Here is a 986,618-nt window from a genome sequence, read left to right as displayed (position 1 = left end):
TCGCTTTCCTGCAGTATTTCTCATTGGGAGAGAAGGAAACTAGTGTTCACCCTGGACATGGACAGGGAGGACTGGCCTGGGATTCTTTTTATTTGCAGCTGAACTTGAGAAGGGATGAGATGGTGGTGGGAGGGGGAGAGATCATTTTGATTGCTTTACTTTGGCCTAAGGAAATGGAAATATACAAAATAGGAAAAGGGAAGGAAGAAGGAGGAAATAGCATTAATCAGCCTTTCAGGCTGGGGAATGAGCCCCAGGGAGCTAAGAGGGACCCCCTTGACTCTCAACAAGGTTAGGAGCAGAGTGGCAGTGGCAGAAGTGGGGCAGGGATGAGACCCAGCAGCGGCATCATTAGGCTTTCAACACTATTGTCATCAGAATCTGGTTTCCCCAGTTTTGACTGGCATTTCCCCCTCTCTTCATCTCAGCCCTGCTCCCTCAGTCCCTCCATAGCATCCTCGCTCTCCTGGCCCTCATGTACCTACTAACCCCCCCTCCGCACTTTTCATCTCCTTATCTCCCCTTCCCCTCCTCTCCTCCTCAATAATGCCCTCTTTCCCCCTTTTCCTGTTTCTGTAATCCTATAAACGAATCCTTCCCCATGTTACATATAAAGAAAAAAAAAACAGCAACAGATTACCTATAAAGAAATCCAACAAAGTGGAACCAACACAATATTTTCCAGTCATAACTCTGACCACTCTGCTTGTATAGTTCATCCTTTCCCCTCCATCTTTTCATTTGTCATGTGTACATAGACAGAGATAGGGACTGTCTCTTACTCTGTCTGTTCGGTGCCTGGCTGCCTGGCAGAATGGGCCCCCTAGGTGCTACTATAATATAGATAATAATCCTTGATACAATAATTCAAGAGAAGGAGGAAGGGCTCTTGTGGCTGCTGACTGCTTTTTCTGAAAGGCTGATCAGTTTTCCAGCGTGTTCTTGTAAGGTTAGTTTCAGCCCCCACCATCAGCTCCAGAGTTCACACCTGCTCAGTAACAATAGATCAGCAATTACCCTTCTTTTTTATGCTTCTGAAATGACAGGAACCTTTAAAAGAGTCACTTTATTTTGTAAAATCTCTTCAGTCTCTTCATCTGCAACCCATTCCTATATTTTCCTAATGCACTGTCTGAGATTTGTTTCTCACAAGAATTCATGTTGAAATGTATTACATCATGCTAGCCGTGTAAATGACTATGTTCTAGTTTCTTTAAAATTTTCAGTAAAAGGAACCTTTCAGTGATTGTTGAAAGTAGTAATATAAGGCGTCATCCTTCAAGGAGATTCATGGGAGCACTCCTTGTATCACCCAGTAACCACCCACTTTCACATCCCTTCCAGTGTGCTAGACTAGAAGATTACCTAATGGAGTTGCAGCTACTCCACATGCTGACCCTTAACTCATCCCCCGTGCTTGCATCCTAGATAGAGCTACTATAAGGTGGGTGCATAACTGGTTGGAAAACCATTCCCAGAGAGTAGTTATCAGTGGTTCACAATCAAGCTGGAAGGGCATATTGAGTGGGGTCCCACATGGATTGGTCCTGGGTCTGGTTCTGTTCAACTGGTAGATAATGGCATAGAGATTTGTGGATGATACCAAGCTGGGAGGGGTTTCAAGTGCTTTGGAGGATAGGATTACAATTCAAAAAGTACATACAAAGTTTTTGCAAGGAGGAGGGAGAAAAATTGTTCTCCTTAACATCTGAGGCTAGGAGAAGAAGCAATGGGCTTAAATTGCAGCAAGGGTGGTTTAGGTTGGACATCAGCATGGATTCACCAAGGGCGAGTCATGCCTGACTAATCTAATTGCCTTCTATGATGAGAGAACTGGCTCTGTGGATGAGGGGAAAGCAGTGGACGTGTTATTCCTTGACTTTAGCAAAGCTTTTGACACGATCTCTCACAGTATTCTTGCCAGCAAGTTAAAGAAGTATGGGCTGGATGAATGGACTATAAGGTGAATAGAAAGCTGGCTAGATTGTCGGGCTCAATGGGTAGTGATCAATGGCTCCATGTCTAGCTGGCAGCCAGTATCAAGTGGAGTGCCCCAAAGGTCGGTCTTTGGGCCAGTTTTGTTCAATACCTTCATTAATGGTCTGGAGGATGGCGTGGATTGCACCCTCAGCAAGTTTGCAGATGACACTAAACTGGGAGGAGAGGTAGATATGCTGGAGGGTAGGGATAGGATATAGAGGGCCCTAGACAAATTGGAGGATTGGGCCTGCTTTGAGCAGGGGGTTGGACTAGATGACCTCCTGAGGTCCCTTCCAACCCTGATATTATATGATTCTATGATTAGGAAAAACTTCCTAACTGTCAGAGTGGTTAAGCCCTGGAATAAATTGCCTAGGGAGGTTGTGGAATCTCTGTCATTGGAGATTTTTAAGAGCAGGTTAGACAAACACCTGTCAAGGATGGTCTAGGTAATATTTACATAAGAATGGCTATACTGGGTCACACCAAAGGTCCATCCAGCCTAGTATCCTGTCTACCGACAGTGGCCAAATCCAGGTGCCCCGGAGGGAGTGAACCTAACAGGGAATGATCAAATGATCTCTCTCCTGCCATCCATCTCCACCCTCTGACAAACAGAGGCTAGGGACAAAATTCCTTACCCATCCTGGCTAATAGCCATTAATGGACTTAACCTCCATGAATTTATCCAGTTCTCTTTTAAACCCTGTTATAGTCCTAGCCTTCACAACCTCCCCAGGCAAGGAGTCCCACAGGTTGACAGTGCACTGTGTGAAGAACTTCCTTTTATTTGTTTTAAACCTGCTGCCCATTAATTTCATTTGGTGGCCCCTAATTCTTATATTATGGGAACAAGTAAATAACTTTTCCTTATTCACTTTCTCCACATCACTCATGATTTTGTATACCTCTATCATATCCCCCCTCAATCTCCTCTTTTCCAAGCTGAAAAGTCCTAGCCTCTTTAATCTCTCCTCATATGGGACATGTTCCAAACCCCTAATAATTTTAGTTGCACTTTTCTTAACCTTTTCTAATGCCAGTATATCTTTTTTGAGATGAGGGGACCACTTCATCCTGCCTTGAGTGCAGGGGACTGGACTAGATGACCTCTCAAGGTCCCTTCCAGTCCTATGATTCTATCTACCAGAACAGCAGGAAAAGTGGACATGGTTCAAATTTGAGAGGGGATGTGTCAGGACTCATCCTCTCTTACTCTGTATGCTGGACACCCAAAGTGCTGCATGAGAAGACCTTTTATGTTTATTAATTGTTAAATATTTTATGAGCAGCAGCATATGGATGGTTACATTAAATAGCTTGGAACCACAATAAAGCCAAGCAATATGCTTAGTGATAAAATGAATGGTCCTTTATTCCTTCAGAATGGTGCTTTCTCTCTTGAGGCAACTAAACTAAAATGTCTCTTTAACAGGTGTACGATAATCATTTTATACTTAGCCTGCCTTACCTCCTCCATCTATTTCATGAAGCCAGCTATGTGAATTTAGCTGCAGAACCACACAGAGCCTGTTAATGCTAGTGCTCGCACACACAGAAGTCAGTGTTTAGGGCTATATATTCCAAAGATCACAGGCTAATGCCTGACTAGCATATTGCTGAGGCAGCTCTCCCTTTGTAATCCAACATCGTAGTTGAGGTCTGATGGGACATCTGATCTGGCAGTCTCTAACTTTGTAGTAGTTGGGGCAGGTGGTCTCAGTCAAGAGGCCTCAACTCTGGGACTCACTTTCCCTTTGGCTTACAGCCTGTGAATTTGCTTGACGTACAGGACTCAGGCTTTTCCTGAAGGTATGGTTTATGGGAAATGTTGAGGTTTATTTCTGGTTGGGAAGTTTATTACTATTAGTTGACGTGCCAGTACATTGAATTATATATGTGGTTTTGAGGTTTTTCATACGTATGACTAGTGATTGCTAGTGTATTTTTACAAATGGGGGGAAAATGCGGAATACATTTCTACAGTTCCTGTTTCTTTTTTGCAGACATTATTTGCACCCACATTTTTTATCTGCAAAAACAAATCTCAGGCATATAGCTGAGTTTATAACTACCCAATTTGTGCCTCCAGTCAGGTAGCTAGAGATCCACCTATGCAGATAGGCATCCACGAAAGAATTGCACTTGTTTATGCAAAATGTAGGTGTAGGTTGTTCCTGTAAAAAACAGGGAGCAATCCTTCTAAATTTGGTCCCGAATGATTCAGACCTACTGCTGAAGCCAACCAAAATAAATTTTGATTTTTCAAATGATATAGCTAGTAGTTCAGGGGGGAACTGAGGCCAGAACTTCCCTCTCACAGCCTGATCCTGCAAATGCATGTGAGCAACTTTACTGATCTCAAAAGGATTACTTACATACATAAAGTTACTCACATATATATGTAAGTGTTTGCAGGGTCAGGCCGCTAGATACCTAGTGCCACCTACCCTTCATCTACACTGTACTGTGCAATATAATGAACTAGTCATGCAATATGGTATATATGGATTGACTTGATCTCTAGAAAACCCCTGCAAGTGCAATTCATACGTGGGAAACAGCTTTGCATGTTTAAAGTCTGCTTATCTGAGCCAGTGTTCATTTACCTTAAAAACAAATCAGGGTCCAGACACCTTGGGGAAGACTGGAGGGTCTGAGTCCAAAGAATAAGCAACTGAATCAACTTATTGTATACAATATTACTGTATTATAAAAGTGCACCAAGAAAGGTCTTTTATGAAAGCTGGTGACACACTGGTGATTAATACCACTGTGCAATGTATGTGTTTACACTGTATGAGGAATTATGAATACTCACTGATAGTATGCTTTAAAGCCTGTGACCAATCAAAGGGAGAAACAGGTTTTGTCCCAGACAGGAGGGAAGGAAGTTATCTACCGATCTCCAGTGTAAATTAAGCATTATGGAATCAAAACAACAGAAGCCCCTTTACATATGAATCAGCAGGGGGTTGGGAAGTCAACAAGAAGGAAAGGATAATAGGAATCTGTCATAAATATAAAGGGAAAGGTAAACCCCTTTAAAATCCCTCCTGGCCAGAGGAAAAATCCTCTCACCTGTAAAGGGTTAAGAAGCTAAAGGTAACCTCGCTGGCACCTGACCAAAATGACCAATGAGGAATCATAGAATCATAGAATATCAGGGTTGGAAGGGACCTCAGGAGGTCATCTAGTCCAACCCCCTGCTCAAAGCAGGACCAATCCCCAATTAAATCATCCCAGCCAGGGCTTTGTCAAGCCTGACCTTAAAAACTTCTAAGGAAGGAGATTCTACCACCTCCCTAGGCAACGCATTCCAGTGTTTCACCACCCTCCTAGTGAAAAAGTTTTTCCTAATATCCAACCTAAACTTCCCCCACTGCAACTTGAGACCATTTACTTTCAAGATACAAGGAGACAAGATACTTTCAAAAGCTGGGAGGAGGGAGAGAAACAAAGGGTCTGTGGCTGTCGGTACGCTGCTTTTGCCGGGGATAGAACAGGAATGGAGTCTTAGAACTTTTAGTAAGTAATCTAGCTAGGTATGTGTTAGATTATGATTTCTTTAAATGGCTGAGAAAAGAACTGTGCTGAATAGAATGACTATTTCTGTCTGTGTGTCTTTTTTGTAACTTAAGGTTTTGCCTAGAGGGATTCTCTATGTTTTGAATCTAATTACCCTGTAAGGTATCTACCATCCTAATTTTACAGAGGTGATTCCTTTACTTCTATTTACTTCTATTTCTATTAAAAGTCTTCTTGTAAGAAAACTGGATGCTTTTTCATTGTTCTCAGATCCAAGGGTTTGGGTCTGTGGTCACCTATGCAAATTGGTGAGGATTTTTACCAAACCTTTCCCAGGAAGTGGGGTGCAAGGGTTGGGAGGATTTTGGGAGGAAAGACGTGTCCAAACTACGTTTCCCAGTAAACCCAGTTAGAGTTTGGTGGTGGCAGTGGATATTCCAAGGACAAAGGATAAAATTAATTTGTACCTTGGGGAAGTTTTAACCTAAGCTGGTAAAAGTAAGCTTAGGAGGTTTTCATGCAGGTCCCCACATCTGTACACTAGAGTTCAGAGTGGGGGAGGAACCTTGACAGAAGCCTTCCTGCCTCTTATAAAAGGGTCAATGAACTTTGGGAGATATAAACAGAAACAGAGAGCCATTTTGGTATCCTTCCTCTGAGGAGACAAAGAAAATGAGTGCTTTGGGTTCTGTGTTGGACCCTAGCTAAAGGCCAGCCATGCTGGAAGAATGACTGCTGAGAAAACTACTTTGAACAAAAGACTCTAGCTTGTTAAGTTAGACTAGAGTCTTAGAAACGTATTTTTATTTTTGTTTGTAACCATTCCTATCCCTATTCCTTCTACTTGGTATCACTTAAATCAATGTTCTTTTGTTAGTAAACTTGTTTTACTTTTACGGTTCTGGGTATTGAAGTGCAAGGTGTGTTAGCCCCAGTTAAGCTTTTTGGGCAGGGGGCTGTCTTTCATTGTATCTGTGCATTGCTGGGCCCTGTTCTCTGTCAGGCCCCAGGCCCCGCAATAAACATGATGGTTAAAAATGGGGAACCATTAGAGAAACTATTGAGCTGTATAGAATATCATACCAACTACTTATGTAAAGCTGTTCTGCATCCTTAGCAAAGGTGTGGCATCACACCTGCAATTTTTGCGCATAAAGCGAGGCAAAATACCTACTTATTTTTCCAAATTTCCCGACTAGATCTGCTAACAATCTTCTCATCTGCTACTGTACTTTGTTAGCTGGACAGCAGATCTTTTCTGGACTTTGCTTTCTTTTTTTGTAAACTCCAGCACATGCACTAATCATATGCAAAAACATTTCCACATGCCACTTTAATTAGTCCAGACTTGTTTTATTTTAATCCCATTCTATTCCTTTTCTATGTAATTATGACAGCTCTTTTAAAATCACCAGTGACTTCCTTCAGCTGCTTGGCTTGGATTTCTTAATCAATAATGAATTTTAATTAGCAACTTGTAAGTTATTGTTCTGGGAGATGGGTTTCATGGTCGATTTATGGTTTCTCTCCTTTATATCACAGAGAAGTAAAACACTACTTCTCTTTTACTGCATCCAATCAGCCCCCACCCCCCATCTCCTGGTTTTCCTGATATTTGGCTGCTGTTCTGTAAAAGGCAGCAGTAAACTCTGCTGCTTTGTTATGCTATGCTATTTTACAATGTATGATAATGTTGTTATGTGTCTCATCCTGTTTCCCCTAATTTACAGCCTCATTTATCTACATGGGAGAAAGAAAATAGCTAGACAATCAGAATTCCAGTGCACATCCTATTGTTATATTTCCTAGGCAAATGTAAGGTATTAAAGAGATTATACCTCACTCTGGTAACAAAAGTTGTATCAAAATAATTGATTTCTGTGTCATTAACTCCAGTTCTGCCATCAGATCCAGTGGGTGGACTCCTGTGTCCATGTGAAGCTCCTCTGAAATCAGTGAATCTCCACACAGATGCAAGGATTCTCCTGTATAGATCATATAAAAGGATTGGGGTCAGTATTTCTAATGAGTACATAATTGTGCAATGTTGCGGTTCAAATACAAGACAGAACAAGGCTTTAAGCAAGCAAGCAGGCTGGTCTGCCGACGGCTGGTCTGCCTGTCAGCTTTTCACCCTCTCTTTTATTTCTCTCTCTCCCCCCGCGCATTACATACTCCAACAGATAAAAGGAATACACTGGCTTTGTATAATATTCTTATTTACCAATATCTATCTACCACATTCCTTGCTCTCGGGCCTTGAGCCCAGTCCTGGGAGGCTTCCCACAGTTCATGTCATCTGGGCGAGATTCCAAGGTTCATGCCCTTGAAGGAGCCGTGTGTGCACTGCTCCTACACAACACTCCAGGTTGTGCCCTGAATGTTGCCAAGTGCATGAACCCTGCATGAATGCTACAGTGCAAACTAGCCAATCAGCATGCATGCAACACTTATTGACATTAGTGGAAGTTCTATGCATGGCATAGGGTAGGAAATCACCATTAGAGCATTGTCATTTCAATGCTAAGGCTGGTTTTTACGCTCCTCCCCAGATGTTGTACTTATGCAGGGAGCTGAAACTGAAAGCCAAAAAAGTCCTAGAAAACATGGTTAATTAGGAGGAGAGTGCAAAATTTGCTTTGCAAAATGATAAGTATAAAATGGTCAATTTAGTTCACAAAGAGATGGTTGTAAAACACTGCCAGTAGACATCAGGTAATGAACAGCAGCTAAAATGCAGCAATTATATACTAATCAAAATGTATAAAGAAGCTTATACATTGTACCTTTCACCCTATCCCTATTTCTTAAAACGTACACTTTTGAATGTTGGATTATTTATGTATTGGTAAGGCTCCAAATGTATAACAAGTACCTTGAGCCATTTGTTTGTATAAAATAATACATTTCTGAAATAGAATGTATATTGGGCTGAATCAGCATGTGGAGTGAACTATCCTCTCACACTAAAAGGAACATTGGTGGATGGGTTGGGTTGGACTGGATTGAGAAGCTTATATTGCCACTACCTTTGCTGTACCTGTTCTGGGGAGGGAGGATTTGGCATCCAGTGTGGTAGTCTGGCTCCTTTCACAGGCCCTAGGTTCAGTTAGGGCCAGATCCTGATACTCTTAATTGTGTTGAATAGTACCTTACTCCACAAGTGGCTCCAGTGAACTCACATGAGGCGCTACTGAGTGTAAGGGTATCAGAATGCAACCCTATAAAAGGAATTCTATGAATGGGGAAAGAAATAAAGAAGCCTTTGCAACAGTTTTAAAGCCAGTAGGATATCAGATAAAAGAAAACTGCCCATAAATTACTATTAATAGTTTTTTGTTATTTGACATGAAAGATTAAAATAGGTGAGGTAATATCTTTTATTGGACCAACTTCTGTTGGGGGAAGAAGCAAGCTTGTGAGCGTCAGAGCGCTTCTCCAGGTCTGGAGAGGGAAACCAGACTGTTCAAGCTAAATACCAGGTGCGACAGATTGTTAAACATAAGGTGTTCATATATTGTAGGAGATCCTATAAAATGAAGCGGGTAATTAACATCTCTGCAGTTGTAGGACAATGGAGGGTTAGTAGGTAGCAGTGTGTGTCACAAGTTATCATGGGCCGTAAAACCACTTCATTTTAACTGATCTTCTGTAACATGTGTGAACCCCTTATGTTTAACAATGTGTCCCAGCTTCTGTTTAGCTGTGACAGTCTAGTTACCTTCTCCAAACCTGAAGAAGAGCTCTGTGAAGCTCTAAAGCTTGTCCCTTGCAGCAACAGAAGTTGGACCCATAAAAGATATTACCTCACCCTATTATCTCTCTCATATCCTGAGACCAACATGGCTAAAACAACACTACTAATGAAAAAGATTATTGTTTTTTAATTTTAATCTAGGCATATAAAAAACAGCTGTGTATCCTGACGAACCATTAAAAACACAGGCCAAGATTTTCAAGAGTGGGAGCCTAAAGCTAGGTACCTAAATCTGTATTTAGACAACTAAATAAGTGGCCTGATTTTAGAAAGTGCTGGAAAGCAGCTCCCCTTGAAGTCAACAGAGTCTCTTCATTTACTTCACTAGGTTTTGGATCAACCCCAGGCAAGCAGGGACCTTGCTGCCATGTGTACCCAAAGGGGTCCAGGAGGGAGTGTGGAGTCATAGGCCTCAGACTGATCTTCTGAGATATATGGGTTTTGGGAGGCTGACCATGCTGCTATTTCTCAGGTGAGCAAACCTTGTCCCAGAAGAATGATCAGACAAAGCCTCTGAACACAAAAACACACTTTCCAGTCCCTTACAGAAGAATAACCTTGGTAGGTGATGGTTTGGCCAATGGGCAAAAGAGAAGAAAGATGTTGTCTGGCCAGACTCACAGACAATTATTAAAAGGAATGATGAATGGATTAAAAGAGGAGACACAAGTGTCTTACTCCTCTCTAAACATGTAAACATACAGACATAGAGTGTGGTGAAATCAACATTAGTATGTGTGAAGTAAAGAATCTTACCCAAAGCTCCAAGAGGAGTTCCAAAAGGAGTTTTAATTAAAGCAAATAGCTCCAATAAGACATGAAAACAAATATGAATGAATTTCTGTTTAATTAAAGATGGGCAAATTGTGCTAATGCAAGAGGAACTTATTGTTTTGTGTCCGTCATACAGCAGTGTTGCATAATTTTGTGCTAGTAATTCTAAACCCTGACACTTTACATATAGATACCATTCTTCCTATAATTATAAATACACTTTGATTTTTTGCCTCGTAAATTGTAAATAAAATAAAATGAACTCAGCACAGGCATATACAAGAATTAAATTAGCCTCTGAGTTTCTTGGACCCGGTATACAAGACCAGAGCTGTGCCAGCTGTATTGCTTTTCCCTCTCCTGCCTCACAAGAAATCTAATGCAATAAAAAGGCATATAACCCTATTGCTGCTAGCTATCACTTAGTGCTGAGCAATACATGGGGCAAAATAATGCACCAAAATAATAGAAACAGGAGACTGAACAAATTCCCATTCCAAAACCAAGGTGAAAAGGCAGAATCCAATAATCTACTTCTGAGCACCATTAGGGAAGTAGAATTTCTAATAGCAAAAGTTAATGAAATTCTGGCCCTCTTATGTGGGTGTAAAGAGGCCCTGAAAGAATTGGTTCTGGCTGGAGCAGGATTCCCCTGACTCGCTTACTGAGGTGACTGCCATAAATCTGCCCTCTGATGACCCCCCCCCAACCCACCCCGAAGGCCACTGGAGGTGGGAGGGCATGTCAGGTAAGGTGAACAACTTTCTAATTTGTGAAAACTGGACACTGAGCGCTGGAACCTGCCCTGCACCCTGCTCCACCTCTTTCCCTCGAGGCCCTGCCCCCGCTCTTCTTCCCCCCATCCACCATCACTCGCTGCTCTCTCCACCTCCCTCCTCCTGCCAGCTGAGCAGGGCTCGTGGGGGGGGGGTTGGTGACTGGGGCAGGGCAGGGGAGGGGAGGTAGAGACGTGCTTGGGGCAGGAGTGGGAGCTGCCAGTACCTCTCTCCGCCAGAGCCATTCTTGTGCGCTCCTCCAGCCTCCGGCAGCAGCAGCTGCTGCTTTTCCCATCCCCTGGCAGCAGAAGCCGGTTACTGTGAGTAACCGGCATTGTAGTGTCTGGCCAGCAGTGCTCACCGGACACTGCCAGGTTCCCTTTTTGACTGGACTTTCCAGTCGAAAACTGGATATCTGGCAACACTAATGTCAGGGCAGGTACTGCAGTCAAGAGGGTAGAGTGGGGAGGCTACCACACTTTGGAGAGGACTCCAGGGCTGTTTAACTTAGGCCAGGGGCCTCAACAACTTCTGAAACACCTCAGGATTGGGTAGCTTCAAAGGTGGCTTAAAGCCACCATTGCTCTGCCCTCCTGTTGAGCTGTGAATTCTGTGCCAGGCCTCTCATCTCACCCAGGGAGTTTCATGAAGTATGGGGGCTTTAAGTGAAATTATGTCAGCAGGGCCTGTTATAAGGAGAACAAGGAGCGAGATTTTATGGGATTTATACTGTTTGTCACCATGGTAAATGAAAAGAATAAGTCAATAATACAATATCTCAGGCCAGTTTAGGCACCTGAGTCCCATCTGTGGCATCACTGCGATCCACTAAACTCCCACTTGGCGGCTGCCTAATCCTATAGGTGTCTAAATTTTCTAGGCACCTTAACTTTTTGCTGTCATAATTCCTTAAGCGCCTAAGTCTCAGACCCTGGGGCATGTGCACTACTGTTGCACTCTAGATGTGCGAATGCCTATTTCCTGCCTAAGGCCCAGAGTGATCTATGAACCAGGGGCAGATAGATGGAGGACCACCCATCCTGAATTTTGGGCCTGATCTGGTAGGCATACTCAGAGGCTGCCTACCACCTGCTGTACACCGGCCCAGCATAATATGGGACACCGATTGGTGCAGGGCACCACAGTCCATGCATATAACGCTCATTAGAGCCATAGGGGAGTGTAGGGTGAGTGAGTTTTCCAGTCTGAGCCAGAGAGAAGCGAGGGGATCTGTCCAGGGACACAACAGTTGGTAGAGCTAGGTGTAGGTGGTAGGGTAGCTGGACAGGAATGGGGAAAAGGTTAGCATAGCACACGGGTAGCTAGTGAGGCATCCAGATGTCAGGGAAAGCTTGGTCTAGCTAGATAGGGTTGGGGAGGGGAGCCACAAATAGTTAGGGCAGGGAGAGGTGGCATTTGGGGGAAGGAGAGGTGGCATTTGGGGGAAGGAGAGGGAAGTCTGGGAAAAGGCTAGGGTGGCTACCGGGAAGGGAGGAGGGAGGCCAGATAGCGTGGTCAAACATGATAAACAGTAGCATATTTGTGTTGCAACACCTGCTGTGGCAGTATCAGCAGGAGGTGGAGGAAGGAAGGTAGAGGACAGAGACACTCAAGGCTGAACCCGAAACCAACTGCCATGCATGGCCAGTCCTGAGACCATACCACCTCTGCTGCAGTTTCATGGGGACCTCCCAGCATGCATATATCCAGAGATCCAGGCAGGACCTGGACATGCTCCACCATCTTTGTGATATGCTGCAGGATGCCCAGTCCACCACCACGTGCAGGAGCCAAGCACAGTTTGTCACCTCACAGGTCAGCATGATGGCTGCAGGATCTTTTCAGTAGTCACCACACAAACAATTGGCACCAGCTGGTCTATGTCCTCTAAGGTGTCAGACCAATTTCTGGAGGCCATAATCAGACATTCATGTGAGTACATTGATTTCCTCACTGACCCAGACATACAGAGGGAAAACATGGTTGACTTCCTCCAGATTGCAGTCTTTCCATGTGTCCTCGGAATGGTTTATGGTACTTGCATCACCATTCAGGGACCCTGGCAGAATTCCCATGCCTACATAAGCCAACATTTAATGTACTCGATGAACATGCTGGCCACTTTGTCAAGTACCAAGGGTTGTGCCTACACATGGTTGCAATCCAGACTCAGAGACATGTTCCTTGAAGGAGCGTTTCCTCATGAGCTGTTGTTAGTTTAGACAGGGGTATGGCGATGGTCTTGCAGGGGTTGGAGGCTCCTAACATACGTTTAGTCCTAAGTATGAGAGAATATTACAGCTCTTGGAGGATATGGCTCTAGTTCCCCTTCCTCATTCCTACCTATCACCACACTCCACATGTTCCCCATGTGTGCTGTAGATTGTGTAATATTGCTATGCAGCAGGGGATTCCTGTTTCTGAGGGGTCACATGCAGAGGAGGGAAAGAGGAGGAGGAGGAAGAGCCAGGCTGTGGTTGCCAAGGAAAAGCACCGCTGGCATGCAAGATGAATATGTGACCAGAGGAGAGAGTCTTTGTACCACAGATGAAGGAGGATGAAGGAGGATCTCGGAGCAACTCCTACAAGAAGTGTTCTAGATCAGCAACAGGTACCTGTAGACTTTAAACTGATGTTAGCAAAAAAGGAAGATGGACTCCATGCTGCATGCCAAAACATGATATGTTATATGTGCAATGCAAATGCCCGGGGTGGATCAAAGTGCCTTGTGGCTGTGGTCCCTGTCTGGACAAGGGAACCAGTGACAGTGGAGTCAATGACCATGAAATGTGGCTACTGTGATCTGTAACCTATAAAGTGCACATGTCCAATCCATGCATTGCATTGTCCTCTTGCATCTGTCCTAGTGGTACTTACAGCATTGCTGGTGATGTATCCGCATGGGGTCCAACTTTCATATGGCCAGGGTGTTGAGGGTGACCCCTGTCACCCCCAAATGTTCTGGGAGTTGGGCCACCCACACTTCCTTGCTGTATACGTCCCTTTCTCTCCTTGCAATCGCCTGCAAGTCTGCCTTATTCTGCTCCTGATGGAATCTCCACTTCTTCTTAGTGTCCTTGGTTCCCCACCTGTGCCCTCCCAGGGGGTTGATCTAGTCCCTTAACTCTTCCCACAACCTGTCCATAGTAGAGGTGCTCATCTTCACTACTCTAGCACCCATTAATACCTCAGCATGGCTGATCATGAACTGGTTAATGGCCTCAATTTTGTCAGGTGTAAAACTGGCCCTTCTCTGCCCATACTGTGCTTGCCCTTCCTCCAGATATTCTCTGGCTTCTTCCTTGCTTCCTGAGCTGGTATTTGTCTTGGTGCTGGCTGAAATGAACTGGGGCTTCATCTTTTATCAACAGCTTGAAACGAGCAGTGATATGTGACCTCATGGACACATGCGTACCCATGTGTGGCTCCTGATCCAATCTCCGCTCATAGCCTGGCTGCCAGATATACGCCTACATCCAGCCCCATCTTGGATTTCCTGGGTCTGACTGTGATGTGTTCAGCTACATCATTCTAGCATGCCCTGAAATTTGCCACCTCTCTCTGATGCCCAGCTGAGCTTGGGCCTATTGCATGGTTGCTTGGCAACCGGCTGTTGGTGTCACCTATGCCGAGGCAGAGGAAGTGGAGAGAGGGAGGGATGGAAGGCCAGGAGTTTCAAAACAAAGAAATTACTATTGTGGACAGTGGGAAATGAACACCCGGGTACAGATATGTGCCACCGCACTTCTACTTACCTCCTCTTGTGTGTGGCCCTCATGGAGCGCATTGGTCAGGTCCCGGAGGGTTCCTCAGCCTGTCTGGTGGGACAGGATCTGTCCATAGGTTGCCGCTGCTGCTACTGCTCCTGCCGTTAGCTGAGTGGCTCCTGTGATTCTCCTCCTGTGTGCATGTGTTGCCGGTGAGTGCTGTGTGTGGTGAGTGAGCTCCTTTTTCATCTCAGGGACCTTGGTCTTGTAGGGGGTGGTGGTGTGGAGGCACAGAGCAGGATGGAGAGGGTGCAGGATGTGGGGGGGGAGGGTTTGGTTTGTTTTTGGTTTTTTTGGAGGCACTGCAATACCAGGTCAATGCATGGGGTGGACAGAGCAAGCCCCTATTCCATCCCCCTGTTTCAAAAATCAATTTAAGATACAGTCCTCAAATAAAGGACTGATCAGATATTAAACTGATAAGAACAGATATAACTTAGATAATTTTTGTACTTCACGGTCCAAGAGACACATGTAAGGTTTTCATCTCGGGGCCAAAAGACCAAAAACATCAAGACACTTGATCACAGCCTTGGTTATGTGAGGGAGCGGGTGGGGATGGAACTGATCTCTTCCCTGCTGGAACTGTGTGAGTATCAGTGACGAACGTGTTTATGGTGGATTTGTTTTTTCCCAGTGGGCTTCTGGGATCTTGTATACTTCTGGAGGATGAGACCTTCTATGTAAAACCAGCCTTATGGGGAAGACAGCCCCATTTCAGCTCCCATGGTACGAAACTGCTCCCAGCAATGTATAGATCGGATTAGGTGATACCAGCCTTTTGAATACCTCCAGGGCATAGAGCCATGGAGCTTCTGCTGCCATTAAATGCAGGGCATTTTTGATATGCTCCAGGATTTGATTGAGGGATAATTGGAGAATGTCCCTTGAGTTGGGTGTGGCAGGTTACTGAGCCAATGGAAGAGGGATATGTCTGTGATGGGGCAGCTTTCTCCTCTCTCCTCATTTTCCCTCAGGATCCACCCACCTCCCTGTGTGTTCTCTGCTGATTTTTAGGGGGGTATTTTAAACACGGTCATTTACACCTGTGCAAAGTGATGTAAAGTGCTTCTAAATCAGAATTCTCCACCCTATATCAGTGCAGTGTATTACACTCACTTTGCACAGGCGTCAATGACTATGCAAGTCAGTGACGAATCAGGGCCCTCTGAATCTATCCCAGTAGTACAATGGTATTTGAAAATGCAGCAGCTGAGCCACTCCATGAAGTCAAATAGTTAATAGCTAGGCAGATGGTGAGCTAATACAACTGTTTATTATGCAAAACCAGGCTTGCTTTACTGTTACTTTGTCCACTTCCCATCACAGTGTTTGCCTGTTTGAGCCACCTGTTTGTATCTTGTCATAAACCAAGACTGTAAGTCTTGGAGTCTGGGAGAAGAACTGCATCTTTACTGCATGTCTGTACAGTGCCTAGAACAGTGAGTTGCTCATCCTTGATTATGCCCCCTGGGTTCTTTGGTACAACATGTAAGGATAATGTCAACATGTAAATTATAGTATGTAAACTACAGAGTCAGCATCCTACTGATCTGAACAGGGGACAGTTCACAACTCTCTAATATTTTTTCAGGCCTTTTGTAGACTCAGGAGGACAACATCTATTGGCTGATATTTGGATGGTTTTCTTCACAAACGTAATATTAGAGAATGGATGAGGCTACCCCAGGATGAACTGGAGGAGAGGGAAAATGATAAGCAAAGCACCACTGGTAGTATGCACAGACAGGAGAGGTAGCTGAGGGAGAAATAAGAGAGACAGGAAGAAAATCAGGAGACTACTGGATTGAGAGAGCCAAAAAATGACAGAGTAATCGTGTGTGTTGAAAACAGCAGAAGACTCTAGGAGGACAAGATTAGGCCCTTTTAGGAGTGGTCCAGAAGGAAGTCAGTTGTAAACTTGTTAAGAGCAGTTTCAGTGGCATGGAAGGGGCAAAACTGGATGGCAGGTTATATGAGAAAAGTAGAGGAAACTCAAGGCACTGGGAATAGAGTGCACACACAAAGATTCTCTAGGCAAAGTGGAGGTGGGAGATAGAGTTGTAGCTGGAGAGGCGAGTGTGGCCAATGAAGAGTTTTTATGACAATGCATATCAAAATTTTTATTCTAAATACAAACCTAGATGAGTGAGAGATAAAAATTCTATTGTTCAAAGCCTAAAATTGAGAAATATCATTGTTATCCTTGAATTAATTCTGCTTATATTTCTCAGATGTAACCTATACTGCCCACAGGGATACACATCAAATGTAAAAAATAGCAATATCATATACCCCGGATGAGACTCTCAGCTGGTGTAAATTGTTTTAATTCTCTGGATGTCAGTGGAGCTACGATGGCTTACGTCTTCTGGGAACCTGCCCCTGCCAGATTGTGCACAGGCAAAAAGCGACAGCCACTTGAATTTAATAGAATTCATGGGCATAGTGCCATAGAGATGTCTGGATAAGGAAATGGATGTGTTAGGGAAATGTACATCACAAAACATACAGGCTAAGTGGTGGTTTTGCGTTACCAAAAAAGGAAAAGCCAATCAAAACAGAAAACCCACACCACACACACAACCAAAAAATCCCCACTGACTTTCATGCTGGAAACTTCCCGCTAGCAATAGACCCAGAGGAAAGTCAGAATCACAAGTTACAAACCACCTGCCCCCCAGAAAAAGAGACCTCCCCCAAAACGAAAACAACCCCCCCCCACATGCAAACTCAGTTTGTTTTTCCACAGTACTGACAATGGAAACATACTGATTAATGGTGTGGGGTTTAATTTCTACTGTGAAGGCTAGTTAGAGCTCAGTAACTAATGTGATTTAATAAAACAGATAACAATGCACTCCTGCATTCATCTTTTTCAAGTGGATTTTAATCCTGGAAAGGGCTCAAAACACTTTTAAAAAAGGTACTTAATTGCTCAAGTATGTGCAATTTTAAAATTAAATTGTGTCTATATGTCTAAATTAAAACACATACTCTGCCGAGGAGCAGCTGATTTCATCCAGACAGCCAGATTCAAATGACTGAGAAACCTTTGCTATATTATCACAAGCTTTGTGAAATTGTGGACAGTCTTAATAGTAGCCTTTGGATGTCTGTTCATAAGCAATTGTGATATATATATATATAATGTCATCCATAGAGAGGGTGAAATCTTGGCTCCATCAAAGTCAATGATAGTTTTGCCTTTGACTTCAATGGGCCCAGGATTTCATCCATAATGAATATGTCTTCACAGGGCGTAAGCTAGAAAGATTCCATCCCTCCACATGCCTTCATGGTGAACAGGATTTATAATTTAATATCCATCAAAGTAATGATGTTTCTGAAGCTGAAAAGCTAATCTTCTCTTTCCCTGAGCACAGCTCTTATTAAAACATGCAGCCCAAATGACCATGGACACAATCTCCACCAGCCCAGTAGGTCTGTGCATGTTTCCTGAAGGGTGTGACAATCTGTCACTCAGCATGAGTATCTTACATTAGAACTGTTGAATTGTACAGCAGGTGTGTGAAGGAAGGAAGGAAAGCAGGCAGGCAGCCAGCTAGCCACCCACACATTGCTGCAACATGCCTGCTACAGCCTGCTCTAATACTGCTGAATGTAAGTGTCTAAAAATCCACTTGGACATTTTTAACTTTTAGGTCCCTGCCTTACCTTTTGGACATTCACTTGATGTGTACTGTGAGAGGTGTCTAGACAGATGTCTAGATAATTATATGGACAAAGAAATCCCATGTCTTGAATTAATTCTGTTGAAAATAGTAGGTCAGTAGGTAGGGCCAGCTCTACAAGCAGGGCAGAACAAGTGGTCACCTAAGGCAGCAAAAGAGTCTGTAAGTGGCTTTGTTTGGGCGACTAAGGGCCAATAAAGGATAAACACTTGCTGGTTTGCTTAGGGCAGAAGAAGCCCTAGGGCTGGTCTGGCCCTGTAAATGGGCTAACATTAAAAAGTACATTGGGACAGGACTAGCTCAAATTTCATATAGTAAAATCAACATGAGATTTTTATGGGGTTTCCCACCTAAATGCTAGCCCAGTAAATAAAAAAAAAGTGCTTACAGAAATGTTGCATTATCTGTAGTAGGCAGTGTGAAGTTACCCTCTTGCTGTAAAATATAAACAGTCTGCATCTAGGGTTTGCCAGCTTTATTTAGTTATTTATTACTACTAAGCAATGAGATATTTTTTAATGTCCTTCCCCACTAATGTAATACATAATGTACAATGCTGTTAGTGGGAGAAAAAAATGGCTTAAGGGAATAGATAATGGGCTGTAAAGCTTTTCACCTCTAATCACTAGTTCAAATCCAGGTCAGGCTGGTAATGATCAAGAGTGGTTACTATCTGATTGTTGTTTGGTAACCTGTGGGAAATTGGCTTGATAGATTAGATCCAATGGACATGTATTTACATAATAAAAATATCACTATACCTGTTAGTCATTGGCAAACTTCCTTGTAGTCTCAGGAAAGAGGCCAAAGACTGGAATGGGTATAGACACTGAAATATCCTCTACTCCCCTGGTGCAGGGTTGAGGCAGATTTGTGAAGCAGTATGGGGGCTGCTTGCATTGCTTGTGCCTGTCTTGAACAGCCCCTGTTCTATGAAACTTTGTTAGCCTCTTTCTGGCACTGGTCAAGATGGCTGTCTCTCAGACGAGGAGGAGGAAACTTGACTGCTAGGAACTCTTTTTGCCTGCGGGGCTGTTTTCTGGGGGCTCATACATGCACACATTTGAACAGAATTCCTCTGGGCAGTGTCCACTGACTCACTCAGCGCATTCTCAGAGCAATGGGCACTGTCCAAGGTTCTTTGCACTGGGTTCCTCTCTGGTTCCCAGTTACTGTTCCTCTAAACCCACTCCTCTCGCTACCTATTTTTGGTTGTTCCCTGCAGTTAGTTGACTTCTGTGTCTTGGTGGCCCTACCCCTCTTCTGAAGGTGAGGCCACTGTTGTTCCAGCAGAAGAGCCCATTTCCCAGAGGTCAAATAGACTGACCCCTTTGAACACCAAATCCACATAAATTTCTTTTTAAAAAAATAACACACTAGCTGTCAGACTGTGTAGTGGCTTGGCAGTAAAGTGACAATGTTGTTGGTGGCCTGAGCCATTCTGTAACCTTCTTTAGTGGGTTTTAAGTTGTCAGTAACTCAGTGGATTCTTTCTGATTTGCCAGGATCTAAATTCTATTCCATTCATTGCAGCTCGAACACTGATGTGCAAACAGTTAATTCACAAGTACACATGACATTAAGAAACTAATGCTTTGACTGTGCTTCTGTGCTCCCTTATATCTAACAGGATATTTAATAACTTTAATGTGCAGCAGAGTACAGTGCACAGAACATGTTAGTATGCCAGGCATACAGTACTAGGATCACTAGAATTAGGATTACTGTTTGACTAGAATATGCACAAACCTCCATACTATGATGGCATGAAGATCCTTTTCCTGGCAATACTCACATAATTTACGCTATATTGCAGAGTGAATGAAATATCTAATTTGCTGCTTCGGGCTTAATACAAAGCCCACTGGTGTCAATAGAAAGACCCTATTGACTTTGGTGGACTTTGGAGCAAATCCTTAGTGACTATTGACTTTTCTTAGAGGCAGTTTTAAGCACTTTCACTTAATACATTTGTTTTGTGGTTGTGGGTAGGGTGACCAGACAGCAAATGTGAAAAATTGGGACAGGGGGTGGGGGGTAATAGGAGCCTATATAAGAAAAAGACCAAAAAATCAGGACTGTCCCTATAAAATCGAGACATCTGGTCACCCTAGTTGGGGATGATGCACAAATGTGTCTTTTTTATATCACCTCATTCACTCGCTAGCTTGTCTACAGCTGTTGAGAAATATTTTCTTTTCAGCTAAAAATATTGGCCAAAACCCACCTGTTTTAGGTTTAAAACAGAAAGTTTTGATTTGGAAAAACCACTGCAGTGCCTTATGGAAGCACTCAAGTGCCCCATGCCCCTCTTCTCCTGTATGGCGCAAGCTCCTTGGCCAGACTATAGCTCCACAGATGCACCACACTCTCCCTTTTTGCTGACACCCTCTCCCTGCCAAAATGCATCCTGGGAGTTTCTGGATGTGGCACATCCTGGGAGATGTAAGAAGCCTACTCTGTAGAAGGGGATGGGGACATGAGATACTTGAACTACGATTTCCCTAAGATACCACTTTTCCAAATAAAAGTTTTTTGACAATGTCAAAACCTCCCATGGAAAACAAACATTTTTCTTTAAAAAAAAATACCTGTAGTCAAAACTAAACCGTTCTGATGGAAAATTTTCAATTAGCCTTAGTCTACATTTACCCATCCACTTGCAAATGGTGAGTAGAAAACTTGCTCTGGTAAGTGAGGGGACTTACTCTTCAGTTCCTATAGAATTTAAACTTCAGTTTAATAAGTAAAAAAAAGGTTCAAGTCCACATAGCTGTGTAGAGAAACCTTCTGAATGGGGCCCCACACAGCGCCGTCCTTCTGAATCTGTAGGGAGATAGGTTCAAATTGCCCAAATCATGAATCCTGGGTCCTGCCGGAGTTCATGATCCCCTGGATGATTTGTCAATGGATGACATTAAGCAAGGAAACTGTGGCATGGACACTGATTGCATGAAATGGTTTGTTGTGTCACTTGCTCCAGCAATGTTTTATTGCATCTGTGATGTGTTGCACTAACACTGGTTCTGACAGAATCGTTTTGTTACATCCATTCATGGCGCATGGTAGTTATTGCTATACCAGTGCATACTGGGGATCCTGGAGCACTATCACTATCTGCCAGTGCCTCTAAGATGAAAAACTTACTGTAGTTGTAGCAAACAACCATTTCAATCAAGAATGCTTATAAAATATCTGGAATGGTGGTTGTGCCTGAATGCAAGAGGCTGTACAAAAGTTGCAAGCGTAGTGTATCAGAATCAAGCCCTGACTTACACTGAGTAGTACCTTATTTGAGTAGGACTACTTGAGGAGCAAAATACTTCTCCGTCTGAATAACAGTATCAGAATTTGTCCCCATGTATTCACAGGGCCACCCTTTGTCTTTTTCTTTGTGTACCCATCTGTAGTGATTATAGAACAGGATACTTGGAGCCAGGACTCGTTGGTTGTGTTTCCAGCTCCGCCACTGTTTTGCTGAGAGACCTTGAAAAAATCACAAACTTTCTTTGCCTCAGTTTGCCATCTTTTACGACATGGGTATGCTGAAATTTGCCTCCCTTACAGCAGTGTAGTGTGACTTCATTCACGTTTGTAAAAAGCTGAGGTTCTCAGATAAAGCTGCTCCTCTTCTCATGCATTATCTATATTTTATTTTCAGAAGTAAGGTATTTGAGTAAATTATAAAATGCAAAAGTTTGTGATTCACTATTGACAGTAAGGTTAATGAAACCCAAATTATTATTTTTCACCTTCACTGGACAGGTTTGCAAACAGTCCCATAAATCTACGGGATTTTGGGCCAGCTGCAGCTATTCCAAATTATTTTTGTGAATAAGCTGTCACTTATCCAGCATCTTTTTTTAGAGACATTAAATAGGAGATTTCTCCCAGCCCGATGAAACACACGTGGAGAGAAATATGAGTGGTCTATTCCCTGCAATCATTTCATCTTTGAATTTTAGCTACTAATAATGACTTAGGGGCAAATTCTACCCTCAGTAACTCCTAATGATTTCAGAAAGAGCTCTACATGCATATCTGCGGACAGAATTTTGGTCTCTCAAAGGTTAATAATAATTAGGCAGCAGCTCTGGAACAAGTCAGCTAAGGCACTATTTTTAGGTCATTCTTCGTGACTGTTGTGTGTTCAGACCATGACTTCATGAAAACAGGACTCACATGATACATTTGAATTTATACACCCACTATATATATAGATACATATAGATATAGATGCAGGGATATATTGATATTTGTAGGGTGGATATGTGTATGTATCCAAGCACACAAGCATCTATATATATAGATGCAGGGATATACTGATATTTGTAGGGTTTACATGTGTGTCCAAGCATCACAGCCATTCCACAATTGTTGATTGTAATGTATTATTATAGCCATAGTAAAAGAAATAATTTTCCAGAACTGGCTGCTCACATTTTTTTTCCCCTCAGAAAATGATTGTCGTGGACACAATAAAATCGGTTAATTCTGTTCAGTGATTGGCTTGATATTTTAACATCTTGAATCCATGGAAAGCATTAATCTATAACCCATTTTTTCTACTAATTACCTTCAGTATATAACTTGAGAACTACTCGTGAATCTGCTAGATTGAGCACTGATTGCTCACAGTGTTCTGTTTCATGTAAACAGAGCTCTAGCAATTAAAGCGGTGTGCAATGCTACCATGTTTTTTTCTTTTTTTCCTCCCCTAGTCCTAAATTTCTCTTATCGTGTGGGCAAAGCTTTCTGGTAGTCCGCAAGCTCCTCTTGTGCTGAAAAGCCTCTGCATTCTATGCTGTGAATAGCTGAAATACTGCAGTGAGAGTTTTTACATTGGAAAAGAGATTTTACCAGTTCCGCTTTTGTCAAAATCTTTATGAATGATATTTTTGTAATATCACTTGCTCCAGTTTGGATTTAAAATTATAATTAAAGCTGGTGCATGCTATCTGTGTTGCATTCTTCTTGAACCTTAATATTTAGGCAGAGGAATTTTCACACTGCAAACCCGTAAAAGAGAGAATATTAATTAAAAAAAAGCAATTTCCGCTTCCTTTCCTAAACTGTATCCATGTTGCTAATATTGAAACTTATTGTCAGCAGTGTTCTCCTTCACAGTACAGCATGCTCTTCTGCTTTAGTGTCCACTGAAGTCACAATCCAGTGAGGTCACTTTGGACACAATGGCAGAGTGACAAAGGAGTGTACTTTCTCTGCAGGTTAGGATTGGAAAGGTGAATGGACTTTGAAGGAGAAAGCCCATGTTTGGACGAGAATATTTTTCATAATTAGGATATGTGACAAGGAAAATTAGGAAATTGGAATTGTACAACTGTAAATTGTAAATGGAATTATCATTACATATGACACATTTTAAAGTTTTCCCCAATATGAAATCAGCATTTGGTTTTGTTTGGATCCCATAGTTAGCACAGATACTTCTGGGATCATGTATGTCTTGGGCTGGATGGAGTTAAAAATACTGATTGACGTTCTGCTCTCATTTACATGTAGGAAACCCAAATAATGTTATTCCAAGTGATACAGCATAATGGGGCTGCATGTGCCTAGTTGTGAGCAAAATTTGGCATGGTAAGTCATCACTTTTCACAATTTTCTTTCCTCAAGGAATAACAACTCAATCCTGCAACCCTTACATGTGTAGGCTTGGATTGTCAAAGGACTTAATGGACTTAGGTGCCCAACTCCCATTGGCTTTCAGTAAGAACTGGCACCTGACTTCCTTATGCTCCTTTGACAATCTTAGTCATAGCTGTTATTGGTAATTGCAGTAATTAAGAACTAGTTGATTTAACTGGGAGTACTCATGTGAATCATTAGTATTTATGTGAGTAAGAACTGTAGGGCGTGGCCTTTGGTATTTTTTCTTTGAAAGATGGGTCTTAAGGGTCATAATAGAAAACTTGACAGAAGATAGAAATTTGTTACCTTTTTTGTAGAGTTTTGGACACTGTCACGCACGGCTAAAACAAGACGCTATTTATTTTGCTCAGTTGTACCACCTCTGTCTCAATATGAGTAGGATGATGCCTGCCCTCAGTCTATCTAATCTATCTATCTATCTCATAGATTTTTAAGGTCACAAGGGACCAGTAGATCATCTAGTCTGAACTCTTTTATAACTCAGGCCATAGAATTTTACCCAGTTTCTCCTCTACTGAACCAATAACTTGTGTTTGACTAAAGCACATTTTCCAGAAAGGCACTAGGTCTTGATGTGAATATATCAACAGATGGAGAATGTACCTGTTCCCTTAGTAGTTTGTTCCAATGGTTACTCACCCTCACTGTTAAAAAAGGGCCTTATTTTTAATTTAAATTTGTCTGTAAGTTCCCATCATTGGTTCTTGTTATGTCTTAGCTAGATGAAAGAGCCCTTTAGCACCTGGTATTTTCTCCCCATGCAGGTGGTTACACACTGTAATCAAGTCACCTCTCAATCTTTTTTTTTTTTTTTTTTTGGTGTGATAGGCTAAACAGATAGGGATCCTGAAGTTCCTCATTGTAAGGCATTCCAGCCTTTGAATACTTTTGTGGCTCTTCTGTGCACCCTCTCAAATTTTTCAGCATCCTTTAAAAAACATGGATACCAGAACTGGACAAAGTATTCCAGTATTGGCTTCACCGATGCTGTATACAATCACCAGTAACATATAAAATCACCTCTCTGCTTCTACTCAAGGATTGCAATAGCCCTGAACTGGGTGCTCACGTTGAGTTGCTTGTCCGTTCTGACCACTGTCTTCTTTTCAGAGTCACTGCCTTCCAGTATACCATCTCCCATTCTGTAGGTGTGGTCTGTGTTTTTGTTCCTAGATGAATGACCTTGCACTTGTCTGTATTAAAATGCATTTTGTTTTAATGGGCCCAGCATATAAAGTAATCCTGGTCACTCTGTATGTCTGCTTCATCTTCATCATTATTTACAACTCTGCCAATATTTGTATAATCCACAAATTTTATCAGCAGTTTTTTATATTTCTTCCACTTCTACAGGCATCAATGAGAGCTGATCATGCAGAAAGAAGTTAGTCTGCATATAGCAAGATGTGCAATGATTCTTTTGTATAGTTTTCTAAATACTAATTTTTTTCTATTTCCTTCTGCTGGTTTTCCAGCTTTTGCAATTCAGAGTTTTATCCAGAATGCACTAATGATATGTACATTACATTCTACAAGCAGAAAGCCAATTTAAGTTAGTCCAAATGCACTGCTTATTATCTGCTAAATATCAGCAGTGCACCATATGGTGAGGAAACAGCAAGGGTGAATTATATGCAATACAATTATGGTATGAAAACACAGTCATTTTTGTTACTGAATGGATCCTAAGTGGAGATTTGTACATAAACTAATCATTTTTTTATTTTGCATATGAAAATACACCTAGGAGCTTTACCATCTATATATCTTGTAGGGACAATGTACTTTGGTGTCATAAAAGACTGGCCAAAGCAGACAGCCTTCTTGATGGCATTCTTAACTTTGTCTTTTTTTTCTTTCAGTTTTAGTTAATTCAATAAAAAAGATCACTTAAGAGTGTATTTTTTTAAATCTGTACCGGTGCATCAGTTCATACTGCATCTATAGTGAAACAAGCAGTATCTTACTGCATGCAGAAGAGGTGCACTAGATGGTCCATAATTTGTAAGATGTCATATCTAGGTCCCACTAGGAAACCCATTATCAAGTTGCAGGAGCATAGACTAAATGTAGTGTTCTATTCTTCCTACCCACAAAACCCACAGCAAAGCTGCTCCATATAGTCCTATCATGATAGGAGTATTGCACCATAGAAATGTGTAGAGCTGGAGAGGTCATGTCGTCTACCTCCTGCCCCTACCTCCTTCCGACACTGAGGCAGGACCAAGTAATACTTGAAATCATTCCTGACAAGTGTTTGTCTAATGTGTTCTAAGAACTTCCAGTGATGTGGATTCCACAGCCTCCCTTGGTAACATATTTCAGTACTTAACTATCCTTATAGTTAGAAAGCGTTTCCTAACATCTAACCTAAATCATCTTTGCTGCAGATTAAACCAATTACTTCTTGTCCTACCTTCAGTGGGCATGGAGAACAATTGATCTCCATCCTTTTATAACAGCCCTTAATATATTTGAAAACTGTTATCAGGGTCATCATCAGTTTTCTTTTCTCAAGACTAAACGTGCCCAGTTATTTTTCATCTTTCCTTGTAATCTTTTATCATTTTTGTTGCTGTCTTCTGAACTTTCTCAAAACTGGATAAAATATGCTAGTGGAGGCTTCACCAGCTGAATAGAGTGGAACAATTACCTCCCATGCCTTACATATGAGATGACTGTTAATACACTCCAGAATGACATTTGCCTCTTTTGCAACTGCATCACATTGGTGTCTCATATACAGTGATCCACTATACCCACCAGATCTTTTTCTGCAATACTACTGCCTAGCCAGTCATTTCCAATTTTGTTATTGTACATTTGATTTTTCTTTTCTGAGTGCAATACTTTGCACTTTATTGAATATTATCTTGTTGATTTCAGGCCAATTAATCAATTTGTCAAGGTTGTTTGAATTCTAATCCAGTTCTGCAAAGTGCTTGAAACCCCTTCCAGTTTGGTGTCATCTGCAAATTTTATAAGCATATTCTCGACTCCATTATCCAAGTCATTAATGAAAATATTAAATAGTACTGGACCCAGGACAGACCCCTGTAGAACACAGCTAGATACAGCCTATCAGTTTGACAGCAAACCATTAAAAGCTACTCTTAGAGTGTGGTCTTTCAACCAGTTGTGCACACTTTATAGTAACTTAATCTAGACTACATTTCCCTAGTTTGCTTTTGAGAAGGTCATGTGGAACGGTGTCAAATGCTTTACTAAAATCAAGATATATCAGATCTACTGCTTCCCCCCATCCACTAGATCAGTAACCTTGTCAAAGAAAGAAATTTAAGTTGATTTGGAATTATTTGTTCTTGACAAATCCACCCTCGCTATTACTTATCACCCTATTATCCCCCTCTAGGTTTTTACAAATGGATTGTTTCATAATTTGTTCCAGTATTTTTTCAGGTATCTAAGTTAAACTCACTAGCCTATAATTCCTCAAGTTCTCTTTGTTCCTCTTCTTAAAGATAGGTACTATGATTTCTCCTTTTCAGTCCTCTGGTACCTCATCTATCCTTTATGAGTACTTGAAGATAATCACTAATGGTTCCAAGATTGCTTCAGCTAGTTCTTTTAAGTACTCTATGGTGAATTATGTCAGGCCCTGCTAATTTGTATACATCTAATTTATTTGAATATTTGTATTCTCTATTCTATGTTCTGTTGCTTTTCCCTTGTTGTTAATATTAATTGTGTTAAGCATCTGGTCACTATTAATTTTTTATTAAAGACTGATGCAAAATAGGCATTAAATACATCAGCTATCTTGATGTCATTTGTCATTAGCTTTCCTTCCTCACTAAGTAGAGGACCTACACTTTCCTTCATCCTTTCTCTTCCTCCTAATGTATTTACAGAATATATTTATAGGCATTCTGGGATGGAACCTAAGAGTCAGCATGTGTGGTCTATAGGTCTGTGCAGATACTGACCCTTCTAACTCAGCCCTGGCTTTTTACTCAAAGCCCCAGGGAGATTTAGTTGAAATAATCTGTAAAGGGGTGTGTTCTTTCAGGGTGTGCTTTTGCAGAGTAAGTGTGTGCCCACTTTGGAGGCCACTTTGCAGTTCCAAAATTTGTCTTGAAGATCAGGTAGGAAGTGTCTTTCCTGTGAAAATGATCATTTCTAGTATTCACCAACCCCATCTGAGCTCCAGCTACACAGATCCCAAAGGGCAAGAAGCTGATGGAAAAATTAATGGACTATCTGGAGTGACAAAATGAATGTGAATTTCTGAAAAACAGTGGCATTAATAATGGGCATGCTCTTCACTAACATAGTCATTCATGATAATATATGGCTGGTGAGTCATTTAATGTACGAAATTGTATTCTGCTTTGTATTCCTCAGTAATCAAAGCTTTAATGTGCACTAATACTCATACTGTGCTCTGTAGGTTTCCAACATATTTGTCATCTCAACATTTATATTTTAAAATAGCCCCCACAAGGTTTTATCCTTGTTATTAAGAAACAGATTCTTTTACTATGCTCCTGCTGGGGGTGTGGGAATCCATATTTTTAAAAGGATTAGCATCAGCCAGTCAGAGCTCATGGATTCTGGACAGTTATGGACTGATACCTATACATCTATTCCTCTTTTATGTAATTCCCTGTACTCTGACTTACACAGGAGTTCTGATATGCATAACAGCTGTGCAGTTATTTCTCAATAATCATATAGTATGGAAATGTCTGTAGTCTGATTGGCCAATAATAGCTCTAAGTATCAAAGCACAATGGTTATATTCAGTAGCATTCTCAGTGGAGTGATAATTGACAATTGTCATCAGGGTACCTTATCCATATATCTACCACACACATGGGAGCCTCAACTGTGGATCCTCTTCCCATCCAGCCACCCCACAAGTCTTAGATATAACATACAATTTTTAAAAAATGAATTAATTTTCCTGGGGAAGCGGGAGCTTTGCATTATTCAATTGGTGAGGAGAAATCAAGATGGCGGGGGTTACATGGGTGATAGTGCAGAGGGAGTAGAGCAATGGAAGTTGGAGTATAAGGAGTAACCATGTGTGACATGGACAAATGATATGAAACTGTAAGCTAATTAGAGCAGAGGGATTTATAGTAGCCTGTTAGGGTCAAGGAGAAGAACATATAGAGCATATTTTAGTATAATACTAGTAATTTACTGGTGTGCCCTCTTTATTCTGTAATAATTATCCTGGCTAATAACCTACTTCCTCTATTGGTCTAGGAGTTTGCCTAGCCCCAGATATGGTTATCATCTTGGAAACAAAAAGTGTGTTACTCTTAAAATAATACATAAGTTATACTGAATGTCACATTAGATGTACGTAGAAACTGAGTTTGATATTGAAAAATCTTTGATGAAAATCTTATGAGCTACCTTGCTTTTTAGAAGTTGTCGCATTTATGCTATTTTTGAGTCAAGATTTTAGGGAAGATTAATACTATTTTGAATGAGACTGTACAAGTTTTAACACATCATAAATTTTATATTTATGAATTTTGGGGTGGGTTTAACAAACAAAATCAAGCGGAATAATTCTTTTTGTTAATATATAGCTGTTCATCTTGAAAAAATACACATCTGATTGATTTCAAATGGACAACAAGTCTGACCCAGACTGCCCTTTATAAAAAAGGAGCCAAGGAAATATTGTATGGCAGTTAGAAAGTAAACCCCACCCCAAACTTCTATAGAAACAAGAAAACACAACAGGTGCCACAGGGCAGTAAAACACTCCCCTTATAAAAAGCAGTTTCGTTAAAATCAAACTTGTGGGACTGCATGGCTCAGAAGACTGCTAATGTACTACAGAAACTTTCACCACTAACTCATTATTTCAAATTCAGCCTACTAGTTGTCCTGTGCTATCCTTCTGTATAGATTGTGTGAGTGAGAGAAAGAGAGCAAAATTAATATTCTCCACATGTAAAATATATATAAGGCAGATTTAGAACTGAAAACAATTTTATAGCCTGAAACCCTAATATATATATATAAAATCCTGTTATGTCCTGATCTTGCCATCTTTTTCATGCACAAAACACCCTTGAATTACACGTACAGGGTAAATGTAGGCTCTAGCCCTTGTATGCAAATTAATTATAAATATACCTAACTTTGTATTACATATTGTCTGGCATGTTCAATCAAGGTAACTATTTTCAGAAACATTCCAGTTGTGGGGGGAGGGGGGGGGGAGGGAGAGAGAGAGACGTACATATAGTTTTTGGAGGTGTAGGTTATGCTTATGTGCAATAGTTCTGATGAAATATCTGACTAAGAAATGAGAAATGTATGTATTTTCCACATAGTCCTCTAATTTGAACAAAACCACATACAGGGATAAATGTGCACAGATATTTGTGAACCTAAATGTCACACAGGGGACAGACTCCAGAACCATCAGCAAGTTTTCTCAGTATTCTCCAGTAATGCATAAGTATGTTTGCATAAGCTAACTTGTAATGTGGGAGACACACACTTTCAGGTACTATAGAAAAGGCCTGTAATTCCTCCTCTCATCTTTTATTCAAGTTTGCAATACAAATTACACCTCTACCATAAATGAGAAATAGTGTTCATCCCTAGCTCACATATACACATTTTATAAAGCTAATGTGAAGTATAGAAAAGCCATAGTTTTATAAATTAGGCCTTCAGTATGTGGGGATTTTGTGCAGTGATAAATAACAGGTCTAAATATTTAGCAGAGCAAGTCATGACCTACCTGTTAACATCCATTTCAGCATTCTTTTTAGTGGGGAACTAGATTTCCTCCAGGAGAGACTGGAACAGTGCAGATCAGTTTACACTTTTTAGTTAGCATTTATGTGGCTTGTGGGTAAGATATTGACACACAGGTGGCTCTCCTTCCTCTGTTCTTGTCGACTACTGAGAGCAAAAACATTTGTATTAAATAAAAAAGGAAAAAGCACCTTTATTTTCAGAAGCAAGAGGTCATAGTATGCAAAGTGATTGATTGTTTTTAAAATCACCAAAGTGCTGTTATTTGTTTGAATTATTAAAATTAGAAGTCTTGTCAGACTAAAATTCAACTCCAGATGTATGTGTGGAGCGGGCAAGAGGGAAAAATAGCAGATGCACAATTTGGTTCTGCAGAGCTGTCTGAGTCTGTGTGCTATGCTTGTTGTCCTCTCTGCTTCAGAGTGACAATTTGGTTATTTGGGTAAGGAATCGGTGGATATGTAATTATCAGAAAATTAGGAAATAGAAGGGAAGACTAGAATGAGAATGTTCTGTTGAATATGAGGGAGAAATTTATGTATAAATTCTGCTAGAAGGGACTTCATCACTGCTAATATTGTTGACCTTGCAAAAAGTATACATATGGGCTACTGGAACAGAACTTTTGTGTGTACATATGTTGCCTGCAAGACAATTGAAGATAGTTATTTTTTATAACTCCTTGCAAATTATAGACTTACTGTAGGATACATTATTTTGCCATGTTAATCACACTGAGATTCTCTGTCCTTTTATTCTAGTAAGCAGTTTTTGTCAAGCTTAATAAAACATGGAAACAAACACTTAAAATGGAAACCAGTTTTTTTTTTTTTAATTTTTGCATGGGACTTCAGTGATTGTGAAAGTTTCTGGATGGCCAGCCCCGGAGAATGAAATCCTTTATTTATCCACAGGGCACAGAAAGCACGGAGGGTGGCAGTGCAAGATTTCCTATGCTGCCAGTGTGTCTCAGCTCTCACCGATTTGAAAGCCAAGATGGTACGCCATTTTCTATGTCCATTTCATCCTTCACCTCTCTGCTGCAACTCCCGATAAGTTTGCTAATTGATTCCATTTATGGTGGTGATTTTGATGATGTGACACTTTTTCTCTTCCAGTTGGACTGAGACCATCAATTTATTTTATATAGCCCATCAAATAGCCAACCAATAGTAACAACTTTCAGTCTCTATTGGTCTGAGCACTGTTGGCCCACATGCAAAAGATTCTGTATCCCGCACCACTACTCTGAGTCATCCAGTCCCCCAGGAGTTGTGTTTTGCAGGCAAACATTTTGTTTTGAATTTTGTTAAGGTGTCAATCCTTCAGAAAGTTAACAACAGTAAATAGGCATGGAAAAGAACAAAGCTTATTAAGTTACCATTCAGGTATGTTTTATTGATTTCTTCTGTGCCTCTCATTGGAATTTGATGGGCAGGGCTAATAATAAGTTTATTTAATGTGATCTATAAGTTGAGTCAGATATGAATGTTCAGATGTTAAGCATAGACTGATCCCTTTCTAGCTGTGGAATTTTGATAGCTGATTCAGGGTTTAGGTTAATTAGCATTAGCGAGAGTCTAATATTTGCGTCAGAGCTGATATGAAAAGATTCCTGTTTCCTCCAACCAGGGATTTCAAGAGCTTTGTATTTAAATATTTAGAGTCCACACGTAACAAGGCCAAAGGTGAGGCAATTTATTCGCCATGCACAGTTTTAGAGGTCACTTAGTTTCAAGAGTAGTGTACATTGTTGTTTATGGAACAACTGAGATATTTTGAAAATACATATGTTTCACGCTTGGCTAAGGGCAGCTGTTAAAAATGACTGCAGTTTGACCTACAGGCTGAAAAAAGAAACAAACTACTTTGTTCTAGCAGGGTATGATGTTTGTGGGAATTTGAACAACAGAAATATTGGGGACTGAGGATTTTTGTTTCCTCAGATTTCTTAGTCTGAGGTTAGATGTTACTGTTTTATGGTCTGCAGTTAGACTATATTTGTACAATTACACAATAGTGTTAGAATGGGCAGTGAAATCACCTAATTTAGGTATGAGCATTAGTTATTTAACAATTCTTTTGTGGTGTACTGTAATCTCTGAAAAGTTTTAAAATTCAGAAAGCTCCAAAATATCCCTAGTACTCCATCGGGTTAAACATTCTGAATAGTACAAATCTCTTTAAGGTGTAGGTTCTTTTAAATGCCCTTTAAGTTCACTAGGAACATGAAGAACTTGATTTGACAGTTCAGCCATCAGAATTGGTCCAGAGAAGCATACAAATAGTAAGACAAGCACAGACTGATGGAAGATGATCAAGTTTGTGGTAAAGCAGCACAACCAAAGTGGCAGTATAGGAAAGTTTGTGGATAGTGAAGGGAGGATCTCAGAGGAAAAAATGGAAGTTTGGCAGAAGTGAGTGAAAGAAAAGAGAGAGAGCCCTGGAAGCACAATCAGAATGTTGGGAGCAGGAGTGGGATCTGGATGCAGAGAAAAAGGGGAAAGGAGTTTAAAACAGATGTATGGGAGGCATGGGAGAGGGGTACATACAGAGAAGCTATGCAGTCTCAGAGTTGCAGGTGAGGACCATATGTGCTTCAATTCTGAAAGTGCTGAGTAAACTATGGGGATAAAAGTGATTTCTCTGTAACATTTCCTAAGAAATTATGAGTGAAAATCATTTTCTCAGTCTCATAATTTCTCCCTGAAGATTTTATATCTTAATTTTATTTTTAAAAAAATCTCAGCTTTCTCTTTCTTTGAATCACCTGCTGTTCACTACAGTCCATAAGTGCTTGTTACAAATTGGTAATTTAGTCGACCTTAATTATTATTTACCACCTTTAGTGCCTTAGTGAAGCCATTAAACAGGTAGTCTCAGGAAGAGGGAACACTGATAATAAAGTCTTGAGAACTTCTGTACTGTTCACTCAATGGGAAGTACAACACATCACAGCAATTTGTATCAGTTGGAACACTGAGAAGGCAAAGAGAAAGCTGTTTGGTGAATGAGCGAAGGGGATTAAATAAATGAGTGTCACCAACACTAATATCTGTTTAACATTCGCTGTGGATAGCACCGGTTCTTTCACCTTGCAGCTGTAGAGAGCTGGTTCAAAGAATAGGTTTTAAACTGTAGCTTCTGTAAATAATACATTTGTGCCTGTACTGTGCAGTTTTAATGCTGGTTACAGAAGCACTGCACAGTTCAAACATAACATTGTTTCTCTCAGAACATGGGGCTATCATCAGTTGACCTATGGGTAAAGAGGGTAGTTTTAATTCTTGAACTGCTAATTACATGGGACCAGATAGTCTCCCCCAAGCAGAACATTGGTGTGGGTGAGGGGAGTCTTCCACATCCCCAGATTGTTCTGTCGGGGAATGGGGTTTGCCCCAACCTCTCCTTGGTCTGGTCTCCAAAACCATAGATCCCATGTGATATGCTAGAGGCCAGGGGCCAGCAGAGGTCACTCTGAACCTCTTTGCTCCACAGGCAATGTGTGCATGATTCAAGAACTCAGAAAGGCACTATCCTGCCCCTTCTAGGTGTCAGGGAGGAAGATGCTCACAGCACACCCTTGCCCTTCCCTTCCTACCTACCCTGATTCTCCCTCTCCCTAGGTGCTCATCCCTAACAGAGTGCTCCACCTAGGATTTGAATACAGGTAGAAGTGGTGCAGTAGAGGCAGCAGGGGAAGGTTCATGCTCAGAATGTCCCAACTACTTCAGAGTTCCCAGAGGATGGATGGCATGCCCCAGAAAACCGTATGGACAGCAAATGCCTAAGTGAAATCTTCTGTATAGCAGTGGGGACCCTGGACCTTTCATTTAATTTCTCTTTTGGGAGCAGAGTTCAGAAGTGACTTTGCAATTCCCATAAAAGTGTGCGTGGTGTGCTGGGAAAGGAGATAGGTACTGTAAGGGACAAGAGGAATGTTAAAATGATGGGTTGGTGAGTAAAACCCATCTGCTTTCTTAGATGGGCTCCTGTTACCAGCGTCCCCTGTCTTTTAGAGATTGTCAGTGGAAGGGGAAAGAGGACCGGAAAAGAATAATCTCTGTTGTAATTCCTGCTGTCTTCTTGTAATAAATATTGAATAAGAAAAATTTAATAATAAAAAGCACTACAGGTTAAACAGCCTAAAAAAATCATTGGGCTGAAGCTCTGTCTTAATGAAGTACAAGAGAGAAAAACTCTTTTAATCAAATATAACTTTAGTAGGGACATGTGTCCCCTTAATAGCATTTTTCATTTAGTTTTTTTTATCAACTGGAGGATGTGCTTGGTAGTGACATATTAGTGTACTCCAACTTATTATGTCCCTTAACAGGCTGTCTAAACACAGGCATTTACGACACCGTATAACTGCTGAACATATCAAAACAGGACTGGGGTTTGCTCGGGGCCAGCCCAACCCATACCCAAAGTATGCAGCTGCCTAGGGCACCACATTTCCTGATGCCCTAGGCAGCGGCGCGCGGCTCCAGCCTCTGCTCCACCTCCTCCCCGGGGCCCCCAGCCCCTGCTCCGCCCCCGCTCCCCTGAGGGCTGCAGCCGGGGTCGGGGCTGCACTCACGGGTGCGGCGGCGGCGGGTAAGTGCAGCTGCCAGGCCCCAGCCGCCCCGCCCGTGAGTGCTGGGGGGCTGCCCCAAGACTGGGAGCCGGCGGCGCGGAGCGGAGCGGGCTGGGGCCGGGCCGCTGCACTTACCCGCCGCCGCCGCACCCGTGAGTGCAGCCCCGACCCCGGCTGCAGCCCTCAGGCTTGGGGGGGGGGGGGGCAGCGGGGAGACTGCCCCCCTGCACTCACCGGGCGGCAGGAAGTGGAGGGCCCTGGCCCCAACCCCCTCCACTCTGCTGGCTCGTGCTGGGGGGCAGTTTCTCCCCGCCCTTCAAGCCTGCTCCTGCCGCCCCCCGCGGGGGCCTGGGGCCCCACACAGCCCCCCCACGGTGGGGCTACGTAGGGCACCAAAATGGCTAGAGGCGGCCCTGGGTTTGCTTTAATTATGAGATTGCAAAGCCTGAGTATTTTGGTCAAAGGCAGCAGACCCATTTTATGAATGTGAGCTCAAAACCCGGTATCTTCCAAGGATTCAATTTAAATCTCCAGTATCTTTAATAATGCTGAAGAGCAGGCCTGGCTGGGGAGAGGCAGAGCACAGAAAGTCGGCAGAGAGAGACCACTAATTTGATGCAGTTTGACAATGTGAAAACGTCAGATGAATCCAAATAACACTTTAGCATATTGTTGGAAGAAATTTCAGGATCTGAAAAAGAGATATACTGTACTTTATTTCCAAAACACACCATGATAAATACGTGTCATAAGCTAGTTGACCTTTTAGGATCTAAAGCTGGGGTTTGTTTTTGACATGCTTTTAAAGGGTATATTTTTGCCAGGTTTGCCAGAAAGGTTCATCCAGTCAGGCTTCAGAGAAAAGTCCTATTCAGAAGAGGATTCTGGACAAAGGGCTTTCATTTAACTTGTACAGAAAAAAGTCAATGTATTAAAAACGTAAGTGGAGTAGAACCTTGCTAATCCGTATGTTATGCTGCACACCCATAAATGTGCAGTCTTTGCCTACTTCTCAGCAAAAGATGTAATGGCAAGATGGTGTAGTGTGGTCTTACTATTAAGATTTTGTGATTTTTACAACATTTATTACACTAAATTTACCAGTACAGTCTTCTGAATTATTAACATAAATAAGCAAACTAAATGACGGTTGTCAAAATAAATGAACAGAGTATATTATATGATGCAGTGTTGGCTTATTTCTTGTCTTTGTTCACTTATTCATTAATTTGCAAATGATAGTAATTCACAGTTCATCTGCCAGCCACTACTGTGAATTAGTAAGGTTCTACTTTACGTCTTATGTTTGTTTACTGCACTAGTACACAGTGTGACTGATAATGTATGTTCAGTTGTTGGATATACATCTATATTTGAAGTTATTTGTGAGGATAAAACTGAGGATTATGCATGTCATTAGAAGCTCAGGATGAAAGCAAAACTTTAGGATGCTCTGTATATATTTGCAAAAAGAAAAGGAGTACGTGTGGCACCTTAGACACTAACCAATTTATTTGAGCATGAGCTTTCGTGAGCTACAGCTGGGCATACTTAAAAAAATACTCATGAAACTGGGACTAGACTTCTGATTTTTAAGAGAAAATCTGGCTGGGAGTTGCCTTCACATTTTGGACGACAGAGTTTAAGTAGCAAATTTCTCCCCTTTCCAGTCCCAGTTATCAAAGTGTGGGGGTGGGGGGGGATTTTACAGGAATGTGAGTCTTCTCCTTCTCTGGTCCAGTCACAGTGTATACACTCAAATTGTCGAGTGAATATGTGTATGAAAATGTGTGGATCCAAGCAATCATTTGCACTGCCTATGTTTAAGGCCAGCTGCAAGGGTAACAAGATTGCATAGATGTCTAGTGACAATTAAGATCTGTATTCATTAGTTTACATCACCTACTTCCTTTTGAAGCATGTTTGCATGATAGAAAATATTTAGACTATCAATCTGACTTCCCAGTACTATAGTAAATTTGGGCAAACATAAGGACACTTTTCTGCAGCATGGATACTGAAATTCCTTATACATTTTGAAAGCTATACTCTTCTCTTGATTTACCACTGTACCATCCATTGACACTAACAGCATCTGATAGAATAAATTAAAGCCCTGATCCAGGAAAGCACTGAAACACATGCTTAACTGTAAGCCAGAGAATAGTCCCATTGACTTGTTAAGCACATGTTTAAGTGCTTGGTTGGACTGGGGCTTAAAAGAACCAACCCCTTTGTGTCATCATCTTCTAGTACCATGTATTGTATCATACAGCTCATGTCATCCTATAAACAAAAGGCTCTAAAAGCCTTACTTGGTAAAGCTGATATATGGTTCAGGTATATATTTGGTAACAGGCATTCTGCTAGCACTCAGTGTAGTCAAGCTTACATGAAAACTTTGATCATAACCGTTCTGCTCATAATTTCACAAACTCTCAGGGTGGAACTGCTCTGCGTGGCAAACAGCTGGGTTGCCTGCACTTGTTTACAGGGTAGATAGAGACTTTCTTCCTGTGAGGAATTTTCATGCTACTTTAGGGTGGAAATCACTGAGGCAGATGAAGCTGCCTCCTCCTTTTGTGGAAAGTTATTGCAGGTTCAGAACTCCAGGCTTAATTTTTAGGTGTTATTTTCCTTCCCGTCCCAGGGCCTGCTGAACTCCCAGGAAGTGTTGAGGGAGAGAGATAAGCAACTGAGTCACTTCTACTGAAATATAGCAACTGTGTCACCTCTAATAGGGATGCCAGCTAGATTAAAAAAAAAAAAAAATTAGTCTGTATCAACTGGGACTCATCGATCCAAGCTCATTGCTAGGTGATTAAAAAAATGCAAAGAATATGAACTGTGACCCCAAACTTCTACTTCCTGGAGCAGTCAATAAACGAATTTTAAATTCCAAAACAAGAGATGGGTTTCAGAGTAGCAGCCGTGTTAGTCTGTATTCACAAAAAGAAAAGGAGTACTTGTGGCACCTTAGAGACTAACCAATTTATTTGAACATAAGCTTTCGTGAGCTGATGCTCAAATAAAAAACAAGAGATGAGATCCCCCCTCCTCACATTGCTGTGTAATGTACTGTACACCAGTTTGTTGTTCCCCTCCATCCCAGCAATGGCTGCATTTCAATCCTGCCACAAGCATGCAGTTGTAAAACACTTTGGGACTTTGCAACAAAAGTATGAGAGTTCCTCATTTCTGTCATGGATATTGTAGCCACAGCATCTCATGGTAGGTCTCCAACAGCCTGTCAGCCTTACTGTCTCCTGAGTCCAACAATGGCATACACCCAAGGAGAAAGAAATCAAATTTCAAGTATCAGCTCCCTCTTGAGAATGTCACCCCTCCATCGCCTTTAATTAAACTAAGTGCCACGTCAGTGAAGAGTTAAATCAAGAATGCCAGCCCCCACTTGAACTGCCAGGCTGTTGCACTAAACCACTGAAGAAAAGAACGGATTCAAATGGGTGAAATAGGTATGTGGAACAGCACACCACAGTATATATGAAGAATAGCGGAAGAAACTGTGCTGCTCCTGAGCAACTCAAATGCAGAGAAACCCTGTTGACCACAGTATTCCTGAAAGTCTTACCAGTATCTACTCTACAAACTAATTTCTGAAGTGAAATCTTCGCGTGATGCGTCAATGTTCAGGTTGCTGATGTGCTCAGTGGCAAGGGGACTGGTTAGGGTGACCAGATAGCAAGTGAGAAACATCGGGATGTGGGGCAGGGCAGTAATAGAGTCCTATATATGACAAAAATCCTAATATTGGCACAGTCCCAATAGTATTGGGACGTCTGGGGAAGCTCATTTCAGAGATCGAAAGATATTGAGTGCTTACCTGAGATTTTCAAAGTCACAAAGAGTAGTTAGATGCCAAACTCCCAATAATTTTCAATTGAGATTTGGAAACCTGTTATCTTGCCTTTGAAAATCTCCCTCTTAAAATTTACATTTAACCTCCAATTTAATTTTAAAATTGTCAAAGTGAAAGATGGTCAAATCTTTGCACTCCAAAATTCATTAAGGTCCTAAAGTTTCTTGATCAGATGATTGCCACCGTTCTCTGTAATGGCCTGGAGAAGGGCTTTTTAAAACTTAGTTTGAACTATTCATCACTTTCTGTCCAGGGCCAATCCAAACCCATCAATGAAACAACATTTAGTGTTAGATATTCCTCAAATTTATGTATTAAGTGGGAAAATAATAGAAAACTAATGTGAACATATACACGATTGTTTCCCAAAAATACTCACATTGGACACAGCCCAAAGGTTCAGAACTGGCCAATGGGAGCCATCACAGGGCCTAATAACATCAGCCACACTATCAGAGGCTCGTTCACCTGCACATCCACCAATGTGATATATGCCATCATGTGCCAGCAATGCCCCTCTGCCATATACATTGGTCAAACTGGACAGCCTCTACGTAAAAGAATAAATGGACACAAATCAGACGTCAAGAATTATAACATTCATAAACCAGTTGGAGAACACTTCAATCTCTCTGGTCACGCGATTACAGACCTGAAAGTTGCGATATTACAACAAAAAAACTTCAAATCCAGACTCCAGCGAGAAACTGTTGAATTGGAATTCATTTACAAATTGGATACAATTAACTTAGGCTTGAATAGAGACTGGGAGTGGCTAAGTCATTATCCAAGGTAACCTATCCCCCCCCTCCTCAGACGTTCTTGTTAAATCCTGGATTTGTGCTGGAGATGGCCCACCTTGATTATCATACACATTGTAAGGAGAGTGGTCACTTTAGATAAGATATTACCAGCAGGAGAGTGGGTTTGTGTGTGGGGGGTGGGGGTGTGTGTGAGAAAACCTGTATTTGTGCTGGAAATGGCCCAACTTGATTATCATACACATTGTAAGGAAAGTGATCACTTTAGATAAGCTATTACCATCAGGAGAGTGGGGTGGGAGGAGGTATTTTTTCATGCTTTGTGTGTATATGAAAAGATCTTCTACACTTTCCACAGTATGCATCTGATGAAGTGAGCTGTAGCTCACGAAAGCTTATGCTCAAATAAATTGGTTAGTCTCTAAGGTGCCACAAGTACTCGTTTTCTTTTAACTTACACTGTTCTGCTAAATCAGCAGAGTCTGAGCTGCAAATTTAGGCAAAGCAAAAAACACTACACTAACATGGTAGTGGATGTATTGTTTCTTGACTTTAGCAAAGCTTTTGACACGGTCTCCCACAGTATTCTTGTCAGCAAGTTAAGGAAGTATGGGCTGGATGAATGCACTACAAGGTGGGTAGAAAGCTGGCTAGATTGTCGGGCTCAACGGGTAGTGATCAATGGCTCCATATCTAGTTGGCAGCCGGTATCAAGTGGAGTACCCCAAGGGTCAGTCCTGGGGCCGGTTTTGTTCAATATCTTCATAAATGATCTGGAGGATGGTGTGGATTGCACTCTCAGCAAATTTGCGGATGATACTAAACTGGGAGGAGTGGTAGATACGCTGGAGGGGAGGGATAGGATACAGAAAGACCTAGACAAATTGGAGGATTGGGCCAAAAGAAATCTGATGAGGTTCAATAAGGATAAGTGCAGGGTCCTGCACTTAGGACGGAAGAATCCAATGCACAGCTACAGACTAGGGACTGAATGGCTAGGCAGCAGTTCTGCGGAAAAGGACCTAGGGGTGACAGTGGACGAGAAGCTGGATATGAGTCAGCAGTGTGCCCTTGTTGCCAAGAAGGCCAATGGCATTTTGGGATGTATAAGTAGGGGCGTAGCGAGCAGATCGAGGGACGTGATCGTTCCCCTCTATTCGACATTGGTGAGGCCTCATCTGGAGTACTGTGCCCAGTTTTGGGCCCCACACTTCAAGAAGGATGTGGATAAATTGGAGGGAGTCCAGCGAAGGGCAACAAAAATGATTAGGGGACTGGAACACATGAGTTATGAGGAGAGGCTGAGGGAGCTGGGATTGTTTAGCCTGCAGAAGAGAAGAATGAGGGGGGATTTGATAGCTGCTTTCAACTACCTAAAAGGGGGTTCCAAAGAGGATGGCTCTAGACTGTTCTCAATTGTAGCAGATGACAGAACGAGGAGTAATGGTCTCAAGTTGCAGTGGGGGAGGTTTAGATTGGATATTAGGAAAAACTTTTTCACTAAGAGGGTGGTGAAACACTGGAATGCGTTACCTAGGGAGGTGGTAGAATCTCCTTCCTTAGAGGTTTTTAAGGTCAGGCTTGACAAAGCCCTGGCTGGGATGATTTAACTGGGAATTGGTCCTGCTTTGAGCAGGGGGTTGGACTAGATGACCTTCTGGGGTCCCTTCCAACCCTGATATTCTATGATTCTATGAACATACAGAAATGATATCATCATTGCTGTACTGAATCAATAAATGAGACATAGGTCTTCTTGTCAAAACAAAATAATGTACAGAACATTAAATCATGTGCTGTTGATGACAGAGTAATGTTGTGATTCGTTGACTTGGATTTTGTTATTGTTAGACTGCAGTATCCAATTTCTTTTAAGTGCCAGTCTAACTAAGTGTTATATTTCTCTGTGCACAGTGCTTGTGTTACTGATGAGAAAGAGAGAGATTAAGACAAAAGAACATAAAGAGATCGCTATTCAAATTTACGTCCCTCAGCTGTGTGAGCAAATCCTCTATTTGGGAGCTCAAACCAGCACTTAGGTGCCTAAAACTGGTATTTTGGGTAAGCACCTCAGGAGCCCAAGTTTAAAACTGGGCTCACATGATCATTTCTGTGTTTGTCTGTATAATTGTGTATACAGTGTCTCTATTTAAAAAAGTCAACATTTACCAACCGTTACCACATGACAGAATTCTAAATATAGAGAAATCATCATCATCGGTGATCCTTTGATTCAAAGATGATCTCTACCATGGATTTACATATGGGACCTCAGATGACTCAGGAGTCCGATCCTGGAACCTCAGATCCATCGGCAGTAGATACAGACATTTCCTGGCAGGTCAGCTGCCTGCTGAGTGAAAATTCTTTTTCCCTTCCTTCTCTTTCTTTTTCAACTTTGAGGGCAAGGCACTTCTTTTTGAAGCGGGCCACTGTCTGATGGAAGATGTGGCACCACTGAGGTTGGTTAGTAACTTGCTCCTCCCAGCTTGTGATGTCCACATCAGTTTTCTTGAGATATGCTTTCAGTGTGTTTTTGTAGTGTTTCCTCTGACCACCACAGGATCTCTGACCATGAGTGAGCTGAGAGTAGAGGACATGTTTTGGGAGGTGAGAGTTTGGCACCCACACACAATATCCAGCCCAGCAGAGTTGGTGCATGAGAATCATTGCTTCAATACTGATGACATTGGCTTCAATGAGGATGCTGGCATTAATGCAGTGATCTTCCCACTTGATGCAAAGGATCTGTGACACCCTGGCAAGCCAATATTCACCATTGTCATGTAATTAGAATATGTTTTGTATAAAGTATGCTTTGTGAGGTATCATTCTAAAAGTCTTGATCTGCTAGACATTAATATCTCGTTGGATTGTATGTGCTATCGTATGTGAAGTTATGGTGTTTGGCTATGTATGTGTTAGTGAAACATGTTGTGAGGTTGAAAACACCCACAAGCAGCCTTTCGGGTACAACAGTAAAAAGGCCAAACAATGTTAACAGCTTATTGAGGAAATGCACATAAGCACAAGGATTACCCCAGGAACTGTGTACAATAGAAATGTCTCAGAGATAGCACTACAGAATGGGAACTGTTTGACCCAGGTCACAGCAAAAGAGCTTTCCTGCAAATGGGAAGAAGATATAAAAGGGGGACAATGACATTATGATGGTACCTCACTCTCCCTACAACAACACATCTGGAAACACCTGAGGGGCAAGGACTGAACTGTGGAAAATGTGGTCCCAGGCTAGAGAGATTTTTAGCCTGTGTATGAAGACCTGGGAAAGCTAAGGCAGCTTGTGCCTTAAGAATCTGCCAGCCTGTTTATCACTTAGGGTGAGAATTTGCTAATTCATATCCTACCTATCCAATATGTTAAGATCAGTTTGTGGTTTTGTTCATTTAATAAGGTAATCTGCTTTGAGCTGCTTGCTATCACTTATAATCAATTAAAACCTATCTTTTGTAGTTAAACTTGTTTTTGTTTTGTCTAAAACCAGTGGGTGGAAATTATACCTTGGGGCAGAAAGTTGTTGCATCTCTTTCTCCACATTGAGGGAGGGGGCAAATTTTATGAGCTTATGCTGTACAGTTCCCTGTGCAGAGCTGATCTCAGCATCTGTGTGTTAAGCTGCAGCTGGGTGTGTTCCTATCTGTGTATATGTTGGTGAAAGAGAAAGCTTGGAGAGCTTGGCAACTTATCACAGCAACATAGTGTGAAAGGGAGCCCAGGCTGGTGGGTCAGGCAGGCTCAGTGGTACCCCAGACCCAGGTGGCACCCTAAAGAGAGGTGGAACCCATCACAGGATTTTCAGGAGGCATCATTGGTGGTACCTCTCCAGACTCTTGAGGTGCTGTCAATAGATCACCCAGGTTTTGCATCTTTAAAGGAGTGCAGAAACAACAATTGTCTTATGGACCTGAATATTGGTGTCCCGTCATAGGTCACGGTCCATGAAAAATATGTCAGAGCAATTTCCCAAAGGAAGCACTTGTGCACTGGATCCTGTGCTGGATCTCACTGTCGATTTTTGCGTTTTGAGAAAGTTGGCTACTGAGGTAGCAGAAGTGCTTGACTTTCTCCAATCTGTCCTGCTATGGTGATTTGTGGTGGGTCATATGCAAGTCCTAAAGCAGGCTGATGGAGCACTTTAGTCTTCTCAATATTGAGTGAGAGTCCTAGACTTTGGTAAACTTGTGCAAAAAACCCCAGTGTGGACTGAAGGTCATTCTCAGTTTGCACAAGGATGGCACAGTCATCAGCATACTGAATATCAGTAATGAATGCTCTAAGGACTTTAGACTTCGAGCAGAGACGTCAAAGATTGAAAAGCTGCAAATCCATTCTGTATTGAATGTCAACTTCACTGGGGAGGTGGTCTTTAACAAGGACCAGAATGACTGCTAAATAGATGGAGAACACGGTTGGGACAATAATGCATCCTTGCTTAACCCCAGTTTTGATGACAAAAGGGTCCATTTCTAGGCCATTACAGAGAATGGTGGCAGTGATCTGATCAAGAAACCTTAGGACCTTAATAAATTTTGGAGTGCAGCCAAATCTGGCCAGAACTTTCCACAGGGCTTCACAATTGATGCAGTCAAAGGCCTTTGTCAAATCGATGAAGGCCATGTACAGGTCCTGATTTTGCTCCCAAGACAATGAATAATGTTACAGATATTATCGTTGCCCTAAAAACTACTTTAGTTTTCTTTATCCAGGGACCCACACCAGCAACTATCCTTTAGGATCTCATCCATTTTTACCTTCTCACCAGGAATCAATAGTCTTAAGTGTATTCTGGGTGTAGTAATAGACATTATATTTAAATAAAGACCCAATTGATACTTTCACCAAGGAGTAGGTCTACTCAGAATTCTCAGACACACCAAACCGCAAACACAGGTCTAGCTTCCATCCAGTCCTACCTGAACATCATGACATTTTTTTGTCTGGGTAATTAAAGGGTTATGTATTCTAGTTTGTCATTAAAGCAGAATCCAAACTCTTTTCACACAGGATTGCACACCATCACATTGCAGTGATTTTGGAAGTGGGTCACTAGATTCCTGGACAAGAAAAGGTGCCTAAACTTAATCCAGGCAGGTCATAGAGGTATGACTGTATGGCTCAAGTTTGTTAATAGCAGTAAATCAGACCAGATATCCCTGGGTACCTCTCATCTATAGACAAAGTAAACATGGACTGTTTGATATCCATAAAAGTACCTTGGATGTTAATAGCTAAATAAATTATCTGAAAAACAGCAAGCTCTATTCAGATCAAGTATTTTCCCATCAGCACTTAACAGTGCCATAGAATGAAGAAGAACCAGTTCCCACCCTTCATAGAAACAGAAGGAGACAAGAGCGGAGAAGACTTTTCCTTCTATAGTTGTTCTGGAGAGAAAAGTAGGGAGCACTAGTGAGCTGTTACATCTAACTGTTTAAAAGGGGCTTGGCTCTACAGTATATCAACATGGGGCAGAAGGCTTGGTGCAAACCTCAAATATATCTTCAATATTTCAGCCATCATCAATGATGATCCTCGATAAATAAGTTTAGGCAGTATGTAAAGAGCAGTATAGCAAAGTATCTGTGTATATAGTCTACCTGTCATCTCTTTACTGGACATACATCATTATCTGACATAAAGTACTGTGAATTTGTTCTCTTCTGGATCCTTCCCTAATCCATCTTAAGTAAGGAAACTGGCATGTGGAATGTTTTGCAGATTGATCAGCTTTAGTACATATATTGCTTTGCTTCTCTGGCCCTACTGATGTTTCCCTTTGTATTCTATAACTATAGAGCAAGCAACCATTTTTTTATGTTTGATCTCTATAGTTCTTATGAAGAAGAATGAGCAAAAAATGTCCAGTGCCTGGAGGAGCAATTTTACACCATGACAGGTGTTAGCCAGATGCACTACTCTGCCCTGCAGTGACTAGGAGGCCCTAGCAGATTCTTCTTTCTGGTAACAACTGCTTGTAGATTATATTTATTCATACATGTAATGTTTTGGGAAGTGAAATATATAATGAGGACATTAGAACAAAAGTCAGGGAATAAGAGGGATCTCTTTCTAACTTCATACACCTACTAACTGTCACTTGCTCTCTCTGTCAGTCCAACTTTTGTTTTTTTGGAAGGCCCAAATTAACCTGTTCTAAAATGTGCTGAACGTCTGCAGCCCTTATTGACTTCAATGGGCTTTTGAAAATCAAGCCGAAAATCTACTCCTTAGATGTAAATAGGGGATAAATTGTATATTCTCATCCAGTGATCTGTATGAGTTATATGTTTACTAACAACCTACATTGCACTGTACCTTGAAAAATATGATGTCTTGAGTATTTGTTCTAATTCTGTGTATTGTTAAAACTTGGTGGAAAGAGATGTCAAAGTCTTAACTATTTTGGATTATTTCTAAGAGGTCTATGATAGCGATGACCATAAATTCCTTTGTGTATTTACATACATGAGTCATACAGTATATCTTTCTTCCACAGAACAAGACTATACTGATTAATCTTGATCTGATATCTGATGCTCATATTTGAAAGCAGCAGACTCTACAGGGCTATCATTATAGGCAGATGAGTCACATTCCGTTTTGAATTTTTTGGCTAGTCCTGTTGTTCTGGGTAACATCTACAGTAGGCTTTTAATATCATGATAACACTTATATGGTGTTTGACATGTTCAAAATACTGTACAAATATCAGCCAATTAATCCTCACAACACCTAGCTGAGGTGAATATGGATGTATTAACACCAAGGGGTTAAAGTAAAGGAGAATGCGAGGGAAGGAAAGCACAACTCCGCCTCTTTGGCTAAAAGATATGGGTAGCTCCCTCTCCTCTCTCTGCCTTGTATGAACAGTGCTCCTTCACAGCTCCCCTTCCTCTTTGATTGGTGCAGTGAAGGTTCCTGCTCCTATTTCAGTCTAATTTAACCTCTGATCATCCCTGTTTTACAGATGGAGAAACCAACTGAGAGATTAAGTGAATTGCACATGGCCACACAGTGAATCAGTGGCACAGCCAGGATTAGAACTCAGGACTCCTACCCCTGTTCTCATTCCATTGCACACTTCTAAGTGTGCAGGTGGCTAAAGTGTAGGCAGCAAATGTGCCTTGCTCTGGATTAGCAGCAATGTATGCAATGTCTTGGGCTTCCATTACATCCTATGTATCAAGAAATGGTAAACACATTTATGCTAATCAAAATATATTTAAAGAATAAATCCACACTCGCCTTTTTAAATGTAGATGATTACTTTAAAGCGAGTCTTGGATTTTGTGTACAAAAACATACTTGACTTTGTTTACATACAAGGACTTCTGTGGATATACATTGTGTCCATTTAATTTTCAAAAGCAAGCTACTTAGTTCTATAAATATAAACTGTCCACAATAATGGATTCCTACTGTGTCTCTCAGTGGTTAACTTTTGGACCCAAATATAAAAAGGCCAGGTTTTATGCTTTCATCATAGAAATGTAAATGCCTTTCTACTTCTCATGATCCAGACTGTGTGCTAACATCTACCCTTTCTCCACTGCTTGAAGTATCTCCTGGTGGCTAATGCATGGACATACAATATAAATGTGGGGAAGGTAGAATACTGGCTGGTGTACTCACATGGAGTGAAATTCACCCCAGTTTAGAGGGCCAGTACAAGGCTTATGCAACAGTGAAGTCACACCTGAGCCATCAAAATAGGGCCTTGTGATGCTAGCAATTACGGACATCAGTTAGCTTTGGATCAGGCTTTATAGCTTCAACCCAGCATACTGCTTAAACTCATGCTTAGTTTTTTAAGAACATAAGTAGACCCATTGGCTTGAATATGATTACTCACGTGTTTAAAGTTAAGCATGTCCTTAAGTGCTTTGTTGGAGCAGGTTCTGTATTAGACACAGCAGAACAAGGGATGACACTAAAGGAAGCAAGTAGTGTAGGAATAAAATAATTAGAGCAGGGAGAGAGTTGAGCCTATTATTATCCATGTATGCATGCTGTCAGTTCCTTTATTTTGATTTTAATATATTATAGATTGAGCTTCAGTCTGGTCACTGCCCACAGTGATGGAAAACCAACCCAAAACAATAATATTTGAAGAAAGTAGGAAGTGCTATGCATGGTGCACCAGACCAGGTGGATGCACTAAATTGCTAGGAAAATGTTTGTGGTGTAACTATGCAATATATTGAAGGTATCTCATACACTAGATGCTATCCCTGTATAATACATACAGTCTATTATAAATAATCAGCTGTCTATAATAAGATGATATCACCCACAACGACCATGTCCCCGCCGATAGTCATAAGAAAAAATAATAATCTGTGTGGACACCCCCCTGCAGATGAAACCATATACTCGATCATTATATCAAATGTATCAGGAAAAAAATTTACTGAAATCCTTAACAAATATCATAGCCACCAAATCTTTCGCTGCTGAGATAGTAATCAAATCAGCAGACAAAGGAGGCACTATTCAAATCCTCAACTGTGCTAACTATGTCAATGAGGCCAACAAACAACTCTCCAACACCACTTACTATAAAGAACTCAAAGACGACCCCACACCACAATTCACAAAGGAATTTAAGGATATCACTAAATCCATCATCTCCAAGAGAAACTCTGCAACCTCATTCTCCATGAACCCACCCAAGGGAACCTTCTACATGCTTCCCAAGATACACAAACAAGGGAATCCAGGCAGACCTATCATATCTGGCCATGGCACTCTTAGAGATGGAATATCAGGACTCATGAAAACTATTCTGAAACCACACAGCACACAAAGGGACAGTTTCCTCCAGGAGGCAACCAACTTCCTCCAGAAACTCTGGATCATTAACAACTTTCTTCAGAATACCAACCTTTCCACCATGGATGTCACCATCCTATATACCAACATCCCTCACCATGATGGCACTATTGCCTGCCTCAAATATCTACAAGACATTGGACAACACTCAAATAGTCACTTCAAACTCATCCATTTCGTCCTCACTCATAACAACTTTACATTTAACAACAAACACTTTGTTTGAGCCATGGGTACAGCCTTGGGTACTAGAATGGCTCCCCAATATGCCAACCTTTCATGGGTCACCTTGAGGAAAAGTTTCTAGAAAAATGCACTACAAAACCAATGATATACTTGAGATATATTGATGATATTTTCATCCTCTAGACAGATGGCCTAAACACCCCCATAGATTTCCATCACAATGTCAACATCCATCATTCACCCATCCACCTCTGTCTAGAACAATCCCACACCGGCATCAACTTCCTGAATGCTACAATCAGCTTCAGCAATGGAACCCTACAGACAACTATATACAAGAAACCCCTGCATCACCATACTTATCTCCACAGATCCAGTAACCACCCCAACACACCAAGAAATCTGTTATCTACAGATACTAGGCACTCAGATACCCAGAATATACTCCAAGGAGAAAGTCTGAGTTTCACACTTTAACACACCTAAAACTGCCTTCACCAGACAAGGACATACCATCAGAAAAGTAGATTGCATTATGGAGTAGGCCATCCAAATGCTGTGAGAGAACCTGTTTCAATACAGAATCCCCTCTCCACTACTGACCTCACATGCCTAGTTGTCACCTACCACCCCATACTGGAACCCATACGGAGTATCATTAAACAGTTACAACCCACACTCGATGGGGACCACATCATGAAATAAATTTTTACCAAACCTTTTCCCCTGGTCTTCAAACAGTGTCTCAGCCTCACCAAATTCATGATCTGAAGCAAGCTCCTCACAGACCGGGACCCATCAAATTAATGTGGCACCAAACCCTGCCAGAACAAATGCAAACCTTACAGACATATCTCCACTGCCATGATGATCAATACCTCCCACTATTTACCTGCCAAGATTCATGGGTCCTACACATGCCTATCACAATATATGGTGTACCTCATCTAGTGCATCAAATGCCTCAACAACTATGTGGGTGAATCTAGACAATCACTACACTCTTGAATGAGCTCACAAAGAAAAATGATCAAAGAAAAAACACCTTATCACCCGTGAATGAAAACTTTTCACAAAGTGATCACTTCATATCTGACCTGTCAGTCCTCATCCTCAAAGGAAACCTGCATAACACCTTCAAAAGATGTGTTTGAGAACGTACATTCATAACTTTGATAGACACTAAAAATTATGGTCTCAATAGAGACTGGTTTTATGGTTCATTACAACAATTTGAAACCTACTAATCCTCCTTTGTCCTATGAGTACAGAGGTGTTGATTGCTGATGTTAAGTGGTTCCTTGTAACATCTTGCTATCTCTCCTTGTATTTAGCTGTGACACTCTGGTTACCTTTTCCAGACCTGAAGAAGCTCTGAAACTCAAAAGCTTGTCTCTTTCACCAACAGAAGTTGGTCCATTAAAAGATACTACTTCATCTATCTCATCTCTCTAATTAAAACTAAATCAAAAATTGTTTTTAAATCTTATTTAAAGGTCTCACATTTTCCAGCCAACTTATTCACCATGCAGCCTTTGTCACCCTGGTTAGAGAATAATTTTTGTTTTGGACACTTATCTATTTTACCACACACCATCCGCCTGCCACTGAAATCAATCCAGGAACTGTTTTTCTGATGTTCTTTTGAGTGGGTTACTGAAGTGAGACCTCAGCTGTAATGCGAGTTATGTTTTGTTTCCTTTGTTGTTAAATCCTTTCCTCCTCTATGCACACATTTATAATATGATGCAATATATTACTATAATGATTCTTAAATGGACAAAAGCAAGCCATTCAACCACTTATAATTAGCACAGAGCTTCCAACATTCAGATGGATATTGGCACTAATCTCCTGTATCAAGTCTGTTCCAGAACATGCTAACTTAGAGTGGAGGGAGGAAAGCACAGTGGCTTCAGCTTGGAAAGAACATCCCCACAGGGTTGGATCACCTTCCTATACTTTTTTTATAGTCTAGCTATGATGGCAGTGAAAAAAGGATTGGATTATTTCGGGGAAGAGGCTCTCATGCTGTTTACCTATTAGTATTTATAGCATCTAGGACTACAGTATTTGTGTTTCAAGAGACAAAGAAATTAAAGAAGATTGTGAGAAACATCGCCTCCCCCATTTTTGGCATTTTAGGGATGTTAGTTAGTAGTTGTAGGGTGCAAATCACCCTTGTGTATTTACCTCTCCATTGTGAAAACCGACCATTTATTCCTACCTTTTGTTTCCTATCTTTTAACCAGTAACTGATCCATGAGAGGCTCTTCCCTCTTATCCCGTGACCACTTACTTTGCTTAAGAGCCTGTGTTGTGGCATCTTGCCAAAGACTTTCTGAAAGTCCAAGTACACTATATCAACTGGATCACCATTGTCCACATGCTTGTTGACACACTCAAGGAATTTCAATAGATTGGGGAGGTATGACTTCCCTTACAAAAATTGTTGTTGACTTTTCCCCAACATATCAGGTTCATTTATGTGTCTGATAATTCTGTTCTTTACTATAGTTTCAACCAATTTGTCTGGTAGCGAAGTTAAACTCACTGGCCTGTAATTGCCGGGATCACCTCTGGAGCCTTTTTTAAAAATTGGCATTGCATTAGCTATCCTCCAGTCATCTGGTACAGTGTGATTTAAGTGATAGGTTACATACTACAGTTAGTAGTCCTGCAATTTTATCTTTGAGTTCCTTCAGAACTCTTGGGGGAATACCATCTGGTCATGATGATTTGTTACTGTTTAATTTATCAATTTGTTGAACAAGCAATGGAACAGAAAGCCCAACAGATTGAAAGAAAAAAAAAAGGACCTATTTTGTGCACTGGAGACAACAAACATAGCAAAATGTGGGTTACTTTTATAGCTAGTGGAATAATATTAGAGATGAATATATCTGATGATGTTTTCCATCAATCATCAGATAAGCCTTGTGTGAATATTTTTCCCTTATTTGGCATGCACTAATTTTTATATCACAATTACCCCAGGTTTGCAATACAAAAGACACACCAGAAAGGTTGTATGTGGTTCTTAATTACCAAACATGGGCCTTATGTATGGGCAAACATAATCCATCATGGGTATGTGTAAACTGGTGGGCTATCTCACCAGCCCAGGAAAGAACTAGTGTCACGCCTAAGGCTGTTTCAGACCATTGCCTAAGGGCACAACTTATTCAATCATGCAAAAATGTAAGACGTAACAAAACAAAGCAATATCCTGCCCAGAACAGGCTGCAGTCCACACAGCTCTTTGTCCTTGCCTCTGTCAGACCCAGTAAGACACACCCTTTTCTTCTATCCCCTGTGGAGTCGTGTAACAAGCAGGCTGCCCTGGTGTGACAATTGGTTGATAACTTTTGTCTGCTTAGGAATTTATCATGGAAAGTAGGTTAAGTTATTTTTACTAAAAAATGTTATAAACAGGTGCAAGAGAAGCAGATAGGAAAGAACAGAGAGACTAAATTAGTTCAATCAAAAAGCCACATTGATGTAATTCAAGGACTATGTTAAAATCATATTTGGTAAAAACAGAAGCTGTGGAGACAGAAGTTAATGAACCAAAATTGGACAGGCTTCAGTGACAACAGAGTAGCAGATTCCTGGCTCCTTCTGAGCTGACTCGCCCCTCCTGGTCTTTACCCCTCCTTGGGCTCATTGCCTCCCCAGCTTTTAGCCTTGTTAACGAGGCTGGCAGGTGGGGCCAGTTCCAGGCTAGTCCTAGCTAGTTGCCCAGCCCCAAGCCATTTCCCTGATTGGGGTTAGAGTGGCAGGAGCTGATTAGGGCTTCCTAATCAGCTCCTGAGGGGCTTGGTTCAGCCCCTTTTCCCCCTCTCTGGGAGATGATTTCAGGGCAGCCTACTGCCCTCCGTTGGGAGGTCCCCTGCATCCTCCTCACAGGGTTTGTCAGTTCCCCACCCACAAAAGCCTCAGTATGTGTGTGTTTGGGGGGTGGACCGCCCCATAGCTCTACTCCTGCCCAGAGATCCGCACACCAATCACAACCAAGTGGTTGCCCTCCTTGCCTGGCTGGGAGCTGGGTGGACCTGGCTCCCACACGGGCCATTCTGGGCCTCTGGTGCAGGTACCGAGCCCAAGGGGGCCTGGCCCTTGTTGCCAGGAGAATCCTCCTGCAGGCATTCTCTGAGGCCTTCCACCTTTAAACCTTGCAACTCCTCTCCTGGGCTTTCCTTCAGTCACTTGCTCTCCCCTTCTCTCCTGTCTTCCCTTTGTCTTTGTTGTCTAGTACCTGCTTCTACAATGCCAGCAGACCAGCTGACCCAGGCGACTGGGGGCCCCCTTAGCCTCCTCTCTCTTTTTCTCCGGGCCTCTCCCGGGGGAGGTTCTTGATGCTTCTTCCCCCAGTCCAGGTTGCAGCATGTCCACGCCTCCCTCCGGGGAAAGTCCACCTCAGCATACTCCTCCATCATTTTGATAGCAGCCTCCACGGTCATCGGCTGGTGCCTCTGGACCCAGACCTACATGTTCTCCGGGAGGCCCTGCACAAATTGCTCAAGAATCACCTGGTCCATTATTTCTCCCACTGTCTGGGTGTCGGGCCGTGGCCACCATGTAGCCCAGTTGGTCAATTTTGGGGCAAAAGCTCAGAGCCGCAAATCCCCTGTCCACTGGCCTGCCCAAACTTTTGCCTGTACTTCTCCACCAACAGCCCCTTCTGGTCCAGGACAGCCACCTTCACCATCTCATAATCTTTGGCCTGGTCGTTGCTTAAGGCCATAGAGGCCGCCTGTACCTTGCAGCCAGATAAGGAGCCAGTCTTAGGGCCCACGTCACCTTATCCCAGCCTGTGCCCATGGCTACCCATTCGAAACTACATAGGAAGGCGTCGGGGTCATAGAATCATAGAATATCAGGGTTGGAAGGGACCTCAGGAGGTCATCTAGTCCAACCCCCTGCTCAAAGCAGGACCAATCCCCAACTAAATCATCCCAGCCAGGGCTTTGTCAAGCTTAACCTTAAAAATATCTAAGGAAGGAGATTCCACCACATCCCTAGGTAATGCATTCCAGTGTTTCACCACCCTCCTAGTGAAAAAGTTTTTCCTAATATCCAACCTAAACCTCCCCCACTGGGTCATTGGCAGGGCCCATTTTACAGAGACTCAGCCCTGTCGCAGAATTTCCATCACCACTCGGGGGACTCGCCATCTGGTGCAGGAGCTGCTGCCATATATTGGCCTGCTCCCGGACAAAGTCCTCAAGGGTTTTTTTGTTAGTCAGCTGGCCACATGAGTAAGGCCTGCCTTTCAGCCTGGTGGAAAGCCTGCAGGGTCTTCTGCAGCTCCTCCTGCTGCTTAGCCAGCCACTGCACCATGCCCTCCATTCTCTCGAGTTGCCACTTCCTGGCAGTGGCTTTCAGGTCCTGGACAAGTCCCCACATGTAACAGTGTGTTCACCACACCCCACTGGGTTCAGCCTCCTGGCACGACTCCCCAGTGAGTCAGGACCACTTCAAACTGGTGCTCTTTATTCCTCTGTCTTGTCTCCACCACCAAACTCCAACTATTTACAGATTTGGCCTAGCACAGGCCTCAGTGGCAACAGGCTCCTTCTGAGCCTACTGTCCCCTCCTGGTCTCTGCCCCCATGACTCACTGCCTCCCAAGCTTTTAGTCCCTGTTAATGAGGCTGGCAGGTGGGGCCAGTTTCCAGGCCAGTCCTAGCTAGTTGCCCAACCCATTTCCCTGATTGGGGCGGGAGTGGCAAGAGCTGCTTAGGGCTTCCCCTGCAGCAGCCTGCCACACCTCTCCACTCTAACCTTTCTCCATCTCTGTTGACTTCATCATCATCCTCCCATTGAATCAAGCCCTCAACCTGGGAGCCATCTTTGGCCCCTTCCTTCCTCTTCCATTACATATCCAGATTGTGTGCAAATCTTGCTGCTTCTTCCACCATGATTTGTCTTTTACTCTTTGTCCAATGCCCCAAAACTCCCATCTAGGTCCTCGTCATCTGTTGTCTTGATTACCATAGCCTCTTCTTTGCCAGACTATCCAATACCCACATTCCACACTGCCCCCTCCCACCCCGCCAATCCAGTCTGAATGCACCATCTAAAATAATGTTTCTTGCCTATCATTATGACTATATCATCATCCTCTTTCATGTTCCTCCACTGATTCGCCTTTTTCCACGGCATCAAGTTCACGTGTCATGTCCTCAGCTCCAAAGCCTGCAGAACTACCTCAGTGAAGCAAAGACAGAGCTTTGACAGCAATATTTCTGAAGCACTCTGCATCTGTGCGCCCTGGAATGATGGACTATTTGTCACTCACTAACTCATTCAGACAGAAACTCGAGCAATAAGAGAATATTATCCTCCAACCTCACTTACATTATCTTCTGTTACTGTTTTCAGCAAACTCTGCAGCAGGGGTTAGAGTTCTGTAATTCTATGGCAGATTGTAACCTGTAAACTTATTTACTAGAGCACGCTACAGACTCTTGCCAAGTTTCAGGGGCAATCGGCAATTCATCACTCCCAACATTCCAGTATATCTATATTCCATCTAACAATTTCTCATTCTGCTGTATTTTATTAGTCCCTAAGAGTGCATTAAGAATTTGCTTTGGATCCCTTCCCAAAGAGGAGCACAGGCTGCCAAAAGGATCTCCTCACATATGCGCCTCCAGTCCTCTTGTGCTCACACTTGCAGCTTCCCACACATCCAATGAATCAAAAAAATCACAGCCTGAGAGTGAGTAGTGTTCTGCCAGATTCCGCTGAGGTTACTGTACTAGACTGCACTTGTTAAAGGCTGAAGTACAGCCTTATTTAAAGAGTGTCCAGGATAAGATGCAGAATTAATTTCCCTTAATAGCAAAAATATTTTTGTTCAGACTTGTACGTTTCTTAACCTTTAAATCCTTGCCAAAGAGCCTGGCTGTCAAGGGAAACTCCTTCCTCATCCTCACTGATCCTCCACTTCTCCTCCCCACATCACATTCCTCTGGCTTTTCTTATATTCCTACATTCATCAATCACCCTTACACATGTGTGGGTGATCTGTAGTGACTCCCTTTTGTTGCATTTTAACCCTTTTTGCGGGGTTGTTTGTAAACAATCTCTATAAAGTTAACATCCAAGGAACTTAAAGGGGCATTGTCCATAGTTTCAGTTCATTTTCAATCGTACTCCTCTCCCAGACATCCCCACCCCAGGCAGTTTACTTCTGCTATGGACAGAAAGGAAGACTGCTGAGGAAGACTGTGCCTGGTTGCAGAGTAAAGACTCAAATTAGTGCAATTTTTGAGCCTTAATGCACCCCCTTTGGTGGGACAGTTATGCAAGTTTCATTCCTAAAGGAAGTCTCTGGCCCATGTCGTTACTAACCATGGCTGGATTTGAAAAGGTCAAAGATTAGTTTGTGTAGTATTCCTTCTTCTGCTTACAAGTTAAGAACAAATTGACAGTAAGTCTCTTTCATAACGTTTGTATTGCTTCTAGAGTCCAAGATTTTATGATGATTTTTTTCTCTTTTATGAAAGAGTATTCTTTATTTTAATAAAGACTTACAGTATGCTACAGTTATGATCTAAGTCCCCAGTCCTGTATACACTTATGTATGTGCCAAACTTTAAGCATGTGAGTAGTCCCATTGACTTTGACAGACTTACTATGTTATAATTTACAATAGTGAAATTGCATTGTTTTGGATTATTATTGTAGGGTTCATTTGTTTGTATTTTTTAATATGGAATAGTTTTTCTATAGCATCTTTGATATTCAGGGTATCCCAAAGCACTATGTAGGATTCCATGTATTCTGCAGCAAGCTTCCTTGATTTCTGTGAAGCACCACAATAAATTTAGAGACAATTGGAAATCATGTGGCAATATTAACACAGCACAGACTCATTACAGAAAATATTATTTTAATTAAATGCATCTAGCCATGCAGTACAGTGTCAAATTCCACGCAGAAAACTTTGAAACACTTGTTCTTTGATAAAATACAAGATCTATTTCACAAACTCTTTATTATTGGCATTGCAGCAAAGAAATACCACTCAGTGTGGATGGACTACAGATAGCTCCCACTGCCACCTCCCAGTACAGGTGTGCAGGCTGCAAAAACCTTCCTTTGTCTGCTTATTCCCCGACTGTGAAGTTGCAATGGCAGATTTTTGTAGCCCATACATCAGGTGTGAACAAAGGCAGGCAAAAACATGAAAAGACAGTCTGTAGCCGAAGGAAAAGAGTTTGCAATTTATAGCCAGATGGGAAAGCGAACATGCTTACATGCCAGGAAACTCTTGGAAAAAATATACACTAGTATAAGCTTAGAAAACTAAATACAAGTAAAATATAAAGTATTAAAGAGAAACATATTTTTATCAGGAAGTTCAAGGAAAAAGCTATATAAAACAGGGAATACTTTTTTTAAAATAGGCAGTCCTTCTAACATGACAATTTGTTAGTTTTTCTATCCATCAGCCTGGCAAAAGGAGGAGTTGGCAAGATCACCAGAGCACTGTATCACATGTTCAATGATCGGTGGGAAGTTAGTTTGGTAGTTTCAGCTGAGTTCCTAGTGAACAGTTGACCACATCACAATTTACACCAGTTGGCAACCCTGTTGGCATCCTACGTTGAGTGGCCTAGAATTGAATGGGTAGACTAAGTCTATGCTATTAATATAAATATGTTGGGGAACATAATCACAGAATTGCAGTGTAGCCTAGCTACAAAATGTGATTAAAGTCCAGTCTAAAGTGCAAATTGGAACCATGTTTGTAGCTGAAATGGGGGACAACCATGTCATTAGCAGGTTCCCTGTAGGCAGGGCCTTAACTATCCTCTTACCTCTAGTGGTGGTTACTCCAGGTCAGGAGTGAGGCAGATTGGTGGTCGGCACAATTGTACTGTCTGGCTTTGTTGTGTTTATTCTGTGGTTACAGTTCAGTCTTGCTAATCCAGCAGTGCTCGCGGACTAAATTCAAAACAAAACAAAGGGCATCAATCAGCTTTTGCAAAAGAGGTAGGCAGAACTAGACAGGCCCCAGAGCCTCATTAAATCCAGAAATATTACATTAGCAATAGGAAACTCAGTAGCGATTGTACAGGGTGAACGGCTGGATCCTTGTCTTAATTAAATGATTTCTTATTTCCTCTCACCTTGTTTATTGAAAAACCTTTCCAGCACAGATGTTCACTTGAATAGGTGTTAGCTAAAGTATCTTTCAAAGTGGTAAAAACAAATCAAACTGTTTGCACAGAAGAGTTTACAAACTTGCAGCTCACAGGGATGGTTTTCACCTGCCAGCCTGCAATCTGTACTAATAAAAATGTGTGATATCAAAAAATAGCAAATATGTAGAATCTGCTCAAGTGTGGTAGGACAGGTCAGGAGACCTGCTAGAATTCACAAATTGTATGTGACAAGTGAATACAGCACCATGCGTGCATGGAAACAATGAATTGGACACTTGCCTGATTCAGCAAAGAAACTGTCACCTACATTTTATCTGTCCTTTATTTTTATTTCTGACCAGATGGCTTTAGATAAGACACTTTCCCCCCACTCTCTCCAAAATTCATTTTTCTTGTAAACATCTTTTAAGGATTTTTTTATTTATCTGTCATCAAGCAAAAAAAGGTTTCAGAGTAACAGCCGTGTTAGTCTGTATTCGCAAAAAGAAAAGGAGTACTTGTGGCACCTTAGAGACTAACCAATTTATTTGAGCATAAGCTTTTGTGAGCTACATCCGATGAAGTGAGCTGTAGCTCACGAAAGCTTATGCTCAAATAAATTGGTTAGTCTCTAAGGTGCCACAAGTACTCCTTTTCTTCAAGCAAAAAAATTAATTTGATGCAACATGAAGCTTATTTCTGAGATCAAACAATGCAGAAGTACTGAATCAATAGATAGTAAAGGTTGAACAATTAGTCTCCAGTTTGTCCTCATAAAAACAGGTGAAAATTTACAACCTATGAAATGTGGAACAAAAATATGGACTTTGAAACACATGCTGGTCTTGTGCCATTTTGAAAGAGTGCAATGTCATGCATTTAGGGACTAACAACAAGAATTTTTGCTATAAACTGGGAACATATGAGTTGGAAGTGACAGAGGAGGAGAAAGACCTGGGTGTATTGGTTGGTCACAGGATAATTATGAGCCACCAATGTGATGCGTCTGTGAAAAAGGTGAATGCAGCCCTAGGATGCATCAGGCAAGGTATTTCCAGTAGAGACAGGGCAGTGTTAGTACCATTATACAAGGCACTGGTGAGACCTCATCTGGAATACTGTGTGCAGTTCTGGTCTCCCATGTTTAAGAAAGATGAATTCAAAGTGGAAGAGGTGCAGAGAAGGGGAACTAGGACGATCCAAAGAATGGAAAAAGCTACCTTATGAGAGGAGACTCAAAGAGCTTGGCTTGTTTAGTCTAACCAAAAGAAGGCTGAGGGGAGATATGACTGCTCTCTATAAATACATCAAAAGGATAAATATCAGGGAGGCAGAGGAATTATTTAAGTTGAATGGGGAGGTCTCTGAGTTACCTTTTTTCATTTGCAGACCCCTAAAAAAATTTCAAATGGAGGTGCGGATCCCTTTGGAAATCTTAGACATAGTCTGTGAACCCCTATGGGTCCATGGACCACAGGTTGAAAACCACTGTTCTATGGTAACAAGGACCTTTTGCAGACGCTTTAGACATAGTCTGCAACCTGCAATGTGTCCACGGACCACAGGTTGAAAACCACTGTTTTAAATGCATGAGGCCAGATTCACTGGTGCACTTCAGCTGCTATGCATTGCTTCAGATACAGGGCAGCCATAAACACAGTTTAAATGGACAGTTAAGATAGTTTATGGCTGCTTTCTGTCACCAGAGCGGTACAAAGCAGCCAGAAAATTCTGGTGAGTCTGGCTCATAAGCCAAAGAGTTTATTGGTTTAGAATGCATGCATGTGTGTAAGATATAATATGTAAACCTCCCATGTACCTGTTGACTAGGAGAGCTTATTTGTACCTAAGTTTGGCGATTGAACAGTTTTACCTGGTGAAAAGAGAGCTGCTGTACAAATAGCTGTCTGGGAGTTGAACAGAAACAGCTGCACGATTTCTCTCATTCCTTGGTGAGCCCTTCTATGTTAAAAAAGCCGGCATTAATTACAAAAATCCTAGTGTATGCTTCTAATTCTTCAGTATCTACCAGCAGATACAGAATTTGGCAATAAGGATAAGACCTTCAGCTGGGACTGATTTGGACTGATTGAAAGATTTCCTTTTTGTTCCTAGAACAATAATTGTGAATTAGAATCCACAAGAGAAAAAAATACGAGGGCCTTCTGAAAAGTGATAAAATGGTTGTGTTTGGGGTAGAGGAGGGCTTCATTTCAATGAAAAGGGAAGGGTTTAATGCTGCTATTAATCTTTTAAAACAGTATTTCATAGCTCATGAAATTGTAGCTGAGGAAAAATGTAGTGAAGATTTTGGATTGCAGTGAGGAGAGAAGGTATGAGTGCTGACAGATTTATCATCATAGCGCAAGTGGTGGCATTCATTGATTTTTAAAGAGAGATGAGGTCTCCAAAGAAGAAACTATTGAAAATATTACAAACTATACTTGTAAAATCAGTTAGAAGGGGAAATATTTTTGGAGTACCTGGCAAATCTGAAGAAAATGTGGGAACTAGGAAGAGCTTGCTCAAGGGAAGGGGTTAGAATGTTCCACTCAGTGCGACCACAAGGAACATGGAAGTAATGACTGCAAATCCACTTAAGCAAGGGGTGACGGCATGATCATGCACTGAAATGGTAGTTATACATGTCAATATGTCAACCTATAGAATAAGTACACCTCAGTATTATATTGGTGAAAAGGCAAAATATGGGCATAATAATGGGTGTGGAGGACTGAGCATGAGCAGATGATGCTCAGGCTCTATAACAGGGCAGTCACCATGTGGTCCAGGGCTGTTCTTTCCTGGGCCTCTTCCATTGCTGTCTGCTTCTTTTCTACGTGACTCTTCAACTCATTGGGAAACTTGGGCCATCGGACACTGCATGCCAGAGACAGGGCTGGTCCTGTTGTCTCTTAACACAAAGTCCAAGCCAAGGGTGTGAGTATGCAATTCTAAAAGCTTATGCATACAATGATATCACAGATTACCCTGATCTTGCATTATCTTTATCTTGTTATGTGGCTTGGATCTTTTCTAGCTTTCTCAATTATTTTAATAAACGTATCTAAGGTTTTATTTTGCCCTCAGTGTGAGTGTCCTTGTTATCCACTCCGAGACTCTCCACAAGATGTTGAACTCCATCGTGTGAATTCTGTGTAGCCTGATTCTGGATGAAGAACCTTAGTGTAGTCAGATCAATTGGTCATTAATCTAAACATTATCAACCTTAAAAAGGGTCAGGGAACAGACCCTAAAGATATTTAATTCAATAAGGTCTCCTCATGATATTGCAGGAAATTGCCATTTCTGTCACAAATATATATAAATTTTAAATTTGGAAATAAATATCTGATATACTCCTTTATCTCGTTATCAAGATAAATGAGATGCTGTGAGTTAAGCTTACATTTTTAATGACAGTGTTTTTCTGTTTTCTAGTTTTCTCTTCCCTCAAGTTTTTCCCATCACAACTAAGCTGAAGTGATTTTTTCCTCTCCTGAGCTCAACTTAAATCAAATGAGTCTCTAAACAGTTTCTAATTTTCTGCTGGTCATTGCTACTTTATAGCTCTGTAATAAAAAAAAAACAACTCCTCTGGGGTGTAAATGAACATAATCTCCTAAAGAACTCTAAATTCTCCTTCTTAACATTGTTCTCATTTGCAACAGCTCGTTTCTTCTCTCTTCCCTAAGGTAGTCCAAACCTTTAGGAATCTTAAATGTTTTTTAAATGTTCTTCCTTTTAGGATCCTGTAATATTTGCCCTTCTTTTGACAGAGTGGCTGATTCTCTTTGTGCTATAGGGTTCAGCTTCATTTTAATTATCCTTTCTGATGGATTATGATGATGGGTATTGTTAGAGAGCTTACTCCTTCACTCTCCCACTTCCCTGATCCTTCTCGCATGAACAGAGAGCAACAATACCCGAAGTCCGAAGGTGCAAACAATTCGATGTTTATTGGGGTGAACTTCCAGCAAGCTTAAATACAAGTTCCTTTTTCCTTATTTTCGAATCCCAACTTACTTCCTGTTTGCCCCTAATTTATATAGTAATATTCTTAGCTATACCTTAACCAATCATTCTACTGAAATTTAACTAACCAATCCTAACATATTGTAAAATGATTAGCTAACCAATTATATCCCACCACCTTAATTAGTTTACACCCAGCAAAATTAATTATACAGCAGACAGAAACAATCACAGAACCAGACAGAGATTATACAGACAAACAATAGCAAAGTGGGAACTATAATGACAAAACAATACAGAAGTGAGGCTCTCACATCCCAGCTATTGATAAGTGAGTTCTTGCCAGACAGGATGCTAAGTTTCCTTTTACATTTTCTAGGCTTCTAGGATATCACTTCCCTTTCTCTGGAGGTGATAGGAATACAATCCTGTCCTGATAGTGCCTGACAGCCCAATAACACCTTATTTCAATGTGACTAGTTTGGAATGTGAGGATGTGACTGTTCGCTTCCTAGCTTATGGCTGCCTCTGCTGCTTAGCCAAAGGCCTTAGCCTAAGAACAGGGCCTCAAACTGTCATAGTAAGAGAAGGCCCTTACACCAGCAGACGGTGATTTTGATTCTTTCTTTTATACCTCTAGAACTAGCCAAGTGATAAGAATACCCCTAAATTCTTAAAGTACAGGCCTTTGCAGACAGGCCTGAATATCTATATCCTAATGAAAATCCTTATATGAAAAAATTATTGATCATTTTAACCACACAAATAGTTCTGTGTCAGTATTTCTGTAACAGGAAGACTGACCAGTCTATGCATGTATAACATGTAAGTTAGATCCGACTAAGGGTATTTTTTTTATTTATTTTTTAAATGTGTGGTTCACTTCAGGCTTGGGAACAGCTTCATCCAATTGTCCTTGCAACTAAACATCCAACCCCAAAGTGATCCTTGTAATGTTTTCCTTATATTTCTGATTGGCACTGTATCTTGCAAGCCACATCATGACTCTAACACAGAGACAACTATGTAACCCCTACGTGGAGGCCCTGCATATAGCTCAATAGACATCTACAAATGGAAAGCATTTTTGAGCCATATGCTTATGTCTTACAGCAAAAGCACAGAGAGAGAACAGGGATCCAAAAGAAGATGCACAAGGAAAGGCGAGAAGGGGACAAAACATATCATCTCATTGAATGTGCTTGGAACCCATTAGCTATATTGAAGGTGGTTAGCATGGCTTAAAACTATTGGAAATGACACTACCTCTGGTGCCAAGAAGACGTGTAGAGGAGGGCTGGCAAACTCAAGTTATTTGCCCAGTCTGTTTATGGGGACCGTGCAGGTCAGAGAAAATTCTATATGAAAAGATGAGGGCAGAGCTGTTTCCTGCATATTCGAGAGCTGACCAAACCTCTACATTCCCTGGAATGAAAGTGCAAACCTGGTGAGTGAAAATTACTGCTACTTCTACTAGCCATAATGTGCAGTGTTTGCTGACCATATGGTTACACAGTGTTTGGCAGTGGGGAAGTGCATGCTGCAGACAGTTGGGGTCCTACTTCTCTTCCTACCCCCACTTTTTTCCTTTCAACTTTGGTAAAAATTTTGAGCCTGATCTAATGGGAATCAATGCACTTTGGATCAGACCCTTTTTGGGGAACTGTTTGAATAATCTATATCTCTGTGTGGCAATATGTCACTTAGCTAGGTTTTTTTTTGTTAATGGTGCATCATGCTTTTGTCACAGCTTTTGCTTTTCCTCCTCACTCAACACAGCATAACTCATGGAAGAATATGGGATAGTTTGAGTGTAATAAGGCTGAATGTATACTTACAAGCGAAGGTGTAGAAGGTTTATATTAGAAAAAGTCTTATGAGTTAATTTGCTTTTATATACTGTAGCCTTTTATAATAAGCTTTAGAATATAAATGAAAGGTACATCTACAATCTATTAGAGTTGCCTGGCTTTTCTGCAGCATCATGTATTTTTGTATCGACTGGGACTGAGGCCAAATATATATTACATATATCCCTCTGAGAGGCAAATATATATTAAATTCTGTTTTATGTATAAATTGACTTACTGAAATCCACAAAGGTGTTATTGATGAGATAAACATTTCTTTCAGCTGACTTTGTTTAGGCACTGTTTGCTAGTTGAAGTTGGTGTGTGTCTGTGAGAGAGAGAAGGACAGAGAGGGGAGGGATGAAAGAGTTTGACTACATTCAAACTATTTGCTGACAGTAATTGTCGCAAAAAATCCTGTTCCCATTGAAGTAAATGGCAAAACTCCAAATGAACTGAATGGGAGCAGGCCCTTATTGAGTATCATTCCTTTTTCTGTAGCTCTGGACTAAATTTGCTTAAAACATAAATATGCTTTTTATTATTTCAAAGAAATGAAATTCATATAGGAGCAATACAAAGCTAATGACATTCAGATCAAAAAGAAAAGAAAAAGAGAAAATCAAAAGAGAACCAATAAATGGTGACACTACATGAATATAATCCAAGCCAAGGACTATATAAAGATGGAGTTAAGGTTGAGAGTACATGTATGTAGTTCCTTCCCTCCTGTTCTCTGAATTCCCCGTCTCCTACATCTCCCTATATTCCCTGCATTCACCCCTCTCCCTCCTGTGCCACACATTTCCCTGCACACATGCCAGTTTCCCCCTCCCTCTTCCACTTCACATTTCCCTACATGGACATACCCATTTTCCCCTCCTACCATTTCTGTCAGCAGAGGCTAGTGCATAAAAATATTTTCCTTACGCATGAAGGACCCGCTATTTAAAAATGGCCATCGCCTCCCATTGTTTCCAGTGAAAGTGAAACCAGCAGCCATCTTTGCTAAGAACAGCCTGTTGTCTCATTCCATGGAGAACAATGGAGGCATACAGTCATTTTGAAAGAGTGGGATTCTCTGTAGTGTAGCAGTTATGAAGCATAATGTGGAAAAGTATCACTAATCCTAAAAAGTCTTCAAATGTAGCCTGTGCATAAGATTTCAGTGTGTTTTAGCTATAAGGGAATTTTGACTCATTTGCATTATTTCATTATTAAGATCATTTGGGAGAAAAAAACAGGATGACACTGAATGCTAAATTTCGTAAGAGATCCCTTGTAAAGTTCATTCTAACTAATTAACCAATGAACTTTTAAATGATCAGAAAATTCATTTTGTACTTAAAGAATAAGTGATTTACTTTTGGGGAGGTTAAGGTGTATTAGTTGTACACAACAAAGTGTTTGAATCCCTGCTTTAAGTGCAAAACTTTACCTTAACTATGGAATCACAAGCAGCACTTCCATAGAAGTAATAATAATAATAATTAATAATAAATATATTTATATTGCCATAGCACCTATTAGCCTCAGTCGTGAACTAGGACCCTACTGTGTTATGCACTGTACAAAAACAGAACAAAAAGACTTTCCCTGCCCCACCAACTTCATTACAAGCAATGAGTTAGTCTGTTTGAGATCACACCATTAATAAACAAGAAACATAAAGTGCTAAATATACAAATCACAAGAAGAATTAAGAAGTCCAATTTATTTAAAAAGGAATTTGGCAAAGAATTCCAAAGAAGGTGGACCAGAAATCTGGAAAGGTTTTTACCTCTAGCAATCTGTTAAAAAATAAACCATGATTGGGTGCTGAGGTCACTTAGAGTATGAAGTACTTAGAAATTATAATTATATGTTTGCAGGACTTCAAATATTTGTTCTGTTATATGCACATGATGTTCTAGGCTTAATATATTGGCATTGTTTCTCTTTTATTAAGCTATTTAAGTAACTGTGAATGCCCAGTTGATGCACTTTGCAGTTTAAGCATATTGCAACAATGTCTCTTGCTTGTCTGGAATGTTTTTGTGTTTTCTTCTTGTGTTCATTTGCATAATTGTTGATTCTTGCCACCTAAGAGTTATAAAGCTGTTTCTTTTCTTCATTTTGTTTTCTATTAGGTGTTGTTTGGGTTGAAGAAACTCGTAATTATGAGTTTTATGAGCTAATTTGTATACCCGTTTAACCTCATTGCGTCTGCGATGGTTTTTGTACTTTCAAGAGCATTTTCAGTGTTCTATCAGTGCTTTCAGAGCTTTATCAGAAGGTACCTTAACACACAGGTGTTAACAAACCATTGGGCTGAACAATGCATGAGCACTGACATAAGTTTTTTCGTTTTATTTTTAGATGGTTTGAATAGTGCCATATAATTAATGTCTTAGGTGCAAGTAAAGTACTTATAGATGTGCCACTCCAAGTGTCTGTATAACAAAATTCATTAATGTATGCAAGTGTAGGAAATGTATCTGATTCTGGTAGGTAATTACAATCAGTTAATTAACAGACAAAGATTCTCTCTCCCCAATCCTTTCTTTCTTTCTCCTGTGGAAATAAAACATTTACTATAGGTTTTTCAGGTGTTTCTTCATATAGAAAAATAAAGACTATGAGATTGATACAAAGCTATATGATTTCATATCTCTAAAAAACAGCATGAAACATTATCTCTTCCCATATAATTAAAACAATATAAATTATGGTTGCTTGATATTTCCCATTCTAAGACTCTATTTTCAGTTGCTTAAAACTTTATTAAATTTTAGCCGTGGGGCTGATTTTTCACAGGCCTGGAAATTGTCCACATTTGGGCAGATTTTCACTGGGATGGTGAAAGGCACAACCCTGATACAAAGGTCACCCCACAAATCTGCCCAAATTTGGCCAATGTACAAGCCTGTGAAAAATCATAGTTTGCACACGCTCAGCAAAGATTTAGATTTTAACTGCTAAATTGCCCGAAGATTCCATCTACACTGAGTGTGCACCATCCCATGGCTGAACAGGACTTTCCCTGAAATTACATATCTGGGCTGCTGTAGTGTGAGGATATAAAAACAAAGAGCCATGCCTTAATCAGTTATTGGAGAACTCTGTGACTGGGAAGTCCCTCTTTTTCTTATGCTCCCCCTGCAGCACAACCCATCCTGGTTCTCTCTGGTACCCATGGAGGACCAGGAACTTTATAACTACTTCACATCTCTCTTTCTTTATAATAAACGTTTAAAACTTAAATTATAAACACACACAACTCACAATAAACTTCACATTCCTTAACACTATTTACATTACTATGTCCCCTTATCAGTTCCATTTAAGTAGTCCTGATCAGCATTTGACAGGTCAAGGTTTTGAGAGAGTCTTAGACTTGGGAAACATTGAAGATGAACCCGATTCCTTAAATGAAGTCTCAATTAGGTAGGATCTGGGAGTGTTTGCCAAGTTCAGAACGGAAATGTCTGGGAGCTCTTGAGCCAAACTTTGTTCCCTGGTCTTAGTTCAGATAGTACTTTTATTCTGTGTCAAAAAATGATTTTTTTTCCTGCATAATATTTATTTCAGCACCCCATGTTCAAAATTGCTTCAGGTTGGGCCACTTAGGTTTAAGCTATATTGGTGCCACAGAGCAGAGATATCCTTGGTCGTCTTCCCATCAGAAGTTCCACTGGAGATACTCCAAACTTAAGTGCTGTTGGCTGATATGCCAGCAATGTTTTATACAGGTCCACAATTTTTTGCAGAAGTTTTTAAAAAGTCTGCATTGCTGTCTCTAACTCCCCGTTGCTCTAGGGTAATGTGGACTAATAGTATAATATCCAAAATCAAAGTCCTGTGCAAATGCTTGGAATGTTCCATGTGTAAATAGAGGCCCATTATCTGATATGATGATGTCAGGAACACCATATCTGGGAAATACTAACTTTAGTTTCTGGATACCTGTGCTGATGAAGTCTGTGAAAGTATAGCCAAACAAATATATCTGGAGAAGTAATTGACTATAATGATGTATGTGTGTCCTTTCCAGAAAATCAAATCTGTTACTGCTCATTGCCAAGACCTGTCAGGTAGCTCTCTAGGGAATAAGGATTATAGCTACTTTTTTTTCTTGTTACATACTTTGCAGCCCTCTACTAAAGTTTGAAGTTGCCTGCTCAGACCAGGTCACCATACAGATTGCTGTGCTTGTGCTCTGCACTTGTTGATACATTGGTGTCCTTCATGGAGTTTGGAGATCATCTTTTTGTGAAGTACTGTAGGGATAAGAATGCGCCATCCTTTCAAAAGCAGGCCACCTGCTATGTGAAGGTCATTTCAGTCCTGCGAGGATGGTACTAATTCTATTGGAAGGTGACACTTTGACCCTACCCTATTTGGCATAGTTGAGTAAGTTTCTGGCAAGTCTCTTCCTTTAAAAAAAAAGGAAAGGAGTACCTCTCTTCCTTTAGTTGTTCATTTCTGTTTTGCTGAAGTTGGCTGGCAGGTGCTGGAATTGCTGCCAAGACAAGGTCAGCATAGACTTTGACACCTTTCTGTAAAGTCTTTTCTTCTTCCATTGGTGGCTGCTTAATCAGGGCATGTGCTACTGTGAGTGCTTTCCCTGGTATGTGTCCAATGTTGAAAGAAAATCACATCAATTGTAGTAGAAATCTTTGAATCCTAGACGGAAGGTAATTGAGTGGTTTTGAATCTAAAAATACATCTAAGAGCCTGTGGTCTGTTTCCATGTTAAAATCCAAGCCAAAGAAATATGTATGGAGCCATTCACAGACCTAAATGACTACTAGAGCTTCCTTTTCTACCTGAGCGTACTGATGCTCACTTTTTGTGAAGTTTCTTGATAAAAATGCAACAGGTCTCTGGTCTCCTTCTGGTTGCTTTTGTGTGAGCATTGCTCCTAAACCAGATGAGGAAGCCTATGCTGCTATTGTTGCTGAGTATTGTGCCCGAGCTGGTAGAGATGACAGTAATTCTTTCAGTTGATTAAATGCATTTTGTTCTGTGCTCCCCCACTCTCCCAAGATCCACATGTTGTGACCATGAAGGGGATTTCTTAAAGATTTTGTTAGATGAGCTACATTTGGTAAGATTTTTCCAAAATGATTTGTCATGCCCAGGAATTTCCTTACAGCAGAAACATCTTGGGGGTCAGGTAAGGCAAAGAATACCTTCAGTTTGTCTGAATCTGGCCAAATTCCCTGTTTGCTAATTTTGTGTCATACAAATTTTATCTGCTTCTTTCCAGATTCATATTTCTCATTCAGAGGGAGGCCATGTTGTTGGAAGTGTCTCAAAATTGCATGTAGTCACTCATCATGTTCGTTGTTATCTCTACCATACACCAACACATCATCTGCAGGGAAAAGGACACCAGGCAAACCTGACACAAGCTGAGAGAGTCTCTTTTGGAAATGTTCTGATGCTGAAGGTAAGCTAAATGGAAGCTGATTGAAACAGTACCTTCCAAGAGGGGTAAGGGAGGTAGTTAAAGGTTTAGATTCTTTAGCAAGGGGGATTTGCCAGAAGCCTACTGTAACATCTAATTTTGAGAGCCCTTGGGTGCCATTGTTGCCAGCTGTGGCTGGGTGTCTTGCCACATCTTCCACAGGTTTTCCAACCTTCCTTCCTATAAAGGTTCTTTGGTCTTCCACTCTCTAGTTGTGCACTGTTCTTAGATTGTAAATTTGGTCTAACTGCTCCTTTCACATTTATGTCTTTACTGTTTACTGTGGCAGTATTGTCTGATGCCGTCTTCTCTATGCTGCTAGCATGTAAGTCAAATTGCTGTTTCATTTTAGTTTCCTGCATTCTCGCTTTTGCTATCATGTTTGCTAGTGTGAGACCTCAGTATAACTGAAGCTATGCTGATAAACTGGTGTTTCTTATGACAACAACTGTTCTGTCTCTTATTAGTTCTTTTAATATACCATATTTGTACTTTTCAGCAAGACTATGAACTGCAGTAATAGAAGCCTCAGCTGTTTTACCTTGTTCCTGGCACCTACTAAATTTGGCCTTTTCACATATAGTATTCTGTCTGCCTGTGAAAGGGGCATCAAAACTCTCTTACACTTTGGTGTATTCTTTTCCTTTTAGTGAGTGGAAGAGCACACAGAATATTAGCAGCATCACCACCCAGGGCAAATATCAGGGCATTTATCTGCATTTTTGAGCTTTCTCTATTAAATCAGAAGCCAGTGGGAATCGTTTAAATCTTTGGATCCAGAAAGGCCAGTCTCCTGAGTTGCCAAAATCAAATGTCTCTCACAGAAGCCATTTGTGCTATGGCCTCCATTGCTGCACTGAGACTGGGTTCTGCCTCCTTCCTGCTGCAGCTTTCACAGGTCTTCGCCCCGATTTTCCACTTTCCCAAATCACGCAGAACTCTGCCAGCCTGGGAGTCATTTTTCTTTTCCTTACTCCTTCAGAAAGAAAGAGATTCACCCACTTTTGACACAATGTAGTGTGATGACATAAACACAAAGACCCATGTCTTAAGCAGCAACTAGAGAACGCCCTGACCAGGAAGTTCTTCTCTTTATTGAGCTCCCACTCCAGTACATCCTGGTCCCTTCTGGTAACTGTGGAGGATCAGGAACTCCATAATCACTCTAAAGACGCTGTCAGCCAGGGCCAGGGCCAGGGCCAGGCCCACACCCACAGCAGGGAGCAGGGGGCCTGTCTTTTCTGCACTTTCTATGACCTGTGGAAGCAGCATGATTTGAATTCAGCAGAGATAAGAGCCCAACCTAGGGGGGAAGGTGCAGGGGAAGTATATTGGGACAAGGTGCCAGAGGTCGGGGGAGTTTGGGACAAGAAGCCTGAGGGTGGGAGAGGGAAACTGCGACTGTGAGTGGGGTATTTACTTTCTGTGAACAGTTGTATTATTGAGTTTTATAAGTGTGCATGTCTGCATATAGCAAATATGAGCATACACTCAGGCACTGTAGAGCTTCTCCCATAGCAGACACAGAGCTAGTGTTCCAGACTGGATGCAGACAAAGCAGCAGTGGGAAGAAGAGGAACAGAAGCAGGTGCAGTAAAATACTATTTCGTCTAAGGGGAGGTAAGCTGAGTTGGAAACATTGGTGTGTCTACACTACAATGCAAGCCCATGCTTGATGCTGGGCTCAAGCCTAACCACCCTGCCCCGCCCCTTGCATCTACACTGCAATTGTGCTAACCCAGGGCTTTGACCCAGGATCCCAGGACCCTGCAGAACTGGAGCATCCAAGCTCAAGTTAAGCTGGGACCCATAGTCTGAGCCCTATTGCTTTGCAGTGTAGTCTCAGCCCCACTTGACTTTGGTCCTGGGTGTCAGCCAGAAGTATCCCACAATTTTATGGGACAACTTTCTTAGTCCTCTCTATCCCAACCATCTGCAATCCACTCTATTGAAAATGGAAGCCATCTCCCCCTTTGCAAAGGCAGCCAACTGTGCTTCATGACAACATGCTCAGCTGGGATTGTGCCCTGTTGGCCCCTGAATTCAGCCTGGGGACTGATGAGAGGCAGCAGAGGGTTCCCAGTCAGAAGCATGAAGTGACTCTGTTAATGAAACCACTCCCAGAGAAGGCCATGTATTAGGATCAACAGCAAATTCTCTATCCCTACTCAGAAGAGCTGAGCCTGCAGAGAACCCCAGTGGAGACAGAAGCCACCCCAGAGCCTCGTAAGTGTATGACTCAAATTAAAATGTTATTATTACAGCAAAGGGAGGGATTTCTGCTGTAAGAAACAATGAAAAAATAGTAAGCCCCAGCTACCAGCATTTGGCCACCAATTGCGGATTGCATCACAGCACCTAGATGTCCCCCCACCACCCATCCTTTGCCCTCCCCCCTTCCCCCCATCATGTGGCGTTCAAAATAGCAGCTTGGAATTTCAAACATTTGTAAACATATGTCGAGATTATTTGAGCTGTTAAATAAGAGGTTTTCTATGGTCATTCTTTTTTCCTTTCACTAATTAGAAATTTGCCACTTTGTAATCACTTCTCCTGGGTCTATGCAGCTGCCTGTGAACACTGAACTGAGTATGTGTGGGAAACAGTATTCTATTTCCAAATCTAGTCCACTTCAGTGAGAGGTTTCCATGCAGTCTGCAGGTTACGTAATCATTTCCCCAAACTACGAGTGGGGTGTCAGTTTTTCCCCAGAAGTGTGTGGAATGGAGGAAAGCAGCAGATTTCAGCGTGTTTGCATGCAGCAATAGCAGGGTAAGCCATGTGTGAGTTAGCATATCATCACGTTAATTCCCTCATGGATTCTGACCCAATCCAGGCTGCTGATAGCTGCAAAACTTCCTGAAGCAGGAACACCTGATTGTCACATTGCAGGGAAGAGCGTATTTTCCAGGCCCCCCGTATAGCTGCCTAGTCCACTACACTCACAAAGGAGCTGTTCGGTCACTATTTGTTGGAATACTTCAGCTGCAGACATTGCAGCTATCCCTCCAGCAGCTTGGAATAACATCTCCTCTGCCAATAGGGCACCACAAGAACACTATTTCTTCTGAAATAGGAAAGGCCTGAAATAAGAGAAAAAGTCTTTTGCAGTGAGGGCACTATACATGCCCGCCACCAATATGGCAGTTAGTTTTGAAATGTTTCAGAGGAACAGCCGTGTTAGTCTGTATTCGCAAAAAGAAAAGGAGTACTTGTGGCACCTTAGAGACTAACCAATTTATTTGAGCATGAGCTTTCGTGAGCTACAGCTCACTTCATCAGATGCATACCGTGGAAACTGCAGCAGACTTTATATACACACAGAGAATATGAAACAATACCTCCTCCCACCCCACTGTCCTGCTGGTAATAGCTTATCTAAAGTGATCAACAGGTGGGCCATTTCCAGCACAAATCCAGGTTTTCTCACCCTCCACCCCCCCACACAAATTCACTCTCCTGCTGGTGCTAGCCCATCCAAAGTGACAACTCTTTACATAATCAAGTCGGGCTATTTCCTGCATAGATCCAGGTTTTCTCACATCCCCCCCACCCCCATACACACACAAACTCACTCTCCTGCTGGTAATAGCTCATCTAAACTGACCACTCTCCAAGTTTAAATCCAAGTTAAACCAGAGCATCGGGGGGGGGGGGGGGGGTTAGGAAAAAACAAGAGGAAACAGGCTACCTTGCATAATGACTTAGCCACTCCCAGTCTCTATTTAAGCCTAAATTCATAGTATCCAATTTGCAAATGAATTCCAATTCAGCAGTTTCTCGCTGGAGTCTGGATTTGAAGTTTTTTTGTTTTAAGATAGCGACCTTCATGTCTGTGATTGCGTGACCAGAGAGATTGAAGTGTTCTCCGACTGGTTTATGAATGTTATAATTCTTGACATCTGATCTGTGTCCATTTATTCTTTTACGTAGAGACTGTCCAGTTTGACCAATGTACATGGCAGAGGGGCATTGCTGGCACATGATGGCATATATCACATTGGTGGATGTGCAGGTGAACGAGCCTCTGATAGTGTGGCTGATGTTATTAGGCCCTGTGATGGTGTCCCCTGAATAGATATGTGGGCACAATTGGCAACGGGCTTTGTTGCAAGGATAAGTTCCTGGGTTAGTGGTTCTGTTGTGTGGTATGTGGTTGTTGGTGAGTATTTGCTTCAGGTTGCGGGGCTGTCTGTAGGCAAGGACTGGCCTGTCTCCCAAGACTTGTGAGAGTGTTGGGTCATCCTTTAGGATAGGTTGTAGATCCTTAATAATGCGTTGGAGGGGTTTTAGTTGGGGGCTGAAGGTGACCGCTAGTGGCGTTCTGTTATTTTCTTTGTTAGGCCTGTCCTGTAGTAGGTAACTTCTGGGAACTCTTCTGGCTCTATCAATCTGTTTCTTTACTTCTGCAGGTGGGTATTGTAGTTGTAAGAAAGCTTGACAGAGATCTTGTAGGTGTTTGTCTCTGTCTGAGGGGTTGGAGCAAATGCGGTTGTATCGCAGAGCTTGGCTGTAGACAATGGATCGTGTGGTGCGGTCAGGGTGAAAGCTGGAGGCATGCAGGTAGGAATAGCGGTCAGTAGGTTTCCGGTATAGGGTGGTGTTTATGTGGCCATTGTTTATTAGCACTGTAGTGTCCAGGAAGTGGATCTCTTGTGTGGACTGGACCAGGCTGAGGTTGGTGGTGGGATGGAAATTGTTGAAATCATGGTGGAATTCCTCAAGGGCTTCTTTTCCATGGGTCCAGATGATGAAGATGTCATCAATATAGCGCAAGTAGAGTAGGGGCTTTAGGGGACGAGAGCTGAGGAAGCGTTGTTCTAAATCAGCCATAAAAATGTTGGCATTCTGTGGGGCCATGCGGGTACCCATAGCAGTGCCGCTGATCTGAAGGTATACATTGTCCCCAAATGTGAAATAGTTATGGGTAAGGACAAAGTCACAAAGTTCAGCCACCAGGTTAGCCGTGACATTATCGGGGATAGTGTTCTTGACGGCTTGTAGTCCATCTTTGTGTGGAATGTTGGTGTAGAGGGCTTCTACATCCATAGTAGCCAGGATGGTGTTATCAGGAAGATCACCGATGGATTGAAGTTTCCTCAGGAAGTCAGTGGTGTCTCGAAGGTAGCTGGGAGTGCTGGTAGCGTAGGGCCTGAGGAGGGAGTCTACATAGCCAGACAATCCTGCTGTCAGGGTGCCAATGCCTGAGATGATGGGGCGCCCAGGATTTCCAGGTTTATGGATCTTGGGTAGTAGATAGAATATCCCAGGTCGGGGTTCCAGGGGTGTGTCTGTGCGGATTTGATCTTGTGCTTTTTCAGGAAGTTTCTTGAGCAAATGCTGTAGTTGCTTTTGGTAACTCTCAGTGGGATCATAGGGTAATGGCTTGTAGAAACTCGTGTTGGAGAGCTGCCGAGCAGCCTCTTGTTCATATTCCGACCTATTCATGATGACAACAGCACCTCCTTTGTCAGCCTTTTTGATTATGATGTCAGAGTTGTTTCTGAGGCTGTGGATGGCATTGCGTTCCGCATGGCTGAGGTTATGGGGCAAGTGCCCGTGCACGTCGGCGGAAGCACTCTATGTAGAAGTCCAGTCTGCTGTTTCGACCTTCAGGAGGAGTCCATCTAGAATCCCTCTTTCTGTAGTGTTGGCAGGGAGACCTCTGTGGATTAGTATGTTGTTCAGAGGTATTTTGGAAATATTCCTTGAGACGGAGACGTCGAAAATAGGATTCTAGGTCACCACAGAACTGTATCATGTTCGTGGGGGTGGAGGGGCACAAGGAGAGGCCCCGAGATAGAACAGCTGCTTCTGCTGGGCCGAGAGTATAGTTGGATAGGTTAACAATATTGCTAGGTGGGGTGAGGGAACCATTGCTGTGGCCCCTTGTAGCATGTAGTAGTTTAGAAAGTTTAGTGTCCTTTTTCTTTTGTAGAGAAGCAAAGTGTGTGTTGTAAATGGCTTGTCTAGTTTTAGTAAAATCCAGCCACGAGGAAGTTTGTGTGGAAGGTTGGTTCTTTATGAGAGTATCCATTTTTGAGAGCTCATTCTTAATCTTTCCCTGTTTGCTGTAGAGGATCTTGATCAGGTGATTCCGCAGTTTCTTTGAGAGCGTGAGGCACAAGCTGTCAGCATAGTCTGTGTGGTATGTAGATCGTAATGGATTTTTTACCTTCAGTCCTTTTGGTACGATGTCCATCTGTTTGCATTTGGAAAGGAAGATGATGTCTGTCTGTATCTGTACAAGTTTTTTCATGCAGTTGATAGATTTCCACTAAACTTTCTAAACTGCTACATGCTACAAGGGGCCACAGCAATGGTTCCCTCACCCCACCTAGCAATATTGTTAACCTATCCAACTATACTCTCAGCCCAGCAGAAGCAGCTGTTCTATCTCGGGGCCTCTCCTTGTGCCCCTCCACCCCCACGAACATGATACAGTTCTGTGGTGACCTAGAATCCTATTTTCGACGTCTCCGTCTCAAGGAATATTTCCAAAATACCTCTGAACAACATACTAATCCACAGAGGTCTCCCTGCCAACACTACAGAAAGAGGGATTCTAGATGGACTCCTCCTGAAGGTCGAAACAGCAGACTGGACTTCTACATAGAGTGCTTCCGCCGACGTGCACGGGCACTTGCCCCATAACCTCAGCCATGCGGAACGCAATGCCATCCACAGCCTCAGAAACAACTCTGACATCATAATCAAAAAGGCTGACAAAGGAGGTGCTGTTGTCATCATGAATAGGTCGGAATATGAACAAGAGGCTGCTCGGCAGCTCTCCAACACGAGTTTCTACAAGCCATTACCCTATGATCCCACTGAGAGTTACCAAAAGCAACTACAGCATTTGCTCAAGAAACTTCCTGAAAAAGCACAAGATCAAATCCGCACAGACACACCCCTGGAACCCCGACCTGGGATATTCTATCTACTACCCAAGATCCATAAACCTGGAAATCCTGGGCGCCCCATCATCTCAGGCATTGGCACCCTGACAGCAGGATTGTCTGGCTATGTAGACTCCCTCCTCAGGCCCTACGCTACCAGCACTCCCAGCTACCTTCGAGACACCACTGACTTCCTGAGGAAACTTCAATCCATCGGTGATCTTCCTGATAACACCATCCTGGCTACTATGGATGTAGAAGCCCTCTACACCAACATTCCACACAAAGATGGACTACAAGCCGTCAAGAACACTATCCCCGATAATGTCACGGCTAACCTGGTGGCTGAACTTTGTGACTTTGTCCTTACCCATAACTATTTCACATTTGGGGACAATGTATACCTTCAGATCAGCGGCACTGCTATGGGTACCCGCATGGCCCCACAGAATGCCAACATTTTTATGGCTGATTTAGAACAACGCTTCCTCAGCTCTCGTCCCCTAAAGCCCCTACTCTACTTGCGCTATATTGATGACATCTTCATCATCTGGACCCATGGAAAAGAAGCCCTTGAGGAATTCCACCATGATTTCAACAATTTCCATCCCACCACCAACCTCAGCCTGGTCCAGTCCACACAAGAGATCCACTTCCTGGACACTACAGTGCTAATAAACAATGGCCACATAAACACCACCCTATACCGGAAACCTACTGACCGCTATTCCTACCTGCATGCCTCCAGCTTTCACCCTGACCGCACCACACGATCCATTGTCTACAGCCAAGCTCTGCGATACAACCGCATTTGCTCCAACCCCTCAGACAGAGACAAACACCTACAAGATCTCTGTCAAGCTTTCTTACAACTACAATACCCACCTGCAGAAGTAAAGAAACAGATTGATAGAGCCAGAAGAGTTCCCAGAAGTTACCTACTACAGGACAGGCCTAACAAAGAAAATAACAGAACGCCACTAGCGGTCACCTTCAGCCCCCAACTAAAACCCCTCCAACGCATTATTAAGGATCTACAACCTATCCTAAAGGATGACCCAACACTCTCACAAGTCTTGGGAGACAGGCCAGTCCTTGCCTACAGACAGCCCCGCAACCTGAAGCAAATACTCACCAACAACCACATACCACACAACAGAACCACTAACCCAGGAACTTATCCTTGCAACAAAGCCCGTTGCCAATTGTGCCCACATATCTATTCAGGGGACACCATCACAGGGCCTAATAACATCAGCCACACTATCAGAGGCTCGTTCACCTGCACATCCACCAATGTGATATATGCCATCATGTGCCAGCAATGCCCCTCTGCCATGTACATTGGTCAAACTGGACAGTCTCTACGTAAAAGAATAAATGGACACAGATCAGATGTCAAGAATTATAACATTCATAAACCAGTCGGAGAACACTTCAATCTCTCTGGTCACGCAATCACAGACATGAAGGTCGCTATCTTAAAACAAAAAAACTTCAAATCCAGACTCCAGCGAGAAACTGCTGAATTGGAATTCATTTGCAAATTGGATACTATTAATTTAGGCTTAAATAGAGACTGGGAGTGGCTAAGTCATTATGCAAGGTAGCCTGTTTCCTCTTGTTTTTTCCTAACCCCCCCCCCCCCCCGATGCTCTGGTTTAACTTGGATTTAAACTTGGAGAGTGGTCAGTTTAGATGAGCTATTACCAGCAGGAGAGTGAGTTTGTGTGTGTATGGGGGTGGGGGGGATGTGAGAAAACCTGGATCTATGCAGGAAATAGCCCGACTTGATTATGTAAAGAGTTGTCACTTTGGATGGGCTAGCACCAGCAGGAGAGTGAATTTGTGTGGGGGTGGAGGGTGAGAAAACCTGGATTTGTGCTGGAAATGGCCCACCTGTTGATCACTTTAGATAAGCTATTACCAGCAGGACAGTGGGGTGGGAGGAGGTATTGTTTCATATTCTCTGTGTGTATATAAAGTCTGCTGCAGTTTCCACGGTATGCATCTGATGAAGTGAGCTGTAGCTCACGAAAGCTCATGCTCAAATAAATTGGTTAGTCTCTAAGGTGCCACAAGTACTCCTTTTCATTTTTATACAGTTATCAAAGGTGAATATACCTGAGGGACTGACCAGTCTGGCCAATCTCTTAGAGAGAATCTACTTGGTTCTGAAAGAAACACTTACAGTATATGCCTCTGAGGAGCAGAAAAGGTCAGTTGTGTAGATTTGAGAAAATGAGGTGAGATGGAGGGACAATAAAACTCATTTAGTCTGTATCCACTGAGCAAAGAAGAAGGAAAAAATGGTTGTTGCCTTTCAGACATATTTCTTCAATTCGATCTCCTTGGACTAGCTTCTTATGGCAACTGTCAATCCCAGGAAGCAGAGCAGATATTTGTTGTCTAACATAATGTTGCAAAAGTTTCTGTCATGATGAGATTTAGTGTGTGTAAAGGGTGCCTGGTTTTGTTCTAGCTAAGTGAAGATATCTTCATTATGAAAACCTTTAAAGACTATCAGAACGATGCTGCTTCTCCAAGATGCCATTTCCTGTCAGCAGCCCCCCTCTCATCCTCCCACACTGTTTAAGTATCTTAAATTAGAATAATCTCTCCTGTCAAGAAAAGGGGTGTGGCTGATTTACTTGGTTCTGGGAACTTTTGGAAAGTGGGCAGGCATCTTATGGTTCTGCGTAAAACTGGTTTGCTCACCTTATGCTTCCGTCGTTAGTCTTTACAGTGCTGAAGTCACTAGGTGGTGGTTGTTCCCTTTAACTGTAGTAAATGTGAAAAATTCTGTGAAAAATTCTGATCAGTACTACAGATGAGTGACTAGAGTGTAGTGATTACCAAACAAACACTGTGTGAAATTATCAGGCTCAACATGTCTAAAATTGAAGGAAGTGATAGGAAAGAACTGAAAGAAATGAAGTTAGGAAAACACTTAGTTCCCATAAAGTAAAATGTAAATAATTTCAAGAGTTGGTATAACTGTGGTTCTATAGATTGGCAGCTTTGTGGCAAGCTTGGTGTTGCTACATCCCCACTGAGGCCTCTGAAGGATCCAGAACATGGCAGCTGATATATGGGTGAGAAATGTAGGCGCTGAGGAACACCAGAGTGACATTTTAGATTCTCATTGTCTTTGTCAGCTGCTCCATATCAAGTGGCAGAACAAGATCAGAAATGAGAACATTCAAAGCCAAACCCAGCAGCTGCCTCCAGCAGTTGTGGTTTGGTTTTGGCAGCTTTCTTGATATGGACATATTACTAAAATAGAAGATCAATGAATTCTGAAGTGAGTATATCAACCAGTGTTGCTACATGGCTGGCGATCACACATGCATCAAAAGCTTTGATGGTGTGATAAGATTGCCAGTGGTGGACATAACTGATATACAGACAGGCCATTGTAAGGACCTAGCCAGTGATCGAGCCAGGTGCTGCCCAATATGCCAGGACTCCATGTCCTGTTGGGATTTGCCCTACTGCTGCTGCTGCTAACCATAAGTCTGCTGAAATTTGCACTGGGCATGTCAAGGTTCCTTCCCCACTCTGAACTCTAGGGTACAGATGTGGGGACCTGCATGAAAGACCCCCTAAGCTTATTCTGACCAGCTCAGGTTAAAACCTTCCCCAAGGTACAAACTTTGCCTTGTCCTTGAACCCTATGCTGCCACCACCAAGTGTGTTAAACAAAGAATAGGGGAAGTGCCCACTTGGAGACGTCTTCCCCCAAAATATCCCCCCAAGCCCTACACCCCGTTTCCTGGGGAAGGCTTGATAAGAATCCTCACCAATTTGTACAGGTGAACACAGACCCAAACCCTTGGATCTTAAGAACAATGAAAAAGCAATCAGGTTCTTAAAAGAAGAATTTTAATGAAAGAAAAGGTAAAAGAATCACCTCTGTAAAATCAGGATGGTAAATACCTTACAGGGTAATCGGATTCAAAACATAGAGAATCCCTCTAGGCAAAACCTTAAGTTACAAAAAGACACAAAAACAGGAATATACATTCCATTCAGCACACCGTATTTTACCAGCCATTAAACAAAAGGAAATCTAACGCATTTCTAGCTAGATTACTTACTAACTTTACAGAAGTTCTGAGTCTGCATTCCTGATCTGTTCCCGGCAAAAGCATCACACAGACAGACAGACCTTTTGTGTCCCCCCCACCCCCACCCCGATTGGAAAGTATCTTGTATCCTCATTGGTCATTGTGGTCAGGTTCCAGTGAGGTTATCTTAGCTTATTAACCCTTTACAGGTGAAAGGGTTTTGCCTCTGGCGAGGAGGGATTTTATAGCACTGTATACAGAAAGGTGGTTACCCTTCCCTTTATTTTTATGAGAGGGCAAAAGGAGAACTTTTGTGGTGAAAACACAGTACTCATTTACACAAGGGCTTTTACAGGGAGGCAATAAGCATATGAAAGCAAGTGAAAGACGTTCAGCAGGATTTGACAGAGTAGAGGCTGATGGTGCTATTGTGGCAGTCTTGGTGAAAATTGGTTTGGCTTAACAGCACAAAACTTGAACCACACAAGACTAAAAAGAATTCAGAGGCTTATGGAATCTTCCCCATTACTCATCTGACTAGACTGATCCCAAATTCAAAGGATGAACCCAGAACAGAAAGAAGAGGCTGAAGCATGTCTGCTGAAATGTAAACCTGAGTTCCTTCCTTCTCTTTTAGTATTTAAAATGGAAGACTCAGATTGTTTTACCCCAAATGTGTGTTTAATGGGGGGGTTGCATTACTGTTCATTACATCAAACTGGTAGAAACTCGTGGAAATAAAATCATGGAAGACAGAACAATTGTAATGAGAATCTTGCCAATATTTAAAAGACTTGAAATACTGTTCAGCCAGCTCAGCACCAATTAGGTGTGGGGTTTGGACATTCAGATTGGGTGGGTCAAATATTAATAATGAGCGAGGTGCTGAGAAAACAAATAAGTTGGTAAAAGTGCATAGTTACCTAATGGCAGATACATATGAGTTGTAGACCTCACTAATTAGTGTCCTGGTGACTTGACTCCTTTGTCCTTGTGTTTTCACCTACATAATAACAACTTCCCATTTTGGACAATGGGTGCCTTTTCATATTTGAGGAATAAATATGCTTAACCAGTGAATTACACAAAATATGCTTCATAAAACCTTTTGTGGGGGTTTTCTCTAGAGTTTCCTCACTGTTTTCTCCCCTCCTCCCAGGGGAAAAAGAAGAGTGGGTTTTCTCAATTTGGAGAAAATCACTACTGTGAGAGGTGGTCACATTTCACAGGTGTGAAACTGGGGAGAAAGTGCAGCTGCTTTCTCTCCTTCCCCACTAAACTGGGGGGGAGAGGTAGATACGCTGGAGGGTAGGGATAGGGTCCAGAGTGACCTAGACAAATTAGAGGATTGGGCCAAAAGAAATCTGATGAGGTTCAACAAGGACAAGCGCAGAGTTTTGCACTTAGGATGGAAGAATCCCATGCACTGCTACAGGCTGGAGACCGAATGGCTCGGCAGCAGTTCTGCAGAAAAGGACCTGGGGATTACAGTGGATGAGAAGCTGTATATGAGTCAGCAATGTGCCCTTGTTGCCAAGAAGGCTAACGGCATATTTGACTGCTTTAGTAGGAGCATTGCCAGCAGATCGAGGAAAGTGATTATTCCCTCAATTCGGCATTGGTGAGGCCACATCTGGAGTATTGCATCCAGTTTTGGGGCCCCCACTACAGAAAAGATGTGGACAAATTGGAGAGAATCCAGTGGAGGGCAACAAAAATGATTAGGGGGCTGGAGCACATGATTTATGAGGAGAGGCTGAGGGGACTGGGATTATTTAGTCTCAGAAGAGAAGAATGAGGGGGGATTTGATAGCTGCTTTCAACTACCTGAAAGGGGGTTCCAAAGAGGATGGATCTAGACTGTTCTCAGTGGTAGCAGATACAGAACAAGGAGTAATGATCTCAAGTTGCCGTGGGGGAGGTTTAGGTTGGATATGAGGAAAAACTTTTTCACTAGGAGGGTGGTGAAGCACTGGAATGGGTTACCTAGGGAGCTGGTGGAATCTCCTTCCTTAGAGGTTTTTAAGGTCAAAGCCCTGGCTGGGATGATTTAGTTGGGGATTAGCCCTGCTCTGAGCAGGGGGTTGGACTAGATGACCTCCTGAGGTCCCTTCCAACCCTGAGATTCTATGATTCTGTGTATGGTGAGACAACCTACTGATTTTACTCCTTACTGTAGCCATAGAAATATATGCTCTCCACTCTCGTTTTCTCATTAGAATTGACATCCTGGCCTCAGTTTGGCATGTATCTTACTTGCCATACACACAAGAGATCCATGGTTCTTATTCGAGAATAATTTCATTTTTCTTTCCTATTAAGGACAAATGGACCCAAATGAGGTAAGTTCCAGTTGGATGAGCCCTAGATATCAACCCAATGTTCTAGAGAAACTCTGCTAGTAAACCTGACAGAGGTCTGTTCCTTCATTTTAGAGGAGTGAGCTGGAGATGTTGAGTTAGTAACCTTCATAATTCCTTTTTGAAGTGGGGAGGGTTTTTCACTGCTTATGTTTTTCCACTATATTTTAGTAACATATTTTCATCTTTAAATGTCATTTTCTTTTTTCAAGTCAGTTTCATAAATCATTTACTACATTTCTTAAAACTATCATTTGTTTCTTAATTTAAGCCGTTTGTTCATAAATACACTTATATTTTCAGCCTAATGTACTTAAAGTTTCTGCACAGTGTCTTGCCAATTTTCCACAAGGAATGGGCCCAAAATACTACTGTATACCTTTCATACTAAAGCAGATTTTCAGGTATGCTGTTGTTTTGGATTCTGCTGTACTGCAGGCATATTGGCAGGATGGAGATATACATATCTGAGATTGTCAGTGAATTTGAGAGCCTTTCCAAGTACGTCTTTGGGGAGGGCAACTTGTTCTTATATTTTGAATTTCTGGTGAGTGGCTTGATGCAGCTCTAATAATAACTGCAGCCTTTTTGATAAGGTAACAGCTCATGGAATAATTTAATGGACAAGTCTGCAAGCTTTTTTCCAGAAACAAACTGTTCAAACTGCAAATAAACACTACTGGGTACAGAATCACACATTTTTGAGATGTTAATATAAGTTTTGCAATTTATATTCCCAATAAGGAGTGGCTAAATAGGCATTTTAGCCATTATAATTATTTTTATTTCTGTAGCCTTAAAATACCTTAGATAATAGTGCTTGTTGGTTCATGAATTTGTTACTTGTAATATGGCAAGGGATATTTAGACACACTGGCACAGTTATAGCCTATGAAGGTTTCTAACATCATAACATTTCACTCCAGGTTGGAATTTGGTGGTTGATTTACCATGGAATCAATAGAAAATCTGCCAAAATCACGGTGTGAGAAAACGGAGTCAAGCCAATGTGAGGGTGGCTTGTTAGCTGAACCAAATACATCTCTGTCTCTCTGTGTCACACACACACACTGAAATAAACAATACTCTTCATAGTGAATGGCTCACTGTGATCTGTTACAAGAAGGAGAAGTACAAAATCATACCAGATCAATGAAAATCAGGCATAACCCTCCCTCTCTCTGGGATCCCAATTCAGCAAAACATCTAAGCATGAGTTTATCTTCATTTCTGTTCAGCTAAGCATGTAAGCACATGAAGTCAATGGGACAGAAGTTAGTTCTTAAAACTAAGCATGTGCGTAAGTGCTTTGCTGAACAAGGATAGATTGCTGGATTGAGGTTCTGAATCAGCTAGAGCTGTGAGTCAGAATAACAGTCACGTGTAATAACCAAAGCTGTGTAAAATGTTACACTTGGAGCAAAACTTGTGCAAAACATGAACACTGACTTTTGCTTGATGCTGTTGGCAAAAAGAATGACATATGATCAGATTTCACAGCATTTTAACAAGTAGGATAAGAGCATAAAGATTGACTAAAATCACGCTAAAATTGAATTAAGCTATTAGAAATCAAACTGAAGTCTAAACAAAAACATCTTAATCATTTCTCCCATTTCTGTTTTCATTTATTTCTTGAACAAACAGAACTTTAGAAAGATATACTTGTTGGAGTACACAGTATAGTTGTAACTGTGTCAGTCCCAGGATATTAGAGAGACAAGGTAGGAGAGGTAATGTCTTTTACTGGACCAACTCCTGTTGGTGAGAGACTCTGTGTGGCTCCAAAGCTTGTTTCTCTCACTAACAGAATTTGGTCCAATAAAAGATATTTACCTCACCCACCTGGTCTCTCTAATACTTGTTGGAAGGCAGAGATACGTTTTAGATATGGTTCTGCCAGGTATTGAAGGACTTTGTTTCTGTTTTCTCATGTTTAAATCTTGTGAAAGTCTTCAGTTCTACAAACTGAATAAGATTAATTCCATAATAAATGCAATACAATGATGTTAATCCAATATTAACACTGTATAATAAGGCACTCAAAGGTTAGAAAATGTCAGAGAGAAGTAAATGCCATACTGACAGATATTAGTCACACTGAGGATGGCTGGGGTGTAAGTACCTGATTCAGAGCCCAGTGAAGTCAAATGGAAAAACATCTGTTGACTTCAGTGGGCTTTGGATCAGGCCCTAAATCTGCAAGTGCAAGATGCACGGGGAGCGTGGTTTCCAGAGTGTAGCGCATTGGTCAGTTGACCCCAAGTGTCCCTTTGTAACCAACATCACTGAGAGCCACAAATGAGTGCCCCCTTGGCTGAGCTGTGAGTCACTCTGCTGACATAGTAATTGCAGAACAGGTGGCAACAGGAGTCACTTGTCAGCATCCTGCCCGAAGAAAAATGAGCTGGTGGCATGGTGGGTGTTCCACTTCCGCACTCTACTCACATTGACATGGGCTATAGATCATGCAGGTGCCTGGGGGCTTATGTGGTCAGCCTGTCTTGTGTTTTGGTGGTTCTGCTCTCCTTTGTGACTGTTGGCTGTGGCTCCTTATGTGCAAGCGATGCCTACTTCCTTCCCCTGCCATGTTAGTGTGCTTGGTCACTCTCCTGCTTTCCCCCCTCTCTTGATGTGGTTTTGCATTCGTGATCTTTGGGTGACACATCCTTGCCACGATTGTGGGACTCGTGTACCATTCTGGAGTTTATCAGCTCTCTTATCTGTCAGGGGAAAGCCACTCCCAGCTGAGAGAGGTTGCTGCCAATACCCTTTCTCTCTTGGTCAGAGGCGTTGTTATGGTCTCTGCTGCCTGCCAGGCATTTGCTGGCATGGGCACTTGACTTTTCTAGGATTCTGCTGTGGCCCCACTCAATAGTTCAGTCCACATGCTGTTGCTGATGGCACACAGTCTGGGCAGCCATGACCCACCAAGTGTGGCTTTGGATCTTGCCACAGTTTCCTCTCTGGGCTCTTTGTGGTGACAAGGACAGCAGCTGAGGTGCAGGCCATGATACTGTGCTCCCCAGCAGCGTGGCAACAGAGTGGAGGAGCATAGGGATTGGCTGGTCACAATGCTGAATGTGGCCATGATATTTCCTCTGGCGAGCTCGGTTTGCTCCACCTTCTCCTTACATTTGCAGCACATACTGTGGCCCAAGGTGCAGGGTGTGGCATCTACAACTGCTGGAGCAGGGGTATGCAGTGGTGGTAATGTTAGGTCCCAATCTAGCCCAGAGTTACAGAGACAAGCAGAGGATTGCAATAAACATAATAACAAAATCTTCGAGTCAAAAATAAACCTACTACTATAGGGCCTATTGTGATATCCTTCTTCCTGGTGGGTAGCACATTGCTCCTCTAATAGCTAAAAGGAATTAATCACGGAGTAAGGTGCTACTCGGTGTGAGTAAGGATGGCAGAATCTGGCCCATAAAGTAAAGAATAAAAAATAAAGAAAGGCAAATAAAAGTGTAATGACCTTTCTGTATGTAGCTCTTCTCTGTTTTTGAGCTGGGAGATGCACAGGGCTTTTTGAAAATACCACTTGAAATGGTTTTGTCCAGCTTTTTAAAAAATATATCTATGCTGAAGCCATTTCCCCTATTTGTAAGTACCAAGGGATGCAATGTGTATGTTGAAGCGGTTGATAGTCATTCCCCTTCCATCCTTTCTTTTCCTTGTTCTTATTCATTTCAATCTAAAATAAAATACTGTACACTAGGACTAAAACAACAACAAAAAATCAGAGTGCTGAATTCCTTCTTCCTAAACAGTATAAAGCTGCAAAATATACAGCCCCTTTTTCAGCAAACTGAGAGAAATTAAAGCCTCTTTTTCAAATATTCTTTACATTTCCCTTTAACCTATTGTCAAGAAGGTTAAATCAAACCCCTAATTCGATGAGTGAATGAAATGGAGAAACTGTTCCCTCTTTGTGGGAATCTAACCGCATTTCCCATGTCATCATGACTGCTGACACGATAAACGCCAATAAACACATTTACCCCCTGATTCTTCCGCATTACGCATTAAATCCTTATTACTGTACTACATCTCCCAGAAATGGAGTAGAAGGAGCACCTTTCCAAGGACAAATGTTGAAAAAGTCTAATCTGGGAGGTATCTGAATTGGAATACATATTGTTGGTTGTTTTAGCCTTGCAAGAGTGGGCAAATCCTGACTAGGTGGAAACTGGCATAAATAATGACAAACATGCAACATTAAAGAAATATAAGCATATGCAACAAAAAAGAATGGGTATCAACATGTCTCTAAGCCTAAGAGTTTCCGTATTGGTGCTTCCCTGGAAAAATAGGTAATTTATTGCATAAGTGGCGAGACTCTGTTGCTCAGCATAGATAGTCACATACTCAGGGCTTGTCTACACGGGGAATTAGTGCGCGGCAAGCCAGGGTGTGAATGTACAGCCCATGTTCAGCCTGCTGTGCACTAACTGGCTGTGTGGTCTCCCACTGAGCATTAAAAGTTCTCTAGTGCACTTTGACATACTGCTGTTTGGAATGGGAGTACATCAAAGTGCACTATGGAAATTTTAGTGTGCAGCAGTAGGATCCACATGGCCGCTAGTGCTCAGATTGTTCACTGTAGATTTACACCTCGCCTCAGTTTGCTACACACTAAGTCTTTGAGTAAACAAGCCTCCAGTGAGGCAAATTCATTCCCTGGATGTATGTGTGAATCTGTGACCAAAGTCTATGAGAGCTGCCTATGTGCATCATCAGGCAGAATTTGCATCCATAAAGGGACAAGGGTAGCCACATTGGCTGAACACAACTGACAAATGTAGTTCTAAGCAGGACAGAATTTAATTCAGAGACTGCAGAGAAGAAACTAAACCCATTGCTCAAGTTAAGAGGTTCCAGCTGATGACATGTGCACTGGGCAACTAATGTTCTGGGAATGCTAAGAAGATTCCATCACTGAAGATTACATTGTCAGGACTGTCATTCTGAACTTCTTTGCTAATCTCTCTGAGCACACTATGCTAAGCAAAGCCAGAATTGCCTTTTTTTTATATAGTCGGGTTATTGCTTTGACGCTCATGTACTAGCGATGACCACTTCTGCGAGGAGGAGTGGACAGTGAGTTAAGCTGTCAGAGTGTTCATGTCCATGCGGTAGCTAATGATGGAGATCTCTGATTTTATAAGCCTTGGCATCTCTGGCATGTAAAGGAACTGACACTCTGCTTTTTTAATATAATTTACAGCAGGGTAGGCTGGCCTGTGTTACCACCAGCATCAAAGCGCAAAAGGATTACATAACCTTTTGTGGGGAGAAGTTATTTTGCTGGAGGGATATATTTTGTCTCTCTTGCTGCTAATGTTCCTTTCCACTTGTAGTGAGGTGGGGAAGGGAGAGAGTGAACGGGATGGAATCTAACACAGAACGTGAGAGTGGCCCAGGGGAGGAAAGAACAATTTCATGACACTTATGGTTGTGCAAAGATCCAACATCCTCTCTCCCACTCCCCATCCCCTGTTTCCTTCCCCTTTATGAATGGGAACTGCGCAGAAGGATGGTGGAAGTTGCTGGTGGCTTTGTACAAGCCCGCCTAGGTCTGGGAAAGGAAAGGGAACTGTTTGGTTATTTGAAGAAAGTCTGAGTGGTTTATTCTCCCTGTGATTCTTTCAGATGTTTTGTACTGTTCCCAGTCCCTGGTGTCTGTCCTCTTCCCACACTAAGCCACTCTGCAGAAGCCAGGAGAAGCAAGGAATGGGTAAAGCCCCCACTCTGGCGGTTGCACAATACAATGCTGTGTCCCTTAGCAGTGGAGAGGTGACTGGCTTGTGGTGTTAATCCAAAAGTTCAGGGAAGAAAATACACTTCTGGAGTCATTCTCTGTTTCCCTGTCCCTTTTGATGCTGTTTGCTGGACACAGGGGCCAGACTTTCTAGTGATGCTCTTGGGGTTAGAGTGTGGGTGGATGTTTTCTGTGGTTCTGTGTTCCTCTTCATTTGCTATCTTAGAATATAGTCAATTTTCCCTCTAATTGCCTCCCAGTCCTGTAAGTATAATTCAGCAAATTTTTGGTGTAGTAGAAATTCAAGCTGGCTCTTCAGGTTTAACAGCAAGGCAAATGTATTTTGTCCACCTCTGTAGCCAAACCAAACCTCTCCACTCAGCAATATGTTGAGGCGTCACCATTAGCAGAAACATCTCTCTGGCATAGGGTGGCCGGGTTCCTCCACAGTCCAGGAAAGCCACTTCTCTTTTCCATTCCAATACCTTCCAAACTGCTCTGTTCTCCAAGTGATAGCCAGCTTTTAAAGAAGAAAATAATGACTGGTAACATGACCCCTGAAGGAATGGAAGCACACCGGTCCTTTGTTGCACTATAAACATTACAACATTTTAATAAAAGTGATGCAGGTATCTTACCTTCCTCAGCTTCTTCCTTGTGGGCTGCAAAAGTCATCTGAAGTAAGGAAGCTGTAAACTTGTACTCCTGGTATTGTAGAAAGTATCAATATTGTGGCTTTCAGCAGCACAGTTGCATTATGTGGGGGGATTTTGGTACCTTCCAGGGAGAAATGAAAGCTACCCTTGACTTGGCAGGACATTGTGATACCAACAGGGAAATCATGCCGGTGGTAGGGCAGGAGCAGTACCACAGAGATAGCAGAGGAAGACACAGAAGGGTCTTAGAAGACTATGCTTCTTGACATAGAAAGGAGTCCAGAGGAATTCAGGAGCAATGAACTCTTAGGCAGGGTGAGGCATTCCCTGCAAATGGAGAGACGGCACAGGCCATGGGAGCGCGCACAGGCAGAACAGGACCACGCACTCATGCAGTCCCTAGTCCAACTGGTGACGGAATGGTTTCAGGGCCCGCCCACCACTGTGGCTGCTGCTCCTCTACAGGAACAGGCATCATCTCCTCATCCTCCAACTGCTGCTCAGGCTGCTGCTGAGACAGTGAATCCCAACCTCTGCCCTGACAGGGAGGAGCATGCTGGATGCCTTGGACAACATCCTCCACAGGCACTCAAAACCCCATGCAGGGGAAGCCCCGGAATATTCAGGACAGGGAACAATGAACCTGATCCAGTCCTTGTAGCCCAGTCTGTGTTTAGACCCTCAACCACACACAGGAGATGTCCCTGTTTGTCCCACCGCACGCTATTCTGTGGTCATTCCCCCCGTTGTCAGGAGGATGGGGAAGGGGATGGGGAGGGGAAGATTGAGGAGATGTGTCCACAGACATTAATGTTTACCCCTCTTCTCAGGGAATTTGATCTTCTTCTTCTGCTTGGTTCATTTGTTCCTGTTACAAACTGTTTTAGCTGTATGTTCAATGTATGTAAATAAAAGTTACTGTTCACTTCCCTTGTGTGTGGACCTTGTTTTCCAAGTATGATCAACATGATACTTCCCAGAGGTTTGGGATGGAGTAGCAGAATTGACAGCACATGACTGTGATTTCTTAGAAGTCTGGTGCCATAGAAATGCAAACAATTTCATCTCTCCCACAATCCCTCCCCACAGCCATGAATTTTGCTAATGCTTAAAAAAAGAGAGAGAGAAGGGGGAGTTGATGACAATGAAATAAGATGTGAAATAATTGTTGCTTTCCAAAGCACCAGAATGAAAAACAGAAGACAAGATAAATGAAATGTCTTTATGGCTTCCTTAATGATTTAAGCAATAATATAGATAAGGGAAGCAAAACTAAATTAATGTTAAAGGGAAATACTTCCATGTCGAGTGGGCACACCACAGATCTGTTTCTCAAAGCCTGTAACTGAGAGGCACTTTTATAATCCCCTCTTCCCCTCCTCCCCCGCAACAGTCACCAGTGAAAACCATGGGAGTAATGATGTATAACACCTGATAAGCAGTGTGAGCAATGGTGCTGTGAGGAAGGAATGTGTGAAGTCCCTCCCAATACCTTACAGAATTTTTTTAAAATTACTTTAATGCAGAAGTTCTTCCCTTAAAGCAACCCCAAATGGAGCAGTTAACATAGAACAAAAACATTGCTCAGTGATGCCCCTGAAGTGTGTTAAAATTCTCCTCAGCACAAAACTACAGCCAAAGGTGTTGATGTCGGCTGCTGGGGATTGAAACCCACCGAGGTGTCTTGCAACAGAAGTATGTGGCAATGCTCTCTTGGGCTTTCCAGAAGCACCATAGTGTCACAATAGTGTCCCTCAGCACAGTCCCAAGTTACCTTCTGTTCCCTGACATACGAGCACACCGAATTACAAATTTCCTTGGCCCACTGGGAAACAGAAACTGTGTGCACAACAGTAACTGCCTGTACAGGCTTTGAGAAACAGATCTGTCCTGTGCCCACTAAGCATGGAAGTATTTCCCTTTAGCCTTACATATATTGTGCAAGGCACAGCATGCCATAATAATCTGAACTGCATTGCCCATATTGGCGTCTAGATGGATCTGGAGGTATCACCAATGGGCTTATAGCTATCCAATGGCCCACTTCACCACCATTCCACAGCTACTCAGGTTGTTTTTGAATTCTCTTTTTCTTGATCCAAGATGTTGGGGTATGGCTTCATGAGCCACAGTAGGAGCAGTATGCAGGGGCTCCCAAAATAAATTTTGGCACAGAAACACTGTGCTTAATCACATCATTACAGGGGGGGAAAGAACCTTCTCTCTCCACCCCCACCCCACCCCTCTGCAATATAGCTCCAACTTCCTGACCATCCTAGCATCACAGACCTTTCCTGTGTGTCAATATTCATGTTCATGAACCAATCACTGTGGTCCACAAAGCCTTGGAGAACCAGTGAACTGTAATCTTTGCAGTTCACATATTCACTGGCCCCCTTCGGTGGGCAAAGCATAGGGTGTGTGTTCCATCAGTGTCCCCTGCACAATTTGGAAACCCCATCCTCTAAAATCCTGCAGTAACTTAAGGTACTTGGGTTATGGCCACCACCTTTGGGTAGATCACAGTATTGATATTGTGGCAAACCTGTACAACCACCACCCTGTCAGCTGACTTCCCACCCTGAACTGGTTTGTAACTGACTGATAGCTATCAGGTATTGCCAGCTTCCAAATTATGATAATCGCCTGCTTCTGCACTGGTATGGGTTTCTGAAATTGAATGGTCTGATGTTGGAGCAAGCCCCTTGCACAACTCGATGAAGGTCTGCTTCCTCATTATGAAGTGCTTCAGCCACTGGTCATCATCCCAGGTTTCCAAGACAATGTAGGCCCACCACACTGTGCTGGTTCTTTGGGACCAGAAGTGGAGGTCTACACATGGGCATACTGTTGCAATTCCAGCACTTAACACATCTGTTCCTTGTGACCACAGTGGATTTTCATTCCCCTACTATGTCATCTTTCTTTGCCATTCAGATTTTTCTGGACCAGTTTCATCCAGTATCTGCTACTACTCTGTGTGAACATTTGTCTAGCAAGCAGTAGACAGAGCAGAAACACTTGCTCCATGTGGCCAATGCAGTTTGGAGCGAAACATGACCGGGAACTGCCATCACCAAATGTGTGAAGGTGGCATACAGTACCAGCAACACACAGCAAGGTGGTTCCTAGAGTGTCTCCTGTGACACTCCATGGCGTATGAAATGGTAGCACTACCATCGCATACCAAAGAGGGACAGTGTGGCTGTGGTTATATACACAGGTATGGGGTTGATGTGCTAGCAGTACGTGGACAAGTACCCAAGAAGTGCACAAGTGTAGATGTAGCCTAAAACCATGCGACTTTATTGCTTGAGCTTTGTTAGCTCAAAGGCTGTAATGGACGCACGAGTGCTGTGTGGTCCAACCATTGTAGAGGAAGGGTGCAGAGGGGTACACTATAATTTGGGATAATCCTAGTGTGAGTCTCCCCCTTCTGATTTCAGTGTGCAGTGAAGGCATCCTTTGAGAACAGGGCAGTGGGGTTCCAATTTCCCCCTCTCATACAATGTTTTTCTCTTTGACTTGCAAAGTACCTCTCAATAATATTTCATTGAACTAGGGAGCACAGATATCATCTGGTAATAGTATTCTCTCTCATTTTATAATTCACTGGGGAATTAAGCTTTTTAAGGTGGTTTAATATATTCAGCTTTTTTATTGTACCAAGTTCAAAAATGTATTGCCAACAAAGATAATTTCAACATTTTACTTTACAGTCAGGGCAACATCATGCAACATTTAGTTTTAAGAAGGTACTTGATGATGATAATCTGGGCAACTATTGTTCAGTATCAAATTTTCTGATTTTGGATCCTGAGATGTGTGTACCGCGGCAGTTCTCTGAACAGCTAGATGTCTCATACCTCTTTGACCCATGTTAGTCAGGATGCAGACTTGGGTATTTGCAGAGACTGCATTGATTGCTTTGGCCAATAGTCTTCTCCTTGTGATGGTGCATGGGATTTGTGCTGATGTTGTTAGATTTACCACTTACCTTTGATAGCATTGATCATATGATGTATTGTGACTCACTTGAAAACCCAAGCAGAAGGGGCAGGCTGCCCTTCAGTGGCTTCATTTCTCTCTCTCAGAGAAATGCCAGATGGTGGTTTGAGGCCCTAAGGGTGTTCTCCTGGAATTCTCCAGGGCTGCATTTTACCTTTCTCTTGGTTAATGACATTAGTAGAAGGGTTAGTAAAGAGGCATGAACAGTATGTTGATGACACCCAGTTGTCTGTATTTTATCTGACCCTGCCAATGCTGTCAAATTCTTATGCAGTGTTTGCTAGAGATTGGGATATGGATAAGATGGATATGTCTAGATAAGACGTAATTGATGATGGTTGGATGGGGGGAGGAACGGATGATGTAGCAATGATGTTACCTGTCCCTTTAACTGAGAGCATGTCTCTATCCTGTATTATGAGAGATTTCAGTCTAAGGGTATTTTCTGGACTGATTGCTGCTGTTGGATGATCATGTCACATCAGGGAGTGCAATGGCCTTTTTTCATCCGCATATGGCAATAATGTGGTGGCTGTTTCTTTCAGGTTCTAATTTTGCTGTCATGATCCTTGCTTTTGTCACCTTGAGCTCAGATTATTGCAATGGTCTCTACAGGGGAGAGGGAAGACTCCAAACAGCTCAAGCGTCAGAGGAGCCATGGGACCTGTGCCCATGTGGATTCTGGGGAACAAAACCCTGGTGTGAGGGAGATACAGAGCAGCAGTAGCCAGTTTCAGCCTACATCCTGGTATAATGGCTGTGGAGGGACTGTATTGCAGCCCCAAGGCCTGTCCCTGGATTGAGGGCATTGAATGTCTTCCCCCTAACACTTCTTAGAACCCTGCAGAAAACCTGATTCCTCAAACTTTTGGTGTGATAGGTAAATTTCACACTAAGCTTTTAAGCATACTAATGTCAATTAGAATTGCTGCATGAATAAAATATGCCAGAAGGTTCATTTTCCATCCTCTGCATTTGATGGTTAAGAGTCTTTTAATATTATAGCATCTTGACTGATCGATAAGCTCTGGTACTTGTGGTACAAAGAGTGGTTTTTGTTAGGTTTACTTGGAAGTGAAAAGGATTTTTTTGCTTTGTTTGTTCTGGAGTGGAGTATTTATAAACCTATTAAGTTCTAAATCAAGTACGTAACAATTTAGCTTAAAAGTTGTAATTAAAAGATCAGTTTAACTGTCTGTTCAATTTCATGATCCATGACAGCCTCTATTTGATAAACAGTACAACTGTTAATAATATAATGACTATAAATAGGAGCTAGGAAAATGACAGCATGGTATATTTGCTTGCATGCTAATGAACATGGATTGTGTGGGTAACTGGGTTATTTCAGACAGGGAGTACCATGAAGGGGGGAATTCAATTTTCTGAAAACAAATGCAGGGTTAATGTTGAAACTGTGAAGATGTAAATGGCAGCAACTCAGTGAAACATTGACCTGATGATGGCCTGTAGAGCATAGGGTGCCAGCCAAGGACATGCTGTCAGATGATTTGTATCTGCTTTTTTGGCCAGCAATCTGTAGTGCAGATTATAAATCTGTAGTTGTTAATGTGCTAGACTGATGATGGGACCTATTCTCCCAAATATATTTAGATACAACCGGATATAACTGCAAACTCTACTCTGTTGCTTTGGTGTAAATACAGAATAAGCCCCGTGAAACTAATGGAACTGCTCCAGATTTATACCAGAGGACCTGAGAGCATGATGTGTCCCAGAAGCTTTCCTATTATTGGCTCTCTCTTTTACTTTGGATGGGGGAGTTAACAGTAACATACAAGTGGGGGTTGGGTGTCAGCCAAAGAAATACAAACAACATTTCATTGGGCTGTTCTCAGTTTATATTTAGATTAACATGAATATCTCTACATATATTTCCCCATGGGATGTTTCCTTAAAATAACTCCGTTCTTGTCATCACCCGGGAGATGATTGTGGCACTACTCCGAAATTAACGGGAAAAGGCATGGGGAGGTGGACTGGCTTTAAATTCATTAATACCTGGAACAAAGCTAGGGTTTAGTTCTGAGTCTAATCTGACAGATTTTAAAAAGCTATGCTCCTGTATTCGCGGTGCAGCATTGTTATGCTTGCACGTTAAGAACAAGTTTAATATCTTATTACTAAAAAAGTGGATGATTAGAGAGAGAGAATTCCACACAACGTCCAGAGTATTGTGAAATGAAGGTTATGGGGTAAAGCCACCACTGTGAAACAAGGCTCAAGTGGGATTTAAATGGTGCATAGACCTCATGCCGGCCCTCTATATAGGAGTGAATTTCATCCTGTGCAAACTGGGCATGTCTGTCACAAGTAGGAGTGCTTGCCGAGAGTGCTGGTTCTGAAGTTGATGGGGATTTTCCTCTTGGCTTTAGGGGGAGAGAGATAAGGCCCAAACTCAACCACACAGATGGGAATTTACATTTACAGCATCTATCTACCTAGGTACTTGTAGGACTCCCACCACCTAAGAATCAGAGTGCCTCCAGACGATACATATTGATTGACAGTGCTGTGAGATTAGACTGTGCCCCAGTCATTACACCTATTTAAAAATCAGACTTGCTAAGTGTTCCTTGCCTGGGTGCACGAGTTATATTTGACATGATTTTCCTTTCACCTTTTTTTGTCTTGTAACAATAACAACATTATAATGAGGAATCTAAAAATCGTTCCACCCGCAGCAATTGCCAAAGAGTGAAGACGGCTGGTTGTCAGGGCAACGGTAAGAGCACACTGTGCGCTGCCTTAAAAAGTCTTTTGCTGACTCTTGTCTTGCTGCTTTTTAATGGGTCATTGATGCTGTAAGTGAATCATCAGGGGCTACATAAAATGTCTTCGTTGGTTTAGTGCTTTTATTTGGAAAATAATTAAACGTATAAACTCTCATACAACTCCAGCCTTGAGACTACATTTACTGTTTTCATGCTAAATCTCATTCTAGTAATCAAAGGAAATCTTTAGCTGAAAAACATATTTGTGGCATTCCTGTAGCATAAAAAGAGCCAAATTTAGTGTTGTCCCCTCTCCCTCACAAACCATATTTACTGAGTCACATACCAGCATTTTTGTTATTACACACTCACCTTTCTCTATTCCTATTTACAGGCATGCTATGTATATGTCATTCTCAGTCCCTGTGGCCTGTGTCTCTGCCTCCATATGGCTGTTGGATCTGCATACTCAGGGATCCACCTGGCCTTGCCAGCTCCCACTTCCAAAATCCCCCAGCACACTCAGATGTTGCTCACCCCTCTGGAGCTGCACTCTGGTGTGCAGTTGGGGCCCAATCCTGAGTCCCCGCTGATGTCTTCAAGAGCTGAGGGCACTCGCTATGGAGGATCAGCCCCCTAGCGTGTGTCGCTCCCTCCCCGTGTTACTGTGTTCAGGACTCTGAGCCTGTGAAGGGAATTGTGGAGGATGTACCGCACAGTCTAAGGAATATATGCCACACCATTTTACTGAATATTTCATTTCATTTGGTTAGTTTTAGTAACCATAAAATGTTATCAGCAATTATTTAAATATGACTAGATTTGTATCAGGATATGCTGGGCTCTTGGAAGCAGATTTATCGCTTGGCACAACCCTGTTCAAGACAAAAGGGCCTTCTGGGATGGGCAGTCCCGGGGGCCAGGTGAGAAATTGTAGGCTGGGCAGCTGTGCCTGCTGGGAAAGCGGGAAAAGAAAGGGAAGAAGAGCTCCCTGCTCCTTGGAAAGAGTGGTGCCGGGAGGGGAGGCAGCTAGACTTATCATGAGAGAGATCTGGTAAAAGGAGCAGCAGCTGGTGAGTCTGTTCCAGACAAACCTGAGAAGAAGTCTGGGAGGTGACTAAATGTGGGGTTAGAGAGAGAAAAAGAGGTGGTTCTGGAGAAGCATGACAAAGGAGTTCGTTTATCTGAGGTTGGGGGGAGGGGATTTTTTTTTGTGGGCAATAACCCCGGGCACTGAAGCAGAAGCTTGTGGGAGCACTTGCTTCCCTTTACGGGCCCAAGATTGGAGACTCCTGTAGTGGAAAGGAAGAAGCCCCTCTTCAACCTCTTGCATCAAGAGGGGAAGGTTTCTCAGATCCTTGATGGAGGGCCGTAGCCCAAGCAGGGAGAGGAATCAATCCTGAAGCACTTGCATGAGAGGAAAGTGATCAGGAACAGCCAGCATGGATTCACCAAGGGAAGGTCATGCCTGACTAATCTAATCGCCTTTTATGATGAGATTACTGGTTCTGTGGATGAAGGGAAAGCAGTGGATGTATTGTTTCTTGACTTTAGCAAAGCTTTTGACACGGTCTCCCACAGTATTCTTGTCAGCAAGTTAAGGAAGTATGGGCTGGAAGAATGCACTATAAGGTGGGTAGAAAGCTGGCTAGATTGTCGGGCTCAACGGGTAGTTATCAATGGCTCCATGTCTAGTTGGCAGCCGGTATCAAGTGGAGTGCCCCAAGGGTCGGTCCTGGGGCCGGTTTTGTTCAATATCTTCATAAATGATCTGGAGGATGGTGTGGATTGCACTCTCAGCAAATTTGCAGATGATACTAAACTGGGAGGAGTGGTAGATACGCTGGAGGGCAGGGACAGGATACAGAGGGACCTAGACAAATTGGAGGATTGGTCCAAAAGAAATCTGATGAGGTTCAATAAGGATAAGTGCAGGGTCCTGCACTTAGGACGGAAGAACCCAATGCACAGCTACAGACTAGGGACCGAATGGCTAGGCAGCAGTTCTGCGGAAAAGGACCTAGGGGTGACAGTGGACGAGAAGCTGGATATGGGTCAGCAGTGTGCCCTTGTTGCCAAGAAGGCCAATGGCATTTTGGGATGTATTAAGTAGGGGCATAGCGAGCAGATCGAGGGACGTGATCGTTCCCCTCTATTCGACATTGGTGAGGCCTCATCTGGAGTACTGTGTCCAGTTTTGGGCCCCACACTTCAAGAAGGATGTGGATAAATTGGAGAGAGTCCAGCGAAGGGCAACAAAAATGATTAGGGGTCTGGAACACATGAGTTATGAGGAGAGGCTGAGGGAGCTGGGATTGTTTAGCCTGCAGAAGAGAAGAATGAGGGGGGATTTGATAGCTGCTTTCAACTACCTGAAAGGGGGTTCCAAAGAGGATGGCTCTAGACTGTTCTCAATGGTAGCAGATGACAGAATGAGGAGTAATGGTCTCAAGCTGCAGTGGGGGAGGTTTAGATTGGATATTAGGAAAAACTTTTTCACTAAGAGGGTGGTGAAACACTGGAATGCGTTACCTAGGGAGGTGGTAGAATCTCCTTCCTTAGAGGTTTTTAAGGTCAGGCTTGACAAAGCCCTGGCTGGGATGATTTAACTGGGAATTGGTCCTGCTTCGAGCAGGGGGTTGGACTAGATGACCTTCTGGGGTCCCTTCCAACCCTTATATTCTATGATTCTATGAATGGCTTATTTTTCCAAAATATTTCTAAGAAGCTTCAAACTAGCTTCAGTCACTAGCAGTATATGTAGGGTGGCCAGGCATCCAGTTTTCAACTGGAACGCCCGATCGAAAATGGACTCTGGTGGCTCTGGTCAGCACCATTGACCAGGCTGCTAAAAGTCCAGCTGGTGATGCAGCAGGGCTAAGGCAGGCTCCCTGCCTGCCCTGACTTCCCACGGCTCCTGGAAGCAGCTGGCATGTCTGGTTCCTAGGTGTAGGAGTGGCCACGGGGGCTCTGCGCTGCCCCTACCCCAAGAGACACCTCCGCAGCTCACATTGACAGGAAACCGCAGCCAATGGGAGCTGTGGGGGCAGTGCCTGGGGAATTCATGAAAATTTAGGCTGGAACGGACCTCGAGAAAGGTCATTTAGTCCACCACCCTGCTCTGAGGTGGGTCCAAGTATACTTAGACTATACCTGTCAGGTATTTGTTTAACCCGTTCTTAAACCTCCAATGATGGTGATTCTACAACCTCCCTTGATAACCGGTTCCAGTACATAACTGTCCTTGTCAGGAAAAACTTTCTAACTATATCCAAATTACTGCAGATTAAGCCCATTGCTTCTTTTTCTAGACTTTGGTGGACATGGAGAACAATTCACCACCATCCTCTCTATAACAGCCTTTAAGACTGTTATCAGCTCCCTCCTCAGTGTTTTCTCTAATCTAAATATGCCCAGCTTTTTCAAAACTTTCCTCATAGCTCATGTTTCTTAAACCTTTTATCATTTTTGTTGCTGTCTTCTGGAATGTCTCCAGTATGTTCACATCTTTCGTGGCACCCAAAACTGAGCACAGTACTCCAGCAGCAGCTTCAGCAGTGCTGAGTATAGTGGGACAATTACCTCCCATCCCAGAATGATATTAGCCTTTCACATTGTTGGTTCATATCAGTTTGTGATCCACTATAACCCCTAGGCCCTTTTCTGCAGTATTACTGACTGCTTACCTGGATAATCCCCATTTTGTATTTGTGCATTTGACTTTTCCTTCCTAAGTGCAGTACTTTGCACTTTATTGAATTTCATCTTGTTGAATTCAGAGCAATTCTCTAATTTATCCTTTTGAATTTGTGATGTTATTGACTTGAACTGGGACCATATAGAACATTGTTGGAACCAAGGTCCTGTAGTGGCACCAAATCTTGTATAAAGGGACTCAAATAAGGTTTCTAAGTCAGGGTTATGGTTTGCTGGTTATGATTATGCTGTCTATAGGTGTGTATCATTTTTGTAGTTAAAGTTATGAATATTGGCTCTATACTGTCTGTATTTCAAACTTATGCTATGCTTCTGGGTGACACCCCAGACAAGTTGGTGTCAGCTCTGACTAGCCTGCTTGATGGCCCATTAAGGACCATCAGCTATACAACTGACCCATTGAGAGAAGGCAGATACGCCTTGTGACTCAGCAAAGTATGCAGGGACTTGCCCATGTGACTCCAAACTCCATTTTGCTGTAATTTTCCACAGTAAGAACAAATAGGTGTTCTTACACCTGGAAAAGACTACAAATGGCTGATGCCTCATCTCCATCTGGTCTTCAATCCTGCTTCATACCTCTGGAGGAACTTTGCTACACGGAAGCTTTGAACCAAGGACTGAAAGACCCATCCCAGCTGTGGATGTACTCCAGAGACTTGATTTGAACCTGCAGTTAATTCCATCACTGCTACAAGCCTGAACCAAGAACTTTGCCATTACTGTGTGTAATTGATTCCATTTTACCAATTCTAGCTCTCATCTATATCTTTTTCCTTTTATGAATAAACCTTTACATTTTAGATTCTAAAGGATTGGCAGTAGCATGATTTGTGGGTAAGATCTGATTTGTATATTGACCTGGGTCTGGGGCTTGGTCCTTTGGGATCGAGAGAACCTTTTTTTCTTTTACTGGGGTATTGGTTTCCATAACCATTTATCCCCTTAATGAGTGGCACTGGTGGTGATACTGGGAAACTGGAGTGTCCAAGGGAATTGCTTGTGTGACTTGAAACCAAAGTTCTCTCTGTCTGTCTGGTTTGGTTTGCCTTAGAGGTGGAAAAACCCCAGCCTTGGGCTGTAACTGCCCCACTTTAAGCAATTTGTCCTGAATTGGCACTCTCAGTTGGGTCCCACCAGAACCAGCATCGTTACAGAATTCTAATCCTGTCCTCCAAAATGTTTTCAAACATCTCAACAAATGGGGTTAAGTATCTGAGCAAATGCTGTTGATTGGTTAGGGTTTGTAGAGTTTTGAATACTTGGCCTAATACTAATCCATTTAACAACAATCAGACACTACTTATTTGTCAGCTTCTTAAAAATTACTGCAACTATTTGAAAATAATTACTAGCATTTCTTCCTTATCTTGGGCCAATCTTGTGTGTGTTACATGACTAGTCTCCTATACATCAGTGGGAGTATTAATACGAGTAAGGCAGTGTTTATCAAACTGGAGATCTCCCCCTGGGTTGGACACCAGACAAATCTGGGAAGGGTGGTAGGGCAGGGCAGTAAAGATAGGGGGAAAACTGCCTGACTTCATATCCACTCTGCTTCCTCATTGCAAATGTGGTCTGTGGGTAAAATGGTGGTTATCTCCTTCCTTTCTTTCTCCTGTTGCAATCCCTAACAGAGTGGGCCACAGAAGTAAATCATATATGTATATGGCTAAGCAAGCATCATGGCTGCCTGGACTTGGGGTGTCTCACATGGTCTCAGAAATACTCTGCACATGAGCAAAAGCAGATGTTCTGGCCTTGGAGCCACCACTAGACTCATCCCAAGCAGCATGCAGCCTTCTGGTGAAGGGGATAATGAGGGGGCAAGTGAAAATACCCCAGGAAAAATGCAAAAATGAACAAAAAATAGATAACAAGGCCACAGCATGAGGATAGAAGGATAGAGATGTGCAGAGAATTGACCGAAAAAAGAACTAGTGACATTGTAGCTATTCCTGGTCAGGGCACGAGAGGATATGGGAAGGGAGGGGAGTTATCTGGTGAAAAAGGCTTGGAACCAATGCATTATGGCAAGGCAGGATTTGGCTCTTAATGCAAAAAGCAATAGATTACTTACACTGAGTAACGCGGTTCATTTTTAGAATCTCCCCAGGGGCAAATATTGAATGGACTTTGCTTGATAATCAGAAAATAGCTTCAGGATCCTAATGATTTGGCATCAGTATGTTTTAATGATTAGATGTGTTGCAACAGATTGATTCTCTAGCCCTGGTCTACACTAGGACTTTAGGTCAAATTTAGCAGCATTAAATCGATGTAAACCTGCACCCGTCCACACGATGAAGCCCTTTTTTTCGACTTAAAGGGCTCTTAAAATTGATTTCCTTACTCCACCCCTGACAAGTGGATTAGCGCTTAAATCAGCCTTGCCGGGTCAAATTTGTGGTACTGTGGACACAATTTGACAGTATTGGCCTCCAGGAGCTATCCCAGAGTGCTCCATTGTGACCGCTCTGGAAAGCACTCTCAACTCAGATGCACTGGCCAGGTAGACAGGAAAAGAACCGCGAACTTTTGAATCTCATTTCCTGTTTAGCCAGCGTGGCAAGCTGCAGGTGACCATGCAGAGCTCATCAGCAGAGGTGACCATGCAGAGCTCATCAGCAGAGGTGACCATGATGGAGTCCCAGAATCGCAAAAGACTCCAGCATGGACTGAATGGGAGGTACGGGATCTGATCGCTGTATGGGGAGAGGAATCCGTGCTATCAGAACTCCATTCCAGTTTTCGAAATGCCAAAACCTTTGTCAAAATCTCCCAGGGCATGAAGAACAGAGGCCATAACAGGGACCTGAAGCAGTGCCGCGTGAAACTTAAGGAGCTGAGGCAAGCCTACCAGAAAACCAGAGAGGCGAACGGCTGCTCCGGGTCAGAGCCCCAAACATGCCGCTTCTATGATGAGCTGCATGCCATTTTAGGGGGTTCAGCCACCACTACCCCAGCCGTGTTGTTTGACTCCTTCAATGGAGATGGAGGCAACACAGAAGCAGGTTTTGAGGACGAAGAAGATGATGATGAGGAGGAGGTTGTAGATAGCTCACAGCAAGCAAGTGGAGAAACCGGTTTTCCCGACAGCCAGGAACTGTTTCTCACCCTGGACGTGGAGCCAGTACCCCCCGAACCCACCCAAGGCTGCCTCCTGGACCCGGCAGGTGGAGAAGGGACCTCCGGTGAGTGTACCTTTTAAAATACTATACATGGTTTAAAAGCAAGCATGTGAAAGGATTACTTTGCCCTGGCATTCGCGGCTCTCCTGGATGTACTCCCAAAGCCTTTGCAAAAGGTTTCTGGGGAGGGCAGCCTTATTGCGTCCTCCATGGTAGGACAGTTTACTACTCCAGGCCAGTAACACGTACTCTGGAATCCTTGTACAACAAAGCATTGCAGTGTATTTTTGCTGGCGTTCAAACAACATCCGTTCTTTATCTCTCTGTGTTATCCTCAGGAGAGTGAGATATCATTCATGGTCACCTGGTTGAAATAGGGTGCTTTTCTTCAGGGGACACTCGGAGGTGCCCGTTCTTGCTGGGCTGTTTGCCTGTGGCTGAACAGAAATGTTCCCCGCTGTTAGCCACGGGGAGGGGGGAGGGTTGAGGGGGTAGCCACGTGGTGGGGGGACGCAAAATGCGACCTTGTAACGAAAACACATGTGCTATGTATGTAATGTTAACAGCAAGGTTTATCCTGAAAGAGTGTAGCCACTGTTTTATAAAATGTGTCTTTTTAAATACCGCTGTCCCTTTTTTTTTCTCCACCAGCTGCATGTGTTTCAATGATCACAGGATCTTCTCCTTCCCAGAGGCTAGTGAAGATTAGAAAGGAAAAAAAACGCACTCGTGATAAAATGTTCTCTGAGGTCATGCTGTCCTCCCACACTGACAGAGCACAGACGAATGCGTGAAGGCAAATAATGTCAGAGTGCAGGAAAGCACAAAATGACCGGGAGGAGAGGTGGCGGGCTGAAGAGAGTAAGTGGCGGGCTGAAGACAGGGCTGAAGCTGAAATGTGGCGGCAGCATGATGAGAGGATTCAATGCTAAGGCTGCTGGAGGACCAAACCAGTATGCTCCAGTGTATGGCTGAGCTGCAGCAAAGGCAGCTGGAGCACAGACTGCCACTACAGTCCCTGTGTAATCAACCGCCCTCCTCCCCAAGTTCCATAGCCTCCATACCCAGATGCCCAAGAACGCGGTGGGGGGGCCTCCGGCCAACCAGCCACTCCACCACAGAGGATTGCCCAAAAAACAGAAGGCTGGCATACAATAAATTTTAAAGTTGTAAACTTTTAAAGTGCTGTGTGGCATTTTCCTTCCCTCCTCCACCACCCCTCCTGGGGTACCTTGGTAGTCATCCCCCTATTTGTGTGATGAATGAATAAAGAATGCATGAATGTGAAGCAACAATGACTTTATTGCCTCTGCAAGTGGTGATCGAAGGGAGGAGGGGAGGGTGGTTGGCTTACAGGGAAGTAGAGTGAACCAAGGGGCGGGGGGTTTCATCAAGGAGAAACAAACAGAACTTTCACACTGTAGTCTGTCCAGTCATGAAACTGGTTTTCAAAGCTTCTCTGATGCGTACCGCGCCCTCCTATGCTCTTCTAACTGCCCTGGTGTCTGGCTGTGTGTAACCAGCAGCCAGGCGATTTGCCTCAACCTCCCACCCCGCCATAAACGTCTCCCCCTTACTCTCACAGATATTGTGGAGCACACAGCAAGCAGTAATAACAGTGGGAATATTGGTTTCGCTGAGGTCTAAGCGAGTCAGTAAACTGCGCCAGCGCGCCTTTAAACATCCAAATGCACATTCTACCACCATTCTGCACTTGCTCAGCCTGTAGTTGAACAGCTCCTGACTACTGTCCAGGCTGCCTGTGTATGGCTTCATGAGCCATGGCATTAAGGGGTAGGCTGGGTCCCCAAGGATACATATAGGCATTTCAACATCCCCAACAGTTATTTTCTGGTCTGGGAATAAAGTCCCTTCCTGCCGTTTTTGAAACAGACCAGAGTTCCTGAGATGCGAGCATCATGTACCTTTCCCGGCCATCCCACGCTGATGTTGGTGAAATGTCCCTTGTGATCCACCAGAGCTTGCAGCACTACTGAAAAGTACCCCTTGCGGTTTATGTACTCGCCAGCTTGGTGCTCCGGTGCCAAGATAGGGATATGGGTTCCGTCTATGGCCTCACAACAGTTAGGGAATCCCATTGCAGCAAAGCCATCCACTATGACCTGCACATTTCCCAGGGTCACTACCCTTGATATCAGCAGATCTTTGATTGCATGGGCTACTTGCATCACAGCAGCCCCCACAGTAGATTTGCCCACTCCAAATTGATTCCCAACTGACCGGTAGCTGTCTGGCGTTGCAAGCTTCCACAGGGCTATCGCCACTCGCTTCTCAACTGTGAGGGCTGCTCTCATTTTGGTATTCATGCGCTTCAGGGCAGAGGAAAGCAAGTCACAAAGTTCCATGAAAGTGCCCTTACGCATGCGAAAGTTTCGCAGCCACTGGGAATCGTCCCAGACCTGCAACACTATGCAGTCCCACTAGTCTGTGCTTGTTTCCCGAGCCCAGAATCGGCGTTCCACAGCATGAACCTGCCCCATTAGCACCATGATGCATGCATTGGCAGGGCCCATGCTTTGAGAGAAATCTGTGTCCATGTCCTGATCACTCATGTGACCGCGCTGACGTTGCCTCCTCGCCAGGTATCACTCTGCCAGGTTCTGGTGCTGCATATACTGCTGGATAATGCGTGTAGTGTTTAATGTGCTCCTAATTGCCAAAGTGATCTGAGCGGGCTCCATGCTTGCCTTGGTATGGCGTCCGCACAGAAAAAAGGCGCGGAACGATTGTCTGCCGTTGCTTTGACGGAGGGAGGGGCGACTGACGACATGGCTTACAGGGTTGGCTTACAGGGAATTAAAATCAACAAGGGGGGTGGCTTTACATCAATGAGTATTTCAGGCAGGACTTCACGGAGGGTTCCAATAAGAAATGGTGCACCTAAGTAATTGTTCTTATTGGAACAAGCAGGTTGGTCTGGCCTCTGATTGATACATGGCTGGATTTACCTCGCTGCACCTTCTCTGTGAGTGACTGCAGTGTGACCTAGAGGAATGAGACCCCTAGACGGGGGAGAGGGGGAAGCAAATGAGTACAAAACAAATCTGGTCTATTTCTTGTTTTGATCCACTCCATCTATCTTTTACATCTTTGGCTGGCAGCAGATGGTGCAGAAGGACTGCAAGCCATCCACATCTCATGGCTGCTTGGCAGAAGATGGTGCAGTACGACTGCTAGCAGTCCGTATCGCCTGCCCGCTCACCATAAGACGGTTCAATAGGACTGACTGCAGGACTAAAGAGAATGACCTGGTCAAGTCACTTCTAATGTAGTCCCTCCACCCATGTCTGCCCAGGCGCTCCTGGCCGACGTGGCCAGGAGCACCTCGGACATGACGATGACGGCTACCAGTCCTACTGCACCGTCTGCTGCCACAAGGCAAGGGGTTGCTGCTGCTGTGTAGCAATGCAGTACCGCGTCTGCCAGCACCCAGGAGACATACGATGATGGTTACCTGAGCAGGCTCCATGCTTGCCGTGGTATGGCATCTGCACAGGTAACTCAAGAAAAAAGGCACAAAACGATTGTCTGCTGCTGCTTTCACGGAGGGAGGGAGGGAACTGGGGCCTGACGATATGTACCCAGAACCACCCACAACAATGTTTTAGCCCCATCAGGCATTGGGATCTCAACCCAGAATTCCAATGGGCAGCGGAGACTGCGGGAACTGTGGGATAGCCACCCACAGTGCAACGCTCCGGAAGTTGACGCTTGCCTCGTTACTGTGGAAGCGCTCCGCCAAGTTAATGCGCTTAGAGCATTTTCTGTGGGGACACACACACTCGAATATATAAAACCGATTTCTAAAAAACCGACTTCTATAAATTCGACCTAATTTCGTAGTGTAGACATAACTTAACTTAAGAGAATGCTTGCAGTGTCATAGGAATGCACTTTCCTGTTTTAGAAAATAATTACATGCTTCAAATACTTAGAACTTGCTCAGATGGGTGCACTCTGCTTGCCAGTTTTTCTTAACTAGAGCTGGGGTTAACAGAGGTGGGGAGCCAGGGTTTCTTTCTATTCAGAATGCTTTTCATGCACAGTAGTCCAATATTTTGACATAAAACAAGCTGTGGTTTTGTTATAAAGCAGGATCCCATTTTAAGGAGGACTAATTGATTCACCTTTTAATCAGGCTACCTCTGAGCTTTAAAAGAAAATGACCATTTCTGTTCAGCTCCCATAAGATCTTGAAACAGTTTTATATCTCAGAATATTTAGTACAATTTTTGGAAGATTGTTTATCAATTCACTACTGAGAACAGTTTTGGCACCTTAATAAATCTGCTGAGTAGCTGGGATATGGGGTGGAAAACATTTGTAATTTATCTCACTATGATATTAGCTAGTAGGCATTAGCTAGTCCATGGGAGAGGAGACTAAAGCTTTGGCCTCACTTTAGTATTAACATACCAATTGCTTTGTTCATTTTAAATGACATACTGATGACCCGTTGTTATACTATTTCCATTCCAGTGATCAAAATCTATGCAAACTTTCCTGTTAATAAAGTGGTTACAGGAGTTAATTCAGTTACGTTGTTATACCAATAAAATAAAAACCAGCAGGATCTTATCAAAGGGAAAAAGGCAAAATACCACATTTATTGTGAATACAGAAAGAATCATAGTAAGCAGTTAGTTATAGCTATAACATTCCATTCAGTCTCATATTTATTCACACATTCATTCATACAAACACACACACACACACAGGTTCTGCAAGGGTGTTATTATAGTTTCCAGCCTTAGAGTTGCTCATGCCAAGCCACTGGCCAGGTGGCCTGGACATGAGAAGGGAGCAGGGCCTTGTCAGATGCTCATCTGATGCTCCTGGAAGTTGGTTTGCAGAATCAGACCCCAAAGTTCTCACTTTTTAGAGTCTATTTTTATAGGAATTTCTTCCTATGCCAGTCTATGGGAATTGCTTCATCATGCTGTTGCTGAATCAATCAGCAGATAGCACATTCCTGATGGCTAGATGTTATCTTGTTCTTTGGTTCTCCCATTCTTGAGGCTGTTGGGTGGATTCCAGTCTGCCCTCCGGGGGGTCCTCTGGTTATTTCCACTTGACGCCTTCTTCAGCCGATGGACACTGGATTCTTAGGCTGGCACCTCCCTGATCATTCAGTTATTATCCACACCAAGCATCCATCCACATACATCCTCTATCTATATTTTAATCACAATTGTTAATACAACAAAAGGGCGGGAGTCTCTGGGTGCTGTTTCTGTTGTTAGAGTATTGCTTTGAGTCTCTCTCTGTGTGAATTGCTTTGAGAATAGACTCTGTCTTAGAATGTACTAACACAATTAGCAGCTTGCAAGTTTCACACATAGAGGGAGAGAAACAGTACCAAAAACCAAGAGACCTCTTAATTAGTAATACTCTGGAATTTAAACTATGGGGAATCAAACTCATTTGTGATTTTAATACAGAACTTCTTTAATATGATCCAACAACGTTACACTTGGCAGTAATATCCTTGGCTCTTTAAAAATAAAAATGAATGCGTAGTCACAACCTCACAAAAATCAAATCTGAATCTGATCCTCTACCCCCACTCTTTACATAGGCATGTCTCTTCGAAATATTCTTTTATTCTTCCATCAACATGCTATTTATTGTATTGCTTTCTAGACATGGTTATTATAGATTTCATACATTTTCCCACACACAGGGGTTTGAGCTGTCATCTAGGAAGTTTGAATAGAAAGTCGGAAATGATCTGGTTAATAACATTAATGCTATGCTGGCATAATAAAAATTGTATTAAATATCCTGAGATATAAAATTGTATCAATATCTTGTGAGCTGAAAAGAAACAGTCATTTTCTTTCAAAGCTATTGTTTTTGTAACTAGAATACCTTTTTACTTAGTGGGTTAATCTCTACTCACTAATTAGTCCTTTTTAAAGGGCGTCTGGTGTTTTCTGGTGTTTAACCCAATGGGGCTTTAATGCTTTCTGCTAAAATTACCAAATGATGTTTAAGACCTAAAGGCAAAATTTTCAACCCCCTGTGCCCAAATTTAGGCACCCAAATAAAAGCTTTTTCAAAGATGTTGAGTACCTCTCCCTGCCACTGAATTCACTGTGATTTGTGGGTGGTCAACACCTCTGAAAAGTCAGACCATTTCTATCTGGTAAGGCAGGGTCAGTATGAAAAATACTGTGTTAAGGCAGAAAATGTATCTCAGCTTAATTAGAAAAGGAGACATATTATATCAAAGAAAATATAGTGCTGATCATTATCAGTTCGATATAACAAAACAACAATTTCTGCTTAGCAGAATAACATTAGTTCATCCCCATATTTAATCCATAGTGTATTAATTATATGGATAAGCTTATATATATATATATGGATGTAGGTGTAGGCACCCAGATTTGAATATTTAGGCGCCCAGGTTTGAAAATTTTGGGCTCAGTGAGAAACCCGAACATCAAGAATGTAGTGGTGGTGTTTTCTGGTGTATGAAAGATGGTGTTATGTTCAGTAATAGCAGAAAGATTTTGCATAGCTTATGCTGTTCTGCTACCCGTGAACAAAATACAGATCTAGCCTACATGAGGAATACAATTTCATTCTTAAATGAACTGCTTAGATACCTAACTGACACTAATTTACTCAGAAATAATGAGGATCATTAATGATTTGAGAGTGGTTAGGTATCCATCTGTCAAGGACTTTCAGAAGGGGACCTCACCCCATCTTTTAGTAAATAAACTATTCTATGCACTCTTCCCCCCCTCCCCGCCCCCTCTTTTTTTAAAGACACTTCAGAAATTAGCAGGCTTTCCTCAGTTACTATATATACGTAAGGAGGAAATTAATACTCTATGGATTAAGTACGGGGATGAACTGCTACACAATAATTGTTGTTTTGTTATATTGAATTGATGATAATCAGCACCATATTTTCTTAGATATGTTTCTCCTTTTTTCATCAAACTGAGATACATTTTCTGCTATAACATAGCATTTTTCATGCTGATCCTCCCTTAACATGGTGTTTTTCATGCTGATTCTGCCTTCATTGTAACTTTATTACTATAGAACATACAAACTAAAATAAAAAGTGAAAATTCCATTTTAAAACTACTTGACAGTCAAATAATACTTGTGTGTTCTCCTGAAGCATTTATCATGCTGACTGCTCAGTAAACTAATTTGTAGGAAAGATGAACACACTGCTTTACTAACCCTTATTCCCCAAAGGACCTGACAAAAATGTACTAGCAAATAAACATATGATATCTCTTGAAAAAATTACGGTCTTCCCACCTGCTGTGCTTAATTTCAGGATACTGAGATACTGTTTTCAAAATGTCTCTTTTGTCCATCCACCATTCTGTGCACACTTGAATCAAAACATTTAGGGGGCATTTGCCCTCATATGTAAAGAATCTTTGATCTCTGACTTGCTGTTAAATGTATTTTGATGAGCAAGTTTTAAGCATTTTAAAGCTTATTTCCAGTATTCTGGCTATAGACAGCAAATGGAGAAGGAAGAGCAAAGGAGTTTATTTTATACATGCTCAATCAGAATCTGAAACTACATTGAAATATGGTTTCAATAGAGACTCCCCTGCTGTTAAGTCTGTGTCCCGGCTGTATTACTTTTGCCCTGATTGCTGTCAGTATTCAGCATGGCACCAACATATCCAAACAGACCTCAATGTGGAGGGTCTGCATGTCACCTCTGAACTGTGAGTCACATAGTCTCTGAGTTACACCAGGTGATCTTTGGTGGTTATTGCTTCCTGTCAACAGTGTAATCTCTGAGAGCTGGATGGTCATGGACTAATTGGTTGGGATATCTGAGTTAATCTGTTAACATATTTTAGCCTGTGAGTATCCTAGTCTCTAAGCATTTTGTGATGGATGTTTTCAGTACCTACTGCATAGATATGTTTCAGTGATGTTGAGAGTATGTAGCCTCCTACTGGAGCCTGATGCTTATGCACTTGTCCTATGTTTGTGCCTGACAGCATCTGCTCAGCAATAACAATACTGTGGTCACACGCTGCATGCTGCTCAGTTTCCCAGATCCTGCAGAACTCATGTCTGTAAATGATAGGATGATGGAGAAGGAGTTGTCTGAGGAGAATGGTACTGTATACTGAAGCCAGTTTCTTCCCCTTTCTTGACTGTATGGGCCAGTGATGGCTTTTATGGATGTATAATAGGACACATGCTTCATGAAGCTGCCCATCTGGACTCATTAGCATGGTATCACGGCCATATTTGCCCATATCAAAAGGATGTGGCTATGAAGAGGAGCAAATCCTGAATGTGAATTCACTGATACGCTGGAAAGTGTGCCGCTTGTGTTCTCCAAGTCAGTCAACGGCAAACAGTACAATTGTTACTCCCAACGAGCACACTGGCACCCATGTCCTGTCCCTGCTGATGAGGTCCCATCTACCATAGGTGCCCTTCTGGTGTCGGTGTGTATTCAGTGTCTGGCCTGAAGTATATTGGTGGCTTTCATTTGGTGCTGAGGTGGACCACACATTCCTCTGAAGTGTTTCCATGGAGTGAATTTGTCTTAACTTAGAGCTGTGCTCACTCAAACATTTGGACGATGTTTTGAGTTTGATAGGGTGTGGTTCCAAGGGTTCCTCGATAATTTCTTTTGCTCTCCTCCTGCTGTGATCATTCCTAGATTGCTATCATGGATTTCCTATCTGTGTGAAGCTACATGGCTTTCTTGCCAATGGTATGATGCCACATACTGATTGGGCCAGCTGCTACATATTTCTCTTCCCTTTTAAGCATAGTTGGCTACCTTTCCCCTTCATTCCTTCCCATCAGTCTCAAGGCAACATTTGGCTTCTGGTTAGCTAGTTGTTCAGGAGCCATTGTGAAAAGTACAGCCTAGCAATGCTGCAGGAGTAAAACAGTGACTACTCTGGGAATGTGTCATCTCTGAATGCCACCGGATTTTAAAGCTGTCAGAGCCTTGGTGGATTATGCGCCTCTTTCCTTTGGAGCACCTGCTCTGTGAATGGCTGAAATACAAATTTGAATGTGGATATTAGTGATGTGCAGGTAGCAAAACCGTCACTGGTTCCAGTTCTTCCCACAGTGTTATGTTTTGTCTCATGGTATGACACTGTATTACACAGCATTGTATTACACCTGGTGCCTTTTTTAATAGGGTTTTTGTGGATAAGCCAGAAACTAAACCCCAGGTAGCTTTCAAACTGAAAAATACATCAACAACTTGCACACTAGCTGTGTGAAGGTGAGGTGTCTTTTTTTTCAATACAGCATTTGGTTTCCTGTCACACTTAACTTGTCTTAATTAGAAGATTTGCTAATAGTCAGTCATTGCTTGTCCACAGGAGTGAACTAACAGATCCTCACTGTATGCCACTGAGGAGCCTATGGAGTTGGCACAAACATGCTAAGCATTCTTGATTGAGAACAAGTTTCATATTGCAGTAGTCTTTTGTTATTTTCTTTGCTTATATGAAATGTTTAAAGAGCATGAATGTTGTCTGTCTTGGAGGTCAGAACCCATTCATCTTAATCTCTTAAATCTGTTCCTTTCAAATCTCTTCTTTTAGCTCAGGGTTCTCAGACATTAGGACACTATCAAAGCAGTAAATTAGTGTTCACAGTTCCATCAGGCTTTTGATCTTTCTTTCCTTCTGGTTCTCCTGTGGGTTTCTCTATTACTGTACTGGTGGCATAAATTGCATTGATCACAGCAGATGGCGGATTTACTTGACCATATGGCTTGCAGAAGATGATAGCTCTGGGTTAGCAGGTTTAGCTGACCATGACTAGGCATCAATTTGGATTGTAAGAAAAGGGTTAAGAATGGAAAATGGAACGGTAGGCTATAACACGGGAGGAATGCTTTCGGAACTATTTTGGGTCAGATTCTCTGCTGCATGCAGCTTCTGCTAGGGTTAGGGCTGTCAGGGTGCCAGTGACAAAGCCTTTGTACCAGGTTGCAGCAGTTGCTCTATACTGTGCTCATCTGGCTGTAGTCCCATAGGGACCATATGCCAGCTCAGGATATCTGAGCCCATTTTGCTCTGGCAACTCTTTTTCCTGCCTCCAACACGCTCTCTGTACCCAGGGCTACAGGGAAGGAGGTCTAGGAGCCAGTAATTCTGGCTTGGTCTTCCAGAAACGCCCTGCCCCCACGACAGGGAGTGGAAAAAGCCCTCATGTGCTAACTGTGCTTCACAGAGAGAGCAAAGCAAGGCCAAGAATCTGACTTTGTATGTTTCCCATTGGGTGCAAATCAAAGAGTACTTTAAATTCTGTATCCGAAGCTACTGAGTTTCCTCTGATGGTCCAACAGGGGTCCAAACTCTGTGGTCCCTCATCCAGCAAAGTTTCCATTGACTTCAATTAAGGACTGCAGAGTTTGGCTCAACAGAACTGTTGGTCTTAAGGACGTAACTCTCAAAACTGCACTTCTTAATTATGAAATAATATGGCAAATGGCCCCACTGAAGCAGTCTCCAAGGAAACACTATTCACCCCTCTGACTCCCACCAGCGTGGCAGCATGTTAGAAATGGCAATGTCACTGAAGACGTAGTTGCTTCAATATATTAATGTTCCTGCCAGGTCTTGACTGAATGTGTGGCTGTGGTAAACGGGTTCGCTGGTATCCAAATGACAGCATCAATGACCATATTTGCCTTGAAAGAAAGGGTGGAGTAGCATAGTGCAATGTAATGGGAAGCTGCATTCGTGGATACCATCAGGAGTCCAGGAAGAGTTTAAACACTTCTGTGAAAGGAGCAGTTTACCAGGGAGGGTAGAGGGGCATTCATAAGTAGTTCATAAGTAGGAAATTAAATGCTTTGGTATACAGTGCACATTTGATTTCAAAGTGCCAGTAAAAAGCAGGAGGAAGCAGGGTTTTTACAATTGTAGTAATTGGCAGGAACGTGTTATTATTTACAGTAGACGAACAGCATTTCCAAAATAAACTATATAAACGCCATACATCAAAATAGATATCTGTGCTTTATAACTGAAGGTGTAACTGACATCAGCCTGTCTGCCACAAGCCAACATAGAGAAAAAGCTGCTGTTGTCAAAAGGATCATGGCTTTCTGGGTTCTCCCAGCTCTGTTTTACTGGCTTTGTTTCTCACCTGTTGTTTAACTGTAGATTTGGAAGGGCACCAGCCCACTGACCTCTTCATGAATGCAGAGTAGCACTTTGCCAGGCTTTCTGGAGTGCTCTGCCAGTAGTAAAGAATGGGGGCACATTGAGAGAGACTCCCATTATTTGTTTTTAATCAATATGTATATGTAAAACGGTGTTTGCAGATGAAAATGCTTGAGTCATTCAGTAAAATCTATATCCTGAGTACACTGTCTTCCTTCAGTGTACTACCACATCCTACAGCAATGGGGAATTTATCTGTGGTCTTCAATGTGTCTTTAAGCTGTTGTCTCAGTCCTAATTATGTCTTCCCTTGATGCTGATTACAAAATGGAAAAAAGACAATTCGGTCTTTGGCTTCCTCCTCGGTGTAAACCACCTCTGAGTTCATGATGTATCATTTTAAAGGGGGTTTGTATTCCACAGAAACCCTGTCAACCAAAAGCTGAGGCTTGAGAGTTTTAGGGCAGGTCTACACTTCAAATGCTGCAGCTGCGCCACTGAAGGGCTTCCATGAAGATGCTACTATGCTGCGGGGAGAGCTTCTCCCCCAGGGTAGTTAATCCACCTCTGCATGAGGCGGTAGCTACGTCGATGGGAAAAACCCTCCTTCGACATAGTGCTGTCTACACTGGCAGGTGGGGTAGGTCGGTATAACTGCATCATGCAGGGGGGTGGATTTTTCACACCCCGAGCAAGGTCGTTATATCGATGTACGTTTGTAGCGTACACCTGGCCTTGTTCCCATCTACTCTGTGAGGACACTTCCCCTGTGTCATGTCAATGTTGGACTCCACCGAAGCAGGGCCTTTGTAGTGCTGTAGCCCCATGGGCCACTTCCTTTAGAAATTCTGAGCCAGAGCCTGAACTCTTTCCCTAGGCAGGGGAATGCTTGGATAGTGTAGAACCACTGTAGTTTTGGGAAACAGCCCAGTCTCCAGCTGCCCCCATGATCGGGGACCATAAATGTGGATTCAATACATCTTTGCCTGCCCCTTAACACCAAGTCTCCTGCCATGTGCTGGACCAGAAAATCGGGGGCCTGCTGTTAAATTCACTGCTAGAGTTGTGTAAACATTTCCAAGTTAATTTCAAATGCACTGGGAAGTTTAGTTTGCCATCAGAACCAGGATCGATGGGTTTAGGCCAGGGAATTTGAAAACGTGTGGGTTAGAACGAATGTGCTCATAATTCATTGTGAAACCCATAGGCTTATGCATAGAATTAATTCTACCATTCTAAGTCACTGTCTGCAAGATACACAGAAGAGAGGCTGCTAAAGTATTTTCTGTACGGGATGGCTGTGTACATTAGGGCTTGAAGAATTTTTGCCTCCAAAAATACAGGGCGTGAGCTGCAATTATAGCTTTGGTAGCTGCACTTTGTGATAGCCCAGGGAGGAAGGAGATGCACGAGGATACTGTCACTGATCACTGTCATTGCAGATGTGATTTGTGTATGGCCTAGCCCTTCAACTAGTGATTCTAGTGCTAAGGGCTTCTTTCAAGGGGGCTTGTTCCTGTCTACCCAGGTAGCTGTGCTGGAGGGGAGGCTTCAGGACTGTTCTGTAGACCCAGCCCCAGGACTCTAGCACAGCATCTCTTTACAGGTGGTGGCAGTGAGTTCAATCGCCCCTTTAGAGAAGCTTTTCCATTTTTATTGTTTTGCCAAACTTTAAGGGCATCTGTGATCAGGAAATGACACCTTCTTACTCAACACATCTGCTCTGTGGAGTCAGATTTGAACCCAGTGAGAAAAGCAAATACGTGTAACTTTTGCCCTGCAGGGTCAATATAGGTATGGGCAAGTGGGCTGGATTTCGTAGTATCTCGTCTGTCATCAAAAGAATCGTTAACTATGGCTAAAATGTTTAAACTAAGCAGCCTGGCTGTTGTTGTTGTTGTTGTTATTAGTAGTATTTTATTTTATTTAGAAACCCTGAACACGCACTGGTTTAAAATATAGTAGAAGCTGGTGGTGCTCAGTGCCTGTGGAAAATTAGGCTACTTTTACACAGATGCCAAACTGCGAGCGTAGGCACTTATCTTTGGGTACCCACTTTTGAAAACGTTTGTCTTTTCACTTTTTACTTCTACACATAATGCCAGAGCCAAAAGGAAGGAACCCAGCTTAACTCTCAGATCCACAGCTAAGATTTCTGGTACTCTTTACTAGGAAAATAAGCAAATTTGACATCGCGCTCATGAGAGACAATAACCAAGGAAGCCCATCCTACCACTTAAAAATGGTGTTGCTTTTCAGGTGACTAGAATGACACTTTAACAGAAATTCTTTTTAAAATAGTATTAAGGAGTTATTTGTTTTTTTCAAATTCAGTCTCTCCCATTTCTTGAAATTTCCCAGTAATACAAGCAAAACAAAACCCGATACTAACTAACTTTAGAGCCTTTTGAAACCATAGCCATGGTTTAGGGAACCAGTTTTCTATCCTCTTGGAATGTCTGAAGTGGAAAGACTTCTGGTCTGATGTCAGAATATTGATGCAAGAATTGCTTTAGAGATAACCAGCATGAAATGGTGTTATGGAAATGTCAGCCTTTATTGAAATTAGAGCAAAATAATAACTTCCCCGTCTTCCAGTCGCTCTACATACAAAGATCAGAATCTGATAAATTATCAAAAGGGCTATTTTAAAAAATGAATCTGAGAGCTTGATCAACCATCCAATAGGATGGCCCCTTGGAAAATCAATCCTCTTCCTTTTCCCTCTGGCCTGGCCCCACTTGCATTTTTCAGACTGAGGTTAGGGAATTTGCTACACCTATGCCAATGACTGCTGCGGTAGTTGTTGGCTGCCAGGTTTCCAGTGAGGGTCTCAGTCCCATGTGCATCACAGATAATATCCCTGTTCCCATGCACATGTTGTCATCCTGTATTTTTGCTACGAAAGCCATGGTTGCAGCCTTTTGTTTCATGCTTCATACTATTCATTTTATATTAAAGACTAAGCTAAGTGTAATGTAAGGTTGGAAAACCTGATTAATGATCAACTCCTCTGGTAGGGGTGGGTAGCTTATTTATTGGAAATAAAAGCCAAGTTGGGCCAGTGCATCTAAGTGTGTCATGAACAGGATTGACTCTTTTCCAATACTCCAGGGAAAATAGCTGTTGATGGCCAAAGATAACCACTGCCTTTTACACTGTCCTGCATGTTACAGTGCTCACCTTAAGAGGTTAGTTGTACTTGCAATGAACATAAAGCAAGGCAAATACCTACACATGAGATCTGCTGATAAATCAGCTACCTCTGCTGCAGTGTAAATATAGCATCTCTTATGGTTGGAAATAAATATTTATTTTGTACATCAAGCCACATATTAAATGAACATTAACTAGATGTGCAATACATGATAACCCCATTATATGGGGTTATGTCCTCTAAGTTTTTAAAGATTCTTGGCTTTCTTGAACAGAAAAAAGCTCCAGAACGTGTGTTTTTTTAAAATCACGCCTCTGTTTAACCTCCATATTTATTTCTTATCAATGTTGGGGAGGGCACCGTGTGGCTGTCTGGCATTGGGCAGGACTGCAGAGGTAAGGAGAAACACAGCTGAAGTGTGATATTCTTCATATAAGACAGGGAGTTGAGTCTGTGTAGAGAGTCTTTATGCAGACCTTACAAAGTGTATCTGCTCTAGGAAAAGATGACAATAAAGGCAGAGTTACTACTTGTCTGACAAGTAAATCTATCTGAGCTTACTGTGAAGCTCTGCTCAACTGAAGCTGATCTCCTCCAGTGTTAAAAGAAAAAAGGTCTAGTGTTTACAAGTTATTTTTCTGCAGGTTATCTTAAAATTCTTCTCTTTTCAACATACTTGTGTAAACGGAGTTTGGACTAACCTTGTCTTCCTCTTCCATTTATGGTGATTTATTTTCCTCCAAAGTATGCAAAGTCTGTAATCCCCACTTGACAAAGCTCTGACAATCAGCACAGCAGTCAAGGAAATTAATCTCACACAACACATCCCTTCATAGCCCTTTATGGTTACAATCGCTCTGGAGGAGTGTTTGTGAAGGTTTTTTTTATTACATTCACCGAGGGATCAAATCAATAACACTTATAGAAAAATCATGTGTGTGCAACAAAAGACTTTCCCTCTGGAGGTTGCTTTCAATTTTTTGTTTTTATTCCGCAATTTTCTGTAATCCTTGCAGAAACAAACTATTTTAGAAAATATTTGTACATCCTGGAAGCCCATCAAAGAAATTCATACAGAGGTTTATTTGAGTCATAACGTCATAGAATTTAAGGCCAGAAGAGGCCACTAGATCATCTAGGCTGACCCCCTGTATACCACAGGCCTCCCAACCCCACCCAGCACCTGCACACTAAACCTATCAACTGAAATTAGAACCAAACATTACAGCCCACAGGAGACCAGACTATTATGTGCCACAGGAAGAGGCATGACCAAGGTGCACCAGTGCTTGAGGCCCCTGCAATGGCAGGGCAATGATTAAATGAGATCTACCCAGATAATCTTGGCAAGTAACTCACACCCACACGCTGAAGAGGCAGGCAAACCCCTCCTCCCCCACTATCACTGACTTGGGGGAAAATTCAATCTGAAAAAGCCAATCTGACTTGGGGGAAAATTCCTTCCTGACCCCACAGATGGTGATCAGTTTGACCAGGGGTGGGCAAACTATGGCCCGTGGGCCACATCCAGCCCGCGAGCTGTTTTAAGCTGGCCCGCACGCTCCCGCTGGGGAACTGGGTCGGGGGCCTGCACCACACGGCTCGGCTCCGCTCTGGCGCTCCAGCCGAGTCACCGGGTTGGGAGCCGCACCACGCTGCTCCCGGAAGCCACGGTATGGCCCCACTCTGACAGTCTCAGGCTGCTCTACGCCTAAGAGCCGCAGAAGGGACATGCCACTGCTTCCGGGAGCTGCTTGAGATAAGCACCACTCGGAGCCTGCACCCGTGAGCTTCTCCCCACTCCCCAACGCCCTGCCCCAGCCCTGATCCCCCTCCTGTTCTCCAAACCCCTCGGTCCCAGCCCATAGCACCCTCCTATACCCAAACTCCTTATCCCCAGCCCCACCTCAGAGCCTGCACCCCCAACCAGAGCCGTCACCTGCCTTCTGCATCTCAACCCCAATTTTGAGAGCATTCATGGCCCACCATACAATTTCTATTCCCTGATGTGGCCCACAGGCCAAAATGTTTGCCCAACCCTGAGTTAGACCTTGAGCATGTAAGCAAGAGCCAGCCAACCAAGAACCAGAGAGAGAATGCTCAGTGCCACCTTACAGCCCTGGCCCAATTTGCCCCAGTGTCCCATGTCTGGCCGTGGCTATCCCTGAGGCTTCAGAGGAAGGAGATGTGGGGAGGTATCCTTCCTGCCAGTGGCCAGATGAAACCTAGAAGCATGAGCTTTAGGAACATAAGACAAACTGGAAGTGAGCCTCAGAGCTGTTGATCCCTGTCCCCATCCCCACCCCCATCCCTCACAAACAACCCTGTCACACAACTGCACTCAAATTTGTCTATTTCTCTCTTAAACTAATTAAGTTGTTTGCTCCCACAACTAGTAGTGGGAGGCTGTTCCAGAATCTCACCCCTCTGATGATTAGAAACCCCCTTCTAATTTTCAGCCTGAATTTGTTCATGGCCAATGAATATCCATTTGTTCTTGTGTCAACATTGTCCATTAGCTTAAATAGCTCTTCACCCTCCCTGGTATTTACCCCCCTTATGTATTTATAGACAGCAATCATATTCCCTCCCAGTCTTCTTTCTGCAAGACTAAACAAGCCAAGCTCTTCCAGTCTCCTCTAATAAGATGGACGCTCCATTCCCCTGATCATCCTAGTAGCTCTTCGGCTGCATCTGTTCCAGTTTAAATTCATCTTTCTTGAACATGGGTTATCAGAATGGGTGATCAGAATTCCCATTTTACTCCTACATGGTATTCCAAAGGAGGGCTTACCAATGTCTTGTACAATGGCATTAATATTTCTCTATTATTATTGGAAATACCTTGCTTAATATATTCTAGGATCACATTTGCCTCTTTCACAGATGCATCACATTGCTGATGTCACTGCCTCAGGGGTTCACCTGGGGAAGGCAGATCAGCACTGCATGTTGCTAATTCTGTTGCAAGCATTGCAAAGCATTTTGGGGAGGGTCAAAGGTATGAGTGGGGAGTGGAATATTCTTTTGCAGGCTGCAAGAGGCCAAAAGGGGAAGGAGAAAGAGAACAGAGAAAGGGTTAACTCAACAGTGCAGCTAGCAAGCTCAGTCCAATGATAAGATGCTGGCCCCAGTCCAAGGTCAAGGTGATAGATGAGAAGTTTTTCTCTCTCCCAGCCACAGCCAGCCATGAGAAAACCAGGACTGCAGAGATGGAAAACACAGGCGAGATGATGGGGGGGGAGCAGAGCTTCGTGTCCCTGGAGTCATTGTGTTTTGGGAAAGCGAAGAAGACCACAGAAAGCCGGTTTGGACTGGCACAAAGAGCACCAGGAACAGAGGTCATGGAATGGAACACCCCCAGAGGAACCCAGGACTTAAAACCCTCCTGAGAGCTGGAGTAATTCAGAGATCACAGTGGACCCCGGACGACCTGGGCCCAGGACAGAATTCCCGTCCACCCTTCCCCCTCTTCTGCTTATGATACACCCAGGCTTGGCCAGCCTTGGGTAGAGCATGTGTGAGTATGAAAATGGGTTAGGGCTTGAGGCACTAACGCTTTCTTCCTTCCTCTGAGTGATGTGGGGAGCACCAATCACTCTCCGCAGTTATTTTATTATTTTATAAATAAAGCTTTAAAATTGAGACACTTGGTGTGTTTTGTCATCTCCTCCCCAAACGATCCTGCAGCTTCAGCTTGATCACCTGATGCCTCAGGCAGATTGGTAACAGAAATCTGTCACAGTGGCTCATAGTCACCCTGTGATTGACCCACACATCTAGGTCTCTCTCCTCTGTCACTTCCAACTGATGAGCAAAAATGTTTATTATTAGACCCTAATAAACCCTTCCCCTTTGTACTATTGATTTTCATCCCTTTTCTGTCACTCTGATCTTCAAGGTCTTCCAGATCTTCCTGTATAATATTCCGATCCTCCTCTGCACTGACGGTGCCTCCCAACTTTGTATTATTGGCACATTTCATTAGTCCTCTCCTGCTTTTTGTGCCAAGATCACTAATAAAAATATTGAACAAGATTTGTCCCAAGAGGAACTCTGTTAGTAACCTCCCTCCAGTCTGATAATTCGTCTTTTAATTCAACCCATTGCTTTTTCCCCTTTAGCCAGTCCCTGATCCACCTGTACAATGCTTGTACAGATCCCCATCTTCTAACAGTTTCCCATGTGGTACCATGTCAAATGCTTTACTGCAGTCCAGATATATTAGCTCTACTGCACTTCCCTTATCTAAAAAATGAGTTATTTTCTCAAAGAAGGAAGTCCGGTTAGTCTGACATGATCTATCTTTGGTAAATCTATCTTTGTGTTGCTTTACATCCCCTTTACATTTATCTCTGTGAATTTATTTGTTAATTCTTTCACTGTTTACTCTAAAACCATACATACTACTTAGGTCAGACTAACAGGTCTGTAATTTACCAGACTATATTTTTTCCCTTTCTTAAATATAGGGACATTAGCTATTCTCCAGTCATATGGTACTACCCCTGAAAAGAGATTTATTACAAATCCTTGCTACTTGACATGCATTCTCATGTACCTGTTCTTTCAATATTCTGGAATGGAAATTATCTGATTCCCCTGATTTGAGCACATTAAGCTCTTTAAATTTTTCTTCCGCCACAGATGTGGTAATTTCCATTTCTAGACATTCATTTCCATCAGCTGTACTTTCTTCATGCACATGTTCCATATTAGCATTGTTATTGAAAAATGGAGACAAAGTATTCATTTAGTTTTGGGGCCATACCTAGATTATCTTAATCTCCTTCCCATCCACACTGCATAGTGGGCCAATCTCACCCGTCATTAGTTTCTTTTTATTTATATAACTAAAACCCCCTTATTTATTTTAATTTCCTTGGAAAGAGCTAATTCAGCTTCACTTTTAGCAATTCTCCCTTTAGTCCTACATTTTCTAACCTCCATGATGTAGTTTTCTTTGCTAATCAACTCCTTTTTCCATTCCCTATAGGTTTTCTGCTTACTCCTAATTACCTTTCATAGAATCATAGAACTGGAAGGGATCTCAAGAGATCATCTAGTCCAGTCCCCTGCACTCATGGCAGGACTAAGTATTACCTAGACCAGGGGTCAGCAACCTATGGCACACGTGCCAAAGATGGCACGCGAGCCAATTTTTAATGGCACACTGCTGTCTGTCGGGGACCCAATAGCAGCATGCCATTAAAAATCCTGCCCAGCCCGGCCCGCTCTTCTCTGCCCCCCGCCCACCGATCTCTCCTTGCAGGGCAGGCAAACTTCCCCCTCCCCCTGTCTCTTCCCCCAGCGTGCTGGGTTCCTGCCCCTCCTTCTCTCCTTCCCTGCGGCCGATCAGCTGACAGCCCTTGCTACAGAGCGGGAGAGGTAAAAGCGGAGCCGCAGCGCGCTCTCTGCTCCGAGGACCTTGGGGAAGGGGGTGAAATCAGGGCATATCCCCTCCAACCCCCTGCCATGAGCCGCTCAGAGCAAGGGGCTGGGAGCACCCCCATGTTCCAGCCCACACCCCTAGCCCTCTGCCCTGACCCCTGCACCTCCCTCACACACACCCAGCCCTCTGCCCTCACCCCTGCACCCCCCAGCACCCCAGCCCCATGCCCTGACCCCTGCACCCCCCCACAACCCCATCCCTGACTCCAGCACCCCCACACATACCCAGCCCCCTGCCCTGATTCCTGCACCCTCCTCACACCCCCCAGCCCTCTGCCGTGACTCCTGCACCCCCACACATACCCAGCCTCCCCCCCACACCCTTTGCCCTGACTCTTGCACCCCCCACATCCCCACTCCCACCCTGAGCACCAAATGGGAGCTCCTGCACACACACACCCGCACATTCCCACCTGCACACCTTGCACCAAATGGGAGCTGCCCAGGTAAGTGCTCCACACCCAAACCTCCTGCCCGAACCCTGAGCCCCCTCCCTCATTCTAGCTCCTAGCCAGACCTTGCACCTCAACCACCAGCCTGCTCCTTCACCCCTCAGCCCTGTTCTCAGCACACTCCCACCCTCATCTCAGTGCAGAGAAAGGAAGAGAATGGCTAGAACCAGGGAGAAAGTAGGTACCTACTCTATGTTGACAGGGCCGGTCTGCGGTTCTGGCTGCCGGCCCCTTGCCAGCTGGGGTCCCGGCCGCAGGCCCGACTCAGCCCGCTGCCGGCCTAGGTGAAAGGAATCCCAGGCCGGCAGCAGGCTGAGCGGGCCAACAATGTAAGATCAGCATTTTAATTTAATTTTAAATGAAGCTTCTTAAACATTTTGAAAACCTTGTTTACATACGACAATAGTTTAGTTATAAGAAAAGGAGTACTAGTGGCACCTTAGAAACTAACCTATTTATTTGAGCATAAGCTTTCGTGAGCTGCAGCTCACTTCATCGGATGCATAAAGTGGAAAATACAGTGAGGAGATTTATATACACACAGAACATGAAAAAATGGGTGTTATCATACACACTGTAAGGAAAGTGATCACTTAAGATGAGCTATTACCAGCAGGAGAGTGGGGGGGGGGGGAGGGGGAGAAAACCTTTTGTAGTGATAATCAAGTATAGACTTACAGAGAGAGACCGTCTAAAAAATGTTAAAATGTATTATTGGCACTCGAAACCTTAAATTAAAGTGAATAAATGAAGACTCGGCACATCACTTCTAAAAGGTTGCCAACCCCTGACCTCTACCATCCCTGACAGGTGTTTGTCCAACCTGCTCTTAAAAATCCCCAATAATGGAGATTCTCTCATTGGAGGGATAGCTCAGTGGTTTGAGCATTGGCCTGCTAAACCCTGGGTTGTGAGTTCAGTCCTTGAGGGGACCATTTAGGGATCTGGGGCAAAAATTTGGGGATTGGGGATGACCTCCTGAGGTCCCTTCTAACCCTGATATTCTATGATCCAAATTTATTCCAGTACTTAACCACCCTGACAGTTAGGAAGTTTTTCCTAATGTCCAACCTAAACCGCCCTTGCTGCAATTTAAGTCCATTGCTTCTTGTCCTGTCCTCAGAAGTTGAGGGGAACAATTTTTATCCCTCTTCCTTGTAAAAATATTTCTGTATTTGAAAATGGTTATCATACCCCCCTCAGTCTTCTCTTCTCCAGACTAAACAAACCAATTTTTTCGATCTTCCCTCATAGTTCAAGCTTTCTAGACCTTTAATCATTTTTGTTGATCTTCTCTGGACTTTCTCTAATTTGCCCACATCTTTCCTGAAATGTGGCACCCAGAACTGGACACAATACTCCAGCTGAGGCGTGGCATAGAGTGAAAGAATCAGCGTGGCGTAGAGTGGAAGAATTACTTCTCGTGTCTTGCTTACAACACTCCTGCTAATATATTCCAGAATGATATTTGCTTTTTTTGGAACAGTGGTACACTATTCATTCATATTCGGCTTGTGGTCCACTATGACCCCTGGATCCCTTTCCGCAGTACTCCTTCCTAGGCAGTCATTTCCCATTTTGTATGTGTGCAATTGATTGTTCCTTCCTAAGTGGAGTACTTTGAATTTGTCCTTATTGAATTTCATCCTATTTACTTCAGACCATTTCCCCAGTTTGTCATTATCATTTTGAAATTTAATCCTATCCTTCAAAGCACTTGTAACCCCTCCCAGCTTCGTATCATCTGCAAACTTTATAAGTGTATTCTCTATGCCATTATCTAAATAATTCAAGAAGATACTAAATAGAATTGGACCCAGAACTGATCCCTGCTTGACCCTCCTTGAAATACCCTTCCAGCTTGACTGTGAACCACTGATTACTCTCTGGGAACAGTTTTCCGACCAGTTATGCACCTACCTTATACTAGTTCCGTCTAGGTTGTATTTTTGAGGTGGTTATTCATTCAGGTGAGTCTGGAGCCTTTCTTCAAGATTTTTCCCTTTTTGTGGGATGCAAATTTCAAATAGATTTTGTATAGTTGATTTGAAGACATTCCAAGCCTCCTCTGCTTTTAAATCCATGAGCTTTTCAATCCAGTTGACTTATTTAGCTAATTCTTTTAATTTCCCAAAGTCTGCCCTTTGGAAATAAATAATCATAGCTGATGACCTGGGTTTGATTATCCTTCCATTTAATTTAAACTGACTCAATCCAAGGTTATTTCCTACAACCAGCTCTCCTAGGATGTCCTAACTACTTACTGAAATGAAGTCTAAAATTGCATCACCTTTTGTTTTTTCAGTGATGATTTGAGGAAGAAAACTGTCATCTATCATGTCCAGGGATAAGTTGGTGCCTACCAGTATTAGTAGCATGTATTCTCCAATCTACATCAGGGAAGTTAAGGCTCCCATGATGACACAATTCCCCCAAAATATTTCTCTCTAATAATATTTAAGGGATCACTGTCCATATCTGAGCAGACCCCGAATACTATCCCAACATACGCAAACAGTTTCTGTTGTCCATATTATCACTTCCTATTTCTTTACCGTGTACTGCTTTGTTGATGTACAATGCTACCCTACCACCTTTAACTTTATTCCTCACTCTCCTAAACACAACATGCCCTTCAATACCTGTCATGAGTGCTATTTCATCATGTTTCTGTAATCCCTATAGTATCTGGTTGGACCTTCTGAACCAGTAGTTCCAGTTCCCCCATTTTAATGCCCAGGCCCCTTGCATTCGTGTATGAGCATTTCAGTTTTTTCCCTCAGACCTCACCCAGTTTTCTTGCTTGTGACATTCCATTATCCCTTACTATACCTTCATTTAGCTGATTTTTCTGTTCCTGTGTATTGAAGTCAGGCATTGAGATTTCATGCGTCGCTTCCAACTTTCTCCTCGTTTAAAGCCCTTCCTATCAGTCATGCCAGCCTTGATCAGAGAAGATTAATACCCCAGGTAATCAAATGGAGTCCATCTACCAGGGTGGGATTTGATGCATTACCTTGAACTAAGCAAACTCTTTGCTTGAGATTCCAACACTGTTAAACAAACCTTTTATAGCTTTCCCTACAATGTCTGGCTCTGCATTTCTATTTTCTGATAGGCGTGCGATGGCTCAGCTCCGTTTAGAAGAGGCCATCTGCCTGCATTGTGAAGGACATTTTAGATCAGCTGCACTTCTAGATCTGCTGCAAGAGTGCAGAAAAATAACTGGGTAGCTTTGAGCACTGCTAGGTTTAACAAACTTGCCTGGAATGTATGAAACCACCGTGGGAGAGGGATGCTTTCTCAAAAGCATTAGAATGGCAGTAGAAAGAGGAGGGGGCACATTGTAGAGGTTGGATATTGATGAACAAATAGCGTTATGGGCTGTGAATGCTTGAAACAACCTGCCTGGTGAGCAGGGTCTCTTTACAGCTCCCCAGCTGATATCCAAGGAAGGCTTAATTACTGTTACTTTAAAATATATCTGCTCAGGCTTCAACTCTGCCTTGAAGCCCTGTTCAGGAACAGACATTTTTAAAGTGACAGAGCTAAAAAACACTACCCTCCCAGTGGCAGCCTCTTCTCAAACAAGCCACTTTTAACCCACAGCATGCCATTTTCAGCCAGACTGCCCTTGGCTGATGCAAATTGGCGTAGAAGTCAACGGAGCTATGCTATTTACCCCAGCTGAGGCACTGGCTCATTATATGTAACAGAAAAGATCAGATGTCTGCCCTCTTTCCCTCTCCTACTGGAAGAATTGGGTCATAATCACAAACATTTTAACCTAGTTTAAAATTAAAAATCAATACTTAGTTTGGATTCTCCTCTCCAAAAGCTGCAGACTTCTCCTTGGAGACAAGACTAAAAGTATTGTAAATATCGTCTTCCTCTGTCCTGTCTTTCTCTGCTACCAAATCCTCCTCCATCCCCACTCCGTCAGCCATGTAACAGGAAAATTATATAGGAAATTCCAGGTACTCCTAATGCCTGCCTTTGCAGCAATTATAAGTCATTGCTCCAGGGCAGGACCAGTGCAGAGTGATCTGGGAGGATGCCAGCAGTCTCTGGCCTGGTCCTCACTTAAAAGTTAGGTCAAATCCATGACCCTAACTGACGTAGGTGTGTCAATCTAACCCCCAGTATAGATGCAGCTATGTTGATGGCAGAATACTTTCATTGACCTAGCTGCCGTCATTCGGGGACATGGTGTTCCTACACGGATGGGAAAACCCCTTCAATAGTGGTAGGCTATGTCTATACTACAGGGTTATGCTGGCATAGCTACAGTGACACAGCTATGTCAATATGGTCTCTGTAGTGTAGGCATACCTTTTGTCACATACCTGGCTGATGCTTTCACAATGAAGCAGCTACACAAGAACACTATAAGGGTATTGATTGAACATAAAGGTGCACTCATCTTCCATATGAGCTTACAGGGCATTCTTAACCAGAGCCCAGTTGTTCAGTGAACCAAATTGTTGAAGCTCAAATTGCAGCCAATTTAAAATCGAACATAGCACTGAAAATCTGCAGGCCTGATGCTCCACTGCCTTGTATCACTTACACTGTGGGGCAGATCCTGAGACCCACAGTATCTCCTTTGTGCTCCCAGCCATGAAGCCAGTTTGATTGGCGTTGGCCTGGGGATTCTCTCAGATATGGTGACTCCCCAGCACAGAGCTTCTCTATACCTCTTCTCCATGCCAAATGTCCACATTCTACATGTGGGCATTCTGGTGGTCGAGCTATTAGAGGGGGAAAGTTTGCAAGGATAGTTTTAATAAGGAAAATACTGTTTTATTTTTGTTTTCACTCCCCTGCCCCCCGAAATGGCTGAATTCTTCTGGCATGAACTTTATCACTTTTAGGCAGACGGGAGGGTGTGAATCACTACCACTTTACTCCATTCCATTGCTGGTGCAATTCCACTGAAATCAGTGGAGTTACAGTTATGAAAAGTTGGCTAACATATTGGCGCCTAAATTTTGCACCTTAAAAGTGAAAGTTATGAATGCCTGAAAATCTAGATTATGAATGGAAATGCTCCTACAAATGTAACTCTAATGACCCCTCGTACTTACCATGTTTTCCCTAATGTCTGAAGGCCACTGGAGCTCAATTGTTATCTTAGTGTGAGAACAGAATAGATTACCAATGTGGCCCAGTGGATAGGGTACTCGACTGGGATTCAGACCCAAGTTCTATTTCTGGCTTGCTCTGTGATCTTGGGGAAGTCACTTCACCTCTGTGCTTTAGTTTCTCTAGCTGCGAAATGGGGATAATGGTACTTGCCTCCTTTGTCAAAGTGCTTTGAAATTTATGGCTGAAAAGGGCTCTATATGTGAGCTAGGTATTGAAAAGCCTTAACTTTTTCTCCTCATCATGCGGCTCATATATTTGTGGTTTTAAAAGCCAAGAGATAACTTTCTTTTCTTTCTTTTTGGCTATTTCAGAATATGGATAAACAGAGGGATGAAACCCCCACGAGATCAAACCCTTCCAAGGAGCTGTCAATTTACTTGCTTCCTTTCTGGCCTCAATGGAGTTTAAGGGGATGGTAAAACCAAAGGGCCAATTATAACACACAGTGGTCACACTTTAAAAAGCAAACAAAAAACACTCAACTTTTAGGGCTATAACCAATTCCAGCTCCATCCTTGTGTCAGTAATGGGGAATATCACTCCTTATGGAACAAGCTTTTAAATGGAACAGTCCTTTGAGTATAATCATTGTAGCTGCAACAGTGATCCCTGGAGTTAGTGATACTGACCCCACTGTGTGACACCTGACCCCATTGAAGCAACGGGAGTCTTGCCATTGACTTCAGTGGGGCCAGGATTTCCACACAGAGGATTTTGTAACCTTGACCCCTGTCATGGAACTGGGGCCAGGAAATAAAGACTGGTCTCTTACCAACATTCCTTGCGTTACAGCTTTATTATAGTAGCTAGGCTTTAACAAATATACCAGAAAGAACGTAAAGGCCCAACATTACAAAAAGCGATACACTGAAAATGGGAGTCAATCTACACAAAAGGCTGAGAATGTAATTGTCTGTCATCTTATCTAGTCTGCGAGAGTTTAATTGTTGCCTTTAATGCAGTTCACTGCTTTGCTTCTGAACTATAATCTCAGTTTTATGACTTGATTATTAGCAGCATTCCACAACAAATCATTCTTCAAAGAGCTATAAGTCTATAGCATGCAAACCGTAGGTCTATCGTACAGGTGTTCCAGAATCAGCTAGCATTAGGTAATCCAGCAAGTAGTCTTAGGGGTTCCAGGTTTTTTGCATTCTATCTTGGTTTATTCCACCGTTCAAGCCATCTGTTTCTCACTGTACCTGCAACACTTTCATGCTTTAATGTGGTCATCTCTTCTGTGATACTGAAAGACAAGTGTTGATAAAAGGTTACAAGAAATTCTAAAAGTTTATTGATTATTAGAATATTTGGTTCCTTTTAATGATTTTTTTTATCTTTGTGTCAAAATGATAAATTACATTTGGGAGGAAAATTCTTCTTCTTTTTTTTCATTTCACTCTCCAAGCCAGTTTGAGACCAGATGGTGACATTTTCCTTCATTATACTCCTAATCTTTCCTGGGAATTGAATACTCAAGAAAAAAGTCACACCAATTATGGTGGGTTTTGGGCACAGGTTTTTATCATAAAGGAACATAACCGGCAATTTTTTGATGGCTCCTTTATTATAGAAGAAATATGCATATGAATGAAGAGGTGCTTAGAGTTTTAATTGTGTCAACTTAATATTGTTATGACAATGGAACTTCATGTAAAAGAAAGTCTCTGGTTTTTTTAAAAAAGGAAAAAGTTCTAGCTGCATTGCAGCGGTATTGTTTACTAACTTAGTTGGCAATATATTAACATGGAGTGCAATTACTAGAGCTGGTTTGCCAGTGCTGCAAATTTATGTAGTCCATCCAAGATTTTAATGTTTGTATTTGCTTTTCATAGTTAGTCTATTGCCCACTAGGTTCATCATAAAGATGGAGGATTGTGCTATGGTGTTCACTGCACACTGGAAAGGACCCAGGGATTAAAAGTAGCCTAGGGAAGCTGCACAGGGGGCAGCCAATCAGAGAGAGGTTGAACAGAGCAACCAGTCAGGGCCTGGTGGGCTCACATAAAAGGGAGCTGCAGGGCAGAGCAGTGTCAGTGACTGTAGGGAGCCCAAGCAGAGAGGACTATGTTCCTAGTGGGCTGCAGGAAGGTAGCACCTTGGAGAGAGCAGCTGCTGGCAGGGACAGGGAGAATAAGAGGGAGCTCCTGGGTGGCTGCTGGGTTGTGTTGGCTGGAGGCCCTGAGCAGAGGGAGAGGAATGTGCTGAGGCCATAGGGAAGTGGCCCAGGGAATTGAAGCAGCACTTGCGGAGAAGTTAAGGAGAGGCAGCACAAGGCTGCTACCTGCAGGGTCCCTGGGCCAGGACCCGGAGTAGTGGGCTGGCCCAGGTTCCCCCCACCCCCACCCCCACCCCCAGCCCCCAATCACCACTGGGAAAGTGGCTGGATTATTTGGACTGAGTTACTCCCCTCCTCCGGGAAGGGGGAAATGTGATGTTGTCACAGCCAGAAGGCTGAGTCATGAAGAGGATGCTGTGATACTTGGACTGAGACAGGTCTGCAGGAGGAGAATGCAGTGGAGAGAGCTAATCCCTGAGACGGTCAGCAGGAGGTGCCGCTCTGTGAGTGAACTCTGTCACAAGGATAGAAATGGTCAAAAATTGCACCAGTGAGTTGGCAAGAAAATTCAGTTTTTTTCACCTCCCCACCCCCCTCCAAGGATGTGAGTCAACATAACTGCTCAAAGGAATAACAAAGTGTTCCAGTCCACATCACTGCATCATGATTGCAATCAGTAGATAACTTTACTTCCTCATGTGTGAGGTTAGTCCCAGCTAGTCCAATGTTCAGCTATTGGAGGTGAATATGGATTCTAAACTAGGGAGAAAACCAAACTGATAATTTTGGATTTGATTCTCAGACATGAACACAATTCAGTTTAAAGAAAAGGAGTACTTGTGGCACCTTAGAGACTAACCAATTTATTTGAGCATGAGCTTTCGTGAGCTACAGCTCACTTCATCGGATGCATACCGTGGAAACTGCAGCAGACTTTATATACACACAGAGAATATGAAACAATACCTCCTCCCACCCCACTGTGCTGCTGGTAATAGCTTATCTAAAGTGATCAACAGGTGGGCCATTTCCAGCACAAATCCAGGTTTTCTCACCCTCCACCCCCCCACACAAATTCACTCTCCTGCTGGTGCTAGCCCATCCAAAGTGACAACTCTTTACATAATCAAGTCGGGCTATTTCCTGCATAGATCCAGGTTTTCTCACATCCCCCCCCCCCCCCCCCCCATACACACACAAACTCACTCTCCTGCTGGTAATAGCTCATCTAAACTGACCACTCTCCAAGTTTAAATCCAAGTTAAACCAGAACATCTGGGGGGGGGGGGGTAGGAAAAAACAAGAGGAAACAGGCTACCTTGCATAATGACTTAGCCACTCCCAGTCTCTATTTAAGCCTAAATTAATAGTATCCAATTTGCAAATGAATTCCAATTCAGCAGTTTCTCGCTGGAGTCTGGATTTGAAGTTTTTTTGTTTTAAGATAGCGACCTTCATGTCTGTGATTGCGTGACCAGAGAGATTGAAGTGTTCTCCGACTGATTTATGAATGTTATAATTCCTGACATCTGATTTGTGTCCATTTATTCTTTTACAGTTTGTGTCCATGGTTTTGGTTCAGGTTTGTCTCTAAAAGCATCTAACTTACTGAGAGTCTGAGAAGAAGTGGAAGGACTCTACGCACTTTAAAATGATCCCATCTTCCATAAGCGTGTAACAGAAAGAGAGGAAAAGAGGAAGAGGAGCCACCCCTGCCCCCAAACAGCTAATAATACATCACTCTCCTAGCACTTCTCAGCTGTTAATCTTAATGCACTTAACAAACATGGCTAAGAATTTTTACCGCCATTTTACCTGTGGCGAAAATGAGATATAGAAGTGTAGAGTCTCGCTCAAGGTCACAGAATGAGTCAGTGACAGACCTGGCAGTGGAACGTAGGTCTTTGGGCTCCCACTTCAGTATCTTTTCCACTGGCTGGTAAAGTACAGACATAGTGTCTGAACATCTAGTTTACCTCTTGTTCTTTATTCAGTTATTTTTGTTGTAATGTTCCTTTCCTACACTAACGAAATGTCAGATTTCTTGCATCTGCAGTTCTTTCACTGGAAATACCATCTCATTAACATCCATTGTCAGTTCTGTAATGTACAGGTCGTTAACTTATGACCAGTTACCACCTATGCATGTCCTCAGTGAGGTATTTTCATTTTTGCTTTGTTTTTTTGCACTTCTATCCATGTAATTAGTACACATAGTCGTCACCATGAAAATCTTTATAATTTTACCTTTTGTTTGATTAATGATACCAAGGCTTTTGCAGTATTCCTTATGCTCAGCAAGTTGAGTAGTGGCTGCTCTTTGAGTCATGAAGCCCTAACTTACTTAGAGCCAATGGACTGTAAATTTGAAAAGGTTCTGCATTTCCCTCCTCTGTTGGCTTATGCGGCATCCACTGCAGTAGCATGTTTTCAACCCATTCTAAGCAGACAGACTCTGTGACTAAAATGCCACAGTCTAACTAGGACACAGAGTGGAGCTGCACTGCTCCCAGAAGAAAGCCAAAGAGATTGTACAAATCCCCGAGGCACAAATCTCTCCCTGTGCTGCTTCCCGCATGTAGGGAGCACACATTTTGCACCAGCCATTAGGCTGGTGCTGAATGTTCCCTTTGGCGCACTGGCCCCACGCCATGGGCTGGTGTGAAATGAGGCTGGATGATGGGGCAACAGCTCAGAGTTCTGTCTGCTCCCCCTATCCGTTTCCTGCTCCCAGGGATGCCTGGGGGAAAGAGCAAGAGTGAGCATTAAGGGCCTAATCCAAAATCCATGCCATGTAATGAGTGTCTCTCCACTGACTTCAGTAGTGAGCATTAGATCAGGCCTGCGTTCTCTCCCCAAGTACAGGGACTGCTACTGCAAGTGGCAGCTGTGCAGCTGTTCTGGGGCTTAATTTCTACCTCCTTTACCGGAGCTGTTTAGTTAGTTTTCAGCTATGTATTTTTACTTCCTTCTATGTCTTTTTGGCCCTGATTCTCCCCAGTGCTATCCCAGTTTTACACCACTGATTCCACTGACACAAATGTGGTGTGGTGAATTGGGCCCATTGTGTGTCAGAACAGTGCAAAATTAAATGCCACATCCATTATGTGACTTCACTGTACTGTGATTCAGGCAAGTTCAGCCTCGGTGGACTTGAAGGCACATTAATAAACTATGTTCATTCAAGGCGGACTTCTTAATCAGAAATTGGACTGCAGAACCAGTTCCAAGGGGCCGCTTTAGTTTTATGTTCAGTCTGGGCATCTATTAAAGGTTCCAAACTGTATCATAACTACAAGTGCTGAAAAGATATTGGGACAAGGCATTTATGAGAGAAATGTGTGGTACAGCTTGTATGTTCATGCTAGTAGCCACGGCACAAGCCATATAGCTTGAACATGCTGTGATGTAATACATAAATGGAATTTTGAGGTAACAATATCTTGGTTTTGCCACTGCTAGAACTGATGGATTTGTATACCACGCTCTTTGTCAGTGCTGAAAATCTGGCCGTGCACCTGGAAATGATTTCATCAACCGTTACTGAAAACACTGATTCGATACCATTGGAAGGTCATTTCTGGCTTCGTCGCTTTCTGGTGGGGATGTTCACAAGGAAGATATCCGATGAAGTGAGCTGTAGCTCATGAAAGCTTATGCTCAAATAAATTGGTTCGTCTCTAAGGTGCCACAAGTACTCCTTTTCTTTTTAAGGAAGATATTGCAGTGCTGCAACTCAGCAAGCTTTCTTGCATATCCAGGAATAGCAGTGGATACAGGCTAATAAAATATTTGCCCATCTTTAATTGTGAAACAATGGAATTATGGTATGTGAGCACTGTAAGTCTAGCAGCATTAGAAAATGCTGTAGAAATGAGGCATGTTTTGAAGAATGGAGGTGCCATCTAGTGGAAATAATAAAAGGCTACCACATTTAACTGTAAAAGGAGAAATTGTACTTTCTTTGCATCACACAAGGATGCATCCGATGAAGTGAGCTGTAGCTCACGGAAGCTTATGTTCAAATAAATTGGTTAGTCTCTAAGGTGCCACTGGTACTCCTTTTCTTTTTACAAGGAGCAAGGTGACCAAAAAGCATCTTTCCACAAATGGTTTCATAGCCACTGCAGAACAGGCATCGTGCCTTGGGGCTCGGAACATGGGAATGAGAATCGGAATCTTCTGAGCTCGAATATTGGCTCTGATCTGTGTAGTCCTGGCTTTTATATGGACTTGCTGCGTGACCTTGGACAAGTCATGATTAGTTTGAGCCCCAGATGCTCCAGAGGAAGCGTAGAGGTGGCTTCATTCCAGCTTCCCTTCTCTGTGGTTTCTGGGGTGGGGGGGGCAGCTTCAGAATGCTCCCAATGCAGGTTGTCAATGTCAGGGTCACTTCAACTTTTGCAGGCAGATAGCAGCTTCCTAGAAGCTGTTCCACTGGGCAAAATCTCAAGAATGCATTGTGCGCTGGCCCTAACTCCTACATTGCTGGGGGTTGGAAGATGGGTCACATGTGGCTTCTATGACAGGGCAATCTTAAGCTGCTGCCTTAACAGAAATTTAAATCCCCTTTAGTTTACTAGGGGCTGAGGATATGCATCTTAATGTCTGTGGGCCAGATCCTAGCCCTTGCTAAGGCTGCTCTGTGCTGCACTGATGGTTCAAAGCAGCTTTAACGCTGGCTCTACACCATTTCCCCTGCTCTGGGCACAAAATGGTAAGATCAGAATGCTGCTGCACTCCAGCAGTCCCCAGCCATAAAGGTCTCTGGGAGCTGTTGTTACTAGTGCAGTTTAGAATAACCCTGGGGCTGCTCTAAGTTGTTCCTTGGAACCAACTCAGTGTCTAGTAGCCTTAAGATCTCAGCACATCTGTGCCAGACATAGCTGGCCCTGAGGCTATGGCCCTCTGTGTATATTTCTCCATCAGTAAAAGAGGTTTAATGCTATCTTCCTATCTCATAAGGGTGTTGAGAGGGTTACTGAGTTAGTGTTTGTGTGGTGCTGTACTGTGTATGTGGTTAGCATTTACTTTTAGGGATTGTAAATCCATAAATGGATCCTGATGAAATCAAGAGCTACAAAAATGAAGTTCAAGTCGCAGACCCTTGAGGTGGGAATATAGACCTATGTTGGAAAAAAAATTTATATAACACATGAAACCAGTCTCATTTCCCTGTTCCTTCCCTTCCCCTTTGTTGCTTTCCCATTCGTCTTTACAGTCACTTGAGTCACTTGTCCCAAAACAGGGATAGAGCCTCTCTTATGAACAGTCTGATAATTGTCTGCCCATGATGTAAATCCACTGACTGCAGGGGAACTAGCATGGTTCTGCTGAGCGGGAAATGGGGGGGGACAAAGTGGCTTTTGCGGCATCTGTGTGCTGTGAGTTGGGGCTCCTTACTGGCCTCTCCAGGAAGCCTACAGAGGGGGGATTAGCTGTCTACATTGATCTACTGACCTAATGCTGCCAGTGGGGTTTGCTAGTGAGCTGTTGAAAGCACCACAGTCCTGAGGACACGGTAGTAATAATGGAGGCTATATCTCATGCTGACCCTGAGCTGAAGATTTACTTGTGAAGGCCTATGATGCGGTGTTCACCCCACACTAGCCTAGAAGGGGGTTAATGGGTCTGAGAATGGGCCAATTAACATGATAGGCCACAGCTGAGGGGAATTAGATGGCCTAAGTAATCCCCTGAATGATGATGGAACCCAGTTGAGAAGGAACAGGTGGGGATAGTATAAAGTCAGGAAGGAAGCTGCAGTGAAGGAGCCTGTTGCCACTGGGGAAGGCTGCCTGCAGGGCTGTCCCTAGGTGGGTGCAGGGCCCGGGACAAATCAGCCCCTGCCCTAGGCACTGGAACTAGGGTGCGGGGGGCGCTGCATTACCCCTGGGCTCCTCTGGCTGCCAGCCCCGTGCACTCGAGGCTCCTCTGGCTGCCGGTCCCACGCGCCTGGGGTCTTAGGTGCCAGCCAATCGCACTGGCACCAATTCACCATACCCAAGGGACGGCTCTGGCTGCCTGGGATGGTTACTTGATACCCTGGAAGGGGAAGGCTATGGTGACCTGTCCAGGCCAAGCCATGAAGGGATAAGCACCCAGAGTTGCAGGAAAAGAAAGAGAGAGAGAGGTGGCACAATGCATAATAAGCAGCAGAAGGGGGCACTGGAACTGGAAAGAGGTAATCTCCAGAGCGACCAGGAGGAGGTGCCATAGGAGTGAGAGGACCATCTAGCCTCTTGAAGTGTTTTCACTTTCTTAACCTTAATATACACTGCTAAATGCCCTAGCTGCCCAACACCTCAGAGCCTTGTCTACAGTAAGGATTTTTTCCAAAACATGTCCACTGTTGCTAGCACCAGTTCAGCTCCATTGGTGGTACCAGTGCTGAGACCCTTGTGGCAGACATGCTACCACCTCCCGGTTTCAAACACTGTTTCAAAGTTTAGACCTGCTAAGTTTTATCTCTACCAACTTCAGTGCAATTAGTTACAACTTACTCAGAGTGTTTCCAGTCTATGTGCACGATACTCTCCACCCCTCTGTTCAGCTCCTTCACTTGGACAATCTTCTGCTGTTGCATGTACTGCAGGAACTTGGAGAGCTGACGGGGAAACATGAGGCAGAAATAATGGAAAAAGTCAGGAACGCTGCCAGTGAACCCAAGCCATCCAGTCTCTGCTTTGGGATCTGCATGGTCATCTCAGTAAGTCAGTCACAAAACCAACTCCTCTGCTTCATAAATATAACAGCCACCCCCTGGCGGTGCTTTGTATGCTCAGTGCGGTCTAGTGTTGAGAGCAAGACACCAAGGGTTACTAGCTCTGCAACTGATTTGTTTGCTGAGCAGGGTTTGGCGAGGCGGCGCTTCCCATGCTGGCGGCAACCAAGAGCCTGTTTACACGATGGCCTCCTAGCACCCTCAGAGCCAAACCAGTGTTAGCAAAGGTACAGACGAGACTCAAGAGTTCATCTGCATGAGGAAAATTACCCGCTGCTGCCAGAGGTTGTCAGCAATGGGTCAGGTCTCCGCTTGTTCCCCCTCAACTGGCGTTGAAGAGATTTATAAAGGCTGGTGTAAGAAGGGCTGGACACTCAGTCTATCAGGCAGCCTTTCAATAACTGTGTTGAAAATGATATTTGTCCCACAGACACTAGCAACTAAATCATTTTTATCACCAGTTGAGAGGAATATGGTGCGTAAGGGAAAGGGGGAATTCTGTTGCTGACAATGGTTGTCAGCAACAGGTCATTTTCCTAGCATAGACAAACCTTTAAAATGTTTCCAGATCTCATGGAATAACTTTGGTTTGTGCTAAGCCTTCTGGTGTTTGTTTTGCAGCAAACTCTTTCAGTGTAAGAGATGTTATTTATATTTCACTCTTCGGCCATGCAAGAGGGATTTATTTTGTTGGCCTGCTTTGTTCTTTTTTGCAATAGTGCAGCTCTTCTTTATTCTTTTCGTGGCCATGGTTTATTGTCTATCTTCCTTCTCCATTGCTGAAAGCAGATGAATCAATGCTTTGCCTGGCCACAATCCCAGCAGTTGCTTTTCAGGTCATGTAGTCAGGAACTGACTGTTACCATTGGGGAGGGGGGCCAGAGGGAAATTGCATCAAGGTGAAATGACTAATTTTGCTTTTTCTTTTCTGGAAGCTTTGGGTGTACGTATGGAAAAATGGTCTCTGTCACCAATATGATTATTATTTCCAAAATGGCAAATTTAAGCCCAAATTCATGATAAAGATCCCAATTTGCTGAACAAGTGCATAACGGAAACATGCTGCAGCCAAAGCCATGTATTGTGATTCCATGAGGTACGAAATACTTACGCAAGGACAAGATGGATCAGTAACTGAGTGAGAGCCACAATGACTCCATCACTTTGTGATTTTAGGACGAAAGGCATAAAAGCAAATAAAAATTAGACTAAACTTAGAACCATAAAACTGGATTACTCTGGAATGTTCACAAAGCAAAAGTCATTGAGTTCACCAAATAACTCTCAATACCCAGTCCCAGTTTGTGACTGCTGATGAGTTGGCATGTCTAGCTCCCTATAGCCAGTTGTGTAGCAATATCAGGTAGTTGAGCGGCACTCATCTTTAAAGTTCAGAAGCTAGCAAAGTTCTTTTTTCTAGTCAAATAGTTTGCTCCAGTAATTTATCATTGAAGCTTTCTCCTACCAAGGAACAATATGCTCTAAGCACTCTGGTTTAATTACTGTTACCGTATTGCTCTTGCTTTGCTGTAAATAACTTTTTGTCTATGACAGGAAATATGCTAACCAATTCACTGAAATTCAGATACTGTCAACCCTGGTATTACAAGTAGAATAGCAGCTGGATGGCATACATTGTATTTTCATCCCCAGTCTGCAGAATGCCCATAAATAACTTGGGGAGAAAGCATGATGCTATATAATTTGTTGTCAGATAGAAAAGCAATTTGTAACACAGGGAGGGTGGGGGGAAATGTGAGACTCTTCCTTGAAAACCATTGTGGGATTTGTTTTGCTTGCTGCAGTTTTGTAACTTGTGCTGTCAGAAAATTGGTCTTCAAATCTCTTTGGCTGCTGATTCATTCTAAGCCTTGGTTTTACTTTCCAAACCAAAGAAGTAAAAGTCACTCTTTAAATCAGACATCACCACCTGCAAATGGAAATGTGGGTGTTGGTATGTGCTGATTCCTTATGCTAAGTTCTGCCCCGAGTTACACCTATGAAGTTTCTGTGGACCCTAGTTTGACTGCCAGGGCCGGCTCCAGTGTTTTTGCCGCCCCAAGTGGCAAAAAAAACAAAGCAAAAAAAACCTAGCTGCCGAACACGGAGGCGGAGTGATGGAGCAGCCACTGAATTCCTGCCGCTGCCGACCTCCTGCCGCCCCTTTACATGTGCCGCCCCAGGCACCTGCTTGGTTTGCTGGTGCCTGGAGCCAGCACTGGTGACTGCACAGATGTGCTGGAGAGCAGAATTTGGCCTGTAGGAAGACAGAGTAGTGGTTCTTCTTCTGTGCTACTGTAATTTCTCAAGTCTGTTTTTTTCCCCTGTATTAAATGTTCTTAGCCTATGGCTACGCTAGAGAGCTTACAGCAGCACAGCTGTACCGATGCAGCTGTGCCACTGTAAGATCTCTTGTGTAGCTGCTCTATGCTGAAGGGAGAGAACTCTCTTGTTGACATAATTAAACCATCCCCAACAAGTGGTAGTAGCTATGTCAGTGGGAGAAGCTCTCCTGCTGACATAGTACTGTGCACACTGGTGCTTCTTTTGGTGAAAGTTATGTTGCTCGGGTGTGTGTTTTTTCACACCCCTGAGCGACATAAGGTTTGCTGACATAAGTGGTAGTGTAGCAAGAGCCTTAGATTTAACTCTTAAGGGTAGGAAACAAGAGAACATGCTCAGGTCCAGAGATTGCCTGTGAATTGGTGGATGCAGAGACAAAGTTGATGAAGAGGATGCAGTGAAAGAGGATGTTATTTCTGGGTTTTCCGTTCTTTTTTTCTCTCCCCAGAACCTTGTGTTCAGCTATTAATGTCAGATCAGTAGATGCATAACTTTCCACAGATCAAACCATTTATTAAATTGTCTCTTGCCAAAGGCTTCCATTACTTTTGTGATGCTGTATTAAAAAGGAAGGTGGCCGTCTACACCATGTTGTCACCAATGTTACACCATTCTGATAAATCATGTACGAAGTATGCCTTGTAAGGTAACATTGGAAAAGTTAAAATCTGCTAAGTATTATTATCCTGTTGAAAAGTGTGTATCGCTATTGTGTATGAAGTTACGAAATTTTGCTGTATGCGTCTTACAAAATATGTTGTGTTCCTGGGTAACACCCCCAAGACAGATTTACATCACGACTAGCCAGCCATGTGTTGATGGACCATTCATTAAGGAGAATCAGCTCTTCCAGTCCGGCCCCACCCTCCGCCAAGGATGCCTCAGACAATGGATGCCCATGACTCAGCAGGGCAGATAGAACATGTGATCCATGACTCCATGTTTGAGCCAGTATTTTTCCATGCAGATGGACTGGGGGTATAAATTGGAGAGTGTGACATCACCTCAAGGCCGCTTTCCTGCTCCACATCTCTGGACTGTGATTTCTAACAACAGGGAAGCTTTGAGCAATGGAATGAGGACCCCAATATTTTGGATGTACCAGAGAGACTTATTACAGTCTGGCAGATTTAACATAACTGTTATTACCCTGATCTACAGACTCTGAAATCAACTGTAATGTATATGATTCATTTTAACCTTTTAATAACTCTCTTCTCTTTTTTTATATTAATAAACCTTTAGCTTTAGTTTACAAAAGGTTTGGTTTTGGGGTAAGGTCTGGCATATACTTTGACCTGGGATGAGTGGCTGACTCTCTGGAAGAACCTAATGTGACTTCTGTGATAAACTATTATTAAAACCAGAAGTCTGGTTTGTCGGGGTGACACATGAGGGGCTATAGGGCCTGAAGGGAACAGTGTGTGGCTTCATAATAACTAGTGTAGTAGTTTGGAAGCACACATTAGTTACTGTCTTGGTGACATCTCATGATAGAGCATACCACCAGTTGTTTTCTGGCAGTCTGACCTGAGATTGGCACTTTTAGCTATGTCCCATACCAGGCACTGTGACAACTTTCTCTCCTGGTCATAGGGACTGATCCAAAGCTCACTGAAGTCAATGGCAAGACTTCTATTAATGCCAGTGGGCTTTAGAGCAGGCCCATAGTGAAGGGAGAACCATCTCTTTGGGCAGTGCCAGCAGTAAAAGCTGGTAGGTGCTAGATGATATCCACCACAGGGCAAACATCCAAAAGGCCCTTCGAGTCTCCAAGTTTCAACTCATAAATGTTCTTATAAGTAATTCTGGCCTGGAGAGGCACAGTATTCACTCTATGCAATTAAAGGGGACCTTTTCCTCCAATGCTTTTACCATTTTTCTGCCTTCTGCAGGATTTTATTGATGTCTAGTTTTGTTGTAGAAAGGTGGATGAAAACTGGATTTATGGCTCCCCTAGGTAAAAAGATCCTAACTAGCACTCTGAGGCTAGCAAGGAGGAGATTAGAAACCATATGTGCAGCTTTCACTCGCCTGTCCCTACCTAGCTTTGTGTCATTCCTGGAACCGCTGAACCATGTAAAAAGTGGAGGGTTAGCCATTTAAGAATCTGTCGCCAATATGGACATTTTCATGAACTGCAGCCCTACTGCTGCTCAGTCTGAACTTCTCTAAATCTCTCCGAATGGCTGAAATTACTAATAGTCATACATATTATGTGGATTTTTATGCTGTATTGTATGTCTTTCAGCATGAAAATATGCCACCCGGTTTTCTGTAACAGCCTAAAAGTCTGCCTCTGATAAGAGGAGTAGTAGACTCCCTGGGTCTGTTGTTATAGGGCCTGTTCCAAAGCCCAGTGGAGTCAATGAAAATTTTCCATTGGCTTCAGTGGGATTTAGAGCAGAACCATGCTTCTGGTAGCATGGCACGCCCATGGAACTGATTATGCTGTGTATAGTTACTGGGTTTGTTAGACATTTAAAACAAAATATTCCTATTACAGCGTGAACTGTCAACTAGTCACTTCAGCACATTTAAGAAGAAAAATACACTGGAACCTGCTAATGGTGAGTTAACTGTAGTAAAACTCTCTTTACAGTGGCTTGGAAGCCTAATTGTTTCAGTTCATTGCAGTGTGTAAATGACAGCTCTGGCTAGAAACATCTTTTTGTGAAAAATAAATTGCTGAAAGAAGATTCCACTGAATATGTAAACTTAAAAAAAAGAATCCCAAATAATCCAACTGAAATCCAGCCCCGACAGCACAGCCCTTGGGATCTCATCTGTAACATCACATGTAGGGGGTTGTTTTAATTAGATCAGTTTGTGAACCGATACTGGTCACTCAATCTTTTCTTTTTTAAAGTTAACTCATTATGCCTTAAGCCCCCAAATTTGCCATTGCGGCACAGGTTTGTGCCCACATTCCTTCAATTTGTTCAGTCTCCCTGCTCTGACTAGAGCTATGTATCTCTCAGTAATTAATAATAAAAACCGCACACTATTGGAATAAACACCTAAACAAAAGGCGATCCCTCACTAATCAGAGCGGCATGAGGATGAAAAGATAGTCAGTGGACCAGACTCTCTGCTGTGCAATCATTTACACTAGTGCAATCTGAGTACAAAGTGGGTGTAACATCTACTAAATCAGAATAGTGGCCATTTACACTTCCTTTGCACAGATATCAAGAAGCCCAGTGGTTTTCTCGTAATCAGCATCCCAGGCTTTCCCCGCTACCCCTTCACAAAACACCTTCATGTGGTTGGGGGTTTGGCAGAGAGATTTCAATATTATTTCAGTCACTTCCATCAACCAAACACAAGTGGAGTCCTGTCTTAGTCTAAGACCTGGTCTACATCTAAAATGTAGGTTGATCTAGCTACATTGGTCAGGGGCTGTGAAAAATTTTACACCCTTAATGCTGTAGTTAGGTTGACCTAACCTCCGGTGTAGACACGAGTAGGTTCATGGAAGGATTCTTTTGTCAACCTAGCTAATGACTCTCAGGGCTTGTCTTCACTTACTGGGGGATTGACGTGCAGCAATCGATTCACCAGGGGTCGCTTTAGCGGGTCTTTAGATCGACCGCTGATTGCTCGTCCATCGACTCTGATACTGCACCAAAACGAGAAGCCTTAGGTAAATCGATGGGAGAGTTTCTCCCGTCTACCCAGCATGGTGTAGACACCACAATAAGTTGACCTAAGGTACGTCGACTCCATCTATGTTATTCATGTAGCTGGAGTTTCATAACATAGGTCAATTTAGCCCCATAGTGTAGACCTGCCCTCAGAGAGGTGGATTATCTACATCAATGGAAATCCCCCTTCCATCGTTGTAGGAAACATCTATGCTATGGTGTTACAGCACCATAGCTATGTTGCTGTAGCAGCTGGAGTGTAGATGTAGCCTCAGTCACTGCTTTTCAGTGCCCCTCTCACATGGACTCTTGTTTTTCTCTGTGCTGGGAGCCAGAAGGAGAATTCATACTAATCTGGGCTGAGCCACCAATTTTAGGGCTCAGTTCAGCAAAGTGCTGAGTGCTTTCATTGACTTCAGTAACTCACAGAAGGTGCTTAGCATCATTCAGGATCGAGCCCCTAACATGGGACCTTGGGTAAGACCCTTGAGTCTCTTGTGCTTCAGGCAGCCAGCTGGTTTGGAACAGACTAATACCTGCAATGTAATGATTAAAAACCTGCTTCTCTCCTTTATAAATACACTTGAACTAGTTGCAGAACTGTTTAATGTAGACTGGATATAAGAGTGGTATCAAGGGGATTATAGCACTTATTTGCAAACCGAGACCAAATCTGTCAGAGCCAACATCCCAAAATCTGTGAGATTAACATCAATTACTTGAGAAATAATGAAAGAACAGCAAAAAAATCTGTCCCATTATCTAGACAGAAGTAATCGGTTAACAATACAAAGTGGATTTAGGAGCAGCATCATAGGTATGTTGGACCAGATCATTAGATTAGAAATGGCTCTTTAGAAAACAATGTAGAAGAGTGACTATTGAATGGTATTGTTTGTGGTTTTTCTTTTTTGGGAAGTTTATGACATGCTTTGGAGAGAGATATTATCATTACAATTAGAAAAGAGTGGTGGGAAATTGGGTCGTGGTTTTCTGAAGGTAGAACAGTTCAGGTGAAACTGGGGACAGAAACATTTAAAATCTGGAATAATCAGAGTAGAATTCCATCAGGGTGTGTAATCTGGTTATTGCTATTAAACACAATGATTGATTGGCTGTTATTTCTGTCCCCCGTCTCTTCTACTTGCCACAAAGGAGGCTGGGAATTTTACTTCTCCTGCTCCTTCTGTCTAACACTGTTGCTCTCTCCAAGCCATTCTGCAACTTTAATAACCTTTTTTCACTTTAGAGTCGGATCAGCACTGAAATGTGCTCCTTTTTCCTCTTCCTACCTTACTGCATCTTTCTATTCTTCCCACATTTTAACTAGTCTCTAGGTGTACCTCTTTGCATAAGTGTAAGAGGCAGAATGCTGTAGTGGTTAGAGGAGACTAGAAATCAGGATTGATAGATTTGCTACTGCTTCTGCTGGCTCACTGTCTCAACACAGTCAATCCAAAAGACCCACGTTTTCAAAATAGTCGACTAATTCCTGGTGCATCAGTTTTTGGATGCCCAACCTGAGCAGCATGAAATGAGCATGATTTTTAAGAGGTGCTGAGTAGCTGTGGCCCTCATTTTCTCCAGCTGACAATGTTAGGCTCAGCACATTTGAAAATTGGGCATAAAATATTTTTATTTCTGTTTATCTATTTTGGAGGATTTATTCTATTTTTCATTTTATATTATTATATTATATTGGCCTTAGTTTTATCCATCTGTAAAATATTTTATTTCCGAGGGGAACTTAATGTTTGGGGAGCAGCTTGAGATTCTCAAATGAAAAATGATGTCAAAAGGGTGTAGTTTCTGTTATTATCATTACCCTTGTAACTTTCAGCTTTCTATTATTTAGCTTCCTCTCTTTCTGTTATTTTCTCTTTCTTGCCAGAACACAAGTTGCTGTAGCCAACTTTGCAAAGCATTCTCATTGGCATATGTCTTTTGCTTTATTTGTAGGTGGTGTCCTTCATGCAAAAGGCATTGCATTAATTATAATAAAATTAGCTGACTTAGGAGGAGATGTGATCTAGCAGGGTTAAAGCAGTGGACTGGGGAATCAGGACTCCTAAAATTTTTACCATGGACTCACAGGACCTTAGGCAAGTTAGTTAGGCAAGTTACAGGACTTTCTGTCCCGGGGGGCTCCAGCCCTTGCAGAAGGGTTGGAAAGACTAAGGGCCCCATAAGAGAGATGGGTAACCTCTGGTGAGCTTTTAGAATGCATATAGAAATGTCTATTATTTGTATGTTTTCTCTGCAATGCTTTTACCTGAAGAATAAATGTGCTTGCTTCTGTGGTATCTTGAAACTGCTGGCAATACTCTAGTTCACTGATACTCAGACTGAGGCTCGTCAGCCACAAGTGGCTCTTTAATGTGTCTCCTGCAACTCTTTGCAGCATGTGGTAGTAAAACACTGTGAGATTTAATTATTAACTAATCTAAGTTACTATCCAGTCAGGATGCTTTTGCTATGCTATTAACCTGTTTTAATTGATAAAATAATAATACTTCATCTGTCATTTTGCTGTGAGAATAATGTATATACGTAGAAAAATAGTAAATGAAACAACAAATTCCTACTACTGTGGCTCTTCTGGGTCATGTTGATCACTCTTTTGGCTCCTGAACAACTGAGGTCTGAGTATTGCTGCTCTAGTCATAGCCCTCAGAGAGAAAGCAAACCAGGCTGGCTTGCTGGGAATATTACAGTATAGCTCAGGGAGCCGAGCAGCCTTAAAAGCCCAGGTCAGAAGGGTGTCAGACACTGGTCTCTGCCCAGGAGAGGTGATGACTGGGAGCCAGAAACCTTTAAGTGGGTGCTCTCGAGGGAGGGGGAAATATAAGTTACTCTGAAACTATGGGCGTTTAGATTTGGGCTTTGGCTCAATATAATATAGAGATAAAGACCAGCTGTATAATGTGTATACAGATTCAAATTTGTATTTCCACCCCTCTCAAATTTCATAGCCAAGATTTTGGTTAAGGCATATATCAATGATTTATGTTTATTTCCATATGATTGTGAGGCAGAATAAGGCAATCTTTAAATTCTGGGACCGAAACTTGACAATATTACAAAACTGGAATGTACACCTCTAGGGAACAATCACTCTAGAGAGCAAGAGCCAATTTAATGACTCACTGTGGTACAGGTACAGATTGGATAGGAGTATTTTGGTCCTTTTGAGGCTGAGCTCTTGCTGGCTCTGTCATTGATTATGTTAAGAACATTATTTAGCAAGCAGAAGCCTAACAGGTTGATTTGAGATCAAGCAATAGCTGTAATGTTCTTGGATAGTGTTGTTGCTTCACCACCTTTTGTAGGACACATGGGTGAACCCGAAAACACACCCAACAGTTCAGGTTCTCATGGTGCTCATACATACAATCCGAACCTCTGGAGTCTCCAAAAATTGGATGGAAAGCTAGTATCTCAAAGCACTGGGTTTCAGATACTCTCTGCTTCCAGTCAGGCCAGAAATAGTGTAAGAATAAATCTTCTCATGGTATTTCAACACTTCCATTCTTGGCCATAATCTGGAACTGCAGACACACATGAAAATGAGAAATAAGGGATAGAGATGATTGATTTTCTTTTTCATACCAAAAAAGGGGAGGGGGGAATCAAATACTAAGGTTCCCAGCTGTGAATATGATTGATATTCCCATAAATAACCCAAATATCACTGATCTTCACATGTATTCTGATAATTTAGTACTCTCTGGGCCTGCTGCTGTCAGCAGAGAGGAGAATAAAGATCTCCTCCCCAGCTGGCTCAGCTCCTCACCTCTGGAGGGAAGAAAAGTGTCTATTTCTCCCTGGCTGGTTCAGTTTCTGCCCCCAAGGCCTGAGAGTGAAAGTGAAGACCCTGCTCAGTTCCTTACTGTGGCTCATATTACCAAGGGATGGTAGGGGAGAGGACATGATCTTCTTCTGGGAGCAGCAGAACTTCTAGCAGGAGCTACAAAAAGAGACGAGTGTTCAAATATTGGCAGAATATTCCAGATGGGAGAGGACCACTGTTCTACTGAATGTTAGGCCCCTTACATGTTCTCTCTCTCTCAATCTGTGTGTGTGTGTGCGTGTGTCACCTTGTCTACACTACAAAATTTTGATGGCAAAAGGCAGCTTTTTTTTTTTTTGCCAACAACACAGGAGAGGTCTACACACTACAAAGCTACTTTTGTCAGCAAAATTCAGCTGTTTTGCCAACAAAACAAAACCACCTCAACGAGAGGCATAATGCCTTTTGCGGAAAAGTTAAAGCGACAAAGTGTCAGTGTATACACTGCTGTTTGTTGTTGACATAACTGACTTCCACCAGTATCCCACAATGCCTGCCATGACCGCTCTGCTCAGTGTAGGCATGCGCCTCTTCTCTTTCAAAGCTTTGGGAAGTATCTGACAGCTCAGTGTGCTGCTCTGTTTGGGAAACAAAGAGCAAATTATTAGCGTGGAATGCTCCTGTTCTGCCCTGCACCGGGAACACAGGGGCAGGCAGGCTGCTGCTGCGGGGAGCAGGGGGGACGATGGATGATTGCTGTGCTGCTTTGACATTCCTCAGCATGGAGAGCTCACACAGCTGCTCAGGATGCTGCTCCTGGCAGCTCAGGAGGCTGTGGGAGAACTCGGAGGGAATCATAGAACCATAGGCTGGCGGAGTGGGCTGCTTCAGGGGAGACTGCTGTGCCGACTGCCAAGCAGAGTTGGGAGCTGATGTGAGGTGTGGGTCCCCTTCCCTCTCTCAGGATAGGTGGTCAGCCTGCTGTCTCGCCTGCCCCAGCCACACCACTCTCCTCTCTCTCCCTCCCACCACACACTTCAGTTGAAAAAGCAGCTGACAATCTACTAGGATGCCCCTGAAATGATGGGATTGAGAAACCTGCCGCATGTGATGCTGTACCTACCCCATGAGGTATTGCAAACCCTTCCCAAAGCATCCTGCGGCCAGTTGCACAGTGGGATAGCGACCACCGTGCACTGTGTGGATGCACTCTGCCGACACAAGGAGCTAGTTGGACATGCAATAGCGGTTTTTAATAAAGCACTTTAATTAAAGTGGCATAACTTTTTCCAACAAAACTTTGCAGTGTAGACAAGGCCTTTGTGTGTGTGTGAAAAGTTGAATTTGGGGTAGAAGTTCAGGTCAGTTTCTATTTTATCCAAAATACTATGCATATTCTCACTTGTTGGCCCTAAAATAGCTACAGAAAAAAAGCTGATAATTAATTATTGTCACAACATAATGGGAAAGAACTGCAGAAAGAGTCATTTTCTTCTAACATTCAACAAGGAACAGGTTTTCAGATTAAAGCAAGCAGTGTGACACTTAAAGCTATTCCGTCTTTCTTTTGCTTCACTGAAGTGATTCTGACTCATACCTTTCTTAGTTCCCTGTCTTGCTTCCTACTGCTGATCTAAAGTAATGACATCCACACAGTTATTAAGTGTGAAATGCTGTGTATTCACAAGTGATATTAAAATTCTAGTTTTGAAGAGGAAAACTGAGAATTTTTTAAATTAAGTGCCAAAATTTGAGTAAGAGAAATCCAAGGTTCACATGCATTTACATGTATGTGATAGTATGTCTGTTGCTGTGACTATGCATATAGCCATTCAGACATCCTAATACAGTGTTTCCCAAACTTGGGACGCCACTTGTGCAGGGAAAGCCCCTGGCGGGCCGGGCTGGTTTGTTTACCTGCCGTGTTCGCAGGTTCGGCCAATTGCAGCTCCCACTTGCCGCGGTTTGCTGTGCCCGGCCAATGGGGGCTGTGGAAAGCGGCGCGGGCCGAGGGACCTACCGGCCGCCACTTCCCGCAGCCCCCATTGGCCTGGAGCAGCAAACCGTGGCCACTGGGAGCCGCGATTGGCCGAACCTGTGGACGCGGCAGGTAAACAAACCAGCCCGGCCCGCCAGGGGCTTTCCCTGAACAAGCGGTGTCCCAAGTTTGGGAAATACTGTCCTAATAGTACGTGCAATTTGCATGTGCAAATTACAATTTGCACCCACCATGACTGGGATTATGTGTGTCATGTAAATATGATTATGTGTGTGTTGAGAAAGTGGACTGGAGGTATCTCTCTGAAAAAAATTATCTGTAAATTAGCTAAATGACTAATTTAACTTGAAATAGATAAAGTTGACTTATTTTCTTTTTAAAATAACTTAGTATATATAACATGCATATAACTTCTCCATTGAAGCCTCAGCTTCCACAAATAATTTGTTTTACAATCAGGCCAGTAAAAATATAGAATTGTTCAGAGTAGAAATGGTGGCTTTTCAATACATGCAAAACAATTGCAGGAATTGTCTTTCCAGACATTGTCAATAAATGAATATGTGTATTAATGTAAGGTAATGCAACAATGGTATAGTAGATTTAGAACTCTTTGTTCTTTGTGTGTGTCCTAGATTGAGGTGTTAAATTTATCCAGATTATTACTTTTCTCTCACAACTGAACCAAAAATAATTGTACAAAAATTGAACATAAGTAGCAGCAGGACATGAAATTAATATCAGTGATTTACCTTAATGTCTTTCTGGCAATTGAAAGTTTGATTTTATTTTAATGTTTATTTTTCAAATAAAAAATGCCACTTTTCACAAAAGATTTGCCTATTGGAATAATTGTAACTTTCGTTGTTTATTTCTAAACCCCAGTTATTAGTGGGTTAAACTGAAATCCAGAAAGTATTGTACAAAAGCACCATTCTACACTTCAATCCCTAATGACCTGTCAATATTTTTTAAAGTGAAACATCCAATTATTTCTTTCAGTTTTCCAGTGAATTATTTACATTCCTTTAAGCAATGTAGTGGAGTTGAGAAGAAAACCTGAATGATAAGCAGAGTTCTCTGGCTATGTCTACAGTTAAAATTATTCCTCAAATCTTTCAGTATCCAGGCCCTGATTCAAGCCAGGTATTTAAGCATGTGCCTAACTTTAACTACATGGGTAGTCATAGAATTGTAGAACTGTAAGGGACCTTGAAAGGTCTTTTAGTCCAGTCTCCTGTGCTCATTGCAGGACTAAGTGTTATCTAGACCATCCCTGACAGGTGTTTGTCCAACCTGCTCTTAAAAATCCCCAATGATAGAGATTCCACAGTCTCCCTAGGCAATTTATTCCAGTGCTTAACAACCTTGACACTTGGGAACTTTTTCCTAATGTCCAACCTAAGCCTCCCTTGCTGCAATTTAAGCCCATTGCTTCTTATCCTATCCGCAGAGTTAAGAGGAACAATTTTTCTCCCTCCTCCTTGTAACAACCTTTTATATACTTGAAAACTGTTATCATGTCCCCTCTCAGTCTTCTCTTCTCCAGCCTAAACAAACCCACTTTTTTCACTCTTTCCTCATAGTTCATGTTTTCTAGATCTTTAATAATTTTTGTTGCTCCTCTCTGGATTTTCTCCAATTTGTCCACATCTTTCCTGAAATGTGGTGCCCAGAACTGGACACAATACTCCAGTTGAGGCCTAATCAGCGTGGAATAGAGCAGACGAATTACTTCTCATGTCTTGCTTACAACACTCCTGCTAATACATCCCAGAATGATGTTCACATTTTTTGCAACAGCGATACACTGTTGACTCATATTTTGCTTGTGATCCACTATGATCCCCAGATCTCTTTCCACAGTACTCCTTCCTAGGCAGTCAGTTCCCATTTTGTATGTGTGCAACTGATTGTTCCTTCCTAAGTGGAGTATTTTGCATTTGTCCATATTGAATTTTATTCTATTTACTTTAGACCATTTCTCCAATTTGTCCAGATCATTTTGAATTTTAATCCTATCCTCCAAAGCACTTGGAACCCCTCCCAGCTTGGTATCATCCACAAACTTTATAACTGTACTCTCTATGTCATTATCTAAATCATTGATGAAAATATGGAACAGAACTGGATCCCAGACCGATTCTTGTGGGACCCCACTTGATATGCCTTTCCAGCTTGACTGTGAACCACTGATGATTACTCTCTGGGAATGGTTTTACAAACAGTTATATACCCACTTTATAATAGCTCCAACTAGGTTGTATTTCCCTGATTTGTTTATGAGAAGGTCATGCGACACAGTATCAAAAGTCTTACTAAAGTCAAGATATACCACATCTACTATTTCCCCCTATCCACAGGAGCTTGATACACTGTGAAAGAGAGCTATTAGATTTGTTTGACGTGATTTAGTTCTTGATAAATCCATCATGACTGTTACTTATCACCTTATTATCGTCTAGGCGTTCGCAAATTGATTGCTTAATTATTTGCGCCATGATCTTTCCAGATACTGAAGTTAAGGTGACTGGTCTGTAATTCCCTGGGTTGTCCTTATTCCCCTTTTTATAGATTGGCACAATATTTGCCCTATTTCCAGCCCTCTGGAATCTCTCTCGTCTTCCATGACCTTTCAAAGATAGTTGCTAATGGCTTCAATATCTCCGCAGTCAGCTCCTTGAGTATTCTAGGATGTAATTCATCAGGCCCTGGTGACCTGAAGACATTTAACTTGTCTAAGTAAATTTTAACTTGTTCTTTCCCTATTTTAGCCTCAGATCCTACCTCATTTTCATTGTTGTTCACTATGTTGGACATCCAATCGCTACTAAACTTTTTGGTGAAAACTGAAACAAAAAAGTTGGTTAGAACTTCTGCTGTTTCCATATTTTCTGTATTGTTCCCCCCCTCCTGCCCCTCCCATTGGGTAAATGGGCCTACCATGTCTTTGGTCATCTTCTTGCTTCTCATGTATTTGTAGAATTTTTTCTTGTTACCCTTTATGTCTCTAGCTAGTTTAATCTCATTTTGTGCCTTGGCCTTTCTAATTTTATCCCTACTTGCTTGTGTTGTTTGTGCATATTCATCATTTGTAATTTTACCTAGTTTCTACTTTTTGTAGGAGTCTTTCTTGAGTTTCAGATAATTGAAGATCTCCTGGTTAAGTCAGAGTGGTCTCTTTTCTACAGATAGTTTGCTCTTGTGCCCTTAATAATATCTCCTTGAAAAACTGTCAATGCTCTTGAACTCTGTTTCCCTGTAGACTTGCTTCCCATGGGATCTTACCTACCAACTCCCTGAGTTTGTTAAAGTCTTCCCTCTTGAAATCCGTTATATTTATTGTGCTGTTTTCCCTCCTACCATTCCTTAGAATTATGAACTCCACCATTTCATGATCAATTTCACCCAAGTTGCCTTCCACTTTCAAATTTTCAGCCAGTTCTTCCTGATTTGTCAAAATCAAATCAAGAACAGCCTCACCACTAGTAGCTTTCTCCTCAGAGGTAATTGTCTCAAATACATTCCAAGAACTTGTTGGCTAATCTGTGCCCTGCTGTGTTATTTTCCCAACAAATGTCTGGGTAGTTGAAGTCCCCCATCACCACCAAGTCCTGTGCTTTGGATGATTTTGTTAATTGTTTTAAAAAAAGCCTCATCCACTTCTTCTTCCTAGTTAGATGGTCTGTAGTAGACCCCTACCATGACATCACCCTTGTTTATTACCCCTTTTATCCTTACCCAGAGACTTTCAACAAGTCTGTCTCCTATTTCCATCTCAACCTCAGTCCAAGTGTATACATCTTTGATATATAATGCAACCCCCTCCCTTTTTTCCCTGCCTGTCCTTTCTGAGCAAGCTGTATCCTTCTATACCAATATTCTAGTCATGTGTATTAACCCACCAAGTCTTTGATGACAACTATGTCATAACTATGTTTATTAACTAGAATTTGTAGTTCTTCCTGCTTATTCCCCAGACTTCTTGAATTAATATACAGACATCTAAGATACTGATCTGATTTCCCCTCTGTGTTCTCTTGTCTCTCTCCCTTATCCTTGCTATAATGGCTCATGATCCTCCCAACTTTTGTCCCTTCTCCCAGGTCTCCATGTTTTTGACTTATCTGTGTGCTTTTGTCTTCCTCCCCTCGTCAAACCTAGTTTAAAGCCCTCCTCACTAGGTTAGCCAGGCTCTATCCAAAGCTGCTCTTCCTATTCCTTAATAGGTGGACCCCATCTCCGCTCAGCAGGCCTTCTTCCTGGAACAGCATCCCGTGTTCCAGGAAGCCAAAGCCCTCCTGGCAACAGCATCTGCACAGACATGCATTCACCTCCAGGATGCATCTGTCTCTGCCTGGGCCCCTACCCTTGACCAGAAGGATCGAAGAGACCACCACCTGCCCCCCAACTCCTTCATCCTTACTCCCAAAGCCCTGTAGTCACTTCTGATCTGCTCAGAGTCATACCTTGCAGTATCACTAGTGCTCACATGGATGAGCAGCATGGGGTAGTATCAGAGGACTGGATGATCCTTGACAGTCCCTCTGTAACATCTCAAATACCAGTCCCTGGCAGGCAGCATACCTCCCGGGATGCCATGTCAGGGAGAAAGATGGGTGCCTCTGTCCCCCTCAGAAAAGAGTCACCAGCCACCACCCTACGTTTCCTCCCAGCCTTGGGGATACAGCGCTTCTCCTCCTCCACCTTTGGAGGCAGTTTCTCATCACTCGTTGCCAGGGAAGCATAACGGTTCTTCACCACAATGGTTGGTAGGTTGAGAGTAGGGGTGGAGTGCTGCCTGCTACCAGAAGTATCCAATATCCAGTTTCCTCCCTGTAACAGAGCCAGATCCTCCTCAGCCTTGGATGTCTCCCTGTGAATACTCTCTATGAATTCCTTGTGGTCATGGTGCTCCTCAGTCTGGCCACCTCCTCCTGTAGCTCCCTCAGCTGCTTCCTGAGAGATTCCCCCAGCAGGTACCTTTCATACAGCGGACGTCCCCCAGCCTGGCTTTTTGTGAGCGGGAAATGCAAGCCACAGTCTGCAAATCCACACCAGGATCTGGGTAGAGGCATCCATGGTTAGGTTCTCCGTCTGGATACAGGCACAGATGGAGGAGACAGGAGCAGCGTTGGTACTGGTGATACGGCCGTTCCAAACCATAGCAATTATATTATGATTCCCTCTTACAAACTCTATCTTAAACTCTGCTGTTTGCTGTCCTCCAATCACTAGCTTCCCTTAGTTGCTTAGCTTCTGGCTTTTAAGGCCTTCTCTCCTAGGTCAGCACTCATTAATCACACAGGGGAAGGGTCATCACAAGGCTGATCGAGGCTGATCAAAGATGATCAAGGGAACAAAAGTCCAAACAGTCCCCAAACACACAATCCCAACTGACCCTGTAACTGTAAATAACCCGAAAGCATAGGCTCCAACTTTTACTTTTCCCCGGGGGTGTTCCACCCTAAGACTCAGCTCCCATGGCCCCACTCTCACCCCAAGGCGCCGCCCCTGCTCTGCCCCTCCCCCAAGCCCCGCTCTCACCCCACCCCTTCCCCCAAGGCCTGCCCTCACTCCGCCTCTTCCCACCCCCACTCTGCCCCCTCCCCGAGGCCCCCACCTGCACACCACTCATTGGTGTCCACCCTCTCCCACGTTCCTCCCTGAGCCACCAAACAGGTGTTTGGCAGCATCCCCGATCAGCTGTTTGGCAGCATCCCCGATCAGCTGATCAGGGAAGCCGCCAAACAGCTGTAGCTGGTGCATGCTGAGCACCCACTGTTTTTTTTCCCTGGGTGCTCCAGCCCTGGACTACTCACGGAGTAGGCACCTATGCCCGAAAGAGAGAGAAAACCACAAACAGTCAAAACCCAAACAGCCAAACTAGCTCACTCATCCCAAGATTAGTACTCGCACCTTGTTCGTTCAGCAGGGAGATCTTCTTCTCTCCCTCTCAAACTCCCCTGTTTGCTGTTCCCCACTTTGCTAGCTCCCTACTGACTTGCTAGCTCCTCACTTGAAGTCCTACTGAATATGGGCCTCAGACAGGAGTTACTTTTGTAGAATTCTACACAGCAAAGAATTTAAGGCTATTAGAAATCAATATTTTTCTTTTAATACAAGTTCATCTGTGATTGGATGATAACAAAAATGTTGGCAGGAGAGTAATGAAAATAGTAAGAAAAGAAGCTGATTAGAACATTCCTTTATCCCCAAAGAAAATAATAAATGTAGCATCCTTCAGATATAATTGTTTCTAAAATAGCAGATAGAAGGCTTGTTACTGCTCTCATTGAAGTCAATGGCATCAGACCCATAATGGATACAAAAATAAAAGGAGAGTAAGTATTGAAAAGGCAGCCCATAGCATATACTACTAACTCATGCACTTTACAGCAAAAAAGAGGCAATCTTTCAAACTAGAATTCAGGTGTGCCAAACTAGCATTCAACCTACTAGATCAATTAATCTAGCCCTACTGCCAAAGCAGGATTTTGGATTAGATTCAATAACTGTTTCTTTAGAATAGGAGCAGCCTACTGATGAGCAATGCATAACATTGTCGGAAAATGGCAATTTCTTTTTGTAGTGTAAAGATATTTAACAAAGAAAAATGATTGAGAAAAAACAGAAATAGTTCAGAATTTCATAATGCTTCAAGGGGAAAAATGATTATAAGCAATTGTAAAATTCATTAAAGAGATCTATGCATTTCCAAAGGATATAACAGTCATATGTACTGTGGAATAAATACCATTCACTAAGCAACCAGAAGATGGCATAAATGAAGCGAGCCTGATGTGAGGAAGAGTTCAGATGCCACTATACGTTACAAGGATCAGACAGTGAGATTGCATCTAGAATACTGTGTTCATTTCTGAGAACCTCACCAACCGACATAGACCTATTCAGAGAAGAGCAACAAAATGGTTAGAGAGAGATGAATTTGTGATGAAAGATTTAAAAAAGCAAAATCTCTATGGCCAGGTTAAGCAATGATGAAGAGAGAATATAGCTATCGACAGATATTTGAAAGATATAAACAGCAAGAAAGGAGACAGATAATTTGAAAGGGATAGAAGTAATGGAGTTTAGGTTGCATATCAAGAAAAGCATTCTGTCCATGAGATCTATTTATTTTATTTTATTTAGTGTGTGCATAGTCATCTAGCCAAGTGATGGCATCTTCAGTGGCATGATGCAGTTCTTCTAGGTCACCGCTGAACCTAGTCAGCAGGTTTCATCGACAACGTGCATCATCGTCTGTGTTGCGCCAAGCTGCACAAAGGGCTGTCACGAAGACACTGGTTGGCTGCACAGAGACCTTGCCCCAATCCGGAACCTGTTCAACAGGGACCATTGATGATAGGGCAGGTCAAAACCAGGCAGGCAAATTGTGTGGTCAGTGACAAGGGACTGGTGGGGGATTATAAGATATCCATTCCTCTCACCAGAGAGTTTCCGCCCTAACATCCTGGTGCGGCGGATGAGACCATAATAGGTGATGTGACGGCAAATGTGCAGCTGATGGTTTAAAAAGGTCATTGTGCAGCAGCAGGCTTGAGTTGGCATGTACTTTCTCCAGTAATTTGCCAGGGGGCAATTTCTTGTCTGATACAAGGAGGAGCAATATTGCTCAGAACTGGGAACCATGGGAGGGGAGTCGGTGCCGGGTGCCAGAGATGATACGCATGGCAGCATGTAATTGTGTATCCACCAGTTTGGTGTGTGACAATCGACTCCATACTGGTGTGCAGTACTCCACTACGGAATACAAGGTGGCAAGAGCTGACATCTGCAGAGTTGGAGCACGAGCACCCCATGATGAACCTGCCAGTTTGCTAAGAAGATTCTTGTGTGTTTTAACTTTAGCTGCTGTCTTCTTCAGGTGGGCATGGTAACTCAGTGTGCGGTCTAAGGTCACACCTAGATAGACCAGTTCTACTTCATGCTTCACCTTCTGATCATTCAGATAAACATTCAGTTCTTGGGTTGTGCTGGCATGATGAAGATGGAACAAATTGGAGACTGTTTTTATGATGCTTGGCTGGAGGTGCCAAATCTTTCAGTAGTCAGCTAACTTTACCCTGTCCCAGTTTAAGGTGGCATCAAGCTCGTGAAACGTCTGGGTCTGGGTACCGCAACAGATGTCATCTGCGTAAATGAACTTTCATGACAAAGGACAAAACAGTAGAAAATTCAATCCTGCATTGTCAGTGGAAGCGGGAATAATTGACCAGCCAGGTCTTTTGTGTCTCTAATCTCTATGATTCTATGAAGAGAGGAAAGAACTGGTACTTGTGGTGGTCAAGAGCTTGTATTCAACAATTTTATGTATTATTTATATTGTGGTATCTCCAGTCATGGATCAAGACCACATTGTACTAGGTGGTGTACAAACACAGAACAAAAAAAGAGCTTGCCCCCAAAATGTATTATTAGAATATTATGTAGTATAATGGTAGGAACCTGCTCTAGCCTGCTACAGTCTGTTCTGCTTCCCACCCCCAACCTACTTTGATGATGGAGGATGACCTCTGCAGCTACACACCATAGCCATATACAGTATTAGTGACAAGTTTTGAAGAGTAAATGAAACTAGTGAATTTTGATGTTTCCTGAAAACTGTAAAAGAATATCACTTTCTGCCAATGCAAGGGACTTTTCCCCACCAAAAGGAAATTCAACTTTATCTCAGTGGGAAGAGTGGGGCAGGAGGGAGTTGGAACCTGTAGTTCAATGGGAAAATTGGTGTTTGCTGTAGGGAATTTCATCAGGTGATTCTTGTCCTCATGACAAGCAGCACTTACACTTGCAAAGAAAACATTTGGACAGCAAAAGAGTTTGTGCAGGCATGTCAGGAGACAAGCTCTTTGAAAACTTCACTGAAACATTAATTAAGAATGTTACTATAAACCCATGTTCTTGCAAGTTCCCATCCTGTTATTACATTCTGTTCCTAGAATTTGTGTCTGCATTACTACAGAATTGTTGCTAGCAAAGCTTATCTCACATCATCCCTTATGAAGCGGTCAGGATTATACTCCTGCTCCTTTAGTCCTGGAGCCCCACAACAAATAGCTGAGAATTCTGGGAAGAAAAGGAAGCTGGGGATTCTACCACTAGAAAATGTAGAGTAGAATTATATCTCATAGTATCTTTATGTGTACTTACAGCCACTATCACACTATACATATTATAGCCTGGTCTCTTGGTTTGTATACCAAATTAGAAGATTAATGAGCAGAACTTGTGGTTAAGGTATGGACTAGGGATCAGGAAATCTGGGTTCTGTCCCTGGCTCAAACACCTACCTTTTGTAAGAACACGGACAAATCACTTAATCTTATGCCCCATCTGTAAAATAGGGATAATAATGTGCTCTCACACGCTTTGTCTTGCCTCTTTAGATTGTAAGCGCTACAGAGCATAGATTTTCTTTTACCACGTCTGTTGGAGCTGAGCAAAAAAATCCATCCTGTGGGAAATTCCAATATGTTGACATTTTTTCATCACAAATTGGGCTGAAAGTCAAAATATTTAAATTTTCCAAGGAATGAAAAGTTCTAAGAAAAATTCCATTCGGAAATGTCAAAACCAAACATGTCACCCTGTGGAACAGAGTGGTAACATTTAGTTATGAGGGAGGTCAACGCTAAACTGTATTTCCCTGTAGTGCTGCACTGCCTCATAAGAATTATAGTTCTGGGCTCCTCTTGCCTCCTCTGGGCTGGGCTTTCCGGTTAAACTAAATCTCTCGTGATGCACTGTAGCCATATGGCTCTCATGGGTCAGAGAGGAGAACATGCTGCATGCCATAGGAGATGTAGTCTAGCCAGGGGATCCATCCCATAGGGGAGAATAGCGGCATGAAGCACCTGGAACTACAACTCCCATTGAAACAATGCAGCACTACAGAGAAATACAGTTCAACAAACCGAAATACTTCAATTCGGGTCAAATGGACCTGAAATGAAATATTTTGCTTGGATTTCCATCAGGAAATTGAAAAATTTCAGCAAGATCAAAACTCTGTGGAAAATGCTGATTTGGCAGAAACTACACTTTCTGTCAAAAAAATCATTATAATGGAAAATTCCCAGTCAGCTCTAATGTTTACATACAATGCTAAGTACAATGGGACCCCCACTCTTGGTTAAGGTCTTTAGTGCTACTGTAATTAATAAAATAATTCATTTTACCAAAAAACAAAGCATTGTTAGTAATTAGCTTTCAGAATCATAGTCCCGGCAGTCATCTGCTACTGGCTTCGTACTGCAGTTTTTAAGGCTATGTAGCAAAAGCATTTGCTAGTTACATTAACCATTGATATTGTAAGGGTGACAACTGCGAATGAAGAATAAAGATTTAATGAACGTTAATGTTGGAAGAGACTCTTCCCATATACAAGAGCTGCAAATACAATGTTTATTTCACAAAGAAAGAAGTAGCTCCCATTTCTTTGTTTAAATTGCATAGGAATGGCAATCCTGTAGATAATCGGGCACAATTGATAGTAAAGTGTCTCTAAATCTGAGATAACTTTGTGCCTCTTGCGTTTCAATTGTTTTGGCCAGAAATATTTATGAAGAACTCTTCATCTCTATCTTGATGACATGCCTTATATGTAAATATCAATTACATAGTTTAACATTTAAAAATATAAAAATCAAATTAATCCTGTGGTTTCATCCTAGTTAAAATGCACACAAATGAAACAGAAAAGGAGGACTTGTGGCACCTTAGAGACTAACCAATTTATTTGAGCATAAGCTTTCATGAGCTACAGCTCACTTCATCAGATGCGTACTGTGGAAAGTGTAGAAGATCTTTTTATACACACAAAGTATGAAAAAATACCTCCCCCCACCCCACTCTCCTGCTGATAATAGCTTATCTAAAGTGATCACTCTCCTTACAATGTGTATGATAATCAAGTTGGGCCATTTCCAGCACAAATCCAGGTTTTCTCTCCCCCCTGTCCCCCACACAAACCCACTCTCCTGTAGGTAATAGCTTATCTAAAGTGACCAATCTCCTTACAATGTGTATCTTGGGAGACAGGCCAGTCCTTGCCTACAGACAGCCCCCCAACCTGAAGCAAATACTCACCAGCAACCACATACCACACAACAGAACCACTAACCCAGGAACCTATCCTTGCAACAAAGCCCGTTGCCAACTGTGAATTGGAATTCATTTGCAAATTGGATACAATTAACTTAGGCTTGAATAGAGACTGGGAGTGGCTAAGTCATTATGCAAGGTAACCTGTTTCCCCTTATGTTTTCCTACTCCCCCCCCCCCGACGTTCTTGTTAAACCCTGGATTTGTGCTGGAAATGGCCCACCTTGATTATCATACACTTGTAAGGAGAGTGGTCACTTTAGATAAGCTATTACCAGCAGGAGAGTGGGTTTGTGGGGGGGGAGGGGGAGAGAGAAAACCTGGATATGTGCTGGAAATGGCCCAACTTGATTATCATACACATTGTAAGGAGAGTGATCACTTTAGATAAGCTATTGCCAGCAGGAGAGTGGGGTGGGGGGAGGTATTTTTTCAAGCTTTGTGTGAATAAAAAGATCTTCTACACTTTCCACAGTATGCATCCGATGAAGTGAGCTGTAGCTCACAAAAGCTTACGCTCAGATAAATTGGTTAGTCTCTGAGGTGCCACAAGTACTCCTTTTCTTTTTGCGAATACAGACTAACACGGCTGTTACTCTGAAACAAATGAAACAGCTTATTGAGACCATATAAATTGATAAGTGCATTGCAAAACTTATGAGTGACACATACATCTACAGAAACAGTTGAATAGGTTTTCTGTACTCCTAAAAGAAAATAATGTACTTCACTTGTGATAGTCAAAGAAAATTAACTCCCAGTCAGACACCTAGGGCAATTTGAAGTAATTTGATTAAGAATCACGGTTTGAAAGTAAGTGACATTCTCAGTGTAGCTGTACACGCTTGGTGAATAAAGTAATCAGAAGAATAAGCTGAGTCATAAGAAAAAGCAGTCATAAAAGAAAATTAAAAGCTAACTTTTCCCCAGAGCCTCTGAAAGAAGTTATCAAAATCATTTCTAGATGTCAACAAACTCATTTCAGCACTGTAGTTATCATTGTCACCACTAAGCTGTAAAACTGAAAGCTGTAAGTTCTTTTAAAAGATTGGAATACCCAGAATCTACATACCACACAGACTATGCTGACAGCTTGTGCCACACGCTCTCAAAGAAACTGCGGAACCACCTGATCAACATCCTATACAGCAAACAGGGAAAGATAAAGAATGAGCTCTCAAAAATGGATACTCTCATAAAAAAACAACCTTCCACACAAACTTCCTCGTGGCTGGACTTTATTAAAACTAGACAAGCCATTTACAACACACACTTTGCTTCTCTACAAAAGAAAAAGGACACTAAACTTTCTAAACTACTACATGCCACAAGGGACCACAGCAATGGTTCCCTCAACCCACCCAGCAATATTGTTAACCTATCCAACTATACTCTTAGCCCAGCAGAAGCAGCTGTCCTATCTCAGCGCCTCTCCTTCTGCCCCTCCACCCCCACGAACATGATACAGTTCTGTGGTGACCTAGAATCCTATTTTCAACGTCTCCGACTCAAGGAATAAAAAACCCCGACCTGGGATATTCTACCTACTACCCAAGATCCATAAACCTGGAAATCCTGGGCGCCCCATCATCTCAGGCATTGGCACCCTGACAGCAGGATTGTCTGGCTGTGTAGACTCCCTCCTCAGGCCCTACGCTACCAGCACTCCCAGCTACTTTTGAGACACCACTGACTTCCTGAGGAAACTACAATCCATCGGTGATCTTCCTGATAACACCATCCTGGCCGCTATGGATGTAGAAGCCCTCTACACCAACATTCCACACAAAGATGGACTACAAGCCGTCAAGAACACTATCCCCGATAATGTCACGGCTAACCTGGTGGCTGAACTTTGTGACTTTGTCCTTACCCATAACTATTTTACATTTGGGGACAATGTATACCTTCAAATCAGCGGCACTGCTATGGGTACCCGCATGGCCCCACAGTATGCCAACATTTTTATGGCTGACTTAGAACAACGCTTCCTCAGCTCTCGTCCCCTAACGCCCCTACTCTACTTGCGCTACATTGATGACATCTTCATCATCTGGACCCATGGAAAAGTAGCCCTTGAGGAATTCCACCATGATTTCAACAATTTCCATCCCACCATCAAACTCAGCCTGGTCCAGTCCACACAAGAGATCCACTTCCTGGACACTACAGTGCTAATAAATGATGGTCACATAAACACCACCCTATACTGGAAACCTACTGACAGCTATTCCTGCCTACATGCCTCCAGCTTTCACCCTGACCACACCACACAATCCATTGTCTACAGCTAAGCTCTACGATACAACCACATTTGCTCCAACCCCTCAGACAGAGACAAACACCTACAAGATCTCTATCAAGCATTCTTACAACTACAATCCCACCCTGCGGAAGTGAAGAAACAGATTGATAGAGCCAGAAGAGTTCCCAGAAGTCACCTACTATAGGACAGGCCTAACAAAGAAAATAACAGAATGCCACTAGCCGTCACCTTCAGCCCCCAACTAAAACCCCTCCAACGCATTATTAAGGATCTACAACCTATCCTGAAGGATGACCCAACACTCTCACAAATCTTGGGAGACAGGCCAGTCCTTGCCTACAGACAGCCCCCCAACCTGAAGCAAATACTCACCAGCAACCACATACCACACAACAGAACCACTAATCCAGGAACCTATCCTTGCAACAAAGCCCGTTGCCAACTGTGCCCACATATCTATTCAGGGGACAGCATCACAGGGCCTAATAACATCAGCCACACTATCAGAGGCTCGTTCACCTGCACATCTACCAATGTGATATATGCCATCATGTGCCAGCAATGCCCCTCTGCCATGTACATTGGTCAAACTGGACAGTCTCTACATAAAAGAATAAATGGACACAAATCAGATGTCAAGAATTATAACATTCATAAACCAGTCGGAGAACACTTCAATCTCTCTGGTCACGTGATTACAGACATGAAAGTTGCGATATTACAACAAAAAAACTTCAAATCCAGACTCCAGCGAGAGACTGCTGAATTGGAATTCATTTGCAAATTGGATACAATTAACTTAGGCTTGAATAGAGTCTGGGAGTGGCTAAGTTATTATGCAAGGTGTCAAGGTTCCTCCCCCACTCTGAACTCTAGGGTACAGATGTGGGGACCTGCATGAAAAACCTCCTAAGCTTATCTTTACCAGCTTAGGTCAAAACTTCCCCAAGGTACAAAATATTACACCCGTTATCCTTGGACTGGCCGCTACCACCACCAAACTAATACTGGTTACTGGGGAAGAGCTGTTTGGACGCGTCTTTCCCCCCAAAATACTTCCCAAAACCTTGCACCCCACTTCCTGGACAAGGTTTGGTAAAAAGCCTCACCAATTTGCCTAGGTGACTACAGACCCAGACCCTTGGATCTGAGAACAATGAACAATCCTCCCAACACTTGCACCCCCCCTTTCCTGGGAAATGTTGGATAAAAAGCCTCACCAATTTGCATAGGTGACCACAGACCCAAACCCTTGGATCTGAGAACAATGAAAAAGCATTCAGTTTTTTACAAGAAGACTTTTAATAAAAAATAGAAGTAAATAGAAATAAAGAAATCCCCCCTGTAAAATCAGGATGGTAGATATCTTACAGGGTAATTAGATTCAAAAACATAGAGAACCCCTCTAGGCAAAACCTTAAGTTACAAAAAAGATACACAGACAGAAATAGTTATTCTATTCAGCACAATTCTTTTCTCAGCCATTTAAAGAAATCATAATCTAACACATACCTAGCTAGATTACTTACTAAAAGTTCTAAGACTCCATTCCTGGTCTATCCCTGGCAGAAACCAGCATACAGACAGACCCAGACCCTTTGTTTCTCTCCCTCCTCCCAGCTTTTGAAAGTATCTTGTCTCCTCATTGGTCATTTTGGTCAGGTGCCAGCGAGGTTACCTTTAGCTTCTTAACCCTTTACAGGTGAGAGGAGCTTTCCCCTGGCCAGGAGGGATTTCAAACCCTTCCCTTTATATTTATGACACGCCCCCCAAATCTCAGCTAGGGTGAAACACTGGCTGGGATTTCTTCCTGGAGCTCTAGGAAAACAGAGTTAATAAGACACATGCATCTCTGAATATACTACCAAGTACATAAAGACTAACAATAATTTCCACATCTCAAGGACGATTTTAACCAGTTGATTCTGGGAAACTTTCACGGGAGAGTGCATCAGCCACTTTGTTAGAAGCTCCTGAGATGTGTCGGATGTCGAAATCAAAATCTTGGAGAGCTAAACTCCACCAAAGAAGTTTTTTGTTAGTTTCCTTGATGGTGTGAAGCCACTTCAGTGCAGCATGCTCGGTTTGCAGGTGGAAACGCCGTCCCCAAACATATGGGCGTAGCTTTTCCAGAGCGTAGACAATGGCGTAACATTCTTTTTCAGTGACTGACCAGTTGCTTTCCCTCTCAGACAGTTTTTTGCTGAGAAACACTACAGGGTGGAATTCTTGATCAGGTCCTTTCTGCATTAAAACTGCTCCCACACCACGCTCAGATGCATCTGTGGTTACTAGGAACGGTTTGTCAAAGTCTGGGGCCCTTAGTACAGGGTCAGACATGAGTGTCGCTTTAAGCTTGTTAAAGGCCTTCTGACACTTTCCGGTCCACTGAACAGCATTTGGCTGTTTCTTTTTGGTTAGGTCTGTCAGTGGGGCAGCGATTTGGCTGTAGTGCGGTACAAATCGTCTGTAATAACCAGCCAAGCCTAAGAAGGATTGAACCTGTTTCTTTGACTTTGGGACAGGCCACTTTTGGATAGCATCCACTTTGGCCTGTAGGGGGCTGATAGTTCCTTGACCCACCTGGTGTCCAAGGTAAGTCACTCTGTTTAGGCCTATTTGACACTTCTTAGCCTTAACAGTTAGTCCTGCCTCCCTTATGCGCTCAAGGACTTTTTGTAGATGTTCCAGGTGGTCTGCCCAGGAATCCGAAAATATGGCCACATCGTCAAGGTAGGCGACTGCATATTCTCCTAATCCCGCTAGGAGACCATCTACAAGTCTTTGGAAAGTGGCGGGTGCATTTCGCAGCCCGAAAGGGAGTACATTAAATTCATACAGCCCGAGATGTGTGATGAAGGCTGACCTTTCCTTGGCAGATTCATTTAGCGGTACCTGCCAGTACCCCTTGGTTAAGTCCAAGGTAGAGATGAACTGGGCCCGTCCCAGTTTCTCTAATAGTTCATCTGTGCGTGGCATTGGATAGTTGTCTGGGTGAGTTACAGCATTTAGCTTACGGTAGTCCACGCAAAAACATATTTCCCCATCTGGTTTGGGAACTAGAACCACTGGAGATGCCCATGCACTTTCAGAGGGGCGGATTACACCCATCTGTAACATATCCTGGATCTCCCGTTTTATAGCAGTTTTAGCTTGAGGAGACACCCGGTAAGGTTGAACCCTAATTGGGTGAGCATTACCTGTGTCAATGAAGTGGTATGCCCGTTCAGTCAGGCCTGGGGTGGCTGAGAACGTTGGCGCGTAGCTAGTGCACAGCTCCTGGATCTGCTGTCGCTGCATACGCCCAAGGGTCATGGAGAGGTTCACCTCTTCCACACCACCACCACATTTCCCTTCGTAGTAGACACCTTTGGGCCACTCAGCGTCGTCTCCTCCCTGGGCTGTAAACTGACAAACCTTTAATTCTCTGGAATAAAAGGGCTTTAGAGAATTAATATGGTACACCTTAGGCTTCCAGTTGGAGGTGGGGAATGCTATGAGATAATTAACAGCTCCCAGGCGCTCCTGGACCATGAATGGCCCTTCCCATGATGCTTCCATTTTATGGGCCTGGAGCGCCTTTAAGACCATGACCTGGTCTCCTACTTTGAAGGAACGCTTTCTGGCATGTTTATCATACCAGGCTTTTTGCTCTTTTTGAGCATCCTGTAAGTTTTCTCTAGCAAGGGCTAAAGAGGTTCGGAGGGTGTTTTGTAGGTTGGTTACGAAGTCCAGAATGTTAGTTCCTGAAGAAGGTGTAAATCCCTCCCATTGCTGCTTCACCAACTGCAATGGCCCCTTAACTTCACGGCCATATACAAGTTCAAATGGGGAAAACCCTAAACTGGGATGTGGTACAGCTCTGTAGGCAAAGAGCAACTGCTGCAACACTAGGTCCCAATCATTGGAGTGCTCATTTACGAATTTATGTATCATGGCCCCCAAAGTTCCATTAAACTTCTCCACCATGCCATTTGTTTGATGGTGGTAAGGAGTGGCAACCAAGTGATTTACCCCATGAGCTTCCCAAAGGTTTTTCATAGTTCCTGCCAGGAAATTAGTCCCTGCATCTGTGAGGATGTCGGAGGGCCAACCTACCCTGGCAAAAATGTCTGCTAGTGCCTGGCACACACTTTTAGCCCTGGTGTTGCTTAGAGCTACTGCTTCTGGCCATCGGGTGGCAAAATCCATGAAAGTCAGTATGTACTGCTTTCCTCTGGGTGTCTTTTTCGGAAAAGGACCCAGAATATCCACAGCTACTCGCTGAAATGGAACTTCAATGATGGGGAGTGGTTGTACAGGGGCTGTGACCTGGTCTTGGGGTTTTCCCACTCTTTGGCACACCTCACAAGACTGGACATAGGTAGAAACATCCTTGCCCATTCCCTCCCAGTGGAATGACCCCCCCAAACGGTCTTTGGTCCTGTTCACCCCAGCATGGCCACTAGGGTGATCGTGGGCTAAGCTCAAGAGCTTGGCCCGGTATTTAGTTGGAACTACCAACTGTCTCTGAGGATGCCAGTCTTCCTGGTGTCCACCAGAAAGAGTTTCCTTGTATAAAAGTCCTCTTTCTATAACAAACCTGGATCGATTAGAAGAGCTGAGAGGCGGTGGGTTGCTCCGTGCCGCCGTCCAAGCTCTCTGGAGGCTTTCATCTGCTTCCTGTTCGGTCTGGAACTGTTCCCTTGATGCTGGGGACATCAGTTCCTCATGGGATTGTGGACCTAGGCTTGGTCCCTCTGGAAGTGATATAGGGGATGGAGCTGTTTCTGTTGACTGTGAACCACTCTCCGCTGGTGCACTATGTTGGGATTCAGGCTCCGGCTGAGCCTCTTGTGTAGGGTTATCAGCTGCTGCCAGTTCAGGTTCGGTGGGGCCCTCTGGTGTTGAGGTTGCAAGTACTGGATTCAGTGCTGACACGGGGTCTGGTGTTGGTTGTTCGGCTGGTTCCGGTTCTAGGACTGGTTCCGTCTGGGTCTCTGGGACTGGATCCACTACTGCTGTTGCAGACATTGGCCTGGGGTCCGGGTCCATCACCTCTGACTGGGTCCTGATAGAAGTTTCCGGAACAGAGCTAGGCCTCACGGCTTGTTTAGCCTGGCTGCGGGTGACCATTCCCACCCTCTTGGCCTGCTTCACATGATTGGCCAAGTCTTCCCCCAACAGCATGGGGATGGGATAATCATCATAGACTGCAAAAGTCCACATTCCTGACCAGCCCTTGTACTGGACAGGCAACTTGGCTGTAGGCAAATTGAAAGAGTTGGACTTGAAGGGTTGAATCGTCACTTGGATCTCTGGGTTGATTAAATTGGGGTCCACTAAGGAAGCATGGATAGCTGACACTTGTGCTCCGGTGTCCCTCCACGCGGTGACCTTCTTCCCGCCCACACTCACAGTTTCCCTCCGCTCCAAGGGTATCTGGGCCTGTGGACCTCTGGTGTGATTCCAGTGCAATGAACTGTAATCTGTTGGGGTTCTTGGGGCAGTTGGCCTTTACATGCCCCAGCTCGTTACATTTAAAACATCGTCCAGCTGACGGGTCACTGGGGCGAGGAGGGTTGCTGGAGAACGGGGTGGTGGGACGATAAGGGGTCTGGAGTGTTCTTTGGGAGGTAGGTGGGGCTTTGGGCAGCCCCCGGTAATAGGGTGTGGTCTGGGGTGGTCCCTTCTGGTCTCCACTCCAACTGCGACCAGTTTTCTTCTTCTCTGCCACCTCCACCCATCTGGCTCCAATCTCTCCTGCCTCGATTACAGTTTTGGGCTTCCCGTCTAGGATGTATCTTTCTATTTCCTCAGGAACACCCTCTAAGAATTGTTCCATTTGCATTAGGAAGGGCAAATTTACTGGAGATTCAACACTTGCTCCTGATATCCAGGCATCCCAATGTTTCACAATGTGGTAGGCATGTCGGGTAAATGACATGTCTGGTTTCCACCTTAGGGCTCTGAACCTCCGACGAGACTGCTCGGGTGTTATCCCCATTCTGACTCTCGCCTTGGATTTAAACAGTTCATACTTGTTCATGTGTTCTTTAGGCATTTCAGCTGCCACCTCAGCTAAGGGTCCACTGAGCTGCGGCCTCACCTCTACCATGTATTGGTCAGTAGAGATGTTGTACCCAAGGCAGGCCCTTTCGAAGTTTTCTAAGAAGGCCTCAATATCATCACCTGCCTTGTAGGTGGGGAACTTTCTGGGATGGGAAGTGGTACCTGGAGAAGGATTGCTAGGGTTTGTTGGGATATTCTGCTGAGCCTTTATCCTCTCCACCTCCTCCACATGCTTCCTCTCTTTTTCCTTCTCCTCCTCCACATGCTTCCTTGCCTCCATTTCCCTCTTGTGGGCAGCCTCCTGTACCTCCTTCTCCAGCCGCATGAGTTCTATCTGTCTTTCATGTTCCCTTTGTTTTTCCTCAGCCTGAAATTTGGCTAATTCCAGCTGTAGTCGAGCTGAGGATTTGGTCATTCTAACCTCTCTGTTTTTAACTAACTTTACACCCGAGGTTTAGAAATAAACAAACAAAACGTGGCTGTAAAATTTTGCTGTGCTGGAATAGAATACCTATTCTCTGATAGTGACTGTCAGCCTACAGAAAAAGACAATTCCTTTGTCTCTGCTCTGGGCCCAAATTAAAGCAAAAAACCTCCAACTACTTGGAAACCTGCTTACCCAGCCCAAAGAAAAAGCAAATGGGTAGAACACACACCCCTTATTTACTTTTAGGAAGAAAAGAAAAAAAAACCTCTGGGTTGGAAGACTGTGAATTTCCCTGAAGGAGTTAAGTACCCTGCCTCCAGGCAAAGAAAACCTGCAATTCACAAGATAATCCCCTTTTGTCTCTGCTTGGCCACAGTTTCAGCTTTCAGTTTCAACTGCTTTCTGGACTCCTTTTCAAAGGAAAAAAAAATTTCCTTTTTAAAATCTGTATTTCTAGTTCAAAAAAATCTCAACTGGATCTCAAAATGATTTCAGGTTAATCCCACCACTATGCCACCATGTCAAGGTTCCTCCCCCACTCTGAACTCTAGGGTACAGATGTGGGGACCTGCATGAAAAACCTCCTAAGCTTATCTTTACCAGCTTAGGTCAAAACTTCCCCAAGGTACAAAATATTACACCCGTTATCCTTGGACTGGCCACTACCACCACCAAACTAATACTGGTTACTGGGGAAGAGCTGTTTGGACGCGTCTTTCCCCCCAAAATACTTCCCAAAACCTTGCACCCCACTTCCTGGACAAGGTTTGGTAAAAAGCATCACCAATTTGCCTAGGTGACTACAGACCCAGACCCTTGGATCTGAGAACAATGAACAATCCTCCCAACACTTGCACCCCCCCTTTCCTGGGAAATGTTGGATAAAAAGCCTCACCAATTTGCATAGGTGACCACAGACCCAAACCCTTGGATCTGAGAACAATGAAAAAGCATTCAGTTTTTTACAAGAAGACTTTTAATAAAAAATAGAAGTAAATAGAAATAAAGAAATCCCCCCTGTAAAATCAGGATGGTAGATATCTTACAGGGTAATTAGATTCAAAAACATAGAGAACCCCTCTAGGCAAAACCTTAAGTTACAAAAAAGATACACAGACAGAAATAGTTATTCTATTCAGCACAATTCTTTTCTCAGCCATTTAAAGAAATCATAATCTAACACATACCTAGCTAGATTACTTACTAAAAGTTCTAAGACTCCATTCCTGGTCTATCCCTGGCAGAAACCAGCATACAGACAGACCCAGACCCTTTGTTTCTCTCCCTCCTCCCAGCTTTTGAAAGTATCTTGTCTCCTCATTGGTCATTTTGGTCAGGTGCCAGCGAGGTTACCTTTAGCTTCTTAACCCTTTACAGGTGAGAGGAGCTTTCCCCTGGCCAGGAGGGATTTCAAAGGGGTTACCCTTCCCTTTATATTTATGACACAAGGTAACCTATTTCCCCTTGTTTTTTCCTACCCCCCCCCCCCGACGTTCTTGTTAAACCCTGGATTTGTGCTGGAAAGGGCCCACCTTGATTATCATACACGTTGTAAGGAGAGTGATCACTTTAGATAAGCTATTACCAGCAGGAGAGTGGGGTGGGGGGAGAGAAAACCTTTTGTAGTGGTAAACACCCATTTTTTCATGCTTTGTGTGTATAAAAAGATCTTCTACGTTTTCCACAGTATGCATCCGATGAAGTGAGCTATAGCTCACGAAAGCTTATGCTCAAATAAATTGGTTAGTCTCTAAGGTGTCACAAGTACTCCTTTTCTTTTTGTGAATACAGACTAACAGGGCTGTTACTCTGAAACAGAAATGAAAGTTCATTAGATTCAAAATAATAGTTGTCTGCTTGATCCAAATTCTGTAAAAGGTATCCCAACCAGCCATCTTATTCTCCTTAAAGAGAGAGGGAGACTTGTCCTGTGGTCTTAGCACAGGACCAGGAGCAAGGAATGCCTCAATTTTAATCCAAACTCTGTCTCAGACTTGCTGTGTTATAAGGAAGGTCACATGAAGTCAGGGGAGTTATATCAGGAATGAATCTGGCCCACTCTCTTTCAGTATGTTTCTGTTGCCCATCTGTTAAATGTGGATAATATGTACTTAAATACTGAAGGTAGGTATTGGGAGGATGAATTACTTGAAGTTTATAAAGTCCATTATATAGTAAATGATTATTATTATCTAACACATTTATGAACGTGAATATAACTATAGTATCAGACAAAAGTTTTGTAACCTTTTTCCACTGGTCTTATTCCTGAATACACCAGCAGCTATCCTAAAGCAACAGTATTCTGCTTTCTCTTACGAACATTAACAGAGTACTTAGTTTTGGTTTGCCACTCTTCTGTAGAATGTTCCTATAATTCAAACTTGTGTAGCACTCTTCTTCTACAGTCACTTGTTCCCTGGCATCCCTTCTTTTGGTCATCTTTCCTATTTCCCAACCCTCATAACATTTGGCACCATTATTGAATCTGACCTGAAAGGTGAGCTCTGGTTTATCCTCAAACTTGTTCTCTGAACTTTTACCTCATCTGGACCTGAACACAGCCTCCTTGGTGAACCTCTAATTTAAAACATTGACTAGATTTTTCTGTGTTACTTAAGAGTTGTACTGTTCCCAGTGGCTTAATCCTGGGTCAGCTGACTGTATTTTAGACTTGGGCAAAATGCAAGAATTTACAGTTTACTATTCAGACATTAAAATAACATTATAGATAATTTATAGGGTACCGCTTGCCAAAGTGGTGAACATACTGTCCCTTATAGTTTGCAAGTTCTCTGCTGTTCACCCATTAGACTCGTTTATTGTTATAGCTTGGTCAGCTGCCAGTTATTCTCATAATGAAGACTGAGCCTAAATAGTAACCAACATTCAGCAGTTTCAAGCACAGGAGTCAGATCAGCAAGGGAACTACACTGGGAGCTTGTTCTCAGGGTATGTGTGTAGCCAAGGCAAGCAGACTGAAACCTCAATAGCTAAGGGACAATAAAACATATTGTTCTCTTACAGCAATGGTTGTGGTGGCAAAGGACCTGTCAGAGGGGCTATTCAGAGCAGTGATGTGAATTGATTCAAAAGTCCACTAGCAGAAAGTCCACTAGTAGGTCATATTGATTGATGGTGAGGTAGAGGGAAGAAGGGAGCAGTCAGGCCACAGAGGGAATGTGTGAGGGAGAGAGAGGAGTAGTTTTTACTGAACTTTCCCAAAGGTTTAAAAAAATTAAAAGAAATCGGATTTGATTCAGTTTCAGGGTTGCTCAAAGAATCAGGTTGGTATTTATTCTTAACTAAACCAACTTTTCTATCCATAGTATGCACTCTATGCCCTCCTGATGCAATTCTGAACTTAGGCCCTGTGATGAGGTGTTCACCCCACACAGGACTAGTTTAAGGTGGCCAGGGAGATGTATTAACTCCACAGGTTGCACCTGGAGAGAGAACCAGGGTGCAGGGAATTGACTGCAAGCAGATTCAGCTGTGCAGGAATAGGTGGGGCCTATAAAGCAGGAAGCTGGCAATGACAGGGACTGCTGCTGAGATACAGTAGTCACTCCCTGGGAAGTGGGAGGAGGGTTTGGAGCTAGGACACCCAGAGAAGGAGGGGAATCAGATAAGAAGCAATCCAGGGAAGGAGAAGTGAGGGCTAGGAGAGTAAAACCCAGAACTGCTGGGTTGAGGGTCCCTGGACTGGAACCTGGAGTAGAGGGTGGGCCCAGGTTCCCCTACTAGCCACTGAAGGAGTGGCACCTGAGGTGGTGAATGGGAAGACTGCCTAGGACAGCTGAAGGAAAGACTTTGATATACCCCAGAAGGGGGGAACACTGAATGACCTGGTTGAAGGGACCATCCCATCACAGGCCCCAATTCAGGAAAACCCATAAGCACATGCTTAACATTAAACATGTATTTGCTATGTTGCTTTGACTTCAATGGGACTTGGGCATGCGCTTAAAGTTCAGATGTTTTAAGTTCACATCCCTATGTTTTCCTGAATTAGGACTTCTCTAGAAACAAAGAGCTCAATCCTGCTAGATTGACTTCAGTGGGTCCTGACTGGACTCAGCAGTGCCTATCAAAAGCTCTCAGTATCTTGCAAGATCAAAGCCAGAAAGAGAAAAATTCCACAGCAGTTGTGGGTGTGCAGCGATGGGGTGGAGGAAGTGTGAGTTAGTCCAAAGGGGAAGCCTTTTATTTCTTAAACAGCCCTGGGAATAGACAGGTTAGGAACATTCTGTGATGCTGACCCCTCTAGTTTTCTTAAACTTTGAATAAGTAATTCTGGAACTTTTTATAGCAGCATGTTAAAAGCACAATAGGATCTACTTCACAGTCTCTCTTTTGAAGCAATACATTATTCAGCCTTAGATTACAAAGAGTTGCACTCTTAGAACAGTCAGTGGCCTGGAGGTTTTTGGGACAGGCACCACAGGCAAGGTCACTGCTTTCACATCTTTACAACAAAGTTAGTTCTCAAATATCAGCCACCTTCTGTTGAAATCTTTTATTTTCCTTAACTAGAACTAGGAGATGTGTATCATGGATGCTCATAGAGTTCTCCTAAACTATCACACATTCCTCTGTAAAGTTTGATTCTTTTCTTGCAGACTGTGTTTGTATCCATCTCTGTTCACCAAAGCATTGGAGTATATGGTTAAATGATATTGACCTTAATGAGAGTTAAGCATGTGCTTAAGGTTTTGCTGAACAGGGAAGGACTTAAGCGCATGTTGACGATCAAGATCATGCTCAAGTATTTTGCTGAAGCTAGATCTTAGTCAATTGAACAAGACATATAACTCAGTTGTGCAGCCTTTTCTCATTTTACAGAGCACTTACTCACCTCATAAGTCCCCATGTGAAAAAAGCTTGCACAATTGGGCTTATTGTGATCAGACAATATAAATATTCATCATATTTCTCTCTGTTGTCATATGGCAACTCAGAAGTCAGGAGGCCAGATTTTGCTCTGTTAAGCAAGTAAAAATCCAGAGTAACTCTATTAAAATCAGGCGAGTTATAACCTGAATTTACATTAGGGTAAATTGTTACTGAATCTGGTCCAAGCTCAGTGTTTTTGGGTAAGGAAACAACAAATGAAAAGCAAAGGAGAGAGGACTGTGAACATAAGCTGTAGACCACAAAGACAGGAAGAGGACTCATGGGTGATTTTAACCATCGAGAGAGCCACTGGGTAGGAAATACAGGTAAACAGGCATAATCAGAGAGTTCTAAATTGCATAGAGTAGAGACAACTTCTTTTCCAGAAATTAGAGACTTCAGCCAGAGGAGAAGCCATCCTAGATCTACTTCCTCCTGTCAGGGAGGCATTGATAGAGGCTAAGAGGTGATCTTGGAATCAATGACCTCAAACTACTTGAATTCAACATAGTAAGGAATGGGAATCATAGAATGGAGAAGCACAAGGACATTCAGTTTCAGAAAAGTAAATTTGGGGGAATTAAGTCAGCTATGGATTAAGATGCAATGGGAGTAAAAATTAAAATCTACTCGTGTGGAGGAAGGATTGAGAATTTTGAAAGGCATATGGCACAATATTTCAATAGTGCCACAAGTATATGTAGCATTGGACAGGTATAGGTCAATGCCAAACAGACAGGTGCCTGCCCTGAAAGGCATTGTTTCAACTGGATAATATTTTTCACTTCTTGGATTAACCTGTTGTGTAGTGTTGCACTATAAGGTTAAAAAGTCAGTGTGTTTCATCCTGCACATGGTGTTATTTTAGTGGGCGGTGAAACACTTTGGAATCCTTCTGGAGGAAAAATGCAGTCTAAATCTGTAATAAGTTATTATGAAAGTCTGTCAGCTGCTATGCTCGGAAAAATGAGTTTTGACATGGCATAAGTAGAGAATTAGGAAAGAGATGCTGTACACACATGCACGCTTGCTCAGAGTACATATCACTAACTTTGAAGAGAAGAAAAAAAAGTTAGGAATGTTGCAATTATCAAAGAGCATTAGAAACCCATTAAACTCAGAATCAAAGTTCAAAGGATCCCAAACCTCTGAGAGTATGAAAATGCCCTTTTAAGGCATCCAGACAACCTTAATTTTACCCCAGTAGTGGTGCCCTGAGCAAAGAAACCAAAATCCGAGACAACCTTATCCACCCATTACAAAGACGTTCATCCCACCAGTGACATCAGACTCTGTATAAAGACCTTTGTAAAGCATTCCAGAATGTATGGTCATATTCTTCGAAGGCTTTCTGACACCTGCTCTCAACCTTAACTCCTGCATTATCTAAGGTGGGGGAGGCGGGGTAGTTTGTTTTGTTTTTTGTCTGGAAACTTCCTTGTTTTTGTTTCGTTTTTTAATATCATGTTACCAGGGCCCTGGCAGGGAGAGTGAGAAGGGCAGAGACCTGCTGCATGGGTGCCAGAGAGCATCAGGATATAGCAGGATAGGTGGTGTAGAAGTGCTTTGTTGTCCAACATTTCCTGCCTGAGGCAGGGGAGTATCATGATGAGGAGAGGGGAAATGGTTCTTCACTCCCCAGAGCCCCTCCTCCTTCTTTTAACACAAGGGGCCTTTTCTGGCAGTTCAGCCACTCAGCGAGCCTAACTGGCATCTCAGCCACAACAAACATAGGTGCTCCTTTCTAGCCCACCCTTTACATTCCACACCCCATGCTTCCCGCTCTGGTCTCCACCTTCTGTCACACTCCTCCAGGTTCCTCTCTCTCCATTTTCCACTTTCTCCCCACCAACCTCTTGGGATTCCATCTCTTTTTCTCCAGAATTGTAGACAATTCTAGCAAACAGGTGAGACCTTCCTGGGACAGTGAAACTAGTTTGTATACCATGATGCCTTCCTGTTCGATGTGGCTTCTGTCCATAAGGATCAAGAGTCAAAAATACTCCTTTCCTTGGAAAAAATGCCCCACGATTTAAAACTGCCCTAAATAGTCATATTAGACTATAACATCTGAGGTTCTGAAAACCTACCATTGATGAGCATATCCTTGAGGCCCCACCAAAAGCATAACACTAGAGAAGAATTTAAAACACAGGCAGTTTGTGATGAAACAGCAAAAAAAAAAACCAACAAAAAACCCACCTTTAATCAAGTTCATTCCAAATGTTTGGGGGATAAAAAAAATGCTTTGTGCTTTATTTTTAAGTGGCCTCATGTGGAAACAAATCAACTTTTGCCTAAAGTAATGAAGGGGGGGGCTTGAAAATATAGGGCTTATAATGGGTGTCTAGACTCAACTTTAACTAAGGAATTATTCCCAACACCTGTGTATTGCTGCCCATGTCCAGAAACAAGATGGCCATACCCAGCTCCATTCAGCAGCACATTCCACCACGTTTTCTGTTATTTGTTTTACTGCACCCAAAAGTGTGTGAGGCATACTACAGACATATAATTAGACAGTTCTCTGCCCTTGTATGTGTTTTATTGTGAGGTGTCTCAAAAGAGCTAGGACTGAGGCATGGCTTTTATAGAAGAAAACACTGACCACAAAGAGTAAATTAAAGTAATAGTTTTAAAAATGAACTGCTAATTCAACCACATCTTCAATGGAAAATTCATATTACAGCAAAAACACAGCATATTTCTCTCTCTTTTGTGAGTTTAACTTGGAACACCACACAGCTTTTATTTTGGACTGAAAGCAGAGAGTTCTGGAGTGAGGATTTCTAGCATCTGCTTTGCTGTGGCAGCTGTACAGTGAAAAAATGGCATTTTTGTTAAAAATTCATCAGTTAGCTCAGATGTTTGGCTTGAATTTTCTGATCCTTGATCTTCATGTTGCAGCTGAAAAAATCTGATCAAAACTGACAGTTTTTTTTTCTTGGAGCAAAAATTACATTTACACTTTGTTTATTGTAATACTTGAAAGGTGTTTCCAGGGCTCTATTATTTTTAGGTCTTTCCTCTTGCAAAAGATTACAAGATGTACTGTTTGAAATGTGATGAATTAAATAAAAAAGCACATCACAATTTAATACAGCAACCACTTTCTTTTTTCCTACCTCCCAAGCAAAATCCTCACACACTGCAAACTAAGGGCCTGATCCAGCAACCATTGCAGTCAATGGGAGCCTTACCAGTGGCCTCCATGGCCACTGCATCAGCCACCATAAGAATGGGCAGATTTCTAGTTGCTTGTCTCATGTGAGTACTCCCATTGGCTTTAATGGGACTGTTCAGGTGAGCGGGATTTGTCCCTATGACTATATTACACATTGGCTAGACCCTCAGTTATTCTCTAGACTTTTAACCACTTGACTGAGGGGTTAGTACAACTAACTGAGCTAAAAGTTCCATTGATCATTTAACAACTTGCCTTGACATGCATTGTCAGAATTATGCAAATCAAGAGCAGTTAAAAAACAGCTAAGACATTGTTAATAAGTAAAAGTAGCCATAATGACAGGTTAAATATTAAAGAGGATGAAGGTGAATATTAAAGTTAAAATATTAAATATTAAGTTAAATATTAAATATTCTTCAGTGAAGGTGCTAATATCTGTTGTTTCCTTTCTGTAGTTCCAGGTAGAGGATTGTTCTTTGAACTCAAGTGTGTTTGAAGAACAAGGGTGAAATCCTGGATCCACTGATGTCAATGGGAGATTAGCCATCAACTGGAATAGAACCAAGATACATTATAGCTACATTTACTTTTCACCCTTATTTTTTATTGTTGGCACAACCCCTTCCAAATAACATCTAATACAATATTTTTGTTACATACAGAATTAACACATCTTTATCAATAAAAGTACTGGAGAACTTCAGTAGATTACTTAAAACTTCTGATTTGTGACTTTCAGAGCTAACTGTGTCATGCTGGGGGTTAAGTTTCAATAGCCTGTACAATTACTTTGCTAACTTGCATTCATTCTATAGCAGCAGTCTTATTAACTTCAGTTTTAGCTGAAGCCAGTTTTTCAGCCACTACAAGGAGGATGCTAGTAAATAAAGGCCTCAGTGGACAAATAAGTGGAATAGGTCATCAAGTTCACAGCTTAACATATCCATGTGAAAAATGGAGCATGTTGTAATGAAATTGGAGAGTGATGTGCTGCTTCACTCTTGTGATTTGCATTGTGAGCCCCTTTGGGTAGGGAGCTGGTCTGCATACTTTGTCAGAAGTGCCCAGCAAGAAGGGAGCTAGCTCCTTGTTAAGACCTCACATAGATGGTCAGGGGGAAATGATGAGATAGGGATGAGGCAGTAAGTTCCATTTGGATTCTTAGGTTTTCTTAACAGCTATAAAAGCCCTGTGTGGCACAGAGTCTCAGCTGATCAAGGCCTGGGCAGTGGGATTAAAAAGAGTGGTGTAGATGTTCAGGCCCAGGCTGGAGCCTGGGTTCTGAGACCCTCCCCCGTCATGTGGTCTCAGGTTCCACCCCGAGCCCAAATGCCTACACTTCAGTTTTATAACCCCCCCAGCCCCGTGAGCCCAAGTCAGCTGACCTGGGCCAGTCACAGCTATGCCACAGGTCTTTCATCACAGTGTGAGACATATCCTTGGGCATGGGATACAGGGAACTTTATAAGAACAGCTACTTGTGAGACATAATAGAAAGATGTGCTGGAAACTGTGGGAACTCTGCACACTTGTATTGAATATCTGGCGTGGTAATCTTGGCTGGGGATGTTTCTCTCTCTTATTTCTAGTTATATACGATTGTTTTATTCCCCTCTCTTCTTATAACAAATACACTCTTAAACGCTCAAGAATAAAACCTTGATGGAGAAAATTCCTCCTGAATCACTTTATAAAAATGTCTAAGACACCTAATCCACACCAACAGCATAGAGATGTTGGCACACTTTTGCTGCTATATACAATTATAACGCTCAGTGCTGAGGAGGAAACATTTGAAATTAATCAACAAACTTTCATGCGCCATACACAGGACAGGGCCACTGGAAAGCTGGTTTTAGGTCTAATATCCATGATCAATAACAACTACTCTAACAAAACGTGTTCTTGAAATGGACACAGTACAGATAATTCACTTGGGTTCAGCAACAATCTCCAGTGTGCTGGAGTCTTCCAGTGGCTCCACAACCAGTTCCTACTTAGCATCAGTTGGTGTCTAGGGCTCTGGCAATCTCAACACCCAATCTTAGTCCTTGTTAGTAGGAAACCAAGTCTGGAACAGATTCCTGTGCATTGCTACAGCCTCTCTTCACTTCATGAATATGAGATTGTGACTTTAGTGACTGGGTATAAATCCCATCAAGAAGTTATACTTCTGTTCTCAGTGGTAGCTGATGACAGAACAAGGAGTAATGGTCTCATGTTGCAGTGGGGGAGGTCTAGGTTGGATATTAGGAAAAACTTTTTCACTAGGAGGGTGGTGAAACACTGGCATGCGTTACCTAGGGAGGTGGTGGAATCTCCTTCCTTAGATATTTTTAAGGTCAGGCTTGACAAAGCCCTGGCTGGGATGATTTAGTTGGGGATTGGTCCTGCTTTGAGCAGGGGGTTGGACTAGATGACCTCCTGAGGTCCCTTCCAACCCTGAGATTCTATGATTCTATGACGATGACCTGTCCATTTGTAGACATGTTCAAGTTTTGTATATGTCTCTGAGGGCTTGTGATCTGTTCATGGTGGGAACAAGTAGCTATAGAAATCACAAATCCAGCCAAAGGCTAAGGCTTTATATTCTCTTCTGTTGCTTTATACCCTGTGATATATCACAGAGTGTGCAGGAGGGTGATGTAAGGACCTCATCCAAACCCACTGAAGTCAATAGCAAGTGTTGCATCAGCATTTTGGCTGTAAATAGAAAAACAGATGACTAAAAATGGTCAAGTAAGGAAGAGTGCTTCAAACATGAAGATCCCCTTTTGAAATCATGTGTAAAGGAAAATGATACGGGGTAAGTTCTGCCTTGTCTTGCACTAGGAAGAAGAGAGTTTGGGAGACTCTTCTCTGCTTACCTGTTGCCCAACAGTTAATTTTGCGTTGCACAGGAAGCAGGTAGAATGGTGACTTAGTGTTCTGAGAACTATGCTGGTGATCTAACTAATATGCCAGGGATGGTCATTTTCCCTAAGTGTTTGTTGACTGGCGTCTTGAGGTGTGGCCAAGACCCTAGCACCCTGAGACTCTGCTGGCACCATAAAGCAAGTGCTTGGAGTAGTGCACTCCTCTCTTTTCTGGACTGGCTGTAGAGAGGACTATCTGAAACCAAGTTAATTGATTGCATGTTTCCAAGGGAGAAATCACAAGTCTCAAGGGAGATGGAGGATGATGGGAGTGTATATAACTATGGTCTGAGTACATAATGATAGCTTTTGTGCTTATTTTAACCTTTAGTTCTCCTTGTGTTCCTTTGCAACCTCTCCATTTTCCTTACTCACTCTTGAAGGTGGCTGTATATTCAAAATATCATTGCTATCTTTTTAATTTTCATTGTGTATCATAGATAAACTTCATCACACCTTGGCGTACGTACTGTATATGCATTCATAAACACATTCTACTAAATTCTACTTAAGGGAAAAAACCTAAAGCTTTACTAAATTCCGAATCTGTCTGCTTCTGAAATACTCTACTACTCATCAATCCTAAATGAAATTGTGAATTAACAGGAATAGAAGAAATTACATTCAACAGAATACTTTTGTCTCCATTTAATTCAGCTTCTGAAATGCACCAATATTTTTCATGTGAGATTTCAAGGTTATAGTGCTCAGTACATTCTTTTATTTCCTTAGAACTGTAAACACTGATTAAATGTTTCCACCCCCCAAAAAAATCAGTGTTATCTAATATATTGTAAGATCAGCTCGGGATATTGCATTAAAACAAAGGAAAGCAAGCAAGCATATCTAAGTGATAAAGTGTTTTTCTTTGTTCTACTGCTAAAATAGAATATACACCAAGATATTTATTGTAGAGCCAATGCGATCTGACAAGTAGGTGCTGGAGTCAACTTGTTCCAGCACACTAGGTGGAACAGCGCTCTCTCTCTCTCGCTCGCTCTCTCTCTCTCTCATATATATATATGATACAAGCTATAAAGTAGATTGAAGAAATGTAAATTGAAGAAAAATCCGGAATGTTCTGTATGTTCCACTCTAATAAACTGAATGCTGATTTCTCCCTAATTTTTAATGATAAATTAACAGTAACTAACTACTGTGTTCATAACAAATACCAATGGGATATTTCCCATAATCTAAAATGTTATGCCATACTTGGGATTTAAATATCAGTATATTAAGAGTGAAAACACAACAACATTACCAGAGAATCAAAATGGTACATAACAACCCTTTATTTGTGTAGCTGATTTATCTAGTTAGTGCAGAGTGCAGAGGCAGCATGTGTTTTGAGTGAATTGCTGCTTTTTTCCCCCTCATGCAGCAACTGGGATAAATGAAGTCAAAGTCAAAGTCTGAATGAAGATTCCTAGGGCCACAATTAAACTAAAAGAGGGCATGGAGAGGAGGCACAGTGACAGTGGCTGCAGGCATTTTACCTGAAGCAGTCAGGAGCAGATATACTAGCTCAATCTACTATGTACATCAAGCTCTACTAGTCCTTGTTGCACATTTGGAAAAAATATAGCATGCTTCTTCCAGGGCAGCTGGTTTCTTTGTCCTCTTCCCTCTCTTGTTGCGGCTCAGCAGATTAGGGAAGAAGAATGCAGGGCATTTTAACAAGAGGAACCTGTAGGCCCACAGCACGTCACTGGCGCTGACAATTAAGAATTATGGGTTATCATGTTGGATAGGAGGAATAGACCTGTCAAACACTTGAGTTTGACTGGAGCTTTCTCACCTCAGGTCCAGTTCCTAGGCCTCTCCCCTGGGTTCTGCTGTTTTTTAGCTGTCTTACAGGGTAGGCATGACCAACAGTAGAGATTCCATCCCTTCTTCTCTTGCCAGCAATCCAGCTCACTGTGCTCAGCACCTCCACCTTGTCCAGTGAGAGAGAGAGAGAGGAAGTTGGGGGAATGGCTGAGCAGAGGAGGAGGAGTGGGAGAAATTGGCAGGAGAACTGAGGGAGGGAGGATGGGAGTCTCGGTCACTAACCCAGCAGAATCAAGAGCAAGCTGCTCAGCCTGAATATCTGCAGGGGTGCTGCTGAAAAGAAGAGCCCTGGATATTGAGGGTGGCAAGAAGAATGCGTGGGGGTTGGAATTGATAGATTTTAGGGGAATAGTGTCGTAAGGTCTTGACCACTTAACCTGTGGTAATTAAAGGTGCCACAATATTTCTTCATCAGAATAAGGATGCATTAACCTTGACGTCCTGGCTGCACAGCAGCTTACTTAACCACTCTGTGCAAACATAAATTCTTCTTCTCCACCCCTCCCCTGCAGCCTCAGTTAGAGTAAGCTCCCTTTGTGCTGCCAGAGAGATGCGAAGAGACCTTAGTGTACATGAGAATAAGGCTCTGAGCATTCTTCGGTTTGTGTTTTGGAACTGCAGTGCAGTGTTGCTGAGCACTTCCTGTGGTTTTTCGCCTCAGTGGGCTACACTTTAGAAATGGCAAATTAACTGGAAGCATGTGGGACAGGGTGGCCAACTTCCTAATGCCTGAAAACTGGACTCCCTTGCTGCTGTCCCATCTCTTCTCCCAGCCCCCCGTTCCTGTCCCAACCTCACCTCTTCCCTCAAAGCCCTGCCCCCCCACTCACTCCTCTTCTCCACGCCCCTCACCCCGCTGTCGCCCTCTGCTCTGCCCCCTCGACTCCAGCGTGAGCAGCCCCAGGGGACTTGAAAACCCCAGCTCCAGCAGGTCACCTAGCAGTGCAGGTCAGAGGAGTACTGTGGCCGTACGGAAGCAGCCAGGCAGCCCTGCTGGTGCGCTAAAATGTGGCCTTCCTGCTCGGCAGCTCCCCCCCGCCGCCTCCCTTTTCACTGCTTGCCCAGCAGCCCCCTTCCCACCCACTCAAGCCGTCCCCACCCTGGAGCTGCCTGAGAGCATGGCCAGGGGAAGCACTGGCTGGTGGGGCAGCTTGCGTTCCTTCCCTCCTGGGGAACGTTCCATGCCCACTGGGAGCCACTACCTCACTCATCATGGGCCCCCACGCTCTGTCCTCCGCTGCAGCCCTGCAAACCATGCTCCTCAAAGGAGCTGCCCACAGCCCAAGCTGGTGCATGCGTCCTGCCGTGGGAGCTGCTGCTTCAGGGCTGGGCACCAGGCTACCACTCCCTCCTTGGCCCCCTATCTGTGGTAAGTGGACTTTTAGTGTCCAGTGAGTAGATCTGACTAGACACTGCCAGTTCCCTTTTTGACCGTACTTTCCAGTCGAAAACTGAACTCCTGGCAACCCTAAAGCGGGATGGCACAAGTGGGCTCAGGCTCCGCCCCTCCCCCCACTTACTAGCACTCTGTACCACACACGGTGTGAGCTGGTCCCTAAAGGGTACAATCTAGTCCACAGTTAGTAGCTCAGTGTGCAAAGTGCTGTAGGGTCCTTTGAGATGAGAAGCACTATATCAATGTAAAGTGATACTACTATTATTATGCACCGCCTTGTATTTAGGCATTGCAGGGTTCTTAGGCAAGTGAGAGACAATATATGCAGTGATATTTTGGCACAACAAGGCCTCTTAATGATGAATTGGCAGTTAATTCAAAAGAGCTTCAGGTTTAATTTAGCTTTCTCCCCCTCTCTTTGAAGGAAATGAGAGGTGGCACAACAGGATTAGATACACATTTTAGGTTTTTTAAAAACCAGGATATTTATCTAAAAGATTGTAATGGGTCCAAGCTGATAAATACCCCATATTGTGCTTGGCTTGGACATTAATTTAGAAAATAAATATTATTTACCAGCTATTTTGTAGATGCTCCTCTGGAATCTTCTCAAGCTGCTATGGTTTTTGTAGCACTGTGTGAAAAAGCAAATTGTACTGATGCTTCTTAAAGGGTTTGTTGTATGTCTATATCTATACCTATATAGAGGCTGTCAAACAATTTTTTAACATCTCAATTAATCACGAGATTAAAAAAGTCACAATTAATTGCAATTTTAATTGCACTATTAAACAATAATAGAATACCAATTTTAATTTATTATAAATATTTTTGGATGTTTTTCTACGTTTTCAAATATACTAATTTCAATTACAATACAGAATCCAAAGTGTACAGTACTCACTTTGTACTATGCCAGTGCCATGCAAACTCCTGTTCTCACTTTCAGGAAACATTGTAAATAAGAAGTGGGCAGCATTATCTCCTGTAAATGTAAACAAATTTGTTTGTCTGAGCGTTTGGCTGAACAAGAAGTAGGACTGGGTGGACGTGAAGGCTCTAAAGTTTTACATTGGTTTGTGTTTGAGTGCAGTTAGGTAAAAAATAAAAAAACCCCTACATTTGTAAGTTGCACTTTCACAACAGAGAGTGCACTACAGTACTTGCCTGAGGTGAACTGAAAAATACTACTTCTTTTGTTTATCTTTTTACAGTGCAAATATTTGTAATACAAATAATAATATAAAGTGAGCACTGTGCACTTCGTATTCTGAGGTTGTAATTGAAACAAACATATTTGAAACTGTAGAGAAACATCCAAAAATATTTATAATAAATGTAAATTGGTATTCTAACATTGTTTAACAGGGCAATTAAACTTGTGCTTAGGAAATAGCGAGCCTGTAGGTGTGTCCAGGCACCCTCTGAAGGCTTAATGATTCACTCTTAGTCTGCATATATATAGTATCATACTTGATTATCTTGATTACTTTATTACTTTGTTTTTTGGCTTCGGAAACTGCTGGTAGAGAGTGCAATAGCCCTGCAGTCCTTACCAGCTTCCTAACACTCAGCTGGTCTCTGCTTGGCTAGAGCTGTGTGAAATGTTTTGTTCACACTGCAAGTGAAAGGCCATGCAAACTGTCACCTGCCTTAGAGAGTGAACCCAAAACCAGAGAGAGCAAGGTACCTTGTGAATCGTTTTTGAGACTGCAAACTTCTTGCCAGAATTAGAAGTGAAATGCCTTGCTCTGCCTGGAGTAATGTGGATTTCTAGCTGTTAAGTTTAAAGGGTTCATTTCAGGTTGATTGCAAAAGATCCCCGGGTGTAAATTATGGAGCAGGTTCTCTGGAACTCTGGCTGAACGACATGAACTTCATATATTCGAAGGGGCCACTGTATTGCCGGCTCTGGTTGTATGTCCATAAAGGGTAAAATTCATCCTTGTGCAGAGAGCTGGCACCATGGCACATAGCTAGACTGTAAATTTTGATTTGACTGGTGCTTGCCTTCTGCAAATAGGCAAATTACACCCAAAGAGAAATTGTTTCACTGAGCTTTGCATACCTTTTCCCAGGAGTAAATCAACTGCATATATTGCAGCTTTTAAAATAACCTCTCACACATAAAATCACTGTCTTGGTATCATCAATTAGCTAGGGAGGAATGGACACAATATAATTTTTTGCATTTGTAATAATGTATTTTTTATCGTGTACCTCTGATTTTCTGTTCAGGGACCAGACTCGTGTAAACTTAGACCGAAGCTACTTTCCTTTCTTTGTCCAGCCAATAATTCTAGCTCTAAGGATATGTGTGCACTGCAGTCAGGAGGTGTGATTGCTGCATGTGTAGACATACATGCACTAGCTTTGATCCAGGTAGTACAAGCTAGCCTTGTGTAAGGGGACTCTTGCCCCCTTACTAACAGTCAGTGGGGGTGTTTTGGTTGGCTAGCTCCCAGTACTAAAAGGGGGAAGAGTCGATGGGGAATCAGGACCCTGAGACTGACAGCCCCCAGGTACAATGGGGAGAGGCCAAAGCTCCAGGTCAGCCTGAATGACAGAGCAAGCAGGCTAATCAGGGAGTCAGGAGGCCAGGGAGGTCCCGTCCTCCGTATGAGCTGGATTTGCCTGGGTCAGACAGAGTGGGGCCGAGCTAAGGAGAAAGCAGGGGTCCAAGTTAAGCTGGGGAGCAGAGCTGTGCCAGATTGAGAGGGACCAGAAAGCAGCCCAGAGAGCGCAGACCCTGTCCTGGGAGCAGAGCTGCAGCCCCAAAACCAGAGGCACAGCCCAGAGAGAGCAGACTTGCCCTGGGAGCAGAGTTGCAGCAACCAGAGCCAGAGGGGCCAGAAAAGCAGCCCAGGAAGCAGGTCAGTGCTGGGAGCAGAGTCACAGAAGCAGCCTGCAGAGCAGACCTGTCCTGGGAGCAGAGCTGTAGCAGTCAGAGGCAGAGGGGCCAGAGAAGCAGCCCAGGGAGCAGAAGGCAGAGCAGCAGCAGTGCAGAGACAAAGTGGTGCATCTGGGGCTGGAGCAGTCTGTGGTGAGCAGCTGGGGAGAGCGAAGGGGACCTTGGGCAGCGGTCCTGGCACAGGGAGACGCCTCAGCCAAAGGGCTCTGCAGGCCAGGCTTGGATCGTAACCCCGACAGGGCGGGGGCACCACTGGGAAGAAGGGTCCTGCCACTAGGAGCCTGAGAGCGTGTGGCCACCACCAGAGCAAGTGTTCAACCCACAGCATCCCTGCAGCACAGCCAGGGCTGGAGAAGGTTGGCCTGGGACTTACAAGAAACAGACTGTGACCTGCCCTGACATTGCAGAGACACTGTTTGTGATGTTCCCTGCCACAGAACGGGGTGATGTGTTTCCTTTAACCTTTCCCATTTTTCCTTATTCTTTTTAAAATTAATTGTTGATTAAATAACTTGCATTTGCTTTAATTTGTATGTAATGGTCAGTGGGTCAGAGAAGTGCCCAGTGTAGAGAGAGTACCCTGGAGTGGGGACACCCTAGCCCCTGTCTTAGGTGACCACAGCAGGGTTGGGGGTCAAGCCCCCAGGAATCCTGGGCCCAGCCTTGTTGGGGTTATGAGGACTCTGCCACACAGGAGAGTGGAAGGGGAGTCCTCAAGGGCAGGGAGGCCACAGGGTAAAGGAAGTGGGAGCGAGGACTCAGATCCTTTCGCTAGCCCACTTCGCTGGGGTAGTGCAGAAGCCAGGAAAGTTCCGCGCAAGAGCGGGACTATTCCCCTGCTTACACTTGCTCACCCAGGACCCTCGAGACATACGTGAGCAGCCAACCCATGCTGCCTCAGCTTTGCTGAGATTATTACTCAAGCTCTCTTTGATCTTGCTCAGATATCATGAGCTGCAGTTTCACCTTCTGACTGCAGTGTAGACATATCCTAAGTGTCTTATAAGTATATTTTGCAGGCCCACATTCCCTGTTTGTTAGACCAAGATAAATATTTGTTTCATACCAACTGCAAAACAAAAATGAAGATGGTCAGCAGTAGCAGTGCCAGAGCAGAAAAAGCCAGTGAAGCAACAGGCAGGAATCACAGAATCACAGAATATCAGGGTTGGAAGGGATCTCAGGAGGTCATCTAGTCCAACCCCCCCTCGAAGCAGGACCAATCCCCAACTAAATCATCCCAGCCAGGGCTTTGTCAAGCCTGACCTTAAAAACCTCAAAGGAAGGAGATTCCACCACCTCCCTAAGTAACCCAGTCCAGTGCTTCACCACCCACCTCGTGAAAAAGTTTTTCCTAATATCCGACCTAAACCTCCCCCACAGCAACTTGAGACCATACTCCTTGAGGCAGCTTTTTCAAGGGGCTGTAGTTGGGCTTTGGGTGATGGCAGTGCTGGGGCCAGGGTGGCATAACTTGATCATGATCAAAGTAGATCATTTAGTTTTACCTCAAAATGTCAGGTGCATTAAAATCTAAGACGAAGTAGAAATCCCTGCAGGTGCTCTGCCATTGGAGCAGAGCTGGGTGAGAAATCGTTTTCCAATCCTGGGAATTTCTGCAAGAGTTCCACATTTTTTCCTTTCTCAAATCAAGAGGCAAATTTGAAATCTCAAAAATATTTGTAAACTGACAAACCAAAACCTTGTTTGTTTTGGGTTAATTGAAACATTTTATTTTTCTTTTGATCTTTTTTCATTTTTTCACTCTAATGAGCTGATGTTTTGAAACAATGTCATTTTGAAACTGAAAACCAGAATTTTTTGTTTTGACATTGCCAAAATGAAACATTTTAATAATTTTACATTTTTTTCGTGGCCTTTTTTGAGTAAGGAAATTTGTTGAACATGCCCCTGTTTTGTGATAAGTTTTGATTGAGACAAAAATGGCATTTTTTGACAAAAACGAGATTGGTCAAAAGTTCCCAACCAGCTTTACATTGGAGATGTGGCATTAGCCAAATGGTAGTGAACTAATGCCAACTTTCATCTGCTGCAACTTGGCATTGAATAACATGCAATATGCGTGAGATGAATCATCACAAATTAGTCCTAACGAAACAAATTTAGTTGCAAACCGAGAAATCTTTGGACAGCTCTAGTTTTTGCTGTTGCCTCTAGGGAAATTTGTTTTTCCTGTCTGTACAGTGTCTTTCCAACATGTCTTATGTTGATGACACGTTCAGGAGCGTGGGCACATGAGGCTGCAGACTCCCTGGAGCGTTGTAGTTTAATGCCGTATCTTACTTTTGCTTTGGGTGTTGCTGCTCTTCTCGTTCCTTACTCATACTTTAATCCATGATTGCCACCGCACTGGATTATGAACATCGATACGTATTCTGTAAGGCCAACATTTGCAAACTTGGGTATCTGAAGTTAAGCACTGAAATTTTTATTCAGAGTCCTAAATAAGTGGCCTGATTTCTCTGAGGTGCAAAGCACCTACAGTTCCCATTGACATCAGTATAGGCTGTGAGCACAGCATGTCTGAAAATCAGGTCATTTACTTAGGCATCTGCTGGATGCAGGTGCCTAACTAAGAGTGAAATCCTGGCCCCACTGAAATCAATGACAAAACTCCCATTGACTTGAACAGGGTAAGAATTTCACACAATGACTTTGTCTCCTCCTGTGTAAAAGACCACCTGTAGCTCCCCTGTCGCAGGAGCTTTGAGACTCACAATTCCTTCACCAGTTCCCCCTTGCTCCAGAGAGGAACTAATCTGCTACTGGCTTATAACAGTAGCAGATTGCTTCCTAGTCTGTGCCAGCTTAGGTGTAGCTGGGTGGGAGCCAAAACTTCATCCATTCTCTGCTCACATCTGTCCAGTCCCCTCTTGCCTGTGTGTAAGTGTCAGGGGGATGGAGGAATGACGCCGTGGAGCCTGTTCTCCCCAGCAATGCACAAAGATCATACAGGGGAGAAAGGCACTGCCTTACTCCTTGCTAAGCTGCATAGAGAAAGTTTGTGACATATTTTTCCTTTTTAGGCATCAAGTTTGAAAAACTGATCCTTGTTTTCTGTAGACATCCACTAACCTGGCTGATTCTCCCTGGTTGCCATCACCTTAAACAGAGAAAATCCTTTCCCCCGCTTTACTCATACCTTTCAGCATGTTTCAAATATCAGTGATCAGCACCATCAGACCAAGAGTTTGAGAGGAATATACTCTGCTAATATGAATTCTCTATATAGTCTGCATTAAATGAGATGCATATTGGGTGGGGGAGGGGAAAAAGGGACAATCATCCTTAAAATAACTTTTCCAGTTAATTATTCCCCCTTTCTACCCCCAACCACCTGAAAACTTAAAAAATTCCTTGCAGACCTTAAAATTCTGAAGTCCCTGATTATATTTCATGCCTGTAATTTTCAGCTGCAGATGGTTTATGGCAGGTTTGACTTTACCTCAGAGTAACAAAACACTTATTGTACAAAGAACAGGAGTACTTGTTAGTCTGTATCCACAAAAAGAACAGGAGTACTTGTGGCACCTTAGAGACTAACAAATTTATTTGAGCATAAGCTTTTGTGGGCTACAGCTCACTTCATAGGATACATGCAGTGGAAAATACAGTAGGACGATTTTATATACACAGAGAACATGAAACAATGGGTGTTACCATACACACTGTAACGAGAGTGATCAGTTAAGGTGAGCTATTTCCAGCACGAGAGAAAAAAAAACTTTTTGTAGTGGTAATCAAGATGGGCCATTTCCAGCAGTTGACAAGAACATGTGAGGAACAGTAGGGGGGAAAATAAACATGGGGAAATAGTTTTACTTTGTGTAATAACACATCCACTCCCAGTCTTTATTCAAGTCTAATTTAATGGTGTCCATAGAATCATAGAATCATAGAATATAAGGGTTGGAAGGGACCCCAGAAGGTCATCTAGTCCAACCCCCTGCTCAAAGCAGGACCAATTCCCAGTTAAATCATCCCAGCCAGGGCTTTGTCAAGCCTGACCTTAAAAACCTCTAAGGAAGGAGATTCTACCACCTCCCTAGGTAACGCATTCCAGTGTTTCACCACCCTCATAGTGAAAAAGTTTTTCCTAATATCCAATCTAAACCTCCCCCACTGTAACTTGAGACCATTACTCCTCGTTCTGTCATCTGATACCATTGAGAACAGTCTAGAGCCATCCTCTTTGGAACCCCCTTTCAGGTAGTTGAAAACAGCTATCAAATCCCCCCTCATTCTTCTCTTCTGCAGGCTAAACAATCCCAGCTCCCTCAGCCTCTCCTCATAACTCATGTGTTCCAGACCCCTAATCATTTTTGTTGCCCTTCGCTGGACTCTCTCCAAATTATCCACATCCTTCTTGTAGTGTGGGGCCCAAAACTGGACACAGTACTCCAGATGAGGCCTCACCAATGTCGAATAGAGGGGAACGATCACGTCCCTCGATCTGCTCGCTATGCCCCTACTTATACATCCCAAAATGCCATTGGCCTTCTTGGCAACAAGGGCACACTGCTGACTCATATCCAGCTTCTCGTCCACTGTCACCCCTAGGTCCTTTTCCGCAGAACTGCTGCCTAGCCATTCGGTCCCTAGTCTGTAGCTGTGCATTGGGTTCTTCCGTCCTAAGTGCAGGACCCTGCACTTATCCTTATTGAACCTCATCAGATTTCTTTTGGCCCAATCCTCCAATTTGTCTAGGTCCTTCTGTATCCTATCCCTCCCCTCCAGTGTATCTACCACTCCTCCCAGTTTAGTATCATCCGCAAATTTGCTGAGAGTGCAATCCACACCATCCTCCAGATCATTTATGAAGATATTGAACAAAACCGGCCCCAGGACCGACCCTTGGGGCACTCCACTTGATACCGGCTGCCAACTAGACATGGAGCCATTGATCACTACCCGTTGAGCCCGACAATCTAGCCAGCTTTCTACCCACCTTGTAGTGCATTCATCCAGCCCATACTTCCTCAACTTGCTGACAAGAATACTGTGGGAGACTGTGTCAAAAGCTTTGCTAAAGTCAAGAAACAATACATCCATTGCTTTCCCTTCATCCACAGAACCAGTAATCTCATCATAGAAGGCGATTAGATTAGTCAGGCATGACCTTCCCTTGGTGAATCCATGCTGGCTGTTCCTGATCACTTTCCTCTCATGCAAGTGCTTCAGGATTGATTCTTTGAGGACCTGCTCCATGATTTTTCCAGGGACTGAAGTGAGGCTGTTTTTGAAGCTTTTTGGTTGTAATATTGTGACTTTTAGGTCTGTAATCGAGTGACCAGAAAGATTGAAGGATTCTCCGACTGGTTTTTGAATGTTGTAATTCTTGACATCTGATTTGTGTCCATTTATTCTTTTACGTAGAGACTGTCCGGTTTGACCAATGTACATGGCAGAGGGGCATTGCTGGCATATGATGGCATATGTCACATTGGTAGATGTGCAGGTGAACGAGCCTCTGATAGTGTGGGTGATATGATTTGGCCCTATGATGGTGTCCCCTGAATATATGTGTGGACACAGTTGGCTATGGGCTTTGTTGCAAGGATAGGTTCCTGGGTTAGTGGTTCTGTTGTGTGGTGTGTGGTCGCTGGTGAGTATTTGCTTCAGGTTGGGGGGCTGTTAGTAAGCAAGGACTGGCCTGTCTCCCAAGATCTGTGAGAGTGATGGGTCGTCCTTCAGGGTAGGTTGTAGATCCTTGATGATGCGTTGGAGAGGTTTTAGTTGGGGGCTGAAGGTGATGGCTAATGGCGTTCTGTTAGTTTCTTTGTTAGGCCTGTCCTATAGTAGGTACTCTTCTGGTTCTTCTGGGTACTCTTCTGGTTCTGTCAATCTGTTTCTTCACTTCAGCAGGTGGGTATTGTAGTTGTAAGAATGCTTGATAGAGATCTTGTAGGTGTTTGTCTCTGTCTGAGGGGTTGGAGCAAATGCGGTTGTATTGTAGAGCTTGGTTGTAGACAATGCATCGTGTGGTGTGGTCTGGATGAAAGCTGGAGGCATGTAGGTAGGAATAGCTGTCAGTAGGTTTCTGGTATAGGGTGGTGTTTATTTGACCATTGCTAATTAGCACTGTAGTGTCCAGGAAGTGGATACTCAAGATGGCCCATTTAGACAGTTGACAAGAACCTCTCTGGCCACTCAGTAAAAGATTTAAGGTGGCAATTTTGCAACAGAAAAGGTTCAAAAACAGACTCCAACGAGAAACTGCTGAGCTTGAATTAATATGCAAACTAGATACCATTAACTTGGGTTTGAATAGAGACTGGGAGTGGCTGGGTCATTACACGTATTGAATCTATTTCCCTAAGTTAAGTATCCTCACATCTTCTTGTCAACTGTCTAAATGGGCCATCTTGATTATCACTGCAAAAGTTTTTTTCTCCTGCTGATAATAGCTCATCTTAACTAATTAGCCTCACAAAAGCTTATGCTCAAATAAATGTGTTAGTCTCTAAGGTGCCACAAGTACTCCTTTTCTTTTTGTGGATACAGACTAACATGACTGCTTCTCCGAAACAGTTTGTATGGCAACTTCCAACTTATCTGTATGTGTACATATATATATATCTTCTTACTATATGTTCCATTCTATGCATCCGATGAAGTGGGCTGTAGCCCACGAAAGCTTATGCTCTAATACATTTGTTAGTCTCTAAGGTGCCACAAGTACTCCTGTTCTTTTTGCGGATACAGACTAACATGGCTGCTACTCTGAAACTTACTGTACAATCTTCCTCAGGCAAATTATCCCAGCGACTGCCTGAAAACAATAGCCTCTGTCTCTGAAAGGATTTTGTTCAAACTTTCTAAAAGAATTCACCTTCAGGATAGAGAGCAACTATGGAAAAATGAAGCCCCAAAGGTCAACGTTTTGCAATGTTTGAGCATGTGAAAACAGAGGGTTATAATGGAAACTATTTTGCAACTATAGTGATAATAGGTGTGGCCAGGAACTACTATCACATCTTCTTCTGAAGAAAAGCACTGTCTCTTAGTGTTTGCAGTGTTTTTTTAGCCCTGTGGGTCCCAGGATATTAGAGAGACAAGGTAGGCAAGGTAATGTCTTTTATTGGACCAACTTAATTAGAAGGAAGAATTTTTTTAGCCCTTCTCAACTCTGAATTTAGCAGGATAAAGGAGAATAGTTCTCTTTTCTATAGATTATTTCTTAAGCTTGAGTAATTTTAGCTACATCTGTAAATAAATGTATTCTGTGACCTTCCAAGGGCATTTCTTAACTTTTTCCATGGTAGAAATAAAAAGATCTCTCTGAGATAGATAATCATTGTACCAGATTTGAGGTACAGGATATGTGTAGTCTTCTCTTTATTACCATCACTTCTTGGACTTTTAATAAAATTTCATAGGCATTGTCAACCTCAGTAGTTTTCTCAAGGCTCAGTTCTGAAACCTTTCTTAGTAACACATTTGCAAAAACACAGATTTCATTTCCTTTGATTACAGTCAGATGATGAAGAACTCTCAAATGTTTATTCAAGATGCTGTTTTCCAGGAATACACATTTGGAATGCAATGAGGCACTGGTTTGGTTTGGGTTTTTTTAGTTCTATTTACAGAGAATCAATCTTATCTCTGGGCATTTGAAACTGATTGTACTAATTCCATGGTTTGATGCTCAAATCCCCATAGGCCTGACACAACTCTATTGAATTCAGTGGGAGAATTTCCACTGGTTTCAGTGGATGTTGGGTCAGGTCCCATATTGCTGGTCCATGGAAACCATTTTCTAATTAAATTAATCCATTGTTTGCACTAATTTTCCAAAGCAGGGCTCCTTTGAACATCCTTGGATTGCAAAAGTGATAAAGGTATTTCTCAGTGTTTAGGATCATCAATCTGAAGCGATTTCCTTGTTTGAGAGGTAGATATCATGACCTCGTGGGGAAGAAACCTCAATAGAGGTTTTTCATTTTCAGCCCCATTGCACAAAGCATTTGTGTAGTATAGACACAGCCTGAGAGACCTGGATGAATCATTTGGATCCTTCTGTTCCTGATCTAAGAGGAAGGAAAGAAGGGGTGTACCTGAAGCCTCTGTGTAGGTTAGTATGTTACAAGCAGGTGGGCAATCTGTTCCCCTGAAGGGATATTGTGTGTGTAATCAGCGAAAGCTCACTTTGTCCTCCCACCTCAAAATACAGCAGATGGACCAGTCAGCCACTAACCAGAAGCGTCTTGAGAAAGGGACATGTTTGAGTTTCAGGCAAGTGAGGTGAATTTTGGCTGCTTTGAAGTTGCATGAACATATCAGGCCGAAAAAAATACTTTCTTGAATCTGAGCCTTTTAAAATTTCCAATTTGGGGCTTGAAGGCTGTTTGTATTTGAATTCCTGCATGTAAATCTAGCCCTTCAGTCTTGGTTCTGGGCCACAATCAAAACTAGAAGGGTTTAATTTAACTTATTTAATTAAACTGAAGCCACAAATTCATAGGAACAGCTGTCATCATGAGATTACAGCCATCCTGCGAAATGTTTTGAGAGTCCTGACATCATGAGCTGAAATATATGAATATTTCTGTCATTTGGGACCAAACTTCAGGATGTAGAAACCTAACTTTCAATGTCCATTTTTGAAAAGCTTGTCCTAAATCCAGTTTTTAAACTGGGTTTACAATGGAAGTTTTCACGTAACTAACAAGATATCACTTCTGTTGCTGCTCTGATAACACGACCAATCAGGTGGAAAAACAAACAAATTCCTTACCATGCACTGATAAGAACCATCTCAGCAATAGCTCACTTGGTAAAATAAAATTAGTTGATAAAAAGGAAGGAATTTTCAAAGGCATTAGTTGGTGGGGGTAACTCTCCTCCTACTAAGGTCAATGGAAAATTTACAGTCTACTTCAATAGGAGCAATTAAGCCAGTGGTGGATGCTTTTGATAATCCCACCGAAATCTTTCAGTGTGTGAAGCTCTTCAAGTGGAAAAGAAGCCCATTCCAATTATGTACTCTTATAGGCATATCATTGCCAACTGCCAACCAACACCTGAGTCTCCCATCCCCATTCACCCTAAGAGACAGGCGAAGGAGGGCTTGTCTACATACACAAAGTGTATCGCTTTAACTATACCATGGTACAGTCCCCCTAGTGTGGACTTCTGTGACATCTTCAAAGAGATGACAAAAGCAAGATGAAGACACAGAAGTGGAGAGCAGTGACGACCATGATGATACCTAAATGGGAGGGAGTGACACTGAAGAGGATGTCTTCTTGTTCAATACCTGATCCTGTACTGTTGAATTCCATGACAGCTTTACCACTGATTTCAGTGGAGCAGAAGTGGGGCCTCATTTCCTTTCATGGTCACATTGCTCACAACTGCCCTAGAAACAGCACATTCAGTTGAAACATATATCCCCGCTACCTCTTCATCTAACTTTATCAACAATTCAGTCATTAAGAAACAGATTTGCCAGTTTGATTCAAAATTAGATATAGTGACAAATAAAATCTCTAATCTCAGGAAAAATATGCAAACAATACAAGGTTATTTAAAAATAATGAAAGAAAATATACTAAGGAGAGAGTGCACAGTTGTCAATGGGTTTTTTTAAAAAGGGTAACTGACTTTTGTAGTGGAAAAAGCAGTTCTGACAAATTTCTACTGATCTTTTGTAATCAAGCTTTATAGTTTGGAAAGCGATACATGAGTATTTGCAGAATAGAATGTCAGTAGGGATCTGGGTTTGTAGACTTTTCTAATTAGCCCAGGAATCTAAAAAGAAGTTTCAAGTTAGCATCTTTGTTTTTGTTTTTTTAATTAAAATATCATTTATAGAGTGCAGTGTGTATTTTCTTACCATTTTTTAAATGGGAATGGAAATTGGCTTTTTTATGTAGATTTTACATATTAAATAATCAGATCTCATTTAATTAGAGTGATTGATAAAAATGCATTTTGAGCTTAGTTCTTTGTGTGTGTGAAAAGTTGATATGCTGAAAGGAATAGTTTTGGTTGTATTGGCTATACATAGCTAGGATTTTTCCTCTAAGGTGCTCAGTAGTATCCCAAGAACTGTCGTCTTCAGCACAAGCAACTTTCAGGAGAGTGAACCATACTGTGAGGTTAGCCTGACCAACTGGTCTCTGCCTACTTAGGAGGGTGTCTTAGGCAATATGTGTGGGCTAAGTCAATGGTTTCAGTCTACCAGCTCACCAAAAATAGCTCCAGCATTTCCAAAAGAACATGTTGTCCCTTGGAAACAATGCCTTCCGCTGCTCCAAGCTTTTGAGATGCACCATAAATTTGTTTTTTCTTCTCCCCAAATTCTTCAATAATAATTAGATGTGGACCTCACTCAAACTCGTTGATTCAAATACCTCTGCAGGACATTTTGATCAGGATCCGAGCAGTGCATAGTTGCTCCTATTTCTGTAATGAGCTGGGCCAAAATCTTAGATCTAAATTCCCCCAAACTTTGGGAGAGTTTTGAATCCAGATTCAAATATAATTTCAGGTCTGAACTTCATGGCTCAAGCACATCTATCCTCTTTAGGTGGAAGTAGCCTCTTTCTTCCATTGCTTAACCCACCCAGTGACCCTGAAACTTCTAATTAATGCATGTAATTAAAGATTTAAGAATTTTTTTATTTGTTAGGAAATAGAACTTAGAGATGCATTTTGGTCAAGATGTGTTTCTGCACTTGTTTATGATCATAAATTGTAACACAACTTTTGCTAATTCCTATATATATTTACCTAGAAAAAATTGTGCAATGAAATGTGTATCTTTATTTTTATTTCAGAGAGACAGTAAAACATTTTTTCTGACATATTTGTGATAGGGAAAAGCTAAAATTCAAATGTTCATTATGACTTTTATTCCCCCTTTGGGATGCATGCAGACACATGTTGAACTGAACCTTGACTAAAACTTTTTTGCAAGTCTGAATCATTTTCTGCCTGAAATTTTTGTTTTCTTCTGTCTCTTCCCTACTTGACTCTCTCCAAAAACAGTGTAAGAGTTGGAAATACCACGAGAAAGTAAATTATTATCATTAGATTTCCTGCCCAAATTTATAGATCCAAAAACTACAGATAAACAACTGAACTTCTGGGATGTTATACTCTTCCCTATCATTGTTCTAAATGTGAGCCATAGCACTGGGGTACAGTAAAAGACATTACATGCAGTGTAAGTGCTTTAAGACAGGGATCTTGTATTGACAATTCTCTGTAAAGGGTCTTGCATGCTATGGGCACTGTGTATAATAAATTACGCAGAAAAAGCTACATTAAGAGAAAGGCATTTGAGTTGCAAAGTCAAGCATGCAAAAGTTGGGAAATGTCAGATTTATATTTACCTGTGGACCCTTAATTCTACCACTTTGTGCACTGAATGAGGCAGGCATCCTGTGGGAGAAATAGTAGTAGCTCATGTAATTAAAGACTGTATCATAGCACATACGTACAAAGGGTCTGAATAAATATTCACAGGCAACTGTACAACAGGCATTTCCTAATTTTCAAGTGCTTAACTTTGCAACCTTAACATAACTTTTTGCAAGTAATTTTCTAGGTTTTTCTAAGAAGGGAAAAGGTAGATATATATCATCATGCATCATTAACAGGGTGTGAACTCTGAACCTTCAGCACTGCAGTACAGACTACTGCACTTGAGATACAAGGCTAACTGCATCAGTTAACAGCAGGAGAAGGCTCTTACCTCAGAGGAAATCTGTTGCTGGTGCATGTTCTGGGTCTAAGGTGTGATTGGTGGGAGAGCTCAGCCACCTCTTTCTCTCTCCTCACTGTCTGGGAGTTGGAGGAATTGCTGCCCCATTTGATATCCACAGAGGGAGGCTAGGATGCTGAAACCATGTGCAAGGGCTGATGAGAGCCCAGTCTGCCTCTCTTTCCACCCCACCCACCATTATACTGGCTTTGGCAGCTACCAGGCTTTCCCAGTGCAGCGTGTGCTGCATTAGTGGCACTGTGGGCCTGACACTTTAGTATATTCACATTGTTATTATGTTGGCAAGCTGCCACCATTTTCCTGAGGAACACAAGTCAGAGCCGGGAAATAGCAATTTTAATCATTCATAGCTCAGCTAACCCTGAATGGAATTTCTCTAGCTCAAGGGTTTTATCCCTGCCCAGTTCCAAAGGCCTGCTGCAAACAAAGGTAAAGTTACAGCATCTCAAAAAAAAGGTCACTGGACTCTTTTTATAATGCAAGGCACTAGACAACCTAAATACAGGGGTAGCTACCAGCTCCGTCTCTCATAATAATTAATAAAGGGACACTCCGTGCCACATGTCTAAGAATTGGGGGAGGAGTGTATGTGTGAGTGGTGTGAAGTTTGTTTGTCTTTGACAAAGAGATAAAATCACATCTTACTTATGTCCTTCTAAATTTAAAACAGCTGTTGCCTGCTGGAACTGCCTAAATGCCTACATACTGAACCACATGAAGGCAGAATTCCAGGCCTCTAGTTTCCTATGGTTGCATATCGATGACATGATTGTTTGTTTACCAACGCCACTGTGGAAAAAAGAGCTTTCGCTTCTGTTAGTGTGTTTTCTTTGAAGTGAGATGGTTGTGATTTTGTTAGTAAAAACCCATACTTAAAACACCTCTTGCACCTCAACACTAAAGGGGGCAAGATCAATCTAGCATCAAGTGCTCCCTCAGAAGTCTCTATGGTTGCTTGTCTCTATGATCTGTTGCATTGGACTGGCTTGCTGTGACATAATTCCGTGAAGCCATGCATCTGGGAGGATGTATGTCAGAGAACAATATCCCAGAGCCAGCAGATCAGTGTTTCCAGTGCTGTAATGTCTTCCCTTGCATTTCTGCTTTTGGGATTTACTTCTGGGAATCCCATCAAACAAGAAAGTAGCACCTAAGGCACTTCAGAAGGGTTATGTATGGCAAAACACCTACACCACTCACTCTTCACATTCAGAAGCACCCAATTTTCCCCAAATCAAATCTGTACCACCTTGCTTTATTTTCTGCATCTGGTAAATAACAGAAGAAATGGCCCACAGGAAAGCTCAGAATAAGTCATCAAAAAGAAATATTGTTGTGGCTAACCAGCTTGGAAACATTAGTGTTCAGGGATTTCAGCTATGACCATGATTGTTATGGTTCAGTGTGCTAAAATAGTCCTGGTATAAATTCATTTCAGATGGGTTTCAGTCTCCTTTTTGCCAGAAGGAAGGGGATCATCAATAATGTTGACTTTTTTTTTTTTTGGGTCTCTTCTTTTTTTTTTTTTTTTTTTCACATGTGCAAAGCTTATTTGTTTCGGCAAGAAGGCCTTTGAGGGACTTTGCTCAGTGTGGCTAAAGTTTCTTCAAAGATTAACTGACATTCTTTAAAAGTACATCAGTTTCCTTTTAAGCAGGTATTTGCTTACCACGTAACTGGGTTGTTGAGTGCTATTGTAGTTATAAAGTTTGCTGGGCTCAACTCTAGATTTCCTTAAGACATACTGCTGACATCACCGAATCTCCTCTCAGATTCCTTTCCCTCTCTCTCCGGTTTCCTCCTTCAGGTAATTCCAACTCAGACTCTTACCAACTTGTTTTTGACTGACAGTGAATTAAGGAAGACTTTTTAGGGGAATAGAGGAGGAGTGTTTAAAACATACATATGTGCTGTACCTAAAGGAGACTCATTCTTTTATAAAGAGTTGTTTGACCTGTCATGACAATAACATCTAGTAAGGAATCTGAACATTGATCTTTCACAGGTAAGAAGAAGTCATCGGTTTTAAAAAAAAAAATGCATATGTGCTTAAGAGAGGTTTGAAAACATTGTGTTTCAAGTAAAGCTTAATGAGTCCATTCTTGTCCTATTTTAACTATTTTAATAATGTATTGTTCCAGAAACTATCTGCAAGAGAAAATCTGCTTATTAGATCATGTCTGCATGTGAAAAATAGAACTACAAAGCAGTTTAGTGATGGTGCAGCAAAAGCTGTTATGTTTTATTCTTCCTATTGATACAATATTCCAAACATTATGTTTAAAGTGGGGGGGTAGTATTTTGGTCTGTTAGGGGATAATACAAGAGTTATCTTTGGAAGACTTTCCTGTTATGGTGTTTTGCTGAAGACATTTTTAATGATTTTGTTCTGTTAAAAATCTGCTTTTGTTAATTTTCAGTCAGTTCTCCTTTTCCAGTGGGTAAATCAGTTTTTGTTTCCACAGTGGGAAACTAGACCGAAACATTTAAAAACCTTTGGTGCATATCTGAATAAGGGTTTGTAAGTGTTCTGTGGTAGGTATAGGAATGTAAACAATTCTGACTTGGAGAGCACGATGCACTTTCCCCCAGCTCCTGGATGGTGTCTTTATATTTCTTCCTTAAGTGTATAATGAGTATGACTTACTGTCAACAATCAGAATCTCCCATCTGAATTGCAAATTCCCCATTACTTCTGTTTAGCTTAGTTGTACCTTCCCACTATTATTTTTCCTGTAGAATTTCTGCTTTGAACATATTTGTAGTTAAATTATTTTTCCCATGTCATGTAGGGTGTGAAAATGCAACAAAAGTAGCTTTTCTACATGAACAATGGAGAGTTATATGATCTTTATAACTAACATTGTTTCTCCACTTCACTTTGCTTATATGTATAGGCATTTCTAGAGGCCTCTTCATCTTAGTGTCCGAGTGCCCACCTTAAACCTCAACTTTTTTTGTTTTTTAATTCTGATTTGATATCATCACTCACAATTTCTTCTTTCAAAGCAGGGAGGCAGCAGGGGCATTTTCAAAACAGAGAGCTGCTACAGAAATGGCTTTATTTTTCTCTGTTGTAAAATGTTGCTCTGGGCTCTCTGCACTCTCTGGTAACCAGCTTATGTGGGGAAGAAAGGCTCAAAACATGACTTAGTGCAGTTGGTCGTACATTACAAACTGGCATCACTTTTGCAAACTGGAGCATTGAGGAGACCAAAACTTCCAAAAGAATTCCATGTGGGTAAATTAGGCATGGACTAGAGACAAAAAATGCAACAGATGACTTGGGCTTCACTCTTTTAACATTTCAGTCCCGTTACTTTTGATAGCCTTTCAAGTAAAAACAAATAGTGCTTTTTACCTCCGTTGCTCATGCAAAGGAGAAAAACAACCACGTCATCCGCTCGCAATATTGATTGGAGCTGAAATTCGGGTTTGCACAGATTTTACAAAAAGTGCTCTGACCCCTGTTTTTTTTCCTGACACATACAAGTAGCAGAGACCAGCTGTATTTTTTGGGTACAGGTAGAGATCAAAAAACTAAACTTAATTGTTTTGCACACTGAACCTCAGGACATTTTGAAATAAACTTGGATTCTTTTAGCTTGTAGAAAAACTGGAGTGAATTGTGGGTTGATGGGTTTGTATTTATTTTGTCGGGAGGTCGCGGTCAGGCAATCTTTATCTTATTGCCTGTAAAAATATACATGTAATTAGGGAAAACGTTGACTGGACCCTCAAACAGTTAAATTCAAAATCTCTAATCTGAGTTGAATCCATTAAATGTCAAGTATTTGAAAGCTGCCTTCCTGCTGTGATGTCCCTAACTCGCTGGCGTGAAAGAGCATTCATGAGTTACTTGAATGAGTTACTACAGACTCCAGGATCACCTCAGAACTCTGTATATCTGTGCTACTAATATGTTAAAAGGCTTGGAGCTAAGACAAGAGTGTGCACTATCGGAGTAAATGGCACAGTTGAAAAAGACAGCACTCTTATAACTGTTGCATATGAGTTTAAAGTGAAAGGCCAAATGATTCTCTCGGTATCTAGACGTGCGTGGGATTCAATGCAACGCATACCAGCCCAAACCAGCTGATAAATTCTTCATATGGGAGGGGGAAGGAATATCAGCAGCATTGTTCCTTGCCCAGGAACATGTGAAAGTCCATTGCATGGACAGCACATATTTTGAGGCTCACTAAGTTGGAAGACATAGCCAGGTGGAAAGGGAGCAAAACTAGAAAGGGTGGCTATCATAATTCCCCTAGTGGCCAATGGAAACTCTTGTGCAATTGCAGGGTCAGAGTTAGTTTCTGAAAAACTCAGCTCCGCTCATATTTGCCCACTTCAGGGAGTGTAGTTATGGTCCAGGGTGAAATCCTGACTCCAGGAAATCAGTGGCAAAACTCCCACTGATTTCAGTGAGACCATGATTACACCTCAGGTATAGAGTGGAGCAATGCTGGGGCCAAGGAATACCATGAAGGGGCAGGTGCTCCGTTCGGACTTACTGAGTTCTGCAAGATGATCACCTGAGATGTTCCAGGGTCCACTAGGCTGAGTGATGAGGTAAAGCCCATCCTCCCACTTGCGTGAAACTATGGAAATTCTGTGATTGTAAAGTCACCAAGCCCTGGTCTACACTACGGGGTTAGGTCAAATTTAGCCGTGTTAGGTCGATTTTAAAATGAATGTGTCTACACAACCAACCCCGTTCCATCAACCTAAAGGGCTCTTAAAATCGACTTCTATACTCGTCCCCAGCGAGGGGAGGAGCACTAAAATAGACCTTGCTGGGTCTAATTTGGGGTAATGCAGACCCAATTCGTTGGTATTGGTCTCCGGGAGCTATCGCAGAGTGCTCCAGTGTGACCACTCTGGACAACACTTTCAACTCTGATGCACTAGCCAGGTACACAGGAAAAGCCCCAGGAAATTTTGAATTTCATTTCCTGTTTGGTCAGCGAGATGAGCTCATCAGCACAGGTGACCATGCAGTCCCCCCAGAATCACAAATGAGCTCCAGAATGGACCAAAAGGGAAACACTGGATCTGATTGCTGAATGGGGAGAAGAATCTGTGCAGGCCAAACTCCAGTCAAAAAGAAGAAATACTAATATATATGCCAAAATCGCACAGGGCATGGTGGAGAGAGGCTACAACAAGGACACACAGCAGTGTCGCATGAAAGTTAAGGAGCTCAGGCAAGCCTTCCAAAAGACAAAGGAGGCAAATGGTCACTCCAGGTCAGAGCCCCATACATGCCACTTCTATGATCAGCTGCATGGCATTCTAGGGGGGACCCTACCACTACCCCACCACTGTTTGTGGACACCTGCAAGGGGGGAGGTCTCACGCAACACGCAGGAGGATTTTGTGGATGAGGATGAGGAGGAAGAGGAGGAGAACGTGCAGCAGGCAAGTGGTGAATCCATTCTCCCCGGCAGCCAGGACCTTTTCATCACCCTGGAGCCAATACCCTCCCAAGGCGGGATCCCCGACCCTGAAGCTGGAGAAGGCAGCTCTGGTGAGTGCACATTTGTAACTACAGTACAGGGTTTAAAAGCAATAGTGTTTAATGTTTGATTTGCCCTAAAGACTTGGGATGCATTCGCGGCCAGTACAGCTATTGGAAAAGTCTGTTAACGTGTCTGGGAATGGAGCGGGAATCTTCCAGGGACATCTCCATAAAGCTCTCCTGGAGGTACTCTGAAAGCCTTTGCAGAAGGTTTCTGGGGAGGGCTGCCTTATTTTGTCCTCCATGGTAGGACACTTTACCATGCCAAGCCAGTTGCAAGTAGTCTGGAATCATTGCAGCACAAAGCATGGCAGCGAATGGTCCTGGGTTTTGGTTGCATTCAAGCAACATTCGGTCTTTATCTTTTTGTGTCAGCTTCAGGAGAGTGATATCATTCATGGTAACCTGGTTGAAATAGGGGAATTTTTGTAAGGGAACAGTAAAAGGACCCCGTTCATGCTGGGTTGTTTGCGCTTGGCTAAAAGGGATCATCCCGGAGAATAGCCACATGATGGCGGGAAGGATGCACTGCACATCCACTCCAAAACTGCAGCCCCTCCTTTTAAACGGCAAATCCAGCCAGTATTGCTTGCTATGGGAAAGGAGGGTGCTGCAGTTTGAAACCATTCCCGCATGTTATGAAGGTGTAAGAAGCCAACCCTGCGTACCCTTTGGCTTACCATGGCTGCCTGGAAACCGAATTCTGTTGCCCAGCTGTGTGTGATGTGTCACCATACCGGCAGGTGCTCAATATAAAAGGGAAAATGCGACCTTGTACCTAAAGCACATGTGCTGTCTGCTGTAAATTGCTTGATTCGCTGTGAAAGAGTCTCCCTTTTGTACTCGAAATGTATCATCTTACATTTTACTCTCCCTTTTTATCTCCACCCAGGTGCAAATGTTTCTATGCTCCCCCATCATCTCCGTCCCTGAGGTTATCACCGATTAGAAGGCGAAAAAAACGCACTCGCAATGACATATTTTCCGAGCTCATGCAGTCCACCCACATTGATAGGGCGCAGCTGAATGCATGGAGACATTCAGTGGCAGAGGCCGTAAAAGCATTAAGTCAGTGCAAAGAGCAGAGGCAGGAGGCGATGCTGAGGCTAATGGGGGGGGAGCAAATGGGATATGATGAAGCATCTGTTGGAGCTGCAGGAAAGCCAACAAGAGCACAGACCCCCACTGCATCCATTGTATAACCACCTGCCTTCCTCCCCAAGTTCCATATCCTCCTCACCCAGACGCCCAAGAACGCAGGGGGAGGGAGGCTCCGGGCACCTAGCCACTCCACTCCAGAGGATGCCCAAGCAACAGAAGGCTGTCATTCAAACAGTTTTGATTTGTAGTGTGGCTACAATAAGCAATGTGGCCTTGTTCTTCCCCCCTCCCGCACCCCACCCCACTCGGGCTACCTTGTCAGTTATCTCATTTTTTTTTTAATTAATAAAGAAAAAATGCTTGGTTTTAAAACAATAGTTACTTTATTTCCTTTGCCAGCTGTGATCGAAGGGGGAAGGGTGGTTGGCTTACAGGAAATTAAAATCAATGAAGGGGGCGGGTTTGCAGCAAGGAGAAACACACACAACTGTCACACCGTAGCCTGGCCAGTCATGAAACTGGTTTTCAAAGCCTCTCTGATGCGGTCGAGCTCTATCTATGCTCTTCTAATTGCCCTGGTGTCTGGCTGCTCAAAATGGGCCACCAGGTGATTTGCCTCAACCTCCCACCCTGCCATAAACGTCTCCCCCTTTCTCTCACAGATATTATAGAGCACTCAGCAAGCAGCAATAACAATGGAAATGTTGCTTGCGCTGAGGTCTGACCTAGTCAGCAAACAGTGCCAGCAAGCTTTTAAACGTCCAAAGGCAAATTCTGCCACCATTCTGCACTTGCTCAGCCTATAGTTGAACTGCTCCTTAATACTGTCCAGGCTGCCTGTGTACAGCTTCATGAGCCATGGGAGCTAGGAGTAGGCTGGGTCCCCAGGGATAACTATTGGCATTTCAACATCGCCAACGGTAATTGTCTGGTCTGGGAAGTAAATCCCTTCTTGCAACTGCTCGAACAGCCCGGAGTTCCTAAAGATGTGAGCATCATGCACCTTTCCCGGACATCCCACGTTGATGTCGGTGAAATGTCCCTTGTGATCCACCAGTGCTTGCAGAACCATTGAGAAGTAGCCCTAGCAGTTTACGTACTGCTTGGCAAGGTGGTCTGGTGCCAAGATAGGGATATGCATTCCATCTATTGCCCCACCACAGTTAGGGAAACCCATTGCAGCAAAGCCATCCACTATGACATGCACATTTCCCAGAGTCACTACCCGTGATAACAGAATGTCAGTGATTGCATTGGAGAAACACACATTGGATCACAGCAGTCCCCACAGGAGACTTGCCCACTCCAAACTGATTCCCGACTGACCGGTAACAGTCAGGTATTGCAGGCTCCCACAGGGCTATCACCACTTGCTTCTCAACTGTCAGGGCAGCTGCCATCTGGGTATTCCTGTCCTTCAGGGTGGAGGAAAGCAACTCACTAAGTTCAAGGAAAGTGGCCTTACACATGCAGAAGTTTCGCAGCTACTGTGAATCATCCCATACCTGCAACATTATGCGGTCCCACCAGTCTGTGCTTGTTTGCAGGGCCCAGATTCAGCGTTCCACTGTATCAACCAGCCCCATTGCCGCCATGATGTCCCACTTGCCACATCCTGTGCTTTCAGGAACGTCTGTGTCCATGTCCTCATCACAATTGTCCTCATGCTGGCGTCTCTTAGCCCAGTTCTGCACATACTCCAGGATAATGAACAAGGTGTTTACAATGTTCACAACAGCAGCGGTGAGCTAAGCAGGCTCCATGCTTGCCGTGGTATGGCGTCTGCGCAGGTAATCCAGGGGAAAAGGTGCGAAACGATTGGCTGCCATTGCTTTCATGGAGGGAGGGAGAGGCGACTGATAATATGTACCCAAAATCACCCGCGACAATCTTTTTGCCCCATCAGGCATTGGGAGCTTAACCCAGAATTCCAATGAGCAGCAGAGACTGCAGGAACTGTGGGATAGCTACCCACAGTGCACTGCTCCATAAGTCAATGCTAGCCATGGTATTGAGGATGTACTCCGCCGACTTAATGCGCTTAATGGGGACGTACACAATCGACTATAAAATCAATTTCTAAAAATCAACTTCTATAAAATCGACCTAATTTTGTAATGTAGACATACCCTAAGTCTTAAGAATATCTTTTTCCTCCCTGTGCGTTTCACCATGGGATGCCATATTACACTGGTGCTCTGGGAACTACACTGGCATCCTTTGGATTTCTTTGTGGAACTGAAGATGTTAATTTTGGCCTATGCAGCTGTAAATGGCTTAGGAGATGCCTATTTGAGAGATTCCTCCCGCCTCCTTAGCCTGTTCCACAGATGCTGCAACTGAAACCTGCAGAGGTGCTCAAGCTGGAGCAAAGGAGTTGCGGGTGTGTTACTTTCCTGGAGGGTCCCTAAGGAATTTGCTCCCCACTTGGTTCAAAAGAGCCCAATTTGTTGACCTTCAGGACATGCTACAAAGTTCTTTTCTCCCTCTGGCTTTTAGGGAGGGATGGGGACACCTGAGGATTAGCAGCTGAGAAGGGTGAGATATTTTCACCTGTTTTTTGTTTTGTTTTTTTGAAAGTTTGGCTGGTTTACTTTTGTTATGTAGTGAGGATTGGCAGCTGGACTTGCTGTATGCCTGGTATTTTTAAATAAGTGTAAAAGGTAGACAGAGCTTTTAAACTTCCTTTATAAATCGAAAGTGATAAGGTGTTGATCAGCAATGGCACACTAGTATGACCTGGTTAGATTCAATTTGTTTCCACAGCTTCAACTCAAGTGCTTCATACCAGATTAAATCACAGCTTGTTCCTCTTCACTAGTTTCGTAGATTCCAAGGCCAGAAGGAATCACTGTGATCATCTAGTCTGACCTCCTGTATGGCACAGGCCATAGAAATTCCCCGAAATAATTCCTAGAGCAGAGCTTTTACAAAACATCCAGTTTCTCAAGTCTTATTGTCATCTACACTTTTTTTATCTGAACGTAACACTTTTTTTATTAAGGATATTTAATAATAAGGATTATCTGTTGAAACAATGAGTGTAATTTGTAATGGACCAATGTACAACACAGCACATTTAATTCAATGCATGTCGTTAAAAATGCGGTATGTGTTGCTTTTCTGACTTAAAAGTGGATTAGAGTGAGCTGGTGGAAAAAACATGGAAAAACATCATAAATATTTCATCAGACTTGCTCCCCTTTTTCCATCACAAAATTGGACAATCTCATAAAAAATAATTTTTTGAATCTTTCCACCAGCTCTGTCATTTTTAGATAACTTTGTGGACAATAGGCACAATTCATCACATCAAGAATAATTGCTCCTGGGAGATAAAGGCAAATTTAGTCACGGCAGAGCCATGGAAATTGTACCTACGTTTGGCTGAACATTTTTCATCAAAACTGTTTTCTTGTCCAAACTGGTTGGGTTTTTTGTTTCTTTTAGGGAGGGGGGTCAATAAGGCGACATTTTCTGTGGAAAATTTCAATGAAAACGAAAAATTTTTTTTGTTTTTGTTGACATTTTCCATGAACCCTCCCCTCAATTGTCTGACAAGCTCTGATTATAATGCACCACTGGCTGGTCCCACTCCCAGCATCTTCGCTCTTCCTCTCAGCTGGTGAATCCACTGTCATTCTCTAGCCTCAGCAAACAGTCCTTACTTCCCTGCGGCCTTAGCCACCTGCAGCCATCCACAAAAGCATCTGCCCTAACTTCCTAGATGCTAAATCTATTAACAATACGCCCCCTTCCCCCTAAAAAGACATGACACAAAACTACAAAAGCAGCCAGCGTAGGAAAAAAATATGAGAAATAATGGAAGAAAAGTCAATGTGATTTCTGTGATTTTCGTGGAAATGTGAGTCAGATTGTCCCTCATATAAATAAGGCCTTGGCCCTGGTGTATATGTGGTGATGCTTGGATGTTCTAGCACATGTGTAATTGTCATTCATTTTCTTAGGAAGAAATTAACTGAGGCACCATTTGCATAACATTTCACTGAGTGAATACAGGGGACTGGGTGATTCAAGAAATAAGTATTTGATCAGGAAACTTTTGATTTCCATCTGGCCACTCTTTAGTGGCCCATCTGAAACATGCCCTTGGCCTCAGCGCCGTTCCTGGTATACTGATGTTACACCATAAAAACCACTGCCACCACACTGGTCCTTTTCGGCAGTCTCACAAGAGAGTCAAAGACTGAAATGGCACAGCATGTGAAGTGCTGCTTCACCAGTAAAAGTGGAAGAACATAGAGCAGGCAAAAACGAAAGGAGGACTTGTGGCACCTTAGAGACTAACCAATTTATTTGAGCATAAGCTTTCATGAGCTACAGCTCACTTCATCGGATGCATTCAGTGGAAAATACAGTGCGGAGATTTATATACATAGAAAACATGAAACAATGGGTGTTACCATACACGCTGTAACCAGAGTGATCACTTAAGGTGAGATATTACCAGCAGGAGAGCCGGGAGCAGGAGGGGGGAACTTTTGTAGTGATAATCAAGGTGGGCCATTTCCAGCAGTTGACAAGAACGTCTGAGGAACAGTGGGGGGTGGGGGGGTGGAATAAACTTGGGGAAATAGTTTTACTTTGTGTAATGACCCATCCACTCCCAGTCTCTATTCAAGCCTAAGTTAAGTGTATCCAGTTTGCAAATTAATTCCAATTCAGCAGTCTCTTGTTGGAATCTGTTTTTGAAGTTTTTTTGTTGAAGAATTGCAACTTTTAGGTCTGTAATCGAGTGACCAAAGAGATTGAAGTGTTCTCCAACTGGTTTTTGAATGTTATAATTTTTGACGTCCGATTTGTGTCCATTTATTCTTTTACGTAGAGACTGTCCAGTTTGACCAATGTACATGGCAGAGGTGCATTGCTGGCACATGATGGCATATATCACATTGGTAGATGTGCAGGTGAATGAGCCTCTGATAGTGTGGCTGATGTGATTAGGCCCTATGATGGTGTCCCCTGAATAGATACGTGGACACAGTTGGCAACGGGCTTTGTTGCAAGGATAGGTTCCTGGGTTAGTGGTTGTGTTGTGTGGTGTGTGGTTGCTGGTGAGTATTTGCTTCAGGTTGGGGGGCTGTTTGTAAGCAAGGACTGGCCTGTCTCCCAAGATCTGTGAGAGTGATGGGTCGTCCTTCAGGATAGGTTGTAGATCCTTGATGATGCATTGGAGAGGATTTAGTTGGAGGCTGAAGGTGACGGCTAGAGGTGTTCTGTTATTTTCTTTGTTGGACCTGTCCTGTAGTAGGTGACTTCTGGGTACTCTTCTGACTCTGTCAATCTGTTTCTTCACTTCAGCAGGTGGGTATTGTAGTTGTAAGAATGCTTGATAGAGATCTTGTAGGTGTTTGTCTCTGTCTGAGGGGTTGGAGCAAATGCGGTTGTATCATAGAGCTTAGCTGTAGACAATGGATCGTGTGGTGTGGTCTGGATGAAAGCTGGAGGCATGTAGGTAGGAATAGCTGTCAGTAGGTTTCCAGTATAGGGTGGTGTTTATGTGACCATCGCTTATTAGCACCATAGTGTCCAGGAAGTGGATCTCTTGTGTGGACTGGTCCAGGCTGAGGTTGATGGTGGGATGGAAATTGTTGAAACCACGGAAATCTAATCAAATCAAATCATGTTGAATTCCTCGAGGGCTTCTTTTCCATGGGTCCAGATGATGAAGATCTCATCAATGTAGCGCAAGTAGAGTAGGGGCATTAGGGGACGAGAGCTGAGGAAGCGCTGTTCTAAGTCAGCCATAAAAATGTTGGCATACTGTGGGGCCGTGCGGGTACCCATAGCAGTGCCAGGGATTTGAAGGTATACATTGTCCCCAAATGTGAAGTAGTTATGGGTGAAGACAAAGTCACAAAGTTCAATCACCAGGTTTGCCGTGACATTATCGGGGATACTGTTCCTGATGGCTTGTAGTCCATCTTTGTGTGGAATGTTGGCATAGAGGGCTTCTACATCCATAATGGCCAGGATGGTGTTTTCAGGAAGATCACCAATGGATTGTAGTTTCCTCAGGAAGTCAGTGGTGTCTCGAAGATAGCTGGGAATGCTGCTAGCGTAGGGCCTGACGAGCAAGTCTACATAGCCAGACAATCCTGCTGTCAGGGTGCCAATGCCTGAGATGATGGGGCATCCAGGATTTCCAGGTTTATGGATCTTGGGTAGCAGATAGAATACCCCAGGTTGGGGTTCCAGGGGTGTGTCTGTGCGGATTTGTTCTTGTGCTTTTTCAGGGAGTTTCTTGAGCAAATGCTGTAGTTTCTTTTGGTGACCCTCAGTGGGATCAGAGGGTAATGGCTTGTAGAAAATGGTGTTGGAGAGCTGCCTAGCAGCTTCTTGTTCATATTCCAGCCTATTCATGATGACAGCACCTCCTTTGTCAGCCTTTTTGATTATGATGTCAGAGTTGTTTCTGAGGCTGTGGATGGCATTGTGTTCTGCACAGCTGAGGTTATGGGGCAAGTGATGCTGCTTTTCCACAATTTCAGCCCGTGCACATCGGCGGAAGCACTCTATGTAGAACTCCAGTCTGTTGTTTCGACCTTCAGGAGGAGTCCACCCAGAATCCTTCTTTTTGTAGTCTTGGTAGGAAGGTCTCTATGGGTTAGTATGTTGTTCAGAGGTGTGTTGGAAATATTCCTTGAGTCGGAGACGTCGAAAATAGGATTCTAGGTCACCACAGAACTGTATCATGTTCGTGGGGATGGAGGGGCAGAAGGAGATGCCCCGAGATAGGACAGATTCTTCTGCTGGGCTAAGAGTATAGTTTGAGAGATTAACAATATTGCATTGTTATCAGTACACTATGGATAAACAATTTTCTTCAGCCTGTTCTTTTTCATCCCCACTAAGGTCCCTTTACACTGCCAGAGTGGTGTAAAGAGCTCTTGGTGCATGTGAGATTCAGGCCTTTGCCTCCGGTGAGATCAGTCGGCTAGAATTCATGAGCACTAAACTCAACTTCAAATAAATTAAAAGGCAAACACAATAGTGCAGTTGTGCTTACTATGCTTACTTTCCCCCCAACAGTTTCTTATTTTTCTTCATATCCTTGCTCTTCTTGAACTAATTCTACCAACATACTTAAAGCTACATACTTCTCTTCCCTTGTGCATCTCCCGTACACAATAGTGTGAGTGTGACTACAGGATTTGAGGATATGTGGCCCTTTGAGTTCATCCCTTTTCAGGAGTGTTGTTGCAATTGAAGAATGTACTGCACAGTAAATTTGGATTTTCTGAAACAGAAAATTTGCCCTTTGGTCTTGATTTATTTCTTTCCAATATAAATAGACAAATTGTGACTTGAGTTTCAAGGCTTCAAAATAATGTTTGCATCAATTTTGCAACATCATATTCAGTGCTCCTGTGTGGTGGAGAACTTGAAAATACTACCCTGATGCCATTTGACCTTGTTTGTCCTTTAGTGGAGTGTAGAAACCAGTTCAATGGAGCAGTCCCAATGATATATCTTCCAACAGTATCCTGTAAAGGAGTTTTGTTTTTGCTGAGTGTAGTCATGATTTTGTAGACTTACATTTCCAAGAGTGGTTCTCTGTAGATTTTGTAGAACCCGTTTCTCTTGGAAAGCTTCTGAATAATAGCTCGAAAACAAAAACAAAACAAACCATTTACTTCTAGATACTTTAGACAGTCTTATGAAACTAGTTAATCATTTTAAGCTGTTACAGTAACTTTTACTGTTCAAGGGTGAAAGTGCCACAGAGGGCAATAACCTCTGAAAACATCAGTTAAAGTACATTGCTTAAAAACACAGGCTGTAGGAGCTGAAAGGTTAACATGGGAATATATAAAAAAGGCCTGAACAACAAACAGACTATTGTTTCTCAGCCTTAGAAAATGATGGACCTGATTTTCAGAATCTGCTGAGCATCCAGACCTCAGGTTGAAATCAGTGGAATTTGTGGGTGATCAGTAACTTTGAAAATGTTAAGACGAAAGACAAAGACATCTGTCAGAGGCTTGTGGTGACAGTGTATGGCTCTAATTTTGTCTCTTTTTCTATTGGTTATTGGCTAATTCTCAGGGAATGCAAGTGTCACTAAGAAACAATGGTAGAATTAAGAAACATATACAATTTTGGAAGATCAAAGTGATGTTACAAAAGATGTAGGGTTGACAGTGGACAGGGAATTGGATGCATTTACAATGAAATGTGCTACTAAAAACAGCCAGTACCATTTTTGGAGTTGCATACATGTAGAATCATAGAAATGAGAGCTGGAAGGAACCTTGAGAAGTCATTAAGTCCACCTGCCCTGTGCAGAAGGAGGGCAAAGTAAACCTAGGCCATCCCTGACAGGTATTTGTCCAGCCTTTCTTTAAAAAACTCCATTGATGGGGATTCCACAATCTACCTTGGAAGCCTCTTCCAGAGCATAACTATCCTCATATTGAGAAAGTTTTTCCTAATACCTAACCTAAATCTCCCTTGTTGAAGATTAAGCCCATTGCTTCAAGTCCTATCTTCAGTGGCCACAGAGAAAAAATTGATCACAGTCCTTTTCTAACAGCTCTTAACATATTTAAAGACTATCAGCTCCCACCCTTCTTTTCTCAAGCTAAAACGTGCCCAGTTTTTTTTAACTCTTCCTCATAATCAGGTTTTTTAAAAGTTTTATCATTTTAGGTGCTCTTCCCTGGACTCTCTCCAATTTGTCCACATCTTTCCTAAAGTGTGGTGCCCAGAATTGGACACAGTACTCCAGCTGAGGCCTCACCAGTGCAAGGAGAGCCTGTGACTTACATACAACCCACCTGTTAATACACCCCAGAATATTAGCCTTTTTTGCAACTGCATCATATTGTTGACTCAGATTCAATTTGTGATCCAGTATAACTTCCAGATCTTTTACAGCAGTATTACCACCTACCCCATTATTCCCAATTTTTGTAGTGGTGCACTTGATTTTTCCCTCCTAAGTGCAGTACTTTCCACTTGTCTTTATTGAATGTCATTTTGTTGATTTCAGACCAATTCTCCAGTTTATCAAGGTCACTTTGAGTTCTAATTCCATCCTCCAATGTGCTTGCAACGCCTCCCAGCTTGGTGTCATCTGCAGATTTTGTAAGCCTACTCTGCACTCCATTATCCAAGTCATTAATGAAAATATTGAGTAGTATTAGACCCAAGACTCTCCCCTGCTGGACCTCACTAGATACACTTTCCCAGTTTGACAGCAAACCATTGATTACAACTCTTTGAGTATAGTCTTTCAACAGCTGTGCACTCACCTTAAAAATAAATTCATCTAGGGGCATGGCTACACTTGCAAATGTAGAGCCCTGGGAGTTAAACCAGCCTTCGGAGAGCGCAGCAGGGAAAGCGCTGCCATGTGTTTACACTGTCAAATTCAAGCACACTGGCATGGCCACATTAGCAGCTCTTGCAAGGCAACAGAGAGCAGTGCATTGTGGTAGCTATCCCAGCGTGCAAGTGGTTGCAGTGTGCTTTTCAAATGGGGGAGAGGGGTAGAATGTGACAGGGAGTATATTGTGTGTATGTGGGGGGAGAGACAGTGTGTTTTGAGGTGCTGAGAGTGTGTCAGCAGACCCCCCTGCCTTTCTCTCTCACAGCAGCAGCATTCCACACTAATGGTTGCTTTGTCCCGGAGCAGATAAGCATGCTGGCTGTCAGAAACAGAGCTTTGAAAGGGGATATCCGCATTCCTACAGCTGATTCCAAAACAATGACAAGAGTGGCCACTTGACTTCAGGGGATTATGGGACGTTTCTGGAGGACAATCACAGTGCAGTAATGCAACACCTCGTTCACACTGACACCCAGGCGTTTCAGCCAGGACGCAGTAAGCGTTATGCTTCTCGTGGAGGTGGATTACGAGGAGTGCTCCAGCTGCAGAGTCCGGGCGCTCTACGTGCCTTGCCAGTATGGACGCACCGGGAGTTAGGGCGCCAGGGGCTGCTTTAATGCACTCTTAACTTGCAAGTGTAGCTAGATCTCATCATGGATTAGGGAGCTGCGAGTCCTGTACAGCGTTAGATTGGTGAGACTACACTTCAGTAGGGGATGGAGCTAGATGGTTTAACAGGTCTTTTTTATCCCTTATTTCCATGACTCTTTGGTCCTGAAAGTCCATCTGAATTATTCAGGCAGGTCTTGCTGTCTGTTACTCTGTCTTAATGCCAACACTGGTTTGCTTTTTTTGCATTCTTCCCAGTGATGTAAGTTATGCATCAGTAAGTCAGTACAAGAGAGTCTAAGGTGGTACAGTTTACATGAAGAGGAGATGGAAGAGGGGGTGAACTGGGGCAGGAAAAGCATCAAAAGGATAAGATACATCCCCACACCTTATATTTTCAGTTAGTTGTTTTCCTTGCCCCTCTCTTCTGCCTCCTTTGTGTATAACTTACACCTGCTTACAGATATATAACTTAAACTCACAGATGTGAAGGTCAGAAGAAACGTTTAGCTCATGTAGGCTGAAGTCCTATAGGAGCCCTATCTCCATCCACCTGATGGGGCTTCTGTGGAATTTAAAGGTAGGTCATTTGTCTTCACAAGCAATACACATACCTCCAAGCTACTAAGCCACTTGTAATCTCTAAATGTGGTCCATAATTTGAATGTATTATTTGTACAGTGCTGCTGTCAAAGACCAGAATCCCTGCTCTGAAGAACTGCAGATCTAACAGCACAAGTGGAGCATGATACAGCACAAACAACAGATACGGGTACTCTATAGGCAAACATAGGGTGGCATGTAGCTACTATAGCTGGAATACTTCATCAAACCAGATGTGTTTTGAGAAGTTGTTCTGAAAGCAGCCAGAGATGGGATTTTATATATGTTAATTGGGAGGCTGTTCCAGGCACATGAAGTGGTAGGAGAAAAATCTCAAGGTGATATATCAGCAAAGGAGACAAAAGGAGCAATCAGAAGTGAATCAGAAGAAGTGGGAGGCCAGGTAGGAGTGGATGAAGGCAGAGTTATGGGAAACTTTGAAGGTGAGCTATGCTTTTGTGCAGTAATGGAAGGGAAGGCTGTGCAAGTACTGAGGAAAGAGGAAGTCGTGGTCAGAATAATGGGAGAGAAAAATGATTTTTGCAGCAGCACTTTGGATGGCTAGGCCATAAGGTAGAGAAGGGCTAAGAACATGCGATTGCAGTAGGCAAATTAGAAAACACCTAGCTAATGAACCAGAGTTTGGCAGTGGGTTCACAGAGGAAGGGAAGGATTTTGGCTATATTGTAGTGTCTAGCTGCCAACAGAAAGGGAGGAGTTTTACTCATTTAATGAATGAAGCAAGGGATGCTATATCCCACAGAAAATGTTCCTTTTGTAAATTATGGGTTTTCCAGGGGTGCCACTTTGTTAACATGGGGACAAATGAATTGGATTGATGTTATATTTGCGTCAAGATGACAGAATGTTGTATCATTTGCATAATCCATAATGCAAACACAGTGGTCTGTGCCCTTTTGGAGTGTGAGGACTGGATCTGTCTTTAATCCATCACTGTGGTTACAAACAGATTCCACTGAAATATACTACTGCAAATTAATGCTCATGGGTCTTTTTTTATTATTATCTATCACCAAGAGTAGGTGACTCATAGTGTGCTATGTAGTAGAAACAAGAAACGGTTTTCTTACATTTATTGATTTGTAATAGTATGTAGTATTTTAGCCTACAGTACCTTTCAACTCAAGCTTCAGAACTCCTTGTTAGATTCACTTCTCTTTAACAACTGATGATAGAATAAGAGCTCCCTTTATATAGGATTATCACTCAATGAGACTACATATGGCTGTTTACTAGGGCTGATCAAAAAATTGGGATTTCAATTAAACAAAATCTTTCATTAAAAGTGTCTGATTTTGATGGAAAATTTACATTTTTCATCCAAAAACAGACACCTGAAAACCAAAATGTTTTCAGTTGAAATCTGAAACAATTTGATTCAAGAAATGCTGCTGTGTGTCTCATGGTGGGGATGTGGTTTGGTTTTCTCATGACCCCATTCTTCTTTATGGACCAGGACTCCTATTATGCACTACTTTCCCTCCCCAAGAAGGGAGACCAAAGAGCCTAGCCTGTACAAGAGAACAGAAACATGAGACATTCAAACTACAGCTCCTCTTAGTCACTGCAATAGCATTTCTGACTAGAAATATTTTGGTTTAGTTTTCAATTTTTATCTGAAAAGTTATAATTTGTTTTCACTGAAAATTTCAGTGGAAAAAAAACCCACTTTCCAACCAGCTCTCATGTTTAAATTTAAATGTTTCTCTGTTCTCTTCTGCGATACACATTATGAAGCCATTAAAAGCCTGATAAATAAAAGTTATTCTTGTCAACCAAACACCTAGTAGTGACATAATAAGGTAGTTGGGGAAGGGTCATATTTGCTATTCTGGTAAAGCAGATGACTTGGAAAACATCAAAGTAACTTCTGACCTTTTTAGCATCTGGAAAAGTTAAGACAAAAATAATGTAATATAGTTACTCAAGTTGTTGAATTTTGTAGAGTTTTAAGAATAAATTTGGGGACCTCTGAAAAAAGAACAAACCTATTTCTCAACAGAACATGAAAGTAATATCCAGTTTAATTCTTCAATGATCAAAGCTAGACTTTCTCAAGTTCCCCAGTGCGTAAGATCACTGAACTTTTGAGCTGAGACAGGATCATAAAGAAACAATAATAAAGATAAGATGGAGTGTAAATAAACAAGCAATACAACCTCCCTTCAGTAAAGTTATATATATGTTGACTTTGAAAAACAGGTTGGTATTTATCTTGTTGGGAATGTACCATTGTTCTCTGAAGTATGTTGCAGGGCAGCATAGCCACAGGTTTTACAAGGGTTTCCTAAGGAGCCATAAAGTGAAGAGAAAATAAATTAGGATGGAATACCACAAAGTTATCCCCCCAAATAAAGACCTTAGGCATGGATTCTGCTCCCTTTACCTAGGATGAGTAGTAACTTGTTCCACAAATAGTTTCATTGTCTCAGAGAGTGCCCTTGAGATGACCCATGCAGAAGGGGTGCTCACAGTGCCTTTCCCTATCTGCACTTACCCACAGTACGCTTTCCCTTTCTGGAATCCATGATGATCTCTCTGAGGGTCTGGGGAGGAGGGGCGTCTCTGCTGCGGGATGGGGCAGAGACTGCAGTGGGAAAGTGGGTAAAGGACCAAGGGGACATACACATTCCCCTGGAGTTTACCTGGAAAACAAGAAGCCTGGGGATGTACTATTTTCCACAGAGCACCGCACCATATGGGGTCCCAGTGGCCACAGCAGCCCAGTCCAATGAAGCCATACTGCCCAGGAGCTCTGTGTGGATGGCCCTGACCTCCAGCAGATAGCCTGGGAATTCTCAGGGAGGGAAGCTGACAAAAACCCCTGCCACCCATATGAGGAAATGCCCTCAGAGCCTGTCCTGAGGGCCTTACCACCATGGAGATGAGCTGGGGCACCGGCTTCAGTGGAGCCACTTGTGGAGTAAGCTACTATGCAGTGTGAGTAAAGGTAACAGAATCAGGCCTTTCAGAACACTACAGGCATTCCAGTTAGCTTTGGACATAGTGTGGGGCTCGAAGAGGCATGAAGCCAGTGGACCCCTTCAGCACTAAAAGTGGTTCCCTCTAAAGCAGCAACTGGGGCAGTGTGGGGAAGCCCAAAGTGCTGCCGCCTTTCTCCTCTCTGCACTGTGGATAAGGAGAGGACTGCAATGCTGTCAGTCCAGCACCTTTCACAAAGCCTCTCCAATCCCCTGCCATATTGGAGTAAAGAGAGTGTCTGAGGTTACAGCTGCAAGCTACCATTTCCTTATAAAGCTCCCTAATATTTCTCCCCATGGAGCTTTGATTTTTGTTTGCCCTCCCTCATAAAACAACAATGCATTCAAGAGTGTTATTGGAATACTTTGTATAAACAGCCAGGGAGCCGCACAATCTAGTAGTTTATATTATTTTCACTTTATAATTATTTTTCTGAAAAGTCTCTGTAGCACTCTATATTTATGGCTTGAAAACACAATCAAATAGTTTGGGATTCCAACACCAGAAACTTCCTTCCACAGGCAGCACTAGAATGTTCTCATTAACAGTGGCACTCTCATGTTTCTGCTCTGAAACAGCAGGTATAACCAAATTCCTCTGGAGGCCTTTCCTTCCTCTCCCCAGAAATGTGCAGAAATGGGGGGGAAAGGCATTTTTTCCATTCATTGCATGGAGAGTATGAAAACTTGGCACACAAGTGAGTTATGTACTGGAATTTGGGTGGGTCTAGGAAAAAGCACAGACTTCAGTGGAAAACATATATGGGTGTGTATGAGAGAAAGCCTTTTAAACCATAAATTGATCACATGCATGGACTGGTGAGGAAAGAAACAGAAATTTGCCCTGAAATAATACACTCACTGAAAACAAGCACTGCTGCCCCCATTTGAAAGTGCCATTGGCACTTTAAATATCATTCCATTAGTTTCATAGTGGCAGGTGAAAGACTCCCCTTTTGCCCAAGCATTTTAATTGCTTACATGAACCGTGTAACTATTTTAGTGCTCATTATAAGTTCAGACTGTAGCTTTAAGCCATTATCCACATGGGTGATGGTGAGGGCTCAGTGGCATATGCACCAGCAGCTGCTGCCAGAGTAAAGCAGTAGGCCTAGATCCTCAAAGGTGTTTAGACGTGATACTCCCATTGGGAGTTAGGTGCCTCAGTACCTTTGACAGTCTGGGCTTAGGGCCCAATTCTCCGTTCTGCTATAGCGCTTTTGCACGGCTCAGTTAGCAGCCAGTCATAGGTTAGAGGGGCCTCTTTGAGGACATGAACTGCATGTTTGTATGGCCCATTGGCAAAACTCAGTGGGCATTTTGATGAAGAACTTCAAGATTTAGCTCAAAGAGAATACTCCGAGCCCTGTATTTGTTGGGCATTAGTGAGATGGCTAAGGCATCACAAAGGGTCAGTTCAGAAGTTCCATTTGTGTCACGATCTAAAGACTTTTCCTCATTGAACCTAGCAATTCTGTAGGCAAGACGTGCAAAGGAATGTGTATTCAAAACCAGATGTTTCCAAACTGAGCCTAGATCCAGCAATACCTCACAAATTAACACTTGGTTAATAGGCAAACCTGCTCATACTTGCAACTGCTCGTTCTCAATCCACTACTCAACAAAGATGCAGCAAATGAGTGTTGCACTGATAGATCATGTTACCAATGACATGTCTACATGGTGGGTAATGCACATTACAGGGATGTACTTTCTAAAGCACACTACCGTGCTGCACATTAATAGGTCTGTGTAGACCCTGCTGCTGCACCAAAAGTTACTTTTACAAAATATACTACTGGTCATTTAAGAGAGTACTATCCTCTGAAGTGCCATTATACATAGTGAAAGCTAACCTGAGGTGGTCAGAATAAATGAACGAAGTATAGGTACTGATGAATCAGCTGTAAGGCAACTCCATGTCCTGATTTTCCCAGACGGTACCAGTTTTTCATTTCATCAGTTCACAAGTTTGTCTGTTTAAGAGCTACAGAGTGTTTGTTCAAGTCTGAGTGGAATTTGCTCTGTGTTTACCAGAAACAAACAGTCCAAGGGAATAAGTGGTTGTGTGCTTTACAACATTTGGCGTTTAAAGCAAAAACTCAAATGAGAGTGGCCATTCTAGAAGCTGACTCTGAGTGAGCGTTCAACATGCTGATTCAGTAATACATGACCAGCTCATTCAAAACCCAAAGTAGCTGCAAGAAAATCCTCCACTCTGAGTAACATGCATGTGTCACTGCTGTTTCAGAAGCTGGCAGTATGACACCAGCACACATTTTCAAAATAAAGGGGGCCAGGATTTCACCCTTTAGGACAGTGGGAGTTTTGCCATTGACTTCAGCGCATTTTTACCCACCTTGTACTTTTATCTTTTGAATGGCTATGTCGCAGCCCTAAAAAGAATGTCTACACAAGTGACCCAGTTTTTCATTTTGAAAATATAAATAGTTTTAGTTTTTCATCCTGGCTGTTTACTGATTAACAAAGGATGGAATTCGCGCTTGTGCAAAGGATCAGCATGAAGTCTAAGGCACCATTTACTTCCCACTTTCGCCTCTGTAGCTTAAGTGGCACACAGACCTTGTACTGGCCAGCTATACAGGAGTGAATTTCACCCAGATGGTAGTGAGCTGTCGTGTGTTTCTTAGCTGCTCGTGCAAATTAGTGAAGTTCTGCTGTAACTGGGTTTTTTAGTTGTTGAGCTTAGAGCAGAATGCTGTCATGTGGTATGTGAGGGCAGGTCTGCACCACAAACAGTGTGGTGCTCCATTGTAGCGCTTCTGATGAAGACGCTCTAAGCCAATAGAAGAGAGCTCTCCTGTCGGCTTAGTAACTCCACCTTTGTGAGAGGTGGTAGCTAGGTCAGCAGAAGAAGCTCTGCCATCGATAGAGCACTGTCTACATGGGGAAGGGAGGGAGTTAGGTCAGTATATCTACCTCGCTCAGGGGTGTATTGTTCCACATTCCTGAGTAAGGTAGTTATACCAAAGCAAGTATGTAGAGTAGACCTGGCCTGAGTTAGTGTTTAGCAGAATGAAATTAAAGCTTTGCTTTAAAAACTAATAGACTTAGATGGGGGAAAAAGATGCTTTGTCTTATCATCTGCCCTTCCACAGCATGAACTTGTTCACACAAGCAATGGAATTCTCCCGCATAGCACAAGCACTTCCTGAGAAAACCAGCATAGAACAAGTTTTGAGATGAAACCTTGACAAGAGGAGTCATCTTTTCTTGGAAACACACTTTGTAATATTGTAAAATCATCAGACCAGATTCACTGGTGCGCTCTGGTCATGCAAATCTGATTCAACTAGCAGGTTATGTTAGATCTATTGCTACTTTGCATAGCAGCTGAAGTGTACAGGTGAATCTGGCCCATAGCTCTCAGAGATGGAAAACTCTAGCAGTGTGATTGGGTCTCTCCCATTTCTGGGAACGAATATGCTGTATTCCCCCAGCTAGATTAGAGTCTATCGGCATTAGATCTGAGCTGACCAAAAGACCCAACAATATACTGACCTTTTAATACAGGACTTTGTACTCCTTGCCCCTTTTCTTCCCTTATGAAGCTGTAGTGTGGTTTTAAATAGCATGCTGTGCTTCCTGTATACCAGAAGAATTTTATTTTACGAAGATGTTTCCAGGTTGATGCAAAGCTTTTATTTCATCATAAATGTTCTACTAAGCCCTTTTCAGAGTTATGCTTGGTATTTTCATTACAGTGTGTCAAATAAAATTATTTTGGAGCGAGAGAGAGTGTTCGGGGAGTACGGGGGGGGGAGGTTCTCTGATTATTACTCCTACCCACCCTTTGTTCGTGATGCTGTAGGCCTTCTAGGTGCTGAATAAAGAAAGGAGTGAGTTTGTTACAAAATCTGCCATAGCAAAATTTTGACACCCTCCAGTGAGCCACACCTTGCTGCCATACCTACCCTCTGCTATGAAAGCAACAGTGTATTGAGACTAATTAAAAACAAACCCCAACTTGACTGTAATAGAGCGCATGCAGGCAGCAGTGAAATGAATTCGCAAATAGTTTACTGCAACTACCTAAAAGAAAGAGCTCTTCAGCGCATGTATGAATGATGCAATATATGGAAGCATAACCAACCCTCCTATAGCATGGCAATATGTAACTGATCTACTGTGTTAGTCCCTAAGGGCAGATTGTGCCTGGTCAAGCCATGCATTACTCCTCCCGCCTCCTTCCCCAAGCACATGGAGAGCAAACTCAGGAGTGAATTAACCCTGTGGGGAATAAAGCCCAGCCCAGGCTGTGGAATCCTCTTTAAGGAGGGTTTAAAGGGCAGTGCATGGTCCCGACTTCCAGTGACACCCTAAAATCCTCGGTTGTGGGGATCAAGCCCCTCTTTCCTCAATGATGGGGGGACTCCCTGACCAACTGACAGGAGGATCCGTGAGGGGAACTTTGTGTAGGCCCCAGCGCCCTTGTGGGATTTTCCATGGAGGGTTATGATCTGGGCCACGTATAGTAACCTCCACTGGAGAGCAAGTAACCGTGAGCGATGTAGCAGCGAGAAGGTCTGGTCTGTTAACAGAGAGAAAGAAAAACTGAAATCGGTGACAGAAGGGACACGGCAGCCTTCTCTGGGCAAAATCCTGCAATGAAAGATCAATTATTCTGGGACCTAAACAAATTATCAGCCAGATGCTCAGCTGTTATAAACTGTCCAAGTTCTAGTGAAGTAAATGGACCTACCCCAATTTATACCAGCTAGGTTCCAGTCTTATATAGTTCCCAGAAAGCCAAATAGATGGTAACACATTGGTCACTGCTAGTGCATGTGGGCCAGTATTGAACCTGTGACCTAGCAAAGCTCTGGTACGAATTCTCTGAGTCATCCAGGTTGTTGCTTATTCCTAATTTATTTACAATGAAGAAACCTTGCCCATTTAAAAGCGATACCTATAGGTGCGACTGTACTTTCCATTTCACTAAGTATCGCTGGTGCCTAAGACAAACTCTGCTTCCTCATCTACTTGCTGAACTCCTGACTAGGAAAAGCCCAGAGTAAGTTAATACTGTTGTGAGTTACCGAGTTGTCAATTTTGTCAACAATTATGCTCCCAGCAGAAAGCGGAACACTTTAAAATATATTTTCTCCACTCTGCAACAGTGCTGCATTGGGAAAGCTGGTTTGGGTTGAAATCATTGAGAAGTTAAATGGAAACGTGAAAAACTAGTGTAATCTAGTTAATTTTAGATGTATTGTTAGCCAGTGACTTGAACACTCATCTGCAGGCCAGGAGACCTGGTTTCTCTTTCTGACTATGCCATGACCTGCTCTGGGACTTTGGGCAAGTCACTTTTTACCTTGCTGTGCCTCTGTTTTAATTCTCAATCGTTATCTGCCTTGTCTATTTGGCTTCTGAGGAGTTTGGAGCAGGGAGTGTCTCTTACTATGTGGTTGTGCAGAGGGGGAATGGTGCTAAGTAGAAAATGGCTGAAGTAAACATCGAAGAGCCTATTCCTATTAACATTAATAAATCGGTTTGGGGAGAAGAAAGATGGTCCAGTGGTTAGGGTGCTGGCTTGAGAGCCCTGGGTTCTGTCACAGACTCCCTGTGTGACTTTGAAAAAGTCACTTAGTCTCTCTCTCTCTCTGCCTCAGTTTCCCCATCTGTAAAAGGGGGATAATAGCACTGGCCTACCTCACCGAGGTGTTGTTAATAAATACAGTACTCAGATAATACGGTAATGGGGGCAGTATAGATATGGCAGATGGATAGAGGTGGGGGTACAACCAGAATTTTCCTAAGGAGGGGCCCAGGACTCTCCCTCCCCAACCCTGCACCTCGCCCCCAAGCTCTCTCCTTCTGCACCTAGACCTGTGCTTGTCGCCCTGCACCCAGCTCCACATGCACTCCCTTCTTGTGGCCCCAGACTCACTCAGCCCCATGTGCTCTGCACCCAGGCCCGCAGTCTCTCTGCCCCCACACCCAGCTCCATGCTCTTACCCAGTGAGGCAGTCAGGCTGAAGAGTCCCATCCTCACTTGGGTCTAGGCAGCTCTGGGAGCCCCAGATCCCTTCTGCATCTCCACTTCCCCAGAAAGCACTGAAAGCCCTCCCACCATGCTGGGAATTCCAGGTACCTCCTGCTCCACTTCTCCTCAGGAGCTGGGAAGCCCCTATGCCCATGGGCACCAGAAAGACTACAAAAGTTGGGGGGGCTAAGCAGGCACATGGGGTTGCAACGCTATTCCAATGTGGCCCTGCTGTCCAGGGAGTGGAGTTGCAACCTGGTGCATGGGGGCGCAGTGCCACTCAAATTTCCTGCTCTGGTCAGGGGCCAAAGGGGGTAGGAAGGCCATTGATGCATCCCCAGAATACAGGACATCCGGCTTGGTTGCATGAACTTCTGGAATGGTGTGGGCCCACCCCTGCTGTCATGACCCCACTGCTGCTCAGTCATACTACACAGAGGATGCTATTTTGCAGAGCTTGCTGCCCCGCCCCCAGCAGCATGACCTCACATGCACAGTCATGCCACAGGGTGACCCTGACTTGCTGTTAAGTGCTGGTGATCAATTTTGCTAAATGGATGACGATGTTAAATTCTGGAGCTCAGCGACCGTGTCATACATAACATGGTATAAACCAAATGGAAATATCACTGATAAAAGTCTCCATCCAGGGGCGCAATGGTGAGGCCATGCTGGCAGCATGCCCTGTAAAATGACGTTCTCCGTGCATCCACGTTGCGATGATGCTGGACAAAACCATGCCCGGTTTTATATCAGTCCTGGACAGGGAGACAAACTTTACAAAGACAGGAGTGTCCAGCCAACAACTGGATGAATGATCTGCCTGCAGTTGGAGGCCGCTGTCGCACTCCCCTTTGCCCCCAAGGTTGCTGAGCTCCTGGATAGAGGTTTTGACCAGTGATAGTTCTGCTTCCACAGAGGCTGAGATCCAGAATTAACCATCCTGATCAATTTCGCAAAATTGAGCATCAGCATTTAGCAAAAATCAAGCCTGACTTACCAGCTGCCCAGTTTGCCTGGGAAAGTCCTGATTTGCCCCATTTCTGGTTCCTAGGCAACTGAGACTGAGGGCTCGTCTACACTGCCGCTTCAGTCGATATAAGTTACGTCTCTCAGGGGTGTGAAAGAACCACCCCCAATGTAACTTACATCGACTTAAAGCGCTATCTACCCTGCGCTGCGTTAGTGGGAGATGCTCTCCTGCCAACATAGCTTCTGCCTCTCATTTAGGTGAAGTAATTAAGTCACCAGGAAAACACTTGATGCAGTGGCACCGAATTAGCATGGCAGTGAAGACAAGCCCTGCGTGAGGTTTTAGTGCTGCTGCTCCCCAGGTGCCAGCAGCGGGTCCCTTTGTGCAGGAGCTGTCTAAGAAGCAACTGTTGCCTTGCTTTCTGCTTCATCATCTGTCTGGCTATTTGCACTGTATGCCTCCACCTCCCATTGGGACTGTTCCTCTTCTAGTTTTGTCTCTGATTCTGCAGCATACAGCAGGGGAGGCAGGTACCAGTTCTAGTCCTCATTGGTAGCAACAGTGTGAGTGTCTCTTAAGGTATATACATAGGTAATCCTTCTGCCAGGAAGTTAACAGCAGCAATAAGGACCAGGTTCAGTACAAGTAGGGTCCCTCTCACCAAATAACTAAACTGATGTCTCGAGCCCCCTCCCAGTAACCTGGGAAAGTTAAATGCATCCTAGCCATTCACAGTCAGACTGAACTTCCTTGTGCACAAGCTCTCTGCGACTGCGTATGCAGAAGAAAATCTTTAGTAGGGGAAAGAGAACCCAGTGCTAAAGTTGGGAAAACACAGCACCAGAATGTATATGCAAATAAACCCAACCCATTTCAGTAATTTTGGCGGTCGTCTGCCTGCCTAACTTCCATGCCCCCTGGTATGGGCGTCCCCTGACTGTACTGCCTCACCCATCCACCAAGACCCACTCATTGTTGGAATCAGTAGACCAAGTGTCCCTTTGCAGGTCTTCTCCAGTCCCAAAGGAGCAGCTTACCTGGTCCTGCCTGGAGGTACCACCACTTAACCCATTTTGATAATTCAGGTTTACTAAGGGGAGTCCATTCAATGAACTGTTGGCCCCTTCAGTGTCCCATACCATAAAGTCCTCTGCATTGTCTGTTGCAGCAAAGTCCTTGGTATGCATTGTTTCTCACAGTGAAGTGAGCTAAGAGTGCTAAGCACCTTGAGTATAGAATCATAGACTTTAAGGTCAGAAGGGACCATTTTGATCGTCTAGTCTGCACAACACAGGCCGCAGAATCTCACCCACTCTTGTAACAAACCGCTAACCCTTGTCTTAGCTATTGAAGTCCTCAAATTGTAGTTTAAAGACTTCAAGGTGCAGAGAATCCTCCAGCAAGTGACCTGTGCCCCACGCTGCGGAGGAAGGCAAAAAACCCCCAGGGCCTCTGCCAATCTGCCTTGGAGGAAAATTCCTTCCCGACCCCAAATATGGCGATCAGCTGAACCCTAAGCATGTGGGCAAGACTCACCAGCCAGACACCCAGGAAAGAACTGTAGTAACTCAGATCCCACCCCATCTAACATCCCATCACAGGCCACTGGGCACATTTACCACTAATAGTCTAAGATCAATTAATTGCTGCTGGCTGCTTAGAAATTAGCTCTTTGTTAGCGACGGCCTAAACTGAGAATTTCTAGTTCACAAGAAATTTTGACATTTTAAAATTTTTCATTCTGACTTGGACTTAAACCATTTTTTTGACATTTTTCTGTGAACCTGAAACTCCAGAAATGGTTTGTTTTGAAAATGCTGACTCAGAGTGTTTCTGAAATGAAAAAGGCTCCCCTAGGCTGCATGAAATTGATAGGATTCTTGTCTTGACAGGAATCTTGATAGGATTCAGGAGTGAGCAGCAGTAAATCTGACAGAAATCCTGTCAATTTCACCACAAGCTGCCAGGGAAGGGCTTACAGGATTTGCGGCTAGGCGCAGCCCTGCTTCATGGACTGCCTGAGCTGGGGATGGCAGGACTTCCAGACAGAAGGCTCCCAAGGAGCCAGCTGGCCTGGGAGTCTGGAAGCCCTGGGTTCCATATCCCATGACAGTCTGTAGGATGGGGCTGCCCAGGAGCTGCATTTGGGAAATCCATCCTAGGACTTCCCGGCTCCATGGCAGGGAGCCGGGAAGTCCTGAGAACCCCACAGAGTTTCCAGGTTATGGCTCCACAGCTTGAGCCTAGAAGCCCTGGGAAAACCTCAAGGTTTCCAGGCTCCTTGCTATGGAGACTGGAGCCAAGCCATAATTAGAGTAGCGGATCCCAGAGTTTCCAGGCTCCTGGCTCCGTGCCAGAGAGGAGGTGCCCTGGAACCATGGACCCTGGAAGCCCTGAGGTCTCTATCCCCAAAGCCAGCCACACAATGGGGCTGCCCCAGAACTGTAGACACTTGACACTACATAAAACAACATACTTTTCCCTAGCCTCATTCTTGGAAACGGTTGAACCATTTTGGCGGAAACTCCCATAAATAATTCACCCTGCAGCAGACACAGAGCATGGAAAATTTGAGCCCAAATGGTTAAAGTTTGGCAGTTATAACTGAAAACAGGGTGTGATAATGGGAAGTGTCGGACCACCTTCACTGTAGGTGGTGCTATCAGTCTTGCCTAACATACGATATTTGTAAAGCAATAAATAAAACTTGTAGGAGACCAAGATACTGTGGTGGTGAATGTGGTAACACACATGTAAATAGGTAGAGTCCCTTTAATTCAAAGAGCTAAGGAGGGCAGGACAGGAAGGGGATACCTCCCAGGACCAGGGAAAACAGGACACCAAGGAATACCTCACAGGGAAAAGACACACCCCCAGAGGGAAGGGGGAGAGGACATGGGAATGGAGGACCCCAGAAGGGCACACTAACAAGGTAAGGAGAAAAGAAATGGGGAACCTCATACAGCAATGCCTACTGGACAAGAAAATGGGTAGTCTCTAGGATCTCCAGAGTTCTAATCCTGGCTCGGCTACTGTCTTGTTATGCAGCTTTGGATAAGACATTGGCCTCTCTCTCTGCTCCTTTCTGCCTACATAAAGTGGGCTAGGGATGCTTGCCTGCTTCACAGCAGTGTTGTGAGCATTAAATAGTGTTTGTACCGCACTTTGAAGCTGTAAGTGATACAGTGGGGAAGTGCTAAGTATTATTATGATAAGCATGTTCAGCTGATAATGGCTCTTTGTAACCTGCAGTTTAATTCTAGCACTCCGAGCCTCAGAAATGGAAAGTGTGACTTCATAATGAACTAGTGTCTGTTTAGACTTGCCCTCCTAAAGAGACAGGTAAGGTTTGCACAGAATGAACTGGGGGAAGGATGATGGGAGGGCAGAGTACCATTCAGGAATTGGGAGTCAGAATGCCTGGCTATACTAATAAAGAGTAAAGATGAAAGCACTTTGAACTTAAGGAATTTGAAAAAATAATACCCCAGCAAGAGCCACATAAAAAAGTACTGAACATTTTGTTACTGAGAAAAAGTCATTCATAAAAAAGTTTGAACATAACAGGTTTCTGGTGATGCTTCACATAAATGTTTGTCTCTGTTCCAGCAGCATTTTATAACTTGTTTCATACAACAGAAAAACAAACTTTAGTAACAGTTTAGTTTGTTTTAAAAAATGGTGCTCATGAAGGATTCCAGATTGATAGCTCTGTGGACAGCAAAACCCTCTGTTTATCTTCTGAACATGGGCAGTGGCAGTGAAAGCTTCTCCATACTGCAGGGACTATGTTCCTCAAACCTGTTTGGGGATCTGATCTAAAGCCCATTGAAAACAACAGAATCTCTCCATTGACTTGGATGGATTTTCTCTTTCTTTCTTGCTTTCTTTTTCTTCTGCCCGTCATTGTGGTACCTGAGCATCTTACACATAAAATCAATAGCAATGGCCTTGGAGAGATATGAATCTCTGCTGGACACAGTGGAACACCCAGACTTCTTTGGTTTGACCTCATCCTTGACTGATCAAATGTCAGTCAGGCAGAGAAAAACTTATGAAGACCTATGACTGGATTTGGATGTTTTACTCCCTTTGCTGAGAGATGCATGTCTAAGATCAGTCAGATAGAGCTATTCATATCATCCATTGGACTCTGTTTTATGTGCCTTAGTATCAACTTGTGGTTGGGGAGAGGCAAATGGATGGGCTAGCTTTAGGAACTGATCTATCAGCCACAGGCAGATATATTTATAGGCATGAGAGTCCAGCCCTTTTACAAATAAAAGGCAATTCATTTAAAAAACATATTGGCACTGTTGATCAGATGGGCTACCAGCCTGTTCTTCCCTTCTCCCAGCTGTAGAGAAGACTGTTACTCCAGCCTGGAGCCTAGCCAGGAGCCTAGAAGTAACAGTCACTGGAAGAGTCCAGGGTTTCAGGTGACAAGGCTCTATTACTGGATGCTGCAGCCTGGGGAAGATGAGGAGCTCATTTTCAGGTACTGCCCACCTTTCTGATTCCATGTGTTGGAACATGGAGGGTCTAGCTGGTCGACTGTCACAGAGCAGAACCTGCCACCGTCCAGCACTTGTGTAGCCCAGAGGGATGGTGGACAAAGTTGTGAGAATTTCTGAGACATGTTTACAACCCTCTGAACCTTTTGTGACTAGGGCTACCAACTTTCTAATCACACAAAACCGAGCACCCTTGCCCTGCCCCCTACGCTCACTTCTCTGAGGCCTTGCCCATGCCCCACCCCTTATCCAAGGCCCTGCCTCCGCTTGCTCCATCCCCCCTCCCTCCCTCACTTGCTCTCCCCCACCCTCATTCACTTTCACCAGGCTGGGACAGGGGGTTGGGGTGCGGAAGGGAGTATGGACTCTGGGCTGGGAGTGCAGGCTTTTGAGTGGGGCTGGGGATGAGGAGTTTGGGGTGAAGGAAGGGGCTCCAGGATGGGGCCAAGGGGTTTGGAGTTTGGGAGGGGGCATGGGCTCCAGCTGGCGGGGTGTAGGCTCTGGGGTGGGGCCGGGAATGAGGGGTTTGGGGTGTGGGAGGGGACTCCGGGCTGGGGCAGGGAGTTGGGGTATGTGTGTGGGGGGGTGAGGGCTCTGGCTGAGGGTGGGGCCAGGGATGAGGAGATTGGGTGCAGAAGGGGGCACCAGGCTCTGGGGTGGGGCTGGGGATGAGGGGTTTGGGGTGTGGGCGGGGCTACGGGGTCCCGGCATCACTTACCTTGGCTCCGAGGAAGCGGCCGCCAGATCCCTGCGGCCTCTAGGCGCACGGGTGGCCAGACAGGTGTGCACGGTGCCTTTGTGCCTGCAGGTGCTGCCCACTCCCAGCTCAAATTGGTTGCAGTTCCCAGCCAATTGGAGCTGCGGAGCCAGCAGTTGGGGCAGGGGCAGCACATGGAGCCTCCCAGTCACTGTCTGACCCAGCGCCTAGGGGCTGCAGTGACCTGGCAGCCACTTCCAGGAGCAATGAGGAGCCAGGGCAGGTAGGGAGCCTGCCTTAGCCCCGGGCCCCCACTGTGCCGCCGAACAGATTTTTAATGGCTCAGTTGGCAGTGCCAACCAGAGTTGCCAGGGTCCCTTTTCAACCGGGCATTCCAGTCAAAAACCGGACACCAGGCAACCCTATGTGTGACCTGCCAAAGATCTCAAGATGAAAAAGGTTTGTTTTCTTTTTTTCAAATGCTGGTAGCTTACAATGGCTAAAAGAGCAATGTAAGTTTTAGCCATTTATATTCAAGAGGAGGGTGGGGGAGGCTCCATTGGCAAAGCATATCTGATGGATAAGAAAGGAGGCATTTGAGGCCATTTGATCAAATAATGCTTTTGTACTTCTTTAATCGATCTGTGTAGGCCCAAGCAGATCCTAAACAAGCATATCTAGTTGCACGGTGAGGACATTTTTGTGTGTATGCAAGTGGGTCTCAGCTCTTTGATAATGTGGCCCTTGGCGTCAGTGTTAACATCAAGATACTGATTGTCAGTGGTTTGATACATAACTCTAAGTCCTGGTCTACACTACGGGGTTAGGTTGAATGTAGCCGCGTTAGGTCAATTTTATAATGAATGCGTCTACACGAGCAACCCCGTTCCATCAACCTAAAGGGCTCTTAAAATCGACTTTGGTATGCCTCCCCGGCGAGAGGAGTAGGTGTCCGGTGGACACCTGCAAGGGGGGAGTCTCACGCAACACGGAGGAGGATTTTGTGGATGAGGACGAGGAGGAGGAGGAGAATGTGCAGCACGCAAGCGGTGAATCTGTTCTCCCCAGCAGCCAGGACCTTTTCATGACCCTGGAGCCAAAACCCTCCCAAAGCGGGATCCCCGACCCTGAAGCCAGAGAAGACAGCTCTGGTGAGTACACATTTGTAACTACAGTACGGGGTATAGAAACTAGTGTTTAATGTTTGATTTGCCCTGAAGAATTGGGACGCATTCGCGGCCAGTACAGCTACTGGGAAAGTCTGTTAACGTGTCTGGGGATGGAGTGGGAATCCTCCAGGGACGTCTCCATGAAGCTCTCCTGGAGGTACCCTTAAAGCCTTTGCAGAAGGTTTCTGGGGAGGGCTGCCTTATTTCGTCCTCCACGGTAGGACACTTTACCACGCCAAGCCAGTACCAAGTAGTCTGGAATCACTGCAGCACAAAGCATGGCAGCGAATGGTTCTGGGTTTTGGTTGCATTCAAGCAACATTTGGTCTTTATCTTTCTGTGTCAGGCTCAGGAGAGTGATATCATTCATGGTAACCTGGTTGAAATAGGGGAATTTTTGTAAGGGAACAGTAAAAGGACCCCGTTCATGCTGGGTTGTTTGCGCTTGGCTAAAAGGGATCATCCTGGAGAATAGCCACGTGGTGGGGGGAGGGGTGAAGGGATTATCCCAGAGAACAGCCACACGGTAGGGTTGGGGGGAGGTGTGTGCTGCACATCCACCCGAAAACTGCAGCCCCCCCTTTTAAATGTGAAATCCAGCCAGCATTGCTTGCTATGGGAAAGGAGGGCGCTGCAGTTTGAAACCATTCCCACATGTTATGAAGGCGTAGGAAGCCAACCCTGTGTACCCTTTAGCTTACCATGGCTGCCTGGAAACCGAATTCTGTTGCCCAACCATGTGCAATGTGTCACCATACCGGCAGGTGCTCAATATAAAGGGGAAAATGCGACCTTGTACCTAAAGCACATGTGCTATCTGCTGCAGATTGCTTGATTCGCTGTGAAAGAGTCTCCCTTTTGTTCTCAGAAATGTATCATCTTACATTTTACTCTCCCTTTTTATCTCCACCCAGGTGCAAATGTTTCTATGCTTCCCCATCATCTCCGTCCCTGAGGTTATCACCGATTAGAAGGCGAAAAAAACGCACTCGCAATGACATATTTTCCAAGCTCATGCAGTCCTCCCGCACTGATAGGGTGCAGCTGAATGTATGGAGGCATTCAGTGGCAGAGGCCGTAAAAGCATTAAGTCAGTGCGAAGAGCAGAGGCAGGAGGCGATGCTGAGGCTAATGGGGGAGCAAACGGGATATGATGAAGCATCTGTTGGAGCTGCAGGAAAGCCAACAAGAGCACAGACCCCCACTGCATCCATTGTATAACCACCTGCCCTCCTCCCCAAGTTCCATATCCTCCTCACCCAGATGCCCAAGAACGCAGGGAGAGGGAGGCTCCGGGCACCCAGCCACTCCACTCCAGAGGATGCCCAAGCAACAGAAGGCTGTCATTTGAACAGTTTTGATTTGTAGTGTGTCTACAATAAGCAATGTGGCTTTGTTCTTCCCTCCTCCCGCACCCCACCCAACCTGGGCTACCTTGTCAGTTATCTCACCTTTTTTTAATTAATAAAGAAAGAATGCTTGGTTTCAAAACAATAGTTACTTTATTTCCTTTGCCAGCTATGATCGAAGGGGGGAGGGTGGTTGGCTTACAGGGAATTAAAATCAACAACTGTCACACTGAAGCCTGGCCAGTCATGAAACTGGTTTTCAAAGCCTCTCTGATGTGCAGCGCACCTAGCTATGCTCTTCTAATCGCCCTGGTGTCTGGCTGCTCAAAATGGGCCACCAGGCAATTTGCCTCAACCTCCCACTCCGCCATAAACGTTTTCCCCTTATTCTCACAGATATTGTGGAGGACATAGCAAGCATCAATAACCATGGGAATATTGGTTGCGCTGAGGTCTGACCTAGTCAGCAAACAGCGCCAGCGAGCTTTTAAACGTCCAAAGGCACATTCTACCACCATTCTGCACGTGCTCAGCCTACAGTTGAACTGCTCCTTACTACTGTCCAGGCTGCCTGTGTATGGCTTCATGAGCCATGGGAGCTAGGGGTAAGCTGAGTCCCAAAGGATAACTATTGGCATTTCAACATCGCCAACAGTAATTTTCTGGTCTGGGAAGTAAATCCCTTCTTGCAACTGCTCGAACAGCCTGGAGTTCCTAAAGATGCGAGCGTCATACACCTTTCCTGGACATCCTACGTTGATGTCGGTGAAATGTCCCTTGTGATCTACCAGTGCTTGCAGCACCATTGAGAAGCAGCCCTAGCGGTTTACGTACTGCTTGGCAAGGTGGTCTGGTGCCAAGATAGGGATGTGCATTCCGTCTATTGCCCCACCACAGTTAGGGAAACCCATTGCAGCAAAGCCATCCACTATGACATGCATATTCCCCAGAGTCACTACCCTTGATAGCAGAAAGTCATTGATTGCATTGGCTACTTGGATCACAGCAGTCCCCACAGGAGACTTGCCCACTCCAAATTGATTCCCAACTGACCGGTAGCAGTCAGGTGTTGCAAGCTTCCACAGGGCTATTGCCACTCGCTTCTCAAGTTTCAGGGCTGCTCTCATCTTCGTATTCCTGCGCTTCAGGGCAGGGAAAAGCAACTCATAAAGTCCAAGGTCAGGGAAAAGCAACTCACAAAGTTCAAGGAAAGAGGACTTACACATGTGAAAGTTTTGCAGCCACTGTGAATCATCCCATACTTGCCGCACTATGCGGTCCCACCAGTCTGTGCTTGTTTGCCGGACCCAGAATCAGCGTTCCACTGTATCAACCAGCCCCACTGCCACCATGATGTCCCAACTGCCACATCCCATGCTTTCAGGAATGTCTGTGTCCATGTCCTCCTCACAATTGTCCTCATGCTGGCGTCTCTTAGCCCAGTTCTGCACATATACTCCAGGATAATGCGTGAGGTGTTTACAATGCTCACAACAGCAGCGGTGAGCTGAGCGGGCTCCACGCTTGTTGTGCTATGGCATCTGCACAGGTAACCTAGGAAAAAAGGCACGAAACAATTGTCTGCTGTTGCTTTCACAGAGGGAGGGGCGACTGATGACATATACCCAAAACCACCTGCGACAATGTTTTTGCCCCATCAGGCATTGGGAGCTTAACCCAGAATTCCAATGGGCAGCAGAGACTGAGGGAACTGTGGGATAGCTAGCCATGGTATTGAGGACACAGTCCTCCGACTTAATGTGCTTAGTGGGGACATACATAATCGACTGTATAAAATTGATTTCTAAAAATCAACTTCTATAAAATCGACCTAATTTCGTAGTGTAGACATACCCTAAGCTTTCTTGATCTTGTGTGTACTAAAGTCCTTTACCAGTACACAGTCTGGTGGGGAATCTCTTTTTTGGTGGTTACAAAGTTCTGACCAGAAATCTGGAGGGGCTAACTGTTGGGCATTACAGTACAAAATAAATCTGAGACTACTCCTTCCTTGCCCTTATTATGCTACTGTTTCTTTAAGCTATCAATTAATTCAAAGGTTAGAGTTGGGGCGGGTTTGGTTTCTTTTTTAACAAGGTATTTTGGCTAAGTAACCTGATAGTTTTCACTTCAGTATAAATCAACTAGTTTGCTCCCTTACAACTAGCAAATGTCATTGTTATTGGGAATGTTTCTTTGAAAAATGTAAATTTGTTGTTTTAGGAATGTTTGCTGATTCAGGAAAAAATTAAAAGGAAAAGAAGTAGAATAAAAGCTGGGCAGGGAATCAAGACAGAACTAAAAACTTCCAGATGTAAGGAAGTCCCCCTGTAGAAATATTTTAAGGTGCCTGTTTATAAAATGCATACAGAATGAGATGGAGAATATTAAGGAAAATATTATAATGACATTGTATAACTCAATGACTTGCCCTCATATGGGATACTGTACAGGTTACCCCATCTCAGAAAGGCTATTTCCGAATTAGAGGAGGTTCAGAGACCAGTGATGAAAACTATTAAGGACATGGAAAAGCTCTCATATGAAGAGAGATTGAAAAGATTGGGATTGTTAACCTTAGAGAGGAACTGACTAAGAGGGGATCAGATAAAAATATATGAAATAATGAATGATTTAGGGAAGGTTGATTGGCATCTTCTGTTCAGTCTTTCTCTCTAATCTCCACAAGAACAAGGGGACATTCAATGACATTGGAAAGTGGCAAATACAAAAATGAAATGCTTATCCAGACAGCTCACTGTGAGCCTGTGGAACTCATTGCCACGAGATATCACAGAGGCCAGGAGTTTAGCAGGTTCAAAAAGGGATTAGATATTTATGTGAGTAACAAGACTATCCTGTTAAAATAGAAACCATTTTTAAAACCAGGAGCTTTGGAAGGGATAAAACCCCTCAAGCTTCAGGGTATAAGCCAATCTCTAACTATTTGGGTTTGGAGAAAATTTACCTTGGGTGCAGGTTATCCCATAACTAGTTACTAAAGGGTTCATTCCTCTGAAGAATCTGACACTGGATTAGATGGGCTGCTGGTCTTGTACAGTATTGCAATGCCTCTGTCATGCAGCAAGGATGACACCAAGCAAAGTACTTTTACAGTAAGAAAAAACCAACATGAATTTCCCATGAGAGGAATAAATATAATAAAGGAATTCAAACTTGTGCAGGAATAGATGATGTAACAGGGAAAATGCAGGAAGTCAGAAAAAAGTCCAGGATCAGATGGGATCCATTCCAGAATACCAAAGGAAGTATCTGAAGAGCTGAGAGCCTTGAGATAATATAGAAAAAAAATCAAGAGAGGAGCCTAGCAAAGACCAGAATGAAGCTATTATCATGCGTATATAAGCTAAGGGAGATCCAGCAATCTACAGATCAGTAAGTCCCCACCACAGAAGCGGAGAAAAGGCTGGGGATGTCAGGAACAGAGCGTCAGGTCGCTTGAGTGAAAGGGTGAATGGGAGGTTACTTGGAACATTCTGTAGGTCACTTACAGCTGAACTGAAATCTGGTGTCTTCGGAAGAGGCAGCACAAGTTGTAACTGTTCCCTGCTCCGAGCAACCCTGAGAAAGAATCACGCCTTAGAATCACAGTTTCTTCCCTGGCTCCTCCCTGCTGTCTTGGAGGAGACTGTTTTGCTATAGCCCATTAGGGTATGTTTACACTGGGCTCCCGGGGCTTAGGCAAAGGGGCTGTTTAATTGCGGTGTAGATGCCCGAGCTCTGGGACCTTCCCACCTCACAGGCCCATCATTCGCCATCCCCCCACAGCTCAACTCCACTGACTGGTGCACTGAGGGGAGAGAGCAGGTCCTTGGCTCTCTCCACCCACGCCTCACACAACTGCACAACTGGGAGGAGGTAGCAGCTCTGGGGAGCCTGCTCTGCCCCCTGCACACAAAGCAGCAATGCTGGTAGGCTGCACAGGGGAGTGGGCTAGCCCTTACTCCGCTGCATGGCCTCAAAGTCCAGGTACAATTTGGCCTTCAGAAGATTAAAGCTACTTGTGGCAGAGAACTGATTGTAACCCATCACTTCTCATGAATGGAAGCAGAGACTACGGAGAAGTGAGCATTAGAGGAGATAGGATTGATATCAGGACAGATTTTAGGCACTTTTTATATCAATATCTTATCATGGTAATGCTTGATGAGGGCAATGGAGCTTCTTGACTGTATGGCATGAATTTTTTCCTCATGAGTTTTGCATTGCATGTTGCATATACTTACATAAGCTGTATTTTCTCTGGCAGCACCATTTGAGTTCTGGGCTTGTCTAAATAGCAGTTGCTCATATGCTGCTGTGTTTTGTTTTGCTTTTTCTGCTTCCTCCTGTAGTTCTTTTTAAGATCACTTGGTATTTTTTTTTCTTCTTTTTTTCTGTTTATCTGGACATGCTGCCCAGTCTGTGTGGTGGTTTGATTGTCCCATAAAAGGTCTCCTGCTGGGATCATCATCATTTAGAACTGAGCCTAAAATGAGCTTTAACGATTAATACAAAATCTGAATGAATTACAGTGTGACAATACAAATAAAATTGCAATTACTTTCCCCCTGAAAAACCTGTAATGTGGTTATCAGTGTATTTAGTAAACAAAACTCGCTTTTATTGACATAACAGGAAAGTTACAACACTGAACAATTATGTTGTTGTCCGGGGCAGGCACCCCTCCCCCCCACAAATAGGTCTTGAGTTTCCTGCAAGTTTCTTTTAAGTAGTTACAAGGGAGAACTTTTTTTCCTGTGGTTCATAAAAAAGAAACACTTATTAAAGCTTCTTTTTAAGCAAAACAATGGAACAAACTGATGTTTGTTGTACGAACTGCCAAAAGCACAAAGGATGCATGGGGGCTTTTTTTAGAGCAGGAAGTTTTGTTATTGGAAACTGCTACTGTAACATCCCCTGTCCTTGCACTACGCAACCACTGTCTTGTCCTGGAAGCAGTGTTTCTTTATTTGCCTCATCAAACTGGCACAGGCAACCTTCTCCTGCACTTTGTGGGCTTTGTTCCGTCCTGAATGTACTCCCACTTAATCTCCATCTGCACTGAACTTGGTTCACAGTAAACAAACTTTTTGAGTCTTGTGCTCCATTGAGTCCTGTGTTTACACAGGTCAGGGCCTAATGCTAGAATGCTGAATTTGTGAATTGCCTCCTGTTTTCCACTGACTGTTTGAAATTGGAGTGCTATATGTTACAAAGAGCCTTGAAGAGTTTTCAGGTGCAAATATTTCTTTCCAAAACTCTCCTTTATGTGTTCACAGGACTATGCTGTTTCCCTGTAGCTTAGTTCTATGTTTAGGGAAGAGCTAGAAATGATTGATTAAATCACTTATGGAAGTTAATTAGCCATGAACAAAATTTGATTTGCTTATTTTGACTGTGTTGTTTTGCGAGACAAAGGTAGTCCGGCATTCTAAATCAAGCATCAAAATGTGTTTAATTTTAATGAAATCCCTCTCCTGAGTGCATGAGTGGGAATAAATGTAGTAGTCAAAACAAGTCTCTCCTGCTTTCTCGACAATATATGAGAAGAATTTTACCTCATGCCTTTTTAAAAAAATACAGTCCTAACATAGGATTTTAGCTTGGTCAAATTTCTTTTCCAAGCTACCAAAAGATAGTCCATTTCTCCTTATATGGCAGTCACTACAGTCAAGGTATTACTTTAAAAAAAAAAAAAGTCAACTAGCTTTAATATCAGACACTATATGATGGTAGCTTTTTGTTCCAGGGGCATTCCTTTACTATACATCTGTAATGCGGTCATGATTGTGTACCTTCTGTCCTTCTGTGTTTTTCACATGATTTTTAAGGCTCGTGTACTTTGACTTTGTTAAATAACTAAATTCTTTTTTTCTCTTCTTAGAACTGAGGAACTGAAAATGGGCACCACTCAAATCAATACATCGAGTGCCCCACTCATTAACAGTATCATCAGTGCTGACCTCAAGACACACAGACCCCGAGTGATGTCCAAAAATGGTCACAGCAATGTGAGAATTGACAAAGTAGATGGTATATACCTGCTTTACCTTCAAGATTTGTGGACAACGGTTATAGACATGAAGTGGAGATACAAACTTACCCTGTTTGCTGCTACTTTTGTGATGACCTGGTTCCTCTTTGGAGTTATCTATTATGCCATTGCATTTCTTCATGGAGATTTAGAAAGGGATCCTTTCCCCCCCAAACATATGCCTTGTGTCAAGGAAGTAAACTCACTAACGGGGGCATTTCTCTTTTCTTTGGAGTCACAGACAACTATTGGTTATGGCTTCCGTTTCATCACAGAGGAGTGCCCTCATGCCATATTCCTCCTGGTTGCTCAGCTGGTCATCACAACTTTGATTGAGATCTTTATCACTGGTACCTTCTTGGCCAAAATTGCAAGACCCAAAAAACGGGCTGAGACTATTAAGTTCAGTCATTGTGCTGTAATTACCAAACACAATGGAGAGCTTTGCCTTGTGATCAGAGTGGCAAATATGAGGAAGAGCCTTCTGATTCAGTGTCAGCTGTCTGGGAAGCTTCTTCAAACCTATGAAACCAAAGAAGGGGAGAGAATCCTGCTCAACCAAGCCAGTGTCAAATTCCATGTTGACTCCTCTTCAGAAAGTCCTTTTCTCATTTTACCTTTAACCTTTTATCATATATTGGATGAAGGTAGCCCTTTAAGAGATCTCACACCCCAAAACCTAAAAGAAAAGGATTTTGAACTGGTTGTCCTCTTGAATGCCACAGTAGAATCCACTAGTGCCGTCTGCCAAAGCAGAACTTCTTATATCCCAGAGGAGATCCATTGGGGTTATGAGTTTGTACCTGTGGTTTCTCTCTCTCAAAATGGTAAATATGTTGCTGATTTTAGTCAGTTTGAGCAAATCAGAAGAAGTGTAGACACTACTTTTTATAGCATGGACTCTGAAAAACAGAAACTAGAAGAGAGATACAGACAGGAAGATGAAAGAGAGAGAGGACTGAGAACAATGTTGTTACAGCAAAGCAATGTTTGATTGTATGAGCAAACTTTAACATTAGTAATGCCTATTTACAAACTGAAACAAAAGCATACATTATATACTGTATGGCTCTTAAGAAAATGCATCAGAGACCTCTTAAGCAAGTACCTTGGTATAGAGTAAACCTGTCCTTTTGTCAAGTCAAGTTGTTAATTGAGTATTTGTTTTAATTAGGTGGGATTTCTTTGTTTATCATAATGATTTAACAGAGTTGGATTTATTTTGAGAATCTGCCTTGTACCAACTGTCAGATCAGACATACTACTTTCCATTTGGTAAGTGGCCTTCGATACCATGAGAAGATTTCTTCACATAGGTATTTGCCATGGTTTAATTATAACAGTGGGATCTCAAAGCTAGCACACAAGTGCTTCCAGAAGGAAACAGGCTCCTTTAAAATGTTTATTTTCAAACCAGTGCTTTATTTTCTTTAAGTGGTCTTAACTAAGTTAATGTGAGAGAAGTGTGGTTCAATCAATGCAGACATACTATAGCTGGTAAAAAGAACAGGAGTACTTGTGGCACCTTAGAGACTAACAAATTTATTTGAGCATAAGCTTTCCTGAGCTACAGCTCACTTCATTGGATGTATGCAGTGGAAAGTACAGTGGGGAGATTTTGAACTGGTTGTCCGCTTGAATGCCACAGTAGAATCCACTAGTGCCGTCTGCTAAAGCAGAACTTCTTATATCCCAGAGGAGAGCCGATGAAGTGGGCTGTAGCTCACGAAAGCTTATGCTCAAATAAATTGGTTAGTCTCTAAGGTGCCACAAGTCCTCCTGTTGTTTTTGTGGATACAGACTAACACGGCTGCTACTCTGAAACCTATAGCTGGTAAACACATTCTTTTATCCTGAGAGAGAGAAAATGACTTGTACACTAATAGCCCGCTGGGCTTTGTTAAAAGGGTTTTCTCAGCTCCATTAGGGACCATTAGTTTCTTGAACACTCATTTGTTTTTTTACCATGTTAATGGCAGGCTTGTATATAATATCTAGGGAGAGAGCTGAGGGCAGTTAACACTGAATCAAAACAGTAATTAACTGAGTTAAAACTGGCTTTGCCAAGACTTTTTGTTTTCATAAAGTGTAAATCATTTCTACTAGCAGCCTAACAATACATTTCTGAAGGTTGCTTGTTTTGCCATGGGCCATATTTAATTTTTGTTAAATGAAATCTTGATGACATCTGTAGCCAATATTTACTGTTTCTGCCCACTTTAATGGACAAACATTCCTTTGATCCATTTCAGTTTCGGTCTATTAAACCACTCTATTAATAAAGGAATGTAATTTGAACAATTGCTGATTTCTTTGTGGTGCAGTCAGAGGGTGTGGTAGTTAGGATATGCTTGGCATATTCATTTACATATAGCAAAAGCAAAGCTTACAGATTGACTCACTTTAACTAGACAGGGAATTGGGAGAAACCAGTGGTGAATGGGAAACATACTTCTGCACGAAGAACAGCTGTCCGATACAATTTAGAAATGAGTTTCCTTTCAGCCCCAGGTGTGCTTTTGCCAGTGGCAGTAGTGAACTCCAGAGGCCCTGATCTGGCAAACCTGGTACATAGATAAGTGCCTGTTTACCTGAGTGTGAGCTTTGGGTGTGTCATGTATGCAGGCTGGGCCTAGGTCTGGGAAGCACTGGGTTCTGCCATTAAGGTAAATCATTTTCGAGTTCCCTTCCAGCCCTACATTTCTATGATTTTATGCCAAGAAAAATGTTAGCTCACTTGCACTTGACCAGAATTAGAGCTGTGCAAACCCTAAAGGATATGCTCTAGCTGAACTACAAGTCACTAGGCTAGATGCAGATATCACTGGGTGCAATGCCGTGGCCTGTATTACACAGGAGGTCAGACTAGATGATTATAATAGTCCAGTCTGTCCTTAAACTCTGTTAATCTACTTGTACCAAATAATAGTAGAAAGTTAGCCCTCTTTTCTCCTGCTCATTAATTAGCTTTGAGTAGACTTTGATTTTGAAAATGTGTTAAGGATTTGAAACTGTACAACCCATGAACAAATATGAAGAAATTTCAGCTTATGGGCTGTTTATGAACTATTTGCTTCATCAATGTCTTCAGCTCCTCATTACTAGTTTTTCATGATGTTAAGTGACTCAAGTCACATGGGCTACCTTCCGCTACTTCCCTGGGTATCTTAGAGACAGGAAAAAAGAACTTAAAGAGATTTTGAGATGGCCTCGAACACTTATAGTGGGATCCAAAAGGTACTTAAGTGCCTAAACCCCGGACTTAGGCACCTAAGTCTCAGGGTTAGGTGCCAAAATCCCAGTTTTTGCTCCATTCTGATCCACAAAACTCCTGCCAAGCCCTGAAGGTGCTAAACTTGCTTGGCACCAAAGTTTTCAGGGTAGAAGTTCCTTAGGTGCCTATGTTACTGCCTCTGAGCACAAACACCATTGCCTCACCTTAGGTGTCTGGAATCTGGATGTCTATTCCTCACCTACGCCCCAGAGTGAATCACAAACTGGGAGAGGATAGGCATTCAGTTGCCTACCTCATGTGCAGGGCCCAATATGACAGGCAGCCTCAGAGCATGTCTACTGGATCGGGTTCCATTGGTCTCTCTAGCCCAATAACTATTTAATGATTTATCTACAGTGAAAAAGTCCTTGGGCTAGAGAGAAAGAACGACTCCATAGCCTGGTGGTTAGGGCACGCTTCTGGGGTGTGGGAGAACGGGGAGTCAGTCCTCCTGCTCTGATCACTCTTTCATTATTTATCCCAGTGGAACAGCTTCAACAGCAGAAGCCCCACGTCAGAATATCCCATATCTCATGCTTAGAGCACCCTCCTAAGAGGTGGGAGATCCCTGTTCAAATTGTTTCCCCCCTCTGGAAGAGAGGGAGGAATTAAACCTAGATCTCCCACATCCCAGGTGAGGGCTCTAACCACTGGGTTAAAGGTTATAAGGTGGGTGGCACCACCACTACCTCCTCCTCCAGCCATTTTGTGTGGAGGCAGGTACCTAACTCATTCCTGCAAGAAATGCCTTAGCCACCTAAGCTGCCTGACCCCAAAGGGTGGGTTCCTGTTTGTGAATTGCTGCGTAGAGCTAGATGCCTGTCTCCGAGAGAGGAGACGTGCTTAGCACACACTCCTCTGATCGGTGTCTCCCATTGCCCAGCTTAGGCGGCTCCCTGCCTAACACTGGTGGCTTTTGTGGATTCCATTGTAAAGTGCCTGTCTCTCTCCATTCATTGTATAGGGAGCCTAGGCACCTAACTCAGCTTCGTTGTTCCTGTGATTTTTTCTAAGCATCTAAAAGTTAGGCACCATGATGCTCAGTTTTACAAAGCCTAAGTCCCTTCGTGGATCCCACCCTTAGTGTATAGCACTGTGCAAATGCATTTGCACAAGTATTTGTGAGTAGAGTTAAGTGAATAATTGATTTTTTGGTTCAGTCTCTAAACCGAAAAATCTGGAAAAAAAAAGTTGATTAGTTTCAAACTGAAAGTGAATGCTCACTGAATCAAAACAAAACAGAAAACATTGTGTTTGGATTGAACAAAATATTTAGACTGTCATTTCATTCTGCAAATGTTGTTTTGAAACAAAATGTCAAAAGGGTTAGTTTAAAAAAAATGAATATTTTTTCAGGGTCCTTTCAGCCAAACCTATTCATCAAATTCAGCCAAGTAATTTTGCATTTGTGAATAGTTTCAGTGCCCCTCAACACGCATTCTGGGGCAAATTTACTATTCACTGAAATTCTCCCCTCCCCCGTTCTACTTGGGAGGCCTTTGCTTTCTAAACAAATGCAAAACTTCTTGCAAAAATGGCTCTCATATTTGTATAGACAAATAAAACGGGTCGTGAGCACTGAAGTGAATTCATGATTTTATATTCGAACAAATCTCCACCGTTACATTTGGTAGTATTTGCCCAGCTCCAGTGAGAACACTTCCTATGACAGCCTGCTCTCAATTCAAAACAGGTATGATGACTATGCATCGATTGTGCCTGATCCATAATGTAAAGCAGCACAAAAGAAGGCATTGTGTAGACTGTAGCACTTGCATATTTGATATTAAAATTCTGCCTGGCTGGAATATAACTATTTATCTGTCACACTTATGTATGTTATTACATGAATAATGGAACGTTATGCTCTTACTAGGCTGGTCAGCCATCAGCCTATTCTATGAAAATATTAGATTACCAGTTCTGGGTCTTCTTAATGGAGAAGATTTCTGCTGAACATCCTGTACCCACCTGGCTTGGAAAAACTTTTGAAACATTTCCAGTGCTTTATATAGTCTGTCAGGGGAGGCTACTCAGAATTGTCCTGTTCTGAGTCACCACATAATAAACAGAAACCAAACCATGTAATCCACAAGTAGTACAGCAACTGTATTTTGTATATATTGTATATATATTTTTAATAATAAACTTTTTGATGATTATTGCACATCTCAACAGATTGCATGAGCTGTATTAAATTAATTCAATTTTACCTTCTTTGATTATCAGCCTGAACAATGTGTCTGACATCATTAGAATTGATAGGAGCTAAGTGCTGTATATAGACGTAAGTATCTGCTAGAAGTTTGGAGCAGATACACCAACCTCAGATGAATATTTTCATAAACAAAATACTATGGGCCTGATTCTGTACTCCATTAAATCTAGTGTCCTGTAGAGGAGACTTAGACCGGGAGCTTTAAAGGACCGTGTATATTTTCAATATTTGTGCATAGCTTTTCTACTACAAAGTGTTAGCCTCCCGTTGTTCCATTCCAAAGTCTCTCCTCCTGTACTGTACATGTTAAGGATCGAATTGTTTGATTTCAGATAGGGTCACAACTCACTTACTTTCCTCTGCTAAGATGATATACCCTTAAATCACTGAGAAGAGTAAGATTTCACTTAACAGCTGTGGTCAAACAATAATTTTCAAGTTAGGCGATTGTTGCTTATCCTTTAATCCAATAAACTTGTAAAATTGTGTGTGAAAATGTACCCGTTGCAGTGCTCCAGATTAAGAAATGACTCAGACTAAATATGAAAATCCACAAACTGGAATAAAGTATGCAATGCCTGCTAAACTGCTAACCTTGCTATTTATGGCAAGAAAAGGGAGAGCTATTTTCACAGAGATCACTAAAAATTCTCTGGGAATGTTGCATTAAGTAGGAGAGGTCTTTAAGTATAGGTCTTTATGTTATCCTACACTAGGGCAAATCTTGGAAGGAATAACACATATTATAGCAATGGTTTCACCTAACCAGTGAAGGATGCCTGTTGTGTGCCATGAAGCCATTGTCATTGAGCATGAGTCTGTAGTAGACTGCCTTCCTCTTGAGAAAACTAAAATGAACAAGTTTCAGGGGGTAGCCGTGTTAGTCTGTATCAGCAAAAACAACAAGGAGTCCTCGTGGCACCTTAGAGACTAACAAATTTATTTGGGCATAAGCTTTCGTGAGCTAAAACGCACTTCATCAGATGCATGGAGTGAAAAATACAGTAAGCAGAATATATATTATAGCACATGAAAAGATTGGAATTGCCTTACCAAGTGGGGGGGGGGGGTCAGTGCTAACAAGCCAATTCAATTAAGGTGGAAATAGTCCAGACAGCTTACAGACAGCCCCCGAACCTGAAGCAAATACCAGCAGCTACACACCACACAACAAAAACACTAACCCAGGAACCAATCTCTGCAACAAAGCCCGTTGCCAACTGTGTCCACATATCTATTTGAGGAACACCATCATAGGACCTAACCACATCAGCCACACCGTTAGGGGCTCATTCACCTGCACATCTACCAATGTGATATATGTCATCATGTGCCAGCAATGCCCCTCTGCCACGTTCATTGGCCAGACCAGACAGTCTCTACGCAAAAGAATAAATGGACACAAATCAGACATCAAGAATTGTAACATTCAAAAAGCAGTAGGAGAACACTTCAATCTCCCTGAAAAAAGAACAGGAGTACTTGTGGCACCTTAGAGAGTAACAAATTTATTTGAGCATAAGCTTTCGTGAGCTACAGCTCACTTCATTGGATGCACGCAGTGGAAAATACAGAAGGATGATTTTCTATACACAGAGAACATGAAAAAATGGGTGTTACCATACACACTATAACGAGAGTGATCAGTTAAGGTGAGCTATTACCAGCAGGAGAGAAAAAAAAAACTTTTTGTAGTGGTAATCAAGATGGGCCATTTCCAGCAGTTGACAAGAACATGTGAGGAACAGTAAGGGGGAAAATAAACATGGGGAAATAGTTTTACTTTATGTAATGACACATCCACTCCCAGTCTTTATTCAAGCCTAATTTAATGGTGTCCAGTTTGCAAATTAATTCCAATTCAGCAGTCTCTCGTTGGAGTCTTTTTTTGAAGTTTTTTCATTGTAATATTGCGACCAGTCAGAGAACACTTCAATCTCTCTGGTCACGCAATTACAGACCTAAAAGTCGCAATATTACAGCCAAAAAACTTCAAAAACAGACTCCAACGAGAAACTGCAGAACAGGAATTAATTTGCAAACTGGACACCATCAACTTAGGCATGAATAAAGACTGGGGGTGGATGGGTCACTACAAAAAGTAATTTTCCCACTGCTGGTACTCACACCTTCTTGTCAACTGTCAGAAATGGGCCACCCTGATTGCATTGGCCTCCTTAGCGTTACAAAAGTAATTTTCCCTCCCCTGGTATTCACCCCTTCTTGTCAACTGTTGAGAATAGGCCACTTCCACCTTAATTGAATCAGCTCATTAGCACTTACTCCCCACCCCACTTGGTAAGGCAACTCCCATCTTTTCATGTGCTATGATATAAGTGCAGTGGAGCCCTCACAGCCAAACCCCAAGAGAGGATTTGCAGTTGAGAATCCCAAGCAGAGGAAGGCGCCTCCCTGGAGCCTGGATTTAGGACCCTAATTCCCTGAGAGGGGGTCGGGTTTAGGACACGTCCCCTGCCTCGGCATCTCCCATTGGCTAGTTTATCCAGGGAGCCACTTAATGTGCTGATTTTTGTGATTCCTGTTCTGAGGTGCCTATCTCTTTTCATTCAGTCTCTATGACCTGAGGCACCTATACCAGACTTTGTGAATCCCAGTGACTTTCTAGGCACCTAAATGTTGAGTGTGGTGATGCTCAGCATCACCAGACCTAAATTCCTTTGTAAATCTAGCCCTTCAAGCTCAGGAACCTATTGGCTTGATTTCCCTGGCTTACCTCTACAAATAAATCATAGAGAGACACTAAGTTGATTTTTCCTCCTCTCCACAGCACTTGAGAGACAAAAGCAGAGACACAAAATTTGGCTGGAGCAATAAAATATTTACGAACAACAGCCCAGCCAAAAAATAACTGAATCTGCTGGCTGGTGATTTTTAAAAAGGCTCTGATCTCCAAAACGACTCTCTTCTGAAGCGTTGATTTCTCTGTTCACTTACAGTACTGAACCCACTGACCTGGACAAATGAGCTAAATTTGGGGAGGAACCAAACAGAACTTGCTTCCAGTGTGATTTCCCAATTCCCCCAGTTATAGATAACACTTGAGTTCCCCAGGCTTTTTCAGATTGTTGGTAATGGTTGTAGTTCCATTTATTGAAATGTTCCTTCACAGGAAAGATGCACTATTACTACATGATATTGTGAGCCATGGTCCCTTATCCCCTGCCTGTGAGGATTAATTAAATTGACATATGCTCAACATACCAAGTCAAATTTCCTGGGTGTAATGCCACTGAAGTCAATAGGCCGGATTCTTGGGCTCACAATGGTCCTTTTGCACTGCTCTGGTGGTGCAAAGGTGTAAAGCCGTCGTAACAGTCCAGCTGAGAATTTCCCTGGCATAGATCAAAATAGCATGAAGACTATTCTGGATCCACTGAAAAATGGGCCTCATTTTCATTACAAAAATATATGCCTCAATTAAATCCTATGCAAAAAATGAGTCCACAATTGAGATCATAACTAAATATGAAATACACGTCAGATAGTTTTGAATTTAATAACAAATATTTTGCCTAACTCTAATTCTGTCCTATGATGATAAATTGATCACAGATAAAGGTTTATCTAAATTCTCTCTCTTATGCCTTAAATGTAGATGTTTAGCTGGTATTTGAATTCAGATCTTTTCAGTGCTAATATTTAGCAGATGAGTAAACAAGAGTTGCTGTAGTCTGATAGTAGCCAGAAATGAAATGCAAGTGATATTTTCAAACCTGACCATCTGCTATCAGCAAGCAGTTGTCCAAGTACCATTGTGAGCCCAAGAAGCTTGTCCAAGTACCCAGCTGATACCTGAATGCAGTTGCTATTTAATAACAATGCCTATTTCTTACATATCACTTTTCATCAATAGATCTCAAAGCACTTATTAATGGGGTCAATATCATCATCCCCACTTTTACAGAAAGGGAAACTGAGGCACAGAGAGACATGACTTATCGAAGGTCACCTAACAGGCTAGTGGAAGAACTATGATTAGAACCCATGTCCCTAGCTCCCAGTTCAGTGCTCTATCAATTAGGCCATGTGACATTGTTGCTACTGTCTGTACTGCATACCACTGGAATCTGCTCTATCAGTAGATCTGGATGTTTCTATTCTAGTCCCTGTAAGCAGGGATATGTCTCTATTAAATACTTATTTTGTTTTGCATCATTTCTATCATCACTGCCCACCAGTATAGCCTCTCTCTTTTGCCATTCTTCTTCCACATGTTCCTGGTCAGCTCCGGTCCCTGAGCTCCCTTGTGTTAGGTGATGGGACAACACTTTGGCAGTAAGTATAATGCAAGCAAATGGATGGTCTAATTATTAAATGGAATTACTCTAAATGTGCATTGACTAGTTATTGACCTGACCCTGAGATACAGAAATAAAACCACTAACTACTGGGTACTCCATTCCCACTCCTGCACTGGTCTGGGCTGCAGTACTATGTCTGGTCAACATGGTCAACATGATGGTCTAGACCAGTGTTTCCCAAACTTGTTCCGCCGCTTGTTCAGGGAAAGCCCCTGGCGGACCCAGCCAGTTTGTTTACCTGCCACGTCCGCAGGTGATCGCGACTCCCACTGGCCGTGGTTCACTGCTCCAGGCCAATGGGGGCTGCGGGAAATGGAGGCCAGTACATCCCTCAGCCTGCACCGCTTCCAGCAGCTCCCATTGGCCTGGAGCAGCGAACCGCGGCCAGTGGGAGCCACGATCGGTCGAACCTGCGGACACAGCCGGTAAACAAACCAGCCCGGCCCGCCAGGGGCTTTCCCTGAACAAGCGGCAGAACAAGTTTGGGAACCACTGTTCTGTAGGAATGGGAGGCTGCATCATTCATTTCAATAGCTGATGCGGTAATTACATTTTCATGCCCATCAGCACATAGACTACATTCTGTGCCCAGTTACACTGTGAAGAAGGTTTTGCTTTTTCCCTCAATTATTTTTAAATGTGTTCTTGTGTTTCAGTGCATTGCTGAAACATTAACCATTTGCAAGTATACTTTTTATTCTTTTCCTTACATTTGTGAATCACGGTAGCCCCCTCTCTGTTAAACACTGGCAACAGAATCGCGTTGATTACATGATTATGATTTTCATGGTTTTCATTTAGTGGACTTTTAATAGAGGAAACATGAAATCATGTGGCTTGTAAAAGTTCTGCTAGGATATAATATGGGACTTTAGTAGACGTAGCAGAAATGTAGAGTTGTCTGAATACTGACCTTTCCAGAACAAGAGTCTTCATTCTGTGCATATATTAGAGGCACTGGTTTAGATTCACAAAGGACTTACTGAATTGCTACACGAACTATTGGTATGCACAAAACCCCCACGCAGCTGCTGCTGAACCCTGTAGGCACTGAAACTCACTTGGCACCTACATTTTCGCAGTAAACGATCCCTAGGCACCTGTGTTTCTGCTCCGAGCACATGCACTGCTGCCTCGCTCGAGGCACCTGAATTTATATCTCCTGGCTGAGCCCGCGGGTGCTTCGCCAACCTGTGCAAGATAGATAGGACTTCCTCCACCTATCTTGCCTGGGAGGTGCAATCCAGTAGGCAGGCTCAAAGCATGCCTGACCCCCCCCCTCCCCCCACAAAACCAGTCAGCCTAACTTCCATACCTGGAAAGATAAAGGCACAAATTATTAAACTATCTGTTTGTAGGCATCTAGATCAGTGGTGGGTAGCCTGCAGCCTGCGGGCCCCTCGCAGCCCGTCAGGGTAATCCGCTGGCGGGCCGCGAGACAGTTTGTTTACATTGACCGTCTGCAGCTCCCAGTGGCTGTGGTTCGCCGTTCCCGGCCAATGGGAACTGCGGTGAACTACAGCCACTGGGAGCTGTGGGCAGCCGTGCCTGCAGACGGTTAATGTAAAGAAACTGTCTTGCGGCCCGCCAGCGAATTACCCTGATGGGCCGTGTGTGGTCCACGGGCCGCAGGTTGCCCACCACTGATCTAGAGGATGGTGAATTGGTTTGAAATCAACAAGATAATATTCAATAAAGACTAGTGCAAAGTTCTCCAGTAAGGAAGGAAAAATGCACAACTACAAAATGGGGGGAAACTGTCTAGGTGATAGTGCTGCCGCTGAAAAGGCTTTGGAGGGTTACAGTGGATCACAAATTGCATATAAGCCCACGATGTGATGCAGTTGCAAAAAAAAAAAAAAAAAAAGACTAATATCATTCTGGGAGGAATTAACAGGAGTGTCCTATGTAAGACACAGAGATAATTGTTCTGCTCTACTCAGCACTGGTGAAGCCTCAGTAGGAGTATTTTTGGGCATCACACTTTAAGAAAGATGTGAACAAACTGGCAAATGTCCAGAGGAGAGCAACAAAAATGATAAAAGGGTTAGAAAATCAGACAGATGAGGAAAGGTTAAAAGAACTGGGCATGTTAAAGGCTGATGTAAAAGGATGGTGATCAATTGTTCACCATGTGCACTAAAGGTAGGACAAGAAGTAATGAGCTTAATCTGCAGCAGGGTTACTTAGAAAGATTTTTCTAATATCTAACCTAACTGCTTAACGAGCTTGGCCCCTTTAAAGCCTTACCCTGAGGCAGAGGAAGTGCTGGTTGTTTCAGAGGAGTGGAAAGAGGGAGGGTGATAGGGTGGGTGTGTGTCTGGAGCTCCAGACAAGAGGGCTGCAGCAAGCAGGGCCTTCACAGAGTGAAGAAGCCGAGAACCAGCCTGAAGCCTGGGATGGAGAAGGCCAGGGCCAGAAGGAGCATTGTCCCAGGGAGGAATCACCCAGAAGACCAAACCAGAGCTGGACCCAGTATCACTGCTGCCCAGAGCTGTATGGGGCCGTGAGTACTGGGGCTTGTGACTTTGCACTGGAAATAAGGAGGGAGGCTTGGTGTCTGCCCTTTCATATTGTGGTACCACTGGGTCTGTGGGGCTCATTTTGGATATAACCCTGTTTTACCGCTCCTCTTATCTCCCCCCACCCCCTGTTGTTTTTCTCCATTCAGCCCTCTGTAAATAAATATTTCCTTTTCCTATATTCAATGTACTAGTCCAGTGTGTGTGTTCTCTTGGGGGGAGGGGATTGGAACTGATGCCCCTGGGGTGGAAGAGAGTTTCCCTGCTGCGTTCCTGCATGTACATCTGCCTACAGAGCAGACTCCATCTTGGCCACAAGGGCACTATAGTTACACTATTGAGATAGTTAAGTACTGGAAGAGGTTACCAAGGAAGGCTGTGGAGATTTTAAGAACAGGTTATACAAACACCTCTGCAGGGGTGGTCTAGATTTACCTGGTCCTGTGCCAGCACAGGGGGATGAAATAGTAGATCCCTCGAGGTCCCTTCTAACCCTATGAGTCTAATTGTCAATTTGTTAGTCTCTAAGGTGCCACAAGTACTCCTTTTCTTTTTGTAAACCATGTGTGATATTTACTCATGTGCAGAGAGTTTGCCCAAGACCCATCCAACATTAGATGCTACTTCAGCAAAGCAGTTAAGCACATGCTAACGCTGAACCTGTGAGTGGTTCCAGTGAAGTCAACAAGACTTATGTGCTTAACGTTAAACATTTGTTGAAGATGTTTTCTTGGAGCCAGGCTTTAAATCCCACTTAATCTCTTAAAATAGGGTTTAAGTGAGCCTGAAGTTGAGCATTGTCCTGGTGCTGATCCTCTGCACTGGGATGAATTCAGTCCTAAATACATAGTCTGGCATTCACAACAATTCACAACATTCAGATCAGCAAAGCCACATGCTTCCTAGTAATGTTCTTCATTTCACAATCCTGTGCTGTCATTAAAAAAAAATCCTGTTTGTTCCTTCATCTGTTCAACCATGCCTCCATTTTTCATTAGCTGTACTATTTTGCTGTAAGGGAAAGTCTCAGATCATATTGCCATCCAGACCAGGGTCCGGTCTCTAATTTTTCTGAGAGAAGCCTTGGCCTAGCAAACACTCTTGCTACTATTGCTTGGAATTGTGCTTAGCTGAATAGAGTTCATAATGTGTTTTCTCGCTCTTTTTCTGAATCAACTGTTGGTGCTTAGGAGAGGCTGGTCTAAATCCCAAACTCTAACATGCATCCTGCTAGCTCAGCAGATGAATATTTTCCATTACTCTTCAGACTTACAAAGCCATGGACTGAAACATTCCTTCTCCATGCCCCCTTGCTGCAAAACATGGGGGCAGATCAGCCCTAAATAACTAGCTAATAGGCTCATCTGCCATTTCCTTTGTCTGCAGTTTTCTTCCCTTCCCTGTTCTCTATCCACTATTGACTTGGTATGGTGCAATATTAACATGTAGCTTGGATTGCTAGCAAATTACCTGTAAACTAGCTGATAGAGGAAAAATCACTCCCAGGGAGATATAGCCTAATCCAGCTCCCACTGAAGTCAAAGCAAGGTCTACCATTGACTTCCATGGGCGTTTGACTAGGCCCCTACAAAACAGGCAAGGACTTTTTATGCAAATTGTGTTTTTTAAATGAAGTCCCTCACTGACATAGCAGCTGAGCAAAAGTGCACCTGGTGCATACAATTTCCGCAGTACATTTCCTGCATTTTTGCTAAATGTTGTGGAAGCATGAGGTAGGTTTTAGGTAGCTCACATTTCATTGGGTGAAATACATCTCTGAGCAACAAACCACCTGCAAGAGGCCCATCCACCTTTTAAGCCCTGAAAATAGGGTTAAATGGGACTCTTAAACAGTGGGAAAGCCTTTGTGCAGTCCCTCTGCACAGAGGTGAATTTCACCTATTTTGAATATTTTGCACTGTTCTACCAGACACTGTGAGGGCAAATTCTTCCTGTGGGGAGCAACTCAGTATTGGAATCTCAGATGGAAATAGCTGATACTCTCGCTCTTTTCCCAGGTTTAATGTTTCAGGTTTTGAGTAAACATTTTCTGCTCTGACCTGGCAACTGCCTGCACAGAGCTCCATGTTTGCACGTATTCTGAACTCTCTGACTCCAGGGTCAGGAAGCTACAGGCAATAAATTAAAGGCCAGATTCTGCCACTCTTACTCACAATTAGTAGGTCCATTGACTTCAGTGGTATTGCTCAGAGAGTAAACTACTACTCAGTGTGAGTAAAGGCATCAAAATCTGTGCCTCAGTAACCAAATACTACTACATGCTTGTTTTACCCACAGGCTGTTCCATGGCGATTTTAATGTACCACGGAAATTCCAAAATTCAGCTTTAGAATTCTTTGGTGTTATGAATGGGTGAAGAAGCATGCTTGAATCCAGTTGGGGTTTAGGCGGGCATTGTGGTTCAAGGCTGACTGAGGGTAAAGTACAGATCCATAGTTGAGGGAACAGCAATCGTATATGTTCATCTGATGAGATTCCTTACCAGGAAGCAGTCCTCGTGAGATTTCAGTCCCCGAGGAAGCAGGGTCATGATCCTACAGGGTCCTGAGTACTTCCAGTGTAATGCTGCATACCCTCCACATCCATGAATTTCAATGGTATGACTCTAGCACTTTGCCAAGTCAGCCCCTGGAGCTGCAATACAGGACCCTTGTGTTTCTAAACACATGCAGACAAGCAAGTTCATTTGAAATACATACTAGACCTTCCCACCTGATATGCTTCATATCACAAGCTGATGCTGCCATTAACAATCGCTGATGCTGCCGTTGGTTTGCGCTTTTATCTTTGCAGTGCATAGTACCAACTTTCCATTACTTTCATTACCTTTTGCCTTTAAAATGGTTATATTGAGTTTGCATATTCCATGCCCAGAGCACAAATATAGTTGGCGCATCTTACAGTTGTTTAAGATCTTAAAGTGAAGTTTTGCTAGGACCCAACATGTACATTCAAAAACCAGGAGTCATGCCACCAAAAATCAGAAGATTGGCTTAAAAGTCATGAGACATTTACAAGTACTATGTGTTTTTGTGCCCTTCCCATGTCAGTATTGGTGCACAGGGCGGAAACCAGTCACTTCCTTTCCTCTCGGTCATTGGCTGCTGCTGTTTCCTCTTGCTCTAAACATACACACCCAAGAGTTTACAGTCCAAATGGACAAGACCACCAAAGGGATGATGAAAGGAAGGATTATCAATCCCAATTTTCAGATGAGGACCTGGCGCACAGAGACTTGCCCAAGGTCACACAGGAAGTCGGTGGCAGAATGGGAACTGAACCCAGATACTGAGGATGTGTTAACACTGCAATCCAAGGTGTGACCGCATCATGTATAGACATATCTGAACTAGCTTTACAACCTCCTTCTATCCATAAGCCAAACAAACCATAGTGATTAACCAACCAACAGCAACCTCAACCTTGTCACAGTATAGCTTCTCTACACATAGGGCCTGGTATAAAAATGGTGTAAATAAAGTAGGCTTGCAAATCTTCGAGGTTGGCCAGCACAGCCCCTGTATGGAGCTGAATTACATTCTGTACAAGCCTCAAGTGAGCCTCAGCACAGCATTTGGCTCTATACCCATAGTTACATGCCTGAAGAGAACGGGTGTGAAGACCTATGGAGCAATTTCATCTGTGTGTGCGAAATATTGTCCACAAGAGAAGCTGTTGTTCTTGAGATCAATTGGTGAGGGCCTCTCGCAGCCTGGTACAGCCTCCCACAGGTGGTCGAATGAAATACCTGTATCAGTCTCTGGTTCAATCAGAGGCAAGGTGACTCAGCACCTCACAGGAGGCACTTGCAGCATCTTGCAGGCTCAGGCCCAAGTCCAGGACTGCTGTCTGGAGTCGCTTTCCTTAGTTGTAACATTTGAGGAGATGCCGTGTTACACTGAGAGAAAACTTCAAATTCTCACAAACATCAGTGTATGCTATACCAAATGGAGACTTTTGGGATTCTGTTTCAATTGACATTCAAGGAAAAGCTAATGAATGAAGTGGTCTAGATGAAAGTGTCTGCACTATAGCCTTCGCAAGTGATCAGAAAGTTGAAAGGGTCTGTGATGGAGGTATTCACCCTACAACATTCCTGAAGGCGTGAAGGTAGACTAGACAGGCCAATTAACCACCTAAGCTGAACTTGGAGGGGAACCAGGGATCAATAACGTTTTATTAAGGATGAAGCTCACCTGGGCAGGAACAGGTAGGGCTTCTATAAAGCAGAGAAGCTGAGACCAGAAGGAGGCTGCAGGGGGAAATAATCTGCAATCACTCCATGACAGGAGGGAGGTTTGTTAGAGATTACAGGGTCTGGCACGAAGCCAGAGGGGGAAGTAGCCACAGGGATTGGAGGAAGCTTGGGTGGGTGCTAAACCCAGAGGAAAGAAAGAGGGGGGTAGAACAGAGCCCAGGGAAGTAACAACCAGGTCTGGGAGTCAGCAGGACCATAGTTGCGGAGTATAGGGTGTGTGGGCTGGAACCTGGGGTAGTGCGTGGGCCTGGGTTTCCCTACCAGCCACTGGGTATGTGGCACAGCTTTGGATGTAGAACAGAGGACTGCTTGGAAGGGCAGAGGAACAGCTTGTCCAGAGAAACACTGACAGACCCTCTGGAAGGGGAGAATTAAAGCCTCCTGGCCGGAGGGTCGAGTAACAAAGAAGAAGAATACCCAGACCTGGAGGGTGAGATGGAGACAACAAGCTGAGTGATCGCAGGAAGGGCTGTCTGACCAGTAGCAAGTTAATCCCCAGATGAGTCACGAGGTGGTATGCTAGCAGTGACTAGCAACCCCATTACAAGGTACAAATGATTAGGTCCCTCCGTAACCTGAGCTAGAAGTTGGTAACTACCACTGATGTGCCTAGTTTTGAGTTACAGTGGAAAATAAACAGGAAATAGTTCAGTAACTGGAGCATGACTGGAACAAACTCTACTGTGGTTAAAAGCCTGTGCATTGTGGATACATAACACTACTCTTCAGGGTTGGCAGGCGTTTTGCTTTGATAATGAAAAATGTTTGAAACTCCCCATAGTTTAAAGAATTCATATAATCTATCAGAAATTATAACCAACCTTTGAGTACAAGTATAAAAAGACTATATTATGTTTGGCATACGCAGTAAAACCTTCCCACCTATAGTCCCCTAATGCAACCCTTTACCCTCTTGTATAAAGAACTACTGATGCCTCTGTCACTCTGTGAGAGAAGTGGAGCTGATACATAGACTCATAGATATTACGGTCAGAAGGGACCATTATGATCATCTAGTCCGACCTCCTGCACAACGCAGGCCACAGAATCTCACCCACCCACTTCTGCAATAAGTCTCTCACCTATGTCCGAGCTATTAAAGTCCTCAAATCATGGTGCAGACTTCAAGGTGCAGAGAATCTTCCAGCAAGTGACCCGTGCCCCATGCTACAGAGGAAGGCGAAACCTCCCCAGGACCTCTTCCAATCTGCCCTGGAGGAAAATTCCTTCCAGACCCCAAATATGGCGATCAGCTGAACCCTGAGCATGTGGGCAAGATGCACCACCACTGTTATGAATACTGTTGGACCTGCTAGGTAAGCATTTGAGAATAGTGATATGTAGCCTAGTTATTGAGGGAGGATGTATAATTTATAATGGGGTAGTAGCATAGTTATTGAATGCAGTAGGGGCTGCACACAGCACATCAGGGTAATCCACTGGCGGGCTGCAAGATAGTTTGTTTACATTGACGTGCTGCCCCTCCCCCCACCAGCGGATTACCCTGACAGGCCACAGGTTACCCACTGTAGCAGGGCAGTTACCTCACTCCAGCAGAAAAAGGGCTAGGCTGATTGGGGAAGCAGCCACAGCTGGGGCTATGCCCCAGTCAGGCCACACCTGGCCCTGTTATAAGGGTTCAGGGAGGAGCTGGGTCTGTCTCTCTAGCTGAGGAGAGAGAAGGATCTAGCTGCCTGGGAGCAGAGCAGGGGAAAGGCAATAGGACCTGGGGAGCTCCAGTTTGGGAACTCCCCAGGCTGAGACCTTGGGTAAGGCCAAAGAAGGTACTGGGGCTACAGAGGTGCAGCCCAGAGATAGGCAGAGGCAGCTGGTCCAACCCCCTTGCCAATGATGAGTGGCCATTACGAACTGCAGTTTGCCCAAGTGAGAGGGGGGCTAGATGATGACTGGCAGTAGCCAGTGAGGCAAGGTGGGTGTAGAGGTTTGGGGTTCCCCTGGGAGGGGAGACTCAGCATGTGGGGTTACTGTGGTGGGCAGAACCCCAGGGTAAGGGGCATTGGGTTCTGCGAGGGACCCGGGGGTCCTAAGGCAGGCAAGACATCGTCCTGCAGAGGCTGCTCTGGGCTGGACAAGAGCTAATTCCCAAGATGACCTGCAGAAGGCGCCGCACCAGTGAGTCTTTGCTTTGCTACACCCACTACTGATCTAGGTGCCCTCTAGAAGAACAATGGGTCAAGCTGTTAGCTTCAAAGAACCTATGTTGAGTCTCCCAACACCCTGTAAACCCTGTTTTGCCAGAACTAGGAGGCTGGAGAGCAAATGGAGATTGAAGAGTTAAAAAGCACTTTCTGAAGGGGAGAAGAGGAGTCGCTTGTGAGCAGTCATCTAGGCAAACAGGCTGGCACAGACAGGGCGGTATGGAGGAGTCTGAAGGAATTGGGCCTTCTAGATCCAGGGAATGGTAAGTCTTAGAAAAGAAGTAGGTATGTGTACAATAGGCTTTATTGTTTAAGATATACTTTCTCTGAAATGCTTTTGTTCTAAATAAATGATCCTTTCCTTTAAGGAGGCTGTTTGGTCACTAATGACCACTATTATTGCCCCAGGGGAATGGAATTGCGTAAACCAGACCTGCTGAGGTGATCACAGTTGAGACCCAGGGGACTGCAACCCACCACCTGGTCCGAGAGTGGAGAATCATGTCATCCTATCTCAAGAAAGGAGACAACTCAAGGCCTGAGACCTAGAGGGGTGTGCACTGAGAGACCAGGAAGGCTCAGAGGCACAGTTTACCTGGTAACTGTTAAAGCTTTATGGGCAGTTTGGAAAATAAAACTGAAAGCAATCCTGTGGACACACTGCTAGATCTTGTCAGCACTCCTCCACCCTTTGTCCTTTATTAACAATAAACACACTCCCATCTCTGGCTTACTGACTAACTCAGGGACGCTCCTTGCAGCCAGCACCCTCTGCTCCCCACATCCACACCATCTGCAGCCTATTGCAGCTTCATGAATTTGCATGGTTCTGGGTTCCCAAAGAAGTGGATTAGGTTTAGCATTTGCTTTCTTAGGGATTTTAACGCACTTTGTCACTAGATTACAAACAAAGCTGACTCCAAGTCAGTTTCCTTTAGTTTTGTTAACATGCAGATAGCCACTGCTGCCTGTTGAGCTACGGACTGTAAATGCAGCTCCCTTAGGTGGAGCGGGGGTCCATCCGTGGAGCAAGGGGCTGGGGTGGGGAAATTGGGACACAGCAGGGCGGTGGGAGGTCCCCAAAGCAAGGGGCTGGAGTGGTGAAATCTGGGCATGGCAGGATTGGGGGGGGGGGGGCAGACAGGTTACACCCGCCTGGATGGCACTGGTATCCAGTGGGGGGGAGGGGGGGAAGAGCAGCAGCTGCTAAGCAGAGCCGCTCCTCCAGCAGCAGCTGCTGTTCTTCCCTCCCCCCACCCCCGGTGGCGGAGGCTGATTACTGCAGGTAACCAGACTGCTGACCAGATGTTGTCAGCTTCTCTTTTCGGGCAGATGTTCCGGTCAAAAGCTAGATACCTGGCAACCCTTGAACTAGGATATGCAAATGTCTCCAGGAGGTGGCTTCAAAGGGCTGCTGACTGAAAGAATTGCATACAGTCTCACAATAACACATAAACAACTGAATTTTTAATACAGTGGGCCCTAAAGGCATTAAATTCAATTCAGTAAGGCTTAACTCATTTCAATAAGGTTTGTCCAGGATATTGTTATATCTGTCACACTACACTCAGTGAACATGGAGAACAGTGGATCAACACTCTCTTTATTACAACTTTTTACAAATTTGTAGACTGTTGTCCTAGAAATGCTTTGTAGGGTTGGGCAAAAATGAATGAGGCCCACTAGCAAAAATGGCAGAAAATAATACTTGATGTACTGTGTAATACCTATGTAAAGAAATAAATACAAGGGGTCCCCAGATTTCCCTGCTCGTATGAGCTCTTTGCAGTCAGTGGAATCCTGCTCGTATGAGCTCATTGCAGTCAGTGGAAATACTCTCATGATTTCAAAGGGCATTGGATCAGGCTCACAGAGGACTATGGAAATGAGCACTGTTTCTTCCACAGTGGTTGCAAAGGGCCACATCCATGGGGGAAATAGCGTGGATCTAATGTACAGGGTTGGGTAGATGTAGGACTTGAGGACCCAAGGCAGAGTGTGCATTGCACCTGAGCAACACAGCTCTGGGTACAGCTCTGTGAGGAGCATTGTTGCTCACAGTGTTTCGGGGCAGGGGGAGGCCAGGGAGGAACAAGAAAATGAAATCTACAGCAGCTGAAAGAGCTCCCCTAGAGCTCTGAACTGCTGGAGAGTTTTTCATTACGATTTTAGAGGGACAAAGACTGATCTCCAATAAATTCTCCTAATTCAACAACATGACTATAATATGGCACATACTATACCTTTTCCATTCTGTAATCAATCCGTGCTGATAATTTCCAAAGGAGTATTAGTTCAGCAAAATTGTTATAAAATAAACCTCAGTCGTTTTTTTTTGTTAACCTACATTCCTTGAGATATCAACATTCTGCTGCAAGAACTGTTCTTTAGAATTAGCTAGGCAGGTATAACCAGGCAGGTCCAGGTTTCTTTTCAAACGCAATCCAATCCCAAACCCATGCAAAATGAAGATTATGGTGGTGGGCAGAGGAAAGCACTCTGAAGAGTTTGTAGCCATGGTGCAGTCTCCTGTGGATGAAGGAACACAGCCACAACTGGTCAATTCAGTCCACAGTTTAGGAGGCGCTTGGATTCCTCACTGACACTGAGATCTCACATGGCAGGACCCACAAATAACTCTTTCCATGATCGCTGGTTGGCTAGGAGATTGCATCCCATCCTGATGGATGATGACTTGGTCTGGGTTATAGAAGCGCCGTTATCACCTGCTGTTTGGACTATAGCAATTCATTATACCTAGGAATGAAGCCATCAGCTCTTAGAAAACTCCAGCTAGTACAGAACATTGCAGCATATCTCCTCAGCAAGATGGATTATCATGAGCAAATCAGACCTGTCCTCCACCCTCTGCATTGGCTTTCCATAGACAATCGAGTCAAGGTCTTGGTCCTTATTTCCAAGATGCTCAATGGCTTGGGCCTGGCATATCTAATAGATGACCTAAAGCTCTGGGATGCTGACTGTGGTTGACAACTTCACTCCTCAGGCACAATGAACTTTCTTCCATAAAGTTAAAGCCGGTCTGTGCGAGAGACAGAGCTTTCTCAGAGGCCAGTCCAAGACTGTGAAACTAATTCCCACAAGAACTAAGGACCATCACAGACCTCACCACCTTCCATGCCAAATACAAGATGCACTCCTTTGACCAAAAACAGAGAGCAGGGTGTGTATAAGAAAAAATCCAAGCCTACCACATCAAAACATTCCACTGCATACACAGTTGTCCCCAGGGAGAGGATCAGAACAAGAACGAACCACACAATAGATATTAATCATGTCGCTTAATGCACTACTGGAAAGCACTCAGATAACGTGGGGATGAGGGCAGTATAAGAATCTATAAAGAACAGAATGCCCATTGAAGGCAAGAGTGTCTTTCCATTACCTGCAATGGATGTTGGCTCAGGCCGTTAGAAAAAAAGGTTTTCTGGTGGGTTCCATTCCCAAAGCAGAACCAAACCTGCAGCCAATGAGGGAATGAGCTATATGAGATGAACTTTGGCTAAAAAAAAATAATCAACTTTTGCTATGGCTCATTCTGGTAGCATCATTCAAAGATCAGACATGAAGAGAAAATAAAACTTGTTACTCAAAACATGCATCACAATATGTATGAAATGTTAGGTTTTGCAGTTGCAACGTGTATTAGCAGAATGAAAGATGGTAACTTCCTATGTAGTAATGGGAACAGGATGAGAGCATGGTAGGCCTATTATCTGTGTAAATGTAAAACACTCAGACAATGACTCTGAGAAGCAGCTGAGCCCTCCTGTTTCCTTTGATGAATAAACACCTCTGCTTCCTCTTCATTCACAAAAACAAATATTTGGCTGACAAATGCCTCAATTTCCTCATAAGAGATGAAGAAAGCCTAGGTATTTCCCAGTTGCGTACATTCCCCAATTATAGAGCTGGCATGCATCAAGGAATCGTTTCCTCTTGCAACAGCTAAAACTTCACACAACGGATCAGGTCTTCAGCTGGAATAGATCAACTTACTTGCACCAGCTGAGGCTGTGACCCAGTGTGTAGATGGGAAAATTCAGAACTGCATTGCTCCATCAGTGATAACAATGGTAGAAGCTCTAGTCTAAAGAGGGCTCAGGTGTTTCTGTCACCATTTAGTCTAGCCCCAGTCATGCTGTTGAATAATAATTCATTCTCAATTACTCTTATTCCCCCACACCTGCCTCCCCATTCTGAATAGAGTTAGACAGTAGTAAAATCTCCCATGCCACATCTTCTACCACTGCTACCGCAAATAAAGCTCCATTAGTATCTAATTACATCTGATTTTTCCTAGAGCAGACAATAAGAAAAGCCCTAGGATTGTTAGAAGCAGCAGCCTTTGTTAGCAATCTTCTGGCAGAAATCAGAGTCCCTGGTCCCCATTCCTCTCTCTACTTGAGCAAATCTTTCAGTTATTGTGCAAGGACATTAGCTAGCTTTCAGTGTTCTTGGCCAGCACAGCTAGTCTCAAATTTCTGATCTTTGCTGTACTGGGATGCTGATCCATTTTATATTGAAAAAGTTTGTTCTAACTGGGCAGCGACTTAGATATCCTATGGTATCTAGCTTCAGTAGATCACAGACGAGCAATTTTCTTTTGAGCCTCTTGCACGCTCAGAGAGAAGGAGAGCGACTCCATTTATGAATTGAGACTGTACAGTTCCTAGCCCTTTGTGGATTAAATGCATGCTCTGAACAGTGGCATGTTTTAGAGATAGCAATCTCCCCTGATATACACACAAGGGAGGCAGATTTTCTGCGTTGGGCTCTTGTCACCTGAAGTTGAAAAAGGACTTTTCAAGAGGGTGAGGCTATTTTGAGATGTTTTGCTAACAGAACTCTTTGTTTACCTGACTTGTCACCATCCCTGAAAGTCATAACAAAATTCTAGGTTTCAGAGTGGTAGCCGTGTTAGTCTGTATCAGTAGAAAGAACGAGGAGTACTTGTGGCACCTTAGCGGCTAATGATGAAGTGGGCTTTAGCCCACAAAAGATCATGCTCAAATAAATTTGTTAGTCTCTAAGGTGCCACAATAAAATTATAGTGTTAGCTCAAAGAAAGACACCCAGGAGCGAAGAGATTCAGATCAGCAGGGGTACTCCAGCATGCACATGTACGTATCCTCGTTGACTCCCTCCATTTTAAAGGAAGGTCAGCTGGGTGTGGGATGTCTTTCACCTGTCTCCCCAGAGAACAGTGGCATGAGTGGGCAATGGAGTGCTGTAGATGGATACACTGCCAGAAGTAAGGGATGGAGTGAGTCCATAGAGAGCTTTGACAAGCAGGAGGGTCACTCCAGGTTGGAGTAGAAAACAGGTGTAAATGATGAAGGATGGGTGTATTATTGTCTCACTTCCTGGAGCAAGATGGAGTAATATGATCTCACTTCCTCAGTTTGTGGATCCCCTGAAGTTTTTTGGCATCATACATGCTACAAAAATAATCATATTTAAACAGTGTTGGGGATCAAACACGTTCACATTCATTCTTGCCTCTGTGGATGAAGATGAGTTATAATCACATGAAGAAACCACATTTAAACTTTGGTTAATATATGTTATTGTATGTTTTTTCTGTCTACTCAGGCAAGGATACACCATGCAATAACATGGTTTAGCCTCAGCTATGTTTCATAACACAGTTGAAACAGAGCTGTTTGTGCAGTGTGGACAGGCCCTTAGAGAGTATAGATTTAAGCTTGCCATAAAAGAGGGACTTGCAATAGGTGAGTGAAGAAGTGAGGATATTAGCAGTACAGTCAAGGTAAGGTCAATTCTTGAAATGTTCTGAAAGTGGTAAGAGACTCCTATAGCTAGGGGAGATTTGGGAAGAAAAAGTAAATGATTATGGAGTTGGAGAGATCTGGCAACCCTTGGGCATTGAGTTCAAGGGAGCTACACCAGCCAGGAATTTGGCCATTAACTGACTTGGGGCTTTTAGTGGAAGTAAAACATTGAAAACTTTTGCTGAATGGTAGCAAATAGGTTTATTACATTTTTGGATAAACTATAGAGAAACACATCTGGGATAACGAAATTTTACTTTCAGAATAATATTCAGCCACTAGATGTCTCTATGAGTTATATACAGTTCCAGAAAGGGTGTGAGCTCTGGTAAACAAAGGAGGCAAAGCTGGGACTCAAGCTGCATGGAAGCCTGTTTGTCTGGAGTTGCAGTGGTTTTCTTTTATAAAGGCCTCCCGTTTAAGATGGACTGTGAATGCATATATCATATCATGTGGCAATTCAGGTATCAGAAAGTTTTCCCCCCAAAAGAAAGGCAATCAAGCTAGGATTATTTCCAAGATGTAATGCAGTCTTGCCTCTGACTGAATGGCATGGTGCATTACAGGAGGCGTAGTCTGCCTGGGAGCATGGTCCATAAGGGAAAATGAGGGGAACCAGACCCAAACTTCAACTCTCATGAGACAGTGTGCCAATCTAAGGAATTGCAGTGGTTGAACTGACTTGAAATGAAACGTTTCACCACTTCCCAATAGATTTTTTTTAAATATTTCATTTTTTGCAAAAAATTGCAATATTTCAACTTTTTCTCCCAATTTGGGGAGGGGGGAGGGGAAATGTTAAATATCAACATTTTCCATTAAATTCTGATTTTTTTGCTCAGCTCTATTAAATACCAAGCCTTGGAGAGGGAAATTGGAAGGAGAGTGGAAGTGCCATGGTTAGCTTTCTCAATCAACACTATGTAGCTGAAGAGAAAATAAATTAGTGGAAAGCCTTCTGTTAGGGAAAAGGAGCCAACCAATTTGTGATTAAGCTAAGGCCACATCAGAAGACAGAGCAGTTAACAAGTTTGCCTTTTGTCTGGGGCTAAAGCTGCTGTTGTACCCCCTATATTGGCATAAATGCAGTGGGTGCCCTGGGGCTGAGGAATTTACCAGTGTGTCATGTATTGCACCTTGCCTTCATAGAACTTCCCATAGTCTGCACAGTACAGAACACTCATGAAGTCAAAGTCTATAGTTACTCCAGCTGGCTAAGTATTTGACTAGCTGAATATCAGTATGCATCCGATGAAGTGAGCTGTAGCTCACGAAAGCTGATGCTCAAATAAATTGGTTAGTCTCTAAGGTGCCACAAGTACTCCTTTTCTTTTTGCGAATACAGACTAACACGGCTGTTACTCTGAAACCTGTCATAAAGCAGCATGTCATCCTCGGTGGATCAAGTAGGAGGCAATAGTGACCAGGCAGAATTCCAGTTTTTATTGCACAAATGTAAACAACTTAGGTAAATAATGGAAGTGTCATAACAGTTGAATAGGTCAGAATGTGGGACTCCATTTCTGGACCATATTGTTATTATACAACATGTTCTGCAGGGACAGAGAGATCAGTGGTAATAAGGCAAATAATTGTTCCCAGTATAGTCTGGTGGAGAACAGAAACTATAGAAGCAAAGGGGAAATACAACTCAGAAGCTGTAGTAGCAAACAGCAGCAATACACTGCAATGTGCAAGGGAAGCATGGACACTGCTACACTGCTTTAAGGGGTGCATCATACTCCTTGTCTTGCACAGCTGGCTAGCTCCACCCCTGTCTGTCCCCTTCAGTTCTCCTCGTACTCACACTGGGTATAGCTACTCAGATTCAGATTAAAACTAGATGCTTTAAGATGTAATCTCCCTTTGGCTGTCACCTCCCTCTCCCCGCTTTGACTGCATAACTCCACAGGTGCCTGGCTATCAGTTTAGCCAAGCAAAAATATCATTTTTTTTTTTTTGAGGGAAGAAGTTTGAAATGTGATTTTTTTTTCACCATCTATGCAAATATGAAGTAACTAAGTAAGCCAATTTGACTACACGTCACCTTCCTCCTCCTGATGCATGGGCAAAAGTCTCACTGAAGGCAGTGGGAACACTTGCGTGCATCTAAATGCAGAATATGGCACCACATATATAATATCCTTCACACAGCTGTAGCTGAGGCAGAGTTAGTTGCCTTTCACTTTTTCTTTAGAACATTTCCTCTGTTATCAAAAATGACCCAGCCTGGAAAACAGCGAGTGAGTGGAGTGTTTACTTGATCGTTGAATGCAGATCAAGTGCTGGCTGATGCATGATTTTTGGCTGAAGTCAGTGGTTTACAATGTCGTCTGATTCTGAGATAGCACCAGAAACCATGGAACAGGTGGCAGTTCTTGAACAATAGTCAATTACACTTTTAGTCAAATATTTGTTCACATGTCCAGACAATGTTTTCTTGTGGAAATGGGTTTACACTGTGTCCTTGACAGGGACACGTACGATAACGTGGACAGAGTTACGTGCCGTTTTGGAACAGTGTAACAACACACACATTTACGTCTTGTTTCAGACAAAAATCTAGCTATTAAAAAAAAAAACACCCATGAGACAAGAAAAATGCCATTGAAGCAAATGGTAATAGTTTAATTTTTACCTGTAAAAAAATCCCCAAAAGCATCAATCTCCGTGTTTTAATTAGAAGCACCACCTCCTGCTTTAGATTGCATTGGATTGAATTATTATTTACAAAAAATGATTTTGTGTTTAATGCACTGAATTGGGACCCTGGGTTTAATTCCTACATTTACAATATGTTTCCTGTATTACTTTGATCAAGTCTCTTAGGGATGGATTTTCAGCCGTACCTAAGTGACTAAGGAGTACTAGTAAATGGGATTCGACATTAATCTCTCTATGACTTTATTCTCTGCTTATAATATGAGGATAATAATACTTCCTTTCTCCTACCCTTTGTCTGCCTTGTCTATTTAGAGTGTTGAAATACTGAGATGGGAACTAGCCCTTACTAAGGGCTTAGTTACACGATAGAGTAATGCGCTCTAGGGGGTTGCATTCTCAAGTGCACTAATGTGTTGCACATTAATTGGTCTGTAGGTCCAGATGGCACACAGTAAAGGTTCCCAAGGGTGCTTTAATGGGGTATTGCTTCCAACAGCATTACATTAAAGCACACAAGCAGGGTCCACACAGCCCAATTAATGTGCAACACATTTGTGCCCTTGAGAAATCACCCCCGCCCCGAGAGTGCATTACCCCACGGTGTAGATAAGCAAGCCCTAAGTTGTTTTTTTACCCCAAGCACTTAGCGCAACGGGGCTTTAATCTTTGTTGAGACCTCTAGATAGTACTATAATGCTACTTAAAAGTGACAGACTAGCTCTTTTGGTTGCTGAATTATTCACAAACTCCTCCTCCTTTCCTTTGCATGTATTCCTTATTAAATATTTGCTGAATATTTTGGATAAATATTTTGGATAAATAATTTTCAGCCTATAAACTATTCACTTCAGCTACTGGCAATTGATTAGTTATGAAGTGTGTGGGTCACCTAAGTTACAGGGTATATTTTTTTCTGCTTCCTGAGTGGAAGATGGATACTTTTTAAATGGGATAATAACAAACAGCAAATAAACTATGCATTGGATGAATTTTCAGATGGCTAAACATTTGTGCTAAAGTTGGTGAAACAAGGAATCTGTGAAGATTTTCACAGCTACTCTGCAGTTGTCTGAATACTCATAAATAATAATAATATGACCCTGTGATTACTGGTCTCAATACAGGGGTAACTGGATGAAACGCGCTGGCCTGTGTAACGCAGGAGGTCCAATTAAATGATCGAACAGCCCCTTCTGGTCTTAGAATCTGTGAATCAGAACAAGCCAAACTCACTTCCCTTTTTACAAAAATATTCCTGAGTCACTTCTTTTTTCCATCTAGATGTACTCCATAAGAGTGGCTAAATTGCTGCTGCTGCAATCCTGATGGTGAAATCAGATTTTAGCTCAATGGTTATTTTATGTCTATTCATGCAGGGGATGAGGACGAGCAGCATCAGGGCTGGGAGGAGCCTTTGCAAGGGCTTTCCTAGCCTGTTCCCTGCTCAGGAAGTTCTATCAGGAGCTGAAGCTCCCTCCCTGTGCCCCAGCTTAGCAGGCGCGTGTGGCCTCCCCATCACAGCACAGGGAAACGGTGGCTCATTGAGCAGCTCTGCTCTAGTGAGTGACTGTCAAGCCCACCTCACGGGGCCCTGGACTCGTCTCAGTGGCACAAATGCCCCAAACGCCCAGGCGCTGGGAGTCATGCTAAGACATGATGCCAACCTTGTAGCATCAAAGCAAGAATGATTCGTCAGGCCACATCCTGACCTCTAGTATCCACCCCAACTGTTCTATCACCTTCAACTCAGACCCACAGGTGTCCCGTGTACAGCCACATCCTCTTCCCCCTTATCACCTTTGGGTCCTGCCCCAGGTGAGCCCCACACAGCCCTAACCCCATTGCCTTCATTAGATTGCCCATGTGTAATCAAGAGCACATGGCCCAGCTAACCATCCTGCTGGTGATGTGGGAGCCAGACAGCCTCTGGTTTCCTCTCCTGTCACTGGGCTGAGTCTATGGGGCTAACAGGAGGTTTTGTTTCCCTGGGAGCCAGTAGCTCTGACTGTTACCTCCAAGGGGCGTTCTGTGCAGCACAAAGGGGCTGTTCTGACAGAGCTAAGTCTTGCTACTAACTGCAACTGGTAACGGAGCTGACCTCTTCCCCTTTTTTCTGTAATGCCAGGCTTTTGGGAGCACGTGGCCCTGGTAACCCCCCCGTCCACTCTCAGCAGTGCTACATGGAGGTTCCTTTTACTCCTTGGGTTTCAGCATTTCCAGACTCTGGACGTGTTTTTGTCGGGTTGGGAGATTGACTCCTGGGAGGGCGAGATGTCTAGCTTCCTAGGTTAGGGGTTTGTCCTGCTGTCCATCACCTTAGTATCTGAACGCCTTCCACATCAGATCAATAGTAATAAGGAAGTTCCTAGTGATAGGCAGCCTAAGTAGGGAGTTGAGTAATGGGCAGGCCCCAGGGGCACCCTCACAGGTGGGGATCAAAGCAGGCATTCCATAACAGATCAGTGGACTCCGTATACTTCATGAGCCCATCCTGGCCCCCAGCGTAGCAACAAGGAGACGGGGAAAGAACACACCCTGAGGGACTGGCCCATGGTTTGTGGGGGCTGAAGAGATGGGAATTAATGATAAAGGGCCCTGGTGAGGAGAGTCCGTACAGAAGGGGAAAATAAATAAAATAACTCTAAAAATAATGGGCCGCAAGCCCAGGGTCACTTGTTCCTGGGGTGGGGTCTTGAGGGAGTCCAGGGGATCTGGTTTGATAGGGAACTCTAACAATGGTATTTTAAAAAATATACCTGCTTTGTGACCTGCCTGTTGTCAGGCTTGCAAACTGCAAGAGTCCCTCATCACAAGCCTCCTAGCATCCATCCTGTTCACTTGTTGTGTTGGCTTTTAAGAATGATTGGGGCCATCCTTTAGTCTGTGATTGTGATGTCTATGTAGTCTTATGAAATGGAGCCCTGATCCTGATTTAAGCAAGGGAGCCACAGGGTTAACCCCCTCCAGAGCCAGAGAAGGAGAGATGCTGAGATTGTGAATCACTTAAGAGCTGCCCAGGGAGCCCGGGTTGCCAAGGGTGGGGGCCTGGGAGCCCTGAGAGCAGCCCCCAGCCTATGTCCCTTCCTCCCAGGGCACACTGCCCAGGGCAGATGGAGGGTCCAGGGCTCCCCACAGCGACCCGGTCTCCATGGGCAGCTCTTACCACGGCTCGGCTCAAGCTTCCGGCCAGGCCAGAGGGTGGGGCCTTGCGGGGAAGGGAAGGAGCAGAGGGGGGGGCCCTGTGACTGGGGGTTGGGGGACAGCCAAATGTTCTTTATGCCCAGGGCCCCAATAAATCTTCATCTGCCTCTGCTCAGCTCCCCAAGAGGGACAGCTGCCTCCTCCCCATGTCTGGCCACAACTGAGCTGCAGGCCCCTCCACTTCCTGAGCCCATCAGGGGGAGTTAACCTCCCTCTGCACAGGAAGGAGGCCACTCTGCCTCACTACAGACTTCCACCCAATCTTCCTGTGAAATCAAGGAAGACCAGAGCAGGCATTTCTAACATTTATAAAGTGAAAAATAGCAGATAAAAGCCTTAAAAAATAAAAGCCAACCAAGCTGTCAGACCTAGTTTCTACATCATAAACAAACCGAAAAGCACACAGGCCTAATTATGTAAATGCACTTCTCTAGTTGTCTTTGACCAGAGAACCTGTAGATGCTTACAGGAGGTTTAACTAGAGATAGGTCTAAGAAGACACTGGTGTTGGATCCAGTGTCAGATTAGAGTTAGGCTTCGGTTTTGGTTCAGGTTACAGGCCCAGACAGTGCCAGGGTTTGAGGATGGATTTGATATTGTCAAAATTCTCCTGAAAGGTTCTTATGAGATTTGGCCACTTTCCAACTTGATGCCAGCTTACCCCTCTTTTACACGTTGAGTAGTACCTTACTTTGTGGGTTTAATGGGGCAGCTCACAGGAGAAAGGGAGTTTTCAGGGGCCAGAACCTGGATCTTTATCTGGAAAGTAGGAACCTTCCACTTTTGGCTACTGGTAAATTCTTCTATGTCTAGGAAGAGCCTAGCACTCTACTGGCAGTATACAAATACCAATGAAGACTAACCAGAACCATCGGGTAGTTTCAGCTCTAAAGATTCAAAGGGATTTGGATGTAATGTTCTGATTTTGGCCACTCTTGCCACTAAGCAAAGGATGGCCTAACAAATGAATATCAACCTTCTATTTATGTTTAAAATACATGGAGAATATTTTCCAGATAGAAGGTGGGATTTTCAGACGTGCTTAAGTGACTTAGGACAATGAGTTGGATGAAAAGTCAATAGGACGTGTGCACCTAACGTAGACTGGCACATTTGTAAATGGCATCCACCTAGCTGGATTGTACCCTGGGTGTAGGATGGATGCAGGGGGGGCTGCTCAGGCCCAGGTCAGTGCCAGATCATTTGTTTCAATTATTATGATAATTTGTTACCCTGCAGATTTTCAGAGCCCTTGATATACTGTTCAACACAAGGAAACTCTTCTATTATAATAATATTTTAGTGTCCCTATACTCAATGGCCTCTGAGCAATTAACAAAATCTAACTAAAATATATATTACATTAATTACTGTACTTTGGAAGAAATGCAGCTATACAAATGACTGAGTATGCCAAGGCAAAGATATTCAATCCCCTGTGCCAAATCTTGCTTTCAGCTGCTTCCATGGCACTACATTAAAAGCTCTAGCCTGCAAAGGGCTGAGCAATCCTGTGAGGTGCTGAGCCTCTCTTCCCATTAAAGTCAATGGGAGTAGCAGGTGCTCAACACCCCCAACAGTGTGCTCAGCACCTGCAGACCAGCTCTTTGGCCATGATTCAGTAAAGCAATTCAGCATGTACTTAGGAAGAAGCAAGTGCATAGTCCCATCAAAGGCAATGCGCCTTACACACGTGCTTAATTGGTTTGCTGAATAGGGCTTGATTTAGGCATATGCTTAAAATTAAGAATGTGCTCCTGTGCTTTGCTGCATCAGGGCCTCAGAGCATTCTTATTTGGCTCCTATGTTCCGATTAACTTCCGTGGTTGAAAGAGGACAGGCCTAGGAATGATTACATGCAACTATATCCATTTTGGCCAAACAATGCAACTGCAGTGTGGCGCCTGCTGCGGGTTTGTGTTTGGGCTGTCGAGTTACGGTGGATATTTTTGTTTTTAACTTCTGTGCAACGGTATTGCTAAGGAAGGGGAGCGAATGAGAGCAACGTCTTGAGCCACGTTGCACGCAGACATCATTGCAAGCAGCCGCTCACAGCTCTGCCGAAGGACCTCAGTCCAGACCTGCAACTGCGCTGCTAGTTCAGAGCCTGGCTTCTCTTGAGCAGAAGCTGACAAGACTGTGCACAGTCTTGCCAAGTTGTAGGATGGTCCTGAAATGTGCATAAAATGAGGTTTCCCGAAAGGCTCAAGTTCTAACCCACTGTACCATCTAGTGTCTGGACACTTTAAAACACCCACACTTTTGCCCCCAGAGTGTACCTTGTACTCCCAAAATTTACACCCTGAATTCATACTCCATCCACGTGCTGTATATGCCTGAGTGGTTTTAAAATATGCTTTATAACCTTAGTTATCTGTCAGTTATCTGCACATATGGATTTATCAAAGTCAACAAACCTCTGACCTGTAGAAGGGCTGTAGAAGTGATTCTGATGCAATGAACGATTATCCCTAGAATAGGGCAGACCTCTCCTTCAAGTCTGCACCACTGTCATCAATATCGTCTTCTTTGTAGTGATCATTTCCAGTGCCATCATTATGCATGACAAATGTAGAGACATATGAGAAGACCTGTTCCCTGCCTTGAGGAACTTAAGGTCTGTAACAGCTTTGCTGAACATAATACACAAATTAACAAGGCGCTCTTGCTTATTAAAAAAAACATGAGCATTTTAGTAACAGGGCAAAATGTATCTTGCATCTCAGAATCAAAGTAACAGTGCTCAGGTGTAGTAATGTCAACTGAGTAGTGTGTGACATCTTTAAGTCTATACTCTTAAAATTATGTATCTATGACTGGAAATCCACATTACTACTGGCGCTGTATTCACATATTTAAGGACCCCTCATACTCCGGGTTTAATAATAGTTCACAGATCACGTTTCACATTTGTGTCTCTAATAACATGCAATATTTTAGTGACAATTCTTAATCATCTTGAGAGATGAGTCTTTGGGCTTATTTCTGAGTGCTAGTGTGCCAATCACATGTACATTATTACTCCTGGGGGAATTCTGTGCCAAAAAATTAAAAATTCTGCACACAATATTTTAAAATTCTGCATATTTTATTTGTGAAAATAACACAATATAATCACACCAGATTCAATTATTTTGGTAATTTATTTCAAAATACATGTCAGTAAGTATGTTAGGAAGTATTTCTTCACACAACACACAGTCAACCTGTGGAACTCTTTGCAAGAGGATGTTGTGAAGGCCAAGATTATAACAGGGTTCAAAAAAAGAACTAAATACATTCATGGAGGATCGGTTCATCAATGGCTATTAGCCAGGATGGGCAGGGATGGTGTCCTTAGCTTTTGTTTGCCAGAAGCTGGGAATGAGTGACAGGGAATGGCTCACCTGATGATTACCTGTTCATTCCTTCTGGAGCACCTGTCATTGGCCACTTTCGGAAGATAGGATACTGGGCTAGATGGACCTTTGGTTTGACCCAGTATGGCCATTCTTATGTTCTTATGTCTGTAACAATATAGACAACAAACAGGTTCAGGAAATGTTTTTCTGACAGAGTCCTTACTAAGCATATTAATACAGAACTCTGAGTAATAATTCATTTAAACTACAATACAGAAATGTATTTCCCACACTCCTCAGAAGCAGTGCAAAGACTTGGGGGAGATAGGGGTAATGGAGAAGCTGAGGGAGAGGGAAGTAATTGCTGGGAAGAAGCCTGGGTATGAACTTGAAGGGTTGTTGGGTATGGGTGGGAAAAGTATGGAACAGGGTTTTTTTGGGGGGGGGGGCAGAGGGGGGGGAAGGGATTGTTAGGGAGCTTCCCCTGTGCAGACCCTGGCTGACCGCCTAGCCTTTCCCATTCAGTGAGACACATCTGCCCCTGTACCCATGTGTCTCTGTGCCCCCATTCAGCCATCCGCCTTCCACCCTGTAGCTCTGCACTCCTCCCCCTCTGCCCATGTGGCCCTACACCCTCCCTCCACCCTGTGGCCCTGCGCCTCCACTCCCATTCAGCTGCTGGCCCAGTCTGTCCTCCCCCACTAGCACTTATGAGCCCTTATCTGACCCCCCAGCAGCTGCACGCCTTCTTTCTCCGCATATCCCCTGTCTCCTGACCTGGCCTGACAGGTGCTATGAAGAAGGCAGGCTTTTTCTCTTCCCTATCTAGCTGAGGCTGGCCAGGAGTAGCTGCTCCGTTCTAGCACCAAAGCACCCTCTGGGGAGCAGAACTGCAGCAACTTTTCAGCAGAAGCTATTTTCTGCAAAAAAAATAATTAAAAGTTTGCGCAACACATGAAATATGCACATACAATGGTGCAGAATTCCCCCAGGAGTAACATTATCCTCACCTTTTGAACCCATGTGAGTGGGATAACTACCTTTCAGAAGATACCAGCCCACATTTGCAAAGTACAAGAGCACTTATCCTGCAAGGAGTGTCTATAGCTTGAGGTTCCTAATTAATAGTTGCCAAAGCAAACAATAGTATATGAGTAGCTAGGACTGGGACTGCCCAAAGATCTAGTGTTTCTGCATCTATGCTGGCTGTTGAGCATCACTCTAAGGTGGATCTTTTCTACAAGGTATGACCTGAATTTTTAAAAATGTTGAGACAATAGAATTGGTGGTACAGTGTATTAAACACATCTTTTTTCAGCACAACAAGGAGTCTGGATAAACCTTTTCTCATTGCCAGAGTTATGTTCTTGTCCACTTATCTTTTGAATGTTCCAAAATCTTTCTAAATACTGTGATGAGGGGTATTGCAGTTGTATGGGTTGGCATGGAAGTTGGCATTTATTCTGTCCTTACAGCTAAAAACTACTGATTTACTAAACTGATAAACTGCTTAGTTTATACTTTACAAAAACTGCAGGAGAATGCAAGTCCCCAAAAATATTTTATTATTTTAATCATGAACATATTTTATAAATACTATTATGTAAAATAGTTTGCTTTTTCAGAAACTTAAATCTTGGGCCTAAATTACCAGACAGACCCTGTCACTTAAACTACAGGCTTGTGAACAGTGATGCTATAATAAAACTACTCAGTACAAAACCTCATAGCATTAGTATTTTGTAGCAGATAAGAGCAGATCTCAGTAGCCTGATTCTCACCTTCCAATATAATATATTTCTAAATCTCACATATATTTCACATTTTTTCTGCCTTATAAACAAAGTTCAGCTATTGTCAAAAACAATCAGTTCTTCTCATATCACAGAAGAGATCCTTCCTTTGTCATGTATTCCTCCGTCTTACGTTCCTCAGCATATGTAAATCTCGTCCTGTCTTACTCTGTCATTATTAGCCATAACTAAGGATCCTTCAGCTATGGTTTGTCCTGTTCCGGTGATTCTATTTCTTGCAGGAGATGTTTAGCTATCTGTTTTATTGGAGGTGGAATTGTGGAGAGGACAGTCCAAGGGCACCAATGGAATTTTTGCACAGACATAAAATCTTCACACAGCAGATTCACTCTTTTTCAGTGAATCCTAGTGCCATCTTTTGGGGGAAAGTTGTATATGCCGTGACAGATGAAGAGAACACAAGTAGCAGAGTTATTTCAGTTATTTTATCTCCCAGTCTATTTCACATGGGACCAGGTTGTTCCTGGCCCTACTGGTGGCTACTGAGGAAAGGGTGCAAGGAACCTCACCACTTACATGCCTGTGCAAGGGTGCAGAACAATTGCAATCCCTTCACTAATGGAGTCCATGGACTACTCCCTCCATGTGAACCCATGGGCACAAATCACACCCAAGGTGGTGATGGCTGGGAACAGGGGGTCGGGCTATTTAATTTGTCTCTCCCTCCTAAAAATAGTGCAGTTTGAGCACTTTCTTTGTGCCACTGAGGCATTGTGAATCAGCACTCCTGCCTACTCTGGGCTGGGCCAAAAGGCACAATCTAGATTTCAGGACAGGCATTTCAGGATTATTAGCTCAGGTGACATCTTAAAACAAACAATGTGACCTCCTTTCCCCACTGTCCAAGCTTTGCTCAGCCCAAGGAGGTGGGGAGATGGGAATGGGGAGGGAGGTACCAGAGAGATGGTTATGCCTCCTTTTACAAAACCTGATCCTCTTAAAATCTATATTCCTTTAGAATATTAAATAATAGATACAACACCAGTAAAGTGCTATCAGGGAAAACACAAGTCAGCTAGAGTCTCTCAAGTGACTTGATTAGCAAGTGTATTAGAGGAATGTAAACAGAGTAACTTCTGACTTGCTGCTCAGAACACCACACTCCTAGGTGTAGGGCAGAGGCTGGCAAACTACAGCCCGCAGGCCACATCCGTCCCATGGGACTCTCCTGCCCAGCCTGTGAGCTCCTGGCCCGGGAGGCTAGCCCCTGACCCTTCCCCTGCTGTCTCCCCTCCCGCACAGCCTCAGCTCACTGCACCGCTAGTGCAATGCTCTGGGCGGTGGGGCTGCGAGCTCCTGCCAGGCAGCACAGCTGCAGAGCCTGGCCTGACCCGGTGCTCTGGGCTGCGTGGCGGCGAGGCTGGCTCCAGCTGGGCGGTGCGGCTGCCTGTCCTGGTGCTCTGGGCAGTGCAGCTCTGGTGCCGCCAGCCACCGGTGCTCCAGGCAGCGCAGTAAGGGGGCAGGGAGCTGGGGAGGGGGGGTGGATAGAGGGCAGGGAAGTTCGGGGTGGTGGTCAGGGGGCAGGGGTGTGGACAGGGGTCGGGAAACAGGGGGGTTGAATGGGGGGCAGGGGTTCCGGGGGGGCAGTCAGGAAGGAGAGGGGGGTGGGATGGGGTGGCGGGGGGCAATCAGGGGACAGGGAGAGGTGGATGGGGCAGAGGTCCCGGGGGGGCCATCAGGGGACAGAGAAAGGGGGAGTTGAATGGGGCAGGAGCACCGGGGGGGGCCATTAGGGGGCGAGAAGCAGGGGGGGCCGGATAGGGGGTGGGGGCTGGGCCACGCCCAGCTGTTTGGGGAGGCACAGCCTCCCCTAACCAGCCCTCCATACAATTTCCAAAACTCAATGTGGCCCTCAGGCCAAAAAGTTTGTCCGCTCCTGGTGTAGGGAGTGTAGCGACTGTGATATTACTGCAACAAGAGCTACAAGAGCTCTGGCAGGCTTTGCATGTGGAAAAGATACATCAAGGGGCTACAGAGGGAGCATGTGGGAGTGCAGCTCACCCCCTTTTGCTAAAAGCAGAAGTAAAGTTCCCCCTCCTTTCCCTCGCCTGTACTTGGGGGAGCTCAGCGCCCTCAGATTTCCTCCTCCTCCTAGCCTTTTGCTGACTGGTGAAATGAGACTACAGAAATATTGGCAGTGGGAGCAGCAGGAGGAGCTGTACGTGGCTGGCCACAGACTCTGATTAGCCTGGCTCTCCATTAGGGTTTTTTTTTTGGGGGGGGGAGGGTAGATGTCCCCCTACAGAGTTCCAAACTGTGCATTTGCCTGTGCACATACCCCATTCTCCCTTTGCTACACACACACGCACCAGATGGCTGGCTGGCTGGGGGCCTGCTTGAAGACAAAGACTCCTTTCGGAAACATGTATGGCCTTGTCCCCATATCTTCCCCTCACCATGTCCCTTTGCACAAGACGCTACAGGGCATTTCATCACATCATCCCCTACGATGGCAAAATTGGTGAGCACCTCCTTCCTATCCTGATTAACTGTATCCACTGCTACGGACCCTGGTACCACAAAAAGTTCTCAGCCTTGGCATCATTCCAGCCAGCTAGAAGTGCTGAGCGGGAGACCTCCTAGGAGTCTGGCTCTTCCCATAAATTTAGAGGTGCTAATACAGTGACATCCCAATGGCCTGTGCCTTGACAGCAACCCAACAAGCTTCAGGTGCTGAGCCAATGAGCTGACAGAGGCCTGTACTTTGCCATCAGCCTAAGGAGCTTGAGGTGCTCCGCTCAGAAACCTGTGCCTTGAAATTAGACCAGCATGACAGAGGGGCTGAGCTCACAGGTTTGTTTCTTCACACTGACCCAGAACGCAAAAGAAGCTGAGCCAGAGACCCCACCGAAACTTGTGAAATTAAAATCAGCCAGCAAAGCAGAGGTGATCCAATGAGCTCATAAGTCTTGTGCCTTACCAACAACCCAGGAACATAGAGTTAGTAAGTCACAGGGCTTTGAGAGACATCACTAGCCCAGCCAACTAGAGATGCTAAGCAGGGGCTAAGAAAGGGGAAGTGCAGCTCCTCCTCCTCTGCTCAAAGAGGGAGTGGAAGGCTCTTCCACTGAGAATTTAGAGTATCTCCATGGAGAGCTCTGCCCCCAGCCATACACATGTACCAGATGTCAGCACGGTCACCTCAACTGGCCCCGGTTCCTGGGTAGAACATGAGGAAAGGCAGTCACTGAAGACACAAACCAGGTAAGACTTTGGAAATCAAATCCAGCCCCCTTGATTTGTACCCCGAAAGGAGTTGGAGCTGGTGAAGAACTTTTCACCAAAATGATTTTCTGACCAAAAAAAGTCATTTTTGCAAAATCAGCATTTTCCACATGGAAATTTCAGTTTTCCTTCAGGAACATTGAAATGGCAGCTTCCCAGCTGCAGGTCTCCAAGGCTTTTGTTAATTTCACTTTCTACAAAAGCTTTCCAGGAGGGATGCTGGCGCTGAGTGCCCTGATTTTCTGCCTCCATGCCTTTCAGTCTCCCCATCAGCTTCAGGGCTGGAGAGGCAGAGAGCTGAGAGCTCAATCTCTCCGCCTCTCATGTTGGAGGGTCCAAGCACCCCCGGCTTTCTCTATTTCCAGGAGCCATGCTTGAAATTGACAAGAGCCAGGAGAGGAAGTGGGAAGCCAAAAAAATTCTATTCCAGGTCTCCCACCGTGGATTTTTTCTTAAAATCCCTTCCTGAAAAAAAGCCATGGTTTTCTTTTTTTCACCCCAAACCAACACAAAATGTTTTTCAAATATGTAACATTTTTCACAGAAAGGAATTTCCATTTTCCACACAGCTCTAGAAGCCAGTGCAGCTTATGGAGCCAAGGTATCCTATGTTTTCCCCATGAAATGTTGAAGAATAAACTACAAAGAAGGGAATTTGGGAGTCACTACAAGGGAAGAGTTATGACTGTTTAGGTGACCTCTACTGTGACTTTCCTTGGTCTCATGCATATAGGTTTCAAATTTTAACCTTAACTTATAATTTCCTGTATTTTTAATTTTAAAAAAGCTACGTTTCTTGTAACGTTGACACTGAATTTCCTGTTTTTCTTGGGTTTTTTTCTTTTAAATAACTCCAATACTCTTGCAACACTCAGTTTTACCTGGGGAGTTTCCCTTTTCGCAAAGGTACTGCAGTAGAAGCTGGAATCTGCTCTAGAGCAAGGGAAAGATTGTGCAGTGTAAGATCTGGGGCCCAGTGTCCTTTGTTCCATGTAAATACTATTAGCTCAGAGGCAGTGATTATTTTACATTCTGACATCTGTCTCTCCAAGAGAATGGCTAGAGTCAGGATATTCTGAGATCCAGTCAGCACCATCATTCCATTTTGACATTACTATTTAAAATCAGAGCTTAGGGTAGGTTTTTCAGTAGTGCTTGAGGTTCACAAGTCCCGTGGAAAGTCAGTGGAACTTGTGCACCTAAGATACTTTGGTGCTTTTGAAAATCTCACCCTCAATCAACTAACCTTTGGTTCTGGGCACTAGCCCTTGACTAGCCGAATCTAATAAGCTGCTTTAATTCTCTCCCCTTCCTTTCCATATTTATGTTACACACTGGCAAAATGAAAGCTAAAAGACATTTAGGACTCTGATGAATATATTTTTAGCATCTTAGAATTAATGAACTCATTGCCTGATTTGTTTCAGACTTGGCAGAAAAATTCTAGAATAGCCACAGACAAAATGTGCCAGTTCTGCGGCCAATATTCAATTTGTTGTGCATTTTAGGGAATTTAGTTTGTAATGGAACCTAAAATGCCACATTAACTATAAGAAGTCTGCAGTGGCTCCATAATGAATTCCATCTCTACAAAGCAGTACAAGAAGCATCCATGGTATTTACTATGCATTCTCCACAATCGACACAAAAACCAAAAGCAGTGCATAGTTTCCCCTATCTATTGCAATGTTAAAATTCTTTATCACGATTGTGAAAAAGGAGACCATGTTCCTTTGAGGAGAACACATAGGGTCTGGCAAACAATGAGAGACATGCCATTGTATATGGTAAACTCCACAGTTGTTTGGTATACAGTTAAAATGACAAGATCGACCCAAGCAATTTACTGAAGGCTGAGTCAGTATTTTACACAGCTTATGACAAAACAACAAAGCTGTATCAGCTGATGCTTTTTACAAAGTCAGGACTGATTTATTATGTACTCTAAAGGAAGCATTGCAATACGACGTCTAATTGTTATGATAGGTTGTTAGAAAAATGAAAAAAAAACAACGTTGTTTAACTTATTTTGCATAGAACTCTTCAGTGGTTGGTACCTGATTAGTAAATTTGCAGTGGAAATTATCCTGCACTGGGAAGGCTATTTTACAGCGGTTCTGCTTGCAATCTGCATTGTAATGAAATTGCGACATGAAATGTTTGTGGAAATTATAATGAAATGTTAGATGAAAATACAATAAAGTGGTCAGTGAAGAAAGAGAAATCATGTATAACTTTTATAGAATCTTTAATCTCGTCAGCTCACGCAGGTTCAGATATCATTTCTAGGATGATGACTTGCAAATATCCACCACTAACTTTTCTCCTTCTATCCAGTCTTGTATCCGACCTTGTCTCTCTTGTTGGATGTCGTGTCGTCATCTTAAGCTGATCTTGGCCAAAATGGAATTCCTTATCTTCCCAACAACCCTTTTCTACTCTCTGTCCGCCCCCTGTCACTTTCAAAAGCGCCAGCATCCTCCTCCTCATTGACTTTCACTGCCTCCGGGAAAGGCTCTAGCAGTGGGGAGGCAGTGTTGGGATTATTTTTGACGTCTCCCTCTCCCTTAGTCGACACACCCTCACATCTCCAAGATCCGTCCTAGACTTTCCATTCCTACAGCCTCTGTCTCAAAGTTCCCAGGCTTTTCCATCCATTTATTAGTTTCTTGCACAATCGTCTCTGTAACTTCTTCCATCCAGACCCCTATGTATGGTACAGCAAGGCCCCTACTCTGTCCAAATTTGAGTCCCTCTTAAATACTTGCTGCTGTGCTGCTCCAGTAAACGGAGTTGCTTTCTGTATAAATTGCTATTGTTGTTTCCCTTCGCCTAACCTCTGTTAAAATAGCAGCGTAGATGGCGTGGCTCGGGTATGTAGAGAGCTGTGAATGGTATATACCGTAAGGTTCTGGCATGTCTTTACTCACCTAAGCAGTGCCTCACTATCTACACTGCTCTTTACACCTGTGCTAAGGCAGCCTGCATTGTAAGTGCTCCACACGCCACTATAAGGAGTGTGCAGTGTAGACATACCCTTTTTCTCCTCCTCTTGTCCTTGATGCTTTCCTGACACCCATTACATATTGAATAGGTTCCCAGTTACTATGACCGTGTGCCTGGTGTGGATCACAGCTGAATGCCAAATTCAGGACAGACTCTTAAAAACAGGGCAGACACCCCAAAACTGGTTGCTTATTCTATAATTAGATTTCACCAAGCCAGTAAGTAACAAAAAAGAGAGCTCCTGTGTCACCACTCTGGTTTAACAAGAAGCTAAAAACACAGTCTCCTAGGCCTCCAAGCTCCTATCACCACCCAGACATCTGGTCTTTATTCTGAGAGGTTACTGAAAACCAGATTCATCATCCATAAAGTTCTTCTAATCCCAAAGGATCGGCCACTCCCCAGGTCAATATATATACACCTTAGATCTTACCAAATACCACGGTTGTAGCTAATTCTGTAGTAACTAAAAACCAAAGGTTTATTAATATAAAAAGAAAAGAAGAGAGTTGTTGATTTGTTAAAGGAATCATATACATTACAATTGATTTCAGAGTTTGCAGGTCAGGATAATAGCGGTGATGTTAAATTGGCTAGTTTCTAATAAGTCTCTCTGGTTCATCCATCAGATTGGGGATCATTAGTCCATTGGTCAATGTTCTCCTTTGTTAGAAATCATGTCCAGAGATGTGGAGCAGGAATGAAGGCAAAGAAGTGATGTCAGCCTCCACTTCTATATCCTCAGCCCATGCGCATGGAAAGTTACTGAAAAAAGAGGGAGGCTTAGTTCACATGTCCTTACATGCCTTGCTGAATCACGGAGCAGCTATTGCCTCAGTGCCCTCTGAAACAGCTCCATTAGGGGATCTCTGGGCAAGTTTATTGTCCTTAATGGGCCATCAAGCAGGCAGGCGAGCCTTGATGTAAAGCTGTCTTGGGGCGTCACCCAAGAAAATAACATGTTTGAGATAAAAACACATAGCCAATATCCATAACTTCAGATACAAAGATGATACATGGATTTAAACAGGATAATCATACCTAACAGCTTATAATTTTTCCATTGATACCTTACATGAAATACTTTGTACAAGATTTATTGCAACTGTTGTGACTGAACTAGTGATCTTTCATTTTATACAACATCCCAGTTACTGTATGAGGAGCCATCTCTCTCACCTTCATAACAGTTCTGAGGACCAATCTTTTCCATGGAACACTGCAGCTTGGAAGGTTATGGTGGGTCACCGATTTGTTCTGAATCTGCTGCCTTTTGACTGTAAATTCTGTTTGGCAGGGACTCTGATTTGCTTGGCACAGTTCAGCTGTTGCAGAGAGCCACTTACAACCACGCCACTATGAAAGGCATGAAAAATAATAATTTATAGAAAACAGAAAATCCAGTCCAAGGAAGGGCTGTGAACTATCTAGCTAGGTACTTATATGGTCTCATCACCGCAGTATCTGAGTTCCTCCCAAGTATTTTCTGGATTTATCCTCACTACCCCCCGTGAGATAGGGAAGTACTATTATCCCCATTATACAGAAAGGAAAAATGAAGGCAGCCCATTCAATGGAGCCAGTGCCCCAGGGAGAGCAATCTGTTCCAACCTGGAGATGATAAAGGGCACAAAATAGCCGCTGAGCAAAACATGTCTGCCAGACTACCACTGATTTTGGATCAGGCCCAGTATGTCTGCCATAGGTACAATTTTTTCAGATGCTCCTCCTGGAATGTGCAGCTTCACCCTACCCCTTACCTAGGGCAGTGTCATGAATGCTATCGTTTTAGTCCAATAATAGTGATCTAAAAAGCAATACCAATGGAATAAACTGGCTAGCGTGAGTGAATGCACAGGCACTCACAGTGAAGGGCGCCAGTTCCAAAGGTCCTACAGCGACTAAATAGGCAAGAGGCAAACTACTGACGTGTAACAACAAAAACCACAAACAGGTATAAAACTTTTCAGAAATCAGCAAGGGACTGTGTTTAATGATCTTTATTATCGCCATCACCATGCAGCTTCCCTGAAGATGACGTGATGCAGGGTTATATGCTGTGGGTTAGCGTCTGTGTGTAGGATTTAATGTGATTATGGGGCAGACAGCAGTCTCCCTTTCAAATATGTGGCTTTCCTGTTCCAAATAGTTTAAGTCTCCAATTCAGCATATGTCTGGTGAAAGGGAAGTGACATCTACCCTGAAAAAGGGCCACGATTTATGTAAAAATATGGGGAATTTTAGATTAAAGGTAGGATATCTACAATTGCAATCTGTAAATACCTTCACAAGTGGATGTTATCATTGGCAATGGGAGGCAAAGTTTAGACTGCAGCATATCTTGTGATATGGAGCCAATAAGCAGATGGGTTTCAGAGTAGCAGCCGTGTTTGTCTGTATTCGCAAAAAGAACAGGAGGACTTGTGGCACCTTAGAGACTAACCAATTTATTTGAGCATGAGCTTTCGTGAGCTGCAGCTCACTTCGGTTAGATACACCAAGGGAGTGTGAATAGCAGTGCACACCAAAATGCTGTGCTGTAACTCCCCCTTGTGGATGCCGCAGGCGCAAACTTTAAGATCCCACGTTTGCACCAAGACTCATACTCACTAATTAAGTCCCACAAAGACTCTTCAAATAGGACTACATTAGTGTAACCTTTTAAGTTCACGGCTCTTTTGGGGAGTTACACTGCAGCACTTTGGCGTCCGATATTATTCACACCCCCTTTGTCTGAACTCAGGGCAGTGTAGACATGCCCTCAGACACTACAAACTCAGATACTACTGAAAAGGACAGTCTTGTGGTTACCATACTGCATAATGACTCGGGAGAGCTACAGTCAGTTCCCAGCTCTCACAGCCTTTTTGTGTGACCTCAGGCAAGTCATTTAATCTCTCTGTGCCTCAGTTATCCTTCTATAATATGGGGATAGTAATTAAAGTTGGCTGGAAGTTAGTTTGTTTTTTCTGCAGAAAATTTCATCTGTTTGGAAAAATATGGAAAACCAAAATATTTTGTCTGAAAGGCAAATAGTTTGATTCAGTGCCTTATGGGAACTGTAGTTTGGGTGCCTCATGCTCCCATTATCCTCTGTAGGCTGGGCTCTCACTGGTTGGACTACATCTCCCAAAATGCACTACAGCCTTCCCTCTTGGTGAGGGGAAGCAATATAGCATGGGAGTCCCTGGCTGTAGTGTATCATGGCAAACGGAGTGCAGCCAAGGAGCTTGACCCAAGGAGGAGAATGGGACATGAAACAACCAAACTACAAAAAACAAAAGCAGTGTTTTGCCAAATCAAATTATTTCAGTTTTCACCTGGAATATTTTGGTTTGTGGCTGAAAACTGAAAACTTCAGGTTTTGGGAATTCAGTTTTGATGAAAAATAAAAAAATTCCAGATACTTTTTGCGAAAAATGTTGTTTACACGGAAAATCCATTTTTCTGTTGAAACACAATTTCAATTAAAAAATTTCAACCCATTAGTAATAATACCTCCTTTCTTCCAACCTTTGCTGGTCTTGTGTATTTAAAATGTAAGCACTTTGAGGCAAGGACAGGCTCTTACCATGTGCATGTACAGCACCTAGCACAATGGGGCCCTGATCTCAGTTGGTGCTTCTCAATGCTACTGCAGAATACTACTAATAAATAATAACTGCAGGGCCAAGGGTAGGATAGATAGAATTTTAGTTCTATTTTAAATTGACGTGCATACAGGAAGTAGTTTTCACTGGGCCTTTACTTATTTTCCACTTTTGTGGATGCAGGTTTGAAATTGTGAATTACTGTTGCCTGTGTTTTTGAGGGCCTAATTATTAGTACTTAGATGTCTAAATACCTGGCCTGAGAGTACAAACTGGCAGTTATACATATTGCTACAAATATCTGTATCTACAATTCATTACAGATGCAAAAATGGGGCGTGTAAGTTGCACCCACAGAAACAGAGTGCATTTTGAAAATCACGCCTATAATTTTTAATTCAGTTCTCATATTTTCAGCAATTCATAGATTTGAAGGCCAGAAGGGATCTTTATGAGCATCTTGTCTGACCTTCTGCTGGTTAAAGGGAAATGTTGCCCTTTTCCTCAGAGCAGCAGTGAAATTTCAAGATAAAGGAACAATTCATCATGAGTAAATTCATCATGAATAAACTCAGTTTATTTGGAATCACTATTTTATCTATTTGTGCTTTACAACAAAATAAGAATACACAGTCTCTGCCCCAAGGAGCTTACAATCTGGTTGGGAGGCAGACAAAAGAGGTCAGAAATGAACAATACATGACTACTAACATGAGCTGGAGGGAGCATAAGGATCTTGCAGTAATCACTTGGAAAAGCTTAACAGAGACTGTGCTGTGAGGAGGGATTTGAAGAAGGAGAAAAAGGTTGTTTTGTGTACAAGAAAGAGTCTGTTCCAGATGAAAGGGGTGGCATGGAAGAAAGCACAGGTATGATGGGGGTGGTTACATCTACAGCTGAGTTACTCTAGCTACTCAGAGTGGAACATTCATAGAGGCCAAAAGGAGTTCTGTATACGGTGTAGCCACAGGATCAAGATCAGCAGCATTAGCATGAAAGCCACAAAGGACGAGGCTACAGTGAAAGATGAGCAGATGACCAAGTCTTGTACAAGAGACATCAAGATTGATCAAGTGCAAAGCCAGCAAAAATCATCATTAACAATTATCAGGAGAATAAATGGGCTGCTTTGCAAAGCTAAGTATGTCTAGTTTGCCTAAGTGCCAGTCAAGGGGGACGTGCTAACATAAGAATGTCCATACTGGATCAGACCAATGGTCTATCTAGCCCTGCATCCTGTCTTCTGACAGTGGCCAGTGCCAGACGCTTCAGAGCAAATGAACAGAAGAGGGCAATTATTGACTATTGTCAGTCTAAGTTGCTGGCAGTTGGAGGTTTAGGGTCACCCAGAACATAGAGTGAAACAAGATACAAATATTTGAAAAATGTGAACATTAAGGAGGGATAAACAATTATTTAGTGTGATGAATGGAGGCGTGGCCGGGTGGAACTATTGCTGAAAAGGATCTGGAGGTTATGTTACTCGGGGTTATCTGAATCTAAATCTATGGTAACGAATCTCTATTTTCCAGGTAGCGTCAAGTGTCAAGACATAAATCAATGAGGACCCAGCACTGCCATCAGATAAAAGAGTGCTTTCACTCAAAAATCTTTTTTAATGAGTCTAAAGCACACATAAAAACCTAGCAGTTGTCTCAGAGCACCCCAAAATATAGTTACGCAAACTCTGAGGTGGTATGAGTGACAACAGCAGCTCTCGGGTGGCCAGCCTTCTGCCACACTGGGGAGAAGGGTGTCAGTGTATCCTGACTTGCAGAAATCCAAAACTTCTCCAAAGTACACGCTCTGACTAAACTCTTTTATTGATAACTTAAAACAAAACTACAGCTCATAATAACCCCTAATGGGCTGACTGTTTCCCTAGCAACAGCAAAGAACTCATAATCTTTCTTTAGCAGCAAAAGCAACTTCTCAGCAAGAAACTTACAATCAGAGGCACAGAGACTCAAAGTTAGCTATCCTTGTTAGTAATACTGCCACTGCAGTGGTTTTTGTCTGCCTAAGCAAGGCCAAATTCTTTCTTGCTACATGGTATCCTCACTTCCAGCCTGTGGTGGGCTAGTTGAGTAGACAATATGGCTGCAAGTTATGTCAAGTCCAGGTCATTTGAAATCCAGGTTCTCTTGTAACAGTTATAGTGAATCACAAATTGAATATGAGCCAACAATGTGATTCAGTTGCAAAAAAGGCTAATATCTTTCTGGGAGTATTAATAAGAGTGTCATACATAAGACACAAGAGGTAATTGTACCGCTGTATTCAACACTGATGAAGCCTCAGCCGGAGTACTCTGCCCAATTCTGGGTGCCACACTTTAGGAAAGATGTGGACAAACTGGAGAGAGTTCAAAGGAGAGCAATAAAAATGATAAAATATTTAAAAACCTGCCATATGAGGAAAGGTAAAATCATTGGATATGGTTAGTCCTGAGAAAAGAAGACTGAGAGGAGACCTGATAGTCAGCACACTTAAACTCTGTGGGTCTGAGCCTGGGTCAGCTGACCTGGGCTCTAAGGCTCAGTGCCGAGGGCTTTTTATTGCAGTGGAGACGTACCCTGTGAGACTAGGAGGGGTGAATTCCAAAGCCCAAGGTCCTATACTGAGACTGCCTTGCGTAAGTGAGAGTAACTCCTCTCCTGTTTAACTCTCCTGGTTGTAAGCTCCAGCACCTCAGATGCTCTCAGCCACCTTGTATACAATTAAGGCAGTGGCAGTTCCTAAGACATGCAAGAGACTAACGACTAAGTACTTTACATAGATCAAAACATGCACTTGAAAATGAAATGGAGGCCAGTGCAGTCTTCAGCAAAGTGTAATGTGCTTCCTGTGAGAAGCCCTGCGAGCATGTAGGCAGTTGTGTCCCGCTGTAGCTGAAGTTTTGGAGTGGCCTTCTCCTATAGCTCAGAGAAAGCAATGCAGTAATCCAGTCTGTAGGTGACAAATGCATGGAGAACTGGGGTGAGATCCTCCTCCTGAAAGAAAGGATGCAACCTCTTAGCTAAGAAGAGAAGACCAAGTGCTCTTGGCCACTTCTGAATTTGAGCGACTAGGAGCAGCCAAGAATTCAACTAGCCCCTGAAATTGCAAACCTAAGTGACAAAAGGCAGACAAAACTCCCTTTATCAGGATCAAATATTACCCGCACTATTTCTACCAAGTGTTTCTGCTAACCTAACTGCATTATTTATCTTTCCCTGATGGTAACTCATTCTGCCAGCTCTATTAAAATCTCCATTTTGGCTAAACTCTGAGAGCCTCTGAACTGCATAATTCCAGTTTTGTGACATGGGGACATCACACGTGGGGATAAGAGCATTGTCTGCATACTGAAAACACTACAAATCATATCACCTCTGTGTCCTCAAGCAGCTTCTCATACAGGTGAGCAAGATGAGTAGTAGATAACAATAGTATTGAGAGATGTGAAGCGTCCCATTACTCAGAGAGAGTGGTTAACGCGGAGGACCAGTGATGATAAATGTCAACATTTTAAATGATTTCATTCCTCATGAAAGCAGGTAAAAAAGCAGATCTGCACAATCTACTGTGAGTGATGGATCAGTTTGGTACCACAAGTAGTTGGCATTTGGGAGAATGCCACCACTTTTCCTCCCCTCCTGATCAAGAAGCAGCCCAGGTCAAAGAATCTGGCAGAATGGAGCCCAGAGAGCATGCATGATCATATTTTGAATATCTACACAATCTGCTATGAGGAGCACCTCACTTGGCAACTAATGTGACCTGAGTTTATTTTGTAGGAGGTGCTTGGAAGATTCTTGTTTCAAATTCACCCTGTGTTAGAATGAAAAGAGAGGTGTAAAAATATACAAAGGCTCATTTAAAGGTTAGGTTTTGTTTCTCTTGCTCTGTTTAGAAGTTTACACAATTTAAGCCTAATTGTAAGAGTTTTAGCACAATATGAACTGAGCAAGGAATGTTCAGCACTCACTCAGAATCACTGAGTCCTATGCTGTGCATTTATACCTCCCTACTATATGTTCCACTCCATGCATCTAATGAAGTGAGTTCTAGCCCATGAAAGCTTATGCCCAAATAAATTTGTTAGTCTCTAAGGTGCCACAAGGACTCCTTGTTGTATTTGCTGATACAGACTAACACGGCTACCCCTCTGAAATCAGAGTCCTTTTGTATCCATGCAGAATATACAAAGAATCTAGAGCTTTAGGCTAAGAAGATCTGCAAGATCTAAATGGTGGAATATGCTAGACACAGAAAAGGAACATAAAGGTTGCTGAGGAAGCTCTTAGAAGTTGGTAATTGGAACCATCTGTGCTGTGGGCTGAAATGGGATTTAGGAATCATCCACTGATTGCACTGGCCATACTCCTGGCCACACTCCTTATCCTCTGGCCACGTCACTTACACCAGTAGCAGAGACAGAGGGGTGGCATCGCCCCTATACTGAAGCAATCTTCCTATGGCCAGTTCAACTAGATTTACAAGCAGAATCCCCTGGGAAGGCACACCCAAGGATCTTGCTCTTAATTGTTAAGAGGTGCAGTCTACACTGGCCACAGGTTCCAACATGTGACGTGATCCTCCATCTTGATCCAAGCAATCTCTGCAAGCATCAAAATGGAGGCATTAGACCCTTCGTTCCTGTTGCAGATGAGAGCAGCAAAGAGACATATTCTAGAACTCTATGGGCACTATTGTGATCACTCCCAAGCCCCTTCCAGATGATTTCTTTAAATACAGCTGCTGTTTTATTTGGATTTTAAAAATATTTAATTAAAAGGTGGTTCAATAATAAACATATCTTTTTTTTTTACTCTAGTGTGCACAGTGTAATATCAGACATTTGTAGAAATGAGTTTCCACAGAAAATCAAACTATTATTCTTATATTCAGAATGTAGGTGTGCCTGGCTTGACTTTCTAAAATAGCAAGTGACTAACCTTTTCCAGTAGCATAGTTCTGGTAACCTTTCAGTTAGTTTTTCTTTTTTTAAGAGCTGTATGCTCTGAATGGATCTTTTCCAGGCTACTACTGTATGACTGATCGTGCTGTTGCTTTCAATCTGAGTAATGCTCAAAGTCTTAAATGTAATCCGACATTTACAGACTATTGCCAAGTTACCCAGAACATGGAGGTCTGGCAACTAAGTTCTTGTTGCATTGCAAGGATGAACAAAATGAAAAATGGCTATGCAAAATAGTCACAATATGAAACCATACCCATTCTAATTAAATGGTGCAGAAGAAAAGCAAAGAAGGGGATATCATTTGAAGTCTCAATTGCATTTTCCACAATAAACACTGTCTGCTATGGAGAGCCATTCATAAATGACAAGGCCAGCTCCTCAGTTGGTATAAAAAATGGAGTTATGCCATTACAGACTAAATGTGGATCTGGGCCCCCATGTACAGTGTGGAAATACTCTAAATCTAGAATATAAAGAAAATAGTCTACCCAGTGTAAACATTGAAGATGGATTGTAATGACAAACTGAGAAGCTATCATTCACTCAATTTTAAAGTGAGGAATAATGGAGGTTATTCATTCTTCATTTTATTTACTAATAAGAACATAAGAACGGCCATACTGGGACAGACCAAAGGCCCATCTAGCCCAGTATCCTGTCTTCCAACAGTGGCCAATTCCAGGTGCCCCAGAGGGAATGAACAGAACAAACAATCATCAAGTGATCCATCCACTGTCACCCATTCCCAGCTTCTGGCAAACAGAGGCTAAGGACACCATCCCTGCCCATCCTGGCTAATAGCCATTGATGGACCTATCCTCCATGAATTTATCTAGTTCTTTTCTGAACCCTGTTATAGTCTTGGCCTTCACAACATCCTCTGGCAGAGTTCCACAGGTTGACTGTGTGTTGTGTGAAGAAATACTTCCTTTGGTTTGTTTTAAACCTGCTGCCTAGTAATTTCATTGGGTGACCCCTAGTTCTTGTGTTATGAGAAGGAGTAAATAGCACTTCCTTATTTACTCTCTCTACACCAGTCATGATTTTATAGACCTCTATCATATCCCCCCTTAGTCATCTCTTTTCTAAGATGAAAAGTCCCAATCTTATTAATCTCTCTTCATATGGAAGCCGTTCCATACCCCTAATCATTTTTGTTGCACTTTTCTGAACCCTTTCCAATTCCAATATATCTTTTTTGAGATGGGGTGACCACATCTGCACGCAGTATGCAAGATATGGGAGTACTATGGATTTATATAGAGGCAATATGGTATTTTCTGTCTTATTATCTATCCCTTTCTTAATGATTCCCAACATTCTGTTCGCTTTTTTGACTGCCACTACACATTGAGTGGATGTTTTCAGAGAACTATCCACAATGACTCCAAGATCTCTTTCTTGAGTGTTAACAGTTAATTTAGACCCCATCATTTTATATGTATAATTGGGATTATGTTTTCCAATGTGCATTACTTTGCATTTATCAACAGTGAATTTCATTTGCCATCTTTTTGCCCAGTCACCCAGTTTTGAGAGATCCTTTTGTAGCTCTTCACAATCTGCCTGGTCCTTAACTATCTTGAGTAGTTTTGTATCATCTGCAAATTTTACCACCTTACTGTTTACCCCTTTTTCCAGATAATTTATGAATATAATGAATAGGACTGGTCCCAGTACAGACCCCTGAGGGACACCGCTATTTACCTCTCTCAATTCTGAAAACTGACCAATTATATGTCTCTTTTAACCAGGTACCAATCCATTAGAGGACCTTCCCTCTCATCCCATGACAGCTTACTTTGCTTAAGAACCTTTGGTGAGGGACCTTGTCAAAGCCTTTCTGAAAATCTAAGTACACTATATCCACTGGATCCCCCTTGTCCACATGCTTCTTGACCCCCCTCAAAGAATCTAGTAGATTGGTGAGGCGTGATTACCCTTCACAGAAACCATGTTGACTCTTCCCCAATGAATTATGTTCATCTATATGTCTGACAATATTGTTCTTTACTATAGTTTCAACCAGTTTGCTCAGTACTGAAGTCAGGCCTGTAATTGCTGGGATCACCTCTTGAGCCCTTCTTAAAAAATGGCGTCACATTAGCTATCTTCCAGTCATTTGGTACAGAAGCTGATTTAAATGATAGGGTACAGATTACAGTTAGTAGTTCTGCAATTTCACATTTGAGTTCCTTCAGAACTCTTGGGTGAATACCATCTGGTCCTGGTGACTTGTTACTGTTTAATTTATCAAATTGTTCCAAAACCTTCTCCAATGACACCTCAATCTGGGACAGTTCCTCAGATTTGTCACCTAAAAAGAATGGCTCAGGTTTGGGAATCTCCCTCACATCCTCTGCTGTGAAGACCGAGGCAAAGAATTCATTTAGTTTCTCTGCAATGGCCTTATCATTCTTGAGTGCTCCTTTAGCATCTCGATTGTTCAGTGGCCCCACTGGTTGTTTAGCAGGCTTCCTGCTTCTGATGTACTTAAAAAGTTTTTTGCTATTACTTTTTGAGTCCTTGGCTAGCTGTTCTTTAAATTCTTTTTTGGCCTTTCTAATGATATTTTTACACTTAATTTGCCAGAGTTTATGCTCCTTTCTATTTTCCTCACTAGGATTTAACTTCCACTTTTTAAAGGATGCCATTTTGCCTCTCACTGCTTCTTTTACTTAGTTGTTTAGACACGGTGACACTTTTTTAGTTTTCTTATGTTTTTTAATTTGGGGTATACATTGAAGTTGAGCCTCTATTATGGTGTCTTTAAAAAGCTTCCATGCAGCTTGCAGAGATTTCACTTTTGGCGCTGTACCTTTTAATTTCTGTTTAACTAACTTCCTCATTTTTGTGTAGTCCCCCTTTCTGAAATTAAATGCTAAAGTGTTGGGCTGCTGTGGTGTTTTTCCCGCCACAGGGATGTTAAATTTAATTATATCATGGTCACTATTACCAAGCAGTCCAGCTATATGTACCTCTTGGACCAGATCCTGTGCTCCACTTTGGACTAAATCAAGAATTGCCTCTCCTCTTTTGGGTTCCAGGACCAGCTGCTATTGTACTGTAATGATACAGTATGTGTTAATAGCAAGATTCTGTGATAGTTCAACAAACTTTAATATAGTAGTAAGATGTAGGCTGGGATTTCTCATATGATGATGAAAAAAGAATTTCTGGATCACAACCTTCTCCCAGTTCTAGACTTCATTTTCATGTTTGGCCACAAAGTCATCAAAAAATTTGGCACAGTTTACAATCTCCACTCAAGAGAAGCTCAGGACAGGAACAAGAGAGGTACTGTAGGGCAGAATTCAGGTGTATTAACAGAACTGTGTGGATTTGTCCCTCATTTGCATGATTGCTAAAATTCATAAATAAAAAAAATTTAAACCGAATATTTTAAAATATTTAAACCATTTAGGAAGAAGATCTAATAGGCATCTCGATCACTACAAATGCAAATACAGACTACAGTGTAAATCTGAATTGCCATGCTAGGCCAAGCTTATTTTATTACATACATTCTGCATTCTAAGTACTAATAAGTTCATAATGTAAACATTAAGCATACAGAGTTAAAATTCAAGGCCACAATATTTTTGATTGTCCCTTTTTTGTGTCTTTGGTTGGCCGAGATCAACTCGTAGTGTATAAATGCATAAGTTATATAATTATTATATAAAAAGGAAAAAAATAACATTGACTTGTATACTTCATTCTGACAAACGCACAGCGTTCGCGACTCGAAAAAGAAAAACTGGCGCCCGCCTAACAAAAATACTTACATGATATCTGATTTTGGCAGTCGGGGGTTGTCTCTTACCTTAAACCAGTAGAAAACAAGCTCCCTTAATAATGATGAGGTCCTAAATGTTACTTTTAAATATCAGACAATTCCAGTTTTCCCTTTTTTAAAGAGATGCATATTCTGATTTCTGAATTCTACTGCTTTTCCCTTTCTCCACTTTAAAAAAAAAATCAAGTCTATTCCTTCTATAATACTGGGAATGGTATAATACTGATCAAAATATTTCTCAAGTCCAAACAAGTAATTCTTTATAGTCCCAACACTACCAAGTTTTCAGTCTCTTCAGTATCTACTGGTAAAGAAGTTTCTTTTCTCCCATTCTCGTCTTCGTCCTCCTCTTCCTCCTTTCTACTTCCTGTATCAGATGCAGGCTCTTGATCTACAATCATACTCTTGCCTTTCAGTACATTCTCAATTCCAATGTTTGGCTCAGGGTTCCTGTAGTATTGTCACGGAATCTTAAAGCTTGGGTTGTCTTCACAGTTTGAAATAGCTGATACCTTTACAATGAATGGAATGCCTTTTGAGTTTAACCAAAACCAACGCTGTTGTATTCCAAATCAACTTCCATATTCAACCAGTCTTTTTGATATGTTTTCATTTTTTTAAATACAGGTGGTTTTTTTGGTTTGGGTTTTTTTTTGTTTGTTTTATTTTTTGTTTTTAATGAATGCATATACTGTATGTTAGGTCACTATAGAATGATCCTTATATTGCTGTAGTATAGTCCCAGTTTGCATTAGCAAGATATCAAACTTTACACAGAAGCTTATCAAATTTTTAAGACCACTTTCTTTTGTAGGTTGTCCTTATCATTTCATGCTTTTACCTACAACAGTCTTTTGTTGTTTGGTCCACAGATTCGATGCCCATATACATTACATTTTAGCATCTTTATACTTCTTGAATACTTTCCCTACTACAAAGCGTCTTTTTGACATTTCCCCCCAGTCAAACTTTTTCATGTCACTTTTAATTCATGTTCTCCAAGATAGTTCATCATAATTAATTGGGTACTATATTCCATGGAGAAGTGTCTCTTATTTTTTTCCCCCTTAGTAGTAGGTGCCAAGGTGAGAAGGCATATGGGTGGCTGGAAGCCTCGTATTAGGGTAGATGCTTCCAGTTGGTGAATTCCAGTATGTAGAAGGGGCAGCAAAAAAGCTGGAGGAAGTTACGGGTAAAGCAGGAGGATGGGGAGCTACAAAGTTCATCTTCTGAGGGTGTGCATGGTAGGGGCTCATGTAGGGTAGGTCTGTTGGATACTTATACATGGATGACTCTGGAGGATGAGGCTGGAGGGCCTGAGCTATTCCATGGAAGTCAAACTTGTAGGCATAACGCTTACCATGGACTTTAGTCATAATATTTTTGTCATAGTAATAACGGAGTGCACGACTGAGTTTGTCATAGTTCATGTTGGGTTTGCTTTTCCTTTCTCCCCAGCGCCGGGCTACTTCATCAGGGTCAGTCATCTTGAACTCTCCATTGGTGCCCTCCCAGGTAATGCAGTTGGAATTGGAGCTATCAGACAGGAGTTCCAGCAGAAACTGCCACAGTTGTATCTGTCCACTCCCTATGGTTGGGGGGTGAAAAAGTGAAGAACCAATGACTAACAACATCAGGACATCAACACTTCCCGACTTTCACATATGAAATCCAAGTGCATTTTCACTACAGAGCCCTAATTAGGAAATGTTGCAACCTCTGCGCCTGTCTCCCAGCCTAACTAATGTCTCTCTCTCAAAAAAAAAAAATCGGCACAGCAGGGGCCATAATTTAAAGTATTTTTTCCCTATTTTGAAAGGCAAAATGCCATTATGTGCATATTTAATAATTACCTCATGTCATTTACTTTGGAAAATTGACGGTGAAATAATACAACACAGATATAGGAAACTAATACCTAAAGTTCAGGACAAACAGCTTTCACTTGCATAATAATTCCCACAATATCATTTTGCAACTACATTTTCTCCATTATGGAATAAACCTACACAAAATGGAGAAGTTTAGAGAAAGCTGGATCTTTTCCAAACCATATCGCTCATTTCCAATAGTTAGGGAAATTGAGAATGGAAACTCATTAGATTGCTGCTGCATTGCATCTGTCTGCCTTGCAGAGCATTTGAGAAAGAAATTAAAAGGTCTATAAAGTGAGTTCTTGTAATTGTTCTCTGTCAAACAGGAGTGAAAGCGACTGCTGAAGTTATGATTCCAAGCACTGGTATTTCTCCCTTCTTTGGAAATTAAATCTTAAAGAGAAAGAATTTGTGTTGTTGTTGACAACTTTGCAGTAGGGCTCTACACAACATCATAAAGCTAAAACACAACCCTTTTAAACAGTTGGCAGTAGGGTTAGATGGGTCCTGCCACCGATATGCATGTAAAAAAGTAGTATTTTATGACAAAGCAGAACTGACACTCTGTAACAGCGTTCAGTGCTCTGTATATTGCAGTCGCAATGGCAGCAGAATTTGCCAGACAGAGTTTTGGTGCTAACGTCTAAGTACTCTATATCTCTGTCCAAAGATTAGATTTTTTTTTTAAAAAGCAGATATATGGGTCTAATAAATGAGCATTTCTTTAGAAAGTTTATAAGGGTGGACTATCATATCAGTCTAAAGTCACATCTGAAATATATTAGCAGTTTATACTTCAGTGCAACTGAAACTTTTATTCCTTTAAATGATATTTATGCAAACTGTTCTTAATGAATTTCTTCTGGTCCATTAACATGATTAAATAAACAAACAAACAAACAAAAGAATCCGTGGTATGAGCAAAGCACGCACTTTTAATACATGAAATATAACTAGAGGATTAGAGTTGGAAAATCAATAAACAGTCCAGCACTGGACAAAACACAAATTTCTGAATAAACAATCCGACATATGTTTTAATATAAACACTTGCCTTCCAAATGTAATATATAGTCATAGGAAAATAAATGGTTTCTGTCAATTTCCTTTTAATGAGAGAGTAATTTCACCATTTTATAAATACACAAAACTTGTTAAAGTGCAGGAATAATAGTTTATAGAAATTCCATACCCGTGGCTCTCCCCAAATGTTAACATGTATCTCTATCCAGGACATATCACATTAGCTCTTTTCACAATGCCATAGGCACAAGGCTAGCAAAAGTTGATGCTATATGTGCTACGCTGGGATTTGCAAAGGAGTTTAAGGGAGTTAGATGCCCAATTTCCAATGAATCATAATGGGATTTGGACACCTAACTCCCTTAGCCCTCTTGAAAACAGCTGTAATTCTCATTTGGTTTTTTATGGCATACAAAAATCTTTATCTTAAAATGCAAACTAAACTATAACTTTGTTTGATGTAACTATACCATACAGCTAAATGACAGGGAAAAAGAGCCGTTAGTGTTGAAATACTCCTAACCTAAACAGGTCACAACAATATCATCAAAAGAATCATCATGATGATTTGATCATTCTTACAGAACAAAATCTTACTAACAATAGAAAAAGGGAGTAGAGAGAAAGGAGCATTCTACCCTTTGGCTGCTAAAGCAGGGGTAACAGTATTTGGCATATGCATTGCTAGTCTGTTGGACCAGATTTTGTTCTCAGTTATATTGTTGTAAAACCAGACGGACTATAGTAGAATCAGATGAACAGTTAAATCAGTCTGGTCCATAGTATATCAATAACAGTTTCCCAGGAAGCTCCCTGACCTTCTCCCCATCCCGCCGCCCTCGCCTTTTAACATTATAGGCCATAGTTCGGGTTGCGTTCAATAAGATATTCCTGGATGGAATTCCATATTTAAACAACATCTTCTGATTTTTCTTGGAACTATAGCCTTGGGAGAATGTCTTTGAGACTTCTAACCCAGTTGTTTCTTTCCAGAGGGGATTCTGCTTTCCCATTTGCTCCCATTTTACTGCTTGTCAATTCATAAAGTTGTCTGTTTAAAAGTCTCTTGTATTTGTCTAGTCTAGTACGCGGCATCATTTCTGCAAATAAATAAAATTGGTGTCAAAAAGAAAAGCTCACTTTAGTGATTTTACTTGTAATATGAAACCAATATTTTCATAGCTGAGGACATCCTGGGCCAGATCCTCAGTGAGGGTAAACTGGATGTTAAGCTTCACCAGCTGAGGATCTGGCCCCCTGTATAGAACATTTGAATGAAATGAACTGCCGTTATTTAATAATTTGAATAGCATTTTTTATGGATTAAATATATTTCTAATAATGAAAAACACAGTTTGACTATGTGGACAGGGCCTAGGTCACTGGAGAAATCTGTCACGTTACACACTGGCCAAATATTCACTGCTCTCTCTTCCTTTCTAATCTAATAATGGGACTAATTTTACTTGCCTTGTTCTCTTTGGATGAAATTCAACCCTGTGCAATGGGCCACTGCAAGTCCAATGCACTGCTTAAATCCCACTTAAGCTCTCAAAATAAGGCTTAAGTACTGCATATGCCTTGCACTGACCCTCTTTAAATTCACTAAAACTACTCATATGATTACAAATCATGCAATCCACTAGCTGCCATCAGACTCCAGTGATTAATTCCTATTGATTTCACTGCATTCGGAACCTTGCCTTCAATCTAAAACAAGTGATAGAGATAAAATGTGAAATTTGAAGAAAAATCATCCCTCGGGCAGCAAAACTCCTTCTCACCTGGATTTGCAAGACGGCTGCTGGTTGGTCCAAGAATCTGATAGGGATCTACAAAAATATGGACAAAAGAAATGAATTAAAAGGTTGTAACTACATAAAATCATTTTTGAAATTCCGATCTTATTACAAAAGAGGCAAGAAACCCTACTTCAGAGTCTTGTTAAGTTGCAATACTCTGCATTTGTTTGCCAACAAAAGGACTATTAAAAACTGAAAAAAGTGAAATTATCACCCAGTTGTATTAAAATGATAATTGATTTACTTAAGAAAATGATTTAATTATTAAATAAATTAAAATTATTTAACTCCCTGCTACAGCATGGGAACAAATCTACACAGACACACCCCTAGAGCCCCGACCAGGGGTATTTTATCTGCTACCCGAGATCCATAAACCTGGAAACCCTGGACACCCCATCATCTCAGGCATCAGCACTCTTACAGCAGGATTATCTGGCTATTTGGACTCTCTCCTCAGACCCCACACTACCAGCACTCCTAGCTATCTTCAAGACACCACCGATTTCCTGAGGAAACTACAATGCATTGGTGATCTTCCTGAAAACACCATCCTGGCCACCATGGATGTAGAAGCTCTTTACACCAATATTCCACAAGAGGATGGACTACAAGCTGTTAAGAACAGTATCTCTGATGAGGCCACAGCACACCTGGTGGCTGAGCTCTGTGACTTTGTCCTCACCCACAACCATTTCAGATTTGGGGATGACTTATACCTTCAAGTCAGTGGCACTGCTATGGATACCAGCATGGCCCCCCAGTATGCCAACATTTTAATGACTGACTTAGAACAACGCTTCCTCAGCTCTCGTCCCCTAGCACCTCTCCTCTACTTGCGCTACATTGATGACATCTTCATCATATGGATGCACAAGAAGGAGGCCCTTGAAGAATTCCACCCTGGTTTCAACAATTTCCGCCCCACCATCAACCTCAGCCTGGGCCAGTCCACACAAGAGATCCACTTCCTAAACCCTACAGTGCTAATAAGTGATGGTCACATAAACACCACCCTATACTGGAAACCTATTGACCACTATACTTTCCTACATGCCTCCAGTTTCCATCCAGGACACATCACCAGATCCATTGTCTACATCCAAGCCCTAAGATACAACTGAATTTGCTCCAATCCCTCAGACAGAGACAAACAAGATCTTTATCAATCATTATTAAAACTACAATACCCACCTGGGGAAGTGAGGAAACAGATTGACAGAGCGAGACAGGTACCCAGAAATCACCTACTACAGGACAGGCCCAACAAGGAAAACAACAGAACACCACTGGCCATCCCGTACAGCCCCCAGCTAAAACCTCTCCAGCACATTATCAACGATCTACAACTTATCCTGGAAAACGATCTCTCATTCTCACAGACCTTGGGAGGCAGGCCAGTTCTCGCTTACAGACAGCCCCCCAACCCGAAGCAAATACTCACCAGCACCTATACACCACATCACAGAAACACTAACTCAGGAACCAATCCCTGTAGCAAACCTCGTTGCCTACTCTGTCCTCATATCTACTCTAGCGACACCATCAGAGGACCCAACCACATCAGCCACACCATCAGAGGCTCATTCACCTGCATGTCTACGAATGTTATACATGCCATCATGTGCCAGCAATGCCCCTCTGCCATGTACATTGGCCAAACCGGACAGTCCCTACGTAAAAGAATAAATGGACACAAATCGGACATCAGGAAAGGTAACATACAAAAGCCAGTAGGAGAACACTTCAATCTTCCTGGACATTCTCTAACAGATTTGAAAGTAGCTATACTTGAACAAAAAAACTTCAGAAACAGACTTCAAAGAGAAACAGCAGAACTACAATTCATTTGCAATTTAACACCATTAATTTGGACTTGAATAGGGACTGGGAGTGGCTGGCTCATTACAAAAGTACCTTTGCCTCTCCTGGAATTGACACCTCCTCATCTGTTATTGGGAGTGGACTACATCCACCCTGATCGAATTGGCCCTGTCAGCACTGGTTCTCCACTGTGAGGTAACTCCCTTCTCTTCATGTGTCATTATATAATGCCTGCATTCGTCATTTTCAGTCCATGTATCTGAAGAAGTGGTGTTTTACCCATGAAAGCTTATGCCCAAATAAATCTGTTAGTCTTCAAGGTGCCACCAGACTCCTTGTTGTTTTCTTGTGTTCTGAGTTCATTTTAATGAAAAGTGTTTTTAGAATAAATTCAAAATGGCAAAAACAAAGGACCAGATTTACAAAACATGATCTGGATTGAGTGCACACAAATATGCATGCACACCTCTTTGCACATATAACTGTCACAGATACATACACAAATGCTCAGTCTACCCTAAGGACCTGCAAACTGTGTGGTATCACATGAGATCTCCCTACCCAAGTCCAGTAGTTAAAGTACACTGAAACAGGAAGGCACCAGCCAAGGAGAAGGAAGAGCTGTTGAGGGAGTGCTGCTTATCCAAAGCAAGGAGAGGAAGGCGAGTCCCCTTCTAGATTTAGCAGAAAAGGAGGAGTTGCCCCCTTCCCATCCTTCCTTACTTTACATCAGTGACACTCAGACTGTGCGAGCTGCAAGTGGCTCTTTAATGTGTCTCCTGCGGCTCTCTGCAGCACATGATATTAACACACTCTGTGGTTTAATCATTAACCAATCAGGATGCTTTTACTGTGTTATTAGCCAATTGTAGCTCATAAGATAATAATACTTGGTCAGTCATTTTGCTGTGAGAATAATAGATGTGATGCTGTCTAGCAGTTGCTAGCTCAGATCAGAGCCATAGGCCAATTCACTTTTGTGTGAATCTCAAAGAAATGTTATGTGGGCTTCTAGGCATAGGCCAATTCACTTGTTAGGATAGAACAAAGGGGGTTGTTATCACTTACATTTACATAGCATATGCCACGGTAATTACATTTGCTTTAAATTAATGAAAACCAGTGAAATGCTAATTTCGAGAAAACCTGGATTTGTGCTGGAAATGGCCCACCTTGATTTTCATACACATTGTAAGGAGAGTGGTCACTTTGGATAAGCTATTACCAGCAGGAGAGTGAATTTGTGTGTGTGGTTTTTGGAAAAAAAGGGGGGGGGTGAGAAAACCTGGATTTGTGCTGGAAATGGCCCACCTTTATAATCATACACATTGTAAAGAGAGTGGTCACTTTGGATGGGCTATTACCAGCAGGAGAGTGAGTTTGTGTGTGTGTGTGGGGGGGGGGGGGGGGGGGGGGGGGGCGGAAGGTGAGAAAACCTGGATTTGTGCTGGAAATGGCCCAACTTGATTATCATACACATTGTAAGGAGAGTGATCACTTTAGATAAGCTATTACCAGCAGGAGAGTGGGGTGGGAGGAGGTATTGTTTCATGGTCTCTGTGTATATAATGTCTTCTGCAGTTTCCACAGTATGCATCCGATGAAGTGAGCTGTAGCTCACGAAAGCTCATGCTCAAATAAATTGGTTAGTCTCTAAGGTGCCACAAGTACTCCTTTTCTTTTTGAAATCTAATGTTATTGTCTTCACTTATCTATAACCAGTTCTTGGCTATTACATAACATATATCTCATGTGTCCCCTATAATTAGATAAACTTAGATGTAAGTGTGTGTCGATGTTAAATGTTTGATGTGAACCTCATGAAAACTAATGAAAGAATGTTATTTGCTGTTGCTCCTCAAAGAAACATTGGATTTGTTAATGAAGGACTTAATGGATGTAAATGAAGAAGCTTGTTCACTTCAAAGCCAGGGCCATTAAGTAACAATGGGAATTCACAAAAAGAAAAGGAGTACTTGTGGCACCTTAGAGACTAATGAATCCGATGAAGTGAGCTGTAGCTCACGAAAGCTTATGCTCAAATAAATTGGTTAGTCTCTAAGCCCTGGTCTACACTAGGACTTTAGATCGAATTTAGCAGCGTTAAATCGATTTAAACCTGCACCCGTCCACACAATGAAGCCCTTTATTTCGACTTAAAGGGCTCTTAAAATCGATTTCCTTACTCCACCCCTGACAAGTGGATTAGCGCTTAAATCGACGTTGCCGGCTCGAATTTGGGGTACTGTGGACACAATTCGATGGTATTGGCCTCCGGGAGCTATCCCAGAGTGCTCCATTCTGACCGCTCTGGACAGCGCTCTCAACTCAGATGCACTGGCCAGGTAGACAGGAAAAGAACCGCGAACTTTTGAATCTCATTTCCTGTTTGGCCAGCGTGGCAAGCTGCAGGTGACCATGCAGAGCTCATCAGCAGAGGTGACCATGATGGAGTCCCAGAATCGCAAAAGAGCTCCAGCATGGACTGAACGGGAGGTACGGGATCTGATCGCTGTTTGGGGAGAGGAATCCGTGCTATCAGAACTCCGTTCCAGTTTTCGAAATGCCAAAACCTTTCTGAAAATCTCCCAGGGCATGAAGGACAGAGGCCATAACAGGGACCCGAAGCAGTGCCGCGTGAAACTGAAGGAGCTGAGGCAAGCCTACCAGAAAACCAGAGAGGCGAACGGCCGCTCTGGGTCAGAGCCCCAAACATGCCGCTTCTATGATGAGCTGCATGCCATTTTAGGGGGTTCAGCCACCACTACCCCAGCCGTGTTGTTTGACTCCTTCAATGGAGATGGAGGCAATACAGAAGTAGGTTTTGGGGACGAAGAAGATGATGAGGAGGAGGTTGTAGATAGCTCACAGCAAGCAAGCGGAGAAACCGGTTTTCCCGACAGCCAGGAACTGTTTCTCACCCTAGACCTGGAGCCAGTACCCCCCGAACCCACCCAAGGCTGCCTCCTGGACTCAGCAGGCGGAGAAGGGACCTCTGGTGAGTGTACCTTTTAAAATGCTATACATGGTTTAAAAGCAAGCATGTGAAAGGATTACTTTGCCCTGGCATTTGCGGTTCTGCCTTTGCAAAAGGTTTCTGGGGAGGGCAGCCTTATTTCGTCCTTCATGGTAGGACACTTTACCACTCCAGGCCAGCAACACGTACTGGGGAATCACTGTAGAACAAAGCATTGCAGTGTATGTTTGCTGGCATTCAACCAAAATCCGTTCACGCGGTGGGAGGAGGCAAAATGCGACCTTGTAACGAAAGCACATGTGCTATGTATGTAATGTTAACTTTCAAGGTTTACCCTGAAAGAGTGTAGCCACTGTTTTATAAAATGTGTCTTTTTAAATACCGCTGTCCCTTTTTTTTTCTCCACCAGCTGCATGTGTTTCAATGATCACAGGATCTTCTCCTTCCCAGAGGCTAGTGAAGCTTAGAAAGAAAAAAAAACGCACTCGCGATGAAATGTTCTCCGAGCTCATGCTGTCCTCCCACACTGACAGAGCACAGACGAATGCGTGGAGGCAAATAATGTCAGAGTGCAGGAAAGCACAAAATGACCGGGAGGAGAGGTGGAGGGCTGAAGAGAGTAAGTGGCGGGCTGAAGAGAGTAAGTGGCGGGCTGAAGACAGGGCTGAAGCTCAAAGGTGGCGGCAGCGTGATGAGAGGAGGCAGGATTCAATGCTGAGGCTGCTGCAGGACCAAACCAGTATGCTCCAGTGTATGGTTGAGCTGCAGCAAAGGCAGCTGGAGCACAGACTGCCACTGCAGCCCCTCTGTAACCAACCGCCCTCCTCCCCAAGTTCCATAGCCTCCACACCCAGACGCCCAAGAACACGGTGGGGAGGCCTCCGGCCAACCAGCCACTCCCCCACAGAGGATTGCCCAAAAAAAAGAAGGCTGTCATTCAATAAATTTTAAAGTTGTAAACTTTTAAAGTGCTGTGCTTAAAGTGCTGTGTGGCATTTTCCTTCCCTCCTCCACCACCCCTCCTGGGATACCTTGGTAGTCATCCCCCTATTTGTGTGATGAATGAATAACGAATGCATGACTGTGAAGCAGCAATGACTTTATTGGCTCTGCAAGCAATGATTAAAGGGAGGAGGGGAGGGTGGTTAGCTTACAGGGAAGTAGAGTGAACCAAGGGGCGGGGGGGTTCATCAAGGAGAAACAAACAGAACTTTTACACCGTAGCCTGGCCAGTCATGAAACTGTTTTTCAAAGCTTCTCTGATGCGTACCGCGCCCTCCTGTGCTCTTCTAACCGCCCTGGTGTCTGGCTGCGCGTAACCAGCAGCCAGGCGATTTGCCTCAACCTCCCACCCCGCCATAAACGTCTCCCCCTTACTCTCACAGATATTGTGGAGCACACAGCAAGCAGTAATAACAGTGGGAATATTGGTTTCGCTGAGGTCTAAGCGAGTCAATAAACTGCGCCAGCGCGCCTTTAAACGTCCAAATGCACATTCTACCACCATTCTGCACTTGCTCAGCCTGTAGTTGAACAGCTCCTGACCACTGTCCAGGCTGCCTGTGTACGGCTTCATGAGCCATGGCATTAAGGGGTAGGCTGGGTCCCCAAGGATACATATAGGCATTTCAACATCCCCAACAGTTATTTTCTGGTCTGGGAATAAAGTCCCTTCCTGCAGCTTTTGAAACAGACCAGAGTTCCTGAAGATGCGAGCATCATGCACCTTTCCCGGCCATCCCACGTTGATGTTGGTGAAACGTCCCTTGTGATCCACCAGAGCTTGCAGCACTATTGAAAAGTACCCCTTGCGGTTTATGTACTCGGCGGCTTGGTGCTCCGGTGCCAAGATAGGGATATGGGTTCCATCTATAGCCCCACCACAGTTAGGGAATCCCATTGCAGCAAAGCCATCCACTATGACCTGCACATTTCCCAGGGTCACTACCCTTGATATCAGCAGATCTTTGATTGCGTGGGCTACTTGCATCACAGCAGCCCCCACAGTAGATTTGCCCACTCCAAATTGATTCCCAACTGACCGGTAGCTGTCTGGCGTTGCAAGCTTCCACAGGGCTATCGCCACTCGCTTCTCAACTGTGAGGGCTGCTCTCATCTTGGTATTCATGCGCTTCAGGACAGGGGAAAGCAAGTCACAAAGTTCCATGAAAGTGCCCTTACGCATGCGAAAGTTTCGTAGCCACTGGGAATCGTCCCAGACCTGCAACACTATGCGGTCCCACCAGTCTGTGCTTGTTTCCCGAGCCCAGAATCGGCGTTCCACAGCATGAACCTGCCCCATTAGCACCATGATGCATGCATTGTCAGGGCCCATGCTTTCAGAGAAATCTGTGTCCATGTCCTGATCACTCACGGGACCGCGCTGACGTCGCCTCCTCGCCCGGTATCGCGTTGCCATGTTTTGGTGCTGCATATACTGCTGAATAATGCGTGTGGTGGTTAATGTGCTCCTAATTGCCAAAGTGAGCTGAGCGGGCTCCATGCTTGCCGTGGTATGGCGTCCGCACAGAAAAAAGGCGCGGAACGATTGTCTGCCGTTGCTCTGACGGAGGGAGGGGCGACTGACGACACGGCTTACAGGGTTGGCTTCAGGGAGCTAAAATCAACAAAGGGGGTGCCTGTACATCAAGGAGTATTTCAGGCAGGACTGCACGGAGGGTTCCAATAAGAAATGGTGCACCTAAGTTATCGTTGTTATTGGAACAAGGAGGTTAGCCTGGCCTCTGATTGATACATGGCTAGATTTACCTCGCTGCACCTTCTCTGTGAGTGACTGCAGTGTGACCTAGAGGAATGAGTCCCCTAGACAGGGGAGGAGGCAAATGAGTACAAAACAAATCTGGTCTATTTCTTGTTTTGACCCACTCCATCTATCTTTTACATCTTTGGCTGGCAGCAGACGGTGCAGAAGGACTGCATGCCATCCACATCTCATGGCTGCTTGGCAGAAGATGGTACAGTACGCCTGCTAGCCATCCCCATCTCTTGCCTGCCTGGCAGAAGATGGTGCAATACGACTGCTAGCAATCCTCATCTCTTGCCTGCCTGGCAGAAGATGGTACAGTACGACTGCTAGCAGTCCGTATCGCCTGCCTGCTCACCATAAGACGGTTCAATAGGACTGACTGCAGGACTAAAGAGAATGACCTGGTCAAGTCACTCCAAATTTAGTCCCTGCGCCCATGTCTGCCCAGGCGCTCCCAGCCGACGCGGCCAGGAGCACCTCGGACACGATGAGGACGACTACCAATCGTATTGCACCGTCTGCTGCCAGAAGGCAAGGGGTTGCTGCTACTGTGCAGCAAAGCCGTACCGCGTCTGCCAGCACCCAGGAGACATAGGGTGACGGTTACCTGAGCGGGCTCCATGCTTGCTGTGGTATGGCGTCTGCACAGGTAACTCAGGAAAAAAGGCGCGAAATGATTGTCTGCCCTTGCTTTCACGGAGGGAGGGAGGGAACGGGGGCCTGACGACACGTACCCAGAACCACCCGCGACAATGTTTTAGCCCCATCAGAGCGCTCCATTGTGACTGCTCTGGACAGCACTCTCAGATGCCCGATTGTTTGCCATTGCTCTGACGCTGGGAGGGGCGCTTACAGGGTTGGCTTCAGGGAGCTAAAATCAACAAAGGGGGTGGCTTTACATCAAGGAGTATTTCAGGCAGGACTTCACAGAGGGTTCCAATAAGAAATGGTGCACCTAAGTTATTGTCCTTATTGGAGCAAGAAGGTTAGCCTGGCCTCTGATTGATACATGGCTAGATTTACCTCGCTGCACCTTGACTGCAGTGTGATCTAGAAGAATGAGTCCCCTAGACAGGGGAGGGGGGGGAAGCAAATGAGTACAAAACAAATCTGGTCTATTTCTTGTTTTGACCCACTCCATCTATCTTTTACATCTTTGGCTGGCAGCAGACGGACTGCATGCCATCCACATCTCATGACTGCTCGGCAGAAGATGGTACAGCACGACTGCTAGCAGTCCGTATCGCCTGCCCGCTCACCATAAGACGGTTCAATAGGACTGACTGCAGGACTAAAGAGAATGACCTGGTCAAGTCACTCCAAATTTAGTCCCTGTGCCCATGTCTGCCCAGGCGCTCCTGATCGACCTCACAGAGGCGACCAGGAGCACCTCAGACATGACGATGACGGCTACCAGTCGTACTGTACCGTCTGCTGCCACAAGGCAAGGGGTTGCTGCTACTGTGTAGCAATGCCGTACCGCGTCTGCCAGCACCCAGGAGACATAGGGTGACGGTTACCTGAGCGGGCTCCATGCTTGCCATGGTATGGCGTCTGCACAGGTAACTCAGGAAAAAAGGCGCGAAATGATTGTCTGCCCTTGCTTTCACGGGGGGAGGGAGGGAACGGGAGGCTGACGATATGTACCCAGAACCACCCGCGACAATGTTTTAGCCCCATCAGGCATTGGGATCTCAACCCAGAATTCCAATGGGCAGCGGAGACTGCGGGAACTGTGGGATAGCTACCCACAGTGCAACGCTCCGGAAGTCGACGCTTGCCTCGGTACTGTGGAAGCGCTCCGCCGAGTTAATGCACTTAATGCACTTAGAGCATTTACTGTGGGGACACACACACTCGAATTTATAAAACCGATTTCTAAAAAACCGACTTCTATAAATTCGACCTTATTCCGTAGTGTAGACATACCCTAAGGTGCTACAAGTACTCCTTTTCTTTTTGCGAATACAGACTAACACGGCTATTACTCTGAAATGGGAATTCACAGACTGTCTGCATTATTTATTCTTCCTCTAAGGAAGGACCCACATGGGTGAAGACACCTGTCAATTCGTCTTCTGGGTGAAAGATCTATAAATACTGGTTTAAGGGAATGATCCTGCATCTCTGAACTGTTTTGGATTCTAACAGGGTGGAATACTTAACAAGTGGACAGAGATGCCCAGAATTACACTGGGCAACTCCGAGGAACTTTTGGAAATCTAGCAAATTACTACAACTCTCTTAACATTTTGGACTTACAAGCTTTGACTCACTGGTTAATGAATTTTATCTGCTTTAACCTCTCAATTACTCTCATTTCTTTTCTTAGCTACTAAATCTTTAGTTGGTTTACTAGAGAAACTGGCTTCAGCATTGTCTTTGGTGAGATCCAGACTGCCAATTTGACCTGGGCTAAATGACTGGCCCTTTGGGGTTGGGAGTAACCTAATGTGATGTGGTATTTGGCATACTGACCAGTATCATAAAGTCTAGTTTGTCTGGGTGGCAAGATGCACTGGAGAGCCTCAGAGAACTGTTTGTGACTCTATGGTAAGACTAATATAGTAATACAGAAATGCACATTTGTTACTGTCTTGGTGAAATCTATTATAGAATATACCACCAGTTTGGGGTGTCTGCCCTGTTTTCTGACAGTCTGACTTGAGATTGGCACTCTCAGTTCTGAGCCATTTCAAATAGTGTAACAATATTTACACTAGTTTAAACCTGCATGTGATCCATGTCCCACACTACATATAACAAAGTGACAGATTCTGCTCTAATTGGGCTGTGGCCTCTATTTCTGTGTGACCTAGTTTGTTTCACATCACTCATTTTTGTGCACTATTTTTGAATAAACAAATAGCAGAATTTACGAATGCAAAGCAAAACCTTTAATGTACAAAAATAGCACCCACTAAGTGCTTTTCAAGTACATAGCTGAATGCATGCAATGGAGGTTGGGTTGAATCGCCTATGAAAATTTGATCCATTAAGGAATATCCTATATAAGACCTATGGGTGGGATTTTCAAAGAAGCCAAAGGGAGTTAGGCACCCAGCTCCCATAGCATTTCAATGGCTCTTGCATGGAATTCCTTTAGGCTCCTTTGAAAATCCCAGCTCAAATCAAGAAACAAACAGAAAAGGGATTCTGTTCCACAAATATCAAAGCCAAAACTAGAGGGCAGTAGAAGAGCTTCAAGTCTTTCTCAAGTCCCTGAGTTCTCTGACCACTTGACAGCTGCTCTCAGTTGGCTTCCAGTTTTACAGCCAAGAGAATACTCAGATTGTGTTCTTTATAAATGTAAAATACTAATCATAGCGCACACACAGCAATTAAATGTTCTCAAAAAGTTTACATAAATTACCAATATATTTCTTGAAAGCCTTTGGAGGCACAATTATATTAAACTAAAAAATGCTATTTTGACAAACAGCAATAATAATACTTCTCAAACCACATACATATAAACAGTTCAAGCTAATGGAATGCAGTCATGCACATATTCTTATTTAGCTATAACAAAATCCAGAATAATGAAAAGTCCATTTCAAAAACATAGAATCCGTGTCCATCTGAATCCAGATTATTCTGCAGGTGTACTTCATCTCCCATTTCTATCATTTTGCCATTAGTAAAAGCCATTACTGCTTTTGTGATGTACTTTCTCATTCAAGGGACAATCTAACTTAATACTATGGGTTTCTGTCCCATATAACAAACTAATTGCTTGCCAGCCACAAAACTCTTCTGCCTTTCAAGATTACTTGAACATAATCTGATAAAACTGATACTTTCTCCTGATGGTTACCCAACAGAATGGAAATCCTTCCAACTTTCAGCCCTGTATTTCAGTAGTCCAGGATTTCAAACTCTAGTAGGATTATGTGAGGAATTCCAGTTCTATCTATATTTCTTCTAGATATTGAAATCTTCACTTCTGTACATTTTTCTGATGCTAATACTCCAATCAGCCATTATGAACAGAATTCTTTGAAATCCTTAGATTCCACATTTTTGTACTTGAACTGAATATGTGTGCTTTGCTTAATAGTTCATTGATCCCCTTAAAGGCAACAAGACCCTTGTAAGAATTACTAAAAGGAAGTCACAATGAGCTGTGATAGCATGTTGGCAACTTGGAGGTCCACCACATCCAACTTTCCAGCAAATTGTTAATTTGTTCTCTTGAATCTTTGATTTGTAGGTCATGGGGGTCTCAGTTTGCATTAACGGTATACACAAGACACGAATACACAATTCAGCCACCATGCAGGATGCTACAATGAGCTCAGCCACTATGAGGGGTTCTCTGCTAATTGCTTGCGTCTGCTCTCGCAGTTGGCTATTTGTTGGCAGACTACAGTGCACTTCAGATCACTTTTAAAATATTCCATTTAACCCATATCCAACTTAAATAAAGTTACACACACCTAACTGAGGTCGCTGGTCTTCTGTTTTGGGCACTGTTGATGATGATGGTTGGGTAACTGAAAATAGAAAAATTTATACATTTATCTATTTTTTCTAATTTGAAAATCAGTCACCAAAACTGTCTTACATTGAATGGGCCAAAGTCATCACTGGCATAAGTAGAGACAACTCACTGGACTTCAACAGTTCAGCACTTGGTGATGTCAACTATGAGATTTAAACTGATCTGACCTGATCATGTTCCTATTAAAATAAATGCCAACATGCCTGCGACTTCAATAAGAGCAGGTTTGGGCCCTACAATCAGTACATAGTTGTTACTGATAATTACATCTCGCATAATATTCACATATTTATTGCACTTGTCTGCTAAGACAGTATCAAATATGAGAAATTCTAAAGCAGAAAGTCTTCAGCTTAAGGCAAGTTCTGTCACTGTTTGACCTTTTCCAACACAACATATATCTGTTGGTTTCTGTCAGAGATACTGATGTAGGGTGGAAAAGAAACAATGAATTTCTCCTAAATAACGTACATGTAAAGTTACTTTTTGGAAGGAGCATATACTATATAACTTGCAAAGAAAGGGCTCTGTTCTTCCTTATATGTGACTAACCCATGCAGGGGAGAAGAAAATCTATGAGTTCTAATGATTTACAGATAGTGTTTCTTCTGAATTCTTCCATTGTGGTAGAGGATGGGTGTGAGTGTGGTTTTCCTCTCCCCCAGTAGAAGAAGCTAGTGTTTTGACCACTTTTTCTTTGTGGATCTCATGGCATCCACTGGTGATAAGGGGCTTGCACTATGTTCTCCTTCAAGTTGGGATGGGGAGAATCCAGAGAAGTCCAACTGTGGCCTGCTTCCTCCAACTTCGTGGAGCTAGAATCCCAGATAGTCCCCATGAAGGAGCTTTCTTGCAGTAGACAGGGAAGGGGACCATACCACAGAGGCAAAGGTCCTCCCACCCACGACTCCTCTCTGCATGCAGTCATAGAAGAGAAAATAGGACCCAAAACCTTAAAGAACAAACTTTAGAAGGAATACTCAAATCACTTTTGAAACATTTCAACCACTCAGTAAGTATTAACCTATTTTTTCTGCAGAGTCTACAGTGCTTCTGCTCTATATCTCTGTTTGATTTATTGGTAGAGCTAAGGATTTTACATTGATCCAAACTCTTGTTACTTTTCTTTCTTTGAGTGAGCAATATCAAAAATAGGCCTATTGTAGGCAGATTTTCAAATTTGGGTGCCTAAGTTTAAAACACCCAAATCCTTATTTTAATTCTCAGACCAGTCCTTTGATATCCAAGTACCAGTTTCAGACACCAAATAATAGTTTGAATACCCAAATGCAAATTCTGTGGCATAACATAGGTGCTCAAGTTTGAATTCCATTTCCAGAGGAGATACACCTGACATGAATTGGGCCCCCATGCTGGAAAGTAAGCAGGTGCTTACCTTTTGATTGAGGAGCAGGGTGACTATGACTTGTCCATGCTGACCTTCTGGCTTGTTCATATGATAAATCTGTAGAGATAAATAAACTGTCTCAAATATATACGGCATAAAGTGTGACACATTCTTAGTGGCTAAATCACTGGACCTGGGAAGGTTACTGAAATGAGAAGGATCCCCATTGCCAAGCCCCTGGTCCTTTTAGTCATCTCTCACCCTGACAGCTGCACCCTGGCCTCCCTAACTACCTGCCTCTTTCCTTTCTCCTCTGCAGTCTACTCAACACACCACTGCAAAAAAAATCTTCACCCCACTGCTGTGGTAATGTCTCTTCTCTGGCTTCTTGTCTCCTTCCACCTCACATTCAAATGTATTGTCCTCACGTTCAAGCATCTCCACAACTCTGCCCTTGCCTTTAATCTCCCCGTATCCCCCCCCCCCCGTCCCCCCCACCAACACAATTCCACTGGGATGTAGGCGGGGGGACTGACAGCTCACACTAGAGCCTGGCTGACTGGAGTGGGTTCAAGGATCCATGGAGGTTGGAGGCAGGAGTAAGTGTTAGTTACTTGGGTAAGATCTCCCATCACAGTGCGTCAGATGAAAGTCTCTTCTACCATTCATTGTTTTAAGAAAATGGACTTTGGTCTTTTTACTGCCTTGTTAGTCTGCTGCTGCCACTCCTCGAGATGTGGAAGGCTTGAGAGCTACATATGGTCCCATCCAGTGGGGATATTAGTGGGGACAGTATAGCACTGGTTTTGTTATTATGATATTCCACTAAGTTACTACTAAGACTTTTGATAAACTTCATTTTCTTTTATTTAACGTTATGTAACTTTTTAATAAATAAATTATTTATTCTTATTAATCACAGAGCATTTGGAAGGATTTGCTCTGTAGCTGAGGCAATCACTAGTCCTGATATCCTTTGAACCCAGTGAGGCTGTACTAAATATCCTGTACCTCTGCTATACCCTACATCTCTGCCCTTGTCTGCTACTTTTCACTTTGCATGTGCCCTTTACTCTGTTAACTCCGCTGCTTTCATTTGCCTTTTGTTCTCCCACCTATGGCTCCTTCTTTTATTCTTACACTTGATACAGCCTCTCTCACTCTCCTTTTTCAGAACCATTCACAAAACCCACCTCTTTCTGGCTAACAGTTAGCTGATGGCTTATACTTCAGCATTCCTCATTGCCATTCCCATAAAAACAATTTCAAATAGTTGCTAAAAGAAACTGAAACACCCTACAAGTTAACATGACAATGACAGCTCATGTGTCTGTAACCCCCAGAGTGCAATGCCACCCAACCGCTTCAGAGGGTGGGAAACAATGAGCCGGCAGTGATTGGGACAGCCCCAGCTGAACGGGGGTGGAGAACACACAGTGAGGGGACATAGGAGTGTCCAGCCACTCATTAGCTAGCTTGGGGATGAAGGGAGTGGTCCCTCGTCCTCCCCTTTCTTTAATTTCAACCTTAGTCTGGGCCGTGTGGAGCCTCTTTTTGCACTGCTCCAGTAGCTATAATATACACAATATACTAATTTTGGGCCTCCTTTGAGATCTCAAGAAAGGGAATAAAATACACCTGTTGCCAAATCAGTGCTGTATTAAGGGAGAAGCATAGACTCCTTTGAATGGATGGTAGACTCTTAATAGTGTCTTAGCTTTCTTTTAGAAAGGTTGTTTGACAGTCTTTAAAAATGAAATCAGGTAGGAAGTTGTGAACCCAGTTGAGAAGGCAGTTTGACTGAGTGTGGCTTTTGTATATCTGCCCATTTTCAGACACTACTGGAGAGAGAATGGAATGGAAACAAAGTGTAATGTGTAATTCACAACCAAATTGCCTTTAATTTATTTAGTCTGTTTGGCTTGCGTGTATAACTGGCATTGCCATCACTGTGGTCTGATGGAATCTTACACTCTCAAAATTTCGTTTTTGCTGGAATACACACTTTTTGTTCTGTATTATATTTTAAGTAACTGTGCCTTTTTATCCTTGATTTTTCTACTTTTATACCACATTCTTCTCTTGTGGAAACATGGAGAATTGGACAAAATAGCGCTAACTGTATAGGTATTTATCCCTGATCTGAGTAACTGTTAACGGTACTATTATAATTATTTATTATAGTATAGTCGCACCCAGAAGCCCCAATCAAATTGGGATCCAGTTGTGCTCAGTACCATTAAAGCATATAGTTAGAGATAGTCTTCTCACTGGAGAACTTACCATCTAAAAGGAAAACGAAGACAGACGAAGGGTCAAATTGTGTGCTGTGTGCAGCTTCTACTGCACACAGCAGAAACGGGGGGGTGCTGTCAAGGAGCTGATCCCGATCCTCTGCCCAACTCTGGATGAAAATTAGAACAGCCTGGGGGCTACTCTAAACAAGCACTAGGTGGCTATGGTCCACAATGGATCATAAGCCAGCTGAGGACTGTCAGAGTGCATGGTAGGAGGTGCACAAGCTGGCTACGCTGCACCTGATGAAAACCCTTCCAGGCTGTGGTATTCCCAGCTTGGGGGTTGTGACCAGTGTGTGCAACATCTTGAGCTGGGCCAAGAATCTAGCCCAAAGGGAGGAGGAGTAGGACACAATATACAAGCAAAGGGGAGAAAGGGTGATGTCAGGTGCACAAGTCGGTAATTCCAATTTTTCCTAACCCTTCACTCTCCCACAAAGGTAGAAAAGAACAACTGATGATACTGATACTGATGAGATATGTGCCTGTCACCAGCCAGTCTGCACTCCTTCCCATTCTTCGTTTGTTTTTTTGAGAGGGATGGGAAGGGGGGCTCAGATTATAAACTCTTGTGTAACTGTATATTAAGGGCAGTTGCATGGCACTTGTGCATCTGCATACTAGTGCTAGTTGTTAGGATTTTATTTTTAAAATACCACATACCTGAAATTCATTAAGAAGTATAAATTTAGTACTGTGAGAAAACTCTTGAGTCAAGAGGCAAAACACATCATCATACAGCTGTGTGACTACGCCCTCTTTTAAAGGAAAGATCCAGCTCTCAGCCCTACTTGAAACAGCATCAAAATTAAGACTTCATTCTTAGTTCAGGATCTGGGAGTTTATTTGGACAATGATTTGTATTTTGTTAAACATATTGCTATCATAGATAAGCAGGTCTGTTTTTACTCATGAGAAATTGGTACAATATGTCCTTATCTAGAACAGATCTTGTAATTCACTCTCATTTGATGAGACATTTAGGTAATCCCATATTAGTCCTTCCTGAGCTACTACAGTGTATCACTTTTAACTTGCAAAAAATTCCTGGTATTCTATTGTCAGGACAGCTGAAGAAATATGACTTTGCCTTTCTAATTCTTCAGGAACCTCACTCACTTCCTATTATCCATTATATTCATTTAACAATGGTAATTGTTTAATTTTGATTCACTCTCTGGAATTGCTTCTCTGGAATTGCTTCCCAATGTTTGGCTAATGCATTTTTACTTTAGCATCCTCTATGCCTCTTTTTCCTTTTACTTGTAATCAATGACTGCCTCAAGGACAATCATAGCTACTCCTGTTATTAGCAAAAGAGCATTTAGTTATGGAATAGCTTCCCTGTAAAAGTTAGGCTGTGTCAATTCTAGTTGAGATTTGGACCTTGTCTGAAAACTAGAGTTATCAGGAATTTTCTGCTGAAAGAAAACTAAGAAACTAAGAAAACACCTGTACCCAGGAACCCTTGTACCCAGATTTTACTTAATTGTTTTTATTTTCTGTTGGGAAAATCAAAATTAAATCTTACATTTTAGGTCAGCTGGACCCAGACTGAAATATTTTGGTTGGTTGAACTGACCCAAAACATTACATTTTGAATCAGTTCAACATTATACTGCAGCTCCCTTTGGTGTTGCATAGCCTCATGGGAGCTTTAGTTCTCTCCTGGACACCCTGGCTAGAAGCAATGTGGTTTCCCTTCTGACCAAACCCTGAGGTGTATCATGGGAGGAGAGGGTCACATGACAGTGGGCATAATAAAATTTTATTGTACAACTCTTGTATGTGTTGTTTCAGGGATCATATTAATGTATTTGATCATATTTTAAACATACCTTTATCAAAATTCTTGATTCACAGAATGAACAACAAATAACTAATAAAAATAGAGATAGAAAGGCAATACATATATAAGAAATTACTTTAATTTTATGTAAGGAAATTATATTTGATTCTTCTGTATTAAAAAAAAAAGATGAATGAACCATCCAGAGAAGTATGCGCTAAGGATAGGTACATAGGAATTGTCATACTGGAAAAGTCCTGTGTTCCATCTAGTCTGCTATCCTGTTTCCAACTATTCAGAGGAAGATTGAAGACTCCACACAGTAAGCAGATTTGGGGTAATCTTCCTCCGAGAGATAGGATTAGTTAGAGATTATTGAGAGCTCTGAAGGATCAGGTTTCATATCTGATATAAATTTGTGTTGGTAATTACTACTCCAACTGAATATTCTTGTTATGCATATAAATGTCCAATCTCTCTTTGGATCTTGCTAAGCTCTGCACTTCAACAACATCCCATGACAATGAGGTCCAAAGTCTACTTATGTGTTGTGTGAAAAAGTATTTCCTTTTATCAGTTTTGAATTTGCTTCCTCTTGATTTCATTGAATGTCCTCTCATTCTTGTATTGAGACACACGGAAAATAGAAGTTTTCCCAATCCACCTTTTCTAAGCCTCTCATTATTTTGTAATAATTTTATCATGTACCTCTCATTGGTCATCTCTTATCTAAGGTAAAAAATCCCTGATTTTCCAATTGCTCACCAGAGGAGAGCTTTTCCAGGGTTTTAATCATTCTCATCACTTCTCTCTGAATGCCCTCTAATTCTGCAAATATAATTCTGAAGATGGGGTGACGAGTACTGAACACAACATTCCAAATGAGGCTGCACTGTTGATTTATATAGTGGCACAATAATCTTTTCCATATCATTCTCCACCCTGTTCCTTATGCAGCTTAACATTTTGTTAGTTTTTTTGACAGCAGTTGTACACTGAGCAGAGGTCTCCATTGAGCAGTCCATAGTGATGCCCAGGTCCCTTTTCCTGAATTAATAAGGTTAATTTATAACTCAGTAAGGTATAGGAATAGTTCAAATTTTCCCCTCCAATTTGCATTATATTGCATTTATCAACATTCACTTTCATCAGCCATTGTATTGCCCATTCACTTAGCTTGGTTAATTCCCACTGAAGTTCCTCACAGTTCTCTCTGGATTTAACTAATCTAAATAATTTTGTGCCATTTGCAAATTTTGCTTCTTCACTTTTGTCACAGATTTTGTCACCATCCTTTCCAGATCATTAAACATCAGTCATCCTAACTGTACTGTGAGGTGCCTACTGTTAACCTCTTGTCACGATAAGAGTTGATTATTTGTTCCTATTTTTAGTATTACGTCTTAGCCAGTTTTTGATCCATGACAATATTTTGCCACTCATCCCATTACTACTCAATTTCTTTAGTAACCTCTTCTGATGCGCTTTGTCAAAGTCCTTTTGAAAGTCTAAATAAATTATGTCAACTTGTTCTTCAATGTCTAATACTTTATTGATATGTTCAAAGAAGTCTAATAGAACAGCGAGGCATGATTTTCCTTGCAGAAATTGTGCCGGTTAGACCCTATTATATTATGAACTTCTAGGAAAAACCTTCTAGAAAAACCTAGAAGATCATAATATAATAGGGTCTAATTGGCACAATTTCTGCAAGGAAAATCATGCCTTGCTTTTTTATTAGACTTATTGAACGTATCAATAAAGTATTAGATATAGAAGAACCAGTTGTTGTTCAAATTTTAAACTGTCATTTCAACCAGTGCAACATGTAGTGGTGATTTTGCAAATTTGCAGATGATACTAAACTGGGAGGAGTGGTAGATACGCTGGAGGGGAGGGATAGGATACAGAAGGACCTAGACAAATTGGAGGATTGGGCCAAAAGAAATCTGATGAGGTTCAATAAGGATAAGTGCAGGGTCCTGCACTTAGGACGGAAGAACCCAATGCACAGCTACAGACTAGGGACTGAATGGCTAGGCAGCAGTTCTGCGGAAAAGGACCTACGGGTGACAGTGGACGAGAAGCTGGATATGAGTCAGCAGTGTGCCCTTGTTGCCAAGAAGGCCAATGGCATTTTGGGATGTATAAGTAGGGGCATAGCGAGCAGATCGAGGGACGTGATCGTTCCCCTCTATTCGACATTGGTGAGGCCTCATCTGGAGTACTGTGTCCAGTTTTGGGCCTCACACTTCAAGAAGGATGTGGATAAATTGGAGAGAGTCCAGCGAAGGGCAACAAAAATGATTAGGGGTCTGGAACACATGAGTTATGAGGAGAGGCTGAGGGAGCTGGGATTGTTTAGCCTGCAGAAGAGAAGAATGAGGGGGGATTTGATAGCTGCTTTCAACTACCTGAAAGGGGGTTCCAAAGAGGATGGCTCTAGACTGTTCTCAATGGTAGCAGATGACAGAACGAGGAGTAATGGTCTCAAGTTGCAGTGGGGGAGGTTTAGATTGGATATTAGGAAAAACTTTTTCACTAAGAGGGTGGTGAAACACTGGAATGCGTTACCTAGGGAGGTGGTAGAATCTCCTTCCTTAGAGGTTTTTAAGGTCAGGCTTGACAAAGCCCTGGCTGGGATGATTTAACTGGGAATTGGTCCTGCTTCGAGCAGGGGGTTGGACTAGATGACCTTCTGGGGTCCCTTCCAACCCTGATATTCTATGATTCTATGATGATTAATTTCCTGGATTACTATCTAGAGCATTTTTAAGATATACATACACCATTTGCTATCCTGCAATCCTCTGGTGTACTAGCTGTTTTAGTGAGAGATTGCATATCTTTACTAGCAGCTCAGTCACTTCAATTTTAAGTCTCTTCAGTACTCCTGGATATATACCACCTGAACCTGGTGACGTATTGCTTTTTAATCACTTTCTTCTGTTGCCTCAATCCCTGCTAGTACGTCCTCTTTATTATTGGAAAAGCAAAGGTCCAGGCTAGGTATCTTCCCAACATTCTCAGAGGTGAAGAAATCCTCTAGCTTCTCAGCATTGTTCTTTTCTTCCTTCATTGTTCCCTTTATCCCTGGTGATCTAGCGGACCCACATAACCTGTCATTGGCTTACCACTTCTGATATACTTAAAGAATCTCTTGTTGTTTGTTTTTATGCTTTTATACCCTTGCATCTAGTTATTTTGTCTCAAAAATAAACAGTAAACAGAGAGAGAAGAAACAAATAATAATACTAATACCACACTCTTACATAGCACTTACTCCAGTAGATCTCAAAGCACTTTACAAAGGAGCTCAGTATCATTATCCGCATTTTACAGATGGGAAAACTGAGGCACAGACAGGTGAAGTGACTTGCCCAAGATCACTCAGCAGGCCAATGGAAAGTGCTGGGAATAGAACCTAGGTCTCCTGAGTCCCAGCCCACTGCTCTATCCACTAGGCCACACTGCCTCAAAAACAGATGGCTATGGAAAAACAGACTCATTAAGCTGCTCTTCCATCCCACTTCATCCCACACAGGGGACCATATATACCTATAGATATATATTCAACATTTATATACTGTGCTATTTTATAGGAGTCTCTGAAAGAGAAAGAGAGAGGGATAGTGAGAGTGAGCAAGATTGCATCACATAGTAAGATCATCATTCATACCTGGCCTGGTTGTAATTCTTTGTGTCACTTCTGGATAAACTGAAGTATTTGGGAAAATAAAAGCTGCACCTCCTGCAGGAAAAAGTGGAGACAAAACACATAAGGACTGTTTTTTCCACAGTCAGTGCTGTCACTGGTAACTCTATTTCAGCCAGTCAATGTATTTGAATGAAGCATATGAATAAATGTTTTGTCACCCAGGAGTGAGGTTTATAGGGCCTGATTCTAGTCTCCTTTACATCAGTGTAAATCCATTCAAATTAGTGGAGATACCCCAGTGTAAACCAAGGTAAGAAGAGAATTAAGTCCATATTTTTTTAAATTTAGAAAAACTGGCCCCAGATTTCAGCAGGTTTCATAGCTGTTGTGAAGTGCAATTTATTTTGCCTTATCTTTATTTAGTGTGTACATCTCCCTAACCTGTGCATATTTTCAGCAGATAACCTAGGGCCTGATCCAAAGCCCATGGAAGTAAATAGGACTCTTTTCATTTACTTCCATAGGCTTTGGATCAGTCTCCCAGAGAATTAATTCTTGGTGTATAGTGAAACATTGTAAAAATAACCAGTTTGATGCAGAAAACGATGTCTGACTATTTCAGGAATTTAAATAGCTCTAACCATGCTAACAGATTTATAGTTATCATGGTTGGAAATCTGAAAGAAATCTAAGGGGATTATGTGACTTTTAAAAGAAGTTGGACACTAATCCCCTCAGGCTCCTTTGAAGTTCCCATCCCACATTTTTATACAAACAGAACCAAACCGAACAAATATTATTTCTTTTTCTTTCATACTGTATGATATTGCGGACATAAATGCCGTCTATGTAGCTTCAGTGTATCAATAATCCCAGTGAAGTAAATGCAGATTATTTTGTTTTGGGCAGAGAAATTAAGAAATCTCAACACCATTGCAATTACACAGGAAAAGGTAACAGGGATTCATTGAGAAACTACTGGATAACTGTGCGGGGAAGTTCACTGCTAAATTAGGATTGTGACTTATAGAGATGGAAAAGACCCTCAAATCCATCTACTTTTAAAATGAAATTTAAGGGCTGTTCCAAAGTCCATTGAAGTGAATGGAGAGGCTCCCACTGACTTGAATGGACTTTGGATCAAACCTAGCAGCCCTCGATAGAGGATATATTGGATATGAAACATTTGATCTTAGCAAAGAGCATTTAATGTTTGAGTAACTATGCTGTAAGTTTGCAGGGAAACAGTGCTAATTATGACAGTGAAAGAAAATTTGCAGAATATTTCACATTCTTTTTTGATATTAGCTTTTCCATTTCTTAAATAGTTGTTATTTCTGGTCACTGTAGGTAACTAATACCCTCAGGCATGATAACGTGATGTTCAAAACTTGTATTTAATCAAATTATAATATATAGCATTCCATGTCACCCTCTGTTATGCAACTGCTAGAACAAAACAAAACTTCCACTGATTTTTTTCATAAATATTTTGAGTGAAATTTTGTAACATCATAGAATTTTGCAGAAGAAATATACTTTTAAGGAGTGTTTCATATTCATCTCCTACTTGTCCAGGATGGCTCATAGGAGGGTAAGTAGTAACTTTTTTTTTTTAATTTTAAATAACATCAAACTTTGCTGAGACTTGGTGAGAAGCCCCATATTATAGACAATGTATGTGATGGAGGGTTATGTGCGTATCTATAAAGCATTGTACAGAGAGAAGAATCAGCACTTAGTAGGACTTCAGCACAGAACAAGACTCAGGGAAGCAGCATGAAAACCTGGGGACAGAAAGCAGTCCATAAAATACATTTTCTCCCTACGCCCTGACTTTCAAAAGGCCCAAGCATAGTAGTAGTAGAGGATAATGGCCTAGCATGGTAAAAAGGGATTTTTGCTTTAAAAAAAATCCCACACATCTTTTACATTTTGTGAGGTTATAACACCCTTTTTAATTTAGCATGTTTCATTTTATTATTGGTACAATCTAAATTAAAAAATTAAAACTGGAAATACTCCATCAGCAAAATAGTCAGTATTGTCTTCTAAAACGGGGAAAAGTAAAATCCCTGCTTATCCAGTTCTTTTTGTGATAAAATAGTATTTAAATAGGGTTACCATATTTGAACATTCAAAAAAGAGGACACTCCACAGGGTGCGTGTGTGGGGGGTGTTTGCTTGCGCCTCCCCCAGCCCTGCCCCAACTCCACCCCTTCCCGCCCCCATTCCAACCCCTTCCCCAAAGTCCCCGCCCCAACTCCACCCCCTCCCTGCTCCATTGGACCCCTTCCCCAAATCCCCGCCCCGGCCCTGAGTGCACCGCGTTCCCCCTCCACCCCACTCCCTCCCAGCTGCACGAAACAGCTGTGTTGCGGCGAAAGCACTGGGAGCTAGGGGGAAAAAGCGGGCACTCTCTCGAGTGATCAACATTCACTCTCTTTCTTGAATGATCAACTCTTCTTTGGGGAAAAATAATAATGGCAAAATCCCGGATGTTTTTAGATATTTAAAAATTCCTCCCGGACGACAATTTAAGAACCAAAAAGCAGGACATGTCCGGGAAAATACAGACGTATGGTAACCCTAATTTAAATATGTGATACAATATACTGCATGGGAGAAATAAACCAGACTTAGGCACCAACACTGCAAGCTGATCTGTACAGGTGGACTTCTGAGCCAGTACAGTGCTCCATTGACTTTAGTGGGGCTCCATGCAGGCAAAAGGATCCACCTGTGTGGATCTGATAGGATAGGATCAGAGCCTTAGAGACTAAGTGCAGTTTGTTGCATGTGGGTGGACCCTTGCGCCTCTGTGGGTACAAGAGTTAAATTCCACACAGGGATCCAATTGTAGAATCTGGTCCTAAATGATCTCGCCTCTGTTCAGTGTGTGTGTAGAAAACTCCCATAATTGCTAATATGAATCTTACACAAATATCAGGGGAGAATACACTGTCTCCCTGGTGATTTACCATTTCCATTTTTTAGCATGCAACTCAAACAGGAATCCTGTGTTTTTAGAAGATGACCTATAGGAATGGGAGCGATGCCAGCATTACCTGTGTTTCTAGCATGCATTAACCGTGGAGAGTTTTGTAAGGCCTTATCAACATCATCTGAAGTCAAATGTGGAAGAGGAGCTACAAAACAAAACAAAAAGCAACACCAAAATGAAAAAAAATTGAGAATTATCTTCTAAAGACATTTTTCCCCCGATAGGATTGTTTTAAAGCAAGTCTAGTAACAATCAGTTTAGTTCTGCTATTTGTGGGGGAGGTGTGTGCGTGTTAAAGCTTAAACTAGGGTATTCATTTAAATAATATTATTAATACATAATATTTCAGTCTGATTGTGTGTGTGTGTGTATGTGTATGTAAAAGACTGCACCACACTGGTGTTGCAATGTTTGTTTGTTTTTAAAACAATATTCACTAATTTTAATGTTTTAAATTATGCAAATTATGCCAAAACTACAGCCTTCAAATCAGTAATTCACTGTTCCCTTCTTCCCCCTTAGAATGTTAGTCATCTGCTACAAATCCTTTGGTTTCAGATTTAGGAGATTCTGTTCTCTTCTCCATGAATGTACATAACTCCTATTAATTTAAATGAGAGCTACATACACCTATGCAGAGTAGAACAGATGATACATGTTCATAGAATCATGCCTGGAATTTTCTTTATAAATCAATGTTTTTACTCTCATTTAGGGTTCTCAAACCTAAAATGGAAAGAAGAGTACGTGACCAGAAAAAACATCATCACCAAAAGTCCCTTTGATTTTCTTCCTACAGTATTGTGGATGAATAGGTTGGGTTTCAAATTAATTTTTGCCTAATATGGACATTTGGAGATATTCTTAAGATAATTTCTGAAAGTAGTCACAATGAGCCTGATCTAAGGCCCACTCCAGTCAATGGATGTCTTTCCATCAACTTAAATAAGCTTTGGATCAGGCCCTACATAATATTTTCGGAAGCAGTAATATTCGAGATAGGGAGATTTGAAATCCCAAATTGAAAAGGTACTACAACTGGAAATGTTGTTGATAGATTTGTTCTAACCATCATAAAGAATGGAAATTGTCTTACTCTCTCTGAGGTAGTGTAGATGTGAGAGGAGGATATCTGCATTATAGCTTGGGGTGAGTCTCTGGAAGTCATCTTTGGTCATTTTACACAGTTCCTTCCCATCAATGTTCTGGAACAACAAGATGTCAACGTCTGGAAGACCATATTCCTTCACAGCCCATTCCAACCACTGACGTACATGGTCTGTACTCCATAACGTAGGATCTGAATGGTTTCACAAAGCATAAAATTAGAATCATAGAAGATTAGGGTTGGAAGAGACCTCAGGAGGTCATCTAGTCCAATCCCCTGCTCAAAGCAGGACCAACTCCAACTAAATCATCCCAGCCAGGGTTTTGTCAAGCTGGGCCTTAAAAACCTCTAAGGATGGAGGTTTTACCACCTCCCTAGGTAACCCATTCCAGTGCTTTACCACCCTCCTAGTGAAATAGTGTTTCCTAATATCCAACCTAGACCACCCCCACTGCAACTTGAGACCATTGCTCCTTGTTATGTCATCTGCCACCATTGAGTACAGCCTAGCTCCATCCTCTTTGGAACCCCCATTCAGATAGTTGAAAGCTGCTATCAAATCACCCCTCACTTTTCTCTTCTGCAGAATAAATAAGCCCAGTTCGCTCAGTCTCTCCTCGTAAGTCATGTGCCCCAGCCCCCTAATAATTTCCGTTGCCCTCTGCTGGACTCTCTCCAATTTGTCCACATCCTTTCTGTAGTTGGGGGCTCAAAACTGGATGCAATACTCCAGATGTGGCCTCACCAGTGCCAAATAAAGGGAAATAATTACTTCCCTCGATCTGCTGGCAATGCTCCTATTAATGGAGCCCAATATGCCGTTAGCCTTCTTGGCAACAAGGGCACACTGTTGACTGATATCCAGTTTCTCATCCACTGTAATCCCCAGGTCCTTTTCTGCAGAACTGCCGCTTAGCCAGTTGGTCCACAGCCTGTAGCAGTGCATGGGATTCTTCCATCCTAAGTGCATGACTCTGCACTTGTCCTTGTTGAACCTCATCAGATGTCTTTTGGCCCAATCCTCCAATTTGTCTAGGTCCCTCTGTATTCTATCCCTACCCTCCAGTGTATCTGCCTCTCCCCCCGCCACCCAGTTTAGTGTCATCTGCGAACTTGCTGAGGGTGTAATCCATCTCATCATCCAGATCATTAATGAAGATGTTAAACAAAACTGGCCCCAAGACCGACCCCTGGGGCACGCCACCATTGGGACCAATACTAAATTAACAAAGTACATTATTGTCAAACTGGACGATGATAATCCATGATGCACTAACTTCAGTGTAGTTATACAAAAAATTAATTTGGCCTATTAGGGGGAAAGAAGACCTGAGAAAAAATGACTGTCCAAAGTACGGTGGTGAGGTGGGACTGCTGTTTATTATTTATTACATACTTATTTTACTGTTAACTTGTCCTCCCACATCACTGATCTTCACCTGTTATGCCTCATCATTATCCTACACTATTGTTCACATAGTGATGTGAACCCCTGTCCATATGCAGAGGACCACTGGGTACAGGTGTTTGTATTTGCAGCACCTGTTGCAGGACAGAAGCCAGTAACTATCATTTTCAAAGGTTTCTGGTGAAGTTCATACTGCTTACTCAAGCAAAATGCTCAGTGAAGTCAAGAACAGTTTTTTCTAAGGAAAGACTGAGTAAGGACTTTAGAATTTGGCCTGTTATTTAATAAGTTAGCATAGATTCAGTTAGATAGAGCATTCTTTTCCTAACCTTAAAAATACAAAGAGAAGAGGAGAAGAAAACATGCACTCACTGGTTGCTCAACCCTTACTCGAATGATCTAGAGCCTGAGCTTTTTCCAAAATGTATCCATTTTCAGCATTTATAAGATATTGTGACATGCAGGATAAGAGTGCTCTTGAAATCAGCAAATTTTTTCATGACAAAGATCTGAGTAATGTCTTCCCGAATATTTTCATTGCATTGAGACTGTATTTGAATGTACCCATTGCCAGCTGTGAAGCAGAGTAATTGTTCTCTAAGCTTTGTCTGAATGAAAAGTTGTCTTTGGTGAGCTATGGTAGAAACAAAATTTAATGCTCTTGCAATCATGCCAGCTGAATGGGATTTACTTCATTTACTGTCATTTGAGAATTCAAAACTGAATTTGAATCACGTAAAGCTCACAAGATGCCAGTTTAAACCTACAGCAATTCATTTGACGCTTAAAGTTTTCTATTTTTATGTTTATCCAGGCAGTATGTAACCTGTTCATTGTGTTCAATTTTCTTTTCATGTTTATTCAGTAATATACATGACTTGTTGATTGCCAGAAGCTGGGTACACTTTTGTTTTCATTAATACAGGGTTCACAAAAACAGGGCTTCAGAAAAACATTAGCCCTGGGCCTGCAATCTCATTAATCTGGCCCTGTCCTAGAATGTTGTGATGTACTGCTGTATGCTAATAACCAGATCCTGTCTTGCACTTTAGAGAGTGTAGCTCATGAACGCTTATGGTCTAATAAATTTGTTAGTCTCTAAGGTGCCACAAGTACTCCTTTTATTTTTGTGGATACAGACTAACACGGCTGCTATTCTGAAACCTGTCTTGCACTAGTTTTTGTTAATTATATCAGATACTGACAAATCTGGCTGTGGGGAAAAAATGAACTGGTCCAAATCTTTGCCCATTCCTCCAAATCTTTGCCCATTCCTCTCCTGACCCGCCCCCTCCTTTTTTTTTTTTTTTTAAGAGCTGAGCAAAATTTGTGGACAAAAGTTGTTTCACCAAAAACTGCAAATGCATGTTTACTGAAACATTTTGCAAATTTGTGTTGAATTCGCCAAATTGCTTCAGTTGAAAAAAACCCTCAAAAAATAAAATTCCCCCAAAAAGTCAAAATATTGAAACACTTTGACTTTGTGATTTGAGAAACTTCTTATTTTGACTGTTACTTTAATTAGATCTATATAATTTTAAAAAGTTTAAAAAATCAAGATAAAGAAAAAACATGTTGCTTTGGGGTGAACAAAATATTTAGTATGAACCAGAATTAAATTCTTTCCACTTTTTTGATTCCCCCAAAATTTTCTAAAACTTTTGGTTTGAGTTGCCACAAAATGATTTTTTCCTCCAATTTTTCATTTCATCCACTGAACAAAAAAAATCAGTTACTTACACAGTTCTAACCCCTAACTCCAACTCTACCACCACTCTTCCCTCTGAATTCCCTCCTTCCATTACCATCCCACAGAATCCTATGCACGTAGCCCTTGACCTCTCTCCTCGTTATTTATTTGTATAATAATAGTGTCTAGAGGCCTCTACCAATATTAGGTCCCATCAAGCCATGCACTCTACGTACAGATAGTAAGAGACAGCTCTTGCCTTGAAGATCTTATATTTAAACAGACAAAAGATCATATAAAATACATTATTCCCAAAGATTGGGAACTGAGAAGAAAGAGATTATGTGACTTGCCCAAGGTCACACATTAATCCCATGGTAGAGCTGGGAATTGAACTTTGATCTTCTGTATGCCTGTGCAGTAAGTGTCTTAACCTCAAAACCTCCCTTCCTCTCCTAATCAGTCTTAACCCATTCTGCTCCCCAAAACCATTCTCAAAGGTCTATGGTGCTCCTCAAAGTCTTTCAGACTACGTGCACCTGCTCACTTCAACTTCCATGCATCCTGGGCTTCCCGTTTAGTTAGGCTACATCCATTTTAAGCCTTTGAAGGTCTGAAGCCCTTAGCTCTCGGGAACTTTAGAGACTCTTCCTATATTTTGAAGCAGCCCGAGACAGAATGATCTGGTTACTGGGAAGTGTGAGGCAGCCCACAGCCTAGTGGGCATGGATGATAGTCTGAGGGACCTTGATGATCTTCATGGATAGTGGGTCTGGTTACTGAGGGAGGAAAGGGTGCGTGGGTGGTGTGGGGAGCTAGAACTAGTGTTCATGATGAGAAGTCCATCAGTTAAATTCAGTTTAAATTGAAGTGAACATCCAAACCTTCAGAGGTTCGCCAACCATTTTATTATATGTACAAATTTTTGAAATGCTTCTTATTTTTGGTGATGAATTTGAATAGGAGTTCTGAACTCTTGTCATTAGCTTAACTGTGAGTTATAAATCCTGTGTTCTGATTTTCCTAAGCTTTGCCACATCATCGTGTACACTGCACTTGTGGAAGAGAAATGAAAACACCTCTAGCTGTCTGACAGATGAGCTTCACCCAAGTATTTTTTGTACAGCTTACAAAATAACTGGCTGTAACTATGATCATCTTGCTCCCTAGCTCACATTTAGATTCATCTCAAGGGAGATGCTAAAAGGAAAGACATCTTTATCACCTTTACAAGCCTATGGTAATTAAAAGATCAGAAAAGTCAAGAGCTACCATTGAGAGAAGTGTTCATTTTGCAAAGTTACATATGAATGCTATCATGTTCAGTGCTGCTTGTTTCCAATTTTGCAGAAGACTTTATCACAGAAAGAATCTCTTTGCTACAGTTCAGAAAAAGCCCTGTCTAAATACATGTGGAGGATTGTGCAATGTGTGTGTGTATATATATATATGTGTGTGTGTATATGTTGCTTGACAAATAACTGATGTAATTACAGCTTGCAAAATTAGCCACAGCTAGTACTCTTGCAGACCTTAGCAACTGAATAACTGTAAAAACATTATGCAATGTGGTAGCAGCAGGAATGTTTCATACAAAGTCATTTCTGCAGATCAATAACTAATAGCAAATTATACTCTTCTGTCTACGTGATGCAGATGTCCTGTGTATATATTTACATTGTAACATGATTGTCTGTTGTTTTGAGTTTGGGTGTGTGCATGCTGATCATTCTGTAATATGAAGCATATTCCCAGCACTTGAAGTACCCAAAGAAGACAGGGCACAAAGTAGTGAATGCCTCCCTGTCCAATTACCTTTTGAATTCCATAATAAAGGTTGCTACCAGCTACTGAATGTAACAGCCATGCCATTGTCTTGCAGGGAGTTGTTAGTTTGCTTATTAAAATTTATTACACTGCTCAAACACAGAGAATAATCTAGACAAATGGATTCTTATACATTGTTTAATTTCGCAAATTGGGCCTCTTTTTATTATGCTTAGGACCAGACTGCCTCTGTGACTTGCAGGGGGGTGGAATTGTGCAAGGAACATTTCCTCCTCTTGTGTACTCTGCACAAGAATCAGTGACAGTTGTAGCCTCTATGGTTGGGAGAGAGCAAGGGGCTGCTAGGGAAAGCACCCCAGGCAGGAGGCATCTGAAACCTCCAAAATGCGGGCAGCATTGGCTGATGAGGTGGCTTTATTGTTATATTTCTCAACTCATTCTTCATAACAATTCTGGGAGTTTAGTAGTCTTTCTTCCTAATCTCTCTTATCAGACTGTCTTTGTCTTTTACATGTAGCATATCTAGTTTAATAAAAAAAAAAAACTTCTTTCAATCTTATCAGGTTAACAGATTTCCTAGTAATATCAGTAACAGATTTTGCTACTTAAAAGTGTGTGTGTGGGGTCTTTTAAAGCTTCTAACCTGCTGGAACAATCACTCTTCGTTCATTAGTTGTCATGTTTGGTGGTGGAACATGTTTCTCTTCCATATAGCTTCCATAGTTCATCCCGACATTGTCTGAGCCACTGACCATCTTCCCTCCTTTTGCCACACTGCAGTCATCAGGGGAATTCCTAGAAAAACAATCAGAATTTGCCTACATTATTATAACACCGTCACTAATATTTTTATTAGTATTCGAATTGCATATGAGAGAGAGAGACTTTATTGTAAGGGCTGAGCAGTCATCTGGGAAGACCCCGCTTCTGGTCCATTAATTGATTTTGCTCTGAAAATATGATTGACTTAAATGAAACTACACCAGTTTACACCAGCTGAGGATCTGGCCCTATATTTGCAAACATACTATGGCCAGTAATTAATTTATTTTAAGAGGTGAGGCCTGAGGATTTAGACTGGACTGTTACAGGCAGTGACCTTGCTTCTCTCTCTAAATATAAGATATAGAGAACATGGCAAAATACACAGATATACTTAAAGCCAGAGTTATTATTCAGCTTTGGAGAACTTTCTACCTCCATGGTTGCCATTGTTTCACTAGGTATGTGCTCAGTGCCATTAGATGTATATCATGTAGTGCAATGCAGACACTTCTATGTATGCCCATATAAAAGGGGCTTTTGCCAAAGCCATGATTCAAAATACCACATGCATGACTGGGAAAGACTTTCAGCTCCTGCCTAACACAGTCTCCATGGTACTGTAGTCAAGCAGTGGACGTCTGCAGAGGATCTGCAACCAGACACCTTTTTACTTTTGGCTTTGCTTTCTGAATAGAGCCTTTAGAGTTTAACGTTCCATAGGGGGTTCCTTAATGGCCTTTTAATGGCATCACAATTTTCTTCCCGCCAGACACAGGCATATTTGACCCTTAATTTAATGTCTTCAATGTGTTTCATCATATAGACAAATATTGCTTCAAAAAATCAAAAGAAAGAGCATAACCACAGGGGAATATCTTTAAATGTAAAGAGGGTGGGTTTTTTTAAAGTTATACAGTACTAATATCTTAAGCATTCATTTAATTCTGCTATTGCAATAATGCATCTGTGCTGTGGATGTATGTAATAGGCAGCAGGTCAGGTTGATTAGAGAGACATTCTGTTTACATGAAAATTACACTCTTAAAAGATTTTCTTTTCCTGGACATTTTAACCCCATAAATATAGTTGCACCTCAATCCTGGCTTCTCCGAAACCCGATCAGTTTACATTCCACAGAACCTACAGTGTCCTCCGTGTATTAAATCATGGGGGTCCATTTCAGGATAGGGCAAAGCGGTCCTGTGATATGGTCCATGTATTTTAGCATGGTCCCTTCAATCTAGCCATGGATACTGTGTGCCCTCCCCAATTCGGATTATTTATGCTCCTGGTACAAGCAATTTGCATGGGTGTCAATGCAGAAGATCACACATGACCAGATTATGCACGCTTTCACACCTCTACTTTGCATTTGTATGGGGACAAAAGTTGGAAGAGGACCCACAATTTGGCCCAGAGTCTATACACCATATGTAGGAGAATGAGTTAAATGGGATAGTTCCTAAAGATTATCTTAATGTGTACCGTTATATGAAAGTATAATTTTCAATTAAGGATTCATTTTAAAAATGCTGATATTTTTAATTTTCAAATATCAATTAATATCTAAATAAAAGTCCAACTATGAGGTCCCAATTCAGCAAGTTGCTTAAGCACATGCCTCACTTTTCGCTCAGGGGTTCTCAAACGGAGGGTCATGACCTCTCAGGGGGTCACAAGATGGTTATGTGGGGATTGCGAGTGGTCAGTTCTGTGCGGTTGATGGTCCACAGCCCCCATTCAATTAAATTAAATTACCCCTCCTCATTTTTAATGTAGAAGGATGGGGGGGTCATACTCAGAGGTGTGCTATGTGAAATGGTCACCAATACAAAAATTTCGAAAACCACCGGGCTCATAAATAGTCCCACTGAAGGCAATGTTAGGCATGTGCTTAAGTTCCTTGCTGAACTGGAGCCAGTATCGCCAAATTGTTTCAGTGGGTATGAAAAAAAGTTTTGTGCTGAACTAATTTAATGCTTGGTGGACCTATTGTTTTGCCATTACTGTGCTGTGGCTATGTCATTACAACATACAGTCTACAGCATACAATTCAGCAAGAGAGAAACTTCTTGAGATAAGGCTTTTGCTTTTGCTACTTTTGTTCCATTCAGTTTGGAGCTCTTTTAGGCTGGTCCTGGACAGGAAATTAGGCCATAAAAAGCACAGATTAGGCATTCAACACACTTCTCAAAGCAACTTTTGTGGCAGATATTTTACCCTATGTCTAAATTTCACAACCAAACTATTAATATAGGTTATCTATATGTACTTTATAATAATCTCATGTGTGCATTTCAATAATACCTAGCAATTATATAGCATTTTCCACCATAAATTTGACAGAATTTAACCAAGAATGATTTATACAAGAGGAGAGGAGGTAGAAAGAAGTTATAGCCCAAATTTTCAAAGTGTCCACAAGTTATTGGTGTTTCCATTTTTATTTTATATTAAATTGCATTTGTGCAGTACTTGAATATGGCATTTGATTTTCCAAGATGCTGAGTACCCACATATCCAGTTGAGGTCAACTGCTATTGTGGGTTCTTGCATCTCTGAAAATCAGGCCCTCACATACATGTCTCAGATTGCGGTTTCCCATAATGAGATACACTTTTGAAAATTTTGGCTAAAGTGACTTGCCCAAGGTTATATACTGCCAGGAAAACTCCTCCAGTCCTCCTGACTTCCAGTCCCATTTTGTATCCATTGGAACATATTGTCTTCCAGATCCCAGAATGTGATTTCAGTAGATCTTGGGTGAATTCTGTAGCTGTTTCTTATTTAATAGAGAAACAGCGCAATAATCTGAGCCTTAGATAGAGCACATTGCTTTAGCTGAACCTCCTATTTTTTGATAGATGCACATGCCATGCAGTAGAGTGCTAGGTTCCCGCAACCACTATGCCAGGCCATGGGCCTGAATAACAGCTATGTGTGTGGATGTTGGAGGTTCACAGCAGCTCCTCACCCAGGCCTCAGGTTGGGTGATGGTGGATTTTACCACCGCCCATACACAGTCAGAATACTTGGGCATTTTTTAAGAGAGTAAATTTCTCCCCCATGCACACCTCAAAATATAAATTGAATTAATTACTGCAGCCTGTTAAACCTTATTTCTACTACACAGAGGCAAACAGACCAAAAAAAAAAAATAAATCCCAGACATAGTTACATGTTGTGAGAAAGTTTCTTAGAAAATCTTTTTGTGGCTGAAATGTTGGCTTTTTCTGTTTACCGATAACAAATAGAAATGGCACCTGTGTAAAATGAGATTGCACACTTAACTACATTTATAGTCAGAAACACAGGCCAAATTCTGCCCTTAGTCATCGCTGCGACCCTATTGAAGTCAATGGCATTACATGGATGTCAGTGAGGGCAGTTTGGCCTGTTCATTGATTTTTTTGTATGATGAGATTATTTTCAATGGTTTTGTGAAACAGACTACAAGCCACATCCTCTGGTCTAATTTGCAAAGTTACTTAATTTTCTTTTTCTATAAAAAGAACTTGGAATGCAAAGGGATTTAAGCAGATTGTTGTATCTATAAAATACATCAGTTTTAGCCTGCACCATTTCCAAAGGCAATCATGCCTTAAAAAACTATTGTAAACAATAAATGATGTGAAAGATCAAGTAGTAGCAAAAGGCTTTTGGCAGACTGACAGGACTGCTCGGGTGGTTCTCTGATCTGACTATAAACAGAGCGGGGGGTGGGGGGGAAGATCACAATTTAAGTTAGCATATTTCATTAAAATCCAGAAGCAGATGGTCAAGAGTTTGGTCCCTTACTCTACTGGATAAATGACCGAAGCCCCCATTCAGAAAAGCATTTAAACCCAGGCTTAACTTCTAGCAAGTACCAACAAAGCTAAAGGGACTACCCAAGTCCTTAAAGTTAAGCACGTTCTTTACTGCTTTACTGAACCAGACCTAATTCAGCAAATTAAATTGACTTTCATAATATGAAGAGTAGATCTGAAAACATAAGAAGGGCAGCCACCAGAAGAAAATATTTTTACTACACAGAACAACAAGAGAGGGATTGTCTTTAAAAGGTTTTTTTTAGGACATTTTGTAAGTCTGCTTTATTTCTGAATCATCAGGGGACTGAGGGCAATGGAAAGTTGCCTTCAGAAAGTGTGCCCAAGTACAAATGGTGCAGCTTTGCAGTGATTCATTGTGAACTGCAGGCTTGAACTGAAACCTGAGATGTTTTTCTTCACAGCTGCATGTTATTTTTACCCTTTGTAAATATACTTGGTTACACCTGGAATTTACAAAAGCCCCAAAAAGGCTACAATCGTAACAATACTAACCAAGAACAGTTAGCAGAGCTCTTAGTGTTTTGTTAGGTACTGAGCTAATTCAATTCTTAAGTTCTGCTAAATGTTTGTTTTGAAAAAATTTCTCCATAGGCTTTTGGAACTGGGACTATTCCCTTTATTTAGGAACATTTAAAATCAAGATGATTTTATTGGGGAGATTTAGAGCCCATTCCTGCTCTCATTGAAGCCAGTGGGAGTTTTGCCATTCATAGATTCTGATGGAAGCAGGATTGAGTCCATAAATAAATATATGAAGTACAATTTTTGTTCTTCATTATTCAAGGAAATATTTATTTGTGACATAAAATACCTATATTGTGTGTAAATGCAAGAGATGACAAATGAAATATAATGTATGTAATTTTGATTATAAACCCATCTCCTTGTAGCATTCTATGATTTGAAAAAACAACCACCTATCTTTCATTTACCAGAGGGAAAAAATAAAACCAACTGTATTATGGAAATATCTGTATAGTGCTTGGTTTGATTAATTTAATAACAGCCTGGATTATTCCCTCCCCTGGCTATTTGCATGGGAGGGAAAGTCTCACGAGAGTAGAATTCTGAGAATCTCCTTGCAGAGCTTTCTGTCAGAACATCCCATGTGCTGGGAAGCAGGGGGTTTCTCTTCCCTACATTCTACATTCCATACATTCAACGCATTATTAAGGATCTACAACCTATCCTAAAGGATGACCCAACACTCTCACAAGTCTTGGGAGACAGGCCAGTCCTTGCCTACAGACAGCCCCGCAACCTGAAGCAAATACTCACCAACAACCACATACCACACAACAGAACCACTAACCCAGGAACTTATCCTTGCAACAAAGCCCGTTGCCAATTGTGCCCACATATCTATTCAGGGGACACCATCACAGGGCCTAATAACATCAGCCACACTATCAGAGGCTCGTTCACCTGCACATCCACCAATGTGATATATGCCATCATGTGCCAGCAATGCCCCTCTGCCATGTACATTGGTCAAACTGGACAGTCTCTACGTAAAAGAATAAATGGACACAAATCAGATGTCAAGAATTATAACATTCATAAACCAGTCGGAGAACACTTCAATCTCTCTGGTCACGCAATCACAGACATGAAGGTCGCTATCTTAAAACAAAAAAACTTCAAATCCAGACTCCAGCGAGAAACTGCTGAACTGGAATTCATTTGCAAATTGGATACTATTAATTTAGGCTTAAATAGAGACTGGGAGTGGCTAAGTCATTATGCAAGGTAGCCTGTTTCCTCTTGTTTTTTCCTCCCCCCCCCCCCCCCCCAGATGTTCTGGTTTAACTTGGATTTAAACTTGGAGAGTGGTCAGTTTAGATGAGCTATTACCAGCAGGAGAGTGAGTTTGTGTGTGTATGGGGGTGGGGGGGATGTGAGAAAACCTGGATCTATGCAGGAAATAGCCCGACTTGATTATGTAAAGAGTTGTCACTTTGGATGGGCTAGCACCAGCAGGAGAGTGAATTTGTGTGGGGGGGTGGAGGATGAGAAAACCTGGATTTGTGCTGGAAATGGCCCACCTGTTGATCACTTTAGATAAGCTATTACCAGCAGGACAGTGGGGTGGGAGGAGGTATTGTTTCATATTCTCTGTGTGTATATAAAGTCTGCTGCAGTTTCCACGGTATGCATCTGATGAAGTGAGCTGTAGCTCACGAAAGCTCATGCTCAAATAAATTGGTTAGTCTCTAAGGTGCCACAAGTACTCCTTTTCTTTTTGCGAATACAGACTAACACGGCTGTTCCTCTGAAACCTACATTCTATGGCATGAACCATGGTTTCATCCCAATGTTTACAGATCCCCAGGCTGCATTACTCGCTCTGCTCCCAGCTCACCCTTCCCCCTCCAAAACCAGGCCCACCTAATTCCTGCTGCAGACTCACATAGTCCACACTCCCTCTTTAGGCTGTCCCAACACCTCAGAGAGCCTTCCACAGGCCTCCTGTCCCACAGAAGGCAGGGGCCATCCATGCAAAGAAGTATCCCTCAGAAAGGCAGGGCCAATAAAAGTCAATTATATTTGACCAAAATTACACCATTTGAAGATCAAACTATATTTAGTTTGTTCCAAGCTATACTCAGTTTATTCCCCTCTCTCTGCACAAACGTAAATTCTACTGCGTAGAGGTGCTCAACATTTTTTCAGACAAAAGCATTTTCTTTGAAAAATGGCCTTTTTACAAAGCAATTGTTCCCTACCAGTGTTGATTTTTTGACACTTTTCCCAAAATTTTTCACAACATTTTTAATCAATATTTTTCATTGCAACAGTTATGTAAATTACATGGCCAGTTATGTGTCTAAATCTCACACACATGCATTACTGTGGAAACGTCCACGTCAGCTGCGAATTGCCTTAGCAGATACATTTGAAAAACACTGCTGGGTACCAACACTGCTTGGGACACCAGGAGCAATCAGGGAACCAAAGCTATTCCCATACTGCCAAAATCTTGCAGAAAGGGTGGAGAAACAGCTAGAAACTTTGCAGACCCCAGAGGCTGGCTCCATTGGCATGAACTATAATTCCTTTGCATGTGAACTGAGACTATGAAGCCAGACTTCAGTAATGATATCAGAAGATCAAACTAGTTGACACAGTACAATTAATGCCATCTATGTTCTTTCCCATGTCAAGCATAACTGAAGTTATGGCTAATTGGTGTTATATGCGCATAGGTAGGCAAATACTGTGGTTCTTATTCAATTCTTACTTGAGCAAATTCCCACTGAAGTTTGCTGGGTGTGAGCTGCATTTGGCCCATTGAAAGAACACACTCCTATTTTTGCATAGCCTCTTTCTTACAAAAGCTTCATGCCGTTCTTTACACATGATTATAATATAACACAGACATGAAAATACCAAAAAATGCATGTAGGTTATAATATGTCCTGCCAAGCACTCTGAGCCCATCCTGTTCCCACTGAAGTTGATGGGGTTTATGCCACTGAATTTAACAAGAACAGGTTTGCGCCTTGTATAAAAGTGCTTTCAAAATTTTTCCCTCCTCCATACCTTACTAAACTATTTCCCAGGAAACATCCTTCATGGTAGTTCCCCTGCTGGCACTTTTCAGTGCCCATGGAAAAGAATACCATTAATGGATTCATCCACTATTTACCATTAACTTAGTATTATTCCTCTAAAATGACAACTCTTGGCTCTGCACACTCTCTGGCCAATGCTCTTTGCAGGTGAGCATTTCATACAACTATGCTTGTACACTTTGATTCACTGTGTGTTTGTTTTTTGCTAACCAGGACAAGTCTACCCATTTTTGGAGCGTATCCCAAATAAGAACATGGAACCCAGGGTGTTGTTATAACTGGGTCAAATCAAAGCCTTCTGTTATTTCATATAGCAAAAGGATAAAGCAAACTCCACATATCAACACATACAACCTCATTGACATTCTGCAGGCAAAACAAAAGATGCTAATTTACCAAGATGTATATGCAGCAGCCATACATTTTCAATCAAACAATAACTTTTTGCTAATTGACACAATCTCCCCTCCTCCACCCCTGCCATTTTCTGGCTATCTCACAATCCACAGCTGCTTCAAGCCTTAAGGCCATCACAGCAAATTAAGGCAGTCAGCATCTAGCTCACTAGAGGCCAGGCAAGCTATAAATATAACCAGCCCTACTCTTTGTGTTCACAGTGCAGGGAAACAGCTGGTTTAAGTTTGACTGCACGTTGTCATTTCTCCATTAGTGCAAACACTTCAATATTTCTTATGTGTGAGGTTGGAGTGAAGAAAGGGAAAGGAGAGGGGGGCACTAACAGCCAAAGCTAAGAAATGATGTTGTGTATATACATAATTTACAATTAGATTACTGCCAGGGAGAATTCTGAAGTCTGATACAGTGTTAGTCAAGCCAAAGCCACAATAACTTCCCAGTTGGCCTATACCTTTCAGGACCCATTTTCTCTTGTTTTTCTTTTATTATTTTTATAGAAACTCTATTATAATGGTAATGGATTACATTTCTCAAATTGTATTTCATTTCAAGAGCTTATAAGCCTGTTGTGTTTGCGGTTTCATAAAATACTAGTGTGTTGGAAGTTGGGGCCCTTCCCAAAACACATATTCCTTCTATTGTGAGCAGGGATCATATAGAAAGCTAGCAATGTACAGAATGCCATGCATACATAGAAATGACATCTTGTATGGAAACCACAATCCCCAGTGTCTGTGGCATGTCTGCTGATTTTAGTGATTAGCATATTTGTGCTGTGAAATTGATGTGCACAAACATGTTAAGTTAAAAAAGATTAACCCATTTTCTTTATCTTAGTAACTTGATTAGACACCAAAAGCCATGGACTTAACACAGACACTGGTTTTATGGCTCATTACAACAACTTGTAACACACCACACTGCCTCCTACCCTTAACTGACCACTTCAAATCCTTTATACATAACAATCTAACTCCAAATTGCCCACCTCATTTCAACTGATTGCCTCCAGCATGTGTTACCCCTTCTGCTTAACAATCTATCTCAATTTGTATTTACCTCAGACACTCTGCTTCCTTCCCCTCACCTGAAGGAGAGGCCTGTGTAGCTTGAAAGCTTGTAACTTCCACCAACAGATGTTGGTCCGATAAAAGTTATTACCTCACCCACCCTGTCTGTCTCATATCCTTTGACCAACACTGCAAACATAAAATTATTTCTTTTGTCGTTAAAGTACTATTATCTCTTTCTCATTAAACACAGTAGATACTATTTATATTTTATGGATTAAACTGTAAATGTTCAACAACACACTGTATTGGTATCAGAGTAAGGTGCCACATGTATTGGTATGAGCCAGCAGGGTTTTACACACTTTAAGGTCCTACAGTTCTCTATTGGCGAAACTGACCCTGGTGCTGAGGGCTACCACAAGGCCTATACATCACTTAAGATTTCAAAATACGGCGTCAGTGAGATTTAAATGCTGCATAGGCCTTATGCTGCACCTCTGACCATGGGTGCATATGACCCAAAAGGAATGATCATGAAGGGGTTTACAGAGCTTTAGTTCAAAATTTTCAGGAGACTGAGATTAAGGTCATAAATCTAAATGTAGGTGCCCATTTTTGAAAATCTCAGTCTAAATTTTCAAAAGTGAAAAATGCAGGGATATTTAGCTACTCTTCTAAATTTTTATCATTTCAGTAACAATTGTCAATCTGAGATACATCTGTTTCAGTTTAAAGTAAACCAGTCCTATTGGATTGGAGAGTCAAGTGATTTCTTCACAGTTCGCACCTGCCAGACCAGAACCACATCAACCCTGCTAAGAAGACAGTGTGGTGACATAATTAGCTTCTGAGCTGCATCAACCAGCCAAAACCACACCAAAAACCCTACTCTAAAGATGAGCTGGATAGACCATTTTTTCCCCTCCTTGGCAGTTTGTTTGTGCCAAAACCACAGCCAAATCAGAAACAATGCTAAACTGGTGCTTTTCAGAGCAATGAGCTGCTTCATAAAGCAGACAAACACAAAGCTCTCTGTGAAGAAGATACTGAAGTTTCAGTTTTCTCTGTCTGGCCCACAGCCACCAACACCAACCACCCAGTCAGTGGGAATAAAAAGGTATCTGAGTAGGGATATCCAAGACCAAATCCCTTTCCCAGGATTGCAGCTGCCTTATGGAGCCTGCTCAAATAAATAATATTAGATAAGTCATCCCATTAGATAATTCTCTCAGTTTTGTTGTGAAGTGAAATAGGACCTGATCAGCCTGTTGAAGTCAGTGGAAACACTCCCATTGATTTCAGTGGGCTTTGGATCAAGTTTATAGTTTAGTCTGTGCCAAGGTTTTAACCAGAATACTAGTAGAGTGCCAGCAATAAACTACCCAATGATGGAAAGGATGGCGTCAGACACCAGCTGAGTGGCTGTATTTCAGCTATGGAAAAAACATGCCACTGAAAAATGAATGGTATTAAAATTATTTCTGCCAGGTGGATTTTTGTTGTTAATATTTAAAATGGATAAAAAGTATCTAAATAATAAAATTAGATCTACCACCCAGTCAGCTTAATCCCAGTTATTCTCTTTCTATCCTTTTTGTATCTAAAGTATCAAACAAATAGCTATTATTCAGAAGATCTTAAAACAAGGTTCTAAGGATGATAAGAATGTAAGGCAAAATACTGGGGACTCTAGATTAAGAGAAGTCTTCCATTGTACAGTATGTGTTCAGACTTGCCAAGATGTTTGAGGCAAATGTATATGTAAGGATTCCCAAAAGAGCCAAGCAAAAAGATGTATAAAAATGACATTTTCAGTTTCAAGTGTTTTTCAAGCAACACTAGAGCACAATTGGTGATATCTGAAAAATAATACTTTGTAAACAATATAGACCTTAATGCCAAATAATTATTTTTGGCATTTGTTTAAAGCAACTAAATCAGCAAAGCTAACTCTGGAAAACTTCTGCTGGGATATCACTACAGCTAACTTTCATAATGCTTTTTAGGAAATCATTACATTTCATAATAGGTGGAATTCATCCCAGCCGTAAGGGTCACAGGAGATACTATACAACACCTAGGCCCCATTTAAAAAAGATAAGCCATTTATCAGGTACCTTAAATCCCTTAAGTAAGAATATAAAGAGGCCACTGAAGAATCAGGGGATTTAAGTGACAGGTTTCAGAGTAACAGCCATGTTAGTCTGTATTCGCAAAAGGAAAAGGAGTACTTGTGGCACCTTAGAGACTAACCAATTTATTTGAGCATAAGCTTTCATGAGCTACAGCTCACTTCATCAGATGCATACTGTGGAAAATACAGAAGATGTTTGTTTTTATACACACAAATCATGAAAAAATGGGTGTTTATCACTACAAAAGGTTTTCTCTCCCCCCACCTCACTCTCCTGCTGGTAATAGCTTATGTAAAGTGATCACTCTCCTTACAATTTATTTGAGCATAAGCTTTCGTGGTATACAGGGCCTTGTACACAGGGCCATCAACCTATTTTTATGTTTATTATAAATTATGTATTATAATTATAAATAATAAAATGATTTAAAACAAAAATATGCAGATTTCCATGAAAATTAATTTATACAGGCCACAAAACTACATAGAGGATGAAATTTACTCTGGTTCAAATTTCCTTGCTTCATTTGGTTTAAGGTAAGCCCTTAGGGCTACATTTTCTAGTGTTGTGGACTGGGATTTAGTCTTACAAATACTGTTATTGTTAAAGGAAACTGCATATCTAATTCCCTGTGCAACACACTGCAAATAACTCCTTAGTGTTACTTTAATGTAGTTCCTTTGGTATTTAACAGTAATAGTTTTGGAAGCCAAATTTTTCCAATATAATCCACAAGTGCCCTTATAACAGGGACCATTTTGTATTGAGGTTGAATGCAGTGTAAGTACAGCAAAGTTGCTGAAGCATTATCAGGGAAAGAAGAGTTAAAGTGGAGTATATTTCTTCTTAGAAAGCATACTTTGTTCTTGTGTTGTTAGAGTGTCTGTACACGCTTAACATTTTATATCCTCATCCAAACGATAGATTATATGGTCAGGAAGCTGTATAATGTCATGAGAAGGAACTTTTCAATGATTGTCCTGCTACACACAGAACAATATGAAACTAACCACATTGTTTGTGCTCCTTTGTAGCATCTTACACTCTTTTTTGCATGCTCTACCTCTCATGCTATACAGACCCAGTCTCCCTTTTGGAGATATAATTATTAGAGGATATTCTGAAGATCCCAGATGAACCACTTAAGAAACATAATCCATAAATAAATAAGCACATTATATACATATACAATCTTATTCTCACATACACTACAGATTTACACTGATCTGGTAAAGTGGCCTTTAAGTGGGTGTAACTGTAACTAGATCAGTGTAAAGGGCTTCCATGTAAATGAGAAACAGAACCATGCACTCCATCTACTATGTGCATTTTTTTTTTTTTGTATTTATTTGGATTACTTTTAAGAACTGGATAATTAAAATAAGGAAACAAACCTCTGGGCTGCAAATCAATGTGGAGAGAAAAGACATCTGCAAAAGAGTAAGCCCTGGTTTACACTACATGTAGGATTCCCAAAAGAGCCACGACATAACTACATTGCTCAGTGGTGTGGAAAATCCACTTCCCACAGCCCCCATTGGCCTGGAGCGGTGAACCGCGGCCAGTGGGAGTTGCGATCAGCTGAACCTATGGACAAGGCACGTAAACAAACCGGCCTGGCCCGCCAGGGGGCTTATCCTGGAGGGCCGCGTGCCAAAGGTTGCAGATCCCTGATCTAAGTAAAGGGGACATGATTTTCAGAGGTGCTGCTTTCTACCTTATCTGTTAGAGAATCTCTTTTGCAGTTATGCAGTGATATGACAAAACAACATGTAGCTGGTTTTCTCTCATTTCTTTCAAGCATCCCAAAATCTGTGGGAATTCTAATGCAGAATTGTGGTTTGGCCCATCATAGAAATGGAACTAACTGCAAAATTCAGATGGACTCACATTATCCAGATTCTTTCTCACTGTGGGAGTGTTTGAAGCTAAGATTTTGCAGCCCTAGTTATTAATAATACCACAGACAATTACAACAAATCTAAATAATCTAAATAATAATAATAATGCTATTTGTTTACTCTTGAGCATTTCACTGAGCTTGGCCAGAGAAACCACCAATGCTCATAAAGAATCTACTAAAACTAATGGGGAATATTTAACTGTAATATTTGGGAGGAGGAAAAACTGCTTATTTTTTTAATTGACAAAAACATTTACATTCTTATGTATGAATAAACCTTTTTAATACACAAAACTAGAAATTTGTCTCTAAATGATTGGACTTACAAGAAGACTACATATAGTTACCATTGTATAACTTATATTTCAGTTAATTGTTTGTTAATTTCTGTTACACAATTTTTTGACAATTTAGTGGAAATTCAGATTTGATCTGAGGCAACTTTTCTCCCCAGTTTTGAAAATGTATTTTATTACATTAATGATACACAATTTATTGTACAGAATTCCCCTCTGAGTATCCATGGCTGCTGGACTGCTTCACCATACCTATGGCACTGATGTTTGGCAGTGCAGCAAATATGACCAGAACCACAGTACATGTGACCTTTTGGAGGTGCGGGGGGGAAAGAATGTTTTGTTTTTCGTTTTAGATTTTGTTTTTTGTTTTGAATAATTTGAGTGTAGGAGATCAGATTAATGTGTGAATAAATGCAGGTGCTTTTTTACAAGGTGATGGGAATTTGTACCCTCTATTTATACACAGCTAGCAATTTTGCATAAACTGTTTCTGGAGTGAGGCACTTTAAACATGAGGCCTCAGGTCATCCCGTGCAGTTTCATGGGAACGGGAGTAAAGATCAACAGCTCACTCTGCTTGTCATTATAAGGACTTGCTTCCTGCATTGTCCTGTTACATTTCTGGCAGAGACAGCAGCTCAAACACCTAGTTATTTGTTACCACCATTTTCTCATAACAAGATCGGGTCCAGATCACAAACCCAAGAAAACTCTTCCAGGGCCCCTTTTGGCCCAATGTAACCTTTTAAAAATAACACAAAGACATTTTTAGCTAGCCTGATTAAAATAAGATACTACCTGTAATAATTTAACCACAAAAATATACTGGATGAGACACTTACCAATACAGCTGGACAAAACTATTCACTGGAAATAATTAGCCTGTTTTCAAATGTGGCTTGCAAAATAGTCTTTCAAAGTCCAATCAGCCAATCATAACTTTTAATTTAACTACAGTGACTTTAATTGGATGAGGACAACAACAGGTGGCTTTTTGGTGGGACACCTACTCCTTTTTTTGCACAGAAGTGGCTTTGTAAATAAAGTCTCAGGGGGTAGCAGTGTTAGTCTGTATCCACAAAAACAACAAGGAGACTGGTGGCACCTTAAAGACTAACAGATTTATTTGAGCATAAGCTTTTGTGGGTAAAAACCTCACAGGTGCATCTGAAGAAGTGGGGTTTTTACCCACGAAAGCTTATGCTCAAATAAATCTGTTAGTCTTTAAGGTGCCACCGGACTCCTTGTTGTTTTTGTAAATAAAATCCTTTTTCCCAAAATCCCATGATGAAAAATTATATGAAACACATGGGCAAAACACTCTCCAATTTAGTACAGCTCTATTTATCAGATAATAAAAGTTCTTAAAGGTATATTCTCCCACTAAGTCCCTTTAGTGTCTCAAAAGACACTTAGTAAATACATTGTATCAGATAGATTTGCTACATCTACCATCACAATACTATGAATAAAACTCGAGTCAGTAAAACAGCAAAAACTACACAATCCTCACATTGTTGTGATGTCTTTTCCCCTAAATCCTATTTTTGACATGGATTGATATTTCCACATTATATTGGTGGAAGATACTAGGAGCTCAGATCCTACAGTGGTAAGGCCATATAAGTACCTTGACAGGTAAGATACACATAGTAGTAAAGCATCATTGCTAGTAATTTTAAACTCTGGCCTCATTACCTTGAGCCATTAATCTGATTTGGGTTACATTCCATCTTGATGGTGACTCTGGCTGGTGGTTGTGATAACCAGTCTTGCTGGGGGACACGTGGACTCATCTTTGACGTCTGCCCATATTCGCTGGAAGAGGAGGCAGTCATCTCTGTCTTAGTAAGGTGTGGTGTTCCGTAGGCACACTCAAACAAGGACTGGTCTTCGCTCACTACTGATAATGCTTCCTGAAAACCAAAGCAGAGATATCAACATGACACTGTGTCAGAGAAGTCATACAGATACTATAAAATCCCTTAACAGAATGAGATAGGTCTCAAAAGTCTTGTGGGGTATATACATTAATTGTTTGTCTGCATGCTTATTATTATTTATTTGTTTTACAGTAGCAGGTATAGGCCAGGGTCCTATTGTGCAAAGCACTGTACAAATCTATAACAAAAAGACAGTACCTGCCCAGAGAACTTACCTATTTGACGTTTCCAATCAGGAACTAAAATGCGCCATGTCCAAGGCTTTATTAAGAGTTCAAAAAAGATGACAGAAAGCTAATGACTAAATAGAACACTGCAGGAGTAGCACTGAACTTAAATCTTTTACTTCTAAGGCTTGAACTTAGAGGCCAGATTCTCAGATGGTGTAAACTGACATACCGTGCACTGACTTCAACAACTTTACACCAAATTATGATCTGGTTCTTGAAACTTCTACTCTTGGAATCCTGGTGTCTTCGTATCCTGGCATTCTCATATACTATGAATGGACTGGATGGCTTAGGGGATGTGTAATGGAATACTGAGCCTTTATCTGTGCAATAGGTCATTAGATCACCTCTGTCCCAGATTAAGTGACCAAAAGTCATTACTGTCTGCTCTGTTTGGAGGTCTTTCTGAAACGAGTAAATGGTCTCTATTCAGTTGCTATAAAGACTTTTTGACATCAGAAAAGTTATCACCACAATTGACAATTTTTTTGGTCTCAGTAGAGTGGCCAAGGATTGGAGACGCCTGGAGAATATACTACATTGTTGCCCGCAAGGTGCTTTCTAGGTAATGATTCAGGCACTGTGATGGGACGAGTGTGGTGGGGAAACATGCTCTGCCACTGTGCTTTTTGGTAGAGAAACAGAGAAGTTCAGTCTCCTGAGTTGTTTAACTAGCCTCTTTAACCAACACTGAATTAATTAAACCTTTAACACATTTAAAATAAAGAAACTAAAAAGCCATCTTTGGAGAAAGAAATAATGAGTACTATGCATTAACTCCCCCTGTAAGATGAATAAGGTTTGGTTTTGCTGACTCCTTGGGAGTTTCTCTTCATTCTTGCCTATAGAATTAGGACCAATTTCTTTCCTAGATAATATAGTGATGGAAAGAAGAGATATAGCTGGCTCCAACCTCTGTTTCAGGGATTCTGCTCTTCCTATGAGTAGAAACAAAATGCAAGCCAGCCTAGCACTTGTTGCTGGCTGCAGAATGGGTGTTAACCAGCTGGTGGGCTGGACACCACCCCTAAACCACAAACCATACCACCTTGAGGATGTGGCATGTTGACCACCCCCTTCGCCATCTCTCTCTCTCAGAACGCTTCCTCAAGCAGTGTGTATAGATTCTACTTTGCTGCATGTGTGGGAAGAGGTTCTCTACAGTCTCTTCCCCCATTGTGGTGACAGCGTGGTTACTGCACCTTTATGGCCCACAACGTTCTGGGTGGCAGAGTTCAAAAGATTTGTCATTTTGAAGGCAGCTGCAGCTCTGGTAAGTTGGAGACTGAACCCGACAATGAAGCAGTGCTGCATGTAGCTTATAAGCAAAGACCGTCTCTCTTACTGAGCCATTGCAGCTAATGTGGTTACTTTATTTCTTCTTGTTGCTATTATGAACTAATTAAAGTCACTGTAGCTCGGTTAGAGGGCATAATTGGCTGACAAGACTTTGGGGGACATAATACCAACTTTGTGCACCCATACAGCCCAGGGCAGGTTTGAACCCTTTAGTGCCAAATTCTGCTCTGGCTGATACAGAACTGAAGAGCACAGATACTGCCCAGTGAGTCCTTTGCCCCAGGGATCAATGGCAGGTTAGCCCAGGATTCTAGACAGAGATCCAAGGTACCAAATGGAGGTGATTGCTAGGCTGATCCTTTGGACATTGAGCAACACACAACCCCAGCTGACAGCAGCATATGAGCTACCCAGCTAGCAGTTCCCGGCCGATGGGAGTGTGTAGCTGGTGCTCGGCGTGGTGGCAGCATGCGGAGCACCGTGCCCCCCAGCCTAGGAGCCGGATCTGCTGGCTGCTTCTGTGGCACAGTGTGGAGCCAGGACATGTAGGGACTAGCCTGCCTTAGCTCTGCAGCACTGCCAACCGGACTTTTAATGGCCTGGTTGGCAGTGCTGACTGGAGCTGCCAGGGTTCCTTTCTGACCCAGCATTCCGGTCGAAAATTGGACACCTGGTCACTCTAATTTCTGTTGGGAAAGTCTGTGGAGGGCTCCTGCCTACATGCTGTTCCTGGAGTGTGGGTTATCTGCTGGAGCCTTCTGCCCTCAAAGCCTGGCTCCACAGGGGTTGGGCCTGAGGGAGAGCTCGGGGGAAAGGGTTGCGATCCCTTGATGCTGGCTGCTGAGTCAGTTACTAAATTAGCTAGGGATCCTTAAATCCAAGTTTTTTATTTTCATATAACAAGATTTAAAGTAATAAAGTTACTCAGGAGGAAAAATATTTTGTTTTACAAAGTTCTGAGTAATTTTCCATGAAAATATACACACCCCTGACCACGTACCCGCAGCACTGAATGGACTGACATCCAGTGTCTGAGACGGTTTTCTACCCGCTTCTTTCTCCTCTGCTCCACTGAGGAGTCAGTACAGGGACTAAATAAGAATAACACATTATGTAATGTTAACTTTGGCAATACTGATTACCATAAATATGTATAAGAAAGTGTGAATTATACAAGAGAAAGCAGAAGCAAAATTGCAAATATGGCAAGCCAAGATGTTGTTATATGTTGCTTACAGATTAAGCTATCTTCAGAAGTGGCATCAAAATGTCACTCGTTGATTTTATTTACTTAATCTCCCACCCACAATTGACTAAAAAACATGATTTATTCAGCATTAAAACAAAACCTGGCTCTAAATCACATAAATGAAGACAATTTTGGACTAACTATAGAAAACAAATGGAGATGGTAAAGATGAGATTTACTAAATTTGCATATATTGGGATAAATAACTGCAACACAATAGTATCTGCCTCACATCTTAATTATTTTTCAATATGCTACCAATACACAATCTAACACATTATATCACACAAAGGAAAAAAAAGTACACGTATTTCAACTTTGTGTGCAGGTTATACTGACCACTGGAAAGACTATGCCAATTAGTTAGGATTACAGTGGATAATTGAGAGACTGTGACAAAAAAACAAACAAACCAAAAAAACCCAACCCACAGACAAACCCAGGAGACTGAGTCTAGCTTCATATGTCAAGAAAATATTCAATTATAGATGATTTCAAAAGAAAACATGCACAACTCACTATAGGCAATGTGGGAATATCTGTGCTTCTGTCATCGTCTGAGACTGGCTGCTGGGGTACCTGATGTGGGGGGCTTAGTGGCAGAGTGAGCTCTCCGTTACAACTATTCAGCCTTTACTGGCTCCCTTGATGTTTTCCTATTGAGCCCTGGGTGACACCACATGCCTCCTCTCTCCATTGGGAAGGATGTAGGGACACAGGGTGGACAACAGAGTCAGTCTTATTTCATCTCTGAGCCAGAATAAGTTGCATGGGTTGACAAAGCATTTCCATGAGTCTGTGGAGTCAACATATGTAAAAGCATGACCTAAAACAGACTATCCTTACTTCCTCCATGACTCATCATCCTTCTCCAGCACATCAATGGGGCCAGGATTTCACCCCAGAGGTCGATGTGAGTTTTGCCACTGACTTCAGTGGGGCTTGGATTTCACCTCTGGAAATATGCAATATGCTTAACTGCCATTCCACAACTCCTCCCGTCTGCCAGGATTCATGCAATCATACTTTCTGCCATCTGCTTCTTTTCAAAGTACAGTGGCTGCAATTGAAATTTCATGATGTGTCAACAGCTACCACACACTTATATCTGAGATTACCACAGCTTTTCCCTGTATTTTAAGTAGAAGATACCTGTGGTACATGTATGGGCACTGTGTGGTGAGAATTGGCAAATACTGACTTTTTAATGGCGTTTGTTGTAAGCTAAATCCCTGTGGTGGTTTGAGCAATTAATGGCCAAAGGCACTTCAGCATTTAGCCAATCCTCAGATACTGCACAGACGAAGCAATACCTAACAATTTAAGGATGGTTCACAATAAGAAGAGAGACAGCCTCATATTAAAGACTAATATTCATACTGTAGAAAATACAAAAATTATATTAAGAAATATGGAAATTGTCTCTTGATTACATAAAATCTTCTGATTCAACAAGCAATATGGTATATAAAACCAGACAGTAAATAGTCTTCATCTGTTCCTCCTATACTTCTGCCCATACTATTTATCCTTGATTTCTCTCTGTTGACTAAGATGGTGATCCTGAATTTTCATGTTTCTCCATTTTTAAAAAGCTCTATAAATGACTAAATAATAGTAATTAAAAACATTATTCACTAATTCTTTCCTTGTCAAAGAGGTTATTTGGGAACGGACTTTTTATTATTTAATCAGCTCTAAATTGCAATGAGTAAAAATGACTTTCATATGCCATTCACCTCAGTCATGAAGGCTAGGAAAGGAATACTCTAACTGCAATTTCTCATATTTGATGTAACATACTTTGTCATCATTTTGCAAATACAAATGTAAAGTAAAAAACTTTAAAAGTTTAAATGTAAAAAATTCACTGCAGATTAGACTGTGCAACCTTGATTATATTGGTGAGCATTTACTCACATAAGTAGCCCTATGTACTCAGCAATGTGAATAACAGTTGCATGATCTAGCCTTACATGTATTAATACTGTAACTGATCAACAAAATGTAATTTTGAATATGAATGTCAGTTATATTTCTATTAACTATTTTCATTGCTCAATTTCATGCTAATTTTGTTCACACCCATATGTTGTTACCCAACCAGTTTAGCATCTTCAAGTAGGTCAGTGGGGTAAAGCAAAGTAAATATTAATATATTTGTAAACAGACCCATTAATAGACTTCCTTTAAACTCGCCAAGTTTTGTACCCTTATGGGAACAGATACTGTAATGGATGGATCATCTTCCTGGATTTCATGACACCTCAGAAGTTAAAGCTCTCAATTCCAGTAACTAGTGGTTGACATGACACGGCATGAAGAGACACACGCTACCATGGCAGACAGGAAAGATTATTCACATATGTGCATGAAATATAATGCTTTGATAAATTATGAAAAATAAAATTCATATTAGACAAATATTTTCAATTTGGGGGGCATAAAGTCCTATGAGAGTATCACCAGCACAAAAGAAAATACATTTTTCACAGAGAGATTTTTTTTTCCGCCAACTCCACAATACTTGGCTTTTTGCTTCTCCCTTGGACTTTTTGTTCTAGTGATAAAAGCACTAAATGTCTTTTTGTATTTGGGTTTGGTTTATACTTTGCTGACAAGTGAAAAAGACAGAATAACAGACTGACAAATAACTAGAACAATAGATACAGTAATGCCTTTAAAATAGGATAAAATAATTAGGACAAAGATGTTTATTTAATCAAATGCATAATTACTTGGCCTGGAAAGTAGAATATAAAGGAAACATGACTGAGATGCTCAACGTTATGAAGGGTATATACAAACTGATCAATTCCTTCTTTTACTCCAATCTCAGAAATTGAGGACACAGGGAAAGATTTTTTTTAAACCAGTAAAATTGAAAACCAATAGAAGAATATACTTCTTAATGTAGCATTAAGTATAAGTATAAGAATATACTTCTTAATGTACCATTAACCAGTGTAATCTACTAATGCAGGAGATTACTGAAAAATATACTGTAGCAGGATGTTAAATGAATTTGGATAATGCTATGAAATAATGGTATTATCTTTATACCAGGTACAGAACATACCCCTCTTTGTCTGAGACTCATTTATGCAGTCTGCTCCCATATCATCATATGGTAGACTGTTCAACATTCCAATAACATACTAAGGGCCCAGTCCAACTCGTATTGAAGTCAGCTGTAGACTTTCCATTCACTTCGATAAGAGTTGGATCAGACATAAGAAAAGGAATTCTTAATATTTAGCTTCACTCTTTCCTCCCATTTTTTCCAAATATGGCCATGATTTGGACCCTCTTTATTACAGGTAGAACAGATATCCTAGATCTTTTTTGGCCCCTTTAGCTACCTGAAATCTGTAAGGAGATGATTTCTCATTCTCCTTATGTCCCAGAAGAAACATATTAAATCTTTTGGGCCTTTTCTTGCAACACAGACCTCCAGAACCACAAAATGAATTTGTTGCCCTCCACTATACTTTTTCTATAACCTGGTCATAATTTCTTAAAGTATATCAGCAAAATGTAAATAATATTCCAAGTGCAGCCTTTTTTAGCCCCTTAAATATAGGAACTGATTGCTTTTAAATGTATTGACTTAAATACATACACTTTTTGTGGCCCTATTTTCATGATATTCCTCACCATCACTATTAGTTCCTTTTCCCCTCATCTAACTTGAATCCATATTATAATGCTTACTTACCTGGATATTCTCAGATGCAACAGCTTGTATTTCCCAATATTGGAAATCATGTTCTAGACATTTCCCATTTCCCTTGCTTATCTAAACACTACAGTTGGTCGGAAAACGGAATTTCTGTTTTGCAGGAAACTCTGACATTTCAAAAAAAAATTTTTTTTTATTCTGAATCAGAACAAATAGTTGAAATTTTTTTTCACAAATGGAAATTCTGAAAAAGTGACTGAGAGATCTAAATTTTTCATTCCAATAATGTCAAAATAAAACATATATATAATATGAAATATATAAGAAAATAGAAGACAATAGAAAATATTAAATATCAAACATAATATACAAATATAGTATAGTATTAAATTAGTATTTTAATATAATGTAAAATTCTAAACTAAATGAATCAAAATAATAAAGTAAATATGAAATATTTCATCTATGAAAACCAAACATTTTGTCACTATCAACATGAAAAAATTTAAATGATTTGATTTGACATTTTCCCAATGAAAATGTCACCATTGACATGATCCGGAGAAATGTTTCAATTTTGACAAACTGCATTTTTCGATGGAAGACTGTTCTGTCAAAAATTTCTTGACCAGCTCTGCTAAATACTTCCTGTTATTCCACTCTTCACTATACTAATCTTCTTACTTACATTTTACAACATCTGAAGATTTGGACAAATGTTTCCGCAGCTCCATTTTTCATGTACTAATGAACATGTTAAATAGGCTTTGTCCCTGCACTTCACCTTATGAAACCCCATGTTTGCATCTTCTCTCCATTCCCCCATCCATCTGCCTATCTAGTAGAATTTATAGATGGTTTAGGTACAATAGTGATAAATGATGTATATGAATTCAAAAACATAAAGATGTATGTGAAGAGTCATGGGATGTATGTGAAAAGTCAGTTCTCCTTCTTGCTTGAATGTTTAAAAGGATCTAAAAAGGAGCCTTCCAAACCTTTCCAAAAGAAGCTTCATGTTCAAGAGCCAGGTAGCAATAATATATTTCTACCCAGTCACTCTCTATCTTCCCCATTTTTGCGGGTGGGAGTGAGGTAAAAATGCAGTGAAAATGAAAATGTTTTCAAGTGTTGGGGCAGATGCTCAGCTACTGTAAATTAGTATTACTCCACTGATTTCAACGGAGTTACATCCGTTTAACCTGGCTGAGTATCTGGCCCACAATGAGTTAAATATCATTTTTCTGAATCAAGAGTCATTGCATGGAATTGTGGTCATAAAAATGAGTCAAACAAAGATCAGCCCATGCTAGGATACGAGCACACGGTACAGACTAATGTAACCATTTTAGGTGATTTTTAGCAAAGCTTTCAGAAATTCATCACTCCATCTTGCTACTTTTATTGTGTTCTTTTACATACGTTCTTTTTTTAAAAGTTTATTACACAGCTTTAGGAAGTAGTTCACTGGGTAGTAAAGCTTCATCTCAATCAGGCTAAAGAATGTAATTTCTACATTGCAACAGATACCATAGGAGGGGCCAGTGGCCAAACAGTCAATGATAGCTCACGGGACATTGGGCAATCTTTCAGGCTGACAACTCCACACTATTCAGGTCTGAAACATGCAACACAGGGTGCTGGAGTAGAGCCCTATGCGGGACTATATTTTTAATCCAACTTCTGTCCCGACCTGCAGTACCCATTCCCACTCACTACCGCATTGTTTCTTGCATTTTTATCTTGCTCCCACCCGCAAAAATCTTAGATCCTGCAAATCCCACGAGAGAGAGAGAGAGAGAGAGAGAGAGATTCCCCCATGCTGCTTTAAAACCAAACCAAACCACACCACACCAAAAAGGTCGGTTAATATATTACATATATAAATTTTACCACTAAAAGAAAACAAATCTTGCTTCAACCACGTAAAAATACTTTAACTCCTGTTATAATAGACATCAAATCTCTTTCTAGCTCTCACTTAAATGTAAGTATTAAAACCTTTATTTAAAAAAAAAGAAAAAGAAAAATTGCTTTACATTGCTGAAATTACATTTATGACAAACTGACGAGAGTTTTAGTGTTTTCCTGCAATTTCCCACAGTCTGTTTTTTTTGCCCACCCAATCCTGCCCACAACATTTTACCCGCTCCCTGTATTATGGCAGCGGGTCCTGTGGGATCCCAGTCCTGCTGCAGGGCTCTACACATGCTGAAGGCATTTCAGCCTAAACTTGCAGCCTAGTTTACAGCCAAATCTTTGAGCCTTGAATTCATTGCATAAGGCAATAGTAAGTGAAACGAAAGTCTAATGATTAATGCTGAAACCTTGCTACAGCTTATTAGATCATGCCATTCTTACAACTCTATTCTGACCATCCTCAAAAGAAGCATCATCAACAGATACACAATAGTCTGTGAGGAATATGTTGGAAAAAGTTACAACCTCAAATACAGCCACCTGCTTCAGGAGCTGCAGCACACATCTGGAATGTGTTTTACCCATACGCCTCTGAGACTTGGAATCATTTGAGCAGACTGAAATCCACAGATTATATTCATGAGAGTGTTCAGGAACAACAAAAAGCCTTGGCTAGTACAAGATAGGAAAGACAGGTGTCGTCCTCACCTCCACCCATGAGAATCTTATTTCCAGTTCAGTTAACATCCTCCATCTATCTGAAAAGGGCACTTGGGAAGCCAATGGTAATCCAAGTAAAGGCCTGGTGCTGCCACTTATCTAATATCTTGACCTCTTGCTGGGAAAAATACAAAGGATATTTTGAAAGCAAGGGAGAGACACTGCTACAGTCCCACTTGTAAATAATAATAATGAAAATAATAAAATCCAATCCTAAATCAAAACAAGTTTATGAAATTTAAGGCCAGATTTATCTAAGAGAAAAAGCCCTGGGTAGGTGAGATCTGATCCTGCAGCCCTTATTATGTGAGTCATTCTCTTGACTTCACTGGAACTCAGATTGTGGATAAGGGCTGAAAGACTAAACTAAGGCCTGGGCTTCACTATGGGGGAGTTCAAACTAAGATACACAACTTCCGCTACGCTATTCGCTTAGCTGAAGTCGAAGTATCTTAGTTCAAGTTCCCTGGTCGTCCTCATGGCGGCGAGTCAACTGCAGCGGCTGCCCCGTCAACTCCGCTTCCTCCTCCTGCTGAGGTGGAGAACAGCTGTCGATTTGGGGATCAATTTATCACGTCTAGATGAGATGCGATAAATCGATCCCCAATAGATCGATCACTACCCGCCGAGCCGGTGGATAGTGAAGACGTAAGTATTAAAAGGTTTTATATTTTGTATTGTAATGAAAATATTGTTTTCTAATTACTAGAAATGCACAAAGCTTCAGTATAAATTATCAGATAATTTTATTGTATAGAATATCATTTCCAGAACATCCACAAGCCTCTATAGCTCTCAAAAGTTCTTTATAAAGAAAGACAATTATCATTTATACCCATTTTAGAGATGGGGAAACTGAGGTATAGTGACCAAGAATCTGGGACTAGATGCTAGGTCTTTCTGACTCCTAGCTTAGCACCCTCTATTGGGCCATTCCTTTCTCCAGTGCATAGAGACAACAATATAACATCCAGGAGATTTGTGGACAAATCATCTCCATAGATCAGAAAGTCTAAATGATTGCCTGACTTAAAGACCTCCTTTTTCACAATGCAGTGTTCCACAAACCATCTGAGAATAATTTTAAGTAACATACACATTTTTAAAAACTAAGGTCCCAAACAAGAATTAAATGATGGAAATAGAGAAACCATTTCACTCATGCCATGTTCATCATACAACATAAACATTGTCTCATAAACACAGTGTACGGCGTTGTTATGCTTTCTTATAAGATTATACAGCAGTCTTGTTCAGCTACAAAGATTAAAGCCCCAGTCCTACAACTGGCTTGGTATAGGCAGACACCTGTAGAGCCCAACTGATCTCTTAGCATGATTTCAATAGGGTGCCCAAGGGAACAGGGTTCTGCTCACACAGAGCAAGTGGCAGGATCATGGCACAAGGCATTACATTAGGTCTCTGATAGGGAGCTGACCTCAGAATTCACAAGACTGGGGAATAGGCATCCCATGATAAAACAAGACGTTCTTCCAGCTAGGCACAGGTGGATCTAGTGCCTTCATTTCTTCCACGCAAACAGCAAGGTCTATTGGTCAATCCTTAATGGCTCAGATGAGCTCTAACCTTCATGTATTAATTGGCCACTTTGCTATTCAAGCAAGTGGCACATTGTGGCTTGTGACTGGTTCAACCTTGCGGTAGCATCATCATTATCTTACTACATAAAATCTCTAAAGTGGGCAAAGGTTTATGGCCTCGTGCACTGATGTCTATGAGCATAAACATGTTTCCTATACAAAAACAAATTGCTGATTATTGAGCTGTTCTGGCCAAATATCAATGAAATGACAATGGCTGAGTATTCAGATGTTGCCTGCTCATCTAATTACATGATATTTCAAGAATAAGAACTAAAAAATATAGAATACAGCAGAGGAATAAGGGGCAGGTCTTATCTTATTACCATGGATTATAATAGTTATAAAGATACTAAATGGAAAAATTAAAAACACACACCTCAGATACTGAAAAGAAAAATTAGAGAGATTTTCAAAGGCAAAATGAGAATTAGATACCCAACTCCCATGACTTCCAATGTGAGTTAGGCACCTCACATGTTTTAAATCTCTCCTTTAAGGAACAGAAAGCCTAAAATCAACATAGTTAGACTGGTTCAAATCTGGAGTAACACAATGATCAATCAGGCCCAGAATATTTATTGCTAAACAATTAGGTCCACACAAACTCGAGTGCCAAAAAATACAGTTGTATTCTTCAGTAGTCCCATTGTATGTTGTATGTGTAATATTAAAGAATATCTCACTTTGAATGTTTATTTTAGTACTTCCATACTGTAAAACACTGTAACACTGAGGCATGTAGGGCTATTTCTTTAAGCGATTTAAACAGATTCCGATATTCCTTTTCATTCTGATATTATTCTCAGCTATGAACTTTGAAAGCCATCAAACTATTTTACCCTTCAGTTTTGTTGATAACTTTTGGGACTCAAAAAAAGCTGAAGAACTGAGAGTACTTGGATCAAAAATTCCTTTTAATCTGTCGGACCAGTGCCAGCACGCTGCCTCTCCCGCACTACTCCAGCATTGGACCTTATCAATCTGAAAGAGCAGCCAGCCTTCTACTTTGTTAAAAAGTACAAACATTTGTTTTTGTCTCAGTCTTCTTTCAAGCAAAGATTCGTTTGGCAAAATGGGTGGCAGGTTTTAAAGTGGGCCACAGCCCAAAAGGAAATGAGCTGAGGCTGCATGCCGCACTTGCTAAGAACTTTTCTTGCTATTAGATCAAAATGATATTGTGAAATTTAGTCTCTTGGCCAAAATAGCTGCACTACCCTACACACAGATATCATTCTAGTCTTAGAATCCTATTCTTTCTGAGCGTCTATACTGCATCGTTGGAAACAACAGGTAGCTTCAACAACCAAAATACCATGTCTTGAAGAACTGTGTTTTATCAAAGCTACTCATCTCAATATGGAATTACAGTTTGTATGTGAATGCAGTTTGAGGCCTTGTGTTTTTGAATTTGCAATTTATTTACCCAGGAAATCTCAAAACAAAGACATCATGTGATTTCTTTTATCTTATTTAAGATTCCAGTGAAGCTGATTAAGCGAGGAGGGGTTCCAGAGACATGCTCAAAGTTACATAAGATTGCAAACATTAACAACTGTTCTTCCCACCACTTAACCATAACCTACGACCACTTACTATATCCACAATGGGTGGGACCCACAAAGGGACTTAGGGGCTGCAATGCTGAGCATCATGGTGCCTACTTGTAGGTGACTAGAAAATCACAGGAACAACATTGTGATCCACAAAGCCTGAGTTAGGTGCGTAGGGTCCCTATACAGTAAATGAGGAAAGATAGGTGCCTTAGAACGTGATCTGCAAAAGCCAGTATGCTAGGTGGGGGCTGCCTAAGGTAGCCAATGATAGATGTTGATGAGAGGGGTGTGAGCTAAGCCCTGCCCCTCTCTCAGAGATATGTTTCTAAGTGTGGGCTGCAGCGAGGTGCCTAGCTCTGCTTAGTGATCCACAAATGGAAACCAGCTTGGAGTCAGGCAGGTTAGGTGCCTCAGCAGTTTCTTGTAGGAATGGGTTAGATGCCTGCCTCACGCTGCACAAAATGGCCAGAGGAGGCATAGGTGGCGGTGCCTACCTTATAACTTTTAGCCTAATGACTATTTAGGTATTTATCCAAAGTGAAACAGTCATTAGGCCAGAGAGAGAGAGAGAGAGAATGACTCTGTAGTCCAGTAGTTAGGGCACCCATCTGAGAGATGGGAGACCTGGGGGCCAATCCCCCTTGGTGCAATCACTCTTTCATTATTTATGGAACAGCTTCAACAGGGGAAATGGAGAGAGCCCTGGAACAGATCATCTCATAGCTTAGTGGTTAGAGCCGAGTGAATTTAGGCACATACAAGGTTTGGTGGGAGTTTTGTGGATTGCAGTGGAGCTACAGCTGGGACACAGGTACCATCCTAGACCAGCAATGGGGGAATCACACACAACACCTGCAAAGGAGGTGTAGAAATGGCCCTGAAGCATTCTCTAAAACCAGAATGAATTTTTTAAGTGGGCCCACTGTATATGTGCAATATGACTGCCTGTCATGATAGCTTTTACAGTATATAGCCTAACATACCCTCTCACAATAGTTTGTAATCAGTATCTTAATTTGTACTTAAGTACATTTTAACTTTGTCTTTGGCTCTGATCAAATGAATATCAAGTCCAATGCTATAACAGTAAAGACCTGATTCAGCCACAAACACAATTAAGTCCCAATAGGACTTCAGCACATGCATCAAGTCAAACAAATGCTTAATAGTTCTGTGGGTATAGATTTATGCATGTGTTTAACTTTAAGCAATACTTTGTTGAATCAGGGCCTCAGTTCAGTACAAACATTTTTTTTAAATGTAACCAGAGTACAGTTAGAGGGTTATCTAAAGGATACAACTGGGTGAGATCAGGTATTACATATATGACTAATTAAAGAGATCTGGCTTGTAATATATTGTAGCATACATGTAAAAGAAAGAAAATGTAGGTGTAGATGATCACTGCACCAAGAAATGGATACGAGTAAACCTCAGCAAGCTGTGCATATTTGTATCCATAGCAGATGTAGACAAGCATAGATTAGTTGAGCTTCTGATGCTTGATATAGTCAGTTCAATTCGAAGAATTGTCTGCAATTCTGCTTCAGAACGTCTTACCATTGCACCATCACTAACCTCTACAGTCAACAGAAATGCCCAGAGCATTTAGATATTTATATTAGAGTAGGGAACATTAATGGTGCTTCTTCCCCCCCCCCCCAACCCCCTACAACTCAGGGCACAATGGAGACATTAGAAATGTAGTAAAATTAGATGACTAATAGTCATTTGTATGTGAAATGAAGCAGTATTCATACAAAGCTTAAGATACTTCAAAAGAAAATACTCTGATTTGTTTATCTTCCACTTGTTTTTATAAATGCCACAGAAAATATTGCATGTTATACATTAAAACATACATCTGGGAGGAATGCAATCAGTTGCTCTTTTATTGTTTCCCCAAACAAACCCATTTCCTACAAGCTGTTCCCATATCTTTTGTGCCATATCCAACTTCCCAGAAAAACAGCAGGAAAACAAAGTGTGAACTCAAAACAACCCATTTCCACAGAACAATGCACTATACCAAGAAGAGAGGGGGAAAATAAAACAAAAACAAAGCAAAACAAAAAACCCGCTGTTTTGGTACCGCCAAGGGACTTGAAGAAAAAAGGAAGGAGGAACTTTAAAAGTCACAAAGAGGAAGAGTTGTGCAACTGCAACTATGCAGTAAGCATATTGCCAACTATTTCAAAGGATTTGAGGTTTCAAAATCATCCAGAAGCTTAACTGATTTTCACCTTGGGTTTTAAGGTTCCAGGAACACCTTTATATGTCCAAGAGCCAGAAACGGCTGTATCATTTTATACAATGTACAAGTCATGATTTCAATTGCTTCAGTAATGAATGTAAACAAATGCAGTTTATGCTTCCAGCAAAAATAGAAGTTCATAATATAAAGTACGGCAAACGACACACATTATTCTATAAGAAGAATACAGAACATTTAATTAATTTAATTTATTTCCTGGATGAACTGTGCAATCTTTGAAGTTCATGAGACCCATTTAAACCAGGAAAACCCAAGCACTGAGCTCCTGCAGGTATTCTGCACATAGTTCATGGAGACACATCTGATAAAAGCCAGTGAGAAATGTCAGTGTTGTTTCTAACTCCTGTTTCCATATCTGGGTTGTCAAGGACATAAAAACAGAAAATAAGGAACAGAATTAAGTGACAAAGTATTTTAGGTGCCCTACCCAAAATAGTGTTGCAAGTCAGAAGACTCCATTTTTAGAACAAACTTGGCAACCAGTGCCAGCACTAGGCATAAGCAGACTAAGCAATTGCTTAGGGCCCTGAGCAGCTCAAAGGGGCCCCCTATTCGCTTTTTAGTATGTGTTGTGCGGGGGAGGGCACAGAAATATTCCTGCTTAGGGACCCCAATGGGTTAGCACTGCCTTTGTTGGCAACTATAATACACTTTCCCCATTAATTAATCTGTATAATCTGATAAAGGACTTGAAGTTGAGCCCATTCTGTTCTTTCAGTTAAGAAATGTGGTTGATATTTGTTTTCTATAGGTAGAAGATGTAACACAGATTTTGTAATCATTTGCAATGAAAACCTGTTGTCTAAAATAATACCATGAATTAATGCTAGCTTGATATGTATGTGAAATATGTACTCTATGGGGAAGGAGATACAGGAATTCACCCAGGGTATATGTTGACTTCTCACTGTGGACTTTTTAACAGCATGGGTGTTGTATCTAGAAAGAGGCTTTCCTCCTTCTCTTATTATTAACCATGATTATTATAATAGTGTCTAGGGACCAACCAAGAATGCGGACACATTGTGGTGGGCACTGTACAAACACAGAGTAGCAAACAGTCCCTGCCCCAAAAAGCTTACAATTGAAATAGACAAGGCAGACACAGGGTAGGGGAAGGAGTCTACCACACAAGCAGAGAGAACAATGTGATGGCAGCAAATGGCACATTAGTTTTAATTTTTGTCTTTTTAAGTGGATTTAGTTTGGAGGGGATCAGTTAACTGGAAAGAAAAAGGAAGGAAAAGGGGACATTGAAGGGAAAGGGGTGAGGGAGGCAAGGCATAGGAGAAGAGGATAAGACGGGCAGGCATGGAGAGAAGCTGAGGTGGAAAGACCGTGGGTACATCTACACTGGAAAAAAAGACCTGCTGCATGGCCATGGCTGGCCAGGGTCAGTTGACTCGGGCTTGCAGGGCTCAGGCTGTGGGGCTAAAAATTGCTGTGTAGATGTTTGGGCTCAGGCTAGAGCCTGAGCTCTGAGACCCTCCCCCATTCTGGGATCCCAGAGTCCAGGTTCCAGCCTGAGCCCGAATTGCTACCCCACAATTAAACAACCCTGTAGCCTGAGCACCACAAGCCTGAGTCAGCTAACATGGGCCAGCCTTGATGTTTAATTGGGAAAGAACTGGATCAAACAGTCAATCAGTACAGGGCAGAAAAGGCATCTCAAAACTGCAGAAAGTTCTCTGAATCTGAATGTCTGAAGCTCCCTGCTTTGGCTGCTTCTGCAGCCACTCCTACTGGCTGGAGCCGCTGGCTTGTTCTTCTCTGCATTTGCTCCCAAGGCCACAGGGCAGGGCACAGGGAAGGTACCTCCTCCTTCCTGAGCAGCCTACAGCTGGCCAACACCACCTTAAAAATGGCTGATGCTATTTGGTGGGAAGGGTATGTCTGGTTAGAGCAGCTGAGCGATGCATTAATTCAATACATGCCATTGGCAGTTACTCCTTATAGCACTCTTCCTATGGAATCCCGCACTGAGATTAAAGCTCCCCTCCCCTAGCAGAGATTGCAAAGAAGTGCAGGTGGTAGCATTCTGGCCTGCACTTCCTGGAGTGAATTTCCCAGGGAGCACATCTATAAAAGTTAAGATGTTTCTACACTTCACCTGAAAGAATCCCCATCTTTTAGTGTTACTGCTGACTTGACTTCTTAGAAAGTAATGAACCAACCAACACTGAAAGCAAACCAAAGGCTATTAGTCAGTGAAAGCTAGAGTGTTTTTGTTTGTTTGTTTGTTTGTTTGTTTGTTTGAACCACATTTCTTTCCCATGACAGCCTGAAGGTTGAAATTTCACAGTGTGAATTTTTAGCAGGAGTTTTCACCATATAGTAAACAATTCATTTGGAACAGGTCAGGGGTATCTGTGGGTGCTTAACAAGTTTGCAATCAAGCCACCACTTATATATGCCTAAATATGAATTTAGGTGCCTAGCGTTAGGTACCCAAGTTTGAACTAAGCATCAGGCATAGGCCTAAATTCATTAGGGCTATATACTGTAGAACATTTGGTGATAAGTAACTACTGGTGATATAATATAAAGGATTACAGGCCAATCCTGCTCCTATTAAAGTCAATGACAAAACTCACACTGACATCAGTGAGACAGAATTGGACCGTCTGGGTGTCTTTTAAACACCTGAAAGCCATCTGAAGCCTTGGACCCAAACACATCTCCTGTAAAACTGTAAAAAAAAGAGTATTGCTTTCAAAACAAGCTATTTTGTAAGACAGAGGCAATCAGATCTGATGCTTCAGTGAGACAACTGATCACTTTGGGTTCACAAGGATAATTTTGCTTCCTCACATAGAGAACTGCACCACTGCCCACATACATTATAGACCTGTCACGTTCCTCTGAAGCATCAGGCAAAGGTCACTATTGAAGGCAAGACGCTGAACTTGGGAGTGCAACTCCTGTTGTTGGTTAGTTGTCACTGGAATAAAGAAATTTGCCTTAGCTACAATGTGCTGTAGCTCCCATTACAATGTTAAACATTTTGGTCTCAAGGATGTCTACGTATGCCACTTACTTAATTTCTGCCATGCCTTGCTGTGTTTGTGCTTTCTCTTACAACCATTTTGCACGTTTCATGTACTACATGCTAGCAGAAAACTTACATACACAAATACATATACTATAAAATTAATAATCTGAAAATCAAGTCCTGGGTTCTGCGTTTCGCCAGCTACAATTCAAGGCATCACTAACACCAAATGCTCCGATTAGATGTTAGCGCTGAAATCAACTCTTGCAAAGAAAAGCATATTGCTGATCTCAAAACTTGGCAGTTAAAACATCTTCCATTTTGCCTTTAACACTTACTCTTGTGAGTATTTGTATTGACATTAATGGGACTATTCTCATAAATAATTATTAATAATCCTCTGTATTTGTATGCTTCTCAAAACACTTAATAAATTAAACTTCATGATGGTCTGTAAAGTATCAGTATCTGAGTATTATTGTACCTATTTTTACAGATGGGGTAAAGTATAGAGAAGTTGATGCTTACATTGACTTCAGTGGAAGCTGTGTATGTTCAGCACCTCTGAAAGTCAGGCAGTAGATGTCTCAGGTTGAGCACTCAAAATCAGTGGACACTTGAAAATTCAAACCTTGGTGACTTGCCCTTGGTCAAACAGTGAATCTGTGATAAATCTGTGAATATATTCCAGGAATCCTGACATCTAGTCCTCTGCTCCAACTACTAAACCTGTATTTCGATAACCTATTTTGACTCATGAATTTAAAAAAAAAATCTACCTGCCTCTATTGCATTACATAACCTATTAATTAAAATACAAAATGTTCCATGTTCCTGCCCAAATTAATTGCCAACAGTTATATGAATTCATCTCTAAACAAAAATATACAAAGGTTAAAAGACAACTAATAAGTAACAGGTTAATGAGTTAAAATATTGAAAGATGTTTTGGGTGTTTGATCTATTTTTCTTTTGGCATTACCATTGCTCGGGTGGGTGGGGGGAAAGAGACCTAGCTTAGTAAACAAGCTCCTCTAAAAAAATATGTCACCTAGATCCTAATCCTAGATCTAAGGTAAAGCTAGGTAAACTGTGTTATTGTGTATATGTCGGGAGCAGTGGGGGATGGTTAGAGGGACTGATTGTGTAAGACCAGTATAGTCCTGCAGAGGCAAGTATTAAGAAGCCCAGAGAGGCTAAAGGGAAATGGAGATTGCAGAGCCAGAAAGCAGCTAAGGAAAGAGGTGAATTGAGAAAGAATCTGAGTAATTTGGGTGAGACAGGAGACAGAGGTGGCAAAATCAAGTTCTAGAAGAGATCAGAGTGATTTGGAGAGGCCCCAGAAGGTGATTAGAGCGCAGGCTGAAATCTGTGAGACTGGAAAGTCCCAGTAGGGAACAGGATATTAGAAAGACCTTGAGAGTGAAGAAAGGAGATCAGAGGGGACTGTAGAAATCAGAGAGAGTCACGGTAATATCTAAGTGATTTTGGTGCATTGGAGATATTCAGAGCAAGCCAGGGAAAGGAAAAAGGAGTTATATGAGAGTCTATTTGTTAGTACATATTGCAAAAACTCAGCATGCAAACAGAAAGCTTGCAAACCATAACCACCTTCCTCTGCTGCTCCCTAAAGTTTCTTGGAGAGGTTTATAAGTTTACAGGCTTCTGCATTAAAGTTCCCTTGGGCTCCAAAAAAATTATGGAATTGGCATTTGGTATTTTAGAGTAGTATTGCATAACAGAGTAGAATAGACTTGATATGGTTTTAATTTCCACACTGCACTACTAGAGAAGATAAAGCATGAGAAAAATACAAGTAATTTGTGAAATAAATTCTTCAGCTCAGATTTCTTCTGCTCTTCAGATAGACCAGGAAATCACAGTGCCGTCTCTACTAAACCAGTTATATTAAGAAATGTCCTTGTTATGATATGTGAATCTCTGTTCTACTGGCACTTGTATGAAATGATCCGTCTACTACAAAAATGGTGTGGTGTGTTCAGGGAACACAGCATACATTAAAATCCATGAAATTAGGACTCATTCTGTGTCTTTTGTTGAAGTTTAAAAAATCTGTCAGAAACCACATCCAGAGAATAATATGTATGTAACTGATCTTCATACAAATATGTTTAGCATACACCAGGTTTAAGTACTATATTGTTAAGAAGACTCTGAAAATGTGAATGTGAGATATTAGACCAGATTGTGCCTGGCTGTTCCACAGCTGGGTAAGGGTGGGTGCAAGAAACCTTCATATGCCCTCCTGGGCAGCATCTGGGCACAACTGCAGGTCCTATACTCCTAGGGATACAAGCACTACTCCCTCTGCTCATCTGCTGGGGCTCAAGACACTCCAAAGCAGGGAGGGTGGCACTGGAAGGAGGCAGGGCCATAGCTCTAATCCTCACATACAGGCCAATGAATCAAGGGGGAGTGGCAACAAACATACTCCTGCATGCTAGTGGGCTCCCCTAGTGCTGTGGTGGCCCCATCCCACCCTCAGTGCAGGACGATGATTAAGCAAATAAGACTCACTCTATGAGACAAATCTTTTTTAAATGGAGACTCAAGGTCTACCCAGCTGCACACACAAACACAATCACAAATTGCTAGTTAGGTGCTTGACCGTTGGTTTGCTCATACATTTGCCCGATTTACATTGATAATCGTGAATCACAGGCATAATTTGCGTGGCTCCTATTTGCTTGTGGATATACACCTTTTGAAAATTTAGCCCTCTATTTTCTCTCTGTCTGTTAATAGATAGGGCTAGATTCTCATACACACTGATCCCATTACAGCAGTCTGGCAGCATAAACACGTCTTAGAGTGGGTGAGACTGCAATTTACACTCACTTTAGTGTAAATGAGAATTCAGGATTCAGGCTATAGTGTCTTCTTTCCCCTTTTAGATGTCTGCTCTGTGTTAGGGTGATAATTTCAGGTAATTTTTTCTGCAAAAACGTCCAAATCCTTTCCCCCCCTTCAACATGGGGATGATTCATTCCTTCTCCCAAAAATTCCCTTGCTAGGTTCTTTGCTCCCTGAATAATCGCTCCATGTTTAACACCACTGTACTGAATTTATCAGTGATCACTCCAGTCACCTGAGCAATCTTTTGCACATCTTTTTTAAACAAGTTATGTTGTTCCTCTTCCTGCTTAGTCTTGAGTTCTAGTGTTATCTGCAAACTTGGACATTTCATTTTCAATACAATCCAAATTCTATTTTCTATATCCTACTCTATTCTATAACAAAGGTCTTAAGAGGCTAATTCCTAGGAAACCTGACATCCAACTTGCTAAGTTTCCACATACGGCTATTTTTTGACTCCTGCTATAGACACTGCAGTGTAGCCAACTCTCACGATTTTATGTCTCACAATATTTGGTGTTTTTCTTAAAGCCTAAGTTTCTAGAGTCAACTGAATACACGAAGCTTCATCCGATGAAGTGGGTATTCACCCACGAAAGCTTATGCTCCAATATGTCTGTCAGTCTATAAGGTACCACAGGACTTTTTGCTGCTGAATACACGAGAATCTCAGCTTTTACTTCAAAACAGCCCCAGAAAGCAAAGGTACTTTGAATGGAACTGAGTATGGTATATACTCCAAAAAGTTTACTCATAGTATGTGATGACTGTTCTTAGAAAAGTAAAGTGAATCTGGAGGTTACCATGATGTATAATCCAGGTAGCTTGGAAAGGACCTAGGCACCATTATGAAGCATGGGGACTGAAAAATTAAATGTCTGTGACTTGAATATAATTTTATAGATGATATTATATTTAAAAAGGTATTTAACATCTATAAACACATGTTCAAAAGGGAAGGGTCTATACCTGCCCAATCTCCAGCCTACTTGCCAGCTCCGCAGTTTCAGAATTTATAGCCTATTGCTTGTCCCTGCTTCAATCCTGATCAAAATCAGGCCACTTATCAAGGTGCCTAAATATGGCTTTAAGAACCTAACTTCAGGCTCCTATTTTTGAAAATATTGGCTACTGTTTTTAAATACATCCTAACCACCTTGAATTCTCAGGCAAGCAACTCTTAAAATACAGTTAGAGATGGAGAGGTTTATCAGCCACTTTTCTTACCTTAATAGAACCAGAGATGGCCCCAACCTGTAAAATTTGGACCTGGATCTAAGCTTCTGCAGAGTTCTGCAGAGTTAAACTCAGGCCCATATTTAATTTCAGCCTGGCAGTTATAAAAAATAAATGCTTGAAAGCCTAGAGATTCTAAATTAAGGTTAAATTTGTGGGGAAAAAAATCCCAAATGTTTGAAACTCGAAATACAGGGTTAAGATTCCACAAATAAACTTAACTCCATATCGATACCAGATAAACCTATACAACCACACTTTGTACCCTTTTATCAATTTCTGTATGAGCCATACGCTCCCACTTTAATAGCCCATGCTTTACCTAATCATTGCAGCTGGTTAAAACCAATAATCAAACCTTCTTTGGATGAAAACTGGCTTTTCAACAAAATGGAAATTTTTGTGAAGAAAATTCTGATTTTGTTTAGCTTTTTTAAGGGAAAAGAACATTTCTGACAAGCTCTACTAATACCATGTGAACTACAACCTCACTGCACAGGAGCCCTACCTTCTAGGAATGAGCCATTTAGAGTTCATCATCTTGCTTCTTACCTACCAGACACAGGGCAGGTCTACACTAGAAGTGCTACATCGGCATAGCTGCTCTGCTGTAGCGCATCTGGTGAAGACACTCTATTCCAACGAGAGAGTGCTCTCCTGTTGGCATAATTACTCCACCTCTGCAAGCGGCGGAAGCTATGATGGCAGGAGAGCATCTCCTGCCGACATAGCGCCGATGTGGACAGTGCTTAGGTCGCTGTAACTTCTGTCGCTCAGGGGTGTGTTTTTTACACACTTCTGAGTGACATAAATTAGATTGATTTAAGTGATAGTGTAGACCTGCCCACAGATCAACGACCAAACCCTCCCACTCCAGTTAGGAGACAACACTTTTTTCATATCTCACCATGTACGTATGATCCGCAACCACCTGTACTAGCTAACATTCCACTACCTTTTTCATACACATTACAGACACCACTGTACTTAAAAGTGTACAAGTAGTGTTTGTCTTGTTAGGTCGATAAAAATATTTAGGGAGCAAAACCTCTTGTTTAAATTCCATAGGCTTTAATACAGCAAATCATGGGAAGCATGTAGTTAACTTTAGGCATCAAGAGGACCATTTAAATTTTAAGCATATGCTTAAGTGTTTTGCTGGATCAGAACTATAATGCCCATGCACTCACAAGTCTCCCTCCTTAGACCCTCCTCAGAGCTTTCGTTTTAGCTGGATCTACAGCCTTGAATGACCCAAAGCACTAGGAGTCTGATTCAAAGCCCATTGTAGTCAATGGAAAGACTCAGCACCTTAAATGGACAGGGATTTTGCTGATCAGAAGCCAGGACAGGAAGCTCTGAGGAAACATAAGAACTACCCTGTTTGTTGGTTTGAATATTTGTTTTTTGTTTTGGAATTTACTGATTGTAAATCTGCAAGGAAGAAACTTTGTAACCAGAGACTTTGCCAAGTTGTGTTATTTTGGTTATATCAGAACTCCTGAAATAAACCCAAACTCCAGAGAGTTTTCTGTGTTTAGATCTGTGCCTCCTGTGAACTCACTCTCTCTGTCTAGCTGCTCAGAACCTCGCTGAGTTTCCCACACCGTTACAATGCTGGATAAAATGGAGATTTGGTTACGTGTCCAAGGCTACATTATGGGCCTGATTCTCCTCTAACATCCATTTTACACCACTGTAGCCACTTTCACTTCAATGGATTTAATTCTAATTTAGACCAGCATGAGGGAGTGGAAAATCTGATTCAATGAGTTCAGTTGGCAGAGTCAGAAATAGATTCCCAGAATTTCTGATTTTGAGTTCCGTACTCTCACCACTGCGCCACATTGCCTCCTGCTTAAACAAATATTGATTGAACCACTCAAACTTATCATTTGTTTTCTTAAAGAAAAGGGTCTGATTAAGCTTATTTTGAAGTCATCTTTATAGAGTACAGTAGCACACCACAGACAATACACAACTCAGAAATATCAAATTGTTCATCTGAAATGTCAACAAAGAGATACAGTTTGGGAACTTAAAAAAATCATACATTTAGAAAAGGCCTGACATGCAAAAAGGGGCCTCTGGATGAATCAGCTAGTGTTTGTGTTCATTAAGAGCATCAATTCAAATACTCCTGATTGTTTCAGTTGTTTATGAATCTCGACCTTCGTAAGGCACGAAAATGTGCTGTCCCCTAAAGATGTTCCCTGCCGATATGACACACACTTTGTATTGTTTTGCTGCACACAAGCATTAATATCCCAGAGGTAATCCACCCTTCTTTTAACGGCTGATGACAGGTCCAATGGCTGAGCAAAAATCAGTTGAAGGAAAAGGAAGTCTTGTCGGAAATGAGATTAATCTTGTAACGAGTGTTCAGCCCTGATAACCCATCTGTGCAGAGAACTGCTTTAACTGGAGAGCAATTAACCTTCACCTGACAAGCTCTATCCAACCGTTATAAACAGCATTAAAGGCACAGGATCCCCTTTTCTTTCTGTGTAGACTAAATAATCAGGTTTTTCATTCCATGAAAACTGTATGTGCAACAGTACACCCATGCCAAATCTCAGGAAAAATTATGAAATGGTGGTGGGCTTATGGATTCGCTGTGAACTGTATCTTTGACCTTTGCCTTAGGTGGCTGATCTAGTTAGCAAAAAGAAATCATTCTGACCACTTCCAGCAGCTATTGTACCAAGGGAATATCCTACATATAAGTTATCAGCGAAGTTGGTGTGAGTATATCAAAGATTAACAATAACAAAAATCTTTGCAAGTTGACGAGAGTTAGCTCAGTCTGCTTATGTTAAATCCCTTTTAGTTTAACAATCCTGGCAGGATGGATTGTGTCATTGTACGACCGTTGTGCTCCTCAAGGCTCACATTTAGAAACAACTAGTTTTTTGCCCTGCGGACTGGTGGAGTTTAGGTATGCTCCAGAAGTTAGCAGGTTTGAGGTTAATGTAACTGTGAAGATTGCTCAGTACATGACTGCCTTCTTCTGCCAGATAATACCAACGGATTGGTTGGAGCACAAGTTATGTTTGAAAGTGTCTATAAGTCTAACTCTAAGAGCTGGAGTTAAAATGCCACGGTCTTTTAAAAAGTAATATTAGTTTAAATAACTGTCCTTCTAAACATGACATCCATCATCATGGTAGCAGTTTAGGGGTAACAGAACTTGGGTCTATTTTTCAAAGACAGGGCCACAATGAATATGATATAGATTGAACAAGCTCAGTGGCATAGCACTGCTCAACCTTGTAGGCAAAGGCTAAAATACTGGTCTCAGTTATACTGGCAGTAAACTGGAGTGATTCCTTGGAAGTCAATGAGTTACTGGCTGAACAATTATCAGAATCTGGTCCAAAGACAGGAAGCAGGTTCTAAATCCCAAGGCCCTGAACAATTAACATGAAATCCTTGGCCTGTTGAAATCCATGGCCAAATTTCCATTGACTTCAATATGGCTGGGATAGCATTCTAGGTTTCTAAAAGATTTGTCCAGATTCATGTATCTGAAACTACTTACCTAAATATTACTATTACCATTTGAGTTTTTATGCCTTTGTTTCTCTTTCCCTTGATCCATGTTTCTCTAAAGTCCAGACTTGTACGTCAGTCATTGCCTAATTTGTCTGCCCAGTAAGGCAAAATTTCCATTTCAGTTAAGTTCAAATGAGTGTACCTTGCATAGTAGATTACAAGTGCCATCTATAACTGAGTAATGTATCTAGAACGTGCCCTAAGCTACATACTGGACACGCCTGTGTTAGCTCTGGTTATAGGTGTTAACTGGGTGGCAGAAGCACATAAATAGGGAAAGTAGGGAGTATCCTTTCCAAGTCTCCTCAGTTCCTCATTCAGTCTACCTGGCCTGCCACCAAACCACCCATCCCAATGCATAGATCCCCTGCTCTACAGAGGGCATTCCATGTGGCTGCTCCCTTCCCATTTCCACATGGGCAGGGAAGAGCCTTTGATCAATACAGAACCCATGAGAATAGATGTTCATGTAAGAAATGAGTACATAGAATCGTAGACATCAAGGAAGGAAAAGATTCTTCTAGTCCATCTCGCCACCAATGAAAGATTGTTCCTACAGTATACTTTCATAACTTTGTCCACATGTTTTTAAAGATTCAAGATCTCTAACCCATGAGGTTATGAAACAGAATAAAACGCAGTCTTGGTATTACTACTACCACAGCACATGGGCGGGGGTGGGGGGAGGTTTCAAAGAATGCCAGAGTACTTTACAAACATAGCATAACATACAGGGCCACCAATGCGATAAGACAGAATCTGTAGCCGAATGCAGTAACGGCCGATCCCTGGTCTTTACGTAAACCAATTTGGTGCACTGTGGTTTAAATTGAAACAGTGATAGCTAGAGAATTCCCATTATATTGAACACTTAGTGGTTAGTTCCTTTTAATGAATTAGATATTAGCAGATAGGAAGTTCCTATTGAAAGCATTTCCTGTATTGGTACTCCCTGATTTGGCAAGTTATCAGGGTAGGAAATGAACACAGGAAGTATCTGTCTACAGACCTTTTATCATCAAGGTAATTGCTGTGGCAGCATTTTAATGTTTATCAAGGTAATAAACATATAGTCTAAAAAAAGATGTTTTTCAGCTCTAAAGAACAAGGCTTCAAAAAAAATCTTATGTGATATCACTGTATTTAATCATAAACTTCAAAATAGCGCTCAAATACCATCATCTGTTCCCTTTCAACAAAATTGCAAATGGTGATTAAAGTGAGAAATTTCCTTTTTCTAGTGGGACTGTGGTTTCTAGGGGGAGTGCACTAATGATTAGGGAAGAGGACTGGAATCAGAACTCTTGGGTTCTCTTCAGAGCTCTGGGGCTGACTCTCTCATTCTCTCTCTCTCACGGTTGTAAAGTCCTTTATGGCCACATTTTCAGGTGATACCTTCTCAAATAATCATTCTCCCTCCTTGGAATTTACACACTCCAAATACTTGTAATTTATCATCTCTCTCTTAATCAAGCTATGTACATTCTGCTCTTAATAAACCATTTTTTTAGCTGGTGTAAATTGGCATAGTTCCATCAAAACCAATGGAGCTACACCAATTTACACCAGTCAAGGGTTGCTGTTCCCATCAATGGAGTTATGCCCTGGATGAACTTAACCCATTATATCTACTGCATTCTCTTCAGCCACTGATTTTCAAATTCTATTTAAAAAACAATTTAACTTGTCTGGCACAATGCATTCTTTACACACTGCTTAGTGCCCAGGGTTCTTGTAATCTTTAGATGTTTAATGATGTTGTTTTTACGTTAATATTTGTTCCATTATTTTACTAGTGAGAGAAGTGAGACTTGTACGATGATCATTTCCACAGTGTCTTTCACCTCTAGGTCACTAGTTCAAACTAAGCACAGGCGAGAAGATTGAAAATCATTACCAATATCTATATCATGATCTTCGTAAAATAAGTTATTGTTCTCATTTCTGTTCCTAATGGGATTGGTATCCACATAACAAAAACTGTCAGCACTGTTCTCAAGGGAGCCATGCATGCCAGGGGAGAGAGAACATGGAAAGCAGTGTGAAGAGTCTGCCCCTTGTGTGATGGGAATTTCCTCTTACTATTGATTTCCAAGACAAATCTCACCAAATATCCTGCAGCCTCTATTTCCCCACACACCCTGATGGGTATTACTATGGGACTGTACAACTCCCTTAATTACTAAAATAAGGTGGGGGTGAGACCATTATCCAGTCTGAAAACAGTTTATTCATAATGCTGCAGACTAGGTCCTGACACCATACACACATATCCCATACTTAGGTATAAGATTCAGCAACTGTACATGTAAACTCCTCATGGCCACTTCTCTGTTCTGTACAGTGACGAGCACACTCAGAGATCAACAAATAATTTAGAAATAAATAACAATAGTAAAATAAGCAGAGTATATGGCAATTTGCTCAGTCCATTAGCATACACCTTGCCAATGCTGACAGTTGAAATAACTGCAGGTATCACTCACCCTATTCCATCACTATCCAGCAAAGGCTATGGGGCTGATCCAAAGCCCATTGGAAAAACTCCCACTAACTTCAATGGGCTTTGGATGAGACCCAGTGTGCCCCACTATTTAATTTTACCTGCTAAAAATGATAATATAAGTGACGTAAGCCAATATTTTTCCATTTAACTGATTTCCTAAAGGAACCTGCTGTGTTGCTTTAGAAAGCTAAATTATATGGAGTAATCCTTTTTAAATGAATGGTATGATATATTCTTATTGGATTATGAATTTGCCACTTAAAAAATAAAAATTTTTGTTTTGCCTTAACATTTCATTAAAATGCCTCTGCATTTCACAGCAGAAGATCTCCAATGTGTTCAGAATGTTTAATTCTACCAACATTACCGCTTCAAAGGTCTGCTGAAGTCTCATGGAACTTTTTCAAAACCATGCTGTTTAGAGATAGCTTAGCTTCTGTTAAAACCAAACCAAACAAAAAATCCATTAGGTATTTTTCATCCCTTCTTTACTCAAAGAGTCATTTATATGGAAACTGTATCTTTGGATCAAAGTCAGGCTTGACGCAGGCAGGCATAAATCAAGTGGAGTTACAACAGGGCTGAATCTGGTCCTTTTTTGTTGTTGTTTATTTTACAAGATTTAATCTGCTTCGACTTGATGTCGTAACTTCATGTTTGTGGCACTATACTTGTTTGTTCTGGAAATAATTGTGGGCCTGATCCTGCAATCCTCATTTGAGCGAAACTCCAATTTAAATCAATGACAATTTTGTCTGAATTAAGGAGTACAGTATCAGGCCAAAAGACTTTAAGGCCCTGATTCAGCAAAGCATTTAGCTGTGTGGTTAACTTTATGCAGATGAGTAGTCCCATGGAAGTCAATGTGGCTATTTACTTGCTTATAGTCAAGCACTAGCTTGAATGCTTTGTTGGACTGAATCCAAATGAGAAACAAGCAACAAGGACCAGTGAACTTTTAATATTTTGTTTTCATGTAACTAACAGAAATACACAATACTACACAAATGATGTTTGCTGTAAAGTAATCACACCCATCTCTAAGCAGAATATTTCTCAAAGCTTTCCACAAGACGTCAGTCAGCAGGGTTTGAAACTGCCTTCAGTTTTGCGTGGTTTCAAAAATATTTGAAATCAGTATTTTGCCTTTCGAAGGAGGGGTGGGGAGCAACAATGCTATATAGAGTAGCTTAGAGTTGAAGACTAAGATTTCTGATGAAAGGTTCTTGTATTGTATATATTGATTTAATCAGTACACCAATGGTCTGTGGAGACCTACAGAATTTGTAACACAAGCCCTGGCAACCTCAAGTATTCCAAATTCTTATATCAAATATGTAGACACTTTATCTCACAAACAATAGCTTCCAAGTCAAACCACACAAAGGAAACTAGTCATAAGAAGGAGACTGCAAATATATTTAGAGGTAGATTAGCTTAAGAGAACTGACCACATGTGTAATTGATAAGCCATTATAAAATGTAGATTATTAATTACTCAATAGCTTTTTCTTATTCAAAATAACTGTAATTGCACTGGCAGGCAAGGACAACAAAATAAGCAGGCCTGCTGTAGGTTGTGGAATTCAAATTCCCGTTGAATGTAGACATTTTTGCATTTGACATTCCTTCCATCACTGAAAGGTGATAGAAAAAAAGAAATTCAAGATAAGTATGTTAATATCAACCACAAGGTGAGACTGGATTATTTTTTCATGTCATTCTGATAAAGAAAAATAGAAGCCTACAATCAATGGTACTTTATTTATTTTCTAGCCCTCATTTTCTGTACATTGTGTTCTGCATGCACTGCACATATCTTCAGGTTACAATTTGCACTGGAAGAAAACACTGCTTCTTAGTATTTAATATCCCAATTGTCAGGAGGACTTCTCTGCCTGACGGAGCATTTTATCCTTCAGATGCCAAAAAAGATTTAGCCATTTATATAAATAATGAGAACATCCATAGTTAGACGGGTAACATAAATAAACAAATTAGAAATATAACCCCTCATGCTTCAGGGTTTAAAACAACTACTAAATTATGGGGGTTAGGAAGAAACTTTCTCTGAAGGCAGATTATTCTATACTTTTCTATTACATAGAGTTTCTTGCACTTTCCTCTAAAGCAGCTGATATTGAGCACTGGTGGAGACAACATACTGACCAATATGGATAGCTGGTTTGATCCCGTACGGTTATTCCTCAAGTATAAATGGAATAATTTATTCAAAAGCCCAGGATTGCTGGCAAAAAAGCTTATGAATCTATTGAGTTTTGCCAGTTAGTTTGACAGCTCATCCCAGGACATTGTGCTTTCCATATAATCGGGGGAGAGTTATTATGAGATACTAGAGAGTTAGAATTCATGAGCGCAGCCACATATTAGCTTATTTACAGGATCACAGAGATATCACATTCGTGACATGGGCCCCTGATCCTGGAAACATGCACATACATAGTTAGCTTTAAATATACCAACTAGTCCCAATAAAGTCGATTGGACTACTCCTGTGCTTAAAGTTAAGAGTGTTAAGTGTTTTCAGGATTGGGCCCTTAGGCATTTTAAAGAAAAATGAATCAGTGAATTATACTGAAAGTCCATCTCTCTATGTGTATAAATCAATAACAATTTCTACTCAGTTATAAATAAAAACAAATATTCTGAGCCAAACTCTCACCTTTGATGAACGTGTAAGGCTCCCACAGAAGTGACTAAAAGCCACATGCATAGATCCAATTTGGACTATTTAAAAGGCTTTCAATCTTTGGCCCAGATCCTCCACTGGTGTAAATCAATGTAGTCCATCAATGGAGGTACACTGATTTACACCAGCTAAGGAGCTGGCTTGTTATTCTGAAATGGCAAAAAAGTGAGAAATTATACAGTTCCTTTTTTCATTTTAAGCCTATAGACAGAAATGTTTATTTCTGATTACTCTCTGAGTCAAATACTTGCTTCTACTTTACTCTATCTAGAACAGAAGTTGAACCACTTGGGACTGGAAATGATCTTCATGTTAAATATACTTTCTTAGTTTAGAGTCTAAAACTTTTATAATTTCTCCCCAGTTAATTTACATTGTAGACAGACATAAATGAAATCCTGGCATCAAAACTAAGGACTTTCCAGCAGAATGGGGCCAAAATCCTACAGGCCTTAATCAGGCAAAACTCCACTGTAGGATTTGGCCCAAAATGCGGTGGCAAAAGCTAATTATTATTTCACTTAGGAGATCTTTGCTCTCTCTACTGAAGCTTCAATTTAAGGAACTGCCGTGTAAAATACAGCTAGTTCTTATCACTGTGCTGGAAGGCAGTAATATAACAGCAACATAATAGTGTTATAATAGTTGTTAACATTGACCTCACTATAAATATACTAACGAAAAATACAGAAATAAAAAAACCCAAAAAATCTTATACTGCATCTAGGCATAGTGTGCCTTCAGTTTTTAAGCAAAATTTCCCACTCACATCAGGAGGACCGTCCTGCTTAAAAGAAATGTCAGTTCACCATTACTAAATGAATACACAGCACTTTCTCTTAGCAGCAAACATGCTGACTCAAAGAACCTCAAAATTTTCATATAGAACCTGATTCTGTAAAGTGCTGAATGTCTCCTGCCAGGTGCTGAGTGCCCATAAATTGCCACTGAAATCAATGGGAGTGCAGCTGTTGCAGAGGGTACTCAGCATATGACATGTATTGGCCCACAATGCAAAGTAGATTCATATTTTGATCTCTGTAGGTAGACTCTTGAAAGCATCCCTCATTACAAAAGGATAAGAACAGACAGCTGTATAAATACAGACACACACATGCATACAATTCAAATAGTCCTCAGGCAAGATTTTCGTATTACAAAATTTTAAACAAAAAGAGCATCAAACACCTAACAAATTCAAACAACAAAGCAGAAGGTATTCAGGAATCAAACATCAGCTTCAATTATTTAGTGGCCTAGCATTGCTGCTGTCCTATATCATTTACTATATCTCCATCATAATTGGAAAAGTATAAAAATACATAATACATCAAAGCGATTGAATATCTCAGTTCTGTATCTGAAACCTCCCCCCACCCACTAATGCAGAGTCCTTATTGTATGTGTAGTTTTGTACTTCACATAAAACTGGTTTCATTATCACCAGGCATTCAGTTACAGTTAGCTTTCTTCTGCAATTAATCATAGCTATTGCTATATCTGTAACTGCTATCTATTGCAACATAATACAGCAAAAATTAGATAGATTTATTCAGCTATCTGAGCAAAGAAACCTGCAAAACTCAGCAAAGCAGTCTTTTAAACAGCTGTTAAAATAATGCTTACTCATAAAAGTTAGTTATGAACCAATGACAGATTTTTATTGTCCAAAAAATAAAGACAAAAAGCACGCACCAAGCAGAATGCCACCACTATTAAAACAACATTTAAGAAAAATCCTGAACATCAGTATAGAGTTTCCACAAAAATAAATCTGTAACATCTGCATGACTCAAAACAAGAGCTGATGTCTCTTCATTTCCATTTGCAAATGTTTGTGTCCCTGTCAATATGGGAAGCATTTAAAAGTATCCAAAGGTTCAGCATTCTGAGGAACCCTTTTTTCTTTCTTTCAGTGAACAACCTATCCCCTTACGGCAATCCAGATACACATCCAAGTTGTCAGAAATGATACCTACAAGAAAATTCGAAGCTCTCATAAAAGGGCTTTGCATATGCAATCCACAGCACTGAACAGTGAATTTAAAAAACCCAATTTTTTTTCCGAGTTAGAAGTTTTTAAGCCTTGCGGATGGTTGGAGTAGGAAAAAGGAAATTTACTAGGCAGTACAAAGGAAATCTTGTTGTCCTCTATTGTGGCAGTGGGGGTGTTGCCCAATTCTAACTTATCTGTGTTGATAAAGGAAACCAAAGAACATATTATTGAAAAAAGGTCCAATAAAAATGTACCCCTTTCTTACCTTAATAGTGCTTGCCATAATTTGATTAAGATTATTGATCGCTAATAATTGTTAATAATAATTATTGCTTCGCTCTGACCAGAAAGAAGTTTTGATGAGGTTGTTTAGAGCGGATGAGATTGTGCTAACTCTGGGAAATGAAGTCAGCCAATGGCAGGAAGAGGTTTCTATTGGTCCTGGCTACTGCAGCTCGAAGAAACAGGATATTTGGGAGCGAAGAGATAAGAGGTCCTAAAAACAATGTTGTTTTTCTTGATGATATGCAGCTACCAGATTTTTTTTTTAAACAAAAAAAAGTCAATTGCCTATGACAGCTTAGGCAGGTGTGATCTGATGTGCAGTAAGTGTGACATGCCACTCTGAAGCAGGATGCAGATGTCAGATGAAATGGGCCAAATTCGACAGGGTTTCATACAGGCTATCCCCTGGGGATTTACCGATTCAGGGCCAAAGACAAACCTGGTGTATGCGGGTGCAACTCCATTGACATCAGGGGAGTCTAATCTGTTTACACCATATCTGAATATGTGCATTAATCTCATGCCTAGTTACCTGAGGTACTGTATTGACAGTTTATCTCTTGTCTGATCTATTATATTGTTATTTTTAGCTATAAAGCAAATGAACTGGAGCCCATAATTTATTCCCCCTCTCAACTGAGTGTGTACATGATGCTGCTTTGTTCTTAATTATTATTCGTCATATTATCATAATGCGTAGGAGCCCCACGCATGGCCCAGAACCCCTTTGTGCTAGGTGCTGTACAAACACAGAAAAAAAGACAATCCCTGCCCCGAAAGGGTTGCTCATGAGTGCTGAGCTGCTGGCAGGTTTTTTTTTAACGGCCTTGGGAAGGATGAAAAGGTTATACAGTATGGACAAAGTCAAAAAGCATGTACACAAACACTCAAACTCAGTGTTCCCACTCTTGTAAGTCTCAAAACATTTGATGTTTTTGTTAAAGCCCCAGCTCCTGGAGGCAAGAAATGATGTGAAAATCTCAGCTTTCATAAAATAAAAAATAATACCAAAAACAAACAACCCAACAAAAAATAAGCTTCTAGCCTCCATGGTTTAGGAGACAAGCTATAAAATATGGCTCATAAAGGCTCAAAAAACAGAAGGAAAAATAATAAGCACCCAACATAGATTACTTTTAAAACTCATGAATTTTTGAGCCAATCTCATGGTGTTTTGGAGTCCTGACTCATGCTTTCTGAATGCTTGGGATGACAATATTGAACTACGGAAATGTGCAATTTTTTTTAAAAGTAAAAGCTGAAATTGTTTTGGGGACTATCGTTTTGCCAGTTTTCCCTTTGTTAATGACATTGGGGGCTGTAGTGTAACGAGGAAACAGATTTTACCTTTCACACAAGGGAAAATACGCTCTGCCCCGCTGTTGCGGGCATTGTTGCAGATGCAGGCAAAGCAGAAGAACTGGTGTGTAAGGAGGGACAGGATTCTCAAAGATATGGCAGGGAGTTTCTACCAACTATGCGCTATGGAACACAGCTCTGTAGGGTTGACTGCATGTGTTACAAGGGCAGGTTGGTGGCTCTACACTAGTCATTACCCTTGTGGAAGGCGAGCAAAGAGCCCATGGAAGCTACTACAGCCTCACAGCCACTCCATGGGCTGGGAACAGGATTCCTCCTCCCCTGGACATCTCAGATCTCTCCAGTAATTACCCAGGCTGAGTGGTGGGAGCAGGATTTACCCATAAGGCATACTTTAAAGGACTGAATAGATTTCCCAAACAGCTATTTTAAGTTTGAACCAAAAATCTGATGAAACAAGAAACATTCCCACTGTTAGGATGTTAGCTAAGAATGGCCTCAATCTTGCAATAGGCAATCGGCATTGCAGGTTCAGGGCCCAACAGGATAACAATAACTGTACACAGTCTTTTTGCCACCTGAACACATAGTGCCTCTCATAATGGGGCACAGAGCTCTGCTTGGGGCCTCTAGGTGCTACCCCAATTAACAAATAAATAATAATAATAATGTGGTGGCAGGAAAGTAGATTGGAAGCTTCTTGGTCGGTGCACAGAAATATCAGACAGTAGAGAACCAAACAGCCAGTGCCTACGAGCCCATCCTCTCTCACTGCCCCACTACCCTCTCATTTATGAAACAAAGGGAAAGTAAAGCTTCACTGTGTAACTGATAACCATTTGCTTAGTACTGCCCCCTTTGGCATTTTTCACAACACAATACAGCACTAGAGAAGTAAACAAAAGGGGCCAATTCATGGTGCGGGATTTGTTCCAGCCCACACTGTGGGAAGATGGCAGGTGTTCAGGGGAGGAGGAGGGAGTGTTGTCAGGGTGGCTCTGTACCTCAACTAATGCCTGAAGAGCCTCTGGGCTGCCCTAACAAGAGTTAGAGGCTGAACAAGCCTTCATTACTCTCCCTCCCTGATTTGGGCTCTGCACCAGCAGAGGGATAAGTTCTGCCCATAGTTTTAGTTATGATTCCATCTTTCACTCTAAGGGATTCATACAGAGCCCCATATTCCTTCCAGCATTTCCTACCTGGCTTTGATTACTCATTCGCAGACCTCTCCTCTGCTAGACATTAAAAGCGACCTGCAAGCAAGCTGCAACTGTAGACAGGTGACACCAACAGGCTGGTAGATGTGACAAAAAGAATGAGGGGATGATTTAATGTTAGTGCAGCATGTCTACTGGTAACATCAGAATAGTTCAGAGTTAGTCTTGTGATAAGATAATGTAATGTCTGCCTATGGTAATTTATATATAGTCCAATTGTACTGCACGGTATTTTTTCACAATCTATGTCAATTTAATTTCATTATTGCGCCTGTGCAGAGTAGGTAAATTGTGGTTACTTTCCAATTTTCGTTATGAACAGTAAGATAAGAAAGCAATTTACAGTAATTGTACTTCAGGGGGATGTTGATTTCCTCCCTTTTCATCTCCAAACAATGAGCAAGACATCCAAAAGATTAGAACCTTTTTGTAGAAATTTTCAAAGCATTGTACAATGCTTGAGGTGGGTGACTTCCCCTCTAATTAACTTCATAACTTAGTTTACGTTTGTGCTCAAAAATATTATGTAGCTTGAAATATCAGTTCCAGCTCTCCAACATGCGTAGAGTCTGAAGAAGTTCCCACACATCCATTTAAAAGCATGTGTCAGTAATAATCCCTCTCCAGCCTACCCTCTTCATTCACCCAAACCTTCTGTTGACTTCAGTTCATTTCAGTGCACAACAGATGAGAGATTAGATCTTACCAAGTTCTACTATTATGTAACATTTGTTATAGAATCCATAGCGTGTTAGGAATTTTGCAGATTTAAATCTTCGCCAGAGAATTTACATCTACTTTACAAGCTAATAAGCACAGGCAGAGCCCTGAGCCTATGCAGAGCCTTTGACTTCATTAGGGCTCCCCACTGGCACAGGGATCTGCTTGTGTGGATTTGATTGCAGGGTTGGGCATTGGTATTGAACAGGCAGGAAAATATTGGCCCATCAAATCACAGCCCACACAAAACAGAAACAGTATAAACATTTTTATTATTTTTTTTCTGAAATTGTTACGATTAAATAGAAAGTAAGTTATGTTACATTATATATTATTTATCATTTTCAATAATGGTTCAAATATTTTTGAAATGGCAGCTTTTGTCAATGAATAAAATAAAGACATAAAAAAGTGCTAGATGGGGAAAGACTGCTAGGACCAGCAAATATTCCCACTTCAGATTTCTCTCTTAACCCTGTCTCCCTGACTTGTCTCTGTGTTTTTCTTTTGAAGTTTTCATTCACATTGAAACCTGCAGCTATAAACCGCAGCGTACCAAAGCACTTAAGCATATGCTTAACTTTAAGCACGTGCCTAACTTTAAGCACATGCCTAAGACCCTTGACCTCAGTGGGATCTGAGCACATGCTTAAAGTTAAGGACGTATGTAAGTGCTTTCCTGAATTGGGATAGACATAAGCATTTGCTTAAATGCTTAGCTGAGTCAGGATCATAGTGAGTAAGCATTGATGCAGTCTTTTTTAAACTTAAACTTCTTATTTATTAGAGGGGACTCAGAGACCTGACTTGACAAAGGCTCTGACCTTGAAAGTTACTCCAGATCCTGGTAAAGCCAGTGGAGCTTTACACATGCCCAGGAATCTAACCATGCAAAGTTATGTGCAAGACTGAGACCAAGATGGGTAAAAAAAATTCCAAAATAGAAATATGTTTCATATCTTACATGTCTCATAACATGGGCTGCACATATTTTTAAAACACATCCAACCAGCTGAATAAAGTGTACAGTTAAAACATTCCTAAACTAGGGTTGCCAATCCTCCGGGATTGTCCAGATTAATCTTTAATTAAAGAGTATTTGGTGTGATGAAAACTCCAGGAATATGTACAACCATAACTGGCAACTGTTTCCTAAATTGACTGATTTTCACACTATAGGTAGGATTGTTTCAGACCTTGGATTCTATAAATCATGAATATGAGAGTGTTAGAATGTGGGAAATACATATTTTAACATGAGATGACACACATGTTTTAAATAGATCTGCAATTTGTCTTGTTAAGGCTGCTGTCAGGGAGTTTAACCAGGAATGTTGTCCTGGGCCCAGCCTGACTAGGAGGCCTGAGATGAGCTCTTTTTGCCCTCTTCAGGGAGGCAGTAATACCACAGCACACTTTCCCTTCACACTCGCTGTTCAGCTGTTTAGCAGGGAGTGGGAGTAATGCCCCCATAGATAGCACTATTTTTATGGTACTGTTAATTTCTGGATATAGCTTTACCTGTCAGTTTTGCATTTCCACTTTTAGCTGTCTCCAAACTCCACCGTCAACCTAACCCCGCCCCCCGGCCTATTAGATCCCACTCTTACACTACATCTTCCCATTCTCGACTCAGCCTTAATTAATATCTTTTGAGAATGATAGGCATCTGCTCTGTGAATGATACTTATCTAAAAATTCGGTCAGACAGCTGAGACATATTCCATCATGAAAAATATAGACAGAGTCTATGTAATGACTCTATAGTCTGGTGTGCCAAAGGACTAAAGTTTGCAGAAGGTGATACATGATTTGCACAAATGCTGATTGGTGTAAGGTGGGGTTTTAGTGCTCACAAATCTTCTTACTGGAGTCAGATATCAGCACTAAGTAAAGAATCCCTTATCAGCTAATTTAAGGATTTCTTAATATATATATAAAATTAATTGCGGTTTAAAATGTTAATTGCGATTCATTGCACTGTTAAACAATCGAATACCAATTGAAATTTATTAAATATTTTTGGATGTTTTTCTACATTTTCAGCTGTATTGATTTCTATTACAACACAGAATACAAAGTGTGCAGTGTTCACTTTATATTATTTTTATTACAAATAATTGCACTGTAAAAAGAAACAAAAGAAATAGTATTTTTCAATTCACCTCATACAAATACTGTAGTGTAATCTCTTTATTGCAAAAGTGTAATTTACAAATGTAGATTTTTTTTGTCACATAACTGCAAGCAAAACCAAAACTATGTAAAACTTTAGAGCCTAAAAGTACACTCAGTCCTACTTCTTATTCAGCCAATCCCAAAGACAAATAAGTTTGTTTACATTTACAGGAGATACTGCTGCCTGCTTCTTATTTACAATATCACCTGAAAGTGAGAACAGGCATTCGCATGGCTCTTTTGTAGCCAGCACTGCAAGGTATTTACGTGCCAGATGTGCTAAACATTCATATGCCCCTTCATGCTTCAGTCACCATTCCAGAGGACATGCTGATGATGCTAATTAAAAAAATAACGCATTAATTAAATTTGTGACTGAACTACTTGGGGGGAGATTTGTATGTCTCCTGTTCTGTTTTACCCACATTCTACCATATATTTCATGTTATAGCAGTCTCGGATGATGATCCAGCACATGTTTGTTTTAAGAACACTTTCACTGCAGATTTGACAAAACACAAAGAAGGTACCAATGTGAGATTTCTAAAAATAGCTATAGCACTCAACCCAAGGTTTCAGAATCTGAAGTGCCATCCAAAATCTGAGAGGGACGAGGTGTGGAGTATGCTTTCAGAAGTCTTAAAAGAGCAACACTCAGATGTGGAAATTACAGAACCCAAACCACCAAAAAAGAAAATAATACTCAGATGAACACTGCCACAGATGATTAAACTGAACATGCGTCAGTCTGCTCTGAAGGGACAAATTAATCTTTAGCGCATCTGGCACATAAATATCTTGCGACGCCAGCTACAACAGTGCCACGTGAACGCCTGTTCTCACTTTTAGGTGACACTGTAAACAAGAAGCGGGCAGCACTATATCCTGCAAATTGTAGCCAAACTTGTTTGTCTGAGCGATTGGCTGAAGAAGAAGTAGGACTGATTGGACTTGTAGACTCTAAAGTTTTACATTGTTTTATTTTTGAATGCAGGGCTTTTTTTTTTGTATAGAAATTCTACATTTGTAAGTTCAACTTTCATGATAAAGTGATTGCACTATAGTACTTGTATTAGGAGAATTGTAAAATACTATTTTTGTTGTGTACAGTGAAATATTTGTAATAAAAAATAAAGTGAGCACTGTACACTTTGTATTCTGTGTTGCAATTGAAATCAATATATTTGAAAATGTAGAAAATATCCAAAACTATTTAAATAAATAGTATTCTATTATAGTTTAACAGCACGATTAATCGCACAATTCATTTTTTTAACTACATGATTAATCACGATTAATTCTTTTTAATCACTTGACAGCCCTAATATAAATAAAAGTCCGTCTTGATATGGGTAGTTTTAAAGCATCAACAGGAGCAAAGTCTTTTCTACCAGTCAATCTATTGCACCTGGGCATGATGCTAAGTAACTTATGGTTACTTCAAATTTTGGTTTGAATTCCTAGTTAAATGAAAGGACATTCCAAAGCTCAGTTTCATCCAAAATTTAAATTCTGTAAAAACAAACTTTTATAAAACCTAAGACTAGCAGAAATGAGTCCACAATTTTTTAAAACAGTTTTTAAACAGTTTTTTTAAACTGTTGTTTTAAAACATATAATCATTCCTGTGCAGTGTTTGAAATCAAGTCTATCCCAAAGGTGCTGAAATGACACCACTGAAGTTAACAGGAACTTTGTCATTGACTTCAGTTGGCAATGGATAAGGATCCAAGAAATTAAGGCTCCAATCATGCAATTTACTAAATGCTGATTAATTATATGCCTGGGCAGAGCCTCAGTGACTTCACTGAAGCTCTGTAAGAGCAAAGCAGTCCCCCTCCACATGCTGTCAATTGTCAATATGTCCCAAAGTAGCACCAGACTGCATACAAAACAAGTAGAAAGGAATAAAAACAGTTTTCATTGCATTATTTTTAGATGTAGATTTTCATAAACAGAAGGATTTTTTTGATCCAATGCATGACACATCTGGTCATTCCATCACAGCAACCATGCTTACTCAATTAATTTTTTGTAGAGTTTTTGTTCTTTAAAAAAGCACAGTATTCTGATTAAACGTAGCTCTGAGCCTTTCAATCAGTTTGGCCAAGCTAAACCTACACATTGAGTGAGGGAAAAATGTATTCTTATCAAGTTTTCACCAAACTCTCCACCAGGACTTCCTCTCTCTAACTCACTGTTTTCCACTGACTCAAAAAAACAAAAAACAAAACCAGTAAATCTGTTCGCAGGAGATTAAATTCATCCCCTCACAAAAATAAAACTCACATAAATGGGCTTTAAGCAGGGAATTAAGTGGCGGTGCATCAGAAAATAATCCACCTTCACAAACCAGGGCCAAACAGCAGGGCAAGCCTTCCATGCCTGTTACTTCAATCTATAGTCTAAAATGGTAGCTGCTGTCCCTCCATACCCCCACGCAGGTGTTTCCAGCCACTGGATCCATGCAACTTCAGACCCAATGTAGCTCTATGCCTACATTTTCCATAAAAAGCTTCACATTTCTAATTTACTGCATTATCAGATTTTAAATAGCAGAGAGAGAGAAAGAACTCATCAATCTCCTTTTGACGTCCTCTCCCCAAACACAGAGATTTTGTTTGTAATACCAAACGATATCCTTATAAAAAGGAATATGCAGTGTGGAATTGGGACGGCAGGCAATGAATGCCTTAAGTAGCGTGCACTACTTGTTTGTTTCAATTAGATTACGCTGAACTGAATGTGAGCTAGATGAGAATTCTGGCTAGCGTTTTTTTGTTACAGTAATTGTCACTAGATGGTGCTCAGTGCCCCTCTAAAAGAAATGTGTCGGTTTGTCTCATCAGGCTACTTGCATTGTTTGGTACACAATTATAGGAAGTCTCTGTACCTAATATCGAGGATTACACAAAAGAGAATGTTCTACCAGAAGCAGATTTCTTCCCATCAAAGAATCATATTCAAGCTCCTTGTTTTTGCCTTCAATGCTAATCACAAATTAGCTCCTTTCTACCTTTCTGTCCTTGCCTCCTCTCTTGTCCCCTCTAAACCATCTTCACTCATCCCAGCTTGCTTAGCGGACCGCTCCGTTCAAATCCTTCTCCTATGCCCATATGCCTTCTTTCATGCTAACCGTATACAAGGAACTCCCATCGTCACCTTATCTGCCATACCTCTGCCCTCTCCTCCTCTGAATCATTTCTTAAAATCCACTTTTTCAAGGGGGCTTCTCAGTTATAGTTTTATATATATAAAAACTATAACTATAACTATATATAGTTTTATATATATAAAACTATAACTATAACTATATAAATGCTGATATGAGAACCGCACCCTGTCTTACTGTCTTCATCCTTACACTCAGCCACTCTCAACCTGCTTACAGGCCAGCTTTCTCTCACTCATGAAAAATAACACAGGTGTGGGAGTCCCAAGTATATCCCCAGCTCTGTGTACCTTAGCTACTTGTACAGCACCCATTATTGTTGTAGCTGAGCACCTCACAATGTTTTAGGTATTTAGCTCCACTATGCTCCTGTGATATAGGGAATTTCTATTATCTCAGTTTTACAGATGGAGAACTGAAGCACAGAGGGACTAAGCGACTTGCGCAAGGTCAGAGGAGAGGAGAATTGACGAGGGACTCCCAAGTCCCAAGCTAGAAATGTAATAATTGGACCTTTTTTCCCTCCCAGCTTTGCCATAGACGTCCTTTGTGATCCCGCATAAGTCACTACGGGTATGTCTACACTGCATTGTAAACACATGTCTCTGGGTCCTGGGCTTGTGGACTCAGTGTTTCTAAGCCTGCACTTGAGCATCCACACTGCACTGTAAACCTAGGTTTACAATTGCTGGACCTAGGGGTCTCACAGCCGCACTAATGTAACCATCTTGCACTATGCAGACTTCTGTCATGGGTCCGTGGCTTGACATGCATCCACACTGCAAAGTGACAGGGCTTGGACTGAGTCACAGGGGGACTTGGGCTCTGACCCACCCCGTCAAGGAGGGTCCTAGGACCCAGTTCCTGAGTGCTTGCTGACCTGAGTCAGACTGATTTATATGTGGACAGAAGGAATAGCCTGGGCTCAAACCTGAATTAGATCCCTGGCTTAGTGTGCAGTGTAGACAAACCCTTAGCCTTCCTCTGATTCCTCTTCTGCCTCAATTTCCCCATCTGTAAAACTATGACAATTATACCTCCCTATTTCAAAAGAGTGCTGTGAGGATTAATATTTATTAAGTGCTTTTAGATCCTTGGTTAAAAGACACTGTAGAAGTGAAAGCTATTGGTTATTATGTTAGATGTTAATTTAATGATTTTATATGTGACAATCATACCACAAATCAAAAAAGCAAATTTTATGCAAGAAGAAAAAATAACAGTGAGGTCAAAGGTAATGATTTTTGTCATTTTTTCACAAATATTTTTTTAAATAATTAGGTTGGATTTTTTTAAACTCAAATATATAACACAATTAGAGTATTTTAATATTGAGCACTGCCCTTCAGGTCTTTTCATCCCTAGATAGCCATTTCACACAGATAATATGGCTGGCATATTGGATTTCAATACCATATTAGTGAAGCTGTTTCAAGATTTTCATCAAGAATGGAACCCATTAAACTGTCTCGTGTATTACTTTGGCTTTTATGGCACACTTCGTAGAACTGCAGGACTCTTTTTCTTTCCTCCCCAATCAGGAAATCCCTAGAAAATGCTTTCAACTGCTTTAAATGACCCTTCACCTCTGGGCTTTTGCCTAATCTATATATTTGAATACAAGGTATGGCTGTACTTTTTTTAGTAGCTAGCTAAGTTCCTTAAAGGATCAGACATGCATCTAAAATTGTGACTGTGTACATATTGTGCTTCTTTGTTAGTGACTGTGAACAAGAAACAGATGTGAAATATCTGCGTTTGGAACCTAGTGACCCACAGAGACTGGGGCTAATCCAAATCATTCTTAATAACTCAAAACTGCCACCCTTTGACCACCTAGACCTACCTTTCTTTCTTTCTTTCTTTCTTTCTTTCTTTCTTTCTTTCTTTCTATTCAAATGCTAAGGGACTTGCACAATGAGCATTTACATCCATTGCTATTATCTATGTACCCAGAGCTGGTCAGATTTAAACCAAAAGTAGGTGGAGTCTTCAGGGGCATGAAAAAAATATTCCAACCTCAGAAGAGCCTGTTTCAATTCATACAACTATCTTCAAAGAGAGACAAACTTTTCAGTGGTGAGAAAGAGACACAGAAATAACAGAAGCCATAGGTGCATATAGACAGTGTTGCTTTCCATTTTATGTCATGCATATGGCTATATTATATGCTTAGATAAAACGTGTACACTCTTTCCTGACTTAAACACATCTGTGGTGGCCTTTAGTGGTTGTGTGTAGGACTTGCAGCTAAAAAAAGGGTGATTGGATGATACATTTACTAGCCTCCCTTAAAAGTACGCATTTTTCTGGTCAAAACCATAATGTACAAATTTTAGCTCCATGGGGAGCCATTCATGTCCCTGTATTCCCAAACACTAAACACATGTTGCATACAGTAAAAGTAGAACCTCTTCACGTATCTCATAACCGCAAAATGAGTGCATTCCAATTAGGAACATATTTACTCACTGTATAAACTACAGTGATACAATTAACTGGAGTTTTTTAAAGCATGGAAACAGGAAGACAGGATAGCCATTGCACAATTCTGTTGTGGCAATGTGATGAACACAAAGTAAATTGAAAGTCTGCACCCAGCCAGTAAATGTGACAGTAGCTTAATTCTTCTAGGAAAGATGCCTCAGGCCAGACTTGTGTGGCCCACAAAGAAAAACATTCACAATTTTCTAAAATTCTCTAATCCGGTTTCTGTGCTACTGCTGCCTAGCATGTTATGCTATCCCTCCCACTGCGAGAGATTCAAAGCCCCTGTGCCACCATGTCACTTGTGATCAACCAATCAATACTAATGAACACACCTCAAATTTTGAACATCAAGTAATGAGCTAAACTATTCATGATCTATCCATAGAGCAAAGCAAAATAAATTGGTCGAGTCACAAACAAAAAGTTTGTGGAAATCGCAATTTGCTTATGGATACTTCAGGACCAGGAATAAGTGATGTGCTGCAAATTATTCACTGCCTCTACTCTAAGTAAAATCCCATGTGTTGGAGCTTTACAATATATGTGTACGGATGCCCATGTCTGCCTTGTTCACATAGCATAAAGTGTTTTTGTTTGGTGATTGAGGTAGTTCACTGTACTTGGCATCACCCAAACAGTTTACGAAAACACTTTATACTATCAGTATGGAACATCCCAGGGAACTCTTATAAGTTTGTAATAACATGACATCGTGGGTGTGTCAGACATAATAATAATAATAAATACTGAGTGCTTCCAGCATCTACGAAATGTCACTTTGAAAAAGTTGTTCCTGACCTGATATGTGTATGATCATTTTACTAAAACCGCAGTGTATTTGTAAACACATTTTAAAAATAGACAGAAGAACATCATGTGAATATTTTAGGAAAGTCATGGTGAAATGAAATGCTTTGGTTACCACAAAATAGAATATCTGATCATAATGACTACATGGATCTGCAATGAAATGAGTAAAAAGATGGCTAGAATTCTTGATCACTTGAATGGAAGTAGTTGAATATAGGAAGTTTATCTGGTTTAAGAAACCAATGCACCCAGTTGCCTGCCATGGTAATTATAATACAGGGATCTTTGAAAACTTGGAAATTATTATAATTTTATTGCATGTTTATAAAGTATGGATAGCATACCCGATGTTTTACAGAAAAGTAAAAACAAACAAAAAAGACGAGCTGACATCCTGACCCCGTAGAAATCAATGGCAATACTCCTGTTAACATCAGTGAGCCCAAAATTTCACTCAGAGCATATCTACACTGCAATTAGACACTCACGGCTCGCCTATGCCAGCTGACTCGAGCTTGCAAGGCTCAGGATGTGAGGCTGTTTAATTACAGTGTAGACGTCTGGGCTTGGGCTTGAGCCCTGGGTCTAGGATCATGTGAGGGTCCCAGAGCTCAAGCTACAGCCCAACCCCAGAAATCTACACTGCAATTAAACAGCCCCACAGCCCGAGCCCCATAAGCCCATGTCTGCTGGCATAGACCAGCCGCAGGTTTTTAATTGCAGCGTAGACATAACCTCAGAGTCCTTGCCATGAAAATCTTATTATCTAGGTTAGACAAGTATATGCATATATGCACACACAATGCACATACACACACCTGGTATGAATAAATATATATACTGAATATGTGTGCAAATATATATGCATACTTTTAGCTGACATGTCAATGGCAATATAACAATATTGCAGCTTTTTAGGAAATAATCCCAACATATTGGAAGTTAAATGGAAGTTATGCCTCATAAAGACTATCAAATCAAGTGCAAAATTAAGTCTGAAGGGATCAAAACAAATTGGATACAAAGACAAATATGTTCAGCAGAAACTAAAATTCAGGCTTTGCATAAAACATTGCAACAGAAAACCACATAGGATACACACACTGCCCATTTTTCAATCTATTCTTGTGAATTCCACCAGTCTCATTTCCAGGGTCAACCTGGAAACTAAAGTGCTGCCAGATACCTCCACTGTAATAAGATTACCAGGTTATTACATTTTTTTGTGACTTGTAAGGTTAAGATGAGCAGAAATGGATAAATCAAAGAGTCAGTAATCGATAGAGTTTAATGCATGATCTGAGGCCAAAGAATACATCCCTAAATCCTTCTTCCAACATGAATGGCTCATCAGACATGCTAAAACATGTCTACCAAGAATTTTCACAGCCCAGAATTTTCCAGTAATCAGAACTAAGAAAGAGATGCATCATATTTAGTTGGGATAAAATGGAGCTGAAGTTGAATTTTATATTCTATATCTACTGCGCACTAAGAACAGCATATATACTAACAAGTTCGGTATTTTGGGTCTAATCCTGCAAAGTCCTGATAACCCTCAACTAATGGCCCTCAGCACCTTGCAGGGTCTAATCCATAATTGCCAGGTTCTCACAAAACTCTACATACCAAAAGTTTCAAACACCATTTTCCTTCTTTGCTTGGGGCCTGCTCCTGCTTCCTCTGATGTCAATAGTAAGTCTTCCATTGACTTTAACAGGTGCAGAATAAGACCCCTTTCCACTAAAATGTTAGATTTTCGTTACTCCACAAAAGAAAGAAATTATATTTTAATAATCTTTACATAAAGTATTACTTCACATCTCCAAAAACAACTGAAGACACACCATGCCAGTAAATATTCACGTAAAGAACACGCAACATTCCGTTCTGTACAATATTGTATAATCATTCACGCCTTTAAATTTTTAGGCAGGGAATCTGCTATTTGTTTGGTATGTTTTTCCTCCTTATACAGCCTCATGTACACTTATTGCTTTCTGATGGAGAGGCAATAGCTTCCATTTACACTTACTACCAGTTTCCATTATATAGTCCTATTTTAGTCTAGAAACTTATGCTTGAAAAATTTGTTTGGCTTGTGAACTACAAAACTTGCTCTGAGCAAGAAGGAGAGACACATTAGTCAAATCAGTGTCAATTTTAATGACCTGATACCCAAAAAATGGTTTGGCCAGTATTCTTCAATCTTAGTGGGAAAATTTTCCTTAGAGTTCAACGTAACCAAGATTTATTGTTTCCTTAACTATTAATATTTCATTGCTTCTAAGTTCTTATGTTTAGTAAATGACATGACAGGTAACTGCATTGTTGTCACTTAGAAACATTAACTGTACTTTTTAAAAAAATTTCTTTTGGGGATTTTGGAAATACTACAGTTTTAGGCTTGAATCCAGAAGAGACTTACACATGTGCTTAATTTTATACAATGTATTTTTGACACTACAGTTCCACTGATTCAATGGGACTGCTCACAGTGTACAAGTTTAAGCATATGAATACGACTTCACATATTAATAAGGCCTTAGTTGTTTAAAACAAATTAGTGCCGAATTTTCACCCGCACCACAACTTGGCCTCCATTCACGCAACCCCAAATTGGAGGTGCAAATAACTGAAGACACTGTTTTGCACTCCCATTTTAGGTCATCTAACTACTTGATTTATAAGTGCCATCAGGTACTTAGATTTCCAAGTGATCAAAACTGCTGGTGCAAAACTGGCGGCAAGATTCTGAAAATCCAGACCTTCCCTGGCTGATTTGGAAAGCAGTGATGTATTTTTCCAAAGTTAGAAAGATAAAGATAACACAGAGGAAAAACTTTAAAACAGTCTCCGTATCAGCTTTTTAAAAATTATAATCATGGTAGAAAGAGTTAATTTTCCTAAATTTGATATACATTTCTCCACAATTATTTGTATCTGAAATTAGTGACTGGGTTTTTTGAAAAACACAAGAGCCCCTTTCAAATCCAGTCCTGTATAGATATGGTAGTGCTGTCTTTCTAAGTTGAGCTACTAGTAATAGTCTCAGTAACTTACAAGATAATGACACCGAATATACATCATTTTCTTAGTAGTCACTGGAAATGTATTATGTATTTCGATTTGATCGCACCAATCTAAAATGCTTGCAGCTTCAGACAATTTAAAAACAAAAATACCCAACACGAAAACAGCCAGACATTAAAAAAACTGTAAAAAAATCCCAGCTCAACCCCGCACACCCCAATTCAAACTCAGATATTAATGGTCTTTTACACATATTGAGCTGAAAGACCAATTATCTACATATAATCAGTATTCAAAGAACATACAGTAATATAACAGCTGGAAGCAGCTAGGCAATTTTATGTCTCTTAAAGGTACTTAGTAATGTTATGTCAGGTTTATGCAGTCTCTCCTCTGGATCTTCTAAACCTAAGATCAAAATCAGTCACTGAGAAGATAGCCTTTTGATTCAATATGCTATCACTCGAGCCCAGTGCTTTGTCCAAGGGCAAAGCTCTGGGCACCATCTTGCAAACTCTTCCCATATGGATAGTGTTTATCAGACCTTAATAGGGCTGCTTTAATGAGTAGAGGCTCTTTTGTGGGAAGAATTTGCAGGATCAAGCTGCATATTTGTACAGGTTTTGTTTCTGCAACATAGTTGAAGGCAGAACAATTTCAACCAATCCAGTTCTCTGTCATTTATCTTGTGGCGAAGTTGTGGGAGAGTTGATATTCTTCATTTCTTTATAGGAAAACAAGCTGTTAGGTGATTTGAAATTATTAAGTAGTGCACATAGCTAGCCCATGTAATACCATTATCCTCTGCCCCAACCACAGCCAAAATGTGAGATGCAATGAGTAACAAAAATGAGGTGAAAAAAACGAGGAGTCCTTGTGGCACCTTAGAGACTAGTGCCACAAGGATTCCTCGTTGTTTTTGCTGATACAGACTAACACGGCTCCCACTCTGAAAAATGAGGTGCACAACAAAGATATTAAAAGTTAAAACGCTCCAGTGGTCCTTCCTTGAATTTTTCTGTAACCTCAGCTTCATCATGATCCTTTGTTTCTGATATAAATGATTTTGAACACTAGAAGTGGAACATAAGGAACTTTAGGACTGAAATGAGTGACATCTCTTGGAATGAAAAATATTTGACAGGTATGTATACATCCTTCCTATTGGTTTGTTACACTCCATTGGAGACGTCTCCTCCTCCTACAGAAGTCAACGGCAAAACTCTTATTGATGCCCCAATGGAGTTAGGTCAGGCCTTTCTTGTTCTGGGTTTCAAATTAGGCCCTGATTCAGGAAAATACCCCTGTTCAGGAAGGGCACTTAGGCACATGCTTAAGTGCTTTCCTGGATCAAGGCCTTAGATTGTAAACTCTTCAGAGCAAGGACCACATTGTCTTATGTCTGTACAGTGCCTAGCACAATGTGGCCAAATTGTTTCCGGGGGCCTTTGGGTGCTATTGCAATACAACTAATAAATAACAGTAATAATACTAAGAGTATTTCTCTAGAAAGAATATTTGAGCAGGCTTCATTCAAGTAAACCATTTGCAGATCACAACTGTTTTTCTATCAATATCAAAAGCATAATCCATTCTAGGCAGTGCAAAGTTTGTCAGTTCTCTCCATGACAAAAGAATTTGAATGTAATATTTCACTTAGAACCACATAACAGCAGTGTCAAAAATCTTGCCAAGTGGTTCTAATCAACTGCCAAGAAGTGGGGCTTTCCAGTTTGAACTTCTATTAGAAAAATAAATTAAAAAAATGCAAGAGTAAAGTATATATGCTGTAGTACCTTTTAATCTGAAAACAGCTGGCCACCTTGGAAATAATTAGCCTGTCTATGAAAAAAATCTAAAAGCCAGCAAATAAAACTCCACTTAGCTGATTATTAATGAGAGGCGCGTGCACTAAAAAAGTGGTTCTCAAATTAGGGCCGCCGCTTGATCAGGGAAAGCCCCGGCAGGCCGGGCCAGTTTGTTTACCTGCCGTGTCTGCAGGTTTGGCCGATTGCGGCTCTCACTGGCTGCGGTTCGCCGATACAGGCCAATGGGGGCTGCGGGAAGCGGCGTGGGCCGAGGGATGTGCTGGCTGCCCTTCCTGCAGCCCCCATTGGCCTGGAGTGGCGAACCACAGCCAGTGGGAGCCGCGATCGGCCGAACCTGCGGACACGGCAGGTAAACAAACCAGCCCGGCCCGCCAGGGGCTTTCCCTGAACAAGCGGCAGCCCTAGTTTGAGAACCACTGCACTAAAGCACTCTGTAATTGACAGCTGTATGTGTATATGCAGCTATCTTGTTTCGGGCAGGGATCTCAACAGTTAACTAGAGTCAAAACTGGTCAGTACGTGGATAGAAAATCTCCAAAGAAAATTCAGAACGTAGCAGAAAAATGTTAGTGATCCAGTAGGTGGCACATATCCTTCTGAATTAGATATATATAGTAGAACCTCAGAGTTACGAATGCCAGAGTTACGAACTGACCAGTCAACCACACGCCCCATTTGGAACCGGAAGTACACAATCAGGCAGCAGCAGAGACAAAAACAACAAGAACAACAAACATAGTACAGTACTGTGTTAAATAAAAAAAAAATAAAGGGAAAGCCGCATTTTTCTTCTGCATAGTAAAGTTTCAACACTGTATTAAGTAAATGTTCACTTGTAAACTTTTGAAAAAACAACCATAATGTTTTGTTCAGAGTTACAAACAACCTCCATTCCCAATCTGTTTGTAACTCTGAAGTTATACTGTATTTGGTTGAGTTTATATAGTGTTAGCGAGCAGAGGTTTGCTGAAGTAGTTATTTTTCAAAAGACATCAGTTTGAGTTATTCTTTGCTGCCTATGTAAATTTCCCTTTTGTTTTCAACAGGACAAGATATTATTCATATCTTGCTCTAAACTGCAATGTAGTGTTGCTGTGCAGGGCTGAACTGCTGCTACTTTTGACACCATAGATTTCTATATTTCAGTGGCAAGTGAAACCTACATTTGTATTTGATGTGGTGTGGGAAAGATTACCTGAATGCGGTTGTGATGGGTTCCCCCTGGAACTGGGGTGTTACTGAGCCCCCCAGCGGTGCAAGTAGAAATAATTTTTGCCAGTACACTGAACTCATGGGAGGGATACAAAAGGGGGGGACACATGACCTCCCCACGTGACTCTTCCCTGCCCCACCCCTAGTCCAGGGCCCCCGCACTCTCCCCATCTCCTCCCTATGATCTACATCCGTCCAATGTTACCGGGGGTGGGGGTAGGCTCTGTCCTCCTCCTGCTGTGCCGGAGACTTCTGCTGTACAGACCTCAGGCAGGAGGACTCAGGAGATGCAGTCATATGAAGGGGCCGGGGGCCAGGCTGGGGGAGGTACAGCAGCCACGCTGGAGGAGCCTCACGTTCTGCTCCTTTCACCGCTGGGGTTCCTAGGAGAGCCCTGAACCACAGGGCTATTCCAGGAACTGCAGCAGCAAAAGAAGCAGAATGTGGGGCCGCCGGGCAGCCCCATGCCAGCAGCTCCTCTGGTGCGGCTGCTGTACTGCCCCTAGACCTGTCCTCCGGTGGGGCTGCTGTACAGATGTCAGGCAGAAGGATGCAGGAGACATAGCTTGTGGAAGGGCTGGGGGCAGGACTGGTGGCAGCTCCTCCTGTGTCTTTCCGGTACACCGTACCAGCTATAAATATCTTACTGGTACAGCGTACCGTACCGTACCACCATACTTGCACCACTGGATCCCCCTGACCACCAGGCTAAATTCCCTCTCACACTGTGCTGCTGAGACAAGCTGCAAAGCCCTCCAGCCTGAACTTTCACCAGCATTCACACAGGTAGGGACATACCCAGCTGCAGTTACACACAGGCTCTCTAACTACCAGCTTCCAAGCCTGGGACCCCAGAGCAGTACCATCCTGCCCTGGTCAAATCTGGCCAGTATATGGGTTTTTATATCCAGTCTGCCTCTCCCTGAATGTGAGGAAAACAATGTACACTTGTAGTAACCAAACAGAGATTTTCCCCATGCACTCTAGTCAAAACTCACTGGTTTAGATTAAAACAAAAACAAGTTTATTAACTACAAAAAATAGATTTTAAGAGATTATAAGTGATAGCAAACAGATCAAAGCAGATTACCTAGCAAATAAACAAAAAATGCAAACTAAGCTTAATATACTAAATTGGATATGAATTAGCAGATTATCACCCTAAGAGATGGTACAAGCAGGCTGCAGATTCTTAAGGGACAAGCTGCACTTGCTTTACAGCTTGGATTCCTCAAGTGTTTCATTCACAAGCGAGAAAGCCCTTTAGCCTGGGTCCAGCACTTTCCCCAGTTCAGTCTTTGTTCCTCGGGTGTTTCCAGGAGTCTTCTTATGTGAAGAACCACAGATAATGTCACTCCCTGCCTTATATAGCTTTTGCAAATGGTGGGAATCCTTTGTTCCAAAGCTTGGTTCCCAGACCAGTCGGTGGAAAAATACTGACATTCCAGGATGGAGTCCAGAATCATGTGGCCTGGTCACACATCCTTGTAGAGTCAGGGCAGCCATTACTTACAGGCTGTTTGGAGTGTTCTCAGGAAAGCTCCCCAAGTGGGAGATAAGCTTCTTCTAAGGCCTGTTGTTTTTCTTGATGGCTCACTGTCCTGAATAGGCCCTTCCCAACCAGCTATCTAGACTGAAAGCACCTTGCATAGTGGGCATTACCCAGGTGTAACTACATTTGAAGTACAGATACATAGTCAATATTCATAACTTCAGATACAAAAATGATACATGCATACAAATAGGATAATCATATTCAGCAAATCATAACTTTTCCAATGACACTTCACATGACTTATCTTATACAAAATGCATCATAATTATGTCATAATCCTATCATAATAATATCACTGTGAAGACTGTAAGGTGCAGTGTCACAGCGGTACTTGTATGATTTCAGAGGGTTACATGGTGTGTTTCCTGCCCTAAAGGGGACAGGGTGTAGGGCATGCAGGTGTGTGTGGCATTTCTTGGTTTTCTAATGTTTGTGTTTTGCTGTATACATTTCCTGTTTCTTAGAGATTTCAGTTTTCATCTGCCAACTTCCATGTTCTGGAAAGGTAACACAGTGCTACTAAGCAACATCAAATCTGTGTTAATGATTTTTGGTACAGCATTAGGAAATGAAAAAACACCCATGTTTCTAAGTTGAAAACTGTTGGAATGATAACACTTGAGCATAGGCAGAGGCAAATCAAGCAGGCTGAAACTGAGGGAAAGTAGTGGTTAGTTTAGAAAAAGGATTGGCAACCTTTGGCATGTGGCCCATCAGGGAAATCCGCTGGTGGGCCGGGATGGTTTGTTTACCTGCCGCGTCCGCAGGTTCAGCCGATCGCAGCTCCCACTGGCCGCAGTTGGCCGTTTCAGGCCAACGGGGGCTGCGGGAAGCGGTGCAGGCTGAGGGATGTGCTGGCCACCGCTTCTCTCAGCCCCCATTGGAACCATGGCCAGTGGGAGCTGCAAACGGCTGAACCTGTGGACGCTGCAGGTAAACAAACCGTCCCGGCCCACCAGCGGATTTCCCTGACTGGCCGCGTGCCAAAGGTTGCTGATCCCTGATCTATAAAGACAAGAAAATGCACTCAGGCCCCGAGTCAGGAAAGCATTGCTATTTAGGAAATATATGCTTAAATTTAAGCACACGTTTAAGTCCCATTCAAGTCAGTGAGAATTAAGCACAAGCTTAAAATTAAGCATATGCTTAAATGATTTCCTGAACCCAGGCTTCAGAGAGTACAAATGGAAGCTGGGAAGTAGACTGATAATGATAAGCTTAGAAACAAGTGAAAAAAATTCAAACTAGGATTAATGGAGGATGATAAAAGATATTAGGAATGTTCTCAGAAAATCCATAAAAAAACCATGATTGCAGCTAGAGGAAGTAGAAATTGAAGAAGCCCCTGAAGAAAACCTTGGAGAATGAGATTAGAGAGAGAAGTGGTTGATTTGCTCTCCTAAAGAAGCACAAACTAATGAAAAGGAACAGAGAGCAACAAAACAGAACAGAAATACATGGTGCTGCCCCAACATGATTCACAGGAGAAATTAGTACAAACTCTATTAATCTATTTTTTTGATGTTGTGAAATGATCTGGCAAAAATCCTGGCAAGTCACTTAAGTTGAAGAAGAACCATTGAGCACAGAGAAAGGTGCATTAAAGTTTGTGGGCCATATCCCAAGAGGTGCTGAGGATTTGCACTGTCCATCAATTCCACTGAAGTCAGTGGGTATTGCAAGTCTTCAGCATCTCTCAGGATCTGGCCCACTAAGAGTTACAGCTGGATGCCTCAATAAAACAACAACAAAAGTTGCAGCTTCATAAAAGCAAGGCAATCCTTATAAACAAGAACATTTTGTTGGAAAATACCCAGATCCGACACAAGTTTGGATATCCTCCAACAATGCTTAGAACAGCAAATCAATCATTTGAAGCCACATAACTCCGAGGAAAACCAGCTTTGCCGAGTCCAAAGCTTAACATAGCTGGTGACCAATGGTGCAAAGTTAGCCAGCCAGGATGCCAAAGAATCGTTATATAAAGAAATCTAGAAATCAGGTTCATTAGAAAATTTTGTGTGGATACAAATCAATCTTTTGATCTATAACAGGCAACTTTTACATCTTGGATAAATACTCTTTCCATTAATAAATGGTTCTGATAGTTGCTGGTGCTACTGGAAGGATGAATATCTAGTTAAAGAACAAATACAAAATATTAAAAAAAAAATATTGACTACTGAAGACATCGAAGGCAGTGTATCCAATCCAATAGCTCCCTGTTCATCTTGCTAGCTATGTGCAAGTACTGATGATAGAAATGGGCCTGGGCAATACAATTCAGCTCTAGATTCAGATTTTGAATTCCACAAAGTGCGGCATATTTAGGTCTTTTTAGGTTTTGCCCATTGCCCAGATAAGGGCTGGCCATGATTCTGTAGTCAACTGAACTTCCTACAAATTTCAATTGTGTCTGAACGATCCAAGGTTTTAGTCTGTGCCCATCTCTCTCATGGATGTGAAAGGCAATGTATCACCAAACACAAATACAAGGCAAAGGAAGAAACAAACCAAAAATACTGTGTAAATTTGTCTTAGATTTATTGGCAATGGGCCTAATCATGCCCTCTCACTGAAAACCCCATGGGCAAAGCTCCAGAGATAGCATGTTATAGTTGGGGGCAGGAATGTGTGCGTGTGTGAGGAGTGCTGGGAGTGGGGGAAAGGGATTTGTCCCCATGAACAATGCAAGAAGAATGGTTCAGTTCTCCAATCCTGAAGAATATTGAGATCCAAAATACTGCATGTCTGCAGAGGGCTGGAGCATTTGCTCAGAGGCTGCACTAGTCCTCAGGCTCCACCTGTCTTTTATGGTAGCATGGTTCCGTCAGGAATGGGGCTCCCTGCCTGCAGCTAGAACTTATCTCTGCATGCCCAAACCTCTCCAAGGGAGATGACTGGCACAGAGTGGAAACAACAGATGTTATTTCTGTCAGAGCTATTCAATTCTCCCCTAAGGTATTTTCCTCTACCTTAGTAGGTTTACTGGGGGGATGATGCTATACAGAGTGGCCAACCCCAAGCAACATGCTTCTGCCTGGCAATGACCTCACCTTAACTTGCAGAGAATGATTGCATGATATTTTCACAGAAGCCCTTCCAGGGGATCAGAGGGAGGGGAACGATACAACATTCTGAACAGGGACCAGCTACTACTCCATACAGTGCCTAGCACAATATATACCTATTCTTGGTTGGCCACTAGGCACCACTGTAATGAACATGATGATGATGATGAATAATACCATCATCCATGCTGGGGGGCTCTCTATTTGTGGGTTTCATCCTCTCTGCGCCTGAGAAAACCTGCTCTTCTGTACCTCAAACTGCTGATATGGGTTAAACATCAAAAAATAATTATAGTGTTCTTGTGATTTGCTTAGGACTGAGAAAACTTTAATTCAGTTTCAGTACAGCATAATGCAACATGTGATACAATAGAAGTGGATGAAATATTAATATTTTATTTCCTCAACTGATCTTATCACACATGTTTTAAACTGCTTTTGTGGCTCCAAAGGGGAGCATGGCTGCCAGTGGTGTCAGCGCCTATGGCGGGCCAAAGGAAATAACTCTGTGGGCCGCATGTTTGAGACCCCTGATGTAAAGGAACCTTCAAGTAGCATAGAACCAGCATCTATTGATCCACAGCTAGCCCAATAGTTCTTATGGGATCGCTGCAGCTGGTGCAGGTTACAGTATCCCATAGGCTGTTCTAAGTTACTCCTGCCACCATTTGGGAACCAACCAGCCCAGGATCAGGTGAGCAGGATGGCAACTTATAGACACTTTTTCCCCCCTCCTTCAGCTGTGCTGAGCAGTTAGTATTGAGCCCATAGGGTTTAGTACAACTTCTCTGGCTCTGTACCAGCAGCAACCTAATAATGGGCTCTATTGTGCAAGTTGTTGAGAGGAGATGAGCACCTTGATTCTCACTGACATGGATGGGCGTGGACATTGCTTAGCATATTGAGAATTCTGGAGCTTACCATGTCCCAGAGCTATGCTGCCATGGGATGATACTATTGTGCAAAGATGTTCAGACGAGACAAGGTGCTATTGGTATGTAACATAGGTTAAGACATGGGTGTTAAGAAAAAACATGGGTTAAGACATGGGTGTTAAGAAAAAACAGAAGAGATCACATTCTCTCTACTTATGCACAAGGGAGACAATATCCCAGTTTTGTCAACTGGAAAAGGACACGACTGATTAAGGGGGAAAAAGCATTTTCAGGTTGATAAAAGTATGACAAAGAATTGACATAATAAAGACCAGTTTGTCCAAAGTGCTCAGCATCCACCACTAGAACCAGATTTTAAATGAGCTCAGCCTGCATCTAGGCACCTAAATGAAGTGTCCAGATGTTCATGAGTGTTCAGTACCAAACAGGGTTGTTGGGGTTTTTTTGTTTTTGTTTTTTTGTGAGCAATGGGAGCCTCTGGACAGTGAGCTCTTTGGAAACCTAGGACCAAAAAACTATGTAAGGCTCTTATCTGTGTGAAGGGGATTTCATTAAATAAAAAGTACTTTCTTGTGCTGGCTCATGTCAGCATTTGTTTTATTTTAAAGAGCTGCTTCATAGACAGTTTACCTCAGGATGCTTCCTGCAGTGACCAGAGTGCTAGATTTTCAATATTTTACAATGAGACACATTGTAATACAAAGGGGTACATTTTCAAACTATCTTCTTTTAGGTCAAACCCCAAAAGAGGTCACCAAAATGATCAAAAGGTACTTTTTCGTGGGACTCCCAAATACCATCAAAATCTGGTACACAGAAATAATTTGAAATGAATCTTCTAAAAAAGGTTTTGAAGATGCTTGCCAGTAGAACATTGTGCCTCACAGCTATAATATCAGAAAAAGCCATTCAAGTTAAATTAATATATTTGGCCAGACAGCTATATTAAAATTCTTGTTGTTTTTTCTGTAATAATGGTAACCTGTGGTATGACTAGCCCTCTTCAAAAATCTGTATCGTTTTTGCCTCTCTCTTGCCTAGGGTGCATCATATGGTTTTGATTTCAATGAGCTGCATTGGGCTACCTCATTAAAATGAACACTTATGCAAAACAAAAGGCTGTGTATCATGACATAGTGTATGTAAGCCAGCTTTGAAGACTGCAACATTTCAAAGTGTGTTTCAAAAGGAAAATGCCCATCTACCCAGCTCCACTTGTATATAACATTTGTGGATGATGTCAGAAACATTCAGTGCTTCATTAGATCCTACAGCATTGGCAAGTGTTCAAAATAACACAGATTGCAAATGAGCTAGTTGAAAGGGGGCAGGAAAGTGGTAGGAGAGCATTTTTCTCTCACTCTCTCTCACTCACACTCACTCCCAACCCCCCCCCCCCCCCCCCATGTAACAGGCTGTTTGGTTTCTATATCCCCAAGAAAATTTAGTATCTTTTGTCTGCACTGCTGGACAGCTCCACTTTTTCTACAATTGAACATAACACAAGGAAACCCCTTCCCCACACACAAAATTTTAAGGAGTCACCATGCCCCCCTACCCCTCAAAACTGAACATCTTTGGAATGGCCCCCTCTGCACTCTCATCCCAAACAGCATTGCCTTCTGCATCTTTGCCGTGTAGGCTTCCCTTTTCACAGTGAAACACTGCTCATAGAGGGTTTTTTTTGGTTTTTTTTTTTCATGAAACTACGAGGGTCCTGCTCCACGTGAATTGTAGCCAATGCAATGGTGTAGGGAAAGCAGCATATATTAAGAACTATAATTTTTGACTTAGAGAGAGCTGTTTTAGGATAGATCTCCTTATAGCGTCTGTAAGATGAGGGACTACAACTTTTTAAAGGCTTTTTACAGTGCTTGGTCTACAGCCATGCCACCTCTGGCTCGAACCCTATCAGATCTCATAAGACAAGCAGGGTGTGGCTTGGTAAACGCATTGATGGGAATTTTAAAAGGAATACACAGCATCTGTAAGAGGTGCACACTTTTTTTTTTCCTGAGTCAATTTGAACCAATGTGCCACCAAGGTACTGAGCAAACTGTTGTGGTGAATGTTGGGACTAAGATTTTGAAAGATGCCTAAGGGATTTGGATGCCCAGTCCCCATTAAATTTTAATGAGAACTGGGCATCCAAATCTCTTTGGGCCAGAGTGAGATGCCCTTATCTTTATTATTATTTGTCTTGCGGTAGCACCAAGAATCCCCAGTCAGGGTCTAGGACTCCATTGTGCTAGGTGCTGTACTAACACAGAACAAAAAAGACGTCCTCCCTGCCCTAGAGAGCTCTGATTAATACCTTGTAGGCACAAATTGTTGAAATGTGTGACTTTTCTGTGTGTACATTTTTGGTGGTTTGTTTATAAACTGTAGCACAAAGGTTGATATTTTTCATCCAAAGCCCTCAAACTGTTTACAAGGCAAATTACATCATTGCTACTACAGGCTTAACAGTGTTTACATCAGCTGGATTTTGGAAGATCATCAAGATATAATAGAATCTCAGTGGTTACCGCAGTTGTTTAATGTGTTCCTGATGTTGATGCAATTTCATTATGTGTCAAAATACTTAGATTTACGCAGGCAATGATACAAATATTTGCATATTTTAAAGAACGTTAATTGTGGGATATTTCTAACACACAGTCATTTTTGATCACTTTGAAATGAAGTTCATGACTCTGCAAGCAAATTAAGGAATTACTACCGGACAAAACTCAGTAGGACTTTTGTCAATTCCTTTAAAGCATGCTACTATTGGAGACACCAATGGTAAATCAATAATAGTAAGAATTACCTAGGAAGACTGTGTGTTAGGCCCTTCATTAGAAAGAACTATTGCTGAGCAACATGCCCCAGTAATTTTAAAATCAAACACATTTTTATTTTAAGTCATTGCCATAAGAGTATAAATAGCTTGGTGAAGTGGTTCTCAATCAGGGGTACTCGTGCTCCTAGGGGTATACAGATGTCTTTCAGATTCCACAATCGTCTAGATTACTATTTCTCAACCTGGGCATCGTGACCCGCAGGGGGTCATGGGACAGGATAGGAGGGTCACAAGTGCAGGGCTGGCTTTAGGCGGTGGTAAGCAGGGCAACTGCCTGGGGCCCCATGCCAGAAATCTAAGTTACATGCTTCAGTCCCAGGAGGCAGGACTCACGCTTCAGACTCCTGAAAGAGATACAGTAATCTGGAAAGGTTGAGAACCACTGGTTTAATGCATTTGGAATCTGGGGGTGCAAAGAAGGAGTGTTTCAAAGTCTAGCCCAGTGTATGTCCTCCTACCCTCACAGATGCCTTCATTCTTGCAAGTTCTGTCCCAAAAGAGGATTAATTCTGAAAATGGCAGGGAATTGAGCAATGCCACTTTTGTTTCTGGATGAAGTGTTTATAGAATTTCAATCACCTATTCAAGAAACAAAAACAATACCATGTGATTATGGGGACCAGTCATATAGCTTGAATACTGAATTGTAATTATTATAATGAATAGTTATGAGCAATCCATAGACAGAAATTTGCTCACACAAAATTTTGAACAATTTCAGAGAGCAAATATATAGAAAATTGCTGTATGTCTACAGACAATTCACAAACAAGGGGAAAAAAATAAAAATACTGAATACATTGTTGTCTCAAAGTGTTTGCCCAGAGCTAGCCTAAGCCCTCTCTCACCTGTTTCACTTGTTATCCTCTGGTTTAGTCTCACTATCTCTTAATTTTAATTTAACAGTCCTTATTAAGGCAGATTTTCAGTGTTCTTCTTACACTTAGAAGAGCATGCTTAGTCTCTCTTTTCAAATTCAGCAATCTGAGTGCAAAAAATACAAACTATATCTTTAAAAACAACTGAACATTTTTAATGATAGGTCTTGTTAAAACACAATGAAAGCAATTTAAGTAATGCAATTCACCATCTGTAAAGCAATAGTCATTTAGGGTGAAATTCTGGCCCCACTGAAGTCAGTGGGCATTTGTACAAATAGCTAGGGTGAAATCCTGGCTCCAGTGAAGCCAATGGCAAAATTCCCACTCACTTCAATGGGGCCAGGATTTCATCCTAACTATTTATACAAATGCTATTCCTTAACTAGGGTGACCACATTTCCCAAAGAGAAAATGGGACATCCCCAGCTGCTTGCCCAAGGCCCCTCCCCCATTCTGTTGCTGGCTGGAACCCCTCTCACAGCAAGGTTGTTGCCTGGTCGCTGCAGGGCCCCCTCAGGAGGCTGTTGCCCAGTTGCTAGAATCCTGGGACGGTGTGGGGGAGGAAGATACTGGAACCCTGCTCCCCCTCCAGCCCTGCCTCCCCCCTGTGGGAGGCTGGCATCTCCGCTCATCCCTTCCACACTGCAATGCACTTTTTTGACAAAAGTGGGCATTTGTCCCATTTGCTTTTGCCAACTGATCAAGTCAGCAAGAGCAAACAGGACAAATGCCTCCTTTTGGGAAAAAAGTCAGGACGGCTAGGACAGGGCTTAAAAAAGGGACTGTCCTGGCCAAAACGGGACATATGGTCACCTTATCCTTAACTAGTAAGGAAGGACTTCAAATTATAATTTTGGGAGGAGGTTTTCAAAAGTGCCTAAGAGAGTAAGGCAGCAATTGATCCAGGGGGGTTGATTTATCGTGTCTAGTATAGACACGATAAATCGACCATTGAGCACTCTTCCGTTGGCTCCGATACTCCATCGGAACAAGGAGCGCAAGCGGAGTCGACAGGAAGGCGTCAGCTGTCAACTTACTGCAGTGAAGACACCACAGTAAGTAGATCTATGTACATAGACTTCAGCAACGCTATTCACGTAGCTGAAGTTGCGTATCTTAGATCAACCCCGCGAAGTAGTGTAGCCAAGCCCTTAGGACCACAAGCCCCATGGTGCTTGACTCCCTTAGGGAGCATGGAAAATCCCATCCCTCAAGACTAAGTTAGGATCCTAAATCCTAACGTAGGCACATAAATATAAGTGGCCTGGCCTGATTTTCGAAGAGTACCCAAATATCCTAATGAAGGCAATGGGAGCTTTGAAAATCAGAACACTTATATTTATATTAATTAGGAGCCAAATTTAGGCACAACATTTTGGCCATAAACTATAGTACATTGTGGGAAGAAGAAAATGCCTTACACCATGAAAAATGAGCATATCCCTTTCCTCTTTTCTCTTCCTCACTTAACACAGGCAAAAACAACAATGTAAAGCCAGATCCTGCAATTAGATTCACACAGGCCCAGGAGTATACTCATCTGGATCCGAGTGCAGAGCTCAGTCTTTAGGGCTCATTGCTGCAAGAGGCTGGTTGTGGTGTTGAGGAATCACTGAGTGCTTAGGTGCTTGCAAGACATCTGCTTTACTCAATGTTTGGTTCTAACCAGCTGAGCCTAACAACAAGAGCTGCAGGGTGCCCCACCCAAACTCCATTTGGGAAGCTCAGCCCTTAAAGGCACAGAGCCCCCAATACCACATTACTTACTTCTGCTAGATGCTTAGTGCCATGAACACCCATTGCAATCAGTGACAGTGGAGGACACTCAACAATGTACGAGAATGCTCTGCATCTTGCAGAGTCAATCTCTTAATCACTTAGACCTTGATCTTGCAACATACTCTATGCTGCATTCATACCAAGCGGCCTCTGTGTAGGCATAGAGCTCTGTTTGGGCTAAGTTCATTGCAGGTTCAGGGCCTTAGTCAATCAACTTGCTGGATTACTTCCGAAAAGCATTGGCACACCCACCAACTATCAAAAAGCATAATTACATAATCCAATTCACTTGCGAACAGGCAAGAGGCATTAATGTAGGTCTCATGTGACTATCTTTTTACTATGAGATGTTAATCAATTTTATTAATCATTTATTTTTTTAAAATCATAATTATTTCCTCCTCTGGGTTTCCTAGTGCATTCTGTCTATGTTGTGTCTATCCCATCACAGGACAGAACTCTGCAGGGCAGGGAACTCTGTATTTTGTGAAAGTGACATCCCCGCCACTCTGGTGTCACTATGGTCCTGGTGGAGCTTCCTCATCCCCCCACCATGTGGCTTGGGGGAAAACTGCAGAGAGCTACCGGCCAGAGACTGGTAGGACCAGAAGTAGCCTAAGTCGGGACCTCCCGATTGCTGGACATTCCAGTCAAATGGAAGACGTTCCATTTATAGAAAGTTCTTTGCCTTTCTCTGGCCTGTGCTGATTGGCTCTTTGCACCAACCCTTCCTACCTCCTCACAGTGTCCTCTTTCCAGTTAGCCAATCTCTTCTGAAGTCAACACACCAATAAATAAATAAATAAATCATGCAACTAAACGTGATATTTGCCACCATCACACTGCTTACTCTGCCTGTTTGTTCTATCCCTTCCCCCACCATGATTGTCTTGTCTATTTAGACAATACTTTCTCATTTTTCCTTGTACTCCCCTATCCATCTGTCCGTACCCATCTGTTATCTCTTGTCTTAGACTTCTATTGTAAGCTCTTTGGGGCAGGGACTGTCGATTTTTCCGGGTTTGTACAGTGCCTAACACAATGGGGTCCTAGTCCATACCTAAGGCTACTAACCACTACAATAGAAATAATAAATTATAAAAGTGTGTGTATTATGCAGCACTGAACACATTATCAGATCTTAATAATAATAATAATTTTATGTTCAGCATCTCCTAAAGAATTCATCATCTTTGATTAGCTTCTTTAAACAATGAGCTACTCAGTTCTCATATTTCTAGAAATATTTCTTATAAAGTTTTATTTTGTTTATAAATGTAACTATATAGGAATATGAGATCAACCTTTAAATATTTCCACATAGATAAAACCAAAAACAATGAAATCTGCACAATACTTCAATGCCCAACCTTCAGTCACCACTTGAAGATGAAGATCTTTACTATTGGCCCCTAGAATGAAACTGACATGTAATTATTAGGGCTGTCGATTAATCTCAGTTAACTCATGTGATTAACTCAAAAAAATTAATTGTGATTTAAAAATTAATCACGATTAATCACACTGTTAAACAACAGAATACCAACTGAAATTTATTAAATATTTTGGATGTTTTTCTACATTTTCAAATATATTTATTTCAATTACAACATAGAATACAAAGTGTACAGTGCTCACTTTATATTACTTTTTATTACAAATATTTGCACTGTAAAAATGATAAAAGAAATAGTATTTTTCAATTCACCTCATATAAATACTGTAATGCAATCTTTTTATCATGAAAGTGCAACTTACAGATGTAGGTTTTTTTGTTAAATAACTGCACTCAAAAACAAAAACAATGTAAAACTTTAGAGCCTACAAGTCCACTCAGTCCTACTTCTTGTTCAGCCAATCACAAGAGAAATACGTTTGTTTCCATTTACGGGAGATAATGCTGCCCATGTCTTAATTACAATGTTATCTGATAATGAGAATAGGCATTCTCATGGATCACAGAAAACCCCTTGGGAACTGCCAACTGATGTGCTGAGACTTTCCCTGAGCCTGTTTCCCCTGGCAGTTTGGGACTTCAGTCCCCTGCCTGGTTTGAGCCAGACACACTCGCTTGCTGCAAACCCAGACCCAGGTCTGAACCACATCCCATAAAAGCTGAAGGCTTAACTGAAAATGGCTTAACAAGTGTTCTTGTCTTCAACACTCAGATGCCCAACTCCCAATGAGGTCCAAACCCCAAATAAATCCATTTTACCCTGTATAAAGCTTATACAGGGTAAACTCATAAATTGTTCACCCTCTATAACGCTGAGAGAGAGAGATGCAAAGCTGTTCTCCCCCCAGGTATTAATTCATACTCTGGGTTACTTAATAAGTGATTTTATTAAATACAAAAAGTAGGATTTAAGTGGTTCCAAGTAATAACAGACAGAACAAAGTGAATTACCAAGCAAAATAAAATAAAACACGCAAGTCTAAACCTAATACAGTAAGAAGCTGAATACAGATACAATCTCACCCTCAGAAATGTTCCAGTAAGTCTCTTTTACAGACTAGCCTCCTTCTAGTCTGGGTCCAGCAATCACTCACACCCCCATGGTTACTGTCCTTTGTTCCAGTTTCTTTTAGGTATCCTTTGGGGGTGGAGAGGCTATCTCTTGAGGCAGCTGAAGACAAAATGGAGGGGTCTCCCAGGGGTTTAAATGGACTTTCTCTTGTGGGTGGACACCCCTCCCTTCCCCCTGTGTAGAATCCCAGCTACAAGATGGAATTTTGGAGTCACATGGGCAAGTCACATGTCCATGCATGACTCAGAACTAACAGGTAGCAGCCATTGTTCACATGCTACCTTGAACGTCCTCAGGTAGACTTCTTATGTGGATTGGAGCCTTTCAAGATCCGTTGTCCGTTAAGTGTTTCTTGACTGGGCACTTAACTTGGAAATTCCTTTCTAAAGAAGCTGCCCAAATGCCTTACTAAGGCTACTTAAAATCAAACAAGTACATAGCCAATATTCATAACTTTGAATACAAAAATGATACATGCATACAAATAGGATGAATATATTCAATAGATCATAACCTTTGCAGAGATATGTTACATGGCATATGTAGCATAAAACATATTCCAGTTATGTCATATTTACATTCATAAGCATATTTCCATAAAGCATTATGGGGTGCAATGTCACAGATACCAATGTGAAATTTCTAAAGATAGCTACAGCACTCGACCCAAGATTTAAGAATCTGAAGTGCCTTCCAAAATCCGAGAGGAACGAGGTGTGGAGCATGCTTTCAGAAGTCTTAAAAGAGCAACACTGATGCAGAAACTACAGAACCCAAACCACCAAAAAAGAAAATCAACCTTCTGCTGGTGGTATCTGAATTATGATGATGAAAATGAACATGCGTCGGTCCGCACTGCTTTGGATTATTGTCAAGCAGAATGCGTCATCAGCATGGACTCATATCCCCTGGAATGGTGGCTGAAGCATGAAGGGACATATGAATCTTTAGTGAATCTGGCATGTAAATATCTTGCGACATTAGCTACAACAGTGCCATGGAAACGCCTGTTCTCACTTTCAGGTGCCATTGTAAACAAGAAGTAGGCAGCACTATCGTCTGCAAATGTAAACAAACTTGTTTGTCTGAGCAATTGGCTGAACAAGAAGTAGGTCTGATTGGACTTGTAGGCGCTAAAGTTTTACATTGTTTTATTTTTAATGCTTTTTTTTGGTTTAGAATTCTACATTTGTAAGTTCAACTTTCATGATAAAGAGATCGCACTACAGTATTTGTATTAGGAGAATTGAAAAATACTATTTTTATTGTGTACAGTGCAAATATTTGTAATAAAAAATAAAGTGAGCCCTGTACACTTTGTATTCCATGTTGTAACTGAAATTAATATATTTGAAAATGTAGAAAACATCCAAAATATTTAAATAAATGATATTCTATTATAGTTTAATAGCGCGATTAATCATGCAATTAATCACAATTAATTATTTTAATTGTGCTATTAATCACTATTAATCTTTTTAAATCCCTTGACAGTCCTAGTAATTATTGACTCGATCATCACTTTGCAATCTCTACACATACTAAACAGACAGTTTCTTGTGTTCATTTCAGTGCGGTATTTCACAAAACAATCCTACGAGAACTTTGCCGATGGACAGAGGTCTCTATATCAACCGGGTGTGTAATGGGTTTACACCTATACACGTGACACAGATCCTTAACGTCAATGTTCAAGTAGATTTTTTTCTTTTTTGCAAACTATTTGCCTGTCATAAATGAAATAATGTCTTAAGTTCTACCATATGTAGAGTGAGACAGATAGAGGAAATTCTACCGCCATCCAAGTCAGTCACACTTTTGGCTCTAGAACAATTTTCCTGAGTCTATAAAGCCAAAAACTCAAATACTAGCAGTCCTACTGCTATAGGCAGGAATTCCAAGATTGAATTCTCATTAAAATAAAGTAATTCTAACTCACTCAAAACACACACACACACAGAGTAGATTGTAAAACTTACACTAACTGTAAAGCATACAATAGGTGAGCATACATACTATATGAACATCAGTCAGGAGAGGAACAAAGAGTGATTCGTTCATCAAGATCACTAGCAATATACAATAAAGCATCTGAAATCATGAACTCAGACTCTTGTTTCTTGTGGTGGGCCGGGGATGGGGGTGGGGTGGGGTGGGTAGAAACGCTTATATGCACATGTTCTATTCAACACAACTCCACTCACTGTGTGATGGTCCTCATTTTTGAAGTCTCTCGCAATAAAAGCCTTCAGAAGAGGACAACTAGATCCAGTGGAAAGTTCCTGGATTATAGGAACTCAGAGACTAAAAATATGTTTTGGAGAGCTTTCTGTCGTGTTATTTATTTTACTAGATCATAAGACTTCGCATACTTTTTAGAATAAAAACATCATTGCTGAAAGGGAATTGTTGATTCATTTCCTCAGAATACAATTTCCCAGCATAGAGCACAAAGTTCGTAGCATCTATGCAAATCATTCAAATCATGCAATCTTTACTCAGATCCCATTTATTTTAATGGGAGTTTTGATGAAGTGAGGAGTGAGTTAGAACAGCAGAACTGACCAGTATTTGCAGACATTTGAATGAATAACAAACAAAAACAAAATAGCCCTCTGGCAAACCAACAATCCAACACTATCTAGGATGCCTAAACTACAAAATCACAAATTTCTTTCATATCTTAAAACAGAGACAAAGCCAAAAACTACCAAAGTGTCTGTCATGGCAGTTTTTGAAATCTATCCATAGAACTTATACAATCTTTAATGCATTTATCCTCACAACACTCAGGCAAGTTAGGGAGCATTGATATCCCCATTTTACAGATGGGACTGAGGCAGAGAGACTAAGTGACTTGCCCAAGGACACACAGGAGTCAGTGACAGAGCAACAAACTGAATCCATGTCTCCCAACTCCCACACTAGTGCCCTAGCCACTGGACCATCCATCTAGTCTTCTCATTATCAAACATCTTTTACTTAAAATCAACATAAAGAGGTTACCCTAGTTATGCCCCCTTCCTAGCCTCTGCTGTCTACTTTCCGGGCTGGGCTGCCCTTCTATGTGTCCATTTGGTGAAAGCAAGGATATGTCTGCTTTGTTTTCTGTCATCCTAAAACAAGCCAGTGTGGACTCTGAATGTGGCCCATTTTTTGTAAAGTGCTATAAAAGTGCGAAGCATATTAAGGTCAGACAGTAGCAGAGGTGAGAATAGGAGTCAGGACGTCCTGAGCTGTGTGCTCATTCCTCGATGTTGCAGCCCTCTTCTTCTGGCAGCTGCTGCATAATTCACAAGTGTGAATTTGAATGGAAGTGGCTTCTGAAGTTCTTGAAAACCTTTATATAGTGAAAAAAACACTTAGGGGCAGCTTGTCAGCTGGTGTACATCAGTGTAACACCACAGAAGTCAATGACACTAAATGCCGGTTTACACCAGTTGAGGATCTGGCCCTTAATGGGAAATGTCATCAAAAATGTTGAAATTCTGTATAATTGTTCCAATTTAGCAGAAGTTTTGCAGCTTAAATTATTGTTGAACACTTGCCATGTTAGACCCCAGAACTGGCTCCATTTCCGTGATGAGTGAAGTGATTCCTATAAAAATAGTTTGTAAAGCAAGTTGGGATTCCTTCAGGATAAAAACTACACTATAAATGTAAGTTATTCACCATATATTGCAAATAGCCAAGAATGCTTTGCCTCCTTGTCCACAAAAATTTCACATCTGTAGGAGGCATATGAATACTAGTTAGCAATGATACCATCAGTATAAATAATGAGGTTGTGAATTTGAACCGCCTTTAAGAGAAACTTGGTTCTTTCTTTTTTTCGAAGAACTGATTCACATGTATTTACTTAACAGGCTCAGCCAAGCACTGACACAGCACTAAAGCAGAATATTCCAGACTCTTAAAACTACAGGATGGTTATATATGCTTTCTAAAATTGCTTGTAAACCTATAAGTACTAGTGAAATGAAAATTACTATATAAAATAGAGTTCTGTAACTTTAAAAAGTATCATGTCCCACGAGACCAAAAGCTACATTTTTCACATTCCCCAGGAATCATGAAAACACAGCTGCCATCTTGAATTTTGTAAACCTAAAGAGCTAATTCCTGTGAATTTGAAAGCATTATTGTGTATTAGAACCACAGATTTTATTGTTCAACACACATTTTAAAGCTGTAAAACTTGATTACTCAGATGGACCTAATCCAAGATAGTAGCTGTAAATACATTTGGTGAGCTTTTTCACCATCTATTTTTTTTTGTTATGGCTGAGGGTAATAAGTGTCTATTCCTTTTCAATATAGAAGCCCCTTAAAGAGTGACTCTCTCTCTCTCCACTAGAGAAGCAGTCAGCCTACATGTATGCAAGTCATTTAGAGTCAGGTTCAGGAAACAAGTATTTGCAAAGAACAAAGGGAGACTGAGCTAGAGAGGGCTTCATAACTAAAGACCTTACCTAAGGGACATCATGAACAGATAGAACTAATCAGAGATAAGGTTTCTCACTGTAGAAAGTGAAAATCTTTACTCTAAAGCAAGAAACAGCTGCATCTTAGAAGGATGGTGTCACTGAGTGGACAGTTATAGCCATATAGCCTCACTGATTCAAACCAAATTAAATAACAGGAATGATTTGATTCAAATCACTTAGGTTGAACAGATGTAATTGAGAGCAGAATTTGGCATGGTCTGCATAAACTAATAGTAATAGAGACTGAAAGAAAAGTGTGGTATCGGTATCATGTGGGTTTCTTAAGGAAAGATATGATATTGGAGCACAGGTTAGCTTGGGAGACTGGAAATGGGACACAGCCTTCCACAACGTTATTTTAAATCCAGCTCAGTGCAGTGTTGATCAAAAGCTGTTACCAGCAGATGGCTGGATATTCACTGGCTTATACAACATGCATGTGACAGTCTTGGATCAGTTAAAACACCACTATACATTTAAAAAACACCACTATACAAGTATGATTCTCTGTAGTCATAGCTAGTTCCATACCCATCCCACTCAACAAACCCATTAACAACCAGATAAACATAGAACAGACAATGATAGTGGCATCAAAAGCAAGTATGGCATTATTATTGTTATTTATTATTGTTATTTATTTATTATTGTGTAACTGCAGTGTGTGGGTGAGTGTAGTTTTTTGAGATGGGGAGACCGGATGGCCCCGAGTACTTGTAGTCCAGCTTCATGGATGGACAGGTGGATCACAGGTTTTGGGTGGACAGCCAAACCTTATCCCCTACCTTGAGGTTGGGGGTTGGCTGACTGTGTCAGTTGGCATGGCACTTGTATGCTGTTTTCACCTCTTCTAACTGGTTCCTGAGTTCTTGATGTACTTGGAAGATGTGTGCAGCAATCTCAGCAATGGTGGGTATTGGCAAGTCAAGGGGGATTTGGGGGTGATACAGATGGTAGAACCCATACTTTATGAAGAAAGGGGTCTGCTGCATCGCAGCATGTGTGAAATTGTAGGCAAATTCTCCATGGAGAATGAGTGCCAACCAATTGTCTTGGTGGTAATTTAGGAAGCAGCATAGGTACTCCTCCGGACCTGATTGACGTTGTCTGCCTGACTGTTGGCACTTGGGTGATAAGCGGTTGAAGTACAAGGTTAGAAGCCCAGGAGCCATTCCCACCAAAAGCAGGAAATGAACTGGACACCCCAGTCAGACTTTAATTTTTTTATTAACGTTAATGTTAAAATTATGTAATACACAGGTTAAGGAAAGAGTGTCTGTTCATTTGGGTATAATACTTAAATTATCCAAAAATACAAAGTTGTGGTTTAAAAGTCATAAAATACATAATCTACAATATCCCAAATTAAGGTGAATAAATTCAGCAATATAGTTGAAGTATTGGCATCCAAATATTCGGGTACATCACTCATAAAAGGTTATACTAAGAGTAGCTTGTGGAAAGCAAATATAGCACTGAGTGTAGATGGTCCCTCAGTAATTAAGAATTTAGGATAGGCTGTCCCTCAATAAATATAATCAATCAGAGAAGTATTTCAGTTACTTTCCCAACTTCACTTCTCAACAGCATTCCAGCTCCTCTCTCCTGGTATTGCTGATGTCCAGTGATGTATTCTAAATTAATGTCCCTCGACCACCTGATGGCATCCAATACCATGAGTTGCCATATCAGCTGAGCATAGAGCTGACCGATTCGGCATTTCCGCAGCACTCGCTCGTTCCTGGGGTCCCATTCACCAGAGCTCCAATGACTAGCATATGTGTTTGAACCTCGTAACCCCTCGCTCTCAAGGCATCAGTCAGAGATGCGTATTTCTCCACCTTTCGAGCTCAGGCACAACCCAGGAAGGCAAAAGATGTTGTCTTTGAACAGACAGGCTGTTTTCTGGGCAGTGGAGAAGCCGCAACATAGTATAAACTGTGCTATCTTCATCAGGTGATTGACTACTGTTAGAATTGTGGTGTACTCTTGGGCTGGTAGCTCCATGAGGAAATCCATTGACATGATGGCCCAAGACCAAGATGGAGTGGAAAAGGGCTGAAGACGACAGTGGTTTCACACAGCAGGTTTTACAGAGGTCACAAGAGCAGAGGTCACAGGAGCAGACATAAGTTGCTTGTGAAGCACAGAGGGCCAGCCACCAGAAACTCCTTGCCACCAGGACTTGGGTCTTGAATCGACCAAAGTGACCTGCCAGAGGAGTATTGCAATAGATTTGCAGGACTTGCAGTCTGGGTCAGCCAGGCTTTTGTAATCAGTGAGGACTTGGATTGGGAACTTGGCACCTTCCAGGAGAAGCCACCATTCCTCAAAGGCTTCTTTGATGGCTCATACATCTTTATCAAGGATGTCATAGTTTTGCTCCACTGGGGTGAGTTTGCATGAGTAAAAAGCACCAGGATGAAGCTAACCATTGGAGAGATTTGCTCCCAGTGCAAAGTCTGAGACATCTGCTTCTACCATAAATGGCTGGCCTGGGTCGGGACAAATGATGAATTTCTGCTTTCGGAGTTAAAAAGACATTTGTGTCTCTGGGGGCCAAGAAAAATGGGCTCTCTTCTGCAGGATGGCTGTGATTGGGGCAACCGTTTCTGAGAAACCCTTGATGAATCATCGGTAGAAATTGGCAAAACCCAAAAAGCATTGCACTCTTTGGGTGTCGCCCAGCCAATGATGGCTGTCACTTTGTGTGGGTCCATAGCCAGCCTTTCAGGATAGATGATGTGTCCAAGAAGCTCCTGGTAAAACTGGCATTTCTCTGGCTTAGCATACAGGCGGTGTTGGCGAAGCCTTTCCAAGACACTCCATACATGCTGGCTTTGCTGTGCTTGGTTGTTTGAAAAAATAATGTCATTGAGATACACAATAATGAACTGATCTAATATGTCCTAGAAAATGTCATTGGTAAAGTTCTGGAATGTCAGGTGCATTACATAGATGAAACAGCATGACCAGGTATTCAAAGGGTCCATACCGGGTATAGAAGACAGTTTTACATTCATCTCCTTCCCGCCACGATACCAGGTTATAGGCCCCACAAAGGTCTAACTTTGTAAAAATTCGGGCAGAGTATAATCGGTCTTAGAGTTCATGAATGAGGGGAAACAGGTAACAGTTTCAATCTGTCATCTTATTGAGGGCCCAGTAGTCAATACAGGGCCTCAGGGAACCATCCTTCTTTTTAACAAAGATGATCACGGCCCCTGCTGGAGAGGTGGACAGTTGGATAAGCCTCTTCTGCAGACTAAGGTGAAAGGCCTGGAGCTCTGGTTTGGAAAGGGCATATATACAGCAGAAGGGAATTTCGGCACCTGTCTGAAGGTTGATTGGGCAGTCATATTTGTGGTGTGAGGGCAGTATATCCTCATTTCCCTTGTCAAATGCATCTGCAAGGTCATGGTACTTGTGAAGTATTTTAGTGGTGGCAGGCGGAACGGACAGAGGCATGTCCAACTTATGTGAGCCTGTTCCCTCACAGCAGGGATTGCTTGAACTATCACAGGATCTACAGTGGACACTGGTTCTTTCTTTGGCCTTGGGAAACGGAATCGTTGACAGTATAGGGAGAAAAACTGTATTGTTCCTTTTCATCAATGGATACAGGGGTCATGGGCAGTGACCCAGGGCCTTCCCAGGATGACCTATAACAGGGTTAAAAAAAGAACTAGATAAATTCATGGAGAATAGGTCCATCAATGGCTATTAGCCAGGATGGGCAGGGATGGTGTCCCTAGCCTCTGTTTGCCAGAAGCTGGGAATGGGTGACAGGGGATGGATCACTTGATGATTACCTGTTCTATTCATTCCTTCTGGGGCACCTGGAATTGGCCACTGTCAGAAGACAGGATACTCTGCTAGATGGACCTTTGCTCTGACCCACTATGGCTGTTCTTATGTTCTCATGATCAGAGAGTGTGGGGCCTGAATCAACCCAAACTCAAGAGTCTTCCAGTGCCTTTGAAGGGTAATAATCCCATAAGGGGGTGGTCTGGTTGGGTACTAGCCCTAAGACCAGTAGCAACCCATCAATGGTTTTCATCAGATCTAGGGGATTTTTACGCACAGAAGGGATCTTGTGGGCCTTAGCCTTCCATAAAATTACCCGAGACTCCTAAGTGCACAAGAGCCTCTCGCCTTTGCATTGAGCTGCTCAAACTGTGGCTGACCAGTCCATGGGCAGTCAGGCCTAGTAGTGAAAGCGAGAGTTCACCTACTGGCAGTAGTGCAAGTGCGGTGGTACGGTACGGTACGCTGTACTAGTAAGGTATTTATAGCTGGTACTGTGTATCGGAAAGACAGAGGAGGAGCCTGCCCCAAGCCCCAGCCCCAGCCCTTCCATGGAGCTGCATCGCCTCCATCTGTACAGCAGCCTTGTCAGAGGACAGGGCTGGGAGAGCGGTGCTGGGGGTGGTGCCGCTGCACTAGAGGAGCTGCACGGCGTTCTGCTCCTTTCCCCACTGTGGTTCCCAGCGGAGAAAGGAGCAGAATGCCGGCAGCTCCTCCGGTGACTGTACCGCCCCCAGCCATAGGCACCGACACCGTGGGTGCTCCAGGGCTGGAGCATCTGTGGGTAAAAATTGGTGGGTGCTCTGCACCCACTGGCAGCCAAGCTCCCTGCCCCGCCGCCCCAGCTCACCTCTGCCTCTGTGCCACCTCCTCCCCTGAGCATGCCGCGTCCCCCCTTCTCCTCCCAGCGCTTGCCATTGTGAAAGAGCTGTTTCGTGGGGTAACAAGCTCTGGGAGGGAGGAGCAGGAATGTGGCGTGCTCCGGGGAGGTGGTGGGAAGAGGCAGGGCTGGGGTGGAGACTTTGGGGAAAGGGGTTGGAATGGGGTCGGGGCAGGGGTGGAGTCAGGGCAGGGCTGCGGGTCAAGCACCCACTGGCGCCAGGAGAAGTTGGCGCCGATGCCCCCATCCTTTTCCTCTGGCAGGGCTGCTTTACAGATGGAGGAGACGGAGCTCCATCGAAGGGTAGTGGGCGGGGCTGGACCACAGGGCTCTCACAGGAACCGCAGCGGGGAAAGGAGCAGAATGTGGGGCGGCCGGGCAGCCCCACGCGAGCAGCTCCTCCAGCACAGCTGTACTGCCCCCAGCCCTTCCACGCAGCTGCATCTCCTGAGTCCTCCTGCCTGAGGTCTGTACAGCAGAAGTCTCCGGCGCAGCAGAAGGACATGTAGATCATGGAGAGAGCAAGGGGGCCCTGGGCTGGGGACGGAGAGGAGTCACAAGGGGAGGTCACATGCCCCCCCCTTTGTGTCCCTCCTATGAGTACAGCAAGAAATGATTTCTACTCGTACCACTGTCTACTGGTTAGATCTGGGTTCGGGGTCGGCAGAGGCCAGGAAACAAGCTGAGGGTCAGTACCAGAGAGAGAGAGAGAAGCCAAATGCCAGAGCTAGGGGTTAAACCGGAGTCATAGGCCAGAGACAGAGCCAGGGATCAGTACCACAGACACAGAAGCTGAATGTCAGAGTCATAAGCCAAAGGCACAGATGGGGATTGAAGCCAGAAATCTGAAGCCACAGGAGAGCAGGGGCTGGAGCAGAGTAGAGCAGGAGCAGGGACTGAAACAAGGGCTGGAAAAAAGCAGGAGCAGAGAATGGGAGCAGGCTGAAGTAGAGACTGGAACAAGGGTAAGCAGAGCTGTGGGCATGCAATACGTTGAGCAGCCACTGATCGTGACCACTCTGTCAGTTCCAAGGCAGTGTAGTTGGATCCGTTGATTGCCTAGCAGCACAGCCAGTCAGGGAGCAGGCCAGCAGCTGGCCCTAGCTGGTCTGGTCCTTGACAGCATCCTACTTACCTCTACCGGTCATATGTTTTTATGAAAACTCTCAGAATGCTCAGCAAGATATCTACATCTGGAATTTTGGTTCTCATTGAAATCACAAGACTTCTCACGACTCCTGTTTAACAGACAACCTAACTGAAAAAAATTATACATGGACAATCTATATAACATTTTGTTTGCTTATTGCAGCCATAGTTCTTTTTGTGTATTTTCAGATGGCCTTTCCCCAGTAAATTGTAACCAACATTGATATAAAGTAGCTCTGCATCCCTCTGTCTAAAATTTAACCAAAATATGCTCTATGCAAGTTTTCCTGTACCTGGGGGGGAGGGGGTGTCTCACTTTCTCTGATAACAGGAAGTACAGCAGCCTCTTCTTATCAAAGACGTGTGAACATGAGGATAGCAACATTTGAATGTCAGAATCAATTTATGTAAATATTGCATTCCCAGGGCCTCATAGAAGATTTACAGTCAAGACGAGCAACCACACGATTTAACTCTTTGAAGTAATGTTGATTCACAGACGCTCTCCCTTGCTGTTGGGATTCCCATTTCACGCCAACAGCGCATGACTTTTGCTGTTACTGGTACCTTCTGAAGTCAGGACCCTGCAAAGAGCTCCAAGCAGGTGGGGTCTGTCCCCCACCCCATGAATCCCACTGAAATCAAGGAGGCTCTGCACCCCAGTGCCAACGTTCCCTCTACTTTTTGACAGGCCGTGCGCGCAAAACATTTCTTCTGTGCAAATTTTTGTGCTTCTGTGCAAATTTTGTGCGCACGGTGTTTTGCCATGTGCATGGGGTTTAGGATCTGCGTGCGCCTATGCCCATGTGAAGCTCACTGTGGGAGCAGAGCCACAGAGACCAAGCACAACAGAGAGAAAGCCAAGGGGTGTGGTCTCTCCTCCCTCCCCCCCAATTGATGGGGAGAGAACCATGACCACCCCCTGATGGGCAGAACTGGGACACCTGCAGCCATTCCGCCAGAAGCAGAGGGACAGGACAGGAACCAGAACTATAAAAGGCAGGCCCTCCAGTTCAGTTGGGGAAAGGAGCAGGACCTCTCTCCCCCAACCCCCTGGCCTGCTGCTGGAGCCCAGACCTGACAGAGGCCGCTATACTGCCAGAGACCTAGAGGAGCTGCTGGAGCTGCCAGACACCAGGGACACCAAGGAGCTGTTGCGGCTGCCACTAGCTGTCTAACCCAGCGAGGCGAACGACGATCCCAGAATCCAGGTACCCCCAGACTGGGAGCATAGGAAGGAGCCCAGGGAAGCCAAATAGGGTTCGGTTGTGTTACCGACTGCAAGCCAGCCAGCGCGTTGTGGCCGGATTACTCTGCCACTATTAGGGCCCTGGGCTGGGATGCAGTGGAGTGGGTGGGCCTATGTCCCACTGCCACCACACCATCACGGGTGGCAACCTCCCCACCTTTAGGGCTAGTCTACACTGCCACGGCAGCGCTTTAACATGCCTTGTGTGGTTGCAGCACAGCGCGCTAAAAAAACCTCCTCAACGAGGGGCATAGCTCCCAGCGCTGGGGCACTGTCTACACTGGCGCTTTACAGAGCTGCAACGTGTTGCGCTCAGGGGGGTGTTTTTTCACGCCCCGAGCGAGAAAGTTGCAGCACTGTTAATTGCCAGTGTAGACAAGCCTTCAGGCCAGGAGGACTGCATTGGTTTGACGCCCACCCAAGCTAGGACGCCAGATGGTTTCGCTGACTCTCTCATCAGAGAGCTAATCTCTCCTAGACTGCTTAGGGTTGCTCGGCCTAACGGTAGGCCAGAGCCCTTACCTGATTGCTGCCCCGCCCTAACTGAGGGCCTTGGGTAGATAGATAGACAGCAGGCCAGAGCCCTTTAGCTGATTATGGCCCCATCCTGACTGAAGATGCTGGGCCTAGAGACATGCCACTACCTTGCCCAACTGCAGGCCAGACCCATTAACTGTGTGCTGCCTTGCTCTGGCAGTGTCGGAGCTACCATACCCAATTGCTGCTGGCCTGGACTGACGGCCAGGGCCTGTTAACTGTTGGCTAATGTCCCCCCTGAACAGAGCGGCTCTAGGAGTATTACAGCAAGGGGGCGTGGTCTCCCCCCTTGATTGACGGGGAGAGAACCATGACCACCCTACACTTCTATAAACATTATTTGTGTGTATGCAACACATATTATACTTAGTAACTCAAAGCCCTTGCTTTCAAATTACAAATATATTACAAACGCCATCAGTAATTTAGATTTCCATCTAATGGGGGGAGGAGAAGTAAATTTTATTTATTTATTTAAGCTTAATTTATGTTGATTTATTTTGATTGTCACTTCAAATATATTTCTGGATTTACAACGGACATATTTGAGTGAAAACAGAGGTCATGTTGGGTTAGGAATCGGTGGAGGGGGACCAGAAGAGATCCCAACAAGTTTTGAACATGTACTTTGTCAACTCTGGACCCAATTGGCAAAATAACACAAGTTATTCTTCAGTTTATTAGAGCTGATCTGAAACATTTTTAAAAAAGCGTATGTCATTGCTTATCCTGAGGCATGCCAGTGTTAAAGTTGATAGGTAAGTTTAAGTTAAAGCTAAAGGAAAATGAATTTGTACTTGGAAGATGCACAGAAAGATACACAAATAATAACAATAATAAGTACTGTGTCTAGAATTAGTAATAAAATTTAAAAACCTAGAGCATTCTTTAAAATTACACTATTGTATTTTTAAAAGTCTGGTAACCTTAATTTCACCATTGGAATTTGATTTCTTTTTAAAGATTTTTCCCTCACAATCCTTGCCATAGGATCCATCCCAACATCTGGATAACAGAATCCATGCTGACAGACTAATGCACATGTGGAAGAGTGTGCTGCTACTTTGCTGCTCCTCAGAACAGACATACTGTCTCTGTCTCTGACTGTCTGTGTCCCCCTTTATTAAAAAAAATAAGACTGCACGTCTCTGGTGTGAATGTGACCAGCTTGCAATATTGCATTCTCTCTACACAGAATGTCTGGTTTAGGTGATACCAAGTGATCCCTACCCTAGCTTTGGATGTTTGCTGGATTATTAACTAGCACATCTGGCTCTCTCCCTAGGAGGGTGAGTTCTGCACAGCCGCAGGAATTTCTTTCATACACCGTTTTTATTAGCTTTTCAAAAGAATAGGGATTACCACTGGAAAGGAAGACATCAAGGGCATTTGCTGGGATATAGGTCCCCTACCTGTTTACCACATAAAAAGAACTCTCTTTCTTTCTTAAGAATTAATATTTTTCACTTTTTATACCAGCCCTTATTGTTTCCTCATATTTGACAGGTCCGTTTCATTGAGAAATGGCTCATGATTTGTGATCTTATGAAAGCTGTAAGGAAAATGTGTTTTCAGAAAACTCTGAAGACAAATGAATCTAGAGATTGGGGCATATCTTAAAGTACTCATCTCAGATACTGTTCTTCCCATGTAGACCACTACATCCACAGACTTCACACGACAAAATGAGGTAGATTCAGTGGAAAGAGAGGAATGAAATAGTAGCTGAAGAAAGCATATTTGTTGACTTAGGGTTAGTCTATACAGGATAGTTACACTGGTATAAGATAAAATGTTAAAGCACTATAGTTATATTGGTGTAACTCCCGGCATGGATGCTCTTATGTAGGTACAAGATGACCTTTTTCCAGCTTAGTTTATGTCATTTTGGAAGTGGCTTAAAATAAACTGAAAATAGCCACTCTTATACTGGAATAAGAGTATCCAGGTGGGGGAGTTATACCAATGTAACTATAGCACTTCAACTATGCCTGTATAATTATACCGGAATAATTGGAAATATCTCCTGTGTAGCCCAAAGGAACCTTGAACTCAGTGTTCCTAAATGAAATTTCCCTCTGATCAGGTGGTTTTCAACCTGTGGTCTGTGCTACCTTAGGGGTAGGCAGAACATGATTTCCAATGGGGTCCGCAGCGCTATTTGAAAATTTTTAGGGGTCCACAAATGAAAAAAGATTAAAAAAATCTGCGCTGATCTAACAGCTATCTTGTTCCATTGTTTCCTTGTACTCACTCCCCAGTAGTCTGTCTCCATCTGTTGTCTCCTGCCTCATACTTAGATTGTAAACTCCTTGGGGCATGGAGTGTCTTTTTTGTTCTGTCTTTGTAAAGCACCTAACACAGTTGGGTCCTGGTCCATGCCTGGTCCTGGTGTCCCTACATGTTTCAATTATACAAATAAATAATCAATGATAATAATATAGAGAACCTCTCTTCATTATTTACCACTTCCTAATTTTAGTGTCATCTGCAAACTTTATCAGTGATGACTATGTTTTCTTCCATAAAATCATGGAATAACAAAATCATATTAATCATGTGTGTCTCTAAAATGCATGTGGAAAATGCAAAGACCATTGACAGAAATCAGTTTTGAAATCTGCACACACAAAGATTGCACGTAAAGGAACAGAAAAAGCGGCTAAATTCACCAGATATTATGATTTATTTCAATATATACAAAAGAAAACAGGGGCACCTTTGCAAAGCTCTAGGTGCCCAGTCATATGTTGTAAAAACAAACAAAATTAAACAGCCAACACAAAAGTCCACTTGCCCCCACAAATGTGATCCCCCTTAAAGCGCATCATGGCAGAAATCCACTCTGAATTATTCTGTCAGTGCTAGCCTTGATGAAAACATGCTTCATGTATTCCATGCATGTGAATGGAAATCCATATAGTTTTGTGTTGCTTGACTATAGACTTGCATTATTACCTTCTCAGTGCCACCAGTTCTGCAAACAGATGCACCAGCACTGAGACCCATTGAGGTGGATTTTTTTTCGTTCTTCTGCTTTTATTTAAAAAGAAGACATGGTGGAAGGAACTTTAAAATGTTTTTAGGGGATACCTGCAGGCAACTTAATAGGAGGGTTGCTTCTGTATCAACTGGCAACCCTTGTATAACTCCAACATATAATTCATGTTAAAACGTGAGGCCGGACCAGAGGTGAAAGTAAGCCGGTACTGCATACAGGGAAGAGCCAGTGCGCCGTACCGGGACTGGCTTTCCCAGACAGCAATTTAAAGCCCTTGGGTAGCGGCGGCGGGGCTCTGGCAGGGATTTAAAGAGCCCCGCAGCTCCAGCCGCCGCTACCGCCCTGGCCCTTTAAATCCCCATCGGAGCCCTGCTGCCCAAGCCCTGGTACCACAATGGAGCCCCAGGCCCTTTAAAGCTCTTCCAGAGCCCAGAGCCCCGGGGTAGCGGTAGCAGCCAGGAGTCCTCAGGGCTCCTCAGTGATTTAAAGGGCCCAGGGCTCCGCTGCGGTAGTGGCAGCTGGAGCCCTGGGCCCTTTAAATCGCCCCCGAGCCCCGGGCTCCCAGCCGCCTCTGCAGCTGGTAGCTCGGGGGTGGTTTAAAGGGCTCGGGGCTCCCAGTAGCCGCTACCGCAGCTGGAGCCCCGGGCCCTTTAAATCAAGATGTAAAGAACCCGGGGATTTAAGGCCCTGCCTCTTCCGGTTGAGGCCACGCCCCTGGCTCAGGACTCCGGCGTACCGGTAAGTCCTCTAACTTACTTTCACCCCTGGGCAGGACAACCAGTGGAATGGATAAATATGACCGTGTATCCATTTTAGTTCCTTAAGATTTTTATACAAAGTAAAATGGGACACTCTTGCCATAAGCTACAAAAACAAATACAATCATACAGCCAACAGAACACAAAACTCCCCTCCCCATCCCCTGCAGATCTAACCCTCATCAAAGCCCAACCTCCACAACAGCCCATGCCGTAGAGGTTCCTTGCAGTGCGCCTGGAAGACCAGCAGACAAGGGCTATTTCAGATCAGAAGGAAGATTGTAGCAGAGCTGAAGGCCCCTCAAAGAGAATGCTCCACCACTGGACCCCCCTCCCTTTTGAATTAAGGGGAACCCCCCTCTCCTGATTGTAACTGGGCAATTGGCATATTGAGACAGGTGGCCTCTCAGAAAGAAAGGTCTCAGGCCAACAGGAGACACAGCATCAGATTTCCACCTCAGTTCAGGGCTTGCACTTATTTTGAAAGACTTTATAAATGCATCCTTCTTAGAGAGAAATCTAGAGAGAACTATGTACATCCAAGGTCTCCTACTCCATGTGTTTAAGCTCTTCCCAATTAGAGGATTCTGGTCAAGTGAGGAATTCTTATTCATTCTGGTTCCACTTCTGTACTTGCATGAGATCTTATGCATTTTGACCTCTATGGCTATGTATTTAAAATTAAGGTACTGATTAGATGCCATTAGTAAAATTATCCCTATTTTCTCTTTGATTTAAGTTATTAGCAATTTAAAAAATCAATCTTGGAGTTAAATGTTTACTTATATAATTACTTCTGTTGTGTGCATTTGTTATTTTGTGTATTATTACCATGTAATAAATTCAAGTATATTTTCTTCTGTCTGAGTTAATGTCGTCTGTTGAGAAGTATCATGTTCTGCTAGTGGATTGGCTAGAATGCTGCGAGAACACAGTTAAGGGAGAGAATTTTAAAAGTACAGCTGGTTTTCTGATGCTGTAAATGCAAATCAGGGAGTTTCCAGCCAAAAGTTCACTTCTCTGTTTAGTTTCTCTAATTAAATGAATTTAATGGCTCTGCACTTGAAGCCTGATCTAATCTTTCCCTTGACTTTGTTTGATTTTGGATCAGCCCCTTAGAGTATGTCTGCACAGAAGCAGGGAGGGGCACACACACTAGCTCTGCAGGGGCTAGAATGCTAAAGAGAGCAATGTGGCTGCATTTCACTGTGTGCCAGCTGCCCAAGTACATACCCAGGGAGTTGGGGGGGATTGCACTTGGGAGGCTAGCCCAAGCTGCTACATGTGCTTCTGCAGCCACATTGCTATTTTTAGTGCACTAGCCCGAGCAGAGCTAGTGCATCTATCTACCCATGCTGGAAATTACACCTCTCAGCTGCTGTGTAGACATAGCCTTATTGGATTCCATTCTAATCAGTGTCAAGTATCGGTGGTAGGCGTGTTAGTCTGTATGCACAAAAACAACAAGGAGTCCGGTTGCACTTTAAAGACTAACAGATTTATTTGGGCATAAACTTTCGTGGGTAAAAAACCACTTCAGACGCATGGAGTGAAAATTACAGATGCAAGCATTATATAATGACACATGAAGAGACGGGAGTTACCTCACAAGTGGAGAACCAGTGTTGACAGGGCCACTTCAATCAGGCTGTATGTAGTCCACTCCTAATAATAGAATAGGTGTCAAGTTCAGGAGAGGCAAAGGTGCTTTTGTAATGAGCCATCCACTCCCAGTCCCAATTCAAGCCCAAATTAATGGTGTTAAATTTGCAAATGAATTTTAGTTCTGCTGTTTCTCTTTGAAGTCTGTTTCTGAAGCTTTTTTGTTAGAATCATATAATATCAGGATTGGAAGGGACCTCAGGAGGTCATCTAGTCCAACCCCCTGCTCAAAGAGCAGGACCAATCCTCAATTTTTGCCCTAGATCCCTAAATGGCCCCCTCAAGGTTTGAACTCACAACCCCGGGTTTAGCAGACCAATGCTGAAACCACTGAGCTATCCCTCCCCTCAAGTATAGCTGCTTTTAAATCTGTTACAGAAGGTCCAGGAAGATTGAAGTGTTCTCCTACTGGCTTTTGTATGTTACCATTCCTGATATCAGATTTGTGTCCATTTATTCTTTTACATTGGGACTGTCCGGTTTGGCCAATATACATGGCAGAGGGGCATTGCTGGCACATGATGGCATGCATAACATTCGTAGACGTGCAGGTGAATGAGCCTCTGATGGTGTGGCTGATGTGGTTGGGTCCTCTGATGGTGTCGCTAGAGTAGATATGAGGACAGAGTAGGCAACGAGGTTTGCTACAGGGATTGGTTCCTGGGTTAGTGTTTCTGTGGTGTGGTGTATAGTTGCTGGTGAGTATTTGCTTCAGGTTGGGGAGCTGTCTGTAAGCGAGGACTGGCCTGCCTCCCAAGGTCTGTGAGAATGAGGGATCGTTTTCTAGGATAAGTTGTAGATTGTTGATAATGTGCTGGAGAGGTTATAGCTGGGGGCTGTACGTGATGGCCAGTGGTGTTCTGTTATTTTCCTTGTTCTTCATCTATTATTGGAAGTGGACTACATCCATCCTGATCGCATTAGTCCTGTCAACACTGGTTCTCCACTTGTGAGGTAACTCCCTTCTCTTCATGTGTCGTTATATAATGCCTGCATCTGTAATTTTCACTCCATGCATCTGAAGAAGTGGTTTTTTACCCACAAAAGCTTATGCCCAAATAAATCTGTTAGTCTTTAAGGTGCCACTGGACTCCTTATTCTAATCAGTGCTCTTTTCAAGGTTCTCTTCTGTGATCTCATTTTTCTTCCATTGTGTGCATGAAGCATAACGTCAGCTCTTTGTGCTTTTGAGAGTAGAGACTCTTGCACTTTGTAATGATGGGCTGGCTCCTGAACAAGGATCACTGACTTGAGCAGTCTTATTGACTTCAGTGTGCAGCCATGTGCCTGAGCAAAGACTATTCATGTGAGCCAGGGTTTGGGGGATCAGGCCCCATGGTAGAAGAGTTATGTGAGATATGGGAATGGTCACCTTCAGGGACCAAATGTTCTTTCCTATCCCTAAATGTTCCCTGTTGATGAGGAGTAATAAGAACATGTATGCATACAGATGTGAGTTGTATATTTGTTTTAATCAGGAGTCAATAAACAACAACATATTCTTTATAAACAGGATCCCTAGTATTAAAGGTTTTATACTGTTAGAAAACAGTGGTAGCTCTGCTGGATATAGGAATTCTGAAGTTATGCAGAATTCTTAGAGGGTATTATTCGCATATGTTACCTTTACCAGATTTTTGGTTTCTGGAAAACTTACACCCAGAATAAGGGTATAATGAAACAAAAATTGTGCTGGTTCATCATGGAATAACCTTAATGGACCACATTTATTTCATTTAGTGATAGCATTTCACTTAAAATAATATTTTCCTGAATTTGAAATAGCAGATTTCAACGTTTCACAAAACCTTACTGTTATGAGAGCAGGTGCTAATGACTGCCATTAAATCAGTCTTTAATCCAAAGACAATCACACACCTCGTTAAAGTTAATGCATGTGCCAAGCACTCTTTCGGACTCAATGGGAAAAAGAATTGAGCCCCTTTTATGTAGTAAAGACAGCTGGAAACAATGGAGGGACTGCCCAAGGCACATGGAAGGTCAGAGCTAAACTGGATAGACTGAGGGGTTTGCTAGGTTGCAAATACAGGGGCTAAGGCTTAGATTCACTGTAGGCACCTACGTCCAAATTTTAGGTGCCACAGACATTCTCAAAAACACTGCTGAGCTTCTGCTAACCCTGTAGAGGTCTAAATTTCTGCTAGTAGTTATGTGCAAACCTGAATAAGTCCTGAAGCCAGCCCACAGTTATTAAGCTGCTTGGAGCCATAATGCAGTGGCATTTCAGACTAGACATTCATCTGCCTATGTTGCCCACAGGTCCCAATCCAGCCTTAATTGTTGCATTTGCTAACTTTTGATTGCTTGACTTTGTGACCTTAATGTTTTTTAACATTTTTGTGTGTGTAATTTCTTACATATTTAGAAAAGCAAACTAAAAAAACCAACAGAATTTCTATCATGTGGAACCATACTGACACCCACATGGGTCATCAGCAGGGCTGGAACATTTAGATTCACAGCAAAACCCCTGCCATGTGAGCTAATGCTGTCACTGAAAACAGTGGCCGTGCATTAGAAGAGGACGAGACACATAGTTTGTCAGGAATGATGAGACTCAGGAATCCGGGGTTGCATTCCAGGTTCCGGAACAAAGTGTGCTCTAGTGGACGCAGTCCCCTTTGCCTCTGTTCACCTCACTCCTGACCCCTTCTGCTTCCAGGGAGTAAAGAACAGAATCCTACATTATTAATGCAGCAGTTTCCTCCCACTCCCCTGCAGCCTGTCCCTGTCTCAGTCTTCTCTCTTATTCCCTCACCACGGTTCATTCTCCCCACAGCTTAGCCATCCCAGTCAGACTCTGTTAGGATATAGATATTCAGGCCTGTTGGTAAAGGCCTGTACTCTAAGAATTTAGGTGTATTCTTATCACTTGGCTAGTTCCAGAGGTATAAAAGAAAGAATCAAAATCACTGTCTGCCAGTGTAAGGTCCTTCTCTTACTGTGACAGTCTGAGGCCCTGTGCTTAGGCTAAGGCCTTTGGCTAAGCAGCAGAGGCAGCCATAAGCTGGGAAGCGTCCAGTCACATCCTCACATTCCAAACTAGTCACATTGAAAGAAGGTGCTATTGGGCTGTTAGAAATACAATCCTGTCCTGATAATGCCTATCACCTCCAGAGAAAGGGAAGTGCCTAGAAGATGTAAAAGGAAACTTAGTTTGATAGCATCCTGTCTGGCAAGAACTCACTTATCAATAGGTGGGATGTGAAATCCTCACTTCTGTATTGTTTTGTCATTATAGTTCCCACTTTGCTATTCTTTGTCTGTATAATCTCTGTCTGGTTCTGTGATTGTTCCTGTCTGCTGTATAATTAATTTTGCTGGGTGTATACTAATTAAGGTGGTGGGATATAATTGGTTACATAATCATGTTACAATATGTTAGGATTGGTTAGTTAAATTTCAGGAAAATGATTGGTTAAGGTATAGCTAAGCAGAATTCAAGTTTTACTATATAGTCTGCAGTCAATCAGGAAGTGAGTGGGTGTGGGGGTATGGATGGGGGAGATAGGAACAGGGAATGTGGGTAAAGAAATTGGAATCATGTTTTGCTAAAGGGGGAGATGGGAACAGGGAATGTGGGTAAGGAAATTGGAATCATGTTTAGCTAAGGGCAGGAATGGGAACAGGGACACAGGTGTAAGGCTCTGTGGTGTCAGAGCTGGGAAGGAGGATACTAAGGAAGGAAACTGGAATCATGCTTGCTGGAAGTTCACCCCAATAAACATCGAATTGTTTGCACCTTTGGACTTCGGGTATTGTTGCTCTCTGTTCATGCGAGAAGGACCAGGGAAGTGAGTGGGTGAAGGAAGGAATAAGCCCCCTAACAGACTCCATCCCCTTTGGCTTCAAAACCACAGTCTTCTACAATATGAGCTGAAGGAGAACCTCCATCAGTTGTAATAGCATTTGAAAGTATCTGATTCCATCCAGCACAGGACAGTGGAAAACATACATGCTAGCCAGTGCATTAAAAATGCATTAAGTACTTTGTAGTATGCCCCTTCCTGTTTATGAAAGAGATAATTGTTGTTTAAAAGTGGTTGTATTTAAGGAATTATCCATGCTATTTGTCCCCCGAACAATAGAGATTAAAGTCTCTAGACCATCTCCTATCAAAATAACATGCTTCCCTTTGAACATGTCATTAGCATTGTTTTCCATCTGGCTGTTGGCAAAGATCTTGGATTTGCTCAGAAATGCTGAAAGTTCATCAATTACAGCACACAGAAGCCATTATCTCTCTTTTATTTTACCAAGATGATGTTTGCTTGGGGATGAGAGGGGGAGACTGGTGTTCAAGAAAGAAAGAAAGGTGTTTGACTGCTGTAATCTCTATGTCAATAATTATGTCTCAGTCCTGAATGTAAAATGGATGTAAAGCGTAACCTCATCTCTGAGAGTAAGGAGGAACCAGTATCCAGATACATGTAATAATGCCAAGATAACCATTGTAACTCACCTGTGTTGACAGGTGAGTTACATGTAAGTAACTAATATGTAAGATACCTCCATCTGAGGCATTAGGAGGTACAGTGGAGGGATAATGTACCAGACTTTACCACCAGCAGACTGGGGGTCACATGAATGAACCAAACTGTGGAGCACTGTCAATACTGCACTTCACCCACATTCACTGCTAAACCTGGTCCTCGCCAATGAGGTTGCACAGGTGTATACCCGCAGAATGTGGCCCACGGTTTAGAATGTTTCTTGACAAGTCTCCAAAAAAAGTTCCACCATTGACCTAGGAGATAAAGCATCCCTTTTGTCTTCAACTTCTCAAATGTTAAAGCATACAATACAATCAACAAATGTCTCTACTACACTGGAACTTTTCAGATGTCAGTGAATCCTGCATCTGATAATGACTACTCTGAAGATCACAGCTGAAAAGTACCCGGAACAAAACATCAAAAATAAACGTTTTCCCTCCCAAGACATTTATCCCTCTCCTCATCCAACAAAAAGAAAATTTTGAACCACGTAGACATACGTGGGCCAGACCCTCAGCTGATGCAAGTCAACCTTGCTCTGACTTTAGTGGATCTTCACCCATTTACACCAGCTGGGGGTCTATCACGATAAATGGAGTAACCCCATTATTACATATCCATAACTGCTGTCCTCAGAAAACCAAGTGAGGGATCCAAATTAAAGGATCCTGCAGGAAAGAGAGAAAGGACTTAAATATCTTTCTTGAAATATGACTCCAGAAATTCCCCCACAGCAGTGAAACACGTTGAATGGATCATATCCAGGCGGCCAGAAAAACACCAGACATTTGCAGGCCAGGCTGCTGAAAACAGAATTTGGCTCTTAAAAAATACAGCCTTTATTTTAACTATTGGTGTTTTATAAGTATTTTCCTTTAAAAACAAGCCATGCTCATCTGAGGTAGCATTTGCACAATGTGTTGCTATGGCTACTATTACAAGTACTTGTTTTTAATGAATAGTAAAGCAAAAAAGTCAAGTAAAAACCTATGTAAATGGCAATTAGTCTTGCCCTTGCAAAGAGATAAGTTAAGCTCTGACCTTTCTGAAAACATCCATAACCTCTCTTTTGGATATGAATAGATATACTGTTAAGTTAAAGATCTTTTTTTAAAAAAACCCTTACTTGGCTCCTTGTTTAGCTTCTCCACCCTTAAATGCTAAACAGTGAGATATCCACTTGTCACAAAGGAAAACAAGTACACCAAGCAAAGCAAAGGCTCTGCTTCTCTGAGAAAAAGAACATTCCATGTTTTCCATGTTCCATATTTTCACTCCATAAAAAGCTAATACTAATGGTGTCTTTTCTGGATTTGAACCTTAATACATATGGCACAAAGGAACTTTTGGTTGAGTTTAAACTCTTCTGTGTCAGGCCTGGGCACTGGCAGTCCAGCTCAATAGTTAGAACAAGGCCGAGGGAGCTGGAAACCAGAGCCAGGAGTCAGAACCCCAGTCAGGAACCAGAGGCAAGGGTCAGAGTTAGACTTGGGATCAGGGGTAGGAGCAAAGGCTGGAGCAGGACCAGAGCAAGGCAGAAGCTAATGCAGGACAGGAGCAACCACAGTCACAGCTGTAGGACAAAGCATTAAGTAGCCAGCAACTGCTGAGCTTCAAAGCAGGCCTGCTGGTTCCCTTTGGCCAATGAGTGGGGTGGGGGCTGGCCAATCAGGCTGTCCTACCACAACCCAGCTGATTAATCTGCCGGGAGGCTGTGCCGGCTAGTCCTCAAACTCAGCTGAAGGTGCCCAATCCTGATATTCTGTTAATACCAAAACACATCTTGATTATGTGGTACCATGGACAAAATCATCTTTTATATCATATTTTGCATCTAATTCCTTACAGCTCCAACTTAAAACAATACCCGTCTTCCAGGAATGAAATATAAAGGAAACCAGTGCTCTTTCAAACAGTACTGGATGTCATCATCTTTTCAGCACACAATCCTCCTACAGTAAAACCATTTTGGAAGAGTCAGGGCACTCAAGCTTTGTCATAAACACTTGGGCATGGTACCCAAGTACCATGGTAAGACTTTCAACAAATCAAAAACTCTACAAATGACTGTCCAACATGAATTCCTTTGTATTAATTGAAGCTTTTTGAATCAAGAGAAATTCTTGACCTTATTTTAAATCAAATAAACATCTTTATTGTTTATAGTTACCTATTACACGAATCTCATGTGACTAAGCACTACTTATTTGCCAGTAATAACTCTGTCTAAATGGCAAACTAAGGTCCTACTCCTGCAAACAGTTATGCACATGATTAACTTTACCCATATGAGTAGGGCCCTACCAAATTCAGTCTACTTTGGTCAATTTCACGGTCATAGGATTTTAAAAATCATAAATTTCATTATTTCAGCTATTTAAATATGAAATTTCACCGTGTTGTAATGTAGAGATCCTGACCCAAAAGGAGTTGGGGGGGGGGGGTCGCAAGGTTATTGTGTGTGTGTGTGGGGGGGGGATTGCAGAACTGCTACCCTTACTTCTGTGCTGCTGCTGGTGGCGGCGCTGCCTTCAGAGATGAGGAGCTGGAGGGGGGCGGCTGCTGGGTGGGAGCCCAGCTCTGAAGGCAGAGCTGCCGCCAGCAGCAGCACAGAAGTAAGGGTGGCATAGAATTGTAGTGCCACCCTCACTTCTGCACGGCTGCTAGCAGGGCGCTGCCTTCAGAGTTGGGCGCCCGGCCAACAGCCGCCGCTCTCCAGCCACCCAGCTCTGAAGGCAGCGCAGAAGTGAGGGTGGCAATACCATGACTCTCCTAAAATAATCTTGCAACCTCCCTGCAGCTCCCTTTTGGGTCAGGACCCCCCAATTTGAGAAATGCTGGTCTCCCCTGTGAAATCTGTATAGCATAGGGTAAAACCACACAAAAGACCAGATTTCACAGAGGGAGACCAGATGACGTGTTTTTCATGGCCGTGAATTTTGTAGGGTCCTACATATGAGTTGTCCCATTGATTGTAATGGGACCACTCTCATGCACAGAGCTTAAGCACATATATAAATGTTTGCAGGATCTGGACCAAATTTCCAAGCCATTCATTCTCTTTGTATACTCCAAGCTAGAACTGAATACATTCATGGTACATTGTCCACATAAAATATCCTTCTCTTTTCATTCCTGCCAAACAATTTTGAATGAAAACACAAAATGGTGGTTTGGGGCAACTGCACTTTTAGAATGAACAGGAAAATAACGATTAAAATTATAAATGCTTCAATCAGGCGGCATAATTTCAAATCTTAACGTTCATTAGAGATGGGCTTAAACTGATCAATCTGGATCCAGACCAAGATTCAGACTTAAAACACTCCCAAAGTTTGATGGTACATGGGTTTTGGAATCAGGCACGCCTCAGTTCTCATTGTAAAGTGCAGTAACCACAGAATTATAGACTCAAAGGACTGGAAGGGAACTCAAGAGGTCATCTAGTCCAGTCCCCTGCACTCACGACAGGACTAAGTATTACCTAGACCATTCCTGACAGGTGTTTGTCTAACCTGCTCTTTAAAATCTCCAATGATGGAGATTCCACAGTCTCCCTAGGCAATTTATTCCAGTGCTTAACTACCCTGACAGTTAGAAAGTTTTTCCTCATGTCCAACCTAAACCTCCCTTGCTGCAATTTAAGCCCACTGCTTCTTGTCCTATCCTCAGACGTTTAGTAGAACAATTTTTCACCCTCCTCCTTGTAACAAACTTTTATTCACTTGAAAACTGTTATTATGTCCCCTCTCAGGCTTCTCTTTTCTAGACTAAACAAACCCAATTTTTTCAATTTTCCCTCATAGGTCATGTTTTCTAGACCTTCAGTCACCTTTGTTGTCCACCTCTGTACGTTCTCCAACTGTCCATATCTTTCCTAAAATGTGTCACCCAGAACCGGACACAATACTCCCGTTGGGACTGAATCAGCACAGAGTAGAGCGGAAGAATTACTTTTTGTGTCTTGCTTACAATACTCCTGCTAATACATCCGAGAATTATGTTTGTTTTTTTTGGAACAGCGTTACACTGTTGACGCATATTTAGCTTGTGATCCACTATGACCCCCAGATCACTTTTCCACAGTACTTCTTCCTAGGCAGTCATTTCCCATTTTGTAGGTGTGCAACTAATTGTTCCTTTCTAAGTGGATTACTTTGCATTTGTCCTTATTGAATTTCATCCTATATACTTCAGCCTATTTCTCCAGTTTTTCCAGAGCATTTTGAATTTTAATCCTATCCTCCAAAGAACTTGCAATCCCTCCCAGCTTGGTACTGTCTGCAAACTTTGTAAGTGTACTCTGTATGCCATGATCTAAATCAGTGGTTTTTAAACTGCGGGTTGCGACCCAATACTGGGTCACAGAATATAAAGCACTGGGTCGCGGCAGCTCTGGTCAGCACCACCGACCAGGCCATTAGAAGTCCTGTTGGCAGTGCTGCCTGGCTAAGGCAGGCTAGTCCCTACCTGTTCTGACACCACACTGCACCCCGGAAGTGGCCAGCAGCAGGTTTGGCTCCTAGGCAGGGGGAGGGGGCACGGGACTCCACACACTGACCTACCCCGAGTACCGGTTCCGCATTCCCATTGGCTGGGGGGGGGGGGGGGGGAGACAGTGCCTGCGGGCGAGAGTCACACGGAGCCACTTGCACGCCTCCGCTTAGGAGCCGGACCTGCTGCTGGCTGCTTCCAGGGTGCAGTGTGGTCCGTAGGACCAGGATAGGCAGGAAGCATGCCTTAGCACTCCCATTGCACCGCTGACTGGGAGCCACCCAAGGTAAGCCCATGCCCCAATCCCCTGCCCCAGCCCTGAGCCCCCCCTCAAACCCAGAGCCCCCTTCTTCACCCCAAACCCCTCATCCTCAGCCCCACCACAGAGCCTGCACCCCCAGCCCAGAGCCCTGACCCCCTCCTGCACCCCAATTCCCTGCCCCAGCCCAGAGCCCCCTCACACACCCTGAAGCCCTCATTCCTGGCCCCACCCCTCAGCCCTCACCCTTGCACCTCAACCCTCTGCCCTGGCCCTGAGCCTCTCACACATCCCAAATCCCTCATCTCCAGCTCTGTTGGGTCATGGACATCAACAATTTTCTTCAACTGGGTCACCAGAAAAAAAAAGTTTGAAAACCACTGATCTAAATCATTGATGAAGATATTCAACAGAATCAGACCCAGAACTGATCCCTGTGGGACCCCACTCATTATGCCCTTCCAGCTTAATTGTGAACCATTGATAACTACTTTCTGGAAACTGTTTTCCAACAGTTATGTGCCCACCTTATAGTAGCTCCATTTAAGTTGTTTATGAGAAGATCATGCAAGACAGTATCAAAAGCCTTACTAAAGTCAAGATATACTACATCCACTGCTTCCCTCCATCCACAAGGCTTGTTACCCTGTCAAAGAATGCTATTAGGAGGTGATCTGGCATGACTTGTTCTTGACAAATCCATGCTTACTGTTACTTATCACCTTATTATCTTCTAGGGAATACAACAGTGAAAATGATTAATTTTTTTTCTTTGGCAACTGGGGCTTTTTTCTGTATATCTAATGTAAAACATCACATAATGAAAAAATAATCACTCTTATTGCACAGAAATGTCTACAAATATTCACACTGGCCATACATGCTCTCCTTTTGTGTTCACTATTAACAAATGTACAAGTTGTCAAATTGTAGTCACGTAGACATTCCTGGAAAGTGAACTTCAAAGTTGCAATTTTAAATGTGCATGAATGAGTATTTTCTCCAGAAGTATATGAGCACACATTCAGTGAGGTAAAGTAATAGTTACAACTGAACAACACTATAGCAATAACTAAATAAAGCCAAATTACTCTAGCCCTCTGAAAGAATAGAAATTAGAGATAAAAAAAAGACATATTAGGCCAGTTATTTTATTCCCCTGCCAATACATGATTGCTCCCTGTGGTATATTTTAGGTAGTTCATCTAGTCCATTTTTAAAGTCTTGACCAATGGATCATCCCCTAGGTTTTTTTGGAGAATATGTTTATACAAAAGTAAATTCTATCATTAATGTGGAGGAGCTGAAGTTTTTTTTAACTAGTACTGATTTCATTCTCTCCCCTCCACTTCAACAAACATGATAAGCACATGGATTGGCTAAAGTACTTGCAGAAATTGGTTATATATTAACATTTGGGCATTTTTTGCTGCTGCAAACAGACTCCATTTCTTACTCCTATAACTATACAGTTTGCTTGCTCAGTAGTGCTAGGTTGACAGAATAACATAAGTCTTCTGTGTCTATAGTAACTGTTTTTGGAGCACAGTTGGATATGGACATGTCTCAGACCTGGTTCAAATTTAGTTTATAAAAAGCCTAGTAACTGTTGCTGGAAGATGTAGGACCTAGGCTTGTGTTTTCTATACACATAGGAAAAATAGTTGATTACAATTGCCAGCCTGTCAGAAGCATTCATTATTAGACTTGCCACAAAAGTCACACACAAACATAACCCCCACACCTCCCACCCCTTTGAAATTCAATTCTCAGTGTGAAAAAAACTGCTTCTGATGCCATTTTTGGCAAAATATGTGAAATTCAGTTCTTTTTGGTGTTATCTTTGGCTCTGAAAATACCAACACTCTGCAAAAATATATTTGATGCCTTAAAAACATTTGAATTGTTACCATTTTCATATCAGATTATTATGCACATCAATATTTTACTGCTCATATTCCTTAAAAACATCTGAATACAAGAAGACTGTGAAAAGTGGCTCTTCCCACAGCCATATACTTTTGTTTTAACTTACAACTCAATAAAAATAAATTTCAGAAGTGTAGTTATTCTATATTGTGGCTGCTGACTACTATTTTTCAGTTGACTGAGTAGGAACTCCACAAAAGGTAAAAAAGCTAACAGAACTATAAGAATACGACCAAGCAAACAGAAGAAATTGAATCAAATACTGTAAAACCCAATGTTAAGATACCAATAAAACCCAGAAGATTTTAATACTCAGAGCTGGATATCAAAAGAAACATTACATTACATTTCATTTAAAATCAGCTCAGCATCAAACTACATAGTCAATCTATTTCTCTTACTGCTGCAGTTTTATTTTTCAAGTGATATCTTTCAGTGGCTGGAGCAGCGATAACCTAAACAACAGAGTCTTAAAGTATTGGATGTAAATAAATATCAGTCGGCTTTTGACACTGGTGTGGATGCATTTCTTTACTGGACAATGACAGTTCCAGCAGTGTTCTTTAGGAAGTAAGCCTGTCATTTCCAAAGCAGTTATGTCTTCCCAAACAAGGCCTTTAAAATGATATAATAGGCAGAAATACAGTATTCAGTGTTAGCTTGTCGGGCTCAAGTGGTACAGTACTGCATATGTTCTATTTCCAGAAATGTAGTGTTCTTAATAATACAGCAGTTGGCTACATTTGTAAGTCTACTTAGATAAATATTATCTGTTCCATGATAGAAGGGTAAGAAAATGCTTTGGGCTCTAATATGATGTACACAGTGGAGCTCAAAAAATATTACCAGTTTTCAAGATTAGAAAAGCAGTGTTGCATTTTGGACTACATCCCAGTCCCACTGAAGTTGGTGGCCAAACTCCCACTGATTTATATACAACTAAGAATCTACTCTTTTTTATGGGTTTTTGGTTTGCTTTGTTTTCTATGTTATGTGCAGTTTCCTGCTGCCATAATGTCAGTGGAAGTGTTGCCATTTACTTCAATGGAACAGGATCTGTGCTGTGTGAGCTTTGTATTTTCCAGGTGGATTCACTTATAGAACATCATGAATTTTAAGCAAAAAAAGTACAGCTCTATAATCCACAGAAACTTATCCTCAAAATTCAATGTGATAGGACCAACTGAAGTCTATTTCAGTCTTTGGAACAAGTACCCAAAAAAAAGTTAATTTTGTGAAGTATTTGAGGACATACAAATATAAAGGAATGAACGAACGGTAAATTGTTAGAATTTAAAGCCATACAGAAGGCATGTAATACGAATATACAATCCTTAACATTATTATTTTCTGAACATTTAAAGACTTACAGTCAACAGAAAAATTACCTTGATATGAGCTGCTGGATCTGGGACAGTCTGAATCATGTCCTTTAAGAGGCCAATGTGTTTACCAGTTCAAACCCCAGGGCAGCTGCACAAACAAGAAAGCAAAATCACATAAGAGTCTGTATGCTTATATTTATTTTCAATAGGACTCTATTTTCTTTTCTGGAGAAGTAAGTTCTTTTCCCCCCCTATAGCAAATATAACTGATGCTGTAAGTAAGATATTATTGGTTCCATAGGTTTATTTCTTTTAGGAGAGAACAATCTCAGGGGTTGAACCTGTGTTCCTTATTCAGGAAAATTCTCCTTTAAACTTAATGGGCAATTCTCCCTGAATAAGAACTGCAGGATTGGGCTCTAATTATTATAGCACTGGTATTCTTAATATAGGGCAGAGTTGCTCTAGAATTTCTTCTTCCCCTGCAACATAGATGCAATGTAATTGGGGCAGATCCTCAGCTGATATAAATAAGAATCGCTTCAGTGGAGCTGTGCCCACCTACAAGAGCTGGGGCTTTGGCCCATCATCTAGTTCAATAGCATTTTAAAATGCAGAACTTTTGAAATTCCCAATATATGATTGATAGTATTATTTAGATAATTTTTTTAAAGTAATGTCTCATCTAAAATAACATATTGTTCAATAACAGGAACATTAGCTATAGAGTGTCATGGTTTGTAGTAAGAAAACAAAATGCAAAAACATAATTTGAGTTTCATTTAAAGCAAAAGATAACTCGTTTTATCTGTTTTCCCTTAAAAGCCTGGAAAATCCCCATTTTCCATGCAGAGTGATTCCTTTAGATTCTTGAACTCCTTTTTGTCTTTTAAAGTGACACGATGATATTATTAATAATACTGTTTTTACAGCTAAGATATTTTGAGGCTCGAGCTTCTATTTACTTGTCACGGCCAAAGTCTGATACCTTGATTCATTGTATTGCACCTTAATGGGACCACTTGTGGAATAAGGTATTACTCAGTGTGATTAAAGGTATCAGAATTTGGCCCTTAGTGAATTTTCCCTTTACTACTCAAAGGGCCCAACCTTACTCCCATTGAAGTCAATGGGTATTGGATTAGTAAACTTTAAGACCCAATTCGGAAAGCCCAATGCAAGCAACATTTACAATTAGGTGAACCATTGGTGCAGTTTCCCCAGCTAGCCATGAAAGATCAAACAGGTTGCTGGAGTGATTGTGTTCTTTGGAGATTTCTCTCCCACATGATTTGAAGTGTTTGTACAAATACATGCAAAACAGATGTGCAATTTTTAATTTTTTTTAAAAAGTTAATTATTGAACAAATGAACCTAACTCCTTTTTCAACTGCAAACCCCTTTTCAAACATCAGCAGCATTATCCAATGTGTTTTAAGGGATGAAAACTTTAAGATCTCAAAATGTCATATATTAAAATATTAGAGTTGTATAAATTGTAAGATTTTATTTCACTCCCTCTGTCGTCATGTTCATCGTTTTTACAGCCATTGGAAAAATGTGAAAAATTATCAAAGAAAATTTAGAGTTTTGCTGTATCAGTGCTTATTTTTGTCAGCCCAAAGCAATGCAGGTTTGCCTGACACGCAAATACATATTATTTCCCCAATCTATTTTGAAATGTTTCATTCAGGTTTTAGGAAGATAGCTAGACTCAGTCAGGTATTGTGACTGAATTGCTAACAAAGATAAGACCTGAAAACATTTGTGACCCTCTCCCTGGCAAGGTGCTTATTTGCTCTTGGGGAGTGCAACTACCATTTAAGTCAATGGGATGTTTAGGTGTTCTGCACCTTGCAGGACTAAAATCATGGTGAGCGAGGCTAATGGGAGACTGAGAAAATGGACAGGGAGTATCCACGATAGACAGTTGAACATGCCCATCAGGTACCAAACTACAATGCCACTTCATGGATCTGACCGGGGGGATCTGCACTGTGTGAATTTTGCAGGTTTGGGTGGAGAGCGCCTGGTTAAGGGTTTTGCCTAACTTGCCCATCTCCTTTACTGTATATGCAGAAAAAGTTGCCTCAATTTAGCCCATAAAATAAGATTTGGGGGCAATTTTTCAGAGGTATTTAGGTGTCTAAATACGCAGATAGGTGCTTCATGGGATTTTCAAAAGCACCTAGGTGTCTAACTCCAATTGAATTAAATATGAACTAATCACTTAGGCCCTTGGTAAATCTCACTAGGCTCCTATCTGCATCTTTAGACACCTAAATATCTTTAAAAATCTGGCCATTGGTAAAGAATTTAAATACATCTGTTCACTAATTTACCTGTCATTAACGTATGTGGGCTTCGCTCTACATGGGAAAACTATGACAGGAATCAGTTTAGTATTTTTGGAACAGGATCACCAGACTTATTAGGGTATGTCTACACTGCAATTAAAATCCTACAGCCAGCCTGTGCCAGCCAACTCAGCCTCATAGGGCTCAGAGCAACAGGCTGTTTAATTGTGGTGTAGATGTTGGGGTCAGGCTGGAGACCAGGCTCAAGGAACCTGAGAGATGGGAGGGTGCCAGGCTCAGGCTGTGGCCTGAGCCAGAATGTCTATACTGCAACTACACAGCCTCTTCGTCTGAGCCCTGCAAGCCCACCCTGCAAGCCCACAGAGCTTAAATTTACCTGGAGCGAACAGCCTGGGGCAGTAGCTTAGGCAAAACTGACTGGATTATGCTGGTACTCTTTCACTCTGCATCTAGACACCAGAACAGAGAATTCTTTACAAAAGAGAGGGTGGGAGAAATTTGTAAATCAAACTGGTAATCAAAGAAAATATTTGTTCAGTCTGAGTTTGAAACATGGATAGGTTATGGCAATTTTATATTTTTCGTCTTTAAGGAACGCGTCTGTAGCAGTGCTCCGAAATGGAGGTTGCTATTTCAATAACATATGTCATAGCTCAGGGCCACTGCACCTGAATTCCGCACTTGTGGTCTACCAAAGGCACCCACTCTAGGGCTACGTCTATACTATGGACCTTACAGCGGCACAGTTGTACCAATGAAGCTGTGCCGATGTAAGGTTTCCTGGATAGCTGCTCTATGCCAGAATAATTAAACAACCCCCAGTGAGTGGCTGTAACTATGTCGGAGGGAGACAGTCTCCTGCCGACATAGCACTATCCACATTGGCACTTTTGTCAGTGAAACATTTGTCAGTTGCGGGTCAGTCATCACCTCTGTTGGGCAGAGACCCATATCTCTCTCCCTCCTAACCAGGGGGTTTCCAGGCTGCACACTTCCCAGCCTACACTGTGATATTCCCATCAAGACTGACTGCCTAAAAGACCAACAACTTCACTTTGCTTTCTCTCAAGACTCTATGCCCAGCGTATTGCCTGCTGTGATAGGGCGTGCTCCTCACACTCACATTAACCCCAAAGGGGTTAACATAGACCAGATGGGCCAATGAACGTATTAGGCTGCAAACTGGGGAATATTTAGGCAGACCGGAGAGCTCTAAGTAAGGGAAGGTCATCTGTGCAGGAACAGGTGGGGCTTCTATAAAAATAGGAAGCTGGTAGGAGAAAAGAGACTGCAGTCACTCTCCCTGGAACAAGGGAGAGAAAAGGATTTGGACTCAAGAGGAAGGGTTTGTCTATCAGAACCAGGAGATAGGGGTTTGGCTAAAAGGGTGGAAAATAAGAGCCTGGGACAGGCAAGGTAGGAAGGAGTCCAGAGGAGCGGCAGGAAGGTTTGTGCTCGTACAGACCTTGTGTACTGGAGACAGGATTTCTGGTCTGGAATCCAAATTAGAGGGAAAGGCTGGGTTCCCCTAACAGCCACTGAATGAGAGGTACAATCTGGGCAGTGAACTTTAAGACTGTATGGGTCCATTTTTTCTAGCTACTAATGGAGTGGCTCAGCCAGGGCACTTAATGACCATCTGAGATGGTGGGAAGACCTTAACAGTACCCTGGAAGGGGAGGACTATTTGTGACTTGGCTGGACTGCAAAGCCGTGAAGATGAGGTGTGGCAGCTCCTGAGAAGCAAGAGAGAGGCAACAGAGTGAGACAGCAGGCTGAGGAACTGCAAGAAGAGGGTGTTGGGCTGGCTGAGCTAATTCCCAGACACGGCCAGCAGGAGGTGCTCCGATAGTGAGTAGAGACTCCCATGACTCCCTCAGTTATGTTACCACGAAGCACTAAGCAAGCATTTTCACCTTAAGAATAAATGTATTACTGAGAAAACATATTAAAAACAAGAAAACACACTTGCTAAAAAGTTTGCCAGACGTCACCTCAACTCCACCTTGGGCTCTGGTAGATGTCTGTCCTTCAAAACCCTCCAATGGACAGAAAAGATATGTAAACTTAATTCAATAAATTCTCTCAAGGGCATGGCAGGAAATTGCCATATCTGTCACAGCACAGTCTTAATTCTGACCTGGATAACCATTTACAGCTTCATCGGGCCAGAAATGGTGCCCTTCTAGATCCCAGACTACAGAAAGCACAACTTTGTATTTCTACATAAGCAAATTATTGCCTAAAAAACCCCTTCATTATATTTCTTGTTTTCTTTTCCCCCCAAAAATAAAACCATTATTTCAATCATTTCACTTCCACCTTTACTGGTTGGATATAGAAGTTTCAGACATCTGGTACTAACTTTCTGAATCAGACAGTATTTTTTGTTAGAATGCCCCCCACTCCCGAGTTTCATGCATGTCATGTTTGTGCATCACAATCTGTCAAAGGGTCTGCCCTTAGATTACAGTGCAAAATATACAGCTTTGTTAAGCATGCCTCTAATTCAGGGATTGGTAACCTTTGGTATGTGGCCCGTCAGGGAAATCTGCTGGTGGACCGAGCCGGTTTGTTTACCTGAAGCATCTGCATGTTCGGCCGATTGCAGCTCCCACTGGCCGCGGTTCACTGTTCCAGGCCAATGGGGGCTGCGGGAAGCGGCGTGGGCTGAGGGATGTGCTGGCTGCCACTTCCAGCAGCCCCCTTTGGCCTGGAACGGCGAACTGCGGCCACTGGGAGCTGCAGTCGACCAAACCTGCAGATGCTGCAGGTAAACAAACAGGCCCAGCCCGTCAGCGGATTTCCCTGACAGGTCGCGTGCCAAAGGTTGCCGATCCCTGCTCTAGTTTAAAGGCCTGATCCTGAATGGTGCTGACCACCCCCAGAGGTTGCTCAGCACCTTGCAGTAACAAGCTCTAAAGGCTGGATTCAGGAAAGCATCTCTGTCCAGGAAATCACATAAACATGTGCCTAACTTTAGACCTGTATGTAAGTCCCAAGTTAATGGGACTTAAGGACATACTTAAAGTTAAATATGTGCTTAAGTGTTTTCCTGAATCAGGGCCTAAATAGGTGAGCCATAGCATATTTTAGTGTCTACAGAGCAGTTCTTTACATTAACTGTACTTCAGCAAAATTCTTACACTTCAGGTGTCCCTAGTTTACACAAAGTTTCACTCACTTTGTTTTACAAGCACATATACAGAACATAACAAAGTAGCATTTGTTCATTAGATACTAAATTAAGGGGGACAAATTCCACAGTGGTGTTCAGGTCCATTGGAACTCCAATGAGAAAAATAAAATGATGGCACAGAATGCTATCAACCAAACCTGGATATGTATTTTTACTGTCATACTCCCTACCAATAATATATAAATTCTGTATTTGAAGAATGATATAAACTATAGACTCTACTACCCTTTCCATTCATACTTGCAACTCCAACTGGAATATCTTGAAGTTGTATGCATACATCAAAGAGCCCTGGAAATATGAACAGATGTGATTAAATTGTTTTTCCCTTTTATAGTCATATCAAAAGGATCAGACTATTTAATATATACAATGATAAACTCTTAGTTATTTCACAAAGTCTTCCCTCTACTCTAGAGGGTCTACTCACCTACTGTTATATTAGTAGGTGTTTCCCCTGTGTAATCTTTCCCTTCACGATGAGAGCATAAATTATTTTTTCACAAATTGGCACATTATGCTTACCTAGATGCAGGTTCTATTAAGTCCACTAAAACAAAGTAAGACAGTATGTCCTGCAATTCAGTTTAACAAATGAACTCAGATTTAGGCCTAAATTTCACTCTGAGCTACATGTACTGAAACTCAGAGTCAAATTTGGCCCTTAGTATAATTTAGAGTTATATTCTGTCAGTGATTATTTTTGTCAACTCAAAGCATGCAGTTATACCAGGGGTGAATTTGGCCCACAATAGCTATCTGCAAAATGTATAATATGTAAACTCCAGCTTGTTGCATTTATATTCATCATTAACCATAATGGAATCCTTGGTGTATGAAAACTGACCTGCTAAATTTCATGGGCCAGATTCTCAGCTGGTGTAAATTGGTACAGCACCATTGAATCTGATGAGGTTCAACAAGGACAAGTGCAGAGTCCTGCACTTAGGACAGAAGAATCCAATGCACCGCTACAGACTAGGGACTGAATGGCTAGGCAGCAGTTCTGCAGAGAAGGATCTAGGGGTGACAGTGGACGAGAAGCTGGATATGAGTCAACAGTTTGCCCTTGTTGCCAAGAAGGCCAATGGCATTTTGGGATGTATTAAGTAGGGGCATTGCCAGCAGATCGAGGGACGTGATCATTCCCCTCTATTCGACAGTGGTGAGGCCTCATCTGGAGTACTGTGTCCAGTTTTGGGCCCCACACTACAAGAAGGATGTGGAGAAATTGGAGAGAGTCCAGCGAAGGGCAACAAAAATGATTAGGGGTCTAGAACACATGACTTATGAGGAGAGGCTGAGCGAACTGGGATTGTTTAGTCTACGAAAGAGAAGAATGAGGGGGGATTTGATAGCTGCTTTTAACTACCTGAAAGGTGAATCCAAAGAGGATGGATCTAGACTATTCTCAGTGATAGCAGATGACAGGACAAGGAGTAATGGTCTCAAGTTGCAGTGGGGGAGATTTAGGTTGGAAATTAGGAAAAACTTTTTCACTAGGAGGGTGGTGAAACACTGGAATGCGTTACCTAGGGAGGTGGTGGAATCCCCTTCCTTGGAAGTTTTTAAGGTCAGGCTTGATAAAGCCCTGGCTGGGATGATTTAGTTGGGATTGGTCCTGCTCTGGGCAGGGGGTTGGACAAGATAGCCTCCAGAGGTCCCTTCCAACTCTGTTATTCTATGAAGGCAATGATCATATTAAAGGAACACCCCAAAACAGCCAGTTATAGAGAGAGGGATGGTGGAATTTTATTCAACAGCCTGCTTCCAGCTGATAATTACACTTTGGGAACAGCCTCTTATCACCCCTTCAAAAGGCATAGTCAAATAGCAATACAAAAACTTACACTTCATAAATATGTAAGTATAAGATAATATGAAAAGCTATGAATGGTAGACAGCAGTGTAAAATTTTACTTAAGCACACACGTGTATAATGTAGTGAATAATATGATGTGGTATTGTACAGAGGTTTTATTAGCATGAGGACTTTGGGATCATTACTATTATTCACAGGGGTGAATCCAAGAGTGAGTTATACAAATCAGTCCAAATGAGTGCCAGTAAAGCCTTTAAACCCTACCACACAATCATGTAGCCTGCATATGCCATATATTTTACAGGAATCTATTTTAAGACATTTGAGCATTTTTAAAATGTGGAGCTCTATTCAATCCCTAGGTTCTATCAGCATCTGCCAATGGAATCCAGGCTAATCTCACTCTATCTGGGCACCTAAATCTAGCTGGCACTGGTAAGGCAGTGTGTACAGCAAGACAATGCTAGAGTACCCAGGAGATGTGATGATTCAGCTGTGTAATTGGAGCATATGGCTACTGCCAGAAATTAAAGCTGCTCTCCCTTGGTAAGTGAATGCCCTAGGTGACATAGTTGTTCTGCTGGTGCAGGGGGTGCAATTTTCACTTCACTACTGCACTCAGAGGTGAATTACGTCCTTTACTGGTACTCTTAAAGTTCAGGGGTGAAGTCCTCACCTATTGTAGTCAATGAGATTTTTGCCATTCACTTCATTGGGGCCAGGATTTCACCCCGACTTAGTTACCATGTGCAAGGCTCAAAAGGAGAAGAAAATGATTTAATATATTTCGGAATCCATGAAAGAAAGAAAAGGAGCTGTTCTGTACAAAATAATGTTCCAGAGCCAGAAGCAATTGTTATGGATTCCAGTGAGCAAATGAGACTCTTCTCTTTCCACATAGGCTTGTGAGATACTGCTCCAGAACTGAAAAGTGACTACCAGACACCTCAAAGGAATATTTTACAAGAGGTAAATTCCTCACATGACACAGTTCATGACAATTAATAGTGTCTGCTTGAGAAAATCCCAGAATTGGAATCGTAGGTGTGTTAATAAATCAAAATTTATAAATCAGGGATAGTTTGGGCAGACTCAGCCAATGTGCAGCCTACAAACATCCCTGCTCTTCTAGTCCAGTGGGCTTTCTTGAATGCAAAAGGCAGATCTCCACATTGAGTTGTATAACACTGGCTGGGGATTTTCTGTTTATTTTGTGGTTGTGTAAAACCATTTTAATTTTTGTTTCTTTTGTCATAATCCCTGCACTCTAGAAACCTCAAGAATAAAACCATGCAGAGGGAATATGCTGAATGAAATATTTTCATTGCAGAGGCAGCTGTTTCATCCACACCAGTGGTTTTCAACCTGTGGACCATGGACCCCAGGGGTTCCGCAGACTATGTCTAAGATTTCCAAGGGGATCCACACCTCCATTTGGAATTTTTTAGGAGTCCGCAAATGAAAAAAGGTTGAAACCACTGATCGACACTATCAATTTACACTATTCAAATGAGATTTCATCACTCTAAATGACAGGAGTGAGTAAAACAACAATATAGAACTAGAGGACCAAATTCAGAAGCGATACATAAATCAGAACACCTTACAATCCCCCGCAGTCAGTTAGATCTCCTTACACCCACTCAACCACCCTATAAGGGAACACAAATTGATATAATTTACACCTTCCTCCAGCTCCTCAGAATGTAAGTTACACCAATATATACTGATTTTCACACCACTAGTGGTGGAAGTCAGACAGGGATAGGAAGGGGTGTCTAATACCACCTAACAAAACGCCTGTGAATTTTGTCCAGAAATTTTAGTAAAGTCCATTTTTGAAAATATATTAAATAAATAGTAAATTCTTTGGAAGCTGTATTTAAATAAAGTATTTTTCTTTTTTAATTTAAATTTGTGCTTCAAGTAGAGCTGGCTGACCATTTTCCTTCAATGTTTTTTTGAATGGAAAATGGCTTTTTGACAAAATGGAAATTTACACATACACAAATTAATTTTCAACAGAAAACAAACAAAAAATTTTGACGAAAACCTGAAAAGCTTCCAAAAGAACATTTTCAGCAAAAACAATTTTTACAAAATTATTTTCTTTTCTTTTTGGGATACAACATGTCAGAGTGTTGGCATGAGAAAGGTAGTAACTCAGAATGGAGACATATGTGATCATTCTTCAGACATCTTTCACAAGCTAATGACCTGATTTTGTAGGCTCTTGGATGACCCTATCTATGGTGAACTCAATACTATCAAGTATCAGAAGGGTAGCCGTGTTAGTCTGGATCTGTAAAAGCGGCAAAGAGTCCTGTGGCACTTTATAGACTAACAGACGTATTGGTGCATAAGCTTTCGTGGGTGAATACCCACTTCGTCAGATGCATGTATTCACCCACGAAAGCTTATGCTCCAATATGTCTGTTAGTCTACAAGGTGCCACAGGACTCTTTGCCGTCAAAACGATCAATGAACGCTTTGTGCCCTTAACATCTGTATGTGCGAACAGATGCTTGTTTCTCTACCGCTGCAGCAGCCCTTAAGCAGCAGTTAATCCATCTAGGAGATGGTGCATCCTTTTTATAAGGCAAAGCTAAGCTGCACACATTTTGAAGAAGTAAAATCAATATTGTTGGTAGGTAACAAACCTCCCTTTTTGACCTAACAGTGTCCCTTGCTTGGAGATCCACAGGGACCAATGGAGCAGTATGACAGAAGCTGTGGAAAACCCTCTTCAGAGCATGGAATTGTGTTGAGAAGTCACATTTCCACAGATAAGTCATTTTAGCTGCTACTTACTTTTAGTTCTAACCCTCCAATCTCATGGCAGGTTATAGCCCTAAATTAGCTATTCCACGGAAGGACCAGCCAAAAATGTTTTTATTATTATTAGCTCCAAATATAATATGCTTCTGACCAATAACATTTTTTATTTTTTGGAAAAATACCATGTCTTTATTCAAACCTATAACTTGGATTATGTATCAATGTGGAATGCAGTGCAGCTACTCCTGAACATTCCAACTCTGTATAACAGAGTTTGGAATTCCCCAAACAGCATCTCTTCACTCCAGGCCATTTACAAATGTGGTTAAAATGAATGAAGTAATATCTTCAGAAAGGAAGGAGACTTTTGAGTCACGTCTGACACATTTAACTACGATAACTGCTTTCCATAGTTCAAGGTTTTGACTGTCTATTTCAATACAGTGTAGAAGTGTTTGATAATGATTAGTCCCTGATGCTTATCCTGTTACAGGATGCTTATACACATGCATGAAATACCTTGGAGAGAGTAAAGAATGTATCCACAACTTTGTGGATTCCAAGTGGAAAACCACAGAGTTCACCAAAAAAGCTGCTGGATTGAATCAAACTCTTGCTTGGTCTGTTTTATTGCCATTCTGTTTCACTCCAGATCAGTTGTCATATTTCTATATCTACATTTTCAGGCTATCTGCTAACCTGAAGGTACAGAGCAATAAACTCCACAAAAACAAAACATACCACACTGGAGTGACCGCCATCTAACTTCTGTCTGAAGGTTACAATTATGCACATAAGCACTCTACAGAAATACAACTTTCCAAAGAAAAACAGGGCCTCGCCTGAAAATAAGGTGATGTCAGGACAGGAATACATCTCCAAATGGTGGTTCTCTCCAGTTTATGCTTAGCTCACTGTTAAAGGCAAAGCCCTATTCAAAAGCTTTAATCATTGCAATACTTAATCTCAGCTGACGCAACATTCATACATGCAATAAAAGGGAAAAATACTGAGAGATTATTCCAAGGCAAATCACAAACTAGGGAAATGGAATATCTTTTGTTGAAAGGTAAAGTCAAATAAGAGTATTTTTGAATGCATAATTATGAAATCCTTCTCAATAACAATGGCTAAACAAATAGATATTCTGTAGGTGGATACCATGTATCCGTTTCCTGCAAGCCTTCTATGGGCTGAACTCCCTTTGAGTTTAAAACAGTTCTACACGTAGAGGACTTGCATAAATCAGCCCCAGACTTGGCGTTTGAAACCAAAAAGTCTATGACTTCAGGAAGCTCTCCCCCACTAATCTGGGCTACCTAGGAATGTAAAGGAGAATTATTATTATTTCTCAGCTTTCTATATTTTTAAGTAAGTCTACAGTACTTTTCATTGCAAAAACAACTTTGAAAAATGTAATCAGATCACTGGTTGGAAGTTTATTATGGATTTTTTCTGAAGATCACATGTTATCATCGGAGCCAAGTTAGGGTCCACAAACACCATGGTGAGAGCTCCTTTTGTGAGGACCGTGGATCGGTTTCTATCAGATATCTATATCACTGTTTTTCCTTCACTTAAGAGAGAACTGATTTATATATACTCACTGAAAGTGCTGGATAAAAGTCAAATTGGCTTTGCTTTACACAACATTGTGATTCAAATATTAACATTTTCAGTCATATTTAAGCACTTACTATAATGTTGATGCTATCTAAATAAGAAACAAGAAACAATAACATTTTAAAATATCTAAGGATGAATACCTCAAATTATCTGTGAATATTTACTTGATTAAATAATTGAATTTGCATAATCAGGAATGGTAGAAACCACACATTTTAAACTAATATTAAAAAAATAAATTAGATAAATATAGATTAGATTTTAACCTCAAACTTAAGTAAGTACATAAGAAAACTAATTTTAAGAATTAGTCACTCAATTCTGCAGCACGCAATACCATGTTATCTATGTATCCAATCAAAATTACATAGCACTGTTTAGATTTTGAGTACTTGTAATGAATGATTCCACAAACTATGAACAAACCAAATATTACTCATAGAAATTGAGTGAATAATTTTGAATAGCATATTCAAAGTCATTGTACGCTGTCTGCAGACAATTCATGAACCAAAGCAGAGGCTAGGTTTACTGAGTAAATTATCTCCTGCAAATTATTCACCCATCTCTGTCAAACATGGCAAAGTTCTATCATTTTATAGGTTAGCATGAGTATATAATGACTTAAATTAGTTTTATGTGAGAAATAGAGTGCAAGCTCTAAGCAGCTTAGATATATATGAGCAGGAAATAAAATATAGTTAACATTTGCTCTATTTCTCTTATATTTCTCTTCACTGTCATATTAAAAAAATACCTATTGTTCAGCAACAGAATTGTTGTATTACGGAAATGAAGGGTTTTATGACAGGAGGTATGTCTCAGTGAAGAGAAAAGCCAATCTCCTACCCACAACATTTTCTATGAGCAGTGTTGTTTTCTCTTACACTTGTGATCACATTCACTCGTTAGTTTAGGGTGGTGCAAACTGCACCTGTCTGCAACAGCCTTGGCCACCAAACCCCAGGAGAGTCACTCAAAGGAACACTGTCAATTAAATCATACCTTGTCCTCCTTGGGGGAGTCTGAACAAGGAGAAAGCTTAAAGTTCCTTCAGGACCTTCAGAGGAGGAGAGAGCTGTGGAGATACACATCCCCTGACTGCCCACACCAGATCACCTCTCCCGCCACCACTTCCAGCTTTATTGCTGGAGTAGCCCAATGGACCTTTTGGTGGCAAAGAGAAAGTTTTAACTACTTTGCACCACTGTAGCCTTCCCCCGGAAGGCTTTCTACCAATGGAGTCTGTAATGGGTTCAGTCACAGAGACTCCCTTGGGACTGTCACCTGACATGCTGAAACTACCTCTGAGCCCGTTTTCCACTGCCAGCTTGGGACTCCAGAACCCTGCCTTGTTGAACCAGACACACTAGTCTGCTGCACCACAGACCCAGGTCTGGTCCACGCCCCCAAAGCTGCAGACTTTAACCAAAAACTGCTTATAAGTCACTTATCTCCAGCATCCAGACACCCAGCTCCCAATAGGATCCAAATCCCAAATAAATCCATATTACTCTGTACAAAGCTTATACAGGTGTGATAGACCCAGGCCAGTTGGGTACATCAGAGTAGCCCTATTAGGATCCAGGAAGTGGGCAGGCAAAGCCCGCCCACTGCTAAAGGATCCCCCCCACCCCAGCCTAAGAGGACCTGGAAAACCAAATAATTATGGGGGACAACTAATGAACAACAGGGACAGGAGTGCGGTCAAAGGGTCAAACGAAGGGAACCGGACAGGGACACCGAGCAGAGAACCCTGGAGAGCGCCCACTGCTCCTCGAAGGCATCAAGGGAGTCAGTGGATGCCGCCCAGAGGAACTCTGCCTGGATGCGTGAATGGACGGAGGATCAGAAATTGGCCCCACAGTCACAGGAGACTCCATCAGCCAACCTCCTCACCCTGGTTTTATAGATGGCCACTTTAGCCAGGACCAGGAGGAGGTTGACCAGGAGGTCCCACGACTTAGTGGGGCCACGGACAGGGAGTGCATAGATAAGAAGGTGAGGAGAAAAGTGCAACCAAAACCTTAACAAAATATTCGTGAGGAGCCGGAATAGGGGCTGCAACCTGGTGCACTCCAGATAGACATGCGCCAGGGTTTCCCTCACGCTGCAAAAGGGGCAGGTGTCCGGGATTGGGGTGAACCGCGCCAAGTACACGCCCGTGCTCACGGCCCCGTGAAGGAGCCGCCAACTGATATCCCCGGCGGGCCTTGGGACCAGGGTGGAATATAGGCTGGCCCACTGGTACAGCAGAAGGCAGATATACTGGCCACTGGATTAACATTTTTTTGTTCCCAGACTGACCAGAGCAGGGGCTGCTCCAGGCTAATGAGAACACCTGACTCCAATTAACCTGCAAAGAGCCAAGTGAGGCCATTAAGCTAATGTGACCACCCGACTCTAATTAAGGCCCCTCTGATAATATAAAAGGGCTCACTCCAGTCAGGCAGAGAGAAGCCAGAGGAGAGGAAGTGTGGCTGAAGAGCTGGTTAATGAAGACACCCTCAAGTCATTGGTAAGGGAGCCTTAAGGTAAGGGTGAAGAAGGGAGAAGCAGGAGAGCTGTGGGGAAGTGGCCAAGGGAAATGTAGCAACTCTGGCAGTGAAAGGTTGGCTGCCAACAGCTGCTACCATTAGGGTCCCTGGGCCAGAAGACTCCCTTGGGCCTGGGTTCCCCCCAACCCACCACTACAGAAACACCTCCTGGGAGGGGAAAACAGGCCCCTGTCAGGACAGGAGGCTAAACTGTTTTGGCATGAGGCCATAGGAGCAACAGAGACTGTGGGAATTCTCTCACCAACCTCCATTGCTGGCTTATGACGAAAAGGGCTCAGTAGACTGTACCCTGGTCCTAGAGAGAGACGGGCTATGTGACAGGTCGCAGTGAGCCTCTGAAGCTAGCATAAACCACCTGGAAGCATGGGACCCACGGGGACAAGGTCGGAACTCTGCCACACAGGGTAAACTCATAAATTGTCCGCCCTCTATAATACTGATAGAGAGACATGCACAGCCGTTTGCTTCCCCAGCTATTAATCACTGACTCTGGGTTTACTAATAAACAAAAGTGATTTTATTAAGTATAAAAAGTAGGATTTAAGTGGTTTCAAGTAATAATAGACAGTACAAAGTAAATAAAATAAAACAAAACATGTAAGTCTAAGCCTAATACATTTAAGAAACCGAATACAGGTAAATCTCACCCTCAGAGATGTTCCAATAAGCTTCTTTCAGAAATTACTCCTCCTTAGTCTGGGCCCAATCCTTTCCCCGGTACAGTTCTTGTTAGTTCCAGCACAGGTGGTAACAGCCCCCTTTGCACTGTTTCACCCCCTTTTATATCTTTGGCACAAGGCGAGAATCCTTTGTCTCTCTCTGGGTTCCCACCCTTCCTTCTAAATGGAAAAGCACCAGGTTTAAGATGGATTCCAGTATCATGTGACATGTTCACATGTCCTGTGAGACTTCATTACCCACTGGCTGGCGCACACACATATACAGGAAAGCTTACAAGTAAACAGAGCCATTTACAACCAATTGTCCTAGTTAATGGGAGCCATCAAGATTCCAAGCCACCATTAATGGCCCACTCTTTGCACAGTTACAATAGGACTTCACAGTAATACTTCATATTTCTAGTTTCAGATACAAGAATGATACATTTATACAAAAAGAATTAACACACTCAGTAAATTATAATCTTTGGAATGATACCTTACAAGAGACCTTTTGCATAAAGCATATTCCAGTTACCTTATATTTACACTCATTAGCATATTTCCATAAAACATATGGAGTGCAACGTCACCAAGTCCTCCTGGGCCTGAGGTTACAGCAGCTGAAATACGGGGCTTGTTATAAACATGTTTTTCTAAAACAGTTAACTCAAAAGCAGAATATTTTAGTGTAAATTGTATTGCATGGCCTGATTGAAGCATATTCTCCATATCATACAGAATCTGTTGCAGATACTCCATATGGACACAATCTTTTCTTTTATTTATGGACCCAAAGTCCTTCAGGGAGTGTGTGACAAATCCAAATGAATTTTTGCATCTTGACATAGTTGGAAGATACATAAACTCATATATAATCAAAACACTCCGTACTGAATATGCACCTAAGGCGGCGCATGCATGTTTTTCCAACATGGGTTTGGATTAAGCAACACTCATTGGGCCTGATCATTCCCATCCTAGAGCCCTGTATGGAAGGTCCCCTCCACATACAAAAGGGTACTGAGCTGATTCTGCATCACTATCCCCTGCTGGGAATACACACAGGACTGGGGTGCACAACAAGGGAGTGGATGACAAATAGGTAGGCTGAGGAGAGATGCAAATTACCCCATCTGGTGATGTGGAGATTCCCTGGAAGAAATAATACAGCCTGATGTTGTATTATTTTATGTTTATAGCCCTATTGTGAAAGAGCAGAGAGACTGCTGCCAGGCACAGAAGGAGTTAAAGAAAACCTCTGGGTTCAGCTAGCCCCGCCCCATTATACCACCAACCAGTGCCAGGCCTGGAGGGGAAAGAAAAGAAGGGAGCCTGGCTGGCAAAGAGGCAGGAGCTCTTTGTATGCCTGCCTGAAGGCACAGACCAGTAAGCTGCCTGTCAATGCAGCCACTGGAGGCAAGTAAATCTTCCCCTGCCAAGGGGAACCTACAGATGAGCCCCAACTGTGGGGCAACTGGACTAGTGGGGCCATGCCCCAACCTAAAAGGACTCACATAGGGAGCAGGCCAGGAAAACAGGCCCTGCACCCCACACACACCCTCTCATGGCTGGGAGAAAAGTCCATCTTCCCTATTTAGGAGTTTGTGCAACACAAGAACCTGGGCCAGGACCTGAGGGAGAAGGAGGGGTCAAGTCCCGCTACAGCTTCCCTAACCAACGATCTAGCCATTAAGCTGCCTGGCCACTGAGGGCCCTATCACACCCATCTTGAGGATTCTGGGGGCATCTAAGACCAGGAGTTTGCTAGGAGGCGAGAGCCAACACAGTGTCCTTCATGCAGATGTCTCTGGTCTCCTACAGATCACTGGTGGTCAGCCCAGGGGACCTAATCAATGAGGGAGCAAATCCCTCCTAAATCCCAATAGAATGAGATTTTTCCTCCATACTCCCTTCCCACAATGGAGTGGATGATCCAACCTCCTGAAAAATGTTCCTAATACATCTATTCCAGAAATTAGTAAATTAGAGAACTGATGGAATATGGGACCAGTACTTCCTAATTTTGGTGAAATCACATCCCACTTTGTTGTTTTTCAGACACTGATATGCATCCTTAAATGTTTGGGATTATGCTGTCACCAATATTAGCCCGTCTGCAGTGACTGGCAATACTTATTTTTTATTTCAAATTTTATTTATATAAAAAATCTAAATACATATGGTGATGCCTCTCTAAAACATTTATCAAATAAAAATGATGTTTTTGATTGCTGTTTTTATGCAGAACAAATATACGACACAAAACACAGTCCATTAGTAGGTTTGAAATTCTTCTGATCCATTTTCCCTTATGTTCCTTTATGCTTTTCATCCTTGTTCTTTGTCTTTGGCATAAACCCCTTATTTCTATTAGTTTAATTTCTGTTTTTAACTTTTGGCACCTCCATTTCAAATGTATGAATTTAAAAAAAAAATCCACAGCTGTATAAATACCAGACATTTAGAGAGGAAAGTGACTTTCAATAAGTGTTGACTTTTATTGCAGAAAGCTCTGGAAAAGTATGTATCAGAGACTGGCATTTGCATTGCAATTCAAATCCAGCCTTATTAATAAAAATCTGAATACATTATAAAAATATAAATATGGTGTACCTTTAGCAAAACCAAGTATGTTGGAAGGATATAAGTCATCTTTAATAATACTTTGATTTGTGGCCTTCATAGCTTTGTTTTCATTTTATTTCAAATCCATTTGAAGAATGTCTATAAATAGCTAACACTGAATATATAATTTTAGACTTATTTTTTTCAGCATCTGGATTCTGCAGCAGTTAGTGGATGGACACATGGACCCTTCATTTGTGAAGCTGTAAATTCTAAATAAATCCTTAGAATAATTATTTTTGTGTGTATAAATGTACTTCCTAGCAGTGAATGGAAAACCACATCATAAAATTTACAACACATTATTTCACATCTACCCAGAAAAGGTGCAAGGTTGGGTTAGAAATGTACAGGAATTCCTTTCAAGTTAGTATGAAACTCACTAGGCCTAATACTAGATAGTTTACTTCTTTATTCCTCAAAAGTAGTGTCAATGATTTCTCTAATATTCTATTTAAAAACACAAAACAAGAATAATGTACTCAGAGTACTGAGTCCACTCACCCATTAGGAGAAAAGTAAAGAAAAAACAAGTGGAATTTCTGTAGGTTTGGCATTTAGATTACACAGAATTGTTAAAAAGAGGCGCTAAAACAAAAATTCTAAGGATTAATGTTTAAACTAAGATAATAAAGGAATTCAGAGTTAAGGCATTTACAACTCACTCTGGTATGCATGAGTGAGGAAACTTACATATTCCCCAACCCTGCAAAGACTTACACACATGCATAAGTTTGCCCACTGAGTGAAGTTTCATAGAAGTGAATGGGTCTACCTACAGTGCATAAAGCATGTGCATAAGCTTTTGCAAAACCAGGGCTATAATTGTCCCTCTGTGACTCAGAAGTTGGGTGGTTTTCATTCATGGGCAGGACTCAGTGGGATAAATTAAGTCTATCTGTCCAGGGTTTCAGCTGACCTTTCTCATAATAAGAAGTTTGTAGACCTGGTCAGAAATTTTCTAACTAAAGTTTTTTTCATAAGAAAATACCAATTCATCACAACCTAAACTGTTCACAGGAAGGGGTCCATTTCCACAAGTTTGCCAATAAAAAACATATTTTTTAAGTTTCACAATTATCCAAACATCTCATTTCAACATTTTTAAAACGCTAACTTTTGTTTTCCAGTTCAAAATAATTTTATTTTAAAAAATTAGTTAATGTATACATGAACCAGTTAAAAAAAAATAAAAAGGTCAAAATTGAAATGAACATTTCAAAATTATTGAAACAAAACATTTCAATTGACTGAACATGAAAATGTTTCTGATTATCGGTTTGTGAAAAATTCCAATATTTTGACTTTTCAAATTATATTTGATTTGGGATGGGGAAACAAAATTTGAAATCTTCAAAACTTTTACAAGATAGGAAAACTGTTTTCTACCCAGCTCTAGAAGTTTGGAGGTTGGATGAGAGAGAGGTTTGTTAGCAAGCAGAGTGTCCTTTTATATTAAGTTGATTTCTAATTGGTTGTTTTTATTGACCTAAGGCACGGAGATAGGCATCAACATACATTTCTAAAATAAATAAGACAATTTCACTATTGCTGTGCCTTTCATCCTGCTAGATTTCCAAGCCCTGGTCTACACTAGGACTTTAGGTCGAATTTAGCAGCATTAAATCGATGTAAACCTGCACCCGTCCACATGATGAAGCCCTTTATTTCGACTTAAAGGGCTCTTAAAATCGATTTCCTTACTCCACCCCTGACAAGTGGATTAGCGCTTAAATCGGCCTTGCCGGGTCGAATTTGGGGTACTGTGGACACAATTCGACGGTATTGGCCTCTGGGAGCTATCCCAGAGTGCTCCATTGTGACCGCTCTGGACAGCACTCTCAACTCAGATGAACCGCGAACTTTTGAATCTCATTTCCTGTTTGGCCAGCGTGGCAAGCTGCAGGTGACCATGCAGAGCTCATCAGCACAGGTGACCATGATGGAGTCCCAGAATCGCAAAAGAGCTCCAGCATGGACCGAACGGGAGGTACGGGATCTGATCGCTGTATGGGGAGAGGAATCCGTGCTATCAGAATTCCAGTTTTCGAAATGCCAAAACCTTTGTCAAAATCTCCCAGGACATGAAGGACAGAGGCCATAACAGGGACCCGAAGCAGTGTCGCGTGAAACTGAAGGAGCTGAGGCAAGCTTACCAGAAAACCAGAGAGGCGAACGGCTGCTCTAGGTCAGAGCCCCAAACATGCCACTTCTATGATGAGCTGCATGCCATTTTAGGGGGTTCAGCCACCACTACTCCAGCCGTGTTGTTTGACTCCTTCAATGGAGATGGAGGCAATACGGAAGCAGGTTTTGGGGACGAAGAAGATGATGATGAGAAGGAGGAGGTTGTAGCTAGCTCACAGCAAGCAAGCGGAGAAACCGGTTTTCCCGACAGCCAGGAACTGTTTCTCACCCTGGACCTGGAGCCAGTACCCCCGAACCCACCCAAGGCTGCCTCCTGGACCTGGCAGGCGGAGAAGGGACCTCCGCTGAGTATACCTTTTAAAATATTATACATGGTTTAAAAGCAAGCATGTGAAAGGATTACTTTGCCCTGGCATTCGCGGCTCTCCTGGATGTACTCCCAAAGCCTTTGCAAAAGGTTTCTGGGGAGGGCAGCCTTATTGCGTCCTTCATGGTAGGACACTTTACCACTCCAGGCCAGTAACACGTACTCGGGAATCCTTGTACAACAAAGCATTGCAGTGTAAGTTTGCTGGCGTTCAAACAACATCCGTTCTTTATCTCTCTGTGTTATCCTCAAGAGAGTGAGATATCATTCATGGTCACCTGGTTGAAATAGGGTGCTTTTCTTTAGGGGACACTCAGAGGAGCCCATTCCTGCTGGGCTGTTTACTTGTAGCTAAACAGAAACGTTCCCCGCTGTTAGCCCACAGGGAGGGGGGAGGGTTGAGGGGGTAGCCACGCGGTGGGGGGAGGCAAAATGCGACCTTGTAACGAAAGCACATGTGCTATGTATGTAATGTTAACAGCAAGGTTTACCCTGAAAGACTGTAGCCACTGTTTTATAAAATGTGTCTTTTTAAATACCGCTGTCCCTTTTTTTTTTCTCCATCAGCTGCATGTGTTTCAATGATCACAGGATCTTCTCCTTCCCAGAGGCTAGTGAAGCTTAGAAAGAAAAAAAAAACGCACTCGAGATGAAATGTTCTCCGAGCTCATGCTGTCCTCCCACACTGACAGAGCACAGACGAATGTGTGGAGGCAAATAATGTCAGAGTGCAGGAAAGCACAAAATGACCGGGAGGAGAGGTGGCGGGCTGAAGAGAGTAAGTGGCGGGCTGAAGCTCAAATGTGGCGGCAGCGTGATGAGAGGAGGCAGGATTCAATGCTGAGGCTGCTGGAGGACCAAACCAGTATGCTCCAGTGTATGGTTGAGCTGCAGCAAAGGCAGCTGGAGCACAGACTGCCACTACAGCCCCTGTGTAACCAACCGCCCTCCTCCCCAAGTTCCATAGCCTCCACACCCAGACGCCCAAGAACGCAGTGGGGGGGCCACCGGCTAACCAGCCACTCCACCACAGAGGACTGCCCTAAAAACAGAAGGCTGGCATTCAATAAATTTTAAAGTCGTAACCTTTTAAAGTGCTGTGTGGCATTTTCCTTCCCTCCTCCACCACCCCTTCTGGGCTACCTTGGTAGTCATCCCCCTATTTGTGTGATGAATGAATAAAGAACGCATGAATGTGAAGCAACAATGACTTTATTGCCTCTGCACGCAGTGATCGAAGGGAGGAGGGGAGGGTGGTTAGCTTACAGGGAAGTAGAGTGAACCAAGATGTATGGGGGGTTTCATCAAGGAGAAACAAACAGAACTTTCACACTGTAGCCTGGCCAGTCATGAAACTGGTTTTCAAAGCTTCTCTGATGCGTACCGCGCCTTCCTATGCTCTTCTAACTGCCCTGGTGTCTGGCTGCGCGTAACCAGCAGCCAGGCGATTTGCCTCAACCTCCCACCCCACCATAAACATCTCCCCCTTACTCTCACAGATATTGTGGAAGACACAGCAAGCAGTAATAAGAGTGGGAATATTGGTTTCGCTGAGGTCTAAGCGAGTCAGTAAACTGCGCCAGCGCGCCTTTAAACGTCCAAATGCACATTCTACCACCATTCTGCACTTGCTCAGCCTGTAGTTGAACAGCTCCTGACTACTGTCCAGGCTGCCTGTATATGGCTTCATGAGCCATGGCATTAAGGGGTAGGCTGTGTCCCCAAGGATACATATAGGCATTTCAAGGTCCCCAACAGTTATTTTCTGGTCTGGGAATAAAGTCCCTTCCTGCAGCTTTTGAAACAGACCAGAGTTCCTGAAGATGCGAGCGTCATGTACCTTTCCCAGCCATCCCACGTTGATGTTGGTGAAACGTCCCTTGTGATCCACCAGAGCTTGCAGCACTATCGAAAAGTACCCCTTGCGGTTTATGTACTCGGCGGCTTGGTGCTCCCGTGCCAAGATAGGGATATGGGTTCCGTCTATGGCCCCACCACAGTTAGGGAATCCCATTACAGCAAAGCCATCCACTATGACCTGCACATTTCCCAGGGTCACTACCCTTGATATCAGCAGATCTTTGATTGCGTGGGCTACTTGCATCACAGCAGCCCCCACAGTAGATTTGCCCACTCCAAATTGATTCCCAACTGACCGGTAGCTGTCTGGCGTTGCAAGCTTCCACAGGGCTATCGCCACACGCTTCTCAACTGTGAGGGCTGCTCTCATCTTGGTATTCATGCGCCTCAGGGCAGGGGAAAGCAAGTCACAAAGTTCCATGAAAGTGCCCTTACGCATGCGAAAGTTTCGCAGCCACTGGGAATCGTCCCAGACCTGCAACACTATGTGGTCCCACCAGTCTGTGCTTGTTTCCCGAGCCCAGAATCGGCATTCCACAGCATGAACCTGCCCCATTAGCACCATGATGCATGCACTGGCAGGGCCCATGCTTTCAGAGAAATCTGTGTCCATGTCCTGATCACTCACATGACCGCGCTGACGTCGCCTCCTCGCCAGGTATCGCTTTGCCAGGTTCTGGTGCTGCATATACTGCTGGATAATGCGTGTGGTGTTTAATGTGCTCCTAATTGCCAAAGTGAGCTGAGCGGCCTCCATGCTTGCCTTGGTGTGGCATCCGCACAGAAAAAAGGCGCGGAACGATTGTCTGCCGTTGCTCTGACGGAGGGAGGGGCGACTGACGACACGGCTTACAGGGTTGGCTTCAGGGAGCTAAAATCAACAAAGGGGGTGGCTTTACATCAAGGAGTATTTCAGGCAGGACTTCACGGAGGGTTCCAATAAGAAATGGTGCACCTAAGTTATTGTTCTTATTGGAACAAGGAGGTTAGCCTGGCCTCTGATTGATACATGGCTAGATTTACCTCGCTGCACCTTCTCTCTGAGTGACTGCAGTGTGACCTAGAGGAATGAGTCCCCTAGATGGGGGAGGAGGCAAATGAGTACAAAACAAATCTGGTCTATTTCTTGTTTTGATCCACTCCATCTATCTTTTACATCTTTAGCTGGCAGCAGACGGTGCAGAAGGACTGCATGCCACCCACATCTCATGGCTGCTCAGCAGAAGATGGTACAGTACGACTGCTAGCCATCCTCATCTCTTGCCTGCCCTGCAGAAGATGGTACAGTACGACTGCTAGCAATCCGTATCGCCTGCCTGCTCACCATAAGACGGTTCAATAGGACTGACTGCAGGACTAAAGAGAATGACCTGGTCAAGTCACTCCAAATTTAGTCCCTGCGCCCATGTCTGCCCAGGCGCTCCCAGCCAACGTGGCCAGGAGCACCTCGGACACGACGAGGACGGCTACCAGTCGTACTGCACCGTCTGCTGCCAGAAGGCAATGGGTTGCTGCTACTGTGTAGCAATGCCGTACCGCGTCTGCCAGCACCCAGGAGACATACGGTGACGGTTACCTGAGCGGGCTCCATGCTTGCCGTGGTATGGCGTCTGCACAGGTAACTCAGGAAAAAAGGCGCAAAACAATTGTCTGCCCTTGCTTTCACGGAGGGAGGGAGGGAAGGGGGGCCTGACGATATGTACCCAGAACCACCCGCGACAATGTTTTAGCCCCATCAGGCATTGGGATCTCAACCCAGAATTCCAATGGGCAGCGGAGACTGCGGGAACTGTGGGATAGCTATCCACAGTGCAACGCTTCGGAAGTCGACTCTAGCCTCGGTACTGTGGAAGCACTCCGCCGAGTTAATGCACTTAATGAACTTAGAGCATTTTCTGTGGGGACACAAACACTCGAATATATAAAACCGATTTCTAAAAAACCGACTTCTATAAATTCGACCTTATTCCGTAGTGTAGACATACCCCAAAAGCACTTGATCAACAAAGGCCTGTTCATATTAAAGTGCATGGCAAAACTACCATTGACTTTAATAGTGCAGCATTGGGACCTAACTCCCTATACAGGAATCACTTCACCGACTTCTGAATACACTCATCCCTGCAAAGAAACAACAGCTGTTTTAACAGGCCATATTAACCCTAAAAAACAGTTTAGGCTAGGAAGTGAAGGAAGATAGCTAACTGAAACTACACTGGCAATTTTAGAGACAGTAATTATCCAAAATGTAATTTTAGCTAGGACATCAAGATTAAAGCCCTTATCACTTGTGAAAATGATATGGAATCTTTAATAATCACAAGACCTGTTTTATATCTTATCTGAAATTTGGCCCCTCCGCAAGCACCGGACACTATACCCATACAACCAAGGAAAGAGCAACAACTCCTATTTTAGGCACTTATATGGCTAAGTGTTTAAGGTACATAAATACATTAAGGATTACGAGATACTAAAATATCATGGTATTTAAATACCTCATCATCCTTAATGTATTTATTTTGCAAATAGCCCTGGGAAGTAGGGAGCAGAGACACAGAGAGACTAAGTGACTTGACCAAGATCACGTAGGAAGTCTGTGGCTGAGCAAAGAATATAATATAGGTCTCCTTAATAGAGGCTAACAGGCTATCTTTCCTCTATGGAACACCAGTACCACTTCCTGCAGAACCTTGTTTTATCCTTAAAGATCCCTCATCAAAGTATGAGCCTGACCTGACTTTGTTTAGCTTGTAAGATCTAGTGAGGTGACAGCTTCAGGTGCTATATCTAATATTGCTCCATATTCCCACTCCGTCCCCTGCCCTCACCACATGCCCTACACACACTCTTCCCCAAACTGCAGAATCAGATCTTTGATCTTCAACCCTGACAAACACATGTCCAGTAAATAAACCTCTCTCTCTCTGGAGTCCTTTTCAGATGTATTTGCCTTCCCTATCTCTTGATTTGAGCAAGGACTATTTAAATGCTTACATAATAAATGTTTCCCTTTGTTTTGTTCTTCCAAGATACAGATCCCACATTTATTCCCCTGCTAAATTATGATTAATTCTTGTTTAATGTCTAGATGGCCCCAAAACAGAATCCCTAAAATTAGGGATGTAGACCCGGGTCCAAAACTGTGTCGCTTTAGCTTATCTCCAAATGAAAAAACAAAATGGTCTTTATGTTATGGCCCCTCTCCCACATAGCTGCAGTTTTACCTCCAAACCAAGCCATACTTTGCAGAATGAAATGAATACTTTCCTTATTTTCCTCCTATACTTTCCCCATTCTGCTACAGATTTCCCCAACTCCTCCTCGCCACGCACACAATGTGCCCACGTTTTTTTGCAATGATGATATCTAAAATCTTCTCTCTCACTCCAGGGTCTCACTCCCATCCCAGTGTTCAGCCAAAACTGAGAACATTTTGTCCAAAATTTATGCAGTCTCTCCCAGAGCTTTTTCCAAAATCCAGCTGCACAAATCCTTTGTGCTGATTCTAACCAGCTTCTACAACACTCAGTAGTAATGAGGTAAACTGAGCATACAGTCCTGTATGTCAGCTACAGAGACACTGTCAACAGTGTTGGAACGTCTAAGGAGACTGTTCACAATCATTACAGCTTTGCCTCTGGTGTCTCAAGCACAATGAACTCCAGGCTCAGTAGGGAAACAGAGCAAGCAAGAAGGGATTAGGGTCGTTCATCTTAGAAAAGAGACAACTGAGGAGGGATATGCTAGAGGTCTATAAAATCATGAACGGTGTGGAAAAGGTGAATAAGGAAGTGTTATTTACCCTTTCTCACAATACAAAAACTAAGGTTCACCCAATGAAATTAATAGACAGCAGGTTCAATACAAACAAGAGCAAGTACTTTTTCACACAATGCAGAATTAACCTGTGGAACTCATTGCCAGGAAATGTTGTGAAAGCCAAAAGTATAACTAGGTTAAAAAAAAAAAACAACTAGATATATTCATGGAGGATAAGTCCATCAATGGCTATTAGCCAAGATGGTCAGGGATGCAGCCATATGCTCAGGACAACCCATAACCTCTGACTGCCAGAAGCTGGGAGGGGAAGACAGGGGTGGAACTCTCCAAAATTGTCCTGTTCTGTATACTCCCCCTGAAGCTCTGGTATTGGCTACTGTCAGAAGACAGGAAACTGGGCCAGATCACCATTGATCTGACCCAGTATGGCTCTTCTGATGTACTTATGTTCTTTATCTAATCCAGATGAGACTGCACTAAGCGACCTCTGTTGTACTGAGCTGACAACTTTGAAAAAACAGCTCAGCTATGGTCCCACCCAGCTCTCATCAAAGTCCATATAAATCTTTCTGTAAGCAGAGTCAGGATGAGCTCCACCCTGACATCTGGTGGTGAGGTGTGGCAAGTTGTGGAAAAGAACTTCAGGGGCCGATATCATTTGCATAGGCACACCCACCCCGCCTAGAATGAGGCTATAGCTACCCAAATGGTCACCTTTGCTGTTGTGGGATCCCCAGTGTCTCTGTTATTGGGGCAGGAAGAATAAATTGTTATTACCCTGATTATGGGAACTGTGCTTGGAACTGTACTTAGCCTTTTGTTATGATGGAGGGACTCACCATCAACTAAGTAGCACTCGTAAGGCAAGGGACATGGGTTCCAAAACTCTGTGAATTGAGAAAGGCTTGAGACAGGTATTAATACCTGGTGGTTTGGGCCCCTTTGTGAGGGCCTGAAACACCAATTGCACCTCTGTCTCTCTCCACTGTGGAATGTCAGAGCTAATTTTGGGTCAATTAAGAGTCTTGCTACAGGTACTGTGCTGAATTCACTTTGCACTAAGGCTCCCACTACTATGAGCTGAAATCACTGAGTACTGTGTCAAGTAGCGGGGAGCCGGAAGATCTAGAGTGCAGTGGTGCTGTTCGCGGATAGGCTGGCAGAGCATTTGTGAGACGGCGAGCTGTGTAGAGCGGAGCCGTTTGTGAAACGGCGGAGCTGTGCAGAGCGGAGCCCTGTGGGGCAGTCAGCTTCAGGTCACATAAGGTGCCCCTTACCTCTTTCCCCCCCCCACACAGGCACATTTTTAGCCAGACTGGAGAGTAACACTCTGCAGATGAACTTTTGAACTCTGGGGCTGGACTTTTTGGACTTTGGGTGATTTGTGGATTGCTAGACTCAAGAGACGTTTGGGTTCTGGGACTCAAGAACCCGAGGGAAGGGATGTGGCCCAGTTTGCTGGGGTGGGTCCTTGCTCATGGTTTAGTTAATGAATACTAGTTGTGGTGTTTCCCCAATGTAATGCTGCTGTCGTTTACCTCACGTTATTAAAGATTCTCTGCTACACCGAGACTCTGTGCTTGCGAGAGGGGAAGTATTGCCTCTTTGAGGCACCCAGGGGGTGTGTAAGATTTTCCCAGGTCACTGGGTGGGGGCTCGAGCCAGTTTTGCATTTGCTTTGATGAGAGGGAACTGATGCGTACTGAACCCGGCCCTTGCTGCTATCAACTTGGCCTGGCAGAAGGGTTACATTTCCACTAACTTTCAAGGGGGTTGGATCAGGCCCCAATTCCCCCGGTGAGGGCACTGGATTCACTAGTATGAACTGATGGAGTGATTTTAAGAAATGAATGCCAGCCAGAGGGACTGAGTAAAATTTCAAGACTCTGTTACCTAGAGATTAGCACTATACTCAGACTGCCTCTTGTGGAGAAGAGAGCCTGATTGGCATATATCTTGGGTACAAAGTAGCTGATGGCAAAGACAGGATCTGATAAAGCCCAAGAACAGTGGTTCTCAACTCTGGTCCACCTCTTGTTCAGGGAAAGCCCCTGGTGCACCAGGCCGGTTTGTTTACCTGCCGTGTTCGCAGGTTCGGCCGATCGCACTCCCACTGGCCACGGTTCGCTGCTCCAAGCCAATGGGGGCTGCGGGAAGGGCAGCCAGCACATCCCTCGGCCCGCACCGCTTTCTGCAGCCCCCACTGGCCTGGAGCAGCGAACCATGGCCAGTGGGAGCTGCGATCAGCCGAACCTGTGGACGTGGCAGGTAAACAAACTGGCCCAGCCCGCCAGGGGCTTTCCCTGAACAAGCGGTGGACCAGAGTTGAGAACCACTGCCCTAGAAATAAAGACTAAAAGTAGCATTTTCAAAAATGCCTTGACTTTCAAGAGACTCGGGCTCTTAAGTCATTTAGGCACTTTTGTAAATTTTACCCCAGACACATTTTAGTCATACTGAAACAGACTCAGCTATGGTATATGCCAAGAAGGAATTTGGCCCCACCTTTCTGACTTATTTTAATAATTCATCAGATTTATAACATCCATTTTATTAATACAATCACAACAAAAAGCCAAGGAGTCACACTACTTTATCTTCCATCTACAAAGAAGTTTTGGAGAATGCTATCAGTCAAGATTTAAATACCACATTTCAGGTAAGATTTTAGAAAACAGGTGCTTAAGGTTAGGCTCATAAATCCTTAGGCACTAAATAAATTGCCTGATTTTCAAACATATTGAGCAGTCAGTAGTTTTCATTAAAGTTAAAAGGAGCTGCTGGGTTTTCAGCACCCATGAAAATCAGGCCACTTATTTAGGTGCTTAAATATTCACATAGAAGCCTAATATAAAACTCCCATTTTTTAAACCTTGGCCTCCTTCTTTAAACATATCAGTATGTTGTAAAATTGGTAATCAAGCAGCAAATGGAGACACCTACTGTAATACCTATGATTTACTGTCCAGATAAAAGATTAGTGCTGTCAATGCTGCTGATCTTCACTTTCAACAGTACAATGACTCATACCAAACCATCCACCAGTATTTAGTTTAAAATATTTCCAGAACTTCTGAGCAGAAACTCATGGAGTTGCCACCACTTGGTCTCTAAGTGGGATGGAGGGCGGGTAGCTATTAGTGACTGTACAGGAGGAGAAGGAGGCTTTAAAACTATGCAGCACCCAAGGATTCACACACACTTTTTCAGTCCTCATCAATGGGATGTCTGTGCAAACAGATAGCACACACTCCCTCTCCAATCCACACTGCATGAAATTGCAACAATTTCCATGCAAATTTTTGCTAGGAAATCTACCAGTTTGCTAGGTGGACATACTGCACGGGGTGACTGCTCCCAACTCTACCCTCCACCACTCTCATCCCTGCCTTACCTCAGTGATAATCTTCACATGGAGGAGCATCCATGGGTTCAGGAAAAGAGGAATCATAGAAATGTAGAACTGGAAGGGAGGTCTTCTAGTCCATCCTCCCATGCCGAGGCAGCACTAAATATACCTAGATCATCTTTGACAAGTATTTGACTAACCTTTCCTTAAAAACTTTTAAGGACGGGGATTCCACAGCCTCCCTTGGTAACCTATTCCAGGGCTTAACTACCTTACAGTTAGAAAGTTTTTGCAGAAGATTAAGTTAATAACTTCTTGTCCTACCTTCAGTGAACATGGAGAACAACTGATCACCTTCCTTTTTATATCATATTTGAAGACTTATCAGGTCTCTCCTCTGTCTGCTTTTCTTAAGACTAAACATACTTAGTTTTTTAAACTTTTCCTCATAGGTCAGGTTTTCTAAACCTTTTATCACTTCTGTTGCTCTCCTTTAAACTTATAGATAAATAAATTCTAAGGCCAGAAGGGACCATCATGATCATCTAGTCCACAGGCCGCACGTGGGCCGGCAGAGTAATCCACTGGCAGGCTGCGAGACAGTTTGTTTACATTGACCATCCACAGACACGGCCGCCCACAGCTCCCAGTGGCTGTGGTTCGCCGTTCCCAGCCAATGGGAGCTGCAGGAAGGGCATCCAGGACATCTCTGTGGCCCATGCCCACTTCCCACAGCTCCCATTGGCCAGGAATGGCGAACCGCGGCCACTGGGAGCTGCGGATGGCCGTGCCTGCAGACAGTCAATGTAAATAAACTGTCTTGCGGCCTGCCAGCAGATTACCCTGATGGGCTGCGTGCAGCCCGTGGGCCGCAGGTTGCCCACCACTGATCTAGTCAGACCTGCTGTATAACACAGGCCATAGACTTTTCCCAAAATAATTCATAGAGCATAACTTTTCAAAAAACATCTAATTGTGACTGAAAAATTGTCAGTGATGGAGAATCCACCACTAATGGTTAATTACTCTCACTGTTAAAAATGGACACCTTGTTTACAGTCTCAATTTGTCTAGCTTCCACATCCAGCTCTTGGATTGCTAGTTTGAAGAGCCCATTATTAAATATTTGTTCCCCATGTAGGTTCTGATAGACTAGAATCAAGTCACCCCTTAATCTTCTTTTTGTTAAACTAAATAGAGTGTGCTCCTTAAGTCCATCATTATAAGGCATGTTTTCTCATCCTTTAATCGTTCTCATGGCTCTTCTCTGAACCCGTTCCAATTTTCCAACTTCCTTCTTGAATGATGGGCACCAGAACTGGGCACAGTAGTCAGCAGCAGCTGCATCAGTGCCAAATACAGAGGCAAAATAACCCCTCTGCTCCTACTCAAGATTCCTCTGTTTATGCATCCCAGAATCGCTTTAGCTCTTTTACCCAAAGGGTCACACTGGGAGATCATGTTCAGCTGATTTCCCACCACAAACCCCAAATCTTTTTCAGAGTCACTGCTTCCCAGGATAGAACCCTATTCTATATATATGGACTATGTTCTTTGTTCCTAGATATATATTCATACATTTAGCTGTATCAAAATGCATATTGGTTACTTTCACCGAGCTTACCAAGTGATCCAGATGGCTCTGAATCAGTGACCTGTTCTCTTAATTATTTACTACTCCCCCAATTTTGGTGTCATTTGCAAAATGTATTAGTGATGATTTTATATTTTCTTCTTGGTCATTGATAAAAATGTTAAATAGCATAGGGCCAAAAACAAATCCCTGTGGGACTCCACTGGAAACAGACCCACTCAGTGATGATTCCCCATTTACAGTTACATTTTGAGACCTATCAGTTAGCCAGTTTTTAGTCCATTTAATGTGTGCCATGTTAATTTTATATTGTTCTATTTTTTTTAATCAAAATGTGTGGTACCAACTCAAATGCCTTACAGAAGTGTAAGAATATTACATCAACCCTATTACCTTTATCAATCTCATTTGTACTCTCATCACAAAAATTTCAAGTTAGTTTGATAGTATCTATTTTCTATAAACCCACGTTGATTTGCATTAATTATATTACCCTCCTTTAGTTCTTTATTAATTGAGTCCCATATCAGCCACTCCATTATCTTGCCCAGGATCATTGTCAGGCTGACAGGCCTATAATTACCTGGCTCATTCCATTTACCTTTTTAAAAAATTGGTACAACATTAGCTTGCATTCAGTCCAGTAAGCTCCTCAGCCAGCTCTTTTTGGACTGTCTCCAATTTGTCCAGAAAGATATTACCCATTTTCATAACTCCATCACATTGCTGTCTTATATTCATTTTGTGAGCCATTATAATCCTCACATCCTTCCCCAGCAGTACTATTGCCTAGCCAGTTATTCCTCAGTATTTCTGAATTTGATTTTTCCTTCCTAAGTGTAGTACTTTTCACTTGTCTTAACTGAGTTTCATCTCGTTGATTTCAGACCAATTCTCCAATTTATTAAAATGTATCATTTTGAATTCTAAACCTGTCCTCCAAAGTGCTTGCAACCCTTCCCGCTTTGGTGTCATCTACAAATTTTATAAGCATATTCCTATGGCAAATGGCCAGTGTTATTACTGTGCGTCCCGTGCTCTCTCTTCGTGTGGTGGGTCAGAGCGTCGCCTCTTGCCTCTGTTCTTGGGTGTCAAGGGGTCCGCAAGTGCCCTGGTGGGAGAGAAAGGGGTGAGGGGAAGGGACCCGGGCTCGTCCTCTACTCTGGGTCCCTTCATCTTCCTGGGCTTTCTGCCCTCTACTCCCTTGGGCAGGGTTTCTCTGAGTCCTTTATGTCTGGGGAGTCCCTCTGCTCTGCTTGAGCAGAGTTTCCCTTCCCCCGGTCCTCTGATCTTCTGGTTAACAACAGTGTTCCTCCAAACTACAGGCAGCTCTCCTTCCCGCTTCCCTCTCTGACTAAAACGGGTTTTGATTAGGTCTTTGGCAGGGCCTTAATTGGCTCCAGGTGCTCTAATTAACCTGTAGTATCCTCTCCTCAGTCCCCAGGGAATAAGGCTCCGATCATCTTGAGGCTTATGTATCTCCCATCTATCATGCTTCTGCTGCCCTCCCGCCCTGCTGTATCACACTCCCCACTCCATTATCCAAGTCATTAATGAAAATATTGAATAGTACTGGACCTTGGACAGATCCTTGTGGGTCCCCACTAGATATGTCTAGCCAGTTTGACAGTAAATCATTGATAACTATCTTTCAGTGCAGTTTTTCAACTAGCTGTGCACCCGCTTTATAGTAATTTCATATAGACTACATTTCCCTAGTTTTCTTATCAGAATGTCATGTGGGACTGTGTCAAAAGCCTTACTAAAATCAAGATATATCACATCTACTGCTTCCCCCCCAAATCCACTTGGCCAATAACGCTGTCAAAGAAGGAAATTAGGTTGGTTTGGCATGACTTGTTCTTGACAAATTCATGCTGGCTATTCCTTATAATCCTTTTATCCTCTATGTTCTTACAAATTGATGGTTTAATCATTTCCTCCAGTATCTTTCCAGGTATCAAAGTTAGACTGACTGGTCTATAATTCCCTGGCATCTTTTTGTTCTCCTTCTTAAAGATAACTACTATGTTTGCCCTTCTCCAGTCCTCTGGGATGGCACCCATCCTCCATGAGTTCTCAAAGATTATCACTAATTGTTCCAACATTACTTCAGTCAGTTCCTTAATTACCCGAGGGTGAATTTCATCAGGCCCTGCTGACTTGAATACATCTAACTTATCTAAATATTCTTTAAACTGTTTTTTTCCCTGTTACGGTTTGTGTTTCTTCCCCTTATTAATATGAATTGTGTTAATCATCTGGTCACAACTTCCCCTCCAAGTCATGGACCTATACTTTCTTTCATCTCTTTCTTGCTCCTAATGTATTTATAGAACCTCTTCTTATTGCTTTTTATGTTCCTTGCTATGTGTAATTCATTTCATGCCTTTCTAATTTTGTCCCTACATGCTTTTTCAGTTCGTTTGTACTCATCCTTAGAAATCTATCCATATCTCTACCGTTTGTAAGATTTCTTTTTGATTTTCAGGCCATTAATCATGACACAAGGTTTCCACTTCTTCCATTTCTGCAAGTTTTGGCCCCTTTTCATTTTCCTGCACCTTTGCTCATCCTTGCACTGTACAGAAGGGTCTGGCTGTTAGTTCTCATTGCACTGACCTGACAACAACATTATTCAGTACAGCTAAAAGTATACATTTTAAGTACTCCAGTGTGTCTTGAGAGAGAGAGAGAGAGAGAGAGAATATTAATCCTTTACAGGAACATTATTGATTTAAAAGGGTAGTCCAGTTCAAAAACTGAATTAAAGGTAGTTTCAGGTATAGCACTTGCTGCTGTGAACCCCTGACAATTTATGTGGTTTTAGAATCACATTTTCCCATATTAAAAATGTTTTTGTTTGTTGTTGTGTGAAATACCCACAACAACAACAGGCTAAACGGACTGATTATACAGGGGTAACAGTGAAAGGGACTGCACACAAAGTGGTGTCGAATGCACAAAGTAAACAAACTGGAAACATATGTTTCCTCTAATCTCTGTCATTTATAATCATCATATATATTACTTGTAAAGATAGTAAATGGTTTTAAAAAATCATACAGAAGTGCAATTTTAAGCTGAGATATTCTGTTAAAGAAGATACTTCAGGCTTCAAAATGTAAGCTAATAGTACTCCTACAGTTAATTCTAAATTACAATCCAGTACCAAAGAAAAATTGACTTTTTTCCATTCAATATACTGTTACAGCAAGACCCTGCTCTCAGTTACACTAGAAAAAAATCTGGAATAACGCCACTGAAATCAATCCATCTTTGAATGAATCCTTTGAGACTCAAAGAAAGAAAGAAAGAAAATTTCCTGATCTTAGAAGAAACAAAGAGTAAAAACTGCTATGGACAACTAGTTGACTATTTCTTAGTGTAATTAACACCAAGGCACTACAGGGATGACCATTCAAGGAATAATTAAAATGGCTAATTAAATAAATTAGCCCCACCAAACTAGATTCCCAGCTTAGATTCAGAGAAGAGGCAAGACTGGAGAACTGCAGAAATAGGGTAATGTGTATGTCTACTCTTCAATAAAACATGTGCAGCTGCCCCGTATCTACTGATTTAGGCTGGAAGAGCTCGGGCCGCAGGGCTATAAAACTGTGGTGTAGACATTTGGGCTTGGGCTGGAGTTGATGCCATTCAGCCAGTAACTTGAGGACTGGTCTATACACAAACTTGTACCAAAATAATTAAATCCATTTTAATTCACACAAGTCTGTATAAGGACAGTCTCATTTCAGAATAAAGGTGTCCAATGTCAATTTAACTTCCATTTGGTTTACATGGGGATAAACATCAGAAGCTGGAACTGGATGATAGACAATGGATTACTCGATAATTGTCCTGTTCTGTTCATTCCCTCTGAAGCATCTCTCACTGGCTTCTGTGGGAGGACAGGATACTGGGCTAGATGGACCATTGGTCTGACCCAGTATGGCCACTCTTATGTTCTTAGAACAAAAAGATAGTCTCTACCCCAAAAAGCTTGCAATCAGTGAGAGTCTTTCTATTGAGTTCAATGGGAGTTGGCATAGGGCCAGAGTAACCCACTTAAGGAAACTCGCCAAAGTACAAACATAGTCCCAACATCTGGAATCAAAACCAAACAGAAGTAGAATCATAAATATAGCATTTTACATCTTGAGCAAGTCACATGGACAACTGAAGAAAGTTGCTTAAGAAAACAAAACAAAACGTTCATGGTGCTGAAGAAAGCACTCACCTCTATAGAAAAGAGTTTGCAAAATAAGACTTTCTTGCATTTAAGGATGAAAACATATGCATTCTGATAAAAGAGGAAATGACCTAAATTGTCTGTCTCTCTCTCTCAAAAAAAAAATCAAACTTCACACAAATCTTTAGTGCGGTTAGGAAAAGTTCAGTATTGTCTATTTAAATGTATGTGCTTCTCTGCATTTCCTGATTTTGACACCAGACTTGTTGAAAACTTCATGGAAAAAACTCATCTCAGGGCATTTCTGGCCTTCATTTTCTCAGTTGAAAAATGTTCAGACATGTGCTGGATGAGCATGCTTATCTAAATAACCTCTGAGTATTTTGAGGTTTGAGCATTATCACTAACAGACCACCCATATGTATCACATTTCCTCAGAGAAGTGGAGATGCTCAGACCTATTGGACCTGATTCTCCATTGCCCTTCACTTAATATAGTCACGTTACCGCGCAGTTAGTATAAAATCCTACCATTCTCATCTAGTAGTGTCTTGAACTGGATGACTACATGGGATGAAGGACAACAGAGAATCAGGCCCAAGGTTTTCAAGTGCCCAACATGAAGTCTCAATTTTTATTTCAGAATCTCTCACTTCACAATCATGTGGACCACTCTGATCAGTTATTTCCCTTTATTTAACAACTCTTAATATACTGTGCCTGGTGGCAATCACTCCTGTATTCAGAATATCAGAACTCAGAACTCTTTCCATGTAACTGCTGTACATAAAGACAAGGTGGTACTAGGAATCCTGGAAGAATTCATCCTCAAGAGGAGTCCAATGTTCCACAGAGCCCAAGATACAGTACTACCTTATTTCTATGACACTCCACAACAAAGGTAAGAAAAAATCTGGCAAGATCTGGGTGTTCAAAGGGCCCTGAAAAAATATCTCTCTACAGAACACAGCAGTTCAGGAAATCTGATTCCCAATTTGTGACCTTCTAAATATGAAACAGAGAAGAGAGAGAACACATGGGCGACATTTCTGTTTGGATTCACAACTGCATTAGAAAAGCATACAAAGCAGAGAATATTCTTATTTATTTATTCAAATATTTTAAAATACACCACATAGGCACCCATAGGCTCTGGATGTCTATCGCATAAATTAAAAGTTCACAACATAAACAAACTAAAGGACGGTCCATAACAATGTCCATCTCATTCCACACCCTCTTCACCAGCTTTAACATATATGGGGGAAAGATGATTTTTGCAGCATGCCCAAGGGATTAACAAACCTGGGCTCTGACAGACAGGGATGGGAACAAAGACCCCTCCCAGAGAACACCCCGCCAGTAGCTCCTCCTAATTTCTGGTGAGGCAGCCCCAGCACCTTTGTTGATCTCAAGTATGGCGGTATGTAACAAGGAGAGAGATGAGATCCTTCCTACAACTGCCTCAAATTATCTAGGGCTTTATAGGTTAAAATCAACACCTTAAATCCACCCAGAAGCTTTTATTAGAAACCAACACAGATCAGAGCAATGGTCTAATGTGGTCCAAGTGTGTGCACAGGTACAAATAAAAGTTAGCTGATGACCAGGTTAACCATTTTGTTGTTGTTAGTTTTGGTAATCTTTGGAAGAACTCTTTGTGGCAGGAGTTTAGTGGGCAGGTCTCCTCCTCCACTAACCTACCAGAGACACAGCTCTAGATGCTTCTAGTTCAATTACCAGACGGAAAGTGACCACAAGTAGAGAATACGATGAGAAGAAAAATTGCTAGGAAAGGAACAAACTTTTTCTTTAAAGAAAATACTCATTTTCTTAGGAACACAGGAAATGACAAGAATAAGAGAGGAGCAGGTGACACATTCATGTCTGTTCCTATTACCAGAACCACTCAGTCACATTGTGAAACAATCTGTAGCATACAAAGTGTTCTAGTTTCAACCTCTCAAGCGTTACATGGTGCATGAAGTTTCAGTACAGGGTAACAATAATACAATGTGCTCTTCACTACCAATGTGTTGTACAGTTATAGACAATGTGGGTCACCTATTTAAACCCTCTCTTCTCTTGGAAAACAGCTTTTACACTGTGAAAGGCATTTATAGAGTGATCACTGTAGAGAGCAATGTAGAGAGCTCTAAGAACAGCTTTGAATACCCTTCACAAGGCCCCACGTTTGTTCTGCCTAAAGGGATGCAAACTCTTGTTTTAGATTGAAAACGAGGTGCATCTCCAACCACATCCACACAGACTACTACAAGAGAAAATATATACACAAAAAGTTCCCGTAAATTTGCCCAACATATGAACAATTAACTTGCAGTGTTTTGTCATATCAATCCAAAGCAAAATGAGTCTTTAATAATTCAATGCATCAGTCCCTGCATTTTCTACACAGACATTTGCATTGATTCGATCTATTCTGGTGCAATATTCTTTTTCATCACCCTCATGTAACCTCTTATGGAGAAAAAATAAGTCAAACCAACTTGTTTCACTTTAATGAAAACACTCCCTTTTACTCTCATTTACCATTTAACCAATGTATCCCAAGTAGGGCTGTCGATTAATCACAGTTAACTCATGCGATCAACTCAAAAAAATTAATCATGATTAAAAAAATTAATTGTGATGAATCACATTGTTAAACAATAGAATACCAACTGAAATTTATTAAATATTTTGGATGTTTTCTACATTTTCAAATATATCAATTTCAATTACAACATAAAATATAAAAAGTGTACAGTGCTCACTTTACATTATTTTTATTACAAATATTTGTATTGTAAAAATGATAAACAAAAGATATTGTATTTTTCAATTCACCTCATACAAGTACTGTAGTGCAATCTCTTTATCATGAAAGTGCATCTTACAAATGTAGCTTTTTTTGTTACATAACTGCACTCAAAAACAAAACAATGTAAAACTTCAGAGCCTACAAATCCACTCACTCCTACTTCTTGTTCAGCCAGTCACTAAGAGAAACAAGTTTGTTTACATTTATGGGAGATAATGCTGCCCACTTCTTAGTTACAATGTCACCTGAAAGTGAGAACAGGCATTCACATGGCACTGTTGTAGCTGGTGCTGCAAGATATTTACATGCCAGATGCACCAAAGATTCATATGCCCCTTCATGCTTCGGCCATCGTTCCAGAGGACATGCTTCCATGCTGATGACATTTGTTAAAAAAAAAAAATAATGCATTAATTAAATTTGTGACAGAACTTTTTTGGGGGAGAATTGTGTGTCTCCTGCCCTGTTTTACCTGTATTCTGACATATATTTCATGTTGTAGCAATCTCGGATGATGACCCAGCATGTTGTTCGTTTTAAGAACACTTTCACTGCAAATTTGACATAATGCAAAGAAGATACCAATGTGAAATTTCTAAAGATAGCTACAGCACTAGACCCAAGATTTCAGAAGCTGAAGTGCCTTCCAAAATCTGAGAGGGATTAGGTGTGGAGCATGCTTTCAGAAGTCTTAAAAGAGCAACACTCTGATGTGTAAACTGTAGAACCAAAACCACAAAAAAAGAAAATCAACCTTCTGCTGGTGGCATCTGACTCCAATGATGAAAATGAACATGCGTCAATCTGCACGACTTTGGATCGTTAAGAAGCAGAACCTGTCGTCAGCATGGATCCATGTCCTCTGGAATGGTGGTGCTTTAGCGCATCTGGTATGTAAATATCTTGCAACGCCAGCTATAAGAGTGCCATGTAAACGCCTGTTCTCACTTTCAGGTGACATTGTAAACAAGAAGCATGCAACATTATCTTCTGCAAATGTAAACAAAGTTGTTTGTCTGAGCAATTGGCTGAACAAGAAGTAGGACTGATTGGACTTGTAGACTCTAAAGTTTTACATTGTTTTATTTTTGAATGCAGCAGGTTTTTTGTACATAATTCTACATTTTTAAGTTCAACTTTCATAATAAAGAGATTGCACTACAATACTTGTATTAGGTGAATTGAAAAATAATATTTCTTTTCTTTTTACAGTGCAAATATTTGTAATCAAATATGAATATAAAGTGAGCACTGTACACTTTGTATTCTGTGTTGTAATTGAAATCAATATATTTGAAAATGTAGAAAACATCCCAAAATATTTAAATAAATGGTATTCTATTATTGTTTAACACCGTGATTAATCGCATGATTAATCACAATTTTTTTAGTCACTTGACAGCTCTAATCCCAAGGCAATGTTCCTGGGGGGATACTGAGAAAGTTTGCAATCCTTTTCTTTTTTTAAAAAGAACACACAGAAACATTTATTGTGCTATAATGAAGAACAATGAGTAGGAGACTCTCCCAAATCAACTTCCATAATCAAGAAGACAAGTCAAATCTGTCCACAATTCCATTACAATAATGATGGGATTACAGGACAAAGCAGTCAAAGGCAACAATTAAAGCAATTGCCTTCCTGCTGAGAATGTTTAGTCCAAGCAAGCAACTAACTATCTGTATCTTTTTAATTTTTCCCCTAATATATAAATGTTCTAAAAATAGACCTGGCTAAGATTTTCAAAAGTGACTTGTGATATTGGGGGCCCATCTTGAGTCATATTAAAGGGGCACGATTATCAGAAGGGTCTGGGGACCCACCTTCCCAAAAATAGGTTTCAAGTTGGACATCCAAAAATTGAAGCACCCAAAGTCGTTAGCCACTTCTGAAAATCTTGGTTTGGATGCATTAGTTGGGGGTAATTTTACTTAAGGGAAAAACTAACATCCCCACACTAGTTCATATAAGTCTCTATCTATATTTGTATGCAGATAAAAATATTTTTCTTGCACTTTATATAATACAAAATCTGAAACAAAATTATTTAGCAGCAAAGATCTTAGGGCTGACACTGCTGGCTGCCAAACCCCTGGATAAAATATCTTGAGGAACCAGAAGAATTGACAGAATATGGGTCACCAGGTGGTCCAAATTTCTTTTTCCATGCCATGCTACACATTTGTCCCAAGTGGTTGTGTAGATCCATGATACAGAACATTTTCTGGAGACCAATAAGAAGTCAACGACCTCAATGGATTAACCATTTATTTTTATTCTGCTCCTTTCAGCAGCCGTGCTGCTATGTACAGGCTTCCTGGATCTTTGTGGTTGTTTGGAACCTGAGAGAGAAGGTCAGTTATGATGGCAATGGGGGAAGAGGGTGAGTTGGTGGATGTGTGATCTCCTGAAATGAAGGCTGGCAATGACGGTTTCTAAATCTTGAAAAGTACCCATGCACTTGAGAGGTCAAATGGAAGCACCTTGTGTCTGACTGACTGGAAAGGATAGCTATGCCTTTGAGATCCATTAAGGTGAGCAAATCCCCTTGGTATCTGCTCACCAGCATGGAGGAGTCCCCATTTGGAACTATCTGTAGCTGGTGCCGTTGTGGAGGGCACTGGGGTCCAGCACAGCACTGATCCCTATATCTCTTCTGTATGGTTTTAAAAAATGATGAAATAAACTCCAAGCAGCTTCTCCTGTGGGGGAAACTTGTTATATCATTTCTAAGGAAGGTAGGTCCTTTGTAGTCCTTGACTGAATGAACTTTTCCTGCGTAATCAAATTTCTGCTCTTTATTAACCTGAATATCCATTGTTTTTGGTGAAGTTCTTCTGATTTGTACGAAAATTAAATAGATGCCCTCCAGTCACACAGGGGTCCTCAGCCTCTCCAAGATTGTCAGGCTGAAGGTTTGTTGTTTAAACCAGAGAAAGATTGTCCAGGCTTCTGGTGGAATTTTCCTCCCCTGAAACTCTTGTTCCCACACCTCCCTCTGTGCTGGAGCTTGATCTCTTCCATTGGTCCTGGTGTCGCCACATGAGAGAAAAGAAATGTGACTTCCATTGAACTATTTGAATCCCCTTTGTCATCCCTTAAAAAGGAAGACAGAAATTTCTTCTTTTTTCAAAGGTCTCTACCAACAACTTGTCTAAAGATTCTGCCACACAGATGGCTCTCATGCCAGCCCCAACCTTAGAATTAGTGGGCCAGTTGGGAGCATGGCTGGAGAATCTCTGGTGATCCTCAGCCTAGGTCCCAGCCCAACTGGGGTCATTGCCAGCTACTGTAGTTTACAGCAGAACTGAGGCTGTTTTAAACTATACTAGAGATTGATTAATGGAGGATTGGCTCCAAGTTCAGAGAGCTACAAATAGCTCTTTTATTTACAGCTCCCACACCCCTCAACTTCTCCCAGTGCTTATTGGGCACAGCTGAGGATGGAACCAATTTTTTTGGTCCATGATGGAGCTGATTCTGCAAGGAATACACACTCACAGATTCATAGACTTTAAGGTCAGAAGGGACCATTATGATCATCTAGTCTGACCTCCTGCACAATGCAGGCCATGGAATCTCACCCACCCACTTCTGTAACAGACCCCTGACCTATGTCTGAGCTATTGAAGTCCTCAACTCATGGTTTAAAGACTTCAAGGTGCAGAGAATCCTCCAGCAAGTGACCCGTGCCCCACGCTGCAGAGGATGGTGAAAAACCCCCAGGGCCTCTGCCAATCTGCCCTGGAGGAAAATTCCTTCCCAACCCCAAATATGGCAATCAGCTAAACCCTGAGCATGTGGGCAAGACTCACCAGCCAGACACCCAGGAAAGAATTCTCTGTAGAAACTCAGATCCCACCCTATCTAATGTCCCATCACAGGCCATTGGGCATATTTACCGCTAATAGTCAAATATCAATTATTGCCAAAATTAGGCTATCCCATCATACCATCCCGTCCATGAACTTATCAAGCTTAGTCTTGAAGCCAGATGTGTCTTTTGCCTCCACTGCTCCCTTTGGAAGGCTGTTCCAGAACTTCACTCCTCTGATGGTTAGAAACCTTCATCTAATTTCAAGTCTAAACTTCCCGATGGCCAGTTTATATCCATTTGTTCTTGTGTTCACATTGGTACTGAGCTTAAATAATTCCTCTCCCTCCCTGGTATTTATCCCTCTGATATATTTATAGAGGGCAATCATATATCCCCTCAGCCTTCTTTTGGTTCGGCTAAACAAGCCAAGCTCTTTGAGTCTCCTTTCATAAGACAGGTTTTTCATTCCTTGGATCATCCTAGTAGCTGTTCTCTGTACCTGTTCCAGTTTGAATTCCTCCTTCTTAAACATGGGAGACCAGAACTGCACACCAGTATTCCAGGTGAGGTCTCACCAGTGCCTTGTATAATGGTACTAATACCTCCTTATCTCTACTGGAAATACCTCACCTGATGCATCCCAAGACCGCATTAGCTTTTTTCACGGCCATATCACATTGGCGGCTCACAGTCACCTGTGATCAACCAATACTCCAAGGTCCTTCTCCTCCTCTGTTACTTCCAAGTGATGTGTCCCCAGTTTACAACAAAAATTCTTGTTGTTAATCCCTAAATGCATGACCTTGCACTTTTCACTATTAAATTTCATCGTATTACTGTTACTCCAGTTTACAAGGTCATCCAGATCTTCCTGTATGATATCCCGGTCCTTCTCTGCATTGCCAATATATCCCAGCTTTGTGTCATCCGCAAACTTTATTAGCACATTCCCGCTTTTTGTGCCAAGGTCAGTAATAAAAAGATTAAATAAGATTGGTCCCAAAACCGATCCCTGAGGAACTCCACTGGTAATCTCCCTCCAGCCTGATAGTTCACTCCTTACTAGCTGCTAATACCTTGCACTCCCATTGACTTCAGTGAGAGACCACAGTGCTCAACATTTAATTGTACTGGAGGCACACAGATTCATCCCCCTCTCCACCCCCCCTACCCGCAGAATGAGGCTCTTATAGTATCTGCACCAATTAAATCAATAGGAGTTTTGTCAGTGACTTTGCTGGGAGTAGGATTGGGCCCTGAATCAGCAAAATAACTGAATGTATAAAACTCATACAACCTTGCAGTTCATAAAGTAACGCAGCCTTGATGGTGCCAGCTAATTCTATCTGCTCTCTGCCAAGGTTTCACTCTGGTTATGAATACACAGTTTATCCAAGGGAGCAGTATACATCATCTTTAGTAATTTTGTTTTTCCTCTTTAGATTCACACAGCTCAGAATGAATCAGACCCTAAAGGAGATATCTGTGACCTCTAAAAATCAATCAATATATTTATACTTCCAATATATTGGCTCCTTCTGGGCTGAAAAGACCATGAGATCCAACATATAGTTGTATAAATAAATGAATACATAAGATTTACTAATGTGAGCTCTTCTGACTCATGGAAATCTGGAAAAATCCCCACTGGTCTCTTAATAATAAAGCATCAATAATACTCAAAATTATAAACTCCTGCATTTCCTATCTTTTTAAGGTACCAGAGAGACATTTTTGCTTGTAACAATAGCATAACCAAGACCCTATACGCTCTTCAGCAAGCTTAACCTGAATTCTGCAGCAAGGCAGCTTAATTCTCTCACATTCCAAAACAGGAGACTGGACATTCTACACCAGCTTGAATTTAAATTTTAAAAGTGAGATATTTATTGAGGTAAATATGAAAGTGCCCAATATAGTAATGATCAGCTAAGAAATAGTTAACAATGTTGACTTTTCACACTGTTAGCATAAGGTTTCAGAATTAACTCCCCCAGATGGATGAGGCACTCCATGCTTCTCAGAACTCGTGTTTCATGTTATCCGCAGACTTGAGCGGACACAACTGCATTGGTGTACACTCAGTTCATATTTTTAAGGTTATCTTTGCAATCATAATGTTTAGAGACTTTGGGCTAGATTCACAAAGGGACTTTGGCATTCAAGAAGCCTGAGTTAAGCACTCGGGCTTCCAATACAATGAATGGCAGGAGACAGGCACCTAAGAACGGGATTCACAAAAGCTTAACACACTAGGCAGCTCCCCACCTAAGCTTGTCATTGTGAGTAGCCAAGAAGCCCTTATGTCTGCTTTGGATTCTTAGCTGTGCACCCTCCCTTAGAGTTCAGTGCCTAAGGTGTTTCTTGCAAGAAGCAGAGGAGGACCATCTTCATCTAACTTTTAGCTCAGTTGTTAGAGAACTCACCCAGGATGTGAGAGATCCTCCCCCTCCAGTTCAAGTCCCACCTCCACCTGATGAGGAAAAGGGATTTGAACAGGGATCTGTTACGTCTTAGGTGACTGTCTTAACCACTGGTCTATGGCATGTTCTGATGCAGGTCTCCCTCAACCTCTCCTGTTGAAGCTGTTCCACTGTGGATAAATAGTTAAAGCCTCACTGAAGCTAGAGGAGTGGAACCTCAATCTCACACATGCTGGGTGAGTGTTCTAACCACCAGGCTATAGAATCAGTCATATGTGTGTGTGTGTGTGGTTTTTTGCTTGTTTTTTTCCCCTCTCTCTCTCTCTCTCATATATATATCCAATTACTCTTATTAGTTAATCCATAATGGAACAGCTTCAACAGGAGAGATTGAGGGAGCCTCACGTCAGAATACCCCATAGCCCAGTGGTTAGCATACTCACCTCAGATGTGATAGAGCCCTGGTTAGATCCCTTCTCCTTGTGAGGCAGAGGGGTGACTTGAAGTGGGTGTCTCCCACACCCTGGGTCAGTACCCTACCTCCTAGGCTAAAAGTTGTGAGGGAGATTGTTCTCCCCACCCCCATTTCACATGGAGGTAGGTATGCTCAGAGCATGCCTACTGGATCAGAGCCACAAAGGTGAGGAGTGCCTACCTTACCCCAGTTTGTGAATTGTCCTGGGGTTCAGGCATCCTGATGTCTGAAGTGAGGCAGCAGTGCACATGTCCAGAGACAGAAACATAGGTCCAGAGACAGAAACCTGTACTGCAAACTGCAAAGTGCTGAAGCAGTGTAGGTGCTCTACAAGGTTCAGCAGCAGCTGAGCAGGGGTTCTATGAATACTAGTGGCACCTAAATCTGGGTATTTAGGTGCCTGAAGTGGCAGTTATGTGCTTAAGTCCCTCTGTGAACTTAACTCTTTAAGCTTAACATTTTGATCATGTAGTGCAATTTTACAGCAAGGACTGGATTCTGGTGCAAATTAGATGGCCAAGAAATTGCAGAGTACACAGGTTCTAAACATATACAAGTGCTATTAGTTACTCCCATATACTGTGCACAGTTTTAGGTAAAGAGATAACTTCATTATAGAAAAAGCATCTGTTTTTCCCCATTTCCCCTATTCTCTGTCTACAAGTCTGTCTGTCTTCATTTATGAACTCTTGGGGAGGGACCATTTCTTTCTGTCTGGATAGAAAACATCTATTACATTGTGGATCTTACAATAAGCACCTAAATAATATTACATGGAGATTTCAGATATCATTTCCTTAATTGTTGAAGAGACACTATCATGGCAGGTAGGCCCTAATTTTGAACACCCTTTCTTTTTTCTTTGCTTTGTTAGCACAGCCTATTTTATTCTTTGTAAGTGTTTTACTTTTTAAAAAATGTGTCAGTGATCATTCAGAAAGTGAAAAACTCCCCACTCATGAACAGCCCTATAATAATAAAGTGTGTGCATGCAATTAAGATAATTTTAGGAATGAAACACACTTCAATTTATATATACATATTTGCTTATATAAAAGTGGTGCTCTTTATACAATTCAATAAAACAACTCTGCACTTATGGGAATTGCACTTATTGCATCTACAGTCCATCATAGCAACACTACAAGACCTTTTGTGTAAGGTGCAATAGCTGCAAAAGAGTGCTGTCACATGTAGTTCTACATAAAGTGTACTAAAGTAATCCAGCCTAGAGGTCAAAAAGGCAGTGATCATGAAGGTTAGGTCTGTGAGTCCAATCCTGTACATGAGTAAATTGATTCACAGAAGTAGTCCTTTTGCTTTCAATGTGACTATTTACATTGGCAGAAATGTACAAATGTTAACGTTAACAAGACTGGGCCCTATGTCGTGAATTAAGCATTACAACTTCTTGTTACTCTATTCTGGAGATGAAAAAAAGTCATTCCTGACTCATCACTAAAACTTGGATTTCCATCTTCAGCTCATGGATCAAAACCATCTCTGCGTTGCAATAAACCCTGTCAACCTGCTCCGGGCAGTAGATAGAACCACATTCGAATAGGCAAGATCCTGCAAGGATGCAAGATGCAATGAGGTGTTCTTAAGTTTTCCCAAGCACTTTAGAACTTGGAGGAACTAGTTCTTGCCAAAATACCAGAGAAATATTTGAATCTATTAGGAAAAAAGAAGTTAATTTTCTTAGTATTTGGATCCCAATCTTTTCCTAAGCTCCACACAGGGAGAACCTTGCATTCGCATGGAATCCCGGTGAAAGAAGTGCTCCATGAAAGTGCAGAGGTCCACTTGCCCAGAATTCTTTATAGGCTCAAAGTCTGAAACCAAAAGGGTAAGATCCTCCTCTCCCCCCTCCCCCACTCACATTGCATAGCACTTTAGTTGACAAATGGGCCTATGTTATATTATTTATTGTATGTATTACTATACCACCTAGTCATGGACTAGGAATCCAATATGCTAGATGCTGTAGAGAACACAGAACAAAAAGACAGTCTCTTCTCTAAAGAAATCCATGAGACCATTTGTTGAGTAAAGTGCTGTTCAGCATGAGAAAGGTTAGCAGAATGTGTCACTGAGAAAATAAACACTATTTGGGAAGGGCTAATACATTTGGATTTGGACAAAAAGAAAAAACTACGGTAGTTAATTTTCAGATGGTTTTCATCTTACATTTTAGGAATGGTATAAATGTGTTTGCCTTATCAGTACAGTCTTTTACAAGAGTTACCTAAGAACTAATTATGAAATATTATTTTAGCTGTGGCTGTCAGGTTACTGTTTCTCTCAATCCACATTTTAATAACTTTTTCTCCCACAAATAATTTCTACAGAAGAATAAATTACAGATGTCTAAGTTGCAGCCTTACAAAAAGTTTTAGCAACTAAAAGGTAAAAGATAGCCAAAGAGAATTATAATCAAAATTCTACATATTAAAAAAGGTCTCCACATGTGGCCTAGAAAGAAACAGCCAATTCACTACAATTGTCTGCTTAACAGGTTGAGCCACTATCCAACTGGTAGCAATCAGGCAAGACACTGGAGAGGGCAGGAAATCTAAAATTAGGTTTTACTACCTATAATGGAGGATTTATGGGATAATTTAATTGGCAGTCTTGGGACTGAAACCCAAGGTGGGGGAACAAAAACATCTTTCTGGACACACTCTATGAACTTTCCTGTGGTGGGTTGAAAAATGTAGGCACGGGAGACTTAGTTTAAAGATGCAATATCCCTTTTCTAATGCTTAGTATGAAGGGAGGTAGGGAAACAAAGCATTGATACACACTGATTTTTCTTCTTTTTTAGGAAAAACATTCTATTAATTGTTTCTTGTAGTGAAACAGATCTTCAGCTACACACAGGATAATAAATGGCTCCAGAGTTAACAGAAGGCTATAATTCACTCCAATGCACTTCTGACATCATAAACCACAAGAGCACTGCACTAACAGTTTACTGACTGAAGCAGATTGAACTCAGCCTTGCATTCATTCACTCCAAGACAGCTATTGTTATTTATAACATCTGCCGGGCCATTTTTATTTTTTCCCAGTGACATTTACATATCTTTTAAAGCTAACTCATAATGCAACAGTAATAAACTGGTGGTATTTTTTTCCTGTGACATCATCGAAAGGGTTAATATTCTGTTCTGTGTTGAATGAAAGAGTGTTGTGAACCTTTGGTAATAGAACTCCTTTTCTCAGTCATCACAAGTGTTCCATTGATGTCCATGGCATTTTACATTTTAATATAGGGACTAAATGCTGACTTGGATGGTTCAGTGACAGGGAGTATGGGCTCTGATCAGTGCATCTATTGCAGAAAGAAAAGGAGTACTTGTGGCACCTTAGAGATTAACAAATTTATTTGAGCATAAGCTTTCGTGAGCTACAGCTCACTTCATCGGATGCATCCGATGAAGTGAGCTGTAGCTCACGAAAGCTTATGCTCAAATAAATTTGTTAATCTCTAAGGTGCCACAAGTACTCCTTTTCTTTTTGCAAATACAGATTAACACGGCTGCTACTCTGAAACCTGTCATATTGCAGAAAGACTCCTGGAGGACAAGGATTTGCTTGTGGCAGGACAGAGATATATTCTTTTGAGTGTCCCTACATGATGCCAGCTGTTGCTTTCTGTTTACATCATCATGGCTCAATCCTACAAGGTGAAAAGCAATCCTGTAAGATCCTGAGCACCTGCAAGTCCCACTGACTTCATCGAGAGCATGCTAAGCTCCTCAAAGGATTGACCCCTAAATACATTAACTGTCTGGAGTGGTGGGTGAGAGAACAAACAACATGTGTCAGATGCTAGTCATGTTACAAAATGCACTACAGGAAGGCCCTCAGATACTACGGTGATGAGCATGGTATAAGAACCTATACAGCAGTGGTTCCCAAACTTGTTCCGCCACTCGTGCAGGGAAAGCCCCCAGCGGGCCGGGCTGGTTTGTTTACCTGTTGCATCCGCAGGTTCGGCTGATCGCGGCTCCCACTGGCCATGGTTCGCTGCTCCAGGCCAATGGGAGCTGCTGGAAGTGGTGTGGGCTGAGGGACGTACTGGCCGCCGCTTCCAGCAGCTCCCATTGGCCTGGAGCAGCGAATCCTGTGGCCAGTGGGAGCCGCAATTGGCCAAACCTGCGGACACAGCCGGTAAACAAACCGGCCCGGCCCGCCAGGGGCTTTCCCTGCACAAGCGGCAGAACAAGTTTGGGAACCACTGCTATACAGAATATAACAGAAGGGAGAGTAAATAAATCAACATGGGCAAGCCATGCAGGGACTAGTTCATTATCTGGGCATGATTTCTAGTTCCTTTGAATGCCATGGAGGGAGGAAAAGATTCCTACCCCCTATTTCCCTTTTTCCTCTGTGTACCAACAGAGGTCAGGATTTACTTCTTAGTACTGAAACTCAAAGACTCAGAGGCTGATTCTCAGCTGGTATGAATTGTCATAGCTCCTCAATGCATGTGAATCAAATACCTGACTATGATTATTTTGCTAAAGTTCCTTTCATAGAAGTGTTAATATATACACATCTACATTTTTACCTATCCTTAATTAACATCTTTTTTTTAAAAGTATACTCTCTATTTGCATATATTTGCATAAATTCAGTCTCAAACCATTAGTAGCATATAACTACCAATTTTAAAGTTATGTTATAACAAAACCTCAATGTGGTGAGAGAATTGTATGCCTTTAGGAAGAGGCTAGAGTACTTGTTAAGTGCCACTGTACAAAGAAACTAAACCATACATTTCTATACCATACTCAAATGTTGTTCCTATTCTGCTTTCTGGTGATGAATTCTAAGATGGTAGAGCAATGTGATTGGAATTTTTAACTAACTTATTACTTGAAGTGTTAAAGCAAATGCAGAAAGTCAAGTCAATTTCAACAACTCTGTACTGATGTTCTTAGAAGAACAGATAATTACATCTTAAGACCTGTGCACTGGAGAGTCATGAATACAAAAATGCATTCCTATTTCTTCTGCAAAAAGGTTTTCTCTGACATAGTGGAATAACTTGGTAAATTCAGAACAATCTCCATGGGTAGTTGTGGGCAATTGCTCCTCTTTCCAAAGTTTTCTTAAACATGAGGTGTCACAGGGTACCAGTCTGTCGCCTCCACTTGTCTATGGGTCCATTAAGAGGGTTACTAAGAAGCATGAGGTGCAGTATTTTCAGTATGCTGATGACACCCAACTGTACGGCTGTATCTCATTCAATTCAAATGATAGAGTTCAGCACCTCAACCAGGCCCTCACTGAAATTGGGGCATGGGTAAGAATGAACCAGCTGAAGCTCAATGCAGACAAGACTGAAGTGATGACGGTGGGTTAGGGGAAAGAGCCTGAGGAGATACTGGAAGTAATATCAGTCCCTTTGATTGACAGAGTATGTCCTATGTTCACTACCGGTGTGGTCCAACTTTGGGGTGATTTTTAGGAACCCCCACCTCCCCCAGCTGCTGTTTGATGGTTATGTAACAGCAGTAACCCACTCCAATTTCTATCATCTGCCTCTGGCTAGGAGATTACAGCTTTTCCTTTCGGCTGCAGACCTAACCATTGGTATCGATGGCTGTGTCACTTCACAATTAAACGACTGTATTGCACGTTATATGGGCTACACCATAAAACCATTAAGAGACTGAAGCCAGTGCAGCAACAGCTCACTTACAGAGCAGGGCATCTGGCTGGGATCACATGACACCAGTTCTCCATGAGCTGCACTGACCACTAACTGATCTCCAGAAGTGAAATCCTGGTTCCACTGAAGTCAGTGGCAAAACTTCCATTGATTTCAATGGCCCAGCATTTCATCCCAGGTAGAGTTCAAGGTGTTGGTTATGTCCTATACAACCCTAAATGACCTGGGGACCGAATTACTTAAGAGGTCATGTCTCACAATGTCATTATGCCACAGTCGTGGTCAGCAGAACCACCCAAGCTGGACCCCCCTTCATTATACAAGAGATGGCAAGGCATTTGCAGAGTGGCCCCCAGGACTCTAGAATTTGTCCCCACACCCTTGATCCAAAATAGCCCAAATGTGGTGACCCTCCATGCATGGTGCAAAGAACATCTATTTGATAGGGTTTTTGAAGAGCAATGAAGGGGTAGAAAGAAGCTTCTTGTGGGGGGGGACGGGGACAGTTTCCTGTCAGAATGATTGTTCTATTAGAGCTGGTTGGAAAAACTGCAACAAAACTGTTTTTTTTTTTCTGTCAGAATTTACCAATTTGTTGAAATCTAAGCGTTCCATGGAGATTCCTGATTTCAATAAAGTTCTTCTTCATCAGAATTAATCCAAATTGCAAAATATCAAAATCCTCTATGAAACAGAATTACCTTTCTTTGCACAACTCCAGTTTTAATGCTACTGGGGTTACGTTATAATTGTCATTAAGAGATAGCGTGCCTAGAGCCTTTGTGTAGGCATCTTTTTAAATTATTTAAATCAAAATAAATTAAATACATTTAATACAAATCTAGGAAACAACTAGTTAACTTTATCATCCATACAACTTCCACATGACTTAGCATCACAACCACACATAATACACACCCACAGTGACATCCTACACACCACCTCAACTTATTTCCTTCCAATACAAACTGACACCCACCCTTACACACAAAGTCAAATGCATATAAGTAGCTTATGTTGGAGATTTACTCTAGAGCTGGATGAATCTGAACTTTGAACTGTCATAATAACCCGGCTACTTGTTAGCTAGAGAGAGCCAAATAAATGTCAGACTCAAATTATAAGTTTTGAAAAGGAGTTATTTTCACTTGCTAACTCCTAAACTACAGAACAGATTTAGGCCCAAATCCTGCAAACACTTACATACACATGTCTAAAGGCTTGCAGGAACAGAGTCTCACTTATGACTTTCCTGAAAATTCAGTCTTTACACAAAGAGTAAATGTTATAAATTTGGTGTTGACACATATTTGTTATATATTAGACTAAGGGATTTAACCCCAATCTGCAATGAGTTCCACACAGGCAGACCTCTGTGATTATGCAAAACTTATTGTAGGATCCAGGCATAGAACTGCAAACCTCAAGGCAACCTCAATTATGGAGCTACAACTGATGCCTCCATCATTTTATAAGCAGATAGAGAGTGAGAGTCCATAGAAGATTTTTCTCTTTTCACAAAACACCCCAAAATGTACTTTCCCCCACTCCACCCCTTCCTCTGAGGCCCTGCCCCCACTCCACCCCCTCTCCCAAGGCTCCCACTCACCCACAACTCGCTGCTCTTCATCCTCCCACAAGCGCCTCCCACCAGCTGCCAAACAGCTGATCAGCAGCACCCCCAATCAGCTGTGGCTGGTGGGTGCTGAGCACCCGCTATTTTTTTCCCGTGGGCACTTGAGCCCCGGGGCATTTACGGAGTCGGCGCCGATGGTTTTAACAGTTTTACATTTTCGTATTTTTAGACCCAATCCTACTCCTGTTGAAGTGAATGACAAAAGGCCCCTTGACTTCAATGGAAACATAACTGGGCTTTTTTAGGCCACTCCTGAAATCCTTCACTGTATGAAACTCCCACTGAATTAAACAGAAACTCTATGCATGGAAAGCTTATGAGACTTAAGTGTTATATAATTGTAACATTATTTAAAGGTAATGTTGGGCTTTTTATAATATTGCAATTTTCCATTTCAATAGCTCATTCATTGGTGCAATTTTATATTTTAATTTTTCTTCCATAAAATCAATTTTTCCTGGTTTACTTTTTCCCTCTTTGGGGATAACTTGATTATATCACAGTAAAGAAGAAAAGCTTTGTGTCTTAAACATGGCCTCCTTATTGCCTAATTTTAAAATATGTGAAAAGTTATACACCATGTCAGCGTCAGGGTGTGGTACATTATTCTCTGTCTCACGAAAAAGCAGCCTCCATCTGTGGGTGAATAAGTTGCCTTTTCATGGAAATACTTCAGAGAGCATTTCCATAAAAATCTGCCCTGGCACAGTTCTGTTTCTTTTGCCTTTTACCCAAATGTGTTTCTTCTTTGATTTTTGTTTTGAATAAGGCACAATGGTCATTTTAAGGGGAAAAAACACCAAAACTTTCCATTTTTGCGTAAGAGAAAACACTATAGTCAATGTAATGCAGCTGCATGAAACCATCAGTAATAGCTACTGTATGTGTATTTAGAATCAAGGCTAGTCTGAGGAAACATTACCACTAACATCTGCCTTTATTAAAAACAATCATCACCCCAAACACTGCAGTAGCGCACTGACGTATGCTGGAGTGTTTTGGACCATTCCTGCAGAATCCTGAGGGTTTTTTTATATTTTTATTATAAGGGTGTAGCCCCCCCCCAAAACCCTTTTTTCCCCTCCAAAGCACATGGCCCCTAAAGCCACTGCTAAAATAGACTTCAGAGTAATAAATGGAAGTACTTTCTATGGGTCTGATCCAACTCCCATTGAAATCAATTTAATCCAACTCCCACTGAAGTAAATGAGAGTCTTTCCATTAACTTTGGTGACAGTTAGATCAGGCCCCAGCTTGACTAGCACATTTTGGGGGGGAGTGGCAGGGAGCAAGGGTTGTTCCTCCAGGCACACACTCAGGATCCGATCCTATGTAATTCTCATTTATATCACTGGAAGCAAGACTAAACCCCTCATTACTGGAATTCTGATATATTCTGTGAGTATTTTGATGAATTGACTCCAATGCGAATACTAAATTATTACGTAAATTCATGAGTTTCAGATTTTCAGGAGTGTTTGCCCTTCATAGAGGCTGAAAAAGGACAGTATGGGGTCAGTTTAATGAAGTTGCTTTTATTCTTTGGGAACCAAAATGGCAAACCACTAATCACTAATTTTTCTCATTATCACTTATGAGTTTAATGATTTTATCTGAGTAATAATTCAAAGCCATGTATGCTTTAATGTTCAGTTATTACACTGTCTGGTTGTAGTGTCTTTCCTTAGGAATGCCATTGTGTAATGTTACATGGAAGAAGCATTTCTGAGATCTTGCAGTAATATACATCCCAATGAAAAAGGTTACAGGCTCTTTACTACAATGCCTTGAAAAAGGCCAAAATTTTGATAACTTGAATAAAAATTGATGCACTCCAACTCTCCAGTCTAACTTAAAATAACTGATCAATTAAAGTTGTGGTCTAGTAGTCTAAGCTCACAACTGGCAGCCATTAACGCCTGAATTCTAATTCCCCCTGTAGTACTGAGCTCTCCTCTGTGGTCTTATGCTAGTTACTTAACTAGTTCTTTGTCTCAGTTAACGTTTATAACATACTTTGGAGATATTTGCCCTCATCCTCAGTTTGGCCTAGGAGTGCATTGCATTGCATTGCTGAGGAGGATTTGGCAGAGAAAGGTAGTTTTAAGCCATGTTTTCACCTCCATGATCCTGGAGCCACTCAGCAATCCTCAAGAGGCTGTTTAAGCTGACTTTAGAGCAGCTTTGCAGAAGTAGAGCAGCACAAACTTGTCATACTGCAAGAGTGGAACTGGCCTGTTAAGGACTATTATTATGGCAACTCATAAATATGGCTACTCACTGCATTAAAGGACACACACAGCATATGTGCTGAATGGGAGTGAGCAAGTCAAAAAGAGGATGGAGAAAAATTATTAAAGATCTGTCATGAAAGAGCAAGTTACATTCATGCAAGGACAGCAGACATTTTAAAAAATATCAAGTGCACATGCAGAAGCTACAGAAGGCTTGCTGCCATCTCCGTGACTTACAACTTATGCAACAGATACTTCCTGTGGAAACTGATCCTGGCAGGACAATGATGGTCTTAATTTTAAGGGGTAGGATGGAGAGTTATTCTTGACCTCTCACTCCAAATGTTTTCCCCTTCATAACAGGCATGAATGTTTTCTTGTTGCATCCATTTTTTTAACAATCTAACATGTGGCCTGCATAACTAACTTCATTTTTATTTGAGATCTTCTTTCAAGATATTCAAGATAATGGGGTCATAACTGGATCTTAATTTAAACAGAGGGCATTTTTGTAGGGACTTGGTCAAGCGATGTCTAATGTTTAATGATTTTCTGCACCACTAGTTTCCCCCTAATTGTGAAGGAAATGGGTTTGCCTTAGTCCATTTCCCCAAAGCATTCATTACCACCAACAGCACAGGATGTAGGAACAGCATCCTTTAGACCATCACATGCCTCAGAAGCATCAACATGAACAAACTGTGTTGAGCTAACGCCTGAGCCACCTCTGTGAGCACTGCACACTGATACAGGCTAACTTTTGGTTCCTGAATAATATAGAGAGTAGGGACACTTCAATTAAACAGCAAGGACAGGTGACTCTATAAAGCAACAAAATGTTTAGCAACTATGTGAACCTCATTCCAGGCTTTCCGAGAAACTCACTAATTGGTTGGTCTTGGATAACTGAAAGCCTAGAGTTAACTCTGTTGCAGAAAGCCTTGTGTTGAGGCACTCAGTTCCTCTATGTGCTCAAAAGGAGGAGATCATTCCTGCTTGTATTTGAAATCTGTAGTCAAGAATGCAGTCTATATTATAAGGCAGATTCAGATATGAATATGAACAATGCAAACCTGTGTGCTTTGTAACTGTTAATTTTGTTATCTCTTAAATGCCTTTCACATTTTAAAGTGACAAAACAAGCAGTATTCTGCAGTGGAAGTGCTGCTGGGCCCAAGGCAGAAGGCTAGGGGAGGGGATGTTAGAAATCCATGACAGCACAGCTCTACTGAATCTTTGTGGAATGGGGCTGGAAAATGACAGGAATAGCAGGAGGCACAGAGCCTGTATGCATATAGTCCTGTACTTTTAGCTACAGGAAAAGAACCCATACAAAGGCCTGGAAACTCTGCACGTCTGTACTGGGGAAATTCCTTCTAATTCTTCTGTAGAAAAGGCAGGATTTGCTTCCTATGTGAAGATAAGAGTGGAGGTTCACCTCCCAAATTCTACAGATCTTGGGGGATCTGCAGGATTTCATGTCTGAAGCCTTTGCTACTTCCAATGGAAGAATTAGGGTGAAATCCTGGCCCCTTCAAGTCAGTGGGGAAATACCCATCACTTCCATGGGATCAGGTTTTCATCCACAGAAAACACATGCAAAGTTTCCAAACCCCTTCATCCTGGGTTATTTTGAACTAGGGAAGCACAGGGACCCTTTGGTATATTTTTCATTTAAAACCAACTGAAAATGTTGAATATGGACAGAACCTGTAACAGGGTGGCTTACCTCTGGGCTGGAGAGCCTAGAGCTAAGCCAGTCCTGATTACAAGATGAGCCAAACCTGGGTTGATAAGGTAATTCCCCATATATAAAAAACAGGACATTACAGTAAAAAAGCCGGGGGGGGGGGGGGTAGAGTTTAGAAGATTTCAGGGAGCAAGAAGGCCCCTGAGTGACAAGGAAAAAGCTGGAGTGAGTGGGAGAAAGCTCTCCAGGCAGGGAAGCTTGGGAGTGACTGCAAAGGCCAGCTGAGCTGAAAACTGTTAATTTCTGCTTTGTTATTTTGGGTTAATCAGGAAAAAGGCACTGAGCTGGGCTTAAGATCTAGAGGTCCGGAGCGTACCAAAGGCCTTAACAAAGTGGGCCAAGAGGGGATTTGTTTGAATGGTGTGTGGACGGTGAGTTCTTAAAGGGCCCTGAGGGTGGGGGAAAAACAGAGGGAGGTGCTGTAGAATGACCTCTAGCTGTGAGTGGGTGTGGATGATTGCCAACTCTGTTACAGAACATTTAAACACTTCTGTCTTTTGATAGGACTACTGCTTTGAGAGTGGATAACGTGACTGACAAGTCCACATTTGTGGTTGAAGTGAAATATATGAATGGGTTTGAATTGTCACAGGCCAGCAAGGATTCTTAGGCTCCCCACTTGCCACTTTTAAAACAGACCAGTGCTCAGAAATGTTCGACCATGTATTTAGGAGTAAGTAGCCTTTTGTGAATCCATTTCTCTCTTTAACCTGGATGCTGATTCCATGACAGATTGTGAAATAGGGGCCAGATCCAACTTCTACTGAAATCAATGGAAAGTCTCATTTGGGGCAGATCGTCAGTTGGTGTTAATCAGCATAGCTCCATTGACTTCAGTGGGTGCTGGCTTAGGCCCCAGATGCACAGAAGCAGTGAACATTTTATTCTCACTGGAATATCAGCATTACCACTTCAGGGTTTTGGTTGCCAGTGATTACATCATTTTCTCAAAGACCATAAACACTCATGGCTTACGTCACTGTGGTTCCAAACTCATTTTTAGCTTAGACCGCTCACTTTGCATATTCTAAGTGTAACCTGCAGTGAATGATTACAAGAGTCTTAATACAAATCTCACAAATTTACTTGCAACGCCTATATTAGAACTTTTACTGGGAATCTAGGATGATTGAGACTTATGATTCATTTTACCATTAACATACAGACTTAAGGGAAATGGGAGTCACACTCCCCCCAATGTTGAAATGATCCAAACAGGAATCCCCTTCCCAGTGAGTTCCAATAGCTTCTTTCAATATTTCTCTTAAGTGCAATATGGTCTGATGCCATATATTCATTACAAATATCACACACAATTTGTTCAGTTTTGAAGTGGATGCTGAAATACAGCAAAGCAACCCTCTCTCACTCACATTTCAGCTTTCCAAGAGAAGTGCCAGAGCAAGTATGTTATTTTCGTAAGAGTTTAAAGGGCACTTATGGGCAGAAAACTGTGTAAAAATGGCACCTTTTTACTCAACAGATCTGTTCCCTGTGAGTATTCTGAGTCATGTCTGCTTACTTCAGTGACTGAAATAGATTTTTCACTACTTTTCAGTCCTCTTTAGTCCTGCAGAACCACCACAGCAATGAGAGACTTAGTGGGATTCTAATCTGGCTAACACCTCATTAAGAAATTTGTTCACCAAATTCTAGTTGCAGAATCTTTACCACTGGTATTGTTGCACAAGCCAGAAGGAATAGTGCTCAGCATCTAGATTAAATTTGTAAGGCTGGCAGTTAAGCCCTTTTCCCCAGTCAACTGCCATGGAACTCACTGAAAGCCAACAAACCATGGAACAGCCCTACCCCCCGCTATGCTAGCTTTTACAGAGTTACTTTTCAAAATATAACCGCAACTTCAGAGCTGCACCTAGTTGCTCAGCCAACACTTTGAGGAGTCACATGATAAGATACCACTCACTGAGTAAAAACAACTCTATGCAGAGGGCCAGCACAAAGCTTATTTGCTACTTTAGCCCTGCTTTGAGAGTGCATGCGGGGCTTGAGAGATTTAAGTGGCTCAGAGGCCTTCTGCTGGCCCTCTGCACCATAGAGTGGATGAAATTCACTCAATGTTTAAAATGTCAAACACACTTGAACACTTCTTTAAAAAAAAAAAAACCACACACAAATTGACATTTCAAAGTTATCTTAGTTCTGTCATCAGCAGAATGGAATCTCAGTAAAGTACAGTATATGTCTGTCTTGTTTCAGAACTAACTTAACACTGAAACATTTTATGGATAAAACATTCACATTTTTGACTGAATTTAAAATACATATCACACCAGAAAGCATAAAATAGCTTTTCCTTTTCTTGGTGAAAGTACTATAGAATAAGGGTGGATTTAGCATCTGTTTGACTGGCAAACGTTATTGCTGTTTTGGTAGTCTATATGCATTTTTAAGCAGTGATCAGCTCCCAAGCCATATTGCATTGTGTATCTGTAGAAACAAGACTATTATAGTACATGCTACTAAAAACATAATCTGCTAACTTTAAAGCAATTTTATTATTCATTTTAAAATATGAAGTTAGCATTCTGTTCAGTTGATTTCCTTACAGTCAGATGATTTTTCTTCAATCTCTCTGAAATCAGCTGCTAGTATTCTAAGGCCGGATCCAAAATCTATTTAAGTCAATCAGAGTCTTTCCATTGACTTCACTGGGCTTTGGATCAGTCCCTAAGGGTGCAATTCTCATTTCAGTAAAACTGCTATTGAGTCAGTGAGGGATTTACCTGAATAAGAACAATAGGATCAAAATCTTAAATTCTGATTTAGCAAATCACTTCAGCATGTGCTTAAACTCAAGCACATGCCCAAGTGCTGTGCTGAATTGGGGCCTTAGTGATATTTATTTAGATCTGTTCCTCATAGTTTCAGGACGCTGACATACATGGTGGCAGATGATTTAGCTTGTGTTGTCTGTAAGAGATGCAGAGTATCGTGTGGATGGTTGGCTGTAAAAATACTAGATAACTTGTAAATGGAAAGAAAGTTATTGAACCATATTCTCTGAATTTCACTCTAGGCAAACCTAATGAAATCAGTATGTGCATGGGGTGTAAATCAGAGCAGAAGTGGGCCCTTGATTTTTTACATCAATTGTTTCTGTTAAAGTCTACTTTTAATGCCACTGGAACAAATGTATTCTAAGAAAACCTATAAACTTTTGAACAGTCAACTACATTCAGAGCAGCAACTGTGACAGTAAAAGTTTCTTTTGAAAACTCATGGCTTAATTTTATCATACCTATTTTACATGGGGTTCGACAGAAAAAAAAATCTGATTCTTTCTAAAGCAGACTTTGAAGTCCAGTCCCATTATATGTTGTAATGAAATATATCACGTTACTTTTGAAGTAATGCCATAAATCCTCAGTAGCTAATTTCTGTACTCTATAGAGAATAGTCTATTTCATAAACTGAATTTTAAATCAAAATTTAAATCTATTAGGGAGTTTATCCAGAACTGACAACGCTTTCCTTAGAACGCTTTCTGAAATTAGCTTAGAAGCCTTTGCTTCTGCATATCCAGTCATTTCTTTCCTTATACAGACCATTTTAATTTTCTAAATAATACTGGAAAGTATAAAACTGTGCTGTATTGTGCTGTGCTTTTAAGCAGAGCTTAACTTTTTTAAGCATTTCACTGTACAGTTCAAGAAACTTATGTGACTTTCATGCATAAATTCTATTGCGTTAAGATAATCATTTATTGACTGAATACACTGAAACTGTTGAATGAAAGAAAATAGTTTAAAAAAAAAACAGTTTGATCAAAACATATCCCGCATACTAAACATATCTACTTTTAATCAGCAAAAACAAATTAGCCAACATACAGCACTACCGCTAATCACAACACTTTCCTAGCTTTGCTAAAGTTTGTAATCTGCATAATTTAGAAGATACGAATATGTATAGCAAGTAGCACAACAGGGCCCTGATCCTCACTGAGGACTCTCAGCAGTACCACGTAATATAAACATGAAAAATAATTCAATCTGACAATTGACACAGACTTAATAGTGCAGGCAAACAGGCTGGACATAGCTGCTACAGAAAAGAAGACAGGCAAGACCATATTAATTGACATTGCCATGCCAGCAGACAGAAACAGAAAGAGAAGATAGCAAAGTATGGAGAACTCTGCCACGAAGGGGAATGTTTATGGAAAACTAGAACAAAGACGACCCCAGCGATTACTGGAGCACTTGGAGCAATCCCTATGGGGCAGCTCAAGAACATGTTAGGAGTGCAAGACATCATGATCAGTGACTTCCAGAAGACATTCGTGTTCTTGGGCACTGTGAGAATTTTAAGGGAACTCAAAGAAGACTGAGTGCACTTGAGCACCTAAAATGCTGGATTTCTGTGGACGGTTTAACAAAACTCCAGACTGCCCAAACCTACAGAGTCAGTTTGTGGACAGGGTTGATTGGTGACTCATGGTGGTAGCTTTCCCCCTTTTATGGTTAAAGATCTTGTATGTTCTGAAGGCTGTTTTTTTTTTTAAATCCCCATGATGCAATACTGAGGGATAACAACAACATTTTGTTAATTACACAAAGCCTTAGAACAAATGGCAGTTATGGCCAATTCATAGTGTTTAGTGCATAGCTTGAAGTAAAGCCATTTGTGCAAGGGATCTATGCTTGGGCCTGACAGGGAATAGAATCTTACTCCTCACCAGCCTGGTCAGGACTGCTATTACCTGCTCGGTGGAAGGGTACCAGAGCCTGCGTCCAGAAGTCTACACAGCAGTGAAACAGCCCCACAGCCTGAGCCCAAGTCAGCTGGCCTGGGCCTGCCAAGGTGCTGCTGCTATTACAGCCCAGCCCATTTGCTATAGCTGTGGCTGTAACCTGCTATGTCCCCTTGCTGTAAATGAAATTGTGGTATTATTGTCTGATGGACTGGCCATGCTCTGCTTCCACTCTGCTGTCCCACCCACAAACTCTTGCCCCCTGCTCTCAAGTAGAGGTCACCTATTAAGCCATTGCAAAGCCCTCTGAACAGCCAATCCAGTACCTGGCTCCTTGTGAAGTGATAATACATCTGCACTCGATTTTGAACCTTCTGCAGAATCTGCTTTTTACTCCAAAATTTTCAGAATTGGGTTTAATCTATATTTAGCATCTCTGGAAACCAAGCCCCTCATCTGAGAGCCTAAACATGAATTTAGCTACCTAACTTTAGGCACCTATGGTTGAAAATTCTGGGTTAAATGTCAGATCCTGAAAAAGGTCCCAAAATGCAGTGAAAATCAGTGAAGGGAAATCATGCTTATCTTTAGGCCCGCCCTTTTTTAAAAGGTAACCATTTTAATTATTTTAACAATACTACACAATGTCAGAATATATGAGTAATCTACTGGTTGTTATATTAAAGGCACAAATACAAGCATGTCACCAATAGATGGATAGTTAAGAAATGGGAAGACATGACAGTGAAAGAATACTTTAACAGCCACCCAAACGCCATGATGATGGGCTCCTAATGGATTAGATCCTCTGTTTTAAAACATCCTTAACTCAAAAATAAAGTCCCAGTTCTGCAACGGCATACACACACAAGTAACCTCACACATGACTGGTCACATGGAGTTCAATGGGGCTACTCCTGTGTGTAGTAAGTAGTTACAAGCTTGTGGCCTTAGTTTAAAACTACTCTCCATCAAGGCATACTTATGACTCTGTGTATTGTACCTCAAGATAAAATGAAAACATATGGTTATTGTCTTCTGTTTGATAATGCAGCATATAAATATTAATTTTCTTATATAATAAAAATAACTAGCGATTTTGTTCTTTTTGTCTTGGAGAAAGTTTTTCTTATTGGAATGAAGTTGTGCCCAGAAGGGATTTCATCTGATGCAAGCAGCATGCAAGAACAATCTATTTCTCCTAACAAATTTCTGAATTAAAAAGCACTAACAGAGTGTATTTGCAATGTAACTTTGAGAAAAAAAATCTTTAGGACACAATCTCCTACTCTATACAGGTAAAATAGTTGTTGAATTTAGTGGGAGTTTTGCCTGCATTAGATATATGGGAATCAGACCTTTAGTGAATCCATTCATGTTTATTCTAGATCAAATATCACTTTAGTTCTCCAGTCAACATAAAAAATGTCTAACTCAGATATTTTATTTTTCATACACACATCTATGTTAATCAGCCGTACGCATGCATGTTCTGTATCTAAAGAAGTGTATACCCTTTAGTTTTCATTCTTAAATTACTGTTTCCTATACTCAGTCAAGTCCAACAGCTTATACACACACCACTATCTATAAATAAAAGAGGTTAAAATGCAGGTTAAATATAACAGATATGTCCACAGCTCCATATTTAGACATACCCTTTAATTTTTTTTTCTATTGCCTATTTTTTACTTACATTTAAATTTAGCAAAGTAATTTTAGACTGCCAGCTTTCTACCTACACTAGTCTTACTATGCTACCAAGTAAGCATATTAAATTTTGCCCTCCTACTTCATCATCTTGCAGAATGCCAAATTAAACGTGAACCCGTAGAGCTCAAACCTGAATTCTATATTCAGACAAAATTCTCAGAGATGTTTGACGTCAGTGGGAGCTTTGCCTGAGTAAGAAGTGCAGGACCAAGTCCATAAGAGGAAAAAAAATACTCTGTTGGTTGTGAAAGTGAATAGTTGCAGGCTATAATGAAAACCAGAGTAAGACATTATCGCATGAAAGGTAATTTTTTTCAACCTGTGGATGAACATTAGATTGAAAGTGTCTTGCTAAAATGTATTTTATGAACAAAATCTCTTTAAATTAACAGATGGGAAAGTTGCAAATATAAAATATAGACTAAAAGAGCAACTGGGTGTTAGAAAAATGTACGGTGCAGCATTAGTTATGCAGGGCTTGATCTTCCACCAATGACCTCAATGGAAGCTGTATCAGGCTCACAGGACCCTTTCTTGCAAACACTTCATGTAAACAACTTCTGTCTGGAGTAGGGTCCCACTGACTTCTACATAACTATTTGCATGATTAAAGGAAGTAAGGCATAACCCTACATTTGCCCATTTGCCTTTTCCAGAAAAATGTATTTACCGCGAAAATAACCAGTTCCAAGGTAACTAAAACATTTCTAAAAGTTGTCAATTAAAAGGTCCTTTTCGGTCTCACTGCATTAAAAGACTCTGCTAACCCATTCTGTTAAGTTCTCCAGTATTTAAGAATTGCACACACAAGTAAAAGGAAGGGAAAGAAATGTAACATTTTGGTATGCCCAGATACCATCATGATTGCAAAAGATTTTGGAGTTCTTTAGCCCTAACTGAGTGCATATAACTAGGAAAGAGATGAAACAGTGCTTTGCTGAGGGCCTGGACACGACTGACAGTGCATCATTAATGAACTACTCTGGTGAGAGACAACCAATCAAATTAGCCTTACATCTAGGTAGGGGAGAGTTGGCATTTTGCGTGAAGTGCAATAGAAAGGGTTTTGCCTCATCAGTGGTTAGTTATTTTGCTCATGCAATGTTGTTGGATCACAGATTGTTATCGAAAGATTTTATATTTGTTTACACACAAAATACGTTTTCCATATAACAGCAGATAGCAAAGTCACATCAATGCCTCGTGTCATAATACCAATAAGCAACCATGATTTTAGATATGGAAATTAAATTGGCATTTCAGACAGAAAAAATTTAACCTGATAACATACAAATAACAAATTTGCAACAACAATGTCCATCTTGAAATTTGTGACAACCTGCATTTTGCTCTCATGGCTTATTTCACTTAAATCCCTCTATGGAATTAAAGTCTTGCATTGTTTAAGAGTATGACACAGAATTCAAAGCAAACTTCATTAAAAGTATTTCAAAGAAGAGAAATAAAAGGGATGGGAAGACACTACTACAAAAGTATAAGGAGAAAGATGTGTCTAATATATAAGACACATAGTTAAAATATGTATTTGGGGACTAAAGACTGCCCAACATATAATCAAAACTGAGTAACATTTTAGCAGCACTAAAATCCTAAGGTAGAAACACACTAAACACATCTAGAACTTACACTGACAGATCATTTATAAAATTCTTGTAACATGTAACTCTATCCAGTACTATATGATTTGTTTAACCTTTGGGAATAAATTGCTGGAAGGTGGGGGTGGATGCTATTCAAAACTAAATCCTGAAATGCTTTTTGAGCTGAGGATTTTTTTCCTGCAAAGATTTGCACAGATTTGTAGCAAGTTAGCCAGTGTTTGTGCACGTGTGTGTTTGAAATAGTAATATAAGGCCTGAATTATAACTTAATTTACAATATCCCTATATTTAAAAAAAAAGTCTGCTTTTAAGAATTGGATAAGATATTCAACACCAAAATATCTTTGTATCACATCACTTTAATAGTGTATTGGTTTGATTTGCCTTTTCTTATTTATTTTAATTAAGAACCTGTCAAACACTCAATTTAAAGTCCCTTCCCTCCTCAGTTAATCAGAATGTATTTATCAGGTATGAGTTCAATAGTACCTAAGCTAATGTAATTAAAGTTTTGATTTCTTGTCTTAGCCAGAAGCAGTCTGTTCAGTCTGCTCCATTTGCTTGAATGAAACTATGCAAGTGGATAAAGGGTTAAACCTAAGGAATGTGACAGTTCTCCATGTGCAGTCCATAGACCTAAGTATCCCACTTTCCCTAGTGAACTCAAAATTACACGGACAGAATGTAAACTACAAACTATTACTCCAACACTAATATACAGTAGGATTAGAGTTTTGACTAAAAAGTAAAGTTTATTTGCTGTTCTGTAGATTCATAGTACATAGAGTCATGCATAGAAGTCTATGCTAATTTTACTTGCCATTTTAGTTTTATAAATATGATTATTTATATTCAAATAGGGCTAGGAAGTCATCTGATCACTAAATATATTTATATCAGTGCACTTCATCTAAAATGTACTACAACCAGTTTTGACTCTCACTAGATAATCTCAGTTTAATGAAAGGTTTAGGAAAATAGATCTAAAACACCCTTTAACTTTTTGCAAGAGCTGTACAACTTAAAAGGTACCATTGATACCACTTAATGGAATCATGGATTGTAGGAGGACAGAAAAATATTGGCGCTGCTATTATGAAAAGGAACAAAATATGGGAAAATCATAGGGAAATAGCCACAAAGCCAGCAGCCAGGCAGAAAATAAAGTGTATCAAGAAATTAAAACTAAAGGAAGTTTAAAAGGATAAGTGTGGGAGAGCAGACATAAAGACATAATTCTCCTGCTACCATTCAGTATATCTAATGATCAAACCAAAAATAATAAGCACTCAGAAGTGGATATATTCAAAGTATACAAGTGCTTGAAAAGGTAAAACTGGGGGATTACTGAGAAATATCAGTAATAAACACGCAACTCGGAAGGCACAAAGCTTCTCTTGCAACTATTCCACGTACAATCTAGCCAAGTTTCAGAGTAACAGCCGTGTTAGTCTGTATTCGCAAAAAGAAAAGGAGTACTTGTGGCACCTTAGAGACTAACCAATTTATTTGAGCATAAGCTTTCGTGAGCTACAGCTCGGAAAGTGATCTTCTACACTTTCCACAGTATGCTTCCGATGAAGTGAGCTGTAGCTCACGAAAGCTTATGCTCAAATAAATTGGTTAGTCTCTAAGGTGCCACAAGTCCTCCTTTTCTTTTTGCGAATCTAGCCAAGGTGACGATGGCGAATATTTCACAGCTGTGTGCTGTGTGTTATACACACATGCATGGGCTGCATAGAAACTCCCTCCGAAGGCTGTCTTTCAGCCATTCAGCCAAAACCAAGGCAGCACCTTAATTCAACCCTTATTGCCGGGCAAACACCACCGAGCACACGTCCCAGGTTTCGGCTGCCCTACGGAAGGCTCCACATATTTTACCAATAAGCAGGGAATCTAGCCCCATGACCTTACTGGTGGCAGCACGATTTTAGCGGATCCTTAACCTCTTCTGGGATATCTCCCTCCACCCACACCCACCTGGGGAAGTAACGTTACCCACATTACACACACCCCCATCCCAGAGGCAGGAAACTTCCCCTGCGGAGCCTGTCGCCCTGCTCGCAACCAGCCCAGCCTCCTGGAGCAGCAGCTGGCCCCGCGCTTTGCCGCCAGCCTGCGCCCACAGCCGCCCCCTGTGAACCCGGCGCGGGGCTGGGCGGACACGAGCCAGGCGGCGGCCAGGCTGAGCCGCCGCTTGCCCCCGCGGAAGTGCAAGCAGGGAGTGCGCCCTGCTGCCAGCGCTCCCGGCCCCACCGTGCCGCCCCGGGGGGCATCTCCAGCCTGCCAGCGGGCTGAGCCAGCCCCTCGGGCGCTCCCCGGGAGGCAGGGGAACTGCGCCCTGCTCCCTGTCAAACTTTTCCTCCCGCCCCGCCCCAGCCCTGTCCCAGCTGCTGCCACCGCCGCCGCTGCTGCTGGGGCGCCGAGGCCGCGTCCCGTGCAACCCCCCCATCCCCGAAAAGCCGCCCGAGCGGGAAGGAGAAGGGACTTACCGGGAGAGGCCGGGCACGGGGCGAGTCCGGGGCTGAGGGTGAAGCCAGTGGCCGCCGCCGCCAGCGTCTGAGTGAGCGAGGGAGGGAGTGAGTGCACGGGGGAGCCGCAGGCTGCACTGACTCACTTCACTCGGAATGGGCTCGGCCCAGAGCGCGGGCCCCGGGCTCAGCGAGCCTCTCGCCTGCTCCAATCATGGAGCAGGGCCACTGCCCAGGCTCTCCCCAGCTCCCTCCGCGCGGGGGGACCTGCCCCGCCGCGGCCAGCTCCGAGCCCACGGCACGCGGCCGCGGCGGGTGGGCACGGACCCAGCAGATGAGGGAGGGGGATGAGAGAGACCTGACGGGCTCGAAAGAGCGGGCTCGGGGAGTCCCCTCCAGCCGGGCAGCCGGGTGCTCGGAAGGGAGGGAGGGAGAGGAACGAAACCTGAAAACTGGGCTGGAGGAGAGAACCCAGGCGTCCGGGGTATTTCCCCCCGGAACACCGAACTTTACAAGGCATGGCTGTCTGCAAAGACTGCCCTGAGGTTAAAGACTGCGCCCCGACCCGGGGGAAAGCCAACGTTAAAGTGTAAAAAACAGATACCTCGATTCAGTGCAAGACAAGTGAGGGGTGGGATGCAGGGCAACTATTTAAGCCCGACGTCCTTAGCCGGCCATAATATTGTTCCGCTCCTGTAGAGACGGGAGGGGAGCGTGAAGGCACTGACGGGGGGGTGTGATGTTAAAGTTGAGGCAGTGAAGGGATCGCAGGCACAGCTATGGTAAGGACAGTTAATTCATTACAAAAGCCGAGAAGAACGCATCAGCAATGGAAAGGATGAAAAAAACACCAGGGCAAAAAGACAAGGGGTGAAGTGAGAGCCATCAAACCACGTGAGGGTCTCCTCAGCGTCATTTAGATTCTAACCTGCCCCCACCCCACCACCACCACCCACCTACCCCCACCCACCAGAAAACAAAAAAGAATCTTAAAATTCAAAAGGGTCCTTACCGAGGTGTCTTTTCTCCCTTATCTCTGTGCTGAAACTGCATTTTCCCTACTTTATCTTGCGCAGTGTTCCTGCCGTTCATTTCATGTTGGTCTCACTCGTGTTCCGAAAGTCACCTCTCCTGCACTTTCCCAGCTAGGTACCCCAGCTGACAGTCGGAATCGAGAGCAAAGCATGCAAAGAAGAAAATCGAGTACTCCTTTAATGATCATAACAATAATCATAATTAAAAGTGTCTCGGTTTTTAAAGCAGGGCTACATAATGTATTAATTGCTTACTATTAACGTGCAGTTTTATGGAGCAGCGCACACAGAAGTCTGATTGTGAGTGAGGCGTGTTTTCAATGAAAGTGGAGTTATTTTAGCTGCAGACATGTTTACATTTCTGTGGTTTAGTCTATAACTTTCTCTTTTTCTTGCTTCAGAATTCTGCTCTATGAAGCAAAGCCCTTAGCTCCCAGACATTCCAAAAAGTCTGCCAAAATAATGGGGGGGAACCCACACAGAGAGACCCCCAAGTCTGGGTCAGGCTCAGGGCTGGATATGGGCAGAGCTAGTATACCCCCTCCCCACTCTCTCTCTCTCCAGTTAAAAAGCCTTCAGGGCTCCATTTCCTGTTTTTAAGGAAAAAATAAAGTGGGTCTAGTACTGATTTTAGATACTACCTAGACCAGATCTTATAGGTTCTGAGGACCTTTAACTCTGTAGATGCCAGACGGTACTTGGCAATGCATGAATCTAGATGTCTCACAAGTGTCCTTCCCACTAAGACTAGTCATATGAGTGAGATCAGTTTTAGCACATCATAGATTTTTGAATTAAACAAAAGGTGGGACAGGACAGGACACATCTATCCCAAACCTGATTCACTTTAATCTATTTATGGAGATCAGATAATGCATCTTTGTTGGTAGCTTGAATGCAAAATAAAATGTTGGATTAGGCCTATCTGTCAGTAAGAAGTGTTATTTAATTGGCCCTTCCTTTCTATTAAACACTATTAGTGCTACAGATAGTTAAGTGTCAACTGAATGGCTTTACTGAGTTATAACAAGAACACATGGGGCTTTGGGGCATTACATTCACCACTTTCAAGAAAAGCAAAAAAAATAGCAACTGGTTAACATTTAGGACCACACACTGGTGAATAAAGGAATAGATGAGGGTACATCTCCCCACAAAACCACAGAGTCCAGTTTTCCACTTTAGATGATTGAGTATATTACCTAGATAGACACAAACCAATCAGAATACACTATTTCTGTAATGAAAGGTTGCATCTCAGGGGATCCAGAAAACAGAAGAAAGATGCTGCTTCCATCACGATCAAGGTGGAGTACGCAGACACAAACCTGGTTTGGCGGCTGTCAATAATCTGGTTCTTTTAAGTCCCCCCACTCGCACTCCCCTGGAACACCTAGCCCTGTACTAAGAATAATCTGACTCCAAAGCTCCATTCAAAATGCTGTTCCATAAACTGTGCTAGCTGCTTAGTCTGTGGTCCATTGTTTCCAGTTTGATCCATTAGGTAGTGTGCAGATCTATGAATGAGACAGGAAAAGAAAATGCAGAGCTACTCTGCTTGCTGTAAGGCAAATGGTCAGTTACCCCCACTCTTTGTCTCCCCAGTCCTACCAAGTCTTTTTGTTTTAAACTCCCCCCTTCTTTTTTTTTTCTTTTTTACATACTATTGACTCATGTATATTTGGACCTTTCAGGTTTGAAGGAGCCACAAAGTGGTATAATTTCCTAATACTTCAAAAAAGAAAAGAAAATCCACTTCCCCCCCAAGATGTTTTATATTAATTTAAGTATTTGTTGCTGGATAATGTCAGTCTCTTTCTCAATGAAATGTCCTGCGTGGGCTGTCACACCTGCTAAATATAATCCTCTCTTTCTTTTGATATTATGTAAAGGGCCTTTAAAGGATCACATCCTCCAATCTGGAGCTTTAATTGCTTCATCTAGGTTTTTTAAAAGCCTTGTAAATTTCTGAATTTGGTCTATTTCAAAGCTGAAAGGGAGGCTGGATGAGGGTGCCAAGGCTGCAATTCAAAACAATAGTCAATGTTCAATGTTTAACATAACATCAATACTGTTATGAGTAATAAAAGCTCCTTTTTATCAGCTTGTATGTTCAGTTCTTTGGGCAGACACTCCTTGAGCTGATTTTATGACTTACCAGTGAGTTAAATATGAAAATAGTAGCCCATTTTGATACGGTAAATGCACACCAGGGAGGAAGTCACAGATCCTGTTTTATAGAAGGTAATGGAGTGCGATTACCCATACTAATATACTTAAATCTTCAGAGAACATAAATCTACCACGAAGAGGGCCCAAAAGAATCTTTCTTCGACACAGAAAGTATCACAATATATTAAGGTAGTTACAGATTTTATAGTTACTTTGTATGGGTGGCTACTTATAATGAAAGAATACTAAGAGTCAGTCATTAGATTGACAAATGAAATAAATATAATTATTTGTCTTTATGATTGATAAACCAACTAAAATGTCCAATAGTTGATGCTCTTTATTCCCAAAGAATGGTGGCTAGGCTGGAATACAGACAATTTCATGCAAACTGGTACTCAGTCTAGAACTTTTGCAGCGTGTGTCAGATGCAGTTCTTCTGTTCACACAGCAGTTCTTAATAACACATGGTGACCACAGACTGCTTCATAAAATTGCATAATTCCTATCAACTTACATAACACACAGAATAAGATGATATTGAACATATTGTGCATCTGTCACAGTGTTCTAGTGACAAAGTTTCTACAAAAATGGATGGGGTATACATACGTGTCTACCAGGATCACTAAAATATTTTCAGTTTTAACTAGGATATTCATTAGTACAATTACATTTGGGTAATTTACCGCAATCTGCAAATATGTCTGAGTTTTTTCTGAATCGGTTTTTAAATGGAAACATCCAATAGTAGTGCAATTACTACTCTACTGTGAAGATTGATTGGTTTGTAAAAAGATTGTGGAGATTTTTGTCTACAATTACGAACTGGTTTTCATTGTCATTCCATGTTGCAGGCAGACGTATTAGTTGAAGTTTTAAAAAACAGACTACTGAAATATTTTGTTGGTCTTCACAAAATCTTATTTGCATAGCCTACAATCTTTAGCCACTGAAGCTACTTCGACCTCATTAGAACAAGCTTCCATTCCGAGACTACTTTCACAGAATTAACCACACTTCCTTCTTCAATAGGAATTTAGGGTGTAAAAGAAAATAGAAATGGGCCCTGCTAAGTTAAAGATTGCTGGCACCTCCATGATTGTTCCAATTTCCCTTTTCTCTAACCTGGTGGGAGATGGTTCTACTCTTCATTGGATCAGAGTTCACATTGCCAAACACTGGTTAATTTACTGCCATTTAGACTTTAAGGCTTTATACACTAGTTTAAACTTGCAAGTGACCCATGCCTTTTGCTGCAGAGGAAGGCAGAAAAGACCCTAGGGTCTCTGCCAATCTGATCTATGGGGAAATTCCTTCCTGACCCCAAATATGGTGATCAGTTGGACCCTGAGCATGTGGGCAAGACCCACTAGCCAGACACCTGGGAAAGAATTCTCTGTAGTAACTCAGAGCCCTCCACATCTAGTGTCCCATCACTGGCCATTGGGGATATCTGCTACTAGCAGTAGCAGCTCAGCTACATGCATAATATGGGCCAAAGACCCTCATCCAGTAATTTCAGAATCAAGCCCATAACTTCTGTTTAACTATACACTGATGGCTTAAGAGTTTTATAGAATTGCTGCCTATTTAAGAACTAGCAGCATGGGATTGGATGGGGATGTCAAGGTTCCAAGACTACTTCCAGTTATGTCACCACCTCATTGTATGGATTTGGGCAAATCACTTAACCTCTCTGTGCATGAGTTTATCCCTCTGTAAAATCTGTATATTTATTTACTTTACAGAGATGATGTGTCTAATTTATTATATAGATCCTCAGATGAAAGGAAGATCTATAGAAGTTAAAAGTTATTGATGATGATGTGTACAGTATTACCAATACAAATAAAAATATGCATTAGAAGCTTTCCTGTTAGCATATGAACCAATGTACAAAAGGTAAACATTCATCTATAGATGAAACTCAAACGTACATGGGAAAAATCATTTTTTCCACTACATAGAAGACAAAAATAACTTCAGTGGTTACCTTCCACATTAAAATCAAAAGGGTTAACATTTTCCCTAGGTAAAACCTAACATCTAACATCAAGCGCTTTTGTGATAAAAAGGTGACACATCTATCAATATCACCTCTCATAGGTATGGATGGCATTCATTAGAAAAGGTTTTCTCTTGTAAAAATGACATTTAAAGCAAGACAGATAGGAGGATATTTTCATACATCCCTCTCTCTACATACAGCCAGGTACATTTTAAAAATAGTTATCAGAAAAGGTGACTATTGGAATGTTCATAGATTCCCTTAAGTCACAATTTGGACATTTTGACAATCTCTCTGACTTTCTTTGACAGGACCCTAAGAACATTGGGATTATGTTTAACAGAAGGATGACTTTTAATGGCAAAGAGATGTATTCCTTGTGTGTTAAGAGTACTAATGAATACTAAAAGAAAATACTTCATTAGAAGAAAAATAAAAACTCATCAGATTAACAGTATAGCAGACAATACTCATCATCAACCTGATATGCAGCCGTCCTGTCCCATTTTTAAAAAAAAAAAAAAATCAAGCAATTTTCATATAATCGTGTAAGAGGAAAAAGGTAATTTCTTCCCTTGTTCAAGCTGCTAGCTAGGTTTAACTAATAGGAAATATTCTGTAAAGGCCTGGTTCAGTGTTCATTTAACTCACTAGAACGACTCCATTAACTTCAACAGGCTTTGGATCAGGCCCCAAACTAGTGATGGATGAACCTCAGAAGCTTGAGAGGTTTGATTTGGAAAATAATCTGGAAGTTGTGATGCTTCCCTGAACATTTTCTAAACTATCTAAATATCCTAAATCAGAAATCTGAGCTACAACTGTCATGTAAACCAGTAGTTCTTAACTTTTTCAGACTACTGGACCCCTTTCAGGGGTCTGATTTGTCTTGCGTACCCCAAGTTTCACCTCACTTAAAAACTACAAAATCAGACATAAAAATACAGAAGTGTCACAGCACACTATTACTGAAAAATTGCTTACTTTCTCATTTTTACCATATAATTATCCACTAAATCACAACCCCTGGGGTGAATAACACTGATACAGTATATAGAGCAGTATAAACAAGTCATTGTCCGTATGAACTTTTAGTTTGTACTGATTTTGCTATTGCTTATTCTGTAGACTTTTGTAAAACTAGGCAAATATCTAGATGATTTGATGTACCCCCTGGGAGACCTCTGCATACCCCCCAGGGGTATGAATACCCCTGGTTGAGAACCACTGATGTAAACAACTCTTCTTGTGGGTTTTTTTGGCACTTCTGCTTCCTGGCCTACCTAGAACTAGGAAGAGCAGATTCCTGCAAACAAGAATAATGAAAAAAACAAACTCAGCAACCTTTTTTTAGCTGTTGGAAAAATTCAGTTGTTCTTCATTTTGAGTCAGAGGGTAATTGCTCGTGTAATTTCTTATTTTATACAAAATATTTCCCTCACTCCCAATTTCAAACCAACATTTTCTCTGCTCACTCCCTGGATTAAAGGAATAACTAATAGTCCAATGAATCACCGCAGAAACACTGATCACTGGCTGCAATGCATGCATCATGGTGCTAATGGGTGTGTGTGTGTCCCTACAGAAAATGTTCTAAGTGCATTAAGTGCATTAACTCGGCTTCTCAAGAACTATGAACTTCTTCAACCACAAGGTAAAAGTTAAAAAATTTAGAGCCATACGATTAATACACTTTCGGAAACATTTGAAAATTCAGCCCAAAAAGACTTAGATCACGATTTTTAAATTATGACTTTATTTAATAAATAAAGTTCAGAATTTGAACTTGCATTTAAATATAAAAAGGTCCTAACTTGCCCTCATCTGAGTAAAATAAGGAAAATTCTGACTTCTTACAAATTTCTATAAAGTGTTTGATAAAGAAAATTAATAATCTTAAGTACAATAAGGTTACTTGTTTATTTTTTACACATATACTTTATTCTATTTCCATTGCCTTTGATTATCTGGTATATTATAACCTTTGAAGAGACCATGGTTTAATAAAAACTAAATTAAACAAAGACTCAATATGCACTTACATATACTTTTTCTATAATTTAAATAAATGCACTTTCTGGATCTTTTCCCTTCTTTAAATTAATCTACTCTATTTTCTGTGTTTCTCATGTTCCACTGCTATTGGCTAAATTCTGCCTTCAAGTCTATGGTCTTTGTTCCTATAAGGGCATAAATGCAATGATGCAATTCTATACACTGCTCTGCCTGGCAGATCTGTGAATAACTGGCAGTGAATGGTGTTTCAGTAGCCAGGCTTCTGGCCTATACGATCAGTGTTTTACCTATTCTTAGGTCTATGTACAGATCTGTATTTACATAGCTTTGTTCTACCATGTGCCACATCTGCCTTGTTAATCCAGCACAGATTTACAAGTCATTTATTTACTAAATTAATCATAAACCAGAAAAATAACTGAGATTATTATTAGAGGAGGAATAAACAATCTTTGCCTGAAACTTCAGGCTACAAAAAGCTTGGCCAACATATGCAATGTATGAACAGGAAATGCCATGTGTGGGGATGAGTATTATATATAGCCAGACATACTTTTCATATCAAATTTGTGACTATAGTGGTCACAAGTTACATATATCCTGAATTGTATTCATATACACATACACACACATATATATACACATATACACACACACACGCCACCAAAGCAGCAAAAAGTTATCATGTAATTTGTGTGTATTATATATATATAATACACACAAATTACATGATAACTTTTTGCTGCTTTGGTGGCAGCACCTGGGGACATGTCATAGATCTCAGTGAAGTAAGACCACAAAGGAGGTTTTCCAATGGCATCCTACCTATGCATAGCTCACTATCCAACCAGTGTCACATTCCCTTTACTTCACTGAGTCATGCCACAATAAACTGCAGTTTTCTTTCGTATAAGCAATGTATATTCGATTGCATTCTTTTCACACATGGTTTTCTGAACTAATGAACATGAAGAATGTGTTTAATTTGTAGTAGTAATTTGTACTGGATTGTGCTTGGATTAGCTATTAAATGAAGACTCTTCTATCTGTCACAGATTTAAAAAAAAATACATGTTGGAGGAACATAAGTCACTTGTTGGTTTATAGTCTCAAAATATCCCAAATCTACATGATATTCCTGAGTACTGGTTTTGCATTTGGATCTCTGAATTAACTGGAAAATATTTAAAATCACTTGTACACAGACAGCTCCCCCGATTCTGAATTTGAGCAGGTTCACATGCATTGTTTATGCAAAAAGTACATTCAATATATTGCACTCATGACATGTGCTTCCAATACTCTGCTTTCAGGTAGATATATAAGAGCGGGCGATTAAGACCAAAACCTCCCTCATTTTGTCTAATCACACAGATAGCGGTGTTAGACATCATAACCTGTCATAATATGACCCATCGAGGACGACAGTATTGCAGGGCAACTACAATGTTGTATGCAGGCTGATGAGAAACTCTCACATTTGTACATTCTACTTTTTGGTGCTCTGCATGTGTGGGATGGAGCTCAGAATCAGGCCCTTAATGATTTATCACATATTACAAGGAATGTAATAGGAATGAACAATCTTACAAGATACAAGCCAGAATGGAGGTGTTACCAGGTAAAATTCTATGGTCTGTGCTATGCAGGTCAAACTAGAGACTAGATTATCAGAATGGTCTTTGGGCCTCAAAAACTATGAAATCTGTACAATGTGGGATAGACCTCCATATGAAACTCCACTAGCAATGCAAAGTCTGCCTAGACACATTGGTCCAAATTCTGCATTGACTTACAACCTGTGCAATCCCTATTTTAGTCAATTGGACTGCAGGAGTTGTAACTTAGTGCAGAATAGGGTCCTTAAAGCAACAATTGGGATGGCCCTTGTATATCTATATCTAGTCATGCTGATATGGTTATTGAAATTAAAATGGAAAACTGAATGGGGATAGGTAATGGTCCACAATAAACCCAATGTGTTTTAAATTTAGCAGCACACTGTAGTTAATAGGGCACCTGTCCAAGAGCCAGGAGTTATGAGTTCTATTCCCCTTGACTCATTGTGTAGCTGCTTTAGCCCCAGCCCTTCATTGTTCTGTATCTCAGTTTCCCCATCTGTTCAAACAGGGATAATATTACTTATTCACCTTTGAAAAGCACGTTGAAATCAGTGGATGAAAAGCACTAAATATGATAACTTTAGAAGGAGATCTGAGGATTATTGTTTAACAAATCTTGATTTTACTGCAAAAATTGATTTAAAATACCTTAATTAGGATAGAATTTCTGTGAAATGTCTGGTTCACTTTCTTTCACTGTTTACAATTGCATAGAAATCTTCCTTTAGGAATCAAATTTTTGGGTTAACTTTCTTGTAGGTTTGTGAGAAAATATACTTAAGAGCATTCACAATGACTCAAAATCTCAATAGTTGCAGTTTCCTGTTAATAAAAAAAGGGCCAATTTTTTAAAAAAAAAGTTTGCTACAGTATGTGAATTTTTAATTTAAAAATGAGCCACTTTTCCAGCAAGTATGGCATTTTTAAGCCAACACAATACACTTCCATTCAGAAATGAGTGAAAATAGGCCTATTTTTCAAGCCAGAGTGCCAGTCACCTAGAAAATTGCCAAAAAGGCACATTTTCACTGGAAAAACAGCCATTGCATTGAGACCTCAAATAAAGCATAAATTTAAGGCATTGCAAAATTGCATAAAAGGAACAGATGAACATTTTTTCAAAAGAAATCCCATGAAACAAAAAAAAATGTGAATTTTCTAGACTAAAAGACAGAGCAACTGTACTTTGAGTACTTTTTGGAAGGCACAGCAATTCCAGCATACAAAATCTGCAGCAAGTTTTCAGGACGAATGGTTCAGAAATGTAGTTCAAAGAAAGAAAACCTAGTTTATTTCCTATGTTACACGAATGCATCTTTCCTTGGAACGGAATCATTTCTTTGGACTTTTTATCAATATTGACACAGCTGAAATAAAACAAACTGTCATCAGATAAAAAGCTGATAACAGAATATGTTGTTTACAACTATATAAGACCATATACAGTTCCTTGAAATTATCTGTGAAATCATTTTAACTTTATTTTCTTTTTGGTAAAGAACTCTTTATTGAGGACATAATATACAATTTCTCAGGATTAAGACAATGTACTTAAGCTGCAAGGTTCTCTTAGAGAATTTGTTCTCGTATAAATCTGCTATCCTTTAACTCTGATTATAAACACTCTCTACAGGATATGCACCTGGTTCTGGCCTGGTGTATATTATTTCACTCCCCCAAAAAACTTTATAAAGAGAATATACCACATTTCAACAGCAATATAAATAATGTTGCAGTTTGGGATCTCTTGTGCTGCTTTAATTTTTTTCTTTCTTTTTCATCTGAACTGAACCACACCTCTCTAAAAATACTCATTTTCTTAATGAAAACCATATTTTAAGCATTTTTTTGTGTGCATGACCTGCTGACATGCCTGCGCAATCTTTAATGTCAGTTTCAGATGACACGTGTCTTATGAAAGTCTGGGACCCAGCTCTTGTCTGGGCCTGAGAGATCTGTCCCACATCTTTATGAGAAAGAGGGACAAAAACTTCTGTTTTTGGCATTTCATATTGGAGTCTGTTTTAAGCTAGGGGGGAAAAAAATAGCAACGTAGAGTCTAGACAGAAGAGATTGGGTTGAAATCTGGAAGCTATTCAGTGAGGCTACGGCACATGGCAGCTTGACTGCAGCAAGGGATCACATTACACTGCCTAATTACACATGAAAAATGTACACATCACTTTTCTTAAATGCTTGGAAAAATAGATGTTCAGATGGCAATTGTGAACTGTAGTAACTGAGCCAGTTGTACATAGCTGGAACATTTCACAAATGGCATTTCAAAAGCCTGCATGCTTTTTTACAATGTGATTTTTTTTGTATGTTCATAAAATAAATTCTAAAAAAAAGGTAGTCTAAATTTAGCAGATGGTTGCATTGTAAAGGAAATACTTAAAAATACAACATGTGAGACGGAAGAATAAGAGCCTGATCCTGATCCCTTTTAATTCAATAGCAAATATAAATAGAATTCCACGGGATAAGGGTTGAACCCTGGGTCCCCATCTAGCACATATTTATTCATGTTCTGAACTGTACTTACATAACCCCCAAAACATTTCCTCACTCAGTGTTAGCAAATCACATTTTAGATCTTCAGTGGGACTACTCAGGTGAATAAAGTTAAGCATATGCCTAAATGTTTGTAGAATCATGTCCTGAGATTGTGTGTATATACTTGTCTTTGAAATGTCTAGAATAGGAGAATCAGAGGAGCATGCACACACGCAGCCACCCACCCTCCTCTCCACCCATTAACTTTAATAAATTTGATATTTTAGGCATTTCTTGTCTATTATGAACTCAGTTTCAGTGATAAACAACAACAATTTAGAAACGTTATGATGCATATGAAATATACAATATGAAATATATATGAAATAATATAATGTGTCATTTTATTTGGTCTGAATGGTCCTCGTTCCTCTCTAGTATAAATAGAAACATTTAAGACAACGACTTTCAGGAAAAAAAAATGCCATTCTTCAAGATATTTTCAGCGATTACCTATTTAAATTCTTCATCAATAGCAAAATATAAAACATTAGATTTGCAGGAGAAAATGTTTAAGGTTATATCTTTCTGTGCACACTTCAGTCTTTTCTAGGAGAATCCACGGCAACAGAAAATGAAGATAAAGGTCCATTAGATCCATTAGGGCCCGTTTCTCTAACTTTTGCATTGAATGATTTACTCCTGCAAGTAAGTATTTGAACAACATGACTTAGGGTTCTTCATGGGTTTTGGTTCAGATCCATTTTGAGAGAATAGCTTCCTTAATGATGTCTATATAGTATCTTTTTTTTCTAAAAATCATTCTTATATAAAATGCTTCCATCAATTTACCTCCCTAAAAGTAGGAAAGGCAGGCTGGCAAGGAAAGACCCAACTGACAGACTCTTCAGGCATAAGGGTAGGACTCTTTCCGTTTAAGCTGTGCAAGGAATTCCAATTAAACTGTTGCCCTGAGTAAGCACAGACGAGAAAATAGACACCTGAAACTACTACAGTAACAATGCTCCCAGTGTGACTATGCTATCTGAGTATCTACCAATGCTTCATTTCTGGTGCCAATGGACGGTCAGACCTTGGCCGAACTACTAATCCATCCTAGACCAAGAAGAAAGAACATCACGTAGAGTTTCATTCCAGTTGTAGCTATTATTACTGGAGATGGAGTCAAAATGAAATAACTATCCAACCCATCCAGCAGAAAAGTCCTCTTGAAATGAACATGACAGTTTATGGAACTCAGAAGAAGAGGCTTCCTGGCTTATTTGGACAAACCTTGCAATTCTGACTACTTTTAGGGTATGTCTACACTACAAAATTAGGTCGAATTTATAGAAGTTGTTTTTTTAGAAATCGGTTTTATATATTCGAGTGTGTGTGTCCCTACAGAAAATGTTCTAAGTGCATTAAGTGCATTAACTCGGCGGAGCGCTTCCACAGTACCGAGACTAGAGTCGACTTCCGAAGCGTTGCACTGTGGGTAGCTATCCCACAGTTCCCGCAGTCTCCGCTGCCCATTGGAATTCTGGGTTCAGATCCCAATGCCTGATGGGGCTAAAACATTGTCGTGGGTGGTTCTGGGTACATATCGTCAGGCCCCCCTTCCCTCCCTCCCTCCGTGAAAGCAAGGGCAGACAATCGTTTCGCGCCTTTTTTCCTGAGTTACCTGTGCAGACGCCATACCACGGCAAGCATGGAGCCCACTCAGGTAACTATCACCGTATGTCTCCTGGGTGCTGGCAGACGCGGTATGGCATTGCTACACAGTAGCAGCAACCCATTGCCTTCTGGCAGCAGACGGTGCAGTATGACTGGTAGCCGTCCTCGTCGTGTCCGAGGTGCTCCTGGCCACGTTGGCTGGGAGCGCCTGGGCAGACATGGGCGCAGGGACTAAATTTGGAGTGACTTGACCAGGTCATTCTCTTTAGTTCTGCAGTCAGTCCTATTGAACCGTCTTATGGTGAGCAGGCAGGCGATACGGATTGCTAGCAGTCGTACTGTACCATCTTCTGCCGGGCAGGCAAGAGATGTGGGTGGCATGCAGTCCTTCTGCACCGTCTGCTGCCAGCCAAAGATGTAAAAGATAGATGGAGTGGATCAAAACAAGAAACAGACCAGATTTGTTTTGTACTCATTTGCCTCCTCCCCCGTCTAGGGGACTCATTCCTCTAGGTCACACTGCAGTCACTCAGAGAGAAGGTGCAGCGAGGTAAATCTAGCCATGTATCAATCAGAGGCCAGGCTAACCTCCTTGTTCCAATAAGAACAATAACTTAGGTGCACCATTTCTTATTGGAACCCTCTGTGAAGTCCTGCCTGAAATACTCCTTGATGTAAAGCCACCCCCTTTGTTGATTTTAGCTCCCTGAAGCCAACCCTGTAAGCCGTGTCGTCAGTCGCCCCTCCCTCCGTCAGAGCAACGGCAGACAATCGTTCCGCGCCTTTTTTCTGTGCGGACGCCACACCAAGGCAAGCATGGAGGCCGCTCAGATCACTTTGGCAATTAGGAGCACATTAAACACCACACGCATTACCAGCAGTATATGCAGCACCAGAACCTGGCAAAGTGATACCGGGCGAGGAGGCGACGTCAGCGCGGTCACGTGAGTGATCAGGACATGGACACAGATTTCTCTCAAAGCATGGGCCCTGCCAATGCATGCATCATGGTGCTAATGGGGCAGGTTCATGCTGTGGAACGCCGATTCTGGGCTCGGGAAACAAGCCCAGACTGGTGGGACCGCATAGTGTTGCGGGTCTGGGACGATTCCCAGTGGCTGCGAAACTTTCGCATGCGTAAGGGCACTTTCATGGAACTTTGTGACTTGCTTTCCCCTGCCCTGAAGCGCATGAATACCAAGATGAGAGCAGCCCTCACAGTTGAGAAGCGAGTGGCGATAGCCCTGTGGAAGCTTGCAACGCCAGACAGCTACCGGTCAGTTGGGAATCAATTTGGAGTGGGCAAATCTACTGTTGGGGCTGCTGTGATGCAAGTAGCCCACGCAATCAAAGATCTGCTGATATCAAGGGTAGTGACCCTGGGAAATGTGCAGGTCATAGTGGATGGCTTTGCTGCAATGGGATTCCCTAACTGTGGTGGGGCCATAGACGGAACCCATATCCCTATCTTGGCACCGGAGCACCAAGCCGCCGAGTACATAAACCCCAAGGGGTACTCTTCAATAGTGCTGCAAGCTCTGGTGGATCACAAGGGACGTTTCACCAACATCAACGTGGGATGGCCGGGAAAGGTACAGGATGCTCGCATCTTCAGGAACTCTGGTCTGTTTCAAAAGCTGCAGGAAGGGACTTTATTCCCAGACCAGAAAATAACTGTTGGGGATGTTGAAATGCCTATATGTATCCTTGGGGACCAGCCTACCCCTTAATGCCATGGCTCATGAAGCCGTACACAGGCAGCCTGGACAGTAGTCAGGAGCTGTTCGACTACAGGCTGAGCAAGTGCAGAATGGTGGTAGAATGTGCATTTGGACGTTTCAAGGCACACTGGCGCAGTTTACTGACTCGCTTAGACCTCAGCGAAACCAATATTCCCACTGTTATTACTGCTTGCTGTGTGCTCCGCAATATCTGTGAGAGTAAGGGGGAGACGTTTATAGCGGGGTGGGAGGTTGAGGCAAATCGCCTGGCTGCTGGTTATGCGCAGCCAGACACCAGGTCGGTTAGAAGAGCACAGGAGGGCGCGGTACGCATCAGAGAAGCTTTGAAAACCAGTTTCATGACTGGCCAGGCTACGGTGTGAAAGTTCTGTTTGTTTCTCCTTGATGAAACCCCCCACACATCTTGGTTCACTCTACTTCCCTGTAAGCTAACCACCCTCCCCTCCTCCCTTCGATCACCGCTTGCAGAGGCAATAAAGTCATTGTTGCTTCACATTCATGCATTCTTTATTCATTCAATCACACAAATAGGGGGATGACTACCAAGGTAGCCCAGGAGGGGTGGTGGAGGAGGGAAGGAAAATGCCACACAGCACTTTAAAAGGTTACAACTTTAAAATTTATTGAATGCCAGCCTTCTGTTTTTAGGGCAATCCTCTGTGGTGGAGTGGCTGGTTAGCCGGTGGCCCCCCCACTGCGTTCTTGGGCGTCTGGGTGTGGAGGCTATGGAACTTGGGGAGGAGGGCGGTTGGTTACACAGGGGCAGCAGTGGCAGTCTGTGCTCCAGCTGCCTTTGCTGCAGCTCAACCATACACTGGAGCATACTGGTTTGATCCTCCAGCAGCCTCAGCATTGAATCCTGCCTCCTCTCATCATGCTGCTGCCACATTGAGCTTCAGCCCTGTCTTTAGCCTGCCACTTACTCTCTTCAGCCCACCACCTCTCCTCCCGGTCATTTTGTGCTTTCCTGCACTCTGATATTATTTGCCTCCACGCATTTGTCTGTGCTCTGTCAGTGTGGGAGGACACCATGAACTCAGAGAGCATTTCATCACGAGTGCGTTTTTTTTTCTTTCTAATCTTCACTAGCCTCTGGGAAGGAGAAGATCCTGTGATCACTGAAACACATGCAGCTGGTGGAGAAAAAAAAAGGGACAGCGGTATTTAAAAAGACACATTTTATAAAACAGTGGCTACAGTCTTTCAGGGTAAACCTTGCTGTTAACATTACATACATAGCACATGTGCTTTTGTTACAACGTCGCATTTTGCCTCCCCCCACCGCGTGGCTACCCCCTCAATCCTCCCCCCTCCCCGTGGCTAACAGTGGGGAACATTTCTGTTCAGCCACAGGCAAACAGCCTAGCAGGAACGGGCTCCTCTGAGTGTCCCCTGAAGAAAAGCACCCTATTTCAACCAGGTGACCATGAATGATATCTCACTCTCCTGAGGATAACACAGAGAGATAAAGAACGGATGTTGTTTGAACGCCAGCAAACATACACTGCAATGCTTTGTTGTACAAGGATTCCCAAGTACGTGTTACTGGCCTGGAGTGGTAAAGTGTCCTACCATGGAGGACGCAATAAGGCTGCCCTCCCCAGAAACCTTTTGCAAAGGCTTTGGGAGTACATCCAGGAGAGCCGCGAATGCCAGGGCAAAGTAATCCTTTCACATGCTTGCTTTTAAACCATGTATAATATTTTAAAAGGTACACTCACCGGAGGGCCCTTCTCCGCCTGCCGGGTCCAGGAGGCAGCCTGGGGTGGGTTCGGGGGGTACTGGCTCTAGGTCCAGGGTGAGAAACAGTTCCTGGCTGTCGGGAAAACCGGTTTCTCCACTTGCTTGCTGTGAGCTAGCTACAACCTCCTCCTCATCATCATCTTCTTCATCCTCAAAACCTGCTTCCGTGTTGCCTCCATCTCCATTGAAGGAGTCAAACAACACGGCTGGGGTAGTGGTGGCTGAACCCCCTAAAATGGCATGCAGCTCATCATAGAAGCGGCATGTTTGGGGCTCTGACCCAGAGCGGCCATTCGCCCCTCTGGTTTTCTGGTAGGCTTGCCTCAGCTCCTTAAGTTTCACGCGGCACTGCTTTGGGTCCCTGTTATGGCCTCTGTCCTTCGTGCCCTGGGAGATTTTGACAGAGGTTTTGGCATTTCGAAAACTGGAACGGAGTTCTGATAGCACGGATTCCTCTCCCCATACAGCGATCAGATCCCGTTCCTCCCGTTCAGTCCATGCTGGAGCTCTTTTGCGATTCTGGGACTCCATCATGGTCACCTCTGCTGATGAGTTCTGCATGGTCACCTGCAGCTTGCCACGCTGGCCAAACAGGAAATGAGATTAAAAAGTTCACAGTTCTTTTCCTGTCTACCTGGCCAGTGCATCTGAGTTGAGTGTGCTGTCCAGAGCAGTCACAATGGAGCACTCTGGGATAGCTCCCGGAGGCCAATACCGTCGAATTGTGTCCACAGTACCCCAAATTCGACCCGGCAAGCCCGATTTAAGCGCTAATCCACTTGTCAGGGGTGGAGTAAGGAAATCGATTTTAAGAGCCCTTTAAGTCGAAATAAAGGGCTTCATCATGTGGACGGGTGCAGGTTTACATCGATTTAACACTGCTAAATTCAACCTAAAGTCCTAGTGTAGACCAGGGCTTAGTGAAGCTCTGTTTTGTCACTCTAGTTATACTATCACAATACCCTGTGGTGCCTTGTTAATCTTTCTCCTTTTATGGAATTGCTGAGGAAAAAGTGCACAACTGTTTAAATCGATCACTTTTGTTGGAATTCTAAAACACTAGCAAAATTCCAGGAGGAGACATATCTGTTAAACTGTAGTTAAGAAGATGTAATGTACAAGTACTTGTATGAACCCAAAACTGTTATAGTCATCACAGTGGCAACTTTAATACCTGCTCTGGCATGTATCATACTGGGTCTGCTGGGAGGTCAGAAATGGGGGAAGGCAGAGTACCATCTCAGGAGGTCTGCAAACCCTGTGCTCCATGGAGTCTCTTGGTGTCACCCTGTCGTGAGAGATAGGCGATAGGCTCGTAGTGGAAGCAAGAGGTGATATCCTTAGTTCTACCGCTACATTCATTCACAAACCATTTCCCTCTCATGGACCAGATGGGCACGAACCCTGGGGAGTAGTGTTTCCTTCCATTGATAGCCTCCCCAGAACTCTCCAGCACACAGACCAGCAAAAGGGGTGTGCACTGAGCTAAGAATTTGGCCCTGTATCAACATGAGAAAGACACTTGTCCTATACACCATTGTTATCTATGAGAGCACTGGCCGCTCTGACAATTCTCCCACTGCTTAAACCCCCAACCCTCCAAAGACTCAAACTCACTTGCAATCTATTAGATTGATAGCTAATTAATTGTATAATTTGCTATTTATGATTCATTTTAAATCAGGTTAATGAAACATTTTCTCTTCTGCTGATATTCTAAAAAAGGCCAGTGGTAGAGGAGGAGGAATGATCACAGGAAACAAATCACTTCCTGCGGTCATTTCTCTGACCACAGCTCTGCTATTTTTAACAAATCTTATTAAAAATTACAATCCTGTCTTTTTTGGAATCTATTTTACTGAACAAGTACAAAATAAGTTGAGGCAAGAAAAAAATGCACCATTTGGAGCAGATCTTTATTGCAACCGATTTAGCAAAACAAGCCACATGGGAATGAAATGGCTTTCTGGAACACTTCTTGTGGTCATTTCTCTCTCCGTGTGGAAGAGAGGAATATTTTAAGTAAGACAGCTGCATTACTTCATACAATAATAAATTATTCTAAGCATTTTTACTCAACAGAAAGTACAACTACTCTGATGTTATTCCACTATTTGTTAATCTCTGGCTCAATATCCAGCTTTAACATATTCATTTCAAGATGTGTTTGTACATAGGAATTATATAGTTCGCATAGAAGGGGTTGAGCAAAAATTCAGATTTGGATTTGAGTTTTGATCATTCCACCATTTGAAGTCATTTGCTTCACTGGTTTTGCTTTAGCCTATTGGAGAACTACATGCAAGATGCAAAATTTCAACTGGGATCCAGGTTCAGATTCTGACCCCTTATCCATCACAGACTGGGATCTTACATGAAGAAAGAGTGAAAGTTTGATGAAAGACTGTGGCACAACAAGAGCTACAAGCAAAAAAACATAGGGGAAATGGATGGTTCAAAGAACTGATAAATGGATATGAAGATTTTTACCTCTAAGACCTCAGTATAAATTTGGTCCAGGCCACTAGTGGATTGATTTGTCACCACACGATGGCTTTTTTTTTTTTGGTAGCCTATATAGAATAAGTAAACAATAGCTTTTCAGTTTCTAGTGGATAGTTATCCTTATTGCTAAAACATCACCATAATTAATACTTACTGGATTCCTTGTTACTGGTACCAGAATATGGTTAAATAAATGTAAATAACAGAACTTCCTCTCAAGCTCTTCTGTGATTGAATCAGTGTGGGGAAGCTTTCCCTACTGCTTGCTGCCCATGTTGCTCCTCTTCTGTGGATAAATATATGATTTCACAGGGTTACCAGTGTGGCATTTTCCATGAGCACTAGATTCACTTTAAAAAAAACAAAAAACAAAAATACAAAAAAAACCCACCCCATAATATAAAATAGAAACATTTGTGGAGGAGAGTTTATAAAGTGTGTTAATAATGCAATTCTAGTAAAAGGTATCTTGGTGAAGGAAGAGACAACTATAGCTCATTATAACTATTAGCTTCAATTGGAAACAGAACTGGTCTTAAACAGGAATAACTCCGTATACGTAGGGGATATTTTTTAGCTTTAATGATAAGATACTTAAATACATTAATTACTTACCCACACTGTAAATTACAACATAAATCAGGTACTTGTTATTTATTAGAAATTTGACAATCTGAAAAATATTTTGTGCAAGGGATCTCTCTCTGTTTCTTTTACCTCACCCATCACCATCATATCTGAACACCTTTCAACTATAAAGTGAGGTGACCAACAACCGTCAAGAAAAGTTACTTCTTCATTCCTCTCCCTGGGAAAAATTTGCATAGGGTGTTTTTTATTTGTTAGGATTTGTTGTTTTAAAGTGCATTGCTCTATGCTTTTGTTAGGTGGAAGTGAGATTGAAGAACTGCACTTTTCACTTGAACCAGAAAGTAGCCAGATTTGTGGTCGCCCTTATGTCATGAAGGACTGAAGGTACGTCTACGCTCTGATAAAAGACCTATGGCTTGGCTGTGGCTGGCATGGAGCAGCTGACTCAGGCTCGTGGGGCTCGGGCTGTGGGGCTATAAAATTGCAGTGTAGATGTTCAGACTCAGGCTGGAGCCCAGGCTCTGAGACCTCATGTGTTCAGTTGGATAGCCCCACAGCCTGAGCCCCATAAGATCTGGGCTCTAAGACTCAGTGCTGTGGATTTTTTTAAATCACAATGTAGACATACCTTGAGTTCCACACTCTTGGACTGGCTGCCAAGAATGTCCTGTCCCATATATAAATGAGCTTTACCCCTTACAATGAGCAATTCCTTTGTACCAAGGAGCAGAATTGTTAGGGGTAGTCAAGGTCCTAGAGCTTTGGATGATCATCCTGGACCTAGATGTCTTAGTACTTTCAAGACAAGGACTGAAATCTCCAACTTCATGTGATGTTCTGTAATGAGCCAGTACTTTTTCAGATTCTAAGACCTGGTTGTGAGCTATTAATTCACACAACTCTTGTGATTTTATTGAAAAGCACATGATATTTGGTGGGGTTATTTTAAGTTTCTCATGGGCTCATACTTACTGACACCACACATTTGTACTCATTCAAAGTAGTAAAACATTTCCCATTATTTTCAAATGGGACTGAAGCCACACAGACTTCCCTCAGTCAAAATGGCTATTATTCCCCTATAGCTAGCTTTTGAAATGCTGCTTCCCCTTACAAAGTCCGCTACTACCTGCTATTGTTTCCAATGACATTGAAGTCAAGCTGTCTTCAGAGAAGATGGATGCTCCCTGTGCTCCTGGGCTAGGAATGGACAGGAAATTGTCAAGAGATATGGAAAGTTAGGGGGCAGGATGCAACCTAGGTGTGGGGCTATGACAGGGAAATCTTGGGGGCTGGAGGAGGCTGATGTGGGTGGAGTGGGTGTGGCAGAGAATGTGAGGGATAGGATATTTTAAGGAGAAAGCAGGGCTTGGATTGGGGGTGGAGGGCAGGAGAAGCAGGGAAGTAGTGGTGTGCTCACAAACCAAGAGCCACCTACTTGAGATGCTGAAGTGAGATGCCACTTACAGCAGAGTGTGCAAATATTCCAAATATTCCAGAGTATGCAATTGTGCATGTCCTGCTGAATTCCTCAAGCTTGGCTCCACCAATAATAATTCTTTTTAAAATCTCATGATTTCTGGAGGTCTGACTCGTGATTTTTGAATGTTTGCTTTTGACAATACTGTCTTAACCAGAAATGTGCTTTAGGGCCCTTGGTGCAGGCAAATCTCCCTTTGCAGTCAAGTGGAGTTTTGGTGTCTGAGCTAGGATTGCACAGGAGGCTCTTAAATTATAAAGGAATCATGACATCCACCATTGAAAAGCAGCCCCCTGTGAGATGAAATGGAGCAGCTATTTAAGGGCACAACCCTGTTTGGTTCAGAGTGCCCCCAGCTACCACTGAAATTAATGGGAGATAAGGGCATTCAGCATTTCACAGGAGGTGCTCCATACCTCACAGATGGAGTCTTAACAGCACACAGCCATGAGAAACAGACAAGGTGAGGCATATCTTATTTAGCTAAAACTCAAGGGGGGGGGAGACGGGGAAGATTGTATATCAGTAGAAAAGAGAATGACACAAATTAATATTTAGCTAGGACACTAAAGCTAAACCTCTGAAACTTGAATGCCTTGGGAGCTTTATTGAACACAAGCAGTCAGGCCCTCTGGTTTCCATCTCATCCATACAGTGGCACCTTCTCCAGCAGCACAATATCCCCTATTACAATATTGTAGTATTGTAAGAACAAAAGAATGGCCATACTGGGTTGGCCAATAGTCCATCTATCCCAGTATCTGGTCTTCTGACAGTGGCGAGTTCCAGATGCTTCAGAGGGAATGAACAGAACAGGGCAATTATTGAGTGATCCAGCTCCTGTCGTCTGGTCCCAGCTTCTGGCAATCAGGTACTGACTGAAAAGAAAGAGTGCAATCAATTGAATTGCCAGAAATAACTTTCTACGGTATCTAGATGTTGCCAGGAGTCACTGTGTCTGGAGTCAGACCTTTGTTTGATTTGTCAGTTCTGGCCAAACTGCTGTACAAGTTGGCATGGCTGCTGAGCGAACAGTGTCTTTCCCAGTCACCTTTTCCAACAGTCCAAAGTGAAGTAAAATGAATGTCCCCGGAAGAAATATGCAACTTTCCTCCTTCATAAGCATATCGTATTTTGTTCTTGTATTTGTCCCTTTCTGGAAAACAGACGCTCTCTGCTTAAACGAAAAGGAATACACTAGCATTGTGACATGAAGAAAACCGGAAATGCTTTTTGAACGTGACACTCATATTAAAGATGTATAAATTCAGTTTCTTTCAAATAACTTTGCTCCTTTTTCCTTCCCAAAATTGTCATAATTCAGAATAAGGGAAAGGAGCTTCTCAGATTTACTCAGGTTTTCTAGGATTCCAACTACTTGGAGTTTTTAAAAAGCGCAGTTTTAAGTTACTGTTTTTCCAAAATATTGCATAAAGGAACCATTATGACTGTTCAAATAGTCCTTTTGACAGCAGGCAATCTGTTTTAAAGGCTCACGCAGCATTTCTCCAAACAAGTCCTTGTATGAAAATGAAACACCCCCGGGGCATGATGAAACAGCAGTTAGCACCTTTATAAAATCTCTGTCTCAGATTAACTACCCTACAACTCTGGTAGATCACAGCATTACAAGTCTTGTACAAGTATAGAGCAGATTTCTGTTAATTCATCTCAGAGGGTATAATTGCAATGTTCCTCTCATCCAGATAGACCTCCCACCCTAGGCACCTAGATGATATGCACCTTCACGGCAAAATTCTGTCCCACATGGCTGCTCCCATTTACACTGTTCTGCCCTTCCTATGTGCTTAGAATTCCAACTTTGTATATATATAGGGAGGGTAAAATATCAGCTTTGAAATCCACTGTCTGGATCTGAATAAAATACTGTCCTAATTTTGCATTGTCCTTTTAGATTTCAAGATGCCATTGCACATTTGGAAAGAGACAGTGGTGTGTAAAATAGACTGAAATGCAGACTCCTCCCACTCGTGGCCATTTTCCACCACTAGAATCAGCAAACCATACATAAGTGAAACACTGTAAAGATAAGGTTTTAGCACCTAACACTCAACAAGAGCCTACCGTTCAGATTAGAACATTCCCCAGCTTTGTTCTAAAGTACTTGTGTCACCCCTATTACCAGAGTATCTGAGCATCTCAAAATCTAACATTTTTCCTCACAACACGCCTGTGAGGAAGGGAAGTATTGTTAGCCCCATTTCACAGATGGGGAATCGAGGTACAGAGATACTAAGGCTACATCGACAGTTGAGCTGGGAGGTAGGATTCCCAGTTCATCTGGATGTACCTGCTTGAGCTAGCACTTAAAAATAGCACTGTGGCCACAGCCTAGCCGCCCCACCTACAATCTCGCCCAACCTCTTGGGTACATACTTGCACAGTTAGCCCAAGCTGCTGCAGACCCACTACTATTTTTAAGCACCAGCTCAAGCAAAGCTAGCATGGGTACCTCTACACGAGCTGGGAATCATACCTCTCAGGCATGTCACTTAGGATACATCTACATTTGAGCTAAGATCCTACGGGAAGCCTGTGGTAGACCAGTGCTAACATCCTAATCACTAGACCATCCTTCCCATCAAGGAGCAAACTGCTTTCCTCACCTGTTGCATATTTTTACCTCTAAAGACCTTGATAATCTTCTTGAATTTTTAGCTCAAACAGTGTAGTTCTTGTCATTAGTAAATAAAACAATAGCAGAGAGAAGATTTAGCTGAGACATTGTTTGTTATCTCTGTGGCGAGATTCATATTTTTTTATAGCTGAGATTTTTGTTTTTTTGTGGGGACGGAGACCATCCCATACAGTCCAGTACAGTACACACACACACTTAATCATGCATAGAAAGATTTACTGTAGGATATATTTTTAGGCAATTTTTCAAATGGCAAATTTCCACCAGGGTATGGCACTTGCCATGTCATCATTAACTATACAGAAAATATTAGTTTAGAGCTGGCCCACCCAATCACAAAGGGAAAGCGTTCCACCCAAGTTCAAGAGGGGATCAGGGTCTCTCACTGTGTGGGCCAGTGGAGACTAAGCACATTACATACATACTTGGCCATCACCACCAGAAAAGGCCAAAGGCTTCTCCTGCCCTGTGCGTCTTGCAGGATTGATTCTGGAGCTGAATAGTTTTCAGCTGCACGGGGATGCTGTTTGGCTGCAATGAAAGATGAAAAAAAGATGTAGCAGTCAATCACTGGAAAGGAGAGGTTGGATTTAAAGAGGATTAATATGACAGCCAAGGATATGAAGGGTGGTGGAAAACCCAGGAGGCCCCACTGCTCCTGTCTAGTATATGTCTGCCACGTTATACAGATTTGCAGTGTGACACATGTCTTCCATTTTGGATCACATAGCCACACAAATAACTCATTTGTTCACATGGCTTTCTGCAAGCTGCTTCTCCCTTCCCTGTGAAGGGCCAGCACCACATGCTATGTTTTACTGCATGGCCTCTTTCTTCTATTTTTGCTTAAAGTGTTTATTGATTTTAAGAATAAAAACAACATACAGAACTTACAGAGGCTACTGAGGTAATTCCTCAAGCACGTGACCCCTCTCCCTTTAACTATTCTCTTTCCTCCTGGTTCACAGTTCAGAAATTTGTTCTCAGATGAAGTGCAGCAGGAGAGGTAGCCAGAGTGGGTCTATGGCTCTCATTCAGGACAGCTCTTAAGCACATGCTTAACAATAAATATGTGCTTAAGTTAATAGGGAGGGGCTTAAGCATGTGCATGTTGTCCTGAATCAGAGCCTTAGAGAATTGAATGACAAGTCACTTATACTGAAGTACAAGTTCTATTTTTTTAAATAGGGGAATTGTGGGGTAGAGAAGTGAGGGGGATATGGAAGTTTGAGGATATCAATAGATCTTCTAAAATAGGAAATAGATGGAATAGATCAGAGATATCTGTAATGGTAAACAAAGTGGAATCCATTTATAAAATCCCACCCCACCCCCACACTCCGACCCCAGTAACTCTTTGAAGAATCTGTTCTCTACATCCCTGAAGGTGTTCTTCAGATAACACCTCAAACCTAACTGACTCAGTTTAAACAAAAGTGTTTATAGGGCAGGAGAGGGAGGAATATTTGTGTTTCCCCCTGCTGTAGAGGTGTTTGTTTCTTTCAGCCATTGCTATCAGTTTACATAGGTTTATGTTTTCAAGATTATCTTTCCAACACTATTATGGACTAGAAATTTACTATTAAAACAAAAGCTGAGATTCTCCTCTATTTTTCCTCCACCGCCCAGATCCAGGAGGCCCACAGCCACAGGTTTGACAAAGCTTGCAGGCCAGCCCTGCAAATGGACCAAATAGCACAAAGATTTAAACTAAGAAACCTACTAATGGATCAATGTTGCTATTTAACATTCATCACAATAATTTCTCCATCCTGAGCATAAACTCAGACACTTTGTTCTAATCTGTCCAAAAAGAGTAAAAGGCACCATAAGCGATGGCAGCAGAGTCCAGAAGACCCCGGTGGAAGCAGGACATCATCCCTAAATTGTAGCAAAGAGTACAGTGCTGGTTAGCACAGCAAAGCCCCAAACTCTAGACTTAAGTCACAACGTTACACTCATTAAAACAATGGAAACTGGTATGACAATGTAAGATCTTGTCAAATACTCTGCACAGGTAACAATCACTCTGGCATTGCCTAATTTTTCAGTACTTGACTTTGCAACCTTCATAATGTTCTTTTAATGTAGGGTGTGTGTGAGCACGCGCATGCGCAGATGCATAAAAAAGTAAAAGTAATTATATATATTACACACGCACATGACACTAATGTGTGATATGACACCTGTATCTTTTACACGCATATAAAACATTGACCCCTCACCTCTGGCAATTAGTTTAAAGAAAAAAAAATCTAAGCAACTTTGCCCCTTAAATGTTTTTGGTGAAATACATTCAGGTCAGCAGATTTGAATTAGATTATTCAGCCTTCTCTCAAACCTTGGGCTAGAATGGATACATTGTAAAGGAATGCTTAAATAGTATTTTCTTAAATGGTAATTAGTCCTGCTTTAGTGTACCTGAAATTGTACACATCTTTTGGAAACTGTAAACATATATGGCATTTAGCAGTTCATATAAAGGACTTTATCAGATATAATTGTTTCCATCTTTGCTATGTCAGTCATGCCAAAAGACAGACACGGTTTGCTGCCTTTTTACATTACTCTCCCATCCCCACCCCCAAAAAGTATCCTTCCCCCCCCCCTTTTTTTTTTGGCGCTATAGATTGGGGAAAACAGACATATCACAATTATTTCTATCCCCTGTTCAGTTAACTCTTGATTTCAGGGGTGTGTGTGAGGGGGTTTTTTCTAAAAAATTTACATTTCTACAAAACTTACAAAAGATGTCATGAATTACTAAACAATAGTTTCATTTTTTCTCCTGTGGGTGGGTCTCATTATATCCTGAACACGTTTATCAGATCTCCAATTCCTCAGGCCCTTTGTACCTGCCAAAACCATCAGTTACACTTTTCATTTTCAATTTTTATTTTTACCATTAAATGTCTGCTACTATAGGATACTTTAAAAGTAGTACATTAAAGGCAAGCATTGAAGCATGGGTAGATTATCAAGATCCATACAAGCAGCAGATGTGTTATAAAGTTCACTCAGATTCATGGGGCCAGATTCAGGCCAGTCATTTAAATGGCTCCATGGGTGAAAATTAACGCTACACAAACAGGCTGAAGGCCCCAATCCACCTCTCACTAAAGCCAATGGAACAACTGCCATTGGCAGTAATGAGAGCTAGACTGGGCCCTTATTGTATTCCTATATTTTGACTGGCAACACACCCACCCTAATGCAGATTATTCCTGATAGTAACAGGAAATAATATGGTTGGGCTTGGTGTATAGTTCTCATTGCAGAATGACAGGGCACATGTAGATATAAGTTTGTCCATGCCCTGGAATGCATTATAAAGGGCCCAAAGAAAAGCCTTTCCATGGATGTCCAAGGCTCACTATCCCCAAGTGCCCCTCATGGCATAACCGGGCATTTCAGTCTCTCCACCTCACTCTTTTCCTCAGGGCTCCCATGATCTGGGGTGGTGACTTGGCTCTCCAGCCAAGTCACATGGAAGGGGTCAGAGCATCAAGGATAACAAGGTTCCTTAGTCCAAAGTCCAAAAACAATATGAAAGCAAAAGAATTTTCAGCTCCCTTCCTTGCAGATAAGCAGTAAGAGAGACCAGTGCCCCTGGGACCTAACTTCCAGCTCCTGGGTGCCAATAAACCCACAACTCCAGGCCAGTTCTGCCCTCCTACCATGGGCCTTCAGGCAGTTCCTAGCCTGAGCCAGACTTATTGCCCCACATAGGAACAGCCTGTCTACTCTCCTCCCAAACCTGCCCCACCTGCTGGGCTTTCTTCCTTTTACGTCCAGCATACACATGCAGGTGTAGCAGAGCTAATTGAACAGGGCTAGCTTGTCCCAGGCCTCCTGACGCTCAAAAGGAAACAGAACTCAAGGCAGCAAACATCTACTTTGCGTTTCCTCTTCCAACTGCAGGTTTCTTGGCAAGCACTTGGGCACACACAACAGCTAGAATTTATCCTATTACATCCAAAAGCAAAACAATTTTATCATTTCTCTACACTTTCAGCATGTTCTTTCCATCTTTTCTTTTATCCCAGTTTAGGGAACATCACTAATGACAGGTGCAGGGGAGAGGGGTGTTTTGTTCTTCCCTGAGGTTTGTTGAATTAAAAAAAATCAATATGTACCAAACAACAAGAAAGATAAGAAAATACAGTAAGAATTTTTTTCTTAACTTGAACACTTTGGATCCAGTCCAACAATATCTGCAACCCTCCATACCACAGAAGCTGTAGATGCTGCCTCCACTGGGGCCTGTCTAAAAGAAAATTCAACCCATTGTACACAGCTGAAAAATAGAGTCTCTGCAGATCTACTAGTTATGTGCTGGAGAGGTAGGGGATTGATGCTGGAATAACTCTCCACCTCCCATGCTCCTCTGCACTTCAATTCTGGGCTGGCCCAGCTCCCTTTGCTGGGGCTGTTGAATATCAGTGAAATAGGAGAACCCTTCCCACATGTCAGGTGGTAGAGACATATTATGAGCATCTCTCTGTGCAGAACAAAAACATTATTGCCAAGGTCTGACTCCAGCCCTCAGAAGTCGTCACTCAGAGAAGATCATGGAATCCTCAGTCAGTCTTCCATTGCTGCCACAATGGAGGAATTACCCTTGGAACATGTTCAGCACGATAGATACTAGCGACCGTATTGTATGACATCCCTGACCTTTTTATGCTACTTAATATTTTTATTATTTTATGTCATGTATCCTCCAATGTGCATATAATCTTGAAAAATTAGTTTATCTGGAAATTGTGAAGGACTTCTGCCACTTCCAAGGTTAAACATTCACAAAATGTGGGTTTTTTTCTAGGTTCAGTTAAATGGTCACCATGCTTTTTCTTTATTTCCTCTTACTTTATTGATAAGAAATTCCTAGTCAGTCATCTTTTTTCATCTTCCTTCACTACAACGTACATGCTATTTTCAAGGTATGAATTGTTGTGATGTCACCACTGCAAACTGATATTAACTGATTATATGCATTTTTTTTAAAAAAAAAAACTTTGTTAAATTAAAATTCTGATTTTTGTCTCACTTAAAATTTCTTTGAGAATTTCTCTTCTTGATTTATACCTGAGGTAGGGAAAGAACCCCTTTCTTCAAAACCTCTACTGCTCTGTGCTAAGATCCCAGTCCAATGTATGAAAATCAATGGGAAGTGTATTATATAGGATTTAATACAATTCCCATTGATTTCCATACATTGGACTGGGATCTTAGGCCCTGATCCTTCAATTGATAGCACATGGGTGGAGTGCTGTGACTGCATGGTGCTGCACTAACTTCAATGGGGCTGATTATGGGCATAGTTATGAGCCCACATGGTATCAATTGTAGGTTTGGAGCTTTAGATTATCAACTTTTCAGGGCATTTTGTCACGGATATCTATGATGCCTTTTAAGTAATAATTACAAGTCCTGCTACACACAAAACAGTGACTAGTGTGACTGTAATTGAATGCTAACAATGCATAGTTATCAAGATTTCTTAAGTACTCAAGTCAGTCTAGCTCTGCTGATTAGGGAATATGCATTCACAATCTCGGGGGTGGGGAGGGTCACAGGCAACCTCCTTGTCTATATAGTTAAATGGGAAGGAAATCATTCAGGGGTCTCAAAACATGTTGGTTGTAACAAGGGGTCATGGTGCGGAAAAGGCTGAGAACCACTAGCCTAGAGCAGGGGTTCTCAAACTGTGGGTCGCAACCCCATTTTAATGGGGTCACCAGGGCTGGCATTAGACTTGCCAAAGCCCAAACCCCACCGCCTGGGTTTGAAGCCCGGGCGCTTCAGCCCTGGGTAGTGGGGCTCAGGTTACAGGCCCCCTGCATGGGGCTGAAGACCTTGTGCTTGGGATTTGCCCCCCCCCCCCCCCCAGCTCAGACAGGCTCAGGCTTTGCCCTCCCCTCGCCCCCTCCTGGGGTCATGTAGAATTTGTTGTTGTTAGAAGTGGGTTGCAGTGCAATGACGTTTGAGAACCCCTGGGCTAGAGCATTCCCATTGCTCTCAATTATCTATGGAGAATGTCATTGCATAGGCTCTTCCAATAATGTCTTTTGAGGTTTCGATAAACTACTGAAACCAGACAATCCGATTAACGCCCGTGGGAACTGAGGGTGCTCGACATTGCTCCAGAGCAGAGCTTCAGGGTGCAGGTATCTGCCGGAGAAGAACACTGGGGGTACGTCTACTCTTGGAGCTGGTGGTGTGGATTCCCAGCTCACGCAGACACACTCTCGCTGACTCTCATTGAGCTAGCATGCTACAGAGCTCTGCCCCAGGCACAAACTCCCCTGGAGCCTGGGGGTAGATACTCAGGGTGGCTAGCCCAAACCGCCACTCACTGCTGCCTGTGCCCCAACTCCACTGCTATGTTTAGTGCACTTGCTCAAGAGGAGCTAGTGAGACTGTTTACATGAGCGGAGAATCTCACCCCCAGCTCCACGTGTAGACGTAGCCTTGGAGGGCGGAGCTGGAAACAGAAAAGTATCTTGAACAGTCATTTATGGAAATAAGAATAAGACATTGAGAACCAAGACATGGCCCTTTGTATATTCTCCTAGCTTGCAAAGCAGACTCGGGTTACAAGTGACCCAAGCTCTGGACAAGTGGAGTGGGGAGAGAGGATTCTATTCTGCAGTGGAATGAGCTTGTCTCTCCACTACATAGCTGGGGAAGGAGGCAGGTTAAATGAGCAAGACAGATTAGAACATGGTAACCTTCCAGACTCTACCTCAGTAACAAAGAAGTCTAAGTATTCCTCCAGTGTGCATTAAGATTTCTGCATAAAATATGCCGTATGTTTAAACAAATCACCTCTTATTTTCTGTATGTTTTTCTCTGCTCCTACCTTTAAATAAATACTTGAAAAAAAATCTAATCTGGATTGACTGGGAGTATTGCATTAGGGAAAATCCTGAATGTTCCCATTCTTGAAGAACGCAATATTATTAATAGAAGGAGGTAATAAGGAAAAAGGGAACTGGCTGCTTAGTAGCTGGCCAGAGAGAGGAAACAGAGTACACAGAAATTGTCCTGGCACACACCAGTTGGAGGCTCGGCTCCAGTGGGAGCAAGAATCAGAATGTGGAGCAAGGTCAGTGAACTCTGCAGTCACAAGTATTGGACTGCGGTATCTCCAAGAACCAAGCCTAGGAGAAGGATGACTAGAAAACAGAAAGCTTTTGTGCATACTTACAAATATAGTGAGATACCCTGTCAGCAATGCAGGGTAAGAGCTACAAGAAATACTTATGACAGTTAAAGAGGATTTGTGAAATTATTTTATTGGTGAACATTTGTCTGGGTGAGGATAATAGTGTGTTTGGCCCAGCTTTTGCCCACGTAGGCAGCCCGGCTGCCTACTAGAGAATTCCTTGCGGTTAAGAAGTGGGAAGGACAGGAGTTAAAGAAGTAGAACTCACAATTGTCTGCTAAGAGCAGAGGGAGAGCTCCCCCTCCTCCCTCATGAAGACACAGGGTACATCTTCATTTGAGCTGGAAGGTGTGATTCCCAGCTCAGGTCGACATACCTGTGCTATCTTTGTTTGATCTAGCATCTAAAAATAGCAGTGTGTCCATGGTGGCACAGCTGGTCACTCGGGATAGTTGCCTCAAATACAATACCACCCGACCAGCTGGTTATGTAGTCGGGCAGCTAGTCCAAGCCACCACTTGTGCTGCTGTGGACACACTGCTATTTTTAGGCATTAGCTCAAGCAGCGTTAGCGCGAGTACACCTATGCAAGCTGGGAATCACACCTTCCAGTTCACACGTAGCCACACTTTCAGATGGGGGAATCTGAAGCAGGAGCGGGAGGCATAGGTGCTGGAATGATTTTTATAGTGGTGGTGCTGAGAGCTGTTGAACAAAACTGTAAACCCTATATATTATGGAAACCACTGCAAGCCAGCATCCCTAGTTCCAGCATCTATGGAGGGAGGAGCTGGTGAAGGGTTTCTGGGGCTTCAAGCCATTGCTAACAATGAGTGAAGCGGTAAAGATGGAGGAAGACTTCTAACAGCCAGAAGTTCCCTCTGTGGAGCCTCAATCTCCCCTATAGACACAAGGGAAGAGAATGGCCCACCTCACCCTCCAGCCCTGCTGCAGTAGAGCAGAATACAGGGAGGTGTGAACCCTGGGCTGACTCCCAGGTGGTTCTCTGCACACACACTGTAGGGCCAAACCAGCTGTACTACACAGGGTGCCCTCCATGCTCTCAGATGGGGTTAGGATATTTTCTTACTCTGGCATTCTCTTGAAACTAACCTGTGCCTGCCTGGCTCAGCATGGCACTTCGTTAGAAACATGAAACTGATTTATTCTGCCTCATTGCAGCAGAGGCATAACAGAACAACTTGTATGGAGGGGTAACAGACAGGCAGTCGATATCCCTACTTATCTACTTTTCCATTTAAAATTAATAGTTTTTAGTGGCAATGGTCCCTTTTTTATATTTTGAGAGACATGGCACATATTTAAGATGTTATAATTCAATATTTAATGAAAACAGACTTGTTAATGAATGAAGCACGTTAGCAGACATCAGACATTCAAAAGTAACAAACAGGAATACTTTTTGTTCAAACCACGAATGATAGATCATTGAAAGAAAAGTGGGACAGATTCATCAATAGAAAAGGGCCGGTGATCTGAAGCGACCATCATCCCATCTTCTGAAAACAGAGTCACAACATGATAAGAATCACAAATAAACTACTGATAAATGTATGTCTGAAAAATGTAAATATTGTTTTCATTCCTTCGAGGCACCAGAGCTAAGAGCAGAAGGGAAGGGACAACATGGGTGTGCAAAGTATACTCACTGTGTCTGTTTGGAGAGGAGTATCCCCACATTATATTCCTACAGAAAAGCGTATGCCCACTTTTTGCCATTTGTGGAGATGCAAATAAAAAGCGACATAGATTGTATCCTTTGTATTCTCTGTGCAGTTTACCATATCCCTAGGAAAGTTAGTACAGCACAGAGCACACAATTTTCAAGAGAGAGACTGGCTTCCACATAGGCACCTAAATAAAGTGGCCAGATTGTCAAAAGTGCTCAGCACCCAGAAGCTCCCACTAAGAACAATGCAAGCTGATGGATACCAAGCATTTTTGAAAGTCTGGCCACTTCAATTAAGCCTTGTTTAGACTAAGAAAAAAAATCATGTTAGTTACGATGTCTGAGGGCTTGTTTATATAGAAAGCTAGCGTGTGGCAAGTCAAGCAGTGTTAATTGACAGCACACTAGTCTCTGCCATGTATTAACTGACTATGTGGACCTGCCTAGATGCACTAAGAGTTCTGTAGTGTGCTTTGACATACTCCCATTTCAAACAGCAGTACATCAAGGCATGCTACAGAACTTTTAGGGCACTGTAGCAGGGTCCATGCAGTGATTTAGTAACCTGCAGATTTACACCCTGGCTTGCCCCACACTAACTCTCCATGTAGACAAGCCCTTCACTAGTCTATTTGAAACTCCATTTAGAACCTAGTGTAGATGCAGTTTAATGCCTCCGTACCCAAACTAGCTGGTTGGGGGGCGGGGGTCAATGCTATTGGGGAAGTCTACATAGCAGCAGAGGTCATTTGAAAATCCGGCCAAGAGTGTTTCTCCAGAGTCATTCACACTCTATAGTGGATTAGCATCGCTAATCCCAAGTGTTCAAAAGTCACCAGTCAGGCCTCAAAAATCAGGAGATTGGTTTAAAAGTCACACAAGTTTTACAAATGCTCATCTTGGTAGGCAGGCTGTGTCTTTGACAGAGCTGGGCACACTGGAGAGACCCTCTTGGGTGGGATTGGGGACAGGGGGAGATCTCAACCAAGAACAGCTAGGGCAGTGCTCCAAATGCTCTCTCTGCTGCCCCTCCCTCTTGCTGTCTGTGGGCCCGGGGGGGAGGGCTCTGCACCCTGTCCAATCTATTGATGTTGCCATGGGGCTGTGGGGGTGCTGGGAGACTGGTTCCTGTCTGGAAGTGCTGGAGGGGGTGGGATGTTGCAACTGTTTGTTGCTTAGGTGAGATAGCCATTGTGAGCTCTCTGTCCCACCCTACATCTAGTTGTTGGATGTCCTCTGATGCCAGAGGCTAGGCCTTCCATATGGCAAAACTGGCAGACTGCTGGATGGGGGTTTTTTTTCCCCACTTTGCATCCAGCAGGTCTAAGTTACAATCACTGCTAATTTAGCAGGTTCCAATGGGTGGGTTAGAAGTGTCCAGTGGATGTCCCTGTAAACCAGTGGGCTGCCTGGGTCTTGGGCCAGAGTACAGCAATGCATGGTGAGGGGGTTTGCCTTGATGTCTCGCTCAGCTTGTGCCCCTCTTCCTTAGCTTCCCTACCTCCCGCCTGCATGGGGTGGGACTCTGCCTTCCAATCAAAGTATTTTGGCAGACCTAAGGGTATAGAAGGAGCATGACCTTCACACACACACCCTGAGGTTTGTGGTACCATTTGTGCCACTTTAGGTCCTGCCAGGTAGTTTGGGGGTAATTACCGCAGTTAGGTAATAGATTTAAATGAAGTTGACACCTCTGTATTTAACCATACAATGGTGTCAGACAGACAATTAAATTGAATGAGTTGGCAATGCTGGGTCATGGTCCCAAAAAACTCTGCTATACTACAAGTCAAGACTTTATATACATAAAGGCACACCCATAAGAACATAAGAACAGCCATACTGTATCAGACCAAAGGTCTATCTAGCCTAGTATCCTGTCTTCCAACAGTGGCCAATCCCAACAAGCAAGCAAACTCCCTTTATTAATAAAGATTTCCAACTTCACACATTTAGGGGGACTTTGTTCAAACCAATAGAGTAAGCTAAAGGGAAATAATTGGAAAATGTGAGAGCTCCCTGATTAGTCTGAGGAAATATCCAAATAACTAAATAGCTATTTAGACAAGCTCCGAGAATGCTCCTTTGATGCTCATGACACACTTTGAAGTCTTTTGAGAACATTGTGGGATAGAGACAGAAAGGGAAAACATTGAAAACAAAACACATGCCAGTACAAAGCAAGTTGTGAACAAGTAGAAGCTATATTTTTTCTTAAGGATACTGACTTCACTTTATGGCTCTGAAAAAAATATGACTGGTAAGGCCACTGGTTTATTTCTGAGTAGAAAAACTGCATAGTATGAAATTTAACTAATCATTTAGCTGACATTGCTAGTAGTCCCTTAAATCAAGCATCTTAGTCATATTCCCCTGAAGTCTGCCAGAAACCTTTGCCTTTTTGACATGAAGTCCTTGGTTTGTCTACCCACAACGCAAGCATGAGCACCCACCCACCTATCCAGCCGCAACTCTGTACCTCATGGTTATCTGACCAAATCACATCTAGAGGCGAGAGGGTAATTCCTTTCCGTGTTAAGTCAATATTGCATTCTCTACTAAATCTGCCATCACGTATTCCAATTAATGCCAAATAAAGCGTTGGTTTCTGTGATGTGGATACCCATCCAGTAGGAGCTGCATTGAGACAGCAGTGCATCATGCTCCCGCAGATTTGGCTCAATCTGATGCTCTGAGATTTGAGTCCTTTTCCCATGTCTGCCATTTCATCTATGTTATTATCTGCAAGTCACGACACCTCTCTGGGCCTCAGCTTTCCAAACTGTAAACTGAGGATAACGCATTGTAAAGGGCCCTGCAAATCTTGCATAGCTATAGATGAACAGCACCTCAGAAGAGTCACTTATTTCACAATGGCCACTAAAATGCTATCAAATGTTAAGCACTAGACTATAACATAATACATAGTTAGTTAAACAACTGCAGACAAAGAGTAACTATTGAATCGGATTGGAGGGAATCTCAAGTGGGGTTCCACAGGGATCTGTTCTGGGTCCGGTGTTGTTTAACATCTTTATTAATGACCTGAAAGTAGATACAGAGAGCACACTGATCAAGTTTGTAGAGGACACAAAGCTAGAGGGGGTTGCTAGTAATTCGGAGAATAGAGCTAAAATTCAGAGGGATTTTGATAAATAGCAGAATTGGGCTGTAGACAACAAAATGAAATTCAAAAAAAAAGAAAAAAAGACAAATGTAAGGTGATACACTTAAAGAAAAACCAAAACGCACACATACACAATGGGGGATAACTGGATTGGCAGCAGCACTGCTGAGAAGGATCTGGGAGTTGTGGTGGATCACAATCTCAACATGAGTAAGCTTCACAATGCTGTTGCAAAAAAAAAAAAAACACAAACAATTTTAGGTTGCATTAACAGAGGCACAGCATGTAAGTCATGGGAGGCGATAGTACTGCTCTACTCAGTGTTGGTTAAGTCTCAGCTGGGGTACTGTGTCCAGTTTTGGTCACCCATGTATAGAAAGGATGCAGAGAAACTGGAAAGGATCCAGAGGTGAGCGACAAAGATGATTAAAGGGATGGAATACAAGCCACGTGAGCAAAGGCTGAAGGAACTGGGTATGTTTAGTTTGGAAAAAAGGAGATTAAAAGGAGGATATGATAGCAAAAGGCTGCCATAAAAAAACATGGAGAAAAGTTGTTCTCTCTTGTCACAGAGGGCAGGACAAGAGGCAATGGGTTCAAACTACAGCATAGCAGATTTAGCTTAAGTCTCAGGAAAAACTTCCATTGTCCTACTGTTCTTACAGTTAGGAACTGAATGCCTAGGGAGGCTGTGGAATCTCCTTCACCTGTGGTGTTCAAAAGGAGGCTGGATAGCCATCTGTCATGGATGGTTTAGACACAACAAATCCTGCATCTTGGCAGGGGGTTAGGTGATCCTCGCAGTCCCTTCTAACACTATGATTCTATTAATACTAATTCAGTGGCTGATTTATAGAGATCAAAAGCTCAATTAGCAATCCACCATGGATTTGATCTCTTGTAGGTAAGCTGCAAGGAGTTATGAAGCTGAGTCTGAGTTCCCAGTGAAGTCCTCTAGTCCTTCTCCTGAGGATGGGTTGAAAAGGTGAAGTCTATTACAAACCTAGTTTTATTTGCTGTTCTCACTTTTTATACTCTTCCCCAGCTACCGTCTCTTCGCTGGTACTGTGCAAGAGAGAGAGGACTATTCTGTCTACAATGGCATCTGCTCCTAACTACGGTTCAGTGCCAGACCACTCTGTGGGGGCGGGAAGAATCAATTTCTAATTACTCATTCATAGCAGAGGTTTAATGAATTGTACTGGTTTATTGTACTTTCACTACCATTGTTATCTTGGGTTTTATGCATTCTTTGGAGAAGTGGAGTAAAAAAAAATTTAATGCCATTTCACTTCTAGTGTGGGATGACAGATCTGAATTTTACCAAACTGAATATTTAAGGGTACCCAATTTTAGTGCATTAGCTTCATTGCACAGTTTTACCCTCTGTCAGACCTGTTTGATTCTATTAAAGAAATGGAGGGATGGAAGGCACCTCAAGAGGTCATCTAGTCCAGCCCCCTGCACTGAGGCAGGGCCAAATACACCTAGACCATCCCTGACAGGTGTTTCTCTGACTTTTTCTTTAAAACCTACAACAACAGGGATTTCACGCCCTCCCTTGGAAGCTTATTCCAGTGCTTAATTAACCTTATGGTTGGAAAGTTTTTCCTGGTATCTAACCTAAATCTTCCTTGCAGCAGATTAAGCACATTACTTGTTGTCCTACCCTCAGTGGACATGGAGGACAGTTGATCACCATCCTCTTTATAGTAGTCCTTAACATATTTGAAGACTTATTAGGTCTCCCCTCAGTTTTCTTTTCTCAGGACTAAACATAGGTCAAGGTTTTGAAACCATGACCTATGAGGAAAGGTTACTTTTTTTTTTTATTTATGCTTTCCTCTGGACTCTCTCAAGTTTGTCCACATCTCTCTTAAAGTGTGGCACCCAGAACTGGACACAGTATTCCACACCAGTGCCAAGTAGAGTGGGACAATGGCCTCTTGTGTCTTATATATTACACTCCTGTTAATAAAGCTCAAAATGACATTAACCTTTTTCGCAACTCCATCATATTGTTGGCTCATATTCAGATTGTGGTCCACTATAACCCCTAGATCCTTCTCAGCACTAACAACTGCCTAGCCAGTTTTTCCATTTTGTAGCAGTACATTTGATTTTTCCTTCATATGTGAAGTATTTTGAACTTGTCTTTATTGAACTTCATCTTGTTGATTTCAGACCAATTTGTCAAGATCGTTTTGAATTTTAGTCCTAGCCTCTAAGTACTTGCAACCTCTCCCAGCTTGGTGTCATCCACAAACTTTGTAAGCAAACCCTCCGCTCCATTAATGAAAACAGTGAAAATTACCAGATGCAGGACAAACCCCTGCAGAACCTCACTAGAAACGTCCTCCCAGTGTAACAGGGAATCTTTGATAACTACTCTTTGAGTATGGTCTTTCAACCTGTTATGAACTCACTTGATAGTAATTTCATCTAGACCACATTTCCTTAGTTTGTCTACAAGGATTTTAATTTTTCTTTTCTGGATTTACAAGAAAAATTGGGTATTCATCCAGTTATTGGTATGTTACATGATCAATTTAAGAAAAAAAAGATACTCAAAAAAATCCTTAACTTCCATCTTTTTTTTAATCCTCAACTGTCTTTCCAATGGTTTTTTGTGGGTAACAAAACAGAGAATATTTTGTAGTGAATAAATGAATGAATGTAGCTTTCTACTAACACAACACCTATCAGTACATCATTTTCCTTGCATTTATTTTTTAAATTTTAATTCTCTGCATTGATCATGGGGGGTTATCAAAGAATATTTAATATTTGCTGCTCAAACAGGGTCTCAGTTTAATTGGTAATTCATATGGGGTTGCTGCTGTTCCCTGATTACAGCAGCAATTCTGGCATGAATATTCACATCTGTGCATGCAAAATTCAGTTTCCATGAATGATGTACATTTTGGGAGGCAGAAACAGCACTTTTCATTATGTCTGTTCAGCAGCTAACACATTGTGGGCACCATTAGAAACATTACTAATAATGCTCATGCACGCAACTTTGGAAGTCACTTTCCATGAATTTGTGCCAGTGAAACTCAATCACTCAACATGTTCAAAGGAAGTGTACATGAAAAGGGGCAAAAATATAGCCAAAACACATTCATTTAAAAACCTCAGATATCTTAGGACAATGTGTGCAATATTCATCAAGCCCAAATGTTAAATAGCCAAGAAAAAAAAACTCCACACAAAGCATCAATGTTTTGCAGCTAATTGTTTCACCTTAACTTGAAAGTGGTTCATAGGATCAGAACACAAGATTAGCATGGGAGCAGGAACAAACTTCTCCTCTAAAAAGAATGTAAGAATATATCACAATACTATAAGGCTACCTAGTAATGCAAGTCTGAAAGTTATCACACTGCAACACCCTGAGACAGTTTTCAGAGTGTTTTGGGGGCTTCAATAATCATCATGACTGGCACTTTATAGATTCGTATTAGCTAGGTAGAAGCGATTTATGGGCCAGATTGTGACACTCATACATGCACTGAATAGTACTTTACACCATATGAATTCCCATTAAAGTCGATTGGGCTACACTACTTAATGTAATGGTGCCACAGTCTGGTACTGTTATCATTCAGATAATCTAAGAAACTAGAGCATAGTTTTGCAACAAAGGTAGATAAGATTTTAGAGAATTGTCTTGGGGAAAAGGAAAGCTATGCTCCTCTAATTCTTTGATAGCCTTCTTGGTTCTACTCTATGTAGGATTTGCATCCAAAGTGATCCTATGTTTTCTTTTCAAAACAGAAGATCAAATTATTATTATTAAGAATTAGAAAAGGCCATATTAGGTCTTCTTATTAAGAATTAGAAAAGGCCATATTCGCCTTATCAGACAGCTACATACAAGAGTTATCGTCAGATTATAAGACATTATAGAGGGATACAATATGTCAAAGCCTATTTTGACCTATACAGGGGTCCCTAAATCTCTCTTGAACTTGTTGACTGAAAGTGACACTGAGTAACAGATTGTATCACTCCCCCTTCTGCTCCCTTTCTTTCTTCACCCACTCTTCCTCTTTGATGATAGTTATACTTTATACTACTTTTATTTTCTACATAGCATTAAGTACCAGTTGTGCTCCCGAGTATCTGTGTCAGCTCTTTTTTTTATGGAGCAGGAGGACTTGATCACAACTACACATTTCTTTGTGACATTAAAAATAAAAAGTTTATTGCTTTAAAAAGTGTCATAAATCATAATTACCCAGCAGAAGCATTGTAGTCCAAATTCTGTCTCATCCTCTTCTCATCTTTATGTGCTTCCCTTCAAACCAGTTCCAGATGGCATAGTTATGAAACCTTCATCCATGGCTAAGTGGAGCTACCTTCCCTCGAGTGTCTGGGTTGAATTTCTCTATGCATAACAGGTTCCTTGGTTGCACCTCTCATCTATTGATCACCTGATGAAATTGCTTTCTTACTGCATGTTCCAATTCTGGTGAGTTACTTCTATTCCTCAGTACCCAAATGGCTCTCTCTCACATGCATCTCTCTTCTTCAAATTTGGCTTCCTCTCCCTCACTCCTATTGCTCTCCCCAAATCTGCACGGTCTCTGTACCATGATTCTCATTCTCTAGGTCTTACCCATTTGCAGTGTCTTGCTTGCCCATTTTATGGGTCTTTCATTGCTGACTCCATCTTCCCATTTTGTGTTATCCAGATTTTCAGCCCCTCCCCTTATTCAACATTCTCTCATTCTTCCCTGTTCTAGGATGTCTTGTCTAGTATATGCCTTTAAAGTCGCACAAACTTGCAATGTGTCATAAGAAAACTATTTGGCTTATATGATCACATGACAAATTCATGGTTGTATTTGTCTTCAGCTATCTCCCATGATGCGGGTTTCCTGACATTCCATACTCAGTTTCTTTAAGAGCTACACTTCTCCACCCAATACCATCGTCTAATACTCATGTTGTCTTTTTTGCAGAGAAAACTGGAATAGGCTTAAACTGATGAATAATTAAGAAATCTTTAAGTTAATCTAAAATCAACATTTCGAATAAGGGTGAAGTCTCTTTTCACAGCAGAGAATTTCACAGCTATGAATGATCTACCCTTGGGATAGATGATATGGAAAAAGATTAAATAATTCCTGTTACTCTGCTTATGGGATTCTGCTGATCAAATTCTTTAAAGTGAAACATTGATATTTCTCTAAAAAGTTAAGCTCAAGCAAAATATATCCTAAGTACTAGTTTCAGGTAAACCTTCACACATTCACTTTATGGCCGACATGGAAGTTAGTTAGAAAATTCAAGCATTTAATCCTAGTGTTCTCATTGTGTCCAGCTGTCCTTATTTCTAAAATCTGCCTGGCACAACCAAATATTTTATTATGCTTAAAGGGCTACATTAATGTCTGGCATAATGCCATCAAAGTCAATGATGTTGCTTTGGCCTAAACCAAGAGTCATTTCCCTTGTGGTAAGCACAACTGATCACAGGCAAAAAGCTAAGAATGCTACAAGTGGAAACAAAAGCGAAAGTCAAAATCCAAAAGTGGAAGTGTCTCATCTGATCTTGTTCCTAGCACTGCTAATGATTAGAAATGGGACTGAATCAAAACCTTGGCTCCAAAACCTTCTAAACTTCTGGGGATTTAGAGACCAAACCAGCAGCTGGACCCAAATTTGGGATCCATAATGGAGTGGATCTGAGGTTTTGGTATAGATATCCTCTGCCCCACCTAGATTTTGAAATCTACATCAAAGTTTCATGATTCAAGCCCAAGAGAATTTGAATATTGGTAGATTTACAACCAATGAAGGAGTAATCGCTGTTACATGGTTAAGTAAACATATTCAGTATGGAAGACTAAATTGCTCTCTAAAGTGGAATAGGGATTTCCATCACTGAATCAGATACTATCACTGAGTGCAGAGAATAAGATCGATGACTGGATATACAACCATTTACAAGAGATCAGAGTGAAATTAGAGATAATCATTCATACAGATGAGATGGATGGTTCCATTACAAACAATGTGGAAGAGTTCTCCAAGTTTGCTTTTATTTAGTTTTAACTGTGACTGAAAAAACCTTTGCATCTCACTAAGCTGGTTTAGAGGGAAGAAGATAGTAGGGTGAAATTTTTCATTAGTTTATTGCTTAGTTCTGAGGAAGAGAGGTTCAGTGGCTAGCACAATAGCCTCAGACTCGAGAGATCTGCTCTACTACTTCTTGTATGATCTTGGGCAAGGGACTTAGGCCCAGAACAAAAGGTATTTAGAGATCTAACTCCTATTGATTTCAGTGGAAGTTAAGAGCCTAAATATCTTTGAGGATCTGGGCTTTAGTCTTTCTGTGCCTCAATTCCCCATAAAAGGGGGATAAAACAACTTCCCGCCCTCATAGGGTGTTGTGAGGTGCTCACATACCATGGTGATGGCAGTCATATAATTGGCTTGGAAATCAAACTTTTGAAATCATTATGCAGCTGCAGAATGAAGATGCAACCAATCAGATTGGAAACAAAAAAGAAGAATTATTTTAAGGGCGGGACTTTCAAAAGGTGTGCAGGAGTGGACTAACTCTGCTCCCACTCAAGTCAATTGTAAAATTCCGCACTGTCAGTGGCACCAGATTTAGGCCCATTCTGGGCACCTTTGAAAATCCCACTTTAAAATCAATTTTTTCTTTATTTTTAAGGACTTGAGTGATCCTAAACCTGTAATCAACCCACAGTCAAATTTGGCATTAGAGATTAAAAACTGATCACAATATTTCAGAAATGTTAGATAAGGACAAAAGAAGGCAGAAATTATCAGTTCCTTTTAGACATATTGGGCCCCACCTGTTATTTATACTGTTTTTACACCTGACCAAGTCCACAGACTTGAGTGGAGAAACTCCTGATTTGTACCAATATAAGAGCGGGACCTGCCCAGTTCTCTCGCTTTTTAGGGGTAGAGGTTTTTATTTCCTTCCTAGCAACATCAGCTGGAGTTTGTAGCTCTTTCTAGGATAGTACTGGGTCTTGCTTTTTTCTTTTAGCTTGAGCTGCACCAAGAAACCATCTTCCCTGGTCCCATGCACCATACAGCTTCACTCTCCTTCAATTCTCATTGCTCCCAGCAAGCTTTCAAACACTGGCCTCCACTCCTGTCATTGGACACACACTTCCAGGGCCTCCCACGCTGTCCCCCTGGACCTCTTTTAAGGGCTCAGGGGATAATGGCAGAATTAATGCCACCCCAGTGGTGTTAACTGACAGATTTTCTGTGTGGTTTGAGTCCGATGTGTATTCCCTCTTCAGCACTGACCCTCAACTCCGCAAATGGATTTCTGTGAAGTCTGGACTAGGGGGTAGGGGCAGGGTTGGGGAGACAGCCAAGTTTTCTCCCATGTTCTTCTGACTGGACCCAGTCAGGCCCTGGGAAAATATTACTGTAATGAATAACTGACTGACATTTAGCAACATAAAGCCTTTTGAAAAACTAGCAAAAGGTCACTATGCATTTTCTTCTCAAGGAAACCATGTGGGCCATGTTTATACAAATTAATGTTTGCACAGAAGAGGGAAATACTGGAGAAGGGATCTTCACTGTGCTTGTAGCATACAGAAGCAAAACACTTTCTCTTCAACGAAGGCAAACATATCAAATTACTGGCATCACAAGGGAGATTCCTTCCCTTAAGCTGCTACTTCTCCTAACCCACATTACTTCAAGGGAGACAAAGCTTGCTGAAATAATATTGAATGAAAAACAAAAACTGACCATACCTCTAACAGTTGGAACGGAGTTTTAGCCCATTCTTCATCTCTTTCGTGTGTTATGTTGAAACTGAGTACAAAAGGAGGCTATCAGCGTTGAATATTCTATCATGAGGTAATTCAGCCACCAGCTCTAATCTTAAGAATACAATGATAGCAATGTGCTTTCTGTTTCCATAGGATGTGAAATATCACAGGCCAGTAGACTCTAAAATGCACATTTAAAACTGAAATGCCTGGCACCAGAGAGTTGTTTACTAAAATCTCCCTCTCTGAAAAGGTTCAACTCAAGTGTCCTAGAGAACAGTTAATAACTCATGGCATCTGCACAGCATAGTTGCTCAAAGGAAATCTATTAAAGAATAACTATGTTATAAGTTTACTCTTGTGATATATTCATCACTGTGGTCCTTAGTGGAGGTCATATTTGTGCCCTCGTATGATACAGACTAAAAGCAGAAGATTTCGGCAGCAGCAAATGAAATATAACAGCCTTTCTAAACTTTAGGGGAAACAATGCCAGGTGCCCAACCTTTAAACAAACAAGGATGCTGATTCCCTGGTGTCATTTGCTCCCATATGTCACTGGAGCAATATGTAGGAAGAAGGCAGGCTGAGATGGGTGGGAGGGAATAGACTGCCCCAGCCAGTGTACAGCTGTTATAGAAGTTCCAAATTGATTCCTCTGCCAGGCCCTGGTGTGCTGTGGGAGGGGGTCTGAGAGAGTGGTAGGAGGCAGCACAGAGGACTTAAGATCACCTTTGCACCTCCAGGATGTGGGACTGGACCAAGGGCTGGCGCAGCCCCTAGTTCACACAGCAACCTGCCAATGGGATGCTTTGCAAGCTAAAAACAAGTTACTAGGAAGCAGGTAATGGAGAATTACTGGGCTCCAGCACAGAGCATGAATCTTGAGTCCATCACTTAGCCCTGGTCTACACTGGGGGGCGGGGGAATCGATCTAAGTTACGCAACTTCAGCTATGTGACTAAAGTCAATGTACTTAGATCGACTTACTGTGGTGTCTCCACCGCGGTGAGTTGACTGCTGCCGCTCCCCCGTCGACTCTGCCTGGGCCTCTCACGGCGCTGGAGTCCGGGAGTCGACGGGAGAGCACTCGGGGGTCAATTTATTGCATCTAGTCTAGAAACGATAAATCAATCCCCGCTGGATCAATCGCTGCCGCGGGTAGTGAAGACATACCCTTAGGAAAAGGGGAAGTGGCTTTGGGGCAACCAGCCAAGTACCAGTGACAAAAGCTTTAAGTACCAGCACAGCTATGCACTCTAGTTGTTCTACACACCATGCACATAAAGTAGTAATACAAAGCACTATACAAGGTAACAAATATAAAGACACCCATGAAAATGTTAAATTGAATTAACATGTTAATACATATAGCCTTGTTTCTTAGAAAATGTATCCTCAAACAGGCCTTTTCAGATGATAGCTTAAGAGATCTTTTGGTACAAAAGATAAGTATTCATGTTACAGATTTGATACTTTAATCTTTATTCATCCACATATCCCAGAAGATTTGAAAAGTTCTCTGTAGTATTTACAGCCATAGTGTGACAGAATTGTGCTGAAGAATAAAAACCAGAAAGTGAAATTGACTATAAACAAAATTGACTCATGTATTTTCATTTTCCAAAGGTGCCTGAAGCATGAAAAGAAAGCACAAACAGTGAAAATTAAAATAGATTTCTAAAATTCTTTCAATTTGAAAGTCTAAAATATTAGTAATATATGTAGGGAAGTTTATAATATATTACACACACATACACACGCCCCTCATCCCCCCCCCCCAAAATACTACTACAACAGAGCATTTTCCCTGTAAAAATATTCAAATAGATTTATATTCACAATTTTGAAAAATGGGAGATTATTCTTTGTACCCCATTTCGGAGTTATTCATTACACTACTATGCCAGCATCAGCAATCACAGCTGATGCCTTGGAAATGTTTCTCTTAACTAAAATGAAAAGGAAGAGAAGTTAGCAACCTCACACACCAGCTTGTCGTTTCCTTCTATTCGTGCCTAATGTGTATTAAAAAAAAGAAATCCTTCAAACAGTTCCTATCTCAACCAGCTGGTGGCACTATAAGCTCTTACTATGTAATGAAAAGTGAACGCATCCACTGCAATATAATTTTACAACATTTAATCTTTTATCTTTATTTATGAGTCTGTCATAAATGGTTTAATTTGCATGAATTGGCCATATTGAGCCTAAACTGTTAGGCTAGGGAATATCCGGTTCATAAGCAGTAGGCTAAGATTGTCTTGTGGAGATTTAAAAAAAAAAAAAAAAAATTTGTTCTCCATTCTCTAGCAAAGAAAGAAATCCTGGTGTGCTGCCAAATGATCTTTCTTACCATGACACTAAGAAAAATTTTATATAAAAATAAAATCAGACACACAAAATTCAAGGAATTGATCTCAGAAGGGCTCCTTGAGCAGATAAAGCAGTAGGTTATACAGGATAGCAATTTTGCATATTATAGATCATCCTTCATTTAAGAAATGTACACTATATAACAAATATGTATCCTCTATAGTAAGGTAAGGAAAGATACATGCTGCCCAGCAAAGTAGATATAATATGTAGTAGGCGGTGTATAAAGATGGAGGGTGAAATCCTCGTTCCATTGAAGTCAGAACTCCCATTGACTTCAGTGGGGCCATGATTTCACCCACAGAGTATGCAGCAAAATATATGGGCTTGAATCTCCTCTCACAGCCACGCAACTCCATTAGTTTCAGCAGAATTATTCCTGATTTACAGCAGAGTAATCAGGAATATAATATGGCTGGAAGTAAACTGGATGTCTAGCATACATACAGTAGGAAAGGAAATTAAACAGGCAACAGATTGGACATAATGATTAACTCAGTGCTGTTGCTGAATTTGTTTTCAGCAACATTTTCCCTCTTTTAAAACTGTATTTAACAATAATTTCTCCAGAGCCTCATTTTTTCTTTTTTCATTTTTTTTTGCAGTGATAATCCTTTTCAAGAGATATTTATTCCTCTTTCACATTAGTTTAAGTGTACTTTTTATTTAAGATGATACCTTCTTGAAAGTGAAAAGGTTTTCTTTCAGGATGATTTGTGTTCCTCCTTCTCGGATATTAACATTAAATGACACTTAACTGCTATATAGCATTTTTCATCAGGGGATCTCAATGTGCTCTACAAATGAGGTCAGTACAATTATCCCCATTTTACAGAGGGGAAGAGCAAGGCAGAGCGCCATAATGAATTTTGGCATTCATCCTTCAAACACTTATGGACATTAATTTAATTGGACTGCTCTAATACATAAGTTAACACACATGTATAAGTGTTTGCAAGATCAGGACCTTATACACACTTGGTATAACTGCAATTGCTTCCTTTTCTCATTGCTCAAATATCCTAGAAAAAAAAATCTGGACTGAAGACAAAAGTATTTATTTCAACAGGGTTTCCTCAGAGAAAAAAAAAATAAAATGAAAGCATGAGCTGGGAAAACCATTTGTTTCTCATTTGCAAAATACTCTGGATAAAAATGAAATGTTTCTTTGAATTTCATGAAAAAAATTACAGTGCAAATTTCACTGACATTTCAGGAATACATTTGAAAAAAAAAAATCAATAAACTTACCAAAGGCTGGTAAAACAGAGAGTTTTCACTTTTTAGTAGCAGAACGGTGTGTGTGGCGGGGGGTGTTGGTTGGTTACAAAGGGTTTTTCACGTCATGAGATCCCCATTGCTAAGTGATATGGCTAAAATCAGCTCTGTGCCTTGAAAGTATACAAATAGCATGCTCACAGAGAATGCATTATTGTTCACTGTAGTGCAATAAGGAAGACCACTTAAATGAGCTTCAGAAAAAACAAACAAACAGCTACTCACCCAAAGCAAAATGATGTTTTATGACACTGAGTCATAGTACTCCAGAAAATAAGAAAAGTAAGAACAAGTCAGGACGCTGAGTTTAATTACTTTTTTAAAAAATCCACAAGAAGAAATGTGAAATGCAAGTGACTTGTAGGAGACAAGAGAGAACCAGCTCCTAGTGAAATTGAGAAGGGGTCCCCTCCTCCCTCCAGTCAGACCTGCAGGTCCAATCCTAATAAGAGTTGTGTACACTGTAGGTGTCATGGAAAGTAATACTTCCCTACTCTTACAAGCAATCACTGCCATCTCAGAGGAGATAGTCCCTAACAATGGTAGAAATCCTGGGCATAAAACTTGAGTCTAGTCATGTTTATATGAGAGTTTTGTCATTGATTTTGTTGGGGCCAAGAGCAGGTCCTATGTTTTCCACATTTCTCCACAGTAGTTAATTCAGAAAATGGGTGCAAACAGACAAAATGGAGCTCGAAAGTTCACTTAAGTGCATCAAGTTGAAGAGGTTATGTGGCGGGCCTGGTACCCCCCCATCCCTTTGTGGCAGGGGTGGAATGGGGTGTCAGAACCTCACCGCTCACAAGTTCACGCGCCCATGTTCACGTGGCCAGTTGCGACCTAATGGCCTCCTTCCACACACTCACCCCTTGGGCGGGGTAGTGCAGCCTGAGTCCATGTAACTTGCCCCCAGATGTCAGGGCAGTGTGGCCCAATGGCCAGGGTCCATATAACTTGCTACCCGTGTGGGAGCAGTGCAGCCTAATGGCCAGAGTCCATACGATCCCCTTTGCAAGCAGGGTAGTGCGACCTAGTGGCTGGAGTCCATAGGATTCCCACGGTGCAGGGGGTGGGTGTTAGGGGGACCTGGGCCCGCCCTCTCCACTGGGTCCCGACCCAGGGCCCTGGTAGTGGCAAGTTCCCCTTGCCACCAGCTCAGCGGGGATCCACCCGCAACTCGCTGAGCATCTGTATGGCTCTAACGCTGTTTGCCTCTAAAGTTCCCCTGGTCACTGCCTACCATAAACACCAGGTTCTCTACTTTGGGCAGTCCTCTGGTCTGTTCCCCTCCTGTGACATACTCCGTCTGGGTATCAGGGTGCGGCCCGGCTTGGCTGGCCTCCGTATTCTGGTGCACAGGCTGTCCCTCTTCAGGAGCTGGCAGCGTCCCTTCTTCCCCTCCAGCGGTCAGCCCAGACTGAGCAGCTCTGCAGGCTTTTATACCTTTCTTCCAGTTGGAGCATGCCCAGCAGAGCTTCCGGGCGGGGCTTCCCCTGCTAGGAAGGAAGGGTTAACCCCTGCGGTACCAGTGCGGGGCCACTCTGCCCTATCACAGACTATTAATTTTAGATCAACGATATTTCCTGTTTTTCCCCAGGAACGCACAAAAAGCCAGACATTTCCTAGAATGAATATTCAGGTTGACAAACAATTTGCTTGTGGGGCAGGAAAATGCAGTAGTATTGTCTTGATTTGTTTCTTGAAAGATTTAGAAAAAAAAATTTACTTCTGGTTTCCCACTGAAAACCAGAAGGAGGAGAAGTTCTGAAATACCACAGTAAAAGTTATATTTGTAAGAATATCAGCTGAGTTTTGCAGACACCAAAAGTTTGGATAATTCCAATATGTTTCAGTTGCCTGATTCTTATGTCTTGTTCCTTGGGTTGTTATTTATACCCTTGCACAGTGAGTTCATGCTACCAGATCAGCACTTTACCAGATAATGGCACTTTACACCCGCAAATTTCGTACAGCTCTATGAGTCGGACCCAATAAAGTCAATGGAAAGACTCCCATTGGCCTTCAGTGGACTTTGGATCAGGATCTAAATAATTACATTTGCTGCAAAGCAGTAGAGAATTAGGCCAAATGTATATACCTGCACTCCATCTTATGAAAACCACTGATTAGCCCAACATTTGTTGAGACCCTCATGTAGCGGAAATTTATCATGAAAGGATTTTAAACCACCATGACATGACACCTTTTAATTCTGAGCAGGCTTCTTCATTTATGGTATTCATTTCTCCACCTTGTTCCTTTGCCAGGCTCTGCCCCAGCTCTGCATTTCTCCTTTCCTTCCATAATTATTCGGACAGAGAAATCCATAAGGAAGGAGCACACATAGCCCGAGGGCCCATTCTCTAATATTTTTCCTAGGATCACTCCCTATCAAAATTAAAGCATGCTTTTCCTTAGTCATCTCTATCTGGAGAGCACACACACATGTGGGGAGAGGCATCCTCATGTTCCCACTGAAGTCAATAGCCAAACTCTCATTGATTTAAGTGGGAGCAGGACTGGGCCCCAGGTTAGGTGTGCTTTTCATCCCAGGAATATGATGCAGAGTTTCATAAGGCAGCACTTCCAGGAATAGCACCAAAGCTCCACCCTGGGGTTTGTCGACCCTGTTGGACTCTTTTTTTTAAAAAAAAAATAAGCAGAGAGAATTTCTTTTACTTGCTTTAGTCATTTTCCTTCCCTTTGGCTCAACATTTGTGCATATCCTCTTTTATGCAGAAACAGTGATGCATGTTGGAACAACAGATCCAGCAGAAATCTGATTTTAAATGTTTTAATGCCGTTTCCCTCTTGTTTACGCTTTTAACCTGGCAGATGGAGCTTCCTTCTCACCCATTATCCTTTACCCAATCAGGAAAGGCTGAATAAAGTAATGTCTCTTTAGGCACCAGCCTTGTGTCCTATTTTTGTTTTGGTGAGTAACTTATATAAAGGGATCCCACTTATTCACACACATTGCAGGGACAGAAAATAGAGCTCTCCATGCAAAGAACTTTAGAGAGACAGGCCTGTAGCATTAAGCATGTCTGCAGATTAACCCTGCCTGGGGTTGAACGCAAACATATGCTTGTCTCCAAAGGACCATCTACCTCCTGGAATTTATACAACACATGGGCCCACAAGTCAACCTGCAAAAACAGGCTGAACTTTCGAAAGACCCCCAAGATAACCAGTAAACCTTAAGCATAGCAATTGACCTGAGTCTCAGAATAAAGGAGCCAGTGAGTTTCAAGCTATAAAAGTCATTACAAGAAAAGCTACAAGAAGCTTCTACCCCATAACGAAGTCACTAAGTATGTTTTATCGGCAAATTGCATTTTTCCCCAACAGTGTAATTCCCCAAATTCAATAGGAGTGGGGCTCAGTTTTAGTAGTCAGCTATATAACCAACTGAGACAAAACCCTACACCAACCTTTCTTCAAACACAGGAACTCCACAAGTCATGGTTGAAAAGCAGATCTAGGATAATTCCTACAACCGTAAGCAAAGAGTAAGCTGACATGGAATGATGTCAGATTGGAGGGAGGTCTCAAGTGGGACCTGTTTTGGGTCCGGTGTTGTTTAACATCTTTATTAATGACCTGGAGGTAGGTATAGAGAGCAGACTGATCACGTTTGCAGAGGACACAAAGCTAGAGGGGGTTGCCAACACTTTGGAGGCTAGAGCTAAAATCCAGAGGGATCTTGACAAGTTGGAGAACTGCGCTATAGACAACAAGATGAAATTCAACAAAGACAAATGTAAGGTGCTACATTTCGGGAAGAAAAAACAAATACCTACATACAGAATGGGGGACAACTAGCTTGGCAGCAGCACTGCTGAGAAGGGTCTGGGAGTTGTGGTGGATCACAATCTCAACATGAGTCAGCAATGTGATGCTGTTGCAAAGAAAAGCAAAAAGAAAAGGAGTACTTGTGGCACCTTAGAGACTAACCAAATGCAGTTTTTGGTTGTATTAACAGAGGTAAAGCATGCAAGTCACGGAAGGGGATAATAGCAGTCTACTTGGTGCTGGTTAGGTATCAACTGGAGTACCGTGTCCTATTTTGGTCACCAATATATAGAAAGGATGTGAAGAAACTGGAAAGGATTCAGAGGTGGACCACAAAGGGAAGGAATGCAAGCCATATGAGCAAAGGCTAGAGGAACTGGGTATGTTTAGTTTGGAAAAGAGGAAATTAAGGAGGGACATGAGAGAGGTCTTCAAATACTTGAAAAGCTGCCATAAAAAGATGGAGAAAAGTTGTTCTCTCTTGCCACAGAGGGCAGGACAAGAGGCAATGAATTTAAACTACAGCATAGCAGATTTAGGTTAAATCTCAGGAAAAACTTCCTAACTGTAAAAGCAGCAGTACAATGGAACAGGCTGTCTAGGGAGGCTGTGGAAGCTCCTTCACTGAGGATTTCGAAAGGAGGCGGGATAGCCATCTGCCTTGGATGGTTTAGACACAACAAATCCTGCATCTTGGCAGTGGGTTAGATTATCTGACCCTCGCGGTCCCTTCTAATCCTATAAATTCCGTTATCATCATCATCATCCACAAAAGACCACTCGGCTTCTAGTACTACCTCAAAACACAGCAGTATACATCTCCTGCACTACAAAGGATCACAAACGATGTGCATCTCCTGTATATAATATACATCCCCTGCATCCTAAAGGATCAAAATCTAAATCCAAATGAAAATAAAATCCACTTTTATGTAATATCACCTCCAAACCGCAACAGAACGAAATCATTTCTATACGCATGGCAAGAACAACCCCTGCCAAAACCAAGGAATGCTCAAAACACTAGGCTAAAACCTAAAGCTGCAACATGAGAATTAGTGGGAAGTAAAGATCAAAAAACATCACCGACAATCTAGATTGTAAGAGACTGTCCCTCAGAGCTAGTACACTAACAGACTGCTTCCTTACCATGAAATGTACAAAGCCACAGCAGACTCTTACCAAATACCAAGTCAGCGTCCATAAATTAAGAGACCGAAATGAGACGACAAAGCACAGTACAACTACAAAGAGAAACCTCATGTGACAGAAGAGACTGAAATCGAGAGATGCTTTCTGTTTCCATGCTGAAAATAAGGAGTGAAAGAAAAATATTTTCCCAAAATTATGACAAATAAGAGATTTTCCATTAAAAGGTGAAGAGGAAAAGCCCTACAGAACCGCAGAAGGGAAAGATAGCAGATAGTGTAGTGTTATATCTAGTAATCTCATTCCAAATTAGGAATTGACAGTGACAAATGGACACTGGATAAAATCTCAAAATACACTGAGAGAAGATTCTTGATATACTGTATCTACTTCTGTTTGCAGTGTTGTAGCTGTGTTGATCCCAGGATATTAGAGGAACAAGGTGGGGGAGGTAACATCTTTACTGGACCAATATTGGTTAGTGCACGAGACTAGCTTTCGAGCTACACAGAGCTCAGGTCTGAAGAGCTCTGTGTAGCTCAAAAGCTTGTCTCTTTCGTCAACAGAAGATGGCCCAATAAACAATAGTACCTCATCCATCTTGTCCTGCTTCCGAGAGTTACCCGAAGTTTTGGCCCTTTCACACTTTGGCAACACAAAAATAAACTTGTCATGTCAATAAAGTACTATTGAACTGAATACTCTAAAGTGCTGACAGGGGGGTCTGGAAGGCCTGAGGCTGAACACTCACGCTGGTACGAGAGAACTAGTACTACACCAGAATTTCAAAGGCCAAATGGCTCTTTGATCTTCCTGGGGGATTCCTCCTTCATTCAAGATACAGGCCATTGATTTGAGAGTAGTGCTGATAAACAAAACTAGCCTTTTTATTAGACACACACACACACTCACGCTCTCTTCAGCCTGCAAGGAAGGCACAGGTAGGAGGCTTCTAAAGCACTGGGCTGCTTATAATCTCTCTTGAGGAGGCAATCAGCCCTTGAACATTGGAAAAAGTACTACAGAACTTCACCTTTCTGTATTTAAAATGCAGGGGCCCAGCCACTTTGTCAGTTGGGCATGCAAAACTCCTCTTGTCTTCAGGGAAAGCCTAGAAAAAAGGACTTATTGGGAAAATAGTGACGACCCAACGAGAAGTGGTCAGATAGACATTTTTTGTCGCAAAACTAATACAATTATGACATTCTTGTGGTATTGTGAAGAAACCTAGTTCCAGGGTTAAAGTTCTGAATGATTAAGAAAATGAGAGTCAGCTCTGGAGAATAATTGGAAGAAGAAATATACTGAGCACATTTTTATTCTGCAGCTCTCTGCCTACCTTTTATCAGGTTTCATACACCCATGAAAAATAAACCATCTTTATTTATAACCTCTTTAAGCCTGAATACTGGAATTAAGGAAGAAACTATTTATTATGGAAGCTGCTGCCCCTACCTTAGTATGAGACCCCCACATACAAAATCAATCAGATGTGACTTGTGGAAGTAACTTTTTTTTAAAAGGCATAAAAGCAAAGATTTGTAATTATAGGTTTACTTTTAGTATATTATTCAGCCACTAGATGTTTGTATGCTACTTAGAGTTCCAAACAGGTTGCAAACCTTATAAACTAGAAAAGGAGTACTTGTGGCACCTTAGAGACTAACCAATTTATTAGTCTCTAAGGTGCCACAAGTACTCCTTTTCTTTTTGCGAATACAGACTAACACGGCTGTTCCTCTGAAACTTATAAACTAGAGACATCAATCTAGAATTCAAGTTGTGTGTAAACCTATTCGTCAGTATTAGTTTTCTTTAATGAACACCTATTTAAGAATAAATGCAATTGCTTATATCATCACAGGCTCCACATGGCCTCACCAGCCCCCTGTAGTCAGTGACAGCCCATCTGCTTGCTCTCACTCCCAACTCCTCACCGCTGTAAAGAGGGTAGTGGCTGAAACATTCTGTTTTAATCCCATGTACTCCCAAGGGCAAATTTTGTGAGCCCCCACATTTCCAGCTAAAAAGGGACAAGATGGAAAGAATTATTGTTAAGTGAAAAGAGTGCTCCCTGCCCCCCAGAGACCGATTTTCAAAGCTGGTTATGTTTAAGAGTATGGGGAGGAGAGGGTGTCTTTTTTTAATGGAGCCTAGAAGTATAGAAAAATGTAAGTACAAACCTTTTGTAACCTACATAGCAAAACATCATGTTCAAATTGACTGAGAAATAGGCTTACCAGATGCTACTCAATGGCTAATCACAGTCACTCAGAGTTACTAATAGGGCTTTGTACATGTAAGCCCCTTTGGTTTAGGGTAACTCAGTTTTCTGCTGTGATGAACACTGAGGATATCAATCATCAGTATTTATGGTAGTATTCCAAACTTTATTTTGACCTTTTTTTTTTTTAAAGTAGCATTCTGCTTCACCGAAGATTCCATCGGCTCTAAACTCGAGATCTAAGACCAGGGCGTGCCAGGGCACCCTAGCTGAATTAACAGTGTTTACCATGACTGTACTTGTACATTACATTTGTAAGGTTTGTTTTTTTACATTTATTTTAACAGGGCTTTCTTGATTCTGCCCTTCTTGAATGGGAAAGGTGACATTGTTAACCAACAAAAAAAAAAAACTCTAAATGGACAACTGTAATGTCCTCCAGTTAGGTTACAAGAGATGGTAGAGCAGAGAAATAGCACATTTTTCAACAAGCTATAAGATGGGTGATAGAGGGTGCTGGATGTCATTCAGAGGACCTGTTAGGACTTCATGCCTGGCTCATTCTCATGGGACAAAATACTAGCAGTGCCCTTTAGGATGAGGCCTGTGAGGTATGGTGTGTGTGCAGTGCCTCCCTTGCTGAGGGGAGGGGGCAGTTCTCAGTCATACGTGGGAAACTTTAAAAGAGTCAGACACCTTTACTGTTCTGAAGCTGTCAGACAGGAGTTAAGAAAAACTTCCCCCACCTCCTCCATTACCCAGGGATCACCCACACCCCAGAAAGGTATTAATTGTATAGTGGAGTGACAGGTTTTAAAGCCTGTTCTCTCCCCCCAGGGAGAGAAAGATGCAGGATGCACAGAGGACTATCCGGAAGAATAGGAGGGAAAGGTTAGGCCGGACTCATTTGTATGTGCTTCCTATGCTCAGGAGCTCCACCCCACCCCACCAGGAGTGGGTGGGAAGAGCTCCACCTCCCTGCCACCCCAAATACCTGTCCTAGTGAAGCTCCCTTGGAGACAGAGGCAAGGTAATCACTGCGCTTATACATTACCACAGACCAGCATTTGGCTCATTGTGGATACGAGTTCTCCACCCACACTTACATTCCAAAAATGTATCTGGCCATCCTTTAGTTCTTCGATATTGTTCCATTGGAACACATGACTAGTCCTTTTTTCTCCCCTCACTGCATCCCCATTTGTATGTTTACCACCAATCAGGCTTGACAGTGTCTCAGTAACATTGCTCCACTTAATCTTAATCACAGTTTTGTCTATGTAAGTAAAAGCAGAGGCTGGGTCCTCAGCTAGTACAAATGGCATAGCTCCATTGACCATGAACTTTTAAATACTGCCTCTATTTACCATGTATCAGCAAATCAGCTAACAGGATCTGTTTGCAACCAAAAATGTTTTCATACTCCAAAGCCAACACAGATTTTTCACTTCTATAGCTGAATTAAACCAATTATTTCCAAGTTATTATATAGTGCATATTGGTTGGTCAAGATATAGTAGCAACAACGTTCTTACAATACCATCAATAACTAAACTTTTGAATGTAGCTTTTGTCAGTTTCAAGGGTAGTCTTAAGAGGGTGGTGAAGTGATTCAGCTGTTAGACAAATGAGCTAAGGGTATAAATAAAATCTTCAAGAATGGAATCTCAACCTATCATCTTAAACATTGAAGGGCAAAATAATTTGCTTTACAAATTAATCAGTGGAAATGCTTTCACTAGAGTCCACTGTATCAAACCCTAAAGATATTCATTCCTCATAGAGAGCAAAATATAAAGCATCAGAAAATGAATATGGTTTCTGCATGGTTACTTTATTATATCCATTATGAAAGCAAGGGATAAATGTTTAAAAATGGTCTGTGTCAGAAAACACACAGTGTGTGGCCATTTGTGTATGTAGAACTGCAACTGACTATGCAAGTTGTAGTTATATATTAATATGAGCATAGGCATTAGCACCGGAATACCAATTTGCTCATATAACTGCTTCATTTTTCAGATGCAAGTGTGCACAAGTTTATGCTCATGTTTTGTGCATGCATGGATCCCTGTCTTTTGAAAGTCTGGCCCTGAGCTTCATTGGTTGGAAGATCCTCTGGTAAGATAACAGCAACTTTCTTGATGTTCTGATAAGAAATATCGGGGGGGGGGGGGGGACGGGGGAGAAGGCGCTTGTGCTTCAAGTGCATTACACATGCCCTAAAATGGAAGTTTGACACAATGAAATGTACACAAGTGTCTAAGTTCATTTCTTCCCTGGGATGTAAATGGCACTTTGATTCTTTCTGAGAGCTTAGATATATATGCCTTGTGGCCGTGACCCTGCAACCTGATCCAGGCAGGTGAATGCACTTGCACCCACATGGACTCCCACTGAAGTCAGTGGGGTCTGCACCGATACAGGGACTGCCCATTGCAGGCTGCAGGATCAGGACCCATATGAATGGAAATATTCAAACAAAAAACAAAACACCATGAAATGTCAAATACAAGTTAAAAAAGTCAGGCTGTCAATAAACAAAAAGAACAGGAGTACTTGGGGCACCTTAGAGACTAACAAATTTATTTGAGCATAAGCTTTTGTGAGCTGTGGCTCACGAAAGCTTATGCTCAGATAAATTTGTTAGTCTCTAAGGTGCCCCAAGTACTCCTGTTCTTTTTGCGAATACAGACTAACACGGCTGCTCCTCTGAAACCTGTCAATAAACAGTTTTTCAATTTGGTAAAAGCTTGAATTAATTCAAACAACAGCCCTGGCTCGAAGTACTTGTGCTTTATTGAATGGGGAAGGATTTAAGTAAGCGCTTCGGGCCAGATTTTTAGAGGTATTTAGGTGCCTAACTCCCACTGGTTTCAATATGGCCACGATTTCACCCCAGACATCTATTTGGTTTTGTGCACAACCAATATGTGTCTATTAAGTTTGAAGTCTGAGCATTTATTATCCTGTAAACCACGTGTTGATAAGCTATCCTTCGCCCTTCCCTGTTCTTAGTTGAAAGACTAACTTTCTTTTACTACACAGTAAAAACAAACCTACCATATCAGGTTCATTTTCTTTTATATGGCGCCATCAGAGTGTTTGTTCTTCTTTATCACTGGGATCAATATTTATCCATGTGGGTGGAAACCATTCTCTCTGTGCGCCAAACTGTTATTGTGTTAAACTTTAACGTCACCATCAGGGTAGTAAATAGTAGCTAAGTCATGCATCACCAGTGATGTTTTGTTTAATTACATAATTTACTGAGTTAGACACAACTGTAATTTTTATTTAGAAGGGAACCCAACGACACTCAGTTTTAGTTGCGGTGAAAGTCTCACTTAAGGATTTCAATCATTATTTTAATGATTTTAGACTGCTCCTGCCTGAGTCACCTCGCATTCTTTCTGTAACCTACCATCCTTTACCCCCTTGTTTGTCTCATCCACCTGTTATGTCTTGTTATGTAGACGTTGAGCTCTTTGGGACTGTCATTTTCTATATGTTTGTACGGTGCTCTGAACAACAAGACTCCAACCTTGTTGAGGCTTTGCCACAGTATAAAGTGTTAAAACAATGATGACGCAGCTGCGGCTTCAGAAACACTGGGCTGGATTGTGACTTTAGATTGGCTGTACACCAGAGTGACTCCATTAACTTCATAGTGTCAGTCCTGGTATGCAGTGGTATGAGAATGATGAGACTATGGCCTGTTGCCTCTATATTTGCCAAGTTTCCCTTTATTCAACTGTGTGAGCTCCTGGGGCCAGGGACTTTTTTGTTCTGTGTTCATACAGCACCTAGCACAATGGGGTCTTGGCCCCTGTCTAGGGCTCCTAGCCATTACAGGAATACAAATAATAAACAACATTTTCCTGATCTTCTATAGAGAAGAGATACTATGTTATCATTTTCATTAAAACATATTTCCAGGTACACTATCTGTTGCAAAGAACATCCATTTTGAAACATTGAGCCAGCATCAAAGGGTTAATTACAATGTTTTTGTTAGGGTTCTTTGTTTCTGAATTGTATTATTTATCTACCTTTAAAATTTTAACAAAAATTCTAGTAATAATTAGCTACTGATGGGTAAATCTGAAAAGGCTCAGAGTTCAAATGTAGTTCAGATAAACACCCAACATTTCAGATGCTTATTGGGCCCTTACCCAAACTGTCCACACCTCCTGAGTCTGTAGAACAAGGCTAGAAACCACAGAAGCTTCCATACGGGAGTTCCAACACTCCTGGTCACGCCACAAATACCACAAGTGACTTTTCTTGATGTTTCTGCACTTCTGTTTCTGGCCCTGTGTGGAACCAAGAAACACAGAGGTGCGTGAGAAAAGGAAATAAGGGGTGGGAGTGGGGACAAAGTTATCTCCCTCAGGAAACAGCTTTCTTGGGGGTCAGCCAAAGACTGTGGAATTAACTCCATGCCCAAGAGCTATGGACCATCACAGACCTCACCGCCTTCTGCTCTTAGGGAAAATGCATTTCTTTGACCTTGCCTTCTGTAAAAAACACAGAGCAACATATATAGTTTAAAAATAAATTCCAAAACAAAAACGCTACACTGCACAACAATGCTCCTATTGGGGAGGAGATGAGAATATATGCGGGACAGATAATAGTCACTCAGGGTATGTCTAGAGTGCAATAAAAAACCTGCAGCACCAAGTCTCTGAGCCAGGGGCAACTGACTTGGGTTCATAGGGCTCGGGCTGCATGGCTAAAAGTAGCCATGTAGTCATTAGGGCATGGGCTGGAGCATGGGATCTGAGACCAACCCTGTGCACAGCACCCCAAAGCCTGGGCTCCAGCCCGAGCCTGGACATCTACCCTACAATTTTATAGCCCCACAGCGTGTCAGCTGACCCAGGCCAGCTGCAGGTGTTTTATTGCAATGTAGATATACCCTCACTGAATGCACTACTGGAAGGTGCTCAGATATTATGGTGATAAGCATGGTAAAAGAACGTCTATAGAAAAGAATCAAATCTGAACTGCTGACCTCAAAGAGAGTCCAGTTCAAGCTTGCTTTACTATTCGGGCTCATATAGTCTGGGAACTCCATGCGTCCAAAGCCAACTAGCCTCCTGAGCATTATCAAGTTTTATAACCCAGTGCAAAGGTACCTTTTCCACAGCATCACACTCTTGCATGACAATGGCCTTAACCGTTTATCTTTCCACACGACGTTGGCTCACTATGGATCAGTAGCATTCGGGGATGGCCAATTGCTACATGCTTGTCCAGGAGTAGGTGGCACTACACGTTGGTATGCTGCCGCTGTAGCTCCAGGGCCCGTGCAACAAATATCTCCAGAAAGGTTTCCTTCCGCATCCTGAAATTCTCTCACTGCTGCTGGTCACCCCAGATCTGCAGAATAACCCTTTCCCACCAATCTGCACTGGTTTTCCGAGCCCAGAAACAGCACTGCACACTGGGAAGCTGTTCCTGGAAGCGGTCCTCTACTATCAGTTGCTCAGGATGTTCCTCACCCTGTCCTGGTTCCACCGCTGCTGAAGACCCTCCTGCAGCTGCCACATCATCGGCTCTGTGGTGCAGCAGGTGACATCCCCAGCAGACTCCATCCGGCTTTGAATGCTGAAACACAGCCCAAGCAGCCTCTGCTTATTCGAGGTTGCCAGCATAGTGGCACAGAGCATTGTCGGGTCCCCAGTGACTGACAGCAATTCAAACATGTCATTGGCCTGCCCATTAAGAAAGTACAAGGGCAGAGACAGAAGAATCATGGGAATTTTAAAAAAATAAACTAGCCTGGCTTCTGCTATGCATCCCATAATGCACAGCATGAAAATCCCAGAATGCCATTGCTCATCTGCAAACCAAAGGAGCAAGGATACCTTCTGAGAACACCACACCTTCAGTTCGCAGCAAACCACTGCCAGGTATACACAATGATATGCGTTGATTGTTGGATGATCCATCCCATGTGCATGCTATTACTGCAGCTTGCATATTGTGCATTACCTAACAGCAAAAAGTTAGGGATTAAACCTCCCATGTAGACAAGCCCCTAGAGTTGCAGGGCTGACCTTTGGGTTGGGGACTCTTCCATTTCAATTTTGCAGAAGTGAGGAAGAGCAAACAAAACAAGTGCTGATTTCCTGAGGACCATATAGACACGAACATCCAGATTAGGTTTGTGTTGCCAACTCTTGGGACTCTATCATATCTTACAATAGTAAAGCTCCAGCTACTAGAATCAAGACATTGCATGAGAATCTTTGCTTTCACTTTTTAAGTATGTTTCTAGCGCTCACATCCAGAGTATCTCCTCATGTTCAGGAACAGTGTTGCAGGAATTTTTTTTTCCCCCTTCAGTTTAGTGCCCTCTTTAGCTGTTCCAATTCCACAACAATCTGTCATTTTCCAGCAAGGTCACTACTCAGTCCATTCCCCTTCTGCTGTAAACAAAAAAAAGAGTGCAAAACTGGGGAACTCATGGCCTTCAAGTCTGTCTCCTGACATCTATCTGTATCTTGGTTGTAGCATTTTTACTCTTAACACCCATGCACTCCCCACTTGGTCTGAGGAAAAGCAAGGGGAAACCAGGCCCACCCTCTTCTCTGGGTTCCAGTACAAATATCCTGTTTTAGGTGGATAAGGATTGTTTCTCCCATCCCTTTTCCACTTCCCTGAACTGCTCCTACCTTTACCCCATTTGTTGGGCTCTTCACCAGGTCTCTGCTATCCCAGCCTTTATCTGTGGTTCCTCACAGCTTCTCCATAGCCAGCTATGATGATGCTTTCCTAAAGACTATTCCCAGCCCTTCTCTGTGGCAGCTGGACTATATTGCAAGCATTCCCTCTGCCTGTCACCTTTAGAGCAATCAATATCTCCCTCCTCCAAACAGGCACTCCCCTCAGCCCTCTCTCTGAGGCTGGAGTTGGTGTCTCAGGTCTCTTGCCTTGGAAAAGTCAGCTGCAAGGCTTTTGCCACCTTCCTTCAGCTGAACCCCCTCTCTAATTAACCTTCCAGTCTGGAGGGCTCAGCTGGCCAGCGTTCTCCCGTCAGTGTCTGCACTTGCTGTGAGGGAGAAGGCAACATTTATGCTGGCTATTTTCTCCCAGTTCATCCCCTGATTAGTTGGGGAAGAGAGGATTCTTGCCCTGCCCACTCTCCCAGGCTCCTGGTCCCAGTCCTTTAAAAGAAACACTGCCTATCTTTCTTTTAACCACTAATTACTCCTGGAACCACTTCGTCTCTATCCTTATGCCTCCTTAGGTCCTTTCTTGGGCCTTTCAAAATCCTTCAAGGGCCACGCCAGGCAGCAGAATGAGTTGAACACTAGGCATTGCTGCCCTTCAGGGCAGCCCACCCCATCACATATGCCTTCGTGGTTACTTTGCCTTCTCAAGCGTCTCTCTGCAAGGGCACCCTAAAGGCTCAGAAGCCAAATAAAAATAAAACAAAATGCACTAAAAAAACCCACACACAACTCATGATTTAAATTAATCTCATGTTTTTGAGGTCTGACTTGTGATTTTTGAATGTTTAAATTTGGCAATACAGATTAACCATGTTGTTTTCTTTACCTATCTATCCATCCATTATAATGGTGAATTGATTTGTTTTCCTCTTTTCCAGATCACATGGCTATTTTTGTTCATATGAATTATTACAACACTTCAAAGCGTTTTGAGATCCTAGAATGAAGGATCAAAGTGCAGAGTATTATTTTGTGGCCAGGCTGTGCCTCATTTTTCAATCAGAATTCTCCACTAAAAAACAAAGACATTTTTTAAGGACTATGGTTAGTATGACATGACCCCTTTTATTACTTTTAAAATATTGAGCGAAAGTGTAAAAATTCACACAGATGCTTGTCCATTTTTAATAAAGAACAGAAAACACCAAAGCAGCCCACCACAGTAGCATTTCATTTTAGAAAGGGGAACTACAAAAAATGAGAAAGTTAGTTAAACAGAAATTAAAAGGTACAGTGCCAAAAGTGAAATCCCTGCAAGCTGCATGGAAACTTTTAAAAGATGCCATAATAGAGGCTCAGTTTAAATGTATGCCCCCAAATTTAAAAACATGGCAAGAGGACCAAAAAAGTGCCACTGTGGCTAAACAACAAAGTAAAAGAAGCAGCTAGAGGCAAAAAGGCATCCTTTAAAAAGTGGAAGTTAAATCCTATTGAGGAAAATAGAAAGGAGCATAAACTCAGGCAAGTGAAGCGTAAAAATATAATTAGGAAGGCCAAAAAGAATTTGAAGAACAGCTAGCCAAAGACTCAAAAAATAGCAGGAAGCTTGCTAAACAACCAGTAGGGCCACTGGATGATTGAAATGCTAAAGGAGCACTCCAGGAAGACAAGGCCATTGCAGAGAAAATTAATGAATTCTTTGCATCAGTCTTCACAGCTGAGGATGTGAGAGAGATTCCCAAACCTGAATCATTCTTTTTAGGTGACAAATCTGAGGAACTGTCCCAGATTGAGGTATCATTAGAGGAGGTTTTGGAACAAATTAAACAGTAATAAGTCACCAGGACCAGATAGGTTTCAGAGTAACAGCCATGTTAGTCTGTATTCGCAAAAAGAAAAGGAGTACTTGTGGCACCTTAGAGACTAACCAATTTATTTGAGCATAAGCTTTCGTGAGACACTTGATGATACTGTGTAGGTGTGTTTAATAGGTTTGATACTGACAGTATGCATCCGATGAAGTGAGCTGTAGCTCACGAAAGCTTATGCTCAAATAAATTGGTTAGTCTCTAAGGTGCCACAAGTCCTCCTTTTCTTTTTTCAGGACCAGATAGTATTCACCCAAGAGATCTGAAGAAACTCAAACATGAAATTGCAGAACTACTAACTGTGGTATGTAACCTATCGTTTAAATCAGCTTCTGTACCAGATGACTGGAGGCTAGCTAATGTGATGCCAATTTTTTAAAAAGGCTCCAGAGGTGATCCAGGCAATGGCAGGCTGGTAAACCTAACTTCAGTACCAGGGAAATTGGTTGAAACCATAGTAAAGAACAGAATTATCAGACACGTAGATGAACACGATTTGTTGGGGAAGAGTCAACACAGCTTTTGTAAAGAGAAATCATGCCCCACCAATCTACTAGAACTCTTTGAGGGTGTCAACAAGCATGTGGACAAGGGAAATGCAGTGGATATAGTGTACTTAGATTTTCAGAAAGCCTTTGACAAGGTCCCTCACCAAAGGCTCTGAAGCAAAGTAAGCTGCCATGGGATAAGAGGGAAAGTCCTCTCATGGATTGATAACTGGTTAAAAGATAGGAAACAAAAGAGGAATAAATGATCAGTTTTCAGAATGGAGAGAGGTAAATAGTTGTATCCCCCAGGTGTCTATACTGGGACCAGTGCTGTTCAACATATTCATAAATGATCTGGGAAAAGGGGTAAATGGTGAGGTTGCAAAATTTGCAGATGATACAGAACTACTCAGGATAGTTAAGTCCAAAGCAGATTGCGAAGAGTTACAATGGGACCTCACAAAATTTGGGTGACTGGGCAACAAAATGGCAGATGAAATTCAGTGTTGATAAATGCAAAGTAATGCACATTGGAAAACATAATCCCAAGTACACGTATAAAATGATGGGGTTTAAATTAGCTGTTACCACTCAAGAAGGAGATCTTGGAGTCTTTGCGGATAGTTCTCTGAAATCATCCACTCAATGTACAGCAGCAGTCAAAAAAGCGAACAGAATGTTGGGAATCATTAGGAAAGGGATAGATAATAAGACAGAAAATATCATATTGCTTCTATATAAATCCATAGTACTCACATCTTAAATACTGCGTGCAGATCTGGTCGTCCCATCTCAAAAAAGATACGTTGGAATTGGAAAAGGTACAGGAAAGGGCAACAAAAATAATTAGGGGTATGGAACAGCTTCCATGTGGGAAGAGATTAATAAGACTGGGACTTTTCAGTTTGGAAAAGAGACGACTAAGTGGGGATATGCTAGAGATCTATAAAATAATGACTTGTGTGGAGAAAGTAAATAAGGAAGTCTTATTTACTCCTTCTCATACCACAAGAACTAGGGAGTCACCAAATGAAATTAACAGGCAGCAGGTTTAAAACAAACCAAAGGAAGTATTTCTTCATACAACGCACAGTCAGCCTGTGGAACTCTTTGCCAGAGGATGTTGTGAAGGCCAAGACTATAACAGGTTTCAAAAAACAACTACATAAGTTCATGGAGAACAGGTCCATCAATAGCTATTAGCCAGGATGGGCAGGGATGCCAAATCATCATCTGAATTGTCCCTAGCCTCTGTTTACCAGAAGCTGGGAATGGGCAACAGGGGATAGATCACTTGATGATGACCTGTTCTGTTCATTCCTTCTGAAGCACCTGGCATTGGCCACTCTCAGAAAACAGGATACTGGACTAGATGGACCCTTGGTCTGACCCAGTATGGCCATTCTTATGTTCTTAAGTTAAATTAGTACAGGACAAATCGCAGTATGATTTCAGATTTGCACATGCAACTCCCATTGAAGTTTTGTTTCACATGTATTCAAGGGCACTATGATTTTACTCTGAGACCTACAATTTTTCATCCAGTGCAATCCCAATGAAGCAACAAGGCTGCTGCGGTGTACACCAACGCAGAGTTTGGCCCCGAGTGTTTATCAAATCATATTCTTGATATGCACAGTTTCTTTTTGAGCATTACAACTGTATAATTAAATTACATGTAGCACAATATAAACCAGGAGGGTAGGGCTAGAAAGATTAATCCCATTAAGAAATACTTAGGTAGTGAAGAGGAAATACAATTAGGCAAAACATATTAAACACACCTACACAGAGAGCTAAACATCTCCCTAATGCATTAAAATGCCTGCATGCATCTGAAATGGACAGACTTCACTTCCTTTATCCCATCAAATTAGAAAACTACACTAAATAAATTCCCCCAGAGAAATATTACATCTCAAAACATATTGAAAGAAATATATTCTGAAGCTGAAAGGAAATCAGTAAATTATTTATTGTGGTTTTATAATAGCCTTGGTTTATTATTTTAGATACTAAGACACAATAAAAGATTATTGATTACTGTCTGTACTGGAAGATGTGGAAAATAAAAAAACTCTGCATAATAATTCCACACTTCCGTTTATTATGGAAAATTAAAAAGGCGTTGAGTATAAATGGAAATAAGACACTTAGCCCAACCTAAAATAACCCTATAGGTGTGCAAGCGAGCGAGAGAGAATTACAGCACACTGATTAGTAATCAGTTCCTGGATCTCAACACCCCAAGAAGAGATCTGAAATGGACTGCATTACAGAACGTGACTGAAGGCAAGTCTGACAGCATTCCAGATGAAAGCAACAGCAGTTGGGATGCGAAGTTAACTTTTCTTACAGCCAGTAAGGGCTGGTGTAGGGAGCAGTACTGCTGAGAGAGAAAAAAAGCAATAATATTATAAAAGGTCAATATATTAAAATGTATGGAACCTGTGTATGCACAACACTACTGCACTTTTACTCAGGACAGTGAAATGTGTTTGGGGTCTTATCATGACCCAGCAGTCTACATGTGGCAGGCATCCTCTAGGTGTGGGTCACACTCCTTCCAGGCAGAGGAGAGGGGTGGTCAGCTGCCTGTGTGCCAGAGTCTCTGCCTTGCCCCATATCAAACACTCTGTGGAGCTGTAAATGGTGGGGAGTGGTTGAGGTTAGGTGAGCAGAATGAGCATCATTTCACCAATACCCCTGTGAATATTCCTCAAGGTTCCTTTCCAAGAATCTTAAAGATAGGGATCCCCTTTTCAAGGGCTACCCAGTGATGATGACAGCTGGAGAAGCGCTGACTGCCTGGTTCTGTTGGAGCTAAACTGCAAATGAAGGGGACAAGCTTGCAGGGAATGGCAGAGCTAGGTACAGGGACATGGGGGTTTCATGTAAATGGCCCCACCACAGGCTCCACATGGCTGGATCCACAGGATGGGAGCAAACTTTGTTCTCTTCTACAATAGAACAATTCAAAAGTAATATGTGAGAAAAACTTCACAGAAATGTCCTTCCTTTTAGCTCTTCTTAGGTTTTCATGCAAGATAGAGCACTCAGTCCACTTGTTAATTCAAGCTTATGATAATCAATATTTAAGGATTCTAGAAACTGTCACAGTAGGTGAATCAAATATTTTCCAAAGACTATCATTTTAGATATAAATATAAAGTGTTTTTATAAGGTATATTTTGTTCCTTAGGAAAATAATAAAGAAAACATATCCTTGACATTAAGATATCTAGCTTCCAAATAACTTTATAGAAAATACCATGAAGTTAAAGAGACAGCATTCAGAGCCTAAGCTTATGCTCAAATAAATTGGTTAGTCTCTAAGGTGCCACAAGTACTCCTTTTCTTTTTGCGAATACAGACTAACACGGCTGTTACTCTGAATCCTCTTAGATTAAAATTCCAGCAATGGTGATCACATTGCTAGAATGCTGTAAAGTAGTGGTTCTCAAACTTTTGTACTGGTGACCCCTTTCACACAGCAAGCCTCTGAGTGCGACCCCCCCCCCCTTATAAATTAAAAACACTTTTTTATATATTTAACACTATTATAAATGCTGGAGGCAAAGCAGTGTTTGGGGTAGAGGTTGACAGCTCGCAACCCCCCATGTAATAACCTCGCGACCCGTGGAGTGGTCCCAACCCCCAATTTGAAAGCCCCTGCAAGTGTAGCAATGTACTGCAGAACCTGCCTCAGAATTATACATGGAAAAAAACCCCTTCCTATTCAGTATACTACCATATCAATTTCTAACACAGAAATGGTCCCACACAGGTTTTTAAACTATTCAGTTGTGTTTCTCTCCCTGCCTCCTGGCAGGTTGCCGCAATCAGTTTTCTTCTCACGACTGGATGGCTTATGAATTCACTTACACAGTTCAGTTTAGTACTAAATTTGTGCATGTTTTTTGTCTTTCTGCCCAAAGGGGTGCACGACACCAGGCTTTGGTGGTCTCATTCAAGTTGCTAGGGGACACTGATTCCCTTCAGAAATCATTGTTGTTTCTTACAGTATGTGACTAACTGGACAAACTCTGGAAAAACTTCCTCAGACCTGATCCTGCATTAGTCTCTGGGTGTGAAATTCTGACCCTATTGACTTTAATGGTCCAGAAATTCACCCTGGGTGTTTGGGGAGTGTGAGGAATGCAACATCAGGCCTTTAAGGTGGGATTTTCAAAAGTATTCAGCATTGACTTGACTGCTCCCATGAAGTCAATGGAAGTTTTACTATGGACTTCACAGGAAGCAGCATTAGGATGACACTGAGTGCTTTCTAAAGTCCCACCTTTAATGGGTAACATTAGTAGCATCCTTCAGTGGAAAACATTTGCATTGGTAAGAACTGCTCCTGAGTAAGTGTTTGTTGGACCAGGCCCTAAATGAGCAAGACCACTTTTCAGTTTGTTTTGCTAGAAAGTTCTTCAAGATGGTCAGGCATCGGAAGAAAAAACCCTCAATAAAATACATGCTAGATCAGTCCAGGTGAAACCAGCGGAATGTGCTGTCCATCATTATTCATGTAAAGAGCTGGATACAACAAAGGTTAAAGATAGGGCGGGCACAGCTCCATCTCCTCTGATAAGAGAATTCCCCCTCCACTCTCTCTTAGGGGTTGGGGGGAGCTCATTTTCCTTAGAGCTCCATTTCTGCCTGGCTCTTCATTGGCTGGTGAAAGGAGTTTGCATCACACCAGAGAGAGACTCTGCAGTGGAAGTAGCAGGAGGCGCTATCCCCGACTGGAGAGTTTAGGGGATTCCAAACCTTCCAACGAGTAGCTGGAGCACCTGATGGGAGAGAGTCATCCAAGTTGGGAGTCCAAGTGTTGCCAGTGCCTGTGAAATACAGTATGTCCTCCAGCCCCACCCACACATATCCCTAACCCACCCACTCTCTGCTACCTTCTCCCATCCATGGAGAGCTGAGCCCCCTAGTGTGGAAACATTTGCTCTGCCTGAAGTACATGCAGAGCAGAGAGCATGATGTCAATGAGAGGAAACAGCACAGATCTCATTGTGTGGATAGTTCCCAAACTAGAGGAGCAGCTATAATGCCTCCTACTGTATTTCCAATGAGCTGCCACATCCAACAGGAAACCCATGTACAGATGAGTGGCAAATACGCAGATTCTCAATATTACTGTTCAGTACAACACCAAGTTACCCAGGAGCTTTGGTGTAAGTGCCAACATAATATGAGGTTTTCATTTCAGGAGGTCATCTAGGACAGTGGCTCTCAACCTTTCCAGACTGTACCCATTTCAGAATTCTGATTTGTCTTGTGTACCTTTCACCTTGCTTAAAAACTACTTACTTACAAAATCAGACATAAAACTACAGAAGTGTCACAGCACACAATTACCAAAAAATTGCTTACTTTCTCATTTTTACCATATAATTATACAATACATCAATTGGAATATAAATATTATACTTACATTTCAGTGTATAGTATATACAGCAGTATAAACAAGCCATTGTCTGTATGAAATTTTAGTTTGTACTGACTTTGCTAGTGCTTTTTATGTAGCCTGTTGTAAAACTAGGCAAATAGCTAGATGCGTGGATGTACCCCCTGGAAGACCTCTCCATACCCCAGGGGTACGTGTACTCCTGATTGAGAACCACTGATTTAGGATACTTCCTTTTTTCCCTTTGTTCTTTTTCCATTGGCCCAGAAATGTGCAATGCCAACCCTGCTTCTCATTCATGGATGTGGCTTCCCCTGTAACCTCCAAAGCTGTTTCTCCACTATGAGAAGGGACTCAAGACACTTCCTCCCCTCAGGACAGAGTACTCTGCCTCCAGAGCATACCCATCCTGCCTAGTGCAGGACTGAACTCATTACAGAAAACTTGGTCTCCCACTAAGCTGACCTGGCATTTTCCATTTTTATTGTTCTCATAAGTATATGTTCTTTAAGGTAGCAGTGATTATTTACATGTTTATATATTTAAAGAATAATTTACTTTTTCCTAACAGAAATACCATAACACCTAAGAACAAAGGCAGCAGGATTATATAGTCAACGAGATCACAAGAGGGTACAAGATGGGTTATAAAGGCTTTAGGTAAAATTTTCACGAGTGTCTAATGGTTTAGGAACCTAAGTCCTGTTGAAAGTCAATGGAACATAGGTTCCTAAGTCACTTAGGTGCTTTAGAAAATGTTACCCCTAGAGCCTAATTCTGTTCTCACTGAAGTCTGTGAAATCAGTGGCTAAATGCCCAAGGGGAGCAGGGTTCAGTGGGAGAGAAATCAAGGAGGACGCACGTAAACAAATACATTGGGTCATCTAGCCCTGTAAAAGTCTGTTTCTCTACAAAATTAAGAAACTGAGACCAGTGTTTTACTTCATATAATTGAATTCTCTTTTTTCCTGTAAGGATAAAGGAATATTAATCAATTTTGTTAGCAGTTTTACTGAAATGCTAATTATCATTAGGTAAGTGGAAACAGCCATTGTTTAAAAGGAAAGATGTTTTTGTTTGTAACTCATGGCACCTCTTCCTCTAGCTTTTGCTAAGATTGATTAGGTAATGGTGTGAATTGTTTAGGCAAGATCATACCAGACATATGTACATACAATCTTGAAAAGGACGCTCTGTTCTTTATTCCCAGGTACTCAAAATATCGTGATGCATACTTAAAGCCTGCTATAACCTGTTAATAGAGTGTGGAAACAACCCTGGGGGATAAGGCACACTTTATTACATAATTTACATTTTGGCCAAGAAAAAACATTGATCTTATTAAGCCGGTTTTAATAAAGTCAAGATTTATTTGATTTTATGATAGTATCTTCATTCCAGTTGCTGTTTTAGCATGCCAAGTTCTGTATCACATTAGCCAATTACCATAAAACAAACGGTTGTTGGTGGACTTCTTATTTTCAATTTTAATTTTTTGGGACAGAGTGGGAGGTGGCTTATGTTGGCTATTTCTTTGAACTTCCTGCCCTCTCAACTCTGATTAGGAAGGGGAATTCCAATACAGCCATTAACAAGTGATTAGAATGAGAGTAGATCAGAAAGAAATGTTCAGGGCCTGTCTTTGCTACTGTAGCGAGCGGCATGGTTTCCCTCCCTGTACATTATGAACCTGAACCGTGACTGCCCTGTGGTGGGCAGAACTGGGACACCCATAGCCGCCCCACTGGAAGGAGAGGGGCAGGACAGGAACCGGAAATATAAAAGGCAGGCCCTCCAGCTCAGTTGGAGCAGAGCTGCTAGAGGAGCAGGAAATCTCCCTCCTGCTGCTGAAGCCCAGACCCGACGGAGGCCACTACAGTGCCAGAGACTGGGAGGGACTGCCGGAGCTGCTAGACATTGGGGACACCAAGGAGCTGTTGGGGCTGCCACTAGCCATTTACCCTGGTGAGATTAACAACAACCCCGGAACCCAGGTACCCCCTGACTGGGAGTGTAGGAAGGAGCCCAGGGAAGCCAAAGAGGAGTCAGTTGTGTTACTGACTGACAGCCAACTAGTGTGTTGCGGCTGGATTTTACCGCTGACCCACTCTGCCACTGTTAGTGTCCTGGGCTGGGATGCAGTGGAGTCAGGTGGGCCTGCATTCCCCTACCCCTGCCACCCCACCCCTGGGAGTGGCAGCCTCCCCACCTTTAGGCCAGGAGGCCTGCATTGGTCTAGCACTTGCTTGAGCTAGGATGCCAGACGGTTTTGCTGGGTCTCCCGCCAGAGAGCTAATCCTCCCAAGACTGCTGTGTTGTTCTACCTGACAGCAGGCCAGAGCCCTTACCTGATTGCTGCCCTGCCCTAACTGAGGGCCCCAGGCAGGTAGACTCACTGCTCCTCTGCCTGAATGCAAGCCACAGCCATTAACTGATTATGGTCCTGCCCTGATTGAAGGCTCCAGGCTTATAGACTTACTGCTACCCTGCCCGACTGCGGGCCAGACCCATTAACTGTGTACTGCCCCGCTGGGGCTGAGGGCTGGGGCTACCAGACCCAATTGCTGCCTGGCCTGGACTGCAGGCTTGGGACTATTAACTGTCGGTTAATTCCCTCCTGAACGGTGTCGCTCTAGGGGCACAGCAGTGAGGAAGCGTGGTCTCTCTCCCTGACGGGTAGGGAGAGAACTGTGACCGCCTTATAGCTACAAAGTTATAACTCAAATCCCATCCCCACAAAAAGAACCCTTAATTGCCTGTCCCAGTACTTACAAATACTACCAAAAAATTTTTTTAAAGCCCTTAGCTTGAGCATCCTAGTGATTTTAACTCATGTTGGCTGGCCCATCAAGAGGTATGAGCTAAAACTCAAGTTACTACAACTCATCAGCTGCTAACATGACCACTCTCGTGTGGACATAGGCTAGTTCCACTCAGGTGCCACTAGTCCTCCAGTGCCTTCCCACAATTCCCTCATGTGCCCAGAAAGGATAGACAAGTTCTCCCACAATTCATTGGGACATAATTCAGAGTGGCTCAGCTTACTGCAGCATAAAGAACTCTGCGATATGCCCCCAAATGTTTTATCACCACATAGGGGTGAGTGCTGTGCCAGCATGGACACAGCTACACACGTGTTGTTTTGTAGTGTGGCCATTCTCAAGGTAGGCTACCTCAAGAGAAGTCATGCCCATGTAGATAGCTCGAGTTAACTCTGCAGTGAATACATACCCTTAGTGTAACAGCAGGCTGAAAAACACAACCCTCAGGCCATCCCACTGGTCTTGGTAACAATACTAGAAGGTTGTATTTTTTTCTAGAGGGTTTTGTGGCATCTGATCATTAGCACCCAAATGTATTCTGCTCCCACTCTGAAGAGTAGTGAGTTTTATTATGTTTTCTTTAGCAACTGACTTTGGAGCAGGTGTTAGACTGGAAATGGTGAATGAATAGCACAGAAAACCTTGATAGTCCATTGAATATTTTCTGCATTACACCATGATTGAAACCTCATTATATTTATGCATCCTCTAAGTGACTTCATGCTTTTCAAACTATTTTACTGTGCTCAGTCGTACTGTTTATGATTTACTGAATTTATTTAGTTATTATGGAGTGAGGTTATGTCTTAAAATAGTGACAAAAAAACCTCCACACACATTTCCTATCTTATGCTAAATTACATATAGTATCAGGATTATAGTGTATTAAAAGGGGGAATCTACCACATGGCCCATCTGCTACCATGGTCATGTAAAGAATTTAAGGCTCAGTTTCCCCTTCCTGTCAAAAAATAAGATCATGAGGAAAGGGAGAAAAATTCTGAGGGGAACCTCATACAGTTTATCTCAGACTGTTTTGTGGAGGGTGGTGGTTGTCCCTCCTGGAATGAGAACAGGGCTAGCAGCGAGGAGGCCTTGTGCCTCAACACCAGTTCCAGAACCTCCTACTTTCCTCTCTGACTCTGTGCCAAGGACTCCTATCTGTCAGTGGATCTGGAGTCAATGAAAATGTTCTCCCACCCCCTGAACTCCATCCTGCAGTGACCTTCTGTGGCTCTGCATACAGAGGACCCACAAACGGTTTGTGGAATACTAAGTTTGAAGCGCTGGCAGCTAGAAAAGCCATCTTTCACTTGTAAAATGAACTAACTGATATGGACATCATCACTAAGACAGAGCTGATGATGACAACAAAGAGAGGAAAGCCCATTATATTTTTACAGGCACTTTTCAGAGTAGGACAGCACTCTAAACTTTTCAAAGATAGAGGGTGCAATTTTATTACCTATCGTGAAACAACACCACTTTTTGTTAAAAGCTGGGGTATACTTGTAAGACACATTCCATAGAGACCAGACAACCCAAATCCCCAGTGAAGCTAAATGTAAGTAAACCTAAGGTTACAGAAACATACCACACAGCAGAGGTCCCAAGATTAACAACAACAAAAAAACCACATAAAGATGAAACATTACCACAGAGAGAGAGATACAATAACACACTCTCGGGGTAGTGCTTATGTCACAGATTGCAAGAATATCATATAGGTACATCACATATGGAAAGCTGCTGAGAAAGATGGTAATTCCATCTTTACTTGAAGAAACTCTGAGCTACAGGAGAGTCAAACAAAAACAAACAGCAACAAAACTTAAAGGAGACAGAGCTGGACTGTCCTTTATGAAAGCAATTATGTATCTAGCCCACATAAAGTTCAGTGTAAAGCCATGTTTGCTTGTACTACAGGATCTAATTCCGATCTCACTTACACCAGTTAAATAAGGGGTAACTCCACGGAAGTCAATGAAGTTACTCTGGTATAGAACTGTTGTAAATGAAATAAACTCTATGAACCTGAATCTGTTTAACTGTCATAAGGAGAACCTTTCAAATTTTGCAATGTCGAAGTGGACATTGCTCCTGTTAATCATCTTCAGAATGGTGCAGTAGTATACTACTGTTGTTACAACAACAGCTTTTTCAGCCTGCATCCCACTTCACGAGCCTTATCCTGTGACGCTGTACTGAGATCCACTAAGAAAAAAGACTGAAAATTTGTCAGTGTTTTTTCAGTGGAAAATGGCTTTTGTTTCGTTGAATTGGCCATTTCCTGACAACATGTGAGGGGAAGGGGAATCCTTCATCTAAAAAAAATTAAAGTTTTGAAAACCAAAAAACGATACCACATTTAAATAGCCATGTAGCTCAAGCCCTATGAGTCCAAGTCAGCTGACACAGGCCAGCCACAGGTATTTAATTACAGTGTAGACATACTCTGAGGGACCCTCACTAGATACACTCTCCCAGTTTGACAGCAAGCCATTGATAACAACTCTGAATACAGTCTTTCAACCAGTGGTGAACCCACTTTATTAGTAATTTATTCTAGACCACATTTCCCTAGTTTGCTTATGAAAACGTCATGCAGGACTGTGTCAAAAGCCTTACTAAAATCAAGATATATGAAGTTTACTGCTTCACCCCTATCCACTAGGCCAAAAACCCTGTCAAAGAAAGAAACTTGGTTGGCTAGACATGATTTGTCCTTCATAAATCCATGCTGGCTATTTCTTATAACCCTATTATCCTCAAGGGGCTTACAAACTGATTCTTTAAAATAAATTTGTTCCAGTAACTTGCCAGGTTTCAAAGTTAGGCTGACTGGTCTGTAAGTCCCTGGCTCCTCTTTTTTCCCTTTTTAAAGACTATGTTTGCCATTATTTAGACTTCTGGGACCTCAATGAGTTCTCAAAGATCATCGCTAACAGTTTCCAGATTGCTTCAGCTAGTTCCTTAAGTACCTTAGGGTGTATTTTATCAGGTCCTGACACTTTGAATACATTCAGCTTAACTACATATTTGTTAAGCTGTTTTTCTCTGTTTTGGCTTTGTGTTCTTTCCCCATTTTTGTTAATATTAATTGTAGCAAGTATTTGATCATATTTGACCTTTTTAGTGAAGACTGAAGCATTAAACACCTCAGCCTTCTTGATGTCATCAGTTATTAGCTCTCCTTCCACACTAAGTAAAGGACCTACACTTTCCTTTGTCTTTCTCTTGCTCCTGATGTATTTCAAGAATTTCTCCTTATTGCCTTTTATATCCCTAGCTAGATGTAACCCATTTTGTGCTGTGGCCTTTCTGATTTTGTCCCTGCATGTTTGTGCAGTTCTTTTGTACTCCCCTTTAGCAATTCATCCATGTTTCCATTTTTTGTAGAATTCCTTTTTCATTTTCAGATCATTAAAGAGCTCCTAATGGAGCCCTATCACTCACTTACTATACTTCCCATCTTTCCTTTGCATTGGAATAGCTTGCAGTTGTGTCTTTTATATTGTCTCCTTGAGAAACTGCCAGCTCTCCTGAACTCCTTTATCCCTTAGAACCTACTAGTTCTCCAAGTTTGTTAAAGTCCATTGTCCTTATTCTGCTCCTCTCTCCTTTCTTGCCTTAGAATCATGAAATCTATCATTTTGTGATCACTTTCACCCAAATTGCCTTCTGCCTTTAGATTTGCCACCATTACTACCAGGTCTTGTGTTCTGGATATTTCTGCTATTTATTTTAGAAATGCCTCATCCACTTCCTCTTCCTCATTTGGTCTATAGTAGACCCCTACTCTAATGTCACCCCTAGTTTTCTCCCTTTCTGTCTTTATCCACAGACTTTCAACTGGTCTGCCGCTCACCTCCTTCTGGATCTCAGAACAAGTGTATATATTCTTGATGTATAGTGCAATGCCTCTTCCCTTTTTCTGTGCCTGTGCTTTCTGAATAAATTATATCTCTCTGTACCAATATTCCACTCCTGAGCTACATCCCAAGTCTCTGTGATGCCAATTAAGTCACAATGTATCTTATGTACTAATACTTGCAGGTCTTCCTGGTTATTCCCCCTACTTTTTGTATTTGAATATAGACCTTTGAGGTTGAGCAGATTCCTCCACTGATTCCCCTCTTGTTTCTCCTATGACCCTATTGTAGTTTTCTGTGTTCCCCCCACTCCACAACATCTAGCCCCGTTAAGATGAACTTTTATATGCTTACCTGTGGGCTTTTGTCATCTGCTCCTCTTGAACCTAGTTTAAAGCCGTCCTCACTATGTTGGTGAGTTGGTGCACAGTGCTTCTCCCCTTAGTCAGGTGGACCCCATCAGTTCCCAGAAATTCTCCTTCCCAGAACAGCACCCCATGATTGAGGAAGCTCTATCCATTATGGTCCATGTACAGTTTTTATACAGGAAAGCTACAGACAGACTAAGTCTGGAGACACCATATATTTCTACTGGTTTATACAAAGGAAACTACGGAGAAATGGAGTGGCTGCCCCCAGCATTGCCTTTGTGGTATATTATTATACTTTAGGCTTCAACTTACCATCAATGAAACAAAAATCAATGGGAATTTTTCAGTTGACTTTAATGGGAGTGGTATCTGGCTGTTTACTGCGGACTTACAAAACAAACAAACAAACCAAACCAAACAAAAAAAACCACACAAAGAAAGTCACTCTTGCTCTTTTCCTTGTTCCCCTTCCCATACCAATGTATAAACAGAGGCAGCTTTCATACTTGTTTCTCAACCTGAAATAAGCTGTAGGAGGTTAAGCAAGTGAGCCTAGAAAGGCTTTATGGCCAGCTTTCAAACGTCTGGCAAACAGCTCATTTCAGTGCTAACAGCAGCCAAATGGTTCTGTGCACTCTGATCTGATATTTGCAGTATTCTACTCTGCCAGGTGACAGTTTAGGCCTTGGATGGTTTCACTCTGTTTGCTAGATTTAGTTTCAAGTTTATATGTAAACAGCTACTACATGAGATGCCAACAAACTTTGACTCAATCTTTCATCATAAAATAATTCTGTGCTCCCACACAAATCCTACAAATGCTTCTGACTCATTAAACAAAGTATCATTAAAGACCTGGCTTTTATGTGGGGTGCTTAGGATCAAGCTATGGCCAGCAGAGTAGCCTTTCGGGGCGGTGGTGGTGGTGGTGGGGTTTGGTATTCAAATAATAAAGCAAGGACCTTAGACAACATGTTGGTAGATTAATGTCATGCTGAGTGATGCTATTCACAGTGGACGTAATAGTTTAGCACCCTTACAGTTGTGGATGGTGCCTCAGTTGTGGTTTTTGTGGGGAGGACATATGCCAGTTTTCATTCTTCCCATTTGAATCCCTCAGATTAATTCCTCTACTAAGTGAACAGACAGAGCCAGGAAGTTGTGCTTGTAAACATGACTGGTACAAAGTATAATTATGACTAAGGTGTAACTGATCTAAAAATGAAACTTTGGCTTAAAATGATAGGAGATTTTATAGAGGGCATAACTTGCAAATAGATCATTCTGAAAGCTGAAATCAGTTTACTGCTGATATTTTTCAAAATTCTTGTTCAGGGTTGTATAATTAGAAAGGAAGGACGACCTTGCTGCACTAGACTAGAACTCTGAGATCTGGATTAATTTCCCAGCTCTGCCACAGACTCAGACAAGTTGCTTAGTTTCTCTGTCTCAGCTTCCCATATTAAGAAACAAAACCAGTACAATATTTTCTCCCCCACTCTTTGAATCTCATGTCTACTTGGATTGTAAGCTCTTCTGGACACACAGGAACTTTCTCTTACCAGGTGTTTGTATAGTACCGAGCACAATGATCTCAGTTTGGGCCTGTAGGTGATACTGTACTACAAATAAGTAATCTTCTGGCCCACGTACAGGCCCCAAAAGAATCTGAACACAGTGGAACCTATGCACGTCTGTTGTATGAGGACCCACAGCTATGCAAGTCCACCAGCCAAGCTGTCAGTTACTGTAGCTCTAATGCTGCAGAAGCAACTCTGGAGCGTTCTCCAATGCATTTATGTGACTTAGCAGCACAGCACGCGTCAGCGTAGACCAGCGTAGAACTGAAAGTTTGTGTCAAAAACTTGTGACCAGTTCTGCTATCAACCCAAGAAATCCAACACCCCTTGAATTTCCTTTACAAAGTATGTAGATAGCAGAATCATCATCTACCATTGAAATGCAGCAAGCTCTGGGTTGAAAGTAAAGTTGACCGAAATTTAAACCCTTTAGGTTATAAAATAAAAAAGAATAGCATATCAAATTGAAACTGTGGAGGAGACTTAGGCAGAATGTAATTATCCAAACTGGAATTTGGCAAGAACACCACAGATTAACAGCCCAACTCTGTCAATAAATAAATGTCGTACTATAATTATTAATTATGGGTGGTGAGGATTTCAGGTTTATGTCCATTATGTCTTGAAATGCTCCATTGATACTGAGTTAGAACAGTGGTTCAGTAATGATTCAGAGAGAGTGCCACTTACTGAATCACCAGAAAGACTTCCTGCAGCACCCGACATTCTCCATGATGGAATGTCATCCAATCCGGTTCAACTTGTGAGATCTCATCAGGTCACAGCCTGAAGTGATTTGTCTAGAACAGGGATCGGCAACCTTTGGCACGTGGCCTGTCAGGGAAATCCGCTGGCAGGCCGGGACGGGTTGGTTACCTGCAGCGTCCGCAGGTTCAGCCGATCGCAGCTCCCACTGGCCCACGCCGCTTCCCGCAGCCTCCATTGGCCTGGAATGGCAAACCGCAGCCAGTGGGAGCTGCAATCAGCTGAACCTGCGGACGCTGCAGGTTAACAAACTGTCCCAGCCTGTCAATGAATTTCCCTGATGGGCCATGTGCCAAAGGTTGCCTATCCCTGGTCTAGAACCTAGAGAATGGGGCTTCGTGCAAATGGCAACATCCATTACTTATACTAATGACTGAGAAATATGCATTTTGCCACACACACATACATACACACAAAAACTGACAGTACTAATATTTTGTTTTTTAAATAATCTTAAACTGAAAAGTATCAGATACAGTTTATACTGCGTCATACATCTATACCAGTCTTTTGGCCCTCTGCTATGTCTTTCCCCAAAATACAACGACTATGACACTTTGCATCTGAAGAAGTGGGTATTCACCCACGAAAGCTTATGCTCCAATACTTCTGTTAGTCTATAAGGTGCCACAGGACTCTTTGCTGCTATGACACTTTGGTCACAAAACAACAACTGCAATGTTGTCCCTCTTAACACATTATATATAAAGTGTTTTTATTTAAAGATACTCTGTGACAATAAAAACAAGTAGAATATTAAAAAGAGTATGGTGCACAAGATCAGCCATGGATAATATAACATACAGTATGTATATATCCCAATAATATAAGATACAGTATGAATATATCCTAAGGAAGAACAGTTGTACAATGAATATTTACAAAGATAAAAATGTAAAGTGTTCACACCTAAGTTTATTAACAGAGAAATTCTTATGGAACTTAGTTTATTTTTAAGCCTGTATTCTTTTCTCATAATTGATGAAAGGAAGCCATGGAGTCCAAATGTCACAAATGAGTCTGAGAGTCCATTCTCACTAGATCTCAGACATTGTCAGCCCCCTTGTTTTTTTCACAGTGAGGCTGCTTATAAAAAGAGTGTGTCAGTCTGGGCAGCAGGAAGGAAGAGCTGAAGTGGTGTGACGGGGTATACCAACCCCACACTGGGGCGGCGTTAAGGAGCTGCTCTGGACACAGGAAGTCATGGCCCCTCACCTCCGTTGCCAGCGGAGGCAGGGTTCAAAAGGGAGCAACTCAGCTCAGTCTGGGCTGATGGAGCAGGAGAGCACTTGGATGTTACAGCCTCCTGTGGAGGAGCCATGGAGGCTCCCAAAGGCCAGGAACGGGCCCCATGGTCACGCTGCTGCAGACCCATCAGCTGGGGGCACTGAGGATGCCAAACCACTGCAGACAGAGGGAGTGACCTGAAAGAACTCCAAGAGGGACCCTGAGACAGACCAGTGAAATCAGCAGAGGATCCGAAGCTGGGGTAGGAAGTGGCCCAGGGATCAGTCATAGGGGTGCCCATCTCCTAGGCCACGCAATTCGAATGACTGCTTCTTTTGACCCTGGGTTGGAACCAGGTGGAGCAGGGTGGACCCAGGTTCCCCTGTCCACGGCCATTGACGCTCGCCACTGGGCAACACAGCCACTGAATTCAGCCACTAGACAAGATGCCCACTGACTCTCGCTATTGGGCAACATAGCCGCTGAATCCTGCTACTAGGCAAAGTGGCCATTGATTCTCATCACTGGGTGACTCGGCTGCTGAATCCTACAACTAGGCAACGTGGCCACTGACTCTCACCACTGGGTAGCACAGTCCGGAGTATCACCACTAGGCAGTTCTGCCAACGTTGGACTCAAAACCCCCTTTGACAAGTGGATATATATCATTTTATGGGAACTGCATACCCATTGTATACATGCCACTGTTGGGATTAAGACAATGGGCCTGTTTTTTCATCCACTACCCCTTCACATTGCTTCAAAAAACTTAAAGTGGCTGTAAAACCTGGCTTAACCAGCTACATGGAAATTCCCCTGGCATAGAAGGAATCCCTGTGTGGCACAGAGCTGGCATAACAGACCTGTGTCACCCTTCTTGCAGCCTTACAATATGAAGTGTCATGTGAGAAACGAGGCATGGCTGAGTACCTCTGCATTCTGGCTATTCCCAGACACCAAAACTGTCTCTTGAAACCAGGGACCTACCTACCGACCATACACCCCTAGTTGTCACTTATTATCCCACACAGGGTATCAAACTATTACAACATATATTTGACGGGGACCATATCTTGAAAGAAATATTTCCTGGACCCCCTCTTGTGGGCTTCAAACACTGCCCCCCCCCATCTCATCAGAAACAATTTCCCCGCAGACAAGGATACACCAACTCAAAGCAGCACCAGATCCTGCCAAAACAACAGAGGCAAAACCTTCAGACATATCTCCATTTCTATGGAGTTAAACACAACCCACAACATGCTTTTCAAGATTTACGGGGCCTACACATGCCTATCACAACGTGGTTCATACAGTGCATTAAATGCCCCAGTAACAACTGTGTGGGTGAAACCAGACAAGCACCACACTCTTGAATGAACTCACGCAAAAAAGTGATAAAAGACAGACAAAAAACACCATATTACCCATGGTGAACACCTTTTCACAAAAGTGACCACTCCATATCTAATCTTTCAGAATTCATCCTCAGCGGAAACCTGCACAACATCTGCAGAAAGGCAAGCCTAGGAACTTCAATTCATAACACTGCTAGGCACTAAAATCCATGGACTTAAAACAGGTTTCAGAGTAGCAGCCGTGTTAGTCTGTATTCGCAAAAAGAAAAGGAGTACTTGTGGCACCTTAGAGACTAACCAATTTATTTGAGCATAAGCTTTCCTGAGCTACAGCTCACTTCATCACTTAAAACAGGGACACGGTTTCCTGGCTTATTACAACAATCTGTAATACATGCCTGCCTGCTAACTCTTAATGGCCCTCTTCAAAGCCGTTTTGCATAACAATCCAACCCTTATTGCCCATTCCATTTCAAGTGACCTCCTACAGTGTTACCCATTATGCTTAACTATCTGTCCCAACTTGTATTTAGCTCAGACACTCTGATTTCTTTCCCCAGACCTGAAGAACTCTGTAGATCAAAAGCCTGTAACTTCCACCAATGGAAGCTGGTCCAATAAACAATATTACCTTACCTACCTTCCCTCTCTCCTCTCTCTCTCTCTCTCTCTCTCAAGCTCAAATATATATATATATGTATAGTTAATACTGATGGGTCTCACTTATTCAACAAGACAAAACAATAAAGTAGAAACAACTCCATTTCTAGAAGTATTTAATTACTTAAAAGCTTGCAGAATAAAAAAAAATACTCACACTAAAGCATCAGAACCTGCACACCTTGACAAATTTATCTGGCTCATTACAATTGCCAACTTTCTGCATATATAATGTAGAATAATTAGAAGTATATTTTCAAATGCAACCTCTAAATTAGGGCATACAATTTTACCTACACAATTACATGTGTTTGCAAATGGAGATTGGGGAGATGAGATATTATTATTTGCATGCAAGATTTTGTATGAAAAAATTATGTGCTGATTTTGAAGCTTGGTTGAGACCACTTCAAAAAGTTTAAGGCACATGGGGACACACGTAGGAACCATAAATGTCAGCTTTATGAATCTGAGCTGTTTCCTAATCTCTTACCATCCCAGTAAATCATTTATGAGTTGGGCAGCTATTTTATAAAATCAGATATATAATAATATGATGGGGATATACCTATCTCATAGAGCTGGAAAGGACCTTGAGTCCAGTCCCCTGTCTTCACAGCAGGACCAAGTACTGTCCCTTATTTTTGCCCCAGATCCCTAAATGGACCCCTCAAGGATTGAACTCACAACCCTGGGTTCAGCAGGCCAATAGCTCAAACCACTGAGTCCCGTCCCCCCCCCCCCCCCCCGATAACCCTGCCTTGTAAAATGTACCAATCACAACAGACTATTGTACTCCTAACTTTCTCTATACGTCTATACACAATAATAACTTTATGGTATAATGCCTTAAACACAGTGGATCATTAAATCATAAGAGACCACACATAGCTAATACACAGTATGAAAGGCATTTTATGGTAAAACAACTAAGGGTAAAATTGTTGGGGGCAGTTCAGAGGTGCCTGGCTTCCTGGGGAGAAATTGCGCCTCAGAGACAATCTCTGAGCAACGCTGTGTGCAGAGGGACATCATACTGTACATTATCTTTTCTGCCAAAGCTTTGTGAGGCTGAGGGGAGCAATGTGGCTTCTTGGCCTGCACAGTTTCCACCATCTCCTACTGTACAGATGCCAGACACACAGAGCACCTGAGTCCAACAGAAGGGGGACGCGGTATTACCCGATATGGCCAAATGTCCCTTCCGTGCTGGAGAGGAGACATCCATGTTCCATGCATCTTTGCTGTAGAGGAATTCGGGGGGGGGGGGGGAATCCCCACAGCTGAGCCATTCCATTTAGGTGACAAATCTGAGGAACTGTCCAGAGTGAGGTGTCAGTAGAGGAGGTTTTGGAACACAATGATAAATTAAACAGTAGTACATCACTAAGGCCAGATGGTATTCACCCAAGAGTTCTGAAGTGTGAAATTGCAGAACTACTAACTGTGGTATGTAACCCATCACTTGAATCAGGCTCTGTACTAGATGACTGCAGGGTAACTAATGTAAGGCTGACTTTTAACAAAGACTCCAGAGGCAATCCTGGCAATTACAGGCCGGTAAGCCTAACTTACGTTCCAGGCAAATTGGTTGAAACTATAGTAAAGAACAGACTTATCAGAAACAGATGAATACGATATGTTGGAGAAGAGTCAACACAGCTTTTGTAAAGAGAAATCATGCCTCACCACTCTATTAGAATTTTTGAGTGGGTCAACAAGCATGTGGACAAGAGTAATCCAGTGGATATAGGGTACTTGAACATTCAGGAAGCCTTGACAAGGTTGCACACCAAAGCCTCTTAAGCAAAGTAAGCAGTCATGGAATAAGACGGAAGGTCCTTTCATGGATCAGTAACTGGTTAAAAAACAGGAGACAAAGAGTAGGAATAAAGGGTCAGCTTTCATAATAGGGAGAGGTAAATTGCAGGGTCTCCCAAGGTTCTGTACTGGGACCTGTACTGTTGAACATATTTATAAATGATCTGGAAAATGGAGTGAATGATGAGATGGCAAAGTTTGGAGACTGTACAAAATTACTCAAGGGAGTTAAATTCAAAGCTGACTTCGAAGAGCTTTAGAGGGATCTGACTAGGCAACAAAATGGCAGATGAAATCCAATGTTGATAAATGCAAAGTAATTCCACTGGAAAACATACTCCTAACTATGCATACACAATTAAGGGATCTAAATTAGCTGTTACCACTCAAGAAAGATCTTGGACTCATCATGGTTAGTTGTCTGAAAACATTGCTGTATGTACAGCAGCACTCAAAAAAAGCTCACAGAATGTTAGGAAAGGGATAGATAATATCATAATGCCACTATATAAATCCCTGGTATGCCCACACCTAGAATAGTGCATGCAGTTCTGGTTTCCCCATCTCAAATGAGATGTATTAGAACTGGAAAAGATGCAGAGAAGGGCAATAAAATGGTTGGGGTGTGGAACAGCTTCTGTACAAGGAGAGATTAAAAAGACTGGAACTGTTCAGCATAGTAAAGAAACAACAAACAGGGGGGCAGGACTATGATAGAGGTCTATAGAATCATGACTGGTGTGGAGAAAGTGAATAAGGAAGGGTTGTTTACCCCTTCACATAACACAAGAAACTCAATGAAAGTAATAGGCAGCAGGTTTAAAACAAACATAATAAAGTAATTCTTCATACAATGCACGGTCCACATGTAGAACTCGTTGCCAGGGGATGTTGTAAAGGCCAAAAGTGTAACTAGGTTAAAAAAAAGGAATTAGCTAAGTTCATGGAGGATAGGTCTATTAATGGCTATTAGCCAAGATGGTCAGGAACCCAACCCCATACTCTGGGTGTCCCTAAACCTCCAACTGCCAGAAGCTGGGACTGGACAACAAGGGATGGGTCACTCAAAATTGCCCTGTTCTGTTTATTCCATCTGAAGCATCTGGCACTGGCCACTGTTAGAAGACAGATGGCTAGCTGGACCATTGGTCTGACCCAATATGACCATTCTTAAACATGGCTTTCTTGGGGACTGTTTAGTCCATAGGATTTTATCTGAGAGTAGGTCTACACTTGAAACACTGCAGCGGTGTAACTGCACTGGTGCAGCTGCGCCACTTTCACACTTCAGTGAAGACGCTACCTACGCCAACGGGAGGTCGTCTTCCCTCAGCAGAGGTACTCCTATGTCGGCGTGAGATGCTCTCCTGTCGACATAGCTCTGTCTGCACCAGGAGTTTATCTGGAATAACTGCATCACTCAGGGGTGTGAATTTTTTACACTGCTGAGCAACGTAGTTATACTGACCTAATTTCCTAGTGTAGACCTGGCCTGAGTAAGGATTGATAAAATGGGGCCAAAACTAAGTAAAGACTACAGAATTTAGCCACTAAATATGCAGGGCCTGATCCTCAGTTAGTGTAAATTGGCAGAGCTTGTGGAGGATGAGCAGAGGATCTGACCCAATAATGTGATAATAATGCAAATATATAGCTGACTTTAGTCACTGTTTTTTAATCAGGCTACACATTTCAGCAGGATTTCTTTTAAAACTATTTGTGTGGACATTTTAAATCTGGACTATGAGGTAATTTTATTCCATCCACTTGGAGTTACCACTTGTTTTTCAGTTTGAGAAACACAGTTCCCTCTAGACTGGTTAACCAGGTTTGTATGCACCTTTCTGCTTGCAAACCTGCATAACAATACTAAGGTACAAGGAATTTTCAGCATGTTTGGAAACAGATTGGAAAGCAAGGGATCAATCTCATTTACAAACACCGTAGAAACCTGTTAATGTGTTGATACCACATATCGTGCAAAATCATCTAAAGCAAGTTTACATTTTGGAGCATTTCATAAGGCCCTCTGAAAGATAATATAACAATACCTCAGAGCCCACATGGACTTGCATGCCACATACACAGTGTGGCATTTGAGCTCAGCTTCAGACCAGGAATATTCTTGAATAGTATCAGTATAGAGCCTCCGTCTAGTTTTGAATCAAGTTTAGTGTGAATTTTATCAGTCTTTGCTTAAGGAAATACTTGCCTGCAAGATGCGTCCGATGAAGTGAGCTGTAGCTCACGAAAGCTTATGCTCAAATAAATTGGTTAGTCTCTAAGGTGCCACAAGTACTCCTTTTCTTTTTGCCTGCAAGCCTGATTTTTCCTTTTTCATAATTAAAACTAAATAAATTAAGGGGCAGCAAAAAAAAAAAAAAAAAGCATGAATAAACAAATCCTTCATAGCAAACACTGAGCACCAGTGATAATGAAAAGTGTTTTTGGAAGAGTAACTCCCAGAAAAAGAGTCCCAAAATTAGTAAAAAGACTAAGGAGTCTTCCTCCCCCACCTTGTGTGCAGCCTATGTAAAGGCCTGGTAAAATTGCAAACCCTGTGATCAGAGGTGTGCAAGGGTTGCTTGATCCACACTTTTCATGGGGTACATAGAATCCCAGGATGGGGCTGGGAAGAGGCATGGTTCTGCCTCTCTTTTGCATTGATAAATAGAGTCAGCAGGCCATTCAAGGAAGAGCAACAGGTACCCCGCAAAGGGGTATTGTGTAGGGGGCACATTCTCTGTGTGCCCCAGGAAGCTCTGGGAAGCCGCCTTCCCCCTCAAGGCAGAATGCTTCCCAGTGCTCTCCCTGGGGCTATTCAGCGTAGCACCACCCCCAACACAAGGCTGTGCCTGTATGTCGCAATCAGGACCTTAAATGGTCAGTGTTACCAGCAATGGCCATTTTTGTAAGCAATAAAGTGACCGCATTAAATAGGAAGGAAGTTAGACAATGATTCCCCTTGCTTAGGTACAAGTTGACAACATCAAAAGGATTAGTAATTAGAAAGATGGCAACGTTTTCCTGACTTCCCTTGAGACATTATTTCCTCTTTTTAAACAGCTTACTCTGTGTTGTTATAAAGTATCATTTTGTCAGACTCTAAAAATATTTCTGAGCTGGTTAAAAAAACCCTGCTAGTCATCTCCCTGTAGGTTTATTCAGTTGAGAAACAAAGCCCCTCATTCAACAAATCACTTAGACACATGCTCAAAATTAAGTATTGAAGTCAATAGGACTTACGCATGGTGCTTAAGTGCTTTGCTGAACTGGGTTTTAATGCATAGCATTGAAGAGAATGATCCAAATTCAGGAACTGCGTAACCAAGAGCAGAATTTGGCATGAGCACGTTAACGCTTTTGGAAATACAAAATTTCAGATCTTGCAATAAATAATTTAACTAGCATTGCCTTTTGTGTAAAAGTCTCTAAGTCCAAGAGAAAAGAAGGTTTTATAATGAACCTTTTCAAGTCTCTAAAAATGGAGTGTTTTATAGTACTGAGTTAGTGATACATATGGTACAGTGACTGTGGAACCTATCCACAACTCCCCATTACACAGGCAAAAAATGCCACTGAACGTAAAGGATGCTAGTCCAACTAAGGAGGATGTAGATAAAGAACAAAAAGGTTCAATTTTGGGAGATTCCTTAAAACCTGTTTCAGAGGAGCAGCCGTGTTAGTCTGTATCCGCAAAAAGAACAGGAGGACTTGTGGCACCTTAGAGACTAACCAATTTATTTGAGCATCAGCTTTCGTGAGCTACAGCTCACTTCGTCGGATGCATTCAGTGGAAAATACCGGCATTTTCCACTGAATGCATCCGATGAAGTGAGCTGTAGCTCACGAAAGCTGATGCTCAAATAAATTGGTTAGTCTCTAAGGTGCCACAAGTCCTCCTTTTTTAAAAAAACCTGTGCAATACTCCAGATCTTTCTCCTATTCTCTCTCTCTCCTTGAGTTCTAGTCCCAGTGGTAGTTTGTAAACTCATGATGACAAAGAGGTGCATTCCCAGAGTGTGGGTGTTAGATTCCATCACACCTTCCTTGAAAGTTTTAGGAAGCTTGTTAAGCCTACAGGGAGGGATAAAGAACATGAGATATCTTGCCATGTTGTATCTTGCACACAGATCTAAGGCAAGCACTAACAGTAGCATGGCTACACTTGTGGGTTAGAACACATTAAAGCAGCCCTGGGCGCCCTAACTCATGACGCGTCCACACTGGCAAGGCACGTAGGGCACCCGGACTCTGCAGCTGGAGCGCTCCCGGTAATCCACCTCGACAAGAAGCATAATGCTTGCTGCGCCCCGGCTGGAGCGCCCCAGCGCCAATTTGGATGCCCTTGTCTATTAATGCACCCTGATTGTCCCCCAGAAGTGTCCCACAATGCCTGTTCTAGACACTCTGGTCATCACTTTGAACTCTACTGCCCTGCCCTCAGGTGACCAACCATCAGACCTGCCCTTTAAATTCTCTGGGAATTTTGAAAATCCCCTTCCTGTTTGCTCAACCAGGCATGGAGTGCTCTCAGAGAATCTTTCCAGGCGACCATGCCTCCATGCACCAGCCGATCCCCAGTATGGAGCAATGGCGAGGGGCTGGACCTTATCAGTGTTTGAGAGAAGGAAGCTGTCCAGTCCCAGCTGTGCTCCAGCCATAGGAATTACGATACCTTCAGGCAGATATCAAGGGACATGATGGAAAGGGGCCATGACCGGGACACACTGCAGTGCAGGGTTAAAGTGAAGGAGCTGTGGAATACCTACCACAAAGCCCGTGAGGCAAACCGCTGTTCCGTGACCTGCTGTTTCTACAAAGAGCTGGATGCAATACTTGGGGGCGACCCCACCTCCACTCTGAGTACCACCATAGACAATTCAGAGCTCAGTTCAACAAGTCAGGAGGAGGAGGAGGAAAGTGGAAGCGAGGGTGCTGAGGAGGAAGACACCCCAGAATCCCTAGATGCATGCAGCCAGGAGCTGTTTTCAAGCCAGGAGGAAGGTAGCCAGTCACAGTGGCCGGTGCTTGGGGAAGAACAAACATCAGAGGACGTGCCCAGTAAGCGGCTTTTATTTTGGGAAGGAAATTATTTGGTGTGGGCTCTTGGGGCGAGGAGGGTTAGTGCTGCATGCATGCCTAGATGCAGAATAGGGCGTTGATGTGCTCTCTCACATTGTGGTTATCGGCCTCGGTGATCTCTTCAAAGGTCTCATGCAGAAGCTGGGCAATCTGCTTTCGCAGGTTCCTTGGCAGAGCTACTGTGGTACTTGTCCCAGTCAGGCTTACATGTCCATGCCACTGTGCCGTGAGGGGCGGGGGGACCATTGCTGGACACAGGCAAGCTGCATATGAGCCAGGAAGGAAGCCGCATTGCAGTAGAAGACCCTCCCTTGCTTCCCAGGTCACCCTCAGCAGCAAGATATCTTCCAGGACGAACTCATCTTGTGGTAAATGTGGGGACAGTGTTCCATATAGGGGACCCTGCAGCTGTTGGCTCTCCCCAAGGCACAGAATCCTAGAGGACAGTATGGCCATGAAACAATCAGTCCCCCTTTCCCCTGTGCTTACTCACCATTTGGGGGCTCCTGTGGGTTATGTGCGCTCACTTTGGGATGGGCAATTTCTGCTATTGTGTAGACTGTGCTTGTCTACTTTAAGTACGGCCAAATCATTGTTCTGTCTGATGTGAACAATGCTGCCTCTGTTAAGTGTTGCATTTTGGCTTTACAGATGCAACCTTGAGATCTCAGCCATCCTTATTATCAACGGCCAAAAGCCTCGAAAGAATTTGGAAGAGGCCACGTAGAAGCAAAGAGGACATGCTGCATGAAGTAATGCAGCAGTCGCTTAATGAAAATCAAAAAGCACAGGAGTGGCAGGAGAGTGAAAGGAAGATCCGCCAGTAGAATGTGGATCACCGGCACCAAAGCACAGAGTGGCTGCTAAGCATTATGGAGCGCCAAGTGGACTCGATACAGGCGCTCGTAGCAATGCAGGCAGAGCACTTCAGTGCCTGCCCGCCCCCATCCCTGCAGCTCTTGTCCCAAAACTCTTTCCCTTATGCCCCCATGTCACCTCCAACCCACTTTCCCCATCATCCGGGTTCTTATCGCCACCAGCTGCCTCCAACACCTGTAGCTTCACCACCCCGCCCTGCAAACTACGACCCTTACCCACTGCACTCAGCCCCCATCACCATGCAGTATAGCCAGCCTGAAGTGCAGCACTCACTGCACAGCACTCCAGACAGGAAGGCTGAGTATGATAACAGGACATACGCAAATCTGTGATTGTCTCGTTCCCTACCCCACCCCCTGTCCCTTTCTGTTTCCCAAGCAGTTGTGTTTCTTTTCAATAAATGGATTTTTTGGCTTTGAAAACATTCTTTATTATTGCATGAAGTAAAAGATACCTTAGCCCAGGAAAGAAACAGGCACTGCAAGTCAGTGTAGCAAACATAGATTCCTACTAACATTGGATCCACTGCACTTCACTCCCGTGCAGGGCACCAGACATTATTGGTGGCTTTCAGCCTCAAATTGCTCCCTCAAGGCATCCCTAATCCTTGCAGCCCCATGCTGGACCCCTCTAATAGCCCTGCTCTCTGGCTGTTCAAATTCAGCCTCCAGGTGCTGAACCTCTGAGGTCCATGACTGAGTGAATCTTTCACCCTTCCCTTCACAAATGTTATGGAGGGTACAGCACGCGGATATAACCGTGGGGATGTTGTCATCGGCCAGGTCCAGTTTCGCATACAGAGAGTGCCAGCGGCCCTTTAAATGGCCAAAAGCACACCCCACAGTCATTCTGCACCGGCTCAGCCTGTTGCTGAACTGCTCCTTGCTGCTGTCAAGGCTCCCTGTGTAGGGTTTCATGAGCCACAGCATTAAAGGGTAAGCGAGGTCTCCAAGGATCACAATGGGCATTTCGACTTCCCCTGCAGTGATCTTCAGGTCTGGGAAGAAAGTCCCAGCTTGCAGCTTCCTGAACAGGCCAGCATTCCGAAAGATGCGTGCGTCATGCACCTTTCCGGGCCAGCCTGCATTAATGTCAATAAAACGCCCATGGTGATCCACAAGAGCCTGGAGAACCATAAAGAAATACCCTTTTCCGATTAATGTACTTGGTGGGTTGGTGCCAGAATTGGAATATGCGTGCTATCTATCACCCCTCTGCAGTTAGGGAAACCCATTTGAGCAAAGCCAGCCACAATGTCATGCACGTTACCCAGAGTCATAGTTCTTCTGAGCAGGATGCGATTAGTGGCCCTACAAACTTGTATCAACACGATTCCAACGGTCGACTTTCCCACTCCAAACTGGTTAGCGACCAATCGGTAGCTGTCTGGAGTTGCCAGCTTCCAGATTGCAGTAGCCACCCACTTCTCCACTGGCAGGGCAGCCCTCAATCTCGTGTCCTTGCGCCGCAAGGTGGGGGCAAGCTCATCACACAGTCCCATGAAAGTGGCTTTTCTCATCCAAAAGTTCTGCAGCCACTGCACGTCATCCCAGACTTGCATGACGATGTGATCCCACCACTTGGTGCTTGTTTCCTGAGCCCAGAAGTGTCATTCCACTGCAGTGAGTATGTCTATGAATGCCACAAGCAATCTCGTGTCATATGCATTATGCAAGTCGACACCATCATTGGACTCCTCACTATCAGTTTGTAGCTTAAGGAATAACTCGACTGCCAATCGTGACGTGCTGGCGAGATCCATCAGCATGTTCCTCAACACTTCGGGATCCATTTCTGCAGACTGAAAGGGAAGACAGAGCTCGCAGTACAAAAAACTTTGAAAGATGGCGCCAAATGTGGATGGAAGCACAGGGATTGCTGGGATGCAAAGCGATGCATCATGGGGCATTGGGACAGGACCCAGAATGCCCCGCACCCCTCCACCCCCTTCCCACAAGCCAGAGTGCCAGAATGGGAAGAGGAGCTCTGTGGGATAGCTGCCCATAATGCACCGCTCCCAATGCCGCTGCAAGTGACGCAAATGTGGCCACGCCAGTGCGCTTGCAGCTGACAGTGTGGACAGATGGCAGTGCTTTCCCTACTGCACTCTCCGAGGGCTGGTTTAACTCAAAGCACTTTACATCTGCAAGTGTAGCCGTGCCCTAACAGTAGTACAGTAGCTGCGAGTGAAATAAGAGCTGTTACACTCTGTAGAAAGCTAGTAGATAAATTAAGGATTATAAACCAAACTAAAAGTGGGAAGTGTCCTGCTAGGTTTGGGGATTCTTGCTGGTACACTGAATTCTTATTTATGTATTCTGAACAATGGAAACTCCTTATACAGAGGGGTCAATACTGGAACCACTTATCTGCCACTTATCCCCTTCCCTGAATGTTAGAGGTTTGAATAAAAAGAGGTTCAGATTTGCACCACCTCAGTTAATTGATCTGATCTTTATAAAATTAAATACCAAACTGATATTTTGTCCAGCTCTATCTAGAAAACTAGCGATTTATTCTTCCATATTTTTGAGAAGCTACATTACAGCTAATCTGACTAATTACTTTAATTATTCAGGTCCCTATTTTAAATGCAAGTCTTTCGGCATACTGTTGGTGGCTTTAATTAATCTTAAGTATGCACGTCACATTCCAGATACATAATTTTCATGAATGATAGATGAATGAGTAAGGATAGGAATTCAGATCACTAAATACAAGTTCAGATTTTAATTTCAATTAAATAAGTTTGCACCCCACATTTAAAGTAGCATAATAGTCATTTCTATAAATAATAGTATGTAGAGAAGGAGGAGTTGATGACTGATAGTGGAGAACCAGTGATTAAGAATGACTCCAACATTGTTCACTGTTCCCTAGAGATGTGTGGGTATTAACATTAAAAATGACCACTCCAACCAACTGCTTCAGTGCATGTTGCCAAATATTTGTCTTATCTCCATAGCTCCTCTTTGGAAGTATCTTTAAAAGGATACATCTGGGCGTGGCCAACAGCAAAACAACATCCACTAATAACATTTTGCAGAACTGATCTCTATTATTCACTCACCAAAAGGCACACTTGGTATATTTTGACATCAAAACAGTTAAATAAAAATAAAAATAAAAATTGCAATAATATAAACACGCCACATTACACATAATGTTCAGTACCCAGCACACTAAACTGGAGTTTATTTTGGCTGAAAAGCCACTGAACTGATTTAGATAAAGTGGCCTCAAATTTTGTTCTTTATGTTTTTTGTCATATGAACAAGGGCTACAGTGTGATCTAATCCTTCAGCTGGCTATTTCTCTCCCATCTTGACCACTGCAACTTTTTTCCTGGCCTTCCTGGTATCCACCTTGCCCCATTCAGAGCCATTCAAAACACTGCTGCTAAAATCATCTTCCTGGCTTGTCACTTTGGCCCCTCTCTCCAAAACTATTCATCGCATCAAACACAGACTTTTGCTCCTTACTAGGACCTGGTCTTCTACAGTTTAGTCCTTCCCTACCTATCTGCTCAACCCCAGTTCTGCTCCATCTATACTGCCCAAATGCTCACAGATACTTAGGCACCTAACTCTTACTGATTTCAGTGGGAGTCAAGTGCCTGAATGCCTTCTCAAGCATCTTTGTGCCTTCTTCCTTATGCAAATCAGTGGTCACAGCAAGCTAGCTGCCTAACCATTGTCAAGCTTTTTGTAGGTGTCATGGCAGAGAACAATTTTAGGGAGGGATTTGAAGGAGGACAATGATAATAGTGAGATGAATGGTCTGTCGAAATTCATTAATCCCTCCTCTTTGTAGTATATAATTCCTGGTTTGAAAACTACAAGTTAGGCACACAGCATATCCAATCAACCTGGCATTCCATTGCTGTTACCATCATCAGCTCTTCCCAATCAGTCCCTTGTCTACTACACCTGCCTGTTCCATCTTGTCAAACTAAATTGAGAAAATCTTTGGGGCAAGGACTGACTCTTACTCTGTTTATGTAGCATCCAACACCCTGAGACCTGATTCTTATTGGGAACCTGGAAACTCATGTAATACAAATCATCAGCATCATCATCCATCCAACCACCGGATGAATCATAGAATCATAGGACTGGAAGGGACCTCGAGAGGCCATCTAGTCCAGTCCCCTGCACTCAAGGCAGGACTAAGTATTATCTAGACCAGGGGTTCTCAAACTGGGGGTTGGGACCCCTCAGGGGTCACAAGGTTATTACATGGGGCAGTCGCGAGCTGTCAGACTCCACTCCAAACTTTGCTTTGCCTCCAGCATTTATAATGGTGTTAAATATATTTAAAACTGTTTTTAATTTATAAGGGGGGTTGCACTCAGAGGCTTGCTATGTGAAAGGGGTCACCAGTCACAAAAGTTTGAGAACCACTGGTCTAGACCATTCCTGACAGGTGTTTGTCCAACCTGCTCTTAAAAATCCCCAATGATGGAGATTCCGCAACCTCTCTAGGCAATTTATTGCAGTGCTTAACCACCCTGACAGTTAGGAAGTTTTTGCTAATGTCCAACCTAAACTGCCCTTGCTGCAATTTAAGCCCATTGCTTCTTGTCCTATCTTCAGAGGTTAAGAAGAACAATTTTTCTCCCTCCTCCTTGTAACAACCTTTTATGTACTTGAAAAGTGTTATCATGTCCCCTCTCAGTCTTCTCTTCTCCAGAGTAAACAAACCCATTTTTTTCAGTCTTCCCTCATAGGTCATGTTTTTTAGACCTTTAATCATTTTTGTTGCTGTTCTCTGGACTTTCTCCAATTTGTCCACATCTTTCCTGAAATGAAGACAGTAATAAGCCACATTAGACAATGTTTATAAGATAGGGTTAGGGAATTTAGTGTTGATGAAAGTTGCCAGATTTCAAATTCTCTAAGCTGTATTTATTTTAGCGTTTTATATTTATCAATCTGTGCCCATCCAATGCTCAGAATTTATAAAATACAGATGTAAAGTCAAACAGGCCCACTTTCTGATAAATCCTCCCAAATAAAAAACAAACAAAAAAACTCCCTAAAACATGCTCAGTCCCATCCCAGAGAAAGCCTGGGAAATAGATAAAATTTGCCGTGAACCCCGAAGTCCTAGAAACATAGGTTCTGTTGAAGTGGGGAGAGGAGCAGGTTCTATAGAGCAGGACTCTCAGTGAAAACACTACCACCAGTCCCCTTCTGTTTAAACCTATAACGAAGTCCCCTAATCATTCACAGATCAATTATGGTACAATAAGGGGTAATGCAAGTGATAAATAGTATGCATTTAAAACAAAGATAACAGAGCTGACCGCTCTCTAAAGACAGATGAGTGCCCAGTCTCCATGCTCTTTCAGCCCTGACCTTCCTGCCAAGACTTGACCAACATGGGTACCAACTGTGGTGGCCAGTTGCCAAATAGGTGCCAGTGTGAAATCACCAACTCATTTCACATTAGCCAGTGAATAGCCTACAGATGGTAACAATTTCCAGACACTTCAAATCCAAACCAGATTAATGCAGGTATGTTCTGCATCCTATTATCAACACTGAGTCATCGAGTTCCACCACGGTCAGGACATTACTTATGTGTGTAAGTGATTCATTATTCTGCTCATCCCAGCAATATTGCTCCCGGTAAGTTATGCAAAACAAACATAAACACAAAACCTTCCCCTCATCTCTCAAAAAATATTACCAAGAAACTTTGCTGTCTCAGTCTAAGGAGTCTTCATACACTGATTAGCTCCAAGTGTGTGTATGAGATGTGAAAGGGGATGGGAACAGAGGAAGAAAATATCCTTAGAATACTCAAAATGCCGAAAGGAGTCAAGTGCATGGTCAATTAAGCCCTCTTCGCCTCTGTCTCAGTAGCTGAACTCTCCACTGGAGTGTGAAAGCAAACAGGATGCAGAGGAACAAAAAAAAATCAGGGAAGCTTTTTGAGTCAAAATGTGTGCTGTTGGAGGCAGCTGTATTTATGATTTACAGCGCATTTTAACCCGTCTTTTCTCACTGTAGTGTATTCTGCACAAAAGCCAATCCTCTCACTGTCTAGGGCTGATCGTTTTCTCCTCTGTGTGTGTGTCCAACAGGTTCCTTTTAGAACACACCTTTTAAGCAACTATGTTTAGTTAGAAGGCCTCTATTTTGGCATGTCTCGCAATGGTAGAAATTGAAAGATCTGCCAGTAGGAGGGATGGCCTTAGTAGGAATTCTGAGGAGACTGGGTGGGGCAGCCGATGGTGTGAATGTGAGATAGATAGCTACCAACAGTTTTGCTATTTGAGCACATCCACCAGGTCATTGGCGTGGTGGCCCCTATAGTCTCACAGGGGCTGGTGGTCTCACACTGGAATGGTGGCCCCTGCATGCAATTGGCATTGGTTTCCAGAATTACTGGAACTGACAAAGCTGCTGCAAGGGTGTAGAAGGGATTTAAAGAAGGCAAGATCAAAATCTCCATATTTTGAATTTTATATTTGGTTGAGCAGAAAACAAGACATTGTTTGTTCTTCTCAGACCACAGATCAGCTCAGAACAGTTGGATTCTCCCTTGTATACCTGGCAAGTTTGAAAGTGATACAAGTCTCCATAATAAAGCCCGTGGAAGTCAGTGGAGTTGCTTTCGCTTTCCTCTTCTCTGAACTTGGCTCAAAAGATTATCCATATATGTTAAAGCATAATATTTCCAAAGCACAGATTCATATATGAATCAAATTAGAGATATAAAGTGTGTACTGATTGCTAAAGTAACACAGATCATTAGTGAAAAGGAATGATGAATTTAGAAGTTACAGCAGAAAGCATAAGGAATATTAATTAAAAACATTTTTGTACTCATCCCAGCTTTTCTATAAATCTGTCAGATTAATAATATAGGTTATATTGGAACAATAAAAAAACAGCAGTTTTACACTGTGGTAACAGTAGTGAATTAGCAAAGTTATTTTCCCAGGAATCCAGCATTTTCAGATGCTGGGTGAAAGCACACATGCACTAAATTGCAAATGTTGCTTATTCCGAAAGGGCCAGATTATGACCGCTTTACCTACACCAGTGAGCAGTTCCTTATAGTACAAGTCCCAGTGAAGGCAATGGGACTGCTCAGTTGAGTAATTGCTCACACCGGTGCAAGGAGTAAGAAGGCCAAAGTCTGGGACAAAAGGTGAAGTTCATCCTGGTGTGGAGAGTCAACACCCTGCCCCCCATAGATGCTACACTGAATCAGCCCGCTGAGTGGCTGCACAGGGGCTGTACCACAAGAAGAATCTTTACTTGCCAGCCTACACCCCTGGGAATTTTTAGACACAATGTATTTTTCATTAGAAAAATGCTGATTTGTTGAAAACTGTTCACAGGCAGGAGCTGGTTTGGACCGATTTCCAAAAATGTTTGAAACAAGGTTAAAAATTGTCAAAACATCCCACTTTGAAATGAAAAAGTTCTGTTTTGGTCAAAATGACTTTTAATTTCCACATTTCTAGTTTTAAAATGTAAGGTTTTTTTAAATGATTAAAATCAAAATGAAGTGTTTCAGTTGACATGATGCAATTTTTTTTCCTCTCCAGATTTTCAGTTAACAAATTTTTTTGAAATTTCAGCTTTTCATCCTGATTCAGGATAGGAATTTTTAATACAAAAAACAAACAAACAACACTGAAAATTCTTGCAGGACAGGAAAACCATTTCCCATCCAGCTCTATGCCAGCCTTGCATAGGCAGGAGCAGGAGGCTACATTGTGGGTAGGCCAGGGAACTGACCAGTGGGAAGCGTTGTGGATCAGTGTTTACGGTGGCCCCAGAACTTGGTGCAACCAAAACACTGGGACTGTGAATGCTATTCAAGCCATAAACTGGAAGATTAGCCATGGAGGAGGCGTTGCCGGCAGTGGACTGTAATGCAGTCCTACACATTGGCCCTGTTGGGTATGGTGGTGGATTTCACCTTCCCCACTGACCTACGATCCACCCAAAAGAAGCCCAAGTATTTAGGCTCTATATACGTGGAGTGAATTTCACTCAAGTAGATCAATGGCTGGGTCAAGTGACAGTGGTAGTTTTTGCTTCATAAATAATACTCTTAAACTCTTCTGTGACCTGGCTTACCAAGTTCATTGTCTACAAATGTTTAAAAAAGCCAGCATCTCCATTTTTCTACTTCATTTGCTGTTTGCACCTGGATATTCTTCAATGAATCCTAAATGATACACCTTGAGCAATGTTTTGTCTGTCTGAATTCCGATAAGCACAGAACAGGATGACTAATAAGAGCATGTAATACCTGAAGAATGTGAGCGATTCATTGTTAGTAACTGATAAGAGATATGGTCAGTGCACCTGCCCTGTTTAAAAAAGTGTTGGAAAAATAGAACAATCGCTGCTTACAGTTGTATAAAAATGGCTTTGTCTTGTCAGTGTTCTGGAATACATATGGGTGTAGATATTAAAGTTTCTCTGGTATAAAAATGATTAATTTGACATTATGACTTTAGGGATGCAGAAGCAAACAAAAAGGCAGAAGATGCCGCTTAGACAAAATACATGCCTCATTGAAGAGGTGGCTGTTAGCAAACGGTAGACAATTTTCCAAGTACAGTGTACCCATCTACACATCAGGCCTGCTACTATCTTTAGCTTGCCAAGTATTTCTGTGATATTTAGCTCAAATTCTTTAGACAGCGGGACCTAAATTGTTCTCTATGTAGGAAATATCCCATGCAGGAAACTGGAAATTTAAAATAGAACTGAAGTGGTATGTAGACAGGGTGACCAGACAGCAAATCTGAAAAATCGGGTTGGGGGTGGGGGGTAATAAGAGCCTATATAAGAAAAAGACCCCAAAATCGGGACTGTCCCTATAAAATCAGAACATCTGGTCACCCTATGTGTAGACCTCATGCTAACCTCTGCACAGTGATGAATTTCACCAACACGTGGCTTACACCCTGGCAGCCCTAGCTTATCTGAGTTCAGAGAGCCCACAGAGCAGCCTGCCTCTGAATGCATTTGTGTGCAGGTCAAAATAGTCAAACAACTTCCCCCACAATGCTGGTACTGGGAACCATGTGTCTTCTGGGTGACTATGTGTAGCACCTGCCAGAATTTGAGCCATAATGTGAAGCATGATGTGTGAATATAACAAATGTTTATTTTTCCTTAACTACAATAGGGAGCAGATTCTCCACTGCTGCTGGGTTGCACATTAAAGCACAGAAAAAACAGGAGTACTTGTGGCACCTTAGAGACTAACAAATTTATTTGAGCATAAGCTTTCGTGGGCTACAGCCCACTTCATCGGATGCATAGAATGGAACATATAATAAGATATATATATAGATATATATATATACACACACATACAGATAAGTTGGAAGTTACTATACAAACTGTGAGAGGCTAATTAGTTAAGATGAGCTATTATCAGCAGGAGAAATTTTTTATTTTTTAGTAATGTATATCTTACTATATGTTCCATTCTATGCATCCGATGAAGTGGGCTGTAGCCCACGAAAGCTTATGCTCTAATAAATTTGTTAGTCTCTAAGGTGCCACAAGTACTCATGTTCTTTTTGCGGATACAGACTAACATGGCTGCTACTCTGAAACCAGTAGCTAAAGGATATAGGTAAGGCAGAGTTTCTGAAGTGGCATCCAGTGACAAAACCTCTCACTTGCCCAGAATGCTGTAGCTTGCAGAACAAGAAGCAAGCCTGGTATCAGGGGCTTTTTGATTTTGTATTTTAGAATGCCTTCCTAAACATATCTGGGGCAAAAGCAGCAACAGAGTACCAACAGCAATTACTGTAACCTTAAAAAAGGTGAAAATCCAAATATGGAAAAAGTGTATAGATTAAACCATGGACACTATTTACTGGTGAAGGAATCATTCAACTGTGCACATCAATAGAAACCCAATTAACTTTGGTGACGAGATCACGTTAGTTATAAAAGTCTGGGACAACAGCATGGTAAGTCTGTACAGAGGAAAGGTAAACTTATAACAGAAAGGTAAGCTTATAAAAGAAATGAGCAGTATGTAAAATGCAAACAATAAAAGATATGAAACCTTTCAGTTGCTGAAAGGAAATGTCAAAAGACACAATCTCTTGGAAAAAAAGAGATCCAAAATCCAAAAACCAGTGAATGTCCTCTTCAGTTTCTGGACAAATTTGGCCTTCAGAGTATTAACATATGCTTTTTATTTTATGCCTGCAACAGCACCAAATGAAGTAAGTGTACTCTAAATAGTTTGGGCAATCTCTTAAGCAATAGCAAGGCTGAGTAGTATAATGATTAAGCTTTTGCTTTAATATGAAGAGTAAAGACTTAGTTTTTCAAATTGTATGATACATAATAAAATTCATGTGTTATGCATCTCCGTCAGTCCAACTGCAAAAGTTATGCAAGTCATGCTCAGATCATTTTAAAATTCAAAAGCCACATGAACATAAAAATCTTTGAGTTTTTATAAGTATAAATGATTGAGTTGTAAGGTTTATTTAATGATCATCAATTTTATTCAACACAAGCAGAATATATGGTGTTGATTCTTTTGTTCAAACTTGCCTAAAGAACTTTGGCATAGTATTTGCCTTTGCAGTGTTAATGCCAGTCTGCATGTTTTAAGAGCAATGACACACACGAAGAAGTTACTGTACTTTATGACTCACTGAGATGTCTTTCCAGATGTTACCTTGGTCAAATTTTGTTCTTCAAATAATTTAAAGTCTCTTCTTCAGAAGGAATGGAATACACATTGGCTTGAAAGGTAGATTCTGGGAGGATCACTTTTCTTACTTCTACTCTAACTATATACAACCAATCATTTGCTGGGTACCAGTTGCGTAAACGTTATGGCCTAAATTCATCTCTGCTGCAACTTCATTTAGATCACGGAGTTGATGAATTTGGCCCTTTGTTTTGTTTAAATTATAATAGAATTTAGTTTGGATGCTGATGTTTTCAAACTGAGAAAAATAAGCATTTAGCCTTTGGAGATGTTATTTCCCCAAACCCTTATGCTATGACCTTATATGTGGTGTCCTCTGTTGTTTTACTGGAAGTTATCTTTAAGGTCCACACACATGTGGACTTTTTAATCCAAGATGATTCCTTTTATAACAGTACTTAATACAAATGATCCATTGAGCAGGACTGTTGCAGGTGCTGCATGGGTACTCAAAAGAGAGACAGCACAGGCCTACCGTCGATATTGTGTCCCTGAGCAGGGACTGCTGTAATTTGCAGCCTTGAGTGCAAGGACTATTCCAAGACAGTGCAGCCAGCACTGTTAGGCTCTTCAGTGGGAGGAGAGGGTGTGGTGAGAGTGGGACCATGCCTGCCCTCAGGCTTCCCTTCCCTCCCCGATGCACCCCACTGGGGAAGCTGAATCAACATGAAGGTGAGCACACGCTGCATCCTTTATAAGCATGACAGGCTTCCACCCCAGTATGTTCTCCAGAGTCCCAGGAGGAATTTTGAGGCAGTCAGCTGTAATTCATCTGGGTGCCCATTGTAATGAAGCCCCTCCTCATACCTTCCCTCTCACACACCCCTTGTGATTTAAACCATAAATTCTTAGGGTCCTATTTTGCTCTGTCTTGACATCAGTGGGAGTTCTGTGCACAGAACAAGAGTTGAACATACACTTTGAGACCAGAGAAATCAGAAGGAAATTTGATATACCCTTCTCCTTTTGAGACGTGCGGTTAAATGTAAAGTAGCTGGAGTCAAATTGATAAGAAGATTGGCCCAAATTATGCCCCCAGATAAGTATCCACAGCTTTCAGTGATATCAATGGGAGACATATAACCAAGAGAAAAATTTGACCCATTAAATGTCCCATATTTAAATACTTTGACATTTCAGCAAGTTCTTTCACTGGGAATCACAAAGTCAGAGGGAAAAAGAAAAGGAGTACTTGTGGCACCTTAGAGACTAACCAATTTATTTGAGCATAAGCTTTCGTGAGCTACAGCTCACTTCATCGGATGCATGCAGTGGAAAATACAGTAGGGGGGTTTTATAAACACAGAGAACATGAAACAATGGGTGTTACCATACACACTGTAACGAGAGGTTTCAGAGTAACAGCCGTGTTAGTCTGTATTCGCAAAAAGAAAAGGAGTACTTGTGGCACCTTAGAGACTAACCAATTTATTTGAGCATGAGCTTTCGTGAGCTACAGCTCACTTCATCAGATGCATACCGTGGAAACTGCAGCAGACTTTATATACACACAGAGAATATGAAACAATACCTCCTCCCACCCCACTGTCCTGCTGGTAATAGCTTATCTAAAGTGATCAACAGGTGGGCCATTTCCAGCACAAATCCAGGTTTTCTCACCCTCCACCCCCCCACACACATTCTTTAGAGTGTTTAGAAGAAATTATAACCGGGAAGGGCAGGAAGCAAGCCAGAACCATCCCCCAAATCTGAGGACTCACTTCCATCCTCACTAAAAAGACAGCATATGATGACATGTACTGAGAAAAGCAATCTTTGGAAGAATTACTGGAGATTTCCCATGCAACACAAGCTTCTAGTAATTCTGACCCTAACACTTCTCTTCCCTTTCACTGTCTGGCTGTCACACCTTCCTAGTCACTTGGCAACAATGTGAGAACTCAGCGGCAAAGAAGGTGCCAGTCTCCCATAGTGGTTTCACAATGAACATTCTCAGTGGAGATTTCACAATGGCACTGACATTGGGATTATTCATTGACTTATGATGCACCATTCACGTGTCACCATGTTTTATAGTAAGTTAAAACAAATAAAAATGGGCAGCACCTAAGACAAGACAAAGTTGCATTAATACCAAGTGTTTCTAATCAATTCAAACCAAGTTCTGATGTAAATTTGGCTGTTTCAGTTTAAAATAGCATAACATTATCTATCTGGCAGCTAAAATAGTGATGTATGCATTAGTTTTAATGGAGTTATTTAAAAGATTTTATTTTTGCATAGGATCCCAGCACAGAAACGATCAATAAAAAATGAGTAACTTCCAATCTGTCATCTTATCCTTTCTGAGAGTTGTTTCCCCTCTATTAATGGTGGCATAATTGTTCTTGTCAGTCTTATAATTAAGATCGCTATCCAGCTGACATACAGTATATAATTGTTTCCCTTATGAGTTTAGCAGATGCCACCCTATTAGATCAGGACTTTCTTGTATTAAGAAATGTCATCATCAAAATCGAGCCATTTTTGTGTCTCTCTCAAAAGTGTGCCGTCATAATTTGCCTGATTTGTGCACGTTTGACAGAAGGAATCAGGTATCAAGCTCCTATCTAGAGGCTGGAGCAAAAGCTATATGGAAGATACACTATGAGGAAAGTATTAAATTCAAGAATCTAATTTTGAGGAAACTGGTCTACAAGCCATAGAGTACAGACCTCCAGAACCACAAATTCATAGATTCATAGATAGATTCATAGATATTTAGGCCAGAAGGGACCATTATGATCATCTAGTCTGACCTCCTGCACAATGCAGGCCACAGAATTTCACCCACCACTCCTAAAAAAGACCTCACACCTATATCTGTGCTATTGAAGTCCTCAAATTGTAGTTTGAAGACCTCAAGGAGCAGAGAATCCTCCAGCAAGTGACCCGTGCCCCATGCTACAGAGGAAGGCGAAAAACCTCCAGGGCCTTCCAATCTGCCCTGGAGGAAAATTCCTTCCCGACCCCAAATATGGCGATCAGCTAAACCCTGAGCATATGGGCAAGATTCATCAGCCAGATACTACAGAAAATTCTTTCCCGGGTAACTTGGATCTTACCCCATCTAAAAACCCATCACAGGCCATTGGGCCTATTTACCATGAATATTTAATTACCAAAACCATGTTATCCCATCATACCATCTCCTCCATAAACTTATCGAGTTTAATCTTAAAGCAAGATAGATCTTTTGCCCCCACTACTTCCCTCGGAAGGCTATTCCAAAACTTCACTCCTCTGATGGTTAGAAACCTTCGTCTAATTTCTAATCTAAATTTCCTAGTGGCCAGTTTATATCCATTTGTTCTTGTGTCCACATTGGTACTGAGTTTAAATAATTCCTCTCCCTTTTTGCAGGGGAGCCACTATTTAGGGGCAGCAAGTGGGGGAATTATAAAGTTATACCACCAGCACTAAAAGAAGCTACAATTGTTAATGCCAAGAATAGTGATTTTGAGATGTGACATCAATGTTCAAATGATGGTTTGAATTCCAGTACAGAAATCTGAACATAAAAGTAACAGCTACCAAGTTATGCTACGAATGAAAGCAAGAGTTAAACTAGAATGTGAGTTACATTAATACTCTTCTGAATCAGGGCTATAATACGTTTCATCTGCGGATATCAAATCTAAGGGGATATAAGGGGATCTGCGGATATCTGCTTTATAAGGGGTTACAAAGTATCATTATTATGCACAAATTACAAATCAGGAGACTCAGAGAGATTACGTAACTTGCCCAAAGACACACAATGGTAGAGTAATCAGTGGCATACAGCCTATGTTTTTTGACTTCCAGTCCAGTGCCTTATCCGATGGACCACTCTACCTCCTCTTGGGGAGCTCAACTTTCACTAAGAGCGAGAAACAAATGTTTTGAATGAAAAATTGTGCAAAAAGTTGACACTTTAAGGCCGTTGCATACACTAGGGGAAGCATCTCACTTTCCAGGGGCAAGCAGATTTTTCAAGGCCTGAAGAGTACTCACATGTCATGACTCTGCTATCTGCTTCTGATTCAAATTCACAAAGCTGAATAGGTACCAGTTTTAAGTATACATCTGATAATGATTTTAAATTTGCTTTTAAATGTTAAGTGATCTGAAACTATTGCAGAAGATACTACGTACAGAACCGTTGTTAAAATGAATAGAACAAGTGACACAGTTGACTTATAAGAACAAATTCTGTAAGAAAAAAACCATACAATTATTCATACTTTTTTTTTTTTAAGGCTTCACTCTCATAAGTCTTTGGTGGGATAAGGTGTTAATTAAAACCAGTGGGAAAATATTCAAAAGTGATTTCTCTTCACTATGGACTCAGAGTCTCTCTGTCCCTCTGATTTGACCAAGACAGTCTTGTGTTTATTCTGCTTTTCCCATAATAAAAATTGTTATGTCTGAAACCACCAAAGCACACATTCCCAAACCAAAGTCTCTGCCCAAATCATGGTTAACTGAAAAGGTTGTCTGAGCTGGTAGGAAAATGATAGAGTGAAAGAGACTGGCTTGGAGACAGAAGAACGCAGGACAGACTGTGAGAAACTGAGCAGACACATTCACAGGCTATGTGGAAAATTGTGAATGGTGTATGGATGACTAGAAATTGGACAGAAGATTGGATGAAGGGAATTTTTCTGCCCATACCAAAGAAGGGAAACAGAGTGCAGTAACTATCCTATCATTTTCCTGATATCTCACATGAGCAAAGTTCTGCTTTGATCACATGAAACAAAGGATAGAAGCAGAACTAATACCACAACAACCTAGTTTCAGGGACAGCCAAGGCACATGAGTAAATCATGACTGTCACATCACTGAAAATGAAGAGAGTATGATCGTCCATTGATCACGTGCTTTGTACACTGCGCAAACGCATACGATGCCACCCAATATGACCATCTTTGGAGGATACTTGCAGATATGGGGATTTCAAAGCAACTCATTGAACTCATTGCAAGTCTCTACCCCCACCAACAGAACACAGTGCAAATAGCAGTAGGTGACAGGGAGTGGTTTTCCCCTGTGCGGGGGTGTGAGACAAGGATGTATTTTGTTCCCAAGCCTCTTTAACTTATACAGAGAATTTATTATGAGACAAGCCTTGGAAGGTTTAACAAAGTGAAAGGAGCTGAGATCTCCATAGGCGGACACCTCTTAACCAACCACAGATACGCAGATGAAACACTCTTTGCTACAACCACGGATGCAATGCAACAAAAACTGGAGTCTGTAAAAACAGTTACTGAGGAATATTCCTGAATGTGATGAAAACAAAATACATGTGTGTGACTTGACTAACAAAAACAGGATGCAAGTGGAAGTCACAAACTATAGAGGCAGTAGATTAATTTAATTATCTGGGATCATATATATCCAACCAAGAAGATTCTTCTGATTTCTTTAGAACTGCCTAAGATTGGAATGGCCTCTCTTAAGAAAGTGTGGGAAAACCACAGCACCTTGAAATGCACAAAGGAGTGTCTGATGAAAAACCTAATTTTTTCTATAGCAATTTATGGATGTGAATTGTGGGAAGTTAATGCTGCTGACAAGAAGGAAACTGAAGCTTTTGAAAGGTGGCACTGGCAAAGACTCTTGTGTATCTCTTGGACAGAAAAAAGAACGAATCCTCTGTTAGAAATATTATTGGAGAGAAGAAGACTCTGATGTCGGAAAACAACAGACACAAGCCTATGCACTTTGGTCAAAGGCGTAGAGTTAGAAATAAACTTGAGAAAGTTACTGTGGAAGGAATGGTGGGTCATCACAGTAGGGGATGACAAGAAAGTAGATGTATGGCATGTGGCATGTCACTGGAAGATCAGTTGCTGAGTACTTAAAGGTTTCAGAGTAGCAGCCGTGTTAGTCTGTATTCACAAAAAGAAAAGGCGTACTTGTGGCACTAAGTACTCCTTTTCTTTTTGAGTACTTAAAGTTAGCGATGGATTGTGAAGGCTTTAGAAAATTCTGCTACGATGTCACTGATATTCAGATATGAATAAATGGATGTACTTACTTGTGCAGACACCTAGGCCTGTCTCCCTTAACCAGTAGGACAGTTCTGCACCTGTATGAGTAAACAGGATTCTGCATAAACTACTGCTCCCTTTGAGAGAAAGAGCAGCAAGACAAGGCAGTTGAGATTTTGTATTGACAGGGCATGCCTAGGGCACTTTCTTTTGTTAACCAGGAGACCCTATGAAGATTTAGCTTTGTTTACATAAAATCTTTAGTTTACTCTGCATCCCTTGAAACACTCAGAAACAGACTATATTGAAATTCAGCTCAGAAAAGATCAGAGACATAGGCTTTAAAATATCCGCTTATCTTCCCTGAGAGCTTGAAAAAGCCAGCTTGTGCTGTCCCCTAATACAACAAAAAGTCACATGTCACCAATGAAAATTTCATCAACTTTATCAAAATATTTTTTTACAGGATACAAAAAGAACAGTCAGTGTCTCGGACAAAGCAACAGAATCAAATACATAACATTGGTTTCTTGCAAACTATCTTAAACCTAAAAGGTCCATGAATTTTATCACTGTGACCCTAGAAATAAATGAGGGGGGAGAAAGACCAAGACTCAGAATAAATACACTGCAGTCCTGCAGGTAAAGAGAGGTCTAGGTTTTCTTAACAAAAACACACTGTACAGTAAAAAGAAAAGGAGTACTTGTGGCACCTTAGAGACTAACCAATTTATTTGAGCATGAGCTTTCGTGAGCTACAGCTCACTTCATCAGTCAGCTCTAAGGTTTTGTTGCCTGAGGCTACCCAGAAGATTGAACTCTCACTTGTAGTCCCCCAGTTCCCTGTTGCTTACATTAAAAAGAACAGCCAATAAATATTTAGCTGTCCCAAGATACTGTCTGTCCTTTCTATGTGGTAGAGCTCCAGAATCCTGGTTACATATCTCAATGATCTTGTAGCCTCCCAATTAAAGGAATAAGATGAAATGTTTTGATTTTATATCTAAAACCCTTCAAATGGTTTGGGAGCTGGCTACTTAAAAAGCATCTCTCTCTGTGTGATTCTACAGCAGCTATGATCTGCTATCAAGCTGATAGCAAGAAGTGTTTCAGTGAAAGGTACTCAGTTCTAGAAGATACATACAAGAGCAGAAGGGGCCATTGTGACCATGATCTTTTGCCATAAAAGTTCATCCAGAAATTCCTGCATCAATCCCATAACTTAGTATTTGGCATGGCAACTCCTCCATCAGAAATAATAAACAGGCTTGGAACGAATGACAACATTTGTGCTTTTTCGTCCTTAGAAGTATCTACAGTGATAAATGGACAATACCCAACAAAGCCATTTACATAGGTTACAGTGGCCCTGGGGAAACCCAGTGTCAGTTTAATGTGATACATCCTCTACCATGGCACTCAATACTGTCCAGGTTGGAAGGCAGACTTGAAGAACTATTTTCATCTGATGAAGTGAGCTGTAGCTCACGAAAGCTCATGCTCAAATAAATTGGTTAGTCTCTAAGGTGCCACAAGTACTCCTTTTCTATTTTCATGTTGTCAGTGCCCAAGAGCCTGACACACCTCATCTTACAATAGTTTGGTACATCATTTGGTGTAATTAAAAACTAAATATTTTATATGCTTGTGATGTTCTTAGCTTCACAGATTCCAAGGCCAAGCAGGACCAGGATTATCACCTAGCCCTGTGGTTTTCAAACCATGGTCTGCAGACCCCTGGGGGTCCGCAGACTATGTGTAAGGGGTCCGCAAAAGGCTGTCGTTGCCACAGAACAGCAGTTACAATCCTCAGGGGTCCGTGGGCTATGTCTAAGATTTTCAAAAGGGTCCACACCTCCATTTGCAATTTTTAGGGATACACAAATGAAAATAAAGGCTGAAAACAGCACTTAATTTGTGTCAGGGCTCAGCCCTGGCACCTTTAGGCTTAGAAGTTCATCGCCCAGCACCTTTGGGCTTGCGGCATCAGGTATGATTATAAAAAAAAATTGTTTGAACCCCAGCACCTAAATGTGTGAGCCCGGGCGCCTCTTTCATACAAATTAAGCACTGGTTGAAAACCACCGATCTAGTCTCAGGGGGTAGCCATGTTAGTCTGTATCCACAAAAACAACAAGGAGTCTGGTGGCACTTGAAAGACTAACAGATTTATTTGAGGATCAGCTTTCGTGGGTAAAACCCCCACTTCTTTGATCCTGTATAACAGGGGCCGGAGAACGTCCCCCAAATAATGCTTCGAGCAGAGCTTTTAGAAAAACATCCAGTCTGAATTGGAAAAACAAAATCATCCCCGATGAAGAAGTCCCCCGGACCCTGGGAGAGAATCACGGCCATCTCCCTCGAAGGATATAGGTATTTCTTCCCCCCTCTCTCTTCTTTTGTGATGTAAACTCCTCAAAGGCAGGCTGGCCCCCTCCCTTCGGGGAAGAAAACAACAAACAGACGGAGGAGAGAGGCGGGGGCCCGTGAAAGCCCCAGCCCAGGCTCCGTTCGCACCCGGGCGGGGGAGGGGGTGGCGGCTGTTGGCTTGGCAGCCCCGGCAGACTCGAAAGGACAACACCCGCGATAAGACAAGGAAGCGGCTCTTCCGCCTCCTCGGGTAAGCCGGGGAGGCCGGGCCCGCAGGGAGGCGCGCTCCGCCCCCTTTTCCTGCCCGCTGAAGAGCCCGCGGGAGGCTCGGAGGAGCGCACAGAGCGGAGCGCGGCGCACTCGGAGCCAGCAGCCGCGGCGGGCACAGCCAGCGCCCACGCACCGCGCCGCCCCCCGCCCCACCCCAGCAAAGGCGATTTTGGCTCCGGACTAGGCGGCGTCGTTTGGAGGCGGGAGCAGCAGCAGCAGCGGCGGCAGGAGCAGCAGCAGAGCGAGCGCTGGGTGTGGAGAGCTTCCCGGGGGGACCTCGGCTCGGGGCGGCCCAGGTAAGGCGCAGGATTCAGCCGCCCGGCGCGGCCCGGAGGGGGCGCGATGGATTTGAAGGGGGCGCTCGGCCGCCGCGTGGATCCGCAGCCTGTGCCGCTTGTCTCACGCGGTCCGCTCTTGCGCGGCGCCTGCAGCGCGACCAGCCCCTGCTTCTGCCGCCGCCGCCGGAGGGGCCGCCGGGCCGCAGCGGGCTCGGGATCTGCCCCGGCGCCCAAACTTTGCGGGAGGGAGCGGCCTCGAACTGCGGCGCGGGCAGCGCCCTGAGCGCGGAACGACCCTTCCTCGCCCCGCCCCGCCCCGCCCGCTCCCTCAGCGAGCCCGGCTGCTCCCCCCGCTCCGGTTTGGCGTGTAAGGGGATCGCTGTATTTTATATCGGTGAGTCAGATGACATCGGTTAAGTAGGTGAGAGCCGATTTGGAGTCAAGCGGCGAGGGCACATCGAAATTGGTTTTTGAAGGTCGTGTCCCCCCGTCCCCCCCCCGCCTTACAGGGAGGCTCTTTCTAGCCTTGCCGGTGTGAGAGACATTTAGAAGTTCTTTTAGCCTGGCTGGTCTTACGCTGAATTGTGAGTTCTTGGAATCTATCGCTGGATGATGATGATCTCCTTTATCCTCCTAGTGTGGTAGGAAGAAGGTGGCACATACTTAAACACTGTTTTATACATTGCTTCTGATACTCTGGAAGCTTGAGCAGTAGGTTAAACGTTGGGACTCACCGAAGTCCCTTGGATGTGACTGTGTTGGGGGGCAACGAGGGGTGTGGTGGGTTTGTTGTTTTGTTTTTTAGTAGCAAAGACTGGCTGACATGTCAGCCAATAAGACTGTTTATTGTTACCTCACAATACAAATGCGGGGGGGTGGAGGGGGAAGAAGAGGGCTGGGGGGAGCAAACAGATTCAACAGCAGCAGCTTTTACATAGGAGTCTATGTACCTCACGGTATAAAGTCAGTTAAAAAAATTAAATCCAAGTTTTAAAAGCCCCTTGTGTGATCTAAAACCAGGAGTTTGGGTGAGAACTATATAGATTCTCCCTCCCCCAATACATCTAGAAATATTTTTCGAAGCCACCATTTGATAGGCAGATACATGTTTTTGGTCTGGTTTTTGTTTTTGTTTGGGTGGTTTATGTTAAAGGTGGGGGGGGGTTGTTTTGGTTTTTTGGTAGTTCTGGTTGCATGATTTCTACACCTTACTTTTTTATGGGCAAGTGTGTCAGCCGTGACAAGTCATCTATCTTGTAAGGAAGCATCACTCCTAACTGGAATCAAATAGTTAAACTTAGAAATTAAGAGCTTTCTTGATTTTTTTTTTATTTTTATTTTTTTTAAAGCCCATTGTAAGAAACACTTTGAAGTCCGATGGAGTTTTGCTTAGGAAGAACAGGTGGATCTAGGCTATGAAGACTAGCTGCCTAATTAGTTAGGTCTCAAATATTAACACCGATTTTAGTTTTTCTTTTGAATAGGTACAAGTTTACTCTAGGTAAAGGAAGTACCTGGTTATTGCTGAAAGAAGTTGACCAGCATTCAGAAGTATTAGTTAATTGCTTGATCCTGTTGAGTCTGTTCAGGTTCACGCACTCTCAGCCGTGCACAGGTGTTGACAAAGGTGTTCTGCTAGTTACTCATTGTAGCCAACGAGAATCAGTTGTCAATGTTTAGTGGAGGAGTGGGTAGTGAGGCCCAGTCACATTGAGCCATTGTGCCTTTTTAAGAACTTAAAATAACAACATTCACCATCCCAATGAAATACTCCAACTTTAAGTCTCTCTGTTGCAAAGATCTGTATCGCACACTCCGCCCAGTTTATTTTCCAGTATGCTGGTGAGTTCCCTATCACAGAGCTGGAAACCCTTGCCTCATTGGTTGATCACCCAAACTGGTAACACTATGAATAACTGTATCCTTTCATTTGTCATACAAGTTGTACTTGAAGAATTTGATCAAAGGAAAAAAAAAATATTGATGAGGATTTTGGTGCATAATTGTGTGCTACAGAGTCTGTTTCCAGTTGCCTTCAAAACATAACACTGACAAAGTGATTGTGTGTGGTTGAAATAGCAAGTGAGCAGACTGGCATAGAGAAATAGTGTTCAGTTTAATATACTGGAAGAAATGCCAGTTACACCTTTTTAAATACTACTTGTATTGTGAACACTTACTGAGACCAAAAAAAGACAGGTAAAATCCTAGTCCTCTTGAAGTCATTGGTAAGATTACAGTTGACTTCGGGGCCAGGATTTCACCTGAAATCTTCAGACTAATCACAATAAATGATGGGCCAAAAATTAAGGTTATTGGGAAAACATACGCAAAAGCATTTCTGCATCACAAATTGCAGCTATATCTAGAAGTTGAGGCTTATAGCTAGATACTATTAAATTATAAGGAGTAGTAACAGACTAAAAAGCTTTAGAAATTCATGATACTCTGAAAAGGAGCAACAACAGGATTAACAGGATAAGATGTTAATTTAAAATTGTAATATCTTCAGGGGAGGGACGAGGGACACTTGAGTGAATTTATGACCTGAACTGTGGAGAGATCACTGTTCATTACCAACACGTTCATAAAAGAGAGAGGATATTTTGTGTTCTCATTTCCACAAAATCACACCAGTTAGCATTTTCCATATTTAGGTGAAGTTTGCCTGACTGTATTCCTTTCAAATGCAGTTGTTTTCTATTTTCAGTCATTGTTTTGTATGTGGAAGAACAGTTGACACTAAAGCCAAAATGAGCCTTTAAGCTTAAATATTTAGGATTTTGAGTGATCGGACAAAGGAGAGGAGAAAAGAGGCTGGTTTTATTGGTTTATTTTTATAGATACTTTGGATGTTTATCATTACAGCAAGCTGTATTTGTTTTGCTTAGACCTTCTTTGATTTGCTTAGTTTCTTTTGAGTACTTGATTTTTTTAAATATTTTATTTTTACATGTGTATATAGAAGTAACCAAGGGGGGCAGAAATAATTTAGTTTTCTAATAGCTGCAGCTTTGATGTGGGAATGGTGGGGCTGACCTTTTCCTGATATGGCATTTATGGACTAATATTAGTTTCTAAACACTTTCTGTGAAGGTGGAGAAGCCAGCATTGTGCTAAGACAAAATGAAAGGAAAAGTTTTAAATGAACAGTGTCTCAGTGGATTCTGATAAATCACTTTTGTTCAATGTGGTTTGTCCTTATGATAAGCCAGAGCAATGCCCGTAAGCCTACGTTACAGCCTTCTGTTTGAGTGAGCTACTATGAATATGTCACTATTTTGTCAAACATAGAGTAGAACTAGTCATAAAATCACACACAATTCTGTTTCTGTATTATAGGCCATAGGACAGTATTTTTATGCTACTGCAGACAAGTCTGTTATCAGTCCCATTATATTACAAACCCTCTTAAGATGTTGAGTTTATAACTGTAGTAAGATATTTTAGGCAGAAACTTGGCAGACAGTTGATCCTCAAACAAATATTTTTACCAAACTTGGTTACATTTTAAGTTATGAGTGTGCAAAACAGTAGTGTAACACTTTGGGGATATTTTCTTTAATAAATACTCAGATCAGTCTTTGGAATAGACTCTGTTGCGATTTCCATAAAAAGGGAGAGAATGGAAAATGGGTAATAGAATTAAAATATCTACCAGACAGTCAACTTTTTCAGAGATGCATCTTACTGCATGTTCCTTCTGATGTGTTCAAAGTACCTAACCCTGTAGTGTTGTGAAATTACATCTGCTCACAATGGGTTATTGCTTATTTTGCTTAGTCTCCAAATACTGTTTGTTCAACTGATTGTCAAAGGGTAAATAACGGAAACTTGTATCCATCTATCAGAAGCTACATTTTTCTTAGGCTAATAATTCACATTATAAACAACCTGTATTCAGTACTTGATTGTGTATTCTGGATTGTCCCAAAAGACACATTGTCCAAGATTTAGTTCCAAAATATTTTGAGTGAAAACAAAGAGGACTCGCTAAATCTTACATGCAGCCCCACACCCTAATTGGAAAGGGAAAGTCGTAAGTCGTTTATGGGTGTTTAGTAAAAATCCAGTAAACAAAGTCAAAATTCAAAAAGTCAAAGCATGAACATTTAAGGCACTGGAACCAAAACTTGAAGACACCTAGGGATAAGCAATGAATAGTTGGCAAGCAAAGAATTTCTGTAGGCCTGTAAACTTAAATTCAACAAACTTAGGTACTAGGAAGACTTTCATCTTGTATGCGAAGAGCTTGATCTGCTTCTCACATAGACATCTCCTACCATTTTAATGTCAATGATTTTGATGGAGTTCATCCCAATTCAAACTGTGTAAATCAGGCCCGGTGTTGAGGACACAGTACTCAAGATGAAAGCTTTCATATTATTGCCTTGTCAGAGGATTCTCTGAATGAAGCATTTTGTTGTATTACAAGTTTATGGTCTACAATAGAGCAGATCAGGTGCTCCTGTTAATGGACTCACCTTTGCAAGAACACATTTTTCATATGTTCTCTTTTCATTTCAGATGAGTGACTTTGGAATCAAGAACATGGATCAGGTAGCCCCTGTGTCTAATGTCTACAGAGGAATGCTCAAGGTGAGTTTTCCTAGGAGAGATGCTAAAAACAAGTGGCCTAAACTCCCACTCCATGCGCGTATTTCTCATGTTAGTGAGAGACCTGCATATGCATGCTGAAGAGAGACTATGCTAACTACATTTGGGTTCCTTCTTGCTGATCTTTATTTTTATAAGATAAGGAACAAACACTTTATACCTAGCCATTTAAAGCACCCTGTTTAAACAGGAAAATATACATTTGACAAATCCATCTTAAAGATTGGAAAGCAAGATGAAAAGTCAGATTCTGATGTTCAATTTATTGAACTCAATCAGAATTGTGCAAGTAAGGGCAGCAGGACTGGGTCCTAGATGGTCTTTCTACATTTAACTTCATGCAAGGCTGTCAATGTCTTTTGATAGGACTGATGTATGTAAAAGCATTGGTCTAGTATGGGAAAATTAAATTCTCTGTGGTTATGTGCAAATCTACCAAATGAAAATCTAGAGTAAAATGCATGAAAACAAAACTATTCAGTCTTATATGTAAGAAACGGTTGTTCAAATGTCTTGACTTGCTTTGAAAGATATTTACAAATCGAGGACAGGTTAGAAAAAACAGAATTTAAAAGATTTCATTTTTGTAACTGTCTGCAAGAACATCCATTTAACATACTTTTTGTAATTATTCATGAAAGGTCTTTAGCCAGCATTGGTCGCTTGTATTGTGATGATCAAGGAAAAGCAAATAAAGACCAGTCAAACTTTTTTTGGCCTAGAATGTTATGAGAAATGCTAGTGTTTGAGGCTATATCACAGTCTCGTTTAAAGTCAGTTACAAATGTGTGTTTTTGTTTTTTGTTTCTCCTCTCTCTCACCCCCCCGCCCCCAGCGCCCCGGCTTATATAATTTGTTTTGCTAACCAGCAACCAAATATTCATTTCATAGAGCATAATAGGAAGCTTTATGTGAAATTTGTGAATTGAGTGCTCTCCCATGCAGGAGTTATGCCAGGCACAAAGGAAATTGGAGTTAGATGACAATTTGTCGCAATCTTAGGTCAACCCTTAAGACTCTTGGAAACAACTATGCAATGGTGAAATATTCTTTTGGATTTGCTTCAAGTTTTGCACAGTTTATTACTAAATTTATACATAACTGCCATGAAACCACATAATGCCCCACCCCCCCTTTTTTTTTTTTTTGGTTGACTGAGTAAAGTGAGCAGGATTTATCCCATATGGGGTTTTATTACCTATTCAGAGCAATGTTCAAACATTAACTAATACATTTTACATTTCTGAAATATGAGACATGGGTACAGTATGCTTTCTACTCATTCATATACTACTGCTTTTTTTCCCTTCAGTGAGTCACTGTAAGGGTCATTTATTTACACAAAATATAGGAGTTTCCAGATTATGTTGAAAGATCTTGGCCTTTTCTCTAGATACAAATGGGGTGAATCAGAGCTATTATCTATTAACATTTTAAAGCATTTTTTAGTAGCAGACCAGACCAGCTGGTTTTAACAACTATTTCACAGATAACAAAAATCTTTAAAGTATCTTTACTCTGACTTTTCTTATTGCTATCATATGTACACGAACAATCTTAATTAGTATGAACAATATTACTTACACTGAGCTGACCAGCAGAGTTAATTTTTGGAGTAAATTAGCCATTAGAAGGAAGACTTCTAGATTTTTCTTCATGCCAGCCTCTTCCTTCTGTGGGTCATAGGCTGCTATGAATTGCACCCTGAAATGCATAGCAACTTTTTATAAAAAAACAACCTCAGTACTACATGCAAGCCAAAGTGTCTGTCTGTCTTGAGTTTCTGCCCAGCCAGTTTACAAAACAAAAATAGCACCATACACCAAAATAGAAAAGCTGTAAACTCCAGAAAGGAACCATGGTGGATTCAGGAAAGACCAGATAGTTAATATGCTATTCTGCAAAAACAATTTAAGTTAGTACAGTCAATTGAGACCAAATCTGTGTTCTGCTGAGGAGCATTAGTTTATTCTCACCAGAAATCTGTACCTTGGCATGAACATTTAAGTGGATGCCTAAGCAAATAGGAACTGTCTACAGATATTGTATGTGGTTCCTTAGTCTCTGGCTCCCCTTTACTGCAGATGCTCTCATATGGGTATCATTGCTGTGCTCTGTAGCTTTTCAAATACTGTATCCACAGGTTTGGGTTGTGGCTTTTGGTTTGTGTCTTTAAATCTCATCAATAGGAATGTCTAGTGATAGCCTCTACCTGTTGCTACAAGTCTTGTTCATGACTAGTTGGCATGTTAAGTATAAACTTATTCAGCTCACTTTGGTAGAAAAAGCTTGTAACTTTTAGACCTATTTATGAAGAAGGTGTGCATGTGGCCTGGGAGATTCAGTAATAACTTCGCATGTACACCACCTCCCAACTAGAGCACTTCAGAGTTTGAATGATAGACAAGATTTTCTACAAATATTTGTAATCTTTAATAAAAGTGACTATTAGCTCATCAGAAATCTCTCCTTTTCCCCCTCAAACATTCTATTATAGCCAGTCCTACTTATTCTTGTTAATTGGTTTAAACTAGCAAAGAATCATTAGAGACTGCTGCAGATTAACAAGCTGCTTTTTATGAAATGCAGTAGTTAGTACAATCCGGTTACCTAAACCATAAAAATAAAATAAACTTAAGAAAAGACTCTACTTCATAAATCCTGTAAGACTGTTTGTTTTACAGTCTTAAGTAATATTATTCAGATTGAATATTTCCAAAAATATAAGTAAGCTTACTTGCGTCTTCATGTTGGCAATTATTTTTGTTATACTAGAAGGACTAGTGAATTATAATAATTAGCACTTGAAGTCATCATTAGCTGTCTGTTACAAGGCTAAAAATGATAGTAACATCTCTTTACAATTTAGCAATCCGTTAAAATTTAGATACACACCTGTTAAAATGGCTGCTAGTTGTGCCTACTATAACTAAAGTTTGTAGTTTTCATTGTATCTCAGTAGTCTAGCATCTTTAATTCAAAGATGCAGCTGTCACACTGTAAAGCAGCCTTTTCAAACACAGTCTTGCAGAACGCTGCCTCCAGTCAATAACCGCTCATCCGGGAACTTGATCCTCTCACCTTCATGGAGGTAGAAGCATCAGCGCCTAATTGGGGTCATTTAACTTCTAACAATTTAATGCAGGCAGCATTGTCTTTGAAAAGATTAAACACAGCTCTTTTGCATTTTAGTGTATCAGAGTGGCACAGTCAAAAATCAGAAGGCCAGATCCTCAGCTTATGAAAATCAGCTTAGCTCCAGTGAAGTCAGTGATCTATTCTTATTTACACCATATGTGGGTCTGGCGCAGAAGGACAGGAAACATAACAGAAAAATTAGTTCATCTGCATTATATAAACATAGCATTCATCTATTTTGTATAATGTGTAGCTTAGTATACCACTGTTCATGTTGTAAAAAAAATGATTACCATAGGACATACAGAATGTGCCACACAGGAAAGTGAACGCTGCTGTTAGAATCTTTTGCATTTTTATTTTAACTATGCAACCCTTAACATTGCATTAATAGTTATTTGTTTATACTCTGAACTCATGGTTTAATAGTTTTCAGAAGATAGTACCTGGAGATAGAAAAGGAGTACTTGTGGCACCTTAGAGACTAACCAATTTATTTGAGCATGAGCTTTCGTGAGCTACAGCTCACTTCACGAAAGCTCATGCTCAAATAAATTGGTTAGTCTCTAAGGTGCCACAAGTACTCCTTTTCTTTTTGCGAATACAGACTAACACGGCTGTTCCTCTGAAACCTACCTGGAGATAGTGTACATACAAACAACCTGTCCTCTTTGTAGTTGCTGTTAGCAGTGCTCTAGCAGAATACTTACACTGAATATTCTTTTTCTAAACTGTTTTGCAGCATCAACCAGCATTTGATGCCTTTGACGTCACAAACTCTCTGTTTGCAGGATATTTTCCCTCATTAAATGAAGATCAAACCCTTCAAGAAGTACCAACAGGATTTGATTCGATTTCTTATGGTAAATATTGCTTGCGTTTTAGTTTGATCAGCCACATCAGTCAAAATAGAAAGTGCTGGGTTCTCTAAGTAGGTTTCTGTCACTGTTACCTACGATGCACAACAATAAATCTTTAATAATAGAGAAGACTTTTTTTAATATTACCTTAAGACTTCAGTCCTGCAGACATTTACATACATTAAGTTTTTTCACATGAGTAGTTCTGTTGCTGGCTTACAGCTTCCCATAGCGGAAACCTACACTGTAGTAGGGTGTGTGAATATAAGAGGATCTGTTGTCTGTAGAAGGCCAGTTAGGCATACTGAGGCAGAATTAAAAAGGTCTTTGGATGTGTGTATCTGTTAAGATTAACATTACTAATAATCTTTACCTACCTTTACTTGTTCATTTCTATAACTCAAGTTGGTGTATTTTTAAAATGGGGAAAGACAGAATATTAGAGCTGTATTTAGTCCCGCTGAACTTGTATAAATGTAGAACTCTGCAAGGTCCTTGGCCCCCTTTCCCTCAGGTTTATTGTGCAGCTTTAGAAATTTTGCATAAGTAACACACTGAAATCCTTGTAGCAGGACTGTACTCAAAGTTCTCAATTTACCTTCACCTCAGATCTCTCTGACTGGCTTATTCCCGAGCTACTCCGATACAATGGTGATGGGTGTTGCACCTAAGTTTTTAGTCAGCCTTGCAGTGAGCTCCACATGTGTGCAGAGGTTCACCTGCTTGCTCACGTGGAGCTCATTGCAGACCATAGATAGCTAGATTAGCTTTGCAGATTCATGCACAGTCCTAAAGCCTGACAGCTTATCTCATGCGTATGCACGCTCTCCCTGTGACATTAACTTTATTAGATATAGCAATTATTAACAACATGAGTGCAACCTAACTGTGTCAACTACAATCTGTGCACTCGTTTTCAAAGAGATTTGTGGAAAGTTGAAAGTTTGAAGAAGTAAAGACTAGCTGGTTCCAAGCTAGAGGGAACCCAAGGAAATGTCTGACACCAGTCAGAATATCAAATCCGGGTAACTTTTTAAAATGACAGATAATGCAAAAACAATTTGACCAATTTTCTTCAAACTTTACTTGAAAATGCTCTTTACTTCCAGAAGAAGTCTGGAAATTTTCATGCCAAATCTTTCTAATAAAGAAGATAGGATGGGGGCTAAATTATTCCTTTGAATGGAAGTTGGTTGCAGCATTAATTAAGGAGTTGATTATCTAGATTATGAATTTATAACAATTTATGGCTGCATAAAATTCAAGTACCAGGATCATCAGCCAGTTACATTTTGGGTCACAAGCTAGTTCCCAATGCCAAATTTATGTATTACACTCTAACCATTGAATAATACATGACAACACCACAAATTCAATTGACTGATCTACGCATGAGTGGGTCTGACATTCAATCTAGTGCAGTGGTAAATGTACCACAGCCAACTCATCATTACTACCCTCCTCGTTACTTGGTTCTCAAGCTCAGTGCAGGGTATCCAGAGTTGACAAGAGGTCACTTGGCTCTTGGATTATAGAGGAGAGAAGAGGAAGAAGCAGTCTTCTTGTTTTCTCATAAAGATAATTGACTCTACATAACAAAGGCATACTTCTTACTACCAAAGTCAATCTGAGTCTGCATCATTAGCTGCGACAATCTTACGCTGGCATAGAAATAACTATTACAGATAGGGTTTGCCATATTTGGTCCCATTTTATAGTTGGAAGCCTCTTTTGCTCGTTCTTTAACATTGTGGATTCTTATTTGTCTGGTCCATTAGCCTAAATGCTAATGTCTCCACTCCTCCCCCTTTCTTTTAGAGTCAAACAGCTGTGAATTGCCTCTCCTAACCCCATGCAGTAAGGCTGTTATGAGTCAAGCTTTAAAAGCTACTTTCAGTGGCTTTGCAAAGGAACAGTGTCGTCTGGGTATCCCAAATAGTAAGTGCTTTCTTTTTATAATCTTTTTAGTGCAAAATGATGCTGATTGGTTAGATGACGAGAATAGCAAGTAAACTGAGCTCATCCACTGATTAAAAGAATATAGAAGGAAAAATTAGGGCAGTGATTTAAAATTAAGACTAAATCATTGATATTTGAGTTTCAGAAGTAGATAACTCTTTTTTTAAACATGAGCCCTCACTCTCAATATCTTTTTACCTAAACTTTTATTTTAGGTTCTTATGAACATAAATATCAAGAGTTGCCTCTAAATGTTACGCATGTTTCTTTTCTCTTCCACAACCACCCCCCCATTTGCAGATCCTTGGCTATGGACAGAACAGCAGGTTTGCCAATGGCTTTTTTGGGCTACCAGGGAGTTTAGTTTGGCAAATGTGAACTTTCCTCAGTTTGTCATGAACGGCCAAGACTTGTGCAACCTGGGCAAGGAACATTTCTTGGAGCTGGCTCCTGATTATGTAGGTGACATTCTGTGGGAACACCTGGAACAGATGATAAAAGGTAACTAGAGAGCCAAAAAGGACGACTCCTCTGTGATCCTAACAAAGCAACCCCCTCAAACAAAACGGTGATGTGTTTCACCGAGTTGTGGTTTTGTAATTGCCTAAAAAAACTCAAAGTGAATTTTTAAAATCTTTAAACATTATCAAAGGTAGCTTTAAAAAATCATTTTCTGGAGAGCATAAAAGCAATCAGTCGTTTCTAGCTTGTCAGTTACTGCCAAACTGCAGTTGTCTCAGCAGCAGTTTTATACAGAATAGTCATTGATATAAATGAGATTAGGATGGATCTGATGCAATATATAATTCAAATCAGAAAAAAAATGTAACCAAAAGTCAAACTAGGTCAAGTCATGTTACTAGTGACTTTTACCAGTGTTTTGGAATAAGTCAGTGAATGAATGTAAGAGTGACAGAGACTTCAGGGTCTTTTCATTGAGACAAAAGAAGGATGAGGACAAATTTTGTCGAGGGGCTTCACATGGATGCAGGGATCTACCCACCCTAATCCTCCAACAAGATGAGAGCCAAAACAACTACATTGAAAAAAGGGAGAACTGTTTTTTTCTTTTCCCATTGTTGCCATAAGTTGTCTTTTTCATTTAAGCATTTGTTAAACAACTTTGGAAGTTGAGTGTTCTTTTGTCTAGCTGGATTTTGGTGATTTTGCTTTTTGTCTTTTCACTGTTATAGTCCTGTGTGTAAAACACTTACCTAATGCCCAGATCCTACAAACTTTTAAGTATGTGTATATAATCCCCATGACTTCTATGGGACTGCACATGTGCATGAAGTTAAGCAATTGCTGAAATGTTTGCAGGATCAGGGCCTTAAATGTGTTGCAGATTTTTAGACCGATTGAATATTAGAATTCCATCGGCATGAAATTTTCCCTACCAGCAGTTATTTCTTTGAAAGTTTGTCGGGTAACTAACTTCATGACTGTCACAAATACCTCCAGTTGCCTTGAAGTTCCCCATAATGTCCTGGTCAGATGTATAAAAAGGATATTTGTTCTGTTTTCAGACAGTCAAGAGAAGACACAGGACCAATATGTTGAAAACTCTCATCTTACCTCAGCCCCACACTGGGTCAATAACAACTCATTAAGTAGGTATCCTGATTTGGTTGACGTTTAAAATCCCTTCCTTAGCATTATGCTGCACGTGATATCACAAACTGTAATTCTGCAAGTTGGTTTGAACACTGAAAATAATCAGACTAGATATTTTTTTGAGGCAAATCTTGGAGTCTGTGAAACCAGGAGGAAAGAAGACAGTGTGAAAGCTGTGGTTAATCAAAGTCAAGTCTTGATTTTTGGCAATTCATTTACCAAAAACAAATTTGGGATTTCATAACTTTTCTGCACAAATAAATGGTTTAGTACAAACTGGCCATTACCACAACTACCAGGCTGAATCTAAAGCAGCACTGATGGGGGTCCAGCAGGAGTCATGTTTTTGGTTCTTTTTGGTAGAAGAAAGGTGGAGGCAATATGAAGCCTCAGAGGGCAGATGGAGTAAATAGGGAGGGAGAGGACAGGGACCAGTGGCCCTCTCCAACATCTCTCTTCCCCCCCCCTACCCCAGGCTGCTTATGTGTATGAGGTTGTATTTTCAGCACAGTATTTCTCAATCTGCTGATCAGTTAACAAGAGAGGAATCCTGCTATGGACCACCTAGCCCCCTCCCCAGCACTTTCTCTCTGTTTTGTCATTCTGGGAAACCACAGAGAGCTCTGTGCGCAACTGGCAATCTGTAAATCATACGGCAGATACTGGTTGTGTGATACAGAACCTGGTTAAACCCTAGTGCAGTCAATTGGAGTCCTTCCGCTGACTTTAGTAGACTTTTTGGATTAGACCCATACCCTATCGTTCCTACCCAGTCAAGTTTTCAGCTTAAAAATATTTTTTTAGTGGCATAACTGTATGTCTGTGTTGCAGTGGAAGAGTTGACTTGGTTTTGTTCTGCTTACATGAAGGTATTACGTTTATGAGAAGGATTGTAGTGAATAACTAATCCATTCCCCCCCCCCCCTTGTCATTTTAGGTTTTAATACAGAACAGGCCCCTTATGGTATGCAAATGCATAGCTACCCCAAAGCCAGCCTCCTGAGTGACTTATGTCAGACTTCTGCAGGACCAAATCTCCTCAGCCCAGATCAAGAATTTTCAATGTTCCCCAAAGCTCAGTTAGAGACCGTCAGCGTGAACTACTGCTCCATGACCCGCGACTTCACAAACAATCTGAACTTGCTGATGGATAACTCTGGTAAGATTTACCTTCTCCATTTGCTAATTATTAGTTTAAGGCTCTATACTCTGTGCACTCTTTTTTACTTAATGTGGCTTATACATACAAAATAAACTGAACAACAACCATTATTTAATTTTTTAGGTAAGCCCAGAGAGCATGAATCAAGTGACAGTGGCACAGAAAGTTATGAAAGCACAGATTCTCAACTTCAGTCCTGGAACAGCCAATCCTCTTTAGTGGATGTACAACGTGTGCCCTCTTATGAAAGTTTTGAAGATGATTGTAGTCAGTCTCTATGTCTGAACAAACCTACAATGTCTTTCAAAGACTACATTCAAGAAAGAAGTGATCCTGTAGAGCAAGGGAAACCAGTTATACCAGCAGCAATTCTAGCAGGCTTTACAGGCAAGTGATGTCACACAATATATCTCTTGTTCTCTTGCTTCTGATCCCTTGTGTGGGTATATGTCCGTTGTGATAAAGGAAGAATGTACCTCTCAACCTCCCTTACTCATTGTTTGTTCATGAATGATTTATTCACTAATAATGCAATATTCTAGTAAAAAACAGCCTGTTTTAAAACCTGGAATGCATTCTATTCTTGGTAGAGCTCCATCTGCCTAAAAAGAAGGGAAACTCCAGACAAAACAGTCAGTTCAAGGAGTTCACCAGCACTGACTCACCCACTAAGCACTCGTTCCTAGACTACTTAACTCAGGCAAAATGCTCATCACTGGAAGCTTCATCAGGGCATGGACTTTAGTTTAGGACCTTTAAGGTTTTAAATATAGCTGCCAGCAGAAAGGAATGAAGTGAAGGGGTGGGGGAGAAGTAAAGCTTGGTTCAAATAACTACTTTGAATTAAAATAGTGTACTCAGTTCATTATAATGTATCCTTCAGCAGATTCCTGTTACAGAAACAGTCGTTCTTTGCCTCAGCCAAACATCTTAAAATTATATCAGTTAGATAAATCTTAAGATTATGGTATGTGTCTTACTATAGCCTTTAGTTGTGGCTAATAATTTTACTCTTCTTGGTTTTTACAGGCAGTGGACCTATACAACTGTGGCAATTCCTTCTGGAGTTACTAACAGACAAATCCTGTCAGTCATTTATTAGCTGGACTGGAGATGGATGGGAGTTTAAACTTGCTGATCCAGATGAGGTATGTGGCCAGTTGTGACTTAATAAAAACCTAGGGCCTGATCCTCCATCAGAGAAAGGCACACCCCTCAAGGCAAAGTGTTTACAAGATCAGGAGTCTTTGCGTCTGTAAACGTTTTACTGCTGGGTGACTTCGAGAGCATCCGTCAAGTACTTAAATGTACATAAAAGTTTAGTGTATTATAGTCCTGTCTTTGCATGCTGCCTTTACATTTAACTTGCAGCATTGCTTAACTGTTTAAGGAAAGTAACTTAACTGATAAAACCCCTGGGAATTGAGAGAAACATGGCAGATGCACAGAATAGTGAGGCCTTCAAAGGTCTGGGTTTTAGATATACATCAAATGACTGCTGTGATCATTTGGAAATTAGTCACTAACAGAATAAACTCCAACCCTCTAATTGACGATGGAACCCCTTTCTGACGCAGTTAAAGGGCCTGATCCGAGGCCTACAGAAGTCAATGAAAAGACTCCCATTGCCTTCAGTGAGCTTTGGATATGGCCTTAAGTGACTTAACCACCTCACGTGTGAGTTGTGTAGCTCTTTGAGAGAGAGGAATTCACCTTAACCTCTTCTCTTGCACTAACAACTTTTTTTTTTTTTTTAAACCCTTTGTGGCAAGGTGCCTCATGTGCCCATCCACTACCCATCCACTACCTATCATGCTCATAGACCAGAGGTGGGCGAAGTACAGCCGGTGGGCCATATGTGGCCCGTGGGACTGTCCTGCCTGGACCCTGAGCTCCTGGCCGGGGAGGCTAGTCCCTGGCCCCTCCCCCGCAGCAATGCCACTGCTGTGCTGCCAGCGCTCTGGCCCACCACTCCTGCCGGGTGGTGGGGCTGGCTCTGGCGGGCTGCGAGCTCCTGCTGCTCTGAGCAGCATGGTATGGGGGTGGGGAGCAGGGGGTTTGGATAAAGGGCAGAGGTTCTGGGGGGGCACTCAGGGGACAGGGAGCGGGGTGGGGCTGGGGTCGCAAGGGTGTGGATAGGGGTCAGGGGGGCACTCAAGGGATAGGGAGCGGGGGGGTTGGATAGGGGATGAGGTCTCAGGGGGGAGGGGGGCAGTTAGGGACAGGGGTCCCAGGAGGGGGTGGTCAGGGGACAAGGAGCAGGGGGGATTGAATGGGTTGGAGATTCTGAGGGGGGCAGTCAGGGGATGGGAGGGGGCAGATGGGGGCAGGGGCCAGGCTGTGTGGGGAGGCACAGCCTTCCCTACCTGGCCCTCCATACAGTTTCGCAACCCCAGTGTGGCCCTCGGGCCAAAAAGCTTGGCCCATAACTCAGATTGTTTGTTTAAGACTTCAGCTCTTACTCACCCAAGTATCCTCACTGATTTGATGGCATTTGAACCAACAAAATGACTTGGTTGCTAAATTAAGTTTAATTTTCCTATTTATCAGCTAACTGAGATAGTATGCTTTAATTGGTTTGTTCTGCCTTTCTCTCTTCTTCCCCCACCTTGGGGCTGAAGGTGGCACGACGGTGGGGAAGGAGGAAAAACAAGCCAAAAATGAACTATGAGAAACTAAGCCGAGGCCTGCGCTATTATTATGACAAGAACATCATCCACAAAACATCAGGGAAACGCTATGTGTACCGGTTTGTATGTGACCTACAGAACCTGCTGGGGTACACGGCAGAGGAACTTCATGCCATGCTGGGAGTACAGCCAGACACAGAAGATTGAGCACTGCGATATCGTGCAAAACTGGCAGAGATTGCAAGATTTTGAACTGTGACTAGGACCCATCTGCAGTCAGTCTTTTCAGATTGGTGCAACTGTTAAGAAATAAGGACCTTGAACTGGTTTTGTAATCAGGGAAAGCTGAAGGAAGAAGTGGCCTTATTTCATCAGATGCAATGGCTTCAAGTATTGCTGCACCAAGTCCCTTGGAGCAGTGTGGAGGATGACACAGTGCCTAGCTCTAACCTGAAGACATGAAGATGCTCTAGGGTTAAATGTTTTGGCCTTTTATTATGGGTTGTTTTTAATACCAAAGGTTGGAGAGTGACCAGTTATACATCAGAATTCTAGCTCAAAACTTAACCACGTTGCTTACATCATGATATGCATTTTTAAAAAAAAAACCTACTTAACCTTTTATTTTAAAGCCGAGAGTGAGACAGTTTGTATTGTTTGTGTAATAAAATGTACATGTTAGGTACAGAAACAAAAATTTTGTTTTATGTTTCAAAATTTGGTGTAGCAATTATAATTTTTTTTCTTCCGAGGGGGGGGAATCACACCATTTCAAGTCAGTTTGTATATATTTATATGTTGCTTCTTGAAGTTCTTTAATGTTCCTATTTAACAGATATTGTATAATGTAATTTAAACTAATTGTATGTGTGTTTGAAATAGGAAGAATGTAAATATTTGTCTCATGTTTGAATAGGACATACAACATTTTGCAGTTTGAGGAAGTCTGTTAAATGCCTTGTACATGATTATACTGTAGGCCTGTAATATGACAGTCAGATGGAGGGTATTGGTGAATATTTTGCCCTGACTGCAGTTGGTAAACTTTGTTCATTTTGGCATTTTTACAAGAAACTGATGTAATCTGGGGCATAAAGGGCCTGTTTCGCCTAACTGAAAAAAAAATTAACATGGATAAGTGGAATTTTTCTTGATAAATGGCGCATGTTTTTTCACTTCTATGCATGTCCTTTTAAAAACAATTTATATACAAGCTTTTTTTTGAGTTGTCTTTTTTTTCCCCTCTGGTTTATCCCATATGATTAAAATATGAATTCTATTTTTGGAAATAATTGTGGCTCCTTTTCAGAGATCAGGAGGGATTTATGTAGCAGCTAATTTTTATTGCAAAAAAAAACAATTCATTGAAAAAATGTAATTTGTAAGAGCCTTATTTTTTATCTGAGCTTGATGTACACTGAAATGTGTTGTACAGTGTGGGGGGGGGGACGACAAATCTTTATTAAAACATCTTAAACAGAAAAAATGGTGTGCATAATTTCTATGAATTCCTAAACATTTTGATTGGCTCTTTTATAGACCTTTTTTTGGGAACAGAAATACCTTCTAAAGTCACAGACCTGATTCTCAGACCAGTGTAAACTGGAAGGAAGTCTCTTGAAAAGAGTTGAAGTACCTCAGTGTACAGCTCTTGTGGGAGGAGAATCAGGCAATAACTCTTTGCAGTGGTGATTAGCTTTGTACAGAATATGTTGCACAAGGCTCTATGCCCTTCCTCAAACAGCCTTGTGCTGGCCCTCTCCCCCTTTACTGCTAGAGAGTACAGTACATATGTCTGATTCAAGTTACAAGAACTTATGTTCCCCCATCAGCTGGAGAAGTTAATATTTTTCAAGAGTTTTAACTCAAACTGGCATTTGATCATTTGGATTAAGGTAAAGTGTGAATTTTAAAGTGCAATTATGGACCACTTATTCCAGAATAACTCCATGTTCTGTAGAAATGCTATTACAACCTAGTCCCAAACTGGTAAGCATGTGTGTAGGGTGCATAACTCCCACTCATGTTGGAAAACATTCCCAACACCTCTTGGTATGGAATAAGCTACTTTGCAAAGACCATAAGTCATTTGTTTCTCACCATAAGATAGTATGCCATAACATGCCAGTCATTTTTAAGCTTGCCTCTCTCTAAAGGAGGAAAAAATATGATCAAGTGTTTTTTAAAAGATAAATTGTCCTTGTTTTAGTAGTTACAAAAATAAGGGCCAAATTCTGCTCTCATTATGCTGGATTCAACCTACTGTAAAAGCAGAACTTGTAGTTTTATAAAGTGCTCTTTAAAACAAAATACAGTGGGAAAAGTTCTCAAACTTGGCCTTCTAAATGTCTTGGACTAGCTGGTCAGAACCTCCTCTGTCAATGGCTGTAGGATGCACCATGAACTTTGAGGGCTAAATCATGCACAGGGACTGCCCTTCTTTCTAGCCTTTCCATGGCCCTTACAAGGGAAAGAGGGGGAAACACTGTGCTCACCCCCCCCCCCATTTCAGGCCCACATATGGGGTCTGCTGAATTCAGGCTGCAGTTTGTAGCTGTCTTATCTGCAAACAGAGGAATGTATAGCTTGAACAGAAATACAGTTTCTAGGGCCTGAGCCAAAGCCCAATAAAGTCAATGGAAAGGCAGCCAAAATTGTCAGTGGGATTTGTAATCTACTACACTGTAGATACAGAAATGACTTGTTTCTAGGATGGGTGTGGGGGGCAGGAGCCATCAATGTAGTATTTCCTTTACAGCCATGTTATTGTCTACAATCATATTTTCCTCTTTCTGTGCCACTCATATGCTTTGATTATAGGGTATTTCAGCCCTAATCTCACTTTCAGTTCATAAAAGGTTCATTTTCAATATGCATTTCCTAAACACAGCCCTGTCACTCATTTAGAGCTGAAGCCTAATAGTTTATTATTTATATGATGGGCATTTAAACACAACTTCCTTTTTTCTATTTCCCAAATTCAACAAAAAATGTTACAGCAGTAGGGGGACACAGTACTCAAGATCTAAACTGCCCTCATTAACATGTCTCTTCTATTACTTTAATCCTGAGTGGTGTTCTCATGGGATGGACTCTACCTGAGTAGTGAGGGAAATGGATTTCTGGGATGGAGATTGGCACAACTGATTAAAAGTGCTTTAAACTAAGTTCTCTAGAGAAGGGTGGGAGATGCTCATGTGATCTCCACACCAGATTGAGAGGAAGGAAAATCAAGTAAGAAAGGATACAGCCATGGTTAGGAGAATGGACATTAAGGGGAAGGATAGTGCTGACACCAGTCAGATAAGCAATACTGGCCATAAAATGACAGTGTATCCAGTCAGGCAAAGAATGTTGCTGCTTGGCTTCGCCCACAATTAAGATGTTTGTACACCAGTGCAAGGAACCTGACTAACAAAATGGATGGACTAGAACTACTGGTGGAGGAAGTGAAACCAGATATTAGGGTAAACAGAAACATGGTGGCATTGTAATCATGACTAGAGAACAGGTATTGAAGAGTATGTGCTATTCCGGAAAGACAGAAATAAAGGGAAAGGTGGTGGAGTACCCTTGTATATTGATGAGTTGAACTGTAAAGAAATTAGAAGTGATGGAATGGATAAGACAGTCCTGTTTGAGCCAAAATCACTTTGGAGGAAAACTAGAGGTTCCCCTGATACAGTTCTTGGAGTGTGTTACAGACCACCAGGATCCAATTTAGAGATGGATTGAGACATCTTAAATGTTTTTAATGAAATAAATATTACTGGTAATTGTGTGATTATGGGAGACTAACTTCCCAGATATAGATTGGAGGACAAGTGCTACTACTAACTGTAGGGCCTACATTTTCCAGGATGTGATAGCAGATTTCTTCATCAAACAGTTGCTGAACGAACAAGAGGTGCTGCAATTTTAGATTTGGTACTGGTGAGGAGTGAGGACCTCACAGAAAAACTGGTTGTAGAGGTTCGAGTGACCAGGAACTCATTCAGTTTAAACTAAATGGAAGGATAAACAAAAATAGATCTGCAACTAGGGTCCTTGATTTCAAAAGAGCTAGCTTTAATAAATTAAGGAAATTAGTTAGGGGTGTGGACTGGATCAAAGAACTCAAGGATCTGAATGTGGAGGAGGCTACTTTATATCAAAGTTGCAGAAACTATCTGAAGCCTGCATCCCAAGCAAGGGGGAAAAATTCATAAGGAAGGGTTGCAGACCAAGCTGGATGAGGAAGCATCTCAAACAGGTGATTTGAGCAAGCATCTCAAACAGAGAAAGCAGCAAGCCTACAAGGAATGGAAGATGGGTGGGATCAGCAAGGAAAGCGGCTTCTTGTCAGAAAGGGCTGGGATAAAGTGAGAACTGCCAAAAGCCAAGCAGAGTGGGACCTTGCAAAGGGAATTAAAACCAATAGTAAAATGTTCTATAGCCACACAAATAAGAATAAAACTAGGAAAGAAGAGGTGAGAATGCTAAGCACTGAGGATGGGGGTGGAGATTAAAGATTAACTAGGCATGGCCCAACCCCTAAACAAATGCTTTGCCTCAGTTTTTAATGAGGCTAATGAAGAGCATAGGGGCAATGGCAGGGTGGCTAATCGGAACAAGAATATGGAGTTAGAAATTACTACATCAGAGGTGAAAGTCAAACTCAAACAGTTAAGCAGTATTAAATCAAGGGGGGGGGCGGGTAATCTCCATCCAAGAATATTAAAGGAACTAGCACATGAAAGTGAAAGCCCAATAGCAAGGATTTTTAATGAATCTGTGAACTCAGGAGTCTTACCCTATGAATGGAGAATTGCTAATAAAGTTCCTATTTTTAAGAAAGGGGGGAAAAGTGATGCAAGAAATGAGAGGCCTATTAGTTTGACCTCAATTGTGCACAAGTTCTTGGAACAAATTTTGAAAGAGAAAGTAGTTAAGGACATAAAAGTGAATGGGGTAAAATACAAGATGGTTTTACAAAAAGTATATTGTGCCAGACAAACCTGATCTCCTTTGAGAAGATAACTGATTTTTTAGACAAAGGAAATGCAGTAGATCTAATCTACCTGGATTTCAGGAAGGCATTTGATACAGCTCCACAAGAGAAATGGTTAAATTTGAGAAGATGGGGATTAATATGAGAACTAAAAGGTGGACAAGAAACTGGTTACAGGGGCAACTACAATGGGTCATACTGAAAAGTGAACTGTCAGGCTGGAGGGAGGTTATTAGTGGAGTTCCTCAGAGATCAGACTTGGAACCAATCTTATTTAACATTTTTATTACTGATCTTGGCACAGAAAGTGGGAGTGCACTAATAAAATGTGCAGATGACACAAAGTTGGGATGTACTGCCAATACAGAGGAGGACCGGAATATCTTACAAGATGATCTGGATGACCTTGTAAACTGGAGTAATAGAAATGGGATAAAATTTAATAGTGCAAAGTCATGCATTTAGGGACTAACAAACAACAAGATTTTTTGCAATAAGCTGGGGACTTACCAGTTGGAAGTGACAGGAGTAGAAAGACCTGGATGACTGGTTGATCACAGGATGACTATGAGCTGCTAATGTGATGCGGCTGTGAAAAAGGCTGATGTGGTCCTGTGGTGCATCAGGCGAGGTATTTCCAGTAGAGACAGGGAAGTGTTAGTACCATTAAAAAGGCACTGGTGAGACCTCATCTGGAATACTGTGTGCAGTTCTGGTCTCCCATGTTTCAGAAAGATGAATTCAAACTGGAACAGGTGTAGAGAAGGGCTACTAGGCTGATCTGAGGAATGGAAAACCTATCTTATGAGAGGAGACTCAAAGAGTTTGGTTTGTTTAGCCAACCAAAAGAAGGCTGAGGGGAGATATGACTGCTCTCTATAAATACATCAGAGGGATAAATACGAGGGAGGGAGAGAAGTTATTCAAGTTAAGCACCAATGTGGACACAAGAACCAAGAGCTATAAACTGACCATCAACAAGTTCAGGCTTGAAATTAGGCAAAGTTTCTAACCATCAGAGGGATGATATTCTGGAACAGCCTTTCAAAGGGAGCAGTGGGGGCAAAAACTTAACTGGCTTCAAGACTGAGTGTGTTAAGTTTATGGAGGGGATGATATGGTGGGATTGACTACAATGGCATGTAGCCGATCTGCAGCTGCTAACAGCAAATAGCTCCAACATCCAGTAATGGGACACTAGATGGAGAGGGCTGAGTTACTAGAGAATTCCTTCCCAGGTGTCTCGCTGGTGGGTCTTGCCCACATGCTCAGAATCCATATCTGGGGTCGGGCAGGAATCTTCCCCCCAGGTCTGAATGGTAGAGACCCTGGGGTTTTTTTTGCCTTCCTCTGCACCATGGGGCATGGGTCACTTGCAGGTTTAAACTAGTGTAAATGGTGGATTCTCTGTAAGCTGAAATCTTTATATCATGATGTGAGGACTTCAGTAACTTAGCCAGAGGTTAGGGGTCTATTACAGGAGTGGGTAGGTGAGGTTCTGTGGCCTGCAATGTGCAGGTCAGATTAGATGATCATTCTGACCTTGAAGTCTATGAGTCTATGAGAACCCAACCATTTGCACTGTGTCATATTAGTGGATGTGACATAGATCCTAGGCCATAACCCTATATGATATATGTAAAGACCATTTAAAAAGGATCTTCTATGTGGCTGAAGAACAAACCATGTAGAAAACTTCTACTCTTTTCCCACAGCCAAAGGAGTGACTGCTAAGTTCCAATAAATTCTCCCCATTCCTAAAGGTCTGACCCAATTGTCCTTCCAGATGTGAAGACCTGAATGCAGATCCTTCCAAAGCCTGTCATCTCTGCTCCAGAGACAGCCAGGCTGTCATAAAGTGGTACAGTGAGCTCCTTCCTCAAGATGAATATGCCACCTTCATCTACGAAGTGCCACCTTATTAATGAGTGAGGTGTTGCAGGGCCCTGTCCAGTCTTCCTAACTCAGGCAAAACTCCCATTGACTTCATTGAGTAAGAAGTGCAGCATGCTATAGGGCCAAAAGTGGCTATTATTATTCTATTTCTATCTCTGTCAGTCTTCCTGTGACCTTGGGTAAGGCACCTCAGCTCTGTGCCTCAGCTCCCCATCTGTAAAATGGGGATAATAAAGCTTCTTTTGTCCATCTTGCCCTATTTAGCCTGTAAGTGCTCTGGGGCTGTCTCTTAGTGTCTGTACAATGCCTTCCACAATAGGGCCCTGAACTCAGGTAGGGCATCCAGCTATTAACCTCGTACAAATAATGATAGTTCAGCACCTTTCAAAAGTATTTAGCGTATATGTGACTAGTAACAGCAAAGTCTCACTCCATTTAACATTAAGGGCCCACTTAATTTTTAAAAAGACACATTTTACACTGATATTTCAAAGACATATACTACATTCTGCAGTGACTGAGATCAATAGCCTTGCACAGTGTTTAAGTGCAGAATTTGGCCCTTAATATTGAATAACTTGTAAGGTGCTCCGATACTGTGACCCAATATAAATGTCTACCAGTAGATAGACTCCGCAATATTAATTTTGCTAAGGAAACATATTGGAGTAAAAAAAGAAAAAGAAGACAAGAACCTGTAATTGTGCTATGGTTAGGGTTTAAACTATCACAACATTTCACATGCAGTTTTAATATAGGAAGGGGAAAGATTGGTTTTTGCTGTAACAGGACTGGCTGCAATCTCATGGCTACAATTTACACAGATCTTTGTTCATTATGAAACCAGCAGCTACTTTTTGCTGCCCTCACAAAGTATTATGCAAATGTCAACAGAGTTACAGAATTGCCAAATCTGAGACATTCCAGCTTATCTTTCTTCTATAACTTCTCTCCCTTTCTCAGCATGTAGCTTTTCATGAGTTCAGGTATATGTGTTCACAACTGTTCTCTTGATTCATATGCTAGACATGTGACTGGTGTTAATGCTAATGGGAAAATGTGTGTGTGGGGGGGGGAATATGCCCTTAAAAGTGAGAAGAATTCACATTACACACCAATGTGTGTGTTCCTTTATGAAGGAGTCCTGTCTAATGTCTAATGTGTGTCATATGATACAAAGTCAGTAACCATATAACATACACATTTATTAAAAGTAAGCAGACTATATAAACTCTCTGTCTCAGTATAATTTGCCCCATGCAAACTGAGATTTTCTAATGGTAGGTCTCATTTATGAATAGAAATGTTTTGAACATTTTCTGTGTTTGGGGATGAAGGAACAAAGCTATGACATGTTTTGTTGTCCTGCCTTTCTCCCTCTTGGCATTTATTCTCTGACATAAATAACAAGGTTAGCTCCCTGTGTATTATGAAATCACGCAAAAAAGTTTTCATTCTCTGAAAGAAAAAAGTCTGTTTCATATGTTTCATGGGTAGACACCAATCCTGGTGGTAAACAGTTTATAAATTGTGACATAAAAATCAGAGGCAGATGCACCCTGATGTAACTCTCTGGGAGTCAGCATTTTAAAACCTAGTTTTTCATTCCAAGCTTTCATTATTCTGTGGATCACAAAGAGAACAGATTTGTCCACTCCAGTAAGGACCAGGTACCTTGGAAGTCAATAGAACAGTGCCCATTTACGTCAACTGAGGATCTGGCCCCTGCTGTGTTACTAATTCATGTGAATTTTAGCTAACAAAGGCTAACATCAGTGAACTTACAGTGAACATGCAAATGTACAAATCAATAGCAAACAGAATCACTGTTGTGTGATAGATGATCCCAGGATGATGTCCTGCTAAAGGTAAAGCCACCTATACTGAACAATTAGGGAACAAATCCCCCTCCTTAAAACTGATTTCATGTTGAAGATGGTTCTAATGCAGTGATACTCAGACCTCAGTGGTTCAGGAGCCAAATTAGTGATCAACATTACCCAAAAGAGTCACGGTAGTGTGAATTCATTGTTTAATTTACTTTTTTTATATATATTATTCTCACAGCAAAATGACTGACCAAGTATTCTACAACTGGTTAACAACATTGTAAAAGCATCCCGATTGGTTAATAACTTAGAATGGTGAATAATTCAATCACACAGTGTGTTAATATCATGCTGCAAAGAGCTGCAGGAGATACATTAAAGAGCCACTTGCAGCTCCGAAGCCTCAGTCTGAGTGTCACTGATTGAATGTAAGGTCACAGATGAATCAGGCAAAATGTGATTCTCCCATTTAACTTAAGGGTTTTCACCGTGGAACAGGATGGCTTTGGCAAAGTGGAAGGGAATGATGCATTTGCAGGGTAGAGGAGGAAGAGGTGTGAATCCAACAAAGAAACCACTTCTGCATTAAACACACGTCCCCTATTTGCCCATGTCATTTGATGAGAGGTGCTGAGAACCCACATCTCTTGCTGAAATAAGGATCAGCCCCCAGATCTCCAGCTTTATGCTACTGCCACTTGGCTGGTCTAACTCAAGCTGCCTACCACTGACTCTGGCAGTCTAACAGGGACAATCTTTACATAAGGATTAACTGTTTTTGAACAATTCCAATTCCCTCAGTGTCCTAGACACAACACTCCTTGTCTTCTGCATCAGGAAGTTAGGTCTGGTGGGTTCCTTAAACAAACACATGCATTGTTGCCAGTACAAAATTCTACTTTCTCTTAAAAGGGACTTTGTCAGGACTGGAAGGTTCAAAATACAGCCTAGTTTTTCCAAATATATCAACTCGGAAAGTTCATAGGGTTCCCCCCGCTCTCATTTTATTAGGTACGTAATCAATTAAAATATATATAAACATCTAACCAGACAAAACTTATTAAACATTGAGGAAGCTGCTCAGTTATGAGTAAGTCCATATAGATGTCTTCATACATTTATAATAATAGAATCACAGCTGGGAAAGACCCTGAGTCCATACCATCACCAATACCAATGCTACTAATGCAGGATTGTTCCCTAAACTGCATGGTACATGGTATTGCCCAGTCCAGTTTTAAGTGAGTCAAGTAATGGACCTTCCCCCCATTTCTTCTGGAAGATTATCACACAGTTCAATAGGCCTCACTGATCAGAAACTTGTCCTCATTTTCAATCTCATTTTATTTAAATTTCATACCAATACTCCTAAATTATAACCCTTGGACTATGCTGAATAACTCACTATGGCTATTTCATTCTTCTGGTGTTTGTTGCCTTTACCCTAGTTTCAATAACACTGTTCAATGAAAGCAGTTCAAGAAGACATTTTTGAACAGTAACCACTGGTGCACTGAATTCTGACCCCCATTATATCATCCTGAACCAGGTCAGTTGTGTGTATTGACTCATCCACGAAAACCACCACATGGCACAGAGGCCCATGTACAGTACATTTTCCTTCCTTAAACTCGTGAGTCTTTCCATCAGAAAAGCAGCTCAGATGTTTAGCAGAAACTGGAGCGCTGGTGTGGCTTCCCGCCTTTTTTTTTTTTAGGCAATCAAAATGCAGTCGTTAACAAATAACTCAGTAGAGCCATCATCACCAGCAGTTCTTGCCACCACAGAAAAGTCAGGCCCAAGAATAATATTTTTATTACATTAATTTTTCTCCAGCAAATATTAAAATGGTCTCATATATTTAAAAAACCCACCAGCTGCCCTGCAGCCTCTGAGCAACCCTTCAAATAAAACAGTAAGCACTTGAAGTTAAGAAGGAAAATAATTTTACAGAAATCGCTGTCAGGGGAAGGGGCAATTACTGAAAAAAACAAGCATGAGAAATCAAATGAATCCAAGAATTATTAATACCTTAATATTGTGTCTCCACAGTATCTTCACTCACTTGTACAGGACAGGAGCTTGTCCTAAGCCCACTTTTGGCTGCTTTTATCTAGGTTTGTAAATGATTTACACAAAACCCACCCAAAATCAGTTTTGATTGAGATTCTTATTCTTTTGCAAACTTCAGCTCAGGCTCCAGAACAGTTTGTCGAATAGAGGCTCTTCCAACATTCCCTAACCGCACCCTTCAGTTAATCAAGTTTAGCTGGGACTCGGATGACAAACCAGTAATGAGTAAAATTAACTGCCTGCACACTGTTTAGCTACTGACACCAGTTCAGTTATATGGACACAGATTTCCCCCTAAGATCCAAAATGTCCTTTGACCTGTATCCCAAGAGGATGAAATGACACCAAACCAGAAGTTGATAATGATAGCAGGTTTTCTGGTTTTGTGTTCATCAAACTGTGTAAAGACACTACCCCTGCTGAGCAAGTTACCTCACAAAGCCTGTGCCTTGGCATCATCTCAGCAACTTAGTGATGCTGAACCAGAAGTCTCCTGGAGGCCCAAACCTTGACATGAGCTTAGCAAACGAATGGTACCCTGCATATGTAACCTCAGAGAGTCTCTGCCAAGATATGCCCCAGACAGCTAAAGGAGCTGAGCTACTGAGCTCATAAAAGTCTGTCCCTACACATAAAAGAAGCAAGCTAGAGATGCTTCACCAGTAACCTCACAGAGGCATGGGCCTTGACATGAGCCCAAAAAGCAGATGTGCAGAGCCAGTGAGCTCAGAGACCCCTCTGTGCCTTGTCCTGGCTTTACCTCAGCAAGCTAAAGCTGCTAAGCTAGGGACCTAAGAGAGGCCTGAGCCTTGCCATCAGAGTAGAAATGATGAGAAAGGGTTAAAATACGGGGTAGCATGTGTGAGTGGAACTTCCCCTCAGCTGCTAAAGCCAGAGGGGCAGTTTCCCCAGCACTCCCTCCCCTGCTCCATCCCTAAGCAACTGCTGTCATTCCACTTTCTTTTTCTTCCCTCCTTTCATAGTTTCTCCCTCAGCCCTAGTGCTTCCTGCCCCCTTTCTCCTTCCTGCAGTCATACCTTTAAAACAAGTATTTTTCCATTGCACATTTCTATACTGTCCACCCACCATGGATACACAAATCCCCAGGATGTTTCCACTCACAGTGAACTAGTTAACAAACACTGTCATTCAAACAGTCTTCATTAGGCTTCAGAACAAAGACCCCATGGAGATGAAGAGGAGCTGTTTACATTTCTTTTAGAGCTAATCTTTCAAGCTCTGTCCACAGATTCCATAAGAGAGCATTTCATTGGGCCACATTTGCATTGGCATAGCCACAGACCCACCAGACCTGCTCCTGCCCCACTCATGCTGGAATGCAGTGATATCCCCTCCCCAGGCCCAAGGACATGAAGAGAGTAAAATCTCCCTGTGCAAAGTCTACCAAAGCTACCTCCCTTCCCACAAAAGCAGAACGGCGCTGGTTTGTCTATGGACAATTATCCTTGGCAGTAGAGGAGGGGTCAGAATTTGCCCCATGAGAACACAAAAGATTACGGTGAAAAAGAGAACGAGAAGCGCAGAGGTAGTATGAAGCTACCTTTGCTTCACCCTGTTCTGTCTCTGTCCCAGGCAAAGACCTGGAGGAATCAACACCTAGCTCTAGATGGAGATGGCCTCTGTGGCTATAAAAGTGAGGACTTTGTTTGCTCTCAGAGCAGCTACAGAACTAAGCATCAGCTGCTCTCAACTGCAGAGCAAAGAGAAACTTTCCACTGAGCATATCTAGCTAAAAATAAAAGTAGGAACTGGAAACTGAATCCCCTGATTAAGTCACTGAACATAGAGTTCTTCACTGGTAAAGTTATGAAATATTTATTGAAGTGCAAGGCTAGTGTGCTAAGGTTGCAGTAAAAACTCTCTATTCTAAACATTACAGCTTTATGATTAAAAACAGGCAAAGGTTGCAACACAACACTTACAATAAGGGAGTTGAAGGTTACATCATATTGTTGTAAAAATCCCTACTATTTGGTCTCTTAAAGGGTTGATTGCCAGGACACAGTGCTGAGTTGTTGAGCAATCTAGCATTTCAGCATCCAAAAAAATAATAAATAAATAAATAAATAATAATCTTGCTGTTGGTTTATCAGGATCACAAAAAGCATAAAAGTTAATGACAGTAGTTTAAGCTTCTGAATATTTTTAAGGCCTGGTGACAATCTACAAGCAGATTTTGTACTGGTATAATTATGTGGTTACAGGAATTATTTATTTATTTATTACAGATATAGTTAGACCAATATAAGCCCCAAGTATAGATATAATTATACTAGAACAGCTTATTCTCCTTCCTAAAAAGGTGTATTTGTAGGTATGGATGTGGGTTGGGGGATCTTTTTTCCCCCCTTCACTTTCTTGCTTTTTACATTACAAGCATCAGGCAGTCAAGTCTGATTTCCTTTCCTTTTTTCCCGTTCCCTCTTTAACTGGAGGAATTTCAGGTTCTCAGAGAAAATGTATTGTGAATTCTGACACCTCAATTAAAGGAGCAATAATGCTGAATCTTTAACAAAGACAGTCTTTCACTCAACTACCAACTGGTGTTGGAGTTAATTAGGTACTAACAAAAACAAATACAAATAAAGAGTTTTAGGTCTTCTCTACACTGGAGGTGAGCAGTTGTTTGCATTGTGTGCAGCTGCAGCAGTGCAAAATTCTAATGTAAACATACTGCCTTAGTGTAAATAGTTAAGGCTTACCTACATTGACTTGAAGTTATTGCAGAATAAATTATTCCTCAATAGCTATTATGGAATAGCTCCAAATGTGGACACTCTTATTCCATTCAGAATCCACTTTGGAAGTGGACAGTCTTAGTCCAGAATCCATTTTGATAGTGGATTAAGCTAAACTGGAAAAAGTTACTCTTATTCCAGAAGAAGAGTGACCATATAGGAAATTATTCAAGAACAGTTATGGCACTTTAAATCCATACCGTACATTATACAGGAATATCTTCCCTGTATAAACAAGCCCTTACTTGCATTGTTGTGGCTTATCCGCATTTCAAATGCAAGTTACTTTTCATACCAGTGCAAAAAAGAAAAAAACACACACACAAATTCAGTGTGGACAAACACAGACACCCTGACTGAAAATTCCTTCCCCCATCAACTGTTCAGCTTTTAGTTTCTTGCCTCTTGTGATGTAATTTAAGTCATCACGGAGTCTTTTAAGGGAACACATGAATTCTAAGGTAAAAGACACGCAGAAAAATTCTTGGTTTGGGGATTTCTCTGGGTTTTTTTGAGGAAAGTTAGCAGCCATAGAACAATTCATGAGAACTCAACTTTCAATATTTTTTTTCAAAATTAACTTCTCTATGCAAACTTTGGAAAAGTTCAGATCTGAATCTGGACCCAAATTTTGTGAGTCAGGCTCACTGCAAATTTTTTAAAAATTAATTTGAAATTTCAAGTCAAGTCGTATGGATATTTGCACAGGAGTAATCAGATTATTATTCAGAGCCTTATTCAAAATACGCAAGGCCTTACTAGTGTTAAAAACAACTGGATTCTTCTACAAAGACCTAGGAGTTTTGTTGTAATAGTTGCAGAAACATTAAATGGTAGTGGTTTTCTATAATTCATCTGATAGGAGAGTTAAAAGATTTTCCTTTACTAAACTACTGTGTACTTTGGCAGAAATATCTGTAAAATTAACTCTACCATGTATTTTTTAGAAGATAACATTTTTCAGTGCTTATGTGATGGCCACCATCTTGATCAGTGCACTGGGGATCAACCTGGGAACCTCCAGAGCCCTTTAGCTGTGAGATGTCATGGTGGATAATCAGCTGAACTGTGGCTAAAAAAGTTAATGCAATTCTTGGATGTATAAACAAGGGAATCTCAAGTCAGAGTAGCAAGACTATTTTACCTAGGTATTTGGCTCTGGTGCAACTACTACTGGAATACAGTGTCCAGTTCTGGTGTCCACAGTTCAAGAGGAATGTTGAAAAACCAGAGAAGGTTCAAAGAAGAGCCATAAGAATTAAAGAATTGGAAAACAGGCCTTATAGCGATTGACCTCCTGGAGGTCAATCTATGTTTTGTATCGAAGAGAAGGTTAAGGGGTGATTGATCACATAGTCTATAAGTACTTACATGGGGAACCAGAATTTGATAATAGAGGACTCTTCAGTCTAGCAGACAAAGGTATAAGAAGATCCAATGGCTGGAAGTTGGAGCTGGACAGTGGGATTACACTAGAAATTAAGAGCAAAATTTTGATAGGGTAATTAACCACTGGAACAATTTACAAAGGACTGTGGTGGATTCTCCATCATTGGCAATTTTTAAATCAAGATGGATATTTCCTTGCAAGATATGCTCTAGTTCAAGCAGGAACTAATTCAAAGAAGTTCTATGGCCTATGTTATGCAGGAGGTCCAAGTAGATGATCACAGTGGTCCCCACTGGCCTTAGAATCGACTATTTTATTGCAGCAGCTGGAACTTCCTCCAGCCTTGTGGCAGGCATTGTGATTGTCTCCTGATGTTAGCATTTGCTTGGAATGCTGTGGTGCTGCCAGCTATGGTATCACAGTGCAGTCTTACAACTAGAATTTGTATTTGGGGAGAAGTGTTAGGCATGGATACTGGGCGAAGTAAAAGGCCTCCATGGATCACTACTTCCTCAGGCTTCATGACTTCTGCTACTTGTCTCGCACACTGGATTTCTTTCCTTAATACATGGTCATAAAAATATATGTATAAAGAAATAACTTTCGCAAAGTGTTTGAACTATTTTATTGCCCTTGAACATAGATTAAATACAAACTCCAAATACAGAGCCTCTGCAATGGCTGGTTTCTAAATGTTGTGGTAAACCCAGGACAAACAGCTACAAAAGGGGGGTAGTAATTAGTCCCAGGGGATTAAAAGACCCCTCCCTATCCACTGAGGAGAGAGAACCAGGGGGCAATAAGGTTCAGCTGGAAAAGGGGTTGCTAGGGAACCAATTAGGTTCGGCTGACTCCAACTGCTTGGGACCTTTTTAAATCCTCCCCTGGGCGGTAGGAGGGGAAGAGGGAGGGAGTGAGAGGAGCAGGGAAGTTGCCAGTAGGCTGTTTGCAGCAAGACACCAGACCTTCCCAGTAGGGAGGCTGCACTCGCTCCCCAGAAGGGAAGGAAAACAAGCACAAGGGACTGACTGAGGAGAGGAGTAGCAGGACCCTGTGCCACCTATAAGGATTTGCCTTGCCCCAAACCTGAGTCTCCAAGGCTAAAAAGGACTGAGCCTACTGAGGCGAACAAGGTATTTTGCCACATGTGGTGTGAGAAGTGGGATGTGGTGAGTGAGTAAGGCTCTGTGGCAAGCCATCTCAGGGCAGGGTAAATCACAAAAAAAAAAAAAAAAAGGAGGATTTAGTGAAGGCATTGGTACAGGCCACTGCGGCTCAACAAGAGGCTACCAGGGTGCAGACGGCTGCCCAGCAAGAGTCAGTACGCGTCCAACAGGAGATGAACCAATTTCTGATTAATCAGGCGGCCCAAGATGGTGCCACCCTGAATGAAGTAGTGAACCAGTTAAAAGCCCTGACCACGCTGACGCACGGGCCCCAGGGGATCCGGCCGCTGCGGGCAAGCAACTATTTACAGAAGATGACTACGGATGACGATATAGAGGCATATCTCTTCGCCTTCGAGAGGACAGCTCTGCGGGAGGCCTGGCCCCAAGACCAGTGGGCAGGTATCCTGGCTCCATTTCTGTGTGGGGAGCCCCAGAAGGCCTATTTCGACATGACCACAGAGACAGCTGTGGATTACCCCCAGCTGAAGGCGGAAATCCTGGCAAGGTCAGGTGTGACGTCAGCTGTACGGGCCCAGGGCTTCCATGAGTGGAAATACCGGGGCAGGAGATCAACAACCCAATAGCTGGACCTTGTTCCCCAGGGGTTTTCCCTGAGGGAGAGACAGAGGTAGATCCTCCTGAGTTTGGACAAATGGGGACCTCACTTGGGAATTTTGGTGAGGATCAGGCCAATGATCCAATATACAGCAATATTCATAAAGAAGTAGTCGAGGTAAATGGGGTCCCCGTGGAGGGGAGAGTCAAGGGCCCAGGGCCATATTATGTGATTAAGGGTGATCTGCTATACAGAGTAGTCCAGGTCCAAGAGCAAGTCGTAGAACAACTCTTGGTCCCACAGAAGCATCAGAGGGGTGTGGTGGATCTGGCCCACAGCCATCTGTTTGGGGGCCATCCAGGGGTAGATGAGACCCTTGATCGGATTCTGCAGAGGTTTTTTTGGCCCGGCATTTATGCAGCTGACCGGCGATATTGTACCTCTTGTCCAGAATGTCAGTTACATGGGCCCCGACCACACCTAAGGGCCCCTTTGGTACCTCTACCAATTATTGAAATCCCATTTGAGTGAATAGCTATGGATCTAGTAGGGCCACTGGAGAAGTCAGCGCGGGGTCATCAGTACATTCTGGTAGTACTAGATTATGCCACCTGATATCCCGAGGCAATACTCCTACGGAACACCATGTCCAAGACCATAGCCAAAGAATTAGTCCAGATTTTTTCCAGAGTAGGGATACCTAAAGAGATCCTGACAAACCAAGAGACCCCCTTTGTGTCTAAGTTAATGAAGGACCTATGTACAATGCTCCATATACGGACCCTCAGGACATCAGTCTATCATCCCCAGACTGATGGTCTTGTTGAATGCTTCAATAGAACATTGAAGAACATGCTACGGAAAGTGGTTAGTCATGATGGGAAAGACTAGGACGCCCTGCTGCCTTACTTGCTGTTTGCTGTATGGGAGGTTCCCCAAGCTTCCACTGGATTCTCCCCATTCGAGCTGTTATATGGTCGCCCCCAAGGGGCATATTGGACATGGCCAAAGAGGGCTGAGAAGAACAGCCGAACACCGGGAGAAACATCGTTGAACATGTTTTGCAAATGAAAGACAGGATAGCCCAAGTCACCCTGCTTGTGCATGAACACCTGGAGAAGGCCCAAGGGGCCCAACGGACATACTACAATCACCAAGAAATGACCCGGAAGTTCCAGGTGGGAGACTGGGTAATGGCGCTCATACCCACGGCAGAGAGCAAGCTCCTCCAGGTGGCAGGGGCCATATGAGATAATAGAAGCCATAGGGGAAGTCGACTATAAGGTCCAACAGCCAGGTCACCGGAAGCTGGAGCAGATCTACCATATAAACCTGCTGAAACCATGGCAGGATAGAGAAGCGCATGTGGTTGTGCTAGGGGCACCATCCCCTAAAAGCAACCAGCCCGACCAGGATGTGTTCTCAGAAAAGCCAGGCAGGACTACTGAGGTTCACCATCACATCCTCACAGAGCCTGGAGTGAAGGTGAACGTCAAGCCATACCGGATCCCGGAGGCCAAAAGAGAGGAGATCAGGACAGAGGTCAGGAAAATGCTGGCCTTAGGAATCACTGAAGAATCTCATAACCAATGGTCAAGTCCCGTGGTTTTAGTGCCTAAGCCGGATGGCAGTGTGAGGTTCTGCAACGACTTCCGAAAGCTGAATGAGGTGTCCCAGTTTGATGCGTACCCTATACCCCGGATAGATGAGCTAATTGACAGATTGGGAAAAGCACGGTTTATGTCTACCCTTGACCTGACCAAGGGCTATTGGCAGATCCCCCTGGCCAAGGCCGACAAAGAGAAGACGGCCTTTGCAACTCCAGAGGGACTATATCAGTACACCGTCCTCCCCTTTGGGTTGCATGGGGTGCCCGCTACTTTCCAAAGGCTCATGGACAAACTGTTGCGACCACATGGCAAGTACGCAGCAGCCTATCTCGACGACGTTATCATATGTAACCCCGACTGGGAGACACACTTGAAGAAGGTGGAGGCAGTGCTGGATACCCTGAGGAAGGCGGGGCTGACGGCAAACCCCTCCAAGTGTTCGCTCGGGCTAGCTGAAGCCAAATACCTCGGGTATATAGTGGGGAGGGGCATGGTGAGGCCCCAACTCAGCAAGTTAGAAGCTATACAGAAGTGGCCCCGACCACTCCGAAAAAAACAGGTTCCTCACTTTGCCACCAGGGCATGCCCAATAACGGACCTAACGAAAGCTCGGGGCCCAGACATAGTAAGATGGACGACCGCGGCTGAAGACGCTTTTTCAGATCTACAGATGGCCCTCTGCACTGACCCCATACTCGTGGCCCCAGACTGGGGGAAGGAGTTTATCCTACAAACCAACGCCTCTGATGTAGGGTTGGGGGCGGTACTTTCACAAATGGTCAGGGATGACAAACACCTCGTCCTCTTCCTCAGTAGGAAGCTCCTGCCTAGGGAATGGAAATACGCTGTTGTCGAAAAAGAATGCCTGGCGGTAAAATGGGCCGTAGAAAGCCTCCACTATTATCTACTGGGATGGAAGTTTACCCTTGTCACGGACCATGCCCCTCTGCAGTGGATACACCAAAATAAAGACAAAAATGCCAGAGTGACGAGATGGTTCCTGTCGCTTCAACCCTTCCACTTCAGAGTACAACATAGGTCTTGAATCCAACATGGCAATGCAGATGGCCTGTTGAGAGTGCACTGTTTGCCGACCCAAGTAGCCCAACCCAGTAATGTTCAGTGCGGGGGGGATATGTGGTAAACCCAGGACAAACAGCTATAAAAGGGGGGTAGTAATTAGTCCCAGGGGATTAAAAGGCCCCTCCCTATCCACTGAGGAGAGAGAACCAGGGGGCAATAAGGTTCAGCTGGAAAAGGGGTTGCTAGGGAACCAATTAGGTTCGGCTGACTCCAACTGCTTGGGACCTTTTTAAATCCTCCCCTGGGCGGTAGGAGGGGAAGAGGGAGGGAGTGAGAGGAGCAGGGAAGTTGCCAGTAGGCTGTTTGCAGCAAGACACTAGACCTTCCCAGTAGGGAGGCTGCACTCGCTCCCCAGAAGGGAAGGAAAACAAGCACAAGGGACTGACTGAGGAGAGGAGTAGCAGGACCCTGTGCCACCTATAAGGATTTGCCTTGCCCCAAACCTGAGTCTCCAAGGCTAAAAAGGACTGAGCCTACTGAGGCGAACAAGGTATTTTGCCACAATGTATATGGAATTTTTCCTTTCAACTTCCATTCGTCTCACTGGCTACTATAGTACAAGAGTAACTTTCTATGGTGGTTTCTGTCTGGTACTTAAATAAACAAACCAACCCCTCTGTTAAATGCCCAGACATACTCTTTATAAAATGGTTTGAAGCAGACATTCAAAGTACTGCCCTAACCTGCAAGCAGAAGTTCAGTATTGCTGAAGATCATTTGCCACATGATTAAAGATTCCCCTCTATTCGACATTGGTGAGGCCTCATCTAGAGTACTGTGACCAGTTTTGGGCCCCACACTACAAGAAGGATGTGGATAAATTGGAGAGAGTCCAGCGAAGGGCAACAAAAATGATTAGGGGTCTGGAACACATGACTTATGAGGAGAGGCTGAGGGAACTGGGATTGTTTAGTCTGCAGAAGAGAAGAATGAGGGGGGATTTGATAGCTGCTTTCAACTACCTGAGAGGTGGTTCCAGAGAGGATGGTTCTAGACTATTCTCAGTGGTAGAAGAGGACAGGACAAGGAGTAATGGTCTCAAGTTGCAGTGGGGGAGGTTTAGGTTGGATATTAGGAAAAACTTTTTCACTAAGAGGGTGGTGAAACACTGGAATGCGTCACCTAGGGAGGTGGTAGAATCTCCTTCCTTAGAAGTTTTTAAGGTCATGCTTGACAAAGCCCTGGCTGGGATGATTTAATTGGGGATTGGTCCTGCTTTGAGCAGGGGGTTGGACTAGATGACTTCCTGAGGTCCCTTCCAACCCTGATATTCTATGATTCTATGAAAGAGACATCAGAATCAACTCCTGCAGGTCTCATTTTTTCCATAGTTTAAAAGTCATGCAATTTCAGGGCAAAATGCCAGTTTCATTTGTTTGGGTGATTCTGCTGTTCCTCTCTTTTGTAAGTTTGATTTTGAACTGGGCCTCAAGCAGGTGCAGATGCAGGTGTTCGCCCATAAATAATCATGCCTGCAGTTTTGTGTCTACATCTTCGCACTTTTAAGTCAGATCATTAGATGTCTTCTAAAAGTTGCACACAGTTCCTCAATGCAGACACAATTATGTGTGAGAAATGTGCCCATAATAATACAGGCCATCAGCAAAAATCAGATCCTAAGTCAGTGGGGAGACACAATTCAGAACTTTGTACTGATACGATCACAATAAATACATAGCTTCTATGCACATCGTAATGCTTCAGTCCTGCAAACGCACAAATTATTCATGTACATATATGTTTACAGGATCAGGGTCTAAGTTAATACAAGCACAAGTGGGTATGACAAACAAGTGAAGGTAGCAGAGGAGAAAGAAAGAAGGTAGCAGTGAAAGTAATACATGGCTGCATAGACTAGCGAGGTGCCCAATTTACAGGTTTGAGTGTGGTTTTTTAAGATATGAATAAGAGATATGTAATTAAGTGTCTAACTGAATGCAACTGAAGGGGCAAGTAAATGCACCCTCCATTTTGAGCCTGTATTTAATTGTGAGTGAAAAAATGCACGACAATATCAAGAGGCCAGCTGAGGTCACCAGCCATGCCATACATGTAAGTGCTTTTCAGTTTCAGTCTTATATTAGGTTTCAGAGTAACAGCCGTGTTAGTCTGTATTCGCAAAAAGAAAAGGAGGACTTGTGGCACCTGAGAGACTAACCAATTTATTTGAGCATGAGCTTTCGTGAGCTACAGCTCACTTCATCGGATGCATACCATGGAAACTGCAGCAGACTTTATATACACACAGAGATCATAAAACAATACCTCCTCCCACCCCACTGTCCTGCTGGTAATAGCTTATCTAAAGTGATCATCAAGTTGGGCCATTTCCAGCACAAATCCAGGTTTTCTCACCCTCCACCCCCCCACACACAAACTCACTCTGATAAGCTATTACCAGCAGGACAGTGGGGTGGGAGGAGGTATTGTTTTATGATCTCTGTGTGTATATAAAGTCTGCTGCAGTTTCCACAGTATGCATCCGATGAAGTGAGCTGTAGCTCACGAAAGCTTATGCTCAAATAAATTGGTTAGTCTCTAAGGTGCCACAAGTACTCCTAGTCTTATATTAGCTTTCTAAGCCCACAGCTGAATCTGTGCACTATTTGGATCAGAACAGTTTGTACCATGAAGGTCGGTTTACTTATATCAAAGGGACTGGAACAGCAGCAGAAGAAGGGTACAGGATTCTATTCTCCACACAAAGCTAACTTTCTGAGGCTCTGCATGTGTGTGAATTTCATCTTCTTTGCACTGGGCATGGATAGTCATTACAGTTCAACATCTGCAGCATGCTGCCAACTAGTGATTCCACATCCAGAAAAATCCTTAATGATAAAGGGAATAAAGACTAATTGTTGGCTGTCGTTATGCAAATTAGGAATTTCAGGGCAGCATCACAAGCTGTGATGGTAGCAAAGTCACATTCCCGCAACACAAAATTAATGGGACAAAAAAGTAATAGTTTGGATTTTCATTTTAGTACAATATCATAAATCAAACTGATTACTAAGCCACATACCCTTACCACAAAGTAAAGAAAACACAATGTTTGTGTGCAGAGTTGCTCTGTCAGAGCTTAGTCATATAAATACCAGCATGTGATGGGTAGGGTTGTGTTTCCATTTGGGTCCAAATATGAACATATCAGAATTGAAAGCTTTGCACAAGTACTGATGAAAATAAATACTGGGGTCGACTGCAACCTTATGAGTCAAGAAATATGAGGCAAAAATATTTCACCCTGAAAATGACACAAAGCTTAAGCATTTAAGGGTAGGACTGGAAATGGGATGGTGAAAAAAAAAAGTTACCTTCCAATGAGGCTTAAGCCAACTTGAAAACTAAGCGTGCCAGGAGCAGGAAGCAAAAGCATATCAACATCACTCCAGTCTAAATGATCTTCAGCTAATATAATTCTCCTCCATCATTCACTAGAGCCACAAGGCACAAGACCAAAGTGATCCGCACTCTAGTATTTGGGTTTTTTTCACGTTCATCTAGATCGCGCCTGTCAGGCCACGTTGCACCATCTACCACACAAATGCCATTCCAGAGAAGAAGGGTGGATGCCTGAAAATACTAGTGTTGAAACTGAAATGAAATGCCAGTGGGAAATGGCCTTGTGAGAAAAGAGCATGCATGACCAAGGGGCTGAGAAAGTATTTAAGTAAGGAGGAGTTGGGGGAAAGTTAAAGCCCGGTGTCTCTAGCTCTAGGGACCTCCTCTTATTTCCCAAGGAGGGGAGAACCTTTTTACCTCTCTTCCATCCCCTGCTCCATGTGATGAAAAGACAGAGAAAATCCTGCAAAAGGACCCATACATTTCCTGTGGCCAGAGATCAAGTAAGGATGATGGGGCCTAGATGCAGCAGTTTAATGAACACAAAGGAGACCTGTAGGAAGAGTAGTAGCCCCTTTTTAAATCTTTCCCATTTGAAACTTCTCCAAAGGCAAAGCAAGAATTTAATGCCCCGCTTCATGTGGCATGTATTAATATTAAAGTAGCTTTTGATTCAGTCAACAGGTCAGCACTTCAGATCCTACAGAAAGGATTTAGCATTACAGATGTTCTGGCAAATCTGGGGCACGATCTTCGACACAAGTACCTCTGTGAGCGTGTGCATTGGTTCACAGCTTTTGCCACATTTCTACACAACCTCAGGTGTGTGGCAGGGATGCATTCTCATCCCAGTACTATTCTGTTGAGATGTTGACCAGATATGAGGTCTTGCAGCTCCACATGTTGGAATCAAGGTTAGTCAAGAAATGTTTACTGACCAAGCCTGTGCAGACAACACGGCCCTGCTTGTGGGGAAGTCAGAGAATTTCAGCTCTACCCTGCAAGGTCTCCAAATTGCTGCCTGCCAGAGAGCAAGGGGCTCACTGTGCAGCTGGCCTGACCAATTCAGTGTAACCCAACTCACTATGGTTATAATCTGTATTTAAAAAGTGTCATGTAATATGTCATTGGAAAACTAATAACTCACTAATCATTAATATTCTTATGTGATGTATGTATGCAGTGTGTATCAAGATTTATGGACATATGCTGGAATATTACTAACGTGTGTTTAAAACCAGGCATGCCAAGGGGGGTTGGTAAATAGGTCTGCACTAGACAAAGGAATGTGTTTTCACCACCGGGGAGTTACCACCAAAGTACTTTGAAAGACAATGAGAATGTATTTACATATCACATAAGCAGACCCATCAGACTAACAAGGAGTGGAGGCAAACCTCACACTCTCAAGCGGGATAGAAGATAGCATGGCATCTACATGACAACAGGAGACAGAAGCGTGGTCTGGGTTTTACTTTTCAAAGAACACAGTGCAAAGGTTTACTGGTCTATGAAGACAAGGGGGCAGAGCCTCAAGTGATAAGCAATTGAATCAACCGATTGTATACAATATTATGATATTGTAAAACTGTATAGAGCGAGGTCTTTTCTGAAAGCAATGACACACTGTTGATTAATCACACTGTTGATTAAAATCATTGTGAAATGTATGTATAACACTATATATGTATGTATTAATACTATATGTTTTGAAGACTGTGGCCAAACAGAAACAGGTTCCCTTGCAGACAGGAGAGAAGGCAGCTATCTACCTATCTCCTGCGTAAATTAAGCACAGTGGAATCAAAACAATGGAAACCCATTTACATTGAGGTGGGGGAGAATGGGAAACCCACAGGAAGGGAAGAGCAGCATGTGGTCATCCTGCCTCTTGAAACAAATTCATTGAACTTTGGAAGATATAAGCAAAGACAGAAGCCATCTTTGGCATCCATCATGGGACAGATGCAAGTGGTCAGCGTTCTTGCAAGCTGAGAAAGATGGGTCCTTCAACCAAGGGGGAGGTTGAAGTCTCTGGGAATTGAAGAGAGGTGAGAAAAACATTTTAAACAAAGCCTGTACCTTTCTAGATTGAATTTTAGACTTTTAAATGCGTGTTTTCACTGTTGTTTGCTTGTAACCCTTTCTAACTTTATTCCCTTTACTTGGCATCACTTAACCTATGTCCTATTGTTAATAAATTTGTTTTATTTTTACAATAAACCAACTTAGAGCTGTTTTTAAATGGAAGGGTGTATTTACCCCAGTTAAGTTAATAAGCTGTGATTTGTTTTTAGGTCTTTAGAGGAGCAAATGAACCTTATTATTTCTCTGAATTGTCCAGGAGAGGGCTGGATGTTACAGAGCACATAGTTTTGGAAAAAATTCAGCGCTGAGAGCACGTTGGGATCACCCTGCAAGTAGTAACCAAGGCTGATAGAGACCAGGGACCGTGACTGGTGTGTTACTGGTAGGCTACTGGACCAGGTTTGCAGTTATACACAGACACACAGGGTGTGACCTGCATGCTTGTTATTGACTGTGAGTGTCCCAGGAGTTATAGTAGCAAAGCATTGTGAGCATGCAGGGCTACAGGGTAAGAGGTGACACAACCCCTCACTGGTCTGGATTGCCCCCCAAACCCAGTCACAGTGCATACCAACCAAGACTATGCTGATGATACTGTACTGCCTTGCTTGGGGAGAAATCACAGAATTTCAGCTGTGTCCCATAATGTCTCCAAGATGCTGACTACATGAGGCAGTTGAATATCTCATGGCAGAAGAGCAAGGTTCAGAACCTCAGACCTGGGCCACCAGAACCCCTGATGCAGGTGGGGTCAAGTACCATGGAGAGCGTTGACACGTTCACCTACTTAGGCTGTAAGCAGAACTCAAATGGTCACAGCAACCCAGACATTCTCCCACTAGCAGGTCTTGCTGTCTCCTGCATGACATTGCAGGACATATTGCATCCATGTCTCACAAAAACATCTTTGCACTGAGACAAAGTTCAGGATCTATCAAACTTGTGTACTACCTGTATTGCTATACGGGTCAGAAACCTGGATGGATCCTCTTACAGGCTTACTTGGGGTGGCTAGAGGCATTCCATATGCACTGTCAGTGACAAACCTTGAGCATAAAGTGGTTTGACTTTGTACAAATTGTCACAATCACACAAAGATCTGGTCTTCCCTCAGTCACTCATTATACTCAAAAACAGCACTGCATGATCTAGGTCCTGTCACTGGGATGGACAAAAACACCCCAGAAAACCATGCTGTCAAAGTCTCCATTGATTCACAAAGGAGAGCACGGCCTATTTGGGGCCACTTTTGGGGCCACTCCAGAGATCTGCGAATTTGTAGGATTGAGCCAGATCTGGGAACTTCACTACATGACGCCTGATGCGACTCCATCGACTATGGTCATTCTGTCTGGCACCAGGGTCCTTAGTACACTGTGCATATTTAATGAGGCGGGCTAATGGGAAAATGAGAATCAAGCACTGGTGTTCATGTTTCTGAGTTGTGAAGGATCTCTTTTCTGAATAGTCATCCACCTCTTTTCTCATACTGACTCCTGAGAGTTAACAAGTGTAAAGCATTCTTCTGTCAGACTGTCTTTAGGGGAAGCTAGATCATGATTCACCACATAGGTAGCCAGCTCTGGTATAAGGCAAGATGACGAATACAAATTTAATAAGGGAAAAGACTCAGGTCATATAAATGCCATGAACACTTTGTCATTAAAACAGAGGATTACAGACATTCAAAACTACCTGAGATGCTGATTCTGAGGGTTCCTACCATCAGCTCCCTGCTTTGTGTTACATCAGATTGAGAGAGTTCACTCCAACTGAACCAGCTATTGTCTCCTGAAAGTCCCCTTCCTCTGGTCTCACCCAGGGCTCTGCTTGGGCACAGTGGAGAACCAAGCCCAAACTGGTTAAGATAGTCCAAAAGAAAACTCGTGAATAACTCAGAAAAGCAAAACCAGTGGCAAATGTCAAATTGCAGGCCAAAATAATTAAACAATCAAAGCCAACACTTTTCCTTTCTTCTGTGTGCAAAGCTACATGAATAGACATTCTTAAAAGTCATCTTCATAGGGCACAAAATGGTTATAGAGTGACACACGAACTTATCTAGTTATCTCAAACACTTCCTCCTCCTGCATGGTTTTATAGAGCCGTGAATCAAAGGGTTTTCATCGGTTGGTCGGTTTATAAATCCAAGTGATTTACAATAAAAAAGGCCTTTAAATTGGTTAAATAAAAACCTTACTTAAAGTGCAGTATATGCAATATGATTTCCATTGTGATATTGGGCTACACTGTATTTCACACAAAACCAAGGGAAAATATTTTAAATGTGAAAGCTTAACAACTACCTCACACATCATGTGACAGTTTATAAGGGCATTACTTGGTCCCCAGTGAACAAAGGGTTAACTACAGGTCATTATCTCCCTTCCCTGGCACAGGTGCTCAGGAGAAGAGCTACAAAAGTGGCTGCTTGGAAGCCAGGACGTCAGGTGCCTTTGGAAAGACTGGGTGCTACACTCAGGGGCTATAGGACTGGGTTGAACTTCAAGCCGGAGGGTTCTGTTGTGCTTTCTGTTAACTTGTATGGCTTGTTTCGCTTTCTTGCGACCATTATTAAACCTTATGGAAAATACCACGCTTTCTCCTGCTGAAACATCCCACTAGCTTGTCATGAACTGATTCAGTCAAACCATTAAACTCCAATAGCACAGCTCCCACCATAGAATTCTTTTGGCTCCAGACAATGCAGTGAGCAAGTCTAAAGTGAGATTTCACAGCCTTTGTTCTATAGATCATTGCATTCACTTGCTCCTGGAAAGTGTGTGTGTAATCCACACCAAACACCTCAGTACGAGAAACATCTAGAACCTGTCTCACCATTTGGTAATACGAGTTTTGTGTGGTGGTGGAACACTGCTGCGATGGAGGGGGTGAGTGAAACCCCCAGTTCCTTTTCATTTAGAATCCTTTTGCCCTAATTCACAACCCATGTCAGGAGTAGGAGCTATTGGGGGGAATAATTGCGGTGGGGAAGTATGTTGGCAAGGAAGAGAATGAGCCAACTATACACTGTGCAGAGTTCCTCTTTATGGAGCTAGGGGAAGGTAGCACTATGACTCTCCTTACAAAACATAAAAGAAAGAAATCACTCTTCTGCAACATGAGTGGTTGGTCCAAGGCAAGTGATACCGCATGAAATCACTCTTCTGCAACATGAGTGGTTGGTCCAAGGCAAGTGATACTGCATGAAATCACTCTTCTGCAACATGAGTGGTTGGTCCAAGGCAAGTGATACCGCATGAAATGGTGACCATGAAGCGATCATTTATAACAAATAACTAACCTATACCTTTCATACGTAGTTGCTATGCTTTGAGTGTTGTATGAAATTTTCAGATGGATATTCAAAGAATGCCATCAAACTGTTATTTGATTTTTTTCTTTGGTGATACTTTCAAGGTTGTCCCTCTGAAAAAATCCATACAACACTGATCATCTGCAGACAATTATGTAATGCACTGCAAGAATGCTGACGGCAACAAAAGATGATTTGGGGAAATTAGCTTAGATTCTCCAGGTGTGACACATCAGCTGAAGACGTATCTAGCTGGCCTGGTGGTCTCAAGATTCTGCACTATGTTGCTATTTTGGAAAACCAGATTTCAGAGCAACTTTGAGTCTTTCATTCCACTTGGTGGTAATACCAAACAAGTGATGCAACTTCTTTTAATACACCATGGGTGAGATGATAATGGAGAGAGGTAAATAGTGGTGTCCCAGTCCTATTTAACATATTCATAAACGATCTGGAAAAAGGGGTAAACAGTGAGGTGGCAAAATTTGCAGATGATACAAAACTACTCAAGATAGTTAAGTCCAAAGCAGATTGCGAAGAGTTACAATGGGACCTCACAAAATTTGGGTGACTCGGCAACAAAATGGCAGATGAAATTCAATGTTGAAAAATCCAAAGTCATGCACATTGGAAAACATAATCCCAAGTACACGTATAAAATGATGGGGTTTAAATTAGCTGTTACCACTCAAGAAAGAGATCTTGGAGTCATTGTGGATAGTTCTCTGAAATCATCCACTATTTGTGCAGTGGCAGTCAAAAAAGCGAACAGAATGTTGGGAATTATCAAGAAAGGGATAGATAATAAGACAGAAAATATCATATTGCCTCTATATAAATCCATGGTACGCCCACACCTTGACTACTGTGTGCAGATGTGGCTGCCCCATCTTAAAAAAGATATATTGGAATTGGAAAAGGTTCAGAAAAGGGCAAAAAAATGATTAGGGGTATAGAACAGCTTTCATATGAGGAGAGATTAATAAGACTGGGACTTTTCAGCTTGGAAAAGAGGTGACTAAGGGGGTATAGAGAAAGTAAATAAGGAAGTGTTATTTACTTCTTTTCATAATACAAGAACAAGAGGCCACCAAAAGAAATTAATAGGTAGCAGATTTAAAACAAACACAAGAAAGTATTTTTCCATGAAACGCACTGTCAACCTCTGGAACTCCTTGCCAGAGGGTGTTGTGAAGACCAATACTATAACAGGGTTCAAAAGGGAGCTACATAGATTCATGGAAGATAGGTCCATCAATGGCTATTAGCCAGGAGGGGCAGGAATGGTGTCCCTAGCCTCTGTTTGCCAGAAGCTGGGATTGGGTGACAGGGCATGGATCACTTGATGATAACCTGTCTGTTCATTCCCTTTGGGGCACCTGCCATTGGCCACTGTCAGAGAACAGGATACTGGGCATCATGGATCTTTGGTCTGACCCAGTATGGCTCTTCTTATGTTCTTATGACTGTTTATGGTAACCAGGGTTGTGTTCCTTACTCCCCATGCACTGGTATTAAAGGCAGAGCCTACCATGCACACTGCCAAAATAAAGCTGTTTTAATCATTAACTACATTTAGACCTGACACTTCATTTGGGGCTGACATTTGGCATACAAGGTCTCAAGATAACTGGAGGGGGAATTTGTTTTTACTTTTTTGTATATGTTAGAGAACATTTATTCAGCTATTTAGGAGTTAAAAGTGTAGAAAACCAGTTCATGCCTAGCATTCTTATCAGAAGAAGAATTGGCAATGCTAGATACAGGAGGGATCAATCCTTCAAGCTCAACAGTTTTGATACCAAAGAAGGAAAGACACAAAGCTACATATCTTCTAAATCTTACTGTGCTGTCAAAGCTGACTCATATACCGTGCTTCTCACTGATGAACTGATGGAGTGAACAGGAAAAGCTAAGTATAACTCAACCCTGAATCTAAACTAGCGTTACTGGCACACTGTCTTTGCCTTTTACAGGACTTGAGTCCTATGCAGCAGTCTATTTGGATGACATAGTCATTCACAGTACTACCTCAAGCATCTTGAACAACTGGAGAAGGTACCTTAATGTAAGGGGACTGTTGCCCCCTTACTAACAGTCAGTGGGGGTGTTTTGGTTGGCTAGCTCCCAGTACTAAAAGGGGGAAGGGTCTATGGGAAACCAGGACCCTGAGACTGATAGTCCCCAGGAACAATGGGGAGAGGCCAATGCTCCTGGTCAGCCTGAATGACAGGGTGGGCAGGCTAATCAGAGAGTCAGGAGGCCAGGGAGGTCCTGTCCTCTGTATGAGCTGGATTTGCCTGGGTCAGACAGAGTGGGGCCAAGCTAAGGAGAAAGCAGGGGCCCAAGCTAAGCTGGGGAGCAGAGTTGTGCCAGATCCAGAGGGACCAGAAAAGCAGCCCAGAGAGAGCAGACCCTGTCCTGGGAGCAGAGCTGCAGCCCCAAAGCCAGAGGCACAGCCCAGAGAGAGCAGACTTGCCCTGGGAGCAGAGCTGCAGCAACCAGAGCCAGAGGGGCCAGAAAAGCAGTCCAGGAAGCAGGTCAGTGCTGGGAGCAGAGTCACAGAGGTAGCCTGCAGAGCAGACCTGTCCTGGGAGCAGAGCTGCAGCAACCAGAGGCAGAGGGGCCAAAGAAGCAGCCCAGGGAGCTGGAGGCAGAGCAGCAGCAGCGCAGAGACAGAGTGGTACAGCTGGGGCTGGAGCAGTCTGGAGCTGGGTGTGGTGAGCAGCTGAGGAGACCGAGGGGGACCCTGGGCAGCGGGCCCAGCACAGGGAGGCGCCTCAGCCAAGAAGCTCTGCAGGCCAGGCTTGGATCATAACCCCGACAGGGCGGGGGCGACACTGGGAAGAAGGGTCCTGCCACTTAGAGCCTGAGAGCGTGTGGCCACCACCAGGGCAAGCGTCCAACCCACAGCATCCCTGCAGCACAGCCAGGGCCTGAGCAGGAGGCCTGGGACTTACAAGGAACAGACTGTGAACTGCCCTGATGTTCCAGAGACACTGTTTGTGATGTTTCCTTTAACCTTTCCCATTTTTCTTTATTCTTTTTCAAATTAATTGTTGATTAAATAACTTGCATCTGCTTTAACTTGTATGTAATGGTCAGTGGGTCAGAGAAGTGCACAGTGCAGAGAGAGTACCCCGGAGTGGGGACACCCTAGCCCCTGTCCTAGGTGACCACAGCAGGGTTGGGGGTCGAGCCCCCCAGGAATCCTGGGCCCAGCCTTGTTGGGGTTACGAGAACTCTGCCAGACAGGAGAGTGGAAGGGGAGTCCTCAAGGGCAGGGAGGCCATTGGGTAAAGGAAGTGGGAGCAAGGAATCAGATCCTTTCGCTAGCCCACTTCACCGGGGTAGTGCAGAAGCCAGGAAAATTCCCCACAAGAGCGGGACTATTCCCCCGCTTACATTAAGAGCTACAGATAGCATGGTTAAGAGTACAGCCAGCAACATGTGTATAGGACCAGGAAGAGGTTAAATACCTGGAATATTTGCTAGGAAGAGGCCTTGTGAAACTTTAGTGGAACCTTGTGAAACTTTGAAGTACAAACTAGCTTAGAAAGTCTGCCACCATGAACCAAGAAATGCATAAGATATTTTGTTGTGTAAATTGGGCAATATAGGTTAGTTCTACACTTTTCATCAGCAGCATTCCTGGCTGAATTAATAGAACAGATCAAACTAAATAAAGGGGCCTGAATGAAGGAGTATGACTGGTTCTCCCAGGCACTAAAAAGGCAAATATGTGAACCCCCAGTACGTCAACGACCACAGTAGAGCTGGACAGAGAAAGGAAATTCCCATTTGTGAAGAAATTTGCTATTTTGAAATTTTTTTTCATTCTGATGAGGAACAAAAAAGAAATACTTCAAAGTTCTTCACAAAAGTGAATGGACCCCGGCGCTGCTCCAGAACCACAGGCCTTGGAAATCTTGGGGTCCCCAGCAGCCTGGCAGGCAGGCTACCAAGGAGCCAAGCTAGAAGCTGGCAGAAAACCAGAGAGGATTCTGTCAGAAACCTGCTTGGGTTCGGTCGGAAATTAAAATGGAACCATCTTCACTAAACATTTTGCTTTTGCTAGATTGGCAAATTCCTATGAAACAAGGTTTCACCAGAATGTTTCCTACCAGCTCTAGCACAGATGCTGCAGCCAGATTTGTGGTTCAAATGGATGCCTCTTTGGCCTGAGAGCAACATTACCACAGGAAAAAGAGGAAATAAAATACTAGGTGGCCTATGGGAGCACAAAGCTTTTCCCAAGAGAAACCAGATGTTACTCTTGCAAAATGATAGTAGGGCAAGCTACCATTGGGGAAGAAGGGACAAGTGTTTAATAACAAGCTAAACTTGTTTCCTCCCACTTCTGGTTTATTAGGCTCCCAAACTGGAGCTCTGAGAGAAGGATAGTCCCGCGCGTCCCCCTACCCCAATGCTAGAAAACTAGGGTTACGTGGTTTCAGTGGGGAGCAGGGGATGGGAAGACAGAAGAGGGTCCTGAAAAGTTGAAGGGTGGGCTCATGGCATGGTGCAGAGCAGGCTAGTTGGGCAATAGAGGTGTAGGAGCAATCCACCTGAAGCCAACGTAGCCATTTCAGTGTCAGACTGGAGGGAAAGGGAAGGACGGGATTTTCCTCCTTTTATGATGAGCTGGGGTGTTGTGACACTCTGCTGTGGTCATGCCACAGGCAGGGGATGGAGGAGGCAACAGAAGCCCCATCACTGCTGGTAACTTGGTGAATCAATGCTTCGTTCTTGGCACTTATGCCCAACAATGTTATCATCACTGTTCTAGACCATACAGCCTAGTAGGTAAATAGTTTTAACAGCCACCAATAACCTTTTATTGTTTGCAGAGCATTTCCACCAACAGCTGTTTTTGAGCTAGTGGGATCACTGTGGCAAAAGCAACCCCAATCCAGTATGAACATTCAATTGCCTTTGATAGTTTGCCCTCTCCTTAACTTGCTTGAAACGGTAAAGAACACAAGGGTGCCGGAACAAGCCTTTGCAAGCTGAACCTGTTTTGGAGTATGTTTCTTTCCCTCCAAGAATGAAAATAGAAACAATCCTAGTCAAAGTTCCCTGGAGATTAAAAACGTAACTGCACAAGAGCTGCAATAAACAGTGTGTGAATAAGGAGAAGCACTTCATCATTGCCAGAACAGCGGTTCAGCTAAGCGCCACTAAATTGTTAAAACCTGATCAAACTTGTTCCAAGCTGTTTATACCATCCAAAAGTTCTTTTAAGTCTGCAAGAGGGGGTGTGGAAAAGCCCTGCAGCGAAGCTACACATAACCCCAACATTCTCCAGTACCGCTTGACTAGCACTCACAGGGCTGACTCCCCAGGCGCACTGGAGAAGGTTTTCCACCCCCTCCCTGTACTTCAATCCTGAGGACAGCTTATTTAGTCTCTAGCTGTAAATTGTGCTGGATTGTAATGGTTCCTTAAGGGCGGTTATGGTGGCCATGATTGCTGGATTGCAGTTATGCCTCCCTCCCATCTCTGGAATGCCCCTTGCATCAGGGACAAGGCCCAGAAGGGGATGGCACAGAATTGGCTACATCAACTTCACACCACCCAGGGATTCCCCCAGCCTGGGGGAAATCCTCAGCTGCCAAGGTAGGGCAGTTTTAAGTCCCCTTTGTGCTACCAAAGGGGACTGAGCAGGGCCAGACCCCTGGCCCAGAATTTCCATAGCGTGGTCGTCTCAGTCGTTTATGCTCCCAATATCATGACCACTAAGTGAAGGTGCTAATATGGAAAATACATACCTCCCAATTAATAGTCTTGAACAATAAGCACAACTGACAAACTTTGGCCTTTGCCTCATCTCTTTATTACAGCTGACGGGTTCGGTGAGAGAATTTGGAATGCTACTGAAATCAAAATGCTCACTGGGCTATCCTCCTTTCTGGCTCGCTAAGAGGCTTTGGGCAGCATGGTCTTTTACTATGACTGAACTGCTTTTTCACAACAAGACTTCTACTTTCAAACTAAGCAAAATTAATTGGCTAATTCTGTTTTTATTTTAAAAAGCATATTACTGCACAATCCCTCCATCACAGGATCTGCTGCCTTTTGTTGGATGACTCTCGTAACCCTCTGCTTTAGCACAGCCTCATGCTACAGCCTAGCTAAGTCTATTCAGACAGCTAATCTTACCCTGCCGGGACTCCTCCTTTGTTGCCCTACACAGAGTGTGAGTGATCGATTAACATGGAGTAAATGATGGAGTCTTCCATATGCAGCTATTGCTGGAAACTCCCCAATTAGAAAATAATGTAGTAAGCAATAAACTTTAAGGTCAGAAGGGACCATGATGATCGTCTAGTCTGACCTCCTGCACAACGCAGGCCACAGAATCTCACCCACCCACTCCTGTAACAGACCCCTGACCTATGTCTGAGCTACTGAAGTCCTCAGATCGTGGTTTAAAGCAGGCCTGCACAACATGCAGCCCCCGTGGGCTCGCTGTGTGGCCCGAGGGAGGATGAGTAGGTGGGCTCACTGTGCGGCCCCTGGGCTGGGGCAAGCGGCGGGGTGGGGCAAGCCAATGGCTGGCTGGCTGGCCGGCGGGCCGGTGAAGAGGCCAGTGGCAGGGGGCAGGTGAGCTGGCGGCGGGGGAGGGGGGCTGAGGAGGCAAGCGGGCGGTGGGGGGGTGGGGGGATGATGCGTGGGCGGGCGGGTGGGCAGTGGTGGCAATACCGGATTTACCATGGCGCCACTGGCGCCAGGTCCAAAGGGGCCCCGGCCTGGCCCGCTCTTCTCCGTCCCCCTGCTCTCTCCTGGGGGGGCAGAAGCTTGATGCTGCCGGCAGCTAGGGCTCCTGCTGCAGCCAACCTCCTCCCCCACCTCTTCCTCCAGCAATCCCCTCCCCCTCTCCCGGCAGGAGGGAGGGGGAGAAGCGGAGCCTCAGCACGCTCGCTGCTCCGGGGGAGGAGGAGGAGGATAGGGGCTGGAATCGGGGCATATCCCCTCCAGCCCCTGCCGTGAGCACCCCCACGACCCCAGTCCACACCCCCAGCCCTCTACCCACCCTGACCCCTGCACCCCCTCGCACACTCCCAGCCTCCTGCCCTGATCCCTGCACCTCCCTCACACCTCCCCAGCCCTCTGCACCTCCCTCACACACCCCCTGCCCTGCCCTGACCCCTGCACCCCCTCACACCCGGCAGGGTGGCACTGGGGAAGGAGGGTTTGTTTCCGTGGGGCCGGGTCGCACTGCAGGGGGCGGTTTCAGCCCTCAGCTGTTTTCTTTGGAGTAATATGGCCCTCGCTGCTTTACAAGGTGTGCAGGCCTGGTTTAAAGACTTCAAGGTGCAGAGAATCCTCCAGCAAGTGACCCATGCCCCACGCTGCAGAGGAAGGCGAAAAAGCCCCAGGGCCTCTGCCAATCTGCCCTGGGGGAAAATTCCTTCCTGACCCCAAATATGGCGATCCGCTAAACCCTGAGCATGTGGGCAAGACTCACCAGCCAGACACCCGGGAAAGAATTCTCTGTAGTAACAGAGAATAAGGGGAGTACACATTAGCAAAGCTGCTCAAAGGTGCAATGATGTAAACAAAAACCACACAAGATAGCATCAGGAACCAAAACACTGGATAAGGTAGTAATAATTATAGCAATGCCTGCTAGCAGATGCATATAGTATAGTTAAAAGTGTGTCAGCTTTTACAATACAAACTCACTCTTTGCTGGGTTTTTACAATCCATCTCACAAATCAGCCGCAAGCTGAAACTTAGAAGATAAGGTCTTGAGCCAAGACTAAATTCAGGAGAACTGACAGCTTTGTGTTTAAAGTCCCAGACCAACTTAGGAAACCTAAGATCTGTTCCTGGCCCTACCACACATTTCTTGATATAAAGGAGGGGAAGTTTTTGTGGCCTGATGTGCTGCGACCTGTGCTTATTACACTAATCATAATGGTCTTAGATGGTGAGCTCTTTGGGATATGAACTGTCTTTTCATTGTGTGTGTGTGGCCAGTGCCTAGCACAAGGGGATCTCTGATTGAGGCCACAGTTAGGTACCACCATAATACAAATAATGAATCGCAATAGCAGCAGTAGTCCAGGAAGGTGTAGAGAGCAGCAAGGGAAGTGGTACAAAGTCTGCTGGAGGGGAAGGGGATGCTGATGAGACTGGAGTATTATTGCTGTCGTATGGTATGGACATTTGCTGCTTAATGCTCGTTTTATACCCAAACATTAGCAGTCATCATTACAGTGCTGGCCTTCTCAGGTGTTTAGTTAGGGGTTGCAGAATGTTTTCAGAATCCTCAGGAAGAACTCAGAAAAGTTTCAGGAAAAGATCAAAAAGATAAGGATAAGGGTTGGCGCCAAAATTAAACTGCTTTCTTAAAAAGAGAAAGAGAGAAAGAAGAATCATGCTGGTTTAGTGCTAATTTTTTTCATCTTGGCTGGGCTGACTCCCATGTGGGTGCAGCTCTTGGCAGGTTGCCCAGCAGCGTAGGTGTTGTTCTCAGAACTAAAGTTCAGGGCTGCCAGATGAGCCATATCACCTACATAGGGAACTTTGTCCTTTAAGACTACAATTAATTTGCTTCACTGGGACAAGCATAAATGTTCTCTGTGAGCCCTTATAAAACAAAACAGAAAGGCTTTGTCTTGATAGCAAGTGAAGTTTATTTTATTCACACCTGTTCACTGCAAGAGATGCGAATGTCGAGAACATAAATGGACCCCTGTACAAGAGAGGGTTATGTGACACTTACAGACAGGTTAAAGTAGGTCAAAGGGAAAAGGGTGAGCTCACTGCGGACTGTCATTTGGAACAGCTTATCGGGCTTTTGATCATTAGCATTCTGGCAGACAGTCATGCTGTAAAAGTAGTGGGACCCAGCCACTCCCCTCCCTCTGTTTGTTCTGCTCTATGCCGTGCACTGTTGTAGCAGCTGTAGATTACAAGTTCTTTGGAACCAGGCCTTGGATGTTTGTTTATCACATTTTACACCACTTTGTACATCTATGGGACTATATAACTGGACAATAAAAATAATAATGTGATATTGCACCATCACATTGCATCATGCTACAGCGTCACCATTCGAGGCATGTGTACGGAAGATATGCACTACCACAGCTGTCGGGAAGAAAACTGAGCCGCACTCCGTCAGATCAAGCAGAGGTAAGTAGGAAGAACACAACATGCACCATTTATGGAGAGGAAGCAGGCAGAGCTCTGCCCTTTGTAACTTCTGTTTACCTGTCTGGATTTTACAAGATCATAGGGACTGAGTCATTTCATTCAGTTATCTACCATGATTCATTACCAGCAAGGCCTAGGCAGGATCTCGCTTCTCTTTACACGTTTGCAATGGAAAGTGCTTTCCAAACACAGTGCAGTATATTTTCAGCTGAACTGAGACCTGGCCTCCCTGTGTTTTGAGGATGCAAGTTGCATAGGCAAAATTTGAGCCCAGGTATTTGCAGCCACAAAATTAAGCGAACTTTTACAATAGTCATCACAATTTGGAAGGCACTGGAAAAAGGTGCATCTTGGAACTAATAGAAGCTGATTTAGGCTTCACCCTTACAGTAAAGTTTTACCATCCCCCTTACCACTTTACAGGCACTGTTGGCTAAAAATATGGTTTGTAGCCACACAGCACACTGTTAATAATTGGTTAACTGGTGAAGCTTACTTCTCCTTGTGCTGTCCCTGCTGTGTTATTCAGTGGTCACTCTAGGCCCAAGATACTTGAAAAAGATAGTTATTCACTGAGTGACCCAGTTCCAAATTGTCTCTGAATGACAGATCATGGGCTTCCGCAGCACCCCTCCCCCAGCCTTCCTGTCTTGGAAGCTATAGCCCTTAAAGATATAGTTTTCAATAACATAGCTGCTAGCTGCACCCATGCTACATGGCTTGGTCCCTGGTCAGGCACAGAACTATTTTGCTATGTCACTGGGCACTCCTAACCTTCCCACTTTATCTGGAAAAGCCAGTCATCCTTCTTCCCATAGCTCTGAGAGTTTAGACATCCCACAATGCACTTTCCCACAAGACAGGGGTCCCAACATTATGTGCCTGGCCTCTGGGTACATCTATGCCCTGTATGTAAATGATCCCACAGGGCCTTTCTGGATACATCATCCAGAAGATGAAGGATGGTTTAAAACTCCCAGCACTTCCTTTTGCTGGATATACATTTGTGATCCCCAGCCTCCTACCGAAGAGAGAAGCCATAGTGATAAAGCTCCAGTTGGTTCAAAGCACAGCCCAACTACTCAACAATGAACATGCCCCCTCTGTGCTCCGCTCGCTGTCCTGGCTCCTCATTTCATGCAGAGTACTATTTAAGGTTACTATCCTGATATCTCAGAGAGCAATGGAAGGCTTCGAATAACTCTTCTCCCTCCACAGCATCACTTTCTATGACAGCTACACTCCATTGGAGCAAAAACTGATGACTGACCTGGAGAGGTTTATGAACGTGGCAGGAGGCAGAACTTTCCGGAGAGCTGGACCTAGAGTATGGAACTTGTCGCCATATGTGATCAGAAGTGCCATGGACCTCACTACTTTCAGAAGTGAAGGCAAAATTCATTGTTTCACTTAATTTTCCTTGAATTTCTTCACATATCCCCTCGCACAAACGTATCCATGAACATAAACAAACTAGAGTGAATCCCTAGGCTGGCAGGAAACCTGTTATTTTTGAGGGATGCTCTGAAGTAGCCTAGGGCCTGGGAATTTTTCGACTTGTGGATAAAGAGGCATGCTTGTTACTTCGCTCCTTTAATTTATTTGGAAACTTTTTCTAATAAAACCTTAAAGGAAAAATAGTTTCTGTTTGAGGCTAATTGTATTTGGAATCTGAGGAGCAGCTCACAAGAGTTATTCCAAAGTCTAAATATTGTAGCATTACAGTTTGTTGTGCAATAGAAACTGTTAATAATAAGGAGGTTGATTCTCTATGAATGCAGCAGTTGTATATTCAGTCATGGTCTATCACTATTTCTTCTGGCTAGTTCTTCCCTCCTCTTTCTTCTCTCATGTTGGTGAGGAGAGTCCATGGCCAAGATTTTAAAACATGAGTGCCTAAAGTTAGGCACCATTTTTCAGCATTTGATTTTCGGGAGTGTTGAGAACCCAGCAGCTGCCACTGAAGCCAATGGAAGCTGCTGGGTGTTGGGCATTGTCAAGGTTCCTTCCCCACTCTGAACTCTAGGGTATAGATGGGGGGACCTGCATGAAAAACCCCTAAGCTTATTTTTACCAGCTTAGGTTAAAACTTCCCCAAGGTACAAACTATTTTACCTTTTGCCCTTGGACTTTATTGCTGCCACCACCAAGCGTCTAACAAATATATAACAGGGAAAGAGCCCGCTCGGAAACGTCTTTCCCCCCAAAATCCTCCCCAAACCCTACACCCCCTTTCCTGGGGAAGGCTTGATAAAAATCCTCACCAATTTACATAGGTGAACACAGACCCAAACCCTTGGATCTTAAGAACAATGAAAAAGCAATCAGGTTCTTAAAAGAAGAATTTTAATTGAAGAAAAAAAGTAAAAGAATCACCTCTGTAAAATCAGGATGGTAAATACCTTACAAGGTAATCAGATTCAAAACATAGAGAATCCCTCTAGGCAAAACCTTAAGTTACAAAAAGACACAAAACCAGGAATATACATTCCATTCAGCACAGCTATTTTAACAAAACAGAATCTAACGCATATCTAGCTAGATTACTTACTAAGTTCTGAGACTCCATTCCTTTTCTGTTCCCAGCAAAAGCATCACACAGACCGAGAGAACCTTTGTTTCTCCCCCCCCCCAGCTTTTAAAATATCTTGTCTCCTCATTGGTCATTTTGGTCAGGTGCCAGGGAAGTTATCCTAGCTTCTTAACCCTTTACAGGTGAAAGGGTTTTGCCTCTGGCCAGGAGGGATTTAAAGGTGTTTACCCTTCCCTTTATATTTATGATAGGCATTTTGGCAAAATCAAGCCGCTTCTTTAAGCCCCTAAAATAAGGATTTGGGAGTCTTGGCCCTGATTTTCAGAAGTGCTCAGAAACACCCATAAAAGTCAGTGAAAATGAGACCACTTTTTAGGTGTCTAAATGTGGTCTTGGGAGCCTAACTTTAGGCACCCATTTTTGAAAATTTTGGCCCACAAGTCTCCACTGTATGAAGGAGCTTACTCATGTCCTTTGTTTACCAAATAAGCACCAACATTTAAAAGTATGGTTTTGCTTTGCTGTATGTGCGTCGGTAATATAAAATCCTCGTACCACCATTCATTTTGAGCACTTTCCACGGCTGGAAGCATTTTTTCCCCTCCTTGTTTTTGATCTCCCCAAGACTGTTATTCCTGCAGTAGCGAAGTTATTTGTCCTTTAAGGCTAGCATGTGGTAATCCACCATATCCATGATTCATAATGAAATTGGCTTCAGTCCGAAGGAGTTTAATGGTTGTTTCAAGCCAGCGCAACTAGCAGCTTTGGCACTGGGGAGTTTCAACCTCTCCCTGAAGTGACCATGTCTGAAGTACTGGACAAACTGGGTAGCTGGGGAGAACCAGTTCAAAAACCAGTGCCTAGCACAGTGCTGTATAAATTAGCATGTGCTTTCGTCTGAACCTACACATTAAAATAAGCAGTTGGTAATGCAACAATTGCACTGGCTGTAAAATTAATCCAACAGTTAATCTTGAGTCTAAGTTCAGCGCTGTATCAGTTCTTCCCCAAAGTTTGGAGGGTGAGGACAAAGTGTTGTTTTTTCACCCAATTTAGCAATAGTTCTGAGTTGTGAAGTTCAAGGCCAGGTCTGGATCTGAAATTCCCAAAATTTCAGGGGAAAAGGGGTCAGATCAATGTGTCTTTGGGCTCTTTGGGCTCTTCTCCAATTACCATTCTAGAAAAGCCCTTCATTCCATTTTCTTTCTCATTAAACATAGACTGTAGCGTTTTTAGATTTTAGTTTTTCTTTTTTTTCCCCTCAATAACTAAGAAAAAACATAGTGTAAATACCATCATACTCTTTATCAGTGGGAACTGAATATAGAAGCATGAGGTTCTACATCGTGAGCTAAATGCCATCACCGCAAAAGAACACTGAAGTCAGTTATGTCCCACATGGGTACAAGGATCAATCTCTGCAAAACTCCTTGCAGAACTGGGGACTAAGTCCCCTAAATCCAGTGGTGGATTATGTCCTCTGCAGCTTCAGCGCAGATAACACACACTGAACAGTGGTTACAGGAGAACACCTTCATTACAACATAAGATAAAAATGCTAGATTCTTAACTTAAGTATCTGTAGGAACGGGAACTTGGTTACTAATTTTTAAATTAAAGATAAAACACAATTGTTGATAGTACAAATATATAATTATTACATCAACTAAATGTATGGTAAAAGAATGTTAAGTAGACCTGGTCAGAAAAACTTAGATGAAACCTTTTTCCACTGGACAATGCTCATCCGTCAAAATGCTTCCTTGAAATCCTATTGATTTTGCCAAAATTTCTTTTTTTGGAGAAAAACCTGGGGGAAAATAGTTCCAATAATATCTAAATGTCCTGTTTCAACATTTTCAGAACAAAACATTTTGATTTTTTATTTTGAAAAGACTTTTCATTTTTTAATTCTATTTATAATATAATACAATATAAAAAGTCAAAAAACCCCAAAACATGTTGATCAATTAAAAATGAAAATTGCAGACTTTTCCTTCAGAGAGAATTTTGAAATCTGAGTTTTTGGTTGGATTCAGAACAAAGCCAAATTTCAAAATCTCAAAAACCTTTGCAAAATATAATTTCTGTCCTGTGAACAGCTTTAACGTTATGCTTGCAAAGTCAAGGACTCCAAAGTTAGAAAATGTCAGGATAAATGTTGCCCATGCAAACTTAATTCAGCTCCTTGTGCATATGAATAGTCTTTAACTACATGACCAGATATCATTTTTTCCACAGGACCCCTGCCTGCCTTGTTCAGTGTACAGGATGGACCGTGCTCAGTGAATGAGCAGCTAGCCAGTATTTCTTTTTATTTTCTCCCTTCAGTGTGTGTTCCCAAGCCTTATTTCCTGCCCACCATCCAAAGCTTGCACTGAATACACAATTACTGATTTCCTGAGATGCTCTCATTGCAGTATTTTAGACAGAGAACCTCAGAGGTATTTAAGCTCCCAACTTCCAGTGAAATAGGTGGAAATTAGGAGGCTAAATACTTTTGAGGATTTGGACTTTAGTTCTTTCTGAACATTAATTAATTTATCTTCACAATGCCCCTGGGAGGTGAGGTTGTATTATTATCCTAATGTTCCACATAGGGAACTCAGGCAGAGAGATGAAAGGCAAAATTGGCCGAAATGTTAGCTAGTTTTAGATGCCCTATGTTAGAAACCATGGACTGATTTTTCTGAATATTCACCCCATTTTGCAGCACTTTATGTTCAGAGCAGAGCTCTTACTGATCTCAAATGGAGCTGCGAGTTCTCAGCACTTCTGAAAATCAGACCTCAATTATCTCAAGCTGGGTAGTCAGAAAATAAGGAACACACAAATAGTGACCACCTGTGAAAAGTTTGCTTTAAGTGACTGTTTCTGTATCACACACGAACTCTGTGGCAGAGGTAGGGATAGAATCCCATTCTCCAAGGCAGCATTCCAACTTTCTTAACAATAGTGTTACCCCTTTTTAGCCTGGGTGATTATTTTCCATTATGAGAGAAATCTATGATAGTCAGTTATTTCTTTGATGCAATCCTGTTTATTTACAGAGGATGTACTAAGTCCTGTTTCTGTGAACATTGCAGAAACCAAACAAGAGGAGACAGTTTCTTTGCCCACAGGGTCAAACCTCTTTCCAGTCAGCACCCTTCTACCATATAATACCCAGCAGCTGTATTTGCATTCAGATCCTTGCAAAACCACTGCACCCACATAGCTCAGCATCTGATCAGCCTTGCATATGATCTGTGTTTTGGGTGGTGGTTTCTATTGTTTCAGCTATCTTACTCCAAAAAGGAGCTTAGTTGCTTCTTACATTTATTCTGAATGAAGGGCAGTTGTCATGCCCAGTAGCTTCAGTCAGATTTCACCCAATCTCTACCACAGCAATGCTATCCTTTCTCTTTCTGCCACTTCCTGCCTCTTTCACAACACAACTCCCAACTTCTTGAAACAGAGCTCCTAAAGAAAATGTCCTCCTTCGTTACACACCAATGACTCATTCCTAGAGCACCATCCGTCCTCTGCACTGAATGGGACCGAGTCCTGTGGAAAAAATAGTATTTGATCATGTAATTAAAGACTGTATCATAAAGCATATGCACAAGGAGGCTGAAATGAGATTGTACAGTAACCTTGACTCTGATATTTCCTAACTGCTGGGTCCTTGACTTTACAACTTGAACTTTCTTTAAACATAGCTTGGGATGTAATGTATCTGTATTACTTAAGCAAAATTTCAGCCAAAATGTTTTTACTTCTGCATACGAAGTTCAGACTGGTACTTCCTAACTCAAACACAATCCCTTCATTAATCAAGCAACCTTTCCCCCCACCACATGTATCTATTTAGAATAATCTGTTACCCAGTGACATCCGATGAAGTGAGCTGTAGCTCACGAAAGCTTATGCTCAAATAAATTGGTTAGTCTCTAAGGTGCCACAAGTCCTCCTTTTCTTTTTGCGAATACAGACTAACACGGCTGTTACTCTGAAACCTGTATACTTACAGTGGCATTAGCTTCAATAAGCTGCACTGTAGCCTTTTACTACATCACCAACATAATTATTGCTAAAATCAGAACCTGTCCTAACAATGAATCTATAACCTGTTAGATTTGGCAAATTCAGAAAGGATTCCTTACTGCTGTTTAAAAGTGGCTTTGAAAGGGTTGGCTGGAAAATAGTTTTTCTTTGTAAGATGCCAATAGAATGAAAACATTTTTAGCTGGTATTAAATATGTAGTTTGTTGTGTGTTTTGAAAGAATCTAAAACATTCACTTTCTCTGATGCTAAAGAATCTGAGCCAGTTTCTTCTGTGAGTAACATCACAAGCAACATAAACACAGCGTTCAGAGAGCCATTCTTCCTAAACCCCTATTTACAGCCCCAATTTTCTCAAAAGTGTTCTTTGGTTTGAAATTTCCTAGGATTAATCTCAGCCCCCAAGTGAAAATTTCTTTGAAAGTTCCTGACCAAAATCAGTCGAACCATTTATTAGTTATCTGAAGGTGGGAGGAGGAAGTGTCCCTTAGATTGGGGGGGGGGGGGGGGGAGGGGAGAGCAAAATGGATTTTTGAACTTAGCTAATTCAAAAATCATGAAATCAAATTAGGTAGAAATGGAGAAGACCTGTCAGAAGGACTAAAAAGAGAGGGAGAAGGATGAGCAGAAAAATGGTTCAAAATACCAGTTTACAATGGCCTAACATTTGATAGCTGCTTTCAACTACCTGAAAGGGGGTTCCAAAGAGGATGGATCTAGACTGTTCTCAGTGGTAGCAGATGACAGAATGAGGAGTAATGGTCTCAAGTTGCAGTGGGGGAGGTTTAGGTTGGATATTAGGAAAAACTTTTTCACTAGAAGGGTGGTGAAACACTGGAATGTGTTACCTAGGGAGGTGGTGGAATCTCCTTCCTTAGATATTTTTAAGGTCAGGCTTGACAAAGCCCTGGCTGGGATGATTTAGGTGGGGATTGGTCCTGTTTTGAGCAGGGGGTTGGACTAGATGACCTCCTGAGGTCCCTTCCAACCCTGATATTCTGTGATTTTGCACTTTTGTTTACATTTTTCACAGACTTTTCTAAAGCCTTAGGGAGCAATGTATAGGTCCAAAATAATGAGATACCAGGTCTGATGGTATTTCTTCTGAATGGCACAAGTCTAGAGCTGAAGTTAAAATGACTCCTACATCTCTCTCTGAGACATTAAAAATACCCATGAAAATTGTAAGCAAATCCTACAGAAATTTACTCATATACAGCTATTTTTGGAATTATTCAACTTCCTGTAAAGCAGCCCTAGCTTGATCTGCGCCAGCAGCATGTACTGTTTTTTGCAAGATCATGTGTAAACAGTCAGCAGTAAATTCTAAGGCCAGTTTCAAATTCACACCATGAAACCACAGAAAAAGGAGGGGGTCCGGTTATACTGAATCACAGAGAAATGCTAACCTCCTCAACAGCCACCTACGGTCCCCTCTTCTTTTGTGAGCTGCTCTGGATAACTCTAGTCACAAATAAGAATTCCCCAGAGAACTGGGTATTCTGAATGCAGAATGGGTGATGAGGAGATCACACAGAGTTATCATCTTTGATAATATATGGGTGTTCTGTTCATTTCACTGTTCCATGGTATTTGTTCTCTGTCGCTTCCTCCTCCAAAAGGGGATCCTTTTTTTCTGCTCACTTGTGTTCAGCTGAGCTTTAGCTTCCAAACAAACCACCGAATCCTTTGTGCCAGGAGCAGTTGTGCTTACAAGGAGTACTGTAGCAGTCAGTTCAAAGGATTCTGGGGCTCCAGTGAGTTCCAAAGGAACCCGGAGCACATGACTGAGCAGAAATAGGGACTCCTTTTTGGAAGGAAGGGGAATTGGTGGATTGAACTGTGGTGCTGGGGAACAGCTGTTCAGGAATGACCTCTTGATGAATAACCATGCCAGTGTGAATGATTTTATGGCCAAGGTCCTTGAGTTGTAGTACTTGCTCAGCCTATACTAAGTCTTTGTACCTAACAGTAATGCTATCGTTAAGGGCAATGTCAGCCAGGACATAATGTATTTTTTTTTTTTTTTTTTAATTTTCATTCTCAGTTTTGTGAGGGCTCACTAGCCCTCCCACCAAAGTTTTGTTTCGAATCTCAAGATTGAATCAAGGCAAAAACTCAAAGTAAAACTTGTTACTTCTTAGACAAGTTTTGCATTGATTCCACCCAAATGCAGAGTTCAGCCCGTATTTACTGAAAGGCTGGCAAATTTGCATTGAGTTTTGGGTGACATTAGCCAGAACCAGATGAGTTTTCCATAAAAAAACCAATAACTTTGGCTGAGATTTCCCTTTCCAGGGATGCACCCCTGAAGGGAGTCAGTCTGAGAGAAGAGATAATACGTACCTAGCTCTTACATAGCAATCTTCATCAGTAGATCTCAAAGCATTTCACAGTCTTGACTGTATTTATCCACATAACACCCCTGTGAGGTATTATAATCACTTGGCCACTCTGTGTTTCTGTTCCCCATTTGTAAATTTGACTTGCCACAGGAAATCTGAGGCACAGCAGGGAATTAAACCTAGGTCATAAAAGTCCTAGGTTACTACCCTAACCACTGGACTATCCTTCCTCTCCTGATGAGCTACTCATTGTGAAGGAGGTTTGCCATTACCCTTTGTGTGTGTGTGACTCATTACTTTGTGTTAGCAGGAAACTGTAGAAAGAGGACAGATACTTTAGTGGAGATGCAGGGGACCTCTGTTCTCAGACTGGCTGGTGGCAGAAACTGGTATTGTCTTTAGAAAATTACGTATTGCAATTATAACTGTTTTCTGTGGGTAGAAATGTAGCCAACTGTATAAACTCTCTGCTCAGAAGATTTTAAAAGCCTCTTTAGCTATTTATAAGATAGGCAAATCTGAGAAACTCACTTAGGACCAACAAGGCCAAGTCAATGGCCTTGGCACTATGATAGGCCAGCAGGGAATGGAGCCTACTACACCACTGAGCTCCACATTCATTACTGCATCTTTCAGAAACCTTACACACCTGTCTCACATTATTTGTAAGGTTGGGCCAGGCAGTTGATGCTGGTGCCCCAAAACATGTTGTGAGGTAGCATGGTTTTATTTGTGAACATACACAGCCATTGTTATTTTTGACTCCATTCGAAACACAGGGGGAGAGTAAACAGTGTTTGAAAAATGGTTTCAAATTTCTAAGGTGAACAATGGAGACTATATTTAAAAAGAAAACATTTTAAAAGGACTCCTCAGGGTCCAGAGCGGGGGGGGGGGGGGCGGGAATTGTCTCATGCTGCCTTTACTGCATTTTTTTCTTCCAATCAGTGTTGCCAGCTCTCATGATTTTAGTGTGGTATTTAGCCTTTTTCTTAATGGAGAATCTCAGCCTTCATTTTTAAAAAGTAAGTTTCTAGCCCTCATGATTGCAGAGAAAAACTTGAAAATGTGACCTGAGTGCATCCAAAAGGCTCTGAAATTGGAAAACAAATAAAGAAAACTTGGCATTTATTCTTTTTAAAAAAAATCTCATCATTTTTAAGCCAACCTCATGATTTTTAGATGTCTAGGGTTGCCAGTAACACTTCCACCAAACCAGACCATCATGAATATAAGTCTATTATTATCATCAAGCTTTGCTAAAGCAGTAGCTTATGGGGACCCTAAACAGAGACCAGAACCACACTGTACTAGGTACTCTACCAACAAGTAACCCCCAAAAAATCCCACCTGCAGCGAGCTAACAATCTAGAGTTAGACAATGTGCAACAGGCACCTACCCAAAACCCACTGAGATCTATGAGAGCTGAACAGACAAATGGGGTGGGAGGAGGATGGTGGGATGGCAACGTAAAAGCAGGGAGGGATGTGATTGCACTGACGAATAGTCACACGTGGTCCCAGCCTAACCAATGAGGTTTGATACCATTTTAGAAGTGGGGTGGAGATGGTGACCAGAGTTGCTATTTTTGTTTGGGGATGGAGGAATATTTTTTAGTATAAAAATGGGATTGGATGGGCTAATGTCACAGATTACAGATACATCTAGATTTCAAACACCCTAATGCACAGGGTTGTTTTTGATTGGGGATAGGAGTTATTTGACCCTTTTATAGAATCATCCTAAAGCCCATTCCTAGTTTTGATGTTAACAATGCCCAGTAGATCATTGTCCAATGTAATTACCCACCATAGAATATTCTTCCTCCGCATTCCTGGAACACAGTATACTAATCTACATCATTAAAGGAATAGATTTACGTCCCTTATATCGTCAGCATATTACACTTTCCTTTCATGCCAAAACCCACAAATCCTTCCTGGTTTGTATATATCTAAGCATTACTAAAATGGAAACTACTCTTCCAGTTACACTCCTCCCCTGTGTAATAAAAAAAAACACATGCCTTTTAAAAGGTTGGGTGCATGTTTGCTTTTCACTCATTATGAGTGCTTTACTCATTCATGTCTCTGACATTCATGAGCAAACTTGTCACTGTAATACATGGAATAAAGTGTGCAACACCCCGCAAAGATATGCATCTTCCCTCTCTCACCACATGGCTTCATGTGTGCCTGAGCACAGAGATCTCGTTAGTCACCATTGAGGTTAATGGTCATCTACCATGCTTATTCTGAACTGTTTGCACCTTGATATATCATCACCTCCACAAAACATTTACCTCCTGCAGTCTGACACCCTCCTTCTCTCTCACCTGCCTCCACTGAAACCATCATTTCTTTTGTGTGGGCCATGAAGTGAAGCACCTCGTCACTGGATCCATTACCAGCCTCTTCATTCAATGAGAGTAATGACTGGAACAATTTACCAAACGTTGTGGTAGATTCTCTATCACTGGCATTTTTAAATCAAGGTTGGATGCTCTAGGAATTATTTGGGGGAAGTTCTATGGCATGTGTTATACAGGAGGTCAGACAAGATGATCACAATGATCCCTTCTGGCCTTGGAATCTATGAATTTACACTACAGCTGGTCAGGAAATGATTTATTTTTCTTCAGCTTTTTCAGGTTTTAATAAAACCAAAAACAAACCACCAAAGCTTTCTCCATGTTCAGCCATAGAAAACTGAGGGGTTCTCGTTTTTGGCAACAAACTGTTTTCAGTTTGGGGGGGAGGGAAGGGGATTTTTTTTTCTGTGAAAAATTTCATTTGATCAGAAGCCATTTTAGGTGAATAAAATGCGTCAATAGAGATTGTTCAACTGGCTGTAGTTTCCACTATATTTTCACCAGTCTGGAGAGTTCACTTCACTCCTTAATCACCATCCCATGTCTCCCCTCTTTCCCAACTCGCATTCTGGAGAAAGAAGTTTCCTTTGACCACCAGCTTCAAGTGCTACCTCACTGACCAATTTCAGTCTGGTTTCCTGCTCTCACTCCTTTTCTTAATAAACTAAAGCATTATTATTTTTATCCAAATACCATAAAGGATTACAAGAAACAAAAGGTATGCTTACACCATTCACTTATTTTAGCAGGTTCTGATCACCAAGTATATGTTTGTATTTGAGTCCCAGTTTGGTCATTTACAGAATGTTTGCATTGTCACTGTTCAATGTCACAATAGCTACAAGCACTTAAACAGTGTCTGAGGTCTTGAACAACTTTGATAGGTGCTGATCAAACAATGTGTCTTATGCTCAGGTTCATGAACTTTATATAAACAAACAGCAGAGTTCAGCACCAATACAGTCAAAGGGATGTGAATGTTTAATTGCTACTGTTCCAATTGCTCCTTTTAATCAGTTCTGATAGAGGATTTAACATTGTCCACTCATTCCCCCTCTATTATGGAATACACTGTCCTTATCCCTCCGCTCTTTCCTATAGGTCTTTTCATTCAAGGATGTCTCACTGCTAACTTTAAATTTGATGTCAGTTCTATCTCACTTGATTTGCTCTCTGAACCTACCAGAATCCCCTGACTAGACAATAGTTTCCTGCTGCTGAAATAGAACAAAGACCTTTTTGTGCCATATCTCTGACTGCCCTAATACTATCCTCAAAGATGATCCACAAATAACAAATTGGAAATTCAATGTTTCTGCAGCAGTAGGTGCTGAATCCCCATGATAACCGATCTAAAGCAGTGGTCACCATTAAAAATAAGTATTTATCTACAGTCACCACATCATGGTATTGGAGTTACTGCTGCATAGCACTATTTTTTAGAACAGGAAGTAATTGTCTCTCAGATACCGTGGGCGTGGTAACAGCTGGTAAAATGTTGACTTTTTCATGGTGACCACTGTCTTCCAAGTTTATTTCTGTAACTTAGGGATATGATCCAAAGCATTTTGAAGTCAATGGGAGTCTAGCCATTGACTGGATTAGACCTTCTTGTTCTGAAGGTCCCTCTTGATCAGGCTTGTGGGGGATATTCAACTGTTGTTTCTGCAGTAAACAATTTCCATTTTCTTATTTGCAGATCATGTTTTACTCAGTCCTTAACTTTCTTCCCAAGACCAGAAATCTTGGAGTCACCCCTAAAGCCTGCACACTCCCCCCACCACTATAATTCTGCAATCTGTCTGTCACTAGTATGAGGTTGGTACCATTATTCAGCCTCGTTTTTATGTTCTCTCTTCTGGAAATCCTTACTTCTGTCCTAATCACATCACACCTAGACTATTGTGATTCCCTTCTTTTACTATCTCCCTAAGCTCCTGTTCACTACAGTGCAGGAAACCTAAAGTGCTACAACCAGAAGTTGCAATGTATCTGCCATCCCTCTCCACCGTCATTCCCTTGTCAAGTCCAGCTGCAATCATACTGATAAAAAGCATCATGCGGGGAAGAACACCTGCCAGTTACACACATCTCTACAGTGCATTGCAATTAGCGTTGATGCCAGTCACCGCAGCTCTCTGATGACCAGTCTGGGTGGATAATAATTGACACAAAATGACTTTTAATGGATTGAGTAGAGGTACCAAGTTGTCATTAGAAATTAATAAATACACCCTGGCAGATGGCTGGGGTGAAGCCACTGAATATCAGAAGACAGTAAAGCTCTGACTCAAACCAGTCATTATCCTAGAAAAGTCTTATTAAGGTGCCATAATAAGTACCTTTTCAGTGCCATGTGCCATGCATTTCTCATTACTGCTAGTATGAGTAGCATGACTAATCCACCAGGTACCCAGCCTGTAACACTGATCCCTGTACCTAACTGTTTGCCGTGTACTGGCATGGACAACACAGCAGCACATGGACATTTCACACAGATTGAAAAAACCCACAGCAATATTTGCACAGATGCAGGTACAGTGAGCATAATGTTACGACAGCTGCTCCAGTGGGATTAGATATGTCCAGGGCAAGATTACACTTAGCATGTGAGTGGGTGTTAAAGGAGAAGGAAAGCACAAGGAACCTTTGCCCCCACTCATCAACTCCCTGCACTTTCCAGAGCACAGGAGCAGTCCCCATGATAGAGCCCCATGTGCCTTAAGCGTTGCACTCCCTGAGACATTGTATCTCTGTGAGGCATAATTCCTTCTAGAGCTCCCTGCTCCTCCCATCCCAGAGCACAGCATCTCTCTGCACTTCTCCCACTGCAGGCAAGTGCCTAATAGGCACAATCCAGGCCACCATATTTTGCAATATTGATGGTGGGAATTGGCATAGATTTTTTTCCCTTTGCAGTGCTAAAAATTGGACAGGTACTTAAGGGTGAGCAAAGACAGGGGAGAAGGGGATTGTTAATTCCAGTCTGAGAGTTGTAAGCAAACAGGGAAAACACGGAAAGGCTGTAATACTCCATATATCTACAGGTATGAACACAAAACCAAAACAAAGTTCTGGTTTAAAGTGCAAAAAGCACTATGTTACCAATAAGGTTTTGAAACACCAAAATCCAGCACTGGGTTGTCCCATCTCTAGATTAAATATTTTTGATTTATGAAAGAAATGGGAGAACATTCACCTACATGATCTCACTAAGAAGACTGACAAGCCCCCCATTTCTAATCTCTTGAGGTCTGACCTGCAGCCCTTACTCAGCCACTTAAACTACTAGGGTGATTAAGGCAAGCCCAGATCTGGTTTCAGTCACTGAAAACAGGAAGAGCATGCTGCCTACAATATTACCATCATTAAATCGCCCTGGTTTAGAAACCTACATGAAACAACTATGACTCCACACTTAATCACTGTATTTTTACTAAGAACTGTTCTTCATTTCTCATAGGGGAAAAACAATTGGAAAGGATCTACTACAGCAGTCAACCTTACTCTTAGTGTAGACAATACGAATGCCGCCAACTGCAAGCATTCAAACCATGACTTGTGCTCCCCAGAATCACGAGACTGACTTTAAAATTATGAGGTTTCAAAGATAATAAATGTTGGGATCTCTTTATTTGCCTTCTGGTTTTTAAGCCTTTGAGATTTGCATTTTCAAGTTTTTCCCCTACAACCATAAAGGCTAGACATTTACTTTAGAAAGAAAAAAGAAAGCTAAGATTCTCATGTAATCAGCTGACTCCAGGAGCTGAGGACTTATGGAAAGTGTCAAATATTGAGAGACTTGCAATAAAATCATGAGAGTTTATGTGATGGACCCCCAGAACTAAAAGCATGAGCAGCTACAATTTGAGCTAAAGCTCTTTAACTGGGACTGTAAAAGACCCATCCTCTGTGGATCAGGCACAGTGCGGGAGATGTAACATACACTTGCCAGTGGGCTAAATAGGTAACAATGAAATAGTCTCTCTCTATTAAATACTGGGAATTACTAAGGGCCTGAGCCAAAGCTCAATGAAGTCATTGGAAAGACTCTTACCGACTTCAATGGATCAGGCTTCTAGCACTGACCTCCTTCCTGGCCCGCTACAACAATATAATCAGATTTTAAATGTAAGGAATTGGGGAGCAGCCAGCTGGTGCCTTTCTGTGTTTGAAAATGCAATCATCAATGCAGAGGGATGATGACTTCAACAAAGCTGCACTGATTTACACCAGCAGAGGACCTGGCCCAAGATGTTTAAAGGTGTTTCTCTTGTAGGGCTTTTAGAGGCTAGTAGAACCTGATGTTAATTTTATTTTAAAGCTAAAATATGTATACACTGTGATGGCTTTTGTAATTTTATCTCCACTGCAGCAACCTTAAAAAATTCAAAAGACCCTTCTATAAACTCAGAAACTGAAATATAGAATTATTTAAGGGAGTTCGCACTAGTTTTCTGGGCTCCTATACTGCAGAGGTGGAACAGCCGCTATGTGTGAACATTTTTCATATGATATGATAGAACTTAAACTGTAAGCTCTGTGGGGCAAGGTTTGACGTTTTGTTCTGTGTTTGCACAGTGCCTGTCTCATGACTGGGGCTCTCACATGTTACTGCAGTATAAATATGGAATGATAAGAACCACCCCCATCCCTGACCACTTTTTGACCCTGTGTAGCTTTATTTCTGTGCTGAGCACGGCACCTTTCCAAGATCGTTCTCATCATGGACATAGTCATAACCCTACAATTTACAACTGTGTGTCTACAATTAAGTAGTGCCCAGCAAAATAAAGGTCACAATGTTATTTATTTTTCATACTGAGGTGAATTGTGGCATCATCACACCGTTCACATTCCCATACTCACTTTTGAACAGAGCCATTCAATATTACCTGTGAACTTCTGTGTAAAGGATGTACAGCACATGGTGCTATTTTTAGAAACCATGTCTGCAAAATATCTAATATACTGGACTGTCTACCTAACTTACTCAGTTTACTAACATTAAAGGTCACGTCCTGCTATTGATAACTTACCCTGTCTTTTTCAGGTGTATACATTTCCTAATTAAGGGATAATCAGTGGGAGTTGCACTATATGAATGACTAATCCCATTGAAAGATGGTGTCATCTTCACTAAGGGTGGCAACTCAGAGTTATGATGATGTCAGCCATGTTGTATTAGTCACGTGTTTACCAAGGATTATTCACAAACCTAATTGCAATTGCTTTGAAAGTCCCTGTGATACAAATATAAACACACACTATATAAAAACTATGAATAATCTAATATCTTTTGCCTGAACACACAGCTTCTTTCACATTCTTGCTCAGATTTCCCAGTCTTCATCAGTCCATCACCCAAACCTACGTTCTCTTGAATTTTCACTTTTAGTTTAAAACACCTTGATACTCTGGCGCATCTGAGCTTTGCTCAGCCTGGGGAGAGATGCCTATAAAACTTCTTTATGCTCCCCTCATTTGGGGGCAAGTCTGGTTCCAGATGTAAATAAAAGTAGCTTCAAAGCTGCTTTGACCAGCTGTCCTTAGCTGGCCTGTTTTTAAAAAGTTTGGGATTTTGCAAAACATTTTATAATTTCATAAAACTTTTTATCCTTGTTACTATTTTTCCCCAAGGAAAATTTAATTAAAACATATTTTCTAGCTACACCAAAACATGTGCTTTGTGTTTGAAATAATTCTCCCCCTCCCCAGCTTCCTCACCTATGGAGGAATTAAAATAAAATAAATACGTAGAGTATTGTTGACAGAGGTAAAAGCAGCTGGAACCTAAAAGTTTCAAGTTCTGTTTGATATCTAGAACCTGCAGAGCAGCTTCTAAGGCTCATCGCGCCTGCATGAGAACAAACAGCAGTGTAGCTCTGGTAGCCAGGGTAGGGGCAGCAGAGGCATGGCTGAGCGGTGCCAAGTACGTACCCACTGGTTACAGGAGGGTTTGTACTCAGCGTGGCTCAGCCATGTGTTGCTGCGATTTGTACTTGTGTTAGCTAGATGAGCTCCAGTGTGTCTATGTGCGCACGAGCAGGGGAATCACACCCCTAGCTTGTAATGCAAGTGTAGCCTAAATTTAGCAAAACGAGTTTTCTCATCCCTACATGAAGACCCAGATTACAAAGGTACTTAGGAACCTAACTCCCATTGATTTCCTATTTGAAAGTCAAATACCTTTGTGAATCTGGGCATAAGGGCCTCTTTGTGGATTTACAGTTTCAGCCAAAGCCTATTGAAGGCAGTAGGAATCTTTCCATAGGTTTTGGATCCTAAGGTACTTCATAATGGAAGCAGCAGAAACTGGCTCAAAAGCAATTCACATTAATGAGAGTAATAGCTACAAATCTCTTGTTCCATCACTGTAGAATAGGATCGGTCATGTTTGATAACATTTTTATACACCTTGGGCCAAATTCTAAAGTCAGTAGAGTTAGTCCATACTTACACCAATGAAAGTGAGCAGAATTTGGTGCATTATTAACGACGTTAAAAAAAATCCACAAATATACTAACATTCCAGAATGTTATTTTGAATGATAATCTTTGTAAATAATACCTGAGCATATTTTATTACATAGATTAGGGGTTGTGTTTTGTTTTTATTTCAGAAATTTTTATTGAAGTTAAAAGTTCTGATCCAGCTTCTGGACTGTGATCCAGCAGAGGTTTCAAAAGAGCCTGTTGCTATTCTTTAAGTGTTTTCATTTACTATTTGAGGACACAATCTTGCAAATCCTCACTGATTGACTTCAATGGGGCTACTCATGTGGATAAGACCTCACATGGGTAAGGGCTTACAAGATCAAGCCCTAATGTTGTAGAACAATATTCAACGATTGCTAACAGTATGACAAATTTAAAATAAACACACTAATAGCCACCACAGGTAACATCTCCTAGTTATGATGCTCTTAGAAATGTTGAAGATTTGGCTTTGGGAGTAAAGACTCCTATTCCCAACAGGTGTTAATAGTTTTCCATCAAGAATCCCATATCCCATTCAGATCATTAGCCACATGCCAGATTTGTTTGTTTTTTGGTGCATGGTGGTTGTTTTTACCGAAGTAAAGTCACAAACACATTCCAGTCTGTTATAAAGAGTGGAGAAATTTAGTCACAATACAGCAATCATTTCCAATTCTTCAAACAGCATGAATAGATCAACCAAAAAGTCTTAATGAAAAACTTTATTTGGAAAAAAACTAGCAAGTAGAACAAGTTTCCATATGTTTACCATAAAAATAACCTAGACTCCACCTTGGGGTATATAAAAATACAGACTACAGATTGTAGATTTTGGCATTCATGAAAAATGCCTTTGTAAACATACCCTATTAAAATTTAACTGCAGCTTTTATCATTTACTCAAGTAACATATGAAAGGACTAGAACACATTTATCACAGAAGTAGTCATTTTATCATGGCTTAGTAATAGCAGTGATGTATTGTGCAATTTGCAGTGCATGCCTAGTTTACAGTACATTACTGATGAGTACTATCCGTACACATCTGTAAAATCTCCTTTAAAGTGTATCCAAAAACATTAACTCATAGAAAAAAAAAAACAGAGGCAATAGACTTTTAAGTCCTGTAGATAAGATTTGGATTTTAAAAAGTTATGTAGGTTGACTCCAAATGATTAGCCAAAAGTGGGACACCTTAGCAGTACTGTGGAGGAGAAATCTCAGATTTGTTTTTGTGCTTGGTTAGTGAGATTAAATTAAAAACACATGGAGGGCTCTAAATAGCTCCTACTTGAAATTTAGAGTCACATTTTGGCGATATATCTTATGGTATCAAAATAATTGTTGTAAGAGTCTGTATATCAGTCTGCTGCCAGATCTGTGCCCTTCCCATCCCGTTCTGATTTCAATGAGCCAGAGAAGTTTGTAAGGTTTCAAATCTTCATAAAAAGTCTCTCACTGGTTGTCAGGCTGTAGCACATGTACCGGCCCTAGTCAATGCAATCCGTTCTGGTGGCTGCAATCTAAGGTCTTCTGAGAACATGCAGTGGAAGGATTTCATTGATGGAAATGGCAATTAAAAAGTTGCAGAACCACTGTACTAATTCTAGACTTTGATAAATGGTAACATCTATTAGAAATAGTTATACTGAACCATCACAAATACTGCGTGTAACTGAAGTATGTACTCCCCCATCTAGGTCAAATAGACGTCTGTACATTGCTATGAAGATAGAAAGCACCATATAAATGCTGATTATTATTATATCTCAGTTTTCATGATCATACATACTCTAGGACACTAGTTTAGGTTCGGTAAATAGGCAAGCTATATACCAATGCATCTAATTGTATGTAATGATTTAGAAATAGAACAGCTGAAATTACTGTGCAACATCATCTCTCTACATACAAGTTAGTCATTTTAGTAATAAAGTTTAATGTATTTTTTAGCACAGGTAGTGAGTGTTTTCCCTCCTCCAACTTTTCTTAACTTAAAAATTATTTTCTGTTTCACTGAGATGGGTTCCTATGTCTTTTTAAAACTGGAAGTATCCGGTATCTGAAATATAGTGCATGGAAACTTCCTATCTTAAGGGCCGTAATTCTGAGTAAAGACAACATGTGCCTATCTATTCTTTCCAGTAATAAAACTTTTATCATTACAAAGGAGGAAGAAACAAGGGGAAACTTAAGATGATTGACAGGTGGACAGTACAATGCCCTCTTTGAGCAAATGGGTAAAGAGGGTTCCTTAGTGCAAACACAGCTGTTTGGGGGTTTGTTGGTTTGTTTTTGATGAAGCAAAGAAGTCAAAGGATTGTATTCAGTGCAGTTCAGTCTTCTAATCCACATATTCCTAAATTTGCATGCAGCACTAAACATTACAGTACATCTCATGAGACTTGAGTAGATAATTTTTCGGTTGTTATTGCAAAAGAAATATCCAAAATGCAGTATAGTGTTTGGGTGGGTAGCAAACTAGATACTGGCAATGGGTGGATTAACTAATTATCTCTCTGTTTACACAGGGGAAAGTGTGTTTTGGTGTACGATTAAAATAAAATTTTTTCTTCCATATGTACCAAACAAACATGCACACAATATCCCCACAGCTATTCATCACACATTCTGTTTACAGTGGCTTAACTACCCAGTCTTATGTAGGAAAACCGTTCCTTGCTCCAAGCTGAAAAATATTAAAAAAACATCATTTGTACACTACATATTACTATGCTCAAAATAGCCTTTCTTCCAGAAACATTTAGAAGATGGAAAAAGGACTTCACTTTTGTCAGATTATTCTCAAGGCACTTCATATATAAACAATAGCAGTGTCCAGCATGAAATGCTAATGGAAAACATCCAAGTAATGAAGGTAAAATGGCATTTTCTCAACTTTCAGAATTAGAAAGGTCTCCTCCAACAAGCAGAAATATCAGTGAATTGCATCCAATTCTGCCCTGCAATGCCAAGTCCAAAGGAGCTGTGTACACATGTCCAAAGACTGTATTTGGACCTTAGCATCGGCTCTATTTTATCAGTAATATTTATAGCTGTTGCTATGTTCCTGCGATCTGTTGGGTCTCTAACTAAGCCTGGTTAGATTGAGTCTGTACTTGAATGGGAACTTCTGGTGCTACAGGAAGTGGTTTTGGTGATCTAGTAGGTAGCACTTTCCTCTGAGTTTATAATGAACCAATGCTGCAGCATTACATTAAGGGTCACTCTACTGCCATCTTGCTGGCGAGATGTAACATCAAGTTTCTGATAATTTAGCACCACGAAAGACCCGATGGTTCATTTCATAAGAGAGGTGTTAATTCTGATCTCCTGGCCAAATTCTAACTTGTATAGTTACATTCTGTCTAGCTAAATCCCCCTTGCACCTTCAGTAGTGTACGTCTTCACCAGCTGTCTTAAAATGCTGTGTATTGTTGCTGTTAAATAATTGCAAAACGCCTGGTGACTTCAACCAGAACAGAATCAGGCCCTTTTTAAAGACTGTAAAGCATTTGGGGATCCTTCAGCATGAGAGGTGCTATACATGCAGAAGAATAAACTGTGTATTTCTATAAAGATGTGATAACTGTATGTAATAACTGGTAGTTCAATGTGACGCCTAAAAGCCTGATCCTATTCCAAATGTTATGATTGGGAGTTTTGCCATTGACTTCATTGCAAATAGTATTTGAGCTCCAGATCAGTCAGGAATCTGTAACTGATGGCTGTGAGAATGAATAATTTAATTATATGCTCACATAGGCTAGAGAGAAAGGATGATCTGAACTGGGATCAAGAGACCTAGTTTCAGTTCCCAGCTCTGCCATGGACTCCCTTGGGCAAATTGCTTAATCTCTTTGTGCCTCAGTTCCCCATCTGTAAAACGAGGACAAGGGAAGTATTACTATTCTACCCTTTGTCTGTCTTGACTGTGTAGATTGTAAACTTTGCATGACAGGGACACTCTCTCATTCTGTGTATGTATAGGGCCTCATTCAACGAGCCCCCTATTTTGGTTGGAACTTCTAGGCACTAAAGTAATGCAAACAATAAATAATAATTACAGAGACAGATATCAATAGTACAGTCCATAGATTACAGATAGAGGTTTAGTAATGACATCAATATATCATCAAGAATCAATCTGATCACTGTTAGAGTCCTTTTGAGAACCATCCTGTTGTGGCGCATCACGACGACCTAGAAGTTGTTACATTTAGTCATACCATCGGAACACCAATCATTTCAACAAGACTTAAAGTGCTATAGACAATAACCACTAAATTATGGTAAGCAAAACAAGAAAAACCATAATGAGAAGCAAGAACATTAACTATACTGTTTAATGTTTCTGTGGGTGACCACAATTACTCCAAGTTTGCTGGAAATAACTTGTCCCATCACATGTCCATATTACAGATTGGATTATTCTGAAGAGACACATGCCAAAATATCACAAAAAATCATTCAAGCAGAGTATTAACTTTGTTCAATGGATTTAATTATCTGGCACTATACTGAACCTTGGCAAAATATATGAGGCCGGATCCTGAACTGGTCTGAACTGGCAAGCTCCATTGACTGCACTGGAGTTTCACCCATTTACATGAGCTTAGAATCTGGACTGTTACGTTTTACCGCTCTCTTCGGGACAGAATCTCAGCTGGCATTAATAGATTGAAGTCAGTGGAGCTGCGCCAGTCTACACAAAAGAAGATCTGGCCCTTTGTTTCATTATTGTTTAGACTTTTGTTCATGCTCCAGTCAAATAACTTTACCCACTATATTCTTCGTAGATACAGACTGTATCTCTCAGAGTTTCCAGATAAGGGTCTGGATTAATCAAAGCAGTGATGTGTAGATTTTTTGCTTTTTCATCTTTACAGTGGTCCTCCACAGAGGGGGTAGCCAGCTTTGAAACCATTGGGATTCCTGACACTTTTTCGCACTTTTTATGTGACTTCCACATAAAGACCTGCAGGGCTCACATCCTACCAGGTAGTGGGAATTGGACAGCATGAAAATTACCTGTGTCTGTACTCTGGCAGCTTTGTGCCAATCATCTAATTTAGTTTCCTGTACGTAGCTTTCAATTCACAGGTCAGGGAAGCATGGAGTTAGTTAATCTCTAGATACAGAATTGTATCATTCTGAATAATGTATCCTGCCTGATTAATAATGGTGACAGCAGGGTCTTGAATGTTCAGCACACTTTGTAATCATCTACTCAGCCATACATATTCCCAAATTTTAATAAATTTTACTGTTTGCTAATTAGCACTGTTTTTCTTGAAAATACCTTAAGTTGTCTCAGAAATGTTAGGAAAGATTTGATCTTTAGCCTTTGGTTTTCTAGAAGGCGATGATTAAGTTTCTAAATTCTTCAATCCATTTTTGCTCTATATACACCTGATGATAATCTTACAATAAAAAAATATTTTCACAGTTTGGGAGAAGGAAGGTGAAATTCCAGGGAATTTAATGAAGAGGAAAGTGAGGCACTGATAGTTTTGGCTCAAACCAAGTATAACAGAAGCAAGTAGTTTGCCGGATTCCTTACTGCTCAGCCATTGCACCTCACTTGTCACCTCTTGTAGTGCAGGCACTGTCAATTCTAATAGCACAGTGACTTAACGCTGTAAATAGAGGACCGCTAGGGACAAAGATGAGATGACTAAATTCATTTTTCCTTATAACCCAAATTACATTCAATCTCCAGAGATGAAAGTCTAGTACATAACTTGGTATGCAGTCCCCACCTAAAAAGAGTGACCTACTCTAATAATTTGGCCAATAATTAAAACTAGTCGAGAAATTTTTGACAAAATGCCAATTTGTTGAAACAAAAACTTTTTGTGGAAACACATCAGTTTTGACTAAACCTTTTCAGGTCAAGAGAAAGAGAGCCCCACCTCAGAACAGCCAATAGCCCAATGGTCAGGCAGAATGGGGCCTTGAATTAGACAAGTGCCCTAACCATCAGGTTATAAAGTAAGTCTCTCCTTCTTTCTCAGTCTCAACTGTTGGAGCTGTTCCACTTTATAATAAATAATAAAATATTCATTGGGCCAGTGTGAGACTGACTTTATAGCCCAGTGGTTAGACACTCACCTGGCACGTGGGAGACTCAGGGTATGTCTACAGTGCAATTAAAAACCTGCAGCTGGCCTGTGCCAGCTGACTCAGGCTTGCAGGGCTCAGGCTAAAGGGGCTGTGTAAATGCAGTGCAGACATTTGGGCTTGGGCTGGAGTCCAGGCTTCAGGGCCATATGAGGTGGGAGGGTCCCAGAGCTCAGTCTGTAGCCCAAACCCGAATGTCTACACTGCAATTAAACAGTGCCCCCAGTCTGGCCACTTTACCGGAGACAGCTGGCACAGGCCAGCCATGGGTGTCTAACTGCAGTGTAGACGTATCCTTAGAGTCAAGTTGCTGACCTGAAGTAGGCAGGCAGAGAACAGTTTGTGAACCTGGATCTCCCACATCCCAGCTGAGTGCCCTAACCACTGGAATACTGGCTATTTTAGGAGTGATGGCTCTCTCTCATTTTTGTAAAAAAATTCAGAAGTTTTTGATGCAAAATGAAAACAGATGTTAAAACTTCAAAATGTTTCACAAAATGGAATTCTTGCTTTCTGACCAGCCCTAGTAATAGTGCAACAGATTATAGTTAGAAATGTTACCTAATATGTAAAGATAATTACGGGCTAGAACAGGCTTCTAAGAGAGGTTCTGGAATACCCACCACTGGAGGTTTTTAAAAACAGGTTAACACTGGTCAGGAATGTTCTAGGTACACTTAAACCTGCCTCAGTGAGGGGGCTGGGCCTGATGACCTCGTGAGTTCCCTCCAGCCCTACATTTCTGTGATTCTACACCAAAGACCCAGCTATGGAAGTGATTGTAAGAGTCTTGGGTTACAAGATACTGTTAGCATTGAGGAAATGACATCCTGAGCCTCCTGTAGGAAGAAATTAGGGCTTAATCCAAAATCCAATGAAATCAGTGGAAAAAAATCCCACTGATTTCAGTGGGCTGTGGACCAGGCCTTTAATATGCACCATGCTGGTACTATAGAAATACTCCTAATAGATTCTGATAAACCGTTGGTCCAGATCCTCATTTTATGTAATTTGGAAGTCAAAATTAGGAGCCCTATGTCCCACTTTTGTAGGAAAACTTAGAAAGAAGCTAAAAGTCAGTCACTTTGTGTTGTCACACGTCCCTGGATCAGAATGGAGCTTATTGTGTTAGACCTCACAGTGAGTCTGGATGCCATACTCATGGTGCAGATTTTTTCACAGCTATTGTGTTGAGGCAGATATGTGGTTGCCTAGAGTACTACACACTTGATGATGGTGGTGTTTCTCACCTAATCTATGTTGGCTGTATAGGGGAGCATATGTACTTCTTGTGGAGATCTTAGACTCCTCCCATCTTCCCAAAAGCCTCCATTTTGACACTATTCAGGAGGAGTTGCAGAGGTTGGGTGCAATTTTCAAAGGAGCCTAAAGGAGTTAGATGCTGAACTCCCATTGAAAGACAACACTGAAAAATCCCAACAGTTGTCTGCTGCTACCTGACCAGCACACATTGCCTTATGGAAGTTTAGAGAGACCCAGGTGGGTGAGGTAATCTCTCTTATTGGACCAGCTTCTGTTGGTGAAAGAGACAAGCTTTAGAGCTTATACAGAGCTCTTCCTCTGCTCTGGGAAAGAAACTTAGAGTGTCACAGTTAGCCTTGACATTTAGCCAAACATTATCTGTCTGAGCAGTTCACAGTCACATTTTACCATAAATGAGGCTATTTAATTCCAATAACTCCTATTTAATAATGGCCTTAAACATTTGTCTTTACTTCTCAGCTGAATTGTGCTAAAGAAGAAGCAGCTCGGTGTAGCTCAAAAGCTCGTCTCTCTCACCAACAGAAGTTCGTCCAATAAAATATATTGCCTCTCTAACCTGTTCTTTTGGTATTTTAGCCACTCTTTTTAATTACCAGCACAGTTTCATAAACTTCAAATCTCCATGACATATTTCTAAAGCTATAAATCAGTTATACTCCCCTCATCAATTATAAACTCTTTTCCGAGCTGCTGCTCTTGAGAATAAGACTAATATGTTACTCATAATTCAAGTAAACATTTCCATATTTCATGACAAAAAAGAACATTCTGAATTCTTTTCATCTCCCCTCCTGGGCTAAATCGTCACACAGTTCATTTCCAGACATTCGTCACTCGACACCAGGGGTAGGACTTTAGTAACAAAAGAAGATCTGAGAAGAAAGGCCTCTAGAGCATTAACTTGCTGAGCTGCAACTCAGCTAAAGTTCTTTATGTGGAACAGAGGCAAAGCAACCCTGCACTCTACCTGCAGGACTTGAAAGCTTTAACCCCAATGCCTTTAAAGTAAGACCTTACAAACACATGCTAGCACATTTTGCTTAATTAAAAAGAGCCATTTTCTATAGAGGAATGGATTTATTTCAAAGTGCTGCATATTAAGAGATCAAATACACCACATGTTAAAAACAGCTAGGTGAATAATTTGTAGCAAAAAGAAAAGGAGGACTTGTGGCACCTTAGAGACTAACAAATTTATTTGAGCATAAGCTTTTGTGAACTACAGCTCACTTCATCGGCTGCTGTAGCTCACGAAAGCTTATGCTTAAATAAATTTGTTAGTCTCTAAGATACCACAAGTCCTCCTTTTCTTTTTGCGGATACAGACTAACACGGCTGCTACTCTGAAATTTGTAGCAAATTATTTGTTCAAAGAATTCTGCCTTTTTGCCTGTTCAAGAATTTCCACAAAGCGCTATTTTCTCAAAATTATTTTAAATTATTTGGCAAGTAATTTCAGAAAATAAGTCTTTGTTTGTAAACCGTTCATGAGCAATTGGTGAATATTTGAAATTTGTGTTGGTTAGCTTTGAGTGGACAAACAGGGGACATGGTTTTGTTCTGTTCACTGACTGGAAGAGTACCACTCTTAGGGTATGTCTACACTGCATTGTAAACCCAGGTCTGTGGGACTCAGTGTTTCCAAGCCCACGCTTGAGCATCCATGCGGCATTGTAAATCTGGGTTTACAACTTGTGCTAATGCATCCATACTGCACTACACAGACCTTCCACTTGGGTCTGTGGCTTGAGCTGCATCCATACTGCAGAATGGCAGGGCTTGGACCCAACTCACAGTGGGGCTCAGCTGGGTCCTAAGACCTGGGTGCTTGCTGACCCAAGTCAGATTGATTTGTGTGTGGCTGGAAGCGCAGCTTGAGCTAAAACCTGAGTCATATCCCGGATTTACTGTGCAGTGTAAACATACCCTGTAAGCCGCTAATTCAGGAAAGCATCCGCTTTCAGAACAGCATTTAAGCATGTGCTTACCCTTAAGCACACATTTAAGGCCCATGGAAATTAATTATGCTTAGAGTTAAGGATATACTCAAGTGCTTTCCTTAATAGGAATGGTCTTAATCCTGTCCCAGAATTGGGGCCGTAACGAGGTTTTCAGTGTGAATACTCACATTTACAAGTTTGAAATTCATTGTTTCTATGAATATTCCTACAGCCCCAGGGTCCTTTTGAGCTCCTCAGCACTATTGGATGCTGAAATAGTCCTGCCAGCAAAACACACCTACTTCAATCTCCATCTGGCTGAAAGGTTGCACCCTTTCCTATGAGGCACAGATCTAGCTACAGTGATCCATCCATTTGTGACCTCCAAACTTGATTATTGCAACTCATATCTAGGAATCTCGCCACGTACCCTGAAAAAGTTCCAGTGGATACACAGAAGTCCATCTGCTTACCATAGCTGTTCACCAGGAAAACATAATTCTGCTGGCTCTGCTTTCTGTCCTGGAACCCCAGATTCCTAAATTCCAAGGGCAAGAAGGGACTAGTATAATCTCCTGTATAACAAGGCTGTACAACTTCCCCAAGTAACTCCTAGAGCAGATCTTTTAGAAAAAAAATTCAATCTTGATTTAAAAATGGTCAGTGATGGAGAATCCACCAGCACCCTTGTTAAATTGTTCCAGTGGTTACATTCACTGTTAAAAATTTGTTTTTTTCCAGCCTGAATGTAGACTCTGGTTGAAGGTCTCTCTGTCCGTGGGATTGGCCCTAGTAACCTAAAATATTCCCTCCCGCACTATGACCATGACTTCTGTGATAGAAGTGTTCCATTGGATCCATCCTCTGTCTGCCAAATGGAGAGGCTCATGAGTGCAGGAGATGGAATTTCCACAGAAGCCAGACTGAGGTTACAGAACTTTCTCACACAAGAGACAAGACAGACCATGGTCCTTGCCGCATTCCGAATAAGTTGTTTTCCTCACAAAAACACACATAAAACAAACAAAAAACCATAAATCAACCAAGCTATTTCATGTATTGTTTGTTAATTTTTTCTAGCCTTTAAATATGCTTAAATATTTTTCCTCTGAACAAGTTTTTATAGTTCCATAAACCCCCACAAAACTTTTAAAAAATAACCAGAACATGCACAATGAATGAGTCATACTCTAATAGCAATGCGCCTCTTCAGGGTGTGCATTAGTAGGCTACTGATTCACTTATCAACCTTCTTATTTGTGTCTTATAATGCACCTGAGGCATGCATCAATCGCCTAATAATGCACACCCTGGAGTGGCTTATTGCTGTGTTAAGAGAGGAAGTCAAGAAAAACATCTCAAATTATAATTGCAGGGACTACTTGGGTGAGTAAAAGGTTGTAATTTTGCTAGGTCAAGCAGGTTAACACCCTTACCCCTGCCAAAAGTGCCATGGTAGCAAAGCCCACATGTTTATAACAGGAGTCATTTACATATCTAAATGCCTGTTTGTATGTCCAAATTCCAATTTTTATATATTATTTACACACACGCACAGCTTGTGTGCTGACCTCTGATACTTTATTTCCCCCACTAAATCTGGTTCATAATGACCATGTCCTAGATCCTGCAATTGGATCTGTGAGAACAGACACTTGCTCTGTTGACTCTAGTGAGGCTCTCTGTGGGTGCAAAGGTCTGCCTGCCTGGGTCTGGATTGGGGCTCATAAGAGAGGGTTCTGACTTTTGTTTTACTTCTCATCCAACAGAAGGTACCTCCACTAGTACGGTGTCCCTTAGCAGCAGGTCAATTCTGTGGTGTATCAGAGAGAAGACTCACCAGCTGGCTCACCCGCAGCAGCACTCCTGCTGTTTCTTCGGTGTCCCCTTCCCACCAACAAGGCCAAACCACACTTCGCATATGACTCAGGACTGTATCTCTCTCCATTATGTACTTCTGTTAATTTTAAAATATTTGAAAACAAGAATGTCTTATTAGCAGGGCTGTATGAAGCTACAAATTAGGGTCTCTCCGCATTTCCAGTATAATACCTGTTTATCAGGGTTTATAAATCAAACAATGCTTTGCCAGGCTGAAATGAGGCATACAAAGTCTACAGCTAGGGAAACACATTTTCTCCTTTTTTATTAAAAATAAAATAAAATAGACACTTTTTGACAGTATTCAAAAAATATCACAAGACAAACTTGAATGATACCGAATAAAACAAACCTTTGTTAAAAGTCTGTCATGGCATTGTTTTAATCTCCAGATGTTACTGACAACTGAACAAAAACAAAAAAGGATCCGGGGGGGGGTGGGCGGTTACCACATTTTTTTTTAAAATGGGCAGTGACTTTGTGTATCTCCAATTCTGGATGCCCAGCTTCAGACATGTTGGTCCTGATCAGCAGAGCTGCTGAATGCCCTTCACTCAACAGAAGCTGCTGGTGCTCCACCCCTTTGGGAAAAACAGGCCCTAGATGTTTCTAGTTGGGCACCCAAAAATTGAACCAGTAAAAAAAGTGGTACTTCTGAAAATTTAGCCCTAGATTGGCACTTAATTCTGAATCACTCCAGTTTCTTGGATAAAGAGTTCATAGACATTTTTAAAGAGCATTAAAAGAAAAACCCTACTGTACTGGTCTCCTAAGTATGTAATACATATTTTATCAGCCTAACTATATACTGAACCAGTTTAGATTCATCATACAAGCTTTGGAACCTTCCATGAAAACTGTTTTGTTAGCAGTGACGTGTCTTTAGGAGCCACTGAAAACCAGGCTAAATGTGCCCAGTGGTGGAAAGCCCATGGAAGAGCCCCAGAAGATGGAACCCCAGCGGTGTGGGGTAAGTGAGGAGAGGGTGAAGAAAAGAGCAGCACAGGACTCGCTTTTATTTTGTTTTTAAAAGAAAAACCATGACAGATAAGACATCAGAATACTTAAAAGCTTCCACCCTTCTTTCCACATTACAAGCTATAAAGAGCAACAGGGATAATTAACTAAATTTTAATGTGGGACAGTTCTTTCACCTCTAAAAAATTTGGCTCACTGCCCATTTCCAGGTAGAAGCATGTCCAAAGTAAACCCATCTTATTAATTTATTCCTGGTCATCTTTGTGTAGGCAGAGCCTGATGGTTAACCCATTAGAAAGACTGGAATGATTCCAGCTCTTACAGGACGAGTCCCTCGTGAGTAGGGCTGGCATGAGGGATGGTGAAATTGGAAAGGTCTAACAAATCAGCACAGGTTTCCCAAATGGCAGGAGTCAGATTGAGGTGTGATGTGGACCATTTAGCCAGCTACTCATTCAGATTTCAACTGTCACATCCGAAAATTGAGGTGAGTGATGGTATTTAGTTAAAAAAAAATCTAAAGTTTTGCAAAGCGTACATAAGTTGGCAAGTTAGTACTTGTGCTTCCAGGTGTTTTGCTCAGCATTCTCATTGTGAGATGGCAATCATGCTTTTTCATTCTGTTTTGTGATCAGTAAAACCCTAAGCAGAGATATATTGACTTGGGGCTAGCTCCACACAGAGATTTAGGCACTGCAAACCCCCATTTTTAAGTGCCTTGTCACCCAGTGGAATCTACAATACTGGGAAGAGTTAAGCAGCCAAGAATGGGTTCCAGAGAAGCCAGCAGGCTGAGCGGGGAGCCACCTTGAGCTAGCCAGTAGGAAATGCCGAGGAGAGGGGAGTGCCATAAGCCCCACACCTCAGAGGTCGTTGGGGACCTAAGTCTGGGCTGAAGGGACAACACTGATCTCCATTCAGGATTCACAGCCCTGAACAGTCTCCTGGAGCTAGCTACCAAAGCCCTTTCTTGCAAGGACTTCCGGAGGAGGAGGTACCCTGTAGCACACTTTGAGCTACCCCATTTTGAAACAGAAGTAGATTAAACTATACTAGGGGGTTTTTAGTGCATGGTCCTAAGGCCCATGGACACTTAGCGTGCAGCGGGCTAGGGCAGGATAGATTCACACAACAGCTTGCCACAAACTAAGTGTTTGTCTAAACAAGTTCACCGTATAAAGAGAGTAAAGACAAACACAGTCCTCAGAAAATAGACTTACTGCACCAACAAATACCTCCCAGAACACAACTTTTTTTTTTTCTTTTTTTTTTTTAAAAAGTAGGACCCAATACTATTTGGAGACATGTTAAGATCCCACCCCCACTATCACACTGAACTGTTTCCTTCAACACGTTGGGGGACAAATGTGTTTGCATTTGTCAAATAAGTGGGCCCCAAGGTATTTTATGTTTTCTTTTGTGAAGGATAGTGCTAATCAGGTTGGTTTTAGCCCTGTTCTGTGACATAGCTGAGTTTCCAGCTACACTACCCAATGGAACTATGCTTGAACATGAGTGGGGGGGGGGGGAGAAAAACTGCCCAGGGCAATCATGTTGTAACCAGTTTCCTCCATCTCCCACCCCTGAAAGGTTTGTACCAATCCACACAGGTCCTTAAGATGCTTTTCTCTCTATTCCTCAGTTACAATTTGTTTTGTAACCTCTGTGATCACCTAGGTCCTTCATAAAACTGGATGAACGCTGACCATCATGAATTAAACCCTTTGCCCATTTATACCAGCTAAGAATCTGGCCCCTTGAGACAAATCCAACCCTAATTTAAATGGTAACAACTCAATGTGCTTTATGAGGGTGAAGTTTGACCCTGTAACTTTGTCGTTTATTTTGTGTGTTAGATAGTCACATGAAGCCACTTTAAAATGCTATTTTGTAACCACTAGAACATTGGCAGTTTTTATATGGAAGCATTACTGATCAATTGCTTCACACACAGAAGAGCAGTTGAAGCTTAGTTTCTGAAATATTTTATTGCACCCTGAAGTGCTGAAAATACCATGTAACCAGATTAGCCATGAGAAGAGTGGCAATTTATATCTCCATACCCTTTCATTGCATGCTAAATACATCTGAGCAGAATCGTACCATTTTTGGACATGAACAAATGGTATGTGCATCAGTACGTCCTGGTCTGTTATATCTACATCGGACACCGTCCTTTTCTGACCTCTCAAGAGAGGAGGTGGAGTCTAATAAGTCTTAGGTGATATTTTTAAATTGCATCAAATTCAGTTTAGCTTTCCTTTGCTCATCTGTTAGTACAGTCTAAAATCCATGCCCAAAAAATGACAGGCTGACATTCTGCATATTTCCAATAGTCAGGAATATGCTTTGGAAACCGCATGAAACATTGGAGAGGACTTTTGTCAGGCTATTTTTATTATGGTAGCACCCAGCTGAAACTCGGACCCCATTGTGCTAGGTGCTGTAAATATAAATGCTAAGAAAGAGTCCCGGCCTAGAGTTTACAATCTAAAGAGACAAAGGAAGCATTATTATCCCCGATCCATGAAAGTACTATATGTCGAGACTGCAATCACTGGGTGTGACTGCAGCTCAAGCCACCATAGCCAAGCAAGCTTGGATCCCAGAATAATGAAGCTGTTGCAGTACAAACTTGCTACACTAGTAATTACACAGGGTTCTAGGTGGGCTTGTTCAGCCGAAGGTGAAGCTTCACTGCTACGGGACCTAAGCCAGCTAGATTAAAGATAGCTTGCCCTCTTGAGCTCCAGTCACACCCAGGGATGACAGTCCAGACATATCCTTAGAGAGACCGCCCAAGGTCACATAGAAAGACTCAAGTAAAGCCAGGAATTGACCCCAAATCTCCTGCGTCCCAGTCCAGTACCGTAACCACAAAACCACCCCTTCTCTTCAGGAGCTGTGCTACTTTTAAGGATTAAGGCATGTCTTAAATAAAATAGTAAGACAGCACTTTTCCATTATATATCCCTGTCACTATGGTTCCCTTAATGGGGGAGAGAGGATTTAACTTTGTTGTAACTATGCTGAAGACTGCTTTGTTAGCATTTTAATGTAGCTCCTGTGCTCGCGTCTACTACCTCTTGACATATAACAACCTTCTCTCCATTTTAATTACACCAGACAGGAGATTACGGGCACCACTGAAGTCAATGGGAATTTTGCTGTGGACTTCAGTGAGAGCTGACTGTAGCCTTTGTAGACAGGTATATTAAGTTTTTTCTCAAGTAATGGGTTTTTAATTATACCATCCCTTTCATTGTAGAGTTTTCTACCTGTTTCACAGGGAAGGTCAGGCACCAGCTCAGCAAGATTAAGATGTGGCCATACTGAAGCATTAGTTCCTCTTATTTATATCGATGACAGCATCTGAGCCAGACTATGCACCGAACAATTAAACTCCAAATTTGTTAATCCTAGCCCCTTCCTAGGACTGTATGAGCTTGGAGTGTCTCCGGTTACGTTTTTGGATGTTCATATCCCATACAATACATTTTATTAAGTTTTCTATTAATAAGTAGTCCATTAGTGGTATCATTGGAAGCATAACATGCAAATGCTGCAGTTTAACTCAGGGGCTACTGCCATTTTAGCTATAGGAGTCCAAGCCCATTCTGAAGGTGTGTGTTTGTTCCAGTGGGGAGGGAGGGGGCGGAATGAATTTTAAAGGATTTCCAAACAAGGCACCCAGCGGTACGTCCGTACCTGATTGCTGTGGTGATGAAAGGGAGCTCCTCCACACCCTCTATTGGGAGCTTACGCCTGGGATCCTGACCACAAAGTAAACACCCAGTCTTAGCCTCCCGCTCTCTCTGCTCCCTTGCCCGGACCACTTTTTCAGATCTTTTCAGAATACTTTTCTTAGTTTTTTTGCTTCCCTCTTGGCTCAGAAATGTTTGCACAGTCATCATTGGGGCTTGTCTGAAGCCAGGAATAGGGTAGCATTGGACCAGAAGCCTGTCTTAAAGGGGCAGTACACCCTGTTACACCCCCAGAAAGCATCAAATATTAATTTTATTCTGTTTATTCGGGGAAGGAGTTGGAATGGGGGTGGGGAAGAGGTGGGGCAGGGGCAGGGCCTCATGGAAGGGGTGGAGTGGGGGCAGGGCTAGGGGCAGCGAGTGGGTGGGGTGTCAGTGATGCAGCCCTCGGGCCAAATGCACTTCCTCATGTAGCTCTCGTGGTCATTTGAGTTTGAGACCCCTGGTTTAGATGGTCAAAAAACCTTCTGGAAACCCTAAGAGTAGAGTTGGACACCATTTTGTGGCTGAGGCTTGCCTCTGCCCAATGAAAAATGCATGTTACCAAATACAAACATTTTGCAAATTTACATCCATTTCACCACATTGTTTGTGTTGAAATAAAACAGAACAAAAATCAGAAAAAGTTAAAACACTTTGCTCAGTCATTTTCAAAATGAATTGTTTTTATTTTTCTATTCAAAACTCTGTTCTGAAATTTGCTTCATTTTATTAAAAAAAATTATTTAAATTACTAAAAATAATACTGACAATCAAAACAAAATGTTTTGTTTTGAGTCAAACAAAATATTTTTTAACCCCAAATTACTTCTCTTTCAATTTTTCAGTTCACCAAAACATTTGAAAAAAATCATTTTCATGTCGACGCAAAATTTTTTTTTTTCCCCCATTTTTCAGAACGGTCAACTAAAATTACCCTTTATTCACATAGCTCTGCCCAAGTGACCTGCACAGCAAGAAACAGGAACTGTCACTGCTTGATGACCAAAAAATGTTTCACCTAGGAGAAAGAAACAGCTCTCTGAGACTACTTGGAAGTACACCGTGGAACAATCTAAGAACCAATGGATGAGAGGAGAGGCAATGAAGATGTGAGTAAACTTTGCCAAGTCAGTATAAGGCAATGAACAGTGCTGGCAGTTTACTAAATACTTGTAAAGTGACTTACATACTCTGAATAAGCAATGAGTGCCTTTCCCTTCAAAGGGCCTCAGGACTTAAAAAATACATATACAGGAATTACTGAAATGCAGGCACCTATAAGGTGGGAAATAGCAGTTGTTTAACAGAAGACAGCAACACTACACAACAGGTTAAAATTAGGAGTGAGGAAGAATGCTGTATCCAGGGAAATGTTAGAAGGTAGAAAGTAATTACTTACCTACAGAGGTGCTCAGACTGAGGCAACAAGTCTGGGCCTTCACACAAGGTCAACCAACAACACTTGATAATCCACTAACCTCAGACTGACCTCTGCCTTGACAACAGATCAGGAAGCTAGATGTGCTGAGTAGGAAAAATTCAGAGACCTCTACCAAGACATCAATGTAGCCAGTTAATGGAGACATTACAGGTCTCTGTGGGGTATCAGCCCAGAAAACTACAGATGATGAGCCAGGGACCTCATAATAGCCTGCAAGCCAGAGGTGATGAGAGCTCACAAAGGCCATCAGCTAGAGGTGCTGATGTAATGACATCATAGCAGCTGTATCTTGACATGAGCCCAGCCAGGAAGATCACAGAAGCCTCTGCTTTGACAACAGCTCAGCAAATGCTGTGTTTAAAACTTATCAGCCCATTTAACACTGCCATTTGGTGCTCTGTGACTGACCACTCTTCAAAGCCCATCAGTGAAAACATGACAGGTAGAGTTGTCCTTGTTGTATTGTGTCAAACAAATATTGCACTAACTTCCTGTTCAATTACATATTTCAAATAAAAGAAAAGGAGTACTTGTGGCACCTTAGAGACTAACCGATTTATCTGAGCATAAGCTTTCGTGAGCTACAGCTCACTTCATCGGATGCATTCAGTGGAAAATACTTCAAATAGTGCCTGGCAGGAAAAAAGAACAAAAGGAGAACAGAGGTGGAGAAAATAGGGAGCTACAGAAAGATAGGGTGAGGGAAGGGAAACAAAGGATTTACTATTTACATCTATACAGCATCTTTCACTTAAGGGGAATGAAAATTTAAATGAGTTGCTCATGGGCAGCAGTGCCAGGAATGCAACCCAGGAGCCCTGACTTCTTGTTCCCTGTGCTAAATGCTAGACTAAACTGTCTTCCCTGAAGGCATGGAGGCAAGGTGGGGGGAGGAGATAGCTCAGTGGTTTGAGCATTGGCCTGCTAAACCCAGGGTTGTGAGTTCAATCCTTGAGGGGGCCATTTAGGGATCTGGGACAAGAATTGGGGATTGGTCCTGGTTTGAGCAGGAGGGGTTGGACTAGATGATCTCCTGAGGTCCCTTCCAATCCTGATATTCTATGAAAGAGAGAGAGAGATGAAACAGTAAGAAATCAAACAACCAGAGAGAGCACGAAGAAAGTAAATAGAAAAAAAAGTGAACAGAACACAAGAAAGGAATAAAGGATGGAATGAATAAATTGTCTGGAAGAGAGAGAAAATGAAGTCTAGAGGCATTTAGGGCCTGATTCAAAGACCACTGAAGTCAGTGGAACAACTCCCATTGTCTTCACTAGGCTTTGAATCAAGCAGGCCCTTTACAGGAGGCATACGGAAGCCTGGAGAAAAACAGATGAAAGAAAGAACAGCAAACAACCAAAAGAACAGTAAGATGGGAGGCAGTAAACAAGAGCTAGAAACACAACATAGATTTTTAAAATGTTGATTTTATTTAACATTAATACCATAAAAGAACAGCGAGCTATAAAACATCTGGCAGAAGCTTTTTCCATAAATCAATCCTCATTACAAAGCAACAACAACAAACCAGGTTATTTCCCCAATGCAATAATGTTTTATATAATTACAATAAGGAATCTTCAGGGAGTGTGGTCACTCTAACGTCTGTGCAAAGAGTAGCTAGACTAAATTGTAATATAACTATGGTAATTGTGCTTAGAAAAACAAATACCTTTGTAAGAGTTGCTTTCAAAAGAAAGATATGAAACACTTTTAAACAGCTTACATAATAGTGCCTAACAGATTTAAAAAACAACACCACTTGTATCTATAAGTGTCAATCAATGCCGAAGATCTGAGGTGGAGGACACAAAATTAGACTTAACTCAAATTTTTTTAAAAAAAGTTAAAACTGTGTGTATGTCTTCATGAATTATGTAGAGTGGATTTTATTTAGTGAATGCGTCCCTACACTTTGTTCTTTAAAAAATAAAAATCAATCACTGCCAGCAGCTAAGAATTCTTGGGTAACCTTATAATGACAAAGCAGTGTCTATGCACAGAGCAAAGGGGGAGAAATAGTAACAAACATAATGTGTAGTTACAAATGTCTAAAAGGCTTGTCTAAGCACAGAGCTGGGAAAAAGGAACCAATGGGTTCTAATCCCATCTCTGAGAATGACTCACTGTGACTTTAGGCAGATCACAGTTTTAATTATGTAAGTCCTCCAATACTGAGAGCATTCATTTTAAAGAACTGTGTAAGGATTCTATATATTTATTTTGATTATAGGACAATATAAAATGAAGCCTGTCCTTCTCTAGGCACCCTTGCCATTAATTAAAATATTTTCTTCTCCTTTTCCTCCTCCACCAAAAAACGACACATTTCTCCCTCAAAGCAATCAAAGTCTCCTACCTGTTGCACTCTGCTCCTAAAAGCCATGCCACCAACTGCCTCAGCTCCCTACCCCCACCAAAGCCTGCTCAAACAGGTGGGACTTGCCGTATGTCCAGATCATCAACAGACTCACAAGGCTTTGGATGCAGGGTGAGAGTGAATTGCAAAGATGAGGGGCCATCGCACAATTCCCCATCAGCAGCTCCTGTACTTATATAGTGAAGTGGCTAAAGCTTATATGCTTCTGCACTACTCAGAACAGTAAGGCGCCAGAAGAGGGGTGTTCTCAGATAGGAAGGTTCCCAGGCCAGTTAAGGCTTTACAGTTAAAAATCAGCACCTTAAATTCTCCCTGGAAATAAACAGACGGCAAGTGCAGATTCTGGACACTGGTGTGAGGTGCTCAGACAGATACTCTGCTTCATAAGCAAGCTACTGCGTTCTGCTCTATCTTCACCCACTGAATGGATTTCAGGTAAAGCACACTGCAGTAATCCAGTCGAGAGGTGATAAAGGCATAGATCATGGTCGCTAGGTCCATATCCCAGAGAAAAGGTTGCAGCCTCCTAGCTAGATACAAATGGCAAAATGTTGTCCTGGTCATTGCTGTCGTCCGAAAGCATCTGGGAATCTAACCAAACCCCCACATGACCATTGTTTACTGTCGAAGTTCCCAAACATCCTCTGTCAAAGAAGTTCACGTATCCTCTGCCAACTCTTCCATTTGTTTCGCCCACACTCCATAATCCTCAGTTTTCTCAGGAATGGGCCTCAGCCAATTTGCTCTAATTTATTTCCTAACCTAGCATGGACACTAGGAAAAATGCACAGCCTCATTCACTGGCTGGACTTGACAGAGATATAAAGCTGGGGGTCATCAACATACTTTGAATCCTTCAATCCAGAGATTTGTATATAATTCGCTTCACTGGCCCACATACATATTGGATAAGTGGGGTTACAGAATTGTGGTACCCAACATGAGAGCGCCCTCCAGGCAGAGGGACAATTGCCCCACACTGCACGCTGGAATCTGTCAGCAAGAAAGCAACAAAGCCACAAAAATGCATCCCCATCCACTCTAGCACTTTATACAGACATGCTCAATAACCTGCACTTAGTGCCAGCCTACGAGCAGACAAAACATGACTCGTAAAGCTCATGTCATTTTTATGAAAATCATAGGGTGGCAGTTTTCCATAAGAACTTAAAAATCAATTTACTGGGTGAATCCCTGTCCCTCATTGAAGCCAATGGCAAAACCCACATTGACTTCAACAATGTCTGTATTTCACACAGTGTCTCTCTTACATTTTACATATGACAATATGCTGAGTCACAGTGGGCTGGGGGAACTGAGTTCTGTTGTGTAATGTCACCAACCTTACTCGTGCAACTAAATGCATCGTAAACCAAGCTGATGCAATATTTCTGAACTGTAACTATATATGTATATAAAGAACAATCTTTTATTCCCAGAAACAGAGCCTTGCTTAAAATGGCAAATTATTGTGAACAGATTACATGCCACAAGTTTTATTAAACCAAGTTCCTCAGAAGTGAATGTTTTAAACGGCCAAATTTTTCAGTTTTATCTGTTTGAAAAAACTGGATTGATTATTGTGAAAGAAATCAGGGCACTCATCTTATTGTCGGGATGTGTACCGACTACAAATGTCATGTGCTCTGTCTCCAGGAAACACACAGAGGGCCAAACAACAATAGGCCGTAGATTCCTGGGATGAGATTAGCCATTGAAAGGCAGCACGAGAAATACCACAGCACTATTTTTGTGAAACTAGAGCTCATCATCAATGCAAAATCTATGATGGAGCAGTTATATCGAAGTTGTGACCATTGATATGAACGTCTCCATAACATCTGTTTATGAGCCCCAGGGGAACCATTTGCCTTTATGAGCCCAGGAAATGTAGATCACAACAAAGCAAGCGTGATCACTGGTGACTTTAATAGCCACAGCATCACATGGGGTTACCACAAAAATTATGAGAATGGAGACTTGTCAAGATGTGGGCCAAGGCACATCACCTAAGCCTGATCCACAACTCAAAACTACTCCTGATAGAGGGGAAGGTGTAATCCCAATCTCGCCTTTGTTGACAGCAGCATAGAAATTATGTGCAAAGACAACATGTTGGAACCCATCACACACACAACACAGATCAATCACAATCAATGCCCTAGCAGCCATAACTCCAAATTTGGTACCAATGCGTAGATGCTTCAATTTCAAGAAAGCAGATTGGAGAGGCTTCTCTGAAGACCTTAATAAAAAACTGGCTTACATTGATTCAACTCCGGAGAATTATGATCTTTGTCATTTACGTGCTGAAAATGATGGGCCAAACTCATCCCTGATGCGACTTCATGTTTCACTCTCTTTCCTCTCGAAGGATCCCTTTACAGAATGAGGAATTGATTCACCCTTTGGGCTCAGAGTATTGCACTGTCTCAATGGGGCCAGCTCTCCTCTCAGGAGCATGTGTGTGTGGGAGAACGTGGGGGAGTTCACCTCCGGAAATGAGATGGATGGTGGTATCCCACCCTTCCCTGGAGGTTCCACTGGCGAACAATAGCTTTACATTCTCCTCCAGGATCCATGATAGCCTCTCTGGCACAGGTTATTCAAAGTACATGCAGAATCTGTGCATGTCCTGGGTGTCCTTGCCATCCATGACCACTTTGGGGGCCACAGCCCTTGGATCCAAACCCCTAAAAGCAGCAGACTTAGGGCAGATTGTAGTACTGTATCCCCGCTTCAGGTGGATTTCTGCCAGCAGATTCCAGGCAATGAATCTGGTGCATATAAGGGATCTCTTCACCCACCATTGAGGTGGAACACAGCTTTCATTGAAGTTTATCATAAATTATGTAGTATTCACCCAGACAGTCTTTATGGCCTCTTGCTCAAACACATGTACTATTTGAGCTCACATTAATACAGAGAGGATTATAAGTCTCTCCAGGTGTGCACATAATTTAAGTAGCTGGTTTTAATTATTTTTTCCAAAATACTAAAGTCCTCTGATCCACCTTGGGGCCCAATACCAGCCATTTCAATTTAAAAAACAAAGACTTTTTTAAGCCTCATTGGCAGGACCCGAGAGGAGAGTGCATGCTGCACTCAGAACGTAAAACATCCAAAATGAACTGTGTATAAAATGAAGAGGAGAAGAATTTGCGGGCTGGATAGCACAGGAGGCTGAGAATGAAGATGCACCAAAAGGAACTGTGATGGCGGTGCTCTAGGGAGTCCTTTCCAGCCATCAGACAGCATAAGAGCATGCCCTCAGACAATCCTCTCCCCACCCCCCCTTTTCTTTTTAAAAAATAATCTTGTCCATCTGCCACTCATCCATGGCTCTCACCATACCTCTCTTCTGCATCTAGGAGCTGTCCTCCTCCTCCCTTCCCCCACTGTCTCCTCCATTCCATTTCCCGTCGCCCCTCTACATTTCCCACCAGCTCTACCTACCTCTCTTCCCCTCTCCACCTTGGTCTCCCTCCTCCTTCTCCCACCAGAACAAATATAAGTGGCACATCCACATTCTCCTACTCACCTCTGGTAACACTTGCCCCACTTGTCCCAACCCTGTCCCTCCCTCCATGCCCACCCTCCCCACCTCCCACACCCATCTCCTCCTAAAACTCCACTCTTCCCATTCCCAACCTCATGCTTACCACCTCCCTTTCTCGTGAATGCCCACTCCCTCTCTACAAAGATCACAGCCATCCACAACCTCTTCCTCTCTCTCAGCCTCCAGCTCCTGCCTCTCTCAGAGACCTGGATCCCTTCGTCGGCCACTGCCTCTGCAACTGCCCTCTCTTAGGGAGGCCTCTCCTTCTCTCACACTCCCTGCCCTGGATCAGACCACGGGTGTTGTTAGGGTGTTGGGCTTCTTCTCTCCCACTTTTCACCTCTCTCTTCTCTGCCTTCCCTACCACTCTATTTTTTGAACAGCACCACAGCTGAGTCATCTCTTTTCTCACCTTCCATGCTGCTGTTATCTACTGTCTACCCAACTCTTCTCCACCAGCCTTCAGATCAGATTTTGACTATTGGCTCACTCACTCTCTCTTCCTTTCCTCACAGTCTCCCACATTGATCCTCAATGACTTCAACTTCCATGTTCAGGACTCATCCAACCCCTTTGCTGCAGGTTTCCTCACGCTCACCTCTTCATTCAACCTGCTGTCCTAGTTCACCTCTCCCATTCACCAATATGGCCTTTGACTTGACCTAGTCTTCACCAAGCACTGCTCTCTCTCTCTCTCTCTCTGATTTTTCTGTCATTGAGTTCCCCCTCTTTGACCATTACTTGGTCTCTTTCAGGATCACCCATCAGCCCCTGGTCTTTCCGTGACTTCCAGCCCAGCAGCAACGACGACTTCTCATCTGCTCTCAGAACCTCTCTGCCCTGCCCACTCTTCCTTTTCTTCTGTTGATATGGTTGTTAATTCTCTCTCTGTTTCTGTCTCCTCCTCCAAACTTGAGTCTTTTACCCCTCTCTCCCATGACAAGGTCAGCCCTGCCAACCCCCAGCCCTGGCTCACCCCCAACATCCACTTTCTACACTCCTTTTGTGCGACAGAGAATTTCTGGAGGAAATCCCATGACCATGCTGACTTCCTCCACTACAGGTTTGTTCTCTCTTCCTTTAGTTCTGACATCTTCCTGCCTAAACAATTCTACTTCTCCAACTTAATTGAATCCCATGCCCACAATCCCAGCTGCTTTTTCCACCACCTTTGAGTCAGTCCTCAAATTCAGCCCTCTGCCTCTTTCCACTCCTCTCTCCGCAGAAGATTGTGCTAATTTCTTCCAAGAGAAAACTGACAATATGCAACACAGCCTTCCTTCCCCCTCCTACAACTCTCTCCTCTAACCCCCCTCCCCATCAAAGATACAAATGTTTTTGCCTGCTTTTCTCCTCTAACCCCTCTAGTTGCCCCTGTGGTCCCATCCCATCCCGACTCCTGATCTCCCTTACACCCACTCTCATCCCTTCCCTTACTCTTCTCTGTAACCTATCATTCACTGTCCTCTGGCTTTTTCTCCTCACAATGCTTCAGTTTCTCCCATTTTGAAAAGCTCACCCTTGAGCCCACTTGCCCACTCCAACTCTCTACCTGCCCTTTCACACCTAGGTGGTCCCTCTAAGTCAAGGATTAAATAAATTAGTGAGATGGTATAGGGAAGCCTGCATTGCCAGGGCTTGTTAATTGGATGAAGGACCTTAAATTCTCCTTTTCATCTCTGAACATATTGTCTACAATAGCGGTCTGGAGTTCCTCTCCATCCTAGACCCTCTCCAATCCTGCTTCTGCCCCTTGCACTCCACTGAAACTGCTCTCACTAAAGCCACTAATGACCTCTTTCTAACCAAAGTTCAGAACCAGTAGTCCATGGTGACCTACCAACCATCTTCAGCACAGTCAGCCATGCTCTTCTACTTGAAAACTTGTCCTCTCTTGGCTTCCATGGCTCTGTCCACTCCTGATTTTCCTCTTACTTCTCTAATTGCTTCTTCAATGTGTCCTTCAGAGAATCTTCCTCGTCCTCCCGCCAACTTTCTGTGAGGATTCCCCAAGGCCCCTCTCTTTTCCCTCTACAACCATCTGCAAAGACAAATGCAACTACCTTCTTGATGCTGATGACTCACAGATCTACCTCTCTATTGCAAACCATCTCCTTCTGTCCATACTAAAATCTTGACCTGTCCCTCTGACACATCCACATTGATATCTGGCCGTCAGCTCAACATAGCTAAAACAGTGCTCTTAATCTGCCCCACAAACCCTCTGTGCTACCTCCTTTCTTGATCACTGTAGACAACCCCAACATCCTGCCTGTAACCTGGGCATCATCTTCAATTCAGACCTCTCACTATATCCTCGTATCCAGGCTCCCTCTAAATCTTGCACATTCTTTCTGCATAACAGCTTGGAGATGTAGCCTTTCTTATCCATCCATTCAGCTTGTCCAGGCTGTCATCTTCTCACACCTCAATTACTGCAACATCATTTTCTCTGGCTTGATAAGTGCCATATTGCCCCATTCATATCCATGCAGAATGCTACAGCAAACATTTTCCTGGCCCATCATTTTGACCATGTACTCCCTCTCTTTGGATCCCTCCATTGGTTTCCCCTTCTATACCATATCAAATATAAGCTGCTGTCTTCACTTTCAAGGCACTTCACTGTTGAGATGTTGACTTCTGCCTCCATTTGCTCAGTGATGCCAGCCTGCATTGATTAAATTTTCAAACAAGAACCTTGGTGTTATGCTCCCCCATAAACATCTGCAAAGCTACCTCACTGTCCTCCTTCAAAACCTTCCTCAATGCTCTCCTTTTCCAGAAAGCCTACAAATATCTTGGAAAGGGTTAGGCAACTGGCATGTGGATATCAGTGTCCATCATGCTGATCAACATTGTCTCATTGTTTTCCTTGTGCTCCTGCATTTGTCCGTCTACCTGTTGTCTCTTGTCTTACACTTAGATTGCAAGCTCTCTAGGGCAGGAACAGTCTTGCTCTGTGTTTGTACAGTGCCCAGTACAATGGCATCCTGGTGCCACAACTCGGGCTTCTAGGCACTATGGTAATACAAATAAATGGTGATGATGATGATAAATATAGGTAAGTAATGGTCTAGGAAGTCAGTACTGACCTACTGTGTTGCTAGTGAATTTATTAGGCTCACAGCCAGCATTTTAATCTAGGCAGGGAGTGACCAAAAGCGGTTCCTGTCGAATCACTGTTTGGTGGCCTATGTGTAATGAACTGGTTGCATTTGTTCAGTTCTCGGTGGACAAATGAGTATCACCCAAGCCCACCCACCACAACTGGCTCTAGCTCACATTCAGCCTCAGTAGAGATGCCAGTTGCCGAAGGGGCCTGGAGAATGAGCTACCCTCTCACTCCTAGGTGGTCCCTCCAAATCAAGGATAAAATAAGTTGGTGGGATAGTATGGGAAAGCCTGCACTGCCACTGACTGCTCACTGGATCAACAGAAGCTTTCAGTTTGTAGTGTTATTAAATACGGCACTTTCAAGCACAAAATTCACACTTAAAAAAAGAAAAAGCTTGACACCAATCACATACCTAGGTTCAGCCCAGAACCATTTGCATTGTCAGCTTATAAACCTGTGAAAATACTGTTATCCAGCTAACATCCAACTCTTGGTTGAGTTATATAAGCCTCCTGGCACCTCTGGGTCTGAATAGTACAATATGGACAAATAAAGAAATATGGGCTATAGGAGGAGAGAGAAGGACTTATTACACAAGGAGAAGACTCAGTCTAACGAGCTCGTAGTAGCAGCAGCAGCAATGGTGATGGACAAGCTTCCCAGAAGGGAATGCTGCATCTCTGTGTTTACATATTGATTGTTTTAACCATCGTTCAGTTCCAGGAATCACAGACTATAAAAATGATCTATCTTTGTGGTTTGGCACCCATTGCGGGCTTCAGTGCAGGCACCACTGCTAATTGCCAACATCTGCAAATTATTATGTGGGTTTTTTTTTTTTTTAAAAAAAAAAGCCTCAGGCTGCAATACGTACGTCACTAGCTGGTTGCACCTACTACTGAGTAACAGGGTGGAATTTGGAAGCTGGTGCTTAGCCAACGCAGGTCACTGGGTTTACCAGTAAGCATATTTTTTATAATATTTCTTCTCATAGCTACTGTGTTGTACAACAAATTGTAGCTAAATAAAACTCAGAGAAAACAACTTGTAGTTTCATGTTAAGGGTTAACATTACCCTAAAAAGACTGTCATCGCTTCAGAACATATTGGTGAATGAAGAGCATCCAGATCATTTAAAAAATAAAAAACTTTCCATGATAATGTACAGAGCCAGAGACAATTAGTACAGTGGTATCGTTATTGAATCTGTCCAAGAAGGAAAACACTCCATACAGGTAGTTTTGTGATCATATGTAGAAGCAATACAGAACAGTTTGCCAAAGGACAGTGTCCTCCTTGCTGAAAAGTTTGGCAATAATCTGTATGTAGCAAGTCAGCCACAAGGGCTTACCACATGCTTGCATAAGTTAGGCAGATCTCATGACTGACACACAATAGAGCAAATGTTTTACAAGGGAACCATCCTTACCCAACATCTGTCTGGTATATGAGTGAGAAAACATCATCTTGAACAATTAAGCCACAGCTGCTAGGCAACTAAGACAAGTAGCTGGAAATGAATCACATGACATTAAGTCATAGGAGAAAACAGGTCAAAGCCTAGCAGCTCTAGAATACTCTCTTTCTTGCTTCTAAAAGGCAAAAGCTCGTAGTTAAGCTGGGTTGTGATGAAGCTCTCAGCCATGGCTCTAATTTGTACCCACTATTTGCCAATCAATTTACAAGGTAAGTAGTAGAAGTTTCATTGAAAGGGCTCCTGCATGAGTGTCAGTAACCAACAGTTACACAAAAGTAAAGGTCATTGGTATACTTCATGTGTGTGTGGATTTGCCATGGAAAATACTCAGGCTCTAATATGAAATGTATTAGAGGTATGGAAATCAGAGTATTAGACACCATTCCTTTTTATTTTCCAACTATATTAAAAAGGCAGTGAGACAATATTTATTCTGTGTTACTTTACTGTGGACGAAGGTAGATAAGGCTGAAACACATTATTCATTCTCAACACACTGCCATGTTCAAGAAAATCATTATCACTTAAGGCAAGACTGGTTATTAAATGCATTTGTATCAAGCGGCACAAGATAAATTGCCTTGCATTTGTTGTATAGCCAGTACAGGACCAGCTATGAGAAAACAGACATATAAGCCCAGATTTTCAGGCCAGCCTCAACCCAACCTTCCTCTTCGTACCTTGTATACAGTTTACACACACATCAGTTTATTGAAATACAGGAAGGCAGCTGGCGGAGAGAGACAGACACAAACATTCCCAAAATCATGGAAGTCTGTGAATTAAAGATTTGCTTACTCCTTCTAGGATTAAGTTAACAGGCAGTTAAGAAGATGAACAATGTCAACTAGCAGTAATTCCTCTATATATTTAAGCTTACCATTTATTAGTACAATTAGCCATATCCAAAAGTTTCTCATTCTTGGACTCTGTGGTCTCCATTGACAAAGAGCTAAGACATCAATCTGAAGCAGGGAAGTTATTCATTGTGTTACTGAAAGTCTTTCAAATAAAATACGTTACTCTTGCCTGCTGTGGCACGGGCGATGATCTTTCATTTCTCTATGAATTCCATTAACCCTTGATGAGTAAGAACAGGGCTTGGGCAAGGCAACAGACGACAAACTGAGGTAAATGTGGGAAAAGTGATAAAAAGTGGCTTCATAGTCAGAATTTACTGGCCATAATCATGTGTCAAGGGTCTTTTTTCATCAGTCTGTAAGCAGGATTTCACTACAGGTGGGGGCAACAATGTGACCGTTCTAGCCTTGTTTATTTCACTAAGGAGTGGCTACTAGCTGGAAACAGACAACTAAGAGAACCCTGTACAGCAGTGGTTCTCAAACTAGGGCCGCCGCTTGTTCAGGGAAAGCCCCTGGCGGGCAGGGCTGGTTTGTTTACCTGCCACGTCCGCAGGTTCGGCCGATCGCGGCTCCCACTGGCCGCAGTTTGCTGCTCCAGGCCAATGGGAACTGTGGGAAGTGACACGGGCCAAGGAACGTGCTGGCTGCCCTTCCCGCAGCCCCCATTGGCCTGGAGAGGCGAACCGCAGCCAGTGGGAGCCGCGATCGGCCGAACCTGCGGACGCGGCAGGTAAACAAACCGGCCCAGCCCGCCAGGGGCTTTCCCTGAACAGGCGGCGGCCCTAGTTTGAGAACCACTGCTATACACAGAAGGAAGAGGTCAAAGGTTAATTATACCCCCTAAAGGGGTATGAGTAATGGAATTTGTGCCTGAACACCTAGACAGTTTAAAGAAAAGCTGCCTAGAGAAGTGTGAACATAAAATATCACTTTGTCCACTACTCAGGGTGTCCTTCTTGGAAACAGATGACATCATCTTCCTTACATCAAGGATGGGATCTCTTTGCCTGGCAGTCTTTCACCCCAGCCCTCAGGATAAAAGTTGAAAGGTCTCGGGAAATCCCATTTGCCCTGCTGCCACAACTTGCTTTTCTTGGAACAAAAGTCAAATGCTCACCAAAAGTTGGACAAGCTAGAAAGAAATTAATGGAGAGAAGGAAAAAAAAAAAAAAGCAGGAATACAAAACTATGCACCTACATGGAAATGTTCCCTGTTCTGTATCAGGTGCAGTAATAATTGACATGTATATTACAAACAGGCCAGGCCTGCAAAATATTTTGCTACCAGTTTCCCTCCATACAAATTCAAAATAAATTACTGACTCCTGGTGACCCACTTTTCCTCTCCCCACACTCCCATTCCAAAAAGAAAATAACAGGCTCATGTGAATGATCCACAAAATTTCAGGTTTGATAACTAAATAGGATGATCATGTGTCTCTGAAAACTGGAATGGTCCTGTTTTCAGGGCCTGTCCCTGTTGGTCTTACCAAAAGAAGAGTTTATTTTGGCTTTTGCCAATCTCACCTGACTGTCCACCTGAAGAGCCAGAGGCCGGCAGAGCTGGCAAAACTGATACCATGCTGGGTAAGCATGCATGCACTAGGGTTGCCAGACATCCGGTTTTCGATCGGAACGCCCGGTCAAAAAGGGACCCTGGTGGCTCTGTCAGCACTGCTGACTGGGCCATCAAAAGTCCAGTCGGCAGCACAGCAGGGCTCAGGCTGGCTCCCTGCGCGCCCTGGCTACGCACAGCTCCCCAGAAGCAGCTGGCATCTCCAGTCTTTAGGCGCAGGGGCAATCAGGGACGCTCCATGTGCTGCCCCCACCCCTAGCGCCGGCTCCACAGCTCCCATTGGCCAGGAACCACAGCCAATGGAAGCTACAGGGGTGGTGCCTGTGGGCACAGGCAGCACACACCATGCAAAGCCACTTGGCCTCCCCTGCGCCAAGGGGCTGGACATGCTGGCCGCTTCTTGGAGCGGCACGGAGCCAGGGCAGGCAGAGAGCCTGCCTTAGCTCCACTGTGCCTCTGACCAGGAGTCGCCTGAGGTAAGCACTGCCCAGCTGGAGCCCAAACCCCCACATGCATCCCACGCCCCTGCCCTGCTCAGAACCCCCTCCTGCACCCAACCTCCCTCCCAGAACCTGCACCCTAGAGCCCAACACCTTACCCCAGCCCTGAGCCCCCTCCAGCACCTCAAACACCACATCCCTGGCCACACCTAAGAGCCCATATCCCCAGCCGGAGCCTGAACCCCCTCCTGCATCCAACCCCCTGCCCCACCCCTGAGCCTGCTCCCTCACTCCTAACCCCTTGGTCCCAGCCAAGAGCCGCCTCATGCACTCCTCATCCCCAGCCACACCCCAGAGCCTACACCCCCATCTGGAGCCCTCACCCCCCTCCTGCACCCCAACCCCCTGCCCCAGCCCAGATTCACATCCCAAACCCTGAACCCCTCATTTTTGGCCCCACTCTGGAGTCCACATGCCCAGCTGGAGCCCTTACCCCATTCTGCACCCCAACCCCCTGCCCCAGCCCAGTGAAAGTGAGTGAGGGTGGGGGAGAGACAGTGACAGAGGGATGGAGACTGGAGTGAGTGTGGGGAGGGACCTCAGAGAAGGGGTGGGGCAGGATCTCAGGGAAGGGCCAGGGCAGGGTGTTCAGTTTTGTGCAATTAGAAAGTGGGCAACCCTAGCACACACTACAGATCTGTCATACACTAATGTTGCTACCCTACCCCTATGAAAGTTTGCAGTAAGCAATCCCTCCCTCTCACAGAGTCAGATCTGGGGGCCTGATTCACCTCTAATGTAGACCTGTATAGATCAGGAGTACATCCACTGAAGTCTGGTATAAAACTGGTGTCAGTGAGTGGAGACTCAGGCCTGAGACTCTGGGCACAGAGACAAGCAGTTCAGCTGGCCTGCTACAATATGTGGGCAGCTACCGACCCAGATAAAGAGGAAGCACCCAGGCTTCTGCACTCCTCCTCTGCAGCATTGCTGATGGCGGAGCGGTAACCTCAGCAGATCTGTGTTTTCCTATCAGCCCAGAACGCTAGACGTGTTCAGTGAGTGAGCTCACAACACCTGTGCCCTGGCATCATCTCAGTAAACTAAAGGTGCTGAGCCTGTGTTTGGATGACACCCAACAAAGCTAGAGGTGCTGAATCAGTGACATCACAGAGCCCTGTCTCTTGGCATCACACCACCAAGCTAGAGGTGCTGCGCAGGGGTTAACGTGAGGAGCACATGTAAGCACAGTGCACTCTCCACAGCTAATAGCAGGAGGAGAGTTCCCCCTCCTCTCCCTCTACTGAACTTGGGGGAGTGGATGGATTTGTGATGGCTTCAGACTTTCCACCCAAAAGAACAACTCGGAGGATAATGTTCTTTGGCTTTTTAAGTAGGGTACCACATAATTCAACTGTCAGCCCTCCTGGTCAGTGTGTCTATGAAGTCTTTAGGATGAGTGTGCAGCTTGAACATAGTGAAGGAGACAAGGAGACAGGCAGCAGCTAATCTGTATAGGACCCTCAAGGTGAGGATGGGTATATAGATAAATGGACAGACAGATTTAACTTGGTAGTGAAAAAAATGTATGCGCACACAAATAGCTAGGGAACGCATATACACGTTCAGTAGAGGATCATGACTCAAACAACAAAAAAATAAGCTCAGAATGGCTTATCATGTTTTTGTCCATCTTCTAGAGACACCCCATCCCATCCTTTCAGTTGGACACAAGTTTACTACATCCCTTATTATTGATTTCAGTAAATGTGACACAAAATAGCTGTGCGGTCTTCGTTTCCAGATCATACTGTATTTTTTTCCCCTTCACCAGTGTCATATTATAACAGACTAGCTAGTCAGGAAAAATGCCTTAAATGTGTGATCACATTGTCCTGTACCCTGACATCTTCTTTGGGTGACTATTCCTTCTGTATAATTGGTCACAGGTACCATAATTAAACGTAAAATACACAAGATCAAAAAGCTCTGAAAAATTCTCAGTGGGATTCATTCCATTTTGCTCTTCGCTTTTATCTTCCATTGAAGACTCCAGAGCGCAAGGAAAAAGACACCTTTAAAAAGTACTCTTCACTCTTTTGGCTTCTCTTCTCTTCCTCCATCACTCTTGCTGACCCGCAACTCTTGATTCCAACTCAACCACACCCATGCAGTCACATTATGAATTGCAGATAAAGATGCAGCAGACCTATTGTGAATGGGGCAGGCTTATTTGTTAAGAACTCTGGTGATGTGGCAGATCTTAGGTTTTCTTGGACCTTCCAAGTGAATTTAATGACTGAATGAAGCTTACGTGATTGGAGGGACGTCAATTGCAACTGAGAAAAAGTTCAGGTGGGATTGTATTTTTCCCTGAACAAGGCCTGTCTTGACCATGCTGAGCTAAATCAGGAGATTACAGGCTTGAATTCCATAGACTTGAGCTTTGCAATGTGATAACCTTTGTGCTTTGAAGTCACCTTAACACCCATATGCAGAAGAGTCCATGTTCTAGGTTCCTCATCTCGGTATTAACCACACATTGAATGCGAAGGCTGCTCACTCCTGCCATTTATTCTCCATCCCTGACAGAAGGGCTCTTGGACTGGCCATACAATAAAATGTTTATAGGGTCACAACAGGTTACTATAATGTTTGCAGCTAAAATCATAGACTCAGACTAAGGCCAGAAGGGACCATCATAATCATCTAGTCTGACCTCCTGCGCATTGCAAGGCACAGAACCTCATCCACCCACTCCTGTAATAGGCCTATAACCTCTGGCTCAGTTACTGAAGGGGGCAGATCTTGATTTAAAAGATGTTAAGTTACAGAGAATCCACCAGTTACTCTAGTTCAAACAAGCAATTGACCTGTGCCTCATATTGTGGAGGAAGGCAAAAAACAAACAAACCCCAGTGTCTCTGCCAATCTGACCTGGGAAAAAATTCCTTCCCAACCCCAAATATGGTGATCAGTTAGACCCAAAGTATGTGGGCAAGACCCACCAGCCCGACACCTGTAGGAACTCAGAGCCCTCCCTATCTAGTGTCCCATCAGGACTAGATTTTCCTTCGCTTTTTTAATTTCTAGTTAGCAAATAGTTAAATCTCAGGCAAGCAGTTCACAGGAGGTGTCCTCTGGAATCACAGATAATTCCATCCACTGGGAGTGGTTCCCAAACAATCTAGTTTACCCAATATCTGTCACCTCTCTTTAGGAGTTTAGTAGGACTGGATCATTTCCAAGCAGGAAGTTTTGTCCATAAATGGGTTAAGAGGAGGGCGGGGTTGAGACGGGCCACTGCTGAACACAAAAACAGACATCACCTACCCATCAGTTATAATAACTGGGCATTGTCACTGGCAGTCTACAACAGGGGAATTGCACTGTAATAAAGATTTAACCAGCACTTGGAATTGGGACCAGGTCACTCACTTCCAGCATGTAGCTGTTGCCTAGATACTGTGTTGAATGGCATTCTGCACAACAGACAGACTAAGACTAGATAGATCACGATAAACCCTTTTGTAATAAAAAAGGCCTGTCATCAACACTTTGGTAATCAGGGCATTTTTTTCCCCACTTAAATCCGCGCAGCCTCACACTGATGTCTAGGGGCCTGCACAGCTGCAAAGCCAGGGCAGAATCTGGCCCATTGAGTGCCCATAAGAATGTTTTTTACCATGTAAAAAACGTTAAGGTCAGATCCTCTAGTGCCATACATCCGTTGTGTGACATCCTGGACATATTCCGGCCAAAAGCCATTTTAACCTGCCCAAGGAGGATCATCACCACAGTGCAAGGAGAATCCTTTAGTCAGTGGCATAGACCAGACAACAAGGGTTTTACACCCCTCAGCGTCTCTGCCACAAGCATTACAGTGGAAAGGAAACATAGCCAGAAGAAAATGGACCAGGCCAGGATGCCCTGAGCTATGCTGATCCTCAGCTGTAAGTTTGGATCCCTGTGGCCATCGCAGCCAGGCATAAGTTAGATCAGCCCTCACACTGCTCCTTACACAGGGCAAGAGGACTGGCATGCATAGAGCAGTAACAGGACCAGGAGAGTGGAAAGAGGAGCTTTAGAAAAGCACACAACCTAGCTTGTACTCTGTGTAGTTTAGCTGCACTCCAGGATCTGGCCTTCTATCTGTGCTTACTTGCACATGCAAAGTTAACAGTCTAGGTAGATATTTGCATGCAGGTTACCTAAGCAGCACACATCTTGCAGGAACTGTGTGCACAGTTGTAAGCAAGTGTACACTTGTGCACTTTTTCTGCATGCAAGAAAGCCTTTGTTTTCAGAAATATGGCCCTTAATGGTCTCTGCAGTTTGGCACTGCTATGCAATAACCACGCACACCAGTAGTAAACCAAATGAAAAAAGCAGTCTCAGAGGAATCTAAAAACATTTGTTTCTAACCTTGGACAATGTAGGGAAAGAATGAGTCTGTAGCTCAGATTCAATTTGGTGAGTTTGGATCCACTCAGATGGATCAAAAACAAAGTGTCCCCTGCCATATGGCATCAGCACTCCTAGCATCCTCTAGCTCCTTTCACATTCCTTACTGCTGTCTGGGCTGGCTGCCTCCTCTCTCTTCAACCCCAGCATTGGTTCTCCACCTACCTCTCCCACCTCAAAGAGGCCTCAGAGTCCTTCCACTGATCCAACCTGCTGACTGGCTGTCTCCCTCCACCCCATTGCTAGTACCAGACTTATTTCACCCAGTCCCTCCGCGCAATACAACAACTTCCACCCTGCAGCCCTTTCCCTGCCCCAGAGGATCCCAGCGCTACCTGGCCCCCTTCCGCACCTGCTTTCCATACCACTGGTATGGGTCAGGATTGGTGTCTGTCACTAACACGTGGCCACTCTCCATTATTGATGAATCCCACCCCAGAGTTTCATCAGATCCAGAATATCAAGTTATGAGTAAGTTAACACGACTGGCGGGTTGCAAATTGGAGAATCACAGGTCACTCATTTGGATTTCCTTAACCAGAACAGGCCTGAATCTCTCTCCTCCATTTCAGCCTGACAGCAACATAACACCATCACAGTCGACAGATGCAGGCAGTGCAATGGAGCAAATCTGCCATGGGTGTCAATTGGCACAGCTCCATGGAGGTCAGTGAAGCCATTGACTTCAAAGGAGCTATGAGGACTTACACCAGCCAAGGTGTAAGTACAAACAAATGTTGGCAGACGGTCAGCGAGCATCACAACAGCCCAGTCAGCCCAGCGCTCACTAGCAGCTCTGCCAGCCAAGCCGCTGGAGAGTGGGAAGGAGTGTCCCCCCACAGCAGTGTCTTCCAATAGCAGTGGAGACATTATGGCTACAGAGGCCAGGCACAGGTATAATACCTACAAACGTGCTACAGGGAGCATGACTGCGGGTTGCCCTTTCTACAGTCCCCCCCCCCAAAAAAAAGTACAGCTTGGTCTCTCACAAGCATGGTGATCTTTGCACATGTGAGTGTGGCAGGGACCATGACAATGCCACCCACTCAGGCAAGCCCGCTCTGGAGCACTGGATACTTTCAGCATCCCTAGCGGTCAGAGAGCACTGGTAGCTTTATTATGGCTGTCTCGTGTGTTGGACAATGACAGTTTGATCTTTAAAAGCACCTTCCCTCCTGACACAACTTGGTCTCATGAGTAATTAGACAGGTGCAAGCCAAACATCAAGTACAGCAACATACCATCTCTGACAGGGACAGCCCTATGACTGTGCCAAGCACCTGGATCAGTAGTTCTCAAACTTTTGTCCTAGTGACCCCTTTCACACAGCAAGCCTCTGAATGCAACCCCCCCTATAAATTAAAAACAACACTTTTTTATATATATACACATTTAACACTATTATAAATGCTAGAGGTGAAGCGGGTTTGGGGTGGAGGCTGACAGCTCGTGACCCCCCACGTAATAACCTCACGACCCCCTGAGGGGTCACGACCCCCAGTTTGAGAACCCCTGGTCTAGCTGCAAAGGGCCTTCCCTTTGTGGGGCCCCTCTTTGTTAGCTTTCCTTCTCAACACGAGCTCTTCTGCCTCCACCTTGGGTGGCGGGAGGGAAGGGGTGAACTTGGGGCCTCTACTCTCTCGAGCTCCTGGGATACTCAGAGTATATCCAGAGCCAGGAGAGTCAGGCTGGGAGACAACTGTAAATATATTAGAAAGCACCCTGGCTTGCTGGCGCAGTTAGCCGGTCAGAGGCTGCACGCTAGCTCCCCAATGTCAGTGTGCAGTGAAGAGGAGCAGTAGCACATTTCTCCTCAACTAGCACAAAGAGCAGTTACACCCTGGGGCTCCCAGTGCTGGGGCAGGGTGAATATGAGTATAAGTAGGCACAGGGGACAAAGTGTTGAACTTCTTTGAGGAAGATCAGTGCTGGGGTTCAAATACGTGGGCACTGTCATCTCAAACTTGTTTACTATTGCAATTTTCTCCTGCAGCTTTTCTCAAATGTCTTTTTCCTTTTACATTATGTGATTCCATTTTAACTGCTGCAGATTTTCCCAGAAACAACTATTAGTAGAGGATGACTGCCAGTTTTTTATCACAGGTAGAATATCATAGTAGATTAGGATTAGAAGAGACCTCAGGAGGTCATCTAGTCCAACCCCCTGCTCAAAGCAGGACCAACCCCAACTAAATCACCCCAGCCAGAGCTTTGTCAAGCCAGGCCCTAAAAACCTCTATGAATGGAGATTCCATCAGCACCCTAGGTAACCCATTCCAGTGCTTCACCACCCTCCTAGTGAAATTGTTTTTCCTAATATCCAAACTAGACCTCCCCCACTGCAACTTGAGACCATTACTCCTCGTTCTGTCATCTGCCACCACTAAGAACAGCCTCTTTGGAACCCCCCTTCAGGTAGCTGAAGACTGCTATCAAATCCCCCCTCACTCTTCTTTTCTGCAGACTAAATAAGACCAGTTCCCTCACCCTCGCCTCATAGGTCATGTGCCCCAGGCCCCTAATCATTTTCATTGCCCTCTGCCAGACTCTCTCCAATTTGTCCACATCCTTTCTGTAGTGAGGGGCCCAAAACTGGACGCAATACTCAAGATGCGGCCTCACCGTTGCCGAAGAGAGGGGAATAATCACTTCCCTCGATCTGCTGGCAATGCTGCTACTTATACAGCCCAATATGCCATTAGCCTTCTTGGCAACAAGGGCACGCTGCTGATACATATCCAGCTTCTCGTCCACTGTAATCCCCAGGTCCTTTTCCGCAGAACTGCTGCTTAGCCAGTCGGTCCCCAGCCAGTAGCAATGCATGGGATTCTTCCGTCCTAAGTTCAGGACTCCACACTTGTCCTTGCTGAACCTCATCAGATTTCTTTTGGCCCAATCCTCCAATTTGTCTAGGTCACTCTGGACCATACCCTCCAGCATATCTACCTCCCGCCCCAGCTTAGTGTCATCCCTTGCTAGCTGTAACTGCAATTGTGTTTTGGCCTTCCTGCTTACACCCTTGCATGCTCGAGCAATATTTTTATACTCCTCCCTGGTCATCTGTCCAAGTTTCCATTTCTTGTAAACTTCTTTTTTGTGTTTAAGCTCATCGAAGATTTCTCTGTTAAGCAAAGCTGGTCGCTTGCCATATTTGCTATTCTTTCTGCACATCGAGATGGTTTGTTCCTACGCTCTCAATAAGGCTTCTTTAAAATACAGCCAGCTCTCCTGGACTCCTTTCCCCCTCAAATTAGCCTCCCAGGGGATTTTGCCCAACAGTTCCCTCGGAGTCAAAAGTCTCCTTTTCTGAAGTCCAGGGTCTGTATTCCGCTACTCTTCTTTCTTCCTTTTGTCAGGATCCTGACCTCGCCCATCTCCTGATCACGGCTGCCCAGGTTGCCATACACTTCTACTTCCCCTACCAATTCTTCTCTGTTTGTGAACAGCAGGTCAAGAAGAACATAACCCCTAGTTGGTTCTTTCAGCACTTGCATTAGGAAGTTGACCTAAACACTCTCCAAAAGCTTCCTGGAACTTCCAGCAGATGTCAGGGTTATTGACGTCCCCCATGAAAACCAGGGCCTGTGATTTGGAAACTTCTGTTAGTTGTCCAAAGAAAGCCTCGTCTACCTCATCCTCCTGGTCTGATGGTCTATAGCAGATGCCCACCACAACATCACCCTTGTTGCTCTCGCCTCTAAACTTAACCCAAAGACTCTTAACAGGCTTTTCTCCAGTTTCATACTGGAGCTCTGAGAAGTCATACTGCTCTCTTACATACAGTGCAACTCCTCCACCTTTTCTCCCCAGCCTGTCCTTCCTGAACAGTTTATACCCATCCATGACAGTGCTCCAGTCACGTGAGTTACCCCACCAAGTCTCTGTTATTCCAATCACATCTTGCTAGCTAATGAGCAGGACCCACCACACCACACATGGAGAAGAGATATAAAACAGCAAAATCAATTCTTCAGAAATAAGGTGGTTAGTTTTTATTTTCTTACATTGTGCGGCTCAGTGTCCAAAGCTATAAATGTTTATGGAAGAAGGTACTGGCTTTATAAATATCACTGCACCTTCCTTCTTGTTTCTATTTCAGGCATAAATAGTTATTGAAGGCAAATCACAGCTCAGTGTAGGTGTGTCAGAATTGATTCAGCAGAGAAATATGCATGGCTGAAGACACAACATCCCTACGGAAACAGAAGAAATGTTGTACCCTGTCTACCCAATTTATGGAAATCTCTCCTTTGATGTTTACATGACCGTATAACACAATCCAGCTAGTTGTTGTAACTGGTTTACCTCAAATCACTTGCCTAACGTTAATCATGTATGCTCAGTGTGCGTGCGTGCGAATATGCATATGCGTGCACATGTGCATACATCCCCCCCACACACACACCATATAGATGATAATCATGCACATATCTATACACACTCAATATTGGGGCAGATGCTCATCTGGTGTAAATTTTCACAGGTCCATTACTATCAATAGAGTTATGACAAATTACTCCAGAGGAGGGTCTACCCCATTACACACACACAGTGGAAATTCTGAATGTACATTCCTTAACTCTTCACAGACCATCAGCCATTGAAAGTGATGATTTGTGGATTTCACACTTAGAAGACCTATGTCCACAATATCACAAAATACTAACGATGTCCACATGGGTATTACACTAGCAAATCAGTGTATGATTTTTATAAATGTATATGATTAACTCAATAAAAACAGACCACATTCAGATTGCATATATTCACTCTTCTGCCACAGAGCTCTGATAGCATAAAATAAAATCTGAGTCAGTGTAGCATAGTATAATGCACATTTCTAGAATATGTTAAAAACCCTATTTTCAGTAGAATCTTATATAGCCAAATACTCATTATTTCCCCCAGCCTCCCAAAAAATAAAATCCCAGTATCTAAAGCAGGGTTATGATTACCCTCAAATGGCATCATTTACATTAAAAAGTATCCTGCAAATTCAAAACTCTATTTATACAAATAAATTATGAGTCTCCCATTCTATTCAGATAAACGTGGCTTTACATTATTGCTCAACATGTTTATGGCATTTAATGAATTTTGGCCTTTATTTATAAAATATTATGCCTTGGAATGACATCCAAAGATTTAATAGCCATTTTAATTGCTGTTGTTGACTTCATAAGGAGCAATCTAGAAGAAACACTGGATTTTTACAGGGCAATGATCTAATGTGCTGTGTATACAGCACCAAAGTATTCCTATTGTTTATTTCTCTGTTTTTGGTTCTCTCTGCTCTTGCTTATGCAAAGACTCCAGGGGGAATATTACTAAATTATTCTTGAGTGAACATGGGCTTTTGTGAAAGGGCACTGTATAAAAAACACACACTTTTAGTTCAAACCTCATTAAGAAATGTGCACCGTAGACATTGTCAATTTTGGAATAGGGAGTTGCAAAAGAAAGGAAACATTTCTACTTTTCCCATTACCAGAATGAAATCCAGCAGGTCCATATATGAAAAGATTCAAAGCCCTTCACACTAGAGATTTGTCAGAAACTTACAGTTTGACATTATCTTAAAAGGTAGTAAATGCAGTTTCTAGCATTTCTAAGCTATCCTAATAGCAGTTGTATTATGAGGCCTCTCAAACATCTTATAAATATAATGGAAAATTTGGTTTTAGTCTTATTGGTCCTCCAGAAAAAATGTACATGGTACATAATGTGATGTCTCTTATTTGGAGTAAAAAGGTCTATTTGTCTATTATAGGTATTTATTTGCAAAAAGAAAAGGAGTACTTGTGGCACCTTAGAGACTAACCAATTTATTTGAGCATAAGCTTTCGTGAGCGCTCACGAAAGCTTATGCTCAAATAAATTGGTTAGTCTCTAAGGTGCCACAAGTACTCCTTTTCTTTTTGCAAATACAGACTAACACGGCTGTTACTCTGAAACCAGGTATTTATTTGTGCATATCAAGGAGAGAATACATCTTCTTAAACCGTTACTAAAGACAAAACAGAGCTGTAAAGGTCAAAATTTGTATACAATCACTACTAAATGGTTTGTCCAGCTGCAAATTTTGGATTGGGTCTGACCACCCCCAAGATTTGAGGGATGTTTGAATCTGGGGATTTGATTGGGATCCATCTCCAATACTTACATCTTTTGGTAAATGTGCTTAACACATTAAAGCCTGGATGGGTGGAGCATGAGGACACTGCAACTGGGACATGCTTCCCAGATCAGGTAGACAGAGATGCACTAGCTCTGCTTAAGATAGCACACTTATGGAGGGGATGGTATGCTGAGATGGCCTTCAATGGCAGGTGGCCCATCTGCCACTGCTAGCAGCAAAAATCCCCAATGGCTGGTGATGGGACACTAGAGGAGGAGGGTTCTGAGTTACTATAGAGAATTCTTTTCCCACTTGTCTGGCTGGTGGGTCTTGCCCACATGCTCAGGGTCCAACTAACTGCCATATTTGGGGTTGGGAAGGAATTTTCCCCCAGGTCAAATTGGCAGAGACCCTGGTGGTTTTCGCCTTCTTCTGCAGCATAGGGCACAGTTAATTGCTTGTTTGAACTAGAGTAAGTGGTGGATTCCCTGCGACTCGAAGTCTTCAAATCAAGATTCGCCCCCTTCAGTAACTCAGCCAGAGACTAGTGGGGGGGTCTATTACAGGAGTGGGTGGGTGAGGCTCTGTGGCCTGCAATGTGCAGGAGGTCAGACTAGGTCATGATGGTTCCTTCTGGCCTGAAAGTTTAGGAGTCTAAAAATAGCAGAGGAGCCAGGGGTAGCATGGGTGGCAGCTTGTGCTAGCCACCTGAGTACATACCCAGGGATCCAGGCAGATTTGTACTCAGGCAGCTGGCCCCAGCTGCTCCCTGTGCTACCCCTGGCTACATGGCTACTTTTAGCGTGCATGTGTCTGTCGACCTGTGCTAGGCACAGGGTGATCAGATGTCCCAATTTCATAGGGACAGTCCTGATTTTGGGGGCTTTTTCTTATATAGGCACCCCCCACCACCGTCCCGATTTTTTACACTTGCTATCTGGTCACCCTAGCTGGAAAGCACACTGCAAGCTGCAGTGTAGACATACCCAGAGAGTCATTTCAAATCAAAACAAAATGGACAAATTACATAAAGGAGTACAACAAAGAGAAACACAATCCAGATGTTAGATAAACCGTCACTTTTTAAAAAAAAAAAACAACAACATTTTTCAAGGAACATTTTGTAGGCAACCTTGTTGGGCGTCCCAACAGAGAGGCCAAACGCTGAATGGGCCTTGGGGACTGAACTGCCATTAATGGCCATCAGAGGCCAAGGCTCAGGCAAACTAATGGTTTTATTAGACCACACACTCACACTTCATGCTTTGGAAGACCCATCACAAGCCAAAAATGTTAACTGCTTCAAGATTCAGCAAGGAGTATAACCCATCTACACTCAACCCTTCCCCTTATTTAAAATTCCAGATTAATAAGCACCTCCACAGAATGGGGGGAATTTTACTTTGACTCACAGGGCGATTATTATTGTTTATAAGACACACCTACTAATTTTATACTGGATACAGGCACACATGAATCACGGGCATGTGACAAACTTAGACACAATGAATGTAGCACATAGCGAATCTTGAAAATTGCAAAGAAATTTATTGTTAATTATTCATTTCCACTCCTGGGTATGTGATTAAACTGTTATTCAAAACTAAAAGAGGATACTGGAAAGGTTTACAATAGTTCCCTTTTTAAAGGGGTAACCTATAAAGAAGTGGAATGTTTTGAAGCCACTGAATACAGTAACTCCTAACTTAACAATGTAGTTATGTTTCTGAAAAATGCAACTTTAAGTGAAATGATGTTAAATGAATCCAATTTTCCCATAAGATTTAATGTAAATGTGGGGGGTTAGGTTCCAAGGAAATTTTGGGGGGGCAGACAAAAGGCATTATATACTGTACTGCGGTTGCAAAGTGTCCCTGGCTTACCCCACACAGGCACAGCCCGCTGCAGGCAAGGACGTTAGGAAGCACCTTCACAAGAGCAGTGGCAGCTTATCCGGAGAAGAACAGGCGCTGACTTTGCCAGGGGATGCTCCAGGCCCGCCTCTTCCCGTCCCTGCTCCACTCCAGGCCCACCTCTTCCCACCCCCACTCTACCTCCTCTCCGGAGACACGGTGCTTCCCTGCTCCACCCCCTCCCTACCAGAAAGTGCTAAGTGCTGCCAAACAGCTGTTTGGCAGTGGGGGAAGCACTGGGAGGGAGGGGGAGGAGGCGGAGAAGAGGAACTTGTGCAATGCTCCCTTGTAAAGTCGCTGCTCTTCCACATGCAGTGGATAGAGCAAGCAGCCAAACGACGTTATAAGGGAGTATTGCACAACTTTAAACGAGCATGTTCCCTAATTGACCAGCAACTTAACTTTGAAACAACATTAAGCGGGAGGACATAAAGTGAGGAGTACTGTACTGTACTGCACAGACACTGCCCTCAATCAATGCATGCAAATACTTATGAAATTAGTAGGCGTTTGACAGATGAAAACATATAAGGGCCTTACGCTGTAAAAAAAAAATAAATAAAAAATAAAAAAGCAAAAAACAAACCAACCAAGCAGTAAAAGTAAGTTTCACCTGACATTTTGTATCATGTTTTTCATCCAGCATGATCTCAGTGCACACTTCAAGCTGCTTCAGAACTACACAAACATGCACAGGAATCCCTGAAAATGCAGCCACATATGATGTGAAATATAATAGACCTGATTCTCACCCACTCATTCTTACTCACCACTCTGGCAGCGTAAAGGTGCCTTAAAGTGTGTGTGAATGCTTACCCTAACTGTAGGAGGTAGATAACCAGAAAGTTGAAAGCAGAAAGCCAATGGGAATTTGGCCAGGACATCAGGGCTAATACGAACGATACTGTCAACTCCAAGCACTCAACAATCATGAGATTTTTATTTTATTTTTTTAAATAAAAGAGGGTGTTTTTCTTTGCCTTCTGGATGCACCTGGCCACAATTCTGAGCTTTTCTTTGCAACCGTGAGATCTAGAAATGTACTTATTCTTCTTAATGAAAGCCAAGATTCTCTCATAATCACTTGACTCTAGGAGCCGGGGCTACTAGGAAAACATTAAATATCATGAGACTTACAATAGAATTGTGAGAGTTGGCAACACTTATTCCCTTGCCAGAAATAGCACAAGAATACAATTGGCCTCTCTTATTTTTCCTCCAAAAGATGGGTACTCCCCACAGCAGCTCCGCTCTCTCCGCTACAACACTGGTTCAGCATTGCCTCAAATGGAACAGTGTCTCCAGCACTTCTTGCAGCACCCTGAATTTTCCTTGAAGGTGCATCTTCAAGGTATTCACCAGGCCTTTCCCTGCTTAGCCTATGAAAGCCAGTGAGATCACAGCCCACAGTAGTATGGTCACCTGCAAATTATGATTATCATAGTACCTAAAGACAGACCAAGAATGAGGCCCCATTGTATTAGGCACTGTACAGGCGCAGTAGTAGATGGTCCCTGCCCTGAAGAGCTGACAAGCTAAATGGACAAGACAGACACAGGGGAGGGTGCCAGGCTATAACGTACAAGCAGAGAGAACAATGTGATGTTAGGGCCATGTCTATTTAATTTTTGGGGTGAGATTCTGTTGAGGGGGAATGGACTAAACAGAGAGACAAAGGAAGGGAGAGGCAACATTGAAGGGATGGGGTGAGGAGACAAGGCAGAGGACAAAAAGAAGGGAGGAGAAATGGGGAGCATAGAAGGCAGATGGAGTTGAGGTGAAGAAACTATCGGGGCGTTGGAGCAAACAGCCAATCAGCATAGAGGAGAGAAAATCCAGAGTCAGAACTAGGATGTCATCTGTCTTGGGTCCTTGCTGAGGCTGCTCCTCTGTCTGCTCCCACCAGCTCCAGTATCTTTGGTCCTTGGTGTTGGCTCATCCCTAGAATTTCTTTCTTCCAAGCCCATGTGGCTCAGGGGAGGGGGCGTCCCAGTGTCCCTGAAGGGGAAGAGGGTTATTCCTGCACACTTCTAGGCCCTGCACATTCCTAGGAAGTGCATGGGAAGGGGGGAGTGGTAGTCCCAGCTTGGACCCATCTAATGAAATTGTTATCCTCAATAAGGGAATTGCTTTTACAAATGGTGAATGAGTAATATTTAAAAGGAAGAAAATAAGGGGGATAACGTATGGTTAAGTACAATGGAACCTGTCACCGCCCAGTGGCAACACTTCATCTCAAGCAATGTAAAACAGTTTATTTGTTGCTTTATCTCCATTAAATGTCCACTCGTTGGCCACTGCGTGGCCTGAGGAGGGGTTCATTTCAAGCAGATTTCTGTTATTTGGAACTCATCAGCATGGAGGTAGCAATGCTGTTTGTCCCCCATGGGGAACAGACGCAGTGGCAGTTGGCTCTAGTACAGCCAGTCAATATTTTTCAAATAAAAAGGTTTTTTCATCAAAAAGAGGTGTCCTTTCTTCAGACATCTTTTCTTTTCAACAAAAAAGTCGATTTTGTCAAAAAACTGAAAAATGGCATGCTCTTTTTTTAAAAATTATTTTTTAAACCCAGGTTTTTTGAGAAAAAAGAATCCATTCCAATAACCATTTTGATAACGCTTTTGATCAAATAAAGAATATTAGCAATATGAAAAAATGGGTCCGTTCTGAACACTCCAGAAACACAAAAACATTGAAAAATTTTCCCATGAAAATAATGGTTTCCACCCACTCTAATGACCAGCCATTCTTTGTTTATGGAGCAGGAAAGAAAGAAAAGCTACCAATATTGGATCTGTCTAATTCTGTGGGTTGGAGGGCTACAGAAAGAAGGTATTGCTGCCAGATGCTCTTCTCATGGTCCCCACGCTATCCTGCTTCTCTGGGGGTAGGAAGGAGAAGGAATAAGCAGTGGCTGCCTGATTTTCCTAACTCCAAATTCACCACCAGTCAATTTTCTTCTTAAATCTTTAGTAAAGAGATATCGATGTTTGTTGAGGCACTGGATGAGGATTAAGTATCAGGTTCACTGTATTTTATAACTGGTATTTTAAAGAGAAATGTTTTAATTTGGCTTTATTTTAAAGTCAGTTTGTTGGTACGGAAAAGGGCCCATTGAATTAGAAGTAGGTTTATTTCTATAGAAGCAAAGAACATCCCTGCTGAAAATGCCTCCTTTAACACACCTAAAAAACATCCGATCACCAGCCATTCGACCCTCTCTATTCTCTGGCATCTGGCAACAGGAGCAGGAGACAACACAGTTAATGGCATACAGGCAGACTCAGAACAGCATGTAATGCATATTGACTGGGTATGATTCATTTTACAGGCTATGAACCACGCTAGATAGGAGGAGGAACCGGATTGGTTCACCAGATTTTGGAGTCATGAGGACAGCCAGAACAACAGGTCATGGGTCAACCAGACACGCTCTTCTTGTTTTTATAAGAGCAGTGACACACAGCACACATTACTTTGGTAATTACAGGCACCTGGCCATCACACAATGCATCCATGATAACCACACACCTCGGCCAGTGTTGTGTTAGTCAATTTATCCTCCCACCAGTAGATTGTCCAACTGCCAGATTAAAAGATTAACGTTTTAAAGAGCTAAATACTGAACTGGATTCTGATCTCTGAGTGACTCCAAATGCAGAGCCCCTGGATGTTTGAGGGGGAGAGCAGGAGGGACATATTACTCTAACAAATATCTGAAGGGTATAACCACACAGGATTGACAGCAATTAGTTAGAGTTGTAGGAGGCGTAAATTTAAGAGCAGTAGGATGGCATTAAGAACAGGAAAATTTGAGATGAACATCAGGGAAAGCATTCTGAAAGGGAGCTTGAATTAATAGTAGAACAGTCTCCTAGGAAAAACAGTGGAAGCCCCCATGCTTGGGATATTTAACATTAGACAGGACAAATGTACAATAGGGAACTCACAGTGGCAGGAATGTAGAGTGTACAAGTCTTTTCCATCTCTAATTTTTAGGAGGCAGGTTCTCAGTAAATCAGCAGCACTCCACTTTCATCAATTGATATACACCAGCTGAGGATCTGCCCTATGATTCGCTATATTGCGACTGCTTGAGGGGCGGGGGGCAAAATACCATGTTCAGCTGTGCCAAATCAGAATGGCAGGAAACAGATTTTTTTTTAATTCCATGCCAGGCTGAGTAATTAATTAAATAAATAAATAGAGCAGACATCAGTTCCTCAACAGACATTCAGCTACCTCTGCATGTAAATATATATTGTCAAAACATTTCTTATAAGGCATTCCCTACTTGTATGCCTTTTATTCTGAGATACCCTCCCCTTCTCCTTCCCCTGGGCTCTTATCTCCTTGCACATGTTCTGCCTCACAAGAAACAACCATAACAAACTGTGATTTATAGCCAACTTGGAAAATGTGATGACGTCCAGGGTTCCATTTGAATTCCTTTATGCTTGCAAAGTTTAGACACTGTCCTAAAAGCTGCCAAAGCATTCTTAGCAGGAAGTCAGCAGAAAAGGAAAGATAAGGGTATTGCTGGGACTTGGATACATTCCTTGCCATATGTTTTGTTTTCTTCCCTTTCATGCTTTAATATTCAACTAGAAAAGAATCTTCCCTAACTTAAGCTTCCTGTTCTTCCCCTCCACTTCCCCCAAAACAAAACCAAGCAGTCTCAAATATGTTTTCTTAACCAAAGCTAGGCCAGGGGTAGGTAGGTGTTCAGGGAGCACCAGGGGTGATGATTCAATATGGAATTTTTTAAATGGTCATTTAAAGAAAACTTGTACATGATTTGGAACTATTAAGCTACACACACGGTTAGGTTATACCATCATGTGATACTGCTACCATTAATCTTGTGCTCAGTTCCCCCCACCTTTCTCTCCTACTTGCTGTTCTGCTGACTCGTTATGTCTTGAATTAGATTGTAAGGTTTTTGGGATAGGGACTAAAACTGGTTGGGAATTTTTTTTGTCAAATCCTTATTTCAGCCAAGCCAAAACTGTAAAACAGAGTCTGGTTTGACAAATTTTCCCGAGTGGAACAGGTCAAGAAAAAAACTTGATACTTTCAAAACAAAACGTGCAAATGTCCAGTTCACAATAACTTTTTGTTTCAAAATGTAAACTAAATTGACTGGGGGAAAAAAGTGTTTTTTTGGGGGAAAAAAAAAAGGTTGAAACTAGAAGGAAACATTTCATTTTAGAAATTGCAAAATGTTTTGATTGACCAGAAACCAAAAGGGTTTTCAGTTGGTGACTATTTTTGAGATTTCGGCCTTTTGTCCCAACTCATGATGGAAAAACATTTTCAACTCTCAGAACTATTCCCAGGATGTGAAAACTATTTCCTGACCAGCTCTAGAAGCTCCACCAATGAACTTGTACTGCACAGTGGGGCCCCTCTCCGGTTGTGTGCCACTGTAGTTATAAAATACTTGAGACACAAGGTGGGTGAGGTCATATCTTTTACTGGACCAACTTCTGTTGGTGAAAGAGATGCTTTTGAGCTACACAGAGCTCTTCTTCAGGATCTCATCTCTTTCACCAACAGAAGTAGGTCCAATAACAGATATTACCTCAGCCACCTTGTCTTCCTAATATCCTGGGATCAACACAGCTACAACACCACTGCAAAATAAAATATTTATCTAAGAATCATCTTGGGCCAGATAGCCCAGTGCAGTGAGGCTTCTTTCCACTGCACCACTTGCCTAAACTAGACCAGGAAGAATCTCCCAAGCAAGAGAGTGATCTTCCAGTGGCACAGAGATGATATATGGGGCGCATATGCCACATCCCCTTCTTTATTACAGGCTTGGCAAGGCAAAAGGGCATGATCAGAGGAAAGAGGACGTGGACAGGATGCCCCTGTGCATCACAGGGGCATAGTACTGGAATGGACATCCTATGTCATATAGTCCATCCCCCATTATCGCAGACAACCCCGTCATATAATCCCTCTTAAACATATCATGTTCGTTCTTAAAGCTAATTAAGTTGTTTGCCCCCCCAATACTCATATTGAGATGCTGTTCTAGAACCTCATCCCTCTGATGGTTAGAAGCCTTTTCATTGCCAGCCTCAATATATATTATTCTTGTGCCAACATTTTCCTTTGACTTAATTAGCTCTTCTCCCTCCATGGTAGTTACATCTCTGCTGTATTTAGAGAGCGCATTCATGTCCCCTCTCAACCGTCCTTTTGCTAGGGTAATCAAGCCACACTCTTTTAGACTCCTCTTTTAGACCCCAGTCCCACAACTTGCACAGTGCGGAGTTTCAGCCGTAGCCATGGATTTGGACAATTGAGAACAACAAAGTCAGCCACCAGTGAAGGGAAAGTTTTAAAATATCTTAAATTTGCTCTTTTCCCTGTTGCCAGCTGAATAAAACTTGCAAAACCTGACTCTGGTTACCACTAAAGTTGCCTTTCCTTTTCACACCTACATTTGGTGGCACAAATAATTTCTGTCACTCTCTTGTGCCCTAGTATGTGGGGCCTCATTTTTGTTCCTGCCATGATTCCTGGATGCAATCTAGGCCATTTAGATGTCCAAATACCTTACTGAGAAACCCAAGTGACCGTAAACTCACCTGCAATTATCTGAGCTCACAATTGTGTGGATACAAAAAGGGAGGCTCAGTGAAGATCTTACTGATAATTCGGCCTACACAAATTAGTGCACTCAGGCTGCTAACTTATACTTACCCTTGTACATATTGTGCAAAGCATGTTGATATGTTCCTCTCACTTACATATCAATCTTTCTGCCCCCACACAGCCATCAAGTACAGTGGGTTACTTGTAGAGCACGGTCAATACGGCCAAAAGAGATGAGGAGTATTCACTCAAACAAACAGCCCTAATGTGCCACAACCCTTTAATTAATTTTCCACAAACTGTTGCATGAGCACATTTGTCTTCATAAAACCATCTGCAGAAACAGAAAGCATTGCAAATGACCACCACAAATATGTATTTGTACAAATGTCATTGGTGGAAGTGTTCACGTAGCTGTCCTTAAAGTTTGTTGCAGGTGTGACAAAATCACACCACAGGAACCATGAATACTCAGACAATAGTCAATGCAGAGCAGAGCTGAGCAAATACTTGATCTTTTGGTTCAGCGGCTGAAATGATTTCCCCCCCCCCCCCCCCAAATGGTTAATTTCAAACAAACTAGTTTTTGTGTGTGTTTTTCCTCACAGAATTTGTTCAGGTCACATGATATTTTCAAACAAAACAGTTTGTTTCCAAATGAAATGTCAAAACGATTCATGTAGAAAATGTCAAAATGAAATATTTTGACTTGGACAAAAGAATTTCACATTTTATTTTCAAGCAAAATTAGTTGCCAAATTCAACCTGAATTCAAGAATAGTTTCAGTCACCCCAAAACAGCAACTTACTCGTTCTTTGAAAAAGTTTCACCCAGATATTTTGAATAATGGGGTCAGCAACCCATATGCTGAAATGCATTCACAAATATATTCAGCTAACAAATAAATTGGTCCGAACTGAAGCCTGCTCCTGGATAATTTGTGAACAAGAAAGGGGTTAAATATGTCACATAAATTACTTGCTAAAAATAGATTCCCCAGCTTTAGTCATTTGCATTTGTCTCTGTGCTGCTAGTAAACATTGGCACGAAAGACAGCACAAGCTTTTGTTTATTCTTCCTGCTTCTAGTCCTCCAGATGTTCAAGTCAAGCTCATTTTCTTTAAAGTTTTATTTACATATTTGATGAAATCTCAGCTGAATGCCTAAACTGACTAGAGTTACTGTCATACTGTAAGATGACCGTCTAGGTCCTGAGAGTTCTAAACATGCCCAGCACATCTTTCCAGCCATCAAGTACATAAATAACTCATTCTATTCAGTAATGTTATGCCAAAGAAGAGGCTCCCACAAAAATGTCCTCCCACTCCCAACCAATGGTAACCACCACCTACCAGAATACAACTGCTTGCAGAGGAGGAACTAAATCATTTGTTTTCCTAGTTAAACAGTGCTTAAATCAGAACCAATAAGGAAGGCAGCACCATTTAGCAAACAAGCTTATATTACATGGACTTGCTGGAAATGCTTTTTCTTGATTTCTGAAAAAAAAACAGATGGAGCACATATCACGGATAGCACATGGTTCCACTTGTGTCATTGGAATTGGGGCTGGGGTTCGACATTTGCAGGGAGAAGCAGAGTTCTATCCTCCCGTGTGATTTGCTTTTAAATACCTTCTCTTTTGTGCAATCCAGTCTATTCCAAAGATGAAAATGAGCCCTTCAAATATATTGTCAGAGCCCCGGGAATAAGACCGCTCAGGGGAGGAGGGGATGATTTAACAGTTCCCAAAGAGTGGGTGATCTCCATTAGCTCCATAAGAAACAGAGATTTCACCCCAACATTTTCTATGAAAGCAAGCACCAGCACAATGCAATCCTGTCACGTTAACCCTTGAGTTTCTAGCAAATCAGTGGAAATTGCATCAGCTGTAGACTTCTTCCCAACAGGAGAGAGTCGAGGCCTTTTCTGTGGATGAGAGATGGGAATGGAGAGTAGACGTTTACAGATTGCAGGTGGAATGGATAGCAGAAAAAGGACAGCCCGAGAACTGGAACCCTGGATTAAAGGCTTAATAGGTTATTACTATACAGCATTCAACCCTGCTTGATGGACAAATGTGTCATCACCACAATACATTGTGCTTTTGAATGGCTCTCAACTGCCACTAGTTACCATCTCTTCTATAGTTCCCTTAAATAGAAATATATTAGTCCCCAGCTCTATGGTACAATGATTATACCCCAGTGGCAGGGCCAGATTAACTCTCCTGTGGGCTGGGGCTATTAGATTTTGTGGGAGCCCTGTATACAAGTCTTTTTTCTGGGCGGGAGTTTGGTGCAGAAGGGGCCTGCGGCAGAGGATTGCGGTGCAGGAGCAGGTGTGGGGTCTGGGAGGGAGTTTTGATGCAGGGGATTGGGGTGGAGGAGGGGGTGCAAGGCGCAGGCTCCGGGTGGGAGGCGCTCACCACGGTCGGCTCCCAGCAGGTGGCACAGCAGGGCTCAAGCTGCCTGCCAGCCTGCCATAGCCCCATGCTGGTCCCGGAAGCGGCTGGCTGCTAGCACGTCTGTGCGGCCCCTGAGGGGAGGGAGGCAGCAGGTCTCCGTGCACTGCCTGTGCCCACAAGTGCCACCCCCATTGCTCCCATTGGCCGGGAACTGGCCAATGGGAGCTGTGGGGACAGTGCTTGGGGCGAGGGCAGCGCGCAGAGCCACCTCCCCCCTGTCAGGGGCCCCAGAGACATGCTAGCAGCCAGCTGCTTCTGGGAGCAGCATTGGGCCACAGCATGCAGGCAGCCTGCCTGAGCGCCCCTTTCAGTGGCCCAGAGATTGCTGCTTGGGATTTATTTTTGCAGGGTCCCGGGCTGCAGCCCCTAAAGCCTGTGCCTTAATCTGGCCCTGCCCAGTGGAATGGTAGGGAATATTAACTGTGCATTTCAAGCCTGTTAGGAACATGTTGAAATGTTTCCAGTGAGGGAAAGGGTAACTTTCACTGGAAATCTGAAGGAAATTATTCTTTATTAGTAGTATGACAATAGAGCCTAGAGGCTTCAACCAAGAGAGGCAACGCTGAAGCCTCCCTCCCCCAGGCCCGCAGAGTTAACGATTGCTGGTCTGCCATTACCTTTGCTGTTACCAAGTGCTTTCTACTGCCCACTTCTGTAGCACCTCGCAAGCTAATGGAGTCCTCCACAGTTGTCCCATGATTTCCTACAGGTTGTTGTCCACTTAGTGTGGTTAATAAACAAAGGTGTCAATAGCGGCTGCAATTCAAACAGCTGAATCTTACATGCTGTTTACTGGGCTTGTGAAATGGAAATAATACTTCTTTTGTCTGTTCTTCAGAATGGAAGCCCTTTGGAGCAGCGACTACCTGTTGCTACATACCTGTGCAATGCCAAGCACAATGACCCCTTGAGCGCCGTGGGATTGCGGGACACAGCTCACGGTTGATGTGAGCACTACACGATCATTGCTTAACCAGGGACTTCCATGACATTCTCCCACTGGATGTGGAGCCATGCTCATTTTACATCTAGTGGCCCTGCACTAATGAGGACTTTGTGACTGTAGGAATGGCCTGCTTATCTGTGTGCTCTCTTTTAGTTTAATTAGATCTGTCCCCTGCAATTCATTTTCAGCCTGTTACACAAAAACATCACAGGCTGAGGACTGCCCCAGATGTTTTTCACACTGGTCCACAGTTTATCTTGCTGGAGCATGGCCGGTTTTTCAGTTCTAGAATGCTACCACATCGCCCTTTCATCGGGGCAGCAACAGAGCAGCTGAACGGTTTAAAAGAATTGCGGGCATATTTTGTCTCAGGGGTCTCAATGCTGCTGAGTGAACTCTACTTCAGCACTCCAGGGTAGTTTCTGAATCAATGCCTGACACCTTGCCAACATCGCAAATGACTGGCCAGAAGTTTCCTTTAGCAGTGACTCAATTAGCAGTCTCAGAGCTAGGATGAGATGGGCAGCTCCTGGTGTAAACCACACATCCATCACCAACAAGAGTTTGTCGCAAGATATGCTGATGTTCATCCCCATCTCAGACCCTTTAAATCCAAGGCCATATGGGGGCCCTTGGCAGAGCCCCAGTCTGGGGCTTGTGTTGTCCACAGCTTTTCAGATTGAAAAAAGTGTGAAAACCTTACCACATTCTGTCGGTTTCTAATAATTTTTTAATTGAATCTCATCAAAATGTTTCTGCAATGTCAGATCACATTTTGTCTGGTGAGTCAGACTGATATGCCGGTTAGCTGCTACGCTGGGTGGGGACAGAAGGACTAGCTACCCTCAGAACTTTGTATTTATGGGGCCTGATTCTCTCCTGCCTTTCACCTCACATCATCAACACCACCTGTGCAAAGCAGTTGTAAAATATTACCTTTCCGATATGGGAGCATCTACACCAACTACGCAGAGGTGCAAGAGCCTATACAAGGTGCAGAGTAGAGGAGAAGCGGGTTCATGATTGATAAAGGTGCAGCCTCCTGCAATTTATTTGAATATATTTGTCTGATATTCACTCTGAAATTCCAGTGCAGTGTACAAGGGAGCCAGATCCAACTCCCATTGAAGTCAGTGTGAGCTGACCTCAAGGGGAGCTTGATCAGGTGTGAGTTGCTTGTATTGCTATATTTCTATTGACACGTGCATGTATTTGGACCTTAATAGGTACTTAAAATACATTCTAGAATGTACTTAAAATTAAGCCATTGGTGTTAAGAAGAATTCTTGCTGGATCTCACTGAAACTTTCATAGCACCATATCTAAAAATAAAGAACAGTCCTCAAGGGAAAGCTATTTTCTCAAAAAGATCAAATAAACCACACTTACTTACCAGCTACTACATAAAGTGATTCTCACTTCTTAAAATACCAGAGTACATGCCTAATTAGATAATAAATGACATCAATAATTATTCCAGATAACGAGACAGAGGAAGGGAGAAAAGAGAATTCCACACACAGACATGGCTTGATTTCTCTGGAAAGTTTACTACATTCTTCCACTTATGTCATATCCTAGTAGAAAGTAAACATGACTATATGTAGCCCTAAGGCAATATAAAAAGACTGGATTCTTTTTAAATAGACTTACAGTTAACTTACTCTACCAAGAAGCATTTCCATAAAGTGCTTTGAAGGTTGTTACTTATGATTTGTCTATAATACAGCAAACTGAAAGAAGCAAAAATACAGTGTTTACTTCCTGCTTCCCCCAGAAGAAACTATTGATAACCACACACTTCATTAACATAAGCAACTTTTCCTGCCTCTTCTCAACAAATTTCCTCAGTGCTTTGAGGCTTCTGGAAGTATGTTTGGCTTATATCTTTGTAAACACGACTAGACCAAATATTCTTCTCTTATGCAATTCACTTTTCCTTTTCTTCTACTTATGGCATGTGGAACACACTTGGGCTGATATTCACGCCTGGGCAGAGGGCCTGAACAGGCCTATGTCCCACTTAATTCTTCCAAACTGGGCTTGCTTGGGACTGAAGTGAAACTTAATGGTGCATAGACTTTGTTTTGGCCCTTTGCCCGGGGTGAATAGAACCCTTTGTGAGTATATACAAAGAAAGCACCCTGAGGTCCTGTCTACACTAGGAAATGGTTTGCCAGTGTAACTAGCAGAAACACAGTTTATACCAGCAAAGACTTCTTTGGCAGCATAGCTTACACCAGGTCCCCAAACAAAATAAGTAATATCAGTAAAAGCACTGTTTTGGCTGTCATAACTGCATCTACAGTCAGGATTTTGCTAGCATAGCTTTGATGGTTACACATGATATTTTTCTCACACACACCATATCTATGCTGGCAAAACTTTTAAGTGTAGATCAGGCCTTAGTAATACTAATTTTTGCTACGTGGCAAATATATGTACGCCTTTATCTAGCCCAAAAGGTGAACAAAGCTTCCACTTAGTCAACCTTCCTCAAAGTTAAAGGGAGGCCCATCAATGCCAGTATTGTCAGCCCCCAAAATTGACCTAGTCTGAAAGTTGCCCCATAGGGCAGTTACTAACCTAAAGATTCTAGTTGCGTATGTGCACATGTATGCATATATGAGAACGCTCTGGGTGGGAATGTTAAGCCCATCTTTGCATCAGCACAAAACAAAACAAGAGAAAATGAACATCTGAGTTACTACGCTATTCAGTGAAAGAAAATTGATGCACATGTTGTGATAAAAGATAACACAATGTACTTTGATTTTGTTCCAATGAGATGCACAAGTTTGTTCTTTGTCTTTGGATTTCATGCCGCAGCAAAGACTTGTTTAAAAAAAACAACTGAAATTCTTAAAGGTAGATCTGATGAGATGCATCAGTTGTTGGATTGTGTACAGTAAATGAGGAAAAAACAGATATGTCACTACTTGGGATGCTCTCCACTACAGCAGGGGAAATACAGAATCTGGAGGTCAGATATGGCAAGTAAGAAGGAAATAATTTGCAACTATTGTTTTCAAATGTATTAAAATATAGACATTACAAATACAAAAATATTCTGCTGATCATTTGTAATCAATTTTTCTGTCTTTCCAAATTTTTCCATTCTACATTAAAGTGGGATCTATGGGGCCACATCTTGAAACAGCATTATAAAAAACTGTCCTTTACTTGGGCTGTTCACTTTTTCACATGCAATATACTGAGTTGCATAGTTTGTGTGGGATACCACTTGTGCATGCCACTGCTAGCATTTATACCCACAAAACCCATTTCCTCTGCATTTTGCATGTGCAAGTGGGTTTGCAAATTCTGTTAATTCCTAGTGATTGCTTTAAAAAAACAAGCCTCAAAACAGGGAAGACAAGACTTTGACATTTTTAAAGATAAAAGACAACAAACAAGTTTTGTTTGTTTTTTCAAAACCCACAATAGTACACAACCCAAGCAGAAACCAGCTAAAGCCTTCTTTATACCTCAAAGAAGCATAAAAAAGGGCACAGAACCAGTTCTTCCTCCCCCCACAAAATGAAGGCCATGTTCTGAAGATTTGGTCGCCAAAGGCCAAATCTTTATACCTTCCCATAAAAATGGAACTCTACTGAAAGATCCTTTAAAAACCAGTTTGAAATAAGAGCTAGGAGTGGCGAGCACTTCTAATCCTATTCTCATACATTGTTGCTATCTACCATTTTCCTTAACACCAGATAAATAAATGCCATTTTGAGCCCAATAGTGTTCCTTTCACCCCCTCAATGGAACGCCTGCATCAGGCTCAGATAAAGCAATTCTCTGTGTTTTGCATAGCTTCAGTCACTCTTGTACCACAAAGCTCTAATTATATGTAGCAATAATCATAAAATATGTAATAATAAGAAGGATGTTGGTAAATTGGAGAGGGCTCAGAAAAGAGCCACAAGAATGATTTAAGGATTAGAAATCATGCCTTATAGTGATAGACAGACTCAAAAAGCTCAATCTAGGTTACTGAATGAGCAGGGGCAGGAGTGAGTTGATTACAGTCTATAGGTATCTACATGGAGAACAAATATTTAATAATTGGCTCTTCAATCTATCAGAGAAAGGTACAGCATGATCCACAGCTGGAAATTGAAGCTAGAAAAAAATATCAGACTGGAAATAAGGCATAATTTTTTTTATGGTGACAGTAATTAATCATTAGAACAATTTACCAAGGGTCATGGTGGAGTCTCCATCACTAACAATTCTTAAACCAAAACTGGATGTTTTTTCTAAAAGATCTCTGCGAGGAATTATTTTGGGGAAGTTCTATGGCCTGTGTCGTACAGGAGGTCAGATTAGATGACCACGATGATCCCTTCCGGCCTTGGAATCTAGTAATCCATCTGGTTTTCAGATTATTTCCCCCTACCCCTTCACCCCCCTCCCCCGAGTCAGCAAAAACTGAAATTCCTGAGGTGCTAGGATTACTTGTGAGGGATTCTTCTCCCACAGTATTCCTTTCTGTCCTTGTGATATCTATCAGATGAAACCATGGTCTGCTAGGAGGACATTACATGACATTCTAAAGCATCGTATCATTCCTTCTTTGAGTTTTGGACAATATTTCTGTTACATAATAATGTAAAAATATCCTTGAATCATTTCACTTTATCTACTAGGATTTTCTGCTCTGTTTGGTCTTCTTTCATGATTAACTGCTCTTTACTGTTCAGACAACCCAGTTTACAGGAATTGACCCCTATGTTCTACTGAACTCACCTCTGCCCATTCTTTCCTGCCCCGTTACTGAAGTAAGGCACAGAAGCTTGCACCTGTCTGTCTCTTTTTCCTGTTTTCACTCTGCCTTACTACAGGACTCCACATTGCACCCCGACCTCAAAACCAAAGAGGCGAGGCAAGACCAGCAGGTGAGTGATGCATTGGTTTCAGCAAAGGGGCACTTTCCAGGCTAAATTTCAACAATAAGTTAAGCGGGGAGGGTTATATGTCCCTCTCCATCAAGTCATCTCTCATTCACATATTGCATGCTAATCATAGACACACCCTCTCTGCATCCCTACCCCGACTAAACTATCCCCTCTTCCAGCTATCTCTAGTCAATGCGTTCCCTCCTCCCCCATCCCAAGGACAATTTCCCACAGCTCAAGTTTGTTAGCCTAACAGTTTGGTATTCAAATCACTGTATTCAAAAGGTGAAGTCTTTGAATGGTAATGTCAATGAGTTCTTGAAGCCCTACATGTGTACTTATGAACACACTTCACCTCAGGTCCCATGGAAACAGTTCCTACAGCATCGGAATGAATCCTCCTATGTGAGTTTATAGCAGGAAACAACAAACAATTTAACTCTCCTGTACATTCAGAATGTATTCTTACTCCACATCTCACATATATATCATGTCATGTCTAGACACAGTCCCAAGGCACAAAGCTTGGATCCAAATTCAGATCCAAACTCAACAAGAAATGGATTCAGACTAAAACCCTTGCCGTGTCCCACCTCAGAGACAACATGAAGTCCACTAGGGACTTGGCTATTGGTGTTGATTTTACGTGGAAGGCATTCAGCTACTACGGTGACGGGCAGTAGTATAAAACAGAGAGAGAGACCGAGGAAGATGTGCATCTATTGCCAGGTATGAGATAAGAAGTATATGTGGCAGTGTCCTATACCTGGATGCTTCAGAGCAAGGCAGATAGGACCTCCTTAATTCCCCTCCCCCAAAAGTGTGCCTGGAGAATTCTGAAATACGTTATATGGTCTGATAGGGGCCTTCCTTCCTGGCCCCAATTTACAGCTAGGCACCCTCTGGCTGTGCATAAAGACTGTACTTCAAATACTGTTTAAATATGAATATACCTAGAGCAGTAAATACCAGTTATTCCACCTATTTTGTTCCTTTGCACTGCTCACTACTGCATCTTGGAAATGCCACCTTGAATTTCACTGCAATAACATTTGGGTGGGGCCTGAGGAGGGGAGGGGAGGGGAGGCTCTTCTAGTATGATACTTCAACCAACCACTGTCTTATGTGGACAGAACACAGCAGCCTCCAGAAAAAACAGCTTTTCCTATTCTATAGAAAAAATTTTACACTCTGTCCTACATTGCTTTAGGATGTCTGGCATATTTCTGGCCTCTCTCTGTAGTTCCAATTTGACACTTAAGTATGAGCATAAAATGTAAGCACTTCGATAGGATGACTCTTTTGACCTCAATGGGACTACTCTCAGCTTAAAGTAATTCACATGCTTAAGACAACACAGAACTGGAACCTATATTTGCAGAGCTACATGTCCTAACTGTTCCTTTAAAATAATGTATGTGTGATACCGGGCAGGCTGACTGACAGAAGAATGGCCTGCAGCAGAGTGTGTTAGCACACAAATATTGAGTTTTCTTATATCTGATTGACACCACCTCTTCACATGGTCATGTAAAATTTTTAAAAAAAGAACAACAAAACCTTGAAAGCTTTCAAAAAAAATGTTCTGATTCAAAATCCGTGGAAACAATTAATATACCAGTGTTGTCAATGGATGTTTCCCTTTGAAATAAACCAAAACCATCTAAATCACAAAGGATTTAAGGATTTTAGGATAGAAAAGTTGTAGTGATCATTAAAATACAGAGGAAGGCAGGAATTCTCAAGTGACAACCTTCCTTTAGAACATCCAGGAAGAAAACAAAGATTCAAAGAAAGGTAGCAGTGTTTCATCTCATACAAACACCCACCCAAATGGAAAAAAGTAGCTGTCATAACGTATCTCATTACACACTCACTGTGACCACTTCAGCTGATATGTTGCTGCCATAGAAAACAGGTATGCAGAGTACTTTACAAGATTGCACAACCTGGACTGAGCAAGTAGCTATAAACCTCAGAGAAACAGCTGGCAGGACTTTTAATATCCAAATTTGCATACAGGTTAGAAAGAACCAACTGTAACTTGTCCCTAATTTTGAAATCTCATTAGTATCTCCGCTGATTCATTTGTTCTGTTACTTATTTAGAAAGTAACAAGCTGCATGCTGAAACTTTGCATCCAAACATTATAAGCATAGAGAAGTACTGTTTTGATTAACAGCATTATAAATATTTTCCAGCAAGAAGAAAACTTTCACAACACGACATATTCTGCAAGATGATCACAGCAGAATATATATTATATTAATCACATGTTCCTATGATGGCTTCATGGCTTACGGGGTTAGTAACTGGATACAGAGCTTTTCAACTACTAAGTCACTGCTTAAAACTCAGCCCAGATAACTATTTACAGATATGAGTTGATGATCTCCATCTAGTTTCCAGCAGAAAGAAAACATTCAAACCACAAAAATCACCAACAGCTTCTCGTTCCTTTGTGGTCAGTTACAATAAGCTCTTTGAAGAGGGGCTGTCTTTTAGTCCTCTTTGTACCGCACCTCGTACCATGCGGTCCTGGCACATGCGTGGGGCTCCTATGCAAACAGCTATACTAATGATACTAATAAAGTATGGACATGGAAATTATTGCTTATTATAATAGGTCTGAGTTTCAGCCCATAGTTCAAAGGTCTCAGAAAGTTATGAGCAATTGGAAACAGTTAGCTCTGTCATGTAAGTACACGAACATGAAGACATTTCTATAACACGTTAGCAAGAGCTCTGCAAGGTATTCTGTTTATCTGGCTGGAACTACATGTTGATTGAATAAAACTAATATTTTGATAAAAGAAGTTAGTTCAGATTCTGTAACCTCTGTGTAACCCCCAGACCTCTGAAGGACATAATAGGCCTCGTTGTCAAAAACACAGACATGCCACTGTATTCCTAACTTATACCTGCAAACATTGCCATTGTATGTGCAAATCTAGTACAGGTGTGCACACATCACAAGTTAGACACCTAATTGCTCTTGGCGTGGAAAACTGCGGTAAGTGCACAGTTTTGCGCAATCAACTGGGCACAAAGGGAGCAGATCAGATTATATGGATCTTCAGCGTGTCATATGTCCCCTGCCAGGCCCAAGCCACAGAGGTGGGGACAGTCTGTCACAGGCTCGGGCTAGAGACTTTGTCTCTTTCACTCAAGCTATAGAGAGCCTCATGCTTTCAGGTCTGGAGACTCTGGCCCTGTCCAAAGTGGCAACCACTACAGAGGCAACACATTCTAGCTTCCTTTGCTGGCCAGTACAGCTAATCAGCACATAGGGAAGGCAGAACGATGGCTCAGCCTCATTAACAGTGACTAACACCCAAGGGGGTACTAGAGTGGAGGAATCCTCATGGTCAAACAAATGCAAAGACTGCAGGCGTGTCCAGGCTGCACAGGGGAAGCCTGGCGGATGTGGGCATGGGAAATCTGCCATGAATAAGGAAAATTTTTAGACACATGGACAGAGACAGACAGACACCCCACCCTCAGGAAAATGGGCAATTATTGACAGACATGTAGGATGAGAAGGGACCTTGAGTCATCAAGCCCAGCCCCCTGACCTCAGGCAGGACCAAGTAACCCTCCACCTTCCCTGGCCAAAGTTTAACATTTTCTTAAAAACCTCCAGTGAGGGGGAACTCCTCAGCCTCCCAGAGAAGCCTATTCCAGAGCTTAACGATGCTTATAGTTAAGAAGTTTGTCCTAACATCCAACCTAACTCTCCCTTGCAGCAGATTAAGCCCATTACTGCTTGTCCTACCTCCAGTGGACAGAGAACAAGGGATCACAGTCTTCTTTATAACAGCCCTTTATCTCTCTGAAGAGGTGTCAGGTCCTCCCTCAGTCTTCTCAAGACTAAACATGTCCGGTTTGTTTCGCTTTTCCTCCTAGGTTAGATTTTCTAACCCTATCATTTCTGTTGCTCTCCTCTGGACTTTCTCCAATTTGTCCCCACCTTTTCTGAAGTGTGGCACCCAGAAATGACCAGAGTCCTCCAGCTGAGGCCTCATCAGTGCAGAGTAGAGCAAGACAGTTACCTCCCGTGTCTTCTGTACGACACTCCTGTTAATGCCCCCCCCCCAACGTTATTAGCCTTTTTCACAACTGCATCACGTCCCTGGCTCATTCAATTTGTGACCCACTATAAACTCCAGGTCCTGGTCAGCAGTATTACCACCTAGCCAGTTATTCAGGAAAGAGAAAGAGATTTCAGATACGACAGATCCACAGGTTAGCGGGGGGATTTGTCCCAGCGAATGAATCTAAGACAATACATTTATAATGAGATTAGCAGTGCAGAAGTAAAAAATCACTGTTGCATAATTAAGAACTTTAAAGATTGCTTTGCCTGTTCCCCATAGGTTCTACTTCCAGTCACCACTTCTTTTTAGGACCTTCAGTTTGTTTGCATTGGTTGTCATGGAGAGATAGAATTACAAAGACTTACTGGAGAAAAGTCATTTCAGCAACCAATAGAGCAAAGATAAACAGAGCCCAGTAGGAAAATTAATTCTTTTTCTTGCAATTCAAAGACAGAGAGACCGATTGCTATAGGATTTCTGAATTAATTTATCTGTGCACAATGTATTTACAACATCACGGAAAGCCCACTCCTTATAAATTTGTTGCTGTTTTAAATTAAATGTTATGGTTAGACAGAGTGCAAACACATAACATTAACAAATTAATAAAGCACCCAGTGTACCAGGTGACATTTACCTAATAAAGTAGCTGTCTCCATTAAATTACACTGAGCAGAAGAAGAATGTGACTACGTGAGGAGGCTGGATGCATACATGGGAAAAGAAAAAGTGGGCCAATTTCTGGTTTTAGCTCTTCTGAAAGCACAATTGGGCCCAGCATGTTTAACATGGAAGCCAGGCGAGGAGAACTTTTCCATAATGAGTACAGAGAAAGAGGATCTAGAGAATGCCCGGCAGCTGGACCTGGTTTTGGGAAGGAGCTACTGAGCCTGGTGAACTGTAGAATCTGGGAAATGGGGGCTTTGATTTGAGTTAACATTGAACTATTATTTCAATACACCAGAACCCCAAGGAGGGGATGACTCAAAGGACAAATCTATATGCTACTATTGGGGACCCCAGAAGAGAGAAACTGAAGCAGCTGCAAGGTATGATACTGGATTAGGCTAGGGCCTGCTATGACAACCACCAGAGAATTCCCCTGGTCTAAAGCTGGGGGGAGGGACTACTGCACCAGTCTCTCCCAACCCCAAGCTAAGAAGGAGCAAAAGGGTGTGACACAGTGGTGCTTCTCTGCAGCAGTCTTCCTTCCATGGGCGTAAGATGGAACAGTCAAGGGCTGCGCCAACTCTCACCAGGCTGAGGCAGACCAACCCTCAGGATTGGGGATCTTTAACCCACACCCTCCCCTCTCTCCTGTCCAAACAAAGGCTGAGGCCCAATGTGTCTGAGATGCCTTTTCACCCCAGTAATTAAAAAATGACTTTGGCTTTCTATTATATCTTGTAAATTAACATTATGTTGTTGAAATCAAGGAACACTCTCTCCCACCTGAATTTCCCTTTTCACAATAGCAATAGAAACCTGGACTTCCCAAATCCAACTCTTCCCACAACATACTTTTGAATTTCCCATAAACCAGAATGAGAATAGGATGTTTGACACCTTTTGGATGTTAACAAAAACAGAGCTGCCCACATGGTGACAGGGCCCCATCCCACTGAAACCAATAGTAATTTGTCCTTTAACTCCAGTGGCAGTTGGATTGAGTGTTCAAAGTGCACCAGAAGTGTCTGGAAAGTGCTGTTTGTTTTCCATAATACTATCCTGTCTTACCATGGAAAAGTTCTGATGTGTCAGTTATTTGCTCTCTTTTTTAATCTTCCCTTTTGAGTCATTCATTTTCAATAGTTTAAAAGAAAACATGTTACATATTCCTAAAGATACCGTATGGAAAAACACATTTCCCCATTTCAAAGTGACATTCTGAAAGTGAGCAATACGCCCTGTGAGAACTAACAGGAACTTCCTACTCTTTTCAGTTATGAAAACATACTAACTATGGGTACCACTGAGCAAAATGCTGGGACTTTCTCATTTTTTAAGCTTGAAAACCATAGGGTCTGAGTTTGCTATCAGAATCAAGCTTTCATCCACTACTCAGAAGTTTTACACAGCTGTAACTCCATTGTCATCAGTGGATTTACTCCTGATTTATAACTGGGTGAGATCCAAATTAGGCCCAGAAGGAATCTTGACACTTCAACCCTGGGAACCTTCTTCTACAGGCTTCAGTAGCAGTTCCTAACATGAAACCTAACATGAATAAAGAAACTAGTTACCTGATTGTGAGATGGGGAATCAGATGTATTGAATTCATATGGACTGCACTAAGCATGCTCAGAAAGAACTGGGGCATCCTCAGAGTCTAGGGGTAGGGCTTTCAGAGGTAAACTGGTCACACTTCCATCCTTTACCACACTTAAAGGGAAACAAATGTTTCTTGCATATGCCTGATAAGAGCGTTGACAGTTATTTGCAGGCTCTTGACAGTCAGCACTCACTTTTGTCACACTAATTCTATTCATAGCCTGTTTGTGGATACAGGTTAATCTTCTGGGATCTCTCCTTCACCTCTGTGCTGCATCATCAGCATTTGGTGCCTAAATACTATGGATATGCATTACAGATGCAATAGATTACACAGATTAACTTTATGTTTGTCGGTCACATGGTGTCTTTGGTTAGCAGGGTCATACTTTTATAGATTATAGACTGCATACAACCTCCTAATAAATACATTGTGGAAGTCCATTTGTTCATGAGTTTAAAAATCCTTCTTGGCAATAAACCTTGTCTTGTTAGACTCGTACTGTCCAAACACCATAATTCCCTTTTCTTCAGTGCTCAGATAAATTTTCTTGGCACATAAATGAAATACTTAACATTTCTGTTGGACTTTGTGTATTCAGAAGTACTGTAGAGCAAAGCTGGGGAAACAGGATTTTTCTGTTTATTGGCAATTTTAAAATCATTTCAAGTAAAACCAAAAATGAACATTTTAAGTGAATCAAAGAGTCAAAAAACAAAACAAAACACATTTTAGGTCAAATTAAGAGTCTCTTTTCCCTTTTGAATAATTTATAGTTCTGAATTTTTTAAATAAAATTAAAGAAAATTTTAAAGTGAAAAGTCATTTCAAACCAAAAATCAAAAATCAAAACATTGCAAAAATGTCTAAATGAAACATTTTGTGAATTCACATCAGTTTCACTGAATCGTTCATATTGAATAAACACAAAATTTGGAAAAATCAAAATGTTTCAGTGTCAACAAATCTTCACTTTTTGCTGAAAAAACACTTTTGGCTGAAAAACATCACCCAGCTCTACTGTACAGATAGACATTTATTAAATTCTCCCCACACTCCTAGCAGGTAAGTGAGTAAACAATATTCCAGTTTTTCTGATGTGAAAACTGATACCAAACGTTAAGTGACATGTCTTAGGCCACAAAGTGCATCAGTAGCAGAACTGAGATTAGAACTCAGGGCCTCCCAACCTCCCCCCCCACCCTTTTTTCATTCAGCTGCTTTTCAAATCAGTGGATGTAACAAAGCCCAAGGAAAGCCAATTTTTTTTTTTTATCATACAGGAAATAGGAGATGCAGATGAGATTGTATTTTGCAGTGCTGTTTTCCTGCCCATATAACTCTTGATTCCTATTTAGATCAGATTCTTTCAATGAGGTCTATTTGTGAATAAACACAATGAGAACCCAGCCAGGGGAGTACCAACTGCTGCACTTACGTTTAATAATGAACTATATCATCAATAATTTACAGGGCCAGATCCTCAGCTGCTGTGCATTGATGCATCTCCATTTACTCCAATGGTGTATGATGATATACACCAGCTGACAATGTGGCCATCAAAGACAAACAACTGGATAAGTAGTAGTTTTAGCCTGTCTAATTGCATGGGAGTGGTAGGAAGGAGGACACTCTAATCCCCTTTTGTCTGAGTCAACCTTTATGCAAACTGGCAAAAAGCAGGGTTCCATTTCCAGTCAACTTCATCATACTGCTAGATTTTGCACTCCTTCTGCAGCAGGTGAGTACAGAATATTTGAGGCAGGTAAAATATGCCTAAGAGCCATGAAAAAAAGTTTCATACAGAGTGCAATACAAATGTTTTCTAGCTCTCGAGCTCTGAACACCAACCAGTTTGGAAAGCCTGAACAGACCACGCTTTGACAGGCTTCTGATTTTCTCTTTGTGTGAGCTTTGACTCGCCAGCATAGCATACCCGGAGCTCATATTTAATTCAGAAACTTAGACGTAAACTCAAGAGAGTCATTTTTCTTTATAGAGTCAAACAAGAAATAACCATGCCTCTTCCTCTCTCCCTCCACATTCAAGAGAAAACAAACCTGCCTACAGGTCAGATGCAAATCCAGGACAAGTTGCTGCAGCACATGTGAAAAGAGGGCAAAGCTACAGAGATTAATCCAAGTACAATGCGAGGCTTTTAAGGAACATGGCAAGAATTCTGGTGTTTCAACACATAGCGGTTAGTGCTGCTCTGCCAGCTACAAATTTACCGGCACTAGGTTTATTGCATCAGGCGCTGAAGTGTGTTCTTTGTAATCTACACATTACTCCACAAAGTGATCACATCACTTGCCCACAAAGTGTTTAACACCTAATTCAGACTAATCCAACAAAGTAGACAAAAAAATCAGGAATGAGAAAGTGCAGAGAAGACCTGGGCAAAGTTTTTGGGACCAACACAATATTCAGCAAAATATACAGTGTCTGTCAACCTGCAACTAGTCACAAATTTAACACAAATAGTTTTGGCCATTTCCAAACAGCCAGAGGAGGATGATGAGGAGGAGATAATGGTGCAGCTTTCTCCTCATCCTCTGCCCCAATAACCTTTAGCCCAGTAGGAGGGATTTACCAGAGATATAGAAGACCCAGGTTCAAATCCTCGCTCTGGAACAGACCTTTCGATTTCACCAAAAATTCACAACAGTTTCAGACTCAGTTCAACCCAAATCAAATTGTTTCTCCAGTTTTTCAGAACTGCCAACACAAAAAGCACACACAAAAATCCAACAACAAGTAACCCCACCAAACAATTATTCACCTAGCTCTAGCATAGAGACATTGTGAGGAAAGGTTTCAGAGGAACAGCCGTGTTAGTCTGTATTCGCAAAAAGAAAAGGAGTACTTGTGGCACCTTAGAGACTAACCAATTTATTTGAGCATGAGCTTTCGTGAGCTACAGCTCACTTTATACATCTGATGAAGTGATACATCTGATGAAGTGAGCTGTAGCTCACGAAAGCTCATGCTCAAATAAATTGGTTAGTCTCTAAGGTGCCACAAGTACTCCTTTTCTTATTGTGAGGAAAAGATCAGCCTGGGAACAGGGCCTAGGTCAGAAGTGACTAAAGTCTTCTTCACTGGATAATTGTTCGGTGGCTTTTGTTAAATGGGCAGATGGTCTCATCCAGTTCCAAGTAGGCAACTATCCACCCCAGAAGTGGGACTATTTGGCCATCCGAGCAGAGAGGTAGAGGACTGAATGGGCACAGAAAAACTGTTCTCGTCTCCCTGGAGGTACTCTCTCCAGGTCAGGTTTGACATACATTAGCAGTACAGAATGGGGAAACTTGCACTGCTGTGCAGTGATTAAAGCAAGTGAATGGAAATGGGGCTCTATTCCCGACTCCGGTGTTGATTCGCTGTGTGACCACAAACAAGTCCCTTAAACTAGCTGGGCGAGAGTTTTGTTCCCTCATCTCTGAGAGGGGGATAACCACCACCACTTCCATTAAGCACTTTGAGATTCTCAGGAAAAGGAGCTATAAGCGCACTGCCTGTTCTTTACCAGTTGCAGGAATAAATAGTGGGCTTCAGTCTCCAGGGGAGTGAATCCAGCACCTTCCACAAGCATTATATTCAGTCAGTAAAATGGGGGAGGGAGATACAGAGCAGTGGCAGAGGCAAGAGAGACAGAGAATGATTCTCTCTACAAAAGAAAACTAGGGAAGTTACAGAATACAATGCGGATGCACTAAGGACTGAAGACACCGAGCAGGAAAAGAGGAAATTTACAATAAAAGGGAGAAACTATAAGGGGAGAGTTTGTCTTGGCAGTAAAGAACTATAGGGGTAAAGGGCCAAATTGTGGTTGGTCCCTGTAGGCTGTGCTGGGAGAGAGGGAGTAAAGAGTACAGTCCCTCACCCACCCCATCCTCTCAACACAGGTAGGGCATAGTCACCTGAACACAAGCATCACTTTTGGTTAGCACATCTAAATGCCCTACGAGCGATGGGGAGGGGAGGGAGCAAGCAGGGCTGCAGCCCACCCTCATGCACATCCACCAGCTGAGCTCCAGCAGCAGAGGGGACCCTCTCTGAGAGTGATGCTTTGGCTACACTCTCCAGGAGAAGCATTGTGCACAATCACTCCTGGAACTCTCCCTGGAGAAATGAGCTCCGCACTAACTCCAAAGCAGGGCTGTGGCTTAATGCTACCATTTAGCTCAGAAGGAAAGTGAAAAATAAATTATTAACTAAGTGATTTTTTTAAATGGTTTATAAAACTAGCTATATATAGTGTGGGTAAAAGGACTATGAAGGAACGTGTAGGACCCTGATGAAGGAGGTAAGAGTTCAGATAGCAGAAGGTAGGGGAACAACTAAAATATTCCACAATTGTTGCAGTCTTCAGCACACAGGTAGAGGAAGCAGCAGGAGACCTGGCGAGACAAATGATAGAGTGGATCTGGGAATAGCAGGAATCAGAATGAAATAAGATACAAGTGAAAACATACTTTGCTGATTTACAAACATTAAAATCAGTGGAGTCAGATGACAGGTTATTAAGGAATGGGATGAGGAGGATCACAACCAGTTGTCATCAGTTACCTTTGAGAAGTTATGGAGAGCAGGTGAGGTAACAGAATTGGAGAAGGATAAATTTAATATAAGCCTAGAGACCAGAGGGGAGAAAGTATGATATGAGAAATCACAGGTCAATTATCCTAAAATTAATACGAGCTAAATAGTAAGAAGCATTTTGAAGAAAACAAACAGCATGTTCAGCACCCTGGTGCTTATCTTTATGTGATCCCTTACTTCTCTAGCTTCCATATACCCGCCCTCCCCCCTCCGTTTTGCCTTCACATTAATTTTAAGATTCTGGTTCTCATTCTAAATCTTTCCATGCTACTGGCCCACCCCATCTGCAATCCCTAATAATTGAAGATGAACATATATTTCACAACAAATTTAGCCAATGATACCATCTGTTTCTGTTAATGAAATATTCAACAGCACATCAGTTTCCACACATGATTTCATTATTCAAAAGTTACACATTTTTTGTTTGCCAATTTTTGTGCGTGGTTGTTCACAAACGGTTCTGTGTGAGTATTTTTATTTGCTAGATCAGTTGTGTTAGTCAGGATTGGTCACATAAGTCACATTGTATTGTTTCTATTTCCTGATCGGATGAAAGTGCAAACAATTTGGGTGCAAATATTCACATGTGAAATACATTCTTGTTTCTACAAATACTTGTACCTGCAACTTTGAAATACTCTTTCCATGAATGTTCATGCCAGTAAAAGGTGATTGTACTAATGTACACAGGGAGCAAATGCAAAAGGGATGCAAGCATGGCTAAGCAAATTCACTGAAACATTTGTGCAAATACTCATGGATTTTTTCCCCCCAGTATTTACCCAGCTCTATCATCATCATCATCCCTTATCTTTCTTCCTCTCTGCTCTGAAACCAGTTTTCTTCCAGCATTTTCTTTCCTGAGCGGTTTCTTTCTATGTTGGTTTTCTTTTTCCCCCCCTTTGCCCATAAACAGTTTCCACTTTCAATTCATTCCTCTAATTTATTTTTTCTTGACAATCGTTTAGCCAAAAACTTTTTGTTCCTTACCCTACTCTTACTTATAGCTTAATCTTTTCCTTAGAATGTTTGTTCAAGATTGAAAACAAATAAGAAAAAAGACCAAACTTTTTTATTGTAACATTTTAAAATAATATTTATAAAAGATGTTGACCAAATCCTCTCTAAAATGTAACCCCAACAATACATAATAGAGAGCAGGGGTTATTAAAAAGCAAAATCATATCAACACAACAACTTTTTAAAATGTAATCTACCACATTTATTAAACAGACGAGTATAATGGATATACAGTAACATACCTAGACTTCCATAAGGAATTCAATATGGTTGTACATGAGTTCCTCCGACTGAAATTAAAATGAGATCTGAGAGAGGGAGAGAATACACTATCTAAAAACAAACCGCATAGTTGTGAAATGGTACTATGTAGATCTGTACAGAGGTATTGAGCAGAGTTCTCTAAGAGTCAGTGGTAGGTCCAAATTTATTTAATCCCTTATCTATAGGAAAAAATGAGGGAGTACATTGAGAAAATCTGCCCATTATGCAAGGTAGGACGAGTAGCCAGCAACATACTGTCGGAGGCAGACTTAAAATACAGCAAAATAGAGAAAAATTGGAGAAAGGAGCAGAAAAAGTCCCGGGTCAGGACTTGGTTTACTTGACTTGTCTTATTTAGACTAAGCATTTCAGAGGAGAAAATGTGTCTTATGTAGGCTTGTTAGTCTGCAGGTAAATTCACACTATATAAATATTTACTAACAGAAAAAAACAACTAAAATGGAGTTTAGTCCAGATGAGATTTGATCCAGATCAATGCAGAGGTAGTTCACACTAATGAAAGAATCCAGCGTGCATATGTGTTAAATGAGGGAGGATGCTGGTCAGAAACACTACCACCTTAAGAGAGGTATGGATAGAATAGCGGGCAATAAATTGAACACAGACATTTATTATAATACTGCTGCACAACACAAAATGTGACCCTAGAATGCATAAACACAGGCATTTGTACCTAGAAGCAGGGGGTTCTTTATTCTGTTATGCAACATTAGTGGGTTGCAGCTGGAGTACAGCCTTCAGTTTGGACACCCTACTATAAAAATGTCAATACACTGAAAACAATCCAGTAAAGGACACCCAGAAATGATAAAATACAACATGAGAAGTTAACAGAACAGAATTTGTACCGCCGGGAAAAAGAGAACTAAGAAAAAAGGAGGCCACATTATGCAGTCCTCAAATCAAGCAAAATCCCCATTGCTCAGTTAAGGAGTGGAGAAGTTGGTTCAGTGTCAGTGCAGAGACCAGAAGTACTAATGGTCTAAACTGAAGAAAGGAAACCTTTAGGATAAGTGCTACGACGAGGCTCTTCATAAACAGTGAAGTCAATTAGACAAGGGAAGAAGCTGCTCAGAGAGGCTGTGGAATAAGCATCACTGGAGATATTTCGTTGTGACGGGCAAACCCCCAAAAGTTCAGTTCAGATAAGCCCTTAAGACCAAATGCTTATCCAAATCTCTTCACAGTCAGATTTCATTTCTCCCTCTCTACTTTTCTACCTTCAACCTTTCTTTCTCCCTCCTTTCATTCCTAGCCCCACAGCACCCTTCTGCAGAATTTAAGACATACTGAGACTCCAAAGACAAATTTCAGATCAAATAGAAAGCCTTTCGGGATTGAGGATAAGAGGTGTATTTATCAGATTATTTTCAACTCTAAAAATAGACTCAGGTACATACAGGCTAATACTCTGTTGGCTATTAGGTTACAGCACCTGCACCTACCTAGCTTGTGTTGTAAACTCACTACATCTTTAAGAGTTCAATCTTCCTAGAATTAACCTGGGGAAGAGATCTTCAACTAACCCGTTAGCAAAATTCACTGAGCCAAAGCAAATTCCTCAAGTAAAGCATCCACTCTCCACCAATTGAGAAGCAGAGATTTTGCCCAGATACCATTTTTTCTCTAGGGTAGCAGAGATTGCTATGAGCTAAGACACCCTTTTAAAACGTTGCTGTTAAGCTTTACAATCTAACAAAGAAAGTGATTCTTAAGTTGTAAAGCTCATCACATTCTCCTATTAAATAGTGAGAAATGTCCTACATACCCACCTCCTTTGCACTATAGCCCTTTGTGGTATTGGAAGTAATGAAAACAAACACAGCTCATATTTTGGTTCTGAACTTTTCATTTTGTAGTAATTTTTTTTAACAAGATGTAAACACAACGAAATACCATTCATTTAGGGCATAGATTCTAACTCCTAAAGAAAACTGGAGAATCATGACAAACATTGGACAATTTTTTGAAACTGTTTATTAAGGCAATGTTATGTTAAATGTTAACGTACTACAATGTATATTACTTATTCAGGATCAGTTTAATATACAAAGAACCTGGCTAAAGATTCTGGCTTGCTGGCTGAGGAGCCCTCGTCCTCTGAGGACACTCAAAAGGGTGGCCAAACTCCTAAATATCTATTGTCTTTTTGGTGCTTTTCTTGTGTACAGAATTGGTATGAAAACTTTTCAGTTACAAGAACATTCCAGATTTTACTATACCACCAAGAACATTCCATATTTTATTACTATTTCATAGGCAGAAGTGACATTTTCCCCAGTAATGTGTAATAAAGAGTCTAGCTGCTAACAATAAAAAATAAATTAGTCATTCTGTTTAAAACATAGATCTTTTACTGGAGCATTGAGTAAGCAGATCAGGAGATCTCTAGACATCTGGCATTTTGTAATATGATGAATTTCTTTAACACTTTCCTCCTAAAACCGTCCAGTTCTTGGACGCTACCATCACACATGCAAGTATGTTCCCCTCTCCTCTCAACCCCACTAATAGAGCACCCCCCTAGTAGCAAATATATGATGGATCTTAACTGGAGTCAAATGCAATCTGTACAATAATTTAACAAAAAAAAATTAGGAGCTATGCAAATTGAAGATGAACTTCCCCCTTCCCATAACCAGATCCACTCATTCAGATCTTTTTTCCTCCCCAAATCTCTCCCCCGTCATTTCACCTGTATTATTTTCTTAACATCTTTTTCGAACAAAATTTTTATTTATATATAATCTTAGAAATTAAGCCTTTCGTTCCAGCTGGCTCTTGGGTAAGGACAATACCATAGGCTTACAGAACTCATATAAAGTTAGTTATTAGATGGGTTTTTAATGTATTGTTCCTGTTTACTGTTCTCTGTAGAGATGCCTGGTTTGGAATCAGCTGTGTGATTAGCTAGTTGAATGAAAGAATATATCCAGCTAGGTCATATATTTGCCTTTGTGCAGTTCACTCAAATTGCCAGACAGATTTTCCATTGTATCTACCTCTGTGTGTGTGGTCAGGTCATCTAGTAGTCTCTGGACAGAGAGGGAGTAAGAGGCAGGAATGAATATGGTCTTTAACTTCAGCATTAATCTCCCTTCTTTTCGAATATCCAACCATTTTTCTAAAACCAGAAAAGTACTGACAAATCCAGAATAGTTTACATAATATTGAAAGAGTGTAAAATAACCATCTTCCACCACAATGACTTTTTATTTTCAAAATTAAAACAGATGCCATTTAAAGAACAAAACCACAAATAAATCTTCAGGTCTGATCACCCTCCCAGTTACACTGGTTTAACAGTGCAGTCAATGGAATTATACTGGTGCAAAACCTGTAACAGAGTGAAGAATCAGGCCCTTTATTTCAAAGAGAAAAGAAGAGGGTGGGGAGGACTTTCCAAGTTATATGTTATATAAAGGGAACGTCTGCTTTGCTAATGAAAGGTGTGAGCTGTAGAATGAATGCCCTTCAGATAAAAAGTATGATGAGTCTTCCTGGAATGCCCCACCCTGGTGTTATACTGTCAGAAAACTGAATGGCAAGTGAGAGCATGCATGATATAGTCTTTTTCATTCATGTGAAACACCATCAAGGTAACTTTATGAGCCAAGTAGTACTCTGGTAGCCCCACTGAAGCAGAAAATATAGCTACTCATGCACAAGAAAAAAAAAAACTTCATTGTGAAATAGCTCAGGTTGCCACACACCTGACATAACTGACAACCAAAAAAGCAAGGAAAAGAAAGTTAAGCTAACAGTCCATATCCTCTACTACTTCACTCACAGGCGTGCACCTTACTTCAGATACTGACCACCACTCACCACAAGCTTGACTCTTCCCCCCCAGGAATGCTAGCCCACACGCCTCATATTTTGCAATACGTGTCACTTTACAGAGAGCGCTGTCTGTCAGACCAGAGTAAAATAAAAGGTAGTGAAGTATTCACAGGAAAATAGCATGCCTCACTTTCGTGGCATCTGCATGTATAAGAAACTTTTTCATAATTTTGAGGCTCTGAGGACCATGCTAAATGAATTGTGTGTGAACACGGTGTGAAATTTCACTCCCCACCCCACTCTAAAAAAAACATTTTGCCAATTTTGACCAGCCCTAATTAAAATGTACATATTCTGAGTTTCTCGTATTTAGGGGCTTAAGTGGAGGGTGTCTATTATATTTTATTAATATTTTAAAGACAACATTTTTATCTGTACTTGAACATTCTTACTGAAATCATGTTTGTGAATCTAATACCATCTATATTTACAGCACATTTCTCTCATACACCAATATTCAGATGTAAGCTAATGAGAGTGTACACACACACACACACACACAGAGTTGCTTGGATTTACCTAAATCGGTTTAAAATAATACTGTTAAATTGGTGTGACTTCTGAGTTTAAAGAAGGCCTTGCGTTAATGCATTCAGTTATCTCAAGGATGACATACTGTGATGTCTCCCCCCAAAAGTTTAACTTCTCATCCACAAGTGTGTCTGCGGTGACCACATCTATTTAGTACCAGTAGCACCTGTCATGGACTTAATCTCATCAAGTACTTTTATAGAGTTAAAATTTAACCAAGCTTCTGCTATCAACAGCAGCAAAGATCCATAAGATTCTGTATTTCTCTCTTACAGTCAGATAAACAAACTGCTTAGTCAATAAAAAGAAAAGTCCAGTTTATAGTTCTTAGCAGAACTGTTAAGTAGTTGTGGATTTAACAGCTTGCAGGATCAGTTACTACAGTACTTAAAAGAGAGACCACAAAAAGCCTCATTTTCCTAATCCACCATCACTTTTACCAATTGCATTTAAAAGTAATACCACTTCCGTGCAGTATTTGGAAACTTACCAAGTGTCAATCCATTCACCTTTCTGTACTTTTCATTGTCTGTTTCCTTCTGAAAAAAAAAAAAATCAATACAAATTAGTCACCAAAAAAAGCAATACGGCTTCATGTTATTTCCTGAAAGGTCAGTAATGAGACTTTGGACAGTCCAGCATTTTTATTTTGTATTCTATCACTTTATTTCTCCTCTTTTATTCTCTGGCAGGTGCCGGGGGCTCTAGACAGTGCTCAGGCACAACTAGGACCACTTTATGGTTAGCTCTGGAGTTCACCAGGCCTGAGGATGGTCCCCAGGGTCTTATCCACAGAAGTAAATTCTGTCCTCCCTGCTTGTGAGTGCCTCTCTTTACACATGCAGTGTCATTTACAGGCACAAATCACGTGAACACGAAGCGAATGATTCACATATACAAGTTTCCCTATTTGCACACACTAAGACCTGCTTGTTTCAGGCCAATGGAGGACTCTGCATGTGCTCAGAAGCACTTAAATACTGTTCATGCCATTATTTATTGTTATTCCCCTATGAGAATCTGGTACCTAAATTGTTCTGTGTACAGTGCCTAGCACAATGGGATCCGGGTCCCTCACTGGGGCTCCTAAATACTACAGTAATACAAATAATATTCGCAAAAAGAAAAGGAGTACTTGTGGCACCTTAGAGACTAACCAATTTATTTGAGCATGAGCTTTCGTGAGCTACAGCTCACTTCATCAGATGCATACCGTGGAAACTGCAGCAGACTTTATATATACACAGAGAATATGAAACAATACCTCCTCCCACCCCACTGTCCTGCACACGAAAGCTCATGCTCAAATAAATTGGTTAGTCTCTAAGGTGCCACAAGTACTCCTTTTCTTTTTGCGAATACAGACTAACACGGCTGTTCCTCTGAAACAAATAATATTAGTAACCATAGCGCTTTCCCTTTGCTTCTATTCTTTCAGCACTTTGCATTTTTCATTCTTACAAATGAGGAAACCCACCCTATTCCGCTGTGATGCTGTATGGTGACATCAAACTATAGGGTTGTACATGGTGACCTCGCTTATGATACTGCATCAAGTCACCATCGTTCCCTATATGTCACCTCATGCATGATGACACCAATGCATTTCTTGAGCATATAGTGACAAAATGAACAGAGAACAAAGAATGACATTTCCTTTATTTTATTTACCATTCTTTTAACCAGGTAATCTCCAGCTCAGACTACTAGCATCCACCCCTCTCCCCCACACTCACCTCCCCCCCAAAAAATCACCATTCTCCTGCCTTATTCCTAGCAGCATATATCTCAGTTCCCAGCCATCTTTACCTTTGAGTTAGTCATCCTTTATTCTTCCTTTAGTAAAGCTCACCACACATCCACAAAAGTCCTAATTAACAGTTAATCTGTGGAACTCATTGCCAGAGGATGTTGTGATAGTCAAAAGTATAACTAGGTTAAAAAAAAAAACTAGTAAAATGCAAGGAGGATACATCCAGCAATGGCTATTAGCCAAGATGGCCAGGGTAACCCTAAACCTCTAACTGCCAGACGGGGAAGAGCAGGGTGGATCTCTCCAACGGCCCTGTTCCATACACTCCTGCTGAAGCTCTGGTATGGGCCACCATTGGAGACAGGATACTTGGCCAGATGAACCATTGGTCTGACCCAGCATTGCAGTTCTTATGTTCCAGTACACAAAAGTACACAGCAGACATGGCTGTACAGTAGCTGGCTTTTTGTTTACTGCCCCCACGATTTAAAGAAAGCTGGTGTATTTTAGGATTCAGCTCTCTGAATAAGCTTACCCCACCAAGAAATCATTCTGACACCTGTATGATCAGGTCTCCCAGATCTAGAATAGAGACCACAGTCCTCAAGGTTATGGCATTCTACATGTTATGACCACAGTCTTTAATGGCACTGAAGATCCTCTAGCCACAAACAGCATTACATCTTAATCTCTCCAGCCCCTCACAGCAGGGAACCCCCTACATCAGCAGACTAGCATCAGGTGGGGGAGCCTTTAAAAGCTGCTTCCCAGTTGAGTGCCAGCTATTGCCAAGCTCCTTCCCTCACTTCCACAAAATTTAACAGGGACAAGAGCCAGAGACTCTATGGAGTCCACTAAGGCCTTTGGCCCAGAACCTCAACAGGTGTTTAGGCACCTAACTCCCATTGAAACCAACCTACTTTATGAAAAGTGCTCAGATGGGCAACAGTACAAATCCCTAGGAAACACAATGTATAAGCACAACATGCCTCCCTGGTGTAAGGAGTTCCACACTGCTAGCGCAAGTGATGTCTCTGAAATAAAAGCTACAGATATAAATAAATCAGCAATTCTGGGGAGAAATTTTAAAGGCACAAAGGGCAGCTAGGCACCCAGCTCCCATTGGCTTTCAACTCTATTCCTTACCGAAATGTAGCATATTTCAAGTATATACCGACAGGCTTGCAATGTACTAGCATGTTAATTCTTTGCTCTTATGGAAAAAGTTTGATTCAGGATTCATAACAGAATGTACTCAAAAGCAACAAATCCAAGGATGCAAGACAGACACACAAGCTGCTTATGAAAATCATTTTATTGTGAAAAGTGTTAAAGGCATCTTTAAATTGCTCCTTCCTGGCAGGGTGCACTAGTAATTTGCTTCCATCCACCACATTTCAGGTCAGGTTACTGTAATTTTTGCAATCACTTTAAAAACATCTTTTTTTTATTTAAATGGTGTCTCAGACTTTGTTTTGAATTCTGTGTGCACCCTACAAGTGGCTGTCCGGATCCTTTTCCAACTTGGCTTCTGCAGCAAAGTGTGGAACATACAGTATTTAACTTCATGAGACTGCAATTATTAAAGGACCACTGCCACACGCTGGCAAACTCTGAAATATATGTTCTCCTGAAGCCTTACTAACCTCTATTTCTTTGCCCCTCTTTACTGCTTACCAAAGTATTTGTGTGGAAACAGAAAGTCTCTGTTTTCAAAGCTGGATTTCTCTTTCTGCCTGATTCATTCAGCGATGTTGTACTAGTCCGTTTGTGACATCAGCATTCATCATCCCAAAAGCAGCTGTAGTGTCACTAAAACGAGAGTGACTAAGTCAGGCAAAAAGAAGGCTGGTTATGTAAAACCAAACCTAAATGGTTATACCATCAATATCTTCATAATAAGTCAGCAATGAGTGGAAAAATAATACAGAACAACTGTGAATTTAATGGGATTTAGATGTTATAAAGATCCACTGGTGTGCAGCTGTGGTTCTTCAATGACTCATTAGCTTCTGAAAAAGTTCCCTTGCCATTTCATGAGGACAGTAACAGTTCAGGGATAGTTAGCTACAGAAACCTCCTCAAGGAGCTTCACTTTGTCTCAGTGGTACCCTGTCTGATTAGGTGATTAAACGGGTCTTGAAGAAATAGCTGCAGTCTCACCTTTGTTAGTATGAGAAATGTCATCTGACTAACTCCAGCTTGGATTTACACCACTCGGACATTGGAGCAGAGCACCCTCTGTGTTCTCTGTCATCAGTGACACTCTGGCATAAAATTTCTTATCTAAAGAGAAAGGTCTCATCTCAGTCATTCTGCTCTCCTACTAGAGTCTGAATGACCAGTGATATCAAGGTTCAAGCCATAGATGTGAAAGGTGAATTTTGGTATCAGTTTTAACAGCTTTTGGGCAGATTTTTACACTCATGGTTTATATAATTTGTTTTACTTGATTACAGGACCTCAGGGGTCCTACTTCAATAGCATTACTTTGCTTTTCTATCTTTCCCTGCTACCTACTAGCTCCCCCCAGTTCTCCCCCACACACACCCACCCCACCTTTTTTTTTTTTTTAAGTGTAAATACTCATTAGCCTTTGTCTTGATTACACACTTCCCCAGAGCTATCTTTTGGGTTTCCTACATGCTGCAGTAAGGGCCTGATCCAAAGCCAATTGATGTCAATGGGGAGGCTAGTGACCTGGATCAGGTTTTAAGTATGCTTGTTTGGCACCTACTTTTGAACAGTATTAAATTCATTTTTAGTTTTTTTGAGGTAACCAAGAATAATTTCATTCTCAGATCTGTTTGAAGTAGCCATCATTCTTTATCATGTTTGGGTCCTGTTTAGGTCAGAAGTCAAAAAACTTCAACTCCAGGCTGTATCTATTGTGAAACACCAACCCTATAAATGGGGGTGAGGGGTTAAATACTGATGAAAAAGCAGTGTGGAAGATTGCTTCCCCAAATCCTCTAAAATCTGCCACTGAACTCAAAGTTTTAGTTAGTGGTATAATTAGCATCTCTTCTACTACCACCATGTATTTAAGAATGTTAATAACAGATGACAAATGGTGCAAGAGTGTCAGAATTTTTAAATGAATTAATTTCAGCTGTTCATGATCACTTTGTCTTCACTGTCTGCAAATATAGTAAAATAGTTTATTAACAGGAATGTTCACCAACACAGCTAATAACAATCAGGAAATGAACAATACGTGGAAAATAATTTTTTATAAATTTATAGTCAGGAGTGCTGGCACCAGAAACCTGGTTGTGAGAGTTGTGCTCATCCAATCAGGTAAAAGAATCAGATCATGGGTCCTGGATACCTAAGCAAAACAGTTCAACTCTTTGAAATTCAAACATCCACAATGAAGTGCTTCCAAATAAGCTACAGCCCAAAACTTTATATGGTGCATAATTCTGAACAAATGAATTAGAGAAAACAGCGATCTGTTTGAGGACGACTTACAAATAATTCATTTGGTTCCACCTCATCTCAGTTACGTTCTCTGCAGTAGGGTTGGAACAAAACCATAATTGTGCCCAAGAGGGCTCATAAAACCTACAAATGCTGCTGCTGTTGTAGAAGTACCTGAACACATTAGGTTTTTTCCAGCATATTCCTCCCCCTCTGCATCCATTTCCCTAGTTTTCCGTTTAGTGCAATATGACCTTTTCTGACTAACCCTCTTAAGGCTTGCTTGTTCTTGTTCCTGGTTCATATGCAAACCCATGAAATAACATCCGCAAAGTCAGAGTCCTCCTGTTCACAAAAGATGTCACTTTCAAAGCAAAAGGAAATTGCTGCCCGCCTCTGGTTGTTCTTGGAGACTGAAGAATGCTTTATTTATAAACCCTGCAGATATATCTCAACATTTATCATCCCTGAATATTATCTGAAACCATAGGATTTGAGTGCCTTTAGGCACTGATTTTCTCATGGGTAACATTTACCTAAATAAGAAATGCAACATATTTAGAAAGTTGCAAATCTAGACTCACTGGACTGATTCTTTGCCACCTGGCACTTTGTGGAGACATTACACCTGTGCAAAGTGGGTCCAAAGTGCTACCATATCAGAATGATTGGATTCTACATGCACTGTGCGGAGGCGAGAAGGAAGGATGGTGAGAGCGTTAGGGAAAAAGCTTAGGACTTGGGAGGCAAGGGTGCATTTCCTACTCAATGGCCAGCTTCCTGTGTGACTTTGGGCAAGCCACAGCCTTGGTGCCTCAAATCCCTGTCTCTATAAGGGGAATAACAGCACTACCTTACCCCAGAGGGTGTTGTGAGGATAACTACACTTATGATTGTGAGGTGCTCAGATACTGTACTCCTTTCCCAATCATCCACAGAGATTCTAAACAGGATACTAAGTCATCCTTGCAAGCATCCCAAAACCTGCGCAGCAGTCTGCCTCTTTCTAGACCATTCATGAGCTTCAGAGTACAGCAAACTCTTAGGGATCCTGTAATCTGGCATTCGCTTGACATGTCCAAGCCACCTGAGTCTCTTATTAATCAACGTTTCCATGAAACACATATTAGCACAATTTAAACATTTCCACATTTGTCACCCTGTCTTGCCATCTTATTCGAAGAATTTTACACAAGCATCGTCTATGAAAGCAGTTTAGTCTTTTGATATGTTTGATGCAAGTGGTTCATGTTTCTGAACCATATAGAAAAGAGTGGATAAAAATCACATCTCATAAATACGGATTTTCACTTTAGTTGACAATTTATTATTATTCCAGGCTCTGTCTTGCAAAAGAGCCAAGTTCCTGGCTGCTTTACTGACTGTACTTGCTAGTTCAGCATCAAGATCTACATTGCTGATAACAGAGCCAAGGTAGAAAAATTGGTCAACAACATCCAGTTGAATACTCTAAGGTGATATCTAGAATTGATTCCAAAGAGCCTTGGTGCATGGTAACAGTCTTCAAGCTTATTGCTAGCCCAAAGATTTTGCATGAATCAGAACTGGCTAATATGTTGTAGGGCATCAAGACAGTGAGCCACAAGGGCCACATCATCCGCAAACAGATCCCTTATGATGATCTCCTTCACCTTTGTCTTAGCTCTGAACCTTGCAATGTGAAGCAAACCACCATGATGTCTAGTGCTAAGATAGACACCATCTTGAACATCACAGAACACATATTGAAGCAGGAATGAGAAATTTTAAACAATGTAGGAGCCAGTACACAACCCTGCTTCACTCTATTGTTGATGTTAAAGGAATCCGACTCTTGGTTCTCATACGTTGCGGTTGCGTTCATGCTGTCGTGTAAAGATTTCACTGGGTTTAGCAATATGGGTGAACAACCTAGCTTCTTCACAACAATGTAAAGCCCTGTCCAACTGTGTCAAAGCTTTTGTGAAATCTATAAAAGCCACATACAATGAAATGTTTCCCTCTGCACTTTTACTGCAATTTTCTTAAAGAAAGGACCATATCTATGGTGGACCTTCCCAAGCAGAAGCCACACTGGCTCTCAGGATAGATTCTCCCAGCTAGAGTTTGAAGTCTAGGTAAAAGAATACAGTTTAAGATTTTTTCCCCCCACAACGTTAAGAAATCTCTCTCTGTGGTTATTACAATCACTTCTGTCTTTGTTTTTATAGAGCTAGATGAAACAAGCATCCTTAAAATCTTGCGGAACAGTTTCTTTGTTCCAACAGAATAGCAATACCTCGTGCAATCTTTGCAGCAAGTCTTTGCATATTTTGTAGAGTTCAGCCGGTAAACAGTCAGATCCTGAATCTTTGTTGTTGGGAAACTTTCTGATGAGTTGTTCAAGTTCCTCTAGTGTAGGTTCACTGGAGTGATAACTTCAAACCCAGGCAATTTGCCTAACATACTTGGTCTACTACATATTCCCTTGAGTATATCATTCCATAGTGTTTAATCCACCTCTCCAGTTGCTTTCCTTTATCAGTTATGATATTGCCATCCTAGAGCTTTCAGCAGAGCTGTCTTGTTCTTTAATCAGCCCAATGGTCTTTCTAATGCCCTCATACAACCTTCTACTGTCACCTGCACTATCCACCCGCTGGATGCGGTCAGATACCCAGCCAAAAATTCTTCACCACACCTCCTGGAAGCTATTTGAACAATCTTACAAGCTTCTCTTAGGTTATCGATGGAATCAGTAGTAGGTGATCAGGGCAGATCTTTTCCTCTCAATGAGTGGCAGCAGTATGTCCAAACGGTCTATGAACCGTCAACATTTTTTCCTAGTACTCTTTCCAAAAAAAAAACCTCTTGATTGACATATTGTAGATACTAGTCTTCAAGACTTCCCATGCATCTGAAGCAGTTTAATTCATTCCAGCTGTCTTTGCTACTTCATTAAAAAGCCGTTTCTTGACAGGATCATTGATTTGGCACAAGACAATATGAGGTTGTACAGCAGGTTTATTACATTGGATCTTCTTTGCTGCAAAATGAAATTTCAAGCTGACAAGAGCGTCGTCTGTGTCACAGTCTGCCCTTTGGAAGGATCATGTATTCAGGAGATCTTTCAAGTATGTATGTCTTGTCTGTGCCAAGTCCAGCTAATGCCAGTGCTTGGACCTCAGATGTCTCCACGATGTTTTTCGGATGTTACCAGTAAAGAATGCATTGGTCACCAATAAGCCTTGCCTGGCACAGAGCTCAAGAACTCTCTGACCCTTCCCAGGTCAGATCTCAGCATTGGACCCCATTCTTGCATTGAAGTCTCCAAGTACTAGGATGGGTTCCTTCTGTGGAATCCGGACAATCAGTTCTTCCAGCTGTTGGTAAAAGCTATCCTTCTCCTCGTCACTAGCCTGCAGAGTTGGAGCATAGACACTGACGAGGTTGATGAATCCCTTCTGTAGACTAACTCAAAGTGTCATGATACGCATGAACACTGCAATTGGAGCTTCACACGATGACATACAATCATTTCTGATAGCAAAACCTATAATTGTACTCTCCCCTTACGCCTTCAGGTTTCTCATGCCAGTAAATAGCGTAGTCTGTCCCCCTTACAAAGCCTGTGTCTGAGAGGCAAGTTTCCGAAAGAGCATGCAATCTGAAGCATGCAAGCTCGTTATTCAACACAGCCATTTTCCTCAAATCCAAATTCAGATCAAAGTCATATCCAAGGGTCCAAATATTCTGCAAGCAATTCTGTTTATTAAAAACAGTTGAGCCAGGATGTAAAACAATGAGGCAGGGCTTGTTTGACCTACCTTTTCTAGGGCCACCCTCACATTAGGTAATCAGGCCATCCCGAAACAGGGCTGCTTGGAAATCTCGGTACCTGCTCCAGGGCCCTTATGCCTCTCACAGATCCCTACGACCATCTTGCCAAGACCTGCAGCACACACACAGCTAGACAAAGTTATGGAGGAGCGGAGACTGCCTTAGAGCTGTCGTCGTCCCCCTTCAGACCACTGAGCCAGAATCCAAAGGCCAGAGTGAGTCTGAATGTTCAATGGCACAGAGGTCGTAGCTTCTGCCAGAGAGCAACTTAGATATGTAGGTGTGACATAATTAGGCCTCTTAAATAAGCTTTTAGAGCTTCTCAGCAAAATTAATGGGTGTGCATATGCACGCACACACTTCATTTATTTCAGAGTGCCATTTAATCTTCTATGCCAATTTATTGATAAAGTATTTATCATGTAGCATCTGGTCGATAAAGATCCAATTTCCTCTATTAGCACAGGCTGAATTCATAATACAATTGCAGTCCAGGTGCTAATGAATGATGCTCGTAAGCATCCATTGCTCAAGCCAGTGAAATATTCATTCAACGAAGGTACTGCATACTTGCTGATCCCTTTAATTTCATTAAGAGCTACAGGGGCTCAGCACCTCTGTAAATCAGCCTAAAAGTGTATTGGTTCTATAACCAGTTCATTCTCTTAAGCATTTTCTTCACGATGAAGAAAACAGTAATATACTTGAGAAGCGTTGGGTTTTTGATTATTTGGATGATGCTAGTGGAAGAGAATTCTTCAGATGCATTAATGCTCCAATTATATAACATTTAAGTATCTGCTGAAATCTTTAGACTTTGTCACAAATCAAACGATCTGATTCGAGCTTATCCTAGAGAATTTCAGATTTCTTGTTTCCTAACATCCATAAATTTGTGAACCTTGTTGATTCCAGAATAGTTTTTCCAAAGCAGAATCTAATAAAGCATGTTAATGTAATGACCCTCAACCCAGGTCATCAGCAGGATATGAACTTCAGAGCTTTAGCACAGAAGCACAGACCTTTACTAGCTTAGATAAAGGAGTTACTCCCTTAACAGCCAGCTAATAGGCAGTTATCTCCCTGTAGTGGCAGGTCCACATAGAGGATATGACATACGCTTTCGAAGCATATTACATGATTGTTATTATTTGAATATTAAATTCTAGGTTAGTTTATCCTGATACTATAGTTAATGATAAATACTCCATCGTTTGATAGGACACCTCAATTTGAGATGACCCACTATCCTAGGCTGTTGTAGTTTTGACTCGTTATCTGAAAAAAGTTTCAGCTTGCTAACTATGAAAATTCATAAACTTTAAAGCAACTGATGTTCTTACAGTTTGACTCATTTCATTCATCATATTGAGACTAAAAAGGAAAAGCCAAATCTGAAGACCATAGCTGCATTGTTCCTTACTGTATGTACGACTGTGTAAGAAATTATTCCCCAAACTGCGCTATTACATTGAATTGCTTGACAAATGTATAGTAATAGCAAGACACTAAAATAAAGCATAATTGGACAAATTTAGCATTTGCTTTCCAGCTCCATTCTGTGTGCTTCATTCCTTATACTTAATGTTGCAGTCACACTATTTTTACATAGCATTGCCCTCTTTAAATAAAAGTAAGTGAAGGGCCAATGGAGCTTTTAAGTTTTATTATCTGGATCAGTTTGGATCGATGCTCTCAACCTAGAACTCAGCTGCCCTAATTTGTGGATGAAAATTTAATTCCAAAACTTCAGAGTCCCATTCCTTCTCTCTAACTTCAGAGATCAATCAATTTTTCAATCAATAAAAAAATCAACAAACAAGAGGAGCAAGTTCTACTCAGCTTGCACAAAAGAATTAAATGCTCAGACATTTCAAATGACTATTGTTTTACTTAAAACTTGGCTTACTCCTTAGCTCTCAATAAGATCTAGAAAACAAGCAGATTGAACAAAATCACAGCCATTACTGAGTCTGCCAGAGCAAAATTTCTCACTGGAATATGGGTGGGGAAGAGGTTTTTTAGGCTCATTCACCTGCCAAAGCCAACATTTTCTTCACACAATGCCTGTTTAGCCTGCGGAAGCCACACTACAAGATTCACTTGAGGCCAAGAGCTTAGCAAGATTCAATAAAAGGGTTACCTAGTTAGTTAGATGGATAAGATCATCCCCAGTTACAATACTAAAATTTTGAAAAGTTTTAGAGGGGACACAAACTGTAAAGCTTCAGCTCATAAGCCAGCCTCTAATTCTTAGGGGTGAGGAGAAAAACTTCCCCTGGGGGCAGGCTATCCCATAGCTGCCTGAAGCAGGATTCCTCTTTCTGAATCATCTGGTACTAGCCAGTCACCCTGGTCTGACTCAGTGTGGCAATTCCTATTGTGTGCAGATGTAACAACGAACACAGCTGAACTATCCGTCTTCAGTCTTTCAACAAACAAGTTGCCTCTGGGCCAAGACAAAGGTTGTGGGGGGGGGGGGGGGGGAGGAAAAGAAAATAATTGGTTTCAGAAAAAGCTCTGAGCAATGGAAAAGGGGGTATTGCAGCGGAACTTTGCCTCACCTGTTGTGTGTTACCTGTGCCCACTAAAATAGTGGGAAAAATTTTCCTAGCTGAAAGAAATGAAAACGTAAACAAGCTTCAGCTGAAATAATCTTCCTTGCCTGTCTTGGCTGGCTGCATCATATCCCTCTGTAAATCCCTCCACTAGCTTCATCGTCTCTTCCACAGTGAGTTTAAGTGGCTCAGCCTTTCGTTCTGGGCTCTGTTCAGCATCACCCTTGCTTAGGCCTCTGCCTTCATTTCATTCCTTTCTATTATGAGGTTTCTTGGTCCATCCTTGGAAGTGTCAAACTGGCCAGCGTCAGAGCAGAATGCTGGAATAAAGGGACCCCTGGTCTGACTTGGCAGTTCCTATGGTAGTCAGGCAATGAATCCTGCTCAGCTCTTCCACGGTGCAGGTTTCATTTCCGTCTTCCCACCATGCTGTCTCCTACACCTTTCTACATTCACATCCTTCTTTAATACCCACTTCTTCTACAAAGCTAATACTAATACCTATTATTATTAAAAAAAAAAAAAAACCCAAAACACAAGGCCTTACATTAGCACCATTCTCGGAGTTTCCCAGTGCATGTGTGTGTGTGATCTTTGCCTATGCATTCAGAATTGCAAGTTCCTTGGAGCAGGGACCATTTTTCCCCTTATTTGTACAACACCAAACACAGTGTCATCACTTAATGAAATAAAAGCAAGAAAAAATGTATTTGCTTAAACAGTCTCATCCTCTCATTTTGCATGATGGGTTTTTCACCCTGTCCATCTGTCATAAATATAAAGGGAAGGGTAACCACCTTTCTGTATACAGTGCTATAAAATCCCTCCTGGCCAGAGGCAAAACCCTTTCACCTGTAAAGGGTAAAGAAGCTAAGATAACCTCTCTGGCACCTGACCCAAAATGACCAATGAGGGGACAAGATACTTTCAAACCTGGAGGGATGGGAACAAAGGGTTCTGTCTGTCTGTGTGATGCTTTTTCCGGGAGCAGGTCAGGAATGCAGCCTTACAACACCTGTTAAGTTAGTAAGTAATCTAGCTAAAATTTGTTAGATTTCCTTTTGTTTAATGGCTGGTAAAATAGCTGTGCTGGATAGGAATGTATATTCCTGCTTTTGTGTCTTTTTGTAACTTAAGGTTTTGCCTAGAGGGATTCTCTATGTTTTGAATCTGATTACCCTGTAAGGTATTTACCATCCTGATTTTACAGAGGTGATTCTCTTACCTTTTCTTTAATTAAAATTCTTCTTTTAAGAACCTGATTGATTTTTCATTGTTCTTAAGTTCCAAGGGTTTGGGTCTGTGTTCACCTGTACAAATTGGTGAGGATTTTTATCAAGCCTTCCCCAGGAAAGGGGGTGTAGGGCTTGGGGGGATATTTTGGGGGAAGACGTCTGCAAGTGGGATCTTTCCCTGTTCTTTGTTTAAAACACTTGGTGGTGGCAGCATAGGGTTCAAGGACAAGGCAAAATTTGTACCTTGGGGAAGGTTTTAACCTAAGCTGGTAAATATAAGCTTAGTGGGTCTTTCATGAAGGTCCCCACATCTGTACCCTAGAGTATAGAGTGAGGAAGGAACCTTGACACCATCTAACAGCTCTAAGAAGAGATATCCCCATAGCTGGTCTCAGCTCAGATTACTTTGCCATAGACTGTCAGACTCTCTCTTCTAATTTCATCAAAAAAGTCTATCTTGTCCCTGGCCTATACTTCTTAATTTCTCTCATTTACTTCTATAAAGCATTTTGCAATGCCATTTGTGTGAAAGTCATGAAAGTATACAAAGTAAAGTTGTATTGCATATAGTTTCCCCCTCCCCCAAGCATTAAAATTTCATTGAGAACAACAGGAGCCCTGTGCATGCAGGAAGGGTAGATACTGGAGCTGAAATCCAGATCCAAATGCAGAATTTTCCCCAAGACTCCCCAGATCCTCTGGGAGGTGACGGGGGGAAGAGACATTTACATGTGACTGTTTCCTTCTGGGCTTTATTTCATTAGTAACTTTTAATTTCTGTGTGCTATAAAGTAGCAAAAGATCCCTAGATGAATTCAGTCAAGCTGCCTCTCCTTCCATCTCAAAATGTTGTTATACAATATCCTGATGGTCCTTCTGTTTTTACTAGAGAGTACATGATTCACAATTCATCTAGGAATAGATCACTTGGCTTTACTTCTCAGTCTGAATTCCATAGCAGACCTCCAACGCAAATAGAGATACTCGCAAAGATCTGTATTCATGAAACTGTAAGTATGCATAAACCAAAATACGGAGAGAGACATAAGTATTAACCCACCAGCAGTATTTGCACATTATATGTTTAATATGGCTGTTGCTTATATCTGGAAGTTTTCAATAGAAAAGATTACTGCACACTGCTACAAGTCTAACCTTTGCAAATCAAATAAAAAATATGGTGGAATTTAGAGAGGTTTGGCAGACTGGAAAAAAAACATCTAAAGTTTTGACTTGTTCCCTGGTATGAGAACTTGGCATTTTGAAGAGACCAAAAAAAAAAAAAATCAAGAAAATCCTGGAATAGAACTGAGGGTTTAAAGAAAGCACAGCTGAAAGTTTTAAGATTTAAATGCTGTGAATAGGAAATTAGTCTCCAAAAGGAGCTATACGCTTTTTTTTTTAAAGTCATGTAAACTTATTTTCTGATTATAAAGTCCTGAACTGAAAAGCCATGGATCCTGGTTGGAGAATCATCAATGAATGCCTTTTAACGTTCTCCCTCATTACTAACTGTAGCAACACTGCAAGAGTTTACGAAGTAGTTGAACTCACACAGCTATGTGCCAGCAGTTCTTCAACATGCTTAGCTGTAGCCCACAGGCTAAATGGAAACCAGACTGGAAGCTCTCCAACCCCACAGGGCTTGCCTTCCAGAGGGTCTGCAATTAATTAAGACCAAAGGCGAGCTCTGAATAACTCTCTTGTGGAGCAAAATACACACAGTCAAAACCCAGCTGACAAACACAACAAAACTGACTTCATGGTTTCTTATGAGAAAACCATTAAATGGTCTGAGAAATGAAGAAACACTTTGTTCAAGTCACTAGTGTGAATGCAATATATTCAGATTACAAAGCAGTACCACCCGGTTATAAATATCATATTGCTTTATCCCTGGGTAACCAGGTGTATAAAAGCCAGTAATAACACATTAGGTTTTAAGTTAGCATACAGTACCTACTATTATATTTTCACAGAGTTCACTTATTCTTTTTTGTAAGGGTTCAGATATTAGAAAATCTTTCCAATTCAGCAGGCACCAAGGAAAGTCTCATCACCTGATACACTGCTATGGTGCGCTGAGTTCTTTACTCATATTATTCTGTTACGTAAATGGGTATTTTTAAATGAATGTAAAAGTTTAACAAAGGAACGTGTCCCCTTTGCACTGATGAAATGCCCTCTCTCTTCCAGAGTCAGAAGAGCATGCTGAAGGGGGAAATAAATCAAATCACAGGTTGGTTAAACATTCCAGCATCAAGACAGAAAATGTGCCACATTTGGGGTTTAAGAAGAGTGAAATTTAAAAATCTTCCCTCAAGCTAGAAAAATCTAGCTAGTAGAATCTCAGTCCTAACTCGGAGTGAAATTCTATGGCCTGCGTTACAAAGGAAATCAGACTATATGGTCCTAATGGTCTCTTCTGGCCTTCAAGTCTTGAACGTATAATATACTTACTGTGACATGGCATTTTAGATTGCTTCTCAGTCAGAGCCTGCAAGAGGGTCAGATGAATGTAAGCCTGTCTATTATGCACAGTCCATGCCTGTTGATAAAGGACTGTGAAAAGGCTGATTTGAGAGTTACTATGGTGCTCATGAAAGTGATACTGTTAATGCTGGCTGGAGCAGACAGGATGCAAGCAGCACACAAAGGCCTGGCCCAAAGTCCATGACAGTCAGTGAAAAGCCTTAGGAATCTCAGTGGGTTTGGGTCTCCTACTGTGTAACCTCTCTCTTAGAGCCTGATCCAAAGCCCACTGAAGTCAGCAAGAGTTGTTTGGATCAGGCCGTCAGCTCTGTCAATGTGCCCTAACCCATTCTGCAGCTACCTTGAGATGAGAATGAATTTAGTTGTTACTTGTGACCTAATGCAGGATTTGAACAGAGGACTCTACAGGGGAAAGACTGCCACTGACAAGAAATGTTGCTGGCCCAATCTAAGCAGCCTGAATTAGTACCATTGCTAACGTTCAACATGCAGGAAATGTAAAACTATATTATATGAAAGCATAAACAGCACAGTAATTTTCCATGCATGTGTGTCAGTTCTCAAACCAAATAAATTCTTGTGAACATACTGTACCTTCTTTGGGATCTCAAAACAACCGTACCTTATTTTCCTTCGTATTTGGACAGTAGCTATGATGGACTTTTCCATATTCAGCTCCATCCTCCTCGAAATCTGTGTGTCAGGCATGTTAAATCTTTCACAAATTCTACCAAATAACTGCCTCACTTCCAGAACAAATAAATTAAAAAAAAAAAAAAAAAAAAAAGGACTCTTGCAGCCTAAAGGAAAACTAAAGCCTTGTCTCACAGTTGCTATCCCTCCGCAACTCTGAGATCTAGCTTGCCAGGGAGATGAAAAGTGCAAATTCAGTATTAGGTTCTGTGGGTTGCATGCAAAATAACCAGCTATAGCTTAACAAATATTGTATAAGGTTTGCACTTGTCTTCACTTTCAAAGGCTCTTCTTGGTCCATCACCACCATACCTATCATCTCTCATTTGGCATCAAGCTTTCAGTGCTCACCTCCGATCAGCCTAAGATGCCGGCCTCCACTGCCCACTTGTTAATTTTTTCAAGCAAGTACCTTCATGCTTCCTCCCGTGCTGCCCTTCACACTCGGGAGGCACTCCCCATAAACATCCACAAAGCTACCTCATTATCCCCCTTCAAATTCCCCCTTAAAAAAATCTCTCCTTCCCCATGACAAAATGTAACTCTTCTGTCAGCTGTTGTCAGCAGCTAAAAGAGCTGGCTTCAGTTTTCGAGGGGGTCACTCTAAAGACTAACACAGGCTCGAGCCCTCACCCAGAAATCTGGGAAATGATAGATGGCACCCTGGGTGGGCAGTACCGCCTCACTCACAAGCACAGAGTCCAGAGATTTAAAACAGAAGTTGACTGGAGGGGAGGGGGCAGATAGGACAAACAGAACAAATTTGGAAAAGCCAGCAACCAACAAATTAACGATATTAGGTAAGACTCCCACCCTATGAAAGTGTCTTAATTAACTATAGCCCCAAGCTCAGTCTTACTGGTACTTGAGTGACTAACACATTCTAACCACTTCCTTGCTCCCCCAATCACAATTGGTTGTTCTGGGTTTCTGGAATCCAAGGATTCTGGCAGGTCAAGTGGTGACTGGGGACTCTGCTGTCTGATCCAGCTGAAGTGATTTCAGCTTTAATTGCTGGGTAGGGAGGCCCACACCAAAATCCCTGCCATAGGTGCTGGAACTAGCGGTCTGGGGGTTGCTGCTGAAGTGGTTCCCATTATATACAGGGATTACAGTTTGGTTCAGTGGCTCTCAGCACCCCCATTGTACCAAATGTTCCAGGACACCTGATCCCTGGTGCTGTCTCCACAACTTCAGTCCAAGCCAACTCAGCTCCTCGCGGTCCATGGTTTTCATAGAATCAATGAATACCAGGGTTGGAAGGGACCTCAGGAGGTCATCTAGTCCAACCCCCTGCTCAAAGCAGGACCGATCCCCGACGAAATCATCCCAGCCAGGGCTTTATCAAGCCTGACCTTAAAAACTTCTAGGGAAGGAGATTCCACCACCTCCCTAGGTAACGCATTCCACCCTCATAGTGAAAAAGTTTTCCTAATATCCAACCTAAATCTCCCCCACTGCAACTTGAGACCATTACTCCTTGTTCTGTCATCTGCTACCACTGAGAACAGTCTAGCAGAACCTCTTTGGAACCCCCTTTCAGGTAGTTGAAAGCAGCTATCAAATCCCCTCTCATTCTTCTCTTCTGAAGACTAAACATCCCCAGTTCCCTCAGCCTCTCCTCATAAGTCATGTGTTCCAGTCCCCTAATCATTTTTGTTGCCCTCCGCTGGACACTTTCCAATTTTTCCACATCCTTCTTGTAGTGTGGGGCCCAAAACTGGACACAGTACTCCAGATGAGGCCTCACCAATGTCGAATAGAGGGGAACAATCACGTCCCTCGATCTACTGGCAATGCCCCTTCTTATACATCCCAAAATGCCATTGGCCTTCTTGGCAACAAGGGCACACTGTTGACTCATATCCAACTTCTCGTCCACTGTAACCCCTAGGTCCTTTTCTGCAGAACTGCTGCCTAGCCATTCGGTCCCTAGTCTGTAGCGGTGCATGGGATTCTTCCGTCCTAAGTGCAGGACTCTGCACTTGTCCTTGTTGAACCTCATCAGATTTCTTTTGGCCCAATCCTCCAATTTGTCTAGGTCCCTCTGTATCCTATCCCTACCCTCCAGCGTATCTACCACTCCTCCCAGTTTAGTGTTGTCAGTTTAGTGTTGTACAATCCACACCATCCTCCAGATCATTTATGAAGATATTGAACAAAACCGGCCCCAGGACTGACCCCTGGGGCACTCCACTTGATACCGGCTGCCAACTAGACATGGAGCCATTGATCACTACCCGTTGAGCCCGACAATCTAGCCAGCTTTCTATCCACCTTATAGTCCATTCATCCAGCCCATACTTCTTTAACTTGCTGGCGAGAATACTGTGGGAGACAGTGTTAAAAGCTTTGCTAAAGTCAAGGAACAACACGTCCACTGCTTTCCCTTCATCCACAGAGCCAGTTATCTCGTCATAGAAGGCAATTAGATTAGTCAGGCATGACTTGCCCTTGGTGAATCCATGCTGACTGTTCCTGATCACTTTCCTCTCATGCAAGTGCTTCAGAATTGATTCCTTGAGGACCTGCTCCATGATTTTTCCAGGGACTGAGGTGAGGCTGACTGGCCTGTAGTTCCCAGGATCCTCCTTCTTCCCTTTTTTAAAGATGGGCACTACATTAGCCTTTTTTCAGTCATCCGGGACCTCCCCGCATCGCCATGAGTTTTCAAAGATAACGGCCAATGGCTCTGCAATCACATCTGCCAACTCCTTTAGCACTCTCGGATGCAGCGCATCCAGCCCCATGGACTTGTGCTCGTCCAGCTTTTCTAAATAGACCCAAACCACTTCTTTCTCCACAGAGGGTTGGTCAACTCCTCCCCATGCTGTGCTGCCCAGTGCAGTAGTCTGGGAGCTGACCTTGTTTGTAAAGACAGAGGCAAAGAAAGCATTGAATACATTAGCTTTTTCCACATCCTCTGTCACTAGGTTGCCTCCCTCATTCAGTAAGGGGCTCACACTTTCCTTGACTTTCTTCTTGTTGCTAACATACCTGAAGAAACCCTTCTTGTTACTCTTAACATCTCTTGCTAGCTGCAACTCCAGGTGTGAATTGGCCTTCCTGATTTCACTCCTGCATGCCTGAGCAATATTTTTATACTCATCCCTGGTCATTTGTCCAATCTTCCACTTCTTGTAAGCTTCTTTTTTGTGTTTAAGATCAGCAAGGATTTCACTGTTAAGCCAAGCTGGTCGCCTGCCATATTTACTATTCTTTCTACACATTGGGATGGTTTGTCCCTGTAACCTCAATAAGGATTCTTTAAAATACAGCCAGCTCTCCTGGACTCCTTTCCCCCTCATGTTATTCTCCCAGGGGATCTTGCCCATCAGTCCCCTGAGGGAGTTAAAGTCTGCTTTTCTGAAGTCCAGGGTCTGTATTCTGCTGCTCTCCTTTCTTCCTTGTGTTAGGATCCTGAACTCGACCATTTCATGGTCACTGCCTCCCAGGTTCCCATCCACTTTTGCTTCCCCTACTAATTCTTCCCGGTTTGTGAGCAGCAGGTCAAGAAGAGCTCTGCCCCTAGTTGGTTCCTCCAGCACTTGCACCAGGAAATTGTCCCCTACATTTTCCAAAAACTTCCTGGATTGCCTGTGCACTGCTGTATTGCTCTCCCAGCAGATATCAGGGTGATTGAAGTCTCTCATGAGAGCCAGGGCCTGCAATCTAGTAACTTCTGCGAGTTGTTGGAAGAAAGCCTCGTCCACCTCATCCCCCTGGTCTGGTGATCTATAGCAGACTCCCACCATGACATCACCCTTGTTGCTCACACTTCTAAACTTAATCCAGAGACTCTCAGGTTTTTCTGCAGTTTCATACTGGAGCTCTGAGCAGTCATACTGCTCTCTTACATACAGTGCAACTCCCCCACCTTTTCTGCCCTTCCTGTCATAGAATATCAGGGTTGGAAGGGACCTCAGGAGGTCATCTAGTCCAACCCCCTGCTCAAAGCAGGACCAATCCCCAATTTTTGCCCCATATCCCTAAATGGCCCCCTCAAGGATTGAACTCACAACCCTGGGTTTAGCAGGCCAAAGCTCAAACCACTGAGCTATCCCTCCCCCCCCCCCAAAGCTGTCAGGAAGCGGTCCTTCCTGAACAGCTTATATCCATCCATGACAGTACTCCAGTCATGTGAGTTATCCCACCAAGTCTCTGTTATTCCAATCACATCATAATTCCTTGACTGTGCTAGAACTTCCAGTTCTCCCTGCTTGCTTCCCAGGCTTCGTGCATTTGTATATAGGCACTTGAAGTAACCTGCTGATCGCCCCTCTTTCTCAGTGTGAGGCAGGAGCCCTCCCCTCTCACGCGCTCCTGCTCGTGCCTCCTCCTGGTATCCCACTTCCGCACTTACCTCAGGGCTTTGGTCTCCTTCCCCCGGTGAACCTCGTTTAAAGCCCTCCTCACTAGGTTAGCCAGCCTGCTTGCGAAGATGCTCTTCCCTCTCTTCGTTAGGTGGAACCCGTCTCTGCCTAGCACTCCTCCTTCTTGGAACACCATCCCACGGTCAAAGAATCCAAAGCCTTCTCTCCGACACCACCTGCATAGCCATTCGTTGACTTCCATGATTCGACGGTCTCTACCCAGGCCGTTTTATAGCTGGCTTGGCTGGGCTCAGCTATTTAGAGAGGGATCGGTGATATTCAGGACCCTAAAGTGAATCCTTACCACCAGAATGGCACTCCCAGTGCCAGCAGTCTTCTTCCCCCCACCCCACCCACCATCCTGCCCTTCTCTACTTTTAACTCTGTCCAGGCTCCCTTACCCAACCGGGCCGGACTGCAATCTCAGTCAGGGTGACCCCAGGCACATTAGGTGTTCCTTTCTTGTCCCTTCATTTCATTGCCCGCAAACTCAAAACGTAATTGTATTTTAACCAAGATGCCCACAGCATCACAGAACAAATGCACATGAGGCCTGGTCCATTCAGGTTGTCTACACTAGAAGCACTACAGCTGTGCAACTGTAGTGTTTCCAAAGGGATCTTCCGACGCTGTAGTAAATCCACCCCCTTTGGAGGTGGTAGCTGGGTCACTGGAAGAATTCTTCCATCAACCTAGTGCTGTCTGCGCTGGGACTCAGGTGGGCTTAACAATGTCTGAGGGGTATGAATTTTTCATACCCCTGAATGATGTAGTTGGGTTGACCTGACTTTCCAGTCTAGCCAGCCCCTTGCTCTGTAACCAATGCCATCAGATAGCACTGTCCCCTGTGGAGCGCTCAAGCAACTCTGGGCTGCTCTTTTCCCATTTCACCAACGGATGTCCACAGTAAGGTCTACTCCCTATGGCTTCAGGCCATAGGATCCACACAAATCTTAGTAATGGTTAGGCTGCTGATGAGCTGCCTGTTGTGCTGACCAATTGTCTCATTGTTTCTTTGTACTCCCTGCCTGTATCCTTGTGACAGGGGCTATCCTTTTGTGTTGTGACTGTACAGCACCTAGCACAATGGAGTCCTGTTTTGTGATGAGGGCTCCTAGATGTTATAATAATAATAATAATAATAATAATGATGGAGTAGTTAACCTCCAAGAAGAAAGGTAAGGCCTAACTCTTCATGATGCCCTGCCCACCTTACAAAACCACAACAATCTCCATCTATCTGTGTACTGAAAAGACAGTACGTTCTTAGCATCCCACATTGTCAGTTTATACAATGTGACCAGATGCTCAGATAACTCATCACTATGGTAAGTGTCTCAGAGGGATTTGTTATTTTCCTTCCCAAATGTACATTTGGGGCAGGGTCTGGCTTAGCATCGGTCTCGTACAGTACTGAGTTCCCTGTTGATGCTTTACGAATACCGCTACTGATAATTATGCTACTGCAAGGATCGACAAGTCACTAGTAAAGAAGACTTTTTGCACATGTGAATACACGGGGCAAAATCCTCACTGGCAAGACACTGATTTCAATGATTACTCCTCCATTCCATGGGTGACTGCTAACTGACCTAATGCAACATCAATCACTAAGTCAGAAAGTCAAAAGCAAATATGTTGTATGTCAGCTTCTTCATTTCTTTACCACCTTTTCCCCCTCACGTTGTCCAAGTGCATTGCATCAGTCTCCATCATCAGGACTGCTTCTTCCTAGTTGCCAGATACAAGTACGTGGAAAGCATCTTAACGTGGGCTTCTCCTCCTCACTACAATAAAGGTAGTGAAGAAATGTGAGCAAGCCTCTGGTCATTGAGAAGCCATGACTAAAAGGTTAACCAGAGCAGAAGTCCAAGCACCTCATAGCAGGAAGTTATTAGGATCCTCTCATATTAGAGGATTTCAAAACACTTTGCTCAGTACAATCAGCATCTCCTCCAGAGCTCATGTTCGCACCTTTTTCAATTTCCTCTGCTTTTACGCACTATTTCTACGGCATCGTCCTAACCTGGTGTCGCAGTGTATGCTTTTTACTATATAGTTCCATCTGACTTTTGGCCTTCCTTACGTTTACAGGCATGCATACTAAACATCAGTGAAATTAATCTCACATTTCAGGTGGTGGAGCAATCATTTCTGGGATCAGGAAGTTTTTGCCTCCCCCCATTCAGCACTGTACTATGTGCAGGGTCAGAGCTAGTCTTTACAAAGCTCATAACCACAGGCCTCTCTTACTTTGGAATCCTTGAAATGTCAGAGTTGGTTACAACTTTCATTTTTAAGAAATTAGATCCTAACACCACTCCTTGCAAAGAGATCCTTGACAATCTAAAGTGATCAATTGCTAGGTTTGAAAAAGTTTGCCACCGATTTTCCTAAGGAACAGGGTTATTCATAGTCTCCACCCACCCTCCCTCCCTCCGTCTTCAGTCACTTGTGGGAAAGAGACTCAAACAGCCTGCTTTCCCCAGCATAGCATCCTGATTGTGCAATGAGCTGCCTTAGATAAACCCCTCTACCCACATCCAATGCTGCCCTAGCCAGCCTGGCTCTTGGTCACATGATTAGTCACAACCTCCCCCCATCCCAGGACAATATCCTCCATCAGTCCCTCTGGATTATACACCCTAGAATTCCCACCCTTAAAAGGCAGATGCCTCATAACTAGAGCTGGTTGAAAATAGTAAGCAATTTCCAAAAAGCAATTTGGAAAAAAAAAAAGTCGTACAGAATTTGTTTAGTGAAAAAACTTAAAAAAATGTAGTTTGAGAATTTTAGATCCGTTTTAGGACCTCTCACATTTTCACTCCTTTTTGCAGGAGGATGTATCCCCTGCTGCAACACGTGAGCAAGTGACACTACCCCACTGCTCCCAATACTCAACACCTGCTACTCAAAGCCCCAAAGTTCCTTCCCCCCCCTCCCCCCGGCTTTACGGGTAAAGCCAACATGAATCTCATTCAAAGATTTCTCCCTAAACCTTGCTGTTTGTAGGATTTCTCGCAGATCTCCCATGTCTGCCCCTGACACCACCCAGCCAGAGGCTCATAACCTCGCTTACATGCTAGTGCATAAAAACTTACTCTGCATTTCTATGCGGTGATACAACTCTTACTTGCAGGGTGAGTTCAATAGGAGAGGTAGGATCACAACATCTGCCATACTTATGTGCTCATAACTTTAAAGAAAAAACTACTGACCTGATTTTCTTCCAACTTGGCTGCAGATCTCAATGATCTTTGCAAAATAAGCCAAGAGTGATATTTTTGCCTTTGGAGTCTCAACTATACATGTGCAAAGTTTCCTGACTGAATATTTCCCTCTGCCCTCCCCCATATAGAACAAGAACAACTGACCTGATTCCGCTAATGTTTTCCAGAACGCTTAACCTTTGACCTGACACACAAGCAAGGAAAATTTCAGCCCAAAATGAACTAGTATGACAGAGTTATGAGCAACTGGAGGAAAAGAAAGGAAGATTAGAATGGAAGATAGATCTCATCCTTAATGAGAATATGGATTAGCCACACTTTCTGTAACTCAGACTTTTGCTTATCAGATTCTTTACTGCAACTCCAGCCATCTGGCCTTCTTCAGGAAGACAAAAATATCCGTCTGTTTAAAAAGTATAATTGTGTTTTCACATGAAATACTATGCGGCTTACTGCAGCTCCTTGTCTCCATAGACCAAGTAAATGAAACTGAGAAAGAAAGAGAAAGTGAGAAATCTTGTAGAGGGGGGGAAGCCACCTGACTCTCCTCTGATGTTCTGACTCAATGCTTTGATGTTAGGCAGTTAGAGAGGGCAGCACTAGTCAAGAGACCTTTGGAAAAAGAACAGGATCACGCTCAGATGAGTAATTATACACACATTCATTAATGAAGGCTAAACCAACACAAGAATGGATTAGTACCTAAATAATTTTGTTGGAGAAAAAGGTGGGGCGTATACTGGCCTCAAACTTTCAAAAGACACAAGTGATTTTGGGTGCCCAATCTGAGACACTGTAAGGGGGCCCATTTTCAAGTGTGAGTGCTCAGCACTCTCTGATAAATCAGGGTCTTTTAAAGGTGTCTCAAATTGGGCATCCAAAAGTCACTTGCAAACTTGGTATGGTGCACAGGCAAAGTTTTAGTAAACAGGTTCTCCTAATTGAGTTCTGCATGGTGCCTCCCTCAACTATTTTTAAAAATTAAAAACAGCACACTCACCCACGCATCACTCTGTCCAAACTATGCCGAGTCCCTTAATGCCCGTGGTGAATAAATGCTGTTTATCGCTCTCTATGATGTAATAGTCTATTATAGAGATTTCAAAGTGATTACAACTTTGTGAAAGAATGTTTCCAACAACAAGACATTTATTGGAATTCCGGTTAAAGGGGATTTCCAGTGTGTATGGAGGATAGAAAGAAATCAGTCATGTCTCTTTAAACAAAAGCTCTAGCATTTTGTTAGTGTACACTAAGGTCCACTCCTGAACTCACGAGAAAAGCAAAAGTAAGATAGCTTTGTTCATTTGAAATGAAGCTACAACACAGTAGCATTAAGGAAAGAAATCCTCAGCCCCAACTCATGTTAAAAGAGAGGAGGAAGTAATGGATGGGACCAACTGCTTCTGCCATGAGCAGTGACACTTTGCACTGTAAAAGGATCCAGTGCTCATGCTCCCATTCAAAGGGGACATCGGCTGCCCCTCTACATAGACTCGTGCAATGGGTGTCACTTCCACAAAGTACAAAGGTGTAGACATTTCCCTTTACAGGATATTCCCACAGGTTAGTCCCCTTATCATACATAAACACATAGATCCTGCTACTTTGGGTCTTTGCAGATCATTCCAGAGAACTTTAGGATTTGCCCTTAAGATGCCTAGGAAACATTTAGTTAAGAATTATATATATATATATATATATATATATAAAATTGAAAGGCTTCTGAAATGGTGGCAGATTTTTTTTCTAGAATTCCCATTCAGTGTGTAGGGCTTTTACCCTGTCTCAGTACAGACTGCCACTTGAACGATATTCCCCAAGAGAAACCCACTCAGCTCACATATCACAGTACAACTGAAAGAACTAGCTTGGAAAATTTCAGATTCCCCATGCTTTCTAATAGCAAAACTGCCACAGAAGTTAGATGGGCAGTGGGGCTTGAAACTCAGGAAACCTGGGTTTGAATCCTGGCTCTGCCACTAATCACGGGCAAGTCATTTCATCGCTCTGTGGCCTCCTTCCCCTCCCTTCGTCCATTTAGATTATAAAAACCCATCAGAACAGAAAGCACCTTTTGTACAGTGCCTGCTACAATGGTGCCCTGATCTCCATTAAGGGGATTTCATTCATTTAACACAGGCCTGTTTTTATGAGAAAGAAAGGACCACTTGTAAAACTCAATATGTAACAATTTGATAATAAGATAGTATTGTAAGAAATCCAAGTGGAATCACTTATTTTCTAGGACATTGCATGTGATCAGAAAATGCAACCTGGACTATGGCATAAAAATGAATTCACTACATATCCCCCTTTCTCTGTCAAGCATGCTTATACACAGTATAATCACAGCACTTAGGTCTGGATCTTACTGTGCTTCCATATACAAAACTCCCATCCACTTCAACAGGAGGGACGCATGCACAAGGACCAGAGATTATAAAGCGAGAGGAGCTTTCCCAGGCTAGATTGGCAAGCCTAGAACTCTTTCATCTTGCGAAAAGGAGCACTTGTGGCACCTTAGAGACTAGCAAATTTATTTGAGCATAAGCTTTCGTGAGCTACAGCTCACTTCATCAGATGCATTCAGTGGAAAGTACAATGGGGATATTTATATACACAGAGAACATGAAACAAAAGGGTGTTACCATACACACTGTAACCAGAGTGATCACTTAAGGTGAGCTATTACCAGCAGGAGAGCCGGGGGGGGGGGGGGGGGGGGGGGGAGGATGGGGAGGGCTGGGAATCCTTTTGTAGTGATAATCAAGGTGGGCCATTCCCAGCAGTTGACAAGAACATCTGAGGAACAGTGGGGGCGGGGGGGAATAAACATGGGGAAATAGTTTTACTTTGTGTAATGACACATCCACTCCCAGTCTCTATTCAAGCCTAAGTTAATTGTATCCAGTTTGCAAATTAATTCCAATTCAGCAGTCTCTCCTTGGAGTCTGTTTTTGAAGTTTTTTTGTTGAGGAAGTGCCACTTTTAGGTCTGTAATCGAGTGAGCAGAGAGATTGAATTGTTCTCTGACTGGTTTTTGAATGTTATAATTCTTGACGTCTGATTTGTGTCCATTTATTCTTTTACGTAGAGACTGTCCAGTTTGACCAATGTACATGGCAGAGGGCCATTGTTGGCACATGATGGCATATATCACAGTGGTAGATGTGCGGGTGAACGAGCCTCTGATAGTGTGGCTGATGTGATTAGGTCCTATGATGGTGTCCCCTGAATAGACACGTGGACACGGTTGGCAGCGGCTTTGTTGCAAGCATATGTTCCTGGGTTAGTGGTTCTGTTGTGTGGTGTGTGGTTGCTGGTGAGCATTTGCTTCAGGTTGGGGGCCTGTCTGTAAGCAAGGACTGGCCTGTCTCCCAAGATCTGTGAGAGTGATGGGTCATCCTTCAGGATAGGTTGTAGATCCTTGATGATGCGTTGGAGAGGTTTTAGTTGGGGGCTGACACAAATCAGACATCAAGAATTATAACATTCAAAAACCAGTTGGAGAACAATTCAATCTCTCTGGTCACTCGATTACAGACCTAAAAGTTGCAATTCTTCAACAAAAAAAACTTCAAAAACAAACTCCAACGAGAGACTGCTGAATTGGAATTAATTTACAAACTGGATACAATTAACAGGCTTGAATAGAGACTGGGAGTGGATGGATCATTACACAAAGTAAAACTATTTCCCCATGTTTATTCCCCCCCACTGTTCCTCAGATGTTCCTGTCAACTGTTGGAAATGGCCCACCTTGATCATCACTACAAAAGGATCCCCCCCCCCACTCTCCTGCTGGTAATAGCTCACCTTAAGTGATCACTCTGGTTACAGTGTGTATGGTAACACCCATTGTTTCATGTTCTCTGTGTATATAAGTCTCCCCACTGTATTTTCCACTGAATGTATCCAATGAAGTGAGCTGTAGCTCACAAAAGCTTATGCTCAAATAAATTGGTTAGTCTCTAAGGTGCCACAAGTCCTACTTTTCTTTTTGCGAATACAGACTAACACAGCTGCTACTCTGAAACGTTTCATCTTGCGATTACTCATCATTGGGGGACAGTAACCTGTAGCATGGACTGCAGTGAATGTGCAGCTTACAAGCAAGAAAGAGATGGAAGTTAAAAGCAAAAGAAGTGTCCAACACTGTAGAAAAGTGCCTAGTAAAAGAACTCACAAGCCTGCTTATTTTGGCCATAGTTTTGCATGGGAATTCAACACAATGTACTGGTGTCTCTTTAGCAATAGGCTTTCGTGGAACATACATTCAGTTCTGCACATTGCATAACCTGTTCTAGTTAAAGTTAAATCCACATTTAGAGGGTGACAAATTAAAAAGTTAATATGTAATTCTTTTAAAGCAACTGACCTCATTCTTCCTTTGTCTTCTGTTGTGCAATCAAGTGCTGATCAAAGTGCGCTGATGAACACAGTTCCTTCCAAGGAACAAAGCTTACAGATTCACATCCTATTTCTGAGGCTTCTAGATATCTCAACCACAGGGACTGTAGTGTTTTGTGGTCTGTGTGTAATTGGCTTTCACAAGAAGCATAAGCATCCTAAGAAAAGCAACCAGAAGAGAGGTTGTAAACAACACTCAACAACTAATATACAGTAAGTGAGAATGGTGCTACAGTATACATACAAGCATGTCTATAGCATTATTATTAAAACAGGAAGCAATGTGATCTAGTGATTAGAGCATAGAGCAGGATTCAGGAGACCTGGGTTCCTGGCTCTGACACAGGCCTGCTTGGCCTTGGGCAAGTCACTTCACCCCGACTCAGTTTCCCCATTTGTAAAATAGGGATGATGACACTGAAAAGCCGTTTAAGCTCTACTGATGAAAAGCACCCTATAAGAGCCAGGTATAAGCATCACCCGTGCCAGCCAGGGACACACGAGGTTTGTATTTTACAGATTAAATCAAATCCATTTTGGTAATGCACCCAGAGCACAGAGTATGAGTCTGGAGGTGAACTCTGTACAAGTTATCCTCTGAATAAAATATCTATTCCTTTTTCTTAATGATACAATCTAGGACACAAGATGTGAAAAACTGGTTAAGCTACTATCAAAACTTCTCATTCCTTACTTTCTAAAAGGAAAAATACTTTTCCTATCTATACCACTATATATTTTAATTGACTCCTTCTAGCATCAAAAATCTTTTACTAAAAGGAACATAGTATAAAAAGAATAATGCTACTGGTTCAAATTCAGCTCAGGTCTTATGACCAGCAGTTGTTGCCATCGGATGATTGGTTGATGACTTATGTGAAATGAGTTTGGTGGCCTCCATCAAGTTCCCAGTGGACGTGTGTACACATGACAATCAACACTAATTAGCAACATCAGTGGCAAACTGAGCAGAGAAGCCAAGAAAACAGAGCTGGCTGCACATCTTCCATGGCCAGAGCTGGTCACGGATAAAGTAGCAGAGACAAATTTGCAGTGCCATTGTCCAATGATATCTCCATAGGCAGAGCACTGCAGTCTCCAGGGAGGTCAAGCTGGCACCTTTCAGGTGCGGGAAATTCACATAAAATATAACGGCAGCCAAGTTAGTCTTTTTATACTATTCAATCATCTGCTAATCCAAAATCAAATCTGCCTGCTCCAACCTCCATCAAATAATACTGGTCATTTCCCAGAGCTACTACAGCCCCATAATTGAGATATCTGAGTTACCTCATCTCTCTCAATTCTAGAGCCAAATATTTGAAAACAAGTGAGAGGAAAGTTGTTGTCTGTAAATATTGCATAAGCCTATCAGTGGAGCTCATGTTTCTATTACCTGAATGCACCGCTTGCTTGTGCTGCGTGTGAACTGAACCACTGAAGTAAAAAAGGGACTATTGTATGTCAGTTAGCCCATAAGAAAAAAGTGAAGGATCAGAGGTTATCACAAGAGGAAATCTGGGCTAAGCACTCTAGGTTTTCCCCCTTTCTCTGCAGGAAGGAGCATGATCCCAGAGCTCCATGAAGTCTTGTTTAACCTTTGACCTTATCAACCAACACTCAACAAGCACTTAGATCAATTTTCTCCCATGTTACCGGAGGAAGAGAGGCAGAGAAGCTGCCTCCTCTAACTTCATGTAACATTCTAAGATCTAGGTAGTTTTTTCACATTTCTTTTTGTTTTTCAGCCTGCTTCTGTTTAAGAGAGACATCTACATGTTTGTAGCTCAGATTTTTACTGTGATTCTATTAAATCAGCATCGATAAAATGAATTGCACTGAGCAAGCCCATAAACTCAAACTTAGAAATGCATGGTGAATCCGGTTCATCTACTCAGAAATACATGCTGTTTCTTTGTGCACGGATAAAAAAGTGTCCAAATGATCAAACACATTCATTACAAATTCTGTTATTTTGTAAATTTGGGACCAAAGAATTCTCATTCCCTCCAGGAGAATATTCTGCCAGACGTTCTGCTGTGGATGGTATAATTCACAGGGTTTGATAATCATTACATTTACAGTAAGAAACTTGCTAAAAGAACGTTGCACCAGGGAGGGACTAGTGAACAGTGGCAGACTTTCATGCCTTCCTTTGCTTTATAGTGATGGGTAAATGCATTTTCTCCCACGTACCATCCTAATATTGTTCTGCAGATGGAAAAGAAAGGTTTACCCTCTTTTTACTTATTACCTATAAAGAAAAGACAGACCACAATTGGAAAGATTTATATTACTGTAGAGATGGTGGGTGAAATCCCATCCCCATTAACTTTAAAATGGTGCCAGGATTTCACCCGGCATTTCAGAGCTAGCTCGCATTGTGGGAGGCATAAGGATGGCGCATGCCGCTGTGGGAACTCATGAGGAATTCCAGCGGATTCAGCAGTTGCTCTTTATAGCATTTTCTGGTAGAGGGAATGCTGGAGAAGCAGCTCTGCACCCTTTCATGGGTGTAACCTGCACCCTCCAACCCCACCTATGCCAATACTGCTACAGTGGCCAAGAGTCCACACCCTGTCTCCCTGCCCCCTTTGGATAGGCTAGTACTAGCTGCTAACACTATTATTCAGAAGAATTAGAGTAATCCTGAATAGCACTGACTTCCCTGCATTCAGCAGGGATTGTGATGGAAATAAAAATTAAGTGCTTAAGCAATCAGAGGCTCATGAGCTAGTTTTCAGGTATGCTGGGGATTGGGACAAGGGAAGAGAATTAGCAGGAGATGTAGATCCAGTCAAGAAATTTGTTCGCCAGTCCTTTAGTCTCTGAAGCAAAAGCCTTAGCCTACTCCTGTTCAAATCACTGGACGTTTCCCCGTTCACTTCAATAGGAGCGGAATCCGGTCCAGATGATTAAGTGGCTGAGATGGAGAAGTTATTTTCATTGTGCACTAGCCATACTCATCAACAGGCTACTTTTGCCCACAGGGATAGCAAGACTAACTGCAGCAAACGACAGGTACAAATAGAAATGTTTGTTTCACACATGGGAGCATTGCTGGGACATCACTCAACTCAGAGGCAGCAGCTAATTGATCGTTACAGATACACTCACAAAGAGAATCTAAAGATGCCTTGACAGTTGTCTGGCTTCTAAAAGCCTTGGAAATTAAAAAGGTGGTTATTGTATTAGACTCATTTTCCTAGACATGCACAAGAGAAAAATGTACCCTGCTCTTGATACATGGTGTCTAGAGAAAGCTTGCTGACTGCAGTTTTCCATAGTCTGTAATTGGATAACACGAACAGGTGAATGGGATCCATGACTAAACTATATAAATCAATGGTTTGGGAGTCAAAATGAAGGTTACAGAAGGCAAGCCGAGAGAGGCAAGCCAGGAAAAAAAAAAAAAAAAAAAAAAAAGAATTGGAAACCAAGGGTCAAATTCTGCTTGCAGTTACACCAGTGAAAGGTGTAACTGGCAGTAAGAACTAGCCAAAAGTGAGTGTTAAGAATTAAAGAAACAAAAACATACATGATTCAAAGGTCTGAATAAAAATAAGCTTGCCATAAAGGAGGTTGACCAATATATTCTGGCTAGCATAATAATATGTATTATGTACATCATATGTACATTAGTATACATTAAGCACAAATAGTATGGCAGTTATACAGACTAAATTGGGCTATCCCTTTACTATAATATTGCTCTCTTATGTTAAGTATCCCATAACACCTTACATTAGCTGAAGCAAGCATTTGGCATAAGCAAATAGGAAACTTGTAAAAAAAAATAAATAAATAAGATCTATTCCTTCTACGTCTTAGTACAAGCTAGGGGAGGTACCTTAACGGACCAGTACCTGAAATACTAGTATCCAAAACAAAGACAAGGAAGGAAGAGAACAATGAATTAGGAAATTGGGACAAAACTGATGTGTTCAATTTTAGTGACGTGTAAATAGACATGTAACTTGCAAAATCATCATGTAAATACCACCACATGAAATGTGAAACTTCGGGAGCGCATTTTTGGTGTAAGGCAAGTGTAACATCACTGCATGAGATGGCTTCCCAGAGACTGGTATCATATAGTACAGGAAAAAAGTTCTGTATTATTGACTTACAGCAATAAACCTGACTGACATTGGTTATTTGAGTATAATGAACATCAATGTATCAGCAACAAGGACAATGGTTAAAAATACAGCTCTGCACTTTTTAAGATACATATGGTTTGATTTTGTGAGTAACACAGACAATGGTGTGAAGTTTAAAATTTGTCAGGATCAAGGCCCCGATCCTGCAACCACTTACACAAGTCCTTTACTGAAGTGGGTAGTCTCATTCACGCTACACTTTTCTTCTCAATCACTTTGCCTCTCACCACACATCCAGTGCCTACACAGCTTGAGATCCCCTCAGGGCAGGAATTTTGTCTTCTCATCTTTATACAGAGTGCCTAGAACACTTCGGATGGAATCCGAAGACCCATCACCCAGCATGAGTAGAGAGCTGTGCATTGCACTTCCCTGTGAGGAACTTGGAAGGAAGTGGGAGAAGGAAGCTGCTCCCAAACAATGTTACCTTGAGAGAGAGCACTGGAGAGAGTGCATGAAGCCCTGGAACCCCTGCCCTTTCCATGGTTTGCTTCCATTCATCTCTGCAGAGCTGGCACTCAACCCCTGTATACCCAGGGATGCTGGAACAATTTTTATAGCAGGGGTGTTGAAAGCCATTGCATAGAACTGTATACCTTCTATATGGTTGAAGCCATGCATTCGGCTCCTATTGTTACATGAAACCACAGGGTGCTGCCATACCTCCAGCACCCCTGTGCATACCCCTCCCATCGCTGATTTAAACAGAACTATGCTGGTTTCACTCCTAGGGGGTGCGGGAAAAGAAGGGGGAGCTCTGTCACTAAGTGCTGGATTTACCCCTTTCAGAATTACCTCACTAAAACAATAAGAAATTTTATGAAAGGTTGTACAGTTACACTTTAGCCATTTGTAAAGACAAACCACTTCAGAAATCAGTCCATAAAACCAAAGGCAAGGTGGTTTCATCTTTCAAGACCAGCATTTCACAGATATGGTGCCAAATAGTCCTGGAGAAGCATCTTACCTGCCCCAGCATCAGAATGCATCCATTACCTCAGTTTCCCTTTGAAAGCCAGTAGCATGATTTGCAATTTAGCCCTCTGGACAAGCCAAAAAAAGTACTCACCTCCTGGGGTAAATGGGGGTGGGGAGGGAAGAACCCCCACCCTACAATTCATTCTTGGCACTACCCAGGCTATAGCCTTCACCCTGCAGTGCATGGCTCCAGGAGTCACTGTTGACCCTCTTCAGGGCAAACAGATCAATATTGCTTTGCCCCTCAGTGCAGGGATCACAAGATTCTTCACCCAAGTTTCACAAGGATTTCCAAAACCACCTCTGTAGGTGGCACTGTAAGGGGGCCCTCCCTCTATGGCAGCTGTCCCTGGTACTCTAAGCTATGCAGTCCTCCACCCAAAAAGGAATATTACCCTTATAGTAACTGGAGTTCTTGGAGATGTGGGGTCTCTACGGGTATGCACTCTGCACGTGCTCCATGTGCCTAGGACCAGAAATTCTTCTATAGCAGTGTGCATTGGTCTGCACCTGTGCCCTTACACCTCCTTGTGCTGCAAACCAAGGGCATCAGTAGCGACACAGACCAACCACCTTTCTAGTTCCTACTCTACCACAAATCACGTGAGGGTCCAAGCAGTGTGGAAGGAGAATGAGTCACATAACATACACAGGACTACACACCTCAAAGAACTTCCTTGGACTATGAAGGAAGGAAGGTTACTTACCTTTAAGTGCTGGTCCCTATGGGCAATGGGTTTAATAGGCAGCAGCTTTAAAAACAAACCAAAGGAAGTATTTCTTCGCACAATGCACAGTCAGCCTGTGGCACTCTTTGCCAGAGGATGTTGTGAAGGTCAAGACTAACAGGGTACAAAAAAGAAGTAGATAAATTCATGGAGGATAGGTCCATCAATGGCTATTAGCCAGGATGGACAGGGATGGTGTCCCTAGCCTCTGTTTGCCAGAAGCTGGGAATGGGCAACAGGGGATGGATCACTTGATGATTGCCTGTTCTGTTCATTCCCTCTGAGGCACCTGGCACTGGCCACTGTGGGAAGACAGGATACTGGGCTAGATGGACCTTTGGTCTGACCCAATAGGGCCATTGTTATGATGTTCTTCTTGCGGGTATTATAAGGAGGTGGGTGGGGAAAAGCTCTGTACTACAGTTTGGAGGATTGCTGACCTGAAAAAAGCATCCTGCACAGAGGTTTGAATCAACAAATAGTGCCTGGTACATGTGTGGATGGAACTCCAGGTTGCTACTATACATATCTCAGAGTAGGACCCCTTGCAGGAATGCCATTGGGGCCACCTGTGTGCTTGTCAAATGAGCCCAGAAGGATGAGCTCCAACCCTTTTATAAAACAGTGTAGGATGCAACTAGAAATCCATTTTGAAAGTCTCTGGAGGATACTGCCTCCCTGCTATAGAGGTGAAGCCTTCAACTCCATGTTCCATCAGGGGATGGAAGAGACACAGCAACCTTCTAAAGGCCTGTGTCCTACCTGGCTAGAAAACCAGAGCGCTATGCACATCTAGGGAATGGAACTTCACGTCTTCCTTAGTCTTGTGAGCCGTCGGGTAAAATGCAGATAAGAAGACTGTCTGATTTAAATAAAAAAACCAATATCAGAGAACACCTTGGGAATGAACTTGGGATGCAGTCTCAGGGATACTTTTTCTCTGTGAAAGATGGATCTGCCCTACGGCCCAAGTTTGCCTTACAGCCAAGGTACTATCAGTGTAGATATCCTTCCTCATGGCTAAGTGCAATAGGGAGCAGGAGGCCAAGGGCTTAAGTGGTGGTTTCAGTAAGGCAGAGAGCACCAGGTTGAGATCCCAGGCTGGCACCAGCCTTGACATACATGGGAAGGTTCTCACTATGACTTTTAAAGAATTTTACTGCTGTGGCGTGGACGAAAATTGAGCCAGTTGTCCATCAGGCAATGAAATGTATTAGCTGCTAAAACACACTCACAATTAACTGAGAGGCTTGAAAATTTCAACAAGAGGAGATAGTCCAGGATAAAGGGAATTCTAGCCCCCTCTGGATGCTCATGACATCACAGGGAAAAGTGCTTCTATCTGGCAGCATAACTCCTCCTTGTAGAGGGCTTCCTACAATTAAGGATGGCTTGGACTGCCTTCAAGCAGGATTTCACTAAGTCTAATGCTCATCCAAAAATCCAGGCTCTCAGATTGAAGGTGCCAGGTTGGGATGTTTGATTATGCCTGTTCTGTGACAGTAGGTTTGGAGATGTCTGGTAGCGAATGCATGGATGGGCGGCCATCTGTAGAGCCAGCGGGAACCAGAACGGTGTTGGCCATCAAGGAACCATTGATATTATTGTCACCTAACCCATCTTGATCTTTGAGGATGCGCGGTAGGAGGGAAGCCATACATCAGAAAGTCTGACCATTTCACTAGGAAGCCACCCACTCTGGAGCAGCATCCATGTGTGTCCCAAGAGCAGTGAGCCAGGTGCTTGCTGTTTGCATAAGTGACAGAGGAGGTCCCAAGATAGGAATCCCCACTGATAAATATCTTCTGGTCACTGACAAATGGTGCTCCCATTCACAGCCCTTGTAAAAATGCTTGCTAAGGCTGTTTGCTTGAGAGTTAAATTAGCCCCAGTATGTGCACTGCAAAGAGGGTGATCTGATGTTGGATGCACCAATTGCAAAGTTTTATCATCTCCTTGCAGAGAGGTGCAGACCTTGCTCCCCTCTATTTGTTTAAACAGTGGACATGTTATGTGACCTGACCTGGACAGGAGGGATCAGTTGAAAGGCAAGAATTGTTCGCATGTTCTGTGTATGGCTCGAAACTCAAGGAGATGGATGTGGAGCATAGACTGCTGTGGAGGCCAGGAAACCTGAGTTACGTGTTTATTCAGTGTGCTCCCCAGCTTAGAAGGGATCTGTGACAAGGGTTCTTGTGGGCGTGATGGGTACAAAGGGAACCCCACACAAACATGGTCTCTCTTCTCCCATCAGGGGAGAGATGCACAGATATTAGGCGGAAGTGAGACTCTCTTGTCCAAAGAGTCCATGTTTAGGATGAAGGCCTTCCTCAGCCAGGCCTGGAGGCTGCTCAGGTTAAGTCTGGTGAAGGGGGGTGGGGTGTCACATACATGCACAATACCATGTGGCCTAGGACCACCACGCAGGACCAGAATGTCATTTGAGGCTGAGTCTAAGGTGGATGCTGAGTTCTTTCATCGCTAGGAATCTGTGCTGTGGCAACCAGGCCCTGGCCACCCTTGAGTCCAGGACTGCTCCTGTAAACTGTATAGTCACTGGGAGGAAGTGGGGAGGGGGGTAAAGTGGACTTTCCTGGGTTTACTTGAAGACTTAAGGAGCGGCAAAGGTTGAGCAGCATGGTGAACGTATCAAGAAGTGTAGGGAGCAATTGACCAGAAAAGGTAAACAGTAGTTCTGATGGCACAGGCGTGTTGTGACTATAACAATGACCCCTCTGTAAAAGGCCTTGGCACTATGGAAAGACTAGAGGGGAGCACTCTATACTGGAAGTGCTCTAAATCAACCCACCATAAAATGCAGAGATGTCCTATGCACCAGGTGGATATCTGTATGAAAATAAACATCCTTTAAATCAAGAGCTGCAAACCAGTCATCGACATTCAGGGAGGGAATTAGAACTAGGGGTCACCAAATGAAATTAATAGGCAGCAGATTTAAAACAAACAAAAGAAAGTATTTTTCCACACAATGCACAGACAACCTGTGGAACTCCTTGTCAGATGACGTTGAAGGCCGACACTATAACAGGGTTCAAAAAAAGAACTAGATACATTCCTGGAGACCAATGTCTATTAGCCAGGATGGACAGGGATGGTGCCCCTAGCCTCTGTTTGCCAGAAGCAGGGAATGGGTGATGGGATCGATCACTTGATGATTGGCTGTTCTGTTCATTCCCTCTGGGGCACCTGACATTGGCCACTGTCGGAAGACAGGATACTGGTCTGACCCAATATGACTGTTCTTATGTTATTATAGAGGCTACAGTAATCATCCTGAATCTTGAGTGGCAGAAGACGACATTCAACTACCTGAGATCCAGGATGGGTCTCCAGTCCCTGTCTTTTTGTGGGGATTAGGAAATATTTGGAGTAAAAGGCCTTCTCCCTGTGTTGAGGAAGTACCTGCTCTTAACCCCCCAAGCCAAATCAGGGAGTCTACTTCCTGTTCAAGAATCCTTTTGTGAGAGGGGTCCCCGGGGAAAAAAAAGGGACATGGAAGGGCTTGGGGGAAGAAATAGACAGGAACTTTGTCATGTAGCCAATGATGTGCAAGACTCAGTCTGAAGTTAGACCTTGCTGCATTGGAAGGAAAAAGACCAGGCAGCCACTGAAGGGAGACTGGTTGTACAGGGACTGGTTGACAGCTCTTGAACATCCCATCAAAATGCCTTCTTGTTAGGCAGTTGGGTCTAGAGAAGGGGGTGATGGTGGGACAGGGTATCTGCCACACTGTACCCTCTAGCACTTTTTGTAGTGTTCATAGGGTCTCTGATAGTAGAATGGCTGTGGGGCTGACCAATACTCTGAGACACCACAACATAGGTATTTTCTGTGAGATGAGACACCAGGATGCATATTTCCAAGGATAAGAGGGTGGCATGAGTGTGAGAACTGACTTGGTCTTTTAACTGAAATGGTTGTTACCCTTGATGGCGAGATCCTCTATCGTCACCCAAACTTCCTTGGGAAACCTCATGGGCTTCCTGGTTGCAGTCAATCTCATGACCATCGAGGTCACTATAGAGTGAAATGCCATGTCCACAGCATCAAGTGATGCCTGAAGCGATGACCTGACTATTCATTTCCCTTTGTCAAGGACAGCCTGGAATTTGGACCTACATTCCTGTGGTAGTTTATTGGTGATCTCCAACAGCTTGCTCTAGTTAATAAAGTCATACTTTGAGAGCAAATGCCTGTTAGACTGCAATACAAAATACAGCTGAGGAAATTCTTTCTGCCAGAGATTCAATCTCATGACATCCTTGTTTGAGGGATTAGATCTCAGTTGGCGTAGTCTGTTCTGTTCCATGACCACTTGTACCAGACATTTTGGGTTCGGGTGAGAATAAATATTTTGCCTTCTTAGGGATAATGAAATCTTTCTTTCCAGCCTTCTTGGGGGGAGGGTAAGGTCACAGATAATGGGTGTGCAACATATGTCCTGAGCAGCTTCCAAAACAGCCTCATTAATAGGGAGCAGCTGACTGGAGAACATCCAGGAGCTTGTGTAGGATCTTGAACCTCCTCCAGCAGGATCTGGAGGGTGTCAGCCATCCCTCTTAGCAGACTTGGTACTGGCTGTAATCATCCAGAGGGGTAGGGGAAGCTGGCACCACTGCCTCATCTGTGTCAGTGGATCCAGTCGTACTAGGTGCTCTGGTGGCTCCTAACTTTCTTGTTCCTTTTCAGACCCTCTCCCTATCTACTTCAGCATAGTCCCACAGACTCCTGGTCATCCATGCGCTCTTCTCTGGTCTCAAACAAACCCTCCCTTCACCCAGAAAGATCGTTAATAGCCACAGCTCCTTCCCTGGCTCACTTAATAGGTCTACACAGCAGCAGGGAGGTGCTTCCCTTCTCGAGCAGGCAGATGGGCTAACTCTGCTCGAGCTAGCATGTTAAAAACATCAGGGTAGCCAGGGGTAGCAGCTCAGGCCAGCCGCCCGAGTACAAATTCACCTGGATATTTTTGTAACATACTTTAGTAGCTAGCTCAAGCCACCACCTGTGCTACCATAGCTACTCTGCTATTTTTAGCTTGCTGGGTCAAGCAGAGCTGGGGCACATCTGTCTACTCAAACTGGGAAATGTGCTACCAGACGCAATGTAGTCATACCCTTAGTGGTAAGCGCCACACCAGATCTTGCCTCAGTACTTGTCTCCCCCACACTGAAAATGAAACTTGCCTTATATAGTCAGTGTTGCAGATTCTTGACATTTTAATCACAAGTTCCATGATATTTTGGGGTTTTTCTTAAGGCCCCAGCTCCTGGTGTCATGAGATCACTTGACACACCAATTTCTATCCCTCATGCTTACAGAAAAAAAGCTTAAAAATATGACCACAAAAGCCAGAAAGCAAATAAAAAGAACTCAATGATTTACTTAATGTAGTATGTTACTGCAATTTGTTGGATCATTTCAGAGGAATAAGCTTTTTTAAAAAATATGATTACTGCTTTTTTTCCCCCAGTGCTGTAAGACTGATGAAAGGCTGCATATAAATACAAAATATTTGTCTAAACTACTACCACAAAGCAATAACTGTATTATCAGGCGCGAGGTTAATTAAGCACGAATCGAAAAAATACTGAAAAGCACATTTTAGATCATCCTAACAACGAAACCCTAAGCAATTTTCTGTATGTATGTGAGCACTAGCATGCAATATGCACAGTAGCAGCATTCTATAAAATAAGAATTGTTTTATTGTGCCAGTCGTTACTCCCCATAGAGGGGGCTATAATGCAATTACGTACAGGAATTTAGGGAACTATTTTCAGCAAGTGCTTGATGAGAAAAGGCATATGTGGAGAAAGAAATATAGCCTAAATGTTGTGCTGTCTTGGAGATTTCCCCCCACCCTTCTCTCTGCTCATACCCAGACGACCAGTAAAGAGCTTGTTCATTATTTAGCCCTGGACAGACACATCAGTTTAGAAATACCATGATGTTGCATAACAAAGCAATATGCGACTTGTGTATTGATGACATACAAAGGATTCAGCCATTCAACAATAAACTGAGAATGGAATACTATGTGCCTTCGTTTTGATGTTTATCCGGTAACTGAACAAAGGAGTACAGAGTAACAACACACCTGAATAGCCGTTTCTATTAACATGTGATTTTTTAATTTTTTTTTTTAAAAAGGCTGTCCAGCTGTGTACAGCATAAAGCTTTCCAGGAAGCCATTCCATTACAGAGGAATACTGTACCCTCATTTACTGCATTTAGGGTCTCTGATTTGCTGTCCAGATAATACATGTAATATTTTCATGCTGGTTAAAAGGTCTTAAGTGAAAAAAAGAAGAGGGGGAAAAGCCCAAACACACCCCCTGGATGAAACTTTTGCAGACAAGCCAGGACTCTAAAACATGTGTGTCTCTTTGTATGAGTTGAAACCATTTTTGCTGGGTTCTATGGGTTATTCTTGCACCCAAGGTTTTCCAAAAATGTCAGGCAAGTTTACCACAGCAGTTAAGCTGTCTACCATCTGTAAAAGATTTAGCCAAGAGTTTTCTTAAATATATTTCAGGGAGAGAAAAAAAAAAAAAAAACCTTAAAATTCTTTCAACATTTTGCCTAGCATTCAAGTCCATATACACTAGGTACTGCAGAGTTGGCTAGTTTTTTTTTAGGACAACTTTTTCTTCTAAAGATTAATTTTGCACTGTAGTTTTATACCATGAGTAACATGTTGAATATGAATTATTTGTTAAGAATAAGTGCAGTGTTTCCTAGGAATGGAGAAGTAAAAACTTTATAGGAAATGCAGGCAAGGATCTGAGATTAACACTGTTCATTCTCCTTCCAAGTGGAGAGTTATTTTCAGAAAAATAGTCTTGAATTTGCCACACTGTATTTAAAAGCTCCCTCCATGTAAATAAGGGCACTCAAACAACAATAAAGAATACAGTCCAGAATTCTAAAGAACATTGGGAAAATCTTATCCTTTCTCAGCAAAAGTTTAGAATACCTCATGGCCCAACGAGCCCGGTCATGGGGAAGGTTGAAGGGTATATTTCACTCCTTCTGCCCATCTTGGCTAAAAACCTGCTGATTGTTTCCAGTTGCCTGTCTATTGCTGGTGTTATTTTTTCACTCTTCTTTATGAAAACTATTTCAAAAGGCACCAGATCAGTAACTTAACTCTCCCTTTTAAATACAGATTGCATAAGACAAATGATCAGCCAACCTCCTTTACATACGTCTTTTCCTAAGCACGTATACATTGATTATGTTATGGCACTTCAAGAACTGCTGGCTGGTGGGTTAGAGACATTTTATAAATAAAAATCATTATCCCCAATGTATTTGGCAACACAAAGTTTACCCACCTGTGAACATTAATGGCCTGAATTTTCAGAAGTGATTTTGGGAGGCTTAGTGTTTGAGACACCTTAAAGGGGTTTGGATTTGTTGGAAAGTGCTGAGCACTCAACCTCTGAAAATCAGATGCCTCCTAAAAGTGCCTCAAGTGGGGCATTAGCCCCAAATCAGTACTTTTGAAAATTCAGACCTGATTCGCACTTGAGCCTTGTCTTCATGAGGGAAGAGGGGAGTTTTTACACACACTAACATTGCCAGTGCAGTGGAAGGCATGGGAGAGGGGATTTTAGGGTAAATGAGAATCAGGTCTGATAGCAACACTTAAGTGCTTCACACAGGGTTTGAAAGAGTATTTAATTAACATATGTAGGGGCTTTGAGATGCGAGGCCAAAAAGCACTATTTTTATATATAAAAACGCAAAATATTATTTCTCTTTCAAATGCATATGCTGAATTTTGGGAGAGTGAGGTGGCAGTATTGAAACAACAACATATCAACCAAAGTGATTCTGGGGCTTATGTTACACATTTCTAAAATAATGCAACAGTCCAGGGTTTTTATTTAAAAGTTTCTTACTATGCAATTTTTCTGTTTCTTATATTACATTTCAACTAAAAAACAATTAGGTCTGTTGGACACATTTCTCCCTAAAGTATCAGAAATCCAAACAAATTGAGCCCCTGATCCTGCATGTACTTACACACAAGTATCTGTACACAGAAGTGGTCCCATTGCATTCAGTGAGAATACTCATGTGCATGAAGTTACACATCTCCAGAACAGTAGCCTAAGTCTCAAGCACTATGAAATAATCCTTGTAGGGCACTTTGAAATCTATAGATTTCAGAGAGCTTTGCAGAAGCAGGAAAATACATAATCCTTAATTTACAGATGGGGAACAGAGGCACACAGAGAACTGAAATGACTTGCCTATGGTTACACACCAGGTCAATGGCAGAGCTGGGATTAGAACTCAGGTCTCTTAACTCCCAGGTCAATGCCTTATTCACTGATGCTTCTTTAGTTCTAATATATTAGAACAATTCACATTTAAAAAAAAAAAACAAAAACACTTAGTTAGATCTATCCTGCCTAAACTAAAATAGCACAACTTGAACCCTTGCAGTAGCACAGTGGTCAGTCTCCCTTTACCACATGCAGTTTTGTTTCTGATGGAATATATTTCATTTCTATTCTCCTCTGTTCCTTAGTCTGGGTACACGACATAACATTATAGCCTATTCACAATACACACTGTTCTCTTCCTATGCCACAGCCATCCCATCAGCCAATCTCTTGGTACCCTGCAGGGTGAGGGCCGTGCCAACGATTCTTCTGTCATCAGGTAGACTGATTTTGTTTGCCACAGTTGGCCCATATATGTTGGCAAAGATGTGATACTTTTAGCCAACTCTGTTTACTGCTGTCATTCCCAGCACCATCACTCAGAGGTTCTTTGAGATTCATTATCACTGACCAATGACTAATGAGGCAGTGTCTCCGACTTGTATAGCTGTGATCTTCAACCTACGATACCATGAAAGCCATTTTTATGGGATACATTTCAATGCAGTTAAGAGTGAAGCATGATTGAAATTTATTTTGAGTTGGGATGTTGAAAGCCACCCAAACACCACATTTGGTGAATTAGTCTGCTAAGCATCTATGTTCTGTGAATACTGTATCTGCTGTATTCTATGCCTGCACTAGCATGCTGCATTTATTAGCCTGATATATTAATATGAACTGTGACCAAAGAGGAATTAATAGACATTGAAGCCAAAAGAACTATCCCAGTTTACACTGGGCAAGAATCCAGCCCTATGTATTAGTTTCTATAGAAAAAGGCACCATTATAGCACTAGAAGGACTCATTTCTCCCCTAGGTAGCCACGCATACACAATATATTACAATTACTACAGGTTATTTGTGGCAGCATTGTAAATGCACATAGCATTTAACAAGCAGAAAGACAGACATTTCTGCCCTCACAGGCTTAACAAGCCACAGGCCCAGTCTTGCTCCCATTGAAGTCAGGCCAAAGCAATACCAGGCAAACACAAACTAGAGGACACCAGTTCAGGGAAGGGATAATGAGCAGAGATCAGGATTTGAAGGAGGAGACGACCCAGGAGAGGAAGTGGGATCCTGTACCAAGCACAGGGCATGGCAAAAGGAGGAGTGGAGAAGCAAGTACAAAGAGGGTAAATAGAAACAATAAGGTAAGAGTGTTTGGGTCAAGGAATGGGAAGAGGAAGTGAGATCAGGGAAAGAACATGAAGAATTTAAACAGGATGATGGAGAGTTTAATTTGAAGTGGTAGGAGACAGGAGGACAATGAAGCAACTCAAGTGAGGGCAGGAAAGGCATGGAGGTGGTGGGATCTGAGTGACCAGCAAGACAGATTACTTTAGACAGGCATTTGGGATAAAGTGGAAGAGGTAGGGGCTGGCAAGGAAAGAGGTGTACTTTCCTCTCAGAGAAAGTCACATCCCTCCAAGACGGCCTCTCAGGACACCAAGAACCCCATACCTCAGACATAGGCACAGTAATAGAACATCTTCCCCCTTGCTAAGTTCACCTCATTCACACAACAGGAAGTCCCTAGTCCTAGAAGCACTGCAGAGAAAACAAGTCATCCCCCCACAATTCTGATCCATTCTTTTGTTGGGTAGAAGAGAATGAAGAGCCCCTTCCTTGAGGGGGGAAAGCTACGTCCTCATTTCCCCTTCCTCACAAATCACTGAATTGCCCGACTGGTACTTCAAACACCATCACCACAACACTTCGTGGATGGTAGGTTTACAGGACAGGAGAGGCTGTGCAGGGAGTGTGCCCCCTATACAGAGACCAGCTCTGTGGTGGTTGCCTGCACCACAGTATGCAGGGTGAATACATGAGCCAAAGGCCAAAGAATCCCTCCATTGCATGTATGCTTAGTCTTGTCTGTTCCCTCAGCAGAGTGGGTGCAGTAGGGCCACAGAGGCAAGAGTTCTCTCCTCTGCCACCTGAAGGCAGGGAGAAGATTTCTGCTCCACTTCACCTGTAGTTTTCCCCCATTCCCAGCTGAGATATTCAGGCAAGGAACCAGTGACTGGATTTGCCCTTAGTGATATAAGGCAGGATGATTCAGACTAATGCCTCAGCCGTGCTAACTAATGTCCACCCTCCCGATTCACCTGGGCCTTCTCTAACTTGCACTGGAGCCAGACTAGGGGTTGGAGCACACAGATTCCACCTGGAGTCAGAGCATATGTAGTAAATGGGACTCAGCCAGCCAAGCCTCACCAGCACTTGTCATTAAGATTAGCCACTGATACTGTAGGCGATGTCTGGTCCACAAAGCTCCATCCTTTCCTAAAAGTCCCCCCTTAAAACTCACTGTGACATTGCACTCCATAATGCTTTATAGAAATATGCTTATGAATGTAAATATGACATAACTGGAATATGTTTTATGCTACATATGCCATGTAACATATCTCTGCAAACATTACGATCTATGGCAGTGGTTCCCAAACTTGTTCCGCCACTTGTGCGGGGAAAGCCCCTGGCGGGCTGGGCCAGTTTGTTTACCTGTCACGTCTGCAGGTTTGGCCGATCGCGGCTCCCAGTGGCCGCGGTTCGCTGCTCCAGGCCACTGTGAGCTGCTAGAAGCAGTGGCCAGTACATCCCTCGGCCCGCACTGCTTCCAGCAGCTCCCATTGGCCTGGAGCAGCGAACCATGGCCAGTGGGAGCCGCGATCAGCCAAACCTGCGGACGCGGCAGGTAAACAAACCGACCCAGCCCACCAGGGGCTTTCCCTGCACAAGCGGCAGAACAAGTTTGGGAACCACTGGTCTACTGAATATATTAATCCTATTTGTATGCATGTATCATTTTTGTATTCAAAGTTATGAATATAGGCTGTGTACTTGTTTGATTTTAAGTAGCCTCAGTGAAGCATTTGGTCAGCTTCTTGAGAAAAGACTATTCTCAGTAAGTGCTCAATCAAGAAACAGCTTAAGCTAACAATAAACTTTGATAGACGCCAATCCACATCTGAGCTTTCCTGGGAACATTCCTGTAGATAATGAAGTCATGCATGGACATGTGACTTGCCCAGGTGACTCCAAAACTCCATCTTGTAGAGGGAATTCTACACAGGGGGAGGGAGGAGTTTCCACCCTCAAGAAACTTGGAGACCCCTCCATTTGGTCTTCAGCTGCCTCAAGAGGTAACCTCTCTACCCCCAAAGGATACCTGAAAAAAACTGGAACAAAGGACAGTAACTGAGGGGTGTGAGTGATTGCTGGACCCAGACTAGGAGGCGACTAGTCTGTAAAAGAAGCTTATTGGAACATCTGAGGGTGAGATTTCATCTGTAATCACTTTCTTACTGTATTAAGGTTAGACTTGCATATTTTAATCTTATCTTGCTTGGTAATTCACTTTGTTCTATTACTTGGAACCACTTAAATCCTACTTTTTGTATTTAATAAAATCACTTTTTAAATATTAACCAAGAGTATGTATTAATACCTGGGGGCGGGGGGAGAAAAAGAGCCCTCTCTCTCTATCAGCATCATAGAGGGCGAACAATTTATGAGTTTACCCTGTATAAGCTTTATACAGAGTAAAACTGATTTTTGGGGTTTGGACCCCATTGGGAGTTGGGTATCTGAGTGCTGGAGACAGGATCACTTCTTACGCTGTTTTCAGTTAAGACTGCAGCTTTTAGGGGACATGGTTCAGACCTGGATCTGTGTTTGTAGCAGGCTAGCGTGTCTGGCACATGCAAAAGGTAGTGTTTATTTACACAACGCAGAATCAACCTGTGAAACTCTTTGCCAGAGGATGTTGTGAAGGCCAAGACTATAACAGGGTTCAAAAAAGAACTAGATAAATTCATGGAGGCTAGATCCATCACTGGCTATTGCCAGGATGGGCAGGGATGGTATCCCTAGCCTCTGTTTTCCAGAAGCTGGAAAGTGAGAAACAGGGAATGGATCACTTGATGATTACCTGTTCATTCTCTGGGGTATCTGGCATTGCCCACTGTCAGAAAACTGGATATGGGGCTAGATGGACCTTTGGTCTGACCCAGTATGGCCATTCTTATGTTTTGTTCTAGTTAATACCCACAAACTGGTTTTTTAGAGACCAAGACACACTTGCACCCCAGACAGGTGTTAAAGGGCCATCGGAGGAGGAAGAAAGGTGCAAACAAGAAATTTACATTTCATCAAAGGGACAATTCAAACCTCTCATCCACAATGTAGTGTGTCTCACCATGACTCAGCAAGGATGTTTCTAGCACAAGAAAAAATTAAATTATACAGAGGGTGAAGATACTTCACCTCTTCTCCCCCATCTCTCTGCTTCCAAGATCAATGACTCTCACAGAAGCGGAGCCAAGAGGGAGGGGTTCCAGACTGAAAGGAGACCCAGTCTGTGAAAATTACAACAGCATATGGTGAGACAAACCCTTGGCTTTTATGTTCACTTAGTTTGTGAAGTTAAGAGTAATATGCAAGCGAATATCTATTTTCTTTTGTAACCAATTCTGACTTTTATGCATCACTTGTAATCACTTAAAATCCATCTTTCTATAGTTAACATATATATCTTATTGTTTTATCTTTATTGTGTTTGGATTAAAGTGTGTAGGAAACTCCATTTGGGATACCAAGGCTAGTGCATATATCGTTTTCCTTTGATGAAATTACAGGCTTTCTAGGAGCTTGCATTGTTCAGTAGTGTGCTGGACAGTACAAGAGGCACATTTCTCAGGGAACAAGATTGGGACTAGAGAGCTTATGGGTGTTGCCCTGTATGTAATTCACGAGTGACTGGTCTGAACACTCCTGTATTTAGCTGGGAGTGAATTTTCATGCTGCAGGCTGCATGAGCAGGCCAGCTGTGGCTGTTCTGACAGCAAAGCAGTGTAAAAGGCACCCCAGGCTACAGCCTTAAGGGGACACAGCTGTTCAACATTCCAGATTGTACCCTGGAGATTGTCTCACCTCCATTGCCTCCCCAATACCTGGGAATAGGGGCAGCAAAACAACCTCCAAAACGCATCCCAGGAGCGTTCAGCACGGTCAGTTTGACTAGTCAAGTTCCAGACAATACCTACTGCCCATGCCTCACCGACCCTCTGATCTCATCTTTATACAACTTCCTGTTACCTTAATGGCTATCTTCTGCAGCTGTTAATGGCCCTTGATAACAACACTTAGTTCCCAGGTGTTGAATATAGTCATCCAAAACTACAAACTAAACCCTGGTGGAAGAGGGAGAAGAAAGCAACCCAAACAGAAATCCAGGCAGCCTCCTAAAGTGCTCAGCCACCGGGTCACACAGCCATAGCTTAGCACCCTTTAGATTGGTAAAGCTAAACGAATGTTGAAACTCTAGTTTACCTTTTCCACTTACTCTATTGTTTAGTCTTTTCTCCCTATAGACAGTGAAAACTGACTAATCCATTTCTCTTTTGTTTGGTCAGTTTCCAATAAGTAACTCACCAGTTCTCATGCATTTGAACAGGCCCAATTGCAGGACTGGGTCCCAAGAATTTTTTTTTTTAAATCACAATTTTTAAAACCAATGTACATCCTACATATGTATATTGTAGGAAATTAACTATAAATGTTCCCCAGTCTTATCACAGCGTATATGCACAGTTTTGCTATGTATTTTCTAGGGGTTGTAAGGGTTAATAATTCAGTAAATTGTTGATCTGAAAAGGGAAAATACCCTGTAGAACAGGGATACTAAGACCTTATTGGTTCAGGAGCCAAATTAGTGATCAACATTATCCAAGAGTCACAGTAGTGTGACTTGTTACTAGAGTAAATGAAACTCTGAATTATATAGTCATACATAAACAGTATAACAGGGGAAATTATATATATTAGTCTCAACAAAATGACTGACCAAGTATTTTGTCAACTACAATTGGTTAACATAGTAAAAGCATCCCAACTGGTTAATAATTAAAATGTTAATATTGTGCTGCAAATCACTGCAAGGGTCACATTAAGAGCCACTTGTGGCTTGCTAGCCTCAGTTGGAGTATCACTGAGGTAGAGCCAGAGGGGACATAGGTGCAAAATATAACAAGGTATAGGAATATGGGACCTACACAATTTAGCAATATTTGGTCAAACACAAAACTCCCATTGATTTCAATGGAGCAGGATTGGACTCAAGCAGAGAATTTTTAAGAGACAGCAGTAATACTTTTAAACATTGGCTTTGTGGTTTACCTGGATGTGCTTCTTTGTAAGACTGATGTTTTGAAACAGCAGTGGGAAATAAAAGTTTAGAGCTGGTTGGAAATTATACAAACAGATTTTCTGGTGGAAAATGAAAAGCCATTGAACCCAAAAGAGTCCAGGATGGAATTTCCAGTCAAAGTGAGAGAGGGAAATGCCAGAACAGTCAATAACCTAGCAGGTGACGGCACTCACCCTGGATGCAGAAGACACGGGTTCAAGTTCCAGCAAAAACCATTTCCTGCTCAACTCTAAGAGCTATAAACCATTGCTAATGCATGGTACTTTTTATTGCTGTAAGTATACACAAATAAGTTTAGGTCAGTGTGAGTTTTAAGACAGGTTGTTTAAGTCCCTTATTGCAAAGATCATTTTTAAGAGTTAGTCAAAAATTCATACTAAGTTGCTTTGTTGTTGAAACATGGCCTCTCAAAAAAAAAAAAAAAAGTTTCACAAAAAGAAATATTTCCCCCTGCTCTGCCCACCCTCCCCCCAATGAAATTTTCACTAAGTATCACAGAAAAATCATAATTTACCAAAAATCCTCATTTCAGTTAACAAAGTATTCAAACACCAATATTAGTGAAGATTTTGGTAAAAATTTATAACTATAGTGGAAAACGAAGAATGGGTTCATTTTGAATGCTGCAACACAAGCTTCAAACTGGATTTCTTTTCAAAAAATGGAAATGATTTTTGGCAGCTCAGCTCTTTTTCAAGAAGGGCAAAACAAACAAAAGCCACACATCAATAGATGCCTAAAGCTAGACCTACAATAAGGAGTAGAGAGTCAATTTTAAGACTTCTTTTAACAGTGCAGTTTTTAATTTGCAGCTCATTCAAATCTATATAGCGCAGCGCCATCTGATGGTAGTTACAAGCAATCACTTTTGGCTGGAATATTATCCTGCCTAGCTAACAGAGCATCATGATGCACATAACACAGTATAAATTACATATGGACAGTTTACACTGGGCACAGACTAAGCAGCTGCTCAGCCTTTCTATACTTCTAATCAGGGTCAAATTAAGGTAATCCAAGGCCCTATGCATACCACGATACAGGCCCTCCTGGTCACTTCCCCCGAATCCTATTTGGCATGACCATTGTAGAGGGGCATCTGTTCCAGAGAGCCTCCCCCACTGCTTACCCCAGAAAATGGAGTATATCCAGACCCATTGCACTCTTCTCCAGGGCAGATGGAGGGTCTGGGGCACCCCGGGCAGGTCTTACCACAGCCAGTCTCTGGTTTCTGGCCCAGGCAGCACTCCTGCATGTATCCTGCTTTTGCTTTTTGAAAAGGTGGTCACCCTACCAACAGGGCATTCTGAAAGCTTGTTGAGATCAAGACTCTCTGAGGCAAACCAACCTATTTGATCTAACATCCATGTTGGAGGAAGCAAAATCCATGCAAATAGCTTGAAGGTGGTATTAATGCCTCTGAAGTACTGGACATTGCTGCTTTCTGCCTCAGTCTAATGATCTGTGAAATGGGCTTTGTCCTTTTCTATGAAGGACAAGCTGACTTGTACTAGCACAAGCTGCTGAATTAAACAGAAGAGGCCCAAAGACCAACCAGCATGTGTTGTGGAAACTCCTAGTGCTAGCTACTTATAAAGCACTATTGTAAAAAAGTTAGTGCGTCAAACTTGCTTAAAATCTGAGGCTTAGACGCAGAGGACTCTACCATACTTACAACATGTCAGACTAATTGTAATTTACATTTGTATCACTCTGTATTAGTGGTGCTCTGCTTTTCAGGAAAGTTAATTGGATGTGTAATATTTGGCTGACCACAGTTTTCTACATGAAACCTGAGTGGCTCTGTTCTACTGAATGGGGCTTTTGCTTTTATTTAAAATTATATATATATATATATATATATATATATACACACACACACACACACACACACACACACAATGGAAAACATGTAAAGAGATCTGTGGCATGTCATCCTAACATTGTTATATATTGAAAATAGTTTCAGCTTCCTCTCTATAGCATAGTCTGGAAATAAAACATATGGAGTTTGCACGACTGCTGATTGGATTTTGATTGCTCTGAAATGTAGCCAAGTTTCAAGTGGAGAGTGCAGCCTGAAAGGAAATACAGTAGACACTAGACAATTTATTTGTTTCTGAGTGGGGAACCTGGCTGACAGGCTGCTTCTAAGGTGGCTAACAAGAGCAACATGTTCCCATATGGAAGCCATATGGTGAAATCAGCCAGTATCTAAAAACATGGCACAATATATGTACCACGGCAGTGGGAAAAGCAAAGTCCTATAAAATTGGTGCCAATCAAAAACAGCAAAACGTTGATGGAGAACACTGATGACTAAAATAGTTAACATACCAGCAGGTTTTAGATTAAATGCTTTTCAGAGCCATACAGTGAAAATGCAAATATGAGAGGCCCACTTTAAAAAGTAATGGTGAAGCACAGCCTTAATAATTATCTAGATTTTCCCATATACCATTAAGGTCTAGATTGTAGCTAGTCCCAGATAAATTATGATATCTGTAAACATTTGGTGTGAAAAAAAAATAATGAGTTTCAAAATATATGCATTTATAAAAATCTGAACATACACCTGGAAGTGTAAATGAGTGAATAAGCCCTTCCCCTGCCAAAAGTACTTAAGTGACTATAATGTTAACAGAAGACACGCTACTCCCTGAGAAAATTCAGAGATTAGTAGAGTTTATAGCCTCACAAGCAGAATCCTTGTAAACAACTGTAAGAAAGGATGAAAGATTCAGCCAAAGTCTAAATTTAAAATGCCATTGCAGTCTCACCGGTCATATTATAAATATTTGTAAAGGCCTCTAAATACAAAATTACTGTTGGGTTTCTAATTGCATGGGATTGTCATACAGGCAAACAGCACAATATTATGTGTTAGGCTTACCACTGAAGTATGCTGCGCTCATTTTACTAAAGGATACACTCCTCAATAGGCAAAACATGTACTAAACAATACTACCCTCTTGTGGTGAAACTGTAACCTAACATTTCAATAGAATAAACCTTCAGATTCACTTAGCCTCGAACTGTGGGTTGGGACCCCAAAGTGGGCCACGACCACATTTTAAATGGGGTCACTAAGGCTGGTGTTTGGCTTTGGTCCTGGGCCCCAGAAAGTCTAAGCACAGCGGCTTCAGCTCTGGGTGGCAGGGCTCAGGTTACAGGCCCTCCTCCTGGGGCTGAAGCACTGGGATTTTGGCTTTGGTCCCCCTGCTTAGGGCAATGGGGCTCAGGTTTTGGGCCCCCCCCACCAGGGTGGTGGGGCTTGGATTTTGACCCCCCATGGCAGGGCTCAGGTGGGTGCAGGCTTTGGTCCCACCTCTTGGGGTCATGTAGTAATTTTTGTTGTCAAAAAGGGGGTGATGGTGCAATGAAGTTTGAGAACCTGACTGTCAATAGCTCACACTATTAGTTCACTAAAACAAACTGCATTAAGAATTCCATAGGTATGTATTCTCAATTTTAAAGCAGTAAATATTGTATAATCTTCCCTTCAAATTAAGCTGTCATACAGTGAAGACTCATCTTTAAAATTTGTGCCTTAAAAATAAACTGCTAAAAAACAAAGTAAATAGACAGTAAGGCATTTAAAGAAGGTGAAAATTCTAACACCAAAAGAGGAGGGAACATGGATAATTTTACTCAGCCAGCAACCTGGGGAGGGGGCGGGGGGGAAGAGAAATTATATAGTTACATAACATTTTGAACTGCTAACACACACTGAAGTGTTTCAGAAAGTACCTTTAAAGTACCTTGCAATTGGTGTTTCTTAGCTGACCACAGCTTGTCCCTGTCTACACAGACTGCAAAGTTGCAATCAGCATCACAGTAGCCAATTTGACTCTTCACAGTCATGTTTTAGGACAGTAAGATTTTGTAGTGGAGACAAAGCCTTAGAGAAATAAAATACAAGGAAATGCTATTATGTTATTTTAAGGATAGGATCCTATTTTCCCATTACATTTTTAAAGTGTTCTCATAACTGAATATTTTATGAGCCTAAAGCTAGACAGAGGACTGAAATGGCCATTAACACAGATCTTCATAGTTCTTAGTGGTAGACCAATAAATAAATAAATCAAACCACTACCACACATCAAAACTTTTTCCCTAAATACAAGATTAAGCTGGTTTGTTTTTGGTAAACTAAGGTTTGAGAATTATTCCATATGCAACCATATGTTGTTTTGTATATTAAGCTGGTGTCATCTGCAATACATTAATGGCAGCTGGAAGTAAAACGTCTTCCATGATTAAAGATTAAAAAGGTAAGTCAAGTATGATTTAGGTACTAAGAGACTGATCCAGAGCCTATTGAAATCAATAGCTTAGACATTTATTTTAGTGAACTTTGCAACAGGTGCTCTCTAGACAATAGATTTAATTACCATTATTATAGATGATACATAAAAAGCATTGGGCTTTACATTGTGGCAACATTTCTGGAGATATGTTTTTCTGACAAACATGTTTGTTACTCTCACCCCCAGGTGTCATTTTCAATGTAGTGGAGAATCTGAAACCGTTACATAGAACTAAACAGAAGATTGTCTCATTATGCAGCTGGAAAATACAGTGCTTTTGCTAACCCCTGAGCCATTTTGCCTTGGCCATATGTATATATGGCCAACTGCTTAGCCTGAGAAGAGGTGGGGTGCATAAAATTCAGTGCAGCATGTGGCCATAATTAAACACATGAAAGCCCAAAGACCAGATCCAATGTTTAACTAACATTTTACAGAAGAATTTTAAAAAAACAGAGAGGGTTTTTAGAGCAGATTGTCAAAGTGCTCTGGATCTTACCTGACAGAGAAGCCTGGAATGTTGAAGTGTTTCCTGGACCTGGAAAGGTGATTGTGGAGAGGACTTCCTAAGGGGAGCTGAGCCCCAGCTGTAAATCATTAGCTGAGGAATCCTTACACACAAGTAATGCCACTGAAGCCAATGCACCTACATATTTCTGAATGAAAAAGTTTGCAGCTTGGGGCCCTTTATCTGCAGGGATAGTTTGCTCTTATTGATTTACATTTCAGAGATCAAGATCAACAATGGCTGAATTCTATTACACTGAACAAGAACTTGGGGAGGACAACTGAGATGCTTTCTTGGCAAACTAAAGCACATGTGGGGCACAGAGTCAACACTAATAGTCTTTAGATATTGGCAATTAACATTCTGATCAAAAGTCTCTTCCCAACATGCCATTTAATTCTTCCTTCATGATTCTGGATTCAGCCAAACCCCAGGATGGTTTCCTCTAATGAAGGCATAATTAATTAATGGAGTCCCTTCATACCAAATGGCAAAAGGCACAACCAATACACTGTTAAGGTATTTAGTCAAACAAGGTCTTGTAAGTTGTTATATAAAAACTGGTGACATGCTGATCATGAATATCATTGTGCGAGGTATACTTATGTATGCTGGAAATCCAAAACTTTTATTTTAAAAATGTAAGTACAGTCTTTGATAAACAAGCCTGCCCTAGAAAAAGGCATGGGGATTTACCAATCTGCGTTGATTACAAGCAAAGGACAATTAAAGTACATTTGCATCTAAAGGTAAACAATGTAATAAGCCAATCCAAAAATCAAATTTTCCAGAGGATGAAGGAGAGGGCATGGCATCTGCCCATCAACTGGGGAGACGAAAACTCTGGTGTATACACTTCAAAGGAATGCATAGCAAAGGTTTATGGACTATATAAAGAAAGAGAATCCCTTAGAGCAGCAGTTTTCAACTGGGGTTCCATAAGCCCTTTCAGGGGTGCCATGGGACCCTGTGCCTGAAACCCAGAGCCCAAGCCCCAGCACCTCCTGCCATAGGGCTGAAACTTCAAACCCCAGTGTCCCTCCCCATGGGGCTGAAACCCACAAGCACTGGTTTCACCCCCCACCCCCTGCAGTGCCAGAACGGGGCAGTCCCAAAGAGAGCCCCCCACACACCTCCTTCCTCCTCTCCCCACCCCCGAGGCCCCACACCCTGGACATGTCGGAGGCAGGAAGCTGGAGTCAGGCAGTGCAGGGCAGCTGCTGCTCTGGCTGGTGTCATGGAGCAGGCAGCCATGGCATTCCCCATCTGCTGCTGGTGCCTGGGGTTGCAGCTGTTCCTCAGCTCATGCAGCCAGTAAGAGCATCCCAGGCAGGGGGACCCAGCTCTGTGACTCGCAGAGCCCTTGGGAAGCAGTGACCACAGGGGAGACCTCCTGATGCACAGCTCCTAGCTACCCCCTGCCTGCACCCTGAGCAGTTTTCAAACTTTTTGAGCTGAATTCCCACCACACACAACCCAGACAGGCTGGGTGGTCTGCTGAGGTGAGTCGGGGGTAGAGGTGGTGCTGCCTCCCTGTACTCTGCTGTGCAGAGCTGGCCCAAGCCCTGCCAGCCTCTGCCCCCCTCCCTCCAAATAGAAGTGAAACTACGCCTATGTCTGAGCCCGTCCCCAACCACCACAGGGCCCTGGAGTTTTTAATAGCATGTTGAAGGGAGCCGCAGACAGAAAAAGGTTGAGAACCCAACTGGTCAGCACCCTTTGATTCTGCGAACAATGGATTCTGCTACCTCACGAGATGAAAGTGCGGAGTTTGATGTAAGGAAGAAAGCTGCTGAGACAGACTGTAAATTGCTAAAATTAAGTTGTAGACACTAGAAAGATTGTTTTGTTTGTAACCATACTGGTCCCATTTTCTCTTGCTTAGTATCACTTAAATCTATGACAGGTTTCAGAGTAACAGCCGTGTTAGTCTGTATTCGCAAAAAGAAAAGGAGGACTTGTGGCACCTTAGAGACTAACCAATTTATTTGAGCATAAGCTTTTGTGAGCTACAGCTCACTTCATCGGATGCAAATCTATGTCCTTCAAGCGACTGCTCATGTGTATGCCACAGTAGGTGTGCGTGCTTGCCACGTGCACTTATGCCAGAAGTTTTTCCCCTAGCAGTACCTGTAGGGGAGCGACCTAGCAACCCCTGGAGTGGCACCTGCCTGGCGCAGTATAAGGGGAGCCGCGTGCTCCCCCCACCCTCAATTCCTTCTTGCCGGTGAAGGTGTGTCAGAACTACTCTGCTCCAGCTTTGCTGTAGCTCATCCCTAGAACTGTTTGTTCGGTGTTAGTACCTGTTGTTAGTTAGCTGTTTAGTTAGTCAGTGAGCCTGGGCCGGAGCATGCCCCGCCCCCTGGGGTTTAAGTCGTGCAGCTCTTGTAGGTGTTCTATGCCAAGAAGTGACCCACACACAGACTGTTTGCTTTGTTTGGGAGAAACCCATATCAGCAAAAGGTGCAAGATTTGCAAGTCGTTTAAGCCTCAGACCAAAAGAGAAAAGGACATTAGACTCCAGGCCATCCTGATGGAGTCAGCACTGACCCCTGACTCCAGCACGCTGCTCTGAACTGGTACTCAGCTCCGGTACTCAGCACCACGCCATCGGTATGCGGCGACCCTCCGGTGCCATCGACCAGTCAGCACTGCTCCCCATCCACAGGGCACGCTAAGAGGACTAGGAAGACTCCCTCTTCACAGTGGCACCAAGGGAAGTCTGAGACAGAGGCTAGGCCCATGTCAGGCCCCAGGCCTCCGACTCACATTGAGCGGAGTAGCCCAGCCCCTTTGGAAGCGATCCATGCCTGAAGCCCTCCAGGCAGCCTGGGACGTCATGTCCATGCCAGTGCCCGAAGCACCGCCAATGTTGGCCCCATGCTCCAGAGGCAAGCCACCGCTAGGATCTCTGCGGTCACCTCTGGCCCAGTACCGGTCTCGGTCGAGGGAATGTTCCCAACGCCGTTCACTGCGCAGCTACTGTTTGGGGCAGAGTCCATGTGGATCGCCCTCGATGCCAACTGTCGGGCTGGGTTCCGGCCAGCCGGGACTCTCGGCACCGCTTGTCCTCAAGGAGTGAACATCGATGGGACCGCGGCAGGTGTCACCAATGGTCCTAGTCTTGGAGGGGGTACCACAGTCGGTCACGGCCCAGTCCTCAACGCCGTTCCCAGTTGGACTCCTGCTCCAAGTCTCCGCCAAGACATCGCAGCCCCGGGCGTCAGTTGCTGGCGTCTCGCTGTCGCAGGTCCACCTGTCCAGGCCATTCGTGGATCAGCTGTTACCGTCGGTACTGGTCCTCCATGTTGAGATCACAGTCTCATGGCTGATGTAGATCCCGGCACCGCCACTCCTCCTTCTCCAGAAACAGCAGCAGATCTTACCCCAGCCCGGCCTCCATTCGTAGCCATCCTTCGATGGGCCAGGCCAGCCAACCCAAACAGCCGGCTCCGCCGGTGCCACAGCAGGTGCAATGGCACCGAGCGTCGTGGCCGGCCCAATGGTACCAGTGGACACCGTGGCCTCTGGCGCAGCCCCCGGTGGGAGTTCTCTCTGTGGCCGGAGCTTCGGAAGCACCATCGGCCTCCCTCTCCAGACCCCCGAGAAAGGAGTCAGTGGGACGTATGTCCTCTGCACTGTGCCTGGAGTCCGACCAGGTGGTAGACCCTCTGGTGCCGACCAATACCCAGAGCACCACATTGGCTCCCTCACCCCGTCCCCCCTCTACCCCACAGGAGGACTTCAGGGCCCATCAAGAACTCTTAAAGAGGATGGCAGCAAGCCTCCACCTCCAGGCAGAGGAGGTGGAGGAGCCCTCAGGCTCCCTGTTTAATGTGATGTCCCTGTCAGCACCGGGTAAGGTGGCCTTGCCTCTCTATGAAGGGGTGGCTAAGATTTCAAATGCCCTGTGGCAAACACCAGCCTCGTTGGCCTCCATCTCTAAGAAGGCGGAACACAAGTACTGGTCCACTAAGACGGAACCCTAAGGGGCATGAGTACTTGTATAACCACCAGGGAGTTGGGCGAGTCAACCACAGGGAACAGCAGGTCAGCCAGCCCCAACCCCAAAGCAAAGACTCTCGGAGACCGGACTCTTTCAGAAGGAAAATGTATTAGTCTTCAAGCTTCCAGTTATGAGTGGCAAACCATCAGGCTCTCCTGGGCTGGTACATATTCAATCTGTGGGGCTCCCTGCCCAAGTTTGAGGACTCCCTCCAGGAGTGCAATAGGAAGGATTTCAAGGCACTAGTGGAGGGAAGGGGCAGTGGCTGCTAGGGCATCTCTGCAGGCAGCCTTGGATGCTATGGACACGGCTGCACGATCCATGGCCTCCGCGGTGTCCCTGAGACGGGCGTCATGGCTCCTGCTCTCTGGACTGTCCAGTGAGGCGCAGTCTTCCATGCAGGATCTTCTGTTTGACGGGAAAGCTCTGTTTGCAGCGGAAACAGATACAAGGCTGCATGGCATGAAAGACTCCCGCACAATCCTCCAGACTCTGGGCCTCTATGTCCAGGCTCTGGCAAAACCCAAGTTCAAGCCGCAGCAGACTCCCACCCAGGTCACCCTCCCGAAGCATGAGGCCGCCCATAAGAAGCAGCGGGACTATAAGAGACGCCCTTAGAGGCGGTCTCGTGCCCCCCCAGCCTGGGTCCTCCAAGGGCAAGCTGGCAGGGAAAAGGCGCTTTTGAAGGGATGCTTGGGGGCACCCCACCAGTCCTCATCAGGGATCCACCTCCAATAAAGCTCCCTTTCTCCAACTGGTTGTGTGCTTTCCTCCCGGAATGGTCATGGCTAACCTCGGACCGATGGGTCCTCAACACCATCTCCCAGGGTTACACCCTCCAGTTGACTTCCTCCCTGCCCAACCACCCCCCACCCCAGTTCCCTTTGGGGGACCATTCGCACAAAGCTCTGCTCAAGCAGGAGGTGGGGCGGCTCCTAGGAGCGATAGAGGTAGTGTCCGAGGAGTTCATGGGCAAGGGATATTACTCCCATTATTTACTTATCCCAAAGGCCAAACAGGGGGGGCTCAGGCCCATCCTGGACCTGCAAAATCTGAACCACTACATGGTGAAACTCAAGTTCCACATGGTTTCACCTGGCCTCCATCATCCCCTCCCTGGATCCCGGGGACTGGTACGCTGCCCTTGATCTACAGGGCATGTACTTCCACATCCATATATTCGAGGGGCACAGGCACTTCCTCCATTTCGTGGTGGGACAGAATCACTACCAATTCATGGTCCTCCTGTTTGGTCTGTCCACGGCCCCCACGGCGTTTACAAAATGCATGTCAGTGGTAGCAGCCTACCTCAGACAGTGGGGGGTCCAGATATTTCCCTATCTGGACGATTGGCTTGTCAAGGCCACCTCCGGGTCACAGGTGAGGGATCACATGGTGCTCCTCCTGTCCACGTGAACCACCGTGGGCCTGTTGGTAAACACCACCAAGTCCACATTAGTCCCAGTTCAATGCATAGAGTTTATTGGGGCACTCCTGGATGCAGCGTCGGCCGGGGCCTCTCTCCCCCGAGACAGATTCAAGACCCTGAAAGGTTTCATTGATTCAGTCACAAGGTTCCCAGTGACAAACAGCCAGGGTTTGCCTGCAGCTCTTGGGTCACATGTCGGCGTGCACATACATGGTCCATCACACCAGACTCAGGATGAGGCCCCTCCAGCTCTGGTTGGCTTTGAAGTTCTCCCAGGCCATGGACAGGATGGACAAAGTCCTAATCGTGCCGGACTCTGTGATCACCTCCCTATGGTGGTGGTCCACCCCAAACAACATGCTCCAAGGAGTCCCGTTCAGGGACAGGGCCCTGTTGTCCAATGCATCGGACCTAGGTTGGGGGCCCATATGGGGAACTTTCAGACCCAAGCCCTGTGGTCAGCTCAAGACCTGACTCTACATATAAACAATCAAGGAACTCAGGGCCATGCGGCTGGCGTGTATGGCCTTCCGCTCGCACTTGGAAGGCTAGGTAGTCAGGGTCCTCATGGACAACATGGCCTCAATGTTCTATATCAACAGGCAAAGCGAGGCCTGACCCTCTGCCATGAAGCCCTCGGGCTGTGGGACTTCTGTATAGCCCATGACATCCACCTGAAGGCCTTCCACCTACCGGGCGCCCAGAATGACAGGGCGGATTGCTTGAGCAGGGACTTTTTCTCACAACACGAGTGGTCCCTCCACCTGGAAGTGGCCCACCAGCTCTTCCAAAGGTGTACCTATTCGCAACTTGGCAGAACTGGCAATGCCCCCAGATCTGCTCCAGTGGGAGCCTGGGGAAGGGTGCGATCTCCAATGCCTTTATCCTATCCTAGTCAGGCCAGCTTCTCTACACCTTTCCCCCATTCCCTCTAATCAGCAGGGTCCTGGAGAAGATAAAGATGGACAAGGCCCGGGTCCTCCTGATTGCCCCAGCGTGGCCCAGGCAGCATTGGTACGGGACCCTCATGGGCCTGGCAGTAGCTCCACTGTGGCCATTGCCACTCTGCCTAGACTTGCTCTCTCAGTACCAGGGCCGCCGCCTCCACCCCAACCTAGTGGCTCTTCAGCTCACGGCGTGGCTGCTCAGTGGTTAGGTGGAGAGGAAAGGAAGTGTTTAGAACAGGTTCAGCGTGTCCTCCTTGAAAGTAGATCGCCAAATAAGCGCGCAAGTGGAGGGCCAAGTGGTCCTGGTTTTCTAGGTGGGCAGACGAGGGTGTCTCCACTGTGGCTGCCCTGATCCAGCTGATCCTTGCACTACCTCCTCCACCTGAGGGCCCAGCGCCATTGTCTGTCAAGGTGCACCTGGCCGCCATATCGGCCTTCCATCCACCGGTGCAAGAACGTACGGTATTTTCCCATGCTATGACTGGCCAGTTCCTTTTTCCATATTCTAGAACCCCCCGGTCCCACAGTGGGACCTAAACCTGGCGTTGGCTCATCTCACAGGGCCCCTGTTTGAACAACTGGCCACATACTCCTGGTCTCACCTCTCATGGAAGGTGGCCTTCCTGGTTGTAATCGAGTCGGCCCTGACCTCCAAGCCGCCATACACAGTCTTTCATAAGGACAAGGTCCAGCTCCACCCACACCCTGCATTCCTCCCAAAGGTGGTCTCCACCTACCACATGAGTCAGGATATTTTTCTGCCAGTCCTCTGCCCCAAGCCTCATGCGTCCAGTGAGGAGCGCCATCTCCACATGCTCAATGTGTTGCAGGCTCTGGCTTTCTACCTCGAGTGGACGAGGCCATTCAGAAAGTCCTCGCAACTGTTTGTCGCCTCGGCTGAGCACGCGAGGGGCCAGCCGATTTCCACTCAGCAGCTTTCCAATTGGATCCCTTCACACATCCGTTCCTATTATGAGCTGTCGGGTGTCCCCCCACCGCCCATTGTGAGGGCACACTCGACTTGAGCGCAGGCCTTGTCGGCTGCCTTCATGGCCCACATCCCCATCCCAGACATTTGTAGGGCCGCCACGTGGTCTTCGGTTCACACATTCACCTCGCACTATGCGATCATCCCCCAAACCAGGGATGACGCTGGGTTTGGCAGGGCTGTCTTCTGTCCTGGGAACTTGTGAATGCCTACCCACCTCCAACACTTATAGCTTGGAATCACCTATAGTGGAATACACATGAGCAATCACACGAAGACAGTTACCTTTTCCATAACTGGTGTTCTTTGAGAGGTGTTGCTCATGTCTGTTCCACACCCCACCCTCCTTCCCCTCTGTCAGAGTTGTCTTCAAGAAGGAACTGAGGGTGGGGGGGAAGCGCACAGCTCCTCTTATACCACGCCAGGCAGGCGCCATTCTAGGGGTTGAGGGGGGCGCTCCCCCCCTACTGCTAGGGGAAAAGCTTCCGGCACTGGTGCACATGGCGAGCAAGCACGCTTATTGTGGAATAGACATGAGCAACACATCTCAAAGAACACCAGTTATGGAAAAGGTAACTGTCTTTTCTTTATAGTAAGACTAAGAATACATTTATTAATAAACCAACTCAGTGCTGTGTATAAAAGATAAAGAGCCTGTCCTCAGTTGGGCTAACGGGCTAGTTGTCTGTATGCTGTCTCTTTGGAGACAGCAGACTTAATAGTTTGCATGTCCAGAGAGGGGGACTGGACACTGCAGAGACACCTCTGGGGTTCCCTGAATGTTACCTGCAAGGCAAGGTTGAGACTGGCAGAGTCTCAAGGAGTTTCCTGGTAAAGCAGACTAGTATGTCAGGGAGTGGTCTCACAGTTTAAGCTTCAGCAAAGCTCTCTCTTGCTAAGGTTGAGAGGTAATAGCGATTTATGGTACTGGGATCCCTAAAAAGCACCTCAGTTTCATGACCAGAAACTGTCAAAAAGATGGTAAACCCCAGATCTCTTTGGGTTTCATAGAATTATTACCCCTAAGGGTGACAATGGGGTGTGTTAATGGTCATATGATCAAAAAACATGACCATGCTATGAAACATCACTGCTAATACATCTGTACCCAAAGCTTATTTAGAGAGAGGTTTTCAATAAGAGAACAATTAGCTGATTTGCAAAACAGAATTTGTTAGAGATACATTAAGTGCTTAGGGTAGTTGAAACAAAATCCCCACCACCTGTCTTGACTCAGCATACATTATGGACATGCTACATATCTGAGGGGCCTACTCAGTCTAATTCAGACCAAGTGATTTCATGGGATTGCTGTGTACAATCTCCATGTGAATTTTAACTTTAACATTTTCTGGCTTATAACGTTATTAGACTTGTTCTGGGGAGTTAAAAACCACCACACCCTGGCCAATATAGCCATGACAACGTAGCCCCAAGTGTACATGCCACCATGTCAATGGAAGAATGCTTTTGTTGACATAGCTACCATCATTCAGGGATTGGTGTCCTACACTGATTGAAAGACCCATTCTATTGGTGTAGGTGACATCTCTACAACAGGGTTATGCCAGCATAGCTATTATGATGTATCCATGCCAGTACAGTCTCTCTATCAGAGACATACCTTAGTCAAGACAGGAATTAGTCCTGGACTCAAAGTTGTTGTTTTTTAAAATGAAGAAAAGTACAACTGTTATAAAGGAACTACATCTGCAAATACACCAAGAAAAAGCTTTGAAATGTAGTTTTCCTGAGCTTGTTTTCTTTCAGAAAGATATTTTGCAATGTTCATTTCAGGTTTACCAAGTACCAGTGTATTCAAAGGAGCCTTTTAAAAACACAGAGAAACAAAAAATAAAACAGCACTCTCTCTCCCCTAGCCCCAGTTCAACAAAGCACATAAACATGTGCTTAACAGAGACCTATGTACTCGAGAACCCCTAATGGATATTTTGGTGACATTCGTGATGATGCAAATGATTTATCTCAGAGACCAGAATGACTGGTCCCGGCAATACATATCCTGGCAATTTTAAACTAATGCTTATATGTTAGAAAACAAAAAAGCCTAGTCTACACCAAACAACATTAAAACAAAACCAAACTTTTTCCTATGTTGGATCCTTGTAAGCTGAGTTTCAGTCCAGAGAAATTTTTACTTTTTTTTTTTTTTAAATACAGGTGACCCATAATTAGAGCTAAGTCAGACATCTTCTTGTCCCCTTTTCATTTGCTCATTGCACATGCGTGAATGGATAGGTCTGATAGAATATTTGGAAATAAAATGGAACTACTGTAGTGACCTTTCATTATTACACTGTGCAAAAGGATGCTGTGAACACAGAAGATTTCTAAATGATCATGGGAAAGTTCTGTATGCACAGGTAATTACAGGGAAGGCAAGTCCGCCTCATCCTTGCCAGAATTGTGAAAACCACACCCCCACTCAGTGTAGTGCTCTTTGCCCCTCTGTATGTGCCCTATCATCGCTAGAAGTTGATGAGCCTGCTGTAATATTGGCTAGCGGACCTGGGTGTTTTAGATCAGGCAACAAAAATTCATGCCAGGTACAATTCTCACTGCAAACAAACTAGCCCTGTGTATACTGTTAGAGTGGCTAATAGCCTCATTACAGTTGAGAGCCCACAATATTTAATGCATGTAGTAGCTCACTCCATGTGGGCCTCTCCTATAGAGGGCACAAGCAGCACTGTGATTTACGTCAACATTTTCAACATTGGCCACTGATTCTGACCACTTGAGACACCTTGGCCTCAATTTTCAGAGGTGGTAAGTACCTGCAACTACTATAGACTTCAACTTGAGCTGCAAGTGTAAAAATCAGGGGCAAGATGGGCACCCAAAACTGGGGTGCTCAAAATCAGTGGCCTGTGTTGAAAACTTGGGCTTGGATGTCAAACTTTTTTTTTTGTCATAGTGAAGTGTGTTTGTACAATGACTTCGACAATAGAGCCTAATCCATAACTGGGGATCCATAGCCCTTACCACAGTACACATAGTAAGAGAGCAGGGATGTCCAACATGTGGCCCACAGCCTGGATATGGTCCCAGGACTCCCTTGACCAGTCTCTCCAGTCCATAGCTTGCCCAGTCCACTTCAAAAGGGACCTGCTGTACAGCTCAAGGGGTTGGAGAGAGCTCACACATAAGATTCTGGTGTCTGGGCCCAATCACCCTACCACAGCCAACCAGTGGCTTTTTGAAAAATCATCATTATCACCATGGCTCAGAGGGGACTATGCTCCAGTCCTCTTTCTGCTGCACTCCCTGCTTCTACAAGTGCTATTCTCACAGAACTGGGTTCTCCCACCAACTTTGCGGCTACGGCTGAACTCCACAGCATTCCCCACCCATGCCCACAAAAATGCCCAAAATGAACAAAGGAAAGGGATTCTGCAAAATGGGGTCAAGGTGGAGGTAAGTGATAAGGAAAAGGCAGCATTTACCTCAGAATGGGGATAGAGGGAGACAAATGTGAGGGGGTAGAAAAGAGAAAGTGGGTAGTGAGATTTTCCCCAAAGGGATGGGGAAAGTGGGTGGGAGTATATTTCCTAACAGAGGGAGGAAGGAAGATAAAATGAATTGGGGTGGCGGGGGGAGGTAGAGCAATTCATGATTTTATTGCAAGCCTTGTGATGTTTGGAGATTTTCTTAAAGCCCCCACTCCTAAAGTCACATGATTACATGAGAATGTCAATTTTCATAAACAAAGGTTCAATTCATCTTCATTTAAGGAAAAAGCTTGAAAAGGTGATCCATGTATACCACAACCGCTCAAAAAACCTAACAAGGGAAATAAACCTAAGGTTTTTTTTGTTTGTTTGTTTTTTGCAGCGGACTCATGAATTTTGCGGCACTTGAGGTTAGGAAGGTTGCATAAATGCATTTACTTTTTAACAGTGTCTTTAATTGTAGCATTTAGCTTTGCTCGCTAAAAAGCTACATTCTGCAGTCAAATAAGAGTGCAAAATGTGCTTCTTGCCAGCAAACTTTTCATTCTCAACTCCCAGACTGAATGAAAGGGTAATGTATCCCTTACTTCAGAAAGGATTTGACACCCGCAATCTAGCGCATCAGGGTCATTTCTTTAATGTCAGAGAGGGGACTAGCATAGAAAAAAATATCTGGGCTAGAAATAACAGCTGAGAAAAATTACTAAAACAAAATAAAGAGGCTTTTATCTTTTAAACCCTGAAATACTTCTGTCCAACCACAGTAATGATTCAAACATCTCATCCCATTGTGAGCACACCTCTAAAAACCAACCACAACAATGGATACAGTTTCCTGTATCCACTTCCTCATACAAAGAATTCTAATTCTTTGAAACAAATACGCTTTGAGTTATTTTTGTAAGGGTCATGTTTAATATAGGTTGCCTAGTACATAAAACACACCAAAGATTTAACATCTGCTACAAATAAATGTACAGAGGATCTCAAATTCTTTATTTTTAGGATTAGGATAGAGTACAGGTGGTCAAATTATTAAAATATGGTTTATATTCAACACTCCTGCATTTTCATAATGTGCATCAGATTTTAAAGTAATTATAGACACTATTAAACAGTCTGGCAACCACATGTCAACACCAGAGACCATCAGGCTGGTTTGCTGTAAATTCTAATATTAAAGGCCACTTTTCAAGACAGGCACATGCATTACTCAATCTCACAGCTGTGGAAGCAGGCTGCCCTGCAGAGCAATCTTTCAGCAGAAGATTGTGGCTGGAATAGGGTAGACTCAATGTTAAGGCACTTCTCTTCTGCTAGTCCTATGAATGTTATTTTCCTAGGAGCCCCAGAAGAACATTAATTAGGAAAAAACCATCACAGATTGATCTTACTTAATTAGTAAGATTTTACTTGAAACACATAGTATGTGGACAAAAAGATAAAAGCTGTAAATACACTGAAGACCTCATTTGATTCAGATTCTTGGTTCTGGGAAAAAAAATTCAGAAGCAAAACTAAAAGCTCAATCACAGCTGAATTAAGTTAAATTTAACATTAAAGCATCAAGATTACCATTTTTACTTATGCTGAGTAGTACCTTAGCATGAGTACCCACTCTCACCTCTAGGGCACTCCTTTGTGCCTAGACATGGAGTCTTCATCTTTGGAACCCCTTATTGGGGTCTCCCTCAGACCCATATCCTCTTTCAACTCCTTCTCCGAGTGCTCTGTGGTCTAGCCCTCCAGCCAGGTTAAATAAAAAAAAGCTTAAATTACCCTTTTGGAGTAATCCAGATAAAGTCCCATCAAATCTTCAATCTGAAGCCCTTCTCAGACAGGTCCCTTGATAGCTCTATCTCAGGACCTCCCCTACTACTCTTGTACCAATCTTTCTGTTACCTGTTTGATTAACCCCTATCCCAGGGCTTCTCTCACCCACAGCAACTTATCTCCACAAAAGTATGCTCGCTCAGTCTACTTATAAGTCTTAGCTCCACCTCCTCTGGCCAGAAGGCAATTAGTTCCTCACCCTCCAGGTGCAGAGCACAATTAATAACTACAATTCTTTCCCTTGCCTTGCAGGTGATGAGGGTTAAGCCCCACCATACTTACTAATTATTCCTATTTTTAGTAAGGTATTACTTAAGTGACTAAGAATTGACAGACTCTGACCAAAACCAAATAATACAGGAAATACTATACCAATTGTATTATTTGCTTTTATATTTAATCCAATAAATACTTCCATTTTTTTAGTTTACTTAAACAGGCAGATAAATCCCCTGTCTGCTGTACTAGAATGTTGCAGAATTCAGGGGGCTTTGCAGGAGAGTTGAGGTCAAGCTTGCCACATAGTACATGGGGCCTTGCCACTAGCTTACTTTTTTATATAGCACCCAGAACCTCAGACAATTTGAAAGGTGTCAAAACTAAAAAAAGAACTTAAGTGATTTGCCCAAGGACACACAGCAAGTCAATAGCAGAGGCAGGTGATGTCAGGAGTTGACAGATCCCAGCGTCCTTCTCAAGCCACTTAATTCACCATCTCGCTCTCTCTCTCTCTACACACACACACACACACACCCTCTTTGTGTCTGAGGGCAGCATGCTGACTATAGCACCTTTGGGGATCTGCAGGGCATATTTTAGAACTTCAGTGCTACACCGTACAAGTACTGAGCAGAATGGTTCCCATTTATCAGTGGCTATGGGATTCAGCCACTACAATCATTTTCTGGACTTAAGTGAGTACAGATAACTCTGACAATAAACTGCATAGGGTATGTCATAAATATAAAGGGAAGGGTAAACCCCTTTAAAATCCCTCCTGGCCAGAGGAAAAATCCTCTCACCTGTAAAGGGTTAAGACGCTAAAGGTAACCTCGCTGGCATCTGCCCAAAATGACCAATGAGGAGACAAGTCACTTTCAAAAGCTGGGAGAAGGGAGAAAAACAAAGGGTCTGTGTCTGTCTGTATGATGCTTTTGTTGGGGACAGAACAGGAATGGAGTTTTAGAACTTAGTAAGTAATCTAGCTAGGTATGTGTTAGATTATGATTTCTTTAAATGGCTGAGAAAATAGCTGTGCTGAATAGAATGAATATTCCTGTCTGTGTGTCTTTTTTGTAACTTAAGGTTTTGCCTAGAGGGATTCTCTATGTTTTAATCTAATTACCCTGTAAGGTATCTACCATCCTGATTTTACAGAAGTGATTCCTTTCTTCTATTAAAAGTCTTCTTGTAAGGAAACTGAATGCTTTTTCATTGTTCTAAGATCCAAGGGTTTGGGTCTGTGGTCACCTATGCAAATTGGTGAGGATTTTTACCAAACCTTCCCTAGGAAGTGGGGTGTAAGGGTTGGGAGGATTTTGTGGGGAAAGACATGTCCAAACTCTGTTTTTTCAGGAATCCAGATAAAGTTTGGTGGTGGAAGTAGAAATCTAAGGGTAAAATAATTTGTACCTTGGGGAAGTTTTAACCTAAGCTGGTAAAAGTAAGCTTAGGAGGTTTTCATGCAGGTCCCCACATCTGTACCCTAGAGTTCAGAGTAGGGAAGGAAACTTGACAGGGTAAATATAGTTACACAGGCTACATACACACTTTTGGCAGTGTGTAGACTACAGACCCTGCATGCTCCGTTACCATGGATATAAATAGCAGTGTAGGCGGTGAGGCATGTCTTAGATGAGTAGAGTAGAACAGTGCCATGGCAGGTAGCATAGGCAGGGAAAGGCTGTGCCTCCCCAAACAGCCCTATGTGGCCCTGCCCATACTATACCCCAAGGCCCCCACCTGCTTGCAGCTTGGCCCCAACCCATGCAGACTGCTCCTCTTCTGGGAAGCCTGCTGGGGCTGTGCCACCCAATGCTCCAGGGCTGGGGGAGGGTCCACACACCACCTGCCCACCCTGTGCTCTGGGTCAGGGGCGTGCCCACCTCTGGGGCAGCGGGGGGCACTTGCTGCCTGCCCAGACGGCACTCTAGGGCTGGGCGGGGGATTGGCAATATTCATTCTGGCATTTCCTAACTAATGAGTCCTCGATTTTGCAACATTTTAGGCCTTTTTAATCCTTAACTTTGTGTTTCCTAATTTTTATGATTTATTGACCAGAGTGATCTTTAACTAAACATTTTTTGTTGGTGAATTTTCTATTTTTAACTGAAATTTTTATAAATGTGCCATTTTGTTAATAAAGCACACACATTCATTGTCTTGAATATTGATTTTGTTGCTGTTATCTTTGTGAACCTTTTTTATAAATGGAACTCCAGTTTTCCTGCAGCTGCTCAATGATATTTTTATTTGTGTGTAACAGAGAACTGAAGAGGGACTCAGAGCTACAATTCCCCACTTTGTAAGAAGCAGATACAAAATTGCAGCTCCCCTTCCTGTGTATTGTTTATCATCTTTTCTGCTTCAAAAAAACCACCTTTTTAAGGAAGGTAAACAATTGATCTTTGAAAGGCAACAGTGCAACTTACCACAGTTCAAATACAATCTCCTTTGCTTTCATTACAGCTCCCTCCTGTGATCCTTCTCGGTAATGTTATGTTAGTCTAAGGTAAATCAGTTATGGAAGGCAGCTGTTGCCACATTTCCAGGACAACCAACGCAATAGTGACTCTCCCTTAGTATGCAAATAAACTGGAAGGAAGGTGAGCGGCTGATTTGTCTCTGATGTTGCAAGATTACTGCTCAAGCAGCTGCAACTGTGCATGGGAGTGAAGGGCGAGGAGAGAGAAATCTTTCCAAAGTTGTGGTTTTCCCAAATTTCCTAAAAACCCAAGAACTTTCAAACACCAAATAAAACACTGGCCATCGCTCCACATGCTCATTAGTGAGTAAAATTTGGTTCAAGTCCCCCAAGGTGTGTTTATAAAATGGGTTCCAAAAAAAGGGGAGACACCAGAGGTACATACCCTATAGAACAGAAAATTCTGATGCAACCTTAACTATGGTGTTGTTACCGGGAGACCATAATTCTTAAAATCAGAGCATTATATGGCCCATCTCTGGCTAATGAAAATATTTTTAGAGACAGTGTTTTTATTTCTGTGCATTTAAGGGCCCAATCTCTTCAGGTAGTTCATGCTAAAATGAACACGAGCACATTAGAAATAAAAATGAGTAAGAGTCAAAGATTGCATGTTTTCTTACATGGCTTTTTAGTCTGCTGTTATTCGCAGAACAGTGAAACATAATCGAATGAGTGCTCGGTAAGACGCAGTGAAGAGTATTCACACACAAAAAGCTGTGGTGAACGCAAATGCACACACAAACTCAGGAAACTCGCTCCTGCAGTTTTTTCAAGAGACCCTGCTATTCCCGACAGTGACCATTACCCAAGAGGTACCCATTCAATACAGTGGTGTGTGTTTTAATCTGCAGGAGGGGTTGTTAGGAAAAAAAATAGGGATTTATCTTTCTTAAAATGCCTACATATGCCTAGAGAGTGTAGGAGGTGTAATATATGTTAATGAATAAATAAAATATACCTACTACACTAGCTTGGAAGAAGGCTAAAAAAGCCAACGACATGTACAATTTGATATAAAAAAAAGGAGAGTCGGCTATATTTCAGTACTTATCAAAGTAAATATTCTTTTCATAAATTCTCACACAGCTGATGCCAAAGAAGAAAATATGGGGAAAAAAAGTGTTAGAGAGGGTGTTGAGCAGGCTTTTGGGCTGAATCCACATCCCCTGTGCACCTCTCTTCATATACGCTACAGCAAAGTCACGTCATATTTGCTGCTTGCTGGTGCTTAATACAAACTGTGCAAACACACTGCTGAAGAGAAATAGCCAAATTGGGCACTATTTAAATTGTATGTTTAACTGTTTTATAGCAGCTCTTTGTAAACCACAAACCAAAGAATTGCCTGTACCTATTGCCCTAGAAGGCTGACAGTGACACATCATGGTCCTGTCCAGGATGCTTCTTACCCTATTGTGTGACCAGCTCCGAGCTCTTCCCATTGTGGTCCCTTTTCCTACATAGTGGCTGACTTTATCCTGTGACAACCTTGCAATAGCAGCACAGGCCCCTGGGTCAGCAAACTTTATTTTCGTTATTTCTTTGCAGGACTGGTCATTCACCTGCAACGTGGTGAGAAGGGAGCAGAACAATTGCTCACTGGGTTCAGCAGCTATCATGAGACTAGTCTGCCTGCCCCTCTGTTCTTTGAATTAGCTCTCTATGAAGTAATGGGTTAATTTTAAAGTCTATGAGGTGGTGATGAAATAACCCAGTTTTGTCAACAATATGAGTATGAAATAGCCCTTCCCTTGAAATTGTCTAGGAGATAGTCAGACCAGAGCGATTTCAATATCTGAAATATCCTAATCAGCCTCAAAAGCAAGGTGGACAATATGACTGACTGTGGAAGCTCTCTGCAACCCCTTGGCTAAAACCCAAGTAGCTACGCATGTTCTTTTTAGCAACTGTTTAAGGTAGGAATCTGTTTTTAGAAATGCACACATTTAAAAGCCCGTACGATATAGCTTTTTTAAAAAACACCTCAACGAACACTGTATTCTATATTGTCACATACAAAAACTATGTTACAAAGACTATGTTTATATATTTATTAACTTTGCAAAGTCAAGCAATTGAAAGTTAGGAAATGCCAGAATCTAGGTGGTCCGTGCAACCTCAATTTGGCCCCCTTGTACATGTAATTATAACAGTCTAATTACATGGTATTTTTTTTCCCTCAGGACCCCTTCCTCCCTTGGTATCTAGGATAGGCAATGTTCTGGATCTGAAACTGCTGTTCACAATGTTTTTATTCTCATCATTCAATTAGTGCATTATTTACCACACATTATCCAAAACCTGCAATACGGGCAGGAAAGGAGAAGCATTTAGTTCCTCAGTCTTTTCTAGGGTATTCATCATGATAGTAACTGAGCGCTTCCCCTAAGAGACCATTATTATAAAGGTAAAATTAAGGTAAAAAGACTTGCCTGAGCAAGACATAGTGAAACAAAGCCACGACTGGAACTCATTCCTGCTGACATTACTACCTTATTACACAGGGACTGATCACCCATGCCTCCTATCAACTTAAGTTGCAGTTGTAAGTACTCAGCACTTCTGCTCATCAGGCCCAGGTATCTTATTTTATGTTTCATCCAGAAAACAAGGAACACACAATTAGTGGCCACATGCCAAAATTGTGTCTTGCATAATTTGCTTAGCATCACAATGGAAGACTGTGACGGAAGTAGGGTTAGAAATGAGTTCTCCTATGTGAGATTCACCTGCCTTAACCATAAGACCATCATCTCATTTCCTGCAGTCTCCTACCTTGTTTGCTAACACATCTTCCAACTTCTAGAGCAAATGAAGCTGGAATCCTACAAACAACTTCCTTAACAGCATAATTCTGATTCATTCCTTGGGCACTCTCCATCCTGTTCTTAATGAGGCAAGGGTCCTAGGGAAAAAAATAGTATCCAAATATGTAATTCAAGACTATCCTCATGCATATGGCACAAGGGGGTTGAATTAAGGTTGCATGGGCTGTTCCTTACTTTTGAGCTCCTGACTTTGCAACCTTAATATATGTTTTTAAGCAGTTTCTGCTGTGTAATATCCCATAGGTTTTTTGTTTTTTAAAGGAAAAAGGTAAAAAAAATCTGTAATTGTAATAACCCCTCATCGTGGATCACTGATAGTGCTTGAACTCTGACTGTCCAGCACTACAGGGCAACTCAAGCTACAGGACTAACTGCATTAGCTGGGAGCATGACAAGGCTGGCGTGTGGGAAAGGTAGAATGGCCTGCTGGAGACATGCATGGTGATCAGGGAGAGCTTGCACCCAAGAGAGGGGGTACGCATGGTGGATCCAACATGGAGTGGGCTGTTGAAGGAACCCTAGGCTGGCTCTTTTTCTCTTCCCTACCCCAAGAGATTTAGGGAGTTCCTTCTTACCCATGTGATGTCCAGGTGGAAAGGAAGAGAGGTGCAGGGGCCACATACTGGGTCGGAGGGGTGGAGTTAGTGGAGGGAGCCTCGCCCAGCTGTTTGTTCCAGGGAGTCCCAGGGCAGCGTGAGCTACTATGGCCACAGCTTTGGTGGGAACGTCAGCCCAGTCCTAGATTAGGGCGTTCATGTTGCTGTTATTTCGGTATGACGGAACAAAAGCAGAGAAACGGTGATTTTCTAAAGTTTATGTCTCAACCAAACTTGAATTTCATGGGACAAAAAAAAACTCTGGAGCCAGGTAAGTGCCTTTCTCCCTGCTGAATTTCAAAGGCTGGCTGCAAGCAACATAGGGAGATGTTATAGCTTCTCAAACCAGATTGCAAGTATCTTATAAAACCATGTCGGGCAACTTGTATCCAGGGGTGGCTGCCAGGTCCCCCTATAATAAGACTTGTAAGAAGAAAGCTCTTCCAAGTTGAGGAAGGTGTTTGGGGGGGAGGGGAGGCCAGAGGGGCAGAATTGTGGTTGCAAATTTTGTGGGGGGAAGGGAGTTTGTTAAGCTGCTGCCTCTGGAATCCATGTTGAAAAAGACTACAGGATTTTTTAAAAAGCAAATCACTGTTCTATTTTCTCATAGTGGAGATGGCGGATATTTCGGATCCACAGAACATGAGCTGATGCCAACTGAAGCTAAGGGAAAGAGGCTTATGAACTTCAGTTGGCACTGGATCAGACCCATATATTTTCAGGCCATTAGATTTAATCTGATCTCCTGCATAGTCAAGACCACACAACTTCACTCAGTAATTCATTCAGTGAGATGAATTTGAACTAGAGCACATCTTTTATAAAACATTCAGTCCTGATTTGAAGATTTCAGGTTATGAAGACCCTATCACATCCCCTGATAAGTTACTCCCAAAGATAAGTCACTCCTTGTTAGAAACACAGTATACACTTTTTTCCCAGTTCTAATTTTTCTAGCTTTGATTTCCAGACTTTGGATTTATCAGTTTTTTGTTTTTTTTTTTAAAACACCTTCATAATAAATACATAATTTTTCCTTTTTGCTTAGTATAAGCTGGGAGTAAATTCAGCTGTATTTAAGGTACTATTTTGAAAAGTTGCAAACTGCAGTGGTAACTAAGACAAACACTAGAAATATACTTTCTATTTCTGTAAAACGGTGGTTTTCAACCTGTGGTCTGCAGAACCCTGGGGGTCCGCACACGCTGTCTAACAGCAACCTTTTGCAGACCTCTTACCATACACTAAAGTGGTTTTCAACCGGGGGTCCGCAGACTATGTCTAAAATTTCCAAAGGGGCCCACACCTCCTTTGAAATTTTTAGGGGTCCGCAAATGAAAAAAAGGTTGAAAACCACTGCTGTAAAAGTCTACAAGTATTGTTATTTATTCAAGGTTTTCCTCTGCAATCTTCAATTTACAATAAATAAATGTTCACATTTGAAATGTATAAGCAAGCAAGTGGGGTAGCCAATGAACAATTCTTTCATGGCAAAAATATTTTCATCTCAGGTCATACCTACAAAGCAACCCTAGAAACGGGTTTTCTTCAAATTAAGTAAAATTTGTTTTAGAAGTAAAAAAAGAAAAAAGGTCTCCTCACTTGTACATTTCAAAATATATCACTTATATAGTGGTGGCCACTTGTTTTCCTGAGCTCTAAACTCTTACTAGATTAACAGTACTTTAAATGAAAGCACCCAATGATGAGAGGCTTTACACTAATAAAATTTGCTGAAGACTTGGTCTTACCTTCATCAATTATCACACTATAAGGCCAAATATAGCAGGGGCAGTTGAGATTCTAGCACAATATAAAGTGAGTCAGAAATTTCAGAACCAGGCAAAGTAATGCAGTTAAGACACAAAACTGTACTGTTACAAGTATTCCAGTGAGCTTTTACCATAAAAAAAAATCAAACTGACTATGCTCAGAACGATCTAAGCCAGAGCAAATTCAAAGTAATCTCTCTTTCCTGTAAAATGACCCAAATATATTTTAAAGTTCTCATTGTAGCACCAGCACTCTGATACAGTTGGCTGCAACAGAATATTAACTCTTCATGCCACATTTGCAATTATGATTTTGAATACACGGGCAGGGACAATATACAGTTAGTGTACCACCGCTTTATGCCAATTCCAAAATTTAATTTTAAAAACACAGTCAGAACAACGTTATAAGTGATAGGTTTTTAAAATATTAACCTCTAAAATCATTTTAACTTTAAATATTGAACATTTAAACTATTTGCTTCTCTTTGAAAATTTCCTATTCAGCATAAAGGTGACTGTTGTTCTTATTACTCCTTTGTCAACTCAGTTAAAATGGCTGAAGCAAATTTTTATTGTATGGATGTAGACAGACTTTTAATATTAAAGTCAGTTTTGATTACCATTTGTATTACTGCAGTACCTAAGAATCACCTAAGAAAAGTTTTGGCCTGCAAAATATATGACTACCATGAAGTATAATTTCTCTTTATGTAAGAGAAGGGTGGCTAAAATATTGAGGCAAATTCCAAAGGGAAGTAAAAATGGAGTCATGTATTTCACCTGCTTCCTAGATAGTTGATAATTCCATGTTCCCACCACTTCTACTTAGGTGTAAAAATACAATTCAGGATTCCACCATTTGCATTAGTAAATTTCCAATATGTCTTTAAGATATAAATATTCTGTATATAACATTTGAGAACTTCTGAGTATCTTTATTCAGATCACCCACATAGATTTTTAAGACAACTCAACTTTTATAACTCAAAATAAATTTTACAAAGTATGACATCATTAGATATCAAACCTACTTTTCTGTTTTGAATATAGCATGTCTATATTTAAAACAAGTCATTCGATCCACTTAGAGGATGAAATGCACATTTTTCCCAAAGTCATCTTCTTTGGGTTAATAAACTGTTAAAAATATACTCCCATCTAGTGAAGCAAGAAAATCTGACATGTGTAAAGCCACTCTAGGCATTGAACAATGCTCAAATAAAAAGAGTACCTCAAAATATAAAAAAAACCTGTTAGGATTTATTCCACTTTTAAAGAAGCAGCTATAATTCCAAAATATCTTCAAATAAACAACTGGAGTTACAAAAGTACACATCAGACTTGAATGTCCTGATTGGTGATAAATGTCCACTTTATCTTTACGTATAGATGTTGTTATGAATTTCATTGGTTGTCACTAATTTCTTCAGTATCTCTGTGCTTTTGGACATATCCTAGTAAAATAAAGAAATAGTCATCACTAGTAGGTTACACAACCGTTCAATCATACCCACTCAAAACTTTATTACAGTGAATAGCAATATGATTAAAACACGAACTACAGTAACTCCTCACTTAACATTGTAGTTATCTTCCTGAAAAATGCAAGTAAGCGAAACCATGTTAAACGAATCCAATTTCCCCCTAAGAATGAATAGAAATGGGGGGTTGGTACACAGCAATGACGACTGTGAAGTTTGGTTGAGGTGGTGAAGTCAGAGAGTGGAAGAGGATGGGATATTTCCCAGGGAATGCCTTACTGCTAAATGATGAACTAGCACTCGGCTGAGCCCTCAACAGTTAAAAGAAAAGGAGGACTTGCGGCACCTTAGAGACTAACAAATTTATTTGAGCATAAGCTTCCGTGAGCTACAGCTCACTTCATTGGATGCATACAGTGGAAAATACAGTGGGGAGATTTTATATACACAGAGAACGTGAAACAATGGGTGTTACCATACAGACTGTAACAAGAGTGATCAGGAAAGGTAAGCTATTACCAGCAGGAGAGTCGGGGGGCGGCGGGGGGAAAAAGAGAACCTTTTGTAGTGATAATCAAGGTGGGCCATTCCCAGCAGTTGACAAGAACGTCTGAGGAACAGTGGGGGGGGGGGGGGGGGACGGGAATATACATGGGGAAATAGTTTTACTTTGTGTAATGACCCATCCACTCCCAGTCTCTATTCAAGCCGAAGTTAATTGTATCCAGTTTGCAAATTAATTCCAATTCAGCAGTCTCTCCTTGGAGTCTGTTTTTGAAGTTTTTTTGTTGAAGAATTGCTACTTTTAGGTCTGTAATCGAGTGACCAAAGAGACTGAAGTGTTCTCTGACTGGTTTTTGAATATTCTAATTCTTGACGTCTGATTTGTGTCCATTTATTTTTTTACATAGAGACTGCCCAGTTTGGCCAATGTACATGGCAGAGGGGCATTGCTGGCGCATGATGGCATATATCATATTGGTAGATGCGCAGGTGAACGAGCCTCTGATAGTGTGGCTGATGTGATGGTGTCCCCTGAATAGATATGTGGACACAGTTGGCAATGGGCTTCTTTGCAAGGATAGGTTCCTGGGTTAGTGTTTTTGTTGTGTGGTTGCTGGTGAGTATTTGCTTCAGGTTGGGGGCCTGTCTGTAAGCAAGGACTGCCTGTCTCCCAAGATCTGTGAGAGTGATGCGTTGTCCTTTAGGATAGGTTATAGATCCTTGATAATGCATTGGAGAGGTTTTAGTTGGGGGCTGAAGGTGATGGCTAGTGGCGTTCTGTTATTTTCTTTGTTGAGCCTGTCCTGTAGTAGGTGACTTCTGGGTACTCTTCTGGCTCTGTCAATCTGTTTCTTCACTTCAGCAGGTGGGTACTGTAGTTGTAAGAACGCTTGATAGAGATCTTGTAGGTGTTTGTCTCTGTCTGAGGGGTTGGAGCAAATGCGGTTGTATCGTAGAGCTTGGCTGTAGACAATGGATCGTGTGGTGTGGTCTCGATGAAAGCTGGAGGCATGTAGGTAAGTATAGCGGTCAGTAGGTTTCCGGTATAGGGTGGTGTTTATGTGAGCATTGCTTATTAGCACCGTAGTGTCCAGGAAGTGGATCTCTTGTGTGGACTGGTCTAGGCTGAGGTTGATGGTGGGATGGAAATTGTTGAAACCAGGGTGGAATTCCTCAAGGGTTTCTTTTCCATGGGTCCAGATGATGAAGACGTCATCAATGTAGCGCAAGTAGAGTAGGGGCATTAGGGGACAAGAGCTGAGGAAGCGTTGTTCTAAGTCAGCCATAAAAATGTTGGCATTCTGTGGAGCCATGCGGGTACCCATAGCAGTGCTGCTGATTTGAAGGTATACATTGTCCCCAAATGTGAAATAGTTGTGGGTGAGGACAAAGTCACAAAGTTCAGCCACCAGGTTTGCCATGGTATTATTGGGGATACTGTTCGTGATGGCTTGTAGTCCATCTTTGTGTGGAATGTTGGTGTAGACGGCTTCTACATCCATAGTGGCTAGGATGGTGTTTTCAGGGAGATCACCAATGGATTGTAGTTTCCTCAGGAAGTCAGTGGTGTCTCGAAGATAGCTGGGAGTGCTGGTAGCGTACGGCCTGAGGAGGGAGTCTACATAGCCCGACAATCCTGCTGTCAGGGTGCCAATGCCTGAGATGATGGGGCGCCCAGGATTTCCAGGTTTATGGATCTTGGGTAGCAGATAGAATACCCCTGGTCAGGGTTCTAGGGGTGTGTCTTACCTTTTTAAGTAGATCAGCAAGTTGAGATAGCAGCTGCTGCTAGCAAGCTCCCTCTGGAGCCCTGTTGTGTCCCCCGCACTGCTCTGTAGAGCAGGGTGGGGGTGGCAGGAGCGGGGGACATTCTGACATTAGCACCCCTCTTCCGCCCCACCCTTTGGACAGCAAGCAGTAGGCTCCTGGGAGCAGCTCCAAGGCAGAGGACAGGAGCAGCACACGGCAGTGGGGGGAGGGACAGCTCAACTGCTCGGCAATCAGGGCTGTCCCTAGCCATTTTGGTGCCCTACGCAGCTCCCCAGCGGGTGCAGGAGCAGGCTTGAGGGGCAGGAGAGAAACCGACCCCCAGCACGAGCCGGCGGAGTAGAGCGGCCTGGGGCTGGGTTGCTCCACTTCCCACCGCCGGGTGATTGTAGGGTAGGCCCAACCCCGCACTCACGGGGCGGCGGGAAGTGGAGCGACCTGGCCCCAGCCTGCTCCGCTCTGCTCCCCTGGCTCCCAGCCTTGGGACTTGGCGGGGGGCAGGGGGGAAACTGTCCCCCAGCACTCACCAGCAGCATGGCTGGGAGATGGTGGAGCGGAGCGGGCTGGGTCGCTCCACTTCCTGCCATCTGGTGAGTGCAGGGTGTGCTTGATTCCTGCTGCAGTCCCCCGTGGATGTAGCTCAGGGGAAGGGGTTGAGTGGGGACAGGGCTGCAGCAGGAGTGGGGGCAGGGTTGGGGCAGAGCAGGGGTGGGAGGAGGTGGGGTGGGTGCACAGCAGGGGCGGGAGCAGGCTGGCTCCCAGGGGATCAGGCTGGCTGCTGGAGCAGAATGCAGCTGCACAGCCACCAGGAAATTTGCATATGAGTAAGGACGGCCCTGCTGGGCAGCTGCCGCACAGGAAATTTAGGGGGGCTGGTGGTCCACCCTGGTTCCAAGCCTCCATGACTAGCTCCAGCTCCAATGGGCTGCTCTTTCTGCAAGCAGTGGACAAAGCAGGCGGCTGCCAAACAACTTATAAGGGGGCATTGCACAACGAGCATGTTCTCTAATTGATCAGCAACGTAACTGGGACGACTTTAAGTGAGGAGTTACTGTATAAGTAAGAGTCAGGTGTTATGAAAGAAGATATCTAGAGAGCCAGTGAAAGCTCCAAAGGTCTCCAGTTGAATCACACACCGGGACTTGTTAACCTGTATTCCCCCCTCAAATAGTAACACCCACAAAAGGGAGGAGGAAGGAGGCTGTATTTTTATTTCCCCTCAACAAAATTCTAATATCAATTTAGAAGACTTGTTGTAACCTAAAATTCATAGGTGGTATCTGAAACCTGGAATTTGCATCTCAGTCACAGCTGAAACCTGAGCATTTCAAAGATTCTCCTACCAATCACTTTTTCCATTTAAACTCACGTTCAACTGGCAAAAGCAGGGCAAGTACTTTACAGAAGCCATTCTGTAAACAAACATTTAAAAAAAAAAGGAAAATACTCAACTTTTTGCTTGCTGATGGAGACAGTGTGGCCCAGTGGATAGAGCACTAGACTAGGACTCAGAAGACCTGACCGTTTAGGGGACTTTGGTCCTAAATTTCTTTTGAAAATGAGATTTTGGCTCCTAAATCAGTTAGGTGTCGCAATACTGAGCATACCAAGGCAAAAATACCTTTAAAAATCTGGCCCTTTATGATTAATATGTCCCTGAAGTTTGTACTCTTTCAGCTTTAAGAGAAGTTGATATAACTAAAAAAAATTGTTTTCAAAATAATGTTTAAATGAGATCTAGAATGGCTCTCATCTGATACACAGCTAATAGAATAGCGCCATTTTGACTATGGATGCACAGTTGTAAGATATTAGCTCACGGATCAGTAAGCAACAGGAGTAGCTTAGAGGCTTTTAATAAGATCTATAGGAAGTTCTAGTTACAATAGTCACTTGAAGTTATTCCTTTAAATACCTGATTATAATAAATTCAAAAATGAAATGATTCTTGTGAATCTAGAGCTTCTATCACAGAAGGAAGCAGCTTAAGGAATTTAAGTGTTCCAATTTCTAAGGTTTATATTTAGGAAGGTCTGTTAATCCAAGTTTGTCTCTTTCTCAAATACAGACGCTCCCCGACTTACGCAATCGTTCCATTCCAGATAGCCTTGTGTAACCCAAATTTTACATAAGTCGGAAACGTATATTGTGCAAGCATAAAAAAACCCAAACAAACAATTACAACAATTAAAAATATTGCATTTACATAAGAATGGCTATACTGGGTCAGAGCAAAGGTCCATCCAGCCCAGTATTCTGTCTGCTGACACTGGCCAATGCCAGGTGCCCCAGAGGGAGTGAACTTAACAGGTAATGATTTAGTGATCTCTCTCCTGCCATCCATCTCCATCCTCTGACAAACAGAGGCTAGGGACACCATTCCTTACCCATCCTGGCTAATAGCCATTAATGGACTTAACCTCCATGAATGGACTGAACCTCCAGTTCTCTTTTAAACCCTGCTATAGTCCTAGCCTTCACAAACTCCTCAGGCAAGGAGTTCCACAGGTTGACTGTGCGATGAGTGAAGAAGAACTTCCTTTTATTTGTTTTAAACCTGCAACCCATTAATTTCATTTGGTGGCCCCTAGTTCTTATATTATGGGAGCAAGTAAATAACTTTTCCTTATTCACTTTCTCCACACCACTCATGATTTTATACACCTCTATCATATCCCCCTTAGTCTCCTCTTTTCCAAGCTGAAAAGTCCTAGCCTCTTTAATCTCTCCTCATATGGGACCTGTTCCAAAACCGTAATCATTTTAGTTGCCCTTTTCTGAACCTTTTCTAATGCCAGTATACCTTTTTTGAGATGAGGGGACCATATCTGTATGCAGTATTCAAGATGTGGGCGTACCATGGATTTATATAAGGGCAATAAAATATTCTCCATCTTATTCTCTATCCCGTTTGCTTTTTTGACTGTTGCTGCACACTGTGTGGACGTCTTCAGAGAACTATTCACGATGACTCCAAGATCTTTCTCTTGATTAGTTGTAGCTAAATTAGCCCCCATCATATTGTATGTACAGTTGGGGTTATTTTTTCCAATGTGCATTACTTTACATTTATCCACATTACATTTCATTTGTCAGTTTGTTGCCCAATCACTTAGTTTTGTGAGATCGTTTTGAAGTGCTTCACAGTCTGCTTTGGTCTTAACTATCTTGAGCAGCTTAGTATTGTCTGCAAACTTTGCCACCTCACTGTTTACCCCTTTCTCCAGATCGTTTATGAATAAGTTGAATAGGATTGGTCCTAGGACTGACCCTTGGGGAACACCACTAGTTACCCCTCTCCGTTCTGAAAATTTACCATTTATTCCAACCCTTTGTTCCCTGTCTTTTAACCAGTTCTCAATCCATGAAAGGATCTTCCCTCTTATCCCATGAGAGCTTAATTTATGTAAGAGCCTTTGGTGAGGGACCTTGTCAAAGGCTTTCTGGAAATCTAAGTACACTATGTCCACTGGATCCCCCCTGTCCACATGCTTGTTGACCTCCTCAAAGAACTCTAATAGATTAGTAAGACATGATTTCCCTTTACACAAACCATGTTGACTTTTGCGCAACAATTTATGCTCTTCTATGTGTCTGACAATTTTATTCTTTACTATTGTTTCAACTAATTTGCCCGATACGGACATTAGAACGGTCTGTAATTGCCAGGATCACCTCTAGAGCCCTTCTTAAATACTGGCGTTACATTAGCTATCTTCCAGTCATTGGGTACAGTAGCTGATTTAAAGGACGGGTTACAAACTATAGTTAATAGTTCCGCTATTTCACATTTGAGTTCTTTCAGAACTCTTGGGTGAATGCCATCTGGTCCCGGTGACTTGTTACTGTTAAGTTTCTCAATTAATTCCAAAACCTCCTCTAGTGATACTTCAATCTGTGACCATTCCTCAGATTTGTCAACTACAAAAGATGGCTCAGGTTTAGGAATCTCCCTAACATCCTCAGCCATGAAGACTGAAGCAAAGAATTCATTTAGTTTCTCTGCGATGACTTTATCGTCTTTAAGTGCTCCTTTTGTATCTCTATCGTCCAGGGACCCCACTGGTTGTTTAGCAGGCTTCCTGCTTCTGATGTACGTAAAAAACACTTTGTTATTATCTTCTGAGTTTTTGGCTAGCTGTTCTAACTCCTTTTTGGCTTTTCTTATTACATTTTTACATTTAATTTGGCAGTGTTTATGCTCCTTTCTATTTACCTTACTAGGGTTTGACTTCCACTTTTTAAAAGATGGCTTTTTATCTCTCTTCTTTTACATGGTTCTTAAGCCACTGTGGCTCTTTTTTAGTTCTTTTACTGTGTTTTTTAATTTGGGGTATACATTTAAGTTGAGCCTCTATTACGGTGTCTTTGAAAAGTGTCCATGCAGCTTGCAGGGATTTCACTCTAGTCACTGTACCTTTTAATTTCTGTTTGACTAACCTCCTCATTTTTGCATAGTTCCCCTTTCTGAAATTAAATGCCACAGTGTTGGGCTGTTGAGGTGTTCTTCCCACCACAGGAATGTTAAATGTTATTATATTATGGTCACTATTTCCAAGCAGTCCTGTTATAGTTACCTCTTGGACCAGATCCTGCGCTCCACTCAGGACTAGATTGAGAGTTGCCTCTCCCCTTGTGGGTTCCTGTACCAGCTGCTCCAAGAAGCAGTCATTTAAAATATCTTACCTTAATCCTATTGTTATCCTGGCACACTGAAGGCTGCATTTTGGTGGTGGATGACAATGGGTTCAATTTGTAGATGAGGAAGGAGAGGAGGAGATAGACATTACATCATCGGGGTTGCCAGAGGGGGCTTTGGAAGTGGAAGGCTGTGGAGATGTGGACGTTGCAGGCCTTTACAAACTTATTGAGAGATGACTGGATAGTGGCCTTTTTCTTCTCTTCATATATCTGTCTATAACAGGCCAGCGTTTCGTCAATGCCTCTGTTCACTTTCAAGAATCGTGAGGAATTGGGGTCCAACTTCTCAAACCTTGCCATTGCAGAGTCAATCTCACAAAATGCAAGTGCCATCTCCTTGGTGTTGAAGTGTCGTGGCTCTTCTACTTCAACTTCATCCTCAGCTTCAGTCTGCTCCAGCTGAAGCTGCTTGGCAAGCTTCACAATTTCATCTGCCACCTCCTCCTATGTTTCATCTTTTCTGAAACCTTTATAGCGGTGTACAAACTGTGGGCACACTTTCTTCCATATGGCATTCAAACAAACTTGGGTAACCTCTGCCCAGGCCTGAGCAATGTTTATGATGGCTAGGTAAATGTTACGCGATTTTTGGAAATTGTATAAAGTCTTGCCAGTCTCTCCGTCAGTTGCTACTACTGCCTGTGCAAATGTGCTTCGTAGATAATAGGCTTTAAAATTAGCAATGACACCCTGATCCATGGGCTGTAGGATCGAAGTCGTGTTAAGAGGCAGAAACGCGACTTTTACATTAGGATGAAAACTGTCTAAATGTGCGGGATCTCCAGGAGCATTATCGATGATAAGCATAATCTTGAATGGGATGTCATTTTCTCTGCAGAATTTTTCCACTTCAGGGATAAACAAACTTATAAACCAGTCTTCGAAAAGTGCCATTGTGATCCAAGTCTTTTGATTTGAATAGAAATGAACTGGAAGGGTAGCCTTGTTAATGCCTTTAAACGCACGGGGATTTTCTGAATGATAAACAAGCAACGGTTTCAATTTGCAATCTCCAGCTGCATTACCCTGAAGCAAAAGTGCCAGCCTATCTTTTGCAGCTCTAAACCCTGGCATTGTCTTTTCCTCTTTTGAAATGTATGTTCTGTCTGGCATTTTTTCCCAAAACAATCCAGTCTCATCGACATTAAAGATTTGCTGTGCTGTATAACCACATTCTTCTATAAGTTTTCGTAACACTTCGGGATACTTTTCAGCTGCTTTTGTATCAGCACTAGCAGCCTCACCACTCTCTTTTACATTGTGAAAATTTGCATTGTTTAAATCTATTAAACCACCCATGACTAGCCACAAACTGTGTGTTAGGATCACTGTATTTTCCCTTTATGTCTTCAAAAATACTTTTAGCCTTAGCTTGAATAATCATTAGGCTAAGGCACACACGTTTTTGAATCTGATCTTCTAACCACATTGTTAATAATTTTTCCATTTCATAGATAGAACCAGAACGCTGCTTCATTAGGACTGTTGATTTTAAAGGAGCAGAGCCTTTCACATGCTCTTTTATGTGTGCACTATCATTCAAAATACTTTTCACTGCTGAGGTAGCCAATTCAAGTTCACGAGCAACTGACGACAGGCTTTGTCCACCTTTGTACTTTTTCACTATTTTCATTTTCTGTTCTGAATCAATCTTCTTTCGCTTACAAACTGGTCCTGCACACTTGCTATCACTTGGTCGCTTTCCAGGCATGATTTGAATGAAATTATAGGGTGAAACAACAGAAATACAAAAAGAAAAGGAGGACTTGTGGCACCTTAGAGACTAACAAATCTATTTGAGCATAAGCTTTCGTGAGCTACATCACGAAAGCTTATGCTCAAATAAATCTGTTAGTCTCTAAGGTGCCACAAGTCCTCCTTTTCTTTTTCCAGATACAGACTAACACAGCTGCTACTCTGAAACAGAAATACAGTATCACTGAAATAACACGAGACTGAGAGGCTGTGAGAGTGCAAAGCCTTCCCTTGTAGGAGATGTTACTGCTGTATTTCTCTGCACATTGCACTACAGTACTTTACCTTTCCATATGCTACGCAATATTTTTCGCAACTCGAAAATTTTATTTATGCCTTATGGAACTTTTTGCGTAGGTTGAATTTGCGTAAGTCGGGTCTTGCGTAACCCGGGGAGCGTCTGTACTATACATCTAAGTCTCATTAGTCTACAACAGGGGTCGGCAACCTTTCAGAAATGGTGTGCCAAGTCTTCATTTATTTACTGTAATTTAAGGTTTTGTGTGCCAGGGGCTGGTGGCTGGAACCCCAAACCGGCAGCGGACTGATCCGCTCAACCCGCTGCTGGCCTAGGGTCCCGGCTGCCAGCCCCGCTCGGCCTGGGGTCCCGGCCATCCAGGATGGCAGCAGGGACCCCAGGCCAGCAGCAGGCTGAGCCACGCAGGGGTTCCGTCCACCAGCCCGTCAGGCAGGGTCGCCGTCAGGCTGCCGGCTCCGCTCAGACTGCTGCCAGCCCGGGGTTCCATCCATCCAGGCTGGCAGTGGGCTGAGCGGGGCTGGCAGCCGAGACCCCAGCTGGCACGGGGCCAAGCAGCCAGAACCCCAGGCCAGCAGCGGGCTGCGCTGCTCAGCCTGCTGCCGGTCTGGGGTTCCGTCCGCCAGCTCCTGCCAGCCAGGGTCCCGGCCACCGGCCCCGCTTAGCCACTGCCGGCCTGGGGTTCTGTTCATCCAGGCAGGCAGCGGGCTGAGTGTGGGCGGCGGCGGCCGGAACCCCAGCTGGCAGCAGAGTGCCACTAAAAATCAGCTTGCATGCCGCCTTTGGCACGCACGCCGCAGGTTGCCGACCCCGGTCTACAATCTCAGACACTCCAATACTACAGTGATGGAGGCCAAAGTGACAGAACTTTCCACTAATTTTTAAAATTAAACTTTACCTTGACTAAACTCTTCAGGTTCTTAGAAGAAAGCACAGGCTTGAATGCTTCAATTGTAACAGTGTCCAGTTTGATGACATCCGTGTAACACTGATACAGCACTGCAGGAATCTGCCATACTTGACAATAACTCAGAACTAAATATAACCAAAAAGAAAAAAGACTGTTACATCAAAGTAATCTAATCCACACTGCATAACATCTCTTTCAAGTTAAGTAATATATCATTTTGCTCTGGGATTGCATCTCTGACCATTTTGGCTAACAGCCATTGAGGGACTATCCTCCAAGAACATATCTAATTATTTTTTAACTCTTATCCTTTTGGCAGTCACAACATTCCCCAGCAAAGGGTTCCAGAGGATGACTGTGCATTGTGTGAAGAAGTACCTCCTTATGCCTGCTAATTTCATTGGGTGACTCCTGGTTCAAGATATACTACGTAACATTACATTTTACAGTATAAGCTGTTAATTACAGAACATAATTTTTGTATATCTCAGCAGTTTTACAGACCGATGTGGAAAATGCCAAAGTGCTGTGAATTAATTTTCAAGATAATTAATAAGATAATTAATGTTATCTTCCTGGCTCATTCACTAAATTATATATTGGAGGATAAACTTAAAAGTAGGATCATCTGTTAAACGTTATGCTGTTCAAAATTAACATTCACCAATAAATGTCAATGGTTAGCATAGGACACAAGCATGACCTTGCAATACAGCAAAAAAAAATAAATGGATGAATGCAAGAGTATAAATGAAGTTGCATAATACCAGCAGCAGGGAGACCCTGTACAATATTTGGCTGCTCCAGCAGTGGACAACAGACTCTCTCTTTGAATTCTTTTGTCTTTAAAGCTTTCAGAAAAGGAGAAGGAAGCGTTAAAGTGGATTCAGGAGTTTTATAATCAGTTACAGGACATGTCGAAAGAATGGTTACTTGCAGATCCTCCTCCCGCATACAGCCAAAAACCTGGAATGAAAATATTAATTCCAGCATAAGTGAGGTTTATGGTAATACAGAAATGGAGTCCAATTACAGAAGACTGGGTTCATTTTAGTTTAGATGGCAAAAAGTAGTTTCTCTCAGATTTACCAAATTAATTGACAGTTTTACCACACCCTCAAAAACAGGAATTACTGTGTTCTATAGCTTCAATCAAAACAAACTACTAAACAGGAGGAGGTAACAATTACACATCTGTCAAGTCTACTGACTTGCTCTGTAGGCTTCAGATTGTTGGCCCTTTCTGCAGAGAAACTTGAACGATTACTTTTCCTAATGTGAGAGTGGATAGGGAAAGGAATCCATATGAAATCAGAATGATTGTGTAAATTAAGAAAGAGCCTTCAGATTACATTTCCAAGTTTATCTATTCGCTAGATACTCCATAATAGCTAATTCTTTTTTTTTTTTTTGGCTTGTTTCCACATTTTAGATTTCTCATTTCCTCCTATCTGAAGTTAAAATTTGCTGAGAACTTCTAGGGACAGCCTGGGAATTTTTAAGGTTTATTTATTTTGACCTCAAGAAATAATGTTGCAGAAAAAATAGGAATTAGGACTGTCAAGCAAATAAAAAAATTAATTGCAATTAATCGACCAGTTAAACAATAGAATACCATTTATTTTAAATATTTTTGGATTTTTACTACATTTTCAAATATATTAATTTCAACTACAACACAGAATACAAAGTGTACAGTGCTCACTTTATTTTTATTACAAATATTTGCACTGTAAAAAAATACTATTTTTCAATTCACCTCATACAAGTACTGTAGTACAATCTCTTTATCATGAAAGTTGAACTTACAAATGTAAAATTATGTAAAAAAAACTACATTCAAAAATAAAACGATGTAAAACTTTAGAGCCTACAAGTCCACTCAGTCCTACTTCTTGGTCAGCCAATCACTCAGACAAACAAGGTTGGTTCCAACTTGCAGGAGATAATGCTGCCTGCTTCTTGTTTACAACACCACTTGAAAATGAGAACAGGCATTCGCACGGCACTGTTGTAAGCTGGCGTTGCAAGATATTTATGTGCCAGATGTGCTAAAGATTCATATGTCCCTTCATGCTTTAACCACCATTCCAGAGAACATGCTTCCATGCTGATGATGGGTTCTGCTTGATAACGATCGAAAGCAGTGTGGACTGACGCATGTTCATTTTCATCATGAGTCTGATGCAACCAGCAGAAGGTTGATTTTCTTTTTTGGTGGTTCAGGTTCTGTAGTTTCCGCATCAAAGTGTTGCTCTTTTAAGGCTTCTAAAAGCATGTTCCACACCTTGTCCCTCTCAGATTTTGGACAGCACTTCAGATTCTTAAACCTTGGGGTGAGTGCTGTAGCTAGTTTTAGAAGCCTCATATTGGTACCTTCTTTGCATTTTGTCAAATCTGCTGTGAAAGTGTTCTTAACACGAACATGTGCTGGGTCATCAGCCGAGACTTCTAGAACATGAAATATATGCAGAATGTGGGTAAAACAGAGGAGGAGACATACAATTCTCCCCCCAAGGAGTACAGTCACAAATTTAATTGACACATTTTTTTTAATTAGCATCATCAGCATGGAAGCATATCCTCTGGAATGGTGTCCGAAGCATGAAGGGGCATATGAATGTTTAGCACACCTGGCATGTAAATACCTTGCAACGCTGGCTACAAAAGTGCCATGAGAACGCCTGTTCTCACCTTCAGGTGACATTGTAAATAAGAAACAGGCATCAGTATCTCCCGTTAATGTAAACAAACTTGTTTGTCTTCATGACTGGCAGAAGAAGTAGGACTGAGTGGACTTGTAGGCTCTGAAGTTTTACACTGTTTTGTTTCTGAGTGCAGTTATATAACCAAAAAAATCTTCATTTGTAAGTTACACTTTCACGAAAAAGAGATTGCAATTCAGTACTTGTATGATGTAAACTAAAAAAATACTATTTTGTTTATTGTTTTTACAGTGCATGTATTTGTAATAAAAAATAAAGTGAACACTGTGCATTTTGTATACGGTGTTGTAATTGAAATCAATATTGAAAATGTAGAAAAACACCCAAAGATATTCAATAAATTTCAATTGGTAATCTATTGTTATAAGTGCGATTAAGCATGATTAATTTTTTTAATCACAATTAACATTTTTGAGTTAATCACAAGAGTTAAATGCGATTAATTGACAGCCCTAATAGGAATACATTTTTGGATCCCTGACTCTTCCACACACAACCTTCAGATGTTACTACTGTCTACTCTAAGATCAGTACACACTTACTAAAAATGGCTTCATTTTCTACATGGTGTTATGTCATTTTTACAACTGATTAGTTAGTAAAAATGTGCAGATATCCCTCCCACCACCCTCTTAGGATTCATCACCATGAAGAAGACAAGGAACAATATGGGAAATATGCTACAGAAGTTCTCTTATTTATGTACATGGTAGCCAAATACTAAATTCCTCCTAAAGATAGACAATCCTCCACATTAATGTTTTGTTACCCTATAACTTGAAAACAAAAAGAGACTTGCTTCTGATGATTTATGCTTTCCTTGGGAGAGACTCTGTAGTGACTGAAGAACCAGCAAAATTATGAATTCACAAGAGATTGAAGGCAGAGCATTGGGGGGAGAGAGCAGCAAAGGAAGAAAAGGGGGGTTTTTAGTCAAACTGCTAAGCAAAAAAAGAAAGCTGAAGTTTCTATTAACATCTATTTAACTGCAATGCCTAATAGAATATAACACTTGTTACAGATTAGCATCTCTGCCCCATAGATTGTCACTTAAGAGCTCAGAACAACAAGGTTCCTAGAACCCCAAACTAGGAAAGACATGACATTGATGATATTTCTCAGGCAAGCAAACAAATCAATCTCCAGTCTTTACTTTTTTTAATATATATAAGGGTACAATTCAATTTTAAAATCTCTTTGCAGATCTATAAAGCACATTTTATTTTCCTTTCTGCCTCACCAAGACTGCCACGAACTTTTTACACAAGTAATTTGCATAATGTTACCAAACTCCTATGATTTTACCTAAGCCTCGCAACATCTGTTGTGTTTGTTAATACTTCAGCTCCTGAAGTTGTGATTATTTGAATCTGAGCTTTCACTTAAAAAAAAAATTTTTTTTTAAATTGTAACCCATGAGGTTGCAGGAAAAAATATGAAAAATAGGATCTGAGTGTACACTACACTTCAAAAACTAGAAGGCAAACAAAAAGAACCCAATATTTATTTAAGAATATCATGATTTTGAAGTTGATTACATAATAGTTTCAGACCTGACTCATGTCTTTTGAGTGACTGGGGTTGACAATATTGCAAATTGTTCCAGCAGCAGCCTCTCTGTACGGTAGAATGGGCAGAGTTATAGTGATGGAACAAGAGAGGCAGGAACTGAGCACTTCTCCCTCAAAGAAAGAAGAACACACACTCCTCAGTGAGGACTTTGTCCATGCTAAGTTTCAAACTAGTTATTTTTGGCAGCCGTAGCTCTGTACAAGTGCTGTTACATTTTTCTTTCCTAAACAAAAAAACCCAACCAAAAACACACAAATTTTTTCCATATTCCTGTAACCCAAACACGGTTAGAATAATTCACCTCTGTTGAAATCAACCCCAGAAAATTTAAGCCTGAAAGGCAGATGTTTCTGAAAAGGAGTATGAGAAAACAGAGGCTCTCTCTATTGGAACTGTTTTAGAAAGTTTAATTACAGCAGACGCAACCAGTACCAGCCATAGTGGGATTTGACAGAACTTCCTGGTACAAAATTCAAACAACATTTAGTTTTTGAGTATTGCGGGGTGGGGGTGGAAGGGAATGGAAAGCAATATAGAAAATAACTGAGCATTATAAGAAGAGGTGTTTTGTTTTTCTTATAAGAGGTCCCTGCCCCCCCCCCCCAAAAAATTCTTTACCTAATTCCTGTTAATCTAAATTTTACCTTTTCAAGCCATTGAAATTGCTGATCCTCAGCCACATAGCAATTGCACTGGCACAACAATACCTGAAAAGACAAAATTGTAAACAAGCGAGTCAGACAACTCAGTTACAGTCCCTTTCAATATCTTTTTAATATGAGACAGACTCTACATGAACATGATATTGATTACACTCACACTATATACTACTACCATTTCAATGAGGATTTTTCATCTGCAACTGGTATGAAGCACTCCATCTTGCCATGAATCTTCCTTGTATTGTACATAAAGGGCCAGATATTCATCCGATGTAAATCAATGTAGCTTAATTACATCAGTTTATGCCAACTGAGGATATGACTCAAAATGTTCACAGAGAACACCTATTAGCACTAGACTTTGTAGGTGGGAGTTAACACCTAGAAGTAACCTTGAATTCCATAATTTAGTATAGCTACGTGGCAGAACTGAGTACCCTAATCTTCCTGAAATGCAGCGCATGTCTCAGCAACCTCGTCAAGTGAGCTGTCAAATCAATTTTTTTGATGTGGTAAGCTAAGAACACTGCAACCTTATTGGTTTTCTTTGCTGAAAAGACTCACTCTTACTCTCTTTCTCAACAGAAAATCAAACAGGGAGAGAGAATCATTTTTAAATGCATACATATTATGCCACTTACTGTTGGATCAGATATTAATTTGTAGAACAAACAGAAAGCATCTGTTGGAAGAACACTTGTTGTATTTGATGTTCTGCACCACTCATTCCACAATTTGACAGCTCCAACTGCTTCCCAGCATCCAGAATTCAGGACAAAAGAGGACAGGAAAGCTGTGAACAACATCAGTATTAGTTTATACAGTAATATCAGATATGTGAGACATTCCCATTAAAACAAAAATCACTGTTCTACACAAATCTCCTGAACTGGATTACTACAGTTTGTTTGTGGTTGGGATTTTTGGAGGAACTCATTATCAATTACACACTAGTGGTTGCAACAAAACCATAAACTCTAGTGCCCTTTCACCTGGAAAGATCAAGAATTTAAAAAAAATCTCAGTTAATGTTAATCAAATATATGTTATGTATATTCTAAATACTGCATGTGTCACCTGGAAATATTTTGTTTTTCTCATCAGATACTACAAAATAAACAGAAAAAGCTTGACCCTTATTTGTTATTGAGGCAACAGACACTGTCCACTGTGACAAGTTCTGTACTGATCCTGACCTGTCTCCCTGTTTTCCTCAAGCCCTCACAAAATCTTTGGTAGCAGCCTGGATGGCAGAGAGAACCATCTCCATCCAAAATCAGTATCAAATCTACTGCATTCGTTAATTGGTTGAAACTACATGATAATATGTTCAGAATTGTTTCCCTTTCAGACTCATCTCCCATTATTAGACACTCAAACAGAACACGCTAAAATGCAGCTATTTCCAACAGCCCAGGGAATGAGTGCTACAGTCATGCAATATAAGCCTCCATCACAGGGACCATGATGTGATTTTCAATTCTGAAACAAATCAAACCCAAGTAGTGGAAATAGCAGGAGTGCACTGTTCAAATACTACTTGCACTTTTGTCTTAATGAGTGAAGCAACTTTTCTTAGGTTTCAGAGTAACAGCCGTGTTAGTCTGTATTCGCAAAAAGAAAAGGAGTACTTGTAGCACCTTAGAGACTAACCAATTTATTTGAGCATGAGCTTTCGTGAGCTACAGCTCACTTCATCAGATGTATACCGTGGAAACTGCAGCAGACTTTATATACACACAGAGATCATGAAACAATACCTCCTCCCACCCCACTGTCCTGCTGGTAATAGCTTATCTAAAGTGATCATCAGGTGGGCCATTTCCAGCACAAATCCAGGTTTTCTCACCCTCCACCCCCCCACACAAATTCACTCTCCTGCTGGTGCTAGCCCATCCAAAGTGACAACTCTTTACATAATCAAGTCGGGCTATTTCCTGCATAAATCCAGGTTTTCTCACATCCCCCCCACCCCCATACACACACAAACTCACTCTCCTGCTGGTAATAGCTCATCTAAACTGACCACTCTCCAAGTTTAAATCCAAGTTAAACCAGAACATCGGGGGGGGGGGGGGGGGCGTAGGAAAAAACAAGAGGAAACAGGCTACCTTGCATAATGACTTAGCCACTCCCAGTCTCTATTTAAGCCTAAATTAATAGTATCCAATTTGCAAATGAATTCCAATTCAGCAGTTTCTCGCTGGAGTCTGGATTTGAAGTTTTTTTGTTTTAAGATCGCGACCTTCATGTCTGTGATTGCGTGACCAGAGAGATTGAAGTGTTCTCTGACTGGTTTATGAATGTTATAATTCTTGACATCTGATTTGTGTCCATTTATTCTTTTACGTAGAGACTGTCCAGTTTGACCAATGTACATGGCAGAGGGGCACTGCTGGCACATGATGGCATATATCACATTGGTGGATGTGCAGGTGAACGAGCCTCTGATAGTGTGGCTGATGTTATTAGGCCCTGTGATGGTGTTCCCTGAATAGATATGTGGGCACAATTGGCAACAGGCTTTGTTGCAAGGATAAGTTCCTGGGTTAGTGGTTCTGTTGTGTGGTATGTGGTTGTTGGTGAGTATTTGCTTCAGGTTGCGGGGCTGTCTGTAGGCAAGGACTGGCCTGTCTCCCAAGACTTGTGAGAGTGTTGGGTCATCCTTTAGGATAGGTTGTAGATCCTTAATAATGCGTTGGAGGGGTTTTAACTTTTCTTAGCTTGTTAATCCACATCATCATGGTTTTGGTACTAGCTTCTTCCTCAGCACCAAGACTCAGAGCAAGGCTCTGCCTGCTTTTGCCAAAAGTGAACTTCACAATTTACAGGAAGTGATCAAAAGTAGGGCTTGAAGAATTTACCAGACACCACCTAGCCAGAGGCTAAGCATATTAATCAGACACCAATATTAAGAGAGGAATAAGGGGGGCCCCCTCACAAGTCAAATCCAAGGGCAAATCCCTGGTGAGAAAGCCAGATTCCATCCCTAGTTGATAGGAAACGAAGGTGCTAGAATTCCTACCCTACTCTGCTCAAGGCTCCATTCTCAGAGGCTTTGTTTAGACTAGGATTTAAAGGTTTCAGATCACATCAGCTAGCTCAAGCTAGCACACGCCTGCAAAAATTCTAGTTAAGACAAGGCAAGCTGTACATTAGCATATGCTAAACAGGTCAAGCTAAACCCATGGGGGAAGCAAAAAAACCAAGCTTTATCTTGACCAGCTTAGCAAGTACTAAAGTACAACTTGCCTTGTCTTAACTAGTTCTAGAATGTGAGAGTTAGATTATGTTAGCTAGTTCAAACTCACACTACATCTTTAAACCCTGGTCAAGACTAGATTTAAACAGGGTTTGGAAATTTGAAGTCCCAATCCACCCTTGGGCTGCTGGAAGGAATTTTTCCTCTTTCCTACTAGTTCATGGCTGTGGGGGACTCAGACTGCAAGAGAGAGGTGTCTTCATTATTCTATTCCCCTCCCAGTTTCCTGGCTGTTATAAGGCAGAGCAAGCAGGTATACAGTAACTCCTTGCTTAATGTTGTAGTTATGTTCCTGAAAAAAATACTACTTTAAGTGAAACGATGTTAAGTGAATCCAATTTCCCCATAAGAAATAATGTAAATGGGGGGGGGGTCTAGGTTACAGGGAAATTTTATTCGCCAGACAATCTATATCTATTATACACACATGGTATAAGTTTTAAACAAACAATTTAATACCGTACACAGCAATGATGATTGTGAAGCTTGGTTGAGGTGGTGGAGTCCGAGGGTGGAAGAGGGTAAGATATTTCCCAGGGAATGACTAACTGCTAAATGATGAACTCGTACTTGGCTGAGCCTTCAAGGGTTAACACATTGTTGTTAACATAGCCTCACTCTCTACAAGGCAGCACAAATGGAGGGAGGAGACAGTGTGTGTGAGTGAGAGAGACGGGCATTGCTCCTTTAAGTACACTGACCCCACTCTAAGTACACTGCCTTTTTAAGCAGATAAGCAAGTTGAGACAGCAGCTGTTGCCAACAAGCTCCCTCCATCCTGAGCCCTGTCTTGCCCCACCCCGCTCTGTGGAGATCGGGTACAGGAGCGGGGAGAAGGGGGACACACTGACATTACCACCCCCTTCCCCTCCCCGCACAGCAAGCAGGAGGCTCCCGGGAGCAACTCCAAGGCAGAGGGCAGGAGCAGCACACGGCAGTGGTGGGAGGGACAGCTGACCTGCCTAGCAATTGACAGCCTGCTTGACGGCTGCCACACACAGGGAGCTGATAGGCAGCTGCCAGTCCACCCTGGTTCCAAGCCCCCACCAGCTAGCTCCAACAGGCTGCTCTTTGTGCAAGCAGTGGACAAAGCAGGTGGCTGCCAAACAACATTAAAAGGGAGCATTGCGCAGCTTTAAATGAGCATGCTCTCTAATTGATCAGCAACATAACAACGTTAACCAGGATGACGTTAAGTGAGAAGTTACTCTATCCCTACTCATCCCAAAACAGATTATTTCCATTCCACTGAAAAAATTTTCAGGGCCTGCCTTTGCTCATACTCTTAGCTTCTGAGTGGCAGACTGAAATTGACATTATCGATGAAGTCATCTTTATGGGATGATTTGCATTTTTAAAGAAGTGTCAGATAACCACATGGGATAGACGCTTTTTTAAAAATGTCTTTTTAAATGCTACCTTCTGCAGGTATCGAAAGAAATAAAATAAAGACACTTTATGGCAAAGCAATGTACAACTGCAGAAATATTGGTGCTTACATTTGGAAAGTTTACATTTGGAAAGTTCTCTTCACCAACATCAGGTCTAAAAAAGTTTATCTCCTGAATGAAAAACGGAAATAATTAAAATCCCTCCAGAGGACAGCCAGAATGCCTCCTGCAGGAGCACTGCAATTCTCTACCCATTCTTCCAGGCACCCAGATTGCTGCTAGCCTTTGCATAAAAGGGAGTTTAACAGTCATGGTGAGACCCAAAGCAAAATGAAACATGTCTTCAAGTAGAAAAGTGCTATCTTAGCACACACACCTTCCCCACGTTCCTACTTGTTACTGCTCAGTATTCAAAAGTTACAATGGGAGCAGGGCCACACAATTGTACAGAGTTTCTAAAGCTTTTCTCTCAGTCTGGACCACTTACCTACAGAGTTATGTCCAATCGCCAATATAAACTTAGAGCAAGGAAACTGCTCATCTATAAAGCTTCCAGTAGATGCACTTAACTTCGAACTCCAAAGGATGTGGACCTCCCTAGCATAAGAAACAGAAATAGGTTAAATACAAACAAAACAAACAGTGGATGAGAACACAGGTTGTGCAATAAGGTTAGATCCATTTACCCCTCTGTATGATCTAGAAAGACAATAAAAAAATAGTTCTTGTGAGAATCATCCTGTTTTACACAAAGGAAGGAACACAAGCCAAAATGGGGAAAAAAACAGGTGAAAGAATATTTATGTATTCAATTCAGAAGAACCTGGTTAAATTCACCTTTGGGCATTTAAGTAGCTAGCTGGAGTAATCTCTGAACCATTAGCAATTATCTTTGAGAACTCACGGAGGACAGGTGAAGTCTCAGACAACTGGAGAAGAGCAAACACAGGACTGAGTTTTAAAAAGGGGAACAAAATACTTGGGGAACTACAGACCTAACTTCAACACCTAGAAAAATACTAGAACAAATTATTAACTAATCAAATGGTAAGCATCTAGAGGATAATAGGGTTCTTAGGGCATGGCTACACTGGAAACTTCAAAGTGCTCCCACGGAAACGCTCCCGCGGCAGCGCTTTGAAGTGTGAGTGTGATGAGCTCTGAGCGCTGGGAGCACGGCTCCCAGAGCTTGGAGCCTATCTACACAAGTGTTTTAAAGCACTCAGACTTGCTGCGCTCAGGGGGGCGATTTTGCACACCCCTGAGCCAGCAAGTTACAGCGCTATAAAATGTAAGTGTAGACAAGCCCAAACTAATAGTCAACATAGATTTCTCTAGAACAAATCATGTCAAGCCAACCTAGTAAGGCTTTTGACACAGTACAGACGCTCCCCAATTTACGCAATCGTTCCGTTCCGGAAAGCCTTGCGTAACTCGAATTTTGTTTAAGTTAGAAACGTATACTCGAACGTTACGCAAAAAAAACAAAAACAAAAAACCCGCCTCCTATTTCTAGCTTATGGAACTTTTTCCGTAAGTGCGAATTTGCGTAAGTCGGATCTTGCGTAACTCAGGGAGTGTACCACATGACATTCTCATATGCAAACTGGGGAAATGTCGTCTAGAAGGAATTACTATAAGGTACGTGCCAAACTGGTTGAAAGACCATAATCTAAGAGTAGTAATCAGTGGCTTGCAATCAAACTGGAGAGATGTATATAGTGGAGTCCCGCAGGGGGTCTGTCCTGGGTCCAGTACTATTCAACATTTTCATTAATGACTTGGATAATGGAGAGTATGCTTATAAAATCTGCAAGTGTCACCTAGCTGGGGGGGCTGCAAGTACTTTGGAGGACAAGATTAGAATTCAAAACCACCTTGGCAAATTGGAAACCTGCTCTGAAATCAACAAAATTCAATAAAGATGAGTGCAAAATACTATACGTAGGAAGGAAGACATCAAATGCACATCTACAAAATCGGGAATAATTGGCTAGGCACTAGTACTGCTGAAAAGAATCTGGGAGTCATAGTGGACCATAAATTGAATATGAGTCAACAATGTGATGCAGTTGTGAAAAAGGCTAATATCATTCTGGGGTGTAATAACAGGTACGTCAGATAGAAACACAGAAAGTCTTGTCCCGCTTTATTTGGCTACTGGTGAGTCCTCAGTTGAAGTTGCGCGTGCAGTTCTGAGTATAGGAAAACGTGGACAAACTGGAGAGAGTCCCGAGTAAAAACATAAAAATGATAAAGTTTATAAAACTAAGAGGTTAAAAAAAATAGGCATGTTTTAGTTTTGAGAAAAGAAGACTGAGGGGGCTTAGAAGCAGAGAGACTTGATAGTCTTCAAACACAGTTAAGGGCTGTTACAAAGCCTGCAGGTGAGGCAGGTGATCAACGTAATTATCTTAATCTGCAGCAAGGGAGATTTAGGTTCCATATTAGTAAAAAATCCCAGCTCTGAGGATAGTTAAGCACTTTAAAAAAACCTCAAAAGAATTTGTGGAATACCCATCGTTGTCCAACCTGTTCTTAAACACCTCCAAACAGCTATCAGGGATGTCCAGGTATACCCAGTCCTGCCTCAGCACCGGGGACTGGATTAGATGACCTCGAGGTCCCTTCCAGCCCTACACTGCTACGACTCCTCCCTGACACCCAGAGAGACAAGAGGAGAGGAAAATAAGCTCAGACCAGAAACTGAGCTGAGCACAGGCCAGTCCGCACCTGCCTCCCCCCCGAGAGGGCTGCTCTCATCCGGCTGGCAGGGATCGCCCCCCTCCCGCCGGCCCAGCCGCCCCCTGGCTGCGCTTTATAAAGACAACGCGGCTCCAGGGCCCGATCCCGCGTGTTCACCACAGAGAGCGTCCGAGCGCCTCATGGGCTTGCCTCAAGCTCGCGCCCTGCGCCCGCCCGCTCCAGCGGGGGCTGGAAGGGGAGGGTGGGGCCCTGTCCGGCTGGGCTCGCCCCCGGCTCGCGCCCCCGCGCGCTGCCCCCGCTACCTTTTCTTCTCCAGCCCCCGGCGGATCTCGCGGTCCTCGGGCGTCTCCTCGCGCTCCGCCGCCGCCTCCTCCTCGTCGTCCACCCCGGCCCGGGATGGCGCCGCCACCACCTCACCGAAAAACGTCGCCATCAGGCCGCCCCACCGGCAACAGGGCTTCGCGGAACGGCTCCAAGTCCACTCCCGACGGCTCAGGAACGCTGGCCACGCCCCCTCCCCGCGACTGCGCAGGCGCCAACGAAGCTCAGACTAGATAGAGCGCTGTGCCCGGGAGGCCCATCCTCGTGAGGTGGAGCCACGCTAGCCCAATCCGGGGGTGGGGGGAGGGGGGGGAGACGGGCGCCGCTCTAGCCCCACTGTGTAGACCGAGCTGCGGAATGGGTGACACTCCCCCGCCCCCCCGCGCATACCATAGAGTAACCGCTCTGCGCGAGCCCCGCCCCTGCCCCGCAGAAACAACGGCGCACGGGCCAGCCGGGCTGGGAAGGGGGAGCATCGCCAGCCCTCGGAACTGCTGCCTCGCCCCGCCCCCGCCTGCTACAGAGCGGCACATGCCAGACGGGGGGGGCGGTGCCAGACAGAGTGACGTTTATTCACCCACGCACCCGACCCCCGTCACGCGGCCCGCCCCGCGCAGCAGGGCTGCGCGTAAAAAAACAGAAACGGGGGCAAGTCAGTCAGCCCCGCGGCGCCCCCTGCTGGCGCCTCGCAGCCCGCGGAGGCTCGCTCCACCCGGCTCTCTGGCCTGTCGCTGTAAAATCCGGGCATCTGGTCGCCTTACCAGCGCCGTGTGTACGGACACCCTCTGAGGGCGGGGACTGTGGCCTAAGGTCTCTGTAAACTGCGCAGCCGCCTATTTAGTCCCAGGCGGGTGCTCAGGGAACCCGGCCGGCTGAAACCTGCTGTGGCGAGCGTAGGGGCACCTATCCCGGAGCTGCCGTGGGGAAGAGGGTGCTGCCGGGAGTCCTCTTCTGTGCTCGCCTCCAGGGGCCCAGAGCACCTTCTGCACCCCAAACCCCTCATCCCCAGCCCCACCCCAAGCTCTCAACCGTCTGCCCCAGCCCTGAACCCACCGCCACCACATGAATGGTACCTGCGCTAATATAATGGTCATCTGTCACACACCACCTCCATATTGGTGTACATAACAAAATTCATTCCACACCTGTGTGGGAAAAATTAGAGGGAACACTGACTGGGGGTCTGGGTCTTGGCCCAAGCTGCCTCTTAGCTAAGAGAATAGTTTTTCACTTGAAGAAAACCTTACTGGAAGCAGCAGCAACTAGGAGTAGTTTCAGCCTAGGAAAGATGTATTTCTTTAAAAAGGGAAGGGAGCGTAGCCTTGCTGTTGCTTTTTTAAATAAATATATACAAAGAAAAAACTCCTACATTAAAACAGAACCTTTGAGGGGCTGACTTTTGAAACTAAACAAATACTAGAATGAGGAGGGCTTGTTCAATTTTGATGTGGCCCACTTGTGAGCATTCAGTATTACTGAAACAAGGTGAGTGAGGTAATATTTTGTATTGGACCAACGGTGGTTGGTGAGAGAAGTTTTCAAGCTTACACAGAACTCTTCTTCACGTAAGCCTCTGAAAGCTGGAAAGCTTGTCTTTTTCACCAACAGTAGTTGGTCCACTAAAAGATGATACCTTGTCTCTCTAATGTCCTAGGACCAATATAGGTACAACACCACTGCATATACAGTATCAGAGGCTTGGTTAGGGCAGTGATCGAGCTAGGTAAAGACCAGCTCTCCTAGGGTCCTACACCAACCCCTGCCTTAAATAAGGAATCTTTCTTCATGCAGCCCTCTGCCTCATTCACTGTCACTCTTGTCTACGCTCTGAGGCAGGGTTGAGTAGAATAAATAATGTTATCACACAAACTTCATAAAACATACATGGAGGACTGACTTAAGATTGCACACGCAATTTGAACTTTGCAATCTTAATGGTGTTGTAGTAAAGCTTTTTGTATGCAAGATCCTACAGTGGTAGTTTTATTTAAAAGGGTCATTATAGACATGTTGATGCTCGGCTTTGTTCAGTGTGTGTGTGTGTGTGCCCGCACGCGCACCTTGAACTTTAAGATCCACACCAGTCCTCTCCCCATCATCTAAAGGATTAAAAGTCAACAATAAACTGTTAGCATACATAGTAAAGGAACAATTTGCTATGCTTTCCACTTACCTATTTTTTCTCTCATTTCTGGAAGCAATGGTGGAACTATTTTTGCTAACTTTTAAACACACCCATCTGAGGCTGAGAGCAAACATGGATAATTTCAGTCTGAGTCAAGTTTGGCAAAAATAAATCGGCATAAGTATAGGCATTATCATCATCTACCTATCAAAGCATTTATTCTTCCAGAGTACAGTTTGACCAAAAAAAGTTAATTAACATTAAAATGACAGTTTTAAATGAGAAAATGAAATAGGTTGTTTCCTGTGAAGCCCTTGAGGAGGAGGCTCAGATGAGTACTATGTTTAGAAATGGGTACAGAATTTCAGAAACATCTGGCCCTAGCTACAATCACAACCAACACTGTTATGAAGACCCTGTGGATAGTGGAGAAGCTGAAAGATAAAATTTTGTAGTGGTATAGATGTTCTTTAAATAGGTAAACTAAAGAAGTTGCTGATGAAGGACTCCGATTGGAATATGCAGGTGAGCTTCTTCTGCCACGTCCCACATCTTAGTACATCTCTTGGACAGCGTGCAGCAATAGTGGCAGCTAGTCTCCATTTTAAATTTCATTTTCTTTAAAAGTCAACTTGGACAGCATCTTGAAGTCTAATATGACCGTCTGACCTTTTCGTATATAAAGATGGAGAGTCTTGAACATCTTTCACACTGAAGGACACAGACTGTTCCTATCTCTAGTAGCTGTAGAATCATTCTGGATATTCCTGGGTGTCTCTTGAGGTTGAGGCTATGAAGAAAGGATGCAGATGAGCCTGGAGCTCCAGAATATCAAGGGTGCATTATTTCCAGTGCTCACCTTTCTGAAGTTCAATGGATCCAGCTGTTTGAGAAGTTATTCTTCAATGGGAATGGGAGAAGGGAGAATATCCTCTGCTCTAGATCTATTTTTGTACAGATGGAAGCACAACTGTACTTATTTTGATAGTTTGAGCTGGAAAGAGGGATTGGTCTTATTTTGAGGTGTAGGTTTCTCCTTGGAGTTCAAGACCCAGATTTACCAGCTATGCAATGAGTCTCATGTTTAGTATCTTTGTTGTAGGCTAGAACAAAAGGTGCTTCTGCTCCTGAATGAAGGCTTGTAGCACATTTCTGGCTCTCTCCAGAGTGGGGAATGAACTCTTGGAGTTATCTGTGTTGTCAGCATCACTTTATCAATCTTCTCTGCAAACTAGATTTGTCCTAAGAATTGTGAGGTACAAATATTTGCTTTGAATAAATTATCTGCTGTCCATAACTTAAGACAGGATTTCGCATCTGACTCCAGTGTTGACTGCCAGTTTCATGGAATCCATGGATCAGTCTGCTCCAAATTAAGTTGCCTGAGATATTTCTTTAACATAACTTGAATTCTCCTTAGTTCTGGGTAGCTACACTTTTTAGGTCATTGCACCAGGACATTGTGTCCCTGGTGAAGCAGATGGTTGTGAGAGTGTCTCTGAGTGAGTACAGCTGAAAAAGCTTCAAAGATCCTTTTATGTGTGGCTTTTATCTTTTTGTCTGCAGGGTGTTTTTCGGGAAGAAATCACTCAGCAGGAATTACCATTTCTTGTGCCAGGGATCCACCTACACCATCAACCGTAGAAAGTGTAAAGAGTATCTTTGCATTCTAGGAACCGGTAGAATTAACTCAGTTTGCCAACTGAAGTTCTTCCCATTGTTGAGAGTTTCTTGCTCCTCCCAAATGACCTCCTTGACGCAAGATTGTAGAAGAATGATAACGTGTGTCTGTTTTGAATAGGAGGTATTTACTTTTAGATTTAGCTTGTTCAGATTTCTCTGACTGCTCCCCCAATCTTTATGATAGCTACCACCTTCTTCCCCATGTTTTCAAAGCTGCCTGGAGAAAGAAGGGAAGTTACTTAGCCTTCATAAATGGAGTTCTTAGAGATGTGTGGTCCCATCTGAGTTCAGTTGCGAGTATGCATGCACTCCTTGTGCCTGAGACCAGCGAATTCTTGCAAGTAGTATCTGTTTGTGCACACCTGCATCCTCTCTCCCCTACTATTTTGCACCAAAAAGTACAAGGGGCGGTGGGAACTGAGGCCTCTCCAGTTCCTCACCTCTTACTGTGTATCAGATGATCCAACAGAGCGAGGAAGGAGAGTGGGTAATGGAATACAGATGAGGATCACACATATCGAAGAACTCTTCCCTTTGAGTGCTGGCCTCTCCGTATTCCACTGTGGGTGACTGAAAGCAGTACTCAGAGGAGAATAAGGAGGGTGTAAGGATGCAGGTGGTAAAGCTGTTCACACAACCACTGTCCAAAGGATGCATCAGCATAGGCTTGGACTATGTCAAAATGTTTTGTAAATATGTAGATGGAACTCCACTTTGCTGCTAGTTACTTCTTGAAGTGATACTACCAGAGCTGCCTTCACTCTTATAGAGAGAGCCCGTACACCATGTGAGGTAGGAAAGTGTGCTAGCTGATAAAGTAGGATACAGCCACATATCTATATGGAGATCCTCTGGGAGGAAACAGCTGGTCTTCGGGCTTGTTCTTCTATGGCAAACAAACTTAAGTGACTTTTGATTGGTTTTGTTCTCTGTAGATAAAATGCCAGAGCTAGTCTCATGTCGAGGAATGAAGTCACTTCACTGGAGGCGCAAGGCTTCAAGAAGAACACAGGTAAATAGACAATCTGGTTTATGTGAAATTTCAAAACGACACTGGGATGAATTTGCATATAGTCATATATATTGTCTTTATACCATGAGGAGGGGCTGCCATTAGGTTCTCCAGCTTACCTACCCATCCGGATGAGGTAATGGAAATGAGGAATACAACCCTCATAGACAGGTATCAAAGAGGTAGCCAGGGATTCGAAAGGTGACTTGGTAAGTGTTAAAGTACTAAATTATAGTGCCATTAAGGGGTTGGCAATTATTACCAAGTATTACCAATTGGAAAGTTCTAATTAAGACCTTTAAGAACCTGGAGGTGAGTAAATATAGAGTAACCATCTGCTGGAGGGGGACACTCATTGATTGCTTCCAGGTGAACCCATATCAAGCTAAGGAAGAAACCCATCTTGAGAATAAGGAGGTAATCCAAAGTATCAGGAGACACATGGGGTGCTGGGCCTAGACAGAGAAATGCTTCCACTCGACAAGGTAACATTTTCTGGTTGAAACCCTTCTGCAATTAATAACAATGAGAGGGGAGGGGAGGACTCCTGCCTTATACTGAGAAAGAGGGGCGATCAGAGGGTTACCTCAAGTGCCTATATACAAATGCACGAAGCCTGGGAAACAAGCAGGGAGAACTGGAAGTCCTGGCACAGTCAAGGAATTATGATGTGATTGGAATAACAAGAGACTTGGTGGGATAACTCACATGACTGAAGTACTGTCATGGATGGATATAAGCTGTTCAGGAAGGGCAGAAAAGGTGGGGGAGTTGCAGTGTACGTAAGAGAGCAGTATGACTGCTCAGAGCTCCAGTATTAAACTGCAGAAAAACCTGAGAGTCTCTGGATTAAGTTTAGAAGTGTGAGCAACAAGGGTGATGTCGTGGTGGGAGTCTACTATAGATCACCAGACCCGGGGGATGAGGTGGACGAGGCTTTCTTCCGGCAACTCGCAGAAGTTACTAGATCGCAGGCCCTGGTTCTCATGGGAGACTTCAATCACCCTGATATCTGCTGGGAGAGCAATACAGCAGTGCACAGGCAATCCAGGAAGTTTTTGGAAAATGTAGGGGACAATTTCCTGGTGCAAGTGCTGGAGGAACCAACTAGGGGCAGAGCTCTTCTTGACCTGCTGCTCACAAACCGGGAAGAATTAGTAGGGGAAGCAAAAGTGGATGGGAACCTGGGAGGCAGTGACCATGAAATGGTCGAGTTCAGGATCCTAACACAAGGAAGAAAGGAGAGCAGGAGGATACAGACCCTGGATTTCAGAAAAGCAGACTTTGACTCCCTCAGGGAACTGATGGGCAAGATCCCCTGGGAGAATAATGAGGGGGAAAGGAGTCCAGGAGAGCTGGCTGTATTTTAAAGAATCCTTATTGAGGTTACAGGGACAAACCATCCTGATGTGTAGAAAGAATAGTAAATATGGCAGGCGACCAGCTTGGCTTAACAGTGAAATCCTTGCTGCTCTTAAAGACAAAAAAGAAGCTTACAAGAAGTGGAAGATTGAACAAATGACCAGGGATGAGTATAAAAATCAGAAAAGGACCTAGGGGTTACAGTGGACGACAAGTTGGATATGAGTCAACAGTGTGCCCTTGTTGCCAAGAAGGCCAATGGCATTTTGGGATGTATAAGTAGGGGCATTGCCAGCAGATCGAGGGACGTGATCGTTCCCCTCTATTCAACATTGGTGAGGCCTCATCTGGAGTACTGTGTCCAGTTTTAGGCCCCACACTATAAGAAGGATGTGGAAAAATTGGAAAGAGTCCAGCGGAGGGCAACAAAAATGATTAGGGGACTGGAACACATGACTTATGAGGAGAGGCTGAGGGAACTGGGGATGTTTAGTCTTCAGAAGAGAAGAATGAGGGGGGATTTGATAGCTGCTTTCAACTACCTGAAAGGGGGTTCCAAAGAGGATGGCTCTAGACTGTTCTCAGTGGTAGCAGATGACAGAACAAGGAGTAATGGTCTCAAGTTGCAGTGGGGGAGGTTTAGGTTGGATATTAGGAAAAACTTTTTCACTATGAGGGTGGTGAAACACTGGAATGTGTTACCTATGGAGGTGGTGGAATCTCCTTCCCTAGAAGTTTTTAAGGTCAGGCTTGACAAAGCCCTGGCTGGGATGATTTAGTCAGGGATCGGTCCTGCTTTGAGCAGGGGGTTGGACTAGATGACCTCCTGAGGTCCCTTCCAACCCTGATATTCTATGATTCTATGATAATGGCTTGCACAGTTTTGGAACAGGAATGTTCTTGGTCTGATGCCCATCCAAATACTAAACCATGAGGCGAACAGCTTCCAGGTTGGGATGACTGACCCTGCCGTTCTTGAGTCAAAAGTTCCAGGAAGGGATGAATGCTGGTGAGTGGCTGGGCTAACGTATGCAGGAGACCTGGGAACCAGAACTGCCTGGGCCATTTGAGGACAAGGAGAATAACTCTTTCCACCCTGTCGAATCTTTTGCAACAGTCAAGGGAGCGGCAGGTTAGGAAGAAAGGCATAGTTCAAACGATTTGTCCAAGTGCACAGGAGAGCATCACCTCTGGAGAATTGGCCCTGAGCTCCCCTGAAAAAGTATGTGCTGCACTTTATCAGAGGTGAACAGATCCCAGGTAGGGGTTCCCTGCTGAGCAAAGATGTTCACCACTGAGCTGTGTAACCCCACCTGTGGCTGCTGGCAAAGTACCTGCTGAGCCTGTCTGCCAGCAAATGTTGGGTTCTTGGTGGAATACACACACCAGTTCCATAAACTGTCCACTTCTATACACAGAAGAATGGATCTTGCTCCTCCCTGTTTGTTTATGCAGACTATAGTTGTCATATTGTCTAACGGTGCAAGAATACGACGAGACCTGGATTACTGGTAATAACGCCCTGTATGCTTCTCGGATAGCTCTGAGTTCTGGGAGATTTACGTGCATTCTAGTTTCCTGAGGTGTCCAAGTATCCTGTGTTGTGTGACCATCGATGTGAGCCCCTGAACTTAACATGGAGATGTCTGTGATTGTCAATCGGGTGTGGGGGAATAGGGAAGAAATGCCTACGCACACTGGTGTGGGATCTTTCCACCAAGTTAGAGAGGCCCTTTTCTCAGTGGGGAATGTCACTAGAGCATTTCTGCTGTTCGTGCTCAGCGTATATATAGATCAAAGTCCAGCCTTCAGGCAGCAGAGGTAGAGTTTGGTGAACAGTGTTACGTAAGTCCAGGAGAGTAAGAAAAATCTAGACTGCTGTCTATGGGTTGTGCATAATCTGGTTTATCAGGTTGCTCATGGCTTGGAAACTGCTGATAGGGACACAAGCCCTTGCTCTGAGTCTAAGGTCAGACTAAGCTCTTATGAAAGCTATAGTCTGGGTCTGAGCAAGGGTAGACTTTTGCATGTTTACAGAGATCCCCATGAATGTGGAACAGCCCTGTCTGAGTTGTGATGCTACTACAGAAAACACTCTCATAAAAACTCTGGATGTAGTTGCTAGACTGTATTGACAGTGGTCAGGATCTAACACAAAACTGAAGAATCTTCTGTGAGAAGGGTGAAAATCCACATGAAAATATGCATCTTTCATATCGAGAGCTGTAAACCACATCTTTTTCTAAGGACAGTATTATCAATGCCAGCGTAACCATGCAGAATTTTAGCTTGTGATTAAAAAAAAAAAAAACACGTTGCTGCAAGTCGAGCATCGGTCTCCACCCTCCTCCGAGCAGAACTTTTAAAACTAAACTACATATAAAACTTTGAAATATTTAGAGGAAAACATTGAAAAGGATCAGTTCCAGACACTGGAGATTCCCACTCAGGCCATACGGCTGTAAGGAGGAACTGGAGGTGTTGGTCTGCACTGTTCCTTATACCTTCGGCATGGAACATAAGGAGAGAGGGGGCCCAGGCATGGACCAATAGATGCTACTTGCAAGAATTCTCTGGTCTCATGTGCGTGGAGCACAGGCATACCCACAGTACAATACACATAAGGACCAACACTCAAAGAAGAACTATGAATTACCATTTCAATTATATTGAAATATGAGCACAGGGGCACCAAACCCATTCTCCCCCACCCAAACAGGCTGAATAGAAAATAGGAGGCCCTGCCAAGAATATGGACAGGTTCCCTGATAATAGTGAGAATTTCCCTTCTAAAAAGATACAGAAAAGCACCCCAGATAGTCATTGTCCTCCACAAGCTCCAGCTTTTCTCAAAAACTTAAGGCTGCAGAACATAACTAAACCAGAAAAGCAAAAGAGGATTTTGAGGCCATTAGGGCATCTAATCTGACCTGCTATTTAACACAGGCTGTAGAATTTCACCCAGTAGCCCCTGTAATGAACTTAATAACCTGTTTCCTTAAAGCATATCTTCCATAAGCCATCCAAGTCTTGATCTGAAGACTTTGAGATGAGTATCTACCACTTTCCTTCATAGTTTGTTCCAATAGTTAATCACCCTCACTTTTAAAGGTTGTGATTTCTAATTTGAATGGATCTGAAAACTTCCAGCCACTGGTTCTCATGTCTTTCCCTGCTAAAGGGCCCTTTAGTAACCGTTATTTTCTTCCCATGAAAATAATCATACCCTATAGTTGCCTCTTGATTTTTTTGACAAGCTAAACCAATTAAACTTAAGTCTCACTCTAAAGCTTTTTTTTTTTTGTTCTTTTCTGCACCGTCTCCAATTTTTCAACGTTCTTTTTAAAATGTGGCCATCAGAACTAGGCAGTATTTCAATATTGGTCTTACCGGTGCTATAGACAGAAGTAAAGTCACCTCCCTCCTACTACTCACTACTCTATTTATACACCCAAAGATTGCATTAGCCCAGGGGTGGGCAAACCTTTTGGCCCAAGGGCCACAATGGGGTATAGAAATTGTATGGTGGGCCATAAATGCTCACAAAATTGGGTTTGGGTGCGGGAGGGGGTGGGGGCTCTGGCTGGGGATGTGGGCTCCAGAGTGGGGCCAGAAATGAGGAGTTCAGGGTGCAGGTGGGGGCATGGGATGCAGGGGGAGTGAGGGCTCTGGCTGGGGGTACAGGCTCTGGGGTGAGGCTGAGTTTGGTGCAGGAGGGTGCTCTGGGCTGGGATCAAGGGGTTTGGAGGGCAGAAGGGAGATCAGGGCTGCGGCAGGGGGGTGCGGCATAGGGGGAGGCTCAAGGATGCAGGCTCTGGGCAGTGCTTACGCCCGAAGTGGCCCCCAGAAGCAGTAGCATGTCCCCTCTCCAGCTCCTACATGGAGGTACCATCCCTGCAGCTCCCATTGGTCACAGTTCCCGGCCAATGCGAATTGTGGGGGTGGCACTTGGGGCAGGGGAAGCATGCAGAGTGGAGCCCCTTGGCTGCCCCTACATGTAGGAGCTGGAGGAGGCCATGCCACTGGCTTTGGGGAACTGCACGGAGTGGCTCACGACCCTGCTCCGCAGATGGAGTGCCGGAGTAGGGCAAGCCCCAGACCCCACTCCCCAACAGGAGCTCGAGGGCCAGATTAAAATGGCTGTCGGGTTGTAGTTTGCCCACCCCTACATTAGCCCCGTTTGCCACAGCATCATATTCAGAGCTCATATTGAGTTGTCTATCCACCATGACCCCCTACTGTAGATCCTTTTTAGTCATTGCTGTCCAGGATACAGTCCCCGTTCCTGTAAGTATGACCTACATTTTTGTTCCTATCTGTATGACCTTGCATTTGATTGTATTAAAATGCATTTTAATGGGCCCAGCTTACCAAGCAATCCAGATCACTTTATGACTGCCCCATCATAATCATTTACAACTCTAATCTGTAAAAAGGAGTACTTGTGGCACCTTAGAGACTAACAAATTTATTTGAGCATAAGATTTCGTGAGCTACAGATGCTCAAATAAATTTGTTAGTCTTTAAGGTGCCACAAGTACTCCTTTTCTTTTTGCGAATACATACTAATATGGCTGCTACTCTGAAACTCTAATCTGTGTCATCCACAAGTTTTAAGCAGCAATGATTTTATATTTACTTCTTTATCATTAATCAAAATATTGAACAGATCCCCGAGGAACCACCCTGGTAACACACCCATTCAATAATTTTTAAGATCTGTCAATTAGAGAGTTTTCAATCCATTTAACATGTCCATTATTTATATTGTACAGTGCTATTTTTAATCAGAATGTTGTGTACTTACTCAAAATATACTTCTGTGCATTTATCTTTACCAACCAAATTTGTAATCTCATCAAAAAGTGAATTTTTTTTAATACCACCAATGTACATAAAACTGTGTTGACTGACATTAACTGTATTCTTATCCTTTCATTCTTTATTTATTGAATCCCTGTCAGCTTTTCTATTTTGGCTGGGATTGACGTCAGAATCACCTGCCTGTAATTACTTGGGCCTGATTGCCCTTTTTTTAATACTGGCACATTAGCACTCTGCTAGTCTTCTGGAGTTTGCCCAGTACTCCAAGTTTTAATAAGAATTAACATCCTTAAGTAAGAGATCTCCTCGGTCAACTCTTTTAGCACTTTTGAATGCAAATTATTTGGGCATGCTGACTTTGAGATGTTTATCCCTAGAAGATGCTGTTTAACATCCCCCTTAGTAACAAATGCAGGCGTGGATCCTTGTGAAAGCTCTGAGGTTTTGTTTTGTTTTTTTTTTTAAAAAGAAGAGTCAGACAGCAGGCCAGAATTCTGCAACTTTTCTACTCTGGAATGGATTAAAACCAGGAGGAGGGGGAAATGTGGGGATTTATGTCTAATAAACCCCAAACCCTATTAGGTGAGGAGGGCCAACTTGTTGAGCCCCCGTCTTTTCAGAAAGGTTACGGAAGAAGTCTCAGCAGGCAGGGAGTAATATGTCCTAGCTTGCCCTCCAGACTGACAATTTAAGATCCGTGGTAGTGAGCAGCTATGTCAGAACTCCTCTTCTGCTGCTTCTCCTCTTAGCACTTCTGGGGTTTTTGGCCTACTCTTCCATAATGAGGAAAAATAACATAGGAAAAATTGGGAGGCTCTTCCCTTTGAAGGAACACAATCCTGCCCCAAAACAAGCTTTAGAAACTAGTACTTTAAAAATAAAATAGGATTGTTGAACAGCCACTTGGTCTCCAGAGGCAGGGCCGAGCCCTATGGACAAGACTTAATTGTCTCCTGTGTTTGAAGAAAGAGGCACCACCCTAATGTCTCAGATTGGGGATCCAGAAAAAGCAGTATTTATTTTCTCTGTTGATATACATGTTTCTTTTATCACTATTTTAATATTAAAGTATACAAGTAGCAACAGAACTAGAGTGAAGTTCCCCCCTCAACGTCTGGATTCATAATAGATGTTCCATCTTACAGTCAATCTTGTTTTATCCAATGAATAATGAAGAACAGAGATGCAGCCTAGTGCCTCTCCTTTTACAAGAAACCTGCCAGCCAGAAATATTCCACAGGGTAGGTGGAAGTAACCTATTGTGGAGTACAGTGTATTGCTGCTCTGGGCAGGGGCATCCATAAATGTATCAGTTAATGCTTGCTATTGACAACAGGGTATGCTCTAATTAGATTTGGAGGTAGAGGTGGGGTGGAAGCTGAGCACTTCCCCTATAACACATACTATGGCCCAAAGGGGGGTGTAGCACATGGGCTCGTATTAGCTGGGTCCACCTCCAAGCACATTCCTACACATTGTGGACAAGTTCTATTGCTTGCCCAAGCAGCACTTTCAACATTTTCTTCTGCCCACAACTTGACACAGAACAGGATGGACTGCTGTTCCTCACTCTCCCTCCCCCTCCACTTCTCCCCCACACTTTCCAAGCCCAGAGTTGTAAATACTGCAACTCTCTTGCAATTGCTGAGTAACATCAATAAAGCCTTCAGCAGTGCAGGGAGTTGTTTTCTGAGAATGGAGTTACGACTTAAAATAGTGAAAAATAGCCTTGTAGTTCACCTACAAATGATGCTTGTGAAAGAATAATTGTTTGACTTTGGGAGAAAGGGGTGGAAGATTGCTAAATAAGAATCAGCAGCCATAATTCCATTTACCTTTTAAATGTTTATCCTCCTGTTGTAACCAGAACCCTCTACTACCTGCCTATACATAGTAAACTGAAATAGCACCCAGGAGCATATGATAACATAGAATAAAATACTATTTTCTCCCAGTGATTAGGGTGTGTGTAAGAGAATGATTGTCAAATATTGTAAATGTGTAGCATGAACAATGCAAGTTGACTTATGAAAGACTGTACTTTAGAAAAGCCAATTTTTCCCCTCTCATGCACAGAATGAGAGCCCTTTGAATGCATCAATGGGCAGAGTTTGTCCCCAACCATTTAGGCTTGTTTTATGAACCTATAATTATATTTGTATACTTCCTTTGAAAGTACTGTATTTGAACTTTAAAAGATCTCTCTTTAAATCTAGGCCTAAACAAAAATTACACACCAAGGGTGAAAATAAAAATCCTAACAGACCTACTTAATTTATACTTCAATTAGATAGCAAGAATTCTGAGGCTCCCTTATATCCTCAAGGGTTTACTCCAGGACTCCTAATTATTACACTTCAAAACCCCTAATTACCAGCCCAACCAAGCAACCACTGTACAATGCAGCCAATTAATTTTCAGATAAAGCAAACATTTATCCCTTCTGAGAAGGGCATTTCTAAAGTACTAGATACAAAACACTTAAAACAGTGAACAATCTCAATAGACAATCTGGTTCGTACTTTGGCATCTTTGCTCTGCTTAAAAAATCAGAGACAAAGAAAGATGAACAATTTAAACCCACAAACGTCTACAAAAATATACTGAATTAAGAGCTATATTCAAATCAGAAAAGGAACAAAATATTAGGGCACAAATGGTATAAACTAGATTTCCATTAGGCTTAATACAGACTAGCTGTGCCTGTTCCTGATCCTATGGGAGCACCGAGCAAAGGACGGCTCCTCTCCCTCACAACTAGCCAAGGAAGATCAGGAAATGTGGGAGGAAAGGGGGAGAAAAGTTGAAACCAACCACCAGTTACAGCTCTGGCTTCAGTAATGGTGCAGATTGAAGCAGTCTAGGGACTGCTCCAACTTTTGCCAACTTGCTGTGGTTCTCAAGGAATGATCTGCCAGCTAAAATAGCCAGAGTCTAATATTCCAGCCAATTTCCCACCCCTCAAACATGCCCTTCTCCACCCTCAATGCAGGTGGTTAGTTACAGAACTTGGAGAGAGATGTAGGATACACATGTGCCATATGCCCATGGGGGACAACCCCCACAGTGGGGGAATCTCCAGGAGTGGACTTATGGATGGCTTCCACTACCTTTGTACCACCAGAACAGTGCAAAGAGCAGAAACATGGTAGAGAAATTATTGTAGTCCCTTGACTTTACTGAAATAGTATTTTTGATTCTTAAGCCCTAAAGGTTAGACAGCACGGATCTATGGCAGCAAAGTGAAGGGTTAAATGTTGATAGCAAAACAATTAGATTTGAACTAATGGAATGAATTTTGGGTATGAAGGGGCACCACTGAAATAAAACTGTCATTAAGAAAAGTCTTTATGCTATCAGATTCATGAACATCTTTCTTCTTGAGATTCTTACTGCACTGCAACATATAAAGCCACTGAGAAGGATTTAAATACCACTCCTTGAACACTTTGCAAATTGCATCAGAAACTGATGCAGAACTACATATTTTAGTTTGAAAAATGTACATTAATCTCATTAACAATTGTCCAACTCCCTTTCCCTTGTATGTTATAATAAGTTGAAATTATTTTTGTTCTCAACAATGGCAACTTAAACATCAGCATGTAGATGTTGTATGATGACAATCAGAATTTGGTGTGGTTTACCTACAATCTAACAATGAGGCACTTTTAAGGTAAAAAGTTTAAATTTAAAGAAGCAGGTGGGCAACTGTAGCAAACACATCTGAAATAATATTCTGAGCCTCAAACTTTTCACCCATTTAAAAGATAAACAAGTTTTAAATACACAAGTTTTAAAAAATACACAGCACATGTTTCTTTTCATATTTTATAAACATAAACACACACAAACCCTTAGGCCCAAGAGTTCACCTGCATTTCGTGGTCTCAAATTTACAGCATGGAAGTCACATATTAAAAATGACAGTACCACCTGTCTGCAAAACCCTATTTTTACCAATACCATTTTTTAAAAATTGGTAAATATATATTTTCCATTACTAGTTGGTTCAGGTTGTGTATTTTCAATAGTGCACTGTACATTTGAAAAGCTGTACTAATTCAAATTATTAATGTAATATTCATTTATTATTTCTGATGTTTGTAATGTCATCATTCACCACTGTTTTTATAATGTACAGTAATATCTGCAAGTCTGTTACTGTTGAATGAGATTTCATACATTAAGAGGTGTTAAAATCAGCTGTTCTTGAATGCACTTATATTGTAAGGCCCAGGTAGTAGCACATTGCAGCACCCAAAATAATACTCAACATACTGCTATTAACCTGTTGCCAGGTGTTTAACTTTTTTTAAACTCTTGTTATATGTAGTAAAATACCAGTAAAGACAAAATTTTGCCCCTATAATGAGGCACATTTTGGCATCTGTGCTAAATGCTGCTGCATGGGCAGGCAAGTGCAAGTCAAAATATGAAAAGGAGAGTCATGATTTAACATTAATAACTTTTTCATAGAAAAATATAAATATATTCCCTGAAATATAGGACAAAGAAGAGCCAGCATTCATCATGAATCCTAGCACTATTACCATAAAAAAAGCAGACTGGCTTTTCCTCTTAAGGTTATGTTCCACAATCTATGTCATCTAGACCTCTATCATCATCACCACCACCATCATCATATCTCACAGTCCTTCTACCCCCATTTCTAGTTCTTATTTTAGAACGTCGATTTGCTCTTTTATATTTGGTGTAGTCCACATCATCAGAGTCATTTTCTTGATTAAGTTTAGAGCGTTTTGTTCGCTGGGGCCTTCTGGAAGGCTTAGATACATTTGAATTTTTACCTTTTCTAATTACTTTAGTTTTGCTTTTTCTTTTCCTCTTTTTTGTTTTTGTGGCATTCCTATAGCTACTGTTACTAGAATCAGTTTCAGATTCTAAATTGGAAGAGCAATTTGAACTGGCACCAGCTCCAGATTTTCCAATCTTTGCAGTCCCAGAAGGATCAGTCCACTGGCACACAGAACTTCTTCCACCTTCCTGCTCTCCTGTTTCAGACTCTGTGTCCTTTACGGCACTCAAGCATTTTGCTTTTCTGAAAGACATCCCAGCCTTTTGACCGGTCACCTCCTTGGTTTTTTTACCTTTGTACTTGCCTGATTCAGAACCTGCCTCATCCTCAGAGTTGCTCACTGCATGATGTTTGCGTGCAAAAGTCGACTGGTCAGAAGCTTTCTTACTGCTCCCATCCTCTGATTTACGGCTTTTGGAGTCGTCCTCTGAAAATTCTACTGCAGAATTTTTCACTTTAAGAGATGCAGCACGGACAGTTCTGTGTGGCTGCTTATCGTCATTACTATGCCTGTTCTTTTGTGTCATCTTTGTCTCTTTTTCAGATTCAGATTTTCCCCTTTCAGACTTTCTAATATATTTTCTTCTAACAGTAGCTGAATTAGGCTGAGAAAGTGTTTTACTGTTGAAATGCTGCTCTTTTACTTTTTCACTTTCAGACTTGAAAGTGGCATCTACCTTAGAGCTGTCCCTTAGCCTTTTCTTGGATGCAGCAGACACAGTCCGGTGAGGCAGTTTTCTGTTCTTTTTTTCAGTGCATGCATTTTCTGAGCTGGAGAGCTCTTCCTTTATATCACTCATTATCTTAATTTTATTAGCAGCCAAAGTAGCACTTCTGCATGGAGTTTTTTTTCTAGTAACAGTTTTGGCATTTAATGTCTCACTAGAAAACTTTGTATATTTTTTGTAGTCATTCATATATGTCCTGCTCCTGAGCACTTTTGTATTTTGTCCAATCTCCTCAGAGGTTGATTCTACAAAATAAAGATTTAAAAGTTCCTTTAAATAACTTATATTTCTATTAAAATCATATAGTTTACTCGGTACAAGCTTTACTACTAATGCTGAAATACACAGAAATTAAAGTACAGGTTATGCACTTCTCAGCGATGTGCAATTTACGTTGGGTAATTATTTAAAATAAGATCAGCAATGGAGATCCTTTTAACTTTTAGTGTTGTGCTTTTGTTTGAGATAAAAGAGGACAGGAAGCAACATTCTTTGCTCACAATGACAGTCAATCAAAAAAATCACTACTTACCTTCAAGAAGGGGAATGATTTCCAGATTCTAAATATCTATGAGTAGTGTTAAAACTATCATTCTATTGCAAAGAAGTCTCTAAAAGAAATTACACATATTTATGAACCTGTAAGAAATTTTGTTCTGCTAATGCAGAGGCAGCCATTCAGAAAGCAAAGTACAAATTCTATTACCAGAAGAATTTTAATATTTTATGCAGTTGATAAATGATCAGGGAAATAAAAGAATTTTTTCAACCCAGATCTGGACTGTGGAACTTACTTCCATAAGAGTAATGATCACAGGCAGTAACACTTTCAGAACTGAACACACACCTCATTTCTTCAGAATAGCTCTCCCTTAAATTCTTCACACAGAGACACGAGGTCTTATAAATTCATAATTAGGGCCCTACCAAATTCACAACCATGAAAAACATGTTATGGACTGTGAAATCTGGTCTCCCCCCATGAAATCTTGTCTTTTGTGTGCTTTTACCCTATACAATACAGATTTCACAGAGGAGACCACCGTTTCTCAAATTGGGAGTCCTGACCTAAAAGGGGGTTGCAAAATTATTTTAAGGAGGGTCATGGTATTGCCACCCTTACTTCTGTGCTGCTTTCAGAGCTGGGTGGCCGGAAAGTGGCAGCTGTTGGCCGGGCACCCAACTCTGAAGGCAGCGCCCTGCCAGCAGCAGCGCAGAAGGAAGGGTGGCACTACCGTACCATGCCACCCCCTTACTTTTGCACTGCTGCCTTCAGAGCTGGGTGGCCGGAAAGTGGCGGCTGCTGGCCAAGGGCCCAGCTGTGCAGGCAGCAATGCAGAAGTAAGGGTGGCAATACCATACCTTACCATACCATGCCGTCCTTATTTCTGCGCTGCTGCTGGTGGTGGCTCTGTCTTCAGAGCTGGGCTCCCAGCCAGCAGCTGCCTCTCTCCAGCTGCCCAGCTCTGAAGGCATTGCTGCTGCCAGCAGCAGTGCAGAATTCAGGGTAGCAGTACTACAACCCCCCCTCCCCTCTACACAACTCCTTTGTGGGTCAGGACCCCCACAATGACAATAATGTGAAATTTCAGATTTAAATAGCTGAAATCATGAAATTTACAATTTTAAAAATTTTGAAATTAACCAAAATGAACCATGAATTTGGTAGGGCCCTACTTACAATGCTATTTATTCTACAGACTGTGAAGCAAGAAAGACAAAATCTCCCTCTATTTTCATAGATGACCAGTGCTCAGATACTACACAGTGACAGGGAACAGAAAGGCCAAAAACCAAAAAATCTTCCTTTTGAGACATAAAACAGGCAGCGATAGGGGTGGAATGTGAAAAAACTGACAACAGAAAGTACAAAACCAGTAAAGAAATGTTAATTTTCCAAAAAGATATCAACTTAATTATGTTATAATTAATGTAATTAAATATAAAAGTACTTGATAGTATCTAATGTTCTCTGACATGTCATGATGTCTTTAAAACCTAGTTTGTTTAATTTCTTTAGATATTAAAAATAATATATCCAGGAAACGGGGGGGGGGGGGGGGGGGCTGTGCTGCACTAATGGATTCCATGGTAGGATGGGATCACTGTTTATAGATTTGGTTTAATGAAATTCCATAAAACTGTATTAAGACTATATATTTTATTACTGTAATTACAATACCACCTACAATCCACAGAGATTAAAAACAGAAAAAACTTTTGGAAAAAAAGCTTTTTAGGTTATCTGTATATCACAAAGCAGCAAATAAGGACAAACCCCTTTTTACCCTTCTCAGATGGTCAGAAATGTATCTTTAATACATTTGATATTGTTCTGTGGATGAACCTTTTTTTAAAAAAAGATTTCTAATTTAGCCTTTGATCAGAAAGCATGTTATTACCAGAGCCCTGCAAATCCAAAGATATCTGCTTTATATATGTGGCGATCCCTATCTGCAGACCATTTTTGCGGATCATGGATTAGATGCGGATACAACTTTCCTATCTGCAAATCTGCTGATATCCACTTTATATTCACGGACCATTTTTGTAGATTGGATGTGGATACAAATTTTGAATCTGCGTAGGGCTCTAGTTATTAGGTGCTTCATAGTCTAGTGAATATACATTCTCAGTAAATATTGAGTGTTCAAAACAAAACAACTTTATAAAATATTGTGGTGAAAATTATATACAATAGCAAGGTTGACACTATACATTTTGGTTTCATGTTTTTTCAAAATAATGTATTGGCAAATTCTCAATTTTCTGAAAAAATGAAATTTGAAAAACACATATTCATGGAAAGGACTACATAAGTGCTAGGTGGTGATACTTTATTAATCTTAATCCATTTAATCAGAACACCTGCTGGACGACCTGTTGTCTCCATTAAGAACTCCTGAGTAAGAACATACACTAATTTTTATTAGTACAGCTGCTGCTGTCAGAGGAACTGCAGAACCTGTTGTCCCTGGACAAGCCCATCTAGGAGTTGAATGGAAGGCATTGTCTACAATGAGACAAGGACTACGTCTGCTGCCTGCCTAGTGCCAGGAGCTGCACTGGTGGCAATATGTAGTGGCATGGAAAGAGCCAATATAACATATCAGAACAGAAACTACTGAAGTAGTCACACTGCATGTATCACAGCCATAACAGGACTGAAAGCTATTTCAAGAGACACCTAAAAAAATGTGGTGTAGGCAGAATTGTCCTTATTAAGTATTGTTATTTAGTATTACTAAGCTTAATTAGTTCCCTGGGAGATGTCCCAATTAAATGTAAATGCCCCCCAAAAATGTCTCCCCTCACACAAGCCAATCAAAGGAGTATATACAATAAATCTCCTACTGCAGTTGCTAGAATTACCATAAATGGTGGTGCTGCCAGGACAACCAGAAATGCTGGACTTTGGAAGCACTGACCCAATACTGCAAAGTGATTTGTGATGCGATGATTTTGGCTGTGCAGACAAGTACCCTGAAGATCCAGAGAACAGTGTTTGCCTGAATCACCAATTTCATCCTGATGCTTGATGTTCCAAAGAAAGAGTTCATCCTCTTCCAGTCTAGAACAGGACAGGTAGGGACTATAAAATGTTGACACCTCCCCTCCACCCCATCACTGATCTGTGCACTCTAACAGTGATAAACTTGAGAACATCCTTAATTCTTTGGTTTTGGAAAATCTGGAGTAAAGTGACTAAACTAAATAGCTGCAGTGCTTTCAAATGAATCATCATATAAACCTCATTCTACTGTGTCCAGTTAGAGCTGAGTGAAATTTTTTTGGTAAATTGTAAATTCAATGGAAAATGTTTTTTCAGGGCACTAAAACTGTGAATTTGGGTCAAATTAGCCTAAGTTTCAGCAGAAACCAATGCAGCCTGTTCAGACTGGAGCTGCATACAAATTTAAACTATCACAATTATATTATGACAGCCTTACATTTGTCATATTGGCTGCCTATTGAGGAGCAGGACACCCATCAACTTAAAATAATTACATTACTGTCTGAGTAATCCCCCAAATTACTATAAATGAAAAAATGAGAAAATAAATTTCCCATTTTTAGTTTTCCTTTGCATATTTACACTAAAATATTGCCAACATTTAGTTTCACTTTTTCCTCTACATAAAAGAATAGTTTCTCCTGTATGTGTGGGATTTTCTACACAGCAATAGAGGAGATAAAACCATTTTAAAGACAGGAAAATTATAAAAGCACAGAAATGGCAGTTGTCCTCCTGGGCAGATGTGGTGCCTAAGGATATTTGCAACTCACATTTGAAATGTGCTAATCAGTGTCTCTTTAAATCAGCTCTATTGGTTTTTGAAACCCTTAAGGATGCTGGCTCTGAATACATTTTGATTCCACATCTTTAGCTTTGTACCATGATGCACATGTTTTTACATACTACTCTCAACACAGATCTTATCTCATCCAAGATCAGCAGTTGATTATGCTTCAGCTGTGGTGAGCCCCATGCAGCACAGAACTCTTTCCATCCCTTCTCATTTTATTAAGAACACCTTTGCTTTTCTAGAAGTTTCAGAACATTCGTGTTGCCTGACACATACTATCTTGTCTTTCAGTCTTTCCCTTAAAATTAGATGCCCTCATTTCATTGCTTATATTTTAAGAGGGCAGTATTTTATTGCTTAAAGGGACACCAATTTAAACAAACCATAACACAATGTCAGCAATCACACTGCTCTATTTTATCAGCACTTCAATGCGTTGGCTGCTGTATCTGGGGAGTGAGGAGTACTATATAAAGTATAATTATTCCATGACAAGTATGGCCACCTTCAAAAAAAAGCAAGACATCAAGAAGCTCTATGGATAAACTATCTCTCAGATTAAAATACTTCATAATTTACTATATTAATTAGATGCATCCCTCAGGTTTGGCATTAACAGATGTGGCCCTCACAGCTGGTTTTGCACCACTGATCCAGTATTAGAAAACCTGTATTTATCGTTGCCAGTTTGATCTAGCTGTTAAAAACCAATTAAAAATAAACCGACACATTTTAACTCAGGAATTGTATAATTTTTTTTTTGAAGGATTAGCACTCTTTCATTAAGAGAGGAGACAATGATTCATATTTGAATTTTTGCTCTATTTAAGATACCAGAAACTGGAAGACATATTAACATTTTGAATCCAAGAACATAAAAGTACAATACATTGAGAGCTACAATTTAACCCGACAGTAATAGGGAAAAAAGGGATATAAACCAGATTTTCTTCAAGCTGCAGAAGATGACAGGTTAAAACATCCACCTTTCATACCAATGGCAAAACAATTCCCCCTCCTGCCCCAGGAAAAAAAAAAAAAAACAAAGCTCAATGCTGGCTGATCTATTTTGGCACTTTTCACATTTATCATGGTTAACAACTTTCCCACAGAAGTTTAAGAAAAAAATCTTTAACTGATCACCTTTGAACAGATAGCATTTTGCAGCTCTTTTTTTCTTTTAAAAGGAAATACATAAAGTCTTAAGTCAGGAAAATTTTCCTTGGTGTTTATATCACTTCTCTTTCCTTTCTACCACAAAATATATAAATTCAAATTGGATGTAATATTTTATATAAAAATTAAAGATTCCCTTTTACAATATTAAAAAACTCTTCAAAGAATTTGAAAAATAATTTTTCATGTCTCCAAAAATAGTAAGTTATATAGTGGATTCAAATATTTTCTACTTACAAAACAAGTTTCAGATAAGAGCCATTTAATACCAAAAAGTTACTGAAGGGTGCTGAAAATAAAGCCAATACTTTAAAAAATATTAACTGAACAGAACTAAGTATCTATGGCAATGCAGCTACATATAAAGTTTAATGGGCAATCAAGGGCTCAGTGACTGTTTTGTTGCTGATCATCTACTCTACCTGCCATTCTTATACATTTAATTGATGTTAGAAATCACTTGGTGCATTTGGCAGAAATTAATAAGTGTTTAGATCTTAACAGGTCAAAAAATTATTTCTTGTGGGAAATTGCCAAGATAGCAGAATTAGTCACAAAACACCTTAGATGACTTTCTTCCTGAGATTCTCACCCCATGTAAACATATACCCATATGTCACAAAAATATATCAAAACTATCTGCCGAAGACGGCATACAATACTCATTTTAAAGTGTGACAATAAGTTATGTGGCAATCAAGAAAAATGTAGGTCAGTTTGCAAGAACGAAATGGCAACATTTTGACAAGTTTGTGTTAGAAACACAGTGATGACCCAACTCCATATCCTCCCCCCTCATATTTGGTAGTTTGAAGAAATTATTTTGGTTGAATTAATAACTGGAAAAGGGTAACTTTAACATGAAGATTTTAACTTATTATAATGCAGTTAAGGCAGGTCATCTTTCCTCAGCTGTCAAGTTAGAGGTGGAAAATAACTCTGGGCCCCATTTTTTTTACAGTGGGGTATGCAAGATAGTAACCCTCTCTTCAAGCCCACGCCCAGGCAAGATGGGCAGAGTAGTTAAATGTTATCTTTTGTGTTTTCATTCTTAATCATGTTTGGTGTCAAGCAAACAAAAAAAAAGTAGTTTTTAGAAGTTGAGTAAAGTAGTACATGGGCATGTTACTTTAAATTCAACAACAATTTTGAGACTAGAAAAAGGGGGAAAAGTACTGCAGCTATAAGATATAATTTATGCAAAGGTACAATATAGGCTAACAAAATATGAATATAAAATATTAAATTCTTACTTTTCCTTTATTCAGTTTACTATCTGGTGAATTATTTACCATTGCTGGCTACAGTATTATTTCATCCAGGATCTTAGAGTTACTGTAAAAACATGCCTCTATTTCCCCCACACTCCTATTCAACCTACTGATTGCTACATGAAGTTGAAAATATATGTAGGGTGCTAACCACAAGTAAAGCTATATATGTTCTGGCTTCACAAAGCGCAGACCTCTCCAGGGAAAAGACTGGTCCTTCTGCAGTATAGTTAAAAAAAGCACTCTGCAAAAAGGAGATGAAAGAGAGAGAGATATATTTTTCTAAAGAGTATGTATATAAGTTCCATGTACCACAACTCCATATGCTAGATTCAATCCCCTTTACTGGGGATTACAAGTCATTAGAATTCTCCAAGCCCTAAAACTAGTTGTAGTCCCTACGAGGATGGTATAGATGCCTCCCACTTACAACAGAACAAAAAGAGCAAGTAAAAAAAAACTTGCCCAATTGCTTCTGTTGCAATATTTGTGGGAATTCTCTAAAGTAAGGTCTGCTAGGGCACTTGGGATGTTCTTTCTTTACTTTTTGCAATCTTTTTTTGGGAGGTTGGGGGGGAGGGGAGAAGATGGAGATAAGGTAGTTAGAGCAGTTTTTGGGACTAGTGTCTATCTCCCTAACATCTTTGGAATAGTTAGGAAAAGAGAATATACAGACTGTAAAGAGTCTTTAAAGTTGGCTCAACTATGAAAGAACCACCCATCTCCTAAAAGAGGAAGTTGTAGCGACACACTAGATATGGCCCAGTGAATCCCAATGTCATTCTGATGAGCCAAGTTGCCAAAAAAATTCCCAAACTGGAATTACATCTCATTTAGCACATGGAAGTGCATATGAAAGAAAGATGAGAAATGGAGAAGAATAAACTCGAGAATAGGTTGAAACTGCAAAAGCAAAATTAGGCTAATGAACATTTCTATGAGACTACAACTTTGGGCTATTCATTATCAACTGTCTGCCAATGAGATGCTGTACATAAGAAAATCTCTTAAGGACCATAAGAGTGACTTAACACTTTGGCTGAACACATGAAAAATCAGAATATCCCATGAAATTTGGAGAAACAGATATAGGGGACATCACTGTATCTGTTGGACAAAAAGCTTTATCATCTTAAAAATTTACACCAATAGTAAGAACAGGAGTGCATGCAGACACCAAATAAATACCAGAATATTGCTATCCTGGACACACTATGTTTTCACCTAAAAAAAAAGGTAGCAAAACTGCCATCAAAACAAAAATTAAATAATTTTGTAGATTCCAATTTACCTCATGGAAGCAACACTGTATTAAAAAACAACACCTTTCAGTCAAACAATAAAAATTATTTAAATTTAAATTAATGGCTCTTATGTATTCAACCTCATTAACAAAGCAAATAATTTGGAAAAATAAAAATAGTTCTCTACTTTGTAAAGTAACTGTTACTTTACTCATGATGTCAAGATCAACAGGACTAATGATAAGACTTATTATAAAACTAGGTTACTGTTAGATGAAATCTTTAGAATAAGGAACAGGTGCTAGCACAGTCCACTTTGAGATTCTGAAATTTCTAAAACTGTATGCCATCAATTTTCTCATATAGCACCGATCCTCAATATTGTGCTAGCAACATATAGGCCAGTGTTCAACTGGTTTTGAAAACTGTTACTCTGAGCAGTAACATTTCAGTCTCCACTAAAATACTGCCCCAAAATGAAACATTTTTGGTATCAGTTGCTACATACTGCTACATGGACCAGCAAATGCAATCTGAAATACGACAAGGATAGTCACAGGATTAAGTTTTTCACAGAAAAATATAAATGTTTTCCCTGAATCTCATGACAAAGAACAGCTACCATTCATCATGAATTCTAATATTACCACAAAAGTGGAATAGATTTCCCTCCATTATGTTCTGTAATCTCCCAGTTGGAACACACTGTCTAAATCTCTATCATCATATCTTGCAGTCTTTCTACCCTGATTTCTAGTTCTGATTTTAGAACGTTGAGGAGCTCTTTCATATTTTGTATAGTCCAAATCCTCCCAGTCATTATTATCCATATTAATCCTACGTCGTTTCCTCTGTCTAGACAATATCATAGATTTAGATGCATTAGCTTTAAAATTGTTACCTTTTCTAATGACTTTTGTTTTTCCTTTCCTTTTCCTTTTTTTTGTGTTTGTGGCATTGCTATAGTTACTGCTATTGGAATCAGTATCAAATTCTAAATTAGATGAGCAATTGAAACTGGCATCAGGTCCAGATTTTGAGCTCCCTGCAATTCCAGAAGGTCCCATTCTCTCTGACATAGATCGTCTTCCATTCTCCCTCACTTCTGTTTCAGACTCTGCTGTGTTCTTCAAATCACTCAAGGCTTTTGCTTTTTTGAAAAGAGTTGCAGACTTTTGACTGGTCATCTTCTTAATTCTTCTACCATTCCACCTGCATGACAAAGAATCTGCCTCATCCTCAGAGTTGCTCACAGCATGTTGTGTGTGTGCAGAAGTTGACTGGTCGGATACCTTTTGACTGCTCCCATCCCCTGACTTACGGCTTTTGGAGTCCTGCTCTGAGAAGTCTACTGTGGGATTTTTAATTTTAGGAGATGCAGCACAGACTGTCCTGTGTGGTTGTTTATGGCCATTGCTTTGCCTATTCTTTTGTGCCATTTGTGCACCTATTTCAGAATCTGAACTTTTATCTTCAGATTCACTAATATATTTTCTTCTAGCACATGAACTAGCCTGTGAAAGTGTTTTCTGTTTAATATACTGTTCTTTTAGTTCTTTTTCACTTTCAGACTTTAAACCTGTGTCATCTTCAAAGCCATCCAATAACAACTTCCTGGCTGCAGCAGAGGCACTGCGGTGGGGCAGTTTTCTGTTCTTGCTTCCAATGCCAACACTTTCTGAGCTGGAGATCTCTTCCTCCACATCACTCATTAGTCTTAATTTACTGGCAGCCACAGTTGCACTTCTACGTGGAATTCTTCTACGACCATCATCTTTGTCATTCACTATTTTGTAAGCCCCCTTTGAATATTCTGAGTCACTCCCATAGAACCTTTTCCTGGTAGCTCTTCTGCTATGACCATTCTCTTGAGAGAAAGATCCTATAATATAAAAAATAAAAATGATTTAAATATTTGTTAAATTAAATATGACAAATTTATGACAAATATTTTAAAACAGAACAAGAAAAATTTATATTTTAGTACTAACAATGTACAAATCCAAATAGCACTGGAGAACAGCTCACACTGTGTGTTTAATAAGGTGATAAAAACACCTGTATTTTTATTTTATAATAGCAAGGGTAATTCAAACATATTACATGTTATATTCGGTGGAGAGCAATTAAGGTTTTGGCCAACTATATCATCATTCCACCTATGATTTTTACGTTCTCTGAATTACATGTCCTGAAAAGTCCATCTCCTCACCCCCATTTTAAGAATGCACCTGCAAGAAAAAATATTATTTGTTTTGTTGCAGTTTGGTTGACCTGTTCCTGGTAAAAGACCAGATATGGGACAAGGGCCATTCAAAGATGGCTTTCAAACACCTTTGCATTCCCCTAATCCTTGGGCCATCAAGGTGAGTCCCCAGTGCATGAGCACAACTCCATGTTGCTCTTCTTATTCCTGGCTCTCCATGGCTCCAAATGCCTATCCAATAGCCAGGAATCACTGGAGCCCACCCTGGATATGTGCCTTTCCCTCGGACATGTTCTGTGCTGTGGCAGCGTAGGTGGTGCTACAACAGTTTTAGGCGACCTGGAGATGTGCTGAGACCAGGGTAATCCTTTTACTAACTTTGGTCAGCTGGTTTTGTACTTGCTTTGACCCAGAGTGATGCAAAACCATCCGAATGAATCAGAGCCCTAAAAAATTACCATATCATCTGTGGCAACAGAAAGCTGTGGGCGACCACCATATTAAGTCTGTTAAATAAAAGCCCCAAAATTAAAACAAAGGAATTAAGAAATGAATCTAAAAAGTAGAAAAAAAAATTCATACTACTAGTATTCTAGAACTCCAAAAACTTGTTTTATTTAATCCAAAAAATTCACAAAATGCGTAATTCAGATTTGATGAGGAAGATGTAATGATAAAAGGACATTATATCTGGTCAACTTCAGCCCAAACTTTGTTTTGCAAATATATGCTTTTATCAAACCTATAAGCAAAGGAAATTTCCGTGTTTTAAAAAACCCCAAACGATTAAGTCATTTTTGTAGCAATAATTATTTTACATTTATGAAAGATACTGTATGATTAGTTAGGAAGTGCTAGCTGACATCAGGGTCTGACTGCATTTTATAGAAAATGTAAGTTAAAGCAACGTTAAGGCTGCCTATGAAGCACTCAGTCAGGACACGCCAAACTAAAGGATAACTTTTTTCACAGGGCCCCATCTTCATTTAGTGAGCAGGTAGAGTCTGCAGTGGACCAGGCAGGGATTCAACATTTATTTATAACTTGCTTCTTAGAAGCAAAAAGGAATAGTGTACACAATATAAAATGCTAGCTGTCAACAAAAAAAGATTTTCTCTATGCAAATACATTTAATTTAAAAATACAAATATTTAATAAGTTTTTCTCACAGTTAAATGAGTACACATCTCGGGCTCACTTGCTGCGGTACACAAATCCAACCTGCATATTGAGGGCCAAATATTATTTTATTCAAATTCATTTTTTCATATATTCATGTAAATTCAGAGTAGAGTTAATTGATTTCAGCTGATTTACTCCTAATTTACACCATTGTAAATGCAAACAATTTGGGCTAGAATACAGGAACCTGCAGGAAATCTATGGAAAAAATAGTAAGTGATCATCAGGGATCCTAGCTTTCCCGTGATAAAAACAAAACTGTCCGATAAAAAAAACCCCAAAATCTGTTTTTTTCAATGAGTAAAATGAAAGGCTGAACTTTTTCCCTAGCCACAATATAGAGCGGAACCCCATTTTATCGGATCTAATTGGGGCCAGTACCAGATCAGATCATCTAAAATTTGGATAATCCAGAGAATGGGCAAAGAGCTTCAGCTGTGAGTCCCACTGCCTGGGGCTGACAACCGACAGCACCAATTTGGTTAATATGGAGAGCCGGATAATGGAGGCTCACATAAATGGGGTTCTACTGTATATATGTTATTTTTTCACAAAATGTAAAAACTAAAGATTCTCTGTAAAAATGCAAATTTCGAGTTTTTCCTGTGGCAAAAGAATTTCTAGAATCCCTGTTGATCGTAAAATTTAAATTACTTTTCTGAGGCAAATATACAAAGTATTCAGATGCAACCTTAAAACATGACATTTCTTGACTTGAGCGCTTCACTTTGCAATCTTATGTTTTCCATAGGAAATATGCTAGAAAAAGGAAATAATTCAAATATGACTCATTATATGCCTAGATACAAAACTAGGCCAGACTGCACAAAAATGCCTAACGTGAGAGCTGGTCTACAGAGTTTTTGCACCAATTTACATAAATCAGTTTAAAAACAAACTTACTCAAACTGGTGCAACTCCTCAGTGTGAACACTTTCATACTGATGTAAATGTGTTTTGCTTACAACTATAAATTTAGTTAAATTGAGGCAGAAATTGTGTGTAGACAAGCCATGATATGGGGTTTGCAAGAACTTTTGAACATCTCACTGAATGAAGCAGGGCTTCTCTGGAAATCATAGAAACCTTATTAAATACCCATGACAACATAGAGGGCACCATATTACTTATTTCTATTCAAAATTTTATGCGACTGCATTAACAGCCCTTTTACTTTATATTTCCAGGAGTTATTTTTAAAAAGTATTGTTATTAAAAATGTACAATGCCTGCACGTTTTAAAAAAAAATAGTGATAATCTGAGCTAATCGGAACACTTACTTTAAAGTGCACCTCCAATATAAGGCCTATGAGTAACATTGTGAAAAGCATCTAACTGAGAAAGTTTTTAAGTCAGTGAGGTGCTTTTGAAAATATTACCCTATATCAGTGTTTCTCAATGACCAGTCCGCGGACTGGTGCTGATCCTTGAGATTTCCCTGGCAGAGTTTAGGAAGGCAGCAAGCTGGTCCCTGGTATCAAAAAGGGTGAGAAACACTGCCCTATAGCCATGCAAAATTTCTACTTTCTTCCCAGAACTGGAGCGGTTTTTAAAAAAAATATATATATAAATATATATATATAAAATATTTTAAAAATTACACGGTCCTGTTTTTAAAGAATAGGGGAAGCATTTTCCCACCTCCAGACTACTCATTCTCAAAAACTGCAGAAATGCCTTTGCTCACATTTATAAAAACATGACCACCCTCAGGTGGAAACCAGCCTGAAAGGTGAAAAATTCACCAGGCTGTAATAAACGAAAATGGGCTTTCAGAAAGAAAACACTCAGGTAACCTTAATAGTGGCTGTGTGCTATATACTCCAGCTATAGTTATCATGAGGACATTCAAGAACAGAATCTAGAACATACATATTTATTGATTCTTGAATGCACAGCTTATCAAAGGCAATATCTGAGTCACCCATAACACTCCATATTCTACTAATGAACTGTCCCCAGTGAAACCATTTGTAAACTTACTGGATGAAATGAAACAATTCATACTTAAATATGTTTCTCAACTGAAGAATATTTTGTCATCTGTGCTAAATATTACAATGTGGACAGAAAGTACAAGTTAAAAATGATATAATAGTATATTTGCATTAATAGTTTCATATTAATATACTTCCAGAACAGTAAGACACTCAGCATTCATCAAGAGATCTAGTGCCATGAGGAAGGGAAATAATTTTCCTCCGAAAAATTACACTGATCACTACCCAATTTTAACAGCATACACCTTTATACGTCTATCATTGTTGCACTTTACAATATTCCTACACAAGCTTCCTTCAGAATGGCAAGGAACCCATTTTGAGTAGTCCAAATCTTCCTAATAACCACCAATCCTACATTTTAATTTAGTCAGTATCAGATTTAGATACATTAAGTTTTTAAACATACCTTTTTTAGTGACTTCCCTTTTCCTCCTTTTTGTGTTTATGGCATCGCTACAGTTACTATTATTGGTATCAGTTTCAGATGCTAAATTAGAAGAGCAATTGAAACTAGCATCCGGTCCAGATTTTGAGCTCCCTGCAGTCCCAGAAGTTTCCATGCTCTCTGACACAGAACTTCTTTCATTCTCCTTCACTTCTGTTTCAGACTCTGCTGTGTCCTCCAAGTCACTCAAGACTTTTGCTTTTTTGAATGGAGTTACAGGTTTTTGACTCGTCACCTTCTTGATTTTTCTACCATTCCACCTGCGTGACTCAGAATCTTCCTCATCCACAGATGAGTTGCTCACTGCATGCTGTTTGTGTGTAGAAGTTGACTGTTTGGACACTTCCTGACTGATCCCATCCTCTGACTTATGGCTTTTGGAGTCATCCTCTGAAAATTCTACTGTGGGATTTTTAATTTTAGGAGATGCAGCACAGACTCTCCTGTGTGGTGGTTTTTTGCTATTGCTTTGCCTATTTTTTTGTGCCTTTCTTGTATCAGTTTCAGAATCTGAACTTCCATCTTCAGATTCACTAATATATTTTCTTCTAGCAGCAGATGAACCAGGCTGAGAAAGTTTTTTCTTCCTTGCATACGGTTCTTTTAATTCTTTTTCACTTTCAGACTTTAAACCTGTCTCATCATCAGAGCCTTCCAACAACAGTTTCCTGGCTGCAGCAGAAGCATTGCGGTGGGGCAGTTTTCTGTTCTTGCTTCCAATGCCAATACTTTCTGAACTGGAGATCTCTTCCTCCACATCACTCATCAGCTTTAATTTATTAGCAGCCACAGTAGCACTTCTGCGTGGAATTTTTCTATGTCTACCAGTTTTGTTACTCAATGATTCACAAGCCACTGCTGAAGTATTTTCAGAGTCACTTCTATATAGCCTTTTCCTGGCAGTTTTTCTGATATTTCTATTCCCCTGAGAAACCGATCCTGTAAAATAAAGGATCGCTGTCAATTTTAAATATAAGGACACCCATTTATGTTAAATTTAATTTCCTGTAAAGTCAAACAAGTTCAACTCAGGCACAAACTGAACTGAAGTACAAATGTAGTAGTAGCTGCAACTTACATGGAACATTTTATTTAACTAGAAAATAAAGGTAACAATTCTCATTCTTCACAAATCTAAAAGATGAGCATTCACCGTGAATTGAAGCTTGCTTTATTTGTATTTAAACCATCATTATACCATCAGTATCAGTTGTATTCAATTTCTTTTTTATAATTAAAAACTAAGGGAGTTGCAAAACCTTCATCCTCACTGTTTGACTATCTCTTTGCCTTACTAGTAACTTCCTTCAGTGCTAATGTTAATTATTTCACCAGAGCAGACAGTAAGATGAGAAAAGTCTAACTCTTACAGCAACAGTATTGGTACAAGTGCCATGCCACTAAGCTAGCCTCAGTCACGTACTCAAAATGTTAACATACAGTTTTAACTTTTCTAAGGGTTATTAACATGAACTTAATTGCACCACATAGTAACTACTGAATGTGCATTTTCTTATGTTATTGGCCATTCACAGAAAACACTAATTGAATCTTACCCATTTGCTTTCTTTGAGCTGCTCTATTTCTGGTTACCCTAAAGCTGCTGTTCTTTGCTCTGGATATGCCATTGTGTAATACTGGGGATGCAAGAGCCATAGAGCTTTCTTTACTTTCCTCTGAGCTACTTGAAGAAGAGGAGGAAGATCCTGATGAGGAGGCAGAGAAAGAAGCCGAAGAGCCTTCTATTTCACTTTCTGGTAAAAAAAATATTAGAATTCTAAGTAGGAACACAGCAAATTAGTTACCTTGAAAATTAATTAGTAGCTGTAATTTGCTGGTTTACACGTTACAGAATGTTTCTTACACATATCACTTCCATATAATTAGTTTCACAGTGTATTGTTTATAGACGACAATGACAGTAGGGCATACATTATAGGTGGCACTGGTAGTGTCACCTATAGTGAGTGATAGCTGGCTGACATTTTCCATTGTAAGACAGTTTTCAGTTGCTCATGACTTTGCCAAACTAAGTATGTGGGCTGAATTTTTTCATGCTACATTGTCTGGTGGCATTTTTTCTTTTTTTAAGGTTCAGCTAAAAATGTTCAGCCATTTTCAAGGAAGGCTTTGCAATGTTAATAAAATTGTGGTGGCTTCTTCTTTAAGAGTTTGGCACCTTCATGCTTTGGAATAAAAATGTGATATATGACGGGGTGGCCTTCATGTGTTGCATAGGCAACATTAATTCCAGCACTTCCTTTCATCTGAGTGCGTAACTTTGAAATCTTAATAGCCTTTTGGCATAGCGTTTTGTGTGCAATACACACACACACAGTTAAATATAAATCATATTTATGTGTTAAATGTACTGACATGGCAAGTTCAAAGTGTTCATCACAAGCACTGTTTGCTAAGACTGTTGTCTGAGACTTCAAGGTTCCATTTTCACATTTAGCAGAAGATTTTTAAAGCAGCAAATAAGTATAGCTGACAGGACCATTTTTCTCCCTTGCACCCCTCAACAAGCCATTTAGCTCCGTGATGACTCCCCATGTGAAACTGAGTACAGGCACACAAAGACTATTACCAACAGGATTGAAAGATGGTGTACAAGTCTGCTTCTTTGATTATAAATGTATTTTTACTTATAAGTTTCCCCTACTGCAGGCTTTTCACTAGTAAAAGCTGAAACTAAAGAAACTTATTGGGTTCTATACAACTTTAAAACAGAAGACTTCTATACTTAACATGCAAACGGCATGAAAACACAAGATGTTATTACAAAACATTCACAGTCCTCAGAGACAAGGTTTTCCTACAGAAGGCATTTTAAAAGCTTTGTATTTTTAAGAGTTATTTAGCTAGAATTTGTGGGAATTATGGTAACTTTGCATACAAAGGCAAAAAAATATTAGCAAACATTTTATAGCTAAAGTTTAATATATAAGCAGACAACTTTTAAAACAGATTTTGTTTCTCACCTGATGACAACGCAGAATGATTTGTTACGGGTGTAGTTCTAGCTTTTCCATTTCTTTCACGTGAGGACATGCAAGCAGAATCAGAAGATTCACCAGAACTGTGGGGATAGGTGCTAGCATTTATTTTATGGCTTGTAACACATGCTGCTCTGCTAGAGGTAGGTTGGGTAGAAGAATCTTCCTGCTCAGATTCAATTTTTGCCTGAGATTTTAAGGGTTTCTGCTTCACATTTCTAGCCATACAAAGGAAATAGAAATAACTGTAATATACAAAGTAAGCGAGCAGAATATTTCAATAGGAAATAATGAAATATTTGGAAACTTGGATAAAAGGCAATAATTGCTATTGCTAGAAAACAGACTGTATTCAGTACCATTTCCGACTTGGTGAAAAGCGATTAAATTTGTGAACTAAAATATTACATTTTATTATGTCTGCAGTTGTAACTCTCGTTACAGTGTGTATGGTAACAATCATTGTTTCATGTTCTCTATGTATAGAAATCTCCCCACTGTATTTTCCACTGAATGCATCCGATGAAGTGAGCTGTACCTCACAAAAGCTTATGCTCAGATAAATTTGTTAGTCTCTAAGGTGCCACAAGTACTCCTTTTCTTTTTGCCAATACAAACTAACATGGCTGCTACTCTGAAACCATTCACAACTCAGTAGCTGATGCTAAGTGCTCATGGTAAAAGTGCAATTTACACCTACAGTGAAAATATCTAATTAAATCAGGAAATGGATTAGATATCAACTATGCATATATACATAAATCTGAGGCTGATCATGTTTTTCCCCCTATTTTCCAAGTTGCAGCAGCTGCCTTTGGATTTCTGATGTACCCTAGAATCCTCACTTATCAGTTGCAATAGGCATTTAAAAGGGCCATGTGTACCAATTATATCCTATGATAAACAGAGTCCCAAAGACACCAGCTAACAGGTACAACCTGGGAGAAAGATCCTGCTCTCTGAAATAAAATGTGAGTACCCAGAAATATGAATACATGAAGTCTATAGTTTTCCACCGTAACTCAGATCTAACCTGTGTGAGTGCTGCACACAAGCCTGGGGTTCAATTTGATTACTGGAGAACAATGCTCTTCTGGTAGAGGAATGGAAGAGAGAAAGGGCACTTGTTCGACACCAGAAATATTTCTTCTAATAAATGAAATTAAAGCATTAAAAAAGCCTAAAGGGAAAATTTGTTACCTGATAAAGCCCTGAATTAACATATATACTAGTCCTTTAAATCTTGAGTTCTTCATTGTTTAGAATAAGGCATCCTTGTACACTTAGGCCACATACGCACTAAGGGCTCTTTGCTGGTATGGCTATACCAGTATAGTATACTGGCAAAGAGCTCCTACCCTGGACGCAGCTTATACCACCAAAACTGTGCTTTTACTAGAATATTATTCCACCACACCTAAGCAAAAAACAAAGTACATGGGTAAAAGTGCAACTTTGCCAGTATAGTTGCGTGTACTACTAGGGGCTTCTGATAGCACAACTATGTTGGTCAAGAACCACACCTCTTCAACTCTCTGGCCAACACAACTGGGCTGGCAGAAATCTTTAGTGTGGACTTGGCCTTAGCCAGAGAGAATTCTGCACCTGTTCTACTTGTCTTAAGAGACTTACACATAAAACTACATCTCTTGGTTTATGGGACGTTTGTACACTTCTTCCGTAGCTACCTCCTAGCAGACTTTTAGCTGGGAGCATACCAAGTGTTCCCCTCTGTGACCTCCTCCCCCTGTCCTCTTTCATGGGCAAAGACATGGGGCAAGAATTAGATTGAGAATCCACCACATATAGGAAAGTCATCCAGAGATTTCTGGGGAGCCTTGAAGGAGGCCATTTTGTTTGCTCACATTAGAAAATACCTACCACTTTAGGATACTAAGTGGTAACTTGGTTCCTTTGGGTTATAGACTCACTAAAAAGATTTTTCTAATTAAGCAGCCACAAATTCATACAGCCAGAGATTCTTTTTGAGGGACAAGAAGTGCATGCTCTGGTCAAGATGTGTCTTGTAATTTGCAGAGACTTATCTGAAGCACTCCTTGAATTCTGCTGAAGAGGAAATGAGGTCTCAATAATCCTCTGAAACCCTAATCCTCGGCTCAGTGAAGGTCTGTGTGCTGGGAACATGTCACACACAATTCCTTTTCAGATATGAATGAGACTGATGTTTCAGATACAGCATTGCCTGCTCTTTATGTGTTTCTTTATTTCAGCCATACTTGCCTGCTGTTTGGTAGAGGGAAGGGAGCAGATTGAGAATGTGAGGAATACTCCTGTAACAGATCCTAATAAGCTCAGCGCACCTGCCACTGCCCCCATATGCTCTACAGTTAAGCGTTGAAAACCTAAGTTGGCTCACTACTTGCCAGAAACAGTAGGGAAATAAGGAGCTGTATTTGGCCAAAGTAGGTGGACCTTTCTTCTGCTGCCAGCAGCAGAATGGCTGGGTGGCAACAGAAAGGGATATATCCAAGTACACGTTGCTAGGCAATGAGAGCCATTGCCTCTGGATAGCAAGCACAGAAGGGAAAACCACATTTAAAAGGACTGGTGGAGAAGCAGCTGAAAATGATTTGTAGGTGATAAATCTAGACTAATTACATTTGCATCAATCACTACCACCACGAGGTTTGACCCTCAGAGACTTCTTGCCACACCACCATGCACACACACAAAGTGTGGAATAAAACATGGAATTAACCATGTTGCATTAGGGATATTGAGGCTTATTTTCTTGGAAATTTTGGGTAAACTTCACCATGAGCTACCAACACCACATTATAATACATGTGGAATATAACTTCCTACTATATATGCTTGGTTATAACAACTTATCCTTATTATGGCTAGCAACTTTTACTAACTTGTAACTGGTTATCATTTAAGCCTTCCAGCTTTCATATAATTTCAGTCAGTTAAAATTTGGTTGTCTGGCTAAAGCGGAGATTAAAAATGGTTCTACTTCATAAGCTCATAACTGTTTTGTAATAAATTTATTTTGCACTACACAAAGGACTTTCTTTGCAAGTCTTCACTGCTGCAAAAAAAACTGTACTAAATATTTCACTATAATTAACCATTTAACTAATAAGTTAATCCTAGGAGATCATGCTGCCATCTTACAAAACTGAATGCAACAAGCATAATTTTTACAATAGTGAAAATGCCCCAAATGCATTCATCTTTTTAATCTATTTACCTGAGTGTTTTGTTAGGGTGCTGTACCATGCTATGACTTTGCAACCTCCTGTTACATCTCTGGCTTCTTCGTAGTCTTTCATTGTGTTTTTGGCCAGTTTTAAAGTCTGAAACGATTCTTCTCATTTTTTCCTCAAATAGCGCTGATAATCTCAAGGTCATACTATAAATCTAAATAAAGAGATGTTAACTTTAAATTACAAAGTATCTTACGAGTAAATTGAGTGTTTTACAAAAACAAGAATTTACTGAAGAGACCATCTGGAGAAAATGACAAAATGACTCAGCATAAATTAGAGCTACAAGAGACATACGACTGACACCTACTTTTTCTGAATACTTTTGTTGCACTCTATTCTTTGTCCAAACCCACCAGACTGGTAGCTTGCTCTGTTGCATTACTAAATAGGTATTAATAAAGGACCCAACACTAAATGAAGCCTAGCCCAACCTGACGACTACTATGAAAGCATAGTGTACAAAAAGTTACCTTTGATCTTTTACTTGGAGTGTAAGATTTTGCATTGCTAAATATTAGTCTTATATCTTTGCATAATTCCATCGGGTTGTCATAATTTCCAGCTTCCAGTGTCTCCTTCACTGTACCAAAGTCCATTGGAGTGTCTATAATATGTCTGTAGTCCTAGATAAAAGATACGGAGCAAAAAAGTTTCAGTAGCTCAAAAGGGCATATAGAAAATAAAGCAGAAGAATTTTGGTGTGTTATTTTATTATTTCTATTAGCACAATAAGGACAGCTGAATAGTCTCAAGTCTTGAGCTATGACCTCAGCAATTTAAACACCCCAACCCCAGCAAAAAAGACTCAAGCTTTTAGGTTCAGATGGCTTAGGTTCAGCCTCTGTTGCTGCTGTCCCACCTGGGAGTACATACTACAGCAGCTTTCATTTTTAAAAGTTTCCATCTTTTATGGTAGCAGAGAAAACCGTGAAAATATAAACAAAGAGCAGCTAATGCAGTGATGTCTGAGTCCACAGGGCTTTATAGCTTTGAGTGGGTAAACTGTCCCCATTCTTCTCAATGCAAGTTATCATTATTGGGCACCTGAGTTAACATTAAATGTCAACATTGACTATTTCACCAATTATCAAAGCAGAGGGAAGATCATTGCATAGATCTTTCATACTATCTACTCCAAGTGACTATGTAAATTGGTAGATTGAGTTTACAGGGCAGGCTTAAGAGATACCACCACTTACTTCTCCCCCCCCCTCAATTAAGAAGGGGCTGCGCAGTGCCCAGCAAGGCATCTGAGCCCCACCATGGAGTCCAACAGAGCCCATGGGTGTATTTGAACCTCAATAAAGGGAGAGCCAAACTCAAGGACTAGAACCCAGACAACATAATCTATTGGAGCATTATCTTATTTTGTCATCTTAACTGGGCAGAGCTCGGAAGAGTAACACTACTTTCTTCCGAACCTTTGAGTATTACTGAACATTTATGTTACTTTAGCATGTAAAGACCCCAACCAGGATTGGGGCCCAATTGTACAGAGTACTGAACACACACAGACAGTCCCTGCTACAGATATCTTATAATCTAAAAAACATTAGAACAAAAACTGTTAGGAAGACATAATATACAAATAAATGAACAAGATGACTAATGGCACACTTTGGTTCTTACATGTTATGTGATGTGTTCTTAATAGGGTCAGAGGAAGTATTAGGAAGAAATGAAGGTTACTTACCTGTAACCTGAGTTCTTTGAGATGACTCCACATTTCCCACTTATGGGTACTCCACCTCCTTTTGGTTGAACCCTCTTCTAGCAGAAACAGATATAGGACTCTCGTATCCCACCACTGAGGTGGAGACTATAAAGGGCACAAAGCACCCGCCCAACTTCAGGTCCTTCCACTGCAAAGCCAGAGACATAATCACAAGGCCTCTGACAGAAAGGAGGAGGAGGGTGGGAAGTGTGCATATGCAGAGACATCTTGAAGAACTCCAGTTACGGGTAAGTAATCTTCATTTCTTCTGAGAGTGGCTCTGCATATTCCTACTTACGGGAAAGATTGACAAGCAGTACTGAGACTAACCTGGAGGTGGGAACAGGGAATAAAAACAGAAGCACCACTTTGCCAACCCCAGAGCACGTTGCTTGGTGAAAGGGAACACTGAAGTTCAGGTTGCAGCTTTGCAAATCTCAGTCTGAGGCATCTGCCTCAGACAAGAAAAGAAAGCCGCAACACAGCTCTAGTGGAATGTGGTTGAATCGAAGCAGCTACCGGCATTTTTGCTAGTGTTTAACGCTCAGCAATACATTGCTTAATCCACCAGGAAATAGTCTGAGAAGAAACCGTATACCCCATGTTGTTCCTGGCATATGAAACAATTTAGTCATTTTACAAAAGCTCTTAGTTCTGTCCAAAAAATAGGCAAGTGCCCTTATGGCAGCCAATGTATGGAGGACAGATCTTTTTTCACTAGAATGTAGCTTAGAGGAAAAAATGGTAAATTAACAGACTGATTAATGTGAAAGTCAAACACCAAATGATAAAATGAACATTTAGCCAATGGGGCGAAATGAGATTTCACCAACATGGTCAAAACCGGTCTAAGGAAAGGAGAGGGTCCCTAACAGGAGGCACATATCTTAGATACACCTTTATAAACCTTTTAACTGAAGCAAGAACAAACAGCGATCTACCATCAACGAAAGCAGGATACGTAGAGATGGCTGCCAAATGGACCTTTAATGATGTGTTAGACTAGACAACTCTTGATTTTTTAAAGTACGTTAAGTAGTCCAACCAGTATTGAGAATCAGACCTCCTCTGCATCCATGCCTGAAAACTAGACCATTTTAGGAAATAACAGTTTCTAATGGACCATTATCTAGAGTTAACTAGTATGAACAGATGAACACGACTGCTCAAGAGCAGACAAAGTATGACCATACACGCTCAAGCGAAGGGACTTACATGAAAAATCCTGTCCCCCTCCCGGGACATGAGGTCTGGAGACAGAGGGAGGTATATGAAGACTCCACTGGACAGTTGAAGGAGATCAGTAAACCACTGCTAATGTGGCCAAGATTGGGCAATGAGTATTATCTTGCCTTATCCTAACAACTCTCTATCACCTTCTGTATCAAGGGAAAAAGAAACACATCAGACCCCTCTCCTCAGCGCAGCAGGAAAGCATCTGACACAGACAGTTCCTACCCACTCTAGAACAGGAAGAATGACATGTTCTTTGGAACCTAGTTGCAAATAGGTCCACATTTGGGTTGACTCCATCTGGAAAATATGGTCAACCACCTAATCTTTAGGGACTTCATGTGCATCTGAGAGCAGTCTCTGTTGAGACTATCCACAACTACATTGCTTTCCCCAGCCAAATGTAGTGCCACAAGATACATTTCATAGTAGATACATGAATCCCACAGATTTATCACCTCTGCAAACAAGGAGGTGGAATGATCATCCACTGCTTGTTAATATAATACTTTTCAGACATGTCTGTTACTAGCTGCACAACCTTTCCTGGCAGCTGATGGAGGAATGCTCTTAGAGCGAGATGAACTGTTCTTAGTTCCAGTATGTTGATGTGCAACGTTCTTTCCTGAGAAGACCAATGTCCTTGAACTGTTTAAATGATTCAAGCATACCCCCCCAGCCACTGGGTGAGGCATCTGAAATCACTGTCCAAGATGAACCTGAAGAACTGAACTGCACACTTCAGAGCATGTTTGTCCTGCTTGCCCCCCAGTCCAGAGAGACTATGATGTTCTGAAGTATAGTGATCAACAGCTAAAGGCTAGCTCAACTTCGACTGTAAGCCTGGGACCTGCCTCACAGGTTTCATTTTTAAACTGGCAAACAGTCACATAGGTAGCGGCTGCCATAAAACCCCTGAGACTCAGGAAGAACCTCACCCTCTGTGTGGGGCAACTTCAAATTCTTGACACTTACTTCATTTTGAGAAACCTGTCATCAGATAGAAAAACTCTCATTACCACTAAGTCCAATATGGCACCTATGAAAAGGATCCTTTGTGTAGAACAGAGGATTGACTTTCGGATGCTAAGAAGAAAAGACTGGTCATAGTAACTATGTGACAAGTCCTCACCACAGCAGCTTTTGATAGCCAATCGTTCATATAAGGGCAAACAAATATACCCTACTTCCTCAGATACAACGCTACCACAGAGAGACACTTCGTAAATACCCTGGGTATTGCAGAAAGGCCAAATGGAAGCACCTTGTACTGGAAATGGCTCCCAGCTACCACAAATCAAAGGTACTTTTGATGTTTCTGAAACTGAAATATGAAAATTAGTGTCCTTTAGATTGAGAGTTGGGAACCAATCCAGGACTGACAGCAAGGGATTACTGAAGACAGGGTCAGCATATGGAAATGAAACTTCTAGATGTATTTATTCAATTCCATTAAATTTAATATCGATCAGAACCCCCCCATTCTTCTTTAGTACCCCAAAATATCAGAAGTAAAAATCATGACCCTTCAGGTAAGCAGAAATCTCCTTGACTGCTCCTAACAAAGCAACTTCTCCACTTCTGTGCGAACTGCCTCATGAGAGGGGTCCCTGAGGAGGGATAGACAGGGGAGTTTGAGGAAGGCAGCATTTCTTAATTGAATGCCATAGCCTTTTCCCATGATCTCTAAAATCCACTGTTTGATGTTGCCTGCCTCCATTTGTGGATGAAATGGGGTAGAGCCTGTCTCCAAAGGAGGGGGTAGAAAAAAGGTAGCTGGCTGGTCCTAGACTCTCAGGCATCACGTCAAAACTGAGACTTGGTGTTCCGGAATGAGGGGGCTGATGAGGAAGTGGGCTATTTGGGTTTGCAACCTTGTTTGAAAGGTCTCTTTCTGCAACCGTTCTGTGAGGCTGCAGGTTGTTGGTAATTCGAGTCTCTGACTGGATGAAAAGTAGGGTGCTGAAGGCTGGGAGCATTGCTGCCTCTGCTACTGAAAGGAGGGCCAGGCCTCCTTTCAATGGGTGGGATTAAGCCCAGAGACTGAGCGGTCAAACTTGCATCCTTCAGTTTTTCTGGTAAGTTGCCAGTCTTTATACGGAAAAGACCTTCCCCTTCAAAAGGGAGATCGTCCAAGCTTACTTCTGGTGTCCATAATTATACAAGAGGATCAAAGCCATGTATGTATCCTGATAGCCACAGCAGACCCAATCCTCTGGCAGCAGTCTGAGGCACTGAAGGAAGCTCTGAGGAAATACCTAGCTACATTCTGACCCTCCAATAAGATAGCATTAGACAACCTTCTCCTGTCTTTAGGTACATCCTGGAGAAGACAACATTCTCCCAGAGAAGGAACTGGTCACAAGCCATAACTGCCTGATAAGTCACCAATTCACCATCCTAATACCGAGGGATGAGGAGAACACCTTTCTCCTCCATGAGTCAATCTTCTTTCCCCTCTGTCACTCAGGGTGAAGTGTAGTTGTCCCATCCTTGCCCTGTTGCTGGCAGCAACTATTACCAGCAAGTTGTTCACAGGGTGGGTATGAAAATACGAGAACCTGTCCAAGGGTAGCTGGTATAGTTTGTCCGCCTTCTTTAAGATAGGTAGACAAGAGGTGGGATTGGACCAAACAAATTTGGCCGACTACAAAAACCCAGTCAGGATGGGGAGTGACATCAACAGATCCAGGGGAATCAGACTACAGGATCTCTGGGCTTTCAGATTCCTTGCAGATGAAACGTCGCCTCCACATCTACAAGAAGAGTAACTAAAGAGGTCTTGGCATGGTCATCAGTAAGTCCCTAGGCACTGTTACCCAGGGTTTTCAAAACCCAAAGCAGTAGTAACTTAAACTGTTTCACTCCAGGGACTGTCAGGAATAAATCAATGAGAACACAGCAATTCTATCTGATGGAAGATTAATACAAGTAAGCGTGCTCTTATCTAAAACTTCAATTTATTAGACATAAGCACACAGACATAAGCAATAGGTTTAGAACAATCCAAATAATTACCTAGAATCTGAGATGGTATAATGTGCAGCAGGTCAGCAATGGCCCGTTGCTTCCCCACCGGGGAGTCTGGTGTCAGAAATCAGAGTAACAGCCGTGTTAGTCTGTATTCGCAAAAAGAAAAGGAGTACTTGTGGCACCTTACAGACTAACCAATTTATTTGAGCATAAGCTTTCGTGAGCTACAGCTCACTTCATCGGATGCATACTGTGGAAAGTGTAGAAGATCTTTTTATACACACAAAGCATGAAAAAATACCTCCCCCCACCCCACTCTCCTGCTGGTAATAGCTTATCTAAAGTGATCACTCTCCTTACAATGTGTATGATAATCAAGGTGGGCCATTTCCAGCACAAATCCAGGGTTTAACAAGAACGTCGGGGGGGGGGGGTTAGGAATGTATCACATATATCACCAATGTGATATATGCCATCATGTGCCAGCAATGCCCCTCTGCCATGTACATTGGTCAAACTGGACAGTCTCTACGTAAAAGAATAAATGGACACAAAATCAGAGATCAAGAATGATAACATTCATAAACCAGTCGGAGAACACTTCAATCTCTCTGGTCACACGATTACAGACATGAAAGTTGCGATATTACAACAAAAAAACTTCAAATCCAGACTCCAGCGAGAAACTGGTGAATTGGAATTCATTTGCAAATTGGATACAATTAACTTAGGCTTGAATAGAGACTGGGAGTGGCTAAGTCATTATGCAAGGTAACCTATTTCCCCTTGTTTTTTCCTACCCCCCCCCCCAAGACGTTCTTGTTAAACTCTGGATTTGTGCTGGAAATGGCCCACCTTGATTATCATACACATTGGAAGGAGAGTGATCACTTTAGAAAAGCTATTACCAGCAGGAGAGTGGGGTGGGGGGTATTTTTTCATGCTTTGTGTGTATAAAAAGATCTTCTACACTTTCCACAGTATGCATCCGATGAAGTGAGCTGTAGCTCACGAAAGCTTATGCTCAAATAAATTGGTTAGTCTCTAAGGTGCCACAAGTACTCCTTTTCTTTTTGGTGTCAGAAAATGTCTCAGAATAGCTTCAGATAATTCCTTCCAAGTACACTCTATTATCTAGTTTTTTTTGTTTTTTTTTAAACTAAACTAACTTTTACAAAAGACACAGGTCATAGTGACCTCTACTGAGTCATCACCTCTCCTTACTTCTATAAACTACTTAACAAATATTCCTAACAATATTAGTCGTAATAAGGTTCTACATCTAAGGTGCACAAATTGAAGATTCTCATCCACTTATTTTCTTTCAGTCTCAATTTGTTGACTCTTTCTTCCCCTCCTCCCATTCTGATTAGCAGAAACTGCAAGACTGGTTGTTTGACCTTGCCTCCAGAAGCCCTGCTTGTTCAAATTAACCCTTAACTATGTGGTGCTCTATTTTATTAATTAATGGTGGGTGAATGCACACAATAGGATAGTAACAGATCTGGAGGGAGGAACGGGAATCTAGTCCTTTGTGGTAGACTTTGATGGGAGACCTCAGAGGAGGGATCAGAAGATGATCCAAGAAAGGACCAGCAACGGGATCTGTTTTCTTCCCAACTGGAGACAAAGATCTTAACCCTGGAACTGAGGATACACACCACCTTTTATGAGTTGTGCCCTTCACACCTGGATCCAGGACATGTATTGAACCTGAAGGCAGACTTGGGTTGTTATAGTGACAGAACTCTCCAGAACTGAGAAAGTAGCCAGAACTGAAACAGGAATTGGGTCAGAGAACAACAGTGGATCTGAAAAAGAAAAGGAGGACTTGTGGCACCTTAGAGACTAACCAATTTATTTGAGCATGAGCTTTCGTGAGCTACAGCTCATGGGTTTGTCTCTTTTGTTACTGAAGCTAGAGGTGGAACAGGACGCTGCTTTGGAACTGTGGCAGCCTTACCAGAATCAGACAAGATGCATAGTTCTGATGCACAGGAACTCGCACTGCTAGAGTTGGCCATCTTGCTTCTATGCTGTTCTTCCTTGGCATCTCAAAATCCGAAACTGAAGGCAATGATGACCCTCATTCAGAGACACCACATGCATACATCTGGAAGAGGTAGCTGAACTGACCCTGGTCCTGCTGCCACAGGGATTACATCAAAGTCCGACTGCTGTGAGGCACGAGGTATGGTATGAACGAGACCAGCCGAACTGTTCCTTAACCTTTCTTACAGAACCAGAGTGTGGGATCTGACCAGACAGCCCTCAATTTGGACATTATCACCTTGGGGGTTTGACTGGAGGAGCCATAGGAACTGATCCCAGTAGGGGCTGCGGCTTCTTGGAACCCTGCAGTCAAACGGAACAGACTGAGGCCACCAGGGCCAAGGCTAGCTCTTTAGACCTTTGAACCGAAATCAGAACAGATACAGAGGATCTAGCCTCAAGGGCTTCCTTAAGTAGTAGTAGTTGTAGGTGAGTCTTCCTGTCTCTGCAAGCTCTGGGGAGAGGTGGGGTGAAAGTCTGGCATCCATGAAGCGGTTCAAGAAAGTAATATTTAAAGTTAACAGTCCAAAGAAGTTAATGCACACAAAAGAAGTTCACACTTCTCAATCACGGTTTCACGCTGTCTGCAATCATCACTGCATTGGTCTACATTTGCAAGGTTTTCTTTTGCAACCACAGGGGCTAAGAATTGACGATTTTTCAAATGAAAGCTTAGATTCTATAGAATATGAATGTCATATGGTCCACAAATAAAAAAAACAGGTCAGATTGAATTCATGCCAAGCATTTGACAGCCCTGCCCATGAATCTCAAGGAAATTGTAAAATTTTTTTTTTAAAACACCCATTACAAGTAACTAACTTCAAGCAACACAAAATGATACTAGTATGAGATAAGCAGTTCCAGTTTCAACAACAAACAAAAAGACCTAGGAATTAAGAATACAGACAATGTAAATCTTTTCACAGATGATAGGACATAGATACCTAGGCACATGGCAAGGCTAATTTGTGTCAACAGTTCTGGACTGAGAATATAGCACATAGCTCCAAGAGCTTGAATCTATGAAGCCAACTTCATGAATGACAGTCTTATTATGGTACAAGTTCTGTACCAAAAGAGAGAAATGATAAGACAAACATTAAATCACTTAAGATTTATGAAGGATAACTTACAGGATATTGGTCCAAATCAACAGGTTGTCTAAAAGGCTCAGAATCTTCGCATTGGAAAATTAAATTCACCAGTTCCATACATTGTTTCTTCCAGGTATTTTCATCATAGTTAATTTTCACATTGCTTCGTCTCTTCATAACCCGTCTCTTAAAAAAAAAAAAAATAAAAAAAATTACTTCCTGAAAAAACTAAGTTTCAAAAATAATTCCAATTAGAATTTTAAATACGTTGCAGAAATTGCTGGCTAAACTTCGAGAGTAGTATCTTAGTAAAGAAACTAAAAATTAATAGCAAAAAAATGCAAAAAGCATTCTACTTTTTGCATTTTTTGTAATTTCTGCTTTTCAATTTTTGATACGTGTTGAGTAAGAATTTTCTCCTCTTCAACCCAGTTTTCCTGATTGGCTGGCCTAGAGGATTAAGCATACTATTATATTTAAGTGTGATGCATAGATGCTCTCTTTCTTGATCTCTGCAAATTCCTTTGGGAAAACAACTATACCCAGTGATCAAAGGGGTTACACCCACATCTTGGGTTTTTTTCTAGCTGTTTTCTTGCTAGAAACACTGTCCTGTGTCCCTTAGGTATAAAGAAAAGACCTAAGACTTTGTTTCCTGAATAATTCCAACGTTTACACATTAGGTTCATATATTCAGACTTTAAAGTCAGAAGGGACCATCATGATTAAGGATAAGATTTTGTCACAGATATTTTTGGTAAAAATCATGGACAGGTCACGGGCAATAAAGAAAAATTAACAGAAGCTGTGACCTGTCCATGACTTTTATCAAAAATATCTGTGACAAAATGGGGATCAGCGGGTCCCTGCAGCAGGGCAGCTGCGCAGCAGCTGGGAGCAGCCGGGGCTCCCCCACAACCTGCTGGGATCGCTGGGGCTCTAGGGGCCGCCACAGGCAGCAGGGGTACCCCACAGCTCCCTGCCCCTGCAGGGGACTCTGCATCTCTCCACTGGAAGAAGCCACGGAGGTCACTGGAAGTCACGGATTCAGTGACTTCTGCGACTTCCGTGACTAAATCGTAGCCTTAATCATGATCATCTAATCTAACCTTCTGTACACCGCAGGCCACAGAGCCTCACCCAACCACTCCTATAATAGCCCCTTAATGTCTGGCTGAGTTACTGAAGGTCTCAAATCTTGATTTAAAGACTTCAAGTTACTAAAAATCCATTTACTCTAGTTCAAACCAGCAAGTGACCTGTACCCCCTGCTGCAAGGGAAGGTGGAAAAACCCCCACAGTCTCTGCAAATCTGACCCGAGGGAAAATTCCTTCCCGACCCCAAATATGTTCATCGGTTACACCCTGAACATGTGAGAGAGACCCACCAGTCAGACACCTTGGAAAGTAACTGAGGGCCCTCCTCATCTTGTGTCCCATCTCCAGCTGTTGGAGTTATTTGCTAGTAGCAGTTGAAGATGGGCCACATGCCATTTAGGCAACCGCATTATACCATCTCCTCCATGAACTTATCAAGCTCATTCTTCAAACAATTTAGGTTTTTTACACCCAAATACTGCCTTGGAAGGCTATTGCAGAACTTCACTTCTCTGATGGTTAGAACCTTTGCCTAATTTCGAGCCTAAACTTGTTGATGGCCAGTTCATAGCCATTTGTTCTTGTGCCAACACTGGCCCTTATGTTAAATAACTCCTCTTCTTTTCTGGTGTTTATCCCTCTGATGTATTTAGAGAGAGCAATCATTTCGCCTCTTAGCATTCATTTTGTTAGCCTCAACAAGCCAGGCTTCTTCAGTTTCCCGGTTCTCTGTTCCTCTTATCCTGGTAGCCCTTCTCTGCACCTATTCCACTTTGAATTAATCCTTCTTAAACATGGGAACCCAAAATTGCATCAGTATTCCAGATAAGGTCTCATCAGTGCCTTGTACAATGATTCTAACACTTCTCTTTCCCTACTGGAAATATCTTGCCTGATACATCCGAGGATTGCATTAGCCTTTTTTTAGGGCCACATCACATTGGTGGCTCAGTCATCCTATGATCGACCAATACACCCAGGTCTTTCTCCTCTTTCATTACTTCCAACTGATATGTCCAACTTATAGCAAAAATTCTTATTAGTCCCTAAATGCATGAGTTTGCACTCTGCATTATTAAATTTAATCCCATTTCTATTATTCCAGTTTTCAAGGTCATCCAAACCTTCTTTTATGATATTCTGGTCCTTTTCCATATTGGCAATACCTCCCAACTTTGTGTCATCTACAAATATTAGTACACTTCCACTTTTTGTGCCAAGGTCATTAACGAAAATGTTAACTAAGATTGGTCCCAAGACTGATCCTTGAGGAATTTCATTAGTTACCTCCCTCTAGCATGCCAGTTCACTTTTCAGCATGACCAATTACAACATCCCCTTTAACCAGTGCCTTAGCGCATCATCTGATTCTCGTATAAATCCCTATCTTCTCCAATTTAACTAATAACTTCCCCTGTGGAATTATATCAGCCACTTTACTGAAATCCAGATAGATTACATCTATTGCATTCCCGTTGTCTACAAAACTAGTTATCGTCACGAAGAAATCAGGTTGGTCTGGCATGATCTACCCTTTGCAATACCATGTTGTGTTTTAACTCAATTATCTTTACCACTGTGCCTTTACTTACTTTTTCTTTCAAAATTTGTTTTAAGACCTTGCATATAATTAGGGTCTAACTAAAGGGCCTGTCGTTTCCTGGATCACTTTATTCCTTTCTTTAATTAGGTACTATATTTGCAGTTATTCAGTTATTGAAGTCTGTTCTAATATCAGTTGTATCCATTGCACGTTCTGCATTATGACTTCGTTACAGGAATAAGTAAAAAAACTGAAGAAATCTTTAAAAAATTGTATCTGATTATTTGCAGTTATCACCAGGAAAGTTAGGAAAGACATTAATTACAAAAGGTAGCACGCTCCACTAAGTTCTGCTATTTCACTACTGTTTCTGCTGACCAACTTTTCAGACAGCTGGTATTTCAATATTTATGGTAAGGACAGGCCAACTTACTTTTACTCTTCTGTAAGAACTTCTTGGAAGACATTTATCATTCTCCTACAAAACAGACCACACACCACTTCAAAAATAATTCACAACATAAAATAGGTGACAACGATTGAGACGAAAGCTGCCATTATAATTTATACTACAATGAAAACAGTAAACATACTATCTATTGTGACGGACATTATAGAAAACCGTCCAGTGAAGCTAGGAGTTCCAACAGTTCCTGACAAGCCAAGAGGGAAACATCAAAGGGGATACTGTAGCCTTTAAGGAGGCCTCAAATGAGGAGTGACTTATTTAGGACCCTAAACACAAATCAATACTCAACATTCCTGGCTCCAGCATCATATCCTGAACCTCAATGGATGGATGATACTGGAGGCCTTGATGCAAAGGCACACAGAGTTGGGGGTTTCACTGATGCATCAGAAGGATGCTTGCACTCTTGGTACCTCTTATCAGATGCTTTTTATATAAAAAGGATACCTTATGACAAACCAGGGCTCAATACCACCAACTTTAAGCACTAAAGGGCATGAGAGACTATGTGTGGCAGATGAAAAATCTTACAGTTTTTCAAGTTTTGCCTGTCTAGCTCAGAAGCAAAAGACGATCAGGCATGAAAATCCCACCAAAAGTAACTCTGGAGAAACACTGTTTTTCATGGTTTGAGTAGTAAGAGTCACTTATGGACTGAATTTCAGAGTTTCCCTGGTCTTAGTCCTGAATAGAGAACATGTGCCTTTCAGCATTTTTAAAAACTTTTGCTTAGAAATAAAAAATACTTGAAATGTCTTTTTGGTAAAAGTAGTATACTATTTTTTAATTTTATGTATACTACCAATATACCAAAAGGTGGCACTCCAAATGTACACACTGTATGCATTGCTATCAACAGCTCACCACATTATAATAAATGCATTAGACTACTATTCTCAAATATTGAAGTGAATTTGTTAGTTTTATATTGCATAATCAAATGCAGTAATCAATAATCAATTTTATCTTTTTTAAATAAAGAAAAGAATTCAGAGCAAAAGTATGAATGTAATTATATCAAACAGTAATGGCTCTCATCACATCTATAATTTCGTGTTCTGAACCCTTGGCATTACCATTTTTTAAATATATAATGATTTTTTTACCCCAATTAAAAAAAAAATACCCAGAGTTACATATAATTCAATAAATGTCTTCAGATGTAGTAATATATGTATATACTACACATGTAATAATAGGTATGGAGCAACTGAGCCACACACATGGGGGGGAGGGGAGGGAAGGAAAAGAATACTACACTTGATAACAGTGATTTATCTGTAAAATGTACACTCCACGTGCAATATTATTTACATATAAATATCCACAACTCAACAATTAGTGAAATATAGTTATGAAATATAGTATATCTACCTATACCAGATCCAAACATCCTCAAACTTTGGGGAAGTTCAAATAATGGACTGGGCCATTATATAAATAAAAATTATGTATAAAATATATGGATATGAAGCAGGTATATGTCTATAACCCAGACGTTTGTAATTGTGGCATATTATAAAAGTATAGGTTTTAAAAAATATTTAAAATTAGTTTTGCTGCTGCTAGTAACTAGACTTACAGTTCTACTTGATCACAGCTAATAAGCTCCTACTTTGAATATTTGTTTAAAATAAAAAAACAAGTTTATTACCAGATCAGCAGCATCAAGAGAGTCCTGCTCATCTTCTGTTGTATTACTAAGCTCAAATATGTTTGTACAAACTGGATCACTGTAAAGTAGAATTAAAAGCTTTACTACATGAATAATGGAAAAAAACGGTTACCACTTTCTAGACTTTAAAACACATATGAACGGTGGAAAATAATTTTTCAAGAGAATTTAAAGTTTGAAAAGGCATGCTTACGGAAGGCACTTTAAGCTCAGTAAACAGGGCATTGGCAACATAATTTAATTAAAAATGCCTTTTACCAATTTCAAATGATTTCTGCAGAATCTGCTAGCGAATTCATATATTATAATATGCAGCCATCTCAGCTTCCTAACTTTAGATTTATAACTGAATTTAGAGTGGCCGGCTGGAAGTTTTTCCAATGAAAAAGCAGGTGGTAATGGTTGAGAAAGGAAGGGATATAAAACGTTCTGAATTCTCTATTTAGGAAAGAATGTAGTACATGTTTAACAATTTCTCAGGTCAGCTAAAGCATTTTAAGATTAACGTCTTCAGTAGGACAAATGGTAACTTGTTGTGATTGGAACATCTCCATGCTAGATGGTTTAACAAGCACTAGTTTGTTGATTAGCCTTTGGATGAGGTCTTTAATTCTAGTCTAGATAAAACAGGAGACCCTACAGGTTTTCTATAGTGTGAAAAATAATATAAAATCTCAAATACACCAGATCAGGTAGATTAAAAGAGTAGAGAATACTTGTGTGTGACAAACAGTAAAACTGACTTACCTCTAAATGCCTAATGAAACTATATTCAGATGGTGTGTGGGAATGAGCAGTACCCTTTGCTTGCAGCTATAAGTAAGTTCTATAGAATGACCTTTCTCAAATCTCGAATATTAATAAATGCTGATTAAATAGGAGTGCTAAAAATGTCCCTTTACTAGACATCTCAAGATGCTTCAAAGTTAGTTTGATAAATAGTTCAGGAAATGTTTAGAACGTGAAAGTTTCTGAAGGCTTCAAATATTCTTTGCAAAAAAAATACGGAGTAAGCCAAAATTGAGAAATTCAAGTGCTATCTCCAACCCAGGTAAATTAAATATGTATACAATTATATTCAGACTGAAATAGGACTTACTCGATGAACTTTAACAGCTGTTTAGTGATCTTCTTAGCAGACCGAGCAATAGCACTCTTAGGTTCATTGAAGGTGCTGGCATTACTTTCAATGCACCTGACTTCCCACACCAATGCAGAGATCCTCCTTTAAGATTGTAAAACAAATTAACATTTTTTAATACTAAAAAGAAGGAGTGAAGAAAAGAAAAATAACTCAGTAAATATCTGTCCCTATTAGGTCTAGTATACTAAACTGGCAATCCTATAGTATAGAACCCCACCTTAATCTCATTTAAAACAATTCATATGGAAAACAGCATAAAATATTCAGGGTTAGCCAGAGAAGTGGCAGCTGTAGGGGGGAGGAGAGAGAGACTTCAAAAATGATAAAATAGTTTAAGTAGTTACCAACTTGTTTGCACCTCTACTGAATATTAAGGTATAGTTAAAAGAATGTTACTGCCAGGATTATTGAAAACATAATATACATGTTTAGCTAATTATGCTACAAAATGTTAAAGCTGATCAAAGAAATTCCAGAAGGTTTCTGCTTCAATCTCCCAAGGATAAGCAAACATCAAGTAGACAAACCATGTAAATACTTTTAGGAAGAAACCTGATTATGAACAGACTGTATGGTTGGATTATTAGAGAAACAAATCCAGAGGTAAAGTGAGCCTAATTCCATCTCTTCTCCCCTCCCTCCCCCCGAAAAAAACCTAACCCCACACTTTTCAAAGAAAAATCTCATTTTAAACCCACAAAAGATTTCTAGAAATATCCTTATTGAAATGGATTTATTTTGTCTTCGTTCTTCAGACTTGGATAACATTTACAGGGGAAAACGTTTTACACAAGACACTGCTTACTTCCAACTCATGTTTCCACTTAAAGTTGAAAACCTTTGCTGTTTCTCAAATGCTTAAGATGGTATAAGCTTCTTTTAATGTATTTTTCCAACTATTTTGTATCAAAAATTCACACCTTCATATAATAACTGCCTGATATCATAGATACAAATGTCAGAAGGGACCATTATGATCATCTAGTCTGACCTCCTGCACAACGCAGGCCACAGAATCTCACCCACCCACTCCTGCAAAAAACCTCTCACCTATGTCTGAGCTACTGAAGTCCTCAAATCATGGTTTAAAGACTTCAAGGAGCAGAGAATCCTCCAGCAAGTGACCCGTGCCCCACGCTGCAGAGGAAGGCAAAAAACCTCCAGGGCCTCTTCCAATCTGCCCTGGAGGAAAATTCCTTCCCAACCCCAAATATGGCGATCAGCTAAACCCTGAGCATATGGGCAAGATTCACCAGCCAGCTATTACAGAAAATTCTTTTGTGGGTAACTCAGATCCCACCCCATCTAACATCCCATCACAGGTCATTAGGCCTATTTACCATGAATATTTAATTACCAAAACCATGTTATCCCATCGTACCATCTCATCCATAAACTTAAGGAGTTTAATCTTAAAGCCAGATAGAACTTTTGCCCCCACTGCTTCCCTTGGAAGGCTATTCCAAAACTTCACTCCTCTGATGGTTAGAAACCTTCGTCTAATTTCAAGTCTAAACTTCCTGGAGACCAGTTTACATCCATTTGTTCTTGTGTCCACATTGGTACTGAACTTAAATAATTCCTCTCCCTCTCCGGTATTTATCCCTCTAATATATTTAGAGAGAGCAATCATATCTCCCCTCAACCTTCTTTTAGTTAGGCTAAACAAGCCAAGCTCCTTGAGTATCCTTTCATAAGACAAGTTTTCCATTCCTCGGATCATCCTAGTTTCCCTTCTCTGTACCTGTTCCAGTTTGAATTCATCCTTCTTAAACATGGGAGACCAGAACTGCACACAGTATTCCAGGTGAGGTCTCACCAGTGCCTTGTATAAAGTACTAAAACCTTATTCCTACTGGAAATACCTCGCCTGATGCATCCCAAGACCGCATTAGCTTTTTTCACAGCCATATCACATTGGCGGCTCACAGTCATCCTATGATCAACCAATACTCCAAGATCCTTCTCCTCCGTTACTTCTAATTGATGCGTCCCCAGCTTATAACTAAAATTCTTGTTATTAATCCCTAAATGCATGACCTTACACTTCTCACTATTAAATTTCATCTTATTACTATTACTCCAGTTTACAAGATCATCCAGATCCTCCTGTATGATATCCCTGTCCTCCTCTAAATTGGCAATACCTCCCAGCTTTGTATCATCCGCGAACTTTATTAGCACACTCCCACTTTTTGTGCCGAGGTCAGTAATAAAAAGATTAAATAAGATTGGTCCCAAAACCGATCCTTGAGGAACTCCACTGGTAACCTCCCTCCAGCCTGACAGTTCACCTTTCAGTAGGACCTGTTGTAGTCTCCCCTTTAACCAATTCCTTATCCACCTTTCAATTTTCATATTGATCCCCATCTTTTCCAATTTAACTAATAATTCCCCATGTGGCATGGTATCAAACGCCTAATCGAAATCTAGGTAAATTAGATCCACTGTGTTTCCTTTGTCTAAAAAATCTGTTACTTTCTCAAAGAAGGAGATCAGGTTGGTTTGGCACGATCTACCTTTTGTAAAACCATGTTGTATTTTGTCCCATTTACCATTGACTTCATTGTCCTTAACTACTTTCGCCTTCAAAATTTTTTCCAAGACCTTGCATATTACAGATGTCATACTAACAGGCCTATAGTTACCCAGATCACTTTTTCCCCTTTCTTAAAAATAGGAACCATGTTAGCAATTCTCCAATCATACGGTACAACCCCTGAGTTTACAGATTCATTAAAAATTCTTGCTAATGGGCTTGCAATTTTGGGTGCCAATTCCTTTAATATTCTTGGATGAAGATTATCTGGGCCCCCCGATTTAGTCCCATTAAGCTGTTTGAGTTTCGCTTCTACCTCAGATATGGTAATATCTACCTCCATATCCTCATTCCCATTTGTCATGCTACCATTATCCCTAAGATCCTCTTTAGCCTTATTAAAGACTGAGGCAAAGTATTTGTTTAGCTATTGGGCCATGCCTAGATTATCCTTGACCTCCACTCCATCCTCAGTGTTTAGTGGTCCCACTTCTTCTTTCTTTGTTTTCTTCTTATTTATTTGGCTATAGACCCTTTTACTATTGGTTTTAATTCCCTTTGCAAGGTCCAACTCTACTTGACTTGACTTTTAGCCGGTCTCATGTTCTGACCTCAACAAGGCAGCTTTCCTTGCTGATCCCTCCCATCTTCCACTCCCTGTATGCTTTCTGCTTTTTCTTAATCACCCCTCTGAGATGCTTGCTCATCCAGCTTGGTCTACAACTCCTGCCTATGAATTTTTTCCCCTTTCTTGGGATGCAGGCTTCCGATAGCTTCTGCAGCTTTGATTTAAAATAATCCCAGGCCTCCTCTGCCTTTAGATCCATAAGTTCTTCAGTCCAATCCACTTCCCTAACTAATTTCCTTAATTTTTGAAAGTCAGCCCTTTTGAAATAAAAAACCCTAGTTGCAGATTTATTTTTGTTAATCCTTCCGTTCAGTTAAAACTGAATTAGCTCATGATCACTTGAACCAAGATTATCCCCTACAACCATTTCTTCTATGAAGTCCTCACTACTCACCAAAACCAAATCTAAAATGGCATCCCCTCTAGTCGGCTCAGCAACTACATTGCAGTATGAATAGTAAGATGTTTTATATACAAATATAGCAAGGACATGAGATTAGACTAATTACTAATGCAAGAAGCCATTTAAGCATAGAATATTTAGATCAATGGGGAATTAATTGATTACTGACAGCGGACAAGCAAACCCTCACCCAACACAAGAGAAAAAAAATCATTGTTCGAAAAATTGCCATGTAGAGTCAACAACTTAGGCTAAAGACTTTTTAAGAGTTAGATAACTTTAAAAAGCTGTTCTGAGAATTAAAAACTCTTATATTAAGAACAAGACTGATTATTTGAAAACAGAATTTCATTTCCTGTCAAACTAATGAAAAGGAAAAAAAAAAAAGAAAATGGACTGAATAAAAAGAATATTAAAACTAAGAATTTTCTGGATCTTTCCTGCCACAAGAAGAACAAAGGCAATAAAGAAATATTGCATATTCAGGAGCTCAAAGTACCACCTAAACCAAAACCAAAGGCCTGAAGCCAATGAAAGGGAGAGAGCAACCGACCTGAATCTAAGCAAGCATGAATGAATGAGGTATTTTCTTATAATTTCACACAAGTAAGAAAAAGGGTTTCAGATTCTAAAGTGAGCACTCTCAGTCCCTGATATGCTCCTTAAACAGCAAACACTCCATAACTCATCCTGTCCACCTCTACAAGAAAGAAGGAAAAAAAAGAGAAGACTCAAGAGGAAACCACCCCAAGACTTCAACATGGATTGGTGAGAGAAAGTTAAAGTCACCGCCAAGGGATTAGATTTAAAACTCCTGTAATCATTTCCTGGAACACTAAAATGCTATTGTAACTTAAAATACTAACAGTTTCTCCTGTTAATCAAGTGATTAGACTATGTATTCATGAGAAGAGACAGGTTAAACACTGGTAAACAGAAAAAAGGGGGATTTAATTGGATTTTAGATTTTTAATATTGCTTAACTGGCCTGTCACAAGACAGCTCTTTAAATGGCTTCTTCTAAGTAACTGATTTAAATATGTTCTTGGGCTTCATAAGATGTTTTTAAGATTGCTTACTTTATCAAATATAAATTGGCTGGTTATTTATTAACAGGTCCACATTCCCTGAAACAAAATACTTTTGTCCATCTATAAACATTCTTCATTATCTAAGGATATACTAAAAAATGGATTCACAATAATTTTGGGAAATAATATACTTTGGTCTTAACTTACCAAGAGAAAAGCACACTTCACAGGTGTTCACTATCAGGGGCATAATCTCTGTCAAAAACTCTCCATAGAGAGCCATACAGAAGAGATTGTAATAGAAATAACCAGTTTATCATTTGTGTTCAGTCATATGTGCTATTTTCTTTTCCTTTCTTTAATAATGAAATAGCCCTGGTTAATAACTGATTACTTTGCTTGGGCTTAAATGTTTGCTTGCTATCCCCTAAGCAATGTAGAAGAATCCCTGAGAGTCAATAGTGGAACCCACACTCCTGAGTTGGCAGTAAAAGAAACAGCAGGAGCTGGCCTCCCATTTCTTGTTTCTCTAAACTAAATGTTTTTAGTAATTTTGAAAACAAAATTACTTAGCGTCCAACAATTTATAAGTACCCCTTTCTACATCACACAGTAATCTTTTTTTTCCTCCCACCCCTTCAATTTTGAGATTCATGTTAATGCTAGTCAAGCATTGGGGATATAGCATATTCCTGACCAAAGTGCAAATACTTTCATATTTCTCCACAACTATCAGACTACACATTCATACATTGAGTGGAATGCTTTCATGAGTCAGTTAAGTTGAAAAAAAAATACAAATGAAGATAAAACTACATTAAAATTAGTTAATTTGTATATGAAGTTTGTGTCCGCCAGGCTCCTACGAGTTAGTCCTCAAAACCAACTACTTCCAAGGTAATATCCACAATGGCAGGTTTTTTTTCCAGCTATCCAAAATATTGATGGCTCAGAATAAGCATTCTGGCACCCCCAGGTTCTGAAATCTCACTTGCATAGACACTACTGCATTTGGCCTGAGTTCCTTTGGAGGTTCATAAGCTTTCAAGCCCATATATTATTTTAAAACAATGTGACCCATCTGAAAATGATAAAAACCCTGTTACTTAATTGGTACTGTATATTGTATCAAATTCTATTTTGAGCCACACAGACCTGATGACTCTCTTGATATCAGAGTACTGAGAATGCAGCATACAGAAAACTCATGTATTTTGTTATCTTAGTCACCTCTAAAGGAAGAAGGAGTGCTATTCCAAAAAGAGAACCCCCACCAAAAAACAAAAAGCCACACACCAGCAGAAAAGGAAACGAAAAGAAAACAAATAAATATTGTTAAAATATGACCTCTCTACCACAATGTCCTAAAACATAACCATTTCCAACTGGGTTCTTCCCCACCTGCCATCTATCCTTATCATCACGACCTGAGAAGAAGCATTACTGAGTAAAGGTCCTCTGCAAGTTTGAAGAAACTGAGGACTCAAGTTATAAGCAAATGGAGGTGATGTGCTGCATGGCCACGTACAGGGCTTAATTTTACCACTTCCTAACCAAATCCTTATAGCTATTTATTAACCAAATTATAATAATTGGCAAACATATATTTACCACTTTATCCACAAATCTCAAAGCACTTCACAAAAGGTGAGTTTTATCACCATTTTACAGATGAGGAAACTAAAATGCAAAGATAATAGGGGCCAGATTTTCAGGAGTGTTGGGCACGTACAACTCCCATTAAAGTCAATGGGCACTGCAGGCGTTCAGCATCTCTGAAAACCAAGCCCCATGTATCATAACTAAAACACTCTTAACATTGTCAAATACACCTATGCGACTTAGGTACCCAAGTCTCATTTTCAGAAGGGTTTGAGAAGACGAGATTCAGACTCCTAAGTCACTAAAATGCCTAAGTCCCATTTTCAGAAAATTTACCTCAAATCTATGGCAAGCGTGGCACTTCAGAAATTCAGTTTACATTGCCTGACTGCTAGTCTTAAAAAACAGACGTGCAGTTTTCATGCTCGTTTATTCAAAAATAGCTCAACTAATTTTGTTTATAAATAATTTAAACCAATGTTTATAATTGTGATATCACTAGAAGAGAAAACAAGGAACTAGTATCTTAGTTTTTTTAATATTACAGAACTAATCACTTTTCAGATAACTTATAAAATATTAGTAGCTTTGCATTCATATAGTGCTATTCATTTTCAGTGTTTTCAAACAGAACATTTTGCCTTTTTGGTGCGTTGTCCAAAAAATGTTTAGATCTTTGTAGGTCACTTAACTTGATGGAAACTTAGTGAAGATAATATAGTTTTCCTCTTTTCTACTGCTAAAGTAGACTAACCTGTAAAACCGGTTGATTAGTCTCATCCGAATAGTGCAAAGATCCGTTGGATAAGCTATCACTGTACAGTACTTTGGATATGTACTCAGATCAACTGGACCAGCAAAAGCTGCTGAAATGTCTGTCAAAAATAGTAATATTTCAGTTAGTTGAGCTAACAAATTCAAAGCCTGTATACATATGGATTTTCATACAAGCATTCACACTGTTCTACTATAACCACGATTAACAAAACAGGTTATGTATAAACCTATGAACCTGAATATAGATTTGTGATAAAGGTTGTATACCAGGTTGCACACAAAACTACAGTACTTTATCATAAATCTTTAAAAAAGGATCAGCACTATGTCTCAGATACCAATTTATAAAAGTTTACTGCTATGAGAGCAAAGAACTGCCTAATTTTCTGTGTTCTCACCAAGATTCAGAAGCTGATCAATGCCACTGATAATCTGCTCACATACTTCATCTCGAGATCTTTTCCCCCATTCTCCCTCTTGGGGTTTGTATAGTAGCTTCTCCATTTCTTCCGAAGTTACAGAAAGACTAGCTCCTAATTCCTCAGGTTGATCAACTACAGTTTTATAGTAAATGGGGAGGTGAGAGAAGAAAGAACACAAACAAAAGAATAAATGAGAATTTAATAAGCTATATGCTTGCCAAGTTTGACACTATGTAAAATCTTGCCTAATCTCATAAGATGGGGAGTTTGATGTTTAGGAACACAAAATGTCTTTAGATGGCAGAGTATTCTAAAAACTCATCTGCAACAAAGAAAGGTTAATGTACGAATGGCCAATTTTGTTTTTAACGAAGGAAACTGTATATAAGTAGCTGTTAACAATGTTTGCATTTACAGACTGTCTGTTTAAATTTAGGCCTGATAAGCACATGTCCACTAGCAAAAGATGTTAGTATTTTTGATTACACTACACCTTACACCGTTGGTAGTCCTAGTGCAGCTACACTATTTTTCTTAGCACAGTAAGGGTAACTGAGCGTATAAAGAACTCACGATATGCAGGGTAATACCATATGTTCCATGGAAAAACAGAAAAACTAGCAGTTCCTTTCAATTATGTTGTGTTCTACAATGAAACCTGTTTTAAGTGACCACTCAAAGGACAAGTACCAAGTCTGCTCGCAGTGCAGCAGAGATCAAAAAAGCTAACAGATGTTAGTATGCCTAAAGAATAGCATGAAAAATACTGAGTATTATGCTATATATCTCAATAGCATATCACCTGAAATACTGTACCTAGTTCCTATCTCTAAAGAAGGGGTGGGCAAACTATGGACCGGGGCTGCATCCGGCCCTTCAGATGTTTTAATCTGGCCCTCGATCTCCCACCAGGGAGCACAGTCTGGGGCTTGCTCCACTCCAGCCGGGGAGTGGGGTCAGGGGCTTGCCCCGCTACGTGGATGCTGTGGCTCCACGCGGCTCCTGGAACCAGCGGCATGTCCCTCCTCCAGCTCCTATGTGTAGGGGCAGCCAGGGAGCTCCACACACTGCCTCCTCCCCCCCCCCCCCAAGAGCCGCCCCCACAGCTTCCATTGGCCAGGAACTGTGGTCAATGGGAGCTGCAGGGGCAGCACCTGCAGATGGGGCAGTGTGCAGGGGCAGCACCTCCACATAGGAGCGGGGGGTGGGGGAAAAAGCCACTGTTTCTGGGAGCTGCTTGAGGTAAGTGCCACCCAGAGCCTGCACCCCTGATCCCCTCCTGCGCCCCAACCCCCTGCCCCAGCCATTATCACCCTCCCGCCCTTCAAACTCCTCAGTCCCAGCCTGGAGCTCCCTCCTGCACCCCAAAACCCTCATCCCCATCCCACACTCCCAACCAGAGCCCTCACCCCCACCCCTGCCTAGCCCCCTGCCCTGAGCCCCCTCCTGCACCCTGAACTCCTCATTTCCGGCCACACACCAGAACCCACACACCCCAACTGGAGCCCTCACCCCCCTCCTGCACCCAAACACCCAATTTTGTGAACATTCATGGCCCGCCATACAATTTCCATACCCAGATGTGGCCCTTGACCCAAAAAGTTTGCCCACCCCTGCTCTAAAGGAATTCTAGGGTTTTGGGTTTTTTGTTTTATTTTTGCTAGTAGCTTCTCTCATTCACTGATCACTAATTGGTTAATGCCCCCATCAGTGGAAATGGGAGGTGGCTCAATGTTGCTGCTGGAGGCTCCAAGACTGAGCCTAGCCCTCCAGCTCAGGCCACTGGAAGAATTCTTCCAAAACTGCAGAAATACTCCAGGCAACCGATTATTAGCATGAAGACAAACCTAATATATTAAACTTAGTGTAATTGTGTCTCATTCTCCCTTCAGAGAAAAAAAAATTAAATGTTACAAATTATATTCTGCTTTTCATCAGACTACCAGGGTAGCATGAATGAGGAGAGAAGCTACTAGCAGAAAGTTATTAAATTTCATATTCTGCAGCACAGCTTCTTTCCTCATTCATCACTAATGCGAAATAGCATGCATTGAACAACGTAAGAGGGGGAAAGAAAGCAGCAGAGTTTTAAGTAGAATAATAGGTAGAAATGGAAACATGCCCACAAAGCCACAGATTTGTAATTTAAATAATTATTTGGGAACCAACCCAGCAGCACCTTCCTACCAAAGGATGCCTCTACAGAAGAATGGAAATCTACTTTCCAAATTTTCTTTATATGTGTTTCATACAATTTCCCCTTCCTCCCCCCAATGCCTTTAGGGACCTTGTAAAGAAAACCTTGATTCCTTCTCCATAAAGTTTCCAGATGTCTAGCATACCATGCAGGATTTTAACATCTTGTCCACAGCAACTTTCTGAGGTAATGGCAACTAGAAAGGTCAGCCACAAGACAGTTTAATTTGTCACTCCAATTAAACCTGACCCCTGATGAGACTCAGATGGACAGCCTACTGTGATTGCCTAAAACCACCACTAGGCTGATACCTGATTTGCTATGGTGCTTGGTCATAGGACTCCAATCAACCACTGTGGAGAAATTCTAATGTAGTGGAGACACTGCTACTTTGTATTACAGCAGCATCCAGAGGCCAGGGCCCCATCATGCTGGGCACTGTACAAATATAGAAAAAAGTCTGTTCCAGCCCAGAAAATAACTTACTATTTCCCCTCTCACAGAAACAATTTTACCAGACCAGTGAGTAAAGTTTCTTGATTGAGTTCTGTCTGATACCAAAATGCATCAACAAGGCTAATGAAGAATCCCCACTGATTTTCTTCCAATGCCCAGACTCAACTGTAGTTGGTCCAGGTTCAGATGAAAGAGTCCCTGTTTGCAGAGGACTGGTCTTTTCACCCAGTGCAATCGAGATTCCTTGACTTTCCATCAAGTCCAACGATCATACTTCCATCACAAGCAACCTCTAACCGGAAGTAGGAGGAAGCTTCCCCTGTGACCACCATAACTGCCCACTGTAGGATTTCTTGAACCTTCTTCTGACACACCTGGTACTAGCTACTGTCAGACAGGATACTGCATTCAATGGACCCACTGGTCCAATCCCATATGGCCAATGTTTATGTTTGTGTTAGACAGAGCTGGTTATGTGAACTAAAATGTTAGGTACTCAGAGCTGGGACTTTGTTCCCCAACCTATGAGGCTTGCTTCCATATTGAGTATGCAAGGGTATAGAGTGGAATTTGGGTTGGCTTTCAGAAGGTCTGTATTTAGCTGCTGAGAAAGGGACATTTGGATGTGATCAGAATGGCATCTAATTTTTCCACTGTACCAGGTGCATACTTCCATGATCTCTCAAGGAATTTCTGAAGGCTCATTTTAAGAAATTCCACTCAGGGCACAACACTGATGCATGACACCAGCAATCCAAAGCCATTAGAGATAAATGGTTACTCATGACCATTACCAAACCTGTCTTGACTCTTGGGTGAACATATTTTCAACACTGGGTCCAAAATGTTCTTGATTTAGAACTGGTGACTGTAAACCCTTTGCCACAGCTGGCTAGTCATGAATGGATCTGTTGCCCTGGATAAGGCATTGATTAGTGTCTGTACACTCATGGATAACATGGGCAACTTGCAATCTAAGTCATTCTGTGACCACTACCAGCCATCTCTTAAGACTCTTAGTGTTGTGAACAGGCAGGGCATATATAGAGTCTGTGTATGGTTGTCTCACATGAGACTCGCCACTTAAATTTAGCCCCATGATTGTAGGACAGCTCTGCTACTGCCTGAGGGGAATGTACTCGAGCAGCAGATCCAGGCAGCTGAAGCCACAATGCTGTCAAATATCCAATCCAGGGGAGGATAAGGAAGAGAGACTATGTGTTGCTACTGCATGAAAACGTATAGAAATTGAAGTTATAAAACAAAACTGGGAGAAACTGAACCACCAACTTTTTCTGTTGCCAGAGACAAAAATCTGTTGTCCTGATCCAGAGTAAGGTATTTAGTTCCAGAGCCTCCAGAAAAAATGGACTACCTCTGAATACCACAGGTGGAGGACATAAACCCATTAGCGATGGACAAATAAGGACAGAAGCTGTTCTGCAAAAAAGGTGGGTCATGGACAGGTGACCAATTAGAAGCATGTAAAAATTAACCACAGAAGAGCTTTTGAAAACATACAGACTACTTAGTTTACAGAGGAGTATACAAAATAATGAACAGTATAGTGAAGGTAAATCAAGTGCTCTTATTACAGAGCAAACATGTGGAACTTATCACAAGATATCACTGAGGCCAAGAGTTTAGCTAACTTCGAAAAAGGATTAGTCAGCTGAGAACATCCACAACTACACTAGATAGGAATAAAAAAATTTCAGTTAGCTTGGAAAGGAAGGCAATTCCTAACTCAAGGAACTGGGAAGAAAATTCCCTTTGGGGTGGCTATTGCATGACTGCCCTCTTCAAGGTTTCATTAACTTTCCCTCTGAAGCATCTAATACTTACAAATGACAGTGACAGGATGCTGGATTAGATGGACCACTGGAATGATGACCATTAAAGCGTATTTTGATTCTAGTAGTAACCTTAGATATACCTTAGTCATTTATTATAAAGTTTTGCTGACTGCACATAGAGTGCATATTTCATTATATTTGATAATCAGCCTGAGTTGTGTGGTTACGATTAATGTAGGAATCTTGGCACAAGCCAAGAAGTTGAGAATTTTTAAAATGTCAACCTTAATTAGTTCAACACACAAATAAGAAAGCAGGAAGAAAACAGGGCTCTGATGCAGAGCAATTAACCACTGGAACAATTTACTACGAGTTGTGGTGGATTTACCATCATTCATCATTTTAAAATCATAATTGGATGTTTTTCTAAAGGATACGTTCTAGGAACTATTCTGGGGAAATTCTATGTCCTATGTTATGGAGGAGGTCAGACTAGATCATCACAATGGTCCTTTCTGGCCATGGAACCTCTGAATTACAACAAAAGTTACAAAGGTTCCTTTGCAGAAAACTGACACAGCCACAGGATTCTATGCCTCATGACTGGTTCCACTTGTCCCCTATTTGTTTTTAAAATAGAATACACATTTTGACCTATAGGAGTACTTAAGTTTGTGATCAACATACTTCAGCCATTTAATGGGGGGGAAAAATAAATAAAAAAACTTATGGAAAAAGACATGGAATAGTCTAAAACTAGCCTAATATCCAGATTCGGAGATTTTAAAGTGAAAACAAATTTCCTCCTTCCACTTTCCTCCTCTCAAAACCAGTTTTAATGGAAATGATCAGACCCTTAACCGTAATAGAATACCTGTGCCATTATATCAATTCCACCCTTAAAAGTATATGAAAAATGATAGTGTCCTACAATAATAAAATAAGACTATGCTCAGGTACTATGGTAACAGGGGCCATATAAGAAAATATCAAGACTAGTATTACCACTTGCATGAAACAAATATTTTGGAGATAGACAAGGGGATGAAAGGCTTTTAATGCTTTTTCACATACCATTATCAGGAATAGGCTCCATGTCCCATGGGCTAAGCTTTTCAATTTCACCGTTGTCCCATCTGTTTAAACAACAAGGAAATTAACAAAAAAGTTAAATTATGTTCATATATAAGTGTTTCTCTCCAAACAAATGTAAGGAATCTTTCCTTTGATTTTAAGCATAATGAAATTTGCAGTACAAATATATAGGAAGGACAGAGCAAACCAAGCCCTCTTAGAGGCAAAGCTACTGCAAACATAGTTTGGTTTAAAAGCTTAAAATTACAATAGCGCTCCTACTCCAGGCAATGCTTAACTGATCTCCTACTATATCAATGGGAACAGAAAGAAAATGTGTCTAACTTACAGACCAAGAACATTTCAAACAAAGTCAGTCAAAAGCACTCACCAGTCTGAAGCTTATGTCAGAAAATTTCACAATGTATTTAAAGTAAATAGAAGCAAGCAGCCAGGAAATATTGGAAGGTTTGAAGGAAAATTTGCAACAGCTCTGCTGGATAGTCAAAATTCTGACTCAGCAAAGCCAACAGCAATCAGTTTAGCTACTTCTAAAACATTTACATAGCACCATAAATTCACACAGCACTTTACAAACAGATCATATATGTGCTGCTATAAAGAGTTTACAGTCTAAATAAGACAACAAATAAGATCAATGTACTAGTACACGAGAAGGACAGTGCAAATATTCCTGACAATGGAGGAGGATTGTTTTAAGAAATGGAAATACAGAGGGATTTGGAGGAAGGTAGACCAAGAAATGGGGTGTTTGGTGGAGCACAAAGACTGTTGCGGTCATGGGGAGCAGCATGCTAATAGGTACAAAGTAAAGGGAAAAGAAGAAAAAGTGATAGGATTGGAGGCAAAAGGGAGAAAAAGAGGAAGCAATAGTTAGTCTGGTTCACATCTAATAGTATATTCACTTGATAATTGAATATGAGAGACTGATTTAAATTCCTGCAGATTGTATAGATTTTTTTATGCTTTGAGTAGCAATGAAATAACTAACGATGTTGATATTTAAATTACTATAGTTAGGTGTTGTAACCAATACCTATTTAGCTGATCAGGGCAATCTACACTTCTCAGAATTATTTTAAGCTGTCTGCAAACTCAAGCAGACATCACTGTTCAGTTTGCACTCCGTTTGCTGTTTGAAGGTTTACTTTGCAACCATAGAAACTATAGACTTCTTAGGGCTTGCTTACTCAGTTTTTGTATCAATTTAATTATATTGGTTTAGAAACCCCTAGTATGGATACAATTACACCAGTGCACAAGTACATTTATCAATATAACGTATTTCAGTATAAGCTCTTTATATATCAGAATTATATTGGTTTAAAAACCAATGCCAGTAAAACAATACAGTTAAATTGGTATGAAAACTGTTTAGACCAGCCTTTGGGAAAAGCATGGTCTACTTATAGAACTTTCACCTGTTTTACATCTATGTGAATAATATGGAACTAACCTGTGATATTTATGAATACTATATGCTGGTTTGGTTATTGGGGTGGTATTTACTTTATGAATTTTTATTTTAAACTCAGCACTGTCTGGATTCAAGCATGAAGGGGAAGAAAGGCTCAACACAACCACCTATCAAAGAACACTTATAATTTAAGGGACAATGTCAAAGCTACTAGCTTTGGTGACTGACTGTCCAGTCTACAAAATTGGATTTAACCAAGTATGACTGAGGCCCTGCAAACACAAGGGAACAAAATTCAACAAGTGCATTTCTCCTCTGCTATTAGCCTTTTGCAAGTAAGCGGTATTTCAAATGAACTGGGGGTCAGGGGAAAGCAGGGTTTAAAAGGCCCATAAAGAAATATAGGTAATTGCAGATCTATGGTGCCGATGGATATCATGGACCCTGCATTCTGTGCTCTGGCATCTTTAATGGATTGAAGGGTACACTAACCATATGTCAAATTATGGTGCTGTTGTGAGGCCCCACTAATTATTTGTGCATTATACATTGGTTGATACTACTGGCTACTAATCTGGTGTTTAGTCAAAGCAAAAAAGTAGCTTGTGGGCAGAGCTGGGGACAGAACCACCATTTCTCTGAACATTTTGACCCATTGTATCAATAATTCAGCTGATAGCTGATTAACATGCATGCAGCTAGGTAAAGCAGAGCTTCCCAAACCTTACACTGTGGTAAGCTAGCACATATATTACAGATTTAACATGGTTGTAGTATGGAGAGAGAGGACAGAAATGAAGGCCGACAGCTGTAGATTCTTCTCACATATGTTGCAAATGTCACTAAATGAGAGACCAAAAAGCAGCTCCACACACTTGTCCTTCCCAAGAACAAGAACTATTGCAATGATAAAGGAGGTTGACTAGAACATGACAAACATATTTTGGATTTTAAACTACAAGGGAATAGATATTAAAATTAAATACTTTGAGATGTACTTTGCTTCCAAAAATATTTTTATTTCCATATCTGCCACTCAGTAGGTTTGCACACTGCATACCATTTTACATATTAAAATTAAATTTAAGAATATATGAGCATATCTTAGTCAATTTTGTTCTGGATCCAATATTTGAATATTAATACATATAAAGCTGGCAAGATCTGGACAGAACAAATACAGAAACTAAACATTTCCATGTCCCAGTACAAACCCACAAATATTAAAATCCAAAATAAATCATTTCCACTGTGTTAGTTTGCACTACTGACGCTGTGTGTTTTTTTTGTTTTTTTTTTTAAAAGGCATCTTCCTTGGCTGTTCCATGGAGAAGATTCGGTAACCCATAATATATAAGTTATTATATTATATATAGTAATATATAAGAGGTTCCTCTCTTTCACAAATATAGAATACAATTTGTGTTTAGCAAGTTATGTTCATTAAGTTACTATTTATGAAAAAGTTACTGCATTTTGGTAATACATTCGAGACAGTTTGCTAATGGAGCTTTAGGTTTTCAACCAACAATCTTTTGTGCATTCTTACACCTCCAGTCCATCAATATAAGCCATGATTTATACTGTGTAAACAAACATTTTAAAAGCCTCTGTACTTACTTAACACTGTAACACTGAAAGTGACTATCTGGATACTGTGGCTGATATGGCTCTTGACCCAACACTGTTCCAAACCACCAAGCATCATCAATAATGGATCTGAATCTATCAGCTGAAAAGAGAAAGAACCATTTCCCCACTCATACATATTCTGGTAACCAAAAGTTTTTAATTATGCTTTTTTGTGAGGATGGAATTACTGGGGAGGAAACTATTGAATAGACTCAGACTTTAAGGTCAGAAGGGACCATCATGAACATCTAGTCTGACCTCCAATAGTATATTTTGGTTTAAAATTATAAGTATCTACGTCAAAAAACAGACACTAGATAAAAGAAAAATAACCCATTACACAAAGTAATGTACATTTTCACAGTAAGCTCTAAAATCCAAACATATACCAGCATTTAAACAACAAGATGTTAATATATGTTTCAGTCTGGAAGGCATGCATCACTAAAGGTGCTGAGTATTTTATAATATATAAAAACTTGTATGACTTCAACCACAATGAGGCAAAGTCCTGAAAAAACAGATGAGCCTTAACACTATAAATTGAAGGCCAAACGCTGGCTCTAGCATACCTAAGGGTTTAGGAGGCAATGAACTCCATTTCATAGTCCAGGTCTCTCCATCAATATCTAATTCCAGCATGTTCAAATCTCTAGAAACTGTTTGCAAAAGGGTCTCAGTTGACCTCAAGTGCAACAGTGGAGCATCTGATGGTAGAGAGCTGTTGGAAGTCTCCGATAGTCAGGACACAAGCCACACAGCGGTTTTTAAATCAACGTCAACACAATGAATTGTACATAACATACTCAGAAGCTAGCCACAATGGAAAATTTTTGTATTCTAAAACTGTATTGCCAGACACTTGGAAGGTGAAGACTTACAAGCTTGCCAATTCCTCTGCCGTGCTTCATCATAAAACTGACGCAATACAAGGAAGTCAATGACATCTGGCATGTCATGGTATCTAGATAAAAAATAAAATTAGCTTTTATTTGTGTGTCATATTATATTATGCTATGTTGTGTAGAGGAAAAAAGCTAAGGAATGCCTCTTTTAAAAAAATATGTTATCTAGCATATGCTTTCGGCAGAGAAACACATACTTGAGAGAAAATGATTTGTCTGAAAGTTTTCCAGTGGCATGGTCTATAAAGGCAAGCTTCAGGCAACACAGTGTAGGAGGACCAACTTCATATCGTATCCCAACAATTTTTACCAATTCTTGATCCTATAACAAACAAAAATGAAAGCAACAAATTCCATTAAGTTTTAGCCCTACACTAGAGACAATCTCTAGTTTAGTTTTATTACACAAAACATCTGAATAGTTTTAGCACTCAAAAGCCAATATTGTTAAATACTGTATGAGGTTTTATTGGGAGACAACCAAATCCTTACACAGAGTCTGTACCCTTTTTAAAATCAAGATTTATGTTTTTATTGCAGTGAAGTCCAGGCCTCCCATGGGCAATTTTGAAGGTTTCTTTGATGACTGAAGAAAGCTTTCTTCCTCCTTTACGTTGGTAGGACGATATTAATGGGAAGTTGCATAGCTAAGTCCTCACTAGTTATATTTATACAAAGAATTTTAAATGCTAATGTAAACCGTTAAACACATATTACCAGTATTGAACATGTAACAACTTCAATATATTCTTACCCTAAGGACCATTTTTCTCCATGGCTCCTTGTGGGGGTTTAGTTCATAAATATTATTTTTTCTGACTGCTTCAATATAAGCTTCATGACCTTGTCGAAAATATATTACCTGTAAAAATAAAAATCCACGGAAATTATTTACTTGAAACATTAAAGTACATATTTTTCTATTTTTAGTGCCAGTTGCTATGTTAACTTTTAGATAACCTAAAATTTTATAGCACTTTTTGATAAAAGCTCTCACCTCATCACCCATTTGGGGAACAAAAGGAGATTTTCGAAGTGCTGTGTCAGTTATCCAAACAGGAGGATGGTAGTCATATAACACATCTTCGTTTACGGGCTGTGTGGGAGTACTATTCTGCACATTCTGATAAACAGGATAGTTATACATTAGAATTATGTTCTTGGTGCAGTGTCATGAAAACTTGTCATCCAAGAATTTCTTCTAAAGTCTACACAAAGTTAATACCATGAAACAATAATCAATTAAGCTTTATCCAGGACCTTAAGACCAAAAATCTCCTAAAGCCCACATTTTGGTACTCAAGTTTGGTATTTTGGTTCTTCCTATATTTGCAGTTCTTCCATCGTCATTATTAAGTATGTCAACCATAAAGTACTCTACTCCCAATAAACTTGTAGGGCACGGTTCTCTCAGAGCTGCATGGTAGTTCTTAACATGACTATCAAAAGACTTGTCTAATTTTTGAAACTACTATTCTAATGTACACTGTCTGGCAACTACTACTGAGATAGAGATATATAGATAGAGATAGATCTCATTTTATTAAACAGAAAACCTTCAGACTATTTAGATGTGTACCAAGTGTAGCTTAAAGCAAAGAAATTCCAAGTTATTATATATCTGCCACTTCAAAACTAATATTCAGAATCAAAGGTGATTATATAATCAAAATAATTCTTTGAGAAAAACACACTTACATACATTTTATATTGTATGATGACATACATTTGAAAGGCACTCTGTTTTACCACCAGTCCCCTGGCTACAAGAGTTGCAGAATTACCTGAAGCGCTCAAAGATTCTCGTTCTCCACATTACAGAACACTATTTTCCATCACTTTAGAATTTACCAAGGAATTCAGGGTAAAATTCCCCCCTGTGCAGAGGCCAGAACAAGGCCTATAAACCATTTAATACTTGTGCTGTTTTGAAGACTTAAGTTATTTAAATGAATGATTATTTACACCCCTTTGGTGATAGGGCTGAAGTTCTAACCAGTTATTTTCTTTAATTTATTTAAAAAGTTTTCTCATCCTAATCATCAGTATGGTGAACCATCTAATGTTTGACTAGGAGAATGTGACTTCACTTTGGATGCAGAATTTGCCCTGGTTATTCTAGGCCTATTGAATTACTATACTGCATTTTATGTAAGGCATACCTTGACAAGATTCAGAAAGTGAAGCTGGTGCAGAATGCAATCACTTGTCTATTAAGCAGTACATCATGCAGACAGCACATTACATCAGTTCTTATCTGCCTTTACTGGCTGTGAGTAAGTTTACAGAGAGTTTAAAGTGTTGGTTTTAAACAATAAAGCTTTAAATGGTTTGGGAACTGGTTACCAGGGAAGACACATCTGTCCTCAAATGTAATACTATGACAACTGTAATCAGTGGAGATGCCAGAGTTGGAGTCCCCTCAATTTAAAAATAAAGACATTTTGTAGAAGAAACAAATTCCATAGTCACAGCTCTCCCGAATCCAGATTTCTGGCCTTCTAGGCATCTGACTTTTCGAATGGGCACTGAGAAACAGGGGCAGGCTTATAAGAGTGGATCAGCTAGATATGGAAAGGTTTGTGTTGAGGATACTACATGGCAGTTCAATTAATTTGTTTTTAGACGTTTTTGTATCAAAGACTGTTTTAAAATTCAGAAAAGCACCAAGAGTGTTCTAAAATCTAAACAAATAAAACCCTTAAGTATCTGCATTCCTTGCTTTTGTATTCAAAGATGCTATAAAAGTGGTAAAGGGTAAGAAAAGCCATGTGTTTGGACCCCATAAGAGTGAGGAGGCTTTAGTTACTTGTTGTAAAGCAAAGTCCATAAAATTTAATTAGACGATGTAATGTTGTGGGGGGGGGGGGGTGTTGAAAAGGGGAAGGAGCAACCAGAGTTAGCAATATCATAAATACCTCTGCCTAATACAGAGGTAACTTATACAAACTCCATAAATTCCCAGGTGTAAGATTTAAAACGTAAAAAGATATCGATCTTGAATTAAGTGAACAGAAGGAATTAACTGTATAATACCTCTTCCTGCTTTTTCGGTTTGGGTTTTTTCCTTCTTTTTCTTCTCCTCTTTGGAGGAGAAGATTTCTCTGCTGATACTTCATCTTCTGAAGTACTACAATATCTGATAGCTTTGCGTCGAGACGTTCGCACAGGAGGCTTGAGATTTATTCCTGCATCAGCTATCCAGTCAGAATATCTACTTGAAGAGTCACTGTTCATGGGGAAAATAATGGAAACAAATGGAATTTAGATATTCAAACAGCTGACAACTAGTTAAGAATATTAAATGAATTATAACAATATTTGTAGGTGTAAAGTTCCTTTTCCACTGTCCTGATCTTCAGTGGTTTTGGAGGTTGTCAGGAGTAGTACAGGAAAATTTAATTGCTGTGATACATTTCTAATTCCTTCACTTTGGCTAGCAGTTTTAACTTATGGCACTAATTCTTCAGTCACTAGAATGCAACTATGACATTTTTGTCCTTATAGAAATTCTGTACAACATTTAATGTGTTCCTTTACTGTATTTCAGAAGCAGGATTCCAATAAATAGGAACATCCTGCCTACTCACAGGCAACAGATGATACATACTTTCAGACATCTCTATTTCATTGAGGGTTTAAAAAAACAAAAACTTCCCTTTTCTAAAAGCCATTCTAATCATAGCTTATTATTGTTAGACAGGATTCCAACAAAAACAGCTGTAACTTGGCATGGACAGTCATCCCTGAGGATGAGAACAGTTTTGAAAAAATTGTGTTTGATTTAACAAACTCTGAGAATCAGAATATGCCACACTAAATATACGCAAATTTTTATTAAACTTATAGGCACAGACTTTAAGATATGCAGTGCACATTGTGTGCAGCTAATTAAGTGCATGCTTTTGAAGACAAGTCTGCTGATATAAAAACATTTATAATTGTTAAACTATGGATTTCACCATGGCTTAGAAATCAGGCCAATTTAGAAGTTTGGATTAGTACTTTTAACAGGAAAAAGAAAAATATGATGCAGCCGTGTATTCCAAGAAGATCCGTGTGCACGCTGGAGCCAGAGTCTTTTGCCTGGCAATACCCATAGGAGGGGTGGCGCTTGTGCCTTGTGCCTGTAGCCCCTTCCTTGGCTATCTGACGCAGCACCGCTCTGACCCCTGCTCAGTTCCTTTACACCGAAAGCCCAGGAAAAGACTCCAATGCAGAGGGGACGGAGGGTGCGTCGTGGAATACAAGTCTGCCTCTCATCTCAAAGAACCATAGTTACAGCAAGTAACTGTTTCTTCTTCTTCGAGTAGATGCAGACACGAATTCCAGGTAGGTGACTAGGAAGTAGTACCTCCATCCAGAGGCGGAGCTCAGTCTACCAGAACAAGGATCGCATGACCACTCTTCCAACATTATCGTCTGCTCTGGAAGAAATGGTCATTGCGTAAAGGTCCACAAATGTATGCATGGACGACCATGTGGCTGCCCTACAAATGTCCAATATAGACATGTCATTTGGGAATGTCACTGATGTTGCCAGTCTCTGATCGAATGTCCCCATACCAGCTTTGGAGGCGTGGCCAATGCTATCTAATATGCACTCTTAATGCAAGACAAAGCCATCTAGAGATGGTCTGCTCAAAGACAGCTTGTCCTTTCATGCGGTTGGTACATGTTACTAACAGGCAAGGCGAAGCCCGAAACTGTTCAGTCCTGTTCAGATGGAAAGATAGACAGCATCTAACGTCAAGGATATGGAGGCGTTGTTCCTACGTGGAAGAATGCAGCTTAGGGAAAAATACATCGCTTGGTTCAAATGAAACAGAGATCACCTTGGATACAAACTTTGGGAGTGGCTGAAGCATAACCATGTCCCTGAAGAACTGCACGTAAGGAGGCCCAGCCATCAGGGCCTGCAACTAACGCCCTCCTGACAGAGGTAATGGCAATCGAGAATGCAGTTTTCTGACACAGAACAGGCAGCAGACAGGAAGCAAGGGGCTCGAATGGAGGCCCCATTAGAGCGGCTAAAACAGTGTTCAGGTCCCAGAAGGGATCTGGTTCTCAGACTAGAGGATGCAGGTGGAAAAGCCCTTTCAGAGATCGTGTCACCTTGGCACAGGAGAAAACCAATTTCCCTTGGATAGGTGGATGAAACACTGATATTGCTGCTAAGTGCATTCTCAGAGAGCTGAGTGCTAAGCCCAATTCCTGATAGTATAACAGGTACTCCAAGATGTCCTGGATGGAAGCCTCTGCTGGATGGGTCCCCATGGGCCAAGTACCACATAGAAAACCTCTTCCATTTCGCCAGGTAGGGTGTTTTAGTAGAAAGTGTCCACTGTTAAGTAGGACCTGTTGGATGGCCTCCCAGCAACACCTGTCTTCTTCATTCAGCCATGCAGCAGCCATGCCATAAGGTGCAAGGAGCTGATCACTGAATGCAGGGTAGATGTAGTCCTTTGTGAGGAGGTTGGGAAGGAGAGGAAGCAGCATGGGAGGCTAAACTGATAGATCAAAGAGATCTGAGAACCAATGCTGTCTCAGTCATGCCAGGGCAACGAGGATGAGTCTGGCTCAATTCACCTTCAGCTTAGTAATGACCTGGGGAAAGACCAGGATAGCAGGGGGATGCATACAGCAGAGTAGACTTCCAGCTGCAGTGGAAAGCATCAGAGAGGGAGGCTAGGATGAGTCCCTCTGAAGAGAAGAATAGGCACCACTTTCTGTTTTCCCTCATCACAAAGAGGTCAATTGTCGGAATGCCCCATGTTGTGAACATCATCTGAAGGACTTCCATCTTTAGGGACCACTCATGGTTGGGAAGAAAACCCTGCTGAGATGATCGGCAAGACAGTTCTTGACCCCCTGGTAAGTGATGTCTTTTCGATACAGAACTGCCACACGTTGATCTCCTCCAGCAGAATGATCTGGAGTGAGCTCCCCCTTATCTGCTCATATAATACATTGTGGTGGTACTGTCCTTAAGTATGTGACCACTGAATGCCTGATCTGGTCCTGGAAGGCATAACACAGATTGTTGATGGCCCAAAGCTCCAACACACTAATATGGAGTAAGGCCTCCTGTTCTGACCACAGATCCTGCAACCGCGAGTCCAGACGTGCTCCCCAGCCCAGAAGGGATGCGACAGTAACCAATGACTTGGGTCAGAGAAGGCTGAGAGAAGGGGATCTCTTGCCCACATTACACGGAGATTCCTACCAGAGCAAGGACTGCAGGACTGATGGAGGAAGGTGAACCAACCTGCCTAGAGAATGCAGGGCAGGACAGTAAACCATCCTGAGCCACATCTGAAGAGAATGAAGAGATAACCTGGTACGGTGGACTATGTGCGGACATGTGGCTTAACAGGCTCAGGCACACATGGACGTTTGTTATTGCAAACTGAGGTACAGCTGGTGAATCATCTGAAAGCAGTTGGTTGGCAGAAACGCCCTTGGCCTCATGGAATCTAACAGGGCCCCAATGAACTATTTGCTGAGTGGGAGTGGAGGTCAACTTCATGGTGTTTAGACTGAGACCCAAATGGTCGAGTAAGCATAGTGTGGTGTCAGTGTGAGCAAAAACGTCCTCTCTGGAGCTGCCTTCAGCAACCAGTCATCAAGATAGGGGAAGATATGGATTCTCTTCCTCCTGAGATATGCCATGACCGCTGCCATGCATTTGGTGAAAACCCAGAGGGCAGAAGGAAGCCCAGACAGGAGAACTATGTACGGAAAGTGGCAGTCTCCTACCATTAAGCGAAGATACTAACTCAGCAGAATGGCCACATGGAAGTAGGCAAAGTCTGCAAAGTCCACAGCAGTGAACCAGTCATTCTGAGACAAAGCAGGGAGGATAACTGATAGAGTGATCACGCAGAACTTCACGTGCTTGATTAATTTGTTGAGTTCACGGAGGTCAAGGACAGGCCTCATCCCATTCTCACAGAGCCTCCTCCACCACTGCCAATGCTATCAGAGAGCTGACATGCTTGAAGAGCACCATCTCGTGAGAGGGGAACCTAAAGAGGGATGGAGAGGGGGTGTGGGTGTGGAGACTGGATGGCGTAATCTGATCTGACAGTGTGTAGGACACAGTGGTTAGACATTATCGAGACCCAGGCATTGTAAAAGCAGGACAGCCTGTCTCCAAAGGAATGGGTGGACAAGGGAGAAAGAACAACAACTGGCACAGGGCTCTAGACCAACAAGTTAAAATGGGTGCTTAGCAGATGTCGAAGGAGGGTGTGAAGAACGACCAGGCCCCGAGCTCGAGTGCTTCCCCTTGTGAGACTTATCCCTCCTCCTGGGGCAGGCTTACTGTCTTGGGGGGAAGGGGTGCTGTGGCCTGTATGGCTGCAGTTGCTAAGCCCTGTAACAGTGTCTCTGCACAGGTAGCATATATACCCCCGACAACCTTAAGGTAGCCCATGAATCCTTAAAGGAATGCAGGATTTCATCAGTCTTGTCCAAAAACAAGGTCTTATCATTGAACAGCAAGTCCTCAATAGCTTGCTGGACATACAGTGTAATTCCTGAGTTCTGGAGCCAGGAAGCCCTCCTCATAGTAATTTTCTGAGGCCATCGCCCTGACAAAGTGTCCATCACATGAAGGGCAGATTGCATTGACTTTTGTGACTAAGCAGCCCTCTGCAACAAAACACCCAAAATTCATCCAGGAAGCCTTGGGCAACTGCTCCTTAAATTTGGCCATAGCTGACCAATTGAGGAAGTCATATTTGGCCAGCAGGACTCGCTGGCTCGCGATCCTCATCTGCAGTGATGATGAGAGGTATATCTTCCTGCCTAGAAGACCTAGGCACTTTTGAGTTTCTGTCCTTGGAGGACGACTACTTGAATCTGCTCTGCTGAGTCCTGCCATTCATTGCGGTGACCACCAGGGAGTTCAGAGCCAGATAGGAATAAAACCCCTTGTATTCCTGTATCAGCACAAAATAGCTCTTCTCCAACCGCTTGGCCACCAGCGATACCGAGGAGTGCCTCGTTAATAGGGAAGGCCACTCTCCCAGGGACAGAGGACTGGAAAATGTCCACAAGTTTATGGGTATTCTCCTGGAGAAACTCCACCCGAATACCCAGCGACAAGGCCACCTGACATAATAGGTCTTGGTATGCCCTGAAGTCCTCTGGGTGGAAGGGGAAGATGAACCAGGCAAAACCGTACCATCCAGGGACAAGGATGAGGCTGCTGGCTGGACTACCAGCAGATCCTGCTCCTGGTGCAGTGTCTCCGGATGAGGAAATTCTGGCTGCTCCATGGGATGGGAAACCGCAGGCATCTGGACTTGTGGCTGGTCCACAGCCCCTAATGCTGCATCAGCAGGGGATCTCACTTTGACTTTGACAACAAGCAGGACCTCCAGGAGCAAGGGGCTTGTCACCGGGCCCAAGGTGGCCACTGGTATGGGTAAGGAATTGGTGGCCAGTAGGCGCCAGGCCTTGAGGTGCATACCAACTTTGGGAGCCGTACTGGTCCACCAGTGGCTTCCAGACTTCTTCAGGTGACGTGGAGTGGGAGGGCGAGAAACCTGACTCTGAAGCATAGGAGTCCCAAGACCTAGGAGATGTGGGAGGGGAGATTCCACTGGGAGATCCGACTCATCTGTGGCCCAGAACAAGGTCAAGATAGGCGCCCCCAATGTAGTCTGCAACACTAGTGCTGAAAAGACTGATGGAGCAGGCAGGGTCCGTCTTGGTGCAAACAACAGTATTGGAGCACCCGGGTGCATTGACATCAAGGGCGGCGACAGCCTCCATGGAACCATCTGTGGTAGAATCATAGAATATCATAGAATATCAAGGTTGGAAGGGACTTCAGGAGGTCATCTAGTCCAACCCCCTGCTCAAAGCAGGACCAATCCCCAATTTTTGCCCCAGATCCCTAAATGGCCCCCTCAAGGACTGAACTCACAACACTAGGTTTAGCAGGCCAATACTCAAACCACTGAGCTATCCCTCCCCCCAAGCCTACAGCACCCACTATTCTCAGGAGGTCTCCCATCCAAGTACTAACCAGGCCCAACCCTGCTTAGCTTCCGAGATCAGACAAGATCGGGTGTGTTCAGGGTGGTGTTGATTGTGTCGGTGCAGAGGATGGCCTCAGTACCGAAGACCCTTGTACTGTCTCTGGTACCATGTCCATACCAAGCCCCAGAATGAGAGCTTTGTGGTTCAGTGCCAAGACTTCAGCGGCACACTCCAACTGAAGGGCCATCATGGGTGTCAGCCCTGAAGTCTTGAACCTGCAGCAAGGATGGTACCAAAAGGCAAAGTAATTCTGCCGCAGCCTGGTATGTCAACACCACTAAGACTGTCAGTACCAGCACTGTTCTCATCGGTACCAGCCTCGACAGATGTCTGAGCCAAACTTGATGGTACGAGGTGTCTGCCCTCCCCTCCCCTCCCCAGATGGTGTGTCAGAAGCTTCAGTACTGGGTCAGGCTCATGGACTGCTCAAGCAGGTGCTATTTAAGGCAAAGGTCCCGTGCCACGTAAGTCCTCTTTTTGAATGATCTGCAGATCAAACAGTTCTCCTTAAGATGGGCTTCGCCAAGGCAGAGCAAGCACCACGTGTAGGGGTCGCTATTAGGAATCACCACTCCCCACAAAGGGCAATGCTTGAACCCAGGTGAGGGCATCACTGGGGAGCACTGCCACTAACACTGTGCTATATACTGTAACTTTTAACTAACACTACTATTAATTATATACAGTAAACAACTAATTGCAAGGTTGTGAAGCGAGAACCACACAGAGCTCCGACTTCAGCTGTCAAGCGGTGAGTAGGAAACAGAGTGGCCAGGGCGGCGCTACCTCATAAAGCCAAGGGACGGTCTAAAAGCATGAGCACTGCCATTTTACTAGGAATATACGGCTGCATCTTCTCAAAGAACTTAATGTTGGTAAACTCTGGGATCACTACGTCTTCTGCACTGGCACAGAAACATGTACATAGCTTAAAATAGCCATTAGCCAAATCATGCCTATACATTCTTAAAGGACACAGTTATAGGACGTTAAAAGGTGAAACTTGCCTGTGCTTTCCCTTGTTTATTAGCCCTACTACTGGGGAAATCTTCCAACTTTTTCCTTTACAAGCCTATGAAATTAAATGTAAAGGACTCACTATTCACAGATCCTTAATGTGCACTGAAGACTCACACCAGGAAACAAAAATTCTGCATTTCTCATATTAAAACAATACAGGTCACCGCACATTCTTACATTCATAAACTGTATTTGAAAAAGAGTGGTATCAGACTACTTAACTTTTGTATTTGCTGATTTCTAAATACTTAATTTATCTTATGCACTTCTTATGATAAATTGGAGAACCAGCCTGAATTCAACAAGATGAAATTCAAACAAGACAAATGCAAAGTACTTCACTTAGGAAGGATAAAATCAAATACACAACTACAAAATGGGGAATAACTGGCTTGGTGGTAGTACTGTTGAAGAGGATCTGGGGCCTATAGTGAATCACAATTTGAATATGAGTCAACGTGATGCAGTTGTGAAAAAGGTTAATATTCTCAGGTGTATTAAAAGCATGTTGTATGTAAGTCTGGGAAGGTAACTGTCCCACTCTATTTGGCACTGGTGAGGTCTCAGCTGGAGTACAGTGTCCATACTTTTGGAAAGATGTGGACAAACTGGAGACAGTCCAGAGGAAAGCAACAAAAATAAGTAGTTTAGAAAACCTGAGCTATGGGGAAAGGTTAAAAAAACTGGCCATGTTTAGTTTTGAGAAGACGGGGGGAGAGGGGGGACGGGACGGGACACGACACGACATAACCTGATAACAGTCTTTAAATATTTAATGGCTGTTATACAGAGGAGTGATCAATTGTTCTCTGTGACCAATGAAGTTAGGACAAGTAGTAATGGGCTTAATCTACAGCAAGGGAGATTAGGTTAGATATTAGGAACAACTTTTTAACTATAAGGGTCATTAAGCTCTGGAATAGATTTCCAAGGGAGGCTGTGGAATCCCCTAAAACCAGAGGTTTTAAAGAACAGATTGGACAAACACCTGTCAGTGATGGTAGAGGTTTACTCGGTTCTGCCTCAGTGCAGGGGGCTGGACTTGATTTCTCGAGGTCCCTTCCAGTCCTAAATTTCTATGACGGATAATAAAAATCACTGTGGTAATCCAAACATCAACTTTTTAACTTTAATGTTGCCTTAACAAGATATTTGTATTTGGCATGCACAAAATGTGGCTTCACTTTTTTTAAAAAAAATCTCAGTAAGAGTAAAGAAGTGAATATTGGTGAGGTTTTTTGTTTAACACACACACACAGGTCCCTTGACTGACCATCTTCCTTGATTGCTGGTAAAAAGCCCCTAATCCCAGTGCGTTTTCAAAGAATGGATTTCTTCAAGTAGCCTAATCATGCTAGATCTTTATATGGGAGATTTTAATCTACATTTGTGTTAGACATTCAAAAACAAAATTTGACAACATTCAGAAGAGACTTAAGTGAGAAAGTAGAAATATTTTTTTACCTAGAACTGTTACTGTTGCTTTTCTTGTCACTTTTCCATTCTTCCTCCTCATCAGAAGAATCCAAACAGTCACTTTCTTCTGCTTCCTGGATTTAAAAAAAAGTTTAGTTGACTATCAATCTTAATTTTTTTTTTTGCAGTGCATATTATAAGTTTTATATTGTTTTAAACACTAAGATCTCCTTAGTACGTTAAAAAATAACAGATTATTAAAAATAGTGAAGTAAAGTTCTTTAATTTCTATTTGAGCTGACTTCCTCAACAATAATACAAACTAGCACTGCACATTAAATTATTCAACATGGGTAGACTGCACAGAAACACAGGGGCCATAAGAACTGTTACAGCTGTTTCCAAGGCTACAACAGCCCACCTCCCAGTGGTAGCCTCACTGTTTTGCCTAGGAATACTGTAGAATTCTTTGACTGCACACGCTTTGCAAGATTTTAATACTCATTCTGAAATATAATTTGCAATATCTTAGACTCTTGATGTCCTCACAAAGTCAATGTATGACAGAATTTGGCTCACTTACCATGCAAAAGAAGGATTTAACATGGTAGAGGAAGGGGATTCACAAATGAAAAAATACCATGCCCCTCCTCCCCATAAAAACAGAAGAATTCTAACTTCTCTAAATTTGTTTTTCCTTAAATATTTCATACAAAATGGGCATGGTGATTTTGTAGATTTTCAGCATATTGATTGGCCTTATATTCAATAATTTTTTGAAGTAAAGCAGTGTATATTTAAATACAAAACGGATTACATAGAATGTAAAATATCCCGCGATATACTGCAAAAGTTTTAACATTTCCTGCAGTTTTTGCCCATGTGAATTTCAGATTCCTAGGAGCAATAGGTCATTGTGAAGTTAAGGACTGCTTTTTTTGAAAATAGACCTAGTAACTGCGTATCAGCATGAGGGCTATCAGAGCTGGTCATGACTCAGGTTGTATCCTACAGCATACTGCACGAAACATATGTTAAAAGAAAATTGTTAAGGTTGCATAGTCAAGAACTCAAAGTTAAGAAATGCCAGAATTAAGGTTGCCTGTGCATTCAACTGCCTTAACCATGATACTGTCCTCTACTCCTGCAACCCTGTCTCATTCACTATACACTTTTTGACTTGCAATAGATGAAGCAGGGTTCCTACAGACAACAGTCTCTTCACTGCACGACCCTGATTCAACCCTATAGCATAGCTACCAGTCTCTCCCCCTGGCTTCAACTACCATATTTCCCAGCCCCAGTTCTTCAATCCCCAAGTCCAGCTCTTGTTCCCTCTGCATTTGAAGGGAAACACTGAAAGGCACAAGAGAGTCTCACTGCTTTCTGTTCCTGTGCCCACCACTACCGCAGCCAAGAGCAGCGCTTATAGGGAAACTCCTGCTCAACCCCTGCCCAACACAGACAGAATCTCTGGAGAATTTAGCTGCCAAAACTCACTACTGAGCATATGCAAACATACTTTTTACCAAAGAATTATAAATTTGGATAAATTTGGGCAGTTTTTCCACAGAACAACAAAAGACACCTGAAACTAGGGTGTAGCCAATGCCAAATTTCAAATCCCTACTACAAAAGCATAAAGGCACTAGAGCTTCTCAATGAAACAATTGTAAGGGTGGGTTTTTTTTTTTTTAAAAAAAAACAATAGAAAAAAATCTCTTCCTTGGAAATGGGTAAGCTATTTTTGCTGAAATTTTCAGAAGTGTTCAACCTGAGGCAGATGACTGGCATGGAAAATAGCAGCCCAAACAGACAGACAGTTTGCAACAGTACTTTTAAACAAGCAAAAGCAAGGTTTTATAACTGAAGTGTTGGGTAACCTAGAGCACTGGTAATATCTGTTGACAGTTAGCATATTAAAGAAATATTTGTTTTTGTAAAAACAGGGATGCATGCATTTTCTGCAACAGAAATCTGACATTTTATGAAACGTTCACAATACTTTCCACTAATTCCAAGTACTAAATTAAAGAATTTGGAAAAGCACTTACCTGGTTTATAAAGCCAAAACAGTCATCCCTTTCCTCATCAGATGAATCAAGTTGTTCTGTGTTATTCCGTGTTCGATAACTTGGATATTTACGCCTATGCAGTCTACGCTTGGATTGTATCAGTGAAGCTTCAGAGTCACTCTAATATATACAGAAGTAAAAAGTAAGGCATTACAGATAAAGATACAATGCTGAATTAATGCAATCCAATTTTTGCATAAATAGATAAGTTAAATATAGCTTTACAGTATGAAAGTAAACTTAATTGTATAGACTTGTAACAAATATTGTTAACATACAAGAATGCAAAGAGTATCTATTCTTGAAAAGCTGAGGTCTACAAGCTATTCAGAGTTCCCACTTTTTGCTTAAATGTGGTACAACTTACAGTAGTGTCAAAATCGTAACTCCTAATGCAGTAAGTTTTTAAAAAAGATTAAAACTGTAATTATAGTTAATTATAGTTGTGTAGTGAAACTATGATTATTTACATAAACAGACTCCTAGTTTATTCTGTAGTTTGATTATCTTCTGTGGAATTGAGCAGTTTATGAAATTAAAGAAAAAATTATGTCATATGAGAAGATACAATCAACATAACTATAAAGAAAGGTAAGGCAAAAACAAGAGTTGTTTTAAATATAAAAATAAGCTGTTATTTTGACAACATAGATTAAAACAAGAAATATATAGTCCTTCTGAATTTGAGAGAAAGGCAGGCCACTTTCACGGTTCAATTTTTTAAGAAGCTGTTATAAAATTAATAGTGGTTATTTTACAACCTAACAGAACTTGTCGCAAATCCATCCTTTCACTTACTGTTAGCCCTGGTCTACACTAGGACTTTAGATCGAATTTAGCAGCGTTAAATCGATTTAAACCTGCACCCGTCCACACAATGAAGCCCTTTATTTCGACTTAAAGGGCTCTTAAAATCGATTTCCTTACTCCACCCCTGACAAGTGGATTAGCGCTTAAATCGACGTTGCCGGCTCGAATTTGGGGTACTGTGGACACAATTCGATGGTATTGGCCTCCGGGAGCTATCCCAGAGTGCTCCATTCTGACCGCTCTGGACAGCGCTCTCAACTCAGATGCACTGGCCAGGTAGACAGGAAAAGAACCGCGAACTTTTGAATCTCATTTCCTGTTTGGCCAGCGTGGCAAGCTGCAGGTGACCATGCAGAGCTCATCAGCAGAGGTGACCATGATGGAGTCCCAGAATCGCAAAAGAGCTCCAGCATGGACTGAACGGGAGGTACGGGATCTGATCGCTGTTTGGGGAGAGGAATCCGTGCTATCAGAACTCCGTTCCAGTTTTCGAAATGCCAAAACCTTTCTGAAAATCTCCCAGGGCATGAAGGACAGAGGCCATAACAGGGACCCGAAGCAGTGCCGCGTGAAACTGAAGGAGCTGAGGCAAGCCTACCAGAAAACCAGAGAGGCGAACGGCCGCTCTGGGTCAGAGCCCCAAACATGCCGCTTCTATGATGAGCTGCATGCCATTTTAGGGGGTTCAGCCACCACTACCCCAGCCGTGTTGTTTGACTCCTTCAATGGAGATGGAGGCAATACAGAAGTAGGTTTTGGGGACGAAGAAGATGATGAGGAGGAGGTTGTAGATAGCTCACAGCAAGCAAGCGGAGAAACCGGTTTTCCCGACAGCCAGGAACTGTTTCTCACCCTAGACCTGGAGCCAGTACCCCCCGAACCCACCCAAGGCTGCCTCCTGGACTCAGCAGGCGGAGAAGGGACCTCTGGTGAGTGTACCTTTTAAAATGCTATACATGGTTTAAAAGCAAGCATGTGAAAGGATTACTTTGCCCTGGCATTTGCGGTTCTGCCTTTGCAAAAGGTTTCTGGGGAGGGCAGCCTTATTTCGTCCTTCATGGTAGGACACTTTACCACTCCAGGCCAGCAACACGTACTGGGGAATCACTGTAGAACAAAGCATTGCAGTGTATGTTTGCTGGCATTCAACCAAAATCCGTTCACGCGGTGGGAGGAGGCAAAATGCGACCTTGTAACGAAAGCACATGTGCTATGTATGTAATGTTAACTTTCAAGGTTTACCCTGAAAGAGTGTAGCCACTGTTTTATAAAATGTGTCTTTTTAAATACCGCTGTCCCTTTTTTTTTCTCCACCAGCTGCATGTGTTTCAATGATCACAGGATCTTCTCCTTCCCAGAGGCTAGTGAAGCTTAGAAAGAAAAAAAAACGCACTCGCGATGAAATGTTCTCCGAGCTCATGCTGTCCTCCCACACTGACAGAGCACAGACGAATGCGTGGAGGCAAATAATGTCAGAGTGCAGGAAAGCACAAAATGACCGGGAGGAGAGGTGGAGGGCTGAAGAGAGTAAGTGGCGGGCTGAAGAGAGTAAGTGGAGGGCTGAAGACAGGGCTGAAGCTCAAAGGTGGCGGCAGCGTGATGAGAGGAGGCAGGATTCAATGCTGAGGCTGCTGCAGGACCAAACCAGTATGCTCCAGTGTATGGTTGAGCTGCAGCAAAGGCAGCTGGAGCACAGACTGCCACTGCAGCCCCTCTGTAACCAACCGCCCTCCTCCCCAAGTTCCATAGCCTCCTCACCCAGACGCCCAAGAACACGGTGGGGAGGCCTCCGGCCAACCAGCCACTCCCCCACAGAGGATTGCCCAAAAAAAAGAAGGCTGTCATTCAATAAATTTTAAAGTTGTAAACTTTTAAAGTGCTGTGCTTAAAGTGCTGTGTGGCATTTTCCTTCCCTCCTCCACCACCCCTCCTGGGATACCTTGCTAGTCATCCCCCTATTTGTGTGATGAATGAATAACGAATGCATGACTGTGAAGCAGCAATGACTTTATTGGCTCTGCAAGCAATGATTAAAGGGAGGAGGGGAGGGTGGTTAGCTTACAGGGAAGTAGAGTGAACCAAGGGGCGGGGGGGTTCATCAAGGAGAAACAAACAGAACTTTTACACCGTAGCCTGGCCAGTCATGAAACTGTTTTTCAAAGCTTCTCTGATGCGTACCGCGCCCTCCTGTGCTCTTCTAACCGCCCTGGTGTCTGGCTGCGCGTAACCAGCAGCCAGGCGATTTGCCTCAACCTCCCACCCCGCCATAAACGTCTCCCCCTTACTCTCACAGATATTGTGGAGCACACAGCAAGCAGTAATAACAGTGGGAATATTGGTTTCGCTGAGGTCTAAGTGAGTCAATAAACTGCGCCAGCGCGCCTTTAAACGTCCAAATGCACATTCTACCACCATTCTGCACTTGCTCAGCCTGTAGTTGAACAGCTCCTGACTACTGTCCAGGCTGCCTGTGTACGGCTTCATGAGCCATGGCATTAAGGGGTAGGCTGGGTCCCCAAGGATACATATAGGCATTTCAACATCCCCAACAGTTATTTTCTGGTCTGGGAATAAAGTCCCTTCCTGCAGCTTTTGAAACAGACCAGAGTTCCTGAAGATGCGAGCATCATGCACCTTTCCCGGCCATCCCACGTTGATGTTGGTGAAACGTCCCTTGTGATCCACCAGAGCTTGCAGCACTATTGAAAAGTACCCCTTGCGGTTTATGTACTCGGCGGCTTGGTGCTCCGGTGCCAAGATAGGGATATGGGTTCCGTCTATGGCCCCACCACAGTTAGGGAATCCCATTGCAGCAAAGCCATCCACTATGACCTGCACATTTCCCAGGGTCACTACCCTTGATATCAGCAGATCTTTGATTGCGTGGGCTACTTGCATCACAGCAGCCCCCACAGTAGATTTGCCCACTCCAAATTGATTCCCAACTGACCGGTAGCTGTCTGGCGTTGCAAGCTTCCACAGGGCTATCGCCACTCGCTTCTCAACTGTGAGGGCTGCTCTCATCTTGGTATTCATGCGCTTCAGGACAGGGGAAAGCAAGTCACAAAGTTCCATGAAAGTGCCCTTACGCATGCGAAAGTTTCGCAGCCACTGGGAATCGTCCCAGACCTGCAACACTATGCGGTCCCACCAGTCTGTGCTTGTTTCCCGAGCCCAGAATCGGCGTTCCACAGCATGAACCTGCCCCATTAGCACCATGATGCATGCATTGTCAGGGCCCATGCTTTCAGAGAAATCTGTGTCCATGTCCTGATCACTCACGGGACCGCGCTGACGTCGCCTCCTCGCCCGGTATCGCGTTGCCATGTTCTGGTGCTGCATATACTGCTGAATAATGCGTGTGGTGGTTAATGTGCTCCTAATTGCCAAAGTGAGCTGAGCGGGCTCCATGCTTGCCGTGGTATGGCGTCCGCACAGAAAAAAGGCGCGGAACGATTGTCTGCCGTTGCTCTGACGGAGGGAGGGGCGACTGACGACACGGCTTACAGGGTTGGCTTCAGGGAGCTAAAATCAACAAAGGGGGTGCCTGTACATCAAGGAGTATTTCAGGCAGGACTGCACGGAGGGTTCCAATAAGAAATGGTGCACCTAAGTTATCGTTGTTATTGGAACAAGGAGGTTAGCCTGGCCTCTGATTGATACATGGCTAGATTTACCTCGCTGCACCTTCTCTGTGAGTGACTGCAGTGTGACCTAGAGGAATGAGTCCCCTAGACAGGGGAGGAGGCAAATGAGTACAAAACAAATCTGGTCTATTTCTTGTTTTGACCCACTCCATCTATCTTTTACATCTTTGGCTGGCAGCAGACGGTGCAGAAGGACTGCATGCCATCCACATCTCATGGCTGCTTGGCAGAAGATGGTACAGTACGCCTGCTAGCCATCCCCATCTCTTGCCTGCCTGGCAGAAGATGGTGCAATACGACTGCTAGCAATCCTCATCTCTTGCCTGCCTGGCAGAAGATGGTACAGTACGACTGCTAGCAGTCCGTATCGCCTGCCTGCTCACCATAAGACGGTTCAATAGGACTGACTGCAGGACTAAAGAGAATGACCTGGTCAAGTCACTCCAAATTTAGTCCCTGCGCCCATGTCTGCCCAGGCGCTCCCAGCCGACGCGGCCAGGAGCACCTCGGACACGATGAGGACGACTACCAGTCGTATTGCACCGTCTGCTGCCAGAAGGCAAGGGGTTGCTGCTACTGTGCAGCAAAGCCGTACCGCTTCTGCCAGCACCCAGGAGACATAGGGTGACGGTTACCTGAGCGGGCTCCATGCTTACTGTGGTATGGCGTCTGCACAGGTAACTCAGGAAAAAAGGCGCGAAATGATTGTCTGCCCTTGCTTTCACGGAGGGAGGGAGGGAACGGGGGCCTGACGACACGTACCCAGAACCACCCGCGACAATGTTTTAGCCCCATCAGAGCGCTCCATTGTGACTGCTCTGGACAGCACTCTCAGATGCCCGATTGTTTGCCATTGCTCTGACGCTGGGAGGGGCGCTTACAGGGTTGGCTTCAGGGAGCTAAAATCAACAAAGGGGGTGGCTTTACATCAAGGAGTATTTCAGGCAGGACTTCACAGAGGGTTCCAATAAGAAATGGTGCACCTAAGTTATTGTCCTTATTGGAGCAAGAAGGTTAGCCTGGCCTCTGATTGATACATGGCTAGATTTACCTCGCTGCACCTTCTCTGTGAGTGACTGCAGTGTGACCTAGAGGAATGAGTCCCCTAGACAGGGGAGGAGGCAAATGAGTACAAAACAAATCTGGTCTATTTCTTGTTTTGACCCACTCCATCTATCTTTTACATCTTTGGCTGGCAGCAGACGGACTGCATGCCATCCACATCTCATGACTGCTCGGCAGAAGATGGTACAGCACGACTGCTAGCAGTCCGTATCGCCTGCCCGCTCACCATAAGACGGTTCAATAGGACTGACTGCAGGACTAAAGAGAATGACCTGGTCAAGTCACTCCAAATTTAGTCCCTGTGCCCATGTCTGCCCAGGCGCTCCTGATCGACCTCACAGAGGCGACCAGGAGCACCTCAGACATGACGATGACGGCTACCAGTCGTACTGTACCGTCTGCTGCCACAAGGCAAGGGGTTGCTGCTACTGTGTAGCAATGCCGTACCGCGTCTGCCAGCACCCAGGAGACATAGGGTGACGGTTACCTGAGCGGGCTCCATGCTTGCCATGGTATGGCGTCTGCACAGGTAACTCAGGAAAAAAGGCGCGAAATGATTGTCTGCCCTTGCTTTCACGGGGGGAGGGAGGGAACGGGAGGCTGACGATATGTACCCAGAACCACCCGCGACAATGTTTTAGCCCCATCAGGCATTGGGATCTCAACCCAGAATTCCAATGGGCAGCGGAGACTGCGGGAACTGTGGGATAGCTACCCACAGTGCAACGCTCCGGAAGTCGACGCTTGCCTCGGTACTGTGGAAGCGCTCCGCCGAGTTAATGCACTTAATGCACTTAGAGCATTTACTGTGGGGACACACACACTCGAATTTATAAAACCGATTTCTAAAAAACCGACTTCTATAAATTCGACCTTATTCTGTAGTGTAGACATACCCTCAGTAGCACACCAACTTGAAATCTACTCAATTAAAAAAAAAGTTAACTAGCCTATTATTCCGAACTAATTTCTATAAACTCTGAAGATATCTTGGAGGATTCTCACTATGTTTACACTCATTAGTACTGTACGTGACTGGGAAAACTGCCCTGTCTATAAAATCTTGAATCCTTTAATACAATAGCAGCAGCACGAAGTCCAATCCAGGCGCTCTCGACTGTCAAACAAGCTGCCAACTAAGTTCCAGTCAGTTCCGTGGATGGAGGAAGGTGAAGCTCCCAGAAAGAAAAAAAAAAAAAAAAGCCAATTCAAGGGAGTCACCATTAAATAAAAAAATTACCAGAAAAATGGGGCATTGGGATCTGGGAGAATCCTGCAAGATGGTATCTTCAGAGACATTTGTAGGTACTTTTTCAACTCGTGGCTCTCTCATGCAGAAGTTAAGAGCTCATCATTCACTATATCAGTTTCATACCTTTTCTGAGAACTGAAATGTCTTCCTTTTCCTCTCTGTTGTATAGAGCGCTCTCTCTTCCTCTCCTTTTGCAATACGGTACTCCTCCTGTTTTCTACAAGAGATTTTTGAAACTTGTCAAAATAAAAGTAAAATCACAATTCTGAAAGTAAATTGAGTAGTTACAGGTTTGTCTTCTTTACAATACTTTATATTCCGACACTGGACCTAGCAAAATTGACACTTTAAATGTCCAAATTTTAACCTCTCTTGGAATGGTTATAACATGATGAAGAAATTCTATGGTTTCTAAATTTTTAGGGTTTTTATATAGCTATCAATTCATAAAGAAAAAACTCTCCTCACACATTGGCAGACATGGTTGATAAGCAGAATTTACAAGAGGATTTTTCTCCCAAATTCACCACCTTGTAGGATGAAATAAATCCCCACTCCATTTTCAATCTATGGTCCCATCAGTAGAAGTAGGTCCAAATATATGGATAGATCACCTCCCTTACACACCTTTTTGGTCCCATCTACACTACTAGAATCATGCTAACAGGCACCATGTACAGTGATAGGCATCAAGGACATATTTGCTGTTTGCAAAGGAACAGGTTTCTAGATTTTTCTTTTAAACATGCTGGCCAAGTAAAGTAGATTCAACCAATCTTAGCTGATACATTTAACACTAGAGGGTTTGCTTCTCTTCCTCCCCACAACCACCAGGCTTTGCAAGCAGTTGATGACGACAACAGGAGTTCGTCCTCTTTCCCTTTTGCAGACACCTGGCTCTGAGGCTGGGCTGAAGGAAAAAGCTTTTAACAGCCCCCTTGGCTACAAGTGCTGCTGTTCCTTATCCTCAGCAACAAATGCTACTCCTCTTCCTCCCAGGCATGTAATGCTCCTATATGAAAGCAACAGCCAGCTGTCTTCAAGAACCTTCTTCTGTCTCCTGTTCAGGCAGTGCTCCTCCTGTGTTGCTGCTGGACAGCAACTCGTACCAAGAGAAGAGTCGCTCAGGAGCCTCCCAAATATTTTTTTTAATCTTTCCAAGTTAGTGAATGTAACCTTATAACCCTCACTTTGCTGGAAAATGGGGAGCATTCAGTGAACCTAACTAGCCCTTCAATTCTTTTGGAACATGCTTCATTATTTGCAGTAAATCCTCTTACATGCTCAAGTTATTTTCCAACTAGTTAGTTCTCCCTTCACCCTTATTTCGCATACTTTTACCAACTTAGTTTTGAACGCAACTGAAATTAACATTTAATAATTTCAATTTGCACAGGAGTATATTTTTAGTGTAGGCCCAATAGCACTGAATAAAGGAGAACATTAAGGTATTAAACATCTGGAGTAATACTGATAGCAACATCATATTTTTTTTTTTTAAAAAAAAGAGATGTCCTTCATATGAGCCAGCTAAATTTTCACGCACCTGAATAAATACAGTGGTATTTCTGGTACAACTACTCTTCGTTTCCAAGCTTGAAGGTCTCGCTCTGTGGCAATTTGACTTCGTGGAGCATTCTGATGCATTTGACGTACACCTTCCACTTGCCCACTGCGACGCAGACCAATATTTGGGGGGGACTGGATGTCTAAACTTGGCCTTCTAAACCCTAAAAAAATATGATGAAAGAGTAGAAAATCCTCTGCCACTGGACACCTTTGGTGTCTAGTTTGCCCCAATTGTTTGACTGTAAATTAGAAATTAACCTTCTCCAACGAAAGAAAGCTCACAGGAAACATATTAAAGAATCAAACTGTGTGAATGGATTGCCTTCTCTCGTGATAAATAAATTCAGGATTTCAAGCTGTTTTAAAAATCTTTATTACTTCCACTGCTACTTTCAAACCCCAGTGAAAGGCAACACAGCATGAAAGATGTTCTGAGTTTTTCCTGCTGATTTTGCACCAACAGCTAGCTACCTAAATACTATTCCCAGCATGACACTTATATAGTCATAGGTATATACATGTTGAACAGAATCATGTTCATTTTAAATCCACTTGAAGTCCACAAGGTAAAGAAAGGGAGAAGAAACCATTAATCAATGAAAAGACATTTTTGCAAACTTTAGAAAAATACAAGTAAAAAGTGAGTTTCAAGAACTCTTGAAATATTACAGTACTCTACATATATCCTTAAATATTTAGCTGCCTGCAATCAAAACCAATGCTTTTTATATGTTTAAGGTTGTATGTACCAAAAACTGGAGATTCAACATTTTTAGATACATTTACAGAAGTACCTGGAGGTGTTTTAGCCCAAAAGGCACAGCCAAAAATCCCAGTTTTATAGGGCATCTTGATCCCAGATGGTAACAGATAGTCCACATGGGTTCTAGTCTATTTCATACTCAAAAGTAGCACAAAAAACTCTTCAGATGAAGTGATTTCCCCCTCCCCACACCTAAACAAATATTTATCAGTATTTACTGACCTCTTCTAGGTGTTCCTTCTCCATTTTGTAGTCCATTTGGAACAACTTCTTGATCTGATCCAGTTCTTTGGTCTTGCTGTTGCTGTAACTGTCTTATCATGCCATCAAGAATGTTGCGTTCCAGACTTTGTTCATCCTGGTCAACAGTTTGCTGGCCTATCACTTGCTCAACAACCTCTCCATCACCTGGTAAATTTAATGCAAACAACAAGCAAAATGGTTAACAGCCATCGAACTAAAGTTGGCTGTGCTGATCACCTTCACAGCACACCTTAACAATTAAGCTGGTCTAAAATTGAGTATGAGGATAATTCTGAAACATAATGTAGATAATCACCCACAAGTTATTTATATTACTTCATATTTTAAAAAGGACATTTCCCAAACCTAAAATGAACAGAAATAATTCATGAGTTTTAAAAAATATATTTGCAATCGCTGCAACCCAAATATGGCATCAGAAAATTAAATTAACCAAAAAACTTCCATAAAAATGTGAAACAGACTATTTTCACTGTTTACTCTTTGCATTTCTTGGTTTGGAGAAACAGCATAAAAGCAAATTAGATTAAGAAGCTCTGTTTCAATAATTTTAAGATGTTATCCATACCACAGGCAAGGATTTTTTTTTTTTTTTGGCAATATTTAATATGACGTGTGTCTCAAATTCTTTACTGATTCTTGCATACCCATGCTATGGTTGCATACAGCCAGGAAGTCAGTTATAAACTAAAAGACACTAGAAGGACGAAATCTTTTGTTCCAAAGAATTCTCACTTTTTCAATTTGAGCTAAACCACCACCTTCATTACCTGCCAGTGCATTAGTGATTATATCCTCTTTGTAAACCAGCAACTAGAAGGTGAAACTATAGCAAATACGCTTGATCAGACAATATTACATCCGGTAGATATTTGCGGTACAAGACAAGTACATAAATCTCAAGTAAAATATAAAAATAGCTTTGAGGTAAATGTAGAACATTAATCTTTTCCTATTCAAAAGAACTGTAATGGTTCTAAAGTCTAGTCAGACAGACACAGATAGATCCTGAAGTTAAAACTACTATTCTTACTTGTTGCTATATATCCCAGTTGAGGAATCAAATGTTCGTCTGCACAGTTCTCTCTTCCTGGTACTAATCTCTGGTATTTTGTTGGATGAGGGTTTCCATCCACATCTACTAAGAACGGAGGTGGCATGAGATGAGGAGCCTGTTGTGTCTGCTCATCTAGGACATAATTGTTAGCGTCTCGAATCAATGGTCGGTAGTCAGTGTGGAAGAACATCTGATCAGGAATCTGGAAAGAAATGAAGCTTGCATACTGTCAATTTGAAAAAAGGATATGTTAAAGAACTTGCACGTAGAAGAAAATTATACTAAGTTACCTCCTATTGCAACAATCGGTATTGAGAGACCAAGTTCTCAAAAGGAAAAAAGCCACACAAAGATCCTATGCCATCCTAGATTTGTGTTGCTCTGACGATATATCCCTCACAAAAGCAAGGAATTTTGATAGGCAAGCAGTTAAAAGTATTCAGTATGGAGGTCTTTGAGAGGATAATACATTGAAAGTTCTGCAATGCTATATTAAATAAAATTGCTGTTTAACCCTGAAAAATAACTATAAAACAGCATTTCAAATTTACATTTTTAATTTAACATTTAGCAAACTTTTGCTTTGTTTCCATTTAAACACATGATTTTCCAACTGCTAACCTACAAATTTGCCATAGGATCTCAAAGTCAGGTTGGGTTCTTTCTTCATCAAGAGTTAACACCAGAAAAAGATTCTGCAATCAAAATTAAGCCTTCAGTTACATCCAAGCAACTGCACTGAAGGAAAGTGGGGGTGCAAAGTGTCAAAAAGGTAACAGTCAGAACTTTTATTACTGATGGTAATAAAGTATAAAATAAGCAAGAAGAAATGAACGACTTTTCACTTTTTGATCCCAAGTTGAATAGGTAGGATAGTTAGGAAAAAACCCTCAAACGATAAATGTTGAACTAGAGTGGTCATTTTTTACAGAATTTTTGTTTGTTGTTTTACAATAGACTGGCACTTCATACATTCTTGTAAGAAAAATTACTGCTTATTAAGAAAAGCAAAAAACAAAAGTCAAGATAGTAAATACATATATCCAAGTGTGCATTACATTTTTCACATGAATTTATATTCCTCTAGTCATCATCATGAAAAGCTAATGTCAACAGAAATCTGAACTTACCTTTTCATAAGGCTTGTTACACCCAAAACCAAATATCAACAGATGCCCATGAGAATCTGTACAGGCAAAATGTTGTCCATCTGATGAAAACTTGCAGTCAAAAACAGCACCATGTCCTTGTCCTTCAATCTAGATTGAGGGCATGAAATTCAAGGTAAGTGGTGTCATTTTTTGGAACAAGCAATACTGTACAGCCTTCTCCAAACTTCAATTACCAGAGACTCCCTGTTAGTTAAAAACAAGGTCATATTTCTCCTACTACATGTTACAGTGAAATTTTGTTGTTACATTTAGTTTATTTAACGTTCCCCATTACATGATAATTAGGACTCCCATCTTGGAATTGGATCTGCATTGAAACCCCCTTAACACCTGTAGAGTCTCTCTGAAGTCAGTTGGACTTTGCAAAGGCAGAAGCATTCACCCATGCAGATCTGATTATAAGCTTGGGCCCCACCAGCAACATACCCCCAAATACAGTCCATTTTTCCCTGCTGAGAGGGGAATATGAGAAATTTAGAGATTTATCCTAGGTCTCTACCATATGTAACCTATTCTCAATATAAATAAAGAGGAACATAAAATTATATTTAGATTGCGAAGTCAAGAGTCTATAGTCAACTATTTAGTTTCCTAGATAGGTCCAAATTTTGAGAGACTAAGGGTACGTCTTCACTACCTGCCGCATTGGCGGGTAGTGATCGATCTATGGGGGATCAATTTATCGTGTCTCATCTAGATGCGATAAATTGATCCCCGAATCGAAGTCCATACTCTACCTCGGCAGGAGGAGTAAGCGGAGTTGACGGGGGAGCCGCTGTGGTTGACTCACCGCCATGAGGATGGCCAGGTAAGTCGAACTAAGATACTTCGACTTCAGCTACGTGAATAGCGTATCTTAGTTCGACCCCCCCCAGTGTAGCCAAGGCCTTATTTAAAGTTGTGGATCACCTGTAATTTGAACAGCTAAAAACATGCTTTTTACAAAGCTTTATATTTTTAAACAAACCCACTTTAATATCAAATGCTACTTTTCAAAGCACCTCACTGTTATAGCACTGTACAAAGATATCCTCAAGACAAAATACAAGACAGCCAATCCCTTATTGTCTACATCTAGAAAGAAACAAAAAAAGTGTGAACAGTGGTTATACTAGCACAACTTGGGGAAAAAATAAGTTATTTAAAAGTGGAGAAGGATGGGCTAAGACAGCTGTCAAAAATAAAATGAGCTCCATATAGCTGGGTGAACGTAGTGGGGTGGTCACCCTGCTCTGGCCCGGAAGGGGTTAAAAGCAGCTCTGAAGAAGGCTGCAGCAGGGAAAGGGATTAAGAACAGCTGGGGGAAGCCGACAGTGTAGCTGACCACAGCTGCAGCCAGCTCAATCAGGGCCCAGCTGGCCCTTATAAGACAGCTGTGAGCCAGAAGCAAAGGAGTCTCACTCTAGCCCTGGAGTCAGAAGGACTAGCTGCCTGAGAAGAAGGTACCTGAAGCCGAGCAGTGCTGAGGAAGCGCAAAGGGAGCTGGGGAGCTCCAGCCTGGTAAACCCCCAGGCTGCAGGCATTTGTAAATGCCCAGAAAGGTACTGGGGCTGCAGAGGGGCAGCTTGGGAATAGGCAGAGGAAGCTGGCCCTAACCTCTTGGCAGTTATGAGTCGCCATTACCCTGCAGTCTGCCCCAGTGAGCAGGGCCTAGCTGATGACTGACAGTAGCCACTGAGGCAAGGTGGGTTTAGAGGGTTGGGGGTTCCCCTGGGAGGGGAGACCCAGAGTGAGGAGATACTGCTGGGGCAGAATCCCGAGGTAAAGGGCACCGGGGTCCAGGAGGGACACAGGACCAGTGGCTGGCGAGACACCAGCCTGCAGAGGGCTCCATATGCTGGAGAGCTAATTTCCTGGACGACCAGCAGGAGGGGCCGCACCAGTGAGTCATCGCATAGCTACAGTGAACCACAAAAAAAGGCACCATCACTTGCTGACTTAAAATGACAGTAGCATTCTTACAGCTGACAATGTAATTATTTGTCAGAATGAGCTTTGAGGTGCTGGTCTAAATAGAACAAGGGACAACACAAGGTAAAGGGCTTTAAAGACCAACAGGGCCAAATTAATATCAAACCACCATTTTAGAAGCCAAAAAAATGGGGAGAGAAGACACTATGATCACAATTGCTCAAACATGTTGCAAATCCTGAAAAAGGCAGAGGAATGTACAATAATTTGATCTTACCATGTTAAAATAATGCTTAGTTTTGATGCCTTTTGTAATATCCCATATAAAGATATTGCCATCATGGCCTGCAGATAACATAATCCTTGAATCAAAAGGGTGGGTCTCCAACACAAATACTTCATCCGTATGTCCCTATTTTAAGATAGAAAAATAGGCATACAAAAATCACAAGTTTACAATTAATACGTTAGACAGTTCTGAATTCATGCATCCATCATGATTCCTCCATCATCTAACACTTCTAAGACCCTCAAGACTGCCTCCAGAAATCTGAACTTTTGGTGGCTCAACATTCATGCAATTGTGAAAGTGACAAACACTGTACATGGGTGCAAGAGTCAGGGCACCTTGTGACAAAGACAAGACTGTTTCTGAACTATACCATCGTCTGGATTCAAACAAATATGGCAACATACCTACTCAATTTGAAAAATGGGATTTGATATTTATTCGAGAAAAGTCAAGCTTTTCCCTACTTCACATGGAAGGTGGGCTCAATTTTATTGTTTTGCACAAATCCGTTAGTCTCTAAGGTGCCACAAGTCCTCCTTTTCTTTTTGCGGATACAGACTAACACAGCTGCTACTCTGAAACAAACAGGGATGTTTTTTGATGGAAGGAAAGCTGTTGGGTTTTTGGGTGTTTATTTTTTTTTCAAATAAGTACGATACATGCATTATATTCAGATACAAGCTTCCAAGACAATCAAATGTAATGACCAATTCAACATGCAAATGCCACTTTAATACTATCAAAAGAGAAAGGCTGCATATTTTAAAAAGCAGGTAAGATCATTACATACCACCATATCATGAAGTAATTGCCCAGTATAAGAATTCCAAACTTTTAGCAGATGATTATTCACAGCAGTAACAACAAAATTATCATTTTGATTCCAAGCTATCATTGTTACTTTAGGCTTCATAAATCGGTCTTCTTCAGAATGAGAGTCACTATTTAAAAAGAGACCAGCGCCAGTGTAAGTATAACTTTTAAAATAAATGTTCATTTCAATATCTAAACAAAAATCAAACTCTTGTGATGCTAAGAATCTGACATACTGAGCTAAGGATTAAACTCTAGGCGTAACTTGTCCACTATTTTGATATTTCTGCAGTAACTTGACCGTAGAATGTGTTGACATCTTAAAAACTTTAAATCTGAGTTTTCTTGCTTTGGTAGGTTTTACTTTAAAATCACAAAATTGCATGCAAAACAAGTGTCTTTTTAATTTAAGGGAAATATACCACTGATATGTTTTAGGCTCAAAATGTTAGTGGATCTACTGAAGAACTGATACTTAAAAAAACCCCTCACCCAACAGTCCAATAATGCTCAGCTATCCTATTTCACATTTTTTTTTAATTAGATAAATTTCATGAGAATGGGATGTTTCTGTAAGTTGTCACAGTACAGTTCAATAAGAAATTTATTTGAATATTGAAGTTAAGAACCAGAATGAACTATAAAGATACTAGAAACCAAGGACCTGGGAGTCTCAATCCGCCCTGAAGTCTGATTGTAAGTTACTCTTGCTTCTCTTTTAAAGAAAAAAAGACTGTTGAACCCACTGTGTGTCTTAATTCACAGTCCCTACATGTGTACGTCAAAAAGATTTGTGGAAAACAAGGGAGACCTAAAATAAAACAAATTCAATTAACTGAATGTAGGCCTCTGAAGAAGGGATGGGAAAGCACTGCTAAAAATGTTAGTGTATTTATTGGATAGAGTGCACAAAATTACCTCCATCTTTTTAGATGGAGCCCATATGAAACTGACTTCCTCAAAATTAGGAGCACATTTAGATTTTTGGAATTTTAATTTTGAAACTCTGGGAGCAGTTTGAGATGCCATAATATGTGGGTGAAAACTAGAGAACACTTTTGGAAAAAAAAAATCAAATTGCTATGCTAATTAAAGCAAATCAAGTTATGATAAAGTTACAATTTACGGTAGGAACAGGGCTTCTGGATTGCTAGAAAGGAATCAGACGCAGCAGGCTTCCCTAAAGAATGGGCATTTTTCTTCTGATGAAAAAAAATGGATATTATACAGAAGAGGAACTTCTTTAATAGACTAATAAAAAACAACACACATGCTTACTTAAAATTAAAAGATGCAGAATTTAGATTAGATTCCAAACAGATAGAGTGAATCTTTCAAAGTACCTGACTCCCCATAAACACACATAAATAGAAGACACTCAGCCTACCCTGGTAACCTGTCAGCCATGTCCAACAAGATGCTCCTCCATTCTGTTTGCTGGAAGCACCAGATATGGGCTGTTCCATCTCTGCTGCCACTTATGAACCTTGAAATAATTGTAAAAGATGTTATCTAGTACACAAAAGCAGATATTCACAGTATTTCGAATTAAAAATGCACCCATCCAGAGTTCTGGGGGCATAAACACAAGGTTAAATAAAACCTACAAAATGGAATAACGACCAAAACAAGTTATCTTTCCAACCCAGGCTTAGACTCTCCAACAACCCAAACTCAGATTTCTTTCCCAAAGAAAGCCAAAGAAAAAGATGAGCTTTCTATGTAAGCACAAGGTCAACAAATTTGAGAACCAGCAAAACAACAGGAAAGCAAGTTCTGAGTTAAGGACTCTTCATGAAAAACCTGTCTCCAGGTCCTTCCTTATTAAATCAAAACCCTTAGCTCAAATGCTATGGCATCAGACAGAGAAGGGAAGCCTGAGATATCCAGGATGCAATCCATATAGGGCTTTACAGATCAAAAATCATATTTTAAAATTGCACTGGGAAAGAAATTGCAACAAAGGGTAGATTTATGCCTGAGCTCCATCCATATCCTGCACAAGAAGCATGGCTAAGCAAGAAAGCAGTCATACTTTTTACAGATTATAATTTATGGATTGCATAAAATAGTAGCCCCACGTAGATAGCACTGGATTACTGCAATATGAAAGTGCCAAAGACAAGGTTACTGTAGAAAGAGCCATATTTAGAAGGAAAAACTGCAACCTCCAGGCCAGATGTAGATTACAAAAGCATTCTTAGTCACTTATCTAGGTCTCCAGTAAAAACCAGAAGTATGCAATTTATGGTTCCAGTTGCAAATATACCAGGAGAACTAAAGGACACAAATATTTTTTTGATTTATCAATATGCCACTCAGTTATGGTCTTGGATCTTTTCTGCATTTAATAACATCATACCCATTCATTTTAATATAATAGCAGCAGTTAGGGTGTTTTTCATGCAGCCACACTTTTTTGTAAAATCCATTTTCTACAAAACCATACTTGAAGAAAAAAGTTTAAAATGATTTCATACAATTTTGTTACAGAAATCCCTGTTTCCAGACCCTGCTTTCATTTCCTGATCAAAGCACATTGTAAAATTAGGGTGGTTTGCTGAATCCACTAGCAAAAGAAAACAGCTGAGCAGACAGCAGTGCCGTGTCACAGAAATACTTGGCACACTTCATCAAATAAGTCCATTTCTTAGATTGTAAATTCCTTGGTGCAAGAAAAAACAACGGTTACTCACTTCTCGTAACTGTTGTTCGAGATGTCTTGTTCATGTCCATTCCAATCAGGTGTGTGCGTGCAACGATGGCCGGAAGATTTTTCTCCTAGCAGCAGCCATCGGGTTGGCCTGGGTGCCCCCAGGAGTTGCGCCTTCATGGCGCTCAATACAAAGCCCTACTGACCCGGCACCCCTTCAGTTCCTGCTTGCCGGCTACTCTGACAGAGGGGTAAGAGGGTGGGTATTGGAATGGACATGAACAACATCTTGAAGAACAGTTATGAGACGTGAGAAACAGTTTTTTCTTCTTTCAGTGCTTGTTCACATCCATTCCAATCAGGTGACTCCCAAGCCAAGTTCGGGGGGGGGGGGGGGGCTGGAGCTGTCCACTGATTGGAGTACTGCTCTTCCGAAGGCCGCATCATCTCTGGCCTGCTGGGTAATCGCATAATGCGTGGCGAAAGTGTGTATGGAGAACCACGTCCCCACTCTACAGATTTCCTGGGTGGGAACTTGAGCCAGGAATGCTGTAGATGAAGCCTGCGCCCTGGCAGAGTGTACAGTGATCGGAGGTACAGCAACACATGCGAGGTCGTAGCACTCATGGATACAGGACACAATCCATGAAGAGATGTGTTGGGATGAAACCAGCTGACTTTCATCCTGTCCGCCACTGCCACGAACAACTGGACTGACTTTCTGAACGCTTTCGTCCTCTCGATGTAAAGGGTCAGCACCCTGCACTCTGCTCCCCGGCATTGGAATGAGGTTTACGGTAGAAAACGGTAGAAAACCAGGTTTACAGTAGAAAACCAGGTTTACAGGTTTCTACCGTAGGTTTACGGTAGAAAACCAGGAAGATGATGTCCTGGTTGATGTGAAACTGCGACACAACCTTCGGGAGGAAAGCAGGGTGAGACCTGAGCTGAATCTTGTCCTTAAAGAACATGGTGTAGAGAGGATCTGATGTCAAGGCTCTGAGCTCAGACACCTGAGGTTATTGCTACCAGGAACGCGACCTTGTAGGAGAGGTAGAGCAGGGAGCATGTTGCTAAAGGCTCAAAGGGGGACCCAATGAGCCTAGAAAGGAACAAGTTGAGGTCCCAGGCAGGGAGCGGTTGACAGACGTGAGGGTATAAGCTGTCGAGCCCCTTTAGGAATTGGCTGACCATGGGGTTAGCAAACACCAAGCGGCCTTGCACACCCAGGAGGAAAGCCAAGATGGTGGCTAGGTGCACCTGTATAGAAGGCAATGAGAGACCCTCCTGCTTCAGATGAAGGAGATAGTCTAGAACGTGCGGCAATGAAGCCAGCATCGGGGGCAAACGGCACTGCGCCAACCAGACTGAAAATTTCTTCCACTTGGCAAGGTATATGGCTCTTGTAGAGGGTTTCCTACTACCAAGGAGGACCTGTCTAACCTGGTCTGAACAGGAAAGGCTCCAATGGATTTAACCATTGAGCTTCCACACCATAAGATGGAGCGACTGGAAGCTGGGGTGTTGGAGACGTCCGCGTTCTTGTGTGAGGTGGTCTGGGGAGAGCAGCAAAGTAATCAGGGCTCCCACGGACATGTCTAGGAGGGAACTGAACCAGTGCTGATGGGGCCAGGCCAGTGCTATCAGTATGACCAGAGCTTGATCTCTGCGGATCTTGAGCAGCACCTTGTGAATGAGCAGTATGGGTGGAAAGGCGTATAGGAGAGAACCTCCCCAGTGGAGGAAGAATGCATCCGTTGCGGAGCCCAGGCTGTGAATTTGGAAGGAGCAGAACTGCTGGCTCTTCCTGTCGCGTCACATGGCAAAGAAGTCTACTAGGGAAAACCCCCACCACTAGGGGATTGAAATTGCGATGTCCGGGTGAAGGGACCACTCATGGCTGTGGAACGACCTGCTGAGGTGGTCCGCCAGCTCGTTCTGAATCCTGAGGAGGTACGAAGCCTGCAGGTGAATGTTCTACACAAAAGTCCCATAGCATGAAGGCTTCTTGGCACAGGGGAGAGGAGCATGCACCCCCATTTGTTGATATAGAACACTGCTATTGTATTGTCCGTCATGACTAATACACATTGTCTGATTAGTAAGGACAGAATGTTTGACATGCTAGGCACACCGCTCTCAGCTCTGACACTGATGTGGAGACACAGATCTGCTTGAGACCAGAGGCCTTGAGTTACGCAGTCTCCCAGATGAGCTCCCCAGCCCAAGTCTGACGCATCCGTCACCAACAACGGACATGGCTGTGGGGCAACAAAGGGGACCCCTGAGCACACCTGCTGAGCATCGGTCCACCACCGAAGCGAGTCGAGGACCAGGCGAGGCAGGATCATGATCCTGTCCAAGCCGTCCCGGGCTGGACAATAGACTGACGCTAGCCACGACTGGAGCAGTCGAAGCTGAGTCTGCTGTGCCACACCACATAGGTACAGGCCGCCATGTGCCTAAGAAGTTTCAGACAGTTTCATGCCGGAGTGGTGTGGAAATGCATGATGCCCTGGATTACGCTGCTGAAGGCCTGAAACCTCGCCTGTGGCATGTATGCCTTGGCTTGGGTTGAGTCCAGTACTGCCCCTATGAACTCTATCCTCTGGACAGGAGACAGTCTATTTTGCTTCGTTTAGGAGTAGATCCAGGCTCTCGAAGGTGGCTCTGATAAATGTGACCTGAATTTTCACTTGGGTCCTGGAGCAGACTGATCAGCCAGTTGTTGCGGTATGCAAACACCTGTACCTGGTGCCTCCACAAGAACGCGGTGATGACTGCCATGCACTTGGTGAATACTCGACGTGCCTCTGACAGGCTGAACGTGCGGACAGTAAATTGTTTGTGGGTACCATTGACCACAAACCTGAGGTACTTCCTCTGGGTCTGAGTGATTGCAATGTGAAAGTACGCGTCCTTCAAGTTGAGCGTGGCATACCAATCTGCTGGATCTAGTGAGGGGATGAAGGAGGCCAAGGAGACAATGCAGAACCAGAGTTTCTTCACGAACTTGTTGAGCTCTCGCAGGTCAAAGATATGCCTGAGGCCACCTTTGGCTTTCGGTATTAGGAAATACCGGGAATAGAAGCCCTTGCCCCTGTGCTCCAGAGGAACCTCCTCCACTGCCCCTAGTGATAGGAGTAACTGCACCTCCTGGATGAGTAGATGCTCATCAGAAGGGTCCCTGAAGAGGGACAGGGAAGGGGGGTGGAAAGGCACAGAATTGGATGGAGTATCCCCTCTCTATCGGGCAGAGCACCCAGCAGTCTGAGGTGATACGGGACCATGCACGGTAGAAAGGGGATAGTCCAGAGGAAAAAGTAAGGCGGAGTAGATGCAGTCTCTGATCTGGTGCGCTGTCCTTGACTGCACCTTCAAAAGGCTGGTTTAGGGCCAGAGGGCATCTTGGGCTGGCCAGAGCCCTGACCTAAGGTTGGGTGTTGCCTCCTCCTCCAAGAACCGTCCTGTCGGTTCTGCTGATGGAATCTCGGAGGAGGTTGCAGTCGGAAGTGTCTCCGCCATGTGGCTGGAGTGTGCAGACCCAAAGACTTGAGGGTGGCTCGTGAGTCTTTCAGGCTGCGCAGCCTCTTTTGAAAGACGGACAAGAGAAGAGTCTCACCCTTAAATGGGAGGTCCTGAATGGTCTACTGGTCTACTCCTAAGGGAGCCCAGAGACTTGTAGCCATGAGCCTAGTGGCAGCATCTGCAACATCCAATGCAACCTGGAGGCAAGCACGGGAGACTCGATTCCCATCCTACTCCAAAGCCGAGAACTTGGTTCGGTAGTCTGAAGGGAGGAGCTCAGTAAATTTAGCCATCACTGCACAGGTGTTGTTCATGTACCTGCACCTGCTGACAATGGCCTGTTGGTTCGAGATATGGAGCTGCAGACCCCCTGTAGAATAGAATTTCTCCCAACAAGGTCTAGACACTTAGCCTCCCTGTTTTTTGGGGAGGGCCCTTGAAAGCCCTGTCTCACACTGGTTAGCAGCATCCACAACAAGAGAGTCAGGGGGTGGGTGGAAGTAGAAATGTCCGAGCCCTTGTGGAGGGAATGAAATAATGCCTCTCATTGTGCTTGGGTCTGCCACAGGGTCTTGGTGGTGTCCACAATCAATACGGGAAGGCCCTCAGGGTGCAAGGATGTCCACCACAGGATCAGCCTCCTTGACTACCTCCTCGGTCTTAATGCCCAGACCCTGAGTGGCCCTGCACAGCAACTGCTGCAGCACCCTGTTGTCCTCAAGCGCAGGAGTTATGACTGTACCCACCAATGCTTCATCCAGTAATGAAGAGGAAGAAGCGTTCAAAATGAGCGGATGCTCCCTGCCATCTGCCCCAGGGATCCCCCGAGACTCTAGGGGCAGCATTGGTGCTAAGGGTGCAGCCGACGGTGCCAGAGCTGCAGATGACAGACCAAGAGTTGGCGCAGCCATCAGTATGATAGGAGGAACCGAAGGAGCCAGCGCCAATCCGCTCACAGGCACCGAGGAAGGCAGAGGGCCCAACGTCGACGCTGCTGGTGCCTGCGTCGTAGTTGACAATGGTGCCGGCGTGGGAGACAGTGTGAGGACGCTGGCAGAACCAAGTGAGAACCAAGCACAGTGCCGGAGTCAACGATGGTGCCGCTGTCAGAGGCGTTGGTGTGTGGGCAGGTGCCGAGGGCAGACATGTAGCTGATGGCGTGACAAAGGTGGCTGAAGCCACAGAAGACATCATGGAGCTGTGACCTTGGATTCCTCCCTGTGCTTGGTGAAAAGCCCAGGGTGTCCAGAAGGGCCACTGAGGCGGGTTCTGCCATCGCAGAGGCCACACCTGGGGCTCGCTCCTGTCTCTCCCAGACCTCAATCTGCAGTTCCTGCTTCTCCTGGAGTGATAGGAGTCAGACTCTGACTCCAAGGTCTCTGAGACTGAAGACCACGGAGGAGCCAAGCCTCGGTGCCTTGAGCGTCAAGAGCTCGGTTGAGTGGGTAGGCTCTCTGTCCAAGTGAGCCGGCGCTGAGGGACATAGCGATGGGGAGCACCTCGACATCATAGCCGGCTTCCCTCCTGATTGCACCAGGGGGTTGGGGCAGGTCCACCAGCACTGAAGGTTCTTCCCTCCTGGAGGGCGAGAACAGCACCGTAAGGTGCAGGAGGTCCTGAGCGGCTTGGTAAGCCTCCGACATTGAAGGGAGCTGTAGCTGCTGTGTAGGGAGCGGCGCCTGGGGGGGTCAGGATTCGACACAGCCCCAGCAGGGGATCCAGAACTGTGGCCCACCTGGGGTCTCACATCTCTGGGTTTGGCCGTAGGAGAGCGGCTGTCCAGTTTCTTTTTCTTCTGAGGCACCAGCGAGTGGGATCGGTACTTGCTGTCAGCTGGGCCTCGCGAGGTGCCATGGCGGTGCCAAGCATCTCGAGAGGAGTCCTTTCTCGGCACTGAGCCTGACAACGGTGCGGGGGAGCTCCACGTCAAAGACTAAGCGTTAGAGGCCAGGTCCCCTGAGCCCAGGTCGGAGTGAGGGCGTAGGCTGCCTCCACTAGGATCACCTTCAGCTGCTGTTTCCTTTCTTTAAGAGTTCTAGGGTGATCTTACATGGCAGATCTTACAGCTATCCTTTTGGTGTCCCTCCCCTAGGCACTGTAAACATGAGGAGTGTGGATTGCTCTTTGGCATGTGCTTTGCGCACGCCACACAGTTTTTAAACCCCAGGGACCGCAGCATGCCACTGCTCTGGGGAGGCGGGATGGGGGGGAACCCCCAACAACTCTATGCTAAGAACTCTAAGACTAAGGTAACTATATACAATGAGTAGAGAACGTGCTTGCTAAGCAAGAGTTAAGTTCCAGCCAACTGTCACTGGCGGTAAGAAGGAACTGAAGGGGTGACAGGGCTCTATATTAAGCGCCATGAAGGCGTGACTCCAGGGTGCACTCAGGCCGACCCAGTGGATGCTGCTAGGGGAAAAATCTTCTGGCCATCATGCATGTGTGCACACACACACCTGACTGGAGTGGAGTGGACATGAACAAGCACTCAAAGAGAAACTGAATCTATCTTTGTCTCTGTACAGCACAAAGTACAAGGGGGTCCAAACACTTTGACGGCCCTATGGGCATTATGATAACATTAAATAGTTTCTTCCTACTACTTCCTTTCCCTGAAGCCTTAGATCCAAGTAGGGGGCTCTTAGTGGATATGATGCAGAGGTGTAGCGTTCCTCGCATCCGACATGGAAAAAGGGTGACAAAAAGGGTAACACTGGAACTGATAAGCAGGCTAAATGGAGAGTATGCCCTGCAAGACTGGATTATGCATTGGGAAACTGATGGCTCAGATGAGGGGAAGAGAAGGTGCCCTGTGATGTAACTGACACTAGCAGGATGCACAGCACATTTCTAGCTGTGGGAAGAGAAGCGGGTACCAGAAAGTGTGTGTAGCAAGGGTGGGGGGAGAGTGAGAGGGGATCTTGGCAGTGTCAAAGGATGAGCCATCTACTGTGAGGACCCCCAGTAGCAGAAGCTAGCAAATCAAAGGTGTCTTCCCTTCTCCTGTTACATCACACCCAATATTCAAGATCTCTCTCCAACAAGCTACCAGAAAGCCAGTTAAAACAAAACACCATAAAAACCGCACAAAAAACGGGGAAAAAAAAAGCAGCTTTAGAGAAATCTTAAATGTGACTAGAAGGATAGATCAACCTGGACAATCCAGACAGGGTCCTTTGCTTAAATATATGCACTGTTGCCTTGTAAGTTTTATGGGTGTGGTTTTTAAAACTGCTCAGCATCAGTTAACTCTGCTCCCATTTAAGACCACATGAATTTTACCATTGCCTTAAATGGAAGAAGCAGAGTTAGGCCAGCGTTTAGTGCTTTGAAAAGCCCACCCTTAATTCTTATTAGAAATATGACAACACTTTCCTATATAGTTAAAAAAAATCAGCTTATCCAAATAGAAGGTATGTTAAAATATTCACAGGGAACAAAAGCACAGAGCTGAAACTAAAGTGAACACTGCACTCTAGAGAAACGTAGACCATCCTTCAAATTATAGCTGTATCAGATTTTCTTAGCTGAGCACTCCATATGAGTGCAACAGTAGGTATTTAATGCCAAAACATTTAAAGGACATATTTACATTTTGAGTCTTGCAACATACCTATCACCGCTGTTCGAAAACTGAAGGCTGTCCACTTTGTCCTGCAAAAGAAAAGTTTTTAAGAGAGGTTAGAAGTTAATTTTTAATCAGGAACTTAATTTCTTTTAGAAAAATGTACATAGCCTTCTTTACAAAAGACGTTAACATACAGGATCAGAAAAAAGTATTAGCCAAGTCCCAGAGAATGTGATCTCTTTTGCAACACTGCAGAAAACTCTCCCATTTCAGAACAATTTTGATTAAAGTTTCACAGTACAGAATATTTTTGATACTAACTGGTACATATAATTGAAAGGTCAGCAGATCCCTATACAATGATCTTAGTAGAATTTGCTAAGATTCTGACCCTAAATTTAAATTGCAACTTTTAAAAGAATGGTCCACTTTTTAAACTCATCTTGCTAACATACTTGGAATGAATTTGTGAAACTTTGCAGACCCATCAATAAGTAGCTTTCCATTAGTAACTAGGCACTTAAATTTGAATTTGGACTTTCACTGTCCTAAGCAAGTTAGAATCTAGAGGAACTGGTTTCTACAGCAAAACTGTATTTGCGCAGAGTAAGCAAGTTTCCCCCCACTCCAAACACACAAAATAGTTAGCTATTCATATTCATCAAGATAAAATGAATGGGCAAGGAGATGATGTACCCACACCAGAAAATTTGCGAGTTTTGGAAGTCTTCTCTAAAGGTAATGATCAACACTCCAACTCTTATCACCTCCCAAAACATATAATTAAAATGAGGAAGTTAAAGTATTATTTGGAAAGAAAGCAACTGAAACAGGGATATAAGAAAGACAGTCAGTATTTAAAAAGCCATCAATAACGCTTGGGAAAAAAATTTAACCACCACATTTAGACCACACATAGTTACAGATAAAATGTAATTCTCATACATCTTTGACAGCCTTTCTTACACTCTGACCACTAGTGCATCACAACTGACACCCATTCTAACATTTAAAACTTCTAAACAACTTCAATCATTTAAAAAAAAATAACCTGCCAGAAGAGTGTTCTTTTCTCCTTGGCCTAAATATAGAATCCTCTCCACAAACCACACCTGCCCATGGCCCACGACATGCACTACCCCATCCTGCACAACTGATAAGTTTCTTTTTAGCATATTTAAACTTATGAGCTCTGGAAATATGATTTTTACACTTTAAGTGAATACACCACTTCCTAACAAGACAATTCTTGTTTCTAACCCTGAAAATTACCAAGGTAACTGCCTCTAAAACTGACATGTAGAAGGTGTTTTAAACATATTTAAGAGATACAAAACTATCAGAGTCCTGTACAGCTGGACTCATGGTGCTAAAGGTGCCTTACTTCACAGGCAAATGATACATAAAAAATTTAAAAACTCAAACGCTATTTTATTAAGCATGTGGTACACATTATATACCACACCTTCATGTATTAAGGTTTATTGGCACACAAGTAATGTAACCATCCCCAATTCATACTGATAAAACTGTGGTCCTATGGAATTAGGAGTTACCTGCCCCTCCACCCCCACTCATTCTCTCTACGGATTTTTTTTTAAGTCAGCATGCTTGCTGGTCTACATTCCTCTAATGCTTCTGCACCCATAATAGAAGGTAGATATCTGGTTCCTACAGGAGATGAGCAATAAACAGGGGAGGAACACTAAATCAAGTTACCAAATAAGGCAGTAATAACAGTTACAAGAACCAAAGGAGAGAAGCTAAGTTTTTATGGTATTGGAGAGGACCCAAGATCACAATGTCTATAAACACAAAGGGTCAAATTCTCTCACACTAAGGCCTCCTTTTACAGTTCTGCAAGTGTGAAGTAAGGGTAAATGTAATTTATTCTTGCTTTAAGGCTCCTTTACACTTCCAGAGCAGTATAAATGTGAATCAGGCCCCAGAGAACATCTATAAAGGAAGGATTTTTTTTTTTTTTTAAAGCATGGAACATGTTAGAAAATACTTAGGCTAGCCATTAAGTTATTAATTGTAGGAGCAATTGAAGAGAAAATTGGGCACCATCACTGAAGATACTCAGTCGGTTACATAAGCCATTAGGGAAAGCAATGTTGGGAGCAGTCCTGTCAAATACAAAGAATCAAACTAATGCAACTCAAGTGGCCTTTAGTGATCCTAGTACTTATGTTGTAAGAAGAAATATTTATTGAAAATAGTCATAAACTGTATTTCTGATCTAAAATAGTCACTGAATTTCAAATTATAGCATACAGTATTGCAAGATTAAATCCATAGGTGATAAATATAATCATTTTAGCATGTATAACCTATATTTATTAACGCATCACAAATGAAAGTACACACTTCTGTCTTGCATGTTTAAAAAGGGTTCTACTGTTAAACATGCAAGACAGAAGTGCGTACTTTCATTTGTGGTGCAGTAATAAATTGCATTTATACTGCTGTAGAAGTGTAAAAGAGCCTTAAAACAAGAACAAACATTTACCTTACTTCACACCTGCAGAACTGTATAAGGAGGCCTTAGCGTATGAAACATACCTAAAATAAAACATACTTAAAAGAACATCATTGTGATATGTTCCCTCAATTCATTTAACCCATATAAAGTGTTTCAAGTTACCGTCACTTAAAATTTTGCATACTGGTGTGAAAATCTAATCCAGAAAACTTTTAAAGCCATCTCTAGAATGCTGCTAGAAGCCCCAACACAGTTCTTTAAGTATTTTAAATAGGTGACTTGTAGATTTAACAATCTTACTTACAGCATGGCTTTCCAGTTCAGCTATTTTTTCAGGTGTTTCAGAGCCAAAAAAATACATCCTGATAACATGATCTGTACTGCCTGTTGCTAGAAATGTACCACCTGAAAATTCAAACAGTAATTAAAAAGCTGACACAGATAAGAATTTTAATTTGTTACAATATCAGGTAGAACATGATAGATTAAAATTCTGACAAATGTCAAATTTCTTGCTGTTTTCCCACCACTATACAAAGGTGGAGTGAAAATTCATTTTTTTTAAAAATCCTTTTTAGCCATAAATAATAAAAAAGTAAAATCACTACATTTTAGTATGAAAGATTAAAGGAAACAATAATAATGAGAACTTTCTAAAACAAGGTTGCAGTTAAAATTATATACTGTTTTTAGAGTAGAAAGACTTCTCCATACTTCAAAAGAGTGTGTTACACTGGCAATTTTTCACTGGAAATATCCACATATTGTAAACGAAATTAAGGGTCAAGCGGAGAGATTTTATAGCAGGGAAACAGTAAAAGAGTGAAAAAAATCCAGACAACACATTTTTCATTCTCCTGCTTTTATTTATAAAGGATTCATCCAATCACTGGGAACTGAAGGAAGCATAGTCAAAACATACAAGACATTAAGCCATGTGCAAAGTGCATGCAAAGCCAATAAATTCACATTACACATTTTAAATATACTGTTGCCCCTTATAAGTATGCTGGTCAATTTCAGGGCCTTATAGCTGGTCAGTTTTGGTTACTGGAGAAAAACTGATAGGACCTCACACTGTGTATTTTATTTACATTATGTACATGTATCCTGTTTCTCTTAACACAGATGAATCTAACTCCAGAAACCCCAGCTCAGTCACCATCTGGAACAGCTACCTTCAGCGCTGTCCCCCCAGGTCTCCAACGGTCCTCTTAAGGGCTACAGAGCCTTCCCCAGCCCCGATGAGCTATCACCCTCCAATCACAAGCCAGAAAGGCGGCAGCAGATCTGTCACAATACCTTCAGCCAACCTACTGTTTTTGTGATAGATCTTCAGAGCATTACTGAACGCACAGAGCACATATATAACACACACACACACACACACACACACCCTGAAAATGCAAGAGATCATGTAGTTCTCTAGATTGGAGGTATCGACAGGGCGTATCAGACATGTTCTATAATGTCATGTAAGAGCCCAACATTATATTTACACTACACTCTTGTTGCCCAACTAGGAAGAGTGCTCCAGAAGTAGCTGATGTGCTCAGCACAGGAGAGGGCAAAGTAGCTTACAACTGGACCTTGCAACAAGTTCTTTGTTAAGAAAATCTTTGTCCATTCTTTCCCAGATGCTGAACGTTACCCATCTGCTGGCCTGATCGGCTGTCCCGGAAGATGCCCTACCTGCCCGGAGCCTGCATCCTAGGTGTTATGGGAAGTTTGCGAGGTTCATCTGTCTCTGACGACTACCCCATGCTGCTCATCCACATAGACACTTATGATACTGCCAGGTATGACCCCAATCAGATCAGCAATGACTGCAGGGATCTGGGAGCAAGTCTGAAGGAGTCAGGGGTGTAGATTCAGATATTATGGAAAACCTAACTATAAGATTTGTTAAGCATTGGAAGAGGCTTCTGCAGGAAGTTGACAGGGACTGCACACTGGAGGTTTTTAAAAACAGGTTGGACAAACACCTGTCAGGGATGGTCTAGGCATGCCTCGGGGCAGGGGGCTGGACTAGATAACCTCTAGGTCCATTCTAGCCCCTACATTTCTATGATTCTATAGAACAAGGCTTTGTAGGAAGAACAGGATAAAGTTATATGGATCCTTACATCCAATTCTGGAGTGTAAGGAGAGGAATTATAAGACTTATTACAAATGTAGGACAGTTGAAATTGACAGAATGTTTCTGTACATTAGTGGAAAAACCAATATCAACATGCATACAACTTACCAATGCTAAAAGAAGAACAAAGCATCTGAACTCCAGGCCTGGATTTCTCTGTAAACTTCACTGGCCGATTACTTTAAAAGAAAAAAGTTGCTGAAAAATCAGGACATGCAACGTAAAGATTAAAGGTTAACACAATCTTCCAAAATCTGAGTTCACATTGCCACAAACACATGCACAATCACCAATGTTGAGGAGCTAAAGTGTGTATGTTTTCTTTGTGAGAAGTCGGAATTACAGTAAGCTGTTTGATTTTTTTTTTTTTTTTTTTAGGGCTGTTGATCTCATGCGATTAACAAAAAAATTAATCACAATTAATCCGTTAATCGCACTATTAAACAATAGCACACCAACTGAAATTTATGAAGTATTTTGGATGTTTTTCTACATTTTCATATAGTATTCTGTGTTGTAACTGAAATCAAAGTGTATACTGTTTATTACAAATATTTGCACTGTAAAAATAACAGTATTTTTCAATTAATCTCATACTAGTACTGTAGTGCAATCTCTTTGATGTGAAAGTGCAACTTACAAATGTAGATTTTTTTTTTGTTACATAACTGCACTCAAACAAAACAATGTAAAACTTCAGAGCCTACAAGTCCACTCAGTCCTACTACTTATTCAGCCAATCGCTAAGAGAAACAAGTCTGTTTACATTTATGGGAAGATAATGCTGCCCACTTCTTATTTACTTCACCAGAAAGTGAGAACAGGCATTTGCATAGTACTTTTGTAGCCGGCATTGCAAGGTATTTACGTGTCAGATATGCTAAAAATTTGTAGGCCCCTTCATGCTTCAGCCACCATTCCAAAGGACATGCTTCCATGCTGATTACGCTCGGTAAAAAAATAATGCGCTAATTAAATTTGTGACTGAATTCCTTGCAGGAGAATTGTACATCCCCCGTTCTATTTTACCTGCATTCTGCCATATATTTCATGTTATAGCAGTCTCGGATGATGACCCAGCACATGTTGTTCATTTTAAGAACATTTTCATGGCACATCTGAGAAAACGCAAAGAAGGTACCAATGTAAGATTTTTAAGGACAGCTACAGCACTTGACCCAAGATTTAAGAATCTGAAGTGCCGTCCAAAATCCGAGAAGGACGACATGTGGAGCACGCTTTCAGAAGTCTCTGAAGAGCAACACTCCACTGCAGAAACTACAGAATCCGAACTACCAAAAAAGTAAATCAACCTTCTGCTAGAGGCATCTGACTCAGATAATGAAAATGAACATGCGTCAGTCTGCACTGCTTTGGATTTTTATCGAGCAGAACCCGTCATCAGCATGGACACATGTCCCCATGAATGGTGGTTGAAGCATGAAGGAACATATGAATCTTTAGTGCATCTGGCACATAAATATCTTGCGACGCCTGCTATAACAGTGCCATGAGAACGCCTGTTCTCACTTTCAGGTGACATTGTAAACAAGAAGCGGGCAGCATTATTTTCTGCCAATGTAAACAAACTTGTTTGTCTGAGCGATTGGCTGAACGAGAATTAGGACTGAGGATTTGCAGGCTCTAAAGTTTTACATTGTTTTATTTCTGAATGCAGGTTTTTTTGTACATAATTCTACATTTGTAGTTCAACTTTCATGATAAAGAGATTGCTCTACAGTACTTGTACTAGGTGAATTGAAAACTACTATTTCTCTTGTTTTTATATAATGCAAATACTTGTAATAAAAAATATAGTGAGCACTGTACTCTTTGTATTCTGTATTGTAATTTAAATCATTATATTTGAAAATGTAGAATATCCAAAAATACTTAAATAAATGGTATTCTATTGTTGTTTAATTGCACGATTAATCAGATTAATTGCTTGACAGTCCTATTTTTTTAAAATATATTCATAAATTTATGAATACACAGCCTAAAATAGCAGAGGTAATATGGAATTCCCCACAGTTTGGGTTCTCTCTCCTTTGCAAATCTGATTTACACACTCCATGACATATCCAGTAAGTGCTATGCTGGTGACATTGTACCAAGTGTGGAGCTTGGCCTACAAGGGTAAGGTATGTCTCAGGATTCTGCAGCTTCATGTAATTTTATGAGGTATAAAACAGATTTAAAAATCAAAGTTTTGTAAAGATATGCAACTGTTGAGTAAAAAGCTTGGTTTCATGCTCTGTGATGATGCAATGTCACCAGCTAAGCATGTGTTGCAATCACTCATGGAACAGATACTGATAAACATGGATCTGGGAGAGATGAAAAGGTAAGATTTTAAAAAGTCCATTATATGCCCAACTTTGTCAACTAAGAAAAAAATCCTACAACTGAAAGGCTGTTCTACTCCAAAAATTAACTGTAAAAATGGCATTATAGGTTTCCATGCTAAATACCTTAATGACTTCCAGAACACATGTATTTTGTTTACAAAACCCCCTCATATTATAAGGCAAGAATTGTGTCTTATGTTTGTACATCACCCAGCACAATGGGGGCCAAATCCTCATTGGGGATTTTGGACACAATAATATTAAATGTAAAGTGCTTTGAGATCTACAGTTGAAATGCACTATAGAAGTAAATATTACTTGTATATATTTTTTAAACTTATTTTTTTAACTACTAGCCCTATAAACTAAAACTGGGAACAGAGAGTGAACCTGGGACTCTTCTGTGTCATGTATCATTAAAAAGCTCTTTGGGCCAAATTATGCCTTAGTAACACCTTTGCAACTACACTGCTTTCACTGGCACAGGCGTAAGTGATTTCTTTTCACAATCTGAATTACAGACTTTTTTGCTCAAGTATTGGAAGTTTCCACATTAGACATACTGGAACAGTTCAACAAATTTGAGTATTCTGTATTAGATATTATGAACACTTCCATGGAAAAATATTAAATATATTCTGATCATGGATTCCTGCTTAGTACTAGGAATAGCCTAATTACTAATTTAGTAAAAAAATTGCATATCAAAACAGTAAATTGTGGCAGTTATGAATTGAATGACAGCAACATCTTTTAAATACATTTTTACACACAAGTTTCATGAAATGAACAAAAGTAATGGATCCCAGAACAACAGGACTGTCAAACTCAAAGACAGCAAAAATACCTTTACGATATGGGTCTAATATACTAAGATTTTCAATTTTACTTTTCCCACAGCATTTCTGATGTCGTAAGAAGCTAGTGAATTGGTTTGTTTGTTCCTCCGGACAATGAATCAATCACAATTTTGTAATGAATGCAGTGTGTAATGGCACTTAAAATATTCTGTAGGCTGTTGTGTGGGATATTAAGCTTTCTGTGTATAAACATCAAAAGATTATTTATACGTAACAAGTCAATTTACACCCCCCAAAATAACTGCCATCTTGTAATCAAGAAAGGAGAGACGACATTTGAAGAGCTCAACAGCAACCCACTTACATACCTGAATTTCATGGAATCTGCATCCCATTGCCAAAAGCAAACTGTTCCATCTGCACCAGTAGATACCATGTAGCGCATGGAGCCTTTGACCATTGGACTAAACTAAAATTAAAGCCATACACAGGAAATGTTAAAATAAAAACTTGCCAACTTTTTCTTTTTAATGACAATGTTCCCTGTTTGAAATTATTTTATAAGGAAATAAGTTAACTTTTTACAAATTCATATAATTTTTTTAAATTATTCTAGATTCTAATGAACTATGGGAACAGTTGAAATTCAACTGTTGACACAAACAAAGTTATAGGTCCTGAAATCAAAGGTTTGCGTCTTAAATTCCCTTTTTAAGTTGGGTTTATCTTGTGTATTCCAGCCATGACTATATTTAAAAAGAAAAAAAAGAGGCAAGTGCAGGAGATGTTTTACTCCTTTTAAAAAAAAAACTCAATTGACTGTCGCAGTTCACTGAAAATTTGTCAGTGAATCATTCTAGGTAGCAAACACAGAATTCTAAAGACAGTGGAGGAAATCTGCACTCAGCAGGTACTTGTTATAAATTCTGTTTTAACCAGGTCACACAAACTCGCATTGTTTAACCATTTACAGGTACTTGCTCTGTACATGTAAGTTCACATACTGATGTTTTTCTTTAAGGATTCTGATTCAAAGCTACACAGGTGGCTACCTATTTAAAAATAGCTACACAGGAGATGTGAAAAGCAACATACATAGTGGTTAACTTTTTTCAACTCTTCCCAACACCAAAAACCTTTTGTAATTTTGTAAAAGTAGCATTAAAATTACAAAGCTTAGCTACAGCCAACAAGAAAATTCAACACAACTGTCTCAGGTACAAATACTCAACAAGTCCACCAGCCTACTCGCATTCTGCATTTTAAAAGTCAGGGATAATGGGTGCTGAGACAAAGCCATGCTTACAAGCACCACAAACTGTGCAGGAATGAAAAGGAACCTCAACTCCAGAGTGCTGTAGGGAAACAGAATTGGGTGAAAGAGAGCTCATCTTCTACTGATTTCTGAAAGACAAGGGGGTGGTAAAGATGCCAGCCTTCCACTTCTCTCTCCCAAACCAACTTGCACTGGTGGCAAATTGTATACATTTTCTAATAAATAACCTGCTGTATGATTTGTTAAAAGTGGAATTACAAGGTCCTAAAATATGCAAAGTTTGGAAGACCATGATTAACACACAGCACTCACATTAAAGTACATTATATATTGAAACTAGAGAGTGGATTACCTACTACGCACAACAGAACATACAGAACACACTTGTGCATGGTTTGTTCCCAAAATAAGAGTCCTATGGTTGCATGTTTTAAGGTAAAGTCAGAAACTGTGGATTGCTGTTTCTCAAGCTTAGGGTGTTTTTCTTAACACATTATCAAATCAATGTAATTCTGAAATATAAAGTAAGTTTAAAATAAATTAATATTAAACCTGAGAAATAGTTCTTTGAAAGGAATATTCCGAACATCCTAACATACAAGTGGGATGTGAAACTGATTAGTCTATTTTTACTCTAAACTGAGAGAAATGGAAACAATGTAAGTGACAAGAGTAGATTAGATATTTTAAAGTATTGATTTTAATAATTTATGTTGACATAGAACAGTTAAGGTAGCATGTTTTCGTGCGTATAGGAGTTTTATTTTTGTTTTGTATCCTTCAGTATTAATATATTTTCTTTTAAATGAAATATGTAAATTTTATCCTAATATGGTCCTTTTATTAAAAAAGAATCAAAACTATTCTTAACTTTAGGCACCTATAATTTTGAAAATTCTGACCTTAGTAAATGTCAATACCAAACATACAGTTTGAAAGAAAATTCAGTCATGTCAAAGCCACAAAGTTTAAAATAACTTGCCACATTTACCTACCACTCTACTGCCGCTCCCCCTCCAACCTATCAGAACTTCAATTTGCTGTAAAATTTTTACTGGTTAGGAGTTATTTGTCTCAAAATACAAAAGTAGTAACTAATTTTCACTGTCAGAGGGTATTAACATAACAGAGCCATTAAATCCAGGCTCTTATCACATGGGCAGCAGAATTTCCCTAGACTTTGGCCACCAATTGAGAAAGTCAGGTACTTGTCCTCCTATAGGTTAGATAATCTTAGTGCATCCTATGACTAGTATAACTGCTATTACTGAATTAATTTCTCTTTAGCTTTCTTGACTCATGACACAAACACATCCCTGGTCATGTCTACATTAGAGGCATTACAGCAGCACAGACATAAAACTGAAGCTATTGTTACCTATCAGCTCTGTATTCTTGGGGAACCAGAGTGCAGTACCCAGCCTGTCTGACTCACAGAAGACCTTCCCCCTCCACCCAGCCTTTGCTTGAACCAAAGCAGATCAGAAGAAAGACTTACAAAAAGCAATGAAAAGGCAGTGGGGGAAGACAACTAAACTCCTCTGGACAAGGGTGACAGGATTAAGGAAACTCCCCTAGCCTCATTTGCATCAAAGATGGGACAGGGATGCATCTCCATTAGCATACAGAATGGAGAACCAAGATTTCCAGGCAAGAACCACACTGAACTATGGGACCAGAAAAGCAGGAAAGCACTGCATGATGGGGATCTCTGCTCCAGATGTTAATGAACCCACACCAGCACACACCCAGCTCAGTAGTTATCAGACCAATTGTACTAATAAATCCTTTAATGGTATCCAAAACATTGAAGCTGCCTAATTGCACTGTGGGCTCCCTGGAAGGAACATCGCCCATTGCCAGGAATGATCAGCTCCTATTGTCTAGCCTGAACAAAACAACTTTGGTATACTTCCTTGAGCCATCAGTTTACCCACAAACAAATCTAGTGTTCTCCCCTGAACCACTGTTCTTTCCCTACAAAAACCCCTACACATGCTCATGTGTTCTGATGCCTGGATCCAAAATCTGCATTAGATCCATGGGGACTGAATCTTCTCCTAACTGATCATGCTGTGGGCTCTGCAGGTCTCCAGCATTCCGGACCCTCAGCTACCACCACCACCTAGAAATCCTGATCGATTCAAGCTTCATGGAGTGATGAGAACCCAACTCTCTCTCTCTAGGTATAGCCTTCTGACCTTCACTTGTGTGATCAGTTATAGTTTTCTAAACCTGACTTATAATATTAAATCTAACTTAAATTTGATTATAAAACTGTTTTGTTTTTTTGGCTCCCCTATAGTTACCTGGCAATAAATAACTTTCATGGTTAAGCTGGCTGCTTCTCTCTCTCTCTTTCCCCTGCCCCGTGGGTGTTTTTTTGGCTTCCTGATTTGCTCTGCAGCAACCCTCCTCATACCTAAGATAAAGATCCCTGCAGTGCCCAAAAATCCTGTGTGGTTTGCTCATCAAGTAATGTGAAAGTGGGAATAGGGACGTGCTGAACCTTGGACATATGAGGGTGGTAACTTGCAAGTGCTGCTCGACCCAGTCTGCTAAGTCCAGGGGCATATAAGGGTGGCAGACTGAAAGTGCTGCTCGGCCCAGGCTGCTCAGGCATACTCTATTCCGGTGCAGTGCCCAGGGCATATGAGGGTGACACCTTGGAGGTGCTGTTGGACCCAGCCCGCTGAATCCAAGGGCCTTTGAGGGTGACAGCTTGGAAATGCTACTTGACTCAGCCTACTGAGTCCAGGGACATGTAAGGAGTTAGCTTGGGAGTGCTGATTAACCTGGTCCTCTCAGATGCGCTGTGTTAATGTGTGCAGGGTGTGTGTTCTCGTTCATCTGATTCTAGGGCTGGAAGAACCCCACCCTGGGGAACCTAGGTCCTGCAGGATAGCTCCATTGGGAGGGAACTTTCAGAAGAGAGAAGTAGAGCTCTGTATGAGAACACAAGTGACACAAGCAGTACATTGATAGAATTACAGAACCCCCCCACTCCCCCCGAAGAGAAACTCTAATAAATGAGCATACCCCAAAGTAACAGGTAAATCTGGTAACACCTTGCCACTCTAACGCTGCAGCATAGACACAGACTACAGTTACGGAATGGGTTTTTCCTGTCACTGTAAGAATTCCAACTTCCAAAGCAGCAGTAGCTGGGTCAGTGTAAAAGCTTTTTTTTGGTTGACCTAGCTATGTCTACCCCAGGGATTAGGTTGGCACAGCTACGGTACTCAAGTGTAGATTTTTCCACACCCCTGAATGCCGTAGCTTTGTTGACCTAAGTTTTGAGGATAGATTTTTTGTGCAATTTATCTCAGATTTTGTTTACAGGTTTAGCCAGCCTAGTGCCTTCAAGTTTGCTTTTTTTATAAATGGAATTCTGTGATTTGAGAGCCACATGGGGCTGACTGGCTTCTCTCTTCACAAGACTTGTCTCTAAGGTGCCACAAGTACTCCTGTTCTTTTTGCAGATACAGACTAACACGACTGCTACTCTGTAACCTGTTTAATGTCTGAACTTCTTTGTTTGCTTTTTGAACATCTTGCATTTCAATTTATAATATTTATATGTACTTTCCTCAAGTCAAGACCTTCACAGTATTTAAGCACTGCATGAATTTTTTTTAAAATTTTAAAAAACACTATCATCAGCCAAAATTCTAGTGAGTTAGAAGTGTAGGGTGTATCAATCAGGTTGAGGCAAGAGAACAGCATAATAAATCTGACTCCTGAATGTTGTCTTTTACAGTATTGCTGTTTGTTTCTATTTGGACAATACTTTTCGCTTACACACCTTTGTCAAAAGAAGATACTGGATTTTTATTCAATACTACAATTCTTACTAACAGCAAAATAAAACCACAAGATCAAATAAAACACGTTGCTTTCTGTTTTACACTAAAAAACAGTCAATGGTTTTTACAATGATTTTGAAGGTATAAAACTAAACATCATTACGTTATTAGTATGTTTTAATGCTTATGTGCTATTAGATGTTAACACAAAGCTACTACACGAAGGATAGACATGCCCATTAATTAGAAATATACCTGTAAAGATGTAATGGATCCCGTGTGTCCCTGGAGCACAGCAACTGGTGCGCAAGTTCTCAGGCACCATACCCTGATCATTTTATCACAGCTTCCAGCTGCAATCATAGTGTTTTCATAATTCACAGCCATATCTGAAATCTCGGCTGAATGACCTCGTAGTGTGGCGAGCAAGCGGCCATTGTGAGTAGACCAAATTTTCACCAAGCAATCATCTGAACCCTAAGAAAAAACGGTTACAGAACCTGGCATAAGTTCAAGTTTATAAAATACTCAAGATACGGTCTGCTTCAGTTTTGTTTTTAAAGATGAACTCCATTCTGAGTATGGAAAATTAAGATTTTCTATTAAACCCTGCTTATGCTATTGGTATTTATGGAACCTAAATTTAGTCATATCGCATAGTGGCTCGAGTCACAAAAAGACATAGGCACTTTGCCATCCCTTGGAATCCACAGCCCTGAGTTAGGCACCTAGGCTGCTAATATAAAACAAGGGGAGAATTAAGCACCCAAGAATGGAATCCACAAAAACGAGCACACAGTGGAGAGCATCTTAAATTAGCCAATAGGAAATACTGAGAAGGATGTGAACTAAGCCCCACCCCTTTAATCGAATTAGGTATCTCTTTCTACTTGGGATTCTCACCCATGAACCTTCACCTGGAGTTAGGTGCCTAAACTGTTTTTTTCAAGAAACAGCCATGGAAAGAGGGAGGGAGGAGGAAGCAGCCTCCAACTTTTAGCCCAGTGGTTAGAGCACCCACCTGGGGTGTGTGGAAGACTCAGACTCAATTTCCCCCTCTGCCTAACACGGAGTAGGGACTTGAACTTGGATTTCCCACCTCTCAGGTGAGAGCCCTAGCCACTGGACTATAGAGTATTGTGGTGTGGGTCTCAATCTCTCCTGTTGAGACTATTCCATTGCGCATAAATAATTAAATATTCATTGAGCCAAAAAGAGAAGAAAAAAAATAAGTATAATCCAAGAGCTACGGCACTCACCTGAGAGGTAGGAAATCCAAGTTCAAATTTCTTTGCCACATCAGGTATAGGAGAGAAATGAACTAGGAACTCCCACATGCAATTGAGTGCCCTAGGCACTGGAATAAGATTATAAGAGAGGCTGCCTCCTTCTCCTCCCCCCGCCCCACCACTCCCTTCCAGCACTGACAGAGTGTTCTGGCAAGCTCTGAGAATAACTAGGTCAAGCCTCACAAGTGGGGCAACACCCAGTCTGAAGACCCTGCTGGGGTTTAGACAGGAGAGAGGCACAATGAGTGTGTGCATACTCATTAGCAGAAACCTAGGCATCTAAGGGACACTGCTGGTGGGAACTCAGAGACACTGAGGAATTTTAGACATCAGTTGAGCAGAGGTTTTGAGGATCTCAGTGGTGTCTAAATGTTGGATTTAGGTATCTAGCTTCCATTTTAGCTGCTTAAATTATTTTGTTACTCTAGCCCTAAGTGGAAAAAAGTTAGTTTCAGCCTGTTTGATGACACAAAAGCGATCCCTTGTTATTTTGGCTTACTCTGAAGTTCACAGTACCTAGTTTCATCCAAATAGATAACAGCAGTTTCTGATATCAAACACAAGCAGAAGACATTTGAAATTACATCAAAATAATTGGACTTTTTGTTAATTTTCCCTCCATTACCAAATCCCCAAAATAATGGCTATTAAACAAAAGCTCTGTCCCATAAAACCAGCCGCCTTCTCCACTATTCACAAACATGCAACACCCAAAACAGAAATGTATCAGAGAAAAAAGCATGTATGTAGATATCAGTACCTAATAAGGAATAACAGCTAACAGAGTTCAAAAATGCCTCCCTCCATACACATGCCAAACAGTTCACCCAAATGAAGTGCAGGAGATAATTATCTTTTATTTCTAAACTTTAAATTTTGAGGTCTGAATATTCCAGGTATAAATACTGAGCATTTAAAAGCTACTTTCCCGATAACCAATTAGAAATAGTTCTAGCCAATTAGAAATAGTTCTAGAAGACCCATCATTCACAACATAAACTCACAGTAAATATTCTGTGTCCAGTCCTATCAAATGCAACACAGTAGACTGCAGAGAGATGGCCAAGAATCCGCCTATGCATCCTTATGTGCTGATACATACTTCCTGGAAATGATGTTCTATATGTTGCATACCCAGTTAATTGTTTTGCACGATTTACTTCCACTAAAACAGAAATACAAATAGATTAAAGAATGCAAGCAAAAAAAAAAAAATCATGTGAAAAGCCATGTTTAAAAATTATTTCTAGGGGGCCTAGATAATAATAATTAAAAAAAAACAGGTCTTCTGTAGATAGCCACTCTGTCTTGCTTCCATAACCAACAGATTACTGGATTTAGTAAAGTGACTCTCTAGCTTGTGCACAGAACTCCAAAATTTATTCTGAGCTTGTGGGTTTATGTTACAAACAAGTGGGGCATTTTTTTAATTTAACCTCGCCCCAAATAAAGTAGTTTTTTTTTTACAAAAACAGACAGCATCTTCTATCTTGTATTTTGCCATGTACTTTCATAAATTAGGTAAACAGAGTCCTTTTAACCAAACACCACTGACTTGCAGATCCCATAAGTATCTCTATTTGCTTATTAGTACACTAGGTTTTTTAAAGCAGAAAGACTTTCATTTAGAATTTAACATCTTACTCCTGCAATGAATTCTACATGGGTGGACCCATGTGATCATGCAGAGCCCCACTGAAGTAATATGAAAATTCTAAAGGTAAACTTCTAGAGCTGGTTCTTAAATGCAATTTCCATCACTATTTATATGAAGAGAAGCATCGGGAGTATAAGTGTGAAGAAATACATATCACACTGAAGTTCGAAGTGATTTTATCATCTACGTACCAAGGTTTGGTGGAGGGCCATAGTTCACAGGAATTTCAGGAGGTCTTCCTCTACGAAGAGCAGCTAAAGCAGAGCCCTTCCAAACAGTATTCCTGCAATCTTTAACATCAATATTAGTTGCATAGAAAGTTACCCATAAGAGCACATTTCAGAAAAGCAACACAAACGTTACTGTTCTAAAATCCATTATAAAGTTTAGCAAAAATAGTAATGAACAAGCCTGCCAAAGGGCCTCGTACCGCAATATTAAGTTTAATAAGAGCTGAAGGAGCTCAGAACCTCACAACCTAAAACTTTCCAACAACAGTTTGAAAGCCTAGTTTTAAGACAGGTTACGATACTGTCCTGGCAAGGGAGGTTTGATAATGACACACATAGTCACTTGCTCCAAAGGCTCAGAGGACTTCAGTTATTTGTGAAGTACCAACCTACTCATTTCTGCACAAAATGCAGATGCTACATTCTCCAGTAAATGATTTACTAATTGAGTTATTATTTGCATTACTGATGTTGTGATAAATAAAGCAACAAAACTCTGGCTATTCGAAGTCAATGTATAAAGTTTTCTTGCACAATATATTTTTAGCACCGTCTTCATGGCAGTTTACAGATAATAAAAATAAGATCACATATATCCAGGTTATTCTTGAAAAGTATTTTGGGTCCCTTTTTCCAAAACAATGGAAGCACTTAGATTTATTTAAAACTAGAAGTTCCTGCTTAAAAAGCTGCACTCTGTCCATCTAATATCACCATAAGAGACACTTTTTTACATATTATATGTAAGTAGCTAGTACTACAGATCGGGTTGCATAAGCATTTCCATTCTACCCGTTTTATATCCTTCCAACATTACCACCTTTTAGGCTGAAATTTTATAGGATTGTTTTCTGCCCAAAGGTGGATTTTATTTATTTATTTATTTTTTAATTTGTGCCAACAGGTCAGCTGTTTGACTACAGGAAGAGAGGAGACTTTCCCCAATATTAAAAGTTTTTTATTTTAACAGGTCGAGTGCTGAAATGGCAGCAAGTTTGATTCACAACAAACGCAAAGTCACTGCCTCACTCGCTGTGCAGCTTGTAAAGTGCAGAAGAGAGGTAACTGGGAAATGCACTGGCATCCACTAAAATAGTTCCACATCATAAAATGTTTTTTTCAGTTAAAAAATACAGACCCCACAGAATTTCATATACACACACACAAATATTCTGGAAAAACCTGAAGGTCTTACTGATTACTTAATCACCAGCCTAGCATTACTGTCAAACTGCCATGATCAGGAATGAGACCCCTGACTTCACACGTATTACTAAAATGTGAATGGGAAGACACTGCCGGACTGGTTTTGGCACAATTGGTGGCGTTATAGTGAGCCATTTCTGTCAAACACAAAGTGCAGGAGCTCTCCTACTCCAAAAAATGGATCACTACCATGTTATCCCCCTTGAGATCCACGAGCAGAGTCAAAAAGGGACTGGCATTCGTGTACAGAGTGCCTTGATAAACTAAAAAGCCTCATCATGATCTGATGCAGATACTCAGAGAGGTATCTCCACAAACTGAGACTGGAATGGACCTCAGCTGAAGCCAAGAACTCTTGATGGTACACGAAGGCACATAAAACCAGAGCATTTCCAAAAGGCTCCAAGGGAGAACATTACTCCAAATAAAAACTACTCTAAGAAGGGTTTGGGTTGGATTTTATAATATTTTGTCCTCAACTATTAAGTGGCTTTTAGGCATTCTCTTCCCCCACCTTGTTCTCGCAGGTCACCATGTTTATGAATGACCCATCAACAACTGAAGTGGGATTAAAGACAGGTAGAGCACTGGTAACAGCAGTCTTGTGCCAATCTGACACGTATCAAAAGGTTGCGTTTTTTAAAACATCTTGTCATGACTGTGAGAAGAGGGTTTCTTTGCCTCTTCCATAACATCCACAAATTTTCAATCAGTGGATCTGTTCAGTCATAGACAGCTTGATTAGTACTGGCTACCTTCACTGGATGGCAGATACATGTCCCTCCTCTCTGAAAGAGATTGTCATGCCTTTCTGTAGGAAAAGTAAGTTGCCAGCTTCTATGAAAGAAGCAATTGTGCAACCATTGCTCAAAAATTAAACATTAATCACCTACATTCACAATCTAGCAATAAACACCAAATGTCTATTTTTACAAATTTTGGAGGTGCAACTACACCTTAATCTGCTCAGAAACTGAAGAAGCTGGCTTAAGTGAAGTTTCACATTTATCTCCATGCATAGCACACCAAGATTAAATTGATACAACAACAAAACCATGGATCAAATTAGCGAAGTGCGGGTCAAAGAAACTCAACTCGTGGTCAAGTGCAAATGAAAAAAACTGTCCTGGTCATTGATGTCACTGAGAGCAGCTGGGAATCCAACAGTACCCAAACGCCAAATGCTCATAACAACCAGCAGGTATATACCCAGAGTAAAGGCACACATATAATCACTGACTTATCTTTCAGTTGCTTCCCCTCATCCTACCAACACCTTTTCCTCTTTATCTGGATTGAACATAAGCAAGCAAGCCCTCTTCTGTGCCCCTATCCACGCACTGGGCAAAGTATTTGGAAAGTACTAGTTGAACAACGTGAGATATCTCTGCATTTGCTCTCTATTGGATTCTGGGTGAAGTCAGTCCATTGTTTTTGATCTGTAAAGCCCTAACTGGCCACTGTTGTTTCAGTTTCCCCTCCTAGTCTTGGAAAATTTGCGGGGTTTACTTTTGTTTGCTTTTATACATGGCAATAGCACTCAGACCCCTGGACAGGCTTCCCTTTCCCCTCACCCCCCACAGTATTGCAAAAATTTAAATAATTAAAAATAAAACAATACCTTTTGCTGTACGTAGCAATGACTGCCTCCCTGCACCAAGTAAGGAATTCACTCGTGAAATGCTGGGTGGAATCTCTTTATCCAGTATAGGGCCAATACGCTTGCAAATTTGCAACAAATGATCTGGAGCCACATGTTTGTTGGATAAGACCTGATAAGAATTTAAGTTTAAAACAAATATGGTATATCTAAAATAGATGATTCTATGTATGTCAGTATTTACATTAACATTTAGAAGTGCCTAAATATTTATATTCTATAATTCATAGAGCAGAATCAGCTATATGAACTCTGATCTTTACAGTAGTGAATTACCCAGGAATGGGAAAGCTGTTGTAAAGAGACATACTATACATCAGCATCTTACTATGGAAAATACAGACTTCACACAAATGGCTCAGATTGGAGCACCCTCTCATATTCAGTATTTTCCACAAAAGATATTTTACTACAGTTAAGAGTAAAGCTTTCAGATAAGCAACACCATCACTTTGCTCCAGATGGACACAAATTTCCGTGTTTCAATTCTACATGATGTAATTATGTCTCATGCTCACTTCTTTTGGGGTCTGATTTAACCAACACTCCACAAAAATATTAAGACTCCTTGACTCATTTTTTGTCTACTGTAGGTCCAAAAAAGTTAGGTTATGGTCAAACACGAGACAAATGAATATAATTGGCTATGCTGAATAAGAGTTGTACAAACTGGAAAGTTGTAGTCCACTGACATCACTTAAGGCTCAAGTCATCTACCTAGCTCCTTTGGAAAGAGCATTGGATTCTTCAAGGAAACTATGAGATGCAGCAAACAATCCTACTCACACTGACTCAATGGCAAAACTTCCACAGACATATTAGGGAAATAAGATCATGTAATTTACCCACTCACAAAGGATTCTCAGATATAGTTAATTTAGAATCCAAGTGTACACAAACACAACATCTTGCAACCAAAAATGCACGCACTTTTCTCATATTTTCATTTTTTCAAAGTTCGCTGCAAAAAAACATGTATACAACTTCATGACTGACAACCTACTTGAGTAAGAGTCAAAGTTGGGGTTCCCACAGCCTCCACAAATTGGCCACATTTTTGTTTATAAGTATGAATTAGTGTTCCCATAAGATAAAAATATCAAAATATCAATAAGTCAACCTTAACTTGAGGCTCAGTTGTCCCATAATCAGAAAAGTAAAAATCAAACCCCCACACACTATTGCTGTACACCCATTTGGCAATTATTTGTCTTAATCTGCATATACGTTTCATACGTACATGGAGGATGAGTTGCAGTTGTGAGAACCAAAACCACTGGCTCGACTTCTGTATATTTAAAAAGGGCAAACTCAACTTAAATTACACCCGAATTACCTTAAAGTTAAGTTTTCAAATAAATTATAAAACTTAGGACCAATAGAAAATTTTCTGTAATTTAAAAAATAAATATGATTGTTTACACTGAAATTTTAAGAAATCCCCAGCAGTGTTTAAAGCCCAAATACTGCAGCACTAAGAATCTGAAAGTGGAACTCACTTAATGTTAAGGTGACTTAATTGACATAAATACAAGTAGTAAGCAGAACGTAAACAAGACAACTAAATGGAATTTTTACTATTTATTATTAGTGACAATTAGTGACATTAATTAAATTAGCTTTAAAAAAATCCAGTGCTGTAAGTAGTGTCATTTTAAAATTCTAAAACCATAATATTTATATTGTTTTTTGGCCTGAAGAAAAAATGTGATTACTCAAGACACTGAAATAAAGTTTATTCGTTACTTTCTATTTGAAAACCTGACAAATGAATTCAGTGAAAGAGTCAGTGTTACTGCACACTGAAACGTATCTGAATGTATAATACAGTAATCAGGTTACTGACACTGATTGCGAAACAATATTTGGTAGATCAAGAAGTATACTAAAATCTTATTTATTGAAGATGTTTGCCACATCCTGTAAAGAGACACAAGAGTACTGACCAAGATGCTTCAAAGTAGAAGGCTTAATTTCCCCCTTCAAGCACATTTACAAAATACAGTTTATAAAAAGATACTACCTTTGTGTAATTTATACCCAATGCAAGTCTCATTAAAGGAAATTTTAAAAAGCCTAATAAAATATATATTTTTTTAATGGTTGGTTTTGACTTTTTGTGACAGCAGTTATTTAAGCTCAGGCTCAGATTCTGTAATGAGCACTTGGTGTGAGATGGAATACACCCAAATGGTCAACACTGCAGGTTTTGGGCCTTAAATGTTTGCCAGCTGTCCCTGAAACCCAAAACCAGAAGTGTGAAACTGATAAGCCTATTTTTACACTTAGACAATTAAAAGTATCTAAACAGCATAAATGGCAAAGTAAAAAAGATATGACAAAAAGCAGAAATTTTGATAACCTAAACTATTAACAGCACACACAGGAATTTTTTTTGTTGTTGTAGGGGAGAAGGGACACACACACAAAGGCTCCAATCCTATGAAGTCACATGCACAGACAGATGCATGAAGCCCCAAAGTCAATGAGACTCAGCACAGGAATATATATGCCAGCACCACATTTGCAGAAGAATCGGGGCCTACATACATCCTTTACAAGAAAACTTTCTGTGCTTACCTAAATTTAGGCCAGATCTTGGAAAGTAATCCTGTTGACTTCATGCAAGTAAAGTGAGCAGGATTGGTCCTCCAGTGTACTGATTTAAAGCAGTACTATATACATTTGCTCAAATAAGAGAACTGTCAAATCCAAAATTACATTTGTGGCTACCTTTTTGTTTTTAACCTATAACTATATTTTTCACATTTTTTAATTGTGTGTAGTCAATATCACTCTTTCCCCTGTACCTTCAGTCACATACCACTTTACTTTGTCAAAGTAGGGAAAAACATGAGGAAAAAAACAGAATTTGATATCACTTGTAACTAACTACTCCAAGCTTTTTTTAAAAAGTAATATAAACTGAACTACAGACTTCCTATATTGATGCTGTCCTCCCTTTAGTTTGTATCCACATAGCCACACATTATCATGCAGTATTTTAGAAACAGTAACACAGAACACCAGGAACAGTTACAACAATTTCAGAGTAGAGATGTAAATACATTTAGTGCAATTAATTTGGCACAAGTTGTGCAGCCCTGAGCCAAAGGGCATCTTTTGGAACATTTTGATTATTAAGAACACACTATGGCCAGTAAATCAGAAAGACACCACTACAAATCCCCATCCACAATTTCTGCACCAGTGATTTTGTTTTCTAATCTGTTGAAAGCAGCAGATGTAGGAAACCAAATAGAAGATAAATACCATCCAATCAAAACCTGCTTAACAAGTCTCCTAGTGAAACACAGAAATGAAACCTCTTAACAGATTGGCTCTTCCCCATAGGTAGGCAGGAACAAGGGCAAGTGGCACAACCTCCAGCCCCGCCTGTGCTACATAACAATATCCTCCAATTAAAAACAGCCCTAGCCCCTTATGTTTTTGTTTGTTAGTTTAAGGTAAAGACGTCAAACACCCCTTCTAAAAGTCACCCTTCTGTCTCCTCCCAGACCCAGAGTGAAATACAAAAATAAACGTAAAGGCTCTTTTTATTAAGTGGCGGGTCTAACATTAACATTATTATTCTAATTCAACGTTGTTTTTAAATCTCACCAAATCTTCATAACTTCTACAATGCTCATTTCCTTCCCAATCCAACCTTTTAGGAAGCAACTAAATTGAGAAAGAAACAAAAATGAGTGATTAAAAGGGGAAAGGGTGAGGGGAGATCAAATTCAAAACAACGTGGGTTGGTTTTTTTTTTTAAAAGGAGATGAATGACTTAAAGGAAAAAGGCACGAGGAGAGGGGGAAAGGCAACAGAGAGTGTCACACACACAGACCTGGTGCTGCTCCAGCTCCTGCACCAGCACCTGCAGGGGAAGGAAGAAACAGATGCACACGAGTTAGGGAGGGGGAACCAAACCTCGCCGTTGCTTCAGCGGCCGCCGCAGCCGCACAGGGCTCGGGGCCAGGCACCGGAGCCCTTGGCGGCGGCGAGGGGCTGCGGCGGGGGCGCGCGGCGCTGCCGGGCTCGACTCACCTCCGCCGCTCTCCGGCAGGGCCCGGTGCTCAGGAAGCGGGCGACGAGGAAGTAGAGCTCTGCAAGAGAGACGGGGGGAGAGCGATGAACGCGGGGCGGGGGGGAGGGGGAGCCCCTCAGCGACTGTAATTCATAATCATGACCGGGAAGATGGCGGCGGGGAGCAGCAGGAACCGGCGGCGCCCGGCCGGCTCCCTCACGCGCTGGGCTGTTACCTGATTCCATGAGCGGCAGGGAGCCGCCGCCGGAGGAGGGGACCGAGGGCTCGGCCATGTCGGGGGCGGCCCAGCGGCTCCTACCGCCGCCCAGGCAGGACACGGGCTCAGGCAGCGTTTGGCGCGGGCAGGGCCCCGCTCGGCATAGTCCTATCAGCGCCTCCCCCACCGCGAGCGAGCCTCCCCCTCCTCGCTCTAACTCAGCCACGGCCCGGCCGCCATTGCCGCGGAGCGACCCGTCGCAGTGACGAGGCTACCGTCTCCGCCGGGGAGGGGTGGGTGAAAAAATAGTCCCTCGCCGGGGACACAGGGGGCTGCGCTGGAGGGGATGTTTATATTCTTCTGTGAACCTTTCTGGGGTAAAAAGCAGCCCGCGGCCTGTCAGTGCTGGAGCTAATGGGGAGGTCGCTGCTGCTATGGGTGCAGGGGGAAGCGAGATCCG

At 42.1% G+C, this 986,618-nt stretch overlaps 8 protein-coding genes, 2 long non-coding RNA genes, 1 other non-coding gene and 1 pseudogene across 41 annotated transcripts; 5 read left to right on the top strand and 7 right to left on the bottom strand.

Annotated features, from left to right (window-relative positions):
- Nucleotides 1-14,861: 14,861 nt before the first annotated feature.
- LOC125630726 (U2 spliceosomal RNA) lies at nucleotides 14,862-15,052 on the bottom strand. Its single transcript, XR_007354774.1, has one exon. It is a non-coding gene; the product is annotated as a U2 spliceosomal RNA (small nuclear RNA).
- An 8,769-nt stretch (nucleotides 15,053-23,821) lies between these two features.
- LOC142070557 (uncharacterized) lies at nucleotides 23,822-63,248 on the top strand. Its single transcript, XR_012666414.1, has 3 exons — nucleotides 23,822-23,878; nucleotides 31,621-31,705; nucleotides 63,214-63,248. It is a non-coding gene; the product is annotated as an uncharacterized LOC142070557 (long non-coding RNA).
- A 135,539-nt stretch (nucleotides 63,249-198,787) lies between these two features.
- On the top strand, nucleotides 198,788-243,882 carry KCNJ15 (potassium inwardly rectifying channel subfamily J member 15). Of its 6 annotated transcripts, none has more exons than XR_012670152.1 (3): nucleotides 198,788-199,461; nucleotides 230,913-230,992; nucleotides 231,925-232,504. XR_012670152.1 is itself a non-coding variant. In XM_048866850.2 (2 exons), the coding sequence occupies exon 2, from the start codon at nucleotides 238,263-238,265 to the stop codon at nucleotides 239,388-239,390; it is 1,128 nt and encodes a 375-aa protein (XP_048722807.2). In that variant the 5' UTR covers nucleotides 198,850-199,461; nucleotides 238,247-238,262; the 3' UTR covers nucleotides 239,391-243,882. The 6 variants fall into 6 exon arrangements, 2 of the variants coding, with proteins under 2 accessions (XP_048722807.2, XP_048722798.2); XR_007358810.2 differs by lacking the exons at nucleotides 230,913-230,992; nucleotides 231,925-232,504 and adding exons at nucleotides 202,907-202,986; nucleotides 203,870-204,453 and having other exon boundaries at nucleotides 198,790-199,461; XR_007358811.2 differs by lacking the exons at nucleotides 230,913-230,992; nucleotides 231,925-232,504 and adding exons at nucleotides 202,907-202,986; nucleotides 203,870-204,453 and having other exon boundaries at nucleotides 198,792-199,263.
- A 48,390-nt stretch (nucleotides 243,883-292,272) lies between these two features.
- On the bottom strand, nucleotides 292,273-505,002 carry ERG (ETS transcription factor ERG). Of its 6 annotated transcripts, none has more exons than XM_075132762.1 (11): nucleotides 504,875-505,002; nucleotides 437,679-437,763; nucleotides 343,092-343,309; nucleotides 328,097-328,248; nucleotides 322,556-322,759; nucleotides 321,524-321,604; nucleotides 318,477-318,548; nucleotides 310,760-310,828; nucleotides 309,299-309,355; nucleotides 297,274-297,321; nucleotides 292,273-294,180 (listed from the first exon to the last, which is right to left on the bottom strand). In XM_075132762.1, the coding sequence occupies exons 2-11, from the start codon at nucleotides 437,715-437,717 to the stop codon at nucleotides 293,660-293,662; spliced, it is 1,461 nt and encodes a 486-aa protein (XP_074988863.1). In that variant the 5' UTR covers nucleotides 437,718-437,763; nucleotides 504,875-505,002; the 3' UTR covers nucleotides 292,273-293,659. The 6 variants fall into 6 exon arrangements, with proteins under 6 accessions (XP_074988863.1, XP_048722762.1, XP_048722779.1 ...); XM_048866805.2 differs by lacking the exon at nucleotides 504,875-505,002 and adding an exon at nucleotides 503,884-504,119; XM_048866831.2 differs by lacking the exons at nucleotides 292,273-294,180; nucleotides 504,875-505,002 and adding exons at nucleotides 295,382-296,589; nucleotides 503,884-504,126.
- LOC142071003 (uncharacterized) lies at nucleotides 301,168-308,982 on the top strand. Its single transcript, XM_075125136.1, has 4 exons — nucleotides 301,168-302,113; nucleotides 302,502-302,924; nucleotides 307,192-307,244; nucleotides 308,920-308,982. Exons 1-4 carry the CDS (start codon nucleotides 301,534-301,536, stop codon nucleotides 308,980-308,982), a joined length of 1,119 nt encoding a protein of 372 aa, XP_074981237.1. The 5' UTR covers nucleotides 301,168-301,533.
- Nucleotides 505,003-519,228: 14,226 nt separating the features above from the next.
- On the bottom strand, nucleotides 519,229-782,330 carry LOC125643693 (uncharacterized). Of its 16 annotated transcripts, none has more exons than XM_075132723.1 (8): nucleotides 782,210-782,330; nucleotides 762,075-762,209; nucleotides 759,135-759,183; nucleotides 528,036-528,141; nucleotides 522,866-525,829; nucleotides 521,550-521,663; nucleotides 520,354-520,957; nucleotides 519,229-519,765 (listed from the first exon to the last, which is right to left on the bottom strand). In XM_075132723.1, the coding sequence occupies exons 6-8, from the start codon at nucleotides 521,559-521,561 to the stop codon at nucleotides 519,479-519,481; spliced, it is 903 nt and encodes a 300-aa protein (XP_074988824.1). In that variant the 5' UTR covers nucleotides 521,562-521,663; nucleotides 522,866-525,829; nucleotides 528,036-528,141; nucleotides 759,135-759,183; nucleotides 762,075-762,209; nucleotides 782,210-782,330; the 3' UTR covers nucleotides 519,229-519,478. The 16 variants fall into 16 exon arrangements, 8 of the variants coding, with proteins under 8 accessions (XP_074988824.1, XP_074988833.1, XP_074988819.1 ...); XM_075132732.1 differs by having other exon boundaries at nucleotides 759,135-759,180; XM_075132718.1 differs by lacking the exon at nucleotides 762,075-762,209 and adding an exon at nucleotides 525,922-526,107.
- On the bottom strand, nucleotides 543,848-548,590 carry LOC142070555 (uncharacterized). Its single transcript, XR_012666412.1, has 3 exons — nucleotides 548,373-548,590; nucleotides 547,365-547,425; nucleotides 543,848-544,037 (listed from the first exon to the last, which is right to left on the bottom strand). It is a non-coding gene; the product is annotated as an uncharacterized LOC142070555 (long non-coding RNA).
- ETS2 (ETS proto-oncogene 2, transcription factor) lies at nucleotides 612,661-630,201 on the top strand. Its single transcript, XM_048866742.2, has 10 exons — nucleotides 612,661-612,753; nucleotides 617,263-617,334; nucleotides 621,233-621,353; nucleotides 623,169-623,288; nucleotides 623,610-623,810; nucleotides 624,836-624,919; nucleotides 625,861-626,082; nucleotides 626,209-626,476; nucleotides 627,119-627,233; nucleotides 628,707-630,201. Exons 2-10 carry the CDS (start codon nucleotides 617,263-617,265, stop codon nucleotides 628,920-628,922), a joined length of 1,419 nt encoding a protein of 472 aa, XP_048722699.1. The 5' UTR covers nucleotides 612,661-612,753; the 3' UTR covers nucleotides 628,923-630,201.
- A 51,454-nt stretch (nucleotides 782,331-833,784) lies between the features above and the next one.
- On the bottom strand, nucleotides 833,785-856,775 carry PSMG1 (proteasome assembly chaperone 1). Its single transcript, XM_048866730.2, has 7 exons — nucleotides 856,540-856,775; nucleotides 854,019-854,128; nucleotides 849,520-849,671; nucleotides 848,861-848,923; nucleotides 844,686-844,884; nucleotides 843,907-844,043; nucleotides 833,785-833,998 (listed from the first exon to the last, which is right to left on the bottom strand). The coding sequence occupies exons 1-7, from the start codon at nucleotides 856,668-856,670 to the stop codon at nucleotides 833,924-833,926; spliced, it is 867 nt and encodes a 288-aa protein (XP_048722687.1). The 5' UTR covers nucleotides 856,671-856,775; the 3' UTR covers nucleotides 833,785-833,923.
- Nucleotides 856,776-868,551: 11,776 nt separating this feature from the next.
- BRWD1 (bromodomain and WD repeat domain containing 1) lies at nucleotides 868,552-986,402 on the bottom strand. Of its 6 annotated transcripts, XM_048866571.2 has the most exons (43): nucleotides 986,177-986,378; nucleotides 985,962-986,020; nucleotides 985,762-985,791; nucleotides 985,533-985,592; nucleotides 981,873-982,023; nucleotides 979,007-979,105; nucleotides 978,163-978,323; nucleotides 976,125-976,346; nucleotides 971,156-971,256; nucleotides 967,745-967,815; nucleotides 965,801-965,901; nucleotides 963,057-963,097; nucleotides 954,647-954,745; nucleotides 953,237-953,387; nucleotides 952,432-952,566; nucleotides 950,202-950,330; nucleotides 949,048-949,273; nucleotides 947,973-948,158; nucleotides 946,965-947,148; nucleotides 945,542-945,635; nucleotides 938,624-938,764; nucleotides 936,618-936,703; nucleotides 928,116-928,308; nucleotides 926,077-926,202; nucleotides 925,834-925,941; nucleotides 925,277-925,401; nucleotides 925,056-925,138; nucleotides 924,163-924,274; nucleotides 921,105-921,166; nucleotides 915,558-915,713; nucleotides 915,137-915,257; nucleotides 908,135-908,260; nucleotides 907,015-907,093; nucleotides 905,325-905,369; nucleotides 902,290-902,436; nucleotides 893,652-893,804; nucleotides 893,163-893,332; nucleotides 889,931-890,163; nucleotides 888,503-888,700; nucleotides 886,908-887,885; nucleotides 882,011-882,991; nucleotides 876,484-876,682; nucleotides 873,255-873,356 (listed from the first exon to the last, which is right to left on the bottom strand). In XM_048866571.2, coding segments are annotated over exons 1-43 (6,981 nt in total). In that variant the 5' UTR covers nucleotides 986,235-986,378; the 3' UTR covers nucleotides 873,255-873,355. The 6 variants fall into 6 exon arrangements, 4 of the variants coding, with proteins under 4 accessions (XP_048722507.2, XP_048722497.2, XP_048722517.2 ...); XM_048866550.2 differs by lacking the exon at nucleotides 876,484-876,682 and having other exon boundaries at nucleotides 868,552-873,356; nucleotides 889,931-890,028; nucleotides 986,177-986,374; XM_048866540.2 differs by lacking the exon at nucleotides 876,484-876,682 and having other exon boundaries at nucleotides 868,552-873,356; nucleotides 986,177-986,373.
- On the bottom strand, nucleotides 934,071-934,189 carry LOC142070696 (5S ribosomal RNA; annotated as a pseudogene).
- On the top strand, nucleotides 939,516-941,313 carry LOC142071001 (uncharacterized). The gene is made up of 2 exons (XM_075125126.1): nucleotides 939,516-940,383; nucleotides 940,772-941,313. The coding sequence occupies exons 1-2, from the start codon at nucleotides 939,804-939,806 to the stop codon at nucleotides 941,311-941,313; spliced, it is 1,122 nt and encodes a 373-aa protein (XP_074981227.1). The 5' UTR covers nucleotides 939,516-939,803.
- Nucleotides 986,403-986,618: the final 216 nt, after the last annotated feature.

The sequence above is a fragment of the Caretta caretta genome, chromosome 1 (genome assembly GCF_965140235.1).
Source record: "Caretta caretta isolate rCarCar2 chromosome 1, rCarCar1.hap1, whole genome shotgun sequence".
In the NCBI taxonomy this organism is placed as follows: Eukaryota; Metazoa; Chordata; order Testudines; family Cheloniidae; genus Caretta; species Caretta caretta.
This window is presented reverse-complemented; position numbering and strand designations above follow the sequence as displayed.

Coding starts and splice junctions, on each gene's coding strand:
- KCNJ15 (XM_048866850.2), top strand. CDS start 238,263: ATGGGCACCACTCAAATCAATACATCGAGTGCCCCACTCATTAACAGT.
- LOC142071003 (XM_075125136.1), top strand. CDS start 301,534: ATGCAGAGCTCATCAGCAGAGGTGACCATGATGGAGTCCCAGAATCGC. Junction 302,114..302,501: donor AGGCGGAGAAGGGACCTCTG/GTGAGTGTACCT, acceptor TTTCTCCACCAG/CTGCATGTGTTTCAATGATC. Junction 307,245..308,919: donor TGGCTTCAGCATTGTCTTTG/GTGAGATCCAGA, acceptor TTTGCTTAATAG/TTCATTGATCCCCTTAAAGG.
- ERG (XM_075132762.1), bottom strand. CDS start 437,717: ATGATTCAGACTGTCCCAGATCCAGCAGCTCATATCAAG. Junction 309,356..310,759: donor CCCTGCTCCTCAATCAAAAG/GTAAGCACCTGC, acceptor TTCTATTTTCAG/TTACCCAACCATCATCATCA. Junction 294,181..297,273: donor CAGCCGTCTTGCAAATCCAG/GTGAGAAGGAGT, acceptor CCCCAACCATAG/GGAGTGGACAGATACAACTG.
- LOC125643693 (XM_075132723.1), bottom strand. Junction 519,766..520,353: donor AGGCGGAGAAGGGCCCTCCG/GTGAGTGTACCT, acceptor TTTCTCCACCAG/CTGCATGTGTTTCAGTGATC.
- ETS2 (XM_048866742.2), top strand. CDS start 617,263: ATGAGTGACTTTGGAATCAAGAACATGGATCAGGTAGCCCCTGTGTCT. Junction 617,335..621,232: donor TCTACAGAGGAATGCTCAAG/GTGAGTTTTCCT, acceptor ACTGTTTTGCAG/CATCAACCAGCATTTGATGC. Junction 626,477..627,118: donor CTAGCAGGCTTTACAGGCAA/GTGATGTCACAC, acceptor TTTTACAGGCAG/TGGACCTATACAACTGTGGC.
- PSMG1 (XM_048866730.2), bottom strand. CDS start 856,670: ATGGCGACGTTTTTCGGTGAGGTGGTGGCGGCGCCATCCCGGGCCGGG. Junction 849,672..854,018: donor GATTGGACATAACTCTGTAG/GTAAGTGGTCCA, acceptor TGTTGTTCACAG/CTTTCCTGTCCTCTTTTGTC. Junction 844,044..844,685: donor ACAGGGTCTCCCTGCTGCTG/GTATTATGCAAC, acceptor GGTTATATTTAG/TTCTGAGTTATTGTCAAGTA.
- LOC142071001 (XM_075125126.1), top strand. CDS start 939,804: ATGCAGAGCTCATCAGCAGAGGTGACCATGATGGAGTCCCAGAATCGC. Junction 940,384..940,771: donor AGGCGGAGAAGGGACCTCTG/GTGAGTGTACCT, acceptor TTTCTCCACCAG/CTGCATGTGTTTCAATGATC.
- BRWD1 (XM_048866540.2), bottom strand. CDS start 986,234: ATGGCCGAGCCCTCGGTCCCCTCCTCCGGCGGCGGCTCCCTGCCGCTC. Junction 953,388..954,646: donor ATGGCTGACAGGTTACCAGG/GTAGGCTGAGTG, acceptor CTTTTTAAATAG/TGACTCTCATTCTGAAGAAG. Junction 905,370..907,014: donor CTCTTGATGCTGCTGATCTG/GTAATAAACTTG, acceptor TCTGTTTTGTAG/GAGAATGATAAATGTCTTCC.